At 32.5% G+C, this 1,153,433-nt stretch overlaps 2 protein-coding genes and 6 pseudogenes across 2 annotated transcripts; 6 read left to right on the top strand and 2 right to left on the bottom strand.

Annotated features, from left to right (window-relative positions):
- Nucleotides 1-15,423: 15,423 nt before the first annotated feature.
- Nucleotides 15,424-17,106, bottom strand: LOC118601724 (annotated as a pseudogene).
- Nucleotides 17,107-117,689: 100,583 nt separating this feature from the next.
- Nucleotides 117,690-117,808, top strand: LOC118602674 (annotated as a pseudogene).
- Nucleotides 117,809-308,609: 190,801 nt separating this feature from the next.
- EPHA6 (EPH receptor A6) lies at nucleotides 308,610-1,104,031 on the top strand. The gene is given in 20 exon segments (XM_036218922.1): nucleotides 308,610-309,755; nucleotides 309,757-309,928; nucleotides 363,880-363,944; nucleotides 444,640-445,303; nucleotides 652,435-652,590; nucleotides 667,708-668,043; nucleotides 791,062-791,186; nucleotides 832,480-832,527; nucleotides 832,939-833,101; nucleotides 860,495-860,603; nucleotides 864,561-864,631; nucleotides 867,653-867,778; nucleotides 907,421-907,606; nucleotides 962,033-962,158; nucleotides 976,538-976,599; nucleotides 1,000,082-1,000,291; nucleotides 1,074,077-1,074,226; nucleotides 1,089,484-1,089,677; nucleotides 1,101,215-1,101,364; nucleotides 1,102,493-1,104,031. Coding segments are annotated over 20 exon segments (3,432 nt in total). The 5' UTR covers nucleotides 308,610-309,551; the 3' UTR covers nucleotides 1,102,608-1,104,031.
- LOC118602179 lies at nucleotides 334,938-335,056 on the top strand (annotated as a pseudogene).
- LOC118602101 lies at nucleotides 450,095-450,214 on the top strand (annotated as a pseudogene).
- Nucleotides 729,434-729,552, bottom strand: LOC118601850 (annotated as a pseudogene).
- On the top strand, nucleotides 775,937-776,055 carry LOC118602279 (annotated as a pseudogene).
- A 13,036-nt stretch (nucleotides 1,104,032-1,117,067) lies between the features above and the next one.
- Nucleotides 1,117,068-1,148,786, top strand: ARL6 (ADP ribosylation factor like GTPase 6). The gene is made up of 8 exons (XM_016156499.2): nucleotides 1,117,068-1,117,517; nucleotides 1,120,413-1,120,562; nucleotides 1,125,774-1,125,835; nucleotides 1,126,243-1,126,311; nucleotides 1,130,067-1,130,161; nucleotides 1,139,167-1,139,296; nucleotides 1,142,972-1,143,027; nucleotides 1,148,270-1,148,786. Exons 2-8 carry the CDS (start codon nucleotides 1,120,440-1,120,442, stop codon nucleotides 1,148,293-1,148,295), a joined length of 561 nt encoding a protein of 186 aa, XP_016011985.1. The 5' UTR covers nucleotides 1,117,068-1,117,517; nucleotides 1,120,413-1,120,439; the 3' UTR covers nucleotides 1,148,296-1,148,786.
- The last annotated feature ends 4,647 nt before the right edge of the window (nucleotides 1,148,787-1,153,433 follow it).

The following is a 1,153,433-nucleotide window of genomic DNA, read 5'->3' as shown; positions in this document are numbered from 1 at the left end:
AAGATATAGAAATAACCTAAGTGTTCATCAATAGATGATTGAATAAATAAGAGATGGTACATATATACAATGGAATATTACTCAGCCATAAAAAATGAAAACTTACCACATGCAACCACATGGATGTACCTAGACGGTATTATGCTAAGTGAAATAAGTCAGACAGGTGAAGATAAATACAATATAACCTCACTTACATGTGGAATCTAAAGAACAAACAAAATGAAAAGAGACTCACAGATACAGAGACTACCAGATGAGAGAGAGTTTGCGGGGCTGGGGGAAAAAGGTCAAGATAGTAAGAAGTACAAACTAGTAGCTACAAGATAGTCATAGGGATGTGAATTACAACAGAAGGAATGCAGTCAATAGTATTATAATAACCATGTATAGAGCCAGGTGGGTATCTGACTAATTGGGAGAGATCACTTCACAAATTGTGTAAATGTCTAACCACTAAGCTTACATAAAATAATATTGAATGTCAACTCTAATGGATAAACAAGACATTTTTTAAGAAAAGAAATACTGATGTGAGTTTACTGAAGGTGGGATCGTTAGTGGGTTAAACAAAACAAAAATTCTGAGAACAGGAGACATGTTTTCTATATATTTCTCTACCTGCAAAAAAGAAGAATGAAGAGAATGCTTAGGAAGAAGCAGAACAATCAAATATAAATTTAACCTGGACCTGGAATATGTTCCATGAAGACATAAATGATGGAAATTAATTATTTTAAATCAAGAAACCTCAATCTGGTGGGAATGTAAGTTGGTATAGCCACTATAGAAAATGGAGGTTTCTTGAAAAAAATTAAGAACAGAATTACTATATGACCTAGAAATCCTTCTTCTGGATATCTAACCCCCAAATTTAAAAACATTTATTTGTAAAGTTATATGTATACCTATGTCCATTGCAACATTATTTACTGTGCCAAGACATGGAAACAACTAGTATTTTTTGATAGATAATTGGATAAAGACAATGTGGTACATATATACAATGAAATATTACTCAGCCATAAGATGAAATAATGCTATTTGCAACATAAATATATCTTGAGAATATCATGCTAAGCAAAAAAAAAAAAAAAAAAAAGGTCAGACAGACAACCATATGATTTCACTCATATGTGGGGTATAAAACTGAAAGCAACAAACGAACAAGACAAAAAACAAAACAAAAAAATCATAAATACAGAGGACAGTTTGGTGGTTACCAGAGAAAAAGGGGGATGAGGGGAAGTAGAAAAGCTAAAGGGGGTCAAATATACGGTGAGAGAAGGAGATTTGACTTTGAGTGGTGAACACACTATGCAATATACAGATGATGTATTATAGAATTGTATACTTAAAACATATAATTTTATTGACCAATATCATCCCAACAAATTTAATAAAATTTAAAAAAAGAAAGCTCAAACAGTACATATGTTGTTTCGATGCCAGTATTATCACAGACCAATTGAGAAAAAAGAAATACTAGAAGCTTCTGCGCACTAAGGACAAGTGATAATAGCCCGATCACTGAATGGAGATTTATTTTCCAAAATTCTATGAGAATAGATGACTGGAGGGCTCTGTGAGTAACTGAAGTCTAGGTCCACTCTCTATACTTTCCCAGAGCTACGGTGACTGTGTAGCCCCCTGACGATTGACTATTAAGACCTTATTTGAGAGATGAAATAAATGACCTGGTGACCAAGCCTGATGTGTAGGAGTTTAATGCTAACAGATTTGCCCACCTAATTGGATCAATCACGTTTTTTTAGTGGCAACTACAAATACACCAGAGCCCTTTCTTCAACTTTTTCCACAGGTCCTTGTTAGGAAGAAGAGTGGGAGTCTGGAAATGCTTTTCACTAACATGGATAAGGGAGAGGGGGAATGGCAAAGCTGGCCTTGTAGTTTATTATTAGTTACTATCAAGTTAGTAATTACAAATTACAGCCAATTCCCAGCCTTAGCCTCAAGGCCACTATCATGTTTTCAGCTATTTCTTCTCAAGTATCTTTTTCCCATCCTCGTCCCTAGAGCAAGAAGTCCCAGAATAGGTCAGGTGTGTGCGCTCTAACTGCAATGTGTCCTTGTGTGCAAGTCCACATCTGCTTCTGATGACCTTGCTGCTCCAAGCACCAGGCATCCTGCCAGGACTGCAAGCATTTCTCACAGCAGTCCTCAGTTTCTTCTGCAATACCTAGGGTAAGTGCCCATATAAAATGACTGAGATTGGAGTACTGAAATCAAAACTGTCTGAATCATATTTAACTTTATTTAGAACTATTAAAAGTGTGATGAGTTTTTTGAACACTACCTTCATAGAGCACCTGAAACACTCAAAAACATAAATTCTCAATGATTGAATTATTGTAAAAAAACAAAACAAAAAAACAAACTCTTAGTAGCTCATCTGATTATGGTAGGCCCACCCATAACAATTTCCTTTTGTATAATTCAAAGTCGACTGATAAAGAAACTTAAGCTCATCTGCAAAATATCTTTTTTCATTTAACAGAATCAAATCATTGATGTGATATCTCATTACATTCAAGATTTCCATACACGTTCAGTGAGAAAGAATTATACAAGGAATGCACATCCAGGGACATAAATTCTGAGAGCCATTTTATAATTTTGCACACCACAAAGAGAATTATTAAAAGTGGGCCAGTTAGTTTAGTAGTAGATTGCTTCTTAGTATATTAGGGTGTATTCAGAAAAAAAAAATAGTGCCATAAACAATTGGAGAAATTTAAAATAAGTAGCTGATTTTGTTTACTGACAGAGATGAAAAGTAAAAGGTGAGGCAAATACACCAGGAAGCTGTTTTGGATTTTAGAGCTGGAGGGCTAGAGTGAGAACATAGTTCTAGAGCACACTAAATAGTTTCAGTACCAGTTCCTGCCATGCATCAGGCAGGAGCTGGACTATGAAGGAAGTCACCTGGCTGAAACTAGAGCTGAGGATCCTTTATAAAGTGTAGAAACTTGGACCATCAACAAGGGCTACATATTATTTGGGACTTCAGACAGAGAAGAGCAAGTCCTCTGATCTCTCTTCCTCTCTCTCACCAAACTCTCACCATCGATTTTTACTGACTGAACCCAAGCAGAAATCAGTGGACAAAGACTTATAGTAAATGTAGCTCGTGGAAACCATCACACTACTACAGAGTGTAGAGTACAAATAAAGAAGAGAGGAATCAAAATAAACAGGCGAATGACAGTCACACTAGTCTTGGGATAGATATAGGTCCATTAAGAGAATATATTCTGAGATTATGCAAAATGGATGTGAATATGAATAATATTTTAATAATAATGAGTTTAGTAGGCATTAAAGTACTAACTATATATGTATATGAATTTATTAATGCATAATTTTATTAATTTTATTCAATTTATCTCTATCATTAAATACGTGTGTATTTTAAGGGGACACAATTATATCCACAACAAATAACATCAATTTTATATTTCTCTTTAATATATTCTCCAGATCAGAAGTATACTAGAGACTAAAAGAGAATCAATATTGTTTGTGATGCAGGATATCTTACAATGATAACGTTTTAAAGTTTTCCAGTTATAAATAAAATCCACAGTTATAAATAAAATCCACAAGAGATTTCCTTTGTCACTAGGATAACTAATGATTTGTCAAAATTAGATTCATAGAAATGTAAATTTTTGAATTATTTTCTGTTGTGTATAGAAGTGACCTGCTGTAAATTCAAATTGTTTATTATAAGGAAGATAATTTTTGCCATACCATTAAACAAAGACAGTTGATTTAACCTTAAATCAAACAATTCTCTCAGAAAGAATATTTCCTTTGTTGTGGGTGATATACTCTATTGAAACAAATTTACCCAAATAAAATATTTACAAAGTTTCTGTGCTTCTTGACTAAACTTTTAGATTAAATAAATATATCTACTATAAATAGAACAAAGCATTGGTAAGCTTCAGGCAAAGAAGAAACTAGATTTGGTGTGTGATATCATTAATGCAGTTCAATAGTGTTTCCTAACAGCCTCTAATAAAGGAGATCTGTTTTATTAAATTTCTGTTTAATACATACCATCAAGTTCTATAATGTATCAACAAATTTTGATGGTAAGTGAATATTTATATTATAGATCAAGTAGAGACTGTCCTAATGTTTCATGCTGCCAGGAGCATTTTGAAATTTTGTTTTTTTCTATTTACTTAGAGCTACTATGATGCAGTTAAATTAAAGCATTAGATAAAGTAATATTATATTGGGTAAGAATATATTAATATATTTAGAAAGCCAATAGATACAAATTTATATCTAAAAACAATGATGATCTCAGTCTAAGTATGCCTTTATAGTTTATGCAGTTTCTGTCAAATAGATAACTTGTTGTCAATGTGTAAATTAGGGTGTATCTACAAAAACCATACATGAAAAAATACTTATAAAGAATTTTTTTTTCAGAATTGACTTGCTTATCAATTGTTTGAAACTCAAGAAGATGGAATAGACAATGTTCCACACGCTGAATGAGTTCCAGGATTACACTTTTTTTCTGTTCATTTTCTAATTTTCTCTTGGTTTTAAAAAGTAGGTAAAATTTCACAATTAAAATTATAGAACCACTTCTGTAATGTACTAATTAAATAAAACAAAGATTAGAATGTGGAGAGGTGACATTTTGTTTATAATTGCTGCTATTCGTGTAAGAGCATTTTTAGCTAGTTCAAGATTCAGGTTTCTTTGAAAACTCTCAAAGAAATTCACAATTTAAACCTCATTAGATGCTGGCAACACTAACAGTTTATTCTTTTAATTTTCTTTAAAATTGAAGTTTTCCTTTCGTCCATATAATATATTAAACATATTAATAAATCCAAGAGGGAACAGCATAAAGAGACACACATGAATTAAAGAAAACTATTAAAGAAAATTAAAGAGCAGAAAAGAGAAATTCTAGAATCACTAGGCACCGCGAAGGCCTAGTTTCTACTTCAGACACTAGAATGCTCTAGGGGTGGGAGAACCAGTTTTCGACTGAGTAGCATACCAGCAAGGATATTGGTACGTTGCAGTTCCTGGGATTAAAAATATTTTTGGAGGGAAAGATAATATCAAGCCACCCTCTCTGTGTACATATGGAGTATTTGTTCATTTACGTACTTATAATTCTATGAGGGTCTGTAAGTGCATAACATTAATACAGTGGCACAAACAGCTTTTGAAATATTATCTCCTGAATAAAATTCATACTAAAGAATCATAGCTCCCACACTGTAAACATAATTATTTCTAGTGAGATTAATTTTAGAAAATAGCACTTATAGTGGCAAAATGCCCGGGGCTAAAACTGCAATTTTATAACTCCAATACTAATTAATACTGTGTTACCAAATTAAATAAAGCTGAAATCATTTCTTAGAAAGCAACATTTTCTACTCAGAAATTTATCGCAGCTAATATCACTTGGTAATGACTTAGAATTTAAAATTAGCCAGAGTATTTTTCATAATGATAAACGTTTTTGCCTTCTAATGAAATGAGGTTTCGATCCTTGCTGAGAATGACCGTTATTCCTTATACCACTGGGTCCTTTGAAGCAAAGGCCTGCAACAACAGTGTTTTATTTTGTTCAGCATGGAAGTTAATTTGGATTATTAATTTTCTTTAAGAACTGGAACATATTTTTATGTACTCCATATACTCTTAATACTGATAATAGTTGAAATATCTATCTCAGAAGTAGTCGTTCCACATCTCTACTTGAGATTATTTATTTTCCCCATTTAAATTGTGGATAGTTCATTCTGTCTGTTCTTTTATTGGGTCAATTATGTATTGAATTTTAACTACACTTCAGACGGTTATTGAGTAAGTTGAAATGCATTATGCACAAGGAAAACAAAGTAGTGAAAAAAGCACAATGGGCATTATATATACATATATATATACACACACATATAGATGTATATATATATATATATTTGGTGGTGCTGCATAAGAAGTCATTTTGAAGCTGTAAAACTGAATTATTAAATATACTCACGATCAAGTTAATGTATAAAGGACGTCATTATTTAAAAATTTTGTTTGTTTGTTTATTTGTTTGCTTTTTAGAGTTGCAATTTTTCTTTTCTTTTCTTTTTTTAAAATTTCTATCATCCCACCTCCCTCCTCTCTGGCAACCGTTAGTTTGTTCTTTGTATTGATGAGTCTGTTTCTGTTTTGTTTGGTCCTTTGTTTTGTTTTTCTAGATTCCACATAAAAGTGAAATTATATAATATTTGTTCTTCCCTGTCTGACTTATTTTGTTAGCATAATACCGTCTAGGTCCACCAATGTTGTTGCAAATAACAAGATTTCATTATTTTTAAGAAAAAAATGTTTGCAACTTTTTGCAGATATTGTGGATTGGCTAGCTCAATATTTATTCTAATTTCCTTTTCAAGTGTCTTCTTGATAGCACATGTAGAAAAACTAAAATCTGTATTTCCACAGTCCTTTGAAGAAGTTAGCTTTCCAGATATAATTTAAGATCAGCCAATCAGATGCAGTGGTATGACACTGGAAATCAAAACCTGGGTAAAGAGAAATATTCAAATGAGCAGGTTATATACAAATGGCAGGAAAATATAAATCACTTAAATAAATTTCTAGAGATAAATAGCCATAGTACCTAAAATTAAGAATTTTTTTTTCAGTAAAACTAGTGGAAAAATAGATAAAATTAAACAAAATTAATACATGTTTGCAGGAATTTACATGTTTAGCTTATGCATTCAAGAAGAAATGTTTCACGCAGAAAGCAAAAGAGAAAAAAAATGTCTAATAGAAACTTTAACTCATAATTCTGGTTATGTTAAAAGGAGAGGAAATAAAAAAGAATGTCACAGATATTTTAAAATTTATTCTTCACAACTAGAAAGACATCTTCATAGGTAATTTTTTTTTTTTTTTTTTTTTTTGCCAAACCCAATATTCAGGTGAATCTGTCACCGACCATGAGTCCACTAGAAATGGAGTAAGTTCTGCCTTCAAAATGCCACTCCATAGCCCTAATACTAGTGATTAAAAAAAGTCTTTCATACTAAACTTATACCCTTTGATTAATTTGTAATAAATTTTAAAAAATACCTCTAAGAGATATCACTTATTTTTGTTGTGGCATTTTGTGTTGAAGCATGGCCTCATCAGAAAGTAATAGTTTATACTGCAATTTTTATCCATGTTATATATCTTATTTTTAGTGCTAAATCTTTCAAATTCAATATTGCATTGGATTTACACATTTTAATGTAGAATTTATGGTACAAACCAGCTCTGAATATTATATGAACATTTGACATTATTATTTGCCTAAAATAGATAGGTATTAAAGGTAATGTTTACCTTTCAATAATATCCCATACAGTAATGTATGTAATATATAATCTGCAAAACAATTTTGAGAGATATGTGTTGGCATTATTTCCATTTACCTTGGATCCTTGCCAATTATTATATAATAACAATGGGATGGAGACAGAATTCTGTTTCTGTTTCCATTCTTGGAAGATGTTCAAATTAGAATTTATTAGCAGTAAGTAAAATTATTTACTCTTATATTTTAAAAATATGAGCAAATTTAGAAAGGGGAAGAATTTCTATTCAGGAAAACAGATGTATGTAGCCAACTTTCCATGTTGATGGAAAAAAGGAATATAGAACTTCATTTCTTTAAAGACATCAACCACTTCTTTGACTACCTTTGAGTAACCATCCACAGAATCCCTCTTCCTCTTCAGCTTTTCTAGTTCTCAGCCCTGCTTTCATCTGCACAGTCTAATGATGCTTTGTCGACTTGATTTTAAAAATATTTTTCTTTGTATGTTGTTCTGTACCTTTGCAAATAGATATCTGGTTTATACTTTATATAAAAAGTATGCAGACTGTGTGTAAACAGTCTAAACATGTAGACAAGCAAGGCAAACTATTACATTGGTTAAGAGCAGGGCTCTGGACTCTACTACTTACTAGCAGTGTGACCTTAGGAGGTGACTTACTCTCTCTATACCTCAGTATCTTCAATTATCTAATAGAGTTTAAAATAACGTCTACATCATGAGTTTTGTGAGTATTAGAAATATTAATGTTCATAAGAAAATTGGAAACTTCTGGCAGTTAGAAACTTCCCAGAAAATGTTAGAAATCTTTTGTTGTTATTATTGTTGCAATGCCTTTTCTCCTGTGAGTAAACAAACTTAGATGAAGAAAACCACTAGGTATGAATTAAACTTAGTCAGTCAGCCTCCTTTGACATATGTGATTTGGGTGGTTATGATCCTCAGAGATGATAACTCTTAACTCCCATGCCTATATTGTTAGGCAGCTGCAGCCATCTTCTAATCATCATTTAATCTCACCAACATGGCAGAAGTAGACCTCACTTATATTAGACTGGATATAGATAAACTTTCTTATATTACTATGTCGTACATTACATTCCCAGAATTCATACATCTTATATTATTACTGGAAGTTTGTACTTTTTGATCCCCTTCACACATTTTCCCCATTCCCGCCTCTGGTAACTATCAATCAATTCTCTATTTCTATGAGTCTGGTTTTTTTTAGATTCCACATGTAAGTGAGATCACACAGTATTTGTCTTCTTTATCTTTTAAGCTCTTAGTAGTTTCTTGAATTAGTGTTACAAAGAGACCCTTATAATACATGACAACATAGTGTAATTGCTATTAATACTAAAACTACTGAAAAAAAAAAAAAGTCATGTATTTTCAAATGTTAGAAGAGGAAGACCAGAAAAAACAACAACTTGAGGTTCAAAATGGTCATAATTAAGGTTGTCATGTAAACAATAAGACATATTATTCACTTAATCAAATGTCTAAGGGCTCAATATTTCTGTCTGTAAAGATATGGTTCTAAGGTAAATGCCCCCTAATTGAACTTGATCCATTTTATTTGCATTCTCATCTCTAGTCATAAATCATAAAATCGGGGGGGGGGGGTGATAAATGGAAATAGAGCAATAATACTTTCCACCAAGTCATAATAAGAATGTGACTATACACCTCCACCCTGACCGTAGCAACAAGAATATAAAACGCTCTAAAATAAAGTTTAAACTCATTTTATATGAACTAAGAGCATGATAATATCAAAACTCTGCCTTAGCTTTAGAAATAGATAAATACACATATGTTGGCTAATTAAAAATACAATCAAACCTACATCCTACTCTAGGGATAAAGTTATAGACTTTGAGTTTCAAGTTCAAGAAATTTATAATTTCTAAATTCATCCTGTTCCTCACTTCTGCAATACCTAATGTATGTTTTTTAGTTTTTACTATTAATGTTTATTAACAGAAATAAATTTAAAATAACAGCCTTAGAAAAGATTTTACTGTAGTTTTTATATAATCAAATGAGAATCTAATAATGTACCTCAGTTAACCATGATTCATATTAATAGTTGGAATAATCGTGTAATTTTTTAAATAAAATAACAAATATTTTCTATAACTCAAATGTAATTTTAAACTTGAGATCAGGCACTAATGCTTAAGTTCTTCCATTCTTCTTTCTTAATTTTTGCAACAATGTCTCAGATGTGTAAAACAAATTACCACTAGTCCCTTAAATTATTAACTTTATACACAGACCTTCAATTTGTCTGCAAACATAATCATAGTTTATTTGAGCTATAAAGTTCTACTGTTAACAATACATTTAATACTCTTCTATTCTTTACCCTTTGAAATGCCTCTATCATAGCTATTCGAATTAAATTCTAAATTCTAAATTCTAAAGAAATGTATGAGAATTAAATGTTTAGGTATAACACCCACAGAGGTCCATCTTTGCAAGAATGCATGACTGTATGCATGACTGCTTCAAAAGCTGTCCATGAAGTGGTTGGGACCCGAAAGCAAGACATTTTTGTTAATAGTGCTTCTTTCAATATCACTCTCCAAAATCTTTCAGAAGGGTCTTTACTTCTCACCACTATCTCATTCCGATGAAATAGCATTACCAGTGGTTCAATGGTAATGACACAAGTAATGTATGTTAGAAAAAGATTCTGCAATAGATTATTTTCCATCAATGATTTTATAATAGATGTGGACAAGAAGTATAGGGTATATTTTGGGCATTCAATCAGAAGTGTGGACTCTCTTGCTGACCAAAAAAAAAAAAATGCAGATTCATTTATAAACTCTAATTCATAAACTTACTCGAGTGATATGTTAAGTCAAAACTCAAAAATTGATTTTCTAGGGGCTCTCCAACTTTCATTTAACAAATCTGCCCTACTCTAGTCACTATCTCAGTCTAATAAATTTGATTGAAAGAATGGTTGACTATATAAAGTTTCAAAAAAAGATCAATTTTCACTCTTTCCTTTTGAATAGGAATTTTCCACTCAAATGGCTAACCTTGTAATCCGCAATTTGTTCTGCTTCTGTAGACATGCTTGCCACATAGGCCGAAGGGCAGGGTGACCTCAAGATCATCTGAAGACTCACCCTCTCCTTTGCTGGGGCTGTCTAGATAACATATGTATTGTATTGCCTAAATTCCTGTCTGAGAATCTCATGCTCTGTAACTGACTGTAGCCCATAGCAGTAACTCCAGCACTCTATAACCACCTGAAGACAAATTAGCCAATCGGCCCATGCCAACTGTAACTGTGTGGATAAGCCCTATAAGAGTATGGTTGGTTATACCTGAGCTTGGAGTCCAGATCTGCAGAGCGCTAGCTCTTGTGTGACCACCAGCATAATAAATCTGAGTTCTCCAACTCTCCCAATGGTGCTTGGTTTCTTGCCTGTCTGATTTTTTTGCAACATTTTAATTATATTAAAAACAGTTGGCAACTTTATTTCTTCTACCTTGTAACAATGTCTTGAATAGGAATTCAACTAATATTTTCTGAGTGAATAAGAAATGATTAAATGAATGATCTATTTGATAATATGAAATTTCTTGATGAATAAAAATGTGCCTTCTTTTATATTTACCTTATTTCTTTCACATAGTTATATAAAAGTAGATGAATTGTTATCACATGAAAACTTCTGGCTTGAGGGAAGGAGTGGGGAGTAACCAATAATTGACATGTTCATAAAATAAATTAATAAAACTCGATTCAATTTACTACTTATTAGTAACAATACTATAAATAATACTGATTATTGATTAAAAGTTTTCTTTTGATCTAGCTATATCAAGTGTATTAATAACAGAAATAATCTGATATCTTTCACTTCCAGCTTTAAAATAGCATAAAATAGATGCCGAATTCTCAGTGTTAAATTGATCCTAATATATATATTTTTTCATATATTTGGAATGCCCTTCGAAGTGCTATCAATAGTTTTAAGCTAAGACATAGTATTTTTCTCTATTGCCGAATCAGATAGCACAAAAAATCTGTTGAGATTGAAGGATGGGATATGTGTGTGTGTGTGTGTGTGTGTGTGTGTGTCGTGTGTGTGTGTGTGTGTGGTTGTGTGATTGTGCAAATCAATTCTGCATCTAAAATGCTGTGTTAAAAATGGAGATAGTATATACTTTAGAGTCTATCATTCCAAAGGTGTTTTTTTTCTTTCAGTATTAGAAGTTGTAGTATATCTTCTCGTGTGAGCTTTTAAAATAAATGGGCTGGCTTATCAACCTTAACACAGAAGCTGAACAGTTTCCTGTTATTCACTCAGGTAATGAACCTACACAATAGGTAGTCCCCCCCTGAGTAGATCTGGGTTTACCTTTTGGCCTATTCCTTCCTCAAATTTTAAAATATATCAGCTTCCATGAAGCAATATGAGCTTCTAATACATCCATAAATAAAACTTCCAGCGCAGCCTCTCAGCGGCAAATAAGCAGCCATAACATTTTGTAAATTCTCCCTTTGAAATCACAGAGAAGAAACTCAATATACTCACCAATGACCCTTATCAAATAGCAACTTTGTGGAATGCTCTTTGCCTTCATGGCCTCTCCGGAGGTTACTAACTCTAATGGGAAGGCAGTGTACCATTGGCTATTATTCTTACCAGCAGAGAAAGTTAAAAAAAAAGATACATCCATTAATTCTGTGTTCTCATTGCAAGGTATGAGGTCCCAGTGGAACTATCTTTATTTTTCTTTGAAATTAATTGTATTTTTTGCTATTTATTTTTAGCAGAGGCTTAGATCTCTGTTAGTAGACCTCTCATGAATCTTAAACCACCAGTATGAGTGATAGTTCATTGTATATTCTGTCTTGATCTCACGATGTTCTTTTGATGTTCGTTTCTGGGAAGAAAAAAAAAAACAGCCTTATTTACTTTTTTTTTATATGGTAGGGCAGATCTCATACTGTTTCTAAAATAGCATGTCTGTTAAAACGAATAATATTATGCTAAGAGGAGGGGAAAGGAAAAAGTTTTACTAACCAATGTTTTTGGTAATTGCAGATGATAAACGTGCTATTTTTTTGTTTGTTTTGCCTCCAATTGCAAATAACAGAGACATGACTATATTAAACTAAACACAAAATTTAGTTTTCTTATGTAATAACAGTTTTGAGGTAGGCAGTTGATAATAATGATTTAGATGCTCAAACATATCAGGATTGGAATCTTAGAAATCCTCATCGTCTCTCTTTCTCATAGTGTCATAGTAACTGCTACAGTCAAGCCCTCACATCCTATTCTAGACAATAAGAAAAGAAAGGGAAAAAAGCAAGAGGCTAAATTGACTCTATTTAAAGATTTTTTTTCTTAATCTTTACGTAAAAATCTTTCCACTATATTTCATTAGTCATCTTAATCTGGAATTGACCTGCCACTATATAACTGAGCACATCGTTATATCACAAAATGTAGTTTTGTCAATAAGGAAAATGATAAAATGGAGAGTGGATAAGCAACTACAAGTCTCTTCCCAGGGGATTTTTTTTTTTTTTTAATTGACTAGATTTGGAATTAAAAGCTGTCAGCACTGAGCTGATCAAGAAGGGAAGGCTTCAGTGGTGAGATGCCCAGTTAAAAGAATGCACAAGGAGTCAATAAGAGAATGAAACAGCAGGAACCAACTTTATTGCCAGGAGCACGTGCTTCTGCTAGGGGACACCATGGGCTTTACGTATGTCTGAGAACAATAGTGGCATTCTGCCCCACATGCGTAATAAACAATAAGCTGAGTCATACTTACATAAGTTCAACACAGGTGCCCTCCTTCATTAATATAACATTTTAAATCTGGAGTGCTATTCTTAGCCACAAGCCTGGATCATAGCCAGACCTGGGAACCACACTCCACCCCTAAAGGGTTGCAGCACAGGATCTGGCCCAGAGAGTGCTACTTTAGGCCCACAATCCAGAACAATATAAAGAACAACAAAATACTACCAGCCTATAGGCAATAAGGGCTAGGACGGCTACTGTCCACTGCCAGGAAGTCCCCAAGGAATTCCACCAAGTTGTCCAGGGATCTTCTTCCACGGCATGGATGTCTTGGACTTCAGCATCTATTTCCTGGAGGGCTACCTGTGCCTGCTCGGCATGATTAGAAATGTAGACACTGCATTCTACATGGAGTAGGGCACAGGTGCCACCGTGGGCAGCAGTTAGAAGGTTGAGGGCCATGCAGTTTTGCAGAACTACTTTCTGCATTTGCATGGTTTCATCCATTAAAAGGGTTATAGCCTGATATGTAGTGTTCAATGCCTATGTCTTGTGCTGGGCTAAAGCTTCTACCTGCAATTCTACATCTAAGGATCTCACCTCTGGAATGAATAACACTGGTGGGTAGAACCACCATGCCACCCGTTTCTGCCAGTGCCAGCGATGATATACGAGATCCCAATTATGAGGCATTTTGGGCAAGGTAGATAATATGCATTCAGCTAAATAGGGATGTCCCCGGGTACAACAGCTGGTCCAATCAGTGGGCAAGCAGGGTCAGCCGTAGTGCCTGCAGACCCAGAGATACCCTGCAGGAAGCCAGTCGGTAGGCTCTGTACCAACATAATGTTGCACATCCCACCAGACCTTGGAAATATTAGCAAGGATGATGTTAGCACACAGCTCGGAGCAGAGGGAGGGGGAGGGGTAGCCACTCCATGATATAGTTGAGCACAGATCTTATTTGCTCTGTGCAGTGAGGGACCTGCTCCCGCACTTCCACATGTTCTCCCATCAGCCATCCCAACCCATTGGAAATGGCATAGTCTATGAAGGGCGGGAAATTGCGATAATCGTGGCTGAGCAGCACCTCCATGGCCTGCCATCACTGGTCCCATTCAGGTGTGGTATTCCAGGTGCATAGACGTATCCAATTCTCAGCTGCGGCTAGAGTAATGTGCCACATCTGTCCCTTGTCCACTTCCACTGGTAGTTCAGTACACACTCAGCAGCAGGAAACATTGTGGACAGCAGTAAATATATGAGTCCAGGCCATGACACTGTTCCCTGTTGTCAGCCTGAGCAATATAATAGAGTAGACAAAGGGACCATTAGTGGCAAGTCCTGTTTTTCTGGGAAGATGCAGGCCACCTGCCCATCTTGAGATAGAATGGTGGCTGAGAGAGGAGCTGCCCCTGGCCTGTGGTACGAGACAGTTTCTCCAAGGGTAGCAGGCATCACAGTATAGAGAAGAATGGGCCAGAGGCTAAGAACAAAACTCCCTGTTAACAGTGAACCCTCTGTCATCATTGGGAGAGACACTCGCAAGGGCATGGGCCAAATGCAAATCTGTTTCTACAGGTATGTCCCCTACTTGGTCAGTGTGGGGGGTTATGCAATTCCTGTATAGAGAGTCTTTACTTAAGACCACAGCCACCTCTCCATGGAATATGTGGATTGCACAGTTACGGGATTGGGGCCAGTGATGGCCTCACTGGCCAGAAGGGCTGCATAAATAGCAGCCAGTAGCTTCTCTATCAGAGAATATCATGCTTTTGTGCCTTTCCATACCTGGGACCAGAAGCCTATTGGTACCTTCCGGGCACTGTGCTTCTGCTACAAGCCCCATCCAAACCCTGCATCACCTACCTGCACCATAAACAGGAATGGAGGGCTAGATCTACTATGCGTAAAGTTTGGGCTTATGCTACAGCTTGCTTTGTAGCTTTAAAGGCCTCTTCTATCTCAAGGGTCCGATCCCATCGGGCACCCTGTTGCACTAGATGGTGCAGGGATCTCATTAAGGAGGTTAAGTGAGGAACGAACACTCTCCAAAACCCCAGCAGTTTTAATAGGTTTGGAGCTGCTTCATGGTTTCAGGTTGGGTATGTGTCTGTATCTTATCGATCACTGCCTCTGGCATTACTTTTGTCTTACCTGACCAGACAACTCCCAAGATTTGACAGAGAAGCCAGGTCCCTTGACCTTGTCCTCGGACTTACTCAACCCCAGTCAGCGAGAGCTTCTCACAGGCTGGTTGCTACTGCTTCTAGTTCTGTAAGAGAATCAGAGGTTAGCATTATATCATCGATATAATGACACACGTTTACTGTGGGTAGTTGTTTCCACATGGCTAAATCTCGAGCTGCTAGACCATGGCACAAGGTAGGGCTGTGCAGATACCCCTGGGGAAGGACAAGACATGTCCACTGTCGCCCTTCCCAGGTGAAGGCAAACTGTTCTTGACTTTCTGGGGATATGGCAATAGAGAAAAAGGTGTTTTCCAAGTCCGCTACATAATGGTATTGTCCAAGTTCATGAGACAGCCGGTTTGTGATGTCCATGACATTTGGTACAGTGGCATGCAGGGGTGGGATAACCTTGTTCAGCTCCTGATAGTCAGCTGTCATGTGCCAGGAGTTGTCAGACTTCTTCACTGGCCACAAGGGGGAGTTGTATGGGCTATGAGTAGGACGAATGACACCAGCTTCTTCCAGCTTCAGAATGGGGCATCTTATTTCCTCATAGCCTCTGGCAGACAATACTGCTTTGTATTCACTACCCCAGTAGCCTGGGGCAACACCAACGGGCAATGGTGTGGATATCACCGGATAATAGTTTTCACAACACTGATATGAAGGCAAAATTCACCAGCAGTGGTATTAGTCAAGCCTCACAAAACATCAGTCCCCAGAATGTACTCCTGTATGGGGGGTATATACATTTGGTATGTCCAATGAGGCAATCTGCTAATACCTAATGTCATAGAGACCTTCCATATGTGAATGATTCGACTCCCATAGCCTTCTATGGTTGCAGTGGGCGCAGAAAACTTGTCCAGATTCCCATAAAGCAGGATGCTGTCAGCACCAGTATTCACGAGAGCTAATATCCTTTGTACATTGTGAGAGAGACCAACATATAGTTGGATCCACACTCTGCCTCAGGTCAACCGGCTCCCCTGCCAACCCGATGTCCCGGCTGAATCCCTAATCAGGGAAACAATCTGCCAGCCGCATCTCACAGGTTGTGGCTTTCCCAGAAATAGGAGTGAACCGCTGGTCAGGGCGCAGCTGATTCCACAGTGCGAGCAGCACTTCATTAAGTTGCCGCTCCATCTTTTCTGCAGTGACCCCTGCTGCGAGATCAAAATACATTTGCCTGCGACTCACTTTCATGGCTTTTTGGGCGGGCGCTGCTCCACTCCCCCTTTTCAGCCATGCTTCCGACCATACTATAACCGATTGGGGAGTGCAGGAGGTGGTACAGCACGCACTTGGGTGGACTGCTGCTCCTTGTGTTTCATTTCCACATCCCCCAGCCTTGCCATGGCAGACATTACTTCATGGATCCACCTATTTACATAAGAGGCCGGTGGTGCTACCATAAAGCCAAGGTACCAGCAGGGTCAGAGGTAAAGATCAAGTTCTTCATACGGGTTGTAAATACCTCCTCATCAAGTCTAGTGTACTGGGCACAAAATATCATCTGTCGCATGCCCATTTCCCGAATTATCTGAACCACATCTAAGTACGTGGTCCATCTGCTCACTGTCTCTGGCAGCTCCCCGGGGTGGCTCATACTGTCCGTGCAGCGGACATGAGCCAGTTAATGAGGGAGTGGTTCCCTGCACCCCGCACCACAAGTGCCACATTCTGGAAGTGCTGCCAGAGGGACAGTGTCACCGTTACGGAGGCCAGCTGAGCCATCTCTTCCGGAGATAATTCAGTCCCTTCAGCCTCGTCATCCCACAGCCACAGCAGCCACCCCAGAACTGTCTCCTGGCCTCTGTTGTACCTATTTCGTCAGGTCCCGGAGTTCCACAGGGGTGTACTGGATCAAGGTGGTATGCTTTCTAGCTTGGGTGGGGGGCGCCACCAGCTTTCTCCCTCACCCCCCCCCAAATATGTCTGCTCTACTTCAACACCCTGCCGTGTCACTGGTGGCGCCTGGCGCAGTATGCCGACAGGCTTCCAGACCAGGACGGTGGCAGCGATGCGTCAAGGCCCTGCAGTGTGAGTTCCTCTGCAGCCAGCCGCCTTTCTTCTGATGTTTCAATTGTTGCACCCGCTGAGCCTGGTCCTGAACCTCCAGGATGGCCTGCCACAGCACCGCCAGGAACATCCAGACCACCCAACTCATTACCTCTAGGTGAGCAGTCTGGACATTTGGCTCCAGCAACTTCAGAGCTTTCTGAATGTCCTCTGGACGTGGTTTCACTCCATCCCAACCCTCCAGGGAAGTCCACCTAGCCAGATACGCTGCACCGGATACCACTTGGAAGCAGGGGTCCACATGTCCTCCACCCAGGTATCCTCCACCCTGGGACTGTCCCAAGCTCTGGAGCTATACTCTCTTCATCCTGCCCACTCCGCCATGTGTCAGCGCCGGACTGATCAAGAAGGGAAGGGTTGGGTGGTGAGATGCCCAACTGAAAGATGCACGAGAAGCTGACATGAGAATGAAGTGGCAGGCACCAACTTTACTGCGGGGAGAGCACGTTTCTGGGCTTGCGGACTGCATGGGCTTTATATATGTCAGAGAACAAGAGTGGCATTCTGCCACAAATGCGTAAAAAACAGTAAGCTGAGTCAAAATTGCATAATTTAGGCACAGGCGCCTCATTACATTAATGTAACATTTTTAATTCAGAGCCTTACCCCTAGCCACGAACCTGGATCACAGCCAGACCTGGGACCCAAAAAAGTTAAATTAAATTTAAAAAGCTAATACTTACATTTATATTTCAATGACAAAAATCTAACCAAAAAGTCTCAAATAAAGGAATACAATAATTCATCAGAAAGAAGTAAAGATTTTAAAAAGTCCTTTAATGAATATTTGAAGATGTTTTATTATCTATTTTTATGGAAGAAATGGAAAAACATTATGGGCAAGTCTTCAACAAAACTCAAAGAAATCACATCACTATTTAGGTATTCCATATGTCATGAACATGAATTGTGTACTTTTATTTGAATAGTTTATCATATTTGTGACAGGGATACGTAACAGTTAACCATTTAAAACTTACAAATACTGAGAATTAGTATAATGACTTACAGTACTAATTTATATTTATAATTTTAATCTCTTAAAGTTGTATTACTTTTTATAGCTAGTCTTCTTTTCAGAGCTTATGATAAATAAATGTTCATTAAACTATATTTTGATATGGAGGTCACAACTTCTCACTAAAAGGAGAAATATGTCACGAACTATTCAAAAGAGGTAAATTTACATTATTCTCTAATGTAAATTTTCTTTTCTTTAATGTATAACTTAAATCCTATAGAGGGAAAAGAATAATATACTCTATTATAGTAGGGAGGGGGTAATTCTTACCTACCTGAATATTGTAATTTTATTTTGTTATGTATAAGCAGGTTGAGATTACAATATCATCAAGCATACTTTGAATAAAAAGAGTCTGTAGCCAAAATATGGATTATTTATTATTATTATGCACTTATATTCAAAGCTATGTCTATGTGTGCTATATTTTCTCAGAATTTATATACTCTTCCTAAGAGAGTGATTTATATGATGACATATCCATACTTCTGAGAAGATTTTTCCTTATGCATTGAATATATAGTAAAATATTATAATATTTTCCAAAGCTCTTTGAAAATAAATTATAAGAAGAAAACATTATTACATAGGGAAAGATGCATGTCCATGCATTACACTAGGCTTATTATCTTTTATTTTAGATCCTTATAGCCAGATTTCATACTGTCTCAGTACATAATAAATTATGCAGGTTGTACTCTTTCTGATAGTTATTCTTAAAGTTGCATGTCTTATAAAAATTGCTTAAACTTTGTATGTTATTTTTCATATATTGCTTCCTGAATGAGTTTTTTTTTTTTCCTATTTGTATGTATTGAAGCTACCCATAGTCTGTTTGTGTATTGAGAAACTCATATGCAAAGACTTTAAAGTGAATGTTAGTTATTTATCTTATGACTTTTAAAATCCTTTCATTTTCTGTCTTTTGAATCCTCCATAACAATGTGGATATTATTTTCGTATTTATAGGCAAAGTTAACTATAGAAATTTATAATAAAATAAACCATTTATTTATCCTTTTAACAATTTATTAAACACTAATATGGAACCCTATGTAGATACACAGGTCAATGTAATATATGTCTATAAAAAATTTTTCCAATGCCAAGTTAGCCCTTATGAATACATGACAGTCTATAAAATAACAACAACAACGAAAAACTACAAATAAATAAAGAAAACAAATTTGAGGACACAAAATAGATACCTAGTAGCTAATACCTAAACTCATGAAATTTTTAAAGAAAATTTCCCTCAGTGCTTCCTTTAGTTGAATATGTTTATAGTTTTATTGATATTTTAATTCTTGTTTTCTGGATTCGGGGTGCATAAGATTACACCAAGTATTTTCAAGGACCTGGGTATATGATATCTAAGTTTCAAATGATATATTTCATCTGGCTGCTAGACTCACAGTGAAGATGCAAAAAGTTACAGCTGAATCCTTGACAGTGAGGAAGGAGTAAAGACTAAAAGAATCAGGGCTTCCTATAAGTAGACTTGAAATTTAGAGCAGAAATCTGAATTTTCTAAGAGCACTAAAGATAATTCTGAAGCAGATGAATTTCAGTCCACACTTTGGGAAACACTGTTCTAAAAGACAAGTAAAATTTACAAAGAAAAATATATGTGGGATCCATGGGAGACAGGTGTTAAAAATGTTAAACATTTCAGATACAATAGTAATTCAAGAGTAGAGAAGAATTTTAATAGATGTTTCACAACTTGGGCCATATTTGAGTGTTCTGAATACCAATCTAAGGAATTTGAGCTTAATTCTGTCCTGTTGGAAAACTACTTTACTTCAGTAAGTGACTTGCTATTCAAGATGTACTTTAAGACTAATCTGTTACTACTTCTCTGGTTGAGTACAGAGGAACAAGAGTGAAGTCAGGAAGATCATTTAGGAAACCAGGACAATAATTAAATGAAGGGGTGGTCTCCTGGTATTTATTGATTAAGGGTGAAGAGAAACAAAAACATCATTGTTATTGAAAAGATGACCAAAATCGATAGGATTCTACGTATAGAAGAGAAAAAAAGAGGTGTAAACTGACTTTAAGATTTAAAGTTTACAAATTTGATTGTGTTGCTCAATAGAGAAAAAAAAAAACTAGTTCCAGTTTCATGGATCTTATGTTTTAGACATATTTTTATTTCCATGTGGAATAATTCAGCAAGAATCATAGATGTATTATTATAGTTTAGAAGGAAATTAGGATTTAAAATAGAGTTAAAAGTAATTTCCATAACAGTAAGACTCAAAACATCAAGATGAAGTGCTGGTTTCAAATGTATAAATTGACCTCTACTTTATATCTATTTCTTCTGCCTCAGGGTAACTTTAAGTCACCCCTGTGAATAGCAGTGTATCTGGAGGGAGGAAGAGGGGGAGGAGGAGGAGGAAAAAAAGAAGGAGGAGGAGGAGAAAAAATAAAACAAATTTGACTCAATATATTTTTATCTGCTAACTCCTGTGCTCAGGAACAAAATAAGCACACCAGTATCTGCTCTTTATTAGAATGCATGAAACAATACTCTCAGTTTCAGACAAAGCAGGGTGCTTATATTTATAACATGGTCATTTTGTCAAGAAACAGTCATTTATCTAAATTTATAGATATTGCTCTACTGTTAATTTTTGAAAAATTTTCAACTTTGAAGAGTACTTTTATGCATGACTGCTGTAATTTTTTATTGACAAGTTGTTAAATTTGAGTTTCTTGGTGCCTGTGGTAGCCAGAAATATGGCCCCCAAAGTTGTCGGTGTCCTAGTCTCCAGAATCTGTCACTATGTTACTTTGCACGACAGAAGGGATGTTGCAGATGTGACTAATTTTTTTGAGATGAAGAATTATTATGTTAATCATAAAATTTCTTCATAAGAAGGGGAAAAGAATCAGATTCAGAGGAAGATTGAAATATGCTCCTCTTTTGACTGAAGATGGAGAAAGTAGGCATGAGCAAAGAGATGCAAACAACCTTTAGAAGCAGGAAAAGGCAACAAAACAGACTTTTCCCTACTATAGCTTAGTAAAACCCATTTGGACTTCTCCAGAACTATAAGATAATATATGTGTTTTAACAAACTGAATTTTTAGAAATTTGTTATAACATCAAAATGAAACTAATATTGTACCCCAACCCAGATCACCATGTAGACTGTATCTCTATCTCTTTTTTTGCTGCTAATACAGATACTTAGATTAATGTCAGACATTTGCAGCCTTTCTAGAGGATACTTGCTGGTTATTGAAGTTGCCTAGACCTGTGTTCTGGGGTTTATGCTACACCCCACCACACTAGTAACACAACTCCATAGGCTGCATCTGACTTGGATCAAGGCATGTGTGGCTCATTGCCTTGTCTTAAATGTAAGCTAACTTTCAAGATTGCATGTCATCTTCTGTAACTCATGTGAAAACATCCTCTCACATTGCTTCTTCATTCCTGTATACTGCTTCTCTCATTCCTTTACCTGTTCTCCTGAGGGTATGCTTTCAATAAATCTCTAGCATCTAATTACCCACCTATATATTTATTTACGCTACTATTTGTTCAATTACAGGCTTTAATAACTACATCCTGCCCATTATATACCTTTCAAATGCAGAAAGATTTTACATCAACATTAAGAAAATTCATGGAACATATTTGTCAATCCAATCTAATGACGGTGACAGTATTTATTTTTCTTTAACAGAGACTCCTGTTAAAACTACTTAGTAAATATGTAGTACCAAAATGGTTTTAATAGAAAAGAAAATTAACCTACACATCTAGATTTTATATTTGAACTAATCATCTTATTAAAGACAGAACACAAATTGTAGTTTTCAAAGCCCAGTGAACCCATTTCCAGAAATTATATGATCCCCGTCCCTGCAAAATTATTAAAATTATAGATACCTTGATATATCTTGATTAGCATTTTCAAAAAGGAAAACAATACACTTTCTTGAAGGAAAAATGTATTCAATAGAAAAATATTTTTAATTAATTAAACATAAATATAAAAAATATTTAAGGAATGTTTTTGGCTTTCATTTGTAGTGCTGTAGAAAAATAGTGACTGTGTTGCTGGTTGTAGCAGCAAGCAAAAGGAATAATAGACTATATTTAATTAGTAGATCATTGACATAAATAATTTTGTCATGGTAATACATGAAAACCATATTAAATATTGAAATCAATTAAAAGTATTAAATATAAAATAAAAGAGCCCACATTTTAAATATCTTCCATTGGTGAATAAAGCAGAGGTGATCACTTTTATGGTATTTTAATTCTGGACACATCTCACCACATCTAAATTCTGAGGCATTAAACAAAATGTGTTCCACTGAAATTGTGAAGTGTTAGAGTAAATAAAATAAAATATAGTAAGGATGTGTATTTTTGCATACTTTCACATATGAGCAAGTTTTAGAGTTTTATTTAATTGTAAAATGAATAGTAACAGAAAAATTAAAGAAAAGAAATAAGCTTTCTTTCACTCAAAAATAATTTGTAAATCCCAATAATATAATGTGACTATATAAATCACTTTAATTTTAAACTCTCAACAAATGAGAATAAAGGGGAATTATAGGAGTTATGTAGAAATTTACTCCTTAGTCATATTCTTATATCTAAAGAAGCAAGTAATAGTGAATGCTGATTTGGGGTGTTCTGTTTTTTTTCTTTGTTTGTTTGTTTATTTGTTTGTTTGTTTCTCTCTCTCTCCTTTCTCTGTCCTTCTTTCCTTCCTTCCTTCCTTCCTTCCTTCCTTCCTTCCTTCCTTCCTTCCTTCCTTCCTTCCTTCCTTCCTTCCTTCCTTCCTTCCTTCCTTTCCTCCCTCTCAGTCTCCCTTCTCCATCTCTCTCTCTCTCTGAAACTCTCCTTTCTCTCTCTCTGTTTTAAAATCCCAAAGGAAGAAAACAAATGACAAAGATAAAACACTTTCAAGGTTGCATGTCATTTTTTTTTTTACTAGAAATACTAAGTATATTTAAAATATAGCAAACCAAAACACTGAAATGTTAAAATTGTCTGTCTAAGAAATGTTGAATTGATGAATTCTGGTAATAACACTTGTAAAAAAAACAACAACAACTTGATATAGTCTACCTATGTATTTAGAATGTTAATTAGATAACGGAAGCATGCTAGCATAGTAAGACGTTTACAATAATATTGTGACTTTTTTTTCAAACAATTGTTTTTAGTAATGGCTTTCTTGTTTCTCATCTTTTTTATATACTTAAGTACCTTTTTATTGTTTCCCTGCTAGGGACTCAATTATGCTGTCAGCTTTATAAATTCCTTTGTATTTTTAAGGCAGGCATATTATTTGCTTGTATCTGGGAATGACTATCTGAATGTCATTGTTAGGAGGCTGTCTTAGTGTCTTCCAAATTGTTATCTCCTCCAAGAAGTGCTTTAATAAAGTATTTCTTAAGGATAACTATTAATGTAAAAATTCTTTTTTTATACTAAATTTTTGTCTACATTGAAAAGCCATTTGTTTTAATTTTCTATGACATGTAATAAAGTTAATCTTTAGTTATTATGTGTTTTTACTAGAGTCAATAATAATAACAATAATGGAATGAATAATGCCCATTAAATGTTCCTTAACTAACGTTCTACTCCTCTGGAGCCTTTAAATACAAAATATTATGTGAACAATGGACATAATTCTACAGATAATTCATCTCCTTAAAAACAATTCAGTGTGTCTATCTATGTAGAGTAGAAGACAGTGAAATGAACATTCAACAAATCTGAATTGACTTTTTCGAAGTTGGTTTTGAACAGTAAAGGCACCGGGAGATTTCCAATATTGTATAATTAGAAAACATTGGGAAAAATATTCTTTTAAAACCTCTCAATATCCATCATCAGATAATTAATGTACCTAATTCCATTAAAAACACCCTTTACTAATCACGTCTATGTTGAAAATATGCTGTGTTTTAAGCATTGTTTTAGATATTGAGGTAATAGCAGCAGTGGTAGAAACCATCAGCTTTCCTCTAATGTAGTCTTTATTTTAACAGAGGAAACTGATGATAAATATGAGAACTAAATGAATTGAATTGTATATTAGTCTTCGACGATTGCTAAGAAGGTAAAATAGTCCACACAAAGGTAACATGAAATAGAGGTAGTGTTGAGGGATTTGGTGGGGTGCATAGTCACCCCATCAAAGTTACTGAGGAGATGACTTTTGAGTAAAGAGAACACATACGAAAGTGAGTTGGCTAGTTGTGATGATTCTCTGGGATCATTTCTGCCAGAGACTAGCAAGTGTGAAAATTTAAGGCAGACATTTTGGCTATCATGTAGATAAAACAGAAGAGTGGCAAAGGGAAGACAAGGAAGCCCATTAAGAATCTATTACAATGTTCTGAGCCAGAGATAATTGTACTTAAACTTGGTTTGTGGCATTTCACATAATGAAGACATATTGGATTCTAGATTGTTTTCCTGAAAATAATACCCATAAGATTTCCTAACAGAACATATATGGAATATGAAATAAAAAAAGAAATCAAGAATGCATCATTTTTATGTCAAAGGCTCTAAACACATGGAAAATGGGGTTGTCATTATCTAAAATAATGAATACTAGAGGGAGAGCATGTTTGAAAGAAAATTCATGAAATCAATGTTAGAGATGTAAAATTTGAATTGTCTAAAATATATTTATATAGATATATATAAATATGCAGATAAAAGATTAGAAGTCGTCAGCATGCAAGTAGTACTTAAAAATTAAGTAAGTATCATGTGTTACTTTATAAAAGCATATTAGCTTTATTGCTTATTTAAATGTTTAGCTTTATTAAAGAAAAAATACAGTAAATAATATAAAATGCATGGATCCCACACCTAGAATTGTCATTTTTAAATTATATTATATTTACTTTATATCTGTTCTTAATAAAATTAAAAAGTGATATTAATAAAATAGAAATTCCTTTTGTCCCCCATTCCAAATATTATGGTCTAGTCCTACTTCCACAACTTTATTCCTTTTATTGATATACTTATTTTTTAAATTAAATTAAATATATTGCAAATTTTTAAGAAATATTTTGTCATGGTTTTATTCCATAGATGTTATTTTTTTGAATAAAGTGATTTTTAACCTTCCATGTTATTTCTTGCAGTATCCTTTGTGATGAGTATTTTTTCCACATTTGGGATATTCTTCAAACATCTAGTAATCATTGCTTGTTAATAAATATTTAGAAGTAAAATACTAATACATAATTAGAAGGCCAGAGGTTATGGGCAAGATTTTTTCAACTATTGGAATTTTGATTTTATTTGATTCAGCATTGAGACAGCCTGAGAAACTCTAAAACTTGAAAATGTGAAGATTTTTATTTTCTCTAGAATGATAATTTGTCAGTGTTCTGTCCATGTCATATAAAAGAAGGTAATGAGAAATCCATTATGCCATATACAATTTTAAAATAATACATCGGTTCTCTAACTTCCCCACTCCTCTGCTATATCTGGTGTTCCAGAATACGGAGGCCTACATTGTGGGTGAGTGGGGGAGGGAAACTGAGAACGGGAAACTAAATTGCAATCTATTCATTGTTATAACCTTTATGCTCATGGTGGGTTGTGTGTGTTTCCATGGCTAGACTCTTTATTTATTATTACTATTTATTAAATCACTTTAGTTCAATAATTTCTAAAGATCTTTCGTCTGCTAATAATTCCTCTCCAATTTCATTTTTTTTGTGTGTATGTGGGATTTCTGGATTTAGATATTTCTTCTACTCATACATTTTTATTAGTACCATTTCAAATGGGACAAGAAATAAATATTTCTTAGATCCGTACCATTTTAAATTTATTGTTTCTTAAACTTATTTCCTATTTAATCAGTAAATGTTATGTCTAAATTACAATGAAGAAAGGTTATCATAAGAATATGACTTCTATATCCTGCAAGTTATATTCTAAAAGATTAGAAGTCATCAACACGCAAGTATTTTATATAATATCTAATATATAATATTAGATATTAAAAATCTAATGGAGAAGAAAAATACATAAGCCCAAAGTGAAATACCTGTACAACGGTCCAGATAACACAAAGCAAACTGATCCACCTCATTTTCATCTACTTATGAATCTTTCACAGAGAAACCACAGAGCTTAACTATTCTCAATTCTTGAAAATATTCCCAGTTTATATAGGTAGAATCAGCTTTCTTCTCTTCAGAATGTCTCTCTGAAAACATTTACATTTCATATATCACTCCATTCTCCTGCATCAGCCATTTCTCATTTGTTCTATCTTCCAAAATCATGTTGATATCTCCTGTCCGATAATGCCTCCTCTAGTGTTCTTCTCTTTTGGTTTATATTTTTATTTCTCTTCTTTTAATTTGTGGCTTGGGAGATTTGAGGATGAGATGGAAATAAAGACAATTTTAACTGGAAGCCCATATTTTTAAATAATGAGTAAATCGAATAAGCATGTCTGTTTAATGGGTTCAGACAGGCAAATTTTGACAAGGCTATATCTTTGTGTTTAAGCTATTTTCCCCCCACAAATCTATAATATTTAGAAATAAACTTGAATTTAATTAAAAATATAAATTATGTCTACAATACAGTATACAGAGCCTGTTTCTCCAGGCCTGGGAAACTTGAAAGTTTTATATTGTCATAGACAAAAAAATATGTGCTTAGTTTACATATATAAACACATACCTATAACATATCATGCTTAGTATAATTACTTAATATTACCTTGTATAATAGTATTATTGAAAACAATTACTAAAGTATTATTTTAGTTATAAAGTACAGTGTACTGTCTATATATTTAATGCATTTCACACCTTTCTCCAACCTCATTATTTTTGAAAATAGTGCCAGTTTGACATAACAGTACACATTTTTTTCTTGAAATAACTACAATAGCCAAAGTCATTGTCAACAGATTATATTAAAAGTAAGAGACATTACAGAAAATAGTATATAACTATGCATTGACTGTGCAGATTTTAAGACATGTTTTTAATTCCTTAACAACCTCTATTTTTAGAAGCTACTCATCTCAGCTACAACTACTATTGTATCCTCATCTCAGCTACTATTGTATCTTTTCATTTTCTGGCTGATGTAGACTTCAGGGGTTGTTCTGTTTTCATCTCAGGCTGCGGCATCTTAGCTTTCTAAGAAAAACATCTCCCCTCTCTTGCATTGCTGATTGCTGTCCTACATACTTACGTTTTGAACTGTTGTGCTTTCTTCTTCCAGGAATTCCATGTCTATTCATAATAACATTTGCCTTGTCAGTTCATGGTTATGGTTCACTTTTTAAAACAGTGAAAAGGTAAGGCTATCCTCATTTTTGTTCTTGTCCTAGTAGTTCGAGTTTAATTTTCTTCTTCTACTACTTTGCTTGCTAATATGAAAGACATTATAGTTTTTTTTCATTGGTATCTATTTTTACCTGGAAATAGTCTACATTTATTTTTTTCTCATCTTATGATCATTTAAATTCAAATTAGTATCACATTTTTTTCAGTTTAATTACTTCAGAAATAACTATATTTAGTTTTTCTGATTAAAATAAATAATAGAAAACATGCAAAATATTTTGGTTATTCAAAATGCATTATACCAACTAGAAAAATACATGTTCATTTTAAAAATGTTATACTAATTTTAAACAATAAATTATAAATTTCACACCTAATAAAAATACACATTAAAGGTCCTTTTAAAAAACTTAATAACTAGCAAAATTCTGTTCAGTATTGGAGAGGAAAAATTGCCTATCTTTCACCAATCAAGATCTAACTTTTCTTAATGATATTCTACTACTTTTCCAAGTCATGCAAAAAATATTAATGTTCTTGAACTGTACCATATTTATTCTAGATCTTAGATTATAGTAGTAAATAAAAAATAAGCTTGGTCTCAAGAAATTCTTATTCTGGTGTCATAATATTAATTTAGTACTTCAATTTAAAAAAACATAAGTAGTAAATATTGTTATTATTGATACGGTTATGTCACACTATTTTGTGCATGGCCATGAAGGGTTATAAATCACTAAGATTATTAGCACTCACTAGTAATTTATTAAATTTGAGTGACTTTAATTTATCAGAGTATATTACATTTAGGTTTCGCATTTAAGTAGAATCTAATATAAGCAGATTAATAATAAATATATATTGATCACTTAACAAAAAGAAAAGCTTTGATACTATTACATTGCTGAAGATGTTTTTGACAAAGTAAAATTGAAGAGAAATTCTTTCATTATGAAGAACCTACCATTAATTTTCTTTGTGAGCCTTTTTAGTGCAGATTTTTCCCAAAACTCCACAAAGCAATCATTGATTTCGAAGGAATCCTTTTTGATACCAAAGTCAGATATGAAACATATGGCTTTACCATGTAAATATATAATTAACTTTTTTTTCCTCTAAAGTATCAAGAGAAAACATAGCAATAGTTACTACACATTTTTGAGCATTATAAATTCCAGAATATTTTAAGAAAATGCAGCTGACAAATTATGCATACCTTTTAGGTTTTTTCATGTTCCAGTTATTTGAATTATAAAGAAAAAAGCTTCATTGGAAGAGCTTCCAAAGTACTCAAGTGGAAATAAGTTGCAATAAAAAAGATAAGTCCATATGCTACGAATTGGCAACAGCTGTTCCACTTTCGTCCTATGGGATGCGGGAGGAACGGAAACTGAAACACCTTGATGAATATCAAGATTCTGAGAAATAGGACATTGGCATGATAATTCTACAATTATCACAGTTTTTGTGGCAATATTACACATAATGGCAACATGATAAGATACTACATTCACACATTACAATTATCTGAATATTGAAAAACTTCAATGAGTATAATAGTCATGTACTAATGAAGCCTCAATTTCTTTGAGTTATTTTACTGAATTACCCAGGTGTCCCAAAACATTATAGATACAATCTCAGCAAGGGCATATGTTCAAAACTTAACATCAGACAATAAAATTTTTTTTTAGAAAACTAAAATAGACTTTAGTTAGGATTTTTATCATGTAATGTAATAGGTAAAATTGTATACCTAATGAAACAAGGTGCTTCAGGAAGTATAGAGAATTACTTTTATGGTTTTTTTTGTTTGTTTTTTTATGGAGTAGTTTTGTTCTATAGTCTCAATACAATTTCCAACTGCCTAATGGTACCTATAAAGCTACATTAGTGGTTAAGGGCACAGGATTTAAGCCAGATGCCAAGAATCAAATTCCAATTTAACAAATGAATAGTTGTATGACTTTGGGCAAATAACTTAAACATTCTGTGCCAAAGTTTAATCATCAACTCTAGATATGACCAAAGATGTATCATTTGAGTGCCCATAATCACATCTGGTACACTGTGAATACTCAATTAATATTAGCTGTAATACTTCCAGCTATAGAGGACATGGGTTGAGTAAGAATTAAAAAGATAAAATCATAGCTAGATATTGTGAAAACAGATTAAAAAGATCTTCAGTTGTAGATTTTTTTGTGTGTGAGACAACTAGTGATGATAAAATATTTTAGGTTAGGTAAATGCTACAGTTTGACTTAATGTTAGAAAATTCAGTGACTTTATAAGGACACTTTGGATTAAAATGATTAAAAGAGAATAATAATTAGAAACCAGAAATTTGATTACTTAAGTATCAAATTAATTCAAGCCAAAGACAATAGAGACTTGTTTTAGAAAGAAGAGATACAATGGAAAGGCTAGAGGTTTATTACGTTTCAGGATGAACAAGATTTGATGACTAGATGCAAATAGAAGAGCTAAATACAAGGACATTAAGATTTAGTAATTAGAGAAGCAATAGTTCATTATTATAATCAGTAAGTTCATGTAAAAAAACTGAGCTAAATGGAAAAAAATCCAGATTTACTTTAAAACGTTGACTCCTCTCATTTACTTAGTTATATACCATCTAATGGCTTTCTAAATACATATTAAACACTAAAATATGAAATAGTGAGAGGATAAAAGGAGAGGCAAATTAAAGAACTAAAAAGATAAAATTAAATACTTTAAATGGTAAAGGTGGAGAAAATAGCATTGCACATGATGCATATTTTCAAATTAAATTTATTGGGGTGACATTGTTTAATAAAATTTTATGTTTCAAGTGTACAATTCAATATGTCGTATGTATATTGCATTGTTTGTTCATCACCCAAAGTTGTTTCCTTTTATCACCTTATATTTGACACTTTTTATTCTTATTTACCTCCTTCCCCTCAATTCCTTTTTTTTCCTGGTAACTACTAAACTGATGTCTGTGCCCATGAGTCTTTGTCTTGTTCATTTGTTGCTTTCAGTTTTATACTTCACATATGAGTGAAATCATATGGTTCTTTTTTCTGTCTGACTTATTTTCTAACTTATTTTGCTTAACATGATAATCTCAAGATCCATCCATGTTGTCACAAACGCCAGTGTTTTTTTATGGCTGAATTTATTGAGGGGCACTTTTCTGTTTCCATGTCTTGGCCTTTGTGAATAATGCTGCGATACACATTGGGTGCATACATATTTGCAGATAAATGTTTTCAAAATTTTGGGGTACATACTCAAAACAGGGATTGCTGGGTCATACGGCAATTCTATTCTTAATTTTTTGAGGAACCTCCAAACCATTTTCCACAGTAGCTGTGCCAAAATACATTTTCTCCAGCAGCGTATGAAGGTTCTTTTATCCCCACAACCTCTCCAACACTTGTTACTATTTGTCCTGTTGATGAGAGCCATTCTTACAGGTGTAAGGGTATCTCATTGTAGTTTTGATTTGCATTTCCCTAATAGCTAGTGAAGTTGAGCATCTTTTCATGTTTGTGGGCTATTTGTATATCTTCTTGGAAGAAATGTCTATTCAAGTCCTCTGTCCATTTTTTAACTGGATGTTTATTATTTTGTTGTTGAAAACCCTAGACCTTTAAACCTGATTCATAAATTGATTATTGGTGATCTTTAAAAATTAGTTACGGTTGTATGATGATGATGAAACAATATTAAAATGATGGATTGTGTTAAGGAAAATGAGTTAGTGTTTATATTTTAAAGAATATTTTTTGATAATTATATTAATTTACATAAAAAAGTTTTATAAGTAGAGAAAAAGGAAGAAGATAAAGAGAGAACTGTGCTGAAGAGGGACTACAAGGCAATGGCAGGCCTGTTGACATATGTAGTAATAGACAAAAGCAAGGATGAAGCAGAAAGAAAAGCACAATAAAGAAAATAGTTATCAAAGGAGGAAGGTCACTACCAATGTGAAGAGGTAGGACAATAGTATAGATGAAATGGGAAGAGGGACAAAGATATGCATAAATGTTGGTATGGGGTGGGTATTTGTGCTTCAAAGTGTTTTCTTAATATCTAACTTAGAGAATTTATTTATCATTAAATGCTTCCAAATAAAATATGAATTAACTTACAAAAAAAAATTAGGCACCATAAGTTTATTAAGGTAAAGTGTATGTCGAAACAGAAAAGATGAATGTGTTGGGAGGATATTTTACCAGATATTTTGCTAGCATAAATTTAGCAAAAAGTTTTGTTTTAACATTTCTACAAGATAAATAAGAGGGAAATATATTCTAGTACAAAATGTTCACTGTCTAAAAGAAGGGCATCCTAATATTTCATGGGAAAATATTTGTTTATTTCTCGCATTAATACCTCAGCATAATTCATTGCATTAATCATTCCATAGAAACTTTGAGCAAGATCCTTTTAATAAAATTCAATAGCATCATAATAAATAAAAGTTACCTTAGAATATTCTTATGAAAGATAAAGTTTTCTCTTCCACATAAAATAAGTATCTTATTAAGTTCATACCAACAGCCAAATAGTTCAAGTCACAGCTGATGAATTGGTGGCTGGACTACTGGCTAGAACATTGAGTCTCAAGATTTGATTTTATTTGCATGAGTGTTGCTTTGACAGAGGATAGAAGAAAGAGGACTATGTGAGTATGTCTTGGAAAATTAGAGGAAATGGGAAAATCAGTAGAATGTTACCTTAGCTGGGCCTCAACATTATTTTTATGGTGTTTAGGGTTTCCATATTCTTGCATATTTTGTATCTACTTCATCAAACTATTTGCTGCATAGACATTCATAATTGTGATATTTTTGTTATGAATTGTGACTTTAGCTTTTAAAAGTTTCCTTCATTTTCAAGTTTAACACTTTTTGATATTAATTTTCTTTGTTTAATTCTGGGATTGCTATGGTTGCTTTTTTATTATGTCCATCTATTTGCCTGATATATCTTTGTACATCTCTTTAATTTTAGACTTTTAAAATTACTTTGTTTGAGGTCTCTTATATACAACTTGTGGTTGTGTTCTTCAGTTTTATAGTTATGTTTTTGGGTAAATTCTCTTCACTTGAGTATATTGATAATCATTTTCTTATTTTTTAAATTGAGTAACATATAAACATATTTAATTTTCTTCTGTTTATATGGTGGAATGACAGAGGTTTGCAAAATTCCTAGCTAACAGCGCCAGTTTCTGTCATTGCCACAAATTTCAATTTCTTCAGCTGATTTATTTGTTTGTTGGTTGTTTATTTTTGTATTAGGGGAGGAATTGTATGTTTTCCAATGTTTTCATCTTTTTATTCTTTTTTTCTACAGTTATCATAACTTTTCTTATTTTGCTTACTTTATTGCCAAAGGCAATTTTTTGCTTCAACTCCTAACTACTTTTAATAAGATGAGAGGAGTTTTTTAACAAATATATATGCATATTAATTCATTACATTGTACACTTTAAATGTCCTATTTTACATGCCTAAATAAAGCTGAAATTAATTAATTAAATTATAGGTGCCACTCATCTACCAGGTAACTTGTTTATATATTCATACAAACATTGGCATTTATAATATTGTTTTATGACAGCACTAATATAGACACTTGAGTCTTTTAGGGTGGTGCTGTTTTCTTTTTATTTTTGTTTTTTCATTATAAACTACATGACTTCAGTGTCTCTCTTTTTTTTTTTTAAAGTGTATTACTAACCAGTGATGATCATGGTCTACATCCATTTTTTTTTTTCATTAGGTGTTACAAAAGAATGAAATTCTAATTCTAAAATTTCTTCTTAATTTTTTTTAGCTTAAACCATTATATAAAGCACTCTTAAATTTGGCATTTATGATATTGTTTTATGACTATTTTTATGTTCTAGATAGACAGTTTTGAGTGACTTATATACCTTTAAAATATTGAGCATGATGCTTAATATGTTAATACAAACTAAAATATGCAATCTAAAAATATCATGCACATACTTGAAAATATATTGATTTAAATAATCTATCCGCTGTTGATTGAATTGAACAATGAATGCTGGTTTTTTAGGACCTGAGCAGATTTTTAAAAATGTATTGATTATAATAACACGATATAATTATATGAAATTCATAATTTTTAAATTTGTGAATTAAGTATAAAAAACAGCTTTATTTGCTAAATAAGTCTAAAAAAGAAAAGCTTTATTACTTTTTTCTGAATATTGTCAAACCACCTGAAGCCAGTTGTAGATACCAAAAAACTTTTTTCTTCTGAGAACATTTTTATAAACACCATGCTTCCTATAGAGTCTTACAATGTTCTGTTTAAATAGTGAAGTGAAATTTATAGAATTATTTAAGGAACAAAAAAAATATGCTTTAATCAAATAAAACTGCTTATACATTTTTTCATTATATAGCAAAAATAACTAAATTTATCAACTTAATACAAATAAAATTAACTCCCTTCCCTGTCTAACAACACAGCAATTACTTGATAGGTTTATGATAAAAAATAATTCAGATTAATTTTCACTATGAGAGTCAGCTTACGAGAAATAGAATGTGCAACATTTTATACTATTTTTAACCTCTGGGCATGTCCTAAGAAACAAATTCAAGAACTGGGAATTTAATATCATTTAATTCTAAAAAGTATTCATTCGTTATGTAAATTAGATAAGGAAACATAGAAGCAAGAATAGTTTCACACTCTAAATGAACCCCCTGAAGCCCTTAGACTATTTCAGTTTTATTGACAATTTCATCAATTGCCTACTAACCTTAGTAATAAGAAAGCTAACGATCCTTCAGAATGTAATTTCTTAGTGAATTTTCTCCTAGTTTTGTTTCTCCCTATTGCACTCTTTATAAAACTAAATGCATTTGGTTGATTTTTGTAATGCAATTGAATTATTAATCTTTAAATAAATGAAAGCTTGCAAGCAACATAGGCTTTCAAGAGTTGTTTTGGCTACCTTTTACAGATGGTAAATAATATATATATTTTTTGCATAAAGGTTCAATATCAAATTTTAGCATAGATGACCACAAAATCCAAATTTTATATTGATAAAAATATATTTTGACCATTTATAGATGTTTTAATAGCAGAGGAATCCAACAAGTAAGCTTCTGACAAGAGGTATCTGATTACAGACAAAATGTAAAAAATTTGGGTAAAAATATTAACTTTCTCTCTCAATAGATGATAAGATGATAGATGATAGATGATGATAGTTTATAAATATTATAGAGAGATGAGAGAGAGATGATAGAAAGCTAGGCAACATACACAGAGAAATTTATGGCAATATAAAAACAATCTAATTATTGATAATAAACAAGAGATTCTAGAGACTCTAACACCTGCCATTTCCTAGTAATTAAATTTTCATTTTTTTAAAAACAAATTTTATCTCTTTTGGATGAAATAGTGTCCATATCATTCTTCTATTTTTTTTCTTGAATAAAGGAAATTTAAACGTTTCTTTAAATGAAAAAAATATTAAAATTTATACTGAAGTAAGATATTTCTTCTGTATTAACTTCTACTGTCAAAAAGTCCATCATCTTGTCTGCTGATTGAGTCTCTGTATATCAGCTATGATTTATTACTTTTAACCTGTGTTGATTGTGGGAAAAATAAAAACAATTTGAGCTTATCCACATTTTCTCTCAAGCAATCATTTTTGTTTCTCACCAGTTCTAGTCAAAGCTCTAAATAAGTAAAAATAGTTTTGTGAGTTTCCAGATTTCTTATTTCTTCCACCCATTCATAAAAAGATCCATAAACTTTTTGTCTGTAAACATTCTCTATATCCTGTGTTCAAGGTGACTTTAATTACTTTAGACCATGATTATGAAATGGGGTACCAATTTTGATGTCATACTCAAATTTGCAAAGAAAATATAACTTCTTTATTCTCTATAGATGAAATATGCAGAGCAAAGACTCCTTCCATGCTTGCTATTTTAGAGTAATTCAGAATTTCCAGTTAAAACAATCTATTCCAAGTTGCTCAGTCATATTTAGTCAAATTCTAGGTCTCATCATTTCTCTTTCTTCTAATGTTATTCTTCTAGTTTCTGGGTATATGAGGTGGAAAGTAGGTCAATGATGATTTTATATGATCTGTGGTTAGTGACAAGGTGTAGATTTTAGTTCTAGTCTTTCCTAGGCCTTTTAAAAGCTACCAAGATTGAACTAATCAAAAAGAGACTCACAAATATGGAGGGCAATCTGGTGATGGCAAAGGGGAGGGGTTTGGGGGCTGAGAGAAAGGGCTGAAGGGTTAACGAAGTACAAATTAGCAGTTGATACATGGCTGCAGGGATGGGGAGAATGGCATAGGGAATGCAGTCAGCAGTAGTTTAATGGTGAGGTGTAGAGCCAGAGGAGAGAAAGGGCAATCAGGGGGATCGTTTCATAAACTATATAAATGTCTAACCAATGTACTGTATACTTGAAACTAATAATAATTTTTTTTTAAGAAGCTACCAAGGTTGGAGGTGTGTCGTGTGTGTGTGTGTGTGTGTGTGTGTGTGTGTGTGTGTGTGTGTTTTTCTCTGGTCAGTGCTCAGTTTTCTTTCTTAGCTGAACTGAATAATTCATGCTTGGTGCTGTAGATTGTTCTTGAATTTTATCTATATTCTCCATTTGAATTCTCCTTGCTCCTTCATGTTTGTGGCAACATCACTTTGCCATTTGCCACAGAAATCTCCATGGCAGGCTTCCTAGATATCTATCCTCATTGCCTCCACATAGCCTATAGAAATTCCTGAATACTTTCTGCTAGTTTCAGGAGGGCCCTATCCTTTATCCCAGTAGTGTAGGAACCAGACTCCTCTCTTGCCTTTTATAGGGGAACAGGACCTTGCAACATTCATGTTGACAATGCTGCATGCTCACCTCCCTTTCATTGGACTTTCCTACCTTCCCTGCCAATTTACCCACTCAAAATATTCCCACAGCAAAAGCCCACTTCAAGCCCCATATAAGTTTCAGGTCCCCTGCATTCCAGGCTGAGCTCAGAATGGTTATCACTCTGCTACAATAAACCTTGGTTTACCTCTTCAGGCTTGTGTGTTCCTCCTACAGCAAACCTAACACTTCCTACTGTATAGCAGTCCTCCTTGTCTGCAGGAGATACATTCCAAGACTCTCAGTGGATGCCTGAAATCATAGATCATGTCGAACCCTATAAATATTGTTTTTTTTTCTATACATACATAGACTTTACAACTTCTCTTTGTCATATCCAAGTTTCCAGCATCACTACTCCTGAGTCTGGAGCCATTATTGAATAAAAATAAACATTACTCACATAGGAACACCTTTGGCACAAACACAAAATGGACATTTGACTCTGCATTCCGTGACAGGAGCTGAGTTCATACATCTGACCAAATGTCTTTCAAACATCCATTCAACTTCTGTCCCCCACTGTGCTCATCTCCCGCTAACTTAAGTAAATATAGACAGAGTGAAGTAAACTCCTTGGTAAAGGCATCATTACTGAAAAGTTTATCCCTTAGAAACTACAAAAACATCTTGTCATATGTGCCCACCAGACTTTGTTTTAGATGTGGAATTTACTTTAAAAAATGAGAATTAGTTATTACAGTCATAAATATATTAATTTAATATTTAAAAGAACATTCTTGATACATTAACATTACTTTTATGCACCATCTCCAGATAAATTTTAAACAAAAATGAAAATTAGAAAATAATATAAAAATGTATAAAGATCATCATTATAAAGGAATATACTTAAACATAATTATGATAATGTATGTGCAAATAAAATATATCATACCCTGTTCAAAGTAGTATAAAATTATCTCTAGGAGTCTTACTTTCTATAAAATTTTATAATGCAATATATATTTAACGTGCCCTTCTAATAATAATATATCATTATGCTTTTCAAACTAATAAAAATAACTTTGTTCTTTATTCCAAAAATAATTTAAATAAATAGATTTCTTGCTATGTGTTGAACTAATAACTAGGTTTTAAATATGCGGTTTCTAAAATTTATTTTTTTCACAAACAGATGTTCCTACTTTGTAAGATGATAAAGCTGAAAATTTATTTAAATTTAAGCTTGTATTGACTTTTAAAATAAACCTAGTCAATGTGGTATTTTTCATCTCTAGGTATTTTTAAGTTTATTGTCATTCATCTAAGTTCACCTTTGAAATAATATATTTCATGACTCTTTGATTAGCAACTTAGTCATAAACAGAAAAAATTGTGTCAAATGGTTTTGAGCTATTTATTTTATTTACTAAATGTTTATAAATTACCTATTTCATAAATAATTTAAAGGTAGCTAGTCTTTGTAGTCTTTCCTAGACCTTTTAAGAGCTACCAGAATTGGAGGTGTGCCTGTGTGTGTGTGTGTGTGTGTGTGTGTGTGTGTGTGTTTATGTATACAGTCTTCTAATGTAAAGATTCTAGATAATATTTTTTTCTAGCGTGATTATCACCTAGATAATTTTTAAACTATTACATATATATATCTACCTGAAGATAAAAATTTTAAAAGGCTTTAAAAAATTTTTTAAATGGCATTAAAGCTCACCTTTTTATATATTAATATGTTATATCAGCTCTAGTATTTCAGATGTATCATTTTAACTTTAATTTTTTGTTATAGTTGTATTTCTTCTAATTCCCTCAGCCATCTTTACAACCAATCAAATCTGATTATTAATTGCTTCGCCATCATTATAACTAAGTTTTAACAGATAGTACTATTGTATGTTTATTGACCTAAATTTTCAATAAAGTATTCTTTATAGATCATGGCACTCACATATATAATATTAATATTGCTCTCTTTTGGGGCATCCAGGCAGAGCTAAAGATGAGATAAAATATGTTTGAGTTTTAAATTTAGAGCTATTCCACTGTGTCTTCTCTACTCATTCCAGACATGAAATAGTTAGAATGGTATGAATGTGTTGAGAGGTCATTTTAAAAAATAAATAAATTAAAACTATAATGTTAGGGGAAACTTCAAGGAGAAAACAGAACTTACAATGAGTCTTATAGGAGGATGAACAAATTAGAGGTAGGTAGATAGAAAAAGAGAGAACAATTCAGAGAGAAGAAATGTGTGTATTCAAAAGAACATGATTATGTCTACCACTGTAGAACAATTACATAATAATATCACTGAAATAAGGTAGGAAATTTAGTAGGAAAAAAATAAGACATAAAATCAGAAAATACATTGATTCAATTACCTTGAATGATATTGTATCAGGAGAATTTCCCAAAGATTAATCTAATTCACCATGGTCTGTAATCAATTGACTTCTTCATGCACCCACATACACACAAGATAATGAGATAGGAAAAGTATCTAAGGCAATTAGGGAAGGCCTAATGTTATCATAAGGGTCATTATAGGAGGAGACAAAGAGTCAGAATTAGAGAAAAGTTGATATGACAACAGAAAGTGAGGGAGAGAGATTCAGAGTTTTAAAGTTGTTATGCACTTGTTTTGAAGATGGGGGTGGGGCCACAAACCAAGATATGCAAGTAGCTTCTAGAAGTTAGAAAAGGTAATGAAATATATTCTCCCATGTAGTCTGAAGAATAAATGCAATCCTGCTGACTCATTTTAGACTTCTGCCCTCCAAAACTATAAGAGAAGGAAGGATAGGTATAATTAAGTAGAGATTAACTGGTTGTTATGAAGTTACCTATGTGAAACTGTGAAATCCTAGACTAAAGGAATTGCAGTATAAATAACAACAACAACAAAAAGTTACGTATAAGAAGAAATTCTTGGATAGAATATAATTTACTTACTGTGTTAAACGAAAGGAAACAATTTAAATCATATCATCAGTTTGGGTTTTGAGCATGAATAAGTAGTATTACATTGCTAAAAAATATATAAATCACAGAAAATAAATCTGATTTGAAGTTAAAAGTGATGAATTTAGCTCCCTGCACAGATTCACAAATGGTGATAACACACTTACTTATATATGTCATGACATATGAAGACCAAAAATGATGGTCAAAACAGTTTTAGGAATTTGTAAAATATTGAAGTTGAAGATGATGTAAGAGCATTATGAAAATTTATCTAAGGTTTATTTATATTTTTCATGTCATCTTGTACTTTATAAATGCTAACAATACTACTCTAATTTGACTTTCTTCTATGGAAGGAAAGGCAACATAAATAATCCCAAAGACCTCCTAAAAATTATAAGACTACAAGATAAATATTTACTATATAGCCTTCTATTCCATGGAGGCACAGGAACTGATTCATTCCTTACTGTTCAAATGAGTCCACAATGCCATCCTAGCTACTATGTAAAGGTGTATAAATCTCATTTTAATACATAATTGATTTTAAATAAAGGTCATTATAAAAATAAGTTCAACTTTAATAACTATTAGGGAAATGCAAATCAAAACCAAAATGCCTGTAAGAATGGCTATCATCAACAAGACAATAATAACAAATGTTTGAGAGGTTATGTAGAAAAAGGAACCCTCATACATTGCTGGTGGGAAAGTAAATTGGTATAACCACTATGGAAAACAGTATGGAGACTCCTCAAAACACTAAGACTAAAATTACATTACGACCCAGCAAATCCTTCTTCTGAGTATTTACCCAAAAATCTTGAAAACATTTATCTGAAAAAATATATGAAACCTGATGGTGACCAAGACATGGAAACAAAAAAAAATGCCCTTTGATAGGTAACTGAATAAAGAAAATGTGGTACATATATATACAATGGAATGTTACTCAGCCATAAAAAAGATAAAATACTGCCATTTATGGCAACGTGGATGAATCTTGAAATTATCATGCTAAGCAAAATAAATCAGACAGAAAAAGTTGAAATCCACATGATTTCACTCATATGTGGAACATAAAACTGAAAGCAACAAACGAGCATGACCTAAAAACAGAGACTCATGGACATGAATAGTAGATTAGTGGTTACCAGAGGGAAGAGGAGATAGGGGAAGGAGATAGGCATAAAGGCGGTCAAATATTTGGTGGCAGAAGGAAATTTAACTTTGGGTGGTGAACACAATGTAATATACATATGATATGTTATTAACTTTTACACATGAAACCTATTTGATTTTATTAATAGAAATAAGTAAATAAATCCAGAATTAACTTCAAAAAATATATTTTTAAATATACTTTATTTAAAAATCTTATCTTATTCTAATAATACAGTTTATGTGTAAATATATGAAATATAAAACAATATATTTTTATATTACTTATATATGAAAATGTCAATATGACCAAACTAACCCAAATATCTGAAAGTATACTTTTCATATTTAATCTCAAAATCAAATTTGTCTTTTATGTTAGTCAAAACACTTTAATGTTTATTTCATTTTCGGGGATTATTTCAAAATTCCTTTTTAATTACTCATCATACAATAACCATAAACTGTAGACTATTTTCTATCAGAAACTTAACTTCAATGCATATAATATAAGCTTATTTTCAAACTATTTTTAAAATAATATATAAAATACTGGGATGATAGGCATATAGTAGGCAGAATTCTTTGAAATTAAAATATGAAGTAAATATGTTTGCTACTTTTAGAAGGACATACAAGCATTATCAGAATATTTAACTTATGCTATTATTTCTTTTTATGAAACTGCTTAGCAATCCTCAATGCAGCTAATTATAACTATCCACTAAAATTATCTAAAAAGAGGATGGAAATAACACATCAAAAATAGTACTAAAACCTTCTATTGAAATATAACCCAAATTTAATATGAGGTTTCTGAATAATTTTAATTGAATACTGATTTCTTATACCAAGGTTTCTTCTCATCATAAAAAAAGTTATCAATGATAAAAATGTCATCAATCAAACATTTGTTTTAAAATACTAAAAATTAACTTGGAGAACTGTAACAAGTTTAAATTTTTCCTTACTGCCATATATTTTTTCCTAATTGCCTTCCTCACCTCTTTCCTCAATTAAAGGCCCAATGCTTTCATGCCATTTCCCCCGCCACAGGAAGAAAAATAAACAAAAGCACCTACAGAGAAGAAATAAATCATTAGATCTTTAAATAAATTTAAGAAACTCAACAAAATATTTGGATTTTACAAGCTGAATTTTTTGGGGAACATTAGTTTATAGTTTGTTCCTTAGTCTAAGCTTGGAGTATCAAAACTTAATGAGTAAAAAGAACTGGAATAAAATGTGTACCTCAAAATCTAATGAATTAGGGAAAATATGGTGGAATCACAAGACTACATCCACCCAAGGAAATTACTATTACAGAGCAAGGATTTGGGAAACCAGCTAGGAAGAAGTAAGAATTTGTGGGTATAGACTAGATCAAAGGAATTGAACTCAAAGACATTTACGCAAGAATAAGAGAGGTATTGAGCAAGACATTAAACTTAGAAAAAGAGTCAGCTTTTCCAACATAGGGAGAATATGTGTGTGTGTGTGTGTGTGTGTGTGCACGCGCGTGTGTGTGTATACACTCACACATACACACACACATATATATACATTTTTTTAAAAATCTTGCGAGAGATCATTTTAGTGATTTAGAAAAAAAAAAAAGACACAATGTTAATATGGGTTCCTTGCCATCTTATCCCCTTAGATTAAGTTCCAAATGAGTTACTCACCCTAATAAGCACACAAAATATATACATTTAATATTGGCAAATTGATCACCTTTATCTCTCTGCTATACTGGACAATAGTCAGTATAAGTAATTGTTTTATAGAGAAAAGGATGTTGGTTACATATATCAATTTTTTACTGGACATCAACTTATTATACATTACTAGAGCTGGGACATAGGCAGAAAACCAGAGGGCATGACCCCTTGGTTCACTGGAAGCTGAACCCCATTTTTTTCTCAACATAATGCTCAACCACCACTTTTCTGAAAGGTTCAAACAGGCAGTAATGCACACTCTTCTCTTTGTAGGCATTCCTCAGCTTTGCAACATTTTTAAAGACTTCATTTCTCAGTATTGAAATTAAATATTCATAGTATCTTTGTGTGTTCTTTTTTAGTAAACTTTGTTTAAGCTCAATAAGCACATTGTATTCATAAAGTGGTCTCTTTGCCTTCAGAGTATTTGTTGCATAAACCTGAAACTTATAAAATGAACCAAATAGAAAGAAATATGATAAAAAATAAGCATCTACATATTAGATACTAAATATTTTTTTATGATAATAGTATTTTAAACCACCAAATGTGTTTCTCTACATAAAATTGAATAGAATTGTTATTTAACAAAGTTGTATGATAAGGAAACCATACTTGTTTATAAATATTTCCATCCATTGTGAAAATGTGGAATATGTGCTTTTAATTTATACTTCCTAAGATTAGAAACAGGGGAAAAGGCACAGAATATTTTGGCATCCTGTATATTGCCCTATTTGCTAACTGATTAGCTGAAAATGTTTCCTTTGTTGAAAACTACTAGTGAAAATATGCCCTTTTTTCAAAGATAGAGAGCTTGGTGTTTTATTTTTACTCATCAAATTCTCTAATAAAATTGAAAATAGCCAATGTTTATTTAAATGATAATAAATAAAAGTTCAATGTGTTTTAACTATGACAGGATACAAAATGGGTAAAAATTACAAAATGTTATTTCAATATTGCTATTGTGTCTGATAACTAAGAAAATAACATGCTATGTTAAAAATATATAGCCTCATCACCTCAGGCTTTCACCAAAGCTGTGGATACAAATCTGTCACTCTTTTTTGACAACACTGACAACAGGCCTATCCCACAGAATGAAGAAAACCTAATGCAATCAGAATTTCTAATCTCCCCACAATCACATATTCTTTCCTTGAAGCTCTGCCAAGAAGTATTTCCTCTGAGACCAATGTTCAAACTTTTCATTACAGAACTCAAAACCACTTAAACTCAGAGCATTTTAGATTCCACATTTGCACTAAACTCGAAAGACTGGAGTTGAATTCATATGGGGGTGTCTCTGAGTCTCACAAAGAAATTATAAACATTTTTTTTGGTCTTCCAAATAAAATGCTCTGTGGATAGAGATCATTGATTTAGTATCAAGTTTGATTTAGCTTCCTTATTTCTTTTGGGACACTGTGCTTTTGTGGGGTGTCATGAATAACTGAGTAAAAGGCAAGAATATGGGGCTCACTTGCTTAGAGTTCATTGCTGATAAGGAAAAAATGTTCCTGAGTATTTGTTATGTGTGTTTTTGTGTGTGCACACATGTGTGTTCATGTGTGAGTTGTGTGAGTGCATGTGTGTATGCATACATGTGCATGTATATGTGTGCACATGAGTGTGTATATGTCTACATACCTATCATTCCGGATAAATTTATTTGCTCACTATATTATTAGGTGATAATATATACAATATACTGTCCTCTTTTGGTTCACCTGAGTATGTTCAGGGACAACAAATCTAACCAAAGTTGTGTTTATATGTTTCTTTCTTCCTTGAAAATCCTAACTGAAAGTGGCTTTTAGGAAGTTATTTTCAAAAAAGAGCTTCTTTTATAATTACTCAAATTTGCAAATGAAAAACTAAAAACTCTCTCTGTGTCCTAAAGGAATCACCTAGCCAGCTTTTGCCTTAGATTCCAGAACAAATTTTAAATCGAGATTTAGCATATTTTCTTTCTATAAAAGGCCAATTATGAAAGATTTTTAGGCTTTGTGAGTCAGAGGTTTCTGTTCCACCTATTCAACATTGCCATTATAGCATGAAAGTAACATTCTTGTATTGCAAAAAAAACCTCACAAAATAAGATGTGAGCTATATGTGACTTGTTGGTTTTAGTTTGTTAGCACTGTCTTATAACATGCATATATGCAAATTATGGTAAAGTTTAAGGCATGAAATCTAAAAAATGTCAATTAATAATAAAGTAGGTAGAATACATCTATATTATTAAGTACGTATTTTTACATGGACATCTATTAACCGAAAATGACTCAAATATAAAATATTAATATTTTTTGTATTCATTGAAACTTACTATTGTAACAATATTTCTATTTCATTTTTCAGAAAAGAAATGAGAAGAAGAAATTGTGAGGTTGTTATAGAGACAGATTTTATTTTTCACATTTTTTTAGGTTTGATAATTTTTCTGCTTAAATCTTACAAATTCGCAAAAAGGACTAAAATAAAATTCTTCAATGAGTTAGATATTTTCTTTACATATCCAATATGTTCTCCTTAAAAATGAAAGAGATAACATCTAGGCCATCTAACCAAGAAGAGATGTCACTCAATGTGATATGAATTTACCTCACAATATAACCTTTAAAAACTGCTGTGTTTTGGCCATTATATACAAAGGGTGGGAAATTTAAAAGAAAATAAATGGACATAGGTATAAATATACAAAATTGGACACTGCTTACATATACTTATTCATCATTTTTCCCTCCTATTGAGCGACTCCATGGCTTCCAGCAATTTCTTAAGCACCTAATCTTTTATTAAATTACTTCCTGCCATTAATATCAAGAATGGTTCCTGTCTCCAGCACTGAATTTTGACCTTTGTTGACCTTTGTTATTACATTTTCAAATCTGTAGCCTTTGATAAAATTTTAAAAAGACTCTGTGTCAACAGACATTGTAATAATGTTCAGACTAGTTGAGGAAAAAAGTGAATATTGACTTGGTTGAATGTTGGACACAAGTTTTAGCAAAATTCTATAAGGAAAGATAAATGTTGAACAATTTTGAGCAATTGAAGAACAACCTTTGCAGGAGATAAGGTTTCAAGCCTTTCTCAAACATCTCCCATCAAGACATTTTGGCCAAACAAAGAAGGAAAGATCAGATTTAAGGTGTTTCTACTGAAACCAAGCTAATTGTATCAGAGGATTTGAAGGATGCCACAATTAAATTATAAGAGAAGCTAAGCCAGATATTCAGATTAGTAAATAAATGAAAGATTTCTGATTTAAGAACTCTAACAGGGGCCTTTCTAGTTACTTTTATGTAGAAATAACTAGATACTAATAAATCAAAAAGCTAAAATGTTTCCAAGAGAATTTGAATCAACAGTCTGGTCTATAGTGTCTATGATTTTTAATCTTTAAAACAAACTGTTATGGATCACAAGACTATAGCAAAAACGGTGGACTCCAAACCTGTGCAGAAATCCTTTAAGACATTCACCAGAAAACATAAGTTTTTCTGATTATTTTGAAAAAAAGATATTTTACAAAATCTTGCTGGTACTGGCTGACATTTGTTTAAGAAGATTCATTTCAACAAACACTAACTACAGTAAACAGTATGTTAGATACTAGGGTGTATAAAAGTATATATCTGTGTCCGTCCGTGTGCATGTGTGTGCGTGCACATGTGTGTGTGTTCCCTAAAACCTATCCTGGATTCTTATTTCATCAAAATAAAAATAATAATAATAAAATTAAAGTCCCCTCCACTATCTATCTGAGTTACGCATGTGAGAATCTTGGAGAATGAAGAGATTTAAAAATTTCAACTTTTGTACCCTTACACTTGCTGATCTTATTTAATTTCAGATTTTCTTTAATCTATATTATTAAAAATACCTTCTTTCTGACCATCATCTTTCAGTCTTCTGAGTTGTTTTTATACCATTTAAAACATTTTTAAATTTATTTGCAATGAAATGTACCCATTTGGAATATAGAGTTAGATGCATTTTGATAAAAGTATACATCTTTGAAATTACCACAAGCATAATATAAACCATTTTCACTATCCCCAAAAGTTCCCTATTGATCTTTTTCAATTTATCCCATCTTCCAACCCTCAAGCCAAGCAGTTTTTAATTTGCTTTCTATCACTATGGCTTAATATGTCTCTTCTATAATATACATAAACTATTTATAGAGAAAATATTCATTCATGCCCAGGTCTCTTTCATTCAGTATAATATTTTAGAAATTTACCCTAGTTGTTATGTGCATCAATATTGTATTTAATATTATGTTTATTGTGTTTAGTCTATGAGTATAGCACAATTTGTTTTTTATTTACATCTTGATAGAAACATGGGTTGTTTCTAGTTTCAAGCCACTATGAATCAAGTTATAATAAATATCTGTGTTCAAATCATTTTTGTGACCCAGGAATGCTAGAAAATACTTGAGTGCCATATTTGGGGGCCATTTTAAAAATAAAATCACCAAAAAAAAAAAAAAGTAACACTGATCAGATTGTCCAAAAGATACTTATTTACAGTATGAAAGGTGAAACGATAGGTAAAACACCTCTTTGTTCAACCTCAGCTAGCATAGTGCTGGCCAGTCCTCCTGATGGGATTACCACCCTTATAAGAAGAGATTTCAGAGAGCTTGCTTCTTCTCACTCCACCTACAAGAAAGGCCATGTGGAGACATGCAGCAAGAAAGAACTATCTGCAACCCAAAGGAAAGCTCTCACCAGGCTCTTACCTTACTGGTACCTTGATCTTGAACTTTAAGCCTTCAGAATTACAGAAAACAAATTCCTGTTGTTTAAGCTGCCCAATATATGATATTTTGTTACAACAATTCAAGCTGACCAATATATACATGTTAGGTAACTTGAATTTTTCTGATCTGTGCATATTCATGAATGAACATAACAAGTGCTACAAAAGTGATTTTGAAATTATGAATAAATTTTAATGAGTAAATAAATTAGCAAATATAGAATCCACAAATAATAGGAATGCTGTGTGTGTTTTGTGTTAGATAGATATCTAAGAGTGGGATTGAATAACTAGGTCATATTGTAAATAAATGGTTAATTTTTAATAAGCTATCAAACTTTTTCATTTTATCCTTCAATCATAATAGTATGAGAGTTCTACTTGCTCTAATTATTCACATACAATTGTTATTGCCAGACTTTTTCATTCTTGCTATTAAAGTATTCATCTCATAATGAATTGTTTAACAAATTTATTGTCTTGTAATATATAGAAAACAACTGCACATATTTTAAGTATATTATGCATTTGAGAAATCAACTTTAGTGAGGATTTTTTTATGATGAAATACATCAATTTTTAGTGTACAGTTGAATGAGTATTAATAAATGCATAACCCATGAAGCCACTATTGTCAAGATATCAGTCCTGTTCATCATGCTCAGCAGTTTTCTTTTTCACCTTTGCTCACTCGCTTCCCATCCCCATTCACAAGGTCATGATCTATACTTCTTTTCAAAAGTTTTTTTTTTAATCTTACCTTTTATGTTTAGATCTATGTGCCATTTGAAGGTAAGTTTTGTGTTGTTGCGAGGGCAAGGTCATGATTCATTTTCTTTTATATGGATATTTATCATTCTCGCACCATCTACTGAAAAGATTCTCCTTTTTCCTTAGAACTTTATCAACAGTCAATTGTGTGGGTTTATTTCTTGAAGTCAATTGTTTTCTTTTGATCTATTTGTCAATCATTACACCAGGACCATATGGTCTTGAATATTAAATAGTAAGAATGAAATTGAGACTCACATTCATGTTGGAAGTGATGGATTCTTTCTAAATTTAAACTTTTATGATTTTATTAAATAATTATTTTGACTAACAATTATAGAATGCGTACTTTACATCAGCTATTTTGTTCTGCACTGGGAATGAAAACAAGAAATATTTATTTCTTAAGGTCTTATAGTCTAAAAGTAATCTGAACTAGAAACTGTTAAGACAAAAATATATACCAAATACAACAAAAAAGAGAAAATATAAAAATTAAATTTGTGCGTGGAGGGCAGAAATGCTTATAAGACAAATTACGTCTAGAGCGGGATTGTATATTCTCTTTCTATCACACAATTCAAAGGCACAATAATGTAATCATGTTTATTGAATTTGTCGAGTAATAATTGTGGCGCAAAGAGATCACAAAACAATCATATTTGTTTCAATATGCCAAATAAATAGTTACAGGTATAATTTAATTCAATGGTGGGTCAATGAAAAATAATGAATATATTTGAAAGAAATTTAGATGGTAAAAATTAAAGTAATTGTCCTATTGAATATGTATGAAACAATGGTGAAGGAAAGTAGTTGTCAAAGAAGAGTGTAACTGAGGTGACTAGATGAACCAGGTAGTCATAAACAGATTATAATATGAGAAGGGGGAATTGAAAGTAGTGGATAGTTTAGAACATCACACCATTGAGGCTTTTATAGGAGTTTATGGAAAGGCCATTGGGTCATTATAATTAAGTGTTCGGGAAGGATAAGCAGCTTTTTAAATACCACTGATGCATCCCTAATCACATATTCCAGAAATTATCTCATTAAACAAGTGAACTGGATCGTAAATGTATTTTGTCCATATTAAAATCACTGTCTCTGAAAGACTTATGTGAACATTTAGATAGAGAGCTCCACACAATTCTACCAATTCTATATTATAATTTAATTTGAATGCATATTTTGCAGTAAACTTATTCATAAACATACTATGAAATGCAGACTTCCTCAAAATTGGTCTAGTTATAAGAGTCATATAAAAGTGGAAAAGAGTTTTATGTGTTATTCACAAAATCATCTACCCAAGGTCAACTTTTTCTTTGTTTATAGTTGTTATTTCAGGGATCCAGTTAAGTATAAGCTTGAACCCATGCATGAATAAAGAATAACTTTAAAATATTTTGGTCTGCTATGCTAAGTGAAATAAGCCAGACAGAGAAAGACAAATACCATATGATCTCACTTATATGTGGAATCTGAAGAACCAAAGAAATGAACAAACATAACAGAAACACACTTATAAATACAGAGAACAAATTGATGGTTACTAGATGGGAGGGTGTTTTGAGGAAGAAATTAAGAAGTACAAATTGGTACTTATAAAATAGTCATGGGGATGTGAAGTACAGCATAGGGAATATAGCCAATAATATTGTAATAACCATGTATAGTGCCAGGTGGGTACTAGACTAATTGGAGGATTACTTTATAAATTATGTAAATGTCTAATGACTATGCTATACACTTAAAATTAATCTAAAATAATATCAAATGCTAACTGTAATTGAAAAATAAAATTAAAGTTAAAAATTTAAAAATATATTATTTCAGTTTTTTGAAAGTACCCATATATCCCATATTTATGAATAATTGAAATAGTCTTTTAGTGAAACAAGTATATAATTTAGAATCCTTGCTTTTCATATGAAACATTATTTTTCCATACAGTTACTAGGAGAACATAAACACGTGTAATGAACAACACTGAACATCCTGGTAACATCAAGTACCATTTATCTGTCATGAACCTATCTTGGATACTTAGTAAGGATATAAAAACAGTAAGAGTAATTAAACAATTATCTCTCTAATTCCATTTAAGTGTGTAACTGAATCAATCCAAATCATCAGTATGCTGCTTAACTATGTTATTTCATTGTTTTCACCTTTTCTATTATCAACATTCTAATCCACCATTGGACTGGTCTTATTAATAATAAAAATAGCAAATATTTGTTGAGAATTAATGATGTACCAGATATTTTGCTCAGCCTTTGCATAATTAACTCTTGACTCTCCAAAATAAGTTGTTTCATTTCTGGAAGTACAGAAAATTTTCTAAAGAAAATGTATTTTTCATAATTTTAAAAAATTCGATTCCACGTACACAACTTCAAATGTAATAGCTCCTAAAACCAACATCTCTTTAAACATCTCTCATCTTTCACAACAGTCTTTTCCCATATTATGAAAAAAGGCATAATTTGTCACTGATCGTTAATTCTACAGTGGTTTACAAACAGAATATTTTAAAATACTGGTTTTTATATCAATAAATGAGAATATTATTAACAAACAACTGATTAAAATAATTTTTTAAATTGGATGCTGTGCATTTATTATTTTCAAAAAATTTTGAGGGGAGATCTAAAAAATTGTCAGCTAAGAGGTTATTAAAAATAATAATTGAGATCTGGAAAAAACATTTCTCTTACCACACAAAATGTATCAATTCTATACAAACTCTTCTGGAAATTATTTTGGAAGACTATCATTTTCTTAGAAAAATCAAAAATCAAATGCAAAAGAAATTATAGTCTGATGTCCTTCATGAACACACATACAAAATTCTTCAGTAAAATACAATAATGCATAGAGGAGTGGGTCCAACATAGTAGCATAGAAAATCCCTGAAATCACCTCCTCCAAAGGACACACCAAATATATACCTACATATAGAGCATTTCCTCCTGAAAAAGAACTGAGGGCTGACCAAATAGCTTCTACACAACAAATAATAGAGGTGTCACATAGAGAAGGGTAGGAAAGATAGAGACACAGTAACAGGAAACCTATTTCCAAAGTGGTGACCTGCAATAAAGAGGAATATCACTGAGAGGACCCTAGTGTAGCAGACTTGCCCACCCTGGAGCACAGCAAAAAAATGAAACAAACGAACAAAGCCATTTAAAGAGTATCTAGACTATACCAAAAGGAAACTTATTTATTAACCCTAGAGCAACTTCCACATAGTCAGAGAACTGCAGAAATTCTCACCAAAATCAGGGACACTAGAAAGTACCTCTCCCCTCCTCACCTAGATAGAGTGGGGAGCAGCAAAGTACAGTCACTCTAGCCAGACTACCAAGGCTGCCACAATGTGCACTGGACTGTTGGCCCACATAGGTCCAGCCATCCCCTAAAGGTAGCCCCAGTGTAGAATACTCTGGGCCTGTTTACCTGTATCCACCCCATCTACAGTGTCTCACCAAAGCAGCCCCAGAGCAGCATGAGCCTAGTATTCCCTGGTCATTCCTTCATGTAGCCATCTCAACAAGATGGTACTTGTGCAGCACACCCCAGGAGTTTACCTTACCAGAATCTACCCAGAGTCTAGCCATTCATTCAAGGTGGCCCTAGTACAGTGCACCTCAGGTCCCCCTGACCAGCCCCTGCCCCAGCTACAACCATCTCACTAAAGCAGTCCCAGCACAGTATGCCTTGGGAAATGTCAACCTTCTCCTGTTCTATTTGCATCCATCCCACTCAGGTGGCCTGATGGAGTATGTTGCAAGACTCCTGATCTGTGCCCACCCCAGTTCCAGCTGACTTGCCAAATCCGCCCAGCACAGATAGTACTTACAGGGGTTGCTCCTACGTAAGGTCACTCTTTCAAGACCAGAAAAGGTGGCTGTTTAACCTAGTTCACTGAAAAAAAACTACAGAAAAATTTAATAAAATGAGAAGATTTAGAACTATGTCCAAACGAAGGAAAAGATAAACCCATAAGAAAGAAAAAAGAAAAAAAAAACTAATAAAACAGAGATAAGTGATTTAACTGATTAAGAATTTAAAGTAATGGTCATAAAAATGCTTACCAAACTCGGGAGAAGAATGGAGGAACACAATGAGAATTTTAACAAAGATTAGAAAATATAAGAAAGAACCAATCAGAGATGAAGCATAAAATAACTGAATCACACACACACACACACACACACACACACACACACACACGAATTAATATTAGATGATACAAAAGAATGGTTCACTGACCTGGAAGACAGTGGAAATCACCCAGTCAGAACAGCAAAAAAAAAGGAAAGAAAAAAGAAAAGAATTTAAAAAATATGGACCTTTTAAGGACCTCTAGGACAACAATCATCATATTAAAATTTGTAATATATGAGATCTCAGAGGAGAAGGGCTAGGAGATGTATTTGAAGAAATAATGGCTGAAAACTTCCCTAACCTGGGGAAGGAAACAGACATCCATATCCAGGAAGCACACAGAGTTCCATGGAAAATGAACCCAAAGTGGTCCACGCCAAGACACATTACAATTAAAGTAGCAAAAGTTAAATAGAAAAACAGAATTTTAAATGCACCAAGAGAAATTGGAAAACAAATTAACAAATGGAAAGGATCTTGCAATCCTTAAATTATAATTGAAATTTGAAACATTGAAAGTAAGTAGAGGAAAAAAATGTCTTTCCACATTATTCGTTTTGTAGTAAATATGATGTACAGATCGCAATATGCTATTATAAAAAACTGAAATGAAATTTATTTGTTTTATCAAATTTGAATTTCAGAAACAGACAACTTGCTGAATGTTGGAAGTCAATATGAAACAAATGCAGAAAGGTTCCTTTAAATGTCAAACCTATTCTTTCAAACTAAAAATAGATTAATTTGACTCATTAATAGATTAATACACACAACAATTTGTATAAGATATCTAAGTCTCTAGGGTGCAAAGAGATAAAAATATAATTTTCTGTCTTCTAAAAGTGCATCGTTAGTATTACATATTGTTTCTTAAATACTTACTTGAATAATAAAAAGTCCCAAAGGCAATAAATTAATTTCTTTAAAGTTACATATCCCTAAATATAAACTTTGACATAAAATTATCATTAGTTAATGAAAAAATAATTTAGGGGCAATTTTAGATATCTTGTTATAATTCCATTTTTGAAATGATTTTAGAATTAGCATTTTTTTGGTACTAGGAAACATTTTAAATTAATTTACTTTTAGTTCCATACAGCTTTTAAAAAACAGGTTAAGTAAAAGCTGTGAACATTAGTTAAATATAACGTGACCTGTTTTACAATCTGTACAATTTTACCAATTAAATATCACAGTTATCTTAATTTGAAAGCAGAAAGACTTTGCAAAACATCCCTGGCACTTTATATGATTTTACTACTTTAATTCATTTTTATAAAGTAAAATTAATATTTTAGACATTTTTTTCCTCCCAAGTTTATTATTTTTTTAGGAGAAACATATTATCCCAATATATTTTACATTTTTTTAGAAGAAATAATTTTTATGTCTCTCTTAGTTAATCTAAAACTTTATTATTCCAAAAGGAGATGATTTTTCTAAGTAAAACTTTTATAGAATGTAGTTAATCTCCAGGATAAAATAATGACAATAGAATCAGAAGGTAAGAAAGTGACTTAAAGGTCATCCAGAACATCTCAAAGAAGCTAATGATTTTACAGGCTTTTATCCCTCAAGAGAAATCAATTTCTAATGATTCATACATTTGTATGTTGTTGATAGGAAATAATCATTCCTATCTCTATTTTGTAAATGACAATTCTCCCTTTTCTGCTTTCATCATTCTAAGAAAAACTATATATAAATCAACTATATATTTTAGACCATACATTTCATCATATTTCTTATTTCAAATACAGCACAGGGAATTGTCACATACTATGATTATGAATTTTCTTACATACAGTCCTAGCTGAATTTTTTTTGTTTATTATTTTCATATGTTCTATTTGCAACCTAAATGCCTACCAAAGCTCACCTCTACTTAAAACATTTGGAAAGGCCTCAAATGGCTCCATCTATTAGACAGGTTTTCCAAACATTCTGTCCTTTACAAGACATCATTGGTAATTCTGATATTTACTATGGCATAGACACCAGGACTAAAGTCTTATGAGGCTCAAAGTCTCTACCTTACAGAAGAAACTGGATGTTAGAAAAGAAAATGCTTATAGAAATCCACACCTTTTATGACTGCATATCTTACTTTTATGAGCGTATAAACTTATTCTGGTGTTCAGATTTCACATATAACACTTAGCTCAAAGGTGAAAAAGAATTACTATTATGTATAAAATGAGAGGTGTAATTAGGGGAAAAAAACCTGGGCCATATGGTCAAGAGTGGACATATGATAAGGGAAATTCCAAGATTCATTTCCTTTGGGTTCTTTCCACCAGGCTCATCTGTAGCTACATTCTTTATTCTTTATCTCGTTAAGCAGGATAACTTCACTCACACACACACTCATGCACACACTTGTGAGGACACTCATAGATGCCTCAGAAATATTAAAGTTTAAATCATACTGAAGATAATAAATTGTTCTTATAAATGGATTATAACCAACCATGTTTACAACAGAGTTAACATTTACTTTATGTATAGAAATTTGATATCTATGGATCGGTTTTATGTCTTCCAACAACTACCCCAAAAACTTAGCATCTCTTTCTATCCATTCAGGTTTTGCTTCATAAAATAGTCATTGTAAAAAATACAGTCACTCATTTAATATTAAGATTATAGGCTGATATTTTAAATGCCTATTTTCTATTAGGAATACTAACTGATTATGGTAACTGAATGGAGAAATTATAATTTTTTTCTTAATTTGTTTTATTGTTACCTTAATTATTAAGAGAATATTTGTTGATTCTAACACAATGGTTAAGGATATAAGCTTTATAGTGAGATAGCATAGATTTAAATCTTTTTTCCCCCACTTGCTATTCTGGTTCAGAGTTTTCATGATACCGTGGTAGAAAAGTAGGGGAAGGCTTATATTGCTGCTGGAAACACATGGATAACTAGATAACTTCATATTTCATATTTATAGCTTGTCAGTGAGGATTTGATTCCAGAACTAGAATTATGAGAAACGATATGAAATGGAGGGTTGACTACAGTTTTGACCTTACAAATATCTGACCTTACATATCCTTACATAGATTACATACAATCCTTCCTTGTTTCATCATGAGGTTCCAGGGCTAAAGTCACCAGAGAAATGGCTGTGAAGGAAAGGTGAATGTAAAGTGCAGAAGAGCAAGGGCAAACAGGACATACAAAGAGGTGCTGAAACCTGTGTCAGTCTCTCATTGCCTCACAGCCTCCATCCTCAAGTTGCAGATGACCTGCAGAATCAGCTTTCATCACAGACATAAGCACCTGTACCAGGATCCAAAGAAAATGAAGAGCTCCAGCAGTACAAGGAGAGGCTAAGAGCCCTGCTACTGCTACCCTAGAGTTGTATGCCCTGGTCCAGAGTTTGGACATGGTTAAGGAATAAATCCAGTGGGACATGGAAGAGCTAAAAGAAGATACACTGACCCGAAACAACCAAGTGGGCAAGCATATCAATGACAATTTGCATGAACTGTAATAGCCCACAGTACCCTGCACCTACCTTCCAAGCATGAAAAGAATATGGCTTCCCTTTACATTTCAAATGATGCACAAAATGTCTATTTTGGTCCATACTAACCTGGAACTATATAGCAAAAGTTATTTCTAGAAAATGGAGTTCTAATTTAGTTGACACATTTCAAATCCACCACAGCCCACATTATTTCACCATGTCATCTATATACTCATTTTTAAACACATATTTAGCCACTAAATAAAGACAACATTGAAATCACTTGCCCAGATAACATTGGCACAACTATCTGTTGAATACCCCAAAATAAGATAATTCTCCCAAAAGAACATTTAAAACCCATTTATACGTCTTTTGCCATTTTTTTAACATAGCCTCTCAAGGGCTTGCCACATAGCTGGTACTGTAACTGAGCTTTTAAAAGGTCATTGCATAGCTAATTCTCAGACCACATCAGCAAAAATATAAGATGAGCTTGTAGTACTTGCAGTATTACAAATAAAGGAAGTGTTAAAAATATAAAAGGATGAGAATATGTCAAAAGGACCCAGGAGCTAGCATGAAACAGCTCCCTCCCAATGGCCAGAACTGTAATAATTTAAACAACAAAATGAAAAATGCAGTGCTGAATTATAACTCACAGTATAAGATAAATATACATCTTAAAAAATGGTTAAATAAACAAATAAATAAACAAACAAATAAATAAACAATTCACAAGAGAGAACAAGTAACTCTTGTTTACAGAAGAATAACAAATAATATATGTAGATATTCTCTCCTCTAAGAGGTAAGTCTTATCTACCTGAACCCTTTTACAGTGGTATAGATATAAACTAGAATGTAAGAAAGGAGAAATAGCTATATTTCTTCTTTTATAGAATAGAAAACACTATCTTGACTAAATGATCAAATTTAACATAACCAGATATCATATGGATATCGTGTGACCCTGATATGATATAACAAGTATATTCTATGTCTCTAATATTCCTAACTAAAACACATAACTCAAGTCTAATCATGACAAAAACAAACTCAAATTGAGAGAGATCCTACAAAGTTAGTGACCATGCTCTGAATATGTGCCAAGGTAATGAAACTTAGGAAAACTGAGAAACTGTTACAAGATAAAGGAGAATAAGAAGACATGTCAAATAATTTCAGTGTCATATCCTGTGATGGATACTAGAAAAGAAAAACAATAATGAAAAAATTGATGAAACCCAAATAAAGTCTGAGTTTATTTAATTGTAATGTACCAAAATTAGTTTTATAGTTTTGAAAAACATAACATTAATTGAATATTATTAATTATTATTATTATTATTATTAATTAACTGAAACCAAAACTGGGTGAAGGACATACAAAAACTCTCTGTACTATCTTTGCAACTCTCCTATAAATCCAAATGGTTCCCAATAAAAGGTTTATTTTTAAAAAATATAGTGTGTTTCTATTAGGCCACCTAATTCACAGTAATAGGAAATACGGTAAGACCTGTTAAACCAATAAGCAGGAGCCCATCGCCACAGTCTATTTTCTATAAAAAGAATTCCCTGGTCAAGAGTAATACTGTGTGAAACACCATGATTATGAGTAATACTTTCTAGAGATCCACAGGTGGTGGTTTGGGCAGAAGCCCTGAATGCCTTCTTTAGAAGGCACATTTATATTACATAAGGGTCTGTTCCATGAGAATGGAAGTGCTCATATGTAATTAAATTTGTCTCTCACCAGGTTACACCAGAGTTGCAACATACTGAGAAGACATTGTTGGTCTCCGCTGATAGGTTGGACAATCAGCAGTGGTTCTAAACAGATAAACCTGAATGATTAGAAGTCCATGCTTTTAACCCATGTGCATACTCCATCCTTGTTGCCATAACAACTTTATTCATAAACTTATTGAGCATAGGAATGATTGACTGGGGAAGAAAGCTTACTGATACCTAAATAATGGGTTATCCTATACATTTGATTACTAAGATCTTTGTCTCCTGAGATTTATTTTGCTGAATATTCACATAAGACACAAATATCTACATATTCTGTGCCTGCTAGGAGAATTCTATCCACATACTTCTTTCCTCAATTTTCTAATTATGTTTCTTCCACCTACCTCACCATTCAGCCAAACCATTAGCTACTATATATGAGTAGATATAAATCTATACCTCTGACTAGCTCATTGTCCATGGAAAGTAAACAATTGTACCACTTGATGTTCTACCCACTGAGAGGATTTTGCTTCACCTAGGCCATCTCAGTGTCATCTGTAGTGCTTTAGCTGTTCACTTTCATATATTATCAATAAAATATTCAGAACTATTCCTCCCAGAGAACCTATTGGCAGTTGAGAGGAAATAAGCAATGCGACAAGAATATAAATCATGAGCTTCTGTGCAGTATGCTCAAGGATCTTGTGCCTTAAATGCTTGCTTGAACCAAACTCAAATATACAACATCCATTTGATGATGTAGTGCTATTGACCTACTCAACATTGTGGTTTGATGTTTTAGACAAAATACAATTCATGGTGGACATCTCAGATTACACGTTAACATAGAGGTCCATAATCAGGCATTCACTATTATAGTCAAGATACAGAAAATTGACATCACCACAAGGATTCCTCATGGTGCTCTGTGACACAATTTCAATATCAGTACAAGTTATTATAATAAACATGGAATATACTTTGTTGAAAGTATAATACTTTATTGACCAATATTACTGAAGACCTGAATAAAGGAAAAGATATATATTGAAAACAGAAATGAACACTCACAGTTTTAAAGATGACAGTTACCTCATGTCAATCTAAAAATTCAATACAAATTCAACATTAAGTCCTAAAGAGTCCTATTTGTTTTATATGTTAAACATGGCAAAACTGATTCTATAATTTATATGGAAAAATAAAAAAATTAAAAAATAGTATAATTTGAATATAAATGTATACCTGTTTACAGAACTTGCACTATTAGATATCAAGATTAGTGTAAACCTATCTCAATGAAGATAATATGAGATCATGAAGAACTTATAAAAGTTAACAGAACATGGGAGAGATTCCAGAAGTATACAGGGCTTATACAGTTCAATGATGTGCAATGTTGCCTTGCAGATGTGTAGATTGTTCTGCATCTATTGATAATTCATAGGGGAAAAGTTAAATTGAACTCCTGCCTGAATCATGACCTAAAATTATTACAAAATATATTAATGTTCATTTGTAAAAAACAAAACTCTAAAATATTTAAATGAAAACATTTGATAACTGCATAGGAATACATTTTAAAAAATATATAAAAGTACAAATACTAAAGAGATTAATATATATAACTTCATAAACTTAAAACACCTATTCTTCTAGACAATACTGAAGCGAAACAAAAAGATGCTTAATCTTGATCCATAAATCTTGATCCATGACATGTTATTCTAATTAGTATTATTCACTGAGCTGAGTTTTGATTACTTAAATGTTCATAGTATTATTTTTGCACATTTGTGAATCATAAATATTTCTGAAATATATTTAATACATTAAAGCAATATACTGGCTCTCAGTTTATCAATATGTTTTCTTTCCAATTTTTTCAATTGTTTTATCATGAATAGTAATAAATTATATAAAGATCGTTTTGGCATCTATTAAGAAGGTCATTATATTTTCTTAAATATTACTTAAAATGTGAAATATATATAGTATAATTTTATACCTCTTTGAATCTTAAAATATTTTATTTTTATAGTGGAAAATTAATTTTTAATGAAGCATTAACTATAGTTTCCTATTTTAGTTAGAGTTTCTATGTAATAAGCAGTATTAAACTACATTTTTTTACAACTGGTATTTTCTAGCATCAGAAAAATCTTACATTTATAAAATATATTTAGGAGCTTTGTTTTATGTAATTTGGAAAATAATACACCATGAAATATCTATGAGCCCTGTAATCTGAAATAATACACTATTATTCTTTTATTATATTTTTTCCTTTTTAAATTCAATTTGGAAATAAATCTCTTCTTCCCAGGCATTCATTTCATCAATACAATTTAGGAGTGATTTGTGCAATCAAGTTTGTAAACTATTTATGATGTTTATTTTGGCCCATTGACATTGATTTCATACTCTGGCCTCCAGAATTGTTAAGAGAATAAATTTATTTTGTTTCAAGCCACCAGCTTTGCAGTAATTTGTTATAGCAGTAATCGAACACTAACACATTACTATAATTATTACTATTTCAGGTTACAGGAAATATTCCATTTAAATCATATCTCTGTGATAGAGAAACATTACACTATAATAATGAAAATCTCACATATAATTTAACACGATAATTTGTTTTTTTAAGACAGAAAATGTTATTTTTTAACTAAAATATTCTAAATAGCAGTGATATTATTCAGTTTTCTGAGAGTTACATATGTGAAATTAAAGGAGACCAGGTATATTTAGTTTTTAAGCTATATTTAGCAGTAATGACAGCGATATAAACATTCTACTTTCATCAAGGTAATTTTTCCTAAATTACTCAGATATAATCTCAGAATCCTTAACATGTCACCTAAGAAAACTATTTATTATCAAATGATAAGAGACAGCACATACTTAAAACCAATGTATTAATCAAAAATTGTGAAATGAGAAAATAGAAGGAAATAGAATTGGTATATTTTTTTAACTGGAGTTTTGGCTTCAATTTTATTCTCACTTTATGACCTTTTTTGCATTTCTATTTTATATTTCTCTTAGTCATTGAAATAAAAAAAAATCTAGGAAAATAAAATATCAATATATTGCTTTGCTGAATATTTGGAATTATTCTTTTGGTTTCTGATGAATAATATTTTGGTTGAATGTGCATTTCTAAGGAAATAATATTTTCCTCTGAAATTAAGATATTATATCATTATTTCTAATATGAAAAATTTCAGAAAGATAGTTATTCAGCTTGAATTCTATTTATTTATACAGATTGTATTTGCTTTTTAAAAAAATTTCTCCTTATTTGGTTGATTATAATATATATTGCCTTAATTATTTGTGCTGGCAAAAAAAAAAAAACAAATACTCTGTGTATCACGTAGTTATATGAACTTTGTGAGCATTAAATGTACAGTAGTTGTATAAAACTTAATATTGAACAACTAAGGAAGAATTTTAGGTGTCCAATAGCCATTTGGTTACAATATAATACAGTGATTAAGAGTATCAATTCTGGAGCTAGCTACTTTACTTGTATTACTCTTCTGCCACTTACTAATTGTGTCTAATTTTTCTCAATATTTATTGTGTTATTTAATATATGTAAAAAACTTTTAATATTGCCCGAAGAAGTGTTCAGTAACTTTATTGGTCTTTTATTATTATATTAAGCTTGAATTTCTCAGGGTGAGGGGCGGGGGGACATTTTTAATGCCTAGAATTGACAGCTGCATTTGTCAGCGCAGTACAGAGTTAAGGTATAACATAGTTGCTTCCAAGAGTTTGAAGGACAGGAAAAGGAAGTCTACTAGGTCATGGTATATCATTCTTTTTCTATTTTGTTTGATTTGTTATTATTTTTAAAAGACTATTATTCCAATAAGCAAGAGAATTATTAGTCTTTAATTTTATTTTGTTATGATTTGTCAGATTGTTCTATTAGGGTTATGATAACTTTATAAATGAGTTGAAAAACATCCCCTCCCTTTCTACTTGAAGAAAAAAAAATTAAGATTAATGCCATGTCTTACTTGAGTGTTTGATATCATTAATCAGTGAATGCCTCTGGGCCTAAATTTTCTTTTGGAAAGGTTTTTAACAATAAATTTAATTTATTCAACAGGTATAGATCTGTTCAGATTTTATTGTCTTACGTAACTTTTTGTAAATTATATTTTCAACAAATTTAAATATTTTCTCTAAATTTCCAAATTGGTGACATAAAGTTGTTTGTAATATTCTCTGATTATATTTTAATGTCTGTAGGATCTTTGCTGACAATCTATTTTATTCTAGTTACCACTGATTTTGGTTCTCTTTTTCACAATGGTAGTGGGAGAGATTGTCAATTTTGTTGATATTTTCAAAGAACCAGGTTTTAGCTTTGTTAGTTTTTTCCATTTTCAATCTTTTATTTATTTCATTGGTCTCTGGTATTATCTTTATTATTTTCCTTTTTCTGGCCTTTTTATTACTTTTTTCTTTCTTTTATTATATCTTAAACTAGAATCTTATGTCATTGATTTTACAATATAAGCATTTATAACTATAATCTTTCTTCAAAGCCATGTTTTAATTGCATCCTAACAAATTTCATATAATTTTATTCCCATACCAGGCCCTGATTTTATGGTTTCACAGTGAATTTATTATACATACATATACATGTATAGCTTTGCATTTTATGAAATCTGTCAACTCTGCTTTTCTTCTTGCTTTTTACAGGGAACTTATATCTCTTTTACACCATTGGTCTTGTTCTGCCCAATTTGGATTCTATTTCCTACAGTGTCTCCATAGTGTGGAGTTTTCTTCTGGCAAGGTGAGTTATGTTAGTTTAGAGTGTTTACAGGGTTCAAACTATTCCAGCATCGTACATCTTCCATTACTCATGAAATTAATCTTGAATAATTTCTAGTTTTCATTGCTCTTTCATGTTTTGGCCTATCATGTTTTCCAGTAACTGAAAATTCTAGCAGAATTCAACTTTAGTTCCTTGTTCTACTTCCCATAAAAAATATAGACACAATCTAAGTTTTGTAGCTGCTAGTGGTTTGCCCCCATTCACTTGTATTCATGAGTCTTATAAATATTCTGGCACCAAGTTTTGCTAAAGATATTGTTTAAGAGTCTTTAGCTTTACTATTATAATGATTTTGTCTATTTTTATTGAAGAATTTGGGAATATAAAAAAGAGCAATAACTGACTATGCCATCACCATTTTATCCAAACCTATAACTATTTTATCCACATTTTATATAATTGATTTTTATGCATCTGTGAATTATTTTATATATTATCTTACAATCTATGCACATTAAATAGGTATAAATTTTAATATGCATAGAGTAAAAATTATAATTATTCCAATGGGTAGATATTTGGTAACAGATCAATTTCTAATCTTTCCTAAGGATATAAGGTACATATTTAATAAACATTGCATTTCGGGTTCTTTGAAACTAAAATCTAGATGTCAGATATATAAAATGTCTATATTGTGGCCTTGATAAGATTTTTAAAGGAATTTTCTAGGTAAATCATAGCATCAATTCGGTAATAAATATAAAGCATAGAATAATTTCTAAAACTAATACCTACTCATTTCAATTCAGCAGAAAATCAGTTGAGTCAGTGACAATGTAAAATAAATATACTGTGAAAACAAAATGGTTTCCCAGTATTGGGTCTTAACTGCCTTTAGGGTTTTACATGTTTCGCTAAATTGAAATTTCATACACTAAGAATAACTTTGATAGTTCTGTAGCTTCCAAATCCCATGCTTTTCTGATAATATCCTTTCTAGAATAGAACCAAAAGGAAAAAAAAAAACTGAAAAGCTAATTGCTTAAACTCTGAAAACTGCTTTTCTTTGAACTCATTGAAGCACAAAGATAAATAGTATATTACTAAAGGGAATTTAGCTCTACTTACAACTGCTCGTGGTATGAAATTGGTTCTTTGTGATCCCTAAAACTGTGCTTTTTTTTTTCAAAACATTGTACACTAGTTCTAACTACAGTGAAAGATGGGAATGTTAAAAGAATTTAGATTAAGAGACATTTCTTTATTTAATTTTTAAATGGCCCTGTTTCATTTTTTTGGTGTTACAAATTTTATGAAAACCTTAAGTGATGACTTCTTAAATAATGCTGTACTACAGTGTATTTACACCATATCTTTTTATTTTCGCCATTCATTCATCATCCGCAAAATTTATTCTCCTTAATTGTTGTTTATTGTAATACATGTGTTTGTTGTTGTTGTCATTTTCTTTTTCTACATGTATTTTTCAACTAGGAGTATATAGAATTTCTTAAAATCAGTATTGTGTTTATCACAGCCTTCTAGCCTCTGAAGATAGTTCTTGACATAGTTCATAACTTAAAATATATTTCATATGGTTTTTATCATTCAGAAAAACACAAAATGTGTTTTACAAATAATATGAATTATATAGACAAATGAAATATATTTTGAAGTATTTATTTCACTGTAAAACAAGAATGATCTTACCTAGAATACTTATGCACATTTTCTATGAATTCTAAGATGGTAATATATATATTTAATACACCATGAAGACAAAAAGTCAATAGATTACATCTTTTTAACTATTTGTGTATTGGACAAGATTAAATACAATTTCCACTAATCTATGTTGCACTATTTTGTCATTGTTTTTATTGATCGTGGCTCATTATTGTAACAAGTCATAGTTCCTTGAAGAAAACAATTTCTTACATTTATTTGTTGCTCAACATTTATTATGAGAAAAATTCAAATATATAAAAAAAGTCGAAGGACCGATACAAAGATCAACTGATATTTTACATATATACGTATACATATGATGACTATCGGGCTTATATTTGTACATACATATGTCGATGCATTTGAAAGTTGGCTTCTACCCATGTTTGAATAACTTGTATCTCCTATAAATTAGGTTTTATGCTAGTTGCAACACAGTAAAACAATTGAAAATCGTTGATAGATGATTTTATAAGCATCCAAACGGAGGAAACATATGATATATATGTACACATTGATGTGAATAATGGATAACTTCTCTGGAAGTAATACTACATAAAGATACACATGATCCATAATGAGCTAATTTTTATATGAATCTAGGGAAGATTGGAGGTTCTTTTTTTAAGGACCTATTTCTGCTACTGATAATTTATTTAAGTCATCTCTCAGTATGCCTCTGTTAACTTTTTTCTTTCTTAACAATGGATCAAATTCTCTTGCTTTACTTCTTGATTTTTATTATGCCATGGATATTTTCCTTTAAAAAATTAGAGATTGTAATAAATGTTATTTGCTCCCAGGAAAAGTTAACCCCCTGTTTCTTTCAGGTAGCTAGTATGAGTAACCAAGTCAATTAAATCTATATGTAAGGTGAGTACAGTTCACTATAGACGGTCTCCAACTTATGATGGTTTGGTTTATGATTTTTCAACTTTACAATAGTGCAAAAGTGATACATATTCATTAGAAACTGTACTTTAAATTTTGAATGTTGATCTTTTCTGGGGCTACAAATTTGTGATACATACTCTCTTGTGAAGCTAGGTAATGACAGCGAGCCACAGCTTCGGGTCAACTACACCATCACAAAGGTAAACAATAGATACTTTACAGTGCATTCATTGTGTTAGATGATATTGCCCAACTATAGGCTAATGTAAGTGTTCTTAGCACATTTAAAGTAAGCTAGAGTAAGCTATGATGTTTAGTAGCATAGGTGTATTAAATGCATATTCAATTTACAGTATTCTCAACTTACACTGGATTTTCTGGACATAACCCCACTGTAAATCAAGGAGCATTTGTAGATAATGTTATTCCAAGACACCACAGAGACAAGTCAATGGAAACCAACTTTCCTAATTATGGGAGAACCATTGTGGATACTAGATTTGGGGGTTGCTCTAACTCTCTTTGTTTACCAAAACTCTAGCAGTTTTCTATTCCTCAGAAGAATAGAAGGGTGCTGCTCACTCTACACTCTTCGTTACACAGTGAGGACCTAACATTATTTATAAGATTGCCTGTGGGTCTCTTTTCCTGACAGCAGTTTATAATAGGACATTGCCTTTATAATGTCTTTGGCCTACCATCTCAATGCACTTATTAAAATCCATAAAAAAGAGTTAGCTAGTGGCCTGTGATACACTCTGTGGATGAGTTTCCTACAGATTTTAATCTTTTATGTCAGGCCAATTGAGGCTGGTTAAATATGATTAAATTATAGTTAGGTTCTTCTTAATCCCATTTCTCTTTGCCTCACTAATCTAGAATGAAGGCAGCAGTGGATAACTTCTCTTTTAGGAAGACAATTTATATTCTGAAGTTTAGTTCGTGTAAGCTTTACTTGTTCAGTATCTAATAAGCTTGAAAAGTTACACATTTTTAACTTATCTAGTTTTCTCTAGTGTATAAGATAAGAGCAGTAATCTCTTGCAAGCTTCTATATCCTAATTATAAGTTGTAGTTTAGTGGCTTTGTCATTGATGAAATGACCTGGAATTTGCACATAACATCTACAATTAGATGTCATAGACTAGAAAATAGCCACAAAGGAGTCTCGGAAATGTACTATACAGTGGGGTGCTCAGCTGAAATTAACAGTATTAATATTAAAAAACAAATAAGAAAATTGGAAATTGTTTCACAAATTATTTTGAATAATTTGGTTTAGGTCCTGGCTCTCACAGAAATTTATTTTGTAACTTTCCAACAAGACCAAAAACTAACAAATATTACTATTATGATATAATTTAGTTTTCTGAGTCACATGAACACTTTTTCCCCAAAGATATTGTTAAATAGCAGAATCCCTAAGCTGCACATTGCTGTAACTTCATCCTCATTACTTCCATCATGAGAAGGGTCATTCTCCCATTATTTCTATAACAAAGAAGAGCCAAGTAACTTTTCATTAAACCTCTATTCTTATGTTTTCTTTTAAAGATGCCCTCATCATTATAAAACTATAGTGATAAGAGAGACCAGTGGTTGTTTTTACCTAGGAAAAGGCTGGTTCCTACTTTCTTTTCTTCTATACTTCCTTTCTTTCCAAGACAAGTTAAAGAATTACACACACACACACACACACACAAAATTAATTTTCTAGGACTGTTGTAATAAAATCCCACAACTTGGTGGCTTAAACAAGAGAAATTTATTTCTGGAGACTAGAAGTCCAAGATCAAGGTGTCAACACAGTTGGTTTCCTCTGAGGAATCTCTCCTTGGCTTATAGCCACCTTCCTGTTAAATCTTCATATGGTTATTCTCTTTGTATATGCACCACCAGTGTTTCCTCATGTATCCTAATTTCCTCTTCCTATAAAGACATTAGTCAGATTGAATTTGGGTTTAACACTACTGACCTCATTTTAGCTTAAGTACCTCTTTAAAGACCCTATCTCCAAACACAGTAATATTCTCAAATACCGAGGATTAGGGCTTCAACATAAGCATTTCAGGGGACACAATTTAGCCATAAGAACATATTAACAGATTTAAAATAGCATTTTAATGCTAAATTTTTAATGATTACCAATAATAATTAAAACTGGAGGTAAGTTTTTAAACTTTTTTTTGAACTTTAATTTTTTAAAATTTTTTCAATTATAGTTGATATACAATATTATATTAGTTTTAGGTATATAAAGTATTGATTAGACTTTTATATAACTTATGATCACCTTGACAAATCTAGTGCTCATCTGACACCGTACATAGTTATTAAAATATTGTTGACTATATTCCTCATTCTATACTTTACACTCCCATGACTATTTTGTAAATATCAACTTTTTCTTCTTAATATTTTCCCATTTTACACCCAACCCCTCATCCTCCTCCCATCTTGGAATCATCAAAATATAATCTGTATCTATGATTTTGTTTCTGTTTTCTTTGTTCATTTATTTCGTTTATAAGATTCCATGTATAAGTTCAATAATATATTTGTCTCTCTGACTTATTGCACTAACATAATACCCTCTAGGTCCGTCTATGTTGATAACAAGATTTTGTTCTTTTTTACTGCTGAGTAATCTTCCATTGTATATATGTAGCACTTCTTTACGCATTCATCTATTGATGGAGACAGGTTGATTCTATAACTTGGCTAATGTAAATAATGCTACAAAGAACATAAGAATGCATATATCCTTTCAAGTTAGTGTTTTGAGTTTCTTCCAATGAATACCTAGAAGTGGAATTGCTGCTGAGTCATTCTTTTTCTCATGTTATAGTGTCTGATTTAAAGTCTCTTTTGTCTGATATAAGTATTGTTACACCAGCTTTTGTTTGTTTGTTTCCATTTTCATAAAATATATTTTTATATCTCTTTGGTTTCAGTCTGTCTGTGTCTTTTGTTCTGAAGTGAGTCTTTTGTAGGCAGCATATGTAAGGATCTTTTTTTCTTATCCATTCAGCCACTCTATGTCTTTTGATTGGAACATTTGATCCATTTACATTGAAAGTAATTGTTGATATATATGTAGTTACTGTCATTTTATTATTCATATTTTTATCTTTTTTTAAAATTTTTCATATTAAAGAAGTCCATCTAACATTTCATGTAATACTTGTTTGTTGGGGATTACCTCCTTTAGCTTTTCTTGTCTGGGAAGCTCTTTATCTATCCTTTCATTTTAAATGATAGCTTTGCTGGGTAATCTTGGTTGTAGGTTCTTGCTTTTCATCATTTGGAATATTTCATACCAATCCCTTTTGTCCTGAAAAGTTTCTGTTGAGAAATCAGCTGACAGTCTTATGAGAGCTATCGTGTAAATAACTAGTTACAGCTTTTAGAATTCTCTCTTTGTCTTTATTTTGGCATTTTAATTATAATGTGTCCTGATGTAGGCATCTTTGTGTTCTAATTGTTTGGAACTCTCTCTACTTCCTAGACTTCTATGTTTATTTTCTTTACCAAGTTAGGGAAGTTTTCCATCATTATTTTAAAAATAAGTTTTGAATTCCTAGCTCTCTCTCTTCTTCTTGTACCCCTATGATGTGAACATTGGTACACTTTATGTTTTTCCAGAGGCCCCTTAAACTCTTCTCATTTTTTTATAATTTTTTCTTGTTGCTTTTCTGATTGGATATTTACTACTACCTTATCTTCCAAATTACTGAATTGATACTTTGTTTAATCTATTGTTGATTTCCTCTAATGTATTATTTATTTCATTTATCATAATGTTCATTTATGACTTTTTTATGTTTTTTTAATCTTCATTTTTATGTTTTCTATCTCTTTGTTGACATTTTCATTGAGATCATTGAGGATCCCTGTAACTAGTGTTTTGAACTCTGGATCTGGGAAATTATTTATCTCCATTCTGTTTAGTTTTCTTTCTGGAGTTTTGTTTTGTTCTTTTGTGTGGGATGTTCTTTTTGTTGTGCTTTGTTTTGTTTTTCATTTTTTGTTTTTTTTTTTTTTTTGTCTCTCCATTTTGGCTGCCTCCTTGTGTTTGTTTCTATGTATTAGTAAAGCTGCTGTATTTCCAAGTCTTCTTAGAATGGCCATATGGAGTAGGTATTTTGAGGGTCCAAGTGGCACAGTCACTCTAACCATTTAAGTCAGATACTCCAGATGTGTTCCTTGTGTGGGTCGTGTGTGCCTTCCTACTGTAATTGAGCCTTGATTGCTGTTTGCATGTCAAAGGGAGGGCATAATGTTCCTGAACAAAATATCAGTGCCTCATTTATTTTTTATAGAATTGTAACAGGTAAAATTAAATGTAATTATTTTACTTATTTCTTATTAAGGTATAAATGACATATAACATTATATTAGTTTCAGCTGTACAACATTATTTGATGTTTGAATATATTACAAAATGGTCACTACAATAAGTCACCATACATAGTTACAATTTTTTCTCTTGTAATCTGGACTTTTAAGATATGGCACTCTCTTCTACTTGTGTAACTTGTATTTATTTCAAATACATATATTAGCTTACTTAGTTCGTATAAACCCTTATAAAGTGGGAGAGTAGTTATTATCATTCACATTTTAAAATGGCATAAATTGAAATTTAGAACAAGATGTCAAAAAACACATTGGGATCATTTAAATGGGAGACGAAGCATTTGGAATTCACATTGAGTTGCCCTCTCTGAATGCCAAAAGAACCATTTTTTTATCACGATGTTACTTTGTCTAAATAAATCTAAAGTGGCCATGCTTACAATACAGCTACTCTGCTCAAGAGGCATTGAAAGGTGGTCTGATCAAGAAGCACTGAAATGTGCCCATGAAATTGCATATATCAAACTGAAAACAGCAGAATGTGCCTCAAATTCCACATTTGGATAATATTTTTAATATGGGGACTTTGAATGTTAATGACATTTTATGTGAATTTTAATTCTAAATATTAAATTAGTAATTACAAACACATATATACTTCAAATTTTATGCCTACCTTGATGGGTATACATACTTATAAAAGAATATGCTTTTATTTATTAATTTTAACTCCGAACACATCATTTTCTTTCTAATTATCATCACCTCTTCATTAACTATCTAAATTCTAACGTTTGATAAAAATTACATGATTTATCCATAGAAATCTATTTCTTCTGTTTCCGCTTAGTATATATTTGTTAGAGTTTATCTATTCATATATGGAAAATTTATATTGAACAGCTTTGTTTTTGTTTTATTAATTATTGTCCACTTTATGTGGAATGAACTTATCAAAATCAATATATGAATATTAGAGAAAATATAATAATATATACTTATAGGCATTGAAATGGGACAAATATAGTGCATCTACTTATGCAAGTCATCGATTTGAGTACATTTCCAATTGCAAGAATTTATTATATTGGCAATCAGGGAGGACAACTCAAATGTCAATTTCTTATAAATTCAGAAGCTGTGTAGCTCCTTAGAGATATGACATAGTTAAATTAAACGAATATCCAAAAATGTCGCAGTGAGATAGCCTAAAATTATTACTGGAAAAATACCTAGGTCACTAAATAAGTATTTTTTTTTTAAGGATACTGATAGAGCAGTGTTTAGATTTATCAGTGGTTGTCATAAATTGCAATGATAAGGAATACATTTCCTAAACAGTACATAAATTTTCACTGATAGATTTGGGCATATATATTTAGTAAATTTTGATTAAAACGTAAGTTACAGAAAAATGACTTAAATTGCCAATCTTAAATAAAGTTGTCAAACCTAATAGATATTCAAAATAATGACTATAAAAAAAGAAAATCAAACTAATTATAGGATCAAATAGAATTCTATTTATTATTCTGATTCTTTCAGAGGAAAACATTTATTTAGGAATAAACAGAGGTGGGGTGGAAAGTCAACAAACCTAGTGGGACCTCAAGGATTACTCATTATCACACTGGCAATTATTCCAAGTCATGTTTTAATTTTACCATAGCAGTTTTCTTGTTAATTAGTGACTTCTTTATTCTTTTTTAATGGTAATTTGAAACACCAGGATTAAATATTCTTCCACTGAATAATAGAGCTGATTGTCATTTTAATAATAAATGCAAAATATGGAGATTCCTTGACACACAATCCATATTTGTGGAAAGAGTTTCAATGTCTATAGAAATAAATGGTACGTATTGATTTTAAAAGATCAAGAAGCCAAAATACTTGTAGAAGTTCAAGGAATACATGCTATGAAAAAGCTGGGTTTAACTTAAGTAATCTAATAAATGTATTTATACGTGTCACCATGCTATGACACTAAAGAATACAGTTTAACTTCAAATCAGAATTAAGAAAAGAAATAGAACCAAGCTGGATTTTGAATCTGAACTGTATCTTGTTCATTTTTTGCTATTTAAATGAGTAAATTAAAAAATATATTTTTTTACTTTAAAAATACTACTAAACTAAAAAATCACTCACTGAGGAAGCATAATTCTTCCTCAACAGAGGACTGTGCTCCATCCACTCCAGATATCTGATCTGGAGTGTGTATGCGTGTGTGGATTTCTAGAACTAAGAGATACACCATGAATATAGAAATAGGAAATTATAAGATTTGCAGAAAAATATAGCTACCAGTAGGTCAGAGAAAGAATGACTGAGAAAACAAAATAATGCAAAAGAGTGTCAAAATCAAAAAAGGGAACTAGTAATGATGTAATAAAAGAAATAACTTTGAAACATTTGACTGAAATGTTACATTATATAGACACTTCCATGATTTCTTATTGTTTCTTCTCAGAATCACAGACTTACTTGCAAGATCCTAAGTGGTTTTACCACTCGTCTAGTACTTGGTCTCTTTCTGCTTCATATTTGAAAACCCCTAGTGATACCAATCTCTCATTCCTCCTCTCTGTCCAATAGGATAGAAAACAACTGTCTTCATGGACTTTCAAAAATTGATTAGTTTTTAATACCAGAAATTCAAAACAAGCAGAAGGACAGTGCCATCATGGAGAGATATTTAAATTTTGGAGAGGACGGTTGTTTCAAATCACACGCACAAATAGTTTTTCTGCTTCCCTACATATCAGGTGTGCCTATTTTCCACCCCTACTGTTATTCATTGTATAAGTCCAGTGTGTGGTGTGTGTGTGTGTGTGTGTACATTTATCTATATATGGAAAAAGAGAGGGAGAGAAAGAGAGAAAATGCAAAAGAGATTTATTTTAAGGTGGCTCATACAATTATGGAGTCTGCCAAGACACATTGTGCAGGATGAGCCATCAAGTTGGAGACAAAAAGAGAGCCAGTGCTACATTTGAAGTCTAAAGGCTACCTATTGACAAAATTCCTTCCTTTGTGCAGGGGAGGTCAGGTTTTATTCTATGAAGAGTATCAACTGTTTGGTTTTGTTGAGGTCTATCCACGCTATGAAGGATAATTTGCTTTACTCAAAGTCCACTGATTTGAATATTAATTTCATCTAAAAAAAAAACCATTCTGAATAATATACTGAAGCATTCAGAATAATATTTAACCAAATATCTGAGTAAAGAACCCCAGCCAAGTTGACACATAAAATTAATCATCATACTCATTTTATTCTACTTCTTATTTTTCAGAATCATAGTTAGTTATATACATACAGAAGTTTGATCTATTATTTAGCAGATTTAGAACATAATTAAAAATTACTCTTATAAGAAAATGTATTTTACCTCGAGCCCTCAAAGCATACAAAAGTAGAAAACTAAAAATGGTGCCTCTATATTTACAGTCCTATTTACCCAACAGAAAGAGAAGGTGCATCAGGGAAATCCCGGCCATCTTATTTTCTTTGTGTCACACTTTGACTTTCGTTTGTCTTATCTCTTTTTTGTAAGATAAATTAGGAAGATGAAATAATGTATCTTCATTCGTAGCTTAACCTTCTTAAAGAATTAGATATTTTTTCTCCTCATCTTAATATTCTTTCCACAATGTATTTCTTTTTTCTCTTAAACTCTCTTATGTTGATTTCCACTAAAACACAATATATTCTTTTTCCTTCTTTTTTCACTAATTCTTATTATGAGTTAATCTGTCTTCTCTAGCTAATTTCTAAAGGTTAAAGTGTCTTCAGAATTCAATTGTGGGCTTCTTCTTCTCACACATCACTTCCTTCGGAAAGAATCTCATTTATTGACATAATTTTAAATTCCATCTATAGGTAATTCTAATATTTGTATAACCAGTATTATCTTTTCATCTGTGCTCCATACACACAAAGACGACAGCATACTTGATGTCACTACTTGGTCATCTCCTGAATATCACAAAGTTAACATTTCTACATATTAAAAATGCTTCTCCTCCAGTTTCCCACATCTCAAATAGATTTTTCATTTACTAGGCAGTGAGACATTTTCTTGACATCTCTCCTTTCCTTGATCCCCTACATTCAAGTCAACATCAACTTCTGAGTTACTGTATTGGTTCCTTATTGCTGCAATAACGAATTACTACAAATTTAATGGCTTCAAAAAAACCTCATTTATTCTGTTATGGTTCTGGAAGCCAATGTCTAAAATCAAGGTCCTGTAAGCCAGAAGTCTAAAATTAATGCATCGGCAGGATTGTTCCTGATGAACACCGTGCAGGATAATTCATTTTCTTACTTTTTCCTTCTTTGAGAGGCTACCCATCTTTTGTGGTGTGCAGCCCCTTCCTATATCCTGAAAGGCAGCAGTGTAACATCTCTCTCTTCTCTCTCTTCTCTCTCTCTTTCTCTCTCTCTCTCTCTCTCTCTCTCTCTCTCTCTCTCTCTCTCTCTCTCTCTCTCTCTCACACACACACACACACACTCTGCTTTCATCACCTTCTCTGACTCTGACTCACCTGCCTCCTTCTTTTCCTTATAAGGACCCTTGTAATTACATTGAGACACCCAGATAATCCTAAGTATTTCCCCTAAATCGGGATCCTTAATTTAATCACATCCACAAAGTCTCTTTTACTGTGTAAACTACCATGTTCACAGGCTTCAGGAATTAGGATGTGGACATCTTGGAAGGCCATTGTTCATTCTATCACAGTACCTCTCCAAAACATTTCTTTAATTGCTCCTATTCTTTCCTTCTTATTTATACCTTCTAGGTCCAAGACACCATCATCCTTTCTTGGAATGACTTCCTGGCTGGTTTTGATGACCATTACTCACTCTTCCAATTCATTTCTTACTTAGTGACCACAACAGACTTCATAAAAGAAAAATATGATTATACCTCTGTTTAAAACACCTTAACTTTTGCAACTGCTTTTAGAATAAATTTTATAATCTTTTATGTGGTCTTGCATAATCTGTCTCCTGCATAAAATCTCATGCTTCATCTAATGTTCCTGCTCACTTAATCACTACACAACTACTCACTTTCCCATTTAGCCAAATTCATGAATCTTTGCAGATGCATTTACTTTGTAATGCTTTCCCTTGGCTCTTTATAATGTAATATGGTAGTATAAAGTCTCTATTATAAAATAATATAATATTACAAGATCTGTATTATCCAAGAGATTTATACATATAACTCTTGAACTATATACTGCTTTGAAAAGAACTCCAAATGCTTTCAATATTCATTCTTTAATCTCGTGAATTTCAGTGCAAATGTAAATCTTCTGTAGCAGTACATTGTCTTTCATCTTAGTAGATGAACAGTTCATGTGCATTTGCTTTCACATTCATTCTCCACTTCTCACCTTCTGTGCTATATGGTACTAGGAAATAATTATCCTGACTCCTTTGCCATCTACCTTCCAGCTCTATTCAGCCAATAGGAGGTTCTTGTGAATGATGAGAGGACAAGAGGAAGGCAGAAGCTTGGGTATTCTTCTTACTCACTGCATTGGGTAGCATGTTTGACAGAGACTGAGTCTTCTCCATGGCTCTAGTTTTTGATGTTCAGCACTTTCATCACAATCTAAGCTTCTGCCAGCCAAGTTTCTGACTTCAGTTGTGTGACCCTAGATTCTGATCTCTGATAACACCACATGCTCCCTTTGCTATTCTAGCCATAAAGATGAGGATAGTTTCCTTCCTTATTGCATGGGTCAGGGTTCTCCTGAGAAATAAAATCAACAGAATGCATAAATACATATCATATATATGTATTTATATATGATGCAAATATATATATATACACATTACAAGGATATATATGATGCAAATATATATATACACACACATTACATATATATGTATGTATATAATATATACAAGGATTTTTTAATTTTATAAATGGGTAATTTCCCCTTCCTTATGTTCTAAGTACCCCCAACATCTATAGTTAACATAATTTATTCACCTATTTAAATATAGACATTGTTTCTACTCTACTTCCCAATTTTTTTTTTTTTTTTTTTTTTTTTTGTAAATTAAGGTCTACATTTACGAATTCATTGCTCTTACCTTCACTGTCTGATTCAAAAGAAGCATTTCGTGTATTTCAGGTTAAAACTTAAGAAAACTTTTTGAATGTTTCTCTACATTTTTCAAAACAATTTACTTCTGTTTATAAACTGTGTTATCAAGATAATAGTTTTATAAATTAATGAATGATTGCTGATAAAAATAGCATATGTTTATCTAATAAATTGATAATTTCATATATTATACAGGGTTGTAATATCTTGTGTTGTTTTATGATATTGCTTTGTTTAAATAAATATCTATAAATGAAATTGAAATATGGTAGCATATCTAAGTTATCTGTTTTTAAATGATTCACATATAGTTAAAATTTTAAAATTACTCTTTTAATAATATGCTTTATTAATAGAAAATTACAAACAATAAATGCTATGTATTAACTGCATGTATAATGTGAGTTAGAAAACACAGTGAAAAACTTTGATGATGTTGACTTGACAAGAAAGCTTCTCATTGCTAATGATTAAAACCTTATTTTTACTAGAATTTAATTTGCATCAGGAAGAAGTCACTTAAACTTGAATTTCTAAAATGCTGTTTTGGAAACAAAACTGAGTAGCATGGTATGTAGAAAACAAAACTAACTAGATGTTATTTATAAAGAATGAATATCCAGAACCCCTCTGACAAGTTTTACAGGACCTGCTCAGATTTCTGATAGAAAGGCTCTATATAAATAAGATTGCATAGTAGAATCTGATAATTCATAATTATCACACAAAATAAACTCACTTGGAATTGCAATATCATTTTCTAGGCTTAATGTTTTTCAGATTAAATTGTTCATTATAGATATCTAAGTCCATATGGGCAGCAAAATAGTTATAGTTCTATAAATACCTTCTCCTTATATAAAAGGTTTAAACATTTCTCACCTATCAAAGTCTTATGACAGAAATCACGAGTTAAATCTAAGACCGAGTCTATTTCTATCTGAATAGAAGTTATTTACTCCTCGTTCAATTATTAAACAAGGTTATTGAAAATACTTTTAATATATTTAAGTAATTTAGAAAATTTTAGAGATTCCCTGCAAGTTTTTATAAAATATTTTATGAGAGACTAACATGTAATTGAAGCATCTATTTTTCTGACAATTGAATAAAATTATTTAATATTAGGAAATCTGATTCACATTTTATTATTAATTATATCTTTTCATTTCTTGATTAATGAGAAGTTTTTAATTAAGCTTTTACTTTCTTATTGATTTGAAGACCATTTCTCAAGCACATCACTTGAGGTTTATTTGAATGCTTGTCATCATGGCTACCTCTCTAGATTCATGTTATTTTCTTAAAATTAAGTCTTTGCAGAGTGTATTCATTGCTCCCCAGTTTCCATACAATAATTACTCATTTTAAGTGATCTCTACCTTGGGAAATAATTCTCCCTATTCTATATACTGTTTGCTCCTCAACTTTTGCTCATTCTTTATTTCCTTACCCAGTTTAGGGTATGGGGTCTCATTAAGACATACAGCAATTAGGCTTCTCTTCATTCTTAACTTTCCTGAAAAGTATCTGATGCCTGCTAACTACATCATGCTCAAATTTTATATCTTATCTCAGTGTGGCTGCAGTAAAATGTAAAAATTAGTTTAAAGAAGATTCCTCTTGCACTGCCTTGAAGAAATCTGTATCTGAAAGATAAGAAAATAACCATACATATGAATTAATATAAAAACACTTTTAAAATAATAAAAAAGTGACTGAGATAATGTGTACCCTGTATGGCCCCAAGATGTTCGAAAGAGTTCAAAGAAGGAGACAACAGTTATTTTCTTCCTTCAAAAGAAAATCAAGGTTCAGATTGACCAAAGGAATAAATTTAGATTTAAATATGGAAGGAAGTGTGTATGTGTCGGTGGGGTGGGAGGAGTGTATATTCAAATATATGGAATTACAATGTAATTGGCAACCAGTTATGTCCACGAATAACCTTCTTCCAGCACTCAACTAATTAAGTCATATTTAATCAATAATTCTTTTATTTTGATATCTAATCTAAAAATTATTATCTAAACATTTACTTTCTGTAAAGTACCACCATTATAAGTCAATCTTTGACTGGGCTGCTAGAAGCCATTTAAAAATTCACTGTTGAATATGTTTAAAAATATAGAGACTATCTTGAGTTTGGTAATGGCTTTTTAAGTACATCAAAGTCACAATCCATGTAAGAAATAATTAAGTTGAACTTCATTAAAATTAAAAAATTCTACTCTACAAAAGATATTGTCAAGAGAATGAGAAGACAAACCATAGATTGGAAGAAAATATTTTCAAAGGAAATATCTACTAAAAGATTATATTCAAAATATAAAGAACTATCAATATCAACAATAAGTAAATGAAAATCCCAGTTGAAACAGATACCAAACCAAAGAAGATATGAAAAGAAAATGAAAAGATTCTCAGCATCATATGTCATTAGGGAATGGAAATTTAAAACAACACCAATATCACTACACACCTACAGAATGACCAGAAACTGAAACTTTTACACCATCAAGTGTTGGAAAGGATATGGATCACCAAGAACTCTCTCTCATTGTTGATGGGAATGCAGTATGGTTCAGCCACTTTAGAAGACAGTTATGCAATATATTATAAAATGAAAAATATTTTACCACATGCTTCAGCAGTCAGGCACCTTGATACTTATTCCAATGTGTTAAAAACTAATGTCCACACAAAAACCTGTATAGGAATGAACATAGTAGCTTTATTCATAATTACCAAAACTTGAAAGGGATCAAGATGTCCTTCAACAAATGAATAGATAAGGAAACTGTGGTACATACAGACAATGGAATGTTATTCAGTGTTAAAAAAAAAAAGATATATCAACCCATGAAAAAGATAAGGAGACACCTTAAATGCATAGTGTTAAGTGAAAGAAGCCTATCTAAAAAGGCTACACGTTATATGATTCCAACTGTATGTTGTTTTTTGTGAAAACTGTGGAGGAACTAACAAGGCCAGTGGTTTCCAGGGCCTACAAGGAGGTAGGGATGAATAGGCCAAGAGGATTTTTAGGGCAGTGAAAATACTCTGTGTGGTACTTTATTTGTTATTATATGCATGTCAGAAACCATAGAATGTACAGCACAAAGAGCGAGCTTTAATGTAAAAACTATGGACTTTGGGTGCCAATGATGTGTCAGTGTAGGTTCCTCAATTGTGACAAATGTAACACTCTAGTGTTAGATGTTGCTTGTGGGGGTGACACTGAATATGTCGGGTCAAGACATATATGGCTACTCTGTAATTTCTGCTTAATTTTACTGTGAACCTAAAACCTTTCTAAAAATAAAGGTCTATTAAAAATTAGATACAAGCTAAGTGAGTTACTATCTCTACATAATTAATCTCTAATGTGATTTTTCTTTAATACATGGAAGCTTGATTAAAAAGTCACTAAGGTATTCAATTCACATCTCTGCCCAACCAAATAGTGCCTAATATGTATGATAAAATGTAAATGTATTTTTTCCAACCCATCAGATAATAATTTTGTCTCAAATAACTACTGGATAAAAAATAAAATAATAATATCCATAAGTCACACATTTTAATTTTGATAAAGGGAAATACAGAACCAACATGTTTAACTCCATTTTCATAAATTGAGGAAAGGTTGTATTTTTTTCTATATTAAGACATTTATTTCTAGTTTGTGTTTGGATTCAGGCCATTTTCATAATTTTATCCTGGAATATAATTACTATTTTGTTATCTATATACTTCTACTACATTGTATATACTGTTATTGGTCTATTATGCCAAAAGAAAGTAAAATTTATTTTGCCTTTCTCTTCCATGAGTACTTTCTATCATTTCCTCCTCTGCCATCATTTTTAACACTTTGTTCTTTCCTCTAATCTGAGTAAATATGTTCAAGTTGTTCTCCAAATTCATTTTTTTGCCTTCTCTCTTTCTTTATTCTTAACTGTCAGTTTTCTATTGTACTTATAGGGTTTAGTGAAACGAATAAGGTCCTGCTTAAGCACATTGTATTTAGTCCAATCAGTTAACAAGCCCTGTGCACGCCACTAGAACTTCTAATTTGCTTCTGTGGAAACAAATAAAAGTAGACGATGAAGGATAATCAACTATTTGAGAAATATCTCTAATATAAAAGGAGAACTAGATAAATAAATAAAAGCAGTGAAATTCTAACTAAATAGAACTAATAGAGACAGGATAAAATTATAAATTAATACATAACTAATAGCATTCTACTGATAAGAGAATATGTTGACGCTTTACATAGATTAGTGATTTTCTAATAAAGCAACATACAGACTCAAAAAGGATTCTTAGAAATTAAAAAAAAGACATTAAAATAGAATTAAGACTTTCACTTTCAAAAAAAGAAAAAAAAAAGAGCCAACATATTTTCCCCTATTTTACCTTCTAAGTACGGAAAAAAAAAAAAATATTCTGAACATAACATGTAAGACAAACATAAGACACTGACAGATGGAGAGAAGATGGCAACCAGCTAGGAATCTCATGTTCCAAAAAAAAAAAAAAAAATGAAAAAACCAGAAACACAGAATTAGGCGTGAACCTAAAAAAAAAAAAAAAAAAAAGCTAACAATCCTGGGAAGAGACAGCACAACATAGGAAGACAGAAAACTTCCAGAAATAACTATTTTAGCTAGCTAAACACTACAGGAGGAAAAAACTATATCCTGGTTCTTTACTCTCAACCATGCTACTGAAGACCAAGGAGGTATCCTAGACTGCCAAAATGGCCATATTTTAACAAGGAGACCTAATATTCCTATTTACATGTCAGCGAATGTAGAAAGCTGGGACTTTTATCCCCAATGGATAGTACCAAACCCCTAAGGTACCACAGGGGAGATCGTGTGAGAGTCTAGATTTCTATCCATTTCAGGCAGTACAGAGGGGTACTTCCCTCATCTTCTGGGGTCATCAGAGGGGCCTATCGAAGGTCCCCTCACCATAACCAGCAGTAAAGAGGTCCATTCTCCCCTCATCTTTCATGTGGGGAGCTATAAGAAAGCACTCTTATCCCTCGTAGTCAGGAAGCTGTCAGAGGAGGCCTACTGGTGAGTCAGAACTCCGATCCCATTGAACAAAAATGAGAAACTCCCCTCCCAAGGTATCAGTGAAGGCTAAATGAGTAAATCGGGCACCTACTTGACAGAAATGAGGTGATGACCCCTGATTGAGAGGTGTCAGAGGAAGCCAGCTAAAATAGAAAACTTAAATAAGATCCAGAGTCTCATAATATCCAAATATCCAACTTTGAATTAAAGGTTATCATATCAAGAACCAAAAAGATCTCAAAGTATATGAAAAATACAATCACTTATATATGAATAATACTGATGACAACAAGATTAGAATTATCTGACCAATATTTTAAAGCAGCTATCATAAAAACGATTCAATGAACGAAGAACCTGCTTGAAACAATTGAGAAAATAGAAAGTCTCAGGAAGCAGATAATATAAAAAAGAACCAAATAAAATGAAGAACTGAACAAAACAAAAAATAAAAACACTTAAGAATTGGATCAACAACAGAATAGAGAACAGAATAAATAAAAATGTAATTGGAAGCTATAACAAAGGAAATTATCCAATCTGAACAGCAGAGATAAAATACAAGGAAAAATGAATAGAGATACAGAGATCTGTAGAACTATAACAAAAGATCTAACATTAGTGTCACTGGAATCCCAGAAAGAGGACAGGGCTGAAAAATTCCTGAGTAAAGAATGGTTAAAAACTTCCTAAATTTGGCAATAAATATAAATCTATAGATTCAAGAAGTGAGAAAACCTCAAACAGGACAAACCTAAAGAAATTTACCATGGCTCAAGACACATCATAGTCAAAGTTTCTTAAACTAAAAGACTCTAGAAAGGAGCAAGATGCAATTGACACCTTATCCACAGAAAAGTAGCAATTTTGATAATAGCAGATTTCTCTTCTGAACCATGAAGAACATATTATCAGAGATAGAGGGGTTAAGGGGCACAACATCTTTCAAGTGCTGGAAGACAAAAACAGATGTTTCATAAAGAACAAAGACTAGCAAGAGGACAGTTTTGTAAATAAATAATCGAGAATGTTTACAATGTAAAAGGAAATATATCAAATTTAAAAGCTCTGAGTAGCTCAGTGAATGTAAAAATGTCAACATTAGGCATAACAGAATGAAGTGTAGGACAAAGGAATAAAGAGAGAATCCTAAATTCTTCTATGAAAGAAGAAAAGTTTTCTGTCAATGATTAGGTATAAAGAGGTCATGGAATTTTAAACACCTATTTTCAGCATCTGTATCTAAAACAAGTAATTGTATTTTATTAAATATTTTTAAAAATAGTTCAACTGCATAGCAATAATACCTTTATTTTGAAATTAGCCTTCTTCAAATTGCTATTTTTAATGATCATTAACCCAAAATATTATAAAGCATAAATATTTTATAATTTATTTCTTTTTAAATATGAAAATTAGTATTATAAATAAGCAATAAGCTATTTTGTATTTTGTAAACAATTAAGCATTTGCTTATTTGTCCGGAATAATGTAATTTTGAATATTGAAAAGGAAATAGGTATGGTAAAAATTACTATTACATTTATTTTTGGCAAACAAAAGTAAAATTAATGCTATTAAAATTGGATGGTGAGTAATTGTTACAGAGTTATTAGAAACAACAATCTACCAGTTGGAGTTAAATGTCATGTCCTAAGGAAACAAAAAAAACATATGATAATTGAACTTAGTTTGTTCTGACTTTGTAATTCAAAGTCAGAATTGGGAGCCAAAATTAATGGAGAAAATTTGAGCCACACTGAAGCCTAAAACGAATTCTTAGTCTAAGAGGGACTAAACATAGTTGATAATTAACATAGCTAATCTAGGCCAAAAAGCATAGACTAGGTGTACAAGTGTAAATGACATGGCACTTCATTAACATTTTCTTATTTTACCTTTGTTGCAATGGTATTGGCCACGATTCATTTGTTTTGCAGGAAAATTGCACCCATTTAATAAAAGAGCTCTTAACATAACTTTTATTTACCATTGTTTAAATAACATAGCAAAATTAATAGAGAATATTCTTTCTATGATATTATCTGTGTATTTTTTGTTGATTTTTTTTCAAGAATATCTAGTGTTGCTTTAAACTCTCAAAAACATGTATACATACATATGCTGATAGATTAACTTATCAAACAATGCAATTTCTACAATATTTTTCTTCCCTTTCCTCTTTTCTTTCAGTGGAGCAAGGAGTACTAAAAGAAACCTGTATTTAATGATTAAAACATAAATAGTAGTGTATGTTTAAAGTAAAGTAACCTAGGAATACTGATTCTGGTTATAAAAGGAAAAAAGAGATAGTAACACACTTTCTGTGCCAATATTATACCATTCAACAGGATATATGCCATGTTTTCTAGTTTCAAAGTGTTTTTTTTTATGTCTTTTTCCATGTTACGGTCCAGAGAATTGGCTGACAGATCTCAGGACAACAGGGATTCCAGTTTGAAACCACATTATGCACAGCCTAGAAATCAAGCTTGCCCAAGCAAGAAGATATGAGGGGCTTCCTATGAAGAAGTTCATCCTACAGGAGAAGTGAAGTCTCATCTCACAAATTAGTTTCACGATCATTATGGAAAAGTTGGAACGAAAGGTGATTCTAAATAGTAAAAAGTGTTTACTGTCCTGAAGATTGTCCTCTAGATAAGTTCTCATGAGCTCATACTTCAGTCACAATGTAAAACATTCATATAAATGGAAATAAAATAAAGGAGAGGGAAAACAAAGATTTAACACATTAAGGTGGATGCATCAGTACCATTGGTATTATATGTCTACCACCTGTGAAGACATTATCTAAACTCAGACATTGGCATCCTCAATACCAAGGGGTAACAGCTACATTGCTACCTTAAAAAAATGTTCATGGCCCTGCTGCCATTGTCATCCACATAGACAACATAAAGAATTAGTATATCCCAATGGCCTCAAATATGAGACATAAAAGAAGTGACAGATATGATATGGCAGGTAAGAAAACTATATCATAAAGCACAAGTGAGTCATGACCGTAAGTTTTTAGGAACAATTTGTATTAACTCCTAACTGATATGTTCTGGGAACAAAGGTTCCACTGTCATAACAGGGGAGTATGGTGGTAAAAAGTTTGACAGATCCTAGACTCCACTATCTTGACTTATGACTCTTTACACTAGAAAGATATTGTCAAGATTTGTTCCCTGGTTCATTTGATAGGAACAATAATTAACAATACTATTTTGAAAAAAAAAAAGTTTCATGTTTTCCTCTTGAGCAACCAACAAAAGGCATATCTATGCTACCCAAAATGTACTCAAATATTATAAAAGAACTAAAACACATAGGAATCATGAAGTGGTCAAACTAACCACAGAGGGGCCTCATCATAAATAATTTTATATCTAAATGAATTTATTGTAATGATAATTCATAGTTGATGTTACCAAGTCAAGAAGTACTCTTTGTGTGAGTGTGTGTGTGTGTGTATTTTTTGAGGATGACAACAAATTGCGTGAGGCCAACCAAATTTTAGAATCCTGAGGGTATAATCACAAAGTAAAATGCTAGTAACAGAGCATATCTAGATGGATTTTCAATAATGTCCCTATTTTAGACATATGTGCTAAGAAATTTCAAAATCTATTTAATAGTACATAGATATAACCTTGAAATGTTTCATTTGTTTTCAAAGTCTTTGAATTATGATTATCGACTCTGTTTTGTTAACATGAGAAACGCCCATATGTTATGATCCTGACATTTTAAGAATAAAACTGGCTTCTACCCTATTTATTCCCAGTTTAGTATGTGTATACAACACTGTTTACTTTTAATTAAATACCACCTTCAATGTCTGTTTAGCAATCATAGATACATTTCTAAATGACTAATGCTGGACTGATAAAGATGAGACTATTTTAAACTGCATATTCATATCATTTTACTTAAGCTAACTTATTGAACATATGAGTTTTATCATTCCCAAGGTCTCTGCTATTCACATTGCTATTTGTGTTAATTTGTACTTATTTTCTTTATATTATGTTGGTGAAATAATAAAACAGCTGAGAAAATTAAAGGATTAATTCATTCTTTCAAAATAAATTCATAGAGTTTGAGGGATACAGGAACACACTTGTTCTTTATTTAAGTTTACATATAAATATATGTGATGAAAACACATGTATTAGTTTTACTGGCATAAATATGCTCTTTGAAAAGAGATAAAATAGAAAGTATATCTGGTACACTTTATAAATTATAGATTATTTCATGTACATAGTATTGATCTTCTTACTCATACCACAATTTGCAAGATGAAAAACTTTGCTATTTAATCTCCAAGATCAAATGCAATAAAATTACAAAGACACTTGTTCGATATTGGCAAAACCTTTATTATTTTAGATAAAAATATCTGAATAAATTTCATCAGAAATTAGGACTATATTATGATGATACTTGTTTTATTCTCTAACAGAAAACATAACCACTTTCTATTACTGATTATATTATGCCTAATGTTTTAAATGCCAGCCTAAGTTTCAGTGAACTACATAAAAACAAAATTCTGACCCTAAGGAAATGCCCTTAAAATGCAATTTTAAGGAGCTTACCCTCATTAGTTTAATGAATGCTACAAAACTTTGTCTCACTTGACTCTTTTCATAAATAACTCTTGCCCAGGTTAATCCCCTTTCTTGAAATATCCTTCAATAATTTGCAGGTAGTTACTGGTTTTAATTTCTTTTTCTGTCATTGATGACTATTACGGGCTATTGAGCTTAGCCAATTAAGTAACAATATATTTTCATGAATCACTAATTTTTTTACATACTTCATTAGACCACAAAGTAATCTGTTTTAATATTTAAGTTTTGGAGTTTTCCCATATATAGTAAAATGATGGCTATTAGTATATTTATTATGTTAAATTTTGCAGTGTAGACAAAGTCATTCCTAATTATTAATAAAGAGCTTCATTCTCTCCCATTTTAATCTATCGGTTACTCTTATCAAGAAAATATATTGCATTTTTATTATGTCCAAATTCGATGTATGACGCGTGTTAAAAAATGCTGAAAATTTCACACATATTTAAAAAATCTAAAGGTCCTTAGGATGAAGCTTTCAATGAGAGGCCTTCGAAAGCAAAGACTGTTTTTAATTTATTGTTACTAATTTGTTCAATAAGATTAGAATCAACATTTTATGCACTTTTATTTCATGGAAAGTGAGTATACACTAAAAATAAGTACTGACTGGCAGAAGATTTAAGGTGACATGTAAGACAAAAATAGAAAACATCTTGTTCAAACACTGTGAAGACAAAAAGAATTTGTGTATTGATAGAAAATAAATACATTTAGCTAAAGACTGTTAAGCAAAGGACAAGATGGTAGTGTTGAAGAGATAGGTCAGTTCAATCTTGATGATGGTGATAAGTAGTTTAGTTGTTTTTTTTTTTTTTAAATTTAATGAGAATTCAGTGACATAAGCTGATTTATATTTTACAAATAATTTCAGAAAATTTAAATGTAATTATTTTTCCTGTAATTCAAAGTACTTTATTTTTAGAAACAATTATTAAGAGAAATGACACATAAGCTCCACCAACCTCCAAGAGAAATGTTAAGACCAACTGGATGAGTGAGAAATTTGGAGAAACAGCAAGCATGGAAACAGCAAAACAAAATAAAACAAAAAACAAAAAACTACTATAGTATATCAGAAATGAGATAATGATAGTTTGACCTATAATGGTAGCACTAGAAATGGATATAAATAGACAGATTTAAAATATACGTATATATTTCATATGTAATATATTTGTTATATATAACATAAATATATATATATATAAAATTGGAAGTAATGCCAAAGGACCCACTAGTATGTTGAATGTAGAGATAAGGAGAAAATGAGTATTACTCATAAACTTTTATTGTAAGATTTCTGTGGTCACACTTACAAAGTGTTTTTTTTCATACATTAGAAGTTCCTCTTATAATTAACTCTTATTTTTAGAAAAAGAAAAAAGTTTTATCTGACATTACTTTCAATAAAAATAGAACAGAGAAAAAATAAAGTCTGGGAAACAGATGAGATGATTTATTTAATTTCTTTGTATTTAAAATGATCGGGACTAGAATAACATAATCCAATATGATAATTATCAGGTTCTGAGTACCATCATATGGCTGGTTCATTCTTATGAAACATTCACATCAGAATTAGCATATATGAGTTAGCTAGAAAACAAATAAACATACCTATATACAAATAATATAAATATGCCTAGATTTCAATTATTTTATACTTGGCATTCAGCAATCGTGAGGTCTTTTTCATTTATTTCTGATATTTGCATGATTCTAAGAAAGTTACATTTACCATTAGACTTATTTTCTTCCTTTTTTAATAAGAGAACTCACAAGTGCCAGTAGGTATTTAATTTTAAGCAAGGAATCACAAGGAAGAAATGAGAGTAGCTAGTTGGAAAAAGAATAAAAGTTAATTATAAAGCTAAATGTTAATGCATCTAGGCAGAGGAGATATAGAGGGGAAATTAGAGTCCAAAATCAGAGATGAGAAAAGAATGCAAAAAAATTTTTAAAGAGCACAGGAATGGGCAGTTAGCAGCAACCAGATTTCTCACACACAGAAAAAGATGTAGATTGTAATGATGATGAGCCAAAATGACAGGTGTGACAAGCACAGAACAGTAATGGAGATATTTACAGTGGTAAATTACAGCTGTAAGTAAAATTTTGAAATAGGCCAAATTTGTTTTCAGTGTCCTCTCACCTCCCTTGCAGCATCCCCGGATCCAACTTGAAGTACCCAGTGTCTTCACTCTGACCTCCCGATGTCTAGGCTTTTCCTGCATTGATGCAAGTTAGCAATATTTGGTCAACACATTACTGCTACAGCAAATTTGCCTAGCCCATAGTACATTCGTTCAGGACCTGACCCCTTCATGACCAACTAATTCGGGAAAGTACCCTCATTGTTGCTAATGGCTAGATACATTAACAATCTCAATGTCGTATTTGTATCTCACTTCACCTATCCAGAGTTGGTCTTAAAGAATGATGATCAGAGCAGGAAGTGGAGACAGAATGCTAGTTCAGCAGGTGAGATTATCTGTGACATGTTGGCTTTTTGAGAATGTAGAAATTATATCAGATAGATGTTTGGCGAGTATACATATATATAACAGTGGCCAGTAAAATATCATCATGCTCCGTTATGTCTGTCCAACTAAGAATGATTGAGGAAAAAGTATAATTTATAAGTCCTACCTTTTGAATAGATAGTCTATCAGTGGGGAGATGAATTATATGAGAAACATAGCAAGAGAAAGGAATAGCAGAAATTTTTCTAGAAAAATAATCAGAGTATATACAGCAATTTTAAGAAAAGCCTTATACTATTTCCCATGTATTACTTTAGTAAAAATCATGTTTTACAGTGAAACTGTTTAATGACATGTATTTACCAAGCAAACATAATTCTAAGTTTATTTTTTCCAAACTATTAGATCATAATAAATCAGCTCTGAGATGCATGCATATAATTGAATAAATAAAATAAAATTGAATGTTAATGCTTTACAGAATAGCACTTTATGTTGTGCTAAGAAATATTATAAATATTATTACTGTTTAAATCAAAATATGATTTAACCATATCTTTAAAAATGCATTGACTGTGTAATTCAGTATAGCATTAAAGAAAGCAAATATTTTTAAGTAAAAATAAAATTTTCATTATCCAAAGCAAAATAGAACAAAATATTTGATAAACTATGACAAAAATCAACATAACCATCACGTGAATTAACTCTGTATTTATCAATATAATTCTTATTTTTAGATTATGATAATTTAGTTTTGAAATTGAATTGCCCTGTTTGAATTTTATTATTTCACTGGTTTTACAAAATATGAAGCTATAGCACATACTTAGCCACACTGTTTTGGATACTTTCTTACAAAATTTAGCTTATTTATAAAAGCATTTACATAAATCTCAGTGATTTTTTCATGATAAATGCTAAGAAAAAAAAAACGCAGAAGTATGTGTAGTAGCAGAAAGTGTGTCTGTTCTAATTTGAAAAGGAGAGGCAATACTTAACATACTGTGTGATCCAAATTGGGATATTTCCAAGCAGAGTATTGTAGGTGCCACCTAGGTTTCTCCTGATAATTATAGTAAATACAAGAGAATGACTAAAGAAATAAAAATTTAAGAAGGAATTGTTGAATTTAGGAGAGCAACCACCTTCTGCGGTTGGAAATTTCCAGCCTTTCCAGGTGGCAAAACAGGTTAGAATTAAGCAATGTATTCTTTGCGAAACCAAATTCAAGGCATATTCAGGAAAGCACAGTTGTTTTTGTTTCTTATTGCTGCTGTAGCAAATTACCAAAAACATAGGTGCTTTCAATAATATAAATTTAGTATCTTATGGTTTGGAGGTCAGAAGTCCAAAATGGGTCTTACAGGTCTGGAATTAGTGCCACCAGAGCTGCATTTCTTCTGAAGGCTCTAGGGAAGAATCTGTTCCTTGCCTTTTTCAACATGTATAGTTGTCCGCAGTCTTTGGCTCAGGACCATGTCATTCTGACCTCTTGTAATGTCATTACATTTCCTTTTCTGACTCTGACTCTCCTATCATCTTATTCTATTTAGAATAAACTCCCCATCTCAAGACCTTTCACTTAGTCACATTTGCAAAGTACCTTTTGCCATGGAAGGTAATATATTCACAGATTCTAGGCATTAGGGCAAGGGCATCTTTTCAAACCATTATTCTGTGGTCTATTATTAGACCAAAACAGTTTAATAATAAAACCAAGGATGTGACCATAAAATCCCTTATTAAAACTTCAGACAGATCTAGGATAGTGCATCAGAGAACTGATACATTAAATAATAGCTTCTACAACTACAAGGCAGTATCATTAACAATCTAAAAAGAAGCAGATGTAGAAAAATATGAATCTAGAAGCAATTTGCCGGTGTTGGTTTTGTCTAGTGAATCTAGCACAATAAGATCCAAAAAGTTTTAAGAGAATTACACTACACAGCCAGCTTGAATTGAAAGAGACAGTAGCAGAGCAAGATGAAAAAAGACCCATCAACAGTGCATAAAGATTTCCTCTTTTCCACATCCTGGTCAGCATTTGGTATATCTTGTCTTCTTGATGATAGTCATCCTAACAGATCTGAAGTGATAACCCATTGTGGTTTTGATTTGTATTCCTCTGACACTTAGTGATGGTAAGTATCTTTTTACATACCTGTTGGTTATTTGGGTGTCATATTTTGAAAAATGTCTATTCAGTTCCCTCTGCCCATTTTTTAATCAGGCTAGTTTTGTTTGTTTTTGAGTTGTATGAATTATTTCTATATTTTTGGATACTAACCCATCAACCAATATATTTAGCAAATACTTTTCCCATTCTGTAGGTTGCTTTTTCACTTAATCGTTTCTTTGACTTTGCTAAAGCTTTTTAGTTTGAAGTAGTCCTACTTACTGATTTTTACTTTCATTGATTGTTTTTTGGTGTTACATCCAAAAAATTGTTGCCAAGACCAATATCAAGGAGTTTCTTCCCTACCTCTTCTTCTAGGAGTTTTGTAAACAACATGGAGCTTCTTCAAAAATTAAAAATAGAACTATTATATGATCCAGCAATTCCACTTCTTTGTATGTACCTAAAGGAAATGAAAACAGGGTATCAAAAAGATATTTGCACTCTCATGTTTATTGTAACATTATTCAGTATAGCCAAGACGTGGAAATAACTGAAATGTCTGTTGATGGATGAGTGGATAAAGACGTGTTTTACACACACACACACAACAGGATATTGTTAAGTCATGAGAAAGAAGGAAATCCTGCCACTGCAACAAAGATGGACCTTGAAGACATTATGTTAAGTAGGATAATTATGTGATGTAATAGAGGTATTAATGCTATGATGGTAAGCACATTAAAATATAAAAATGTTCAAATCAACACACTATACCTTAAACTTACATAATGTTATATATCCATAATATTTAAATTAAAAAAAGATAAAAGATACAAAAAAAAATGTCTATTGAACACTGAAAATTCTGTAGGCAGAAATAAGGCTGAAGAAAGCCATTCAGCAACAAATATGAGCTAGATTTCATGAAAAGGGAGACATTATTCAGAGGACAGATCTAAGAACCACTATATTTCATTTTCAGACTTAGAGCCCTAATCCAGGAACTACTAATATGTGCCACTCTCGATTTACGGGAAAGTGACTACTGTGTTTCTCACTTTCCCCCCTTATGAATAAAAATGTCTATGCTAGTAATTCTATGCCCATTCCATTTCTGTATATTGGGTTTGAGAGGTTGATGGGAGAGTGGAGCAAATAACTTGTGCCTTTATATTACAGATTCTCTGATCAAGAGGACCTGTACTCTAGGCACCATATCTGAGATGTTGCACCCACACTGAAATCTGATTTCAAAGACCAGATTCTATACTTGAGCTGATGTTGGAAATGCATAAGAATATGGAGAGTCTTTGGACAGAAGAGATATATTTTGCTTGAGGAGGTAGACATGAATGCATAATTATTGAAGGTCAAAAGATGGACTGGGCTAACCATTCTTTAGGATGAACGCTAATAATTCTCACATCCTTATATTTACGTGTTTCTGTAGTTCCCTCTCACATTAAACAAGGCTGATTTATAGACCAATTAAAATTTATGAACACTATGCTATGTGACTTCTTATGCTATTTCAAAAAATTAAAATATGTGCTATCATCACCTGTACCATTTGCTCTGGGAATAGCAATCCAACATATCATATGGAGATTAAAGAAGTCCTGTACAGATGGCCCTCTGCAGAAAAAGTAGGATGTCTCACCAACAATTAATACCAACTTACCAGTCAAGTTTGTGAGTAAACACTCAAGTAGATCTTCCAGCCTGTCAACTTTTCAGAAGACTACAACTTTGGTTAATGTCTGTCAGCAACAGATCCAATTCAGTTTAAGAGCTGCCTAGCCAAAATGCTTCAAATCAACAGAAATTATGAGAGATAATAATGTTTATCATTATCTTAGATCACTTGTTTTGGAGAAATTTGTTATGTAGCTATAAATAACTGATACATGCAGTTTTGTCTCAAGATGAAAAGGGATAATTTTATTTTCCATTAATGATTTTTCACAAAACAGTTCTTACACATGAACGCAAGTAAGCAATTTCATTTTATTCCCCATGTAAAGGAGATATAACTCATACTATAAAACAATTATATGTGTCTGAACAATTTTCTCTGACTTCAGCAGACACATCTCAAAAAGTCCCTTATTTCAAATATGTAAGGAGATGTGATAGCCAGTTTCATTTTCAATTTCAGAAAAAAAAAAAATTATTTCTGATTTGTACCTAACTTCAATTCTTTTTTCTTCTACTGGTATAAAATATAACAAGTCTAGTAACATGTGACTCGATAAATTTTAATGACATACACATTAGCCAAGGAATAATTAGCCTCCACTAATTCTATAGTTAACTATGCATAGATTCTTCAAGTATCTATCGGAGAAAAACAGAAAGAAGAAAGCCACTGAGCTGCAAACATGGACTATATTTCTCAAAAAAGGAGAAATTACCCTGAGGCCAGATACAAGAGCCACAGTGTCCTTGATTTATAATCAAGGAACTGGCATTTTCAAATGCTGCTTTCACAGAAGCTTTCCTATCTTATTCTTTTCATCTTTGCAGTATGCCTAAAATAAACTGTACTTTTCCACTTAAGAAATCTGAGCTTATCATTTTTTTAACACATGATGGATGCTTTACTGATCATACTAGTAAGAAAACAGTAACTTATATTATTTCCAAATTTATACATTGAGTATTTCTAGAAGTTGAGGCAATAAAAGTGTTGCTAGAATAATCTAAGATTCATGATATTTCATTACACATCAAATTTCAGAAAACTACATATCATTTGCTTCAAAATATAATATTTTTTAAACATTCATAACATGTTTTTATTATTTGTTTTGTAGGCGAATGCCAGGACTTAGAATGAGTACAATGAATTTCAATTTTCCAAAGCAAGATTTTAAAGACGGTGGTGGAATTTATATGAAAATGAATTTTTATTGCCTGTATATTGCACAAATGTCTCTAAAATATGCTAATTAAGGAGACTTTCAAGACAACAAACTCTGCATACTTTCGATTTTCATATCTTTCTTGAGGCTTAATATTATCACATAAAATGAAGAAAAAGTAGAATTTTCTTCTGTAGTTACTATGAAAATTAAAGAAACCAATGTTTGCAACCTAATGGCTAAAGTAGAATTTTAACTAAGGGAAGAAAAAAAAAAAACACAGTTAATTGGATCCATCAAGGCTTTATATCCATCAGTATAGTGGTCTCCAATCCCCAGGCCAAACACAGTACCAGTCTGTGGCCTGTGAGGAGCTGGACTGCACAGGAGGTGAGTGGTGGGTTAGTCAGCAAAGCTTCATCTGTATTTGTAGCACTCCCCAGCATCACCACCTCAGCTCCACCTCAAATCATCAGGCATTAGGATTCTCATAGGAGATGGGTTGCTGGTGCCAAAAAGTTTGGTGACTGCTGCCAGTAGATATTTCACAGTCCAAAGTTTTGTCCTATGTCTTTTAGACACAGGCTTTTCTCACAAATCAAGAATATTTTTGTTCTTTAGAGATGGACTTGATTTTTAAAATATACTCTGGATCGATATATAAATCATATGCCAAATTATCCACCTTTAAGAACTGCAAAGTTATTACTTTGGAGGGAATATGAACACAAGTTTTCCAGTTAGAAAATTTTCTCTTTGTAGTTATCTTACATTAGCAACTCATCTGCAAACAAAACTTTGTTTCAGGAAAACAAAATCTGAATAAATGAAGATAGTAAGACAATCTGAAGTTTCAGTACCATCAGACATAAATTCTGAGGCATCCATCTGGAAAATCAGAATATTTTTGCCATGACAAATACAAAGGTTAAGTTCTCTGGCTAGGACATAAAACTTTAGGCCCACCTTGTATATTAATAAATTCGATCTTCTGTGATTATCAAGTACAAAGTTGAGGTCATCTTGTGCACTTAATGTTGTATCTGGAATCAAAACTATTGGGTGACAACTAACATTATTTTTAAATCTCTAAATATTGATCAACATTTTCCTGACATTTAGAGATGAAGCCTGAATGTAATCTGATAATTCTGTGTGTGTGTGTGTGTGTGTGTGTGTGTGTGTGAGTGTGTGTGTGTTGTAAGTACCCTTGTAGCTTTTATATGAATGTATTTTGGTTGTACTCCTTTACTGTTGACACTCAAAATATAATGCATGATTCTCTTTTAATTAATTTTATCTAGATTCGGTAAGCACTTATGGGGATTGCTATCCAGATAATGTGTCAAATCAAGAAGCTGTTTTTTTTTTTTATTATAAGTTTGATTATGGTTTTTTTCCTTTTTTCAATAAGCTAATATTACATTTGTATCCTTCTCTTTCTTTATTTCCAATGCCAACCATTTCACTCATAGAAGGTTTGTGTTACTGGTCTTATTATTCTAGGGGAACTTCTTAAAATGTCCTGAGAATTTCTGTTGCAATTTTTCTCAGTGAATGGATCATAGTTTTGCTATTATATTTTCAATTTTCATTTCTCCGCTTTCATTTGTGTGTTCGTCTCTCAATAGGTTGTTATAAATCTTTGATCTGCTATCATTCTTCTGAATGTTGCTTTATGAATTTTCACTTTTACTTCATGAAGGTAATATTTTTTGTCCCTTATTAAGAACATAAATCTAATCTCTTTAAGTATTTTCATTTATTTGATTAATGGGGCAGCTTTTTCTATAAGCCATTAATATAATATTTCTTTTATTATATTTTACAAAATATATTACACATTTTGGATTTTTAAAAATTTTTAATTCTTACTTATTTTTGGTAAAATGTATGTCCCCAAACACCCAATGTTTGCCCCAAGGTAGATAATATGGGATTATGCCTTTGCTATTGCCACTATTCATTCAAGTGCATGTAGCATCCTGTTTTCAAATCTATGGCCTGAGATGAATGAATATCTCTCTTAACACAAAGCCTGACTTCTTTAAACCTTTATAGTAGACAACTTCCTAGATTTGAGTGCTGTTGCTTTAATATGGCCTGCTTTTAGATATTTAATTTGAAAATATATTACTATATGGTTCATTTTAATTTTCCTTTTGCTATAAATTTTTTGAGTGGAGCTATAATTTCTAGATGAAAACTATGGCCAGCAGTCCCTACTCAGCATTCTGAGTGAAAAAGTCTCAGAAAGGTTTGGAAAGGTATAAACTGATAAGGATGAAAAATATAATTTATTTCTAGTTTTCCAGGTTTTACAGTTGGTAAAATAAACACCTCTAAACCAACAAGCAGTAATCTGTTGGGAAGGCTGAGAATTTTTAGCTACTACCAGGCAAACTATCCTTCCCTGATAAATGCAGTGTAACATCTATGAGTCACCAATTATGCTTCTTGATATGCCTCCAATTGTTTTTACCTAATGAAAAATCTTCTCCAATTTTAGAAATAAGTTGGCCATAAAGCTTAATTTTCAATGATTTAATTATATCATTTTCAGTTGTGTTCTATTTCCCCTGTCAAGTAGGAATTTTATTGGAATATTGAAAGAAAACATGCAGGAACTCATAAAAGTATGTTGTAATTCACTGATGAAACTACATTTTCTGAAAATTTCACTGACTATATGTTTTATGGTATTTTATTCAGCCATTTTCTTTATTTTATATCAACAGAGAAAATTGTATTGGTATTAACGTTCTAAAAATTAGGCATCATGACAACATAGGTTGATTATTATGTTTCTAAAAAGTTAAGTTAATAAAGAGATTTTCAAGGTGAGCTCAAAAATTGAAAGCTTTATTTAAGCAAAGTTAATACTAAATATATTTTCTCATTTATTAAAAATGCATCAGTAATGAACCAACTAACAAGTTTCTTTAAAAAGCCACAACTACATTTGTCCATAGAAATCAATTTTGGGGGGAATTACATCTATAATATTATATAAGATTCCTGATTAGCTTCTATTCGATATTCTCATATATGACTAATCATGGATTTTTAAAGACAACAATGAGTTTAACTCACTGTTTTGTTCATGTTGTACCCCCACAGATTAGAAATGTGCTCAATAACTATTTGGTGAAACAAGGATTCTGCAGATTGCATGGACTATAGAACTAAATTATTCTCATTAAGTCAGTAGTACATAAAGTGTGTCCTAGTGACTGATGGATGATTCTAGGTCCCTATTGGGGAAATCCAAATTGGAAACCATTTTTATAATAATACTAATTGTAAAATGATTTATACTAAGGTGTTATTTTCTTCTTTTTGCTATGCTAATTTTTGCACCCATGGTCCAAAAACAATGGTAAGTAAAAGTTCTGGTAGTGGCACTAAATTGTACTCATAATCACTATGTTCTTAAAAGCCATGTATTCACAGGAAAATAAAATGCCAGTATTACTTTTTAAATTTCCTTGATGAAATAAAAAGATCATCAATTTTATTAGATGCTAAATACACATCTTTTAAAATATTCTCTGTGGTGAATTGTGAAGAATGCATAAAACACATACACTTTCCTTATAATACCATTGTTCTTGAAATGACTGACATGCTGGTTATTCAGATTTGTGTATTTGGGGGAAATACTATATTAAAATATGGCAGTAATACCAAAATGTGTCAAATATTAATGAAGTATAAAAATATAGAAAAATATCCAAGTGCAAAAATATAATATGGTGTATGCTAAAGATAAAATTTTATGTAAATCAATTTAAATATCTGGTTAAACACATATAAGGCTATTTGTAAATATTTTTATAATAACATAAATTTGGAAACAACTTTAAAGGTCCACAATAAGAGTATGCTTATCAAAATTATGGACTATTAAGACTAGTCAAATACATATAGCCCATAGAATGAAAATGTAGTTCTAGGCTTCTTGGTAGAAAAAAGTAATAAAAAATATTTAGTAACAAATGTAGATTATAGAATAGAGTGTGTTGTAATGCCAAAAGTATATCTAGATAAAGTAATGGGAAAATATCTGAAATAATTTAAACAAAATTATAGGAATGTTTTACTTTGTGTGGTTGGATTTAGATTAATATTTTTTCTCCTTATCCTTGTATTTTTCTTATTTGTATTTCCTGATTTATTTTTAATGTAATGTATATGTCTTGGGCAATTAGTATGTAACATGAACAGAAGAGTAAATATGCAGTTTCATATCTTATGAATCTTAGCAAGCTTAGACTAGAATGTAGCAACAAAAATTTTGGAGATTTTTTTGGTAGATCCTGATGTACTCACTAAAAACCTTAATTTGCCCCTGTTTTGATGCTTCATTTTTGTCACATGATCAGCTAATGCCTTAATTGGCAAAAACAATTTTTGTTAATTTTCTAAGAGAATCATTATCAAATATATTAATGAATGAAAGAATGCCACTCATAAATACAGATTAGCTAATCAACCTAGTAGAGTTTTCTGAATGCATTACCTTGCCATGAAAACATTATTTTTCGGAAATCTGAGAGGATGAATGCCCTGAGGCTGTTTAAAATTACTTGTATTGCTAAGGGTTTGGCAGAATACAGTATAAAAAAATGTTAAACTACTACTTCTCCCTGATGAGCATTCTGTTGTAAAGGTAGTACGATCTGCAATGATTATTTTCCTCAAGTTGCACATTAGTATGCATTGAATAATATGATTTCTGTCAATTGCTAAAATAATCTCTATAACTTTAGGTGAAGCTTAGGAAAATGCATTATTCTACCAAAAAACCATAATGTTTCAGGGACACTTATTCAGATGCATTGTTTCCTTTTCCTTAAATGATTCTAGCTATGTTCTGAAAAGAGAGATAAGGCGCTTACCCAGCCACGCGGATGAGTAGCTACAAAGGAAAAAAAAAAAAATTCTCAAAAGTATATAATTATCTATTTAAATGGAGTTTGCATTTTCAGAGCCACTCCCCACATTCAGATGATGTATGATTTACAGACACATTAGTGAAAGTTTTATCAGTATACTTTTGGTTATGATTTTGCCCATCTTGACAAGAAATGAGGAACCATGTTGCTACTGAGAGATAGTATGCCTAAAGTGATTACACTTCTCATACCAAATCAGGAGAAATATACTCGGATAATGGATAGTATGATTAAATTGGGGTGGCCTCATCATTATGTTTATAGCCAACTGTGAAATTTCAGCTCTCCCAATTGTTTTCCAATTTCATTACAAATACTTTTCCAGAAGGGCTAGCCTCATTTTAAAAAATGTAAGTGGGTAGAGGGCATGCCCCCAAAACCCTCCTTTGTTCTTTATTCCTTAAAAAAAATACAGTCAGTATGGGGTGGTTAAAATTACAATATGTTTTTTCCTTCAAAACAGAAACTGTGCACCTGTGACTGTGATCTAATTTGGGCAATTATGAGCTAGTTGGAGTCAGAAAGATTAAGACAGATAGACATATTTTTACAGCAAGTAGTATTTTCCTAGCAAAAGGCAAGGAAAATACTGAATGAAAAACAGTTTGCCGTTATGTGAACTACAACCCTTCACATTCGGAATCTATGATGACAAGCTTTCATATCCTGAGGGCTTGTCTTACTCAAAAAGAAGGTAGTGAGCAGATAGATAAAAATTAGAGTTCAGTTAATTAGGTGACAACCATTTGACTAATTAGGGAACATATCTAGAGGGCAATGAATATAGAATGAGAATAAAGGAAAGATTTTTTTTTTCTTTTTAAAGGTCAATTTAACATATGAGAAGAATACATTCTCAAAAAAAAAAAAAACCAAAACAACACAACAAAACTACAAAATCGCAATATACATGCAAGAACAATGTTTAAGAAATTGAGTCTTTTAAAGTAGCAATGCTAACCACTGGAATGTTCTCAAATGGAAAGGAGTGCAAGGTACAAGTAGACAAGATATAGAAAAAGATTTTAAAAAATTATTTCCTAATATAGTGAAGTCATGACAGGCAGCATAATGTAGTGGAAAGTGCAAAATCTGAAGGTTAAGGAAACAGTACACCATTATACTAGGCTGTGCCACTAACTCATTCTGGAAATTTAGTCCAGAATTTCATCTTTTAAAATGTCAAATTTCACCTCTGCACTATAAGATGAAGTAGATAACTTCATGACCTCTGTGATTATTTTCTTTACAGATGTCTGTTTCTGTTACTAAAATAAGAACATTTTTTCTCTAAGATTACTTTTGAATTCTTTAGATAAAAGCACTCAAAATTGAATAATTATATGATACAACTCAACACGAATATAATATGATCTTTAAGTTTTATAGAACAAATCTACAGTGTGAGAAGAAATTTAAGAATGAAGACAGATCCGAAAATAAGCACAATTTGCAGAAGGCCACTATAATGTTTCTTTAAACTTTTAAAATAAATTTAAAGCCTCCCTCTTACAAGCAATACTGATGAAAAAATTGCATTTCATGTTTAAACTTTTAATAGTCATAATAATCATAAAAATAGAATAGTATGACTAAATAACAGGTCACAACCTACATGTACTTGGTACATCACATATCTATATGTCATATTAAACAATAGTTGGATAATTGTATTAGGAGATAGAAAGCTAAACAGTGGTTTTCTTTTAAATTTCATTGTTTGACAAAAATATTTAAAAATAGATTATTGGAGAATAACCAACTTCTCATTTTTAGAGTATTTAACATTTAATTAATGATAAATAGCCTACCCTGAAACATTTTCTAAACAAAACTTATCATATGTTTTTCATAAAATGTAAAAATTATGGTAAGTGTAATAATTATTACATATTCCAACTAATGAACTTTTACTGCTATATTTAAAGCTAAATTTCTTATAAATATCACTAATGTTATCTGAAGTCTTAATTTCCACGTGTCTCTTAAAAAATAGACAGGATATCATTTATTTACTTGAGGGATACTTTAATGTTACATATTAGGTAGTTTTGCATCATTCTTAAGGATCTCTGGAATCAGATTGTTGGGTTAAGCCTGAGCTGTACTATTTACTAACATGTAATCTTGAATTAATTATATAACCTTTCTGCTTTAGTTTCCTCAAAATAAAGTACCATAAATCAGGTGGTTTAGAACAATACAAATTTATTTTCTCACAGTTTTAGAGGCTAGATATTCTAAAAGAAGGTGTTGTGGACAGAGTTATACTCCCTCTATAGGTACAAAGGAAAGATTTGTCCCAGGCCTCTCTGGTGGCGTCTTGTAGTTCCTTATCTTGTGGCAGATAACTCCAGTCTTCACATGGTGTTCTCCCTATGTGCGTGTATGTCTCTTCACATAACTTTTTTTTTTTTTTTTAATAACACCACTCGTACTGGATTAAGAGTTTATTGTGCCTCAGAATGAACTCATCTAAACTTGACTAATTAGATCAACAAACTGTTTCCAAATAAGGTCATGTTATAAGGTACCAAGGGTTAGAATTTCAACCTATGAAATTGAAAGGAAGACATGATTGAACTCAAAACATATGGAGATGTAATCATAAAGTAGTGATATATAAATATATACATTTATGTAGGAGAACATTGACTCGTGGAAAGCTCCCAACCATAAAAAATACAAACAAGTCTATACTTCCTATAGAAAATCAGAAATCACATTTGATGGAATTCAAGCAATAAAACAACTGAAAGACATGCTTCTCTTAATCTCTATGAAAATCATCTTAAACTCTGCCACTGTTTTTTTTTTTAAATCTACACTATACCTCTTGTTGTTTCCCTATTTTTAACTAGAGTTTTTAATACAAAAGGCAATGAGAATAATTTTTTTAAAAAATACTAAATCAAATAATGACTATTCCACTATTTAAATTTATGCAAAGGTTTACTACCATACTAAGAGAAAGAATCAGATTTCCTACCATGTTCCACAGGCCCTTCATGAACAATCCTTACATTGCATCTCCAACTTTATCCCAGATTTTTACTAAAAGCATACTGACTTCATTTTTGACTCAAAAATGCTCCTGTTAAGGATTTTTCAGTGGCAACTTTGCTCAGAATATTTTTAGTCTTTGCATTTCTGACTTTCAATTCAGATTTCAGTTCAATTGTGCAATCTAAAAGCATTGTTCTTAGAGTCACGGTGTTAGCAATAGATGGAATTTATTGACTGCTTATCGTTACTGTAATAGCTTTACATGCTCTATTTTAATTAAATCTCAGTATAACACTATAGGTAGATTCTCTTACTGTTACCATATCACTAATGATGAAACTTAGGTTCCATTAGACTATTAACCTCACCAAGTTCCATGGTATATGTGCTATACTCAAATCCAGAATTTTCTGTGGCAAAGCTTGTGTTGTATTAATGACTGCTGGATCCTAATTCTCAATTATATGAAGGAAGTTAGTTTGTCATTGACTCATTAAAGAAGCCAGAGAATCTGAAAAAGTAGTACAGTGTTTCAAATCATAAATGCTTAGAATCTTTAAGTGTAGTTGTAGACAATTCCATATACCTCAGTAATTTTAAGGTATTATAGGTAAAATAATACAATGGCATTAATAACTATAATTCTGAAGCATCGAGAAAAGCTTTTCATTAAGAAATTCTTTCTTCGAAGTCATAAAAATGTGTAATCAATATTAGAAAAATGTATATGTTAAAATAAAGGCTAAATTTGTTGCTCAAAAGAAAATGTCTTAGATACTTGAGAGTCACACTGTTCCTTGATTTTGCCTGTTCACCATCAAACTTGCTTTCTTAAATGTGTTTCTTCTAAAGTGAATCATTAGTATGACATGGCTCAGATGATGGTGCCTTATGAAGATACCAATTCAAAGAGAAAATCCAGATCCAGATTCAACATTTGTAACTGAAAGTAAAGCCACTGTTTTTTGAAGGTATAAAATGTAATTAACATTTGATTCTATTTATTGTTTATAAAAGAATATACATCAAGATAACAATTTGTCCTTTAATATATAGTAAAGATAGATAACTAATTATGGTTAATATAGACAAAGGATTTTAAAATGCTAATTAATTCCAGTGTGTAGAAAACATAATGAAGGACATAGTCTCTATTAATAAGAAAAGAACTTATCTTAAAGCTTTATTTTCAAAACACATTCTATTGAGTTCCTGGAGTCAGAACTCATCCCATAGTATGCAATTTTGATCACGCTTAGGATCTTTCAAATTTGTAGCCAGAATCGTATTAATAAAACTGGTTAAACCTCGATTAATTTTGCTTCAAAATTTCACAGGAATCTGAGATAACAAGGAAGGGTGCATCAACATTTGTTTTCTTTCCAATAAAATTATATTAGTTTTATTTCAGAACTTATTTTCTTATCTTTGAAAGTAATAATTAATAAAGTGTATTTTATTTTGCAACATGATAAAGCAATATTAAAACATGGCTCTTTCTAAAGAATATGATCATTAGAAGGAATATTCAGTCCTATTGAAATTTTCTGGTAACTTTCCTACAAGATATAACCATAGCCTTGGTTTGTAAAAAATGTATATTTATTTTATTGTTATCATTGCCACTTGGCAGTTCTTGAAAAAGCTGCAAAGCTCATGTCTCACCAAATAGGTTCTGACCGTATAAAGACGGATCTAAACCAGTTCAGTTTCCTATTCTTATTGGTACAGCTAAAATAGTAATATCCTGGGTTTTCAATTGAAGGCATAGGTTTTATGAATATATTTATGACCAGACGTTCTACTTCAAATTTTGTTTTCTCTTGGTCCTTCTCAGCAATCTTATTGTAATAGGGTAGCAGTGACCTTTATCTAGATTAAACTTGTCAGGGGATTGAAGCTTGAGACAATTTTACAATCTTTTAAAATGAGATTCTTTTTTTTTTTTATTGAAAAGCCCCAAGGACAAATCATGGGAAACAAATGCTATTTTGAAAACTATTTCATTGAATGGTTTTTAATGACAATGTTTGATGTCGATTTGAAGGAAGTTAATTAGCATATCTACCCTTTGTGAAACTCAGAGCAAAAGGTCAGAACAAGAGACACCCCCAGAGCAGAGGGTCTAGCTTCTAGTTCTAAAGAGAGCCATAAAGGGCTAAAAAGAATGAGGTTGTGAAAATGGCAATGTCGAAACAGGAAATAAATTGTCTTTCCCTAATGGCATATAATATCTTTCTTACTGACCTAAGTAGTCAAGGGATGGGCTGGGTTATAAAGTAAACTGAATTCTGAGATGTCCTGTATCCTCCGTAATTTCTTCACCAGTGCTAGAATCCTTATTAGAACTAGTACAGAAGACTTTGTTGAACAGTCATACCTATACTTTGAAAAATGAAATTTATTCAGCTCTATGTTTCCTTGCTAAATGGAGACTAGGGAAGTATAACTGAATAAAACTAATGCTTAACATCAAAGTTTTTATAGGTAGTAGCATAAAGAATACTCTCTGAACTGAATGCTGCCAGTTGGAAAAGAGGAATATTCAAAGCCTATAGAATTGTCTAAACTAAAACTTTTGTGTGAAGTAACCATGAGTTAATCAGGTTTAAACATCTGAGATAGGTAGCAGAACACTATTACCTTCCACAGATGTTTCAAAGAAAAATAGCATATAATAATCCATCTATTTAGAACTAGAGTGCAGCTTACTTCAACATTTATTTCTATCTGTGCCTGGAATTGGAGGAGGGAAATTTAGCTTCACAATTATATTTAGTATGTTCTGTAATTTAATCTTTTTTTTTTTTTTGTACTTCTCTGTAGTTGCGGAACTTTACATTTACCAGTGAAAAAAACTTTGTCCCCTTCAAAGTGAAGAAAAATCACTTCTTCACTCCTCAAAACCCAGCAGATCCTCTTCTAACAGCAATTGATCATAGATGACCTTGATTGAAAAATAGTGGTTTTTAGGGGACTTTTACTATAGATAATCCACAGTGTGGATATTATAGTGGCAGATATAAATTTTGTTAAATACTGTTGTGTGATGTTGGCTATCTTAGACAAATGATCAACTTTAATAAGTGAAAAATCACAGTTTTCTGTCACTGTCCTTGTTATCAATGTTTAGTTTAGAAAAAAATAAACACATATTGTCAAGAGGCTGTTATATTTTCTGGGGCAAGTCACTTAAAATCTTTACACTCAAGAATTCTTAATTATAAAATGCAAGGGTTGAACACCACAACTGTGCCAGTTACTAAAGACTCGAATATAAATAAATTGTATTTTGTCCTTTTGCTCTTCACAGACTAGGAAATGTCTTAGATTTAACTAACAAATGCAGAGCAGTGTGTAGTCTAAGCTAAAACATATAAGCAAAGAGTTGTGAGAGGGAAGAGGAAGAGGATTTCTAACTTTGATGATTTGTATAATAATACATAGAGTGCATCTTAAGTGCTTCCAAACTATAAATATGTTTGGTAATATTTTTGCCTCTAATGACAAATTTGATTTTGAATTGGCTGCACATTTCGATGTACATTTACATTTACAATTTACAATTATAATTCAAATTTATGATGTAAATTTGAAATAGTTATTTTTAACATTGGTCCTTTGAAATATACATACTAATATTCTAGATTTGATCATCATGGTATACCTTTATGGGCATAGTAAATATATAATAGTACTGTGTATTGAAGACTTGGTTATGCCTGTATTGGTAGATATTTAATACTCACATCAGGGAGAGTTAAACCATTGTATGACTAGTTCATTAAAATGACTTCATTATTGTGGTAAAGTATCAAGATCCTGGGTTTTGTTAAGTATTTCACTTTTTAAAATACAGAAAATGTGTTTATACTTTATAATTAAAAAAAAACTATCAAAAAAAGAATAACAGTTAAATCAGTTCTTAAATGGTGGGCTTAATTTGAACTGGAAGAAAGAAAGTTAAATGTGATCCAAAAGAGTATGGTGAGGGTACAGCTAACAACAAGATGGATGAACATAGAAAAACATTGATTTTGTACTTGGGCCACTGGCTGTCAAGGAATTCTATAAGTGAATTTTTGAAACCTAGACATGATACCTTCATAGAAATAATTTCATATATTATAATTAAACCACAGTATATATTATAGCTTTAATTTAAATCTATAATTAAAACAAAAATGCACAAACATGTCAAATACTGTATTTTAAGTATTTTTTCCCAATGTTACCAGCTCCAAAAAAATATTTAAATGTAAGCAAATAATATTATGGTAAGTTTTAGTCTAAAGTGGCAAAGATGTTAAAAAGTAAACATTGGTGCTAATGCAACAGAATTTATTAGAAAATAATTTTAATTTTTATCTCTTTGTAAATACTGATATGTTATCTCAACTACAATAATGATTGTCCTGTGGATGATCTAAAAGGAACCTGTTTTTTCTCTAGATGAAAAACTGTTGTGAATTAGACCTGAGAATCAATGATGCTCATCAGAATTATATTCTCAAGACTAAAAAGGCAAGCATTCTGATTCTCATTGATTATTATCTCTTCATCTTCATTTAGTGCCTCTCATGTCAAGTGTATTTTTGAAATAAAAGAATGAAAAGATTTCCATGAGGATAATCTCTGAAGGATTCAGCTTTGTGGAATGAGGCTACCTGCTTTTACCTATTTATATTGAGCATGCATTGCTCGATGCTTCTGTGCAAAAGGGTAATACATATTCGGCAAAACAAGCCTCCTAAGACCAAAAGAATCTTAACTCAAGCCCAAAGACAGAAAGTTTATTGCAATAGGCAGGGAGGGATAAAACACCAGAAAGGACAGGTGTTTTAGAAAATAGTTTTAAAAGTGACAGTCAAGCCAAAATATGATAATCTCCTTGCTGAAGGTCATAAAAGCTGAGAAAACACCCTCTGGTCCCAACCAGGGCAGGGAGACCTGCCAGAAACTGCAGAATGGTAAAATTGACAAGAGTGTTTGGTATTCTGCACATATTTATTCAGCAGAACTTAGAATATAAAAATAATGAATAGAAAAGAAATTGTTAAATGTGCTTATGCCATAATTTTAGGACTAGTCATTGCAAGTTAGAGACTAAGGGACAAAACGCTTTTTGGTACACATGTCAGCAAGTGATTAATTCAGTTAGGGACCTAGGAAGTAAATATTCCATACAAAAACAAAAAAAATTAAAAATTAGGACAATTAAAATTTGAGTCATGACAAAGAAACAACTCTGTACTTTAACCTCTACTTTAGGCCAGGTGTTCTAATAATCTATCTCTAACTTTACATTTGTCTATTTATTACACATGTGTGACTGTGTATCTATCTATATGTATAGACACACATAAATACAAATATAGTAAAAAGTTGATAAGTGCAATAATTTTGTGACATAAACACACATACACATGTGTTTGTAGAGTGTGTGTATGTGTTTGTATATTCATGGTAACCATACCCTCTTAAGACAAGAACAACCAGAATACATGTTACAATGGAATTAACTTTTTCTTCAGATTCTCAAACTAAGAAATTATTGATTTTCTCACATCTCCTGGTTTTATTGTTTGTTATTTAGCAAACTTTATTATTGTGATTTGTAATTGTCTATGTACTTTTTCTATCTCCCTTAGAAAACTGTGGGTTCCTCAGGCATCACTTAATCACCTCTGCATCCCACACACCTTGCTTACTTTGGGAGGAGTAACTGGCAAATTCTTCTTGTTGCCAAAGTTGGTTAAGTTGCTATAAAACAAAAAGGACTTTTCTGTGGTATTAGTTTTCTAGGACTGAGTGTAACAAAGTACCTCAAAAGTAATTGAATTAAAAAACAGAACTTTATTCTTTATGAAGGCTAGAAGTCTGAAATCAAGATGTCAGCAGGACCATGCTCCCTCTGCAAGCCCTGAGAAGAATTCTTCCTTGCCTCTTCCAGCTTCAGGTGGCCCCATGCATTTCTTGGCTTACTACAGAATAATTCAAATCTCTTCCTACACTTTCACATGAACTTTTGTGTGTGTCTTCGTCCTTTCCTCTTCTTCTGAGGATACCAGTCATTGAATTCAGTCTTTCTAAATCTAGAATGATTTAATCCAAAGATCCTTAACTAATTGTATCTATAAAGTCTCTATTTCCAAGTAAAGTCGCCTTCTGAGGTTCCAAGTGGACGTAAATTTTGGGAGGACTATTCAAACCTTTAGACCAATAAATCAGATTTTCCAATAAGGCAGTAATTTCTTCATCCAACCAATGTTTAATTGAGCTTACTATGAATCAGTTGAAAGGAAATGCCAGTAAACCAAACAGACAAATTCTATTCTCTAAAGGTGTTGTTCACTTTTTATTGGGGTGGGTGGGAAGAACTGCAATTATAGATAGATGATAGATAAATTATTGATAACAGATACATTACATAGATGATAGATGGGAGAAGAATGGATACATAAATATGATAGTATACAAATTGAAAGAGATAGAGATAGAAGTGGAGCTACAGACAGAGAGGTGAGGAGTGTAACAAAGAAAAAAAACAGGGCAAGAGAAGACTGAAATTTACATCATTAAGTTTCTTCTTTGATTTGTGTTAGTGAAGTCTATGTAAGCCATTAAGTTATATTCTGAGTGTGATCTAGTAGTACTGTAATTTAAATGACCCTTGAGAATGAATCCTTCTCATTCTCTGAGGACATTTTTGTACAATGAATTATGGTAGAGATTGTCTAGAGTTATAATTTTAAAAAATTGTTTTTGAAAAAAGAAAGTATTCAGCATGCTACTTTTAACAGTTTTCTATGAAAACGAATAGATACAAAAATTTTAACAAAATTTAATTCAGAAAGAAAAGAGTCATTGGCTCATAAGTTGAGTAAAGGAAAATCACAGATTTGCCCTTTAATAACTGTGTGATGTTGAGATTGGTGCCTTACTTAAAAATGGGGACGGAATTCATTGTTCAATAAATGTGAGAATTAAATGAGATAGCATATGTGTGGGTGGTAATCTAGCACATTACTTGGAACATAAGAGGTTTGAAACAAATATTAATTAAATCTAAATGTCTCTTTAATTACTCTTTTTCCTAACATTCATCACAAAATGTGATACAAACTTTGTTATCGTATGGTGATTGACTATTTTTATTGTGATTGAATTGAATTTATGGCTCCACCTCAGTCCATAATAAAAGTTTTTATTAAGAAAAACTGAAGGAAGCCAGGAAAATGGCACTTATTATTAAAGGGTACATGTTAGCCCCTCTTTTAAATTATTTTAACCTAGTGAATTAAAATCTTCCTTTTAACCATGTTATGGAATTCTCTTTAAGTTAAACATATTATACGGTAAATTATGTTAATGTATTAGACAGTTTTAACATCCAGAAAATTAATTCACCGTATAAATGTTGCAAGTAAATGAATACTAAATAGCATCCTCAGTAGTGTCCCCATACTGTGGTAAGTAGGTTGCTTATGAATAATATGGATAATCAGAAAAGGTGATTACATTAATTTGAAGGTGGAGACGATGTCACTCTACCTTTAAAATTGTGTCATTCTTTTGAATAAAAAAAAAACTGCTTTTGGTTAAGAGTGCATATTTCTCTCTCATTTCATCTGCTTTTGTTCTAATCAAACTGATGTCATTTTTTTTTTTTTAATTCAAGTCTAGGTATTTCTCTACTTACTGTCGAGAGTTTTAGATGAAGTATCTGTTCCTTTTGACAGAATAAAACTATAAGTGTACTTTCCTTAGTTTGTCATGCAGTATTTAATAATTCTCTTCTTAAATTTAGAGTTTCTTGAAATGGACTGAAATCTAAAAATATTTCTGGCAGAAGCAGTTATACCAGACATCTTAATTATTATGTTTCCAAGGAAATGACAGGTTGTGTAAGGGAAGCTGACATGTCTCCCTGTAGCTATGTGCTTTCTATATTGGAACTTTAGGCTATTATAAATTACCTAGGCCTGAGACTGGCATGAGCACAAAGCCTCAAATATAAACCAGCTTCCACATAATAAAGCTGGTGTTAACTCTTCAAATTTTTCCTTTTCCTTATGGTACGCTGCACAAATATAATACTTTTAAGAGCACACAGATTTCTATATGGACAGTAAAAATATCTGGTTACCTCACTGCCTTTATTATCTCAAGCCCTTACTGTTTATTCTTCACTGTGGTAATCATTCCTAAAGATAAAATTAAACAGGAAGATGGAGTAAGCTGGAGGAGAAGAGGTTGGATCCAAGGAGTGCAGGAGGTTGGCAGTTATTCTGTAAGGCTGATGCTCTTGACAACTATTGTTTGATTTGAGTCCCTGCCTATTCTGCTGAATGCCATGCTTTTACATCAGGAAAGGAACTTAATCTTTTCACCTGCTGATTAGAGGGGAGGGGAGAAGCACTTGGGCAATCTTGGAGTTAAGCAGTTGACATAGCAGCACTGTGCAGTAAATTGAACAGGGCAACCATGTTAAACTGTTTCCTGTTGGGAAGGTATTTTGAATTGTACTGCCACACTCTTTTACCTTGCTTCCTGAATTTGGGCCACTTTAATAGGTATTATTGTATTGCTAAAATCCTCAGCCTAGTCTAAGTCCCACTACTAACAATTGAAACGGCAGTAATTAGTAAAATTGTCATTCTCCAAATACAAGGAAGTATCAAATGAGGTCTGCTTATCGTTGTGTTATTAAACCTCTAGAATTATGTGACTGATATATTTCATTTATAATATGAAAATAATGCTACGAAATTTTTACAAATGTGTGTTTATAAAATGTTTTGTTATCTTCTGAGAAAAAACATTGTAACATTACAAATGTTAAAATGCTTTGGAGATAGAAGGAAATGTACTGGAGTCTTGTTTCATAACAAACACTTCCTTTCTATATTACATTGGATATGTTTGAATGTTTGTTTTCCATCAAAAATGATAAAAAAAAAATACATAAAACAAACAAACCAGACCTCCCGACATAGTATGCCCTACCAACTTCACAGTGTAGTTGCAAAAATCAAATGAGAGTAAAAATGTGACAGTGGTTGAAAACTGTACAGTGCTATAAAAATGTACATTTTCTCACCATTTCATTGGGATTCTTTTATTGTTAGAAATTGCTCATCCTTTTCTGGGAACACAAATCAGCAAACTGTATGAATGAAATAATGAGTGGTGTGGTTTGGGAAGTGAACGCCTACTTGATAAATCTGGTGGAAAAGGACCTTCATTCACAAGAGTGTCTTGTCAGTCTCTCATTACAAATAAAATCCAGAAAAATCCATCAGGTTACTGGCAGAACCTGTTATTAGAAACTCCTGCCTGTAGACAGCTGAGCTTGATTGATGAGTTTATAAAAGTCCAGCCTCTACAGTGCTTCTTTATTAGTTATTCCACAAGATTTTCCAAATAATTTATATTTAACCTCATTTATATGCTATGTTTTATATGTACTTTGTCATGGCATAAGCTTCAGATATAAGGGAATATCATTTTCAAATATTTTACAAATATGATATTATAATAAGAATATTCTTCCTTTGCATCCATGTTAAAATTTTTTCCAATATGTAGCATATTTGGTTTTGTACCCAAGGTAAATGATTTCAATTGATGTCACCAATAATTTATTCACTTACTGAAATTAATTATTCTCTTATTGTTGATTATAATACAGATAATAAATAATCTTGGATTATAAAAATAAGAAAAAATTATTATGAATATCACTTTATTTCACTAGTCAGTTCTTAATTGGGAGATAATAACACATATCCAAATTTAATTTTTTTTATTTAAAGATATTGAAATATCGACTATCAGGTAAGTTTTATATTATGAAATTATATATTAATTTCAAAATTTAGCTGTTTACTCTTGCCATAACTCATTTGTGATGGAGTTCTCAGTCCCCTTTTCTGAGTCAGTGCACCCACTCTCCAGCTCTTGTGAGTATTGACTGCTAATGGCTCATAGATTTCCCCTCTTTTGGAAAGTTGTCCTTGGAAAAACAGAAATTGTCTCATCTGAGAGATTTTGCCCACCCAGAGTAAGCCCACAGCCAAGGGATAACTAAAAGTGGAACACAAAGTTCTGGTCTGCCCTTGCCTCAAGATGGAAGCAACTTTATGCTGCAATTTATACAATTTAAAATCCAGACAGAAGCACATTTTTGTGCAGATTTCCAAGGTCTCCACTGCATCACCCTGCTTTTTTTTATGCAAATCCTTTCTCCTAAGATCAAAAAGTTGATCAATCTTGTTCCAAAATCTTTGTATATATCTCTGCTTCTAGGGAACCCAATATAAGACACTTGATAACGGGAATGGCCATAAGAAGCATATTTTAAGGAATCCAGAATTTGATCACTCACTAACTAGCAAACAATGAGAATGCCATCTTTTCATAGTAGGATATTGGTGTTTCTCAACATTTTGTAGAGTATAACTGCTAAGATTTTTTTCCTGAGTTGTGAAAGAAAATAGATTGCCTTATCCCTGACATTACAGAAGAATAGGGTAAATAATAATTATAAGGACTATTTAATTGGGTGCCTATCACAGAATACTATTGATGCTTGGAAGAGAGAAAATTACCAGTTTAAGCAATTACATGCCAATTAAAAGAAAAGTGTGAAATTCAGAGAGCCTCCAAGGAAGCATTTTAAATTAATTTTGATATAGTATAGCCTGAAGGCAGCCAAAGTATGGATCAAAATCAGGACCCGCACCTAAGAGTAGCAGAAATTCAGAAAACATGAATTAGGGTTTTGACAGGTATACAATATTAGGACTCTGATAAGGAAGGAGTGGGAATATCTAGATAGATGCTCAAGATTTTCCTGTACTTTTTAGAATGTAGAAATGGCAAAATCCTTCTCATTGGAGAAAAGCACTCTACTTTTCTTGAAAATCATTGTAATTTCAAATGGGCAAGTGTCTTACTAAATGCTTGCCCACTCAGGATCTGCTCTCATCTGTTCTCTTGGCCACCAGGCCTGACTAATGAAGAAGAACTGGTTCTGATATGGAAGAAAAGATGTTATAAACTTTACGAGTTGCAGGTTCTGACTACTATATACCAAGAGGAGCTAGGAGCATATACTTATGAGTGGATCATGAGGCATCTGGAATAAGAATGGCATAAAATAATACTGGATATGTGAGATTTTATCAATATGGAGAACTTCTATGATATGGGATTTTACAACCTGGAAAGACTCCTTAAATTGAAATTCCTGGAATGCTCAAGTTTTGGTTTCTGAGAAAGTTATCAGTACTTCATTACCTACAATTTGAATCCATGAAACCCTGTAACACTTTAGAGTTAGGTCTCGGCTTTGATGCTCCTCAAGTTTAATATGTCATCTCTGAGATGTGCTTTGCCTTATGCTCACCTGTCACATTTCCGAATCAGCAGTTTTCTGGTCTATATACTTCTCTTCTGTTCGCAAGAATGCTGACTTTACTGTAATAAAATGAATCCATTGTTTATATTTATGAACCAGAGATCCTAATATCACCCTGTATTTACGAACAATGATCCGATGTCCAGAGTTTCCATAAGGTTCTCAAGTTTGCTTTAGAATTGCTTAACAGATCCCATGGGATCAGCAACCACTGTTAACATTATCATTCCATGTGATCTTTTTATTATCCTCTGCTGGAGAATGATCATCTCTTTATGTTTTACTGAGCTAGCTGGTCCCTTTTCTAAATCTCCTGGATATTAATTATAAACAATCGTGTCAAAAGAAGTGTCTTTCTTGTCAGACAATGACAATATCTCTCTAACAAAAGTCTCAGTTAATATCACAAGCTTGAAGAGTTATTCATAGTTTTGAGGCTAGTTAATACTTCAGTCCATCTCTCTGCACGCTATTCCCAAAACCAAGCATCTGTAGAGAATACATATCAAATGGCATTAAAAATGTAAAGTGTGATATGAAAACCAGTAGGTAGGTGCCGTGCAAAGCTAATAAGTAGGTTTATTTTGAAATAGATATTCTCTAATTATTTTTCAATATTATATTGAATTTAGTCATCATTATATAATAATGGAAAGAATTCAATATTGATAAGTAAAAATAATATTTAGAAAAAATAAATTATTAATTGGTGATTGATTCATAGAAAATGTCATGAAAAAGTGAACAAATATTTTACATTTGTCTGTAATATCTGATTATTGCTTCATATGTGTGTAGATGTGTATGTTTTTTCTGCAGCTGAAGTATTTTCACTTTTTCTTTTTGCTAATTAAATAAACAATTGCTTCTAAACACTACAGTTAAATGACACTGTATTTTACTCCATTCCCTTGATGTTTCAAAAACATTTATATATGGTCACCTTAAGAAGTTACCTGTCTATTCTGCCTAATATGTAGGAACTGGATTAAATGGCTTAAAAAGACTTAAAAGAAAATGGAAAATCCTAGAGGCAATATTTTTTTACTCCACTCTTGTTTGTGTCCTCCCAATTATTTTTATAAATGTTTCCCATTGTTGAATTATTATTAGAAAAGTATGAATTATTTTAAAAATAAAAATTACTCAGAAGTTTATTATTGATCCAGTAAGCACATGACTTTTATTTCATATACAAAACAGTACTAAGAATTTGCTTCAGTACTTGTAAGGTGAATTTCACCTCTCCATTTCAGAGTACAGTATTGTTAATCTTTTGGTTCAGCAGTTGTTATATGAGAGTCATTCATCATTTTATCACTATAGTTTTAGTATTTACCAATAAGCAACTGAATATACTGGTTTCTAATACTTTGGTTTTCAAACAACTTATAGGAATAAGTAGAAAAAGTTTTTTAAAAGGGAAACTTCTGTATTGAAATAAACACACATAAAAAGTACACAAATAACAACTGTTCATATGCATGAATTATGAAAAACTAATACACCCCATGAAACCCCAACATGATAAGAAATAGACAATTACTTATACCTCAGAAGCTTCTCTGGTATATCCTCCAATTACCTCCCTCCTTTCTTTTAATCATAATCTGACTTCTAATATCATAGATTTGTTTTATCTATTTCAAATAAATCATTTGTGTTTTATCTATTTCAAATAAATCATATCATAGATTTGTTTTATCTATTTCAAATAAATCATTTGTGTTTTATCTATTTCAAATAAATCATTTGTGTCTGGTTAGTTTCACTCAACAATTTGGGAGGTGTATCCATGTTGTAGTACATAGTAGTTCATTCACATTTATTGCTATGTCATATTCCATTTATTATATAACATATATTTATCCATTCTTCCATAGATGAACATTTGGATGGTTTCATTTTTGGCTATTACAAAAATGTTCTGCTATGAAAATTTTTATACATGATTTTAGTGGACATTTGCATATATTATTCTCATGTACATCAAAGAAATACTACATCAATTTAGGTAAGATCAGTATAAATTTAAAGTATGTAAATCTATTGCATTTCTTTTTACATGCTACAAAAAACCTGAATGATAAATATTTTTAAAACTCTAATTACAACAACAAAATGCCAAAATAATTAGAAATTAATTATTTTAAGATGCACAAGATCTGCACTAAATTACAAAATATTATTATAGAAAATTAAAATATACCTTAAAATAGAAAGATATACATGTTAAAAAATTGGAAAGTCAGTATTGTTAAGCTGTCAGTTTTCTGCAAATTTCTCTATTTATTAATAGGAATTCCAAAACAATCTCAGCAGGATGTTTTTTTGGAAATTCAATTTTTAATCTAAGATGTATATGAAATGCAAAGAACACAGAATTTAAATAGCATTCTTAAGAAATAACTAATTTGGAGGTCTTACATAATACATATCTTTTTTTCCAAAAAGATACCAGAGTAACTGAATATTTATTTAAAAATATCTAACCTTTATGTTTTTTCATACCCTACATTTAATTTAATTTAAGACAAGTTCTATCTGTGCATAAAAACTAAAACCATGAGCTTAAAAAAGAAAACATAGACTATCTTTTTGACTTTAGAGAACTATTTTTAAACAGATCACAGAAAGCAATAACCATAACAGAAAACATGATAAATTAGAAATCATTAAGTTTAAAAACATCTGCTCATCTAGAATATATTATAAACTTGAAATTCTGTAATAAAAACAATTCAATAAAAATGGGCAAAATTTTGAATAAATGCTTTTCAAAAAACGTACAAGAATGGTCAAAAATAGGTGGAAAAAGTTGCTTAACATCATTGTCATCAGGAAAATTCAAACTAGAACTATAATGAGATAATCACAACAAGATCTATCCCTTTATAAATAGCTAAAATTTGAAGTTTGGTTTTACTGAACATAGGCAAGAAATGGAGTGATAAAAAAAAACTCATCAATTTTTGATGGCAATGTAAAATGGTGCAACTACTTGGTTAGAGTTCAGGCAGTTTCTTATAAAACTAAACAAACTCCTATTACATCTTCCAGCAATTCCAATTCTAGATTTACCAAAAATAAATAAAAATATATGTCTGTAAGGTGATTTGTACAAAACTGTTTGTATATGCTTTGCTTACAATAGCCAAAGACTGGAAACAAATCAAATATCTGTCAATAGTAGAATTAATGAATAACTATTGTGTGTTCATATAATGGAATAATATAACACAATAAAAAGGAATAAACGATGTATGCAAAAGTAAGAATAAATCTCAAAAAATCACTATGCTGAGTGAAACAATCCTTAAACACAAGAATTCGTAATATATAATTACATTTACTTGAATTCTAGAACATGCTAAACTAATCTATAATGGAAAAATCAAAGCAGTAATGACCTCTGGAAGAACAGGGCTGAGAACTAGGAATAAGTATAAGAGAGCACTCTAAGTTGATAGTAATATTTTATATCAAGATGGGCATTAAATAGTACATATAAGCATTTATCAAAGTTCAGTGAATATATAGTTAACATTTGTGCATTTTATTATATATATTAGACAAATTTGTGAACAAATGTAGATATGTAGCAGGAAGTGTATAGAGGTCTATAATTTATTTTAAAGCATATCAAAATAAAATGTATTAATGGTTGGATATCAGGATGGATATATGGATAGATGTGAGATAAAAATTTTAAATGGTGGAATCTAGATAGGAGGATATTTGAATGTTAACAGTATATATATATATTTTAATTTTCTATGTGTTTCAAAGTTTTAGTAATAAAATATTAATGAAAAACTAATTAGGACTTTTGCAGCCAGCCATGTTGGAATAATTGTTATCAACCTTTCTCTTTTAATGTAAAAACTAGGTAACAGAAAAAATACATACAAAATAGAATTTTTCAACAATGGACAACAGAGAGCTGTGATCCCAGAAAAAAAAGGAAAACAAATGACAAGAACATGTGTTTACCCACGTTTTCTGCCTGGAGTTATTTTCCAGATTGAAGACCAAGGAAGGGGATACTTGGCAGCAACAATAGGTCCAGAGTTAAAAAGATAGAAATCCAGTTTGGAATAATTGAAGCAGCTGGAATTTGTGGGACAGAATAACAGAGATAAGGGGATAATGCAGAAAAGCAGTTTCAGAAAACTGTTTAAGTTCCCCTTGATTTCACCATTCAATCTAAATGGTAAAAGTCCTCAGGTCCATTCAAAGAACTACCAGGATTTGTGAGCTAAAATTATTCTAGAGCTCATTCCTATGGAATGTTTGTGTTCCCACGAACTAAAGTAAAGAAACTCCAGTAACAACTTAGAACATTCAAGACACCTAAAAGATCAAACATAATAGAAACCCTGGATTAAAGACTGCTCTAACCCTCCTCTACAAATTTGGATAACAAGTCCCAAAAGAATCAAATGGATATGCAAGTAACTTACATACCTTCTAAAATGAACTTTAATACTCTTTAAAGTAGGATAAAAAATAATCCAGTCACCAGAAAACCTAATATTTACAATGCCAGGATGAAATTTTAAAAAAAATAATTACTAAATGTGTAAAGAAATGAGAAAACGTGGTTCATAACCAGGAGAAAAATCAACCATTAAAAATAAACTGAATAAAGGCAGAAATGATAGAATTTGTAGACAAGGATTTTAAAGAGGCTACTATACAACAACAAAAAAAAAAATTAAAGAAAAAAAGACAATGTGAGAGAAATAAAAGATATAAAAGAAATCATATAGAAGTTTCACAGATGAAAAATACACTTTCAAATTTAAAAAAGAACATTTACTAGGTGGCTTAAGAGCAGGTTACAAAGAAACATGGCAGAGTGAGAGATGTCCCCAGATCTCTCCTCTTGAAAAAACAAGCTGAATATCTAAAACCCAACAAAAAAAACCACCGACCTGCACGCGAGCATGTCTGAGTGTTCAATCTGTGTAAAAGAGGTACCACAGGAATAAGCTGGAGCTTGGAATTCCAGAAATCAAAAGAACACCCAATTATCTCAATCCAAAAAGGTCTTCTCCAAGACACGTTGTATTATTATCAAAAATCAGTGACAAAAAAAGAATTCTCTGGGCAGCCAGGCAAAAGAAGAGGGTAATCTATAAAGGAAAACCCATTAGATTACCATCGGACTTCTTAGCACAAACCTTATAAGCCAGAAAGAAGTGAAATCAAATATTCAATCCATTAAATTAAAAGAACTGCCAGCCAAGAATAATGTATTCAACTTAGCTCTCCTTTGGATATCAAAGAGAAATTAAGACCTTTACAGACATACAAAAATTGAGGGAATTCTCCACTATAAGGCCGCAATACAGAAAATACTGAAAAGTGTCAGCTCACCTAAAACAAAATGACAAAAAAATACATAACTATGAGTAAGGCAACTAGCAGGCAGACAGAAGCAGAAGAGTGCAGCCCTTACTAAGAACAGGGCATTATAACCTTAAACAAAAAAAGAAGAGACTTGCTATAGGAAGATAGTAATGAATGTTCAGCATACACAGGGACAAATTGAGACTACAATGACTGAAAAGGGGAAGATTCAAAGATCTGAATTTGCAAAGGGGAATGGAGATAAGGCACATGCACAAGAAAATGAATGTCTATGGCCATGCCATCCTGAATAAGCCTGATCCCATCTGATCTTGGAAGCTAAGCAGAGTCAGGCCTGGTTAGTACTTGGATGTGAGATCACCTAGGAAGACCAGGTGCTGTAGGTGAAAAGAAAAGAAAAGAAAAGAAAGAAAAGAAAGGAAAGGAAAGAAAGAAAAGAAAGGAAAGAAAAGAAAAGAAAGGAAAAGAAAAAAAGAAAAGAAAGAAAGCAAAAGAAAAGAAAAGAAAAAAAGAAAAGAAAAGAAAAAGAAAAGAAAAGAAAAGAAAAAAAGAAAAGAAAAGAAAAGAAAAAAGAAAGAAAAGAAAAGAGGAAGGAAGGAAGAGAAGGAAGGAAGGAGAAGGAAGGAAGGAAGAAGAGAAAGAAGAGAAAAAGAAAGAAAGAAAAGAGGAAAGAAAGAAAGAAAAATGAATGACTATATATACATATACATACATATATATGTATATATATGTATACATACATATATATGTATATATATATGACTATCCTTTACATATTCATAATGATAACCACACATCCAGAAATTCAGAACTGAAGTGTACAACATAAAATAAGAAGGACTAGAGGGAAAATACACGAAAGTCCACTAAAATAAAGAAAACAGAAATACCAGGGCAGGGAAGCAATAGAAACACCAAGCTACCAGAAACAAACAAACAAACAAACAAAAAGGATATAGGAATACCTCATATTTCAATTAACAGCCTAAATGTGAATGGACTGAATTCACCAATAAACGGGCACAGAGCTTCAGACTGTACCAAAAACAAAAACAAAAACAAAAACAAAAACAAGAAAACAACAACCATATGTTGCCTCCAGGAGACACACCTCAATTCCAAAGACAAATCCAGACTTAAAGTGAAAGGGTGGAAAATAATATTTCAAGCAAATGGCATTCAGAGAAAAGCAGGAGTAGCAATACCAGTATCAGAAAAAAGAGACATCAAAATAAAAAAGGTAAAGAAAGATACCGAGGGACACTTCATAATGATAAGGGGAATCATACCCCAAGAAGACATAACACTTATTAATGCCTATGCTCCCAATCAGGAAGTACCAAAATATATAAAGCAGTTATTAATGAAACTAAAGGGAGAAACAGACCAAAACATTGTCATAGTAGGGAACCTAAATACCCCACTGTCAGATCATCCAAACAGAAAATCAATAAGGAAATAATATCCTTAAATGACACATTACACCAACTGGACATAGTTGACATTTACAGAGCCTTTCATCCGAAAACAGTTGCTTATATATTCTTCTCTAGTGCACATGAAACATTCTCAAGGATTGACCAAATACTGGGACACAGAGACAGCCTCAACAAATATACAAGGATTGAAATAATACCAACCATATTCTATAATCGTAAGACTTTGAAACTAGAGATCAACTGAAAAAAGAAAGCAGGAAGAACCACATACATGGAAATTAAACAACATGTTACTGAAGAATAACTGGGTCAAAGAAGAAATAAAAAGGGAGATCAAGAGATACATAGAAACAAATGATAATGATAGTACAACATATCAAAGCTTTTGAGACACTGCAAAAGCAGTCATAAGAGGAAAGTTCATGTCATTACAAGCTTATCTCCAAAAACAAGAATGAGCCCAAATAAATAACTTAACACTTCATCTTAAAAAACTAGAAAAGGAAGAACAAATGAAGCATACATTTGGCAGAAGGAAAGAAATAATCGAAATTAGAGCAGAAATAAATGAAATTACAAACAAAACAAAACAAAATAGAAAAAGCTGATTCTTTGAGAAGATTAATAAAACTGACAAACCCCTGGCTAGATTCACTAAAAAAAAAAAAAGAGAAAGGACACAAATAAACAAAATCAGGGATGAAAGAGGGGAAGTTACAACAGACCCCATAGAAATACAAAGGATCATACAAGAATACTATGAAAAAGCATACAACACTAAATTTAATAACCTAGAAGAAATTAACCAGTACTTAGAAAAATACAACCTTCCTAGACTGAATCAAGAACTGGAAAATCTAAATAGACCAATCAGCAGTATGGAAATTAAAACAATCATAAAAAACCTACCAAAAAGTAAAAGTCCAGGACCAGATGGTTTCACCAGTGAATTCTACCAAATATTCAAAGAAGATTTAATACTTATTCTCCTCAAATTCTTCCAAAAAATCAAAGAAGAGGCAATACTTCCCAATTCATTTTATGAGACCAGTATTACCCTAATACCAAAACCTGGTAAAGATAACACAAAAAAAGAAAACTACAGACCAATATCTCTCATAAACACAGATGCAAAAATCCTAAATAAGATACTAGCCAAGTGAATACAGCAACATATTAAAAAAATTATAGACTATGATCAAGTGGGCTTCACCCAGGGACATGGGGATGGTTCAACATATGCAAATAAATTAATGTGAGACATCATATAAACAAATTAGAAAATAAGAACCATATGATCATATCGATACATGCCAAAAAGCCTTCAACAAGATACAGCATCATTTAGGATCAAAACACTTAACAAAATCAGTATAGAAGGAAAGTACCTTAACATAATAAAGGACATTTATGACAAACTCTCAGCCAACATTATACTTAATGGTGAAAACTAAAAATCTTCCCTCTTAGATCAGGAACAAGGCAAGGCTGTCCATTATCACCACTGTTATTCAGTATAACATTGGAGTGCAATCAGGCAAGAGAAATATATAAAAGGCATACACATAAGAAATAAAATTAATGTTCAAAATTAATGTTCTTGGATTGAAAGAATCAATGTAGTTAAGATGACCTTATTACCTAAAGCATTATATAGATTTAATGTAATCCCCATCAAAATCTCATTGGAATTTTTTAAAAAAATAGAACAAAAAATCATCAGATTTGTATGGAAACACAATAGATTATGAATCGCCAAAGCCATCCTGAGAAAAAATAATGAAGGTAGAGGCATCATTCTGCCTGACTTCCAATTATACTACAAAGTGACAATAATCAAACAGCATGGTATTGGCAGAAAAACAGACACTCAGACCAGTGGAACAGAATTGAGGGTCCAGAAATAAACTCATATTTATATGGGAAAATGATTTTTGACAAAAAACAAAACAAAACAAAAACAAAAACAAAAACAAAAAAAACCCATAGTGGAGGGAGGAAAGTATCTTCAACAAAAGGTGCTGGGAAAAGTGGAAAGCCGCTTGCAAAAGAATGAAATTAGACTGTTGGCCTGTAGGACAATATTAAGCCACCTAACATAGATGCAATCAGAGAAACAAAAGGAAATGTGCACAGAAAAATTATTTTGAAAAATTCTCACAAATTATTTATATTTGAGAAAAATTTTATATTTACTCATCCAAGAATATCAACAAAACCCAAGCCAGACAAATAAACCAACAAATAATAAAATTGCCCTGGAACACATTAAAATCCAATTATTAAGCACCAGTAATATCGAAAATCTGAAAAGCAGCCAGAGACATTCTATAAAAAGAATAGAAAATTAGAAAAACTCAAAAATCATTATTAAAGTTTAAAGAAACATGAAAATGGAACAACACTGTTAAACACCAAAGAACAAATATTAAGTTAAAATACCTTTAAAAAATGAAAGTGAAATAAAGATGGTTTCAGAAAAACAAATGCTTAGAGAATTAATCAGAGGTATACATTGAATTACAAGAAAGTGAAAGGTGACTTCTGATCAAGACAGCGGAGTAGGTAAATGCTGTGGTGTTCTCCTCCCATGACCACATCAAAATTACAATTAAATAATAGAACAATCAACCTGGAGAACCATGTGAAGACCAGATGAGCAGAACTCTTGAAACTAAGGATATAAAGAAGTAGTAACATCAAGACTTGTAAGTGGGACAGAAATACAAAATGAGCTAGTCCTTATACCCATGTGTGGCAGTTGAGATTCAGGAGGGATATCTCATCTGTGGATGTTCCGCCTGAGGAGTGAAGAGTCCCAGACCCACATCTGGCTCCCCAGCCCAGAGCTCCAGTGCCGGAAAGAGAAGTCTCCAACACATCTGGCTATGAAAATCAGTGAGGAGTTCTATCCTGGTGAGATAGAGAGCTGCTGAGAACCCAGGCATCTTCTTAAAGAAATTGCACACAGATTCACGTGCTCAATGACACTCACCCTAAGATCCAGCAAAGGTGCCAGATCCGGACAACTGCCATTATTCCTGTGTTGAACCCTCCCATCACACAGTCTGCAGGTGCAGAAAGGCACCAAACTCAAATCTGACTTACCCTGATAACCACCACTCACTCACACTGGTAACTCCCTGGGTCCTTGTCTTACCCACTCATGCACTGCTGAAGCCTCTTTCAGCAAGTGTTCCTCACAGGCAGCCAACCTCCACCCTTGCTGCAGACTCTTCTAAAACTCTTAAAGATCCACAGGCCCCAGGCAGGCAGTGGCTGGCCTTGGCATGCCCTGTGCCTCTTGCTGAGTGGCCCCAGGCCTGGCACTTGTGTAAGCCAAGTTTGATTTTCAGTGTGGCCTCTCCCATATGCCTCCAGGCCCAGCACAGCTACCAACTACAGATCACTTGTAGCTCAGGTAGCAGCTCATCTTGGCCTACTTGGGAGCCTTTACCAAAGACTCCAGAACTAATTAACCCAGTGGCCACCTTAAGACCAGAAAGGAGCACCACTCAGTGAGCTCCACCAATGCAGCCTCCAAAAGGTGGTTTTCAAGACACCAGAGTGTCATTTCCCACATAGCTGTTTATCCACTGTGGACATCGCCAGTCCTCAGAGCCAGTCAGCCTGAGGATCAATCTCACCTACTGATATGCAACAGCAATCAAGGCTCAACTACAAGAGGTACACACGACCAACACAAGGAACACTTTTGGAGCACCCGACTCAGGTGAACTGGGAGATGGAGCTACTGGGCCCCACAGGATAACAACTACATAAGGTCACTCCGCCAAGAAATTGTAAATTTTTCTAATACATAGAAATAAAACAAAGAGCAACCAAAATGAGGAAATAAACAAAAAATACCCCAAAAGAAAGAACAAGAGAAAACTCCAGAAAAATAAATAAGCAAGATGAAAGCAAGGCAAGCAATCTGCCAGATGAAGAGTTCAAAACACTGGTCACAAATATGCTCAATGAACTTAGAGGAAGAATAGGTGAACTCAGAGAGAACTTACAAAAAGAGATAGTAAAAATAAAAAAAATATATAAAAACCATAAAAAATCAGTTAGAAATGAAGAATACTGTAAAAGAAGTCAACAGTAAATTATATAAAGCAGAGGATCAGATCAGTAATTTGAAAGACATGGAAGTGCAAAACACCCAATAAAAACAGCAAAGAGGAGAAAAAAATTTTCTTAATGAAAATAGCTCAAGGGACCTCTGGGGCAACATCAACCATACCAACCTTTGCATCACAGGGGTACCAGAAAGAGAAGAGAGAGAGTAAGGAATTGAAAACCTATTTTAAGAAATAATGACAGAAAACTTTGCTGCTCATCTGGTGAAAGAAATAGACATACAAGTCCAGAAAGTTAAGAGAATCCCAACATGGACCCAAAGAGGTCCACACCAAGACATATCATAATTAAAATGTCAAATATTAAAGTAAAGAGAGAATCTTAAAAGCAGTGAGAATAAAGCAGTTAGTTACATAAAAGGAAGTTGCCATAAGACTATGAGCTGATTTCTCAACAGAAACTTTCCAGGCCAGCATGAATAGGCATAAAATATTCAAAGTGATGAAAAACAAGGATCTACAACCAAGAAAGCTATCGTTTAGAACTGAAAGAGAGATCAAGAGCTTCTCAGACAAAATAGTTCAAGGAGTTCATCACCACGAAAGCAGTATTACAAAAAAATGTTAAAGAAACTTTTTAAGAAAAAGAAAAAATAAAAATCATAAATATAAATAAGAAAATAGCAGTAAATGTGTACCTATCAATAATTATTGTAAATGTCAATGGATTAAATGTTCCAATCAAAAGACATATGGGTGGCTGAATTAATAAGAAAAAAAGACCTACACATGTGCTGTCTACAAGAGATTAACTTTAGATAAAAAGGTACATGCAGACCAAAAATAAAGAGAAAGAAAAAGATATTTCTTGCAAATGAAAAAAAAAATGCTGTGGTAGTAATACTTAAATCAGACAAGACAGACCTTAAAACAAAGGCTATAACAAGAGGGAAAGAAAGACACTACATAATGATAAAGAGATCAATCCAGCAAGAGAATATAATCCTTGTAAACATTTATGCACCAACTCAGGAGAATCCAAATATATAAAGCAAATGACTGACATAATGGGAGAGATGGACAGTAATACATTAATTATAAGTGACTTTAATTTCTCATTGACATCAATGGATAGATCATCTAGACAGAAAATCAACAAGGAAATCGGCCTAAAATGACACATTAGACCAGATAGACTTAATTGATATTTTTAAGGCATTTACCCCAAAGTAGCAGAATATACATTCTTTTCAAGTGTACATGGTATATTTTCAAGATTGACCACATGTTAGGCCACAAAACAAGTCTCAATAAATTTAAGAAGATTAAAATCATATCAAGCATCTTCTCTGACCACAATGGTATGAAACTAGAAATCGATTATAAGAAAAATACTAAAAAAACACACAAACACATAGAGGCTAAATAACATGTTACTAAATGATGAATGAGTTAACAAAGATCAAAGAAAAAATCAAAAGATACCTTGGGACAAGTGAAAATAAAAACACAATGAACCAAAACCCATGAAGACAGACAAAGGAGTTCTAAGAGAAATTCATAGCAATACAGACTTACCTCAAGAAAAAGGAGACATCTCAAATAAGCAATTTAACTTACACCTAAAGGAACTAGAAAGGAGAAACAGCCCAAAGTGAATAGAAATAAGAAAACAATAGTGATCAGAGTATAAATAAAGAGAAAATGAGAGAGGACCCAATTAAATAAAATCAAAAGTGGAAGAGGAGACATGACAATGAAAAACACAAAATACAAAGGCTTATAAAAGCATACTACAGGCAATTATACGCCAACAAATTGGACAATCAGGAAGAAATGGATAAATTCCTAGAAACACGATTTCGAGATAATTTTTTTCCTCATTAACATAGAATAGGTCTTTCATTGTGTTTCTTATAATTTATTTTCTCTTGCAAAAAACAAAACAAACAAAAAGAACTTCCTACATATTGTAATTAACTCCTCATTTTCAAGTGTCCATAGGTCCATAACCTTATCAAAAAAAAAAGACATACTGAGATTTTTGTGTTTCACCACATTCAGTTACAAAAGCACGACGGAACATATAATCATTATAGAACTCTCTTTTGTTTGATATAATTCAATTTATGCCAGGCTTAACCTATTTGAACAAAGGTCTACAATTATAATTGCAAAGCAGCTTTTTAAAAGGTTATAATTGAAAAACATTTCGAACATTATATGACAGGCATAAAGATTATACAGGAGCAAACCATGTCACCCTGTCCTTTTAAAATAATATCTTAATATTTGATATAAATATTTATCTCAAGAATGACACAAAACATTAAAAAAATTAAGGTGTTACTCTTTGTTTAGTAACCTTCTCCTGTAGGTTATTTGGTTAAGTTCATGATCTCTGTTCTAGAGCTATGCGATATATCCTTTTCCAAACCAAGATAGTGGAAAAAAAGAATTGCTTCTCTGGTTTGCTTTATTTAGAACCCCAATTTGTCTGAAATTAGATTGTTGCCAGCTTTAATATTAGAAAAAAAAATGTCAATTTACAAGTGTGCTTTTTTTATTGAAGTTTTTATTAGTAGTTTAGGGTATTTTAACAGCAAACTTAGAGAATCACAGAACACAGCATTAAAACAACTATTGTAAGCAGGAAAACTTCAAAAATTATAGAAAATAAATCGCATGAAATTTAAAGAGCGAACAAAAATTTTTTTACATTAATATAAAATTTACTTTTTAAAAATTAACCGTTTTAAAATTTAGTCATTAATACTCATTCCCTGAATAGTAAACTGGCTTTTCATTTTCACCATTATACATTAATATTAAAAAGGCATGCAAAAATCAAAATCAAAAGAATCCTTTATTTCTTATTTTTTGCATTGCAATCATACATAGGCATAGAATCCCATAAGGTTTATGTTTAAAAAATGAATGTTAAAACTGTAAGGCCAGCACGCCTGGAAAAGTCCCCAGGGGCAGATCTCCAACTCTAGCTCCCGCCTGCTAGCCTCCTGATGCCCATGGACCAATCCGCGGGTGCCAGGACTACACCCGTGGGGCCACACCGCTGCACCAATGAAAGAGCCCCACACTGTGCTTTTGCCTTTTTTGAATCTTCCCCTTCCTGGATGTGACCCTTAAAAGCCTGCCCTGACCCCACCCAGGTGCGACTTCTCTGGCCCCTTTCCTCAGGACCAGAGAACCTCACCCGGGACCACTTGCCTTTCAATAAAGGACTCCTGTTAATCATGAGTCAGACTCTGTCTGTTGAGCAGCCTAACCTTACAAAAACTTTCAATAAAAAGAAGACAAGGCTACTGTAATTATTCGACAGAATATTTCCCTTCTGACCAGGCTCCGTGCACGAATGTCAGTTGCGGCAACCTAGGCAAACCTGTGGCCCTTCGCATTTGAAAATAAGTTCACTTGGTGGGGCCCTCATGCATCCCCAGAAACAACAATGTGAATTCAACCACAATTATTTTGATTCGCTTCCGCTGTTCCCTAACCTAGTAAAAGGCATCTCCTTCTGTCAAAACCACTTTTAAAGGTCTTAGCTAGTGTAATTTAGCAGGAAAATAAACAAAAAACATACAGAATTGGAAATTAAAAAAAGGAGGGGGGGGGTGTTATATTCATCCAGATTGCATGCTTGTGTCCATAGGAAATCTTAAATATGAAAACTTCCAGAATGGTGGAGTCAGGACCTTGATAGACCATCTGCTCAGAGAAGCATACACTCAACTGGTGAAAATTATAAATACTAAATTTGTATCATCCTAAATCTGGAAATTTTTAGATGAAGAAATAATTATTAAAGAAAATCAACTAAATCTTTGAAGAATGAGAGTCAGTGTAACTTGAACAACAACACAATTCTGTACACTCAGCACATACAGACCTTTGCAGCCTAATGTGATAGAAGCTTTACTCAAGATGGGTACAGCCAAGAAGACAGCTTTCCCAAGCTCTCAGTAAAGGGCTATGGTTTCACAATGGAGAAGAGACCACTAGAATCTCTCATACCCCTTTAATCTTCATGTTGTAGAATCTCTTATAATTATGGGCTGCCAGAAGAACTGGGTTCCCTTTCTCCACCAAGTCTTTATTCATAGGATAGAAGCTCTACCCCAAGTATGATAGGATAAGAAAGAGTGCTGGATCTAAATCTTTCTATCTTCAGCTCCCTGGAAGACAGAGATTCCTTTCTAAGAGAGATAGGTTGAAATCAGGGGGCTAAACTCTGTATCTGGCACATAGATTAAAGTGGTCAACTGGAGAAATCATGACACAAAGTTTCTGCAAATGGAAAATGGCAGAATTTGAGAAGAGAGGCTCCATAGTTCTGCCTAAGAATTTTGAACTTATTCAGAGCTAAGTGAAATTTATGCCCTAAGGGCTTTGCTGAAAACAATGAAAACCATGGGCATGCGAAATTAAGCATAAGTTAGTAGTTCCAAAAGATTAGTAGAAATAAGAGAGGTAATAGACCAGCTAGAAGTTTAACAAGGGAAATCAGGGAAAAGAAAAAGAAGAAAAGTCTTTTTGGAGTCAAACAAAGCCTGAAACTGACAAAACTCTGTATCTGAAAAAGGGTCTAAGTTTAATTAGATCAGACTTTGGAGCAGTTAATGCTCAGACCATTATTGAAAACATAGATCAATCAGACATCAATTAATGGAGGCTAACACCTAGGTGTGATATCAGTAGAGGCAGATCAGCAAGAAACTTAATAGAGAGATCAGGAAAGAGACAGTCGAAGAGAGCCTAGCCAAAATGACACTAATCTTGAAATTCAGGAAAACTGTACACATGCCTAATGGTATGCACTCTAAGGAGTACCATCAGAAGCTGATCTCTGGGGAGAAATTAACTTTATTGAAGTAGTCCAGCCAAATCATTTTAAAAAAATAAACAAGCAAACAAAAACAACAATAACAAACACCAGATTGGGAGGGAGTGATGTCCATATATATTGAAACAATATCTTACCTAAAATTTTTAGTTAAAAAAAAGCTCATGAGATATAGAAAGGGGAAAATGTATCTAACACATTCACAGAAAAGAAAGCAGGCAATATAAATTGCCCTTAAAAAAGCACAGCTACCGGACCTAGTGGACAAAGACTTCAAAACAACTATTATAAATATATTCACAAAAGTAAAAGAAACTATGTTTAAAAAAATAAAGGAAAGTGTGATGACAATGTCTTATTGAATAGAAAATATCAATAATTTGATAGGAAACACATAGAAAGAGAAAACCAAAAAAAAAATTCTGAAGTTGAAAAGTATAATCGTCAAAATTTACAAAGTAGAAACAGTCACAAAGGAACTGAAGCCAAAGTAAGAAAAGAAAAACACATTAAAACCCTAGGTTCAGAAAACTTTGGCCCAACAGCTCTGAGTGTAATAGTCTGACAAATATTGGAATGATATGAATATATTTGAGATACATGAGACAGATGTATTGTTATGTGTGGGGAGGGAGGGGTTGTTAAATGTACAGAAAGTAAGTTTTTTATTTATTTATGAATATATGCATGTATGTATTGATTTATGATGTGTACATGAAGAAAATGACTAATAGAAATGAGCAAAGACAAAATATAAATTAAATTAATTTTCAGGCCACACTGACACTGTATAGGCCTAAATTTATTAAAGAAATTCAATTGACGTTAATAATTTTTCTAAAAAGTTAATACCACTCACAGATGGTTTTGTCAGTGTATTCTACCAAATATTTAAGAAAGTGATGATACCAATTCTCCACAATCTCTTCTAGAAATTAGAAGGTGAGAGAACATTTTCAACTCATTCTCTGAGGGCAGCATAACTCTAATACCAAATAAAGACATTACAAGAAAAAAACACTAAAAAATGTCTCTTATGAACACAGATGGAAAACTCTACCAAAAAAATATTAGCAAATCACATCTAGCAATGTATAAAAAGAATTGTATACCACAAAGAGTAAAATTTATTCAACATAGGTATGACTGGTTCAAGACTCAAAAGTAAATTAATATAATCTACCACAATTGTGGGTCCCAGGTCTGGCTGTGATCCAGACTCGTGGGTAGAAATAGGAACTCAGATTTAGAATGTTAGTGGTGTAGGGCACCTGAGCCTAAAATACATAAACATAATTCAGCTTATTGTATCATGTATGTATGGATGAATGCCACTATTGTACTCTAATATATGTGGAATCCATGTGGTTCCCTGGGGAGCAGAAGGAGAATACAAGAAGGAGAGCAGAGATGAGCACACAAAAAGGGGAGCAGAAGAAGAGCAGAAGTAGAAGTGCACTCCCCCCAATAGAACTATACTTCCTGCAACAAATCTCACTAACCACAACAAAGTCAGTGCCTGCCATTTGATTCTCATGTCAGCCTCTTGTGCATTCTTCCAAATGGGGATCTCACCACTGAACCCTTCCCTTTACGATCAGCTCAATGCTGACAACAACACTTAAAAAATAAATCATATGGACGCAGCAATCAATACAGGAAAAATTATTTGAGAACATCTAGTGCCCATTCATGTTAAAATTCTCAGAAGACTAGGAAAAGAGGGACACTTCAACAACTTGATAAAGAAAATCTGCAATAAACCTAGGACTAATGGTGAGAAAATGGACACTTTCCTCTTAAGATCTAGAACAAGGCAAGGATTTTTGTTCTTACCACCACTGTTTCAGAATTTCTAGCTATTGTAATAAGGCGAGAAAAGAATATAAAATACGTATTTGAAAGGAAGAAATAAAAGTACTTTTGTTCTCACATGATATAACTGTCTAAAAGAAAACACCAAAGAATCAGTCACAATACTCTTGAAACTAATAAGTGATTATAGCAAGATATCAGCATACAAAGGTAATATAAAACTGTTGAATGCAATTCTATATCTCAATGAAAACTGGATTTTGAAGTTATAAAAAAACTAATTTACAAGAACACCAAAAAAAATGAAACTCTTGGAGATAAATTGCACAAAGTATGGACAGGATCTATATACAGAGAATTACAAAGCTTTGATGAAAGGATTCAAAAAAGATCTAAGCAAATGGAGAGAAATTCCGTGATCATGGATTGGAAGACACAACATTATTAAGGTTGTCATTCTTGCCAATTTAGTATTTTCAATACAATTCCAGAACAAATCCAAACAAAATATGTTGTATATATTGAAGAACTGATTTTAAAGTGTATTTGGAAAGGCAAAAGACACAGAATGCACAATAAACTACGAGAAAATAATACTGTTGGATGACTGACATTATACGACTTCAAGATCTATTATAAGGCTATAGTAATTCACACAATATAGTACTGGTGAAAGGCTAAACACATAGCAAATGAATAGATAGAGAGCCCAGAAATAGACTCATATAAATATAGTCAACTGATCTTTCACAAAAATAAATAAATAAATAAATAAATAAATAAATAAATAAATAAATAAAATTAAGGCTATTCAATGGAGAGAAGATATCTCTTTCAACAAATGATGCTGGAACATGATAAAAAAAATAAACAAAAGGAATCCAAATACAGTCCTTATATCTTCCACAAAATTAACTCAAGATGGACCTAGAACTAAGACCTAAATGTAAGATGCCAAATATATTCTTCTAGAAGATAACATAGAAAAAAATAAGTTTGGTTTTGGCAATGAGTTTTTAGATGCAACGTCAAGAGCACAATTTATTTTTAAAAATTGATAAGTTGAACAGAATTAAAAGTACAAAATTCTGTTTTGACAAGACATTTCTGAGAATGAAAAGATAGTAATGAGTAAGAGAAAATATTTGTAAAACACATTTCCCATAAAGGACTCGTGTTCAAAATATGAAAAAACTGTTAAAACTCAATAGGAAGAAAACAAACAATTCAATTATTTAAATGGACAAAATAGTTGAATGGATGCCTCAAAATATAATTATACTTCATGGCAAATAAATATTTAAAAACATTTAAAATTATCTGTCAATAGAAAATAACGAATTAAAACAATGTGATTTCACTACATACCTATTAGGATGGCTAAAATCCTAAAACAAATACACTGACAATACCAAATATTTGTGAGGATATGTTACAACAGGAACTCTCATTCATTGGCAATAGAAATACAACATGGACAATTTGGAAGAGTTTCATAGTTTCTTATAAAGTTAAATAGTTTTACTAAATGATCCCGCAATAACCCTTCTAAATATTCCACCAATTAAGTTGAAAACTTATTTCATACTAATCTGAATGTAAATATTTATAACATTATTTGTAATTATCAAAGCAACCAAGTTGTCCTTCAATAAGTTGATGAATAAATAAATTATTATATATCCGTAATGTAATTTAGAATACAAATTTGGAACAATGGAATTGTATTTAGTGATAAAAAGAAATGAGCTGTCACACAATGAAAAACATGGATGAATCTTAAATGCATATTTCTAACTGAAAAGAGCCAGCAGAAGAAGACAACATACTATATGATTCCAATTATGTTAATTTATACAAAAGGCAAAACTATAGATAGAGTAAAAAGAAATTAGAGTTTGCTAGAGATTGGGAGTGGGAGTGGGAGAGAATTGAATAAGTGAATACAAGTGACTTTTGGAATGTGAGACTATTCTGTATGATACTGTAACAATGAATGCATGACAGAATGTATCTGTCAAAACTCATGAAATTTTACAATATAAATAATGAACATTAATAAATGAAATTATTTGGAAAGTCCAAGGATGAAATGCTGAATGTGACACAATCTAAGCGTATTACATATGTATGAAACAACTTCATTGAAGTGATCGATGGGAGAGGTGAGGCCTGTGACTACCTAAGTAACTTCAGAAACTATTGGAGAGTGTAAAAGGAAAAAAACAAAGAGCTGTAGATAAGCACTGTATTCAATAGATAGTCCCAACTTGTGATGGTTCCACTTAAAATTTTTCAACTTTATGATGGTGTGCGAAAGCGATACGAATTCAGTAGAAACTGCATTTTTTCCCTGGGCTATTGATAAGTGATACCATGCTCTCTTGTCATGCTGGGCAGCAGCAGTGAGCAGCAGCTCCAAGTCAGCCTCACAATGATGAGGGTAAATAAATGATATTCTACAGTGTACTGTGTTGCCAGTGTTTTTTGGATATTGTGTTCTGTGATTTTGAATCCCATCATGTCTTCAAAATACTCATCTGTGTCTCCTGCTTCTGGTAAGAAGAGGAAGGCAAATATAGTTGCCCCTTGACTTAAAATGGAGTTATATTTCAGTAATGCAAGTGTTTTGAGCATGTTTAAGGTAGGCTAGGCTAAGCTATGATGATCAATAGGTTAGTTGTATTAAGTGCGTTTTCACTTTACACATTTTCAATTTACAGTTTTTCAAGATGTAACCCCATTGTAAATTGAGGAGTATTTGTGGTTGATAAAGTTCTTTCCACAGGGAAGCAATTCTTATATGAATATATATGTAGACTGGGATGAAACAAATAAGTAAGGGTATTATAGATGAAGAAAGCCAGGTTCTCACTGTGGAAGTGGGAGTTTATAGATAAGCAAGAGGAGACTAAAACAATCCATGTAGTAATTAATTACAGTTGTAGTCACCAGTATAAACCCATTTTTAACTTAATATAGATGGAGATAGTTACAAAAGGAAATACTTATAGGTGTGTGTATATGCATATATTAGTATGCACACATAATTTTCTTTGTTCTGTCTCCTGGGCTAAAGCAACAACCTAACAGAAGCAAAGAGTACACTTAGTACAGATAATTGTTTCTAATACCATTCTCCAACAAAAAATACTAGATTCCTTGAGAGAATGGCAGACTCTAAGACTTGAGTGGAAAATATACATGCTGAGATTGGAATACTTTGTTGAGACAGAGAGTAAGAAAGTAATCAAAAAACAAATAAACACAGTCTATATTGATGGAATTTGAAAAAGACACAGGAGCCAACAGAAACATCTTTCAATGGCCGAAGGTGGAACAATTGAGTAATAAAATAAAGAAATATTGAAATATAACTCAAAGTAAAAAAAAAAAATGCATAAGTCTATACTGAACAAATATACATAAATGATTGAATAAATAAATGAATGGGGCAGAAAAGACACATTTTTGATACAGAAAAACTCCAAATAATTTATGGAAATTAAATGTCATGTGGTATCCTGAATGGCATCCTGGAACAGAAAGACGGTCATTATGTAGAAACTAAAAAATCTGAATAAAATAGTAACTATCATTAAAGATATTATACCAAAATAATTTTATTAATATAAAAATATACCATATTAATGCAAAATGTTAATAATATGGAAAACTAGGTGTGGGATATATGAGAACTCTTGGTACTGTCTTCTAAATATTTATGTAAATCTAAACCTATTCAAAAATATGTCTGTTTAGAAAAAATAAAAGGATGGAAAAAGATACCATGAAAACAATTTTTAAATAGCAGGGATGATATACTAATATCACATAAAGTATAAATTCAACATTTATGAATAAAGCTCAAGAAACTATAAACATAAGAATATTACAATTTTAGTTTCATGATCTCTATTCACTAGAATTTCTTTTTCATGTCCTACCTTGAAATCCACAAGCTACCTCTTATAACATGTTCCTTCATCATATTGAAATTCTAAAGGTTAGATTTCATGATAAAATGTTCATTTCCCCAAGTTCTTATAGATTTCCTTAAAAAAAAATGCCTGAGGCTCACTAGTTCGGAGAAAATAAAAGGTGAAACATTTAGAATTTGGAGCAAAATTGGTTATTATATGTAAAAGAGAAAAAATAAGTTTTCCATTTGCAATAAAATAGTTTTTATGCTCAAAACTCAAAAAGAAATAGCCAAGATATGGAAGCAACCTAAATGCTCATCGACAGAAGATTGAATAAATTATGATTCATATATACAATGGAATAGAACTCAGCCATTAAAAAAATTAGATTCTACAATTTGCAATGACATGGATGGACCTAGAGGTTATTATGCTGAGTGAAATAATTCAGATAGAGAAAGATAAATACCATATGATTTCACTTACATGCAGAATCTAAGGAACAGAAAGAACAAACTAATCAAAAACAGACTCACAAATATAGTGGACAATTTGGTGATGGAAAGAAGGGAGTGGGGTGTGGGGAGCTAGGAGAATAGGATGAAGGGTTAAAGAAGCCTACACTAGTGGTTGATAGATGGTCACGGGGTTTGGGAGCATGGCATAGGGAATGCAGTTAGCTTTAATATGTCAATTAGATGAAGGGCCAGGGGAGAGAGGGAGCAATTGGCGAGATCATTTTATGAACCAAATAGATGTCTAACCAATGTACTGTATACTTGAAACTAATTAAAATAAATAAATTTTTTAAAAAAAGAAAAAAAATGAATTATCTGAATGTAGAAGCCGTGAAAACTGATAACAAAGTCAAAAAAACCTTTTTAATCTAGTCACATATAAAATTATCAGATTATAATACTTCAACATTAAATATCACTGTGCTAAAGTTTATATTAACTGCAAGCCAAGAGATAATTCAAAGCAATATATTATATCCGTGTATCCCCTTAAGATAGTATAACATTATTACACAGACTCATAGATTCAGGGAACAACCTGATGATTGCTATATGGGAGAGGAATTGGGGAGCTGGGTGAAAAAGGTGAAAGGATTAGGAAGTACAAATTAGTAGTTACAAAATAGAAAATAAACAAAATTTTGATAATTAATCACAATAGATTTCCACGTGTATACTCACATCATGTGTAGCATACAGCATGAATATAGCCAATAATATTGCTATAACTATGTATATTGCCAGATGGGTACTAGAGTAATTGGGAGGATCTCTTCATAAATTATATAAATGTCTAACCATTATGCTATATACCTGAAACTAATATAAAATAAAATACAATTTAAAAAAAGATACTATAATGTATAATGTATAATATTATACATTTCTTTTTATAAATTACTGGAAAAATATTTTAACGTCATTTTGTTTAATGATTAGCAGTTTTTTTTAAAAAAAATCCTTTATTCCATAAAAAATTATTCCACACTTCTATTTCAAAAATTGGAATAAAAAGATGGAAAGATAAATTTCTAACAATTGAACATGGAAATCCATTGCGATTCATTATCAAAATTTAGTTTATTTTCTTATTTTATTTAGTTTACTTTCACTTTTGTTATTTTTTTATATCTGGAAAAGAATAAATGAGTATGAATTTTATCTAGTAAAATAAATTTTTGTAAATAGCTAGGACATTTTAAAAAATGTTTTAGAGATTTACTATATTAGATGCTAAAGTATTATAAAATTACAGTAATTAAAATTGAATAGTAATGGTTCATAACTAGACAGAGTCAACTGAAATAGTGCCAAAACTCAAGAATAAATGCACATTCACTGCATACTAAATACTATATTAGTGAATTATTTTTCAATTCCAAATGACCAGTACTGTTTGGTTCTAAAGTGACTTAGCAAAAAGTTAAAAATGACTTAAAGTCAGATTCAAGGTACTGACACTATTATCTTATGCCACCAGGGACAAATTTTTCTCTTTCTTTTATCTTCTGTTTCCTCTCATAAGTTTCCATATTCAGTCAGTTTTCTATTCATGCTTTCCAGATGTTGTACCATAATTTCTTATATTCCCTCTCATTTAAGTTCAGTTGAAAAATCACAAAAATTTTTTTCCCAGAATACCTAGCAAAATTTTAGTATATCTTTTTGATCAAATGACAATACTAAAACCAATCAGTGTGCTAGCTAACTAAAGCCTGATTCATTTGCTCTATAGTCACAGTTTGGAGGTAAGATTTCATTTATAATCACACAAATTACTTATGTATTTCCCATATGACTATTGCCTAAAATAATTTCCATCTATAAATTATTAAATAATAAAGCTGAATTTCTTTTATAGAGAAAATGTTGTAGAACTGTATGATTTAATGCAGGAAGAAATAGTATCCAAAATGAAGGTGAATATACTTGTTTCAACTAAAGGTAGGGGACATTTTTTCTATTAATAGTAGAATGATAGGTAGATATAAAGAAAGGATGGTGGTTGGAAGCAGAACAGATATTTACCTACTGACCTAATCAGAAAGAAAGATTATGAAATGAAAAGAAAAAGCAAAAGATGAGGTAAAAATCTAAAGAAAGAGTGAAAGCTATTGAAAAACTAGGTCAATAGAAGATGGAGTTGATAGTCCTTCTGAAATTGGAGAACAAAAATTTTGATTATATCTAGAAACACAGTTATTTTATCTAAAGTGATTTAGTTACTACCTTGAAGTGGACATGAGGTATATTTTTTTGACTGAGGTTTGCAGAACCGCTGGAAAAAAAATCAATAGAAAAGACAACAGAATTGAGTATAACGGCAAGAGATCAATTGATGTCATAGATGATGGAATCTGGGCTGGATAGAAAAGAAAAGAAGTTTGAAGTAAAATAACATTTAGAAAGGAATTGGAGATAAAATTGAAAATGGCTAGTGATATTGAGAGAGTGATAGAACAGCAAAATGGATTTCAGGGCTGAAGAAATTTCAGGAAGTAAATTCTGGGTTGTCACCATGGGAATGATGATGCTAAAGTGATATGTGAATATAGATCACTCAAGTTTAACTGGAATTCCTGAAAGTTCACTGTGTCTTCTGTAGGCTAGTCCAAGCTTAGCCAATGTTGTAATGAAATAGTTTTATGAATGTTGCTCAGAGAATTTGATCTAGTCCTAGATTCTTCTCACTTTGTTTTTTAGTAATAGATTTAGAAAAGTGGAAGTAATTGTTGATGATACCAGAATCCCTAACTAGTGTTTAAAATTTCACCCATATATGTGATCATTTGCCCACACTTCTTTTTTAAAAATGTATTTAAAAAATGTATTAAGTACCTCTATTTGTTAAGCATTGTTATACACATGAGGAATATAAAGAATAATATGATATTATCTGTCTTAAAGAAGGAAGTGTATATTATGGATATTATTGTGAAAAAAGACATAAGACATAGATGGATAAAGATGAAAGACTAGAAGCTGAGAAAGGGATAGCAAAGGAGAGCTCCATTCTCTAAAGTAACTGAAGGAAAAGAGAGGGGAAAAAATAATTTTTTTACTCCAGAGAATTAAGGATGGGTTTTAAAACTACCAGTTAAAAATTAAACCCATAATCCTCTTAATAAAGTAGAAAAAAATACCTTGACTATTTGAAAACTATCCTAATCAGGAAAATTGTGAAACTGCTCTGATTAATATCATGTTCAAATGATTTTTAACAAGAAGCAGGGTGGTGCATTACCACAAAAGTTTAAAATATTAAATTTATTGTATTCTCATATTCTCACAAATGAATAAGGAAAATTATAAAATTTAAATCTGGTAACATAAATTTAACTCAATCCTAAATGTTAATATATACTATAAAAACTGCTAGTAAAATAATTCATATAATTCTAGGACATATCCATCACTCTTAATTTGCAATATTTCCATTTAAAGCGTTATGCACAGGATGGAAAAATATTTTTCAAGCAATGCCAGCCAAGAAATCATGAATACTTAAACATGCAATTTCTAATTTCACTTATACTGGGACCTTCAAAATCTATCTGTTATGCAATTCATTTGAACTTTTTATTTACCAGCATTCATGTCTGTAAATCAGCATCTCTTTGTGACACCAGTATGATGAATTGTATCCAGGCTCTGTTTGCTACTAAGATCTATGCATTTCTAGACATGTCTGATTAACTTCTAGGAAAGACCCATTTATACGGAGGTTGTCAGGTAGGAGGAGACAGATACAATTTGACTTAATATCAAGCTTTAGTTTTGAGTTAAAGAGAAATGTTGTTTACAATATTATAACTAGTATATGGATTTAATTTTGGCTTAGTCCTCAATGGATTTATCTCTCAGTCCTGTGGCAGGCAAAGAACAGGAATAAAAAGCTGGACAAATTATATATTGAACTCTTTAAATCCTTTGGGTATACACAGAACTTTTTCAAGATCTTTCTAATAATGTAATAAAAAAAAGGAAAAAATATCTTCCCCCATATATCCATATATCTTTCAAGATAAGCTAGGTTATACTCTGTAACAGATAAATGCAGAAATCAGCCTGATATAAGTTGGGGATATCTTTCTCCAATTTACAACTATGACAGTTGGATCACATGGTTCTCTAGGTCACAATGTTAGGGAAGAGAAGAAACCCAAGGATGTCATACTAGCTCTTATCTGCCTTGATCCAGAAGTGCTTTATGTCACCTTCATTCACCACTCAATCCCATAGTTTAATCACAGTGTCTTACTTAACTAGAGGGGAAGCTGGGAAATCAAATGATCCCAAGAGCCAAGAAAAAAAAAAAAAGAAAAAGGATTTAGTGGAAACTAGCCTTGCACCCTCTATCACTTTGATGCAGATTAGTGTCTATTTTCAGCATTAGTTGTTCTGGATATGAGCAATGTTTCTCAGAGGGTAGTGGTACCAGGTTAACAGGTATTTCTGGAGGGCAGTGAGGGAGGTTAAAGTACAAGCTGAGCTCTACTAGAGCAGCCATATCGACAGGGAAAGGAGACAGTCCTAACCAATAGAAGCAGAGCAGCTCTGTGGAGAAACTGGTGCCTGGACTAAGAACCATGCTAACCAGCTCAAGTAGAGTTGCTGATAAAATATCCTGGTGACGAATGGAGAAACTGAGGCTACGTGTGTTTATTTTAGACTTTCTCATTCCTAGTTTTGTTTTGTTCCATTTTTACTTTTAATTTTTAGTCTGGTGCAATCAAAATAAAATTATTGATATCCTGATTTTTTATTGGTGAGCTTAAGGTGTTTGAATTTAAGCAGTTTACCTTTGCATTTCCAGCATGGAATGTTTTTATTCATTCTATTTTACTATATTATGTAAATATTTGTTTCTTTGTTTAATGCGCAAAGCATTACTAAAGGCACTGAAGGAAATAGAAAGTTGAATAAACATTTCTTCCCCCAAGGAACATTCAAACAGAATGGTGAGGTAAATTCACAAATAATTATGGAACAAAACAAAAAAAATGGTAAGTGCAGTAACTGTGGTATAAAATAATATAGGAAATAAAAAAAAAAAGGAACATTTCTAATTTGAGAATAAAGAAAAACTGAAAACCAATCTTTTGTTAAAAAAATTATATATATATATATAACATCTCTTTAAATGTCCATCCCAATGATTCTCATGAATTTAAACATAAACTTGGTAAGAATTAATGAATCAATTCATGATCTCTATTAAACCCCAAATTATAATTTCCAACTTCCCACTGAACACATCTAATATCACCTTTCTATCTCCTCCTGACTGCTTCTGGCACCAGTGTTTCTCCATTCAAACTGGCTTAAAACCATTTTGTTAATGCTTTTTTGTTATGTTTAATTTGATTAATTGAAATTCACTTTCCCAGTTTACACTCTACATTGTCAGAGCTGTACATTATCTCCCTCTTATATCTTACTGTACAGATATTGCTTTCTATGCTCTATACTTCCCCTCTTAATGCTCTTCTCTTGATGATTCCTACATCACTTCATTCAGCCATTGATTTAGCCTTTCAATGCCTTGTCCTCTCTTAAACAAATGGAATATTAAATTATTCAGAATCTATTTGGTTTATAATTCTTCATTTTATCCAATATTCCACTGTTTTTCTTGCTGTTTATTATTAGTCCCATTACATATTTATCTGCTTGAAGGCAGAAAATATGGTTGATAATACCTTGCACTTATTAGTACTTAAGATACATTTTGAGCTGAAATGAATTCTCTAAACACTACTTGAAATTGAAAAATGTGAAGCCGAAAGTTTTGATATTTTGTATGTTCATTTGCATTTGTTTTTATGTATCTTCTGATCTCTTTTTATTTCTTCTGTGACCCACTCATTATTTAGTAGCATATTGTTTAATTTTTATATATTTGTGGTTTTTCCTGCTTTCTTTTTGCAGTTAATCTCTAGTTTCAAAGCATTGTGGTCAGAGAATATGCTTGGCGTGATTTCAATCTTCTTGAATTTTTTGAGACTAGTTTTGTGTCCCAACATATGGTCTATCTTTGAGAATGTTTCCTGTGCACTAGAGAAAAATGTATCATCTGGTGCTTTGGGATGAAAGGCACTGGAAATGTTGATTTATGTCCAACTGGTCTAACCACTATGGAAACAGTATGGAGGTTCCTCAAGAAATTAAGAATAGAATTACCATATGACTCAGCAATCTCTCTTCTGGGAATCTACCCAAAAAAATTTAAAAACATTTATCCATAAAGATATAAGCACTCTGATGTTCATTGCTTCATTATTCACAATGATTGGATAAAGATGTGGTACATATATACAATGGAATATTACTCAGACATAAAAAAGATGAAGTACTGCCATTGGTGACAACATGAATAGATCTTGAGATTATCATGCTAAGTAAAATAAATCAGACAGAAAAAGTAGAGAACCATATGTTTTCTCTTATACGTGGGATATAAAACTGAAAGCAATGCACAAATAAAACAAACAAAAACTCATAGACATAGATAACAGTTTAGTGATTATCAGAGGGAAAGGGGAGAGAGAAGAGATAGATAAGGGTAAAGGGGGACAAATATAAGGTGACAGAAGGAAATTTAACTTTGAGTGGTGAACACACAATGCAATACACAGATGATGTATTATAGAATTATACACTTGAAGCCCATATAATTTTATTAACCAATGTCACCTTGAATATAAATTTAATTTATAAAAGTGAAACCAGTAGCAAAATACTTTTTAAGTGGTCTCTTCAGTATTCTATCATACATAATTTAAACAATGGTAATTAGAGAATTCATGGGATCAGTGGTATATTTCCAAATATAAAATATTTCTCATTGATAATCTTTTGTAATAATATAATTTACTAAAATAATAATAGGTTTAGTTTCCAGAAAAAAAGAGAAATATTTCTACTTAGATCCAATAGCTTCTTCCAGCCTCTCAAAATGTAGAAATTTTAGATAAGGTGCTCCTATTTACTACTTTGTAACAACAACAACAAAAAATGTTATAGCATTATTAACTCTAGGATAGCTTGCCAAGTACTGCCAAAACTTGTAGGAAAAAATCAAAGTTACATATATATTATTTTATACTCCAATATTAGAAATAGGTAAAGGAGAAGCAGTATTTAAGAAAAAAATAGTCCTTTTAAAGATCTCAGATGGAAGTACTTCCAAGGAAAAAAATTATGGGATCACAGAACTCTAGTAAAAATGTCAACTTGCCTGTTTCAGTGTTTTATACATTGGTTAGTAGTTGTGCCAGGATATATTTTCACAATGGAAAAGAATAAATTATGCTACCATTATGTGAAATATATGGACCCCCACAAAGAATGCCTTCCTTTATAGATCCTGATGCTCTGTGGCCTCAGTTCAGTTCATAAAACATGGACCTATCAAAGCATCTTATGATTAGTAGAGAAGTATATTTTGAGTATTTCAGGGGAGCATTTGATTTATTTTTCAAAGTACAGATTATATTTTAAGATAAAATGTCTAATACTAGAAATGATAAAATTATAATATTGTCTTTTTCATGGAAAAAAGGTTAATTCATTAAAGAGGCTTCACTTTCTCTAAACATATTTAAATTTTATGAGATTATTATAATAATGTAAGTAACCAAGGTTATAAGTTTATTTAAAAAATCTGGAAAAATATCTTTTTTATGAGTCCATGATCTTAACCACTTTAAGACATTACAACTAAAGAATGTTATAATTGATAGTTTATATATACATAAAAATTCATTATTAAGTTATTCTTACATAGCCATTAGAAGTAAAAGGGTGAGATAGATCTAATAAGAAATAACTAGTACTTGAAGGGGAGATGAGATTATGGAAGAGAATTTTATCTTCCCTTATGGAAACAGATGGTATATGAATCTGAAAGTCAGCAACAGGTAAAAGTTTACACTGCCAAGGACTCTATCATAAGCAATGTACAGGATTCCAGTTACAATATAAAAATTTGGCATTAAAGAAAGCTATATAGGACACACTAATTACTTTATACACAAATATTTATTAACTGCCAGGTTCATTTTACTTCTCAAGTTTGTACAAAAAGAATAAAAGAATAGTAAATAGAACAAACATAAATATATAATTTCTAAAAATAATAATATAAAGAAATAGAGTTGGCTAAAGGAATAGCGGACTTTTGTTGGGCTTTGTGAATCAGGAATGCTGGAGAGGATGGAAGACTGGAGGAGAAAGCAGTGTCTGTTTGTTTCCTGTTCTTAATATTGTCAACGTAGCAATGTTTTTTCATCCTAGTAGTAACAGTTGAAACTAGCAGCAGTAGTTAATCCAAGTTTGATGTTTTTCCAACAATCCCAGAAATAGTCTCAAAGACAACAGTAGCAACAGCCTGTGATGTATACATGGTCCCATCCCCACATTGTGCCTCCCCTAACTTCAAAACACTAGGACCTGCCAAGCAGTGTCTTCTCTTTGTAAGTCTGAGATTCGGCTTTATGATGTCTTCCCATAAACTTTTATTTTTTAATAACTTCAATATTTTCCTTAGTTTAACAAGCCCTAGGAGAAATAGCTATTTTTTATAGTTACTACCTCCACTCTACTCAGCATTCTCTTTTGTCCTTTTGTTCCGTTTTCGATATCTAGTTAACAATTTTCATAGTTTGATCTCCAAGTTAAAATAACTGGTGTTATTTCTGTCTTCAAATCAGAGCCTCACTAATGCACTCCTAAAATAGAGAGTTATAATTCCTCTTCCCAATCACTTTGTGTGTGTACAGACACACACGCATACACACATGCACACACATCCATTCACACTAATTTGCCTCTTCCAAGCTCCCTATCTCAGTTAACAGGACCATTGTATATCTAGCTTGATAAAACAGAAACCAAGAACTTGTTCTTGAAAAAACTTTATCCCCTCCCCCATATCAAATATCTCACTAAAATTTAGTTAATTTTTCTTCTTAAATATCTCTTAAACTCATACCTTTGTTTTCTCCATTTCCGCCTTACTGATCTATGCCTCCCATTGTATATAACCGCTCCTGCTGTCCTTTACCTGGTCCACGGTAATAGGGACCTAATTAGATATTTCTATATACCCTAGATCTATCTATAATCCTTACTGAAGCCATTTAAATATGTACATTGGTCATCTCACCCTACTCAATCCTTTCTCCCTTCCTTAAAGTACAAATGAAAATACTTACTATCACCTACAATATCTTGTAGCATCTGGCCCTTGTCTGTTACTGCTGGGTCATTTTTAATGTGTCCCATCTACATTTTGTACTTTATCCACTTAACATTCTTTTAATTCCTTAACTGTTTCAGGCATCATTCAGGGTATCTGTATACAGTAGTCTCCTTTTATCTGCAGTTTAGCTTTCGATGGTTTCAGATGTCCAAGGTTAACCAAAGTCTGAAAATATTAAGTGGAAAATTCCAGAAATAAACAATTCATAAGTTCTAATTGTGAAACTTTCAGAATAGTGTGATGAAATCTCAAGCCACCCTCCTCCATCCTGCCTGGGATGTTAATTATCCCTTTGTCCAGAGTATCCATACTGTATACTCTACCTTTCTGTTAGTCACTTAGTAGTTACATCAGTTATCAGATCAACTGTCATGCCATCGCAGTGCTTGTGCTCCAGTAACTGTTTTAGTAGCCTAATGCTATGTTACAAAGCCTGTGTCATTCACCTCACTTCATCTTATCACATAGGCATTGCATCACATCACACTATCACAAGAAGAAGGGTGAGTACAGTAAAATCGGTTATCTTGAGAGCGAGGGAGAGACAGATCACATTCTCGTAAATTTATAAATGTTCCATTTTATCAATTATTGTTGTTAATATCTTAGTGTGTCTAATTTATAAATTAAACTAAACTATCATAGGTATATATGTATAGGAAAAAATATATATGTATATAAAAAGCATAGGGTTCAGTACTATGGACAGTTTCAAGCATCCACTGGAAGTCTTGGTATGTACCCCCAATGGATAAAGGGGGGACTACTGATTCTTCTGTCCAAAATGCACTTTCTTCTCACATGCCCAGCTAATTACCTATGACTTATCTTGCATATCTCAACTCAAATGCTTCTTCCACAGCAAAGCCTTTCCTGGTCTCCACACTGCATTCAGCTTTCCTTCCTATTATAGGCGTTCATAGCATCACTTACATTTTTTCAGATTTCCAAATAAGAATAAAATTTTAGTCAGTGTCAATCAAATATGAAGTCTCAACATGTAAATTAAATTTTATATTTCAAGAAGGTATATGACCAATGGTCAGTGGGTTCTCTGATCTGCCCCTATTTTGGGGCTTTCAAAGTTTCAAGTTTCTAAATGACTTGATCCCTAGATTCGCATTTTTAAAAATGGTTTACTAAAGTATTATTCTGTAAAAAAAGTAATTTAAGATTTATTGGATTAAATAAAGTTAATAATTTGCTTTACTCTTAGACTTCTTAAAACATTTCATTTGTTAATAATATTGTAAATATAATATATATTAGTGTGTCTAAAACCAGGATCCTTTGCTAAAGTTTAGGATGATACATTGCTTAGAAAACGCATTAACAACACGGAGGTTTATATCCAATATATAGGGCTATTTGAGTACTCTAGATTTGAGAAATAATTATGTATTGTAATGTAGTTTGAAAAACATGACATACCAAATAAAGCAAACCTACAGTTTCTACATTATATGAGAAAAACTGAAGCTTAATTTCAAGCTACTGATAAATCAATATTGAAAAAAATTTACTTAATGATTTGAATCAGTTGTTCAAATAAGTGCAATTTTAATTTCTTGATTTTTTTTGTTACAACACCGCTTTTTTTTTCAATTACTTTTGTAATATTTATATTTTATTCTATTGTCATAACAATCAAATACTATTGGGCACCAACCAATATTGTGTAAGAGATTAAATTTTAATAAAATATTATGAAAAATTTGGATTATTTTTTGTTATTAATAAATTCATAGAATTCATTTATACTTGTATTGAAAATATTATATTTGTTTTATGACAATATTTTAATATTAACTATAATCAGATTTAAAAATGGTTATGAAAAATAAATTAGTCTAAATATTATTTTACAGTTTACTAAAAAATACAAGATAACTTAAAAGTAAAATAGAAATTAAAAATCTAATACTATCAATATTACAAAGAGGAAATCAGCAGTTTTTGACCTTATTATTTCTAGTTCTTATAAGAAGTTTTTAATAGTTCAGAAGTTTCTTCTAATATTTATTTTCATATTTCTAAATTTTTTATTTTTCTAAATTTTTATTTACCTATTGTTTTATTTGAAATTCCCAAGTCCCTAAAATATCCTGCAAAGTCTTCCTTACCTTTTATTTTCTAATAGCTCCTTCTAAGATCCCTCTATTCTACTACATTAATATAAAGTAAATAATCTCTAGGTGGCTGAAATACTGACATACTTGAACTTTCTTTCTCAGCTCTCTTGGTCTTAATATATTATTTAATTGATCTGCTATCTCTCTATTTCTGAGTTTGTACCACAGTTCTATTGGCAAATAATAATGGATAGAATCTCATATGGTATACTAGTCATATTTTTTTCAGTCCTAATAGGTATAAATATATCACTCTTACCTTACACTTGATAAATAATTTTATTGGGTATAGGTATTGAGATTTAAGTCATATTTCTTAAGAGTTTTAAAGTGATGTCTTCATGTGTCCTAGCATCAAGAATTGCCATTTATCTTATATCACCTCCATCACATCACATAATTACCATTTCTTTCTATGGTGAGAACATTTAAGATACTCTCTTATCTACTTTCAAGTATATTAAACAGTATTGTTAACTATAATCACTGTGCTGTACATTAGATCCCCAAAACCTATTCACCTTATAGCTGAAAGTGTGTACTCTTTGACCAAAATCTTTCTTCTTTCCAAATTTTTAAACAAAGATGCCAAAATAATCAAATAATTAAAGGAAAGAGTTTACAATTAACAGTGGTAGAACTAATGAGTATCTGTAAAATAAAAGTGAACTTTGACTCCTCACTAATAACATAGTAATAATTGTTTTGAAATAGATCTTACACTTAAAAATTATCTGTAAAGCTCTTAGAAGAAAGCTTATAAAAATACCTTAGTTATTGCGTGTAGGCAAAGGTCTATGAGAGAAGACTTGAAATGATGACATCAAAAGATAACAGTATAAAATTAAAGATAATTCAAAGACCAGGAGGAATATTCATAGGATATATATCCGGGATATATACAGAGGTCTTTATACCTAAATATTTTTTTTAAAGGAAAATATTTTAATAGACATTTCATAAAGGAGGACATAGAAATTGTCATAAGCATCTGAAAAATACTCAACATCATTAGTTTTGAGGGAAATGAAATCTCACACCATAGCCACCAAAGAGGCAAAAAGTAAAAACAGAATAACATCACCAAATATTGGCAAAGATATGGAGCAAGCAGAACTCTCATATATTATTGGTGGTATTATAAATTGTGAAACCACGTTTGGAGAAACTGGCAGTTTTTTTCAAGCTTCTTTTAAAATACTAATTAAAGTAAAAATATAAAACCAAAAAATTGCTATTCCATATCATAGTAATTTCACTCGTAGGTATTTACTCAAAAAATTTGAAACACATAGCTTCAAAAAATTTTTACAAGAATGTTCCTAATAGCGTTATTCTATATAACTAAAACTATAAACAATCCAGGTATTCATCAGTGGTTAAATGACTAAACAACTGTAATATATTTATAGAATGGAATATTATCAGAAATAAAAAAGAACAAACTAATGTACATATAAAAAGCAAGATCAATATTAAAAAATATTGTGCTACATGCTCTATTAACGCAAACCGTGTAGTACTAGCACATGAATAGATAAGCATATCATTGAACTAGAATAAAGGTCCAGAAATAATTTCAAGTACATATAGAAATTTATCAAATATTGTATGATAAGGTAGCATTTTAAATTAATAAGGCAAAAAAGGACATTTTAATAAATGGTGCAAAGACAATTGGTTAGTCATTTGGAAAAAGATAAAATTAAATCCATACTTCACCACCATACTCAAGAACTTAATTCCAAATGGATCATCAATTTAAACTTGAGAGAGAGAGAGAGAAAGATTGAGAGAGAGACATATAAGTACTAAATACATATGAATTCTGTCTTAAGTTTGGTGTCAAGGAAAGACTTTCTAACTGCAGTTCAAAAGCCAGAGACAGTAAACTACTATCAATAACTTTACCTAGAAAATGGCAGCGCATTTTACATCCAAAAAATAAAAAATAAAATTGCCATAAACAAAGCCAAAAGACAAGTAACAAACTTAAAAGTGTGTATTACAGCATAATGTACTACAGAGTTAATACCCCAATATGTAAACAACTCATAAATTAGGGATGCTAGACCAAAACCCAAAACAAAATTAGGAAAAAGACATGAAAAACAATTCAAATTAAAAGTACAAAAATAGCCCTTAAATATGTGTAAAGATATTCATCCTCAGTTATAATTAGAGAAATATGAATTAAAATATCATTAAGATAATATTTGTTATTTATTAGGTCAATGAAAATGAAAAAGAATAATATTACATTCTGATGGCAAGACTATGGGAAACCTGACACTCTCATACATTGCTGCTGGCCAAGCAAACATTAGAATGCTTCTGGAAGGAAGTTTCCAATGAACTACCACGATTACATATATATTTATCTTTTGATCCAGAATTCCTGTCTAGGGATTTACTCTAATTATGCACACTTCCAAGACAAAAAGGCATAGGTACAGTGCTTTTCATTGCAACATTATTTGAAATTGCAAAATTGTAGAAACAATCCAAATATCTATACCTAGAATAAAGGTTAAATGAACTATAGAACCCACACAATGAAGTATTATGCATCTGTAAAAAGAATGAAGATCTCTATGTTCAAATATGGAATGCAGTCATAGATATATTGTTAAAGGAAAAGAAGAGTACAAATTCATATGTACAATATGCTAGCTTTAATATAAAAAAGAAAGGAGAAATAAGAAAATAAATTTGTATCTGCTCACTAATGCAAAAAAAAAAAGAAAAAAAAAAAAAAGAAGAAGAAGAAGAAGAAGGAATTAGTCAAACTGATTACCTGTAAGTTATGAGTGGAAACTGGGTGGAAGCAAACAGAATTAAGATATCTTTCCTTCACTTAAGCATAATTAATAATCATAGTTTTCTATGAAAAACATAAGAGCGAAATAATTAACTAAAAGTACTTTCTCTTTTTGTCTACTAATATAACACATTTCAAACAATATGTAAATTTTTCTTCCTTATTTATCTTTTCTGCTTTAAATAGATCCTTAATTGTTCATTTGACTTTACTGGGACACTTTAGAAAAATGTTTTGAAATCTCCATTCATTCAGGGCTTTAACTTTTTTTGACAAAACATGCTCCTGTAGTCTGTCTTATTTTTATGAAATATATATTTTTAAAAAGTCAAAGTCTTTGAAGTCAGAGTTTTGAGTTTAAGCCCTAGTTATTACTTAGAACCTTAATTTTCTTCACATGATGTGTTCAAGATAAGTTACATAATAGGTAAACTACCTAGGAAATGGTCTTCCTGTCCTTCTAAACTACTTGCATATCTTAAAAAGATAATTGTATGACTCTCAGCAGACTTGATCACTAAATAATTGTATGGATTGTTCTAGTGAAATTAATCGAATAATATTTTTAAATTCTAATTATTTTGGCCTAACAAAATAATTTACTTAAAAATGTGGCAATTGAGAAAAACTCTTAGATAGTAAAACCAAAATTAATTTTGCTTAATCAAGTTTTTAAAAGAGTATTGTATAGGACTGAATGTTAAAGATAACTTTCAAAGATGTTTAAATTTTATTTCCTATTTATTCCATAGTATACTTATTTATTTATTATTCATAGTTTATTTCCTATTTAGTCAATTTTTTAAAAAAAAAAATTTAAGTGAGAGAAAATTCAACTTTAAGAGATGATTTTCATGTATATTTATTTTATAAATTTCTTCATCCTCAGGTCAATAATGAATGCTGCTTATAAAAGAACATGTTCATCCTTAGTAAATCATCTGACTTTATATGCATGTTTTAAGAACATGTACTTAAAGTGCTTCTTCAAGTATTTTAACTTATTTTTAAATTCACTACTGCTTAGGTAGGTGAGCAGTCACTTGACAACTGAGGTTACTTTCATAGACATATTTCCAACTAAGTCTTACACATCTGTTATACCCATATATTATAATTTTAAAATTATCATATTTCAGAATTAGACCATAAAAGAATGAGATTGAGTGATTTAAATGCATCAGTATGATTTTTGTTCAATGCAGCATATATTTATAAGGCTTCTCTGGGTTTGTGATGTAAATTATGATATATATTTTCTTTATTTATAAATTAGCTTCACCACAAAAGGGTTCTATGTTTATTACATATTTGTAACCAACTAGACATCAAGACTATATTTAAGATCAAATTTATTAAAAGGGAACTACTCAAGAATACAAAGAAATGACCTATTCTATAATTGATATTTCTCTTGTCTGTAACCTCACAAAAAAAAAAAAAAAAAAAAACTGGCTAATTCATATCACCAAAGGTGACAATGATATTTTAGCTGAAAAGACTTCAGTCTTCAATGACACACAAATTGAATTCTACTAAAATTTAATTTGTAATGTAACGATTGCTGAGAGATGAGTACTGCATTTAGGCTATGTTAATTGACTACAGAAACCAACTGAATGAATGAATGATGAAGAGATTAGTATCAATGTATTATGAATAAAGCCGCTTCTACAAACTACTAAAGGTATATACTTCTAAGTATTTCTTGTTCCTGGAAGGAGTTTAATCAAATATTTTAGTATAAACTACTTCAATAACATAGAAAAATATTTTTTCACTCTTTAGTCTTCACCTGTAACAGCCATCTGTTCAATTATAATTCTTCTCACATACACACGAGATGTTTTCCTGATGAATATAAAGTTAGCAACATGCTGCTTCATATTTTCAATTGGTATAATGAAGCATGAATTATATTAAAAATTTTTAAGTGTATAATATCTAAGAATAATTCCTGACCTACGATATGATCAATAGCTCAACTACATTTTAAGTATGAGGCAAACTTACCTAAATAATTGTGTGTGTATAATATGTATGTTTTGATGAATAATTCCAAAATATTTTGAAAAGTTAAATTCTTGGAATATTTTGTTGATATATGAACATTACAGACTTTACCCTAGAATTTAGCTCATCTTTGTAAAATGGAAAGCATGTCACTTTATACATATATAAGCTTAGAATATCAGAATAGAATTATGAATAAAATGACCATTTCTAAAACATAGAAGGGACATCTGAAACTTCTAATATAATTTCAAATTCAAAGTTTTTAACAAATGTTGAAGAAACCTGTTCATGAACCTACATTGATATCAAACCTTATCTTTCTAGCGAGTTAGAGGATGATTGTACAAAATTGAATTTTGAAAGCACTGATGTAGAATTATGACTTGTAAACCTTAGCCATACACTATGTATGTACATATTGAATTAAGTGATTTTTTTTTATTATAAAGGTACCAAATATATTTAATATCTTGGTCATTATTCAGAATCCAAATAAATATTACAGTTATATATTTCTATTGAAAAAAAAAACAGTTCATTCACAGGTAAAAAATATTCGGCAATGAATTCTGACAATAGGTATTAAAAGTGTCATTCTTATTTCATTTTTTAAAAAAGTAAACTCTGAGGTAGAAATAGGTATTGTTTTAGACTGCATTATGTCTCCCTCAAGATATATTCCCACTTAGGGCTGAAGTCCTAATCCCCAGTACCTCAGAATGTGACTACCTTTAAAGAGGTGATTAATTATAAGGGAGGACTTTTAGTAAGGGTGAGCCTTAATCCAATCTAATTGTGTTCTTATAGAAGAGAAAATTTGGACACAAAGAGAAATATTAGAGATATCCACAGACTGAGAAAAGCTATGTGAGGACATAGAAAGTGGAGAAAGTAGCCATCTGTAATTTGAGGAGAGAGGCCTCAGAAGAAACTAAATCTATTAACATCTTGATCTTGGATATATATATATATATATATATATATATATATATATATATGTATGTATATATGTATATGTATATGTATATGTGTGTGTATACATATATATGCATATTGAATTAAGCGAATATATTTATATGGAGAGAGAGATGATAGGTAGATAATAGATAGAAAGATGTTATAGATAGATGATAGATGATAGATAGAGAGACAGAGGTAATATGATTAAAAAACAGTAAAAGATGTTATTTTTTTAACGTTAGTGTATTTCAGAAAATCCAAATATCAGAGAGCGAAATAGGCGATTGTGAAAAAATAAAATTCAAGATACTAGAGTTCTATAAAGCTTTTAGATAAGCAAAGGATCATCCTTATACAGTTTAGAGAATATCTCTTATACAGGTAGCACCTTTCATATCCAAGGGGTTCAAGTCAACTGTAAGAACAAACTGAAATATCTAGTTATCATTACTACTGAGATAGGATTTATTAAAAGAATCAAGATAAACTCATTGTCATAGATGAAATTGAGAAAGGATACAAAAGAAGTAAAATTTTTTAAAAAATTATTTTAAATATTTATACATTATACAAAAGTAAAGCTAGTTGATGACTTGGCAATATACTTTGAGCTAAATTCCAAGCAAAGTTGAAAAACTCAGGTGAATTACTGAGTGTTAACTCAAAACAACATTGTGTATTATATATCTTCATACCACTTCTCATTTGCATATTCATCATTTGACACTAAGTAACGAGGATATACTGTGTGAAAAGCATATTTCTAAGCCTTGAGTATATAGCGGTGACTAAAACAGGAAAAGCTGGTGCCCTCACAAAACATATTCTGGTCAGAGGGTTGATTAATAAACAAGCCAAGAAGTGATGAAACATAATGAAAAAATGGAAGATAAGGACATATCTTTAAAGAGCAATGCTATGTGCTCACTTGTGTACCCTCAAAATTCATATGTTGAAGTCTTAATCCCCATTACCTCAGAACGTGATTGTATTTGGGTATGGAGTCTTTAGAGAGATAGTTTAAAATGAGGCATTTAGGATGGGCCCTAATCCAATGTGACTGATATCCTTATAAAAAAAGTAAATTTGGACACAGACATATACAGAAGGAGGGTAATGTGAAGACACAGAGGGAAAAAAATCAAGGAAAAAAGGATCAGAAAAAAAAAATGACAATGCTAACATCTTGTTCTCAAACTTCTAGTCTCCAGAACTGTGAGAAAATAAAGTTCTGTTGGTTAAACCACTCAGTCTGTCATACTTTGTTATTGCAGTCCTAGCAAACTAGTACAGATGGTCTGGGAAGGACTTGATAAGGAGGTAACATTTTAGAAAAGAGCAAGGTTTAATGGCTCCAAGAAGGTACTAGGCATCTTTGTAGCTAAAGTAAATTGAGCAAAACAGAAAAAGAGAAGGAAATTTGGCAGAGGGCAAATAACATTTTATCTGCAAGACAGTTTAACAGGGTCAATGATAAAGAAGAATAAATATTCATTAGCCCAAATTTTTCTGTCTTCTCTTAAAAACACTAATATGAAACAAAAAAATTAACAACTGGAAACTTATCTTCCAGAATTTCTAACCTTTGAAATCTCATTACAGCCAGTGCTATAGAGGTTGAAGGAAAATAAACACTGGTATTCATTATTGATAAAAATTTGATCGGCAAAATCTATTTAAATTTCAAAAACAAATATTCATTGACAGCAGTTACATCTTTAAGAATCTTCTATAAAAATGAAAATACAACTACTGAAGGATACAAGTAGAATGATATTTATCTTGCCACTGGTTACAAGAGAAAAATTTGAAAAATGTGTGACTGAAAATAGAATATAACACAAAGTTTAGAGGAACACACATTAGTGAAATGTCCAACAGAAAGTGATGAATAATTTTTTTTTCTCCTCAGAGTATAATTTCTTACCTACCACTGTGTATGACATGTAATAAACTAGAATGTGGCCCTTCATAGTCTCCAAAAATTTTGCTACATAATTTTTATTTCTATTATGATAACATTGAAAATTAGATATTATCCCCATTGTAAAAACAATACACAAGCAAAACAAGATTTAAAATGGTAAAATTAGTGATTCCAAAACCTGTTTCACATTAGAAACTCACAAGAAGTTATTAAAAACACCACTTCCCATATACCATACTAGACAATTGCATGAGAATAAGGAAGGGTGGCGGATAGCTGTCTCCGATATTTAGCTAGTTTTAGAATGAGGGTAAATGATTTGATTAAAAGGTCTATACATAGCTAAGGTTATGTCAAGTAGGTTAAAGAATAAAATATTTACCACTGAGAATAGAGTTTGGCCACCGGCAATACACCTTTTAGAATGTTGACTTTGAGCTGGTTACAAAGAAACAAAGACTCAGCAAGTACTTTGACTCTCCCCTTCCAGCTTAAAGCAATTCAAATTTAACAACTTGCTTTAGGAAGAGAACCTTAGCTTATTCACCTTAGCACAAATGAATTAATATATGTGGGGCAGAAAGGAAGAAATCTTTCAGAGCCTGTCTCCCTCTGTGTCCCATTGTTTCTGGTTGGCTTGGCAAGAATTTGTTTACCACATGTCTGCTCTTTTAGCTGCCTATGAATTGCCTTCTTTACCTCTGAAATAATATCCAGAAGGAAACATCCTAAAAATATGATTTGCAGAAAATTCGAAAAATACTATTAAATAAACAAGAAGCAACCATATAATTAAACAAAAAAAGCTAATGTTGAGAATTTTTAAATGAAGTGAAAACTAAACAATAGAACCTTTTTATATAAGATGGGAAGAGCATGATACAAATTTCAAGTTTTCTAATGTATTTTTATTGATTGAAGAAAGAGATGGTGAAATTGATTTATCTAAAATCAAGTAAACATGTTAAAAATGCAAATGACAAAAAAACCCAAACACAGAGAGAAAAAACAATAAAAAAGACAATTACAATGGAAAGCAAAGAGAAAGTAACCAAAAAAAAAAAAAAAAAAAAAACTCATAGTATTTTAAAACACAAAATAAGCACATAATAAGATGGTAGGTAGTAGTCCACATGAAATATTAATGAAAATGTTTCCTTAAATTAATTAAACTTGCTATGAAAAAAGGCATAAATCCTTAAATTGTAGTTAAAAAATCAGTTTTCTGTTTAATACATAAAAACAATGAAACCAAAATTTTGAAAGCAAATGGTAGAATATATAAAGCACACAAATACTAACCAAAATAAATCTGGTGTAGTAGTATCAATATTTGACAAAAGAGAATTTTGATAAAGTAAAATAGAGCTAAAGAGACTAATGAATTACTATTAAAATAAGTTATTTCAGAACGACAAAATAAAATAGAACACATTTGCTCTTAACACATATCTTTGATAGAAAGGAAAAAGCATATATTGAAAGAATACTGTGGAGAAATCAAAAAACCTACATTCATTGAGAAAGATTTTTTTAAAAAACTAAGTACATAGAAAATTCAGAATACACAATAAACTGCATCTCATAGATGCATAGAAAACCCTGAATAAAAATATGATAGTATTATTTTCCGGACTCAAATGTCAAACATTTATAGAATTTAAACTTGATTATAGCACAAAACAATTCTTAACAAGTATCAAGTAATTTAAATCATACAGACAATAGGCTATGGGAAAAAGAACATATAAAAAAATAAAAACACATGGAGACTGCTAGTCTTCCATTTAAATTTTTTCCCCTTTCATTGGGTGCCCAGGTGACCTACATTCCTAAGCCTTGTAATTATTTATATAAATATATATATATATATATATATATATATATTTATATAGTTAGGCATCTACGTAGTCTGCAGTGAAATGTAAGCATAAGTAACAAACGTTATTCACAGGCCTAGCCATGAATCTTTCTCTATGCTTCTGTTGCTTCTGCTGGCTAAATTTAGATTAATATCAGGCCCTAAAAGACAGCCTGGGCAGAAGATGGAAGGAGAAGAATTTCTCAGATGATCACCATGTGGAGGGGCATCCACTGATCCCCAGTGAGTAAGAAATAAGCTATAGCTGGGTGGAAACACTAAATTTTGACTTCTCTGTATAGCAGTTTAACCTTCTCTCACACAAAGAACAGGAAAAGAGCCTTATGGTTTGTAATTTAAAACTAGGCTTCTAAATAATTCTAAATAATTAAAAAGTCATAGAAATACCATCATGTAAATCATTAAATATTTAAATCTGAAGGAAAACGGAAAGCTGTAAAAATTTGAGAAATGTAGCAAGAGTACTTAGAGTAAAATAGCCTTAATACTTATGGAAAAAAAGCTAGAAAATTAATCAGCTAAATAGTCAATTTAAGAACAACACAGAAAACCAAAGAAATTAGAAGGTGGGAAATAATGATAAAGGCAGAAACTGATGAAATGCAAAGAAATAATAGATACTATTGTTTAAAAATGATTAAATAAGACAATTAGGTTATACAAACAAACTTAACATTTCATGAAATGGACAGACACCTTTTGGAGAACTGCAAAAGGGAGCAGAAAGTCTTTCCGGGTAAAGAACAAAGAGATGAGAAAAATAAAAAAAATATCTGACTGACTGGGGCCACATAATCGACCTGATTTTGGGTGAGAAGGCCCAGAGCTGCCTTGGCATTTGGGAATTGGCTGACTGGATATACAGTGTCAAGCGGACTATTTACAGAGACACAAAAGTCAACACGGTTTTGTTTTGCTGACGTAGCACCCTAGACAAGAGTAGTTTCATCTTGGGTCTAAAAATTTATTTCAACACTATCAACAAAATTAAATACTAGTTCTTTAGAGGACTGATAAATTAACTTATTCTTACTCAAAAAAGAAAACTTAAAGAGACAAAAAATATATAGAAAATGGGATATTAGTTAAAAGTCTATTCACAAAGATAACATCATGACTGCATAATATATTTTAGAGGTGATATTGAAAGTTTAAGAAACAGATAAATGTTAACTTACGCAAAATATTGATTTACTATATTAAAAGTTAAGAAAATTATAGGTGTTTTTATGTATCTAGTTTAATGCAATAATAATAATAATAAATTCATTCGTGATTGATAGTTTTATATATTAATTTGATAGGGCCACAGGGAGCCCAGTCATGTAGTCAAACATTTTTCTAGGTTGTTTGTGAGGATGTTTTTGGATGAGATTACCATTTAAATCAGTAAACTGAGTAAAGAAGATTGTACTCCCTAATGCGGGTGGCCTTTATCCAATTATTTAAAGGCCTAAATAGAAGGAAAAGGCTGACTCTACCTCAATTAAGCAAGGATTTTTCCTGCCTAACTGCCTCTGAACAGAGACATCAGCTTTATCCTGACTCCAAACTCAAACTGAAACAATAGTTCTTCCTGGCTCTCAAGCCTGTTACCCTTGGGAATGGAACTTACACCACTAGCTCTCCTGGGTCACCAGCTTGCTAACTCACCCTGAAGGTCTTAGCACTCATCGACCTCCATAATCATGTAAGCCAGTTACTTAAAATAAATCTCTTTATATATCCATATCTATATCTATATCTATATCTGTATCTATAGATAGACAACTATATAAATCTATCTATAGATATTTATTATCTCTCACTTGCTCTCTCTCACCATAATCAAGTGAGATTATCCTTAGGGATGTAAAAAATATCTTTTAACTAATTTTAGCACATAAATCAATTAAAGGGAAAAAAATCATGATTTCACCAGTGGCTAGAATAAAGGGATTAGATAAGATTTAAAGTTCATTTATGACAAATATTTTAATAAAACAAAAATAATTAACTTAAAAGCTATCAAAAATCTGCAGCAAATATCAGTGTTATAAAAGAATTATAAAAATATTATTTTAAGGTGAAAAACAAAGTACCCACTATCACAGATTCTATTTAACAAGACATTTACTAGAAGTCTCATTCAAGCTGTAAAAGTAGAAATAAGAGTGAAGAATGCAGGAATTGTAAAGAAATAATTTTAAATGTCATAATTTTCTGCAATGATTCTTCATATGGACAACTCAGTAGAATCTACAGACAATAAGATGAATAAGCAAAATTAAAGTATATAAAATCAATATAAAAATCAATAGTTTTCATGCTTAGCAAAACTAATTTTAAAATGAAATTTAAAAACTCAAGTCCCAGGAACAGTAACCCATATGGTATATAGGCATAAATCTAACTAAATATACTCAGGATCTTTATAAATAAAATTATTTTTGGAGAGTAACTGATGTGCATAAAAAGACTTCAGCAAATAAATGAAGTGATAAACTATTTTCATATATAGAAAGACTCAATATGATAAGGATAATGTATCTCCAAAATGAATCTTTAACTTCTGTTAATGCTAATATCTTGTAGAATTTGGAATTTTTTCTTAAAATTATTGAAAAGAAAAAAAGGAAATCAGAATTTTTTAGAAACGTGTCACATTAATCCTCACTACTCCAACAAGTTTTTTCAAGCTGCCCTATTTTTCAATGCTTCCTTTATTTCTGTGACTCTCCAGTATCCTTCTAATATATTACTTATTTATGTTTCCGGTAGTCTGAGTTATCTTTGCTGTAACCCAGACAATTTGAATTAATATATTTGTTTGCATTTAAATTATTCATTTGCCTCAATAACTCAGTATCCTCACCTATAAAAAGAGGTTTTACTGACTATTTTCCAATTTTCCTCAAACAGAATATTTTTCCCCCTCTATGTTACACATATGGCAAGGAGAGTGTATGTTTTTTTCTCTTAAATCAGAATCACTTCGAATGAGAATTAGAGAAATTACACTTGCCAAACTCATTCCATTAACTTAAGTACATTAGGCAGTCTTCTGAGTACTACTACTTAGAATTCAAATTATTTGACTTTCACACTCGAATGCTGTGTATAGTTGGGGCCTTTCTAAGATTATACAACAGAACATTTGCTTATGCTGATAGTAAAATCTCCATAGCAATATATCCCTGACCAGGTCCTGAAGACACCTTCAGATCATGTACTGTTCCCAAGATCAGTAGCCAAACTATCTATTTTTATCTGGAGAAGAATTCTAGGATAAGAAAAAGAAAAACGGATTTTGTTGTGCTCTTTCAAAAAAAAAAAAAAATTGGTAATGCTGATTTCCTGCAGTGGAAAAGTAAGCTGAAATTTTTAGTTGAGTTTTAAAATGAATATTTGTCTTCTTTCTTGACTAACAAGTATTTATTTATTTGCAAACTAAATCTTTCCTTAGTACTAAAATAACTCATAATAAAGTTTTAAAATTTTACAAATACAGAGCACAAAAGGGGAAGGAAATAACACATAATCCTCTCCATGATTGAGATACTTATTTATTGCTTTAATTATTTTTATTTTTGAGGAAATGGCATTACCTGTTGAAATGTCTAAATTAAGGTTTGTTGTATCAAGAATTCTTTATATACATGTGGAGGATCTCTGAAATTATTTAAAATTTTTTAAAGGATATCTGATAATTAATTACTTAAATGTGAATGTGTAGTTTGTTTAGATTAGTCTCTAGCAAGGAATTTTTTTATTCTAAAGCTAAATATTCCTTAGAAAAATGTAGTGAAAACAATGGGGAAAAAAAGCAGGGCATAAATAAGCTGGCACATCTGCAGTGATAAACTGTAGCCAAACCTATACGTTTAATAGAGAATAATCTTTCTTATTTGCTAATTATCCTATCTATTTTTTGTTTTCAACTTTTAACTTAACTTTCACAGATGTTTAGGTTGATTCCTAAGACTCTATAAAGTTTTATGAAATTTTTGCTTTAATGCTTTGTTAGCCAAACTATTAGATATTTTATTTCTATTTCTTTTGATACCAGCATGAATTAAGAATTGTAATGTAATTTACACCTCCTTATTAACATGTGTATATATATATGTGTGTGTGTGTATATCTATCTATCTATCTATCTATTATTTATTTTTTATTTATTTAGGCTACTTATTTAATGCACTGCCTGGAAATAAATGCTTCAAAGGGGTTTTCTTTTTTCAAAAACATTCTTAATCATTTTATATACACTTTGATGTCATCAAAATGAAACATTGATACTTCTGGTTCTATGTTCTATTTTCAAAAATTTTTTAAGAACACAGAACATTGCATTACAATTTAGTGTGTCTTTTCAAAAGTTATAACTGCTGAGTATTTCAAATCAAGTTATGATTTAAAGATCTTGAAGTTATGGCTTATGGTGAACAAGAAGGAGCCCATTATAGCTCTATACTTGAAACAGCAAATAAGATCAAGTATGCCTCAAGAAATAGCACAATTACTATATCGTGATGTAATAATTCTCAGCTTCATAAATAATATCCCAAAATCCATAGATACAATAAATGTCATAAGACTTTAAAACTTGGTTTTCTTCTTCCTATGAAAATGCTATTTTTAAGAAGTGTTTGAATAGAATATCTTATTAACTAATGATAAATTATTTTTAAGTAAGCAAAAGTAAGACTGTTAGAATCATCATTAACACCCTGGATAATTTTAAATAGCTCTCTTTTCTCACTGAAATTTTGACACTACTATCTGATCCAAAAATTTATCTGTGTTCCACTTTCTTTCATGGATGTATAGTTTCTTATTTTAACTTTGTGCAAAAACTCTAAATCTCTAATATATATTGTGATTCCTGTTCAGGGGCATGCATTTGAAATGGAGACTAGAGGGCAGAAAGGAGCCATTTAATGATTTATCTATTCATCCAAAAATACTAATAGAATTCTTCTGTGTGCTAGTACACTCTGATAGACACATTGATTCTATGGAGAGATAAAAAAGAGAAACAGGAATTTCTCCCTTGAAGTAGATAATATATTAGATATATCTAAATAAGTTTCTCACATAGAGCTGGGTGCCATCATTTAGAAACAAAGTCAGAAATTTTTGAGTAATATGGATCTTTACTATGATTTTCATTGAAAAAATGAACCGAGTTTACATGGTTCATTACACATCAAATGTTCTTTATAATCTTTTCAAAAAATCCATCTCTCTGTCTAGTATTTCTTATAGCTACTTTTAGCAACCACTAAATTGACATTTCTTTCTTATATCAGTACAGTTCACTCATTGCCACATTGCTACAAATACAAATCCTTTGTATATACATCCAAAACCTGACAAATACTACCTTTCATGTACAGCTCTCTGAGAAATATGGGTTTCCTTCCACTCTACTGATTTTGTTGTAAGAATAAGACATCACTACTATCATAGTATTCCCATTCCCCACAAGGTCTGGGAAATAAAATTATCTGTACAGTAAACATTTATTTGGTGACTTTTGATGAGGCAGTTAACATGCTGAATACTGATATGCTCCATGCAGCAAATATGAGACCCTGTGGTCTTCTATGTTTGTAACTGGACTCTACTCGTTTGTTAATAATAATCAAGTCCACAATTCTATGTGCTATTAAGTAAACAAGATGCCTGTTCTGATACTCTGTACTTGCTCTGACTTCCATACCCCCATGAGAGGGAAGCAGAGTCCCAGAATCCCATTTACTTTGAGTAACATTGCCAATTCCTGGCTCCATTCCCATAGTGGTAGTCAACAGGGGCATAAGAGGTCTACTTTCACCTGTCGACCTCTTTCCTTTCCTTCTCAACAAGCACTCTTACAGCCTCATATCTACCACTCATTTTGTGTTCATGGGAACTTTTCTCTTTATGCCCTGGTCCCTAAAGCTCTGACTTCCAACCTCACTTCTTCCAAACTCCTTCCCCTTGTTACTTCCTTCTGTAACTCACAATATTTCATCACCAGAATCACTTCCATTCTAAACTTTTTTGATATCTTCACTTTCCTTCTTGTTTCCAATCAAGAATTGTCTCTATCTTATGAACCCCAGGGGCCCTATTAGGTTAAATTATTTTGAAAGAATGGTCATACTTGTACCTCATTACTGTGTCCAAATCATTTTTCTTTCCTCCTCCCCAAAATTCCAATTTTAAATTACATGTCAAACTGCTTATCTGAATAATACCTACTGATATAAAATATTTACAAAGATGACTCTTCCAATACTCTGGAATTCTTCCAAGGACATTTAATACTCATGAAAACCCCATGAGTATTATTAATAGTCTATTACAGTGAAACTCCCTGAAAACAGTCTACTCTGAGTTTCCAATTACTCTTCTTGAATTTAATGAATTATGTACAACTTATGGATATCTCAAATTCACCATGACAAACATTCTTACCTCATTCTGCTTTTCATATGTCTGTCACATTTCAATAAATGGCAAAGTTATATTGAAATGCTTTCTCCAGATAGTCTCTTTTCTCCAGATAGTCTTTTATACATTCTCTGCATAAATATTAACTCTATATACACTATTTTAAATAGCAACCTATAATTCTCAACTTCTGTTCTGTGACTTACGTTCTCAATAACAGTTAACACCATAGGACATATTATATTAATTACTGTCCATACTCCCACTATTATGTAAATTCTATGAGAGTGAGCATTATTATCTTTTTTAAAAATAATGTATCTCCAAAATACAGAAGTGTCTGGTTAATATTAAGAGCTCAATAAGTAAATATTTGTTAAATAATTTAATAAATTAATTAATTTTATTTTTTAATTTGTACAAATTTGATCTAAGAAAAATAGAAGTGATTACTACAAGTATTTCCTATTAAATATGTTTGATATTCATTAAGTCAGATTTATCTCATAAATAACCAGTGTCTAGGAGACAAATTCTTCTCAGGAACCTAAGGAGTTGTAACAACTACATGTAATGTAGGATTCTGGTTGAGATCCTGGGAGAGGGAAAAAAGGATTTTAGGTAAAACTAAGAGAATCTGAGAAAAGGATAAACTTTGGTCTATTCTTAAATATTATTAAATAACAATGTATCAATATTAGTTCATTAATTGTGACAAATGTACCAGCCTAATATAAGATGTTAACAATGCGGTAAATTGAAAGTGGGATACATGGGAGCTCTTTGTACTGTCTTTGCAACTTTTCTGTATATCAAAACTCCTAAAATAAAAAGTGTATTAGAATTTTAAATTATAATTTTTACCTATTAATATTGCCGTGCTTTTAAAAATAATGTCCAAACTTAATGCTACATCGAAAGATTACATGACAATGATTTAGAATAGTGCTTTCCAATAGAATTTCTTAAAATGATGGAAATGTTCTGACTGCACTATGTGATAATAGTAGCCGGTAGCCAAGTGTGACTATTAAACATCTGAAAGATGGTTAATATGACTGAGAAAATTAACTTCTCATTATATTTAATTTTTATTAATATGAAAGTAAATTTTTTTATTGATATAAAAAGCAAACTAAACACGTAGTTATTACATTTTAATGGTGAAGATATAGAATAATCAATTCTACATTGGTCACAGAAGTTTTGAAGTTAGTGTGATTTATGTTTTTCTACTGTGACTTTTGTTGTTTTGATTGTTCTACCTTATAGTAATAAGGGCTTATTTTACCTTAAAAATATAAACATATATTTAAAGGTGCACATTTACCTTAAATCATTACCACTTGTGCAAAATTAGCCTAACATAAAAAAGTCACGTTTGAATTGGTGTCAAAGTGATTGATAATTGAAACTGTGAAAATTATCCTATATTCTTTAGTGTCATGTACCTAATCAATATAGTTGACAATAAAAAAAGAAAAATCAAATAAATACTAAATTGTGCTTCCAGTTATTATGAGAAGAAAGCAAGGATTGAACTTGTTAATATATGTATGGAGGTCATTTAATATTGCCAGCTGTCAGTAGGTACATTACACAGATTGCTGCTAAAAAATGATGTCAACTTATAAGTAAGACATACCTGAATTAGAGAGCCTATATCTTTATTAGGGGGCAGAGAGAGGTAGAAATAGGGAGACAAAATTCTTTTAAAATATATAACCCTAGAAAATATTATAAAATAAATAAATACTGTAAGAATGAAATATTAGGACTACAAAATAAAATTACCTCATAATAGGAACATAGGTAATGTTTCCAAGAGCTATAATTTTTATTACAGTACTAATTTAGGGTGGTTTGTTAAAAAGTTTGCAGCATTTCCCTAGACATAACAAATTTTAGAAGACCAATTTTCTTTTTATTTCCTAATACATACTTAAATTTTTAGTAGCCCATACTGAAAATGGATAAAATCCAATGGTGCATTCTATAGTTGTATCTACATTGAGCAAAGGTTACTCTTATAGTCAAACAAAAATCAAATCATCACTTTTTTCCTATGGAGTTTAAGTAAATGGGCCTTGAAGAATAGTTCTTGAGTAAATTTTATTAAAGATTAGTCTTCTAGTGATTTTTATTGCAAGATTTCTCTAGTGTTTGCTCTTCTGACATCTTTCCATGCTTGAAATTTTGAAGAAAAATCTAATATATTCTCGGTTTAGAATACCATAACTTTATAACCCTCTCCTGTGGTTCAAACATATTATCTACTTAAGATCAACATAATGAACATGATTGAGAATATGAGGCTTGGGGATAATGATGTGAACCAAATACAAAAATACATCAAAAATAAGAATAGACATATTCATCTCTTAAGAAATTCAGTTTTATTAAGGATTATCTATGGAAATGCTAGCATATTGTTTCTTCCTATAAGATATCAGTATTTTTTCATTATTACATTTATTCATTATTTGTAGATGTCTTACCATTTTGAACAAGGAATTATTAGGCATTTTTGCCTTAGAATAAAACTAATTTCAATGAATTAATGTTTTTGTCATTAGATTCAATTGAATGAATATTTATATTTAAATAAGAATCACTCTTGCTATAAAGTTACAATGATTCTCTTACAACTTGTCAGGTATTTTATAACAATTAAAGTATAAGCATAATTTAAGCACACATTTTCCTGGTCACATGGATAACTAACTTTTCAATCAGAATCCAGCATAAGTCAGTCTCAACGTGCAGCTGTTAATTCAATAAAGATTAAAGTTTATGTATTCAATACATTTTTGCTCTAATTCAAATTGTAGCATTCCAGATGACAAAGTGAGGCTAAATATAGTAGTTATGTTTTCTTTTCTACTAATTTAAATTGACTTTTAATGTGACTAGTCATAAAAGTAACACGTCAATAATAGCAACATTAAAATTAAAAGAAATAATAAATATGCAAATTATCTCATTCAGAGATAAGAGCTGAATTTATTACATTTTTAATATCAACCTTGCCTTCACTTATAAACTCAAAATTATGCTTTTCTTTGACAAAAAAAATTGACTAAAAATTGGTCAAATTACACTGACACCATAGTTTATAGATTTCAACTTTCATCACTTCAAATTAGTGGTGATTGCTAGAATTATCTCCACAGATTTCCAGGGACATTAAATTTGGAGATATTAAAAATATTTTAAAACCAGCGTAAATACTTACTAAACAAAACGGAGACAAGCTTTAGAGATAGGACAGGGTCCTAGTGATGTGTGGCATCAATTCTTTCATTGCTGGATAGGAGGGCAGTTCTATGACATGGGTAATATGGCTTGAAGTTAATACTGAAATACTTCAATATTTTAACAAGCATTATTACCTTGTATACCATCCAAGAATTTAGGGATAGCCTTCTTTCTTTCTGTCAGGAAATAATGTTAAATTGGTAAGACAATAAAAGTTTCCTGAGCTTTCCATACTTTTTTATGGCAGTAAGCCAGTGAATTATCTTATAGCAATACTGTAGATTAAAAAAATGAAATAGAATTGACTGACTTCTGATAAAGAAATGGAGATAAAAGGCATTAGGCAATTCAATCACCCTGTGAAAATCCCCAATATGTGAGATGCTTCCTCTACTATAATGGTTATTCCAAAGGTGGCAATCAAGAGACTTGTAACTTTTGAGACTTCTATAGCACACTGCTTACTTCAAATTTTCTTTAAGATACATCAAGAATGTTTTGTGAAGAAAACCAGGTTTTTGGAAGAGTATTTGATTTTCACTAAAATTCTAGTTCTTACATCTTCATAATTAACAGAGATTTTTTTTTTTTTATCACACCCACATATGCAGTATTTTCTGGAATTTGGAAAACTCTGTGGCTTACAATATGGTCTTTCCACTAATGTTTGCTTAACCTTTAAATTTATGATCCATATTTATAACATTCAAACTGTGAATGATAAAATTTTATTCTAAACATGGTTTCTATTTTACTCCATGCCCCTGAGAAAAATCGCCGCTAAATAATCCTGAATCACTTTACCTCATTGATCTTACTGAAAGCCAGAGAAGACAATTACATGTTGACCTCCATTGTCTGGATGTCTCTGAAACATTGCTTGGTCACCCAACCCCAAAACTTTGAATATAATTATAACTTTCAAGGTAGTCCCCTAGAGCCTCTCTTTTATTCCTTCAGTTTTTATTGATCATTCCTAATTGCTGTTTTTATGATTTACTGTTCCATACTTTAACAACCTGACCCCTTGGTTCTTTATACTGAAAACTACTCTCTTCTGTTTATTATAATGTATTCCTTCTTAATAATTCAAGTTTTTCCCCCCTTTCTTTGTAATCCCTTCCAATCCTACAAGTGTCCCACTAGATTCCCCTTTTGGGACCCTGTCGTTCCAGTTACCTATTGCTACTTAACAAATTATTGCACCAATTAATGGCTTAAAATAACAACTCTTTTATTATATTTCATGATATTTGAGCCAGGAATTCAACCAAATTTGGCTGGATATTATAGGTACTGCATACAAAATTACTTATAACCACCTGGTAAATGCCGGTGAGCTGGCGCTTTGATGTTCATGGCTGGAAGACTGGGTGCAGTTGAGTCTCTGCACCTCTACATGTAGTCTCTGGCCCTTTCCACATTGTTGCTCTAATTGGGTAGCTGAGCTTCTTAGGTGGTGGCTCAGGACTTTAATAGGAAGTAGTAAGAAACAAGAACCAGATGCTATAGATCTCTTAAGACTGAGGACCAGAAACAGAAAGAACATCACTTCCCCTTTATTCAAAGCAGAGTCAAATCCTAGTTAAAAGGGAGGGGCCATTCATCCTACCTCTCTTTACTGAAACTGTATCTCACTTTTTAAAACTTCTTTATAAATGAGTATTTTATGATATGTGATTATATTATATATTAACAGCATTTTGCAAAGGAACAATATATAGTTTTTCTGTACCTGTTTATCGTTAATCTCTCCATTTCAAATGTAAGCCCTAGAGGGTAGGCATTCTCTTTTTTATTTGCAATTATTTAGATCAGATTGGATAAATAGACATCTAATAAATATTTGTTGGATAAATGAATAAAAAAACCCTGCAATATAATCAATCTACTACAAAATGGTTTTAATGCCATTAATTCATTTAAACTGTATTCTGAAAGATAAATAATAATCTTTTTATTTTAAAAAAGAAAAGATAATCAATCATAAAAAGAACAAGAAAAACTTCCTCTCAGTCCTCAGCTTGCTTCATGTTTCCATAAAACCAACCACCTCTGTTAAATCTCTTATCTCTCTGCTTCTGAGACACAATATCTGTCTCTCCTCTCTTTCTCTCTTTGCCTTTCTGTCTCTGTGTCTCTGTCTATCTCTTTTTGACTCTCTTCTTCAGAAATTTTAATAGTTTCTCCTCCTCTGCTTGACATCAAGTTGCAAATGTTTTGCTAAACTCTTTTTTCATTGATAATCTCTTTAATAATTCTGCTTCATTTATTTGTTTTGACTATTATGGTCATAACCCTAAGCTTGAATCGATAATCATTCTAATGATTTACTAGACTTATCAGCCTAAATGCCTTGAATTTAAACTAAATTACCCATGTTAAAATTCTTGGCATTTCTAGATAAATTGGCAGATGGAACAAGCATGAGAAATAGTACCATGCACACATATATCATTCATACTACACATTTATATACTCTCTATATACACATTTCAACAATAGAAATCATATAAATTAGTAGTTAAAAAACTTTTTAAAAAAATATATAGTTAAATCATTTTGTAAATTATATAAATGTCTAACTACTATGTTGCACACCTGAATTAATATAAAATAATATTGAATAGTAACTCTAATTGAAAAAAAATAATACATAGTTGAGTTTGAAAGCAAGCAAAGAAAATCTACCTATCATAGCAATAAATGACTAAATCCCTTACTCTCTGTAATTAGAAGTTGAGACTGCACACTTCAAATGTATATCAGGATGAGAAATATGCTCCAAAGACTAGAATCTTAACTTAATGTTTAGAGTAGTGAAAATACAATTCTTCATTTAAAACAAAGAGCCTTGGCAATCTTATAATGTCTCCAAATATCTCCAGGCATTGTCCTGGCATCTTAGCACCAAAGGGAGCACCTCAGGATATTGGTAGATTCAGGACAAAGTAAAAATTTAAAAAAAACTAAACCAACAGCAGTTTCAAAGACATCAAAGAAAGAATGTCATACATAAAACAATTGAACATTATTACAGAAAACCAAAATATATAAAATAAAATCTATAGGTTACGAACTAAAAATAACACAGTTAAAGAAAGAATTAGAAAATGGTGACTAACTATGAAGAAATACAGATAAAAAATAGATAAGAAGAAACTCTAGGAAGATAATTATATGATTTACTAATAGAATTTTCAAAAAGAAAGCAAAGAGAAAATAAAAGAAAGTAAACGATTGAAGAAATAACAGTATTTTCCAGAATCCAAAAAATACGACTTTCAGGTTTAAAAAGCACTGATATTTAAAATAGAATTAAAAAAATTGACTTCAGTCTAAGAGTTGAATATGGTTTAAAAAATATTTTGTAATAGGAAAAAATAAATAAGAACTTTTTCAAATTCAATATTATTAAAGGACAAATTCTTTATAGTATTATTAAATACTACATAAAAGCAATAATTAGACTGAGTTAGTTTCTCAGGAAAGTCTCAATGTACATGGTTAAGCTCTTTCTGGTGTCGGAAGAATAGATTTACATCACTGCTTCATCATTTACTGACTGGGTTGCCATGAGAACATCATTTAAACTCTTACAGCTTCAGTTATATCTGCTATAAAGAGGACATACATATAGTATTTGCATACTAGAACTATTACGTAGATAAAATTATATGGTATAGCCTGCACAGTGTCATAAAAAACAAAGGTTTGTTAGAAGTATTAACTCATTTTAAAATGTAATATTGAATTTTGTCTCTAAAAAATAAGGTACATCTTTCATTAACTTTTAGTAACTCATGAATTGTATATAAAGCATAATATTTATAACTTTTTGAAATTATTTTATAATCAAGGTAGCAATATAATGTGTCATCCAATAAGTATATAATTTATTCAAATTCAGAACATCTGAGAGTAAAGGGGGGGATTTATTAATGATTATACTAGTATTATCATGGTATAATTCTGCACTTTCCAAAGTAAAGCAAGTTGTATGATCACTCTATTCATAATAAAATTGATTTTCAATCATGAATTTTCCACAGCTAAATTGAATCATGCAATCACATAGAAATTGGTATCCCTGAAATAGATGAGCGTATCTCATCGGTGCCATATCTAAATCTGCCACTAAATTGAATTCAATGAAGAGGTAACAATACATATTGTTTTTACACTCAAAAAAAAAAAAAATAATGCTATGTCTGCATAATTCCAATCCTGCTAAAATTATGATTCTTTAATTCAATAAGAAGACTTTTCATCAATTCATATTGTATTCTTTATACTTTAAGAATTGACCTATTCTCTCGGATTCATTCCATGGTTAGTACTAATTTGGAAGCAATATCAGATAGAATAGACAGTGAAAACGTCTTGGAAAAAAAACAGTTACCATCCAACTGAAATGGAATTACTCAAAATAATTTTTTAATAGAACTAATCATGTGATTAGTTCACGCATTTTTATTGTTGTTCTCTAACTCTTAAAACTAGAAATGCTAAGTAAAACTGCTATTTTGAGCTGAAGAATTTTTAAAGAAAATTTGGAAAATAAATTAACTTTTTGTATGGATTCCACTTCCCCAGAATAGAGAAAATGAAATTTTATTTTAGACAAAAATACAAGTAAAATAAAATTAAACAATATATATTTCCTCCTTAAATAACACAAATGAAGATTTGTAATCGTTAGCAAGAACAAGTTAATTAAGACAATTTAACCGGATTATGTTGAAATATAACTTTGTCCTAAGTAATGTTAGACTTTTCCAATGATCAGTTAATTAGATTAAAATATTATTGCTTTTTCCTTTTTTTTTTTTTTAGGATTGGCAAAGCACAGTCTTAGTAGATGCATTTTTTAAAGTATACTAGTATTCATAAGGACTGAAATAATCATGGTAAAATTGAAACAGAAAATTTAGTTAATGAACGTATATTTACATTCTTCCGAAAGTAAAAGGAACTACATTGAAGCAAACAAAGAGTTTATAAAACTATGTGGAAAATGGAATTACCTATTCATAGAATAATGACTCAGAATGAACTCATATTTCAGTAAAATTTTTAAAAATATATACCTATTAAAAATATATATAAATATATATCTATTTATATATAATAGATATATATATATAAATATATATCTATTAAAAAGATAATTGTTTTTCTCTGGTTATCAGAAAGCAATAATACTATGTATATACTATATATATTTTATATGTATATATGTATACATATTTTATATGTATATATGTATACATATATATATATACATACATACATAAAAACTGAAAATAAAGGCAGTGGAAGAAGAGGGGAGGGCAAAATGTGACTCTTAGAGGAAAGGTTATTACTTTAAAAATACCTAGATTTGAAAGGAAAATCTCTTCATGCCCAGTTAGCGGCTAGTAAGGAGAACTGAGGAGGATATAGGAGCCCTTTGTGAATTCCTCAATCATCGTCGGGCTGTATATGCTAACTTGAAATAAAAATTTATGTTTATTTTGCAAAAATGTTATTACATCTGTGATAGTCAACTGGCAATAATAGTTTTGGTTTCTTGTTGTAACGGAATGTTCTGTCCTGTTATTCAACGCGAGTGTCAAAGTATGGGATTGCTCATGTTATCCACAGATAAGGTTCTATTTGAAATCTTTGTGTTTAATGAGATAATTCAAAAATTAAGAAAGAGAATGGAAAGAAAAGAAATTCTGCAGAAAATCTTGATATGGTAGGGACTGGGAACATGCTCATCAAATTCATTGTTTGTTTTTTCTGAACACAGATAGGTTGCATTTCCCACCTTCTTTTGCAATTAAATTATATTGAAGAGCTAAGTTATAGCTAATGGAGAGGTCACACTTCCAGGTCAGATCGCAAAAACCTCTCACACACAATATGCTGTTTACATTTCCAGATAAGCAGAATGACATCGGGTTCACATGCTGAAAATTATAGAGCAAGCAGATGGAAATGACTGATTCTCTCTTTCATGATCTGGAGGAGAGCCACACAGCAAAGAACTTTCATTACTGAGCTTTACAAAAATGACTTATTCACTTCTATGATGTTTAAATCATTATATATATTCAGGTTTGTTTACTACTGCAGCAATGGCTACCTGCCTAAAAAGTTGTTTATGGAGTAGGGTGCTTTAACTGATTTTATGTAGTTCTCTTCTTTGAAAACAGGCTATTTGATTTGACTATCATGTATTTTTAGGTGAACAGCAAGAAAGTGATTTTTGAGTCATAAAAGGGAGTCCAGGAATTGAGAATGGTATTGGTTACAGAGACTTTCTTTCAAAAAGTTCTGTAGTCTAGAAATATAAATAATAATTTAACCAGACAGAAGGCAAAAATAATGAAAATGTTAATTTATCTTTATTTTTAAAATGAAGATGATTGAAAGCACTTTCAGTCCATGGAAATAGACAAATATTATAGGAAAAAGTAATGGCATATAAGAAAAGGATAAAATTGATGAAGAAATGAGTTGGAAAATGCAAATATTCTAGATTTGAAATAATGGAGGCGTTAGGTGTGGAAAAGATAAAGAAAAAAGTAAAGATGAGTAGAATTACACACATGTATACATATAAATATATATTTATATACATGCACACACAATTGTCTATTGAAGAATAGATAATTAGGAATATAAAGAGAATAGAATAGGAAAATCTTAACATATTTGATGGCTTTAACAAAACTGCAAAACAAAACTTTTCAATGAACATTTTTGAGTAAAAAAATTCTAGCTAATAAGCTTTATGTTTTTTTTAAAAAAAGAAATTTATATCCTAGTGTATCTTAGTCTTCTGCCAAATACCATATATACTATATCATCAGAGAAGCAAAATAACAGTCAAATATGGCAGATTACATTAATATAGATTTTATGTTAAATATATTTCAGTGTATTATAATTCTTTGAAAATTCATAATGTATGTACATATTATACTATAATTCTCAGTTATCAAAACTAATTCCAATTTACCATTCCATGTGCACAACAGTTTACTGTATATTAAAATGTGTAACTAATCTGATTCAATGGTCTTTGAAAATGTCAATTATTTCAGAACAAGCTTGAGAAATTTAGAATTGCCTCAAGGATTTTATAATTGCAGATATATTCTGGGAAATGTACTTATAAATTCAAGTTTAAAAATGTTTGTGTTTTTCAGATTCAGACTGATTCACCTAGAGAGTAAAAACGAGTGGATGATTTTCAAGAATTAGATTTGATACCTTAATGCTTGCAATATAGCCTAAAGACAAATAACTTTATCATAATGCTAATAAACTCACAATATAATTTTGTTATTTCTCACCTATCATTTCGTTTCTTATATCACAATTTTTAAACAAAATTTTTCTTATACATAACCTCTATATCACAGCATTAATCATGATATTTGCTCATAATAAAATATTTTTAAATTATCTAATAAATCTGTTCTAGAATGTTTTACTGACTTTCCTATTTTCTCAAAGTAACATAGAGAATCACTTTATTATAGTGTAAAATATGTATATGGAACAGTATACATATGAAACAGTATACATGTCAAATAGATTACTTTTTATCACACATATTCTTATTTGAGAACTAAGAAATTATGATTCCTTTCCAGTTAGTTTTGTCTTATTTCTAGAAAAATTACAAATTTTTTTTTTTGGTTATCTCTGAGCCACATAATCTATTATTATGAAAATAAAGTTGTGAAGATGTTGAATTAAAGTCCCATTTCCTTTAATATGGGTAAGCTTTTTGGGTATTGGTATATTTCTCTGGCTATAGATAAATATTGGAAAATGTCTTAAAAGGAAGCACGTTTTGAGAGTGTATATGAATCTGAGGAACGGTGTCTCAGAAATTAAATGTATTCTATGTATTCCCCTAGAGAAATATGTGAGGACATGCTTCCTCCAAACCGTTCTCTTTGATTATGTGGAGTAGAGTTTTTTCTCACAAAAATAGTGGCTTTCTCTAAACAAAATGGTCTGCCTTTTCCCTCAAATGAATGGCACAGAGGCTTGAAAAAGAACGTGTGGTGAATTGATATCAGAAGGTGACTAAGAAAAATGTCTCAGTAGTTGTCCTAAACAGACATTCCAAGGAAGGTCCCATAACAGTTTGTCAAACAATGAAGAGACTTTTGGGATACAGCTCAAGCTTTTGAAAAGAAATACCTTCTCAACTAATGTAGAGGTCAAGAACTAGGGATTTTTAATGGTGTAACACAGAACTCTGCCTCAATATAGCCATGATATTCTCTTATGTTCAGCAAAGACAAGGCAGATGGGAAAATTTCTTTATAAAATCTTAATCACTGAGACTATTTTCTGCTATATGAGTACATTTTATATCCATTTAAAAATCATTTAAATGAAACCTTAAAAACGTCATATATTATAATAAAATAGTCAAGGTATCATATTATAAACAATTATTAGTTTCCAGAATCATTAAACAAAAATCTTGTTTCTAGTTTTTTGTACTTATATAATTTATCTAGTGTACTTATTAGTAAATTGCAAAATTTATATAAAATAAAACAGGATAAAAATGAATGTTTAAGTTGATACATCAGTTGCAGATATTACAATGGGGTTCACATATCAGCCAATTTATATATTCCAATTGCTTCATTTGACAAAAAATTTAAAAATAATAGCAATGTGAAAATGTCTTTATTTGAATGACCAGAACCTTAAAAAAGTAAAGACTTCCTCCTGTACTATAACTTAATTTGCTGTAACTGTAATTTGGAGCCAAGCAGATGGCTAGAAAATATGAGTCTTTGTATATTAAAACATTTTTCCTTTATCAAAATCCTTTACTTATTTTTACTTAATGATATTCAGGCAGAATTTTTTAAATGCATTGTAAAACTTCTAACACATTTCACATGCATGTTGTAAAACATTAATATTTGATAGAGTCAGTAAGTGAACTGATCGTTGCTTCTTTTCAATTATTCAATTGAAATCTAGTGTACTTAAATCAAGGTCTACTCCTAACAGAGAAGAGAAACATGAAAGAATTTATCTGAATAATTTAGTTCCAGAAGAATTTGACTATTCTCTGTTCTCCCTAATTTTCTAAAAGTGTCCAGATATAACACAACCCTGTAGATATGGCAATATCTTAAAACAACTATATTTAACCAGGCTACAAAAAGCAGCCTTGTGCATATCAACTTTGTGGTTTATAACTTAAGTACATGCTCTAAAACTAAAAACTAGTAAGTTAGCTGTGACTTCAAAGCTCATGAGTGATTATTACAAATGACTTCACATCATCCTGAGGATTTGGCTCCAGTCACATTCAATATGTGCTTCATTCATTGAGCTTTATAGCCTTTAGTTCAGCATCCCAGTTGCAGCATTCCACAGTCCCTTTATCACACTGCTTTCTTGTGAATTCTAAGTTTATGCTGCTTTCCCCACCTTTTGCCGATCTGATTATTCTGCCCAGCAGTTCATTCACTCTTCAAATACAGGACTAATGTTTTCCGATTACTTCCCACTATCCTTTCGCCCTCAATGTCTCCGTTTTGTCCTGATATCACCTCTTTTGCCTCTTGATCTGTTTTTAACAAATGGATACATCAGAACTCACTTGCTCTCTACAAGTTGCTCCCAATGATGATCGACTAGATTTGCTTCTGCTGTGCCCTGCCTCATTAAATCTGAATTCTAGAGATGGCTCTTTTTTCTCTGTGCTCTTAGACTGTCTACTCCATCTCCTCACATCTGTCTTGCTGCTACAGGTTTTTCTCTTCTCTATTATCTAGTGCCCTAATGACTCACCATGGCTGTGCCGCCTTCTTTTGTTTTAGCTTTAAGAGAAATCCTGATTTGCAGTTTACATTTGCATTAATTTTGATTTGCACAGATATTCTGATTATCTTTACTTAATATTTTAAATTATTTTCCTGGAGTATGTATTACAATTAAATATCTACCCTAAAAAACAAAAGTAACCCGCTTATGTAAAAGGTAACACTATCTTATTTACGGCTAGGTTCATGGAGTAGGGCAATTACACAGAGCCAGGATGAGAGAGGATTCCATACTTAGTTCAATGCTCTTCTGTCACCATACTGAAATTCTTAATAATTTCATCTTTGAACTTGTGTTTTGATGCGAATGCCAATAGAACAATGAAATTTGCACATGAACAGAGATGTCACCTGCAATATGTGTGTCCACTGTTCTTTGTCACCCTATTTCCATAGAGTATTTAAGGTTCCCATAGTACAGAATTCCCCAGACCTATGATGCATGGGAAATCAGTGATACTCAAAGTGAGTACAAGAGAAGCTTGCTTTGTCTATTCATGAATAAGCAGAGGCCTTGACAACCCAGAGAGGTCACATTTTTATTAGAACCAGAATTTGCTTAAGTATAGAAAAGCATGTTAAGGAATATGAATACCAAAGGAATCCTTTCATGTGCTTTCTTACTTGTGCTATTTCTCTGTATTAGCCATCCATTAATGCTGAAAATGATCACACAGAAGGAAAGGGAAAGAGAGAGGAACTCCACAGTTTTTCCTTTCAGTTCCTTATCAGAAGCTGAAAGTAGAAATTTTAGTAAAATCTGCATATATCGAGAAGTGAAATGAAAACAGCTCAATTAGTTTTGTACAGCATTTCCACTGTTCTGATCAGATCACAATACATAGGCCTATATAAAGTGAAAATACGAATGTGTAATTTCAGTAATTCAATTAGTTTAATGCTCTAATATATACATTTAAAACTGGCATTGCACATTATAAAGATTGATGGTAAAATCTATGCTAATAGTTTATATATTTTTAGTTAGAAATTAAATGAAAGTACTACTTTAGGTCTAGAGAGAGACTATGGAAGAAATTTAAAAGTTTCATATTTTAGTATCTTTAATGGCACTTTTTCCTGCTTTGTTTGTTTGTTTGTTTGTTTATTTTAAACAAATAACCCTGTGTTTTCATTTTGCACAGGATCTGTTGATTACGTAGCTGGCCCTAATCCTTAAAACCATATTTGAATATATCCCTCAGTCTGTAGCTGATTAAACTTCTTGGATTTTAGTGCTTACAATATATTGATTGGAAGGGTAAGTTTACTTCATTTCTTCTCTGAGAATGTCCATGGTTGACAAAAATATACTTGTTTTCTATTCTCTTTTATTTTTATCTCCTCCCCTCCTCCCCAGTAACGTACTTTATAAAACTTAGTAGCCTTTCTCCTTGACAAATGAGATGTCTTCTTTTTCCAAAAACATTTTCTGCAGCAGACTCTGTCCTCCAGGGACTTAAACACATTGATGCTTCTATTCTACTATTTTTCTTCATTTAGTAGCTCATTCCTAGAGAGCACAAGAAGATAAATAGATTGTTTATCGAGGTATAGTATCACTGTTGTTACACACACACAGCAGGCTGACTGTCTGTACCCTTCCTATACTCGGTAGAATAAAGTAAAAAATGTTCTAATGTATATTTTTCTGCTGTTTGTCCCCAAGTATTTATTGCTCTTTTCCTCTAGCTATATGAATAATCTTATAAATATCTCTAAGTTTAGAGTAAAAATTAGATTCTAGAATGAACTTATCTAATGGACTTGACATTACCTTTTTTGATCCTGGGAAAGCCCACACAGTTTAAGTCTTGTCCTTGGAATACAACTTTCAAAATAAAATTAATTTGCCCCATTTCTCCATTTTAGTTTCAGCATTTGACATGATAGTCGTTAGATCTTTTTAAAGTTTTTAAAATATTCATTATCTACTATCCACAGGTTATCTGTTTTCACATTTGTATTAGAACGACATTTGAAACATCTATTTAAAGCTTATTTTAACATGTTGAATATTATGGATACATAAAATAAAGTCAGAAAAAAGGAAAGTATTGACTATAAAATAAATTTTTCTTAAAGCATTACACAACATAGCTTATTACCCAAGAAATAAAGTTAGTATATGAAATTGTATATTTCTAAGTTACATTAAATTAAAATTTTAATTTAACATATTGATATTAAATTTATGTTAACATAAATTTACATTAAATTTTTATTTAATTTATATTAAATTTAAAATTTTAGTGACCTCTGGAGTATCTGGTAGCTAATGCAGTTAGCCCTAAAGAAGCAGCAAAATAAATTTTATAATCTTTTTAAATTCAAAAAGCAGAAAAATATAATATTGAATAAAACAAAATGGTATAATTGATATTTCTTCAGAAGGTGTAAAATTTTTGGCAAGTAATTTTAACATTTGAATTTTCTACAATAGCATAAAAGACAGCATAGTGTGTCAGGGTATGAGAAGATTCTAGACAAAACCCCTGGCTAGGTTGTGATACAAGCTATCACTTTCAGAGCAGTATGAATTAAGCAAAGTATTTGATTCTCTGCTTCAGCTTCTTCATTAGAACATGAGAATACTAGAAATGACCGCGTAGGTGTGTTCAAATCAATATCTAAGTAGACATTTGTAATTAGAGTAATTACATGCATATAATAATGGTTAGATGTGTTTGAGTATGTAAAACTTAAGATTAATATATTTATGGTATTAATACTACTTACTATGCCTAAATTTACAATCATAAATGGGTGGATAGAAATGACTCCAAAAACTGGTGCACCTACAAGAAAATGACATTCAGCTACTGTTTCTGGTCATGACAAGATTTTATATTTGTAAACTTATTTCACTGAAAAATGTTCTATAGAATTTTAGGTACTGTTCAAGTGCACAACTTAGGTTGCAACATATGTGAATTAAATATGCTTTGGTAGATCATAAAAATTTAAATTTAAGTTTAAATCAATTACTTAAATATATGTAATATTGAAAATTAAATGCCAAAGAAACCTATAGGAAAGTTAGCTGAGTCATAATAGTCATAAAGCTGACACATGTTGCACATAATGATATTAAAATATAAACCAGTTCAACCTTGACTTATCAGTAAATTGTTTACCTAATTATGCTAATTTATAAATAATTTGGGATTTATCATAATTAAGCATTGATTCAATCTATATGATACTCATATATGTACTCATTTCAACAGCAGAAAATATCACTTAAAGACACTAATTTCAGGGCTTTGAATGCCTCAGTTTTACCCACTGTAAAGTTAACAGGGCTGACATAAACAATATTTTATCGCTTTTACACTAAAATCTGAAATCGAGTGAGCTGAGATCACTTGAAAGAGAGCAAGGGAAGATGAAATCAAATTGAAGTTGGTTCTCATTGGCCAGTTCTGAAATTAAGGTAAATCAGAGCCCTTTATATTGGCTACATTGGCTACAGCTCTGTCTAGCAATAATAGTTGAAGAAAAGTTAGTCAATTCTAGAAACTGAGATCAAAGGAATATTCCAAAGCTGATTACCAAAGCCACATAAATCATATACTATCTGATTAATTGTGTTTGGTTTTGTTTTCACTTTTATGCACAACTATGTAAATTTACGGTCTAAATAAATGGATCTATTTTAGAATAAATAACAGTGTATTTCTGAGTAGTATTATTAAGATATAGTGGATATATGTAGCTATAAAATTTTAGTAGAGAAATGATACGGCAAATGGAATGGAATTTCTTCCACTGCTCAAGTCCTAGCATGTAGACATTGTGCATATCGAACTCCAGACATTCTAGAGAAATTTTCAAACTTGTCTTGAAATTGTACGTCTTTATTCTTTTATTTAAGTTGTTCCAAACTGTCTTCGATTCAAAATGCAAATAAGTTTAAATCAAATATTGCCTATGTCTGAAGTCATGACTAAACCAATTCCCAAAATGAATTGTTTATTTTGCCTTTTTAATTTTTTTTCAATAAAGCATTTGCCTTACATAAGAAGGCCTTTCCTGTCACAGAGATAAGAATCTATTCTTCAGTCTTTAAAATTACAGAAGGAAAATAAGGGTCCCTAATATATTCTATATTTTTCCTCGATACTTTAGAGTTATTTAATCTAGATTTTAATAGTTTCTAAAGTTGAGATCTTGTTTTAATGTTTCTCTAAATGAGAATGAATTGCGCTAATTTAACTAATTGTGTTTATTTCCTTTAATTTGAAGCCACCTTCACTATATGCTACATGTTTATCTGCTCATGTTTATTTCTTGATTTTCCATAATATTGCCCAACTTGATTTGTCCTTCAGTTCTGATATATTATTTTTATTGCTATCCTTTAAAAAAGAGTTTTGATAGCAGGGAGGACAAGTTTAAATCCTCTTTCTCCCTCTTCCTATCCCTGCATTTTCTTCTCTCTAATTTTTAAAATAAATTTATTGGGGTGACATTGATTCATAAAATTATATAGGTTTCAAGTGGGCAATGCAATATTATATCATCTGTATATTGCATCGTGTGTTCATCACCCAAAGTCAAATCTTTCATCATATATTTGACCACCTTTACCCTTAATCTACATCCTCCCTCCCCCCTTTTTTTTCTCGTAACTATTAAATTGTTGTCTGTGTCTATGAGTTTTGTTTGTCTTGTTTGTTTGTTGCTTTCCGTTTTATATCCCATACATGAGTGAAATCATATGGTTCTCAACTTTATTCTCAATTTACTTCACTTAGCATGATAATCTCAAGATCTATCCATGTTGTCACAAATGGCAGTATTTCATCTTTTCATATGGCTGAGTAATATTCCATTGTTTATACATACCACATCTTCTTTAGCCAATTTTCTATAGAAGGACACTTCGATTGTCTTGGCCACCATGAATAATGCTGCTATAAACATTAGGGTTCACATATCTTTGTGGATAAATGTTTTCAAGTTTTTGGGGTAAATACCAAGAAGAAGAATTGCTAGGTTACATGGTAATTCTATTCTTAATTTTTTGAGAAAACTCCATACTGTATCTCATAGTGGTTGTACCAATTCACATTCCTGCCAGCAGTGCATGTGTATGTGGGTTCCTCTTTCTCCACAACCTCTCTAACACTTTTTAAAGATGTGAGGTGCTATCTCATTGTCGTTTTGACTTTCATCTCCCTAATAGTGAAGTTAAGCATCTGTTCATATATCTATTGGTCATTCATATGTCTTCTTGGAAGAAGTGTCTGTTCAGATCCTCTGCCCATTTTTTAATTGGATTGTTTGCCATTTGTTGTTGAGTTGTATGAGCTCTTTATAAATTTATGATATTAGCCCCTTAATGGAGGTACTTTTTACAAATATCTTCTTCCATTCAGATGTTTGCCTGCCTCTTTATTCGTTGATGATTTCTTTTGCTGTGCAGAAACTTTTTAGTTTGATATAGTTCCATTTATTTATTTTTGTTTTTACTTCCTTTGACTTTGAGGTCAAATTTATAAAATCTTCTCTAAAATCAAGGTCTATGAGTTTAGTACCTATGTTTTATTCTACACGATTTATTGTTTCAAGGCCTATATTTAGGTCCTGATCCATTTTGAGTTATTTTTTTTTTTTGTATAGTAACAGAGAGTAGTGTAGTTTTGTTCCTTTACATGTGTCTTCCCAATTTCCCCAGTTCTATTTCTCCATTGTATGTTTTTGTCTCCTTTGTCAAAAATTATTTGCCTGTATATATGGACTTTCAATTCTGTTACATAGGTCTCCATGCCCGTTTTTCTGTCAATATCATGCCATTTTGATTATTGTCATTTTGTAGTATAATTTGAAGTTAGACAGAATGTTATCTCTGGCCTTGTTCATTTTTCTCAGGATTACTTAGTCTATGCAGGGTCTTTTGTGCTTTCATACATATCTGATGATTTTTTTTTCTATTTCTTTAAAAAATGTCATTGAGATTGTGATGGGGATTGGATTAAATCTGTATGCATATTGCTTGGCATAATTTGGCTATTTTAACTATATTGATTCTTCCAGTCCATGAACATGAAATATCTTTTTATTTCTTTATGTCTTCTTCAATTTTCTTTAATAATGTCTTATAGTTTTCAGTGTATAGGTACTTCACATACTTTAAGTTTATTTCTAATATTTAATTCTTTTTGTTGTAATTTCAAAGAAAATTATTTTCCCTACTTCTTTTTCTGAAATTTCTTTGTCAATATATAGAAAGGCAATGGATTTTTGTATATTGGTTTTGTATCCTGAAACTTTACTTCATTTGATTATTGTTTCTAATAGTTTTTTGGTAAAGTCTGTACTTGTAGAATCACATCTCTATCTATGAATGTAAGAAGTATTAAAGACCTCATTCAATTTCCAGAAAAAGAAACTGTTGGATTTTTATTAGGATAGTAATAACTATATAGACTAGTATGAAATAAATTTAATATCTTTAAAATACAGAATTTTATATCTATTAAATTGATTTATGTTTCTATTCCTTTAGGACTAGTTTTATTACCTTCAGGAGTATTTTATAATTTTTCCCATAAAGGTTATACATTTCTTATTAGATATATTACCAGACATTTTGTAATTTTTTTCTCAGTTGTTTTGGAATCTGCATTCTATTACATTTTTTAATTGTTACTCTTTTCTTTTTTTATAGGAATATTGTTGATTTTCTTATTTCAATTTTGTTTCTGGCCACCTTTCTGAAAATCTTAAATCAAATTGTTATTTGATTGTATTGAGCTTTCTATGGAAATAAGAACATCATTAAAAATAATGAGAATTTTAACTCTTCCTTTCCAATATTTATACTTCACATTTCTTTTCCTTTCCTTAATATACCTGTTAAGACTTGCACTACCATCTTGAATATTAGTAACAGAGGCATCATTTCCTTATTCCTGACTTCAAATGATTCTATGCTTTGACAAATAATGACATTGGATGTAAATTTCTGCTACATACATTTTCTCAAAATTGCAAAAGTTTATTTATAACCCTTGGGTTTTTTTTTCTTATTTTTTATTTTGCCATTCTAGTGGGCATGAAATAGTTTGTCATTGTGATTTTAATTTGTATTTTCCTGATGGCTAATAATGTTGAACACCTTTCATGTGCTTTTATTGGCCATTCTTATATGCTCTTTTTAAAAAATTGATATACACTGACATATAACATTATATTAGTTTCAGGTGTACAATATAATGATTCAATATATGTATGTATTGGAAAATGATCATCACAATAAATAAGGTTAATATCTACCATTACACATAGTTATATTATCTTCTTGTAATGAGAACTTTTAAGACTTACTCTTTAGCAGCTTTCAAAAACACAATACAACATGATATCATATTACACATTACATCCCCAGGACTTATTTATTTTATAACTGGAAGTTTCTATCTTTTGACCATCTTTACCCATTTAGTTCACTCCTACCTTTGGCAATGACCAATCTGTTTGTATCTATTAGTTTTTTATTTGGGGGGTGGGGATGTCTTTTGTTTTGTTTGAGATCCACATAAGTGAGATCATATGGTATTTATCTTTCTCTGTCTGACTTATTTCACTTAGCATAATGCCCTTAAGGTCCACCCCTGTTGTTGTAAATGGCAGGATTTTCTTTTTTTTATGATTCAATAATATTCTATTACATATATATACCACATCTTCTTTACCTATTTATCCACCAATAGACATTTAGATTGTTTCTATATCTTGTCTATTATAAATAATGTTGCAATAAACTTAGAAGTATAGATATCTATTCAAGTTAGTGTTTTCATTTCCTTTAAATACCCAAGAGTGGATTTGCTGGATCATTGGATAGTTTTATTTTTAATTCTTTAAGGAGTCAATGTTACTTAGAGAATTTGCTATCTATGTGTCTTTAATTTTTTTAACTTCTTAGGGAATTCATGGAGTTCATCACATATTTTATTATTTTAATCTCTTCTGCAGTGGATTTCATTGAAAACACTAATGTTGATCAATCTTGCAATTCAGTTTAATACTTATTTCTTTAGGATACAATCATCTTCTAAAGCATTTCTGATATGAATTTCATGATCTTAAATTTAGCAATGTTGAATCCATGGGCAAATAGCTTGTTTCCATGACTCAGCTATTGTGAATAATGCCTCAAGGAACATGGAGGGTCAGATATCTCGTCGAGATAGTAATTTCATTTCCTTAGGTATATACTCAGAAGTAGGATTGCTATATCATATGGTAACTCTATTTTTAATTTTTTGAGGAACCTTCATACTGTTATCCATAATGGCAGCACCAATTTACATTGTCATTAATAGTGCACTAGGTTTCCCTATTTTTCACATTCTCACCAACATTTGTTGTTTCCTGTCTTTTTTATAATAACCATCTTGTCAGGTGAGAAAAGTAGTATCTCATTGTGGTTTTGGTCTGCATTTCCATGACAATTAGTGATGTTGAGGATCATGTACTTGTCCATTTGGATGTTTTCTTTTGAAAAATGTCTATTCAGATCCTCTGCCTATTTTTTAATTGGATTATTTACTTATTTTGAAATTGAATTATAAAAGTTCCTTATGTATTTTGGGTATTAACGCCTCATCTGATATATAGTTTGCAAATCTTTTCTCCCATTTCATAGATCGTCTCTTTAAATTTTACTTAGGCAAATGCTGCACTGTTTTTGTTTTTCTCTGCTAAAATATTAGTAAAAAACTCAGAATCTACTCTGGGACTATAATCAGCTAAATACTCCCGATATAACTATTTGGGAAAATTATTATGGGTCCTCAATCGTAGAACACATGGTATAAGTGCAATGACACTAGTAGTCAGCAACTGAGATACGAAAGAATTTTCAAAGATTGTAAATCACTTATCACATAATATCAAAAAAGGGGTGCTTTTTTCCCTGTCTACCAGTTACTAAACTAAATATTTAATTCTTTCTTTTTTAAGGCTAATTATAGAAATTTAAAGTGTACAAAAATATTTTGCATTTGTTAAAATGATGACACTTATAAGATCCTCACAATGCAGTCTTCCAAGATTGTGGTTTACTCGATTTCCCTACATTCTCCACTTTCACTATAGCAAATTGTTTGTAAAATTGTCGCAGTAACTCACCCCCTTATCCTAATTTTTGGATAGTTATCTCCTACACTAAATCTGAGTTTGGTCATGTGATTGCTTTGGGCAATGAAATTTTAACAAACTTACATGAGTAGAAACTCGAAAGTTCTTGTACGTTGAGGCTTGCCCTTGTCTTGAAGTGATTTGATCTTAACCACCATGTGAAGAGAAGACACCAGAGAAACTCACTGAAAAGCCTTATTCAAGAAATCTCATCTGGATTTGGACTTGATTTTAATGATGAAATCATGAGATTCAACTTTTGGTGTAGGGTGAATATATTTTCCATATGAAAGAGATGTAAATGAGTGCACCTAGAGAGTTAAATAGCACAAATTATTTTCCAGATGGACACGATAGTTCTCCTTCTTGTATCTATGTCCTAGGGCTTTTCCTCCCACAGGTTTTGAGATTGGCTATGTGACTTGTTTTGGCCAATGGGAACATATCAAATGCATTACAAGGAGAAACTTAAAGAGCGCTCTTCTAGCTCTTTATCTCTTGTAGATTTTGAAAAGCAATCACCATTTGAAGTAGCTCAAAGTAACCTTAAGACACATGAGTGGGATCACCAAGGATTAACAAACCCCTAGCTGACTACATCTGAATGTGTGAGCTAGGCAAGGCCAGCAGAGACACAACACAACTAAATTTGACCAAATTCTCAAAACGGAAAAACATAAACTGATAAATGATTATTTTGTAAGCAACTAAATTTTGGGATACTTCTTTGTGTAGTAAAAGCTAACTAATCTAATGGAACACTATTCTTCACCTTGGCTAATCCATACTATGGCCTAGACAATAACTGCAATCAGAGAATAGGTTTCTATTTTTGTGGGAGGAAAAAGGAATTGTGTACAGCATGTTTTTTATTTTTTTCAGACTTATTCATGTAAAAATATTTTAAAAATAAATGTTTTATAGATAAGTGGGGGAAATATGGTTTTCTAATATTACTTTTTACTGACATTAATAGTTAATGCTTTGCATTTTCCTTTTAGTTGATGTTAATTGAAAAAAACATATTGATAAAGTTTATGACAATTTACCATAAAGGCAATGAATAAACAGACCTTTAAAAAATAAAATGCAGTGCTATTTCCTCAATAGCTGATAAGCAACCACTTCAGGTTTCCACATATTTATTAGATTTTCCAAAAAAACAAGTTACCATAGCAACTCCAGAATGATCTGATATGCTTTTAGACTATTACTAGTCACTAATATTTTTTCAAATATGAATATATGTATAAATATGTCAACTCATGATTAAACACATGGATTCATGATAAATTCAGCTGTAGCATTTGTAACATTGCTGCTTTTTAAAATAAATAAGATATCCTGATCCAATATTTTTAATCACTTGAACTGCAGAAGCAAATATCTATAAAGCCAGCTGTGCAATGGATCTCGGAGCCCTAATATTATACAAAACCTCCACTGATTCTACTATCTGCATGTCAGATATTGAAAGTAGCTCTGGAAGGGCCAAGAAAGAATATCAAATAGAAAACTTTAATAAATTTATAGGAACTTTGGACCCCAATTCCCACTTCACAACCACTAAAAGAAAGAAGAGGCAGCAAGTGTGGCATGGGCAAAGAAGCAAACTCAGTACAGCATCTTCTTACTTAAAGCAAAGGAGTTGAAAAAATGGTGGAATCTTCAGTTTTAGACTTAGTGACTGATAAGTGCTTTCAAAATTGTTCTGAGGGCTCTTTTTAGTTGGGCAAAGGGTCTTCCCAAGGTTTAATAGTACATATTTGAACAATTGAGAAGGTTTCTTAATCATTTCTGTCTACAACAGTTCCCAGCTAGTCCATTATTATATTGTCATAAGGGTTGTTTTCCTGAATCTTTTATCTAATCATGCAACTCTCATGCTTTAAAATCACTCCCACTTTCCCACTGTCCACATCTTAATGAAAACATTGCTCTCACTGTGGTTAGGAGTCCAGCTCCTATTATAAAACTGCATGATTTTCCAGGCCCAAACATAAGCAATTATAAATGCTTTACCTGGCAGACATCACAGGAGATCTACCTGCTCCCTCACCCCCACCACCACCACCACACACACACACACACACACACACACACACACTCTACACACACATACATACCCACACCAGATTTGATACTTGATACACAGCCAGAGCATGACAGTTCCTAAAGGAAGTTGTAGTCAAGGACTCAGGCCACACTGGCCAGTTTTTATTTTTGCATATTTGCATTCCTAGCCTAGGTGCCTTCATTCCAAGATCTCTTTATCTGAAGTCTGGCGTTAATGTCCTTTTTAGACACCTCTGAGGAAACCTTCTCATGGGGAAGACACCTTCCCCACTCTGACTCAATATCCAGTACTTTTTCACTCACAGGTCTTCCTCCCTCACCCTTCCCCCAACTTCAGGTTACATAATACTGTTAGAGTCTTTTGTTGGAGCTTCTTCAGCAGTGAGAGGACCCCATCCAAGTCTGCTCAGATCCACATGACCTTTGACTTGTGCACATTTCTATAGAGAAAAATAACAGAAATTACTAAAGAATAACTTAAACATTACTTCCTCTCCAAATTTATTCTCTCACTAATATGAGCTTACTTTTACACTCCCTTAATCTTGTTAGAGCTTTATCACAATTTTATACATACGAGATTACATTGGAAATTGTAGATCTATGTATTCATTTTATTAATAATTAAGCTCCTGGAAGTCAAGGGCTGAATTGTATTTTTGTCTATTATCTCTAATTTCTAACCCAGCACTTCGCACATAAAAGGTACTTAATAAAAACCCAAGATTCATAATGAAGATTCTTAGATTTCATCATAAAAATGAATTAAATGTTGTGTTTGGTAATGTGTTCAACAGAAAGATGGTAGAGTAGGGAGGAACACATGATTTGAAATGCTTAAAACATTTTTGTGAAGCATATCTGAACTTGAATTTATTTTTGCTCAAAATCACCATGTAAAATTATAGTTCTGACATGTAATTGAAAAGCTATACAATGAAAAACTTCCTCTATATCTGAAAGAATTTCTATAATATATGTAATACTACCCGGAAAATGAGCTGTAGGCTGAGCTTTACACATTAATGCTATAAATATTGCTGAAATAAAACATTGTGTTCACAAAGCTTAGTCTTTGTTCTTTGCTGTTATGGATAAAATAATTAAAATTGTAACCTTTATTCTTAAAAATAGAAAGCAATTTTGACAAACTTTTGGTTTTATGCAAAGCCAAGAATTATGTTAAAATAAAATGTAATCGACCCTACTTACCTTTTGTTTTTAAATAAAATAAATATGGACAGAGGTCTTTTTAAAAATTTGCTTCACAAAAGAACCATTGTTACTCTTCCCTATGTCAAACCTTATTCATTCGATTCCTGGTCTCAAAATCCGTAATTTTTTTTCTTTTATTGTAAGATTTTCATGTGTTATAACTTTTTAACTTCTTTTTCTCTCCTCATCCCTCTATTTTGCTTGATTTATTCCACTTTTCTTTTCTTTTTTATTCAATATATTGATAATTAGTTACTTTTTGGAAAGTTGCACATGTTTAAACATAGTGATATTTTTATGTAAAAATGTTTGTTATCGTAATGGCTTTTTATAGGAAGCCTGATAATAAATTTTGTGTAACAATTTGAAATAATTTTAAAGTTCTATCATATGGGAAACATATTCTCTATCACATTTGCCATTTGTGGTTTTTGCATGTGATTCTAACATTTTGTTCTTTCACTTAGCTACTATTTACTAATCATAAAGTGTAAGGCCAGGAGTGTTTAAAAAAAAAAAGTTTTCAGAAGTTGAAATCCTTGTCTGCAAATATTTGTTGCAACCATGATGAGCATAATCTCAAAAATAAAGACTTTGACACCAGAGTCTTCCTAATGCCTAAAGGCTTCATTGAAGGTTGTCAGTCCAAATATTAATCACCTTCACATTCCAGACCCCAGAGTAGATGTTAAGATATCCAGGGATAAACAAAATAACAGGGTCTTTACAGGTTAAGAGGGAAGATTCAACAGGAGAGATGAGAGATAAGAGAGGAAGGATATCAAGACTGAGGGAAAGACATGTTCAAAGTTGTAAAGCTATGAGAAAGTATGATATATGTGAAAAAGAGAAAGGTCTGTTTTGTCTGTGTTTTCTTTTGGGTGACAAAGACTTGGGTATGACAAGAACACTAGATGCAGATGCAGATGTAAAAAAACAGTTACTAGAGAATCATTCAGTTGACTGTACTTAAAGGGGTTTCTGTAGAATGAAGATGATGTCTTTCTTATAAGCAGTCTGTGATTCTAAGTGTTAATGCAAACTTGATTAGCATAGTTAAAGAGAAAAGGGATCATAGGCCAAGATGGGACACTGAGGGTGTTGTAGGAGTACATCTCACAGTACCTATAGGCTCCCCTGAATCGACCACCTTCAATTGCAGTATAACAGCAAAACAATTAAGAAAGAGTTAAGTAAAAATTAAACAATTAGTCTGTCGTTTCTTTGCCTGAATGGGTAAAACATATTTTTAAAATTGATTTGAAATATAATGCCTTAAAGTGTATCAATTTAATTCAGTATTGTGCCTGACAATTTATTCTTTATTTGCTCAACTACTATTGTATGATCATTTTTGTTTCTATGCTGAGATTCCAGCTTTGGATAAAATGGACATCATAAGAAAACAAGAAAAATAAACAAAATATTTAATGCATCAGATTTGATGTTTTACAAAGAAAATAGAAAACTAGAGGGAGATGGAAATTGCAGTCATGAAGGCATATTTTAGACAAAGATGAAGAGGTACAGCATTACTGAGGAGATAAATATGAAGGAAAAAAAATATGGATGCTGGGGAGAAGTACGTTGCAGGTAGATGGAAGGGCAAGGAGCAAGTACCTTGAATTAGGAGCTGGCCTGGCAAGCACAAGATCAGCAATGAGACAAATCAGGAGCAGGATAGTAAAAGAGGAACAGAGTGGAAGAGAGGGGGTTAATTTTTACACCAAGTGATATGCAAACTATCTGAGGGGTTTTGAGCAAGAATGGCATTATCTGCCTTGATAAGATTACTTTGGCAAGGGTGTTGCATGTAGACTAAAGAGGGATTAGGATAGAAGTAAGGAGAAGTAGGAGGCTATTATAATAGGAACACAGGCATAAGATTAAAGCCCTTAGTGTTCTGAAAAGGTTATTTTCATCATTAAATGTATCCAACTTGAATAATAAAGGAAGTCCAAAAATTCGAATAAGTGTTAAACTGATAAAGTTCAGAGGAATAATCATGATTCTTTTGTCACTTTCCATGAGAATAGTTTAAAAATGTTCACTTTACCTCCTCATTTAGAAATTATTTAGGATGAGTCAGGCTACAGTTGGTAAAATGTAGTTGGTTAAATGAGACAAGAAGCTCTTTTTCTCTCCTTATTTAAGTAACTAGCAAATACAAATGGGAAGCTGAGTCATGAAAAGATCATCCTGGATTCCAAAGTGATAAGCAAGTCAGGCATTCAAAATCATAGATTTGTCTGTGTCACAGGTCACAGGTTGTATTGTATAGTGCAGAAAGAAAAACAGGGACTCTAGAGCCAGACTGACTGAGATCCATGACTCATTACTGTGTGACTTTGGGAAAGTCCTTTCACATGGGAATAATCCAGACCAACAGCAGAGGCTTTGTTGTGCTTATTAAATAAGTTAGTATGTAAAACTAATAGAACAATGTGATCTTTCCCGAAGCTAGAGAAAAACTTCATTGTTTGATTCTTTATTTCTTCCAAGAATCAGACTACATTAGATAGCAGGAGAACACAATGCCTGAAGCACAGGTTGATATAGCAAAGGATAAAAGTAACATTAGAGATCAAATATTGCTTGAACTCAGGAGTATTACCAAACCAAAGTACATGTGCTCGACCCCTGAGAAGGTCAGAATTCACACATCACAGTTCCGAGTAAGGAAAGGTTTATTGAATGAAAAGGTGTCAACTGGGGAGATGGGAAACCTAATCCTCATATCCACCTTGCTTGGACCAGGCCAAAAGGGGTTAGGGGAAACAGGTATGCAGAAGCACTGTTGGGGCAAGTTTTAATTGGAGGACCTTAGAACTTGTCTATTTATGGTAAAGGGACATCAACACCAAATCTTCCTGGACAACAAAGCCTTGGCTTCTGAAAGAGTTCTGGTGTTCAAATTCCAGTTATGTCCTGGTCCTTTGGGGTGTGTGTGTGTGTGTGTGTGTGTGTGTGTGTGTGTGTGTGTCTGTAGGGGGTGGGCGATGGGGACAAGATTTTGGTTTTGAGTGTAGCCTGAGGCCAAAGTTCTCTCTTTCGTACATGTCTTGGCTGCGTTACTCGCAGTCCTCATCTGTTGTCTCTGAAAAGCATCTCACTATCTTATTAAACACTATAGGACCGTTCCAAGCTGGTTCTGCAGTTATGTTACTGTTGGGGATGATCTGAATCCATTGTTGCCGCAGCGGCGCCATGGTAGCCTCTGTCCTTTCTGTCAATGTAGAGAGGGTTGGCGCCTCCTAGAGGTGAAGAGGTCTGTCTTACATCTGGGCCATGAAGGGGGATAAGAAGGGTGGTGCTAGCTGATGGGCATGTGAAGTCATTTTGATTGAGAGTTGGCTGTTACACAAACTATTGTTAACTGCGTATGTCCTTATCCAAAATTCAATCTAATTAGATTCATGATGTTCAGGGCATATATATGATATTATAAGGCTGGCAAAACGAGGCTGAGGTGAAAAGATCAGAATGGTCCTAACTGCGCAAACGTCTGTGGTTGGGCTAAACTGGTTTCTGTGTTATGGTCGTTTATTTCCTTGTACTCCAAGATGCAGGAGTACTGTTAATTGAAAAATGTTTTTCCTTGTTCTTTATTTATTTATTTATTTTTCTGCCAACTCCAAGGGGAAGGCCTTGGAATGGTTCATCATTGTTATGATTCTTATAATTACAGAGCTGAGTCTTTGCTCCCATTGTTCATGGCTACCTAACTGCAGAACAGTTTTAAAAGATCTCATAGGAGCAAACTACAGAATAAAGTTACATAAAAATTTCAAAAATATATGGGATGAGAGCAACAATTAATAAAGGCAGATATTTTAGAACAGTACTTTGCACTCAGTAGACACTCAATAAGTACTTTTTTGAATTATGTTCTTTTAATTTATGTATTTTATATAACATTTTATGCATTTTTACATATATATCAAATCAAATAGACATAGACTTTATATAAAAACTTCAATCTGCTCTTTTAGATTCTCAAATGAATTACCGTAGTATTTTTCTTAAAATTTAAAACTGTAGGAGACAATTCTATCAAATAAACAGAACTACTAATATAGTGTCAAAAATGTGACTTGTCCTACCTTCAAAGTGGAATAATTTTTTAAATGTGATCATTGATTCTGGTAGAAAAGTAGAGCTTTAATATTAGAAAAATTAGAAATAAAATTTTTTATTAGATAGCATAGATATTTGGTTCATTCTGACTTATCTTTGGCTCTGTAATGACAATTAGTTTAAAACTAAAGTAGGATAATATATTTAAATTCAATATGTATCACTTAGTTTCAAAGTGCTATGTTCCCACAAGAAGAGTATCTTTATTTTTATCTAAATCATTATTTTTTCCCCATTCTCTGAATGTTAGAACGTTAAATGATTAAATTATTTGGTATTTGTGTGTGTGCATCCCTATCCTTTCCAGTTACTAAAAATATATTATTTTTAAATGTTTTTTTTTCCAGAAGCCTAACATACAACCTCTTTCAAAAAAACTTGCTCAATTACATATTAGTTGTATGAATGATAGTAAGCACCTAATGGGGGCTAAATAAATAAATAACATATCATAGTGATATCACTCAGGTAAATGATGAAAAACTTAATAAAATTATATAAGTAAAATGCTTTATAAATAATAAAATCTCTATCCTTATTATTTATTTTTATAATTAATGCTTCACACAATAGTTCCAGTTAGTTTTCAAAAGAAAAGTTAAGTAGAATGGAAAAACTAAGTTATCAAAAATTTATTTTCACACTTCACTCATAACAGAATTGCTTAGAATATGTTATGTTAGCAGTCTAAAATTGACTGAGACACTGATTTATAAAAATAAATTTTATAACTAGAAAATTTTAAGAAAATCAGATCCTATTGTTCTCTTGAAAAATTTTAAGAAATTACTCTGAGTTTTTGTTATTTTTATTTATTCAAAAGAGAAGCCTCTCTTGGACTTTTTATAAAATAGATTTAATAGCTATACAAAAATGTATTTTTTCCAAAATCTTACTCTGATCTTAAAATAATTTATTCTGTGACTGCACTTCAATGTTGTAGTTATTATAGTTAAAGAGAAAGAAAAATATCAAATTTATACATAAAAACTGGTTTTTACATCTATTGTCATTTAAGATAATTTATTTTATTTAAATTGGATGGTCCTAACTTAGTCATCATTCTCTGTCAAAAAAAAATTACGGAATATCTAAATTTCCACAAATAGTTTAAAATTTGCATATTTATATTTATAATCAGAGATTCAAACTCTATTTATATTTCCACATATTTTCACTTGCATTGAAAGTGTAGAAACATACTAACAAGCCACATCATTCGCACCAGAATTATATGAAAAACTCTGACTCATTAAAGTGCTTTTTTTAACCTCTAATCAAATTAGTAATTCCCAACTTACTTTAGCTCGATCTACAAATAAAAATCAAAATTATTGCAGAGACGATTAACTTTAGTCTTGACAGTATGAGCAGTGCTGTTGATTCACTTTTGAGTGCAAACACTTGAAGCCGCTGGCAATGGTCCTAAGGGTGATCAAAAAATGAAGAAAAATATATTCAAAGACAGTTGTAAAAATTTGTTAAGAAATAAATGACTTTGTAGTATTTGAACCAAGAGTGCTCCCTCTTACCCTCCTCTCAAGCCAGTGAGATGGAGAGGATACTCCAGACTGCTGCAGTCAAGAACACAGAGCTCCCTCTATCCCTGGCACCCAGATGGAGGACTTTCTTCCAGAGAGAAGGAGGATCTTAGCATTTCTCATCCTCCCTCAGCTATCTGTTACTGAAGTTAAGTCCTAGGGGAGTGCACTTGAGAGGATACTTGTGGAACAGAGGCTCTACTTTGTGTGTGGCATGCTAAGAATATTAGGGTCCTAATAACCCTTGTCCTGGCTTCTGAGGTTGTTTTAAGCCAAGAGAAGACTCAGGGTCCTGCTCCCCCAGCAAGCCCACTGCTCAGCCACTAGAGCAGGAGTCGTCACTCAGAGAGAAGCTTGCCATTGTCCCCACCTGTAGCTACCTAGCTGAGACTCAAGATTTTCCCAGAGGGTAGAAATGGACCATGAAATATAAAGCTCCTAATCTCTTCTCAAAGAAGCCAACTTCTTTTGCAATAGAGAGTAAATAAATTTCAAACCTTAAGGTACTTTTAAGAACAGTGGCAGTTATTGTGAAAAAAACAATTGGTAGGAGTTTCAAGAAACAGGAAAACTACAGGTGAGCCAGGTTTCAGAACATATTTTAGAAAATAAGACCACAGGAGCACTTTTGGGGTCAGAACAAAAATCAAACATTGACCTCAGAAACTATTCCTTCAAAGAAGCTAGAATTTGATTGGATTAGTATGTTGGAGCAATTTATGCCCCAGGGCATTGTTGGAAATAATGTAGCAATCAGCTAGCAATTAGTAGAGTTTAAAATCTAGTTGTGTCTAGTGAAGATTCCTCCCACTGCCACTTTCACCCCGGGGTGACTACTGGCATACCCATGTGTGAGACTCCCTAAGGAACTACATTAGAGTTTGAATACTGTGTGGTAGAGGCTGGAGTGGAGAGCTGGTTTAGGTTTCACCCAAATAATACAGTCAATCACTAAACAAATAGAAACTGCCTATAAGAGAGACCAGATGTATCAAATTTATCAAAAAAAAAAAAAAAAAGAACTTGAAAGTAATCATAAATACATTCACAGGACTATAGAAAATCATGATTAATGAAATATAGAAAGATATGCTGACAATGTTGCATCAAATAGAGACTATCAATTAAAAAAAAGAATTATAAAAAGAACCAAATTATGGAGTTGAAAGATATAATAACTGAAAAAAAATTCACTAGAGACATTAACAATATATTTGAATTGGTTAAAGAAATAACAAGTGAACTTGAAGAAGAATTAATAGAGATTATGCAATCCAGGGAAGAGACAGAAGCCTCAGAGAAACATGGGACACCATTAAAAACACCAAAGTACATCGACATACATAATGAGACTACCAGAAGGAAAGAATAGAGCAGGGGAAGAAAAGAACTCAAAGAAATCTTGAATGGAAAATCCCCAGACTTAGTGAATAATTATATCCTACACATCTAAGAAGATCAACAAACTCTACATAGGATAAATATAAAGTGATAGGTACGTCGCATGAAAAATGCTGAATGTCAAAGACAAGGAGAAAATCTTGAAAACATAAATAATTTCTTCACAAAACTCTTTGCCCTTGAAAGATCACAGGGCTAAGAGTCAAAAATTCTAAATTTCTGTATCTGCCACTTATTAACTAGATGAGCTTTAGTAATTACCATCTTTGAGTCCCAATCTTCTCATTTACAAAATAGAATTAATATTTCAAATAAAATTGTTCTTAGGCTCATGAAGTAGCATCTGAATACCTTTTGAAAAGAATAAATACCCTAAACAAAAACTTTTTAAAAAATTTGAAGTGAAGATATTTTGGGAGCTTGAACTAAGCATCTTTATTATGCTAATTTACTTCTTGTTTACTGCATAAACCCAGCCTAATCCAAACAACTGGCAGAAATGAAGACAGCCATTTTCTACATTGTAAAAACTATTATTCTTTTTAAAAGACAATTTATATATCACTGCAGGCAAAGAAAATACATTAGTGATATTTGAATAAGCACTAGATCAATAAGCTCTAAATCAAGCATTCGAGGATTTACTGAGTATTTTCATATTACCAAAGGAATTATGAAACATGCCAGGGGCTTCTAAAAAGTTTCGCTTATACTCATATTGATCTATTTCTCTGGAAGAGAGGCATATATCTAATTCTTTTTAAATATAAAACTAGTAAGAAAAAGAAACAATATTTTTAATGAATATACTTTATATTGATAATGCTTTGATACTAACTTGCTATTATCTATATAATGTAATAATGACTTGCTGTTACATATATATCTATAGCTATATACTATAGCTATAGATATATATGTATATATATATATATATGAAAATTTGTGAAAGCAGTGAAATCCTCAAGAAATACATTAATTCATGGTCATGAACTAGGTTTTAGTTTCCAAGAAATTGGTGGAAATCATAATTCTGTTTTAGCAAAATAGCCAAATGCTTACAGAGATAGTTTTAATTTTGGCAGACACAAAGATATTTTTAATATTTGATAGTTCCTGAGAACAGTGTACCAGATAGAAATGATTGTGAATAAAAGTGAATAAAAGTAACAGGGATTTGAACAAGATGAGAGTGTGAGTAGGATTTTTTTTCTCACATAAAAAGAAATTTGAAAGTAGGTTGTTCCAAGAATTCATGCAGCCTCTTAACAGTTTCATCAAGATGTGTATTTTTCTCTCTGTCTTCTTCTCCAATATCCTATGTTCCATGAAGGCAAAAAGACTTCAGATCCTAGTATGATGATTGATGAAGACATTCAGAAGCAGGAATGCGGTGGGGTCAGAAGCAAAGGAGAATTTTATCTCATTTATCAAAAGGAGTAAGAAAAATACCCATAAGACTGTGGAACCAACTTCCCCTTACATTTCCATCTAATCTTCCAGAACTTGAACCATGAGAAACTGTAGCTGCAATTCAGATGAGAATATATTTATAGTTTTATGTTTTTGTCTTAATATTTCAAAATTAGCAATTGACTAAGATGTTGAGAATAGCTAGTTTTTGGATTGTCTAACAATGTGTCTAGTAAAAGTACTATAAAAGAAGAAACTATTGTATGTGTGTGTATACATAAATATACACATATGTATACACATACAATATATATTTCATTCATTAAGAATAAATTTTAAACATCCCAGCATAGGAAATAACCTTTAGGTACAGTTTTAAACCTGTAACTAATTTATGTATGAAACTTGCTTCTGAGTTATTGTTTTTTTCTAATAATATTAAAATAATTGTGTTGCCACTTAAAAAGTAAAGTTTGAATTTGGTGCTAATCTACCAACAATATGTGACTTAAACTCTTTTCCATTATTGCATTGTTTTCAAACAATTCCAATTATCCTTAACAAAAAGTTTCTGCTGTTACCATTCGGAGTGATCTAAGTCCGTCCTTGCCTCAGTGGTATTGGGGTGGGCTTTGGTCCTTTCTGCCGATGCAGTAAAGAATGACAGATCAACAAAGATTAGGAAAAGTAAGATTTATTGGTCTATTTCAAGAGAGAAGCGGGCTACACCAGAGAAAGTTTTAGCCTCCTAGAGGTGAGAAAGTCTGTCTCATATCTGGGCCATGATGGGCGTTTACAAGAGTGGTGCTTGCTGACTGATGTGTGAGGTCATTTTGATAGATGGTTGGCTGTTATATAACCTATTGTCAACTACACATGTACATTCCCAGAATTCGGTCTGTTATAATTCGATTCATGAACTTCCCGGCACATGCATGACATTATAATGATAGTATAATGAGTCTGAGGTGAAGAGATCAGAGTACTACTTACTGCACTAGCATTTGTGGCTGGCCTAAATTGGTTGCTATACTATGATTTATTCTTTGTATTCCAAGATGTAGGGGTATAGTTATTTGACAAATGAGATTTTTTTTTTCTGGGAAGTCTTAGGGGCAGTATTTTGGGTTGGCTTGTCAGTGTTGTCATTTCTATGGTTACAGAGCCGGGCCTTCACTCTTGACACTCAAGGCTACCTAATTACCTAAACTGCCACCAACTCAAAGACTTTATATTAATTTGTGGTCTGTTCACTAATATCCAGTTCTCTTATTTCAAGCATATTTGTAGTTTTCCACCTATTTAAACCCAATTTTAACCAAGTGACATTTTCTGACTCACTGCCATGTGAGGAGTAGTAAAAGGAGAAGTGGGGCCTCACCAAGGGAAAGTGAGCAGAAGTAATGAATTTAACACCTGATCAGAAGTTCTAAGAGTCAATGCATATTCTAATTTATTTATCTTTTTATTTCTCTGGATAAATACATGGAAGACATGTATTTACTTAATATTCATATCAGCAGAAAACTTAGATTAACTTTCTAATATTAAATAAGCAAATGTTCAAAAATACATGCAATTCCAAGTTGAATTCTGGGACATATACCTAGGTATTTTACACAGACAAAATATGCAGTATCAACGGCCAGCAGGATCACTAAGCCATCCACTCCAGCTCCTTTTCTGAGACATTTGGTCAAGCTTGGCAGAGATTAAGTTCTATGGAATGATACAGGGGAATCATTGAATCCAGTGGCTGTACTGTTTAAGATGATATTTCTGACATGGTCAATGTTTTGAACTATGTCTCCAGCCCATTCTCATGGGCCTAAATTAAATCATGCTCTAACTGGTAGCTCAACTTCACCATGGCCATGATGGAGGCAGAGAGTGAACTGAGTAATAGTAGGACATAGTAAACTCAGAAGCGTTATGATCTTAATTGGGGCATTGACAGAAATCCTAGGATTAAAATGCTTTTTAATTAGTTAACTTGTGGTCTTTAAATATGGGCTAATTAGAGGCAGAGGCGTTTATCAGATGACTTCCTAAATAACTAAATATTTTGAAATATTTTGATTTACTAAGTGTATACCTCTAAAATGGCTCACATTTTAAATGCTTAATTCTGTATAATTTAAGAACATTTGAAATAATGGGCTTGTGAATTATTAATATGAAGGTATACTTTATTCCTTGGGAATATATTTATATAATCATTGGCAAACTATATTTAAATATGTCTTAGATAGTTATGTTAGATAGTTATGTATGTTATTAACATTTACTAATGTTAATAAATATGTTTTGATATATTTTAAAAAACTGTTGTAAACATTTTAAAAATAAATCAAAATATCTATAACAACACTGAAAAGTAAAGGATAAATGATCTACAGTAACAGTAACAACAGAAATTTAATTTTGTTTTTTGATGAAATGATTGATGTATGTAAAATGCTCAGATGGACTTTAAATATTTGACACAGATATGCTATGTAAAATCTTGGCTAAATAAAACTAAGTTTGTATAGAAAGTATAGTTATATAAAAGTTAAATAAAAATGATCTACCTAGAGTAGCAAGTTTCATTACAGAAATCATATGTTTTAGGAAAAAATAGCCAGTATTGTTTTTTTCTACTACAAGGACATTGTTCTTTCAAGCCATTCAACATTAACAAATTTGAAGTAATATATATAAAACTATCTAATTCTTTTAAAGCAATGTTTCTTGTTTCATAAGAAAGTAATTGTATGTGAATGAGGTTCAGTAAAGCTTCAAGAATGTTGATCAATGTAATGGTCTTATTTATCACATGACTGCTTTGTTTTTTTTATTTATATTTGAATCTGCAATATCTTATACTCTTTCGTTCTTGCCGAATTAGATAATTTTTGCCTATAGAAGAGTGGTGATCATAAAAATAACTATTATAGCAATGTCTAACCTCAGGATTATGTTTAATGATATGTATCTGGTTTGTATCAATTCTTAATTCACCTTAGGAAATGGGATTATTGGGGAAGCTATGAGTTGAATATTTTATTCTGAAAAATTCTTTGCTCCCCGTTTATTCTAAAATTTGTATAGGAAACAATATGTTGAAGATTAAAAATACATGGGTTCGAGGATTAGAGAAAGATCATAACAGACCTCATTTGTAACAAAAAAATAATGTGTAAAAGTTTGACTGAATCAAATACTAATTTTAATATGTTCATCTGCTAATGAGTAAATATAATACTTTACAATAGCACTTATCACCTGTGTACTATAATAAATCAGAACCATAAATCCAGTAACTTTGTGGCTTTTTTTCTCACTTGTTTTTAAATTAAATTTATTGGAGTGTCTCTGGTTAATAAAATTATATAGGTTTCAAGCATACAATTCAACAATAATACAGTATATGTATATTGCATTGTGTGTTCACCATCCAAAGTTAAATTTCCTTCCGTCAGCATATATTTGACCCTCTTTACCCTTACTTATCATCCCTACCCTGCTCTGGTAACTACTAATCTATTGTACATGTTTATGAGTCTCTGTTTGCTTGTCTTGTTTATTTATTACTTTCAATTTTGCATAGCAGCATTATTCAGGTGGCCAAGACACAGATACAATGGAATATTATTCAGCCATAAGAAGGGACAAAATACTGACATTTTTGACAATATGGATGGATCTCGAGATTATCATGCTAAACTTTGTGGTTATTATTGATTTTACTCACTAAATATTTGCAGCCTGACTAATCTATTTAGTCATAGTCATTGATTCAATATGTAAGTAAAACAACTTCTCCTCCCATAAATTTAACTATTCATCTTAGTCATAGGCCCAGTTGATGATCTTAGTGATAAATGTAGCTGTATCACACATCTCACTTTCATTTCTTATCCCTTATCCTTCGTATCATAGATATAATCATCTTTCCAAAGGAAACCAACCTAGATGAAGTTATGGTATTTTAACAAATTGAAAAAAAAAAAGATAAATATTGTTTATTTCAGAGCTTCTCCCTAATTTTGTCCCATTGCTTTCAGACTTCATTTTGCAGGCCAAATAAAGATTAAAGATAAGTAAGAAGAGTTGAAATTATCTCGTTGAATAATAAAGATAGGGGTGTGGTTTCAATATGAGCTTCAGCAATTATCTCTTTCCTATGTCTTATCATGCCTTTCTGACATGTTAATCTATCTATATGTCATGTCTATCTATATCTGATTAGCGTCCACAATTATAAAATCTTTTTGCATCTGTACAATGTGCTCTCTTCTCAAAAGTTGGTGTTTCAATTTGAAAGCACGCCTGTAGACACTATATGCTTTTTAATTTTTTAGAATAATTTTTTATTCTTCAATTACATTTGATGTATGATATTATATTAGTTTCAGGTGTATAACATTGTGATTAAATATTTATATAACTTATGAAGTGATGACCCCAATAAACCTAGTACTCATCATCTGATATCCTACATAGTTATTATAATATTTTTCACTATATATCTTATGTTATACTTTACATCTTTATGACAATCTTGTAACTATTGATTTGTATTTCTAAACTCTATTTTTTTTTTTTTTACCCATCTTCCTAACCCCTCTCCCATCTGTCAACCATGAAAATGTTCTCTGTATCTAGGAGTTTGTTTCTGTTTTCTTTGTTTATTTCTCGACATATTTTGCAGGCCAGAGAAACTGGCACAAAATATTCAAAGTGATGAAAAACTACACCAAAGATTACCCAACACAGCTATCATCTAAAATCAAAGAACAAATAAAGAACTTCCCAGACAAGAAAAACATAAAAGAGTTCATCATCACCAAATCAACATTGCAAGAAATATTAAAAAGACTTCTTTAAGAAGAAGAAAAAAGATAAAAAATATGAATGATGAAATGACAGTAACTACACATCTATCAACAATTATTTTAAATGTAAATGTATTAAATATTCCCATAAAAAGACATAAGGTAGCTAAATAAATAAGAAAACAAGATACTTACATATACTGCCTACAAGAGTCTCACTTCAGATTGAAAGACATACACAGACTGAAATACAGAGATGGAAAAAGATATTTCATAGAAATGGAAATGTAATAACTATGGGATAGCAATACTTGTACCAGGTAAAATGGACTTTAAAAAAGTGACTACATGAGACAAAGAAGGACCCATTAATACCACTTCTGGGTATTTATCTGAAGAAACTCAAAACACTACTTCAAAGGAACACGTGCATCCATATGTTCGTTGCAGCATTATTTACAATAGCCAAGATGTGGAGGCAACCTGGGTGTCCTCAGTGAATGAATGGATAAAAGAGAGTTGATATATGACAGATGATAGGTAGATAGATAGATAGATAGATAGATAGATAGATAGATAGATAGATACAGATATACACACACAATAGTATACTACTCAGCCATAAGAAAGAATGAAATCTTTACATCTGCAACAACATGGATAAACTTAGAAGATTTTGTGCTGAGTGGAATAAAGAAGACACAGAAAGACAAATTCAATATGATTCCACTTATATGTGGAATCTAAAGCCACTATATATTTTTAAAAGTCATAGGTGAAATTAGTATCTTTAAGTGATATTTTCTGCTGTTGAAATGAGTACATATATGAATATTCTCTCTATTTTTTTTGTTACCTCCTTAGCCATAATAATTTTTATACCTCATAGATATGACAAGAGATCTTGTCTGGCCATTCTAATGTAGTTAGATTCATCTAATCTTTCAATATTTGTTGGGGGGTACATACCATGGACCCAACAAAGAAAATACATATCTTTCTAATCTAAAGCTCAGTTGAGGATCCAGGTAAATGGATAATAATAGTCTTTCTGTACTTTAATGATTTAATTAAACAGCTATAAAAGAAGGGTATATAAAGAATTATAATGACAAAGAAAAATGAAAATTTTAATCTGCCTGCTTGAAAGAGGTAAAGCTTCATAGTTGATATTTCACTGTATGTTGAATGACAATTAGGAGTATACCAGATTACAAAGGTAGTGATGGAAGATTACTAATGCAGAGAGAACAGCATAGGCAAAGAAAGAGAGGTGCAAATGTATATGGCACTTTCTTAGCCTGATTCGTCACCCTTTCCTGCTGAATATACTGGCTATGGCCATATCTTAACCAGTAGACACTCACCATTCTTAGGGTATGTATCCGTCTTGGATTTGACTTGCTTTGACTACTGAAATATATGATGAAACCATAGAGCTCATGCCTTAAAAGCACTCTCATATGCTTTCAACCTCTCCATGAGAAGAATATACCTTGGCTGCCTCTTGGTTGGAAAACTATGGAGATAAGCAGAGCAGACCATACCTGAAAAAGCTGCACCCTGGAGCAGAGGTGCCAATTCAATACACAAATTCATATGTGCGAAATAAATATTTATACTTATAGGTTACTGAAGCTTCAGATTTTATTTTATACAACAAAACCATATTATTACAGCACAAGTAAATATTGGAAAGCAGTTCAGAAAAAAAAAATATAGAACAGCCTTTGACTTGTCATACCAAGGTGTTTAGACCTCATGTTTCAGGCATGGGAAAGCAATGTTAAACTTTTAAAGTGCTGTAGCTAAAAACCAATGTGATCCTAAAAAATTATACTAATAGAGTAATAGTGCATAATTAAAGACAGAAACTAGGGACAAAGATTAGGAATGATGCTGGTGAAAGTATTCAATAAGAGAGTTTGAGATAATAAAGTAAAGAATAAAGATGTGGAAAGGCAAGTTTAAAGAAATATTGGGAGAAGATTGCACAGGAGAAAGCAAATGAGTGGATGTGGTAATAAGAGGAAGCAGCTGCCCAGTCAGTAGTATGGTTGCTGTATTTTTAGTTCTTGGTCAGACATAATCTGTATTATTCACATTCCATTAGAGCTAGTGGGCCCAAGGAAAAGAGCCAAGTGCCAAACCCTTTAATGAATCAAAAGTGATTTGAAAACCAGTAGCTATTAGAAGGTTGAAAGATAGTGGTATAATGAGATCATTTGATCCTCAATTGGAAGGATTTTTAAATAAAGGAGAAATAAGATGAATTGAAAAATGCTATAAAGAGCCAGAAAAATTTTTTTACTATATATATATTTTTTCAGGATGTAATAACATAGGGCAGAATTTACTACTTCTAGAAGATTGTGGAAGCTTCAAATACGATAAATAATTGGAAAGCATAACTAATCTAGGAGAAGTTTATGTTGAGATACATAGTGACAATTGAATATATTTGTTAAATGTATAAGTAAAAGAATTAGACACTAATTCAGAAGATGAATGATAAACTATAACAGTGGTTCTCAACTGGGTTGATTTGGCCATCTATGAGACATTTGGTACTTTAAAAACAATGTTTTCATACTAAAAGAAAGTTTACCTAACTCCCCACTCCTTAAGAGTGGGCTGTGAATAGGGACCTCATTTAAAAAAGTACAGTGTAGAAAGAATAAAAATAGAGTAACTTTACAACAGAGAAATCTAAAAAACACCACTTTAACCAGGTAGTCATGTTCAACATGAACCATAATAAATCATGTTAATAGTACACACCATTGATATAATGTGAGGAAAACAACACTTTATCTCTGTGCTCTTCCTCCTAAAACTCCATAACCCCAGTCTAATTATTAGAATAACATCAGACATATTCCAATAGAAGAAAATCTTACAATATTCCTGATTGATATTTTTCAAAACTGCCAAGGTAATCAAAAATCCAGGAAAGTTAGAGACATTACCACATCCAACAGAATTCTAAAGATACATGACAACTAAAAGTAATCTGGTAACCTGGATGAAATCTTGGATTAAAAAAAATTATATAAAAAATAAAGGAAATCTGAATAAACTATGAATTTTAACTAACAATGTTAACATTTCAATTATTGATCCATTAATTGTAACAAATGTACCTTATTAATGTAAGATGTTGATAATAGGGGAGACCGTGTGGCAGGAGGAGGCATATGGGAACTCTCTGTACTATCTTCTCAGATTTTCCATAATCTAAACTGTTATAAAAATGGAGTCAACTAAGAGAAAAATTTGAATAAATGAAGTTTTAAACTAAAACTTTATAATGATAAATGTAGTTTACACTAAAATTTATGAACTGAAAACTAAAGAAAGTTCTTAGGAACTTATTTAGGAGTTTACTTTCAAAGTAACATTCAAAAATAAAATAATTTATTTTTATCTCTTTGCCATGTCCATTAGATAAAAACTACTAATGCATAACACTAGCAACATGTATTGAATATATGCATATATAATACCAATAAAATATTTTTTTTCAAATGTTGAAATGTGAAACATTATTAGATTCTAGTCAATAGTAAGTCTATAGCTATCTTAGATGATAGTTTCATTCTCAGCACAAGGAAATGAAAAGATTATACATAAAGGATGAGAAAAAGAAGATTTTTCTAATGGCTTTTTTCCACTAAGGTAGTCATGTGATTTTAATTTTGCTACATTGCAACTTGGAGTAGGCAAAATTTTAGCTATAACTTTATTTTTTATTTTTTCCCTAGCTAGTTAGATTTTAGACCCATTTAATAAGTAAGCCAACCACATGTATTCTTCTTTGAATTTTGAACTTTTCATAGTACACAAAACAAATTAAATCTATAGACGCAAATCTATAATTATATCACTATAGAAATTATGCACACGAAGTAACACAAAATAATTTTTCATGAAATGCATTTATATATGTTTACCTCATGTTTTCAATTATTCAGAGTTAGTTACAAAAGTAGCCTATAATACTTTTTTCTAGATATATTTATATATAATTAACATATAACATTATATAAGTTTAAGGTATAAACGTAAGTTTAGGTATAGGTATATATTGCAAAATAATTACTACAGTCAGGTTAATAAGATAGCCATCACCTCACTGAGTTAAAATATTTCTGTGTAGAAAGAAAACTATTTAAATATACTCTCTTAACAAGTTTTAAATACAATAAAGTGTTGTTAACTATATTCACTAGGATGTACTTTACATTCACAGAACTTATTTGTCATATAACTGGAAGTTTGTACCTTTTGACCACCTTCACCTATTTCCTCAGTTACCACCCACATCCCTACTACCACCATATTCCAACCCTGACCCTGGCAAAAACCAATCTGTTCTGTTTCTATTACTCTAGTTATTTTAGACACAACATGAAGTGAGATCATACAGTATTAGTCTTATTTGTTTCACTTAGCATAATGCCCTAAAGGTTCATCCATGTTGTTATAAGTAGTAAAATTTGCTCCTTTTTAAAGGCTGAAACATTTTGTTTTATATACACAAAATCACATTTTCTTTATCCATTTATTCACCAATGGACGCTTAGGTTGTTTCCATGTTTAGGTTATTGTAAATACTGTTGTAATGAACATGGAGTTGCAGATATTTCTTCCACATAGTGATTTTATTTCCTTCAGATATATATTTTTACATAGTGGCTGTACCAATTTACATTCCCACCAATAGTATATAAGGGTTCCCTTTTCTCAGCATCTTACGAGTACTTGTCATCGTTTGTTTTGTTTTTGTTTGTTTGTTTTGGTAATAGTCATTTTAACAGATGTGAAATGATAATCTCATCGTGGTTTTGCTTTGTATTTCCAAAGTGATTAGTTGAAACTGAGCACCTTTTTATGTGTCTGTTGACTCTCTGAATGCCTTCTTTGGAAAAATATTGGATTGTTTGGGTTTCTTGCTACTAAGTTTGAAGAGTTTATATATTTTGGATATTAATTCTTTATCAGACCTGTAATTTGCAAATATTTTCTTCCAATCCATAGGTGACCTTTTTATCAACTGATTGATTGATTGATCATTTCAAGCTAAAAACAGAAGCTTTTTAGTTTGATGTATTCTACTTGTTTACTTTCCTTTTGTTGCTTGTGGTTTGGATGCCATATCTATAAAATCAATGCCAAAATGAATGTCGAGAAGTTTTCCCTACTTTCTTCTAGGAACTCTATGGTTTCAGGTATTGTATTTAAGTCTTTATATAGAATTAATTTTTCTAAGTGGTGTAAGAGACTCCCTTTTCTCCTTGCCTTCCTTATCAAATACTAGTTGACCATATCTGCATGGGTTTATTTCTGGGCTTTCTATTCTGTTCCAGTTGTCTATGTATCTGTTTTGATGTCAGTATCACACTGTTTTTGATTACTATAGTTTTTAAATATAGTTTGAAATCAGGAAATGTAATGCCTTTAGCTTTGTTTTCTTATAATTGCTTTGGCTATACAGAGTCAACTGTGGTTCCATACAAATTTTAAGATTCTTTTTCTATTTTTGTAAAAAATGTTGTTGGGACTTTGATAGGAATTTCATCGAGCCTATTGATTACTTTAGGTAGTATGGACATTTTAACAATACTTATTCTTCTAATCCATGTACACAGGATTTTTTCCCCCACTTATTTGTGTCTTCTTTAATTTCTTCATCAGTGTCATAGTTTTCAGTGAACAGGTCTTTCACCTCCTTGTTTAAATTTATTATTAAGTATTTTATTGTTTTGATGCTATTGTAAATGAATTGTTCTCATTATTTCTTTTTAAGATAATTTGTTAGTGTGTAGAAATGCAACTGATTTTTGCTTGTTGAATTTCACATTTTAGAATTTTTTTAAAAATAATGGTCACCTCTCCATGAGAATGTACACAATTTGAGAAGAAATAGAGAGAATAAACATTTATTGAGGTTTGCACCCTTAACATGTGCCTTCTCATTTATATTCACAGCAATGATAGCTTCATTTAACAGAAAATAAAACAGGCTGAGAAAGTTTAAATATCATTTTTCCCACGAGGTTAGTAAATGTGGGTGATGACATTTGGATTCAAATGTGACTAAGAAGCCTATATTATTTTCATTGCAATCATAACGTGTGTTAAAATATTTCTCAAATATAAAAATAGATTGCTAAATTAAACTGTTGAAAAAATCTGGTATAGCTATTGAATGATATGGAATTAAAATAGTTTATACATCCTAGAGCAAATTGGTTTCATCTTAAGGGCTAAGTACAGGTTTTAAAAAATATTCTGAAAAGATCTTGCCTCAATATAAACGGGAGCTGCCTTGCTCCTAAAGCAAAAGGGCTACAAGGGCTAAAGGTCAAGGTTTCCTTTCCCATCGTATTTATGTTTGCATCCCTGTGCTCCCAATCTCCATCCGTTGAACATCTCAAAGCACAAAATTGATCTGAGCTTCTGCAGTCTTGTATTGGCATTAACTACACAAAGATTCTACCACTCCATAAACAGCTGCATGCAAAGGCACATAATGCTTCCTGGAGAATCTCCTCATTTTGTCTACCATCCCTCATTGTCCCTTTAAAATAACTTTTTTTTATTACATTTTATTCCCATATTCCACTTTCAGCCCCTTCTTTCTCTCTCTTGGAGACTACTCTAACAATCTTATGTATACATTTTAGCTAATATGCGTTCTTTCAAATATATACTGTATTTTGAGCATGAAATTGAACTTACATAAATGGTATTGTGTTATGCATCTGTTTTTTTCTTGCTGTGTTCATTAAAGACTATGTGCTGTGTACAAATGAAATAACACATAATTGCTTGTTTCTAACCTCTGCATAATACTCTAAAGTTTGAAATCAGTAGATTTTTCTCCACAGATTGCCTTTTAACTTGTTAGAAGTATGAGTAATAGAACAGTGAACATCTTTACTTGTACTCATTTATGTTATTGTGTTACCGAATAGTACCTAGAAGTATAATTGACTAGTTAGAATATGCACACTTGGTAGTCGCCAGTTCAAAATTGAAAATTTTAATTAATTAATGTTTGCTATGGTTTCAATTACTTTTTAGTAAATGATATCAATAAAAATGGAAATTCCAATAGAAAAATATGAACCTCATATTGAACTAGTATAAAATAGCTAAAGGAAAGGAGACTCCATTTCGTCTAATGGAGACTTCTATTTTAACTGTGGTCTGACCTTTACACTCCTTGCTCTACATTAAGGTTTAACTCAGTGCCCACAGCCTCTGAGGAAAAAATCTATAATATCTTACATCTGCAATTTAAGACCAGTCATTTAAAATACAAAAGACTAACCAACACGTTTTCATAAGCCTTTGTTTTGCAGGGCCCTGTCAGGGACCATTAACCCTGAAAAAAACATCCTATGACCACCTTGAAACTGATGACTGATTGACAGAAGTCTTAGGACCAGGAATCACATCCTCATTCCTGAAACATTTTACACATTTTGATGGCCAAAAAAAAAAAAAAAAAAAAGTCTGCAAGGAGCGTTCTTTTTTTCCTTTTTACTCCCTTGTACTTTCTTCCTTCCTTCTCTCTCTCTTCTCTCTCTAATAAACTATATCTGCTAAAATTTATTCTGAGTTAAATGTTCATTTTGATGACATTGAGACTCAAGTAACAATATCTTACACTAAAGTTAAATTAAAGTGGATTATTTACCTAGATGTAAAATGCAAAACTATAAGACTTCAAAAAGAATGTAAGAGAAAATGTGTGTAACCTGTTAGGTTATGAAGTTTTAGATACAGTACAAAAATCTCAATCTATGAAGGAAAAAATTAGTAAATTGGAATTTAATAAAATTAAAAACACTTGCTCTGTGGAAGACATTTAAAAAAATCAAAAGGCAAGCCAGAGATTGGGATAAATATAGAAAAAAACTATGAATCTGAAAAAAATAATTGTATCCAGAATAAATAAGAAATTCTTTAAAAGCAACAATAAGAAAACAACTCTTAAAAATTGGACAAAAGATCTGAATAGATACCTCATCAAAGAAATGATACAGGTGGCAAATAAGCATATGGAAAGATGCTCAACATCATTTGTCATTAGGGAAATTAAAACAAGAATGGCATACCACTACAAATCAACTGGAGTGGCTAAAACCCCAAAACTGACAAAACCAATTGTTGGTGAGAACTGGAAGCAACAGGAAGTGCCATTTATTGTTGGTGAAAATACAAATGGTCCACAGCCACTTTGAAAGACAGTTCAGCAGAGTTTATAATCCTAAAGATAATCTTATCAGATGATCCTAAAATTGCACTCCCAGGTAATTACCTGATTTGAAAACTTATGTCCACACTAAAATCTGCATGTGAATGTGGCTTTACTCATAATCATCAAAATCTGTAAGCCACTAAAATATTCTTTGACAGGTCAATTGATAAACAAACTTGGTATATCTATACTGTGGACTACTATTCATCAGCAAAAATGAATTAGCTATCAATCCATTCAACATCATTAATAATTCTTGAATTCATATTGCAAAGGGAAAGATCCCAGTCTAAAAAGATGGCATGCTATTTGATTCTAATTATACGACATTTTGAGGTAAGCAAAATTCTGGAGATGATAATATGATCATTGTGAGGGTTATGGGGTAGTGGTGAAGAGGTAAAGAACAGGTGATTTCTTAGGGTGGTGAAAGTATTCTGTATGACACTGTAACTGTAGATACATGGAACTATTATGAATTTGTCAAAACCCATAGGACTTCAGATAATAGAGTTCCAAATGAAGGGCTATTTTTTATCTAACTGAATGGATTAAGGAAATCAAAAGTGACAGCAAAAGCCGGGGTTGGACAGTCTCATATGCATTATTGGCCAAATAGAGTAGATATGATGAAAAAAAAATAGAACTAAATTGAATGGAACATAAACAATTTCTTTAATTAGACCTAGATAAGGAATTTATCAATTCATCAGTGAGGCTTCCTTTTAATTTGATTGCATCCTTGGTTCCTCATCTCAATGTTATGTTAACAAAATAGAAAACTTTTAATTTAAAAAAAAAATTTAAATTACAGTAGACATTTAATTAATTTCAAGTGGTCAGACATTTCTACAACTTATGAAGTGATCCTCCCAATAAGTCTAGTATCTATCTAACACTGTACATAGTTATTACATTATTGACTACATTCCCTGTGCTGTACTTTACATCTCCCTGCAAAATGGAAAATTATACATTGTTCTCCAATGACTATGCAGAACTAATCATTCTCAACTAACTTTTAAAACATCTTTACAAATTTTCAATGTAAGCAATCTCTTCCTATATTACTTTTAGAAGAGTTCTGAACAAGTTAGTTAGGACTGACAGCTGAAGTCAGGATACTGGTACCTTTAGTGAACGGACCAAGTAACCAAGTAAGCATGGATGCTTAAAGCAGCATTGTCCAAATTGCAATGAGTGCCACTTCAGCTGTTAAGAATTATTCATATCTTTAAAAAGGTTTTTGGTCACATACATTTAGAAAATTTGGTTTAAACAAATTTAGATATACTTTATGGCAATATGAATTCTTAAAGACTGTTACATGCTAATATGCCTTATGAATTATTGGGTATGGGGTACATTAGCATAAGTATGTGTGCTTCCCAAACTTATTTGATAATGGAAACTTTTTATTTTTATTAACCTCCTATTAACATATGAATTTTGCCTTAACAAAGCTTATTTCTAATTGGGTATAGACCTGCATAAACATGTCAAAATTTTAAAAATTTAAGAAATTATGAAATAATTAAACTTCATAGCCATTTTAATATTGACATAAAGTGCATTTCAGCTTTCACACTCTAAAAGTAACAACTTTCACTCAATATAATATATTTTTTTAATGGAGTATTTTCTCTCTTTCAACCAACTAAATATTACTATTGTTTCTCTGGCCTAACAAGCTTAATTTGGACCTACAGAGAAATAAAATAAGGTATGAAGAAGTTTCCACCAACTAGAATAGAAAAACCACACTAAGAAAGGGTTCTGGTCTCTGAATCTTTTTCAAACAGCAGGTAAATGGTTCCCTCTAAGATACATAAAGAATATTGTTACATTAGGTAACCTCTAAAGTACATTTAATCTCTTGGTGTCTATAGGTGACAAGAGGTGATAAAGAAATAAGATATTCACTTTCTTCATAGATGTCCAAGTCAGGAAATGATTGAAATCCATTAAATCAGATGATTATTAAGTCTTTTATCAGCTTGAATGTTTCTGCAAAAAAGTACTTCAGTATTTGCCGTGTAGCAATGCCATAAAATTTATATAGCTATAGGCTTTATGTTGTTTTAAATGTATTCAAGTCATAGACATAGCTGTTTTTCTGTCACATAGAATAATTTCAAACAAGACTAAATCATTCATTCTAAAGTTGCCCGAGTATGAGAAATGCTTAGGTCTTCATAATAGATTCAGGAGGTTTTTTATATAATCTTTGAGAAATGTGTTTAAATTTCTGAAAAGATAATTGACTACCTCCATCATTGCAGCATATCTCATTTAGAGGAACTGAGCTATAGAGAACAGTATTGTTTAAAATTACCCTGGAGTAAAAGAGCTCTTGCAATGAAACAAAATGCTATTAGTTTTGAAAACTAACATTGAATATTCGTATAGTCATACAGATAAATGAGCCAAGAAAAAGAAAAAAAACAGTTATGGAAATAGAAAAGAAATAACTAATGATTTATCATAAGTTAGTATAATATAATGAATTTTAGCATTACGATTAGAATTATGAATGAAGTCAAAAATAACAACAGAATTCTTTCATTTATAAAATGGATTTTTTACAAAATAAATAATGTCTATTTACTAGAGCCAGGCTCTTGCATTAACATATCCTTACATATCCTCGCCTTAAAGATGAAGACTTACTAACATATCCATATACAGGTTTATAGCAACAAGAAATAGAAGAGGTAAAATAGAATTGTAGCTGTCATTTACACAGATTTAACTATCAACAAGTCTACTCTCTAGAGATAATAACAGAAATTATTTTCTTTTCCTTATATCTATTTAGTCATAGTGTAGTAGCCCAAGAACTGCTAGAATACCTTGGCTTTTTTTTTTCTTTTTCTGAAAAATGTAATAATAAATTGTGGATTAAAGAAACAAAATAATGTGGATAAAGGGGAAGTGGAGAAAACTAGATACAAACAGCATATTTGGTTCATATAGAGATTGAGAAGAAAAAATCAAATGTAGTAAGTACCTGTCTGGAGAAAAGAGCAATAAACTAAGGGTCAGGAAACTAGCTCTGAGTAATCTTTTTATGTTAATCTCTTTAAGATTCGCTTTCAAAATTTTAAAATTAGGGTGAGAGGAATTGTACAAATAAATTTTAAAGTATTTTCCTTTTTTAAAATTCTATTTTCTGTCTTCAAATTGTAATGGCTTTTGTGTGTGAGTGCGGGCGTGTGTGTGCGTGTGCGTGTGCGTGTGTGTGTGCGTTTTCTCTTGCTGAAATATTCTAAAAACTAAATATGCTAAGGATATCAAGGGTTTTGCACCCAATTCCAATGTATGGAAGGAATTTTTCCAACAACAAACAGTTCTCAGATACCAGCTGAGTGTCCTACAATTCAACTGAATTCTGACACTATCAACCTGGAGATAACGTCAGATCCCACATGTTAAAGACTCAGTTTTACCAAACTCCTTCCCCACACCCATCCCCCAACTACACACACACTTCAGATGCCTATCACAAGTTCAGATTTTCACTTATGCTTCTTATGCTTCTTTCACTTATGACCTACCAACTATAGATTAGAGGTTCAATTAATTTGCTAGAGTGGCTCCCAGAACTCTGAGAAACGTTTTACTTACTAGATTACTGGTTTACCAAAGCATATATACCTCAGAGGCAACCAGATGTAGGTCAATGTATGGGAAAAAGGCTCAGAGATTCCATACTATCTCGTAGTCAGCCACTCTCCCAGCCTCTCTATGTGTTCACCAACCTGGAAGTTCTCTAGACCTTCTCCTTTTGGGTTTTTATGGAGGCTTTATTACATAGGCATGACTGAACATCATTAAGCCCCTAAACAATTAAAATAGAAGAGAAATCTACTTCTCTCTGAACTAAAATTTAAAAAAGAAAGTCTCTCATCTCTAGTTATCTCAGACTTATCTGTTAAGCATTCTCCCAAGGGGAAGGCTGTAGCTAAAATTCCATGGTGATATTGTCATTTTAAGCTCAACTTCAAGGATCTAGTTTTGTACCTCCATAAAAAATCCTATAAATAGGGTTAAGTCTTAGTGCTGCCTTCTCACTAGGAAATGAATTGGCAACAAAAGTCCAGGTATTAAATCTCAGAACCACATTTCTATGGTGCCCTGTACTTGAGAGCACACTCACCCTGCTATTACTGTATGGCTAATTTCTTACTGGTATTCTTCCTCAAATGTTGCTGAATCATAAATATGAGAATCTCTACTCATTGGTTCATTATTTTTCAAAATCTCTTCAGAGTGGGACTCTAATTTATATTAACTATCTTAGCAGGAATGTGTTTGGACACATGTCATAGGTGAACATTTATTGGATTATTTTGCCCAGTCCATTGTTAACTTTGAGTTACACATGTTTGGTTAAAAAATGTTGACCAGCAAAAGCCCAGAGTTAATATAGCAATACTTCTATTTGCAAAAAGAAATAACTCTCTGATGATAAAATCCTATATATGTTACTATCTAATTCAATTTCCTTCATTCTGATCAAAGTTAAAAATTAAATATTTATAATTTATATCTATTAAATCTTAAATTTATGAAATATATTATAGAATTCTTACAGGGAAAGACTTTTAAAGTAGTCTATGTCTGAAACTACCAATAACTTAAAAGATTAGTGTATAAGAATGTGAGCTTCTAAAATATTTCTATCTTACTGCACTCTCCCCGACCATTAACTTAGGGCAGGTTATTGCTGGGGTAACTAAAAAAGGTGCACTATAGCTCATTTTCTGTTAAAACATTTGCCCTAATTCTTTAATTTCCAAATCTACTTAGCTTACTGACTCTACTCTGTCAGTCATATGGAAACAATACAGATTTCTTTGGAATCTCATTTACTAAGACAATCTTGTTGACAACAGCATTGTCATCCCATTATGCTTTATCATATTTAAGCTTTAATAGTAAACTTTATATTCCTATTAATTAAGCTTGATGTAATTTTTTCTTCCAATATAACAGTCTCACCTTCTGAACATTATAACCCAAAGCAGTACACTATTCAGAGAAATCTTAAACACAGTGGGTAAAAGCAGGACCTTTGAAACCAAACAATATAGTCTCCATTTTACCGTCCTAACATAATTCTTGTAAGAATTAAATGTATGTAAAGATCTTAAAATACTGACATATTGGAAGTGCTCAATAAATATTGTTGTTGTCATTTTTTTTATTACTTTTGAAAAGGATTATTTAGGACCAACTATATTAGAGATAATGCAGTCTTCCAATAGCTCAATTTAATTGAATTCTATATTGTTGCTTGATGCCAAAATCCCTGATGATAAGAAGATATTGGGTTTTTATGGAGGCTTAGATTTTTAAAATAATTTTCATATGAATATACTTACTGATTCATTCTATGTCCTCTTCCAATATAATACACATTCCACAAGAGCAGAGACTTTTTGATCATTGCTGTATCCCCAACATTTCAGACAGAGTTTCTGAAAATACTAGATTCTTGATTAAATATTTAATTAAATAAATGTTTTCCTTAGGAAACTTGCATGTAACATGAGTAATCAAGACAAGAAAAAGAACTCAGGACATTCCTGGGTGACCGAGAAGAAATCTAGGCCTTCCGGCTTTACCCTTGCAAAGAGTATTATAAAACAATCTGATAGCATTCCAGCTCAACCTGGTGGAGAGACAGATAAACACATACAAATGTCTGCCAATATTAAACTAAGGTGGTAGAATTATGAGTTAGATTTATTTGTTTGGTTAGTGGTATTTTTGGCGGTTTCTATAAGAGACAAAAACAACCTTTTTTAATAAGAAAAATAAATGCTCTAATAAGTTGAAATATGTAAGACATTATTTAATTCTCTAAAACAATCTAAAATTTTAAAAAGAAAATATTGACTACCACAAAATATGTCTCTACATTTTTTGCTTGTGAAATATCTGTAATTGAGAAAATATTCTGTATCTAGGATACCCAGAACACTCAATTAGTCCAGATGTCTACCACCACCAGAGACTCCAGGTGGAAAAATATATATGCATATGGTAAGGTACAGGCATCGCCTAGCTGAGGACATTTTTTCCCAAAGTCACTAGTATTCTTTTCTAGAATATGTGTGGAACATCTTTTGCCTTTATTAGACATGACTTGTATCACCCATCTTTTCCCTCCAGGCCCACATTATTTACTGCATAGATGGAAAAGTTATGTGTAAAGAAAAAGAAAATGAAAAGGAGCAAGGAAGGAAGGAAGGACGGAAGGACGGAAGGAAGGAAGGAAGGAAGGAAGGAAGGAAGGAAGGAAGGAAGGAAGGAAGGAAGGAAGGAAAATAGAAAAGAAAGGCTCTTCTACTAAAACCTAGAGTACAAGTAGCCAAATTTTCACAACTACTTCTTTCTACATTGGGATATGCTGTGAACTGAAATAAGTCTTGATTATCTAAACCCTTCTAACACACAAAGATGAAAACATCCAAAACTAGTGGGAATCCAAAAAAATGAGGAGAACATGGTACCAATGCAATATTTTGTCTTTAGCCAGTGTATATCATGTTTTCCCTTTTTTTTTTTTTTAACAGAGAAATAGAAAATTAGAAGAAATGCAACTCTCCAATCCATTGTTTTTTTTTTAATTTCTCTTAAAAATTGAAATAAACCTGTGTATTTTTGCCTTTAGTTGATTATTAACTCATCTCTCACATAAAATAGAAGCACAATGAGGGTAGAATACAAACTAGAATATAGTTAACACTCAATAAATATTTGTTAAATTAATTCTTTAATTCATCTAACAAGAATAACATGCATTTAAGGGTTGGTAATTTCATGGAGTTCCTTATACATACTTATATAAATGAATGTGTGTGCAGTTTGTGTGTGTGTGTGTGTGTGTGTGTGTGTCTGACTATAAAAGAAGACCTTATAATTCAGTCTGTTTTATAGTCTATGATAATGGACTACATGAGTACTCTTTTATTTGTGCTTTCTTGTACTGATACTAAAGTAACCTTATGAGAGTTCTCTAATCCATAGATCACAGTGCTTAACTCGTTATATCACAGCCACATGCTGGCTTACTTCATGAGATATTCATGGTCATATTATTACAAGATTAAGATAAATGTATACATTACATGTGTTAGATGTAAATCTCTTTTGTTATTCTCCATCCTCTCCTGCTTTTGATTAATCAAAACAGGGAAGTACTGCAAATCTCCTGTGAAGGCTTTTTCTCTTCAATCGATCTAGACTCCTTTGCCACAATGCCTTTCATATTATCATAAAGTAGGCTTTTATGCCTGTTTCTTAAAAATTTTTTTTCTCTTAGATTTCATTCAAATGAATATCATAAGCAAAATATCCCCTTATGTTATGCTCAGTTAAGATCCATTTTAACTTTGAAAAGAAACTTTCAAGACCTTAATATAGGCAACACTGCAGTGACTATCATTGTTTATATTTGTGTAAATAAAAAAATAAATTTTATTTCAAGAGGGCTTACATGAAAGCAGCAGAAGAATGTCCATGTATAGTAAATCATAAGCATAAAAACAAACTTATACTGTGCTGTATCCAACCTACTCAATGAAGCAATCTAGGCCAGAAAAACACTGTATGGGCATATCTATCTCACATCAGTAATTAACTGTAGGAAACTAAGTAACTTAGAGATATCAGTAGTACAATAACAATACATCAAGCTGAACTGTTTCTCTGAAAAACAATGATGTATTTTATTTGGAAATATTATCTAATTACCAATCTTAACTGTCAAATGACTTTAAAATGACTTACTAAGTACTTTAAATTCAACTTACTTTTGTTATTTTTCTATCAACTTTCCAAGGCTACACTTTCAAATGCCTTATGTTAAAAACACACGATGGGCTATTATATGTATAGACATAATGATTTTCAGAAAAACCATGTAAAATCAATTAATTTTAATTAATGACTTTATAATAAAAGTAAGAAAAATAACCTCTAAAGAGATGCATTGTTAAAGAATTTTAACTAATTGAATGAATAACCAGAAAAATATGCTTATACATAGGAATTTGTGTAATATTAATAACAAATAAATTTATTTTATAAAATTAACAAATAATTCAATACATTAAACTTAAAATTCAGTGTGATCTATGTTCTTAATCACTTATTTTCATTTAAAATAAAAGAATGAGTTTGGTATTTTGATACATTTATTAGTAAAAAACAATAATGTAACAGGATCGATGAGGGAGCATTGCTATAATTTTTAAAAATATATTAGACACCAAGTTTAAAATCAATCTAAAAGTATATGTAAACTTTAGATGACTTTCTATATAAGCATTTTGTTATAATTGCTTTTGAGACATCTATGTCCAAAGGTTTTTGCAGACTAGGCATCAGATTTATATAGACCCAGCTGCAATTTTGTTCTTTGGTCTCTTTGAAGGAAAAATTCTATTTTAGAGTAATATTAAATTATAATACCAGATGACATGCTTCAGCAGAATATAGATTTTTTTTTTTTTTAAACAAAATAGAATTGACTTCTGGTTTTGGCTCTGACAAGTAAATACCTTGGGATTTATCACATCCTTCTTACAGCAAGAAAAAGCTTAAACTGAAAATCCATGACTTTAATTAGAGTAATTTGACAATTGAGGTCATAGGATAAAGCCCAACCCAAAATCTGCAGAGAAAGGAAAATAAAAAGACTCACAGCCTACAGCAGCTTGTTAGGATCAGAAGCCACAGTTACAAACTGCGAGAAACAAATAATATTAACAATTTTCTACAGGCAAAGTGTAGACTAGTGTGAAATGAGAACCTCCTGGGTTTCATAGTCTTGGGATTCCCCAACATTTTTATGGTTTTAACACCCAGAGAGCCAACCAGGTTTTTATGATAAAGAGGCAAAAAAAAAAAAAAAAAAAAAAAAAAATACTCTTGTGTACTGACAAGGATGGGAAAGAAAACCATTTTGTATATGCCCAAAGTTTTCTTCATAGCAAAGGACTACCTAGCAAAAAACAAACAAACAAACAAACAAAAAATACTTTACTGGAGACTCATATCCCTTGGAGAAAGAGAACTTATCCAACAACAGCCCCTTTAACCTTTCCATCTCACTCTAGAGAGAAAAGAAAAAAGAAAAAAAAACTGAGGAACACTCGTGAGGTCACAAACCAGGGACACAGACCCACTAAAAGAATGAGACAGAGAAGAATAGAATGCTTCTTCTCCCCTCACATGGTACCACCACAGCAGGGTTTTAGTATATAACATTAGATTGTAGCTAAAAGAGCCACAAAGTTCAGACTCTATCAAAGATAGAGTGTTCAGGAAAACTCAAAATCCACAGAAACAATTTAAAAATAAAAAAGGAAGAGCACTAGAGGAATTTGAAGCCTCTGAAGCCTAAAGCTACTGCAAAGATTAAACACAGTCCAACCTCTAGCAAGATTAACATAAAATCTCATACTAAAAGCCCATTACCTCAGTTCTTATCTCCTAATATATCATGCTTGGCTTTCAGCAAAAAAAATACTATTTAGGCAGGAAAGAAAGGAACGAAAAGAAAGAAAGAAGAAAGAAAGAAAGAAAGAAAGAAAGAAAGAAAGAAAGAAAGAAAGAAAGAAAGAAAGAAAGAAAGAAAGAAAGAAAGAAAGAAACAGTCTAAACAAAAAAACAAACAAAAAATATCAATCAAAACCAGATTCAAATATAATGAAGATATTGAATCTCTAAAACCTGGTCTTGACATAACTATGATTAACAAGCTAAAGGCTCTAGTGGCAAAAGTAAGCAACTTTCAAGAACAGATGGGTCATGTAAGCTGAGAAATAACTCAAACATATCAAAAGAAATACTAGAAATCAAAACAATGTGACAGAAATGGAGAATTATTTTGATGAGCTCACTAGGGAAGTATCAGTGAGTTTGAAGATGGGAGAATAGAAATTTCCCAAACTGCATTATAAAGGGAGAAAATAATGAAAAAAAAAAAAATCCAAGAATTGTAAAACAACTTCAAAATGTAATTATATGTTATTAGGATATCAGTAGGAGAAAAAAGAGATAGTAGAGATGAAAATATTTGAAAAAATAATGGAAGAAAAATTTCCAAAATTAACTGCAAAAACCAAATCACAGAATAATAACTCAGAGAACACCAAGCAGGATAAGCACCAAAAAATCTAAACATAGGTGTTTTATATTCAAACTGTAGAAAACTAAAGATAAAGAAAAAATAAAAATCTTGGAAGCAATCAGAGAAACAAAACATCTTGCTTATTGAGGAACAAGAATAATAATATATCCACTTCTTATTAGAAACCACACAAACAAGAACACACTGAAGTAAAATATGTAAAGTGTTGAAGGAAAAAAAAAACACTAACCTGGAATTCTTTATGCAGTGATATCATTCAAAAGGAAAGAGGAAAAATAATACTTTCACAGACAAAAACAGAAAATTCATCATCAGTAGGTCTCATTGTAAAAAATACTTTAAAAAAATGTTCTTCAGGGAGAAGGGAGGTGATACAGGTTAGAAACTCAGATTGACATAAAGAAACAAAAAGGATAGAGAAAGAATAAATGAAGGTAAAATAAATATTTTATTTTTTTCTTAGTTGATCTAATAAAAAAATATTTGTTCAAAGTAATAATAATAACAATATACCGAGTGATTATAGCATACCTATGATAGGAGTAATGAATGAAAGTAATGTTATAAGGGACAAGAAGAAGTAATTAGTAATGCTTTATTGTATGGTACTTGTACTATTTAAAATCAATATAATATTATTTAAGAGTGAACTTTGATTAGTTATGAGTGAATATTGGGTTACTACCAAACAAAATTTTAAAAATAAGTATAACTGATATGACAAAAGATGAGAGAAAATGCAATTGTATTTAATGCTTAATTAAAAGCAAAAATGCCAAAAACAGGGGAAAATAAATCTCATGAATAAATACAAAGAATAGAAAGCAGTTACATGGGAGATCTAAATCAACTATTTCAATAAACACTTTAAACGTGAATGACCTAAAATATGAATTAAAAGACAGAGATTGCCAACAAACATAAAAAAAATGCTCAGCTTCACTGGCTATTAGGGAAATGCAAATCAAAACCGCAATGAGATACCACCTCACACCTGTAAGAATAGCTCTCACAACAGGACAAGTAATAACAAGTGTTGGAGAGGTTGTAGGGGAAAAAAGTCCCTTATACACTGCTGGTGGGGAATGTAAATTGATACACCACTATAGAAAAAAGTATGGAGATTTCTCAGAAAATTAAGAATAGAATTACCATATGACCCAGCAATCCTTCTGGGTATTTTCCCAAAAAAACTTGATGACTTTTATCCACAAAGATATGTGCATGCAATATTCATAGAGGCATTATTCACAATAACCAAGACATGAAAATAACCTACATGTTCTTCTACACATAGTTGGATAAAGAAGATGTGGTACATATATACAATGGAATATTACTCAGCCATAAGAAAAGATGAAATACTGCCATTTGCAACGATGTGAATGGATCTGGAGATAATCATGTTAAGCTAAATAAGTCAGACAGAAAAAAGCTGAGAACCATATGGTTTTACTTATATGTGGGATATAAAACTCAAAGTATCAAATAAACATGACACACAAACAGAGACATAGACATAGGATTAGTGATTATCAGAGGGAAGCAGGGACGGGGGAGGTTGATGAGGGTAAAGGGGGTCAAATATACGACGACGAAGGAAAGTTATCTTTGGCTGGTGAATATACAGTGCAAATATAGATGACATATTATTGAATTGTGAACTTGAAACCTGTATGATTTTATTAACCAATGTCATCCCAATAATTTTAATTTAAAAAAAACAGAGATTGACAAAGTAGATTTTTAAAAAAAAACAACACAAACTCAACTAAATGTTTTCTACATGTAACTCACTTTAAATGTAAAGACTTAGATAGGTTAGAAATAATGGGATGGAGACAATAAAACACTAATCAAAAGGAGTCTGGAGTAGCTATGTTAATGTCTTAAAATGCAGACTTCAAAATAAGGAAGAATTATCGAGGCTAAAGAGAAGTATTACATAATGATAAGGAGGTTAATTCTCCAAGAAAACAGAACAATTCTTAATGCCTATGCACCTATCAACAGAATGTCAAAATATATGAGACTAAAGCTGTGGAAGAGGAACAGACAAATCCATTTTTGTAATTAAAGATTTAAACACCCTAATTTCAGTAACTGGTAGATCAATTAGGCAGAAAATGACTAAGCATATAGTTGGTAAAACAGTACCATCTGTCAAGTAGACCTAATTAACTTTTGTAGACTTTCATCCAAAACAGCAGAATACATGTTACTTTCAAGATCTTATAGGACATTCACTACCATAGAGCACATTTGGGGCCATAAAACTTACCTGACGAATTTTTAAAAATAGAAATCATACAAAGACCAAGTGGAATTAAACTAGAAAAAAATCAATAACAGAAAGATAGCCGGAAGATTTGGAGAGAAACAAAACACTTCTAAATAACGTATTGATTAAAGAAGTCTCATGAGAAATTTAAAAATATCTTAATTCATTGAAATGAAAATTTATCATAATTTGTAGAATGCAGTAAAAGCTGTATTTACAGGGAAATTTATGGTTTAAAAGCATAAATTAGAAATAAAAATATATAAAATTAATAATTGCAACTTTTGCCTTAAGAAACTAGAGAAATAAAAGCAATTTTACTCTAAGGAAATCTCACACACACACACACACACACACACACACACACACACACAAAGAAAAAAGAAAAATTAAGAGCAAAAATCAAAGAAATTAAAACCAAGAAAATAATAGAGAAAAATCAACAAAACCAAAAGCTGGTTCTTTGAAAAGACAAAGTTGACAAAAGTTAGCCAGGCAAACCAAGAAAAAATACAGAAGACACTGAAGGAAAATATACTAAACTGTCAGCATAAATCTGAAATGACCAAATTTACATAGAATTGACCAAAATTAGATATTTTTCCTGAAAACATTGTCATGTTTTTACATGCCTAATCTTTGAGGCCTGTGATTTTGAATCTAAGACACTAAATAAGGGTTATTATTATTATTAATTAATATTCATATTAGAAATCCAACAAAGCTTTTTTTCTTTTAGTGGAAAAGTGCAGATTTGTACAATGACCTTATGAAGAAGATATTTTCCTTCACATGGAAAAATTAGTAATTTTATTTGTCTGCTTCCTATTAAGTCTGGCATAATAGAAGACTGTTTAAAAGCAGTGATTAACATTGTATAACATAAAAACAATCTAACATTATATTTAGTACTGCGATTAAGTAATAAAGCACCGATTGTTCTCTGGAGTAACATACACTCATAGATTACATGTCAGGATTGAAAAATTGCACTTTAGATCATGGCTTGGCAAACCTAAGAAGGTTGATACCACAATATGGCCACAGCTTCTGATATACTAAAATTAGTTAACTTGAAAAGATCTGTGGTTAAAGTTATTTAAGTTATTTCATGTTTCTCTTCATTTGTCATTCAATAACTAGAAAAATCTAATAAAATGAAAAAATCTAAGATAATATATGAACTATTAAAATAAATAAATTTTATATTTAATTATCTCATTTGTCTAAGGCTATTATATAAGCTGTAAGCATTTCTGTGTTAATGATTTGTGAACCAGACGAATTATCAATAGAGAAATTTGAAGCAGAAATGTCTTCTAGAGATTATATGGTATAGGATATACATTCGAAGGGTTGACTGTTTAGAATTGAACCCCAACAACTAATAACGATGGAAATAATATGCTGCTTCAAGGGAAGAATAACTAGTATCACATCAAATAATATCACAAAGACTATTTCCTAGTCACACCATACAGACTAGACAATCTTTTCTAGTAACAAATGACACTCAACAATGTATGTCTATAGCCAGCTGCCATTTGGCCCTGATTTGTGACCCAGTAGGGAGTCTGGCCTATATATAATGGAAATATGAGATTTCCCCAAACCTTATCTGACATTTCCTTATGTCTCTCAATTCCTAGTAACCTGCTGTGCTGACTGAATTTGCTATTAACTTCCTCATTTCATACCAATATGTCATCATAATTACTAACATCACTCAGAGGCTACATTTCTCAGGACACAAAGGACCATATCTATGCAGTCACTAGGCACTTGAGATTTTAGCCAACTCACAATTTTTAAAACAGAGTTGGACTTTCTTTCTATATTTTGTGTGACTACCAATACAGATTAATTTTTTCTATTCTTGGTACTTTTCCCACATTGCCCTAAATTATTCAATTCACAAATGGATAAAATTATATTTATAACTCATAAAAATACATTTAGTTATTTTTATTAATTTTAGATACTTTTAGTTGTTTTGAAGAAAAAAATAAGTTCCTTAAACAATAAAGGGTATTTACTATTTTGTTTTTTTTGTTGTTTGTTTTGTTTTAACAAAAAAAGACAGGTATAGATCAGGGTTTAGACAGTTTGATCTGAGATCCACCTTAAATTCTCTGTGATAACGCCTATTCTGAATTTAGCATTATGGCAAGATGAGTGGTATTAGCCTAAATTGCCTTAGACTAACAAGAACTAAACTCAGAAGGTGAAGGTGGGGTTAACTTTGACTATTAACTTAGCTAATTTAATAGGGTAAGGTAGAATGTTGGGATCTACCCAGCATCTATGCATACTTCAGAAACCTATGAAGGTTTATGAAGGTAATAAACCATGCAGAATTCATAGGAAGATACATTAGCCTTTAGAAATGCCTGAAATATCATAAAACCAGTCCATTTTCTCCCACAAAAAGAGACAACACAAAATTTAAAATACCTATGCCTATATGCTGAAGTACAAATTCTTCAGGAATATTCCATTTTCTTTGTCAGGTCCTCTTCATGAGCTTCTTTATGGCCTAGTGATATATGGCTACATGGAGATTTATCTTCCTACAACATTTGCACTATTCCATAGTAATAATTACATGATTAATGGCTCACCTTTGGAAATGAGAAGGACTGAATGGAATATACAGAGTTCATTGGCCACAGCACATTTTATAACTAGACAATGATACAAGGACTGTGCCTTGGCAGTATAATGAGTTCTTTGGTCAGAAAGTCTGGTAGTTTCCAGTTTTGATTTCTAGGAGAAAGGTCTTCATGTCCTAGCTGGAATATGCATAGGCATGATATCTTTCTAGGAACTGGATCGATTTAATAGCACTCTTTTGAAAGAGTTCTGTAACCCAAGGGATTAAATAAACATCCATCTTAAAGATGCTTCAGCAATGTATTCTGCTCTAGTAGACTAAACTGTTTTCCCTTTCTTTACTTCTTTCTTTATCCATGCCTTTGTCATATGTCCTCCCACATGAAGAAGCATATGTTTCACAACTTTGGTATAGTTATATGACTTATTTGGCCAAAGGCATGTTAATGGACATGATTTAAACAGAGGATTAAAATGTGCGTGTCTATTTGAGCCAGCTTTCTGGCACTTCATGAGCTCATATCCCAGAGTGTTCATTTGCCACAAAAGAATAACCGAGACAGAAACCCATGGTTTGGAGACAATTTGACTGACCCTAGCTTACATCTGCCTTATTCCAGCCAAATCACAGGGATATGAGTGAGAAATAAAGGCTCTTTTATTGTATGCTACTGAATTAGGAGTGCTTTCTTACAAAACATTATTAAGCATATAGATGATAGTGACAAAATTGGTACCCAGAAGTGGGGTACTGTCACACCAAAATCTTTAATATATGGCATTGTCTGTGGAGCCAGCAAGGGGAAAAGTGATTATTAGAGAAGACTGAAAAATTAGATCATAAAACTTCTAAAAGCGACTGGAAATTTTGTGACTTGTTTTATATAATGGCCAAACATTTATAACAACTATCACCTGTAATAAATTGGTAAATAGGAAATATGTCTAATGGTCTTGTGACCTTGGGAAAGAGGATTACCAGGAAGAGTGTTGAAATCATGAGATGGCTCCTACTGGCTGCATTTGATAAATTAAAACATAAGAAAAAAAAACGAACACGTACAAGGGGCCAGTTTGGAAACAAAATTGAGAGAGAATATAGAAAGCCTGAAAAATTTAGAACTTAGCAAGTTGGAAAATAAAACTGTTTCCCAATTTCTGTGAAAGTCTTGATTTAATATAAAAAAAAAGGGGGGCTAAGTAAATCTAATAAATACAACTGGAAAATTAGCTCAAATCAAAAATGGTATACTCATCCTTTCTAAAAGAATTAATGTGTGCTTGGATCTGGTTCCCCTAAGGCAGTGTTAGTCAAGACTTCTTTTGACTTATCAGTTAATTTATCAAGCAGGTGCTTCCAGGAGAAACTGACAAGGAAGTATACAAAGTAGGATAAGGAAATGAAAGTAACTAAGCAGGGCATAATTTTAAGTCTCACACTCAGCCTGATACCATGAAAACTCTATGCATAATCAGCACTTTGAAGTTTCTCTCTCTTCAAGGCAAGGAATTAGGCTTATGTTTGTATGCCACTGAAATCTGTGGCTTTCTGTTATACCACATAATTTTAGATAAAGCCTATTAATGTTTACTTCAAAATTTGGTATCAAGTGTCAATTCCATTCTATGATACCCTAACTAAAGCTAAATCTCATGTTGATTTATTGTCTCTGAATCTACAAATAACAAATTTCAGTGTTCTAACAATCTCTTCTACAGTCATTTTAACCTTTTTTGAAAAATTTAAGAGGAAGTACAATATTGAGGATAGGAATAGAAGATTGTACTTCCCCTTCCCCAAATCATAAATTCTGGTATCTTTATTTTCTCCATGCTTTTTCTTCCATTTATCTTGTTTGAGGAGAGACAGGCTGGTTCAAAGCTACTCAGCTCCAGAATTTTGTACTTGCAGCCATTGGTGTTTGCAGTCTTCGGGAAGAATACGCTCTCTTCGTGATGTCAGAAAATAGTTTTTTGTGTGAAACTAAAAATATCTCTTTATTTAGACTTCATTGAAGTCTGGATAAAGTTTCCCCAAAATTTAACATTCTTGATTTTACCAAGAAAAAATCCTTCTCAATATAGAATTATGACATCCAATAAAATCCACAGATTATGGAAGAAAATAATCCCATTGTAGCCCCTATGGCAACATTAAAGTAATAAAGTATTAAAAGATAAGTTCAGATAAATGTGTTTGGGGGGAGAATGAGGTGGAGCAGTGTTGTCAAACAAATATAAGGCATTCAGTTAAATTTGAATTTTAGATAAGTGAAACATTTTTAGTATCAATATATTCTAAATATTACGTAGGACACACACACACACACACACACACACACACACACACATTAAATCCTTATTTATTTGAAAGCAAATTTAACTGAAAGTGTGTTTTTGTTGTTGTTTTGTTTCATTTACTTTTTCTAATTTAGTAGTACTAGAGAGATGGAGGTATATGGAAGCGCATATTGTGTACACTATTATGGCCATATCAAGGTCTTAGTCTTTTACTTTAAGTGATATATATATATTTTCTTTAATAATGGTTTCAATCTAAGGAAGACATGATCTGTCTGTCTTAATTTTTAAAGAATTTTTCTGGCTATAATGGGGAAAATAGGCTGAAAGGAAGAAATGATGGAAGTAGAGAGAGAAGTTAGAATTTTCCAAAATCGTAGGCAATAAGGGCTGGCAACATGTAATAAGACTGTAGTAGTGTTAATACTGTTAAGTGGTCTGATTCTTAATTTATTTTGAAGGTGATGTAGACAGTGTATGCTAATAATTAACGGTGAGCATGAAAAAAAGGAACCAAGATATGCTGGGATTGTTTCCTCATTGCCAACTGGAAGTAAAAAGTTCTTATACATTGGGATGAGGAAGATTACAGGAGAAACAGGTTTGGTAGACAGAATGAATACTTCTATTATGGAAAAGTTAAGTTTGGGAAATTTGATGTACTTCCAAATGGAGATGATGAAGGAGTACACAGTTCGGTCTGAGGAGAGATGCCTAGGAAAAAAAAAATTAAAGTACTATGCTTATAGATGATATTTAAAGTCATAGAACTAAGTATGAACATCTTTGCAATTATTCTGGATGTTAAGCCTTTTGCTCCTGGGTCAAAATCTGTACTTATTTTTCTGCAGCATACTGGGGTCTGACCCAAGTTATTGATCAAATGACCACAAAAAGTGATTAGTTTTAAGAAAAATATGTGTTCTCTCTGACAAGATACTACCCTAATTAAGATAACTATAAGGTCCTCAACAAGGGAGACTTAGTAAACTCAGAACATATTTCTGATCACTTGGAAAATGAATCTGAGTGGTAATCAAGAATATGAGGGAAAGTGCTGGAAATCAGTCCTTCCATGCACAAATTCCTCAGCCATCCCTTTGTTTCCAGAAAGGTTTCTAGACCTCCTGACAGTTTAAAAGAGACTGAGATTTTACTCATACTTCCTTTGGAGATAAGAGATTATGATGTAATTAAAAGTTCTTTCTCCCCCTGAAGTCTGTTCAAGAAGGGCAAATTCCCATGAGAGGGGGAAACAGAGGAGGAGGGCAAACAAAAAGGAAAGACATAAAAAGTATCCTACACCTCAAATCACTTATAATGGCTCAAATATTTCTGAAGAAAATTTTAAACACACACACACACACACACACACACACACACAATCACACAAACACACCCTTCACATTAAACAGATAGTATATATCCTCAGTTAAAACATTACTCAACCCTACATAGTTCCCCAAAGATTCTCTATATAGTAGAAAGAAAAAATTTCTAAATCTTCAAAGATTTTATAACAGAACAAGAGTATAATAATCTTGATGTGGATAAAGATTAAACTGTATCCCTGACTAACACAGACGTAAGTAAATAGAAGAGAAGAAATAATTGTGATTGGCATAAGATCCCTAGGTGTTTCACTTTATTCACAGGAAAAATTAGGAGTGGTTATAACCGTGTACTGACCTAAGAGGACTCATAGCTAGGGGAATGGAGATGAACGGTTACGGTGCCCATTTCATGCTTGGCAGAAGGAAAAAAACAAACAAACAAAAAAAACAAACAAAAAAACAAGTTATCTCTAGCATAGTTGACATTGAACAGGAATAAAACCATGGAGAGAAGCTTTTTATCTGGACTAGTATGATATGAGTTTGGTCAAAATCAAAGTACCGATGTTAATGACAATAGCATGAAAAGTAGAGACCAGAACATACCTATAACCACCTCCAGAATAATTCTCTAGGGCTGGTGGCTGTAGAAAAATCTGCTAAATATTTATTAAAGTATTCGAGTAAGGGACATTTTCATGGCATTCTTATGCCACTTAAGTAGCTAAAATACAAAGCCTACCATATTCACCTAGAGCTATTTATAAACATAATTTTTATAATCCTAGGCAGGTGAGAATCTTTGCAGTCAGTAAGATCAATTTGAGAAAGACAGTTTTTTTTTTCTAAGAAATGCTTTTAGTTATTAAAATTATGTACAATTTCATAAATTTAGACTGCTTATTTAAACCATCTGAACATTTTGTAAGCGAGTATGGTTCTCCTAAATATAAAATTTTCTTCACACTACTTTTTTACCTTCTGTTATTACCCTACTGAAAACATATTATTTTATTTTATAAGAGCAAGCATTGTATCTGTACCAACGTCAAGAAATAATCTCAAAATGATGCCTCTATGAAGTTTATGTTTCTCATTCTGTATAATTAATAGAAATTCGACAATCATAACCCATGTTTACATTTCACATCCAATATAATTTGCACAGAAAAAGTTGAGTATTTTGCAGTTTTATTAGCCCTCAAATTGTAGATCTCAAATGTTAACATTTTACAGTGAGTTTGGCAAATCTTATTATGGTTTCTATAGTAAAAATGTCTTAAACATAAGATAAGTGGGCTTAATGGATATTACTCTTAAAATATTACAAAATGTCTAACAACACAAGAAATATTTCTATAGTCCGAAAAGAATGACTTATTCTTTTATATTTAAACATAAGAATAGTCATTCATTTAACACATATTTGTTAAGCAGTTAAAGTATCAGGTATTTTACTGTGCCCTAAATAAAAAAAGGTGAAAAATAGGCAGTAATTCAGTAATTATTCTTCTAAACTTAGTGTGAAAGACAGAGAAACATAGCACTCTGGTTAAAATTTTTTAGGCTGTCATTTCATACTAGCTTATTATCATTGGAACAGGAGTACATTATTAAAGAAAACACACATCATGAAAAGAGCTGGGATTTCCTAAGCATCACAAAGCATAGAATTAGATTTTGAAAATGCTCATTTTAACTTGGTTGCAAGTCACTGAAACCAACAAAATTAGTAGGAGATGACAGAGATAGCTCACCAATTCAAGCAAATATTGCACAAACCGAGCTTTAATGCCTCTTTGTTTCACATGCTCTATTCAAAATTTCAAATTACCGGGAAAAAGACTGCTGCATCGTTCTGTTGTAACTCCGGGTTTGGGTCACATTAATAAAATGTTGCTAACAGAAGCACCTTAGAAATTATCAAGAGAAAAGGGGAAAATCGTTAAACCCCAAAAAGCTATCCTAAATGGCAGTTACTATAGAGGTGGCAATGTTTGATCAACTAATCAATTTTACCATCTTCAGAAGAGCAAGAATAAGAAAAGATGACATACACAAAAAATAATTTTCTCTTTGTATCTCACGTCCCATGTATTCCTAAAAAGTATATTTGGTACATATATTTTGATATTGGTTAGACTGCTGTAAAAAGAGGTAAGTTGTTGATTTTATTAAATAGAAGTTTATTTCTTTTTTATGTTAGGGTACGGCAGTAAGTGGTTCAGGCAGAGTAGAGTGGCACTGTTGTCTTCAATATGTGACTTCCATGTCTGGATCCAAATAAGGTACACCATTTTTTTTTTTAATTACCTGAAAGCTAGGGGGATGGGAGAAAGAAATTAAGAAACACATACTCATTCCTTTTAAGAAAAAAAAAACCTGATGAAAAAGTTCAACTCACTTTTTCTCATTTTTGCTGAAATGTCCACATCCAAATTCATGTAAGTTGAAAAACATAGTGTTTAATTTGGTCAACCATGAAGCTAGTTATAACTGTTACTATGGAAAAATAGAAGACAAGATATTGATGGAAAAGCAATTTGTCAAAGAGCTTTTAATAAAGAAGCCAGCACAATAAATTGAGAATGAGAAATGTAACAGAGATTTAGCAAGACCAGAAGTATGAAAACTTCTAATTCTCAAATAACCAAAGTAGCATGGGACTTTCAAAAAACAAGAGCCCCAAGATACAAAAGAGATTTCAAGTGTTTGTTGAAATCCAAATGCCTTGAATGAAACAAAAATGCCACAATTCTCTTTCGACTCTGAAGAATAGTAGAAAAAGCAAATACTTTGAGCTGGCTTTGACATTTATGGCAAAAGTAGATGAATATAAAAGTTACAATAATGATCCAGTTTTTTAAAGTATTTTTTTGAATTTTGGTTTTAAATAATAATCTTTAAAGTTTATTATTAGATAGAATTTGTTTTTTGCTAAAAAAAAAATTCTATAGTAGTTTAGATTTCATTAAGAAAAACTTTAGATAATTCTTGTTACTTGATCTCTATGCGATTTATGTCCTCCTCATCTAGTGATAGCTGCCTGAATTGGATAGTATCCCTTAGCAAAGCAATATTCAAATCATGCTACATGCAAAATATAATTCTTATAGTTATACTTATTTATTATAAAATTATATTCGATACCAGAAAACACAAGTGTCATGTGTCTCACTGATTGAATGGCAATACATAATTTTGTTCTGGAGTTCCCTATACAGTGTGTGTGTTTGTCTGTATTACTTAAATAGTCCACATTAAAGAATATATGACTAGATATTTCAGTTATATGTTAGACACCAAAAATTTCACACTATTTACAGTGTAATTCTGAGGTACTTTCACTGTTCTATTCAGACGTGGCCATTGGAAATAATTGTCAAAAGAGATTCTCCTTCCGCCCCACTCCCCCCAAAAAAACACACTAGGAAAACATAATTGGCTGGCCCAGTCCACTTATTTATTTGATTATTTATTGGTATTATTATAAATAAATCTGTATTCAGCATATTTTATGAGCACACTCATATATTCATTTTTATTTTATTTTATGGGTTAAATCAAATGCCAACAAATTTTATTGCTCAAATTGTTCTCTACCTTCTGTCATTAGAAGCTCCTTGTGCTTGCCTATTGTGTTTTATCAATATGTGTTCATCTTTTAGTAAACATTTCCATACTTTCTAGTAAATATACTTCGTTTCTATTATATTTTCTTTGTCCCAGCCCTAAAATCAATTAGTTCTTAAATAATCTGTGGCTCCTTTTTTTGAGAAATGTTGTTTAAAACTGAGAACTGGGTACTAGGTGAACTTATAATTACTGGGATATCACTACTGCTATGTCTTCTCAATGGATATACTCAGGAAATGTATGCATACATATCAATTTATGCATAAATACGTGTTTATATTTCTTTATCCATCTACATACCTATCTATCCATCTATTTGTGAAAAAATACTTATCATCTAAATTACGTTTATGTACAGTTCTTTTTGTATTTAGTTTTCCAGTCATGATACTGTTTTCTAAACTTAAGGTTATTTTTTTCTTTCTCACTCACTTCAATATGGTTATGTTTTTAATTTTTAATTTAGTTAGCTTTTTTTTAGTGTGCATATTCTGCTTTTGTTCCCCAATAAACTGCTTGGTTATTGTGTTCTTTAGCCGACTACCTAAATTGTTAAATGATTACAGATAAATGTGATTTGCTCACATTTTAGGTAATATATTTCAAAAGTAAAATGCAACTTCTTGTTTCCCTGCTCAGATCATGTCATGGTCATTTTTTGATATGTACATTTTATCTGTATGCCTACCATATCTTTTCATTCTCTACTGTATAATGCTAGCATTATTTGTATTTTCCCTTTTATTGACTGTATCTATCTTTGTTTTAAATAACTCAAATGCTTTTCAAGATGGTGGAATATAAATAAGTGAATCTTGAGTTTTTCTCATTCTCATTTTGACAGCTATGAGAGCTAGATGGAATTGTTACTTCAGATGGGACAAAATTTGAAAAAAATGTAATAGCAGAGATGAAGAAAAAGGACGACAACAGATACAACTTTGTTATATGCTCTTTTATTATGGTTTGGGTGGTTTGTAATAATTTAACTTCCATTCTGTGGACATGGTATGGAAATCTATTTCAAATCTTTTTGAAAATGTGGATTAACTAAAACATTTAAACTTAATTTAAATTTAATTAAACTGCACTTAAGACTAAAGAGATTTCAACAATTTCAGTTTTTTTGAAATACTGTAATTCAGTTTTAAAAGTACTAATTTAATATAGTAGAATGTTCTTGAAAATATTAATGAACTTAAAAGTACCCTGAAAAGCTTATTACTTTAAAGAAAATTTATACTTTTAGTTATTATTTATGTAATATGTAATATATACATACACATATACAAAGAAAGAGGGAGAAATGTCATACATTTATTTCATCTCCAATCACTACAGTTTGTATGTTTGTGTTTTCAAATGAGCAAGCTCATCAGAAGAAGTTAATAACAAAATGCATGAATCTGTTTTACTCAAATAATCTAGAGCTTAGTGAAAAGAAATCTGAAGCCTTAGTATACATATGCTCTAAATATTTCATCAGACATATTTATACTAAAAATTTGTTGTTTATCTAAAATTCAAATTTAAGGAGGTGTTCTGTATTTTATGTGATAGCCCTGTCCTAGCAAGATACGGCTGGATCAGACTTAATCTGTTATTAAGAAAACAAAGTAATATTTCATCACACCTAAGAGCATAGAATAAGATTCAAAGGTCCTACATAAATATAGGACTTAATACAATTTTAATGAACATATTCATGGATATTCAGTTATCTTTTAATGATGTGAACTCATAAATACATTAAAGTTTTAACATGGCTTCTGACAAAGCCTACTATGACCTAAGAAACATGGGGAAGCCCCCCTGAAGGTTTCCTGTTACTGCTCATATGTTTTGTATACCGGAGCTGTGATCCGGAACAGTTATGAGAGGGTGATTTTGTTGCCTACAGAACCATTACCCTAATCTCAAGTCTCTTTCCTCTGAAGAAAAAGAAGCCCAGGATTTTAATAGAAGTAAAAGTTTCAGAATCAGAAAGCCCTTGCTTCATTGGCTATCCAAACTGAAATTTAAGAAAAGAATGAACAGAATCTAGGTGCCTGTTCTTAAAGGTGTTTTTCTTTGATTTGTGTGTATGTGTGTGGGTGGGGGTGGGGGTGAGGGAAGATGTTTTGATATTCTTGCTGGAATCATACAGAGAGAGACAAAAATAAAATTATCTACCATTTCAAAAAGAGAAAGAGAGCAGCTACATCAATGACATAGAGAATAGTAATATTAGTAAAAGTGGTAGAGTAGGATAATTTACAGAGGGCAACAAAAGTTGCCATCTTTTGTATTTATCCTTTAATTATATTTTCCCACTAGAGCTTGTATTACAGTATAAATGGAAAAATACTGCAAAGTGCATACATTTGTTGGCCTAGTTTATGAAAGTCATCAGAGTTTTCAAACTGTGCATAAGTAAAAGTAAATTATTTAACCAAATTGTGTTGGGAAATAGGGAGAAAAAAGAACATAATTATGTTTTGTTTAATGTATTCTCCAAAGTAAAGTATAGTAATTTGTTTCACTACCTGAAATACATATGGGCATTTCTAATAAGTTTTCTTCCAGATATTTATCTGTCAATCTCCAACTCATTAACATTATTAATATTTGATTTAGAATCAAAAGCCTTAATTTATAATATAATATAAACTGGATATTAGATAATATTTATATATTTTAAAAAGTATGCATAATTGTACAGTGCCATAAAAATGACATGACTGTACTAGACAAACTATTTTAGTAAGTGATCTTACTAAAATAGGAAAAACTACAATACATAGTCCATGACCATCAAAATTATTTGTCAAAACACTAAAAATTCTCTCAGCTATAAATAAAAAAATAAAAATAATTATAAAACTAATATTTATTTTGTAAACAATAGACATTAAGAATTGAAGTGTCTTATTTCTTTGTAAAAAACATGTCACAGGTAGTTTGAATAGTGCTTGCCTTCCTATCATACTATATGGAAAACCTTTCTATTCCTTGTCATACTCCCTTCCAAGTTTTGATTAGCTTCCAACATTTTATTCTTTTCACTTTAAAAGTTATGAAATATCTTTGAAGTTCCTTTAATGTGAAGTTTTTCCCAGTATCACCTCCCCTGAGACATCTTTATCCTTTATATTTCAAACACTTCTCTGTTACACAGATAAATTTGTCTTCTAGAGTCTCTCAAGCTATTCTAGATTTTTATTTACTCCAGATTCTAATTTTATTTGCAGTATTATCACTTTTTTTCTTGTTGCATTTTCATCTTTGTTGGCCAATTCCCTATTTTGATTCTCTATCTTTATAAAATGTCACCTGAGTTTATCAGAGGAAACAAAGAAGTCACGCTACTATGGCATTGCTTTCTGAGTATGAAGTGAATAACAAACACAGAGACCAATTGTTAGGTAGTTAGTCAGACATGAGTGAAACGGGAACAGAAGAATAGGGGCTCAGTCTAGAGACCACCCAAAGAACACCCTATTGGTAGTTAGAGAATCCCTCCTGCATCCCCAGAGACAAAGAACTAGAGGGCCATAGTCTTAACTGACCTAATCTGGCTACAAACACCACAGCAGAAGGCACTACCCTAAATTGCCCACAATTTAAGCTTCATTACAACACTATGTTTATGCCTGGAAGTTCATGAATGTAATTTTAACAGACTGAATTCTGGGTAAAAGCACATACACACTAAGTAAAGAGTTATATAGCAGCCAAGTGTCAGTCAAAATGACCTCACTTGCCAATCACCTAAGAATGCCTTTGTAACCATCCATCATAGCCAGTAGTATAACACAGGGTACACATCTTTATTTTCACATGGTTAGCTAGTTTTAGGCTTGACCCATCTTATACCTCATGACGTGTTTTAATAAACAAATATTTCTCATATTCACTGAGTTGAAATTCATTTCCTCATCAGTGATCCGGACCTAGAGGTGTGTGTTACCAGAACTCTGATCACCGCAATGGTAACACAGTCTCTCACAGACCTTGAAAGAAGTGACATAATTGGTCACTGATTATGATGTGCATCTATTATTTACAGAACTTTGTGGACTGAAGAAGTAGCAGCAATCACATAAAGATGTACTTTATGTGATTACTCAGTTACTATATGGTAATAACTGAAATTTAAACCATGTTTTTAGGGTGCTAGGGTTAATTCGCTAAACTGTGGTAAATAAAATTTGTTCATATTGATACTGCAAAGCTAGGACTGTCTATATTTACTGCAACCAGAAATAGGCTGATTAAATTTAGCTGGCAAAAAGCTTCTCTCATTGACTGACCAGGTGGCTCAGCAGGGTTGACAACTTAGCTTTTGCTTTAAGCCTCAAAAGAATCTCCAAACATATACCAGTCCCCAAGCAAATGTAGAATATAAGTAAAAATAGCATGCTTATCACATAAAAACAGCTTCAAGACGAGTACTCTAGTTGTCTCAACCATATAAACACACATAATCCTCTCTTAAACAGAAATTCTGGCATTACCACTAATTCTTAGCCTCTATACAAAATGCTGCCATCAGTGAGAAAGCTCAGTACAGAAAAAGAACATTATACAAATCAGCATTCAATTGAAACTTTGAGCTCAGTAGTGTCTCAACAAATATTAGCCAAGCAATGTTTCTGCCTTATCTCCACAAAACCATTAGCCAATGAGCCAGCCAGTTCATGTCAACAAAAATTGCCATTATCCATAATTATTAAACTTGTCCATAATACCACTTCTGGTCTCATAGAGATCAACCCATTCCTTCAACTCAGAATCCTTTTTCATGTATCTAATTACTTCCTGTTCTTCCACATGGGTCCTCTGATCCAAATACAAAGGAATTCTCCAAACTGTACATAAATATTATGTTCACATTATATACAACTACAATTATGTGCATATCTTCTATCGATTCATTTGCCTTCTATGGTGAACAAAAACAAAAAATGCTTAAGACAAAAAATTATATATATAATATGTATTATATAAATTAGTTTATAACTATATATTTATATCTATGTTAAACAAGTTAGCAATAAACAGTATATGTTATATATAAATAAACATATAATATTGTGTATTTGTTGAGAATTTACAAAGAATTCACAAAGGCTGAAAGAAATTTTTTAGCAAAATAAAAGTTTTAATAGGATAAAAGACATCTTCCCCCAAAACTATGAACTCTTTAAATGTTTTTTTTTTATTTTTTTATAGAAACAATAAAATTTTTGTTTGCTTGAGACAGATACTGAAATGTTGTGTTTATGATCTACAGGAAAAGAAAGTCCTAAAAAACTTATTCTCAATAGTCAGGAGCTAATGTTAAATTCTTTAAAATGACATTATCAGAATTCAAAGATTGTTGTAAATGTCAGCAATCAAATCTCCGAGGATGGGATTAAGAAGCAAACACATCCTGAAGTCAACTGTTAACCTCGAATATCTTTCTATACTCCAGAAAAACATCAAGAAGATTAGAATTAAGGAAAAACCACACTAATTGATACTTAGTAATAAAGGTCAACCGCAAGAAGTAATTAGACCTCGAGGAATACCCAGAAGTCTTTATCCTCGGCTTGTGTGGCAATTTTCAACTACAAACCATTAGGAGACATTGCCTCCTAATGAGGGGTATCCACAGGCTATTAGAACATGAAAGTGTTGAAGATTAGCAAAGACAAGCATTTGGATATGGAGTTGAGAGAGAAGCAACTAGGACATAAGAGGCCAGAATCAGCAAGTGCATCATTTTCAAGCCAAGATTATACTGAGGAGTTATATCTCAGTATCATAGTCAGATGAGAACAAGCAAATTTTACAACCAAGTGACTCAACTGGAGAGAAAAATTCTCAAATAATATGCTGAGCCATATAATCATGGAATAAGAAAGCAAAACTTCTTAACCAAATTTGGATATTGTTTCCTAACATTCCTGGGCAGTTGAAAATTAATAAGGCCTAAAAAGTTTCTTTCGCCATAGTGAAGTTTTCACTTCATTCAGATGACATAGATCATTATACTTCCTTCTCTCCTCTATTCAGAGATAATTATTAATGAACTGCAATATCATTAATGATCTATTTATTAGGAATAAAATATAAATAAGAAAGAGTCCCTATCTTTAAGAGCTTAGATTCCAGGGACTTTGAGATAGTGGGAGATGGAAGCAGAAAATTCTAAGATCAGCTTTTGAGTATATTAAAATATGGGCTCAAGCACTTTTTGTATTTCCAGAGAAGTAGCTGCAATAGAAGTTGGTAAATATTCCAGCCCCATACAGGAGAAAAGTTTTTTACAAATGATGTTATTCAGCACATAAGATTATTAGATATGGGGCTAATAAGAGATAGTGTTCAGAATATTGTAGATTCTACAAAATTGTCTGTGGCAGATGTTAATCTTCATAATGGCAACACATAGTGATGATATTGTATATATATATAATATCAGTGGTTTCATCTATCATTGTATTTATTTTTATTTTTACTTATTATGTATATATTTATATAAGTATAAGTATATTTATGCGTATCATATTATATTATGTATTTGATTTATATTTCTTGTAGTTCACTTGTATTGTAAATGTAATTTTCCTAATATTATATTGAGGGCTGAAATTTTTCAATTTTTTTTTTTTGCTGTATTTCTAATGCTAGAACAATGTTTACAGCCTAATAAATGCACAATAAGTATTTCTCAACTATTGTGTCATGTAACAGCAAGAGCTGGGTTATATTATTGGATTTTTCTCATCCTATACCTCTCAATGCTATATTCAGAGAAATGACTTAATGAAGGGTAAAATGAGAATTAATGTCTGTGATTTGATGCCACTTGCTTTGTTAGCCTGTGGAAAATTATCACCTCTCTAGTAGCCATGTGGGCTACAAGCATAAAAGGATATACACCATTTTGTGGAAAGGTTAAAATTTTACCATGTCATTATTGCTTGATAACGATGGTTACCCATTACAAAAGTGTTTTCTGCAAGGAAGGATGCACGCATAATATTAAAATGTATTTAATAACACTGAAACACAAATACAAGGTATTTGAGCATCTCTCAATCTTCTGATTAAATCAAATATAATATCACTACACTCTAATGACTTTTACAGTTCACATATACTTTTTTGGATGACAAAACGATCTTTGTTACTAGCAACATTGATTAAAATTTATTTTGATTAGTTATTTTCTATCATAATAGTGATGCTTTAAAAAATAATAATACAAAAAATTTTAAATATATTTATGTTTTAAAAAGTTGATTTAGCCAAAACTAAACAGTCTGACATGAAATAATTGGACATGGTTAAAATTGTAAAGATGATGCAAAAAGGACTGAAATTTTCAAAATACCAATTAAAGCCTAAAGAGATAAAATTGATTCATTATTTTTCATGAGGCGTAATGGGAGTATCAAGATTAGAGCTTGGTTTAACCCTAGGATCAAGATTTTTTCATAAGTATATGAGGAGCACAAATTCCTAGAAGGAATTTCTAATTCTCCTTTCTCAATCTCTGCAGCCCATAGTGTTTGCCAAAATAACAAGCTTATTGTTTTTACCATCTTAAGATTTTTCTCATCTTGATTGCCTGCCCAGTCTGACCTACAAGTCTGGCCATTTTGATTGTCAACTGGTTTCTATTCTTCTTCAGTTCTGAATTTTGGACGAATACATTCTAAATCAGAGGTCCCCAACTCCTGATCCGTGGTCTGTTAGGAACCAAGCCACACAACAGAAGGCAAGGGGTGGGTGAGCCAGAGAAGCCTCATCTGTATTAGCAGCTGCTCCCCAGTGTTAACATCACCACCTCAGTTCCACCTTAGCACGTCAGACCTTAGATTCTCATAGGAGCACTGGTCACTGGTGCCAACAAGTTTGGGAACTACTGCTTTAAATTTTTTCTGAACTCTAGCTTTACCATAATTTTTCTACAACTTTGTACTATCTTAGATTATTTTCCTCCAAGGTTAATACAGGTCCTATGTTTCCAAATACTCCATTCTCCCCAGTTGGAGTTCTTGACTCTATTATGTCTATGAAGTTGCAACCTAGAGGGACAATTAAGACTGTATTGTTATGCAGTTCTCCTCAGAAATGGATTACTTTGGCAGTAGTAAAGTATAAATATCACTGGTAAAGGTATATTTCAAAGCCATGTGCCTAATTATTTTCCATAATTTTGTGTTCTTTTTCCATAAGAGAGCTGACAAAATTATATAAGCTCCAGTCCCCACAAAATCTGGGTTGGTGTCAGTGTCAACAGTAACAATAAGAATAATTCAGGTGTAATAGAAAAATAGTGAAACATTTGTAAAGAAATTATGGATAAAATTATAGCTTGGACACTAAGGGTCAAAAGCATCCACTCACACAGCTTATTTTCTAAAATAACATAATTTTATTATTCCATTACCTTCATTAGCATAACTTTACTGTTCCAGAAGACTCTTACCCAGGCATATAAATGTATTGTTTATTAGAGGAACTTCATGAAAGACCCATCAACTCTTCAATATAAAGTATTAACAGTTCATATGCTAAGACTCTTTGAACTCTTAGCTCCAAAAGCCTTGCTTTGTTGTTCTTGCCAATCCTAGAGTGCTATATTCTGATTCTTACCCAATCCTAATCAATTCCCTCAGCCCCCACATTAAAATACCCAAATTAAATCAAGCTGCAAATAATCAATAAAATTTAATTTTGCCCACCTCCCTGTGAGACATTTACAAAGCTCCTATTACACCTGCCTTCTCCCTTACCGTGGTAAGGAATAACTCAAATCTGTTTTATGAATAGATTGTGTGGTGATATTTGGGGAGCCAGCATACAACAGCTTGCAAGCCCTTTTATGCATTCATATACCTGAAAGAATTATTTTAGCTGTAAACAGTTTAGCTCTAAATTAGGACCACACCAAAGGGTTAACAGGATATAATTTGCTAATATATGAATAGATTTCAACCTGGTGACATCTATAGTTACCTTTATTAATTTTTTAACATCCTTTGGAAGATAGAAATAAGAGTTTTAACATTTAAACACTGAATTTGAACTTTTTACAATTTTTCAATTTTATCTGAAAATATGTAAATATTTATGTAAAACATGTAAAAATATGTAAAAGTAAAAGCTTTTGAAAAGTAACATTTGGTTGTTTTTTATGAGAAACAAATGGAAGATAGTGAATTTTTGGAATTGAGTAAATATGATTATATGTAGAATTTCTCTGCCTTTCATCAGATTTCAAGTAAAAGTCTTGAACCACTGAGTTTTAATTTCAAAGACAGGAGAAGCATACGATCAAGTAAAGAATGCTCTGGTCTCCATTTTCAATGTATTTAATCTAGTTCCTAAATATTCGTGATTCTCTCTTCTTATTTTAGCTCAAGTTTGTATAAAAGGAAGAGGAGACATCATGGCAACACAACAAAAATAATTAACTGTTTGAACATATTCACTCATGTTCATTGCCACAAAGACAAAGCAGAACCTCTCCACTGTTTTTCACTTGTGCAGTCACAATATTCTGGCTCTTTCTCTTTCTACTCTTATTGGTCCTGATGTTCAATTAAATCTATTTCATTTCTGTAACAATATGTGAGATAATGACATGGGAAAGTAAGAAAAAGGATGAATAAAAATCAAGGACTCAAAGTCTATAAATAGGAACACTGTATTCCTCGGTGATGCTTATGATGCTTGTGATAGTAATAAACTTAGTATTAGCTCATATTTGTGGTATTTGCTTTCAAGATTGTACATAATAACATGTTGCCAGAAGAAAATAAAAACAAAGGGTAAGTGTGAATTTGTTGGGAGAAAATAACGGCTGTGAAGAACCTAAGGCCAATTTAAGAAATACATCCTGCATCTTCTTTCAAATCTTTATGACTTAACCATTTACTTTTGACCTTTCTTGGAAAGAAAAATGTAACCTTTATTTAAAGAAACTTCTGGTATCAAAATTTTCAAAATAAACAAAACCAAATATAAAACAGGTTTGCATAGCTAAAAAGAGGAAAATTTATAGAGGAAAATGATTTTTCTAGATTTTTTTTTCAGAAGAAATGAGTAGGCATACGTGAAGTGACTACACCTTTATATAAATATGCTAGTATTATATAATAAAAATTGTCAATGTGAAACACTAATTGTGATATAAATAAATATATTTCTGATAACATTCTAATATTTTTCCTACATCTTGAATTATGACATCTGTTTCCACTATCTATAGTCTTTTTTAGACCATAAATTCTAAGAGGTAAAAATCTTCGATTTTGAGTTCTATGAAGTCTCCAACTCAGTCTAACATGAACTGGAATTTTAAAAATTTGTGACAATTGCCTAAGTTAAGCTATTCATTTACAGTTAGAGATATTCATTCCACGATTTGCTCTTATAGAAGTCTTTGTCCCCTAAATACATGTTTTTGTATTTATTTGTAACACCTCCATGTATACTTCACTGAGCTAGGCATTTGGAATTCCAAATTTACTTCTTTACATCATGTTACTACTAAAATTAAGAGACATTTATTAGCATGATTGCCAGTCCAACATAAGAGGAGAAAGATTTTTTTTTAAAGTTGGTTTCTTGTTGAAGTGATCTATACATCATATTCAAATGCTTAAAACTCTTTCCCACATGCACAGAGCATCGCTGTATGGCATTACCTTACCCTAATAATTTTTTTAAAAAGTAGTTCACAGGTGAAAAAGTAACAAATATTTCAGCAGGAAATGAAATTCATGATAGTTGTTTCTTAAGTACTTATTCCTCATAATCTTTACTTATCTCCCAGAATTATTTATAATATTAATATTTTCCATCTTCATGAAAGACAGGCAACAGATGGTTTCACCATTGCTCCCCTCTTTGCTTCTTAACATGTGTAAGAGGAAATATAACTCATTTTGAAAGTCACCTGTGTGGCAGTCTTTCTGTTTTTAAGAGTATTGGCATCATCAGGACATGAGATTATGTATTTGGGTTTTAATTTACAATTAGAGAACCAATTTCTTGTTTCTACTATAGAGGCCAGAAACCAGAACATAGAAAGTTGTGCAGCAATGCTAAAAGATGGAATAATTCTATACTTCTGGTCTAAAAAAGCCAACAAAAACTAATACTGTACATTCACTGATAATTGAACTTATTCCTGCTCATACAGAGTTCTTTTTATGAAAAAAAATAACATTTCTTTCTTGTTTGACAGGTTTGAGATTGTTACTTCGCTTTGGCAAATCTACGAAAGGGGAACAAGTAGTCTCCATGTCCTAGAGCAGAGGTGGTAAATTAAATGAAACTAAATCTCTAAGGATCACACGAATGTTTTTCTTTACATAAATCAGTGTCATTCTATCAATGTCTCATTTGATTGGAGAACTCTTTTACTAAATGTCAAAAGAATCACTTAGGATGATATTTTTATCCTGGATTTTTTGTCAAACCTCAAAGCTATGCAAAGAGGCAAGAAATCTTGACATGCTGATTTGTCTAGCCATAACCTAAATGAAATTATTTCATACCTTTAGAAGGGGCTCAAGTAATGAGTCCATCACTGGTACATATAGCACCCTGGAATGGCTTTGATACCTCCCACCCTGAAGTAGATGAATGCTCACCAGAGGGACATAGCTTTTGTTAGTTCCCTAGCCAGGTGCAAACTACACAACCATATGCAATAGACCTTGGTCCAACCAACAGCTTTGTGTTATCACCTGTGCTAATGGTACTAATCTGTGTGTTTGATCTGGGTCCATTGTATCACAGGGTTGTGGAATATTTATCCTTTTTAATTAGGTACAGAATACATCTTCTATATTACTAAATAGAGAAACTTTAAATACAATGGCATTATTTACTTAAGTAAATCTCCTTATAAAGAATTTCATTATTATAAATATAGATGTAAATCATTACTGCAATACTTATCTCTTATCAGAACTATATGCATATCTACTTATTCATGTTGACTCAAGATTAATATGAGCCTCACAATAGTACTATTAGTTATTAAGTAAAAATCAAATATAATAAAGTAAACAATGTTAACCAGGTATGTTCACTTATAAAATTATATTGGTCTAAACTTTCATATGATAAATTGACATCTTTTTCTTATCTAATATCCAGATAAGTTATCCATTCACAATGTCAGATCTCATAACCAAATAAATGTTCTCCCAGGAATTCACGGATTGAATAAATAATTATAAAATAAAAGTAAGTCAAAGAATAACTTAATTTGGTGGCCATGGAAGGAATTTGGCTAGAGTGGAATTGAGAGTTCAATACTGACTGCCTATCCAGGCACCCAAAGCACATTATTCCTTTTTTGTTAGTGCAAACAAGATTCTCATATGGTTTTCTGGTCATAATTCTCTTGCCTTTCCATTGATTCATTGAGCTACTTGGTATCCCTTCAATAAATTTATTTTTTGCTTAATGCGGACAGAATTGGTTTCTATTGTTCTCATCAAGAACTCTAGTGATACAAGCACATAGAAGAAATGATGAGTAGACTTTTATTCTCTGAGACATTATCACTCATAGTGCTTCTTGAATAATTACACATAGCTTTATTAAAATGTCTCGAATAGTTGTAATGAGATTTTCAGGTTGGGAAAATTTGCTAATGGTCAGGATTTTCTGATCTCCTAAAAGATTTCTCCCAGGTTCTGTCTCTTCACTCTTAGAAGCCTATGTTTTTTTTTTTGTTGTTGTTTTTTGTTTTTCCTGATTTCACTGATAGACAGTATGGATTGCCTAAAATTATAACATGTTCCTATATTATTCTGCATATTTTTACTCAAAAATTACTTTTGATATTCATGAATGTAATATAATTTATACTAATATTATTGAGGCAAACAATTTATTTTCCAACTAACCACTAAATATTATTTACCATTAATTTATAACACATGGCTAAAATACAATAATAACATGACTTTTATAGGCTAAATGTGAATTCAGGTCAATATAAGTAATTATTTTGAAAGATGCTTTATCAGAAATGACGCCCCCGTATTAAAACACTTATTTGGTCAAAGCTCCATGTTATCTATGTAAATAATGTTAATGATGAACATTATGCAGAAGAAAGTAGACCAGGAAGTCAAACTTCTATAGAATGTGTTCAACTTGGCAATCTAACTCCTAGATTAAATATCCATGGATCATTAAGTAAGAAGAAAGAAGAGTGCAGACTTGCCTCAAAAATCTTTTTTTAAAATTGGAATTGCCTTATCTCAGTACAAGGACTTGTCTGTAAAACGTGATCACAATAACTTTTTAATAGTTCTGTACTGACTCATTAGGAGAGCAAAGATATTTAAAAGTAATCACATGCTTATGATATAGCTTGTATATATTAAAGAAATGTAATAGACTAAGTGATTCAGAGTAGGGAGAAATAGTTCATGAATTTTTTTAAAACTAAGAGTTTTGAGTTAAATATCCCAAAATCTTCAGTAACAACTACTGAAATCATATAAAATATTTTGCTACTGTCCACTCTTTTTTTAAAAGAGTCACTTCAGTATCATTTATAAGACAATACAATAGTGTTCTAAAAATAACAAAATGATACATACATATGATGTACTAAATGCCCATTTTATGGCAGACACTGTACTACATACTTTATAAGTACTAATTTGTTTAATGCTTAAAATAATTACCAGGGAATTGCAACTATTTTCTTCCTTTTTGCCAACAGTATTATTAGTATTATTATAATTAGCTACCATCAATTCTTTCTTATCCATATTTTAATCTAGAGTAACTAGCCTTCTTCATATATCTGGATTGAATAATGTTCTAGCCTACTTAAGAGGTTAACTTCTACATATTGAGTATTTATTACAGAGCCTTGTGTCTTTTTTCTACTCTTTTAGGAACAGGGCAAAGTATAAGTCCCATATTCTAGCTATCAGGAATATTGCACCATATAAGGGCTGTTAGTTCAAAATAAATACTACATCCTGAAGACTTAAATCCTAAATCTATAGCTTGTCATGCCCTAACTGGAATCCTACCTACACCTTTAAAGGTATCATTTCAACCTTCAGGTTTTCAGATTATAGGTGATGATGATGAAGTACATGGTTAATTATCAAATCCCACTTTTATATGTCCTTCACCATATGATGGGTTCCATATGATCTTGTTAAACAAGACCCTATGAGATAAATAAGAAATTTTATTCATGATAGTCCTGGCCAGGAAAGGGTAACCCACATCAGAAATGTCTATTGATTACAGTAAAGATGAAATGCTCCCCCTTTGGGTACAAGAGGTATATAATAATCATATGATTTACTAGTCTCCTGAACAGTTTGTACCATAGTGAGGAATCAGCTTCTGTGTCTGATATTTACAGCTTAAACATTCATCACCAAGAACAGATAAACCATTCTTAGTGCAAGGGGACCTCATGCAATCGAAGCCATTTATAACCCCTACCTGTGTCATCATGTTGTGGGCCATTTTGCAAATATTAAGTGGCCAAGAACAGAAACTGACTGATGTACATAGATGAATTGTCCTACTTAGTAGCTTGTTTGGTTCTTTTCCTTCCAGTGGGTGCTTCCTGTTTGACATTGGCTAGACATACAAATATTTACACTCCCATGCTCTCTCCCAAAGTTTCAATGATATACTTCCTCTCAATACTTTGTTTTTTGAGTTTCTAATTATACCATTCCAGGCCCTTTACCAACCAGCCAAGCTAATCATTACTGCCCTGAAATCTAGAAATATTTATTGCCAACCACTTCTCTCTTTTTGTAAAATTGATGACCAGGTAAAATGGTCAAAAATCTGCCAAATAGAAGGATTTCCTCTCACTACTGTATTTCAGGACTAACTCTGGAGTTATTATGAAGTGAAAATCCATTTTCACCTTTCAACATATAACACCAGAATAACTGTGAAACAACCTGAGTTTCTTCATCTATTTGTTTTCTCCTATATCAATTTGTATAGGGAAGCTCCTGCTGTGTATATGATGGGAACTGAGGAAGATGTATTGTGCAATAGATGTGTGTGACATTTGGTCTAGGCTGTTAGTGTAATTTCTTATGCAACTTGTATTTATTCATACCCTAACTTAATGTGCTATTACAATCATATAGTGCATTGCTTCTGTACCACCAAATTTATGATTTGGTGGAGCTGACAATACTACCAGATGAACAACTCTGATAACATATCACATTATATCCTGTATTCAGACACCCAAGCTCTACTAAGCCAGTGTGATAAAACAATCACTGCTTTGCTAAGAGTGAATAATTCTTTGAAGATGGAATTTCCTCACTCTGGAAACTAGTCTTCTTTTGTTGGAGCTTGCCAGAGACTCCACATAGCATCCTTATGTGCATTGACTCGGTCAGTGTACGGAGACTTAACCTGGCAACATATTAGAACCAATGAAGTTAGCTGGACACAACACACAAGAATCCAGACATCATCCTGTAAGGTATCCACTTCATGTGAAGCCTTTGCTCGATCCTCAATCAATGAGTAAAAGATATTCTCTAACAAGCAAAGGTTTGTGATCCTGTGTCTTAAGAGGCATTATGTGCTTCCATTTACTTCTCTTGCATTTGTCCCAGGTAGAATTGGTCCTACAGGAATTAGATACATATGAAACAGACCTGAACCCAACTCATATCTTGGAGCTGAGCTAGTCAAACCTAGATCAGATGAGTTGCAACTAACTGACAAATTAATGTATGTAAAATTAAATGATTCTTATTCAAATCCTATGAATTTGGAAATGGATTGTTATGTACCGATATTGTTACAAGAGCTAAAGAATATTCATTTCAGAAACTGACCCATTAAATTAGCATATATCATTTCATATTTTCTCCCAAGAATAAGATGATATTATATAATATCCTCCAAACTAATCTATGAATCTTGAGCACAGCATCCATACCCATTGTTTACAGAAAGTAATAGTACATAAAAATTAATTTTCAACTAACATATATTACAAAAGAATGAGAGTTCAGTAACCATTTTTCTTAACTTGTTTCAGATTCTGACCAAATATGTAACCAACAAAAAAATGCATAAGTAAATAAATGAATGAGTAAATGATTGAATAGCATTTTAAAGCACTTCGATTTTTCAGAATTGTGTGTAAATGTTTCTTTTACAGCTATCTGGTTTGGTTCATTTTAGTAGACTGTGTAACTCAGTGAGACATAATTTTCCAATCATAAAGTGAGAATGACCGTAACAACTTCCAAAGAGCTGGCGTCAAGACATAATGAGATATATATGACTGTGCATATCACATTATATATTACAGAATCTGGAAAACAATGGTCATTCAATCAATGTTATCCCCCTTCTCTAATTCCTCCTGTCACTATACTTAAAAATAAAATTTAAAATATAAGAAAGATGTTGGGATAGACAATTGTCGGAGCCAGCCGACCTTCGAGCCAGGGCCTCCTGAGTGATGGACGGGATTAGAAAAAAAGAGACATATATACAAAAGATGGGGTCAAGAGGGATGAGCTCAAAGACTCGAACCTGAGCTTTATTTTTTCTCAGCTTATATACAGAGGACTTACATAAGCACTGCTTGGCCACAATACACTCTTTGCTCAAGTCAGCGTGTTATCATAACCTCTAGCAGCCCACCTCCCTGTTCCAGAGACTCCCTGTTCCAGGACTCTCTGGCCGACCCATCAAGGCCAACTTCCTTATCTTGCAATGCTGCCCCAGCTCCTAACAGAACGGCTCCCAACAGACAATTATTGGTTCTACCCTGGCATCTGCTTCCCTTTCCCCCTACTGTTGATATTTAAATTTCTTACTGACAAATTCACTCTTTGGTTCTCAGCCACTAGATTTGAAATATTGTCCTCATCTTCAGCTCGAGAAGGGTGGGAGTGAGGTTCTAGACTGGCTTCAGACTGTTATCAGATCATGCTACTAATGCAATCATGATTCTTACTGATGCCTCCAGGAGAGAAAAAGGTCTGTCTTTAGAGGAAGTCGCTGAAACAGACTCTCATGGCATGAAAAAGAGAATATAGCCTGGAGTGTCCCTTTTTGCCAGGAAAAAACTACCTGAAAATGGAACTAACCCAAAGGAAACAGATCTCAAAACTGGAGAAAATCCAAACCCTTGGTTATATCTTTTGAGTCTGAATTAAGCCTTACCTGAGGTCAGAGGTCTCTCTGGAATTTTAAGTTACCTGAGCCAATAAATCTGAGTCTTGTTTTCTGTAATTTGCTACATAAAGCATACTGATTAAAAAAGAAAAAACTTACAGTAATCCCCCCTTATCTGCAGTTTCACTTTCTGCAGTTTCAGTTACTTGTGGTCAACCATGATCTAAAAATACTAAATATAAAATTCCAAAAATAAACAATGTATAAGTTTTAAATTACTCGCCATTCTGAGTAGTATGAAGAAATCTTGTGCCTCTCTCGCGAGAGGTGAATCATCTCTTTTTCCAGCATAACCACACTGTGTATTCTCCTGCGCCGTGCCCATTAGTCACTTAATATCTCTCAGTAATCAGATGGGCTAACAAAGTATCACTGTGCTTGTGTTGAAGTAACCTTTTCTTTGCTTAATAACGGCCCCAAAGCATAAGAGTAGCAATGCTGGCAATCTAGATATGCCAAAGGGAAGCTCTAAAGTGCTTCCTTTGGTGAAAAGGTGAGTATAGTACAATAAGATATTTTGAGAGAGAAGAGAGACCACACTTGGAGAACTTTATTACAGTATATTGTTATAATTATTTATTTTATTATTACTTGTTATTAAATTCTTACTGTCCTAATTTATAAATTAAACTTTATCATAACTAGGGAAAAAAAAGTATATATGGGGTTTGGTACTTTCTGTGGTTTCAGGCAACCACTGGGGGTCTTGGAACATGTCTCTTCCATATATATATATATATATAAAAATATGGTATATATATATAAAGATATATAAAGTATATATACATATATACATATATATACTTTATATATCTTTAAATATATACTTTATATATTTCTCAAATAAATAAGCTTTATATATTTATCTTTAGAGATTTAACACAACATATAAAATCTTAGGCACTGGAATCTGTGTATAAATTTTGATTTTGCTATGCAGTGGTTGGCCTTGGGTAAATTTCTCTGTTTTAGGTAGTATAACAAAGTGGGAAGCTTAGAAACAAGAAAAAAAAGTGGGAATCTTAGAAACAAGAAAAAAAAAAAAACATTTCTCGCAGTTCCGGAGGCTGGAAGTCCAGATCAGGTGCTAGCAATGATCAAGTTCTAATAAAAGCCCTCTTCTGGAATGCTGATTGTTGACTTCTGGTTGTGTGTTCACAGGGCAGAAAGAGAGTAAGACAGCTAGCTTTCTGGCCTCTTCTCATAAGGGCAATAATCTCATTCGCGGGAGCTCTGTCTTCAGAATCTGATTACCTCTAAAAGATCCAACTCCAAATGCATTGGGGATTAGATTTCAAGTAATTAATTTTGGCACACAAAGCTTTAGTACATAAGAGTAAGTAAATTAACATCTATGTGCCTCAGTTTCTCCATTTAAATGACAGAGATAATAGTATCCACTTCACAGAGTAGGGTTAAATGAGCTAAGATATATAAAGTACTAATAGAGCCTGGCATTTAGCTTGCTCAATAAATATTATCATTGTTTTAAATTAATTAGCAAATTTTGACCATATATATTGAGAATCTTGTTATTGCACTTCTATATAACATGTGCATAAGGTACTCTCTTTAAATAAATAAAAGTCTTAAATAAATAATCCAAATCTTCCAAAATTTCAACTATAAAATTTAGTAAGGAATATGACAAAGTTTTCTTGGACTACTATATCATCAATAACATAGTGATATGTTAACAAATTGGACACATAAAAATCTCAATATTAGGTTGTACACGTAAGTCTCAATAAAATGTAAAAGTGAATTCCTGAAAAGTTAGTGATTCTCTATATTGCATTGACTTACATATTAACAAAAGGCAAGTTAGTGTGCATTGTCATTAGAAACAACCCAAAAATATTATGACTAAAGTGACCAAAAGTTAGATTCTTGAACTTTCAATGAGTTTTTATTGTCCCAGTTAACTCCTTCAGTCAACTGCCCTCTACAACGAGACTCAACTAAATTAGTTTGTTTTGATCCAATAGCTCCAGAATTTCAGCAAAAGGCCAAGATGCTAGTTACAATGAAGAGAAAGAAAAATTGGGGAAATATCACTTTTATTTTTATTATATTGCTAATAACTAGACACACGATGCTATCTAACACAAATGTACCTAAGAAATTCAGTGTCCCTTATGCCACAGAGGGAAATGAGGAGATAGTGTTAAGCACTAGTTAATACTTATCATAAGTTAAAAAGTAGAAATGAAATTGTTTATAATCTTGAAGATGCAATCCTTTATATGTTAAAGAAAAAGCTCATAATTTAAAAATTACATATTAAACATGATTAAAATAAATATGAATATATAGTACTGAAATATTCTAATTTTTTATGAAGGAGGTGACAGTTTAGCTGTCTAGTTTAGAAATTTGCTAAGATTTTTCCATGCTTAATCTCTTTTGATTAAATTTTCTTTAATTGTTTTTATAATTATTTCACAATTATCTTATTTCTTACAAGAAGAGGTTTCCTTCAAAACCTTTGGGCCTATCATAGGTGATAAATTAATTTTTTTATGAGAACATCTCTGAGAAAATATCAACACTACAAACTAAATCAGTTAATTCTAAGACACAGTAAAGAAGTTTATATTATTACTATATCTAAGAAATATGAACAAGACCTATTATGTCAGGAGCAAATGTGACCATGCTCTGAACTCCTAGCATCTAAGTCTTTACAGAATAACGGGTACCTATTCTATCTGTTGGTCTAAAATATACACTTAACAACAACCACATCAAGGATGTATTTCTTCTTACCGTAGTTCCAACCTTTGATGACCTTAAACAGTAGATAAGAAGCTCTTAGCTAGAGATTTTCATTTTAATTTCATGTTTATTGTTTATTTAGAATTTCTTTAAAAACATTCATTTGAGTCCTAGAATGATTTGAGGACAGAATCACTGAAAATTCAATTAACTCCAATTATAAGCAACACGTCTAAAATCTACTTGTGAATTTGCATGTTCAACAATAATGAAACTTGATATTATTTTATAATAGTTACAACATCTATAATGTCATTCAAGTTAGAAGAATAAAAATTATCATATCAAACTATTTTTAATTTTTTTGACAACTACACTGAAAGAAAAATAGTTTTACTATCTCAATTTACTGGAAGAGACAATTTTGACATAATAATTTTCTTTTTTATTTTTTTAAAAATAGAATTAACACATGGTCTCAGTTTATCCCTAGTCACAGGTAGAACAAGGCTGTCGACATATGAAACAATCTCCCTTCATCAATGGACATATGACTCCTAAACTAAATTAATTTCTTTGCAATAAGAAAGAATTAAAGCAAAAATAAGAATGTCAACTCTATATAGTATAGTTATTTTTACGAAGAGCTGGTAGGAGGGTATATAACACAGAATTATACATTTTTATATTAAAAGAAATGGAGTACTTGAAATTTTCAAGAAAGATGAAGGCTTGAGATTGACATGAATAAATAAATGATCATCCCTCCCCATTTCCTCTGTAACATAAAGCAATAGCCAGAGCAGGAAAGTTAATAAAACAGGAAGTCTAAATAAATAAATAAATAAATAAATAAATAAATAAATAAATAAATACATTTATATGTATATACACACATATAGAACAAGTGACAGAAAATTGAACATTTAATAAGTATTTAATGGAAATACCAGTGTTAGCATAACTGTGTTAGAAATAAAACTTTCATGTATTACTGGTAGAAGTGTAAATTGTTATAACCATAATGAAAAATTGTCAGCATCTATTAAAACTGAATATGTATCTATCCTTTGTTTTGGTGATTATATGCCTAGGTATGCATCCTATAGAAATGCATACATATGTTCACCGAAAACCAAGTTCCAGTATGTTCTGAGCATTACTATAAATAAAAGAAGCCACCAAAACACATATTGGTGAATAAGCAAACTGTGGTAAAGTCACACAATGGAATCCAGAATATCAATACAAATAAATGAACTGTAAGTATACGTGACAGTATTAATGTATAACACAAACAAAATTTCAAGCCAAATAACTCAGGCCAAAAAGTATCATATACATTCTACTCATATAAAATTTAAAAAATGGCAAAACTAATCTACACTGTTAAACTATAGAACAGTGTGTTACTCTTGGATGTTTCTTATTGACTGGAAGGCAGCATTAGAGAAGCTATAGGATAATGGTAATGCTCTATTTCTTAACTTAGGTTTGACTTACACAGGTTTGTTCAGATTTTAAAAATCCGTTATTTATGACATTCCAAAAATTAGTTTTTAAACGCCTTAGCAAAAGAGTGTTGGTTCACAAACCGACCCCCACACAAGAAGGAAAAGGAGAGACCAAAGAAAAAGGCAGACAAATCCAGATTGGTAGGCAGCTATTTTTATAAGCAAGGGAACTTACAATGAGGCTGGCCTTGGGCAATGCAAGACAAGTAGATCTCTGCACCTACCTGCTAAAATCTTAAAAGTTAATGTAGAGGACTTACCCAGGTTCAGTCATACTCTCTAGATGTTCTCGATGACACCTTACTCTTTCAGAGCTGCATCCTTGAAAGTGGCTCTGGCTGTGGAATGCTGGGCAGATCGTATATTCAAGGACAGGGAAAGAAGTGAGGAGGCTCATAACCTTTTGAAGACCTCTTCCAACAAAGAATCACTGTCTCATGTAATTGGAAAATTCAGATCTAACACAAGCTTCAGACAACTTGTTTCTTAGGTACACAAAGTGTGCCCATTTCTCACCTCTTTTCCATGTGTCCATTTATAAGTCAACACACAGTATAAAAAAAACTTCCAACCACTCTATACTTTTCCTTTAAATATAAACCTAATGGAGAAAATATTTTTAATTTAATATATGCCTTATGCTTAAACAGACTGTACTCAGCTGACCATTCTTTGTGTCAATCAATAGAGCTACAAGGAATAGAAAGTACTGATGACTATAGTCTCAATTCCATATTTTCTCCTTAAGGTTGGTGTGGGGTCTTTTTCTTCCAAACTATTTAGACTGAAAAATGGGAAAAAATGACTTTCTATTCACAAAAGCAAATGAATGACAACAACAAATACAGTTTCTTCCAAGAGATAAAGTAAATGAATGTTGCTCATCAGAGGTCAAAATAACTCTCAAACACTATGGGACATTTGGTTGGGCTGTGAGGGCTAGACCAAGCACCATTGTTCGGAGTGTCCTAGGGAAAAGGCTGCATCCCCCCTGTTGTCTGAGTCAGGCACTTAAAGAACCCGAAGGATCATGACTACAGCTGCCCTGGAGGGCTGAGTTTTTCCCAATTCTTGCAATGGCTGATGTATGCAAGCAGGGATGATTATTGTTACTAAATTTGAAAGTGGGAGCAAACAACAAAAAAAAAACAGTAAGAAAATCAAAAACAGAGGTAGAAATATTAGGTAGTCAGTCACGCAGGAGCGACAGGAGCCAAGGCCCAGCTCTATAACCATAGAAACTTTCCTTGAAGACCTTCCTTGAGCACCGCCCAGAAACACCTCTCTTTTATGGTTATGAATTACCTCAAACCTTGAACACAAAGGCCATAAAAGCTGCTTGCTAAACCAGCTACAAACACATGAGCAGAACGTACTGCCCCTAACTTCAGCCTCATTATACCATCGTTACAATTTCTTGACTATGCCTGAAAGTTCATAAATCTAATTATAATGGACTGAATTCTGGGTAGGAACATACACAGTAAGCAAAGAGTTATATAGCAGCCAGCTGTCAGTTGAAATGACTTCACATATGGATCATCTAGAACTTCCTATCACAGCCCAAATATAAAGAGATCTTCCTATCTCTGCATTGTTGCAGTGTTCCTATATGGAAATTCACCCCTCCCTTTGGGATTTACTATCTTAGCTCTTCACCTCCTAAATTCCTCAGGGCTGCACCTTCCTTACTGTGGCCAGTCTCCTTTTAAAAGGTATTTTCAATAAGCCTTAATTTTTCTAAATCTCACCAACCTGTAATTTTTTGCTGAATCAGCAGGGAAGAACAGAGGCACAACAACACACAACACCACCATCCATCATACTCCACTATCCACTTCCTCCCCCTCCACAATACCACTAGGACGACACTGGATTTCGCCTCACCCCAGCGGTGACAGAAACAAAGAAGAGTATGTTACAAGAAGCAAAACTAATAAAAATGTCAGATGAGATAAATATAGTGATAAGATCTGTCCAGGACATCAAATATAAAACAATATATGAAGCAACAACATTAGGAATTTTAATTTTTCAATACTTAAACTTTTTAGTTTTTAGTTTAAAAATAGTTATGGTTAAAAATTAAGTTGACCAAAAAAGATTTACTGAAAGAAATGCAAAATATGTAGTTAGAGTAGAAATAATGGAAGTCACTAATGAAAAAAAGAGCTACTGAGGGCAGAAACAAGAGAATTTTCATGTGTATAAAAGCAATTCTGCAATTAAATAAAGCAAATTATAGAGGAGAGGTAATATTTAAATAAATCAAGAAATTTTCTTTTATTTGAAGAAAGATTTGTGCCTGAAGATTGACAAGCTTCCCTAGATCCTAGGAAGGATTAATAAAAAAGGTCATTTGGTAGATATATATCCAGTGAAGATTTTGAATTACAATAGTAAATATAAAATCTTATAAGATTCTAGGATAACGAGGTAACTTTTAAAAGAAAGAGAATTACAAATATCTGACTCATTTATAATATTAAAATTTAGCAGTCAATGGAATATAATCTACTGAGACCAAAGGAATTAGATTCAAATTACTGTTCACCTGTAAGAGAAAAGGAATGACATTTTCAGATATAAGTGGATTCAGAATATATATCATCCATGTGCTTGGAGAAAAATAATTATGAAAATACAATAACCAAATGATAAATCAGAACCAAGATATTGAAAAATGAGGACATATTGTGGAAAGAGTGGTAAGTAATGAGTTCCTATTTACATAATTGACTCTAAGTAGATAATGTTATTATAATTGGGAAATTGTAGTAGTGCTGTAAAATAAGGGGTCATGAAAGAAATGAGACAAATTACAAAGGAAACCCTTAAATTTGATCTTAACAAAATCCAAGACTTTAAAACTATAAGAAATGTAAAAGGAATAAAAGTATTTTAGCTGTCAAATATAGAAGAATTATATGCAAAAGAAACTGTTAGTAATTACACGATTCCCATTTAATTTCCTTTTCTTAGTAATAAAAATTCAATTTTATTCAAAGCAACTATACCTTGTAGATGTAAAAGCCATGTGACCAAGTGCTAAGCAATAGATATATGTGTAGGTTTTGGTGTGATGGCTTAAAGGATATAAATGATTGTTGACTGGCCTGGAATATGTGCCTATTTTGCCTTCTCTCTCTTTCTTCATTTATGCTTGGAACATCACTTTAATGTCTAAAAGTCCTTGAGACAAAATAGTATGATAAATGAAAAAGAAAGGGAAGTTACACCGATAGTAGGAAGAGAAAATTAATAAAGACTAATGCTGAAAATAATGAAATGAGAAAAAAGATAATAAAGTATATAAATTTTTAAATTACTAATATAATAAATAATCCTCTTTAAGATTGATTAGAGGAGAAAGAGAGTGAAATTAAAAATATACAAACATGCATACACATAAATAAGTATGTGTGTACGTGTGTGTAGGAGAAGGGAAATATTACTAGAAATATGAAAGGGGAGCTTATACAAATTATGAAAAACTAATAAATATCATTCTAAAAAATTAAATTAAAATCTAGGCTATGTGGATTATTTATATACAATGTGCAAATTATTAAAATTGTCCAAGAATTAGAAATCATTAATATACCATAGAAGAAATTATAAAAGCAATTAAATATTTTAAGGTAAGATCACACATTGTTTTGTAACTGAGCTTTATAGCAGTGTTTTTAGTAGTTAAGAAGAAAAGGGAAACATTCTAACTATGCATTTACAGAATAATATTTGGATAAACTGCAGTGCACTCATCCGATCTCATTAATAATAAGAATTCTAAATAATTTTATTCAATAGTTGCATAATATTTTATATGATGTATTATTATGTGATAAAAGCAGTCTGTAGTATTTTATTAAAGAATTATTAATTAATTTACTTCATTTTAAAAATAATATCAAATAGCAATATTGCTTTTCATGAGACACTAAATCCAAAACGTTGACAAATGATCTAGAGAAAACATAGAAATGTAAAGAAAGTATACTTCAGAGGCTATTATATCAGTTTTCTATTGCTGAAATGACAAATGGCCAAAAACAATACAAAATTTTTCTCTTATAGTTCTGGAAATCAGAAGTCTAAAATCAAGGAATCATCAGTGTTGTATTCCCTCTAGAAAATTCTAAAGAGAATCTATTTCCTTGCCTTTTCAAGCATCTAAAGTTTACCTGCATTCTTTGATCGATGGTCCCTTCCTTTATCTTGAAAGTACATTACACCAGTCTCTGGTTTAGACATCATATTATCTTTTTCTGTTCTTGATCCTCCTGTCTCTCTTTTATAACTACCATTGTGATAGCCCACCAAATTAATCCAGAATCCTCTTCACATCTCAAGATCTTTAACTTGACCATATTTACAAAGCTCCTTTTGACATATATATTAACATATTCAAAAGGTTCCTTGTATTAGGATATGGATACCTTTGGAGGACCATTATTTAGCCTGCCATATGATCGATAACTTCATTACATTAATATAATAATATCAATTAGTCTAAAATTGTTAGTAAATTTAGTAATTTTTCTATGAAATGGTGGGAAAATCTATATAATGTTAATATTAAATACACAAATGATGATGTTTTCATATAAGAAACTGATCATCCTAATACCAATATTAAAAAACTAATATAGTCATGCAGGTAACTTAAAAATAAGGAGGAAAAAAGTTTAGAATTAATTATAAATAATAAAAGAAAAAACTAAAAAACTGGCAATTACAAATTAAATATAAAATTTCCACTCTTCCTTAAAATTATGGCACAACACTGAAAGCCAACTTAATCATGTTAATTACACATCTCAGTATATTTTGACTGAATATGTTATAGAGCACATAACTTTAAATATACCTTACTTAATTTTAATGAAAAGATGATCTTGACACATCAAGAGAAATTCATAATTGTTATCATTTATTATTTTATATTAATAGTTAAACAAATAAATATTTTCATCATGAAATTCAAAACCATAATCAAACTATGGCAAAATCAGAGGTAAATTCCATAATGTTTTAACACAATAAAGGGGAATCCTTTCATCAAGCACTTGCTTATGATTCTTTTATTGAGATCTTTTATCAGCAGCTATAGTATGTAGAATCTGAGAATTTTGATATTGTAAAGAGACTGATGGTTATTCAGATAAATACCTTCATTTTACAAATCAACAGAATTAAAAATGTACTCCATTTATAGCAAATCACATTTGTTTTATTAATTCCTTACACTTAATAAAATGTTTCATTTCACATATTATGAAAGTTGTTTTATTGATTTATTATATATGTTCACTATCACAGAGTAAAAATGCAAACTTTTCCAAAGAAATAAATTCTTTTTAAGTAATTAACTAGAAGATAATTGCTATAAATAAAATATATCATAATGTATGCCTTTAGCATTATATTTATATTATTTGGAGGAATGTCAAAATATACCTTCAACACATATAACTAAAAGTTTGACTCTGGTTAACTTTAAATTAAAGAATATAAAGTTAGTTATGATACTTTTATGTAAATAAAAGTGTCTGATCCATTATAAACCTTTTAAAATTTCTTATAAAGATGTTATCTACCAAAAGTGATGAATATTTAAATTGATTGTATATTTGTTTTAATTTTATTGGTTATGTTATTTAATATAGTCAGAATCCTGTACATTCCTGTTTCATTTTCAGTTCATTATAAACTGTTATTACAGAGAAATAAAATATTGTTCACTTAAAAAGTTGCAAGATAAATATTTGACTATGTATTTTAAGAACGATTATATTTCATCAATGAACGCTGAATTGCTGATGTTATTCCTAGGTTTGACAGAACATCTCTAAGGTTCACAAGAAACTGTAGAAACAACATAGCCCATTTGGACAAATATTCTTTCTTTTAATTTTTTACCATTTATATTTATGTGGTTGCCCACTGCTGCCACAAAAAGTGGGGGGAGAATTTTTAAAAAATATAATTTGCCCTTTTCAAAGGAACTTTAGAGTAATGTCATCATTTTAAATCATGAGTGACAGACTCAGAAATTATAACACCTTGAGCACTCGAAAGTTCTGAAAGCATGGTCCTCAAGCCGACATATCCCACTTAACACTGTCTTTATCCAGAGTACAGTCCTTCTAGGTGATTGCAGCAATGATTTCATCATTGCCCATCTCCATGGCCTAGACCAAGGCAGTCTGATCTCCATCATCCTAATCATGGATGTCACAGCAACCTTTTATCAAGATCTAGAAACAGAAAGATGACTCTTATTGGCAGTAAGATGCAGGAGTTCTGTCCATGCACTCTGTCTACTACCTGGCTTATGCTGTGGGGGTGAGGCCCTCCCCTGGCAGAGAGGCTCCATGTTTTGCTCCCTGGAAGCTCCCAAGACTGCCAAATGCTGACTTAGCAAATGAGAAAATATGAAACATCGAAGATATCCTTTAGTAGATATAAAGTCCATACAAAAGAAATCATTGATTAAATTTGCCAGTTAAATAACTATTCGTCTATGTTATAATACTCAAAATTAAGGGGAAAACCAGTTTCGTCTTGTTCATATTAATCAGACATGTTCTGAAAAATATATCCTTACATTAATATTTCTACTAAATTTGAATCATTGTTATTCTTGAGCATCTTCCTTTAAGCTTAGATTTTTTTAAAAAATGTTAAATTTTATAATGCAGAAGCTTTTACAAAATTTTAGAAAGCAGTATAAATAATTAATTACATTACACTTTACTATTAAATAGTGATGTTGGAGTTAGGTATGTGCTGAGACTCTGTCTGTGGAGTATAACAATCAAATAATGGGACCAGTTTGTGAGGAAGAAGAGGAGAAAAAATAATAGAGAAGAGGAAAAGAGGAAGGAAGAAGAAGACAAACAGAGAAAAGGTCATGGTGAAAATCACTAATGGAGTGTAGTTTAAAATAAGTTGATTAAAAATTTTTTTTCAAATAATGGTATCAGCATTGTGTCAAGAAAGCCAGAATTAGTTTCTACCAAATCATCTGTACATAATATACTGCTTTTAAACATGTCTTAGTAATTACTTGTATAATTTAAAATATATTATTTATTCACTTGTAATTCAGTACAAAATGTTGAAAATCTTAATCCCCAGATATAATAACTAAGAAGTTGAATGAACTAACAATTGATATAGCAACATACAGTTGTCAATGACAAAATACATACATTGGAATGTATTTTTCCAAAGGTCAGTACCTGAGATAAAATCAGATTTAATTGTATTTTTATAAACATTCATCATCTGAAGAGTGGATCTATCTTTCCCAGCTTTATGGATCTCTGCCTTTATGGACTTTTCATACTGTAACCCCAAAAGCTTCAAATTTCCTTATCTCTAAAATAAAGTTAATAATAGTCACTTTATCAAGGGGGAGTTTTAAAGATTAAATAAATCATATATATAAAGCTCTTAGAATCTACCATAGATTAAGTATTTAATATATGAGGGATGTTATATATTTAGCAATTTATTTTTCTATTTAATACCTAAAAATAGATTCAATTATTTATGTATTTCCTTAGGTTACAAATTTGAAGTTTTGTTAGCCATTGTAATGATGCGAAAAATATACCCAGTTAAAACAATAAATAAACATGTGTAAACCCACAGATAGGACAATTAGAGCTGTGCTTTGTCCAAATGCATTATGCTGTTTCTTGTGAATATTAGAAATGCTTTATCAAACATAGAAATAGCATCGGCAACTCAGAATTCATAGATGAAATGTGACTCTAAAATTTATAGTCAAATGTGTATTTTGTTTTATTGTCCCGTCGCAACTTTTTAAGTGAACAAGAGCGTTGGTAGATCTCACTCTATGTTGACCTTGTCTTTAAAGAGCCTATCAATTAAATTTCAAATTTATCTTATACTAGAGCATTCTTCAACAAATATTTATGCCACTGAGAATTAATTTTCTTACCTTTTAATTCAGATTAGTTCAGATACTGTATAGGCAAATAATTTCCCTTACAAATTTACTCTCTCTGATGAAGTAATGCAGAATTTATTTCTAAATTATCCATGAGCATAGATGTGACATATTCTTACAATAAATTGGCACTTATATTAGAATCTTAGTATGAATAAATTCATAATTGAATTCTACCAAATCTCTTTCAAGTCTTAGTGCTAAAAACTAAGTGAAAGCATTTATACTTGTTAAAGTTCATCCAAAAATTTGCCTCTTTACAGACTTTGTTTTATGGACTAGATATCAGGAAAACAGGTTTAAAATTGGATGGAAAGCATAAAGAAGTCTTTTGTGCACATGAACATTGATGGAAAAACATTAATCTGTTATAGTTTTTTATATAACTTTCTAACAAAATGTGGCAGTCTGATTAAAAAAATAATTTCTAGTGGCTGAAATAGTTGAAGAAGAGCCCTAAACCATTTAAATTATTGCCTAAACTAAGATATTACACTGAAAATTTTAGTCTAAAATTTGATAGGAAAATATAACAAAAAATTCCTGGGAAATAGCACCACACCTAAGAAGGTCCAACATCCAGAGAAAAAGATAACATAAACAGTAAGTACGTTTACAACAAACTCAAACTTTGGAGAGAGAGAATAATTTGAACAAAAGTATAATAATAATTCTTACGGAATTTCGAGTATAACACACAAACATTTTTCAATCCTTTTTGAATAAAGATAGTTTTAATTGCTGGTATCTCTCTATAACATAACATTCCATAATGAGTGATACCAATATCATTTTAAATATCATTGTCAGGAGCCATCATAAGCATAATTTCGAACCAAATTAAAATAGTACAGAGAAGAAAATACCAATCTCACCAGTGAACATAAATGAAAAAATTAAGATATTAGGAACTTGAATACAGTAATTTATTAAAAGAATATTTCTCTAAAGCCCTTGCAGACAGTCGTACTATTAATGGCAGCCAGCAGCTTTGGAATATGTCTTTTATTTTTGTAATTTCTCACATCACATATTTCAAATCTCCATTTAGAAAGCAAAACTTACCTACCAGCCTTCCTAGCTTTGACTCATAGGAGGCTTCTGAGTTACAAGAGAAGAAGGCAGTGTACAGCATATTTTGCACAGGGAGGAGAGAGATGGTAATTTCTACAGTCTAACATGACTGAAGTCCTAGCAGTAAGTTCCTTTGTTCAGAGTCATCAGAACATTGTTTTGTTTTGTTTTTTTTTCCTATGTCTGTGCCTAGCTGCATTGGACTTGTACCTTTCAGAAGTATATTGATGAGTTTGTGCGTTTTTCAGTCTGAAAAGCTATGAACTCTATGGGAGATATACTGAATTGCTAATATAATACAATAAATTCATTTCTGTTTAAATATTTAGAAAGGTTCCAAATTATTTAGAAGTGCTAGTTACAAGGGAGACTCACAACTAACACAAGAAATTTATAACTGAAATTCAAGTATCTTAAAATTGTAAGCCATCTATCAGTAGATTCATTTTATCAACAAATTAAGAGACATAACATATGTTTACACCATCTTGCCAAAAATGATATTAGATTTTTTGAAGATATGCGTAATTAAAACCCAAGCAACATAGAATTAGACCATTTATCAAAAAGCTAATGCAGTCCAGGAACTGTATTTTATAGATATAAAACAAACAGTATATAGGATATATGTGTAAAGGTATATAGGTAGCATTTTTCATAGTGATAAAAAATTGTAAACAAAGTAAATGTCCTTAAATAAGAGAATGGTTAAGTAAATAATGGTGTATCTCAGGCATTGAACATTATAAGCTCTTAAAAAGAATAACAATTATGATTAATTTGAAATGACTCCATTTGTTTTTGCTGAGTAAAAGCAGAAAGATACAGGTTGAAGTGTACAATATAATCTTAGTTTTTTAAAAAACAAAACATAGCAAAACATTCCATTTATATGTATACTATATATACACATACAAATATATGTGCATAAGCTTACCTTAATTAAAAGAAAGAAAGAAAGAAAGAAAGAAAGAAAGAAAGAAAGAAAGAAAGAAAGAAAGAAAGAAAGAAAGAAAGAAAGAAAGAAAGAAAGAAAGAAACATACCCGGTTCTTAGCCTGGGCTGGAGCTTGGACAGGGGACAGGGTGAGATTAATGGGTAGGGGAAGTTTTCTTGGAGTAGGTGGAGGATGTCAGGGGAGATAAAGTTTTTGAAAAGAAAAAAAAATAGAGATGTAGATAACACAAAAATAAAAGATTACATCAAAACATAAAGCAGCACTCATGCCATAATTACTTTTATGTAAGTTGCATGCATTGAGATATTAGACTGAAAATAAAAGTTTCTTCATAACTCCTTATAAAATATAAATATACACATATATTTATATATGTAGATATATAAATGGTATAGATATAAATGCAATGTTTTATCATGTTTTGATTTTTTAAAAACTAAGATTATATTATACACTTTAATCTGTATCTTTCTATTTTTACTCAGCAAAAACTAATAGAGTTATTTCAAATTAATTGGAAGTGTTATTTTTTTTTTTTTAATAGCTTATAATGTTACACGCCTGAGATACAGCATTATTTACTTATGTGCCTCTGGGTTCTAGCACATGGTAGGAGTGGGTAACAGAGAATTGCTGTTTGTTTTTCACTGTTGCTTTATTGTTAGCCTTTAGTGTCATTGACATTTTAAACTAGATACATCTATATTTTGCTAAAATTAATCCAAAATAAAGTTCAAAAGGAAAATCAAATAGTCCTCATGTGAGCCCTATATCTTGTTGTAATGACTTTTCTCTAACTGGCTACTCAAAAACATAAATCGAAATAAAAATTATTGAAAAAATTAGACACACAATAGTAAAGCTATTTTAATTTTTCCATTTTTTGACTATATTGAAAAAAATAAAACATATACACACATACTCACGCACACACTTTTCTTTTTGTAGAAAACATGTAAATAAGCCCAACTGTATTTGCACTTTAAAATATTTTTCCTAGCCAAGCCAACTTCTTTGCATCACTTTAGTTTATTTTTAACAACTTATGCTTTACCCTTCTGATATCTCACATGTCATGACATATCCTTCCTTCAAGCTTTCCTGAATCTTCTAACTACATAATCAATCACTTTTCTGTAAACTTTCATCGAAAGTTATTCTACTTATACTTAGAATTCAAAATATTGTTTTGTACACAGTTACTGTTTATTCTTTTGCTGAATACATTCGCTTTGTCCCTGTAGTATTCCCTCTCCACCCTTATCAACCCTGAACTCTGCCCTGAAGGCTCTTCCATCAATGAGCTGCATAATGGGGAGCCCTGACAGATAAGGAGAAAAAAGAGAGATTAAAGGGGTATTTATCCTCCAGGATTCCTCCATGGGAGGTTACTTTATGTTGGTTGTATTCCTTGGCTTAAGATCACTCTCTAGATAGGCTCCTCCATAGAACTCTACCCTTCACACAGTTGCTTCCCTGCTTCACAACAGTCCTGGGTGACTCACCCTGAGGTTCTCCTGTGTTAGGCCCACTACTTTCTGAAATGTAGCTTTGTGACTTCAACATCAATTTATCTTAATTTGAGTACGTCATCTCTTTCTTCCTGATATTCTAAGTGATAAATTTATGTAGGAAATTGTAATTTCTCTTGACCTTACAGACCATGTCTTATTTATCTTTTCATCTTTGCATCTATCTAGGGCAGAGTTCCTTCAATGTAATAAATATTCAATAAAATCAATTGTATTGAATATCACCTTGAGATAAATATATTACTGAGAGTTCCATGCAAAATATAATCAACAGAACCACTGATTAAAATCTTCATATAACCAATCATGGAAATATATGAAGAGTTTATTTTGATAATACAGTGCCTTCAAAATAACAAAATAAGGCAAAGCTATTTAAAAAAGAACTTAGTGTCCCCCTTTTAACAATAGGTCTTATACAATACGAACTATTGAAAGATTGTTTCTTATTACTTTCAATGACTTAAAATTAGTGCAAAATATAGTAATTCTTAAATGTACATAAAATAACAATTATTAGGAAATAAAGGTTATGGGTGAGATAAATTTATGCAAAAATAATTTACTTTTCATAAAGTGCTGAAGTTCTAAATCTAAAAATCATCACCTAGCATTTTCACTTTAATACATTTTCCTCTTAGAATTTCTACTGATGCTTCTGAAAGACACTTCTGATAATACAAGTCCCTCTAGTGGCATCTAATGTGAAATTTGTAATATAAATAATGTTAACACTTTTTTTAGTGCTTAGAGAATACATTCAGACATTTAAAAAATTTATTAATAAAATTTATATTTACAAATGTTAATATTATCAGTAATTTACTTGTAATATTTATTCATTCTAATATGTAAAATATAATTATTCTTTGTGTTAAATTAATTTTAATATTAATAAATAAAATTTCATTTTCCACTTGAAAAGGACAATTTGATACGAGGCAAGGTGTGTGTATATCTCGACAGCTAATCTGTGCTAAGTGTTTTATCCATAATTCATTTAATTTGATAAACAATTAACATAAAATAGATTTTGTTATTTCTACTATAAATAAAATTAAAAGAAAAACAAAGAAAATAATGTCATAAATCTAACTAGTGACAAAACAAGGGGTCGAACACAGGTTTATCTAAGGCCTTTTTTACTACACATTTCACTTAAAATAAAACTGTTTAAAATTAAGAGAAAAACTGACATGTAACCAGAAAAATTTGACAGCTCATTCTAAACTGACAAGTAGAAGGGAAATACTAAGCTCAAAGGCGGTGAACAGATAAAAAGGTTTTAAAATCTCTAGAAGTCTGATATAATTAAATTTGCTCTCTCTCACTCTCTTACATTTTTCTTTTTAACCAGATAATGTCTTTACTGCAAGATAAATTAATAAGTATTTGGTTTCATTTATAAATGAAATTTTAAATTTGGCCATATAGCTTATTATATTTATAATGATTATTCACACTCTGATTTCTATTGAAATTGTGTAAGAAATACTTTATAGTAAGCAATATTAGTCCCTGTGGAGATAGAAAATAAAATATGCACAATTTATATAATAGAGCATTTTTTACCATATTTTTTATTTTTAATATAAGAAATCATCACAAGGAAGAATAGGTGTATGGGAGATAGGAGAGACCCATTTTGGAATTTTCTCCCCAATTTTCTCAGAAAGAACTATAAAATATTAAAATGTTGATAATTCTACTTTATTTCCATTTTAATTAAGGTGTAATCCCTGAATTATAATCATGCTATTATTATTTTTATTATTTGTTATATGTTTCTGGATATGCTTAATATATTAATATCATGTGTTTTTAAAATCAAATTTAAAATTTCCCATTGCCAATTATTACCAGTATACCAAATCTGGTACTCCTTTTAGGCAATGAAAAAATAACTCTGGTATTTCCATTTTATTAACTAATAAAATCTACCCTTGTGATGCTAGTTCTATCTCTGTGCTTGGGATGAAATTGCAAACAAGACCTGGAGTTAGCTGCTATTCACATACTCATTTGACTGCAAGAGATTTAATGTAGATTGTTCATAAATGTGACAGATGTTTAAAGCTGACTTTTCTTTTTGAAGGTATTTTCATGGGTATAGACAACATAGGACATAAAGACAGTACATTGTTGGGAATCTTTCCCCTAAATTGTCTTTGATGAGATTTACATCTCCTGTCTGTTTGCAGATAATTTCTACTCTCTGGACTTTCAGCATTACAACTCTAACTTCTTTCAGCAATCATCTCCCAGACCATCCAGGTGGCCATTTTAGACATGACCTAAGACAAAATCAGGTTGCTTCTTTCACCTTTGGTCACACACACAAAAAAATAATGAAATACTGCCATTTGCAACAACACAGATAGACCTAGAAAGTATTATGTTAAGTGAAAAAAGTCAAGCAAATGTCTCATGTTCATAGATCAGAAATCTTAACATGTTAAAACTGTAGTACTTCTCCAAAGATGCCAATACTCAAAATTACTAAAAATAAGAATGAAATAGAGAATGTTAATACCAACCTTACAGAAATAAAAAGGACTGTGAGGTAATAATATGAATTATTACATACCAATGAATTAGATAACAAATAAAATAGACAAATTTCTTTCAAGACCTAAATTATAGAAACTGACTCAAGAAATACACTATACGAATTGACCTATTACAAGTAGTGATTGAATGAGTAACTTAAGAACTTCTCACAAGACAAGCCTAGGCACACATGGTTTCACTAGTGAATTCTACCAAACTTTAAAAAGAAATCAATAACAATCCTTCACAAACTTTTCAAGAAAAAAATGAGAACATTTCCCAACTTATACTATAAGGCCGATATTTCCTTGAACCCAAAACCGGACAAAGACATTACAAAAAAACTAGCAGCCAATATCTCTTATGAATATAGATGAGGAACTCCTCAACAAGGTATTTTCAAACAAATCTAGCAAAATATAAGAAGAATTATATACCATGACTAGCAGGATTTATTTCAGGAATACCAGGTTGGTTTAAAATCTGAAAAACAATTAATTAAATGTACCATTTTAATAGAGGACAAAAAACAAATGATCACTTCAATAAAAACAAGAAAAACATTTGACAAAATGAACAACATTTTACGATAAAAACACTAAGGAAACTAGGAATAGAAAGGAACTTCATTTACCTGATACAGGTATTTATGAAAAATTCACAGCTACATCATACTCACAAGGATGTTAACTTCTCCATCTCTATTTAGTATTTTACTGTAGTTTCTAACAAGGGCAATTAGGCAAGAAAATTATATATAAAGCATATATATTTGAAAGGAAAGAGTAAATCTGTCAGTATTTGTAGATGAAATGATATATATGAAAATCTTATGGACTCCAACACAAAGCTATTAGAATTAATAAACGAGTTTAGTAAGATTTCAGGTTACAACAGCAATATACAGAAGTCAATTGTATTTCTATGCACTAGTAATGAAAATCCTCAAATAAAATTAAGAAAACAATTTTATTTACAATGGTATCAAAAAAGATGAAATCTGTAGGAATAAATTTAATAAATGAAGTAAAAAATTTTACAAGTACAAAATGTTGTTGAAAAAATTAAAGGGATCCAATTATGTGAAAGGATATCTTGTGTTCCTGGATCAGAAGTCTTAATGTGTTAAAACTCCAATACTCCCTCAAAGATGGCAATACTTCTCAAATTGACTTACAGATTTAAGGAAATTCTTATCAAAATTCCAGCTGGTGTTTTTCATGTGGAAAGTGAGATGCTAATGCTAAAATTCATGTGGCAATTCAAATGAATCAGAATAGACAAAACAAATCTTGAAAAAATTAAAGCTGTAAGACTCACTTCTCAATTTCAAAACTCACAACGAAACTACAGTATTTAAAACAGTGTTGTACTGGCATAAAGATAGACATAAAGAATGAAATTAAGAGTCTAGAAATAAATCTTCATGTTATAGTCAACTGAGTGTGCCAAAGCAATTCAATGAGTAAAAAAAAAAAGTCACTTCTAAAAATGACCCTGAAAAACTGTATATCCATATGCAAAAGAATAAAGTCAGAACACTTCCACACACCATATATAAAATTTAATTCAAAACAGATCATAGACCTAAGTGTAATAGTTACCACTATACAACTCTTATAAGAAAACAGGAGAAAATCTTCATAAACTTGAGTTAGGCAAAGCCTTCTTAGATATAACATGAAAATCACAAATGACAAAATAAAACTAGATATATTTGCCTTTATCAAAATTGAAATCTTTTTTGTTTCAAAACATACTATCAAGATGGTGAAAAGACAAACTTCAAAATTAAAAACTAATTTTTCAAATCATATCTGATAAGGGACATGTATCCAAAATATATATTAACAACTCTTACAGTAATACATAAATGAATAAGTTAATATTAAAATGGGAAAAGGCTCTAAATAGACATTTTCCCAAATGGCCAATAAGTACATAAAGAGATGTTCAACACCATTAGCTATCAGAAAAATAAAAATCAAAACCACAATGAGTTATTTCTTTAAATCCAATGAGATGGCTGTAATATATAAAACAAATAATAGCAAGTGTTGACAAGGATGTGAAGAAATTAAAACTTTCATACACTGAACCACTTTGAAAGTAAAATGGCACAACAACTTTGGAAAATATTGTGGCCTTTCCTCAATAGGTTAAACATAGGGTTACTGTATGAATCAGCAATTTCACTCTTAGGTATGTATCCAAGATAAATGGAAATGTACTTCCACACATGTATATATACCAATACAAACATGTTTTTAGAAGCCTTATTTATAATAGTTAAAAAATGAAACAGCTTACATGTCCATCAATTGATGAATAAATATATGGTAAATCCATATAATGCGATAATACTTATCAAATAAAAGGAATGAAGTACTCATATATACATGGATAAACCTGGAAAACATGTAAGAAACATTATGCTAACTAAAAGAAGACAGTCACAGAAAACCATAAATTTCATTTATGAGATATCCAGAATAGGCCAATCTCTGGAGACAGAAAGTAGAATATCTGTTCCTATAGCTTGAGAAGGGAAATGGTAGGAAATGGGAAGTAACTTCTAATATTCATGGAGCTTAATTTGGGAATGATGAAAATATTCTAAAATTGTTTGTGATGCTAGTTGCAGAACTCTGACTATATACTAAAACCATTGAATTGTACAATTTAAATGGCTGAGTTGTATGGTGTGTGAATTATATTTCAATAAAACTTTAATAAAAATATATACAAATATATGCACAACAAAGAAATTATATGGGCAATGGGAGAAAAAAAGTAAAATTGAGATTACATTCTATAAGGTGAGCTTATTTAGCATATTGTTTATATTTATAATGTTATTTAAATATAATTTAATTGTTTTATTATTTTACTTTTAAAATTATAGACAAATACAGAAGTCTTAATTATGACAATAAAACAGAATGTAAATTTTGTCATACTTGAAAATGTAAAATAACTGTGTAGATAAAATAAAATGCAAAGTTGAAGGAACAGATATGAAAGGTGAGAGAAAAAGTAAAGAAATGAGACATATTTTCTAGTTGATGCAATAATAAATAGTAACCAAAGTTCATTATTTAAATATATCATTGAGATATATTCAACAGAGAATAAAATATTAATATAATTATGTTGAGAGATAGAGAAAGAAGAGAGGGAGAGGAGGAATGAGGAATGAAAAATATTAATAAAAAGAGTTATAGAATCAACTTTCAAAGCAAGAAGAGAATAACTAAAGTCATTAGTTCATAAGCAGAAAATAGTATTATAAGCATATATTTCAGAGAAGTAGAAATAAAGTATAGAAGAAACAAGAAAAGAAATGAAAACTAGTTATGTCTGATAAAAGATGGGAAATACAGAAGAGTGAAATAAGTTATTTTTCTATGATAATCCCCTGATACATTTTAAATTTTGTAACTAAAGAGAATTATGGTGCAATTTTAAAAAAAGTGTAATTATGAAGAAAATTTCTCCAGCCTAACACTTTCTTCAAAATAGTGTTAACAAATTAACTTTATTGAGTTTAAGAGGGTAAAACTCTCAGTAGATGATGATAGATATTAATATCTAAGTAGATAGATAGATAGATAGATAGATAGAGATATATTTTATTAAGGTTAAAAGAGAAAATTATATATATATGTGATATATAATTTTGAATCCTGACCCCAACTATGATATATATAGATATATATAGATATATAGATATAGATATATATATACATACACATATTTTATATATATATATTTTTTTCCTTTTCAGCAACATGAATATATTCTCAATATGGAAGACCTTAAGAAATGTACCACCAAACTATTTTTCTTATAAAGGGTTAGGGTACAAAGATCTGATATATATTGATCATCACTATAAGGTTGTTGATAAATAAAACTTAAGCAGAAATTGTCCAAATGTCCTTTAAAGGAAAAGGTTAAATAAGTGATTTTATAACCATGCCTTAAAATGCTTAGAAGTCACTAAATGTGCTAATTGCCAATATTTCTTGACCTGAATATATGTGCATCATATATTAAAAGAAGAAAATGCAAGCCATAAAATATTCTCTGATCTTTGAAATAAAAATCGCAAAATATATTTACATTAGAAAAACCAACCTAGAGATAGCCTTTGATTCTCCAGAATGACCAGGAAATCACAATACATTTTATTTAAGTTCATAGTAAGAAATATTTTTAAATGCTTAAGTAAGTTGTAAATTTCCGTCATATTCTTTTTACCTACTTCCATGCCTCATCCACTCAAACTAGTCACTCTCTGCTCACTGCTTTGAGAATGGATATGACATTAAAATACAAATGAGTCTATTTTTGGCTTTGTGTTTCAATTCTCATGGATAAAATGCATTCACTAAGGTCCTAGACTAGAGATTTGAGTCCATAAATAATGAATAGCAAGACAAAAAAATGTTATATTTCTTCTTTCTATCACTTTTTTATGAAAAAAACTTTATCATGTGGTAAAAAGATCAAGGAGCAAATGACAAGCTTCTAAAGGAAAGTAGGGTCATGAAAAGAGACAATTTTGTGCTTAGCTTTCTAGGTTTAGTAATAGAGATTAGAAAATGAGAAGTGTCAGTTCCCTCAGATTATCCTGGGAGTTGAAATGACAAAGGACATCTATATCCAGGGACCCTCTTACTACATGTTATCTTCATATTATGAAGTTGAAAAGATGTCTCCTCTGGGAGGATTAGGAACCATATTATGGGGAAAACCTGATGTCTTTCTATATAGTAAAACATACTTCTCTGTACCAGAGAACTAGACTGCTCAGGATTTCAGCCACCATACACTCTCTTGGATAGTACAGGGCAAAGCTATACAAAGCTATAAAGCTATCATGTTGTAACTTGGGTAGAAAACTTGCATATTGGAAGGACTCAACTGAAAGAACAGAGGTGAGGTATGGAATGTTACCTTCGGTATCTTCATAGATTTGTTCATGTGGCCTCGATGTGGCCTATCTCACACATCTTTAGGTTTGGCACAGGTAGCGACCAACTGCCAATTGTTCTGTAGCTTCTACCAGATAGCCATAGACCAGTAATAGGAAGCAGCTAAACTTGGCCTGAACAGGAGCCCCTTCCAAGAGGCCCCAGGACCAGTACACATGGTAGAGAGCTTAAAACTATAACAGAACAAATTCTATTAACCCTACAATAAGCACATCAAACAGTGGTCTCAGCAGGCATCTGAGATGAGGCAAATCCTGCTTCATGGGGTCAGCCTCAGTATAGCAGATCATAAGTTGTGGTTGTGGCCAATCCTTACAGTCAGTCAGCCTGAGGGTCAGTTCCAACCACTGACACACCAACATCAATCAAAACTTAACTATGACATGAAGGCACACACAACACACAAAGGGACACACCTGTAGCACTTAGCTTAGGTGACCAGGGAGACTGTGACCCACAGGACACCTACTACATAAGGCCATCCTGTCAAGACTGAGAGATGTAGTAGATCTATAATACATAAAAGCAAACACAGAGATGCAGCTTAAATGAGTAAACAAAATAACATATCCCAAATAAGATAATAGGAGATAACTCCAAAAAAAGAACTAAATAAAATGTAGGCAAGTAAAGTATCAAATATAATGTTCAAAACAATGGTTATAAGAATGCTTAAAGAAACTTAATAAGAACATCAACAAAGAGATAGCAAGAATAAAAAAAAAGACACAAAAATTATAAAAAGAACCAATCAGAAGTGAAGAATACAAGAACTAAGATGAAGAATAAACTAGAAGAAATTAACAGCAGATTAGATGAAGCAGAGGGTGAAATCAGCGATTTAGAACACAAGATAGCAGAAAACATCCAATTGGAACAGCAAAAAAAAAAAAAAAAAAAAAAAAAGGGAATATTTTAAGAGACATTTGGGACAGCATTAACAATAACAACACTCACATCATAAGGGATCTAGAAGGAGAAGTAAAAGAACAAAGGATTGAGAACCTATTTGAATAAATTATAAGAGAAAACTTTTCTAACCTTGTGAAGGAAATAGACACATAAGTCCAGGAATCACTGAGAATCTTAAACAAGATGAACCTTAAGAGGCCCACACCAAGACACATCATAACCAAATACCAAAGGTAAAATACAAGAGAGACTCTTAAAAGCAGCAAGAAAAATGCACTTAGTTACCTACAAGAGAGCCTCCCATAAGACTGTCAGTTGATTTCTCAACAGAAACTTTCCAGGCCAGAAGGGATTGGCACAAAATATTAAAAATGATGAAAAGAAAGGAACTACAACCAAGATTACTCTACCCAGTAAGGCTTTCATTTAGAATTCAAGAGATAAAGAGCTTCTCAGACAAGAAAAAGCCAAAGGAGTTTGTTACCACCACGCCAGTATTACAAGAAATGTTGAAGGGATGTCTTTAAGAAGTAAAAGGGTGAAAAAAACAAACAAACAAACAAAAAAGGACATAAATATGAATAATAAAGTAGAAATAACTGCACATTTATCAATAATCACTTTAAATGTAAATTGGTTAAATATTCCAATAGAAAAACATAGGGTAGCTTAATGGATAAGAAAATAAGACTCATACATATGCTGTCTACAAGAAACCCACCTCAGATCAAAAGACGTAGACTAAAAGTAAGGGGTATTTCATGAATATGGAAATGAAAAAAAATGCTGGGATAGCAATAGTTATATCAGACAAAATAGACTTTAAAACAAAGACTATATTGAGAGACAATGAAGGACATTACACAATGATAAAGGGATCAATCCAACAAGAGAATATAACCCTTGTAAACATTTATGCACCCAACACAAGAGCACCTAAATACATAAAGCAAATATTAACTGACATAAAAGGAAAGAATGACAGCAAATATAATCATCGGGATTTTAACATCTTATTGACATCAATGGATAGATCCTCCAGACAGAAAATCAACAAGGAAGCAGAGGCCTTAACTGACACATTATCCAGATTAATTTAATTGATATTTCTAGAGCATTTCACCCCCAAAAAGCAGAAAATACATTCTTCTCAAGTGCACATGAAACATTTTTTAAGATAAACCACATGTTAGGCAAATCTTAAATTTAACTAATTTTCCATTTGCCCTGAAAATACTCACTGGCAGCGCTTGCAGCTGCAGGGTTTACCCCAAGATTGCTTGCAGATTAGAGTACTAACCTTTACCCCCAAAGTTGGCCATGAAATATCTCACTTTTATTATTATTTATGGCATTCTGTTTTTAATAGTAGTATTTCCATTTGCAAAATATAGTGATTCTCGATAGCTGAAAATGTCAAAACCTAGAAACCATAGCATTCTTACTGTGATGTTAACACTATTCTCGAACAGTTGTTAGCTGAAGACTTATTAGATGAATCCTATTTATGTATACATTTATGTTACATTAGGATTAGAGACAAGATCTGTTTAGAAACAACTCTAAGAATAGTTTTTTATATTTTAATTTCACATTGAAAACCAGTAAGATTTGCTTCAGTCTCAGAGACCATGTTAATGTAAAATTAAATTAATGCTACCAGCAAGTTTCATTGTTTTCTTCTAAATTGGAAAATGGGTTAAGAAGATAAAAGTGACACCAAGCATCTTCTCTGAACACAATGGTATGAGACTAGAAGTTAATAACAAAGAAGAAACACCTGAAAAGCACACAAACACCTGAAGGCTAAAAATAACATGCTACTAAGCAAGAGTGGGTTGACAATGAGATCAAGGAAGAAATCAAAAAATACCCTGAGACAAATGAACATGAAAACACAATGACCAAAAATCAATAGGACATAGTGAAAGCAATTGTAACACAGAAATTTATAGCAATAAAAGCCTACCTCAAAAATAAGAAAAATCTCAAATAAATAACCTAACATTAAACTTAAAGGAATAAGAAAAAGAAAACAAATAAAGCTCATGTTAGTAGAAGGAAGTAAATAATAAAGATCAGAGCAGAAATAAATAAGAGTCTAAAAACCAATACAAAAGACCAATAAAACCAAGAGTTGGTTCTTCAAAAAGATAAACAAAATTGATAAACCATTAACCAGACTCATCAAGAAAAAGAGACAATCCAAATAAATAAAACTAGAAATGAAAGAGAAGTGATAACTGACATGACAGAAATACAAAGGATTGTAAGAAAATACTATGAAAATTATATGCCAACTAATTGTACAATCTTAAAGAAATGAATAAATTCCTAGAAACATGCAAACTTCCAAGACTGAATCAAAAAGAAACAAAAAATTTGAACAGATCAATTACTAATACAATTGAATCAGCAATGAAAAAACTCCCAATAGGGGATTCCTGGGAAGATGGCAGACTAGGTAGAAGCAGACTTCCTGTCCTCCCAGGTTTGCATTGAAATTACAACCAAATTATAAAATAAATAATCAGCATGAAAAATCACCTGAAGTCCAGCTGATCAAAACACCTACTTTGGCTAATATAAAGGAGCCACACTGAAGCCAGTAGGAGGGGCAAAATCACAAATCAGACTGGACCTGTACCTGTGGGTGGTAGAGGATCACCAGGAGAAAGAGAGGCTGCAGAGGCTCTCTTGAAGGAAAAGGTTATCCTGGTTTCATTCAGGGGCTCCCCAGCCCTGGGTCCCAGCCCAGGAAAGAGGAGATTTCAATAACTCTAACTGTAAAAACCAGAGAGGATTCCAGCCATCTGGGTGAGATGGAAAGAGACTGAAACCCTAGATGCTACTTTGAAAGACCCATACACAGGGTTTCTGACCTGTGGACACTCACCCAGGACACTGGCAGTGAGTCAGAGGCTTGTGAAGGATTCATACCAAGAAAGTCTGAATTAACTGGTGCCAGAACGAGGGCTGGAAGGGCAAACACCATTGTGCCTTAGTCTGGTCTCCCTACCAGGCAATCTACAGACCATGCCAACTTGACTGTGCTGATCCCTCCCACAGGGCCACTAGGAAGCTGCTGGCCTGGGGAGATCAGCCCCCCACCCCCAATCTGCAGATCGCCCAGGGGTTTTGTTGCTGGATGGCTGCCACACCCTGCAGCTATTCAGGGCCAAGCATTCCCATTTGGCTGCCAGTTCCGTGAGCCGCATTTCCAAGATAGGGTCAGGCAGATCACTGCTGCCAACAGGAACTTGGCTAGATATTGGGGATCTATAGATCAACCCAGGCAGCAGCTGGTCTTGCTGGTGTTGCAGAAATGTTGTGAGATCAGATTAGTGAGAAACAAAGCACCATTTGGAGAGCTGGAGAACTTAGGTTTATTATGCCGACAATCCCAGAGGATCTAATGCTCTGAAGATCTGGGCCCCAAGCTCAGATGCAACTTTGCTTTTATAGGGCTTCGTTGGCATGGGCTGATTGATTAATTTGTCCTCAGATGATTACAGACCTCAGGAGTTTCTATAGGTTACGGGAAGTTGCTATGGGCTACGGACAGTTACAGAACATGAGATTTTCAGACAGGAACTTAGGCAATAATATATCTGTTATCTAGAAAGAACAATAAAAGTGGAGGGTGAGTCTTCAGCTGATCTCAAGATCACTCTACTCTTCAGCCTATGCAGCAAGCATGTCTGCAGAAGCAGAACAAAGAGCTGATTACAAGGTTAGCCTTTCTAGTAGAAATTCATCTTCACTGGGAATTCTGCAGGAACATGCTAACGGTTACTGAAATTGAAACAAGACTGAGGCTGTATTGATCTGACTGTCATTGTCTCCCTTAGATCCTGTACAACCCTAACCACAAATTGCCCCAGGTGGCCCATTGACAGTGAACTACCACAGGCCTGCCCCACCCCACGGCTCACAATCCACACTGGCAATAAACTTTGACAAGCACAGGGCAGGCACTGCATGGAAAACAGTTGCAGGCAGACCTCTGCTTCCTGAACAAGTTGCAATATTGTGACTTGGGAGCACAAGGGTCTGTGGGCACGCCCTCATTGTGATCTATGACTATGGCAGGAACACCTGGGCACAGAAATTTCAGCAAAACTGAGGCTGTATTGGCTTGACAGACCTTTGTCTCCCTGAAATGCTGCTTTAGCCAAGCCACGAAGTGCCTGCAGCCCAGTAACAGGCAGCCTCACCTGCCCTGCTTGGCTCTGGGTTTGCACAATCTGTTGTGGGCAGACCACTGCTGCCTGTATGAGCTGCAATATCTCTTGAGGAGATCACAAAGTCTGTACTGGCCTGATGGCCCTTGTCTCCTTGACCTCCCGTCCCATCAAATATAAAAAGTGCCAGCTGCACGTTGATAGTCAGCTGCTTCTGTCCTTGGGTGACTCATTCAGGCCCAAGGTGGGCAGCAGCCAACCTTGCTACAATTGGAAATTTCCACAGGGAACCACAAAGACAGCACTGGCATATAAACTGACACTGCAGTGGCAGGGGAAATGTACTCAATAGACCCAGGAGACTCCCAGGGTCCCTGCGTCACCCAACAAACATACCACCTAGAGGCTCTTCCAGTTTTAGAGACTTCCTGGCAACTGACAGGCATTGTCAGATCTGGAAGAGTACTGGTTCCTATGCTAAACTGCCCTAGGTGAGGGATGGGGAATAACTGGACAGCTGCCTAGAGCATTGTCTCTCCCACTTACCTATAGATCTAGCATAGGAAACAAACATCTGCAGATTGCTTTGCAGTTCCCACCGGGTAGCCTTGAGCAATCAAAAGCAGCTGCTGAACTTGGCCAACTTTGGATCCCCTCCCAAGGGGCCATAAAACCAATGCATCTGGGGGCTGGTACCAGACCACAACAGAACAACTCCTGACTAGCTCCATTAGCAGTACATAGAAAGGGTGGTTGTAACTAGGACACAAGCCTCTTAGGGCAAATCCTACTTAGTGAGGTTAGCCCCTACATAGCTACTCTTACCCTGTGGGTGCAGGCAATTCCCACAATTAGTCAGCATGAGCATTAATCCCATCCACTAATATACTAACGACAATAAAGGCTTGGCGACAACAGAAGAACACACAACCTACACAAAGATCATGTCCAGAGCCCTCAGCATAGGGCACCAATGGGCCACACAGGACACTTTCCACATTAAGTCATCTGGCCAAGGCTGAGAGATGAAACGAATAGTCCTGACACATAGAAATGAATACTGAGAGGCTAATAAAATGAGAAAACAAAGAAACATGCCACAAAGGAAACAACAGGAGAAAATTCCAGAAAATAAACTAAATGAAATGGAAGCAAACAACCTACTAGAAATAGAGTTCAAAATAATAGTTACAAGAATACTCAACGAACTTAGGGGGAGGATGGATGAGCACAATGAGAACATCAATAGAGAGATAGTAAGCATAAAAAAGGACAAAGAAACCACAGAAATGAAACAGATAGAAATGAAGAATACAATAACTAAAATGAAGAATACGCTAGAAGGAATCAATAGTTGATTGAACAAAGCAGAAGTTCGAATCAGCGAACTGGAAGACAAGGTAGCAGGATGCATCCAATCAAACAACGAAAAGAAAAAAGAATTTTAAAATATGAGGACAGTTAAAAGACCTCCGAGACAACATGAAGTGTAACAGTAATTGGTCATAGGAGTACCTGAAGGAGAAGAGAGAGCAAAGGAATGAGAATCTATTTGAACAAATAATAACAGAAAACTTTCCTAACCTGGCAAAAGAAATAGACATACAAGTTCAAGAAGCACAAAGAGTCTCAAAAAAGAGGAATTCAAACAGACCCATACTAAGACACATCATAATTAAAATATCAATGGTCAAAGAAAAAGAGAGAATCTGAAAAGCAGCAAGAAAAAGGGAGCTAGTTACTTACAAGGGTACCCCCATAAGAATGTCAGCTGATTGTTCAATGGAAATTTTGCCGGCAAGAAGGGACTGGCAAAAAATAGTCAAAGTTATGAAAAACAAGAATCTACAACCACAAATACTCTACCCATCTAGGCTTTTGATTAAAACGGAAGGTGAGATAAAGAGTTTCCAAGACAGGAAAAAGCTTAGGGAATTTATCATCAACAAGCCAGCATTACAAAAAATGTAAAAGGGACTTCTGTAAAAAGAGAAAGGGTAAATAGAAAACAGAAATAACAAATATGAATAATAAAATGGCAGTAATGGTGTACCTATCAGTAATCCCTTTAAATGTAGATGGATCAAAAGATATAGGGTAGCCAAATGGATAAAAAAACAAGATCCATGCATATGCTGTCTACAAGAGACCCGCTTCAGATCAAATGACATTCACAGACTGAAAGTAAAGGGATGGAAAAAGATATTTCACACAAATGGAAATGGAAAAAAAAGCCAAGATAGTGATACTTATATCAAATAAAATAGACTTTAAAACAAAGGCTATATAATGAGACAAGAAAGTGCATTATATAATGATGAAAGAATCAATAAATCAAGAGGACATAACTCTAGTAAACACATACACACCCAACATACATAAAGCAATTATTGATCTACATAAAAGGAGAGATCAATAGTAATATACTCATAGTAAGAAACTTTAATACCCCATTGACATCAATGGACAGATCTTCTAGGCAAAGAATCAATAAGGAAACAATAGGCTTAAAAGACACACTAGACCAAATGGATTTAATACATATTTTCAGAGCATTATACCTCAAAACAGCAAAATATGCATTCTTCTCAATTGTACATGGAATATTTTCCAGGATAGACCACATACTAGGATACAAAACAAGTCTCAAAAAATTTAAGAAGATTTAAATCATATCAATCATCTTCTCTTATCACAATGGTATGAAACTAGAAATCAACAACAACAACAAAAAACCCTGAAAAATACACAAATTCATAGAAGATAAATAGCATGTTACTAAGCAATGAAGGGGTTATCAATAAGATTAAGGAAGAAATCAAGAGATATCTAGAGACAAATGAAAATGAAAACACAACTCAAAATCTATGCGACACAGCAAAATCAGTACTAAGAGGGAAATTCATAGCAATATAGCCCTATTTCAAGAAATAAGAAAAAGCTCAAATAAACAATCTAACCTTACACTTAAAAGAACTAGAAAAAGAGCAGCAAACAACGCCCAAAATGAATAGAAGGAAGGAAATAATAAAGATCAGAGAGGAAGTACATGTAATAGAGTCTAGAAAAGCAATACAAAAGATTAATGAAACCAAGAGCTGGTTCTTTGAAAGGAGAAACAAAATTGACAGACCCTTAATCAGGTTCATTAAGGAAAAAAGAGGATGCAAATTAATAAAATCAAAAATGAGAGAAGAGAAATACGAACTCCACAGAAATACAAAGGATCATAAGAAAATACTACAAGCAATCATATGCCAACAGATTGGACAATCTAGAAGAAATAGACACATTCCTAAAAAATACAACCTCCCAATATTGAGTTAAGAAGAAACAGAAAATCTGAATTGATTGATTACCACTAATGAAATAGAATCAGGAATCAGAAACCTCCCCAAAAACAAAAGTTCTGGACCAGATGACTTTATAGGCAAATTTTACCAAACATTCAAAGAAGAATTATCACTTGTTTTTTTCAAACTAATCCAAAAAATTCAAGAAGAGGGAAGGTTCCCTAACTCCTTTTATGAGGCCACCATTACTTTGATTTCAAAACTAGGCAAAGATATTACAAAATAAGAAAACTATAGGCTGATATCTCTTATGAACATTGATGAAAAAATCCTCAACAAAATATCAGCACATTGAATTCAGCAATCTATTAAAAATATTATACACCATGATCAAGTTAGATTTATTCCTAGGATTCAAGATTGGTTCAATATCCACAAATCAATCAATGTGATACACCACATTAACAAATCAAAAGATAAAAACCATATGATCATATCAATAGATTTAGGAAAAGCATTTGACAAAATTTAGCATCCATTTATGATAAAAACTCTCAGCAAAGTTGGAATAGAGGGAACATACTTCAACGCGGTAAGTCTTATATGAAAAACTCAGAACAAACATTATACTCAATAGGGAAAAGCTAAAAATGTTTTCCTTAAGATCAGGAACATGACAAAGATGTCCACTTTCAACACTTTTATTCAACATAATATTGGAATTCCTAGCCACAGTAATCAGCCAAGAAATAAAAGGCATCCAAATTGGAAAGAAGTAAAGCTGTCATTATTTGTAGATGACATAATATTCTATCTAAAGAACCCTAGTGATTACACCAAAAAACTATTAGAACTAATAAATTCAGTGAAAAAGCGGGATATAATTGCATCAAAAATAAATAAATAAAATATCTAGGAATAAATTTAACCAAAGAGGTAAAGGACTTGTACTCAGAAAATTATAAGACATTGAAGACAGAAAGTGAAGATACAAATAAATGAAAGCATATACTGTGCTCATGAATAGGAAGAATTAACATTATTAAAATGTCCAGACTACCCCAAACAATCTATACATTGAAAGCAATCCTATCTAAATATCAATGGCATTTTTCACAGAACCCGAACAGATAATGCTAAAACTTATATGGAGTCACAAAAGACCCCAAATAGCCACAACAACCTTAAGAACAAAGTAGGAGGCATCACAATACTTGTTGTCAAATTATACTATGATCCTACAGCAATAAAAACAGCATAGTATTAGCATAAAATCAGACACATAAAGCAATGGAACAGGATAGAGAGCCCAGAAATAAACCCATGCCTACGTGTTTAATTAAGCTACGATAAAGGAGGAAAGAATATACAATGGGGTAAAGACCGTTTATTTAAGTGAAGAGATTAAAAAGTAAAAATTGGTAGTTACAAAATAGTAATGGGAATGTGAAGTACAGTATAGAGAATTTAGTCAATAACATAATAACTATATATAGTGCCAGGTTGGTACTAGACTAACCAGGGGCATCACTTTCTGATTAGACAAATGTATAAATTGTATAAATGCAAATCCCTATGCTGTACACCTGAAATAAATATAAAATAATACTTAATATTAACTCTAAATAAAAATTTAAAAAAAATTTAAAAGATAAACAAACTCTCATGTCACAACTTAAATATGTAGTCACAAATTCCTTATAGTCTCTCAGCGCTGTCATTAATATTATTTCATTTCCCCCCTCATTTCTCATACAATCATGTGCTTTCTGAGCTGAATGAACCTCACCTTCTTTTCTCTAATTAAAACATCAAACTCTTTTCCCTTTATTTATTATTTGCTGTTTTCTGTTCTTTCTTAATTCACTGAATGTTTTTTAAACAAACAAACAAACAAATGAATAGTTCTGGGAAAACTGGACAGATACATGCAAAAAAATTAAGCTAGACCACCTTCTTACACCATTTAAAAATATGTATATTTAAAAGATAAAATGCAAGACCCAAAACCATAAAAATCTTTGAAGTAAACATGAGCAATAAACTCTCTGACTTTGCTCTTAGTAATACTTTTTCTTATGTATCTCTTTGAGCAAGAGAAACAAAAGAAAAAAAATGGTACCGTACCAAACTATGTTTTCACACAGAAAAAAAAAATCAACAAAACAAAAAGACAACCTACCGAATCAGAAAAAATATTTGCCAATGATACATCTGATGAAAGGTTAATATCTAAAATTTATAAAGAACCCATATTACTCAACACTAAAACAAATAATCCAATAAAAAATGAATAGGCATTTCTCCAAAGATGGCCAATAAACATATGAAAAGATGTACATCACTAATCATCAGAGAAATGCAAAATTAAACCACAATGAGATATCACTTCATATCTGTCGAAATGACTGTGATCACTAAATCAACAAGTAACAAGTGTTGGCAAAGATTCGTAGAAAAGGGAACACTCATGCATTCGTAGAAAAGGGAACACTTATGGCAAATTAATACAGCCACTATAGAAAACAGTTTGGAGATACTTCAAAAAATAAAAAAATAAAACTACCATATGACTCAGCAATTCCACTCTGGGTATTTACCCAAATAAACCCAAAACACTAATTTGAAAAAATATATGCACTCCTATGCTTATTATAGCAGAGAATACATGGAAACAATCTAAGGCCTCACCAAGAGATGATCGGATAAAGAAATTTTGGTACATATATATATATAATGGAATATTGCTTAGCCATAAAAAAAAAAATGAAATCTTAACATTTACAACATCATGAAGGGACCTGGAAGGTATTATGCTCAGTGAAATAAGTTAAACAAAGAAAGACAAATATCATATTAGCTCACTTATATGTGGAATCTAAAGAACAAACAAACAAACAAAAAGAAACGGACTCACAGAAGCAGGGAACAAGCTGATGATTGCCAGAGAGGAGTGTTGGTGGCAAGTTAAAAAAGTGAAAGAATTAAGAAGTACAAATTTGTAGTTATGAAATATATGGTAAAACGTAGGGAATATAGCCAATAATATGTTAATCACTATGTGTAGTGCCAGGTGGGTACTAGACTAGTCAGGAGGATCACTTTGTAAATTACATAAATGTCTACTCACTAAGCTGTTTACCTGAAACTAATATAAAATGATATTGAATGTCAAATGTAATTAAAAAGTAAAGAGGGTCTGGAAGGTGAAGGTGAATAAGAGGTTCAAATTTCCAGGCATAAAATAAATAAGTCATGAAGATGCAGTGTACGGCATAAGGAATATAGCCAATAATATTGTCATAGCTTTGTATGGTGTCAATGATTGCTGGACTTATTATGGTGATCACTTCTGTAAGTATATAAATGTTAATTAACTATGGTTAATACATTATATTTTAGCTATATTTTAATTAAAAAATTTTTTAGAAAGAATTAATGTTTTTGGCAGTATTCTCTTTCTTAAGTCATTGGAGTTTACCTAAAATCTTTTGTCCCTTTGGCACCCCAGTCTGTTAACGATGACTCCCTCACCTGACCCAAATGTCACCATTCAAGAATTATCATTTTCTTCATTCTGTGACATCTAATTAACCTTTTTTCAAATGCACTATGAAAACTCTATATTTTCTTCCACTCTAAAACAAATACTCTATAAATCATTACATTTATGAATTAAGACAATCCTACCTCAGTAATATTAATAAGAAATCACTATGAGCCCATGTAAGCGAAAGATTCAAAAGCAAAAATGTTTCATTTTACAATTCCGAGGTGTTTATTTTGTCATATACTTACCAATGCTTAAGCTCCTTTCTTGGGATGCAGCACATCCCAAGATAAACCCAGAGTAAAGAATATGACCATCTAAATTTCCATTCATGCTTTCATAAGCTATGTCTACAATAGCTAAGGTTTTATAATAAGAACTTTTCTATGTGTAAAATTAAATTTCTTATTTATACCCAACCTTTGGGCAAAAAAGAACAAGGATAAATTTTAAGGCTAATTTCAATTAAAATTCAAATTCTATCAGAGGGTAGGTGGAGAGGGGAGGTAGATGAGGTAAAAATGGTCAAATATGTGGTGACAGAAAGAAATCTAACTACGGGCAGTGAACATACAATACAAAATACATATGGCTTACTGTTGAATTGTACACTTGAAATTTACTAGATTTTGTTAATGTCGCCAAATAATAAAAAATGTTTCTTAAGAACAGTTTCTTGTTCTGAGTGTTTTATTTCTGTATCTTATTTTTATTTTATGAAAAAAAAATCATTTTAAAGAAAAAAAGAAAAAATCAAATTCTGAAATATTTGGTTTAAATAACAAGAACGTATTCTTCTCAAGCCTTAAGAAACTTGCTAACAAATCTGCCTGGCTATATATTTTATCCCCGTTACATATAAGAGTGTTGTTTACTCCACTAATGAGTACAGAAAGCCAGCAGATGTCTAGAACCAATTTGGCGGCTTCTGAATATTATATCCATATTCCAAGAATCCAGTAGCTGAAAATAAATTTTAGAAGCTACAGTGTCAGAATTCTGCCAATGCTATATCCATTGGAAATCTAGAATTAAAAGATCACATTGCTATATAATATTTCTCCTTTAAAAGAAGCTAAAGGATTGGTTAAGCATATCTAAGATATTCACATAGCATAATTAATAACATAGTTACAATCTTTAAATTTTCCCAACATTCTTAAACTTAAATATTGAATGATTTCACCTGTGTATCAGCTCTTTTAGAGACTGAAGGGGAAAGAATCAAAAATGGGAGGTTGTGGCTTATATCTTTGGAGGCCTTATAGTAATTGGGTTTTCTATGGAGTTCAATTTAACAAGCTGTAATCAATCAATAATGTCTACTCTTAATTTTCTGCTTCTAATCAAAACTTATTTTTTCTTAAAAAAATTTTATATTTTTACCTTTTCAATTATAGTTGAAATGTAATATTATATTAGTTTTGGGTATATAATAGAGTGATTAGACATTTATATAACTTACAAAGTGATCCAGTACCCATCTGACATTATACATAGTTATTACAATACTACTGACTGTATTCCCCATGCTCTATTCTACATCTCCATGAATATTATGTAACTACTAACTTGTACCTCTTAATCCCCATCCCCCTTCACCCATTTGCCCTCCCAGTCTGGTAACCATCAAAATGCTCTCAATATCTATGAGCTTGTTTCTGTTTCATTTGTTCATTTGTCCTGTTCTTTAAATTCCATGTGTTAGTGAGATCATATGACAGGTCCATCTAATTGTTGCAAATAGCAAGATTTCATTATTATTATGACTGAGTAATGTTCCATTGTATATGTGTACCATCTCTTCTTTATCCATTCTTCCATTGATGGACACCCAGGTTGCCCACATATCTTGGCTATTGTACATAATGCATCAATAAACATATAGATGCACATGTCCCTTCGAAGTAGTGTTTTGGATTTCTTTGGATAAAAACTCAGAAGTGGGATTACTGGGTCCTTCTTTGTCTCTTATAGTATTTGTTTTAAAGTCTATTTTGTCTCGTGTAAGTATTGCTACCTCAGCTTTTTGTTTGTTTGTTTGTTTGTTTGCATTTGCATTAAGTTTTTTTTTTTCCTTCTCTTTAGTTTTCGTCTCTGTGTTTTTTGTTCTAAAGCGAATCTCTTATAGGAAGCATAGGTATGGGTTTTGTTTTTTTATCCATTCAGCTACCCAATATGTTTTGATTTAAGCATTTAATCCATTTACATTCAAAGTGATTATTGATAGAGATATAGTTATTGCCATTTTGTTATTCATATTTATGAGGTTTTTTACTCTTTTTTTATTTTTTGTTTTCCCCATTCTTCATATAATACTGATTTGGCGGTGACAAACTTCTTTAGCTTTTTCTTGTCTGAGAAGCTCTTTATCTCTCCAATTCTAAATGATAGTTTCCCTGGGTAGAGTAATCTTGGTTGTAGTTCCTTTCTTTTCATCACTTTGAATATTTTGTGCCAATCCCTTCTGGCCTGTAAAGTTTGTGTTGAAAAACCAGTTGGCAGTCTTATAGGACTCCCTTGTAGGTAACTAACTGCTTTTCTCTTGCTGCTTTTAGAATTCTCTCTTTGTCTTTAACCTTTTGCATTTTAATTATGATGTGTCTTGATGTGGGTCTCTTTGGGTTCCTCTTGTTTGAGACTCTGTGCTTTCTGGATGATATGTTTATTTCCTTTGCCAGGTTAGGGAAATTTTTTCTTGTAATTTCTTCAGATAGGTTTTCAATCTCTTGCTCCTCTCTTCTTCTTAGAGCCCTATGATATGAATATTATTATTCTTGATGTTATCTCAGAGGGCCTTTAAACTATCCTCATTTTTTTGGATTCTTTTTTCTTGTTTCTCTACTGATTGGGTGTTTTTTCCTAATTCATTTTCAAAATCACTGCTTCTAATCTTTGCTTCATCTAATCTACTATTAATTTACTCTATTATATGTTTTATTTGTTATTGCATTCTTCATTTCTTACTGGTTCTTTTTAATGTTTTTTTTTTTAATCTCCATTTTTAAGGTTTCTATCTCATAGTCGAAGTTCTCACTGAGATCACTGAGCATCCTTATAACCAGTGCTTTGAACTCTGCATCTGGTAGATTACTTGTCTCTATTTTGTTTAGTTCTTTTACTGAAGGTTTGTTCTATTCTTTTGTTTAGGACATTTCTTTGTCTACCTGTTTTGGCCCCCTCCTTGTATTTGCTTCTTTGTATTAGGTCTGAGTAGAAGGGCCTTATGCAGTAGATGTCTTATGAGGCCCAGGGGCACACTCTTTCTGGTCAACTGAGCTTCAGGTGTGCCTCTTGTATGGGTTGTGTATGCTGTCCTCTTTAAATTGAACTTTGGTTGCTGCTTATACATCAGCAGCAGTGGGGGATTGATTCTCAAAACTGATTGGTTGTGAGGACTGGCAGTGACTACAGTGGAGGAGCTGTTGTGCAGGGGCTGACTCTATGAGCAGGATTTGCTTTAGCAGGGATCTGGTGCCTGCTGAGTCTACCCTTTGAGTATATCATTTGCAGAGGTTGTTGGGTGGTGGTCTGGTATGGTCTAAAGCTGGCCACCAGGTGTGCTGGTTCTGGAGCCTCTTGGGAGAGGCTCTGTTGCAGATCAAGTTCATCCCTTCTTGTATGCTTCCTGGGACCACTTGGTATGAACTGCACAGTGATCTCCAGATGGTTACCACTTGTTCTGGGCTTTGTGATACCTAGGAGGGGCTTAGCTGTGAGCCCAGGCCAGCTGCTGCTAGTGACAGGCTTGGGTCTACTCAGCAAGAGGTATATAGGGCATAGCAAGACCAGATGCTGCTTGTTTGGGGTTTGTGAACCTTTGAGAGATTTTAGGAAAGACTGTAGCATGAGCCAAGACAGTCCATTTGAATGGAAAAGCCACTGGAAGTGACTTGTTTGGGCCCACAGGCTGGGTGGGGTGAGGGTCTCAGGGAATCACCAGGGCAGGGTAAGCAGTGTTAGCCAGATTTACGGAACTCAGATATCATGCCTACCCATGTCTATACACTGGTTGAAGGAAGAGGTCAACAAAGGAACAATGGCTTCTGCCAGCACTTTTATCTGAGAGAAAGCTGCCCCTCTACTCTTTGCCCTGAAGCCAGACAATTCATTTCCTCTCTGTATGTCCCTGGCACCTTTTGAGCAGCTGCCCCAAAGCTGAGTCTCAGACCTAGTGAGTCTGTCAATGGTAAGTTCTAGCATAGCCCCTTTAAAAGGAATTCCTGGGACTTTAGCCACCCTGTTTCATTCATCCACAACCTCCACTGGGTGTCACAGACAGAAGCTTCTCTTCCTAGGACTAGTGCTCCAGGCTTGGCATCCTGTGTGGAGCTGCGACCCCTAGCTCCTCAGGGTGAACCTCCGAAGCTGAAATATCCCTCCCGATTCTCAGCTGCCACACAGGGGTGTGGGCCCAGCCAGTTTCTCATTTCTGCCTCTCCAGTCTTGTCTTTTTTTAAAATTTATTTTTTATGGTGACATTGGTTAATAAAATCCAATAAGTTTCAGCTGTACACTTTAACAGTAAGACATATATATATATATATATATATATATATATATATATATTTACACTGTGTGTTCACCTCCCATAATTAGATTTTTTTTCTGTCACCACATATTTGACCTCCTTTACCCCATCTACCTCCTCCCTGCCCCCGCTCCCTATCTTCTGGTAACCACTAGTCTATAATCCATGCCCATGAGTCTCTTTTTGTTTGTCCTGTTTCTTTACTGCTTTTAGGTCTATATCCCACATATAAATGATATCATCCAAAGTGTTTTACAATACATGATTGGATAAAGAAGCTGTGGTACATATATACATTGGAATATTACTCAGAAGAAATGAAATACTGCCATTTGCAACAACATGGATGGACCGAGAGATAATCATGCTAAGCGAAATAACCCTCCAGTCCTGATGTGGCTTTATCTGTATATCCTAAGTTATAGAACTTCTGCTTAGCTAGACTTAAGGAAATTCTCACTGATAGTTTTTCTATAGTTTACTTGTAATTCCGATGTGGTTGTAAGAGGTGGCAAGCACAGCATTTACCTGCTTTTCCATCTTGACTGAAACTTCCCCAAACTTATATTAATTTACTATTTGTTTAAGTGTTTCGAAATGTTTTAAACTACTTTCTGGGAAAAATAATGAATAAAGAACCACTCTGATTTAACCTGATAAAGAATAAGACAGGTCTTCATCTGAGATATAATACATGTCAGACTCTTAAATTGACATGGTAAGATGTTAATTCTACTACCTGAATATTTTTTGAGACATATTTATAGTCAATAAGTAAAATATGATACCTCAATTACTAGTGTCAATTATAATATTGGACTAACTGAAAATCGGTACTTGTAAACTCATGTGAGATATTCGTAATTGGGGAAATATTCCTTAAGAAGCTCTTATTTTTTCTTTGCATTGTGGTATGACCTTTATAAATATATTGTTAAGCCAATACAAAGATGTTTACCTGACTATATTATTAGTTGTACGGAGGTAAATTTCTTTAATTATATGGTTCTTGGTAACTTTTATTTAACTATACAAGAAATACCCATTTGAAAATTGATTCTGCATCTCTTTATTCTATAAAAACTTATTGACATATTGAATGCCCCATATACTCTTTAGAAGCTGGAAATAAAAAAGTCAAGGTCAGATGCTCCTAAGAAATTTCAGCTTAGACAAATGGACATATAAATTATAAAAATATATAAATATACAAGGTGATATGCATGGGTTGCAATATATCCATGGTGCTAAAGGAGTACAGAAATGGTTCTTACTTAATACTTAATACTGTAACAATACCATTTCAATTATGTTATCCAATACTTGCTATATATGGGAATTATGTTTATTTCCCCTGGAAATCAATGAAGAAAGTTTATTTCCATAGAGAAATTTTATGCTTTCTTTTATTGTATTATGAGAAGTAGATAGCCTAAAGTAATTTGCCTCTTCATTCTGACTCTAGTTCATTGCAATAACTCATGCTAAGTGCCCAATACATTGTTTTATGTCTTCTCCAAATTAGCTTTTGACGTTTACTTGTAAGTGCCTTGTTTTACACGTTTTTGAATTGCGTATATTAAATCTCTTTGAAGTTTCAAAGGAATTAATGTAGGCCTCAAGATTGTAAGTAATCTAACCAAGATTACATAGCTAGTTAATTGCAGAATTAGATTAAAAGCCAAGTCACTTGAATTCTAGAATTTTGTTTTAGTTATATCAACTTTCCAAAACACGAGCTAGAAATAGATGGTGACAAATCAAAAAATGAGGAACAGAAAAAAGAGAATAAAACAAGGAAGGAAGAAATAAAGAAGGTAAAAATTTGAAGGATTTAAATTTAGCTTTCTCAAAATTTAGGTGTAAAAATTTAAAGAATGCAGACAAAAACTTTACCATAAAATGAAAATATTATCCTCTTGGCAATTTTTCTGAGATAAATAAACATAGCCCTGAATTCAAGTTAAATATTTATAATACAGTAGAACATGATGTATCTTTCTTTATGGACATTGGTATAAGTGTGTTTTAAGTTGTAAACATGAACAAGTCAATTTGTCCAGACACTTGAAAAACAGTGAGAATAGTTCTTGTCTCTTCTGCTATGTTTCCTAAATTAGTCTGTTATTTTTAAGACATAAATGCTAACAGCCCAGGCCTCTACACTAATCTTACTAATATCTAGCTCAGTATAGGTCCTTGATTCATGAGAAGAAATAATTTATTAATAAATATAATTTTAATTTTTCTCTAAAATATTTATAAACTGAAAAACATGTTTGTGTCTTTGTGCCTGTAATTTGCAGTTAGGAAAACAGTATCATCTACTTTCAACTGATGAGGCTAAACCTGCCATACATGTCATGTTTGTTTGACCATATAGACTACCTCAATTTTATACAAGTTTCTTAATGTTTGAAAAACAATCACATGCCTTGGATACCATACAGCGCTCACTGAGAGTTGTTTCAATTTTTTATCGCTGCATAACAAACTGCCAAAAGATTAGTGACTTGAAATAATTTATTATTACCTTTCAATTTATCAAAACAATGATTTTAAGTATGGCTATTATCTATTATTATCTATGGTTCTATGGGCTGTCTGGACTCAGCAAAGCAATTATTTCTCAGTCTTTCTTGAAGCTGGGACTGGAATCTTCTGACAGATCAAATGGCTGAACAACCAAGATGGCTATCTCACATGACTGGCAGTTGATGCTAATTATTAGCTGGAAGCTAAGCCGAAGCTGTCAACCAGCACACCTACAATGGCCTCTCCATGTGGCACGGGCTTTTAACAGAATGGTAACCACATTGCCACAGGCAGAATCCCAACGATTCCAAGATGTTCAGGCAGAAACTAAAAGACTTCTTATCATCTAGCCTCAGATGTTCCAGATGTCACTTCCACTGGATTCTAATAGTTTGAACAAGGTACTACAACCAGTCTAGATTTAAGAGGATGGGAATTAACTGCGCCTTTTGATGTGAGGGAGAGCATGTGTATTCCATGAGGAAGGACTTGATAGCATTCTTCTTTGGATATTATGTACTAAAAGAAGTATCACCAGTATTCTCACACGAATAAAAACTCCTCTCAAGACTACATAGGAATGGATTAGGGGATACATTCCACCAAACATTCTTCAAGTGTATAAATTTATGATTTAGATCCATCCCAACCCATAAGTTTTGCTCCGAAAAACCTGGTAGATATGATTTTATCCTTTAACTTTTAAAAATGAATTATTACATGCTGTTTACTTCCCATTAAAGAACTTCAGTGTTTCTTTCTTTATCCAATAGAAATGAAACAGAAATCAGTCATTAACTTTTTTCTTTGTCATACTGTTTTTCTTAACTACCTTTGCATTTTCACTAATGACCAGTTATTTTCAGTTAAAAAAGGCTGTTGAGATAATTATTAGTGAACATAAAACCGTAAATGAAAAAAGGTGTATTAAAAGTATATTCTATACACATAGATATTAAAAGCAGATAGATGAACATCCCTTTTTGCACATATGATTTTTATTTAGCATATTCTGCTAAGTTTATCTGAATGCTTTCTCCAGTATAAAATTAGAAATAACATGAAGTATAATTGTATTGTACATCCCAGAGAGGTTTTCTTCAGTAGAAATTTAAGAACACTTCCATCACATTTTACACAGCTCTCCAGCAAGCAGTAATACTTTTAGTCATATCAATATTTCCTTTGCCTAGTTATCGTGAAGATCTGCTATTCATATTAATGTTTTTATCTTCAAACATTGGTGGAAAATCATAATATAATATCTATGGTTCATATTATTTGGGTTCAAAGGTCTTATCCGTTATTATTAAAAACAGCATAAATCTCCCTACAAGAAAATGTTTTTTGATAAGCAATTCTATTAGAATTCTCCTTCAAAAATATTTTCAATATGCTTACTCTCTTACACATCTACAAATATTCTCACTTGTTCATACTAACACTTTCCCTCTTGTTAATTATCAACAAATTTATCAACCCTGAAAATGCAAATTAGCACTGCAGTTACTATTAATTTATAGGATTATTTAGTTAATATTTTATCTTATTATTTTATTTGCATAATAGTGATAGAGTTGTTTTTTTCTATTACATTCAAAATATTGCCACAAATGCCAAACTACTCACATCAGCAGTCAGAAGTTTCATTTTGCAAATTGGTTGAGTGAATTCTCAGAGGTGATAACTTTAAGATTGCTTCAGATGGGCTTCTAATACTTCTGCTATTGTTGTTACCACCTGAGAAATACTGTTCCAGTTCCTCAATAGGGTAATGTCACACCTGTCTACCTAAAACTCTGAACAACAATGCATAGGTCATATAATCTCAATTGCAAGTGTCAGGGACTTAGCAAGATTCATTTCATGTTTCCTAAATCTGCTCTGGTATAAAGTGATGTCTCGAATACATGTGAACCAGTTACTAATCAGAATGTTACTATTGTCCTACAAGGCATTACCTAATCTAGAAGGATATGATAGGGCAAAGATTTCAACAGAAATTCAGCAGGATGAAAGAAGAAATTCCATTTTTGAAAAAGAAGTCACAACAACTTGAAACAAAAATGGTTTGCAAGGCTGGTACTCAATATTCTCTGCTAGTCTGACTCTGGGTATTTCTTTAGGATCGAAGTGAGGATGCATATTTTCTATCCTTGCTTATCCTTGTTAGTAGTAAAGAATAAAAGTAATTTCATAGCAGTATGAAGCAGACTATTAACTGAATAAAAATATGGATGGATTTCTGGAAGACTGTTAGAAGGACAGGAACAAAGGAAGCCTCATGAAACTGGCGTATTGAACATATGATTCATAAGATATCATCTAAATGAAAATCTATTTTGATTTCCTCCTGTTCCTTTAATTTTTTTTCAGTGGGGAAAGAAATCTTCCCAAGCACCAGATACAAATTTGGATAAACCCAAAGAATATTCCCTTTTAGACAATGAATAGTCACTTGACATTATAATCATAGACTCAATTTAGAATACAGATTATCTATCAAAACACTAATTAAACATGAATCCAAGAGTATGATTTCTTAAAATGTTTCTTTCCTCCTTCAGTTCCACTTCTACATTAAACTCTGAAGGAGGATACCTGCTTTTAGCGCCAGTGACATGGTCGCTCTCTACTATCTCCTCATATCAAGATTTTCCACTTTATCTGTGATTTGGTTCACTAGGAGAGGAAAAGATTTAAAAGGAAAATTTGTATTTGGATCGGGTGGCTTCTCTGTTTCTGCTTTTGGCAGGGGGTTAACACTGCCTTTTTTTTCTTTCTCGTTAGCTGATATTGTAAATTTTTCAGATATTTTTATTTCTGATAGTCTTTGCCATGCAGTTCCTTTCAGAAGACACATCTCTATTCTAATTGGACCCTTAAGACTCATTCCATATTCCCACAAACCTAGCGTTTATCTTCTGTTTTTTGTTTGTTTGTTTGTTTGTTTGTTTGTGTTTGTTTTTAGAATTCTTTCAGAGTTTAAGTTTAACAACAAAATTGAGGGGAAGGTACTGAAGTTTCCCATATACACCTGTACCCACATTCATAACCTCCTCCGTTATCAATGTTCCCCATTAGAATGTACCTTTGTCACATCCGATGGACCTACATTGATACATCCGTATCCTCTAAAGTCCATAGTTCACATTAAGGATCACTTTTCATGTTGTACTTTTATAGGTTTGGATACATGTATAATGGCATGTATTCATCATTATAGTATCAGACAGATTATTTTCACTGCCTCAAAATCCGCCGTGTTCACCTATTCATCCCTCGCTGCTTCCCAGTCCCTAGAAAGTACTGATTTTATTATCTTCATAATTTTGCCTTTTCCAGAAGGTCATATATTTGGAATCATACAACATGCAATATTTTCAGATTGACTACTTTCACATAGTAATATGCATTTAAATTTCATTCATGTCTTTCTTTTCTCCTTTTTTTCCCTTTAAAAAATGGTATTATATTTATTGGGTGACAATGGTTTAATAAGATTATACAAGTTTTGAGTGTACAATTCTATAATACATCGTTTGTATATTACATTGTGTGCTCCTCACCCAAAGTCAAGTCTCATTCCATCACCATGTATTTGATCCCCTTTACCTACTATTATCTCCCCCCATTCTCCTTCCCTCTAGTAACCACCGTCTTGTGTCTGTCTATGAGTTTTTTGTTTGTTTGTCTTATTCATCCACTTGTTTCTTTCTTTTTATACCCCACATATGAGTAAAATCTTATGTCTTGCTAGTGCTGAATTATATTCCACTGACTGCATGTACTACAATTTATTCACTCATCTACTTAAGGGCATCTTGGTTGCTTCCTAGTTTTGACAATTATGAATAAAGCTGCTATAAACATGTGTGCCGGTTTTTGTGTAGACATGTTTTCAACTCTTTTATGTAACTTACCAAAGATCACGATTTCTGGATCAGATGGTAAGGGCATATTTAGTTTTGTAAGAAACCACCAAACTGTCTTCCAAAGTAGCCATATCATTTTTCATTCCCACTGCAATGAATGAGCATGCCTATTGAGTCACATCCTTGTCAATATTCGGTGTTCCTGCTCTTGGCAATTCTGATAGATGTGTAGTGGTATGTTGCTGTTTGTTTTAATTTACATTTCCCTGATGATGTACCTTCTGTTTTGTGTTACCAGAGTTCTTCAGCCTTTTAATCTCCCTATGAGGCTGAATTCAAAAGACCTAAGAGAATATTCATTCTCATATGTCTTACTCATTCCTTGTCCAAAAAATTGAAGTTCAGGCTGCTCCTATTGCAGCCATCTCTATTATTTTTACAGACTACTTAGACTTTCTCAGGCATGATAGGTTGTATTTTCCAAAATGGCCACAACAAAATTTTCCCTTACACATGCACTTCTTACAATGTGATGTTCATATTTTTTCCATTAAGATGCGTGGCCTATATTCTCTAAAGAAACCTGGACCACATGGAGGGGCCAAGTATAAATGTTTTGATTGACAGTTTGAGCTGAGGTTCCAGCCAGTATCAACTATCAGATATGTGAGGGAAGATTCTTTGAGTCACACAGCCTTTGAGTCTTCTGTGCTGAGGCCTTAGATATCGTGAATCAGAGATAGCCCTGTTCCCTGCTGTACCTTGCCTGAATTTCTGCTTCACTGCGTTCATGAGTATAATAAAATGATAAAATAAACTGGACTATGAGAAGTGAATCATGTATCAGCCCTCTATGTCCCCCACATGCACCAAATACATTTTGAGCTTGAAGTGGTCTGATGGACTCTTCTCAACTTGTACCATCATTTTATCTTTGCATCAAGACAACAGATATTTTTACAGAAGTTTCTTCATAATCTTTCACCTCTAAACTTAAATCCTTTCTCTAGAAGAAGGGTCCAGTAACATGGAATGGATCCATGTTAAGTTTCACTGTAAACACACATAATAATCTTTGTTGTATCTTAGTATTTGCTCACCATCAAAACATCAATTTTGACATTTGTTACACACTGTATAAAGAATCCATAGAAGTCTGAGGTAGAGATGGCAGGTGTTCTTTCTGTAGAGCTCCAATTACAGGCTTCACGCTATACCCACAGAGTAACCAGCAACAATATATGGCTCAGCACAGACTCAAGGGCCAACCTCTAAAGAAATAAAACTGCATTTCCAGAGAGGACAAGACTTCTGAAATAGGTTTAATTTCCCTTGGAGTAAATAATTCATTACTCTGGCATGAGGATGGATTGGAGGCTAAGTAGTCTGACTCCTTCCTATGTAGGCAGCCTTTCACTCACTCCTCTAATGCAGAAGAAAGGCCTTCTGCAAAGAGGCCTACTCTGCAAAGAGGCCTACTCTGCAAAGAGAGTAGATACACACTTATTAATTACTCTAGTCCTTCATTTAGAGATGTGAAAGGAAAGCAAAAATAACTAGTCTTTCTGAAAAATGAATTGCCACTTCTACATTCTCCCTCCAAAAATAATAGGCAATTAAATAAACAAAACAGCTGACCTTGGATAATAGAAACATTTTTAAGTAGTATAAGAGTTATACTTCTAATGAACTTTTCTCGTCTGCACAGCATCCATTTTTTTCTTCTTTGAGAAGCACCCCTCTACCACTTTCAATGTGTATGATTCTCATAGTGATTAACCTAGCCCCTGGTATTAGGGGTAGAAATATGAACAATGAAAATTTTGTATCTGTCTGGTAATGGAGATTTGTTAAAAATCTATTCGTATGACCAAAGTTGAGTTAGTAATAGTTAATGAGTGTCATTCTCCTTTTCTGCTTGCCAGATTTCTGTCATTTGAAACTAAAGACTGATAGATCACTCATAGATATTAAAGAAGATATTGCTCTATAAAATAAAAACAACAAAAAAATGAAGTAATCATACATTCAAAAAGTATTTTATAATAAAATTATTAATTTTTTAAAATAATAAGTAGAGAGCAAGTTCTCTAAAATTTGAACAAGTAAAAAGGATTGGAAAATATGAAAGAAAAATTAATAGACATAAAAAATCAAACTAGAAGCTTAAAAAACTATATAAAAAGATACCAAAAATAGAGTATGCATTTTTTTTTTCCTAAGGACGTAGTTTGAAATTATATCATACATGCTCTTTTCAAAAATAAGTTGATGATGAACTGCAGAAGAAACATTTTTAAGGCTAAATAAAAATATTATGACTAAATTTAAATATTAAAATATTAGATTGAAATATTTTTAAAAGTTTAGTTTAACAATTGTTTTTCTATCCCTGAAATAAATCAGTGCTAGATAATTCTTACTGATGATTTAAAGAAGACAATTTTTATCAACAACAAAACAATAACCTAGTAATTTAGAAAACAAATAGTAACACAAAAAATTTGTATTCCAAAGGCATTTGGCAAAATAATACATAGAATCATGCCCTCAAATTAAGAGCCATTAGACCATTATGCTGGCACAGGAGTAGTCATTAAGATTCATTTCATTCTCTATAAATGCAATCACAAATGTTTCAGCAAATAATATTTTAATAATTAATACAGTTTATAGGTATAACCTACACACAAAATATGAAAGACTTAATTGTAGTTACTCAATAGAATGTATATGTTTTATTTAAACCTTTGTGTTGTAAAACAATGATAATGATCATAATAATAATAATAATAATAATAATAATGCCAGATTTGACAAGGTTATGGTAAGGAGAGGGAGAAATATAAAAGGATACAGTTTGCTCATTTCAAAACCTTAAGTTTGGGGAGTCAAGAAATATCTCAAATATAGAAGAATTAAAGATCAATGAAGAATTAGATAATTTAACAGCATATAGAGACAGGAGAAAATAGTAAATAAATTAGTGTAGGTAAGCTTAATTCTACATTTTCGTTACATAGAGTGAGAAGATACTGTTTAAATTTGATAAATCCTGTCCATTTATTCTAGGTTATTAAACTTGGTGTTAGAAACTTTTTTCTATTATTCTTATATGATCCTTTGTATTTCTGTGATGTATGTCATAATTTCTTCTCTTTCATTCCTGATTTCATTTATTTGCATCCTTTACTTATTTCTTTAGTGAGTCTAGTCAAGAGTTCATCAATTTTATTAAATGGTGCTGGGAAAACTGAAAAGCCACCTGTAAAAGAATGAAAGTAGACAGTTGTTTATCACTACACACCAAAAATAACTCAAAATGGATTAAAGTCGTGAATATAAGACCCGAAACAATAAATCATATAGAAGAAAACATAGAAACTAAACTTGGACTTAAAGAGGATTTTATGAATTTGACCTCTGAGTCAAGGGAAGTAAAAGCAAAAATAAATAAATGGTACTATATCAAACTAAAAAGCTTCTGCACAGCAGAAGAAATCAACAAGGTAAAGAGACAACCATCTGAATAGGAAAACATATTTGCGCGCAATGCCTTCGATAAGAACCTAATACTCAAAATATACAAAGAACTCATACAACTAAGTAACAACAACAAAAAACCCCCAAACAATCCAATTAGAAAATGGGCAGAGGACCTGAACATACACTTCTCCCTAGAGGACGTACAAGTGGCCTACAAACATGCAAAAAGATGCTCTTCATCACTAGCTATTAGGGAAATGCAAATCAAAACCACAATGAGATACCATCTCACACCTGTTAGAATAACTATAATCAACAGAACAAGTAATAACAAATGCTGGAGATGATCTGGAGGAAAAGGAAGCTTCATATACTGCTGATGGGACTGTGAATTGGTGCAGCCACTATGGAGAACAGTGTGGAGGTTCCTCAAAAACTAATAATTGATTTACCATATGATCCAGCAATCCCTCTACTGGACAGTTACCCCACAGACTTGAAAACCCATATCCAAAAAGATATTTGCCCACCAATGTTCATAGCAGCATTATTCACAGTGGCCAGGACATGGAAACAATCGAAGTGTCCTATGATAGATGACTGGCTAAAGAAGCTGTGGTACATATATACAATGGAATATTACTCAGCCATAAGAAGTACTACCATTTGCAACAACATGGATGGAATTTAAGATAATCATGCTAAGCGAAATAAGCTAGACAGAAAAAGTTGAAATCCACATAATGTCACTTATATGTGGGATATAAACCTAAAAGAAACAAACAGTACAAACATACAGAGATACATGGACATGAACAATAGACTAGTGGTTACCAGAGTGGGGAGGAGATGGGAAGAAGGGAGGTTGATGGAGTAAAAGGGGTTAAACATGTAGTGACAGAGAGATCTAACTATGGGCAGTGAGCACGCCCCACTATATATATATATATATATATATATATGCCTTACTGTTGAATTGTACATCTGAAACATACTGGATTTCATTAACCAATGTCACCATAAAATTTTTTTTGACAAATCAAAAAAAAAAAAAAGGCACAAACATTTTATCTAGAGTTGCACTATTCAACACAATTACCACTAAGCCACATGTGGATAGTTAAATGTAAATTTGAATTGGTTAAAATTAAATTAAATTAAGATTTATTTCATTGGCTATACTAGCCATATTTCAAGTGCTCCATAGTCATATATGGCTCATGGTTACCCTACTGGGGCATGTAGAATATAATATTTTTCTTATCTTGGAAAGTTCTATTGGACAACACCAGTATAGAGTAATAAAATGAACACCAGAAATTAAAACAGAAATACTTAAGATGGGTTAATGCCAATGATTGGGTGTTGGAGTTGAAAATTGTTAGACATTTTTTGTTTTATACACAACTGGGAGTTTAGATTAGTATTTTTATATGGCTATATTATTTTTAAAATGACAAACATGTAATTCAAAATGAATAATGAACACAATGTATAACTTCCACAAAATTACTAGTTATTAATTTTTAGAGCTATACATTCACTTAAAACCACATGAATGAGTAATGACAGATGTAATTATTCAGAAAATATTTGGTATTCTCCAAAAATCAGGTTGAATACAAAGAATACGAGTGAATACTTAACTACTTATTAATTATATAGTTAAGATTCATTTATATAGTTATAGGTAGTTTATTCTCCAAGCTGCACATTTTCGAATGTATATTGCTGCTGTTGTTATTGCTGAATTGTAGGTCATTGATGAACTAAAATGGCATGGCTTCAATTGTTTCCATTTCACATATCATTAAAAAATTATTTTATGTATTGTTTTTTGAAAGGCCAATATATATAAAAATGGGTTTATCAGATTAACTGTGTATCTAAAAGGAGGGATGGTGTACAAAGGAAATATTTAAAGGCATGTAAAAGAAATACATTTACTTAAATTATTTTACATTTTTGCCCAAAATTTTCAGTTCAGGGTATTATCCTCTTATTCCTGTTATGGTAGCACAAAAAGACTCTTTAGGAAAAGTACTGGTATTTTTACCCGCCAGGTAGTAGCATAAAATACTTACACAAAAGTAAAAAGTCATTTCATCATTTCGAAATTCTGCATTACTACTATTATATATGTTGATAAAATAGAATAATTGTCTTTAAATAATGAGACCTATAAAAATTCCTATTTGGCTTACAACATCTGCATCACCTCTGTCACATAGCAATGACTTTCTTTCCTAGTTATTTTTACATTTTTCTTTTTCTAATTCACATCATAAGAGAATCTATATATAAATAAACATTAAATCTTTTAAAACCAAGCAACTAGTGGAGAAATTTAAATGCAACATAAATTTGAATGCATAATATAGCTTCAGCCATGTCAGAGTATATATTTAGCAGAGGGAAGGTTAAGACCCCTGGAATAAAATATACTAAAACAATAACAGTTTTATGTTAGGTAGTACAATAAAAGGGTACTTTTTTTCTTTTCAATTTTCTATTTATTCTGGTAAATTGTGCATTTAAAATTTAAATAGCTTAATTTATGGTTTAAATAGGCTTTTTAAAAAATGTAAACATTTTATTTGTGTAATTAAGCACTTGAGCCATTTCTAGTTACTAACAATTTCCAAATTTTTAGGAAGTCTTATACTTTCTACCTTCAAAATACATGGAAAATTCATCCACTTCTTCCTCTCTGCCACCATCCTAGTACAAACTACTATTATCTCACTCCAGGATTACTGCCTCAACCCTCTATATCTTGTCTTTGCTCATAATCTTGATTGCATTATGAAGAGCAGACAGAGCACTTTGAAATGTAAAAATCATTGCCCTGTCTCTTAGTACCATGTAATCTATATGCTTTGGCTTTATTATTTATAAAATGGGTACAAAAGAGGACCTACCTCATAGGGCTGCGAATATTAAATGGCCTAGCCTGTATAATGCATTTTGAAACAGTGTGAGACATATGATAAGCACTTAGTAAGTATTAACTCTAAGATGTAAAGCAAGTTCTATGTGAGCATGCTTTTGTCTGCTTTGTTCATCACGTTAATATTCAGTGCCTTGAAAGGGTATTCCACACAGAATGCAAAAGATAGAAGCTAAATAAATATGAGCTAGTAGCATTGGAAGATAGGTGTTATTTAAGAAAAAGATTTTTTAAAAACTGAGAAAAGGTATCCTACAAGAGTCATAAATGTATAGAATGTTGGGCTATGAGAAGGAAGAATGAGGTCATTTGGGAACTAAGTTACAGTTGAGAAGATTCACTGAAAATATTCTATGACCTGAGTTTAATGTCATAGAATTAGATTAATTTTACCTAGATAGATACATAGATATGCAAGCTGTTTTATGTGCATGCTTATGTGCATTTGGATCAACTTTCAAGGGTTGAAAGAGAGGCAGCATAGCAATTAACGGCACAGCTTTTGGAGCCAAACTGATTGGATTCAGGTCCTTACTTTATCTCATGGGCAGTTTTGTGCTGCAGCTTTCTAATCTATAGAATCAGAATAATAATCTTAACTACTTTAGTGTTATTTTGAGGATTAATTGAATTCCTACTCAAAATTAGTATTTCTATTATTATCTGAAATTAATATTTGTATTTGGAACAGTGTCTGTCATGTAGTAAATACTTTTAACTGTTTGCTAAAAAATATATAATACTTTTTATTTATCATATTTCAATATTTGTTTAGGAGATATTTTTATAGGATTTTTTTTTTTTTACTTTGTGCTTATGACAAAGTTATAGAAGGATATTATCAAGTAACAAACTTTAGGGTTATATAAATAAAACAATGGTAAATAGATTCTCCAGCTTTCCTGTGAACTCTCACATTTAAAACATCTACTATATGAAAATGGGATCCTGACAATAATTTTATATGTAAATTGAAGTCAAAAAGGAAAGCAAAACAAAGATACACACTAGTATCTAAATGAAAAAATCTTGCTGCCGCTTTAACAAATCCCTAGGTAAGAATATTAGTTTTGGAAGATTCGCTATCTTTCTTGAGTCCCTCAGGTCACTAATTTTATAAAACCCAGAGCAGCACAACAAACATAGTGGGCATAGCAGGGATGATGGCAGCTCCCGAACCATTTTGAAAGTTGTAGCATCAAAGTTTAGAATATTAGGTAAATAATGCTATTCAGAATTGAAATAATTTCTAATAATATTATTTCTATCAGTGACTACTTTTAATGTCTTCTAACAAACTCAATGTGATATGCAAAAAAGTACATCTTATCAGGCTAGCTTTGGAGACAGTGTAAACACATACAGTAGTAGTTATTGTTTAAAGTGAGCATCTTTTTTGTTCATGATAAACATGACTGTGTATAACAGAATTTCTATCTAAGTATAAGCTGTTTTTATGGAAAGTTGAACTGTATCCTCACTGTTTACATTGTTTTCGAATCTATTTATTTATATTCCCTGATTCTCTCTCTCTATATATATATGTGTGTGTGTGTGTGTGTGTGTGTGTGTATACACACACACATACATATGTTATATACGTTATATGTATATGTGTTATACGTATATGTGTATAGCTATCCAATGTAGTAGCCACTGCTACATATAGCTATTTGATTTTAAATTTATTAAAATTAACTGAAACTAAAATTTTAGTTCCACAGTTACATGAGGCACATTCAAATACTCAAAAGCTACATGTGGAATGACTAGCGGCTACTGTTTGAACAACACAGATAGAACGTCTCTAATATTGCATTAAGTTCTAGTAGGCATTAGTTCTATTAGTATTAATATATAGCACTCGTTTTAGATAAATCCCATATAACCTCAATATTTTATTTGAAAGTTGTACATATTCTCAATGAGCAAGGAACTTTTTTTTTTTTCATTGAATAAAAATACTCAAACACAAGCATCAATGTACTTCACATTTCTTACACATTTCAGACTGTGATGCAAAATAAGTCAGGAAGAAATAAATAAAGAATAGCAGTTGGCTATATTAATACTAATCTAAGTCAACCTAGTGTTAGCATTTTAAAAATTAATTTAGGAAATTATCTTTACCTACAAAATATCAAAGATATTACGATCAAATTTCACATACAATGAATGCAAGTACACTTCTAATAGTATGGACTATTAATGGAATTTATCACTGGAAGACTAGAGGAGTTTCACATGGGGTCTCTAGTGGGGTTTACTGTCCAGAGTAGCAAAACAACATTTTCATAAAACCTCATAATAGGCGCAACGTATATGTAATATGTATTATTCACATATAATTTATAAATTTATAATGACAAGTCTTTATTTATCTTTAAAAAACAGAAAAGGGATAACTAAGTACATTTTACAGTTGAAATATGTATTAAATTATCCTTTATGAAAAAAGTTAATAAAGATGATAAATTTGACCACAATTTAAACACAATTTAAACACAATTCTTTAGCATTTTTTTTTTTTTTGTAAAGATGTAAAAGAAACATGCTCTGCTCATTAAGACTTTTCAAGGTCCTTGGGAAGATTAGCTATGAGAAGCAAAGCCAAGAAAATAAAGAGCCTTATGCTAATTGTCAAATGATCAGTATAAGTGAGTTATACAGAACTTTTAATCATATAATAATTATAACAATATTGAGAAATGCTTATATTCCATGAAAATTTTTGACAGCCATAGTAAAGAATCACACTGTAATTAAAATTATATAGAAACCCTGACATAAAATGTAAATACTAGGCATATTAAGTTTATTTTGGATCGATATAGGTCACTTGGAAATATGAGCTGTCACTCAAGATTCGTTCTCTTATTTTTTTATCGAGTTTAATATACACCAGAAAAAAATAAAAACAGAACATACAAAATGCAAACATGGTTCCTGATTTCAAACTACACAAATATTAAAAAGCATTTTTATAAAAGGAACTTTACCCACAAAATTCAGCTTAAGCAATGCATTAAAAAAAAATCACTTTTCTTCCTCTGACACTTATAGTCTATCATTAATTTGATTGTAATAAAAGAACATTTTGTGTTATTTGTATCAGAATAATTAAAAATTTCAGTTGACAATGGTTATTAATATGACTATTAACATATTTAACGTTAATATGTTTAACTATTTGACATACCCGAAAATTTTTATTGCAAAACTAAGCTTTGCCTTTTCCTGAAGCAGGGTATAAAGTGTCTTTAATGCAGGTTTAATACAAGAAAAAAAATACCAAGTCTATTTTTGATAGACTAATGTGATACTTGAATAGAAATTAATAGCAGTATTCCTATTATGCTGTTATCTTATTTGTTATGATGGAGGTAATCAGACATATTTCAATATTTAACAGTTTTTTAAAGGTAGTTTTACTTCTCTCAGTTGTTCTCTGCTTGAATTTTAGAATATGCTTTTTAATGATATTTATTATAATCGAATAAAAACAAAGTTGTTTTAACACAGTTGGACATTCTGGGGCATGAAAGATAAACGGAATAATATGTTACTAATGAAGTTGAAATAAATCTAATTGTATCATCTAAAAAATTCTCTATATAATTTAGCTAAAATTAATTTTTGTGGATACCTGATGTCACACAGACTATCAAGTAAATTTATTTAAAAAAAATCCAAGTTAGTTAAATCTGGTTGAGTTATTTAGTCATTATGCATAGCCTTTAGTATTGTATTTCATGTTAGTAAAAGTTCATGTATTAGCTTTCAGAGGACGAAGCAATCCATATTAAGGGTAGATTTAACTCAAGCACGAGTAGAGATCCCTGCCTTAGAGGGAAAGGGTATGATTCCTTTCCTCTTATATAACTATAATAATTTGGAACTTCAACAGGGGATAACGCAGAATGATTTGTATTGAAATAATTCATATAGCTCTGCCCTTCAATATAATACAAAATTCTGACGGTTAGGAACTAAATCCAAATAATTTCTGTACCTTGCACATAATGCTCAGCACAAATGCACATGAAATCTCACTTCCTAAATGGTTATTGAATTAGAAAAGTACTAGACAGTATGTTTTCATTGAATTACAAACACACACACTCATCCATATATGTAATTTATATAAGTGATATGTATATGACATATACATATATTTTCTTTTACTATAAAATACCATGCAACACAAGAAAAAAATGCAGTATCACAGCAGAACAAACCATAGTATATTTTACATAGTCTCAAGTTGATTTTTTTCTTGAGGTTTTTAAGATTTGATATGATGACAATAAAGTAAAATACCCAGCACTATTTTGAATTTCTTCTTTTACAAAAATATTAATACATCCTTAGAGCAAGGAAAAAAATTCTGTAGTAAATAGTGTGTTTTTGTTTTCCCCTGATTACATCTTTTCTTAAGGCAAAGGGATTAAAATTAACTGTATTTAACTTTGTGGATTTTTTTTTAAGTCTAGCAGTCCACATGCTAAAACATACAATTTAAATTTTTAATAATTTATATTTTAAAGTTTATGACATTTCAACAATAATAGTTTGCTGAGTGTCTCTAAATTTTATATTGACCAAAAGACTTAGAAATTGTACCTATTCAAACTACTAAACAAATACTTTAAGACCTGATGTTTTGACATACTTGAGGATCAACAACCTTTTTGTTTGTATTGCTTATCTTGACCTTAGACAATGCAAATTACAGCTATAAATAGATTAATTTACTCTTCTCTCAGAATAAAATACTTAAAACTTTCTCAAGCCTTGAAACATGCTGAGAATCAAACATTATAATCCTTTTTTTTCCTCAAAAGAGTTAATTGCAGGTTAAGTCTCTCTTTTCATCATTTAAAAAGCAAATAGTATTAGTGAACACTATTATTTCTAGTATAAATGAAAGTTTAGATTAGTTTTTAGTGTCATATATTCTATTTTAAAAAAATGTAATCATTCTTACTTGAATCCAGACCACATTTATCATGAAGAACAATGGTCTGAAAGAATACAAAAGAACTTTGAACAATATAGCATTTAAAAATGAGACATGAATGCTTTCCTGAATATGGGTATGATTTAAACAGACAAGTGCAGATAAATCTACATAAATATTACATCTGGTTCACTGAGTGGTTTATAATTTTGAAACTGTCACACGTCAGCATATATATCAACACTGCTAGAAAATCAAAAAGGAAGCACATTTCTGTTAAGTGCAATTGCCTCTGACTCACATAAGATAACCATGACAATATTTTAAAGAAAAGGTAGCTTTTAAAAACATCACTTTTACTCAGATTAACATGAACTCTTCTCTGAATGAAGAGAATTGAGCACATAAAAATAGCTCAACAAATATTTTAGAATGAATACACATGAGCACATTGTATATGAGTGTGTGCGTGTGTGTGTGTATAAAATATTACCAACAGTCAAATGGTTATGGTAATTTTTTCACAATCATGTTTTAAAATTGAAAGTCATATCAAACTTATAGAATCTCTTTTATGTCAAAGATTTGATAATTATATTTCAACTCATTTTCACTGAGTTTTTACGTGAGGACATTATCTTTTAGACATGCAGTGAACAGTATCTAAACACGAAGTGTGTTTTATTTTAATAGCAAGAAAAATCCTGTAATTATTTTAAAAACCAAAACTAGAATATGATTATCAATTATCTGACCAGGCAAGTGGTATATTATGTCATACTTGACTATGACTTATTTAAACAAACAAAAAATTGTGAATTGTAGATAATGGTGAGGATAGAAATCCAGTTTAATCAAGGTGTTAATGTTACTTTGAAGTAAATAGTAGTTTATGCTTCAGATATTGTAACTAAGTGTAAGTCCCTGAAATGAACTCTAGCTTTCCTGTTTCTGTTTTTCTTATCCTTCTTGTCCTTCCTCCCTCCTTTCCTTCCTCCCCTCCTTCCTTCCTCTGTCTATTAGAACCATTCCCTTCTAGCTTAATTATAAAGAAACTTTTTGGTGTTCTATTTATACTATATTCTCAAAAATGGTATACTCAAAATATCACACTTTAATTTAAAATTTTGCTATTAAAATATTTTACTCGGAATTTTTTGAAATAACTTCTTTTAATTAGTGTTCCATTTAAAATAATCTTGCAAGTCTAGTTAATTAAAAAGCTAGAAGTTTAGAAACAGATTAGCATTTTTTACATTAGTAGGATAATAGTATACATTTCTTTAGCTTATCAGAATATAGTATATTTTAGGCATTTATAAGGAGTGTCTTCTTTGGACACAATTTTTCTTAGTGAGTTAATGAAGTCTATAAAACTACTGTAACTCAACATTTAAAATTCAAATTTAATTATAAAAAGGTCATGGAAATATATTCTTTAACAGTACAGTACATAAAAAGAGATCAGTTTGAATTTAAAAAAAATCAGTATAATGGATCATTAAACACTTCTAAAAACATTATTTAGACATAACGATTTATATTATAATGTAGCCTTTTAAGTTTACAGTTCGTAAATTGTAAGTTCAGCTTGCAAATGCCATGTCAGCATGAGCAAAACTGGTAAAATCAGTAGCAAAACAAGATTTTACTCTTTTAAGTAACATATAAACTCCACACTTGGTTATCTTGTCAGAAATGATTTGCATGTATTTAAATTGACGTGGATACCTTTAAAGAGAACCAGTATTTGAATTCGTAATGAGAGTGAAAATACACCAATAGGAAACCTTGCTCACATTCTAAAAATCATTTGCATTTCACATTTCTCTCCACTTAGCCGAATAAGACGTGGGGCATCTTTTCCTGTCCTTCACTCTTTGACTCCAATTGACTATAATGCAATAATTGAAATCCCTTCAACTACAGTATGTGTCACAAAAATCCATGGAGGAAACGCGTCGAAGGGGAGGATCCTTCTGGAAGAATTCTCTTCCAGAATTCTCTCAACATAGAACGCTGACTCGTTCCTTGCTCCTTCATCTACTACTCTCCTGACTCCTGCCACTGTGCCGTTTGCCTCCTGTGCCCTCTGTCCACTTTGAATATATCGTCTACCCCTTATAATACCACTGCTTTCTCTTCTCGGTTCACTTTTCTCCATTGCCATACATTCCCCCACCCCCCCCCCCCCAAAAAAAAAAAAAAACATTCTGATGAGTTTTGAGATGGGCTTTCAACCTCACTGGACTGTGACAGCCTAAGTCACCTCAAGAATGAAAATGACAATGATAATAATAACAGCAAGTAAAGTATTACAGAACTCCGCACACTAGCAATACGGGTTCTTCAGCGAGCCCGTAACGCACAATGTTTAGCCCGAGAGCCTTCCTCCTTCCTTTTCGGTTCCTCGCGCGAGGAGCAGAGTCTCCACCTGCGAACAGTGGAGGCATTTTGTTGTCGACTAACCCCCTCTAGCGCCGAACTGGCATCATCCGAGCCGCGGCCACCAGGCTGGTATAGAGCGCAGGGCTTGGCGGAGCTCAGCAGTGCTCGTGGCTCCGGCCCTGCCCTCTGTGCCCGCTTCGGCCGCGGGGCGAGAGAGTGTGAGGGCCACCGACGCCGAGACCTTCGTGCTGCCCCGGCCCTGGCACCGGGCCCCGTGGTCTCACCGAGTAGCAAGTGTCACAGCTTCTGACCGACCCCAGCGAGCGCGGAGAGGGTGTGGGCGCCGCGAGAGGGCGGCTCACGCGCAAGAGCGGTCATCCCGCCGCTCACTCCGCGCCGCGTTGGAGGTGGCCACGCGCCGCTCAGTCTTGGCTGCTGCTCGGAACGCGTGGTCCTACGCCGCCACGCCGCAGGCGCTCTGGAACCCCAGAGCCCACGGCGGGGACAATGCTCTTGACCTCCCGAGAAGTCCCCGCCGCACGGCGACCCGAAGACCTCAGTGAAACCTGGCGCCAGGCGCCCGCTCACATACAGCCTGATGCTGATGTGACTCTCCTCTGCCGCTAGCTCCCTCCCTTTGCTCTTCTAGGACTCGAAGCAGCGGAAGCGGCCACAAAGCTGAGGCGCTCGCCCTGGTGGGCAAGTTTGGGCGACTTGCGCTGAGGAGCGGTCTGGCTGGTCCGCCGCCACCAAGCTCGCGCCGGACAGAGACTACTCAGACCCTCCAGCAGCGGAGCTGGCGGAGCTGTCGGAGCTGCGGAGAGGTCTGGGGGAGGCGATGTCGGGAGCTGGCTAGACCTGAAACGCTCGGCGCTGCTGCGGCTAAATGAGAAGCAAAGTGCTTGGGGGACTAAGTGCGGCCTCAGAGAAGCCCGGAAAGCAGCTGCCAAGGCCCAGGCGCAGCGCAGAGGCGGCGGAGTTGAAAGTGTCAGGGTGAGAGCTGCTACCGTCGCCACTAGGGCGAGGGGCTGAGGACGCAGTTCGACACCTAGGTTGGACCCGTCGCGGCCCCCGCAGAGCCGCGTCATTCGCTCGGCTCTACCTGCACAGGCCGGAGGAAAGTTCCCGCGGCCCCCGTGCCACCTCACAGCTGCCGCCCTCCCCTGCTTTTGGCTCTGCAAGTGCCCATTTCAGTCCAAAGAGGCACTCGGGCCGTCGCACCTGATCGTTCCTCCCCCACTCCTGCCGTGAGGCGCTCTCCCCCGCCCCCTCCCCCAAACCACAGCCCGAGCTCGCTCCTGCGCGCGCGCTCTCCGGGGCCCAAGTGAATAGTCCTCGCGCGAGCGGGACACGGTGGTGGATGCAATTCCGCTCTCCTACAGCCGCCAGGAGCTCCCTGGCGCCGCAGGCAGCGTCCTCCTCCCAAGCAGCCGCGCCTGCACCTGGGCAGCCTGGACCTTCGTGCCCTGCCCTCGGGGCCTCGCGCGGGGGGCGCCCCGGTACACCCCCTGCGGGCCGGGTGGAGGAGGAAGAGGAGGAGGAAGAAGACGTAGACCGGGTCCCGCTACCCTACACGGAACACCTGGCTGCGCTGTTGTCACTTCTCTTTAAGTAGTGGAGAGCTGGGGAGAGCCATGGGGGGCTGCGAAGTCCGGGAATTTCTTTTGCAATTTGGTTTCTTCTTGCCTCTACTGACAGCTTGGCCGGGCTACTGCAGTCACGTCTCCAACAACCAAGGTAAGGGACTGGGCGGAGAAGCGGGAGGAGGCGGGAGGAGGCGGGTGCTTTGAGGATCGGTTCTCTGAGGACCGGTGCATTGGTCGCCTCCTGCAGGTAGGTAACTTCGTCCCGGAGTACGCTTCCCTAGGCTTCGCCCCACGAGGGGTCCAGGATGTTTCCTCACCAGAGCACCATGCCCACATTGCCCGGGACCGGAGATCTCACGACCTGCGGTCCCTATTGCTTCCAGATGTCTTTAAGGGGATGCGTGAGCAGTTGGGTCCCACCACTGGTGGCCGCAGGACCGCTACCGGTTGTGCTGTCTCCACAGGAGACCAGTCCCCCTGTCACAGGCATAATGAAGACTTCTGGCTCTCAGCGGTCGCTCCTAGCTTGGTAACGTGTAGGGTATCCCACACGCCTTCAGGAAAGCAGATCGCTCCTCTCTACCCTGTGATCAATACCAGCCTTTGCCTCCAGTCACTGCCGCCCTCGCCCAGCCGTAGCCCCCTTGCCCCATCCGGACCAAATGTAGCCCTGTTAGAAATTATTCCTAGACCAGATACCCACAGATCTGTGTTTGTGGTTTCACTTCCTTGTGGGCTCAATGGGGCTGGAGGGAGATAAGCGTTAAGTGTGGATGTCCAAATTGCCAATATCCTTTTCGTAAAGTCAAATCTCTCGGAATTTTTTTTTTTTTTTTTGAAGACTGTTTCGGTAGGTAAAGTGGTGAAATGAAGGTAAATAGTGTGTGAAAAGTGAGTCAAGTTTACCAAATGGAAAGCCCTTAGAATTTTTAACATTTTCTTTCCTTCTTTTCAAGCAATCTTTATGAGATATATCTCAGTGGATTTCTGCTACGATTATTCAGAAATCTAATAAAAAATATTACCTGCATCTTCTAAATCCTCTTAGACTAAGCATCGAACAACCATAAAAGTTTTCCAGCATGTAACTGGCTGGATGCTCTCATTGGCAATGTGATGACCACAATATGTCGCCTGTAATGAATCACGCTTTTCCAGAGACTTCAAATACAAAACTTCAGTTTTGGTTACTATTTAACATATAAAGCCTCAAAATAATTTGCAGATATAAAAATGGAGGTCAGATGACACTTCTGTGAGGGTGAGAAGGTTAAAGGATAAGGCAAGTAAAAATACAGCCTTCCTTTTTTTTATAAACATATATGACGATTTAATTTTTAGAAACATAATTATTCAGAACCAATATTTAATTGTTCACATTTATACAGTTGGTATTTTTGCCATGTCTTTCTAGTTATTTGTTTTTTTTTTACCTGCCAAATTGCAATCACAAATGCATATGTAAATTTTGAAATCATACATAACTGTCATGCCTTTGAGGATGTATTAAATAAGTGCCTCTTATAGTGCTATACTCTTTTATGGCCTAGGGTGGTGTGTATGTTCCCACACATCCCTCACTTGTTTTTAAGGACTATTGGCATTAAATATCTAAGGTGTAGTGTTCTTAATATACCTCTATGAAAAGAGGATTGTTAAAAGTAACATAATTATTTACTTGTTTTTTTTTATATTGTAAGGAGGGAAAAACAAATTTTAACAATCAGAAGTCAGAAATTTGTACTTTATGTTAGTAACTGGGCTGCTAAAGAAATGTATATTTTCAGAGTCAAGTTTACTAGAAGTATTTTTTATTTTCATGCAATAATTTTCTTCAATTAACATTGATTTAATTTTCAAGTTCCTATGAGACACTCAAAACCCTGAGGATACTAACAGAAATAAAACATATTTGAATCTACAAATGACTAAAGTGCCATTCTACTAAAGTCTGTCAAGTGTTAAAGTATGCGCTTGCAGATATTTGTGTTAAATTTAAGGGCCTAGAAGAGTTAGCTTTAAGTTGTTGCATTAATTTTTATTTATTTTGATGACCTTCCCATACTTTTACAGGCATTTTACCCAATATATATATCATATATAATATATATTAATATATATTATATATTATATATATGTTTATGGTTCTACCAAATAGCTTAACATAATGTTAGTGAATAAGTATTACTCGGTTTATCCATCAGTTAAATAGGATCATTAAAAATAGTCTACTAAAATTCTGAATTTGAATTAATAAACTAAAAATACTGGCTATGTGTAAGATTGCACTTAGATAAAATAGTTCCTGAAGGCTGAGTTGCATAAAATTCAGTTGAGTTCTTTAAAAGAAAATTGTAAGTTGTGCTTAGATTTTTTCATCACATACAAGTGATTGCTTATAAAATACTTTTTATAACCTTAATCATAGTGATTAGAAATTATTTCTTTTAATACTTTGGGATAACTTTCAAATACTAAAATTATTTGGAATTTGAACTTAATAAAATCTCAAACTTCAAAATGTTATTTTAATGAACATTTTGGGGGTATTTTCTTAATTTGCAGTTTCATAAATAGAAAACATAAAATATAACTTACCAATTTTTAAATGTTGAGAACATGGGGCAATATAGAATTATAGTATGTATATAATATACAAAGATTAATGTAAATATAAATTAGATTTCTAATACACAATAAATATCAGTAATATGATTAATATTTAAGTTCAAGGAAATAGTGTTCATTTTCCTTGTAACTTTCATCTTAAAAGCTAATGGAATTCATGTTTTATTTTTAAAATTTATTATTTAATGGAGGGTTAAATTTTATTTTTATATTATTTGCCTTCTGATTGAGGATATTTACAAAGTAAAAAATTTTAGTGTTATGTATTTATTTTTACCAAATTATGTAAAATCCTTCAGAGTCGAAATGAATGGATTCACCTCCTTCCCCCTCCTAGTTTTTCATACTTAAGCTGGGTGAAATAATGATAATGACAAAAAAGTGAACTACCTCATTTTTAACATGGTGCTTAACGTGTTACTGAGAATAACTTAACTATAAGAAGCAATCTTTTCTCTTGTCTTTTAACTGGCTGTGAAGCTGTGCCCCACAAAGACAAAATAAATCAATTTGACTCTTCCTATTACCCAGCCTCCTTGACTTACCCAGAAATTAGAATTGCTTCCCAGATCATTTCATCCGTTTAATAAGTGAAAATATGATTTCTGTTCATATTTCTCTTTATCCATTACTTTTTCCTCTATTTAAGACCACAATGTTTATTAAGTGTTGGTATTTTTTATTTAAAAATAACAAATTTTGCCTTCTCAATATATATGGACTTTTATCTCTGTACTGACACAGGTGAATATAAAACAATATTGTTTCATATGTAAATAAGCATGCATATCGATTATAGTAGTTCATAACCACCAGAGGTCCACTTAATAGAAGATTGCTCTGCTTTTGCGAATAGAATTGTACATCTGAAAAGAGTTGATGTATCTCTTAGGGTGGGGCTCATGTTTTCAAAAGTCATCAATGAGATACTAAGATAATTCATTAAATCAAAATGTAGTTTGGATACAGAACTTTGGTGAGCTCATTTTACTGCAAAGATTGTATAAGTTGATCTTTTTTCTTTTTTTCTCAGGAAATTTAGTGACAAGTGAAATAAGCAAAACAGTAGTTTGACTTGTTAGTTACATTGAATTTATTAATTAGAATGAGTTGAGTATAAAATCCACTGAGTTGTATATAAACACAGGTGAATATATCAGAGCAGAAAAATATCTGCTTAATACAATTCATAGCCTAAAATTAGTTGAACTGCCATAAGTATTGTCCACAAACTGTAAAATTGAATATTCTTACATTTATGAAAGGGAGGAATTGAATTTTTTTTAGAAAGTTCAAGAGTTACCTTTATGAAAATATTTTTTAAATTTGTTAAATAAAGAAAATGAAATGATTTACAAAGATTATTTCTAAGAGACTTTTCACTGAGATAAAATTCATTTTCAGGGATAAGTTATTCATAGTTTTAAAGGTACAGGAGATTGTAATTAATCATATATCTTCTTGTTACTTATAAGTATAAAAACAGTCTAGACTGTAATTTTATTATACATTTATAGATTGATATGTCGTTGTGTTAATGTTACTAATCGAAGTAGAAAGGTAAAATGTTATTGATATGCATTGATCATCTAAGTGTTTGCTCTTGGTTTGGGATAAGACTACATCTAAAAACTTTTTATTACACAAAAATTATACAATGTTCTTTAAGGATCTCTTCTTCAAACTAGAAGTAAAATGAATAAAGGATTTTTATTTGGATTTTCCTAAGAGGAAAAATATACATCTAATAGTGTAAGACAAAATTAATGGTTAAATTACATCTTTTTTACTTTTTTATATTTTCAAACTTTTCTGTAAGAATTTGTGTTGCTTTTTGTTGCAAAATTAAATATTACGAAAACATATTAGAGTAGAAATCTTTGTTTTTTTCCCCTAATCATTGTTAATATAAACTGCTTCAGTACAAAAAGCGTTATAGATTTCTCGTATTTAATTCTACCAATTCACTTTACTTATCACCATATTTCAATCACACTCTTTCTTTCTCTTCATACACATGAGTACTTCTGACTTTATACTGTTTATCCCAGATGGTGAAAGAATAGATCCTATTTTACACTGTCAATTGGACCCTTACAGCAATAGAAGTTTCTTCTTTGTGTTCTTGACTCCATATTTTTTAAGATGATAAGTATGGTAGAGATCAATATATATATAGTTAAGTAATCAAAAAGTATTGACTGTCTAATGTACACTATCAGTCATGTAATCAAACTACATTTACACAGGATTAAATTGTTTATACAACTGCAGTATTCTTTTTAAATAGAAGTTATTTAAGGTGTGCAACATAATTTGATATACTGCATCTACAGCATTCTGATAAACTTGCAGTTTCATTAGACTGACATTTCTTTAAAGACTGGCAATTATATTACTTCTGATTTGGCCTTATTAAATATGTACATATATATATTTAGAATTTAATATTTAGATGATAGAAAAAAGATGTAAGGCAGACATCGTTTATGCCCTCATAAAATTTATTTCTAGTAGGGGATACTGACAAAAAAAAAGGTAGGTAAATAAAATGATAAAAGTTTTTACAAATTTTATAAAGGAAGCAATAAAGACATCAAGATACAGGAGGGACTTAACTATTTTAAACGAGATGATTGGAAAAGCCTATCTGGGGAAGTGACACTTTAAGAAATTCTCAGGGAAGAGAAAGAGTTAATTGTACAGAGTAGGAAGAAGTGAATTCTTCGTAGGGAACTGCCTGGGCAGTGACTTTGAAGGGAAATGAACTTGACCCATTTGAAGAACTCAATCCAGTGCGATTGGAGCTTACTGAGCAAGGAAGAGAGTAGCACAACTGCAACATGAGGTGTGAAGGATAGGAACCAGATCCCACAGAGAACAAAAGGAGCCATAGTGAAGAGTTGTGTTTTAATATTATTGTAGGTAAAATAGGAAACTATTGAGAAATTTTAACCAAGTTTCATTTTAAGAACATTAAAGCTAGTGATTTGAGATATATATTTTAGAGGTAGACTTTAGGGACCATCTTATTCTTACAGAGAAACAAATGTAGATGTTCAACATTTAAGTAATATTTTTCCAAAAGTCCTCCCAAAATTTTCCATTACTCCCCATAACAATGACCTTGCTGTATAATTATTGGTAATAGGGGATGTAGGATGGGGTGAGTTGCCCATTTTGCACTTTAGTCACCTCAAACTATGATTTAAAATGTCTTCATAGTACAGGTTTGCTATTTCAAACTTTTATACATAATGTACACGTGTTGGATCAACAAATGCAATTTATTAATGCATTTTTGACATACTTTCCATTTCAGAGTGGATAATGGCACAGTGGATGAGGACATCCTCACAAAGCAATGTAGTAAATACAAAAGAGTCTAGTTTTTAGCTAATAAAGAGCAGGAAGCTTGGCTTATGTGCTCGTTTTATTCATCCCTGTTATTAAAAATGAAAATTTGGGTGATACAAGATATAAAATAGGTGTATTTTCACATATTTTCTGTTAGTTATTCTCTCTGCATTCATTTAAATGAAAATAAATGAAAGTTCAGAAAGCTTGTAAGCAACCCATAAAATTAGATTTTAGGATATATTATATTTTGGGTGGCAAGGGTGAAGGAAGAAATCGTTAGGTTTTCCACCAAACAACAGTAAATCGCATGTAATTAAAATTTTCCTGACTAGTTAATTATTCTTAACTTTGAGTTGCCTTTTAGTAGTTTTATATGATTGCAATTGTTAAATATGTAGAAACATAAAAGTCCTAATTTAAACAACAGTCCTATATACTTAATATATATTTAGAAATTAATTCTCTAGAGATGCTGCTTTTATACATTTTCAAATATTCTTAAATATATATTCAAATATAGTAAATCTTACAGGAATTACTGAATTTGCCTTTACTTAGAATGTTCTGGAAAATACGATTGTTATGGTTATTCCCTTCAGTAAACATTATGACTTCTTTTGGGATATACAATTTCAGTTTCCAATAATCTTCTAAAACAATGAAATCATTCATTCTTTTAACAGATACTTATTGAAGGCCTACTCTTTGTATTTATCATATGTAAGGATTCAAAGAGAACCTCTCCTCCCAGAATATATGATCCAGTCTCCAGATCTGGCAAGAAAACTTTGTTTTCTTAAAATTAGATGCAGATTAATGAGAAAAACTTTAAAAACATTTGTTAAACATGATAATATATAGCAGTACTGATAATAAACTTATATATTCATTTATTTGAAAGTATTATCTATTATTTCATTATATTTTATCTTGAAGTTAAATTGTCCCTCAACAATTATATAATAAGCATCTTCCTGTGTCATATATTTGCTGTATCCTTAGGCTACAATGATGATTATCATATAGTCTCTTATTTAGATGATCGGTCTACTCTGTTTTTGTTATATATCTGTGAGTGATTGGTATTTGCTTTTTAATTACTTGATTTTAGAAGATGAGGAATTTTATAGTAAATGAGAGTACATGGGAGAGAAGCAAAGAAATACTACCAATATTTTACGTTTTATTTGTAAAATTGAATTTTCTAATGTTAGTTTTATGAGTGGGTATATATTCTAATTATATGAAACAGAAAACATGAATAAAAAATATTCATGAGTAAAAAATACATATTTCACATATGTAATGGCATTCCATGGACTAACATGCAGATGCAGAGTGAGCCTTAAGCGCACTGGTTTATTAGACTGGCTTCTTCTGGTTTGATCATTTAAGGTGGGTCAATTATTTAAAACAGTAATTCATGTTGAAGGTGCAAGTTTCCAATTTCAAATAACAGCAAGCATACCTTTTAGTTGAGCTTCGGAGTGAAAATTGGGATGAAAGTGTGTGTTTTTTGCACATGTCTCGAAAAATGGAATCAGCTACTTTCCTAAGATACTGTTGAGTTTTCTGGCTGTTGGCCTACTTGATGACCTGTACTTGGTGGATGTAACTGAAAACTCATTGCTCTTCCTCCTATTTCATTTCATAACTTCAAGTGTAAAAGTAATATTTTTTGATAATGAAAGATGAAAGATAACATCACCTTAGAAATTTGATATTCAGGAGATAGAAATAATTATTTTGCACTTTTAATGTTGGGCATTTTTTAGATATCTGGAACAGATTTTTTAAAAAGAAGGCACTATATATAGATATTTATATACGTAATTTATTATGTTAATTCACTAATAATAGTAATTATTCATTCAGGCTGATTATACTGTATTATGATACTTTTATTTTGTGGTACATGAGTATTGCAAAGAAAAACATGTTCTTGGCTAGTACATAGTGTAATATCTAGAATAAGGAAAGGCAATTATGATTTAAAAAATTGATGTATAGAAATTTGCCTACTTTTGATGATTATAGTAGGTATCTTTGAAGACAGTTAATAAAGAGAAGTATTTTGTATACTAGGAAGTAAAAAGACATTACATTAGTATATATTTCAAGTAAGAATCATCTCAAATTATTTGAAATAATTGTCCCCAAATTTGAGTTGAGTGTTATCTTAATATCACCTTAATTTTTACTTTAAAAGGCAGAAATTTGTCCCTTGTATTGCTATAAGATGATATGTTAATATTACTAAAAATAATAGAAATTAGGTCTATAATTGGTGAATTAAACTATGGAGAGTCCAATAAATGTTATTTCAAGAATTATCTCAGACAACTGAAATTTATTTTAAAATACATTGCAGTAGCTAAATAGATATAAACATACCAAAATGAAAAGAAAAGTAGGATAAAAAAAGCTGAATTATGGAACTATTTTAAAAATTAGTCTATTTGGTAAAGGAGTCTTTCTTGTTATATATATCTAACAATACTCTTGGTCAGATCCCTTAATCTCTGAAGGTATAGAAGTATTCATTGATAACAAACAATCTTAACTAAACCTTTTTTAAAACAAAATACCAAAAATTTCCTTTCACTCTCTCCTTGGATTTAAAATATGCTCAGATAATATTTATTTTGTGAATGTGAGTGAAAATAATTAGTTGTTGTCATTAGTTGTGGCAGGAACTAGCTGAGAAAACTAGTAGATAGCATTGCACAAAATCATGAGTTATATCAGTTTCTAAAATTAAATCTACATTTTTGTCCACTTGTTAACAATTAGTGTAATTCCTGAACAACAAACAAACAAACAAAATAACAAAATAACAAAGAGTATAATAGCCGGGAAAATTTTAGAATACTAGAACATTTAATAAGGAAAGTTCAATGTTGTCTTGGCCATTTTATATGCTCAATTTAATGAGGGAGCCAGAAAAAGATCAGAAAAAGATCTCATTGTTTTTTGAAAAAGAAACACAAAATTTCAGAAATGTTAGTATAGTATATTGCTTAGCATGGTTAAAAATAAATAAACATTAACATGTTCCAACTGTATTATTTTCATGACACCAAATGAGAGCAAAAGGATACTTTTTGTACAATAACTTACTGTCTTATAGTGTTATAGTATAATATAGTATAGGTCAAGTTAATAACTTTATTATTATACTGTAACTTCATTTTCTATAGATTAGAAAAGCTATAGTTCAGCTAGGTTATTAAAAATAATAGTTTGGTAATTTGTTAAATAAAAATTACATGTGTGAGAGCCTTTATAACATTCACGAGTTCATGACCAGAAATCTATATATGTATGCATCATGTTTTAGATTGTTCAAGAGCCCTACTATCCAATAAAGCAGAATTAAAATTTAAGATTTTTTTTAAAGGTTAGTATTCTAAAGGTTTAATATGCTTGTTAAAGATAAGTGACATTTCTTTTCCCCTAAAAATGTTACCCAGGCCTTAAAGTCAGATTAAATTGTTACGTATCTATTATAAAGTCCTCATACTTTCTTTTATTGTAGCATAGCTATAGTTACTTTTAGGCTTTTTTGTTTATTCATTTTTATTTTTATTACTTAGATATAAACACTTCAATTCTTAATTTATATGATTTATCCATATATATATTTTTCTAGAATTCTCAAACTATTTCAACATAAGTGAATATTCACCCAATTTTTAAATGAAACATATTAATACTTATGCTTTTTCACTGTGCTGGGCACAGGAAATACAAAAACAGGCCATGGCCAGGAATTTTTTGAGAGCTTAAGATTTAACTTAATGAGACTATTTATATGTCAGTGAATAATTAAAACATTAATTTGTATATCAAAGTAATATGGATTTAGCTGTTCCATAGATATGTTCACATCTATGAACTATTGCTTACAAAGATGAAAAGATAAAAGTACTATTCCCAAGGATCTGTGAATCGATATATGGAGACACTGAAAATAAATATTCATTTAATATATCAGCCAAGACTTTATGTTACTGCTAGAAATGAAGTAAGATTTGTTAATCTACTCCAGCCTACCCTGACCTTAGGACAATGTTATGAAACAGAAGAGATATACCTCGTAGGTACTAGCAAAATAACGAAGATTAAAAGAAGGGAAATAATAGAAAATTTTGCAAACAAAAAGCTTGTTTACACTTGGGAAATGAAAATGAGTCTCACTTTTATCAGGATTCATCATCATGAATATATGAAAATAATAAGAATTAAAATGAATGATTCTTGCAGAAACCTCAATTTCTAAGTTACTTTTAATTAGTTATGGTGCACTTAAAGATTAAAACTTACTCTGCATATAAATAAATAAATACCCAAGTGAGTAACGTCTAGATTAGACATGCAACTTTTAAATAAGTGGTATGACTTGGCTGTTTCATTAAAAGTTTTATCATATTCTTTAAGAATTAGCATTAATGTAATGGCTATGTGGAGAGTCAGAGGAGAGAAAGAGCAATTAGGGGGATCATTTTATAAATTATATAAATGTCTAAAGAATGTATTTTATACTTGAAATTAACAATAAATTTAAAAATATTTTAATGACAGTAGTTGCTTTTAAAAATATAATAACACAAGGGTGGCTTCATAGTGTAGGGGTTAGCACATCTGCTTTACATGCAGAAGGTCCTGGGTTCATGCCCCAGGTGGAGTCACGGACCAGACCCTGGGTGCACCCACCAGGGTGCACACCACAAGATGTGGGAGGAGAAACCTTGCCTTCAGAAATCCCATTCTTAAGTAGAAAATGGCCATATCCATAGGTCAGGGGTAGAAGTGGGGGTGGAGGAAGAGAATTAAAGAGGGGGAAAAAATATAATAACACAAAATCTGAATTTTAATGAATTATGTGTACTGATCATTTTACCTTTAGATGAATGTAAAATTGGCAATACCTGTGTAGTTTAGGTTATGTGTAATTTAAGGATTACAAATGTTTTTTTGCCATCTTCTATCATGTTAATTTCTTGTTTATTGTTATTCTCTTTCCTAAATCTATTAAATATTTGTTTTTAGCAGTTTTTCATAACTTCCAAATTATTGGTATTCTTTAATATTTATCTTGATAAATTAGTTAAATTACTGTTTGATAGATCCTGTATTTTATATTTGATAAATGTACACATAGAGATAAAAAGTGCTGCCAGAACTTGGTATTTTTAAACAGAAAAATCAATAGCAGTTTGTCCATGATTAGCTGTTGACATTTAAATTTGTGCAATTAGAATGTCAAAAAGCACTGAAAACTATCAATTTAGTTTCTGAATTACAATAATACTCTTATTTTCAAATCCATCATTTTATGGTCCTCATCCTTCCTCCAATTTGAAGATATATTTTTAAAAAAATTATTGAAATAACTGCAGTTCTTTTGATAAACTAGACTTTAAATGATTGACTAATTGAAAAAATTACAGATGTGCCAATAACCTTAATGGATTGCTCATCTCTTTGCCTGCATCTAGGTTTGTTGTTGTTATACCATCATTACGACAACACCCTACTGCAGGCATTATTTCTAATTTATGAAAGTAAGTCTCTTTAAGATATATTATGAATATAGTAGTACAGTTCTCCTCCTTTAAACATTTCACAATACCTAGAATATGGCTGTTTATTGCTATGTCATAAATATTATTTTAATTCTGTGACAGACTGTATATCATAAGTCTTTTAAGTATTTTCTCCCACAGCACATGATTTGCTAGGCTGTTGGAATCTGACTTGTTGCCAACCCATGTCTAGGTTGACATTTTCTGAAGTTTGATATTATAATTGTAAAAGGTTATGATTTTTTTGTACATCCATACCACACATGCACATGGCACTTACTATGATATGGATCCCATAATCCAAATGTACCACTATCTTGATTAGAAGTTCTACTCCTGAAGTGGCACCAAACCTAGGAAGCTTATATGGTAGCTAAGGAAAAAAATGTAAATTTCCTCTCTACTTGTCACCAATATATGTATATATTGTCCAGGTCCAAGATTCTCTTGTTCAGTACAGTTGCTTTCAACATCTAATTAAGAAGTTTGTACTTAATTCTATTCCAGTGCAAAAGTAGGGACTATTTCATGGGGATTGGCTATTTTTAATTTATATCCTTTAGCTGTTCTTACATTGGAATGATTATGATTTTTGCTTTTTTTATACCTAAGTTCTTTGTATACTGCTTTCATATGTCATGTTAATTACAACTTATTTTCTCCAAGTTGTCTTTTAATGTGTTTACTACCATTTGGATGTCAAGACTGGCTTCAGCCTCCAAATTTTCCCACTAATCATTTTTTGCCTCTCAAGGTTTGTTTCTGAAGACTCATGCTCACATTGATCAATAGGCAGTTGTGAAATAAAATGCCCCCAATGAATCCAATATTACTTTATATACCTAAGATAAAGTCCCTGACAGAAGGTCAGTTGTGGAATTACAGTGAATGGAACTTATTCTGAAGTCACGTGTTACCTTTCAATTTAAATTATATCATCCCAATCGCTTACCTGAATATCCATATGAACAAGAATGGCTGTTAACCTACTTAGTTATAGGTGAAAGGCACAAAGAGGGAAAGTAGGTTCAAGCATAGGAATGTTTATTATATGGAAAGGGGCCACCACAAAAGCAGGTACCTGTGGCTTTCTGTAGGTGTGACTTTATCTTGAATCTTCACACACATATACAGTGTTTTAATATTGTCTAGTTCTGAAAAATTCTCCTTGGGTGGAAAAAACTAGAAAGCAGTTGGAAGGGATTTAAGAATCTGAGTAAGAACTCAAGCTGACTATCTGAGAGCAAGGAAGAATTCCTTTTCCTGCTCTCATTTCTCAACATTTAATATTTTGGGAGGATTTACAGTTTTATAGAACGATGTCTATTGATCTTGATCTTTTTTTTTCAGTTTATTTTCTCAGTTTTTTTTTATGTGTAGAGACTCTTTGCACATCCTATTTAACTGTATTTTCTAGATAAGTTACAGTTTCAGATTAATATATTGTGCCTCAGAGGATGCTATGACAACAAACATTTCTTTTGAAGATGTAAAATATTCTAGAAAGCAGTTAAGCAGAGCGTTGAAAAATATGCATGCACTTGAATCCATTAATTCCATTTTCACTAATTAAATTCTAGGGAAATGGATAAAGACAGGCCAAGATTTATATACAAGGATTTTCATGAAACTTATTTTTAAAAGTGAAGAACTGAAATCAAAGCGAATGCCCCCAAATAGAAAAACTTCTTAGAGAGATAACTTTCTTTATTTGGAAAATTTTCTTTAATGAGCATGTGGCATCAACAGGACCCCTCTGTTCTTCTGTGAGACAGTGAAAAAACTTGTTTTGCTACTAAAAGAGAACATAAGAAAGATGGTAGGAGAACAAGAATAGAAGACTTAACTTGCAAGAGGAGCAGCCTGATGGAAATTCTGCAATTATTTTAGAGTAGCCAAGAGGACACTTTAGAAATGATGATGACTATTCTGTTTTGAATTGTTCATGTGACTGAAATGTTACCTCCATCCCTTTCCCAATTGTCACCTTCAAAATATATCAAAGTCTACTCCAGAAGAATAAGAACATTAAAAAAAAAAAGAAGTAAAAATTCTCTGAAGAAAGAAAACCAAGTAGACCACATCCTTCCCCACAAAAAAATTCCTAAAGATATGATGTTAGATATTAAGTAGGGTTCTTCAGAGACTTTGCCCTATTGTCACAGGCTGTTCAGAACAGCGGCTGAGTCAAGAATTCTGTTGTCATCTGGTCCTAAAATGAATTCCTAATTTTTTCAGAGGAGGCAACATGGATCTACCTACACAAATATTCCCATGCAAAATTTCCAGAAGACAAAGAATTAAAAAGTAAAATAAAGAAAACTAAGAAAAAGAAACATAGTCACCTATGTGTGTTCTTTCTCTTATCGGGAAACCCAGATCAAATGTAGAAATAGATTTTAGAGATGCAATAGGGAAAGTGGTTACTTCAACAGTCTGTCATCCTGGTACACATGGTTTAACACAGTAGCTTCACTTTCATTTATATTAATACATAGAATGGTTTGGCCAGTTGTACTCCTGCAAAATGAAAATGGGGGAATATCTTAGCAAAAGTGAAAGAGTAGGGCTCTATCTACTTTCATCTCCTTTTTCATAGATGATAAACACTCTCTCATTTCCCAAAGCCTCTATAGTTTGAGCTTTCCAACATGTTTTGCAGAGACAATATCAGTCCTTGACTTTCTTTGCAGCCAAGAGCTGGCTTTATATCCTTCCTGATTTTTTAGTAATCAGAGGATTAATTTTGATCATGTGATATTGCTGGCAGTCGAATCTCCAGCAAGGGCATATTTTAAATGACAACATTTTCAAATACGGAGGCAATTTAAACAATAGTGACTGACTTTTTAAAATTTTTTTGAAGAACCTTCATTCTGTTTTCCTTAGTGGCTGTACCAATTTATGGTCATACCAGCAGTGTATGAGGGTTCCTTTTTCTCCACATCCTCTTCAACATTTGTTATTACTTGTCCTCTTGATTATAGCTATTCTAATAGGTATGAGGTGAAATCACATTGTGGTTTTGATTTGCATTTCCCTAATAGCTAGCAATGTTGAGCATTTTTTTCAAATATTTGTTGGCCATTTGTATGTCCTCTAGGGAGAAGTGTCTGTTCAGATCCTCTGCCTATTTTTTGATTGGATCATTTTTTTTTGTTGTTGTTGTTGTTGTTGTTGTTGTTTTTTGTTATTGAGTTGTACCTCTACTGGGTATTTACCCCAAAGACTTGAAAACCCATATCCGAAAAGATATTTGCACATCAATGTTCATAGCAGCATTATTCACAGTAGCTAGGACATGGAAGCAACTAAAGTATCCTCCAGATGATTGGCTAAAGAAGCTGTTGTACATATATACATTGGAATATTATTCAGCCATAAGAAGAGATGAAATACTTCCATTTGTGACAACATGGATAGACCTCGAGATAATCATGTTAAGCGAAATAAACCAGACTGAAAAAGTTGAAAATCAAATTCTATCACTTATATATGGGATATAAACCTAAAAGCAACAAATGAGCAGGACAAACAAACAGAAACTCATGGATAAGGACTATAGACTAGTGGTTACCAGAGGTAGGAGACAGGGGGAGGAGGAAGGTAGCCAGGGTAAAGGGGGTCAAATATGTGGTGACAGAAAGAAATCTAACTGGGAGGTGAACAAACAGTGCCAATATATAAAACGTGTATACACAAAACTTATTCGATTTCATTAACCAATGTCACCATAAAAAATTAATTAATTTAAATATATATAGTGACTTATGACTTATACAGACTATTTGGGGTCACCAGGGTCAGGGAAGAGATCCCTATGTTATTTCATAAACAAAACTTCAGACTCCTTTTATTTATTGTCAGTGTTTTAGAGTTTGGAAGCTATCCTAGGTTACTTCTGTAATGGTTGTAAAAGGAAGGCATACAGACCACTTTATCTTAGGTGAATACTTTTAACCTATTTATTAACTTGGTTAAAAGTTTTTAATGTTCCTTTTTTAAAAATTTGAAGCAGGAAATGGGATCATTGCTTTCACTTTTGGCAAACTTATAAAGGGGAAAAATCAGCCCACATAATACAGAGAGGCAGGAATACAATTAAATACAATAATATCCTTTTAGTCCAGGCAGTTTATTTTCTGTCAGTAATCTGTGCTCTCAACCACTGTATGATGCGCCCTTTCTGATAAAATTGTAGTAGGAATAGTGAACTTCTGTGCTCTTCAGAAGTACTTGGAGGAAAAGAGATGTGATCATTTGGCGGCTCTCTTGTGCTTGGAAACTACTAATAATTTTAAAACATTTTGATATTCAATGATGTGTATTTTTTCATAAAACTAAGTATATGGCAATCCATGGAGAAGTATGAGAGTTATCATCCCATCTCATGGGGAAATAGAAGTAACATCTACTTCCTGTTCCCTTTTTCTTTTTAATATTCTGATTTAATGATTAAATTTCTGTTTTAATACTTATGCCTATAATAGATAGGAAATGGAATATATTTGAAATAAATTTTGTATGTTGTGTTCATTATCGAATTTTGTGCCAAATTAAAAAATAGGTTACATAGCTATTATTATAGCTCTCATTACTCTTAGCAATTACTTTCCCTCTGACCTAATACTTACTGTACACACACACACACACACACACACACACACACACACACACACACAGAATCTGAAATACTATGCTATTTGCTCTAGAAAGTTGAGTTTTTTCACGAATGTGCAGTGGTTCACATAATTCCAAGTATCTCATATCAGTGCCGTAATTAAATAACTAAAAAATTAAAGCATGTAAATTTTTTCTACTATATTTCAGGCCATATTGCATTAAATATTCCAAATATAACTTGTTTGAGTAGTTTTAGGAAAATCAGTTCTAATTTAAGTTCAAAGTAAATGGATAGCATCTTCGTGCTTTAAGAGAAAAAACTTTAAGATGTTTTACACTCAGCCTTCTCTCCCATTAATACACATATAGAAATGCATTGTATCTCCAGTTGAAAGAGAATTTGACATACTAGGAAAAAATTAAAAAATGAATATTTTTCAACTGTGTATATTCTATCAGTTTATCTTTGTTATGCCACCTCTGTAAGGTAAGTAAGCAGCATACATTTCTCCACTCATTTTACTAATGGAATTTATATGGACATCAGGTTACTTGGCAAGTTTATAGGACAAATTAGTAACCATAAAGAAAAAAGAAAGCAGGTCTTAGCCCTGTTAGATCAGTGTATTTTCTTAAAAGGGGGAAGGGAATTCAAGCAATTCAAAGATTATTGAAAATGCAAAGATATTAAATTTAAATATTTTCCTCTATATTAATGTCTTAACACTTTTAAAAACACTGAACCTACGTCCCTTATAAATAATGATAATCCATTTTAAAAGAATAGAAGAATTTGGAAAAAATCTTTATAGAGAATTTCTTTCCTGGATTATACAACTTTGTTTTATTAGAAATTAATACTTATGACTTTAATACTGTTATTTTTGCTCTCACATTCTTTATATATATATATATATATATAATTTTTCAAGGCTATAAGGCCCTTTATTATGTGTTTTTGCTTTTTTGTTTGTCATTTATTGACTAATTTATCCCGATGCGTTTAAACTCTGTTAGGCACTGTATAAGCAATCTTGATTAATGAGCAACAATGACAACTTAAGTACCTAATGAGAAGTTGCACAGTTTGAGTCTTCAGCCTCTAACCCTCCTCCACATGTGTTAGTTTTTATTTTGCCTCAATTCCAATCTAGTATAGCAACCTTTCAGGTATTAATGTCTGTAAGATTTTCTGCAGAGCTTATTTAAATGACAGTTTGCTGAGTCCCACTACCAATGAGTTGGATATAGTGTTTGAGATAGTGTTTATAATTGTTCATTTTTAAAAAGTGCTCTGCATAATTTAGATGCAGAAGGTTTGAGAAGCCCTGACTTAGGGATCCCCATCTACATCCATTCTGTTTCTTTCTTTATAAGTAGTAGGAATTAAAGCTAGCTAAAATATGCAGAAAAGAAACTCATAAGATATTGGATATCTACAGAATCCTAGAGAATCAGCTTTGGAAATTGATAGGAACCTGGGCAGCATCTGTGATTTAGGTATCAGAAATTAATTGTCAGTCGCATTGGGCTGACTTGATTTCAGCCACTTTCTTCCAGTAATTGTATTACTCAACAAAAATTCTCAGTCCTGTAAGAGCAAGTAGGATTGGCCTAGATTAGGTCATGAGCCCCTGCATCATGGAAAGAGTAGGACACTTAGAATGATAACCTTATCATATCTGGTCACTATGGGAGACAAGTAATTCCTTTAAAATGTTGCCACTAAAACAGTGGAATGGGTAATGGGTGGCCCAAATCCAGCATATATATCTAATTACTTATCATCCCATCATATAATCATTATCATGTAATCATCTAAATAACCTATTTTAGATTTTTTTTGCCCTTACTCTAAAAACTCAATTACTGAATATAACTTTGTCTAATTAGTGTCTGTATAGTTTCCTGGTTCATCTCATGGGATTTAGGCATCATTTGCTACTACCCTTAATGAAGTATTAGTAATTTCGGAGGTAAATTATAAAAGAATCTTGAAGCCAGCCTCCCAAAAGGATAGTATATATTTGCTTTTACCCAAGTATAGTTTGAAACATCCATTGTTATGATAAAACTCTTATCTTACAGTTACATAAGACAAGGAAACATAGTTAGCCTGAACTTCTAACTTTTTCTTTACAAGAAGTTCGACTTTTAGCAAATGGCTTATTCTATGTCCAAAATTTCAATGCATTCAAAACATAGTACATTTTTCTGGTCACTACCATTTGGTTGGTTAACATGAGAAAATTTGTAACAGAAAGTATTGTGCCCAATATTGATCTTACATATTATTATGCTTTTAAAAATAAAATGATTCCTAAACTATAGAACAAAATTGATCCTAAACTTTATAGTTTTAAAATAACTAGTAACTGACATTTTAAGGGCTTGGATTTTAAGATTGCCAGTGTTCCACCTTTTAAAAAAATTTCTATGTTCCATTTCCCAGAAATAGTTGTTCAAAATACAGTGGCATAAACTCTGAGTTTTTGATTACTTACTTATTTGCTGGACACTGTCTTAAATACTTCAGTGTATTTGATTATGTAATCCTCACAATAACTTGTAAATATTACCGTTATGACCTTAATATTTTATAGGTGAGGAAGTCAGGAAACAAAATAGATTAAGTAACTTAACCTCACTAATACCTTGGCACAGTGTTAAAGGATATTAGTTACAGAGTGTTATGGATTCAGTTGTGTCCCCCCAAAATTTTTATGTTTAAGTTCTAATACCCAGTACCTCAGAATATGACCTTTTATGGCAAAAAAGTCATTGCAGTTGTAATTAATTAAGATGAGGTCATACTCGAGTAGGCTGGGCTTCTAATCCAATATGACTGGTGTCCTGATAAAAAGGGGAAATTTAGACCTAGACGTGCACTCAGGGAGAATGTTATGTAAAGACAAGGGCAGATATTAGAGTCGTCTGTCTGCAAGCCAAAGATAACTATAAATTTTCAGCAAACCACCAGGAGCTAGGAAAGAGGCACTAAGGAGATTCTTCCTTATAGCTCTCAGAAGGGAACAACTCTGCTGACATCTAGATCTTAGACTTTCAGTCCCCAGAACTCTAGGACAAATATCTGTTGTTCTAAGCCACCTAGTTTGGGATACCTCGTTAGGACAGCCCTAGAAAACACATAGTTAGGATTTGGATGTATATATTATGGCTCCAAAGCATGTATTCTTAACACACTATATTGTCTTCATAAAGGTTAGAGAATTGAATAATAAATGCATTATCTCAGGATATGAAAGAAACCTAGACTTAAACAGCTAATCCAAATTAAGAGAGCTAATAACATTTTTCTAAAGCTTGAAGTGCCTCTTTGCAAGGATGTCATATAAGAAAGGAGCCTAAAGTACTACTTTCCTTCAAAACTGGTAAAAACAACAACAACAACAACAGAAAAACAGAATTACTATGAATAAATATGATTAGATAAAAACATGATCTAAGAATTTAACCATAAAGTATAAATTTGTATAAATTAAACATGTTTAAACATTAAAAAGTGTCTCCTTTAATAAATTTCTAAAGAAAGAAAATCTTATGGAAGATCTCTGTTGCTCTTGTTTAATAACTGTTTAAAGTTATCTCAGTTTACATAGAACATAATTTTGCATAAACTCAGGTTTTGAATACTAGAAAATTAAAAATGAAGAAAAAAATGTAGAAGAAAATAGGATTCTTATTACATAAAGACCATAGTGAAGAAATTCTGCATGGCCTTCTGCTCATGCCTTTTTCTAATTAAAACAGACAGCTGTGAAATAAGGGAAAACTCATGCATAGCTTAGATTTCTTCTTTTCACAAATAAGTGCAAAGAAAGGCAAAATAAGAAAGGAGAGTTAGAAATAGGGAGGAAATACTTAGAAAGTATATTGATACTTCAACTCATTTATTAGAAGCAATAATTAAGGTCGTGATGTCAGAGTTGCTCTGAATTGCCAAGATTAGAGAGATAAAAGCCTAGACACATTGAATTTTTTTCCCTTAAAACTCATACAAGCGATTAAAGATGAATTAAAGAGAGTTGTTTACTTGGATTCAGAAGAAATGGTAATTTTTAAAGCAGAGATAGGTTACTATTAAATTTTAGTCAGCAAGGTGCTTGATTTGTATATCCTTGTATTTCTTTAATTTTTACTTCTCAGAGCTGCATAATCAAATAGGCCTGGGGGTGAATCTCAGTTCTATGCATTATTAAGAATGAGTTTTGGGGAAAATAGCTTAATATCTTGGCTTTGCTTTAATCACCTACAAAATAGCAAAAATAACACCTATTCAGTTTTGAGAATTTAGAGATGGAATATATATAGAGGTCCCTGACCATATAACAACAACAGTAATATAGGTAACATTGAGTTATTACTGTGTTTACGAACTTTCGTGAATTATTTTATTCAGTACTCACATCTGAACTAGGAAGTAGGTCATATTGTTGATTTCAGTTTAATAGCTGAAGAAACTGTTATAGTTCGAGAAATTTGCTAAAGATCGCAAGCTAGTAGGTTATCTATAGAATTTGGAATTCCTATATTTGAAATGGCATAATTATTAAATAATGACTAGTAGTCTCACATTAAGGATAAAAATATGAATAAACTTAATTCTTTATGAATTTATTGTCTAATATGAAGAGACAGTAAAATGGGTGGCAACAACTGTTGCAGATTTGGTGATAAAAATATGTAAGTTACCAAAGACTTTGAAGAAAGAGGTAGTCATATCTACTTTTAATCTTAAGAAAGACTTTATAAAGGAAGTGAAGCTTGAGCTGAGTGTTGAAATATTAGAAGCTATACATCAGGTAACTAATGATTACAAATCATTCCAGACAGAGGGAGTAATACATACAAGGACATGGAAACTACATATGATAGCATTTCGGGAAGTGAGACTAATAGGAAGGAGGAGGAAGGCAGGGGTGAAGGAAGAAAAATACAGGTCAGGACATGAGCCTTGAATGCCATACTGAGTGGTTTGTACTTTATCATGAGAAACCAGAGGTTCTTAACCCTGGCTGCACATCGAAATCATATTGAGGACTTTAAAGATAATGCTCATATGTGGATTCAACTCAGATATACCTTTATAAACATTTTTAATGAAGTTTTAACATTTTCTTTCTGTTCTTGTTAAGATTTTATTAAGCATGTCCTCAAGAAATATTGGTTGATTAATCTGAGTACTTAGCTTTTGTTAGCTGTTACAGACACTTCAAAATTATTTTTTTAGTTATTTTGGTGGGTGAAGTGAAGGGAAGATTTCATTTTCATTATTGTGATATGCTGATATATTTATTGATGGTTTACTGATAAATAGCCAAAGGATGCCTTATTTGGTGAGCAGCATGTTCAAATGTTCCTCCACTACCCACCCTACGTTAACCTTAATATAAGGCACACTGAGTGCATTTTTTCCCCTTGATATTGAAGCTGATAGTCTATAGTTATTTCCCTATATCAACTTCTAATAAAGAATGAGCATATTACCTGTGGGTTTTGTTTGTTTGTTTGTTTGTTTGTTTTTATGATGCTCCATGCTGATTTAAAGTTTTTCATTAGCGATTCAAAGACAGAAAAGAATGAAAGTAATCTTAAAATGTGATCTGGGAATAAGTTTTAAAAATCGAGTTTCAAATATAAGGAGTTTATAAGTCACCATTCAGTCCTAATAAGAAGTAAAAAGCTGAACAGACTGAAAAATCAACTCTTCTGTAAGAGCGGGGAGGACACAGAGCAAACTGCTAATCCCAGATTGTTGGCCAGACAGACAAATACAGGGAGTCGCTGCTTCCCAGAGCAGAGACTATAAGGAGAAACAGCCATGGGAACCAGTGCTTGGTATATTATGTCCAACTATCAAGAAAAAAATTATAAGATATACAAAAAGGCAAAAAGCAAAATTTGAAGATCAAACATCAGAACACGACATGGCAGTGGTTTTAGGATTAACAAATTTGGAATTTTAAACAACTATGATTTCTATGCTATGGGCTATAATGGATCAATTAGAAAGCATATAAGAAGAGATGGGCAATGTAAGCAGAGAGGTAGAAATCCCAAAAAATGAAACAAACAAAAAATGCTCGAGATAAAAATCACTGTAACTGAAATAAAGAATGCCTTTGAGAACTTATTATTGGACTGGATATGGATGAGTAAAGAATCTCTGAGCTAGAGAATATATCAATAATATTCTCAAAAAACATAAAGCGAAGAGAAGACTGGGCGGGGGGGGGGGGGGAGTGGAAACAAGAGAATACCCCAAAGTAGTTATGTGCTACATGCATATAATAGGAATACCAGAAGAAAGAAATGAGCAGAGGGAATATTTGATGCAATATTACTTGAGAATTTGCCCCAAATGTCAAACACCAAACCACAAACCTAGAAATTCAAAGAACACCAAGCAGGATAAAGGCCAAACAATGACAATAACAATAATAGTAAGAACAACTTTTATGCATATTTTCAAACTATGGAAAATCAAAGAAAAAATTCTTAAAGAAACCAAATGGAAAAACAACCATACTTGTAGGGGAATAAAGATAACAATTTTATTTGTCCTCTCATAACCATGCAAGCAAAAGGAGAGTGGAACAAAATATTTATAAAATGTTGAGAGATAAATACCATCAAGCTTAGAATCCTGTACCCTGTGAAATTTTCCTTCAAAGGTGAAGGAGAAATAGACATTCTCAGACAAACAAAAATTGAGGGAATTTGTTGCCAATAAACTAGCTTTCCAAGAAATTTTAAAGGATTTCTTTAGAAAGAAGGAAAATACTATATGTCAGAAACTTAGATCTATGTAAAGTAAGGAAGCTCATCAAAAAAGGAATTGTGAAAGTAAAAAAAAAAACAACAAAATTTTAATTTTTTTATACTTAATTGATCTAACAGGTAACATTTTTTTTTCTCAAAATAGTGATAGCAATATATTCTGTTTGTTATTATAAGATACACTACCTACAAAGAGGTATAGTTTTATTTAAAAGTGGACTCGCGTTCATCGTAAATGTATATTGAAACTCAAGGACAACCACTAAAAATGTACAAAATGTGTAACATGCTAATAAAGGAGAGAAGATAATATGATAGAATTAATTAAATTCATAAAAGACAGAAAAATAATGAAGACAAAAAAAGAAACAGAGAACAAATAGAAAACAGTAACAAATATGTTAGATATTAATCCATTTATATCAATAATCACATTGAATATCAATAATAATGAAAATGGACTAAAAGAGGGGGGAAATAGTGGAGAAAAGTATATAATCCTAACACTAAACAGAAGTACATGAGTAGTTAGATTGACTTCAGGCAGAACAGACTTCACAGCAAAGGAAAGTTATGGATAAAGAAGGTATCAATTCTCTAAGAAACATAGCAATCCTGTATGTGCCTGACAACAGAGTGTCAAACTTTGTAAGGCAAAAACTGATGAACTGCCAGAAGAACTCTATGAATACGCTACCATTATTTGAACTTTCAACACCTCTCTATCAGAAATAGAGTCAACAGGCAGAAAATCAGTAAGGATATAGTTGAACTCAACAAAACCATTAAGCAACTGGATATAACTGACTTCGACAGATTGTTTCATTCAACATCGGCAATATGTACATTCTTCTCAAGCTCACGTGGAACATTCACCAAGATAGACCCAATTCTGGGCTATGAAGCATACTTTAACACATTTAAAAAAATAGAAATCATACAATATCTGCTTAGACTACCATGGAATTAAACTAGAAATCAATAACAGAAAGATAACTGGAAAAGTACAAAACGTGGATATAAACACACAATAACCAAGTCTGAATAATGAAGGACTAGAAAACCTGAACAGGCCAACAGAGAAAATACAGGACCAGATGGCTTCACTGGTGAATTTACTATACATTTAAAGAAAAATAATACTAATGCTTCTCACATTTTTCTAAAAATTTAAAGAGGAAGGAACACTTTCAAACTCATTTTATGAGGCCGGCATTACCCTGATACCAAAACCAAACAAGGAGACTACAAGAAAAGAAAATTACAGGCCAATATCCCTGATTAACATAGATGCAAATATGCTCAACAAAATGCTACCAAACTGAATTCAACTATTCATTAAAAGGATCACACAGCATGATTAAATGGGATTTATGCCAGCATGGAAGGATGATTCATTATCCAAAAATCAATCAGTGTGATATGCCACATTACCAAAATGAAGGATAAAAATCCTATGATCATTTCAAAATTCAGGAAAACATTTGAAAAGATTCAACATTCATTCATGAAAAAAACTCTCAACACACTGTGCATAGAGGGAATGTACTTCATAATAAAGGCCATATATGACAAGCCCACATCTAACATCATACTTAATGGAGAAAAGCTGAATGCTCTTCTTCCAAGATCAGAAACAAGACTAGGATGCCTACTGTCACCACTTTTATTCAACATAGTGCTGGAAGTCCTAGCCAGAGTGATTATGTAAGAAAGAAGAAATAAAAGTCATTCAAATTGGAAAGAAAGAAGTAAAATTATCACTATTTGCAGATAGACATGATCTTATATATAGAAAACCCAAAAGACTTCACAAAAACAAATAAACTGTTAGAACTAATAAATGAATTAGTAAAGTTGCAGGTTACAAAATCAACTTAAAAAATTGGTTGTTTTTCTATATACTAACACTGAATTAAAAGAGAAATTAAGAAAACATTCCCATTTAAGATTGCATCAAAAAGAATAAAATACTTAGGAATAAACTTGAACAAAGAAATGAAAGACTTATACACTGAATGCTATAAGACATTGATGAAAGAAATTGAAGAAGACGCAAAAAATGGAAGGATATTCCAATAGTCATGGATTGTGTGAGTTAATATTGTTAAATTTTCCATACTATAGATTCAGTTTAATCCATATCAAAATTCCAGTGATGTCTATGGCCATGCTTCCCTGAACAAGCCTGATCCCATTTAATTTTGGAAGCTAAGCAGAGTCGGGCCTGGTTAGTACTTGAATGGGAGACCACCAAGCAAGACCAGGTGCTGTAGGCATAAAAAATAAAATAAAATAAAATAAAATAAAATAAAATAAGGGATTGTAAGCTGACAAGGTCCTTGCAATCTGTGAGGTCAACCAAGGGTTGCCTTGCCTAAAATAAAATAAAATAAATAAAATAAAAATTCCAATGACATTATTCAAAGAAATAGAAAATTTCCCCAAATTAGGGAACCTCAAAAGATTCCAAACAGCCAAAGCAATCTTGAGAAAGAAAAATAAATCAGGAGACACTGCATTTTCTGATTTCAAACTATATTATGAAGCTATAATAATCAAAACAGCATGGTATTGATGTAAAAACGAACAGATTAATGGAACAGAATTGAGAGCCCAGAAATAATCCATGCATATGTGGTCAATTAATATAAAACAAAAGAACAAAGAATATACAATAGGAAAAGGGTATTTTCTTTAATAAATGAGAGGTAAATTGGACAATGACATGCGAAGGAATAAAAGTGGAACCCTGTCTTCCATCATATAAAAAATAACTCAAAATGGATATAAGACTTAAATACCTATAACTATAAAACTAGAAGAAAGTATAGGGGATAAGCTTCTTAACATCAGTCTTGGCAATGACTTTTTGCATTTGAAACCAAAAGGAAAGGTAACAAAAGCAAATATAAATAGGTGAGACTGCATTAAACTAAAAAGCTTCTGCACAGCAAAGAAAATCAACAAAATGAAAAGCAATCTATTCAATGGGAAAAATAGTTGCAAATTATATATCTGACAAAGGGTTAATATTCAGAATGAACTCACACAATTCAATAGCAAAAGAGCAAACATTTCCGTTAAAAACATGGGCAGAGGAACTGAATAAACATTTTCCAAAGAAGGCATACATATGGCCAACAAGGGTATGAAAATGTGCTCTACATTGCCAGTCATCAGAGTAATGGAAATGAAAACCACAATGAGCTATCACCTCACACTTGTTAGAATGACTACAGTCAAAAAGACAAGAGATAAGTATTGGCAAGGATGTGGAGAAAAGGGAACCCTTGCTCACTATGGGAATGAACATTGGTTCAGTCATTTTGTAAAACAATATGGAGGTTCCTCAAAAAAATTAAAACTATAACAACCATGTAATCCCACAAACCTCCTTCCTGATTTTACACACACACACACACACACACACGCGCGCGCGCGCACGCGGGAAATGAAAACAGGGTATCAAAGAGATATCTGCACTCCCCTTTACATTGCTCATTATTTACAGTAGCCAAGATATGGAAACAATCTAAGTGTTTGTCAATGGATGCATAGAAAAAGAAGATGTGAAATACACACACACACACACACACAATGGAATATTATTAAGCCTTGAGAAAGAAGGAAATCCTGCCATTTGCAACATGGATAAACCTTGAAGGCATATGCTAAGTGGAATAAGCCAGAGAAAAAAAATACTGGATGGTATCAGTTATATATAGAATCTTTAAAAAAAATTGAACTCATAGAAAAAGAATGAAGAAAAGTGGTTGCCAGGGCCAAGAGGTGGGGAAATAGGGAGAGGATGATAAGAGGGTACAAATTTTCAGGTATGAGTTAGGTCAGAGGATCAAATGAATAATGTAGTGACTCTGGTGGATAACACTGAATTGTATCATTGAAATTTGCTTAAGAGTAGAACTTAGATGTGTCACACACACAAAAAAGATGAATATGTGAGGTGATGGATGTGTTAATTAACAAGAAAGGAGAAATTGTACATCATCATGGTGTACAATTTATATATCTTATCATTTTATTTGTCAGTTGTACTTCAATAATGCTGAGAGGAAAAAAAGAAAAAATATTAAAAGAAAAACCGAAGGCAGAGTAATTCACCTATGGCACAAATTATGTGTTGGCATCATATAGACCTAATGATAAAATACCTTCATTCGGGAATTATAATATCATTCCTTTGCCTCTATATTTCCAAATCTATGATACATTTCTATATTAGTTCTGAGATGTGTTTTATTCTTTATAATATGCAAATACTAATTGGGAAAAGGTTTATGTTTATATGACAAAAGTTTTCTCTGGATCAAAGTACTTTTGTTAAATTAAAAAAAATGACAAATGTATTAGATAAAATTTAACGTATTAGATAAAATTTTATTTGTCCAAGTGATATGATTTTAAAATTTTAAAAACTTTACTTTTTTGATATTCTAATCATGGAAAGATAGCAATAACTGATGTTTTGATTTCTTAATGCAGTGCTATAGTTTCCTTGTATTACTTATGTTTATATTTATTTGGGCAGTTGGGTATATAAAATATGAATTTAAAGGTAGAAAGCCAGAGATTACTAGAAAAACTCTATAATTTTGATTTGAGTGAAATGACACCAAAAAATATTAGATGACTTGTCCATGGTCACTTAGCAGTTATTGACAAAACAAGCACTAGAACCTCTACAATACACTGAAACTATAAGATAGAAAACCGATTATCATTGATTTTTTTTCTAATTGTGGTAGGATAAACCTTGTCATTTCTAAAGGGAGATAAACAACTATGGGATTGAAATTTATACAAAAAATATCGCCAAGAGTTTCACAGTATTAAGGAGAAATAAGTGTTGATGATATTTTTCACATTGTATAAAATCTATCTTATGTTCTATATAATGGTGGTAAATTCTATAGGAAGAAACTGAAATATAATCTGGAGATTGTATAATTTTTTTAAAAAAAGCTGTTGCCATATGAGTTGTGTAGCACTTATCAAGTAGCTTTAATTTCTGACTTTTTCTATAAACAGGATAGTCATTTATTACCTTTTTCATTCCGTCAAATTATAGAATCACTTTTCTTAATCATGGTTCTGGTACATGAATAACTACAGTCAAACTATTTAGGCAAGTAATATTTAACCCCAAATTTGCTAATTTGCAATCATGAAAAAACATGTAGAGAAGCTTAAGAGAGGAAAAAAAACCCTTTTCCCAGGCATCACACAAACTAAGTTAGTTGGCTGACATTGGTCTTTTTATGGCCTTGGACAAATATTTCAGTCTTTTTGAGTAACAGTTTTCTCTTTGATAGTAATGTGCTGATATTGCTTGAAATTTCTATTTTACAAGGTTTTTGAAATAGAATATTTTTTATTAAAATGTTTTGAAAATTAAGTGCTGCACAATTCTACAATTTCATTACTGTTTCTCAAAAATGCTAGAATACCTTTAAACATTGTTGATCAAGTAATTTTAATCATTCGTTCCATACCTACTGAACAAACATTGGTTGAATTCCAGAAACTATGATTTATTCTTACATTAAAAAGATGAACCATCTTTCTTCCCTCAAGTCAAAGAGAAAAACAGTAGAAGGGAGAAGGGTAGATGATCCTCTGTTTTTATGTACCACTGTGATTGTACTTGTGCACACTTCAACTCAGCTGCAGCATCTAACAGTGTGTCTTGGTCTGTGCTGCCAAGATAAGTATTCTGGTCCTGAGTTATCAATTGAAATAGGGCAAAAGGGGAAAGGAACTCTATTGTTCTGCATAGATATACAAACTTATTTTTTATCAACCCTGAGAGGTAAGCACCATTATTGTGCCTTTTTTCACAAATGAGGAAAATCAGATACAGAGAGGTTAAGTAATTTACCAAGACCACTCCAGCTCTCAGCATGAATTAGTGAGGTTTATACTAGGAAGAAACAAGATCATGACTACTAAACCAAGGATAGGTTTTAACTGACCTTTCCCTGTTCTTTTATATTCTGGTATTCGGTATAGGAAGACAAGGGTTAGAGTTGTCCTTGAAGATGAGAAAAAAAAAAAAAAGTGACATATCTTCTCTAGAGATGATTATATCCGAGAGGTTAGGGTCCCTGCGAAGTATCACTCTCCTCTATAACCTCTAATTTTTTCTATAGCACTACATTTTAACTGTAATCTTATAAACAAGCTTGGAATATTACCTTATTTCTTTAAAACAGGGGTCCCCAACCCTCGGGGCCATGGACTGGTACTGGTACTGGTATGTAGCCTGTTAAAAACATGGCTCACAGCAAGAGATGAGTGGTGGGTGAGTGAGCAAAGCTTCATCTGTATTTGCAACCATTTCCCCGTGCTAGCATCACCACCTCAGCTCCACCTCAGATCTTCAGGCATTAGATTCACATAGGAGCACTGGTCCCTGGTACCAAAAAGTTTGGTGACTGATGCTTCAAAACACATTGTAAATTTCAATTTTTTGCTAACGTTCTCTCAGTAATTAATTTATTACATACAGTTATAGGCATTAAGACCTTTATAGGTTTATTGCACCTTAATGGTTTTATTTTTTGTCTCAGAAAATATTTAATTTTATCTAATGTGTAGCTTTCCTAATATCTTATCATCTTTCAATATAAACAGAGATAATTCTTCAGAAAATAAAGCCAGCAGTGCTACTTTGTCCAGGTTATAATGTTATATATAGCTCAAGCATTGTTATTTACTTAATATCTTGAGTTCAGGGTGGTTTGTTTTACATATACGTATATTGTGAACTTTACTTTTTAATTATATAAGATATTTTTTATATATAGATGCTTTTTAAGTGTTTTAGTTGCCTTTTCTCCTAGTTACAGTAGTTTTTAATTCAATGTCTTTAAAATTTAAGATCATATATATTAGAATCCCAATTAAAAAATAGATAAAAGTGCTTTCATCATAGAATTCATACTCTGCTTCCACTAAGCATCTCTTCTGTGTAGGATTTCCTTGTGCAAGTTGTTACATGTCCTCTCATTTTCAACTTTTTGTCAAGAGGAGAGCTGTCAGCACCCAGGATTACCACTACTCTCATATTTTTTAATATAAAATTTTGTTATATATAAATATAGTGTGGAGAGATTGATCAAGCTGTTGCCATTATTTCACTTACTAACCTGAAGTTTGTGTGTTTCAAATCTTGCAAGAATAAGAATTCAGAGTTTATTTTTCAGCTAAAAGTGAACATTAATGAAAATATTTTGAGATTTGATAGCTTAGAGTGTTTGTGAAAACATGGGAGTATCTGTATAATCTATGTTGTTCGAAATACATGTTCATGTAAATACTCTTTAACTATAGATTGGGAATATTCAGAGAATTTTTTTTGAAGACTTTCACTTTTTTTAAGTCAATCATTTGAAATCTGCATTTACTACTGGGAGTCCCCATGGAGTGCTAGAGCCTTCAGGGGAGAGTGAGAATTGGTACTGAAGACATCACTGAAATATTTTTAGGGCGAGAATGATCTCTCTATGGGTACCGAAGGAGTTGGGAGGAAGATTCTCTTTGAGCTGGATAGTCCTTTGTTAGGAGGACTGTTCTTTGCATTATAGGATGTTTAGCAGTATCCCTGTGCATTCTTCCCAGTTGTGACAACCAAAATGTCTTCAGATATTGCTAAATGTATAGAACTCTTTATTTAATTAAATCAGATATAGGTTGTATAGGAAGAGAAGGATGTTTGAACAATTTTTGAGGCAATTCTATGAGTGAGGTGGCAATGAATAGTAGAAAGAGTAGTAATGAAGTTAGATTTTAGCCTGTAGAAATCATGAATTCCTTTTTATAACAAGGTAAATTGGGATGTTATGTTAAAAATAAAGGGATTGCTTGAAAACTATATAATTCCATTAACCAATGTTACCCCAATAAACTTAATTTTTAAAAAGTTAAAAAAAAATAAAGGGATTGTTGGAATGATTAACAAGGTTGCTTATGAGTAGAATTATCACTTGAATTGACAGCCAGCACAAAATGGCCTATCTTGAGGTCATATGAATTATTACTTTGAATAGACCCTGGAACAGCCTTTGTTTATATGATATTCTGATAAAATGTTTATTTTAACAGTAGCAATACTCAAAAATAATCAGAAATTTTCTTTCTTTCATTGCTCACTTCTCTAAGTTTATATTTTTCATTATTTTTACAGAACCCAGTATTGCTCTGTAGATATGCTATGTTTGAGTATATTTATATTTATATAAAATGCACAAAGTATATTGGAGCCATACACTTCTTTTCCACTAAATCTTTCTTTACTTAACTTTGACCCATTTGAGGCACATTTCACTTCCAGGCTAGAGGATTAGTAGTAAGAGTTGCCCTAATAGAAAAGTTTCAGTAATCTTTAACACGGCAGCAAAGATTCTGGTGTTAGGTTAATCTCATATATTCATCCTAATTTTGAAGCTTCTCTGTCTTTTTTGTAAAACCAGATTGTGATTTGGTCTAGTGATAGAAGGAAGCTCTGTGTTCGCGTCCTTACTCGTATCTATAAACTTGATCATCAGTGTTTGTGGTCTGCCCTGAATACCTATAAACTTACCATGACTGACCCTGTGACAAGGTACAGAAATGTATGTCATACATTATTCCTTTGCCTTTTTCAGTTATTCATATTTAAATTGAGACTAGTCTCTGCATATATGCTATTTTCTTTAATCATGTTGTGACATTCACTGTTTTTGCCTTCCAAAGATAAAGGTCTTGCTGTATCTACTTTATCTTTGAGACTCCAAATATAATGAAGCATTTATGAGATGACACAAATTGAGCTTACATAGATATAAGAAAAATGTGTCTAGAAGATCAGAATATTTGGAAAATAATTTTTACTTAAAGGGTTATTATTATTTTTTTTAAATATAGTGATTCTGAGTGATCCTAAGTATCCTTATATAAAGTCTGAATTCTTGCTGTAGTAAAAACTAATTTGCTATTATTAGTTTGTTCACTTTTTTAAGGTTAAATTTTTGGAATATCTGAGTTGGGTGTGGCCAGTATAGAGTTATGGCACAATTTTTATTGTAACAATAAAATTGTTATGAAATATGAGAGTACCATATCATCCCATGAAAAATAAATAGCAATGAGTAATTTCTGTAAGTAATTGTGGGATATAGAACATTACCCTTTACACCAAAAAATAATTATTACAGAACTTGACCTATGAATGAATGAGAGACAAACATAAGATTGTACTTGAAGGAAAGGGATAGAGAACATGAGCGAGATCAAGAAAGTAGTAGCAAAGGGGAAATACCAACTGAAATAAGAAGTCAGCCAGGATGATTCTAGCATGTATGATTATATTCTAAGGGATGTTGAGCCCCAATTTGTCCAGTATATGTGAGATCAAATAATTTAAATATATATAAATCATAGACTAATTAAGGTCATCTTTGAATACATATTGATAAAATAAAATATACTCTACATTTCATGAAGATATATGTTTGTCATGTTTACTGTCTCTCCGACACTTATGACAGAAACTAGTATAATATTTTTGAATGAGTGTAATTTTTTATATAATGAAAGAATGATTTTAAAATAGATTTTATGATCAAAGAATAAAATTAATTTCCAGATTTTAATGAATTTCTCTTCTTTAGATGGTATAATTAAATGGCGGCATGTAAAAAATGTGTTTTATTTTTCCAAATATAATTAATCTGTAACAATTCAAGGTGGGGGCTTTAAGGAAACATTAATTTGGTGAGCAATTGTGTTATGAGTAGTCTTATGCTGTGCCTAATTAACTTTCATTCAGCAGTACAACTCATGTGCTTTAATACAGAGACTTGCTATCTGGCTGGATATGAAAATAAACCCCTCACATTTGTAACTCTAATGATGCTTCTCTACCGATGTTGGTCCCAATATCTTAGCAATTGCTCTCAATAGATTACCAAAGATAATTTTGTCTTACTTCCCTATTTGTCTTGCTTGCCTCAATGAATTCCAATGAATGAAGTCCAATAATGAAGTTCTAATCTTTACCCACAACTAATTTATTATCACTTTATCAGGTTTTACTTGATTTGAGTTACTAGGAATGGGGAACCTAGCACATATCTGTATATCTTTAATAGGTTATATAGGTTAACAAAAATCCGTGTGTCCTATAGATATATTACCCATTATACCAATATATCCTTAATAGGTTATATTGGTATAATGGGTAATATATCTATAGGACACACGGATTTTTGCAGTATTTTAGCTGTTCTCCTTATTCTGAACTGACTCTATTTTGCAGTTCCAATTCTGTGATATATTGTGAATTACAAGCATATTTGCCTAAACTTGTCATAAGCAGTGATGATGTATTTGAATATCTACTTGAAACGTGATTATTCCTAGTATTTGAGAGTAAAATTAGAGTTAGAAAGTTGTAGCTCAATGGGTACTTGAAGAAGACAAAATCATAGAGCTTACATCCATTAAACAGTGTTTTTGACTGTGTATTGTGACCCAATAGATGAATTAAAAAATTAAAAATAAAACAAAAGGGAATAAAAAATATAAAATTATATCAGAAGCAAGTGTTGTTTTTAGGAAATTGCTTCATTTTGATATATACTGGTACCTGAGGTAAACTGTATTTTGATGGTGGGTAGACAAAAAGTTGAAAGCAGTGATTCTCAAAATGTAGTGCACAGAGAATTTTGTGAGAATTTTGTTTAAAAATAATTGATATATATATATATATATATATATATATATATATAGAGAGAGAGAGAGAGAGAGAGAGAGAGAGAGAGAGAGAGAGACAGAGAGAGACAGAGAGAGACAGAGAGAGACAGAGACAGAGAGACAGAGAGACAGAGAGAGAGACAGAGAGACAGAGAGAGAGAGAAGGAAGGATGCTAATTGCTTGTATATACCATGCAAGATTTTGAACCAGAAGAGCTGAGGTGAGGCCGCTTATATACTTTATTAACACACATCCCAAATGATTCTAATGCAGATGCTCTTTGTCACATTTTGAAATCAGTGCTCTTGTGAAAATAGAGGAAAGAGACTATGAGCCTAGAGCTTTCTTCTACAAAAATAAAAGAAAATATTCTCTACTCAGATTGTTATACTAAAGCAAACATATTTAGGAAAAATAAATAAATAGAATTAAATCACTGGATAATTCCATACATTTGATATGTAGAAGTGATGTACAATAACTCCTTTAGTAGCTTGAGAAATTAAATTTAACTAATTCAACTAGATTTCTCAGTTCAACCAAAAAAATGAAGTCAGAATAAACTAAGAGAGGACTCTATTAGTTTACTGGATAGTATATCAAGCCAGAAACTAAATTTATTTCTAACTTTATTTGTCAACCATTACTGTAACCCCCATCTCTGTTACAAGACAGTTATTGAATTTTACCATAGCTGTAGTTGGAAAAGGACACACTCTCAATGACTGCTCTTAGAACATGTCAAGACTGCTTCTGGGGACTCATGTTTGTTGTTTGGCTTGTAGTTATGGGAGTGTCCATGGGAGTGTGTTGAGTTTTATGTCTCGCCTATAAGGTAGCAATCTCTTTTCCTTGATTCTGGACACTATTCCCTGGCTTCTGTCCATCAGAGCATGCCAATTTGTACCTATCAGAAGCCAGGTTTATCTCTCATTTTTCTGGAAATCTCAACCAGTAAAGTGAAGGTAGATTTAATTTTGCCTTAACTCTTTTATCTTGTAAAGAAACAGTATTTGATATTGCGTATAAATGAAAAACTATAATTCTAGCAAGATTCCATTAAAAAATTATATCTGGTTCTTGATAATTAACCAAAAATACTCTCAGGAACTAATCCTGAATAATAATTTCTTATATTTATCTACCCTCTCATGCCTGCTTCTGAGGAGAGATAATTATAAAATAATTCAGACGTTTGTCAAAACATAGGTTGACACTTCAGTTTTTTCCTCTTCCAAGATGGTAAGGTGACACAGAAAGAATTTAAGGACTCTCCTACAATTTAAGAGTATTTTAATATTTTTATTGCTATTGTGCAAAATAGAGTAATGCTTCTCTTAAAAAGAAAAAATATACTCTTTTAGAACTGATTGAATGTGTCAGGAGTAAATAAGTAGATATGTGAATATCAACTGTAACCCATGAGATGATGAAACATTTAAGTAAAGGACCCATGAGATTCTAGGACTATAATCTTTAAAAATATAAAAAATTATTTTCACTAAGTAGATTAGGGGTAAATTATATGAAAAAAATGAAATATTAATGTATTTTGGAATATCTAGAAACTCTGTAATCTCACAGAAAACCAAAATACATTTTTCCCCAAAAGATAGATAATAATGTTATTATAAATCATTTGCAGTAGGATTTGGTCAGGTAACATAGGGATAGGTACTGTAAAAAGAGTTGTTTATTCATTCAGTACACTTACTGATTACTTATTAAATAGTCCCTGTATCAGATGTCAGTGTTAGGAATATGGAAAATGTTGTTGCAATATGTTTTATAATGCTCACAGTTTTTTTGAACATAGCGAAAATTAGTTGGAATTCTATTAACTGTTGGAACTGTATTCATTTATTCCACGTGGACTTGCAGTTTAAAAAATTACTTTTCAAGATGACTTTGTTTGCATGTGTATGGATAAACATTCTTATGTATACATGTATTTCATTAAATTTCTGTTGCAAGTTAGATTTTACTATTAGCTTTTATTATGCTATTTATTTCTAATGAAATATTATTAATGTATGTTAAAATTCTGAACAGGTGATAATGATAATAATGTATTGAGTTTTAAATTGTTTTTAATATTTCCACTTTAATAAAATTTTGGTCACATCCAATTTTTCTTCTAAAAATGTTTTAAAATATGTTAAAAGAAAGATTTATGAAAACTATTAATGAGCACATTAATTGTTATAAAATATTTAAACTTTCATATTGAAAAGTTTTATTTGAAAATATTTAAACTTTCATATTGAAAAGTTTTATTTGAAAATTAGATTGACATACTTTACCATGCTATATAATACTAATTATTTTTTTCAGTGTTGAAAAATTATTGAGGCCGAGTAAGTGATTATGTTTATATCCTTAAGAAGTAAAATATATTTTATGCCAGACTGGATTGCATTTGTTTTCCTTCTTTCTTATCTGAATAGCTATATCCTTTTATTTCTTATAAAAATTTCCAAGATTAGTAATCCAGTTTAGACACATATGAAAATATTGAGGTCCAGACATTCATGAGTGACATAACTGTAATTTTGCTTTCTGGTCTATACAACACATAGTAACAACTTTTCCCAGGAGAATTTAAAGAAATAGAAATTTTCTAGGGGAAAATATATGCTATCAAAAGTTAGAGCTGTCTTCTTGAGCAGGCTTCAAAGCTGAAGTAAATAAGACATGAAGTTTAGCTTCCCAGCAGGCTTAATTCAGAAATTGCAGACCAAATACAAATGTCAATAGAATTCTGTCATAAGATTTGTTCTTTATCTTGATCCAGTTGCTCAGATTAGGTGAGAAGTATTATAAAATTCAAAGGTAAATGCTTAAAAAGTGCCTGCTTAAATGTTTTTTGTTCAATAGAAATATGGATGACTCTGACCGGGTATTTATTCATTTCATACTGTAAGAGATTAGGAAGTTAAATGGGATTCATTATAAAAGCAATTAAATTTAAAATCAAGTTTCAAGATTTTTTATTTCTACCTAAATAAATATTAAGGTAATTATTATTTATTTTATGTTAGGAAAAGATCCATATAAAATCTTGTAAACTTTTATGATCTGCTGTGTTAATTTTTTATAGGTGCTTATTAGAATTTTTTAAATGAAGACCAAGAGAATCTAAATTTCACATTTTAGAAATCACTTTCTCCCGTTCGCTCTTTTTGCACTGCAGGCTGCTTTATTTCCCCCTCCCTTAAACTTTCCTGTTCTCTTGTCCTTCGCAAGGTCAGAGCCATGTACAATGGTTAGGTACTTGGGTTGTAAAGCAAAACCTTCTATATTAGATTCAAATGGTTGTGCCTTTTGTGATAAGCTTTGCTTTCTGGAGTATGTGTGTTTGTTTTTTTTTTTACAGCTTCAGGACTTTGCTTTTTTTTACTGGTAAAGTAGAGGTAGTACTCAGAACTTAAAAAAAAAAAAAAAAAGTTAAAATAAGTAGTGGATAAGGTAAAGCATGTAGAGCATGCCTAGCTAAGTATTTGACACGGGAATCATTCAGCAAATAACTAAAATTATTATATGATAATATAGTATTTTAAAATGAGACTTGTAAATTTAGCTGAAATCTCAAAGCCAAGAATTATATATAGGTACCAATACTTACATAACCTAAAGTGAAATACTAGACCATTTCCTATGCAGCTCATAGTTAAAAAAAAATTTAAAATCTGTCTTTCCATCATTGAAGATGACATTTCAATAATTACAAGTGATTATTTTGGGGGAGATTGGAAGGAACTACACTAAGGGGTGGAGAAGGGATGTTTTAGTTCAGGAGCCATTAGAGTTAGTACACTATTTTGTTAGCATAAGGATGGTAGGAGAGTCTGCGACTAGGGAGCCTGGAATAGCAGAGCAGAGGCAGAGATGGGGCTGCACCAAGAAACTCCATAAAGTAGTGCCTACGAGTCAATATTTCCATATCCTAAGTATGAGACATTAAGAAAAGAACTGTCCGGGAACCCTTTAGAGTATGTAAAGCCTTAAATACTCAAATGGTTTCTTGATGGGATTATATAATCTAGGAGCTGAGGAGGAAGTTGAAATTCCCTGGAAAAGAGATTGTTTTCTTCAGAATTGAAGTTTCCCAGCAGGAAAATTTCCTTAAAGTGGTCACATAAAGTCAATTCAGCTTTGACCATTTTCTAATCCTAGTGGGCAACAAAACTATACCAAGAATCAATTAATCATGAAAAACTGTACCCCTCTCTGCTTAATCACTCTGCTTAATGCTGGTTAGTTACAAAAGAAATAGTAGTCAGCGAATCGAAAATTATGAGGAGAATCTAAACATACATGCTTTCCATACTGCAAGTTTCCAGGCTTTAAGCAAAATCGAATTGATGGGCGAGTACAAAGTTATATGAATTTTAAGTTTGGTTATTTTCGTGACTAAATATTAAAGCTTTTTGAAACACAATGTTTTGACTGAAATGGCATGGCAAAGTAGTGTTACCTGCCTGAAATTTCATTGGAGGATGATAAAACTATGTCACAGAAATTTTTTTGAAGGGAGGATGGTAGAAAGTTAAAATAAAAAAGTATATACATAAAACAAATAAAATTAATAAATAAACTTAAAGGTAAATAAAATTAAAGTTCAATTCTTTCAATGAAGTCATCACTTAACATAATCAAATGTTCCCTTAACAACTATGTGATCTAGTTACAGGAGATACACATTGTGATGCCCTCTGGAAGCATGGATGCTAGTTATGGAAGTGAAATTTTATGGTGTAGTAGGAAAAGTGATATACTTCATGACAGATATGAATTTTAATATAGTGGTAACAGTAACTACCTGAGAGATTTGTAGTAAGTCTTCTAATCTTTCTGGATCCCATATTCCTCATTTGTAATATGAAGTTATCTATAAATAATATAAACTGATGTATGGTAAGTTTCCAATAAGAAGTAAAAATTGGCTGGACATATTAAGTATATTTAGAGGAGAGAGAGTTCACTGTGTTCTTGATCAGTTGGGAGAATTTCTTATGCCAAGGCTACTATCATTTCTCATCTGGGCTCTTACAATAGACTTCTGATAAGTCATTTTGCTCTGTACTAGAAAAAAGTTGGTAAACAAACTGACTAAGGTCCTTAAACTTATGAAACTTAGTCTCCTCTGGGTGATAAATGATTGGTTAGTTATAGTAAAGTCTTGTTTTTTTGGCTATGGAACATGCATTAGTCTATTAAGGAGGCTCATTAAACATGATACTTCCCACTGTTATATAAAAGATATCAGAAGAGACTTCCAATAAGAACCGTCATGTCAATTGAGACCAAGGGAGAGTCAGTAATCACCAAGAAAAGAGAATATTAGTTTGTGAGAAGGCCCACAGAGTTTAATGTTTTTAAGATTGTGAAATAAATTCATTTTGGCCTAGAGCTCTGGGTTAGAGTGCTAAGAGAAAAGTCTTAGGAGATAAATATCATGATCCTGTAGGGACATGGAAACATAATGTTCACTTGAGAATTGTTAAGAATTTTTGTTGAATTTAGGTAATACTAGAGTAAACACCAGCTTCAAAAGGGATATACATAAAGAAAGGCTTGGTAAATGAATACATACCTGCAAGTTGTGTTTAGCTTTTTAAATTGACCAAATGTTTTAGTTTAGTTTCACCATTGTTTATGGTGCTATAGTAGGAACATTTCATTATAATGTGTGACAGTTGGGAATTGGCCTGGAGCAACTACAGTATTAATCTTACAGAAAAAAAAAAATATTACAGTTCTTATCACCATGAGTCCAATACTATATCAAGAGGGTGTTTATTGAAGTTTAATCTTCTGGACAAGATGAATTCAAAAGTGTTCCCTTAAGTCACTCAGTTTCACAGATTTGCATCAGTTTCCTAAATTTTCTCAGCCACGCTATTTTTAAAGGTTTTACATGCTATAGTATATCACTTAGTTTTTGAAGTATCTTGTTAATCTTCGAAAGTACTTCCTAATGCAAAATGATTTGCTCTCCATCAACTTCCCCCCACTTTGTTTCATATTTTAAGGTGTGCCTTGCACAGTTCTTGGGTTTACTAAAAAATTAGTGAATCGTAGACAAAGGTGATGATGAAGAGGTAAATGACCGTCTGTTGTTTCTCATATCAGTAACTTACCTGGGATTGGGGCCTTTGAAAGAATTATTCGTTTAATTTGTTTCTCTTTCAGTTGCTTAATGGATTTCCTTTGTGTTAAAACTATTTTAATATGTCATCATTTCTCTGTAAATAAAATGACTAGGGAGGGTATCATCATCTTTATAATAGGGGCATATGAGATAATTGCCATTGATCCCACAATTAGAATAACCTTCATCTTACTGATTATTATCAATTTGGCTCCCCTGCTTAGAAAAGAGAGGACCCTTTCCTCAGTGATAATGTGGTATCTTCACTCCATAGGAGTTCCATACTTTTCTGTATTCACAATTTGCTCCTTTAAGGCACAAAGGCAGGTCATCAAAAATTTATAACTATGTCCCCGAGCAATACTAGGTATAGAGATTTATTAATATTCTATCTTATTTTTGAGGTTTTAATATATCTAGTCTCTAATAAAAAATAACTTTACTGAAAGTTTGAAAATCCTACCAAATAGGGACTCTAAGAAAAGGTATTCTGAGCACTTCAAAATGAAAGTGTTAGACCCGTAGGATCCCTATATTTAACTTCAAAGATGTTGTAGCCTTCTATAGCTCTTTTTAAGTGCTTTTTAATACCTTCTGATGTTCCTTTCCTTAGCCAACATCAGTGGCCAAAATGCATTGATTATTTTCTTTGTCAAGAGCCCTAAATTATTTTATTCTTGATAGATGGTTCTTCTTGTTCATAGGAAATTTTCTCCCTACATTAGAGTATATACTTTCAGATTTTATATATATTTATATATATAGTTATATATTTATGTATATATAGTTATATATATATACACATAACTTTATATATAATTATATAGTTACGTATGTCATTATATATGTCAGTATGTAAAACAAATCTGAGAGAATATGTCTAAGACTACTTCAGTACTTTATATAAAATTTTCCCTTCTAGTTTCCTAATTGAAATTTCTTTTGCTTAAGTACTTCATGGTCCTGGGACATTATGATTTCATTTCAATAGTTTGTCATCTTTTTTCTTTCTCTATGGATTTCAGGATGACTACTATGGCTTTGCAAGTCCTTTAACTCTGCTCTAGTAATTTCTTTTGACACAATCTAAAGAAAGGCTCAAAGTTCTTTTATTATTTGTTTATTTTGGAACATTGGATTTATAATCATAGGACCTTAACTCCTCTCTCTCAAATGTCCTCTTCTCAATATTTTGTTGCTATTGAAAGTATACTATATTTTTTGTTTGTGTGCTGAGTTATCTGTTTTGATCAACATTTTGAGCCATTTGCTAACTAGAGTTATACGCACCAAGTTACTCTAAATTCTTTACCTATTGATTTTCATTTTGCTAGTCCATTCAATTATTGATTATTTAAATATTTAATCTTCAGGAAGATTGTGGATATTAAAATATAGAGTTCTGACCTTTAAGGAACTTAGAGTCTGTGGATGAATAGTCACACAAAGAAATATATACATTGTAGTAAAATAAAGTAAGATAATTACTGTTAGGAAAGTATATATTACTGTTAGTGAAGTATGTATGGGGCATAAGAGTAAGAGCATCTGCATCTTTCAGGCATAAATTAGGGAAGATTCTATAAGATATATTTAGGCTGAACCATAAGTGATGACCAGGAGTCTTCTTGTGGGACCAACAGAGTGAAAGTATTCCAAGCAAAAAAGAATAACCTGAAATGTAGGGTGTTAGGAGGCTGATGTGAATTTGAAGATTACTAGTACATCAAAGTAAGTAGGGTAAGGATAGGGGTGAAGTGCTGCAGGTGAAGAGTAAAAATAGGACAGGTAGATGCGACCAAGCCCAGAAATGTCTTGAGTGCAATGGAAATACATTCAGAATATACCTTATAAAGCAACAATTGTCACATTGTGTTTTTTGAAGATGTTGCCATGGAATGTTAGTGCATATTCAATGGGAAAGAAGTTTTAGTGCCAAAGAAGTGAGAGGAATACTGGATTAAAAAATATTAAGCAATGTCTTATATCATACCTTCTCTAATTTATTATTGTATAATTCACATCATGAATCTAAAAGGGTTTTAAAGACTATTTCAACAGTATCTATTAACTTTCTTTTTAGATGCTTTCTATGAGCCTGAAATCTAAATTATAGTCATAGCAATTCTCATAATATGTAGTCATATATTTATTTTATAATTTCTGTTTATTTTTTATTTTTCACCTTAAATTATAATCACACTGAAAGTTGGTACTATGTTTATTTTGATTCACTTTGATACTCAGAACCTGCTCAGTAATGCTCAGTATATACTTTATGAAGAAATAAGTGAATAATTATGGAAAATATTTTGGGATAATTTTATAAGTGGTAAGAGGAACCCCTGAGGAATTTTGAACAGAGAATGGAAAAATCAGATTTGTATTTTAGACATATCACTGAGGCTGCATTGCAAAAGTTAAACGAGTGGAACAAGATCAAGAGACCCTAGTTCAGTTGAGAAATGGAATAAGTAGAAAACAGAAAAAAACAATGAGAGATTTGAAAATGATTCAGAAAGTTCAGTGGGTTAGTTATGTATTTCCATTGCAATAAATAACCACAAATTTAACAGCTTAAGCAACACAAATTTATTCTTACAGTTTTATGGGTTAGAAATCTGACATGAGTCTCCTTTGGCTAAAATCAACCTGTCAGTGAGGTTGTGTTCCTTCCTGGAGGCTACTCCAGAAGGAGGAACATTCATTTCTTTGCCCTTTCCATCTTCTGGAGGCTGCTCACATTTTTTTGGCTATGGCTTCCTTCATTCATCTTCAAGCTAGCTATGGTGTATCTCTCTATGCCTGTGTTCTGTAGTCACATCTTCCCCTGACTCTCTCTTCCACTTTTAAGGACCTTTGTTATTACTTTGAGCCAAGAGCAGATAATCTAAGATAGTCTTCCTATTTTGAGGTAAAATGATTAGTAACCTTAATTCTAATTTCCCTTTGCTCTGTAACATAGCATATTCACAGGGTCTTGGAATTAGGACATGAACAATTTAGGGAGTCCATTAATCTGTTTACAATATCCCATTTGCAAACTGATAGATGAGGAGTGAGGGATGAGTTGAAGATCTGATGTAGTTCCTAATTTGTGCACCTGAGCAAGTGCTGGGTACCAGTAACTGAAATAGGGAAATCAGGGAATGGTACCTGTTCATGGGAAAAGAATGAAGTCAGATGCAGACATGTTAATTTGGAGAGGTAATCAAGAGGAGACTACTGGTTGACCTATGATCTGGATGCAGGCAATAGGAGGCTCTTTACCCCTACGTACATCTTTGGAATGTATAATTCTGCTCACCATTTTCACAGCGAATTGTTTCAAGGACTCAGTCTTGAGAGAGTAAGTTATTGTTGAGATCATCTGGATAGATATGTGACTGCACCTAGTTGTGGCCTTTGTATAAGCTTTTAAGATTCTTGTGGATGCGTGTGAAGATCTCATCTTGAGGTAGCCCATGACAAGTTTCATGTGTAAGTTCCTTTACTTATTAAACCTACCGCCTATTAATCTGAATAGTCTTCCTTTTCCTTCAGTCTCTCTTTGCCTTACCTGTACAAGAGACAGTTTGCAAACCGGCAAGGGGCTTGTGAATTATGTCTGAAGCATGAGAGAGAGATTTATGCTGAAGATATTGTTTTGGAGATGGACAGCATTGAAATAATAGTTAAAACCTCCACACTGATAAATTTTTTTGAAAAGTGTGAAGGCAGATAAAAGAAAGATTCCTAAATAATGTACTAATGTTTATTATTCAAAATTGGCAGTTTTAGATTAAATAATGAAATAAAGTCATTGAGGCAGGAGAAAACTATTAATATTAAGATAAGTTACTCCAGTAATTTAATACTTTCGAAGAAATCTTTAATATTTAATTTGGTATCTTGAATGTGTTTACCTGCAAGGAAGGAGATACCCTGGAGACAAATCATCAGTGAATACATCATTTTCATCTATAAATTAGTCTCCTGTATGCCTGATTAGCAAGAACAGTCTCTGGAAATATGATTATTCCTCCTTGGAATGATAAAAATTGAACTTCTTAGCCATGAAAGCTGAAGATGGAATTTGGATCCTGATTACATCACCAAGAGTTTCTCAACATTTTACTTTTCTTACCAGAATCCATGTGTTGGGTAATCAATAAATTAAAACTGTTCAATGTCGTATGAATTGCCTGTATCTGCTTTCTTATAATAATTATACTTGGTAAGCCTGTGTTGGATAAAATATTCTTCACTTACCTAAATGATAAAATATCATTATTATTTCTGTTGCATTTATTTTATTGCACAGGATCCTGGTGATAAACACTTTGACAATAGCACTTAATGACTTATCTTCCCTACAGGGTAATGATGATAATGCCTGTTTTTTGTTTTGTTTTGTTTTCTTCTTTTATTTTTTTTTCCTGCCAACAATAAAGCTTCCATCTGTCATTTTTTTCTATATACTGAACCCATGCTGCTCTTGGCATGGTTCACATTTGTAAATGTTTCATTTATGAACCATTCCTCCCCCTGACTCCTCTGAAAAACAGCAATATGCCACAAAAGATCAGCTGTCTTGCAGTTCATGTGCTTCTAAGTCTGGCATCATATTCACTCTGTCATTTCCTCAGTAGTTTCCAGTCGGAAGTTGTCCTACATAATTCTCATGACTTTATTTATTAAATAATCATGCTTAAAGCTGTTTAATGTGTAAATGATACAGCTGGTTGTCTTAATATTTTTTCTTCATAATTTTTTCTGCTCATTTCTTTCGTTCTAGACAATACTGTTCCACAGGCAAGATTACTTACCAAAATCCTCAGTACAATTCGATTTAGCAATTCAGAAAACCACATACATTCTTTAGGCAGTCAAAGATGTTAGAATTATGATAAAAAGGTTAGAAAATTACATTTTTATTTAAAATATTTTTTGAAGCATCTCCTCAGAATGTTTATTATTATATGAACAAATTATCATGTTTCATGACCTGACAACCAAGTTTTATAGGCAACTGACTGTGAAACCTGTGTTCATAATTGGCTGCTTTTCAGAAGAGTTTTAAACATTGGCAATTTGAATTCATTTTTTTATGGACTGAAAGGAGTTAGAGTATGGTTAATATTTCTGGAATAAGCTGGAGAGAGGAGCTGATGGGAACCTAAGAAAATGTCGTATTTTTAGGAACAGCATTGTTCTTAAATCTCTCTTGAAGACTTGTTAGGGGATCAGTTAACAAGAGAAACTCAAGGGGCAAAGAAGAGACAATCATGACCCATCATACAGTAAGCAAACTTTTGTCTGTTACAATTTTTTACATACTACGCCATGCTACCCTAGAAGAATGGGTAACAGGATCAGCATCTCTTGAGAGCTGGTTGGGGTAATTACTAAGGCTTACAGAATTATTTGGTTTAGGGCAGAGCAACTCCAGACAATTGGTAGAATAAGAATTATGACTTGGCCAAGTTTATACAAACAGACAATACTAGAGCCACATATAAAACCAGGAATTAAATAGAAGAAGGTATAATATAAAACAGGATAATTTCTTTGGACTGATAAAAGTTGCAGTTTTACAAATTATCTTTTAATATATTTCTTTGAGGAACTACTTACGTGATGTGATTTTAGGTATGCTAGTAAAGAGTCCCAAGTTACTGTCACCTGAAAGGTGCTGTAATTCAAATTTAACTTCAACAAATAAATTAATAATACAGGAAGGAATACGAAGAAATGAGGATTCATAACCATATTTGTGTGCTATTTTGGTTAAGATGTGTTCTGAATATGATGGATGCTTTCAGTGGGGCAGCAGATAAGACATCTTGAACATTGCTATCAGAGGTGGGAATAGATGCACAGGGTTTTGGCTGAGAGCAGGTAGTCTGAAGGCATCCCTTGATAAGAGCCTGAGCAGAGAAGAGGTCTCCAAAAGGTACATAACATGTTTGGTTTTTTTCACAATCCATTCTGTATTCAAAACAAATGCTTACTTCGATTTTTTTTTTCTGAAGAACACTTTGTCCCTTAACCACATTTCAGAAAGATCATATGTGCATAGCCTTTGATTTTTCATTATAAGCTAAGCACAATGGCCATTTAAATTTCACCCGATGCCTTCTTTCTTGCTAAGTCTGCACTGCTTTATCAATAGTTTTTTTTTTCCCCAAAAACATGTGTTTCTTGCCCATACTCTTTTTCGTTAACTACATTCATTCATTTTATTCAACACACACACACACACACACACACACACACACACACACACACGCCCCTTGACCTTGAGGTCATACTATGTTGGTAAAACTGATTTTTAAATTAAATTAACATTGATAATTGTATCTTGATTTGGCCATAGTTTCGGTGGGCTATAGGAGGATATTGTTCTTTCAAAGTTAATATGTATTTTTTCAAAATTATGACAATGCTATTAAGATATTTTACCTGATATATATATATATATTTATATATGTTTATATTTATTTATTTTTGATGACTAAAGCTTGGATTAGAAAAAATGCTTACTTATGATAATATTTACCTCAATTTTTTAAATCTCCCATTCAGTAAAATATTGTCTCTCCAGACTAATTTAGCAGAAATTTCTTGAATTCAGGATTATTTTGGAGAGTATCTTTAGCTAGAAAATCATTGTCTCTATTCTGTTGACTACCGGCACTCCTTGGCACTTCTGTAGAAACTGAGATAAATGGTCCAATTATTGACAGTTTTGATGATGATGTTGTTGTGCTATTGGATGTTTGCCCTTTGGAATAACAATTTAATTCTACTAGACAGCAGTAGAGGGGAGGGTCAGTGATTTTGAACAATGGGTGTATGTAATAAATATGAGTGTCTGTGAGAGATGAAAAAATTACAACATTTATTAAATACAAGTCTGGCAAATCTAGACTAAAGCCAAATAGTCTTTTCTAGCTTTTTAAATTCTGTATGATTGAGACAAATGGAAATAATACAAGTCCTAAATGAACTACATAGTTTATTTATAGATCAAGGTGCTGAATATGTTAAATGTAAAAATTAGGTATTGCTGTTTATTAGGAACATTTTACATTACCTTTCTTTCTTTTTAAACCACAGAGATAGCAGAACAATTTGATGGGGAAAGCATAACGTTTGAGGTGACTCATGGTTAAGTCTTAATGACCTTGTTCAGATCACTATCATTTAGTGACCATGCGATGGATCAGATCCATACCTAGGTTCTCCGTGGGTCTCTTTGGTAAGCCCTCCTGTCCAAGGGCAGACATTAGAAACAATTTTGTTGCTGAAATAAATAAAGCTGTGTCAAGCAGGAAAACAATATAGAGGTTCTTTGAGCAAAATAGGAAGGTATGGAAGTGAGAATGAACACTACTAGTTTTATTTTTAATGACCTATTAACCATTCAGTATTTGGATGAGGTTTTCAGTAGTAGTTCTTACTTTTTGGTATACCTTACCTTCTAAATAATAAACTAGCTTGAATTTTTTCCCTTTTTCTCAATTTAAGGTGATAGTGAAGGAAAATAATTTCTGGTTAGTAAAACTTATTTTTCTATCAAAACTTTCTGAAAAAGATACAATATTCTAGTAGAGTAGAAAGTTGAAGAATATGAGTTCAAGAGTTCCAGACATGATTCAATTTTTTTAAGCTATATAACATCACTATGCTCATATTACCTTATCTTTCAAATAGGATTTCCAGACTATCATGGAGTATGAATATTAATCATGAATAATACCTATATTAAAAACAAGCAATGACAGAAATAAGAAACAAAACAAAATGTTGTAAGTACACCTAATGAACAAATATTGATCTCAATTTCCAGAGAAAAGTTTTATTATTTTTAAGTAGTGATCTTCTCTAGAAAATGTTGCCTTAAAAATAATACCAATACACAGAGAGACATACCACAGAAAAATATAATAATTCTACATTTATTTAAAGCAATATATGTTAGATTTTATAAGAATTATATATTAATTCTGACTCTATGTGAGGGTAGATACCCATAGTATAAAGATCAGGAAGTAAAAGGTCTGATTTTTGTCATTTGAAAATAAGCAATTATGTCAAAATTAAATTAGTTAATGGTTAATGTGGTAACCTGAATGTCAATTTAAATCAGGTCTAAACAAGATGACATTTAAGCAGACTATGGCTAAAATTGATACACACATGCATGTTTGTTTACATATGTATAATTTTAAGGATTCTCTAATTATATCTGGTAGTCACGGTGTCAGAAGTACTCCCTTTGTTTATGTACTGGTTTGTTTAGATCTATGGGGGGTGGTAGGGTATATAATAGTCAGTGGAAATAACTATCAAAAGCCTCTACATAATATGTTGTCATTAAGTGACTTAGTAACTTACTTTACTTTTCTGGGCCTTATTTGTAAAATAAAGGCTATAAATTGAATGATTTTAAGGAAGAAATGCCATGCCTTTTTTTGCATGAAGTCTTTGGGAGAAAGTTCCCAAACCTGTATTTGCTGTTATCTGAACTTTTAAAAAGATTGACAAATCTTTAAACTTGATTCACGTTCCACTGACTTGAATTTTTAGAGCAAAAGTATTGTCAAAGGAAAAACTACCTTCTTAGTGGGTTGATTGATTTTCTTTGTCTAATTTTTCAAAATGATACACAAATAAAATCTCATTCTTTTTCAATTGTATGGTTGGAATAAAGATGATCTTCCATTATATGCTATAAATCTATATGCTAATTGTTTTAAAACTGATATTCCTTAAATTCACTAAAAGGGATGTAGAAAAAGACTTGATAATTTATACAAGGGCAAGAAATTAACATTGAGCTTTTTAATCGTACTCATTACCCTCATATTTAATCCAGTACTATCAACTATGTTTTTATCATTCGATATCTTCTTTTAGAACACAATGAAATTTTCTTATAATTCCCAAAAGAATGAGTGAAGGGAGCACTAATAAATTAAGGTATATTTTCAAAGAGAGATATGTTAAAAATTTATTTCGAAAAGTTAATAGGAAAATTATATGTAGTTATTTATAAATATATTTTATACATTATGTTGCTTATTAAACTAAATCTTTTTTCAAAATTTTATTTAGATACCACAAGCCTACTACTACTTTTATTTGTTTTTTTGGTTTATTCAATTTCTCATTTATTATGATATGAATAAATTATATTTTATGTGGGCTCTTTAAATAAATAATAGGTGTTACTCTTGCTATATTTAAAACAAGACATTAAATTAAAAGTCAAAAAAGATTGACTTTTTACTGAAGTTAATGTCATATTATAATTTTTTTTCCTACTTCAGTTTATAGTATTTTTTCACTCTGGTAAGGACAAGATAACGTGTGCATAAAGCCAGCAGGAGGAGCTCTCACCTTACTGGGTCCAGTGCAATTAGTGTGCCTGAAAAAACGAGTTCGTGGGGGTTTTATATATGAAACAAATGATAAGACTTAAACATTTATTATATGTAATGGTATTAAAAGATCTCAAAAACTCTCAGTTTAATTTTAGTATCAATGTATCATTCACTTGTCTGGAGTGTAAATTTTAAATTGTACTGTTCTTATGAATTTTTAAAAGGTATGATTGCAGTTTAATGAGGGAAATAAAGCAATTATGTAAATAAGGTTTCTTGAAGCCACTAAGAAACAAAAAAATTCTTCCTAAGGATCTACAGTGTTATATGTATATGCATATTTTCCTTTTATTTTGTTTCGAAATGAATATACTTTATAGTTTACAAATTATAAGTATTGAGAACCAAGCAGCCTAAATATGTTTGAGAAAAAAATAATTATATCAACTAATTAATTAATTAATTTGCTTTAATTTCTACTTACAATTTATGAAAAAAAAATCTCTGTTGGTAGAATTTAATTCAAATTTGGGATTTTTAAACACTTTACTTCGTTAAATCCCTTGATTTAAATGGCCTGATTTTTAGGTATTAACAATAAATTTTCTAATGAAACCATTCATGTGAAAACTAGTGTAAAAACTTATGAAGATTTGGAATCAGCAAAAGAGATAGTGATGTTTCTCTGCATCTACAAAAATAAAAAGAGAAAACAAATAACAATGTTTTTTGTTTGTTCGTTTGTTTGTTTTTATGGTGTCATTGATTAATGAAATCCAGTAAGCTTCAGGTGTGCAGTTCCACGGTAAGGCATATATATGTGTGTGTGTGTGTATATATATGTGTGTGTGTATACACACACACACACACACACATTCCATTGTGTAGCAATGTTTTATATTCAAACTTTAAAAGGTAGAAAGAAAACAGCACTTTTTTTACAAGGTGTATGTTTAACCATTTTTTGAAGGACATTCTGGCACATCACTCTCCTTGGTTGGAATGCAAATCTGTTACTTTGTGATCTTGAAAAAAGTTACTTAAACTCTGAGACTCAGTTCTCTCATCTGTAAATCAGGTATTTTTTTTTTTTTTTTTAAAAAAACCTGATAGGACGTTGTGGAAATTACTTGAAGAAAATATGTAGAAAGAGTTTCCTACATTATGAGTTAGTATAATTATTTTACCAGCCTTCTAGGGAAATAATATTGTATTCCAAAAATATAAATGTGCTAGATAAGTGAGTAACATTAAGCTTCTGAGTCCCCAAAAGAAGATAGTGGTATTAAATACTTCTGAATTATTTTCAATAGTATATACCAAAAAGAAAATTAACTTTTTAATAGTAAGTTTATAGTTTTGAATATTTATTATAATGATATCTTCAGCTTTTTTCTAATATATAGATTATTTTTCTTATGCTGAATGAACTCGGATGCCATCAAATATCATTTTCTGTATTTGTATTTTTGTACATATATGTGTATGTGTATATGTGTGTTATATGTATATATATATCATCCTTACTGTACTTTCTGTCTGTTACTTCCAGGGTTAATGTTAGAATTGTATATTGCTATGAACTATATGAAACTGTAAAGAACGTCTTTCAAAAAGGTCTAGATCTGCATGTCTCCTATTATCTTTTTGTGATGGATGTTGGCAGACATTAGAAACCTTTATCTAAATATGTTAACTTATTAGGAGTAGAACATGTTCTAGCCTATTTCAGTAATTTCTTCATTTATTGAATGAAATATTTCAGAGAGAAATGTTCCTGCATTAACTGTTTCTTTATTCAGAAGTAGTTCATATAGAAAGAACAAAATAAATGTTTTATTCTTTTTAGATTTACTAGTATTTTAAAGAATGGCTTTCTAGTATGCTTCAAAAGTTATCATCAGGTTTGTTTTATCATCATGAATGTGTGGGTTTAAACATATTTCATGTATTTCAATCCCTTACAGTCATTAACCTTGTGTACGATAAATTGTATGGAACCAGTTGAAGCCTATGCACTTTGGTTCCCGAATCCTTTTGACATCACCCTAGTGGATGTTTTCTAGTATAAGGACTATAAAATACAACCAAAGAAATAATCATAAGAAATATGAAAATAAATGGAACCTGAATCTGATCAAACCACTAAATATACCTGTCAATTTAAAGAAAATACAGGGAATGGAAAGCAGCAATCAATGATATCTCATGATTAGGAAAATCTACAATGCGGAACAAAACAACCTAGTTTTATTCATTAAATTTGATTTCAAGTAGTGAAAAAGATAGGTGGCTAGTCAGTCATTTAGGGAAACAATATTAAAACAAGGAGATCCTCTTGCACACCTGTTAGAATGCCTTAAAAACAAAACAAAACAAAACAAAACAAAAAAACAGGACAATACCTGGTCCTGGTGAGGATGTGGAGCAATTGGAAAATCATACATTCTGTTAATGGGAATGTAAAATTTCATAGTCATTTTGGAAAATAGTTTGACAATTTTTTTTTTAAATTAAGCTTTCCCTGTATAGCATAGTAATTTATATTTATCGTAGAGAAATGAAAGAATAGCTTCCTATAAAAATCTGTAAGTGAAAGTTTGTAGTTGCTTTATGTATAATGCTCCAATTGAAAATAGCTGTGTCCATCAACTATGGAATTCCATACAGTAGAATACTTTTCAGCAATAAAAAGGAACTTACTATTGATACATACAACAACACAGATGAATCTCAAATGTATTTTGCTGGAATAAAAAAAACCAGGCTACATGCTGTTGGGACAGAAATCAGATGAGTAATTTCCAGAGGATGGATGAGGAAGGGATTCACTATAAAGGATCAAAAGGAAAATGTTGGGGGTGATGGAAATGTTCTATAGTTTGGTCATAAAGGTGGTTACATGGATGTAGGAGTTTGTCAAAATTCATAGAAATGTATATTTAAACTGGGTGAATTTTACTGAAAGTATATCATACCTCAATAAATCTAACTAAAAAAAAGATAAGAAGGAGGCTCTATAGATTAAAAAAAAAAACACTTATAGAAGAATGTCAACTCACAGTAATGTATAGCACTTATTTAGATACTGACTTTCTGTTAAAGTAGGTTGAGGCAATAGGAATATTCAACACTACCTGTATATTTGATGACATTAAGGGAATACTATTCTTAGTAATGTATTAAGATGTTGTAGTTATGTTAATATGGAATAAATGAAACTATAGGAATTTTTATCTTAGAAATACATACTTAAATTATACAGATGAAATGATATGATTACTGGAATTTCCTTCAAAGAAATCTTGCAGTTGGAGAGTAGGTAAACATGTATAGTTGAAATAAGATTGGCCATAAGTTGATAATTATTGAAGACGAATGATGAGTACATAAGCATCCATTGTATTGTTTTCTCTATGTGTTAAAATATATTTGAGAATTCTCCACAATAAAAATTAATTAAGGAATTATAGCTCAGTTTTACAAATGCATGTTTAGTAAATAGATTTTAACAGTATTGCACTGAATAGAGTTTATCCCAGAAATGTAAGCATGGTTTCATATTTGAAAATCCATCAATTGCATCACAGCAATTCAAATAAGAAAAATCACAGAAGGCTTACAATAGACACTGAAAGCAGATGACAAATAACATACTCCCGATGGCATTTTTTTAAACTACAAATAAAAAACCTCACTTTCCTAACTAGATGAAGATTAAAACTTATGGTGAGATACAAGGCATTGTTTTACAGAGTGTGGTCCATGGCTTCCTGGTATCTGGGGGACTCAGAGATAGTATTTAAAAATAAAGATCTGCTGAATCATGAGTCCTATGCATTTACCTGCTGGAAACAATAAAATATACTCTCCAGTTGATGTCACTCACTTTCTAGCCTCATTTTTATCCTTCTATTTTTCCCCAATTAATTCCCACTCCTAGTTCCCACTCTAGTAACTGAGAATGGATCTAGTCTTAGCTCAATTACCTTACAGAAGGTATTCTAAAAGAAAAACAAAAATTGTTTCTTGTCACATCTAATTGAAGACCCCGCTCGTCCTAACCCAGCTCAAATTGTATCTCCTTTGCGAAATCTTCTCAGATCTGCTCTACCAGCCTTATAACTTAATTGCTAGGCTATTATATAGTCTTCTATTTTAGAATTTAACAGAATATGTTCTGATTATTTGTTCACATGTCTGCCTTTTCCACCAGATTATGAGTTCTTTTGGTCAGGAAAAAAGATGCATGGTTTTTATTTTTGTTTTTGCCTTCCTTAGTAGTAAGTTTACTACCTAGTACCAATGTAATCTATGCTTTAAAGATACTACATCTATTCAAAATGAGTTGTTTTCATATTTTGCCAATCATATATAAGGTCATTTAATAACAGAAAGGAAATAGAGAGGCTTGCTTTAATACAGTTTTTCTTTCTTTAATGTGGTATAAAAAGATCACGTGTGAAAGGAGAGTGGGGAAGCAAAGGTGGTTATTTCATCAGTTTTTGGAGACAGCTATTAAAAATAATTATATTAATTCTGTTATTCAATTATCTACTTCATTTAGCATTGCTAAACACAAATTACATATTTTATAATTAACTTATAACCACTTCATGTATTTTATCATTACTTAATATTATTATATATTAATTTAATACTTAGTACATAGAAATAATTTAAAGTAAATAATGCAACTTATTAAAGTAAAGCAATGCATAATAGTAAGGATAGTTGACATTAATGATTAAGTAACTTTGATATATTTTTGCATCAAATGACGTATTTATGCAATTTTTTAAATTTATTTAATTCCAGTTGTGTTGCTTGATACAACAACTGTGCTGGGAGAGCTAGGATGGAAAACATATCCATTAAATGGGGTAAGTTTGAATATCTTTTTGAACTTGTCATCCTTGTTAGGTGTTTAGGGTCTGTTATAGTAGTTGAAAGACTGGTAGATTTTTGACATTATGTAGTATGCGTTTTAGCATATAACTTTAAATTCCATAGAAAAGACAAAATACAGTTAGAACTGGCAATAAATGAGAATAATACGTAAAACATCTTTGCTTTCTTTTAAATCAGTAATTGTTCTTTAAAACAGCGTATATAGTAATATAAGAATATTTCTCATATAAATATTTTCTTTAGAAATAATTTCTATGTGTATATTCAAGACACTTCTCTGTTTATATCATTAAATTTGGTAACCAGTAAATATTTGTGCATAAACAAATTTCAGGTTATCATAAGTAGATTTTAGAAATATTAATGATTTGGTTTTTATTAGATAATATGAGTCTACTAAAGCAGTATGTGTTTTTTGAAGTTGGCCAAAAGGTACATTATGATTAGGTTTTACTTTTAGCTGGAAGTAGTTCCCTTTGAAAGGCTTATAAGGTATAAGGATGTATAATTTACAAATATGGTTTTTCAGGTAGCTGTGATTATATTTTACTTTTTATGTGTTTTAATATATTTCTCATAATTTTCACATTATAATATGTTGTTGTTTTTTCAAGTTAAACATCTAAAAATTCCTATGAGAAGTTAAATCTGCCTGTCTTTGTTTATCAGGCTTTTTTTTTTTTTTTAAATTCGTTTGCTTTATAGATTGATTTTATTTTTTCATTAATTTTCATTGTATTCTCATAGAGCTCTTATCAAACCATTGGTGAGAAATACACCTCTTAAACTAAGATTATGCTTTAAGTTTTACTATCTTATTTTTATTAAAATGAATAAATACCTGCATCTGTTGAGTGTATTCAGCATGTCATGTTAATCAGTAACTTTCAAGAAGTGAATGAAACTTTTTTCCTAGACACCTTTATAATATAATACATCTCTTTTTCTTAGTATACAGAGTAACTTATAAGAACTTACAAATAATTTGCAAGCCCTAGTTTTCCCTTTTCTGAAAAACAGACAAAAACATTAGTGATCATATTATCACTGTCTTTATATAGTCATAACCGAGGAATCATGTAAGAGTCAAGAGTTATAGCCCTGCTCTAATGATAGTGTTTGGCTTGATCAGCAGCATTTCAGAGGAAACTGGTAATCAAGACACACCGGGATTTACAGAGTTAAGATAAACTTACTGCCATCATTCTTGTGATGATTTTATCGTAGGTGTAATGAAATGGGGAATTTTTTTTTACTACTTCTGGAATTTTTTTTACTACTTCTGGTTAAGGGAAATTGTCTAAAAAGTGATTCTTATGCCATAGTATTCTATTTGCCAGACACTGCACTAATAATTTTAGATTTTATTTTCACAATGGCCCTATAGTGAGTGATGGTCTTTAATTCAAATTAAGCTATTTCTGACTTTAAGGCCTGTATCTTTACAGTGGCACTGCTGAAAGGAATATTGGAAACTTCATAAAAGGTCAATTACTTATGTGTGATATTTACATAATTGATTTAGAATTCTTTTCTCTCCTTGATAAATAAATTGCTAGATAGAGTGTACATTTTGGATACCAGCCAGGGATTAGCAAGAGGAGAGAAAGAAAGAAGAGGAGGAGAATATAATAGAAAAGAAATAGAGTAGAGTAAAGTGGAAAAGAAAAAGATAGTTAAAATTTCTTGAGCATTTACCATGTTAGGTTTTGTTCAAAGCACATTATGTAGTCCTATAATCAAGTATAATTTTATCCCTATTAAAAGATGTGAATATTGAGACTCAGGTACATTAAATAAATTTTATAAGTTCTTAGAGCTAGGAAGTAGTGCAGCAGAATTCTAAGCCAAACATATTCTATTCTTGACACTTACTGGTAGTCATTTCACAGCTAGGTGCTTTTTATTTCTTCTGAGATTCTACCATATAAAAATGAAGGCCAATGATCAATATGTAACTGCTGAGGGAAAATTAATACGTAGATTTAGACTTTAAAAAGTAAATTGAATACTCATACCTTGGAATATCACTATTGGAATAGATTATATTAGTTTTAGACTATCCCCCAAATAACAATGCATAAATGGCAAGGATCAGTAGTAGGAACACTTTAAATTGGGAGCACATGAACATATTTTATGACAGATATATCCTATAAGTAAGTTTTAAAGCAAATATACAACTTAAATTCTATTTCAATAAAGAGAATGGATTACTGACAAAAACTGAAGTTTTACTTAATGCTTATAGGTTAAAACAAGGGAAGAAATAATCAGTAAGAATGAAGAACTTTTTGAAAAAAAATGCTGCTAAATTTTGCAAGAATAAAATTCGTTTAGATATCAATACCAGTTAAATTGTTTAAAATCTGTGGAAGCTGTTAATCAGTTTATAACATTTAAACCAGCATTTATTTCTGTATATTAAACTTGTAATTATATCTATTTGAAATTGTATATTTTTTTCAGATTCTCAGGTTTATTGAGCCATGCTAATTTGAATGGCCATTTTAACTGAAGTTGCTTTTTTTTTTTTCAGACACTAAAAAAGTCTAGCAGTATAAAGATAATTCTAAATGATCATAAGTCCAAAGAAAGTATCTCCAGGTCATTTTGAATAATGTTATTTGAAAGAATGATAAAGGGAGGGATTAATTCTCATCAGGGAAAATTGGTAGTAGGATGTAACATATCAGCTCTTTCTTATAAATGCTGAAGGAATTGTATATGCGCTGGAAGAAAGGAGATAGAAATCACCTTTATGGCAAAGGGGATGGTCTGAGAGAAAGCACAGAATTCTTAAATAAGTGTGTTGTTTTGGAATGTTGAGACTCATTTGTGTGGCTAGAGTGGAGGAATATGGTGGGGATTATAGGATAGGCTATATTATGGAAGACTTAGCATTTAAATATCTTAATTGATCTAGAGAGTGTATATTTCAGCCCCAGTAAATAAAAGTAAAAGATTTCTGGGTTCTCTTAAACAAACGAGCAAACAAAAATTACTGAAGCTTTCTTTTGATTAAGACAATAATATAGACCCTTGGAAATGAAAGATGTCTTGAACAATTAAAAGGAAAGGATGTTCAAAATATAGGTGATATGACATTACAGTCATGCATCACTAAACAGCAGGGATATGTTTTGAGAAATGTGTAGTTAGGCAATTTTGTCATTATACGAACATCATAGAACATACTTACACAAACCTAGATGGTATAGCCTACTACAGACCTAGGTTATATGGTATAAACTATTGCTCCTTGGCTACAATATTCTACAGCATCTTACTGTACTAAATACTGTAGGCAGCTTTAACACAGTGGTATCTGAATATCTAAACATATATAAACATAGAAAATATACAGTAACATATGATATAAAAGATAAAAAATAGAGTACTCCTGGGCACTTACCAAGAATGGAGCTTCTGGGACTGAAAATTGCTCTCAGTGATGAGATTTGAGTGACTATGAAGGACTAGAACATTACTGTCCATTACTGTGGACTTTATAAACACTGTCCCACAAACCCTCCCCCTGTTTCCCTACTACAAGGTCAGAAATAAGATATCAAAGCTGCCAATGCTACTCCATGAACAAGAATGTGGGCTAAATCAACTAGAAATATCCAGCAGATACTGGATGAGTAAGGTGTAGAGAGAAAGGGCCTAAGGATCAGTAGGAATAAGAAATCAAGATGGAGAGATAAAAGAACATAGGGATTGTTTTGGCAATGTGGTTTTGGCTATTGCGTGTTGGAGCAGTGATCAAATTAAGGAATTTTGTGGTATTTATTTTTAAAAAGTCTACATAAAAACAAAACAAAACAAAAATTCACATAGAGAGGATGTAGAACTGACTCAATATTTTGACTTTGGAAATTTATTTTTTGTTCCATTGATCCAATCTGGCAAAAAGAGCTCTCTCTGGCATTGATCTGATACAAGAAATAAAACTTGTCTATGCTTTACATCATTACAACCCCAAAATCTTGTCAAGTACAAGGACTCTCTGACTCCGCACTATCACAGAAAGCCCTTATTAAAGTGGCAGTGGCACTTAATACTTGTTAAGGTAGTTCCTGTGGACCTGTGTCCTTATACAGAATTTTAGATTCTCAGCAAAGAAATTACAACAATATACTCTGAAGACCATTAAGCTACAACTGGGAAGGCTGTAGAGTCCTTTGAATATGTAGCACTGGGAGGACAAGTTCCTCTGTGATGAAACAGGTCAGTGTCTGACTAATTAGGATATAATCTGTGCACTCAAAAGTGCTCGAATGAGAGGAAATCTATTGCCAAGCCCCAAAGATACTGCTCCCAAAAGAGGAAAACATTCCTCCTGAACCACATATTCTTCCATTTCATACAGAAAATTCAGCTCCATTATAATCTTATGGGATTATGTATATAGTCTATTGTTGACCAAAATGATGTTACATGGCTTATGACTGTATTGATATATTGAGAACTGAGTGAAATATATTATATTTGTATAGGGTCCAAACTTGGTTTTAGAAAAGAATACATCAGAGAATTTGGGTGATAATTCTTAACACTGTGCTCTTATTCTCTAATGTCAGGAATCATATGTCTACATAATTCAAAACTTTTAAGAACTTTATCCCGTAAGTGTCCTTTCCATCCTTTATCTGTCAACATACTACATTAAGATAATGAAACTATGATGATATAGCATAGTAGTTAAAAGTTCCTTGCTAATCAATGAAAGAATTATGCATGAACAAAAATTTTTGCATGGCACTGTGGAAGTGCTATGCAAATACTTCTTCACTATTCTTACAAACATTAAGTATAGTGTTCTCATAAACATTAAGTATAGGCATATGCCCTGGGCTCTTTATTTGCTTTGAATAGCTAACAACTGAATCATACTAAATTTCACTCTGTGAAAAACTGAAGGACCTTTTAATTTTGGAAATCTCCTGGGAAGGAAACAGCTAGTTTTTAAGAAGTAATGCCATTTTAATGCCAACGAGAAAAAAGAAATACAAAAGAAACTACTCGTGCAGTAACTTTTTGTAAAAGAAGAAATTTAAAAATATGTGTATCTCCTGAGCTTATTCTTGTAATCTGAAAATTTCTGGAAAAAATTTATATATTTTCTTGAAACATTAACTTTCACATTTAATACTTTCTTTTTGATATTTGTATTTATTCTATTTATTTTTAGTTAATATATAACACTATAGATGACAGAGAAAACACAATTACAATAAGAAGACCTATAGTTGTGCGTGATCATCAAAATCCTTAATACCTGTTACAGATTGGGCCCCATTCATTGACACATAGCAGGGAGTGTGTCATATTAGGGCATCCTGGCTCAATATTGACTCTGCTAATAACCAGAAAAATAAAACTTTTCATAAGATATAAAAAAAAAATTCACGATTAAAAACTTTAATTGTTTCTTTGAGCTTTAGTAATTATATTTGATATTTCTAAAAAATATAGCTATGTGGATTTTTTATTTTGATACTGTAATTGAAAAAGATAAATGAATTGCTTGGGTAGCTGCATACTGGTTATTAAAGGTACTTGTATAAGGACCTAAATAAAACTTGACAGTTAAAAATAGCATTTCATCATTATCGTCATCATCATCATCATCATCATCATCATCATAACTCTGTAAGATCTTATTTGATTTACAACCTAAAATTACATATGCTTAATGTTGATGGAAATAACTTGATTTTTAAGCACTTCTTTAACTCATCTGAAAGATTTTCACCATTTATTTTTATTTACAGCAATATTTTGAGCAAGAAAATGAAAGATTTGCTTGTCTTAAATATTTTTCCCAATTTCTTCTTTCGGCAACTAAAAGGTAGTTAAGTTTTAAAAGCTCTTTTTTAATGTATGCATGGTAGATCATATCTTGTTGCAAAGTCACAGTAGACATAGACATCAGCACACCAATATTCAAAATCAAACTTGCTTTTCAGCAGTGAAGTACAATTTAATAAAAAAAAAAATAAGAGAAAACTGAGCGTTAATAGTAAAAAGAAGTGCTATTAGATATTAGGTTGCATTTTATATTAATCATGACAATTAGAGTTTGGAAAAGTTTGTGTTTCTCAGATGCCAAGTATTGGTTTTAAATAGTGTATTTTATATATATATATATATATATATATATATATATACACACATTTTTTTTTGCATGCTGTGACTTTGATGATAATTAGGATTTGAATAGTGTAAGATAATACAAGATATATGATTTTACCACTTAAACATAGTGATTTGATATTAGGAAATTAATCCTAAGATATGTAGGAAAATAAAGATACAAGTCATTCTTATCTAAATAAAAACTATAAGTATATTTTGTGTACATAATTGCTAGTTGTTTAAATAAATATTAAAATTTAATTAAAATATATTAATTACTAATTTATAATGATTCTAAAACAGAAATTAATGATTTTTATAATAAAAAAAGCCCTATATTATAAATAAACTGAGTAGAAAGCTACTTTATTCCATAAATCAGAGGCCATCATTTCCTAATATCATTGGTCCAGAGTTGAAAAATCAAATGTAGGATGTATTTATGATAGCAAATAGAATAATTACTAATAATTAATTTTGATTATTTTATTATAATTTATATATTTTGTATAGTAAGACAAATTTATCCGAGTAGCAGACTTTACTATTTCATTTTGATTCATTTTATAATACATTGAAATTATTCAAAACTGCAGGTGTTTGTTTATGAAAATACAAACTTTAATGATAATTTCTGTTAAAAATGAATTGTTTTAGTTATTTTCAAAACTGTTAAATAGTTTCTATTGTCATATTTTGAGACTCAGAGATTCTTTCCACAGTCGTGCCTAGTCTACTAATGAGTTCATCACAGGCATTCTTCATGTGTATTAAATTGTTCTTAATCTCTACCATTTCTTTTATGATTCTTTTTTAGGATTTCCATCCCTCTGCTTGCATTATTCATCTCTTCTTACATGTTGTCTACTTTATCCATGAAAGGCCTTAGCATTTTAATCATAGTTTTTAAAATTTCCCATTCTGATAACTCTAACATCCCTGCCATATCTGACTCTGGCCCATGATGCTTCTTCGAACCTCTTCAAACTGATTTCGCCTTTTAGTACACGTGGTAATTTTTTATTGAAAGGTAGACGTCTGGGTAAAATGTCTGGGTAAAATAAACTGTGGTAAATACGCCTTTAGTAATGTAGTTGTAAGATGCTGGGAAAGAGAAAGTGTTCTGTAGTCTTATGGTTAAGTCTCAGTCTTTTGGTGAACCTGTTCCCCGCCCTCCCCCACCCCCAACTTGTGAATTTCATTAGTGCTTCTCAGCTTTCTTTCCTCCTGTTAGGTGGGATAAGACAGCTAAAGGGAGCTGGAGTTGGGTATTTTCTGCCCTCTACATGGAGGCAAGGGCAGGCTGGAACTGGGTATTTTCCTTCCCTCAAGCAGGTTAGGCTCTGATAAAACCCCAGCAAGGTTAGACTCTGATAAGAGTTTCTCCTGAGGGTCAGCCTTGTTAAGAACAAAGTGGTCTGGCATATTTCAAAGTGTTTCCTTTAAATTTTCACCTACCATAGAAATATAATTGGCTAAAACTTTTGCTTAAGCAGTTTCACAAATTACAATTTTACTTAATTTTCTTTAACCTACTGTTTTTATGCAATTAACTCTCTGAATCTTTTACTTTCTCTTAACTTTAATCACTATCAGTAGAAGTCGACTTTATTTTCAAGTCCATTTAATCTAAAACATTAATCAAACTTTTATGCTTTGGTTTACATGACATTATTGCTATTATTCTTTATGAATCAATAAAGAAAAACTTCAGAGCTTTCCTGTGATGTGCAGATGGAGTAGGAGACTATAACACTCCTAGGAATTCTTGGAAATTTAGTTCCAAATATCTCGGCTTCCCAGAAGACCTAATATAATATAATGCGATTTATTTTTTCAGCATCTCTGCTATTCTTTAATGTATAGATAGTCTTGACGGTGTATTCCCAGAAGCATGTATTTTTTAAAGGTATAGGTTTATATGTTTCCTTAAGTTAGTTACCCTTGATTTACATAATGTAGTTTTTATTTATTCTCTTTATTTTTTACATTATGATAAAGGTGTAAGTTCTGGTTTCCTACTTCCAAGAGAAGATTCCAGTTGTGCTTTTGAAATGCACTCCCATATCATATAATCTAAGATAAGAGTTCTTATTATTTTAATTAGAGTCATTCAAAATATTTATAAACCATTTTATAAATAAATGAAAGATTCAACATTGAAGCCCACTGCAAGCACATATACATACTAAATTATTTTATGAAACTCTAAGAGATTATTAGTCAAATACATAACTAGATGAAATGTAATAGACCAGATATTTTTATAAATTTAATTGTTTGTATTTTAAATGATTGACTCACTCTTATGCTGTACAACCAATCACCAATTACTATTAATTCTACTTCCTAAAGTTTTTTCATATCAGTCTCTATCATCACTGTATCAGTTTGATTCCTCATCATTTTTTCTCCAAATTACCATGATTGTAATTTACCCACAGATATTTAATAAAAGTGGGTTGAATAGCTAAATATATGTACAAGAAACATTATTTTAGATAAGATACTGGGTTTGAGGCTGTATTTTACAATTCATTGGAACTAGAATGATAGTGCGATATTAACTTTGGGCAGAATCAGCTGTAAGAAAAAGACTATAAGATTCTGAAAGTTGAGCTATGTTCTTATTTAGCATTGGTCTTGAGTATGAGTAGAAAAGTTTATAAATTTACTTTCATTTTTGTATTTTAGACAAGCCAGTTCATTTTCTCATTAACAATTTTCTCACCAAAATCGAAGATGAAAGGCGGATGGGAAAGATATTTACCTATGAAATAAAAGGACTATAAAAGAGGTTATAACCTATTTAAGTAACCCCAGTCAAAATGCAACACACTTTCAAAGAATTAACAGTTGGGAACAATTGATGATCTGAATCACATCTTGGAAATATTAACCCCAGATGGTTATTAATCCAGCACCTTGTTATTAAGATGAGAATAAAAATAGAACATATGGGTTTTTAATGGTTGATAGATGAACTGCAAATTTTAGAGAAATTTTACTAACCAGTCAAGCTTTCAAAAAGCATACATCAGCATTAAATGTTTAATAGGCTTTTGTAATCTCAATTCCATACAAAATTAGTATTTTGAACCAATGTAACATAGTTAGCAAAATAGAATTTAAAATGGTTTGAATTTGTTTTATTTTAGCAAAGAAAACCTGTTGTGGTCATAAATGTAATGCTTAACTTAGCAATCTACCCTATAATTAGGTAGCAATGTATGTGAAAATATTTCAATGAAATTAAAAGTCTTTTAAATAAAAATCATGAAACTGGTATTTTAAAATACACACAGAAACACACAGCCAAATGTTATCCTTTGAATGTTCATACATTCTGTAGACCACATTTGGAGAGGTAAAATTAAATCTGTATTACTGATTTAGATAACTCAATTTAATAATGTTATTTATTTAATCAAATTGTATGCTTACCTTAAATGCAATGCTTTCTGATGTACGTTATAAGGGATTTCTTCTGAGAATTTAATACCCACATTATAAATATTGCAGTAAAGAAATACATATGGCAAACATAGTTATTTTTTAATTCTTTCTATTTATAAACACTATATTAATTGTTTGGATAATCATAAGCCTGGTTTGCCTATAACAGTCCTGTTTTATTGTAGTTTTACTAGAATAATTATTAATTGTGCCCCTTTTATTTTTAAAAGTATTCTTATCTGTATGATAAATTGTATAGTGACTTTGATGTTAGTTCAGGTAATAATATAAACTGCATTACAAATAAACCCCAAGTATATAATAATTCTATTAAAACAGACTATTCTTCTCACTCTTGTAGTAGTCTAAAGTGAGTATTCCTAGTATTTAGAAATTCTCTCTCTTCCTCTCCATAGAGAGGATAGTCCTCCTTTTTAAAAGTTCAAAAGTAGTGCACAGCACTTCTCCACATTGTTTACAACCCCATCATATTACTACACCTACCCAAAAAGATGGTGGAAAATGTAAGCCAGCCTGGGAAGAAGTGGGTTTTAGCTGAATGGAGTACTACTAGTTGTCACTTAATAATCATTCTCTATTTTCTTTCTCGTTAACAGAACCTTGATTTTGAGGCAACAATGTGTTCAACTAAAAAACCTTACAGTTTTTAGTTTATTTTGGCAGGTAGTTGTGACCAAAACAATGTTGTTCTAGCCAATTAAATGTAAATAGAGGTGTTTCATGGAATTTTCAGAAAGGCTGTTTAAAATGACCTCTTTAACTAGGGGTCAAACCTTTTTGACTGATACATTACTCTTTTGCTATCTGGAATGCAGCTATGTTGTCTAGAACTTCAATAGACACCTTGAACCCTAAGGTGAATCTGATGATGAGATCATATATTAGGATAATAGAGTTGCCTAATCTACAACCATTAAAATTATATTTATGCTACAGACTTCAATAACATTGGAATATTGCCCTATATGACATTAAATGAAATAAAGAATAAAATATTTTTGATATTTATTTGTTTAAAGTATATGCTAGAACAAACAAACATGATAAGAAATAAAACTACATATTATTATGAATGTTTTTCTCTAGGTCATGAAAATATAGGTGATTTGATTTTCTATTTATATTTCTATTTTTCAAAATTCTCTACAATAAATATATATATATATTTGTTATATCATTCCAATAATGACTTTTCTTTTACAAAATATTGTGTGATTGTTTCCAATAGCTTTTTAATATTTGATATTTCTAAGCACCCAATTATAATCACATACCAGAGAGTAAGAATAAAATTTAAATGTTGAAAAACATGAAAATAAACATTCACAGATATTTTCTATGTTGTTACTAGCTTGTGCTCAGTATCTAACATTAATTTCTACCTCAGAGTAGATAGCCAGCAAATATTGATTAAATGAAAAATTGAATAACTGATTAAATTGATTCATTATTTTTGAATAAGTATTAGTATTATAGAGAAATCTACTTCATAACTCTTCTCTTATAGAGCACTTAATATATCATTATCATTGTGCTAATTTAATTATGTCATACTATTTATTGAAGGGTCTAAAGATTAAGTTTTTAGTATTTCACCATTTTTCTTTCAGCATTTCACTGAAAATCTAAAAAGCAGAGAAAACTTTCCTCATATGAAAACTGAATATTGCACTTAAAATATTCTATCTATATTTCTTTATTTCATTAAAGATCCTTTTCCAGCATTTGCCTACTTGTAAAAGAAATAGGGATAAAAATCAATTATTATAGTCCTGGATTGCAAGATCAATATATAAAAATCAATTTTATTTCTGTATACTATCAACAAAGAAAAAATTTTAAAAAATGCATTTTAATAACATCAAAAAAGACAAATACTTAGAAATAAAATAAAGAAAAGATATACAGGAACTCTTAGTATTGGAAACCGCAAATAGTCTTTAGGAAAAATTAAGACTTACAGCAATAAAAAGTATACATGTTCATGGATTGAGCTAATCAATGTTATATTTTGAGAGTAATGAATTCTTTCATACCACATTTTGAGATTCAGTGAATACAATACAAATAAATACCTTATTTAATGTTTCTTTGTTTCTTCTCCTATTAAATAAAAAGTGTGGCAACATTAACATAACATAAAATGAGCCATTTAAAAATGAACTCTGTGACATTTAGTATATTCACAGTATTGTACAACCATCACTTCTATCTAGTTCTAAAACATGTCCATCACTCCAAAAGGAAACCCCATCCCCATTAAGCAGCTCCTACTTGCTCTCCTTCCCTCTTAGCCCCTGGCAGTGAGCAATCTGCTTTCTGTCTCTATGGATTTACCTATTCTGGATATTTTATGTAAATGAAATCATACAATATGTGGTCTTTTATGTCTGGCTTCTTTTATTTAGCATAACGTTTCTTAATTTTACCCATAATGTAACATTTACCAGTACTTTATTCCTTTTTATTTCTGAATAGTATTCTATTATATGTATATACCATTCATCCACTGATGGACATTCAGGCTATTTTCACCTTTTAATTATTGTTAATAGTGCTACTGTGCATATATATGTATTTTTCGAGTACCTATATTCAATTTGCTTTGCTAGGTCATATTGTTAGGTAGTTAGGTAGTCATGAATGACAGGAGCAAAAGCCCAGCTCTGTAACCACAGAAACCTCCATTAAGGGCCTCCCAGAAATACTCATTTTATGGTTATAAATTACCCCTACATCCTAAGGCACAAAGGCTATAAAAGCTGCTGACTTAAACTAGACACAAATGCGTGCACAGAAAGTACTAGCCTAAATTTCCAGTAACCTCAGCCTCATTATAACATCATTATAATATCATACATATACTGGAAGCTCTTGAATCTAATTATAACAGACTGACTTCAGGGTAAGCACTTGCATATTAGGCAGAGAGTTATGTAACAGCCAAACGTCAGTCAAAATGACCTCATGTGCCAATCATCTAGGAACACCCTTGTAACTTCTCATCATGGCCCTAATATAATGCAGACCTCCCCACCTCCAGGCTGTTAACAGCTTTCTTTGCTAGTAACCAAAAGAGTATATTTGGAGTATATATTTTTTTTACCTTCCAAATTTCATGGGGCTACAGCCTTTCTTGGCTTGGCCTGTCTCCTAAAAATGTACTTTCAATAAATCTTACTTTTTCTAAATATTGTTGGCTTGCAATTCTTTACTGAGTTGGCAGGGAAGAACTGTGGACCCCATCCATGCCACTAGGAAGATGCTGGATTTCACATCACCCATGTAGTAACAATATGGTAATTCTACACCTATTTTTTTGTGGCACTGCCAAACTGTTTTCCATAGTAGCTGAAGCATTTTACATTCTCACCAACAATGTATGAAGGTTTTTATTCTTTCACATCTTCACTAATACTTATTCTCTATTTAGTTTTTCTGTTGCATACGTATGTGGAAATTGATAAGCCAATACTAAAATTTTGTGCAAATTCAAAGAATAACCAATGCAATCTAAAAAAAGAACAACACTGAGGCAGTTATCATAAAAAATGTTACAAACGTTATAATAGTAATAGTAATTAACACAATATATTAGTGTAAGGTTAGGCAAAGTGACTAAAATGACAGATTAGAGAATTTAAAGATAGGCCCACCATGTATTACATCATCCAGTTTGTAATGAGATGACATTATAGTAATGTGAGAAAAATATTCTTTTCATAAATGGTTCTAAAGTCAATTAGGTATGGAAAAAAAATACCTCTTCATTCTGTGCACCAAACAACAACAATAAAAAAATTAGTGTTCTAGATCTGAAAGATAAAATTATAAAACTCTTAAAGTAAATTTTCATGAGCTTTGGGTAGGCAAATATTTATTAACAGGATCCAAAAAAACAATGAACAAATTAAAAATGAAAATTGAACTACATTAATATTAAGCACTTTTGTTTATTGAAAAAAAAATTAAGAATGGGAAAAGTCTACTCACAGGTTGGAAGAATATATTTGCAATACAGTCACCTGAAAAAGTCTTCATATCAAGAATATATATTTTATAAAATCTTCTACAAACAAGAATAAGACATGACACAACAGAAAAGTGAGCAAAAGACTTAAATTGGGTATTAGAGAAAGAAGATAGTCAGATAGCCAATAGACATATGAAAGGGAGCTCAATTTCACTGCAATATATCAAGAATAAAATTTAGGTTGGATAGAGGGATTGATAGCATAGTGGCCCTAATACAATATATATTGAGATATTAATTACAGTATCTACCACTTAGTATCTACCACTTAGATACTGTAATTAATATCTCAATATACATTGTATTAGGGCCACTATACTATCAATCCCTAAGTGGATGTTCATTGTAAAATTCTTTGAATTTTTATGTTAATTGTTGTAATAGAAATGTTAATAATAATATAATAATAGAATGAGATTTTAATATATATGTAACAGAATGGCTAAAGTAAAAAATAAAGTCAAGTTTGGAAAAGATTTGGAGGAAGTAGAGCTCTCATACACTCACTACTAGTGAGTGTGCAAATTGGTATAACTACTTTGAAGAACTGTTTGTTATTATGTACCAAATCTTAACAAAAGCATTTTCTATAGCTAACAATTCTACCTCTAGATGTATGCCAAGCAGAATTGTGTAACATGTTCACCAAGGCACGTGGATGAGCACCGATGTCAATCAACAGTAGAATGGATAAATAAATAGTGGTCTAGGCACCAAAGTAAATACTGCAAAGCAATGAAAATAAACAAACTGTGTCTTCATGCAACAGTTTGGATGAATTTCACAAATATAGTGTTAAATTAAAGAAACTTGAATCCAAGGAATATGTACTGTGATTCCATGCATATAAAATTCAGAACAGGCAAAGTTAATTCATAATATTAGAAGTCAGCATAGTACTGACTGGAAGAAGGCAGAGGTAGTGCTTCTAAGATGTTGGTTATACTGTGCTTTCGATTTGGATGATGACCACATAAATCTATTCACTTTGTGAACGATATAGTGATCTGTTCTCTTAGCCATATACTCGGTTCTTTTCTCTGGAAGAAACTCTCTTATTTGCTTTGTTCTCTAGTTCTGTCCTTGAGAAAGCTTTTTCTCACCCATAATTACAATTCTGGTGAATCTTAGAAAAAGTTTTTTTTGTGAGTTACATAGGTTTTGTAGTCTGTTGATACAGTTTTGGAGGCCCACAGATTGCTTTGAAGCTGAAAAGACTTGGTCATTGCAGGTATATAATTTATTTGGAAATATGTTTTCTTAAAAACACACAGTAGTTTCTTGCTTGAGAACCTTAGCCAGTGATTTCATATAGAGAGCACATCATAGAAGGGAGAGAATTCACACACACACACACACACACACACACACACACACACACACACAGTATGCTTTCGCTCAAAGGTGGCACAGACCTTTTTATAGTACATTCACCAGAACTAGACACATGTCCTTAACTGATACAAATGGTAATCAAATACATAGGGAAGCTCATGGATTAATTGGTGAGCACTGTTGTCTCTGTAACATTGGCTCAATTATCAGAATTCACTTGATTTGAGGACTCATGTTGCTCTTTCCTCTTAAAGTAAAATTCACAACTGTTTTTTCATGTATTGTTTTTTCTATCATAAGACAAATATTGGAAACTTTGAGTCTATGTATATATGTGTACATATGTAAAATATTTCTGATTGTTTTTATAATGGAAATTATTTCATCATTTATATCATTGACATCCTACGAATTTTTTCAGACTACATTGTGAAATTATTTTCATCCATGTTTACTTTGATTTTATTGGCTCACTTCACTAGCATTAGATTTCTTCAGCTTGGTTCTATTTTTGTTGCTAAACTAGTACTGCAGCTTGCTCAGCAGCCATGTTTGTTACATTTTAGATTCCTCGTGTGTTGAAGTGGATAGAGTGTGAAAAGTCAGCCTTTGAGCAGTAAGCCTGGCTCCCGTCTTCAGTCTCATGTGAATGATTTTAGCTAATAATACTGCCTGAAGAATTAAAACTACTAGCCACCAGTACTTGTTTTCAGACAAAGGTCTCAGCCGTCCTGTGGCTTCAGCTCCTCTCATTACTTTGCATTTGTGTTCAGTTTTTCTTCCAAAGAGTTTTTATCTTGTTTTTAATCTTAGCTGCATAATTTTGATTTTTTTCAGTTTTACATTTTATGTATCATTTCTCCTTATTAAATAGAGGACTATCAAAAGAAGGGATTATAACATCACCTTGATCAGAAATCCAAAATGACAGAAATTAAGACTCTTTACTTGCTTATTGGATAAAGGACCTTTCATATACCTGTTAGTTTTTTTAATTTATCTATAAAGGTTGCATAGTTTTTAAGTGCAAGCTACCTATTTAAAATTTTAGAACCACCTTTTATTAAAAAACATTCAAGATTATATATATTTTTAAAATGTGAACAATGTTTTTGCCCATTGTACTATTAGTCAATAAAAAAACTACCACAAAATTAAAATAGCTATTTCTCCCAATATTATTCATAACATTTCAAGTAAAAATAATTTATAAATAGTTATTACAGTTTTATTATAATAAAAAGTATGACTTTTAAAAATCTGTGTTATTACCATTCATTACGAACATCTCTACAAATACTATTACATTGGTAACAAAGTTTTTATGGAAAAACCAATTGATATTCCATGTCAATTACCTATTTCATGAATTTCATCCTAAGCTTCAAGTAAACACACACACACACACACACACACACACACACACACACACTCCCTCTCACACATACACACTCTCTCTCCATGTTTATTAAAGCTCTGAATGCCAAGTAGTGATCTTGCTATTTGTGTATTAGCAGAACGAATATTTTCCTATAGCAGCTATTTATTCATTTAATTTGCTTTCAAGCAGATCGTGGTAGATACTAGCACTAGACTACACTGCATAAAGGCAGAAGGCAAGCTACCCTTTGCTTCTGATTCTTCAGGTTTACACATAAGAAGTAGAGAGGATGTTACTCAATTATAAATGCATCTTTATGTATTCTCAGCCCTGGATGACTCTTCTGTTCAGAGATTCACTCTTTAGAAATGCAGTCTGCATTCAGTGTTTTCAAAATATGCTCCTCTTCAGGCTATTTCTTCTATATAAAACTAAATGTGCATTTTGTTCCTGAGCAGATGTTATCAAATAGATTCAGAAATTCTAAAGTAGCCACATACATAGAGAGAACAGCAAAATAAAGAGGGAAGGGGTACTAAAATTAGTGTCCTTTATAGAAGAATTTTTCCAAATGGATTTCAGAATTCATAAATATTTTGTGTCTGCTGATCGACAATGTGAATGATGTTACAGAAATCTTCACAGCAAGTTTTGGCATCTCATATACGATTTAATAATTTCTCCCTTGGCTGATGGGAGGTATGGTGTAGGAGAATGAACTAGTATTCGATGGTGAACTAGCCAGTGCTGCCACTTAGTGCTAGATGGTTCTCAAGGCAAAACATTTCATCTCTTAATACAACATTTTTTTATCCTAAAACCTTAAGACTTCAAAACCTATAAATGAATAAAAAGAAAAACTATTGACTTTATGTTTTACATTACTTGGGATTTAAGAAATCAGTATTGTTGCAGTACCTGTTTTAAAGTAAATATTGCTAAAAAGGGAAAACATCTATTGAAACTATTAAAATATACAATTAAAATTTAATCCTTAACTAAGACGATACCTAGAAACAAAGTATGGTCTTTACATGTTACCATTTTATATTCATTATTTAAACTACTTTTAATAGTAAAACAATGATTTCTGCCTACATATTTTTAATATTTGTAATGTGACTTAAATATTATTATTATGAGTCATGCTAAGGATTAGACATAGATTTATATTGAAATGGGAAAAACATAGCTTGTAGAAGAAATCTATTATAGTGTGAAAAATAGAGAAGGATAGTTTTATAACCCCAAGCAATACCTTCCTGGCTTCATTTTCTCATTATCACTACCACTTATATCATTTAGAGAGTCAGAGTAATCACTCAAAATTTCAAAGAATTTTTATAACCCCAGTATTTTCCTATTCATAAATTACTTAAATAATATGTACAACTAGTGAATATTCAGGTGTACATGTAATAAATGTAATTTGTGTATAATTTCAGTAACTAATTATGACTAGTTAAATGTAAACCAAATCAGGAATTATTATGTATAATATTCTATATTATATATTAATTTTTCAAGGCTGCCATGACAAATCTCCAATAACTGGCTTGCTTAAAACAATAGGAATTTATTCTCTCACAGTTTTGGAGGCCAGATGTCTGAAATTAAGGTATTGGCAATGCCAAGCTCCTTTTAAAAACCCTGAAAGTGAATAATTCTTCTCCCCATCCAATTTTGGTGTCTGTCAGCAATCCTTGGACTCCTTGGCTTATAGCTTCATCACTCTGCTTCCTGCCTCTGTTTTCATATAGCTGTCTTTCCTCCATGTGTGTTTGTCTCTTCACATGGTTTTCTTACAGGGATACCAGTCATTGCATTTAGTGTTTACCCTAATTGATTATGACTTCATCTTAATTACTTCAGCAAAGACCCTATATCAAAATGAGGTCACATTTGCAGGTTCTAGATGGACATGAAGTTTAGGGGAACACGATTCAACCCACCACATGTGGTATATTAATTTCATAGTGGTATAAAAGGCATACTCATGATTTAAAGAGGAGCAATGCAATAGTTAAATATGTAGGCTGATTCAACATGAAGTTATTGCTGTCGTTCAGTCTGTCTTTCTTCAGGGTTAACATCTGACATTCTGAGTGAATTCATTCACATCAAGGAGTTCTTGGAAAGCCAAGGAGAGTTAAATATGAAAGTGTTAGTAAAAAATATTTGATAGTTATGTGTTAGTAAAACAATTGCTCTGTGTCTTCTGTCTTTTTAGTATTTCATTATAAGCAGTTTGTTGTCATGGAGGATGCTGTCTTTAGTGAAATTTAAAAAAAGTTAAATACAACATAGAATGGAAGCAAAGGTATTTGAAAATTTTGCATTTATTTTTTTTTCTAATTTGAGGAAATAATCTTAATTCACAATTTAGATATGGCTTCTCACAGTCTTTATATACTAGATCCTGAAACATTTCTGAAATGATAGAAACATGTAATCATTTCTATAAATTCTTAGTGGTCTTATGGGTGCTTCACATTGTGAGGCTTTGGTCTGTTTTGTATTATGAATCAATGGTAATTACAATAAATTATTATCCAAACTGGTTCCTTTTGAAAATGAAAAGAATACTTTTAATAATTACTTTGGAACATTAGGTATAAACCAGGCATTCAATCCCACTAGTTATTATCAATTTACTGATCTTTTTATTGGTAATTAGAATAATTGTGCCTCTCACTTAAAAACCATAATTATACTTGTAGACTCAACATAGAAAAAAATAACAATTAGACATAGATTTTCTCAGTCATGGTTAATGCCTCATGGTTATTGTACTTAGGAGAAGAAAGGTACGAATAGTTAGATGACTGTGAAAATTTGTGTTATCTCTTTTGCATAATCCCATAGAGGGGAGAAACTATATATTTAATTTTGAGAAAATGTAAAAGCTACTGTTTTAAATTTTACATGTGACAAATTAAATGTTATTCTTGTGCACTTCTTCTTCTTCTTTTTTTTAATCCCAGGAGCTTGGTTTACTACAAATGAAAGAAAATGGTATTGAAATGTCATCATAATATCATTGAAAATATTCTGGAAGAAGCCTTAATTTATTTAAAAAGAAAAAAGCTCCATTAATCTTGATGATGCTTTTTTTTGGAAAAGGATTAGAATTTTCTTTCTAGGAACCCCAGTTTTAAATAATTGCAAATTCTGTTATGTAAGTTCATCAGTTAGTCTCATTTGTAATAGAGAACATGGGGAAAGATACGTTTCAGAGATATATCTTTTAATGTTCATAAGAAAAAGTAAACAAATTTATAAGAAAAATCAAAAATTCAAAATAGAGGAAAATGGAAGAGGCTAGTGAATTCAGGAACATGAGAATATAGGAACTGAGGAAGAAGTGGCTTTTTGGGAACAGGGAATATGGCTCTGATAGCAAGTATGAAAAAAGATGTTTTGTTTTGTTGGAAATTCTTTTTTATCTACAGAATGTTACCGAATAAGAAGCCTTACGTGAAGTATATTTGTCACAGGAATAGCCTCTAGCATGTGCCAGTGTGGTTAAACATCATATTCATCTCTGTCAGTCATGGCCCTTCAAAGACTGATTTCAAAGAATTGCCATTATGAGAAGGACGACAGGAGGATACATATGAAATAACAAGTGATTAATGGCATCATTACTGAGTGCTATAGCTATTATGCAGAACCTACAGTATTTGTGTAAACAAAAATTTTAAAAAACTAGAATTTCCATGGATTTTCACATTCTGAATCTTTTACTCAAAATATGTTAATATAACAGGTCACAGGTTGAAGATAAACTTCACTACCTGGCCAAATAAGACGGTGAAAAGTATTTATTCTAACTCCACATTTGGCTGAGAATAGAAAAAAACGAATATCATTTTTGTTGCATCAATTGTGACATTTGATGTCTAGAGATAGAATGTTAGGAGAAGCTAAAGCTCATGGAGAATGAGGTCTTAAGTAAATCAAGACAGATTTTGCTAATTTATGAGCTTCCCATCAGCCAGGAGATTCTGAAGCTCTCTGCCATGGGCACCTTAGATTAACCCCAGTATATTCATGGGAGTTACAGCAGGCCTAAATATTTGAGTATGCTGAGGAAACAGCACATATATTGGCTGTCAAAGAAGAAAAAAATAGGTAGATATATATGTGCAGGCTTATGAACACAGCCAAGATACATGTATGTGTATATGTGTGTGTGTATATACACACACACACAAAAGAAAAAACTATTTCAGTACACTATGTACAATGCAACCTTATTTTTTTAAACTTAAAAACAATACATACAAAAATTATTGGCAATACATAGATATTCACAATATACATAACAATCATAGAAAAATATTTAGTGAGTGACTTTCAATTAGTTATACTGTGGTAATCCAATTACCTCTTGGATTCAAGATTGGGTTGAGAGAACTCTGGGAAAAGATGACTTATTTTTTTATCTTATATTCTTTTATTAAAAATAGAATTATAGATGATATATTCATTTTTACATTTTTATAATAATAAAAAATAATCCTTGGAATACTAAAATGGGACCGAATTATTAAAATTTTGGTTTTCATAACAGAATAAAAATGAAACTACATGATTTATTACTTAAATTCACATTGAAGGAAGAATAATCTTCTTGTGTTACCAAACGGATGGGAATGGTGTCTTGGTCCTTAGGGGGAAAAAGAAGTGTCTCTTGCAAAATTCCTGTTGAGAAGAAGAGCAAGGAGTATATAGGCTTCATTTTGTGGCAAAGTCTACAAGTATTATTATGATTTTTAAGAGTTTTCAAGTGACTACATCCACAAAGGCTTAGAAATACTTGTATTGTAAACTATAAGGATATGTAATCATATACACTAATTATACATTAATGTATCAATTTTTCAAAACATCTATTAAATTTTACATTGTACCAAAAAAAAAGTTGGACATTATACTAGAAGGTATTTTTTGTATCTATTTTATTTGCAAGTACAAGGACTCAAAAACATCACTACAGTTACTGCAGAAAACGGGATGATTATGCCACAGTTAACAAAATTTATTGCTAACTGAATATATCAGAGTATTATAGTGCCAACAAGAAAGACTGAAAAGATGGGAAAAGACCATGGAAAGGGCTAGGGCAGTGGAGACGCATTGGCGTTCTTTATCATTTTGTGGGATTGCTGCATAAGGAATGATGGCACACTTGCTGTCTGATTGAGCAGATACTTGGCAGAAATGTATTTTTAAAGCAATAGTCTAGTCTTGTCTAGTAGAAAAACAGAAACCTCCTTAGATAATCCAAACAGAGGCATTGAAACAGGAAATTCTTTACAAGGTATTAGAAGAACTGGAGGAATAAAAGGGAAGTAAATATACGTAAAGGTCAGTAACTACAGGAAACCACTGCTGCCTGGGACTGGAGAGACAAAAGGAAAGTGATTATCCACAGCCCTGTAACAGAGTGCTGCTGTAGCCGCTTCTGCTATTGTAACTACTGACTCTCCATTTTTGAAAAACATCGCTACAGTTACTGCAGAAACATCAAAAACATCACTACAGTTACTGCAGAAAATGGGATGAGTTAACAAAACTTATTGCTAACTGAATATATCAGAGTATTATAGTGCCAACAAGAAATACTGAAAAGATGGGAAAAGATCATGGAAAGGGCTAGGGCAGTGGAGACCCATTGGCATTCTTTATCATTTTATGGGATTGCTGCATAAGGAATGATGGCACACTTGCTGTCATTTTTCCTGACGCTACAGGAATCTTGAAACCTACAATCTGGCTGAAGCTCTTGGACTAATCAAGTGATATTGCTGGAATCCACATCTCATTTGCTGCTTCTGTGTTACCTGGAGCCAGAAAGCCAGTAAGGCTGTTCTGCTGAGACTGCTGTATTACCCCAGCTTCTGTTGCCAGACTCACAAACAAAACAGGGGAACAAAAATGCCTTTTCTCTTCATTCTTTTAATCTCCTACCACTGTCTCTTATTGACAGGACCTACCTAGAAGTTAGGCAACAGTGGATTCTGGGAAATTGCCGCTCTGTGTGCAAATTGTATTCTTTAAATCAGCAAGTGTATATCGAGCATCTGCTACGTACTAGATATATTTTAAGCACTGGGGACTCAAAAGTGAACAAAACAGACAAAACTTCTGCCTTTATGGTGCTTATATTTTAGTAGAGATAGAAAATAATTACATATGTAAATTACTATAATGTAAATTAGTGATAAGCACTAAGAAGAAATAAAATAATGAGAGTGACAGACTAATGGTGAAATGGCACTGGAGTAGGGGAGACATCTTGTTGATAAAATCATATTTGAACAAAAATCTAAAATAATAAAATGGATAGTGAGTCATGCGGCTATCAGAAGGAAGAGTGTTCTTGGGAGAGGTATCACCTAGTGCGAAACCTTTCAAGTTTGAATGATTGACAAGTATGAGGAAAATGTGGGAGCCAACATGGCTAAGCGCAAAGGAAGCAAGGGTAAGAACAGTAGCAGTTGAGGAAAACGTGGCATTCCCTCTTCCTCTCATATTAAGTAGTTAATTCAATAGACAGATATTCTGTGGAATCTTCTTTGAGATACTCTGTTCAGAATATACGGCAGAAATTTGTAGATGTCTTTCAGTATTATAGCAGTGGCAATACTTCTAAATTTGACGTACAGGATGATGATAATGTATGAAGCTCCTGCCAAATAAAATTAGCTCTAAAATGAAAAGTATAATATTTTACTTGTCAAATTAAAATTGTAAACAGATAATAACACTGACAAAAGAGCCTCAAAACTAGTGTTCTTGCTCATGCTGATAGCATTATATATATTGAAAAGCAAATACATACCGCAAACTGTAAAACCAATGCCATTTTTTCCTAGTATTACCATTTATAAGAACCTCTTATAGGGAATTCAAAAGGTCATGTGACATGTGCTTGATGATGTTAATTGCCTGGTTATTTACTATATCAAAGAGAACAAAGGAAAATGGCTTTAGAATTCAAAGTATATTAATCGAACATATTTATGATACTGCAAATGGAGTTTCACTAAATCATAGATGTTTTATGGTGACTTGGGTCTATTAAGAACTCCAATGTCTTAAGATCTTTCCTGTTTTATAAGTAATTTGTAGGAATATTTTGTTTTAAAATTCTTTGTAAATTATTTTAAACAGGATAAGAAATTTTATTCTTGTGTTTGACCTTTTGGTTGAAATTTCAAAGTTCATGATCGTTAGTCTGAGCATGCCATTACTTAATTCATGACACTCGGCTTAATTGTCCAGCATCCTGAATTATCTAATAAAGGGTGAAAATATAGGTTAAAACAAAATCATATAGAGTATTATATCTTTCTACAAAGAAAATACATATAGAATTAAATTAAAGTTATTAATGTTATTTAAACCAAACTGAGTATTTCACAGTTTTATTGCACTAGATTCTAGAATTATAAATGCACCTGAAATATCTCATGTATTTTATCACTTGTAGAAAAACTTGTAGCTAAGAGAAAAAGTGTATAGCATTTATAATGTAGGAAAGATTATTAAATAGTTCTCATCAAGTTTTTCTGACTATTATAAGAATCACCAAGAGTGACAATATTTACAGGTGACAAAGAAGACAAATTGGTTTTAATTTGCCATATATAGATCTTTTAAATATAGTAAAATTTTAGTCTATAAGAGTAATTAATTTTATCATTATTACCTACGCATTGTAGAATCTCATATTTTAAGATTTAGTACATACCTAACCTATGTGGAATGTGTTATGTGCATGCATACATGTGCATATGTTTGTGTATATATATATATATATGTATATATGGATTAATACTTCAAAGCTCAAAATTACATCTTATAAAATCTGAATATGATAGGTATGCTGAGTACAGATTATATTGAAAAAACCATTGAGAAACCCAGTGAATTACCAAGAATGTTATTTTTCTTTCTTCATTTTTAATAACACCAAATTATCCAGATTTTCTTTACCAAGAAATTGCTAAGCATAGCTGTGAGAGAGAGGTAGCAGGCAGATAACTTTCATTCCCCCTACTTTCTCTCTCTCTCTCTTTTTGTTTTTACTTTTATTTCTGCAGATCCTGCAGTCTCAGATTCCACTGTGTTCTGAGACCAACAGTCTCTGTGAAGTGGGTCAAGTGTCAGCCATCTTTGGTAAGTTTCACTTAAGCCCAGGATTTTGTCTTCATTGGTTCTCAGTTCCTTTATTCTTGGAACCTTATTCCTCATGCTCTAACACTTGCTTCACAATGCAATAGGACCTTCTTATCTAACATATTTGCCACTGAGCATCTTGAACACTCTATCAATGACAGAACTTGTATCCTAGCTATTCCGGTCATTGCAGGTGCCTTTGCACCTTGTCATATCTTCCTTTAAAATATCTTTGTGTGTTTATATCTTTGTTTGCAATTTCTAGTTACATCATTTGATCTTTGTCTCAATTTTGTCTATGTTGCTTCTTGTGGTCTGTAGATTACACGGTGGTAGCAAAGTCCTATAGTAGTTGGCTTAAGACAACCATCGAGTGAGGAGGTTTTCAAGATAACTTTTTCTCTAGATTTATAGTATGGAAATGTAGTCCAAAATTTGGGTTACTGGAAGTAAGCAGGAAAGATCAGGACATGGGGAAGAATGGAGATGTGAGAAAAGACGCAGGTTCTGCAAGGATAAGATTGTTAAGTAGAGGTTTGCAAAATACTGAATTCCGGATGAATAATGTCAGGAATCCTAGTGGTAGTGGTAGGTAGCAGTAGTGAAGGGTGAGGGAATTGGGTAATAATGAAATGGAAATAGTAATGGACAAAAATAGACCCTTATGTTGTATTTATAAAAGACAACTTTCTGCCTCCTGTCCTACTCTTGATGAACTGTCATGGAAGGTGATAATTAAAGGATCTGTCAAAATTAAAAAAAAAATCATAAATAACGTGCTTGCTTTTGATTGCTATTGTATATCATTTATTCAGATGTGTCTAATACTTTCTTGAAAATGTTGCAATAGATACCTTGAATGCAAATATTTCAAGAATGACTACTGAAATATTTTACCTTATTTTCTTATTGATATTTATTGTGCACCTGTTATGTTCAAGGTACTGTTACAGGTGCTATTTATTATATATCTTACAGAAAAAAAAAGTTTATTTTATTTCTTTTGGTTTTGTCAATTATCTGTTCATTATGATCATGTAAAACTATAAATGCAATTTATTAGCTTCTAGTATCTTACAGCTATTTCTAGATAGTTACACATTGTTTATAAAAAGTATAAAATTATTTTAATGTTTCTTTTCTGTTGTGATTTTATAATTGCCTTTCTTCATCTGCTATTTGCATTGACATTGCATCTTTTTTGCACATCTTTTGTTTGTATTGATACTCTTCTTTTAGTATGTTTAATATTCAGTAAAGGTGTCAGGTTCTAGAGAAGATACAGGAATATTTCATGTCTTTGACTTTTTGGAATTAATGATTATTTTATTATTGATTTTAAGATATCCAGTAGTCCTTCCCCAAAATAATATATTTAATGTAACTTATCAAAGTAATTTATAATGCATCAAGATATACAGCCTTGGGAAAATGTCAAAGTTCAGTACATTAAAAAATATAGGTTAAGATAAGTTTGTTTTTGAGTTCTCGTCAAGATGGTGGAGTAGGTAAACACTGTGCTCACCTCCCAGGACCACCTCAAAGTTACAGTTAAACTACAGAAAAACCATTATTGAGAATTGCCTGAAGTCTAGCTGAACAGAAGTCCTATAACTAAAGATATACAGAAGAAGCCATGTCAAGACTGATAGGAGGGCAGAAATAAGAACAGGCTGGTCGCAGATCCGCGTTTGTCTGTTAAAAGTCAGGAGGGATATCTCAGCTGCAGAGAATCCCTGCAGAGGAGCAAGAAGTCCCAGCCCTACTCAAGAAAAGTCCTCATAACTTCTAGCTATGAAAACCAGTTGAGATTGTGGCTGAGTAAGGTGGAGGGTTGCCATAGTCCCAGGCAATCCTCTTAAAGGGTCTGCATGCAGACTTACTCATTGATGGACTCATTTGCTCTGAGCTCCAGTGCAGGGGCAACAGCTTGACAGGCAACAGGGATATATGGGGAAGAATGCAATTATCTGCCTTCAGAGTGAGGATTGGAGAGGCAGCTTTCTCCCAGACAGAAGTGCTGACAAACCATTGTTGCTCCACCCAAATTTCGGACACACCCAAGCTGCTTCTAGTAGCTTTTCCATACAAACAGACTGCCTTGGCTCATACTGCTAGCTTTCCCCAAATCTCTCAAAGGTTCACAAACCCCAAACAAGCAGCATCTGGCCTTGGTGTGGCACATACCTCTTGCTAAGAATTCCCAAGTCTGGCACTAGCAGCATCGGCCTCGGCTCAAAGTTAAACTTCTCCCAGGCACCCCTAAGTATAGAAAAAGTGGCAGCTATCTGCAGAAAACATTGTAGCTCGTACCAAGTGGCCCCAGGCAGGGCACAGGCGGTGACTGACCTTTGGCCTACAATTGAGCTCCTCCCAAGAGGCCTCAGAGCCAGTACACCTGGTAGCCAGCTTCAAACAACAACAGAGCACCACCCGACCAGCTCCACAAAAGATACAGACTGGACAGGCACCAGAATCCTGCTAAAGCAAATCCTGCTGTGTAGGGTAAGCTCCTGCACAAGAGCTTCTCCATGAAGGAGTCACCACCATTCTTACAACCAATCAGCTTGAGGATCAATCCTGCCCACTGATATGCCAACAGCAATCAAGGCTCAACTACAACAGGAGGGAATATACAACTCACAAAAAGGACACCTGGAGCAGCTGGCTCAGGTCACCAGGGTGACTGTGCCACTGGACTCAACAGGATACCTACTATGTAAATCAACTCTACTAAGACCAGGACACATAGCAGCTTTACCTGATCTATAGAAATAAACACAGGCAGGCAGCCAAAATGGGGAGACAAAGAAACATGTCCTAAATCAAAGAACAGAACAAAGCCCCAGAAAAAGAAGTAAACAAAATGGAGACAAATAATCTATCAGATGCAGAACTCAGAACTAGTTATAAGGATGTTCATTGATCTCAGCGAGAACTTCAACAAAGATATAGAAAACATAAAAATGGAGATAGAAAAAAAAAAAGAACCAATCAGAAATGAAGACTACAATAACTGAAATGAATAATACATTAGAGGGAACCAATAGTAGATTTATTGAAGCAGAGGATTGAATTGGCAATTTGGAAGAGAAGGAAGCAGAAAACAATAGGAATAGCAACAAGTAAAAGAATCCCCACCCCCCCCAAAAAAGGAAGATAGTTTAAGGGGCCTCTGGGACACTATCAAACATACAAACATTCGTATCATAGAGGTCCCAGAAGGAGATAAGAGTGATCAAGGAATTGGAAACCTATTGAAGAAATAATGATGAAAAACTTCCTTAAGCTGGTAAAGGAAATAGACATACAACAAACCCAAGAAATGCAGAGTCCCAAACAAGGTGAACTCAAAGAGGCCTACACCAAGACACATCATAATTAAAATGCCAAAGGTTAAAAACAAAAAGAGAATCCTAAAAGCAAGAGAAGAGCAATTAGTTACCTACAAGCGAGCTCCTATAAGAATGTCAACTGATTTCTCAACAGAAATTTTGAGGCCAGAAGGGATTGGCATGGAATATTCAAAGAGCTGAAAAGCAAGGACCTGCAACAAAGATTACTCTACCCAACAAAGCTATCATTGAGAATTAAAGGACAAATAAAGAGCTTCCCAGACAATAAAAGCTAAAGGTGTTCATCACCACCCAGCCAATATTACAGGAAATGTTAAAGGGACATTTTTAAGAATAAGAGCAAAAATATGAATAATCAATAATTATTTTCAGTGTAAATGGATTAAATGTTCTAATCAAAAGATAGGGTGTCTGAATGGATAAGAAAACAAGACCCTTATGTATGCTTCCTATAAGAGATTCACTTCAGGTTGAAAGACAGACACAGACTGAATGTAATGAATGGAAAAACATATTTCATGAAAATGGAAAGAAAGAAAAGCTTGGCTAGCAATACTTATACCAGACAAAATAGACTTTAAAACAAATACCATAACAAGAGACAAGGAAGTTCCCAGCAATTTCACTTCTGGATATTTATCTGAAGAAAAATAATATTAATTTGAAAAGATATATGGAAGTGTCCCTCCTTGGATGAAAGGATAAAGAAAAGATGACATATGTATATACAGTGGAATATTACTTGGCCATAAATAATAATGTAATTTTGCCATCAGCAACAAGATGGAAGGACCTAAATGAAATAAGTCAAATGAAGACAAATACTATATGATTTCACTTAAATGTGGAATCTAAGCAAAATAATTGAACAAACAAAACAGAAACCAACTCATAGACACAGAAAACTTTTTGATGGTTGCTAGATAGGAGGGGTGTCAGAGGCTGGGTGAAAAAGGGGAAGGGATTAATAAATACATATTGGTAGCTGCAAAATAGTCATGGGGATGTAAGGTACAGCATAAGGAATATAGTCAGTAATATTGTAATAACTATGTATAGTTCCAGATGGGTACTAAATTTATCAGGATGTTCACTTTATAAGTTTTACAAATAATATTGTATGTCAACCTTAATTAAAAAAATTATTAAAAGAAAAAAGTTTATGTTTTTGTTTTTGCTTTCACTTCTGAGTCTGTATTACATATTTATATATAATGCCATTCAAAGGTCAATCCAGTCTTATTTATTTAACAATTCCTATTTTTTTTTCTATCAGTATAGGAAAAAAAACCCTGAATATAACCATAGAATTTTGCAAATGTTTCAGATATATCACCAGAGAATTGCCTGATCTTATCACTAGTGATAGTCTGTGCCAACATAAAATACTGATTTGTATAGTTTTTTCATAAGATTGAATTTTATATTCCATATTTTTCATATTTTTATATACGCATAGCTTATTATCAGAGGTCAGTAGGTAGAATAAAATTATATCTTTATTTTTTATTATTTCAGCAACATTTATTTTATATTCTGAGATAACAATATCTACCTATTATTAACTGAGCAAGTCAGTAAGTGCAGTGGCATCCAGGGACAACTGGATGAGAGGGTTGGTTGGTTATGAAAGGAAAATTGCTATGAAGAAAAAAGTAGTTGAGTTCTTTTTAAAATTTTACAATGAAAATTTTTCTGTGTGCTTATTGTATACTATTGATGACTTTAAAAGCAAAAATTGTATGAATTTATTTGGAGGCATTATGAGATGAATGTATTGTCTTAATCTGATTTTATTGGAATGGCTGTGTTGACGTTAATCAACTATGAGCCAGAAATAAAGTTCTGGAAATTTGTAAAGTAAAAAAGCAGCAGGGAAAGATAAAGAACAGGAGCCAAAGATTTCTTTTGCTTTATATTGATTCAATCAGTGAGCAATATTGTGTTCAAAGTTTTAGTAACAGATATAGAGAGTTGTATACAGATCGATTTTTGATTGCAGACATGATGTCTTTTCATGTTTGTTTAACTGGCTGTTTTCTTATGTCCTTATATTAAATATATAAAATAATTTGGAGAGATTTTTCAGGAAAGATCTAGTGGCATATTAACTTCCTAAAGAAATAGTTTTTAAATTAATATAATTAGTGAAGATAAGGATTACTTGGACATAACTCTCAGATAAGTAAGAAAAAACATTAATATATTTTACTTTCTTTAGTCCACTAGCTTATAATCTTTAAATAAGTATTTAGAATTAGCAACAGTGAAAAATTGGGGCATAAAGAAAATATAATATGAATGTTGTTTCAAAAACATCTTTCAATAGTTGTTTGATTTTTTTTTTCTGCTCTCTCTCTCTCATTGGCATTTAAGAATGGCTAACATCCACATAGGAGATATCAAACTGACTGGGCAATATATGTATGTTTGTAATACAAATAACAGTATCAATTTGTGGTTTCACTTACTGAATTTATTTATATTTTACTTCTTTCTAGAAATATGTGAGGAAACTGATTATAACACTGTATTTTCTGTGTATATTAACGTAACTAACTTTGGAACTAACTTTAATATAGTCAAAATATTACATCTTAAGAAGCTTTCACAGTGCCTTTTATGTTAAAGGTGCTCACGTATGTTTTTTGTATAAATGAACAAATGACGTAGAAAGACATGACAAATCTCAGTGAACTGCATAACTCAACAGTTATAGTATGTGAGTAACTGGAATATCGTGGCCTAAAACCTCAACTTTTTTAATGGGCAACTCCAGATGGGAATTGTGAATGTTACTTCTACTACTGAATTTACACTTGACCTTGAGCAAGGTTCTATGTGTCTCTGGGCATATATTTCATTAATCATACAGTATGAGAGTTGGTCTAGGTAATCTAAGCTTCCACCCTTCCATCTGGTGTTTATGAATAGCCTATTTATGCTTGTACACTTCCATAAATAGTTTGTTAATTTATGAGGATGACCAGTCCATCTCTGGATAGTTCTAAATTCTAGTAAAGTCCTTATACTGAGGTAAAACCTGCCTTCTTACGTTTTGCGTTTTTCATAAGTGTGCTAAGTGTTCCCTCAATACATTCATAGAAATTATTGATGAAAGTGGTATATAGGACTGGACAAGATATTCTATTATGCTTACATTTTTTAACAACAACAATAAAATTTGTTAAACTGTTTTTAAATCAGTACCATTTGGGCATGGCCATTCAATTAGTAGTAATCAATTAATTGTCCCTGTGGTTCAGCCAACATTTCTCAGTTGTGCACAGAAGGACATCACTGGATATTGACAGATGCCTGGCAAAGTCCTCATCCATTTCGATGGCTGCATTTTCTAGGAAGGAAGGAAGGAAAGGAAGGGAGAGAGGGAGGGAGGGAGGGAGGGAGGGAAGGAGGCAGGGAGGGAGAGAGAGAGAGAGGGAGGGAGGGAGGGAGGGAGGGAGGGAGGAAGGAAGGAAGGAAGGAGTAAAGAGGGGCGAGAGAGAAAGGCAGAAGGAAAGGAGGGAAGAAAGGAAGGAAGAAGAGCAGAGGAAGGCATTAACTTACATAATGAGAATTTCTCCAAATGCTTAAACATTTTTACCAAATGCGCTATATATCTCATATTTAAAACAATCCTTTGAAAGTTGGCTGTGCATACCTTCTCTATGGTATTTAGCCAAGGTTCTTCTTTTCTTTTCTTTTCTTTTTTTTTTCTCTCTTTTTTTTTTTTCTCATGTACTTATGGTCTCTCTCCAGTGAAACTGCTATTGTCCACTCTTAAAATCATTAACATCATGTTGCCAAGTATTTTGGCTGATTTGCATTTTATTTATTCTCTCGGGAAGATTTGACAATGTTGATTGTTGCCTCTCTAGATTGTAAGTACTACATTCACTTGACTTCCAGGTTTGGTTTTTATACTCTCTGTATATATTTTCTTCTACTTTATTGGCCTTTGCTCTATCAATAATAATGGGTGATCCATCTAGTTGATGGTTAAAATAACATTAATTTAGAAGTTTTTATTTTTATTTTTCCCTCTAATGTTTTCTCTGAATGCCAGGCTTCTGTATCTAATTACCTGACATCACCACTTAGATTCCTAATGGAAACTTCAAAGTTCTGTCCAATAAAGAACTACTGAATCCTCTTACCCACCAAAAACAAAACCCTATTCCTCCATTTTTCTAGTCTCAGTAAATTAGAGCCATAATCTACCTAATTTTTCAGGCAACAGCTGCAGGAGTCAGACTTGTTTCCCCTCCACCATCAAAATATAGCTTCAATTTGAACACTTCCTTACATCTTTACTACTACCATCTTAGTCCTGGCTTAGCAATAGCTTGATAATTGGTCTTTCTTCTTTCTGCTTTCTGCCTTGTTCTTCCCACAGTCATAACAGTGATCCTTTAAAATTACAAAGTTCAAAGGGCTTAATATATCCTTCAAGGTTCCACATGACCAGGCTCATTCTACTTCTCCACCAGTCATCTACCATTTCCTTTGTTGTTTAATTTGCTCCAGCCATGCTTGTTTTCTTGCTGCTTTTTGAACTTGCCTTTAAATTTGTTCTTTTCTCTGTCTTATTTATTCCTTGCTAAAGTTTTCGCCTGGCTTTTTCCTACATCATTCATCCCTCGCTCAAATGTCACCTAATGTGTCTAAAATTACCTTCTGAATTTATCATTCTTTATCCTTTTACCCGCCATTCTTTCTCTCTGACATTTGTTTACTGTTTCTTTAAAGCAATGTAAGCATCTTGAAGTCTATCTGGTTTACCATTCTATGCAAAATCCTGGCTTATAGCAGAAGCACAATTATTATTTATTGAAAGACCATTGTTTTTATCTTAAGTTCTATCTCATTTCCATTGCATTTATAATATTTTGTGCTTCTGAATACCTTATGAATTGTTTTTAATATATTTGCTTAAAATATGCTGATGACATTTCAACCTTTTTTTTCCCTAAAAGTCAAGCTGTATATAGGGGGAAATGCTGATGGCTAGTATATTAAAATATTAGTTTTATATACATTCAACACATATAGTTAGAAATACTATTTATTTAACTATAATTTTAGAAATTTTCTATTAAATCAAAGGAGTGTATAATGAATATATCAAGAATGAGTTAAATATTTTATTTAAAACTCATATATTGTGATTATAGATCAGAAAGTGAATGGTATCTATTCATTCAAATTAAATTTTTTAATTCAAAGACACTAAAACCACATCTTATTTTTTTAAAGTTAATCCTATTTTACTGAAAAAAAAACAGTCATTTTCAAAATGTTGATGGCTCTAACTTCTTAAGAACATTTATTTCAATAGAAAAAATATGAATATATACAGTAAAATATGAAAATATAGACCAACTTTAAGATAGTAGTTATCTTTGAGCATACCCATGGAATGGAGCAGAGGATGTGACCTTTAGTGATATTTGTAAAATATTACTTTTTCGAACCAAAAGATATGGAATTAATAAAATCAAAGTTTAACATTTGTTTAGACATGGTGCTGGGCAAATTCTTCTGTTTTATATTATTATAAGTTTTGATATGTTTTAAATATTTTTAATAAAAGACTAAACAATTTCTAATAAGAAAATTGATCATATTGTGTCATTTAAATGAATCTATAACCTAGTAATGGTTGACTCTATGTACAACTTGAGTAAGTTTTGCCGTTAAAGCTAAAGCAGTTTTTTTTTAACTTTTTAAAGGATTTTATCTAAGCATTTCATGTTATTGATTTAAATGTTGTTTTCACATTTTGACATTGGTTTTTCTACCTTCTATTATCTTTCCTTTACTGAATATAGGATATCTCAGTTTAGATGCCTAAGAACTGGAACACAAGAAATCTAAAGCAAAAAGAAGCCATCTTAAATAAGTTTAAATAATTTTGAATAGGAATGGAGCATATAAAATTAAATACTGGAAAATTTAAAAAGAAAAAAATATGATTTACCTTTCAAAACTTTTTTTTTCTTTTATCTTCATCATTACTGTCAGTGGTATCAATTTCTCTCTTATTAAATAGAGGACTATCAAAACAAGGGATTATAACATCACCTTGATCAGAAATTCAACATGACAGAAATTAAGATTTTCATTTTTTACACTATTCAGTCATTAAATATACATAATACAATCTTTTCATAATACTGTAAGTATAACATAAAATTCATTTGCCCTAATAGATGGTCCCATCACATTGAAGTGCATAAATTACTGGTGAGCAAGCCTTCTAAGTCAGGAATTAATTGCCATTCAATAGTGAAAACAACAGATTTGTCCTCATAAAATGTATAGCTTAGCAAGAGATAGCAAATTCCAATATTGTGAGATAGTGTATTGATGCAAAAAATGCTGAGTACTATGTTGTAATAGAGGAAACCCATCCTCAATTATGGAAGTTAAGAAATGGTCCTTAGAGTAATTAGCATCTGGAGATACTGATGTCTGTTTTTATGCAATTCTTAAAAAACTACTTAATTTTCTTGATCAATGATAAATGAGTGGTTCTCTATTTAGGAAAGTGTTAAATTATATAAAAATACCATGCTTTTAGCTGGAAAATCATTCTAGTTATGAACAGCAGCTTCAGATGTACTGATAAAAGTACCTGAATTCAAATGAATCTGTTTAGAATTTTGGCTTCTGAAACAAATATTAAACTAAAAAATTTCTGACAAAATTAATTTCAGCTCTTCAAGTTGTTTGTGGTTTAAAAAGAACAGATGTAACAGAGAACTGAACTTGGTTAAATTTATGAAGAAATTACTTTGACAGAGGTAAATGGCAACATGACAAGAGTTTAGTCCAGACACTTCTATCAAAGTATACAAGGTATTACTCACAAAGAAAGGAGAGTTGACAGAATCTTCTTGTTTGACAGGAAACTATGAAGATTTATGCATATCATAGAGTAAAGTTACCTAGTTTAATTTTTTCTACATTTTCTGTTATAGAAATAGAAATTAAAAGTACACTAAAGGTCATCTAAATTCTTTTGTCAGATTTTGAGAAAGTTGTGAGGCCAAAGAATCAGATTTCAATTCAGCGAAATTATATATTTAAATTAGTGAAAGATATTAGTTTTAAGAAGAAACAAAACCTTTAGACAGATAATTCCATTAAATATTTTTTGTTAGCAACGTTTTCATATTTAGACTAGAATCTAAAAATTTATAAAATTATGGATATATCAAGACATAGGCTTTTTAAAACTAGAAGCACTGTAAAGGAATAAGATACATCTTCTTTAAAGACAAAAAGGGGAAAAAGAATTTAAAGTAAACCATGGAAGCTAACAGTTAAAATTTAATGTAAGGAAACTGTTGCATATATTCAAATACTTGTTTATTTTGTTTCCTTTATTCATATATGTTAATTATTATTTCTATTTTAATGATAATAAGAGGCTTCTTTTCTATAAGTGATGCATAAAGTAATTTAGGCTAATCCAATTCATATTTACTGAAGAAAGCTATTGTTTCCTAGTGGACAATATGGACTTACTGGCTTAATGCATAGGAATGGTTAAATTGTTATTATTTGGCTAGAATGGGTCATGACAAATAGAATAAATTCCAGGAACACCTACTGGGTGCCTACTACTTTACATATATTTTGAAATTTAATTCTCATAAAAATTCTCATTTATTGTTATTCTCATTTTATAGATAATGAAACTGAAACATATAAACTATAAGAAAATATGTTACTACCAGCATTTCTCTCTCAGGGAGTCAATATTTAAATAAAGATGGGTCCCACTCCAATAGATGTTTGTTCTTTTATACTGTCATAGCCCTCTCACATGATGTTGATAATGGTAGCAATTGTAGCGATAGTAGTATTAATAATAATGATAGCACACACTTATTGTGCTTACCAGCATTTATATACATTAATTCCATTTGATTGAAAAAGACCCCTATGAAATATGTACTGTTTTGTCCTGGTTTTACAGGTGAAGAAAGAATTTTGGAAATAAGAGAAACCACCAATTGTATGAATGCGTATAGTCTTGTGTGATTCTAGAGATGCATATGGTGAAATGCAGGCCTTTAATAAATTAAAATTTTATAGATACTTTGTATATCAATGTGGTTTTAAATATATGTCATATTTTTAAAGATAATTTATTATTTAAATGCTATTAATTGAGTCGTAGAAAGATTTGAAGTATTTAAGTCCTAATGAAAGAGAAGACAGAGAATAGATATAATTCATATTTGTGGATGGTAAAGAATGTTGTGCACATATTTGAATTCTTTGGTTCCAGGGTTATCTAAAAGGCATTTTTAAATTTACTTTTTAATTTAGAAGCTTGAGAACATAGTCTTAGGGAACCAATCCGCATTGGTTGTCTGTAAACAGATATCTGACTAGAGACAGAAATTGTGATTTTGACCACTGTAAAGGAGAAAGGAATATAAACATAATTGATAATTGTCATAATTGTAAATGCAGGGAGTAATTAGTTCTCTCTTTTAGGTTTTTCTTTTTTTATGTCATCTTTACTAAATTTGGTAATATTAACATAGTAGCATTGTTGCCATTAGTTGATAGGTTAATAAAGATCCTGTACTTATTGAAGGTCTGTAGGACTTTTGAAGGGACCATAGAGAAAACAGTGAACCACAGGGAGAACAGAAGAGATATGGATCAGTATGGAGTTAGTAAGGAGTAAGAGATTTAAAGAGCTCTTCTCATAAGATAAGAGCTAAGTTGGGTTTAATATGGCAGGATGCACAGAAGACTGTCTTTTTGATTAAAAGACATATTACTACCTGGGAAAAACTCTATTATTATTATATATCCCCAGAACCAGAGGGGCCAATGAGTTAGAAATGCTGGGCAAACAACAAATACAAGAAGACTCCAATTTAAAAGTATCCAGTTAAAAAGATTTGCAAAATGAGAAATCAGTATGTTTTATTAATTGGCTTGTGTATTATTATGCTTAGGAACCTCCAAAAGTGTGGAAATTTAGTATTTGTGAATGAATAATTTTTACTTAGCAATCCAATACACATACAAACCTATTTTTAGAAAATCATCAAAATAATATTCTATTTTCTATTTTACTGTTCTTCTAGTCTCCCCTCACCCTCCTTATTCTATCTCTCCCTACCTCTCTCCTTCTTCTCTGCTTCACTTCTTTCCCCATCTCCATAGTCATTACCCACTAAATTACTTTGATGACCTAATCAAGCTTGAGATTTACAGTGAATAGAGATTGGCACACAACAGACTATGATTTATTTCTAAATTTACACATATGCTAGATAGAGGTTGAAATAGGTTTTGGAGGGAAAAAGCAACTAACACTATACTTTTCCAACTGGGTGAAATTATATTTTAAATTCACATATTAAATTTTTATAGCTAATGTTATTAAAACACAAAGAAGTGTACTTTTAAATCCTTAGCATTAAGACTTCAAAAGTTATTCTATAATAAATTATGAGAAGTATTATATCAGTGATAATTAATATACAGAGGCATTGCCTGATGGTGAAAATTTCTTCATATTATAGAATTCTTTCAGTGATGGGGGGCAATAAGCAAGGCAGGAAAGAGATGAGTAAAAATACATTAAAAATACTGTAGTGTACAATTTATTGGGACCTAATGCTTTTTGAAATAGGGTTTTAATAATATTTTAAGTAATTTATAGTTGGATTTAATATTCTGTTAGGGAAAATAAATACACATTTCACATTTCGAACATGGGTTTGAAAGTACGTATAAAAAATGGGGGAAGATTTTACTCCAATTTTCTAAAAAATCAGGTATATTTATGGAATCTAGAAATAACTTAGTCAAAAATATGTGCCAGCAACTCTTTTTAAAGAGGTTCTGAAACAGAGCATTTTTTACAGGTTCCCATCAAGAAGGTTAATGTTGAGCTTATAGAGCAAATGACCCTGAGATTTCAGTTGTACACTACTAGGGAAAAAAAAAATTATGACTGTAAAACTTTCATGGCTTACTATTAGTCTCACTGAGATATTTTGCAATCTCTACTAGGGAAAACAGAAAATTAGTTAACTATTTTGAAATCTTAAAAAATAATTTAGTATTTTATGGAAATAAACATAAATGTCTTGATTTTATGAAATGGTGCTTTCAGAATTATTTAGCATTTTTTTTGAGATAGAATACCTCAATTGATTTTACCAATCTTTATTCTAATTGTATATACAGTTAGTAATATTTATTTATTTTTAAAAATATTTTGATTCTAGCTTATATATGGGTGATGACCCAAAAAAACTGTTGTAGTGATTTGAAAGGATAATGTATGAGTTTTGATTCATTATTTTATTTCATATTCTGACATATTTAGGTTTCTGACTAATAAACAAGTTTCTATGGTAACAGAGGGGTTTCTTATTCATAATACTACATAATAAGTTTAATACATCTTGAATTAATTTTTGCCATAAATCAAATGAAAAAAAAAGCTTTATTAAAATATCCATGTCACCATTTCTTAATATATGCAAATTTTATAGTTAACATAAAATTAAATCTGTTATCTGTCATAAATAAATAAATAAAATACTAGCCACAGTAGAATATAGCTATTTTTAATAAGTATGTAATTGAAAAAAAAAAGGGGGCTATTCTTTACAGCTATGTAATATACTTTTACATTACTAGCAACAGTAAATAATTAAATATTATATTAGAGTATTGCTCTACAAAGCAGGAAGAATATGAAGAAGTATAATGAAGTTCAACTTAAAGAATCTTTTTGAGAATGACAAAAGCTCATAGATTTAGATTTGAGAGAAAAGATTAAATTTATACATTTATATCTTAAATATATAACAAAAAGTTTTAGGAAGAATTCAATTAAAGTTTGTGACAGGATAATAGATTCCATAAAAATTCATAAAAGCACATTGATATCATCTAAAAAGGAATGTTGTCTCTTGCTTAAAAATGACTCATTTAGGCACTTCATTTAATTTAGCTTTAAGGAATTCTTTTATTTTTTATATCTATGTGTATTTCAATAAGAGAAACTATCTTTCTTCAGTCTATTGAAGCACAGGGATTATAATTGGCTGTAATAACTTTTAGCTATTGGGTCCTATTTAAAGTTTTATAGCTGTAAAAGCTATGCCTTTGGCCGAAGTGGAAATGCGTGTCCATCTCTAATAATACTTTTCTTAATATTTCTTTTTGGCACATCACTTTGCTGCAAGCTCTTTGTGTTAATAAGTACAGTGGGGATATTTTATTTTTATTTTCCATACTGTTTTACCAAGTATTATCATATTTCATAGAAGAATAAAAGGAGGGCATAAAATTATAGTACATTTCTGAGTGTAGCTTTGTAATTTGTCATTTTTATTTGCCACTTTTTCAATTATTTGATTGAAATAATCATTAAAAATATTTTTAAGTAGCATATAAAAGTTAAAACCATAAAGCTTCTAGGAAACAGAAATGATAGAATACCATGACTTAGAAGTAGGCAAAGATTTCATAAAGAGTATACACAGTACTTTCATTACGAATTAAGTAAAGGAAACAGGGAAAAGGCAAAAGAAATCTATTTTATCTTTTGCTTCTCATAATGAGAAATGGTTGGTGGAGGAAAATATTAAAAACATTTACAAAAAGAGTTTTATATTTATGTGAATTTTCTTTGTTAGTGACATGTCTTCCTACAACAAAAGATGTTTAAATTTAAATTTTAAAATAAAACTAAATTAATCGATGAAAAATAATGATTAAGTGATGAAAAGTATAAAGAATTTAAGGGTATAACTCTCATCTACCTATCAGATAATTAGAAAAATCCCCTTTCATTACATTACAGTGTATAGAAAGTATAAGAAAATATTGAACAAAATGAAAATGTGCCTTCATTTATACAATTTATAATATATTAAGTAAATGCCTATTTAGTGCCAAAGACCTGTTCTCATTTCTTAAAAGCTATTGTCAAACTCTTCTTGATCAATTAAGTTCTAGAGAAACAAACAAACAAACCCACAAACATATTTCCATTTAAATAAGCTATCTTTGTGTTGATGTGTAGACATTTATTTGCAATTCAATTTTTTACAGAAACCTTTAAGGAAGACTTTTTATAGTTTTTTATGATTGTGCATGTGTCTATATTATTTTAGTATGTTTATAAATTTTACTACACATATATGTATATTTATGTGTTTTCAGGAAGACCACCCCCATTAAAATGAAAAAAAAAGGTCCATAAATAGCTTCAAGTTAAACAAATTCACTTGTTCTCTGAAATGAAAATCTAAATAATTAAAACTTACATGTATTATTGAATAAAAATAATTTGTTCTAGTTTTGAGTAGAATTCGAGATACTACTTTTGCATAGAATGTAAGAGAAAGACAGTTTTATTTAATTCAAAATTTTATGGCTTACCAAAAGACATTAACTTCAAGCCATGCTTTCTGCCCAGAATTCTTTAAGGCCATTATCTGTATAAGAAAAACAAGTTAATTGTAAAACAAATATCCAACAATACTGTCTTTATTCAGACTACTTATATTTTACTTTAAGACTAAAGATTATATATGTAATTTTATCTAGAAAGGTATGAAAATATAAATAATGAAAACTTGGTGTCATTATTATTATTTATGCAAATTTAATTTATTTCATGATTAACATTAGTGAGAACACATTACTTTCTAAAATTGATTAAAATTATGTGATAGTTGAAAGTCAGTAGGCACTTATTTCTCTCCCCAGATCATAAATAAATAGGCAAAGGAACATAGTTAACTACATAAATCATTTTACATGTTTACTTTTTATATTAATTATGACATTACTATTTTCAAATACATGTGTTTGGTTAAATTTTTAAAACTTAACAAATGTTTAGAAAATTAAATGTATCATTTTTAAATCATGTATTTTTATGATGATTGTTTTTCTCCTAACACAAGTTGTTAAAATATTTATGATTGTCATGAATTAGCAATGGCTAATTTCTCAGTGCCCTCATAGAACTCTTTGATGAGAGTAAATCAGAATACTCAGCTTTCAGAAATGATTTTGCAGGTCACTGAAAAGTCATAACTTTTAATACACTGTGTATATATTTGTGATAACATAGAAGCCAAGTTTGAGAAGCTTCTATTGACCAAGATTATGAAAATTTGAGTATCAAAAAGAATAATGACTAAATCTGATTGAAATGTATTAAGTATATTAGAATTAATCAGCCTGCCTTGATGTGAGAGAGAAAGAATGCAACAATGTGCGAGTGAGAGAGAGAGAAGAGAGAAGGGAGGGGGGAAAAGTCTTATATTTGATGATAGCTATACCAAATCCTTCCTCTGAAAACTTGTACTGAAAGAAAATAATTAGCATTTATGCTCCTTTTCCAGTAGGAATTCTATTTCTAGGTAATCAAGTGATTTCGGTCATAAGGGAGAGCTGCTCATTTCAGAAAAATACCTTCTATATAAAGAAGGAAAGATAGTTAGAAAATCCAAAACTTAATGGAATATTTAATTCAGTAAATATTGTCAAAAGGTGTTAAAATCACTAGATGAAATATTTGTGGAAAAGAGAAGTTCAGATTTTAAAAATAGTGGCATAACTAACTGCAAAATGTAGATCTTGATTGGATATGTAGGTAAATTTGATAATAGATTGCATTTTTAGATAACTTAAAGAATCTGTGTCAATTTTATTAGGTATAATAAAATGGTATCATGGTTAGTAGGAAACAATATTTTCCAAAGATGCTTATCAGCATATAATTAAAATGTGAAACAACTAGTAATGAATTGAGGAGTTAGACAGCGAGAGAGTATAGATACTTGTTTCTATTTTATGCTACCACAAACAGTACTGTGATGATCATTTTGTCATACAACAGGAAATAACCAGACAATAGTTGTCATTATTTTTAAGAAATGGCTTTAATACTCTAGTGTTTTATGACAAAATTTTTATAACAATTAATGAAAAAGGCTCCGAAGTAAGTTGAGGTGATGTAGTATTTTAATGTAGAGAACAAAACAAGTTTAAGATTTCTTACAGTAAAACTCATGGTACTTACCAATATTTTAATGAATATTTGAATATTATGAAATTTTGCATTCCCATACCTCAACACACACACACACTCACATACACACATGGTCTTATTTGGGCTTTTGATTCCAATCACTGCTAGAAAAAGCAGTGAGTTGTACAAAGGTAGAGATTTTTATATGCTTTGCTCACAACTGTAAAAAATTACTTAGCAAATATTGAGCATGATATTAATAAATATACTTCCATCAACACTGTATAAGAATATGCATCATCAAAGCTAGTAATTTCTTTTGAAAAGGTGAAATCCTGCAGTATGATTGCTTGAAATAATGCAAATATTGGTATTACACATTTGGAAATGATTTTCATTTTTACAGCAAGCTCACCCTCATTTTATAAACTTGTCAACGATGCAACTCTACATTTTACTCAATTGTTTTTTGGAACATAATAGAGCATTAATATTGGATTTTATTATATTAGCCAATTTAATAGACTAAAAAATGTTTTTGATTTGCAATATTTTGCTTGCTAGTCATTGGAATTAACCATTGATATATTTTTTTTTCATAAATTGTCTGATTGTGCCCTTTACTAGCTCTCAGAACTTCTCCATGTCCCTTACTTTTTAACTGTTTCCCATGTGTGTCTTTGAGCTGCAATATTTATACAAGTTTAATGATCATTAGCTAAATATTTCATTAAGAGAGAGATTCCATATCTTCATCCTACTCTGACAAACCAAGAAAAACAATGCAGTATTTACAACCAATCCTAAAGAGGAATAGTGTAATGTGAACAATGATGTTTTAAAAGTGTATTTATAAAATATGCAAAAAGAAACAAACCAACTCATGAACATCGTTCGTTCAACTGTAATATTTATACTTTGTAGAATGTACTATAAAGTCCTATACAGAAGTACTTTAAAGTTGTGATTATCCTTTTAATTCCATGCCCTAGACTTTCAAATAACTTAAATCTCTAGTACTTTCCAGAATTTAATGCTCTTAAATAAATTCATCACAAATTACACTTATGACTTTACTACTTTTATATCCATTTATAAAATAATTGACTTATTAATTTTTAGTTTGGTACATAACAAACAAACGATGTCTGTAATTAGAATCTCCCAAGTTCAGAATTTTTAAAGGAAGCATTATTGTTCTTATTTATCTTGCTTGGAATTTTCTGAGCTTCCTGAATCTGTGGGTATGTTCCTCTGTGATTAAATTTAGAAAATAATTTTGTCATCATTCTTTCAAATAATATGTCTGCCCTGATCTCTGTCTTTTCTCTATCTGGGACTTCAAAAATATATCTGTAAGATATCTTCATACTGGCCCTCACGTCATTGAAATCCTATTTCCTTTTCATTTTTTTTTAAATCTTTTTTTTTTCTTCTATAATTTGATGTGGATGATTTCTATTAACCTGTGTTTCAAGTTTACTGGTCCATTTTTCTGTTTTGTCCAATATGTTTTTAATCACACCCAGTGGATTTTTTTTTATTTCCCATAATGCATTGTTCAGTTCCACAGTTTCTTCTTGGTTGCTTTGTTTTGTTTTATAGTTTTTATATCTCCTGAAATGTTTATATCATCATTCATTATAGTCATTTTTTGTTGCAGATTCTTTAACAGATTTATCATAACTATTTTTAAGTCTGCGCCACTAATTTCAACATCTGTTTTGTGTATGTGTTTCAACTGACAGATTTTTCTCTTGATACTAGTTCACATTTGTTTCTTCACTTATTTAGTAATTTTTTATTATATAGTGGATATTATGGATGAACTCTTTTAAAGACTCTAGATATTGTATTTTTTTTCTGAAAACTTAAAATTTCTTCTAGCAGACAGTTAAATTATTCACATACCACCTTGACTTTTTTGAAGGTTTGGTTTTAGGCTATGCTATGTTAGGGCTATTTCAGTCTATTATGGTTTTGCACTTAGTTGTACAGTCAATCTCTTATTCTGGAGAGTTCTTTATTCCCAAGACATGACTTTACTGGTATTTCAATGGAAAGCCAGAGTGTTTACAAAACTTCTGTATTTTGTTGAGACTTGAACTGCAAACCTCCTTTAGGGTGGGTGGCTACTATAATCTCTACTATGTTCTTTCAGGCTTTCAGCTGTTTTCCTCTGAGGTGCTTTTTGTCTTGCCCAGAAATAGGGCAGTTTGAGTTAGCTAAGTTTGGAAGAGTTTGTCTACATACACAGTTTTTGAATGTCCCCTTTCTCTGGCTCTCCAGAACTGCACCCCATCCTCAATTTCTAGCTGCTTTGAAAGCCAAAAGTCCAAACTCAGATTCCTCGGTAGGGGATCAATAAAGTTGTAGCTTTCTGCTTGAGTTCTTTTGATCCCCTTTCAGCCACCCCACTCCTTGTCTTATAGTCAGAGGAATGCCCTCTGTGTAGATGGGATGTCTAAAATGTGGCACTCCACCAGTGCGATACTTTTCTCTCAAGGATCTTAGCTCTTTTAGCTTCTGCCTCCCTTAAGTCTTCTTCCAGTTTCCTCACAAGCAAACCCGTACTCCAGACTTTATTACTATTATCAGACAACTTAGTCCAACATACTCTATCTACCATTATCAGAACCTGAAAATACCTTAATTTTTTTCAAGTCTTTTTAAAATACTAAAATATCATAGTAACATTTAAAACCTTAGAGCTGAGAAATTTTATTTATCTTTTAAGATTTATTTTGTGACCCTGTGTTTTTGAGGTGTCTGCCTTCTCCTAGTTCCCATCTTACCATGACTTTGTGTTATTTCACCTTCTGTCATTATTATATGTAATTATTATTTTTATATCTTTAATTTCTTCTATTCTGGGCAATTCTGAATATCTTTAGTATCATGCCATACAACCAGCTGGATGAAACTTATTCTTAGAATATTGTTTTGCTTTATTTTTAGGTCAGAAAAGCAGTTAGTTCACCAGGAGTGCACTGGAGTTACTTAGGATAGAACATTTAGAGTCGAAAGTCCTAGTATTCCATGGTTACTGCTGACTCCTAACAGGGACAAGAGGTGAGGATGGACTGGTATCATTTCATCTCCCAGATTTAAGGACCCAGCTTTGTTAATACCTGAAAGTATCTCAAAACCAGCAAGCACTTTGATCATCTCTTACCCCTGCCCATTCCCATACCTGGAATCTTCATATTGAGTTAGATTTGGAAATTTACTGAGAGACTTCCAGTAATTGCCATGGCAAATCATCAGAAAATATTCCTATTTTTCTACCATAATCTTCTCCCATTGTCGCATATTATATTTTCACTGTAGGTTTATATCTAAAGTGTCCACAGGAGAAAGATGTCCCATGATATATTTCACCAAAAAATAGGGGCATATAACATTAAGTTAAAATGACATTTTAAAGACTGAAATATTTTTCAATTGTAACAATAACCAATCCAGCACAAGTATACATACGACATTTAAATTTGATTATTTCAGGTTTTCCAAATAATTATTTCACCAGAGAATCTTTTTTAGTTATTGTAGTTTCCTCCTTTCTACCTGCTGCTTTGCAGAATTATTTTGTATGCCACTGTTAAATTCAGGATGGTCTCAGTATCTTCATGTGACATCAGTTGTCTTCTGATGGTTCTCTATTGCCTTCTAAGCTAGATATTGACTGGGAACTTTAAAATGTTTTAATAACCACCTGATTGTATTAATCTTTATTTTATTCTAGAACGAAGTTTATAATTAAGTGTTCATGAGCTTATCATTCTCTTGCTTCATTTGACTCATCTTAATACTTGGGCATCCAATACACATAGAAAATTTCACTTTTCCTTTAAACTGTAGTTTGTCTCTTATAAGATATTACCTTAAATGCCTTTTGTCACAGCCAGTTGTCCGTGAGCATACTTTCAATTCAACAGGTTTTCCGATTGTCCAATTTTAAATTATTTTCTTTAAATGTCTGCAATATTATCTTGGTGAACACCTTCACCTTAGAAGTTTCTGTTGTTAAATCATAGGGTTTTTTTCCCCCACAATATTGTATTGTATGATTCACATTAAAATAATTTATTAATAGAATTTCCCTTTCAAAAAATGAAATATATTTTTGTTTTAATGAGTTTTATTCACAGGAGGAAATAAAGTTGCAAATATTTAAGCCACGAAGACAGTTATTTATAAATGTAATACTTCATTATAACTCACTAGACTATTTTGATTTTTTAACTTAAGTATCATGTTAATAAGGTTAATATCTACCAGATTTTCCTTTCTTACAACTGTAGTCTTCATTTCTGTTTTTAGAATTTGTTGTTAAAGATAAATTTTCACTTCATCTTATTCTGCCATTATTATTAAAGAAATTACATTAACGCATTTGTGTTTTCTAATCTCAGTTGTAAATTATCATTTTCCTAAGTGATAATTTGTTTTTTAGAACTATTTTTGCAGCATACTTTATTATATTTTAACTGGTTTTGAAATAAACAAATATGGTTTCTAAATAATTAGATAAAATATATCAAGCAGAAATAGATATTTCAATTGATTTTGTGTTTGTTAAACTACACGTCAAGTATCTATAATTTTACTATATATATAACTGTGTCATAGTCATATTATAACTGGGTATAGGAATATTTGTAAAAATTAATTTATTGTATTTATACTATTTTTAAATATTTTTAAATCTTAATGAAATTTTAAAAAGTTATGAATTTAAGAAAGTATAATTAGATAAAAAAATGAAATTGAAATAAGTATTAACAAAATAAGTACTTAAATGAATCATATAATTCAAACATCTTTTCCTGAAGAACTGTCACTCCTAAATAAGAAAATACGTATTAGAAAAAACTTCTTTACACATGATAGCCTTAAACATTATCTTTGTTCTTAGCACTATAAAACTTAGTCTTCTTCATTACTCCTTTTTATATACTAGCACCATAAAGGGTGGTGGTACCATTTATATTTTGTAGCCACTTTCATTTGTAGTACAATTATTAAAATAATTTTATATTGGTTCTCTAATGTCCACTCAAGCCTGTACAAATTTAAATAATCCAGTAACACTGAGAGCACTTAGATTAGTGCTTACTGTTTTAGCAACCTCTCTTTTTAAAATATTTATTACTACTATGTTCGTTTTCACTAAACCTGAAGACAATACTCACAGCATTTTAATAAATTTAGAAAACAACTGCAACTAAATCATTAATTGTGTTACTACATGTCATATATTCAATATGGAGAGAAATCAAGTAAAAATGTTTTTTTATGTTGTAACTTACACTACTCACTTGAACAAATTAAGGATGATATATATCTGCCAACATACAATCATCTTTTTCATTCAAAATTAGAATTATAATTAGTAATATTTTCATTTTTGATAAGTACACATATATAAGTATATGTATGACATGTACATGCAAAACAATTTTATGTAGTATACATGAAAATAATTCTTATTTATCCTTATTTAAAATGCATTTCATATTTTCTAGACTGTGTAAGAGCATATAACATCTGAATAATATAGAAAATTCACATTATAAAGATTGCACATCAAGTCTTAGATAGTTCTGAAGTATCATATTTCATTTTGTATAAAGGATACTGTTGTAAATAGTTCAGTTTTCCTTAGAAATCATTTTTATGTATGCATAGTTCTAAGGATCATTCTGATTTGGCTCACACACATATATATATATTTTTAAAAAGCCTGATTTGAGTTAACACAATGTAATTATATTTATCTTGAGGATATTGTTAATTTTACATGGGAGAACTCATTAGTGAAAATGAATATGTAATGTTATATCATATAACACTTTACCAAGCAACGTTGCTAAAACAGTATGGAAAAAAACCTCCTAAGGAAAATTTGATATAGCTTTCCTATGCTTTTCCAGACCTATTTTCAACACTGCTAAAAGGGGGGAAAATTCAAGAAGGCACTGAAGAGACCGCCTCACCAGACCCTGATGTTACTTCTCTGGATGTACATGCTGCAGCTCCATAGGAGCCAGGTTGGGAAGTTTCTAGGAAAACAACATATTCATTAATAACATATATTTTTTAAGTAGAAAGATTCTTTTTCTATAGTAGTTGTCTTTTTGGGCCCCAGAATTAAGTATGTTAAAAAGTCCATAGTTTTAGTTTGAACTTAACATTTGTTTCTTGTTATTATTTTTTAAAGTACCAATGGCAAACATTTGGCTTCTCAAAAATATTTTTTAAATGTCATGCTTTTAAAACATGCAAAATTAGCTAATAAAAAAATGTCATGGTTCTGTTTTATACTAAAAATATCAAACTGTTATTAATCCTTTATAATGATAGAGTATGAAGTTAAATTACTATAAACATTATTATCAACTTTTTTAAGCTCTTCTACCTAAATGGCAGCAGGTTGTTTTTATAATGTCTTTTTTTTATACTTCAAGCTCAAGGAAATATATATTATTGACCTTGATTTTAAGTGAAAGTTTAAAAGTAATAAGTATTTATTTAATGTTGTTAATTTTCTATACCTGGGAAAACTGTGGAGATACAGTGAGTTAGCAAAATGACCTTTATGGACTTTTTTTTCCTAAGACTAAACTTAAAACTTAAATTTTAGATTTTATATATTTTGGAAACATAATGAACCTAACCTAAGTATATTGAAATGCATTGCAATTAAGAAAGACAATAGTAATTCTATGAATGGAGTTTGTACATAATAATTATAAGTAATGTATTTTTTTAAAAACATAGTCTAGACTTTTTAAAGATATAATTGCCTAACAATAAAGTATATAATCATGAAGGGTGAAAAAATAATTTAACTTTGACTGTAGAAACATAATTAAAGAACTAATAAATTAAATTGATTTTTAAATTAAAGCTTTATGAAATACCCCAGACATTTTTTATTCTGAAATAATAAGTACACAAAAAGTGGTATTTATCTTTGCATGTGAATAAGAGCTAATGTTAAAATAGTATGTCTGTCAACTTAGTACGTACTTATACAGTTTGGGACATCTCTCTATTTATAATTCTCTTACTAACTTTTTAACAGAAAAATGTACAGTAATTTATACTAGATTTATAACCTTTGTCACATTTGCCTTGTATTACATTCCTGTTTCAAGGGAGTGTGTTTTGTTGTTCTTCTTTCCCCAACACTAAATTGTAAACTCCCTCAGAGAAGTAATCACATTTCAATATGCCATTTAAGTTTCTGTCTCCTATGAGGTCTAATAAACTGATTTTCAGCTAGTAATTACTTACAAAGTATGTTGATAGAACTAATTGAAAAAGTCAGGCATTAGAAACAAATACGTAGCCAAAAAAAAATGTGATTTATTGACTTGTTTGAAACTAGGCCATCAATTCTTAACATTTTATATTAATTCAAAAACAGTTATAAGTTCATCTTCCTGGAAACTGTAAAACAATTTTGGCATATATGGATACTTTCTTTTTTTAAATGGCCTAAGACAGTGCTGATTTGGACCAAACTGAAATGGTTGTCCTAATCATGTTGTGAAATTTTAATTTTTTTTCATGTGATAATGAATACTCAATGAGATTAAATTTCCAGTCAACAACCTTATTTACACATAAATAAATAATAATGTAGTGTTCTCGGCTTTTTATGAGAAAAATTTGGCTGCTCTAATTTCTGTTTAGTATGGTATAAATTAGCAAAACTGAAAAAAGACAAGGCAATCATTTCTACGGGGAAAATGGACTAAGGAACAAAATTTTCTAAAAGGCTGAGATAGAGAAAAATCTTCATTAACCTGTTAATTGGTAAATAATTCAAATTAATGTGTTAAACATATTTTTTAGTGAAGGAGAAAGGATCATAAAAAGATTAGCTTCATGAGTCATAGTGACAGGTGAAGATAAGCAATACCTCTTCAAATACCTGTTCCCAATGAATAAAGCAAATCTCAAAAGAGGCCATAGAAACAGTCTGGGGACTAAGAGATAAATTTTTTCAACCCTCTGATTTTGTCTCATAACAGAGATTATATTAATATCTATGTGCGTATGTACATGTGTATGTATAGAAATATATATGTATATACACACAAATATTTGTATATATCTATGTATTCATCTGTGTATATACAGACACATATAAAAGTTTTAAACTTCCTAGGTGAAAAATGGGCTATAGCCTACATTTTTCTGGAGAAGAAACTGTAAAAATTGAGTATTAAATGAAGTAAAGGAGATAACAAGAAAGTATATTTAAAATTTGGCTTATTATCATTGAAATGTAAGAAAGATGAATTATGTAATATATGAAATGTATTCTCTGATATTAATAGTGTTATTCTAATGCATTATCAGTTATATTATATACCCTTAACATATAAATTGCTGTAATGTTTACCTCTTTCTAGGTGCTATACATTTTTCTGTAAAATTTCTTGAAAAATTATCTTTATGTGGGCTTTGCCTGTCCATGAAAGAAGTCTGTTCTCTTCATCTTTTCTCACAAAACCACTCCAATTAGACTATTATCCAACTGCTCCACTAAAACAACTTAATTCAGGATCACCTGTAGCACTTGTATTGTCAAAATCAAGTCAGTTTTTAGCTTTCGCCTTACTTGACTTATCAGTAGCATTTATCAAATAATTGTTACCTCTTTTTTGAAACAAGTGTGTCATTTGGCTTCTATAACATCAATTTATTTTGTTTCTTCTTTTACCTTTTCTATTTCCTTGGATGATTTCTCTCCAGAGAGTAATAATTTGATTCTTATACATATGGTCATTTATTTTCTATGTGAGTTTAGTCAGTCTCAAGACTTTGAAATATGTTAAAGAATCTTGAATTTATATTCCAGCCTAAACTTATCTGAACTCAGATTTGTATATCCAGAATTATATCTGCTTACTGTGGTTGTCTATCAGGCTTCTTATAAATACAAATCTGAACTCTTCATCTACTTATCTCCACCTGTTCTTTAAATAGTCATCATGGCTTTACAAAAGTGAAATTCTAATATTTCTGTAACTCTAGAAAAAATTTGGAGTTATACTTAACTTCACTTTTCCCCCCAAATTTAAAGTAGATTCAACAGCAAAAACGTATGGCTTTACCTTAATATTATACCTAGAATTTGACCGCCTCTTAATAATCATGATTGCAACCACTCTGGTCCATGATACCATCATCTTTCCCTGGGTTCATAAAATAGACTCCTAGGTATGCTATGATTTCATATTTACCATCCTCCCAATAATCTATTTGGGACCTGTGCTGTCCAGTATAGAGCACCAGAGCTGAGGGGTTCCCTGAAATAAAGTAGTTTTCACTCACCGTGTATTATCTGAATTGTATATATGGGCAAATTGAATGAGCAGATAACTCTTACATGACCAGGGCTAATAAAGTCATATAAGCCATATACTGGAGTTATGGTAGGTTCCCAACTTATTTTAATAAGTAGCATATATTCCTCACCCCAAAAAGTTAAAATATAGGCCTGTGTGACTTTTGTCAGAACATCTAATGATTCCATTTCTCAACTGTAAAACAACTGAAATAATATTATCTGTATAGATTTCTTAAAGATTGAGTAAAAAATAAATGCAAAGCATTTAGTGCAGTATGAAAATGTAATTATTGATTTTTATCTATAATTAAAAGATGAAAAACATAAATCTATAATTACCAATAAAATTGATGGAATGAATTTAAGAATTCAAAATATATATTAAAGGCAATATAAAAATGAAGTAGAGCAAATCTGTAGTCATTTGAACCATTACGGTTCTAATACATAGGAAATAAAACAGCCCTCAAAAAGTATGTGAAGAAAAGAAACTTTGGCAAAATTTGTAATCAGAATTTTCTCAGTAAAATTCTTCATTGGATTTTAAAAAATTAAAATCTGTACATGTTTTGATTATTTTTCTCAATCATTTTAAAATAAATACAGGTGAAAATTTGGGTTTTTCATTTGCACAATAGTAAAGTGTCGTTTTCATGTTATTTAAAATAGAAATTTTAAAATTGGACTGTTTTAAAGATCAAATTTTTTTAATATACACTTTGTGTGCTTTGTATGTCCTATAAGTCATGAAGAAAACTTTTTATTATTTCTTGTCTACTACCACATAAAGAAACTAAAGTCCTTTGTGACTACTCAATCTATATTTTGTTATAGTTCATGTCTGACCTTAGTGTAATTTTGGATATTTTAAAATATATTTTAAAAATTATGGATCAATACATTCTTCAAACTTTAGGGAGATGTAGCAAATCTTATTGATGTTACTTTGTTTCCCTGAAAGTGAGAAAATATACCAAATATTTCAAAAGTCAATTTTAAGAAAAAAAAATCACTAAGTACTTAAAATATAATTACATTTTAATAAAACTTAATTAAATAAAGACATTTCATGTTATAATATAAATTCATGGTAGAAGGAATGCCGGAGCCAGCCGGCTAAAGTCAATCAGCACCTGAAAGAGTGGGTGAAGCCTAAGAAAAAAGAAGACAGGAAAGAACTTTTGAGAGGGCATATAGTCAGTGCTACAGCCTCGAGTTTATTTAGGATAGCCTTTAAATAAGTTTTTGGATACAATAGCAAAGCACAAAGTACATACCATCGGAAATGCTGACATTTGCATTTGCAAAAGTTCTTGAACATCCTTCTTCTTTAGGTTGTAAAACATTCCATTACCTTAAAAGGGTTTCTTTATGATGCAAGTCTTCCCACCAGGGTCAGTAATGTTTAAGCTAACATCTTGCTTCTTTGAACCATTGTTAAGCAGTCTCAGCAGCTGCTTCATGGCTATCAGCTACGTGACTTCTTCAGTGCCTCATAATGGCTCCCATCATGTCTCAAAATGACTCCCGACAAAGGAAAGTATTACTTTTTGGTTATTGATCTTTTTTCTAATGTCAGACTTGCTTCCTTGCACCACAAATTCAAGGAATTCATAGGTGTCTACCAGATCCAAGATAGATGAGAATTTATCCAGGAGTTTACTGAACGAAACACCTATATCTAATCATCAAGATGGCTTACTGAGTAATAATTAACCAGTATAGATACTCCAGAGAACCTAAGCTAGGTATAAAAGCTTAAGGAGCCCCAGAGCTGAGAGGTTCCCTGAAATGTGGTTGTCTTCACTCACCCTACATGCCTCTGTTAACTCTGTGTATTCTAAGTTTTGAGTGAGTGGGACATTTGGAAGACATGGAGTCTTTCACTATGCTGTTACCTGTTGCTGTGTATGGTATTTCGTTGGGTGCCTTATAGCCTTTCATAATGCGAAATAAATGTGGTATTAGATGAAGCCTTGGTGTTAGATTATTGTGTCGGTTGCACTAATTATTAATTCAAAAATGAAGAACATTGCTGAATATTTATAAGTACATACCAGGTCCAAGATAAATGAGAATCTGGCCAGGTTACTGATTGATAGAGAAGGAGTTCTAGGTGGTTTTTCACTTCCTTTAAATTTAATTCTAATATAGATCTTAATTGAAATTATTAAAGTGATAACATAGAACGAAAGTAGCTACTGGTAGTAAAAGGCATAAAATATATGGAAAGGCAATATAATGCAGCTGATGAGAAGATAGGCTGTGGATTCAAATCTCTGTTCCATTATTTATTAATTGTGTAACTTTGGGCATGTTATATAACCACTTTAAACCTCGCTTTATTTATGGTTAGGTTAACTTCATGAGATTATTTTGAGAATTAAATGAGATATTTTATGAAAGGTGCACATAACATGTTACATAATATTATCTATCTGTATATGAATTTAAACCTCTGTAATTAATAGAGATTGCAAAAAAATGAGATAGGGTTAAAATAGGTAGTAATTTTAATGACTAAAAACATTAAAAGGGGAAGAAAGAGGAATATTAGGAATTTACTTAATTCTTGAAATGTTTGACTTACTAATGCAAGTATAATTTTAAGTTGTATTTTTTTCATTTTTCTCTCTGCTTTTAAATGTCAGTGTTTTCACTGTTTTCTCGTATGTTTTCCTCTACTGCTTAAACTTACTCTTTTTGGAGCATCTCATCTATGGCTACCATAATCATACACGGCTAAGTATTTACCAAATTATTTTCTACAACCCAGAACTTTTATCTGAGCACCAGCACCATAATCCAAATTAACTACTGGGAATTCAAGTTTTAACATTAAATGCTTTATGTCTACAAATTCAACAGTCTTAGTATTAAACTCTTTGTGTTCTTCACCTACCATAAAATATATCCTTTCTGTTTAATGTCTTCTAACTAATGAAGTTCTATTCAGGCAGGCCTCAGCTTTAAAACCTTGTGACTTGCCATTATCTAAAATAACTGTGCTTAGTAAGGTTTATAGTTCTTGAAAACCTTGTGTGTGCCTACCTTTCCAGCTTTATAGTCCTTCTTTTCATCAGCCTTACGTTCCACCCACAATGGACATCTTAGTGCCCTATGTACCTAATTGCTCGTATGCTTCTTTCTAACTACTAGGAATTCTCTTATTTCTCTAGTTCTTAGTCTGGCCAAACTGCTCATGCTATAATTAAAATACTGATGTCATGCCTGGTCTGTGAAGCCTAGGCACTTAGGCAAGAGATAGTTACTGTTGCCCCTGGGGCCCTGCCTTACCCTTCTTGTTCCTGCTATACTGAGCCATGGCTCTTTTCCTCATGAAGCTGCAATTCTATGAAGTGAAGATCTGTGTTTTTTCCCCTTAGTTATAGTATATTAGCTCCTGGAAAAAAATGACTGGATTTTTAAAATGGAAACGACTGAAAAAGTAAGTTTAACAGAAGTAACTAATTATCATTATTCACGGGAGATAATCTTTTAAAGGCACCCTTACTACTTGATAACTAATCATTTGTCAACTCTCAAATCTCCTGATTCTATGAAATTATTTTTGAGCATTAATGTTTTAGTGTACATGACCGAGGTTAACTTTATTTACTTTTTATTATTTTATGTATTTATATCATTATACACTTAATAATTACCATTCTGCATGGTGATATGTGAATTTTCTACCAATGTCTATGATGTCTAGCTAATTTTCATTATTAAACACTAGGATATTTTCTGTTCAAATTAGTGATTTAAGAGAGGTAGTGATATCTATTTATAATTTTCTTAGAATTTAGTCCATTCTTTTTCTATTACTGTTCTTCAGTTATAAAGTATAGTGTTGACTTCTTGGCTTTCTTTTTATTTAATTAAGAACTTAATATTCAGTTGGCAGTGACATTAAGATAATGAAAAACTATTTTTTATTCTTTAATCACTTCGCTGTTTCAAATCTCATTTTTAATAAATAAATAAATAAATAAATAAATAAATAAATAAATAAATAAATAGAACAGCCTGAGAAATTCTCTGGTGGAAGCCAAATTTTGTCCCAGCATAGTCAATATATGTCTGACAACCAGATACTAGTCCCATAACATCTACTTTTTGTCCTGCATTATTTTTTAGCTATCAAATTAATTCCTTGTTCTAATATACTTTATTTCATATTTGGAATGTAAAGAAATCAAAACATGTGCTTTTTAGTTTTATTATCTTTTATTTTAATGAAGATGAACTTATTTAATAAAGCAATAGTGTTTACAAAGTAATTTGTACTAACTGCTCAATTATTAATAGCTCCTAGTACTAAAAGGGCACATAATTCTTTGTGAGAGAATTCAAGTATTTAAGAACTAATCCCTGACATCAAGAAGATTACAACATATAGATTATAAACTCTAAAAATTATCATGATCATTACTATAATTCTAGTTTACATTACATCTTATTTCATATAATATCAAATATCCTTACTTATGGAGATATAACATACATCCTTATATCAACCCTGTGAAGACATTTTATGTTCTTAATTATACAGATATAGAATTCAAAGTATAGTTAAGTTTAAGTAACTAATTTTAATTTACTCAAATTCAAATATTGAAACCATGGGTTAAAATCACATCTTTTGATTAAAAGTTTGAGATTATACCTTGCAGCTGGTTCCTTTTTTACAAAGACAAAAACAATGCACTGAGCACACTATAAATGTAAACTTGGTACCATAGTTCGTACACTTATAGCAATTCAGAAAAAGAAGACATCTCTATGACCTAATGTGGTCATGAAAAGTAGCATGGTCTCTGGGGAGGGAAGAAAGGTAAGAGTTAAATAGGAGAGTTGCCTTACTGTTTCTTAGCAGTCTAGGAAACTGGTTTACTTGGTTTAAGCTAAGAGCAGAGGAAGTAGGTAAGCCTAATCCTAACATCCGGGGTTATGAGAAAAAATCCTTTCCCATTATCCAAGCTGGGTACTTGCCACATTATTCCATGCTATAGCAGGAAATGACCCTCATCTAACATCCCTCAGTATACCCATCTAGACAGGAGAATGAGCTCGTTGCAATCAGACTTATTGTGAATGAAATGAAAAGCACCACGGAACACAGGGACTAGCACCTGATAGATATGTTTTCTGAACTTACTTTTTGTTAATTAGTGTCAAGTTTGGCATTTGAATTCAGGATTTTCTGAATTTTTCATAGCCTGTTCTTCTACCATATACCATGTATTTAAGTTTACATGCTTTGTTATATGCTAAATATTTTACCTTTTTAAATGAGAAATTGCATTTAGATATTCAATTTAGTATTTATATCATTGAAAAATAAGGTTATAAGACTTATATTTCTAATTATTAAATAACTATTGAGAAATACCTGGAAATTTATTTTGTATTTATATTATTGAAAATTATATCAATTATCAGAATTGTATTTACTTCTAATTTGAAGACTCATCATGTATATCATCAGCTCTTTCTTCCAGTGATGAAGCAATTTTAATGTTATAGAAATGATAAATAAAAATGTGTAAGTTTCTAGATCCTGCTTTCTTTGAGTTAATTACTATTAAAACTTGATATCTATCTTCCAAGATTTTTTTAAAAAATAAAAATGATACATTTCTATACATTTTTATACTGAATTATTTTATCTCACTTAACAATATATCATGAACAACTCTATCTCAGAACATACTGACCCATATCACATTCATCATTCCCTCTTTCTCGTATGCCCTATATCCACAACATTCTATCATGTCAACTTTAATATATCTAGAATCGTTATATTTACTACTGATATACTATTCCAGGCTTTCTCTCTTCTTACTTGGACTTTTAAATAACATCTTAACTGATGTCCCTTGCTCACTTGCATCCTGCAGCATATTATCAAGATAGCAACCAAATGACCTACTTAAAATGTAAGTCAGATTTTGTCATTCCTCCAGACAAAACCTTATAGTGGTTTGAAATCTCATTAAGAATAAGCCAGACCTTCACTATAGCCTGCTCAAGCCTTGGTGATCTTGCCTCTCAGCTATCACTTTGAAGTCATTTCTTACCACTCCCCCCTTTGCACACTGAACTATAGTCACATTGGCCCCTTGCTGTTTCTCAAATAAGCACTGCTTGCTTCCAACTCACATCTTTTGATCTATTTGCTCTTCCTTTAATGCAATTCCCCCAGATTTCTTCTTGGCTTGCCCTTTCAGTTAAGTTTGAAATATCACTACATCAAAGAAGTGTTCCCTGATTATTACTGTAAAAGAACACCTCCCTCATTCAATCACAGCTCCTTTACCATACCTTCTTTATTTTTCTCTATAGCACTTTTCACCACTTATAGTTTTTTTTATTTTTATGCCTCTTTTTTATGTTTCTCATTAACTTATTTTCTTTCAAATAAGCTATCACCCAATAAACATACTATAAAAACAGAAACTTTGCGTTATATATTTACCAATACATATAGAACACTCTGTGTTATATAATAGGTTCTTAATAAATATTGAATTATTTAATGATTAATGGGTGTATTAACACCTATAATATATTCTGAAATACAGATCAAGCATAATTAATCCATTGACCTATTGTAGATATTTCATTTGTCTCTAATTATTCACAATTAGAAATACTGCTCAGTGAACATACTTGTGATATGTTTCCATAGAACACATTTCTGATATACTCAGGTGCTGCATAATGACATTTTGGTCAACAACAGGATTACATATATGACTGTCATCGCATAAGATTATAATAGAGCTGAACTTCCTGTAAAAAATGGAAAAATATATAGTTCCAGAGGAATTTTTTTTTTCTCTGATGGGAGAATATGTATCCGTGGGGCTTGGAAATAGATTCCCTCTCATTAACAGCACATCAACTTTGAGTGCACAGATCACATCCCAATCAGTGAGCTACTGACTGTTTTATCACAGAAGATCCTGTCCCCCAGGCGCTACGTATTCAGAGGGTGCTATAACCTCCCAGATCTACCTTGAGAGTTTTCTGAGTACATTGTTATAAATTCTTTTTTGAGGCCCAAAGACCCCGTACAAGTACAAAGGTCCACAGAAGCTACTTTAAGTATTAAGTGTCACTGACACTTTAGTAATAACTTTTTGTGGTTGTGTGGAGCCAGCCTGTCCATATACTTTGTAAATATTTTTAGGTCATAATGATGTAAAGCATATACAAATTTTATTTCTTCCATCAATTCAACTTCAGAGAGAGCCCTTTGTGCCAAATGGGGACAATAAAACATAAAACAAATTTTCAAAGCCAAAATTTTGTCTTCAGTTCTCCATATGAAACTTCTTTTTTTATGAATACCACAAATTTCCTTAATTTAATAATTGCTCCATCATGCAATAGCCTAAACCACACTGCCATGACAATCTCTTTTGTTCCTTTTTTCTCTCCATCTTGATTTCTTATCCCTACTGATCCTCAAACCCCCTTTCACTCCCTCCTGACAGTCACTATTATGATGACCTCTGCCTTAGCCAATTTTTCTGGCTAGTTCCAGTTGATCCAGTTCACATCCCTGTTTATAGAGCAGCATTGATAGCTTCAGTGTCCTCTTTCTGACCCTGTAGAAGGAAGCAGAGGGAGAGCTTATGGGACAGTATTTATAAAGTCTACTGTAGTGTAGGCCTTCACAGTCACTCAGCTCTCATCACTGACCCATCCAGAGCAACTTCCAGTCTTGGAAGCTCCATTCATGGTGAGTACCTTATAAAAGTGTACCATCTTTTTCTTTATCTTCTAAACCATAATTTTACTGTAACTTTTCTATGTTTAGATACACAAATAGTGTTGTGTTACAATTGCCTACAGTATTCAGTACAGTAAGATGCTATACAGATTTGTGGCCTAGGAGCAATAGGCTACATACTACATAGCTTAGATATGTAGTAGGCAATACCATCTAAGTTTGTGTGAGAGCACTCTGATGTTCGCATGATTGCACATTTGCATAATGATACATTTCTCAGAACATATTCCTCTTGTTAAGCGATGCATGATTATAGTAGAAATAACATATCAAACTATAAAAAATTTTAATTTTATATATGTTGACAAAGTTCTCTTCAAAAAGATGGATCATATATGTAGCTTTCCAATACTGAGTATTTTTATCCTAGGATATGCTATAATCTTGTATTTAAGCTTCTATGTATTTTAATGAGTTTTATTCATACATGTGGATAGACTTGATATTTATTCATTCTTTTTATAATTTTTCAATGTCTATGAAAAAAATTTTTATGATATTTAGTAATGCATATTTACCAAGGAGTCAGAAGGAAAACAGGTTTTGGTATGCAAAGAATTTTCACTAAAGTCGTGGAGTTTTGGGTTAGTTCTGTTCAATATTTGCATTAGTATTCCTAGAGTTTTCTTAACTCATTTTTGGTACATTTCAAGATTAATGGCAAAAGGAAATATATGATCTTAAAATAGACATAATGGTGATGCATCTACAGAAGGTGGGAGAAATTTATAAATACTGGTCAAGGTTAGTGCTTTAGATTCAATAATAATAATCTTTATTTTAAGTATCACAGAAAGAACTCAATGATTTAAAATGATATGTAATGAACAGCACTCATTTTATTATCCATGTTAGTAAATCTAATATTTCCCACCTTCTCACACATTATCCTAATCATTTTTTTAGATGAATGCATTTTAATTAAAAAATAGGAGTCACTTGAAAAGTGTTAAAAGTAGGAACAAACACAAAGTGTGATTTGTGTGATATGAAAAAAGTTTTGAAGAAATCAGCTGAAAAATAATTTGCTGGTAACTCTAAGAGATAAAAATGTTTAAAATGCATGTCCTTTACATAGTTACGTGAATCAGTGTTCAGTAGTAAATGGAGTAAACATGCCCTCTGCATTCCTGAGCAATTGTTTCTGCAGGTCAGTGTCTGATGGTTGCTAAATGGAAAAATGTTCCTTTCTGTAAAAAGAACATAAAAAGAAATTTAGAACATTATTCAATACATGTAAATCTCTTTATAAATGTCTTCCTAAGCCTTCTGAAGAAGTAACAATTCATACAATAGAGAAATGGCTTGGAGATTGGTAATTAGAAGAAAATTCCCCTTTGCATTCTCTTTTCTCCCAGAATGTTATTGAGAAACTGGTAATAAGATGCATTCAGGTAATAGTAATCTTGATGAATGAATCAGAAAGTTTAAGCATATCCAGATAACTGTGAGCCATTGAATTGACTAGCTCGCTGGTAACTTAGCATAATCCAAATGCATGTGAATAATGCACTAACTCCAAAGCTGGAAACTATCAGCTTTTTGAGGTTCTGGGAGGAAATCTAATAGGCTCTGTTGGCATTTTCATTTCCTTTACTTGAATATTATGACTTTGGAATGAAAGGAAGATATATGAAATAAAAGTTTACAGACCTTACAATTACATAAAGATGAGTTCTTGACAAGCTAGAAGATAGATACGTTTTACAAAGACCTGAATGGATTATTTTAGTGTGATCAAGAAGGCATTGAAACAAAATTTAATAAAAAGGGAGAAAAGGTTGTCCAGATAATTCCACAAACCCAGTGTAAGAGAGAAAATAAAAAGTAAAAAAAAAATATGAACATGATGATGACAAAAATACAAATTAAATGAAATAAAGTACCAATGGATTTGATTAACTAATGTCACCCCAATAAATTTAATAATAATATATATATTGAACAGAGCAGGAAAAATGTACAGAGTGATTTGGAAAATAAGGAGTCATTGAAAGGAACTTGGGTAACAGTAATGTTGTGCGGTATTGGTGAATCAAAACTTAAGACCCCAAAAGGAGGAAAATATATGAAGGTTGGGAATATTTTAGAGAATATAAAAAGAAGAAAAAAAGTAAGTGTTGATAATGTCGGATGGCTAAGGATTTGTTATTAAATGAATCATGAGGTGCCAAGAGGTGAAAGTAGGGGGAATAGTCGGATGGCAATTGCAATAGTACCAGTAAGAGATGAAGATGGTTTGAACTAAATTGTTGGCAACATAGATGGAGAAAAATTGATGTATGTTGGATATGTTTGAAAAGTAAAGCCGTTATGACTAACTGTTGAATTGTGTCCAAAATCAGAGAAAGAACTAAATGAGTGATCACTCCTGGACTTTAGCCTTGACTACCTGGTAGATCATGATTACATTTTCTAAGATGGATAAAACTGGCAGAGGAGCAGAAGGGTGGAAGGATAGAATCAAGAATTCTGTTTCAACCATGTTTTGTGATGCCTATTAGACATCTAATAGATAAAAAAAAAAGCTGTTGTACATGTGAATTTAGAGTTCATTGGAGATGTTGAGGCTTTAGGTTTGGAAATTATTGTTATGTGGATGATATTTAAAATCATCATACTGTTGGGGATCACATAGTAGGAAAATGTAGACTTTAAAAGTAGTGGGAATAAATCATGATTTTAGTTTCTCCCAGTATCTAATTCTTTCATAAGCAAAATATCCACATTGTTCTCATAGTCTTTATATTACTCTGTATAATAAACTTGAAAATTTAGTTCCAAATGCTAACTGTCCTTTCCATTCACACCCACTCTGAATTCCATGTTTCTTAATTTAAATTTCTTAAAAGAAATATCTTATTGGCCTACATAAACTTAATAGTCCCTGACCATTAAGTTTGGGAGTTAATAGTCTTTGACTATTAAGTCATCACTAACCTAGATGACTTTCTTCTAGGTTAGGAACCAAAGTTTTCAATACATACTGCATATTAGATATTATGCTATACATTATACTGTTATCTCATTAAATGATTGAAATAAACTATGATATAGTTTATTTCATTGATTAAGAATTGAAAATGAAAATAATTATCCCAAATCACATAGCTCATAAATTATGGAGTTGGAATTTGGAAGGAAGCCAGTGTAATTCCAAAATATTAAGTGAAGAATAAAAAGTATAAAGATTTAAACCCTGAGTTGCTTGTAACCATGTTTACCTGTATATAAACATATTTCACATACTGTAAGGCAGACGAAAGCCAATAACAAGGACTAGGTAATAGGACTGAAAATTCTAACATTTAAATTTTGGAATCCATTCTTTCCAGAGACAAGCTTTATCCTTTACTTTCTGAGGTACTTAACTGTAGAAACCGGAAAATTCTACTTTTTTCTTTAATATTGTTCAACTTGCACCTGGACCATTTTAAATAATATAGATATGATGTACAACAGAAAGAATAAATATTATAATTTAATATATTTATTGATATGTCATTTAATTAATAAGGGTATAATTCACATATAAAATTCACCCATTTAAAGTATATAAGTCAAAGATTTTGGTATATTCACAGAGCAGTCATCACCACCAAGTTAAGAATATATTAATTATCTCAAAGAGGAGCCCTGTGACCATTAACAATTCCTCCCTAAACTCCTCCTACCTCACCTCACCCCAACCTTCAGCACTAGACAAACATTAATCTACTTTCTATCTCTACAGATAAGCATATTCTGGACATTTCATATAAATGGAATCACACAATATATCTGATGTTTTGTGACTAGCTTCTTTCACTTAGCATAATGTTTTCCAGATTCACCCATTTCGTAGCATAAACTTCTTTTTACTCATTTAATGTTACTTATTTATTGCTTTTTATTGAGAAATGTATTTCTTTTACATGGAAATACAACTTTTTTTATCTATCTATTGATGGATATTTAGGATGTTTCTACTTTGGGGCTAGTATAATAATGCTATGAATATTCATTTATAAGTTTTTATGTGGAAGTATGTTTTCATTTTTCTTGAATATTATACTGAGGAATGGGACTTCTGGGTCACAAGCTAACTCTAGTTTAACATTTTGAAAAAACTGCCAACTTTTTTTTTTTTTTAAGTGGCTGTGTACTTTGCATTCCCACCAGCAATGTAAGAGGGTTTCAGCTTCTCAATGTTTTTATCAGTTGATTATTGACTGTCAATTTGTTTATAGTCATCTTAGTGGGAGTGAAGCAGTTTCACATTTTGGTTTTGATTTGTGTCACTAATGGTTAATGATTTGAGAGCTTTTTATGCGCTTATTAGCTATTTGTCTATTTCCTTTGGAGAAATTCCTATTCAAATCCTTTGCCCATTTTTTTTTTAATTGAGTTCTTTTTGTTCTCTAGTTGGAAGAGGTTGTTTACACTGGATACAAGTCTCTTACTAGATACATGATTTACAAATTGTTTGTCCCATTCTTTGGGTTGTTACTTTCTTCGTGATATCATTTTCAGCACAAAAGTTTTTAATTTTGAAGTCAAAGTAATCTTTTTTTTTCTTTTGTAGATTGTTTCTTTGTTTTGACATCTAAATAAACATTGATTAGTTCAAAACCACAAGGGTATACTCCTATATTTTTAAAGGTTTTTTATAGCTTTCGCTCTTACATTTAAGTCTTTGAGCAATTTTGCACTAATTTATGTATATGTGTAAGAAAGAGATCCAAATTCATTCTTTTGTATATACATTTATGGTCCTGAATATTGTTTTTTTTTCCCCCAGCAATAAATATATTGCTCCTGAAACTGAGTGAGGGAACTCTATTTGAGGAGATTAAGGAAGTTTTATTTATTCTGCAGCATTTGAGAATTTCCTGAAGTTTGAATAGAATTTGGATGGGTAGAGAAGTACTAGGGAAGACAGTGATAGGTGTAGGTGGAAAAGAGAAAGGAACAAGAAAGTTAAAATAATTATTTCGCTTTGGCTATAGCATGGTTTACAGACAAACTGGAACATAAACATAAAAAGACATTGAAAAATGGTTCAAGTTCAAGAAATGCCTTTAGGCAGTGCCTCAGAGTTATACCCACTGAAGGCAAGTACACTATTGTATTTGCAAAGCAATTTTCTTGAGTTCTTTGGTTAAGGACTGCTTTGGATTGTGTGTTAATTCCTCAGAACTCGTGGCCTTCTCTGGCATTATGGATACATTCCTCAAAGGGAATTGACCTGCTCTTCCGTTGATGAGTTCGGGGTGTGAGGACTAGTGCAGTGCAGAAAGTGGTCTAGAAGAATGACTTCATTGTAGAGCCAACATTAACTCTGATGTTACCTGGTCCTTAAATTCTTTGGTTTTGTAGGTCCAGCAGCACCCTTATTGGTTTCTCATCTGTCTGATTTCTGGAAACATGATCTGTTAGCCAATACCATAAATCCTTTTTTGTCATTGCCCCCTGATTGTCATTTAGTCTTGGCGCCCATTTTGGCACTTAAAACAGTTGCACCCACCTTCCCTCTTACAGTTAAATGTTGCTGTCTGGCTTCTGCTATGCCAAAATGCCATCCTTTCTATCGAAACTAGTAAACCAGTTTCATAAGCAGACCCTTAACTCCAACTTCAACTTTAGTCTATAAAGGACAGCTGTAGCTGAGTTTCTCAAGATGGGACTGTTCTCAGTAGTACATTTCTTTTTTTCTTTCTGGAAGAATTCCTCTTCAGGGCCATCCCAGGAATATAGTCAACTGGTGTATTTTCTAGTGTTATTTAATAAATCTCATCTAGAATGCTCATCTCTTTAAACGTTTGATTCCTCATCAAAACTGCACAGATATTTTTGTCTTTTTTACTCTAGGTCATTGTTATTTCCCCTACCCCCACCACCAACTGATCCCCACTTCAAAAAACTATTCTGACAGCATATAATGACTGGCTCCGGGGATCATTAAATTCTGGGTCATGAATGAGTGGTCCTATTTCAGTCAGTGCTCTTTTATCTGGCCTTATATTCAATAGTTTTGAGATTCATTCCCAAGCGTAGTTTCACAATTCCTGCCTGTACCTATTATTCAGCACCTGCAGTTCTTTTGATCACCAATCCCTTCCCTCCCAATAAAGAGTATTTCTGCAGTAGGGTTATGTAAGGTAAATGCGTGACACTCTGAGAGAAGTTTTAAAAGCAAGCCTTTATTGGGAGAGGGCTCCCAGGTGAGGTTCACTGGTCCCAAGAGGAGAGGGGGGCCAGAGAAGTCATGCCCTGGGATGGGAGGGCATAGTTTTTAAAGGGTTATGTGGGGGCATGTCAGTTGAGCATCTGAGTTAGGGTAGTGGTGCCAGGGCTTTAGGGTGGGCCCTTATCAGTTGGGCATCCAGATTCTGATGTCAGGCTGGGTAGTCTGGATTCAGATATCAGGCTGGGAAGTCTCCAAGCAGGTATCTGGCTGGCCCTCCCCCGCCGACCTAACAAGTTATATTGAGAATTAATTATAGTTGTTAGCCTAGAAGCCTTAAAGGAGGTGGAGAAGGAGACTTGATGAGAGTAGGCTTCATCTTACTAGATATCTGCCCGAAGCAAGGCCACTGCATATCCTGTAAGTAAAGGTAGGTTGTTTTTCTCTAGCAAGTCTGCATGAGCCATTTCTGTAGGCATAAGCTTTAGGGAAATCTGGGGATTCAAATTCTCCAATATATTCATCTGTCTCTATTCTAGGTCTTAGATCCTTCTTCATCCATGTCTGACTTTCATATAATAGATATGATAAGGCTGTGAATTCATCCTTCTTTGCAGTTTGGCTCCTTGTATAGTTAGATCTTGAGCTTAGTTTGCATCCCTACTGTATTTTGGGTGCAGGAGACTAACGTTTCTGTAAAAGGTATTATTTTTTTAAAGCCCTTGATATCATACCGTGCCCTAAGTTGTGTATTGGCTATGCTGAGTATCATTTTTCTTCCTTCAGAACATCGATGGTATTTACCAGTAATCACTGTCTTACTAATTACCTTTCCTCCTTCAGTATAACTCTCTCAAGTCCTTGAGACATTACATAAACCAGTGCAAACTGTTCACCTTATGATATCCCAGTTCCTCACAGGTGATAAAGTTAATAATTGAGATACTTTGTATGCCAAGGATTATCACTATCCCGTTTACTGCCAGCAGTGGAGTCCTTGTCATTTGGCCAGTGAGTAATCAGTTACTGGAGTAATTGCTTCCTAGAATCATTTTGTGTACCAACTATCTTAGTTGTTATTTCTTTGTAGGCTGATGGCTAAGAGAAGAATTTGAGTTCAGGTAGTTTATTTGAGAGATGTAGGGAACATTACTTGGGGAGAAGAGGTGATACAGAAAAAGGATGGCAGCAGTACAAGGTGCTTTATTAAGCTAGTTAATACTATGAATAACTGGAGCTTAATTCCACTGGGACATTCAGGGAAATGGTATAAAACATATGTCTTAAATTTCATGAGTTGTTTGTGGAGGGCTTTTCCCCTAGGGATGTTAATTCCTCAGCACTTGACCTGGTTTGTACACAGACAGAGAAGCCTTCTATAGTTTGGGAGAATAATAAAAAAATAAAAAACAAACAAACAAAAAACCAACCTTTATGCAAAAAATTGATGTTAAAGCATCCTGAAAGGCTGGAGGAAATGGCAAAGCACTGACAGTGTCTGCTACATGGAAGAAGTGAAATTAAAGTTAATGTCAGACAACGGAATACATTGAATGCTGTTCAAGGAAGTTTTAAGACTTGATAATCTTTTGCACAAGAGAGTTACACTGAAGTGGTGTATAGGACAGATTGGGAACACAGATCGAATTGGATAGTGCAATAAAGAGAGAATGAAATGTGATTATCTTTCTATTTCCAGTTCTGATCAGGGCCTTTACCCAGTTTTAGTTACTAAAGCGACTTTTAGAAGCCTTCACTAAATAGGATAGCATTCTAAGCATACTTTAGCAATAATATTTCATATAAAAAAATTCCTTTCTCAAAAGAACTGGGAGCTTAAAATGCAGGCGAGTATTGTCAAGGTTACTTTATGTATTCTTGTGAAGATTCACAGAAAAATGTTACCCTCACTTTTACATTTAAATATTTTATATAAAGCAAATTTTTCTTATTCTGGAAGAAGGAGCTTTATGTAGAGAGGCAACATGGTTCATGCCTGCAATTCCCAGTCTACCACACTTGTTCAGTCACCTACATGTTTTCTTTGAATTCCACTTAGTAATTTGTCATTCCCAGTAGTAGTTTATAAAAGACAGGAACAGATATTAGTTGTGTAAGGGAAAGAGATGAAGAAAGAAGGAAGACCTAAAGAGCACTTTTTGGAATAAGCTGAAATCCACTTCGAAACAGAGAGTAAAAACTAAGAGAAAGTGTTTTCATACCTTACTTAATAGATGCATTAATTTGTCATCTCCACATAGAATATTAATAGGTAAATTCAAATTGGGCTAATTCAGATCTCTACCCACTCACACAAACTTCAATCCCCTATGGACCCTTGGCTACTTCCATGTATTTCTGGAAACTCAAAAGCTCTTTTCTTTCCGACTTTCCAATATTGAGGACTTTTGTTACTGGATCAACTGGAGGTTGGCTTTTCTTTTGCTTTTGCAACAAATCCAGTGGAAAGACTTCTGTAGGGTGCAGCAGATTGCCAGATATGCTTAGGTACTTCTGTGTACACAATGGAGACAATTTAAGTTCATTTCTAAAATCCTATCATTTGTCATGCTAATAGAGTTCTTTCTGTTTTCTCCTGCTTGTTAAACTAAAGTGAAAAGATGTGCTGATAAATGTAGTGAGAAAAAATACTATGGTTTAAACTGTTCTCTTACAGATGATTATATAAAGTGAAAAACAACTTCTGTGGTAATCAGTATATACAAACCTCTAGCTTTGGATAAAATACCATCATATCCCCAAGATATTACAGTCTTGTTTCCCAATTTTCCAAGATTAGAAGGAATTAGACTTTTCACGTGATTCTCTCCTTTGGCCCTCTCCCAGATCACCAAAATTCTAGGATAGTTGATTCATGTATAAGAAGTGATATCTAGTTACTGGAAGAGTGGTGTCTCTTGAGGCTGAAAGAAACAATCATACTAGCCTCTTAATTCTGGCTGCTTAGTTCAATACCATGCTATTATCATTCGTCTATGCAAGTACTCTTGCTTTATTTATTTATTTAATCCCATCTTCTACTTACATTCCTCTTTTACCCTAGACAACTATTCTGTTGTATTTGAGGTGAAAACCTTTAATTTGTATATGTTTTAGGACACTGTAAATTATGAATATGTTATTTTGGTTTTCATGAATGATATTGTATCATATACTTCATTTTGATCCTCGTTATTTTTTTATCCACTCGGTGTTTTAAGATTTGTCTTTGTTGCTGGGAGTACATTAACTCTTTCAGTACTAACTTCTGTGAATGTAGTATGTTGCTTTTTTAGTTCCACTACATTTTACTTATCTCTAGTGATTACCTCCAACTTCTAGTTACCATTAATCATGCTATGATGAAATATTTATACATTTTCAGTTATGGACCTGCTGAATATTTCTCTGGAGTTTGTATATTCGTGAGTGTATGTACATGTGTACATGTCATAGATATGTGCATATTTAATTTAAGTATTGGAATTTTGTCCTTTGTAATAGCTGTGAGAGCCTACTGTCTCCTCTCATCAACCGTGTATAAAGCTTCTTACTCACCTACATCTTGACAATATCCAAAAGATAGAAATTTCTCATTTTTGTCAATCTTAGGGAGTCTAAAATAGTATTCTAGTGCTGTTTCAGTTTTTTTTTTTAAGTTTAATGAGTTTGCAGATCTGTTCATATACTTGTTGGTATTATCCTATAACCTTGAGTATGTTATTATTGGGTTATTTTTTATTATTGATTTACAAGAATTCATTATATAGTTTAGATATTTTTATAGGTATTAACACTGAAAAAACATGTCCAAATCTGTCATTCATCATTTTTGTCCATCGTGTCCTTTGTTGAGTAGAGATCTTATTTTTATATACTCAAATTTACTGATTATTTGATTTATATTTTACATTTCAGGTTATTGTTTAAGAAGTCTTTCACCAGCTTTAGACCACAAAGATATTTATTTGAACTATATATTAAATTTATAGTTTTAACTTTCACATTTAGATCAGTTGCCTTGGGGAGTCAACCTTTTTATATGGAATTATGTAGAAATATAGTTTTATTTTTCTCAATGTACTGAGCCAATTTTTCTACTGAACAGCCCATCAGTTATACTGTGATTTTGTATACACCTATTATGTGATATTTACTTCCCATATAAACACGGTTTATCTTGGAACTCTGTATTCTGTTTCATTATCCATTATCCTGTTTTTGTGCTAGTATACAAGATTTTATTACTGAAATAGTAATATATTGTAATATCAATAGGGCAAGTCATCACTCTAGGACTTTTTTTAATGACTTAGGTATTCTTGAAATGTTATTCTTTCTTATCCATTTTAGAATAAGTTTACTGAGTTTCCTAAAAACACTGAGCTGGCATTTGTATTAGAATTAAATTGTATTTACAGATAAATGTGGGGAAATAGACATCTTTATAGTAGTAAAGTATCTCATCAGCATTACAGATTACAGTATCCCATCCCAGAGCATGAGATGTGCTTACACTTTTAGAAACTCTTTTTATACCCTTACAGAGAGCCCAGCTGGCAAAGCGAAGTTGTGGTTTTAAATGATCCACTCCTAGTACTACAAAGCAGAGTAGAGAAAGATACCGCTGAAGCTGAGAGACAATAACTTAATGTCTCAGATAAAAGTTCTGTTCCTTAAATTTTGGTTGAATTTGTTTTATTCCACTGGACTAAGGATTTGGGAGTATTTACATTTCTGCTCCCAAGTTAGCTTGAGCCATGTTTTTCTTGTTATTGCTGTTACTATTTTTATAGGGGAGTGATTCGTTGATTCTTTCATAGTAAATAAGACGGTTACATTTTTCTTATCAGAGTGTATGAATTTCCTAGAATTAAGTAGGAAGACTAGGTTTCTGTGCTTGGGTACTCCATTCTAATAAGAATTTTATGCTTACACATGGAATATAGATCCCATTCCTTGCATAAGCATAAAATTATGGAACTTTTAAAAATTAATAAATCATGAAGAAGTAAAATTCACTGATAATCCCTTCTATGACAAATAACCACTGTTATTTCAGTTTTTTAAAAAAAATCTTTCCCTAGCTTTGTGTGTGTGTCAGTACTTTCTCTGTGAATATATGTATTCATATATATATACACACACTAATATTATAATATTTTTATAACTCATAGGTCACATAATATATAGCTATTAAATAGTATGTAATATATGCATATTTTTTCAAAGTGGGAAATAGTTAACTCATTGTTTTATAATTCAATTTTTCCATTTAATTATTATTGATATTTTTTCTAAGCTATTAAATGTTCCTTTTAAAATGACTAGATAGCATTTTATCATTTTGCTATTTCACAATTATTTTTTAAACCCCATTATGATAAAATTATAGAAAATGAAATTACTAGATCAGTGGCTTAAGTACCTTCTTAGAATTCTTAAATATATTGCCAACTTTTTTATGACTGGTGACCATCATATGCCAATACTTTTTCTAGGAAGTCCTTTTACTCTTCACTTTTTAAAAATTATTTTATTTTATTTTTTACCTTTATTAGCAACATGGAATTGAGTAACAATTATTCTTTGTAGGTGGGTGTGTATGTTTTAATTGTTGGAAGATCCTTTGGCTAAGCTAGATTTTTGTATTCAAGTTTGAAAATAAGAGACAGAATAGTACTGAACACTGAATAGTAAAAAAAAAAAAAAAAAAAAAAAAAAAAGACAAATTTTATGCTCCTGAAGAAAATTTTGAACAAGGGGAGTGTGTCTACGGCTAATATGTGGGTTGCAGTTGGATTTTATTTATTGTAAAATCTAGGAGTCTTCCTCTTTTAAAAGTAGATATTTAACAGTTACTGTTTTATAACTGACAAATATTTTGTTTTCTGTCAAGGGTTGTTATGTACCTTTGATTTATATGCTTACAATGTTTTCTTCCCTTATGATTCATTTTTTAAAAAAATTTCTATATTTTACTTTTCTACATTTTTTTTCAGATATATATTCATTAATTTTTTCTATTAAGTTATAAAATATTACATTTAGCTTAAATTATTTCTATAAAATGAACTATTTTTAGTAAATGTTAAATCCTTTGTATGTTAGAGATTATACTGATGTTGTAAGCTTCTTATATCTATTTAGCTATACGTAGCACTTAGTTTAACTCATCTCCTTTTAATTTTTGGCTACTTAGGAAATGTGTAATGTTTTGCTTATTGGATTTATGAATTGTAAGCTTGCATAAAAAATATAACATAAGCAAGCACATACTCAAAGACACATATTTTCCATGTATTTTGAGAGTATTTTCTTACAAATATATTTCATTAATATTTATAACACTAATTTTATTGTATTTATAAAACCCTTATGTTCTTAAGAATATTGGATTAATCAGAAGTAAACATGATAATTAATATTCAGTCATTTTTTTCTATTACAGAGCACCTAACTATAAAAGTTTATACTAAGTTCATTGGTTCCATGTAATATATTTAAGAGCTGAAAGATTTATGTTCTCAACATGACCTTAAAACTCTATGTGATGCATCATAAGGTTTTTATTACTATGCTAACAGCAATTTTAGTTTATTATTCTGTGGAATATAATATGTAATATCCAGGGATAGTTCTTTTTTTCCTTGAAGCTTTCAAGGAGAATGGTTGTTAAACATTGTTATTTAGTTAGCTTTAAACACTATTTTTTTCTAAGAAAAGATTAATAAAACTTTCTAAAGTTTGTTAGAAAAAAACAGGATAAGTTTATTATACTGTCTGACTTTTTGTACTGTGATGACTGTGTCAAATCCTATTTAAAGGCATGCAGAAAACAATTTAAAAATAAATAAAGGTATGCAGTTCTTACAGAAAGTATATATTAGATCTAAGCTGTATTCTAGGTAGTTAGTAATTTGTGAAATTAGAAATCAAGTGTAGGAGAAAATTCTTAATTTAGTATAGAACTACCCTTCTATTATTAATTTAATTACTAAAATAATTTTTAATAATTAGAAATCAGTACCACAGAGTTATTTGAAATAGTGCCTATGCTTTTACAATTTTCTCATTATATATGCACTTATGTGCTATGTTTAAGAATCATTAAATTCAAATATGCCACACATAATTAGTGTAACCTATCATAATTTTATTCTAGTTAAACATTCATATGTATTACATGTAGTTTATACTTTTGATGTCAATTAATGTTGATGAATCTCAGTTAGAAACCTTTGGAGTAGCTAATGATTATTATAGTTTCACATGTAGGATTCTGATGTCAAGCAAGATTTGACGTACCAGAAACCATTCCCATAGAACCATAGTCCTGGATAGAGTTATAATTTTAATTGAATTTTTAAACTGCAATATATTTTGGAAAACCAAGTAAAAATAGATATACTCGTGGAGTGTTAAACAACATTAATGAGCCAGAACATAAACTAAGAAGATTAGTACAAAATCATCTTATTACTTTGAAAAAAATCTCTGCACATTTATTTTACTCATTATATATTTGTAACAAGAAAGCACACTTTTCCAGATTTCTGCATGGAGATTATGTTTCTGCCCACATCAGCACTCCACCAGACCTTTTCTTGTCATAGCTGCCATAAATCCTCTGTTAACAAATTCAGTAGATAGTGGACTATCTGTATTTTATTGGACCTTTCAGCAGCGTTTGGTATACATAAACACTTTATCTTTCAATAATCATTTTCTTCTGTAATGTATATCACACTCTTGGGAGTTTCTTCTCCCAATTTACATTAACATGTATAGTTCCAATACTCATTTATTTCATACTTTATGTTTGTAAGAATTACTAATTCATGATTCAATATACTTAAATATTATACCCTTTAGTTAAAGCACAAAGTTAATCAGAGTCAGGGCTATGGACTTTATTAGTAATTAGAGGAAAGATAGATGATCTGACTGGATCAGTAAGTAGTCCTTCTTATATTAAAGTTTTCTAAATGATACCTTTTAAGCAGCCTGGGTATTATATCAACTGCTCAGTTCACTCTCCCTCTTGATGCAGACACATATTCTTGATAACCATTTTCCTCCCTCCTTTGTGTTTGCATTTTGAAAACACAAACACATATGCATAGAGACAAAGAAGGATGGAAGGGAGAGAAGGGAGTAGGGAGGGAGGGAGGATGAGAGAATGAGAGAGAGAGAGAGAGAGAGAGAGAGAGAGAGAGAGAGAGAGAGAGAACCTTTCAGTTGTAAACCTAAATCTCCATCCTAACTTAAAATGTTTATTAGCATAATTCAGACTGAGTCATCTGATGTTTGCAGGCTTCAGTTAAGTCATCCGATATTTCTACATTCAGTTAAATTATTATAAAATCTCTAAAACAGACTGTTCAATGTTTATATCTTTCAATAACATGTGCCGTTTAGAATCCTAATTTAAGAAGTAGTAAGTCTCCTGTTAGTGGAAGAATTGAGAATTATTTTAACTAGAATTCAAACCTTCTATTTATTATTCATTCGTATATTCAGCAAATATTAAAAATCTTCTGTGTTCCTAGTATTGTATCCCCATGGTACTAAGGATACAATAGCGATTAAAACAAAGTTCCTGTTCTCATAGAGATTATATGCTACTTAAATTTATTTTAGTTCATAGCCGCTATATGGGCCAATAAGACTTCAAATACTTATTTTGATTCTTCTGTGTTCCTTGTAAATTCAAGTCACTTCCCTCCTTTAAATCAGTTTCTTCATCCATAAAACAAGGTAAGTATTCTTTATTCTCCGTACTATATAAGAATAAAATTAAATATGGCTTGTGAGGTTATTTTTATATACTTTCTATATTTGTGAAGTACCTAGCATGGTATTCATATATTGTTGAACATAAGACAGCATAATTAAGATGAATATGTACCATATCTTTATTGTATAAATCCTATTCAAAGATGATATTTGCATAATCTTATTCATTGTTTAAATGAAAAATTCAACTTTTTATACCAATTAAGAATTTTAGACATTCAGAAGATGGACTCTATTTAAGAATTTTAATCTTCATGAATATATTGTGACAATTTTTTAAGAAAAGAATCATTTCTTCTTAATGGAAATTATTCTTCTTACTATAATATTTTGATCCTGTTAATAATATAAGGGCACCAAAAGTAATATTTATTTGTAAAATTACTTAGTCTCAGCAGTTGTCTTCCAGACATACTATTGAATTTGTACTATCTTATTAAATCTCTGTAGTGCTAATAAAAAAGTTTTATGTTTGTCCAAAGTAAAATAGAAAGGTATCTGCACATGATGCATTTTGCTTCCTATTTTATTCTCTCAAACTAGTTATCATTTAAATGCAGAGTCTTCACTTTTCTGCTGTAAAAACAGATTTATGTTATTAGCTATATGCCTAGCAGCAGAATTCAGAGTGCTAATTTTCTAAGTTTTTGTCAATATATTGACTGAATATTTAAATGGTTTTGAGGAAAATATCATATTAGAATCAAAAGATCCCTTCAAAAAGCTTTTCTTTGTAGAGAATATTAGATGCTTATGATTTAAAAATTAAGCCACTGTAGCATTATGTAATGAGATCAACAACTTTATTTGGATTATGCAAAATAAGAGGTAGGATACTTGGGAACAGATCAGATATATGCCATTTTACCAAATAAAGACTTCTTTTCATTCTCAGCTATTCTACTTTTATAATTCTTAGAATTAAGTTGAAAATTTTTCTGTGCCTGTCTCCCTCTATAATTTAAATTTAGTTTATCTTGAGGAATAATTGTTTATGACCACAAATTACAATATATTTGGTAACTAGTTATACAGGAAGCCTAACTAGGAAATGTTACATACCTGTAGATTTATCATGAATTTTTGGTGTTTCTTTGTTTTATTTGAATCTATTTTGAGATTATCTTTTACTTCTGGAAAATATAGGAATAGTAATAGGCCATCTCATTCCTTTTCAAATTAAGCATCTACCGATATAATACTAGCTAATTTAACAAGTCATTTGGTCTTTGAGGTACTATTTCTCCTAAATGATATTTTGTTATATTTTATTTTCTTAGCATATTTTCCCTTTATCTATCTATTGTAACCACATTTTAAAGAAATAAATAAAGAAAAAATACTTTTTTCACCATATATTTATCTCACTTTTAGATTCTAGCTGGGATCTGTTACAAATGGAAGCAGAAATAAATTTAAGAATTAACTGATTTTACTATTAGAGGGCTTAGTAGTGTTGTGCATGATTTTTTAAAAGGAAGAGTAAAGAGAAGAGAGGAAATCAATTTCACATATCAATAAGTACTTATGAATTTAGGAAGCATAAGTAAAGGTAAAAGCCAAAATATTTTTCTATAGCTGTTTCATTCTTCAATGTTATTAGAGTGCTTTCCCCCCTAATCCCAAATATCAGCATATTTAAGATTGATTTTTAATGATTTTAATTATTTTTTCATTAAATCGGATCAGTCCTGCAGCTGCTTAAGGTCCTAAGGTATTTAGGTCCTCTCCCTTTTTCTCTATGGAGATGCAGAGACTAACATGTAGGTACAAGGGTAATTATTCTTTTCTTTTGCTACAAGTTTTCTTAATGTATGGCCCAAATTTGACTGTTATCAGGATTTATCACTGCCATTTGAAATTCTAATTAGCTTTCCATCAGCCTTTCTATGCTGAGAAACAGACTGTCTGATTTTATTTTAAAATTTCAAAATTTATTTTTGAAATAAATGTGTACATTCCTATTGAATTCAAACATTTTCAAAAGGAAGAAGGTACAAATTTGAGAGATTTATGTTAGAACCTTAGGTGTTTGGGTCATTTTACCAGCAAATTATCTGAATGTTCTTATCTAGAAAGACTATCTGATTGCCTTTTTTTATTCTCTGAGAAAAGAAAGCCATCTGATTCCACAATGACTGCAGGTTGCTTTAGGAATTAATTGCCTTGTTCTAACTTTCTATGCTCAGTTGGAATCTAGCTATTTGGCCTACTTTATTTAGCTCACTATGGAAACAAAAACTTTCTATGTGTGGGTAGGGAAAAGTTTTTAGAGAACCCTTAGGCATAAATGGATTAAGTACAGTTCAGAGCTCTTTACACTTTCTATAGCTTCTAACAGTTACATTAAATGGAACTGTCTAAGAGAGATCCATCAGTGGAAAAATATTCTTAGGTGCCATAAAGCATTAAGCCGTATGCATAAACCTCTGTCAATTTAAGTCACATGCTAACTGTTTTCCAATGGGTAAACATTTCTGTCTCTATTTAAGACAATTACACACATAAACTTATTTTCCAGTGTGAAATATTTAGATGTTTGTAAACCTTGTAATTGCAGAAATTGCATGATGAAATAATCAAACCTGTCATTAATTCTACTATTAAGTTGATGAATTCTATCAACTACTTGCTTTGACATGATAGTAACTGAATCTGAACTACTCCAACTCTTCCATATCATGTTTTTTATTTGAATCTTTTATATTTTAACCTAAAACAGATACCGACATATAAAAAATTCATTGATATATAATATAGAAAAGAGCTCAATAAAGCAAAACTCAAATTATACATGTATTAAAAGATAAACTGAGGTATATTACAAATTTTAAGTTTATTGAGCAAATGTTAATTTGAATCGATCAGGCAACATCAAAGCAAAAGTGAGTAGGGTTGCTCTGCTGATAGCAGCGAGGGGAGAAGCTTTATAGAGCAAACCTGGAAGCAAAACAAGGAAATTATTTCATTGGCTATAGCTTAAGCAGTTGCCTTATTTGGGAAAGTCTAGTTAGCTATTTATGACCAGTTGTTCTGAGGTTTTGACTCCTTAACCTTGATGCATTTACAAGAATTTACTATAGCTTAGTTTTCAGTTTGTTTACATAGGCTGCCAATGTATTAGAGATACCTCAGTCTGATGGCCTCCTTCTTTAATGCTCCTTCAGAGTAGAATATCTTATAGACTGTATCTGTTCTTATGGCTAGGATCAGTAGAACACAGAGCTTCTTCTGTCTTATGGTCATTTTGAGTCCTTTTCTTTGGATCAAGGAGTGTATATATAAATTACATGCGATGAATAGAAAGCTTTGTCATTTGGAGTGTCTTGCTTAATGAAAGCTTTTGGTTTGATAGGAATCAGTGCCCTCCAAAGAGTTGCCAAGAAGACTATCTCATGACCCAAAGAGATATTTGTTCTAAGAATGTAAATGTTGAATATAGTAATGGTAAAGTCTGTGTGGCCACAGGAGGAAATAAGAACTAGACTTGGGAGGAAGTTTTTTATATTCAAAATTCCCAGAAAGGGGTCCACCACATACCAAATAGGGCCAGGGGTAAATCAGTGACTTTTGATCAAAAGGCAGATGACAGGAGTTAGAGGAAAGCCTTTACTAGGGTTTCTGTGGGAAAGGCAAGGAAGGGCAGGGTAAACAGTTTAGGATTGGCAACATTGGATAATTCCTGAAGGTTTGAGGCTCTAGGGCTGGTCTCTAGTTACTTGATATGGGTCTGGGATGATTTAGGGGAGGGGAAATATTGGTTTGGCTGGTCCTATAAGGTGCAGTCTCTCCCAGACAGCAAGTTGGCCAGCAAAACACATAAAATACAAAAATAAGGTTAGAAGGCCTGATTCTAGCCCTTAGTCCATGCAACGCTGGGAAATTACCTTAGTTCCTAGGCATTAGAATTTTTTGTCAGTAAGGTGAAAACAAAAATATCTGTCTTGCTTTAATGAGACTAATGAGGATGAAAGGAGTTAACGTTTGCAAAAAGGCTTTGACAAGTATAAATTCTGTGTATAAACAGTTGCTCTCAGGAATCATTATATCTAAGGTGCCCTGGAAGTTTATGAAAAAGAGAACCTTTTGGTGTATAAGTAATTCTTGCTAACCAAAACGTCTCATTGAGCAGGAAAACTTTTCTATTCATCACTTTATGTAATACATCTACCCACTCTTTAATCATAAAAGGCTTACGAAATGACCATGAGATAGGAAAACCTTCCTATTCTACTTATCCAGGCCATAAGAAATAAGGTAATTTGTAAGACAGTCTGCTCTGTATGACATGTATGATTCAATTTTTGCTTTACTGAACTCTTTTCTACATTTTTTTATGTATTGGTATTTTTAATGCCTACATAAAATTATTTAAAAAAACACAAACTTGAGGAATTAGAGTATTTTAGGTTCAGTGCCTATTATGTCAAAGCAACCAGCAGACTGAATTGACCAACTTAACAGAAGAATTAAGACAGGTTTGAAAATATATTTTCATCATGTGACTTCTACAATTCCCAGATTTATGTACATATAAAAATTTCACAGCAGAGAATAAATTATGTGTGTGTTTGTTTTAAATAGGGACAACAATTTTACCCATTGAATATATGTGGTACAGGGCTAAAGTTGCCCAAGAGTGTGTATATATATAGATTAGTGTTAAATATTATTTTCTGTTTACTCTGTTCCCTCTGCCTTTCCTGAATCTTATCTTTTTTTAAAGATTCAAGTCAAGTTTTTTCCTCTTGGCCAATCTCCCAAACGACTTGAGTTCATGAGTATTGCTCTCCTTTGAACACTTACTAAGGCCCTTGATACACTAAGATGAAAAGTAAATTCATATGAGTTTCTTTGAGGTTATTGGATCACCCCTATTAAACAGTGGATGTGTTTGCAAAATTCTATTCACAGAAACTAATTGTTATTTTGGAAAGTACTCTCTAAATTCCAAACAAGTAACTTACAAATGAAAATTTTGGATAAAGACTGTTTTTAATGGATAATATAAATTCTTTACTTGTGGAAATTTACAGTAGATAATTGAAAGTACTTAGTAACACAATAGGCTTCTAGACTGAAGAAACTAGTCATTCTATTGGAACCTATACTAATTAAAACTCAACCAGCTTTGATTAAATGACTCTGCGTCACCAATTAAAATGAGAAATAGCAAACAGCATGCATTAACTAATTTTATTATAAATCATTAAGTATGGTATCAAGAAATAGAACACTTATTCACTATGCAAACGAGTTTATCATTTCCACTACGATAGCAATGAGAAATTATGATGACTAGCCTGTTTTCTCCAAAAGACTATAAGGCTACCAGAATGGTTTTTATTTATTAAAAATTATAACTATAATGATGCAAATAAAATACAATTACATTCTAAATTTTAATATGGAAGTATCCAATATTCTATGTATAAATACTAACAATGCTAATTAATTTGAAGCTATTCAAAGATTTTTTATTAAATTTTTTAAAAAGGACAAATAAGGTTTTTCTATTCATATAAGTGGCAGAATGCTTAGATGTAAACATGCAGATGTAAGATATTCTAGTGATTCTGCTCAGAGTAAAACCGAAGTACTTAAAAACCTATTAAAGTTTTTTTTTTGCTTCTTCTCAGCTTCACTGTTATTACCTAGTGTGCTTCCAGTGCCCAATCATGCTATTCCTTAAATATATCAGTACATTTCTCCCTCAGGGTATTTGTTCTATTTTCTCTTTTCAAGGTTCACTGTCTCACTTCCAGGATGTTGCTTAAATGTCACTACTTCAGTATGGCCTCCTCTGGACACCCTACTTAAAATTGCAACCCTCTTTTCCATATCCCGGCCTTAATTTTTCCCATTGTACTTTCCATTTTGTTACGCAGATTACTCATTTACAATTTTTATTTTTATTCTCTCCTCACTCTAAGTAAGATCCATAATGGCAGATACTTTTTGTTCACCTAGTTTATTGCAGTATTTCCAATGTCGAGAACAGTGCCTGATAAATATTTCTTGAATAAATCTAAGGATTATAGTCTATGTTTATCAAAATAGACATGCAAATATTTAATTGAATAGTGGCAACTGCACCTCAATTTGTGACAAATTGGATATGAGAACAGATGGGTAACCAGAGTACATCTGTCATTGGTATAGTTATTTGATGAGACAATGGATGCCATTTTACATTCTTATAGTGTACCAGGAACTATTTAAAGTACTTTACATATATTAATTAATTTATGGCTCATAACAACCTTATGAAACAAGTACATTTTACATTTGAGGAAACTAGAATTTAAATTGAGAATCCTTTGGTCATGCAACTAATATGTAGGAAGGCAAGATTCACCAAGACAGCTGGTATGTCTAGAACCCATACTCTCAACCAAATGTTCATAGTTAAAATCCTGTTGCATTCTTGCCTTGGTTAGTTTCACTTATATCTTTTTTATTTGATTTTGTTTTGCTAAAATGGAAAATTTGGGACGTAATCATTTCTGTTTAGCCACTGTGATTTTATAGTAATTTAACTATTATTATTTTTTTCTTTTTGCAGTGGGATGCTATTACTGAAATGGATGAGCACAATAGGCCCATTCACACATACCAGGTATGCAATGTGATGGAACCAAACCAAAACAATTGGCTTCGTACAAACTGGATCTCCCGTGATGCAGCTCAGAAAATTTATGTGGAAATGAAGTTCACACTGAGGGATTGTAACAGCATCCCATGGGTCCTGGGGACTTGCAAAGAAACATTTAATCTGTATTATGTGGAATCAGATGAGTCCCATGGAATTAAATTCAAGCCAAGTCAGTATACAAAAATTGACACAATTGCCGCTGATGAAAGTTTTACCCAGATGGATTTGGGTGATCGTATCCTCAAACTCAACACTGAAATTCGTGAGGTGGGACCTATAGAAAGGAAAGGATTTTATCTGGCTTTTCAAGACATTGGGGCATGCATTGCCCTGGTCTCAGTTCGTGTTTTCTACAAAAAGTGCCCCTTCACTGTTCGTAACTTAGCCATGTTTCCTGACACCATCCCAAGGGTTGACTCTTCCTCTTTGGTTGAAGTAAGAGGCTCTTGTGTGAAGAGTGCGGAAGAACGTGACACTCCTAAACTGTATTGCGGAGCTGATGGAGATTGGCTGGTTCCTCTTGGAAGGTGCATCTGCAGCACAGGATATGAAGAAGTTGAGGGTTCTTGCCATGGTAAGAAATATTCAAATAATTTAGCATACACTTAAATTATAGGAGTTTTTTTTTAAGTTTAGAGCTATACCTTTCACGTTGTTTTGATAATGTAATACCTATAATTTTCAAGATGAAACAATTTTTTTCTTTATGTGAATCATTTTATGAAGGCTTATTAATCTAATAAATATATAAATTGAAGAATTTTTATGTATCCCCTGATAATCTATATCAATTGTGTTTGGATTTAGAACTCATAATCAAAATACAAATCTAGAAATATAACCATTGCTTGGTAAATAGTAACAAAATAAATATATTCCCCTCTCAATGGTATATTACTTATAGGTTTGTTTTCTATAGCCGTGTAGTGAATTTGTTGACTTCTTTGTTAAGTTAATATTTATATACACTGAAAAGGATAAGAATAAATAAGAAAAACATACTTTTATATATAAGGTTCATGGGTAATATCTGTGCATTTTAAAGTTTTTACATATATGTCAAACATTTCAGTTCTTGAATGCCATGAAGTTCACTAGAGCTTCTAATGATGATTATGTCTGGTCATTTGAAAATATTAATATTTGCAAGAAAACTAACACACAACGAAGTGGTTTAAAATAGAATAAATCTACATTTACCCATATATGCAGTATCAAATGAATGATATATATTTGTTTACATTTAAATCATTTATTTTGTTTTATCCTATAGGTTATACTACCAATGATTTGAACACTGTAATTCCTCTCTATACAATATTGTTAAGGTATTTTTAGATCTAAATTTTAGAAGTGCAAAAGAGAGAGACTCTCATTGTTGCAAATCAGATTTAAATAGACATAAACCTTATATTAAGCAGATATACTAAAATTTAAAACTATGAATAGTAATTTAGGTTATTCTATTGTACATAATAAGCAGTATTTTTTTCTTGGCTCAAATCACGACTTATTTTTCTTAATGATTTTTATTTTATTTCTTAGGTTCATAATTAAAACTATCATACTTAGGCAACTCGATGTTACAGACTTAATTGTAAATTGTCTTAATTTATTTCATTAAAGGTTTGAATTAAAAACAACATTGATTCATAAAGCATTAATTTATATCAAATAGTCTTTTACTTCACATAGCTTAGATTATTTTAACATTATGGAAGAAATAATTGGAAAAACATGCAATATTGAATGCAATTTTTGTTCAGTCGTGAGTAGCAAAGTTGCATATAAATACCTAAAAAACTCTTCTTGGATATTAATTTAGAATAAAGCTCATTAAAGTAGTGGCACTTGAACTTAGAGATATTAGGGCTTGGAATTTTAGACCTGTTGGGTAAAGTATATATATGGCGCAAAGATTCATTCTTTAAGACTTTAAATATCACATTATATAATTTAACAAAATTACATTTAGCTATAGATATTAAAGTTTTGAAACAGATGATTTTTTAAACCTTTTTCTTTTTCTAGACACCTCTCTTTTATTTTCCTCTAGTGCTGGCTTAAAATTCTAGAGGGAAGGATGGTGACAATTCTTGGACGATTGCATTGTTGTTCACAGAGGTGAATGGGATACACAGGGTCTTTGGTGACATAGCTATTGATTTGATCTCCTGAAGAGTGTTGTTATTAAGCTTTCATGGTTCTGTCCTCTGCTGCAGTTCAGAAACATTTATGCTTAGTGTTTATGATCTTCTGTCTAATCATGTTATCAAATATGATTGTGGAAGCAGAGAGCATAAAGAAATTTTGAGACACCAGAATTTGGTAGCATTTAATAAGGGGGTTTGAGGATATAATGAAAAGCTGAAAGGTGAAATTGGGATCAGAAATAAAGGGCAGAGTTATTGGCCCAAATAGTATTTTCAATTGCTAAAGGTTCTTACAGACTAAATATGAATTCTTACAATATAACCTTCAATTCCAAATAAAGCTACTTTTTCATGAAGCAATTTCAGACTTTCATTCATCTTGAGATGATTATGAAATCAAAAAGTTCGGAGGGGTAGTCTAAAAATGGAAGGTATTTTTTCCAAGCAAAACAGAGTGAAGTTAAATAATTTTAGTTTGTTTTTTGTTATATTTTAAAAATAGGTTAAAATGTAAACTGGTTTGAAATTATTGTTTTTAGTAAGTTATTTTAACCGAATTTCAACTTCTGTTTTAGTTCCTATTTTAATCTCTGCTGAATTGAATGTTTGAAATCATATTTCTATATGGACTATACTTTTTTTTTTTGTAAATCCTTTCTCAACACATAGATAGAACAAGATATGTTAACAGTTTTTATATTTGCTATTTTTTTCTGTCATTATCTCCTTTCTTCTGGTTTTAGTATCCCCTTTGCTGAAGTGTATCCTTTAGTAGATCTTTTGGAAAAATTCTCTTAAGTGTTTAAGTTCTTTATTTGGTAGATATCTAAAAGTACCTTTATTTTTCCCTCTTTTTCTAATGATTGTTTATTTGGATATAGAATACTAAATGATCACTATTTTCTTCAACAATCTGAAAATATTATTTCCCTGTACATAAGAATCTATTTCTGCTAATGTTCTTCTGACAGCCTTATGTAATTATTTGGGAGATTATCTATAGGTTCTTTATGTTTGGTATTCACTTACATTATGTTGTACCTGGCATGGATTTGCTTTTTTCTGCTTTGCATTCTCTATTTTTAACCTGAGAAAGTTTGTGTGTTTGTGTATGTGTGTTGTTACTTTCTTCTGTTTTCTACTTCTAGAATACCTATTAGATATTTGTCAGAGACTTTTAATGTTATCTTCTTTGTCTCTGATGTGTTTTTTAAAAACTACAGCACTAATTTCTAGGTTATGGATTTTTACTTTGACTACACTTAGGTAATAGTTTATCTCATTTATTGAGTAGTTTTATCTTTACTAGCTTTTGTTATTTTTTTAAATTTTTCCTTGTTATTATTTTATTTCTGCCTACTTCATTTCATATTTTTTTCTCTTTTATTCTTTAAGGATCTTAAAGTCACATTTAAATTAATTTAGAAAGAAATTGGGTCTAAATTAATCTTCTGGGTGACATCATCATCATGGTGAGTGAGTCAATTCTTTTGTTCACTTTTTTTAAATATAATAAGTTGGACATCCATAGCCTAATATAGCATCTTTTACATACCACATCAGGAAACCTGAGATATCCATACATCTATACATCTGAAGGTGGGTGGATTGGACCTCATGGAGGTGGTGGGATCAGAGTAACAGTGGCAACAGAGACCATGATCAGAGGCTCCAGGAACCATGGTGTATCAGAGGCCAGGGGCTTCAGGAACTGTGGCAGCACTGGTGACTCAGCATCGGCAGCTGTGCCTGTGACCTGAGGCTCCAGGAACTGTGGTGGTGTCCAAGACTGGGGGCTCCAGTAACAGTGGCAGTGACCATGACCCAATGATACCAACAGCAGAAATGCACCAGTGACCTGGGAGGCACAAGTATCAACAAGGGCACCAGCAATGCCACTAGCAATGGCAAAGGCAGTGAAGATTATAATCTAACTGGTAGGGAATCCAAAATAGTTGTCATGAAGAAACTCAACAAGATACAAGAAAATTAAGAAAGTCAATTCAATAAGCTCAGGAATAAAATTAGTGAACAGAAGAAGTACTGTTCCAAAGAGATTATAACCTTAAAAAAGAACCAAACAGAAACTTTGGAGCTGAAGAATTCAATAAATGAGATGAAGAATGCTTTGGAAATAGAGAATATCATATAAAAGAAAGAATTGAGCTGAAAGATAGAAATCTAGGAATGATTCAGGTGGAAGCGAAGATAGAACTAAGATATATATATATATTATATATTTATGCATAATATATAATACATAATATATAATATATATACATATATATGTAAACTCTATGAGAATTATCTAACTCCATTAGGAAAAGCAACATAAGAATAATGGACTTCCCACAAGATGAAAAGAGGGAGATAAGAGCAGAGTTTTGGTTTTTTTTTTTAAAGAATAACTAAGAATTTCCTAAACCTGAGGAAAAAACTAAATATACAAATCCACAAAGCTAATAAAACACCTATCTACTTCAATGAGAAAAGACCTCCAGGACATATTATATTAAAACTGTCAAAAGTCAATGATAAAGAAAGAATTTTAAAGGCAGGCAGAGAAAATCAGACAACCTTAAAAAATCCATTAGACTATCAGCATAATTCTTAGCAGAAACTCTATAGGCCAAAATATTGAGAAAAAAAAAAAAAAGGCAGCCAAGAATAGACTACCCATCAAAGTAATGTGACAAATAGACAATATCAGAAAATTGCAGAGCTACTACAGAATAGGGTGTTAAAGCCTAAAGTTTAGTATTGAAAGGGAAAAAAGAGACTAAAATAACTATAGCTACTTAAATTGGTAACAAAAGCACAACATAAAAAGAACAATTTATGATAACAAAAACATAAGACAAAGAAAAGGATGAATCCGTATAGTCGGATGGAGATAAGACATTATTAGCAGATAAAGCATTAGAGGTTTTATATAAACCACATGGTAACCGCAAAACAAGAATCTAGAGCAGAGACATGAAACATAAAAAAAGAGGAAACTGAGAAAAACATCATAGAAAAACAACAAACCAAAATGGCAAAGAGAAACTGAAGGGAAAAAGAAATAGTGGAGATATAGAACAAACAGAAAACAAAAGCTAAAATCACTATAGAAAGCTCTCATATATCAATAATTACCCTAAATGTAGATGGACTGAACTCACCAATCAAAAGACACAGAGTGGCTGGATGGATAAAAACACAAAACCTTAGTATACAGCCATGCCACCCTGGACAAAGCCCAATCCTTATTGATCTTGGAAGCTAAGCAGGGTCAAGCCTGGTTAGTACCTGGATGGGAGACCACCTAGGAAGACTAGGTGCTGTAGGCATAAAAAATAAAACAAAAAAGGGATTGTAAGCTGACAAGGTCCTTTCAATCTGTGAAGTCAACCAAAGGTTGCATCACCTAGAAATAAAAAACAAACAAACAAAAACATACACAAAACTCAACTAAATGCTTTCTGCAGGAGATTTATCACAGCTCTGAATATAAACAAAGGCTCAAAGTAAAGGGGTAGATTATGCTCAAAGCAATCAATAGCCAAAAGAAAGGTGAAGCTATACTTATATCAGACAAAACAGACTCAAGCCAAAAGAGGTAACAAGAGACAGATAGTCATTGTATAATGATAAATGGTACAAACCATCAAAAAGACATGATTTATCAATATCTATTTACCTAACATAAGAGCAACCAACTCCATAAAGCAACTATTAACAGATCTAAAGGAAGAAATTGACAGCTATACAATATTAGTAGGCATTTTAACACTACACTTACATCAATGGAGGTCATCGAGACAGAAAGACAACAAGGAAATGACATATTAAGTCACATTAACCTAATAGATATATGCAGAATATTCCATCCAAATATAACAGAATACACATTCTTCTCAAATACATAAGGAACATCCTCAAGGTTAGATTCTATGTTGATATACAAAACAAGTCTCAATAAATTTAACAATATTGAAATTATATCAAACAATTTTTTCAACCACAGCAGTATGAAACTAGAAATCAACTATAAAAAGAAAATTAGAAAAATGACATATGTGAATATTAAACCACATGTAACTGAATAACTATTTGGCCATCAAGAAAATCAAAGAAGTAAACAAATACATGGAGATAAATGAAAATAAAAGTACAACATACCAAAATTTATGAGATACAGCAAAAGCAGTATTAAGAAGGAAATTTATAACATCAATATAGGCATACCTCAAGAAACAAGAGAAATCTCTAATAAACAATCTTACCTTACACTTAAAGGAACTAGAAAATGAAAAATAAGCAAAGCCCAACGTTATAAAAGGAAGGAAGAAAAATCACAGCAGACATAAAAACTAAAAAGACAGTAGAAATGATCAATACAACTAAGAGCTGGTTCTTGAAAAGATAAACAAAATTGGCAAACCTTTAGTGAGTCTCACTAAGAAAGAAAGAAAAGGCTCAAAAAACCAAAATCAGAAAAGAAAGAAAAGTTACAACACATAACACAGAAATACAAAGTATCATAAGATACTGGCATAAATAGCTATGTACCCACCAACAGATTAGAAAATCTAGAGGAAATGGATAAATTCCTAGAATTACACAGCCCTCTAAGACTGAATCATGAAAAAATAGAAAATATCAATTGATTAATCACTAGTAAGAAGTATGAAACAGTAATCAAAACCTCCCAAAATAGAAATCCAGGACCAGAGGAATTCTGGTGACTGCTGCAAATGTTAAAAGAAGATTTAATGTCTATCCTTCTCAAAATCTTCCAAAAAAATTAAGATGAGGGAATGCTTCCTAAGTCATTTTATGTAGCCAACATTCCTTTATACCAAAACCAGATAAGAACAACATAAAAAAAAAAATACACGCCAATATCTCTAATGAACATAAATGCAAAAATTATCAACAAAATATTAATGAACTAAATACATTAAAAGGATCATACACCAGATCAAGTCGGAGTTATTACAGGGATGCAAAGATGGTTAACATCCACAAATCAATAAATGTGATACTTCATATTAACAAAATGAAGGATAAAAATTGTATGATCATCTCAAAAGACAGAAAAAGCATTTGACAATATTCAATATCCACTTATGATAAAAATCTCTCAATAATGTGTATATAGAAAGAAAGTACCTCAACATAATAAAAGCCATATATGACAAACCCAAAGCCAGTACTTGATTCGATGGTGAAAAATTGAAAGCTTTTTCTCTAAAATCAGAAAGAAAACAGATGCCCACTCTCACCACTATTATTCAACATATTATGGGAGATCCTAACTAGAGCAGTAAAGCAAGAAATAGAAATAAAAGGCATAGAAATTAGGAATGAAGAAGTAAAACTGTCATTGCAGATGACTTAATTTTATATAGAGAAAACTTAAAGAACTCCAACAAAACCTATTAGAAATAATAAATACAGTAAAGTTGCAGGGTACAAAATCAATATATAAAAATTTGTTGTTTTTATACAGTAAAATGAAAAATCAGAAAGATAAATTAAGAAAACAATTTCATTTGCAGTTGCAACAAAAAATAATAAAATACCTATGAATATATTTAACCAAGGAGGTGAAAGACAGGTACACTAAAAACTAATAAACAATCTTACCTTCCAAGATATGGAAACATTATTGAAAGGAATTGAAGAAGATACAAAAATATGGAAAGATATTTTATGCTCATAGATTAGAAAAATTATTGTTGAAATGTGCATATTCCCCAAAGCAATCTACATATTCAATTCAATTCCTGCCAAAATTCCAGTGGCATTTTTCACAGATATAGAACAAAAAGTATATAAAATCGATGTGGAATTACAAAAGACCTCAAATAGCCAAAGCAATCCTGGGAAAAAAAGAAAAAAGCTGGAGGTATCACAATCCCTGATTTCAAAATATACTACAAATCTGTAGTAACCAAAATAGTATGGCAATGACAGAAAAATAGACACATGGATCAATAGAACAGAATCAAAAGACCATAAATAAACCTACATATATACAGACAATTAGTTTATGACGGAGGAGCCAAGTACATACAATGAAGGAAGGAAAGACTTTTCAGTTAGTTGTGTTTGAAAAAATGGACAATCTCATGTAAAAGAATGCTAGACCACTTTCTTACACTATAAACAAAAATTAACTCAAAATGAATTAAAGACTTGAATGTAAGACCTAAAATCATAAAATATATAGAAGAAAACATAGGTAGTAAGCACCTTGACATCAGTCTTAATGATGATTTTGTGGATTTGACTCCAGGGGCAAGGAAAGGAGAGCAAAAACAAATGGGACTTCATCAAACTAAAAAACTCTGCACAGCAAAGGAAACTATTAACAAAATGAAAAGTAAGCCTGTTAATGGGAAAAGATATTTGCAAATCAAACACCCAATAAGGGATTAATATCCAAAAAATGGTCAGAGAATCTGAATAGACATTTTTCCAAAGAAGACATACAGATAGCCAACAGGCACATGAAAAGATGTTCAACATCACTAATTATTAGAGAAATGCAAACCAGAACCACAATGAGAAATGCCCTCAAACTTCTAAAAAAGGCTGTGATCAAAAAGACAAGAAGCAAATATTGGAGAGGATTTATCGAAAAGGAAACTCTCGTGCACTCTTAGTGGGAAAGTAAATTGATACAGCCACTGTGGAAAACATTATGGAGATTTATTAGAAAGTTAGGAATAGAACTACCATATGATCCAGCTATTTCACTTCTGGATATTTACCCAAAGAATACAAAAACACTATTTCAAAAAAAATATATATGTACCCTATGTTCATTGCAGTATTATTTACAATAGCCAATATATGGAAAGAACCTAACCTAAGTGTTCACTGACAGATAAATGGATAAAGAAAAGGAGTTATGTTTGTGTGTGTATATGCATACACACATATACATACAACGGAATACTATTCAGCCATAAAATGGTGAAATCTTGTCATTTGCAACAATATAGGTGGAGCTCGAGGGTATTCTGCTAAGCAAAATGTCAGATGGAAAAATATAAATGCTGTATGATTTCATTCACATGTGTAATAGAAAACAAAAAGAGAAAACAAATAAACAAAACACAACAACGTAAATCATAGAGGCACACAATAGATTAGTAGTTACCAGAAGGAGAGTGAAACAGATAAAAGAGGGTAGTTGTATGATAAAGGGTAGAAACTAGACCTTTGGTGGTGAATATAATGTAGTATATACAGATATTGAATTATAAATGCATAGCTGAAACTTATATAATGTTATTAACCAATGTTACCTTGATAAAACAAAAAATAGATAAAATCAATTAATCTACTGATTTTAGTGTGTTGGCTATATTTATAGATATTAATGTTGATTGTGTACTCAGGAATTGTAGGCTATCTTGTTTTTGTTTCTTTGTTTTTGTTTTTGAGATTTTAGAGTTGCATTAATCCTGCTCCTATGGACAAAATTTGAAAACCCTAATGAATTTTTCAAAAAATTAGTGTTAGTATTCCTGATTGCCAGGATTCCCTGGAATTCAGGGATCCAGACTTCTTGAATTTAGTGTACCAACCATCTCTAAGAATAGTTTTCTATGTCCAGCTCAGAGATAGTGAAAGGAGTTGAGGAAGGCTCATATGTCTTCTGACCAAACCAGATATGAAGAAACATTATTTTCTTTCACATACCAGCAGGGAGAACTAATTACATGACCACGCCTACCTGCAAATAGAGGTGGTTTGTTGTTAAATGCTGTTCCTGGCCTATTAGTCACTTTCCAGTGATAATTCTCTATCCTAGAAGAGGAAGCCCAAATTTTTATAGATAACTTGGTTATTAATGCAATAGTGTGCCACTTTACCCACAAAAGGTATATGGTCATCCTCACATATCTGATAATATAGTTTCTCCATCAGATTCAAATATATCTTCCTGTCCCAAAAATTGCATGGCAAGATATCTATCCCTAACACAAAATATGTTTGAAATAATGGTTAAAACAAATAGAAAACTCCCATCGAAAAAGGTGAATAATGGGAACCATATGGCCATGAGTGATCCATAGCAATGATGGCGGGCATTGTGAAAACCTCAACAGATCAAGATACTGACTCAGTGGGGTGCTCTTCTCTATTGTTCTCAGTGGCCTTTGGCTTCACTATTTGTGAGCTTCTTTTATTATCCTGATGATTTCTGAAGTAGTTACTGGTGGCCGAACAGCTTTCATACTTGTTTCATGCTCATCTGTTTTGGGGCCTTAAGGATCATTTCATAGCAATAGGCTCTTTTAGACCAAACTTGTGATTTCTTGGCAATGAAATTTCTTAAATATTATAGTAGCCTTTTAATATTTTTTTTCATTTTCATGTGCCAGGAACAACATACAAAGTCCACATCCAAAGTTCTTTGTTTGGCATAGTTTTCAATTGTGTTTTATTTATTAATTTATCTACTTGCCTCTATTCACATGCATCTTTCAACTTAATGACAACTAAGTTGATTTCACTTTTTTATGTGTATACATCTCTTATTTTCTTAGTTTTTTAGTTAAGTTTATTGGGGTAACATTGGTTAATGCAATTATATAATTTTCAGGTGTACATTATACTTTGACATCTATATATTCTATTATGTGATTACCACCCAAAGTCCAGTTTCCTTCAGCTATCATATATTTGATCCCCTACCCCCTATATTTGACTCCCTTTATCCCATCTATCTCTCCCCTCCTCCGCCACCTTATACCATCTGGTAACCACTAGTCCATTGTCCATGACCTCGAGTCTCTGTTTGTCCTGTTCATTTGTTGCTTTTAGGTTTATATCCCACATATAAGTGATATCATGTGATTTTCAACATTTTCAGTCTGGCTTATTTTGCTTAGCATGATTATCTCGAGGTCCATCCACGATGTTGCAAGTGGCACTATTTCATCTCTTCTTATGGCTGAGTAATATTCCATTATATATATGTACCACAGCTTCTTTAGCCAATCATCTATTGTAGGACACTTTGGTTGCTTCCATGCCCAGGCCACTGTAAATAATGCTGCTATGAACATCGGTGTGCAAATATCTTTTTGGATATGGGTTTTCAAATCTTTGGGGTAAATACCCCATAGTGGGATTGCTGGATTATATGGTAGATCAATTCTTTGGTTTTTGAGGAACCTCCATACTGTTTTCCATAGTGGCTGTACTAATTTCCAATCCCACCAGCAGTGTATGAGAATTCCTTTTCTCTCATTCTCTCTAACATTTGTTATTACTTGTCCTGTTGATTATAGCTATTCTAATGGGTGTAAGATGGTATCTCATTGTGATTTTGATTTGCATTTCTCTAATAGCTAGCAATGTTCAGCATCTTTTCATATGTTTGTAGGCCATTTGTATGTCCTCTAGGGAGAGGACATACATATAATTTGAAGTAGGGCAGAGTGATACCTCCAGCCTCATTCTTTTTTTCTCTGTTTGGCTTTGGCAATTTGGGATTTTTCGTGTTTCCATATAAATCTGATGATATTTTGGTCTATGTTTTCAAAAAATGCCAACATTATTTCAATGGGGATTGCATTAAATCTGTATAATTCTTATTAGGTAATATGGCTATTTTAACTATGTTGATTCTTCTAATCCAAGAACATAGGATATCTTTCCATTTGTTTATATCTTTTTCTATTTCTTTTAATAGGGTCTTGTAGTTTTCATTATATAGCTCCTTCACATGTTTCATTAGATATATTCCTAGGTATTTTATTCTTTTCTTGTTGCAGTTACAAAAGTAATTATTTTTTCCATTTCTTTTTCTGACACTTCATTATTAGAGTATAGGAACACTATGGATTTTTGAATATTGATTTTGTATCCAGAGACCTTACTGTATTTGCTTATTGTTTCTAGTAGTGTTCTTGTGGAGTCTTTAGGGTTTTCTATAGAGAGAATCATGTCATCCACAAATAGTGACAGTTTGACTTCATTTTCTATTTGGATGCCTTTTATATCTTTCACTTGCCTGATTGCACTTGCTGGGACCTCCAATATTATACTGAAAAGCAGTGGCAAGAGCAGACAGCCTTGCCTTCTTACTGATCTTAGAGGGAAAGTTTTTAGTTTTTCACCATTAAGTATAATGTTGGCTGAGAGTTTGTCATAGACGACCTTTATTATATTAAGGTACTTTCTTTCTATACCAATTTTATTCAGTGTTTGGATCATAAATGGATACTTTATCTTGTTGAAAGCTTTTTCTGCATCTATTGATATGATCATATGATTCTTATTTTTTAATTTGTTTATGTAATGAATCACATTAATTGATTTGCCTATGTTGAACCATCCCTGTGCCACTGGGATGAAGCCCACTTGATTGTGGTGTATAATTTTTTTAATATGTTGCTCTATTTGGTTCACTAGTATCTTATTTAGGATTTTTGCATCTGTTTTCATGAGAGATATCAGTCTGTAGTTTTCTTTGTGTTATATTTACCATATTTTGGTATCAGAGTTTGGCCTTATAAAATGAGTTGGGAAGTATTGCCTCCTTTTCGATTTTTTGGACAAGTTTGAGAAGAATAGATATTAAATGTTAGAATATTTGGTAGGATTCACTGGTGAAGCCATCTGGTCCTGGACTTTTACTTTTTGGTAGGTTTTGGATGATTGTTTCCATTTCCATACTGCTGATCTGTCTATTTAGATTTTCCGATTTTTCTTGATTCAGTCTAGGAAGATTGTATTTTTCTAAGTACTGGTTTATTTCTTCTAAGTTATTAAATATGGTGTTATATACTTCTTCATAGTATTCTTGCATGATCCTTTGTACTTCTGCGATGTCAGTTGTAATTTCCCTTCTTTCATCCCTGATTTTGTTTATTTGTGTTCTTTCTCTTTTTTCTTTAGTGAGTCTAGCCAGGGGTTTGTCAATTTTATTAACCTTCTCAAAGAACCAGCTCTTCATTGCATTTATTTTTTTCTATTCTTTTTTGTTTGTTTTCAATTTCATTTATTTCTGCTCTAATTTTGATGATTTCTTTCCTTCTGCTGACTTTAGGCCTCATTTCTTCTTCCTTTTCTAGTTTTTTAAAGATGAAGCGTTAGGTTGTTTATTTGAGCTCATTCTTATTTTTGGAGATAGACCTGTAATGATATGAACTTTCCTCTTAGGACTGCTTTTGCCGTGTCCCAAAAGTTTTGATATGTTGTACTATCAGTATCATTCATTACTATGTATCTCTCGATCTCTTTTTATTTCTTCTCTGACCCAGTTATTCTTTAGTAGCATATTGTTTAATCTACATGTATTTGTGGTTCTTCCTGATTTATTTTTGTAGTGATCTCTAGTTACGAAGCATTATGATCAGAGAATATCGTTGATATGATTTCAACCCTTTTATATTTGTTGAGGCTATTTCTGTGCCCCGGTATGTGGTCGATTCTTGAGAATGTTCCATGTACACTAGAGAAGAATGTATAAGCAACTGTTTTGGGATGGAAGGCTCTGTATACATCAATTATGTTCAGTCGGTCTAATGTGTCATTTAAGGATGTTATTTCCTTATTGATTTTCTGTTTGGATGATCTGTCCATATCCGACAGTGTGGTATTTAGGTCCCCTACTATGATAATGTTGTGGTCTGTTTCTCCCTTTAGTTCTGTTGGTAATTGCTTTACATATTTCAGGGCTCCCTGATTGGGAGCATAGATATTAATAAGTGTTATATCTTCATGGTGCATGATTCTCAGTATTATTATGAAGTGTTCCTTGGTATCTTTCTTTACCTTTTTTATTGTGAAGTCTGTTTCATCCGATACTAGTACTGCTACTCTTGCTTTTTCTCTGAATGCCGTTTGCTTGAAATATTTTCCACCCTTTCACTCTGAGTCTATATTTGTCTTTGGAGCTGAGATGTGTCCCCTAGAGGCAGCATATGGTTGAGGTTTTTTTTTTTTTTTTTTGATCTTATGTAGCTCTGTGCCTTTTTATTGGTGAGTACGGTCCATTTACTTTTAGGGCGATTATTGAAACTCAAGGTCTTCTTATAGCCATTTTATCTTTTTCTTTCTGGTAGCTCAATGTTTCCATTGCTTCCTTATCCTTGTGTTTCTATTTTCTTTATTGAGGTTGACTTTTGTTGGTTTTGCCTCTGATTCTTCTTGTTTTATGTTATATAATTCAGTTCTGATTCTATGGTGTGTGGTTACCATTACAAATATGAAAAAGATAGTTATATATATACAATTGTCTATTTTCTTCTGTGTGTGCCTTACCTCCTTTCCCCTTTGCAAATTTGGATCTTTGAATTCTCCCCTTTTCAGTATTGTTATCTCAATTTGTTTCTATGTATCCTGAATGTTCATTACTATCTTGCTATAGAAATTCTCTTATTATTTAAGCTTATAATGCCCTGTTCTTCATAAAGGTTGCGCGTCCTTGCTTCTATTTGCTTGATAGTCACTTTACTCCTAAATATGTATTTTTTTGTTGTTGTTATTTTGTTTTAGGTGAGCTGACCCCTTTCATAATTTCCTGTAGTGCAGGCCTTGTAGTGGAAAATTCCCTCAATTTTTGTATGTCTGAAAAGGTCTTAATTTCTCCCTCATATCTAAAGGAGAGCTTAGCTGGATACATTATTCTAGGGTGGTATTTCCTTTCACTTAATAGTTTAAATATTTGATTCCATTCCTTTCTGGCTTGCAAGGTCTGCGCTGAGAAATCTGATGATAATCTAATGGGTTTTCCTTTACACGTTATCATTTTCTTCTTTCTGGCTGCCCTGAGAATTCTATCTTTGCATTGATTTTTGATAACTTTAATATAATGTATCTTGGTGAAGGCCTTTTTGGGTTGAGATAATTGGGTATTCTGTTGATTTCTTGAATTCCAGGCTCCAGCTCATTCCTTAGATTTAGGAAATTCTCATCCACTATTTGTCTGAAAATGCTTTCTGGTCCCTGTTCCTTTTCCTTGCCTTTGGTAATGCCCACTTTTCTTGTTTCCTCTTCTGATGGTATCAGCTATTTCTTGCATTTCTCTTTCATTATTTTTCATTCTTTGGTTTCTCTCTTCTTCCTTCTTATTTTTTTCTAGGATTCTGTCTTTGATATCACTGATCCTTTCCTCCATTTGGTCAACTATTTCCCAAGCTTGTTATTTCATTTGTCCACTCTTCCAGTGTGTTTTTTATCTCCAGAATTTCTATTTGGTTCTTTTTGAGGATTTCAGTCTCCTTGCTCTGGTCACCTAGCTGTTTTTGCAGTTTCTGAAATTGTTGATATGATTTGTTTCAGAACTCACTGTGTTTTTTCAGAAGTACCATCTTAAATTCTCTGTCACTTGTCCCACATTTCTATGTCTGTAAGCTCATTTTCTTGAGATTTTTCTCTTTCATTCTAAGAAGACTTGTAACCTTGGAAGTTCATGGTGTTTAATGGACTGTTTCTCCACCTGGGCATTAATGGAAGTGTATTCTGTTGTTTTTCCAGAAAGAAGATTTATTATATAAAAGTCTGTCTTTAGCCAGCTGCAAAGAAGGTCCTTTTCTTTTAGTTTTCAGTAGGTGACGTCTAAGCCTCTTGGATCCTTGCTTTATGTACAGCCTAATCTCTTTTATTTTCTTGTAGATTTTAATCACACTTGCTACTCTCAGTTTCAGTCCCTGTCAGTGTTTGGGACAGTTTTGGTAGCATTTGCTCAGATTCCTCTGGAGCTCCGTGGCCTTCTGTCTCAGAGGGTATCGGGGGACAGGCCTTCTGGATTGAAAATTGGGCGCTGTAGTTCAGCATCAGTTTTGCATCTGGAACTGGTAGAAATCATCTGTTGTTTCTCTGCAGCCCTGTCCCACTTCTCTGCTTTCTACCCTGATGACTGAGCCCTGCTGCCAGCTGCGTAGAAAAGTCTTGGCACTTCTAGGCAAAGCTGATCAGGGAAGTCACCACACTTTCACCCCTTCTCTTCCTCTTGCAAGGAACTCTGGCTGCTATGAGAGGCAGCTTCTTTATTTGTCCCAGTCCACCACCTGACACCCAGGGTTCTGACCTGTGGTAGCTCTTATGTGCAGATCCCACACTCAGATGTGCTGGTGTGCAGTTTGGGTGTTTTTGTTCGGTTTAAGATGTTCAGCTTATTGCTGAACATCAAGGGGAGAGATCTGAGAATGTCTCTCTCTCTGCCATGTTTTCCCAGAATCCCAGTTGACTTCATTTTATATAGTAGGGTTGGGGAGATCTTAGACATAAGGTTTAGTCTCTTTGTTCAACTAAAACAACCGTGTCTTTAGTGCTCAAAAATTTTTTGTTTTGTTTTGTCTGTGTTATAGCGAAATCATCTTTTCCAATCCCGAAAGTACTAAGGTTCTATACTCTCCTATTTTTTTTCTCTTTTCCTTTCAACTTTCAATCTAGCCAGTTATTGCCTAAGCTCATCTGTTTCTGAAAATATCTTATCAAAAGCATCAAGTAGCAGTCAACACAAAGAAATCAGTATTTGACCTGTCTTCCAAGCCATTGAAAATAATACTTTACTATGTTACTACTATGTAATATAGGTTTTCATCAGTCTAGTCACTAATTACAGTTTTTTATGTTACCTACCCTGTGGCTGTTAAGCTAATATCACATGTTTTAGATTTTTGTTTTGAAGTAGAGTAACATTTAAAAGCTGAAAAGATAAAATTCTAAATTCCGGAACCTTAACATGTCGCTATTCATGTTTCATTTCCATTACAGTTCATGGTGTTCCTGCTTGTTAAGGACATTTCTTTATACAGAAAATAAGATAATTATATGTTTTCCATTCATAGCTCTACTATCACCTATGGCCATGTAGTCATCTGTATCCAATAAGTGGAAGGAGGAGAGCATGTGGACAGCACACCTTCTTAAAAACTTTGGCATAGAAGTGAAATATAAGTTTTACCCACAATCAGAACACTTGTAAAAACTACTTAATTCATAGAGTAAAAGCTTTTTAGTGTAAACTTTAATATTAAGTTATGTCCAATACAAGTAATCAGAATTTTTTTGATCAACAGATAAGCAATAAGCTAAGTATCAGTGGTCCCTCAAAACAAATATAAACTGAACTAATAATGCTAACTTAAACATTAAAAGAAAAGTTTTTTTCTGTAAATTCAAACCCTGTTCTCTTTCCATAAAAATAAATAGGAATCAACTATTTTGAAGAAGGTGTGATTATTTCCACATAGTATCCACAAATAGCAAAGGAGAACTTCAGGATAAACCTTCCACTTGGATAAGATGTAGTAATATATTGAAGACATAATATCAAAATTTTACCAGAGGAGAAAATGATCCACTTTTTATTTTATATAAGTACAAAATAATAAAATGTTGTTTTTAATAAATCTGTATATAATTCAGTTAAATCATATTCCAAGCATCATAACAACTATAAATAGTAAAAGTATGATATCATATATCTTAAGAATTGGGATAATTTTACATTTTAATGTTTTTCATTAGATATCCACAGCTAGCACTGGAACTGAGGAGGTATGATTGAATGTGTATCCCCATATGGACAAAATATAATAATTTTTATTTTGGGGATTTCACATAATTAAGCTCTAGAGAAGTATATTTCAAAGGACAACATAGTTCTAAGGAAACTAGGCATTCAAAGGAAAAACTTGATACAGAGAAAGACATGGGAGAGACAGGATTGAAAAATAGAATTTCTGATATAAATACACTTAACATGTTTATTTTGGTTTAAAACATCTTATTCTTTGTGAAAAAAGGCATTCCTGATTTCACTCCTAATAATAATTACTACGATTACCTGGAAGGCCATGATAAATTCAAATACACATGATGACATTGGGGGTCATTATTAATATTTTGAATCCTTTGAGATAATGACTTATAAGTTAAAGAAATAACCGGTGTCCTTAGATATGCACATGGCCTTTTTAAGAAATAGTTCTTTTGTTGTACTTGAATTTTTTTCTTTCAGCATATAATGCTATATAATGGAAAATTTTAATATTATAAATAGTTCTCCATCATGATTCTGTATGAAAAATAAACTTTCATAACCAATTACTATTTTCGGTCACAGCTTGGATAAATTATCTTTTACTTTATACAAGGAGTATCGCCTTATAAAGAACATGTAGTACCAAAATTGATGGAAATTTTGGGTGGCATAAAAACAAGCTTTGCTTTATTTTTAACAACAGGCAAAGAAAACATATACGATTTATTCCTATTATTTGACAGTATCAGAAGTGATTGCTATAAAAAGTCATGGAAACCTCTTGAAAGATGCAAACCATGTTCTGTTAGACAAAGATAAATAATCATTATCTTGGATAGAATTTTTTAATAGGATCACTGTATTTTTTTTGTCTTTTTCTTAAAATGAAAAATATTTTCATTTTGTTGTTTTATTTCTATTCTTGTTTTGAAGTTAACTACTATTCATGATGGGTTATTTTTCATACTACCAAAGTGAAAAATCTTGTATTTTTTATTTTTATGTTGACCAATGAAATATATTTCTAATAAAATTAACTAAAAATCTTAATTGGTAAAACTTCGATGTGGCAGTAAATGTGGATCATGTAGGTTTTCTAAATAGTCTATATTAATTTACTAATTGCATTGTGACTAAGAACATACTTTTCTTAAAGTCTAATTGTAGATGGGTATGTTCACATGTAATTATAGATTGCCAAATATGAACTAATTTGTGATGCATATGAGATACTATACTTATGTAATTTTTAGAATTATTTTATATAATACACAGCATACATTACATAAATGTTTTTATTCATCATAGTTGCTAAATTTTTTCAGAATTATTCTGACATCTATTGAGTTGACTATAAAATTTATCTATTAATGAGATGTTATAACAATATTTTTTTTCAGACGATCCATCTTTGATTTAATAAAGTAAACGTATTTGGTCTTAATGGATTATTACTTTAATGTTGAATTATATATTTTTCTTAAGTTTATTAAGAATTGGTATGATGCTATTGTATATATTGCAATTAATTGCAAATTTGTTTTGAGTGATGTAGAGTTGAATAATTTTATATATACATACATACACATACAGTGTTCCTGAAGGAGAAGTTTAAATATTTGGAAGATATAAATATTTGGAAGATATAAATATCAATTTAGAGTTGCAAACAAATCACACTCAAAATTCTTGTTTGCCATTTTGAACTCAACGAAAATGATTATAATTTTTATATGAAATAATAAATGGAATGACATATAGAAGATTATTTGAAAAGAACAGTAAAGGAGAGCAAGAATTTTGGCAGATATTAAAATATATTCAAGAGAAAATTCTTAAACATGTGGTATTTACTCCCAAAGAGAAATATCAGTGGTACCAAGTAGAAAGGGAATAAATTACATGAAACATTTAATCTATGATAAAATAATGACCACTAATTAATGGGGAGACTGTGTGGATTATTTTATGGAATGGTTCTTACTTCATAGAGATTGAGATTGGAGAGGGGAGAGCTATAATGATTTGGGTGTAGGAATAGCTCTGTGATCTCTTACTAAGACCCAGAGGAGTTCTCTTCACCTTTGAAATCATCTTTTTTTAGCATCTGGGTAATTAGCCTCCATTGTATTTTAATTTAGGGGTCTATTTGGGGGCAAGAAAAGTCTCACAGAGAATTTCTTGTTGCAATAAAATGATGCTAAGACAAAGTTATAACAAATAAATTCTGACTTGTAGAACACAAATTTAGATTGTTGTGGAAACACATTACACTAAAATAGTATTTTTGAAGAAAAATACTAAATAATTTTAAAGTATTAAAGAATGAGCTTTTATAGCCAGATTTTTTGTTTGTTTGTTTATTTGTTTTTATTAAGAAGATATCATCTAGGTATTAAATATAGATTTTAGTCAATTAAGGGAAAATTCCATATTATTTTTGATATTGTTAAAGGAAAAAATTATTCTGATACTTATTAAAGAAATGTAAGGCAGACTTAATTCAGGACTACTACAATAGAGTTTTGTAGTAGGGGAAAGAGATTGAGCCCAACTCAGTACAACAAGGAAAAGTGGAAATTTATATCCAAAGATCAAGGTGGGATTTAATGGATAGAAAATTGATAACAGGAAACATCAGGAGTAAGGGAGGATTCTGGCTAAACTAACCTGACAAGATTCTTGCTAATAGCAGACCAAGGGGATCAGATATTATCTGGGGGATAGTGGGAAATGAGGAATTTGATCAAATACTGAGGATGTGATCAAATACTGAGGATGTGGGTGGGGTTCTCTATAAACTGACAATACAATTCTTGTTAAAACTGGACTCTTCAGTGATAGCGTCCTTGGGGGTTTAGAGAAGTCTGACAAAAATTTTGTCAAGGAGAGATTCTTTGTCAATATCTTGTAATACCCTTATAGCAGGGATTGGCAAACTATAGCCTGCTTGCCATCGCAGCCCAATTTTGTAAAGTTATTTTTAGAGCACAGCCAAGTCCATTCATTTGCATACTGTCTATCACTGCTTTCAAGCCACAATAGCAGAGTTGAGGCCATAAATTCCATAAACCTAAAATATTTGCTGTCTGGTCCTTTACATATATTTACAGACCTTTTCTTTATAGGCAAATTAACACATATCTGGGAAATAGAAATAAAATTATTAAATGTTCTTTTGAGACAGTTGTTAGCATGTATTTTAAATTAAACATAGACTAAAACCTCTAGTGGAACTGTCTTCCTCAGAAGTTAACCAACTTTTCATTCAGTCATTTTATTAAAGCATGTGTGTTAAGGAATATAATTTCAAAAGTGTTCAATAGAGGATTTCATATTTATCTATTTTGGGAAACAGATTTTTATTAAAATGCAGAAATATCTGACAGAAAAGGTCATAGTAAACATCGTAGGGTGTATGTGTGTTTTAATTAGAGGAGCGTTAGTCAGTGTTGGCTATTTGCTTATGAGACCTTCTCAGGGACTCTGATATTAGCTTGTTAACATCTTCGCTAGTTGCTGTGCTAGACATTAAAAATGTATTTGTCAAAAATTGGCAAGTTAATAGTTTATAATCTTTGTGCAATAGGATACACATGAGCTAATAAGTAAAATTCAGATTGTTTTTTACTTAGAAATTACAAGAAAATAGATTTTATGTGAACCATGAGACAATTTCAAGTAGATTCTCTTTTTTTTTCTCCGTACTTTCAGGTTATATTGAACTTTCAGCAATGTTAGATATATGTGTATTAATGTTATGTTCTAAGCTTAACAGATATTTATTGCATACCTATTACATCCTGAAAAACTATTACTTGCTATGAATTATCATCACCCTTACCATACCACACACATAGACCTTACTACACAATACTGCTTAAACAATTGTGCTGTTGCTTTTATAAAGGGACATACACTTAAATAGAGCCCATGATTTTATGTACTTTGCTTATTATGTTATAAAATATATTTAGAATGAGAATTTAAAAAAAATTCTTCCCAAGTTGTTGACGATCTTGAACAAGCGTCTTTTTACAAAGATATTTCTAAAAATAAGCAACATATTATACCCGTTTAAGATATAAATAAGTTTCTTATACTATATACCTGATTACACTTTATGTACAATTATGATTATATTATACCATTTTGTCTTTCAATATATTTATAGATATTCAAGTAATTCATTATAATTTATCACAACTAAGGGTTTGGTAAAATAATTTGACATTTAATCTTAAAATTTATTTTCAGTATGTCATGGTGAGCATTATCATCTTCTTCCTAAGAAACATCAGTCTACCTCAGGTTTCACTGTTCAAATAGAATTGCTCTTCAAACAGAAGAAACCCTTCCTCCCTATCTACCTTTTAAGAATAATATTCTGGAATGAACATTAAAAAGCTTGATTGGAGGAAATGGAAAAATAACTGCTCAATATATCTCTTCTATTAAGATTCTTTCTTGTGTGTATACCTGGCATCCTTAGAAAGACGCTATGATCTCAGAACCATAGATATTAGTGATGCTTACACAATCTAATGGTTTGACTGTGAAATGGAAAACACATCATGTAATTTTTATACCTATTAATGAAACATTGAAGAGAGTCTATCATTGGGTGTGAAATTTCTTTAAATGAATATTACTTTTCAAAGGGATGGTGATCAAAGTATGTAAGACTTACTAGAGGAGATAGCAATGTTCTTTTGAGAGAATTTCTCTCAATGAAATAATAATGAATGTCTATTTATTTACTATCCAGTGATCATGGGATAGCATACATCAACTAATTAGGGCCTAAAAACATTACTGCAACTTTTATAATACAAGAGTACCATCAAGATCTGTCTGGACCATCTTAAATGACAAAATGAAAATGTTTTTAGAATAAAAATATGTGTTGTAAAAACAAAGAAAAAGATAATTAATTCTGTTTCCATCTCCAAGTTGTAACAATTATAATGTCAAAAGGAATATATATTTATATAAATAATTAAAATAAGATGTGTTTGTGAAAGGTTTTGAGCCTTTCAAAATGGATAAGCAAAAAATAAAACTTTCAGAATGGAAGGGGCTAGAGAGAGGAGTGGACACCGCTGCCACGGATGGTACTAGAGAGCACGACTCCACATCCAGGACATGTAGCTGCCCTACTACCTTAAGTGGCTCCCAGTCTCTGAGAACATTACCGATTCAGTTGGCTCACAGAAACAGGTGATTATTTTTAAATTAGAAACTGAAAATTTTCACTAATAGATCTATCAAAAGTGACATATTTGAATTAAGAAAAAAAATTAAAAAGTTCAGCCCTTTTACTCAATTTTAGAGTGGCATTGGGGATAGCCTTTCTTTGTTATACTTGCACTACTTGACTATCTTGCAGTTTGTGTGTTATTTCCGAAGAAAAAAAAAATGCCGTGGTCAATCCTAAAGTACAAAATGAAAATCTCAAAGTGGTGCATGAAATAAACACTGAAGAGTTGGGCCTTATTAAAGCAGTTCATTGTAAGTGTTGGTTGTCTAAGAAGTTTCGTGCCTGTGATTGTTCACAGAAGAAACACGATGATTGATAGGAGATAAAGTGGATCCACCAATACTGAAGAAAAAAGAAGTAATGATTTAGGATTAAGTTCAATTTCGTACTGTAAAATTTTATAACAATATTTTCTTCATGTATAGAAAATCTTTTCAATCTTTTAAATGGTGGTCTAATTAGTGCTACTGGTTGAATAATAATTTTTGTTATTTTATTTTCTTGCTACACTACTGTTTATATTTGATACTTTTATATTCAGAGAGCTGTTTATATAGAGATTAAATTGTATAAAATGCTCATTATGATTTCAAACAATTAATGCATCTTCAAATAATAAAATCAACCCTTTTTATTTTAATTGAGAAAACGTGAAATTTTTGCAATTTGCATGCCACTTCTCTGAGAATCAGTATTTTAACAGAATATATACTTTAACATTTCCCCTATGCTATTAAATATATTACTTTTAGAAATTTTTGTTTGATCAGTTGAAGTGATTTTCCCCTTTTGACCTTTTATTCTTCTTAGATGCATGAAAATATATTGCTGACAAGAATTACTTAAGTTTTTACAGAGGTAAACTCTTTAATAATATTTTATAGAGATTATTGCCTAATTAATATGAATATTTCAATTTCATAAAAGAAGTAAACTAGATATAAAAAGATCTAATGAGGAAGAGTTATTTATATTATAAAAGCTTTGTTTAGTTTAAAATAAAATGTGTACAATTCACTTAAAAATCAAGACATAAATATGATAAGACAATGCTAACAATTTTATTAAATATAATGACATACAATAAACTGCATTTTAAAGGTACAGTTTGCCAGAACATTATCACCACATTATGTCTTATCAATTATTGCATTTCTTCTGTGAACAATCACAGACAGGAACCTTCTTAGACAACCAACACCTACAATAAACTAAGACCCAACTCTTCAGTGTTTATTTCGTTCACCACTTTGAGATTTTCCTTTTGGACTTTGAGATTAATCATGGCATTGTTTTTTCTTTGAAAATAATAAAATGAAACAGAAACAGACTCATAGATTCAGGGAACAAGCTGATGGTTGACAGATGGAAAGGATTAAGGGAAAGGGTAAAAAAAGGTGAAGGGATTAAGAAGTACAAGTTGATAGTTATGAAATAGTCATGGGGATGTAAAGAAAAACATAGAGAATATAGTCAACAATATGGTAGTAACTATGCACAGTGCCAGGTGGGTACTAGACTAGTCAGGAGCATCACTTTGTAAATTATGTAAATGTCTGACCACTGTGCTGTACACCTGAAATTAATATAAAATAATATTGAATGTCAACTGTAATTGAAAAATTTAAAAAGGAGGGCTGGAAGTAAATGGAAATAAGAGGTTCAAATTTCCAGGTATAGAACAAAAAAGTCATGGGGATGTAATATAGGGAATATAGTCAGTATTACTGTAATAGTGTTGTACGGTGTCAGAGGGTGACTGGAGTTATAGCGATCACTTCTTTTGGTATATAAATATTGAGTAACTGTACTGTATACTTGAGACTAATATAATATTATTATGTTAGCTATATTTTAATAAAAATCTTTTTTAAAAAAGAAAATGAAAACAATCCACTGACAGAGAAAATACTTGCAAATCGTGTGTCTACTAAAAGACTTGTATTTAGAATATCTAAAAAATTCTCACAACTCAATAATAAGAAAACAAATAATCCAATCCAAAAACAAGCTAAGTGAAATAAGTCAGATAATGGTAAATATTGCATGACTTCATTTATATATAGAATCTAAAGCAAAAACAAAACAAAGGAACAAACAAAACAAAAACAGACTCATAGAAATGGAGAACAAACTGATAGTTGCCACAGGTCAATGGGTAAAAAAGATGAAAGGAATATAGTTAATAATATTGTGATAACCTTGCACAGGACAGATTGTTCCTAGACTTAGTGTGGTGATCACATCATAAAGTATATAAATGTTGAATCACTATGCTGTACACCTGAAACTAGTATAGTATTGTATTCCTACTTTACTTTAATAAAAAAATTTTAAGTGCCAAAAAAATGAGCAAAAGATTTAAAAAGATATTTTACCAAAAAAGATGTAGAAATATTTAATAAGCATATAAAAAAGATTCTTCATGCCATTGCAAATTAGAGAAATGCAAATTAAGCTGAGTTATCTTTTCAAACTTACTAGAATAGCTAAAATCAAGACAGACAATAAATAACAAGTGTTGGAGTAAATGGGAAGAAATGGGGTTGTAAAATGGGAGAGGCACTTTGGAAAATGGCTTGGTAGCTTTTTAAAAAGTCAAACATAAATTTATTATACAATCCAGCAATTCTACTCTGAAGTATCTACCCAAGAGAAATAAAACCAAACATCTACAAAGCCTTGTACAGGATGTTCATGGAAGCATTCAGAATGGACAAATATTATGCCAATTGTTATCTTTGGTGAGTTGTCTTTAAATGTTTTCTTCATTTTTAATTTGGGTTGTTTGTTTACATATGATTGAGATTTGAGAGTTCTTTACATGTTCTTGAAACAAGTTATTTATCAAATATGTGATCTGAGCATATTTTCCCTCATTCTGTGTTTTGTCTTTTCATTAGAATCAAAGGACAGAAGTTCCTATGGTGAAATACAATTTATTGTTTTTTTGACTGTTTTTTTTTCCTTACCCAAAAATCACAAGGTTTTTTTTTTCCATTTTATAATAGAAGTTTTACAACTTTAGGTTTTATATTTAGGGTTTATATTTATATTTAGGATTTATTTTGAGTAAAATTTTTAAGTAGTAGGAGGTATGGATAGAATTATATTTTTGTTAATTTTAAACTATTTTATTACTTTGATCTATATGTCTATTTTTATACATCTTGATTAACATAGCTGTATAATAAACCTTAAGTCAGGAAGTATAGTTCTTCCAACATTGTTCTTCTGTTTCAACATTGTGTTGATTATTATAGGTCTTATAGGTCTTTTTGTATTCCTGTATGAATATTAGAATCAAGTTGTCAATTCCTGCAAAAAAAAAACAAAAAACAAAACAAAAAAAAAACAACCCTGCTTACATTTTGATTGGGATTGAGTTAAATCTATAAATCAGTTTGGAGAGAAATGATATTTTAGGAATATTAAGTCTTCTGTTTTATGAGCACATTTTATTTAAAAAAAATTTCTCTCAAAAATATTTCTTTAATTTTTAGTTTATAAGTATTCCAAATATTTTGGAAGATTTATCTCAAATCAAAGTATTTAGTATTTAATGGTTTGATATTATAGTAAATACTGTTTTGTTCATTTTGATTTCTAGCTATTTGTGGCTCATGCATAGAAATACAAATAATATTTGTACCTATATTTTGCATCATGCAACCTTCTTAAACTCATTTATTCATTTTGAATGTTTTCATATCATCCATCGATATTTTAGTTCATATTTTTATATTATCTATGAATAAGAAAAGTTTTCTTCCTTTCCAAACAGGACATTTCTTTTTATTTTCCTATTTTACTGTATAGATCCTCAGTATAATGTTGAATAGAAATGGTAAGAACTGACACTCTTTCCTTGTTTCTTAGAGTGGAACCATTCAGTTTTTCACCATTAAATATAATGTTGGTTGCATTCCTAGATAAACTCCCTCTTTGTCATGATTTAATAGCCTTTATAAATATGATTGCATTTCATTTCCTAAAAAATATAAAAGATTTTTTTCTATCTATGTGCATGAAACCTATTCACTTATAATTTTCTTTACTTGTAATATCTCTTTATGGATTTCATATAATAGTAATACTGAGCTCACAGAATGCAATGGGTGGTATTTCTTACTTTTCAGTATTTTGGAAGTTTTTGTTCAAAATAAGTATTATTTCTTAATATTTGGTAGTATTTACTAGTGAAGCCATCTGTGCCTGGATATTGGGTTATTTCCTTACATGCACTGATTATCACTCAGCCACTCAACTATGTGCTCAAGAGAGCCCTCTGCAGATTTGAGTTTTTCCCTTTTTTCATCAATCTCCTCTCCAAATATATACATGTATGTGTGTGTGTAGATAGATGACAGATAGATAGATAGATAGATAGATAGATAGATAGATAGATACATACATACATACATACATACATACATATATACATACATACATACATACATACATACATACATACATATAGATATAGATATGTATCTGTGACATTAGTGTGTCCATTTATCATGATTGTGCACTTGTTTTAACCTGCATAACGAGGGAAGAGTTATTATACATGTGATATTTGACTATATGTATGGCAAATTGAATTATTGGCCCCAATTCTTTATTCCTCATTGTAGTCAAGCACTTGCCTTGTAACTTTGCAGTTCTTCCCACTAAAGGGAAAATGTTTTTCCAGACTCCTTGGCTTTGGCCTTGGCAATGCGATTTTTTTTGGCCACAAGAATAATAGCCTAAGTTACAGTTGACAGTTCTGAGCCTATGTATTAAGAGGCCAAGCTTATTTTTTGTTTGTTCTCTTAGTTTTTTTGTGTTCTGTCATCTCTGCCAACATCATCAGAAGATCTTTACCAGCATTTGCTGGAGTAGACTGAGCCCAAGCTATAATGAGGAGCCAAGCCCAGCCAGATCCGCAGATTGAAGCAGGGTCAGCCTGCCAAGTTCAGGCTAGGTCAGATACTCCCAGCAAAACCCTAGAACAAATATTAGAATATGAAAAATATAGATCTAGCTGAATTCACTGACAATAACTTATGAATAATGCATACAAAAAGCTAACAGATCTGGTCATTATATCAGAATGACAGGATAACACATCTTATATCCCTGGCCAAGCTAAACAAATATATATAATTTCTAGGGAAGTCTAGTTTACAAGAACCTTCACAGTACCTAAGTTCGTTAGAACATGGATAAAGGTCAAGAAAATGCAAGATGGAGAGACAATGCTATTAAAATCAATGCTAACAAGCAAAGAAATGTAAGAATTTTATTATCATCTATAAAGGTCCTGAATTGAGAAAGGCTAATTCCATTATCTAGACTCAAGGAGTAGAAGCTCTGTGGAGTACACAGAAGAGGTTTCACAAGAAGAGATTAACACTAGTCCAATACAGTAATTTTCTCCTAGCATGTAGGTCAAAAGTTACTTGCAAAATGGGGTCTGCTGAAAGCGTTAGTACCGACCTTTAGGGCTTTTAAAAAATTATCTTTATATAATTTGAATATAATCTTTATATGAGTTTGAGCTTAAATCATTATCATCAAAGCTTTTCTTTATTTTAATGAATCGCGAGTTATAAAAAAAAAAAAAAAAAAAAAAAACCTTTAGCATAGATATCTAAATCTCACGGTCCCTGTCTGACTGTTAGAATGAAGACTTTTATAGCGAACCAGAGTAGTAAGTGAGGTAACTGATACTTTTTCCCTCATTAATTCATGAAAAAGTTCCATAGACCCTACCTTTAAAATTTACTACAAATCTTTTCCTCTGGATCAATCCCATAGGTGAAATCCGGACTGGAATAGCCTAACATTTCCATGTTTGAACTCCAGCTAGTCATTTTCCTAGGAGTGGCTGGTCCTGTCTTTTATTTTCTGTTGGCTTCATGTTATCTTTAAAATAAAATATCAACTCAGGGTTATGGCCAATAGCCCTCCCCTACCCCACAGTCTAGTTCTTGACTGCCTTTGTAACTTTATGTCCTACATTTGCCACATTTCATGTGGACCATATTTCTACTCACATCACATTTGTTTTTTGAACTCTCCAAGCTGCTTACTTCTTTAGGGGCTTTGCATTAGTTATTTCCTCTATCTCAAATATTCCCCTTCTCTATTAGTCTGCTAGGGCTACCATAACAAAATACCACAGATCGGGTGGCTTAAACAACAGAAATTTATTTTTTCACAGTTTTAGAGGCTAGAAGTCCAAAATCTAGGTATGTGCAGAGTTGGTTTCTGGTGAGACTTTCCTTCCTGGCTTATAGATGGCCACCTTCTTACTATGTCCTCACAAGGCCTTTTCTCAGTGAACACACATTTCTGTGTTTCTTCCTTTTCTTATAAGGACAATGGTACTATGGTATAAGGCCTAACCCTTATGATCATATTTAACCCTAGTAATCTCCTTAAAGGCTCTACCTCCAAATATAGTCTCATTGGGGATTAGGGCTTCACCTATGAATCTTGGGGGACACATTTTAGTCTATAACACCTTTTCTCCCACCCCTACCATTTAGATATCACATGACTGATCCCTTTACACTTTTCAAGTCTTATTTTCAATATCATTTCTTAGACGACTTCCTTAACTATAGTTTATCCCTATTGTAACGTAACTCTATAGGACTAGGTACATGTCTAACTCGGTTCACTCATCACCAAGATCACTCTACTCAAAATTGTGCTTGGTACATGTGAGGCCCTGGAAAACATTTATTGAATAAATGCATTCTTCCAGTGCTCTGGTTTATGGGGCATAGTTATTTCTGGTGTTCCATACACTTTAACAGTGTATCTCTTGTGCCACTTTTCAGATGTATATGTATGCATCTGAGTTTCATGATCCATGGTGTTATCTAGAAAGATAGACAACAATAATGTTATTCTAGGTATACTACTAAATAGAGTAAGTGGCTTATTGAGGAGTTAAAATCTATTGTTACTTAAATAAGATATTGTTTTAATTTTTTCCAATAATTGCCCCAGCTTTGTTATAATGGAACTTGCTCCTTTTTTTTCTCAATTGGGGGCATTTTCTTGGACAGATGCCATAACTTTTCAGCCACTTAGGTTATTAATTCTGTTATTCTTCTTAAAATGTCAATCTCAAATTCTACTGAAAGCTTTTTTACACCTACCATCTGTGCTAACAGCTCTTGTGCTACAAGAGTACTGGGGTGTGGGAGGGTTTCCAGACAACTCCTCTCTCTCTTACTTCTAGACACCAGCTCCATCTGTGATGTGACAAGAGTGGACAAATGTCTCTTTACAGAACTCAATGAGATTGCAGTCTTCTTTTTGTTGATAGTTGCTGCTTCTCAGTCTGACACTCCCTCCACATGTCCTTTGTGTAGCTGGTTTCCCAATGTCCATGCTCCTCCTATGTGTTGTCTATGTGTTTTCATCTGAGAATTATGTAGTTGGTATCCATTTCTCGAATCACTGAAGAGGCATATCAAGATTCAGCTTTATTTCTTTCATCCTTTTATTCTTCTTTAAAACCCAAAACAGACTTCTATTAGTTGCCTTTTCTTTGTGGTAATTTGCCTGAGTGTGTGTTAGCAGGTCAGTTTAAGCCCAGGAGCCTTATTCATATGCATCTTACCCAAGGAGAGTTTAGATTCTTGCTTCATCAAAGAACAGGAGCACATCTTAATCCCCAGATATTCTTAGCTCAGCACCACATATGTTCTAGTCATTATTATTATGCCTGGGCAGCATTACAAGATTCATGGATACAATGTCCCGCCAACTTTTTAGAAAACAAACTACATCTGATTTAATAAATTGGAGGAAATATTTTAGGCAACCTTAAATTTATGAGGGATTCTTTTGGTCACCTCACTTCATATTATTCTTTCACATCACTCATTATTGTTGTGATGACTTGGGGCATTGAAAATGATAAACCCGATATATATCATTCCTTGAGTTACTGGCTGCAACTGAGTCTTTGTTGAAATTTCTGACAATGGGAAAATCCTCACTTGGCATTCATTTGCAGTAGCATTTTATAGAATAGTATGCTTTAGCCATCCACACTCTCATTTTTTAAGATTACATTATGTAGAATATTTTATACTTTTTCCAATTTCATTTTTTAGTTTACATATTAAGGGTTTTAAATGTTTTAAATTACATTATAATTTTGTTTGCTTTTACATTTGTTTTCTGAATTTCTTTCTCACTAAACATTCCTCCCAACCAGAATTTTATTTCGATTTCAAGGACTTTATTCTTCTATTACTTATTTTTATCTTTATAATTTCCATTTAAAATTTGTTTTTCATGTTCTGATTTTATTTCTGTACATATTTACTAGGTGAAATATTAAATATAATGTAAGCAAACAAGACTAAAAACTATTGTCAGGAAAAATTTTCACACTTGTATTATCTAACATTTAGAAGTAAAATCTTAGGGTTTTTTTTTTTTTTTTTTTACAATTTTATAGTGTTTCTTTAAAAATTATTTTCTATTTATATTCATTTAGATAAAAACCCTTAAATAAAGAAATATCTCATTTTCTCTGCTAAAGAGTTTTAAAATTTAATTATTCATAAAGACAAGTATCAGCCTGAGTAAAGAATAATCTGTAAGATTAACAAAGTGAATCTATTACAGCATTTATACTTCATACCCTGAAATTGATTTTTATGAATTTTAATGGAGGCAATGTTTTGGATTTGAGTACATTACATAAGAAAGTAAAATGTCAAAACTTATACCATACCATACCATCTCTTCTCTCCTTGCTGCTCCTCTCTCTCTCTTTTTCTCTCTGTTAGGAAAATCCTCTTATGAGAATATCTAGCAGGTCAGTTCATTTCTCATTCTCTCAGAACAGAAATTTGCATATCAAAGTCCTGATACAAATAAACATACTATTAGTATTATAATGCTCTGTTATTTTTATTTTACTGGGGCCAATCTAGTGTAGAAAAATGCAGTAGATTGGAGAAGACAGCCTAACTTTTCAGATATATGGCAGTTTTTTCAAATAGCAAAATATACAAATATTTGCCATATATATAAATTATTACTTTTTTGAAACAGAGCCAAAATAAAGTATTGATTCCAGTCATGGGAAGGGGTGGTAAGATGTGGTTATCAGGTCTCTGTTGCATCTTTCTATATTATTATATAAAGAACATTGAACATTGTCATTTTTGTAACTATAAACCATAAGCATAATGAATAAATCAGATTTGAGCTTTAGAATTAGCACAAATATCCTCACATATTTTATTTATAATCTGAAAGAAATTCTAAAAATAAACATTTCATATTCTACATGAAGAATGAACAAAGCATGAAGTGAACACAGGGATGTTCGTTCATTTGTTTTAAGGATCTAAAACTCAAAATGCAAAACAAACAAGAAAATCTAATACAAACTTTCAAAATTCAAAAAATTAACAGAATTTATTTAATTTGTCTCTTCTATGAGCCAAGTGTTGTATTCAAAGTTACCACCATGTTGGATAAGACAATCTCTGCCAGCAGAATTAACATATGCAAAGCTACTCATCAATTGCTTCCTATCTTTTATTCCCATTTTAATGCTAGATTATTTTAAGTGACTCATGATTCTAATTTGTTCATCTGAAAAATTAAATAAAAAAGAAGAAACAAGTTACTATTTAATAATGTTATCAAAATGGAATATTTTTGGTATAACATTAGCCTTTGTAAGGAGTTGGTTATGGTTTAATTGGAAATGCTGCCTCTATAGGTGTACATAATTTTGAGAGAAGGCAGTATATTTTAGTGGTGAGGTATGCAGGCACTGGAGTCAGACTAGCTGAGTTCAAACCTCAATTTTGCCACACACAGAGTAAGCTATTCAACCACTACTAAACAGAGAAAGCAGTACCTGTGTAATGAGGTTTTTATGAGGATTAAATGAGATAATGTCCATAGAAGATTTAGCATAGCACTTCTGACCTTATACAAACTCACTATGTTAGCTGTTATTCTTCTGAAAAATTTTTAAAAAATAATAAAAAAATAATTTAAGATTCTTCTAGGGAGGAGGGTGAGAGAGAGACAGAGAGACAGAGACAGAGAGAGAGAGAGAGTGAGAGAGAGAGAGAGAGAGATTGAGTGAGTTGAAACTAAAGAGAATTGATTATAAAAAAAAAAAAAAAGCTTCACATTAGTGTTTTGAAACAGAGCAGAGAAACTTTCTATTTACTTTTACAAGTGAAAATGTTAATGCTGCCTGAAGAAAACTAGTCTCAGTAGAATTTTAGCTATTTTTAGTCTGTTAAGAATTGGCATGAATAAACATTAACAGGTTAATGAAACCTCTGTCTTAAAATAAAGGAATCCAGTTGCTTGTTTAATCTACCAAAAACTCAACCTTCTAATGCTTTATAATGGTCTTAGTGTCTCTTAAAACTGTGAGGAAATAGCTTCTGTCCCAGAGGTATACTGTCTTTAAAGAGAGTCTATTTTTATTAGCATTCCTTTGTGGCCATAACTACTATTATGTGGCTAGAGTAAAACAGCTTTCTGATGACCCATTTCTGTTTCTAATAGTTCTTAATCGAGAATGATATGCAACGCAGACACAAATTTTTTTTCTTCATATTCACTCCTAATTCTGATATACTGGTCCCCAAGGTAGAATTAGGCATCTAGAATTCCCACTATAATTGTCAGGGACCAAATTTTCTTTGTTACTACCTGGCGTTTTAAACATGTTTAGCATCATTTCAGAATTTTGATAAGTTTTATTTCAGTATTACAAAGGTGGGAAAAAAAGAATTTAGAGAAGATACAGGGGGTGAGATTAACAATGCTTGATTGGCCCATGGAGAAATTATGAAAAGAATTGGTTTATTTTGTATAGAGAGGAGAAACCTGAAAACTGATCCAATAATTAGATATATACAGGAGAGAACTACATCGCAGCTTTTATTCCCTGGGTGGATTTGTGGAACTTATTTAACCGTTTTAAACAACAGTTTCCTGGATTACAAGATGAAGATAATATTTCTCTATTATGACTGTTGAAAGGATTAAATAAGACAATATAGATTAAATGTTGAAATAGTATCTGGTAATAACTGGAGTTTAATTGAACAACCAAAGCGACTCCATCTTAGGTATAAGACTCCATCTTAAGCACAGGCCAGTTCCCAGAAAAGCTGCAGATAGCAAGATGATCACCCCACCTAGACTCAGCCAATCAGAGCAACTATGGAAAGTAACTCTCCAAATTCCCCACCTTGTTCCTTGGCACCATCACCCAGCCAATCCTGCTAAGCGACAAGCTCATTGTACCAATCCTGTAATGCCAAGACATCGCTCCCCATGCTTACGATTTTTCCTTTCAAATCCCCTTGAAGCCCCATGTTCGGGACCGCCTCCTACTCACTGCTGCGTCAGTGTGCGGACTGCGGTCCGGACTCGAGTCTGAAATAAACTCCCTCTTACTCTTGCACCAGTGTCGGCTTCTTGGTGGTTCGTGGAGATACGAGTCGGGACATAACATAATAAAAATGTCATTCTTTCTTTTGTTTTCTTTGTTGGTGGTAGGAAATTATAGTTGTGATTACCGAAAATATTCAGAGGTATTATCTGTACTATAATGGTTAGCTGTGGAGTTTTCCCTCTTCTTCTCTCCTTCACTCAAGAAAAAAATGAAAAATTGATTTTTTTTTTCTGGAACAAATACAGTGGTCTTCACAGTTAAAAGTTATTTTCAAAAGATTCTAAAAAAATGAGAATTTGATTTTCCAAATTATTAAAACTGAAAATTTATTTTTAATGTGTTGTTTGTAGATCTTATTTGATTTTAAGTTCCTAAAAATGTTGCTGTAACTGAAAATGACATAAGTTAAATATAATTTCTTATTTAGTAAACAGAAACAATTAGTAAAATAACTATATTCTTATGGATCATAATTAAATATAAACTTTGTCCTTTGTTAATTTTGTTTAATTCTCAAACTGATAAATGTTTTTGCTGAAGTCTGAGTATTTACCTTGGAGTCAATATGGTTTTTGTTTTTCTTTTAATTATTGAGTATTATCGACTCATTTTAAAATACAAAGTAAAGGAAATAGTACAGTTTTATAAAATAAAAAAAAAAGCAAAGATTGGAATATTGATTTAGTTTCCATGCATCACAATTGCATTTATATTACACTTCTTGCAAAGTAACAACAGTAAAACTCCAATATTCATGCAGCATCCTACTTAATTTTTTGACTGAATATAGACAGAAGAATTAGTAAATATTTACTTACTTTAAAATGTTGAATTGTCTAAGCATAAATATGAGAATAATTTTATAAAAATGTTTTGAAATTTTAATCTTATGGCTTTTAACTTAGGATTTAATTATTACAAGAAGAAATATATCATCTTATATATTATTTTAAAAAATTTAACACTCAAGCCCAGAGTGAGTAGAAAGAATGAAATAATAAAAATTGAAGCAGAAATAAATAAAATAGAATAAAAAAAATACAAAAGATCAATGAAACCAACAGATTCTTTGAAAAGATAAACAGAATTGGTAAACTTTTAATCAGGTTCATCAAGAAAAAAAAAAGAGAGTAGGCCTAAATAAATAAAATTGGAAATGAAAGAGGAGAACTATGGATTCCACAGAAATACAACAGATTATAAGAAAATACTATGAGCAATTATATGCCAACAAGTTAGACAATCTTGAAGAAATGAATACATTCTTAGAAAAACAATCTTCTAAAACTGAGTGAAGAAAAAACAGAAAATCTGAACAGATTGATTACTACTAATGAAATTGAATCAGCAATCAAAAAACTCCTAACAAAAGTCCAGGATTGGATGGCTTCGAAGGTGAATTTTACCTATAGTCAAAGGAGAATTCACACCTATTCTTCTCAAACTATTCCAAAAAGTTCAAGAGGAGGGAAAGCTCTCAAGCTCATTTTGCGAGACCACTATTACTCTGATTCCCAAACCAGACAAAGACATTACTAAAAAAGAAAATGATAGATCAATATCCCTGATGAACATGGACACAAAAATCCTCAACAGAATTTTAGCAAACCAAATTCAGCAATGTATTAAAAGGAACATATACCATGATCAAGTGGAATTTATTCCCTGTATGCAAGTTTGGTTCAATATTCACAAATCAGTTAATGTGATAACCACATAAACAAATTAAAAGATAAAAATTATGTCATATAAATAGATTCAAATAAATAGATGCAGATAAATAGGTGCAGAATTTTTTCAAGTTCCAGCATCCATTTATGATAAAATCTCTCAGTAAAATGGGAATAGAGAGAATATCTCAACATATATGACATATACGACCTGCTATGACAAACCCACAGTTAACATCATACTAAATGGAGAAAAGCTAAAAATGTTTTCCTTAAGATCCGCTTTTACCACTTTTATTCAACATAGTATTAGAAGTCTTAGTCACAGTAATTAGACAAGAAAAAGGGAAAAAAAGGAATTTTAATTAGAAAGGAAGAAGTAAAACTCCTTACAGATGACATGAAATCAAAATCAAATAAAATCTACAAAAAACACATTAAAAATAAATTTTCTTTAGAGAATCCTAAAGATTCCACACAAAAAAAAAACCCTCTTAAAACTGATAAATGAATTCAGTAAAATAATGATACAAAATTAATATTGAAAAGACAGTTGTATCTTTGTATACCAATAATGAACTTTCGGGAAGAGAAATCAAGAAAATAATCCCATTTACAATTACATCTAAAACAATAAAACACCTAGGAATCAATGTAATCAAGAAGGTAAAAGATCTGTACTCAGAAAATTATAAGAACATTGAAGAAAGAAATTGAAAAAGATACAAATAAATGGAAGCATATAACGTGCTCATGTATTGAAAGAATTAAAATTGTTAAAATGTCCACAGTGCCCAAAAGAATTTATAGATTCAATGTAATCCCTATAAAAATACCAATGGCATTTTTCACAGTCTAATAAAAATGTATATGGAACTATAAAAGACCCTAAATAGCCACTACAATCTTAAGGAAGAACAAAATTGGAGGTATCACAACTGATATCAAACTATATTTGATATCACCTGATATCAAACTATATTACAAGGCTATAGCAATCAAAACAGGATGGCACTGGCATAAAAACAGACACTTAGATCAATGGGACAGAAAAGAGAGTCTAGAAATAAACCCGCGCCTATTGCTTTTTAATTTATGACAAAGAAGACAAGAGTATACAATAGGGTAAAGGTAGTCTATTCAATAAATGGTGTTGGGAAAACTGAACAGATACATGCAACAAATGAAACTGGACCATCTTCTTATATATACAAGAATAAACTCAAAACGGATTAAAGACTTAAATGTAAGACTCGAAACCATAAAATCCCTAAAAGAAAACATAGGCACTTAACACTGTCACATATTTTCTGCTATGTCGCCTCAGGCAAGGGAAACAAAGAAAAAAATGAAAAAATGAGACTACATCAAACTAAACATTTTTGCACAGCAAAGGAAACCATCCACAAAATGAAATGACATAGGAGAAGACATTTGCCAATTATACATCTGATAAGGGGTTAATGACCAAAATTTCTAAACACACAGCTCAATACCAAAGAAACAATTCAATTAAAATTAGGCAAAGGATTTGAATAGGCATTTCTCCAAAGACATACAGACATTTGAAAAGATGCTGAAAGTCACTAATCATCAGAGAAATGTAAATTAATACCGCAATGAGATATTACCTCACACCTGTCAAAATGGTTATCATCATCAATAAATCAGAAAACAAGTGTCGGTGACGATATGGGGAAAAGGTAATCTTCATGTACTGTTGGTGGAATTGCAAATTGGTACAACCAATATGGAAACTGGAGTTTCCTCAAAAAAATTAAAAATAGAACTAACTTATGACTTAGCAATTCCACTGCTAGGTATTTATCCAAAGAAATCCAAAACACTAATTCAAAAAGATTTATGAACCCATCAAAATTCTCCTAACCTTCCTTCCCCATTTAGAGTATCTAAGATAGTCTTTTCAGTGAATTTGGCTACTTAAAAGTTGTTCACAGAGATGTGTGTAGAGCCTAATTATTACCTCATAATTTACCATGATAAATTTATTTCAGTAAAGAAATGAAAGCAAACTAAATATCTAATTTAGTCAAGGAATTAGTTAGAAAAAGTGTCCACTAGATAAAATATTATGGCTATGCTAAAATTTAAGTGCTAGAGGAGAATACAAAATTATGTAAACAATAAATAAGACTTCATAAGAATTATGTATATTATTTGTTATGATGAGAGTATTATGTAAATGTTCCCATCTTTATAAATTATGGAATTGAGATGTGTGTGTGTATGTGTGTGTACACACACATGCATAGAATTTATTAAGAAAAGTACATGTGTATTTATCATTAAAAGGTATGATACGGTTAATTGAAATCCAAAGAGCTAGAGACTACTGATGAACTATAGTTATTAATTTATCCCTATTAAAAATGCTATGCAGAGTAGAAAAAGGGACTGAGAAACTTTGGAGAAAATTTCAAGTGTTCTTAGGAATGTGGCAGTGCTTCCATCAAGGAACATGGAACATTCTGAGCAAGAAGTGGTGCAAGGCGGCTGCTGGAGACAGTATTTTCAGAAAGGGTGCTTATGAACTTACTCTAGAAGACAGCAATTTAATCTTTACTTTTGTACTATTTTACTACAGTTACATATTTAATCACAATGATTGTATTTAAAGTGTCCAAAGTGTGCACTGATGTTAATCAAAACATTCTAAGTTAAAGAAAACTTACAGATAATTATATGGACAAAATTAAATTTCTTACTTTAACAATGTAACTGAAATGGTAGTCAATCTGTCACCACAAATAAGCAATGAAGTAACACCCTGAATTTGTTGCCACATATATCATGGATCATTAAGAAAATTCTTGAGGCAATATTGAAAACAAATTATTTAAAGGTCACTAGTAAACAAACAAAAATGTTCTAATTTTAACCACAGAAAGTAATAGTCATATGATTGTGTTTGCCTGAATAAAATATAATGCTGAACTTATTCTATAGAAAATTCAACATATTCTTGACCTAATAAGTAGATTAAAAGATGTTGAGAAATGTCAATTTAGAACAAAAATTAAAACCGAAAAAAACCTTAATTTCTAAAATGAAAGAAAAATGAAAAATCTAAGTTTACTATTTTAGAAATGGCATTGCGTTTCAATAGAACTGCATTAGAACACAGCCCCAAATTAAAGGTGAATAGTTCTAATAATGAAAAAAAAAAATCATATTGTGCCTAGGCACATCCCTTAATTATAAACATATTTTACTTCAAACATATTTTTTGAAGTAATGATATCTCAATGATAAAAATATATATATGTATATGTTGTGGTTTTATAAATGAAATAATTTCCTAAGAATTATTATGAACTGAACATTAAAATAAAATCCCTTGAATGGTATTTCAGGGGATTTACCTTAGTTGGTGTCTAATTCATTTTTAAACTTACTATCGACCACAATTCTGCCACTCTGTATCACACAATAAGATTGTATTGTAAGTCTACAGTATAATACTTCTATATTGGCACTTTACAAACAAAAATATACTTTCTTGACAAGTTTTAATTTGAATGTTCTTTCTTCAACTGACATAATCAAATTTCTCCAACTGTTAAAATTTAAAATTTCATCTCTTTCTGAATTATAATTTCATGTTTATATGAAAAAAAGTCAACTGATCCTAGTGATGAGTTTTGTCCTTCCTGACCGCCACTGAAATGTTGATGTGAACAGCAGTAGCAAACTAAACATTGCTTCTGTTATTTAGGGAGAGTTTTACAATCTTTCTATCGGTGCCATGATAGTACATTATCACAACTTCAATATTTTCATTTTTTATAGACTTAATATATAAACTTATTTTCTGTCCATGAAAACACCACTTAATATAATGTGAATGGTTCATCCAGTTTTCTAAACAGATATTTCAGTTTCTATTAGAATTTCTTTTAATTTCTGCTTAGCAAATGTGTTCTTTAGGAGGCTTCATCCCTTGCTTGAAGTCACCTCCAGCAATAAATTATTGTTTAAAACACTTGGAATTGAGTTGTATCTGAGCAGATTTTTTTTTTTTTTGGCTTCTTCTTTACCTAATTGCTTAAAATATTCCAGATTTAGCTACTATATTTAGTAGACTACTTACACAAGTTGTTTTCAAAGTAGTATAAGCAACCTACTAAATATAATACACACACACACACACACACACACACACACACACACACACGAATACTGATTTTAGGTTCCAGATTGAATCGTTCATGGAACTACAAGGGGTCTATTTGTACTTTACTTTGAACTCTTTTGGAACATCAGTGCAACTAAGTTTCCTCAAAACGCAGTTTGAAAACTTTATTGACCATTGTTAAATGTACTGTGTGAATGTTAAAAACTCTTTTAAAAGAAATAAAATTGTAGTCATATTTTCACATGCAATTATATTTGCAGAATATAATGTCAGGCTTTTGAGGATAATTTAAGGTAAATGTAAATCATATTCTTTCATTTTAACACTTTGTTCCTTGTTTTATTCTCAGTTAAGATTGTCTACAAAATCCTTTTAGAAACAGAAATAATCTTTTGGAGGGAGTATTTTTTGTTATTAAATTTATTATGTAGCATTGATTAATGATATTACATAAATATCAGGAGTATAAGATTTAGAGTGTCTGGAAAATTTCTTTAGAAACATGAGAAATAAACTTTAGGGTAATTCCTGTAGGTAAAAACGACCCCAATTTCCCTCCCCAAAAAAGGACACAAGCACTCCAGCAGTTTTCACTGTTATTTTGGCTTATCCCAGGGGGCTTTTCCCCTACCTTTCTTTTCTTTTTTCTTATGCTAGAGCAAGCACCTTACCTTTTCAGAAATTCAAGTCCCTCAGCAGGATGCTCTGCAGATAAAATTTCTCTTTTGTGGAGAATGCACAATTGAGAAGTCGGCTCTGGTGGTACACAACGTTTATAGCCACTAGGACTTTTACATGTTGCCCTTTAACACCTTCTCTTTCTCGGTAATCCCTTCAAGTATATTTTGAAATGGTCATATGTCTCTTCTAGTATTCTATGAATTAACTTGTTCCTTGGTTCTTTGGTATTTAATATTTGATTTATGTATCTAGAAACCTTATGATAATGGCCCTTAAGATTCTTTTTAAAAAAGGACTGGATCGAAACTTAATTATAAAAATTGTCTCTATTCTATTGAAGTTTAGCCTTCAAAATTAGAGGAATCTTTGTAGCATATTCCATATTCCAAAATAATGTTCTTTATATTTTACACTTTCTTTCTATAAAGAAGAATGTTTCTTCATTTGTCGTCAGAGATTTATTTTAGTTACATCTATTTTCCTCTTCCTTAGTCACTTGTATACCTGAATTGTTCTTTATTTATTATAACAAAATATATGATAGTGTTTCTTTTAATTCTTTTAGTATTTCAGTAATTAGGGTGATTTGAAAAATAAAATGTGAATTATATCATTAAATATTTTTAGCATTTTCTGAGATATTTTGCTCTATTTCTTTCATATGACATTTGTCCTAGAAATAGAATTATTTTGTTATATATAGAATTAGATAAGACAATTCATTTTCCCAGTGGCATTAATTAATAACATAGAATTTAGTATTAGGCTGACCTGGGTCAAATCCAAACATGCCATTTCCTGGTTTATGACCTGAGCAAGACAAAAATTCTGTGGCTTACTTTTTCATCTGTTTTATAACAGTAATAATAGTATTTATTCCAACAAGCTATAAAGAGTATAAATATGAAAAGGTCTTCAAAGGTTTGATCTGATCATAGGTATGTAGTAAACACCAAATAGGTGCTATCTAGTGTTATCTATTGTTAATGTGATTCTCTTCATGACGAGAAGAGCAGAAAGAATCATTATTAAAAACTGAGTGATGACCGTTTTCATATTTAAATCTTTCTTGTGGTTTTTTTTGCCTAATTTAAAAGGATGTCATTGGCAACTAAGTTATTGTTCCAGTCCCCCAATTTAGGGCTTCATTCTTTCTTTAAAATCCCCTTTGCATATACAAAGCAGGATTCAATGGAGAAAAGGCTTGGTTTTAGAGTAACCTGGGCAGCAACCTGTTATGGAGTTTTCTCTTGAATTAAGCATTTAACTTTCACATTTAATTCCATCTCGTCATGACAAAATAGGGTTCATAATCTTATTAGATGATTGTTTAAATGAAAAAGTGTATGTAATGGCACCCTAGATACCCTGCCCATATCCCATTTACTGAACAAATATTCCCATCCCTCAACTGCTGAGTGTTGGATGCTAAGAGCTCACACCTGCCCCATTCTCCAAGAACTGCCCTTGTCTAGGGGCTGCCTGGCTAGGGAAGTAGTGTCCCTTGCAAGCCCCTGAAGAAGCCCATAGCCATTGGTGGGTCGATGTGGGGTTTCAAAGGGCCAGACCCCTTCCTTAGTATAAGAAAAACTCTGGTGCAATTTATGTTCTATAGTTCCTTGTGGGATTGAGCTAAACTTAGACTCTGAGACTGCATCCTTGCAGAGCTTCTTCCACTAATGTGTCCTGAATTTTTCACATCCTTTGAAAAGACATTCACGATCACATGTGTCTGGCTCCTTGTCTTAGGCTTTGTTTCTGTAAAACAGACCTATCCAAATATATATGAAATATTTGTACATAATGTCATAGTAAACAGTTTTTTTTTTTTGTAAGATAACATGATAGATCATCAGGAAGTTTTTAAGAATACCTTCAATACTGAGATTTCTTTAATAGGCAAAACATTTAAATTTGTTTATAAAAAAAATTAAAACCACGATAGAATTAAAAACTGTATTTAAACAAACTAAATGGTGGATTTTTTTTATTAAAGGGCTCATTATGTGCCAAATCTGTGCTAGTAACTAAGAATGATAAATAAGGCAGACATAGTCCTTATCCTCAAAGATCTTATGTTTCTGCAGAGGAGTTACACACAGACACACTTTTACATGAAAATCATAACTCTTGAAAATTCCTACGAAGTTTCAAAATGTGAAATAAAGAATAAGTAGAGGTTTAAACTTAGTCAGGAAAGACTTTTTTGATAATGTGCCAATCTGCCTGAAATCTGAAGTATGTGGAAAAGCTGCCAAATTACAAAGTACAGTAGCAGAGAAAACATCATCATATGAACAGGTCTTTATGCAGGATATGTTGGGCTTTTGCAAGAGAACACCGGCGTATAAGGAGTTTAGTTAGTAATGACAAGAATGAGAAGAGATAAAGCTGAAAGATAAGAAAGGGTGAGATAACACAGAATTATACGCTATGCTAAGGATTTTGAATTTTGCTCTGCATGCAGTGAGAAACCACTACAGGATTCTAAATGGTGGCAGAGGAAGTGGGGAAGTGACATGAATTGATAAAAGCACAGGGACAAGAAGGATGCAGGGAACCCATTTCAACTAGATGAGAGATCATATTGGATAGAACAAGGGTAGGGTCAGTAAAGATAAGGAGATATTTTTGAGGTAGTATTTGTAGATGAGTAAATGTGGTAGTTCAATGGGTAGAAAGTAGAGTTTGCAGGTAGATTGAATGTTAAGTGAGGGAGAAAACCGGGGAAATCAAGGATTTGATGTCAAAAGGTGGTGCAAAAAACTGATTTTAGAGGAAAATTACATTTGTGGGTATGTTAAAATGTGAAACTGACATATATTAAAATAGAGATACTGAGTTTGATGTAACAGCCTAGATGCACGATGAATATTTATCTAATAGTCAGTGACATATTTACAGTCTTTAAAACCTTGGTTGTGCTCAGGGAGAGTATAGAGAAAGAGAAGTTGGTCTAAGACTCAGTACTTAAATTGGCAACTAGAAGGATTTAAGAAGACTGGAAAAGAGTTAGTAAAGAAAAAAACTATAGAATATGGTGCCACTGAAGTGGGAGGGAAGACAAAATTCAAACATGTTCAACTATATTAAATACTGCAAAAGGTCAATTAAAATAAAATTTGCGAATGAATGCATCATTGGAATTCGTACCTTATAGGATTTAATAAGATGATCTTAAATAAAAATTTGGGAGTGGCAGAAATGCAACCAGGTTGGAATAGATTGAAGAATAAATAGGAGTCGAAGTAAAGATAATATCAATAGAAAAATTACAAAGAGAAATGATTAGTTGAAATAGATTATGAGCATTATAATGTATTTTCCTTTGATTCTAAAAATTTCTCAATTTTGAGCACTTTATTTTTACTTTCCAGTTTAAAATACCCTGAAGATAGATGGTTTTAAAATGCATGCTTATGTATAATTTACATGTAGTGGATAGTAAAGAGTTAAGAGAAAAAGTGGCAGCTGCTTGCTACAAGTTTACAGCTTCAGATCCTGGCTGTTTTGTTGCAACCAGGGGACATTTTGAAGTAAGCTGTTAGGCAGTAAGTCCTTGTAATATAATTGGATACAGAGCAAATTACAGCCTCAGAGTGAGCCCTTGTAACCTTTACACTGCTGAGTTCAATAAAACTACAGAAGACAATGAAAAAGTAACATGACTCGGAAAAGAAAAAAAGAACAAAACAACCCAAAACTTCATCTCTCAGCCAGTTGAGATAAACTATATAGACTCCAGTGGGAAGGATGGTAGTTGCTGCTGATTATTATTAATAATAATAATAGTAATACTTATTACAAATATATGCATTTGTTAGTACTGAATTCTTGATGTCCACTTGGAAGTAGTGGATTTAGGTATTCTCAACTGTGATTGCCTTTTTTAAATTTTCAGTTATAATCTATTTGGGTCTCAAGTTTTGAAAAGTATGAGGAGATACTAATTAAAATATATTCATCATACAAATGAGCTAATATACAATGGGAATTCTGATAAAGACTTTTAATTAATATCCTAAATATGGATTATATTTCATAATATAAAACAACTTTATTATGTCTGAGATATTTTATATCAAAATAGGTTGTTAAAATAAGAAATAAACAAAAGGTAATAGACCTTGATTAAAGCATGCAAGCCATTTTCAATTTATCATGGCCCTTGCTCTTAGGGACAGAAAAGCTTATTATGAATTCTTCATGTTATGGGAACTTGAACTCCTTGGAGTGTTTTCTATATTATGATTTCAACTCTCTTTCTCTGATCAATCCTAATTGATTTTAACATAGCTATAACGATCCAAAGATTCTTGTTCTCCCTGAAGAAAATTCCAGAAATAAAATAATTAAATAATTAAATTCTTTGGCTATGTCAAATCCTTCAGAGATAATTTATTTTATACAGTAACACCAAAGAAGTGATGCAGTTGTTTAACATGGTGTAGAGGAACTTAAGTTATCCATTTGTTCTTGCCTGAGTCTTGCCTGCATTTTATGGATGCTCATGGATTCATTGGTAAATATATTGTACCTATGTTTCTAATTTAATGCTGACACTGTGGAAAGAAATATAACACCGAAGGACCTGTTTACTCAAGAATCCTAATAACCTTTATTCAGATAACTTTCTCATTTTCTTTTCATCCTCTAATTCTTGTTTCTATTTTTTGCATGTTTATAAAAGGTTGAGAGAATTATCATGCTGTCTTTAGTTTCTTTTCTTTTCTCTGTACCAAGAATTCTTAGGTAAAAGCACCCAGATACGGTGATCTCACCTCTAAGAGCTGACTTTTCTCATTCCTACAGTACTACATTCACACCTCTTTTAGAGTGTTTATCTCATGTTTTCTAATTATAATTTTTACTTGCCCATTAACTTCTTGAAATCAGATACCCTCTCTGGGGTTTATATATGAAACTGAGAATTTTGAGTCTATAGAACGTTACTCCTGGAAACCCTGACTGCTCCCCTCTATTGGTGTATTTGTAATGGTGTGCTATAAATTATGTCATTTGGAAGAATTCTGGCCTGTTTATAACTAAGATATATACTTACTGGGATAGGATGCCCTTTTCTATGACAGTCTTTTCCCAACCTGCAAATTTCTATCTGACCCTTCATGTCTTGGAATTTTCTGTTGGACTGTAAAACCAGTGCAAAGTGTTTGCTGCCTTGAAGATCCATCCTTGGTTCTAGCCATTTGAGAAGTCCCCTTGCTTTCAAGCAGGCAAGGTTACTCAGCAGGAGGGACTGTGGACATTTTAAATCTCCGACTAAGTTCTGACTAGAAAAGCATACACTTGTTAACATCCAAATAATGAGCAGTAAGATCAGACATACTGCCTTGTATACAATCAGATCAAACTAAAATCTTGACAGCCCTTTACCATTCACATTCTCTGTAGCAGTCAGTTTAGGACCTTGTGTGATGATTTGGCCTAGCAGTATATCTCCCTCCCAGCTTGATCTCAACAGGTGAGCCCTCAGAGCAGATAGTGGGAAGCAGACAGGTAGCTGTGATAGCAGAGTGGCAAAGTGAAGCAACTTCCTGCAGCAATCACTGCCTCCCACAAGTGCTGTTTTAGTCTTATATTTTTTCCATTTTGTCTAATCCTATAGCATTTTTTTTAGGTAAAGCAGGCTGGACTTCTATTTTTTGTTTTCAAAATTCCTAGATATGTGGTGCTGACACAAGAGTCTCACCTTCTTGATATTGTGGGTCAAAGGCAAGATGGCTCAGACCTTGGTCATATGTTAGGACCAGAGGGAGGTGCAGTATTTTAGCAGTAGCTCCACAGACAGGCCAGCTCTCATGTGGCAGGGACAGCCAGTCAGCTGTGTATACACAAACCAGAGCCGCCTGCTCTCTCCTTTGGAACTTTATCAAGCCGTATGCCCCTGAGGGGTACCTTAATCTACTAAGCAGAAATATAGTAGACAGTTGTAAAACACAAGTGGGTCACTCTGTGTATCAGGGACCCTGGAAAATCTTTCCAAGAACAGAGGTACTTTCCACGCTGATACTTTTCAGCAAATAATGTGAGCCTTAGCTCACCTTGTACCAAACAACAGAGGCTACAGTGTAATGTTTCTATTCAAAGCAGACTCTACAGCTGGATCACTTTACTTCCACCCTCATACCTTTAGTTATTACTCTTTCACTTGTCTGATTTTTCAGTGTGCATTGCTTTTTCTAACATCCAGTCAAAATAACGCCCAGTCTTTCTTCATCTGGCAAATTCTTACTTACCCTTTAGGATTCAGCCAAATATTCATAACCTATCTTTTTTTTTTTTTTAGAAAGATATAGCTATTTCTACTTCTGTGTTTCTTTAGCATTTTGCTCATACCACAATCTTAAAATATTTTACTTTGAATGTAGTTATTACTTTACTGATCAACCACTCTGAGCAAGAAAATAAAATTAACTTTCATTTTCAATTAATCAACTTCTACATTCCAAGTATGGTCCTTTGTGCTTTTACATACATGATTAAATTCAATTCTCTAAGTTCTGTAACATTGGTTGTCTCAAAACCATTTTTGCACGAGGAAAAAAAAAAGATAATTTACAATCATTCTACAGTTTTCCTAAGGTGAAAAATCTGGTAAATAATAAAGTATGGATTTCTATGGATATTCTCAGACTTCACTGACAATGTCCTTCTCACTAGCATAGTTCTTTAAATCCTGACCTAACATAAAGACGTCTTTTAAAATGGTTAATGAATGAAAGAAGGAAGGAAAGAAAGAAAGGGAGGGAGGAATAAAAGTTTAGTGATAAAGTAAATATAATGAAAAACTCATGTAAACTACAAAAGGTTTGCTGGCCCTAACTTTTCTTTTTTTATTAAAGTGTATGTATCAAGGTAAACACGAAGAACTTTGTCTAACACAAATTTAAAATTAGTAAGTCTTTAGAAATTCTTGAGAAAATAACTTTTTCATGTGGATAAAATTGTAGAAGAATCCTGTGTGGTGAAGAATTTTATCCAATTTGAATATATCAAAGTTTAAATATGTAGGTATGGATATATTTCAATATCTAATATTGTATGATGGCATTTAATTTATTCCATAGCTAAATTTGGATGTAAATGTTTTAATTATGCCATGTTTATGATTTAATATAATATCTAAAGTGATATCTAAAACATGTAGTGAACATGAAATTTAGTAATATATAGTTTAAAAAATGTATATTCTCTTTCTCCATTGTACCATTTCAGACTCTTCTAGATATTTCCGATATTTCATACTCTTCTAGAGTTCAATAAAGATTATTTTCCTGGCAGATGGCTACCTGCAAAGCTACTTACAATATGGTTAAGAAGGGTTAGAATGTCACAAAATGATAAATTATTATAAATAGGATAGAGCAAAAATCGCCTGGTCAACATTTATCTGACATGGCCTTTTTTGAAAGGTTTGATGCAATAATCTACTTTAACCATTTTATTTTTCTTTGCCTTCCTTCTTTTTCTTCTCAGAAAATAAAGGTAATTGAATACTCAAAATAATATTATCATAAGTAACAGAAAAATATAGATAAGTTTAGTCTGAAATTCTGAAATGCCAGTTTCATTGTTTTCTGATTACAAAGGAATATGTGTTCTTAGAAATTTTATGAATGAATAGCAAAAAAAAAAAAAAGCCAATTACCCATAGTCCCATTTCAAAAGACAATATGCTTTGAATAGTTGTATACATGTATTGAATAGTTGTAATGATAAAGTAGTTATGTGTTTCAGTGATATTTGACACTTGTTTCTTGAAAAAAGATAGAGGTGTAAATATGTAAGTATTTGTAGCGATAGAATTTTGTGGAGAATCTCTTTTGATCGTCCTCATTTTCTTTTTTTAATTAAATAATTTTTCCCATTGACTTTATTTTCATAATAAAATAAGAAGCAAGGTAACTATCAGAGTGCTGGGAAGCAGTGATGTTGGGAATTTGAAAACACAGACAGCGTGAAATAGACATCCAGGAGTCTGGAATGAACCAAGGAAGCATAGTGTGATTTCTGGGAAGCACTAAGGTCCTCAAGCAACAGAAAATTCTTATTTTATGCAATTTTTTTTATTGATTAAAAAGAGAAGGATTTTTCCTAACTTATAAAGCAAATATAACCTTACTACCACATCTACACAAAGATAGTATAAAGCAGTTCTCAATATTTGAACAAAGACATTGAAGTCCTAAAAAAGAACAGATGACTAAGTAAAACAATGTGAAAGACGTCATGCAGCATGACCTACTTAGTTTTATCGCAGATATTCAAGCATATTTTAACAAAATCTTTTAAAGTAATTCACTGCCTTAGCAGATTAAAGGAAAAATATGATCATCTCAGTAAATGCAAGAAAAGCCTTTGATAAGTTTCAACACCTATTCTTGATAAAGACTGTTATACAAGTAATAGAATGGAATGTTCTTAACACAATAAAAGATTTTTGAATGAAAAACATACTTTATTGTGAAATTCTAGATGAAGTGAGGGACTTGACAAAGATACTCACTGTAATAATTTGGTTCAGCATTTTGCTAGATGCTCTCATTGTAAGTAAAGAGAACATTTAAGAAATGAAGAAATAAGATTGCTACTATTCAGAGATATTATCTATATAGAAAATCCAAGATAATAGAACAATAGCATATACAAATATCAGTGAGGCTCATCAGTATCACTAAATGCAATTGATTTACAAAGCCATTATTATTTCTACCTACCAACAAAAAACAATTAGAAATTATTATTGAAGGGAAGATTATATTTATAATATTGTCAAAAATTGTAGGGGTCCTAGGAGAAGATCGAACAAGTTTTGCAAAAATTTTAGAAAATAATTATAAAACTTTATTGATGGTTCAAAAATAAAACCCAATTAGATAAATATACTATATTCATTGATAATAACCTTCAGTTATCAAAATATATAAGTGTATATCATAAATGTTGACAAAGTGATATACGATTTATTTGAATGGGTAACTCAGTTCGAAATTTTTTTTTTTAAATTTTTCTCAGCTTTATTGAAACATAATAGATAATTAATTGCTCATATTTACATTGTACAATTCAACGAGTTTTTTTTTCCAATTATAGTTGGCATACAATAATATACCAGTTTCAGTTGTACAACCTGGTAATCAGAGATCCATATAACTTGCAAAGCAGTAACCCCACTAAATCTACTATCCCTTTTCCCCCTTACATATTTATTACATTATTAACCATCTTCCCCATGCTACACTCTACATTTCCATGTCTATTCTGCAACTATCCATTTGTACCTTTTAATCCCTCTGCCTTTTTTTCCCACCTCCCCAACCCCTCTCCCATCTAGTAGCCCTCAAAATAGATTCCACATGTATGTCTTCCTCTATACCTCTCATTTCACTCAGTGCAATACCTTCTAGGCCCATCAAGGCAATATTTTTCTCCATCTCCTTCCTTTTAGTCTGTGTATGTCTTTTAATTTGAAGTGAGTCTGTTATAGGCAATGTATGGGGTCTTGTTTTCTTATGCATTCAGCCATTCTATCTTTTGGTTGGAGCTCTTAATTTTTTTCCATTTGAGGTATTTGTTGAGAGGAATGTAGTTACTACCATTCATTGATGTTTTTGATACATGTTTTTTCTTTCTAGAGAAGTTCCTCTGACATTTCCTGTAATACTGGCTTGGTGTTGATACATTCCTCTTGCTTCTTTTTGTCTGGGAAGTTCTCTATCTGTATTTCGACTCTAAATGATAGCTTTTCTGGATAAAGCATTCTTGGTTGTAGATCTTGGGTTTTCATCACATCAAATACTTTGTGCCAAGCCCTTCTGTCCTGCATGGTTTCTTTTGAGAAATCAGTTGCCAGTTTGATGGGTGCTCGCTTATAGGTAACTAACTGCTTTTCTCTTGCTGCTTGATTCTCTCTTTGTATTTAACCTTTGATATTTTAATTATGATGTGTGTTGGTGTGGGCCTCTTTGAGTTCCTGGTTTTTGGGCTTGTATGTCTAATTCCTTCACCAGGTTAGGGAGGTTTTCCATCATGATTTCTTCAAATAGCTCTTCAATGTCTTGTTTTCCTTCAGGTACCCCTATGACACAAATATTTTTAGATTTAATATTGTTCCATAGGCTCCTTAAATTATTATTATAGCCTTGGGTTATTTTTTTTTTTTTTTTGCCATTCTGATTGAGTACCCTTGGTTTACCCACCATCTATATTGTTGGTTCTATCCTCTTCTTTATCCACTGTTTTTTCCATTAATATACTCTTCATCACAGATAATGTGTTCTTTATTTCTGACTGGTTCACTTTTATAATTTCCATCTCCATTTTTATGTTTTTTATCTCTTTTTTAAAGTTCTCAATGAGTTCATCTACCATTCCCCTAAGTTCAATGAGCATCTTTATAACCAGTGTTTTGAACTCTGCATCTGTTAAGATTGCTTCACTCCATTATTCCTGGATCTCTGTTCTGTTCTCTCATATGCTTCCTGCTTCTTTGTCTTCCCATTTTGGCTGCTTTTCTATGTCTGTTTCTATGTACTAATCAAAGCTCCTAGTCTCCCAGTCTTATTATCTCAGCTTTGTTTAGTAGGTGTCCAGTGGCACAGTCCTGAGAGGGGTTCAGCTGCAGGCCAAGTTTAGCCTCAGCCTGTACCCCTTCCGGGCTACCTGTTAAGATTCAGCAAGCAATTAACAGATGCTGTACTTATAATTGCCTCAAGAAACCATACCAGAAAACGTGGCCAGCTGCCAGCAGCGTGTGTGTTGGCACTGACTTGCCGAGAACACACCTGGATATGGCTTAGATGGGGCTGTGAGTTGGGGGAGGTGGAGTTTCAGGGAATCCTCTGGGCAAAGCGACCCCTGTTATCCAATTTGATGATGTCTCAGCTATGGTGTTGATGCATCAGCACATTGGGACAGGGGAGAGCTCAACAGAGGAACAATGGATAGTCATATGGCTTATTTATTGAGATCCTAGGCAATTTTCCTTGTTGTTTGTTTCTTGTTTCTGTCACAACTTTGATTTGATCACCAAAAGGATGAACAGAGCCTCTGTCATCTACACCATTTTTTTTCTCCTCTTAAATTTGTATTTAAAGTTCAACTTGCTTGATCTTGTTTGAGAAAGCCACATGTACCCTGTCATCATAGATACTGTATATATTCTTTTAAATGTTTTATATATTTGATTTTTACATTACGTCTATCAACTTGGATTTGAATCTGTATATGGTATGGTAGGGTACTTAAAGATATCTTAAACGAGACCAATCAAGATAAACTATAAATAAAAATATTAAACATGTTGATTTAATCAGTATATATCTCTAAGAAAACTAAGAAATCATAAAAAAATGTGAAAATACTATTCATATTCTGATGGAAGGGATTTATAGCTCACATGTGCCTAAAGTCTAAATATAGGAAAACTTTGTACAGATTATTTTAAAAAATTAAATCTGTGTGCAATGTGCTAGAATCTAATATTTTTAAAATAGTAAGATGGGTTATTAAATAATTATCTAGCATAACTTCAACTGGAAGGAAAGTAGTAATTATTAAGAATATTAATTCACTAAAAAGAAAGCTTATTAAGATAACTTAATTTTCCTTCTGAAGGAGTTACTGGAGAAATGCTATAGTTGATGTCAATTTCAGCAAGAGATTTGACATCCATTCACAATAGCCTTGTAGACAGATGAAGAAATAATCAAGCTCCAGGACTGTTGAATAATGGATCAATGTCTACTTTAATGACATTCTCTAATATGAGCTCTACTCATAAAAATACCATGTTTTAGCTTGATCAGTACAGTTGATAAGGATTTAAAATGTGTTTTTGTTAAAATCAAAAAGAATTAAAATATGGAACATAGAAATAATTCAGTAAAACAAACATAATGCTGTCTAAGGTGAGAATTTATTTTGACAATCTAGATAAAGAGGTTATAAATTAATAGGAAAGCTAAGACAAGGAGATTCAGTTGTGCTATGGCCAAATCTATTGAAAGGAGAAAATTATTTTTGCCTGAGAGAATAAAACACTAAGAATATAAACACTGAGTAGTGACTTGATAGAAAGGTAGGGTTTCATAAGCAGGGACTGGAGTGAGAGCTGTTACAGGTGGAGGAAACTGCATATGAGCAAAGGTGGGAAATCATGAGATATATTCACAAATGGCTTGAATATACCATCTAGAGATCAAATTAAAAGAATCTTGGATACCATGTTATGTAGTTGGATCTTTATTAGTTAAACAATGGCATTTGAGAACGAAAGATTATTCTTGCAGCAATATGCAGGATGTGCTTGATTAGTGAGAGACCTCGTGAGGATGACAATAATTCCAGTAAAATGTAATGTGATTTCGAGCTGTGACATCAGTGATGGATGGGATTGATGGGAGAAAAACTATAGGGGTCAAGTTATTAGAACTTTATTATTCATATATGGGGATTTCATTCATTTGACAAATATTTATTGATTGACGGTTACTGAAGATAAAACAGTGAACAAAATTGGGAAAATCTCTACTCTCAAAGAGTATATTTCTAATGGTGAGAGACAGGTAATGAACAAAAACACAAATATAATATATATTAAGTTATAAAATAAATGTTACATGAAGCAATGAAGTGGGAACAGACGTGTAGTGGAGACAGGAGAGTGTGCAATTGAATTTAAGATGAACAGAAAAGGCCTCACTGTGGATGTGATATTTGAGTGAAGACATGAAAGAAGTGAGGGAAGGAGCCCTAACAGTATCTTGGGGGCAATTTTTCCTGGTAGAAGGAACTGCAAGAACAAATGCCCTGAGACAGAATTATGCTGGGAGAACCTAAGGCTAGAAGGGCTGGGAGGATTGAGTGAATGGGAAACAAGGTCAGGGAGGTACTGAAGAGCTACTTCCTGTGTAAGGCTAGTATTATAAAAGGGCTTTCGTTTTTAGTCAGTGGAAGATAGGAATTATTGGAGAGCTTTGTTCAGAGAAGTGTCATGATCTGACTTATATGTTAACGTAATTACTCTGGCTATTGTCTCGAAAATAGATAGGAGGGAACAAATTGAAAGTGAGTAGATCAGTTAGAAGGTTATGAGAATAAGTATCTGGGAGTAGTGAAACGTTATCCTGGCAATTTACATTGAAGAAAGTATGGCTGTCAATAGGTGAATCCAATGGAACAATTAGGAAGAATAACAGATTTGTAGTAAAGATAATAATGCTGGTGTTGGGCCAAGTTAAATTTTAAATGCAAATAGTGTTTTCAAATGGATTTATTACTCTAGATTTCGAAGTTATTTGTGCCCAGAGCTTACTGGTCAGTATAGATACTATTTGGAATATGTGCTTAGTAAAAAAAAAAAAAAAAAAAAAATCACTGAAATTTCAAAAGTATTAAAAGAGGAGTATTAGGGGTAAATAAGGATTACTATCTTTAAGTTATTTGAAAACTGTCAGGCAGAAGACAAATTTGCCCCCCTGTCCTTTACAAGTGATCTAGGGCTCTGGACCTAGCCTGGGTCAGGTTTGAGTCACACCATCACTGAGGGATTTGGATGAGAACCCTCTGAATATGTGTTAAATCCAAATGAGACCAGGAAGAGAGAGGCTCTGGATACAAAAGCAAGTATTATGTTTGCGAGATCTTGATTAGCAAGAAGAGTCGAAGCCAAATGTGAGAAGCAAACATGCCAGAAGTAATTCACCTATCATTTAGTAGACTAGACCCAGTGACTTGCCTGCTCTCAGGCTATGTAAGACTTGAGCAGGGATGTGTGTCAGAAGGTTAAAAGGCACAGCCAGTAGTAAGTCTATAGGAGAATGTAAAATCCAAAGTATGTGAGTTATAAAATTTCAATTGTATACCAGAAAGGATAGGTTTCCCAGAAATGGAGTACGTTCCTTTGAGAAGCATTAAAGATTTCAATTGCTTTAAAATGGAGAGCCCCATGTCAGAGAAACTGTTTTTAAGTGGAAATTCAGGCAGGGGTAAGGAAATAGAGCTAATGATCTCTATATTATTCTCCAATTCTAAAAATATATGACTGCGAGACTGGTACTTATTATTTTGAAGGCAAAGATTGCCTGTGATAGCTGCTGCTTTTTTATGATTCTCCTTTATTTATCTGTTTATTTATAACTTCTCATAGCCATAGACAGGGAAACTAAAAGATTGCTGCTCATTTGTTGAGCACTTCCCATGCAGAGAACTTTACCATGTAGGCATCAGCATTCTATATTTCAGTTTGACTTTTTAAGAGTAAAGTAGACTTAAAAATGTGATCCTCAGCATAACCTTGGAATTCATTCAATAAATTTATGTACTAATATAGAACTTGAATTTACTTAGCCATGGTCTGAAGAATCCTTTTGAATGAGATTTCTATTGATTGGAAATATGGATCTTGTCAGAAAGAATAAGCTTATCCAGGAAACATGTCCTATGATATTGGTTCAGACAGAGTTGTCAGGACCCTTAGAGAATTGTGGAAATTGAGAATGGCAAAGCAGTACTGAAGGCAATCTGTAGAATAATTAATAAGCTGTATATCACTCATTCATTCATTCATCAGTAAATAACCTGAATAAGTTTATTTTTTTTCTGATAATATATCTTAAAAACAACCACTGAGGCATGTAGAGTTTGGAAAAGGTCACTAGATACCTGCCTTTTCCACCCCTAATAAATTGAATAAAAAGAAAAATAATTTATTAAATCTTCTCTGTAAAGAACTATGGTATGTATATTTATGTGTGACTCAGGGTTTCTTGTACTTAAGGCCTGGCTCCTGCCCTCCATGAATTGCTATTTTGAGTAAAAGGTGAAAAATGTACATAATAATTATAATACCAGACATTATATGCTATATGTCATGTGAGTGACATACAATGTTATAAGAAGTCTGATATGCATGTCACCCACATCAGAATATAACCTAGAATACTTTTGAAAAATAAAGATCTTTTGGCCCTTTCCATCTAAAGCTATAAAATAAAAAATTTGGAGTGAGGCTTCAGATCTGTATCTTTAAAGCTCATTGGAGATTAGATATGGTACAGTATTTCAGTGGAGGAAGATCACTTCTAATTATTCTGAATCTAGTGAAGTTCCCTAATGTAGATAGTGGTTCTCAATTTTGGCTTCATAATGGAGTTGGTTAGAAAGCTTTACTGATGTTTAGTTCCCAGAGAGTCTAATATTATTCCTGATTGTATACTAGGTTTTGTGATTATGCAACCAAATATAGCAGATGATACATTCCAAACTTACCTTACCCAAAAGGTAAGGTAAGGAAGGCTACAACTTGTAAAAGGAATTGCAAGGTCAGGAATCAGGAAGGTAGAACATATTTGGCAAGAGAACTAAGAGAAATTCAGGACAGACCACAGGGAAACTATCCAGGAAAAAGACATACTTTTACCTGGATGAATGGTAAGGGGGAGAACCTGTAGTTCAAGGGACCCAGAATTCCTAGTAAAAATGAAAGGAGTGTTTCCTGAAAGTGAACCTGGCAGCAGTGTGCAAGATAATCTAGAGCAAGGGTTTAACAACCTGGAGAGCTAAGAATTATTTTTTACATTTTTACATCGTCGGGAAGAATATTTCATGACATGGGAAAATTATACAGAATTAAAATTTAAATGACCATAAATATGGTTATATTGTGATATAGCTATGATCATTCATTTAAGTATTGTTTATGGCTCTTTTGATTGCACCACAGTGACAGAGATGAGAGTTGCAACAGAGGCACACATGGCCCACAAAGCATAAAATATCTGTCCCTTGAAAGAAAAACTTTGATGAGACTGGAAAATTTAAATTTAAACTTAGGGTATTACTACAGCCTCTGAATGAAGCAATAAAGATACTTTATCATGCAGCCTTTTCAAAATTATTTTGCAATAATTTTGAAGCTGTCAAAATTAATGTCACATCAAGGAATAAATGGCAAGGGTATAGGGCACAAGAGAAGACTTAAAAGCGGAGTGTTATGATAAGGACAGCAGTTCTCTATAGCATAGACATGTGGGTAAAGCTGGATTGGAGAAGGACTAGGAAACTAAATTTGAGCAGAGCTGTGGGACCAGGAAGAAATTAATGCTTTGGAATGGGAATGTGTGCCAGTACTAAGGCAGAACCAATAATGAGTCAGAATTGGACTTAAAGGAATGTGTAGGAATTAATTTCTTTACCATAGTAAGCACTTAATAAATGATTAGTAGATTGACTAAACTAAAACTGATAGAGCAGTCAAGCAATGTCAAAATCCAGGGAGACCATGGAAAGTAAGGAACCAAGATAGTACAACAGAGAAAGATTGCAAAAGTGAACACATGCCAAGTAGCCTGGGTTCAGGGTACTTGCAGCAGTTAGCTTTAATACTGAGCTGCTGTTTCCTGTCCAACTTACATTTGAAAGACACTCAGTGCATTTCCGTATGTTATTTTATTTATACCACTTGCACTAATCTGGTAATATAGGATAGGCACATATTATGCCTTCCATTTTACATTTGTCAGAATAGAGAATCATGAGTATCTCGCAAGAGGCAGATTTACCATGTGGCTAACAGAGATTAAGTTTCGATGTCCCTCTTTTTCGTGAGTCCATTCCAAGGCCCTGGTGTCTTTAAAGGAAACCTCAAATTATACATTGCCACAACAAATAAAACCTTGATCTATCCTTAAGCTTCACCTAACCTAGGTGGAATTGGTTGGTGCTGGAACTTCAAATCCAGTGTTCTTTCTGTTACACCTTGCTGGCCAGTGTCTGCCTTTGTGACTTTCTTATTTAGGTGGTAATCAATCCTAATGGGACTCCCCTACAGATAAGATGACAACATTATAAACAACCAGCAGATGGAAAAAAGCATGTAGACAGGGAAAAGAGCAGTTGCTGATATAACTATTTGACAGCCAAAAACAGATGAACTAAATTACCTGAATCCCTAAAAAGAGACACTGCATCAAGTCCTACAACATTCCTTAGAAGGATTTGTTCCATGAAGTCTAAAACTAATTTTCCAGATGCCCTCTGTTATTCACAAACACATAATTGTTATGAGGCTACTGAAAATAAATGTTGGTGTAGAGAAAAAAATGTTTAGTTAAGCTCACAACAAAGCATGTAGCACTAATTTATTTTTCCTTTAAAACAATATGTACATCATTACAAAATGGTATGAAATATGACAAAATAGTCACTAAACTTAAGTAGCTTAAATAAGTTTAAATAAGGAGAGGATTTAAAAATGTTTATTGTATCAGTCATTATATTATTATGTACTAAAATGAGAGTAAAATGTTTGCATTTTATTTTGAAAAACATCTTAAATGTAACAATTATCAACAGTATGAAAGAGATATTTTTTCTAATTAGCACTTCAAAAAGGTATTATTCTCAGAAAAATGAAATCTTTTTGATTTTTACCTGATGCTTGTAATTTTATTTAATGTATTTTATATGATAAATTTTCATATTAGTTTCTTTGTTATTTGTTCAGGACAGATATTTTAGTCTCCATAAGATTCTATTCACACGTTTCTGCGCATGTGTATGTCTGTGTGTTTTCATATGTATTTAAGTTTCCAGCTTTCACTGTAACTGAGTGGTTATCGTGGGTACTTTTTCTTTCTTCTTCTTCTTCTTTTTTTTTTTTCATAAACATTTCCAGGGACAGTGAGACCTTTACCTCCTCCTTCTATTACCCTTCCACCATTTTTTAATTTTCATTACTTAAAAAAGAACATTCCTTCCTTGGGCAATAATGAGGATGATTCTGTTTAGCTGAGCTTTTTTGAAAAACAATCTAAATTGTGTATACTTACATGATTCTAAGTAGTTGAATGGGAACTGGTCCAACAGATTTACTTTCCAACACATTTATAAAATGTGACAGACTAATACTTAAAAAGCATCAAACCAGAGATACACTCTAGAGTAATGGTCCCCAGCCTCTTGGGCCCCAGGGATCAGTGTTTCTATGAGAATCTAATGCCTGATGATCTGAGGTAGAACTGAGGCATTGATGCTAGTGCTGGGGAGTGACTGTAAATACAGATGAAACTTCACTAGCCTGCAGCTCACCTCCTGCTTTGAGGCTTGTTCCAAACAGGTCACCAACAAGTACAGGTTCATGGCTCAGGGGTTGAGGACCCCTGCCTAGTGCAACCTTCATAAGAATGATCCAAATTACTTAAAGATACAAGTTCCTGTGTCCTAGACAAAGTTTAAAATATGAGCTTATAGGTAGTCTACCTTATTTAAGTCCTAGGAGTGCTGCAAATAAATGTATTATAATATAATTGCTAAGAATAAAAGTATATCTATCATCTATAGAGAGAACTTGGGGAATCTTAGCCCAAAATCTTCTGCTAATTAAGATTCATGAGTAGAAATGGTTTGTTTATAGAAAGATTTTTGTCTGGGTCATTAATTTTTGAAAGGTTTATAATGTTTCAGGAATTAGATTCATCTAGAAATACACAGGGTTTGACAACTGACACTAAAATGAACAGCTGAGTGCTTGAATGTGGTAAAAGTCATTAAGAAAACAAAATAAGTTGTTAGATAAAATGTAGTGTTGGGGGAAAACTGTCCTCCAGGGATTTCCTTATAAAATACCTGAAAATGATTTTTTTCTAATAACAAATCATATATCCAGTTTTTTAAGACTATAATTATATTAAATAGCATTCTCATATTTTTCCTTTAGGACACCTTTGATTTCTCTATTTTTAAATAAAAATAATATATTTCCTAAGGGGTGACAATAATGAAAATTGTAGTACTTAAAAATACAGTAAAGGTTAGGAATAGAGCACCCTAGAAAAGTCAGCTTTTCATTTTTGGGAAAATTTTGATATGACATAATAAAATATGATAGTTTAATTTGCAAATTCAATTTCCTGTGCAACATAAAACATATACTTACAATATAATTTTTCTAGTGCTATTAACACTTTCTTGTACAAAAGACATTTAATATCATAACTAGATAATATCTTTCCAATACATTATTTAAAGAAAATTAATTCAGCACTTGACACAACTATTTGTAAATGTTATTGATCTCATGATGACTGATGTCATCACTAAAGCAGACAATGCAGTATCCCCAAACCACCTGAAATCTATTTTAGCTACTGTATAATCCAATATGCCTGAAACAGTCACAATTTACACCTATTATCCCAGTCTACATATTAGTAGTGCCACCTTCACTACGTTAGCCTAGTTTAGATAATAAATTTTTTGAAATTTGTTATTTCCTAAATTTAATGCTTTTTTTTTTATATACTAGTAGATAAAAACCTCTTCTTCCATTTCAACATTTTCACAAATCCTTTCTTTCATCACAATCTCATGACAGGTAGCAGATATACTGCCATAAGAAAAGAGAGGAATGGTCTTCCAGTTTAAACTTTTCCCTCAATTTGTAGATGTTTGTGCTCACAAGTCTCATTACTTCTTGTTGGTTTCTTGCCTCTTGTGTTTTGTGCCTTCCCAGAAGTCGATAGATCTGTGGTGCTGCTGTTTGGGTAAAAGGAGAATTACTTGGACCTGGACAAGCTTTCATCACAGAGACCTGTATCGATAGTGCGGACAAAATAAAAATAGTGTCAGTATTTTAGAACAGTGGTTGAGAACTTACCCTCTGGAGTTAAGTAAACCTGGATTTGCAACCTGAGATCTTCATTTGTTTGCTCTGTGATCTTGGACAGCTCCTTGAACCTCTCTAAGCTTCAGTTTCTCTGTAAAGTGGGGATTAAAAGTCCTTCCTTCTTTTCCTCATAGGTCTGTTGTGAGGCTTGACTGAGATAAAGGCATTTATCACAGTGCATTAAACACAGTACCTATTATTTTGACTGCTACTACTACCACAACTACTGCTACTGATAGTCTTGCTTCTTCTAGATAAACTGTATACTTCTGATAGGAAAATGTGAGACAATATTCTAAGGACAAAAGGGATATATGTGATCAATATCATTATCTGTTGCCTTGTTTATAGATAAGAAATTGCAGGAAGTTAACTAACCCATTCATGCATTCACTCAACAAATACATACTGATATGAGCTAGAAACAATAAAAAGGAAAAGAACAGTGGCCTAAGTATGATTAAAACCTTACCTTTCACCTGGATGCCCAGGATGCTTTATCATAATTATTTTTAACTATACTCCCACCTTTTTCTTTCCTCATATAGGTCAGTATTTATAATAGAAAGCTATGATATCTTTACCTTATCCTGTCTAATGAAGGATGTATTAGGGATAGTCTCTTGTATCAGTTATATATTTCTGGCCTCACCTGGGCTCACTCATGAAGCTGCATACATTAAGCAGGTCACTCGGAAGTTGGACTCAGCTGAGGAGTTGGGAATAGGTGGGTCTTCCTCTTCATGTGGTCTTTCCTTCTCAAGAAGTCTTTACGTGGCAACGACAGTGTTCCAAGCAAGCAATCCCCAATGTGAAAGGACATTTTAAGCCTTTGTGTGGGTCACATTTGATGATGTCACATTGTAAAAAGCAAATTGCGTGACTAATCTGAGAGTCATTATTGAGAACAATACAAAGGTTAAAAGTATCAGGATAGTCATTAATATAAGCACCTACCTCAACCATCACACAATAATATTTTTGATAGAAGGAAAATGCCCCTAAGACATGTGTAAGAGTAGGATGCTTTGACCACTGTTTATACCTGAGCTACATATCAATTCTCAATTCCGCTTCAAACATGAAAGAACTTATCTTATTACTTAGAATGGAAAGGATAATTGAGTACTCCTGTAATGCAGCTCTAATATAGACCCTGATCCTTTATCATTGGTAAGCACTAATGTTTCTAGTTTGTACAAAATGCAAGATAAATTATCTTGTTTTATTCTGTTGTCTGCTTATTGTACTCTCATTTTTTCCTAAATAATGATATTGACTTTTCTATGGATTTCCTATTTCAATTTAAACAATATTTTCACCACATTTTTAGTTGTAAGAAATTAGAATAATTAATAGTATTAAAATGCATTGCAGCAGAAAAATCGATAATGATCTGAACAGTCATTCTCAAATTCAATAATCTGTATCTATTCTTAAAAACATTATTATTCATGTCCACGTGTATAAAAATATGTGTTTATAAATAGTGTATATAAATACAAACTTGCATATGCCTTTTTACATGGAATATAAAGTAGTATAATATGATTAAGAGGAGGGAATTTCTAGCAAGTCCTTTACATTATTGTTTTAAATATAAGTATTCAAATGATCATGGAATAATTTTTGAAGTTCTTAATTAAATCAATAGCTTGACTTTTCTTATATAAAGAACCAAACAAATCATATAGTGAATTTCTCCTGAATCATTTTTAGCCTGCAACTGGACTTTTAAAAATCACTTAAAGATTTATGACTCACTTCTACTGATTTAAAGAGTGAACTAAAAGAAGTAGTTTGAGCAAGTCTTAGTGACTACATCAGTATTTTTATATTTCCATATTTGAAATGATTTCTCGAAAACAAAGAAGCCTCAGAATAATGCTAGAGAGAAAATGTCTTTCTGATATCAACTGAAATCTAACCTCAAGAGGTTGGGATTTTTATTCTATAACTGGAGAGGTTTGAAGTAAGGGGAGGGGGACTTATCTCTGCCCAAATAGTGGAGTCTTTAGATCAAATACTAAAAGTAGAAGATAAAAAGGCAAGCCTTAGGTAAACATACAAAAGTGAAGCAAGTGGAGAGTAAGAAAACTATTGTTTTCATGGTTATAGAAGTAAAGAAAGGGATCCCAGAAGAGAGGCAAGCAAGTAAACACCCCTAAGTATCTGATTTTCAGTCATTGAAACCAATATCTGAGAATCAAATTTTTCCTCTCAAATGACTTTTCTTTATAATAATAGCCTATATAAAATAAAACCAGTCATCTCAGAGGAAAACACATTTCTTTCTTTTGCATTTCATATACTTTCAATAGAAAACAAATCTCAGACATGTTAGGGCAATCCTTCCTTTTGGGGAAGATAATCATTTTAGGGTTTGATAAGTATAACACACATTGCTATTTCTGCAAGATGTTTGACTAGTATAAGACTTTATCTTTTCAATCATTAAAATGAATAAATTATTTTGGAAATCTCATCAAGAATGTTTTTATGTGAGGGCACAGGAAAATCTTACTTTTAAACTACACGAATTCCTGAAAACTATAAAACAAATTAGCTCATATTTTCACTCTAACAATTTTATTGTTGAGAGTTTTATTTTTGATCAAGATTTTAACACCAGAATCATTACATATATAACTAAAAGTAGTTAATAGAATAACTAGACAATAATAAATGTTCATAATTATTGGAATTTATTTCTCAAGTACCATAAAATAGGTAAATATGTTTACCATACCTATAGTAAAGTAAGAGCTAATATTTACTAAATAATTCCTGTGTTCAAAATGTTAAATCAATATTCAATATATCACCAAATCCTCTATTAAATATTATTCTCATATTACAGATAAGAAAGGAGAAGTTAAATAACCAATATGAAATCAATAGTAATACCCAAGTTAATTATCTTAATGAAGTACCTTACTATATTCTGTGGCTTATAATTTAGGGAACCTAATTTTTTATAGAGTATATATACAGAATGTAAAGTAATTTCATCATTTCATCAAGTGAACATTCATATTATAATAAGAACTTATATTTAATTAACAAAATTGGGCTGTCCTTCTAGAATTAAATAGAGCTATTTTATTAATTATTTGGATGACCCGGAGACCAGAAGAAAAAATTCATTGAATTTCTTCTTTTTGTTCACAAATTTTCTCTTAACAAAGAATTGCACATTTAAATGATTAGTTAATTAATATTCTGCATTATTAAAGAGAGTCAGCTAACAGTCCAAAAACTAAGCTAGCAAACTTAAGAATATAAACCCCAAAACAGAGAAGCAGATAATGGTGGTTCGGATAGATTAGAGATTCCAATGGAAATAAGACTTGCAGAGTCTCAGTAACAGACATTAGTAAATTAAGTGAAGAAATGGCTATGGTTTTCTTTTAGGACCCAGACACTAAGAAATAAGGTGACAAGATGTGGACTGTGGATTCCAGAATAGGTGTAGGTGAATAGGAATTGAATGTTAAATGGTTCTAATATCAATTCTAGTGTGTGTCTGAGCAGGGTTTTTTACACTACCAACTGTTTCTTGGACACCAGCTATGCTTCCTGCAATTCAACTCAATTTTAACACTATCTACCCAGAGATGGATAGTATCAGATTCTGCAGATTAAGGGTTCAGTCCTATGAGACTGCCCTTAAGACACAGTAGGAAATCCAAGTTAGTCACCTGTACTTCTAACCAACAGGCTATAGATTGAGAGTTCCAAAGATCCCCTCATTGGGTTTGATTAATTTGTTAGAGCATCTCACCGAATTCAGAGAAGCATTTATTACTGGTTCATTATGAAAGGATACAGAAACAGCTCGATGGAAGATGCATAGGGCAAAGTACAGGGAAAGACCTGTACCCTCCAGGTATACCACTCTCCCCAAATTTCAGGTGTTCACCAGCCTAAAAGTTCTCTAAATCCTGTCCTTTATAACTTTTATGGAGGCTTCATCACATAGGCATGATTGGTTAAATCATTGGCCGTCGGTAGTCGAACTCAATCGCTAGCCCTTCTCACATCTCATTACATGGTTGCCGCCATTGGCAATGAGCCCCCATTCTTAGATGTTTTCTAAATCACCTCATTAACATAACAAAAGACACTTGCGTTGCTCTTTCACATAGGAAATTCCAAGGAGTTTAGGAGCTCTATGCCAGAAACAAAATGAAGACCAAATATATATTTCTTAATATAAATCATAATATCACAGATGTGGAGCAGGAATTAGAAAGGAATGAGAGTTAGGAAAAATCCCCTTTCAGCAATAGGATTAAGATCAGAATGTAGTTGAGAAAGATTCAGAGTGGGGAAAAGGAACAACACTGAACTGGAGAGCCAAAGGAAGGTGACACCGCCAGAGTAAATAATCATATTCTAGTATTCAAAAAACAGAATTTCATACTCTGAGCCCAGAGGGAACTTCCCCTTCTTCTTTAGCACAAAGAAACCCCACACAGCATGACAAGCTACTGAGAAAGGTCAGTCCTTTGTTTCTGGACGCTTAGAGTTGGAAAGCATGCCCAAATACAGGATCAGTTTAAATGGAAATATTGCCAGTACATGTTATGGTAGGGGAGATGGGGGAAGTAATTTAGGGAAAGATAAGAAAGTAAAAGGAAATAAGACTGAGCTGTAGATATCCATCTCTGGAAGTCATTTTAATACTGCCCAGGATGGAGCCAAGATTAGACAAGAAATAGGAAAGAAAAAATGATCATTCATTCATTCAATTAATAACCTTTTAAATGCTTACAATATGTACAGTAAGTCCTCACTTAGGTTCTTGGAAACTCTGCCTTTAAGCAAAATGACATATAACAAAACCAATTTTATCATAAGCTAGTTGATATAAACAAGAATTAAATTTCTACATTTATTTCTGGTTGCAAAAACATCACCAAACTTTTAAACAAAGACCCCAAACACTTCTAAATTAAACGTTGAAATAAATGTGAGCTACAGATATATTTAAAAGATAAGAATAAAATCAAGTAAGATTATTACCTTCCAACTCACTTATTCCTGGTCAGTGTCTTGGGTGGCTAGAGCTATTCTATGTACTGGCTGATGCTGGAAATACATATGTGAAAAGGTAGCTAGTATGCTACCTTCAAGATCTGTTGGGGAATTAGAGAAGTCAAGAAAAAAATATGTGGAAGTTTGTAAGAACCATGACTGAGGTATTCATAGGATGAATGGAGAAGGAAAAGAAGGACACCGGTTCAGCCTTAGTCCTTGGGGAATGGAGAGAAGAAAGGAGGTGAAGAATCTCAGAGATTATATTCTTGGTTGTATCTTAAAGAATGAATAGGAATTACACTGGTGTATAATGAAGGACGAGTATTCAGGAAAACAGAGTGACGTACAAAACATTCTGTACTTGGGATATAGCCTTGTATGTTTACGAATTAAACATATGACATTGATGTGTCAGTCAGGGTCCTATCAGGACACAGAAACCACCCAGTATATTGGACAGAAAAAGTTTACATGAAGAATTACTAACTGTAACAGGATTTGAATAAGGAGGCATTTTCTAATAAAAAGTAATGAGAACTGTAAAGAATAAAGGAGACACAGACATAAGGAGTAGTTACCACCCCTAGGCTGAGATAGATCCTAATAAGATCCCTCCCTTTACCTGAACCCCATACCCTAAGTGCTGAGATCCAGACATTGCTCGAGAGGGTATCGCTATGGATCAATCACTGCATGGCAGAGAAATTTCTGGGATGTTGAGCTGGTGGAACTCACTGAAAATTTGCCCTCTGAAACTTGCCAGAAATTGGCTTGCTTTATAAAGTGTGGAGCAAAGCTGTTCACGGAGATGTCGCATTGGAGGCTGCAAAACTGCCTGCGGAAACATGAGGAAGCCACTGGCTGCTGCTGGCCTCTGTGCACTGCAGGACTAGGTGCTGGACGAGGGGGTGCACACACTGTGAGAGCCTAATGGTGGATCAGGTGGTGGACAAGCCACTTACCTTGCAGGAACAGTCACAGTACTTACTAGAACCAGAAGTAAAAACCATTTCCTCCTCCAGTTCCTTTCATTCGCCCTCTACTGACAAAACTTAACATGGCCACAGCTGATAAGGAAAAAATATTTAAATTGCACAGTTCCATTTTCACAAAACAAGGAAGGAAGAATGAATTTGGAGCTGAGGGGCAATAAATTGGTAGCTGGCACAATGGCTTACAGAGTGCTTGGAGGTACAGTGAATGGTGTTGGAGAGGGAAGCCAAGGTCAAATGGTTATGAACATATTGATCTATGGGATAAGAACTCGGGGAATACTATAGTCCACATTACGGGGTGTTTGGAAGAATCTTGGCTCTGGATTTAGCACCTTATGAAAATAGGTATCTAAGTGCAAAATATATGCATATACTTTGAGACTGCAAAGAAAAATCTAAGGAAGAAAACTATGTATGAAATTTGTCATGAAGTTATCTCTATTTTTAACTGTCAACTCATACAGAATCCTCAGTTTCTTAGTACTATGTGTGACATACTCTAAATGTCCTATTTTACCACGCATTAAACCAAATATAAATAAAATGAGCAATGATGAAAGGTGTGTGTTAGTAAAATTTTCAAAGTTCATCCTCGCCCAACAATCCTAGACAGATTCCTTTTTATGCAAAAGGCTCTCAAAGAGTCAACTTCCTTTTCTTCCTAACATTTATCTTAATTTATAATTTTATATTAATGCACAGTGTTTGATTAAGCCTGTTTTTCCCGCTAAACTATAACCTTCATGAAAACAGAAACTATTTTTGCTCTCCATACTTTGTACTATGCCTAGCACATCATAAGACATCTGTAATCAATGTTTCTCAACTGGATAACTGAACAAATCATTTCAGATTTTGCTAAGATGGTCTTGAAAAAAGGAACAGAAAAGTTTCTGTTTATTTTTTTCAGTGCCATTCAGAGATAATGATATCTTCATCAATCTTATTTAATCTGAAGTGCTTCTTATACCAATAAGTGATACTGGTCAAAGGTTTTCCTATTTGTTTTTAAAATATCAGGTGTTTTTATTTCTGCCTCTTCTCAGAGTTGCTATAATCACTACTGTCAGAGATCCCCTTTCTCCAGCCACATTTGTTTCACTATGATTGCTGCTTCAGAATTCCTCCTTTAATGACTGCTCTTTTTCCAGAAAGCAAATACATGGGAAGGAGAAAAGGCTTGAGTAAATTCTCAATTTTTTTCCACAGTTGTTTACTGCTAAACCTATTCAAAATGTATACATTCATAATTTAAGTAAAGTACATTTGAGTTTGAAAAATTTACTGCTGATTGAAGATATATATCTGGTATGAAAATTAATGCCTTGAGCTGTGAGTGTCAAAATTCTTTGAACTAATGGGCCTTTACAGGGAGTGCATTATACAAAATGGTTTAAAATATGCAAACAATGCACAAAGAGACTCATAAAGCTGTAAAATTATTCTAAGCCAGAACAAAATTTTCCTGATTTTTGAAGGATTTAGCTATTCATTTTTAAATGCCGAACATAGTTGACATTTCTAATTGAATTGTTACTGAAATAATCACATCAAATGTCTTGGTTAAATGTTCAGCATAGAGGCCATGAAATATGCATGTTACCAAATCAAGTAAAGGGACTTTCTTCTGAAAACATGATTTTTATTTAGATAAATGTTAGATGCCTTTTATTTAGAAATAAAAATAATCTCTCGAGTAAGATGCACTTACTCTTCAAAGAATACTGGAGTATGTGGAAATCATGAGTTTTATGCAATGTTTATGCTGTAATTAATGTACTGTGTAGCCACTATTTGTAAGGAAGTAAACTTAAAAACTTATAAAATTCAGTTTCTGATGTCAAGATAATCGAATTCTGATGATTAATTCTGGAAAAATATACTGTCTCAGGGTTATGTATCAGTACTATTTCTCAGAATCAAATTTCTCAAAGTGTGGTATGTATACCTTTGTTGCCCCATTAAATGAGTTTATGTGGTGCATGGATAAACATTTTATAATTCATTTCATTTTTAATTTCATATGTTTTCCTTCCACTATATTCAGAGAATATGGTACTAGTTGTTTATTATTTAATAACCATATACATTTATTTTTTAATTTAAGTTTGTTAAAGAAATGTGTTTTTTTTTAAAGAATCGTATGTAAATAATAATACAAATGGAACACAGATGCTAACAACTATAAAATGATTCTCTAATGATTGTTATTCTCTAATGAGAACAATTCTAAAAACTCTCATGGTGATATTCAATAAGTATTTGTTGAATGATAATTAATTAACGAGTGATGTGTCTTTTTAGAACTTTACAGTTCTAATAAAGAGAATCAAGAGGGGGAACATCTAGTGTATTTATTTTCTTAGTCAGTTCTTTGTAATTTGTTTCAAAAAGTATTTCTCCATCTATCATATATGCCCAGTTTTCCAGGCACATCTACATCGATTGTTCTGTTAACGGATCTCCTTTACGTAACCGACATAAAAGATTTATGAAAACATAACATTTACAAAGTAATCTCAAAGGTATAAATTTCTATAATGAAAACTAGATGTATGGATTACTCAACATATTAATTTAAGGTACTTTTTTATATACCGAATATATCTATATCTATATCTATCTATCTATCTATCTATCTATCTATCTATCTATCTATTTGACTGCAATTATAAAACAGACTATATGTACTGGGATTTATGCATTTTAGGAATCTTAGGGAAGAGGAGGATTTTGTAAAATATTTCCAGGGGAGTCCTACAGAAGACACTAGTGTGCCAAATGGGATGAGTTTCTGTTAAGACCCAAGAGAAGGAGATAGGTTTATCTTATCAAAACAGACCTTGATGGCCACAGCCTTTTTCTACACTTTTCAGTAAACTGCCTCATTGAGGCTTTATCAGCACATCAAATACCCAGTCAGCTATTTAGGGATGGCAGAGATTTCAGGATATACGTTACTTACACATATGTGTTTTCATTTTTATTTTAATGAAGCTAATTCAAAAGTCAAGTTTTTGCATATCTAAGCTCTAAATGTTTCCTGAAGTATACCCCAACCAGTACAGTAGCAGATGGGACTCAACCAGGGATTAAAAAGAAAAAATCACCATCAGATAATGCAACTTTATCTGAAAGGGTAAACAATATGAACAGATACTGTAGCAATTTAATAGGCCAAGAGGGAAAGTTTGCCTTTGTTTTTTGTACCAGCATCTCTCAGAATGGTGCACTATACAGTTCTCCAGACTGAAGATTTTTTTTTTGTTTTCATCGTACATCCTCCATTTGGAATTCTTTTCTTCTTTTTTGTCAGTTACTTTTAGTAAGTAATGATAAATTTCAAGTGTTTACAGTAGTTCTTCCTCTTTATCTGTAGTAGGTCAACCATGATTTGGAAATATTAAAAGAAAAATTACAGAATTAAATTATTTGTAACTTTTTAAATTTTTAAGTTGGACAGATTCTGAGTAGCATGATGAAATCTCATGCTGTCCCTCTCCTGGACCCGAATCATTCCTTTGTCCAGCCTATCCATGTTCTAGATACTACCTCCCATTAGTCACTTTGTAGTCATCTAGGTTTTCAGAAAGAAAGAGAGGGAAGAGAAACATTATACTCACATAACTTCTATGACAGTATATTGTTATCATTATTATTACTTACTGTTGTTATATTCTTACTATGCCAAATTTATTAAACTTTATCACAGGTATGTAAGTACAGGAAAAAACAGTATATACAAAGTTTGGTATTATCCACAGTTTCAGGCATCACTAAGGGTCTGGGACTTATACCCTATGTTTAGGGGGAACTTCTATATTTTTTAGTATATGCTACCTACCAATTTCCATCTAACTTATTCAAAAATCTAAAAAGTGTACTTTACATCATAAATTTATGTCATATAATTCTGTAAATATTACATTTGTTTAAATATTCAGTGTTTGCCATACATTAGGTTGTGTTGTGTCAGAAATACAAATATGGATAAGACACAATCCATGATCTAAGCAACTTCAAATTCAGGAAGAGGAAACTAATGTTCTCTATCTTTTAAATTTCAAAGTGAGAAATATAAAGATTATAGTTAATAAATGATAGCTGGATATTTGGATCTGCTGCTAAAAAAGAGAAGTCTGTAAATATAGTATAAAGTCTAAGTTAGTAAGATCTAGGTAATTGATGAAGAAATGGTGAAGACTGAGATTGCACAGGAAATATATGCAGAAGAGAAGCAAAGGTGGGAGAGAGTCGAAGAAAGAATGTAAGAAAACCCAAACCAATGGCATAAGCAAATTAAGAGAGGATTATATGTAGTAGGACACTACAAGAGCAGAGATTTTCAAGAATCAGAGAGGATTCAAGATTCTCAACTATTGCTGAGAGGTAAAGTACTCTGAGGACTCAGAATAAGACATTGGCAACTTAGGCCATATAAATAATTACTTGAGACAACCATTTCTACAGTGAGAGAAATGGCTTGTGGGAGTAAAGAGGCTGATTTCTGAAATGTGTCGAGAGCAGTGGCACTTGCTCAATGATGAGTCACAGATAAAACAGTTCATTTAATGGTGGAAAAATTGTACTCGAGTGTTTTTATGAGTGATGAGCAAAGGCCAATGAAAAAAGATAAATTTAAAATCTAAAAGGAAAGGACACAACAAGGTACAGGAGAGGGTTGGAAAAGGATACAGAATATGAGCAGAGGTGTTTGATGTGAAAAGAAGTTTGTGCACATCTCAGACAGGAGGAAGCTTAGAAGGTTTGGTGTTGCAGATTAGTTTAGGAGGTAAAACTAAGGAAATCTAAGAGGTCTGTGATGTCCCAAAGAGTAGGATGATGATAATAGAGGCTTACAAAAAGGAGCTAAAGGTGTGAAATACAGCCTTTACTAAAAGCACTAGGATGTGGGTATATGCATTCACGCTATTAATAGTATGTAAAAATACTTTCTGCCTGAAAACCAAGGAGTTAGCATTTTTAGGAGTTTGTATATGTGCATGCATGCACATATATCTGCATGCATATACCTATGTGTATATAGCACATATACATACATATGTGTATATATTACATGCATATATATAGTATGGACATAATATGTAACACATATATAATATATAGAGAGAAAGAGACAGACAGACATATTCTTTACTGAACTAAGGCAGATATTTCCATGTAATTATTTTGATGTCATTAAAAGACAGAAAAAGGGAGAGCTTTTCTGAAATTAGGAAAAATGTACTTCTAGAAATGTTGCCACCTTGCTTAGGAAAAGAGCTGTATTCAATAGCAAATAATCCATTTAAAGATTTCTTCAAATAGTATCTATTTAGCAGTCTAATGATGTAGCATATAATAGCTGTAAAACATTAAAGTGTTTCTGGCAAAGTAAACATCTATTTTGAATTAAATATATTACAAAATCAAAAGTGGGTTTTAAAAATACACTTTTTAAATGAGGATAGTTTAAGGGGTCTCTGGGACAATATCAAGCATAACAACATTCATGCCATAGGAGTACCAGAAAGAGAAGAGAGCAAGAAATTGAAAACCTATTTGAAGAAATAATAACTGAAAATTTCTCTAACCTCAATGAAGGAAATAGACATAGAACCCCAGGAAGCGCAGAGCAGAAAATCCCAAACAGGCCCACACCAAGACACTTCATTTTTAAAATGCCAAAGGTTAAAGACAGAGAAAGAATTTTAAAAGCAGCAAGAGAAAAGCAATTAGTTACCTATAAGGGAGCACCCATAAGACTGTCAGCTGATTTCTTAACAGAAACTTTGCAGGCCAGAAGGGATTGGCATGAAATAAAGTGATGAAAAGCAAGAACTCACAACTAAGAGTACTCTACCCAGCAAGGCTTGAGATACTGGTTTATCTCTATCGGTTGTAAGGCACATTAATAGTAGTGCTAATAATAAATAATTGAAGTTTATGAATAATTTTCTTATAAAACATTGGAGAGCTAACAACATTATCGCTGCAATGTCACACATTCCTGTGTAGGAGAAGAGGTATTACAAAGAATTGGTATAGTGTCAGTGACTACTCCCCAAAGTATGTTAAATGTTGATTTTGACTTACTGTAGTGTTTTTACCCTAAAAAAATTTATAATTTTGAAAATAATTTGTTTATATCACTGGGAATGTTTAGCATGTGCTAGAAGTATCTTGTATGTGTGTAAAAGTAGAAAATAGTTTGAAAGCTACTTCTCAGTTACCTTTGATTATAGGAAAACAGATATTCAGGGGAGCTATGATTTTACTGAGGGGAAAGATGATCAATATATTGTTGTATCTATGTGTCTTATCAGTGCCTGATACACTGCATGTGATCTTAAAATTGTCTTTCAAATACTAGAATGAATTAATGAAATACATAAGTGATACAATTTAACTGTCAGTAACAGTATGAGATGTTAGCCATCAATTGATAGAATTAACTTTGGTAGTCTAGATTTTTAAAGGGTGATTATTTTTCCCAAAGTACTCCATCATTAATTTAGGTATCTCCCACTAGACAACGAAATTAGATCTAATATTTGTCAATGATTCCAACAAGGTGGCGAGGCTTTCCTGAGTGGAGATTGTGGTTTATAATAACCTTAGGTCATTCTTTCTAAACTCACATTTTTAGCCCTATTCCTTCTTCAGCTTTCCACTCCCTACCATTCTCTACTTCTATGACAAAAATAATTGAAGTAAACAATGTTATTTGGTTTTTTCTTCTAGCTTTTAAGGTCTGTTATGGATTGATTTGTGTCTGTGATAGAGATGGCGAAGTCCTAATCCCCGATACCTGTGAATGTGACCTCACCTGGAAATAGAGTCTTTGTAAATGATAATTTAAGATGAGGTCATTAGGGTGAGCCTTAATCTAGAATGACACATGTCCTTGTAAAAATGGATTTGGAGACAGAGACAGACATCCATAGAGGGATACAATTCGAAGACACAGAGAATACTACCTATAAGCTAAGGAAATAGAAAGGAAGCATGGAACAGATTCTCTTTCACAGCCCTTAAAAGGAACCATTTTTACAGACACCTTTATTTTGGACTTCTAGTCTCTGTGAGACAATATATTTGTTATTAAGCCACCCAGTTTGTGGTACCTTATTATAACAGCCTAGAAAGCTAATAAAGAGACAGAAGCTAATTGAGAATTATGATTATATAATACTAACTGATTGGAATAATTTAAAAATATTAAATTTATTAAAACTATAAATAGAAAGGTATATTTCTATTAATGATTAAAGCAATTTGCAGATGCTTTATTTTTATATAAATTACTATAGATAGTGTTGAAAATAATTTCAGGAAATATAATTTTCCCACTATGTATGAGTGGCAATTTGTTGCCTGAATGTCATCTGTTACCAAACACTTTTTTTAAAAAAATAAAATAAATGAATTTATTTATTTAAATTAGTTTCAAGTATACAGTTCATTGGTTAGACATCTCTATTGTTCACAAAACAATTCCCCCAATTGCTCCCTCCTTCCTCTGGCCCTCCACTTAGCCATCATATTAATGCTAATTGCATTCCCTGTGCCATGCTCCCCATTATTATGCCCAGCTATCAACTACTAATCTGTACTTCTTTAACCTTCATCCCATTCTCCCAGCCCCCCAATGCCCTCATCTCTGTCTGTTACCAAATTGCCCACTGTATTTGTGAGTCTGTTTTTGATTAGTTTGTTCTTCTTGTTCCTTAGATTTCACATATAAGTGAAATCAGAGTATTTATCTTTCTCTGTCTTATTTATTTCACTCAGCATAATAACCTCTAGGTCCATTCATGTCATTGCAAATGGTGGAATTTCACTTTTTTAATGACTGATTAATATTCCATTGTATATATGAACAATAATTTCTTTATCCAATCATCTGTTGATGGGTATTTAGGTTGCTTCCATATCTTAGCTGTTGTAAATTGTGCTGCCATGAATATTGGAGTGCATAGGTCTTTACAAATTATTGTTTTGGTTATCTTTGGATAAATACCCAGAAGTGCATTTGCTGGGTCAAAAGGTATATCCATTTTAAATTTTTTGAGAAACGTCTGTACTGTTTTCCATAGCAGCTGTACTGATTTGCAATCTCACCAACAAATACGCAGGTTCCTTTTTCTCCACATCCTTCCCAACACTTGCTGTTTTTTGATTTATTGATGATAGCCATTCTGACAGGTGTGAGGTGATATCTCATTGTGGTTTTATTTTGCATTTCTCTGAAGATTAGCGACCTTGAGCATCTTTTCATATGTCTGTTAGCCATCTGTATTTCCTTTTTGGAGAAGTACCTGTTCAGGGCTTCTGCCCATTTTTAATTGGATCATTTGTCTTTTTTGTTGTTGAGTTGTATAAGTTCCTTATATATTTTGGAATTAACCCCTTATCAGATGTATCATTAGTGGATATCTTCTCCCAAACGGTCAGTTGTCTTCTGTTTTGTTGGTGGTTTCCTTTGCTGTACAAAAACTATTTAGTTTGATGTAATTCCATTTGTTTATTTTTTCTTCTATTTCCCTTGCCCAAAGAGATATATCTGAAAAAAAAAAATTCCTGTTAGTAATATCAGAGAGTTTACTGCCTGTGTATTCTTCTAAAAGTTTTGCGGTTTTGGGTCTTACATTTACGTCTTTAATCCATTTTGAGTCTATTCTTGTATACAGTGTAAAAAGATGGTCCAGCTTCTATTTTTCTGCATGTATCTGTCCAATTTTCCCACCACCATTTATTAAAGAGACTATCTTTACCCCATTGCATATTCTTACCTCTTGTGTCATATATTAAGTGACTGTATAGGCATGAATTTATTTCTAGACTCTCTATTCTGTACCATTGATCAATGTATCTGTTTTTATGCCAGTACCATGTTGTTTTGATTACTGTAGCCTTGTAGTATAGTTTGATATCAGGTGGTGTGATACCTCCAACTTTATTCTTCTTTCTCAAGATTGCCATGGCTATTTGAAGTTTTTTATGGCTCCATATAAATTTTAGGATTATTTGTTCTAGCTCTCTGAAAAATGGCAATGGTATTTTGATAGGGATCATATTGAATCTATAGATTGCTTTGGGTAGTATGGCCATTTTAACAATGCTGATATTTCTTACCCATGAACAAGGTATATGCATCCATTTATTTGTATCTTCTTCAATTTCTTTTTTCAATGATTTATAATTTTCTGGAAAAAAGGTCTTCTACCTTCTTGTTTAATTTGATTCTCAGGTATTTTATACTTTTCGATGCAATTGTAAATGGGATTGTTTTCTTAATTTCTCTTTCTGAAAGTTCATCTTTGGTGTATAAAAATGCCACTGGCTTCTGAATATTTATTTTGTAACCTGATAATTTACTGAATTCATTGATTAGTTCTAACATTTTTTTGTTGGAATCTTTAGGGTTCTCTATATATAGTATCATGTCATCAGCAAATAATGAGAGTTTTACTTCTTCCTTTCCAATCGAGATTCCTTTTATTTCTCTTTCTCGTCTTATTGCTGTGACTAAGACTTCCAATACAATGCTGAAGAGGAGTGGTGGAAGTGGCATCCTTGTCTTGTTCCTGATCTTAAGGAAAATGCTTTTAGCCTTTTTCCATTGAGTATGATGTTAGCTGTAAGCTTGTCATATATGGCCTTTATTATGTTGAGGTATGTTCTCTATTCCCACTTTGCTGAAAGTTTTTATCATAAATTGTTGCTGGATTTTGTCAAATGCTTTTTCTGCATCTATTGATATGATTATATGGTTTTTGTTGGTTCAGATTTTCTTTCTTCTTGACTCAGTCTTGGGAGATTGTATGTTTCTAGGAATGTGTCCATTTCTTCCAGATTGTCCAATTTGTTGGCATATAATTGGTCATAGTATTTTCTTATGATCCATTGTATTTCTGTAAAGTCTGTAGTTGTTTCTCCTCTTTCATTTCTGATTTTATTTATTTGCGTTCTCTCTCTTTTTTCCTTGATGTGTCTGGCTAAGGGTCTGTCAGTTTGTTTATCCTTTCAAAGAACCAGCCCTTGGTTTCATTAATCTTTTGTAATGTTTTTCTAGACTCTATTTCATTTATTTCCACTCTGATCTTTATTATTTCCTTCCTTCTATTCACTTTGGGCTTTGTTTGCTGTTCTTTTCCTAGTTCTTTTAAGTGTAAGGTTAGTTTGTTTATTTGAGCTTTTTCTTGTTTCTTGAGGTAGGCCTGTATTATTATAAATTTCCCTCATGTCTGCTTTCATTGTATCCCATAAATTTTGAGTTATGTTTTTATTTTCATTTGTCTCTAGGTATCTTTTGATTTCTTCCTTGATCTTATTAATAACAGATTCATTGTTTAGTAGCATGGTATTTAACCTCCATGTATTTGCATATTTTTCAGGTTTTTTTTCTTGTAGTTGATTTCTAGTTTCATACCATTGTGATTGGAGAAGATGTTTGACATGAGTTCAATCTTCTTAAATTTATTGAGACTTGCTTTGTGTCCTAACATGTGCTCTATCTTTGAAAATGTTCCATGTGCACTTGAGAAGAATGTATATTTTGCTGCTTTGAGATAAAATACTCTGAAAATACCTATTAAATCCATCTGTTCTAGTGTATCTTTTAGGCCCACTATTTCCTTGTTGATTCTTTGCCTGGAAGATCTGTCCATTGGTGTTAATGGGGTGTTAAAGTCTCCTACTATGAATGTATTACTATTGATCTCTCCTTTCATGTCAGTCAATAATTGTATTATGTATGTAGGTGCTCTTCTGTTAGGTGCTAGGGTTATGTCTTCTTGATTTATCAATCTCTTTATTATTATGCATTGCTCTTTTTTAAATCTCTTTTTATAGCTTTTGTTTAAGAATCTATTTTATCTGATATAAAAATTGCTACCCTGGCTTTTTCTTTTTTTTTTCATTTCCATTTGCATGATTTTTTCTTTTTTTTAGCTGAGGCAACTCTTGGCTGACCTCACAGATTGCAAAGACCTTGTCAGTTTACAATCTCCCTTTTCTTTTTACACCTACAGCATTTGGCCTTCCAATTACAAACCAGGTCTGACCCTGCTTAGCTTCCGAAGTCAGACGGGATTGAGCTTGTTCAGGGTGGCATGGCCATAGATAAAATATTTTTCCATTCCTTTACTTTCAGTCTGTGAGTGTTATTTGTTTTGAAGTGGGTCTCTTGTAGGCAGCATATGCATGGGTCTTGTTTTCTTATCCATTCAGTTACCCTATGTCTTTTGTTTGGAGCATTTAATACATTTACATTTAAAGTGACTACTGATAGGTACATTGTTACTGTCATTTTATTATTCATATTTGTTATTTCTATTTTCTTTTTTGCCACTTCTCTTTTTACAGAAGATCTTTTAATATTTCTTGTAATGCTGGCTCGTTAGTGATGAATTCCTTAAGGTTTTTCCTGTTTGGGAAGCTCTTTATCACCTTCCATTTTAATTGAAAGCATTGCTGAGTAGAGTATCTGAGGTTGGAGATACTTGTTTTTCATAACTTTGAATATTTCTAGCCATTCATTCCCTTCTGTCCTGCAATGTTTCCGTTGAAAACTGCAGACATTCTTATGTGGATACCCTTGTAAGTAACTAGCTGTCTTTCTCTGGCTGCTTTTAAGATTGTCTCTTTGTCTTTGACCTTTGGCATTTTAATTATGAGGTGTCTTGGTTATAGTCTGTTTGAATTCCTCTTATTTGGCACTCTTTGTGCTTCCTGAACTTGTGTGTCTAGTTCCTTTGCCAGGTTAGGGAAGTTTTCTGTCATTATTTCTTCAAATAGAGTCTCAATCCCTTGCTCTCTCTCTTCCTCTTTAGGTACTCCTATGATTCAGATATTTTTATGCTTCATGTTGTCCCAGAGGTTTCTTAAACTATCCTCATTTTTTAAATTCTTTTTTCCTTTTGTTGTTCTGATAGTGTGTACAGCTATCTTATCTTCCAATTTACTGATTCTGTCTTCTGTTTTGTCCAATCTACTATTGAATTGTTCTAGTGTCCTCTTCATTTCAGTTATGGTATTCCTCATTTCTGTCTGGTTCTTCATGGTTTTACGTCCTTTTTATACTTACTATCTCTCTGTTGAGGTTCTCATTGTGCTCATCCATTCTCCCCATAAGTTCATTGAGCATCCTTATAACTGTTATTCTGAACTCTGTCTCTGGTAGGCTGCTTGCCTCCATTTCATTTAGCTTATTTTCTGGAGTTTCTCTTATTGTTTCATTTGTGGCATGTTTCATTGTTTTCTCCTTTTATTAGCCTCTCTGTATTCATTTCTATGTGTCAGGAATATTTGTTTCATCGCTCAGCTTTAGCCAGATGGCCTAATATGGACAGTGTTCTGTGTGGCCCAGTGGTGCACTCTCCCTGATCCCTCGTGCCAAGAGCTCTGGAGGTGACCTTTGTACGGGTTATGTGTCATCTTCTGTTGTCGCCAATTCTTTATTGTTGTTAGTAGATCAGTAAGTGGGATTAACGTTCAGGCTAATTGTGTAATTGGCTGCATCCTCAGGATAAGAGTTGTTGCATGGGGGCTGACCCCAATGAGTGGGATTTGCCCTAACAGACTTGTGTACTTGTTGCAACTACCCTTTGTGTGTATCACTACTGGAGCTAGTCAGGAGTTGCTTTGTTGTGGTCTGTTGCCAGCCTCCAGATGTGTTGGTTTTGTGACCCCTTGGGAGGGGCTCCCCCATAAGCCAAGGTTAGCAGCTGCTTTTGATTGCTCAGGGCTACACGGTGAGAACTACAAAGCAATCCCCTGATGGTTTTTGCCTATGCTGGATCTCTAAAATGCGACTCACAGCACTGGTGCTGTTACTGGGATTGGAAATGCCTCACAGTGATGGCCACCCCACTGTGAATACTTTTGGTTCTAAATCACTAGGAGCATGCTTGGCAACCATCCAGCTACAACCGCTCCGGGCAGTCTGCAGATTGACTGCGGCAGGGTTTCAGAGAGACAATGGCAGTCAGATCAGTTCAGCCTCAGTTTTGCTGAAAATTTGGTAACTATTGTGAATTTCTGCAGAAGACCTAGATCACAGCAAGACCAGCTTCTGCCTGGGACTGCCCCATAGGTCCCTGATAGCCACCCAAGTTCACGTTGGCAGCAGTGATCTGCCTGAGCCTATCTCTGAAATGCGGCTCACAGCGCTGGCTGCTGTTGCTGGGATTAGAAACGCCACTTTCAGACCAGAACTTCCTAATGGCCCTGTGGGAGGGGTCTGCACAGTCAAGTTAGTGCCATCTGTAGATTGTCCTATAGGGAGGCTGGACTAAGACATAACAGTGACTGCCTTTCCAGCCCTCATTCAACTGCCAGGCAATGGAGACCTTTTCAGAATGAATCCCACGCGAGCCTCAGACCCACTTCCAATGTCCCGAATGAGAGTCTGCAGGTCAGAAAGCCTTTGCATACGTCCTTCAAAAGGATGTCTAGGGGCTCAATCACCGTCTATCTCACCCGAATGGCCGGAATCCTCTCCAGTTTCTACAGTCAGAGTTATTGGAATCTCCTCTTTCCTGGGCTGGGACCATGTGCTGGAGAGCCCCCAGGTGAGACCATGACCCCCCTCTCCTTTAGGAATGCCTCTGCAGCCTCGCTCTCCCTCCCAGCAATCCTCCACCACCTGTGGATGCAGGTCCAGCCGGTTTAGGGACTTTGCCCCTCCTACCGGCTTTGATGTGTCTCCTTTATATTATCAGATGTAGGTGTTATGATCAACTGGATTTCAGGTGATTCTCCACATTGATTATTTTATAATTTGATTGTGATTTCAATGTTGTCCTGGGAGGAGACGAATTCTGCTTTTACTCTGCCATCTTCCTAAAAACCCCAAACACTTCTTAATCCAACCTTAGATTTCCCCATTTGGTGTGGTACCAATCAGCACTTACATGAACCATGAATTTTTTCTTAGGTTCAGGAGCCTGCTGCAATGTATGTTTTGCTCACAACATGTGGGTCTTCCACTCTAGGCTTCAGATTAACTTTGACATCAAAATCTCTATAACTGCTTTGAGCATAGTTGAGGAAAATGCCCTCTTTGGTTTAGCCTATCTTCTGTTATCATTTTAATGAGGGGAGACTGCATTCTCTTTTACTTATGGTACTTCATACCACATTGACTTAGATTACGGTTAGAATTAGAAACTAAATCTGTGATACATCTATGATATTGTAACTGCTGTATGAGATTGCCTTTTAGTCAGTAAGGGCAAGGATCCTTGGGAGCCAAATTGTATACTTTTCATCAAACTTATTCATTCCCTCTACTCTGTGTTTCTTTTTGATCAATACCATGTAATGTGAAAAGAATTTCTTTACCGAAGCAATGTTATAACCTCTTCCCTAATTTTTCCATAATCTGGCTTCTTTTAAATATGTCTTTTTCTTTCTCGAACATTTAAAATGACTGATGAACAAAAGAGGTCTAAAGAAAAGAGTATACAATTATTTTTTTCAATCAAGTCTAACTCAAACTTCTTTTCTAATTATCCTGGAATTTCTAATTATTAGAATTATTCCTTTACTTGAAGACAAATACTACTTAGAGACCCAATAACAGGTATTTATCAGGAAGAAGCAAAATTAATTTATTCATTCCTATTGTTCAATTTCATGGGCTAACTATGTATTCAGATAAGAACCAAGGATAAATATAAAAACTATGGACTAAATATTTGTGTCTCCTCAAATTTCTATGTTGAACCCTTGATCCCCAAAGTGATGGCATTTGGAGATGGAACCTTTGGGGCATAATTAGGTCATGAGGGTGGATCCCTCATGAATGGGATAAGTGCTTTTATAAGGAAAGATAGGGGAGAGATAATCTCTCTCTCTCTCTCTCTCTCTCTCTCTCTCTCTCTCTCTCTCTCTCTCTCTTTTTTTCTGAGGAAACAGCAAGAAGCCAGTCAGAAGGCTCTCAGCAAGAATCTGGCCATGCTGGTACCATGAATTCAGACTTTCAACTTCCAGAACTTTGAGAAATAAACATTTGTTGTTTAAGCCAGACAGTCTATGGTATTCTGTTATAGCAGCCCAAACTAAGACAGCAAGGGAACCAAGAAAGACAGTCCTCTTCTTATTGCTGAAAAGAAACTTCAGAGGTTTTGCTACCAAATGAACTTTGCTTTAAGAACATTTATACAATCGATCTTACTCTGTTAAAAAGATGATACTTTGAATGTACAGGGGAAACTACATCTAATAATTTATGTTTCTGTCTTGGCAATCAGTTAAATTTTAAAAGCAATTTTTAAAAATGAATAATACCTTCTCTTTATATAACTAAATCTAATCAATTCAGAAATATATATTATAAAACAAAAAGTTTCCCTCCCATCTTCATATGATCCTCAGTCTTTCTCACGGAAGTAAAAATTGCTAAAATTTTCTTGAATATCCTTTGGAAAACAGCCTATGAACATATAAGTATATATATGAAAGATTATTGCTATTTATAATCCGTTCATGGATAAGCATACTTGTTTCCCTTTTATTTTTTCTTTACGAGTTACCTGTTCATGATCTTTATCCTTGTGCCTATTATGATTAAAGTTTTTTTAATCAATATCTGAAAAATATGCTATTTTATGCAAATTGAAGCATATTATAAATATATATATTTTAAACTTGGATCTCTTTCCATATATATAACATATACTATGTTGAATTTTATAAGGATACCATCACTTATTTTGTCAGACTCTCTCTTGATGGGCATTTATAGGGCTTTTTTTTGGATGGGGCTATTGCAAATGAAACATCAACACACTTGCAGTTGTGTACTTATTTAATTACATGTAGAATATTATTAATATTGGAATTAGTATGTCAGCTGGCACATGTGTTTTATATTTTGATAGATATTTTCAGCTTGTTATTCAAAATTTTGACCACAGTTTACACTCCTAACTGCAGTATGCCTATACCTTAAACAACCCTTAGATAGAATAAAATATTTAATTTTATATAGTTTGTTAATTTAAAATGGTGGTTTAATTAGCAATATTTTCACCTCTAAAAGTAGTAGTAAGATTTGTCTTGAGACATTTTTGATTACTTATTTTTTCCTGTTGTTAATTTAAATGAAATAAAAGCTCCTCATTTGAATAATGAACCCAGTAGAGTCACAGGATTTATATTATAGTTATGTACAAAAGAAGAAAAAGAAAATCCTCAAATTTTTATTCTTTCTTCCTTTATTAAAACAGAAATCTCATTACTGGGATCAACAAATAATTGAAAAATAAAATAGAGTCTCAAACTTTTAGAAATTGTTCTCTACATTCCATAAACCACAGCATAATTCTCTGAACTCTGGCTATCTAAAAAGTCTCCTCAATTCAAATAAAACTTCCAAGTACTGATTAATTGATAATAGAAGATGGTTATACATTTTCATACTCATCTCCATAGTGGATTGGAGAGTACAATTGGCACATTTGTGTTTGTTCTCAATATATCATGTTATCAGAATGTATTTTTATGATGTAGAATAGTGTCTGCTCTTCTGCAGCTGTGTGTGTGGAGGGGGAGGGAATGTACTTTCCCCCTTAATTTTCTGTGTTTTTTTTTTTCTCCTGCAATAAGTACAGCCTGCAGCTTCAAGAAAAAAATTGAGGATTATATTAGTATAGTGGCAGGGAAATGAAAGCAATTCTGAGAGGCTTGAATTAGACACAATCAAAAAGGACGAAAAAGAATTTTAACATATGGAGTATGACATAGATGATGTTTTATATTTATGTTGTTTTTGCTCGTTGAATTTTTTGCTCATTTAATGATAAAGGTAATATTTATATTGATATGTTTGCTAGGAATGGGTAATTAAATGTCACAAGTTCATTTTTTTCAATTTTTTATTTGAACTTTGACTTTAGTGGATCATATTTTGACTACTGCAATAATTTGAATTTGTCTGGGATTACTAGATATTGTGCCAAAGTATAAAAGGCAATCATATGTTTAGCTTTTAGAAAATGTATAGCATTTTAACTAATATTTTTCTATTCCTGGGTAAATACTAGAGATTTTCAGTTTAAAATTTTCATTATGAAAAACTTACTTTAGGTGACATCACATATCACGGATAGGAAATTATATTTCTTTCCTTTACTTTTATTACAGTAGGTAAATTAATTAATATTCCAGTGCTTTTAATTTGCCACATTTTAAAGATAATATAGTCTTCCATGTGTAGTATACATGTTAACATTGTAATTAATAAAATAATGTGATCTTCCTAGACATAGTTATAAAATGGATTGCAAGACTCTATGGTACTAGAAGTAGAAACTTTGTAACTTCAAGCTGCTACTGCTCAATCCATGTTTGGGGGAGGGGCAAAGATCAATGACAAGATATGGAAGACAAGTCATATATTGATATTTTCTTTCTAAGGAGTCCTTTTTTTCATATAAAACTTACCTCAGAGAGTAATTTCCTCATCTGAAGCCAGAGAACTCTCCAAATTTGCCTCCATCACTACTTTTGCAAAAGGCATCTGGTGGAGAACATTCCAAGACAATATTTAATAAACCTAAACTCAGTATTATATAAAAATGTGTAAGAGTAATAAGAACAGAATTGCTGGGTCAATAGAAATGTAGTTGATGAGTTCTTGGCATTTCACAAATTGAAAAACAAAAAAGCAGTTCACACTGAGAAATAAGCAATCTCCCAAACTGTCGATTTAAGAATATATGGTGTTTATATATAAAGCATGCATCCATATATTTATATATTTAATTTGAACATTTGTGGCAGAAACTCAAAGATACATGCATTATATACTTTTATAGTTATTTTTGCACTATAAGGTGAGAAATAAACTTTTTAAATTAATACTCTTAAAAAAGAAGGTATTTTGCTATAGTTTTGTGCCTACTATTTTTATTAAAAAGTATTTTTTTAGTTATGTTTTCCTCAATAAAGTGCCACTATCATATGTAGAAAGAAAACATATCTGTCAAATTAGCACTAAAGAGAAGGCATAAGAAGCAGAATTCAGAATGCTCTTGGTCTAATCAGGAGTTTAACATATTAATGTAGAATGAATAGGTCTATTGAAATGGAGCACAAACTGATAAAAATCTTCAAATTTCATGCAAAAAATATTTAAAAAATGAAAAACAATTGAGCTTAATAGATGAAGGGTTAAAGATTTTAACATGTAAAGAGATTTTAGACATTATTTTTTAAAAATATTCTGTTCCAATGGAAAACCAGACAAAACACAAAAACAGACAGTTCAAACCAAAATAAAAAATATCTATAAATAACTAATACGCATATTAAAATGTTCAAATACACTGTAATAAAATATAACTTAATATTCAGTAAGGTATTTGTTTTTTCCTGTCTAGCTAATGCATATTTCAGAAATTATTACAGTACACCTTTGTTTTTTGGTCAGGGTAGATTGAAACCGACACATCAAACACTTACAATGTCAGTATAGCTTAAGAGTATATATTTCAGGAGAGGATAGGCCTATCCTTTGCCAGTATAGCAAGAGACCTTCAGTAGTTCATACACTTTGACCATGTGATTCCACTTCTATTCAAAGAATATATGCACACATAGGGACTAGAACTTATTTTTTCTATAATATTATTTCAAAAAGAAAATAAAAACTTATCTAGATGTTTAAATATAAGGGATTGTTTATCAACATTATGATATACCATGAGGACAATGAAATTTTCGTAGATCCATTAAAATGATATTTAAAAATAATGAATGGTATGAGAAAATGCTGACTTCATCTTGATGAAAGAAACTTTTAGAAACCAAACTGATGTATCAACCTAGAATGATATTTTAAATTTTGCATCAAAAACTCTGAAAGAAAATTTATCAAAATATTACACATTTACCTTTGTGTACTGGGATATCATTTGATTTATTTCACATTTTATGCATTATTTCCATTGTTAAAAAATGAGTACATGTTGCTTTTAACATGAAAAGTATAAAAACACTATTATAACATATTTATGAATTGGATATGGGATCCACACACATAGAAAGCAGAAAAATATGATAAAAAGCCTATTATGTATTTCATTTGATTTTTAATATTTGTGTTGTGTATAATTACATATATATTTTTTATAAATATGTAATACTAAAATAAAAATATAATACTAAAATAAAAGTATTCACCAAAAGCAAATTACTCTTTACAATTTTTAAAGTGTTTTCAATATCAGTTAATCAACTGTGTTCATTTTTTTCCTGCTTTTATTCATCAATATCATACATTGTTAGGGTATTGGCCATGCATACAATCCTTTTAAATATTTTATTCAAACATTTGTCTTCAATTTCAGCACAATTACAGTTTCACCTTAGCATAAAATTCTGCTAATTCTGCTATTAATTTTTTATTTTAAAATATTCGTATATAAATGATTAGTAAAACTTTTGTGAAATTTGAATTTATTTTTTTCTGAATGTCTTATTTTTCATTCATATCTGTCATTTGTGATAACAAGTTATGCTATTAATTTTGATTGAGATCTGCCCATCTCATGTAAAAATGCATGACCATTCATGTAACATCTGTGAAATAAAAATACTCAGGAAAACTTAACGTCGGTAAACATGTTTTTTTTTTTTTTTCTTTTATCCTCTGTCAGAACTGCCACTACATACTATTAGGTTTATTTGGCATTAACCAACAACTTTCTTTACACTTTTAAAAATGTAGTAAATATTAAAGTTCATAGACTCCTATTAACTGTATGTTGAGAGCAATCTGGTAAAATTTAACAGCCCTCTATACTTATTACAGCCTCACTTTTTTTCTCATGTTATAAATATTTAATTAGTAAATACTTTAACTTTATGATATATAAGAAAATATATTTAAATCTCTAAGTTTGTATATGCTAATTTAATATTTCTGTCTATAACTCAGATCGACCATATGAATGCAAATTGTCTTAATCCCAGGTAATTCATTTACATAAGAATTACCAATTATTTTGTCCTCAGACTCCTTCAATTTATTTCAACAAGTGTCACTTACAAAGATGCTGTCCCAAATTCACTTTCCCTTTTTGTTACCATATTTTTTAAGAAATATTTCATTTGTACTTCTCTATCTCTGCCCATTCCTAATTTATATCTTCATCATGAGCCTTTTATAAAATCATTCCTTAGAGTGACAGTGGTCTTATGGCTGATTTCAGTACCTTCCCACCTCCACCCCTTTGGTTTTTAAAGAGTATTAACTTTTAATAATTTAAAATTATTAACTAGTTGTTATTTTGAACTCTGTTTAGAATTTGCTTCCTGGACAGTTATCTCTTTTTCATATCATATGCTTATTATTCTCATCATTTATACTTTTTCTACGAACCTTATGGTATATGGCATAACAAGAGTTATTCTTAGCTTCTTATCTTTCTATTTCTTCTTACCACCTTCCTCTATTTCAAGCCATATTTATGTTCATAATTCCCAGGTCTTTTATTTCTAAACTTGTTTCTTCAACCATAATCTGTACTTCCTATGTTCAGTACTACCCACAAATGAATGTTTACCACCACTTTTAATATTTCTTTCAAATATAAATTTCCAGCATTTTCACTTCTAAAAATTTATTGAATAATCATGGTCACACATATTTGCCAACCTAAACACACAGAGATAACCACTGAATCATTATTTGTAAGTTAAATAATGAAAAAAAATCCAAATATCCCTCAATAAAAATGTAAGTAAATTATTGTATATACATACATCAAATTCTATTCAGCCACTGAAAGAACAAGATAAATCTGAGGTTGAAAACAGTTCATAATATGGTGCAAAGGGGAAAAAAATAACAATATAACTAGTATGAATCTATTTTATTTTAAAATATAAATGTATGTGTATGATGTGTTTGCATGCGGGTGTAAGTGAATATAAAAATGTATGACAGATGCATGTCAAACTGTTAAAATGCTTCTTCAGAGATTTATATAGGAGTGGTGATTTTTTATTTCTTAAGCTTCTTTATATATAATATCTATATGCACACATATGCATTTGTTATATATGCATATATGTTAAAATATGTATATATATAAACAAATAGTAGAGACCTTATTATATTTCTTGCTTTGAGAAAAAAATAAACAATTTATTATAGTAAACTCACTCTTTGTTTCTCTTAATTTTATCTACAGTGTCCCTATGGAAGTAATTTTATCCTACTTTTCATCCTTCGAAAAACATAAATTGCTACATTTGTTTGAATCATTCACAACAAAAATGGCAGGTAGAGCCAAATATTCATGTTTTTTTTCAGGCTATTATTTCTTGTGCAGTCCTTATACAGCGCGCGCGCACACGCACACACACACACACACACACACACACACACACACACACACAGTTTTACTACCCTGGAATAACACGGACTACTCCAACTTTTGATTATTATACTAGAAATTCTATTGTGTGCAAAGTCCTTTTCTCACTTAATCTAATACAACTAATGGCAGGACTTTACATTTATCCAGACATCTTATATTCTGTGCAGTTACCATTCTTGCTATCTGGAATTCCTCTCAATTTCTGTTTGTCAATTATTTGCTTTTCCTAAATGCAGCTAAATACTCATCCAATCCAAAAACATTCCTAACTAACCCCAGTTAGCTCTAACTATGTAATTTGTGCTACTTTATTTGTCTTCGTTTACATGTATTTTGAGCGTTCTTACATTTAATTAGCTTGCCAAATAATCTTGTCCTGTCTTCTCTTTAGATTGCAAATCATTTCAATCTAACTTTAAGACCCATTTCTTAATGTATTTTATGTAATTGCTGTATTTATAGACAATATTGAGTATAGGATTTTTAAAAAATATATTTTTTTCATTAGTTCATAAGAAGCTCAAGCCATGGACTTTTTTAAATAGACGACAATAACCCTAGAGTGCCTGATGTAGTTTTGTGTACTCAGTGTCCACAGGATAAATATGTGACAATGATACAAAAAATGTGAAAATAATTTACATGTCACACTTTTTTGGCTCTCATCATTTTTAAACTTTACATATTACAAAGACTACTTGTAAGTCTAAACATAATATAAGAAAGATTTTGGAAGCATTAGCAAAATAACACATTTCATGGTTTGAGTAATTACATGAAAATTATTATAACACTTTAAAGTTGTACGAATAGTACCATTTTACTATTACCATATTAAGATCACAAGAAACATGATTGCTTGAAAATTCTACTTTGAAATGACTTCCAGTAATAGCTTATAACTGACTCTTGTACTTAGCATAATATGACCAAGTAAATCAAAATTTTATAAAGAGATGTTTCTTTCACTAGAAAAAAATTTATACGTTATATGTATTGTTAGAATATGAACACTTAATTCTATATTTATATATTATTCCACAAATTCAACTTTAGGAAATGTATGTTTACTTGTCACCTCTCCATTATGCTTTCATAAAATCATAATTTGAGTGATAGAGTTTAAGAACTTTGACAAATGAGTCATAAAATTTATATCAAACTTGAAGTAATGATGCTATAATCATAAAGTGACATAGCATATAGCCAGCATGTTCTTGGACAGTGATTCTCTGGGAAAATGGCTGTATATGACCTTAAGCAAGTTATTTCAAAGGTCCTGAAGAGTATCTGGTGCTCTGTGACATGCTTTATGTGAGTCAGGTATCACAATAGCTTGTTTATAGCCTAATATCATATATTTAACAGATTTCCATTTCTTTTATAGACCATAAGAATGTTATCAAAAATTTGTTATACAAACTAAGATAAAATAGAGCAGTGATATTAACTAAACGTTACTGCATGATTTGATTTGCTGTTTCTGTTTCATTTACTCTAATTATCATCTTTTGTGGCAAATATTGAGCAAGGATTGTCCATATGAGAAGGTCAGTAGGCCTTCCTGGGACTCACTCTGTCTCTGTTCTCAGATATCTAGAGCTTTTCTGTCTGCCTCATCTATCAGGTCTCTGGAGAAGCATGCTTGAACTCCAGCTGTGTGGTTAGCATGTGCTTTCATGCTTCATTTCTGTCAGTCCGGTTTCTCATATTTCTCTATTTGATGAAATGGATTTTCTGAAACACACTTTGCATTTGATGTTTTTGTTCTTTCTGCCTCTACTTTACTTCTAACTTCCTCTGCTCCTCCTGCTCTCTGGATTATTCCTCACCTTAGATATCAGTGTCTGTTTGGGAGGGCTCTGGGTTTTCGCTCCTTTTGCTTTTGACTGTCAACCCCTAATATCTCCTCCCAATGTCTGTCCCTAGATTCCAGCAAATACTAAACACCAGTTTCTTCCACCAAGGCTTGGTCTGCTCAACATTCTGTATGGAAAGGATCCTTGCTAAAAGCAACATTTACCTGTGATACGCCAGACACTAAGAAAGGATTACTGGTAGTTTAGAGCATCATCTTTTCAAGGGTGCATTCAATGTGTTGTATAACCAATGACACTGAATAGATGCTGGCCTCAGGATAAGAACAGAGCCCTTAGCACCTTCTTCAATGCTAGTGTTATATGCCAGATCTTGGAGAGGTTAGGAAAAGAGAAACAAGGATAGAGACCAGTGTGTCAGACCAGTCACCCAGAAAGGTAAATACCTGGATAACAAGTATTTGGGAGAGAAATATTTCATGCTTTAACAACCTGCAACATTATACTAGTAAGTACAGGCTGAATATATGTGCTGGCTCTTATGTATCTGAAAAACAAACAATTTAAAAATTATTACTAAAAATTGATTAATAAGTATCAAACCTGTTAATGATATCCTGAATATTGCATGATCTTTTCACAGTCTACTTTTCTAACTATTGATTAAGTAATTTAATTTTTACAAATTAAAATAGTACCTGAGTCAATGGTCTATGGATTTATTTTTCTCTAATAATTTTTATCCAGTGATGTTTCTGAGACAGAATGTTAACGATCTGAAACATATGCAAAATAGTTTTCTTTTAGATGTTCCCCATAAAATGGGGAGCAATTTAGAGTCTCAGAAGCCTGTCATTTTCTACTTCTGTGCATTGTTTTCAAAGGGAGCTACCCAAACAAACTGAAATCAAAACTATCCAGACCTTGTCTATGGATCTGAGTATCAGTAGCTTTGAATCCTGTGATGCGTAAATGGAAATAAAAATCTTAAGAATCTCCAGAAGTGGAAAGATTACTTTTTCAAAGCATTTGGTAAACCCATCAAACTACAACCATTTAGAAAGTTCAGCATTTCATAAGTTTAATGTCTAGCTCTAAAAACTGATATAAAACTGATGCAATGCTCGTTTAATTGAAAACACACAGGAAGATTATTTTTGCCACTTCCTGAGTAGGGAACAGAGCAATATAAATTATATTGAAATTTTGTGTGTTTCATTGCTGAATAGACATCAATTGCACTGAAATTGATATTTTAAGTACTAATTATTTTAATGCAATTATATTCAATTATTGTAATTGTTATTCATATCTTACATCCTAATAGACATCAAGGGCCTTTTTCCACAAAATCGTTATATTCCCCTTATGCTAGAAAAGGGAATAGGGTATTTATCTTAGTTTAGTTAAAATAAGCTATTTGCTACTTCATTTACTTCAAAATAAAATAAATATCTAATTTTTTTGCATTCTCTATTACATCTTTTGAACAGGATATTTTACAACAAATGCCGTAAAATACTTTGAATTTCTTTTAAAAAGTAGAAATAGTATGGATTTTTTGTATGTAATTATGGCTTGAACATTGTATACTTTTCTTGTAGATCACACCATAAATTCACATCATTTTTCTCCTGACGGGCATTACAGTATAATGGAAAGGATAGTTAGACATTGTGATTTTTTTTTTTACTTTCAACTTATAATGTATGGCAATATATTCAACTCAGTAAATATGTAAATGACAGCACATATAAGATCTGAAAATCAAGAAATGGAAGAGAAAAGGCAATCCATAGTAATGAAAAAACAAATTCTAATTTATTGTCTCATATGACCCAAGTTTAATTTGTTTACATTTCACAAGGGAAATATCTATTTACCATGTTCTCTTTGATATATATAAAGCTGAAATATTGTGTTTCAGCTTGGATAATGGAGTCATTACCTCAATTTTAAACATTCTATACTAGAAATTGAGCTTTATGATGGACTCATTGGCTAAACAAAAATACCACAAGTAAAAGAAATTTCTAGAAACTTAGGGACTTGAGATTTATTTTTTAAATTACTTTCTTAGATACTATAGAGAATAGAATTTTGGGGAAATTATGACGATTATACTTTTAGAATGAAGAAAAATGAAAATTTGTATGTTGTAAGGAATAAAAGAGCTAGATGTTTATAACACCTTGCCATAGCCACTAGTAATTATAATAATCTCTAACATTTATAGTATACTACACAGGTGCAGCCATTTAACAAAAACTTTATGCATATTATTATATTTAATCTTCACAACAGCCCTGTGATTAAAATATTACTTTTCTCTCATTTTACTGTGACAGTGAGCACAAACAATGCTTTCCCAAGAAAAATGAGACAAAAGTATGTCTACAAAGTTTTCTGAGTCAATTTATTCAACATGTCTATTATTGTTGTCATCACCATCATTATTAATCTGATGTGTTCCTAACATTATCTTCTCAGAATATATGAAATTCTAGTTCCTTATGATATCAGACTCTGTGTGACTCCTCGATGGAAGAAACCATATTGCCAAGTGGGTCTTGGAATCAGGCGAACTTCGGTTTTTTTCCTGTTGCATCAGTAACTGGCTTTATTACAGTTTCTGTGTAAAAAAAAAAAAAAAATCCCCAATTGTCTGTGGCATAACACTAGAGAAATATAATATAGCTTTGTTCCACAAAATAACTCAGGGACCTAGGCCCCTGTCATCTCATAATTCCAACCTCCTTGTAGGTGCTGAGTCTTTCTCATTCAGTTGGTGGATGGGGTAAGAACATGAAAAAGACATACTAGCTTATTAAATCTCTTGACCTATAAGTGACACAATCACCTTTATTTATTGGCAAGAATCAGTTAACACCCCTACCTGCATAAAAAGGGGACTGAAAAATATAATCCTTGGTTGTACAGTTAATTCTCAATTGGAACTCTATAGTTTGAAAAAGAGAGTACAGATTTTTGGTGGCCTTTTAGCTATCTTACCAAGTGAATTATGTGACTTTAAAATATGAATTTCTATATTCTGATTCATGATTGAAAAAAAGGAATGATACCCCTGAATGATAGGTAATGAAGATGAAATAAGATAATGTACATAAAGTATTTGACATATGGTCAGGCATAATATGAATTCTCAATATATGGTGCAAGCTGTGATCATCACAATCATGTGCTCTGTACTCCATATATGTAAGATGATCACTTACTCCTTCCTCTCTTTAGTAGAGTGATGTAATATTTCTGTCTCACTTATGAATGGTGATTAAATCTCATAATTTTATGAAATTACAACTATTCATGTATGCCATTATTTTTTAAGCATTCTTTCCTATAGGAGTAGTGATATCAAATGTTTCCTTTTTTATGGCTAGGGGATCTGTCTGGGAAAAACAGCTAATTTTCTGGCTTTGAAAATAGCTCTTTTTGGTTCATTAGCTTCATTAGCTTTAGATAAGGCATGTTATAAGCAAATGAGTTTCCTCTGGGCTTGCCTAAGTCATGGCCAGATCACACTCCGTGCTATTGACTCTTGCTGCATTAGAAAACCTATCTCAGTCAAGGACTGCTATGTAGCATACTGATTTAGACTTTTGGTAAAGTATCTTTTATTCTGTGTTTTAAAATATATGGTTACTGTTAACACTATGTTGTATTGATTATTCTATATCCATCTTCATATTTGTAAACTACATAGCATTTTGTTTGTTTGTTTTGATATAGAAATTCTAAAATGCTAGAGCAAGTCCTCAGATAGTTTCTGTTAGAACTCTGGCAATAAATATTTCCAAAACATTAGAGAAAAGAGCTGAATATTCTTATCGCAATATGAAAAGTAAACAGTAACTTTTAATCACTTTCTATTCCCATTATAGTTCTTGTCAACTCTTTTCTCAGTTTTTTTTTTTTAAACAGAAGAGGAAATAATTTAATTTACATCAATTGTTTCAGTCTCTTAAAGATTGCACAGTTTAACTTCAAATCAAAGTTTAGAAATATTAGTGCCAGGAAGCTATTTATCTTGTTATTAACATTTCTCAGTTATTAAAATCTGGTTACTTCTTTTATGTTTCATTGATTGAAATATAATCAAGAAATAGTGAAAATGTCAAGTGTATCTCATTCTGATTAGCAGTATAATTATAAAGTTTTTTTTAGACTTGCTGTATAAACTATTATTTTAGCCTTCACATTTTAAAAGGCTTTAGCATTTTTATGGAGGAAAATTTTCAAGAAAAATATTTGAGGGGACAGGAGAAGAAAAGTGCAAAGCCAAGATATTAAAACCTTAAGGACAAAGAGTGTGGTCCTCATTAAATAAATGTGATAAAATGTAAAGGGTAAAGGACTTTGGGTAAAGGAACCTGATTTCTAGATCTGACTCCTTCTACCAGCCAGGTGTCTGAGTTCTTGAGTAAGAAATCTATTATTTGAAAGTCTTAGCAAGAGGGACAAACATGACCCCATTTTCAATGATTTGCATATGATTTAAAAATCGAATAAGAGAAAAGAGCTGCCATTAAAATCAATAAATACACAGAAAAAAAATAGCATTCTTCTTAATCAAAAACATTTTCTTTTCCTAACAAGTAGAATGTTTAATAAGGGAAAAAACCCATCCTGCTTTCTAAACTGTGCCCCCTCCACCTTTCTTTATAAAATTATGTGGCAGAGGCTGGTGGTCTTTTCTATTATTCCAGCTCCCATAAAGCTAACAAAATCCCTAGTTTTCAGTTGGACTTATTGCTACTTGAAATATGATTGCATTTTCTCATCTTCTTTACAGCTGTGTGCAGCCACAAGAGAATGTGAGGGAAAGTGATGTATGTAACTTTTGAGCAGTGATCTTCAAACTTTACCGGATATCACCATTACTTAAAGGGCTTGTTAAAAAAAAAAAAAAACAAGCTGGGCACTATCCCAGATTAACAGATTCAGTAAGTTTGAAGAGGGCCTTGAGCATTTGCATTTTTAACAAGTTCCAAGGTGATGCCGATGCTACTAATTTAAGGGCTACACTTAGGGAATCTCTGCCTTCTTGTCTTTCCTTCTACCCTAATGCCTGGAATGTGAATGTGATAGCTAGTGCTGCATCTGGGGCCATAAATTGTAGGGTTCCATCCTAGGAATGCGGGTAAGAAAGCTGATGTAGGACATTGCAGAGGTACTACATCAGTTATGACCTACCTACATCTGTATTTTCCTATGAGAGAGAAATAAACTTCTAAATTGTGTAAGTCCTAATAACTTGTATTTTCTGTCAAATTAAATCAAATCTAAGTCTTAGTAATAAGGTATTAGCTAGAATTGGAACACCACTCTCCCCACTTCTCTACCCCTAGTTTCTGACAGTGGTCTCTGATAGTCTTTCACCCAAACACCTGTGCACATTAGAGAATTTTTAAGCCTGATACTTGGTCAAGAATTGAGGATGGAGGACCTAATATCAAATTAATTATACTAGTAGTTAAGACATTTTTGAGCTGGAGGAATGAGTTTTGCTGTTATTTCTAACTTTGGTCTAACAAAGTGATTTTCTATATATCTCACTGGAGGAAAATGTATTTCTAAAATGTGTATTTATATGTATTCAACCTAGGAAGATATAAATATACCCTATACTTGAGTATTGGGTTTTTATAGCAAAACTATATTTAAAATAGTTTAAAAGTATGTTATAACACATATACAAGTGTGTTAATGTATATACATTGTATACATATTTAAATCTATGAACACTTCATAGCAGTAAATAAACATGTTCAAAGGTGATAATAAGATTTACTGACTTTATGAGTGTTAAGAGTGCTCGGCCTTCATCTCATGCCTTATAATTTTTCTAAACCACTGAATATAACTAAAAAGGAGAATATAACCTGTAACGGATTATGCTGATGAAGACATTTAAATTCTCAGTGAGACATATAAGAATAGTCAATATATTCAGATATTTTTTACTGAAAACTAAAATTATTGGTGAGCTCTAGTTTTTTTACAAAATTCTTTTTTTTTTAAGATTTGAGTAATCTAGAGTGGTTTAATAATAAAAATGTCAATTTTAATTGAAAAAACTGGACATTAGTACTTAATTCTATATAATTGATATAGGATAAGTTTTTGCATTTGTACTCAAATTTAAATCTTTAACGAGAAAAACACATGAGTCAAATAAAGCCTTTATCATCTGTAAATAAGTAACTCGAGATTAAATTTCCACATCTGTTTTTCTTCATTGTAGTTCCCTGAAAATATGTATAGTCATAAATAATCATTTAAATGAAATTCAAATTCCAACAGAAAAATCCAATTTTCAGACATTTCAATGTTTCTCATTAAAGCAGTTATACTTTTATATTTTGAGAGTAAAGAGAAAATATAGCTTAAGAAGTTAAAGCAAAAATTGACATCATTGCTATATTCTGTTTCCTGCCAATCAAAACAAAGCCACAACCAGTTATATAATTGTCACTTTTTACTTAAGGAAGGAGATACACCAGCTCTTAAAAAAAGAAAAAGCTTTTGAATCAAAAGCATTGATTTTGAAAAACAGAAAAATATTATGGATGTTAAAATGTTACTTGTAGCTGAATGACCACCTCAATGAAGATAAAATCACATTGGTTCCTTTTTTTATAATGAATTATTTTGTGACACTTTTAATATGTTACTTTATATAATTGTTATATGATTAAAATTTATTCTTCACTGCCACACTAGAAGAATGTTCCATATTTTCCGTCATGTTTGTCATATGTCAAATGTGTGTCTATAATAGGTAAAATAAATGTTTTTTTAGTAGTTGATGAATTACTTATTTTTGCCAAAAAATATTTCTTAGTATTTTGATCACAAAGCAGGTAAATCAGAAGAATACGTACAGCTAATATATCTAAAAAGAGAATTCAAAGTAGAGAGTAGTTGTTAAAACACATTTGTGGCTGTGAATAATATCGTTAAAAATGCCACATTTCCCCTTTCAAAAGTTTGCAATAACTATAAAATTGATCTTAAGTGTAGGAATTTGAATTTAGATAAGTCACGAGATTAGGGTACAATAATGTAACACTCATATATTGTATTTACAATGTGTTGAACACCTTTCTGAGTGCTTTATATATAGAAAATAATCTACTCTTACAAAGCATTTTAAGATGGAATCATTACTGTCCTCATTTGTGGATATGGCCACTGAGGCACAGGGAGATCAAGGTCACATAGCTAGCAATTGAACAGAGCCAAGGATTGAAACAAGGTGCATGCTCTAATCAGGCCTCTAAAACATCTAAACAATTTCTTTATATTTTGTATTTGATTATTTAAAATTATTTGGATATTATTTAATTTCTAGAACCAGTGGTAGTAATAAACTTAAATTGTTGACAACTTTTGATTTGTAAGATTATTTAAATCTTTCTTCTTTTTTACATTACTTTTCTTATGCATTAGATCTGGGTAGGCAATGCAACTTATGGGAGAAAGAAAACAACTCTGGGAAAAATATGGCATAATAAATTAAAACAGATGGTTCTATAGGATTTTAAATGTGAATTAGTTGATGTCACTTGGTTATGGTATATTATGTGAAATATCTTTGCTTAAATTATGATGAAAATATAGTTGGGCTTCCAAGACTATTTCTGGGACATTATGATAAAGAAATTAGTAAGATGGGAAAACATAATACTTTTTGTTACAAATCTACAACAGAAATATAGTATTTGGAATACCTTGGAGGCCACATTATGATTTATTAACTATATAATCTACTATATCAGAAAAATAGAGATATAATTGTTATGCTGTTCTTTGAATGTGTTTGGTACTGTTCGATGATTGCTAACAAATTGGTGACTTCTGCTGTCAGCATTACTGTCAGAGTGCAATCCTATTCTCATTAACATGATGATAATATTAACATTAAAAAAACATGTTCAGTAAGAATTTATGAGATTCTGTGCAACTAAGCATGTAATAGTATGGACAGAAATTTTTGCAGAAGGCTGTGTAATAATAAAAATTTAAAAAAAATATTTGTAGAAGTAATTAGTGACCCAAGACTTTATAGACTATTGATTGCTGGCTTGTTGAGATGTTAATATGAAGTAATTATTTCACTGAATTGAAGCTGAAAGTCAACATGTATATTCATTAATTTAGTTTAAGCTTCCTTATTGTGGATCAAAGTTAGAGTATCTATTTTCAGCAAACAGATCCACAATTTTCCATCATGCTTTGCCAACCATAAAATTTAAACATTCTTTTCTGTCAACTTTCTAATTTCTAACTAGGGAATGTTTTTTCGATCATTTAAAATGTTAAACACTTGTTTATCTTTAAAAGTAAGAACTGATTTTTGATTTTATGGGATACTACAGTTTTTTTTTTCTGATTACCACTCAAATAACAAAGAGAAATAATAATGACAATAATCATTCTTTAGGTGGTTCACAGGTGCCAACACACATTAAGACCCTATTATATTCATTATCCTATTTAATGTCCATGAACTGATTTTAGTGATGGGAAACAAAGTCAGAGAGTCTAGCTAACTTGCCCAAATTACATAGCTCTTAAGTGATAAGGCTAAGATTTACCCCAACCACAACATATTCAAGAGACAACACATTGTTCAGTTGTGCTGTGGGAAAGAATAAAGTTAGGAAGAAGAAACTAGGAAAGATTACTAAAATGAACAAAGACACATATATCAGATATTTTACCTTTATTTCAAGAATTTTTGAGTTATTACTCAATATTCTCAAAGTGATATACCAAGTGTTATTAATTATTTTCCATTTTTCTGTTTGGATTGAAATAGTTATATGTTTAAAACAGAATTACTTATAATTTTCTCTCTTTATTCTATAGTTTTGTTAGCTTCAGACTATAACTGCTACCTCCAAAAATTTCCTCTAAGTAGGATATCCAGTTAACAGCACATCTTTGCCTGTTTGATTTCTCTTTCAATCTCTCAGTGGATTTATTATGCTTAAACAATACATTCCTTTCCTATTTGAAAATTCCCACATGCATCTGAATTTATTATATTAAAAGGGCAGCATTTCAGAAAGTAAGGAAATGGTGAATTTTTCAGTAAATGGCTAAAGGCTACTAGATAGCCACCTAAAATGAAGTTCTATTTACATATCACGCCAATACTAGGAAAATTTTTGGATGGAATAAATACTAAAATAAAAGTAAGTTTTAAAACTAAATCACAAGATAAATATTTTTCCTTGTTTTCTGTTTTTATTTTTATTTTTTTATTTTTTAATTAAATTTATTGGGGTAACATCGATCAATACAATCATATAATTTTCAAGTGTACATTATATTTTGACATCTGCATATTCTATTGTATGTTTACCATCTAAAGTCCAGTTTCCTCAAGGAAAAACTTTATTTTTCAGTAATCACAGATTGTGGAAAGCTTTCTGAAATTGATACAATACCCAGAAACTATAAAACAAAAGATAAATATGGCAACATGCAAATTTTTAAAAATGTATGTCTAAAACCACTATAAGCAAGGGCAAGCAAAAACCTGGGAAAATGTCTGAAGTTTATTTCATAATCAAAGACCAAATTCCCAAATACACACAGTTCCTATAAATCAATGAGGAAAATATTAGCAATCTAATAGAAAAATATTCAGAAAATATGAAGAGGTAACTCAGGAAAGAAAATACAATAGACTATTAAAGACAAAAAACTATACACAAAATTATTCATAATGAGGTAAATATATACATAAATCTATATTCAAATAATTTAACCTATTATTTTGGCAGAAAAAATGTTTGCTAATATACTGAGTTTACTAGAATGCATAGAAACTGGTACCATCCTACGTTGTCTTTGGGAGTATAAAGTTAGTGAGGATATAGCTTTAATGAGGGCTATTTGGCAGTATATTTTGAAAAGTTAATATTTTTATATACAATAATTTTATTCCCAGGAAATTATTTCTTGTCTTTACTCACACAGATATGAAATAACACATGCACAAAGTTATTAATTGCAGCATTGCTTATAACACCCAAATATTGCAAAATAAAACAATATCTCCATCAGTAGGGAATTAGCAAATCCATACAATAAATAAAACATGAGTATAAAAATGAGAAAGATTATGTGCCCTGATATAAAACAATCTCTAAGATATATTATTTACAGGGATGTAAGTAGCATAACAGTACATAGATTTCAATTTCTGTAAAAAATGAGCTAAAAGAGTTTCCATAGAGTTTCCATATGCTTGTATAATCATAGAGACTATCCACAAGGATTATTGCTAACAGTTGTTGGCCCATGGAAGAGGAATTGGGTTACAAACGAGCATAGATGAGAGGGAACATTTTCATTATAGATCCTTTCATTTACTTTAAATTTTGAATCATATGAATTTATTTCTTATTCCAAAAATAAGAAACAGTTTGGTAGTTTGTCAAAATATGGTTACCATATGACCTAGCAGTTCCCCTTCTAGGTAAAGATCCTCCCAAAATTAAAGCATATCCACACACAAATTTGTATACAAATGTTTATAGCAACATTATCCATAATAGCCAAAAAGTGGAAACAGCTTGAAATGTTCATCAACTGATGACTAGATAAACAAAAAGTGGTATGTTCATACTGTGGCAAGTTATTTGGTTAAAAAAGGAATGAAAAACTGATATATGCAAAAACATGGATGAACATCAAAATAAATATTCTTACTGAAAGAAGCCCATCATAAAAGACTATTTATTATATGATTACATTTATATGAAATGGCCAGAAGAGTCAAATGTGTAGACACAGAAAGTAGATTAGTGTTTGTTTAGGGCTGGAGTGAGAGGAGAATGGGAAGTGATTGCTAATGGATATGAGACTTCTTTTTTGGATGATGACAGTGTTCTAGAATTGGATTGCGGTGATAGTTCCACAACTGTAGATATATTAAAAACTATCGAATGTTGAGTTACACAATTAGTTGGGTGAACTTTGCGGTATATAAATTATCTCAGTAAAGCTGCTAAAAATAAATAAATTTATAACTTCCACATTGTTTACAAGATAAAGTCATTTGTTCATTCATAAAGTATTTTTGGATTTCTGTTCAAGAACTGTATTAATCACTTAGGATCCACAATAACAGAGACATGGTCTATGTCCTGAAAGGGATATTGCTGAACTAGGGAGAAAAATAGGTGTGTCAATAACATAAAGCTGCATAAAAAGTTCAATAATAGAGGAATATTCACAAGAGAAAGAGCAAGGGGAAGTTGAGTAAGGCCCTATAAGAGAAGTAAGATTTGAACTTTCCTTAAACTATCAGAAGAATTTATCCAGATACTGAACAATGGTGAAGGAATTCAAGGTAAGGTCATAAAGACATGAAGGCCAGAAGAAAGAATACCTTTGTAGGGTTGCAGTGCAAGCAAATAGCTGGGGAAAGCTATGGTACATGACACCATATGGTGGTAAATGGCAGCCGGATTGTGAAGGGCCTTGTGTATTTTACTGAGAAATTAAAGTTTCATTTTGTATGATGTAGAGAATCATGGGTAGTTTTAAGAAGGAATTAGATGTTTGTTTTAGAAATCTTTTTGTGGCAGTGTGAATAATAGATCAGAAAGAGGTGAGATTAAAGGTATGGAGACAATAAAGATGCATTATTTCCTGGGTAGAAATGATGAAGATCTGATCAGGATAATGCAAAAGGTATGCAGCAGTTAAGTTTACACATTACAACAGTAGAAGAAAACTTGATAAGTCACCAAAGATGTGGCTAGGGAAAGGGATGAGTATTTTAGTTTAACTAGGCGTATAAGGGCGGGGTTACCAAAGAAAATGTATAGAGAAAATTCACCGTCCTTGTGTCTTCAAATCTACCAAGTACCCTGTTTATCTAGGTACCCAAAAATTGAGTGAATGGTGAATGAATGAATGTACTAGTCTTGTACCATACTAGTTTTCATAGTTCTGTATATATTATTAATACTATATTTTATGTATTGACAATTAAATGACATTTTCATTGAGATGTGTTTTATATCAGGGAAAAAATCTTCCTAAAAATCTAGTTAATAGTAATGAGAAGAGCTGCTTTCATAGTTTTATCTGGCCTTCTCAAACTGTCTGCCTGCGCTCCCTGCTTCAATTCCTATTCTCTTTCATTATCAGGTCATCTTGGATGACACTGTCTTTTTATAATTGTGCTAACACAACTTTTCTCATTTGATTCTTTCGTTCAAGACTGTGTGTTGTTTTCCCATTGCCAACGGAATCAAATCTATATTTCTCTACTTTTCCTACAAGGTCTTTCATAGCTGAGCCTATTTTCTCTCTTTAGCTCCCATAAGGATAGTTCTTTGTAATTGGCTTAACCTCAAGTCTGCTCTGCATACAAATTGTTCCAATCTTTGTTTACATTCTTTTGATCATACTGTTACTGATCTGGAATGCACATGTCCAATTTTATTAAGACCATTTCATGCCTGTGTCTTCTACAAGTATTTCCTTGATTATGAAAGATTAGAAAGGCTTTATCTTTAAAGAGTAAATAAAGCATATATTACATTATTTATAATTTAATGGATGTTATCTTTTGGTATTCTTTGATTTTTTTTCTCTTTTATTTTCTTAAACAGAGTGTAAGTTCTTTCAGCCTAGAGATTTCATTCTAGTTGCTAGCAGTTCATTCCTTTTACAGTGAAATTACATGTTGTATATTTTAAACATTTAGTTTTTCTCACTATGTTTGGCCTCATTCACAGCATAGCAGGATACCTTTTCTTTTCTCCGAAACCTTTATAATTCTAGCTGGTACTTCCTATATCATGCAGTGCAAACCTAGGTAAATTGTATGGTAGGTAAAAGCTGCCATGGTATTACCCACCACAGGAAGTAGTAGGAAGGGAGTTTTAGTGGACAGTGGAGAGCTCAGTAGGAAAAGGAACACATGAAAACAATATGCTGATTATTATCAATAGTTAAACCAACTGGATAGCAAGTGTTCTCGTCTAAAACAGTCAGCAGATGTTAAAATAGCTTAGTCAATATGGACCATTGATATTTGCTGATTTTGTTTATTCTAACTCTGTTATGAGATTGGACAGTAAATGACATTGAAGGGATTTAAGGAAATGGCACAACTTTCATTGTATTTTTAAACACCATATGCCTGTTTCTTCAAAATATGGCCACATAGGCAGAGAGTTTACCATTATATAAAGTAGCCTATCCAATTTTTGTATAATTTTGCTCTGCAATCTGTACTTCCCAAACTATCCCAAGAATGGGTGGACAAGGTAAACATTAATAAATAGTGAATTTCTGGTGCTACTCTCACCCTCTGGAACCTTGACTTCTCCAAATACTCCTAGTCATTTCTGGAAATTTCCAAGGGTTAACATGAATGTGCTCTTAGCACTATTTTTTGTGTCTGCAATATTGCAATCAACATTCTCCTTTATTGCTCTGGCTTCCCATGTTGACGTCCAAGTCTCTGGTGGACACCAAATGTAGGAGTGATTCCAGTGGCAATTATAACATTCCCAGGAATGAGCATAGGGAATTATGAGTGACAGATGGGAGGCTATAGTCATAACCACCTCTTTGTTCTGTTGCACTTGGTATATCCTTTGTAACTATTGATTTATTGTCAAACCTTTTGTATTAGATCGTAAGATGATTGAGAGCAAGAAATAAGATTTATTTGATTTAGATCTAAATATTTGTTGAACAAATAATTTTAAGATTCCATCTTCAACCAAAATTGTGCAATATTCACTTTTTAAAAAATTTTTCCTGGTTTATAGATTAAGACAGTTGCTTAGTAGTGTTGTTAATTTCTCCTATGGCTTTCCTGATTCTTTTTTCTATCAATTGATCTATCAATTGGGTATTAAAAATCTCCGAATGTGGTTATAGAATTTTTCATTTCTCTTTTAAATTCTATTAATTTTTGCCTCATATGTTTTGACATTTTGTTGTTGAGAGTTTCCACTTTTGATTGTTATGTCTTTGTGTTAATTGGTCCATTGCTCTGTAAAAAATTATGCCGAAACTTAATAGCTTGAAGCAATATTTATTATCTCATAGTTTCTGGAGACAAGGAATCCAAGTGCAGATTAGATGGGTCCTCTCTTACAATTAGGTGTTGGCTAGGTCTGCAGTCATCTCAAGACTTGTCTGGTCAAAGATCTACTTCTAAGCTCACTTATGTGATTGTTGGCAGGATCCATTCCCTCGTCCTATTATTGGACTGAGAGTGTCAATTCCTCATTGACTATTGGTTTGAGGCTGCACCTCAGTTCCTCATCTTCTGGGCCTCCCAACATATCAGCATGCTGTGGTAGCTCTTATGCACAGATCCCATGCTCAGATGTGCTGGTGTGCAGTTTGGGTGTTTTTATTGAGTTTTAGGTGTTCAACTTATTGTTGTTTCAAGGGGAGAAATCCAGGGATGTCTCTCATGCTACCATGTTTCTGATGTCACTCACGATATTCACTTTTCTTTGAGTGAGTTCTTTTTCCAGGGGAGGCTGCCTGATCAGACATATAAATGGACATTTTGCAGTCTAGATCCTTGCAGACATATATGGCTCAAATTTAGGATGAAGGCTGTTTAGGCTTAAGATTGAATCCAAGATAGATTTATGAAGTTAGTTTTGGTATAAAATGAAACTATCTCCCATGGGCCTAGTTTGGCCCAGTGGAGCTAAACAGAACTTATATACTTTAAGGGAAAGGAGAGCAGTGTTAGAGACTCAAATATACAGCTTCATGAACACTCTCAAGTTAAATTTTAGAGAGAGTTGGAAAAATAGCTGTCAATAACTCCTTGCAGTGAAAAAGTGAAGATGCTAAGAACTGTTGCTTTTTCAGCCTTTATAAAGTACAGAGGTTTTTTGTTTTGTTTTGTTTTATATTATTTTTGTTGTTGTGCTAAAGGAGGAAGCTAGAGCAAAATCGTGAGATGAAGAGACCTGGAGACGGACATGTCAAGAAGATATGTAACATTCATTTATTTATTAACTACAGAATATTTATTGAGCAAGGCCAAAAAAAGTGTGACAAATGCTGAAAAATTTAAACTAGATGAACAAGTGCTCTTTATATCATTAATTAACCTTATAGTCTAGTGGAGGACAAATTATAATTATTCAAATATTAACAATAGTTGTTCTAAGTACAAAAGTGATCAGATGCTATCTTGACAGTTTCAACCAAAATAATCATTGGCACTGAAAGAACTGGAGTATATGGGAGGCATCATGTTGAGAAACATATTTTAGATCAATAGAAAATGAAATTCTAGGAGATATTAAGGAACACCAAAATCCTTTCTATTATATTTCTTGCTTCTTGGGGAAATGGGAGGTAAACTAACTTATTTTAATCTTTACCTATATAGGATAGATACTTTAAATATTCACTACATTTTAAGTTAATATCACCCAATGAAAAAAGTTGAAATTATCTTCATACATAAGGATTCAAGTGACTGAAATATTTGTAGGTGGTATGGGTGATGAGCACAGATTTCTAAGAAATGGTAATGGTAGTTCCTCCAAGATGGTAATTCACAACTTACACAGCCCTCTTAAGAGAGCTAAATGATGGTGAAAATCGAATTTAACTTCATTTACTTGTTGCATCTGATTCATGTAATTTTAAAAATTATTTTCCATGGTAAACTACATTGTTGCAGATTTCATTTATTATTACTATTGTTGATTGAATTTAGAAACCCAGCAATATTGGATAACCAAAGTAAGCCCTTCATTTTACAGAAGAAACTAGAATTCAGAGAGATGGACTTGCTTAGAATCTTCCTAAGATTGGACCAAAATTATCATAATTTCCAGGAGGCACTTCAAAATATATGATTATTACATATATTTATATCTAAACAAATAATTTGCATGTTAGTGAGAAAGCAATACTTTTCCTGGAAATTTTTTAATTGGAGATATTTAAAAAAGGTTTCAAGAAAGCTTTACATATGAAAATTATTCCACCTAGTGAGTTTCTGCAACTTTTAGTGAAAATTCACCCAAACTCAGCTAGGGATTGAAGACTTTGAGTTATACACCTAGAGGTTTTCATCATGTACAGATTTAGAGGTTGTGTTCAGCAGCAACAATAATTCATTTATGAATGTAGAATTTTCATGTGAAAAATTTAATATTTATTCATGAATTTCTTTTTTGCATGTTATATATCCTTTGAATTGAGTTTTTAAGATCTATTATTGTGGTGTTCATTTGTTGTGAGTGAGTTTTTTAAAAAATTGTATTTGACACATACCTAGTTAAGTACTTGTTTTCAGCTTTTAGCATAATAAGCAGTATGTGCTATCATAGCTTCAATTTTCCTGCCAAGTAAAGAGTGACAGCTGTGTGACAATATGTAATGCATATTTTCATCTACAGATAAATTGGAAGGAAGGAAGAACAGCTTCTGGATGGGCAGGTCACCATCATTTAAATGAATCATTCAAATTATATTTTCCCTAGAAACAAAAATTTAATTGATTTTCTGGTTAGATGCACACCAAAAGGCCTTATTTGTATTATTGTAACATATTTTCTCTGAATTTATAGCTTTCCCAAGATCCTTTGGATTTTTTTATTTTTCTTACTTTTTTCCATGCAACCTATATGCACTTATTTGTTAGTAAAGATCCATAGCTGTATAAATTTATCCTTGAAGGACAGAACTGCTCAGTACATAGCATTGTAAGTAAGAGACTTTGCTTCTCCACATTTATCTGACTGGCAAGCCAGACAATTGAAAATCTAAGTAGACTGATACTTAAGTTCTAATGTTCACCTCATCTGAGGAAAGGTTACAGCCCTAGGCTCAGTATTTTAAATGTACTATATTTTAACTCAATTTCAAAGTAAAATAAGAAGTATTATTAATTTATTACTGTTTCCATTTTATAATTTTATATTTTACCACTAACTGTAATATACTTGCCCACTTGCAAGAAGGCATGAGAATACCATAGCTATATTCCTTATTTATGTTTTAGTGTTGCTGCCTGAAACTTAAAAATTATCTTACCAATATTTCATTTTACAATATGTGTTTTGTAAATTTATGGTATTCATTTGATTATTTGCATGAATAGCAAACAAATGGAAACTTTAATCTCTATTTTTTTCCTACTCTCAATTTGCTTGTGTATAAGTGATATTCTGGTATTTTATATACTGGCATGTCTTCATTTTAAAATTTCCAAAAGGTTAGCTTGGGATAATAATTTATGTGAAAGCTGTTACTTACTAAAACAGCACAATTATTCATGAGTTCCTTGATACTCTGGGTAAATTTAATTTGGACTTGCATGATGTCATTTACAATTAAAAGAGTATTAGAGAAATAATTCTGTTATCTCTAGTGATCACTTCTACAATATTTAGACCTATCAGACTAATCGCATTTGGGGACACAAATAAGATTTGGAACATTAAAAAAGGGGAGAAAAGCTAACTGCTATTTCTCCAGAGTTTATTTAGGATTTGAGTATTTTATTGGTTCAAAGGTGATAATAAATTCTGTCCCCTAAGTGCATAATGAAGTTAACTTTGTATATGAAGCTTAATAAACATAATCTAACTTTCTGGCAGAAACAATACACCATTGGATGATCAGAGAGTTTTTTCTAGCCTTGTCTAATATTTTGATATATATTTTGGATTTTTCTTTTGCTCAAACAATATTTCATAGGTCTTTATTCAAATGATTCAGATACGGATCTGCATCTCTTTATATGGGCCTCTTAATTCAAGCCCCTTTCAGTTTTTTTTTCTTATCTTGAAGTTTCCACTATAAAGTTTATACCTATTTCCCCCAATTATCATTATCAACAACTGACAGATCAACCTCCATATTTCCTTAATGATTTAAATTAGAGTCTTCTTCTGTCTATCTAGTCACATTTGTGAACCTCTGAGTTCAACACCATGACTTTTTAGTTCACTGTCCTTATCTTTGTAGCATACTTGAGTTGCTTTAAGTTATTCTAAAGACAGCTATCAGTTGGAGCCTCCACTATGGGTCAACCCTTCATCTCAACTACTTCTGATTCTTTCAGGTTCAGCAGTGTCCTAAAGACAATTATTATCTAGAATGTTATATTTCTAAGTTTTTGAAGTCTGAAAATTACCTCTATAACCATTGTTTTGATTTTTATTGATCCTGTCTTAGGTCAGATCCCCTGGAACAGAACCTGAAGCAGCATTTGCATTCAGGACATTTACTGAGGAGTCCTCTAGAGAACAACACCTGTGAGGGAATGAGGGTGGTGTGACTGGGCAGAAACAGAAATTGAATTAAGATGTAATTGCAAAAAAGGTTTTGCCCAATCTCACAGATTGCTTTGAAGCAAAAATGGCATTCAGATAATGAAAGTCTCAGTCCACCAAAGGAGATGTGGGTGGCATACTATCATACCTACAAAAACATCTGCCCTAAAATTCTTTCTTTTTCCACACAGAAGTAATACCAGTCAGTGTCCATATCTGTCTGTTTGTGCCTGTCTGTTTGTGTCTCTGTCTGTCTGTCTGTCTGTCTCTCTCGCTCTTTCTGTCTCTCTCTCTGTCTCTTTATCTGTCCCCTTCTTCCAACCCTCTAAGCATTTCAGCTATATTTCTATTGTGACATTTGTTGCATTTTACCACTTGTTATACTTTTCTAATGTGTGTGAATTAGATTCATAACTACAAGGTTGGGTACTTTAAATTTAGAGGCTATTCTAATTGTATTTCTTAGTGTCTGCACACAGAGTTATATCTTTAGAGAAAAAAGATGTTCCATAGACTTGTTCTTCACAATTCGCCTATAAAGGAAATTAAAACAAAGACCGTGTTTTGTGCATATTCAAAGTAATGAGAGACATGTTAGACTTAATTCTTATTTCATTTATAGATTAAGTCTAGACAGTCAGAATATAAAAGTAAAATCTGGATGTATTATCACAGAGGAGCTCTTTGATGAACAAGGCCCCTTTCCACACCTCCAGTCAGACATTTTACAAGCTTGAACTACTTTTAGAAAAACTTGATACACCAAGCATTTTTTATAATGATTAAACTTAGTTCACATCAAAAGAAATCTTAATATTTTGATACAGGCCTTAAAGTAATATCAAATCACTATTTTACAAATTGGTATGGACAATTTCTTATAATGATTTTTCATTTCACCAACAAATACAATTGAATTTAAAATATATTAGAACTACTGGATTAATGTCAAATGTCTCTTCTCATTGTTACACTACAACAAAACCTTATATATATGTAAGAGCATCCTCATATATAAGAGCATCTGTTTAGAACATGAGTGCTTTTTTATTATCCAGAATTTTACTTTGATGATTCTAGGTTTGATATAATTCTATTTTCAAATTGTCTCTTTTCTCAGTAAATATGAATAAATTATAATCACTAAGTTTCTATATCTTCTCATTTAAGGTATATTTGATATTCTAACCTATAATTCTAGCTTCTCGTAATTTCCTTTATTTGTTAAGATTATATGAAAAAAATCTCTTTTTTTTCATTCATTCAAAAACCAGTTTGGATATCCTTTTTTTGTACAAAAGTGATTCAAAGACTAAAAGATGCATTTTTTTCTCTCAAAATCTTCACAAGTGTAGTGAAAGATACTTATATATAAGCTGATATAATACAATTGAATAAATGCTCTCTGGCATTCTGAACAGTACTATTGGGAGCACTGAAAACAGAATTAATTCTTGACAGAAGATTTAGTAGAAAATAAAGTAAATGAAGGAAGTCATATTTGAGCTGATCCTTGACAAATAAGCTTGATTTCTGATCTGCATCGTAAGTGTATGTGAAAAATACTTCTGCTATTGCTGGGAAATAGCCTTTATGATGAGTAATAGAACTTGACAGGGACCAAAATTAAAGCCAGATATTAAAGAGTCTTAAAATAATTTTGCCTGGTATTTAATGGAGAGCTATGGATTTTTTGTTTTGTGTTGTTTCTGAGAAAGGGAATGAATTAATCATATCTTTGTTTCAGGAAGAAAGTTTGTTTGTATATATATGACGGATTATCAGTGGAAGCCTAAATGGGAGGCAATTTATATAATACAGGGATGAAATTATTGAATTACAAATGGGGGCAAGGAAAACTATTGAAGAAATATATTGCCAGGCAGATGAAAAAAATATTGGGGAAGAAAGGTGGAGAATTACTGGAGATTCTAGCTTGAATGACTGAGTGAGTGGTGATGGAAGAATTCACATAAGATATGCAGGAGAAGGAACTGAAAGTAGCAGGAAATACTTACTTTTAAAATTCCATCCTCATTGTGGCTTTGCCACAGCCAGACATCTTTGTTCTATAGGAGGTTGGATATTTGCATCTGTAATTCAACATCATGAGTATGTAGGCAGCAGCGAAATCACCGAAGTAAATGAAAATGAGAGAGAGAGAAGAGGAGGAGCAGAAAGAGGAAAAGAAATATGAGAGAAAATGAAAACAGAATGAGTATGTAGAGAAAAAAAGAGCTAAGGACTTTGTGGTCACGTGTCCCTTTACATAGTTGCAATTATTGTATATATTCATTTAATATTTTGACCTAAATATTTTCTCAATTTATTACAGAAAGAAAGGGCTTTTAAGATGCTGGAGTTAACTATATTGTAGTTATAAAATATAATGGATAATGCCATTATATTTTATCTAAATGTATCAAATAACTGCATATTATAAGAGGTATTTTTAAACACTCTGTTACCTAACTTCTTGAAAAAGAATGACAGTACCTGGTCTAATTTTAAAGGATGATCAATTATATAAAGATTTTGTTTATTTTTTGGCCTAAAGGTGAGTCAGAAATGGAACTTCTCTTCTTAATTTCATTTTATATTGAAGATTCATTTTCTGCAGTGAAAGCACATAAAAAGGAAAAATAAAACTAGGAGGCAAATGATTTGCATTTATTCAATTTAAAAATGCTAGTTAATTTTAAACATTTTAGATTAGAGGAGTATGCTCTTTAAACACAGGTTGGAGCTTGGCTCCTTTCTTTTGCAATTTACTACACATCTAAATCTTACAAAATTTCTTATGCTAGAAATTAATTTGGTCACAAAGAGAAATCAAATGTTAGATGAATGGTACAGTATAATTATTTTATTCTTTAAAGAGACATCAAAATATATTTTCAACATTTTTTAATTACTTTATATAGAATGAAGTATGTATTATTTAATGTTATGTTCTTCTCCATTAGTGTTTAGCATGATAATAGAACCTAGGACTGTCTCCTTGAAAACTTCCAGTGAAAAGAGTATTACATGTTTTTAAACTTAATTTTGATCTTCAAATAATTAGGATGCTAGGAGTTCAAATTCATTAATTTGAATAGAATCATTAAATATTTATACTGGATTAAGATTTAAGTTTTAAGTTACTGGTCTAGAGCAATTTTATGTTCAGAGGATTATTTTAAAGTCTTCTGGTCCTTTCATACCTATTCAGAGCACCTGTCAACTTCTTATTCAAAATGCTGTATAGGCTCAGTATGCATATTACTAAGACATGCACTGGAATATTGTTTATCTTCTTTTCTCTTGCTTATTAAGCTTCCTGCTTCAGTTCTGAAACCTTTTTAATCATAGAAAGTGTAGAATCAGATTCTTTTAGTTAAAAAATACCTGAAAAACTAACTAGTCCAATCACATGCCCAATGTGTACAGTACATTTAATAAATGTTCATTCAACATTTGCTGAACCTCCCAGAGACATAATTCTCTATCGTTTGAAGTATCTCAATATAAAGATCTTGTCTAACATAAATCTTCTCTTGCCTAGTCTTAACACATTAGATCCTTTTCTGCTTTTTTGGGGTAAGTGGCTTTCAGTTTCCTCGCCATATTCATTTCAGTTTGAATAGCTGGACCCACCGGTACAGTGTAAAACCCATATGTTTTAGATCACACCAACATGGCTTAATGCACTATTTTCAAGCTTTAGTATCTGTGATTTTAGGGAAATTGCTTGACTTCTCTAACATTCAATTTTCTCTTCTGTAAAATGGTACTAGCAACAAATATCTCATAGAAATTGTGAGAATTAAATTATAAAGTGTCTAAAATAGTCCCATACAATACCATAGTAATTTAATATATTTCCATTTCCTTGTCTGACTTCCTATGGTCACTGGTGGATTATAACTATCACTTCATGTATCCTAGAGGCTACTAAGTAGTACAAAGATTGCATTAGTGTTTTGGGGAATCTCATTGTGCTATTTACACACAAGGAGCTGTCAAGGAAATTTTTAAGTCATTTTTGTACAAGAACTGCTAACTTTCATAACACCTGCACATACATACCTTTTATTCTCTCTTTTTTCCTACATTATCAATGATAGAATATTTCATGTTAAAATCTTTCTATGGCTCCAGCTTGTTCAGTAAAATTTTGGAACTTAATTCAGTTAGCCAATGTGTTGGCTAAGCTCTCAAATTTGTCTTTTGTAAATTTGATAATTGCACCCACTTCAGTCTGGCACCCACATCTAATCTATCTTACTTTACCAATATCTAACATGTTTCTCTAGCCACGTCACCCACAAAGTTATCGTGGAGTAAAATTAGCAAATGCCTTGTTGAAACACATAATATGAGTATACCAGTTCATTTCTCTGGGCCATAATGATAAAGACAATATGATAATGAACTAACTCAATTCTGGTAGGTAACTGCTAACATGAGGAATGAATTTCAAAAGTAATATACCTTGGTTAAAATCCATGGTTGTTTACTGAAAAGTATTATTTTTTGCTATGTTACATTTTTAAAGAAAGTTTCTAGGTATTGAGTTTTGCCTCATAATTTACCCTTAAGCTGACCTAAAAAATTCCAATGTATTTAAAAGAATTTTATTTTCTACATCTGTGACTCTATGACCTGGCGGGATATGTGAATATAATTATTAGTATTTTCTGTTATGAACCAATAGAGTTTTCAGCATTCATTGTATGTTAAAAAACAAGTATAAAGTATAGTGGCTCAAAATAATTTTGTAGTATAAAAAAATAAACACTGGCTTCTAAATAATATTTATTATGTGAAAGATAGAAGTAATCTAAATTAAGATGATAAATACCTCTTCTTAAATGTTTTTTAGTTTGGAAATTTATAAATGACAAAACAGATTAAGAAATGTTATGTCCTCCCAAGATCACATAACTATTGAAAGAAAACAGAGTTAAACCAAAGTCCATATTTTTTTCAATATAATAAAGTTCTTCAAATGGAAGAGATACTCATTTCTTTCTTACCACGAATGATATTGCCCAACCACACAGTACCCTAGTTAATAGTTTGCAATTGTTTTTTGAGATAGTAATAGCTTAATGAATTGGGTAAAAATTACTCCTGAAAAATTTACCAATTTTTCATCCCTGCCTCTAGGTGGATCCAATTGGACATGATGGACAACTTCAGGAATCCAAATTTAACCTGATTTCCACCTCCCACCCCCAACTTGTCCTTTTGTCTGGATGTCATTGTAATATCATAGGGACAATGCTCAAAGGCAGAGGCTCAGGAATAAAAACAGAAGGCTCTATAACTGTCTTCCCAAGAGGTTGGATCCAGTTAATGGCAAAATTCAATTTTTACTGAAAGGATTATGCTAGGGTAGAGCAGCAATCCAGGACATAAAATAAAGGGTGACGTCCACTACCAGTGCCCCAAACACTCTGGGATGCTTAGGTATATTGGTCTGGCCTGCACAAATATTAAATATTTTCTATACATTTTTAGAGAGTTTATAACCACTTGATGCTTATAGGTGTTGCTTTGTATTTCCTCATTAATTATTCAATGAGAACATATTATGTGGTCAGGAATTAAATCTGTCTACAGATATGTCTTCAATAGCAAATAGAATAATTAGCATACTTGATAATGCAAGACTAGGCTATAACTACAAATTATTATTAAATTCACATGAAGTCACATTATCTCACTGAAAGGAAAAAAATAGTGAGTAAAAATGTCCCCTTGGTCCTCTGTCATTTGAGCTATTCCTTATTGCTTTTCTGATGTCACCAAGCTTTGTGCTTACAGGAGAAATCAGCTTGAATTTGTGTGTCTCCATATTTAATAATATTATCTCTCTGACACAAAGTTATAAAATAAAGTGCCTATGTCTTTCAACTGAATTTACACATATATATTTTTTAATCAGATTGTTTTCATGGATTTCAGAATTATTTGCTGTTATATGTCATGTTGGTTTGGTAAGCATGAAAATCTATTGATTTTATGTGTTCCAATTTTCTACTGAGTGTTAATCCTTTTATAAAACAAAATGTATTTCAGTGGGAAGAAAGAAACAGTACAAAGATCTTTAGTCTGACAATTCTCCTGGCATCAGAGAAATTGAGGCTTGTATACAACAGTTCATTGCTGGACACCTAACAATAATGAAAAAGCTGAAAGATTGTAAGATAGAAGATATGGTTTTTTGGGTCACCAATAGTCTTAAAAAGCCATTTATGAATAGTGTTAATTGAATGAAGTTCTTTATATACAAGTCCATGAATGGGGAAAGTCCATAATAGAATATGTTTAAAATATAAAGTATAAATGTAGGTATAAAGTGCAGTATGCAATATATTGATATAGTAAATTCTGCTATTTGTAAAAATAACAAGAGATGATGATATTACTTGATGTAGTAGTATTTGAAAAATATTTATAACTCTTATTTAAACCACTTTGTATACAAACCTCTGTTCTTATATACATGTAGATTTTTCTCAGAATATTTGTCTTCTGTTTGATTTAGAAATAACTATGACCTGTGCAATTTTCAAGATTGGTATCAAAAAGAATGATAATGTATGTGATTATCCTTTCATCATTTATCCAAGGGCAAATGAAGATCACAAATTAGGTATGAATTCACAATATTTTGGGTAGTTTAAAAATGTCAAATAAAACCATATGTCATTGGTACCATTAGCTGTGCTAATACTTGGATTGCAATGGAAGCATTCTTCTCTTTAAAAATTTAGTAATGTATTTAAAAATTTACATGTGCTGCCGTAATATATTTCCATGGCTATTTATTCATGTATATAATACTCTGCCTTCTCATCTTTTTTTCTTCTTGTATAATAGAATTCCAAAAAAAGGAATTCAATATTTCTTAAGCAGTGTATGGGTTTTGGCTATGTAATGCTCAGGTTTATTGCCATCAGCATCTCTCCTTTTTTTTAAATTCAGCAACACCTGAGATAGAGGCTAAACCAATAAGATAATTCCTTGAAAAATTGAAATTAGGAGCGTAGTCACTAAAATGTTAAACCATGTAGAGATAAGCCATTTTCAGCCCTGCACATAATGGTAAGTCAGTATAGAAAGCAATCTTCAAAGAGAATCAGAAGGATAGATTGAAAGTGTAGAAAGATAGAGTCAATAGACTGTGTGACCTAAAGCAATAGTGTACTGAAGACAACTTATTCTATTTTATAGGAACCAATTTCTAAATTTGGGGGAATTTTGGGAGGCAGGTTGATTTTAGCTGGTAGTTTGAAATCTGCCGTAGTGATATATTTACACCATGGAACATGGCAAACACTCCAGATAAGTACTTCCTTGTCCCTGAGAGATTGTGATTATACATTTAGCCATATACACTGCAAAGAGACAGAAAGAGAGAACAGGAGAGTATTTCCATGGGTTGCTGACAGATCCCTAGCTCTAAATTTTTGCTTTATTTCTGTGAAATATTTCCACAGCCTTCTAATATACTCCACATTTATGTTATACCTTATTTAGCAACGCCTCCCCAACCCCTACCCAAACATCTTGACCAAGATAGCCTTAGAAAGGGAGTATCCCAAATAAACTAATTGCTCCAGTTCTAATCAATATGAGTGGAAGATAAGAGAACTTAAAGAAAGTAATTCATTTTATTCATGTGAAATATCTTATATGTACACATTTAAGTTTCTGTGCTTCTTTATTGACCTCACATAATTTAGATTCAGCCCTAACTAATGTTGAATAACAACTCATTTGCACCATGGAGAGAGTTTTTTCACATTCATTTTATTGCTAATCCAATCATCACCAAGAGGAAATGCAAAGAAGGCGGAATAAAGAAAATAAATGTAGTATCTTAAAAGATATTTGAGTATTTTATCAAGGACTTTCTGTTTTCTGAATACAATTTTTACCATCACAGGCATAAGGAGAAATCAGATTTGATTAGTCAGAGTCAATCTGATTTAAAAGAAAGAAGAAAGGAACAAAGAATGGTACTAACTTGGACTGCCTTTCTGGATTTTTCCTAGCCTTACTTTCACACTGCTTCTTCTAATGTCTTTTAGAGTAAGAGTTATAAATACCTTGTCAAATATTTCCTTTAAATGATTCGTTCTTGGACATTATTTTGTGGAGGGGTCCACCACGCTCCCTTCTTCCTATTCCATCCTATCCCAGTTGAGCTTCTGGATATAGATAAAATGTAAAATTCTGTGGTGATGAGACAATGCTATTGATCTTGGCAGGATATATCCAAAATTAGGTACTTAATCCTAGGAGTTACCAAACTCCAGTGACCACTGCAGGTCCTGCTTCAGCCTGTCTTTATTGACCTCAGAAATTTTCAGGTTAGGTATCAAATGTCAGCAAGTTTCAGATCTATCTTTTTACTTTCTAGAAGCATCTTTACTAAAATACAGTAACTGTCCCACTTTTTTAAAGACTTTACTTGACCAAGTACCAAAGGAAGACTTTTACCTCACCAGAAGAAGTCCAGCTGTATTGCTTAGAGAAATGCAGGATGTTGTAAAGGTTGAGTGAAAAAGGACACGCCTTTGGGCTATCCATTTAAAGACAGAAGGAACCAATGTCCTGCTTATTTTATATTTATTAGGAAAAAATGCCACCAGAAGAGACCATTATTTCTTCCTTGGACTTAAAGTCTAAGTGTTAACCTTTAGCTGAGAAAATATTTAGTTTGGATATATATTGAAACACTTCTGTTGATTGCTTCTGGCATACTGCTTGAAGTACAGAATATATAGGGATTCTATAGAAGAAGCTAATCCAATCCAACAAGGCTGTTTTTTTTTTTTTCTCCAGTTATACTAGTACGAAATTGAAATGTTTTACTATCATATAAATAAGTAAAAATATTTCTAGAAAATTTAAGATTACATCTGTTATCACTGTATATATTTTGGTTAATTTTTCCCATTAATACAAGAATATGGGCAGGTATTCCTTGGAAGGCAACATGGAGCTGTCTAATTTGTCTTCCAGCTTGTAAGAATTTAAAACATGTTACTTTTTGGTATCTGAATTGCTCTAATTTAAAATCAGTACCAGATTATTCTTTCCTTCTCCCAAGAGAAATTTTAAAAAGTGAATGTAAAGTCCTTTTAATTATGTGCTGTTAAAAAGCAAAATTCACTGGGTAAACATGAAGATCAAATTGGCTTTATTCAATAACTCATGAATTGGGTAGCATTCTATCTAGCAAATATAAAGAAGCTCCAAAGAGCAGACAAAAGGAAAGGCTTTAAAGGCAGGAAGAGTGTGGGGCAAGGAAATTATAAACAAAAGGAAGGATGATTTCAGGCAAGATTACCTTCTTTTGGGTGGGTAATAGGGTTCTGTGAAGAGGGTTACCTCACTAGTGCTAGCCTGGAAATTCCCGATTGGTTTAAGATTATAATCCCAGGGAAGGTCTAGAGTACAATTAGGTTAGGTATAAAGTCTAGGTTTAGTGACACAGGTTTTGCACAAGTGACTCCATTTGAGGCCTATTGTTTTTAACAGTGAGTAAACAAATAACTGCTTAAAGTGAAATAAATATTTTCAGACAATATTACTCAAATACTTAAAGCGATTAAGTTTTAATTGTTAATGGATCACGAGCTGCTGATCAAATAGCTTAGAAGATACAAACACACACATCTCTTTTACTGAATTTCAAACCTGGTTAAAAATGCTTTCAGATTGTTTTAGAGTATTCATGTCAGTTATAATAAGGACATAAGTAAAGGCTATTGATGTAGTTCATCTTTATAGGAGACTGAGAAAAAGACTTCAGAGTTATACATCCCTCTGTGCTTTAGTTTAGTGAATGGATTACAAAATGCAACTTGTTCGATATCAAATAGCAAACAAGCTTGCATCCTAAGGCTGTGATTGTGACAAAAGCCTATCTTGGTGCAGGTTAAGAGACTTCCTACTACTTTAGAAGACAACTTATTTTAGCTTTCATAGTATTGCTGGTCTCTTAAACTTTTGGAAAGGCACTGCGGTTTCTTTCCTTGACCCAGGCTTGAGATTTACTGATGTAGTCCTGGTGGCCACATTAACAAGTTATTACCCTCACCTGTTTCTAATGGCCAGGGGATTGTAGTTGTGTTGTCTCTGAATCCGCATTACAGCACTAGCAGCTTGGAGACCAGCCTAGGAATGCTAACTCCAGGTGTGAAGATTCAGCCAGCATTCCCTGAGTGAAGAGGAAAACAGTAATTTTCCTGCTTTTATGAACAACTGTTTCAGTCTGAAAACAAGCAAAGTAAAAATATAAAATTTATGCAAGCTTGCTTTATTTTTAGTATTTAGCACAAATAATAATACAACTCGACAAAACTACTTCCAAATAATTACATAAAGAGATATAGTAAGAAATAATTTATTATTACATCACTACTAAACGGCTTTCTCCCAAGAATTTAGATTTGTCAAAGAACAAATTATTCATGACCCTTACTGAAGGTAGTTAGTCAGACTTTCTTCAAGGGGACTATCGTGACAGGAATACTGGGGGTTACTACAATGGAGTTTTATGGTAGGAGAGAGAAATCGGGCTCAACTCCAAATACAGCAAAGAAAAGTGGGACTTGATCATTCAGGATCAGGATTGGTGGCTCAGTAGTTGGAAATTGCAAAGAGGAAACATCAGGGAGAATGCCTTCTGGCAAAACTAACTTAATAGGAATCTTACTATAGCAGACCAAGATGGCACCCCAAGATTTCACCTGGGGGCACGATCAGATATCAAAGATGATTAGATATTGAGAGTGGGGGATTAAAGTCAAATGACTTAGCAGGATTCTTGCTAGAACTGGAAAATGCAGAGATAATCAAAGAAGCCCAAAAGTTAGGGCCAAGTCGAAAAGAGAGTTCAAAGAAGCCTGCGTAGTTTGGTGAAGTAGAAAATCTGTCAATGTATGCCCAACCAAAAGATGATAGATCGTTTCCCATTACACTCAAATAACTGCTAAGTTCTTACAAATGTATCTGTTTTGCTTTGTACTCTGTACTGAAGAACGGTAGAAATTGAGAGCCCTTGGGTACGTCAAAAAGGATTTGAAGTGATACAAGATAACCAAATTACATCCATCAGAACTAACACTAGTTTATAAATTGATTTCTGCTGATGTGTGTGTGTGGGGGGGGGGGGTGTGTGTGTGTGTTTATTTGTTTGTTTATTTATTTATTTATTTATTTATTTATATTTTGGTGACAAGAGTTAACAAAATCTACTAATTTTCAGGTGTACAATTTAGCAGTAAAGCATATATATATATATATATATATATATATATATATATATATATATTGCATTGTGTGTTCTTTGCCCATAGTTAGATTTCTTTCTGTCATCACATAGTTGCCGCTTTTACCCCATCTACCTCCTGCCTCCCCTCCACTCTCTGGTAACCGCTAGTCTATTGACCATGTCCATAAGTCTCTGTTTATTTGTTCTGTTCGTTTGTTACTTTTAGGTTTATGTCCCAGGTATGAGTGATATTATGTAGTTTTCAGCTATTTCTGATTATCTCAAGGTCCATCCACGATGTCGCAAATGGTAGTATTTCATCTGTTCTTATGGCTGAGTAATATTCCATTGTATATATATGTACCACAACTTCTTTACACAATCATCTATCATAGAACACTTCCGTTGCCTCCACATCTTGGGCACTGTGAATAATGCTGTTATCAACATTGGTGTACAAAAATGTTTTCGGATATGAGTTTCAAGTCTTTAGGGTAAATAGATGGATTGCTGGATCATATGGTATATCAATTCTTAGTTTTTTGAGGAACCTCCATACTGTTTTTCATAGTGGCTGTACCAATTTGCAGTCCCATAAGCACTGTATGAGGGTTCCTTTTTCTCTGCATCCTCTCCAACATTTGTTATTAGTTGTTCTGTTGATTATAGCTATTCAAACAGGTGTGAGATGGCATCTCCTTGTGGTTTTGATTTTCGTTTCCCTAATAGCTAGCAAGGTTGAGCATCTTTTCAATTTTCTTGTTGGCTATTTGTATATCCCTTAGAGAGAAATGTCTGTTCAGGTCCTCTGCCCATTTTTTGATTGGATCATTTGTTTTTCATTGTTATTGAGTCATATGAGTTCTTTATATATTTTGGATACCAGGCCCTTATCGGAGGTGTTGCTTGAAAATATAGTTTACCATTCTGATGATTGTCTCTTTACCTTGTTGACAGTCTCTTTTGCTGTACAGAAGCTTTTTAGTTTGATGTAGTCCCATTTATTTATTTTTGCTTTTACTTCCCTTGCCTTTAAGGTCAAATTCATAAAATCATCTTTAAGACCAAGGTTCCTGAGTTCAATTCCTATGTTTTCTTCTATACAATTTATTGTTTTAGGTCTTATGTTCAGGTACTTAATCCTTTTTTAGTTATTTTTGGTGTGTGGTGATAGACAACTGTCTAGCTTCATTCTTTGGCAGGTGGCTTTCAAGTTTTCCCAGCACCATTTATTGAAGAGGCTTTTCTTTCTCCATAGTATGTTTTTGGCTCTTTTGTCAAAAATCATTTTTCCATACGTACATAGGTTTACTTCTGGACTCTCGATTCTGTTTCACAAGTCGTGTCTCTGTTTTGCTGCCAATACCATGCCATTTTGATTACTGTCATTTTGTAGTATAATTGGAATTTGGGCAGAGTGATGCCTCCAGCCTTGTTCTTTTTCTCAGGATGACTTTGGCAATTCAGGGTTTTTTGTGCTTCCATACAAATCTGATGATTTTTCGCTCTATTTCTTTAAGAAATGCAGATGGGATTTTGATGAAGATTGCATTAAATCTGTATAATGTGTTAGGTAATAGGGTCGTTTTAACTATATTGATTCTTCCAATCAAAGAACACAAAATATCTTTCCATTTGTTTGTATCTTCTTCAATTTCTTTTAATAGGGTCTTATAGTTTTCATTATATAGGTCCTTCACATGTTTTGTTAGATTTATTTCTATTTATTTTATTCATTTTGTTGCAATTGCAAAAAGAATTATATTTTCCACTTCTTTTTCTGGCAATTCATTATTAGAATATAGAAATGCTATGGATTTTAGAACATTGATTTTGTACCTAAAGACTTTACTGTATTTGCTTATTGTTTCTAGTAGTGTTCTTGTGGAGTCTTTAGGGTTTTCTATATAGAGGATCATGTCATCCAAAAATAGTGACAGTTTGACTTCTTTATTTGCTATTTGGATGCCTTTTATATTTTTCTCTTGCCCGATTGCATTTGCTAGGACCTCACATGTTATATTTAATAACAGTAGTGATAGTGGACAGCCTTATCTTGTTCCTTATCTTAGAGGAAAGGTTTTCAGTTTTCCACCATTAAGTATAATGTTGTCTGAGGGTTTGTCATATATAGCCTTTATTATGTCAAGGTACTTTCCTTCTATACCAATTTTGTTTAGTGTTTTGATCATAAATGGATACTGTATCTTGTCAAAGGCTTTTTCTTCATCTAACGATATGATCATATGATTCTTATTTTTTAATTTGTTTATGTGGTGTATCACATTGATCAATTTGCGTATGTTGAACCATCCTTTTGCCCCTGGGATGAAGCCCACTTGATTGTGGTGTATAATCTCTTTAATATGTTCTTGTATTCAGTTCACTAGTATCTTATTTAGAATTTTGCATTTGTGTTCATGAGAGATATTGGTCTATAGTTTTCTTTTTTGTGTGTTATCTTTACCAAATTTTGGTATCAGGGTAATATTAGCCTCATAAAATGAGTTAGGAAGTATTGTCTTCTCCTTGATTTTTGGAAGAGTTTGAGGAGAATAGATATTAAATCTTCTTTGAATGTTTGGTAGAATTCACTGGTGAAGTCATCTGGTTCTAGACTTTTACATTTTGGTAGGTTTTTGATTATTGTTTCCATTTCCATACTGCTGATCTATCTATTTAGATTTTCCAGTTCTTCTTGATTCAATCTAGGAAGGTTGTATCTTTCTAAGTTCTTGTCCATTTTTTCTATGTTATTAGATTTTGTGTTACATACTTTTTCATAGTATTCTTGTATGATCCTTTGTATTTCTGTGGTGTCTGTCGTAATTTCCCTTCATTCATCCCTGATTTTGTTTATGTTTTTTCTCTTTTATCTTCAGTGAGTCTAGCCAGGGGGTTGCCAATGTTATTAACCTTCTCAAAGAATCAGCTCTTTGCTGCATTTATTTTTTCTATTGTTCTTTTTTTTTTTTTTTGGTCATTTTCAATTTCATTTAATTATGCTCTAATTTTGATTATTTCTTTCCTTCTGCTGACTTTAGGCCTCATTTGCTCTTCATTTTATACTTTTTTGATATGAAACATTAGGCATTAATTTGGACTCATTCTTGTTTTTGGACATAGGCCTGTAATGATATGAACTTTCCTTTTATAACCACGTTTGCCATGTCCCAAAAATTTTGATATGTTGTACTATCATTATCATTTGTTTCTATGTATCTCTTGATCTCTTTATTTCTTCTCTGACCCAGTTATTCTTCAGTAGCATGTTGTTTAATCTCCATGTATTTGTGGTTCTTCCTGCTTTCTTTTTGCAGTTGTTCTCTAGTTTCAAAGCATTATGATCAGAGAATAAGGTTGGTATGATTTCATCCCTCTTATATTTGTTAAGGCTATCTCCGTGCCCGAGTATGTGGTCAATCCTTGAGAATGTTTCATGTGCACTAGAGAAGAATGTATAAGCAGCTGTTTGGGATAACATGCTCTGTAAATGTCAATTATGTCCAGTTGGTCTAACATGTCATTTAAGGAAGTTATTTCCTTATTGATTTTCTGTTTGGATAATCTGTCCATAACCAACAGTGGAGTATTTAGGTCCTCTACTATAATAGAGTTTTGGTCTGTTTCTCCTTTTAGTTCTGTTAGTAATTGCATTATATATTTCAGGACTCCCTGATTGTTGGCATGGATATTAATAAGTGCTATGTCTTCTTGGTGCATGATTCCCTTTATCATTATGAAGTGTCTCTCAGTATCTTTCTTTACCATTTTTATTTTGAGTCTACTTTGTCCATTAGTACTGCTACTCTCCCTTTTCTCTGAACGCCATTTGCTTGAAATATCATTTTCCGCCCTTTCACTTTGATTCTATATTTGTTTTTGGAGCTGAGATGTGTCTCCTGGAGGCAGCATATGGTTGGGTTTTGATTTTTGATCCAATCTGCAACTCTGTGCCTTTTTATTGGTGAGTTCACCCCATTTTCATTTATGGTGATTATTTAAATATGAGGTCTTCTTATAGCCATTTATCTTTTGCTTTCTGGTAGCTCAGTGTTTCCATTGCTTCCTTGTCGTCGTGTTTCTGTTTTCTTTATTTTAGATGTCTTTTGTGGGTTTTCCCTCTGGTTCTTGTTTTATGTTGTATACTTCAAAGTTGCAATGGCAAAAGGAATCTTTGGTATGTGGTTACCAGTACTAATATGTAAAGGATAGTTACACACACACACACACGCGCGCACACAGTCGTCCGTTTTCTTCTGCGTGTGCCTTATCTCCATTCCTCTTTGTGAATCTAGATCTTCTAATCCTCCTCTTTTCGGTCATTGTTTTCTGTCCCTATTTACGCTGAACATTCATTACTATCTTGCTATAGCAATTCTCTTCTTATTATTTAAGCTTATAATGCCCTGTTCTTCATAGGTTGCACTCACTGTTTCTGTTTGCCTGCTAGTCACTGTACTCCTAATTATGTATTTTTTTGGTCATTTTGTATTAGGTGAGCTGACCCCTTTCAGTATTTCCTGTAGTGCCAGCCTCATAGTGGAGAATTTCCTCAATTTTTATATGTCTGGAAAAGTTTTAATTTCTCCTTCATATCTAAAGGAGAGCTCTGCTGGATACATTATTCTAGGCTGGTAGTTCCTTTCACTTCATAGTTTGAATATTTGATTGCACTCCTTTCTGGCTTGTAAGGTTTGTGCTGCAAAGTCCCACAATAATCTAATGGGTGTTCCTTTATAAGTTACCATTTTCTTCTCCTGGCTGTCCTGAGAATTTCGTCTTTGTCATTGGTTTTTGATCATTTTAATACAATGTGCCTTGTTGAAAGTCTTTTGGGGTTGAGATAATTGGGTGTTCTGTTAACTTCTTGAATTCTGAGTGCCAGCTCATTCCTTAGATTTGGGAAATTCTCATCAACTGTTTGTCTGATAATGCTTTCTAATCCCTGTTCCTTTTCTTGCCCTTCAGGAATGCCCATTATTCGTAAGTTTTATTTCCTGATGGTGCCAGCTAGTTCTTGTATTTCTTCTTCATTATTTTTCATTTTTCAGTTTCTCTCTTCTTCTTTCTAATTGATTTCTAGGTTTCTGTCTTCGTTAGTGCTGATCCTTTCCTCTGTTTCGTTGACTCTATTTCCCAAGCTTGCTATTTCATTTTTCATCTCTTTCATTGTGTTCTTCATCTCCAGAAGTAGTTCTTTTGGTTCTTTTTGAGAGTTTCATTATGAGTTTCTTGCTAAGAAACTCATTTTTTAGATCTAGTCATGTTTTCAATTCTTGGAATTGTTGATGTGAATTATTTTGGATTTCATTGAGTTTTTTCAGAACTGCCATCCTGAATTCTCTGTTATTTAAGTCACATATTTCTATGTCTATAAGCATATTTTCTGGAGATTTTTCTCTCTCCTTTTGAGATGCCTCGTCCCCTTGGTTGTTCATGGTGTTTAATGGACTGTTTCTCTGCCTGGGCATTAATGAAAGTATATTCTGCTTTTTTTCCAGAAAAAAAGATATTTTGTATAAAGGTCTCTCTCTCACCTGTTGCAAAGAAGGTGTTTTTCTTTTGGTTTCAATTAGGTGGCATCTAAGACTCTTGGATCCCTACTTTATATAAAGTCTTAATAACGCCTTTTTTTCTTATAAATATTCAATCATATTTGCTACCCTCAGTCTCAGTCTCTATCACTGTTAGCGACAGTTTTGGTAGTGTTTGCTCTGATTCCACTGGGGCTCTGTGATGTTTTGTCTTGGAGAATGTGTGGAGAGGGGCCCTTTGTGTTGGTAGATGAGGGCTGCAATACAGCCTGGCATTTTGCAATCACAGCAAGTAGTAATCAGCTGTTACTTTTCTGCCAATCCCACTTCTCTGTGATGTTCACTTCTTTGCTTTCTGCCCTGATCTCTGGACACAGCTTTCCCCAGCAGGTCTCTTCAAGGAACCTGCCACACCATCTCCCCTCCCCCTCCTCCTGCTGGGAGCTCCAGCTACGAAAGGCATCTCTTTGTTTCTCCCAGTCAACTGCCCTATTCCTGGAGTTCTGACCTGTGGTAGATTTTATGTTCAGATCCCACACTCATATATGCTTGGTGTGCAGGTTGGGTGTTTTTTGTTGAGTTTTAGATGTTCAGCTTATTGTTGTTTTAAGGGAAAAGATGTGGGTACATCTCTCAGTCTGCCATGTTTCTGAAGTCATTCTCCTGCTGATGTTCAAATAATCAGTATTAGATTGGTGAAAATCACTTCAGTACGAGTATTTAAAGAAGATGATGGGTCAGTGGGAGGGGGCACAGGAAAAAGTTACAAAAAGCTTAAATCTAATTGGAAATCAAGAAACAAAACAACTAACACAATAATAATAAGGATAAGTACCATTCCCTAATGATCTTGATGAACAAGATATGATATTTATAAGTGAATCTGCCTCCACATCAGTCTTCGTGTTGGATTATTAGCATGATAATTAGCTTGTTGAATGTAGAAACAGTCTAAACTCCAAACACTGAAAAAAATGTATATTTCTATTTAGGTACTTTTACAATTTTCTATCTTCTACTACCAGAATATGTTCCTACCATTGAACCACCAAGTTACAATCATTCAGAAATCCCTTCCCAAGTGTCTATAGTATACAAAGGTACAGTGGTAAATTTTGTGTTAATTATGTACAGTAAAACTACAATAAAATTTCAAGGTCTATCATTTAATCAAAATAAATATTATTTGATGTCAAGTCAAAGTGGATTTTATTAATGAAATTATTTCTCTTTTTCTTTGATAGTAGCGATGGTGGTGCATAGAAGCTATTATTCAATTCCTGAACTAACCTTTGTCATTTTCTCTTTTGACTTATGTGTATGCCTGCAGTGTTCTGTGTGCCCTTCCTACAACCTCATAACATCTCCAGTTTTTTCTCTTTTTTTTTCATTTGTTCTTAGTTACCATCTGTCAAATCTGATTCAGAGTTCTACATGTGGATAGTTATATCCAATTTTCTTTTATTGTAAATTAGTTTGGCCATAATTCAAACATAATTTTTATAGAATGCTGTTAACTTTTTATTTTGTTAACATCTATGCCCTAGTGTATATAGGTATTTCTTTAGCTATTCTAAAGTTATTAAGCATATTAATTCATTTAATATTAAGGTAACATTAAGAAGAATAAATGCAAATTATGCTATGACTACATAACACTTCTAACAAAACTACGTCTATTCTGGTCAATGTGTGGTTTCCTAGCTCTATTAAAAGTGAAAAATATTTTGTTTGGTCTTCCTGTGATTTGCTCTGGTTATAGCAGAACATTTTTTTTCCTACTAAGATTGACTAAAATTTTTTTTTCTGAGAGGATAGGTCACTGCAGAAGTTTATTATGACTGTGATTATTTTATTGTAACCATTTACATGCCACTTAATTTATACAAACTGATCTTTATCACTCATCAGTTAATTCTTCCATCATTCCATGGGGGAAAAAATCAATAGTGCAGTTGATTTATACCTGCGAAAACCTTGATACTGCAATGGCAGATTAAAATTACCATAGCAGAGGAGAAAAAGAACTAGTATTTAGAAAAGTAATATTATGTAAATTAATTCCCAAATGTGTTCTTTGTTTGATTTTTAGACATGCATAAAATTAAATATGCAGAAGTCTCTATTATATGAATGTAATAGTAGTATTGAGGATATTTAAAAATATAAATAAAAGTAGTAATATATCCGTAGGTTTATATAGAAATGGTTGGTTAGATGAATGAAAGAAGAAAGATAATATACACTTGTCAGTGCCCCCAAAGAACTGTATAAAATAGAAATAGATCAAACTTACTTAGAATATTTATTAGTCATAATAATGATTAAGTTGAACTACAGCAATATGAAATATATAATAATCGCAATACTAAATTTTTGTGCCAAATTTCTTAGTAAAATGATAATCCTAAAATGAAATATTGGGAAATCTGTGAATTTTTATTATATGTATATTTTTGCATGATATTTAACACAGAAATCTGTTCCCTTCTAAAAGAGGACAATTATGTACACATAACCTTATTTGCAAATGGAAAACTAAAAATGACCGAACCAGATGCCTTGTGTATTATATAGGAAACCTGCTAGGATATTGGCAGCAAAAAAAAATAATGGATCTGAAAGGTTTCACATCGTTCAAAGTATGTTGAGTAATGAATATTCTCTTATTGTGCTGTTATTGCTAAAAATAATAAGCAGGAAAGATGCTAAATTGATCAAAGTATATGACTGCCTGCTTATACACTAGTATATAGACTGTATGTCAGCAAATCATCCTCTGGAGGCAAATATCTTCTGGTGGTTTCAACCACAATCTTAATATGACCTGCTGTGTTAAAACTAACTGGAATATCTTCCACCAAAGATTAAAAAAGAGGATTTACCAAATTTAAGTGTTAAAACTCATAAGTTATATGGTACTAAAATAATGTAATATTACCCATGTGTGAAAAATCTGTGAATGCTATTATACTATTCAAGTTTTATAGCCTTCAAATTATTTGTTTGATAATAATGAAAGCACTTTTTTTTTCTAATTAGCTTTAGAGTTCAATAAATAATCAGAGCTTTGCATTACAGAGCACTCATTATCCACATTTGAAATCAATGCATATATCTATTTAAAACAAATAATTAATGAGTACTGGCCATAGGTCAGAAACTGTTTGAGGCAACATACAGCACTTTCCATGATAGTTACTCAGGTTTTATTTAAATGCTACGCATCAATGCTACATATCAAATTCTATATTCCAAATTCTTTTCATATTTTGATGATTTATTTTTAAGGAAATCTTAAATTATGGGAGGTGGGAAACTTAAATTATTCTCTCAATCTATTGTTTTTCTTAATATCTCAGTCTAATCCTGTATTAAGAAGCTCTGTATTTGGTAAGGTAGATGGTTCTTTTATGATAGTAAATAAGGAATTACTGACATGTTTTCTTGCTCTAAATCATGTTTTACCTGAATGTTTCCCCACTTGAAGTGGCATAATAAAGAAATATCCTCTAAAATTACAGTGCACCTTCAGGGTTTAACACATTAATCTGTTATCAGTTTTATTCTACAGTCCATAAAATGTTACTTTATCAGATTACTTTACTTTTAGGCAGTTGAAAATACAAACCTAAGCAAAGGGACAGTTATAGATTATGGAACATTACCCACAGAATGTGAGACTGAGTAGCACATAGTCATGTAGAGAAGTAATAAATGAATGCTCAAAGTAAATATACAAAGAGTGATCAATGTATACTTTCTCCTAGGGCTAAGCATGCTAAGAAATTCAATAGATATAAATTAATAAAATAGAGGAAATATTAATTGTCCTTGGGTATATTACTCTCTGGCCACTTAAGGCAACAATTTTCCCTCTTTTTAAATTAACAGCCTTATAAAATTGTATATATGTATGCATATATATTCATATACACACACATACACATATATTATACACACATATACATATATGTACACAAACATACATATATATACACACACATAATTTTAAAATAGAATATTAGATAAATATACAAATACTGATAGAATGAATGATAGAAGATAATTAGTGTTCTTTGGGCTTCCAATAATTGGTAAAGTTTGAGATTTCTCTTAAAAGATAGTGGGTATAGAATGCAGAGGCATGATTTCTAGTGGGACTGAGCAGCCAGCTATTGTGACTGAAATAGAGAGGTGAGTAAAGTAGGAAAATGATTTATGTTGGACTTGGACAACTGGATTAAAGCATGTATAATTGGTGCAGTCAACATTTGACAAAGTTCCTCAAGTCTTAAATTGACAAGTTTCTTACAGATATTTAGAGCATTTTCAAATTGGAAGAATAAATTGACATAAGGTAGTTATGGCTAGATTATTTAAGTATTATTTGTTCATATCTGCTTTGTCTTTTCCTAGAAAAAAATAATTCATCAGAATCTTTATTAAATATTTATTAGAAAAAAAGTACAATTCACAAACACATTCAGAACAACTCTAAGACTATAAACACTTAAAATCAAGTGTTAAGAGATGGAGTTACAATTATCAATAAATAGCCCTATATCTAATGTTAATTTGCAAAATAAAATCATAATGTGTTTTGTAAAATATGTCTAAATATACAGACTAGAGAATATACAGAAATTATATTCCTGATGTTTTCTATTCTTGGAATGGCATAGTGTTCTGTTTGGGAACTTGTATTAAAAATTTTACTATTAATAATTTGCATTTCAACAGTATAAAAGTGATAAGAATAACATATGAATGCCTGTACCATCCAGAAGATTAAAAAGGTCAAAAATGTCTTCTCTAATAATGAGTTTAATTTGTTCCCAAGAGGGAATTCTAAATTTTATCCATTAAGCATATCAACATAATTCAAGCTGTTAATTTTTTAGTAGGTTAATAATGCTGAGTATGGTATGTAAATTTTTATTAGCAGCTCGGAGGGTGATTTGAGTGAAGTAAACTTACATTTTAACTTCAGAAAATTGCTTTCTCCTTTGTTTGTTTCATGCAATTAAAAAAAAAGCCCACATAAATATAACACATTGAAGAAATGATGAGTCAGACATCAGTTAAAAATAAATGAAGAGTGATTTGATGTAAAATTTATATTTCATTCAGATTATATATAGTTATTCAAATGAGGTTTCCCCACTGGATAAGATGTTTTATCAACATAAAGAACAACTACTCCTTCAGTACACTATTACTGAAGCAATATATTTAGGATATTTCTTTCATATGTATTTTTTCAGCTAGAATTGTTTTTTTGAAACATTAATGAATAACTACTCAGTGGTTTGTAAGTCTAGATAACTGTTACTAACACACAGGGAGCCTTTAAGGTATTTTTTTTTAATGTACTATATCTATGACCCACATGTAAATGATTCTAAGGTAATTGATTTTGTGAGTGTCTTGGACAATGATACTTTTGCAAATCTAACCAAGTGATTCATGAATGTTGACATAATTGTAAAGAACTGAGAGAAATTAAATACGATCTATTATGAAATAGGAGAAAGTATGTCTACTTTCTTAATATTAAATTTGATTATAAAACACTTAACCAAATAAAGTTATTTATTATTAAAATGATTACCTTATTAACCTTCATGCTTATGTTTTATGTTAAAAGCATAAAAATCAATAAACATATCCCAAGTTAGGAAGCAAATCACTGTATTATAAGAAAAATCTATTAATATTATGGAAAAACGTAAAATAAATTTTAAATTTACTAATTTCTCCATATATTCAATTAAATAAAAAAGAACAAGAAGTAAACTACAATCAAAATAAATGAAGGAAAAATGTTCAAATAACAGTATTGAATAAATAATTATGGCCTATTTATTTGAATTTAGAAATATATATCTTAAAGAGTTTTCAACATAACTGAGCACATGAATCAAAATTTTAAATATTTAGATTTGTTATTTTATAAAAAGACAATCTTTAATGTTTAATCAATTAAGAAGGAAAGAGAATGTTATTGTGTTTACTGACTTTTCACAGAGCTTAGCATTATAACATTTTATTTGAGATAAAACAAAGTCGATCTTTACAGCTTTTAACTTGTGCTACCAAAATACAAACAACTAATTCATTTTAGTCTCATATGGACTTATCTTGGTTTGTCCAAAAATACATTTTTGAACTGAATACAAGATAAAATGAAAAGAAATGGGAAAAAAATATATCTTGATTTTGTTTTTTGTAAGAAATTGAGTATAAAATATGTATTGTACTTGTGTTATTTCCTTAATGTCAATAGGGAGTACAAGTAGAAAGGTAATAACCCGATATCACTTGAAAACTTGAAAAGACACTTATCTGAGTTAGTCTTTGTCTAGCATCCGGGAAGATATGACATAGTGGCACAATGCTGACTTTAAAAGAACTTAGTTAGTTTTTGCAGAAAGTAACAAGCTACTTGAAGTTGAAAAAAAATCACTTAATCTATTCAAACCTGTAAATTTCAGATCTAGTTGAACTTTCTAGTCCTAGACACCCAAATTTTATTGATTGTGTCCTAGCATCCAGCCCCTGTTATTTCTCTTTGAACCTGTCCATCTGAAAATTCGAAAAATTGTTTCTACTTTAAAAATTTTGCTGACACCCAAATAAGATAGAACACTGAAAATAGACACTAATTACTAAAAATATCTTGGAGAGGGTCCAGCCAAACTTCAATTTTTATTAATTCATTTTTAAAATATTGAATAGTATTTTAAGGTTTGTAAGAGACATGATTTTCAAACTTCAAAGTACATTCAGATCACCTAGGAATCTTACTAAAAATGCAAATTCTGACTCAGATTTAATTTACCTTGTACAATAAATACATTTTTAAAGTAAAATAAAATGTAAGGAAAACAAAAATGTGAAGTTAATAGAATATTTTTATTCCCTATTCACTATAGATTTCTATGTATATACAGACATTTACAAATATGCAGACTCTGAATATTTATGTTCCATACCTTTTTCTCAAGAACTCAAGAAGCTTTGAGAAAATGCAATCCAAAAAAAAAAAAAATTTTGAAGAGCATTAACAAAGGGAAATTAGAACTAGAACATGAGATCTAAAAACAAGGATTCAGCAGAGGAACAAGGCAAAGGAAAGCAAAAGGAATCCACATGTGCATATTCACACCAGCAAGCTGAAACTATAGCAGGAAGCTGTGAGTGGAAAGCATAAAATGGGGCTGTCCTGATATCAGCGCTATGTCTTGTGGCAAAGCTTTAGAATCTAGCAAGGTAATAGGTCTGGCTGTGAAATTTGTACATTGAAACAGGATCCCTCAAAGAAGATTAAAGTGATCTCAGTTTGTTAGTACTCAGAGACTCCATAAAGAATTATTTATGCATTTCTTTCTAAGAAAGCATTCTCAATATTATTTTAGGATTCCCACAAATCACATTCAATGAAATGTGAGCTCTTAAATTAAAAGTACTCAGCGTTCATGGAACTGAGCTATTATGAGTCAGCAGGAACAAAATCAAACAAACCTAGATGTACAGTGACCTAGATATCATATAAAAATCTCAAAACTAAAAGATAAATGTATTTCTTAAAAACAAGGTAGAGCCTGTCAAAATGAGACATTATAAAAACTTAAAAATAAAAAAATAAGAGTGAAATAACTCAATGAATAAGTTAAATAGTAGAAAAAACTGAATAGAAAGATAAATGGGAGGATAAATTTGAATAAATCTCTCAGAATAGATGAAAACTCTAAAGACATATAGAGTGGAATAAGAAGTTATACTATTTAGCTATAGTGTCCCAAAAGTAATGAGTAATTAAAATATTTAAAGGCATAAATGACTAAATATTTTCTATAATAGATAAAAGTTGTAAATTGACAGATTCAAGAAGCTCAGTATATGATAAGTAAAATAAGTGTACATGTAGACACACTAAGTTCACACCAAAGAGAAAATCTTAAGAGCATCCATAGAGGAATAGGATGTATCAGCTATAAAGGAATGACTGTTGGCAGATAGGAAACATCTCAAAGCTTTGACACAAACTAGATATACATAAAATGGTGTGTTGAAAGTGCTGAGAAAATAACAGTCAACCCGGTATTAATTATCCAGCAAAACTACTTTAATGTAGATGGTTAAATAAAGATGAAAAAATTATTCATATAAAAAATGTTTTAATTTAACAATATTTCTTCACTAACAGAATTTCTGATTGTGTTTTTCAAGAAGGTAAATCATGTTGGAAAGAAGGACATCCAAAAAGAAAATAACATAAAAATATCTAAATCTCCCCCTCATTCATGATTATATAGGATAAAATACCATCAAACCAATTTCTACATTAATAAAAAAAATTACCTCTGGAATGCAAAATTCTTTAATATTTAAAAAATAAAATTTTAAAACAAAAGTAGCAATACATAAAAAAATTCAAATCTGTATATATCATATAAATCACAATTACGAATTCAATGTAGAGACTGGTGGCAGAGACTCACCACTTTTCAAATTACTTGGAAGGCTGCTATTAAAAATGTGTTTCTCACTGCCTTTTGTATGGGTTCAGACAGTTGCTGCATCTTGTTCTCTTTTGGGCCTTCGATTCTGCCATTTCTTACAGTCTTTCTGCCCTCTGGTTGCTTATTCTACATTCCTTAGAGTTGGCTTTACTTGACTGGAACATAGCCTACAATCAGGCAGCTTAGATGCAAATCTGTATCTAACTTTTGAAAACAAATAACTTACTCTGTATTTTGGTTTACACATCTATAAAATGGAGATAGTAATTGAGCCTCCAAAATTGAAGTTGTTTTGAAGATTAAATGAGATAATGCATGCTACTGCCCAGAACGGTGCCCAGAATATGACTTAAGTGCTCAATATGTTTTATTTAAGTCATCGAATGATATAGTTTGATGTCTTTAATACTTAAAATTAATTTACCAAAGTCTTTATAAACTATATTGGTATTTATTGCTTTCACCAAGTGCCAGTAATAGGTCTAGAACAGGTCTAGAAATTGGTTTAACTTACCATTTTCATTTACATCAAATGATAGATGTAATTAATAAAAACTACTTGCATTCCTATGTTTTAACACTTAAAAATAAAAAAAAAACATGAAATAGTTACAAATCAATTTAAAAATACTGAGTAAAGCAGGTTACAGATTACACCATAATCATATTCTAATATGATGATATATGATATAGCAGAGGTTTTCTTTGTGTTTTCTCTGATTCCGATATACCTTCCAGAGAGAGTACTAAGAACAGGTACTCATACAGCAAAAGCCTGCTAAATATTAGATAGTAAAGTAATTCTTTGAACAGTACAAAGTCACCAAGAAGTATTATAATATTATAAACATAATATTGTTCTCCATGGTTAAGTTGACAGTTTTCTCTATTTTGTGTGATACCAGAGTATCCTTTTCTAGTGTTGGAGAAATTCCCGTTTTTGTCAACAGGGTAGGTAGAGGTGGTCCCATTTTTGCTTTAAATTTTCTGATCAACAATGAGTTTAAGTATATTCTCCTTTTGGGAATTATTTTTCTCTGTATTTTCCATTAATATACTTTATAGATTAAAATTATTTGTATGCAAAAACTTTAAAGTCATATAGTTAGAGAAGGTTTATAACGAAAAGAAACAAGCGCTTATGTACCTCAACATTGTTTCTTATCCTGCTACTCAGAGGCAATCAGTTTTCTCTTTTTAAGCTATTTATTTTCAGATTTTTATCTGTATACACACACACACACACACATACATACACACACACGTATATATATACACACACAGATATGTGTGTGTGTGTGTGTGTGTGTGTGTGTGTATGAAGAAAATGCATATACTACAATCTCAATTTTAGACATTATCTGTTATGGTAGATTAACATCTTTAGCTAAATTCTCTAATGTTGCTCAATTTATACTCAATGTTTCTGTTTTAATACTATGAATATGATTTACTGCTAGGCCATATAATTTTAGGCCATATAATGTACAAGGAAATAAAAAATTTTCTTCTATAATTTTTTTAGCCTGGAATTAATAATCTCATATTTTTTAGTGTGCTTAATTTTCTTTAAATATACCCTATGCTCTATATTTTAATAGAATTTTCATACGGTTAAATAGCTCATATATTATATTTCTGTCTTTTTATCCCTGTAAACTTTTTTTCTGTAGGCCCCATTTTGTTTTTTGGTGGGGTGTTTAAGTATACAGTGTCATATCACCTGCCAATAGTGACAATTTTATTTCTCCCTTTCTAATTTGTATGCCTTTTATTTCTAATTGCTGTTGCTAGGACTCCAATACTTAATTGAATAAAAGCGGGGAGATTGGGTATCTTGGTTTTGCTTTTAATCTTAGAGGAAAAGCTTTCGGCTTTTTACCATTAAGTATATTAGCTAGGTGTTTGTCAAAAATGGCCTTTATTATGTAGAGCTATGTTCCTTATATACCTACTTTGTTGAATTTTTATAATAAATTGATGTCGAATTTTATCGAATGCCTTTTCTGCATCTACTGAGATGATCATATGATTTTTATCCATTTTGTTGATGTAGTATATCACATTGATTAATTTGCTGATGTTTAACCATCCCTGCACCCCTGGAATAAATCCCACTTGATCATGGTGAATGATCCTTTTCAAGTATTATTGATTTGGTTTTGCTAATATTTTGTCGAGGATTTTTTTAATCTGTGTTCATCAATGATATTAGCATGTAATTTTCTTTTTTTTTTTTTTTTTCCTGGTGTCTTTATCTGATTGTGGTGTCAGGGTAATGCAATATAAAATGAGTTTGGATGTTGACTCCTCCAGTTATTTGTAAGTTTTTGAGAAAGATAGATATTAAATCTTCTTTGAATGTTTGATAGAGTTCACCAGTGGAGACATATGGTCTTGGCCTTGAATTCGTTGGGAGTTTTTAAATTACTAAATCAATATAGTTACTAGTCATCAGTCTATTTAGATTTTCATTTCTTCATGAATCAGTCTTAAAAGATTGAATATTGCTTGGAATTAATGCATTTCTTTTAGGTTGTACAATCTGTTGGCAAATGTTCTTTTACTAATTTCAGGCTTTTTTCTTTTTCTGGTTTTCTTGGGTATAAAGCTACAATTTTTATTTCAGAATTTTCTTATGTTTTGAGGTAGGCCTCTATTGCTATGAACTTTCCTCTTAGAACCACTTTTGCTTCATCCCAGTAATTTTGGTATGTCATATTTTTGTTTTACTTTGTCCCTAGGTATTTTTTTTGTTTGTTTTCCTTTCGATTTCTTCTATGACATATTGATTGTTTAGAGCATGTTGTTTATCTCTAAATTTTTGCACTTTTTTCCAGTTTTCCTTTTAACTGAGTTCTAGTTTTATTCCATTGTAGTTGGAAAACATGCTTAGTATGATTTTAACCTTTTTAAATTTATTGAGACTTGTTTTGTTGCCTAACATGTGATTTACCCTGGAGAATGTTCAACGGGTGCTTGAAAAGAATAGCATTCTGTTTCAGTGCAGAATTTTCCATACATATGACCTAATATGTTGTTTAAGGTCAATGACCTAATATGACCTAATATGTTGTTTAAGGTCAATGTTTCTTTATAGTTTTTTCTGGCTGGATGATCAATCCATTGATGGAAGTGGGTGTTAAAGTCCCTTACTTTCATTAAAGTATTAAGGTGCTGTTAATTTCTCCTTTCATGTCAGTTAATATTTGCTTTATATCCACACACACACACACACACACACACACACACACATATACATACACATATATATACAAATATATGAATATATTTGTAAATGTTATATCTTCTTGCTGGATTGACCACTTTATCATTATGTAAATCTCTTTTTTGTTTTTTATTACAGCCTTAGTTTTGGACTCTATTTTGTCTGATATAAGTATAGCTACATCAGCTTTCTTATCATTTCCATTTGCATGAAATATCTTTCTCCATCCTTTTAGTCTGTGTGTTCTTAATTCTGAAGTGTGTCTTTTTTTAGACATCATATAAATGGGCTAAATGGTGAATTTAGACCATTTACATTTAAAGTAGTTATTGATAGATATGTGCCTATTGCCATTTTGTTAGTTGTTTTCTGGCTGTTTAGTAGTTTCTCTCTTTTCCTTTCTTTTTCTCTTTCTTCCCTTGTGGTTTGATGACTTTCTTTAGTGTCATATTTAGCTTTCTTTTTAATTTTTTTGGGGGGTACTTACTATAAGATTTTGCTTTGTGGTTGCCATTACTTTTACATATAACATTTTAAGTTGATAGCAGGTTAAATTTGAACACATTCCCAAACTCTACACTTTTATTCTCCCCTATTAAGTTTTATTTTCACGATACCACATTTTACATCTTTTTATCTTATGTATCCTTTCACTAGTTATTATAGTTTTAGTTAATTTTACAACTTTTGTCTTTTGATCTTCATATTAGCTTTATAAATGATTAATTCACTATCTTTAATATGCATGTATATTAAAGATAATGGAGATTTGTACTTTCATATGTCTTGTTATTAATTAGTTTCATTTTTTTTTTCAGGTTAAAGAAGTCTCTTTAACATTGATTTTAAGGCCAGTTTAGTGGTGATGAATTTCTTTAGCTTTTACTTATCTAAAAAACCGTCTCTCCTTTACTTCTAAATAATAACCTTGCTATGTGAAGTATTCTTGGTTGAAAGTTTTTCCTTTCAGCCTTTGAATATGTCCTGCCACTCTCTTTTGTCCTGCAAAATTTCTGCTGAAAAATCTGCCCATGATCTTATAAGGATTCCTTTGTAGATAGCATGCTATTTTTCACTTGCTTTAACTTTTGACATTTTAATTATAATGGGTTTTGATGTGGATCTCTTTGTTTTTAGCTTATTTAGAATTCTCTGGGCTTTCTATACCTGAATGTCTGTTTCCTTCTCCAGCTTAGGGTATTTTTCAGCCATTATTTCTTGAAATATTTTTTCTGACTCTTTCTCCCTCTCTTTTTCTGAGGTCCCTATAATGTGAAAGTTGTTCTGCTTGATGTTTTTCCATAGGTATCCTAAGTTATCTTAATTTTTTTTCTTTTTGTTGCTCTGTCTGGTTGAGGGTCACTGCTTTGTCTTTCAAGCCACTGATCCATTCTTCCACTTCATCCAGCCTGATGTTGAAACCTTCTAGTGTATTTTCCAGCACAGTTATGATAGTCTTTATCCCTTTGACTTCTATTTGTCATTTTCTTGTATCATCTGTTTCTTTATTGAAGCTCTCTCTGTGTTCGTCCATTTTTCTCCTGAATTCAGTAAGCATTATGACCATTAACTCAGGAAGATTACTTATCTCCCCTAGACATCAAAACCAGATGCTCTATGTGTGTCCCCTGTGTGGGCTGCTTGCAGCTGTTGGCTCAAGGGGTGGGAGAAAGGCTGTGGCATGAGAAGAGTGGGGCATTTACCTGTCTTGGGTATGGCTGTGGTGGAGATGCAGATAGGGCATTTGTCCAGACAACTGGTAAGCGTTAGTGTGCAGAGCACACCCACCAGTGCCCGCAGATTAGATGGGAACTACCAAAATGGCTTTCATCAGCACTGACAGTAGCAAGGTAGAATGAGATTATAAAAATGGCACCCAAAAGCCTTTTAATCCTTGGAGAGAGTCTCGGCAGGTTCCTGTCTTTCCAGCAGATTCTTTAAGATTAGTGAGTGGATCTTCTTCATTTCTGGTATAGGTGCTTTTACAAACTTCTGTTTTTGCTCTTGGTCCTGAGGCAGGTGAGTCTGCACATGAGCCCTTTATGATTGGGTTCTCTGTTCCCTGTAATCCTATGGTTCTTACAGATGTAATGCCCATTGGCTTCACAGCCAGAGGTTTTGGTGGCTCATGTTTCTGGTGCTGGATTCAAGGGTTGAGATCCCTGATATGGTGCACAAATCTTTTGCTCTCCAGAGAACAGTTCTATATTTTTGCAGTCCCTCCCTATTGTGGGTCACTGTGCCTGGGGTGAGGCTATTAGTGAGACTATGTCTCTATCTCTTCCACTCATCTCAATGTGGCCCTTTAACTTTTTGTTATGGAGGTGCTGTTTATCTGGTTTTCACTTTTTTTTTCTTGCAGAAATTATTCCATGTGGAGTAAATTTTTGTGTCTGTGGGAGGAGGGGAGTTCAGGATCTTTCTATGCCACCATTTTGGACTACCTTCAGTCATGGTCCACATACCAGCTGTTTCTGTCCTTGGGAAATGAAGAAATGACCTGATGCAGCTACGGCGAGAGCAAGATACCCAGATTCTTCATTCAAGTCAAAAACCGTTGTCCCAGACTACTACTTAGAAAAAGTTTCCAGTTCAAAATAAAAGGAGAAAGAGCCCAGGCAGGACCTGGAAACATACCTCCTAAGTTGAAGGGATAAACCTGTGAGTCCAGGGAGGTCAGCATGTCTAGAGATGAGATCGCAGAATAGAATACCAGAAAGCAAAGGCTGAGCACAGAGAGGAACTCAGTTTTTTGTCACAAGTTTTTTGAAGATTTTTAAATTGGTTCATTATCATATATTAGAAAATTTTTCCCAGAACTTTTAGTTTAAAATATAATGTTTAGCATATTCTCTGATTGCTAGTTTAAAATTAAACCAATATAGACATATTAACTGACCTATCTATAACTTCGGCACTGTTGCTCTTTCTCTGCTTTTTGAATCTCTGTTCTTGAATATTGAACCTCCACTCTGGTTTCTGTGATAAAATTTTCTAGGTTTTACTGTACTTTGCTTGCCATTCTTTCTTAGTATCCTCTGCTGGCTAACCTGCCCTTTCCCATGCATTAAATGTGGATGTTTTCTGAGAGTTTCAAAAACAGCCTTTTTTTTTTTTTCATTCTATATGCTGCTAGAGAATATCATCTACTTTTATTATTTCCAATACTATCTATATGGTAATGTCTCCCAAACTGAATCCCCAGTTCATCTCTCTCCTTAGCTTCATTTCCAATAATCACACAGCCTATTGGGCATCTCTACATTATATCTTAAACTCAGGCATCTCAAACCCAATCTATTCAAAACTGAAATATTTTCACATTTACCTAACTACTCATTCCTTGCCTTTATATTTCCTGTCTTAGGTAACTCACACCAGTAGTCCCCATGTCAACTAAGTAGAAATTCAAGAGTGATACCTTCTCTCCTCTTACTCTCTTATTTTCTATATTAAATTTTATTCATGTCCTATAGATTCTACCTCTCTTTAAAAACTTTCTCCATCCCTAGTTTTTATAACTTTATTATTTTGTCTTGATTATACTTTCTCCTGAATTATTTCCTCCTCCCAGTTTTTTTCTTTGTAGTTCATACTCCACACTGCTGATAGAATATTACTTCTAAAATAAAAAGATATTTAAAAGGAAATAAAAAGAAAAATATTTGCAATATGAAGAATGATTTGTTGCTCTTTTAATGAAAATAATTCAATATATTTAAAATGCAAATCTTATTTTTTATGCTGTTACTTAAAATCAGTAGAGGAAATAGTCCTCTCATAACTTCCCATACTCTCAGTAAAATCCAAAAGACATTTTCAAAGAATGCTAGCATCATAGGGTCCAGCCACATTAAAGCATTTGCTTCCTTTGCATAATCTCTTTGTGCCCACTTCTCCCCATGATGAAACCCAACTCATTTTATAAAACTTACCTTGAATATTACCCCTTCTGCTTAAGCAGATAGTATTTTATATCTCCTTCTGTTAGAGTGAAATTAATATTTATAAAGATAACAAGATATATTTAAACATCAAATATTCAATTATTTTATAGTCATTGATATCTGCCTTAGTTGGCATTATGGTCTAAATGTGTCTCTGACATTAACTCCCACCCAGTCCATGAAACTTTTTATGACAATTTTATGTTTGCTTGGCTTTTTCCCTTTCACACTGTGACTTCTCTGAGGAAAGAAATTGCATATCTTATTTCTATCTTTCCCCTATAAAAGCACACTGCTAGGTGCAAAGTAGGCATTCAATAAGTACTTAGAGGTTTAATGAAAGAATTTCATTCTGATTATCTTTCTTTTTATAAAGCTCTTTGACTAGTAGAGGAAATTTTACTAAGTCTTTCTGGAAATACAACTTCCTCTTTTTTAGTAATGAAATGAATGGATGAATGAATTGATTTAATGGTATGATTAGTTATACAACAGTTGTATATAGGCAAAACTATACAAACATGCATCAAATTGATAAGATTAAAAAGCAATCGTGCAAATTCATATTGAGGACATTCTGCAAGGTATCTGACCAGTAGTTTCTTACACTGTCAAGGTCACAAAAGTCAAGGAAAATCGTCAAACTGTCAAGAGACCAGAGTGACATGACAACCAAATGCAATGTGGCACCTGAGATTGAATCCTGGAAAAGAAACTGGAAAACTGGTGTAATCCAAATAAAGTCTGTAATTTAGTTAAAAGTACAATGCCAAGTTCAGTTTCCAAGTTTTGACAAATGTACTATGTTAATATAAGATGTTAACAATGCAGGAAACTGGGTGAGGAGTATATGAGAACTAACTCTTTCTACTATCTTTGCAACTTTTCTGTAAACCTAAAATTATTCCAAAATAAGAAATTTACTTTCAAAAATGCAATTATAACTTAACAAAGAATTTAATTATTAACATAAGACAATAACAGATTTTCTAAACATAATGTGTACTCAGAGAACACTTGCAATAAAAGGATACTTCGAATTTTAAAATGCAAATCTTTTTAAAAATTCAATGGAAAGTTATAATGGTTAAAAATGCAAAATTTCTTTTGTTATATGTGACATTCTATAGATTAATTTTAAATCGAGGTGACCTAAATGGTTTAATGATCACACACTAAAGGTTAATGACCTGTTTTATGTCAAAATTTTAAAAGTTTTTACATGTTTCTGTCAAAATTTTTGTGTAAAACTCTGACCTTGAAATCAATATAAATTTATAGTGACTTTTATCTACCTGGATATTATGAGTCATTTTTAATTTTAATATTTTTTAAATTGCTCACAGCAAAATATGTTTGAGCAGTTGGTCTTTTCATCTATTACAAAATGAAACATTCCATTTTCTGATATCAGGGGACATATTTGAGGGGTGGGTAAGCATACATTTGTTTTTCCTTTTTATTAATGTTTAGCTGGAGGGCAAATGTCAATGTAGCCACTTTCTTTTTTTTTTTTTTTTTTTTTTTTTACCCCTCTTACTGAAAGCTTCTGTAGGGAAATTTTGCACATAGCTTTCTTTGATGATTCTTTTTATTTTTATCTCGTGCTGTGACTTTGACAGTCAGACTGGCAGTAGGAGACAGAAATAAAAGAAGAAGCCTTAAAGAAATGTTATAGCCTCATGCTGTGAATTTAGAAGCTGACAGGGTTTTTTTGGCTTACTTTTTCTGGTCCATGACTAAAAGAGGAACTGTTACCAGGTTACAGTGCTAAGGGGAAGTAATGAGAACATATTTTCTCATGTGGGCTACCTAGAGGACTTTAATACACATGGCTCACCCAAGTCAGTCTGAAACTCTGAGGATAAAAATTGCTTTGGCTCTTTCCAAAACCACATTACTGGGAAAGAGGCTTGACAGTCCTCTGTGTACATGTTTCATACAGTAGGCATATAATAAGCATTTATTATTGATAATGGCATGTAAATTTCTTTCATACTATTGCACCAGCAAGAGTCTATAACCAGTTTGTCTGTCTCTATTGTAACCAATGTATTCTTAAAAAGAAATGATAAAATCAATGTGGCATATGACCTTCTCATTTTTCTATAGAAAGTTGTTGTTTCTAGTGCTTTTATGTCAACTGCTATTACAATGCCATTAGAGAGGATCTTTATGGCTATGCAATAGGTAATAATATTTCTAATTAGGGAAGTCAAGAATTGCCAGTGAAAGGACTTCAAAGTGTGAAATTTCTTAAGTTTACCATAAATCTTGAGAAGTAGTTCAGAGTAAAATTATTTTGAAATTAGGATGAATTAGCCTGTGATAGTTATAATGGTCAAATTTCTAATCATTTATAATACATACTTATTTTTAGGCAAAATATGCCTAATTTTTAAAGTATTTGGTACATAAGAATATGTATGTCAATGATATGTAGTCAGTCCTGTTAATTATTTTAGAAAAGTTTAAAAATGTATTTGAAAAGTTTCTAGAATTTCATGAAATTGTATATACACATTTATATATATTTATATATATAAATTATAAAAATAAAATGGGAGAAGAGAGTTAGGGGGCTGGGAGAATAGGGTGAAGGGTTAAAGAAGTACAAATTAGTACTTGATAGTTGGTCACAGGGATGGGGAGCATGGCAGAGGGAATGCAGTTAGCATTAATATGATGGCTAAGGTAGGGCCAAGGTAGGAAGGGAGCAATTGAGGGGATCGTTTTATGAATATTATAGATGTCTAACCAATGTACTGTAGACTTGAAACTAATTTAAATAATAAATCTTTTTAAAAATGTTAAATGAATGGATGAATATATAGATGGATGGGTGGATAAATGGATGTGTGGATAAATGAATGAATGAGTTTGGCAATGCTTGGACATACATCATCAATCCAACCTCTGGTCACTCTGCCTGTTCCTATCACGTAGACCCCTGTATATTCCTACACAAGCTGTGGCTGACCCACCTCAGTGTTTAGCCCAGCTGATCATCTTACCCAGAAAGTCTTCCACTCCAGTCAACATTCACATGCTCCATCAAGTCTTTTCCAGCTATTTCTGCCCACGCTCATTTCCTTTTTTAAATGCCTCTTGCACAGGTTAGTACTTTGTTATTCTCTAGTTTTACGTGTGCCCAAGTTATGTTCTTAACTAGATGATATGTGACCTGGCTTTGACTTCCTCCCATGAGACAGCATCACAAAGTGTAAAGTTTTCAAATGGGACAGCTACTGTCTGGTCCCTCTAACTTGAATAAAGTGGGGAAAGTCATTTACTTTCCCTAGGCCTCAGTTTCCTCATCTGTGAAAAAGGGAGGGGGGGAGAGGAGGAGTGGTAGTTACGTGCTTGAATGTGTAAGGATAAACATAAAAATACAATGACATCAGCAAAAAACTTATGTACAATTTTTCTCCCTCAGAATGTAGAATAGAGTTTGGATCAGAGGGGAGCTTAATAAATACTTATTTTTTTTTACTTGATAACGATACAAAATAATAAAATGCAATGTACCTTAGATATTAAAATATGCATTATAATTTTGAAATTACAAAAATACATGTTCCACAAAAAGAATGAAATATCTCTTGAATATAATTTTTTTAGTGTTAGGACCTGTGCAAATTTGTAGAGAACACGGTCCACACAAGACCATCCTCACTATAATACCAGATGCAAGTTTGGAGTTTCCCCAAACCACCCTCAGATTAGAAAATTCACTAGAAGTAGTCACAGAATTTGCTGAAAGCTTGTTGTATAGTTTATTGCAGCAAAAGGATACAGGTTAAAATCAGACAAGAAAAGAGGGCATAGTAGAGTTCAGGAGAGTTCCAGACTCAGAGCTTCCACTTCTCCTCTCCCAGTGTGATAGAGACAGTGTTACCCTTCCAGTATCCATCTGTTACAGAACACACAGAATATCACCAACTAAGGATCTTCACTCAAGTTTGTTGTCCAGAATTTTCACTGGGTCTTCATCATACAGGCATAATTGATTTCCCATGTGTCTGTTCTCAGTTTCCACCCCTTCCCAACATCAAATGATACCAGGTGACCCAAAACCCATCCTAAATCACATTGTTGATGTGGCTCAGAACCCCCAACCTAAATTATATTTTAACTCTCTGGTTGACCCAAGGCTCCCAAGCAAAGATATGCCTGTGTAATAGATTACTTCTTAGATGCTGAGGGCATGGGCTAGATCTCATTTTGGGTAAGGTAAAATTCTTTACCACAGGACCTAATAAATGTATGGCCATGTTACTTCTGCTTACTTTTTAAAAATATCAGTTAGATCTAAAATTATCTATAAAATAAACATAAGGAGAAAGGCTACCACTATATTTACAGCTCAGAACAAAGCACACTGACTCTGATATTTTAGTTTATTTGCAGAATTGATTCATCCTTTTTCTTACTATATAACTGTTTTTAATTCCATGGATATTGTGTGTGTGTGTGTGTGTGTATGTGTGTGTGTGTGTGTGTGTGCGTGTGTGAGAGATTTTGTCAAGATGATACAAATGCTTTGAGAGAGGTTTTGAATAGTGTAGAGAGGTCTATGAATTTAAATCTCATCTTCAAAAAAGTACAGAAATGTTCAATTCTGACTTAGAATTTATTCTTGTAAGAAGTCAACATTTCCCTTGGAGGTTATGATGAACTTTGATATAGAAGCAATAAAGTAATTATTTTTCTACTAGTATTAAGAAAAAGTAATACAACAAAAAATAGTTTCCTGCTCTAGTTAAAATTTTGGCCTGTGGCCTACATAAAAGCACAGAAACCTTCATGAATATAGTAATGATCTGAATGAAATTTTCAGTACTGCCTCCTAATTCTGGCCTTCACTATTGGGAGACAATTCTCTATGGGTCTCTCATGTGTTTGCACATCTTATAGGCTGCCATTGTTTTGGACTATCTTTCCAAGGATGTTTATATAGTTAACAGGTTTGGATAAAAAAGAGTATGTCTCTCTGGCAAAGAATAGATTTGTTTACTGTCCAGTATAATAAAGTTAAGGTCTTGCTCTGGGGCAAAGTTTCGGCAGCCTTACTGCCTTAATATATAAAAGATTCTGTTTCTTTTTCTGTAGTACAGCCACTGAGTATACATATGTCTTATCTTTGTGGGAACTGGGGCTTGAGGAACCAGTACAAATGCTGATATCTGCTTACCCTCATAGCTGTGATTAATAAAGTCCTTTTCCTCTGATCTGGGAGTCTCTTGTCTTCTGCCAGCACCCGTAAAACTGGCATAATATGTATGGTTCCAAGTAGGATTAATTTCAGCCCCTTCACAGTTTTTGGCAGTTACTTCCTCTTTTCTCAGTTATAAAAAGTGTTTCATTTTAGTCTTTCTTCTTCTGATTGCTAACCTCTTTAATTCATCATAATATACCACTGTCTGATTATTCTTTCTAATGTCAACCTCTGACCCAAATCTCATGCCTACTTCTTTCTTATTGATTAAAGTACAAACTTTAATTCATTCACTAACTCATTAACTTATCAAAAATGTAAAACATTTACTACCTACTTTTTAGGCACCTAGTTACATAAGCTAGTCATGTCACTGGTCCCCATAAGTTTAATGACTCCTGCAATGTTTTAAGCTGGAACTTCCAGTATTGACATAATGTACCTTCCTGGTCTTATTTTACCCAATAATTTTCAGAGAACCTATTCTCTAGCAACCTGAATTGAGTTCTGAACTGGGTCCTATTATTATTAAACTCAATGACTTTGTTCATTTCTATACCTAAAATACTATACTTCTGGATCTCCACCTATTTTAAATTAGTCTGTGCTCTATAGCCCCTTTTAAAGTATAATTTCTTTATAAATTTTTTCTTTTTTAATTCCACTTAAAAAGTAATCTTTTCATTTGTTTCCTTTCATATAATAGTCATTTATACTGTAATCATTAGATCAATTCCTTTACCTTTTGCCAGATGATGGCTACTTGAGGAAATATAAAATATCTCGTATGTCTTTTATATCTTAAAATGCCTTATGTTTAGTAGGTACTCGATAAAATTGGAATGAATAAGAAACTAAATACAGATATAAGAAACACCCAAAGCCTCACAAACCAAACCAACACTTTTCTTTAACCACCATCATCTGCCAGCCAAGTGCAATTTATAGATTGGCTTTTTCCTTCAGGCTTGGCCATTTGAGCACCAACACACATAAAACATAAAGCCTGCTGGTCTGTGTCTAGCACTGTCTGGGAGATATTGGCCTCTTTTTTAAGAACGAGATAAAAATCGTAATTAGGTTTTGTGCCTTACTGAGAAGCTTCAGAGGTCCTGACAAGTAATAAATAACCTGAACCAAATATAGACAGTCATTGCATGAAAATTTATGCTAAAAATGAAATAATTAGTTTATTTCCATTTAATCAATAATATAATAAACATAACTCTATGACATCATCATTAAAATTACTATAATTTATATTAATATTCTATAATTAATTTTTAGTATTATTAATTAACAATAAGTTTTCATAATAATATAATTATATAACTTTATATTATATAATAATATTTCATATTTGACAGTAATAAACATTATTGAATGCTTACTATGTGTCAGGCATTATATTAAATGCTTTATATACTTACAGTAACTTAAATAGGTAGATTGTATTATTATTTCAATTTGTAATGTGACAAGAGAAATTTAAGTCTAAAAATAATTAGTAACGTACCTGAGGACATAAGTAACCTTGAACATTAATGACCATAATGATTGAGATATAAGAAATCAAAAATCAAGCTTTATTTGAGGACTATGCTCCTCTATATAGGCTGTTTCACTAAATGTAACCCTTGACAAGATAAGCAAAGAAGAGTTATAATAACAGTGTTTAGGTTGTTTTTCCCAAGGTTTTAAAACCTTTTCCCAAGGTTTTAAAACCTTTTCCCAAGGTTTTAAAACCTTTTCCCAAGGTTTTAAAACCTTGGGAAAAACAATAACAGAGTTTGTATTAGCAAGTAGAGATAAGGTTTAATAGTACAACAGTTCTCAACAGCTCTCTAAATTTCTTAAGCATTTTATAATAAAGATGAATTATGTAAAATAATTGATTACAGTAAAACTATTTCTCCAAATCATAAATTCATTCATTCTTGAAAATAATATATAATACTTTAATAAGTAATTTTGAATACTTTAACAGAAAGTCTAAAGTATTACAGAACTAACATTAAAAATGTATGGAGGAGCAAAACTAAGATATTGTTTTTGTCTCTGGTTTTGCTGAAGAAAGAAAATATGTTCAACAATATGTAAAAGTAGACATTTCATATTGCCTTGACTAGAAATTCAACATTTACTCAATACCTGTTCTCCTTTACTTCAGTTTGGCTGCACAACTAATAATTTCTTAAAGCTAATAATGAGAATGCTTTCAATGATTAGTTCTTTCACCCCTGTATAATTGCTTCATTGCTGATTTCTGTTCCTCTACAATCACAGGGCAATAAGAAGGGAAGCTGATCCAATACCTTTTTCTCCTTAGATGAGACAAAGGGAGCTCATACAGGATTGAGATCCAAAATCATCCTTGGGCAGTATTTTCCTTAGTGCCTCTTGTGAATTCTAATGCTATCCAGATGTTTAGATACTGTACTAGTAAAAACAGCACATTACCACCTAATGATCAATCTAAGAGTCTAAACAAACACAAGTATCTGTTAAATATCTTATAAAACTTTAATATAATGAACTCTAGGATACAATGAAAAAAATTGAATTTAATTAACATAATATAGAAATATAACCCTGCCAATTTGATAATTATTTTAAATATTCATTATGTACACCTTTCTTCATTCAGGGTGAATGCATGTAATTTCTGATAAGATCAGAATCAATATATCCTAATTTTTCTTCAAAGTGCATGACAGGTATTAAATAACTGATCAGAAATATAATTCTGAACAATCATATAATGATTCCATGAGTAGTTTAATCACCAAAATAAAATAATTCATTCCTTTCATATCGCTTAGTATAATAAAGTCACTCCTTATCATCATTCAACCTTGTATTTTCCAAAATGGTTATCATTAATACAAAAGCAAAGAGGTACCTTTGAAAAGTTTTCTGAAAACAACATGAATCACTTTTGAAAAGATTGGAAAATGCACATTTTATTATGGATTTTTTTTAATTAACTTATTTTTTATGGTGACATTGGTTAACGGAATCCAATGAGTTTCAGCTGTTCACTTTAATAGTATGGCATATATATGTTTACACTGTGCGTTCACCTCCCATAGTTAGATTTCTTTCTCTCACCACATTTTGAACCTCTTTACCCCATCTACCACCCCACTCCCACCACTCCGACCCTCTGGTAACCACTAGCCTATAGTCCATGTACATGAGTCTCTGTTTGTTCTGTTCATTTGTTGCTTTTAGGTTTATATCCCATATATAAGTAATATCATGTGATTTTCAACTTTTTCTGCCTGGCTTATTTCACTTAGCATGATTATCTCGAGGTCCATCCATGTTGTTGCAAATGACAGGATTTCATCTCTTCTTATGGCTAAGTAATATCCCATTGTATATATGTACTACAATTTCTTTAGCCAATCATCTATCATAGGACACTTCGGTTGCTTGCATATCCTGGCCATTGTGAATAATGCTACTGTGAACATCGGTGTGCAAATATATTTTTGGATATAAGTTTTCAAGTCTTTGGGGTAAATACCCCATAGTGGAATTGCTGGATCATATGGTAAATCAATTCTTAGGTTTTGGAGGAACTTCCATACTGTTTTCCATAGATGCTGCACCAATTTCCAGTTCCACCAGCAGTGTATGAAGATCCCTTTTTCTTCACATCCTCTCCAACATTTGTTATTACTTGTCCTGTTGATTATAGCTATTCTAACAGGTGTGAGATGATATCTCATTGTGGTTTTGATTTGCATTTTCCTGATAGCTGACAACGTTAAGCATCTTTTCATATACTTGTTGGCCATTTGTATGTCCTCTAGGGAGAAGTGTCTATTCAGGTCCTCTGCCCATTTTCGGATTGGATCATTGGTTTTTTCGTTGTCGTTATTGAGTCTTATGAGTTCTTTGTACATTTTGGATATTAGGCCCTTATCAGAAGCATTGCATGCCAATATATTTTCCCATTCAAATTGTTGTCTCTTTACCACATTTATGATTTCTTTTGCTGAGAAGAAGATTTTTCATTTGATGTAGTCCCATTTATTTATTTTAGCTTTTACTTCCCTTGCATATGAAGTCTAATTCATAATATCCTCTTTAAGTCCAAGATCCTTGCTTTTAGTCCCTATGTTTTCTTCTATGCATTTTATTATTTCAGATCTTATATTCAGGTCCTTACTCACTTTTGAGTTAATTTTGGTGTGTAGTGATAGACAACAGTCTAGTTTCATTCTTTTGCAGGTGGCTTTCCAGTTTTCCCGGCACCATTTATTGAAGAGGCTTTCCTTTCTCCACTGCATGTTTTTGGCTCTTATGTTGAAAAATATTTGCCCATATAAATATGGGTTTACTTCTGGAGCCTCGATTCTGTCCCACTGGTCCATGTGTGTTTTGCTGCCAATGCCATTTCATTTTGATTTCTGTTGCTTTATAGTATAATTTAAAATCAGTCAGAGTGATGCTTCCAGCCTCGGTGTGTTTTCTCAGAATGGCTCTGACAATTCAAGGTATTTTATGTTTCCATACAAAACTGATGATTTTTTGTTCTATTTCTTTAAAAAAATTCCAATGGGATTTTGATGGGGATTGCATTAATGCTTTAGGTAATATGGTCATTTTAATTATGTTGATTCTTCCAATCCAAGAATACAGAATATCTTTCCATTTCTTTGTATCTTCTTTGATTTTTTTTAATAGGGTCTTATAGTTTTCATTATATAGGTCCTTCACATGTTTCATTAGATTTATTCCTAGGAGTTTTATTCTTTATGTTGCAATGGTAAAAGGAATTAATTTCTCCACTTCTTTTTCTGACACATTATTATAGTATAAGAATGCTATGTATTTTTGAACATTGATTTTGTATTCAGAGACTTAATTGTATTTACTTATTGTTTCTAGTAGTGTTCTTGTGGAATCTTTAGGGTTTTCTATATAAAGAATCATGTCATCCACAAATAGTGACAGTTTGACTTCATTTTCTATTTGGATGCATTTTATATCTTTCTATTGCCTGATTGCACTTGCTAGGACTTCCAATGTTATATTGAATAACAGTGGCGATAGTGGACAGCCTTGCCTTGTTCCTGATCTTAGAGGGAAGGTTTTTGGTTTTTCACCATTAAGTGTAATGTTTGCTGAGGGTTTGTCATATATGGCTTTTATTACGTTAAGGTACCTTCCTTCTATACCAGTTTTATGAAGTGTTTGGAACATTAATAGATGCCGTATCTTGTGGAAGACATTTTGCATCTATTGACATGATCATATGATTCTTATTTTTTAATTTGTTTATGTGGTGTATCACATTAACTGATTTGCTAATGTTGAACCATCATGTGCCTCTGGGATGAATCCCACTTGATCATGGTGTATATTCGATTTGCTAGTATCTTACGTAAGACTTTTGCATCAGTGTTCATGAGAGATATTTGTCTGGTTTTCTTTTTGTGTGTGTTATCTTTACCAGGTTTTGGTATCAGATTAATATTGGCCTCATATAATGAGTTGCAAATTATTGCCTCCTCTTTGATTTTTTGGAAGAGTTTGAGAAGAATAGGTATTAAATCTTCTTTGAATGTTTGTTAGAATTCACTGTTGAAGCCAACTGGTCCTGGACTTTTACTTTTTGGTAGGTTTTGGATGATTGTTTCAATTTTCATACTACTGATTGGTCTGTTTAGATTTTCCAGTTCTTTTGATTCAGTCTAGGAAGGTTGTATTTTTCTAAGTACTGGTCCATTTCTTCTAGATTATTAAATTTGGTGTTATATATTTTTTTCATAGTATTCTTGTATGATGCTTGGTATTTCTGTGGCGCCAGTCATAATTTCTCCTCTTTTATCGCTGATTTTGTTTATTCGTGTTCTTTCTCTTTTTTCTTTATTGAGTCTAGCCAGGGGTTTGTCAATTTTATTAACCTTCTCAAAGAACTCACTCTTTGTTGCATTTATTTTTTCTATTGTTTTTTTGTATGTTTTCAATTTCATTTATTTCTGCTCTAATTTTGATGATTTCTTTCCTTCTGCTGACTTTAAGCTTCACTTGTTCTTCCTTTTCTAGATTTTTTTTATTATGAAGCTTTAGGTTTTAATTTGTGCTTATTCTTGTTTTGGAGACAGGCCTGTAATTATATGAACTTTAGTCTTTTGAGTGTTTTTGTCATGTCCCAAAAGTTTTGATATGTTGTACTGTCATTATTATTTGTTTCTATGTATCTATTGATCTCTCTTTTCATTTTTTCTATGACCCAGTTATTCTTCAGTAGCATGTTGTTTAATCTCCATGTATTTGTGGTTCTTTCTGATTTCTTTTTACAGTTGATCTCTAGTTTCGAAGCATTATGATCAGAGAATATGGTTGGTATGATTTCATCCTTCTTATATTTTTTGAGGCTATCTTTATGTCCCAGTATGTGGTCAATCCTTGAGAATGTTCAATGTGACTAGAGAAGAATGTATAAGCAATTATTTTGGGATGGAAGCCTCTGTAAATGTCAGTTATCTCCAGTTGGTCTAATGTGTTATTTAAAGATGTTATTTCCTTATTGATTTTCTGTTTGGACAATCTGTCCAATTACAACAATGGAGTATTAGGTTCCCTACTATAATAGCGTTTTGGTCTGTTTCTCCCTTTAGTTCTGTTAGTAATTGCGTTGTATATTTCAGGACTCCCTGATTGTGAGCATAGATATTAATAAGTGTTATGTCTTCCTGGTGCATGATTTTCTTCATCATTATGAAGTGTTTCTCAGTATTTTTCTTTACCTTTTTTATTTTGAAGTCTGTTTTGTCCGGTATTAGTACCACTATTCTCACTTTTCTCTGAGTGCCATTTTCTTGAAATATCATTTTCTACCCTTTCACTTTGATTCTATATTTGTCTTTGGAGCTGAGACGTGTCTCCTGGAGGCAGCATATGGTTGAGTTTTGTTCTTTGATCCAGCCAGGCAGGGCTGTTCATGGAACTCTGTGCCTTTTTATTAGTGAGTTCACTCCAATTTCATTAATGAGGATTATTTAAATATGAGGCCTTCTCATAGCATTTTATCTTTTGCTTTCTGGTAGCTCGGTGTTTCCATTGCTTCCTTGTCCTCATGTTTCTGTTTTCTTTATTTTAGATGTCTTTTGTGGGTTTTCCCTCTGGATCTTCTTGTTCTATGTTGTATACTTTAAAGTTGCAATGGCAAAAGGAATCTTTGATATGTGGTTACCAGTACTAATATGTAAAGGATAGTTACACACACACATACACACAAGCACACACAGTCGTCCATTTTCTTCTGCGTGTGCCTTATCTCCATTCCCCTTTGTCAATCTAGATCTTCTAATCCTCCTCTTTTCGGTCCTTGTTTTCTGTCCCTATTTATGCTGAACATTCATTACTATCTTGCTATAGCAATTCTCTTCTTATTATTTAAGCTTATAATGCCCTGTTCTTCATAGGTTGCACTCACTGTTTCTGTTTGCCTGCTAGTCACTGTACTCCTAATTATGTATTTTTTTGGTCATTTTGTATTAGGTGAGCTGACCTCTTTCAGTATTTCCTGTAGTGCCAGCCTCATAGTGGAGAATTCCCTCAATTTTTATATGTCTGGAGAAGTTTTAATTTCTCCTTCATATCTAAAGGAGAGCTCTGCTGGATACATTATTCTAGGCTGGTAGTTCCTTTCACTTCATAGTTCGAATATTTGATTGCACTCCTTTCTGGCTTGTAAGGTTTGTGCTGCAAAGTCCCACAATAATCTAATGGGTGTTCCTTTATAAGTTACCATTTTCTTCTCCCTGGCTGTACTGAGAATTTTGTCTTTGTTGTTGGTTTTTGATCATTTTAATACAATGTGTCTTGGTGAAAGTCTTTTGGGATTGAGATAAAATTGGGTGTTCTGTTGACCTTTTGAATTCTGAGCACCAGCTCATTCCTTAGATTTGGGAAATTCTCATCAACTATTTGTCTGATAATGCTTTCTAATCCCTGTTCCTTTTCTTGCCCTTCAGGAATGCCCATTATTCGTAAGTTTTATTTCATGATGGTGCCAGCTAGTTCTTGTATTTCTTCTTCATTATTTTTCATTTTTTCAGTTTCTCTCTTCTTCTTTCTAATTTATTTCTAGGTTTCTGTCTTCGTTAGTGCTGATCCTTTCCTCTGTTTCGTTGACTCTATTTCTCAAGCTTGCTATTTCATTTTTCATCTCTTTCATTGTGTTCTTCATCTCCAGAAGTAGTTCTTTTGGTTCTTTTTGAGGGTTTCATTATGAGTTTCTTGCTAAGAAACTCATTTTTTAGATCTAGTCATGTTTTCAATTCTTGGAATTATTGATGTGAATTATTTTGGATTTCATTGAGTTTTTTCAGAACTGCCATCCTGAATTCTCTGTTATTTAAGTCACATATTTCTATGTCTATAAGCATATTTTCTGGAGATTTTTCTCTCTCCTTTTGAGATGCCTTGTCCCCTTGCCTGTTCATGGTGCTTAGTAGCCTATTTCTCCACCTTGGCATTAATGAAAGTGTATTCTACTTTTTTTTCCAGAAATAAAAGCTTATAATATATAAAAGTCTCTCTTTAGCCTGCTGCAAAGAAGGATATTTTCTTTTGGTTTCCAGTGGGTAGTGTCTAAACCTCTTGGATCCTTGCTTTATATAAAGTCTTAATAATGCCTTTTTTTTCCCTATAGATGTTTAATTCCACTCACTACTCTCAGTCTCAGTCCCTGTCAGTGTTGGGACAGTTTCAGTAGCATTTGCTCAGATTCCTCTGGGGCTCTGCGTTATTAGGTCTCAGAAGATATGCTTGGAGAGGCTCTCTGTGTTTGGGATTAGGGGCTGCAGCTCAGCCTGAGTTTTGCAGCCATGGCCAGTAAAAATCAACTGTTGGTGCTCTGCCATCCCACTTCTCTGCTTTCTGCCCTGATGACTAGGCCCTGCCACCAGCCATGTGGAGCTCACAACTCTCCCAGGCAGGGCTGTTCATGGAACTCGCTGCACCTTTTCCCCTCCTCCTTTTCCTTCAGGGATCTCCAGTGGCTATGAGAGGCAGCTTCTTTATTTCTCTCAGTCCACCTCCTGACACCCAGGGTTCTGACTTGTGGTAGCTCTTATGCACAGATTCCACTCTCAGACATGCTGGTGTACAATTTGGGTGTTTTTTGTTGAGTCTTAGATGTTCAGCTTATTGTTGTTTAAAGGGGAGAGATCTGGGGATGACTCTCCCTCCACTATGTTTCTCCAAACTCCAAAATACACATTTTAAATAAATAACCTAGATAGGACCCATCTTAAGCATTATTGGTATTTAGAATGTTCGTTGACTGTAAATCTCAGAAAGAGTTCAAAAGGGGAAAAAGAAAAATACCATTGCCTAAAGAGTTTTTCCCTCTCTCTTAAAATTGCTAAGAAGAATTAATATTTAATAAAATTCTAGTGATATTTATTTATATCTAAATTTAGGGTAGCTGTACCATGTAAAATTTTATATTCTGTGAATCATATTATATAGACTCTTACAACTATGAGAATAGCTCTGGACCTGGAAACCATGATGGACATGACCAAAAATAATTTCTACTTCTGGCTGCACCTGAAATTCCAGTATAGCCGATTTTGGTGAACACCGATGGTTTCCAAAAATGTTCAGAAACTTAATGTAGTGAATTTTAATATGGTATCTCAGAAAGTTATACTATTTTTCCTTCTAATAGAAGTTATAAAATTAATCTAAACACAGGATGAAAAATTATGGAAAACCATGATTTAAACTTACTTATTTCCATTATCAAACACATGAAAAGACTGAAATGTTATTGTGAAAATTTTTTAAGCATAATGGTGATGAAAGAAGCCATAGCCATCTGAATTAGTTCAGCAATTGAACTAAAATATACATAATTTGTTCACATTATTAGATCCCATTTGAATAAGTAATTTAGATGGCTATATAAGGAAACCAATCTAGTTCTATATATGATGTAAGTAAAATAGGGATTATACTGTGTTGTATCTTTCAATATCTTTTTTAGGAAATTTTGACTTTTTGACTTCAATATTATGGTTATTTTTTAAATAACAGCTGAGGGATAATCAGAAAATTAATTTTTTGCTTATCTTAAAAATAGAATAAGTAAAAATCAAATAAAGATTTTAAAATATCAAGAAAGGCAGTATTGAAAAAGAAAAAATTTCAACTTCTAATGTTGCTCAGCATTTATAGTACTGTCAGTTTCTCTTTTTTGTTATACTGGAAGAATTTAAACTAAAACCGAAAAGATTTGGGTGGGCTCTGCTTCCCTGCCATATGCTATACAGAATCTTCTATAGTCATTCAATTTTTCTGAAACCTATCTTACTCATTTTAAAGGTGACATAGTAATGTCCTTCCTAAATAACTAAATGAATGTAAACTTCATAACAAATATGAAAATTGCTGAAATTAAAAAAATAATCTAATACTGTGTATTAGCTTTTTGTTGCTGCCATACCAAATTATCACAAATTTAGCAGCTTAAAACAACACAGATTTTTATCTCATTGTCTTTTTATGTCAGAAGTCCAGACTTATTTGACTGGTTTCTCAGATTTGGGTTCTATAAGGTTGAAACCAAGATGTTGGCTGCCTTAAGTCTTACTGGAAAGCTCTGGGCTTTCAAGCTCATTCAGGTTGTTGGCAAAGTACAGTTCTTTATGGTTGTAGGACTGAGGTCCCATTAACCTGTCAGGTGTCAGGTGATGACTGCCCTTAGTTCCTAGAAAACTCTCAGGTCCTTGCATGTAAGTCCTTGCATTTCACAGCCAGCAGCAGCATATTAAATCTTGCTCATTTTTGGAAGTTCTCTGACTGCCTCTTCTGCCACCTTTCTTTTATATCTTTTCTACTCTATCTCTCTTCTGCTTCCAGTTAAAGAAAATGTTCTACTTTTAAGGGCCGGTATGGTTAGATTAGGCGTATCCACAGATAGATTGATATCCGGGACATTTTCTTCATTTTAAGGCCCATAACATTAATGACATCTACAAAGTTTCTTACACTATGTCAGATAATATATTCACAGGTTCCAAGGAGTAGGACGTTGGCATCTTTGGGATATTATATTTTATTAGCTCTATGAATAGAAATAGGAGAATGAGCTTGGGAAATTAGAGTCATGAAAATATTAATGTTAAGATTGGGGTAACTACATTTCTTTTAACTGGACATGAATTTGATAAAAATTCTGATCAGCATGCCAGAAAACAGCTGGTGGGGTAAATGGCCACGGCTGAAGCCAACTCCATGTTGAAGACTAATTCTTAGAATTTTAGCTAAGTTGACCTTTGAACAACATGAATTTTAACTGCCCAGGTCCACTTTTACATGGATTTAAAAAATATATTTTTGGATGCATGGTTATGAATCTGTGGATGTTGGAGGAACTGACCATAGTTAAGATTTTTGAAGTCTAAAGTTATATGTGGATTTCCAACAGCACAGGGGGTCAGCATGCCTGCATCATTCAAGGGTCAAATATACTTTAAAAAATTTCTTCCAAAGTGTATTTTAATAAAATTGATGTTAATTAAGCAGATGGATATGAACATGTCATCTATTACCAGTAATTATTTACTTTAACAGAGCTATTGATTCCAATTAAAAACAACCTTAATTATTGCTGGGTCAAAGATTTTAGAACAGAGTATTAGAGATATAATGAAATAGAATATTAATAAAATTAATATGTTAGCAAATGTATGTCATAACTAAAATTATATATGTGCACTTATAACAGACAAATTTGCTTCCATATGTTTTCTAGTTATTCTGTCATTAACATAAATGCTATATTTTATATATTTGAAGTTATGTGATAGAGAAGAGGTCATCTGTGCTTCTTAAAATTTATGAACATTGATTGTTTTACCTATTTTTAATGTTTAATACTTTTCTATTTGAGGAAGGGACTAAGTATGGCCATTATACATTGATACTCTAATGTTTTAAAATACAGTATTATTTTTACACACACATTTGAAATGTGCTTTTTCGTGTGTTAAAGGTGAAGAGGTTATATTAAATGAAAAATTATAAGGAAATTACTATGTGCTTAATATTTAATGTAGCAACTTTTAGAGTTATGACTATTCTTGTATAAAAAGGATAGTTTCATTTTGAGGAAAAGTAGAGTTTATTCTTGAAGGATAAAAGTCATACTGCTGTCGAAATGGATCTGAATGACTCAACATCCATGATGCAACCTTACAATTTATAGAGAAAAGATTGAGGTTTATAGTGTTCAATAAGTCCCACAGTCTTACACAGTGTAGTTTTGTATTGTCACAAACATAGCACCATGAGGATTAGAAAATTACTAAAGTTTGCAAATGTTGGAAAATAATAAAATCTTTTTTTTTCTAATAATATCTATTTTAAGCGCTATAGCTAGGTATAGAGAGAATTTCCAAAGGTTGTTTATGTGGTGGTTCTATTTTCTTTCAATATAATTTCTTAAAAGTGTCCAGGTACACCTCAAATACCATTTCTATTGAGAAATATATATAAATATTCAACTATGTATTTCAATTCCTGAATTGACGTTTAATATACATTCTGTATTAGTCAGAGTTCTTTAAAGAAATAGAACCAGTAGGATATGTGTGTTATAGATTAGGTCGATCAACAGATGATAGATAGATGATATATAGATAGGTAGGTAGGTAGATGGATAGATAGATAGATAGATAGATAGATAGATAGATAGATGACAGATGATAGATAAGATAGATAGACAGACAGACAGACAGAGATTGATTTATTATAAGGAATTGGTTCATGTGCTTATGGAAGCTGAGAAGTCCCAAGAGCTGCAGTTAGTAGGCTGGAGATATAGGAGAGGAAATGATATAGTGTCTGAATCCCAAAGCCTGAGAATCATGAGTGTCGATGGTGTAAGTCCATTCTGAAAGTCAACAGGCTCAAGATTTAAGAAGAGCAATATTTCAGTCTATGTCCAAAGACCAGTAAAGACCAATGCCCAAGTTCAAGTAGCTAGGGAGGAGAAGTTTTCTCTTGCCAAGCCTTTTTGTTCTATTCAGATCTTCAATCGATTGAATGAGGCCCACCCATTTTAGGGAGGGCAATCTGTTTCACTCAGTCTACAAATTCAAATCTTAATTCATCCAGAAACATCCTCACGGATACATCCAGAAAAATGTTGGACAAAATGACTGGGCACCTCATGGTCCAGGCAATTTGAAGCATAAAATTAAATATCACAGTTTCATCCCTTGTCAACTTGGCATCTATACATAGTTCCTTAAACTATACTTAATCTCCAAATAAAAACAATAACATTACAATTTCATCTAACATCCTGAATACATCCAAAAACACACTGCCCCTTCCCTAAAAGAGCAAGTCCTTGAGTGACATTCACTCAAGTTATGTGATATCTTCTCCTTTATATCCTATAACAAATATGGTGATGTAAAAGTCAACATTTCTTATCATACATGATAAGTAAATAAGAGAGAGAAGAAACATGATAAAAGAATGAGAGAAGAAAAAATGGATGTTTGTTATACACAAATACACATTTATAATAAAATAATGAGGAAATACTCATAGTAATTAGAGCCCTCATTTCTATAATTGACCACTGGTATTCATAACTACTTTCTTCCACTACTCATTCTGTATTTCCTTTGCCCTCAGCAAGCACCTCAACTGGTCATGGTACTTTACCTGGTAGAATGACTCAAACCTTCCTTCCTGAAAAGTCTGGACCATTAGTAGTTCTATCTAGATTAAGTTGTTATAGTTTTCCTGTGATTTTAATCACAAAACATGGTAATACTAAGAGACACCCTAAAGGATCTCCTCTGTAGCAAACATACTCTTTGTTACTTCTATTGTGGAGTAGTACTCCAATTTCTCGTTGATAGTCAGAATTGATAACTCCAGCTAGCACAGTAACTCCCATTTTTGTCTGTTGATGCAGTCATGAGAGCTCAAAGTGGCTGGACTGTTGTCTTAACTTTCAGTTCAATGAAATCACTGTTTTGTCTTTAGGTGAAAGCATTCTTCCCTTTGGAACTAAGACCTCTAGGCCAGGTGAGCATCAGGATGTGGGAACAGAAAACAAATATTTTGCTAGTGGACCACTAGGGGTATTAGTGAGTGATGCCACTCCCATTTCCACTCCTTCATTCCTAGACTCAAATTCTGGCTATGGGAGAAATGGCATATTAGAAGTTGATTCATAGCATATAAACTCTACTGGAGAATCTTGCCTTCACTCTACAAGATATTTTCATTTAGCTGGGACTCTAACTGAATTTTCAAAAGACCATTTCACTGTTTTATCAAGCCATTTGCTTCAGCATGGTGGAGAATATGGTAAGACCAGTGAGTTCCATGAGCAAGAGTCATTTCCTCACTTCTTTTGCTGTGAACTGAATTCTTTAATCAGAAGCAATGCTTTGTGGAATGCTATGATAATGGATAAAGCATTCTGTAAGTCCACAGATTATAGTTTTGCAGAAGAATTGTATTCAGAGAAGCTGAACCCATATTTAGAATAAGCATCTGTTCCAGTAAGGACAAAATGGTTTCCCTTTCATATTGGAAACTGTCCAATGTAATTAACCTGCTACCGGGTTGCTGGCTGATCACCTTAGAGAATGGTGTCATTAACTCAGTGTTAGTCTTTGCTGCTGCCCGATAAGATAGTGGCAGTAGCCAGGATTGCCTTAGTGAGTGGAAGCCCAGGTTGCTGACCTCATGCATAACCTCCATCTTTGCTACCATCACCACCTTGTTCATAAGCCCATTGAGCAATGACAGGTGGCTAGGAAAAGAGGCTCATCGACATACATAGAATAGATAATCCTATTTACTTAATTATTATAATCTTCCTTTGCTGAGGTCATCCTTTAGTGAGCATTCACATGGGACACAAATATCTTCACATTTTTTTCCCCAAAGATGTCTGTCAACATACCAAATTTCCTTATCACCATTTTCCAATTATGTTCCTTCCAAGTCCCTGACCATCCATCCAAAACATTGGCCATATTCTATGAATCACACATCTAGCCATTTCTCCTTCCAAGCAAAGTGAAAAACTAGGTATACTGCTTGAAGTTCTGCCCAATGGCAGTGTCCTTCAGGAATGTATTCTTTACCAGGTTCCTTCAGGGATATTTCTTAAGCATGCCCAATTCTGGCTTGGTGGGTAAGATAATACCCAGTTCACAATGAGAAGCTCAGATTATAAAGTAACACTTGGTTACCCCATGTGTTAAATGACCCATGGTTAAGTGTTCAGTCTGTAATAAGGCCTTGTAGTAGTCCAAGAGCCGTTTCTCAAAAAGGGAGCATTCATGGAGGTTGGAAGGACTTTACTCTGAAATGCTAAGGGCCTGCACTGAGCTGGCCAAAGCCTCTGAAGAGCGTCTTTTTTCTGCCACTGACATTTCTAGCATCATTGGAAATGCTAGATTATGTGGCCCAAGTGGCAGAACAACTTGTACAGTAGCCTGCACTTGTTGTAGAGCCTTTCTTTGTTCTGGGCATCAATCAAAACTAGTAGATATTGACTTACTTAATAAATGGGCTGTAGTAACTCAAATGAAAAGCATAAGGCCTCTGAAAATAGAAAAGGGGAGGTAGACGGGGAGGGAGGCAGGGGGGAATGTAAATCATTTCTTCAATTAAAAATAATTAATTAATTTAAATAAATAAATTAACAAACAAACAAAAAATTTTAAAGAAATAACAGAAAATGTCCACTAGATATTCTGCCCCCTCCCCCCCCCCCTTTTTTTTTTTTGGTTGTAGATGGAACCAGATGTAAGAATTTACTTTCACTTTAGAAAGGAATCTTTCACCTTGCCCCACAGCAGCATTAGACCTCTAGAAAAGTCATTGAGGTAGAAGGTCCTTGGACTTTTGTAACATTTATTTTCTATCTTCTGATATGCAAATGTCTTACCAATAAGTCTAGAGTGGTTGCAAGATCTTGCTCATGAGGTCCAATCAGCATAATGTAGTCAATGTAATGGACCAGTATGATATCTTGTGGAAGGGAGAGGCTATCAAGATTACTGAAAACTAAATTATGATGTTCTTTTGCTGGTCTTGCCAACTACAAGCTAACTGCTTATAGTGGACCTTACTGACAGGGAAAGAGAAAAAGGGCATTTGGTATAGCAGGTACCAAAGGATATATTAATTTGCTCTAGCAATGAAACTACATCAGGCATAGTAGCTGCAATTGAAGTCATCACCTGGTTAAGCTTATGCTAGTCCACTGCCATTCTCCAAGATCCATTTGTCTTCTGCACAAGCTAAGTAAAATAATTGATTGGGGCTGTAGTAGGAATCACCACTCCTGAGTCTTGCGAGACTTTACTTGTGGCATTAATCTCTGCAGTCCTTCCAGGAATGCAATTTTACTTTTGGTTTACTATTTTTCTAAGTAGAGGTAGTTCTATTGGCTTCTACTTGACCTTTCCCACTGTAATAGCCCTCACTGCACAGGTCGGAGAAGCAACAGGGGGATTCTGCTAGCTGCTATGTATATCTGTTCCAATGATGCATTCCAGAACTGAAAAAATAACCCCTGCAAGGTGAACCTAAGCACTGATCATCTGACCACCATAACTTTCTATTCTGATGGGTGGACCACAATGATATTTTGAGTCTCTTGGAATTAATGTCAATTTATAGCCAATGTCCAGTAATCCCCAAAAGATATGATTATTTCCACTTTCTCAACACATAGTTACTGTCATAAAAGGCCATAGATCCCTTGAGGAAAATCTTGGGTAAAGATTAATAATATAAATATTTGGCAGTGAACCAGGCGCCTTCCTCAGGGAATCTGGCCTCTCCTTCATTCATGGGTTTCCAGGTCTATAAACTGGCTCAAGTCTGGAAATTCAGGTGTCATGACTTTTTATGAAGAAGCTAGATTTTATTCATTTGACTAAGAACTTTTCTGTTTATGTAGATCCAGTAAGAATTTAGTAGGCTTTCTATCTTTTTTCCTTCTAGGAACACTATGATCAGCTAGCCAACACCAAAGGTCTATGTGAGTCAGATTATTCTAATTACTGCTTTCATTCTGCTGTCCATTATGTAACTGCTCCTTTGGCCCCCTACCACCAAAAGACCCAATTACTTCCATTACATCCTGAGCTATAACATTAAATTCAGAATCTCTGCTTAGTAAGCCAAATCAGTAAAATCATCCTGATCCAACTTTGTGTTCCATCATGGTCCCACATTCTTAATATCCATTCCTACATGTGTTCCCATGTTATTTTGGAGTGAAGCACACCTCCTCATTGGTCACACTTTGGATCTCATCTTCAGGGCCTGCTGGGGTTTGAGGAGAGTTATAGGTCTAGAAGCAAAGAAGGGTAGTAAGGGTTGGGCCCTGAGGAGCCAGAATTGTCTTGCACAGGAACTACCACTTGGGAAGCTGTTATAGTTTCCTCAGAAGGGGGTGAAGAAGATACTAGTAACAGAGGTGAGGAGGACTCTTCCACTAGCAAATAGGACTTTCAGAATTTAGAAGCTCAGTGTCCCCAGCTTCATCAGGGTCTTCCCAATCGATGCCTTTACTTTAACAGTAGACACCCCTCAAGACTAGAAGTTTAACTTGCAGTATAATTCATCTAGTCACAGGATGAGATTCTACATTTGATTTTCAACAATTTCAGCCATGAAAGTAGAGGAGAAAAGTCCTGAGAGCATACATAGAAACTTTCCCGTCATTTATATGGTGCTTGAGCTGGGAATTTGAATCCCTGAGCTCATCCTTTCTGCATTTTGCAAAGTAATGGTATGAGCAACTAGTCAACAGCATTATATTTGTTAGTTTACCCAAAATGTTCAGGGTATCTTATACACAGCCACTAGATCCATGTTTCTTTTAAGTGGTTGATTAGAAGTATCCAATGGAGATATTTTGTATATATTCATTGCAATCGATGCTCATTTCCCTGCTGGAAATACAAAAGTTAGCACTTTTACTTATACTAAAATTATCTTCTGTGCCTAAGTGTACTCAAAAATGGTCATTTTAGACATAAATTTAGGCATTAGTAAGTGTTTCAAATAACTAGTTCTGCTTGTGGATCTCATTCCAGAAACTATATATTTTATGATAATTCAAACTTGTCATTTTAATTTTTGTTTTCTTTATAAACGGCATATCATACAAGTTAATTCAAATTTTGAATGTAATATAACAATAGACACCTATCCTATTTCTGAATTTAACGTATTTCTATTAAGATGAATTACCCTACCTGTGTCTTATTTTCATGGTAATTCTGACCTGACACTGGTAACATATCAAGTAAACTTATCAAGTAAAATTTCTCTTTTGACCAAACATCACTAAAATTCAAATTTTTATATTAATAAATTAATAAATATGCTTTCACCAGTTAAAACGTCTACCATTTAATCTGCATTTTGCCACTTAGAACATTATTGAGAATAACATAACTTCATACACTTTTTAAACAATGAAAGCTGTCTCTTAACAATATTTGTCTAGCATACTTTAGTGCCAACCAGCATCTAAGACTTCTTACCTGGCAAGCCCACTTCCATATAGAAGTTAAAATGCCAGGTTTTTGCTTTCCAGGCTCCCTTTCAGTTAGAGTATGACATGATGTAGGTTCTGCCAATGAGATGCACCAGTAGGAACTATCACTTTTCTTTCTGCTGATAATTAGTGGCAACTATGGCAGTTCCTTCAGATTTCCAGAGAGAACAGATGCAGCAATGCTATTGGCAGTATCCAGTGCCCTATGTTGGTGGTGCTGGTGGTTCCCACTGTGGCATCTAGTGTTCATATCTAGCTGGAAGGTTGGAAGAAGTTCTGTGTCATTTTTTTTAGATGTGGCCTCTGAATACAGTTCAACTTTCCCAAAGTTTCTGTGAGCTACCCAAATTCTGTCACAGCACTAAGGCCATTCTACACATGTTAATAGAAATTGAGTAGAAAAAAAAAACCTGAATAAATATTATCATTGCTGATCTTTATTTTGGATAATTTGATTTCTTGTGTATTTTATGTAGACAGATTTCTATAAGTTTAAACTATGTTTCTTTTATTGATTTTTTTTTCTCCTCTGCTCCTTTTTAGTGCTATTTCCTTTAAAATTACACAAGTACAGGCTTGGTTTACATATTATTAAAAATTGAGAATTGGGAATATTGAGTATTTGGTATTATTTGAGGACACATTGTATTCATATGACATATATGGTTCCTGGCAGTCAAATGCTATTCTGGGAAGCAATCTTTTCTTCATAATTAAGTAATTAACTCTACCCTTATTTTTTCTCCTCTCACAACCAATTAGTTGTCAGATCCTGCCTGCACTGCTTTCATGATGTCACTCAGAAAACTTTATTCCTACTACAACCATCCATTTGAGGGCCATAGTAACTTTTTCTGGAACTTTTATTTAATAAATCTTTCCTCAATCATTTCTGCCTCCAATCTACCCCGAGGCCAATTTAATCTTATAAGAGCAGAACTAGTAGCAAAAAATCTTGATTTCTCACCACTGTCAGTAGATTGAATATGAAATCTATAGCTCAATATGTATGACCGCCCCCCCCCCATACCATGGCCTCAGCTCGCTGTCTCAAATGCTTTGTTATTCCTGCCCTAATTATACAGAACTAGAGCACGACTGCCTGTTTGCTTTTTTTTTTCTTAAACAGTGATTTTATTTTTGCATTCGTACATTTCCTTGTTCTGTTATCACTGCCCATTACTTCCTTATTCCTGACCTATAATCTCTTCCTTGGAGATATTATCTGTGCACTAAGGTCTTCTCAAATATCTTCTGATTCCCCAACAAAATATAACCTTCTTGTTCTCTGAAATCTCTCAAGAGTTCGCATAAACCCTACTTCAGGGGTTTATAGCGTATTATATTTTCAACATCAGATTACATATATTTTAATAAATTATCCCTAATAATGTATCTTCTGCAGGGTATACATATTGCTTTAAACTTATGAGGTATATAGTAAGCACTTCTTAAATTTAATAATTGATTATAGGTGTTTGGTGAGTTGCAAGTTGCATAATGATCATGAGGAAATGGAAATAAATTTACAATGTCTGGCTCTAAGGAGGAATGAAAAATGTCTGAGGCTGGTAATGAGCAGAAAGAGTCAGGGCAAGTGGACTGAAGTGAGAAAGACTAGAAGTGATTGTTATTGCCCAGGATCATTATGACTCTGCCAGTTAAATTTTCTGCAGAAGGGAATGAAGCTTTCACTAGCATCAATGAGCACAATTGTGCGGAACAAATTATCTAGCAAGTAGTAGTGAAGAGCTTCATATTGGAAGTTAAAATGGCATTATCTTTTGGTGATTAATGATTTTCTTGAAAGTGTATTTTAAGTATTCAATACAAATTGCAATGTGTCTTTATCTATACAAAGCAGGTTTGCAATGCAGTCTGACAAATACACGTTTCATTTCTATTTAAAAGAAAAGTATATCAGTAGATTTTCACGTATGAAAACATAAGAAATTATCTCAGATTAGGCTTGCCTTCTAAGGGATCTCTATATTTCTTTAATACTGAATTTGGTGATTGTTTTATTGTAGAAAGCAAATACTCTCCCAAAGGAAGTTTTAAATTTAATGAAGCAAGCATTTGGTAATACCATCTGTTGTTATTATGTGCAAATATGTAAGTGTTGCTCTGAAGGACACTAGATGTGGCTCTTAGTCCTGAATACTTATGCATCATAAACAATTAGTTTGACTTTTTAAAATATCTTTAAGTTTAAAAAATGCTTAATAATTACCAAAACATCTATGCTTTTACCCTTTGTAGTTAAGGTAGAAAAGCTGAAAACTTGTACTTTTTTTTTTTTTTTAACAAAGAGACAGATTTATTGGTATTGGTCTCTATGGTTAGAAAAAAACCCTCCCTGTGGTCTTATATAACCTGAGAAGATAGTATATTACGTTGTGTAGGAAAGTCAAATTAGAATAGAAGTTTAAAGGGTCCTCTCATGATTAAAAATATCCATATTTGTGCAGATTTGGCAGATATTTTTAAATAATTCTTTTAAAAGAATTTTTGGAAGAACATTTGATTAGAATGCAGTGCCAGGGAAGCTATATGTACAGTTGTTCAGGCTGCCGACTATATAAATTCATGAGCCCCATATACCTTAGAATGGACTGTGTAACTTTGCAGTAACAAATGGCCTCTAAATCAGAGTAGATTAGCATAAAAAAGTTTTTTTTCTTGCTCATGCTTTGTGACCACTTCTGATCAACTGCTCCTCTGCTCCTTATTACCTTCATGCCATGTTCTAGGATGACCATATATCTTCTATTGTGAATTCTTTTGGTTGTGATGAAAGCAGAGAAAGGAAGCATAGTGAAATATTCCATGCTCCTAAGCTTCCAATCAGAAGTAATAGAGGAACTTTTGCATATATTTTATTTAATATAAATTAATGTAATTTACATTAAATATCAATTTAATATAAACTTATTTAAATTAAAATATACATATTAAATTTATATTTAAATTAAATACATATAAAATATAATCCAAATGACTACATTTCACCAAGGCATGGATGTTTAATCCTTTCACAAGATAGGGCAAGGAACTTTGGAAAACAATAATATAATCTGTCAGAAACACCATTCATATGAATGAATAATGAGATTTTCTACTTCATTTAGACTCTGAATTTTTATGTTTGGAGTCTTTCTATACATTTCTTTAAAATTTTATTTAAAAATAATTCCTATCCAAATTAGAGAATTCACTTAGACACATCATTAATTTTGAAGTTCAAAACCCCAAATATTAATAATGAAGCTAGCCAGCTGAAAACTCTCTGTGCTTTAAGTTATAAAGTGTCACAAATTATTGCTTTTGTTATCTTTTATGTTATCAGACTTTAAAGAATAGTGTTCATTGAGATGCTTTTCATGAAGAAAGTCTAAGTTATCTAAGTCATATCAGTACGTAATCTGTTTAAAATCAACAATATTATTTATTAATACTTAATTCTAATGGATAATAGGTTTTGAAATCTATCACATATTGAGGCCAGAAGTTCCTTAAAGAGATAGCTCACGACTTTCATTAATAGTTCCATAGCATCAATTTTAATGTTACAAAGTTTTATTTATTTTATTACTACACAAATTAAGATTTTAGAAACTATGGAAATAACAAAAAGTAAATTTAGAGGAGAAAGAGTATAGGGACAAGAAACTTTGAGGAACTATAGATTAAAATAAAGGAATGGTTATAGTAGAACAAGAAGTCTGTACTGTCATACAAGCCAAATCAGAACCATCAACAAGGAAGTACTCTCAGCATTGCCCAATACAATATTGAAGTGGAGAACGGAGAAAGGCATTTGGTAACTTGTTTATGGAAACCTTTAAGAATGTGATTTTTGTGAACTGGTAGGCATGGAGTCCAGGTCGTAATGGGCTAAGGAGGATAGTGGATACTGGCATGAACATGGTATGTATAGACTGCTCTTTTGAAAGTCAGTTGCAAAACAATGGTTTGATAGAATGTGTAGTGAGTTAAATGTAGCATAAGGTTCAAGAAGTGTGAAATATACAGGAGCAAGTACTGTGTCTTTGTTATTGTGTATCTCCTATGGAGCTTTGCAGTTTTGGGTACAGAGAAGTCTCTTAACAAATAATTATTGAATTAATGAATAAGGGAGCAAGACAGCCATCTGGAAAGCTATTTGCTTTCTTGTCCAGAATCCTGAAACTCTCATCCTTGCAACTATTTCAGAAATAGATAGTTTAAGCAGAGCTATCTAATTATACTGTCATTCTTACCCATTCTAAAATCCCTGACTACTATTTACACATGGAAGAAACACAAATTGCTGAGACACAACTTTAAGCAAATAAAAATAAGTCATATATTAGATACAGTTCCAAACAGTTTTTTTATTGGACTGAATTAGATTAATTTTTAAGTGTTGCTTCTGAGCCATGAATATTTATTACTGTAGGTTTGAGTGTATCTACTTTGAACATAACATTCCCAAGTGTTATGTTCTAAAATAAAAGAATCACTAAAACTTAGAGATGCACTATCTATTGTACTGGCTTCTTGTGAATAAAGAATTATCAATCCACTGCCCTATTGCTCAAATGACCAGATACATAGCACAACAAAACTATTGAAGTTTTAGAGAATCAAGAATATTTTACATTTTTATTGAGAAAATAGCATGCTATTCATGGCTTTGACTTTGGATAACTAATGACATGAAAAGTGATTCATGGTCAATAACAACAAAATTACTACAAATTTCTGTAGAATATGATTTAACATTTTTATATAACTTCCTATATATTCTCATGTCAAATACTGTATAAATATATTGATCATGTTTCAAAACATCTTAGAGTTTCTGACTAAACCTAGACTTAGTTTTGAGACGTTAAATAACCTACAAGTGGTAATAAATGTAGATATTGTCAACTGATGGTTCTTGGTGCCAATTCAGCACCAACAGAAATCCCCAATTTAAGGTTCAGTGAAGAATGAAACTTTACTCAGTGCAAACAGCTTAGTTGTATTACAGCACAAATGTAAGCATAGCTTAATAGTGTTACAGTTCAGTTACAAGACAACATGGGAGTGGGACAGCCCTGGGAGGAGGTGGCCCTGGGGCAAGGCCCCTCCCTGGCTAGGCATCTTTGTTCTGCTCCATTCCAGCCTATTCCACTCTGCCTTGCTGTAGTCCACCTCCTCTCCTCTCTGGTCCAGGAAGATATGTTTGGTGTTTCAGTACTTAGTCTTAGGTGGAAAGTGAAAGGGGGTTCTCTGAGCCAGAGGGGAGCTGACTTATATAGAGAATGGCCCATCTCTTGTACCTGATTGGTCAGTCCTCATGCACCCAAAGACTCCAGATTCTAGAAGTTCAAATAGTACGAAAGGCACTGTCCTGATTGGTCAGAATCAAACTGCTCTGATTGGTTGGTGAAGATGTTGTTGGTGATATAGCTGTGAGGCTCTTATTGCACAGGAAATCCTCAGTCTTACTGATTAAAATACAATTCCAGAAACTCTTTTAAAAAGGCTGGCTCAGATGGCAGGAACACACATTCAGGCAGGCAGTTTAGTAGGGGAGGCAGGCAGTTCAGTGCAGGCTTTTCTCTAAAGTGTAATTTGAATGACAGGCTCCTGTTTAGAAATGGCTGCTAGGCTCTGCTTTTAAATTTGAGCCCAGTTAGCCACCAGGAGCCCTTCTCGATAGGTATTTTCTTTCTCAGGGTCCACAATATGAAATGTCATAAGTTACTTTGAAATGTATTAAAACTTAAATGTCAAAAATGACATGCTATTATTGTATTCTGAAAAAAAAATCTGTAATTTATATTCAATGTTTTAAAATATTATTTTCAAGGTATTTAAACAAACATGAATATATTAATTTGGAAGAGTTACCATAACAAAAAGTACCTCAGACTGAGTGGTTTAAAAACAGAAATTTAATCACAGTTCTGAAGGTTAAAATTCCAAAATCAAGGAGTCTTTAGATTTGGTTCTTCTGAATCTTCTCTCCTTCCTTGCAGGTAACTACTTCCTTACTGTGTCCTCACATGCCCTTTCCTCTGTGTGCACCTCTGGTGTCTCTTCTGTATGTCCTAATGTCCTCTTTCTATAAAGATATCAGTCAGATTGGATTAGAGCCCTCCCTAAGGGTCTCATTTTAATTTAATCACAACTTTAGAGTTCCTATCTCTGAAAATAGTTACATTCGGAAGTATTGGGGGTTAGAGCTTTAATATGTGAATTTTGGGGGAACACAAACCAGTTTATAAAAATGAGCTAAAGTATTGGTAAAAATTTCTATTCATCCAAAAAATTTCCCAAGATTCAGACAAATGTGGGAAAATATTATAAAGTACATAACTATATAGTAAGTCCCTTGTGGACAATAAGCAGGGAGGAAACTACATTGCAATGAATTAAGGATTAGACTTGTAACCATCTGGAGTGTAATTTTAAAATATGCCAGGATATTAGGGGGGTGATTGTGAACTATTGTCAGTAGTATTCACACACTGGTTTACTTTCTTAAAAAGGCAAATAGGAAAGCTAGATTTTTGACATGAACACCAAATCTATTTAAGCAACCTGAAACTTTCTCTCTTGAGCGTCACCACTATTTAGGTAGATTCGTTGCATAGTGGCTATTCCAGAATAGGCACTGCTGGGCCAGTTAGAACCCATCTTCCTTGACTTGAAACTTGGAATGAAAAAATGCGATAGCTAACGTTTATTGAAGAAGAGTCACGCGGGTGACCATACGCCAGAGAAAAGGCCCACAAATCTCTGCTATAAATGTCTCCAAAGAGGTGCCCTGGCTCCTGCCTTTCTGAATAGGGCTGTTCCTATAATTTTTCAAAAAATTGCACCTTACATTTATTTCTTTCATTTTACTAGTTTGGTATATATTGCCTAAAACCAAAATAACTTTAATCTTTATAATAGATTCTCATAAGACAATACCTTAAAATTTTCCTGAAACAAATTATTGTTTTCCACTAAAATTTCCTCCAAATATTAACTTTTCCCAAAAAAGTTTTAATTCTTCATTATAGATTTACTTATCTAAAGGGGAACAGTATTGAAAATAAATTTTAAAAATACAAAGAATGATAAATTTTATATTGAAAATTTTAATGAACTAATTACCAATTGGCTATCTAGAAATTGTACATTTTTTACTGTTCACATATCATGATTTCTCTACTGAGACATAAACAGTATTTTGCCATTATGGAGAATTAATGAAGTTGAGTGAACTTGCATCTTAGTCTTGCTGGAAATATCAATAAGTCGGTCTAGTTTCAACCAGCCCTGGTGATTTTGTACAGAAGAAAGTGGCTCCAGGAAGTCCATTCCAGAAGAAAATATCTTTAAGAGATTTTATATAGTCTTCATTGATGTTTATAAAAAAATATGACTATGACTTCCCATATAGCTTTATGTAAGAAAAGACTGCAGATCTAATTCAGTTTGTTTTAAATGAGGAAGCTTGAATAATGTGAATATGAACATAAGATCACAGTCTGTTTTGCTAATATATTGGTGGCTGCTGGGACCCTATAGTCAGAGAAAGTAAATACAAAAATTTATAATAAAAATGTTCAAACATGGTTAATTTGCACATTAGTTTCTTATAAAAGAAGAACATTTTTGTTGAATCTATTTGATATTTTTTCTTCATGAAGATTTTTACATAGTTTTCAATATTATTTGAAAATGCTTATTTTAAGACAACTGAAAGTGATAGTGTTCATCTCATTTAATTGTTTAGCTTAATTTTGCTTAACATTTGGCAGGTGAAATTCATAAAGGGTTTTCAAATAATCTAATTTTTACATGTGACCCAAGTGGTAAGTATGTTATCCTTATATTCAGATGAGAAGGTGTAACCCAATAGCATCAATGTAATTTTCCAAATATCACCATACTCTCTTACTAAGATTCAGTAAAAGTCAAATAATATTCTATAACCTTTGAAAAAAATGTTGGTATCAACAAAAATCAAATAAATTCAAATTAAAGCAATGATATATAATTTTAAATTATCAAGTATTAAGTAATTTAAAATGTTAATAGTCAGGGTCAGTAATCTGCAAGAAAACCATTTCTCTCATATAAAACTATTGAAATCATAGCACCTTTCTGCTAGCAATTTAGCAATATATTGAAACAATGTAATTGCTTACCATTACTCAATAGTCTCATTACAAATTTATCCTAAGAAACAAATAAAGCAGGAAAAACCACAAATATATGGAGATTAAACAATATGCTGCTAAAGAACAACTGGGTCAAAGAAGAAATAATAAAAGGAGAGATAAAAAAATATATATAGAAAAAATCAGAATGAAAATACAACTTCCCCAATATTTTGAGATACAGCAAAAGTGGTAATAAGAGATTTCACATCATTACAGGACTATCTCAAGAAACAAGAAAAATCCTGAATAAATAGCCTAACATTACATCTTAAAGAACTAAGAAAAGAACAGCAAATGAAGCCCAAAGTCAGCAGAAGGAAGGAAATAATTAAAAAAGCAGAATTAAATGAAATTGAGAACAAAGAAACAATAGAAAAAAACTAATGCAACAAGGAGCTGAATCTAACATTATATTAGTATCAGATGTACAAAATATTGTTTTGGTATTGTACTAACTGCAAAACAATCACCACAATAAGTCCAGTTAACATCTGTCACCATACATAGTTACAATACATTTTCTTGTAATGGTAAGTCTCAAGTTCCACTCTCCTATCAAGGTTTATTTTAAAGCAATGGCAACTAATGCAATGTGGTATGTTTTGAAAAGTAAGAGATTGTCCTTGTTTCTTAGATTCCGCACCCTCCAATTTGCTATTACCATGGCTCATGGTTTTGCCTTCTGGAAGGTCCTTCCTTCTTCAGGGTGTTCCTTAGCCATATTTGCAAGCAGGTAATTGACAATATATTCTTCCTTGGGAGCTCAGCAGACCTTCCAGCCTGCTTCCTATTTATAGAATTTTGGACCCAATGATTGTTCTTAGGTTTTTAACTCTTGTAATCCAGATGGGCAGCTTTCATAGGAACACAGCTCACAACTTCAATTCTAATCCGGCTCATGTACTAAACTCATAAATCTTGTTGAGATAATGCCTTTCTCTCAACTTAACTGCCGGTACCTAGATTTTAATAGGCTTCTTGGAAAGCCATGCCTTTAGATCTTTACCTTGAGCCATTGTGTCCAACTAAAATGACTTACTGGGTATCAAATTAATGAGCTCAGATGTTTTAATAAAATGTGTGTTAGCCTAGCCCTTGTGTTAATTTATCAGCCTTTGACATTTAAAACATTTCTCATGAATGGAGGTGAGAAGCAGTTGATTGTTTCAATCCTAGAAGATATGAACCTTGAGGAATTCTTTATTTTCTTCCATTTCTTTCCGCAAAACATCCTCTTTTTTTGAGCTCATATTTTTTGTAATTTTGACAAATACAGCCAACAGCATTTACGATACACATTACTTGCAGTTTTCATCTAAAACTGCAAGCTTTTTTTGGTGTTATCAATTTATCAAATGTTTTACCACTTATAATATTTGTTGCTTTCTCTAGTCCAACAACTGCCCTTTAGCCTGGTCTAGGAGACAATACTCCACATTTTAGAGTTCTTTTGGTTATATTTTCATAACTAATTTATGTAATAAGTCTTCTATCTTAACTAGATTATGTTGTGATAACAAATGACCTAAATTTTCACTGGTGGTTTAAAACAACAAAGTTTTACCTCTTGTTTACATTTTTACTTCAGCTGTTGGTGTTAGCCCTATAGCTCTTCTTCATTCTATAATGCAGGTTGAAGGACCAGCCCTTTTCTGGGTTTTGTTGTTCTAAAGCACAGGCAAAAGATAAATGGTAAAATAATCTGAGGGCTCTTGAAGTTTCTACTTGGAAATGGCATATATGATTTCTGTCCTCATTACATTGGCAAGATACAGGAGAAAGCCTAATGTCAGTGGGTGGGTAGGGGGCAGTGGTGCAGCCCTCTCATTGTTAAGACAGTAAATGATTAGAAATAATTATACAATCTTCTGCACTTTCCCTAGAAATCAGGAGAATGCATATTGAAACAAGAGTGAGTTACCATTTCATACCTATCTGATTGGCAAAAATCTAAAATGTCGATTATGCTGGGTACATGTGAAGATATAGGAAAATAAGAGCTCTTATTAACAGCTCTTGAAACTGTAAATTAGTTTAATCACTTTGGAGTAAAATTTGGTAATATCTAGTAAAGCTGAAGAGTACGTAGTCTACAATATAGAAATTTCATATTTTTCTAATAAAATTTTCCTACATGTACACCTGAGAGTATGTGCAAAGACATTTATCATAAGATTATTTTTTTAAAGCAAATAGTTTTAAGTAACTTAAATAGTCAGCAATATAGAAATGGATAAATTATGGCATTTTCATATAATGAGATGCTAAACATCAGTTGCAATGAATACACTACATCTACATACATCAGCATGGATAACTTTTAAGAACATTATTAGGGAAGAAACACATTTCAGTAGTGATAATTATCTGCCACCATGACATTATTATAAATGCATTATGCTGAAGGTCATGCTGGAAATTATTCTATAGAATATCTATAAAATCTGTAAGTATGTAAATATAACATAATCAAAGACAACTTTTATTTGTAAAATATAAATACAATTATCTGTCTTTTCAGACTTGTACGAACACTCTGTATGAGATGCATATTCTCCTCTTGTTCTCATGGTTTCTCAAGCTGGATTAAATTCCAGTTCTCCATACTGGTAACTGGCTTGAAAACATCTTCTTTATGTGCTGTCTTTACTTCCTTATCTCATTTCCCCCCAGGCCTTATTAGGCCTCCTTCACTTTCCAAATAAACAACATCTAAAAGAATTCAATTAAGAAAACATGGCTGCCTTTTTATTCTTACTCAGCTTCTTAGAACAATATATAGAGGATTCGATTGCTGTCCAAAGTGAAATGAAGGTACTCTTCAGTTAAAATGTACTCTGAAGGTACCCTAGTGTCTGAAAACATTGCTGGAGCTATAAGGACCCAAATCCAAAAAATCTGCCTCCGATTGTTGAAATTCCCTTGGTGCTGTCATTTATATCTGACATACCTTTAATTCTGGGTTCAGCTTAGTTGCTATGTCTCATCTGCTATTTTAACTTCTAGCTTTGAATTCTAGTCCAAAACTACAGAACGCTGTATTCCTGGCTCTACTGTTGTCAAGTCTGCAGGATATGACATAAATAGCACTCTGATTGCTCAGCAGCATCATAGAGGATCTAAGAGAATAAAGTGAACCTAGTGACCACTTTGCTTTGGCCCTTTTAATTCTTGAAATTTTCATTTGGCTGAAGGAAACAAAGCCAAAGTTTATATAGAAATAAAACCAAAAGTTAATAGAACAGAAATTTTCTTACTATTCTTTCTTTCCTTGGCCCAGTGATGTTCTTGAAATAAAGCCACTTGTAATGAAAAGTCATTAAAGCAAAGACTTAACATCGGAAGTGCCAGTGTTTGAATATGTTTTATTTAAGAGCAAAATCAACATGGCTCAATAGTTGATATTTATGTATGTATAATCTTCCACTTGGATGACCGTGCTTCTGAAATTTACTCAGTCTGCTCTGCTCTCACTGCTCAATTCCAGTTGTCCAGAGTCCACTGGCCAAGCAGAACACCCAGAGCCCTGAGGCAATGGTGTTGTTGGGACAGACACATATGAGGCAAGGAGAATGTTAGAGGAGAAAGTTCTTTCAGCTCCTCTTTCACATTACCCAATGGCAAGCATCTTGTCTGAAAAGAATAGCATAATAATTATTTCAGTTTTTATTATTTTAAACCCTTGATGAGTGAAGTCTGGAAGCTATGGCTGTCTTTTCATAGAATGGGATATGAGGGGGATGAGGGTTAAATTAAGCAAGGCAAATTATCTGGGTCTTATTTTCCTTAATTTTATTTATCAAATCAAGAATAGGTTTATGGGGAACACACATGTCATGTCATGGTACTTGTCAATCCTGGCTATATGTTAGAATCCCCCTGGGAATGTTATGGATAACCCCCTCTCACCTTCTTCCCTAGAGATTCTGGTTTAATTAGCCTGGAGTATGACTAAGGTATCAGTAGTTTCCAAAGTTTCTTAGGTGGTTCTAATCTATCCCTGAAATTGCATTTAGAGCAAGACAATTTGAGTTCCAATCCTGGCTTTGCAAATTTAGGCAGTCTTAACATCTGCGGAATTATATTAACTCTTTAAACAACTAATGTTTAATTTCAGATATTGATATATATGTTAAAATGTAAAAATGCAATTGTAATTCTGATAATTGTCTCCGACATTGAAGAATTCATTAGCTAGTATGGAGAGCTGAAGATGACCACAAATTAACTTTGATACAGAGATTAATTGATATAAATAAATCACAGAGGACAATAGTAGCAAGCAATTAATTGTCTTTTAAATAGAAAAGTCTCAATCTCATAAGGAAACTATGATTTTAGCTCAACCTCAGATAGGTGTATTCCATGTAAAAGAGCAGCATTTGCCAAGACTCTGAGAGTGCAGAGCATGTTTGGAGAATAAAAAGTAGTTTAGAGTGGCTATGTTGATTGAAACGATAGGCAAGAAGTTATGAAGACTTCCTAGGACCAGACTATGAAGGGTCTTAAATACCAGGGACTCATTCAAGTATAAGAGGAATAATAGAAATAAATATGTGGTGTCAAAAGTGTTGTGTTTTACATTTTGAGCAGTATTACCCTTTAGGATCTTACCTGGGTCAGTGCTGCATAGAGGTTTTAATTAGCAAAACCAGGAATCACACTCCGATATGAAAGCAGAATCCATGAACTCTTAAACATCGCATCATATTGCCTCAGGCTTCTCATGTATATTGCAATGAGATAAAGCCTTCCTACCTTATCAATTGACTGTGACTGATTGAATGAGATAGTGTATGTACGATGTTTCACCACATGTGTGATACATATTAAGTGCTCCGTAAATTATATATTTCTGTCAAATGGTTCTTTCAATCTTGCAGCCTCTGTACTTGTGTTCCCTCCAGCAATGCCAGCATGCACATTCAGCATTTTTACCTGTACTGCTTAGTTACACACTGACAGTCTCCATTACCCAGCTTTTTAGTACAATTTCTCAGTCCTCTCATCCAATTTAATTCAATAGATATTTACTGAAAGCTTACTATTGCTCAGTAGACTATGTAGGAAGCTTGATGTTAGGTGTAAGAGGTTACAGAGGTGAACATGGCGTACTGTCTGAACTCTAAGTGTCTGCACTCTAAGAGTCTGCAATCCAATGATTGAAATAGACATATTCATAAATACCTAATGCTAACCTGAGTGTGGATATGGCTTTGATTGCTTGATGGAGTTAGATACAGGAAAGATGTGAAAATCTTATAGTTCTATGATAGACCTAAGTATGATGACTGGTTTAAGCTGGAAACATTTGACGAAAAGCCTAAGGTACGTTGGTTCGGAAATTGCACATGAATTATAACCAAATAGTATCTTAGAAAATAGAGAAAAATATGCATCATTTTCAGTTTGTAAATTTTATTTATTTTTCAATAACCAAGCAAACAAAGCTAATTTATCAATTGGACAGTTGTACTGCATTTCGACACGAGTGTGTCCAAAAATTATCAAGATATATTTTATAGAATTAGGTAAATGAAACTTGTGTTTCCTCTAATAAATTATCAAGCAGTAACCCTTGTCTGTTTTTCTAAAGTCTCAATTCAAATCGCTGAAGTAGTGTACTCACTAAATGTATCTATGAAAATGGAAACACTGAAAAGTCGACACAGGGATTCTTTTGATTAGCAATATTTTTGTTTCTTCAGTCTTAAATGTTTTATTAAATATTTAGGTTCTTTTTCATAGGTATGGTCAATATTGGAAAATTTAAAGTTACCTAAAGCCTAAAATCTATGAAAAGTTTTTACAAAAATTTGAATTCTTAATTAGGGTACTTTTATCTTTCATATAATTTATGCAAGTCATCCAATTCACATTACCTTATCTCCTAGATAAAATAAAACATATAACCAGTGAGGCATTATTCATAACTAAAGAAAAGTTAACATGTCTAAAAATATCATTACTTAATCTGGAAATACTCTTAAAGGGAAACCATCAGAAAGCAAATATTTAGTTATTTTCAGTCATTTAGTAACCCCTTTTACAAGTTGAAGGGACAAAAATATCTTTTTTATATAACACTAAGATATTGTAATTAGACCGCTTGCATCTTTCATCACATTGCACTGCCTCAGTGTTCTTATCTATAAGGCAATAATACACATTGAGTAAAGCTAAATTTGGCTCCCAATCTTAATTAAGAAAGTGCTGTAATGTACAGCAATACATAGACTTCATATTTCCCAATACCCAGTACCCTGTGAAGACATAAATTCCTCACTACCTGAATTAATACTGGTACATAGGTACATAAGGATCAGAATCTTCATTGCTAGCTCATAATTCTTGATTGCTTGTTATTGGCAAGGTACTCTTAATGAGGTAACCAAACATGCTGACAGTGTTGCTTTTACATCTGAGAGTTCCACTAGAGCAAAAGAAGCCTCAAGTAGGTGATAGAGTAATGGAGAAAATTGCATTTTATGAAGGAAAATTACTGAAAGGCTAGAAACATAGGAATATTGCCCCCCAGATACAACTCTTGTATATACTCTTCATGCAAGAAACTTTTTTATGATACTAGAAAAAATGGCTTTCTTTCCTTGAACAAAGATCATGTTTATTTTAGAATGAGAAGAGAACTGTTGAAATTGAAAACACTCTGAAGAAATTTAAGGTCCAAACTCCAGTAGGGGTATGCTTACGGTATATTGGATAAATAATATTAAGGAATATATCTTCTCTAGTGAATAGTGATAACAATTTACTGGTAATTGAGTTGGAAGATAGTTGAAACTATGTTGACCCTAAGAGTCATATTCACTCAATCAACAAATACTAAATAAACTACTATTGCCACGGTCTGTTCTAGGCACAAAGGATAAGTCATAAACAAAAATGATGTTTCTTGCTCTTGAGAGTAGCAATAAAAAGTAAACTAATAAATGAACAAAATAAATTCAAATTATGGTAATGTTATACAGAAAATAAGAACATGTGTTATGATAGAGAGAGACTCGTTAGAGGATCAATCCTATAGCGCAAATATCTTCAGTGTATTATTCTAGAAGAAGCAAGAAGGCCAGTATGACTGGAACAAAGTGAGAGTGGAAGAGAGGGATTGGAGAAGTAGGCAGGGATCAGATCTTCCCTTTAGGCTATATAAGGAATTTTGGTTTTGTTCCGAATGAAATTTTAGCGATTAGAGGGTTTAAACAGTAAAGATATTTTGCTCTAGAGTTTCCATTCATAAATGCTGCCTTACAATTTTAAAAGATCACTCTGACTATAGCGTCAAAACTATGTTGTAAGGTTGTGGGTGCAAAATTAAAAAGATTTATTGGAATAATTCAGGCAAAATATGATAGTGAGGTGGACTTGTGTGCTAGCAATGGATATGGAGATAAAGGGACAGATTTAGCATCTCTTTTAGAATTAGAGCAACAGGAATTGATATAGTTATTTGCCTACTGGAGACAAAGTTAGGAGACTATATAAGACTTTTGATGTGTATACAGATTGAAGAGTGAGGAAAATGTCACAAAATACAGTATCATACTTTTTTGAACAAAATCATAGTGTCTGTTCCAGAAATACTACAGGTTGCTCTGATTATGATACTGCAAGGAAGGAAAGAGATTAGAGAAAGGTCTAGAAAAAGCTAATGAAATATTTAAGGGGTAGAGATCTGTGTAATGATTGCAGTGTGGAGGGAAAATGCCTGTCCATGGAGTCAGAAGAATTGAATTTTAAGTCCAGCTCTGTTACTATACCAAAGTCTAATTCTAGGAATGTGCTTTATCTTTCTAAAGTTCTGTTTCTTGTAAATGCCATAGATTATCTCTGTTGTCACCAATAGCTTAAACATTTCATAATGCCTTTTATTTCTTCTTTTTGTAAAAAGGATGGGTGAGAGATCCGTGATAAAAGTGTGTATGATTGTGTTCTAAACAGATTTTTTTTTTCACTAAATGACAGTATTTTAAACCTTGGAAGCAGTCTACAACTTTGAAAAGAGTAAATTTTAGCCATATGAAAGGCAACAACACTTTTATTTATTTAAGAAATAGTGAAATCATGAAATATTTACCTTATATATTGAATAGCTGTTGATTCTCAAAACAGTAATTGATTCCTTATGTGTTATAAAGATATAAAGATTCTTTACATGGTTGGATAAAATCATGTATAAGGGAATCATTACATAGCATTAGCTATATGCCAGAAACTAAATGCTTTAGAAATATTAACTCAATTAACGCTCAAGGTATCCTTACAAGATAAGTGCTGTTTTTAAAACTGTTACATATATGAGAAAACGAGACAGAGAAATTAACTTTTCTAAGTTCATAACGTTAGTAAGTGGATGGGTCAAGATTTAAATGCAGGTTATGTACCACTAGGGTTTCTACCCCTAAATAGTTCATTATATCTGAGATTATTAAAAGGAAGCCTGCATTCTTTCTTTAAAAATTTATCATAGTGAAGCAGTTCTTAGATCCCTATGATGTTATTCTCCATCAGAAAGAGTGAAGAAATTTCATAGAAAGGAATTGTGAAGAAATAAATGGAGAATTTGTGAAACAAAGACGTTTTATGCTCTCAGCAGAATTGATTGAATAAACAAAGCATCCAAAATATGTTTGTTAAGTGGATTCATGCTAGAATAGATTTTTAGTGGATTCACTTACAACAGCAAGATTTTTCCCTCCTAATCTTTAAGGTAAGTTGATTAGAGTGATTAAGAACACATGATCTCAAACATAAGCGGGGAAAGGGGAAATGTTTGTTGGCTGTTGTAGAGCTACCAGGCTTATATTTTCTTAAAAGTACACATAAAAATTGGGCTGTTACATGCATGTAACTTTGTTGCTAATCTTGGACCAACATCAATCAACAAATTAGGTTACACAAAATTAAATTCACTTGTCTCAAACAAGAACTTTTATTCTGCTAAGTTGGAAGATGTGGAAAGATTTTTTTTCTCCTGGATTACCTTTCTGCCACAAAGCAAACCTAATCCATTGTTTTTTAAATTTGATTTCATTTGGTTGGTTTTCCGTGAGGGAATATAGAAGTTAAAAATATCAACTACCAATAGTTGGCTAAAATTAAACATTGCAAAAGTTAAACATAAGTTTGTTATTCTAAAGTTATTTTTCATTATGTAAGCTAGAGTATATTTTACTAATAATAGCTACAGTATCATACTATGCATTTTTAATTCTATTTATTGGGAAATGACAATTTATTTATGATATACATGGATTGGTTACAGTCATGCACTGCTTAAGGAAGGGGATATGTTCTGAGAAATGTGTCCTTAGGTGATTTTGTTGTGCAAACAACATAGAGTATATTTACACAGACCTAAATGGTATAGCCTACTATACACTTAAGCTATATAATATAGACTGTTGCTCCTAGTCTACAGGCCTATACAGCAGGTTATTGTAAAAACAACAACAAACAAGATTTAATCAAGCACAAGCAAAATAATGCAATCAAGAGATGCAATAATCATGAGATGTGTGAGGCTACTGCTGGTGTAACAGGGCATATGGTTTTCAGAAAACTTTTTTTTATTAATAGAAACAGTATACTCTAAAATAATGATAAAATATATACCTTAGTAAGTATATAAACAGTAACATATTTGTTTATTATTGTTATCAAGTATTACATACTGAACATAATTGTATGTGCTATACTTTTATATGATTGGCAGCACAATAAGTTTGTTTACACTGGCATCACCATAAACATGTAAATAATGCTTTGCGCTATGATGTAGGACAACTAAAACCTCTCTAGGTGGTAGAAACTTTTCAGTTCCATTATGATCTTACGGGACCACTATTGTATATGCAGTCCATTGACCAAAACATCATTAGTTATGTAACATGTGACTGTATTTGGTTAACCATCACAGCTGTTTGCTTGAATAGTTTAGGTATTTAGGAGAATTTTTTTCTTGGCATTGTGGGCAGACTGACCTTAAAACTTATGGACCTAGCTTTTAATGAGGTAGGCACCAGCTAAATGCATTGAATAAATTATCTTGTGCATCATCCCAACAGGTAGGTCTGTTCTCATCTCTACTTAATAGGTGAGTAAATTCAGGTCTGCAATATATGTCAATCAATGGTATTTGAATATAAGATTTCTGCGTCAGAAGTTCCAAATTTGATCTATAATGATACAGTCAACATCATTGACCTAATTTAAGTATATTAAATGTATTTAATAAGTATGTTTAAATGACATTTAGTCTATACCTTGTTCTTTGTCCACACAACTTTTAAAATCATTTCTCTTCACAATCCCACATTTCCCTCTTTTCAGCACTGCTATTCTTGTTTAGTTGTTAAATATTTCTTCTCAGGGTCAATGCCTTGGTCTCCCACCTGATCTCATTTCCTGTTTCATGTCTCTTCAATAGCACTGGAGAGAGGCTGCAAATACAGATGAAGCTTCCCTTGCCTGTCCTTCACCTCCTGCTGTGCAGCCTGATTCCTAACAGGCTGCGGACCAGTACTGGTCCGTGGCCAGTGGGTTTGGGACCCCTGCTTTAAGCTGTCTAATAAGACTCTTAGTAACATTTTCTTCTTAACTATTTTATATTTCTCTTCTTTCTACTGTCAACTCTTCATTTTATTCATGTTGGTTTCTACTCTGTGTTTAGGAACTTGTGATACTCATTTTCATTTCAACATCTTTTTCCCCCCCTCATTCTTCCAATTCTACCTCTCCATAGAAAAAAATCCAATTAAAATGCCACATCTCTAGGCTGATTTTAGCTATTCCATCTCATATTAATATGTTTCTTCTTGAAACTCCAGGCATTTATTGTCTTTATCATTCATGAGGTAGTTAATTACATTGTGTCTCATACTATCACGTAACTTGAGGTGTATATGCATTACCTCTTCAGGGACTGAGTCCTATGTTATCTGTACCCCTGATTTCTCTATTATATGCTGAGTCAGTAGTAACTACAGTCAATTATACATTTACCAAAGTTGTTCCACTTGACAATAATCAAAGGTAATTGTACTTGAAAATATAGTATCAGCTAAATGGTTTTTGCAATAGCACCATTATTTTGACATTAATTTTCCCATTTGTAAAGATGTAAAAAAGGAAAATTACATATGGATTCAATTTAAGATATGCTGTCAAACATGGGAGCTGAATATATTCATCAATATAGCAATTTGAGGCAAAAGTTCTAAAATTACAGGCTTCAAAATAAAAGCATGTGATACAATTTAGGATTAATTTTCTAAGTAGTTAGTGCTTGAATATGAAATTTCATTGCTAACAGATATAGAAAAATGTTATGTTAATTCTAGGTGTCTTTTGTAAGTGTTCTTGCAAAGAATACTTAAAGAAGCTATATCAGAATATTTACGATATAGTAATATTAACTGAACATAAAAATTTTGGTTTTATAAGCCAAAGGCTATTGAAGACCACTAATTTGTTTTGTTATTCTTTTAACAAATATTTATTCAGCAATTGATATGTACTACGCACTGTGTTAGAGGATGAGAATTTTAATACAAAGATACTTTCTTCACACAAATGCTCACACACTGTTGTAATGGTCATGAAATCAAACCATTGCAGAACTATCAAATACCAGCTATAATGGAGGTGTGTGCAGTGTGCACTTGGATCAAAAATGAGAGAGAAATAAATTATTGTATGTTGATAATGTAATTGTTTTGGTCCAGTAGCATATTTTACCTTGGTATCTAGAGTACACCCAATTTAAGGAAATCTGATACACGAATGTATAAAACAGATTATAAAGAAAGGTCTGCTAAGAATTGCTGCACTGTATTTAAAATATTTACACATACCTATACAAAATATTTACACAAAAAGATTCATACAAAAGAATTTCACAAAATGTGTATGTACATAGCATCTGATAATTCTATAATAGAAAACTGCCTCTATGGTCCATATTTTTTCAGTAGAAACAGTTATGGATTTATGAAATGCTGTAACTGGTTTTACAGAACTCTTACTTCCTATGAAAATTGGATTATCTAAGCACCAGCTTATAGATGATCTGCCTGGGTATAAAATAGTCAGTGGAAAATTTAGGCTCAGGCCAACGGTGTAATAGTTCTACATATGTGGAAGTAGATATGAGACAAATCAAGAGACCATATTCTGATTAGACACATCACACTTGTAAAACCTGCACAATCTAGTTTCTGCTGATCATGGAGCCATGTAGAGCCAGTGCAAGCAATACGTTAGGCATTCTGAATCTTGAGTGTCTGCTATTGCTGTGTACAACATTTCACCTTTGAATGTGCCTTTGTGATCCATGAGAATCTCATATCCAAACCATGGTGGATCAGTATAGGCACTATACTTGTATTGAATTGAAGATGCTGCTTAAGTTTACTTCAATATTTATAGAACATTCCAATGAAATGTAAAAGAAGGTTTTGGAAAGCTATTTAAAAATATTAATAGATAGATGGTAAATAAACTGTTCAGTAACAACATGAGTTGTTATCCAATGTACAAACATTAATTATGGTGCTGAATACAAAGTAAAACTCAAAGTATCATTATGATATTCAAGCACTACAGTTTAACTGTAAAATAGTGGGCTCTTCATGGTAGAAATGCATAGGAAACATTCATTCACATTTTATCCATAATATAAGTAATCATTTCAAGCTTATGTGGAAAAATAGGAAGAAATATTATCTGAATATCTATGAGGAAGATAGGTTCAATGAAAAGTTAAGAAAATTTAAGTCATAACATAGTATTTGTTTTTATAATTCTTAAGAAAAGCAAATGGTGAATATTTTGGTAAGGTTTATTCTATAATATTCTCATATAATTTTGACTAATAAGTATATTAATTATGTAGGTAGGTAATCCATACAGCTTATATTTAAGCCTCTGCTGTGTCTGTAGTATTGTCCCAGTGCAATGGCATATACAGAAACCTTACTTTAATTTGCAATGTAGTTGACAAGACATGCTTTTCTATATGAAATAAGAAAGAGCAGATGGCAGAATGCAGATGATAATTGCAATGTTAGGTTACAGGGGAAGAGATAAATATGCATAAGTATTGCTAGGGATATCTTCATATGTTTAGCATATTTCTATATATATATGTGAGTGTGTGCATGTTTGTGCATATGCATATATATTCACATAACAACAAGGTGTCAACCCAAAGTTTGGGCTGAAGAATCAGAAAGACCTGTTTTTATATCCTAGTGTATTCGCATATTATCTCTGTGACCTTGAATAACTATTAAAGCCTTTATCTCCTCATTTGTGAAATGAAGATTTAATACCTACAGCACTGATTTTGTAAGACAAATGGAATAATATATGAAAAACACCAATTTGTAGTAAACGACAAATAGTAATTATGTCAATTATTAACATGCTTAGTAATTATAAAAAGAAAATGTATGTTTTTCTTATTTTAAAAATTTTACAGTATATAATTCAATAATTTTTACATTAGTTTTTCTGCACAATTCAGCTACAGAAGTGCCACAAATGACAGCTGGACATTCACAATTGTCAGATTGAAGAATGGATTGTAAATTTGTTGCTAAGCTAGCAGAAGATATGGTTGTCAAACTTTACTGAGATGTCAGAGTACATGAGACTTTGAACAGTGATGAGTGAGTTTGGTCAAAACGTTCAAATCATGCATACAAACCATTTTATGATGACTTGATTCTTCAATTCTAGGTTGAAAAATAAAATATCTTGCCACTTCATGAAATGAAGTAGTGACATAAAGCAATTTTTATGATGAATACATTTTTATTTCTAATGGTCTTAATAAAGTTACAATTGTTTTGCTTTTTACAAAAAAAAATATCCAATAGAACATAAAATCATTAGTTAAAACCATACCTGTTAATTAAAATCTCACAAATGATTTAGCTACTATTATAATAGTTATTAATAATCCAAATACATCACCAATTATTCTTTAAAAGTTGGGGCTCACTCCTTTATTGCTCTAGATTACAAAGTAGTCATGCTCTTTCAAAAACAATGGAGAACTCAGATTATGAATTAGAATGAACATAGGCCTTTATTTTTGGCTCTCCTACATACAACTTTGAGCAAGAGTTTCAGGTACTCAGTGCTACATAAGAAAATGCCCCCTCCCCTAAAAAATTAGTGACTTAGAAAAACGATAATCTATTTTGCTTATAAATCAGTAATTTGGGCAAGAATCGGCAAAGACAGCTTATCTACTTTATGTAGCATCAGCTGGGGTGACTCCATTGGGGCCTGGAGGATCTACATTCCAGGTAGTTTACTCACCTGGCTGGCAGGTGTAATTAGCAGGAAGCTCATCAAGAGCTGTGGGCCAAGGGCCTGAGACCTCTACCTGAGCTGCTCGATGGCTGCCTGGCCTTCCTCTGGGCATGGTTGCTAGGTTCTAAAACTAAGCATCCCAGAAGAAACAGGCAACAGCTCTATCACCTTTTATGTTCTATACTAGGACGTCACATAGACTCACTGTGGTTACAAGTATGCCAAGATTCAGGAGGAAGGAAAATAAACCTAATTCTTTATGGAAAGAGTATCCATGAGACATTTTCAGAAGTGTATGTAGGGTGAGAGATATTGGTTTTTTTATTATTATTAAATTTATTTGGATGACTGTTTAATAAAATTATATACGTATCAAGTGTACAATTCAGTAATACATCATATGTGCATTACATTGTGTTCATCACTCAAAGTTAAATTTCCTTTCATCACCATATATTTGACTTCTTTTATTTTTTTGAGGCTCTTTTTGGAAAAAAACAGTCTGCCGTACCAAGTTACTTAATATCACATAACTTCCATTTTTACATCTAAATAATAGCATGCTAGCCACACTTCTGATCACTTTACACATATTAACGCATTAAATCCTCACAACTTCTCAGGTTCTATCCTTTATCCCCATTTTACAGATGAGAAAAATGATGCAGAGAAAATAAGCTGCCTCATGTGACAGTTAAAAAATACGTAGAAATAGAATTCGAAGCCATATAATCTAAAGACCCTGGTCTTTATTATTTTTTGTGCTTAATTTTTATTAAAATAACTAAAAAATTGTATTCGAAATGCCATGCAGTTTCTGGCTTATTATGAGTAATCGGTGTTTTTAAGTGGTTTTGCTGTAGCTATTTTTTAAAATTTATTTTATTAGTTTCAAGTATGCAATACATTGGTTAGACATTTATATAGTTTATAAAACGATTCCCCTAATTGCTCTTTCTCTCCTTTGCCTCTTCATCTAGCCATTATGTTAATGCTAACTACATTCCCTATGCCCTGCTCCCCATCTCTGTGACTATCTATCAACTACTAATTTGTACTTCTTTAACCTTTCACTCCATTATTCTAGACCTCCAACACCCCTCCCTTGCATCCATCAACAGATTGTCCTCTGTATTTGTAAGTCTATTTTTTATTAGTTTGTTCTTTTTGTTCCTTAGATTCCACATATAAGTGAAATCATATGGTATTTATCTTTCTCTGTTTGACTTATTTCACTCAGCATAATAACCTCTAGGTCCATCCATGTCATTGCAAATGGTAGGATTTCATTTTTTTAATGGCTGATTAATATTCTATTGTATGTATGAACCGTAACTTCTTTATCCAATCATCTGTTGATGGTCATTTAGGTTGCTTCCATATCTTGGCTATTGTAAATTGTGCTGCCATGACCGTAGGGATGTATAGATCTGTACGAATTATGTTTTGGTTTTCTGTGGATAAATACCCAGAAGTGCAATTGCTGAGCCAAAAGGTATATCCATTTTTAATTTTTTTGAGAAACCTCCAGATTGTTTTCCATAGCAGCTGTACCAATTTGCAATCTCACCAACAGTGTATGAAGGTTCCCTTTTCTCCATATCCTTGCCAATACTTGTTCTTTGATTTATTAATGATAGCCATTCCGACAGGTGTGAGGTAATATCTCACTGTGGTTTTAATTTTCATTTTTTTGATGATTAGTGACCTTGAGCATCTTTTCATATGTCTATTGGCCATCTGTATTTCCTTTTTGTAGAAATATCTTTTCAGATCTTCTGCCCATTTTTTTTATTGGATTTTGTTTTTTGTTGTTGAATTGTGTGAGTTCTTTATATATTTTGGATATTAACTCCTTATCAGCTGTATCATTGGCGAATATCTTCTCACAGTCAGTTGTCTTTTTTGTTTTGTTGATGGTTTCCTTTGCTACACAAAAACTTTTTAGTTTGAAGTAGTTCCATTTGTTTATTTTTTCTTTTGTCTCCTTTGCCCAAAGAGATATATCTGAAAAGAATTTCCTGTTAGTAATATCAGAGAGTTTACTTCCTATGTTTTCTTCTAAAAGTTTTATGATTTTGAGTCTTACATTTAAATCTTTAATCCATTTTGAGTCTATTCTTGTAAACAATGTAAGAAGATGATCCAGCCTCAATTTTTGCATGTATCTGTCCAATTTTCCCACCACCATTTATTGAACAGACTATCTTTACCCCATTGTATATTCTTACCTCTTTTGTCACATATTAAGTAAGTATATAGGCATGGATTTATTTCTGGGCTATCTATTCTGTTCCATTGATCAATGCATCTGTTTTTATGCCAGTACCATTCTGTTTTGATTACTGTAGGCTTGTAGTATAGTTTGATATCAGGTAGTATGATATCACCAACTTTGTTCTTTTTTTCTCAAGATAGCTCTGGCTATTCCAAGTTTTTTATGGCTACATATAAATTTTAGGATTATTTCTAATAATTCTCTGAAAAAATGCCATTGCTATTTTGATAGGGATCACATTGAATCTATAGATTGTTTTGGATAGTATGACATTTTAATAATGTTGATTCTTCCTACCCATGAACATGATATATGCTTCCATTTATTTGTTTCTTCTTCAGTTTCTTTTTCCGATGACATGATATTCTGAGAACAGGTCTTTTACCACCTTGGTTAATTTGATTCCCAGGTATTTTAGTGTTTTTGATGCAACTGTAAATGGGATTTTTTCCTTAATTTCTATTTTTAAAAGTTCATCATTGGTGTCTAAAAATGCCACTGGTGTAAAAGAATGCAATATTTTAAATATATTGCCAAATTCAGTGTTCTAATATTTTGTTGAAGATTTTTGCATCAATGTTCAAAAGAGATATCAGCCTCTAGTTTTATTTTATTGTAATGTCTTTGTCTAGTTTTGGAATCAAGGTAATGGTGATATCATAAAAGGAGTTAGGGAGCCTTCCCCCTTCTTGAATTTTTAGAATAGTTTGAGAATAGGTGTTAATTCTTTGAATGCTTGGTAAAATTCACCTATGAAGCCATCTGGTCCAAGACTTTTTATTGAAGGAAGGTTTTTGATTACTGATTTGATTTCATTGGTGGTAACTGATCACTTCAGATTTTCTGATTCTTCTTGACTCAGTCGTGAGAGATTATATGTTTTTAGGAATGTATTCATTTTTTCCAGATTGTCCAATTTATTGGTGAATAATTGCTTGTAGTATTTTCTTATGATCCTTTGTGTTCTGTGGAATCCTATATATTTCTCATCTTTTATTTCCGATTTTATGTATTTGAGTGCTCTCTTTTTTCCTTGAAGAGTCCAGTTAATGGTCTGCCGGTTTGTTTATCCTTTTAAAGAACCAGCTCTTGGTTTCATTAATTTTCGTATTGTTTTTCTAGACTCTTATTTTATTTATTTCCACTCTGATCTTTATAATTTCCATCCTTCTAGTCACTTTGGGTTTTGTTTGTTGTTCTTTTTCTAGTTCTTTTAAGTGGAAGGTTAGATTGTTTATTTAAGTTTTTTCTTGTTTCTTAAGATAGGCCTGCATTGCTATGAATTTCCCTCTTTGGACTGCTTTTACTGTGTCCCATAGATTTTGAGTTGTGTTTTCATTTTCATTTGTTCAAGGTATCTTTGATTTCTTCCTTGATCTCATTGATAACCCATTCATTGTTTAGCAGCATGTTATTTAGCCTTCATGTATTTGCATATTTTTCAGGTTTTTTCTTGTAGTTGATTTCTAGTTTCATACCATTGTGATTGGGGAAGACATTTGACATGAGTTCAATCTTCTTAAATTTATTGAGACTTGTTTTGTGTCCTAACATGTGGTCTATCCTGGAAAATTTTCCATGCGCACTTGAGAAGAATGTATATTTTGCTGCTTTGGGGTAAAATGCTCTGAAAATATCTATTAAATCTGTCTGGTCTAGTGTGTCTTTTAGGACATTGATTCCTTTTTGATTTTTTGTCTGGAAGATCTTCCCATTGGTATAAATTGGGTGTTAAAGTCTCCTACTATGAATGTATTACTATTGATCTCTCCTTTAATGTCAGTCAATAATTTCTTTATGTATGTAGGTGCTCCTATGTTGGGTGCATATATGTTTACTAGGTTTATGTCTTCTTGGTTTGTTGATCCCTTTATCATTATGTAATGCCTTTCTTTGTCTTTGTCTCTTATTTTAGCCTTTGTTTCAAAGTCATTTTATCTGATATTAGTATCACTAGCCTAGCTTTTTTTTTTTATTTCCATTTGCATGAAATATTTTTTTTCATCTTTTTTCTTTCAGTCTGTGACTATCATTTGATCTGAAGTGGGCCTCTTGTAGACAGCATATGCATGGGTCTTGTTTCATTTTTTTACCCATTTGGCTACCCTATTTCTTTTGATTGGAGCATTTAATCTATTTACATTTAAAGGGATTACCAATAGGTACATAATTATTGAAATTTTATTATTCTTATTATTTTTTTTCTTTTTTTACCCCTTCTCTTTTTACAGAGGACCCTTTAACATTTCTTGACATGCTGGCTTGTTGGTGATGAATTCCTGAAGCTTTTTCCTGTCTGGGAAGCTCTTTATTTCACCTTCCCTTTTAATCAAAAGCCTTGCTAGGGAGAGTATTTGTGGTTGTAGATTCTTGTTTTACATAACTTTGAATACTTCTTCCAGTCCCTTCTGGCCTGCAAAGTTTCCATTGAACAATCGGCAGATATTCTTATGGGGGTACCCTTGCTGCTTTTAAAATTCTCTCTTCATCTTTGACCTTTGGCATTTATGATGTGTTTTGGTGTGGGTCTGTTTGAATTCCTCTTGTTTGAGACTCTTTGTGCTTCCTGAACTTGTATGTCTAATTCCTTTGCCAGGTTAGCAAAGTTTTCTGTCATTATTTCTTCAAATAGAGTCTCAATCCCTTGATCTCTTTCTTGCCCTTCAGATGGTCCTATGATCTGGATGTTGTTATGCTTCATGTTGTCTCAGAGGTCTCTTAAACTATCCTCATTTTTAATTCTTTTTTATTGTTGTTGTTCCAATTGGATGTATTCGGCTACCTTGTCTTCCAGCTCACTGACTCAGTCTTCTGCTTTGTCAAATCTATGGTTGAATCCTTCTAGTGTATTTTTCATTTCAGTTATTGTATTCTTAATTTCCGTCTGGTTCTTTTTTTTATGATTTCTATGTCTTTTTTTATGCTTACAGTCTCTCTGTTAAGGTTCTCATTGTGTTCCTCCAGTCTCCCCCTAAGTTCATTGAGCATCCTTATAACCATTATTTTGAACTCTGTCTCTGGTAGGTTGCTTGCCTCCATTTCATTTAGCTTATTTTCTGAAGTTTTCTCTTGTTGTTTCATTTGTGGCATTTTTTTTCTCATTTTATTAACTTCTCTGTGTTTGTTTCTATGTGTTAGGAATATTTGTTTAGTCTCTCATCCTTGGCCAGATGGCCTTATGTCAAAGGTGTCCTATGTGGCCCAGTGGCACACTCCCTTTCATCACCCATGCTGAGGGCCCTGGATGTGATCTTTGTGTGGATTGTATGTGATCTTTTTTGTTGTTGCTAAGACTTTATTGGTGTTAGTACATCTGTGGCTGGGATCAATGGTCAAGCTGACTAATTGTGGAAACTGGCTGCACCCACAGGGTAAGAGTTGCTATATTGGGGCTGACCCCACTGAGTGGGATTTGCCCTAGCAGCTTTGTGTATTTGTTGCAACCATCCTTTGTGTGTACCACTTATGAAACTAGTCAGGAGTTGTTCTGTTGTGGTCTAATGACAGCCTCTGGGTGCATTGGTTTGGTGGACCCTTTGGAGGGGCTCCCCAGTAGACCAAGGTCAGCTGCTGCCTTTGATTGCTCAGGGATACCTGATGGGAGTTACAAAGTGGTCCTCAGATGGTTGTTGTCCATGCTGTATCTAGAATTAAGTAGAAGAGATTACACTGTAGGCAGTAGTCCAGTTATCCCCCATTTCTTACCTAGGGCAGTTTAGCAGAGGAACCAATGCTCCTCAAGATCTGACACTGCCTGTTAGTTGTCCATAAGTCTCTGAAACTGGGAGAGCCTCTGGGCAATATGCATGTTTAGTAGTGTAGGGACCCCGGGAGTCTCCTGTATCTATGGAGTAAATTTCCCTCTGCCACTGAAATTTCAGTTTACATGCTAGCACTGTCTCTACGGTTCTATGTACAAGTTTCCAATCATAACAAGGTCAGCTGCTGCCTACCTCGGGCCTGCAAATACCTAAGTTCTGTTTAAGACTTACTAAAGCTCTAGGTGTGAGTTTGTGGCCTTCCACTGAATGCTTCTTCTGGATAAATGGGCTTTGTGTGGGCTGCATGAACTGAGTGATATTGTCTGCTGTTGAATTTGTGACCCAAAGAAAGCACAAGATGGGGCTGGGTTGCCTGGAAGCGGACTTGCCACAGGTAATTTATTATTTCAGTGAGGCGCGGTGCTATCAGTCCTCCCCAGCACCAGATTTGCTGTTATCTGTGGGACTGTGAGCTCCCACCAATGTCAGATATCATTGCAAGATCTACTGTTATCTGTGGTGGGCCCAAAAAACCCTTGAGATTTGCCGAAGCGATACTCTATCTTATACTAACACAGTCCCTAAGACCCTGTGATCCCCTCAAGAGATATTGCAGCTCATACAGGCAGCAGTAGTCTGCCTACAACTGTTTTCTCCAAAATGCACTCACTACACTAGACAGGGTCTCTTGTCTGTGAAGAATGTGTAACCTCAGAGAAAAGCAGGGTGGAGGAGGATGCCTGTCAATGGGCTACAGGCATTTTGTGACTTGGGTGAAGCCCGATCTCAGAGAGACAAGGGCCATAAGACCAATACAACTTCAGTTTTGCTGCAACTTCTGTTCCCAGGCATTCCCATTGTAGTCACAGATCACAGTGAGACCAGCTGTCATCTGGCTTGTTTTCACAGACCCATATAATCCCCCGATGCAATATTGAAGCTCTTGTAGGCAGAAGGGGTCTGACTGCAACTGATTCCCCTGTAATGCCCACATTTTGCTAACCAAAGTTAGTTACCTGTGTGTATTAGGAGACCCCAGGGGAGGAGCTGTGTGGTGGAGGCTGAGTCAATGCGCTGCCTGGGGCAATTGGTTGGGTGGGGCAGGGTCTGAGGGAGACAATGACTGTCAGATCAATATAGCCTCAGTCTTGCTGAAATTTCAGTAACTATTCACAGGTTCCCATGAAAATCCCTGATAACAGCAAGACCAGCTGCTGTCTGAGACCAGCCCACGGATCCCCGAGATCCACTCAAGTTTGTGTTGGCAGCAGTGATCTGCCTGAAACTGTCTCTGAAGTGCTCTCTCACAGAGCTAGGTACATTCTGTGAATGTTTGGCCCTGAAATGGTGCAGGGCGTGGCAGCCATCCACAAACAAAAGCTCTATTGCAATCTGCGGTTTAGGTGGGGTGGGCTGAAGTCCTCAGGCCAGAGCTTCCTAATGGCCCTATGAGAGGAGTCTGCCCCATCAAACTAGCATGTTCTGTAGATTACCCAGTAAGAGGGCCGGACTAGGCATGAAGGTGGCTGCCCATCCAGCTTTGTTCTGGCAGCAGGTAATGCTGACGTTCCCAATATGAATCCCACTCGTGCCTCTCACCCACCGACAGTGTCCCAGGTGAGTGTTCTCAGGTCAGAGAGCCTATGTATGAGCCCTTCAAAGGGATGTCTAGGATTTCAGTCTCCTTCGGTTTTACCCAGACTGCTGGAATCCCCTTTGTTTTTTTATAGTCAGCGTTATGGGAAACTCTTCCCTAGGCTGGGACCCTGGTCTAGAGAGCCCCAGAATGAGGTCAGAACCCCGCCTCTCCTTCAGGAGAACCTCTGTAGCCTTGCTCTCCCTCCCAGTGATCCTCCAGCACCGAGGGGCACGGGTTCAGCCTGATTTGGTTCAGCCCCTTCTGATGCGACTCCTTCATATTATCAGACATACGTGTTGTAATCAGCTGGACTTCAGGTGATTCTCCGTGTTGATTATTTTATAATTTGGTTGTACTTTCAATGTGAATCTGGGAAGAGGTGAACCCTGCTTTTACCTAGTCCGCAATCTTCCTCAGAGTTGTAGCTATTATTATTAATTTATAGTGAATCACTGGGTGTTTTTTCTTTGGGGATGGTTTCACTTATTCATAAAAATAAATTTACTCTGGATTAAGGAGTGTGTGAGAGAGGAATATTAAAATAAAAAGTTAGAAACTGTCACTACTAGATGTCTAGAAAAACAGTAAAATAGGAAAAAGAATCTTCAATTAAGGAATAAAAAATTAAATAGCATTTTATTTCAGTGTACTTGAAAATATGTTGACAGAGTCAACAAGCATATTTTTTTAAGAGAAGTGCTAAATATGAAGGAAGTAGTATTAATGTAGGCTTAAGTTTGGTTGACTAAAATATACTTAAGAGCACCATATTAAATGCAAATCACATTTAGAAGATGAATGTTGGAACGCTTAAATGTGATCTGTATTTATTTTTAGCTTTTCATCTCGTGTCAGTATTATTATCAGACTGTATTCAAAGTGGTAATAAAAATAAAAATGAGGTCTATTGCTATAAACTACTAAAATAAACCTTTTGGTCTTCATACTTTATCTTAACTCAAGAATAAAAACACTTACCTTACTCTAACCCTAGAAACAGCTTTAGACTTTTAACTTTGTATGTCACCAGCCTCAGTCTACTAAAACATTTCTGAGTTTATATTCCAAGTAATTCTCTGCCTTTGACACTTATTTATGTCTTGAATGAATTGTTTTTCAATTATCTTTAACATATAAATGGGAAAAAATAGTGCAAGATAAAACAAAGATCTATTATATTCACTTTAGGCTTGTTAATGGCAACTTACTTGATTTTGCCAGTATATATCCTTGTTTCCCTTATTGTGTCATATAGGAAAAATAAAAAATAATCTGTACGTTGTTTCTAGACTGATGTTTTCTTCTTTACCTAACCAAAAGTTTAAAACCTCACTGATAGTCTGAGATCTGGGCAGTGGTCATATGGTTCAGTTTCCAAAATCTTTGGTATATTAAATGGAATCAGTTCCACATATGTACAGTGTGGGAGTAAGCCCGGGGGCTCATAAACGAGTGTATGGAATTGCTTTCCCAAGCACCTCTATTCCATGTTCTTCCCACTGCTTTCCAGCTCCCTATGACTCCACTTTAATGTCTCTTGGTTAAAGGCTGGCTGGGCTTTCTTTAGTCTGTTGTACTCTTCTGCAACTGGATCTGCATCAAGGGTCAAGGGAGAGGAGGACAATTAGAAAAAGAAATATAATGGGGGTTGACTCCAGCCTCTCAGAACCACAGTTTCAGTTAAGGGAGAGGAAGTTATTCCTTTTTAAGAATTTGGGTTCTTGTGGACTCTCATTATTGGCCACCACCACCACCATAACTACTACATGATTGCTTGAGGGCTGGGCAAGAGAAGATAGAAAAGAAAAAAGAGAGAGAGAGAAACAAAGAGAGAAGGGATTTTCCACATTCTCTCATGAGTATTAGGAATGCCATTTTCCACTTACAGAGCCAAGATGAACAAGCTTGTCCTAAAGCTCTGTCAGTGACCTGCTGCCCACTTTTAGCTTTTAGCTTTTCACTACAGCCCAATCATTGAAGGAGGTGGGTAGCAGGGTAAGGAAGGGAAGAGTGGTAAACTCATCATCAGCTTGGTAGTACTTCGAACTTTGGTCTTCTCTAATATTCCTGCTGCTTCTTACTTTTCAGGGCCCTCAAATATCTGCTGGGGGTATTGTGCCCAGAGTTTGTAGATCTTATTGTGTCATATAGAAAAACAAACAAAGAAACAAACAAACAAAATAACCAGTACATAGCTTCTAGATTGGTGTTCTCTTCTTTACCTAACCAAAAGTTTAAAATCTCACTGCTAATCTGAAATCTTGGTGGTGGTCTTTTAGAGAAAAAAGAAGTTTGCTTGCTTATTTCAGAACCAAAGCCCCTTTCTCTGATTCTTTAGGATGAAAATCATAACCAACAGTACATTTTTGTAGGTCTAATGAGTTTTCTAATTTCTTATTCAAGAAGATGTCTTTTTAAACATTTCCTTGGTATCAGTGAGAAAGAATTAGTTTCAGGACACTTTTTATATACATTGTCTCATGTGGATTTTATAATAGCCCCCCAGCAAGGAAGGTTAGGTCGAATATTTTGAAGCACAATCTATAATTTAATATTAATAGACTTATATTTTTTCTTGAGATTTTTCTTGGGTTGTTTTTAATAGGTTATTCTGAAGAAACAGAATATTAACCTTTACGTTTTAGGGTTTTTTTCTTTCCTTTTTTTATTTTTTCAATTCTCTAATTTTCCAAGCCTTCTCAACTTACACGACAATAAAACTTAATTTTTATAACTGTAGAATAGCATCTAGGAAAACAATAATGATACTGCTTATCTCACTTTCTTAAATTTTGTGAATTCTATTGCGAGAAATGATACAGATCACATATTTTACTGATAAGTCATTCAGGTTTATCTGAACTTACAAATTATTGAACATAGATGAGGGAAAAACTGTCAATTATATTAATAATAGTTTCTGTCACAGAAGACACAGTTCAGTATTTCATCAAATAATGAGAATCATTTGAACATTTCATCACTGAATGATTTCATATGTCATCAAATGATGAGAATGATGAGAGCATGATATGCCAACTAGGATTTCTCATGGTCCTTTGCTTAGAGTTCTCTGATAATAAAAATAAATCTAAAAAAATAATAAGAAGAAGAAAAAGAAAAAGAAAAAACATTGCTAGCAACACATAGCCTAACCATTCAATTTTTATTCAATTTTTTAAATAAAGTATGTGTGGAACAGGTAATACATTTCTTAAGTGTGTGTGTATGTGCGTGTGTATGTGTGTGTCTATGTGTGTGTGTGTAAGTAGTACTTTCCAAGTGTATTTCAATCAATACCCAGAGACTTCAATTTTCTGAAGACAGTGAACTTTCAAACATCTATAAGGGAAATTGTATGCAAGCTATGCACTTCATTACTATTATTGGTATTTCAATAACTATACTCATTACAGGTGCCTTTAGTACATACTTTTCTATAAAAATTACTCTGACCTTTATAATATGTACATATTTTACTATTTAAGCACCACGTAAACATATTTTTGAAACAGAAAACTATTTTTAACTGAGATAATTTATTATGTAATTTTATGAAAATATTTATGTTTCATATTTTATAGATTCACTATTACCAGATTTCATTGTATTTTTTTAACATTCTTGCTACTTTTATCAGTAAGCACATGGCAATAGAAATCAAGAAATTGTTTCACAAATATTTCTCAAATAATGAATTGTTTGTAATTTAATTTTTCTACTAAATATACTCACTCTAGTTGTATAATTAGAAATTAAGCAAAGTGTAAACTTTTTGTTAAATGTAGTTGGTTGAATGTATCAATTTGCGTTACCTCAGAACATGTTACAAAAAGATGCAAAGGGATATAGAAGGTTTACATTAACAAGGACAAAGCAAAGGGTGAAGGGAAAAGAAAAGGGTGAAGGTGAGAAAGGTCAAGATGTTAACAAAATTGCAGAAAATAAAAATCCAATGAAAGAGTGATAATTCACTTAGCAATGGAACTTGCTATGACTGCCAGCAGGGAGAGAAGCTGCTTTCACTTTTCACTATTCTGGTTTGTTTATGCCAAGGAGTAGAACTGGTATGTCGGAAGAGGTATCTCCGTTCATCAACAGTAGATACTGCCAAATAGTTACCAAAAGTGGTAGCACCAATTTAAACTTCTCTAACAATGTATGAGAGCTCATAATGCCCCATATTCTCACCAACACTTAGTATTGTGTGTTTTTTTCACCTTAGACATTCTAGTAGATAGTAGTAGTATTGTATTATACTTTGAAAAAAAAATTTAAAGCATATCTTTAAGAAACTAGATGTGGTAGATTGAAGAAAAATATTATAGAAGGCAGTGAAATAAGACAATTAAAAAATAAAAATTTAGGGTTACTAAAGCAGTCTGATTGTTACCTGTAACCAAGATATGGTAACATTTGCCAGGTGAATAAAGTAAACCCATGAAAAATACATGAAAAAAAAAATTTAAGACATAAAGTATCAGGTACTATAGGACAATGATCACAGAGAGATGGTAAATGATAGGGAATAGTCCTATAGTTGGCCCAACTCAGTGTCTTGACAATGTCCATGCCATGCTGCAGGGAGGAAGGACCCTGGCAGAACCCAGTATACTCTTTTTGAAGACTGAGAAGACAGATATGAAAGTCTAAGTTGACCAAGACAGATAGATTTCACAAGACAGAATATGAAGGAGGAGAATGCTCCTCTGAAAGAGAACTCCAGAGAGCTGCAGAGGTTCTGTAAATGTTCAGCTGAGTTTTGCTAATAAGCAAATAAACCGACAAAGGAGATAAAATGAAATCATAAAAAGCATGTAATAATTCTAAAAGAAGGCAGAAAAAGAAGAAACTAGAACAAAGAACAGATGAGATAAATGGAAAACAAAGAACAAGATAGACTGAAACCTAACCATATCAGTAGTTATATTAAATGTAAATAGTCTAAACATACAAATTAAAAGGCAAAGATTGTCCATTTAGATTTAAAAGAAAGACCCAGGTATGTACTACCTATAGTAAATATATTTTCAATATAAAATTAAATTAAGTAAAAATAAAGGGGCACAAGGAAATTTTTGAGATTGATGAGTATGTTCACCATCTTGATTGTTGTAGTCAAAACTTATCAAATTGTACAATTTATATGCAGCTTTTTGCATGTGATTCCATCATAATAAAGCTATTATTCTATAGACAAGGTGTTAGAAACTTTTTCTGTAAAAGACCAGATAATAGATTTTTAAGGCTTTGCAGGCCTGCAGTCAAAATCAAAGGTATCATATATCTATACAGTGACTAGAGAATAGATTTGAGCAGAGGCAGGCAGACCTGAGATGAATACAGTAGTTCAAACAATTTAATTTGCATAATAAAGCCATAGTGGTATGGATGGAAACTAAAAAATATAATCACTATAGATCTTTAGGCATTCATCTGTTGATGGACACTTAGAGGTTTTTTTCTGTATCTTGGCTGTTGTGAATAGTGCTGCAACACAGGAGTGAAAATTTTTTTTTAGTATCTTGTTTTCATTTCCTTTGACTATATATGCCCAGAAGTGGGATTGCTGGATCATCTGGTAGCTCTATTTTAAATTTTCTGAGGAACCTCCATACTGTTTTTTATAGTGACTATGCCAATTTAAATTCCCACCCGTAGTGCATAGGGTTCCCTTTTCTCTATATCCTCACCTACATGTATTATCTAGTCTTCTTGATGATCGCCATTTTAACAAGTATGAGGTAGTATCTCATGGTTTTGATTCATATTTACCTGACAGTTAGTGATGTTGAGCATCTTTTCATGTGTCTGTTGGCTATTTATATGTTTTCTTTAGAGAAATGTCTATTCATTTCCTCTGCCCATTTTTTAATAAATTGTTTGGGTTTTTTTTGTTATTGCATTATGTGAGTTCTTTATATGTTTTGGATATTATATTAACCTTTTATTAGATAGCTTGCAAGTATTTTCTCTCTTTTCATTGGTAGCCTTTTTTTTTGGTTGCTTCTTTTGCTGAGCAGAAGTTTTTTAGTTTTATGTAGTCCCATTTGTTTATTTTTGCTCTTGTTGCTTGTGCCTTTGCTATCACATTCAAAAAAATTATTGCCTAGATAAATATCAAGGAATTTTCACCTATGTGTTCATCTAGTTTTATAATTTTAAGTCTTGTTTAAGTCTCTAATCAATTTTGACTTAATTTTTGTGAGTGGTATAAAGAAGAGCTCCAATTTCATTTTCCTTTATATAGTTATCCAGGTTTCCCAGTATCATTTTTTGAAGAGACTATCCTTTCTTTATTAGATATTCTTGGCTCCCTTGTCAAATATTAGTTAACAATTTATGCTGGAGTTTATTTCTGAACTCTCTATTCCTTTTCTATACTCTACTATCTATTTTTATGCTAGTACCATACTGTTTTATTTACTCTAATTTTTTTGTATAGCTTGAAATCAGGAAATATGATGCCTCCAGCTTTGTTCTTTTTGATGATAGCTTTGGTTATTCGGGACTTTTGTGTTTCTACAAAAATTTTAAGATTTTTTTTTTCCATATCTGTGAAAAATACCTTTGATAGGGACTGCATTGATAGGGACTGCATTGAATCTGTCAATTGCTTTAGATAATATGAACATTTTAACAATATTAATTATTCGAGTCAATATTAATTATATAGGTATGTTTCCATTTGTTTGTATCTTCTTCAATTTCTTTCATCAAACCTTATAGTTTTTATTGTATTGGTCTCTCGCTTCTTTGGTTAAATTTAAACCTGATATAAGGGAAAGAGTGAATCATGCAGGTAGCTGGGTAAGAAAAAGTACTAAAGATCGAGTGGCAGGAGTATTTTTTGAGTGTCCAATATTCTGAAGGAGGCCAGTGTGGCTGAAGCAGAATACCTGATGGAAAAGAAGCAGAAGATGATAAAAGCAGGGTCATGGTAATGGGTGGAGGGTAAAATTGTGCAATGCAGGCAATTAATAGGGAAATTGGCTTTACTTTAGGAGAAAGGAAAGCCATTGGAAGGCTTTGAGCCTGGTGGTAACATGATCCGATGTATGTTTTAAGGAGATCACTGCCTTCTGGTTTTAGAATAGACTGTGGAAGGGCAAAACCTTAACAGAGGGGAGTGTGAGAGGAAAACAGCTTCATCTGATATGGTTGGAACTGTAGCCAGGGTAAAACCATGGGTAAATTTCTAATCCAAGGTAAATATTTTAAAAGTTAATGGTAATGATGGTGGGAAATCATTAAAGTTTTTTGAATAGGGGGATATAATGAACAAATTTATGAGTGCAAAATTACACTATCCAAAAATTCTGGTCAAGATGGCGAAGTAGGTAAACATCATGTAGGCCTCCTCCCATGACCATATTAAAATTGAAAGTAAATTATGAAACAGTCAACCTGGAGAATGATTTTAACTCTAGCTTAACAGAACTCCTATAACTTCAGAAATAAAGAGGAGGACACATTGAGACTGATAGAAGGGGTAGAGATGCTAAACAGACTTGTCCAACAGCCACATGTGGTGGTTGAGCACTGGGGGGGATATCTCAGCTGAGGAGGTCCCCCCAGAGGAATGAGTGGCCCCAGCCCTACACCAGCTGAGGATTTCAATGCCAGGAAGAGGAGTCCCCACAAAATCCAGCTGTGAAAATCAGTTAGGATATCGATTGTCTGGGTGAGACAATCGATATCCTAACTGGAAACCTAGGTGTCCCCTTAACAGGCCCATGGACAGACTCCCTCACTTGCAGGCATTTCCCTTGGGCTCCAGCAGAGAGGTAGCAGCTTAGGAAGTGTCAGGGACATACAAGGAAAGACTGAATCATGTGGCTTCTGTGAGATGGGTGGAGAGACAGCCACCATTGTCCTTTTGTAGAGTCCTCCTTTTGTGCAGCCTACCATCTTGCCTGTGTTGAGTCCTCCCCCAACATATCTAAAACTGAATCCGCATTGGCCTGATAGATTTGCTCACTCCACCTCAATGACCCTGCACCATCCAACTAGCAAATTGCCATTGGCAATTTTGTTGTTAGGCAATCAGCCTCACACCTCACTATCAGCAGAAGGCTCCTTCAGCATCAATCAATAAACCTAGTCTGATGCACCTTGGGAGACATTTTGGTGGTAGATAATCAGCTGCGGCCCTAGCCAAAGTATTTTTTTTTTAAAACAAATCTTGGGTGTCTATGGGCCTGAGGTGGGCAGTAGATGGCCTTGGTGTGGTATGAACTTTTGCAAGTGGCCACAGGTTTAGTACTGGCACCAAATCTGAATCTGAGCTAACTTGGTGACTGCCACTTGCCCCATTCTGGTGACTCCCTGAGAGTATGCCTCATTCAACTAACACACCACCCATGGCCCACTACTGGTGACATCCGGCCTCAGTTCACCTGGAGGCCTCTCTAGTGTGCCTCCAGGTCCAGTACAGGCAGCGACCAACCATAAATAGCTTGATAGCTCCTACCAGGTAGCCTTGGGCCAGTCATAAGCAGAGGTTGACCTTGGCCTGCACAGGAGTCTCTCCCAAGTAGCTCCAGAACCAGCACACCCAGAGGCTAGCATTAGTCCTCAACAAAGCACCACCTGATTAGCTGCACAAATGGCATACATAAAGGGTGGTCTCAACAGGCACACAAACTCAATGGAGCAAATCCCACTCCATGGGTCATCCCCCATGCAGCAGCTCATGCTGTGGATGTGGCCAGTTCTCACAGCCTGTCAGCATGAGAGTCAATGCCACCCACTCATTGCCAGCAGGAATCGAGGCTTAACTTCAATAGGAGGGTACACATAGTCCATGCAGGTAATCAGGGAGACTGTGTCAGTGGGCGACACAGGACACTTACTATCTAAGGCCACTCCACTAAGATTGGGTGACATAGATCTACCTAATACATAGAAATGAACATAAAGAGGCAGTCATAATGAGAAAATAAAGAAACAAGTTCCAAATGAAAAAACAGGAGATAACTCCAGAAAAAGAACTAAACAAAATGGACAAAAGCAATCTACCAAATGCAGAGTTCAAAAGTGTTATAAGGATGCTCAATGAACTTAGGGGAAGAATAGATGATTTCAGTGAAAAGAATAGGATTGAATCAGCAATTTGGAACTCAAGGTAGCAGAAAATGCCCAGTCAGAATAGAAAAGAAAAGAAAAAAACCTTTTTTAATAAGAATAGTTTTAAGGGACCTCTGGGACAGCATCAAGTCAATAATCTTCACATCACAGAGGTACCAGAAAGAGAAGAGAGAAAGCAAGGAATTGAGAACCTCTTTGAGGAAATAATAACTGAAAACTTCCCAAATCTGGTGAAGGAAATAGACATACAAGTTCTGGAAGTGTTGAGAGTCCCAAAAAAGGTGAACCCAAAGATATCCACACCAAGACACATCATAATTAAAATGGCAAAGGTTAATGACAAAGAGTGAATTCCAAAAGCAGCAAGAGAAAGGCAGCTAATAAATTGCAAGGGTACTTCTATAAGAATGTTAGCTGATTTCTCGACAGAAACTTTGTAGACCAGAAGGGATTTCCATAAAATAATCAAAGTGATGAAAAGCAGAAACCTCCAATAAAGGAGGTCCTGTAACCAGCAAGGCTATCAATTAAAATTAAAGGTGCGATAAATAGCTCCCCAGAGAGGAAAAAGCTAAAGGAATTCACCACTGCCAAACCACTACGACAACAAATGTTGAAGGGACTTCTTTAAGAAGAAAGGGAAGAACAATATATAAATCTGAATAATAAAACAGCAATAACTATGTACCTATCAATAATCACTTTAAGTGGATTAAATGCTCTAATCAAAAAACATAGGGTAGCTGAATAGATAAGAAAACAAGACTCATACATATGCTGCCTACAAGAGACCCACTTCAGATTGAAAGACACATGTGGACTGAAAGTAAAGGGATGGAAAAAGATATTTCATGCAAATGGAAATAGAAAAACAGCTGGAGTAGCGATATTTACATCAAACAAAATAGACTTTAAAATAGAGGCTGTAATAAAAGACAAAGAAAGATGTTACATAATGATAAAGAGCTCAATCCAAGAAGAGGATATAAGTCTAGTAAATATATACAAACCCAATATGGGAGCACTGAAATATATAAAGCAAATATTGACATACATAAAGAGAGAGATTGATATCAATAATAGCAGTAATAACAGGAAAATTTACCGCCCTATTGATACCAATGGACAGATCTTTCAGACAGAAAATCAAGGAAACAGTGTCCTTAAATGATACACTAGACCAGATGGATTTAATTGATATTTTAGAGCATTTCTCCACAAAGCAGCAGAATATGCATTCTTCTCATGTGCACACAGAACATTTTCCAAGAAAGACCACATGTTAGGGCAAAAAACAAGTCTCAGTAAATGTAAGATGACTGAAGTATATGAAGTGTCTTCTCCAACCACAATGGCATGAAACTAGAAATCAATTGCAGGAAAAAAGCTGGAAAACGTACCTATATAGAGGCTAAATAACATGCTACTGAACAATGAATGGATAAACAATGAGATCAAGGAAGAAATCAAAAGATAGCCTGAGACAGATGAAAAATAAAACATAACACTTAAAATCAATGGGACACAGCAAAAGCAATCCTAAGAAGGAAGTGCATAGCAATACAGGCCTACCTCAAGAAACAAGAAAAATCTCAAACGATCTAACCTTACACTTAGAAAAACTAGGAAAAATAACATCAAAGCCCAAAGTGCATAGAAGGAAATGATAGAAGTCAGAGTGTAAGTAGACAAAATAGAATCTAAAAGAAATAGAAAAGATTAATGAAACTAAGAGCCAGTTCTTTGAAAAAAAAAATAAACAAAATTGATAAACCTTTAACCAGACTCATCATGAAAAAGAGAAGACCCAAATGAATAAAAACAAATTCAAAAAGAGAAGTGACAACTGACTCTACAGTAATATAAAAAAAATTATAAGAAAATACTATGAGCAATTATATGCCAACAGATTGAACAATCTGGAAGAAATGGATACATTCCTAAAAACATACAATCTTTTAAGACTGAGTCAAGAAGAAACAGAAAATCTGAATCTCCTGAAATGCTACTAATAAAATCAAGTCAGTGATCAAAAAGCTCCCAATACTCAAAAGTCCTGGACTGAGTGACTTCAGAGATGAATTTTACCAAACATTTAAAGAATTAACACCTGTTCTTCTCAAACTATTCCAGAAAATTCAAGAGGAAGAAAGGCTCCCAAGATCATTTTACGAAGTCACTATTACCCTGATTCCCAAACCAAACAAAGACATAAAAAATAAAAATAAAAATAAAAAAAACTCAAATGGCAGTTTTTTCTTTTTGTCCTAAATATACAGGCAAAAGCCTTATGCATAGATTTATTGTTAAATTTGGATTTTTTGTGAATTTTTAAATAGACCATTTTGTGAAAATATATTGGAATAAAATAAGTAGTTTGTCACTGAAAAATTATTCTTCCTTTATTTTGTATAACTGTTCATTTAAAAAATGGCTAGTAGTGGTTTCTTTAAGACCAGAAACAACTAAGCCGTCCACCACTCAGGACCATGGATGTACACCTAGCACAGGCTCTTTTTTTGGTAGGTCTTCCATTCCTGGGAAAATGTACACTGACAATGGCAACGTGGATTTAGGTGAAGAGAAAATGAGGTTCAACAAATTTTCACATATAGCTTTACTCATTTGCATTTTAAGTTCATGATTTTATTTTGTGAAAATTTTAAAATTTTCATACTATTTTTACAATTCCTGCCAGATGCATATAGCACACGTACCTTAATTACTTAATATTTTGTCTACCCACTTTTTAACTGATTCAGAATTTTAAAGTGAATTTGTTTCAATATAATATAATAGGAAAAATATTTGAACAAAAAGTCATTGCCGCCAATTCGGCACCAACAGGAATCACAGATTTGAGATGCAGCGAAGGGGGAGATTTTATTCAATGAAAACAGTTCAGTTGTGAAACAGATTAACACCTCCAGTGAGGCGGCCTGGGCAAGGAGAGTCCAGTGTCACAGCTCCCATGTCACAGCTCAGCTCCAACAAGACAGCTCTGCTCTGGTGTTACTTCTTTAGTCTTCAATGGAAACTGAAAGTGTGCTCCAATGAGGCAGTGAGGAGGCTGACTTATATAGATAGAAGTTCCCACCCCTGGTCTCTGATTAATCCATTTCTATGCGAATGAGGAATGGTGGACTTAGGTGTCAGGCACACAGTGCAGCAAACTTGGCAGCCCAGTCTGTGGCTTTTCATAGTGTACCTGTGAGGCCTCTGTAAACAATGGCTGCTAAACTCAAATTAGAAATTTGAGCCAGATTAACGACAAGTAGTCCCTTCTCGGCAGGTATATTCTTCTTGGGGTCAACAATTGTTTGCCATAAAACATAAAAATAAGCATGATAATAATAAAACAATGTTATCAAACCATAGCTAGTTCTTGCCTGAGAGAGTCTCTGAGCATAAGGCCGGCTCTTGTTTTGTTAATTTTTTTTTTTTTTTTTAGTCCTGAAGATATTAAAGATACATCAGCACTACATTGGGACTTTCCTTAAAGTACTCATAAGGACTAAGGGAGAAATGGAACATAAATACATTTTTAAACAGTGTGATTCAGTGTTATTTAATACCATTTCCCAGAACTACACAAAATCAGTTCTCTTATTGCCAGTTATTGGCATCCCCATACTTTCATAACCACTGCTATTTTGTGTATATGTGTGTTTCAGATATGGCTTTTAAAATTAGCAACCTCAGGTAAAACGTGAAGTCACTGTTGTGTTACTGTTGTTGATTAACTAATTTAATTCATTAATGTCATTGACTTTTGTGTATTCATGACACTGAACTCTGTGACATCCAAAGTGTGTTTAAATTAAAATATGTTGTACGTATACAAATAAAAGAACTCTAGCAATATTAAAAAAAAAATTTTCCCTCCTGTTTTTACAGCTTGCAGACCAGGATTCTATAAAGCATTTGCTGGGAACACAAAATGTTCTAAATGCCCTCCACACAGTTTAACCTACATGGAAGCAACTTCTATCTGTCAGTGTGAAAAGGGTTACTTCCGGGCTGAAAAAGACCCACCTTCCATGGCATGTACCAGTAAGTCTATATTTTGCATTTGGAAATCCTATTTCCAATTCTTCTGGTTTCTTTATTCTTTTTTTTTTTTTTAATGTAGATATACAAAATTTTGTACCATTGATGCTATTTGTCTTTGATAACAGTCAAGGAAAAAGTTTTTCTTTGTTCTCAGCATAGTTGCTTGTCAACTTCTCCAAAGAACGTGTGTACTCCTCAAAATTCACATTGATCCTTGACATGCAAATGCCAGCATTGGTTTAATGACCTGTAAATTTTCCCTAAGAATAATCTGTCCTTAGGAAATTAAAGCAGTTTGAGACTACCAGAGAATTTACAAGGAATGCTTCTCTTCTCTTTAAACCTTGACCATTTTTTAGGCACATCAATTTAGGATCATCAAGTTTACTGTGTGAGGAACTTCCAGGTAGAATTCTAAAAGCCATTGTGCTATTTTTACGCAGAAAAGTTTGAAGTTTTCCTTGGTATTTGCCTTTAAAGGAAGGTAATTTTGAATTTCTTCACATTTCACCTCTCACGTTCTCTTCAATTTTGATGTTGGAACCAATGGTATATTAAATCTAAATGTTAAGGTCATTTTAATGTAGGCACTGAGAATTTTAAATTATTTGTATTCTCCTACTATTAAAGTATTTTGAAATATCTGTACATTTTAAAAATAAAAGTGAATACGTTAAGGTATTGCTAAGCTATGCAAAAGTAAAATGTCACTTCTTAGTTATAAGTCATGTTAAATACATGAATAGGTATTATAGTGAAAACTTGCCCATCTTTTTGATGAATTAGTGCCAAAATGTTGCTTATGTTATGTAATTTTATAGAGTTAAAAATAGATCGAGAACTATGTAATGCCACATATTCCTTAGAGACAATGGAGATATCCCATTTCTTTTAACTGATGCTATTCACAGATTTGCCTGCATTACTATAGACTTTAATATAAACTATTTTTATAAACACATTTAATAAAAATGCAATGCATTCATTAGTAGATGCAATTTTTGCTTTCGGGTTCTAAATGCTGAGAGACTACTTTTTCAGAAAATTACTACCTAGATATTTTTCCCTAGAAAATATTTTAAGTTTATAAATAGGAAAAAGAAAATTCTAAATGTAATTACTCACCTGCTTGCATTATAATTTTTAACAGAAAGAGCTTGATATTACTATGCACATGTAACCCTTCTTGCACAGTTGCTACATATCATGACATTATATTGTGGACAATAGACTCACTCCAACTTAACTGGTAGAGTTTCAAATAACTATAGTACTGTCAGGCAATTATCCCTCAAATCCTGTATCAGAAACCGAATGGAGCTTCTTAGGTGAATGATTGAGGAGAATCTCCTTTTTTAATTTTCTTAGAAGGCCATAAATAGACAACTGACAAATTAAAGAAATATTGCTTCTTATCATTATAACTCTTAATTGAGGTAGCAGCATAGATAGTTGGGAAGGTTTACAGCTCTTTGGAATGAGACTAGTTAAGGAAACAAATATGAGATGCAACAAGGTCTGTGAACCTGGTAAACTTGTCAGTCATTGTTGAATCGATATGTGTACCTAGCAGTTTAGCATTTTTGTTTCTTGGATTTTCTTTCTTTAAAAAAAAAATAATAATAATGCTTGACATTATACATTCTGTTTTTAAATGCTAGCCTGCCTTAGTTCTACTAAGGGCAAGCTGGAAAAGGTTTAATTCTTGTCATTGCTGGGCAGAGCTTTAGAAGGGGAATAGCATGTTATGTTGTCATTAAGGATTAAAAGAGAGAACCCAAAAGAAAGGTGAAAGCTTTTGTCAGGTCTCTCTAGTCCAGCCCCAGGAGGATCCTCTCTCAAAGCTTTTTTCTAATACTTACTTAAGGACTTCTTTGCCTTGTTTTAGCAAAGACCTAGTATAGTGTGTTAGTATTGCACTATCTTTTTTTTTTTTTTTTAAGAGTCAAATTATCTGAGTGTGAATCTTGGTTTTGGTGTTTACTAGCAATATAACCTTGGGTAAATTAATTAACCTCTCTTAACTCTTAACCTGGGTTGCACCATTTGTAGTGATAATAACCGTACCTACCTCATTCTTTTGTCCTGATGATTAAGTTAATATCTGAAAAGTGCTGAGAACAATACCTAGCACCTTGTAGGCGCTACATAAATATTTATAATACAGAAAGCTGTTCTCTATAATTCATTTTGAAGTAATTTTCGATAAGTTAATATTTAAACTATTAAATATTTTATGTTGATACTTATTCTGGGCTCAGAGCTTCCATCATCTGCATTCCTACAAACTGAAAATACAATGTACTGAGTTTTTAAGACACTTTCACAAAACGTATTAATTTCTGTTCCTCTATGCTTATCTGATGTCACTAAAGCTTTTTGAATTACACTCTGATTAGATGAGAGACCCTTGCAGTTATTACAATACGTGCAAGAAAAGTAAGGACCATAAACTCTAAAGCATCATATCTCATTAAATTAAAAAATTAGGTTGTTGGGAGAGAAAAGTCAGGAAAATGACAAATCAGGAGGTCATTGAACAATTAGACAATTAGACACCAGTTCTTGAGGACCAGATAAGTTCACCAAGACAGAACTATCGAAGCCATGAACCAAACAGTTAACCTTTCCTGTCTATCATTAACCACAAACAATAGTCAGATTTTAATAGCTGCAAACTCCCTTAACTTCTATATCGTGTATCTATGAATTCGACATTTTTTATCACTCTTATTCCAATAGTGTATTATCTAAAGGTCAGAATTTAGGTCAAGTAAGTAAGAAAGGAGGCATCCAAACAATGCGAAGGAAAGGGCTTGCAAAAATGACCTACTCAGTGGGTCATAGATTAACCACACCGTATAGATCTTTAAATGGCCTTCTGGAAACTCCTACTACACCAACTGATCTGTAAATAGATAAGAGTGGTGGTCTGGGACTTCCTTCCCCCTTACAGCCCCCACCTGAAACTCCCCCTCCCATCCTGAGTCAGGAAGTGCATGTAGACCCTCAGAGAAGGAAATCATGTGCCCCTTGCGTGGAACACTACCGGGGTATATCAGCTGTAAGAAATCTAACCAGAAGCTCTTTCTTTTTGCCTCATTCTCAGCCAGCCTAATAAACTCTCCTTTCTCTAACAAAGTTATCCGAGCATCCAAATTCCTCTGTTGGTGTCACTTCCTGCAATCTAAGTAGTTAATCTCATCACTTTCTACTGCTTTTGTTAGTGTTAGCATTTGAAACTGCTTCCAGAAACTTTTCCAGGGATTTAAAAGGAGTCATTTTTTTTCCCCCTTAGTATCAGGGTCAGGGATATTTTCAATGTATGAGTTTAAAAGGAAGTGAAAGATTAAAATATTAGAAATGACTAACCAGGACATTTGGCCAGTAAAAGGTCCAGTAAGGAAAGAGTTTATAGACATATAGTATATGATTATATAAATATGATTTTAAGGACCCCCAAGGAGTCATTCCCTGCTTAGTGCCATTAACAACCCTTAAGTTTCTGCTACAAAAATGCATGTGATTTCACCATTAAGAGTTTTATAATTTATTTGGGTTTTCAGAGATAGGTATCTCTTATTTTAAAATCTTGAGACAATCACACACACATACACACATATATGATTTTTTCACATAAACATTTTTTATTAAGATTATATTGTTTGGAGTAGTTTTAGATTCACCACAAAATTAAGAGACAGTGTAGTGATTTCCCACATACTCTCCTACTCCAAATGTGCATGTGCACAGCCTCCCCCATTATCAACATTCTTTACCAGAATGGTACATTGGTTGCAACTGATGAACCTACTCTGACATACTGTAGTCACTCAAAGTCCAGAGTTTACATTAGGAATCGCTCTTAGTGTACATTTTATGGGTTGGGACAAATGTATAATGACATGTAGTCATCATTATAGTATCATACAGAATATTTTCACTGCCCAAAAATCTGTGCCCGCCCCCCATTCATCTTTCCCTCCCACCAACCCTTGGCAACCATTTATCTTTTTACTCTCTCCATAGTTTTGCATCTTCCAGAATATCATATAGTTGGAATCATACAGTATATAGCCTTTTTAGATTAGCTTCTTTCATTTAGTAATATGCATTTAAGATTCCTCCATATCTTTTCACGGCTGGATAGATTATTTGTTTTATAGTGCTGAATAATATTTCATTGTCTGGATGTACCACAGTTCACATATCCATTTACCTACTGAAGGACAGCTTCGTTGCTTCCTAGTTTTGGCAGTTATGAATAAGCTGCTGTCAACACGAAAGTGCAGGTTTTTGTGTGAACATAATTTTTCAAGTCTTTTGAGTAAATACCAAGAAACATGATTTCTGGATCACATAGTAAGAGTATTTTTACTTATGTAAGAAGCCACTGAATTATTCTTTGCATTCCAACAACAACAACAAAAAAATGAATGAATTCCTCTTACTCCATATCCAGCATTTGGCATTGCCAGTAATTTGGATTTGGGCTATTTCTAATAGGTGTGTAGTGGGATCTCATTGTTGTAATTTGCATTTCCCTAGTGACATGTCCATATTACACCATATTGGTGTCTTTTCATATTCTTATATGCCATCTGTATATCTTTTTTTTGGTCAGGTGTCCACATAAAGATTTTTAGATGATTCAAATGGCTACAGTTAAAAAAAATCTCTCCTATTCGGAGCTAATCACTTGAACAGTTCTTTTTCATGGTGACGGAGGAGTCTGATCCTTCAAACTTCTACTGGGCCTGGCTATTATTGTTAATTCTCTTTTTCACATTTTGTTTGCACTGAGTCCTTGTTCATAATCTGTAAGTATACTCAAACTTCTGTCATGAAAAATATGCTCCCAGTCTAATATTTTTTCTTCTCCAAAACAAACACCTTGGGAAAGCAGTCTTCACTGGTTGTGGCTACTTCTTTACTTTTAATTTACTTTTTACTCTACTACATTCACATTTTTGCTCTCCACTCTACTGTGATCACATTTTTCTTCCAACACTTTAAGTAAACCGGGTAAGAAAAATTAACTAATAATCTTATTTATCATTTGTATTAGAAACATTTTTGTCCTTTTATTCATAACATTTAATTCTGTTGATCACTACCTTTTTCTTAAAACTATCTGTTCCCTTTCAGTCTAAGACACTGCAATCTTACCTTCATGCTCTTAATTTTATGACCATTGTATTTGTCTATCGACAGTTTCTCTTCTTTTGCTCACCATTAAATGTTAATTTTCCTCAAATTCCTTTCTTTGCCTTCTTGTCTTTTCATGTGTTCTCATTCTCATGGCTTCATATAGAACCTGTAAATACATTATGCCTATATTTTTATCCATATCTCAGTCTTCTCTTCTAAGGTCCAAAGTATTCCAGCTGACTAATTATGGAATCTAACAACATATGTGTTCTATGGAAACTTGCCTACATCTCAGACCTGCTCTCATACCATACCTCTTTGGTTATTAAACTCGTGGACTTCTGAGATGCTGAACTTGTTCCCAACCTTAGTGCCATCAATTTCTTCTACTTGAAATGATCAATGCCATTTCCTTTTTGCCATTCAGACTCAAGTGTCGGTTCTTATTATAGGCATTTCCTGACCACCCATTTAAAAATCGAATCTCTCTAAGTTATTCTTTTTTATGTCACATGTTTTACTTTTTGTGGATTATATCACTCTTTGAAAATATCAGATTTTTTTTTATTTTTGTGCAATTGGTTCCATTTGACCTATACTAGATTACAAGGGCCAATAGGATCATGGCTGTTCTTTCTTTACTGTATTTTTAGCACTGATAATAGTGCCTGGCAGATACTTGGTACTAAATAAATATTTGATGAACAAATAAACTAATACTTTCAAGCTCAACCTGAAAAAGCCAATTTTATTGCTTTCTCTCCCAGTCTGCTCATCTACCCCAGCTTGTTTCCTTATTCTGGAGAATCTATGCATCAATCCAAGCCAGAAAGCTTAAAATCATAAATCTGCCCTGAACTTGACATGTCCAAGTAGTCACAAGTCCTATCAATTCTACCCCTTATCCTGTTAGTTTCTGGCTTTATCCTTTTGGTTAAGGCCCTTAACTATTCCTTGGACTAATTTAATAATATCCTGGCATGATTTCTTCCTTGTCTTCTATCCCTCCAAATGTTACAAATTACTAGAAAGTATTTTTTTTCTAAACAAAAACAAAATCTTGATCATGTTCTCACTTCTCCCTAAAGGCTTTCAAAGCCCCAAATTGTAAGAGTCAATTCAAGGAGTCAAAGAACATCCCTAGCCTGTCTCTCCCTCTCCCAATTTAACTATATTAGAATCTCTCAAACAATCTTAATAAACACTTATACCAACAACATATTTCCAGATTTGAGTCCCCTTGATTTTTAAAAGTCATTGTATTCTTTTTGCATAAGCTGTAAAATATGTAAAGAAATTATGATATGAAATTTAAAATGAAATACTGAAATGTTTTCTTTAGTTAGTGATCTATTTCATAAACTCTAAAATTTTTTTCTCAGGTGATTCATTAATGTATATTCTGTGCTTTAAAAGATGATCTGTGGGGGACACTCCACAATATCAAGTCTTGGTCAATTAGGGCTGCCTCTGAGAGCAGTTCAGAGCACAGAGAGCCTGCTGCCTGCCAAGAAGTGTGTTATCAAAATAACTGTTCAAGGCTTTTCCAGGCCAGAAGGGAAATTACTCACTGAGGTTAAAGAAACAAAGGAAGATAAAAGGTACTAAGAAAAAGTTACTTACTTGTCAAGCAGAAAAGGCAGAAAGCATGAAAAGATCAAGAAAAATGAAGTGAGGATTCTAATATATGAATGTATGGAAAGTTAGACAAAATATTATTCCACAATCATAGCATTTTTACTTTGATGTTCCTCATGTGTTAAATCAATAGGATTTCTTAAAGCTGCTGAACAGGTGCTGGAAGATTAACAGATTCAGCAAACATTTGCGTTACCTACTTAGAAAAGTTCAAAAAATAAAATATGTTATATATGTGAATAATTCTAATGACATCAAAAAATTTTGTTTTTATTTTGTAAGTATGCAATCAATTACCTTGTATGTAAAAACAGTATTTTCCAACTTCATTCTTAATACAAAGTCAAATATTATGTCTTTGTATCTTTGTATTTGACATACAGTGGCAGTGATTGGGATGAAAATGCAAAAGTTGAACTTAACTTTTGTTCTAAGACTAACATTGTGAAACGTGGTTTCTTGATTGCTGGAACAATTGGCCGCCTGCGAGAGGAATTAATCTCTCCCTCTTATTTTGAGTAGAATAAATAGTGTGTTGAGATGCAACAGGAGTGGTGTTCTCCATTTCAGCTGGCCTGCTCAGGTGACACACATCTGAGTGGGTACAGGGATGTTCACCCAGGTACCCCTGCTCTGCTTGCTATCTCTTCTTTTTTTCCCCCATCTCTTTAGGTTTTTGCCCTTTTTTTTCGAAGCATGTTTTGCATGGAGAAAACCATTCTGATTGCTTGTTTTTCCATCTCATAATTGAAACACAAAAGCACAACTGTTTGGTTAGGTGGCTCATTGTGAACACAGTATAGCAGTCACAATTATATAGAGGCCAAAATAGGATAAGTTGTAAAGATGGATTTTAGTGCTTATAGAAGGCTGTGTTATAGTCTAGACTTGTCTTTTTATAGACAATAACTCTAAATATTCACTCAATATATTGCAATGGTATAGTTTTCAAATTAAAACAACCCTACATTCCAGAATAGATAACTGTAGTTAATGAATCCCAGTTTCTCCAATACAGATCACTGATGTAAGAGGTTTTTTGAGCTTTATGGAGTTTCCTAAACACAAATACTTTAATATTTATTTCGGTGTTTTTTTTTTGTTTTGTTTTTTGTTTTTGTTTTTTTACCAAATGACCTGGGAGAGGTTCTTCTATAGGAAGAGATATTTAGTAGTCATTCTGCTGATGCTGGAGAATTGAGTGACCACTTGCTTCCAGGGTGAATCTATTTCTGCCCTCTACCGTTGTAACACAGAGAGAATTGTCCCATTCAATATTATCTACGTGTACACTATAGACTAATTACCAATAAACAGTCATAACTGGAAAGAGAGTATTCATAATTATTCCCACAAAGTTATGCATTTTGAGGAAGTTTATTAATTTGTTTTAATCTATTCATTTATTGTTTTGATTTTCTCTACCAAATTATGACAGTTCTTAGTCTCTATTTCTAATGAATGTTTAACATAATTGACTCAAACAGTGGAAGAGTTGTATGGAGATGTGCATGAGTTTTCTTTTTTCATGGTATTATGGAAACTAGATCATACTTAACTCAGAAGATCCACGGCCAAATTAGTTAATTTGTACTTTATTGTACTTTCATCATATATGTGGTTTTGCTCTTTAATTCTTGATCTGCACAGCTATAACATATCGTTTTAATTCTTACAACTAATTATTCTATGGGTTTCTATGTATATTTTTCCCCTGAATTGATGAGGATGATTAACTACTTTTGGAAATTTTTTCAGTGTTTATATCAGCGCTCTAAAGCATAGAAATTTGGAGACAAAAGGTGCACTTTTCAAGTTTTTAAGAGTCTACAGAAACTTTAAGAAGTTTTTATTCCTTCTCAATCAGTAGAGAGTGGGTGGCTGCCCATTTTGTTATGGCTTTTTATTAGTTAATCTCAGTTGTCATAATGTAAATGCTCCCTTCTACTTCTCAAGTGATTTTCAAGTTTTGTGGATCAGGCTTTTCAAAGATTAAATAAAACCTTGGACTCTGCTCTTCAATATTTATCAAATTTTGCACTATGTGAAAAATAACTCAAAAGATTGCACAAAACCAGGCATTCCATTCATTCCCTTAGTTAAAGCACATGCTGCCTTTGGATCATCCTGGATCACAATAGACTTGTGTACATGAATACAAATATTTCAGTGTAATATGACATTTTCTAAGTGTCAGTCACCTCTTTTATAAAATAGAGAACTAATAACTACCTTATAGGTTTATCGTGATAATTAAATTAAATAAATCATGTGAAATATTAGCTACACTCCTTAGAAAAAAACAAGTTCTTAAAAAATGTTGGTTGTATTTCTTGTATATGTTACTACAAGTATAAAAGTGGTCAGTTCTTCCAGAGGACAAAAAGGTGTCACAGAGTGGGTAACACCTAAATCAGAACATGAAGAATGAGTAGGAATTTTTCAGAAAGCTAAAGGAAGTAAAAGAGCAGCATGTGCAAGGGCATTGAGATGTAGTGAAAAAGATCATAAGAATAGGGATGAGCCTGGTTATGAAGATATGTGTAGACAAGATAGGAAGTTTAGATTTTATTTGGAAAGTGAATGGTATTTGGTCTATTAGATTTATTTTTAAATTTTTTATATTTAACTATGAGTTTTAGAAAGAATGGAGAATCCAAAAAGAATTACCTAAGTCCTCATTCATAGTATTATGAAAACATTAATGAAAAAAGTCATAATTTTAAACATCAATTAAGTTACTGAAGAAGGTGTAGTAACATTGAAGAAAATATGTTGAGTACAAAGGATTTGAAGTGTACACGCTGCTGTATTTTAAACATATTTACCTTGAAGATTTAATTTTCAATTGCTATTCTACATATAAAGTTATTTTAAATGTTCTAAGATAACATTATTAAAAGGAACCTGTTGTAGGAAGGCAATAAATTGCTCAATAATTTGTATGTTTTGAGAATTTATATTCTACAATACTTCCTAAGAAAAGCACTATAAAATCCTTTTCATATTTATTTACCAGATCTTTTCCATCTATGAGACAAATATAGTATGGTAGAATAATAAAAAAAGAATCTGAACATAAAAAGCCCTAGGTATCATTCTACTACTCATGTACTGCATGACCTTGACATAATTACAATACTTATCTGGGTCGCGATTCTTTAAATAAATAAATTGATTTAGTTTCTTCCCTGTTGTGAGATTGAAGCCCCAGTTTAGTGATTACTTGTTATCCATTTTCAAATATACACACATTTTATGTATAAATAGAGCACAAATTGGTTTAGAGAAGAATACAAAATTCTATTTATGGGTGCTCCTATTAGATATTCTTCAAAAATTCCATAGGAAAGACATTAGATTAACAATATGGACATAGATAAAAGTTAAAATTAATAGTGATAATATAAAAATGAAATGACTTCTAGAGTTTTAAATTACATCTATATGTAGATCTGACAACTTATATTTTTAGTACATTATTAGTCTAGAGATGTAATTTTTCATTTGTTCTTATATTTTTATCTTTCTTTAGTAAATTCTATAATTTACTCATTTACAATAGAATTTACCTAAACATCTATAAATGGTTCAATATATATTTTTAAGTATTCTCTTCGATATAGATTAACACAGAACTGTTTTTATTTCATTTGTAAACTCATAGGTCTAAAGAAATTTGCTTTTCATTTAGAAAACTATATTACCACATTCTTGGGGGCCATTAAATTACCAAACACATTTAAATGATTGGCAGGTAGTTTAATAGGCAGTAGCCTTTCATGACTGGATGTCCTCATTTGGATCAAATTTTTATTGTTCTTAAGATTAAAAAATGCATCTGCAAACCACAGTTAGCTATACAATTAATAGGTAGATAGTTATTTTCTAATCAATATGAAAAAGACCCTGTTCGTTTATGAGTTAATATATTTCTATAATTATAAACATGAAATATAAATCTGTAGCAATCAGTGAAGTAGCTGAAATATGACCCTTAAGTTTGCTTCTCCTTGTCAGCTTTTATTTGACAGTGTTCTGAAGAACACTGCATTCCCCCAGATGCTCCTTGGAAAATAAAGCTGTAGGAACAAATGTTTAGTAAATAGTGGATTTGACAAAGGGAAGCAAAGTGTGTTACTTTTGTTTCAGCATCAATCTGCCAGAGGAATCTTAATTTGGACACTGAACTCATTTTTTGTGTGATATCTCATGGAATTAAAGATACTGTGCAGGATATATTTTTGGATATAAATGTTTAACAACAGCTTGCACAGAAAAACTTGAAGTGAAATAAAACAAAACAAAAATCATAACCCACCTGCCCTCTGCTACCCTAAGAAGAAGATGGGGACTGCAGGGCCAGATGCGTTTCTGAGAAGGGAAGAGGCAGCACATGCCACAAACTTCTCATAAATTTATTATTAGAGCACTATTCCTTTATTCTTTAAAACTGTAAAGAGGAAATCCAAATCGAGGCTAAAAAAGGAAGAAGATTGAAAATATATTTTCTAGATATACCAGTAGAAATAGCTTTGTAGTTTTTATGTAAGGCTTATTACATGGTGAGTTTGAAAAACAGTTATTTGCAAATCAGAATAATTGCACTTTTCTTATGAAGTTAGTCTGGAGGGTGAAGTGTGGAGATTGCTTTTCTTCTATGTGAATTACTTGTTTTCTTTAAAAAAAAAAAATCAACATAAGGAAATCCCTGAAATGTTCAATACAGATGTCTCCAAAAGGTTATGGCTACCAGGGTTTCCCCCACCCACCTCTAATGTATCACATAATCTTTGTATAATTTATAAATGATAGCAAAGCTATCAGGCCACATTCATAAAAGCCCAGTGACACATAATTTAGTTGAATCTGAGGATTAGAATTAATTGTCTGTCTTTGTTCCAACTTCTAAATCTTAGTATATGATTCACTGCATGCCATTACAGCTTAATATTTGCATGAAATCACAGTTTAGCTGGCATAATTTTACAGCAATTAAAAAGCTATTTAATCATCATGCAAATTAATATGAGGGCCCTTGAGTCAGAAGGGTGTTGCCTTTTTTTTAAGTTTCTCCAAGCAGACAGTTATATACTTGCAGACATCTATAACATAATTGATAACATTCTTCCTATTCATGGAAATATAAGTGAATATTAATTCATGTTTTCTATTATAAATAAAAGAGCAACAATATGAATATGCCATTCTGTAGGAAGATGTTATTATGATAATGATAATGAATCTTTATCTCCCAGACATAAGTCTAGGTTGAAAGTAAAAAGCTACACATATCCCTTGTGCTCTCATTTATCATCCCTCCCATATTTTCCTTTCCAAAAGCAGATGTTCCTGTAACTCTCTAGAACATAAAATGACCTAAAGCAATGTATGCAGAAACCTTTTAGAAAAGCTAACTGTTCCTTTCCAGGTCTAGCTTTAGCTGACGTACATATAAATTGATGAGGACCCTACCCATCAGATTGCTGATATCAGGATCCAGTTAAAAAAGAAAATATATAATTTATAATAACACTTCTTAATATCTCAAACCCAGTACACAGTCATGGAGGTTTATGACTAATGTTCTGTTACTCTAACACCATATGACAGATCTTACTGCCAAGTACCCTGCATTCATTCAGACCATTCCCTTCGCCGCAGCCAGAAGCTCTTTTTAAAACACACTATTTCCATGCATAAAATATTTAGTTTCTTCTTGTTGCATGTAGAAAAATATCCAGACTCATTCCAATGAGCCTAGCAGTCTTGCATTATCTGACCTCCTTCTGTTCCTTAAAACTCACTTCTTATTTTTTCCTTTTACATTCTAGTTATAGTGATTCTCTGCTAGTTCCATGACTATTTTAAGATCTTCCTTGACTGAAGTACTACTCACCTTCTACCCCTAATATTCTTCCCACCTCTCTACACTTATTTGCCACCACTGCGAGGCTTTCTCAGAATGGTTCTTAAATGGATCCTCCTTTTTTTTTTTTTTTTCAGCCTGTGTGTTTTTATTTCAACTCCTTTCCTTTTCTTTATTAAAGTATAGCTGACATACAGCATTATATTAGTTTTAGGTAGACAACATAGTGACTTGACATTTGTATTCCTTACAATGTGATCACAATAGGTCTAATAACTGTCATCATTCAAAGTTATTACAATAATATCAACTGTTTTCCCTATACTGTACATTACATTCCTATCACTTATTTTCTTTCATAACTAGAGGTGTGTACCTCTTATTTCCCTTCATCTTTTTCACCCATTCCCCTACCTCCTTCCCCTCTGACAACCATCAGTTTGTTCTCTGTATCTATGAGTCTGTTTCTATTTTATTTGTTTATTTGTTTTGTTTTGTTTTATTTTAGATTTCACAAATAAGTGAAACCATATGGTATTTGTCTTTCTGTCTGATTTATTTCACTTAGCATACGTAACACCCTTCAGGTTTATCCATGTTGTTGCAAATGGCAAGATTTCATCCTTTCTTATGGCTGAATAATATTCCATTTTACATATATGTCACATCTTCTTTATCCATTCATCTATCAATGGACATCTAGGTTACTTTAATCTTTTGGCTATTGTAAATAATGCTGCAATGGACAAAGAGGTGCATATATCTTTTTAAATTAGTATTTTCAATTTCTTTGGATAAATACCCAGAAGTGGAATAACTGAATCATATAGTAATTCTACGCTTAATTTTTGAGGAAACTTCGTACTATTTTCCATAGTGGCTGCACCAATTTATAATCTCACCAACAGTGAATGAGAGTTTTTTTTCTCAAATCAGTTTTTTTCCTTTTTATTTTCATAATTTCATTTAAAATTTGAATTTTATTCTTCTGTTTATATGTGTATGTGTTTATTTAAACATTTAACTAATATATAAATAACAAGAAAGCAAGAATAATTCTATCACATTCAGACTGTTAAGTCCAAGATCTAGTAGAGTATATGATAAGCTTAGTAGTCACTAAAAAAAAAATATTTAATGAATGAATGTCTGTATCTTGAAATACAAAAGGAGCCTATATCAAAACTCGCATTTCTTTCTGTAGAGATAATGTTGAGCAGAGAAATTTCTTCCTGCCTTCTAAGCAAATTTTCTTAATAGCAGAAATATTAAAAATTGGTTTAGATTTAAAAATAAGCCTTCTAAAAGGTGGCAGAAATGTTATTTCATTAGTTATTTTTGCAATGAATTATTTTTAAAAGTATCAGCATAAGCATAGTCTCTTATAGAAAGGATTCTATTTCATATATAGTACATAATGCAGTGTATGGCATCAGGTAGATTTTCGGTTAATATTTGCTCAATAGATGATATGAAACTGAAATTTGAGGGGCTTAAATATGTGTAAAAGATTTTTGACACTTTTTTAAAAAAAGGTGGATTAACTAAAGGATTTAAATACACCATGCAGTGTGATTCGTATGCAAAAATAGTGAGAAGACTGCGGGAAGATGTCCATCCAAATTTTGTGACCAGATTGTGTAATGAAGAGTCTTGATGATAAATGAAATGATTGTGTGGGTCTTTTTGTCAGCTTTTAAGGACACAGTTACTTGTGTTTAATGAAGTTAATCTGAATAAAAGTCTAGTCACTATATTTTATATGCACCCTTTAATCTTTTCCATATAATGCTTTTATCCTGTGAAATTAGCGAAATCATTAAAAAACGCTTTGTACTGCCTCCAATTTCTCTTTCTCTTCCTCTTCTTCCAAACTGTTCACCCTAAATTTATGGTCGTTCTCAACCCATGAGAAACAGATGCTTAGGGATTATCAAAGGTAATGAATAGTTTTCTCTACATACCATGCATAGTATGAAGAGTAAAAGGCTGAACACAATGTTGTTTTATATATATAATATATAATTAATATATAATATATATGTATAATATATAATATATAATAATATAGATAAACTTTCTTTTTAAAATTTGAAAATGGTGATATAATTATTAAGATGTAATTAAAACTATAGCATAATTAAAAATGTTTGGTTTTATATTTCCAGCCAACAAATTTAAAGAGAATAACTATCTTGTTGCGATCTGTGACTTTTGATATTAAATATTGAAATTCATATACCAAAAAGTTAATTATAAACTATCTTCACCCCTGAAGACTCCTTTTTTACTAGACTTAATCAGATATTCTTAACCATATGTTCTTTATGGTTCCTATAAGAAGAAAGAGCTCAAACTAATACAAAAGACCAACGAGTGTTTTTTGATGAAGTTTTTGAGTTAGCACCATAATTCATTGTCCTATACATGTACTTTGTTTTTTAATTGCTTTTCTCTAGGGCCACCTTCAGCTCCTAGGAATGTGGTTTTTAACATCAATGAAACAGCCCTTATTTTGGAATGGAGCCCACCAAGTGACACAGGAGGGAGAAAAGATCTCACATACAGTGTAATCTGTAAGAAATGTGGCTTAGACACCAGCCAGTGTGAGGACTGTGGTGGAGGACTCCGCTTCATCCCAAGACATACTGGCCTGATCAACAATTCTGTGATAGTACTTGACTTTGTGTCTCACGTGAATTACACCTTTGAAATAGAAGCCATGAATGGAGTTTCTGAGTTGAGTTTTTCTCCCAAGCCATTCACAGCTATTACAGTGACCACAGATCAAGACGGTAAGTTCCATTGCTATTCTCTCAAACAGATCCATAATTTCCTTTTGCTGCACAATATCCTTGATGGGCCTATGTTTCCTACGGTGCAATTGTATATTTTATATACTACAGAAGTGATTTTCTTGTCATTGCTCTTGTTGTTTCCAAAGGTGCAAAAAGATTTTTTTGATATACTTATTAGGAGTATGGTTGATTAGATACAATACTTTTTTCTATTGTCTATGTATTTGTTTTTTTATATAATCCTATACCAATATAAATGAGTAAATCCATATTTTTTACCAATGAACATTAGCTATAAATGAAACGTTACTAAATGAATTGAAGTTCAGTTACCCCACTTATGCTGCCATCCTTTTTTCATATCAAATAAAGCAAGTAGTAAAAATTTATGCTAATTATAATGATCTATATTGTAAAAAGATTTTAGTTAACATGCTTAACCATGATTCACTCTAAAAAGAAATAGCTAAAAATATCTAGAAATGAGTCCAAATGCTATTGCAGACTGTAAAATGTAGTTAAACTGTCTTTTTAAAAAATTCAATTGCTTTATAACAATTCCTTTATAACACTGTAGATTTTTGCTACAATGTAGTTAGTGTGAATACTCCTGTGATTTTATAAGTGCATGTTCATGATTTATTATAGAGAATAATATAGGAAAAGCTTCAGAGATTTTAAAAACTTTCTTTGAGAGGCATTCATAAATTATGTGGATACACAAATGATTGTCTTATAGCAGACAGTATTGTTGTGTAAGAACACATATATATGAAACAAATTTATAAAGATAAAACTAAATTTATACATTGTATTTGTTTGCTTGATCTGCTATAACAAATGTCATGGTTTGGGTGGCTTAAATAACAGAAATTTATTTTCTCACAAATCTGGAGGCTAGAAGTCCAATATCGAGGTATCAACAGGGTTGATTTCATTCTGAAGCCTCTCTCTTTGGCTTGTAGATAGCCATTTTCTTTCTTTGTCTTCACATGGTCTTTCCTCTATGCATATTTGTATCCTAATCTCTTATTCTTATAAGGGAACCATCTTATTGGATTAAAGCCCATCCATATGACCTCATTTTACCTTCATTACCTGTTTATAGGACCTATCCCCAAACATAGTCACTTTCTGATGTGATACGATTAAGACTTCAAAATGTGAATTTTAAAAGTATGGAATTCAGCCCATAACATACACTAAAGCAGCATGTGATGATATTTTACATAAAAGAAGTCTGTCGAAAGTGTTGGAATACACCTAAGCAATGAAAAGGAACAAACCATTAATACAAGCTCTTGGATTAACTTTAAGGGTACTGTGGTAAGTGCAAAAGCCAATATTAAAAGGAGGTATACAGTGTGATTTTCTTATATAACATTCTTTTTTAAAATTAAATTTACTGGGGGACATTGGTTAATAAAATTATGTAGGTTTCAAGTGTACATATCAATAGTACATCATCTATATATTGCATTCTGCGTTCACCACCCAAAGTCAAATCTCTTTCTGTCACCATATATTTGACCCCTTTATCCCCCATCTACCACTCCACTTACCCTCATCCCCTCTGGTAACCACTAAATGGTTTCCTGCGTCTATGAGTTTTTGTTTGTCTTGTTCATTTGCTGCTTTCAGTTTTCTATCCCACATATGAGTGAAATCATATGGTCCTCAACTTTTTCTGTCTAACTTATTTTGCTTAGCCTGATTACTTCAAGATCCATCCATGTTGTCACAAATGGCAGTATTTTCTCTTTTCTTACGGCTAAATTATATTACATCATATATATGTATCATTTCTTCTTTATCTAGTCATCTATCAAAGGACACTTTGGCTGTTTCCATGTCTTGGCTGCTGTAAATAATGCTGCTGTGAACATCAGGGTGCATATATCTTTATGGATAAATGTTTTCAAATTTTAGCGGTAGATACCCAGAAGAGGTATTGTTGGGTCATATGATAATTCTGTTCTTAATTTTTGAGGAAACTCCATCATATTTTCCATAGTGGCTGTACCAATTTACATTCCCACCAGCAGTATATGAGGGTTCCTTTTCCCCTACAATCTCTGTAACACATTATTACTTGTCCTGTTGATGATAATCATTCTAACAGGTATGAGATGGTATTTCATTGTGGTTTTAATTTGCATTTCCCTAATAGCTAGTGAAGTTGAGCATCTTTTCATATCTGTTGGCTGCTTATATGTCTTCTTGGGAGAAGTATCTGTTCAGGTCCTTTGCCCAGTTTTTAATTGGACTATTTGTTTCCTTGTTGTTGAGTTGTATGAGTCCTTCATATATTTTGCATGTTAACCCTCTATCAGAGTTGTTGTTTGCAAATATTTTCTCCCATTCAGATGGTTGCCTCTCTGTTTTGTTGATGGTTTGGTTTTTGTGTTTTTTGTTTTGTTTTGTTTTGTTTTTGCTGTGCAGAATCTTTTTAGTTTATTAGAGTCCAATTTATTTATTTTCGCTTTTATTTCCCTTGCCTTTGAGCTCAAATTTATAAAATTCTCCCTAAAATCATGGTCCATAAGTTTAGTACCTATGTTTTCTTCTATACAATTTATTGTTTCAGGCTTTATATTTAGATCTTGTTCCATTTTGAGTTAATTTTGGTGTCCAGTGACAGATAGCAGTCTAATTTTATTCCTTTGCAGGTGGCTTTCCAATTTTCCCAGTAGCATTTTTTGAAGAGGTTTTCTTTTCTCCGTTGTATGTTTTTGGCTCCTTTGGTTTGGCTTATAAATATGCAGGTTTATTTATGGGATCTCACTTTTATTTCATTGGTCTCTGTTTCTGTTTTTCTGCCAGTTTCGTGCTGTTTTGATTATTGTTACTTTGTATTATAATATGAAGTCAGGCAGTGTGATACTTCCAGTTTTTTTTTTTTTTTTTCAGGATTACTTTAGCTGTTAGAGTCTTTTGTGATTCCATATAAATCTGATGATTATTTTTTTCCATGTAGAGAATAGATTAGTGGTGGCTAGGGGCTAAGAATTCAGGGGAGAGAGATATGGCAGTGAAGTGATAGCAGGAAGGAGCCATGTGATGACAACACAGTTGATTCTTGATTGTGGTGGTAGTTACGTAAGGCTACATATGTGGTAAATTTCATAGAGCTAAACACACACATACATACATGCTTGCACACACGTATACATGTGTACATGAGCCCCATGGATTCTGGATTTTACCAATGTCAGTTTCTTGGTTCAATGTTGTATTATAGTTATGCAAGTAGTTAACTTTTTTTTTGCAAATTTCTGTGAAACTATAATTATTGCAAAATAAAAAGTTAAAAACTTTGCTAAACCCAAAAAATGTACAGAAAGAAAAGTTTAATATTCTACTAAAACATATTTGAAATGGATGGGACTATTTTATTCAAAATATTATACATGTAAGTCCACCTTGCTGATCTCTCAGATATGCATCTAATAAATGAAGCATTGACAAATAGTATTACACAATAACTATTTTGTATTTACTATGCATTTTTCTCTTTCATTTAACAAATATCTCTATATCATAGAATTTGCTTTAGGTTCATTCAAAATGGAATTCTTATTTCCTCTTTTTTTTTTTTCTTTTTTCCCATAGATTCAACAAAATCTTGTCAACTATATTTTCAGAATAAAACAGATTAGGATGTTCTGTTCTTTTGTGGTTTAGCAGATGATTTTTAAGGTTCTTTTGTTGCCACTTGATCAAAAAACATATTCCAATACAACCATTCTTGACTATAGGATGTAAATAGATTTTTGGATTAAAAATAACTTATCTCTATAAAGAAAAAAAATACATAAATAGCTACATAATTTCAAATATGCATATAGCAGCCTTTCATTCTAGGATTAGAAATATATTTAGTTTACTTTTTTACTTTGTAAAAGGATAGAATATAAATTATTTCTCACTTATACAATGGGAGAATTCATTAAAAACGTATTGCTGTAAGGACAGAAAGTATATCAAAGATGGAATAAAATATATATTTATATATCGAGACTACGCATTTATCAGGATAATATTATTAAACAGTCTTCCTTAATAAATTTATCTTTGTTGAAGAATGTTAAGAAACAATTATTGCTAATTTAATTTGATATTTTTTCACATATGATTAATAATAAAAACTCAACATATATTTAAATTTTATTTAGAAAATATGTTAAGGTTTTAAACTGAATTAGAATATTGTCACATATATACTTAATAAAATATTATAATCGGCCTTACATTTATGAGTGACTATCTCCATGTAATAATTTTGAGACACACCAAGAAGGTTCTCTCTCTTTGTGCCTGAAATTCTGACATTAGAGAAGCTCATCTTAAAACCACAAATACTCCATGCAAGGATAACATTATGAAATAATTTATCTGTGAATGTATCGGTTACTCTTCATATCAAAAGGGGTCAGATCCTAGTGTTGGGTAAAAAAATAAAAAGAGCTCATAGAAACTGAAGTGTCCCAGAACCAAACTTTAGCTGTCATCATTTTTATGATAGCCCTGAAAAGATGATAGTTTTACTGCTGCAGATAGAGGAAAAGATTTCTGATCATTTCACTTGAGTATCTTTGGAAATTCTCTTTAAAGTGCCTGAGAGACACTTTTCAAAGTTATCAATAACACATTACAGTTTCATGGGACTGAAACGGCCACAGCAAATGATTTGTTTTATTATCTGTAGGTGGCATATCATTGTTTTTAATAACAAAATGGAAAAGTAATATGTGCTATTCCTAAACCTTTAATTTATTCAACATCGGTACAGTGGCAAGTGAGCCCTTATGAACTTTACACTCTAGTAGGGAGGCAGATAATAAACAAATAATGACAATATATATTATTAGAACTGTGAGTAAGTCCCACCAGGGAGAAGCTCAGGATACTCTAACAGCATATAGTCTCCAGGTCTGGAGGATAAGGGCTGGACTTCCTGAGGAAACAGATTTAAATGAAGCTCTGTTCTGAGACATAACTAGAATGTGACTTGGCAAAGTGCGACTGGGAAAAAGGGAAAGAATTCTGAGTAGAAGGAGTCAAACAAAGATTGAGCAATTGAAGGGTTAAGGTACTGATGACTAATTATCAGGAGCATCTAAGTAGTTGGTCTATTCCAGAGGTACAGAGGATTCGAGGAAGGAACTGAAGATTTAACCTAAAATTTGGAGAAATGAGTAGGTGTATGCAAATTAGCCAAGTTAGGGAATCAGCATTTATCAGAAAATACCAGTATATTATCTGGACCACAAGCAGGGAAAAGAAAATCATCACAGCAATAATACTGTTCATAAGGTGACACTTGTATAAGTAAGGAAATAAAATATTAGAGACCAAAATTTATAGACAATTGTATTAAGTGTGCTTTTACTGCTCCATGTATGCACAGTGTGGAACATGAGGATAAAGAGAGAATTTGGATAGAATTGCCTTTTCTTTCATGTTATGACTATATGTATATACATATATATATATTCTCATATTTAAGAAATATTAAGGAAACCACATTAAAGAACCCCAACTTAATTGTTTGCTATCTGTTTACAATTAAACAAATGTAAAAAAAAAATTTTGCCAAATAATTTAGAACCACTTAAAGGTAGTTATGTGAAACATTCCTTGATTATTCTGATTTTAGTTGGATAAATAAGATTATAGATTTAAGACTATGACTCTCATAATTAGAAATCTTAGCAATAAACCTTAATTAACTGACTTCTATAATCCCAAAGAGCTATATTTGTAACCTTCTATTTTCATAGTTTATTTAAATAGTCTTTAAAGGTGTTTCATTTAGAGAGCAAAACAAAAATGCAACACCTAGAAAACATTTGATTTTAATATTTAGTGCATGATAGAAAAACTAAGGTGTATAGTTCAGTAAAAGGAATTATCCTGGTCAGAGACAGTACAGGAAAATGTTAATCATGGAGAGTCAACCTGAAACAAATTGTGTTTGTAGATATCCTGACATGTGCAAAAACCTTTAGGGACCTTATTCGAAGTGAAAGACATACTAGATTACAAACCAATTCTGCTGATATTTACTAAAGGGTCTTTAAAGCAATTATTGTCAGAAGCAGGTTGTCTAATTGATGGGCTTCTTAAAATATACATTCAGCACTCCTATATCTGCCATTGGGTGACTACTTTATATAGGTCTTGCTTTAGACTCACATTTTGATTAAAGATTTTATAGTTTGCTTAGGCAACAATAATTAATTTAACTGACATTGAAAATAGATTTAAATCAAAAATATTTATGTATTTGTAAACTTGAGATGTCTGTTTAATTTACAATCCACTGCATTTAGGAAATACAGTCTATTTCAAATGCCAACCTTTGCATGTTGCGTGAGTAGGTAATTAGGGACACTAAATATTCATTCATCTTTATATCTGTATTTTAATGTACTTTATGTCTGGATATTTCTCACAGTCCTCACTGTTTTCAAAATTTTTGACATTGAGTATTTTATTTTCTAAAATTTATGCGTCTATTCCAATTTTAGAAAATCAATATAAAAGTTTGAAAAGCCTACTGCAAATATGCTGGATACAAGTTGGTGGCATGATAAGTTTTCAAAAAGGCAACGATCATAATTTAAAGTAAGAGATATGCTGTACTGTTTGTATTTTTCATACCTCTTAAAAATAAGAAAATCACATATTCAAAAACTACAGACACCTTACACTGAAGAATAAAATTTTCCTATCTCCTCAGGAAGAGTGTTTTTCTTCTGAAAAGTGCACTGAATATTTTTGGAAGATAATTGAATTGTCAGTTTAGTTAATCATAACTAAATCTTTGTGGTCTATCCAAATATTAAATTATAATAGAGTCTGAATGATTGTAAATTTTGTTTTACTCCTGAGGAACATCGAATTACTAACAACTCTAGTGTCTTTGTGGCATGCAAATTTCTTTGTTGTTTTGAGGAAGTTAATGATATAGAAAAGTCCCTTAGACCTTAGCAACTGTTTCGCTGCAGTTAGTCAGTGGTTCAGCTCTCAGGCAACAAAAACAGACAGTGAGTTACTCCCTGTCTGTTATGTACAGTGGCATACATGTTCCTACTTTACTGGACCATAATCATATTTTGTGAGGTGAATGTCATAACCACTTCAGTACAGAAACTGTTAATAATTGTATTTTGTAATAGTTTGCTTTCCTAACCAAAATGTAAGCTTCTTGATAGCCAGGATGATGTATTATTTGACTAAAAGTAGTCAAATAATATTGTCTGTAACTTAATATTTCTCTGTTGACTGCATTAACAGAAATTGGAGATAGCTTTAGTTACTTTTTAATTACTTAATTAATTTAAAATATTTATTGAATATTTACTATCTTCCAGGAAATATTCTATGTGCTATGGATACAGTGGAGAAAAACAAATGGCTAACAGTGTTCTTGCCTTCGTAGACATTATATTTTAGTGCTGAGTATATGTCCCATGAATAAGAACTAAACAGAGTCAGAGATTTGGAAGCAATGAGGAGAGGGACATTTCACATAGGAAAACCAAAAACATCTCTCTTGATAATATGATACGTCATCAGATCATAAATGGAATAAAAATCCCTGTGGATATATAAAAGAAGACTATTCTAGGCAATGGGAATAAAAAGCCTTAAATTTAACCAAGAATTAATCTAGAATGTAATGAGAAAATATTATTGCATATGTATTCTTTAGCATATACTAAATTTCATACTCATCGAATTCTCTGGTGCTATACTTGCAGAATTTGTAACAAAAGGTTTTAATCAACACTAATTAATTTATTAATAGCAAGCATGTTTTTCCTTGATTATACATTGTTAGATAAATGAATTTAATTCTAAACTTAATGTTAAGCAGTTGGCCTTTAGAATCATGAATTTTTCTCTGAGGAATTCTCATTTGCACATTTTGCAGGAAAATAATAAGTACTTTCTTTTGTATAAAATTATAAGATCTTATTGCTCTTTTGATACTTCTACTACTACATTAATAATTTTAATGGCATTGTCTATACAAATCGAAGAATGGTAGTAGAGGTTATTTATTAAATATTTTAAATCCTGTAAAAATAAACCTAGTTAGCTGTGAAGATAAGTATAATAAATGATCATATTTTGCATAATCTGTATCATATGATGTAAGGCTCTACTTTATGGTTAAAAAATGTCTAGCAAACTGTCCCTTTTCAATATAGTTCTTTGCTTTGAAAATGGAAGCTAGTTTAATTTCATTAACTAAATTCTGCCTACTAAACAAATTGACCTGTTTGGGTAGCTGATTCGTATATTGGTACTATTAAAAACTAGATTTTAAAAATATTTTCTAAAAGCCTCTTTAACTATTAGTAATAATTGGAAAAGCATTAACATGTAAGAATTAAACTAAAAGAATTTCAAAATTGACAGAATTATTCTGATAATTTTTAAAATGTGAAATATCTTTATGCCTAAAAAATACTTTAGTTTGTAAAGATTGAAAACTAATTGCTAACCTTTTAATAAGACATATAGCATCTTTAGATTAATAGCTTTTTTTAATTCCGTATATTCCTCAGCACTTTTCTATTTGGTTCGGAGTCTAAAACAGTCGTTTTCAGCTACATAATTTGTGATGCCCAGTGAAAAATGAAACTGCAAGAATCTTTGATAAGAAGTCAGGGGGGAAAGGCCATGAAAGTTACTAAAATATAAAGCTTTTTCTTTCCGTAATTCTCCTTCACCTTGTCATCATGCTTTTTAACTGTCATTTAACTGTCATTTAAAGAAAAAGTAAAATTTCAAATTATTAGCATAAACTTTATCATTCTTCTTTATATTGCTCAATGTTACACTTAAATGTAAGTAAAAGAGCATTTAACTTGTCGTGGAATTATCAAAATCACACAATTCTTTTTCTATAGTGCCACCCCCACTTTGTCCCCAGCCCCCAAAGATGTCTCAAGCAGAGCGAAACAGGCAAATATAAGCCAAACTCAGGTTGGTGGAAAGAAGAGATGGTGTCCCATAGGCACTGAGCCAGCACAGGGAACACATCCCCTGCACGTGGAAGAATGAAGCCAACCCCCAGGTTGCCAGGACCTTCCAAACCCACAGTGGAAGGGAAAATACCAAGGGTCTTTAAACCTCCATCCCAGAAGTTGTTGGCTACTTGCGCATGGTGAATGAGAAGCTTTCCCCTGATAACATGTGGCTCCTGCAGAACATAGACAGCCAACACATATGCATGCACACAAGCGCACACAAACAGAGTTCTACAGTCCCGGGGCTAACCTAGACCCTTGCTGTGCACATGTCCAGATCCCCACTGGAGACAAGAGACAACCAAGGGATGTGATCCTCCTCAGAGGTCAACCCAGTCACCTACACCAGGCAGAGGGAGGTATGTGTCAAGGGCTAGAGAAGAGATTGGAAAACTGCAAGGTGGAGAGCAGGGAAGTGTGTCCTGGGAAACACATTCCAGGAGTGTGAGGAGGCAGCCAGACACTGGACCTCGCTTGGAGCTGATGCTTCAATCTCCTAGTGCAAGCTCCATTATCCCATCAGACTTCACTTACAAAATATAAATTCAAATATAAAATTATTAAGAATTTCAAGATAGCGGTAGCTGAACATCAAACCCTAAGCGGGGTGGGGGAGTTGTGCAATTGCTTAGTCAAACACTCATCAAGCCAGCCATGAAAGCATTTTACAAAATTGTTTTTCTAATTTACCTCTATATATAAGTCAGCAAACAAATAGTCTGTGACTGTGATGTGCCAAGTACTGTGCTGCATGTTATGTAGTGAAAATAAGATGCATGTTTGAGTGTTGGAGACATGCCTACTATGGAGCAGCCAACAGTCATTTATTTTCTAAGATTTAGAAGTGAGAACTTGTAAATCTAAGTAAAAAAGACTAAACTAAATATAATATCTGACTCAATATACATTTTCACGAACTGAGTATCTTATATATTACTTAGTACACAAGACTTTAAAATACATATAAAGCAAGAAATGATTAAATAGCAATATGACAGACAGTGAATGTTGATATTTCATAAATCTATAGTTAAAAAGAGAATCTAGTTGTTTGACCACATTTATTTTGTTAGGTAGTGAGCAAAGTTTTTAGTAATGGAAAATTAAAAACAAAAAACAAAAAACAAATTGAAATGTAGTTCCATAATTTTCCTAATGCTATTCTAATTGTTTTGATATTCTAATAGACCTGAAGGTAAATTTTATATCTATGGATACCTTTGTGCTCTCCTATATATTGTTCTACTGAGTCATTTCTAAGGTATACCTTAAGATAGAAAAGTGTTTTTTTCTCAAAATAATTATGACATGACATTAAATCATTTGTATTCAGCCTTTGAAATTGTGATCCGTTTTATGTATATCTTAAGTCATCTTTCGTAAAGCAAGTAAATATTACCAAAGATGATAAATATATCTATATGAATAGAAACATACTTTTTATTTTCTTTCATTTTATCTATAAAAACTCATTTTATATTTCTGCTGAATCACTGAATCTCTAAGATATGTATTACATTTTACATTACATTTATAATGCTCATGTGAATGTATTCCCTCTTTTTTTGACATCCAATTTCAAGACTTCTTTATATAACTAGTGGATGATTGACTATTTTCTATAAGTTTAGATTATATTTGGATAACTTTATTTGATAGTTTGTCCTATCATAACTTGATATTTAAAGTTTTTTTATTACTTTTCATAAAGATTAATGTGTTGGTCAGTTGTATATATGAGTTGCACATTTATATTGCTAGAAATTGAGAATAGTTTCCTCATTCTATTTTTGAAAATAAATGTTTAATGTACTGAACAGTTTGAATATTTAAAATGTTCAACTGCTATTTTTATTTAGCTGTTTTACAAAATGTGAGATACTTGTATTAAGAGAACAATTAAACTATTAAACTCTATTTGAAATAGTACTTAATTATATATTTAAATTTAAACTATAACTGACATGCAAAATTATTTCCTAAAAATATTATTTTCTGCCATCTGAATTTTATTAATCTGTTTCCAGCTTGTATTAGTTTTATACTTCTAAGATGACGATTCTCATTTGCCTTAAAGAATCTCAAGAGAATGTAGAATTTAGCTACAAGTCATCAGGCAGGATGCACATATAAATGTTATAGGTAACATTATATAAATAAATATATTTTTATATTACAAATAAATATTATTTTTATCCCATTTCAGAGATCTCTAAGAAATATTTTCAATCCTCATGTATCTTTTAATTGACTCTTTTAGGATGGTCTTCCATATATTTCACCTAAACTATTTCTTCTGACTATGAAAATGTTAGCCTATTTAAGTAGAAAATAGAAAAAAATAAATCGTACTTCAGGAAATGCACTCTCTGCATTACCACTCTTTGTGGATAGGAAGACCATCAATAGAACATTCCAATTAGTTTATTCTTATTTATTTCATTCTAATTTGTAAGTTTATTAGCACCAATCCAACTTCTTCAACTGCTCCCAATTCTGTATTTCTAGAAGCCTACAGGAGTTTTATGCATCAATAGTCACAAATCCTAAAGGATCCACAGAAGGAGCAACAGTATATCCAATTTAGGTTTTTTAAGAGGTACTTCTTCAATACATTTTCAAGATAATCTGAGAGCCTCTCAGTCATTCTCTTCAGTGGTCCCCAACCGTTTTGACACCAGGGACTGGTGCTCCTATGAGAATCGAATGCCTGATGATCTGAGGTGGAGCTGAGGTGGTGATGCTAGCATGGGGGAGCAGCTGCAAATACAGATGAAGCTTCACTTGCTTGCCTGCTGCTCACCTCCTGTTGTGTGGCCTGGTTTTTCACAGGGCAGCAGGCCATGGGCTGGTACCATTCTGTGGCCCTGGGATTGGAGACCCCTGTGTTAAATGACTGCTATGGCAATATTAGGCTCTAAAGGAGAAGACTCCTCTCCAAAAGGAGAATGAAAGTCACGGAATCAAGAAGGCTTTTCAAAATCTGAATGCTTCCACTGTATTATCTGGCACAAGTGCCTCCAAGGAGCATCAGTGCAAGAAAAACAAACAACTATGCTAAATAGTGTGCAGTTATTGGTGATGAACATTGAGTCTAAATTTGCTTTTATAGTTCAAATCCCTAACTTTTGCAACTCAGATCCTCAAAATAAGAAAGTGTTCTGTAAAAATTATTAACTTTTTATAATTTATTTTTGTAGAATCCATGAAATAAAATCCATGTTAAAATATTTCAGGGTGCTTTAAGATTTTTTTGTATGACTAAAATGAATTGAAAACAGGCAAGCTAAAAGCATATAAAAACATTTCGATATATTAAGATAATTAGTACTTTAAATGTAGCATACATTAAAGTGATTTTTATGTCAAATTTAAACAAAATACAATGGGAAAAGTCTTAGAGATTTCATTAAACAGTATTTCCTTAAATTATTAATTAAAAAGAAAAACTACTTAGAAGAATAATTTCTTGTAAATATCATGCATAAAATGTGATACTTTAAAAGTAAGTGTTAGATATAGCTAACAATGAAAAATAATTTATTTCTTTTTTAGAAAAATTGTTAGTATAACATGTATTTTTTATTTTAATTTTCTCAATAAAAAAGAATTCATAATGATGAATGAAATACAAATAACCAAATTGCATTAACTTTCCGATAGACCTTTTCTCAGAATATATCCTTGATATATCCTCTTTCTTCATTCATGAAGAATTAGATAAATCTATCTAATTTTAACATTTTAAGGCAGAAATCCTCATTCTTGTGCTAGGATCTAGAACTAAATATCTATCTCTAAATTGTTCTCTATAAATGTTCCTTTTTTAATATTTCTCTAATTAACTTCAGTTTTTTTTTCCCCTCTACTTTCATAAATTTTCTTTTCTCTGTTCTGGTGGCTCTCACTCATAGAGAACAAAGTCATATACCGGCCTTGATGTGATTTTTAAACCCATTATAGTCTGTCAAGGTGTTAAAAACACCATAAGTAGAGTATGGGAAGAATTACTCTTTATTTGACTTTAATTTGGCCAATAAGGATTTACTTTTGTAGGGAAAACAAACATTTTAGAGTCAAAAAAGACTAAAGTCATTATTGCTTATTTATCAGATTGCTAAGAATAATAAATATGTCTAGAATTTAAAACAATCAAGCAAAAGCTCAAATTCTTCACTGTCTAAAAGCATAAACATGATAGACAGATGGTATTGCTACACTGGATTTTGCATTAAAAGCCTTTATTTTCAAATTCTCACTTTTTAAGAACTAATTGCTTTTCTCGTGATTTCATTTCTTCACTGAAATTTTGCTTAATTTTTTGTGTAAAAGTTTTCTTAGCAAGTATGGCAGGAGGTTTCCATATACTTTCCAAAAATTCAGTGTATTGTGTTTGTCTGTTAAAAATGTCATCTGTTGCTATGATAATGAAGGTGTTACATAAATACAAATGTAGTGCTACTCCATTTAGATATGGTATTTTAAAAATGGATTCTCATCCAAAAATATCCCCTTAAAACATGAAAAGTATATTTAATTCAAATCAACTAATGACTAATTAGCTCACATTTCAGGAATTTATTTGTTTTCCCAAGGACAAGATAAAAACAGTTTTCTGATCAAAGGAATAAGAGGTGGCCTTGAAAAAGTTCTTACTATACGAAGAGATTTAATATAAGATTTAAAATATATCTGAAATCAATAGGAACGTATACACCATTGAAAAAAATTTGTGAAGAAAATTATTTAAGATACTTCAAGTTATCTTTAACTAAGAAAATACTCTAAAACAAATTCCAAGTGATTAAATCGATAGATGTTTAACAAGATCTTAAGTAAAAGTAAATGTGGGTAAACATATAACTAAATAGAGAATGGAGAAATATAAAAAAAATTACAAAACAAAAGACAGATGGGTTTAATAGAAATTTCAGACATTAAAGGAATTATAAGTAAGATGGAAATAAATGGTAAACTGGGTAAAACACTTATGACGAATAGACCATGGTAAAAACGGGTAAAGGACAAGAGCTGTCAGTTCTCAGAAAAAAATGCAGTTGCCTAAATGCATTCAAAAAAAAGATTTACTCTTGCGAGAAATGAAATTAAAATTAAAAGAGTGATGGATAATTTTACTCTGTTAAAATTAGACTCATTTTTTGATTCTTGCTTTGTTTTGTTTTTTAGGTTTTCTTTTTGTACGTAGTAATGCTTATGTGTGCTTAGGGTGTGATTTGGTTAAAACAACAGGAATAACTACAAAGTTATATGGCAATATGTTTGCAGCACCTTAAAATTATTATATTCTTTAAGTCCACTACTATATATTAAACAAGATAAGATAAAACATATAAAAACCTATATGTGTATATAAACATGCATTATTTATAATAAAGAAATATGTAAATATTTTAAATAACCAACAATAAATAGTAAGTAAAATGTATTATAAGACAGAACGTCAAGCTTAATGAATGAGAAAAATGCTACCAATATTGTAAATGCCGTAGGATTGGAAAATTGTTATGCATCATCGCCCACTTATGAAAATAATTGCTGTAACATATAATCATAAGAAAATAAATAGCAAAATTTCCAAATGTTGACACTATTTTTATATGGTGGGATTATGTTTGATTATTTCTCTAAAGTGACTTATAAGGTCCTTCATGATCTCGCCCTGACTATCATTTTATTGACCTGTCACAATACTTACCATGCTCTGCATTTCAAATATACATTAGTTTTTTCTATTGTTTTTGATGTTTGGGATGTTTATACCCCAAGGCCTAACATAGCGCCCTTCACATAAAATCTATCCATTAAATACTTACTAAATAAATTTTTGAATCAAGTATGTAGATATACATCCATACCTACATACATACATATATAGGCCCCCCACATATCGACAACACACATGCACATGAACTTCTATATATTCAAAATGAATTTTTAAAGCTTTAATAACATAATACTTTTGTCCCTTAGTCATAAAGTGCTCACTAAAGACATCAACTTTAAGAAGTCTGTTTATAGGCTCATCATCCTGGAATAGACCCACAGAAAACCTATTGTTCAGTTGTGTAAACCTAAGCAGGAAAACTCTAAAAATATACAGGAGAGATTATTGTACATTTGGTTTTATGGATCTCTAGGGCCCAAAATTTCATATCCTGTATGTGCAGTTTTGTCTGCTATTTACCATCTGCATAATCATGAATTTACAGCTTATAAGGCCATTCCTTTTTTTTTTCTTGATATGTCTAGTAGTTTAGTCATATACAGAGACTGAAAGTAGCTGGTCAGAATCAGATCAGCTTTGAGTTCTAGTCCCTAAACTGCTACTATCCAGCTATGTAAATTTAGGCAAGTTATTTAATCTTTCTGGACTTCAAATTCTTCTTCTGCAAAGTGAATAGATTATATTTGGTAACATGATGAGCATTCTAATATTCAATAATTACACTGATTAACATGATAAGCTCAGTCTTTTCATATTTAAAATCAGTTTTCTATAGAATTCCAAAGATTTAATCTAATAAAAATAAGTAAATGATAGTTTATAGATATGCAAATCTCTTTTTGACACCTCTATTAAAAAGATTCCTCCTCCTAAATTTTATTATAACTTCCCATGGGTACTGCAACTACTTTATACCTTACACTATAATATTTTGAGGTATTTTGAAAGTTTACCATGGCCACTTTGTACAATTGTTTTAGAAGGTAAAGCAGAAGTGTCTCAGTAATATTTCCTTCCATATTCAAGTCTATATCATCTTATTTTCTGTAAGAAAAATAGAAATCCTTATGATTTTTACAAAATAAAAAAATCTATTACATTAAAAATCTGGTGATATAAATAGAAACATTTTTTATTGTTTAAGCATAAAAGTGAATCTCTTCCTCTTTTTTCACACAGCTCTCTGTCACTTTCAAACTTTTTTCTTTTTTTCTTTTTTTCGGTTTACCACTTGTTTTGATTCTATATTTATTTTCCAAGATTGTGACTTTATTCTATCACTCAATTTCATTTTTTAATAAATTCTAAATATAATTTTGTCTTTCAACCAAATTTTAGCACCATGATGTTTGGACCTTTTCACTGTATTTTAGTGGTTGGTTGTCTAAATTTCCATAGCCTTGAACAGTACTAGGTTTGAAGTAGCTGCTCAGTAAATATTTGTTTAATAAACAAATGAATAAACATTCTTTAAGCCATAATGTGTGATTAGTACTATGTTCTATTACATAAATAATTAAGAGAGGAAGAAGCTGGTGTGGCTTCTTCAAAGACTTTCCTTATTCTAATTGAAAAGACAAGGTTAGCGGCTTAAAATGGCTAGCAAAGAATAAAAGGAAGTATATTTTTAAGTTAAGTCCTTGTAATTGAGCAGAATACTTCCTGGAAGAGCTCCTGGAAGAGCTTTACGCTAAAGGAAAAATAGCATTTGTATTGGCCATACAAGGAGTGTTGAGCATGGAGATTATGAAACCATTCAGGAGGAACAAATTTTTACAATTTGTTTCTGACAGGGTTGTAGAAAAGCCTAATTCTTCATGTAAGTATCTGAAGAAGTCTTCGCTGAATCAAGATTTCCACCACAGTCACTCTCATAAGAAAGTTAGAAATCATGTTTTTCCAATTTAAGAGACAATTTTGCCTGCATTAGTATATACCAGCTCTTAGTAGCAATATTCTATTCTGCTTCCTCAAATAGGAGCAATATGGGATAAAGAGATTTAAATATCAAAGATGAGATTTGTCAGAGGGAGAAGCTTGCTTTTCGAGGGAGGTTTCTTTTAAGGAAGCAGGCTTAGCAAAAATACTTTCCATCTGGGAGCAAATTTACATGGCACTGTTGTTGCAAGCTGCATAGTTTTGATAGTGATTTATAAACAGCCATTAGAGTGGGATACTCATTGTCTTCCCACAGCAACATCTCTAAGCACTAACCGCTATTTTTGGTCAAGCCCATAGGATTTAACTTCAGGGTGTTCAGTTATAAAACCGTTTTCATTGATCTGAACTGTTGAGTTCTTAACTGTAGCTTATTTTCACTTTGATTTTGAAATCCATAAATGCCAGTCACAGCATTTAGGAACTAAAATCGTTGGCGCAGGAATTTAAATGAAGAGTGATAAATCAAGGCTGCCAGTGGCTACTGCCTCAGCCAGATGCAAACACCACAACCACAGTTTTTAATAGTCTTGCATGCCTAATTTGAAATTAAGTGTGACGAATTAAGCAAGAAGTTAATTACTAGCTTGAAATAAATAGTCTGATGTTGATTGGAAAGGGCATCATAAAGCTGTGTCTCAACTTAACCGAATACCCTGAGGAAATATTAGAAAATAAAGAGGTACAAATAATGATTAGTTCAGGTGAAAAAAAAAGTTATTATGAATCTAGTTACATGAGTCCAGGTATATCAAAAGGGAACTTCCTCTGAGAATAGTTTAACTAGTCTAAAAACAGGAAAGGAACCCACAGATGCATCGAAATCTTAGTACCTACATGGTAGGTAAAGGATGGGAAGGCTCAGGTGCATACATCTCTGCCACCGCTGACCAGAAAGTAGAATCCTTGTCAACTCTCATAGCAGAAGTACTAAAATAAACTTAAAGTGAATGTAACCTTAAAATGAATGTAACCTTAAAAACTTGAAGATGTTATAAATCATAAAATTCTTAACTAATACTTCATTTTTTTGTACTTGCATTCCATGTCCCTTACTGTCTTTAGACATTTATTGGACAGCAGTTTCTTTAAGTGACTTCCTACTTGACTTAATAATTTTTCATAGTATTTGAGGAAATGTTTCAAGAAGGAATCTTTGGAGTTAAAATGGACCTTAGGAAAAATATAGTTCAACCTTCATTTAATGGGATAAAGTTACAAACTATTTACTGTGTCAGACACTGTGTCAGACACTTATATTAAATCATAAAATAAACCAGCACAATAAGGTATATTACTATAAGCATTTCCTAGATGAGGAAACTGACACACGGAGAGACAAAGTAAAATGTCAGTATCACTCAGTTAAGATATGGACAAAACAGAATTTGTAACCAGGCAGTCTGGGTCCATTAAGACATACTGCCTTTTGAAACCTGGGCCTGGAGAGAATAGCAGGAGTTATAAAACTCAAGTTATTTAGTCGTAACTTATTCACACCAGTCTTTTTGCTTCTCTACCTACCTATTGAAAATTAAGAACATATGTTTATTGGAAGATAAGGATTAAATGCAAAGATTTTAGCAGACTCTGTAGGAAATATGGTGAGCCACATTAAATTTAAACTTCAGGATGGCTTTTGAGCTATCCTTGGAGGTTATGAGCTATGCAAACCTCTCACCACAATGTCTGGCCTAAATAGAAAGGGACTATAAGCAGAATCAATACATATTTATTAATGACCATACCTCCACTAGGAGCATAGCTAATAGAAGTGTTCTGGGGAACTATAAAACATCAAAATTATCTGAAAGAACGAATGTTTAATGGTGCTGTCGCAGCCAAATAAATGGTTCCTACTTTATACCTAAAAATAAATCGAATGTATCTTACTGTATCTTCAAAGCCTAGTACAGTGCCTCACACTTAGGAGATATTAATCAATGTTTATTGAATGAAGGAATACATAATTAAAGAAAGGGATGCACTTTGAAGTTAAATTTTCATAATACTTTATTAAAGGAGATATGAATGCCAGGGATTTAAAGTTTATAAAACAATACATTTAGAGTATAAGTAACTATACTTCTTCACTTATAATGATATAAAACATGTTATACTTAGAAAATAATTTCAATTAGGAATTTAACAATTTAAATTTATTTATAATATATTGATGAAGGATGTAGAATAAAAATATCTTTAAGCTATACAACTTTGTATGATTATGTCTAAGTTGTCCATCTTTTGGTTATAGAGTTATAATTTTTGATATAATTGTGACATATAAAGTTAAAAAAAGAAAAATTATAAGATGAGGTGTGTGTTACTAGAAAAGAAAGTATAATGTGATAGATGGGCATAAGACTAAAGGTCTACGACTTCTGCTTTTCATTCTGATTCTGGCCACAAAGGAGGGTTAAATTGGGACATCACTGTAGTTTTCTGTACCAAAACTTTTTCTTGATATAAAAAGGATAGTGTTCAATACTTATTTCAAAGACAAAACATGAACATTCTGTATAAGTGTATTCCAGGTCTGTTTATGTATGCCCCTACAATCTGTGTAGACCTTGTCAGGCTACTCAGTTCTGCCCTTATAACATGAAAGCAGCCCTCAGTAACACATAAAAGATTATGGCTATGTGCTAATAAAACTTTATTATTTAAAAACAAAGAATTGGAGTAGATTCTGCCCATGGGACATAGTTTACTAACCCTTGGCCTAGATGATAAAGCTTTATGTTCTAGAAAAAGGAATTGGATCCTTTTGATTAATATGCCTGTAACTTATATCTGAAGAAAAGACAAAGAAAATTCTCCAAAGACCTAGGATGGTTTTCTCATTTAGAAATAAACATTTTGAAGTAGATTGCTGGCAATTTTATTTTAAAATATTTTAAGAGGACATAAAAAGAGATATTTAAAACTTTTAGTCTTCATGAAATAGTATGAGGCATTGTTAATCTTAACTAATTAGAAAATGAAAATATGATTAATTTTCATGTAAATGCATACACATAGTTAAAATAATGTGAATTAAATAAATTTTAGTATTACTTTAAAAAAATCCTCTCAATTGCCTGGGGAATAGTCATATATTATATTCCTTCAGTTCTTTAAATCCAGACTTCATTTTGAGGATGAGGAAAACAAAACTAAATTAAATTTAATGAAGATAAGTAAAATGTTAACATTTCCAGTTATCAGGAATTATTTTCAGAGGTTCCAAGAAAACTTGGTTTTTGTAGAGTTTTCACTACCACTAATGAATACAGCTTATTCCAGTTGTTTAGCTTTCACTTAATGTGATTGTTACTTAAAACTTTTATAAATCGAATACAAGAACTATTAGCAAAAGCCTGGGTAGATTGGTACAGTAAGAGAGGACTCTAACATCGAACTAATTTGAGCCATCAAAATAAAAAGACTGGCCTTTATTCATATAAGATGTTTCTAAATCTTGTCTTAATGAACTACACTAACCCTTGGAAAACTAGTAAGAATGAGCTGAAAGTGTGGTACAAATATAATACAGAGAAGAGTGAGGAATAAAATTTTGATATTTGGCTTTTACTTTTTGAAATACGGGCCTGTACATAAATCTTTCACTAGAGTTTAAAGAGATTATTTGCATATAAATAAAGTCATTTATGTAAAGGTCAGTTTATACTCCACTCTACATTAGAAATAAATAGAAATAAAGAAGTATTGTCATGAAATAGAACCAGAGGCAGAACTATTGAGATCTGTAGTTAATGTATTGTAACAACAACAATTTGTTATTTTAATGTTGAAATATGAGTTTAATCTGCTAGTTAAGTTAGAAAATTAGTTGACTGCATTTTTTTGTGGTTTGTTTGCTTATTCAAATTGTGAATATGTGTTCCTATACCTGTGAATATTCCATTGATTTGAAAAAGTAAATAACAAAAGATTCCACAAGTCAATTTAAATAGTTTATTTTTCTTCTTTCTCCATTCATTATTTTTTCTATGGGTTCTATATTGGTTAGCATTGCTGAAAGTTTTCTCTGAACAGAGATGATTGATCCTTTGTGGTCTGACACACTGTGACCACTAAAATTGAGAAGTGTAATCCAATTTAGATTTACTTCCATAATACCTGTCAAAGTCTAATCTCTATGAGAATAATGAACACAGTGACATAAGGTTAAATTTGGGAAATTCCAGGCCCCAAAACAGTTGCGTAATTGTTCTTCCTTACTCTTTTAATTAGGGCAAATATTCAATAGTCTTGGTTTTCTGAGCATTTGAGAGGTTCCCAAGGTATTATATCTAAATGGAGAAAATAATAATTCTACCAGTTGGGAATGCACTTGACTAAAAGAAACAAAATCTGATTAAGTTCCCTAAACAAAAAATAATTTTTCTCATGTACCAAGAACAGAGGTAGAGTCCTGCTGGAGGTAGTTAAACTATGCAGTGATGATTCATGGCTTTTAGAGCTTCCTGCTTTCCTGCTCTGTCATACTGTTTTGGCATCTTTTCTTCTGGTTACAAAGATGCTGACCGCACATCCAGACAGCATATCTGTTTTTAAGGCAGAGAAAAGGATGCACAAGAAAATGGCAATAATAGCCCTGCCTGTACCTTTTCATTGGAAAAGAAAAAGCTTTCAGCGAACCATAATCAGCAAATTTCTGTTTAGATTTCATTAGAACTTGGCCCCATAGCTATTTCTAACTATAAGGCAGGCTGGAAAATCAAGTTTGGTGCGTTTAAATCCCTATAGGAGAAAAGGAAATCAAAGATCACACTTGAAAATGACTGTTGAGTAGGCTAGCTAACCATTAGTGTTTTTTTATTATAATCTTTAGCAAGTTTGTTAGTTGAACTATATAATGGAGAGATTCTGAGAAAGGTAACCAATATGAATATTTAAATGAGCTATAAATGGTATTTACTTCGTAATTCTATTTCTAGATTGGTAAAAAGCAACTGGAAGGCAAAATACTAAAAGTTTAAGAAGTTATTTTGGGAATGTGGAATGATAGGTTTTTTTAAAAATACTTGTATTTTAAAAATACTTTACCTTAAGGTTTTATTTTGTTAAAATAATGAAGAATAGATTTTCTAGGAAAGCAATAAAGAAGTTAGTAAGTTCTTTATGCTTTAATGTTTATTAGATAGATAGTTGTATTTTGTAAAATATTTGAGATTTACAAAACCGTACTATGTGAGTAGTACTACACACCATCAAATGGTATAGGTAATAAAAGAATAAGGTATAGTGGCCTACTTCAAAGAAATAATTCTGGTTGGGAAGATCTTTACTTTTTTTTTTTAATCTGAAATACACAGTTGAGTTAAATCCATATATTGTACAGCCTGGTGACAAGAAAATTTGCAAATTCATAAAAGACAAAAATACCATTTGAATTTGTTTTGTGTGTTTTTATATAGAAATTCAGGTATTTACTTCTTCAACACATTGGGCAATTATACTTATTTTTGTTATACTTTATCCTTGTAAAGCTAATCATTCATTCCCTCTTCATAATAATGTTTTAAATTAGAGTCCATGCAATTCAAAGTTCTGTTCATCTCTCTCTCTCTCTCTCTCTCTCTCTCTCTCTTTCTCTGTCTCTAGAGAGAGACATATATATAATGCAGATATATATGTATATATCATACTTAAATGTTCACACAAAGGCATGAAATAAATTTGAAAAACATTTGGATAAGTTTTGTCTGATCTAGAGATAATAAAGTTTCAGTAATCCAAAAGCTAATAGAAAAATTCCAGAAGCAAAGATTAGATGTTGTGCACTAATTTGTGCGTGCACACCTACACACACACGATTTGAATTCTCAATATATCTAAAATAACAAACTAAAAGCATGCTTTTAATGGATCAAAACATAGTTAAATAATTTTGAAAAGAAGAAATAGAAGCTGCTTATAACATACTAAGACGATTTCATTAGTAAACAAAAGAATGCAAAAAATACAAATGGGAACTTCTACTTATCAAATTAGTAGTTATTAAAAATATATAATATTTGATACTGATGAGGGTATTGTGAAATAAAATTCTCATATACCGTTGGTGGGAATTTATGTTTAAACTGCTTAAAATACATGTGAGCAATATTTATTAGAACACTATAAATGTTTGTATCCTTTGACCCAGTAATCTGACTACTAATTTAAAAATCATAAAGATAGAAAAATAATTAAAAATAAATATTTAACAAAAGAATAACTGTTTAATAAATTGTGAACACTTTTAAAATAAATAGTTATATACTATAGGGGAGGGGAAAAAATCCATTCTTTCTTTCTAGGTTCCTTAACTTGTCTAATAATTGAATTGACATAAGGCAAGAGAAAAACTTTTAATTTTGTACCTATTAGAGTGCCATAAAAATTTGAGACTCAAAGAAGTGACCAAAGCAGGAAGTTGTTATACCTTTTATATAAAGAAACAATAAGTTTATGAAGAATTGACAGGACAAGGAGGTTTGGGCTGGGAGTAGTAAATTGGTAAAGAAGTAACAAGGTTTGTTTGCGTAGTCTCTCAGGCCTAAATTTCTGTCTCTAATATGGATGCTTCCTACCCTTCCTGGTACAAGAAGGGTACCTTTACACTTGGAAAGTTTATCCCCTGCTTTCAGGGATGGCAAAGGAGGGTTGGTCAGAATGTTCTCTTGCGCTGGCTGTTTCTCAAGTACCTTTAATTCAGAATAATTAATATGCCAAAGCCACATATTTTAGGGAAGTGAATTCTACTCTCCTTCACACCAAAGTCCAACTTTTACCAAATGTAGAATAAAAATGTATTTTGTATTATTATACCCTTCACACATCCTGGTAGATGAATGAAACAAAGTATACAAGAAAGAAATGGCAGATATTTATTCATGTGGTTCAGCAGAAACTAAGGGTGTTAATTCATAAGTTATCTGAAAACCAAATTTTTATAATAATACAATTTTAGTTTTTTATATTTCTGTAAATGTATTTTATTAATTAAAACACTTGGCTATTATTAATTAAAACACTGCTAATTTCACAGTCCAGTATAACACGTACATAGAATATACTTTACGAATCTCTCATAGTTTGAGTTTTGATTGCCTAAGTATGTCAATAGAAGTGCCCCCTGCAGGTTAAGAAATCTTTTTATTCCATCCAGATATCTTTCTGTGCTTAAATCATGTTAGCAGTTTTGCCAAAAATTAATATGTGTAATCTTGGTTTGCTATAGGGTATATTACATTAATTTTTTATGCTAGGAGAAAATATATTTCCTCTTATTAAGCAAGTCAGATTTGCCTTAGACAACACAATTTTCTGAGCAACTCCATTCTGCCTTTATGACAAATATGCATTTAAAGTTTCATAGCATAACCAAATTAGGACATCTTACTCAGCCAAAACAAGGCAAAAATGCATCAAAACTGCTTTTCTTCAGTTTTTCCTAAATATATGAACGTATTTGCAGAGTTGCCAAGTTTAGAATCTTCACAATAGCCTCCAATCACAATAATCTTCTGATAATCTTCACAATAATCTTTAAAGAATGTCTCTAGTGCAGACTCAGAATTTTTTTTCAGTTTTTAACTTCTGTACTCATAGACAAATAGACGGTATTATGAACATATACAGTAATATCATTGTACAACAAAGAGCCTGTAGGTCATTCCCTAAATTCCCAAAGTCAAAAAAAAGTCTATGGCTAACTCCCCAAACTCTCTCAGTGCCTAAGTACAGGGGCTGTTGAAGATTCCAAAGACATACACAGCCCTTTAGAGCACGTCTTATATTTGTGAATTAACCCCCTCGCCTGTGACAATTAGAGAGTGAAGGCCAGATGTTGATTGACTAAGGACTAAATTGACCGATATAATTTATATCCAAACTGGAACAATAACCACACCAGTAAACCAGGCATTAACATGGGTTGTCCCAGACAAAACTAGATATAAATAGCTTGACATACTGGTAGAATGAATGAACTTCTGGGTTGACACATTTCTAAATGTACAATTTTAGTTACCAGAACTGCAATTGGATATTAAAATAAATATATTCAATTGAAAAAACGGGCAGAAGGCCTGAATAGATACTTCTCCAAAGAGAAAGTACAAATGACTAATAGACATATGAAAAGATGCTCGAGGTCACTAATCATCAGAGAAATGCAAATTAAAACCACAATGAGCTATTACTTCACACTTGTCACAATGGCTATCATCAATAAATTAAAAAACAAGTGTTGGTGAGGGTGCAGAGAAAAGGCAACTCTTCAACATTGTTGGTGAGATTGCAAATTGGTACAGCCGCTGTGAAAAACAGTCTGGAGGTTTCTCAAAAAATTTGAAATGGGTATACTTTTTGGCCCAGCAATTGCACTTTAAGGTATTTATCCAAAGATAACCAAAATAATACTTCATAAATATCTGTGCACCCCAATATTCATGGCTGCATAATTTATAATAGCCAACATATGGAAGCAACCTAAATGACCATCAATGGACCATTGGATAAAGAAATCGTGATTTATATATACAATGTAATATTACTTAGCCATTAAAAAACATGAAATCCTACCATTTGCAATGACACAGATGGACCTAGAGGTTATTATGTTAAGTGAAATAAGTCAGACAGAGAAAAATAAATGCCATATGATTTCACTCATACATGGAATCTAAAGAACAAAAAGAACAAACTAATCAAAAACAGATTCACAAATATAGTGGACCATTTGGTGATGGACAGAGGGAAGGGACATTTGGGGATTTGGGAGAATGGGGTGAAAGGTTAAAGAAATATAAATTAGTAGTCAATAGATAGTCGCGGAGTTTGGGAGCACAGCAGAGGGAATGCAGTTAGCATAAGTATGATGGCTAGGTGGAGGGCCAGAGGAGGGAAGAAGCAATTACGAGTATCATTTTATGAACTATATAGATGTCTACCCAATGTACTGTATACTTGAAAGTAATTTAAATTTGGTATGTAACAAAATTAATTAAATAATTAATTTTGTTACATACCAAATATTTTTACTGTATTTTGTGTCTTATGTTTTAAATTCTTTCAATGGTTTTTCTCTTTTTTAAAATTTATTTCTCAAGTGCAGTTGAGATACAAAACTATATTAGCTACAAGTGTACAACATAGTGATTAGATATTTATATATCTTACAAAATGATCACCACAACAAATCTAACATTATACATAGTTATTTCAATATTATTGACTGCATTCCCTACTCTGTGCTTTACAATCCTGTGACTCTTTTTATAACTGGCAGTTTGTACTTCTTAATCACTTTCACCCTTTTTCACCTATCCCTTCATTCCATCTGGCAACTATCAGTTTGTTCTCTGCATCAATGAGTTTGTTTCTGTTTTGTTTGTTTATTTATTTTGTTTTTTAGATTCTACACGTCGGTGAAATCACATAGTATTTTTCTTTCTCTGACTTATTTCACTTAACATAATACCCTCTAAATCTATTCACGTTATCACAAATGGTAAGATTTTGTTCTTTTTTTATTGTTGAGTTATATATCATTGTATGTTTATACCACATCTTCTTTATTCATTGTCTATGGACACGTAGAATACTTCCATATCTTGGCTATTGTAAACAATGCTGCAATGAACACAGAGGTGCATATATCTTTTCAATTTAGTATTTTTTATATCTTTGGCTAAACACCCAATGCGGAATTGCTGGTAGTTCCATTTTTAAATTTTTTTGAGTCACCTCTATACTGTTTTCTATAGTGGCGGCACCAATTTATAATCTCCTCAACAGTACATGAGGTTCCCTTTTTTCCACATCTAACACTTGTTGTTTGTTGACTTTTTGGTAACAGCCATTCTGACAGGTGTGAAGTGATATCTCATTGCGAGTTTGATTTATACTTTCCTGGAAATTAGTGATGTTGATCATTTTTTTAATGTGCCTATTATCCACCTGTATGACCTCTTTGGAGAGATGTCTATTTAGGTACTCTGCCTATTTTTCAACTGGGTTTTTTTTTCTGTGCCTTCTGTCTTTAAATTCCTTCAAATATTTTTAAAGATGAAAAAGTCCTCCAGACTTTCTCTTATAATTTATACAATATTTAAGTTTTTTATACAATTTAAATTAAGCCATAATTAATGTCATATATATTTTCGATCTCTCATAAGTAATAGAGAATCAGTGACCACTTCTAAAGGGTGTTAATTAAACATTAGTTGCGTTTCTGCTCTTATTTTGATTTCTCATGTTTCTTTAAAGCAAATATGGTGAAAATTAAAATAAGAATTTATAACCATTGGCTGCTAGTTTCTTTAATTATATTAAATATATAAGTCTTTTGTATAAAAGAATAACACTACATTGAATTTAGGACTAGTAATTCTATGTTATATTAGGCATGAAGATGTATCTAGGACAGAAGGTGACCCTTTAATTGATCATTTAATGTATATAGGCAAGTCTGTAATTTTTACAAAAAGGATGCCTGAAAATATGTTTTAAAATTTATAAATTGAACTTTAATTTAACTTTAAAGTTAATAAAGGGATTCCCTGAGAGCTACATATATTATAAAATATTAAACTATTTTTGTACAGATATAGTTTCCTTGAGCCCAGTATAGTTTCTGATCTTTAAATAGAAGATTCTAGCGCTCACTAAATTCATGAGATATGGATAGAGAGAGGTCTATAGCTTATCTACTACTAGAAGGACCTTCACATGATTTTCAGAGTATTCTCACATACCTACCTATCAGCACCTGAGGGCACTCGACTGTTGTATAAAAATGATGAATCAGGATGAGCAGTTGGGGAAGGAAAGCAAAGAATTGAAGAATGGACACCCACTAGAGATCTTGCAACATAGATTTCTCAGGGCCTGACCTCCAGAGACTCTTAATGGGGGAAAATGGAGAATTGGGAAAAGCAAGAGATTCAATCCTTAGTGTGCTTGGGATCAAGGACATGGGTGGTGTTTTGTTTTACTAAACATTATCAACAGCCATTAACTCCTGCAGTCAGGCCTAAAAATACTCCTTTACCTTGATATCAGTCTTCGTTCCCAGCAGCATTCATGGTGTGGCTAGGAATTAGATATTAAATAATGAGAGGAAGTCAAATTTGATTCAACCATGCTATGTTTCCAATGCTAAGTAGGCATACTGAGAAATAGAAAATATGAGTAACTATCAGGTTTTGTTTCATTCTAATCTTGGGAAGGTTTACAATCACTAATAAAATCATTTGAGAACAGTAATTAAGGTAAACACATTTTGCTAGTGTATTGTTCATTCTTCATGAACTTATTACCAATGAGCCATTTTTGTTCTTTGATAGGGAAATTTGGATAATTCTAAAATAGTTGAATTTTAATGCACTATAATAATCTATATTACATTTACAGACTTCTAGGAGGACCTTTTTCAGATATTTTAGAATGTTTCTTAAATAGTCAAGTCATAAAATAAGAACACACAAATCACAGAGGAAGAAAAGGGCCAGAACATTCATTCTGGGTTTTGTCATTATATTTTGTCATATATTCTAAAGATATTTATTTGGGTAGAAATATATATTGTTTTTAGTTTATTTTTAATGTTTATAATTTATTAACAATGTTACTGTAAATGTTAGAAAAATATTTTTAAAACTCTTATTAAAATTCCCCTACCAAAAGTATGCTATTTTATAAAATGAAAATGTTCCTCTAGTAAATATGACCAAGAAACAAAAAATGAGCCATCATAAGCATCTTTTGAGTTCTATCAGATTACTCAAGTGAGCAGAATAGAGAGACCAATAAAGCAAAGCAGTTCAGAGCAGGGGAAGTGCAAATTAAAATCCCGTAAGGCTTAAGCGAAATGAAAGAGCACTTTACAAGAAAGTCCAAATGTAGTTACACAATATATCATAGGCAGGAAGCCAAGCAGAGAATCAATGAAAACTAGTTATGAGCAAGGTGATTCAAGGATGGAAGAAGGAAGCAAAGAATAAGTTTTTGACGTTAATTTTTAGTGAAGAGATGAGTGACATTGTTGCTCTCAAATTTTCTTTAGAAGGTCAGAGATATTAGATCAAACACTATCCAATTTATAGGTGTTGTTAATTCTGTTAAATAGAAATAACCAGGAATAAATTACATTTGTTGAAAATTTTCAAGCATGTTGAAATAATTTAAGATGAAATTGTAAAAGTGTCAATCTAAATATTTATTAATTAAAGTAGCTTAACTGCTAGATTTCATTATCTCTAAAACAAGGGTTGATAATAGTGTTCCCTTGAAAAATTGTGAAGATTAAATGCCACGACATAAATAAAATTCTCAGAACAGTTCCTGGCATGTTATAAATGTTCAAATAACGTTATTGTTTTAGTTATTTAGTAAATAGGAATATTAAATACACACACATATGATTAGCAAGCAAACAAGTGTTGAAAGACAATAAACACAAGACTCACTGATACCTTGATCATAGCCTCTACTCTACCATCTGTATGACCTTTCTGAAGGCACTTCATTTTGCAGGAGCTTTTACTCTATATTTATAAAACCAAGAGATTGAACTAGATTATCTCTGCTGTCTCTCTTAGCACATATATGAATTTTAGGGCCTTACGCATCAATAATCTTAACATTTTTATAAAGTTGAGGCCTATCATATATACATGTTATTAAATTATTTTAATATATGTATTTCCTTATGTACCTCTTCATAAGTTTGTGAATTTCATACATTGTACAAGCATGAGGGCAAGTACCAATACCAAAAACTTTCTGAGGTTCACTCTCGAAGATAAAGTCTCAAGTTAGATTTCTAAAGCCCTTTGATGGATAACTATGAGAACATTAAACATGCCCTCCAAGACAAGCAATTTGACTCTGCTTCCCTGTTTCAAGCAAGAAACCTAACAGATGAAATAGTCCAAATGTGGCAATTACTCGACTAAGTACTAGAGAAATTTTGTCTTTCATCTGTTGTAGCTGCCGGCCTCCAATAGACCCACAAACCACCAGAAATCAGTGAGTTATAGGAAACACACTCTTTATTCAGCCAGCTGGGTCTGCCAGGGGTATGCAGACCCCAAAGTAAGCAGCCCCAAAATGTAGAAGTACAGGATTTTTAAGCCCTAAACCCAATTCTTCATTCTGTTTGAACACACAAGTCTATTTTGCTTCTTTTTACTATCAACCCACAGGTTGGTTGTACAAGCAGGGGGTACAGAAACAGAAAGCTTATTGTTAGAATGTTATGTTCCTATGGGTGATAGCCTATGTTCCCATGGGCGATAGCCAAGCAGTAATTTTCCAGCCAGCACAATCATATTTTTATCTGCAGAATTTAGTCACTTGGCAATTTCTGCACTATTTTAAAATTAAGTAAATCTTTTTATCAGGGTCGTTTGTAAAAAAAAAAAAATCGACTTTAAGTTACCACAGGAATCTCATAAAAATTAAGAAAAAATTTAACTATTAATCTAGGAAAGGGTAGTAATTAATAAAATGCTTGCTAGTCAGAGACTGTCTTGGGATTTTCTCTTTTTATTTTATAGCACTTTCTCATCTAACATCTTTGAAATCATGATGAAATACAGTAAATAGTTTCACCTACTGAAAGTTTATGGGTAAATAGCTTTCATTAATTATAGCTCCAACATAGTTTTACCTTTGACAATTCTTAGATACTATATTATACTATGTCTTCTAACTAGCACTACCACTGAACTAATAACGTAATTAGAAAGAACAAAGAACAGAACTATGTACTGGTACACACTGCACTGGTCAATTATTAGACCAATTTAACATCAAAATAAATACAGTCAGTAATAGATGATCACTTATTGAATTAAATCAGAATTGTTGGACCTATACTGACAATAGAAGTAAAGAAATAAATAAGCAAATAAGTAAAAAATAAATAAGGGGAAAGGGAAACTCATACAGTAGAATGTCCTCTAATAAAAATGTAGATCTGAAGGACTTTAGAAAATCAACATTTTGCAATCATAGCAAAAATATATCCAGGCCTGAATTTATCAATGGATACTAAATATAGGGGATAGGAGTGATTTGATGAGCAAAAATATATTTACATGTTTTCAAAGAATATTCCCCCAATTAGTCATTAATTAAAAAGGAATAAATGGTAACTATGAAATGGATAAAGCAACATTACCTCAATGAAGTGATCAAAATTATCACTAATCAGGGATAACTAGAGATTGTGTGCCTAGGGATGTGAAAAGTCACCATCACTTTTTAATGTTGAAAGTTTAATGTCACTTATGTATTATCTTAAACAGAAATGCATAATTTAAGTGCATAGCCTGAGGGAGTGATCAACTAAACATTGAAAGCATTAAACTCAAAAAGACAGAAAAAAAAAGAATAAGAAATATACATACAGAAGGAATTAATACAGGCAAAAAACAAATTTGAAAACAAACACTGACATATCATTTTCATGACTGATTTTGAGGAGAGAAAAGACTAATAACTTGTGAGTGACTTTTTTCCTCAATAACAGAGAAAACAAAAAATTTAAATTAAAAATAAAATTGAGGAAATAAGTACAGAAAAGAGATATTGTAATTTATCACTAAAAGAGATCACGATAATTATATATATATCAAATTTGAAAACATGGATGAAATTTATGATTTTTTTTTAGGAAAATCAAATATCCTTTTAAAAGAGAAATTAAAAAATAGATAAACTTGGATAACCAAAATTTTTATCAAAGGCTTGAGCAGTGTCAGAGTTGGATTCTTTTACATATTTAAGAAAAAGATGAATTTATATCATTTATAGAACATAGAGAAGGAAGAAAATCTTCCAAATTACCTAAGGTAAGCCAGAATTTCACAAGGCCTTACAAAAATGGCATAAAAAGTATTTATGAATAGCAGTGCTACTATGATAAATAAAATGTTTGCTGCATCCCAGAAGTGCAAAAGTTTTCAATGCTAGATAATCTATTAATAACTCAAAAGAGAAAAAAACGACCAGCTAAAAAGAGGCCTCCAGATCTCCAGGCAAAATTTAATATTGATTCAGGTTTTGGAAGCAGAGTTGGAAACTTTTTGACAAATAATTGATAACATTTAATATGCCAAATCCCCCAAAACAGCATAATGCAAAATAATGAATTAAAAACTGAAGTAAAGTAAAAGATAATTTATTTTTAATGTTATGCCTTTGAATTAGGTTTGAATTTTTTACTTTTATAGATTAATTCTCTTTCAAATATAATTTTTAAAATATAAATAAAACAAAAACTTAAGAAATATCACCAAACTATTTTATAATGTGTCACACATAATAAGAGCCCAGTATGTAGCCTATTAAGAATTTTAAGAGAGTATATGATTCTATACTGTCATAGCTAAGGAATGTTTATACAGGTAGCAGTTCAAAAATTGAACACATTAAAATTATGTTTCTTATGATATTTACAGTGTTCACATAGACTTGTCTTCTTATTAATCTTTTTATAACAATTATATTGAAAAACTGACAATTTCAGCAAATAGATATTTAATGGCAGTTATAGGAACAAAGGATGCTACCGGAAGAATAATTTTTAATAAAAAAAAATAAAAACTAAGATACACTGCCAAAACAAAAATATTTTGTTGATGTTTTCTGCATTATTCCTTATTGTTGACTTAGAATATGAATTTTCAACTTAATAACCAATAATATTAAAGAGAAAAAGAACATACTGGTAGGCAAGTCCACATGCTATAAAAAATTAACAAGTCAAATTAATTTTGAAAAAATTTTAGACGTATCTTACAGATTAATGTTTTAAATATAGGATGTTATTTTGTTATATTAAGACAGATAGGAATAAATATCTCAAATTATGACAGATACTCATTGAATAATGTAATTGAAAATGATAGAATATAGGTTTCTTCAAATAGTCTATTTTGTGTTCAATATGGTTAAGCAATCTAAGCTTCATATACTAAAAAAGAGGAAAATTACTATTAAATAATAATAGTTGGGCACATTATTTTGATAGAATTTTGTTATGAGACTTAGAGTAACTCCTAAAAATAGCAAAGCATCAGATTTCAATTCAATCAATCAACAAGAGACACAAACTAAAGCAAATTTACAAAGTTATATTCCAAACTATAATTTTTACTTAGAAATGTAATAAATTCCCTTATCTCATAATCCTATTCTTCTAATAGTAAAAATAAATTCTTTCAGAAATATTGTGTTATATTTTTCTGTTATCTACGGCTTAATTCAATGCATAGCATTCAACAGATAATGCATGTTTGAATGAATACATTTCTATGTCAAAAAAATATATATCTATAATTTTTAACAAATCTATTTAACATCTATTCTTTATGACATTGTACAACTACTTTGCATAAAAGTAGAGTCAATACTTCATCCCAAAACATATGTTTAATTCTTATTGTTTTAATAGGTTTTAAAATCTGTGCTCTTTTGTTACTTTTGAATAAAAATCTCTACAAGTTCACTTTAAAATTGACTTTTCCCCTGTTTTGCTGGGAGAAACAGGATTGTTAGTTTAAGAACAGTTTAAGAACTCCCATTTCTCTTGTAATTTTTGCTCTTTCGAGAACATCTTCCTTTATATTTTTAACACATATTTTTTTCTTTTTTTTTACATCACCTAATTTGCATCACCTCTCCCATTTCTTTTGTTTATAAATTTTAATTGTATACTCTAGTTAGTACCTCTCCTCCTCTGCTGAATTGGCTTTTCTAAAAATAATGTCTTCCAAAAACGTGACTGGTGATTCCATACACTAAGGGGGCACTCATTTCTGAAGTGCCAGTTCATCACTGTGGAGTTGTACTGAATAACATGATGTGAAAAATAGTGGACTATTTCAGAGTCCACCCTATTTTTATAATGATTCAACATAGTTGCTATTAAGTTCTGAGAAAGAACTCTCCAAGGGCATTTCTTTCTCTTCCCAATGAATACAGATATATCAAATCCTTAATTTGTGTACTAGAGCAATAATTAGAGTGATTGGTATACATTAATTATATAGTTTCTATTTTTCATTTTAACATTTTTATGGTTTATGTGCTTAGCACTTAAATGGTGTTAGGTGTAGTTTAGGGGAATTTTTCACTATGTATCTGTCAAAAGCTTGTCTGACCTATGGGATATTGCCATCTAGTAAACCACTGCTGGTAGTCATTGATCTAGTGACACGGTTGAAATTTAAGACACAACCACTGTTCATCCTTTAAGGATAAACTTCAGAGACATCAAACAATATCTCTGTTTTGTCAAATATTATTTAATTATAGAAAAAATGACTATAGTTAGGAAATTGGGTAAGTAGGATATTTTGTTCAGAATGTTCAGGTTTTTTTCTTGTTTTTTTGTCATTATTTACAACAGTAATATGATAAATTTAATTAACTGTTTATTTTACACTTATAAATAATTTAACTCATTTATAAGACCAGATAAAGTAAAAAATTAAGTATAACTAGATTTTAATCAGCATACTCTAAGATAGTTCCAAAACAGCATCTAGACCTATTTATATTTCAACATTCTTGCATTCTTTTTAATATCTAAAAAAATTACTTATTTTAAAAGAGTTTAAAAACAACTATATTTTTATTCCTTTCTCAATGTGTTGACAGATTTTAAATCGAATATAATACCAGTTTGCCTTATCTAGCAGTTCAGAGTTCTACCAAAGCATTTTATTTCCATTCTTATCTCCCGAATTTACCCTAGAAATAGGAATTTCAAATGGGGAGATGGATTTTTATTAAGTTTTATGGTTAATTTCTATGATAAATGACAAGGTTACCACTTCTAAAACTCAATATTAGTGTGGTTTTGACTGCATTTGTTTTTTTTTGCATGAGCATAAGTGTTAGATAATGGTTATCACAATGCCAAAGGAATCACAGCATTTTGTTTCACTCTTTGTTGTTTCTAGGATATCGTAACAACTTAGTAAATAATTAATTACAGTGTTGAGACTGCTACCTCACTTGACAATTCTTTTTAAAAATGAACTATACTCTAGGGTCCTTTAAATAGTTGTCTTAACCTTGACACATCTAAATTGTCCATAATGAGATAGGAATGCATGATTTAATACGAATTACCAAATATATAAAACAAAAGTAAATATTCTGTTAATCAGAGATAAAATTTGTTTAATTAGCATTCATTATTTAGTAATAAAAGTAACCATATTCTCAACAATCTACACATATACATATATCAAAATATTTTTGAATTGATTTGCTTTAAAACCATTCGACTCTCATCTAATTTATTTATTCAATAAATACAAGTATGATTATTAATTTTTGTTTCTGAATGTCAAGAAAGGGAACAAACATGCATATATTCCTAATAAATATATAGAATCTAATTAGGAATTTGAAATTTAAATTCTAACTTTTCTACAGGCTTCCTAATTAACTTAGGACTATAACTGATTGCATTTTTTTCTGTTCAATTTTCTGATTTTGAAGTGGTTATATTCATTTATTTTATTTTTTATTAAATTATTAGAGCCACATTGGTTAATAAAATTATGTAGATTTAAAATATACAATTCAATAATATGCCATATGTATATTGCATTGTGAGTTCACCACTCAAAGTCAAACCTTCTTCGTTATCATATATTTGACCCCACTTACCTTTATCTACCTCCCCCCTTTCCTTCTGGTAAACACTAAACTGTTATCTATGTCTATGAGTTTTTGTTTGTCTTATTGGTTTGTTGGTTTCAGTTTTCTATCCCACATATGAGTGAAATAATATGGTTCTCAATTTTTTTCTAACTTATTTCACCTAGCATGATTATCTCAAGATTCATCCATGTTGTTGTAATATTCTATTGTATGTATATATATATATACATACACATACACACACACACACACACACACACACACGCATGCACGCACATCTTCTTTTATTTGTCATGCCTTTTTAAAAACTGAAAATTGGTGATCTTTTAAAATTTTCTCAATGTTTTCAGAATAGAATGTTTTTGGAACAAAAGTTCACAGAATTTGGTTTTATTATTATTATTAACACAGAAACTTACTATGTAGTCTGCCAAAGTTCAGTTTCTCTTAAAATCCTCATGATTATCTTTTGGCTGATCAGAGAGAGAGAGAGAGAGAGAGAGAGAGAGAGAGAGAGAGAGAATGAGAGAGAGAGAGAGAGAGAGAGAGAGAATAAGAGAAAGAGAGAGAGAATGCAAATGGAGTGAGAGTGTTTGTGTTTTAGATCTCATATTTTTCCTATTCAAGGAATATATGGCCATATGTAAGCATATCTTTTTATTATTTGGGTGCACTGTTTCTTTCAAAACTCATGAGAGAACAATAGTAACAACAACAACAAACTATTATTTTGGAGCTAAATACCCCAAGAATTAAAAAGGATTGCTTTGCCTAGAACCAGCACAAAAGGGAAATAGATGGAGACTGTTTATTTTTAAGTTGAAAGGATTTTTTCATATTACAAAGCTTCCTAGGAAGTCTCAAGTCAGCTTTTAATAAGAGTAGATAAGTGTTTTTCTTGTTTATTTTTATCTGAAAGAACATTTTAAGAGGACTGAGTGTCCACCAGCATTAGAGATGTTACACGAAGATCAGAGGAGATGATGTCAATGATGTAGAATATGTTTGTATGATTGGATAATTTTGTTACAAAGCCATGTATGTGGTTTTATTTTATTTTATTTTATTTTATTGCTACTAAAAAATGAAATTTATTTCAGGACTTTTTTTCTATTCTTAATACATTGCCAAATTACATATAAGTTCCATGAAACCTAATATAGCAATTATCATTTGAATTTTCTAAGGTTGCGCCTAGATTAGAAGTTTTTTATTCAACATATTTCATGAAGAACACACAGCCATTAGGAAAGAGCATGGTTGAACTGAACCTAGTCAATAATAGATTGCATATCTTTGATTAATTTGTTAACCACCCATTTCACTTTTAAAAGTATAGTAGAAAAAGTAGGATTCTATCATTACATATGCAACTTTTTGCACTCAGAATGTTAAGAAGAATATTTTAAATCAGATGAAACCTCAAGAGTTGAAATTAAAGATAGCAACATTCATAACTTTTGAGAAAATTAGATATAAATTAGGTCTTTAATATTTTCCTTTATATTTTTTATCATAATAGCCTTTTATTACAAAAAATTTCTAAAATAAATAGAGAAAAACCAAACTAAGGTCTTGGATTAGCTTGACACCAATACAAAAACAGTTATTATGGTACTGGAAACTTTATTATCTGCCAGGATTAAAAATCACTTCGAATACCAATAATAATTATAACTTGAATGAAGACTAAAAGGTGTGGGGATCTTGGGTGAAGGACAGTAATATGTCAGACATTACTCTTGGCTTTCATGTACACAGTGCTCACATCTCATTCCAAACTCTCTAATGAAGTGTACCCATCCCCACAAAACATGAACCTAACTTCCACACACATGAAGTAGACAGCGGGCTAACATTGGTAAATCATGGAGATGTTTGTGATGATGTGTAAGCAAGGGGTAAGGATGTAACTAGAACTTTTGATACCTTGTTTTTCAGTTCTCGCTACCAAGAAACTTCCCAGAGTCAGAACTATTTTATTAGGTACACTCTGCAGTGAATATGGATTAGCTTGGCCTACAAGCGGGACAGGGTTCTGGGCAAGAAGGCCTGTATGTTTGGAAGCAGTTTAGAATTGAGAGATATACGACAGTGGGCTTAAAGCATGTCCTTGCACTCTTGAGTATGACAAAAGGAAAATAAATGAAGAAACAAATGAATAGTGCCAATTCTTGTAAACTTACGCTGGCATTTAGAATTGCCCCAGTGAGATTTTCAGTGAGATTACATCCTATGAGAGCACCGAAATGATGTGTCTGTTGCCTTTCATCAAACCCCATTGAAAACACTACATTTTGCAACATATGACACCTTGCTATCCAGAATCCATGTCTGTGAGTTCAACCCAACCTTTGAGATTCTAGTTTCTTGCTTCTGTTTATCCAAATAGCAGTCCTAGGAACAGCCTCCAGTCCCAGCAATAACTGCTTATCGATCTTCTTCCACTACTTTTAGATAAGCTGAACTTGGCAGGCTATTTTGTAACAAAGGAATGGTAAATGATAAGTAGGAAGCAAGTTTTAACTTTAAATATTTTCTATTTTTCCTATTCATTCTATAATCTAGAATGTTTTCCTCTGCTATTTGTCAAATGCCTACTTGTTTTCTAGAACTTAGTTTAAGGATCACCATGAAGTCACATGTTGACTAACCAAACCTAATTATTACCTCTTTGATTATTACTATTAGTCATTTTATTTAATTTAACAAACAAATAGCCCTCACCATGTGTCAGACAAGGTGAAAATTGCTTTACAAACATAGATTCATTTACTTCTCACAACATAATTATGAAATACTATTTTTCCAATATTACAGAAGAGGAAACCAAGGCAGAGAAAGATAAATACCTTCTTTGTCATAATCAAACATCTTGTAAATGTTGGAACCAGGTTTCAAACTCAGGTAGTCTGGCTCCAGAGTCTCTACTTTTAGCCATTTTGATCTGTTGCTCTAATCACACAACTGTTCTGACAGTTTGCTTACATCTTTGTCCATATTCATTTTGACATGATCAATTAATATTTATTAAATAAATGACAGCTCTAATTTGCATATCTTTGTTTAGGTGACCTACTGGCATGCTTAAAACACTGACCAAAAAAATCATGCTATATATCGACTAATGTTTAACTTATATATTGAGCAACACGGCTGCTTTTTTGACTCATATTGAATCATGCCACCTAGCAGAGAAAGTATATTTATAACAAATCCTTGTGGTAGAAATGAATAACTAGTATCTTGTGAATGCATAGTATTAAATATAATTTTAATACCAATTTTACTCTCATTTTCTAATTAAGTCATTTTAAAAAGAGAATTGTTGACTACTTTTCTTGCTTTCGAGTTCACGTTGAAATTTGATGTGTTTGACCAATTCAACCATCTGCCAATTTAATAAATGTATTTCATTCCCTACAGTATTTCTGCATTAGAGCTATTGATAATTTTGGACTATTTTGTCAATGACATCGCAATTTAAGATTCTCTTTGTGAAAAGAGAATTTAGTATGATGCTAATGCTTTTATTTTTAAATTTTGCTTTGTTCTGTAAAGCCTGTCAGAAAGTAGAAAAAAAATTGAACAGATCTTGCCATAATACAATATGTAAAATAAAAAGTAACATTTGTCTGTAAACTGCTGTATATTATTTTGTCCACGTTAATATTTTTACACAGAGATTTTCTTAAATAATATTTTTTAACTATATGTAATTCTATTTAGTCACTGTCAAAAATGACAACTACTTTTAAGTGGTGTGTATTGTCTTTGCATAAGAAAGCATCATATCTAGTGGCTTATAATATTAATTATAGGTACTAACATTTTAAAAATAAAATGTCAAAAATGGTATTATTACATTGCTTAACTCTACAATATTTCTGGTTGCCACACGGTTTGATCTTTGCTTATAAAATTAAAGACTCAGCCAGCAAGTCCTATTACCTTACTTTTTTTTTTTTGGGAGAATATATTATCTTTCTCACTTATGAGAAGATATTTTCTTACATTATTTTAGATTTTTTTTATACTCAGTGGAAATATTGTTCATTTTAGCCCAAGACATATTATGGACTCAGACAAAGTAAGCATTCACCCAACATATATGCCTGAGTATTTCTATTAGCTATATGCTCAATATTACATAGTCAACTTTTCCAGGAAATAATTACAGAAGGCAAAAATGTTATGTTTCTTATATTGTAAAATAATTACTTCCATATAACTTAATCTTGAAGTGAATGGTATTATCACTCAAATAATAAAACCGAGAGGTGAAGAGAGACAAACAGAAAGATGAACATTTGTTAAACAGAAAGATGAACACTACCTGTAGAACATTAAAGAGAATTTTGTTTAAAGATGTTAGATATTTTTAAAGAAGTAGAATTTTTTCATGCTGAAGCACTAATCAAAAATTATATGATAATTTTAGAGTTTGATGTTAAAAAGCTAAATATAATAAAGAGAATTAATTCCAAATTAATTTAGAATTATAATGCAATCCTAATACAAATCTAAAAACAACCTAATTTAAAATATACAAAATTAATTTTAAAATTTCTCTGGAACAATATGGTGTTAAGAATTTAAAAGAATTTTGAAAAGGAAAGAAATAAGGAAAAACTCACTGGTTCAGATACATATTTTTTAAATATGAAATTATAAATATACCACAAAATAGAGAAATTCAAAAAAGATATTAAATTATTAGAAAATATACTGAACAATAAAAATAAAATCTCTATTTTTTATAAGATAATTCATGAGAGATAAAGTATTACAAATAAACAGGAAGATTAACACTAGTCATAATGTGTTGTGAGAATTTATTAGCAATTCTGGAAATAATCATGTCATAATCTCACCTCATAATTTTTGCTTAAACAAAACACTACTGTATAACTGTAATGGTTAATTTTATGCATCAACTAGGGTAGGCTACAGTGTTCAGTTGTTTAGTCAAACATCTGTCTACATGTTGTTATGAAGATACTTTTAATATGTAATAAACATTTAAATCAGTAGACTTTGAGTAAAGCAAATTACCTCCCATAATGTAGCTTTGTCTTGTCCAGTCGTCAAAGGCCTTAAGAGCAAAGACTGAAGTATCTCAAAGAAAAAATATTTTTCCTCAAACCTGCAACATCAATTCTTTTCCAGTCTGCCAACCTCCCCATTTTCAGACTTCCTAGCCCAAAATCATGTGAGACAATTTAGTACCTATTGGTTCTGTTTCTCTAGAGAACCCTGACTAAAATAATTACATTTATATTATGTATACATGTATATGTATATATGTGTATGTGTGTGTATGTATATATATATAAAATAGAAAGTAGAATTACGTATTTGTCAAATTTCTCAAGTGGATGAAATTTCTATGGTTGAAAAAAAAAAAGGAAAAAATAAAACCAGTGTGACTATTGAATAACTCTCTTTTGTGACTTTCCACTCTCTTCTCTTGTTCTTCTTTCAAAAGTCAATCTTAGGAGAAAAAGAATTGTTTCCATAGATGGTGAAATGGCATTTGATGAAATTCAACTTATATTCTGAATAAAGATTTTTATTACACTACAAACAATGAGAAGTTTCAGTAAGATGACCAAATACAAAACTAATGTACAGAAATTAATACATTTACACATTTACAAATAATCAGATGATACAGTCAGAGAAGAAAGAGCCATTAACAATGGCATAAATACAGAGGTAGCTGATGATATATGATAGATGATAGATAGATGACAGATGATAGATAGATAGATAGATAGATAGATAGATAGATAGATAGATAATGATAGATAGACAGATGATAGATAGACAGATGATAGATAGATAGATAGATAGATAGATAGATAGATAGATAGATAGATAGATAGATAGATAGATAGATAGACAAATGATGATAGATGATAGATAGATGATAGATAGATAGATAGATAGATAGATAGATAGATAGATAGATAGATAGATAATAGATGATAGATAATAGAAAGATAGATGATAGATGAAAGATGATGATGATGATAGATAGATAGATAGATAGATAGATAGATAGATAGATAGATAAAAGATGATGATAGATGATGATAAATAGACATGAAGAACCAAGGAATAAACTTAAAAAATATAATCGAAATATCTTTATTAAAAATTTTAAATGCTACTAGGGAACACAAAAGTAAACTCCACAATGAAAGGTTATATAATCTTTTTCCTCTGAATACTCAATATCAGATAGGCATCTACTCTCTCCATAGTAATGTAGAAATTTACCACAGTGTTAATAAATTACCAATAGATAATTATATGAAAGTTCTTATAGAAAAAATAAGAATAGTCAGGGAAAATACTTTTTAAAGAAAAGTAATAAGAAAGAATATCCATATTTGATGTTAAAACATATCACAAAGTGTTAATAGTTGTGGGATCACAAGGAATTAGAACACTAGAAAAAATGGGAAAATCAAAATTAGGCCTTATATAGGAGAACTTATATAAATTCTAATCTATATAAGATCTCCCTCTTTACATCCAAAGTGCACAATCATAGCAATGTAAATAAAGACAGATTTACATATTTTTTAATGTTTATGCTTTCTTTTTCATACATTATTACACTGACTAGGACCTCCAGTAAAATACAGAACAGATGTGGTAACAGTGGATATTAAATTCCTGATTTGGGTGGGTAAACATCACTACTAAGCATAATATTAACTATATAGTTTTTGTGCATATCTTTAATTAGATTGAAAATTTTATTCCTATGCATAGTGTGTGAAAGATTTTATTCATAAATGGTATTGAATTTTTACACTGTTTATTTTGCATTTATCTATATAAATAATATGCATTTTTTTCTCCTTTATTCTGTGCTCAATTATTTTGATTCATTTTAAAATTTTACCTTGCATTTTTGATTTGTGACTGCTAAACCAATCTTTCAATTTCAAAGATAAACTTCAGTTAGTTGTGGTATATTATTGTTTTATTTATTTCTGGATATTTGCTAAAATATTGTTGAAGATTTTTAAATTAATATTTATGAGGTATTTTTGTCTCTAAATTTCTATTCTTACAATGTTCTTGTCAGATTTTGGTATAATGGTTATGTTAGCCACATAAAGCCATTTGAGAACTGTTTCATAGTCTTTTCTGAAAGAGTTTTCTTTTTATTGTTGTTTTTGTCATTTGTATTTGGTAGAATATTAGGTAGATCTCTCCAGTGATGCCATATAGTTCCAGAAATTTCTTTATGAAAATCTTTAAATGATAATTTTTTTATTTAAGTGTACATAGAATTATTCAACCATTCTATTTTTTGTAATTATTTTAAAAGTATGTTTAAAAGATATTTCTCATTTCTTCTCAGTTGTCAAATGTATTGGCAGAAAGTTGTTTAAAATATTTATTATGATTTATTGCTTAAAGAATCTGTATTTCACCAATTGGTAATTTGTTGAGGGGGTTTTCTTAATATTGCTAGGAGATTAGCTATTACTTTTTTTTTTTTTTTGAAGTGAGAACTACAGTATTTTGGACATAGTGAAAATTAACAATTGTTTATCTATTTGATATGTTATTTATATTTGCCCATATCTGTAATCTTTTCTTCTTTCTTTGGGCATAATGTGTGTTTATTTTTGTTGGTTCTTGGATTGGAGCTTAAATCATTGCTTTTAATCCTCTCTTCTTTTCTACTATCAATATTTAAAGCTATAAATTTTATTCTAAGAAATTCTTTTATTACATTTCACAGATTTCTATCACTATTGAGTGCTAAATATTTTCTGATTTCTAGTGTGATTTTTTTTTTAAGTATACGGATTATTTGGAAGTTGGTTTCTTATTTCAAAAATATTAGAGAACTTTTAGTTATTTCTCCATTTATTCTTGGTTTAATTCCCTTGTGGTCAGGTAAAAAAAAAAAATCTATGTGATTTCAGTCTTTGCAAATGTATTGAGATTGGCTTTATAGTCCTCTGAAGGTTCCATATACACTGTTAATGTATGTGCATTGTGCACTTGTTTGGTATAGTGTCCTGAAAATATTGATTAAGTCAGGTTTGTTGTGAATATTCTTTATGTCTTCAATATCTCTCTGTTTTTTCTCAGCTTGTTTTTTCAAGCACTGAGTGACGTGAGTTCAACTCTCCAACTACGACTGTTGATCTATTTGCCTTTTAACTTATGGCATGTTTTTGCTTTATGGATTTTGAACTAATGTTATTAGTTACATAGATATTTATGATTATTCTATCTTCCTGATGAATTGGCCCTTTTATTCGTAGAAATTACTTGCTTTATCTCTTTTAATTAATGCTCTTCAGTCTATTTTGCCTTATGTAAATATAGCCACGCCAGCTTCTTTTGATTAATTTGTATGTCGGTTTTTCTTTCATTCTTTTAGTTTTAATCTGTTGCCTTATATTTAAAGTGTGTCTCCTATACACATCATATAATTGGGTCTTGTATTTTTATCCAGTATGATCATCTCTGGCTTTTAAATGGTATATTTAGATCATACATTTAATGTAACTAGATATTAATTGGTTTAAGCCTACTTTCAACTGGTTTCTATTTTCTATCTATTCTTTGTTCTTCTGTTCCTGCTTTCTTTTTCTTTTTTAAAAAAATTATTTATTTAAATTAGTTTCAGATATACACCTGCATTAACTGGCTCTCTTGTATTTCATTTCTATCTCCTTTCCTGATTTTTTTGTACTTTTTTAAATGATTGCAGAGATTACCATATGCTTCTTTATCTTATTACAGCCCATGTTAAAATAATATTAGACCACTAGACAAAAAAAGTAATAATCATTCAACAGTATAAGTTCTGCCTATCCATTGTATTATGGTTATCATACATATTTTACTTATATATATTTATAGATCCTACAATGAATTTTTATATTTTACTTTAGTCATTAGTACTTTAAAGAAAAGAATGATGGTTTTATATTTATCCAAGTATTTACATTTTCCAGAGTTCTTGATTCATTTCTAAAGATCTCAGTTGGCATCTGGGATTATTTCTCTTCGACTCAAGGCACTTTCTTTAACAGTTTTTCTAGTGCATATCTGTTGCTGACAAACTCTGTTAGCCTTATTTCATCTGAAAACGTTGTGTTTCATCTTCATTTGGAAAAGATAATTTCCTAGTTATATAATTCTATGTTGACTTTTTTCTTTTCAATACTTTGAAGATATCGTTCCATTGTTTTCTACCTTCAATATTTTCTGATGTAACAGTCATTATTGTTTCCCTTGTAGATGATGTGCCAGCTGTTTTAGTTATTTTTCTCTTTACCATTACCTTTTAGTAATTCGACTAAGATTACACTAAAGAATGGTTTTCCTTTGTATTTATCCTGCTTAGGAATTACAAACTTCTTGGATATGTGGGTTAAAACTTTCATAAATTTTGAAACTTTTTTTACTATTATCTCTAATATTTCTTCTGCACAATTTTTTTCTTTTTTTCTCTTAATTGTCTTCAAGTATACTTATGTTACGGGAGATGATATTGTCCCACATGTCTCAAATGTTATGTTCTGAATATTGTCATCATTATTATTATCATCTTCACTACGTACTCTAGTTTTGATCATTTCTGTGATCTGTTTTTAATTTTGCAACCTCTTCTTTTTCTATGTCCAGTCTACTTTCAGATTTATTCTCACTTCCTGCTAAATGGTATAGTTTATTTAGATTTTTCAGCATGCAAATTCAAATTAAAAAGTATCTAAAACTTTATGCAAACACAGTATCATGAACTTCCTTTACACTTTCAATATTTATCTTTATAAAATTCTGAATATACCGTATGGTATACAGTGGAAACTTTCAGCTTAATGTATATTTGTGTGTGATAACATTTCATTTTGATGTTTAATAGTTTGTTTCCAGTAACTTAAACAGCACAGGAACAATAAAAATAAGGTGACCGAAGCTGGGGAATATTAGAATTCAGTAATAGAGAAGAACAACTAGATAGTGGATCTTGATTCACTAGGAACCTTGATAAAGACTATAGCTAATGACTTATGTTTTCCAGCAGTAGATCTTTAATTCATGCTGAGTTGTACTGCATAGTTCAATATACAAAAGCTGAATAGCTGAGACCACCCATATATACCGAAAACCTTCATACTGACTCACAAGCTAAAATATGAGATAAAGATAACTTATTTTTATAAGAGAATAAATTCTAAAGTGTTTGTAAAAAGTTGGAGGGAAGAAAGAAATTGAGTAGAAGAAAGAAATTGAGTAGACAGTAAGTTGGTGCAAAAACTGGAAAGGAAAACAAAAGTTAACTTAGAAGATGATTAAAACTAGGTGATGAAATGCTGATGTGAAAACTTTGGAACCCTAACTCAAACTTACTGGTATATACTAGTAACCAATATCAAATACACACACTCAAAAACAAATTTAGGTCATTATCACTAACTGCGTCTTTATCACGAGCTATCTCATTGGATGCTTAAAGAAAATTGTATGTTCAAAGCATTTTATAATGACTAAAATCATTACTTTGAAATGCAGAGTATTTGTGATTTGTGGGTGCATACCTACCACAAAAGAAATAAACTGGTAGGACCAAGCTGATTGTATTCTTCCAAGGAGGAAAGACCCCTCTTTAGGAGATTGCAGATACAACAGATTAACTACATTTCCAGTGATCTTCTATAAATGTTGTGAATGAAACATATAGGTACACATTTTTAAAAATATGTCATCATCTAAGCACATCTTATCACCAAGCTGTAGCACATCATCCCGTTTTTACTTCATTTTTTGCAAATCATCAAAATTTGGAGGGGGGCAGGGGTCCACAGGATGCAAAGTTTATATGAACAAAATAAAAATCAGAAGAAAAAAACACAACCACATGCTTATGGAATTTACTGATTGCCTAGCATATAATCATAGCATTATAACATAAGAAACAACTACCTACTTAAATTTCTTGCCCTGACCAAATGAGATGACTTCTATATATCTTCACTAGTCTCCATTAAAGAATTGTGAACAGAAAGTGTGGTCCATTCTGTCCAAAAACTTGTCTATAAAGATAAAAGGTGATAGGCAAAGGAAAAGTTGAATCAAAAAGTTCAATATAGGAGATGTATAGCTTAGATATCATATAATGAACTTTATTTATAAGTAGTTTTTCTTAAAAGTGGCTTTGATAACAAAGGAGAGGGTAACATTAATGAAATGTTATGATTGGTATAATGTCATATGCATTGAGTGGCTTAAAACATAAAAAAAAAACTATATCATTTAATTTTTAACAAACTTGTGAGATGTTTGTTACTCCCATTTCACAGAATAGAAAATTTGAGGCTCATACACTGAAAAGTGCGAGAGCTAATAATGAATCCAGGCCTCCCTATTTCACATCTTATGTTCTTTCTACCATCATTCGTATCTTTCAGTAAATGTGTATAAAATTTCAAGGCAAACTACAATCATGATGCTATTACGTGAGGCTATATTTTATTAAACTCAGACCTATTAGAACTGATTCTACATTAAGAATCCTTCCTTGCTTAAATATATATCTAATTGATTATATATAATTAATAGAATTCTAAATTATTGAGTGACATTCTAAATTGCTGTAAAAATGATTTAATGTTACAATGACTAAGTTCAATTGAATATATTTCCTTCCAGATATGTGAAAATATTAAGCAGTCTTTCTAGATAACTGTTTTACATAAACCAAAAGAGACAGATGAGAAATCACATATTGAGCCAAAATCATTATAGGCTCTGAACTAAAAAAGAAAATTAATATTGATAAGTTTAATTTTCTAACATTAAAAAAGTGTTAAAATAAAAACACCCTCTGATCAGATGCACTCATATGCATTGTATTATGCCCCCACCCCCAGGAACACCAATCGAGAGGAAATGAGTAATAAATAGTGTTCTAACTAGAAGGAAAAAGTCACAAGGAAGGCATCCTTCCAGATATCATTGCATTTTCTAAAGTGTCGTGTGTTATATATTCTGATGATCCCGAAAGAGTGTAGTATTACAATTTTTAACTAAATGCTATAATATATATATTACTTTTAATAATATATTATATTAATATATTAATATTATATATTATTTTTTGGAAGATTGTACTTTATTTTTATTTATTTGTTTGTTTATTTATTTATTTTTTATTTTTATTTTTTATGGTGACAATGGTTAGCAAAATCCAATAAGTTTCAGCTATACACTTTAACACTAAGGCATATATATATACTATGTGTTCACCTCCCATAGTTAGATTTCTTTCTCTCATCACATATTTGACCCCCTTCACTCTGTCTACCTTCCCACTACACCTACCCCTTATCATATGGTAACCACTAGTCTATAGTCCATGTCCATGAATCTCTATTTGTTTTGTTCATTTGTTGCTTTTAGGTTTATATCCCACATGTAAGTGATATCAAGAGATTTTCAACTTTTTCTGTCTGCCTTATTTTGCTTAGCATGATTATCTTGAGGTTTATCCAGGTTGTCGCAAATGGCAGTATTTTATCTCTTCTTATGGCTGAGTAATATTCCATTGTATATATGTACCACCTCTTCTTGAGCCAATCATCTATCGTAGGACACTTCGGTTGTTTCCATGCCCTGACCACTGTGAATAATGCTACTATAAACATCGGTCTGCAAATATCTTTTCAGATATGAGTTTTCGAGTCTTTGGGGTAAATACCCAGTAAAGAGATTGCTGGATCATATGGTAGATCAATTCTTAGTTTTTTGAGGAACCACCATACTGTTTTCCATAGAGGCTGCACCAATTTGCAGTCCCGCCACCATAATAGGGTTCCTATTTCTCCACATCCTCTCCAACATTTCTAATTATTTATTCTGTTGATTATAGCTATCTTAACATGTGAGATAATATTTCATTGTGGTTTTGATTTTCATTTCCCTAATAGCTAGCAATGTTGAGCATTTTTTCATATGTTTGTTAGCCATTTGTATGTCCTCTAGGGAAAAATGTCTGTTCAGGTCTTCTGCCTATTTTTTGATTGGATTGTTTGTTTTTTGTTGTTATTGAGTCTTACGTGTTCTTTGTATATTTTGGATATTAGGCCCTTATCGGAGGCATTGCTTGCAAATATATTTTCCCATTCGGATAGTTGTCTCTTTACCTTGTTGACAATTTCTTTTGCTGAGCAGTAGCTTTTTAGTTTGATGTGGTCCCATTCATTTATTTTAGCTTTTACTTCCCTTGCCTTTGAGGTCAAATTCATAAAATCCTCTTTAAGTCTAAGGTCCTTGAATTTAGTTCTTCTGTTTTCTTCTATGAATTTTGCTGTTTCAGGTCTTATACTCGAGTCTTTAATCCATTTTGAGTTAATTTTGGTGTGTGGTGATAGACAACAGTCTAGTTTCATTTTTTTGCAGGTAGCTTTCCAGTTTTCCCAGCACCATTTATTGAAGAGGCTTTTCTTTCACCACTGCATGTTTTTGGCTCTTTTGTTGAAAATTATTTGCCCATATAAATATGGGTTTACTTCTGGACTCTCGATTCTGTCCCACTGGTCCATGTGTGTTTTGCTGCCAATGCCATGTCATTTTGATTTCTATTGCTTTAATTTGAGGCAGAGTATAATTTGAGGCAGAGTGATGCCTCCAGCCTCAGTGTGTTTTCTCAGAATGGCTCTGGCAATGTGAGATATTTTGTGTTTCCATACAAACCTGATGATTTTTTGTTCTGTTTCTTTAAAAAATGCCAATGGGATTTTGATGGAGATCATGTTAAATCTATATAATGCTTTAGGTAATATGGTCATTTTAACTATGTTGATTCTTCCAATCCAAGAATACGAAATATCTTTCCATTTCTTTGTATCTTATTTGATTTCTTTTAATAGGGTCTTATAGTTTTCATTATATAGGTCCTTCACATGTTTCATTAGATTTATTCCTAGGCGTTCTATTCTTTATGTTGCAATGGTAAAAGGAATTAATTTTTCCACTTCTTTTTCTGACACATTATTATAGTATAAGAATGCTATGTATTTTTGAACATTGATTTTGTATTCCGAGACTTAATTGTATTTGCTTATTGTTTCTAGTAGTGTTCTTGTGGAATCTTTAGGGTTTTCTATATAAAGAATCATGTCATCCGCAAATAGTGACAGTTTGACTTCATTTTCTATTTGGATGCATTTTATATCTTTCTATTGCCTGATTGCACCTGCTAGGACTATCAATGTTACATTGAATAACAGTGGCGATAGTGGACAGCCTTGCCTTGTTCCTGATCTTAGAGGGAAGGTTTTTGGTTTTTCACCATTAAGTGTAATGTTGACTGAGGGTTTGTCATAGATGGCCTTCATTATGTTTAAGTACTTTCTTTCTATACCAATTTTGTGAAATGTTTGGATCATGAATGGATGCTATATCATGTTGAATGCTTTTTCTGCATCTATTGATATGATCATATGATTCTTATTTTTTAATTTGATTATATAGTGTATCACATTAATCAATTTGTGTATGTTGAACCATTCCTGTACCCCTGGGATGAAGCCCACTTGATCGTGGTGTATAATCTTTTTAATATGTTGCTATAATCAGTTCATTAGTATCTTATTTAGGATTTTTTCATTGGTGTTCATGAGAAATATTGGTCTGTAGTTTTCTTTTTTTGTGTTATCTTTACCAGGTTTTGGTATCAAGATAATATTTTCCTCATAAAATTAGTTGAGAAGTATTATCTCCTCTCTGATTTTTTTGGAAGAGTTTGAAGAGAATAACTATTAAATCTTCTTTGAATGTTTGGTAAAATTCACTGGTGAAGCCATCTGGTCCTGGTAGGTTTTTGATAATTGTTGAAATTTCCATAATGCTGATTGGTCTATTTAGATTTTCCAGTTCTTGATTCAGTCTAGGAAGGTATATTTTGCTAAGTACTGGTCCATTTCTTCTAAGTTATTAACTTTGATGTTATAAAGTTTTTTATAGTATTCTTGTATGATTTAGTATTTACAGCGTCTGTCATAATTTCCCCTCTTTCATTTCTGATTTTGTTTATCTGTGTCCTCTCTCTTTTTTCTGTAGTGAGTCTAGCCATGGATTTGTCAATTTTATTAACTTTCTCAAAGAACCAGCTCTTTGTTGCATATATTTTTTCTATTTTTGTTGTTGTTGTTGTTGTTTGTCTGTTTTCAATTTCATTTATTTCTGCTCTAATTTTGATGATTTCTTTCCTCTGCTGACTTTAGGCTTCTTTGTCCTTCCTTTTCTAGTTTTTTAAGATGAAGTGTTAGGTTATTTATTTGGGCTTGTTCTTGTTTTTGGAGATAGGCCTATAATTATGTGAACTTTCCTCTTATGACCGCTTCTGTCATGTCCTAAAAGTTTTAATTTATTGTACTATCATTATCATTTGTTTCTATGTATCTATTGATCTCTTTTTTTATTTCTTCTCTGACCCAGTTATTCTTCAGTAGCATGTTGTTTAATCTCCATTTATTTTTGATTCTTCCTGATTTCTTTTTGCAATTGATTTCTAGTTTAAAAACATTATGATCAGAGAATGTGGTTGGTATGATTTCAAACCTCTTATATTTGTTGAGCTAGCTCTGTGTCCCAGTATGTGGTCAATCTTTAAGAATGCTCTATGCACACTAGAGAAGAATGTATAAGCAACTGTTTTGGGATAAAAGGTTCTGTAAATGTCAATTATGTCCAGTTGATATAATTTGTCGTTTAAAGAAGTGATTTCCTTATAGATTTTCTGTTTGGGTGATCTGTCCATATCCAATAGTGGGGTATTTAGGTCCTATTTTGGTTTATTTCTCCATTTAGTTCTGTTAGTAATAGCTTTACATATTTCAGGGCTCCCTGATTGGGAGCATGGATATTAATAATTGTTATGTCTTTTTGGTGCATGATTCCTTTTATCATTATGAATTGTCCTTTTACCTTTTTCTTATTTTGAAGTCTATTTCATTCAATATTAGTACTGCTACTCCTGCTTTTCTCTGAATGTCATTTGCTTGAAATATCATTTTCCACCCTTTCACTTGGAATCTATATTTGTCTTTGGAGCTGAGATGTGTCTCCCAGAGGCAGCATATGGTTGGGTTTTGTTTTTTGATCCATTGTGCAACTCTGTGCCTTTTTATTGGTGAGTTCAGTCCATTTACACTTAGGGTGGTTATTAAAATATGAGGTCTTATAGTCATTTTATCTTTTGCTTTCTGGTAGCTTAGTGTTTCCATTGTTTCCTTGTCCTTGTGTTTCTGTTGTCTTTATTTTGTTTGTCTGTTGTGGGTTTTTCCTCTGGTTCTTCTTGTTTTATGTTATATACTTCAGTTCTGAATCTATGGTGTGTGGTTACCATTACGAATATTTAAAGGATAGTATATACATATAGTTGTCTACTTTCTTCTGTGTGTGCCTTATCTCAATTCCCCTTTGCGAATTTGGATTTGAATCTTCTCATTTTTAGTCATTGTTGTCTCAATTTGTCCCTATGTGTGCTAAACTTTCATTATTATCTTGCTATAGCAAATCTCTTTTTATTTTAAGTTTATAATGCCCTATTCCTGGTAAGGGTTGCTATCCTCTGCTTCTAACAGTCTGCTAGTCAACTTACTCTTAATTAATTATGTATTTCTTTTGTCATTTTGTTTTAGGTGAGCTGACCCCTTTCAGTATTTCCCGTAGTGCAGGCCTCATAGTGAAGAATTCCCTCAATTTTTGTATGTCTCGAAAGGTCTTAATCTCTCTTTCATTTCTAAAGGAGAGCTTAGCTGGATACATTGTTCTTAGCTGGTCTTTTTATTATGAAGCAGTATGTCACTTTAGGGCAGTATGAAGTCTTTGTGGAGATGGGCGACACTGAAAACAGGAAAACAAGTGGCATGGACAGAATTCCATACGATACCTATAAAAATGATTTCATCTATAGGAAATATTTGATTCCACTTCTTTCTTCTTTGTAAAGTTTAAGCTGAGAAGTCTGATGATAATCTAATGGGTTTTCCTTTATAAGTTACCATCTTCTTTACCCTGGTTGCTCTGAGAATTCTTTCTTTGTCAATAATTTTTGATAATTTTTTAAATATAATATGTCTTGGAGAAGGCCTTATTGGGTTGAGATAATTGGGCGTTCTGTTGAATTCTTGAATTCCAAGCTCCAGCCCATTCCTTGGATTTGGGAAATTCTCATCAACTATTTGTCTGAAAATGCTTTCTAGTCCCTGCTCCTTCTCCTCGCCTTCGATAATGCTCATTATTCTTGTTTCCTCTTCTGACGTTATCAGCTAGTTCTTGTATTTCTCTTTCATTATTTTTCATTCTTCAGTTTCTCTCTTCTTCCTTCTGATTTATTTCTAGATTTCTTTCTTTGATATTACTAATACTTTCCTGCATTGGTTGGCTCTATTTTCTAAGCTTGCTATTTCATTTTTCAACTCTTGCAGTGTGTGTGTGTGTGTGCTTTTTTATCTCCAGAAGATCTATTCTGTTCTTTTCGAGAGTTTTAGTCTCCTTTCTAAAGGACTTGTTCTGCTCCTTTAGTTGTTTTTTCAATTCCTGAAATTGTTGACATGACTTGTTTCAGATCTCCTGAATCCTGTCATTTAAGCTGTCTGTAGCTTTTTTTCTGAAGACTTTTCTCTTTCTTTCTGAGCTGCCTTGTGGCCTTGGTTGTTCATAGAGTTTAATAGACTTTTTCTCTGCCTGGGTATTAATGAAAGTGTATTCTACTTTTTTTCCAGAAAGATTTATTGTAGAAAAGTCTGTTCTTTAGTCTGTTGCAAAGAAGGTGCTTTTCTTTTGGTTTCCAGTAGGTGGCATCTAAGCTTCTTGCATTATATAAATCCTTTATAATGCCTTTTTTTCCCCTTATAGATGTTTAATTGTGCTAACTACTCTCAGTCTCAGTTTCTGTCTGCATTAGCGACAATTTCAGTAGCATTTGCTCAGATTCCCCTGGGACTCCACGTTATCAGGTCTCAGAAGATATGGTTGGAGGGGCCCTATGGGTTGGGGCTTGGGAGCTGAAGCTCAGCCTCAGTCATGCAGCTCTGGCTGGTAAAAATCAACTGTTGTGACTCTGCCATCCTGCTTCTCTATATTCTTCCTCGAGGAGTGAGCCTTGCCACCGGTGGCGTGGAGCTCATAGCACTTTTAGGCAGGGCTGTTCAAGGAATTCACGGCAACTTCTCTCCTCCTTCTCTTCCTACAGGTAGCTCTGGTGACTGCAAGAAACAGCTTCTTTATTTCTCTCGGTCCATCGCCCGACACCCAGGGTTCTGACCTGTGGTAGCTCTTATGTGCAGATCCCATGCTCAGACATGCTGGTGTGTAGTTTGGGTGTTTTTTGTTGAGTTTTAGATGTTCATCTTATTGATATTTCAATGGCAGGGTTCTGGGAATGTCTCTCACTCCACTACGTTTCTTCAAACAGAAGATTCTATAAAATATATTTTATTATTCAGATTAAGGTATACAGATATTGGAATAACCTAGTAGATTTATGTCATTTATCTTTAGATTAATGTATCTTTACCCATATTAGAGTTATTGATATTTTTTAGCTAAATGTCAACTCTACTACAAAATCGTCTAGTTTTATTTCACAAGTAGTATTATATGAAGAATTTGAGAAAGATTGAAAAAAATAGGACTCTCACAAATATTTTAGATTTTCAATAAGGCTTTAATTTAATTTAAAAATGTTTATAATTCAAAAGAAAATATTCTTGATGGATGCCAAAAGACTAGACTAGCCCAGATGTTATTATTTATTTGCATGATCCTGGAAAATGAGAGTAAACTTTCCAGCCCTCATTTGTCTTATCTATAAAGTGAAAGAGATATAGTAGTTGAAGTCTAAAAAGATCTCTTTCACCTCTAGATTTTAACCATTTAACTCTTTAATATATTTTTAAGTAAGTAACATAATGCAAGGTTATAATACCTAAAAGAGCAATGCTTATATAAGTTGTAAACTAGAATAGTACTTAGGGTACTATAATGTTTAGTAAAATACCATCTATATCCTTGATAAAATACCAAAAGTGTATCCACCCCCCCCCCAAAAAAAAAAGACCAACAAATTCCCCGATGCTGCTTTTTAAAATTCCTGGAGATGACTAGTTTTGCAGTACTTTCTACCCACTCTATCCTTCTAAAATTTCTATTATAGGAAATAATATATAACTATAAGGTAATTCTATTTTGCCCTCCTGTGTAACCCAAATACATGGATGTTTTAACATACTACCAAAAATGTATTTACTTTTAACTCTATAACAACATTATAGTAATCGTAATAATAGAGTAACAAAATTTTCCTGAAAGTTATTTTACAATTATTATTTTTTCTATTTACTTTTCTTAGAGTCACCACTTGAATTGAACTCATACAAGATTCTTTTACAACCTCATAACTTAGGGCTCTTTTTCATACTCATCATTATATTGGAGATATTTTATTATAATTTCTGGCCTCAATAAAACTTATTCTTAACAATCCTAGCTATTCCTAACGCACAGTATCTGACATTCATCTAAAGAATCTTCAGGACAAACAGAAACAAATGGTAGTTGTGGGAGATGAGATAATCAGGTATAGAAAATCCTGGGTCTGTGATGGTTCCTAGATCTACTTGGAGATGAGCCTTCTCAATTAATTAAAGGGGAAGAAAGGAATGACAAGGTATGAGGCAAAACAGAATCTCAAGGAACAACACACATAGAAACTGGAATAGAGCCGTTGGTTATAATCTAAGTGGAAAAGGGACCAGGGAATCATACTTGGTTCGCCAGTAAGGAGACAACTTCAAGACTAGTAGAAAGTTCTGAAAATTATCTCATCTTGTATACAAAGGACCCAAGAGCTAGAGTTCTAGGTCTCAGTGTATGGGCACATAATTGAGAATTTAGGATTGCCAGGAGCTAAGATTTATTTAAGGAAAATACATACATCTATAGAGGAATCACAGGTTCCAAGTGAAGCAAAATAATACCATCATGGGGCATCATTAATGTTGAAGTCCAGCACAGTTTTAAAACTCGAAATGTAAAGACAACAAATATAAGAGGACAGGGACATGGAATTGAAAGGGTCTTAAGAAACTAATCAGAAGGCATTACTATTCCATTTCATTGATGAGGAAAGTTAGGCTTAGACTGTATAACAGACTTGCATAAAATAGTAATTTAGAGGCAGACATACAATTATATAACTGAGATCCCTTAAGTCTTTATATTCACTCGAAAATAAAATATTCTCTAACACTTCAGTTCTAGTTGGAACTCAGCTCTGGTGCTCATCTATCCAAAATCAAATGATCGAAAGTTGATGTTAGTCTATTCCTTTATATTTAGTTTTTAACATAGAAGTTCTCTTACAATATCAGTTGTACATTTATCTTTGCAGAGATGTCTTTGTGTATAACTTAAGTAACTTTTTACTTCAATTTAAAAGCATTCACATAGTTGTATCCTTTGTGAAAAAAAGAGAATGGCTCTTAATTCTTTCTTCACAATAAAATGTTAGTTAAATAACAATTTGAAATTTAAATAAAATTCTAATTTTTACATTTTCAAATTTTAAAAATAACTTCTAATTTTCATTGTGTAATCACTTCAGTATTTTCAAAATTTCCATGGCACTTTCCTTTTTATCAAATATGGAATCAAAAGATATATACTACTTCACTTTTTAAATAATTTATTTTATATACAAAGTCAATAATTTTTTCTTAATGTTATTTAAAGTATTTCTGAGCTAGTTTAAAGACCAACTACTTTATTAGGTAAAATTAAGGAGACAAACTTCTTAACAGAAAGCACAGTGTGACTCCACCAGTTATGTCATGATTTTACCGGTTGATTAGATATGAACACAAAGAGTTATTTGAAAACTTCTGATGACTTTGAGATGTCGATCTATTTTCACAAAATCTCATTTTAAAAATTTTTCTAAAATCAAGAATAAGTGATCTGCTTGTTTCCTGCTCCCACCTTTTCCCCTTTTCTATTACTTCTCTGCCATCAACATTTTCTTTCAAAACTGACATGGGTTTAAAATCTTACTAAATTCAGAAAATAAAGTTTTATCTTATTTCAGACAAGAATACAGAAATATTTAGTATAACACAATAAATTTCATTACTAAATTAAATATCCAGATTATCTAAAAATGGGGCATTTTAAATGATTTTTATACTCTATGACATCCTGCTATAATATAAACAAATGCATTTTAAGTAAAAAAGTAGAAGTAAGCTTGTAGTTTTCTTTCCTTTCTCTGTCTTAAAAGCATTAACTTATTTTTTCAAAATAGAAGGTAAATCACAAACTGTAATGTGGTACCCGCAGTAATCTAAATTACTAATCTTCTACTGGCCAATTTATTCTGTAGGCTATGGAGTGAAGTAAAGGTTAAAACATGTTTTTTAAGAGAGACAATGAGCAAAATGAAAGCTGGAGAGAAACATGTTATTATCACTCCCCTTCCTTTTTCAGAAACACAGAGGAAATATGTCTTCTCATCCAAAACTTGTATTCCTTTTCAGCTTCACTGGCCTCCAAGTACATATTTTTGTGAGAGGTTTGGAAGGGGATCCAGCATAGTATATGATTCTGCTGACAACATGTAGCTGAGAGTTGGGAAAGAAATGACACTCCTTTGGACCAGAGAGGGTTGCTTCTCTTTTTCTGTATTTAGAAACCTAACATATTTCTGACCTTGAAGGGCAGCTTATTTACCACATCATTCTGTGTTCTCAGGAGGGGGGAAAAAGTATGAATTTAATTATATCCTTGTCAAGAGGTAATTCCATCTCAAAAAATTAATTTTCAGCACTTTGGAGTTATTGCACATTAAAAAATATTGTCACACAAAAAACATGGGTGGCCTGTCACAAACATTACAAAACTATTGACCTTACATAGCTTCATCTGCACAACTATTGATTTTTTTCTGTCTTTATTTTGACATTTTATATGATTTCATCTAAGATTCATCACTGTGGAAATGTCAGGTTTAAGGGTGTGCTTTTATTGTTTGGGGAGAGCAATTTTAGAAATGGTTTACTACTTATCTATTGGAGGCAGTAGGCTGTATTCATCAATGTTGAAATGATTCAGCATCAAGTTATCACACTTATTTTGCCAGACATTTTCAGATTGTGCTTTTTACCCTCCTGAGAAGTGGATTGGGTTGTCACTTTGGGTTTTAGATGTCAATAATTTCTTAACTGGGCTTTAAAACACTAAACCCATGAAAACTTTTAATTTTAGGACTCCTGGGGTATGAGTAACACAACTGTTAACACAATACAGTTTCTTTTGTGAAGGTAATGGGATGCTAAGACATTTCTAATTACTTGGGACATAGCAAGAAATCAATATTTAATGCAGTTTTATCATATAAATGTTTTGTCTTATCCAAATTTTTAAACTAAATTCTTTATGTTGTCTTCCCCCAATACCATGGGATATATATGAAGTTTTAAAGACTTTGAAAGGGGTCTGTGACCAAAATATCTGAAAACATGTATCACTCTTTTCTTGGCCAGCTTTTTTAAAAAATGACATTTGCAGTGTATTAAAGAATAAACCAAAAATAAATAAAAATAAATAAATAAAATAAAGAATAAACCAAGGACTTCAATTGAACAGCAAGTAATTTATGTGTAAATAGGTTGACTTGTATTAGTATAAGAATAGAAAGAAGAGTCAACAAATTTTTGTGTACTATAGACTTATTTCCAAACCAGTCAACATCATGTAAAAATCAAATTTCTAGGCAGAACCAGCTACACAATTTGCAAAGCTCAGTGCAAAATGAAAATATGGAGCCCTTTGTTCAAAATTATTAAGAATTTCAATAACAGCAAACATTAAACTAAGTACAAGACCTTTTTAAGTGTTGGACCCTGTGTGACTGCACAGGTCGCATGCCCGTGAAGCCCGCTGCTTCCAGGTCACAGCCATGAAACTTTAACTTTCTAATTCCATAAGCAAATGAAGAAGAACTTAACCACTTTATACTGCAATTTTCCTTTCTAAAGAAAGCAATTTCAAACTGAAATAATCCATACACAGATTCACTAAAATACCATTAGCTAACTAAATTTTTTTTTAAGCTAAAATATATAAATCTTTTTTTGGGATTATTTTTAAGGTTTCTGAGTTAGAGAAATGTTTTAAATGTTTTACTACTAGCAAAAATGAAAATGAAATAAAAGTAAAGCAAAAGTAAATTGCACTTAATCATTATTATGCTAACATTTTCTATTTATGGGAGGCAAATCTAAGAGCTTCACATTTGTGTATGCACATTTTCAGAGAAATGTACTGTTAATGAAAATGGCAGTACACACAAGGTGACTTTTAGAAGTTAGTTATCCGCTATTTTCAAAATGACACTGCTTTCCATGGCAAATAAACTATTACCTGTGCTTTATATTCTCAACCACTTTATATCAAAGCAGTAATAATTGATTTAAAAGGAAAGAAAGAACTACAATATGACTCTATCTTATTTATTAATGAAATCTTTTTCTATTGGCCAGAAAGAGATGTTACTAGATGAGATCCTACGCTATAAAATTTCCTGGGAGATTTATTCCATATGATTTTGAATTCTGAGTGTTTGCAATGATTTACAATCAAGTCACTGTACTGAAGTACAATTACATTTTTAGTGGCATGTGTATTTTTTCCTTTTAATTGAATGGAAAAATTAAGATTTTGTTTGAATCTTTAATGTTTTAATTATAGCATTTGATTCAGTGAAGAACAATTCTCCTAATGAGATCTGGCCTACATAATGACATTGTTCAGTGTATTATTTAACTAATCAGATTTTTCTTTTAATCCCAGCATTTACAACTTTCTTTTACATATTCAAAGCAGATGATGTTATGCTAGCATGTGTGTTAATGTTAATTGAAGCTATTCAGGTGGATGACAAAGAAAATTAGACCCCTCAGGGTATCATCTTCTCTTGTGGTTAAAAGAAAGAAAAAAAAATGCTTTAAAGAACAGTGTGTATAAATTTGAACAAAATACTCTACTTCGTGTGCCACTATATCTTTTCTAAGCATTTGATCATGCAACTGAGAACGTTTCTGATAAGATATACTTCCCATAAAAAGAGTTCAAATAATGAAATGGATTTATAAAAAGAAATTCTATATAAATTCTGAAAATACAATTTTGACTATAAAATAAGGAAAACATTTTAATAAATTCATTAATTTTTCTGAGTAAAAGTTTATTCTGACAAAAGAAGAAACTACAAGGTAGGAAAAAGGTAAATGCATATGTGAAATGAAAAAAGTAATTAAACATATAGGTAAAACACTTATTAATGAATTAATGCAAGTTATGTTTAAAATAAAGTATATATACTTGAGAATGGGGGATGGGAAATATTGGGAGGAAAAAACACATTGATTTAGTTAATTTGTCAAATGGTCATATTTATATAAATCAACACCCAGATCTGTTTTTAAATCATAAGATTTTTAAAAACCCCTATGTCCATGAAACTTTTATTATTTTTTTTTTACTCTATGGAAGAGATAGCTCTAGAAATCTGTCTTCCAAAACAAGAATTTAATTCTATATTTAAATACACACATAAAAAATATTTTAAGAAGAGGTCTGAAAAAAATTACAAAATGTAAATTATCTATTGACTTTAAGAAAAATAAAACTAAAAAGAAAATAAAGTCTTTTTCCCAATAATACAATGAGCAGAAAGAAATACAGTTTCAAAGTACAAGAGAAAATACATAGAGCATACATATTTTAGTGGAAATATTTAAAGCTGAATAGAACTGAGAAAGTATAACAAATGAAAAATAATTTGCTGTCTGCTAATCTAAGAATTAAAGTTTTCATTATTCTATCATATTTCACTAGAATTTTAAGCTTCCAGGAATCTCCTTTCCTCAACTCTGTTTATTAAAAAAATTTAGCGTATGTTGTTTTAAGTTACAAAGGGTTCTCCATTACCAGAGAATAATTCAAGAGATAGGAATGACTGAAATACAAGAGATTCAAGCAGTGTGATAGAAATGTATATAAAATATCATATATATTGCATGTATATTATACTATATTATAAAGACTGCTACTGATCTGTGCTAAAAGTGAAATACTGAAAGTTTTACCTGAGTCACTGTATTTGGAATAATTTGTCACTCTCAGAGACTTCCAGATGGCACAAATATGAGAAAAGTCAATTGACATTATAATCTAGAAATAGTCACATGAAATTTCCTTCATTTATATCTGTGTCCAATGATTGAGTTTTATTTAAAATATAGACAGGGAAAGGCAACTTTTGCTGGTTGCTTTTTATAGAATTGTACTCTCTCTATCTTTGACACTGTAAATCAGCCGCCATTCTTTTTTCAGCTTATCAAATTAAACAATATAAATCTTTCCTTTTTATTTCAAATAAATGGTTTAGCTAGCCCAGTAGTGACCATGAAGGGGAAAAAAGAAAGAATCAAGAAAATAATCTAACCAAGATGGGAAAATTACCCCATATGCAGAGATTTAACTGACCACAGCCCATTTCTGAGGAAAAACCAAATTAAGGATACTCCCTTAGAAACCACTTAGAATTTAAGAAGAATAAGCGTTTATAGCTTGAAGTGGAAATGAGTGCTCTTTACAGAAGTTTCGGTGTTTTAGTCTTTAGTCAAGTAAACAGTATTGGTAGAAACTGGAAGCAAACAATCATGAAACAGTACTTTCCCACAGCAAAAAACAAAATAATTTTAAACAAACTGTTGAACTACTGTAATTGTGGGAAAGAGCACTGAAAATCTGATGAGTTTTTTTTTTTTTTTTTAAGTGAGGCAACTTTTAGTTGACCTCACAGATTGCAAGGACCTTGTCAGTTTACAATCCCTTGTTTTTTTACTTTTTACACCTACAGCACCTGGTCTTCTTAGATGGTCTCCCATCCAACTACTAACCAGGACAGACACTGCTTAGCTTCTGAGAGCAGATGGGATCAGGCTTATTCAGTGTGGTGTGGCTTTAGACTGTGATGAGATTTTTAAGAAATATCACTTGCCTCATTGCAGGTGGTCTGAAATTAAATGAGAAAAATGTCTTAATTTACATTAAAACTGCCTAACCAATTCACTGACGCTCCTTAGGACAATGTTGCGTATCAAAGCTTTATGAAGACAAACAAGGACTTATACGAATAATCTCCCTATCATAGAGTAGCTTCTCAGTGGCAAGTGGAGAGCAGACTTCCAAAGCTGCAGATAGCACTCTTGCCATTGAGACCATCAGACTTTGTTTAATGAGGAAGGTTGAGCCTAAAATGCTTCTTATTGTCCCTTCTAAATCCAGCTACATTTTGACTGAACCAGGAAAACTCACTGCTAAAAGTAATGAGCAGTATTTTATGTCATAAAAAATAAAATTACTTTTTAATGTAAGTGGCCCTTGTCTATTTTATGTATTTACTAACTATAAGTTTGTATATTAGATTTCTTAAATTTAAATGCAATTCTTCTATACCTTCCTAGAAAAATAATTCATCAATTGCCTTATTTGAAATGCACTTTTAGGTTTATTTTGCACATATTCACATAAGTAAAGATTCTGTTTTTAATAAGGTACTTTACTTTTGTGTTGCGAACATGAAAATACATAATTATTTCACAATTTACATGCAGTATGTCTCTGTATAAACAAGAAGTAAGTGATGAGTGAAAGAATTTCCAGGTTTATTCTTAAAATATTTATTTGTTAGTCCATTTAATAATAACAGTAATCTCATTACATGCCAACATAAATAACATCTTTATGAAAACCTAACTATATTTTCCAAAACAAAACCATATTTTTATATTAATATAAAATCACATAAGAGTAGCTCACTGCCAGCGTTAATTTTATATAAACACGCACTTCGAGGATGACGCAAACCTGAGTGGTTTCCAATGTGAAAATAAAATATAAAAACTGTTTTTGGAGTTATTTCTAAATAGAACTTGTCTCTAATCCTCATGTAACAGAAATGGATATATAAAGCGGATTCATCAAATGAAACTTTGGTCTTTTTTGCCTTATCCTGGAGAGAAGAAAATAGTATGTGAGAAGAAAATAGTATATATCATGTAATGTTTCACCATGGTTATAGATTGAAATATTTAACAACACAGGCTTTGGAGTCAGGCTGATATAAGTATATATCCTGACTCTATCATTTAATCCTTTGATGACAAGTTACTTCATATCTCTGTAAAACAAGGATGGCAATACCTACCTTAGGATAATTCCTAGGGTTAAAAGATGTAAGAAGAGCTTTTCACAAGGCCTAGGACAAAATCAAACATGTATTGCTATGGGTCCAGGCCACAAAACAGTAAAAGAAACAGCGCATATTGCAGAGACAGATAGCACCTCACTGCTTGCCCCTGAGGGTCCCATTGCTCATGATCCTGCCTGACAGAAACAGCCCACATCCCAGAATGAGCAGCAGGACTGTGAGGTGGACAGGTTGCCTTCGCTGATTCCACAGAAGGGCATACAATAGAACGGCGCTCTGGTGGCTTAGCTCCCATTTAGCTGTTTAAGAACTAGACCTCTTTTTCTGTGCCAACAAAAGTCACAGGCTGGGCTGGAGCCAGCTGGCTTGTCACAGAGCTTAGGGTCTGTGTGAAATAGTGATAACTTAAATATTTTTTTCCAAATGAAATTTTAAAATAGATTAAAATTTTTGAGATGAATATTTATACTTTTTAAGGATAAGTGCTACCAAAGAAAAGACTCTTATTCCAAGCAACATAGCTTGTGGACTATTTAGTTTAAATATTGAGGAATTTGACAATGGTAAAAACTGTTATTCAGGCAGTTCCTGAACAAAGGCCTTTGAGTATGTATAGACAGTCCCTGTGGTTGTTGTACTCACATACCCATCCATAGTTGAAGTCATCATTGTCACCATCATTGGAGCTCTGTCAGTTGGGATATTAACAGGTAGAAATCCAACTAAGTGACAAGCTGGTTGGGTGGGGAGAGGCAGGTTTGTTTTATGTAAAAGTTCAATGAAATCATCAAAGACCCAGATTCTTTCTTTCCAACTGGTAAGCTCAGCCTGTCAGCTTTTGCCCTTCGACTTTTTCCTTCATGAACTCAAGATAACTGTGGAAGCTCCAATCATCATATTTTTCACACAGGTATGTCCAAAGTCTAGAAAGAGAAAGTGGATGTTTTCTTCATACCATAGACTGAGTGACTTAAACAACACTTATTATCTCACAATTCTGGAGGTTAGAAGTCTGTGATTAAAGTGCTGTTTCAGATGAGAGCTCTTTTCCTAGCTTGGAGACAGCCACCTCCTCACTGCCTTCTCACATGCATTTCCTCAATGCCAGAGTGGAGAGAGAGAGCCAGCTTGCTTCCTTTCTTAAAAGGACACTAACCTCATTGGATTAAGGCCCTACTTAGGACCTCATTAAAACTTTATGACCTTCTAATAAGCTCTATCACCAAACACAGCCACATTAGGATCAGGGTTTTAACATACGAATTGGCAAGGGTTGGGGGGAGATAGAATTCAATGTATAATGTCTTACTTAAGTCCCTTTTAAAGTGTGAGAAAAATCTTTCTCAGAAACCCCACATCAACTTCTTATGAATTAAATAATTCACTAGTAAGGGGGATAAAATTAGCATGACTGTTTAACTGACAGAGCCAGAGTGGGCCCAGCTTCCACTTAAGCACCTGAACTCCCAGTAATGAACGAAATCTGAATTCATTAGCAAGGACTAAGGAGAAAATGCCTGTGTAGAGATAACCAACAACATTGGGCACAGCGTCTGTCATAAAAACAATTTAGAACTTTAAGAGCTCTGGTGCATTTAAATTGGGGGTGGGGGGTGGTGCAGGGTGGAGGAGGGGGCCTGAGAGAAAAGAAAACAACTTGGAAGAAGAGCTGGCTCCACGCCTGGAGACTCTCGTCATGTTAACAGTGCTGAACTTTCAGACAAAAAGATTAGTATTTTCTCTCCCACTGCCTGATTTTAACATATATTAAATTTAACATTGTTATACATATATTTCCATTTCTTTGACTTGCATTGATGACAATGATTAAAGATTATTTTAAAAAGACATATATTCTCTTCTCTGAAGTATCTTTCTATGATTCACACCTTCACATATTCATATTAATTCAATAAAATTAATTTCCCCAGATACATTACTGAGAAAAATTTCACTGACAGATATAGATTTCCTTTTTAGGAGAAGGTAAGACAATAGGTAATTGTGAAGAAAGAATCATTGTAGGACAAGAAGTGTTGGCCTGCAGAGAGGACACATGTCGGAGCTAAAATGTTCCAAGTTTTAGAAACTAGAGAAAGGAGCATCAGAATATAAAGAGTCATACATAAAAGAATAAAAATTTGCCTCCAATTAATTTTAGCCAAAGAGCAGAGAATTTTTTTTTCTTCCTTCTACTTCTTAATCCATCTAATCCTGTGTTCACAGAATCAGAACTCAAAGAAAATGTACTTTGTGTGTGTGTTTTAAAATAAATCTTACCTCTGATCCGCATTTTTTTTAAATTAAGGTATAATTTACCTACAGTAAAATTCATCCTTCTTAATTTTAGTTCGGTGACTCTTAACAAATGTATACAATTGTGTAACCACTACCTCAGAACACTGCTACCAACTTAAACAAGTTCCCTCATGGCCTTTTGCAACCAACCTTCCACCCACAACCGCAGTCCTGGCAACTGATGTTTTAATTTCTGTCTATATGGTTTTACCTTTTCCAAAATGTTGTACAAATGGAGTCATAAAGTGTGTGGCCTCTTAAGTCTAGTTATAATGCTAGACTAAAGTTGTTGCATATATCAGTAGTTTGTTTATTCTTATTGTTGAGTATCAGTGCATCGAATGAATTTTCTATAATTTGTTCATTCTCCAGTTAAGGGATATTTGGGTTTTTCCTCTACATTGGGCTTTTTAAATAATAATATAAAAATGATATGAATAAGAAAATGTTCAAATACAGTGTTTATACATATGTTCTCAATTCACTTTGGTAAATACCTATAAGTGGAATTGCTGTATCACATGACAAGTGTGTGTTTACTTTTACAGGAAATTTCTAAATTGTTTTACAGAATGGCTTTATCATTTTGCATTCTCATCAATGGCCTATGAAAGTTCTAGATTCTTCATGTCATTATCAACATTTGCTATTGTTTGCCTTTTCAATGTTAGCTATTCTAATAGGTGTGTAGTGGTATTTCCTTGTGATTTAAATTCGTATTCTCTAATTGCTAAAGATGTTATACAGACCTTGGAAAGAGTATCATGGGTTCTATAGGAGAAAGAGAGGGAGAGAAAGAGGGAGAGTAAGAGGAAAGAAGAAAGGAATAGAGGAAAGAGGGCAAGAAGGAAGGGAGGAAGGAGGGAAGGAAGGAAGGATAAAGAAAATATTAGATTTTGTATGCCAAATGGTAAGTGAATGTTTGAAACCTAAGCAGGAATATAAGTTCTGGATTTTTACTGCAGGTAAGTCAAATAGAAAAGTTAGGAAAAGTAAGGAGGAATGGATATGTTTGTTATCAAATGATACTAAGTTTTGTCTTAGATAAAATGTATAAGCTCCCCTTAGTGTAAGAACCATGTTTTTTTGTCCACTATTACATCTCTGGTTCTTATTATGGAGTAAATGTGCAAAAATTATTTACTAAATGAATTTAATAAATAAACTCATAGAATGAATATTTTGATTTTTTGTTTTGGGTTCAGGGTACAATAATGTATTCATTCATACAGCAATTCTGATAAGAGTAATACAGTATATGAAACTGACTCAGAGGCACCAAAGGAAATGGATTTGAGGCTGCCTCTACTAAGTTCCCTAAGGAGCAAGTATTTGGAGGGAGAAACATCATGTTTATAGTTTCTTAGAGAAAGTACAGTTGTTAGTCATTGCCTTTGACAGTGGTGTTGCAGCTTTCTTGCTAAAATTTGCATGTTTTTTTGAAGTATTTTATCAATGAAAATACTCTTCCCATAAATTCCAGTATTTCTGAAATGAATTTCTATGTCAAGTACATTTTTCACACTTAAAAACTGAATTAAAAACTGAATCTTTTTGAGAGCCATATATTAAGGCAAAATATTTTTAATTAAAGAAGAATCAAGGTACAAACACTGTGGGTAATCAATCTATGGTCTTATCTGATTTTCCAAAATTTTGTAGTACCAACAAAACTGCTGCCCTTTGTTTAGTGCACTGATAAACATTTCAGACTTAATTTTGAGCAATCATATTTTTGTGTTTGTATATGAAAGAAAATTATTTTATATATATTCTTTCTATGCTAATATTAAAATGATTAAAATAGTATAAAATGACAACGTTGAATAGAATAGATTCCTTATAAAGAACAGAATTCCATAGGTCATATATTGATTCTAAAATTTTACATTTATTTTTGAAAAATATAAATTTGATCATAAAGATTACCCTGATATTGTATTGCAAATTCAGTTAGCTGTGATACCCATATACTGACTCTGGACTAATTAGTTGATTTTATAAATTATTTTTTTCTTGTCTAAGTTCAAAGTTTAAGACTAAGTGAATGTACATGCATATTAAAACTTGGCAGAAATAAATGTTAGATCTTTCTAGATTTAATCTTATTTTCTTTTAAGTTATTTAAAAACATGCTTGATTCCACATGTGAAGTAGAGTGGATAGTTTTTGATTTCATAGTAACTTTTTCAGGGCACTTGTGAATCATTACAATATTTGAAAAAGTAATTTATCATTATCATGCTAAAAAGGCATTTATTAAGCAATTAATTGTGTGTAACTGGGCTAGGTGAGCACAAAGATAATTACATAAATTAAATTTGTGAAATGAATAAATACAGGAAACTAGAAGAGCTAGAGAAAATATTAAATATATTAATATCAGGAAGATTTCTTACCATGCACTGATCAAAGATATATCTATTAAGTTTATCATATAGTATATCATAGAGCAGGACTGTCTGGGAGCATCCAAGATTTGGAAGGGACTCAGATGAGTAATCACAAGTGTTTTTTCTTTGATGGATAAGAGAATAGTATTTATGGAAATAATGGAATGAACCTGGCAGTCCTTTTTAGTTTTGTTATAGTGGTAATATAATTTTACAAATGGATAATTATTACAATTAGTTAATATACCTTAACAAATGAGTTAAACATTTCAGTAGGTTTTTCTGGTACTTTCCTAAATAGAGAGCCTGTAAAAGAAGTTTATAAATCCTAACATTTATTTAGTACTTATCTGAATGTTGAAATATATATTTCACTGTTTCATATAGTCTTAAAATTGATCTTGATATAAATTTTCATGAATTATTAAAATTCTCCTTCATTTTATTTTATATCAAAATTTCAGTTTACTTTTATAAAAGGTTTTTATAAAAGTGAAAAATATTACCTTAAGACTTATCTGTGATCAAGATTTTATTTTTTAAAAGCTTCAAATGTCCATTCTATGAAATGATGCAAATCAAAGTTCAGGCTCATGGTAATGCTTTTGGGTAAAGCCAATTTCAAGTATGTGAGTAATGCTTTGACAATAGTAAGTGTCTATGTAAGAAACGTCCAAACCTGTATAGAATTTGTATAAGGATTTGTTTGAGCCCAACTGATGACATGCTGGGAAGCATGACCTCAAACGCTCTGAATAATGAGTTTTGCCATTCTTTTTATACATTTGGAGGGAAGGTAAGGAAGGTTACATGAAAGTGGGGGAAAGCAAGGTGGGGAAATCTCTCTGACTAGATAGTTAAGATTCTGTGCTCCTTTGAGGGTAGTTATGCCTCCTAGGGTCTGAAAAAGAGGGTTACTCCAGATAGTTTAAAGGCCTGTTAAAGTAGATGTATAAGAACAATGGACACTGCTTGCTGAAGGCAAAAAATAAACATTTTCTATGTCCGAAGTGTGGCTTCCCACTAAGACTGTCTCAGTTAGGAATTTACGATCAGATTACTCTATGAGGTTACTTTCAGTCATTAAAGTTGTGGGATTTATCACAGAGTTCTTTTGTTGTTCACACTAGATATACTTTTTTTTTTCCAGGTTAATGTACCACTCCTTACAAATGACATTTTCAACATCATCAACCAATATTTATTGAGGCAGAAAGGTAGAGCACTGTGCAAAACAATAGCGAGTCAAAGTGATGTATAATATCTTCTACAAAGTAGCTACCATTTTACACATGCAATTCTCTTGTGGTTTCAGAGTTGTATTAAAATAAAAGAATGAGTCATGGAGAGAAAGCATAAAAATTGGGGCAAACACAATTGCTTGCCTACCACAATGCATTTTTTTTTCTTACCATTATAAATGTAATTTTATTCAGGCAGAAATGCGCCCAACCCCAAAGGAAGGTATCATTTTTGCCTAAACTAGTGCTTTCAATGAAACCTTTGAAGCGGAAAGTCTTCATTGAACAGGAATTTTTGCAAATAGTGTCATGTTTACTATTTCTGGCCCCCACAAATTCAAGTTTAGATTACTATTTCAGGCACAGTAACAATTAAAAAAAAAAAAAACCTCAAAGTTTCCTGAATATTCCTTAAAGAGTAGTACCACTTCCAGTTGAGTAACAATAGTCTAAATAAATCATGGTTATGCCTCCATCCTTTGCCAGTTTTTGTTCTAAGCAGTCATATGACCTATTTCTCACTGATGTTATATCAAGGAAATTATTATGGGTGGCTTTGGGGAAAGTTTTCACTTCTTGACAAAATACATAAGCATTGGGGAAGGAGCTTTGCTTTGTTATTTCCACCCTTCAGCTTTGGATACTATTGAAAGAGAATGGAATAACTGGAATGTTAACAGCAGCTTTATTACTCTGAAGCAAAAAGCCTGGCCATAAAGTCTTCACACTGAGAATGGTGGAGCTGAAGGATAAAAATCTGTAGTCTCTTGAAGACATCATTACTAGGAAGATGTGTAAAGGTTTTTATTGTTTAAGGCTGAATCAGCCAAGTTATCCATTACTGCAGATTAACAAAACACAGAACAACTTAAAAGACCGATCTAACATATTTCTCATATTGAAATTTTGCTTATAGACTTCATTTTTAGATTATTTTACAAATACAGGCTTACCTCTGAAATATCATGGGTTCAGTTCAAGACTACCACAATAAAGCTAATATCACAGTAGAGTTGCACACATTTTTTGGTTTCCCAATGCATATAAAAATTATGTACACATCATACTGTAGTCTATCTATTAAATGTGCAATAACATTATATCTAAAAAAAAAAAGGACACACCTTAAATAAAAAGTATTTTGTTGCCAAAAATGTTATCATCTGAACCTTCAATGAGTCATAATCTTTTTGCTAGTGGAGGGTTTTGCCTCTATTTTGATGACTTCCACTGATCAGGGTGGTGACTGCGAAATGTTGGGGTGGTTTTGGCAATTTCTGTGCCATATCAGTTGACTCTTCCTTTGAGTAGTTTCTCTGAAGCATGCAATGATAGTATTCATGCATATTTAAACTTCTTTCAAAATTGGAGTCAGTCCTCTCAAACCCTGTCACTGTTTTCTCAACTAAGTTATATAATATTTTAAATCTTTTGCTGTAATTTCAACAGTCTTCACAGCATCTTCACCAGAAGCAAATTCCATCTCTAGAAACCACTTTCTATGATCATTCACAAGAAATAATCCATCCATTAAAGTTTTATAATGAGATTCTAACAATTCTGTCACATCTTCAGATTTCACTTCTAATTCTACTTCCCTTGCTGTTTTAACCACATCTGTAGTTACTTCCTCCACTGAAGTTGAAATCAACCTCTTCCAAACTACCATTAATGTTCATCTTGACCTCTTCTCATGGATCATGACTGTTTTTAATGGCATTGGTGAATCCTTTCCAGAAGATTTTCAATTGACTACACAGATCCATCAAAAGAATCACTCCTATGGTAGCGATATCCTTAGGATATTTATTTCTTAAATAATAAGACTTAAAAGTCAAAATGACTCTTTGATCCATGGGCTGAGAATGGATGCTGTGTTAGCAGGCATGAAAACAACATTAATCTCATTGCACATCTCTGACAGAGCTCTTGGGTGACCAGAAGCATTGCCAATGAGTGATAACATTTTGAAAGAAATCTTTTTTTTTTTGAGCAGTAGGTCTCAACAGTAGGCTTAAAATATTCAGCAAACCATGTCATAAATAGATGTGCTGTCACCCAGGCTTTGTTTTTCCATTTACAGAGCACAGGCAGAGCATAATTTGCATAATTCCTAAGGGCCTTAGGATTTTTGAAATGGCAAATGAGCATTGGCTTCAACTTAAAGTTTCCAGCATATTAACCCTTAACAAGAGAGTCAGAGGGTCCTCTGATGCTGTGAAGCCAGGCATTGTCTTCTCTCTATCAGTGAAAGTCCTAGATGCTATCTTCTTTCCATAGAAGGTTGTTTCATCTACATTGAAAATCTTTAGTTTAGTGTAGCCACTTTCATTAGTTACCTTAGCTGAATCTTCTACATCAGCACTTGCTGCTTTAGCTTGCACTTTTATGTTATGGAGACAACTTCTTTCCTTAAACTTCTCGAACTGATCTCTGCTAGCTTCAAACTTTTCTTTTGCAGTGTCCTCATCTCTCTCAGCTCTCATGGAATTAAACAGGGCTAGGTCCTTATTCTAGATTAGGCTTTGTTTTAAGGGAATGATGTGGCTGATTTAATCTTCTATCCATACCATTAAAACTTTCTCTATAGCTATTTCACATTCTTATTATTCATGTGTTCACTGGAGTAGCACATTTAATTTCCTTCAAGAACTTTTCCTCTGTATTCATAACTCAGATACTGTTTGGTACAAGAGGCCTAGCTTTCAGTCTATTTTGGCTTTTGACATGCCTTCCTCTCTAAGCTTCATCATTTTTTTTTTAAATTTTTGATTTAAATTAAAAGACATGTGACTCTTCCTTTCACAATATAGGATTACTAACTGGCCTAATTTCAATATTGTCATGTGTTCAGACATGACAATAGGCATGAGAAGACAATGAAAGATGAGAAACAGCCAGTCAGTGGAGTAGTTAGAACACATACAACCTTTGTTGATTAAGTTCATCGATTTATATGGGCATTGTTCTTGGCACCCAAAAATAAGTACAATAGTAACATCAAAAAATCACTGATCATAGATCACCCTAACAGATATAATAATGAAAAAGTTCAAAATATTGTGAGAATTACCAGTATTTTTGGTAATTATATATTTGACACAGACTCAAAGTGAGCAAATGTTGTTGGAAAAATGGTGCCAGTAAACGTGCTTCAACACAGGGTTGCCACAAATTTTTAATATGTAAAAATGCAATATCTGTGAAGCTCAATGAAACACAGTACAATAAAATGAATTATGTATAGTGACTCAAAAAAAAAAGTATGTAGGAAGGCCACAATAAAAAAGTAAATTATAACTATTTATTTCAATGTTTTATGAAAATAGTATATTTGTATACAGTGGGTATTACCTTAGGACACCTTAGAGGACACCTCATCACAAATCTGGTCCAATTCCCATCATTTTCTTCATTATTTTTTTATTATAGCAGTTTCTTCAAACTGTACAAACTTAGTCTGAACACTTTCATGATACAGAAATTAATAACTTCCAAAGCATTTTCATTTTATTTTTGGACAGCTGTCCTCATTAGAAAATGTACCTCAGTCCATTCTAAATCAAATTCTGTATTATTTCCCCTACATTGGTTCCATGATTAAAGACCTATAGAAAAATATGTAATCTCTCCATCCTTTCTAACAGGTTATAGTTAGACAAGGTTAAAAGGAGGAAGACAGTGATAACCCGTGAGATGAAGTTGATGTCAAAAAAATTCCAACCTGGCACATATAGATCTTGCTAAATGACCTTGTACATCTGCTAAAACTATTTGGTCTTCAACTCACCATCAATTCATTGTCCTTTTAGTATCATTAAACCTGCTATCCTCAAGCTCTGAAAATAAACAATATACTGAATACTTTATAGTTACGTTACTAAGGATCAAAAAAGTGACAAAGTTCATTTTTCTGTTTGTCAGTTGTCAGTTGAAGGATGTTAGTTTATACAGTGGGAATAGACTGAAAAACTCATTTGACATGCCAACATAGCTCTTACAGAATGACTTCAAATTTAAAAAATAGGCTATGGCCAACTTTCAACTCAAAGTGACCTGGATCAGGTTATTTAATGTTAAAAAATATCAACTAAGTATATAATCAAACAAATCCTAAATCCTAAGCATTGGTTTTCAACTAAAAGAGGTTCTGTGTTTTTGTTATGCTTTCTTTTGTTTCTTACAGTAGAACATTATTAGTAATTCCAGAGAGATATGTTTTAACTCTTACCAATTTGGGAAAAAATTGAAATCTTAATTTTATCATAATCAACTTTTTGGAAAGATGCACATTGAGAGAAATGATTAATTAAAACAAATTAAAACTTTTCTCTCATTCCTGAAATGTCAGTTTTGAATGACAAATAGGCAACTAACTCTGATAAGTTTAATTAACATAGCTATCTTAGAATTAGAAAATAACTTAAAATTATTAGATGATTATTTATATATGATATAAATTTGTTTAGTTTTTTCTAAAAACACCATTAATCTGTAAGTAGTAGAAGGACACTCTTTCTCTTTTTGTTCATGATACCTGTATTTTGGGGTTATGAGGTGCAGGGGAATGGGAGATGGGAGTAAATATTTACCATTACCAACATAGTGTAACTCTTATCTCTTATATTTGTTTATCCTTACAATTAAAACTCATCATCACATTTGAAAAAATATTTAGTAATAAATATGACTCCCAGTAATACTGAAACTATGTGTAACAGGTCATGAAAACAAGATTGACAAGAAATTATATTAACCAATACAAAAGTCTAGAATTCTGTGCTAGATTTAATCAAGACAATAATCAAAAGTCCACTTGTCCACTGAGCAGGTCAACTTAATTTCTGTAAGTTTCTGATACACTATGAGTTTGTGTAGACAGTGTCATCTTATTAAATATTTCACAGATTTATGAGAATGGTTATTTCCCTTAAAAATGCTATATTTATTGAATGAAGAAATAAATGAATGAACAGAACAGTGAATAAATGAGAAAAATGCACATTAATAATGTAGATTTTAAATTAGCAGTAAGTGCTCTGCTTGTCTTTAATAACTCAGTAGCTTCTAATTGACCAACTGTTCTACAGATAGCAACTATAAACTATATAAATATATATATATTTTATATAAATATATATAAAATATATATATAAATATATATATAAAACTGCTATCTTAAGTCTCTAGAAGAGAATTGCACAAGCTAAATTTCTATTTTTACACTTTTTGCTTGAGATTATTTCCTAGTCTGTGCCATTCTGGGCACTTAAACTGAGAGAAACAACCCTCATCTTTACTAGCACACAAATCCAGAACACAAGAGTTTGGAGAAACAACACAACTGGAAAGTGAAAGGTAAGAAATACTAGAAGAGAATGCCATAAGAGAAAAGCCTTAAATTCTTTGTATAAAATCCACCCTAATCTCTGTATGATCCCCAAACTGCATATATCTAGGCTAGATTCCAAACAGCCATTCTAAGGCTAAAGGAACTGTTGTGAGATTTCAAATAGCATCACCACAAAGGAGAGCATTTTCAGTGTAAATTTAGCCAAATCATCTACTTTCAAAAAAAAAAAAATTATCAGTATGTTCAGAGGAATAAATCAGAACACAGAGCCTTACAATGTATCATTCATGATGTCTGTGATAATCCAAAATCACTTGACTAAGAAGAAATAGCTCAATGTAGCTCGAACTCAAGAGAAAATACAGTTAATGGAGACATCACAAATGAGTCAAATTTTGAAATTAACAAATAAGCATTTTAAAGCTTTTATTATAACTATGTTCAATAATATAAAAAGACCCTAATAGAAATTATAGGAGAGAAAAATAAAATATATGAATTAAATTACTTTCTGGATGAGCTTACCAGTAAATTGGAAATGACGGAAAAATCAATGAACTTGAAAAATAGATTAATACATGTTATATCAATCTGAATAACAGAGAGAAATATATATATTTTTAAAAAGAATTGGTGCTTCAGGAACCATGGGACAATATGAAAAGTATATTAGAATCTTGGGAGGTGAGGAGAGGAGAAAGAAAATCAGACAAAAAGAAAAACAAAACAGCAGAGGCAAAAAATTTCCCAAATTTGAGGAAAAACACAAATTTACAGATTCAAGATGATCCATAAACCCTAAGCAGAATAAATACGAAGAAAGGTAAACCTTGGCACATTATTTTCAAACTATATAAAAAAGAAAAAAAGGAAAATCTTGGAACCACAAGAGAAAAAAGATCATCTGTTGGGCTATAAAACAAGTGACAATACATAAGTGGATTAAAATAATGTAACAGATATTCTCTGATCAAAATGGGACTAAACTATAAATCAATAGCAATAAGATACTCAGAGAAAAATTATGTAAAACTTATACAACACACTTTAAAGGAGTATCAAGGGAATTTTAAAATATTTGAAATTGAATTATTAAACACATCAAATCAAAATTTATGAGATGCAACCTAAGTGCTTAGAGGGAAATATGGAGTTTTAAATGCTTATAGTGTAAAAGATGAAATGTCTAAACCAATAACAGTTGTCAGGAAAAAAAAAAAAGATCAAAATAAAGCCAATGCAAGTACGAAGAAGAAACAATAAAAATAAGAGCAGATATCAATGAAATAGAAAACAAACACACAACACGGAAAATTAACAAAGCCAAAGCTGGTTCTTTGAAAAGGCCAACAAAATTGATACACCGCTATCTAAACAGAGAACAAGAGTAAGAGGAAAAACAAATTAGCAATATCATGAATGAAAGAGGTATTGTCACTTACTGATCTAAGAAGCACTAAAGAGATTATAACAAGGGAACATTATGAACAATTTTTGCCGACAGCATTCAACGACTTAAATAAAATGGAGCAGTATGTGAAAATTTAAGTAGTTAACAGGGAATTGGATGTACAGATATCAAAGAATAAGGGCAACGAGTGGTCAGATGACCAGGTACAGAAAACACAGAAAAGAGAATTTAAAAATCTTATCAGCTTAAATGAGAGCATGAGAAAAACTAATGTTTTACTAAGCTATTTTATGTATGCAGGAGACTTCACGTTTTTATTCTTGAGGACAGGTATAAACAGAAAAGATGGAAACCCTCTTGGAAAATAGAGAGTTTCTGGCACCCGCATGTGTGTAACTGTCCCTTAACTAAATAGCAGTCTTGATTATATGACTGTTATTTGACTGAAACTCCATTAAGTTAGAAATAAAAACTATCAGAAGTAAAACTTTCCAAAAATAACAGAGAATATTATTTTTACTATTAAGAAGCTATGTAAATGGTACTTCATTATATGTAATGACCAATTCTATAAGGTTTTAAATTACTTCTGACTATAAGATCTGTTACTTTCTATAATTCTTTCATTCATTATCTAGGCTATATAACAAATTACTACAAATTTAGCAGCAAAAATCACTAAATCTTTTCTTTTTTAATTAATTTATTTTTCAATTACCGTTGACATTTAATATTGCTTTATATTAGTTGCAGGTGTACAGCATAATGGGTAGACATTTATATTATTTACAAAGTGATCCACCTCAATTAGTCTAGTACCCACCTGGCACTAGATTATTGACTAAATTCACTATGCTGTACTTTACATCCCCTTGATGATTTCAGAACTACTAATTTGTACTTCTTAAACCCTTCATTTTTTTCACCCAGCCTCCCAACTCTCCTCCCACCTGGCAACCATCAGTTTGTTCTCTGTATCTATGACCCTGTTTCTGTTCTGTGTGTTTATTTTCTTCTTCGGATTCCACATATAAGTGAGATCATATGATATTTACCTTTATCTGTCTGACTTGTTACACTTAGAATAATACCTTTCAGATCCATCCACATTGCCCCAAATGGTAAGATTTCCTTCTTTTTATGGCTGAGTAATATTCCATTGTATATATGTACCACTTCTCCTATATATTGATGGACACTTAGGTTACTTCTGTATCTTGGCTATTGAACACAATGCTGCAATAAACATAGTGGTGTATTTAACTTTTTGAATTAATACTGGATTTCATCGAGTAAATAATCAGCAGTAAAATTATTTAGTCATAAGGTAGCTCTGTTTTCAGTTTTTTGAGTAACCTCCACATTTTTTTATATAGTGACTACACCAATTTGTAATCCCGCCAACAGTGCATGAGGATTCTCTTTTCTCCACTTTCTCGCCAACGCTCGTTTGTTGAATTATTGTTGATTGCCATTCAGAAAGGTGTGAGGTGTTATCTTGTGGTTTTAATTGCATTTCTCTGATGATAAGTAATGTTGAGTATCTTTTCATATGTCCGTTAGCCATCTGTATGTTGTCTTTGGAGAAATATCTATTCAGGTCCACCTCCAATTTAATTGGATTGTTAGTATTTTCGGAGTTAAGTTGTATGAGTTCTTTACAAATTTTGGATATTAACCCCTTATCTGATGTAACATTGGCAAATATCTTCTCCCAATTAGTAGGTTGTCATTTCATTTTGTTGACGATTTCCTGTGTGTGCAAAACTTTTTTAGTTTGGTGTAGTCCCATTTGTTTATTTTTTCTTTTGTTTCTCCTGCCCAAGGAGAAATATCAAAAAAAAAATATTACCAAGAATAATGTCAGAAAGTTAACAGCCTTTGTTTCCTTCCAGAAGTTTTATGGTTTGGAGTCTTACATTTAAGGCTTTAATTCATTTAGAATTTATTCTTGTATGGTATAAGAAAGTGATTCAATTTCATTCTTTTGCATCTGTCTGTCCAGTTTTCTTAACACCATTTATTGAATAGACTGTTTCTATCCCATTGTATATTCTTGATTCCTTTGTCATAGATTAATTGACCATAAGATAATAATTTATTTCTGGGCTCTCTATTTTGTTCCATTGGTCTGTGTGTATATTTTTATGCCAGTACCATGCTGTTTTGAGTACTATAGACTTATAGTATAGTTATAGATATCAGGTATTTTGATACCACTTATTTTGTTTTTCTTTTGCAAGTTTGCTGTGATTATTTTGGGTCTTTGTGGCTCCATATAAATTTTAGGATTACTTGTTTTAGCTCTGTGAAAAATGTCAGTGGTATTTTGACAGAGATTATCACATTGGATTGTAGATCACTTTGGGTAGTCTGGACATTTTAACAATGTTAATTCTTTCTATTTATGAGCAATGTATGCTTTCATTTATTTATGTCTACTTAAATTTCTTTTTAAAATACCTTAGAGTTTTCCAAGTTTTTTACCTTTTTTGTTAAATTTATCCTAGGTGTTTTATTTATTTATTTATTTTGATGCAATTATCAATAGAATTGTTTTCTTAATTTCTCCTTCTGATAATTCATTACTGGTGTATAAAAAATAGAACCAATTTCTGAATATTAATTTTGTATCCTGCTACTTCACTAAAATCATTTATCAGTTCTAATAGTTTTTTTTTTTTTTGGTGGAATCTTTAGGGTTCTCTCTACATAGTATCTTGTCATCTGCAAATAAGGACAGTTTTACTTCTTCCTTTCCAATGTGGATGCCTTTTACTTCTTTTTCTTGTCTGATTCCTGTAGCTATGACTTCCAATGGTGTGTTGAATAAAAGTGGTGAACATGGATATCCTTGTCTTTTTCCTGATCTTAGGGAAAGCACATTTAGCTTTTCCTTGTTGAATATGATGTTAGCTGCAGGTTTGTCATATACGGACTTTATTATGTTGACGTAGTTTTCCTCTACTGCCCCTTTGCTGACAATTTTTATCATAAATGGATGCTGGATTTTGTCAAATGCTTTTTCTGCATCTAGTGATGTGGTTATGTGATTTTAATCTTTCAGTTTGCCGATATTGAGCCAAACTTGCATCGCAGAAATAAATCAAATTTGATCATAGTGTATGATCTTTTTACGGTATTGCTGAATTCGGTTTGCTAATATTTTGTTGAGGATTTCAGCATCTATGTTCATCTATGTTCAAATTTATCACCCTAAATTTTTATTTTGTTGTAATGATTCTATCTTATTTGGAATCAAGGTAATGGTGGCTTTGTAAAATGAGGTTGGGATCTTTCCATCTACTTGAATTTTTTGGAATAGATTGAGAATGATGGATGTTCTTTGATTTTTGTTCTTCTTTGATTCTTATATTTTTGTTTGTTAAAACTCACCAGTGAAACTATCTGGTCCAGGACGATTTTTTATTGGAAGTTTTTCGATTACCGATTCGATTTTGTTAGTAGCAATCAGTCTGTTCAGATTTTCATTTTTTCTTGACTGCTTTCACTTTGTCCTATAGATTTGGGTTGTTGTGTTTTAATTTTCATTTGTCTCAAAGTATATTTTGATTTCTTCTTTGATCTCATTGTTAACCCATTCATTGTTTAGTAGCATGTTATTTATCCTCCATATGTTTGTATATTTTTCAGTTATTTTTCTTGTAACTGATTTCTAATTTCATACCATTATAGTCAAAGAAGATGCTTGATATGATTTCAATCTTCTTAAATTTATTGACACTTGTTTTGTGGCCTACTTAGAAAATGTTCCATGTGCACTTGAGAAGAATGCATGTTTTGCTTCTTTGGGTTGAAATTTTTTAAAAAATATTCATTAATCCATCTGGTTTAAAGTGTCATTTAAGGCTGCTGTTTTCTTATTGATTTTCTGTCTGGAAGATCTCTCCATTGATGTCAATGGGGTATTAAAGTCCCCTACTATGACTGTATTGTTGTCAATCTCTCCCTTTATGTCAGTTATATTTGCTTTGTGTATTTAGATGCTCCTATTTTAAGTATCTAAATGTTTATAAGGATTATATTCTCTTGTTTGATTTATCTCTTTATCATTACGAAATGTCCTTCTGGTGTCTAATTATAGCCTTTGTCTTAAAGCCTGTTTTGTCTGATATATGTACTGATATCTCAGCTTTATTTCATTTCCATTTGCATGAAATATATTTTTTATACCTTTACTTTAAGTCTGTATTTGTTTTTCAATCTGAAGTGGGTCTCTTATAGACAGCATATATATGGCTCTTGTTTTCTTATCCATTCAACTACCTTATGTCTTTTGATTGGAGCATTTAATCCATTTACATTTAAAGTAATTATTGATAGGTTTGTAGTATTGCCATTTTATTATTTATATTTATGTTCTATTATTTTTTCTCTTCTTCTTAAAGAAGTCTCCTTAACATTTCTTATAATATTGGCTTAGTGGTGATGAACTCCTTTAGCTTTTTCTTGTCTAGTAGGCTCTTTTTCTCACCTTTAGCTTTAATTGATGGCCCTGCTAGGTAGAGTAGTCTTGGTTGTAGGTCTTTACTTTTCATCACTTTGAATAGTTCGACCCAATCTCTTCTGGTCTGAAAGTTTCTGTTGAGAAATTAGCTGACAGTCTTATGGGAGCCCCCTTGTAGGTAACTAACTGCCTTTCTTATGCTGCTTTTAAGATTCTTCCTTTGTCTTTCAACTTTGGCATTTAATTATGGTTTTTCTTGGTGTGAGCCTGTTAGAATTCATCTTGTCTGGAACTCTCTGTGTTTCCAGGGCTTATATGTCTATTTTTTTTCACTAGGTTAGGGTAGTTTTCAATCAATATTTCTTCAAATAAGTTCTCAATCCTTTGCTGTGTCTCTTCTTCTTCTGGTACTCCTATGATAAAATGTTGTTATACTTGAGGTTGTCCCAAAGGTCCCTTAAACTATCTTCATGCTATTTACTTATTTATTTATTGCTGTTTAAATTGGATGTTTTCTGCCACCTTTTCTTCCAAATTGCTGATTCAATCCTCTGCTTTATTTAGTCTGCTATTCATTCCTTCTAGTATATTCTTCATTTCAGTTTCTGTATTCTTCATTTCAGAAACATAGCTTTTTGTTCATGTTCTTACTAACTTTGTTAAGCATCCTTATAACCAGTGTTTTGAATAGTGTACCTAATACTTTGCTTGTCTTTTTTGTTTGTTTGTTTGTTTAGTTCTTTTGTTTTGTTTTGTTTTTGTTTAGTTCTTTTTATGAAGTTTTTTCCTTTTATTTCATTTGGGACATATTTTTTTTGTTTCCTCATTTTGGCTCCCCCTCTGTGTGTATTTCTATTTGTGAGGTAGATCTGCTATGCCTCTCAGTCTTGGCAGCGTTGACTTATCTTGTAGGTGTCCTATGGAGGCCAGTTGCACAGTCTCCCTGGTCTCCTGAGCCAGATACTTCAGGTGTGTCCCTTGTATGTGTTGTGTATGCCCTCCTGTTGTAGTTGAAACATGATAGCTGTTGGAATGTCAGCTAGTGAAATTTACCCTTGAACTGACTGGTTTCTTGGATTGGTCTCGACTACGGTGTATGAGCTGCTGTGAGGGAACTGACCTTGTGATGAATTGCCCCAGCAGGCTCTGGTGCCACCTTTTGGGTGTGCCTCTCTGGGACTAATCAGATTGTGTTCTGTTGTGGTCTGAAGCTGGCCGCTGGGTGTGTTGGCTTTGGGGCTTCTTGGGAGTGGGTCCCATGTAGGCCAAGGTCAGCCACTGCCTGTGACCTGCCCGGGGCTCTTGGTAGAAGCTACAGATCAATCCTCGGTTTATTGCTGCCTGTGCTGGGCCTGAAGTTGAGTGTGAGAGGCCACACTGCAAACCAAGGCTGGTCACCACCAGTACTGGGCCTAAGGAAGCTCAGCAAAAGTCCCAGGGAATCCTAAGGTCTGCTGCCACCTTCTGGCTGTCCATAAGGCTTAGTGAGTAAAAGAGCCTCTCGAAGTATGTGAGTTGAGCATGATGGGTTCTCTGGGAATCACCAGAGTGGAGCCAGTGCTGTTTACCATGAAAATTCAGATCCATTCAGTAAAATGCTCAGACTAGCTATTACTTGCTTGGGGCTTGCAGAATGTCTATTGCACAAGCCAACAATGGCTGCCTATCCACCCTAAAATAGCCTCCAGTGGTGCATGAGTTGGGTAGAGCGTGGTCCCAGGGAGTCAGTCACCAGGGCAAGGTGAATGGTGCTTACTAGGTTAGTGCAGATTCAGATTTGGCTCTAGATTTGAGCCTGGGGCCACTCAAAAGGCTCAAAGCATGCTGAGGCCAGTCATCACCCTCCTGGGGCCTACGGACTCCTAAGAGTTGTCAAGTAAGTCTGCATTGTGGCAAACACCAGCTAGCCTCCAGCCGCTAAGGATCCTTCAGTGTTGTGCGAGTTGAGTTGGCCAGAGTCCTAGGGAATCACTAGGATGAACCAGTGAATTTCATCACCCAATTAAAATTCAGATTTGGCCAGTGGGAAAAGGGCTCAATATAACAAAGGTGGTGTCTACCTGCCAGTTACACAGAAAGAGGGCTCAACACAGGGCAATGGTGGCTGTCTGTCCAGCTTTCCCCCTGAAGCCACTCAATTCAGTCTGTCTATTTGTGTCTCTGGCATTTTCTAAGCCACTGTCCCTTTTCCAAAGCCCCAGGTGAGCGGTGGGTGTGAGGAAGTCTGTACGCAGTCCCTTTAAGAGGAACACCTGAGTTTCCCACAGCTTTTCCTCTTACCCAGACAAATGGAATTCCCACTGATTTTCATGGTCAGATGTGTGGAGACCTCTCATGCCAGTAATGGTGCTCTAGGCTGGAGAGCCTGGTATAGGGCTGGAACCCTTAGCTCTACAGGAGGACCTTAACAGCCAAGATTCTCAACTGCCACATATGGATGTGGGACCAGCCCATTTAGTATTTCCATTCTTCCTACAAATCTCAATGTGGCTTCTTCTTTATATCCTTTGTTATAAGAGTTCTGTTCAGCTAGTCTTCAGATGGTTCTCCAGGTTATTCAATAATTTAGTTGTAACTTTAATGCGGTCATGGGAAGAGGTAATTTACCTACTCCACCATCTCTACCTGAACTAATAATACATATTTGTTTTCTCAGCATTTCTGTGGGTCAGGAAACCAGGCACAACTTTATTAGGTCCTCTAAGTAGTGCTTCACAAGTTCAAAGTTAAGGCGTTGGCTTGGCGTGTTCTTTTTTGGAGCTCAGGTTCTTCTTCCGAACTCATGTTGTTGGTTATTGGCAGAATTTCAGTTCCTTGTGGTTGTAGGACCAAGGGGCTCACCTCCTTGAGGGAGTGCTCTCAGCTCCTAGAGGCCTCTGAAGTTCCTTGACATTTGTTTTGTCTCATAGGCTCTTTCACAACAGGGCAACTTCTTCAACAGAGGGCTCTCTTGCTCCAGTCAGCCAAAAAGGGGTCTTATAAAACTCTGTAAAACCAAAGGAGTGCTATCTCACCATATTTGCCATATTTTGTTGACTAGAGGCAAGTCACAGGTTCCTGCCCACACTTAAAGTAAGATAATTGTAAAGACTGCAGATCCTTGGGGTCATTGTAAAATTTGACCTACAACAGTTCTCAAAAATAAGTCATTATAATGCTTGAATAGTTAAAATTAATATAGTCTCCTCACCATACCCCCATGGTGAGAGACCACATTAGCATAACTTTTATTATAATATATTAGTTGTTCTATTTTACTAGTTATTAATTTCTTACTATACCTAATTTATAAATTAAACTATATCATAGGTATGTATGGATAGAGAAAAACATGCCATATATAAGGTTTATATATAGGGATCTGTACTATCTGTGGTTTCAATTTTTTTTCAAATACTGTCAATAAAATTGGTCAATATTTAGCAATATTTTCAGAAAAGTGTGTGTGCATGTGTGTGTGTATCGTGCGTATTCGTATGTGATTGGAAGAATGGATGAGGTCATGTGTCTTTATTTCACATTGTGAATCTAATAAAAATCCTAACTCCATGAATTTGTTCTGCATTATTTAACTAAACTTCATTTAGTTAATGAAACTTGAAAAAATAAAAATTTTTTAAAAGATAACGTATGTAACTCTAAATGACATTGGACGAATCAGCAATATAGGACGTAATCTCATGTGGTATCATTTATTAAGGAGAAAAGTAATTAAGTAAGCAAATGAAACTAATTTACTTGTCAGTCTTTACTATCTCCCCTTAAGCATGCTCGAACTACTTAGCTAATGACCACACTAAAATGTTTCTATGTATGCTTATTTATGAGGCCCTATTAGCTCAAAGAAACTCATTGAGGAAAGTATCTCTGTAGAACACATTACTCAATTTACTTCTATCAGTAAGATGTTGTTTTCCCAATACTTGTAGTTGTGATGCACTGCACTGAGTCTTCCATGCAATGGGAGCAAGGATTGCTTTGTTGTTATACATCTAGTAGAAGCCTTATTCTTTTTTGTGTGAACAGCACAAATATTTTATAGGTATACATCATTTTTGGGCATGAACTAGACAGCCTGTCTCATTAATGTACACATTTAGAGTTGCTTCATACTATCACCAAGAAGCTATGTTAAACAAATGGCTTTGTTTTTCACCTGCTAGGCTCTAATAACATCCCTAAAGTTATCTTAGTATAACAGCTTGAGTCTTGCAAAAGAAATCAAGTGATCAATTCTTTTTAACAGTAAGGGGTAAACTTCAGCACTGTACAGAATGCCAGGTGCTGAAATGGTTGCTGTGAATAGCTGCAGAAATTTGAGTCATGAAATTTAGCATAGGTACCCACTAACAGATTTTCTTTTAAGTTGTTACACCATGACTGAAATAAATGAGGCCATGGGCCAAAAGGAAATCAGGCAGTTGATCTAAAAATATGCTCTTATTAATTCAGAAAATATTTCTTAAACATCTAAGATTGCCAGGGTGTGCTAGGCACTAAAAATAGGTGAATAAGTAGGGTTGACATGGTCACTGATTGCATGTAATGTATATTTTGGTAAAGGAGATAAATAAATACATGCAAATATCATCATTTAAGTACAATTTTATAGGAATTGTGGTACAGTAGACTACTTCAACATGCAATGACAGCAAATACTTTGGAGATTTAGGTGTGTTTTATTTTCACAGGAATTAATGGTTCTGAATAACTTATGATTGAATTTGATAGAGACTGATGTATATAATTTTATTATTCAGTATTGCCAATCAGCATATTTATTTTTGAACATGCCCACATATATTTTTAAAGAATTCATTTAAACCATATACTTATGATAAAATCACAATATATTATAGCTCAAAAGATTTTATTATTACAAATAAAATCCTTCACATGTAATATTTGTAATTAAAATTCAGGAAATGAGAAATTTAAAGTTTTCATAATATCTAATTATCATTTCGCATTTATTATTTATTTACACATTTAGGCCAAATAGTAATTTAAGAATGTGATTTGTATATGGTATTTATGGGCTATTAAGACAAGATTTCATTTTTATTATTGCTGATATTTTCCTTTAATTTTGTGACCTTAATGAATTGTGTTAATTTCATTCAAAGGAGTCATATTTGGGCATTTAAAAATATGGTTGTACCCTATCATGCTATTTTATGAAAAATACAGCAACGAGAGCCCTATGGGTTAATTGAATCCACAGTCAAGCATTCACACATTAATTAACTTGAAGGAAATTCTATTGAAGTATGCAAACCTCCAAGTCAAGGTGTCAATTTTATTTTTATTTGAGTCAGATTATCCAATCTGTGAAGGTGCTTATGGTCCTAGTTAGTAAAGTAGAGGGACGTGGGGAACTTCATTAATATTGCTGTAATACTCTTGATAAAAAGAACAAAACCTATGTTTGAAATGGAAATAATTTAATTACTTATTTATAGAATTCAAGGAGCTTTCCCTATGGTTACAGTTTGTGATTTTGCTTTTTGTATGACTATAATTTATTTACTATAAGAAGTAATTCGATGGTGTTAATCATAAATTTCCAATGCTACAAAGACAAAATAAATTATTCTATAGGTTATCCAAGCTTATATTTTCTTCTAAAATTATGACAACATTTTAAGCACCAAATTGAAGTATGGGTGTGTGGGACAACCATTGGCCTGGGAGTTAGGAACCAGGGTTTGTATTTCATTTTAAAATAATGGAGAAGTTTAAAAATTAACCTCAAGACTTTTATAGCATTAAAGTCTACAGTCTTCAGTGGATATGCAAACTTGTTTTTTTCTTTTTCTTTTTTGATTTTTATACATTTTACTTTTTAAAAAAGCTCTGGATTAGCTATGGAAAAATGTATGGCAGTTTTCCAAAAATTAGAAATAGAATTATCTTATGACTCCAATAATTTACATCTAAATATATACACAAAAGAATTAAAAGCACAGATAATCAGAAATTTGTACACCGATGTTTGTAACAGCACTATTCTCGGTAGCCAAAAGGTGGAAGCAACCAAAATGTCTATCAACAGAAGAATGGGGAAACAAAATGTGACATACATACACACACACACACACACACACACACACTCACGCACGTGCACACACACATACACACACACACAACATAATATTATTCAACCTTAAAATGAAAAAATATTCTGACACATAATCCATGTGTCACATAACCTTGAGGACATTATGCTAAGTGAAATAAGCCAGTCACAAGAAGACAAATGCTGAATGGTTCCACTTTTATAAGGTAGCTATAGTAGTCAAATCCACAGAGACAGAAAGTAGAATGCCAGGGGCTGGGGAAGGGAAGAATGGTTAATGATTATTTAATGAGTACATGTTTTCAGTTTAAGAAGATGAAAAATTACTAAAGACGAATGGTGGTAATGGTTGGACAGTAACATGAATATACTCAATATCACTGAACTTTACATTTAAAAATGGTTGAAATAGTGAATTTTATATTATGTGTATTTTACCACAATAAAAATAGTCCTGAACTGATGGAAATTTTTGAGAAAAATTCTGAGGACGATTATGAAGGGATCTAATACCCAATATTATTCTTTGGGAAGATTGTGTTTTAATATGACAGACCTCATAGTTACCTGAACTAATTTTTGAAGTTTTAGTCTTCTTCCTTTCACGGTTGACCTAAACAGTAGTTTTCTCCCCAATCTGTTATAAATATTTCAGGAGGCATCAAGAAGGCAGAATGAATTTGAGATGTGGGAAAGAATAGGATGCAGGACAATTTTTCACAGTATAGAGTCCCTTAGGTTTATGAACTACTATTAAAATTTCAAAGAAAGAAGCTAATCTTTGTGATTAGAATCATGTATTAAAGCATACATAAAACAGTTACATATAAAAACATAATTTATTATTATGCAACTCAAGCTTTGAATTTATAGAATATTATTTTATACCAGCAACTGATAATTATTTGCTTTTAGCAGAATCAAAAGGCAATGATTTCTCTAATAATAATAATAGCAATAATAATAATACTACTAATAATAACCAGCCCTTTTAAATAATGTGTAATTTATGTTTTGGAATTATTTCATGTTTACTTTTGAAATAAATTGGTCTGATATTCTGGAAAATGACTTCAAAAGATTAATGAAGCACAAATTAAACACGTTAATTTAGGATGTCTGTCTTACTATCATGAGCAACTTTTCTAGTCCAAGAAAATACCTTCTCTCAAATTGATATAGGCTTTAAACATGTTTAAAGGAGAAGTTAACGTTTCAGATTCACAGGGCTCCCCTGAATACAAAGAAAAAAAGAAAATTGTGTTAACAAAACAAGATATTACCAATATATGGGAACCAAAGCTACATTACTAAAACCTTGGTATATATAATGTATTTATAGAAAATTGAAGATGTAGATATATTCATTTTACAATGATTTGAAAGGCAAACAACTATCTATATTTTGTGTTAAAAATCATATAATATCAGTACTTCATGTCACCAAATATTTGTTAAGCACTTATTATTTACCAAGCATTTAGTTAATTCTAGAAATGCAAATCTGCATAAGCTAGACACTGTGTTAAACACTATTGAAAGACATATGTTGTTAACAAGTGTAATATGTTTAGGAAACCACAAGATGCTATGGAACAGACAGAAGTGAAACCTAATCCATTTTAGTAAGGTCTACAGATTTTATCAGCAGAATGAAATCAAAACATAAACCTTAAAAATATTAGAGTTTAAGTATACAAACTAAGAAAAGTAGGGAGATGATAAAGGTATTCAGGAACCGAGAAGAGATTACTGCTTTAAAATATAGATAATCTAAATTGTTTATATAACCAAAACTTGTTTAGTATTTGTTTAGAACTGCTACAATATGATATTGAGTTTACATTTTTAAAGACATTCCTTTATTTGAAATATATTTCATAGTGACTCAAGTCTTGGCAATAGTACTTCAGGTTATCTAATGTTCTATTTTATTTCTTCTAAGTACCGCACTAGCCAGCATTAACAAAACATTTACAATATTATAATAGAAAAAAAATGAAGATATTTCAAGTTATTTTATTTTTATTCCTCTATTTCTAGTAGTGGACACAAGCTCCCTCCCTGTATTGCTATGGTTTTTCATAGACAAAAATCTATGGAAGACTTTAAATAATAAGTTGTTTGGGGTTTGTTTGATATTGGTTTGGTTGTGCTTCTACCCTCCACCTCCCAGATAAATCTGTTCTGTTTTAATCATCCTTAAGTGAGGAGTTTTATTTTGTTTTGTTTTTCTACAACTGTGTTTTATAAGATAAAAAAAGAATCTTTGTGGGCTGTACCATTAATTTACTCAACAGAATAAAATTCTCAATTGCTACAATCTGGATTCAAAATCCACCTTTGCACCATAAACATTTCTCCCTCAAAATGGTTATGGAAAGATACTGAAATTTTAGCAGGCTATCTCTAAATCTGCCAGAGAAAATTTGATACAGTATTATTGTTTTGGCTTATACTGAAAGGCCATATTGATTTAAGCCCTTTCTAACTATAGAAATTCCACTCTGTGATTTATTGATTTTTCTCTGCATTTTCATCTAAATCTGGATATTTCCATTCTTCTGGTTTTTAGTATTCTGGGCAGTTTATTCTCTTGTATATCAATAAAAGCAATATATTAGGTGTAGTACTTTTATTAATTTGTTAATTAATTTAATAAATATTTGTTCAGCACCTACTGTGTACCAGGCAGCATTCACTGTGCTGACATCAACACACTAAATAAATCCGGTATAAACAACAGTTAAAAATTTTAGTTATTAGGCATTTAAAGTGGTAGAGCCCTCCTTTAAAATTAAGTAGTAATTTAAATCATTTTGATAACTAATGAAGAAGACACTGGAGTCAAATGTACATGTATGGAAGTGCTATTTCCAAGCAGGTTTATTGTTAATAGGGTAACTAATTTCAGACTGGAATTAATAGCATTCCACCATGGAAAACTCCTTTTTTTTCTCTCTTTATCTCAAGACCCTGTGAAAACAAAGCATGGGGATCAGCAATAACCAGATATGATAGTGAGCAAAGCCTACAAAGAGTATATGTTTGGAGAAACAAACCAAACAATAGACCATGATTATGTAATTATACAGAATATTGGAAGCATTGTATTTCAAGTCAGAAAACTTGGGTCATGAGCTACCTCTCAGCCTTGTTTGAAAACTATGGCCTTAAATCGTTGAGTTCATTGAACTTCATTTCTATTCCTGTGAAATGAAAACCCAAAGAGCTGGCATTTACTAAGCACTTACCACATGCTATGTACTATTTTCAGTGCTCTAAATGTATTGATTTATTCAATACTAAAAACACCCTAAGGGAATATATTACCACTATTCCCCTTTTAAAGATGAATAAATGATGCTTCATAAATTATATTGTGTTAAAATAATTTATGTATCTTAAATTGTTATGGCACAAATAATAATTTGTCCAAAGTCACACAGCTGATAAACCCAGGAGGATCTGACTCCAGAACCCATGCTCTTAAGTTGGGAGTGTTTTAAGGCCACAGATGAGATAATAAAAATGGAAAATCTTTGTAATCTATGGTGCTAAATACACTAAAGTATAGAAATATCATTATTAACGTGTGAATAATTGACACATGTCCTATTTTCCTTTTTGAACTAATTTTTAAAGTAATAGAGTAACCTAACCTCCCAAATCAGCTAAAACCAGGTCACGTGCTCAGACTTGGCACGCTGAGAAACTACATGGGAGAAAATGAAGAGAGTGAAATCTTGATATTTGTTTGCTTGGCTCCCTTCCTTCGGGGTTATTTCTGAGTTCCTAGTTGGCAGGTCCTTTCCAGGCAGCTTCTTTCTGACTCTATTTTTTTCTGGTTAACAGCTGATTCCCTTCCATTAGACACAAAGATAATAGTAGTTGTTTTTATTTGTTTTGGGGGAGGTGTATTTTTATGTTTCTAGCTCTGCATTATCCCTATGGTTCCCGACAACCTGCTCGCACCTTTGTAAGTATTCTCTTTTATAAAATCTTCCTAAATTATTTAAATTTGAGTGTACCATCTGGTTCCTGTTGGTAACCTAATTGCTGTGGTATACTTGCTGTTAAGTATTTTGGAGAGTTTCAGATAATACTGGCAGGTTAATACAACTGCTAACTAAAACATCTATATTAAAGAAGAATAAAAATATTTCAGTGAAAAGTCTGTCTCTACCATACATATAATCTCGTAAAATATTTAGTACATTTAAAATACACCAGACCAAAACCAAAAAGCAGTATAGCATGCCCATGCATATTTAGTCTGACTGTGATTTTTTTCTAACTTACTTTCTTATGTTACATAGCATTACTTTCACACTTCTTAAATAATTCATATATACTTTTATAAATTCACTGCACTGACTTCAGAGCTCAAAATTTACATGTTCTTTGTTTGACAACATTACCATATGTTAGTAAACACTGTATCCATCTGGAATATTTTAAGCCTTTTTCCTAATAATATTGTGAAGAATCAAATGCTAGAAACTACCTATTTTTCGAAAACAAATGTCAGCTAATCTCGGCTTGAGGACATATTTTAATTTCTATGTCTTCATTGTATTTTATTTTTTGAAAAAAGAAACTGACTAGTATACATTGACATTTTAAAGTGTGAGACTATATCATTTCTGCTTCTACAATATTGTGTTTGGATAATTTTGAAACATGTTTACTTCTTTATAAAGATATATCAAGAGAAGTTAAGAGTACTTCATCATGTATAAATTTATTGAATTTGAAAATATAAATGCCTGTGCAAAGATAAGTAGCATTTTTATTTTCATGAACTATATTGCATAACCAGTGGTTTTCCTTTCTTAACTTGTAAATCATATATACTAGTCAAGGCTAATAAAATATTTGTATTGGATATATATTTGCTACATTTTTATTTATTGAAGAATTTACTCTTTTTCAGTGGTGATATATTTTCAGAATAAATAAATTAGTGAAATGAAATATAAATTAGATGCATTTAAAAAAGCCACCTTTTTCATATTCCAACTTCATCTGTCAGTTAACCTCTTTAAAAATCTTTAGAGAGGTAGACAAGAAAGAGAAATAAAAAGCATCCAAATTGGAAAGGAAGAAGTAAAACTTGCTATTTGCCAATGACATGATACTATATAGAGAGACCCCTACAGATTTCACCAAAAAAACTGTTAGAACTGATCAATGAATTCAGTAAAGTAGCAGTTATAAACTAAATATTCAGAAGTCAGTGGCATTTTTATACATCAATGATGAACTTTCAGAAAGAGAAATTAAGAAAACAATCCCATTTACAATTGTGCCAAAAATTATAAAATACCAACAAGGTAGAAGATCTGTTTTCAGAAAATTATAAGTCATTGAAAAAAGAAACTGAAGAAGATACAAATAAATGGAAGCATATACCCTGTTCATTGGTAGGAAGAATCAACATTGTTAAAATGGCCATACTACCCAAAGAAATCTATAGATGAAATACAATGCCTCTCAAAATACCAATGACATTTTTTAAAGAGCTAGAACAAATAATACTAAAATTTATATGGAGCCATAAAAAAACCCGATAGCCATAACAATCTTGAGAAAGAAGAACAAAGCTGGAGGTATCACACTATCTGATATCAAACTGTACTTCAAGTCTATAGTAATCAAAGCAGCATGGTACTGGCATAAAAACAGATACATTGATCAAAAAAAAAAAAAAAAAAGGAACAGAATAGAGATCCAAGAAATAAATCCACACCTATACACTCACTTAATATATGACAAAGGAGGTAAGTACATGCAATGGGGTAAAGACAGCCTCTTCAATAAATGATATTGGTAAAATTGGACAGATACATACAAAGAAAAGAAGCTAGACCACCTTCTTATACTGTATACGAGAATAGACTCAAAATGGATTAAAGACTTAAATGTTAGACCTAAAACCATAAAACCTCTGCAAGAAAACATAGGCAGTAAACTCTCTGATATCACTAACAAGAATTTCTTTTCAGATATATCTCTTTGGGAAAGGGAAACAAAAGAAAAAATAAACAAATGGGACTTCATCAAACTAAAAAGGTTTTGTACAGCGAAGGAAGCCATCAACAAAACAAAAAGACAATTAATTGTTCGGGAGAAGATATTTGTTAATGATACATCTGATAAGGGGGTAATATCCAAAATATAGAACTTATACAACTCAAAAAAAAATCCAATTAAAAAGGGGGCAAAAGACATGAATAGATACTTCTCCAAAGAGGAAATACAGATGGCTAACAGACATATGAAATGATCCTCAAAGTTGCTAATCATCAGAGAAATGCAAATTAAAACCACAATGGGATATCACCTCATACCTGTCAGAATGGCTATCATCAATAAATCATAAAACAGCAAGTGCTGGTGAAGATGCAGAGAAAAGGGAACCCTCATACATTGTTGATGGGATTGCAAATTGGTACAGCTGCTATGGAAAACAGTCTGGAGGTTTCTCAAAAAATTAAAAATGGACATACCTTTGGACCCAGCAAATGCACTTCAGGGTATTTATCCAAAGAAAACCAAAACAACAATTCATAAATATCTATGCACTCCAATATTCATGGCAGCACAATTTACAATAGCCAAGATATGGAAGTAACTTAAATGTCTATCAACAGATGATTGGATAAAGAAATTATCATTGATATATACAATGGAATATTACTCAGCCATTAAAAATAAATGAAATTCTACCATTTGCAGTGACATGGGTGGACCTAGAGGTTATTATGCTGAGTGAAATAAATTGTATGATTTCACTTATATGCAGAATCTAAGGAATAAAAAAGAACAAATTAATCAAAAACAGACTCACAAATACAGTGGACAATTTGGTGACAACCTGAGGGGAGAGGGTTTAGGGGATTGGGAGAATTGGATGAAGGGTTAAAGAAGTACAAATTAGTAGTTGACAGTTGGTCACAGGGAGGGGGAGCATCGCAGAGAGAATGCAGTTAGCATCAATATGATGGCTAGGTGGAGGGCCAGGAGAGGGAGGGAGCAATTGAGGAGATCGTTTTATGAACTATATAGCTGTCTAACCAATGTATACTTGAACCTAATTTAAACAAATACATTTTTAAAAAATGAAAAAAAATCTCTAGAGAGGCATACCAGTAAGCATTCATTTATTCATTCTTTGAACATCCATGTATTAGATTCTTATATGCCAAGCACAGGCCCAGGTGCTTGATATAACAATCACTATATTTGGTTGGGAAACATAATAAACAAGTAAGTAAATGAATAAAAGTGTTACTCATTGTGATTATTACTGTAAGTAAAATAACTTTGTAGCTATAAAAGATGGGGTGACTATCTGATACAGTGGTCAAAGAAAGTTTCAATAAGAATTGACATTTAAACTGATATCTGAAGAATGAAAATAAGCCCAGCCACGTGAACAGCATTCCAGAAACAAGAAAAAGCATATGGCTCTGAGCCAAGAAAATAGCTTTCTATATCTTGACAGAGGACATTTATAGCCAGACTATAGTGAAAGAAGGAGCAAAATCACAATAAAATGGTGGAATTTTGGGGTACCAGAACATGCAGGTGAGAAGTTTAGATTATATCTTAAGTTCTTTCTGGAAGACATTGAAAAATTCAAACAGGAGGTGACATTAATTGAATTACCTCTTTAAAAATTGAGTCTGGCTGCAGGGGAAGGGATTGAGTGGGGTCAAGCATGGAAGGAAAGAAATCAGAAGACTTTCTTTAGTTCATTGAGGAGATAAAGGTGGCTTTATCTCCTCAATGAACTAAAGAAATGAAAGGAGTCAAGCTATATTTTGAAAGTAGGGCTAATAGGACTTGCTGACTATGGTTGGGATATGTGGGATCAAGGAAACTTTGGAGTCATGGTTGACTCTCAAGTTTCTGGCTTTAGCAACTGGGTAAATGGTTGGTTCCAGTTACTAATATGCGGAAGACTGAGGACAGTCAGATTATGACAGACCAGGCCCAACCTAATATGATTAAGTCTAATATGATTCTCATCTTAGCTTCCATTTCTTGCTCCTTGGACTTCTATGTTTTATGTAATCCATGAGTCCTATGGATTGATATAGAGATATATTTTATAGCTGTAATTTAATTTCTCTGTCTTTATGACATTTATATACTAATAATCAACGTGTCTTTTCTATATTTTATAGGTTGTAAATAATATCTAGAGTTACAGCTCCAGTTATTTACCAAATTTGGAGTATGTTGCTTTTATTTTTAAGCTACTAATATATAATAACAAGCTACCAGGTAAAAAAAATCATATTTTTCAATATTTTATTCTCTCTGTAATGATGGTGGTTTTATGAAAGTAGGAACTATATAGAAAACATTTTAGCCCCCACAGTGCCTAACAATAGGACACAAATAACTATCAATTTGGAATTGACAACAAAGCATTAGTGTGATCTTTTTATCCTCCCCACTGCCTCTTCCAGCACTTTCCATTTTCAGCCATATGGTGTTTGCAGCTTGTATGGTAGGAAACAAACCAAACTGAGGTTTGAAATTTATCATCTGTTACTTGTGATAACTAACTGCTGCACAAATAGAGACTTCAGTGCTTTCATTTATAAAGAAGGTAATTTGTTTCTGCCAAGGAATACTTTCCATCCCAAAACTCTCAATATTCCTGAAAATTAACACAAGAAGCAATATTACTAATTGTTTTAATTCATTCACTTATCATATAAGAATGCTGACTGTGTGCCAATTTTAGGAAAAGAAATATGAATGAGAGAAAGTTCCTGACCTCAAACAATTAGTAATATAACAGGGAAAAAGTATAGTCCCAACATATTCCTCTGCTAAGTTTTTCTTTGCCACTCATAGTATTGCTATATGATGGATGTATCCAGCAATTTAGCTATACTTTTCAAATTGCGTACCATGTAAAGGCAAAAGTGAACCTTAGGATTCTTGCTAGACAATATTTATTAAATGCTAACTAATATCGTGTTATTAGTTTAAATGCCATGGAATCTAAAGTAGAGGAGGAAATACATAGAGGTTATTATATATCAAAGGGTTTTAATTTTATTTTATTAGCTTTAACATCATAGTTTGCCTAACTCCATTCAGGATGACAAATGAACATTTTCTAGCACTTACTCTGTGCTAACCATTGTGCTTTGTATGTTAAAAATGTCATCTGATTTACATCTTTGAAGCAATATTATAAGGTTGCATTTACAATCACCATTTTTCAGGGGAGAATCTGAAGTTTAGAGTTTAAATAAGTAGTGCAAGATCATGTAGCTAATGAGAACGGGATTGGGATATAAGGCAGTTATCTGATTTACTTCCTCTCTTAGATTCTAAAGAATTCTAATTCCTTCTGTTTCTGAGGTCATAAGAAAGGATGACAGATGAATACCCTGGTCTTGTCAATAATTGAATTTTACTGTAATTAAATGTTTAATCCATGAAAGAAGATCCACAATTATTTCAGGGATCCCTAGGTCCTAAAGCCGTTTTATTTATCATGGCTTTCACATAGCATTTTAGCTAATATGTTTTATGTTAAAGGTACAGCAAATTTAAACTTTATGCCAATTTTTAAATTCACTTCTTAAAAGTAAGCATATAGAGAAAGATGTACGGAAAAGGAAACTCTCGTACATTGCTGGGGAGTATATCAATTGGTACAATTATTCTGGAGAGCAAGATAGTGTGAAGATGTGTACATATTTCCTATAATCTAGCAACTCTTTAGTAAAGATTTACATTTAGTAAATCTTTAGTAAAGACTGGCATTTTAAACAAATTATCATATGTGTCCAAGGAGATGTAGGCAGCATTCAGTGGAGAATTGGTTTCAATAGTAATAATTTGAAAAGGACCCACATTTTTATCAATAAAAGAATAAGTAATTAACTTTTGGTAGAGTCATGTAATGAAATATTATACAGTAGTTAAAGTGAATGAACCAGATGCACAATAAACACATTTAGAACTTTAGAAAATAAGACAGTGACTTAAAAGTATATGTACATAAATAATTCAAGTAAAGTATAAATCACTCCAAATTACTATATTATTCTAGACTACATTTCATACTATATTACATAATATAGTATTGTAACATATATCTTATATCATGTGTTACAAATAATATAGTATTGTAACATCATATCTTATATCATGTATTACAAATAACATTATAAGTTTGCATTTTAAATTTATATATATATGCTTATAGTAAGAATATGAAAATATTGAAGAAAAATATACATTCCAAACTTCAGGTTAATGGTGACTTTGGGGTTAAAAAACAAGAGAATTTGATTAAGGAGGTTACTAAAGAGACTCATTTATCTGGATTTTTAAAATTACTGTTACACAAAAGGAGACGGAAACCAAATCCTTTAAATGTTCTCATTTGATAAAAACAGATGGTGGTATATGGATATCCATTACATTATTGTACTTTTCTATTTGATTTTTGAAATTTTATAATAAACAGAAGATTTGCACTTGAAATTCCTTCTTAAGAACATTTTTGTCATTTACATTATAAATGAGATTTGTATCATCAATTTTTGTTAGTAATTCCTATTTATAAAATGTAATTTTGGAGCAAAAATTTTATTTCTATTCTGTCTTTGAAATGTACGTTTTTATATTAAAAGTCTATTACAAAGTTAAGAACAAACACTTTGGATGACATATAGTTATTCATTCTTTTGGCAATTTAAAAATTGTACCATATCTATGATCTCACATTTCTGAAATTCAGCCATGTGATGGCAGCTTGGTCATAAAATATCAATCACAACAACAGGCTGTAAGAATAAGCTGGTGACATTAGTCTTTTCCAATGAGTCGAGTAGTTAAAAAAGTGTAAGTTCTCAGCTACTTGATCAATCTATGTCTTTGTTAATAAGGAAAGTAAGTCATTTTAAAAGATAAGGTAAAATTAGAATATTATTGCACAAGTCATTTACTTTTGAAGTCAGAAAATTGATCCAAGAATGTCTTGTTATTTGAATTCATCAAATACAAAGTCAGTAACTATTCAGCCTTTTAGGAAATAGTATCAGTAATAAGAAATTCTGCTTTTGAGATATTATAATGTGATTTGAAAGATAGAGATGATCATTTTTAAAAGAAAATGCCATTTGATTCTGAACTTATCTTTTACTATAACTATCATTATAACTAAGACTTCATATAGTATAGTCAATTTTAGAAGACACACAACTATCTCATTTTATATCCTGTGTAACACAAAGTTTTTCTTCTCTACAAAAAAAAAAAATTATTTTGCCTTTTTAAAATAAATCAGTTGTCTGTGCTGTGTAAAATTATTGAGAACAATTGATATGAAAATTCGTTAGATATATAATTCTTAAAACAAAAAAAAATAAGGTATTGTTTTACTGTTAGATCTATGGCTTTTGTTTTTCACTGGAGATAAAACTTTTCAAAACTTTTTCAGAGACCAAAATATGTTCTCCAATTTTGTTTTTCTTTGCTTGGAGAAATAATAGTTATTTGAACTCCTGTTTCAATACTTTCTATGCTCTAGGCTCATTTTATATTTTAAAGGATTAAAAGAAAAGTTAAGACGAAATTCCAAACTTCATAAAACTCCCATTCCTAATATCAAATTAATTCCTATTTCCTGCTTCCCAGATTCACAAATGCTGTCTTAATTCTCCAAGTCACCCAGATTCAAAACCTTTTCTCTCCTACTCTTTTGCTTCTTTCACCTTTAAAATCTTCACTCTTATCTATTGATCAGGAATCAGTTACCAAGTTAACCATCTTCATTTGGTAACTTTTAGTACCACTCTTTCCTAGGCTCCCCTTGCCTCAAGCCTGGATTACTTTAATAGTCTTCTAAATGTTATCCTTGATGTTATCCTTGATGCTATTCTTCCCTCATCTTGACAATATGGCCACATCCACTACTTTTTTCCTCACACTTTTCTCTACCAGATTTAAATATTTACCCTGTTCTCTACTGATATTTACAACTTCTTATTTTCTGGCTTTTGAAACTTTGCATGGTTTTGTCAATACTTCTAACAAAACCTAATGCTTTTATAGGACAAATAATTATTGAATACCTACTAGGTGTTAAGCCTGCAGGCACTGGGTACAAAACAATAAACGAAGCAAAGAATGGTTTTTACCATAAGACCCTTTTTAATCTCTGTTTTTCTTGTTTCTCCACGAAGTAAAAGGCATCTTTTATTTATCCCCAACTAACAAAACCTGACAGTTCATGAAGTTTGGAAAACAGTTACAACCCTTTCTACATAGAGTGGTCATCCCGTTACATAGGCATTTATTTTTCTCATTGCATAATAAAGCGTATTTTCAAAAAACAGTGTGTTAATCATTAAACTACCTCCTCTCACTTCTGTTGTTTCTGATTTAAGAAAATCACTGAGAAAATACCAGGGAGAAGAACTCAGTGAATTCCATAATAATTAATATTTAAACTATGTAGCTAAATGGCGACTTTACCTCATTCTATTCCCATTAACTCTTGGATCAGGATGAGAAGGAGGAAGGGACTGAGATAGCAAAAACTATTGAGTAAAATTTATTAAATATACATTTTCTTTTTCTTTTATTAATTTTATAAACTAGGTTATGAAAACTAGTTTTTATAAACTAGATTATCAGTTTATATTATACATAATATTTCTCTGCTTAACTCCCTGAAAAAATTAAGTAGCATGTAAATAAAATTTGTTTTAAAAATCGAACTGTTACTACGGATATAAAATTAGTGCTTGAAAAGATTAATAATGAAATATTACTCAGCAGCTAAAGGAATAAACTAATCTATGCACCAACACGGATGAATCCAGTTTATTATGCTGAAAGAATCCACATGAAAAAAGATCACATACTGCATGATTCATTTATATAAAATTATATAAAATGCAAAGTAATCTATAATGAGATAAAGCAGATCAGTAGTTGTCTGGGAGCAATGGCAGAGAAGGGATTACAAATGTGCAAGAAGACTTCTGCTGGTAATAAAAATATCCAGTATCTCAATTGTAGTGATGGCTTCATGGGTGTATACATAAGTCAAAATTCATCTAATTGTGCAATTTAAATATATATAGTTATATATATATTTATATATATATAAGGTATAGTTATATATAAGGTATAGTTCAATGAGAGGGAAAAAATTGAATAATGGAGATGTCAAGATAAACACAATTCAGATTTTTTTCCCCAAAAGGTACTCATTTTAGTAAAACAAAGGTATAGAATCACTTTACAAAAGTAAATTGACCAAAAGTAGAAATAAATAAATAAATAAGCTAGCTTCTGATTGGAAGATCATCTAGCTTGTAGAACTGACTGATCACGTTTTCCAATTTTGCTTTAAAATGTCCAGAAGGCACATATAAAAACAAAATTAAAAAAAAAAAATACATTCCCAAGTGTACAGTCAGTTAGGACTAATAGCATGTTAGCAGAATCTTAAATCTCTAAGGCAGAAAGAACTGAACTAATTAAACTTATCTTTGGTTTATTTTTCTGAAAGTAAAGAGAACTTTCGGTCTTCCCTCACAGTGTTTGATCTACTCTGACAATCTCTGTCTCTTAGTTGCTGCATTTAGACCATTGTCATTCAAAAAAATATTAGTATAGTTGGATTAATAGCTAACATATTTGGTACTGTCTTCTACTTGTTGCTCTTGCTCTTTGTTTCTATTTTTATCTTCCTTTTTTTCTTTTGTCTTTTGTTGTTTAATTAAGCTTGATATAACATACTGTCCTCTCTCTTTTCTTGGCATACTGGTTATACTTTTTTTTTTTACTCTTTTTAGTGGTTGCTCTGAAGTTTGCAATATACACTTATAGCTAATCCTTGCCAATTTTTAAATAACATTATATCATTTCATGAGTAGTGTATGTACCATACAATAACAAAAGAATCTTAATCCTTTTCATTCATTTCTTGTATCGTCGTAATTTGTTTCCCTTCATATAAGTATATAAGATATATATGTAGCACATATATGCATAAGATGTATACATAAGTGTACATAAACATATATCTATGTAAGGATACAAAATTGAATGCATCATTACTATTATTATGGAAAAAACTGTTATCTGTTAGATCAATTAATAAGAAAAATAAATGTTTTTATTATGCCTTAATTTATTTTTTAATTAATGTTCTTTAATTAATGTTCTTCCTTTCTTTATGTAGTTACAAGTTTCTGAAATATTATTTTCCTTCTCTCTAAAGAACTTTTAACATTTCTTGCAGGGCAGGTCTGTTGTCAACAAGTTTTCCCAATTTTTGTTTGTCTGAGAAAATCAACTTCTCTTTCATTTTGAGAGATAATTTTGCAGAGTACAGACTTTTATACTGGTGGGATTTTTTTCTGTAAACATTTTAAATATCTCGCCCCACTCTCTTCTTACTTGCATGGTCTCTGAGGCAAAATCAGATATAATTCTTAAGGTGCTTTCTTCTTCTGGCTTCTTTCAGGATTTTTTCTTTGCCTTTGGTTTTCTGTTGTTTAAAAATGATATGCCTAAGTATAATTTTGGGGGGCATTTAACTCTGATAATGAGGATAAGAGAATATTTAGTAGAATTATATTTAATAAAAGTCATCTAGAGTCTGAAAATCCAGGTATGTCCACCTGTTTTCCAGTCCTGGGTGTAAATAGATGAAACCGGGCCCCGCATGGACAAAAGCGGAACAAAGATGATTCTCCAGTATAGTTTGTTGCCAAAGCTCAGACAGGAGAAATTTCTTTCATTCGAAAGATAATTAACACAAAAAGCCATCATGTTACCAATTAAAAATGCATCAGAATGAAGAAGAGAACAGTATATAGGTGGTTAGAAGGAAGTTTGGACTTCTGAAAAAATTTTTTACTGCAAAAACTAGAAAGATAGTGATTTTTTTTTTCTCCAAAAGATGCACTTTGATCTCATAAGGGAAGAAAACAAAGTGAAAGAAAGTTTGATATGAAATGAGATGAGAGGGAAGTATATGAATTAGAGACATCAGAAACACAACAGATGAAAAAAAATTATAATAATCAACATGAGAGGAAAGAAACTGTAGATATGGAAAACTAAATTAATAATATGGCAGACAAATTTACAAAGCTCATTCAGTATTTTTTAGAAATAAAAAAGTGATTAAAGCAGTCAGACAAGTTTATGGGAGGATAGAGAGCAACTAGCACATTGCGCTCCTTAGCAAGTATCCAGAAGATTACAGAAGAAGCCGTTAACTAAAGACAAGCCTGAAATAGTCATCTCAACCTTAAATATATGATCTGTAGAATAAAAATATCTTCCACATTTATAATTGCCTATATATTATTTTCTTCAACACACAGATTTTTAAAACATGTATCTTACAGGTTTTATGATGGGGGGGGAAGCTATTGACAAAAGATAAGATTCATAATCAGAATAAATCCTAGAAAGTGCTCCCTATATATGGACTTCTTTACCTTCTGCTATCACTGACCACTTTGAGAAATACATACGCACATGTATTTATCTGCACAAAACTGTGCTCACAAGTTAGGGAGATTCACAGTCTGACTGAAGGAAAGCCATGGACCTTCCTAGCCAAAGTGCACTGGGTGTTGTGGGAGAAATATGACACAGACTTTTATGCCCACACAAGTCATGTTTCTTATGTGAAGGAAATGATGAATCTGAGATATTTGGTGGCTACTCATATTCTCTTCTAGGAAAAAAAGTACTTAACTGACACATTTTGGCTACAAGATGAATCAAATATAAAAATTCAAATGGGCTAGTCACAGAATATTTAAAAAGTGTAACTATCTAAAAATTCATTATAAAGAAATAATTCCAATTTATTTAGATAGCAAAATATCCATCTCAGTAATATGGTGATAGTAAAAATTTTTTAATTTACTTTTTAAATGTACTTTCGGAAATCTCCCATCATTAAAGCAACATCTGCTTCATAATATTGCAATTTGTAAGATTACTACCTACAATGTGTTAGTTATATTTTAGCATAGTTTTATTTTATTCATGATTATGAAGGCAACTTGCTCTTCATATAGATGTTTTTTCTCTTCAATCTACTCAGCTGTTCTTTCAAGACTGTCACATTTTTTTCTAACTTTGTGAATTATTTTAGACTTGGCTTAATATGACATAGGAATTCTATTAATTTTGAAGACTTTCTAATCCTCATGTAATACAATATCTTAGCTTCTACTTGCCAAACCAAAATAAATAAGATAAAATAAATTTTCTAATAGAAATATACCTGAAAGCATTGAGGTAAATAAAACACATAAGAATTTTTTTCTCAAAATATAGCTATTATATAAAAGATAAACATAATAATGAAAATAATAGCTTATTTATTATTGATGCCAATTATATCCTAAGTGCTGAGCTAGTCCCTTTGTATAGATTATCAACCTAAAGTCCCACAACAACCCTATGAGGTAGATGCTATTAGTATTCCCAGTTTATAAATGAAAAAAATTAAGGTATAAAAAAGTAAGTGAATTAATTACCAAGAGTTAAGCTGCTGAGTCAGAATTCAAAGCAAGGAAATCTAACCCCAGATTTGACTTTTTAAAATCTGACATTATACATCCCTATTAATTAAATAAGGCCATATCACACTTATGGAAAATAAATGTTAAAAGAAAGTTGAAGAGACAACATTCTATTTTCACTATATTCCTGTGTCTTACTCATGAGAATAATCATATGAATACTCAAAAACACTTTCTATTATTTAGTAAGTTAGAATATTAGCACGCTTAGAGGTTTTGGTAATGCATATATTATATACAAATACAACATTTTGTTAAGACAGAAATATTAGATGTATTCTGGAACATCAAATAATCATGCTTAATTAAATAAACTTTAGTAGATTGTGAGCTATGATTATCTTTTGTTGACCAAATTAAGATCCTTTCACTATTTGTGGCCCAAAAGACTGCTTAACACTTAGCCTAAACATTGGAAGCATTTATAAAGACATTTGGTTCATATTCAGATAAAGAATTACATCACTCGTTATTTTATTGTTATTTTTCCAGTAGATGCTCAGATTTATATCAAAACTAAAATATGGATTTACAAATAAAAGAAAGCAGAATCTTATTTTATATAATATAAATGTCCATAATGTTAACTAACTACTTAGATATGTATGTTTTACACAAACCATTATATAGATGATGAGCATTTTTAAATGATATTCTGATGAGCATATTAGCAAAAGATTTAAATTACAGTAACTGATTTCAACATCCTCAGTAAATGCCAAGAAACATAGCTTTTATAGCAAGCTCATGGAAATGTTTAAATAAAATATTCATGATTTCTCTACTAAAAGAAAAACCTATTATGGTCTTGTTTGACAGAGGATGACCTTTGCTTCAATAAGTTCCCATCTTTACTGTAACTTAGTATTTAGATGTCCTGCTTAGATGAATAAAACATAGTATTTTGTTCTTTATGTTTTCTAGTATATGTGATAATTAATAGAAAGGAAAGCTTTGAAGTTTTAAAATGAAGTAAATGGGTTTAAAAAAAGTCATTAAGAAATCTTTGAAAATCAATTTCCCAGTAGGAAATTTGTCAAAGCAATTAGGATCCCCCCTGACTTGGGCAAACACAGTAGTGTTCAATTGATGTGCTCTTTCAAGTAACTAAAGCACTTTTAACTTTAGTGATCTGTGCTAGTCATACAGTCAACCACCTGATGGCTCCTACAAAGACGGATCGATGATTCAGTTATATATTAAAGAAAACCTTTATGAGGACAAAATTCAGTCAAGTATACTACAGTTTCTAATATTGTGAAAACAAAACAAACAGAGAAACATGAAATGGGTAATTTTCAACCAAATGTACTTTAGATTCAACCTATGTTTAATTTTAGTATTTATGCTTCTAGCTTTAGTTTTGATATTCCTTGAGAAGAAAAAGTATTATTTCTGAGGTATTTTCAGAAAATAGTGGCAGTTAAGGTAAACAAGAAATCATCTATGTGTATCTGAAAGTGTGCTAAAACAACCAGCTATTCCACTACACCCTGTTAGCAAATAAGTATCAACAGGAATAAAGAAAAATGTCACACTAACTTATGTGGTCATATGACACCATGGCTGCATTTAAACAGTAATGTAGTTAATAATCTGGCCCAGTATTGAAAGATTAATTAGGACCTCAATATGTAGATTTACTGTATAAAGTGTAGAGTAATATTTTTTTTATAAAAATCTCTCTGTAAAATCATGTGAAATTTGATTTTACTAGAGACATTGACATCGCATGTCCCCAGACAAAAAATGATTGTGCCCCTCTTGTAGAAATCATATATCTTCTGCCAAAACTTTCTGACGTATAGTGGACACATCCAGAAACACTGGGGAAAAAAGCATTACCCATATTTGATTAACAAGTACTCATAGACTTAAAACAATTAAAATGCAAGGTTAATTAAATTCTAGCATACTGACATTATGTCTAGTCTAGTGTTCTCAATTAATCAGGTACCAGTGGGTGACATGAGATTTATGTATGTTTGATGATATACAATTAATGTAATCTGGAGAATTCCAAAAATGTATATTAGTTTGAATAAATGTTTGAATTTTCTGGCCTCGTTTTCTAGATCAACAGTCCCCAAAATATTTCTGAAAATGATTAGTCCTATAATATACTATTCAAAAAAGTGTTTCCTTAATCAATTAAGTTAAGGAAGGCATATTATATGACTGTCTTCACTACATGTGGTCCTGAGTTATGATGGTTCGACTTATGATTTTTCGACTTTATGATGATGTGAAAGCGATATGCATTCAGTCGAAACTGTACTTCTGATTTTGAATTTTGATCTTCTGGGCTAGCAATGTGTGGTACAAAATCTCTCATAATGATGGACAGCAACAAGAAGATGACTAATGTAAATGTTTCAACATTAATTGCATATCAAGATTACTCATATACTAATAAATCTATCTATAACTATTTAAATGTACTCCTATCACAAAACAGTATTATAAAAGAGTCTGTAATAAGATATAGTATGAACCTAGGTGAGAAAAGCCCAAAAGAAAAAAGGAAAAAAGAGGTGATAAATTTAGACCCAGGTTTATTTCAAAGATCCGCTATAGATCTTTGCTCCCTAGACTGTGTGCTCTAAATGAGTTCTCTCTAGTTCCTTGCCAATATCCTTTTATCTAAACTTTCCTATACATTACCATAAAATGGCACATCATTTCAGTCGTACTCTCATGAAAAAACATCTGAATCAACAATATCATCCACAATTACAGATAGTTCCTGACTTGCAATGGTTCAACTTAACAATTTTTTGAGTTTACAATAGTGCAGAAGCAACATGCACAGTAAATCACATGCGACAGATAAAACTTTATTATAAAACAGTCTTTGTGTTAGATGATTTTGTTCCAGTGTAGACTAATGTAAGTGTTCTGAGCACGTTTAAGGTAGGCTTAGCTAAGCTATGATGTTTGGTAAGTTAAGTATATTAAGTGCAATTTCAACTTATGATATTTTCAACTTAAGATAGATTTATTGGGGCATAACCCCAAGATAAGTTGAGGAGCATCTCTATACTACTGACATTGAAGCCACGCCCACGGTGTTGAAACAGTCAAGGAAAAAAAAATTCCTCTGCTCTCTTTTGTTCATTGTTTGGAGGTCTGTAAATTAAATTTACAAAGTACAAATTACCAAGAGAAAGACAAATTTTTATTCATGTATATAAATAGGAGTTCACAGAAAAAAATGACTTAGATGATTAGAATTTAGGACTTATAACACATCTTAACAGGTGGGAGGGAGAGGGACAAAGTTATTTATGGGAAATCAAATGACTTTTAGAAAAGATAAATGGGACCTTAGAAGAATAGATGGAAGGCGTAGTTTTTTGACAATGTCTGTTTAGTTGATTTCTTATGCTGGTGCTAACTTCTCCTTCCTGGAGCTAGGACTCAGTTCTCCCTGGTTGCAAAATTCCTGGGGAAGGGATTTATGACAGTTGAATTTTGAGGGAGGCTCTGCTTTTAGACAAGTAGAATTTGAAAGAAAAAAAATAGTGATATATTCTGGATCTCTTCAAAACTCAATAGACAATGGCATACATAAAGTTCAGAAGGCAGTAGAATAAACCAGAATGTGGGGAGATAGTGACTAAAGCTAAAAAAAAAAAAAGTGATCACAGCAAATTATTCTCAAGTTTTTCCAAAGCACAGCTTCTGGCACAGAAACATCATTGTGGGTATCTGAGAAACAAAATATTCAATAAACATAGGTCATTTTTTAGTGGACTTATGATGTGGAGCAATTTTTAACCTAATAGACTAGTTGTCTTTGAGCGAAAATTTGTCTTCCCTATGAAGCAGGCGAAATTATGTGACTAAAGGCGGCAAAGATAAATATATACAAATTAACATATACATAATTTAAAAAACTGCCCATCAATTGAAATTGATTACTTAAGGCAAAACAGAAGACCATGATAAGAATTATAGTAAATGACATAATTCTAAAATTATTAAGGACAATAGTACAAACCTTAAGGCTGACACTCAAATACTTAAAAATTTTATAGCATAGACATTATCCAGATAGAAGAGTATCAACTGTAGACCATTGATATGGTCATGATAGCGTGTGTCAGCTAATGTCAGCATTGCAACATCAGATCTTTCTTTTTCCTTATTTTTCTATTATTTCCCTTATACTGACTTTGAATTCTAATATTCAGAAATTGCATGTTGCTGAATCCCAATATTTGGTGTTTTTTTAAGTAACGTTACATTTTATGTATTTTTATGTATAATCTATAATTAATTGTAATTAATACTAAGAAAATAAATAATACTTGGTTGTTTAAACTCATCTTGAAAATGTGTAGACTAAAATAATTGAGTTTTGTCCATACACTGTTTCCTCTAGAAATGGAATTTTAGAAAAAGAAAAAAAAATAGTTCATTTGGCACATTATGTTGCATTTTAAGTAAAATATAAAATGTGGCAATGATTTGCATTATTCATTGTGAATGATAATAATTAGATCACTTATAGTTTTAAAAATCCCATTACCTTCTGCAATAAATATAGAACAATACAATTTGGTTTGTTAACAAGGAGTCACAAAAATCAGGGGCAAAAAGTGTAACATATGCACTGAATGCCTTTGAAGCTACTGTGAGAACATGAAGTAGAAATTATGAGCTAGCAGCCAATATGAGAAAACACAAGCTTCTCTGCATGCAGTCAGTGATTTGTAAAAGACAATTACTAACTAGAGAAAATGAGAGGAAAATACAGGGCCCAGCCAGGTGTTATTTTACAACAGAGATTTACACTGCTATTTGGTCAATGATGACAACAATATCACCCATATCCTCAGGAAACCATGAATGTTTCAAGGCAGCTGTGGGAGCACCTGGCTACTTTTCCTATGCAAAGACAGCTTCCATCAAGGAAGAATCGAGATTTATTCCTCTTGGCTTGAACTAGAAACAATGCCAATGAATCTGCTGTTGCATTGCATTATTTCTTTAAAGAGAGAACAAAAGCAGTTTCACAGTCCCATTTTTGGTGAATTGGCAGAAATACACATGCATCTTCTTGAATCAGTGTGACAGGATCATTCAATATTCCATCCAGTGCCCAGCAGTATGAGTACTTTTTCTCTTTCTGTACTTCCTGGAAATACACACACACGCACGCACGCACGCACGCACACACACACAAATTGTGAATATCGCTTTCACTGTCAAAAAATAATAGAGAAAACAAAACATAGCTTTTAAAATATTTTTCAGCTAGGTTATACAGAAAAAATATAGTCTATGGCCATGCTACCTTGAACATGCCTGATCTCGTCTGATCTTGGAAGCTAAGCAGGGTCAGACCTGGTTAGTATTTGAATGGGAGACCACCTAGAAATACCAGGTGCTATAGGCATTAAATACACACACACACACACACACACACACACACACACACACACACACACACGTAGATAGAATCTTAGAGTTATATTCTACAAATTCTATGGAATCCAGAAGAATTTTATGAACCAATAGGTATCAAATTGTGGCTAGGGAAAGTAAGAGCATAGCTTATGAAGTGGAGCAGATGTGGGGATAATGAAAATGGGTTTAGAATTAGTAAAAAGGCACTCGATATTAGGAGCACTCTCAATAATTAGAATATTTTTTGTTTTGCTTTTATTTCTCAATCCAAATACATTTTCAGTGAGACAGTTAAATAATGAAAATATTGACAATTCAAGAAACTAATCCAAGATGGATTTTATTATTATAAAATACTACTAATTAAATTATAGTATAATTTCCATTTTCTATACCATATGTTCAAACTCTTAATGCTTTGCAATAATATTTCCTCATTTTCTGGTTTATTATTATATTATTATTAATTATATATATTATTATTATCTTACATTAATTAATTCTACACTGATAAAAATGAGTCATATACACAGAGTATATTAATTAATTGGACAGTGCTCATATGATTACAGAAAAGATTTACTGAACAAAACCAAGGAATGGACAATTATCTGATAAGTCTTGAAAAAAGATTTAAACAAGTTTTGGATAAAAGATATATTTGTATAAAAGTTTCCTAATGTGTTTGCATAACACCGTACTAGTTCAGATCATCATATGTGCCACAGTCACTGGGGTATAGACTGTAAGGACTAGACTCACTCTGGAATCTGCCCCTTACCTTTTTTGTAACCTTAAGTTGGTTCCAGTCTGATCCTGTTTCTTAATCTTTAAAATCAGAATAATCGTACCTACAAATTACAATGTATATTAAGTGATTTAATGAATGTGAAAGAGCCTGTGAATTGAAAAGTTAAGTGCAACATATAATTATATATTCTGTAAAGAAGAATAGCAAGAGCTTAAGATAAACACAGTCAATTGCTAAATGTCATGAGGAACAGACAAATGTTTCAGGAGTTCAGACATCAAAAGAAATTTCATCTGATGATCAAGAAATCTCAAGCTAGTCTAGGTTCTGTCTTAAGGGAAAAAAAGGTAATTGCTACTATTTATCTTATATTATGAATGAAAGTCCTTAAATGTGACTCCCTCTTCTATAATTTCCAAGGTTATCTATGCACTGTTTCACAGCCCCAAAATGTGACTGAAATTTTCTCACCTGTTAATGCAATTTAGGGGCCCAACAGATAAAAAAAAGACATTTTCCCCTTCTTGAGACATCAAAAAAGCAGATCCATAATACTTAAATGATTAATTTTCATAAAGCTTCTTGGTTTAAATTATTTATGAAATTAATATTCTTTCAGTTAGCTTTCTCTGCAGTTTTTTATCATATAAGTTCAAGGGTGATAAAAAAAGTACATAGAAAGTCTAAAATTTAATGAATTCTTCATAAGCCACATGTATTACTTTGTGGTCATAGCTTATAAATATATTCATGTTTAGGCTTAGCTTTCTAAAATGTATTAACATTTTAAATTATATTTTTGAAACAATCTTGAAAATAGAGTATGACCTAGACTAAGATTAGTTAAGCTCTTTAAAATAAAATCATATTTCTTTTAAAATTACTTTTAAAATTAGGGACAATATAATAATTTGTTATTGTAATTTAAAAATATGTATCTTCTCATGCCATTTATTTGGTCCTTTTTATTCTTACCTACCTCTCCTTCTCCCTCCTTTCCACTGGTAACTACTAAACTGTTGTCTACATAAGAAAATTTAACTTTGTATGGTGAACACAAAATATAATATCCATAGGATGTATGATTGAATTGTACATTTGAAACCTATATAATTTTATTAACCTTTGTCACCCAATAAATTTAATTTTTTAAAAATCCATAACTATTGGACAATTAGGTTATTTCTGTTTTGCTCTTGTTACATGTTGTTTTACTAGGCTGGCATGATAAACTGCTCTTGAGAGTTTAATGCTATTCTAAATAACATATATGTAGATATATTATTTATATATATATATAGTAAATATACATATGTGTTTATATATATTTAATAGAGAACCCACAGTTCATTTTTATTCACAGCAAGGCAAAAAGAAACTTTTGATCACACTAGAAGTAATTTAGCCAAAGCTTTGAAATTTGTACTTGAACTACATTTGCAATTAGGACAGTATTCTGCTAATACGATTCATTTGCTGCTGCATTTGTTTACTGTTTGTCTATTAACAGTTATAAACAGAGCAGGCAAGTAGTACTTGGAACAATCCTTACAGCATTGCAGTATCGAGCACATTTCAGTTCTCTTCCCACCACCGATTCTTTTTGTGTACCCGGGCTTCCTCTTCTTCAGTAAAGTCACTTTTGATATTGAAGGTCTTACTATAATCTCCTCATGAGTTTTCCCCTATATCGTAATGGCAACAGTCTTGCACGCAGCATCAAGCAATCCTTTGATGTCTAAGTAGTTTGCAGCCAGAATAAGTTCAAAAAGTATTCCTTGGTCAACTTTCAGAAATTCGTAGTCCCAAATGGGGTCTGTTCATTTTTCTTTATTCTCATCATCCTCTTTGTTGTGGGTGCACCATAAATGACCTTTTCTAATATTGCTGAATTAACATTTGGTAGAGGAACTGTGTCATTATCTCTTTCATCATCCATTCCCAAATCTTCCAATATGGTCTTATTAGTGATACAATTTGCTTATACAATTTTAGGCTGTTTGCTATTTATAAAAAAAATATTGAATCGTGGCATGCATGTTATTTTGTAACTTATTTTTGTCATTTATATACTGTGCTTATTTTCCCATGTCTATATATCGACATCATTTTTAAAACAGACCAATTAAAATCTATTATATGAATTTCTTATGTGTCTAAAATTTTTTAATGAAGCAACAAAATTTGTGAGTAAAACTTTATCCATTCATTATATTATATTAAAATTTTATATTTTTTCAAGCTTTACCACTTTGTTGCTTCCTTTCCACATTATTAGTTAGGTGATTTTAGACATTTACTTATAAATGATTTTCTTCTTAATGGTAATAGGATTTTTTTATAGCATTTAAGTTGGCTCATATTTTTCTATTCCTGGAACAAGATGCTAACTATTTGAAGAATCAACTGAGGCCCTGAAGTGACTAATTATATTCAAATAAAATGAGGGTATTATATTTAAAATCTATTTATATCATTCCCATAAATAATTTATACAAAGTTCAAATAATAGTACTTTTACATAGAAGAATTACTAGAAACTAATATTCTTGATTTTAATGTGATAGGATGTTATGAATAAGAAAATTGTTTGCAGCTAAGAAGAGAAGGGACAAATTCTTGATTTTTTTCCAGGGCCAGGCCAACTTTCTTAGATTTTGGTGAATAAAGTGTTAAATTTCTAGAAAATACTGGTATAACATGTATTTTTTACCACACCTTGACAGGTAACAATAAGGTCAGCAGAATTTCAGACTGGACTAATTTGGGGATATTTTTTCCCCCTTATATTTCAAGGAAATTGAATTTTATAGCATCTGTCATATAAAGTCTCTCAAGAGCCTCTGGAATTATATAATCAGTAGAAGCATATGATATAAATTACTGAAAACAGCAGCCTAAAGACAAGCTTAACAGTGAGCACATTAAATGAGCCAGTCATAAGACTAATAAAGTAGAAATCAAGAAGTCACAGATTATGCTGTAAAGAATTTTAAAGATAATGCTCCAGGTCTTACTCTGTATAATTAAGTATTGGTGATGTTGTGTCATTTTGATTCTTCATTAATAAAGTGATTTTTCTCTGTGGCCTCTACAGGTAGTGAGTTTTCTGTGCAAATATTTCCACACATTTTTCACTAATATCTTGTCAAGCTACTGCCCGCATCATATAGGCATGGCAAGAAAAAGTAGAAAGAGTGAAAAAGCTTTGTGTTACTTGATGTTAATATTTTTTGTGCCTGAAATTCAAAACTAAAGGTTTTTTTTTTTTTAATAGAATAATATTAACAGTGAGGAAAAACTGGGGCTAGTAGGGGTGGAAATTAGTCCTGTATCATCTATAACTTAAGGTGATATAATTAGAAAGGAAAATCTTTTTTTTTTTCTAATAAGAAAGGTAAAGAAAAGAAAAACCTGACAGAATATAGATTAAATAAGGAAAATTTGTATGAAAAGTTTATTTAAAATATTTTTAAAAACAGGTTGAATACTTTTTAAATGTAATAAATGTATCAAATTAGTTAGGTAATTAAATAGATGACTTTTTTATCACTGCTTTAGAAACTTATTGTTTAAAACTTACTCACTTTCCCCACTTAACCATAAGTATATCTAAAATTAAAGCATTTCAAAATAAATCGGTAGAACTATTGTAAGCTTCCTATTGTTGCCATAACAAATTACCACAAACTTATTGTCTCAAAACAACACATGTTTTATCTTACAGTTCTGTATGTCAGAAGACCAAATGATTCATTCAGGGCTTAAATACAGGTGACAAAAGTGTTGGTTCCTTCTGGAGACTCCAGGGAGAATCCATTCCTTCCCTGTTCCAACTTCTACATTCCCTCTCTCGCAGCCTTCTCTTCCATAGCAATTCTTCTCCTGCATCCCTTATAAGGACACTTGTGAACACATTGGGCCCCCTGAATAATCCAGGATAATCCCCCCATCTCAAAATCCTTAATTTAAACTTTCCAGTCACATTTGTTTGCTCATTATCAAAGAAAAGAGGAAAATAATATAGTCTTTAAAGTCTGTTCTGATTTGTACTTTCTGGTATATATTTTTTATTTATTATGTTATTGTTCTTTATTTACATTTTATCATGTTGTTGATTGTATTTTCCTTAAGCCCCCACCATCCACCACCTGCACACACAACACACACACACACACACACACACACACACACACACACGCATGCACGCACGCAAACACACACACATAGCTTTCTAGAAAGAGGAACAAAGTAGAAAAGAAAGGAAAAGGATAAAGAAGAGAGAGAAGGAAAAGCACTCAGAATGGAAATAAAAATAGAGATGAAGGAATAAAAAGAGATAGGAAGAGAAAGAAGAAAAAAGAAAAAAGAAAGGGGATGATAAGTGAGCAAAGTGGAAGACCTAATTTTATGTTAAAGATCAGAACTAGGACCTAGGTGGAATTTCAGGAAAAAAAAAAAATGATCCCATTTTAAAAATTAGAGAGTTTCAAAAAGGAATGGACAGCCTTGTGAAGTAGTAATATGTATATTTTTTTCACTGCAACTGCTGAAGCAAGAAGTAAATAATCAGCTATTAAGGATGGGTTGAAGGGCACAGAGATGATTCAGCATATGCAAATCAATTAATGTGAGACACCACATAAACAAATTAAAAAATAATATCATACGATCATATCAATAGATGCAGAAAAAGCCTTCGATAAGATACAGCATCCATTTATGATCAAAACACTTAACAAAATCGGTATAGAAGGAAAATATCTTAACATAATAAAGGCCATATATAACAAGCCCTCAGCCAACATTATACTTAATAGTGAAAAACTAAAACCCTTCTTACTAAGATCAGGAACAAGGCAAGGCTGTCCACTATCGCAACTGTTATTCAATATAATATTGGAGGACCTAGAGAGTGCAATCAGGCAAGAGAAAAATATAAAAAGCATCCAAATAGGAAATGAAGAAGTCAAATTGTCACTATGTGCAGATAATATGATTCTCTATATAGAAAACCCTAAAGACTCCACAAGAACACTACTAGATACAATAAGCAAATACAGTAAAGTCCCTGGATACAAAATCAATGTTCAAAAATCCATAGCATTCTTATACTCTAAAAACAGTATCAGAAAAAAGAAATGGAAAAAACAATTCCTTGTGCAATTGCAACAACAACAGAAAAATACCTAGGAATAAATCTAACAAAACATGTGAGGGATCTATATAATGAAAACTATAAGACCCTGTTTAAAAAAATCGAAGAAGATACAAAAAAATGGAAAGATATTCCATGTTCTTGGATTGGAAGAATCAACATAGTTAAAATAATCATATTACCTAAAGAATTATACAGATTTAATACAATCCCCATCAACATCTCATCAGCATTTTTAAGTAAATAGAACAAAATATCATCAAATTTGTATGGAAGCACGAAAGACCCTAAATTGCCAAAACCATCCTTAGGAAAAAGAACAAGGCTGGAGGCATCACTCTGCTTGACTTCAAATTATACTACAAAGCAACAGTAATCAAAATGACATGATATTTGCGGAAAAACAGACGCACAGACAAGTGGACCATAATCGAGAGTCCAGAAATAAACCCATATTTATATGGACAAATCGTTTTTGACAAAAACACCAAAAACATACAGTGGAGAAAGGAAAGCCTCTTCAATAAGTGGTGCTGGGAAAACTGGTAAGCCACCTACAAAAGAATGAAACTAGACTATTGTCTATCACTCCACACCAAAATTAACTCAAATGTATTAAGGACCTGAATATAAGACTTGAAACAATAAAATGCATAGAAGAAAACATAGGAACTAAACTCGATGACCTTGAGCTTAAAGAGGATTTTATGAATTTGACCTCAAAGACAAGGGAAGTAAGGGCAAAAATAAATGAATGAGACTACATCAAACTAAAAAGCTTCTGCTCAGCAAAACAATTTGTCAACAAGGTAAAGAGACAATCACCCAAATGGGAAAATATATTTCCAAGTAACACTTCCAATAAGGGCCTAATATCCAAAATATACCAAAAAAAAAAAAAAAAAAAAAAAAACTCATATGACTAAATAACAACAAGAAAACAAACGATCCAATTAAAAAATGGGCAGAGGGCCTGAACAGACACTTCTTCCTAGAGGACAGACAAATGGCCAAAAAATATATGAAAAGATGCTCAACATCACTAGCTATTAGGGAAATGCAAATCAAAACCACAGTGAGATACCATCACACACCTGTTAGCATGACTATAATCAGCAGAATAAGTAATAACAAATGTTGGAGAGGATGTGGAGAAATAGGAACCCTCATACACTCCTGGCGGGACTGCAAATTGGTATGGCCACAATGGAAAGTGATATGGAGATTTCTCAAAAAACTGAGAATTGATCTACCATGTGATCCAACAATCCCTCTACTGAGTTTTACCCCAAAGACTTGAAAAGTCGCATTCAAAAAGATATTTGCAAACCGATGTTCATAGCAGCATTATTCACAGTGGCCATGACATGGAAGCAATCAAAGTGTCCTATGATTGGCTAAAGATGCAGTGGTACATATATACAATGAAATATTACTCAGCTTTAAGAAGAGATGAAATACTGTTATTTGTGACAACACAGATGGACCTTGAAATAATCATACTAAGCAAAATAAGCCAGATAGAAAAGGTTGAAAATCACATGATGTCACATATATTGGATATAAACCTAAAAACAACAAATGAACAGGACAAACAGAGACTCATGGACATGGACAATGGACCAGGAAGGAGGGGAGAAGCGGGAGGGGGGAAATTTAAAAATATTAAAAAATGTTATATATATAGTATAAAAAAATGAATAAACTGGCTTTTAAAAAAATGATAAAATTAAATATTATAAATATACATGACCAATTTTGCTTCCATGTATAGAACCGTATATTCATTGACTGAAAACTTTTAAACTACCTTCTCACTGAGAGACTTTTCCTTAAATGTGGTATTGCCATATATTTGGGCATGGCAGCTTTCAACCAAAAATCAATAGCCATCTAAGTTAATATTTAATGAAGAGGAAAACAAAGATAGCTTTGGACATGAACTGACTCAGAAATATTGTCATCTATCGACCACTGAGGAATATCTGAGGAACTACTACAGCAAACTGAGAACTGTATCACGGAGGAGCATTGCATATGAAAAAATAAATGGTGAGAGAAAAAGAAAGATAGCACCACATACACAAGATGATGGTTGCTATATTATTTTTAATTGCAAATTAAATAGGAAATAAATGAAATGTCCAAAGAGAATGAGAAAATTAGCTGATTTATACTACTTCTACTTGAGAGAATATTATGCAACCATTAAAATTATAAGTGCAAAAATTTTTATAGCAACATGGAAATATGTAAGGCTTAATGTTAAATGAAAAAATAAGATGCAAAATTTTATTCACGTTATGCTTATCAGCAATATAAATATACGTGCACATATGTATGTAGGCTGAAATGAAACATGCAAAAAACAAAAAAAAAGAAAAATACACAAAAAAAACAACATTCAATGGCAACGAGGATATTTGTAACATTGTCTCATTTCTTGATTCTAGTTTTGAGCAAAGATTTTAATTTGTACATATTACAACATTAAGTAAGATTAATTTTAAGAGGAAATATAACAAAATGTTATTTTTTTTGACATTCTGAGTTAATATCAAAATTCACCTTTACATCTTAACATGAAACTATTGCTGACTCCTCTGAGCTTTAGCTTTCTCATCTTTAAAATGGAGAGAATACCATAGATTAATCAGGAGTAAAATAATTAGAACAATTTATATTTCTTCAGGTATCTCCACATAAGTTTAAGAGAAAGGTCTGTATTAAAATTGTTTTCAAGAATGTGGTATCTATTAAACAATCATTTATTTTGAATGTCAAAGCTAAGATTTTGAAGACTTAAGAAAGGATATATATCAGAAATATAATTCTACTGAAAACTATACTGCATATATAATTCTTACTCAGGAAACATTATTCAAAGTCCAAATCTTTCAGTTAGCCTCTGATCTGAGTAACTCTAGGAGATATTTTTTCCCTGCTTATTTCTTTTCTTCTCTGACTTTTAAAAATCCTGATTAAAAATCAATAGGAAATGCAGTTAGCATTAATATATTGGCTAGGTGGAAAACCATAGGAGAGAAGGAGCAATTAGGGGGATCATTTTATAAACTATATAAATGTATAACTAATGTACTGTATATTTGAAACTTATTAAAATAAATATATAAATTTATTTTTAAAAATCAATAGTTGTCCTGTGTTCTAAAATCAGTTTTTTTAATGTGAAGGAATAACTATATTTTCCAATTTATATTTGTTGGTACTACAGTGTTGTCACAATATGCCAAATTCAGATGTTATATAAATTTGGGTTATTAAGAAAATGAACTCATTAAATATATTTAAAACAAACCCTTGAAGTTTTATGTATTAAAGCCTTATTTTAAAATGAAATTTTATATAGTGTTGTTCCTCTCTGAAAACAGAAGATACAGCATTTGGAGTATATATTGACCTATAAATTGTTTTTCACATCCTCTGCTTTAACTCATTAACTATTTAAAATACGTGCCTACTGTATGTTGATAGCTGTCTTCAAAAGCAATATATTCATATATAATATGACTCAGAAAATCCAAAATATATGAAACAATTTTCTCTAAAAGTGATTTAACAAAATAAAAAATATGTCTATAAAATAAGAAAACTCTAACAGGACAAAATACAGGACAATACTGGAAACTTCGACATCCAACATTAAAGGAAAAACTTGATAAAGTATCAACATAGTTGAATATTTTAGTCATTAAAGTAATAATTATGGAGGCTATTTCAAAATATGGGATAAAATTTACAAGATATGGTTAAAATAGAATTATATAAAATTATGTATATTTTACAACTATATAAAGTGCGGATATTTGTCTATGAAAGGAATATGTAAAAATAAAGAGTCGATGTATAAGTGAAGAGTCTATATAGTTAGGGAATAATTTTTTTTATTTTATTTAAATATAGAAGAGGACTCATAAAATTTAGGTGATATGCCTGTACAATTAATGAACATTCGGAGAATCGGAAATAGAAAAGATAGTACCTATAGTTATTCTAATACGCTACTGTCGTAATAGAATTTCTTGTTTCACATGGATTATGTCATTTGACCTTAAGTGCTAAATAATTATGAAACAAAATGTAATATACTAATAACATGACATTGTACAATAAACTGAAAATTAACCATAAGATTATATACATATGAAAAGGACTTTTTAAAAATTTTTAATGAAATTTTACATACTTAAATCAACTTATAGTTTGTATGACTCACTTTAAAGCTTTAATTTTTCCCTAAGGTATCATTTAATACATTATTACACCATAATTTAAGAACTTGAATGCATTTTCCAACAGGAAAATATTTATTAATGGTAGTTCATTAGTAAATGTGACTCAATTTAAATAGCGAATTATCTGAGCAGTTCTTAATTACCACATTACCCATTTCTGTTTTAGCTTATATCGCAAACTTCTCTATTCCTTAGAAATTTCTATAATTATTGCTCCCGTTTAAAAGTATATTTTACTCCAACAATAATACTTGTATTGAACATTGGAAAAGAGTTTTAAATATAGTTTCTAAAGTACATTTTTACTTAGAACTAAACTTGTCATTTTTCACAAATTAAAAATATATATATACTGTATCCTTAAGGTCTAGAAGCAACATTCAGAAATAAAATACTAAACTTAGTACTTGAGTTTTTCTTAGAAATTTTAAATATATTCATATTTTCATAGAGATCAATTTTTTCAAATCCTATTCTCACCTATGATTGGTACATTTGAATAGATTTCTGAAAATGAATTAGAAAGATTTAAGTTTATAAATGATATTTGTAATTTGTCTTTGCTATGTAGAGTTTTTACTTACTTTATTGAGCTGATATCTGTATTTCTTTCTCCTTAGGGAAAAGAAAAAATCCTAGTTTTCAATAACAAACATAATTACTCATTTGCTTTCTCCCTCAATATACCTGCACAAATTCAGAATTACAATACCAATACTATCATCAACAATATCATATCATCATTTACTAAAAATCATTTAATAATGTTTGCAGTTTTTTTTATCTTCGAATTATATCCCATTGAGAATATGTTAAGTTATTATGTTTTAGAGTCATTGTAAGTAGTTCATCTAGGAGGCTGTGCCTCCAACTCAATACACAGGTTTCTTTTATTTTTATTCTGATTTTTTGAGACTGCTTTTTTAAATGTTAATTTATTTTCTAATAATTTAAAACATTTGCAATATTCCAAAATAAGTCTTCAAAGGAAATTTATGTTCTGAGATTTTTAACTTTTAACCCTGTAGTGTCCATCCTACTTCCTCTCATCCCCTAGGGGTAACCATTATTCTTGTTTTTTATTCTTAAGTTTACCTTTATATTGTTTTTTCTGCATTTTTTCCACCTTAGTACCTCCCCCCAACACACACACACACACACACACACACACACACACACACACTTAAAAATATATCCTGAAGAGCATTTGAGGTCTTCCTTTCCAGCAACTGTCATCAGTTTTGGCCTAAATAAACTTATAAAAATTCTCTACAAGTTTCAACATTCTTACATCTACATTTATTTGGCATAGTCAGCGAGATTCCAATGAAGTCCACTCAGGGCCACACTGTGGTCCCAGACCCAGTGCTAGGTACACTGACCCCACTTTGCACTGAGTGAACTTGGGTGAGTGTCCTCTTAGAATCCCGGGGCCTCTCTGCTTTAAGTAATAGGCCCATGACTCTATTTGAGCTTAGAAAATCCTTAAGATGGAAATGGGATGAGATAACCCAGGGGAAGGGGAAGGGTGAGGGGGAGCAGTGAGAATGGATTGCTGCTTTTAATTTCTGATTTTTATTGGATTGCTTACTGCGAGTCCAAATAAAATCTCTGTTAAATGAGAGACTTAACTTCTCTTTAGCTCCAAATGTAAAATGATACTTGTTTCCCACCTGAATAGCCAATGTGGGCAACGACAGCCGTTGCAGATCACCAAATCTAGAGTGACAGAGATGTGCGCTGCAAGCAGCCCAGTACGATAACAGAATCCATCCTGAAGAAACCTACCAGAGCCCCAGGGAGAGTTCTATGTAAAGGGTGGGGTATCCTGGAATGGGTTCACCCTGAGAGAGGGGCCTTTGCCTTAGAAAAGTTATAGTTCTGGTGGTGTCTCATAAGCTCTTGCTGGCCCTCACTTGGGTATTTTTAGGTGACTAACATTTTCTGGGCTTGTTTGAGGAAAAATTTTCTCTAGGGTGAGAAGTAGTCCTATAGGAATATTGACCGCATTTGGCTCATCCAGAGACATGCACATAATGGCTAGTTTCCCCTAGAAGTTTGTTCAAACTCTACAGATCTGAAAGGAAAAACAAAACATGGGAGATTGTGCGTCTGAAGCTGACAAGCCCCAGGACAGTCAGCTTTCAATAATAATGTGACCAAGATCCTTTGATACTTCTAAATTGATTTTTTCATGTACAAGTAGGAAAAGCCAGCTATAGAATTAGGCAGAATGAATGGCAAGCATATTAAATTGGTCTCTTGAAGCTTCAAAAAGAAGATTAAGGTAAAGGGATCAACTTATGATGTTCTTTAGGTGTCAAACCAATTCTTTGAGGTGTTAAAAACGGCCATCCTTATTTTAAAAGGAGGAAGGTCATTTGGAATTTGACTTGTCAAGGACAAGTATAAATTGCAAATGCCTTCAAAACAAAATTTGGAGCCAAATGTGCTTTTATAAACGAGTGAGTTTTTCTCATAGCTAAAAAGTTTCTTTGTGTCTGTCTGGGTAAATTTGTATGTGAGTGTTGTAAATATGAATAATTGCTACCTCCAGATAGTATTGTTAAAATTAATTTAAAGGTAAGCACTTGGAAGGAATGAGTACTCTAAAATTCTCAGAATATAAAAACCAACTCAATTGTGATCTAAGATCATGTGATCTAAGATTAATTTTTAGTAAATAAAAGCTAGTTTAGGTTTGTTGGTTTAAAAAATGTCTTTTGAATTATTGGTATTAAATATAATATTTCTATTTTACCTGGATTTACAAAAGTAAGTTCATGTTAATAATTGACTTTGACAGTTATGAAATCACTTTTTTAAAAATAAGTTTCAATTTTATTTTGCCTTTTGTAATTTATATTTCTTATTTTCTTATGTTTAGATATGCAATATTTAATATAATCAAATTTAAAAATATTTTCCATTAGTGTTACTGAATTTTGAATATTTATTAGAAAAATTTTTCTACTCACATAATACGCATTCACTCACAATTCATTCATTTTTTTCTAGTAATTATATAATGTGATTTTTTATACATTTGTGTATGTGGTCTACTTATAACACATTATGAAGAGGTAAGAAATTGATCCAGTTTCCTTTCTTTCTCCAAACAATGTCGTTGTCCCAATACCAATAATTTTTTAATAAGTCCTTTTCTCACTTATTTGAGATCTCATTACTGTACACTGAATTTCCAAATACACTTTGTATAAACCTGGGTTTCCTATCTCATTTCATTGGTATGTCTGTCAATTCACATGTTGATACTAAAATGCTCTAACTATGTAGACTTTATGATAAGCTTTAAAGTTTGGTAGGATGGCTCCCCACACTGGTTTTCTGCGTTTCCCAACTGTTCTTCTGAACATTTCTTCTAAATTCTGTAATTAGTTTCTTAGTTCTAAAAGTTAAACTGATGATATTTCCTGTAATTAAATCAACTCATGAATTAATTTAGAATATATATATATATATGTATATATATATATATATATATATAGTTGAGATTTCCTATCCAGAAACATGGTATATCTTTCTAAACTTTTAAGTTGTATCCATGAGGATATTTAATAAAACATATTATAAAATAAAGTTCACATATTGTATTTAAATATATGTTTATACATATACATATATGTGTATGTATGTGTGTGTGTATATGTATATCCTTAAATAATGTCATTGTAGTATTTATAGTCACAATATCTTTTACATTGCAATTCTCTGGTCAATGTAGCATAGTTTTTCAACCAGTCCCCTGTTGATAGACATTTAAATTGCTTTCAATTGCTACAAATAATTCTCAGTGAGTAGTTTCATAAACATGTCACTTGTATTTTTTGCAATGTATTTTTGGAATAGATTCCAAAAAAGCCAAAGTTTAAATGGACATATGATCTGCCTTAAATTGTCAAGTTTCCCTCATAAGAGTTGTATCATTTTGCATTCCCACCAACAATGCATTAAAATGCTTTTCCACCACAGCCTATCCAACAGATAACCTGGTATCAGATTTTTGAGTTTTGTGCCAATCTGATAGATGAGGAATGGTATTTCAGTGTATTTAATTTCTATTATTTTTTTATGAATGAATTTTAACATCTATATAAAAAACTACTGTTTAACATTTAGAAAACAAAATGAAAAAGTTTTGTTAGAGAAAAGAATTTATGATATATACATTCTTGGCATATTTAACACAAGATTACTTTAGACTAAGATTAGATTGTTAAAACGATGTTACATAGGAAAATAAGATAGATGTGCTTCTGACAATAAACTTCAGAAGTTAAGTATTTCCATTTTATTCCAATCCCACAGAAACCATGTAAAAGAAATAATCCTTAGATCGATAAGTAACAATTTACTATCGTTTAGAAGTTTATGAAGTACTGAGATTTATAAAGTACCAAGTCTTGAAGAGAAAGCAAAACCTATAAATGGTCTTGTAATTGAAGAGGATTTTTCTATAGAAGATTTAGATTTGACAAAATAGCGGAGCCAAGTGTATCATATTTTATGTCAAAACAAAAGCCAATTTAAAGGAAAATATCTTCTAACAAATACAAACATGATGTGTTCTGGCCCTTATTTTTTGACTACATGATTTTTTTTTCTGTTTCTAGTAGTATTTCTAAATATATGTTAATATTATGTTTGGATCGAATAGAGTAGATCCTGAGGCCACTTTGTTAATCTGATATCCATACTTGATGTCTACCTCAACAGAAATGTTTTTTCTTTGGAAGATAAAATATTAAAGGGAGGATTATGGAATATGATTCCTGCTAATTAATTCTTAGTTATTTTCTTTCCTTTCAGCACCTTCCCTGATAGGTATGGTAAGGAAGGACTGGGCATCCCAAAATAGCATTGCCCTATCATGGCAAGCACCTGCTTTTTCCAATGGAGCCATACTGGACTACGAGATCAAGTACTATGAGAAAGTAGGTCTTATTTGGAGCTTCCTAAAACATTACATATACATATATATGTATATATGTATATACCAAGCATGATGTTATATTATATTATTATATTTTAAAACATGTTCTTCTTTGCCCTATCCTCATACCTACTATTGCTTTGAATACTCTCTAATTTACTGTAGTGCTTATAATTTCTTAATTTATTTGTCTTCTTTTATGTCAAATTAAAGTAGAAGACACAAGATGTTCATCTCTGTCATGACTCACTCTAAAGAGTTTTACTGTATAGTAAGAAGTAGTAACTCCTTCAACTAACAGTTTAGTTGACTCAGAATTGTTTCTAAATTCACTTGGGAAGAAATGGTAAAAAGGAATTACTATAACCTAAAGCAAGTTTGCATAGGTCATATTTCTACCAATGAGTTTAAAGTTACATTCCACTATAATTTGTCAAGGATGATTTAAAGGATAAACGAAAATAACGTTTTCCTTCACATTCGAGTCAGCTATTTTATTTTATAAGAAGCTAGCAAGAAAAATCTGGTTAATAATCAATTATTTACCTTAATTTCCATTTTCATAATTTAAAATTGTTCTCATTTACTATATTTTTCTGAATTATGTACTTACTTACCTTTAGTGTTTTCACACTCTGTGTTTATGCTTTCCTTTCCTCCAATTCCTCAGCATCGTGATAATGTTGCCATATATATAACAGCAGAACACATAGTCAGTTTTGACAGTATGTCTCATTGTGCTAATACAACTCTGGAATACTGATAAATGGAACATTAAATTTAAAAAATTGAATGTAATAATTATATATAATTTTCAGTGGTATACTACAATAAGAAAGAACTTCTTGAATTTGTGTAATTCACTAGAAGCGAAAAAATCATAAGTAAATTTAGGTCTCCTCTGAAGAAATATAAAAAGAGAAACAGAAATCTCTTTTTTTATTCCACTGTTTCTGAGCAAATGAAAGTTTGAAAAAGGGAGAGGTAACTCAATAGCGTGGCTATATCCATTTTGACACTCTAGTAATTGCAGCATTATGTAGTCAATGAAAGCTGTCATTATCATTACCTGACATGGATAAATCCATAGTCTAAGAGAGGAGAAATTTACTGAGTTTAAATTGGATTACAGATTCTTCAAATTAGCTAGGCCAACATATGTTCAGAAATATTGTTGGGCTATTCTTTCAAATGTTACAACAGGTACCATACTGTTACAAGAATATACATATATTCTTGTCCACTAATTTAGTAGGTCTTCATGTATTCAAAAATTCTGATTACATAAAAAGAAGTACACAGACACATATAAGCAACTCTCAGAATGAAAATATTTCTCTGTATTTTATAAAGTTAAATTTTATACATAGTAAATTGCTTTTATTTTATAGTCACTTCTACTTCATATGTTTGAAGATTAATTAGCAGCAATATTTCCAATTAAGAACAAATCATACAGATGTCACAGAAAGGGAAATACATCCATTTGAAATTTTAGAAATCTATAAGATTCTGAAAGATTGTAATTGGCATAATATTCATGTTTTAATGATGGAATAAATAATATTTTGAAGGAGTTTATTTTGTAAGGAAAATGGCAATGATCTAGTGTTAGTGAATTAAACATAGAGTTGAAAATTAAAGCTTTCTAATTTATGTTCTGATTCTGACTTTTGTTATGCTGTGGTCAGGAAAAGTCAAATCATCTTCCTGTGTCTCAGACTTCACATTTACAAAATGAAAATAAAAATTAATTATCAATAGACTTAAAGATAAAAGTGCACTAAATTAGTATTAAACATCATTTAAGCAAATATTAGGGAAATATTTGTCATCTAATATAATGTAAAATCAGAACACAATAACATGAGAATTAAACTAAATAAACTAAATAAAATCATTATCTTTTTATACGCCAATGTATAAGGCAACCAATCAAAGATGTTAAAATATCAAACCTTTCAAAGAAAGCATAAAATGATTGACATTAAAACTTTTCCCAAATATGACTTTAAATTTTAACTATTTATACACTTTATATATCTGCATTTATAACCTGGTTTCTCTTTCCAAGAACATATTTTTATAAAACACTTATTGGGGTGAAGTGTAATGTGGAGTAGAGGGGAGGCAAGAAAGAGAGAAGGAGATAGCAATATAGATAAATATGAATGGATGGATGAATTGATGGATTCTAAATAGCTTTGGTAGTTGCCTTAGATAGAGCTGTCCAAAAACAGACCCTAAGATAGGAATTTGCATGCAGGTGATTAGCTAAGAAAGTTTCCAGGAGAACTGGTAAGAGAATGGAGGAAGTAGAACTATGAAGGAAGATGCCAATCAAACTCAGAGTGACCAAAGGGAGCTCTGGAATCTAAATTACATCTCAAAGTTTACACTATGAAAACAAAGAAGCTGAGCTTCTATAGTCTGACTTCAATCAATCATTGGCTCCAGGACTTAATGAAGATGTACATGTGGTATGCAAAAAAAAAAAAAAAAAAAAAATTATAGGCACTTCTGGTTCACTATAGAGGCTCTAGTAGCCCAATTTTAGGTCTCTAAAGAAGGTGGAAGGTACAAGCCTTTAAAAGCAGAACTCAGAAGCTGTGAGATGGGAGCAGAAATAGATAAAGGTGATCCCTAGGGGATCTGATGGCACACCATCAACTAAGGTACCTCAATGCACAGAGGGCAGAGAAAGAATTTTAATTCTTTGCTCATTGTAATATTCATATTCTACTCAGTATTTAAGATTGGTGCCTCAGTCTTTAATTTATGCCATTTAAATCTTCCATTTCCTTTTATTCAAAGTTATACTGTATTGCTAACCCATAATTAATTCACAATCAATATTTACATCATTCTCTGAGAAATTTATGCTGTGTTATTAAGTTGTCACTGCATTGAGAGCATTATTTTGTAAATCAGGAAATGAGTTAAGCTATTTAGAATATGAAGTTTCTACAAGTAGATGAGGTCAAACAACACACTGCTGTTACCAGTGATCTTTGCTCAGAGAATGTATATTAGAAGACACTGGCCTGAGTGTTCAAAAGTTTGAGTTTGGCTCAGATCTTAAGCTTCTTAGCTTATTTTCTCATCTAGAAAATAAGGATTTCGAAAAGTAATCTTGACAGTTCTGTTTCTAAATGCTAATACATTTGTATTTATACAGTTATGTAGATAAATTATTCCATCTCTTAAATAACTATATTTTTCATTTGTGGCTGCTGAAATTAAATACATAAACACATACGTTTTAAAAAATACTTTTACACATAGGGAGGAGAGGTAGATAAGGGTTAAGGGGGTCAAATATATGGTGACGAAAAGAGATTTGACTTTAGGTGGTGAACACACAATGCAATATGCAGATGATATGTTATAGAATTGCACACTTGAAACCTATATAATTTTACTAACCAATGTCACCCTGATAAATTTAATAATAAAAAAATGAATAGATAGCAACAGAGAACAACAACAACAAAAATACCTTACTGCAGGGAACAGTATTATTCACATCATAATATATGAAAAGTAAGACCCTGCTGTCATTGTCTCTCTCTCATGTCTCTCTCTGTGCATGTGCGTGTGCATGCACATACATGTGTGTGTGTGAGAGGTAAGATGGGTATAGAGAAGAAACATATCACTTTTGGTTATAACAAATTAGATAGTCTCCGTTCAACTAATTATACTCCCTCAATTCTTGGATACTTTTCTCTTTTATGCTCAAAGTGTTTCATTTTTTTAACTCAATCGAATACATTTTGAATATGAAAAGTCACTTAAAATAACAAGAAAGTTAAGTATAAGTTACCAAAAAAAATTTCTATTTCATATTTACATGCTAACTATGCTTTTCTTCAAAAGGAGATCCTACTTATGCCGAGAGAACTATTTTTATAAATAAAGACAATTTAGGTGATTAAATAGAGTTTATTTAACACTTCATAAAGTGGACAGTCTCTTCTTGGAGAACTGCAAAATTGGGTGAAAAGGCAGGAAGTTTTTATATGATAAAGAATAAGGAAAAAGGAAGCGAAAAATAGAAAATATGTAATTGCTTGGGACTGTATAGTCAACCTTATTTGGGGTAACAAGGAACAAGGAAAAAAATATAGAGCACAGGGCTGGCGAGGCTTTGGGGGGTTAGCTAAATAGATATAACGTGATTTTAGTCAAGTGAAACATTTACAAGGACATGAAAGTTATCCAAGTTTTGGTTTGCTGACATGGCCCCCCAGGTAGGAGTGTTATCGTTTGGGCATGATTTAAACTCAGGCATTACCCTAGCAGCATGAGGCAGGGGTTGCAGTGCAGAAGTGCAATTCACATTTTTCCTCAGTTCTTCTCCACCAACACAGCAAAGAATTACAGGTTAGCAAGATTTAGAAAAAATAAGATTTATTGAAAGTATATTTTAGAAGGAGATGGGCCACACTAAAGAAGGCTGTAGCCCTGTGGAATTTGGGAGGTGAAAAGATAAAAGATAGAAGACAGAATACACTCCAAGGGAGAAGTGGGTTCTCGGCAAAGAGGGCGGTAACAGCACAGGAGTGGGAAGGTCTGTATTATATTAGGGCCTTGACAGGTGGTTACAAAGGCATTCCTAGGTGATTGACATGTGAGTTCATTTTGATTGACAGTTGGCTGGTATATAACTCCCTGCCTACTATGTATGTGTTTACCCAGAATTCAGTCTATTATAGATTCATGAACTTCTGGGCATAAACATGTTATTATAATGATGGTATAATGAGGTTAAGGTTGTGAGAAAGTTAGGGTAGTACCTTCTACACAATCGTCTGTGGCTGGATTAAACCAACTATGGGTTATGACCCTTGCATCCTTTGTCTCCTGGAATGCAGAAGGGATCCTGTAACTACCAATGGGGTGTTCTTTGGGTGATCTCTGAGCTGGGCCTCCATTCCTTTGTTCCCGTCACTCATGTCTGACTACCTACCTAACAGGAATATCTCTATCTTGGGCTTAGAAAGCTATTTCAACAGAATTTAGATATCATCTGCTTTCTCAACCCCTCAGCCTCCACCTTTGAAATATTTCAAACCTTATTACAGTCACATAATATCAAAAATCCAACTGAATATCAAGCATAACCTTCTCTCACCTCTATTCTTCCCTTCTCTTTATTCTTTTTGTTCATATTTTTAATTTTTCCTCTCCTTTTTTTTCCTTTACCAATGGCACTGTTTCTCTTGCTTCTTTGTTCTCTTATTGTATTTATCAAAATCAATCTTAATTAGAGTCATTTCTTTGTGTATCCGACTCACTATTTTGTGAGCCCTGGAGAATCAACATCATTTTTGTTGTCTTTGTCACCGTGTCACCGCTGGGGTGATGCCAGTGTGAAATTTGGCATCACCCCAGCGGCGTGTGGGAAAAGGAGGAGGAGGATGGTGGACAGTGGCATCGTGTGCTGTCCCTCATTTCTTCCCTACACAGTAAAAAAAAAAAAAAAAAAAAAAAAAAAAAAAAAAAATTACAGATTGGCAAGATTTAGGCAAAGTAAGATTTGTTGAAAGTACATTTTAGTAGGAGACAGGCACACTAAGGAAGGCTGCAGCCCTGTGGAATTTAGGAGATAAGGAGATAAGATAGTACACCTTAAAAGGAAGGGCGGGTTTCTAGCCAGGAGTGCTATAACAATGCAGAAATGGGAAGGTTTGTTTACATTTGGGCTGTGATGGGAGGTCCTAGATGATCTGTATGTGAGGTCACCTTGACTGAGAGTTGGCTGCTATATAATGCCTACTGTGTATGTGTTTACCCAGAATTCAGTCTGTTATAACTAGATTTATGAACTTCCAGGCATAGTCATGAGATTATAATGATGGTATAATGAGGTTGAAGTTAGGGGCAGTAATTTCTGCCATGCATTTGTAGTTGGTTTAGCCAGCAGCTTTTATGGCCTTTGTGCTCTAGAATTTGGGGTAATTTATAACCCTAAAAGGGAGGTATTTCTGGGAGGTCCTTAAGGAAGGTCTTCAAGGGAAGTTTCTATGGTTATAGAGCTGGGCTTCGGCTCCTGTCACTCACGCCTGACTTACTACCCACCAACCCAACCTCTAATCCATGCCTAAGACACCTGTTTGCTTTCAATTAAATTCTATAGAAGTTAGTAAAGTCCTCTCTTCATTAAGAGCTTATTACAGGAAATTGAGAAAAGTCACCAGCCACTGTGAAATTACCCCTAGAAATTAAACAAAGGGAAAAGAAAACATACAGGACTTCCTATTTCTACCTGTTTATAAGAAAGATGCTACATGGGTATCCATCAGCTGAGAGGACATTCTGTTAATAACTAGAATATAAACTCATGAGAGCAGGGATTTCTTACGTTCTCTTTCATAATCCCAGAGTTCAGAAAGGCACTGTAATAATTCATAGACAATAGTTGGCCAATTACACTCCAGGTATTCTTTTAAGTGTTTTGCACTGATAAAATAATTCGGTGCTAATAACCATGTGAGATAAATACTATTACTCTTTCATTTTACAGACGAGAAAACTAAGGCACAGGGAAGCTGAGAAACTTTGCCAAAATTACACAGCCAGTAAGTGGTTGTTAACACTGGCCTTCGTACTTGCATCACAATTAGACTTCTCAGAAAAGTCAGTGCTTTTTGCTGATGCTGATTTTCTAAGTTCCCTAAGGCCAAACACTTCATTATTCTCTAATGCCAATTTCCTATCTGTAAAATGTCAGCAATAAAACATACCTATCTCACCAGGGTGTTGTACAGCTCCACTAATTACCAACTGGTAGCTCATTTTGCAAACATGAATCCCCCATAACACTTCATTATTCTTATATCTAGTACTTAAATAGACAATGTGGATGGTAAAGTATTTTCCTTAAAGTTCTCTTGTTAATTTTTACCACAGTCAGCAGTTTTTAGATTTTGTTCAAGAAAACTCATCATGAGAAAGTAGACATTCTTATATCCAGGTGGTCAATAATTATCTACATAAAAGACTGAATTAATGTAAATTGCCATTGTTTCACTTAGTCCACCGATTATAGAATAAGGTATCTATGAGTTTTATATAAAAAATATGTAATTTCATGTCCTGAGAGCAGTGCGTCGTTTAAAAAAAGTGATGAGATTTGTAGAAAGCTTTGTGTTATGGGAAATATTTTCATCACTCAGGAATGATTTAAAATAGCTCCTCTGAGATAAGGTTGAATACATGGTGTCCTTTAGTAAAGTCACATACTTCTCAGTATCTAACATTATACAGTAAGTCTCTTTCTTCCTCTACTCCTCTCTTATTCTACTTTCTCGAGTTAGTTTTTTTCCCCAGATAACAATTTAATTTAATAAATATCACTTATTTTTCTAAAAGATATATAATTAGTAAATCTTCATTGAATTAAAAATATGTGAAGCAGTTATTGTAGAACTAATCAACTTAAGAATAAAAAAATAATCCTTCCTTCCTTATAAAAGGATCAATATGCCGTCCTCATTTTCTTTTGTTATACAGTTGTCTTTCAGTATCCTAGGGTGATTGGTTCCAGGACGCCCTCTTCAGATACCAAAATCCACAGATGTTGAAGTCCCTTATATAAAACGGTATAGTATTTGCATGTAACCTACACACAACCTCCCTTATACATTAAGTCATCTCTTGATTACTTATAATGCTTAATACAATGTAAGTGCTGTATAAATAATTGCTTTACTGTATTGTTTGAGGAATAATGACAGGAAAAATATTCTGTATATGTTCAAAAGAGACACTACCTTCATAGCCCTAACTACATAGTACACATCAACGATAACATAACTTTATAGAAAATATTTTTGATCTGCAGTTGGTCAAATCCATGGGTGCAGAACCTACAGATACAGAAAACCAACTGTATTTCTTTCACTTAGTTGTTTGCCCAAGGGAAGAAGATAATTTTCTCTTCATTTCCATGAGTATTACTCTTACCTCCCTCTACTATTTAGGTATGGAAACATATCTCCGTCATTCATTCTCTGCATCCACTTTCCCTTGTGACCATCTAGCTTGTACATTTTATAACCTAAATGTAAGCCTGCATGTACACCTAAATGTGGTTATTATACAGGAACTAAGAAAAGTGTGATTGAGGAAAGGACATATGGGTCATCTGGATCACATGAAGACCTTGTTGAAATGCAGGTTATGATTCAGTTGATTGTGTGTGGGTTAAGGGGGATGAGGATTTACACTTGAAACAAGCACCCAGGGAATGCCAGCAGTGCTGCTCCAAAGACCATGCTTTGAATTATAGGTCTCCAGAGTCCGTGGTTATTTATTACCTTACTTTATCAAATGTGAAAAGAGAAAAAATAATCACTACCCTCTAAACATGCTTGTGAACTTAAATAGTGCAACACCTTTGTAAGTGACCAGGACCTCTGTAGATGTTACATTACTTGTATGGTATTAGAACCTAAAATATTCATCTGGATCAAAATGCAGTAAATAAAAGACCAAGTGAGTTTCAGATATAATTGAGTGTTTCTAATGGAATAAGCAAATTCCTGAGTTGGTAAATAATATTTTGTGTCCTTTTTTGTTCTTTTCATAACCTTATTTGTTGCAATGTCCAACACAGAGAAATTGGATGTAAGCATTCAGTACTAATTAAAACAACATTACCTGATAGAAAATGGAGAGCAAGGGAATTTACTGATATACTCATTCATTATGGAGATTCCATGGCCAATTCCCATGTCGTGCAGCAAAAACTACTATGTAGAAACCAGTCTGGTTTGTGAGCCCAGGGAGTCTTCACAGTGCCTGGAGCAGAGATTCTTGTGGTAGCAAGCCTGGAGCTGGTGCCAGTTCTGCATCAACAGCAGCATATGTATGGTTTGAAAGTATCAAAATAGAAAGGAACTAAAAACATATTTACTCTATTGCACCACGCATAAAGTCTGCATGCATTTGAAAATTATAAGTGTTTACTAACTACTTACTCTATCTTTAAAGTATGTCCTAATTCATAAGAGTTATAATAGCTTTTGTTCGATTTAAAAAATTAATTTGTTTAAAATTGTAGAAGCTAGATTTGATATGTCAAAGGTTTGCTACATCCAAAAAAGAGGGAAAAATAAAGTTTGTAAAAGGATTCTAAATATACTTTATTCAAAATTTGTGAATATACCTAAATTTATAGACTAAATTAAAGTTATAAACATAATGAACATCTAAACTTTATGTTCTGGCTTCCAAGAACAATAAAACAATACCTTCTTTACCATGCTCAAATAGCCTGGGATTCTTTTAGTGGTATGTAGTCATCAGAAGTGCAATTTTAGCCCTGATGTTCTTATGTAATATTAGGTAAGTCCGCATGTCAATTACACTTCTGCCAACCTACCTTATTTCAATCAACTATAAATTCTACAACATTTTAATTCAATTTCACATCCTAAAGTCATAATCAATTGCTTCTCTATTCCTAGTTATGCCTTTCTTAAATTGCTTCTTCATTACTTCCCTGAATTCCATGTCTTTATCTCTTTTTGTTGATGAGGTTAAAATAAACTGTTGTTTTGCCAGTTCTGAGATTCCATGATTGCAGAAACTCATTGTTTTTTATTATGTCTTGCCTTACTATGCAAAGTGATAAGAAATAATCAAGAGTAATGAATGAATGAAAGATTTGATGTTTCCAATGAAAATATGAGATATAAAAAAATTACAAGAAATACATAAACACTTAAGGACGAAAGAGTAATTTCTTCAATAGCCTGGAGATCTATACATTTTACAATCAAGCTTTATATTTATAATAACATATGGCTATTTTAAAGTTACTAATAACACATAAATTTCTACCTCCTCTTAAAAATTACTGTTTGGAAGAAATAATGCAATGTAACATATGGCTTAGAGTAGAGATTATTGAATCTGAGATATCAAATTATTAGATGATCAAAACATCTCTTTATGTAGGAGAAGGTGGTAGGAAGGCATTAGAAACTATTCTAGGTAAAGTATTTGGGATAATACCTACCAAGAATTAGTGTAGCTATGGAGTATAGGCAAAATTAGTATTTTTCTATTATAGTTTCATTTCTTCATGAAATTTCTTCCAGGGAGTAACAAGGATACAAATTTAAACTTCCTCCAAATTTTCAACCTAGTTTGGTGAAAATCAAACAAAAATCTCACATACAGACACCAGTTATTCAAATGTAACATTGCCATGGATTCAGACTGTATTCAGTCAGCCTTCAAAAATATACAAATCAGACATCTAATTTCCTATATTAAAATAATGAAAGAGTAAATACTACTATATAGTGCCTTTAAGTAAATCTTGCCAGATTTTCTAATATAAATTTCAAGGTAAAAGCTGCAACTAGATTATGTTTTATAACCCTTAGTAAGTTTCTCCTTATTAAAGTGTTGACTGAGTTATACTCCCCAAGGAGAAATGTAAGGTTTTCTCATTTTAAATGCAGTTAAAAATATAACCACATTTTTGCTTATTTTAAACAATTACTATTTGGCATAGAAATACAAATATAATTAGCAATTCTTAAATTTATTCTCTTCCAATACTCTACTGTTACTCTCTTTCATCCGGCACTTAATAAGAAAATTTATAAATTGAACAAAGATGCACTTGTTTCTTCTGAGGATTTTGAAGCCTATAATTATGTGAAAAAGTATGTAAAGTTATCTTGAGCTATTTTTTATAAAAGGTGAGATGACTGTTTGCAGAGTGCATCATTCGGCTCCATTTTCCTACAGGGATTTAGTAGGAAATGCTAATAAAGGAAATATGGACATATAGAGGGTGTGGAAGGGTAGCAACTTTTCTTGGTAGACAGTCAGGGAATTGGTGAGGTTTCTTTCCTGGAAATAGTTCACTCCAATAAATAATCTTGTGAAAAGTGTGTATTTGTTTTCAAACTGTGTGTTTTAAGCACAGATTTTATTAGGCTCTGTAAATTTCCAAATATTGTAATATAAAGAAAAATCAATCTTTTCATAAAAATTTCCCTTAAGAAATACGTGAGCTGCTCTGTGCATAGGCTGCCTGAGTCAATTTGCAGATTTTTTCACTACCAGAGAGGAAGTCTAACATCCAAGATTTGTAGTGTATCCAGAGTTAGGAAACCTGCTCTTTTGGACCAAGAGAATCCTTATTTACTGCAACACCAATATTTGATTTTGTTGAAACGATTAGAAAAATATAAATGAGTTGGAAGCCAAAATGTTTGCACATTTCTAATTCTTGACACTACATTTACGATCTTGAGTGAGGATAGAGAACAAAATCTTGGCGATGATACCTAAATTGAATTATAAAAAAAAAAAAAACTAACATTTAGCTCTATTAACTCATTTTAAGACAAACAAATTAGCTGCTAGATAATTGAAAAACATCTATCTACTTCATGATTATCACTTAGATTTTAACTTCCTACTGGAAACTTAAAAGAAGCTGTAATAAAAGTATACTTAGATATTGATAGAACATTAAAAGTGACTAGACTCTTAGTCTAGTCACTATTGTTTATTTCATGTTTCTTCTGTGCCTTATTTAAGTTTTGGTGACTCGTTAGTTAATTTACTATTGGACACATAAGCAAAGAATTGTACTATAATTTAAAATCATAATGCAATTGAATTAAAACTGAACTGAATAGTTCTATCAACTCTGTCTCTAACTAGTTAGAGACCGTGGAAAAGCCCTTAAACCTCTTGCTTCAATTTTCATCAACTGAATTGAAAATGACCTTATTATATTATTTTTAAACTACTTTGCAGCTCCTTGAGAATCAAGAAAGTAATAGTCTATCTACTCTAGTGGATTTTGACAGATCTGAATTAGAATTCGGGCATTGATACTAATTAGATGTGTGACCATAGGCAACTAGTTTTACTCTTAATTTCCTCTTCTATTAGGAGAGAAATGATAACAAGTGCATTAGCTATTATGAGGAATAGATTAAATGAGACTTTTAAATGTAAATTATTTCATTTACTTCTTGGAAAGAATAAGCTTTCAATACATATAATCTACTAAAATCAGCATTAGTTTTAATATTGGTACCAGTTTTGGTTTTAAGAGGGTTCCAATCCCTTCAGTAAAGGTCCTCTAAATTTTTGTTACCCAAACAGAATGGCATTATACCCAAAATGCAAGCGTGCTCATCAAAATAATTATTCTATTCTATATATGACATGGTAATAAGTCAAACAAGTGAAAAGACAGTAACTAATATGTAAACTACAGAACAGAACCAATCCCTACATTTAAAAACTAGCATGCATATCAATATTAACCAACTGATATCATCTTATTTTATTGTCACTGCAGAAGTTTTAATATAAACATGTCATAACATTCAAATTTGGAAATCACAACAGATTTATTAAAATATGAATTTCATGAACTGTAAGACATTTGACATTAAATAAGATACAGATGACTTATAAAAATATATATCCAGTAGTATGGTCCATAACCATTGAAAAGAGTTTCATTATTATTGTACTTTCCAAGTACACATCAGAGAAGTTGATGACAGCATTGTTTTTTTTTTTTTTTTTTGAATACAGGATTCTCACTTCTCTATATGACAAAATTTTTTATGTATGAGAACAGTTCACAAAGCATGATGTTCTACTTAGTTTGGCAGATTTTACTATTTTATTACTCTCTAGATGGGGTAAATTACTCTAATATGCTCACTATTTCATGTCTTCCCTCACAGTTCTTATTTCTTCTTTGTCTCCCTTCATACTCCTTAAAGGCCAAAGTAGATTGTGCAGAGGATATACAATAGCCAAACATCCCTTTTCCCTCATTTACCATCTTTGCAATAGCCATCTCTCTATTAGTCATTGACGAAAATAGATATATATGGGAAAGAAGCAATACTATGGTAATACAAGTTTTCACTTACTAAGAGATTCCCAAACTTAAAGCATGAGAACCCTCTCAGAATTAGAGAATTTAAAAATATGAATGGTCACTAGAGCAAGTTAATCTAACTCTGGTATATATTAGGAAGGTAGACACAGAATAATTGTGGCTTGTGTGATATTGGCCAAGACCACAATAAAGGTGTCCTGAATCCAAGGCCAGTTCTCTTCTCATATTCTGTATCACTTCTAATTAGAAAGCATCACCAATTGGAAGATGTTAGATATAGACTACCTTTATAGGAAAAGATACTGGTCTAGAGATCAAACATATTAGTTTTCTGTGGCTCCATAATGAGTTACCCCAAAATTTAACAACTTAAAAACATGAATATGTATTCTTATAAAGTGTCTGAGAATCGGGAATCTAGGTGTGGATCAATTGGGTGGTTCTGGCTCAAGGTCTTCAAGGGGATTGTAGACAAGCTGTTGTGGGCTACAATCAGCTGAAAGCTCACCTGATGTTGGGGTGTCTTATTTCAAATTCACTCATGTGACTATTAGCAGGAAGCTTCATCTCATCATGGGGCCCGATCACATCTAAAAGAGAGTGCACATTTAAGACCAAAAAGACAGTGTCTTTTATAATCTATCTTAGAAGAGGCTATCACTTCTGTCATATACTTTTGGTCACACAGACCAATTCTGGTATAATATGGGAGAGGACTTCATAGCAAATACTAGCAGTGGTGGGACTCATTAAGGCCACTCCTGGAAGGCAGCCATGATATCACAGTTCTTGGATGAATATGTGGTGCTTCAGTTTGATTTCAAGAGAAAAATTATCTGTGAAGAAATGCTATGTACTTATTCTGAGATTCCCATTTAAAAAAAAAAATCTAGATAGTTCAATGATAAGGCCATTTTATTTTTTTTTTTAGAATTTCCCTGGAAGATGGACTGTGCTCTCCAAAATTCAACATATAAACTTTAACTTCACACATAACAGATCTCTTTTTTTTCCAAGAAAGTCAGTCATGTCATTGAAATAGCCTAAGTAGTTATTTTTATGTCTATAAAATAAAAGTAAATTAAAAAATTTAATTACATTTCTAAGCAAGAAATCTGATGCGTACTCCTCATTATGAAGGTTAAACAGAAAAACTTACATCTTTGGCCTTATATTTGGCTATAACCAAGAATTCATGTTGCTTTAACTCTTGCAAGATCTTAAAAATTTGTGATAGTTAAAGTGGACCAGATCCCATGAAAGCACAATGCCTTGGCTTTATAAAACAGTAGAGCCACTCTTGGAAACAACAAAGTCTTAGTAAAAATTTATAAGAAAGTAGTTAATATTATGTAAATAATCAAGGTTGTTAAAAAATAAAATGTTTGAACTTTTCTCAAATCAATATTAGTTAAAGTATTAAACACAAGTAGTGTTGTGGCCCATAGCTGTATATGAAGTCATTGGAAGATTAATAGATCAACTCATAATGTGGAAAATTTAGCCAAAAAATTAGTATGAGTGTATGTGTGTGTGTTTGTAGAACATTAAATCAAGATAAGCCATTTCTCAAGAAATTTGTATCTGGGTAATTATTACCTAATATAGTCAAATAAATTTCTTAATAAAGGCATAGCTAAAACCTGAGGCACTTCCATGCTCCAGACAATCCTCTGCACTCTATTTGTCTCATTGTTTCTAATTGTTAATCAGTACTTCTCTTTAAAAAGCAATTTCTTTGAGAAAATGCTGACTTTCTTAATTTAGAAAGACGCTTAACATCCTCAAGAAAGGCATCAGACCTTTAACATTTAGATAAAAAAAATAATTACTTCAAAAATGGTTTGGGAGTTAAACTATTGCAGCAAAACTCTTTTAGCCTATTCCTGTATAGTAAGTGATGTGTAGTAAACTGCTTCATTTCCCGGCTCTGTGATTATTATCCGGATTCCTCAGGGAAGACTTAAGTGTTTTAGATTCTCAAGTGAGGGGGAAAAAACTAAGTCTGTATTCTGCTTCAAATAAGTAGAAATAATTATGAGGCTTCTCTGACCAATATAATTCTTGCCTTGGAGAATAAAGCAAGGCCCCTTGCAACAGTCATTATTAATGGCACTGATATAATTACTATTTGAAAAAAGGAAATCTGCCCAGAAAAATCAATTATAAACCACCAAATGTTCCTTAGACTTTTCGAAGAGGTTCCATGCCTATTGTCCCTCATGGCCTCTCCATTAAGAGACTGGTTGGCTATGCTACTAATGGTTGCCTTCAATTATTTAGAGGGAATTTCTAAGCTTTTATATTTTGTATTAAGGTATCCTGACAAGCATTTCCTTATTGTCTTTATCTCGAACAGAAAGGTCATCCTGATAAAAACAGAATAATCCAGGTGCCTTTACTCTAAAAAAGTAACAGAATTCTCTCTAGTTAGCACTGTTTGTCATGCAAACACTGATGCTTATAACATGAAGCAAACAGTGTATAATGATGTTACTGTCACTGAAAAATTACAGGAAAAAAGTTAAAATAGTCATTAAGAGTAATTATCTGTAATCTAAGGCAAGGTGAGCTTGATTTGAACATCTGCATTTATCAACTCCTTTGTTTTTAACTTAACACATTGTATTTCTCTTAACAATACTGGATATGTCTCATTATAATCATCCAATATTAATTAGCCTCCAGATGTGAGTGGTGTTTTGTAATGTTGTCTTATCTGTTTTTTTGACACCTTGAAGCTCATAAATTTTTTTAGAAGAAAATACAGCTGAAGGCAAATATTAAAATGAAGACAAACTATTTAAAAGGGTACAAATTATCCCAGGCATGATACATGTTAAGGATAAGATATTAATTTGTGAAAGGGCAAAGACAAACAAACTAGTTTTGTGTAATGGTCACCAACTTGATTATCTATATATCCTTTGATCTAAAAATCCTACCAGATTTTTGACAAAGTCTGTTGAAGGGAAGTATTTTTCTTGATTTTATTAGAGGAACTTATTAAAAAAGTGGTCTTTGAATTGAATGAAATCTGGGACCTATAGGAAATTTATTCAAGGATTTATTTGTAGCAGATCACGAAATGGATATTTCAGACACATTCATTTACACTCTCTGATTTCTAACCCTTTGTTAAATTACATGATCAGAAACAAAGTGTCTGCAACACATTACAGAAGCCCCTTGAAAAAAATTATTCCAATCAGTTGAAATTCAATAATATGCCTATATTCTGCCTTCAAAAACATTAGTTAAAATTCTCGTCTGCTGATTTATTCAATAGACGTTATTTTTAAAAGCACTTATATATTTTTTTACTTACGTATTGTATGATGAAAAATCTAATTTTCTAATGTTAATATTAAAGAGTTTGCAGTCAAAAAATAAAATATATTTCTCAGTTTCACTTAATTGTCAGAAATTTTGAACCCAATTTTTGGCCCAAGTATTATAATTGCAGAATGCAAAATTCTAAAACACCTACTCCTTTTTATTCTTAAAAATTAACACCTTACCTTGTTTTGACATTTCATTTTTATGTAGGAAAAAGTGAAGAACAAAGACAGGAAGGGCAAGAAGGAAGAAACTAAAATATATTAAGTATCCACTATGTGCCAGGTCCTGTGCTACACATTTTTGCTTGCTATCTGACAGCAAATCCAGAGTGTATTCCTTCTCACTATATTGTCCCCTAAAAATTAAATCCAAGATTCATTTGCATTCTAAAGTTACATGAGAATTTATAATTAAATGAATCTCTATAATAAAAGTCCTTTATGGATACAACTTTAAATAAAGAGATAAAACATTTTTATTTTGGCTTAGGTGCTAACCCACGATGGAGAGATATCTAATATTAACAGCTGTGGCAAAACAGGAAGACAGCAGCATTCCAGGCAAAGGGAATACTTGTGTGAAAACTCAAGACAGAAAGGAAGTTCGAGGAAGTTAGCAAGTTCAAGTGAGAGACAGTTTACTAAGACTTGAGTATGCAGTAAGAGAGGAAGAGGAGATGAAACAGCATGCAGAAGAAAACCAAGTTCACCCTTCTCTTCTTCCTTCCCACTCACCTACTCTTCCTTTTTTCCTCTTCCCATTCAACAAATATCTATTGAGTATTAACATGTATGCTGTTAATACTCGGATTCTTGCTAAGGATAATATTTTAAAATTTTAAATAGCGCTTTATTTGGTTTAAAATGCTTACAATATGATTAACTCTCATTACAATTTTTTGCCCTTTATGATTATAAAATATCTTCATCTTCATGTATTTTTATTAATACCATTTTAACTTTGAATTATTTTTCATCATTCAGGAAATTAATCAATTTTTTACCTCACATTCACTGATTTTCTTTTTTAAATATTCAAAAGATAGGTGTTTATAATGTCTTTAAATGTTGCAATCATTTGATTCACAAATTTATTTCCCAAGATAGTTCATTTGGAATGAATCTAAAACAAAATATTTCATTATTTCAAAATAGAAACATTTCAGAAAATGTATGTCCATGATCAAATTTATATTAAATAATTATAGTCCCCATATGTCTCTCATTGCAATTTTATTTCATTTTAAACATTTACTTCAATTACTAAATAAAGCATATTTTACAAGGACAAGAGGAAATTGTAAATTACTGCAGACCTTTCTGTTCCCATGCTTGTCTCCTATGTTAGATTGTGCGTCCCCTTGGATCATAGCTGATGTATTTTTGTATCTCCAGCAACTAGATTTTGCTAGACTTAGTGTAATAATTCAATAAAAATTGAAGAATAAGTGATTGTATGAATGAATGATTTGGTACTTCTAAACTTCTTGATTTCTTTTGTATTTTTTATTGAAAAAAATACTGTGTCACATAGCCTTGGCAGAAAGTAGCTTATTGGCTTTTAGAGTGATGCCAGAGTGAGTATTCCTAAAGATTTTTTTTTTTTGCAAAAATAAGTAAGTATGGATAAGGCAAACTCTTAATATTAATTTTGGTCTCACAAAAGCTAAGAGAGAATTTTAAGGACCCATATTTACCTGTCCAAAAAAAAAAAAAAAATCTGAGCATAAAGGAGAAAGACAGCCGACACAGCCGCCAATCTGGTAAGTGGGTTCTCTCTAAGAGTAGATTTCTCAGTGCTCTGGAAGCAACGTTATATGGCTCAGGGTATTGTAAGGTCATGAGCGAAGAAGGGGAACAGATCCTAGGACTCTTGTGAGGAGTCAGGATGCTCAAGAAAAACTAAAGTGGCACCATTTCAACAGCAACCTCTCGCTACTTACAGTCATACAAGTGAATCCTCTCTGGAGAGAAGTTTTCAAAATTTAGGACTCACAGATCATGGATTATTATCAGACAATAATAGCACAAAGAACACCAAGCATAGGAAAAAGCAAGATATAAATGAGTCAGCAGAAACAATCAGCTACAGACTTAGAATCACAAGGACTGCATATGTTAAAGAATCATACATAGAATAGCTTATAAATAGAATGTTTAAAAAAATAGCAAATGCAATCTTGAAATTGAGATGAGACTAAAAGAATAGGAAGATTGAGGGGAAATAGAACTAAAATGAAAAAGAAATACAATTATTGTAAGGAAAAAGTCAGCAAGGGGGTTAAACAATCATATATTTCATATACCTATATAATAAATAATAATAAAAAGAGTTAAGTATACATGAAAATGTATCTGAAAATATTGCTCAGAATCTCAGCACAAAGAGAAAAAAGAAAATATAAAAGAAGAATAAAGAAATGTGGAAGATATAATAACAAAACGTAACATAAACCGAACTGGATTCTACAGAAGAAAAAATAAAAGGAATGGAATGCATGCAATACTTACATGAATAATGGCTGTGGATTTTCTAGAACCAATAAATTCACTAAATAGGAAAAATATGAACCCATTTCTAGAAACTTAGTATTAGAATTACAGAATATAAAAGAGATAGAAAAAAGGAACAAATTTAAAGTTATATATATAGAAGAGATCATTGACAAAGGAATGATAGAATTAAAGTAGACAGCACAACAGAAAGCAGAAAATTATCTTGAAATTTTTGACAGCAAACACTTGTCAACCTAGAATCATCTATGAGAAAGGGTAAAATAAAGACTTTTAGAGAGTAAAAAAAAAAAAAAATTGTTTGTCACCAAAAGACCTTCTAAAAGTGTGGGCTTCAGTATGGAAGGAAAATAATTTTTAAAAGATAGTATAGAATGCAAGAAATGAATAAATTAAATAGTAAATATATACATAAATCTAAACAAACATTACCGCAATAAAATAGTATTTTAAAAAGAAAAATCGATTAATGGATAAAAATAGCATTCAACAAAGAGGAAAGTAATTTACTTCTAATTGAATGGTAATGAAAATATTACATGGCAAGAAGCATGCAATGCAGTGTAAGCAGTTCATAAATGATAATATATAACAAGTTCCCATATTATAAAATAATAAAATCCAAAATTAATGAGCTAAGTATCTAACTTATGAATTTAACAGAAGGGAGGAAAAAAAGAAAATAAACCCAGGAGAAGTAGAAGGAAGGAAATAATTGCAAGAGCAGATATAAGAAAATAGAAAACAAAAATACAATAGAGAAAATTAATAAAACTTAAAGTTTAAAAGATCAATCAATTATGTAAAACTTTAGACAGACTGATGAAAATAAAAGAAAGAAGAAACTAAAAATTAATGAGAATAATAATCTAATAGAATAACCAATATTGTAGTTTGAAAAGATGAGTTTACCAAGATCAACTCTATACACATAAGTATGAAATCTTGCATGAACTAAATAAAAATTTCTTTAAAATAGTATTTACTAAATATGACAGAAGAAATAAATAGATAACTTGAAAAGTTCTTTAAATAGTTTTTTAACTAATAGTTATAATAGTTATTTAACTAATACTCGAATCAATGGATAAAAATTGTTCTAAAATTAAGAGCTTCTGACTTAGGTAGTTTTAGAAGTCATTTTACCAAACTTTAAGGAACATTATGTCGAACATATGCAAAAATTTCCTAAGAACTGAGAAAAAGAGTAAAGTCTTGGAAATGCATTCTATATGATTAGAATAACCTCCTAACTGAAATAGAAAAGCAGCAGAAGTAATAACTGTAGTCAGATGTCACTCAGAAACATAGATACAAAATTCTAAATTAAATAATAGCTAAGAAATTACAGCAGATTGTTTTTAAAATCACTAAATTAGGTTTATTTCAAGAATGCATGGCATTTTAACCGTAGTTAATTTATAAATGAAATTTACCATGTTAATAGCTTAAAAGAGAAAGCTCACAATAGATGCAGAAAAAGCATTTGATATTCAACATCTATTCCTGAGTATAATTTTTATAAAACTAGGAACATAAGATTACTTTCTTAAGGTAATTAAAATTAAACAACTATCCTTCTTAGTGAGGAAATATTAAACTAAATCTCCTGAAAACAGGAGTTACATAAAAAATCAGGTTATCATTGCTTCCACTAATACTGTAGGATCTAGCCATTTCAATTAGATTAAAATAAGACAATAAAATAAAATCTTATAAATTATAAAAAGAAAACTCTCAGATGTTACTACTCTATATCTAGAAATCTCACCAAATACACATGGAAGCTGGCTATAAAAAATCAACACACCAGTAGTAAATTACAGCAGATTGTTTTTAAAATCACTAAATTAGGTTTATTTCAAGAATGCAAAGTAATTACATTTACAATAATAACATGTAAAGTATTTGGAAATACATCTAAAATATTTTTCAATATATGCAAAACAGTTTTAAACTTTATAGAAAGACTTTTTAAAACTCTTAAATAAAGGGAGAGTTCACATTCATAGATAAAAGAGACTATCACAGGGAGGTCATTTTCCCCAAAAATGATATGTAAACTCAATGTCATCCTAATAAAAATTCCAGCAGGTCTTTTTGTGGAAATTGACAAACTGATTCTAAAATCGATATAGCAAAGAAAAAAATAGACATGAATGAACAAGACATTTTTTGACAAAAATAAGTAAGAGTTACATGCCTGCCTTAACAGATACTAAGAGTTTCTTTAAAGTATAGTCATTAAGGCTGAATGATAACACTGCAGAGCTCAACCACTGAATTATATCAGAGAACACAGAAGCAGATGTACACACACATGGACCTTACAAGTCATTAGGAAAAGTATGGCTTATTCATTACATGGTGGTGGGCAATATACATTGGAAGAAAGAAACTGGATCCCTACTTCAAACCATTTATAAAATTAAGTCCAAATGTTTTAAGAACACAAATGTGATGGGAAAATATTTTTTTAAATTTTAGAGGAAAAATATAGAATAATACCTTTCTCATGTTGAGTAAGGAAAAAATTTCATAAATGAAATGCAAGCTCTTACCATAAAACTTAATAACTGTAATTGCATTCATTTTAAAAACTTTTCCATTCAAAAGACTCTATTAGGGAGAAGATATTTGACATGAATTCAACTAGCAAAGGTTTATTATCCAAAATACATAAAGAAATTCTATAAAACAGTAAGTAAAGGAATAGCAAACAACCCAAATGAAAATGTCAACCTATGGAAAAAAAGATATTCAACTTCATATGTAATAAGGAAAATGTGAATTATGACCACAAGGTAACATTTTATACATACTAAATTGGCAAAAATTAAGAGTCTGATATTTCTAAGAATTGGAGATGATGTGGAGCAATAGGAACTCTTGTATTACTAGAATGAGTATAAATTGATAAATTATTTTGGAAAATAATTTAATAAATTTCTACATTTTTTATTTAATAACCCAGCAATTCACTGCTATGGATATACTCTAAAAATCTTACATATATGATCAAGAAAATGTCCTAGTATGTTTAAAGAACTGTTTTAAAAAATCCAAATTTCCATTATTAGGAAAATGAATAAATTGTAGTATACTGAAACATGAGTAATGTAGATTAGTGAAAATAAATGAACATTATGTATAAATGTACATGAATATAATGTACAAATGAAACATAATGCCATGATATGATAAATTTTAGAAATATAATATAGTTCCAGAAGACTACATAAAGTATGATATTTGTAGAGAGCTTAAAACATATGAAGCTAAACAATGTTTTATTTATGCCCTCATTTGGATGTGATAACTTATTTTTTAACCAGGGATATGATCAACACAAAATTCAGGATAGTAAATGCCTCTGTGAAAGCAAGGGGATTGGGTAGGGAAGGAACACAGAGGTAAATCTAAGTTAATGGCACTGCTGAAACCAAAAATAGTTTGTACAATATTACTTATGATATCTCAGAATTTACATTAATTTTGTATATATTTAATGTTTCCCAAAGTATGTACTGTATGTAGATCTAGTCTCAGTGGACTTTTTTAAATCACTATAAAGTTTCATTATCAAATCATTTTGGAAATGTAGCATATATTTTCCACCTCTGGAGTTTAACAGATCACAGGGACATATCAAATACTAGTGAAAACCTGAAGCAAATTAACATACTTAACTTTATTTAATGTAGTGTTTTTCACATTTCTCTGACCTCAGTGGCAGCCTTGAGAATTTACTACTTAGATCTCCCTTCAGTAGAGAATCCTCTGTAAGGAGGATCTTGAACTGCTGCACTTTTCGGATCCACTACAGCATTCATATCAAAATTCCGTTTGTCCTGAATTCCTTGCACTACAGCTAGACCTTTTTTGATGAATGAAGAACTTTTCTAATGAACAGTATTCTCTTTGGGGCCCCCGAATGACTGGCAAGACTTTCAGAATTGCACTGCCATCTGGGGGGGGGGGTACTTTCTACTTCATCCTGTTTCTTCATCTCTCTTTTCAAAGTAATCAGATCTGCATTGTATATTGTGGTCCAAAAGCACTCTTTGCCTGCTTGATTTCTTTCCCATTTTATTTCTCTCCATAAATATCTTCACCTTCAACATAATTTTGGAATCTGCTCCCAAGTGGAAAATATTTTTAAATGATGTATGTATCCATTTTTCCTCTGAATCTTTTGTTCTTTGATTTCAGAATGAGGGCTGTAGAAAAACAATCCTCAATGCAAAAGTAAATTGCTATATTTTTTATTAAATAACTTTGCCACTCTGTTTGCCACATTTTTATTTCACTGAAGCATGAATTTGAAGCAAGAGCTATATGGGAGTAATAAAAAGTAAATGTTTTGTTATATTTTATTAAGCTTTAAATATTACATAGTTTTATATGTAAATCGAATAATTCATTATAACAATCTTATTCTTACTGATGAAAAAATTGACCAAGTACTTTTTGCTCATTGGACATCCTAAATTTGTCTATGCCTCACAATTAACATGTAATCAAAAACATTTTTAACAGCCGCATCTTTTTTTTTTAATTTAAAGACAATTTTAAATGATTTAATGGGTGTAGCAACTATGGGGAAAAAATAGTTCCAATAAACTAACAAAACCAAAGTCTCTCTGACTTTGAATCCTATCTTTAGAGGTAACCTTGTGAGAATCGAATCACAAATAATTTTTCCAAGGTGAGAAACTAAAATGTCAACAATATGTAAAATATATTAGGAAATCATTCACTCATTCATTCATTCATTCATTGAAATGACTTTATTCAACTCTTAGATGGCAGATACCCAGGTGAGGTAATGTAGATTTTTGTGGAATAAGCCTCAGATCTTGGAATTTGCATAAAAAAAACAAAAACAACAACAACAAAAACAATCCAATTTAGAATTCATTTTCAAGTGCTTATAACTAGAACATATTTTGTTTGAAAATTATGATTTGACTCTTATTCGTAGTAATTAAATAATTCTGTTGGATGAGCATATTCAAATCCAATGGCTAAATTCATTACTTTATGAGATGAAGTTTAAATGAAGCTCTCTCAGTAAAGCATTCATATCAGATACATTTTAAAACATATTTGTCTTAAATGTCCTTCCTAAGTAGTCTTATAGGGGAGGCTGAGTTAACAGCCTATTATTATGTACTCTTTACTGAGCTGTTAATAGCTTTACAGTCTTTCAAAGAACACACCTGCTGCTCATAAAAACATTTATGTTGCTTGTTTTAATATGTGTTTGCAGTGACCTTGTAGAATCCATACTGATCTGATTTTTGTAGGGGAAATAAATAAAAATAGACATCTGTCTATTTACTCGAGTATTGTTTATGGAAAATTAGAAAAAAATTTGATATTTATAAATGTTCTAATACTTCAAAAGTTATTTCTCTTTAATAGGTGAACTTTCTTGGTAATTTTTTACTATATGTATTTATTTATTTTTGAAATTTTGTTTTCTCAATTTGTATATGTTGAAAAGAGGTTTATAAACAATTTTTATACATGTATATTTTAATTAGAACTGATGACTTAAATACTACTAGAAATCTCAACATTTCCACAGAATTATTGAAAAAATAAAAATGTTAGCAGTAATTTAGATTCTCTTTAAACATTTAGTAATAGAAAATCATAAGTCTATAATGAGAAAATGTAAAGTTTTAGCTGAGGAAGTATTCTGCAGTTCTTCATGGTTGAATGCAATATAAATTGTTTGGGGCTAACTTTCAGTTGTCAGAGGCAAATTGCTCCCAGAACCTGTGTTTGATCCTCCTATTTTACACAAGGACATTTAAAGAAGGCAATCAGTGCAGTGATTATTTCCATGTCTCTTGATTCATCCATCCGGGTGGATGGATGAAATATTTCTGTCCTAATTTAGATATGCCCAAATGTGTAAAGCTATTAAAACTGCTTTTATCAACAACTGCTTGGTAATTTCCCTCCTATTTAGTGAATTATGCATCCTAACATTTTCATCTTAGAATGTTTAACAAGTTTTTTTAAAAGATCACTATATAGTCCTTCTGAAAACAGTTCAAGTTGGTTAGCACAGCCATGAAGGAATTTTATTAATGTTCGTCTAGAACATGGCAAATAGACAGAGGTAACTGACAGAAGTATAGACTCTCTTACCTCTAGAAACATGTCAAGGTCAAAGATGATTATAAATCACTATTTTTAATCTCAGAATGGTCCAGCTGTACCAATGAAGGGTATGTTAACAGAGAGTCAACATATCATACCCACAGGTATAAGTAACTGACTGAGGACCAAGTAACTGACTATAAAGGAGGCTTTGTCATCTGAAGAAATCTCTAGACAATGGTGTTATTCTCACATGAAGATATCAACTGCACATCTAATCACCCTAAGGCATTAGACCCCTGGGTATTTGGCTGATTTAGCCTACCAATTTTCTTGATATGAATTGAAAGATGAAAGTTCCTGTGGTTCTGGGCGATGAATTTACTAAATAACCAATTTAATTATAAATTAAATAGTGTTTCCAAAAACTACATGAACATTTATTTAATAACATCAACAGCAATAATAATCATTCTATCTTACATTTGAAGAGGATGTTCCAGTTTAGAAGTCACTTTTATATGCATTCATATTAAACCCATCACAATATTGTGAGGTAAATGGAGCTGAGGGTTTTATGTTTATTTTTTATCTGAGTATGTTGTGGCTTAGTAATTTTATGACATGCTCAAATTCATCCATCATGTGAGAAGCAAAAAGACATACTTGTTTCTCCAGATTCCAATCCAGTGCTTTAATTAGTAAATATAGAAGTTTACTAGTAAATATAGAAGATCTTGTTGAAACTATAACCGAATTAGAAATCCCAGTTTAAGACCGTGAAAATTTCTTAGTTTTTTGATCTCCAGCATAGATATCCTCCTAAACTCACATTGTTAGGAAAATTGAAAATGCAAATAAAGGAAAAATTTGTCTCATTCTTTCTAATTTGCCTTCATAAATGAGCTTAGATACATAATTTAATTGTTGCATTATCACCATTTCATTCTTCCTAATGAGCTTCTTTTCTTACATTATAAAAAGAGGAGGTAAATAGGTTTCCTAATACTGGTAGTATTTGATGAGGACTCAAAATCCCATGAAATAGTAATAGGGTATAATCTGTTTAAACCTTTGTTAAACTAAGTACTTTGAATTACAGAGTTTCTTATACCGTCATTAAGGTTGTGGATTATTTATGATATATAGAATCTACATTAACTCTTCTTAGATCTGTGATAATACAGTAAAAAAAGGGAATATAAAATCTAATGTACTTAACATATAGTTGCTTATGGTATGTAACTGTATTACATACTTGATGTTGAATGCTACATATTATAATAAATAACAGCTCATAATACAAAGCTAAACTCCTTGGATTCAGATCTCAGCTCTATCATTAGTTTACTGAGTGACCTTGGGCAGCTTACTTGACTTCTCCATATCTCAGTGTCATTATCTGTAAGGCTTACTTTATAAAGTAGCTTCGAAGATTTTTCTGGTTATTGGTAGTATTTATAGAACCTGTAGCGTATTAAGTACTATCCAAATGTTAATATTAAAACAATTTTTAAACTACATTATCTTCTGTGACTACTTTCAAATGATTCGTTTTGACTAATTTAACCTACCATTTGAGACTAAAAAAGTTATAATCCCTCCAAAGAATTAGATAATTGGGATGTTTAAGTTGTTTTAAGTTTTATGTATTGAGACAGAATCTTCAAAATTCTATCAGCCAATCTTGTGACCAAGAAATAGGATCAATTATTACATATTAAATTTGGGACAATGAAATGCAGATTAATATTCAATCTACTTGTTTCAGTTACCTTTTACTACATTTCAAATTATCCCTAAAAATGTAGTCTTAAAAATAACAATTTATAAATATTAGATTTCATAAATCTATGGGTCAGGCATTTGAATAGAATACAGCAGAGGCGGGTCATCTCTTCCACAATTTCTGGGACCGTAGTTGAGATGATAGAAAATAAGCTAAGGGCTGGCACACCTGGAACTGGTGGAGCATCATTTCTACATCATCTTTTCTCTCTCCTTCTTCCCCTCTTGGCTGACACATCACCACTTCTCTCTTTAAGGCTCCTGCACATGACTATCTTGGGCTTCCATGTAGATTGACAGTCTTAGGATAGTCATACATCTTATTTTGCAATTCAGAGCTCAAAGACAAAACTGGAAACTGCCAATTTTTTAGTGGCTGTGTCAGTAACTGGCAGCTCATCACTTCAACCTAACTTTATTGGTCAAATCCAATTAAAGGCTAGGTGAGGTTCAAGGGAAGAGAGCACAGACCAAACTGTTCAATGAGAGAAGTGTATAATAATTTACAACTCTGCTTAATTTGCCATTCCACTTCATTTTAGACCTGAACAATATTAAATTATGTGCTTTGCTTCAAATTTGTACTAATTTAAAGATAACTATTTTTCAGTACTGGACCAAAGCAAATTTATTAATTTTAAATATGTTTATAATTCAAAAAAATTCAGTTTATTTAAATAATTATATTTGGAAATATTATAAGGTAAAAAGGAAACAGTTAATTCCTAAGAGTAAAACAAAAAATGAAAGAAAACTTCCATGCCATCGCAATTGGCAACAATTCATTCTTTTTTATGGCTGAGTAGTATTCCATCGCTTATATGTACTACCTCTTCTTTATCCATTTAACTGTCCTTGATGGATACTTAGGTTGCTTTCATATCTTTACTATTGAAAATAATGCTGCAATGAACATATGGGTGCATATGTTTTTTGAATTAGTGTTTTGGTGTTTTTTGGATAAATTTCAAGAACTGCAATTGCTGGGTCATAAGGTAGTTCTATTTTGAAATTTTTGAGGAACCTCCAAACTTTCTCCATAGTGTCCGTGACAATTTTCAATCTCACTAACAATGCACAAGGGTTCCATTTTCTCCACATCCTCTCCATTACTCATTTTTTGTTGATTTATTGGTGATAGTCATTCTGACAGGTGTGAGGTAGAATCTCATTGTTTTGACTTGCATTTATTTTTCTTGTAACTACCGATGTTGAGTATCTTTTCATGTATCTGTTGGCCATCTTTATATCTTCCTTGGAAAAGTTTCTGTTCAGATCCTCCATTCTGATTTATTTTATTAATTCAGGAACTTTGACACAGTATTTAACACAATATAATTTTTTTTCAGGAAAAAATTTAGTACAAATATATAAAATTTTAAATAAAAACAAATTAGTAAATTAAAAAAGAAACTTCTTCAAATAAGTTTTTCCAGTTCTCTGAATCTGGGTTATCCTTTGAGTTGAGGCAATGTATTCATTACAAATAAATAGAATTTATACAGATTGAATTATCCAAACTTTAAAATAAGAGATTTTTTTTATGTCCAAGGAAAAAGCATCTATTATTGGCACCACCAATCCTTAGTGCAAACTGCATGAATGTTTAAAATATGTAAAATTTCTGACCAGAGCCGAAGAACATAGATCTCTTCATTATTGTAGGATTACCTTTCCTTTTAAAAATTTTTTTAATGTTTAAATTAATAGCTGACATATAATAATATATTAGTTTTAGATGTACAATGTAGTGATTAAACATTTATAAAACTTATGAAGTGATCATCCCAAAAAGTCTAGTACTCATTTCACACCATACGTAGTTATTACGTTATTATTGACTATATTTCCTATGCTGTGCTTCACATCCCTGTGACTACTTTTTATACCTGGTAGTTTGTACATTTAATCTCTTTTCTTTTTTCACGCATCCTTTGAACTGCTCCCCTCCCATCGGGCAATCATCAAAATATTCTTTTGTCTATGAGTTTGTTTCCGATTTGTTTGTTTGTTTATTTTGTTTTTTAGATTCTAAAAATAAGTGAAATCATATAGTATTTTTCTTCTCTGTCTGATTTATAACACTTAGCATAATAATCTGTAGGTTCCATGTTGCCACAAATGGCAAGATTTTATTTTTTTTATGGCTGAGCAATATTCCATTGTATATATGTACCACCTCTTTTTTTTATCCACTTGTCTGTTGATTGACACTTACGTGCTTACATATTTGGGCTATTGAAAATAATGCTGTGATTAACATATGGGTGCATAAGTCTTTTTGAATTAGTGTTTTGGATTTCTTCAGAAGTGGAATTGCTGAGTCATAAGGCAGTTTCATTTTTTTTAATTTTTGAGGAATCTCCATATTGTTTTCCATAGTGGCTGCAACGATTTTCAATCCCACCAACAGTGCACGAGGGTTCCCTTTTCTCTATATTTTCTCCAAAACTTGCTTGTTGATTTATTGAATTTAGCCATTTGAAGAGGTGTGAGGTGATAGCTTATTGTTTTAATTAGCATTTCTTGATGATTAATGATGCTGAGTATCTTTTCATATGTCTGTAGTTTATCTGTATGTCCTCTTTGGAGAAATATTTATTCAGATCCTCCTCTCATTTTAATTGGATTGTTAGTATTTTGGGAGTTAAGTTGAATTTACAAATTTTGGATATTAACCCCTTATCAGATGTATCATTGGTGAATATCCTTTCCCCAATTAGTAAGTTGTCTTTTCCTTTTGTTTATGGTTTCCTTTAAAAAATAAACTTTTTAGTATGATGTAATCTCATTTGTTTATTTTTTCTTTTGTTTCCCTTTCTCGGGGAGACATTAAAAATAAAAAGATTACTAAGAACAATGTCAAAACGTTTGCTGCCTGTTTTCTTCTAGTTTTATGGTTCGGGATCTTACATTTAAGGCTTTAATCCATTTTGAGTTTATTCTTGTATATAATATAAGAAAATGGTCCAGTTTCATTCTTTCTCATGAGTCTGATCAGTTTCTCCAACAGCATTTATTAAAGAGACTGTCTTTACCCCATCGTATATTCTGCCTCCTTTGTCATAGTTTAATTGACCATAAATTATTTCTGGGTTCTCTATTCTGTTCCATTATTCTGTGTGTTTGTTTTTATGCAAGTACCATGCTATTTTGTTTACTATAGTCTTGTATTAGTATAGTTTGATATAAGGTATTATGAAACCTCCAACTTTATTTTCCTTTCTCAATATTTCTGTGGAAATTTGGGGTCCTCTTTGGTTCCATATAAATTTTGGGATTATTTGTTCTAGTTCTGTGAAAAATGCCATTGGCATTTGGATAAGGATGCATTGAATCTACAGATTGCTTTTAGTAGTCTGGTCGTTTTAACACTGTAAATTCTTCCTATCCATGAGCACAATATATGCTTCCATTTATTTGTATCATCTTCAATTTCATTCTTTAATGTCTTAGTTTCTGAGTAGAGGTTTTTTACCTCCTTGGTGAAATTTATTTCTAGTTATTTTATTTTTCTGATGCAGTTGTAAATGGGATTGTTTTCTTAATTTTTCTTTCTTATAGTTCATTGTCGGTATATAAAATAAAACTGATTTCTTAATATTAATTTTGTACCTTTCTACTTTACTGAATTCATTTATCAATTCTAATAGTTTTATGGTGGACTCTTTAGGGTTCTCTCCATATGCTATCATGTCATCTGCAAATAATAAAAGTTTTACTTCTTTCTTTCTAATTCTGATTCCTTTTATTTTTTTGTCTGATTGCTGTTGCTAGGACTTCCAATACTATAATAGATTAAAGTGGTAGAAGTAGGCATCCTTGTCTTGTTCTTGATCTTAAGGAAAACATTTTTAGTTTTCACCATTGAGTGTGATGTTAGCTGTGGGTTTGTAATTTATGGCCTTTATACATTGAGGTACTTTGCTGAGAGTTTTTATCATAAATGGACGCTGGATTTTGTCAAATGCTTTTCCTGCCTCTATTAATATGATTATATGATTTTTATCTCTCAATTTGCTTATGTGGCATATCACATTAATTGATTTGTGGATATTGAGTAAATCTTGCATCACAGGAATAAATCCCACTTGATCATGGTTTATGATCTTTTTAATGTATTGCTGAATTTGGTTTCCTTATATTTTCTTGAGGATTTTAGCATTTATGTTTGTCAAGGATATTGACCTATAATTTTCTTTTTTTAGTGTATTGTCAGGTTCTTGAATCAGAGTAATGCTGGCCTCATAAAATGAAGCTGTCCCTCCTATTCAATTTTTCGGAATAGTTTGATAAGGATAGGTGATAATTCTTTGAATGTTTCTTAAAATTCACCTGTGAAGCCATCTGGTCCAGAACTTTTGTTTGTTGGGAGTTTTTATTTTATTACTGATTCAATTTCATTAGTAGTTATTGTTTTGTTCAGCAAACAAAGATCTCTTCACTGTGGTAAGATTATCTTTTCTTTCACCTTAAATTTAACTTACTGGTTTATCATAGGTAATTTTCTCTCTCACTTGATTTCAAAACTAGCTAACGTATATGAGTAACTAAATAATATATATCTACTGTTTGATAATGATACAGGTTAATGTAACATTGCTAGAAAATGAGCTTGCTTTGCCTTGATTTCCTCTACTTTCATTTAACACTGTTTGTTGTCCCTTATATATTTAAAATTTTTCTCTTTTTCAAATATCTACATTGCAACTAGAAGAAAATTGTATGCGTGTGTGTGTCTTTGGCCTGTGAAAAACTACCAATTACAGCAGTCTTTTTATATGTACTATATTACTTGTTTTCTCTCAATAATGAGATATTCCTCAATTTCCAGTATCTCAAGTCGCAGTATCTTGATAAACCTATATTTTATTATATTATATATTTTGAGACATTCTTTTGATGCAAATTTGAATATTACCTGTGCTCTAAGGAAATTCAAAATCAAACCTCACACCTGTCAGAATGAATATCATCAATAATTCAAAAAATAACAATTGTCGGAGAGGATGAGGAGAAAAGAGAACCTCGTACACTTTTGATGAGATTGCAAATTCATGCAGCCACTATGGAAAAGAGTTTGGAGGTTCCTCAAAATTTAAAAGTAGATCTATGACCCAGCAATTCCACTTCTGGGAATTTATCTGAAGAAATCCTAAACACTAATTCAAAAAACATGTACACCTGTATGTTCATTGCAGCATTATTTACAATAGCTAAGATATGGAAGCAACCTAAGTGCCCATCATAGATGATTGAAGAGCTAGTACATATGTATAATGGAATATTACCCGGCCATAAAAAAAAAAAAATGAAATCTTACCATTTACAATGACATGGATGGACCTACAGGGTATTCTTCTAAGTGAAATAAGTGAGACAAAGGAAGACAAATACAATATGATTTCATTTATCTGTGGACTCTAAAGAACAAAATAAACAAAATGAAAACAGAGTCGCAGATACAGAGAACAAACTAATGATAGCGCAGATGGGAGAGGGGTTGGGGGCTGGGTGAAAAAGGTAAAGGGATTAAGAAGTACAAATTGGTAGCTACAAAATCCTCACGCAGATGTGAAGTACAGCATAGGAAATATAGTTACTAATATTATAATAACTACATGTAGTGTCAAGTAGGTACTACACTAATCAAAGGGATCACATCCTAAATTGTAATAATGTCTAAGCATTATGTGGACAGCTGAAAATAATATAAAATAATAACATTGAATATCAACTCATTGAAAAATAAAAATTTTTTTAAAGTTTTTTTTCAATTCTGAATGAGGTTAAGGATTTTCATGCTTGTATATTTAAATAAATTATTGTTCTGTTTTCAATGCTAGAAGCAGCTCTTATATCACCATGTTCTGTGGCTAATTTGGACAAACATAAGGTTTTACTTGATATTCACAAATGATACTGTTTTTCAGTGAAGACTATTCTAAAAACAGTTTTTCATATTCTGGCATTCTCACTCTAGTGAAATTCAACTCATCTTACCTTATTATTCATTTTAATTTAATTTTTTAGTACATACTACACAATTGTGTAGAATTAATCAAAGCACCATGTATGTGTTGCCTAACTTATGTCACTTTATTCAGCCATACAGTTCCAATGATTTAACTTTGAAAACATTTGTTGCTATTTGAAAGACCACTTTAATTTCACTGCAAACATAAATGTTTCCAAAAGTGTTTACTGTATTTTCTTTTCTCGATTGCATTTATTGCTAATTTTTCCTAATTTTTACCATAAAATTGTTTTAACTAGCTTTTATATAACTATTTTATGCTTCCTAAACTAACATCAATAGGAATTTGCAGACTTTTCTAAAAATATTTAAAACTAAGTGTAATCCTCAAATATTTTTATAATGATAATGATTTTTTATTTTACCTCTTTGAGATAAAATAATTTCTCCATCTTTAATATCCCAATAAAGAACAATTCCTTAAATGTTTTATTTTCTGCTATGTTTATTTCCTCTTTTTTTCTCTGTATGCTATTATTCTTGTCACCAAATTTACACATGGTTTTAAAATTCTTATAAATTATAAAAACCTTTAAGAATAAATGATTAATTTAAAGTTTGTCTATAATGAAGTTGTAAAAAAATCATTAAGGAATTTTGGGATAGATGTGTTTTCCTTAGGGGCAGGTATCAAGCTTTAAACATTTAAGTTTTACTTGAACATCATTAGAAATATTTATAGAGCAATAGAGCACAGAAGAAACATCTATATCCCATCTATACTAAGGTAGATTACACAAAGACAGATGGGAAAGTAAAAACAGAACATATGTTAAAACATGTATTAAAAGATATTTCAGCACACATCTGAGGTTTTTTAAAACATACTGTTTTGTAAAATATTTTTTGGCAAGTAAAATCTTGGGTGTTCGCCAAACTAATTTTAAATTACTATTACTATGTATATATATAATTGAAAAACTAATAGAGCTATTAATTCATTAATTTCTTTATTTAATCACTTGGCTGTTATAGGAGACTGCAATATGCTAGCCACACTGCATTAAGCATTAGGAATATGGAGTTTAACAGGCAAGCAAAAGACATACAACATTTTTAAAAAGACCTCTAATAGCATTTGCAGAATTAACTTAAGGTACAAGCCTATCATTGACCTGTATTAAATGTACCACCGATTGATAATAGCTCCTAAAAGAAATAATGCTGTCTTATACATATGTTGGAACCTGTAAACTGCTTTACATGGTTTTTGTTTTTTAATTGCAACAAGCCCAACCCTTTGAGATGGTGTATCCTTCTCAGTTTTCATTGATGAACTAATTAGAATTCCATTTACATCAACCTACTATTAGTATTTCTAAAGGTCACACTTAAATAACATAACTTTTTTTTCTAAAAGTAAATTTAACCACTATGTCAAGCAGTTAATTATCTACAAATGTTATCTGTTTTCTGAAAATCAATTATGAAAGCTTAACTCCAGATCGATATTCTACTATCATCAGGTGTATCTCATTGGTGTTATCTCTAGTATTGCTCAACATTTATTATTCAAAGAATGCATTTAATTTTTATTTTAGGTGAAACAAGATGCACATTGGAAGGAATGTAAGAAAAAAGTCATGAGTGCATTTCAGAGTAATTTAGGGTTATCTCCTATTTTGGATTCCTGGGGATAATCAGGAGTTGATTATAGAAAATTATAGCTGTGGTATACTAAATGACACTTCTCCAAAAGTGCAGCTTTTTTTTTGGAGAAGTAGTTGTGTACTGAGAATATCTGCTTCTACATTTTTCTTACTTATGCATAATTTGTTATTTTATCATAGCAGTAGCCAATGTTTACCTAAGAAAAATATTTCAGAACACCCTACCAACTAGCTTCTTAACCCCTTCTATCCTTGAATTAGAAACTCCAAATATGTACTTAAATGAACGTGGGAAAATAAAGCAACTCTCTTGGTTACCAGCAACAGAATCCAGCTCAGACGATTATTTACTGATGTCAAAACATAGAACGTCCCAGCCTCAGGAAGACAACACCAGAAAAAGATTAGGTTATTCCACTTCAATGTAGTATCTCTGTCTGTATGTCTATTTCATGGATTCAGTCTCATTGGAGAAGAAATCAGTAATCATTCAAGCTCATTTTTATATCTGGGGCAATCAGCTTTTTTAAGAACCAACTCTAACTTACCCTGACAGTAGTGTTAACTTAGATGTGGACAGAGAAGAATTAATGTGAGCTGGAAGCCACCCCCAATTTGTGCTCCTGTATTGGAGCAGAAGTTTTAGTGGTACAGCTCCCAATGATATGTGACCAGAGCTGCAACACATACCCCCTATGTTAAATGATCTACATATTATTTTGTGGATATCAATCAATAGACATTTATTAAACAATAACTATGCATCTAGCAAGAGCCATTTATGTTCACTTTTAATACTGTGTTATTTTCTCAGGAATCTATAGTTTCAGTCACCTAACCAGTAGAAGAAGAGCTTTATCGTTGGCTTAATTAAGACTTCGTTTTAAAAAATTATTAGAATGTAAATTTTGAATATTATTTTTACCTATTCATGATTATTTTAACTTGGTATAATTAAAAGGAGAAAGAAAAATTCAACAATCCTTTCATCTGTCCCCTTAGTACTGTTATGTGAATAAAACCATGCAGGGTAGCTTTATAGATCAAAAATTCTAGGAGAATCTCCTGGATCTTATCAACCAAATTTTATTCCCAGCCCTGAACAAGAATATTTTATGTTCCATGCAAGAGTAGATGAGTTATAAGCCCACTGAATTTCCTAGAATCTGTCTATATGACATATTAACAAAAGAATAAAAATAGAAGCAGAATGATTGGCTGTATTAATTTTATCTTTGAAATAACTAGTTAAAATCTTTGATGTTGAGAATTGTTTCTGCCATTAAAGAACTATTTATATAAAAGTATTTAATGCCATCAAATTATTACTATCTGGTTCACATACTCTATTAAATTTAAAGTTCTTTCTAATGGTCAAGAATATAAAATATGAAATAAATGACCTTGGCTTTATAAGTGCATTTACCCTGGACATATTTTTTTTCTAAATTAGTCATAGTGAAAATGCTCAACTTGAATAGAAGCCACCGAATAGTTATGTGACTTGTTTTGGTAAATTACTTATTCTTTCTGGATCAGTTTCATCATATGGTCAATGAGAACAAAAGTATTACCAATTCTTTTTGCTTCACAAGATTATTGAGTATTACATAAAAAATATGTGTGAAAACACCTTCTAAGTTATAAAGCATCACATAAATCATGTTTGTTATCTTAATTACATATACAATCCAAGTACTTTAAAATGGAAAATATAAAACAAAGAGGTAACATCTTACAGAGATCCCATTGGATACAAGGACTTTAAGAGAAAGCAAACAAGCTAACAGATGACTGCTTGGTGGACCTCTTGAATCTACTTTTATAACTGGGAATGGCAAACCCAAAAGAATGAGATCAGGAGGGATAAGAATGCATCATAGCAGGAGAGAAGGGGCTTGTATTTTTCACATAAAGATATAGAATTTAATTGCTTAGGTTGAACTTTGGTGATTATGTAAGCTAAATCTACTAGAGTTCCCTAGAATCTTACGCATAATGAAGACTTAATGAATGTTTGTGGAATAAATGAATCTTCTATGTTAGGGTAAACCACAGTCTTGAAGGTGACTTAGCAAGGTACATAATAGCAGTAGAACCAAGATCAAGCCCAAGACAGGAGAATTACAACCCAGTACTCTGTGTGTACTGCCTTCTGTTGATATAGGCCATGTTACCTATGATTGTAGAAAGAAGAAGCCATAAGGACTGGTCACTAGAGACTTTTTTCCCTTAAATTAGAGTTTCAGATTGAATGCTAACAGTGTCCAGACTCTACTAGAAGCATCTCTTTTAGTTACTATAAAGAGTTGACATAGATATAAAGCTAGTTTTAAAGTTTTAGGTAGATAAAAGGTTCAATGTTTGTTGCAGCATTATTTTCAATAGCCAAGATGTGGAAGCAATCTAAGTGTGTATCAATAGACAAATAGATAAAGAAGAGATGGTACATATATACAATAGAATATTACTTACCCATAAAAAAAGAATGAAATTTTTCCATTTGTGACAATATGGATGTAGTTAAAGGTTATTATGCTAAGTGAAATAACTCAGACAAAGACAAATACACTACAATTTCACTTATTTGTAGAATCTAATAAACAAACAAAACAGAAACAAACTGCTAGACAAAAAGAACATTTTGATAATTGTCGGATTTGGAGGGGAGGCGGTAAAGTGATGCTTGAAAAAAAGGAAGGGATTAAATGTACAGATTACCAGTTATAAAAACAGTCATAAGGATATAAAGTACAGCATAGGGAATATAGTCAATAATAACATAATAACTATGTATGGTGTCAGATGGTTACTAGACTTATCAGGGTGATCATTTCATAAGTTTTATAAATGTCTAACCATCATGCTGTACTCCTGAAACTAATATAATATTGAATGTCAATGGTAATTGGGGAAAAAAAAAAAACTTGCTCAATAAAGAAAATTAGAGGTTCTTTCAGGTTGAGATTTTTTATTCTGGAGGTAGGACAAGGTTGGCATGTCCATCCCAGCTTCTCCAGCCCCCTAGTGCATTCCCAGCCCCAATTTAAAGAATCATATATCCAAAAAGGTTTGCAGTTGATCCTTAAACAATGTGGAGGCTTGAAGTGCTGACCTTCGGGCTGTCAAAAATCCTTGTATATCTTTTGAGTCCCCAAAAACTTAATTACGGCTTCTTGGTAAATGAGGGGGATTGATTCTAGGCCCCCGTGGGTGCAAAAATCCAGGGATACTTAAGTCCCTTATATAAAATGATATAGAACAATACATAAAGTCAGCTCTCTGTATATGAGGATTCCCAACTGCAGATTGAAAATACTGTTTTCAATTCATCATTGGTTGAATACATGATGCCAGACTCAGGAATATGAGGGCTGTCTGAATATTTACCAAAAAATATTTGAGTATAAGTGGACTCATGCATTTCAAAGTCATGTTGTTCAAGGGTCCACTGTACTGGCAATGAGATAAACATAAAATGCAACAAGTTAAAGACAACATAACACAAAGAACGTATAAAAAAGAAATAATTTATAGTAAAAGCAGATGGTAAGTGTTGTAGATAACAAAGAATTAGAAAGAGAAATGAAGCTAAAAGTTGAAAATTTGATAAAGAAAATACAAAAATAAATAATATTAGAATGAGAGGTGGATTTTGCTATGGATTTAGATAAGATGAGAAACAAAGTTTTATAAACAATAGAGTGTTTTACCTAGCAAGGTAGAAGATATATGTGCCATAAAACTAGCAATTCCATTAGGGCACAAACTGCAGAAAGATTCACACACACTCTATTTAAGCATGTTTAGAATTCAGCCTGCTAGGTGAATAAAGAGATCTAGACAGCTCTGTGGCAAAGCCTGTACCTGGTGACAGCTGTTTTGAATAGAAGTTGATATGTCAGCAGAAAGACAATTAGCCAAAATTCTGGGACAATTACGCCCCATGCTTATCATGAAAAAGTGCCAATTTGGTTTCCCAAAAGCTTGGAAATACCAGGAGGAGAGAGGGACACTGTATGGAGAAAGAGGAACTTTTCATGACTAATGCTTTCTGAGCCTTCCCCCTCCTTGGCATGCTCAATGGTGGCAAGACATATAACAAGGCAGCAGCCACCATGCTGCTGTGATTTAGGCTGAGGAGCCATGTGAACACACTTTCTACCTGAGTGAGGATTTTTTCCCAAGGATGTAGCTACAGCAAAAATGCAAAAAGCATTTTGTAAAAGATGTTCTTTACTCCCTATAACTTTGCTGAGTAAGAAATTACTATTTAGCTGCATTTCGATGAAGCAAAAAAGACATAATAATATATAATTATTATGGGACCAGTCTAAGAGTAAATTTTTAAATCTGTGTCTTCTCTCTTTGAGGATAATACTAAATTCTTTTTTTAGGACTTTAACGTTTTTCTCACAGTCATCATTTCATATTGTGAAATAGCACTCAAAATTCACCATAACTCTTATGTTTCAGAAAATTCTGCGAAAGGTGGAATATTCTCCTGTCATAAGAGAGACTGAACAATCTAAAAGGTTTTGCAAATTTCTACCAGAAACAATATCATCTTTTCTACTAGTATGCTTCCCGCCCCCGCCCCCCAAACATGGGTGTTAATTATAAAGGCTCAATCTTAGAAAGCTCTTTTTTTTCTTTTTTTTTTAGCCATCAGTGATGTTATAGACTTTATTTCCTTTGATTTTATGCTAGAGAAGTCCTTACTTTCTAATCTCAAAACTACTTAGAGATAAATATAAGTTGAAATTTATTTGTTTTGCCTTTTTAATTTAAAATTAGCTGTTATTAATTCACTTTTCTTTGTATTTCATGTTTAATAAAAAGTTCTATTATTGGTGGTATAGGTGGTAAATTCAATTCTTCAGCTAGACACAGAATAACCATGTAGCATATAAAATTCTGACAAATCCATAAAGTTTAAAAATGATCTTAAAAATAAGGATTTTATCTCGAAAAGTAGCTTAAGGGAAATAATTTTCATGGTTTTAAATCTTAAAGCATCACAAGCAAATAAATGCAGTTTGACACATTTTACATATGTGAAGATTTTTATAACTTCGTTTGTTAGTTTGGAAGATCTGAACAACACAGATTTTTAGACAAAAGCTAAATAAAATCTTTTTTTATTATTATTGAATTTATTGGAGTGACATTTGTTAATAAAATTACATAGGTTTCAAGTATACAATTCAATTACACATCATATGTATATTGCATAGCGTGTTCACCACCCAAAGTTAAATTTCCATCCATCCCCATATATGTAACCTTTTACCCTCATCGACCTCACCTATTCCCCCCTTCCCTCTGGTAAACACTAAACTATTGTCCATATTCATGAGTCTCTTTGTTTGTCCTGTTAGTTTCTTGCTTTCAGTTTCATATCCCACATATAAGTGAAATTATATAGTTCACAACTTTTTCTGTCTGACTTATTTCAATTAGCATGATAATCTCAAGATTTATCCATATTGTCACTAGTAGTATTTCATCTTTCCTTATGGCTAAGTAATATTCCATTATCTATATGTATCACATCTTCTTTATCCAATCATCTATCGAGGGAGACTTCAGTTGTTTCCATGTCTTGGCCACCATGAATAATGCTGCTGTGAACATTGGGGTGCACATATCTTTACGGATAAATGTTTTCAAATTTTGGGGGTAAATACCCATAGGAGGGATTTCTGGGTCATATGTTAATTCTATTATTAGATTTTGAGGAGCCTCCATCCTGTTTTCCACAGTGACTGTACCAATTTACATTCCCACCAGCAGTGTATGAGGGTTCCTTTTTCCCCACAACCTCTCCAGCACTTGTTACTTATCCTGTTGATGATAGCCATTCTAACAGGTGTGAGATGTATCTCATTGTGGTTTTGATTTATATTTTCCAAATGGTTAGTAAAATTGAGCATATTTTCATATGTTTGTTGGCCGTTTGTATGTCTTCTAGGGAGAAGTGTCTGTTTAGGTCCTCTGCCTGTTTTTTAATTGGATTGTTTGTTTGTTTTTTATTGTTGTTTTGCTCTTTGCATATTTTGGATATTAGCCCCTTATCAGAGACTTTGTTTGTGAATATCTTCTCCCATTTAGTTGGTTGCCTCTTTGACTCATCGACGATTTCTTTTGCTGTGCAAAAGCTTTTTAGTTTGATATAATCCCCTTCGTTTACTAAATAAAATCTTGATGGGAATATTAGAGGTAGAATTTAAGCATAAAATGAGTGATTCAATTAATGACCTTGAGAGTCACTTTCATGCCTGAGAATCTCATCTTTAGATTTATAATAAGAATGGTGGCTAATTAACTTAAGGATTTTGTGGCCTAATTGGACCTATGAATTTAGAAGAGGTCATACAAATACAACATTTTGCAGATATCCTATTAAAATAACATTATAAAGCTATCGAACAATAACACTATACAAAAACTGTTAGGTTTAATTTGTCACATCATTAGCATATTATTTATAGTCACTTACATGCACAGGTAAAATTAATAATCGTGTTTTAAGGTGGTAGGCAAGAGAGCCCGCTGAAAAGACAAGGACAGATTAGATCATTCAGTTACCTGCAGCAAATCCATTTCCCATTAGTGAGGAGAGGTGGTTTGGCAGCTAACTGCAGGTGACTGGAAACCAAGCCTCCAGTCCTATCTCTGGATTCCGCAGGCATGGTAAGTCCTTCATGCCTTTCTGTCTTTGATCCTCCTTAATGGACACCCTATTTTTAAATATACCTCAAAAGCACTATGTAACTTGTACATCTTTAAATACAACCTGTGGTATCTGGGGGAGGAATCAATTCTCCCTCCAGTGAAAATTTTTTATCGTTTTATGTATTCAGTTGACTCGTTATTACTACAGAGGAATCACTGAGTTTCAGAACAAAGCAACTGATTTGGGTTAAAAGGTTTCAAACTTTAAAAACCAATTAATTTATTTTTCCTTTTACCCACAGGTCTACCCACGGATAGCGCCGGCATTTTGGCACTACCTGCGGGTAGAAGTGAGTAGCGGGTCCTTGAATTCTCCCACCCTTGCTCTTTGCTCTTTGCTGGTGTGGTGTGATCTGATATGATTTGCCCATTTTGTTCAAGATGCAGCTGCCATTCTGTGTAAACATGCTTTCACACCACCACCTTTCCTCAGAGTTGGATCAGAAATCCAAACCACCAAAAATACAAGTGCAGTTTATATAAGATCGATCATTTTTCTTAATAAATTTCCAAATCAATACCATATCATATGCATCCTAATGATAAGTAACTAAATGCTAAATTATGGAAAACCATGCTTACTCCTCTTTTACTCAATGCTTTTGATATTCTCAGCATAACTCCTCAGCTTAATTTTGGAATGTCTCTAGGAAAAAGCAGAATAACTGCTTCATTTCCATTCTCTTCTTTTCTGTCCCCAGGAACATGAGCAGCTCACCTATTCCTCCACGAGATCCAAGGCCCCCAGTGTCATCATCACAGGTCTCAAGCCAGCGACCAAGTACATATTTCATATCCGAGTAAGGACTACAACAGGATACAGTGGCTACAGTCAGAAGTTTGAATTTGAAACAGGAGATGAAAGTAAGTTTTACATAAATATATAAAATAAGATGATAATTTAGTATCATTTTGTTAGTTAAAATTCTAATGACCTGATAGTTAAAAGTCTAATGTCACAAGTTTTTAATAGTCTTATCAAACAGAACTCTGTTCTTGTAAATAGTCATGCAGTCATTTCAGTTAATATTTTGGTATTATCATTAAATAGTTCCAAAATGCCTTGTACTACCATAATTGTAATGTGGCCCAAATTTATCTCTTTATGCAGAATTCATCATTTATGCTATAACATAGAAAGTCTCAGTGAGTGGTGTTAGCCTAATTGTTCACAAGTGTTGGCATCATAATACGATAGTAATGAAAACTTGGAAGAAAATAAAGTCATGAACAAATGATTTTAGCAGCTAGTTCAAAATTATACAGCTTTGGCTTGTTATTTCAGTCGCATCCATAAAAACAATGGTCAGGAGACAGACTCCACTGAAATGTACATTATAAGTTTAAATATAGATGCATGGGCTTAATTAGAATCTCAAATTAATTCCACCGCCTCAACACACTGAAAGCTGAAAGGGGAGATTAAAGGAGTGAAGTGTTTCGACATAATGTAATATAGGCTTTGAAATGCCTTATTTATTTTAAACTCAGCTCTACCATTGAATTCTGTTTTGGCTTTCATATCCATCTTACTGTTATCTTTGTAAGGCTAATATGGGTGGCTTTTGAAATGTTCATGATTAGAAAAATGTCCAAATAGTTAATCATAATGATATTCTCTTCCCATCGTTGATAAAATACCTATATTCATATAAAAATTCAAGGATAGAAAATTATTGTAAAACCCTGTATGAATAATGGCAATGACAGCTAGCAAGCTAGCATTTATTGAGCCTCTAATAAATGCCAGAAATAATGTATTTGCATGTATTATCTCATTTAAACCTCTTAACATTCAATGAGACAAGTATTATTTCCCTAATTTTACTTATGAGGAAAAAAAAGGCCTAGAAAAGTTGTCATTTGTCCAGATTCATGCAGCTGGTAAGAAGCTAAGCTAAAACTCAAGGATTGTCTTTACTATTAACTATATCATCCTGCCAAGTCCTTTCATTTGAGTTATTATAAATGCTAATGGTAAGACCACTAAATAAGCCATAGTTCTTCTATTTATCACTCCCTCAAAGTAAAGCTATTTGAATTTCAGATTCTGTGATGGAATGAGTGTTTTGTTTATTTTTACATCGATGAACGATATTGATTCATAAAGACTCTTTCATTACAGCTATATCTAACAAAAAAGTGAAAAAAATACTGATGTATTTAAGAAAGAACCCAGTTTAGGTAGAGAGTAAACTAATGAATAAAAAGAATATTTAGAACCTACATGTTTAATATCAGCGATAGTCATTTATAATCCTGCTGGAGACTATAGTTATCTTAAGTGAGAGATGAAATTATTGGGAATATAGTGTAATTATAACAAAACATTACTCCACAATCAAAAACAATATAAAAACATTCAAAGTTTTTCTGCTATATCCTGTTGACTATTTTCTTCCTGACCACATGTCAAGACTTAGCCTAGTCACAAAGCCAAAAATGCAATTAAAGGAAACTGTGGTCCAGGGAAAAGTCACATCATTGTATTGTCAAGGCTATTTATTGCATACCTGCACCTCAGTTCTCTTACCTTATTTCACAGATGAAGAAATTTACCTAACTTTTTAAAAATATGATATTTGAGTATTACATCATTAAGTTAGAAATGCACTCTCAGACAAACTTATAGCACTAAATCTAGATAAGTTATTTGTGTTCATCTAGGACTTCTAAAAAGGCAATCTAGTTTAGTAAGAAAACAATACGTTTTGACCTAAATATGAAAAATTTGATTTGGTTTCAACTCTAAGTTTCGACTCATACTTTCAGAACTAGACTTCTTTCAGAAGTTATATAGAAGAAAACTACTTTGAAATTTCTTAGCAGAAGGGTTCCATGCTCACCAATGGCCCAGTGCAATATTTATTTATTTGGCAAAAAAAGCATAGGACACTTAACATGTGCCATAGTCTGAGAGAGGTTCTGGGAATAAAAGTACTAATAATAGCTACAACCTTTATCCTCACATAATTTATAGTCTAGATTTGTGGGAGGAAAATTAAAAAATTAAATAAAAAATACAACATTGGATGACAACTACTATCATAAAGATATGCAAAAGGTACTATGAGAGCATAGAGAAGAGGCCCTAATTCAGCACAAATGGTTCATGAAAAGTTTCTCTAGGATGAGGAGTAGAGGCTCATTCTTGAAAGTGGAATAATAAAGGAATAGCAAAAACACTAAGGCCTGAGACAGCATGAAAAATTAAGGAAGAGCAAATAATTTGGTGTGACTGCAGTGAAGAGACATGAAAGGTAAAATGTTAGGAGCTAAAAAGCAAGGTTATACAGAGACCAAAATGAAGGCTCTCTTCTGGCCATATTAAGAATATTGGGCCTTATGGAGATGTCAAGGACCCATAGGAAGATTTTAATTAGAGAGTAACATGACCAGTAACAGGTATAAGAATCAATGCTGAGTAACTTATATACAAATTATTATTATAATTCTGGCAAGATTATATCTCTTTTTAGAACTTAAGTAGCTTTACCAAAATCTGATATCCAATGAGTAAAGGTGCAGGATTAGAACTCTAGAATATCAACAGCAGACAGCAAGAGCTACGTTCTGAATTACTGATTTGTAAATGTCATGAAAGTGACTTTTATTAGACCCTTGAGAGGCAAAATGTCTGAGAAAAATCTGAAAAATATGTTTGTCTAAACCTGGAGTTTGGGTACACAAAATGGCTCCCAAGTCAATTTATAGCCTAAGGGAAAGTCATTTAAAGGATCATTTTTTATCTAGTTAGCTTTAAACTGCAGTTTCAGAGCATGCTGTTTATATCCAGAAGAGAATTTCAATGAATAATGTCATAGTAAGATATGGATAGCTTTACTATAAATTCAAGAATATAATGATATGAATCCCAATTTATAGCATCAGTCTTTTTCTCTTCAACCCTCTTAGCTCATCTTTAAATTTTTATAGCTTTTATTTCTTAAGTAATGCCTGAACTATTGTAATGTCAACTTTATTATTGTTATCTCTTGTGTATTCTATTTACTTACCTTTATATGTATGCATAGAGATGGGGAGTGAGTTGGGGAGGAGGGATTAGGTACTCTCTCATATGATGGTCTGGGTCAAATATTTTTAAATAAGCAAAATGAAATAATTTACAATTTAATTCTCTTTAGCCATATCTATTTTACTTTCTTTAACTTTTAGTTTGCTAACAACCAATAAGACAATAATATGAAATATAAAATAATTTATTTTAAAATTTATGATGTTCTTAACCAACTACTTATGCTCTAAAACATAGTGACACCTGAAGAACAATCGTGGTGACCTCTCTGGCTCTTCCAGACCAGTAGTTGGATTTTTTTTTTCAGAGTCTGAATATGCTAGTGGAAACTGGCTAACAACTGTAAAGGTTACTAATTATAATTGCTAACATTATCAAAAGAGCCACATTAACTAGAGCCATTGGTTTCCTCTCTCGTTCTCATTATTTAAGTATACGTGGAGATAGAGGTAGGTAGGTAGATAGGTAGATAGGTCGGTAGGTAGATAGATAGATGATAGATGATAGATTAGAATAGATAGATAGATAGATAGATAGATAGATAGATAGATAGATAGGTATTTACTCATATTTAGTCACAAACGACTTTCCTTTTGTGTTTTAATGCTAACTGGTGTTTCATATTTGTGCTAATCTCTTGCTGGACTGAGTGTATAGATACATATTATGTCCACTAACAGCAATCCCCAAGTGCCTATTATGTACCGGATATTTTATTAGGTACTATAATTGATTCCCCCCACTTTCTTAGAAATTAACAAAATTACAATAAACTACAGAATCAATAGTAAGAACATAAAAATATATAAATATTCTATGTAGATCTAAAAAGATAGATCAAAGATGGGTGTTAGTTAGAAGCTGTCTAATATAAAAATGTTCTCAGAATTAACATAAAATTTATATTATGTCCCAAAGTATCACACACACACACACACACACACACACACACACACGCACGCACACACACACACACACGTTAAGTATGTTTTTTGGCTTGTATGAATGAAATAATAGGAAATTTTAACTGCACTGTATTTGTTATTTCTGTGCTTATTATTGGAGAAAATATACTTCTTTTCAATAGAGAAAAAGAAAAGAATTAAAATTAAAAACTACCTACATAACCAATAATAGCATCCATATACTTATAAACTGTTCGAAAAAATATATTTGATTCAGTTTTGAATTATAATCTGTTAAAATTACATCCCATATTTTAAAAGAGAGATAAAAATAATTTAAATATTAATCAAACATCTTTTAATTTAAAATACCACCACCATTTATTTAATATTCAAATATACTTAGAATAAGAGAAAATAATTTTGTGTGTGTGTTTTTAAAACCAAAATAAAATATTTCCTGCTAGATTGCAGCCATCTTGAACATTATACTTAAGTACTGAAAATCAGCTTATGAAGCTATCAAAAGAAATAATCTATAGGTTAAAGCCAATTTTTTGAAAGAAAAATGAAGTTTTACATATACTAATTAGCAATTTACTTTTTTCATTGCTTTAATGGTTATCCACATGACCCTGGAGAAATATATTGCCAATATATAAGCAATGTATTCCTTTTTTCTGAAAGATTGAATATACCTCAAATTTTAACAAGTAAATTTAGGTTTTCACCTATAAGCTACATAAAGCAATTTGTAGCACAAAAGCCACATCTGTGAACAGTTTTAAATACATTAGTTACCAAAAGTAGTAACTGTGGACTAGATTTATATCACATAAAATAAAAAACCAAATGAAAATCATCATAATCAACATTAACTAACCAAACTGTAAATTACTGAATCACAGTATTTAAAAATAGAATCTTATGTCACATCTTACACATTTGTACAAAAAAAAAAATGATGTAGATACAAATGAATGAATTTAATCACTTCATTATTTTGAAAACCAATAATATTTAGCTATTTTTAGTATGGTTTCATATTTAAGCATTTGATTAATCTTAACAATTTATATATGGGAAATGACCCTAAAAATTAAGGTGATAGATTGTATTTCTAGTTTCTCTTTCTTAATCTATTGTTTAGGCCCCCATTTAGCTGATTTTTTAATATTCTACTTTGTACACTTCACAATAGATATTCAAGTCTCCCTCCAATCTAATCCAAATTGTCATTGTTCCTGTCCTATTTCTAGTTACTATATTCTCTGGGAAAATGTATGGAGGCTTCATGTGAAAAAAAAAATTTTTAATCTTATTCCTAAACTTCTTTCATGACTTTCAACTGGAATATTTAGAAACCTACCACTTCACAAATGATTAGTCCCGCTCACATTCTGCCCCTCTTGAAGTGAATTTGATCAGTCTGGCAAGGAATCACTACTCTTTTCTCAGACTCTATGATATTTTATTGTGAAAGTGCTTGGTTTTTTACTAAATTTTTAGCTCTTTGAGGTCAACTATAGCTTGATTATCTTCGTGTCTCTAAAGTTTCTTGCACATAATTAGTTTCCAATATACATTAATCAAATAAATAAAGAACATACAATTTTCAAAAGGCTAAACATGTGAATGAATAGCATGTTGCCTATTGGTCTAAAAAGAAAGAATCAAATATTTTTATTTGTTACAAATAAGCAATATTGCTTGCTTTATTTTAGGGAATAAGTTGTAACTGGCTTGAGTCATGTAGAAACATGATGTATGCAATTTTAATTATAAATTAATTGTTAAATTTTAAGTGACATTTTGTTGTTGTTTAATGTATTTTCTTCCTTACACTTCTTTTTTTTAAATCTCCGTTTTGTTTGATCCAGCCCATTTGTTGAAGGACAATCTGTACTGCTTCACTTATTTAAGATGAAATTAGTTGAATCATTATTAACAGCAGCCAAAAATTTTAGGATTATTATTAATGGTGAAGCATGAAGCAGAAAGAGGACCAACTGACCCTGGTGGAGTAATAAAAAAGTTAATTAATCAAGCAGTAGACAGATTTCATATTTATGAGTCTACCCAGAGAGGACAAATTCTAGTACATAAGACTTCGATTTGATATAATCTCTAATCAATAGCTCACTTTCAATGTTGGCAGCCATAGCTATCGAAATGTAAACATCAGTAAGAAAGAAAATGTTTCCAGTGTTTAGGTTGTTCGAATATAAATTGGCCTATCTTATGAGGTAATGAAGGATCCTCATAATAAGAATTTGTGCTGAAGCTAGTTGGATATTTACTCAACATGTCATAAAGGAAATCCCTGCTTTGCTTAGGAAGTTGTGTAGAAGTTTAATTTAACTCTTAATATTGAGATTCCATAACAATAGATAACATTTATTAAGTTCTAACTATCATTCAAGCACTATTCTATTCTTTATGGTTACTAAGGCACTTAACAATCTTTGAAGTGGGTACACTTTTTATGTGTCATAAAACTGAAGTGCAAAGTTTAGTAATTTGTCAGTTTCCTATAGTTAGTAAGTGTTGAAAGGAGGACATTATGGCTTCAGGCCCTTTTCATACCAGTGGTCGGAACCAGGACTGAGTTCCCTTTCTACCTATTCATTGTTTTTACATTTCTTATTCACCTTGGCCATTACTTCTGATTTTCTTGATTATTTTTAATTCTTACTTCTAGTCCTTCACACTCCTTTAATTTATTACATTTCTTCTTAGAATAATGAGTGTTTGAATATAAACACAGATTTTCAGACTATAATTATTTACAAATTGCCATGCGTCTTGTTCAGAGAGCTATGTGTATTTTAATGCAGATTTCTGGATTAATGCATATACAGTAGACCAAGTATAACATTTACCTTGAATGTTCAGGGACTTGATGAAGAGTAACTATTAGCATAGAAAATGGAATCCTCATTTTAAAAAGCCCGAATTGACCAAAAATATATATATATATTTTGCTTTAGTTTTGCCTGGATCAAATAAAGATTTTAAATGATGGGAGCCAGGCCTATGTACTATAAGAGACTGAAGGCCTTAATAGGAAAAATATTAAAAATCATAACTTTGCTAAATGAGCTAAATGGAAAATCATAACTATTAACAGGTCTTTAGAATTGTAAAATGTGCATATCAATGTACAGTGTTATAATTTGGCTCATATCTAAAAGGAAACTAACAAACAGCAGTGTATCTATTTTTTAAAACAGAATATAGGTTTATTTTATGTCAGTAATCTACAGCACCATATACAAAATATGATTTGGGGGGATGTAAGTCATTATCACTTGACTGGAAATTTTTTGAGATAAGGAACCATTTCTTATTACATTTTTGAACCTCCTATATTGCTTTGCATATGTCTGACAATGGAAAGCATCCAATGACTATCAAATGAATTAATTTTAACCAGTAAATATTCAATGAACATACATCTGTCATTTCAAACAAATGTTCAAACAAATAAAAAACATATATTTTATTATTCTACTTATATATTTTCAGTATCTTTTATTTTTTTAGTTTGTGCATATATTAATAACAGTATGCTGAATTCTGGTCAATGGGTATAAAGTTTCAGTTTGCAGGATGAATAAATTCTGTAGATCTAAACTACAGCATGGTGGCTATAGTTAATATTGTATTGTATAGTTGAAATTGGCTAACAGAGTAGATCTTTTTATAAATTTTATTTTATTATTAGTTTCAAGTATACAGTACATTGGTTAGACATTTATATAGTTTATGATATGATCCCCCTAATTGCTCTTTCTCTCCTCTGGCTCTATACCTAGCCATTACATTACTGCTGATTACATTCCCTACAGAGTAGATTTTAACTATTCTCACCACGCACATACACCCACACAATAAATATATGAGATATTGACTATGTTAATTAGCTTGATTATAGTAATTATTTAACAATATATATTTATATCAAAACATCATATTGTATACCATAAATACACACACACACACACACACACACACACACACACATATATATAAGTTATATATATATATATAATTTTTATTTGTCAATTATACCTCAGTAAAGCTGGAGGAAAAAATAAAAATAAATGACTTATGTTCTCTGTTTTTAAGAAACTCATCACTAACCCACACTTAGAGACTCATAAGAATTCCTTATTAACCCACATTTAGAGACTCTATAAGAATTCCTTGTTTTCTATCAGCTGTCATATAAATTACCTGAAGTTTTCTGTCAAGCTGTCTGACTTTACAACCATGAGTTCCTCTGGAGAGCAAAAGTGTTTCTTAGACATTTCGAATTGCTCCAAATTTAGGGAAAACATATATTCCTTATATAAAAGTACTTGAAGATTTAGAGCCATTCTTTAGACTATATAAATCAATTTTATTGACATATTTTAAAGTGGCTTTTTTTAATGCTGTATTATAGTTATTAGAAAAGCATCAAGGCCAAAGCAAAGAAAACCTAATATCTTAATATAACCATATGGAGCCACTCTGTAACTGCTAGTATGATTCTTAATTATGGTTACCCTCTCACCCTCATCTGTTGCATGATCATGAACTAAACTCAAGACAGGATTAAGAGTATTGTGTTGGTGAGTAGTTACTTCTGGAATAGTGTCTTAAAGTATTAGGGGAGTGTCAGCTAACTATAGAGTGATGCTAGTGGAGATACATATATTTTTCCAGGGAAAGAATAGAAACACGTGATACTGGGATGAAATTGTCCTTTGGGAAGTTATGGACTGTCAGGATGACACAGCACAGGGGGGCCTTGTTTTCTTTTTTAGCTTTATTTCCTGTTTCCCATTGAATTCTATCTACGTGGTAATCCATCGATTTTCAGAGCTGAAAAATTTGAAAGTTGAATGAAGAAGTTATCAAAATACCTGTCAGGTGAAAAGTATTTTATATAAAATATATAAATACTAAATATTATCTGCTTATGTAAAAGCATAAAGACATAGGGTGAGTTTTTATTTATACAGTACCAGTATGCATAAAATAATTTTAAATTATCTAATGTAATATCTTTTAAATTTGTATTAACCCGATGCAAGGAGTCTGTTCTTGCTGTATCTCACTGTGAAGTCACAATACTGAAGGGAGAGATGTTTATAAAATAAACCCAGCCAGGTCTACTAAGGCCCATGTGAAGAATTAAGAAGTAGAAGAATTAAGCTGTGTTTCACTTTGCTTTTTCAGGGGAAACAGTGGTTCACTGAATTTAAATTGAGTTAACAGCAATTCTCGGCAAAATAGCAGGCGCCCTTTAAAAGATTTAGCCGTGTGTGCACAAACCTAAGCATGGCATGCGTGAGCACATTACTGTACTGTAAAGGCAGGCAAAGTGGCAGACTATGGCAACCTTGCCACAAGATATAAAAGAGCTGATTCACAACAAACAGAATTTCATATTCTCTTAAACTTTTGGAAAACGGCATCCTTTAAAAATGCTATTGCACTACAGTTATTTTCAAATTAAATAATTACCTTATATTTTCTGGATACAAAACCAGAGCAGACTAAATGATTTTTTTTTAGCACTCACTATTAGCATTTCTGTAAACAATAAACATTGCAATATTACTTCCTGAAGTTAGTATACATATGTATATATGGATATACATACATATACATAATACGTATATCCTGCATTCATACACACTTCCTACTTGCATTTTGAAAAGAAGAAATGATATTGTCAGTGCTTTCAATATTGCTGCATAAGTTGTTAATCTTGGAAGTGAACAGTTTACTTATAAATTTGATATAAAATCTGTTCCTAAATTTGACATAATGAGAAAGTGAAAGGCACTTGAAAGGAAGCAGCGAAAATGAGAGTGAGCAAAGATTGTTTAATTGTTTATTTATTCAATCCTTAACTCAATCAAAAAATATTAATAAATGGGCCAGATATAGAGGTAAGCACTGGGGATTTAAAGGATAAACTTATTCCCTGCTTTCCCAAAAACTAGTAAGAGGTTCAGAAAATTAAACAAGATTACAATACAGGGTTTTGTGCGATGTTTCAGGGAGCACAAGAAGACAAACCCAAACACCTTTGCATTAAGGAAAGCTTCCAAAAAGAAGTGATATATTAAAGAGGCCTTTAAAGTTGAAAAAAAACTTAGCCCCAAAAATAGTAGGGATGAAGGGTGAAGTAAGGGATGGGAGCATGAGAGGATTGTAGAGCTTTTATTCTCATGTGTGCTCGTGTGCAAGTGCAGAGATAAAAGAGTGTGGAACTTTCTAGTAACCGAAAGAATTTCAATATAGCTGGAACCATGGTTCTCAAAATGTGGGCCCTGCACTAGAATCACCTGAGAACACATTAGAAATGCAAATTTTCAGACCCTACCTTAGACCTACTAAATCAGAATTTCGGGGTGAGACCCAGAATTCTGTTTTAACAAGCCCTCCAAGTTATACAACAAGGCTAATATGCCACACAAAGGTGTCACAGAGTTGTTAACGCTACAGTTAGAGAACCAGCAGCTTCATCAGAGAGGACAAGGGTAGGAGGTGAAGAGTAAGGAGGGATGGGAGTGATGAACTTGGTGCAGCAAATATAAGGCAAGGGGCGGGAGGCATAGGGAGGAGCCATGCACGGCCATACTTCATCCTGCTACTGAGGCTAAAACCTTCTTGAGTGTTTATTTTTCTTCCAGTTGTCTGTAGTTTTGGAGACAGGCAAGCAGAGTGAGCTGTGGAACCATTGCCAGCATCTAATTATTTCCTTACCTTCATTTTATTCACACTAAAAATAAAATCTTCCAAATATCTTTTTTACTGTTACTCCTATAGCTGTCATTACTTCCAATTCCCCTAGAGACTATTTTAGCCTTAAGAATTCATCTAGCCAAGGTGCTGGAACCTTGGGAATTATTAAATTCTAACACATGCTTGCTCTCTGCCAGCATGTAAGCCTGCATATTTGTCCTTGACAGTTCATATTTGGCCTCTGGACTTTCACGACACAGAGAATTATATAGAACCTTCTCACCAGAGCATCCTGAGGAAATTGGAGCTGAGCCATCTCATGCCAAACCTTCAACAAAAATTGGTCAGTTTTGGAAGTCCTGGAAATTAAGTTATTTGAGACACTTCATGAATCTACATAGCATATAGGTAAAAGTGGTATGTTAGTAAAGCAAAGTTATACACCAAGACTAATATGCCACACAAAGGTGTCACAGACTTATTTCAGGCTAGGTTACCTGGTTTTATGTTCTAATTGGTGAATGTGAAATGACACATTTATTTAAGCAATTCAATTGGTACATTGACTCATGAGGATTCTCCACTCTAGATATTAATTTCTCATTGATAAAATAAAGGAATGTGCTAAACTATCCTCCCTTGCTCTAAAAATAGGAAACTTCCTAGGGAAGTGATTAAGGACTTGGATCCGGCCAAACTCCACCACTCCCTAGGCATTAAGATCTAAGGAAGACAATTTAGTTTATTTAAGCTTTGGTTTTCTCATCAGGAAACTAGAAATTTATTCCTTTGTTTGTACACTGAGTTATTCAACAAATATTCATGAGAACCCGCTCTGTCCTCTGTACAAAGTGCTGTCCTACATGCTATGGATAGCAGAAATAAAGATCCTTGCTGTCTTAGAGAATATATTCTAGAGAAGAGAGAGACAATAAACCAGCAGTAAGAAAAATATTTAGAATGTCACGTGATGCAGAGCTTGGTGTATTGTCGAGATCTTCCCTTCAGGACCCAGGTACTTATTCTCTTATCTAGTGGGAGTGCTGCCAGCTGAAGGCTTGTAGCTGAATTCTTTTCCAGATATTGCTTCTGTATGAAAGAAGCTGCGTGCTTTAGAGTCAATCCCTCTCCCCACAGGCAGAGAGAATCCACGACTGATCAATATAAGGTATGAAGATTAGTCTCATTGTTCAATTCAGGACAACTCAAAAGAGCCATCTCAGCGCAGAACTCCCTTATGTCTGCCGAGGTTTTGTAGCTACTACATCACAGTTCATCTGCTCCATTTTCTCATTTCTGCTTCCCTGTCTCCCGCATCTGTCCATGCCGAAGGCACTATTCAGTAAACCTGCTTTGTGCAAAGCTCCTTTACAGAATCTGTGTCCCAGGAAACATTTACGATAGATGATGAGAGGTGCTCTGGAGTAGTATAAAGCTGAAGAGGAGGACAAGGAGCACCTACTTCCTAATGTGATCATTACAAGTTAACTATCCTATTATTAGTGTGATCTAGGCAGCTGGCAAAAACTTCATGGAGGAGGACCTTAACCTTGGCCTTGAAGAAAAGGAAGGTTACGAATAAGCAGAAAGAACAAGGAAACTTTTCATGACAGCAACTAATTCATGCAATTTAATTGGGCACATGCTCCACAGATAAAGACAGATAAAGAGAACTAGTGAAGAAGGATTTTGGTTAAAAACTCAAGCTTTAGACTTAACCTTGGATTAAGATCTTGTCTCTGTCAATTCCTAAATATCAGACTTTGGGAAAATTCTTTTGTTAACCAACCACTCTGTGCCTCAGTTTCCACATCTATAAAAAATAAGGATAAGAATACTGCCCACTTTCTAGTGTCTAGTTTCTAAAATTCTACTCTAAGAACTTCAAAATTATTTTTTAAAAACAAAACATGTAGAGACCCTGCTATATCATTCAGGTCATTCTCTGATTCTTCCTTTGACATTTATTTTTCACACCCAAGTTTAGTTGACAAGTCTTGGTGTTAGTTTTTTTTTTTTTTATTTTTATAAGTGATAAATAAGGATGAGTGGGATTTCCCAAGATGAGTTGGCCTCCCAAGGCTTAAGCACTGAAGAACCGGTTGAGGCCAAGGATGTTCCACACTTCAACTTCTGAGATACCAGATCTTAACCAGCACAATAGGCAAGTCAGGGAACCTTCATCAGCCCCATTATAGGGACATATCTTGTGGACCCAGAACCACTGTCTCTCCTGATTCTATAGTAATAAAATTATTGATGGGTTGGACCACTTTTCTTTTAAATATTTAAATCATAAATGGTCTCAGTGCCAACAGACAATATAGCACAGTTTAAGTATGGAACCAGCCGATACTTAAACTCTGGTTCTGTCGCTTCTGTCTGCATAACCATGGCAAGTTAATTAACTTCTCTGTGCCTCAGTTTTGCCATCAATGGAGATAGTACAACTATCTCATGATTGTTGGGAAGATTAAAAAGGTTAATACATATGAAGCATCTAGAACCACAGATGGCACATGTAAGCACTCTAAAAGTGCTTGTTATTATAAGAATGACTGCCTTTCTTCTGAGGCTTCATTGAGTCTAATACAATTTTTTGAACAAGCCTGTGCTGCTACTCATCTCCATAATGAAGGAAGAAAAAATTTAAAAGGCAAAAAAAAGAATGTAATTCTGGCAGGAAACTTCCCTGAGGCTAACTTCTGTGGAATTCTCTCCATTTTTAAGTAAAAATGACAACACTTATGTCTACCTACTTCACTATAAATTTTTAAAAATTAAATAAATATCTCACTGACTTGCATAGGAATAAGCAATCTGAAGAAAATCAAACTTAGCTGCATATTGGAAATTATATTTTAGTTCCAAGTAGTTAGTTATTAGTTACTATTTTATAAGTAATAAGCACGTACTATCTCGTTTGAGGATTTTACGTTTTCAGCTTATGAGTTAGAATATTCGAACTTTAATAAAAACACATTTTTATCTTGCATAATGACTGGAAAGAGGACTACTTTATTCCTTTACAAATTAATCCAAATTGCTCAGCAGGCAAAAAGAACAAGTGAAAAAATACCAAGAAGACTTGGGGTTATCTTATTTCCTTAAGCACATTCTTCTTTTTCTCTCATGTTCTGTACTAAATCCTCAAAATTCCTTTTGAATTGTTCTAAATCATTGAGAGCTAATTCTTGTCTATTAGAGACCCATTTCTCATTGTGTTTATCCATCTTAGGAGCTGCAGGGACTTTTTTACAACCAGCTAGCTGGCTTTTGGGGGGGAGGGTTGTTTGTTTGTTTTGACATTTTCACGCTCTTCCTACTTAAGTATCCTCTGAGATGATTTAAATTTCAAATTGTATTAAACAAAAATATGCAGCTGAGATACCCAATTGACTGACACACACAATGATTTTTTTTTTCTTAAAGTTATGTACCTTTACAGTTGTTCCTCATTTGGATTCAGCAATCTTTTAAGGGTTGTAAAAGTATATCATTCATGACCAGACTCTACCCTACCCTTGAGATTATTAATAGAAGCAGGTAAAAAAAATTAATGGGTTTTTATTAAAAACAAAACAAAACAAAACACTTCTGCCCATGAAACTCTGTCTATGTCACCATTTCCCCTAATACTCTTACTGCTTAAGATATATGGAGAAATACTTTACTGGAAAGGAAGGTAAAAAGCGAATAAATAAAAAATCGATGAGGTAATTCTACCTTTGCATTGATCACTGACCTCTAGAGGCCTCCAGGGCCCAAGGACCTGCATATTTAAGGAGAGGTGGAGCATCCCACTTGGTCCATGCCTGGGAAGATAGTTAAGGAAGTCTCACATGCACCCTTAGCTTAAGATTTCCAATAGCTCGTACTATAGAAATTGGAGATCAGGACTGGTGAAGAATAGCATAGCTCCGTTTGGAAAATGAGAATTCAAAAAATACTTTTTGTCAATCTTCAGAAGAGAAGCAGTATAGAAAATTTCACTTGAAGCTAGATATATACACTTCCATTGCCAGGAAAAAAAGAACTTAACACATGAATTAGTCTATCCAGTAAGTATATGGAATTTAGAAATTTATGTGTTTTAAAAGGGGATAGAAGTGACATCTATTACATTTTTCGTTAATCATCCAGAATTATTTAATCACGAATTTTGTTTAATAGAACACGCCAGAAACTAATATGTTGTTAATATCATATACTAGAGAGAAGAGTATTACAAGTGTAGTCAAATTTCAAGTTCTAGGAAGAATGTTGAATACTTTAAGCAGTAAGTGGCATGACTTTTCCCATATGCATGTTAACATGTCTAAGTTGATCTTAATTTGTATAGGATGCCTTCTCAGAAAGCTTGACTAACTAAATAGAGAGATGGTGATTTTTACTTGCATTTCTCAGTTTCCTAAAAACATTCGAGGCAGAGTAAAACACATATACAAAATGCATGATAAATTAGAACTAGAATTAGAAAATTGATCCATAAAAACTGGATGGAACAAAATCTTTTTTGATAATTATTACTAGAGGTGTACCATGTGTGCACTCTCTCTGCCTCTGAGATATCTGGCAGCGGCCGGAGGATAGAGAAGTGATAAGGCTTTCATGATTTGAAGCACAAATGCTGCAGAAAAGCTAGAGAGCATTGAGAATAATGGCCTCAAGCAGAATTTTTCAACAAATGCATATTTTTTTCTGTTTTATATGGTGTTTTCTGATTACAGCTTTGGATAAAAGCAGACCCAAGGTAAAGTGTCACGGATCGAAGATGTTTTTACCATGGTCGAGTGAGAGAAGGGAGAAAGAAAAGTTACTTACATGCTTAAAGTCTTCAAAAGAGAAAATATATCTAGGAAGTGAATGAAAAGAATCACGTTGCAAATTTCTTTTCTGAATATCTCGTTCTTTGGTCAGAACTGAAAATTAGAATACACTAAAATTCTTTTATCTCAGATATCAAATATATTATGATTTAGGTTATATAAAAAGAGAGAAGGAATGTCTCAGACAGGGCTCCAGTGAAAACATGCATAATAAACCTAGGCTTCAAGAAGTACTGAAAGAAGAAACCAGAAAGCTCTCAAGATGAAAAGCAGCCACTCTTTTTCTTGGTGCACACAGCCACTCATCTCTGTTTCTCTCTCTAAAGACTAGTTTTACCTCATCTATGTTCATTTAGGAAATATATCTATCTGGCTCATGGCTTACAAGTTCACATGTCTCCTTCATTTCAATCATGCACCCAAACCTTCAAACTGAGTGAATCCTAATCCCAAATTCCTAAATAGAGTATGTGGTTGGCCTGGTCTGAGTCAGTTCTCCATTCCTAATCCAATTGATATGATTGGGAGCCAGAGACAGGAAGAACAGTCCTCCAAGGTCCAAACTCTAGGAATGGAGACAGTTTTCAGAGGCAGGGCTAAACAGATATCCCAGAAGGTGCTTATTAAGAATTTTGACTTCATTCTTAAATAAGGGCTTGGAATGCGAATTCTCTATTTTCATATTGACAGATGACGCAAATGGTTTAAAAATAAAGTGCAAATATACAGGTCTTTCTACTGTTAAAGCTGGGATGCCCAACCAATATTTTTGCCCATGCAAAAATAAAATCTTCTCATATTTGCACTAAAATAGGCAGCAGGCGAAACAAAGATTGTCCTTAGGAAGCAGATTTGTATCTGGTCCCACAATTAGGCATACTCTAGATTGAAAGTGCAGAGTTTCACACCACAGGATACAGCGAAAAAAAGATCATCTGGCCTGGAAAATTTTCAAGGCAGGTGTTCCAAATCATCAAAAAGACACCCTAGGAGCAAGGTTCCCATGGAAAAAGTTATATTGAGCTTCACAGTTCTGCAGTGCGCTTTTCAGGATAAGCTATGGAAAAAAGTATGCTTGTACAAAATGGAAAAGGTTGTCTTGTTTTATAGAGTTTTGATCAATTGCCTTTTGTCTCCAAGAAAACGATTTCGGTTTTGATAAAGCTGATGACACACAATTCTTTCTGGTAGCAGTAGGATGGCAGAAATAAATTCTAATTGTTGAAAATTAAACCCATTCATCAGCATATAGGAAGAAGCTTATCTTTCTCCTATCCGGATGGCAGATACATAGTTTGTCTATAATCAGTATCATATCATGAAGATAGTAGTTTAAAAGGTAAAAAAATAAAACACTAGTCTTATATTACATGAAATGGTGAATGAGTTATGTCAAGAAGTTTTTCCCTTTAGTTCAATTTTACATTAGTATTTATTCCCACATTTTCAGAATCATGATACTAATCCTCACTTTTATGTCAAAACTTAGTGAAAGATCAACATGCAAAACAAACAATTTTATTTTCTTGAAAACAACAGTAGTAAGTAGTAAGGCAATGCTGTTCCTAAAACCCTCTTACTTCTGATACAGAATATTTAACTTGGAGACCTCACAAACATGATTGAAGGGAAAGCATAACAAATAATTGAGGTGACGCTGAGAAAATTGATTGAGTCATAGTTTCATAGGACTCTAGGTTTGGCCCTTTTTTAACACAAAGTAGGCTATTCTTAAATCTTCCCAGAATCAATTCTAGTGACTAGTTAGAGGTTGAGGTAAATAGTTTGGTCAGTTATTCAGAACAAGCTTCAAACAGTTTCAAATAATGATCCAAAAATTTCTACAACTTACTCTCAAGGGATGATCAATGAGTTTTGGCACAAGGAGCAGCAGGTCGCTGTTAGATGCCTGGGGTCTAAATTACTTGGAGCACTGTGTTTGGGTCCATAAAGCTAAGAAAAATTGTCCCCATCCATTCTCAACATTGTTGGTTATTTGTGCTTCCACAAATACTTCCACTGAAGCCATATAAGAGACAACTGATGCCTCAAATCTGTTTTATCATAAACCGTGGAAATTAAGTAAAGGTCTTTCATAGGATTTGTTTAGCTTCTGATTTAGTGGTAATGAGTTTATAATTAGATGGGCTTAAATTAGTTAGATTCTTCCAGAATGTAATTTTAACATGCTGTCCTATCAAACTTGCTAGAAATGTCTATTCATTTGTTTTTATTGTTGGTTTCTTTGTTTTCACATCCATGCAGTTTTTATCAAGTCAGTACATGAGACACATTAAATAGAAGATAGATAGGACTGATTTTTCCCTGAACCTGTCAATCTATTAAAAGAGAAAAAAAAAGGAATCTCTCCACGCAGAGCATTTGATATTGTTTGTAAAACGAGATAGAAAACAGCCAGCTTAAGCAACATAATAAAGAATGAAAAGTTACTGGTACATAGTTGGGAAATATTAAGGCCCACTTACCCTCCCCTCCCATAAGATATGAATACAGATAAGTACAGTCAAATTCTGGTTCATTATACTAAATAATGCTCTCAGTTTCAATTGACAAAAAAATCCAACTGCCTTAATGAAAAGTAGGACTTTATTACTGTGTGTTACCATAAAGTCAAGGAGTAGTGTGAGATTCAGGCCAAATCCAAGCTCTCCATCCATGTCCTCAGTATTTTCTCGATTTCACTTCTGCTTTCTTCTCTGTTGGATTTATCTTCAGATGTTTTTCCCACATGTTTATAGGAGTTTATATCTCCAGCAAGAACTAAAATTCTGAGTAAATTCACATTTCTATCTACTGTACTTCTGAACCTGAGTACAAATAGTAACTTGAGAAAAATACAAACATGCTGACCGATTTACTTAAAATTTTCATGATCCATTCCTTGCCTCTCCATCTTCCTATTCTGCCTGTTGACCTATATATCAGAAATCTCAAAGTACATGCAAAAAACTTCTGAAGTTGTTGTATTGTTTTGTGTCTTCATATTTGTGATGTTTCTTCCAACTAGAATGTCTCAATATCTACTCATCACCCAAGTTATGTGCAAATTAGTTTAATCCTTTCAGCTTTAGCTTAAAAATCACCTCTCCTATAAACCTTTCTTCATTTCTTCCAATGCATTTTATCCCACATCACCCTCACACATACCTCCATTTTAGAAACAATTTTACTATATTGCAATTAAGGTATACTTATCTAACTCCCTCACTAAAAATAAACTGCTATGAGGACAGGAAACCATGCTTTAGTTTTCTACGTCTCCCAATCCCTGTATCACAGTGTTTAATATATTCTAAATAATTAATAGTTTTCTTGTTTTTAAATATATAATTAGTTGATGAATGAGAATTTTCTTGAGAAATTTTCTAGATTTTTTTCTAAATAGTGTGTGTTTTTATAAGAATTATTTTCTTTAAATATTTTTCTATGAAAAATAAATTCTAAATAAATCTTTGAGTTATGAAATTTGTGATGGCAGTACATTTAATTACACAGCTATTTACCTCAAACCACACTAATGGCTATGTTAAAAAGTATAACCTCAGTGCATATATATGCCTACCAATATGTAGATACCCACCATTAATATTACAGTATGTACCGAATAGTGTTTGAAATTAGACATCATTGAATACAGGCCAGCAATCCAGGAAATTTGTGAAATTTGTAAGGGAATTTTATTCCACATTGGATCTTAAAAAAAAAAAAAAAAGATGGACTATGTATGTATGAAGACATAGGCTTTTAAATTGCAAAAAAAATATATATATATTATCAAAGACTTAGTCAACAGCCAGCAACAATTACTCATTAAACACTTGACATTTAGAATGTTAACAATAGTTCCAGGTATTTCAATGTCTCAATCTCTTTTCTTTGCTCTTTGATATTTGTCACACGAAGCCTACCTGTAGCAATGCATCTCAACCGTTTATTAATGCGCACAAAGATTTCAAAAAAAAAAAAAAAAGTGTTTCATCATGCTACATTATTTGTCTCTGCTTCTGCCTCTCCATCAGGTGGTACCATACCTACATTTTCCAATTATTTCTGTGTCATTTGGCATTTTTATCTGACCAGTAAATTAAGATCATCAAGAAGAATGAATCTTGAAATTTTCTGTGTCTCAAGGTAGCCACAGTTTGATGTACTGTATTACATTGTTTCTGGAGAACTGGCAGAGCAGTGTCAGAAAACATAACTAAACATAGCTGTGAAATCACTTTTTGAAAAAGTATAAGCCCAGCTAAGGGTCTCTACTGGAACAGAAATGATCCATGAGGTTTATCTCCATGTAGCTGAGAATTCAGTAACCGGTTTACTTGAGTGGAACAGAGAATCTCTTGCTATTCTCTCCCAGCTTTTTTATCCCTCCAATCTTAGACGTATTTTTTTGGTCATAGATGGCATCAAATATTAAGTGAATATAAAAGAAAAATGTTTTTAAAAATACCAGGCTAATATTTTTTCATTTAAATATTTATTTCATTCAAATTCTAGGCAGGAATATATGAATTTAAAAAATTAACTCACACTATTAATTTATCTCTAAACATATTAAATCCCAAAATTCAAATGTGTAAGGATCATTTATGTAACTAGAACATCTTTAAGCATTAATGCTATAAAATAAATCACATATGAAAATTCTCCGTTAGCTAGGGGCTTTTAATCCTTAATCTAGAATGTGTTCTTTATCTCTTCATAAAAATACACAGTTATTAATTCCTATACTATGTAAGGCACTGTGCTAATTCAATGTAATGTAGAACATTGAAAGATGTTACTTCTGACCTCAAGAAGCTTATAGTATGGTTGAAATATGCCAAAAAATGAAAATCCTCTGAAAATGAGTCATTTTTGATAGTTGAAGTTTTCAGGCAAAGGTTTGGTCTTAAAAGTACTATTTTTATCATTTTTAAATATTTTGGAAAGAAAATATTTTTCTAATCATGCATCCACAAATCCTTACCCTTTTAAATAAAATTGCTTAGACATATCTCAGCATGTTTTAATTACCCTTATATGATCATGTTAATGTATTGAGTTCTAACATAATTCTTGAATTTCATAGGGCTGTTTGATTCTAAATTTCTGGCTTCTGAGTAATTTATATTTTGGACACACGTCAGATTTTCAGTTTTCCCAGTTCTTTCAGTCGGCCTAGCAGTATGGGCTTTTGTTCAATTCCCTTTCCCTATATATCTCACCTCTGGTCTTAACTTTCTTAATTTGCTTTTACTTTTTGAACGTGGAAATCAATAAACATGTCTGAAGTAAGAGCGTGAGGCATCGAAGCTGTTTTAGAGAGTAAACTATGCATTCTTTCGTATGTGAACATCTGTCAGATGTCTCTTCAGAGGCTCTTTTTGTCCATCTTGTTTGCAATTTCTCTACTGCACATTATTATAGTTGCCATCTAGCTGAACTGAAATGCATGTGACAAAATGAGCATCTAAACTAAGAAAATAACTGTGGGGCCAGGAGAAAATGAGATTGAATCTAAGAAATACTTAAAATTTAATAATGACAGAATTGATAACCAACCTGAAGGCAAAGGAGATAATTTTGTGAGAGCTGAACCTAAAAATTCAGTCCTGGACATCTCTGAAAAAGATATACTTGCTGAGAAAGGATGCTTTTACCCTCTAGGCAATGGGGAAGACACTGAGTATTTTTAATCATTATTTCAAAGAATGATTATCTGTCCACATAACATAGGATGGATTGGGAAGAGACACTGTAGAAACGCTATCTAATAGAAAATTGTAAAACTAACCTATTCATATGAGGCTGATGCCTGAAGTGAGGTAATGAAGATAGTATACAACATAATAAAGATTTGACTCTAAATGTAGAGTTGTAGGGAAATGTAAAATCAATAATCTCATTTTTTAAGTCCAAGTAACAAAGAAAATAACTATCTACAGTATCACAAGATAATATTCATCTAGAAGTATTTCTTCAGCTTTCATTCATATCTCATACTCTTATGTCTACATGACCGTATTTATGTGTTTAGATTTATAGATTAGTCTCCATTATATGTTGCTATGTCTTTATGTATGTCCCTCATTTCATAGGGTTACACCATTCCTAGTTACAACATATGACCTGAAAAGGGAATTTTTTTTTCCTGAAAAAAAAAAAAATGCTTAGAATTTTCTGTATTGGTTGTCAATAAGCCTTAAGATTAATTTACTGGGCACGCTCAGTCCATTATTTTATTGAGATTTCTGCTGTGCTTTAAAAAATCATTTTAGTGAAATGATGAGATGATATCATTTAAAATTTATACATTTCATCAAGAATTGGGAGACATAAATAAACATGTGAATATGAAGCACGTAGACACCATTTATTTTACTGGGCAGCATTTTGAAAAATGTTTGATTCTCCCTCCTCTAAGAATCATGTATCTGCTGCCTTCAGTAAGTTTAAAAAGATATGCATAACAGAAAAGAGTTAACTTTAAAAAGCTATTCCACAGAAAATGACATAGAATACAAATAACAGATTTCACTTTGAAATGTAAATATAAACTAGAATAATCTTGATTACAGAGAGACAAAATCATATGCCTCCATAGAAAATTCTTTGGTTAAAAATAGCCAAATTGCTTTTCTCTCATACTTTCCTAAAGAAATGAAATCTATTTTTTTATCTTATTTTAAGTATTTGGAATCCAAGTAAAGAACACTTTTTTCTCTTTAAATAACAACTAAGGTAAACTTCGCTTAAACTAGGAGCTGTCTTTGTTCAGTAACAATTTTGCAACTCTTTGTGAAAATTGCTTCCTCTTAAAGAAGTATGCTTTTTTCCAAATCCACACAATGAAACATATCATTTTAATATATTTAGATTTTTCTAAGACTATGACCTTATTCCATTAAACAAAGGGACATTTCCAATCAACTAGTCACAAATACATTTCATTTTTTTACCATGGATTTCATCGTGTTTCTTTTTAAAGACAATTTTGCTCTCCATGGTGTATCTTAACGTGAGTAAATTATACTGTACATTTTCTCCAACAAAACTAATTAGAAATAATTTTTTTTTTTTTTGTAATCTTCTCAGGATCAAGAAATGAATAGCTGGTGCTAACAGACAAGTTTTCATAACAAAGAAATTTATAGCTATAGTATACTTTTATGGAATCCATTTGGTAGATGATTTTATGGTTTATTTGTTCGTCTAAATGTCCGTTTAAATTAATCAAGTCTTCGAGGCCTGTAACCAAGGAACAATTTCTCCCTTGCCCCTGCCTTCCCCCTCCTCTTCCTCTTCCCCCTTCTAACGCATTGTATTTATAAATTCCTGCTATGCTGACTCACACTGCCAAGGACTGCTTATTCTCTTCCAGAGCACCCTGAAATTTCCCTTTTGTAACGATTCTTACACTTGTCATTATATGTTCATTGTCTGTCTTCCCCAGTGAATTGTAAATCTAGGAGAGCAGCAACTGTCTTTTTTGTTCATCACTGTATCCCCAGTGTGTGTCTCAGTCCCTACCACATAATAAGTGCTCAATAAACATTTGTCGAATGAACTAACAAATTCTTTACCTTGGATTCACATTTCTAAGCTTAATCTATTCAATTTGATTAAATGTAGAAGTCTTTGCTTTCTGGTTGTCTCTGCCTGTGGAGAAGCATTGTCTTCGACCATACAGAATAGCTGGATTCCTCTGCTTAAACTCGTGTAGACTTATTTTACAGACATAGTATATTTACCTTCAGGGTAAATCTTCTTTATGTGTCAACTGACAAGTGAGGATATGGGTTACCCCATGGTTAATCTGACCTTTTCTTACTAGAATCATCCAATGTAAACCGTCATTCTTTCCATTTTACAAACAACTGTTTATTGAGCTACTAACATGTATCAGGCCCTATAGATTAAATACTGTATCAGTTTCTTAGGGCTATTATAACAAATTACCATACAATTTCACTGTTTAAAACAACAGAAATTTATTCTCCACAGTTATGAAGTGCAGAAGCACATTCACATGTAAAGCTCTAGGAAAAAATCCTGTCCTGCCTCTTCCAGCTTCTGATGGCTCCAGGCTTTCCTTGGCTTGTAGCCACAAAACTCTACTTTCTGCTTCTGTCTTTGCATGGACTTCTCTTTATCTTCTTTTCTTTTGTCTCCTTTTCTTCTGTCATTGGGTTTTGGTCCACCCAGTTAATCCAGGATGATTGATATTCTTAACTTAATTGCAACTGCAAATTACTTGTTTTGGGGGAGCGGGGAAAAGGTAGAGGGGGGTGTCACTATTTGGCTTAGTACAGATACTATAGTGAATAAAGAGCCTGCCCTTATGGAATTTTCAATCCAATCAAAAAATAAATTATAAAAATACTAATTTCAATAAAACAATAGAAATTTATTGGTAGAAACAGTGCAAGAGTCTGTGGGAATGTATGTCTGGGGACCTAACCAAATCTAAACAATCAGAAAAAAAAAACTTCACAAATGATGTAGTATTCATGTGGGAGGACTGACTAGGGATTCACCATGAGAGCAAGTTTGGCACATTCAAGGAACTGGAAGAAATTAGCATGGTTACAGAATGATAAGAGATGACTCTGGAGATACTAAAGCATTTGTAGAGAGCCTTGTTAACAAAGTAAAGGGCTTTGGACTTTATTCTGAGATAAAGATAGAACTCTGTGATTGACTGACACTAATATGGTAAATAAGAAGGTAGAAATTATCCCTGTCAGGGCAAAGACTACAGCAAGTCCTGAGTGTTCCACTTATTTTCATATGGCAAATCTTATTCTTCCCAATATTTGATTGTAACTTTATGCGTACACTCTTGAAGGAGATTTGATCATGTCCTAAATGTCCACAGAGACATTTGGTTTTTGCCAAAATGTCCTTGAAATTCAATCCCATCAGAAACATCGATGAACATATTTGGTCTACACCAAATGGTCCTTGATATTTGGTCCTGTTCAAAACGTCCACTCTTAGAACACAAATTATAATAAAAACAATGTAAATAAAATTTTAACAAATTTAAATATACCGTTTAACAAGTCACAGACAAATGTCTTCGTGGACATTCTGGACAAGACTAAATATTAAGTAGCAAATCAATGACACAATATCATAGTAAAATTGCTCTAAAAGATTGCAACAAGGATATTTAATTCGACAGTCTCATTTTACAGACATGAAGCCAAGGTCAGTCAAGGCAATGCTTATTCTAGGACATGCAAAAGAGCTGGATCTAGTCAATTGTTCTGTTAGTGAAAATGGTGGTATAAAGTACTGTCAATACTATGGGCCCAAAGACTAACAAATCAGGTTTGGTTAGCCAGTTTTCCCATGTACCAAAAAATGTAACCTTAGACAAGTATTATATAAAACCACTTAAACTAGAAATCATAATATAACTTACCTATTAGGACTATTGTGCTGGTAAATTTGATAATGAATTTGAAGCACTAAGGCTAGTGCTGAAGGATGGTTTACTATTAAATTACTATTGTTGATGATGATGATGTCTGTAATATTTTTATAATCATCCCAGACCATTTTTTATAGCATTTTACTCCTGGAATAATAGTGTATCACATTATACACTCTTATTTTCAAATAACATGTATTTTTATATATTAGTCTCCACAAAGGAGATTAGGATTTAGGATTCCTAGTATAGAGGTTTAAGAAACAATTAGGTAAGAATATATACTTTTCAAAGTATCACACCTTAACATTATCCAATTAAAATTTTAATTGAAGCAAAGTTCAAAAATACGTAATCACAGGAGAGAAAAAGAAGGTATTTTAGTAAAAAGGAAAGTTATTAAGATGTTATTTAAGTAAAACAACACAATTTTTTATAACAAGATATTCTGATTTTCAAAAGGCATGCAATTGCATAATCTTCTTCTCCATCTGAATTTTGAATACATATTCTCAATAAATTACTTGCTACTAGGCTACCACAAAAATATATGCTCCAGGTTTAAAACTCTTGAACTACATTATATATTTTATAAATAAAACAGTTGCTAAGTAAATTTTTTTTTCTAAATACCATTTCCTTTATTTTCATAAAGTTAATGTTTTCTACAACATATATTTCTTACTATTTGTTATTCAATGATTTTCAATGAGAAAATGTGACATTTTAGAGGACGCATTCATTCCCATGACATCAGTGCTAGTGTGAAGATTCGGAAATTCAGTGAGAACCTAATAAAAAATCTTTAGTACTTTATATACTGATAAAATGCAACTATTTAACTTGTCTCTGTACAGATTATGAGTTAAAACTCAATCTTTAATAGAGTGCCTGAAAATATCTTGATTAAATCATAGTGACTAAAATCTAATTCCAAGGTTTAATTCTTACTGAAAACTCTGAACATAAATGACTTTTGTTTTTATTTAGGTTTGGATCTCTTAAGAGTCATCTTAAATGCTCTGAATGGTTTCTTATTGATTCAGTAATAACAGTTAAGGTTCAGATATTCTCTAGTAGATATGTCATTTTTACAAAGAAATTACTCTGGATGTAAATTTGCACATAGTATGCTGCAGACTTGATTCCCAGAGAAAGATCTACTTCTGTGGAAGCTGTAAAGAACTCAAGTTTAATAAATTAATATGGTAGAGAATTAAGTGGTTTGCTTGTTAGTAAAATTCTGCCTTTGATTCAATATGCTGCTTATAATTGATTAGATGAATAGATTTTTTATAGTGATCAAAATAAAAATCAAGCTTTATTCAAGTTAAGGGATATTAAAGGGACCGATTAATTTAATATTTTAGAATATTGATCATTAACTAAATTATTAATGTGAGTTACAGAATAGGAAGGAAAAATGAAACCAAAAATCTAGAAGCCTGAATTCTGGTATAATCAAGTGTGAACTCAAGCAAATTCTTTAACTTCTCTGGGCTTCAGTTTCCTTACCTCTATTATTATGCAATTTCCATATCCTATTCCATAAAAATTACATCTGATTAAAGCTTTAGTGATACAAAGGAGGAGAGTGTTAATGAATTAGTTGAACTAATATATTTTTAACAATCCCTAAAAGGTTAATGAAACATGCAACCCAGGCGGTTTTAAGATATGACTTTTGTCAATAAGAAAAGTAATATGTTGTTACCATATATTATCTAGCCTTTTCTTCAAAAAGGGAGGGAAACTTTTAAATATCATTTTCTTAATTACTGCCAGTCAAACATCTAAGCACCCATAACGTGCACCCTTGTGCTATGGAGGTAAGAAGATATAACTTCAATGTTTAAATTAAGCTCTATTAAATATAAAGGAAGTCATTCTTGAATTATACAACCTTTCTGCTTTGTGGAAGCAGACTCCAAAAGAGTGTGTAAAACCTGGCCTGTTGGCCAAAGTGTTTAAGGCAATTAATTAGCAATTGTATAAAATCCTTTAGTCCACTTGCTGATTTAATTTTGCAATACATAATCATAAGACATGAAGTACTAAGAATTCCTCCATTTTCTTGGTATATTTGTAAAATAGAAGAAAGGGTTATACTGAGGGTTATAACCTCAATCTTCAGTCTTTCTTTTGGGTTTGCATCCTATGTGCCCAGTGAAGAGCAAATATGATGGGGGTTTTTGGTATCCGTTACCATATTTTCAAGCATATACTAAGTTGTAAAATAATTTTGGCAGCAAAATGTCACCCAGGGAAATGTTAACATTGTATCTGTGTTTTCAGCTTCTGACATGGCAGCAGAACAGGGGCAGATTCTCGTGATAGCCACCGCGGCCGTTGGGGGATTCACTCTCCTCGTCATTCTTACCTTGTTCTTCTTAATCACCGGGAGGTAACTGAAGTGTACCAGATTATTTCCAAAACTTGCAAATAATCATACATGGTATATTCAAATGCTTTAAAATGTAACAAAGCACCTCTGAGAGAAAAAGGTATCAGAGTAGATTCTTCTCTGACAGTGAACTTGATAACAGAACCACCATGGCTTGTTTTCTGACTGTGAAACAACCAAAAACTTGATAAAAACACGTTAAACATTATGATTGACAAATTTCCACTCACTAAGTTAACTCTTAGTGTTTCCTTTACTACAATTAAATTACATCATGAAATGTGTAATTTTTTTTAAAAAAATAGATTGAATGATTTGTATAAAGTTTCTTTATAAACAGTGTTACAAAAATGTGCTATTTTTAATCCATTAAATATTGAAAGTATCTATATTAGAATTATATTAATTGGTTTTATAAATCCAATATTTCTCCACTTTAAAGAAATATGGATGAAAACTTAAAGTAACAATGCATTTAACAGAGCAAAAGTCCTAGCTTTGAACCCTGACTAGCTGACTACCTTCACTAATCTAAACCTTCGATTTCATACATATTGTCTACGTATCTAAATTGTTGCTAAGTGCTGACAATACAGAGATGTGAATGAAGATAATATGTATGAAATTATTTAAAAGAATAAGTGCTATTTCTTATTAAACTTTTGATATTAGGCCCAGACTTTTGTCAGAAATTGTGAATATCTTTCAATCATATTTTTATTCCTACATGAGGAGAAATATTCCATCTAGATTATCAATAGGAATATAAAAGAATACCTTTAGAGTTTTCTTGATAATCTGAAGCACACACATCCTGAATAATACCGATATCCTGATTTAAAAAGGCAATAAGAATTCCAGTCGAACAATATACACCCATGCCAACTCCAGCTAAAGTACATCATTTCTACTAGAAAACCCTAATACTTGATAATTAGCAAAAAGAACAAATAAGGACCTTCAGAGGCAGTACTTTAGTGAACTAGAAAAACTCTTTATGTTATTCATATTTTAAACTCTACTTATATACATATTTTATTTAAAATTATTTTAAAAGACAGAAGAGGTGCATATATGAAAAATTATCTGCACTTTTGATAGCAGATGAAAGGATTAGGTCAATAAATTGACAACTACTAAGAAGGCACTTAGCAATCGTGGATTCCTGGCAAAGGTAACTGCTACCTGTAAAGAGTATATCAGATTTAATTGTAACAAACCTACTTTTATAGAATTTATCAAGGAACGAAGAAACATACGAATCTTCTAATTTGGTTAAGTTGAAATGGTGACTTCTTTATGAAATTAATTGAAAAAAGGGCACATTTACCCTATGTTTACTTAAAATTTTCATGCATATAAACATAGTACTATTCTTATAATTAATAAATAATGTTTCAAAATCTCCTGCATTGGTGAGGGTGGGGGGGGGCTGATTATCTGATGGAAGAATGCAAGCTATAGCAATAAGAGGAAAAAAAAAAAACAAGAAAAAAATGCAGGGAATAATGATAAATTCATCTAAAAAAAGTACTGGTTTGGACATACATGCCACCACCACCAGATACTGTTTCCAGCACTTTCCTATTTCTTTTTCCCTTTATACCTAGCGCTAACCTTTGACAGCTTCTGACGTCATCACAGCTTTGATACAATTATTTTTTATAGTGGACAGAAAACAAATTTTGGCGTCTCTGAATCAACTAATCATTAGGTCAAAAACAAAATATTCAATACCATAGCCTACAAATACCAAACGTGACCTAGAAAATACTTAATCACTAGACAGGACAACTGGCTATTAAAAAAAAAGAAGTTAGAGTTTGTTGAACCCTATCTAGGACTCTCTTGCAAAAAGAAGGATTAGAAGACAATAATACCTAGGAAAGGAAAAAATATATATTAGGAAGAGGGTTAATGTGGCAAGTCTGGAAAAAGAAAGGAAAGAAGGAAATAAAAGCATTTTTGGTGCATGTAACATCACAATTTGATTAGATTTTTAAAAATTCCAACACTGTATGGATTACTACCTGGATAGTAAACCTTACCAGAAAAATGTTAAGTAGAATAAACTCTACTATATTTTCATTGCTGTTTATAATGTAAGTGCTGCCCATGCATTGTGAATTTTTAGGTACTGATATTTTGATAATACTCTATTTATCATGGAGTTGCACATGATTTAAAGATAATCAATTTGGGGCCCAGAAAGTTTAATCAGTTATTAAAGTATGATGGAGACCAGTAAGGTGATCTTAACTCCAAAAATACAAATTATATCATGTCAGCTAGACTGTGATATTTTAGATATCATGGATAATTTGATTCAAAAAGATTCTCATTTTCTTATTTGACAGTTTCTTTGGAGTTTAGGGTATTTTCTTAAGTATGATTTTATTTAGACAGCAATGTCATTTATCCCCAATACTTTTTTTAAATATTTTTTTTTATTTTTCAATTACAACTGGTATACAAATTATATTAATAATTTTTTAAGGATTTTAAAATATTTTTATTTGCAAAAACAAAAATATAATAAAACTAATCTGAATCTGGTTCCTTCTTCTTTCTTCTTATCCCTTTTGAGTAAGTCCCAGATTCTGTTCTTTCCTTCCCATGCTCAGTTTGTTGTGTCCACCACTCCTTTTCTAGCTGTTTCAGGATGTCTCCAGTGAGGAGTCCTTGCTGTGTACAACATAGCAATATCTTCAATTTTAAAAACATGACTCCAACTTCATAATGGAAATTGATTTAAATGACTTTTTATATAACAATGATTCAATATATGGCAAAATTGGATGTAATTTTTAAGTTACATGGATTTATATAATGTGCTTTAAGGCTTTATTTCTTCACTGAGTACGGTATTTCAGTACTCAATGATACAAATAGCACATACACATATGGAAAAGCATTTCATTAAAATATCAGAAAATACTGCCTTAACACATAAATATGACAAACTTAAAAGAAGACATTACAGTCATTATAGGTTAAATAACTTTGACCTAATAAACTTGAGAGATGATCTCAAATGTTATCTCTGTTTGGGGTTCCTGAAGCAGAATTTGAATACCACTTAAAAAGAGAATTGAATGATGAAGAAAAAATAGTACAATATTATTTTTAGCTTTGAATTTTTATATTTGCCACTTTATATGACATCAAAAACTGCTTTAACATTCTACATACAAGTAAAACAATTTCAATTGCATAAGATAACAATAATTCATTTGTAAATATCTCTTAAGCATTTTGGTGAGGGAGCATTCATTGGAAATTATCCTATGAAAACTGTAAGATATTTTTGAATAAATACTCAACTTGCCATAGGATTTGAAGCAAAATTTACAGTGAAAAAATGGATCATGTATCACAAATGTATTCTGTAACCATTTGGAATCATCAGTTTGATGAAATGTCAGATCATATGGATGTTGATGAATTTATTCATGTTGAAGAAGTCATGAGAGATAAACACCTGCCTCTTTTCTTCACAGTACAATTATCCCAAGAGAGAACAGAATGTGCCTCTGCCAAATTTCTGACATTAAAAAAAAAAAAATCATATTATTTAACACTGAAAGTGAAAGATGGTTGTTTCAATTTTTGAGATTCTGACTCAAAGATATTTTTTCATTTTGACTTTTAATGCTTTTCACCAACTCTAGCTGTTAGAAGTCATATAAAGAAGAACATGATGATTATTTCTGATTATAGAATATTTTCTAAGATTCCTATAATTTGAATCAATCCAATTGAGAGTATTTTATACCTATCTGGGTCTCATTTTGATGCAAACAAAAAACCTTCCATGGAGTATTTTCACATGTTATAAAGATATTCTTAAAGATTGTTTTTATAAGGACTTAGCCCATGAGTTATGTGTGTTTTAATTGGTTTCAGTTTTCATCCAACATAATTCTAAAAATAAGATTCTGTTTACCTTTTTAAAAGGTGCCAATGGTACATAAAGGCCAAAATGAAGTCAGAAGAGAAGAGAAGAAATCACTTACAGAATGGGCATTGTAAGTAGTGCAGTGACTTTCTTCCATTGTTTTATGTTGTTCCAACACTTCAAGAGTTCATTGTAAACTTGGATCAGTGAGTGGAGAAAGCCAAAAAAAATCGCTTTCCAATCTTTCAGCATTAAGACTTTTCATGTGAATTTAGGTTTGTTGGTGGAAATTATACCTGTCCCTTATTAAGTGATATTGCCTTTTCCTTAATTCTGCTTGCTGAAAAACATAACAGACTGAATATGCTAAAAATATAAGAAAACCGATTATATATTATTATTTACCATTCACAATGTCTCCAGCATGTGAGTTGGTTTTGTTTTGTGGAGCATTAGCCATAGAAATATGGGATTCTCATTCCTTCTTATAAGGACTGTCATTGAAACATATAACAAATCAATTTACAATTCATTAACACTAAAAAAGAAAATCAGCTCTTTAACTCTTAGAATATGTATGAAATCCTTGAGCTGACTACAAGGTTATATTCATTTGAAGAATCTCTTCCCAAGCAAGCTATAATTACTACTATAGTTGGTTTGATAATTGCCACCCTCCTTTCCCCAACACTCCCCTCCCCCTCCCCCTCAAAATGGCAAACTACTTTATCAAGACAGTGCCTCTGTCGTGAGATGCTGAATTAACAAAAAAGAAGGGATGTTCTCTAATTAACTGAAGTATAGAGATAACATGCGAGGCAAGTCGTTTATTTAAATTCATCTTCTACCTCAAATTGAACAAAAGTAGCATGGGACTTTTCAAACTATAGCATTATCCAGGGGACAAAAAGGATTTAAATAAGGAAATTATAAACTAGAGGGATGATTTAGGGCTATTTCTAAGGTTGGCATGATTTCTCATAGTGTGGTCTAAGGATCATCTGTGTTAGAGTATTCCACTCTTCCTCATCAAAGTTGATGAAGAAGGTCCAGGTTAGGACCAAGACATATACATTTTTTAAAAGGATGTTCTTTTTTACAATGAGTTCGAGGCTCACTGCACTGGCAGGGAAGGGAGAACTGAGACTGCCAATACCGGGTATGAGATGAGCTGGAAGTGCTGGAAACAGATGTGGAAACCTGGATCCAAACACCTGGACAGATAACTTATGCTGAGCAACCTTAAGACTCACTCCAAAGCATTTAAAACTGAAATGCAGAAGGAAGAGATGCTCCGGGGGCATTAATTATCTGTTTTCCAACTAGCATTTTAGCATATACTAAACCAGATGGCCCCAGCAAGAAGCAATGAAAATCATCTGAGGCAGCTAAGGAGGTAAAAGAAAGATGAACCGATGTTTACGAAGACTTGGACAAGTTACATGAGTAACCAGCCAGTCAAAATTAGAGCTAATTTTATTATTTTTTTATATTTTATATATTGTGTTTACCAAAAAATAAGTGTTATTAACTAATCAATTTATTCCTTAGAAGTGTGTATCACCTTAAACAATTGAATGATTGAATTAATAAAATCGTGTATGGGTTAATAAATAACACCTATTATCTGTGCCTAAAGTAATGTCATCAACATGACCATATATTCAATTAGATACTACTCCACTGAGTTTGTATCTGAAATCACAATTCCTACTAAATTATAAAAATATCATTTAGATATTTTATCTAAGAACAGAGATAATCTGTTCTTACCTCCAATCTTAACTTTGGAAAGTCAAGAAAAGCATAGCCTTTCAGAATCATTGTCAAGTCTAAGTATGCTTTATAAATATGCTTTACTAGTGTTATTTTTAAAAGTACCATTCTTCTCATAGGTACATATCCTGTACTACAAGACAGTAGACAAAAGGCAATAAAAGAAAACAGCAGGCATAGAAGAACTCATGAAGCAAATTATTGCTATTAATGGGTATTTCATTACCCCTTCCAAACTCACTTTATTATCTTTCGTTTGTTTGCTTTTGAAATTTTCTTGAAAGAGCATGTTTTTAAGGATACCTAGACAACAGTTAACTCAGCATATTGTATGGCTTTCAAACCTTAAGAAGCAAAAAACCAAGTATCATCCACTGTGCCACAAATTTGCACTGATCTTTTAATCCCTACTAACTCATATTGAATAAAGGTTTGCTTTGTGCTTATTATCTATAAAACCATACGTAAAGTATTTGGAAATGTACTAAGAGCTTTGAAAAATGATCTCCTGCAGGAGCTAGTAATCTAAAGTGGAAAACATAAACCAGTGCACAAAACAGAAGAATAACCACAGGCTTCTTCTGATACTGGAGAAGTTGCAAATGAACAAGCAATCACATATTCAAGTTTTCCAAGCCATCCTAATTCATTATCTTAACTGCCTATTGGCTATGAGTACTCCACCACAACCAGAGAAATAGTAGCAGCTACACAACCAATGACCAGATTTGTGCCTTTGAATCCTATCCTTCCCTCCAGGATAGACAGGAGGTCTTTTTCAAGACCATGTGCAATCCGGCCATGGAAGCAACTACAAGAAAACCAGAAAGAACTATTATTTGTTGTCCTCTGTGACTGTGCCATGGGGTCTATTTTTATTGCCTGAGAGTTTCTGGAAGGGGGCAAACTACAGGAATGGGGCATCATCAGTTCAGGAAAACCTAATGCTTTAGGGTACAAAGTATCCAGGAGGGACATTTACAGGATTGCTCGTTTCTAGGGGTGCGGGGAGGCTTATGCCTCATTTTCCTATGCCCTTAGCTAGATCAGATGTGAAATGTATGGACTGTTAGTAGATAAGTAAGCTGATTAAATTTTTACAGAAATTTAATAAAAATGTGGTTTTTGGAACCCAACACCTCACTCTGTATTAAACCACCAGATTATTTTACGTTAATAGGTAAGTACATTTTTTTATTCCAAATAGAGTTTTAATGGAGTGGGGCAGGTGAGGAATGGGACAGGAGAAGAGAATTGAACATAAGTAATTAACAAGAATGAATACTTCAGTATGTTATTCCTTGTTTTAATTATTTACATGAAATGTAATTACTAAAACACTCTTAAATGAAACCAATTTTTTATTTTGTTGCAGTACGCTTCCCAGGAATTAAAACTTACATAGATCCAGATACATACGAAGACCCATCCCTAGCAGTACATGAATTTGCAAAGGAGATTGATCCCTCAAGAATTCGCATTGAGAGAGTCATTGGGGCAGGTAAACATAAAATCTATATTTTTGAAGATACGATTCCTTAATAGTTTCATAACTGGTTTATCAACATAATATTTTTAACCTTAGCAGTTTTAATCATTGAAAAAATTTAGAAAATGAGAAGGAAAATTATCTGTTATGGTTTTTTTTATCATTTTTTTTAATTTTAATTTTTAAAATTGTTTTATTTGCATTGACATTCAATATTATTTTATATTAGTTTCAAGTGTATGGCATAGTGGTTAGACATGTATATAACTTACAAAGTAAATCCCAATTAGTCTAGTACCCAAGATTGACTATAACCCTATGCTGTACTTTGCATCCCTGCGACTATTTTGTAACTACCAATTTATACTTCTTAATCCCTTCACCTTTTCACCCAGTCTCCCAACACCATGCCTCCCCCCCAATCTGGCAATGACCAGTTTGTCCTTTTAATCTATGAGCATGGTTTCCTTTTGTTTATTTATATTGTCCTTCAGATTCCATAGATAAGTGAAATTATATAGTATTTTTCTTTCTCTGTCTGACTTACTTCACTTAGAATAATATCCTCTGGCTCTAGTCATATTGTTGCAAATGGTAAGATTTAATTTTTTTATGGCTGAGTAATATTTCATTGTATATAGGTGCCACCTCTTCTTTATCCAATCATCTATCGACTGGCATCTAAGTTGCTACCATATATTAGGTATTATAAATAGCACTGCAGTGAACACAGGGGAGCACATATCTTTTCAAATTAGTGTTCTGGTTTTATTTGGATAAATACCCAGAAGTGGACTTGCTGGGTCATGATATAGTACTCTTTTTAATTTGTTGAAAAACCTCCAAACTGTTTTTCATAGTAGCTGTGCCAATTTGCAATCTCGCCAATAGTGTATGAGAGTTCCCTTTTCTCCACATCCTCTCCAACACTTGTTTTTTGATTTATTGATCATAGCCATTCTGATAGGTGTTAAGTGATGGCTCACTGTGGTTTTAATTTGCATTTCTATGATGATTAGTGATGTTGAGCATATGTCTATCGGCCATCTGTATTTCTTCTTTGGAGAAATGTCAGTTCAGGTCCTCTGCCCATTTTTCAATTGGATTTTTTGTTTTGTGTGTGTGTGTGTGTGTTGAGTTGTATGAATTCTTTATAAATTTTAGATATTAACCCCTTATCAAATGTATCATAGGCAAATATCTCCTCCCATTCAGTAGGTAGTCTTTTCACTTTGGTTTTCTTTGCTGTGCAAAAACTTTTGAGTTTAATGTTGTCCTCTTTGTTTATTTTTTCTTTTTTTTCCCTTGCCCGAGAAGATATACCAGGAAAAAATATTACTAAGAATAATACCAGAGAGTTTACTGCCTATGTTTTCTTCTAGAAGTTTTATGGTTTAGGGAATTGCATTTAAGTCTTTCTTCATTTTGAGTTTATTCTTGTACATGGTATAAGAAGATGGTCAAGTTTCATTTTATTGTATGTATATGTCCAGTTTTCCCAGCACCATTTATTAACTAGACTGTATTTACCTCATTGCATATACTTGCCTCCTTTGTCATAGATTAATTGACCATATAGGCATAGATTTATTTGGGGGCTCTCTATTCTGTTCCAATTATCTATATGTCTGGTTTTGTGCCAGTACCATGCCATTTTTATTACTATAGTCTTATATAGTTTAATATAAGGTAGTGTGATACCTCCAACTTTGTTTTTCTTTCTCAAGATTGTCATGGCTATTTGAAGTCTTTTATGGTTCCATAGAAATTTTTGGACTATTTATTCTAGTTCTGTGAAAAATACTATTGATATTTTGATAGAAATGGCATTAAATCGCTGCTTTGGGCAATATGAATATTGTAACACTTAATTATTCCTACTTATGAATATTGAATTAATATCCAATTTCTGAATATTAATTTTATATCCTGCTACTTTACCAAATTCATTTATCAGTTCTAACCCTTTTTCGTGGAATCTTTAGGGTTCTCTCTATACAGTATCACGTCATCTGCAAATAAGGATGGTTTCACTTTCTTTCCAATTTGAATGCCTTTTATTTTACTTGTCTGATTGTTGTGACTAGGATTTCCAATACTGTCTAACAGGAATGGAGAAAGTAGACATCCTTGTCTTAGTCCAGATTTTAATGAAAATGCTTTTAGCTTTTCCCTGTTGAGTATGATGTGAGCTATGGATTTGTCATAAATGACCTTTATTATGTTGAAGTATATTCTATTTCCAACTTGCTGAACTTTTTATCATAAATGGAAGCTGGATGTTGTCAAATGTTTTTTTAAATTTATTGAGATAATCACATGATTTTTATCTATCAATTTGTTAATATGGTATATCATATTAATTGATTTGTGGATATTGAGCCAACCTTGCATCCCAAGAATAAATCTCATTTGATCATTATGTAAGGTTTTTTTAATGTATTGCTGAATTCAGTTTGCTAATATTTTGTTGAGGATTTCTACCTCTATGTTCACCAGGATAGCAGCTTACGGTTTTATTTTTTTGTAATGTCTTTGTCTGGTTTAAGAATGGTGGCCTAGTAAAATGAGCTGGGGAGCTTTCCATCCTCTTTAGTTTTTTGGAATAGTTTTAGAAGAATGGGTGATAATTCTTTTTTGAATATTTGGTACAATTCACCTGTGAAGGGATCCGGTTCAGGATTTTTGTTTGTTAGGAGTTTTTTGATTATTGATTTCACAATGTTAATAATTGGTTGGTTCATATTGTCTGTTTTTTCTTGACTCTGTCTTAGAATACTGTATGTTTCTAGGAATGTATCCATTCCTTACAGAGTGGGTAATCTGTTGGCATATAATTATTTGTAGTATTTCCTTATAATCTTTTGTATTTCTGTGGTGTAAGTTTTCACCTCTTCTCTTTCATTTCTGATTTTATTAATTTGGGTCCACTTTTTTTTTTTTTTTCTTGATGAGTCTGGCTAAAGGTTTATCAATTTTGTTTATCTTTCCAAACAACCAGCTCTTGGTTGGATTGATCTTTTGCATTTTTTTAGACTCTATTTTATTTATATCTGCATTGATTTTATTATTTCCTTCCTCTACTCACTTTGGGCTTTAATCACTGTTCTTTTTCTAGTTCCTTTAGGTGTTGTTAGGTTAAATTATTTATGTGAGATTTTTTTTATTTCTTGATGTAGGCCTGTATTGCTATGAATTTCATGTTTACGACTGCTTTCACTGTGCCCCATAGATTTTGAATGACTGTGTATTCATTTCATTTGTCTCAAGGTATCTTTTGATTTCTTTTTCAAACTCACTGTTAACCCATTTATTGTTCAGTAGCATGTTATTTAGCCTCCATGTGTTTCTTTTTTTTTTTCCATTGTTTTTCTAGTTTCATACCATTGTGATTAGGGAAGATGCTTTATATGATTTCAGTTTTCCTAAATTTACTGAGACTTTTGATCTCAGTAAATTTGAAAAATGTTTCATGTGCACTTAAGAAGAATGTGTGTTCTGATCTTGTGAGTCATTTAATGTCACTGTTAGCTTGATAATTTTTTGTATGGAAGATCTGTCCCTTAGTGTCAATGGATTGTTAAAGTCCTACTAATACTGTATTACTGTCAATCTTTCCTGTCAGTCAATATTTGCTTATGTATTTAGTGCTTCTATGTTGGATGTATAAATATTTACTAGAGTTATGTCCTCTTGTTGGATTGATCTCTTTATCATTAATGCCCTTCTTTGTCTCTTATTATATCCTTTGTTTGAAAGTTTATTTTTTTCTGATATAAGTATTGCTACTCTAGCTTTTTTTAAAATTTCTATTTGCATGAAATATCTTTCCCATCCCTTTACTTTCAGTCTGTGTGTGTGTCTTTCAATCTGAAGTAGGGCTGTTTCACATAGCACATGTATGGATCCTGTTTTCTTATCCTTTCAGCTACCATATCTGTTTTTATTGGAGCATTTAATCCATTTACATTTAAAGTGATTATTGACATATAAATAGTTATTGCCATTTTATTATTCACGTTTATGTTTCTTTCTCTTTTTCTTCTTAAATAACTCCCATTACCATCTCTTGTAATACTGGCTTGGTTGTAATGAATTCCTTCATTTTTTTCCTGTCTTGGAAGCTATTTTCTCACCTTCAATTTTAAATGATAGCTTTGCTCAGTAGAGTAGTCTTGGTTTGTAAATTCTTATTTTGAATATTTGGTGCTAATCTCTTCTAACCTGCAAAATTTCTGTTAGAGAAATCAGCTGGCTCTTATGAGAGCTCCCTTGTTGGTAACTAGGTGCCTTTCTCTTGCTGCGTTTAGGATTCTCTTTGTCTTTAACCTTTGACATTTTAATCGCGATGCGTCTTGGTATGGGCCTCTTTGGGTTCACCTTCTTTGGGTTTCTCTTCATTTCCTGACTTTTATGTTTATTTCCTTCTCCAGGTTAGGAAAGTTTGTTATCATTATTTCTTCAATAGATTCTCAATCCCTTGCTTTCTCTCTTCTCCTTCTAGTACTACAAAGATGCAAATGTTGGCACATTTAATGTTGTTCTGAGGTTCTTTAAACTATCCTCACTTTTTTTTTTATTTTTCCTTCTTGCTCTTTTGATGGGTGTTTTCTGCTGCAGTGTCTTCCTAATTGCTGATTCGATTCCCTGCTTCATCTAATCTACTGTTGAATCCTTCCCGTGTATTCTTCACTTCAGTTATTATATTCTTCATTTCTGACTAGTTCTTTTTATGGTTTCTAAATCCTTTTTTATCTTTTTTATGTTTACTATCTCTTTGTTGAAGTTTCACTGAGATCATCTCTTTTTCCCCTAAGTTCATTGAGCATCCTTATAACTAGTGTTTTGAACTCTGCCTCTGGTAGGTTGCTTGCCTCCATTTCATTCAGTTGTTTTGTTTGGTTGGTTTTTTGTTTTTGTTTTTGTGTTTTGTTTTTTTTTTTTTTGGAGTTTTCATCGAGACGTGTTTCTTTTTTTCTTTTTTTCTCTCATTTTGGATGCATCTCTGTGTTCATTTCTATGTACTGGGTAGATTTGCTACATCTCCCAGTCTTGGCCAGATGGCCTTATGTATTGGATGCCCTGTGTGGCCCATTGGCACAATCTCCCTGACCACTTGTGCTGGGTGCTCCAGTAGTGTTTCTTATGTGGGTTGTGTGTGCTCTCTGTTGTAGTTAAGCCTTGATTGCTTTTGGTACACCAGTGGGTGGGATTGACATTCAGGGTAACTAGAAGTGAAGACTGGCCACACCCACAGGGTAGGAGCTGCTTTTAAGGGGCTGACCCCATGGAGTAGGATTTGCCTCATTGGATTCATGTGCCTGTTGAATTGGGTTTGCTGCATGTGGGGCTTATCAGGTGGTGTTCTATTGTGTTTTGATGCCAGCCTCTAAATGTGTTGGTTCCGGGGCTCCTTGAAAGGGGCTCCCATGCAGGCCTTCTGTCTGTGACCTTCCTAGGGCTACTTGATAGGAGCTACCAAGTGATTCACAGTTGGTCTCTGCCTGTGCTGAACCTGGAGGCATTTGAGATAGGCCACACCATGAACCAAGTCAGGTTACCACCAGTACTAGGCTTGGGACAACTTAGCTAAAGGCTCAGGGCACGCCAAGGCCTGAGGCTATCTGCAGGCTGTCAGTAAGGCTCATCTGCTGAGACTCAGGCTGTACTTGAGTTGGTTGAGGCAGGGTCCCAGGGAGTCACCAGATTGGGTCAAGTCATGTTCCCCAGGTTAGTACAGATTCAGATTTCTTGTCACTGCTGGGCATTTAGCCACTTGCAAAAGTCTCATCACACCAAGGCTAGCCATCATCCTCCTCAGGCCCGAAGATCCCAGAGATTTGTTCTAGAAATACTGTGGCTTGGACCAGAGAAGGTTGCTGGCCACCTGGGGCCTGTCGATTATTGTTAAAAGAGCCTTGTGCTAAAATGGCAGGGTGGAGCTGATTGCCAGGAATCAGCCAGGAATGCACCTCCTTCAATTCATCAGTTGGTTGAGGCACGGTCCCAGGAAGTCACCAGGAAGGAGCAAGCATATTTCACCAGGCCAGTGCAGATTCAGATGTTACTATGTAAGGGAAGGCTCAACACAGGCAAGATGGCGCCTGCCTGCATGCCACACAGGAGGAGGGTTCAACACAAGGATGATGTAGCTGTCCCTCCAGCCCTCACACTGAAGCCACACAACTCAGTTCTTTCTCTGTGTTTCTGGCACCTCCCAAGCCACCGTACCTTTTCCAGAGCCCGGGGTGAGTACCTTGAAGTGAATCTGTGTGTGAGCACTTTAAGGGGATGCCTGGGTTTGCAGCAGCCTTCTTTCTCACTGAGGATAGTTGGAATTTCCACTGATTTTTACAGCCAGATTTTGTGGGGATCCTTCTTCCTGGTACTGGAAACCTGGGCCTGGGAATCTGGTGTGGGTCTGGGATTGCTTGCTCATCTGCAGGGACCTCTGCAGACAAGATATCCCTCCTGTTGCTCAACCAGTATGTTTTATGTCTCTGCCCCTCCTACCAGTTTCAATGTGGGGTCATCCTTATATCCTTAGTTATAGAAGTTCTGTTCAATTAGTCTTCAGATGTTTTTCCAGGTAGATTGTTCTATAATTAGTTGTAATTTGTATACAGTCAAGGAAGGAGGCAAGACAGCGTTTACCTACTCTGCCATCTTGACTGGAACTTTGCACCTGTTATATATTTATTTTTAAGTATTTTAAATGCTTTAATTCAGTTTCCAAACAGAAAATTCACATAGTTGTTTTAACATCCTGCAGTTTTCTTTCAGTATGGAGCTGAATTACAATAAAACTAGAGTGATTCAGGAATTTATTTTTAAAAATGTAACTTCAGGATTTTATTAGAGGTTATTACAGATTTACTCAGGCCCCAACATCTGTAGACATGTTCTATAGTACTTATATTGGTGACTTTGAAGCTCTACAAGATCAAGAAGTGTTCTTATCAAGTATAATCGAGGATAAAAATTGGACCAATATAGTTTTGTAGTAATTTTCTCTATGTAAAATGTTCAGATATTCAGAACACTATATTATTCAACTATTCTAGATAAATATAAATTTAAAAATTTTTCATTTTATTATTAGCTTCACGTATACAGTACACTGGTTAGACATGTATATAGTTTATAGAAGGTTGCTCTTTCTTCTGGCTCTCCACCTAGCCATTACATTAATGCTAACTGCATTTCCTATGCCGTGCTCCCCATTCCCATGACCATATATCAACTACTAATTTGTACTTCTTTAACCTTTCGCACTTTTTTCCCAGTCCCCCAACTCCCTCCCCTCTGGCCATCACCAGATTGTCCTCTACATTTGTGAGTCTGTTTTCGATTAGTTTGTTCTTTTTGTTCCTTAGATTCCATATATAAGTGAAATTGGAGAAATACAAATTTATTATGAATTATCTTCCCGAAGAATTTATTCTGCAAATTACTTACAGCAAAAACTAAGCCAGTGTAACAAAGAGCCCGAAGAATATTTATTCCCCTTTGAAGTCCTACTGGCAGAGGAGCTCTCTTTCAGGAAGTCATGAAAGCACCCAAGTTCCTTCTGTTCTGTGATGTGCCTTCCCCTAGCATATCATCCTTCTCTGAATGTTCAAAACTGGTTCACCAGCATATCTGTCTTCCAGCCTATGAGAAGGAAAGACTTCAGTCACTTTAGCTTTGTCTTTAAGGAAATTACCTGAAATTACAAACATGTCTATTCACATCTCAAAGGTCCAAATACAACCACGTGGACATACTTAAAGTCAAGAGAATTTAGAAATATAATCTCTGACAAGGCAGCCATACATGCAGCTAAAAAGAGGAGAGGGAATATATTACTAAACAGAGAAGGGAAATAGAGAAGGGATGCAGATGGGGGATAGTAACCTTCTCTAGAAGCTGGGTATCTAAGCAATCCTTTGGAGAGAGTAAAACATACTAAAGCATGACTATTCCAGCCAGGTGTCATGTCTGTGCAAAGGCCAAAAGAAAGCACCAGATTATGCCTTGTCCCTTTCAAAGCTCTTCACCAGAAGCGCCAGCTAAATAATTTGCAAGGACCAGTGCAAAGTGAAAATTCAGAGTACCTAGATAAAAGGAGATTAAAAATTTTAAGACAGTGACAACAGAGTATTAAACAAATGGCAGGACCCTTCTAAGCTCAAGGCTCTGTATGCCTACACCCATTGAGCTGACTTTTCCCAGGCACGCAGAGAACTAGCACTATCTCAAGGATTCTAGGGACATTTGGAAAGAGTCCTTTATATCATTTGATTTCCTATGCACAGTGGATCATCTCATCTCCTACACCGCCAGGTCTCCCTCTGAAAGCTGACACAAGGGTCCTATACCCTTAATCCTAATGTTCACAGCCCAAACAAGGCTGTTATATCAAAAAGATTGAGAACATGGAATGCATCCAGAATCTCTGTTCTTGTCTACTGAACATAAAGCACATCAACAGGCATTAAAGGCATAATTGAAAAGAGTGATTGCATTATAGTCATTTAGGTTGAGGATTCATTTTCTTAAGATATCAGAAGAAGAGAGAAGAAAAGAGGTTGAATAATTTTATTGTACTCTATATTTGGCTTTCTTCCTCTGCATGTCCTTTTATACTGCAGTGTTCAATACTCTCATAGGTAGAACAGAAGCATTTTCTCTCATAACCCTTCATATATAAATTAAATATCAATGTCTTAAATCATAATTGTAAAAGGTAAAACCTAAAGTATCTAAAGTATAAACAAATTAATATTTTTTTTAGTTTTGGTTTTTATTTCAACTAAAACATAAATTTTGCCTCCAAAACATAAAACAGATACTGCCAAAGTAAACAATAACTATTAATAAGACTATTTTAATATCATATTCCTCCTGCTGTATCTAAATCCTAGAAAGTTGTAATAGAATTCCTTCCTCTGGCGAACAATATTTAAACTATGTAGTCAATTCTATAGATCAGTGTCTCTTTTTTTATATTTAGTCATCTTTGACTATTTCAACTTTAAAATAATATGCTAAGCACCTTTTTACCATTAATCTTCAGAAAAATTTAAAAAGTAAAAAGGCTTTATGAGACAAAGCTCTTACAAGTTTTCTCTTTGTGCTTCTGGCCAGTTCTGCTCTATTAATTTAACCCCACTAGGTTGTGTTACTAAAACTCTAATTGAGCATGAAGAAAAATCTTATGAATGTGTAGACATTTCCAATAGCAGCAGTGTGAAAAAGCATTGTTTAGCCAAACTAAAGATTTAACAGAGTTATGTAACATTTATGTCATAATTGTGCAACTGATTACTTGCCCAACTTTTTACTGTAAATACTTTCCTCGGGTTGTCTCATTTCCTTTATTTTTCCCCACCTATTTGATTGTTTCTTCTCAGACTCCATTTCATCATCATCCTGTGTGTATTAGGCATTCTCTGTGGAAGTGTAAATTAAAGGACTTAAATAGCAGTGTAGATGCTGGACGGTGGTGGAATAGAGTAGGGGAGGTGGGAGAAAGAAGATATCAGGTCTTAATAATTATCAGTGAAAAGATATTCAGATCTGGTTATGACATTGAGAGTAGCAATAGATTCACAATTCATTGCTGAGGAAAACTCTACAAAACTTGCATGATTTTTAACAAAGAATTACGTAAGAATGCTTTCCAGGATTCTAGTTGGGAGACACAATATGTAATCATTAAATATTCCTTAAACGAGTTAAAAAAATAAACACCAAAATACCAAATTAAATTTTTAAGAAAGAAAAGAGCATGAAAAATGATATCACACCTAACCCATGATACTTCTTAATATGTTCACTGATAAACATTTATTAGTTGGCCAATGTCTACTTATAAAAGGTACTGTGCTAATTAATTTTTTCTTATTAAGTCACTGTGCTTATCAAAGACATTTTATTCAACCTATCTTCTATACACAACCTCTGTCCTGGGATTTTCAACTGTATAACCATCCAAATATATGATAAATCCTTAGAAAATTTAATTTCTCTTATATCTAGGCTATATAGATAGAGATAGATATATACACACAGAGAGACACACATTCTTAAAACTCCTTTCACTATATATAAATTTTACTGTTTTTTTTAAAAAAATGAGTTTTCTAGGACACTTTTCTTGTATATCACTATTCTATTTAATAGTGTCAGCTTATCTTTGTTCATCAATACAGGCTTGAATTTCCATGAAAATGCACATTTCCATTTAAATGAAGTGAGCAGCTTGTTGCATAGGAGACTATCAAGATCATCTATCTCCTTTGACTTTTTGCATCATAAAATGAAATTCTGTGGCCAGAGGACTGTAAAACAGAAATTCCCAGGCTAAAAGAGCCAAGTCAGATTAGGGTGGAGTCATTATTTTACACATATCTTGAGATAATGAGAAACTTGGTAAGCTGAATTTTAATCATGGGTTGCAAAAGTTCATTGAAAGGCTATCTCTTTTGCAGGGCAGTACTGAACCTAAACCAGTATAAGAAAAACTTGCCTATCAGACTATCATTTTGAGATATTATTTCACTGAAAAAAAAAAAATCATTTCTGTGTCTCTAAGCCCATAGAGCACTCTTCTTATTTTTGACCTTCCCTCTTTCCCTAGTCTCAATGGAAACATGTAAAATCTTCCTGTCATTCATTTCCTCTCTTTATCTATACAAAACTCATTATTTCTTCCACTATCAGCCTTATCTTCTGGCTTAGTGTCACCATATATTTTTCTCTTCCTAGAATAGTACAGGAAGTTTTAACTGTTGATTTCTCAGCAGCTATCTGCAGGTAAAAGAAAGTCAAAAGGACAAGGAAAAGGATATAAAAGTGAGTGTCAAACTGTGATTTATTTAGCCTAATATTTGATTCTGTTATTGCCATCCTGTTTGAGGTCATAGCTGCAGTTGAAGGCATACAAGGCAAAATGCTTACTTTATATACCTCTCCTAATTCCTCTGCCACCCCGCAGCCAGCTTCTTCTCTCTGCTCTAGAATTTATTATTTTTTAGATATTTTTTAAAATCTGTCATTCTCTTTATTAGTTTTGTTCCTCTTTTATAGCTATATTTTCTTGCAACATGACAAGGAGAAATGTAGACAGTATTCCAAATGTAGTTTCACAATTCACTTTTCACAAGGAAAAAATTGTTTGCGGCACATTTCCTCTATATTTAGGTGAGATGGTCTTATCAGATGCAAATTTTGTTTTTGTCCATCAACTTAAAAAAATTTACGGTAGAGATCAAATTATTTTTCGATTCTCGGAAACTCCTTTGCCCTATTAATAGACTGAAAATAGGATCAACAACAGATTCTAGCAAGATTTTTGTGCTTTACTCAAGAATTTATTTCATAGGTTTCTAGAACAAATGATGTAATGAAAGATGGGCTTTATCCATTCTCCATGGACAATATGATATAAATAAAAAAGACACTTGTCAGTAAACTTGTTTAATAAATAAATAAATAAATGTCTTGTTATCAACAAAAAACACTAAGTGTAAGTTAAGTGGAGTGCAAGTTAAAGTGCAATACAATTAAAATAATATAAAATCAAATGCATAACATATACAAAATAAAAATAAGCTAAAACAAATTTATAAAAGACAGGTATAGATTATACTAATTGTAATACTTTATAGTAATGATTTGCTTGATAAAATAAACTTAAATTATAGAACTTACATTTCTTGTATTTACTTAGTGAAATATAGAATCTTACAAAAAAGATTACATTGAACACTCAGTTTGTATAGCATTTGTGTAACAGACAAAATAATCTTGAGTTTTTTAATGACATACAAAAAACATTAATTTTTCAAAAATTTTTCCTTTGGCTTTTTTTCTAATTTTTGTATTGCTGAAATATTTGATGAAAGGAAGAAAACTTGACACCTATTTTCAAGGAAATAGGAGAAGACTGGATACAGCTTATATAGAAAGAGAAAAAATATATACAAATTCTCTCAAGGCTAACAGTCAAAATAGTGGGAAAAGAACTACATATCAACAGAAACAATTTTTATCCCTTACGTTACTACGGTATATTAGTTATGTCTTGCTACATAACAAATTGCCCTAAAATTTAAAAACAAGAACATTTACCGTTTCATTTTCTGCAAATCAGGAATTCAGGCTTGAGTTGCAGGGTTGCTTACAAGGTTTCAATCAAAGTGTCAGCTAAGGCTGTGATCCTATCTGAAGACCCAACTGGGCAAGGATCCACTTCCAAGCTCATTTAGATGGCTGCTATCAGGATACAGTCCCTTGAGAGTTGTTGCATTGAAGGCCTTCATTCCTCACTACCAGTTGGCTGGAGAAAACTCAGGTTCTTGTCATGTGAGCCTCTCCAATATGACAGTTTATTTCACTGAAGCCAGCAAGAAGGTCTGCTAGCAAGACTGAAATCATAATTTATTGTAACCTAATCATGGGAGTGACATCACATCTCCTTTGCCATATTCTATTAGCCATTTAGTATGATACTAGGTCTGCCCCACATTGAAGGAGAGGAGATTACACAATGGCATAAATACCAGGATTCAGGAATCATTGCAGGCCAGTATAGAAGTCTGCCCGCCACACAGAGAAATTTTCCAAACTTGAAGTTTATTTGCAGTTTTAAGTTTAATATGAATATAATAAAGATGATAGGCTCTTATTTAAAACACAATTCGGAGGATAAGGTAAAAATTGGATACAATTCTGAATTTCTCTTTTGTAAAGAAGTATAAGGTTTTTTATGCTCTATGATTATTTAATAATGCCACACTCTCAGTAATGCTGCCTGAGAGACCATATACATTTTACACTGCCGAACAGTAAGATGCAAATTAAGGCCATAAATCTGACTATATGATTTGTTTATGTCATCCTGTAGTTCATCTAGCATGAAGTAATTAGTTGATTGTTCCCGAGTGATACTTGTGTTCTTAGTCTAATTGTCTATTTATTTAACTAATGACTTTTGTCTTTGTAGCCTATTTAGGTTATCCATTGCTATATAACAAACCATCACAAAACTAAATGGCTTCATTTAATAATTATTTTATATACTCATAATTCTGTGGGTCAATATTTGGACTAGGCTCAGTTGGTGCTAGGGATTTTATCTTTCAATCTCACCTGGGAGCACTCCTATGAATCATACTCAGCTGGACACTGTTGCTGTGAGGTTGTTGGTCTTGGGGGAGGGGTTCTGAACAGGGATGACTCATCTGTGTTTTTTATCTTTTCTCCACCAATAGGCAAGACATGACAGTCTCAAGGCAGTGTTCTAAGCAGATAGGAGGAGTTGCATAGCCTCTTTAAGTCTTGGTACTTACTTCCTACAATGTAATTCTGATACTTTATGTTGTTCAAAGCAAGTTACAAGGCCAGCCCAGATTTAACAAGGTGGAGAAAAAGATTTTACCTTTTGATGAGAGGAGCAGCAAAGCCAAGGGACATGTATACAGAGATGGGAAGAATTTATAGTCATGTTTTATAGACTTTATTTTGTAAAAAGAAAGTGTATCATTATTTTTCAAGTTTACTATGAATAATAGAGTATCATTTTGCTATTTTGTGTCAAAGTCCATTTTTGCTTTGTGCTTCTAATGAATGATATTCATGTTTTTCTTATTTAAGGAATACAAGGTAATCTGTCTTGGGTTAGGTACTATGTGGTTAACAAGTAAAGGGCTCAGGCTCAAGAAAAGGGCTACGGAAAATAGAATATATAAGGTTAAAAAAAAAAAGAAGTAAAAAGGAGATAGAAAGACAAAGGAGAAGGAAGAAACATAAGTGAACAAAACATACATATAAATTGCCATTGAAATTAGAAGAACCTAGTGATTTAGAGATCTCTGAACACTATGCAATCAGATTGCATTGTGGAGATGGCATTTGAAAGCTAAGGAATGCCAAGACAAGGAATAAGTAGTTTAGACAGGGAAGAGAAAAGTGGGCAAATAAGAAGTGTGGAGAATATGAAGAAGAATTTTGGACAATTTTAAGAAATTTTAGAGTTCCATAATACCAGTTCTTTTTCATTATTATTATTATTATTATTATTATTATTAATTTTTCTTCAAAGCTTAAGCTTTTTTTTCTTTATGAAAATATCACTCTAGCTCTGCTTCTTGGCTCTTAGCAGTGGTTAGTGTCTTTTTAGTTTGGTGACTTTCTAGTTTCTAATGACATATAAACTTTAAATGATTACAGAAAAGAAGAATGAATTTTGTTTAATTGTGCAAATAATTGAAAATAAAATGCTTTTGCCACTTTCTGGTTGTTGTGAGAAGCAAATGAGATAAGGTAGCTCTAACTGTCCATCCAGCCGTTATCAGAAAACTGCCACAGTGAAAGCATTCACTACCTTACCAGGGGACCACTCTCTTGAAAATAGTTCCAATAAATTGAGAATCTTCGCTATTAAAAATATGCTTCCTTGTAACACTGTATGTAACCTTATAACACTACTCACTAATACTTGTTCTGCAAAATGAACTTATACGAAGTAAACCTTGTCCTTCTTCCACACTACATCATGACCCTTCAAATACTTGAAGATAACATGTGAACCTCATAAATCTTTCTTTTCAAGTCTAGATTGTCAAAACCTCTCAACCATTTCATCTGACATGATTTCTGGATACTTCATAATTCTAATAACATTCCTCTGGAGAACCGAAGTTTTTCCCTAAGTCTTTTCAGAATTGAATCCAATATTCCACATATTTTGTAATGAATGCAGAAGAGACAAGGCACACACCTTTCCTGATGCAGCCTGAGTTTGCATTTGCTTTGTGAACAGCTGCCACACACTGTTGGCATAGAGAGAGCTTACACCAGCTTATCCCCAGTGGTCTTTCTCATATGAGTTGCTGTTAAACCAGGCCTGATTCTATGCTTGTTCGATTGACTTAATGATGCTGAGAAAAAGATGCTATATTTTATTTATACGCCAACATTATATATCTGTATAAACTGTTTTTTTCTCTAGCTAGCCAAACATATTTTTTTTCTCATCTTTTCATTTTATAAATATTCCTTTTAAATTTCATCATGTTTCTATAGGCACATTTTCCCAAACTGTCCAGGTCCTTCTCCGTCTCAATTAGATTAGCCAGTGCAGTTATCATCCATATCATCCCTGAGTTGTTCTGCTTTGCAAGTTAGCTATGTGTCTTTATTATGACTGAGCTCAGAACTCTCTGTGCAGCAATTATTTAGTACACTTTAATTTTCTTCTTCATTGAGATAATTGTCTGTATTGTTTGAATCCAGTTTTATAGACACCTATCCCTCACTCTATAGAATCTTTAATCATGAAATTATACCCAATCCATGTACTTTTTTTAAACTGTTACCCTAAAGTTTAATACCTACAATTAGAGCCAAGGTCATTTTCTAGGCTGTTAGGTATCTTAAAATGAAAATGGTCATTTTTTCTCCAAGTTCCTACCCCCTTGCACTTCATAGGTCTTTATTCAGAATTAAATCCAAATAACAGTTTCTGATGACTTTTTCAAAAATGGAAACAGCAGCAAGGCAAGTACTCATGATCTTTTATAGGCTCTCATTTATTTTTTCCATGGTGGAGTAAATAAACTCACAGGGTGGGAAGGTGTGTTATATGAGTTGTTTAGAGCTTGAAGCACATGGGCTTTCCAGATAGTCTAATGCAGTTCCTTGTTTAGATGGAAACCTTGATATTTCACTCCTGCCAGAATCTTTCCTATGGTTTCCTCCCTTGCTTCATCCTTCAGGAAATGTAGTCTCCCTTTGATATTAATAGTAGGCAACAGTTATTAAATGTTTATATGCTTGAAGCAATCTTTACATGGATTATTATCTCTCAGTCCTCACAGAGCTAAGAATCCCAGGAATCGCATACATCCATGTTACAGACAAGAAAACCAAGACTTAGATTAAAGAACTTGGCCAAAGTGGTGGTGGTGATGGTGGTAGTGGTGGTAGTTGTTATTACAAAGCTCATTAGCTTGTAAATAATAAAGCCAAATTTAACCCCAGAGTAGTCTGAGTCCAGGGCCATTCTCTTATAAACTTCTACTTTATTACAAATAACCTTTCATACTTGTGCATCTACACTTCCTACATAAGAATATCTTCTTCTGGCACTTGTGCAGTTGCTATTTCTTCAACCATCCTTCATTACCACAGTCTCCATGTATTTTAGGTGAATTTGGCTGTGTTTTTTGCTTTCATTCCAGCCATCTGTCAATATATCAGCAGTCACTTCCCACACTTGTGATGTGAAAACTGCATCCTAGTTGTTGATCTGTTTCAATGATTTGTAGGGGTAGAGTAGATTGTCACTACCTCACTCTAAGTGCCTTGATATACAATAATCTAATTGTGCTAGCAGGACCAACATTAATTTGGATATTGACTATTGTCATGAGGTCATTCTTTACGGTGAGATCACAAATTTCTCTCTTTTGAAACACAATTCACATGTTCTCATATGACACAAAAGTCCATCAGCAAACTCTGTCAGCTCTGCCTTCAAAATATATTCCAGTATCCAACCATTTTTTAACAACTTTAAAGCTACAACACCAGCCCAACCCATCAACATCTCTCCTTTTTTTCCCGCCTTTGTGCCTCTGTGGTATGTTTTCCATGCATAGTACCAGAAGATTTCTTGAAAAGTAAACCAGATTGTGTCACTCTCTGCTCAAAACCCTCCATTTGCTCCTTGACTTGTTCAGAGTAAAAGGCTATTCACCTACCTAGCTACCTTTTTGTCTTCGTCTCTCACCTCTCCCTTGCTCACCGCTCTTTGGAAACAGTGGCTTCCTTGCTGTTGTCCAAACGTGCTTTGTGCACTCCTGTCTCAAGATCTTCATAATTGATGTTCCACCTGACTGCAAAGCTCTTGGCTCCAAGAACACCATAGCGCCTTTCTCATTCCCTCACTTCTCATTCCCAACTTCTAGGACATGTTACTTATCGAAGACACCCTTTAGGAGAGTAGCAATCTTCCGCTCACATTGCTTTTCCTTTTCACTCTACTTTTTGTCTGCAGCAGTAATTTCCAGTTTATTGGGGTAACATTGGTTAATACAATTATATAATTTTCAGTTGTACATTATCATTTGACATCTATATATTCCATTGTATTATTACCACCCAAAATCCAGTTTACTTCAGCTATCATATATTTGATCCCCTTTACCCTCTCTACCCTCCCTCAATCCCCTATATTTGCTCCTCTTTACCCAGTCTACCTCTTCCTTTCTCCTCCAACCTCTACCCTCTGGTAACCACTAGTCCATTGTCCTTGACCCTGAGTTTCTGTTTGTCCTGTTCATTTGTTGCTTTTAAGTTTATATCTCACATATAAGTGATATCATGTGATATTCAACTTTTTCTCTCTGGCTTATTTCGATTGGCATGATTATCTCGAAGTCCATCCAGGTTGTCGTAAATGGCAGTATTTCATCTCTTCTTATGGCTGAGTAATATTCCATGGTATGTATGTACCACAGCTTCTTTAGTCAGTCATCTATCATAGGACACTTTGGTTACTTTCATGTCCTGCCCAATGTGAATAGTGCTACTATGACCATCAGTGTGCAAATATCTTTTCAAAGATGAGTTTTCAAGTCTTTGGAGTAAATACCCAGTAGAGGGATTGCTGGATCATATGGTAGATCAATTCTTAGATTTTCGAGGAAACTTCATACTGTTTTCCACAGTGGCTGTACCAATTTGCAGTCCCACAAGCAGTGTATGAGGGTTCCTTATTCTCCACATCCTCTCCAATATTTGTTATTACTTGTTCTGTTGATTATAGCTATTTTAACAGGTGTGAGATGGTATCACCTTGTGGTTTTGATTTGCATTTCCCTAATAGCTAGCAAGGCTGAGCATCTTTTCATATTCTTGTTGGCTATATGTATGTCCTCTAATGTATGTCCTCTGAGGAGAAGTGTCTGTTCAGGTCCTCTGTCCATTTTTTTGATTGGATCATTTGTTTTTTTTGTTGTTGTTGTTATTGAGTCATACGAGTTCTTTGTATATTTTGGATATTGGGCCCTTATTGGAAGCATTGCTTGCAAATATATTTTAACATTCTGATGATTATCTCTTTACCTTGTTGATGGTTTCTTTTGACGAGCAGAAACTTTTTAGTTTGATGTAGTTCCATTCATTTATTTTAGCTTTTACTTCTCATGCCTTTGAGGTCAAATTATATAAAATCCTCTTTAAATCCAAGGTCCTCGAGTTTAGTTCCTTAGTTTTCTTCTATGCATTTTATTGTTTCAGGTCTTATATTCAGGTCCTTAATCCATTTTGAGTTAATTTTAGTGTGTGGTGATAGAAAACAGTCCAGTTTCACTCTTTTGCAGGTGGCTTTCAGTTTCCCTAGCATCATTTATTGAACAGGCTTTCCTTTCTCCATTGTATCTTTTTGGCTTCTTTGTCAAAAATTATTAGCCCATATAAATATGGTTTTACTTAGGACTCTCGATTCTGTTCTACTGGTCCATATATCTGTTTTGCTGCCAATACCATACCATTTTGATTACTGTTGCTTTGAGGTATAATTTGAAGTTGGGCAGAGTGATGCCTCCAGCCTCTTTCTTTTTTCTCACGATGGCTTTGGCAATTCGGGGTCTTTTGTGCTTCCATACAAATCTAATGATTGTTTGTTCTATTTCTTTAAAAAATGCCACTGGGATTTTGATGGGGATTGCATTAAATCTATATAATGCTTTAGGTAATATTGTCATTTTAACTATGTTGATTCTTCCAATCCAAGAACACAGAATATCTTTGCATTTCTTTCTATCTTCTTCAATTTCTTTGAATAGGGTCTTGTAGTTTTCATTATGTAGGTCTTTCACATGTTTCATTAGATTTATTTCTATGTATTTTATTATTTTTGTTACAATCACAAAAGGAATTATTTTTTCTACTTCATTTTCTGATGCTTTATTATTACAGTAAAGGAATGCTATGGATTTTTGAATGCTGATTTTGTATCCAGAGACTTTACTGTATTTGCCTATTATTTCTAGTAGTGTTCTTATGGAGTCTTTAAGGTTTTCTATATAAAGAATTGTGTCATCTGCAAATAGTGACAGTTAGACTTCGTTTTCTTGGATGCCATTTATGTATTTCTCTTGCCTAATTGTACTTGCAAGGACCTCCAATAGTATATTGAATAAGAGTAATGATAGCAGACAGCCTTGCCTTGTTTCTGATCTTAGAGGGAAAGTTTTTTGCTTTTCACCATTAAGCATAATGTTGGCTAAGGATTTGTCATAGATGGCCTATATTATGTTATGGTACTTTCCTTCTCTATCAACTTTGTTAAGTGTTTTGGTCATAAATGGCTGCTGTATCTTGTCTAAGGCTTTTCCTGCACCTATTGATATAATCATATGATTCTTATTTTTTAATTTGTTTATGTGGTGTATCGCATTGATTGATTTGCATGTGTTGAACCATCTCTGCCCCTGGGAACCATCTCTGCCCACTTGGTTGTGGTGTATCATCTTTTTAACATGTTACTGTATTCAGTTCACTAGTATGTTATTGAGGTTTTTTGCATCTGTGTTCATGAAAGATATTGGTCTGTAGTTTCCTTTTTTTGTGTTATCTTTACCAGGTTTTGGTATCAGGCTAATATTGGCCTCATAAAATGAATTGAGAAGTACTGCATCCTCTTTGATTTTTTGGAAGAGTTTGAGGAGAATAAATATTAAATCTTCTTTGAATATGTGGTAGAATTCACTGGTGAAGACATCTGGTTCTGGACTTTTACTTTTTGGTAGGTTTTTGATGATTGTTTCAATTTCCATACTGCTGATCAGTCTATTTAGATTTTCCAGTTCTTGATTCAGTCTAGGAAGGTTGTATTTTTCTAAGTACTGGTTCATTTCTTCTAGGTTATTAAATTTGGTGTTGTATACTTTTTCATAGTATTCTTGTATGATCCTTTGTATTTCTATGGGGTCTTTTGTAACTTCCCCACTTTCATCCCTGATTTTGTTTATTTGTGTCCTTTCTCTTTTTTTAGTGAATCTAGCCATGCATTTGCCAGTTTTATTAACCTTCTCAAAGAATCAGCTTTTTCTATTTTTGTTTTGTTTTGTTTGCAATTTCATTTATCTCTGCTCTAATTTTGATGATTTCTTTTCTTCTACTGACTTTAGGCTTCATTAGTTCTTCCTTTCCTAGTTTTTTTTAAGATGAAGCATTAAGTTATTTACCTCGGTTGTTCTTATTTTTGGAGATAGGCCTATAATGATATGAATTTTCCTCTTATGACCGCTTTTGCCATGTCCCAAAAGTTTTGATGTGTTGTACTATCATTATCATTCATTTCTATGTATCTCTTTATCTCTCTTTTTATTTCTTCCCTGACCATTATTCTTCAGTAGCATGTTGTTGATTCTCCATGTGTTCTTCATCTCCAGGAGTTCTATTTGGTTCCTTTTGAGAGTTTCACTTTCCTTGCTCTGCTCATCTAGTTGTTTTTTTAATTCCAGAAATTGTTGATTTGAGTTGTTTTGGATCTCATTGAGTTTTTTTCAGAAATATCATCCTGAATTCTCTGTCATGTAAGTCACATATTTCTATGTCTGTAAGCTTATTTCCTGGAGATTTTTCTCTTTCTTTCTGAGATGCCTTGTCACCTTGGTTGTTCATGGTGTTTAATGGACTATTTTTCTGCCTGGGCATTAATAAAAATGTATTCTTCTGGTTTTCTAGAAAGATTTATTATATAATGGTCTCTCTTTAGTCTGCTGCAAAGAAGTCACTTTTCCTTTGGTTTCAAGTAGGGGGTGTCTAAGCCTCTTGGATCCCTGCTTTACATAAAGCCTAAATGTCTTTTTTTATTTTCTTGTAGATATTTAATCACACTTTCTACTCTCAGTTTCAGTCCCTCTCAGTGTTAGCAACAGTTTCGGTAGCATTTGCTCAGATTTCCCTGGGGCTTTGTGGTGTTTGGTCTCAGAGGGTATGTTATGAGGAGCCGTATAGGTTAGGGGTTGGGAGCTGCAGCTCAGCCTCGGTTTTGCAACTGGGGTTGGTAAAAATAAACTGTTGTTTCTCTGCTGTCCCATCCCCCTTCTCTGCTTTTTGCCCTGATTACTGTGCCCTCCTGCCAGCAGTAAAGAAGTTCCGGCATTTCCAGACAGGCTGATCAGAGAAGTCATGGCGCCTTCACCCCTCTCCCTCCTCCTGAAAAGAGCACAGCAGCTGCAAGAGGCAACTTCTTTGTTTCTCCCACCCCACCACCCAACACCTACTGTTCTGTCCTGTGGTAGCTCTTATGCACAGATCCCATGCTGAGACGTGCTCGTGTGCAGTATGAGTGTTTTTTGTTGAGTTTTAGATGTTCGGCTTATTGTTGTTTCAAGGGAAGAGATTTGAAGACATTTCTCACTCCACCATGTTTTCTCACTCCTCAGTTCTTTAAACCATACTTAACATGAGGTGTGTGCTACATAAACTTTAATGAATGGATATAGAATTTATAATTTATAAAAATTATAAAAATATTCATTCATTAAATGACAGTTGTTTTTAGAAGGCTTGTAGCCTCATGTAAAATTAGTGTGAAGGAAAAGAATTAGTAATTCACCTTATACATCCCCAGGGTTAAGTGGTGTGATAGAGGCATGATAAGGATGCATTAGCCTCTAGGAGAAAAGATATACGGTTAAATGGAAGAATCAGGGAAGGCTGACTCAGGAGATGACTTCATCCTGAAGAGATTAAAGAGCAATTGAAGAACATAATTTAGGAGAATTACATAGTCAGATTTATAATTAAAATGACCACTCTGATGTCTTGTGGAGGAAGGAGTTCAATAAACAGTGACAACAGAGAAACCAGTAAGATTGCAGGAATTCATGAGAGCAAGGCACACAGAATAAGTCTGTTTTCTGACTGGAATGATTTAAAGAACACAAGGATATTTAGATTGCCATTTTTAGATCAATGTGGAAAAATCTTGGCTTTCAAGCCAAGAATGAAAGTCTGGCTATTTTGTTGTTGTCGTTGTTGTTCTTATTTGTTTGTCTTTGTGAATATAATCTGAATCCCCAATTTTAGAGGGTTTTTTAGTTCTAAGTATGTACATTCTGTTTAGATGTTATGACATTAACTTCTACAAAAGGGTGAAAATCACTATGTTCTTGATATGCTAAGTAACATTTTTTTACCCTGTTATCTATACTTGCTATAAAAACAAGAAATAACTGAGGCATTATAAAGAGATTAGTTGAAGTATAGAGCCATGCCTCATGGGAAGCAAATCCACAAACTATGGTGTCCATTTTGTGCATGACCAGAACAATAAGAGAAAAGTGAAAAGTGAATTCTGCCCAAGAGTCACCAGGAATGCCCTGCTTGAGTAAAGCCCAGAAGGCTTTGCTTGGCTCCTTGTAGGGTTGGGTAGTAGGCCCAGTTACTGCATAATCCAATAGCTGGCTAAGCATAAAAAAATGAAGCGCTGAGAGAAAAAAAGTTAAATTTCATTTTTTAAAAAGTAAATTCGAAAAAAGAAATAAATTTGGTGTTGTCTTACATTTGATGTATTAGCCTGTTCAGGTTCACGCATTGACTGATGGAACAAATGCCCATAGTCCTGGAAAAAAGCATCACTTTTTACTCTAGTTTAATAGCATGTTCCAAAAAAGCAGTAGTCAGAAAGAGAATGCCAGATTTCTTTCATAGTTATAAAGACTTCTTGATTTCTTCCATCTTTTTAAATTTTTAAAATCAGAGTGACTTGCACATATCTAAAATATTTTTTAAAATAGAAGGCCCATGATGAAAAGCATATGCATGCATACCACTCTTTCCCTTGACTCCTCATTCAAAAGTAAGTCCTTCTCATTTATGACAATACTTTTTAACTGATTCTTTTTCTAATTCCAATTACTTGCATATCCATTTTAGCCTTAGATATTATCTGTTGACTTCCTATTATTACAGATAAAGATTTGGCTTCTTTACAATACCCACCTCTCCACTCAATATAGTTGTTACTGTTATAACTGATGTTACCTTTATATCTTTAAATGTTATATTTAAGTCTCTATATATTGTTCCAACAAATATAGGCATGACTTTTTATACTTGTAACCAAATTGGAAAGTTAAAAACCTTATTTTCAAAGTTCTATTTTAATGTTGGTAAAATGTTTTCACTCTTTCTGTTAAGATTTCTAATATGGGAGCTCCTGGTAGTAAGAGGTCATTTTTTGCTAAGCTAGGAAAAGAGAAAATTTTAGCCTTTTTTAACCTGACTGCTGAATTGTGTAGGTTCTTTTCAATGATGCCACCTTCTTTAGAGTAGGTTTACTCTTCCGATGTCCTATTGGTAATACTGCTTTAAATTCATGGCTAAGTTTCTTTAGAGCAGGATTTGACTAATTGTGGCCCATGAACCAAATTATCTGTTTTACTGGGAGACAGCCATACCCATTTGTCTACTTATTTCTATAGCTGTTCTTATGCTGAAACTGCAGAAGTAAGTAGTTGCAACAGAGTTGGAACTTCCACAAACATAAAATACTCATTATCTGGCTTTTGACAGAAAAAGTTTGCCAATCCTTGCTCTAGACTGTTCTAGACTAGAGCATCATTCAGTATATCCAGACTCTGCCACATGAGTGGCTGCTTTCCTAAAGTCTTATCTCCTTCTTCTATTTGAACTGATGCATGGGTCTCCTTCTTTCTCCTGGTCACTTAGTTAATTTGGAACCATTATTTCCCGTATCCCATCATCTTCCTCTCTCTTGCTTTACCATCTTTGTTTTGTTGAAACAAATCCTCTATTGACTTTCTAAGAGTGGACAGCTTGCAGAGGAACTACATTTTCTGGATTGTCTTATATCTGAAAATGCCTTTTTAATAAATAAACAGAGCATAGAATTGTAAGTTAAAAATATTTTCTCTCTGAATTTTAAAGGTAATGCTCTACTGTCTCTTAACAGATAGCACTACTGCTAACCAGTGAAAGCCTGGAGGATTCTACCCTAGAACTGCATCTTAATGTGCCACACACATAGAAGCTCTTTTAATCTGGAGATGCTTGCTCTTTTAAAATATTTAATATTGATTTCTATGCAATTTCCCTTGACTTAATTCTCTTTACGCTCTCTGGAATGCCTATTAGTCATTTTTTGGAAACCCTGGATTGAGTTTTTACCATTTTAAACATTAAGCTCATATATTTGGTGTTTGGATTTGTTCTTTGTAAATGCAAATTTGTTCTATTTTCTAGCAGGCTTCTTCAACTATATCTACCCATGTTCCAAGACTTTCATTGAGTAGTTTTTCTGTTTTCATTTAATTTGCAGATATATAATTCCATTATTTCTTTTTTTTTTCAGCATCCACATCTTTCTTGATAGATGAACTAATTTGTCACACACTATCACCATTTCTTTTAGATTCTTTCTGTTTTATTATTTTTTGCCTTTATTTCATATTGAGGACTCTTCTCACTGGTGAACCTTGATTTTCGTTCATGTTCACAAGTGAGGCCCTGATTGGAGGCTCTCTGTGAGAATGCAGGCATGTCTACAGTGGGCATCACTTTGGATGGTTAGGGACTGTTTTATTGGAGATATTCACATGCCAATATGTGGTCTGTATTTTCCATGAGAATATTCATTCTTTTCTAGAAGAAAATATTCTGATATTTTACAGGAATTAGTGTCAACTCTTTCTTGTAAAACTTTGAAACTATATCCTTGCTCTGTTTGAGACCTATGTCTCACTTCTGCCCTTTGCCATAATGGGTGCACCTAAGCCAGGAGTCCGCTTATGGTTTCACCGCGTGAATTTCTCTCCTTTCAACAAAAAGAACCTCTTTTTCTTTCTTTTCATATCCATTAATGTTCCCCAGTGGCCTTTCATCTTAACATTTTTGCTGAACTCTCATCTTACTGGAGTTCAATCTCTTGTTATTACCCTTAAGGGTTTTCACATAATGTTTTCCTTTTCTATTACCAGAGGGGCCTCAGAAAGGTAAAAGAGATAAGCACATGTTTACACCCCCATCTTTACCCAGACGCCAGGCCTATTAAGTTTACAATGGCCTACAAAATGAGACAAGCCTGAGAGATCCTCAAAAATAAATATACTTTTCTAATATTTTCTGATATATATTAATTTCTGGCTCTCTCCCTTGTTTTTAACCCTAAACCTTTTTCATATCATTTTTCACAACATGAAATAAGACTACTAGAATTGTTTCCTATCTTCCAATATAAACTTTAAATATTTAATGTTAAAAATCAATTAATGTAGATTATTCAAAATATGTTATTTAAGAACATATTGTGCTTACTTTGAATTAAATAAAACATAAAAGCAGGTGATGAGTCAAGAAAATTTCTGATCTGTTTCTATCTCAAGATAGCAGCTAGTGTGTAGAAATACCAGTTTTATAATTTCTCAAATATAAATTTTCCCGTATATGTGGAACTAAATGCAATATATTCGTTAGTTGTGGGTTTTTTTCTGACTATTTTTCTTTTCTCCTCAAAGAAACATAGCATCTATAACAAGTGACAAGCAACTTTCATTTATTCCACCAACAGGAACATGAATACTGTCATATTTTCCCTAAATTATGACTTTCTGTGTAGTGAAATCCAAAGCAATCATCTGACCATTATTAAAAAGAAACAAAAAATATTTAATGCCTCTCTCTGCTCTGCTTGCAATCTTATATGCCTACACAAAATGCTTTTAAAAGTTGCTGAAAATTCTTTATTAATCTCAATTTCAAAGAGTTATATGGGATATATTCACATTATTACAAATACATTTCTCTTTATTTCTATCTTCCATTGGCCTATTGAGTTTTTAAAATTCTACACTTTTTTCACTATCTCTTTTGATTTCAAAATACAATATTAAAATTAGAAAATACTTGAAACATAATACTATTTCAGCTGTCAAACTTTTCTTGGGTTTTAATCAAATAAATAAGACTAGATGTTGTTCATGTTATTTTAGCAGTTACTCTTGCAAAGCTTTAGTAGTAGAATTGAACTCATTTTCTTTTAGACATGATAAATTGCGCCATCTAATCTTAGGTGGCTACTGCCATTATGACTAATTTTTTTCAAGTTTTATTGACATATAAGTAATATACATCATTGTATAAGTTTAGGGCATGTAGCATAATGGTTTGATTTATATGTATTGTGAAATGATTCCTACAATAAGTTTAGTTAATATCCATCAACTCATATAGATACAATGAAAAGAAAAAATAATTTTTCTTTGTGATAAGAACTCTTAAGATCTACTGTCTTAACTTTCCTATATGTCATACAGCAATGTTAACTATATTCATCATGTTATACATTACATTCCTCTTACTTCCTTATCTTATAATTGGAAGTTTTTACCTTTTGACCACCTTTCTCCAATTTTCTCTTCCCTCACCTTCTGCCTCTGATAACTGCAAATGTCATCACTTTTTCTATGAGTTTGGTGGAGTTTTTGTTTCTGTTTTTAGATTCCACATATAAGTGAGATCATGCCATATTTGTCTTTCACTGTCTGACTTATTTCATTTATCACAAAGCCTTCAAGATCCACTCGTGTTGTCCCAAGAAGTAGAATTTCCTTGTTTCTTCTTTCTGAATAATATTCCATTATATATATACCACAACTTCTGTATCCATTCATTCATTCATTGATGACACTTAGGTTGTTTATTCATATTTAATTTTGGGATGCCAAAAATAACATAGCCTCCAATTCAGAGTTGTAGTCACCATGCGAAAAGTATAGATTTTGAAAGGATTAAAAATCTAAAGATCTGCTTAGAAACTATGTCCCTAGAATGCCATATTTATAAGAATATTCAGGGATTATATTCCATATACTACTTATATCCTAAGCACAACAATACTATTATACTAGATGACAGTAGTAATCCGTGAGAGTGGTACCTAGCAGACATTATGAATAAGAGTGTGTATTAGTCTCCCATTGAGATTCCAAATACATGTATGTTTTCTAGATATTTCTAAATTAATTAACTCTATTATTATCAATGGCTCATTTAAAAAAACTTGATCTTCATATTTTTAAATTTATCATAATTAGTTTAGTAATGCATTTTTAAATGAATTAGTTTATATAAAGTACTTAAAATGGTACCTAGTACCTATATAGCTGCTATTATTATTATTATTATTTTCATATAATAGGAAGCAATGAGCAAAAGTATATTAAGAAATAGAAACTTTTTCTATGTTTAAAATGTTCATGCTCAAGCTCAAAATTGACCTCTTTTAATACTTTGTGAGCAATATTTTTATAATTTTTAAGGTAACATTCAATATTAGGAATAACAGTTCTAGATTTCAGTGTCATATCTCTGAACAATGAGGTGTATAAAAAAATATTCCAAAAATGGAAAACAAAAATTAACAGTAGCATTACAATCAGAAATTGATAAATCTGCCAATATGGTAGGATTTTTTATACACTTCCTTTAACAATTGCCAAATCAAGTAGGAAAAAAAATGCAATGAGCCTAGGTGATATGAGGAATACAATTAAATTCTATCTGATGATTATATAGATAGAACAATAAACCCTAATTTACAGAATTACATTATCTTCAAGTATACAAAATATTTATAAAAATTAACCATATACTAGGCCATAAAGCAATGTGCAACAAATCAGATTTTTATAGAATACATTTCTAACCAAAATACAATTAAGTTAGAAATAAATAATGTAAACGTAACCAAAAAGTCAGAAAGTTTAAAATGTATTTTAAAATAACTCGTGGATTATTTTAATGTAAATAAATAACTTATGGGTTATTTTAATATAAGCTGAAAAATCTCTAGAACTAAATAATAATGAAAAAACTACATCTTAAAATTTATGGGCTACAACTAATGCAGTGCTTTAGAGGTGAATATACAGTCTTCATGAAGAACTGCTAAAAATTAATGTGCTAAGCACACAACTTATTTTAGAAAAAAAATAGAAAATAGAATACTCATAAAGAATGTAGACAGAGGGAAATAGTAAAGAAAATATCAAAATAGAAAACAAAATAGTAAAAAGATCAAAGGTCTTTTTTTTTATGTTTATTTTTTATCCATACATATTATATACAGAATGTGTAAGCAAGAGAAATAGACATATGTCAGAAGTCATATTACCAATCAGTGAGTAAACAATTATCTTTTCTCTCCCTCTCTCTCTCTATATATAGATATATATAATAGTACTTTTCTTATGTATTTTTATGCTTTTAAAATTTTTATTCCCATTTCTTTACTCCCTCCCCTTTGACAGCCATGATGACCCTGGTCCCTATATATATGAGTCTGTTTCTGTTTTATTTTATTTATTCTTTTTGTTTTTTTTAGATCTCACATATAAATGAAATTATACATTTGCATAATTTGTTACTTCACTTAACATAATGCTCTCTATGACCGTCCATGTTGTCAAAATGGCAAGATTTTGTTCTTTTTTACCACTGAATAATAGTTCAGTGTGTGTGTGTGTGTATGTGTGTGCTACATCTTTATCATTCATCTATTGATAGACATCTAGGTTGCTTTCCTGTATTAGCTATTACTTGTAATGCGACAACAAACATGGGGGTGCATATTTCTTTTTGAATTAGTGTTTTTGTGTTTCTTTGGATAAATACCTAGAAGTGGAATTGCTGAGTCATATGGAAGCTCTATTTTTTAATTTTTTACTGTTTTCCATAGTGGCTGCAATGATTTTCAATCCCACCAACAGTTTACAAGAGTTCCCTTTTCTCCACATCCTTGCCAAGCACTTGTATTTTGTTGATTCATGATGACAGCCATTCTGACAGATGTGAGGTGATATCTCATTGTGATTTTGATCTGTATTTCTTTGATGATTAGTGATGTTGAGCTTCTTTTCATACGTCTGTATGTCCTCTTGGGAGAAATGTTTATTCAGGTCCTTGGCCCATTTTTTAATTACATTGTTTCATTTCTTTGCTGTTAAGTTGTATGAGTTCTTTATATAGTTTGGATATTAACCCCTTATTGGATGTATCATCTGCAAGGATCATCTGCACTTCAATAGCCTGTCTTTCTTAAAATATTAATAAAATTATAAAACTGACAAAATAGATTAAGAAAAATATAAAGTATAAGTAAATAATATTACAGATAAAGTTATAACTACTGATTAAATATTTAAAAATTAATAGGAAAGCATTATAAACAACTTTATGATGATAAATATATAAATTGGGTAAAAGAGACAAGTTTCTAGAAATTGATTATAAAAACTCAAGAAGACTAGGAATCTAAATTGTCCTATATTAATTACATAAACTTTATCAGTATTTTTTCCTTTTTTATTAAAATTATTGGAGTGACATTGGTTAACAAAATCAATTGTTTCAAGTGTACAATTCAATAATATGTCATATGTGTATTGCATTGTGTTTACCGCCCAATGTTAGATTTCCTTCTGCCACCAAATATTTGACCTCCTTTACCCTTACATAACTCTCCCTGTCCCCTCTTCCCTCTGGTAACCACTAAGCCACTGTCGGTGTCCATGAGTCTAAACTTTATCAGTATTTAACGTTTTTCCCCCACAAAGTAAGTTTCAATTCTAAATGTTGAGGGGTTTTTGGCAAGTTTTATCAAATACATGAATTAAAAGAAAGATAAATTCAATTTTACACAAACTCAAAGAATATTAAAATTTTATTCCCTAGGGAAAAGTGTGAGCTGAAAAAGTTTATTTGACTTGTATTTTGGATTAATGAAATATGTTCTTGCCATTTTTCTTAGGTTGTATATATCATGGAACAAAAATTGTTTTATCACTTCTTTTGGCTTTGTTTCAATAAGAATATTGTAAGTGCTTATTGCGGTGGAGTGGAATTATAACAAATTTTAAATTGCAAAAACATTTCTCTATAATGCTTATAATAATAACTCATACAATATTTGATAGTAAAAGCTGTTTTAAAAAAAGTAATAGAAAAAATTGGGACTCATTTCAAAGCTCTTTAAGAAAGAATTTTAAAATAAGTCATATGTAATTACATGAACACGGCACGTGCCATAATAGTAAGTGAATACAAAAAGGTCTTAAGTACATACAGAAAAATACTATATAGTATGATTGCAACTTTATGAATAAAAAATATAAACTTTATGCTCAGGAAATAGATTAGAAGGATATACACCAAATGAGATCATATTCCAGTTATTCAGCCTATGGGTGATTTCTTTCAAGTTTTGCTCCAGTAAATTTTCTCACTTTAATATCGCTAAACTTAGGTTGTTTTTTTTATATATAATTGATAGCACTCACAATTTAATTGGCAGCAGTATTTTCTCCTCAGTAGTACATATAAAAATATATATTGCAATCTATGACTCAGTGAAAAACAATCTTTTTGAATAAATGAAATAATTAAGCACAAACTTTTAAAAAGATAAAATATGATGCATATCTCCTGAAAGACAAAGCTAACTGAATAAAATTTTAAGCCAAAATAATGTTTACATTAATGAAAATAGCTCTTTAACATGAAAACAAACTTTTTAATGTTTATTTTATTAGAACATCTGTCTGTTGTTATCTCTTGAGAATATATAAAATCAAATTAAAATGTCTATGATTCTGAATTATGGTTTAATTTACAGAGGTATTAGTGATTTTCTATGCATAGTTTCTTTAGTTTAAGATAAAATGACCTAATATATTTTTATTTATAAAACTTTAGTATATTAAAGCTATGCAAAAACTTTCTTGCTATTAAAGACTTATGTGATATATTTTTAAATAGTAATTTAGGACACTCATTGGCTTTTTTTCATCAAAATAATTATCTATATATTTTTGGAGATGTGCTTTTTCTCCCATTTTTGAAAACACTTTGACCACTACAGCTGACAGCCCACTAAGCTTCTCTTAGTCATGCTTGTCTAAACACAAGCCCTCCACTGAGAATACTGATCATTTTTATTGCCTGACTGAATTCCAAAATGTTTTATTTGTGCTAGTGCAGGAATTCACACAGTACTGGGTAAATGATATTCTCTCATGGTTGCCCTCTCAAATAACACTTTGAACTTGTTTAGCAGATACTTTCGCATAGAGAGCTGAATCCTGATGAAGGTGTCTGTCATGAGGATATCTGTCCAGTCATGCATTCAGTCAATGTTAGTTACCAACGGTGTCCACTATTATAGATCTGAGGATTAAAACTAAGACAAAATCCCTGTGCTCAAAATTTCAGTGTAATGAGAGAGAGAAATGAACAGAAACTTGCAACTAAGGAGAGAAGTACTATTAATAGAACAATGTAAAAGGGGCACATTGGAGAGTAATAAGAAATTATGCTTAGAAGAAGGATATCATCCAGCCTAAAATGGAAACTAGTGTTTGAGTACTTACTCTGTCCCAAGCCCCATGTTAAGAGCCATTGGGTACCACCAAAAATTAGTGGCTAAACACACACACACACACACACACACACACACACACACACACACACATTATTTTACAGTTCTGGAAGTCAGAAGTCCAAAATCAGTCTCAGTGAGTTAAAGTCAGGGTGTCGAAAATACTGATTCATTCTGGATACTTCAGGGAAGAATCTGTTTCCTTGATTTTTCCAGCTTCTAATAGTCACCGGCATCCCTTGGCTCATGTCCCCTCCTCCATATTCAAATTCAACAGCAAAGTATCTTCATATCGCTCTCTCTCTCTTACCTATGTTTCCATCATCTCATCACCTTCTCTAACTGTCCCTCCTGTCTACCTTTTATAAGAACCTTTGTGAATACATTTGGCCCGCCTGGATCATCCAGGGTACCCACATGTCAAGATCATTAACTCAGTATACCTATAAAGTTCCTTTTGCTATACAGGCATACTTTATTGTGCTTCACTTTATTGCACTTCAAATTAAAGGTAAGACCCTCCACTAGCAAAAAAAATTACAACTCACTTTAGTGTGATACTCACTTTGTACCATAGTCTGGAACTGAAGCCCCAATATCTCCAAGATATGCCTGTATAAAGTAACATATTCACATATTCTATGCATTAGAACGTGGACATCTTTGGAGATCCAATGTTCGTTCAACCACAGATACTAAATAAATTGAGGGTTGAAAATGGGAAAGTGAGTTGTAAGAGATGGCACGGACTGAATTTTGCCACCCCAAATTCATACGTTAAAACTTTAACCCCCACCCTCCCACCCCCCAGTGTGACTGTGTTTGGAAATAGAGCCTCTAGTTTTTAATTAAGGTTAGATGACGTCATAGGCGTGGGGTCTTAATATGATAGGATTGACAACTTTATGTGAAGAGGAAAAGAGAGGGAGATATCTCTTTCCATGGTCTCACCAAGGAAAGGCTCTGTGAGGACAATAAGAAGGTGGCTGTCTTGTAAGCCAGGAAGAGAACTCTCACCAGGAAATGAATCAGCTGTCACCTTGATCTTGAACTTCCCAGCCTTCATAACTGTGACAAATTAAATTTCTGTTGTTTTAGCCACCCAGTCAATGATATTTTTTCACAGTAGTCCAAACAGACTAATACAGAAGATGATAAGATGGACCCTAGGAGACTTCCAGGTGGTTATACAAGTCTATAGTTCAAGACAGAAGTGGGAGCTATAAGTAAAGATTTGAAATTTAACAGCCTAAAGGCAGTTAAGTAGTTGGTGGTAGTGAAAGACATTACCCCAAGATAGTATGTATACTGAAAAGGGAATGTATCTGAGAAAAGAACCGTACATGTCTAGTAACACTACTATCCAGTGCAGAGTACTCATCAACCTGATTGTGAGAGGAGAGACTGACAGAAGGTTAAATTGGTCCTAGGATTCATTTGCAGAGGAGGGATGGCCAAATGGACAAATAGAAGTATGTGGTAACAACAATAGAAGCTACCTAAGGCGGGGCTAGCTACCTTTACATCCTCTAACTCTGCAAAATGGAAAATTACATTTTATAGATAAGGAAACTGAGGCTCAAAGATATTGTTTTCCTAGGTCAGAGAGATTTTTAACATAATTCTTCTAATGGCAGAGTAGAGAATCAGTTTTGATTGAACATCAAGAAGAGTTTTAAAATGCAAATATTTTTCAGTCTAAAGAGGAACTCTTACAATGTACCTTGAGGAAAAAAAGCAGATGGTATGAGAGGCCATCTAGTAGAGAATTAACAAAAAGATATTCTAAGAAGAGATGTATCAATGAGTTTGAATAGTCAAAATATTATAAATAAGAGTATTCAATAAGTAAGTAATCTACTGTAGTTTATGATATAAGGTTATAAAAAATTTAATCTCCTTGAGGACAGTGTTATATTTAGGAGCATTTTTTAACAGAAAAGAACAAAAACTTGCCTGTAAAAAAAAAGAGAGACTTTAATATTTGGAATGTAGTATGGGAAAAATGAATAATATGTTACTTAGCTCATTCATTGAAGAAATCCTTACTCGTCTTTTAAAAGGATATTTTAAAAAAACTCATTCTCAGGTCTTAAAGAAATCTCTCTTTTTGGCCTAAACTTTTAAGAATCTAGAAATAAAGGATAAGCTATATTTTTTCCCCTCTTTAATTCTCCCCACACACACTTCCACCCCTGACCTATGGATGTTAACAGTGGCTCCCTGCCCCTACCAGGACCTGCCTCACCCAGAGTATATAGCCTGTGGCTCCACCTGGGGCTCAAACCCAGGACCTTCTTATGTAAAGCAGACATACTAACCACTACACTATGGAACCACTCCAAACTTCAGATATAACATACCTCTGTGCTATTTTATCCTGTGTGCTACTTGTATAATTTAAATGACTGTGGTTACATAGAACATTTTTAAGACTCAAAAAGCTTTGCAAAGATTTATACATTAATCTTCATATCTCAGAAAACAGATGAATGGTAGATATTTATTTAACCCACTCTCAATGATACTGAGCAGGAAAATGTAGTGTGACTTCTAACACCACACACACAAAAAAATTATAGTGTGACTTCTTCTAACGCCACAAAACAAATTAGTAGAGAAGCCAAAAATAGAAGCCCTAACTTCTAAGAACTCCCATGTTTGGCCTAATCCTCCCATTGATAAGCCTTGTCAAACATAAAAATCTTGCATAGTGTTGAATTTTGTCAAGTCAAATCAGAAACATTCGAAGATCATTTCAACAGATGTAAGGTTATAAATTCTCTAAAAAATGTTCTCTTTTATTTGTAGATGATATGCTATTATCAGAAAGAAATCAGAATTAGTCATAAGGATTCTGATATTTCATCTTTGAATGATAGACAGTGAATCCAAATGAATGGGTGACCCTCCTGATAACATTAATAATAAGGGAATTTATCTTAAGACCTAATGCAATGAATATATCCCTCTCTAATTGAATTAAAAATCTATTATTTTTTTCTCTGTCTATTTTTTAACTTTTTTCTTATATGATACTTAAAGATATTTTTCCTGTTGTCATTATACTCAGGAAGGAAAGTACACATTTAAGACTTTTAAAAAACTGAATGCAGAAGAGATTGAAGTATCTCTTAATTGTACACAATAAAAGGAAAGGAAAAGAGACTGCATAAATAAAAATAAAGTTAGCATATTGGGAAATTTCCTAACCTATACCTCTGCTCTCAGATACTCTAGCTTTGGGTCTAGAGTTGGAGTTGTTTGTTATGCACGACGCACTATGGATACAACAGACAATAGAGATAGTCAGGCCCATGCCTTTATGACTCAGATTATGGGTGATAGGCCAAGGTCAGAGGAGGTATTGAAATGGAGTAATAATAAATTAATAAACTAATTAAAAATTAACTTTAAAGACAACTTCAAATAGTTGAATGTGCTGTACAATAAATGTGTTATGCTAATACTCTCAAGCCAAAGATCTCAGGAATATACTACAGCTGAAAAGCTGGATTTATTGCTCATTTCAACAAGGGAGAACACACAGCATGAGTAATGATAGCGTGTGTCAGGAAGATGTTGGAAAAAATCTACTATAAGATTTGGGCTTTGGTTGAATGATTTGGGAGGGTCTAAAGAAGCAAAGGTTTTCTTTAGATTAGATACTATTAGAAAGCAGAGGCAATTCTGTGATTGAGTATCTGATTTAATTGCCTCCTATTCACCCTGTTGGTGAGGGAGGGATTTCCACCTTAGGGTTATGGGATGGATGCATGCACAACACCCTACATTAGATAGATACAATTGACAGATATTTATTCATTACATATACTTGCGGCCACACAGGGCTACACAGAGGTTGCATTTGGGAACCGAGGTTGGCTTGTTTGAGTTATCCCATAGGCTGGCAGAAAAGTGAAATCTGCTTCTCAAGGATAAGGAGGAACTATATCTGTTTCCTTTGATAAGAAGAGTTGTTTGGCTAGAGGATGTTATCTGTGAAAGCAGAGTGGGGAGGAGAATCCATACTAAAATCATTCAAGGCCTTCTGAGTGTCCCACAGATATCAAAACAGCCCATAATACTGGGCTGTAATTTTAGGACTTCAACCACACTACCTTAATTTTATCTAGAGGAAGGGGAGACTATAACAAGGAGATTATGATTGGTAAAGAAATAGCAGTCACTTATTTTAGCCAAGAGAGGAGGGATGTTTAGTATTTTTGGCAGCATGACCTTGCCTTTGTCTGTGCTTAGGCAAAATTATGCAGTGGCCTTGTTCTCTGTCTCATTCTTTCATGGTCTCAGAGTAATCTTGTCAACGTTGGCATAATGTCAGGTAGGGGAATAATATAGCCCAGCTCTGAGTGCAAGGTCAGCTTCTGATTGTAGAGCTGTTATTATTTTGTTTGATAATTTGGAAGGAACTGGTGGTAGTGAGGGACTGAACCAGACAGGATAATCAGAAAAAGTTTCTAAATGGGAGACGTCAAGTTTGCCTTTACTGCTAATAAGAAGCCATCCACATAGAGAGGAACTGAGGAAAGTGGAGACAAGGGAAGCAGGGGGACAACTTGTGGACAGCAGTCCCATATAAGGGAAACAGTAAATAAATACTTCATTACACCTGAGAGGCATGTTTTAAAAAACCATAAAAAAGGAGGCTCTTTGCTTCAATGACTCTCAAGATGTTGGAGGTAGGGGAGAACCAGAATATTGGAACATTGGGAGTAAAATTATGGAAAGCCTCCAGGGGATAGTGATATGACAGTTCACCAAAATGGATTGTCCCTCGCTGCCTCCACCATCCTCTCACACTTTTAGTTCTATTATAAAGGCATTATCTGGAAAATCCAATACTAATTGATATTTTAATATGATTCTATATGTTATACAATAAAATTGTTTGTCCAAGAAGGTTTTACTACTGTGCAGGGAGATAGATGAGATTGTTAGCCAGTGAATGGACTGTCAGCGGCAGAAGATCAATTTTCTTTGCTTGCTTGAAACTACATAGACAGTAGTGGTTTTTTTCCAGATGATATAAAATATGCAACATATTTGAGCTATATGTCTCCATTTTCATTTTATAGTGAAAGGTTCCTAGTATATGGCTTTATCATCCCATTCAACCTGTGCATATCCAGTTGATGTGTTTGAACATTATACAATAGTTGGTTTATAGACACCATGGTTTCCAATAGGAAATTTGGCATACTAAAACAAGAAAATATTATCAATGCTAATCATCTCAGACAACAGAAAATAGTGGTTTTAAGCAAGGACTCTGGAGCCAAACTGCCTGGTTTCAAATTACAGCTCTAACCATCTTCCAGTTATGTCACTGTGGACAAGTTACTTAGTTCATGTGCCTCAGTTTCCTCATCTGTAAAGCATGGATAATAATGGTACCCATCTCAAAGGTTTGTTCCTGAGATTAAAATATATATTTAATTTTTAGAGCTGGATCATAATAAACACTGTATGTCTTTACCTTTGTGATAACGATAAGGATGATGTATTGAAAAAAATAGTTAACATCATATTCCTATAATCAGTGAGTTAATGATGAACTAACAAGTATATATAAACATTAATAGATCTTATAGAGGAATTATTTATCTTAATTACGTTAATATACAGGGTCTCTTCTCTTGCTGCAAGGGCAATCATGTAATAGATCTGTCTTTGGCACCATCTGAAAGTTTGCAGTTAATCTAAAATAGTTTTTCCTCTCTGCCTGATATGTCTGATACATCCAGAGCTACCACGGATAGGGGTTTTAATATATTCTGTGACTGACTTTTTTGGACATTGCCTAAAAGATGCAGTATGAGTCTCAGATCTTTAATTCAGGCAACCAGATTTAATGTTGTTGAAATAAGTGTGATAACAACTTGATCATGCAAAGCTTGACATGAAAAAAATATCTGCCTGGTGTTAATAAGATACATGAATTTCAGACAACAGAAAACCAAAGAAAATTACCACTATGCCTGTCTTGATAAAATACTAATAGAGTTCTCTATTCTTTTCACTATATTCAAAATTTTATTTGAATTACTATGAAATGTTTACAGAAAATCACTTAGATTATGGGGTCATAGCAGGTGAAGAGTTTTAAAATGTTGCCGAATCTTTTATATGTACTAATAGATTTATTAAGGCAATAAAAAAAAGAAAAATATTTAAATATTTATTTGTTTTGTTCAAGGTATTTATTACAACTAACCAGAGTGATCTGAGAAGGATTTCAAGTATCTTAATAAACTTGGATGTATTAGACATTAACTTCAACACATGCACATACCTTTTCTCTCAGTTTCAGAGCCTCTTTAGAAAAATGTTAAAAATTTCTATCAATTGCCATTTTTTTATGTCCAAGAGAAAATCTTTAAAAAATCAAAACATTATTACAAACAAAATTGAAAAACTATGGCTTCTTTACCTGTGAACATATGAACATTTAACCCATAAGATTTATAAAATGCCAATAACATGTGCAATGAACTTAGGGATCACATTCTCGTCAGTGCTTTTGTTTGGTTGTTTAATATATACAGAATTAATTCTTGTTAGACTGTTTTTTATTTCTAGTGAACATGTTTATACATAATTTAGGAAGCAAAGTTTTGGCTTGTTTTCTTCTTAGTTTTTCTCTTAAAAAATATTACCATCTAAACCAAATGGTAGTTCATATTTGTGTATAGTCAACATGAATGGTCCAAAGAAAATTTGGATAATTGAAATCTATGGTACTGCAAAAATTTAATTTGATTCTCTACACTTAAACTTCCATTGTATCAAACTATTCACCAGACCTGCTAGCCAGTAAACCAACCAAAGATATTTTAGTGTTCATTTTTTTCACTATTCCAAAGATTTATATAACTTAAAGCACATGAATAGCACTTTTATAAGTGCTTTTATAAGCACTTTTATAAGCACTTTCACATATATTATCATTTTTGATCTAATATCCTTATATGGAAGGGACATCATAGAATTGTGGTAGGTTTTATTATTATCTTCACTTTATAAATAAATAAATTGGGGATCAGTCATCATGTTCTTAAGTAAATACAGGTAATTGGCCCTAGAAAAATTGTCTTGAATTTCAAAATTTATTGAATTTATTGCATTGCACTGAGAAAGCCTTTAACCTCGTTTCCCAAAATAACCCCTCCAGTCAGACTTATGTCCTTTCTGCCTTAAGTCCATGTAATTCATTTTACTATTTTTGACCTTCGAACCTTTGTTTTCACTTCCCTCACTTTCTCCATGAGCCCGTCTAGAATGTTGCTGCTTTTCTTGCATATCTGAATTGTACCCATTATCCAAGGACCAGCAAACCTTTCACCTCCTCCAAGAAGTCTTCCAGTGCTCACTGTTTTTACTTAATACAAACAGCATTTGCAGAGATTGGTTCTTATGTTCTTAAGTTGTTTCATTTATGTTCATCAATTCTTCTACCAGACTATAAGCTTGAGAACAGAGATCAAGTCTTACACTTCTTTGAAACTCATAGCACCCTAGCACTGGATGTATATGTAGAAATTTATGATAAATATTTGGCTATTATTTAATCTGTCCAATAGAGCCATTGCCGAATTTTCTGTATTAGTGTTCCAAACATGTGACTTATAATTTACAGAGTGTAATTACTTATAATTTTTGAGTTTAGTGTGGTCTTTTCAATATTTTCATACATAAATTTACCCTACCATTGATTTTTAATAGCAGTGAAGCCCAGGCATATGGCTTATGGGATGAATTCGACTACATATGCCTGATGGATTCCCCGAATAGAGCAGACCTTTGACCCATATGTCAGTAATGAGAACAGAAACAGGAAACATTATTCTCTGATTGCTTTTCTATAGAATTACATTAGCATCACCATTCTGCTATTCATACTTTCTCAGCAGATCAGGGATATCTGTCAATGGTAGTTCCTGGGGTACAATGTATGGAAATGCAATATATTATTCATTATGCTGATCAAGAAGATTGTCATTACAAATTTAATTTTTACAAAAGAAATCTCCAGGTAAAAACAACACACTTGAGAGTCATTATGTTAAAAAAAAAAAAAAAGAAAAGAAAAGTCAGTACTGTATGGCAATGCAGTTCTCCTGGAATATAAGTGTTCTATTTAAACAAATAACTACTTTTGCTTATATTTTAAGGAGAATTTGGAGAAGTCTGTAGTGGGCGTTTGAAGACACCAGGGAAAAGAGAGATCCCAGTTGCCATCAAAACTTTGAAAGGTGGCCACATGGATCGGCAAAGAAGAGATTTTCTAAGAGAAGCTAGTATCATGGGTCAGTTTGACCACCCAAATATCATTCGCTTAGAAGGTGTTGTCACAAAAAGTAAGTACAAACTTTTTTCATTACTTCTTTCTATCTCTATTCATTAAAAAAAAAAAAATTAATAGTAATACCACAACAATTAAGGAGAGAACTTTGTTTGGATATCACCCTTCGGAGTCTTCCTATTAGGCTATGACATTATCAGAGTTTGCATTGGTCACCAAACAGCTTTGAAATGGTATTTATTACCTATAAATAATTTACTAATTTAACTTGAAGTAATGAATCAAGAGTAAAGGGTTATGTATTTTTTTTTTCTGTTTTCTATAAGTTATTCACTTCTTCAAATTTGCCTAAATTTCAATATTAGTAGAAAAAATAGTTTAAATATTTTGGTCATTAAGATTAAGTACTTCTGTTTGGCAATAAATTTTTAAAACAAATATGTATTATTTGTATTACTTATCTGAAGTAAAACTTTTAAACAGAAATTTTATATGAAACCCATCTATATAAATACCATTAGGACTAAATTATTTTAATTTCTATAAAATGAATATAGAATTATAGTTTCTGAAATAAAAATCCAGTTTTTATAGAATAATGGGATAACAGCTATTCCTTTGAAAATAAGTTTCTTAAAAATATAAAATTAATTATGTATCCTAATAGATTAACATATATTGACTTTTATTTAAATAATAAGGCATAAAGCTTAACTATAGTTCTCCTTATTTTATTCACTAATGAATTATAACATACAAAACCCAACATAGAATGGCATTAAAAATGCATAAAAATAATTTAAACTTTTTTCATTAATAAAACTAAAATTTCTTTTAAAATCTTTTAAATAAATTTGGAATTTTATGTCATATTTGGAAGTAGGAAAATGTAAAAGTTTACTAAAAATATAATTGACTGTACATCTGAAACTTCTAAGTTCTTCTCACAAGGCATTAGCCAACATGCTGGCCAAAGGGAAAAGATTGCTGACAACCACGATACTTTGGAAGACTCAAAAGTATGCTTTTGATGACAGCTGTTGTGGTAGACTGTTACATTAGTGGCCTTCAGGGGGCCTTCCAGTATTCATGTTCTTGTGTTGTTTTCTCCTGCATTGATTCTGGGCTTGTCCATGTGATTAGTCTTGGCCAATGAGACATGAACAAGTGTAATGCAAGTGAAAGCATCTTACATGTTGTACATTGGAACTTGTCTTTCAAAACTCTTTCCTATAATCCAACCTCCAGTGCTGAGCAAAGCCAATCAATATAGTAAGGCTACATGCAGTACTGCAAGAAGGAGTAGAATAGAGGTTCTCCAGCTGACAGCTCTACCTGAGCTCCCAGCTGTCAGTCAGCACTTAATGCCAGCCTTGTGATGAGCCATCTCAAACATTGCACTCCCTTACCCTAACACCACCAACAGATGCGGCAGCTGCAGTTGACACCTTGTGAAGCAAAGAACCACTCAGTTTAGTCCAATCAACTCATAAAATCATGAGAGATAATAAAATTGTTGTTGTTTTAAGCCTTGGGGTTTGGGGTAGTTTATTACAAAGCGATAGCTAACCAAACTGATGAACCCCAGTTACAGTGCTACTCACAACACTTAAGACTTGTATAGGCTTGGGTAAATTGTTTCATACCTGTACCCATTACTTCCCCATGGAACAAATAGGGCCAAAGTTACTCCTGCTTCATAGGAATGCTATAAGGATTACTTCTGTAAATGTTATAAAGCATTTAGCATAGTATGTGGCTCATAATCAGCTATATTTAATGGTAATCATTATTGGTAAACTGTGCCAGGCACTTTCCACGTTTAGTTTGCCATTTCATCCTCACAGCAATTCTTCTAAGTATCATTATTCACTGAAGCTCAGGCAGGTTGATTAACCTGCATAAGAACGTCTAACTAGCAGTAAGTAGCATGGCTGGTGTTCAAACTGAGTCCGTCTGACTCTAAAACCCATGGTTTATTCATTTATTACTTGTTTGCTTTTGCTATATCACAGTGAATAAGTCATAATTTTATACTCTAATTATCTTATCTGAATTAAAAACAAATAATTTAAATAAAATAATATAATACTACGAAGGAAAATATTTAGGCAAGTGAAATAAACTACCTTAAAAATGTAAGATTTTGAAAGATCTAGCTATGCCACAATACTCAGCAAAGCTTTTAATCTAAAAGAAAGAGAAAATCACATGTTAGTTATTTCTTTTATAGTTTGACTTCATCATTAATTTGGCATGAGCATTTAAAGTTATTCCTTATGTTTTATAGCTCTCTAAAAGGAAAAAGATAATTTTAAGGTTGGGTTATAATCTTTGCAAAGCATTTAAAATAACAATTTAAGTATGATGTTGAAGTCCTTTTATGTATATTTATTCATGAACTATATGGAAATAAATGTCCACTAATAAATTCGAATGCTAAAAAGATCTTTATTTTCTCCCTTTAATAAATCACACTACATGGCTTTTTCATATATTCCTATGTGTTTTATTTACATGTGATAACAACATGAAAGTATATGAAAAAGAAAAAAGATTTATTAGCCCTATGAAATAGTAAGAATTATATAGCTGAAATCAACTCAATAGGCTTAATATGCTAGTCCATTGCACTTGTCTGCCAGTTTGAAATACTCAGTTTATTCCACATAAACATTCAAACAACCAACACAGTGGTTGCTTTACATCTTTAACAATCTTGCCTAAGAATGAGACCAGTAATCTCTATGTAGCCAAATTTGTATGATCCCAAAGTCAAGGTCCTATTCCATTTCAAGAAAAAGAAAGAAAGAGAGTGAAAGTAGGAAGATTAAAAAAGAAAAGAAATGATAATTAAGAAGGGGTAGATTCAATATGCTTTTTAGTGGCAATAACCATTATAGTTTTAATTTGTAAGAGTGAGCCCAATATAGGGGGCTGTGGTGCTGCTGAGATGGGTGATGGAGATATAGGAGTAATTCCTGCAAAGATAAGTGGGCATATTTATACTCTTATCTTCTTGACTCAAGTGCTATGGGATTTTTAGGAGAAAGGCAATAAATAAATGAATGCCTCATTCCCATAAATACACGGTAATTGTTCCAAGATTGCCCTTAAGTAGCTAAGAGATAGCTAGCAATTAATGCTCCCTAAGGGCCACCATATTGCATAAGAGATAATACTGACAAAGATAAAGGTGAAATATAGGTTTATATGGTCAAGTTAGCATAGTATCCTGGGGTTCTGAGAAATAAATGCACTGACTCTCATTTGAAACTAATGCAAAATTATAGATCAAAATCTTTATCAGTTCCTTTTATAAATTCTTACTATATGTGCTTTTATCTTTTTTGTATAAGTTTTTTCTCTTAGGCATACATATTACAAAGTTTTGGGGAACAATTTTACCCTTTCATATTTGGGCAAATAACTACTTTTATTTTAAATTTGAAGGTTAAATAGTTAAAAACTGTATTATCTAAAAAGTCTATATGATAAAAATTAACCCTGTTTGTTTGATACACATTACAATTTCATTAACCTGTTAAGAAACAACTGATATAAAAAATACTAATTGAGCTAAACCATATGCTTAGCACATACTTTTTCTCTCTAAGAAGCAAATAGAAACCATTTGTTAGAAATCAGTCTTGTAGCCATTAGTAGCATGGTTAGTGGCAATTTGTAACTGATAATGTATACACCAGTGTCATTAACTACATAGCCAGAAGAAAAACTGTTACCCTTCTATAGAAAGCTAAGAATTGTGGTTACATGATGAAGAAATAGGGTTCAGAAACCACAGTCCGGCAGATGGGATATGCAGTTTGAAACAATGATGAAAGAACTAAAGAGAGAGAGAATGAAGAGCCTATATCCTCGTTTAATAGGTCACAACTAAATTTAGAATTACTGGCTGAAATAAATCATAAATCTAGGAAAAAGGAATAGAAGCCAATCAGGATAGCACACAAATTCCCAAACATAACTTCATTTCATTGTAGAATATTCCTAAAACCTTCATGGGATAATATAGAAACTATTACAGAAAGAGCTAGGCCTGCTTAAACCCTTTTGAAATACTCCAGACAGTTTTGATGGGTCCGCATGGAATCAAAGTCAGTGAGTAGATCCAAGCCATTTTAAATACACTGTACATTAAATGCACAAGAACTACCTCTCTGGTTCCCAAATTCCATCCTGTTTGTGAAGTAATATGTTTCCCAAGATTTCATCTATGACTGTTGCCGCCAATACGATCCGTGCCTCTCTACCTGGTCGTATATCCTGCTCCTAGCCACAAGGACTTGAATAAGTCACTCAGCATCTTCGGGCCTCAATTTTTTCTTCTGCACAAAAGATTGAAAAGTATAGCTTGGACTAGAAAACAATAAAGTTTTAGGTTTAAATCTAAACCTAATATTTTTTGTATTTCATTCCTTTGCCAAAAGAAAAGAATTGATATTTTGGTGAGGAAAATTTATGCCAGTGATAACTCCAACTTAACTTCAGGTTCATATCAGTGATCCAGGAATAAAATGGAGACGTTCAGGAAGAAACAAAGGATGTCTTCAATAAAGTTTTTATCCTAACCACCTGTAAAGTAGAAAAAGATAGGCGAAATATTTCTATAAGGAAAATCAAGATTTGTATATACAGAATATACATTGTAGGGGGTAAAGTATTCTGCAAAACTATTCTAATGAAAGAAATTAGATTGTTGTTATTTTCTGAAATTTAGCTACCATGCTAGCTAAGGTAAGTTAAGAGTTTTGTTTTGTTTTGTTTTGTTTGTTTTCCAAGAAACATTTACTGAGCTCCACTAGGTGATAAGACACTATTGCTGATTAAAACCTAGAAAAGAAGGCCTTTGTGCTCCAAGAAGCTCATTTGTTGGAGATAGTTCACTGGGAGCATCAAATAAGAACGCCAGTATTTCCCAGTATGGTGTGGCATGTGCTATTTTGGATACAGTTATTCATTAATTTCTTCATTTATTCAGTGAATATTTATTGAGTGCTCACTCTTCTAGTCACTGGTAATGTAGTAGTGAAAAAGACAGAGCTTCCATCTACTAGAGGAAAAAAGAGAAATCTAAATACATAAATATCTTCTTAGACAAAGAGAAAAAAACCTAAGTGAAGTGGAGGAGTGAGTCATGCCAAGGTTTGGAAGAAGTGTATTCCAGGCAGAGGGAACATGAAGTAGAGAACCCTTGGGCTAAGAAGGAAGGTTGCATGTTAGGAGAGCATCCAATATGGCTGTAGCAAAATGATAATAGTATAAATTACATGTTGAAAGAAAAAACTAGAGGCTGGGAAAAACAGTAAGGAGGCTAGTGTAGTAATCCAGGTGAAAAATAATGAGAAAACAGATTAAATAAGGAAAGATAAAAAGAAGCGAGTAAATTTAAGAGCTATTTCCCAGGTTAAATTAAGAGAATTTAGTGAGACTGTATCTGGGGGTATTTTCTGATGACTTCCAAGTTTCTGGTTTACGTAAGCAGATAAATACAGAGGAAATTCTGGAAGGATGACAGATTTTGGAGGGGAAATATGAATTCTAACTTGGACACAATAATTTTGAGGTGCCTGGGACATTTAAATACTTACAGGAAGCCTCTAGATCATGGGTGAAAGTCTGGAGTGCAGGGACAAATTAAAGAGTACTTAGTGGCTGAGCACTGATTGGTAGTTGAAGACATAGGGAGGATAGGATTGCCCAGGTGGTTGAGAACTAGCCTTTTAGGCAAGCAGAAGAAGAAGAAGGTAAAAGGCACAACCTGAAAAGGAAGGACAGATGTCTAAGAATGAAGGGGAGGTCTGTAGAATAAAATGATCTGGGAAACCAAGTAAAATAGGGATTGAGGAGCATCTGTTTGATGGAGTAATTAGGAGGGGGGAAAGCCCATTACAGTATAGGATGGGGGCTAGATTGCAATGGACTGTAGAGTGAGTGAGGTGTGTGTATGCTGCAACCAAATTGATGGGTTAAAAATAGCAAATTGCATTGTGATGATTTCCTACTTTAATTCCAAACACTTATTGTTATCCTTTAAGTTATTCATTAATTCAAGCAATATTGATTATGTCCCTGACTACTTTGTGTCATTCACACTTCTAAGGATTAGGTATTTTACAGTAACTAAGAACACCAAATGCCAGCCCTCATAGGTTAAGTCCCTCAGTCTACCTCCTGTGGTTTTTTCTTCACCATTCTCTTGAATCCTAGATTGCATTCATGCAAAATGATAAAAGCATCTCAAAACTTACTCTCATTTCTCTCATATGTCTCTTCCTTTTCTGAATCCTAGAGGATCTGGAAGAAAATGTACCCAGGTGACCTTAAGTGTGTATATAGATAACTATGATGTAAAAAGGCCATTGGTACCAAGAAGGCCTAACTGCCTCTAAAGGTACCAGCCTTTTTTTTTTCACTGCTGTCAGGGGTAAGATCATGTGCTGAGGTGATGGGTAGAGGGCTTGGGATGTTAGTAAATATTTGAAGTAGCTCTTGACAAAATTGTGAAAGAAAATTGATTAGGAAAGATTAGAAAGATTGTGGGTATCACAGAGGACACAAGAGAACCCAGAGATCATTGATAGAAGCTGCTGCCCTAAAGAGCACTGCTGATAAATGAGAGAAAGTGTGGGAGCATGAAAGTGAGAAGAGATTCAGTCCATGGAAAAGGAAAGTTGAGACGCAGCAAAAAGAATAAATTGTGATTTAGTATGTTTTCTCTTTTCTCCTACCATCCTTATTATTTACTGTTTCCTGTTACTGAAAAAAATGATGAATTATTCTTGCACCATTTCTGAAGTCTCGATGGATTCTCAGGATATTTATGACAAAGCATTTGCCATTGGGAATTATAATGTACATGTATTGATAAATGGAAAATTAATCAAGTGTGACTGTAACAAGTAGTAACTAGATGACATAGTCTGGTGTTCCTGTGTATCGCACTCCATTCAAGTAACTGGGCGAATTGGGATCGCCGGCTTATTTTCTTTCTGCCAGGCTGTACTTTCCTCCTTGCAAAAGAGAACATGCTTTTGTAGTTAGGAGGAATTTATTCTTGTCCCTTCAGTATTTAAGTATCTGGGTTTTCTCAAGTTCATACACTCTAATCACCTCTCTAGATCTACCTCTAACTTACTGTCTCCTTCCTGTGGTTCTCTTCCTTCCCTAAACAAGCTGATAATTATTGGTAGACTCTAATAAGAAGTAACAGGTTAAAAAATTCTAGTAACAGGTTGCTCAATGTGAAGATAACACTGTAAACTGTAAGAACGGGGAGAGAAAAGAGAGTATAAATACAATTTTATGCATACATAATATTGCCTTTTAATACCTCTAAATAAAACTGAATAGAGCCATCTAGAGGGTGAAATCTTATTCATTTTAAAAAATAAAAATCCTTTCCAAATCATGCATGATGCAATTTGTTCTGGTGAAGAGTTTGATGGCTCTGAATTTGAACCAAGGGCAATATAATCCTATATAATATAATATAGGATTATATTATAGACATTAATTTGCAACAGGCTGCAAGGTAAGGCAATCAGGCAGTCATTAATGGGGAACTTTAATCCAGGCTCCTGATGGTCTTATTTAGGACTGAATAAAGACAATTAAGAGTCTTAATCACTGAAAATGATTATGCCCCCCTCCCACATATAAGTGCTTGCTAAGAAAAAATTATCCATAAAATTAATGAGTAGAACTCTAGCAAGCTCCTTATTTAATCTCATGATTAATATTTTAATGCTTATTTTACTGTTGGAATATGTTACCATGACTTGTCTTAAATTTTCATTTGGATATAATTTCAGACTTACGGAAAAAGGTGAAAATAATATAGTTCAATGTAAACTTCACTTGTTTTCCCTTGATATTGGTATTTTACACAACCACAGGACTATTATCAAAGCCAAAAAATAAGCATCAGTGCAGTACTATTTACTAATATACAGACTTTGATTCAGAGTTTATCCACTTCTTTTTCTGTTCCATGATCCCATCCAGGATTTCACATTGCATTTAGTTGTCACATCTCCTTGGTATCTTCCAATCTGAGAATTCTTTGGTCTTTCCTTGTCTTTTATGACCTTTAAAGTTATCAAGAGTACTAATCAGTTATTTTGTAAAATACCCTCATTTTGGGTGTGTCTGTTGTTTTTTCATGATTTGATTTGTGGTTACGCATTTTTGGTGGGAATATCACAAAAGTAGTGTACCCTTCTCAGTGTGTTGTATCAGGGAGAACATGATGTCCACATGCCTTATTCCTGGATATTAAAAGGGATTACTGGGTTAAGGCGGTATCTTCTAGATACTCCATTATAAAATAACTTTTCCTTTTTTGTAATTTATATATATTTGGGATAAGATCATTTAAACTGTGCAAATATCCTGTTGCTTCTCAAACTTCTCCCCACAAATTTTACCATTCATAGTAGATCTTGCCTATAATAATAATTACTATGGTGATTACTTTATTAGTTTATTTATTTGTTTATTTACTATGATGATTAGTTTATTTATCTCTTTCCTTCTATATTTATTAATCATAATACTTCTTTAAAGAAGTGTTATATTTCAGAATATTCTATGAATGGAATTATTCAATATGTAGCCTCTTAAGTCTGCTTCTTTCTCTTAGCAGAATGCACTTGAGATTCATGCATGTTTGTTGTTGTTATTGTTGAGTCACATTCCTTTATATGGATGTATCATAGTTTAGTTCTGCATTCAGCAGTTGAAGGACATCTGGGTTGTTTCTAATTTGAATGATTATTAATAAAACTTCCATGGACATTCATGTTAGATTTTGGCATAAACATATATTTGCACTTACCTTGGGTAAATATCTAGGTGTAGAATGTCTGGATCATATGGTAAATATATGTTTAGTTTTATTAGAGATTGCCAAAATGTTTTTTAAACTGAATGTACTATTTTGCCATTCTCAATGGTAATTATGAGAGTTTCATTTGCTCTGCATCATCTATAGCTGGTATTGTCATTTAAAAAATATTTTAGCCATTCTAGTGCATCTATTTCAGCATCTCATTGTCATTTTAATTTGTATTTCCCTAAATACTTGATTTTGATAATCTTTTCATGTGCGTATTTACTATTTATATCTTTGGCGATGTGCGTCTTTGGATTTCTATTTTATTTTTTTTTCTCAATGTTAAGTTTAAAAGGATACAGTCCTTTGTTAGAAATGTAATTTATAGATAGTTTTCTTTTATAAATTGCATTTATTGGTGTGATATCTAAAACTCTTTACCTAACCCAAGATCACAAATATCTTCTCTTCTACTGTCCTCCAGTTGTATAGTTTTATACTTTACATATATGCCTATGATCCCATTTGAGTTAGTTTTTGTACAAAGTATGAGGTATGGGCCAAGGTTCATGTTTTCTTTTTTGCATATTGATTATTTCAATACCATTTATTGAATTAGTTTATAGATATAGATATAGTTACATAAAATTTTTCTCATTTTTAAGTTCCAATCTTTGTCTAAAATTCTTCAGCAGCTTTCCTCCACCCACACAGTACAAAATTCATGCTGCTAAACATAGAAATTCAAGGTTCTAAATGATTAGCCCTAGCTTACAACATACTTTTAGCTTTATCTTCCACCTTCTCTCCTTCTTAGTTTATATTCTATTAACTGTGAATCATTAGTAATTCCCCCAAACACACCATGCTGTTTCTTATTTCACATATTTGATCATACATGGCCCTCTTCTTGGAAAACTCTCCCTCTTCCCTTTTCCTGTCACCCTTAACTCACATATGAGGAATGAATAAGTTAATATGCAACATTCTTTCTTAATATTTATACTGGGTTAGATATCAACATTGCAGTTAACATGCTTTACTATGATTACCATTTATATGCTTGGTCCAAAAGCCTATTGTTTTCTTAGTCTTACCCCATAATATTAGGACTTCAGCATGCTTCTCCAATGCCCCTAAGTTTTTCTGGAATAGTCCCACTAGTGTGTTAGCTGCAACAATGCAATATCTAGATGATCTCTAGCCCTGCTGGGGCTCCCTCTCCCCTACACACTGACTACCACAACCCTTGTAGAGTCTCTGTCAGCTCAACCATTGCTCATCAGTAGAATAAAACTGTCCTACCATTTATGAATTTCTACAGAGTTTTCAAGATTCTACAATTTTGCTGGACCCTGTACTGAGTGAAGCAAAGAGATAGGCTTTCTCTATCTACTTAGTACCTCAATTTTTCAATTAATTACCAAAGCTACTTTCATGTACTCAGAGCAGCCAAAATCTCTCTAGAACAGTTTCATCCAGTTTATGATGATTCTTAATTTCCTGATAATAAAGAGCTAGACTTCATTTTATTTTCTATTCTAGCTCCACCTCTCTGTTCCCTTAATCTTTCTGGTCTCAAATCTCCAATATATACCACCTGATATAGGTTTTAAACTGTTTGCTTTTAAACAGAGAGCGATATCTTGTATTATATTGGTATAGGAGTTTGGATTAAACACATGTTCATATGGAGGAAGGAAAATGGCAAGAAAAGGGAGAAAGGAAGAAAAGAGAGGGAAACAGGAAACAGAAAAAAAAATAAAGAAAAGAAGGAATCTAATTTCCAAGGACTTTAAACTCAATTCTGTACATTAACATTCTCCTATGTCAATCACATTTGTATGAAATTGGCAGCTTTTCTCATAATTGTGCTTCTCTGTACTTTTGCAGTTTCTCTTCAGAGAAAAGCAATCATATTTAGCAGTCTTTTTTTCCTCCAAAAATTTATCTACATTATGTTATATTTAGGGACATGTCCTTTTCTGCTATAGACCAGAATCAACTTGAAAGTAGGACCACAACTAATTCATCTTTACATGTACCTCTTTATTATGTAGTCTATATCTCATATATTACACATTCAATCCCAACTTCAAAATGGATAAAGAAACAACTTATTGTGTTTTGTAGGCCTGAGAAATAAAAGTAGGCATGCATACCTTAGTCCACTGGTAATTTGAGAAACAGCACCAGAATGATGTGAATTTATTGGCATTTTTATTAGGTTATATCAATCACTATGAGCGAATTTATTCATTTTTCCACTCATCAAAAAATGTCAACCAAGACATCAATAATTTTTTTTCTTCTTTTTCTTTCAGATACAATGGTCATTTCAGGATTCTTAGCCCTGAAAATAATGCACTGACCTTTCCCCTAAACATTAATGGTATGATGTTCTTGAAATAAGGTCACCTAGCATTTTGGCATAGTCATATGTTATATGAAACATGCAGTTGTATTTGGTAGAGCAATTTATAAATACAAAAAAAAGCTATGGTATTTCTGTGAATTTGCCACTATTTCATATTTACATTGAAATTAAAATATACAAAAAGGCCTTCCATTAGCGTTTCTGTGATTTAATTTTTTAATATAGATTATATCTCATTGCAAGAAATTCCATGAGATTCCCTAGGAAAAATGAGTTTGGAAAGGAAGCCCATATAAGGTAACTAGAGAAACTCAAGCAAAGTGAGGGGCTGCTTAAAGAGAGGTAGAATTGGGAGTTAGCCTACTAGAGTTTCTAAGTTTTGTACAAAAAATGGAGAAATTAGTTATTTGTTAAAAGAGAATTTACAATTAATATAATTATTTCTTACATGTTAGATAAATAAATTTACTAAAACTAAAACAAAGGTTTCCTTTATGTCAACTCTAATTATTCCAGATTTTCCTGCCAAAATGAAACCTATGTTCCTAGGTCATAGATTTGATTGGTAATGGACTCAGAAAATATTTTCCATTAATCACCTCCAAGTAGAAAATCTGGAAGGCTACATTTATCAAATGATGAAGGTTTTAATTATGTAACACGAAAAGTTTAAAATTACTACTTCTATAATGTGGAATCAATGAAAAAATTTCTATAACTAAAATAATGCTACCAGTCTTATAATATAATCCTCTGATTTTAGCTACAGGGAACTCCTTAATCACTAAGGAGGTCCATGCTTCAGGCTAATTACAGGGACCTCCTCTTCTTACTAATTAAGAAATTGAGAACCGTTCGGGAAGACCAGGGGAAAAAAAAAAAAAAAAAAGGCTTACTAGGGAAGCTGGTATGAATGGAACCAACCCCCTTTTAAATCAAATTTGAATCTGTTCAATGGCTTATGAAGAACCTAGTTGCAAATTTAATGGAATACATTGTATATTTTTACTTGTTAAAGATGTCTTTGCAGAGACATTATGAGAAAAGCCACACTATAGTTTAGAATCTGGATAAATCACTCATGGAAAGACAAAATAAACCTACTTCAAACATTAGTTTCAGTGGATAACATTAGAAGTATGTAATATAGTAAATACAAGTTTTATAGTACAGTAAACACTACCTACTAGTTTTGTAGTTTCTAATTTTTCCCCAAAAATATCTCTTCATTTATGTAGAAATAATAAAATGATTATCTAGTTATAAGTATTGTACAACTGATTTTTAAAAGCTGTAATCTCCTTTTGTTTTTTTTAATGTTTCATAACCTGTTTTCCTTTCCAAATTGAACCTTGTCATACAAACATTGCTCACAGTGGTCAAGTTAATACAGTCAAAATAACACTTTAGAGAACCTGTTAATATCTGCTTTGTGGCTCTCTAATACTTTGAATTAAAGAAGTCTTCCACAGACCAGTGCAATTACCTCAAAAACTGCTCTTCTTGCTTTTACTCTCCATCACCACAACCCATTCTTCACTCTCAGCCAGTGATCATGGTCAAATTTTTACAAATGGCCCTTAGGGAAAAAAAAAAAATTCAAATCTTTACTTTGGCCTGCAAAGTCTTTAATGACCTGGGCGCAGTTTACCTCTCAGATGTCTTTTACTTCTTTCTCCTCCTAATCCACTGTGCTGCAAACCAGCTGTGTGCCTTCCCACCAAACTCACTGCTGCCTCAGGGCGTCCACATGTTCTCAGTTACTGCCTTGACCCTCTCTAATATCCTTTTAAGACTGGCTTCTGAAAACCCTGCCTAAATCAAAAGTAGTCCTTCTCACCCTTCAGTTAGCCTTTATCATATATCTTTGTTCTATTTTCTTGTAAACATAATTGTTTAAAATCAGTAGGCTTCATTCTGTGTGCTCAGAATATACTGCACTAAGGAAGGTTTTAGCATACATGGAAATAAGCATCCAAAAGAGTTGCCTTATAAAAATATATACCATATTAAGTAATGATATTAAAATAATACCATACTAGCCCTTCTGAAATTTCTATTTTTACTTATGCCTTTATTTTGGCACATTACCAGACACAGATTATCCAGACCAGATAAATTATTCAGTTTAATTTTAAAATAAAACGTGTACCAGAGCAAAATTGTGTGTTCCTGTAATATATTTTTATAGTATATCAAATTGGATATGAAAGGACTCTTACCTTATTATAATTATTTACAAATCAGACATATAATTAATCTTAATACTCTTGAATTAGGATTATGTACTAAATAATGGAATAATCAAACATTGCATATGCTGAGATTTATATAGAGAAATCCAGTTTAGGTGAATTAGTCTGTTTGCAAAAAACTTTAAAGAAAAACTTAAAACAGGATATTTTTAAAAAGTAAGCTAATTTTAGAAAGTCTGTTTATTAGAAAACAAAATGAATTTTTTAAAAAATACATGGATTCCTAAAATAACAAACATAACAATAGCTTTCTAGTTGAATAAAACTATTTTTTAAACCAAGTTTATTTTTTGAGAGAGAATATACCAATAATATTGTGATGTTTATCTTTGGAATACAACTTTGGAATAATTTTATTTGTTTTCATCTTTGGACATTTACATATTATCTGTTTCCTGCAGTAAATAAACACTGTATTGGTATTTTGATTATAAATTACAATGAAAATTTCCTTCATATTAAATTGAACATCCTTGAACCTAAATGTCCATCAACAGATGACTGGACAAAGAAGTTATGTTTCATATATACAATGGAATATTATTCTACCATTAAAAAAATAAAATTCTATCATTCACAACATATGGATGGACCTAGAGATTATTAGGCTAAGTGAAATAAGTCAGACAGAGAAAGATAAATACCATATGATTTCATTTATATGCAGAATCTAAAGAACAAAGAGAACATACTAATTAAAAATAGACTCACAAAGATAGAGGACAATCTGGTGATGACCAGAGCGGTGGGGAGGTTGGAGGACTGGGAGAACGAGGTGGGTTAAAAAAGTACGAATTAGTTGTTGATAGATGGTCACAGGGATGTGGAGCATGGCATTGGGAATGCAATTAGCATTAATGTAATGGCTAGGTTTAGAGCCAGAGGAGAGAAAGAGCAATCAGGGGATCATTTTATAAACTATATAAATGTCTAATCCATGTACTGTACATTTGAAATGAATAATAACATTTTTTAAAATATTGAACATCCTTATTGCCACTTTTGTAATTCAAAAAGTGTTGAATGTAAGGAATTTCATATGGTTCTATCTGAGATTTCATTTCTTGTAAACTTAATTTTTAGATGAGTTAGTCAACTAACAAATGGAATCTTATGTGTATGAATTTTTATTTTTTATAACTGAACCCTTGAAACAGTTGAAAGAAACATTTTTCCAAATAAAATAGTAAATTAATCAGTGCCATAAACCTGAGTTATACTAATTTAAGGAAAAACAAAAGTAATTTGTTGGGTCACATAACTAAAAATGTCCAATAGTAATTTAAGAACAGCTAGGTGCAGGGGCTTAAATGACAGTAAAATCACCAAAAAAAAAAAAAAAAAAAAATCACCACTACTTTTCTCTACAAATTCTCCTTTGCTTCTTTTTTAGCCGAAGATTCATTTGACGAATCCAATTTATGTGTACATTTCTGTTACATTAGGATTAGATGCAAGTTCTGTTTAGAAATAACTCCAAGAGCAGTTTTATATTTTATTTTCATATTGAAAACTATTCAGATTTGCTTCAGCCTCAAAGAGTGTGTTTATATAAAATTAATGCTGGCAGCAAGCTGCATTATTATTTTTTTTTTTAAATGGGAAATGGGTTAAAAATCTCTAGGAAAATAATTTGTTTTTAACAGTTAGGATCTTCATTCTTTCTTTGTTTGTATGCGCAATCTATATATAGCAATAATATATACTACCAGATTTACAGGGTGAATGAGGAAAAAAAAGACTGGGAAGAAAGTCAAATATTTTAGTAAAATAGATACATTGTTAATAGCAACAACTTAGCGTAACTATGGTTGAGTTGTTCATTAACTACACTTTATGTTTTCTTTTAATACTTGTTTATAAAAGGAGCTAAGAAAATTAATAGACAGACTTTTTCTTTTTAAAGCTTATATTTGAGTAAAACCAAAGCTATAGAGTGAAAATAAATCATAAAGCTGCCATTTATAAAATTATTGTTAAATATAAAATGTAACTATCTTTCTGCCATCCAGTCCCATCCCCTAGAGTTAACCCCTGCTACTGTTAATAATCCATAGACAGGCTTCCTAACTTTTCTATAAATGTATATACATGCATCAATATCTATTTCTCTCTATATATTGTTTTAGGAACAGAACTGAAATCATGCTATACAAGTTAGTTGCAGTTTGTTATTTATTTAGCAATTATATTATTTAGAATTAGGTTTAACTATGAGTAGCTGAACAACTAGAATTGTGGTGGTTTTAAATGAAATAGAAGTTTACTTCATCCAAACATGAAAGTCTAGAGAGTCAGTACAGAGCTTTCTGACGGTTCTGTGATTATTAGAGGGCCAGGTTCTTTCTATCTGATTTTTCAACTCTCTTCAACATAGAATTTTAAGTCATAGACCAAGTTCTACAGATGCTTCCCTAGTTCTTCATATCCTGTTCACCCTTTATGCAGCAGGAAAGAGAGTGATACTTGCTGGTCACAGAAAAATCTCCATGTGATAAGGGGAGAGTGAAGTGGGTAAAGGGGATCAAATATATGGTAACTGAAGGAAAGTGGACTTTGGGTGGTAATCACACAATAGAATAGATAGATGTCAAATTATAATGTTCACCTGAAAATTATATAATTGTATTAACCAATGTTACTGCAAAAAAACTTAATTAAACAACAACAACAATAGCAACAACAACAACAAAAAAAATGGTCCATGAAAGTTTTGCTGAGAACAACTGCTAAGGGAGGCTGGGAAATGTAATCCTTATCTCAGTGATCATGTTATCTGTACTAATCATGCCTTTTTATGTTCTGCATTTTCTGATGTTTTGACACCTGGGCTTTCCTAAGCCTGGAAAGACTGCTTCTTCTAGGGCTAGCCAATTCCTAGGGGTAATAGAAGACTCACCTACAAGTAGGCCTTTTAAAGTCGAACTAACCCGTCTAAAGCCCGATTCCCTACCTCTTTTGCTGAGCATTCACCTCTCAAGCTCCTATTCCTCTGTCCTAATCACCTCAGGGACAGGAATCTGACAACTAGGAGCAGTCCCTTATACCCTGAAGCCTGCTGAAATTATTTAAACAAGCCAGTCCTAAACTCTCCTAGCCTGCTTATACTGTCCCGCCCATTTCTTCCTACTAAGACCCTTACAAAGGCTCTTGCTCACATTTTTCCATCCAGGGTAGTTTTCTGCAGTTATTTCTTTGAAAATTGCTTCTAAATTTTTGTTGTTGTTCCTGCTAGAACTCACAGAATATGAATGTGGTGTATTCTGAATAAATCCTCCTTTCTATTTCATATGTTCACTTAAAATTTTCCATTTTCATATGATTTTAAGATAGTTCTTCCATATTTTTAAAAATTAGCACTGACTTTTCAGTAATGTCCTTCCTTTTTTTTAATTTCCTTAATGCATTTTCCTTTCGCCTTCACAATGTTGTATTGTATCACCTTAAGGATTCTCAGCACACACTTTTAATTACTCTTCTATTTTATCAACTGTATCTGCCTTAGAGAACCATCTGCTCTGGTGGTTCAGCTTGGTCTCCTTTGTTCCACTCCACTTAACTATTCTTTACAGATTCATGCCAGAGGGTTGATTCTCTCAGCGCAGGTGCAGGGCAAGTAGTAGTAGATTTAGCAATCAACAAAATATCAATCAGGTGTTCCCTTCCAGTGTAGGCTTTATCTGCTGAAGTATAAGAGAGGACAGAGGAAGAGAGGCCAGTTGAATCCCAGGGTTTTGCATTAAGGATGGGAGGCCCTTTTCCAGGTGATTGAAGATGTATTCATCTCAAGCAGAAATGGCAGGCTTTTCCCATAGCCACAGGCAGCTAACTGAAGCAGAACTTTCTCTTTGTGGTAAGAACATTCACTCTGCTACTGGGCTCCCAGAGACAGTTTCAGAATTGTCAGTCTTTACCTCAGTTTCTGCAAGACAAGTGAGCCTTCTACCAGGCTACCTTCAGTTTAGTCAGTGAGTAAGTGTTAGACATTAAGACCTCACCCCCTCACGTTTGCTTACTTCCTATCTTCCCCACAGCCATGACTGCTTTTTATCTTGTCCTTTCTCCCCTTTCTGCTATGTTTCTACACACATAAGTATGTATTTGCAAGCATACACACATAAAAGGCAATATTAATGTATTTTAGAAAAGAAAAATAGAAGTGAAATAATATTTTGAGAAGGTTTTGGTAAAATACATTTAAGCCTTTAATCTCAAATGATTTTAGGAAGCAGTAAAAATTTTCAATATTTGTGAGTAATATACATGTAATATTTGATACATGTTAAGTATCGTAATCAACTTTTGTCTCTGGACTTACAAGGAATTTCAAAAGTTAGAATGTGAATATTTATGTTAGATTGAACCTCTTCTATACATACTAGTGATGACAAAATATAATTTATATACTTTAAAATACTTGTTTTATAGAATTGCTTACTATAATGCTTATTGATAATTTGTAGAAATTGATAGTAAACTAACCATCATGTTTGACAAATGCACAAAGTTAATTTAGGTTAAAATATGTCATAATCTTAAAACTATTGGCAATAATAGGATTTATCTTTAACACGGGGCTTGTATAAAGGTGAATAATAGACTTTGGGGCCTTCAGGGTAAATAGTATAGAAAGTTGACAAAAAATAACAATGGAATAATAAAACAACAATAATAAATAAAGCAAATAATAACAAATATTTTACAATACACATAACCGGTATCACCATTATCACATAATACACATTGCCATTAATAAGAGCAAGATGAAAACTTGAATTAACTTTATGTTGCTCCCAAAATTCCACTGAAATGATAACAATGCAAAAAAGGGACAATAAATCTTAATTAGTATCTAAAATAACAGAAGAGATCTCTAGCAATTTTGATGAATATGTGTAAATGGAACTTTCAAATAGATGGTTTTGAATAGGTAAATGAATCAGAAAGGCAGGGAATACAGCTCAAAAAATCTACAAGAAAAACTGTTGAAATCCATTTTTTTAGGAACAAATAAATTCTGAATCAACAGAGAGAGTGAAGGTGTAGCTAATTGAATCAGGGTAGCCAATTGAAGAAATTTCTACCAAACCGCTATTGCCCTCCCTACTCATTTTCTTTCCAGACTTCCTTGTATACAGTGCCACTGAAAGTGGTAGCATATGCTACCAGGCTAAAAGGGGAATATCACTTTCTAAGGAGGAAAGCAGGATGCCTGAAGAACAATAGAGCTCCAATTATGGGCACTGCCATTCTAGAGCAAAGCTTCCTTATTTTTTGCATGGGATCAAGCATGGGTAGCTTTGCCTGCTTATTATTCATTAATGCATCTCAGAGTTAAACCTGCCAAATGACAGCTTAGCTTTCTCGGAGAAACAGGGAAGACTAGACAACCAGGTTTATAGGGTTTAAAAAAAAAATAAAAAACCAAGGGCACAAAAGAGAAGCAGCAAGAGGTAAAAAAAATATATATATATAGATAGATAGATAGATAGATAGATAGATAGATAGATAGAGATGAGAGAGAGAGAGAGAGAGAGAGAGAGAGAGAGAGAGAGAGAGAGAATGACCATAAAAATTATTCAGGAAACATAAGAAAATCTTTTTTAAAATGTCTGTTTGATGTTCTCCGAGAGAGTGGAAAATGTATTGCATCCATAAAATAAGAACAAGCTGCTACTGGAAAAAAAAATCCAGCGAACTATATATCGTGAGGATCAAAAGTAAAGAATTATTTAGAGATGCAAGGAATAAGAAACTCTTTCTTTCTAAAATTATTATTGAAATTAAAAAAAAAAACTTGAAATAGAAAGACTTAGATTCCAAAAAAAGTTGTATATGAACACAAAGAAAGAAATCTCATGAAGGCAGCCATACAAAATGCCTTGAAAACTGACTAAATTAGAAGGATAGTACTAAATCTCCAAAATAATGTCTTTAAATAAAAGAATAGTATGGGTTTTGTTTAACAGATAGTGTCATGGTGATGTTAGAGCATGTAATCACTAGTGACTAGCTACTAGTTACATGTGCCTACTTTTATTTAAATTTAAAATATTCAAATTAAATTAAATTTATTTTCTTAGTTACATTAGCCACATTTCCTGTGTTCAATAGCCATGTGGGGCTAGTGGCTACTATATTGGAAAACATATAGATTATTTTCATCATTGCTGAAAATTCTATTGAATTTTGGTGATATGGTGAGCATATTTCTTTCATTGATTCCTCAGCAAATATTCACTGAGTAGCTCCTTTTTGAAGAATAGAAAAGTCTGAGAATATAGCACCCATAATAAGATAGCAAAGGCATTGTCCTCATGGGGCCTTAGAGTCCATCCAACAAACATACAATAAGCAAATAATGTATAATATAAAGTAAGAGGTTGACAGATGCTAGAAATAAAACTAAATCAGTATAAAAGGATAGAGGAGGGTGACGGCAAGGGACTATTTGAAGTTGCGTTAAGTGAAGGCTTCTCTGAGAATGCAACGTTTAAGGAAACTGATGTAAAAAGTCACATGAAAATTGGTAGGAAGTATAATCAAGGTAAAGAGAAAACCAAGTCAAAAGATCCCTAAGTGAAAAACTCTACACAAAACTTCAAGAAGTCTATTGTGACTGAAACAGCAAAGTAGGAGGTAGCAGGTGATAATGTCAAAGAAATAAGTCAGAGGCAGTTGGTAAAGGAATTTACAGGCAAGAGCCACAGTGTGGATTTTAATTAGGAGTAATGGGAAATTTTTGAGTCTGTGGTGGGCTAGGTGGTGTGACATGATCAAATTTATATTTTAAAACCCTTACTTTAGCTCTTTTGGTGTCAATTAATTATAGAAATGTAAATGTTGAAGCGAAATTTATCTGTAAACATCAGAAAAATAAATATATTTACAAGAAAGTTTCTGATTCATATATGAAGGAAACTGAAATGTAGAATGGTTTATCCAATAAATGAGGTATAAGAATTAAGCTTTCATTTAATTTAACCTTGAGGTCTGCAATATTCTCCTTCAAAGTGCAGGTTCCATGATAGAATTGTACTTCCTTCTCTACATGTGAATCCCATTAGTGGACTTTTGCTAAGAATAATATTTATGTAAACACACTATTATAACTTGATTTATTAATATGAAATATTTAGATTCAATCTGTAAGTAAAGATGAAATAAAACATACTGGTTACAGTTACAAGGTTATACAAATTTAAAAGTAATTCTATAACTGAAAGTTCAGAAGGTGGAGGCTAATGAAGGGACATAAAATTTTTCATCTCATTTAGTGAAATGTTGATGGAACAATTAGTAGAAATTTAAATGTTATAAAAAGCACTGAGTTGATTAGTAGGGAAAATATAGAAATAACAGTAACAAAATTCAGGAAGAAGTCAATATCTAACTAGGGAGTCATTGATTATATTTAAATCAGATAAATCTAGAAAACCAGTAAAAGCATGTTATTTATAATTATTATAATCCCTAGAAGAACAAATCAGAAATATATAAAACTAGTTGCCTCTGAGGAGCAAGAAGGTTACAAGAGCTGATAGACATGATGGTCGTTGTTTATTAATATTATTTTAAGCATTTGTATTTGTTGTACTTTATAATAAAAGGATAATTCTATTCATAGACATGAAATATTATGGAAATTATATTATAAAATCATACATTTTATTTTTTCTCACAATAAAATTTAAATTGTTGGGAAAATTACATATTTTAGATGATGCATACTTTGTTTTATTATAAGTAACAACAACAAACACTAAAAATAGCATATGCACAAAAATCGACCATAAAGCCAATTAAGTTACAATCAAGGCAAACTTTTCTAATTGTTCTTAGCACCCCCAGGCCCAGGACACTGGTGCATGGTGCATGATTGACATTTAAAGAAAGAATAAATAGATAAAATTGCAAATCATATTGAGTATTAAAAATACATGTTATATAGGTCATGGCAAAAATTGCCATCCAACATTTTCTTTTCCCAAAAGGTAAATAATTCATACATAATGGCTGATGTACATAAAAAGAAAGGAAAAAAAGAATAGTAACATTTTTTTGGATTTGATCAATGTAAAGATTTACTAATAAATGTGCAAAAGATCTCTGAGGCTCATGTCAAATCTGAAAAAGCTGTCAGTAGCCATTTTACCCTTTAAGACCAATTGCTGCACAATCAGAGGTCATAAGAGAATGAGAGCTTAGGCATGTTCCAAGTAAATGTCTGGCATATACAGTGCCTGAGAGGCAGAAAAAAAACTTGAAAAATACCATTCCCCATATCAGAAGAGAGGGTAAGAAATGAAGGATGGAGGTGATGCGCATCCCCATGAAGATGATATTCAAGACATCCAGTCCATGTGCCAACGGAAAAGTGGTTTACAGAGAGTAATAAAGGCTAGAAGTGAGCCTAAGGAGTCTCCTGCCAAAATTCATAAAAATTGTGATGATTTGGTTCACAAGCACATAATCAATTGAATAAATATCAAAAGGAATCTGAGCAGTCAAGAATATCTCCTTGAAGCACTCTGTATTAACCAGATGCCATGATGTATAAGCACATTATAAATATTCAAGAAAAGTATCTTAAAAAATCAAGTAACTGTGCATTTGTAGTAATTATTAATAGTCTTATTGTTACAGATGGTCTTTATAATCTATAGTTACAACTTTTTAAGAGAGAGAAATCTATTATAATAACAGTATGATTTACAATTTCTGAAGAATTTATGGTTTTTCTGCTTTCTAAATCCTAGCAAGGCTTATCAGTAAGCTCTGATGGCAACTACATCAGAATGTATCTTGAATAGATTAAATATTAATGTAATAAAATTGTATAAGTTATAAATTATGAATACAAATATATATTCTCACATATTTATTAAAATTTTTTAATTTTCAAGTTTTTGACACTGATAGGCCTCATAAAAAAAGGAAGAATCTTTATAGAATTTACTAAGTAAATATTGGGAGAGAATCTCAGTACTAAACTTACTTATCTAGCCAACCCTCTCAATTTCAATGAGTGAGAAACTGAGGGTCTAAAGAATGATTCTGCTAAAGATCATATACTTAATTATGGCTAAAGCTAGGATTATATAATAGCATTGATTAGAAATCTAATTTTGGACAATGATGAATTTAAGTAAATTTCGTACATTGATGGACCTAAAGGGTATAGCAGTTAGTGGAGTAAGTCGGACAGAGAAAGAAACATGCCATTTGATTTCATATACATGTGGAATCTAAAGAACAAAATAAACAAATAAAATAGAAACAAACTCACAGGCACAGAGAACATTTTGGTGGTTACTAGATGTGAGGGGGTTGTGAAAAAAGAGGAAGGGATTAAGAAGTACAATTGGTAGTTAAAAATGTTCATGGGGATGTAAAGTTTAGCATAGGGAATATAATCAATAATATTGTAATAAGTATGTATAGTGTCAGATGGGTACTAGATTTATAGGGATGATCATTTTATAAGTTTTATAAATGTCTCATCACTATGTTGTACACCTGAAATTGATCTTCTTTACCCACTTTACCCTTTCCCTACCCACTATATTTGACCCCTTTACCCAGTCTAACTACCCCTTCCTCCCCACCCGCTACCCTTTGGTAACCACTAGTCTATAGTCCATGTCCATGAGTCTCTGTTTGTTTGTTCTGTTAATTTGTTGCTTTTAGGCTAATATCTCACATATAAGTAATATCATGTGATTTTCAATATTTTCTGTCTAGCTTATTTCACTTAGTATGTTTTCTCAAGGACCATCCATGTTGTTGCAAATGGCAGTATTTCATCTCTTATGGCTGAGTAACATTCCATTGTATATATGTACAAACATCTTCTTTATCTAATCATCTATTGTAGGACACTTCGTTTGCTTCCATGTCCTATGCCACTGTGAATTATGCTGCTATAAACATCGGTGTGTAAATAACTTTACAGATATGACTTTTCAAATCTTTCGGGTAAATACCCAGTGGAGGGATTGCTAGATCATGTGGTAGATCAATTCTTAGTTTTTTGAGGAATCTCCATACTGTTTTCCATAGTGGCTGTACCAATTTGCAATCCCAAAACCAGTGTCTGAGGGTTTCTTTTTCTCCATATCCTCTCCAGCATTTGTGATTACTTGTCCTCTCGATTATAGTGTGAGATGGTATCTCATTGTGGTTTTGATTTGCATTTCTCTAATAACTAGCAAGATTGAGCATTTTTTCATATATTTGTTGGCCATTTGTATGTCTGCTAGGGAGAAGTGTCTGTTCAGGTTCTCTGCCCATTTTTTGATTGGATCATTTCTTTTTTGTTGTTGTTGTTATTGAATTGTATGAGTTCTTTGTATATTATGGATATTAGGAATTTATTGGAGGCATTGCTTACAAATATATTTTCCCATTAGGATGGTTGTCTCTTTATCTTGTTCACCATTTCTTTTGCTGAGCAGAAGCTTTTTAGTTTGATGTAGTCGCATTCATTTACTTTTGCTTTCACTTCCCTTGCCTTTGAGGTCAAATTCATAAAATCTTCTTTAAGTCCAAGGTCCTTGAGTTTAGTTTCTATGCTTTCTTCTTTGCATTTTATTGTTTTGGGTCTTACATTCAGGTCAGGACCTTAATCCATTTTGGGTTAATTTTAGTCTGTGGTTATAGAAAACAGTCTAGTTTCATTCTTTTGCAAGTGGTTTTCCGGTTTTCCTAGCACCATTTATTGAAGAGCCTTTCCTTTCTCTACTGAATGTTTTTGGCTTTTTTTGTCAAAAATTACTTACCCATATAAATATGGATTTCCTTCTAGACTCTTGATTCTGTTTCACTGATCCATGTATCTGTTTTGCTGCCAATACCATGCCATTTTGATTACTGTCACTTTGTAGTATAATTTGAAGTCAGGTTGAGTGATGCCTCCAGCCTTGTTCTTTTGTTTCAGGATAGCTTTGGCAGTTCATGGTCTTTTGTGCTTCCATATAAATCTGATGATTTTTGTTCCATTTCTTTAAAAACTGCCATTGGGATTTTGATGGGGATTGTATTAAATCTGTATAATGCTTTAGGTAACACGGTCATTTTAACTATGTTGATTCTTCCAATCCAAGAACACAGAATATCTTTCCATGTCTTTGTATCTTCTTCAATTTCTTTTAAGAAGGTCTTGTAGTTTTCATTATATAGGTCCTTCACATGTTTCATTAAATTTATTCCTGAGTATTTTATTCTTTTTGTTACAATTGAAAAAGGAATTATTTTTTCCACTTCTTTTTCTGACACTTCATTATTAAAGTATAGGAATGCTATGGATTTTTGAACATCGATTTTGTATCCAGAAACGTCACTGTATTTGCTTATTGTTTCTAGTTGTGTTCTTGTAGCGTCTTTAGGGTTTTCTATGTAGAGGATCATGTCATCCATAAATAGTGACAGTTTGACTTCTTCATTTCCTATTCATTTCCTATTCTCTTTCCTGATGGCACTCACTAGGACTTCATATCTTATGTTAAATAACAGTGGCAATAGTGGACAGCCTTGCCTTATTTCTGATCTTGGAAGGGTTTTAGTTTTTCACCATTAAGTATAATGTTGACTGAAGGTTTTTCATACATGGCCTTTATTATATTAAGGTACTTTCCTTCTATACCAATTTTGTGAAATGTTTGGATCACAAATGGATGCAGTACCTCATCGAAGACTTTTTCTGCATCTATTGATATGATCATATGATTCTTATTTTTTAATTTGTTTATGTGGTTTATCATATTAATTGATTTGTGTATGTTGAACTATCCCTGTGCTCCTGGGATGAAGCCCATTTGATCGTGGTGTATAAACTTTTTAATATGTTGCTGTATTTGGTTTGCTAGTATCTTAGTTAGGATTTTTGCATCTGTGTTCATGAGAGATACTGGTCTGTAGTTTTCTTTTTGTGTGTTATCTTTACTGGGTTTAGGTATCAGAATAATATCAGCCTCATAAAATAAGTAGGGAAGTGTTGCCTCCTCTTCTATTTTTTGGAAGAGTTTGAAGAGAACAGGTATTAAATCTTCTTCGAATGTCTGGTAGAATTCACTAGTGAAGCCATCTGGTCCTGGACTTTTACTTTTTGGTAGGTTTTTGATAATTGTTTCAATTTCCATACTGCTGATTGGACTATTTAGATTTTCCACTTCTTTTTGATTCAGTCTAGGAAGATTGTATTTTTCTTAGTACTGGTCCATTTCTTCTAGGTTATTAAATTTGGTGTTATATATTTTTTCATAGTATTCTTGTATGATTCTTTGTATTTCTGCGATGTCAGCCATAATTTTCCCTATTTTATCCCTGATTTTCTTTTTGTCCTTTCTCTTTTTTTCTTTAGCAAGTCTAGCCAGGAGTTTGTCAATTATATTAACCTTCTAAAAGAACCAGTTCTTTGTTGTTTTCATTTTTCCTATTTTTTTTCAATTTCATTTATTTCTGCTCTAATATTGATAATTTCTTTCCTTCTGCTGACTTTAGGCCTTATTTGTTCTTCCTTTTCTACTTTTTTAAAGATGAAGCGTTAGGTTGTTTATTTGAGTTCATTCTGATTTTTGGAGATAGGCCTGTAATGATATGAATTTTCCTCTTATGACCACTTTTACAATGTCTCAAAGGTTTTGATATGTTGTACTGTCATTATCACTTGTTTCTGTATCTCTTGATCTCTCTTTTTATTTCTTTTCTGACCCAGTTATTCTTCAGTAGCATATTGTTTAATCTCTATGTATTTGTGGTTCTTCCTGATTTCTTTTTGCAGTTGACCTCTAATTTCAAAGCATTATGATCAGAGAATATGGTTGGTATGATTTCAACCCTCTTATATTTGTTGAGGCTATCTCTGTGTCCCAGTATGTGATCGATTCTTGAGAATGTTCCATGTGCACTAGAGAAGAATGTGTAAGCAGCTGTTTTGGGATGGAAGGCTCTGTAAATGTCAATTATGTCCATTTGGTCTAACGTGTTATTTAAGGATGTTATTTCTTTATTGATTTTCTATTTGGATGATCTGTCCACATCCGACAGTAGGGTATCTTGGTCTCCTACTATGATAATGTTTTGGTTTGTTTCTCCCTTTATTTCTGTTAGTAAATGCTTTATGTATTTCGGGGCTCCCTGATTGGGAGCATAGATATTAATTAGTGCTATGAATTCTTGCTGTAAGATTCCCTTTATCATTATGAAGTGTCCCTTGATATCTTTCTTTACCTTTTTTATTTTCAGTCTATTGCATCTGATTTTAACGCCACTGTTCCTGCTTTTCTCTGAATGCTATTTCCTCGGAATATCATTTTCTACCCTTCTACTCTGAGTCTATATTTGTCTTTGGAGCTGAGATGTCTCTCCTGGAGGCAGCATATGGTTGGGTTTTGTTTTTTGATCCATTCTACAACTCTGTGCCTTTTTATTGATGAGTTCAATCCATTTACATTTAGGGTGATTATTGAAATATAAGGTCTACTTATAGCCATTTTATCTTTTGCTTTCTGGTAGCTCGATGTTTCCATAGCTTCCTTGTCCTTGCGTTTTCTGTTTTCTTTATTTTAGTTGTTTTTTGTAGGTTTTCCCTCTGGTTCTTCTTGTTTTATGTTATATACTTCAGTTCTGAATCTTTGGAGTGTGTTTACCATTACAAACATGTAAAGGATAGTTATACACATACAGTTATCCATTTTCTTCTGTGTGTGCCTTATCTCAATTCCCCTTTGCGAGTACGGATCTTTGAATCCTCCCCTTTCAGTCATTGTTATCTCAACTTGTTTCTATGTATGCTGAATGTTCATTACTATCTTGCTATAGGAATTCTCTTCTTATTATTTAAGCTTATAATGTCCTGTTCATAAGGATTGCACTCCTCTGCTTCTATTTGCCTGATAGTCACTTTAGTCCTAATTTTTTTTTTTTTCGTCATTTTGTTTTAGTTGAGCTGACCCCTTTCAGTATTTCCTGTAGTGCAGGCCTTGTAGTGGAGAATTCCCTCAATTTTTGTGTCTGGAAAGGTCTTAATTTCTCTTTCATATCTAAAGGAGAGTTTAGCTGGATACATTATTCCAGGCTTGTAGTTCCTTTCGCTTAATAGTTTAAATATTTCATTCCATTCCTTTCTAACTTGTAAGGTTTTCACTGAGAAGTCTGATGATAATCTAATGGATTTTGCTTTATAAGTTACCATTTTTTTTCTCCCTGGCTGCCCTGAGAATTCTATCTTTGTCATTGATTTTTGATAACTTTAATACAATGTGTCTTGGTGAAGGCCTTTTTGGGTTGAGATAATTGGGTGTTCCGTTAACTTCTCGAATTCTGAGCACCAGCTCGTTCCTTAGATTTGGGAAATTCTTGTCCACTATTTGTCAAAATGCCTTCTAGTCCCAGCTCCTTTTCCTCGCCTTTGATAATTCTCATTATTTTTATGTTTCCTCTCTCAATGGTATCGGCTAATTCTTGTATTTCTCTTTCATTTTTTTCATTCTTCAGTTTCTGTCTTTTTCCTTCTGACACATTTCTAGATTTCTATCTTCGATATCACTGATTTTATCCTCCATTTGGTCAACTCTACATCCCAACTTGCTATTGCATTTTTTAACTCTTGCAGTGTGTTCTTCATCTCCAGAAGTTCTATTCGGTTTCTTTTGAGGGTTTCAATCTCCTTGCTCTGGTCATCTAGTTTTTTTTTTTTTTTTTTTTTTTTTTCAATTCTGGAAATTGTTGATTTGAATTGTTTTGGATCTCACTGAGGTTTTTCATAAGTACCATCCTGAATTCTCTGTCATTTACATTGCATATTTCTATATCTGTAAGCTTATTTTCTGCAAATTTTTCTTTTTCTTTCTGATATGCCTTGTCACCTTGGTTGTTCATGGTATTTAATGGCCCATTTCTCCACCTGGGCACTAATGGAAGTGTATTGAGCTTTGTCCCAAAAAGATTTATTATATAAAGGTCCCTCTTTAGTTTCTTGCAAAGAAGGCACTTTTTTGTTGTTTGTTTGTTTCCTGTAGATGGCATCTAAACCTCTTGGATCCCTGCTTTATATAAAGACTTAATAATGCCTTTTTTATTTTCTTATAGATATTTAATCATGCTCACTACACTCAGTTTCAGTCTTGTCAGTGTCAATGACTATCTCCACAGTGTTTGCTCAGATTCCCCTGGGGCTCCACAAAATAGGTCTTGCAGAGTACAGGGGATATGGGCCCTCTGCGTCAGGGGTTAGGGGCTGCAGCTAAGTCTGTGTTTTACAACTATGCTGGAAAAAATCAGCTGTTGTTTTTCCATGGTCCTGTCCCACTTCTCGACTGCCTGCCCTCATTACTGGGTCCTGCCACCAACTGCTTGGAACTCACAACTCTCTTGCTGTTTTTAGGATTCTCTCTTTGTCTAACTTTTGACTATTTAATTATCATGTGTCTTATTGCAGGCCTCTTCAGATTCATTTTGTTTGGGACTCTCTGTGCTTCTTGAGCTTGTATTTCTATTTTCTTTGCCAGGTTAAGGAAGTTTTCTGTCATTATTTCTTCAAATAAGTTTTCAATTTCTTGCTCTCTCTCTTTTCCTGGTATGCCTATGATGTAAATGTTGCTACACTTGATGTTGTCCAAGAGGCCCCTTAATTATCCTCATTTTTATATTCTTTTTTCTTGTTACTGTTCTGATTAGGAGTTTTCTACTACTTTCTCTTCTAAATAGCTGATTCTATCCTCTGCACCATCTAATCTACCGTTGATGCCTCCTAAAGTAGTCTTCATTTTATTATTGTATTCTTCATTTCTGACTGGTACTTTTTTTAATGTCTTTTATCTTCATTTTTATGTTTTCTATCTTTTGGCTGCCTTCCTGTATTTACTACTTTTTAGATAGGGCTGCTATGTCTCCTAGTCCGAGAGTCCTAGAAGGGTGGCCTTATGTAGAAGGTGTCCTGCAGAGCCCAGTGGCACAGACTCTCTAATTAGCTTAACTCAGTGTTCCAGGTGTGTCCCTTATATGGGTTGTGTGTACCCTCCTGCTGTAGTTGAGCCTTGGTTGCTGTTTGTTTGCATATCAGTGAGAGGGATTGACCCTCCAGCTGATTGGTATCAAGGACTGGCAGTGACTACAGTGAAGCCGTTGTGCAGGGCTGACCCTCCAGAGTGGGATTCACTTGATCAGTGCTCTGGTGCCTGCCCAGTCTGCCCTTTAGGTGTATAGTCCTCAGATGCAGCCCTGGGTAATGATCTGGGACTCCAGGGCATGCTGGCCATGAGGACTCCTGGAGGGGCCCTGGAGCAGGCCAAGTTCAGCTGCAGCCTGTGCCCTGCATGAGGCCACCTGGCATGAGGCACCAAGCAATCCACAGTCACCCACTACCTGCTCTGGGCTTTCAGATGTCTCAAGAGGCCAAGCCACAAACTGAGGCCAGCTGCTGTTTGTACCCATGCTTGTGGCTGTTCAGCAGGAGGTATGGGGGCATGCTGAGGCCAGATACTGCCTGTTTGGGTTTTGTGAACCTTTGAGAGATTGTAGGAAAGTCCACAGCATAAGACAAGACAGGCATTTTTTTATATATATATAGAAAAGCCTCTGAAAACAGCTTAGATTGGACTGCAAGTTGGGTGGGGTAGGGCCTTGGAATTACCAGGGCATAGTGACCCATGTTAGCCAGTTTGATGGAGACTAAGATATGGCACTTACCAGGGTCTACATGCCAGGAGAGGGGAGGGCTTGACAAAGTTACAATGGCTTCTTCCAGCACTCTGTCTAGGAGAAAGCTGCCCCTCCAGCCCTCATTCTGATGCCAGACAATTCAGCTTTTCCCCTTATGTCCTTGGTGCCTTTCAAGCTGCTGCCCTAGCACTGGAACTCAGAGCAAGTGAGTCCATCAGCAACTAAGTTTGTGTGTGGCCCCTAGAAGGGGAATGCCTGGACTTCTGCAGCCCTGTGTTGCTCAGCCACAACCTCTGCTTGTTTTCACAGCCATAAATTAGGGGGACTTATCTTCCTGGCACTAGTGCTTTGGGCTTGGGAGCCTGGTCTGGACCTAGGACCCCTCCTTCTTCTCATGGACCACTGCAGCCAAGCTATCCCTCTTGATTTTTAACCAGCATCTGTGGGTGTGAGACCAGCTCATTATATATCTCCACCTTTCCTTCCAGTCACCAGGTGGCTTCTTCTTTATGTCCATAATTGCAGGACTTCTATTGAGCTAGACTTCAAGCAATTCTACTGATGGTTGGGTTGTTCTGTAGTTTAGTTATGATTCTGATGTGGTCATGAGAGGAGACAGGCATGGCAGTTACTTACTCTGCATCTTGACTGGAAATCAGTCATATTGTCTTATTCCAAAGGGAAGGTATTGACTTCCAACTAAAAATCCAGGATAATTAGCTGCCGGTATGGCTGGATCTAGGTTTATAAAAATAAATAAATAAAATAAAACAACAACAACAACAACAAAAACTTGCTTTCAGTCTCTTAGCTTTGCTTCTTTCTATGATGGCTTCACTCTCAGTGAGCTGTTGCTACATGGCAGCCCCCTGTATTTTAAGGTTTACCCCTACCTACTTCAATTCCAGTGAATAATAAATAGCTTTTATTCCCTAATAGGTCTAACAAAGTCCTGGAATTGTGTTCATTGGCCTGACATGCCATAGACTCACCTCTGGAGCACTACAGGGAATGAGAGATAGATTTAAAGCTGACCAAATAGAAAACCTAACAAATGGAAAGCACATTAAACAAGAGAAGGGAAACGTGGCTTTTAAGGAAAATCAATATGCTCTTCCAAGACCAAAGGAAAATGAATTGCAGACAAGCAAAAGGAGGAGATGTCTACTATTTTCAATTAAATTAAGTTTTTCTTCATAAAATGACACCACATGTAGCACACTTAATAGTATAGTTTTGTAGAAGAAACATTGGGAATGAAGGCAGGAAGATCTAATTGTATGACCTTGACTAAGTTTGGAAAATCTTTATGAGCCTATTTTCTTCATATATAAATCATTTTAAAAGTATATTCATCATTGTAATTCTATGAATGGTTTGATGAAGAAAATAGAACTTGGTAAATAAAGGCTCATATGCCAAAAATAAATGCAGGCCTGCTATATTACACAACTTTAGAGGACATTATTCACACAAAATACAATAGAAGAAACCCAGCAATGTTATCTATCAAATGAGGCTAATAATACCATTTTTACAGTGTGCTATGAATATTTAGTATGATAATGTATGAAAGTGCCCAGTGTAGTGTTGGCCATTATGACAGCTTGAATTGTGTCGCCTGAAAAGATATGTTGCTGTCCACACCACCAGTACCTTAGAATGTGACTTTATTTGTAAATAGAGTGGTTGCAGATGTAATTAGTTGAGATGAAGTTACACTGGAGAAAGGTGAACCCTTAATTTAATGAGTGGTATCATTGTAAGAAGAGAGACACACTGAGAGGAGAATACCATGTGAAAACAGAGACATATAGGGAGAAAACAGTTATATGAATATGGAAGCAGATATTGGAGTGCCATACTGACAAGCAAAGGATCACCAAGGATTGCCAGCCGTCTCTAGAAGCTAAAGGTGAGGGGCATGGAACCAGAATCTTCCTGACAGTTCTCAGAAGGCATCAAAACTGCCAACACCCTGATTGCCAGCTTCTAGTCTCTAGAACTGTGAAAGAATAAATTTCAGTTATTTTAAATGATCCAGTTCACAGTACTTTATTACAACATCTCTAGGAAATTATGACAGCCAAACTGGAGTCAGTCATGGTTAGTTAAATTTGAAAGTAGTTTAATGTTTTATACATTTAGTATTACATATTTTAAGTCTATTGATATTTTAAAAATAAGAATATTCAACAACCATTGGATTAGTATTGGTGATCTCTTTGCTTCTCTTTATAACACTTGCCACTTTTGCTATTCCCTTCTAGAAAGCCTCTCTTGTATTACTTGATACCTTTCTCTCCCAGCTTTCTTCCTATTTCTCTCACTCTCTCTTTTCTATCTTTTCATGTCTTCCTTTTCCTGTGCCCCTCAATTTCGATGGAGTCCAATATTTCTCCATCAACCCTCTTCTCTTTTTATTATGAGTATTCATGACCATTTATGAATTAACAAATTTATAATTACAATATCACTCTCCTGAATTCCAAAATATGCAGTGGGTGGTTGCTCTTTTCCATTTAGATAGCAAATACCCAGCTCAGATTATGTCCAAAACAGAAGTCATATCTTTTCTACAAATAGGCCCTCTCCCCACATAAACTTGGGAGTTATCATATATTGTCCCTTTCTCTGACTCCACATTAATATGAAGTCAATTTCTCTTATTTCTACCTTCTTCATTTTCATATCTGCTTCCTCCTTTCATCTCCATTATAATAAATTAAATTTTTCATCATTTCTTTCCTGAATTATAGAGAATTATATAGCTTGTATTCCTGCCTCTTTTTGTGCTATCCTTCAATTCATCCTAACCACTGCTGCAGGAGTGATCTTTATAAAATGTAAAACAGATAAAATTGCTCCCCTATTTAAAAATCTTCAAGTTTTCCAACAGATTGATGTAGTCTAAGTTCTTTGGCAAAGTATTCAAGGTCCCCACTGATCTGGCACTTGCCTCCTCTCTAGGATCGTTTTTGCTAATTGCTGTGATGCTCCAGCTTCTGTTCAACCATGTAAAGCTCCCAGAGAGCAGCTCCTTCTGCCTGAAATGCCCCTCTCCTCTATCCCAGGGGCAAACTTTTCCTTTTTAGGTTCAAATCAAGACTTACCTTCTCTATGTGAAATTGTGATTTTCTTTTCTCTCTACCCAAATTGATTTTATAGTGTATTATTTATTTTCTATTGCTTTCATTTTCTATTTAAATATCTAAAAAAGCACTTAAAACACAGTAGTGCTTTTATTATTTTATATATGTTTGTGTCCCCAAGTACCTCTGAAAACAGGGATTCTCCATGATGTATCTCAACATATGGCACGTAATAAATGTTCAGTAAATGTCTGCTAAATTAATGAAGAAAATGAGAAAATAAAGTAATAAATGGAAAAACAAATGTAAGAGTAAATATTACATGAGCCTAATAGTCCCCCAATGAAGAATTTCACTTGAGAGTAAATAAATGTTTGGTGCTATATAGAGTAGTTAAGAGCACAGACTCTAGAGTCAAGTTGATTGGATTCTCTGCTTGATTACTTATTTAGGTGACTTCGGGCAACTTACTTCATTTCTCTACAAAGCTTTCTTAATTGGTTTGTTAGGAAAATTAACTGAACATATATTTATATTATTAAGAATGTGCAATTGAAATTAAATAAGAATATAACAAATGTCATGTACACTGTTGTTAAAATACTTTTAATGACATAAGATTAAAGGCAAGACTTTTTTATTTGGAAATAATTATTTTTCTGCCTACATATATTAAAAACTCTGAACTTAAATTATTATCAACAGTATTTCTGTAGTTCCCAGTACTTCTCAATATACACATAAAAATGCACTCATTTATTGAAAATAACAAAGGTTCTTTCTTTCCTGGTATATGTTGAGCAGATGCTTTCTGTGATCAGTTTTCACTCCTTAATGACTTTCCTCTGTACTGAGATGCAGGACCAGAGAAGGATTATATAAATCATGATGGCTTTTCTTGAATCAAACCCTATTGAATTCTACATGAAAAAATATATATTCCTTTAACATGCAGAATTCACTGGTACTGTTACTGGACCACACTACTAATTTTTTTTTTTTTACCCCAGCTACCACCAGCAATTTCACAGTTTAAGTCCACAATAAGTAGAATAAAAAATAAATCATAATAAAATAAATGTATGACACAAATACAAATGTGATGGATTCATAGAAAAGAGTGGTCAGGAAAACTTTTTGGAGAAAAAGAGCCATGAATGGGGAGTTAAAGAATACCTGGGACTTGAAGAGGCAAGAAGATGGAATGGAAGGCATTCCAGGTAGGAGAGGTAGTGTGAACCAAGGTACAAGGCAAGAACATTCCTATATTTTGGAGATAGAGGCAACTCAAATTTCCTTAAGCATTAGGTTTGTATAGGTAATAATTAGGATATAAACTGGAAAGATGTGTTAGGCCATACTATGGGTATCCTTAAATGCTAAACTATGGTATTTTATACTACCCAAAATGTAGTAGAAAGTTTTGAAGAATAGAAAGATGACAATTTTTCCTGAAAGGGATAGTGTGCAAAATTGCTAGGATAAACTAGAGGTTAAAGTCAAGCCACACTTCAATTATAGAGTCTAGAAACTAGGAGGTGGCAGCAAAGAAGTCACTTCAGATTCTATTAAGAGCTGAAGGGTCAATAAGGAAAGGTCAGACTAAAATAGTTCACACAGAGTTAGGGAAGAAGAATTTGAAACTTTCTTGAAAACCTGAATTCGGGGATAGAGTCTGGGATGAAAAGAACTGGGTACATGGTGGGCAGAGCCCAGATCAGATTATGTTATCACATACAAATATATCAAATGTTTCACAGCAGGAAGTTGTCACCTGGGACAGCAACCTCACTTGTTACAAAATATTGCTGCTAGGGTGGCCTGGGAACTCAATAAACCCTATTAAGGAAAGAGTATAAGCAGAGGGACCAATTAGCAGCCTATTGCAGTAGTCAAAATTAAGGGTAGTAAGAGCCAGAGGTAAGATGGTACAAGTGGGATTTTAGAGGTTGACACAAAGAAGACTCATGAGAAAAACATTCCTTTTAAAAAAAAGTTCTAATTTAAAAAAAAATATTTTTTTAAGTAATTCATTTTTGTCAGGTAATTTCTCCAAAATTTAAGTGCTAATTGATAGATTCTGAAGCTGACTTGCAAGGTAAATTCTTTTACTTTTAGAAAAGTCACTCTCTCAATGACCTGGCTACTGTATTATCTCAAATACCATTTTTAATATTATTTCACTATGATGTAACCTTCAAAGGACAAAAATTACATGTTAAGTCATAAATCTTATTTCCCTAAGACCAAAAGAAAGTCATTCTTGAAACGTATAATAAAACTTTATCCTCTGTTTCACACCACACAGCAGATATGCGTTAGACCCCAATTTTTCTGTTACTCTAACTCACTATGAATTTGCTGTTTAAATAGCATTTGATTGAGATCAAACATTAAGAACCTACAAAGAAGTGAATTTTCAGTTCACTAAGGACTAATTGCCAAGCCCTGCAGCATTTAGAAGCATCAAGGTCAATGCAAAATGTAGAAGGTCAATGAAACTTGCTTGCAAAAGAGCTCTAGTCTCAGAGCCACCATTGCAATGTATATAGCATACTGGCAGTTTTTCAGTATACCTCTACTGCCACTTTCTGTGAAACCATAGGTTATTTTGATCCAGTTTTACTTTTCTCTTTGTTACCATTTCATGCATGTATGCAAGCTATCCTCTTAATCTTGGCAATTTAAAGAAGAAGCTTTCATGGACCAAAAATCTATATGGTTATGATCAATGCCTTGTGTCACCTTAAACACCAATCCCTTAGTTGCTCCTTTTCCCTGCTTTCTGATATTTTACATGCTTATTTAATTATAAGGTAGTCATGATATTATAAGACTTTAACTAGGTAATGGAGTATAATCAAAATAAATGATACCCTACATGGTTCTTAAAAATCTGTTCCCAGATTTTAAGTCTTCTGTATGAGATTTTTCTTTTTTAATTTTAGTATGCTTGTGTTGTTATATAGCTGGCTCAGGAGAAACCAGCTTTTCTGATATGATTTCCTTCTAGTTTGCCTGTTACATGCCTACTATGTGCCAGGTACTATGCTACACATTTTTCATAACTAGTTTTATTAATCCACAGAAACACTACAAAGCTAATTATTATTATTTTACTAATAAGAAGCTTCGTTCAGAGGTATTAAGTAACTTGTTCAATATCACTCAGCTTGTAGATGGCAAAGTCAAGATGTGATCCATATCTTTCTGAATCCAAAGCTTATACTCTTTAATTATTTAGGTTAAATTTTCTACTTTCTGCCCACATCTTCATAACAGAATTCATATAGATTATATTGTGCCATTATATGTATGACACTGCTGAGTTAAGTATAAGAAAATAGTTAAATTTCTTATTAAAGAATAATACTTGACTCAATATAGCTTTTTAGTAACAGTTGTGTCTATATTAAATAACTGTGCCTCCCAATGATTGGAAATTTTTGTACTATTTAAAGGGTAGAGAGTGCTGATGAGGTTCTTAATCTTTTTCTTACTTGTGTGCAAGGAATTCAATATGCCTGACAAGGGACAAAACAAGCAAGAGGAACTTAAAAGAATAAATATGAAGCAGTCTGCTTTTAGATTATATTAAGCAGAGTATGGCTTTAATGCTGGTCATCTGAAAAACACCAATGGATTTTCATTGACCACAAGTTCAATAATAGAAAGCAGTGTGAGATGGCTATTACAAAAAATAAAAATAAATTTTTTAAAAAAAACTACATTTACGTTTTAGTGCTGTAAAAAAAAAAAAAAACCATTTTTAAGGAATGAAAGACTCTTTTTACAGTATACATCTGGTGTGTATGACCAGTTCCAGATGACACTTTTGAAAGGTACCATTGACAAGTATATTTTTCCCAACAGTAGGGGATAGATTTTAAAATAAGCTTCTGATTGATCAAGATGTTTATCCTACAGTCAAAACTGCAAGAAGAAAATAGTAGAGAAGATGATATATCTTTAGAGATATCTTTTTGTAGTCACAAGCAGCTATTCAGGCTAATGGATGAAAACTTCATGAAAACAACTTTTGTACTGATTTTATATTAATTAGGAAAGCCCAAAATGAAACAGACTGACTCACAAAGCACTGTCACAAAGATGCAACTAGAATAGTAAAAGAACATCCAGAATGTTCAGGCACTTCTCAATTCTAAGATCCCTTGCCGTGATATGTTTTTTAACTTTATTTTTATTTTATTTTTAATTTTTTCAATTACAGTTAACATTCAATATTATTTTATATTAGTTTCAGGTGTATAGCATAGTGGTTTGACATTTATATAATTTATAAAGTGATATCCCTAATAAGTCTACTACCCACCTAACACCATACATAGTTATTACAGTATAATTAACTATATTCCTATGATGTACTTTACATCCCCTTGACTATTTCATAACTCTAATTTGTACCTCTTAATCTCTTCACCTTTTTCACCCAGCCCTCCCAAACCTCTTCCTATCTAGCAATTACTAGTTATAGTCTGTATCTATGAGTCTGTTTCTGTTTTGTTTGTTCATTTATTTTGTTCTTCAGATTCCCCCATACAAATGAAATCATAAAGTATTTGTCCTTCTCTGTCTGACTTATTTTACTTAGTATAATACCCTCTGAGTCCATACATATTTTCACAAAGGTAAGATTTCATTCTATTTTGTGGCTGAGTAATATTCCATCATATTTATGTACCAGTCTTCATTGTCATCTAGTGATGGGCACTTAGGTTGCTAATATATGATAGCTATTGCAAATAATGCTGCAGTAAACATAAGGTGCATATATCTTTGAATTAGTGTTTTGGATTTCTTCAGATAAATACCCAGAAGTGGAATTACTAGGTCATAAGGTAGTTCTATTTTTAATTTTTTGAGGAACCTCCAAACTGTTTTACATAGAGGCTGTACCAATTTGCAGTCCCCCTAACAGTATACAAGGGTTCCTTTTTCTCCACATCCTCACCAACATTTGCTGTTGGTTGATTTATTGATGTCTATTTTGACAAGTGTGTGAAATCTCATTGTGATTTTAATTTGAATTTCTCTGACAATAGTGACATGGAGCATTTTTTCATATGTCTATTTGCCACCTGTATGTCTTCTTTGAAGAAATGTCTATTCAGGTTCTCTAGCCCATTTTTTAATTGGATTAATTTTTTTGTTATTAAGTTGTATGAATTCTTTCTAAATTTTGGATATTAACCCCTTATTGATGTATCATTGGCAAATATCTTCTCCCAATTGGTAGATTGTCTTTTTGTTTGTTTATGATTTCCTTCGCTGTGCAAAAACTTTTTAGTTTGATTCAGTACCATTTGTTTTTGTTTGTTTGTTTGTTTGTTTCCCTTGCCTGAGGAAATATAGCTGATTTTTTAAATTTGATTTATTAACCTATCATAAAATATGTACCAAGCCACTTTTATCCACTTTTTATTTAAGCAACTTAGAAGAAAATATTTAATTACTTTAAGAAATAATTGTGCATATCTCTTGGAGAAATCTGTATTTAATTACCCAATAGAGAACTGATTGTAATCATCTATACTAAAGGCTGAACTTATATAGAGTCATTCAATCAACAAGCATATTTTGAGCACCTAATAGGATACTAATACAAATAAGGCTTATAGTCTCTACTATCAAGGAGTATATAAGTCTAGCAGAAGTAAAACAGAAGTAGAGGATTAATACTTAGGTACAGTAATATGTGATAGACAAGTAATGAAGTTCAGCCTAAGCACAGAGGATCTATCTAAAGAAGAATGAGAATAAAAGAAAATTCTCTAAAGGAAGTAACACTTAAGCAGAGTCTTGAATGAGTAAGAGTTAATTTGGTAATAATGATGAGGAAAGGATATATTATTATCACAAAAAGTATATAAAAAGTTACAGACATATGAAACTGGTTAATAGGTGTACAAACCTACAAACATATTCTTATTGTGGGAGCAAAGAATGTATTGTCAATTTTTATAGATATGGTCAGAGAGATTAGCAAGTAGAAAAGCAATTAATAGAGAGAAAAATTGTAATATTAATTTTTGCAAATCATTTTTAAAAGACCTTGATATATAAAATGGACAATTTGCATAAAAACAAATATAATCAATAAAAATGAGAAAATATGTTCAATTTCCAGTAATATGTATCCAGTAATATGGAAATTAGAACCAAAATTAAATCATTTTTACCTATCTAATTAGTAAAAATGGAAACAATAGATAATATCAGTGCTAGGGAGGAGGTGGGGAAATAGGAACATACTCGTCATTCACTATTGATAGGAATATCAACATAGACTTCTGGTGGATTGTTTGAAAATCTGTCATATTTTAACATGAGCTTATTGCTCACCTTGGAAACTCCACAACTGCTTAACTATCTAGATATACATACAATAACCTAAATTCTCACCAGGAAGAAAATGATTAGATAAATTGTTGTATATTTGTACTAGAAAATAATATGATATAGTTAAAAAGAAGGAAAATCAATATAATGAAGGGTCTTCAAAACATGTTATCAAGTTTAAACACAAAAAATGTACGTACAAAATATATTGTATAATCTCATTTATTTAAAAAATTCACAAAACAATTTTCACATCTATGTATATAAATATAGCATACAAAAACATCTGAGAGAGCACACGACAAAGTGATAACAGTAGGGGGGCTGGGATTAGATGAATGCTGAGAGGGAATTTTCCTTGTTCTAAATTCTTTAAATATTAAAGAATATATTTGTGCATTATGGTATAATTTAAATTGTTAAGCATTATTCTTAAGTCTATGGGGAGCTTTTAAGAGATTTTAAAAAGGAGAAACATAAATACATTCACATCTTAGTAATATCCTTCTGCCAGATGAACATAAGGGGGATTGGAGGAAAATTACACTGAAGATAAGAGAGTCAAATAAGTGACGGCAATACTCCAGAGTAGAAAACAATGGTGGACTTAAATAAGGTCATAGAATTGTAGTGAAGATGGAAAGAAGGAGATGACCAAGAAAGATATTTACTACATAGAATCCACAGGACACCACTCGTTAGGATAGGAAGGTGATTTTGAGAAAGAAGTCTAAATGACCCTCAAGTTTCCAACCTAACAATTAGCTGAATAGTCAAACCCATTTACTGAGTTTACTGAATTAAAGAATACAGAGAGAAAAAGAGAGAGAGAGAGAGAGAGAGAGAGAGAATGTGTGTGTGTGTGTGTGTGTGTGTGTGTGTGTGTGCGCGCGCGCGTGTGTGTGTTGAGATATAGATTCTAGGAAGTGTGATTCTTAGATCCTTGTTATTCTGAGGAATTTGGGGTTTTGAATAGAAGGGCCATCTCACAAGACTTTTTCTGTCAATTTTTTTCTTGAGATAAAAGTATCCATCTTCTATAGAAGGGATTACTGGCATATGAATTCCATCTAAATGTAATTAAATTACTATAAAGTTTCAGGACATTTCTAAATTCCACAAAAAGTTGTTTGATAGAGTTTTCCCTTGAGTAATCAGTCTAGAGAGCAGTTATATCTACCTATGATAGGTACAGTATCATTGTGGGAGAAAATGTATTAATCTCATCCACTAAAGGGTTTGCACCTCTCCCAACTTGCCTCCATCCCACTCACAAGCCAACCTGACCAACTAACATTCAAGTGGAAGCCCAAACTTTGGGGAATGTATTCTGTCAGAATGATCTAAGCGTACACTGACATATTAGTCTCGACAAGCTTGGATTCTTTGGGTCAGCAATATTTTTTGCCCTCAAGTTGATCCCAAAGTTATAGAACTTAAATGGAGGAAAAATTTAATTCAGGCAGACTACCTGTTTTTCTAAGTTCAAAACATACCATCTTTATTTAATCTATATGGTTTGTTTTACTGCTGAAAATGAAAATAAAAAATCATTTACGTATAAAACTGCAACATTAAAATTAGATTACAAATTACCCGTGGGATGTTTGCATTTATTAATCAAAATTCATCCTTGTCAAAAGTAAATGGTTTATATCTAAATAGCGGTAAAAAAATATATGATAAGATAGATTCATTTGGTCATTCATCAGTTTTTAAGTGCTAGGGATACAGTGACCAAGATCACATGATATTAGCTTTATAGAAATTACAGTCTGATGGTGGACATGTAGAATCATCTAGAGTAGCCAAAATGATCATTTTGAAGCTTGTTTCAAACTCAAAGTGTAAGATGAAGTCATCATAGTATATTGACACAGTTTATTCAGGGACCAGGCATGTTAAGAAGCACAAATCAAAGTATCAATTTATGGTTAGATTCTGTTGGGAGTGACAGAAAAATTCAAATAACAGTGAATCAAAGTAAAAATTATTTCTCCACATATGAGCAGTATCCAGAGGTAAGCAATCTATGGCTGATGGGATTGCTTAACGATTCCTTAAGTGGCTACCTTCAGCACAGTGCCCAAGATAATAGCTTGAGCTCCATGCTTCAGAAGGTGAGAGAGTAAACATGGTCATATTTCCTCCTTTTAGGGACACTTTCCTTTATACTCAGTGGTCTGAACTTAATCACACAGCTTCATATGGATGCATAAAGAAGCTGAAACAATATGGTCTTTATGCAATATGGTCAATATGCCCAGCATGTGGCAGCTCAAAATCAGGGGTTCTCAAACTAGGAAGAAGGGAATAGACATGTATGAGCCATTGTCAGTCTGTCACTATGAGGTCAGATCGTGACTAGAGATGCAGAAACTTCCTCAGTCATCAAGTATGAACTGAGGTTGTTCCTTCTGTGGGATACCCAGCATGTGTTGTAAGCATGTTAGTCTTTAAAGTTGTCACAGATGGGACACTTTCACATATTAGAGATTATTCATAAGTTTTTTTCATAAAATATACCAGTAATCTAATGATGTAAATTAAAGAAAAAAATCTCAAGAAAATAAAATGTTTTATTAAAGACTGAAAGTTTGAAAAAGTCATACATTCACTGTGTGATATTTTGCCAAAGCAATACTTTATAAACACACAGATACACACAGCTTTATCTTTATGCAATCATTTTTCTTTGATCTATACATCATTTGCAAAAAAAAAAAAAAAAATCTACTCTTCAATTTTAGTTCTTGACAAGCCTATTCCACTATCTAGCAGTTTTCTTTGCCAGCACTTCTTTTTTATAAATACAGTTTGCTAGATTATACTGAAATACAAATTTTCTAGGACTCTCCCTGAACTGAGAGCTTATGATTACAGTTAAGCAATAATATTGTCACTTGCTTTTTCCTTTCCTGAATATATTTTATCTCTTTCGGTCACTGCCATTCAGTGCTGTGAAAATGTGTTTTGAAAAGCAAGTCAAAATGGAGCTCTCTAATTAGGTCACACTCATTTACAGTTTCCCAATCCTGTACCCAAGTTACCTCAGAGTTATATGCACACAATTAAAGAACATTTAACTTGAGATCTATACGTCTTTGTGTATGAATGGGTTAATCTCAATGATGGAGTTTGATCCAACTGCTCATTCAGCTGAAATGAATTAAGTCGTCTAGGGCACCAGGGTGCCATTTAGTAAATTACCTCATCCAGCACGCTAAATTTGTCTCACATGGGTGAACAGCTTTCTTCCAGGGAGTAGTTTCATCACCTCAGCTCTTCACTGGCTCAACCTTATTAACGCTAAAGGGTGATTCATGTGACAGTATACTTACCCATAGCCTCGGATAATAAGACAACACAATGATCTGCTCCATTTAAGAGCACATGTGCCAATATGTAAAGGGTAAATGAGAGAGCTGTTTTGTTTGGGGTTTTTAAAAATCAAATATAAACAAAAGTGCATTATTGTTCCCTAAACTCTGAAACTATAAAATTTTGGTTATAAATTCACTACCATATAATGAAATTATTTGGCCCCTAAAAAATAAGCATCTTTCTCTTTAACAATACAACATGTACACAATTTGAGTGTATTTAAACAGCATTAAAATTGAATGTCAATTTTCATTTTTCACTTGAAACATAAATGTTCTTTAAATTTTAAAACTGTTCTTCTCTTACATGTTAACTACAAATATTTATTGTTTCCTCTTTTGAAAACTAACATCCAGAGCATAAAATTCTTATTTGTGGCACACTAATTTGTTAAATAATGCTTTGAAAGTGGTTGAGTGCCCAAAGAGCCCATGTAGAAATAAAATGCACTCAAACTGCTTCCAAATGTTTTCTCTCCCCATGTATCATATCAGAAGCTGCCATTCCTCTTACACTGTCACTATATCCAAGAAGCTGTAATCATTCACCACCACTAGCAGAACATTTTAGCAAACAACCCAAATTTACATCCAAGCCAAGGTTTAAATGTAATAAAAGTGTATATGTTAAGTGAACCAGTAATCTAATGATATAAGAGCCTGAAATTGTCTTTGAACAAGCTCTGAAGAATACATTAATAGCATTTTCAACAGTGAATAATACCTGCTAGCTCTCCTCTTCTTACTTTTTCTCTTTATAAAATCCATGCGTTTCCTTCAACAATTTTCATGGGACAGGATGTACTTAGATTCTCATTTTGAACTCAGCCTAATGGCAAAGAGTAGTGAAAATGGTGGCACAGCTAGGGGCTGGAAGATTGCCAACGGAGGTATTATTTTAGGCATCCTTACCTGCCCAGTTCATGTGGCTTAAGAGTAATAAAATCAGCCTTCTTGGAGTCTGTTTCCTTTTTCTCCCTTATTATCAGGAATGATTGTTACCTCAGATCAGACCAGAAAGCTAAATTAGCATAGCCTCAAAGGTACCAAGTTTTAAAAAGAAATAGCTTCGATAAAAATTAAAAGATACCTTAAACAGGGTAATGCCTGACTCTTTTCAAGCCCATTTCACACTATGGTTTTATTTGAAAAGAGAGCCTAACACACTGTTATTAGTTTGCTGTAGGCCATAGTTGAGTTGCTGCCTCATCTCTAGGAGAGTTAGGTCCACAGAGAACAAATGCTGAGTTAGTATCTTCCCTCACAGAATATCATCTCTAGTTCTGTGCCTCACTTTTTTTCTTGGGCTTAAATAGTTCAGATTGCTCTGCCCTCAAAATCTTCTTAAATATGTAAATGAGAGGGCACATGTGAAAACTGAAAGAACTGAAAGAGAGGATATATAGAGAGGCCTCATATCTGGCTGTTGGTGTCATTTGGTGTCCATCTGTCTGTCTATTAAAGAACATATGAGCTAGTGAGAGTGGCTTTACATGCCATAACATTATGACTCTAATGATATTTTTACTAACTTGATAAACCAATTGTATGACTTTTATCATTTTACCCTTAGAAGTTGCCATCAAAACCATCAATAACATTGTCATGAATAAGGAAGACATAGATATGCTTTATAGTTACTGTTTTTAAGTCACCTTCACAGTCGACCCCTATATGCAAATGCCATGCCAAATTCTGCCAGAAATACAAAAATGAGAAATTCTTCAAGAAACTTATTGTAAGATATGCTGCGAACAGAATTATACTACAAAGAAAAATGTAATAGTGTTATATGTGAAAGAGGAAAAAGCCATGTAAGGTGGGTAGGAAAACTTTACTTGAGTGATGATTACCTTTTGTCAGGCATTTTAGAAACACTGTCTTGAATAACTGTCTTCATAACAGACTTGTTTCCACATGTTACCAAAATAGGAACTGGGGCTCAGGGAGTTGAAGTGACTTGCATATAGTCATTTAACTATGATTCAACAAAATTTTGAAATTGGATCCCTCTGACTTTAGAACCTATGAGCTTCTCAAGGCAGCTTTGCTGCCTCCTGAGGAAGCACAGATGAGGGCAAGGTTATTCCAGTAGTAGCAAGTGGAAAACACCTTAGAAGAGCTGGCACTTGAGCAGGGCGTTTAGAATGGGTCAGGCCAAGATGAGGCAGTATCACTTTTTGCTGAGAATGAGCAACACATTCAAATAACAATGAATATTCTAGTATGTTAGAGTAAAAAGCGAAAGATTTTGAAACCATTCTTATATTTTGTGTCTGTGCTTAGAACTAAGGAGATTTTGAATTTTTTTTTTAACTGAGGAGTGACATACTCTGAACTGAAAGGACTTAGAAAGGTGTTCCCTTAAGTGTTTTTACCATGCATTGTTGCAGGTAGGGACATGGAAGGAAATCTTATACACTTACCTCAAGCAAAAAATGGTTACCCTGAAAAGTGGATGTGTCTTTGCCACCACCACTACCATTATGATGCCACTTGAATAACACATTTATGATGTCGGAATTGATATAAAGTCATTAGGGTCTTGATTAGTTTTGTTCTCTGTTGGCTAATCTCAATTATTTTCAAGACCAATCATGTTTCCAAATTATTTTCAATACCAATCAAATTTCAAAATGGTAATTATGAAAACAAATTATTCTGACAGCTAATCTATATCATCTAGATGCCAAATGAGTACCATTCTGACCTGAAAAAGGTAACAAAAGTTTGAAAGCCCTTTAAATGTCTTAGCTTTAAATAAGAAATGCTTAGTATATATTAACACATCTGTTTGTAGATAACACTGCCAAGGTGTTATCATCAATACCTGGAAAAGAAACTAAATCCAGAACAATCTCTTTCATACTTTGTATATGAGGCAGCAACAATGCGAGGCACCTGATGGCAAGATACATGCTTGCAACAAGGGGTCAGACTAGTCAGAAGGCAGCCTTGGAAAATTACAGAGAGGTAGATGCAGACTGCCTCATGATCTCACTATCAAGTGTGCTAGAGGCACAAACCTCCCTTTAATAATGTGACAGTTATACCCATAGTTCATAAATATTAAATACATCGCACACTTTGGCTGTGAAGCTGAATAGATTAAGATTTTATACACATTGATAAGTGCTGCTTAACAGCTCCTTAGCTGACTCCTTAGCACCTAAGGTGTAAAAGCATCTTTTAAAAAACATATAGTTTAAAAGTCTGACCTCAGAAAGAAAAGGCTGGAATCCACCGCCCAAAGTCCTATGTGGTGGCTTAGTTGAGAGGGTATGCTTTTCAAGTTTAGTTCACCCTTTCACTTTTTAGGTAAAAGAACTATAGAATTTTAGAATTTTTAGAATTTTAGTCTGCCTCTGGTTCCTAAATACTCACTCTTCATAAGCATTTAAAGTGTAAAGTCATAATTCTCATGGAACTATAATAATTATATAGTTTTGTATAATTATTATAATTATTATTATATAGGATATTTATATTATTGGGGTATACATGGTTTTAAAAGCTCTCTCATTGAGAAAACCCAGTCTATTAGTAGTCCTGAGAAAGCCAAACTACTTCTGAACTATTCATATAAAGATGATTTGAATTAAACTTGATAAATATTACATTGAACTCCTGCCATGCGCAAGCTCTGAGACCAGCCATATAGAGGGGAATAAGATATGCATCACTCATCTCTGTTCTTAAGGGGTCACAACCTAGTGGGGAAGATAGTCACCAACTGGCAGCCTGCAGGCAGCAGTCAGCGAAAAGGTGTTTTGCTTGATTTCTGCAATGTTCTTTAAAAACATTTGAATTCATTGTCCTTAGCCAGAACTTTTATCTTTCTGTTTGACTTAATGCCTTTGTCACCAATCTGATATACTTGTTATTGCACCTGATGGGCCCCTAAAGGTATTTGAGTTTGGTATCATGAAATGGTAAACAAATAAATGCTGTGCCTCTGGTACTGTTCTACTTCTGTTACAGCAGCTAAGATTATAAGGGGGCGCAGAGGAGGAAATAGCAAGTTCTGGGTATGTCAGGTGTATTTGGACAGAGAACAGAGACCAGAATGGCCTTCCAGGCAGAAGAAGTATCATGGAGACATAGAGACATGTCTATGACCAACAAGTAGTAGGTCAAGTTTAGGAAATTAAGATGGGGAAGGAGGAGAAATATTTATCCATCATTTATTAAACACTACTGTCAGGCACTAATAGACCTTTCCTATATGATCCACAATAAACCAATATGTGGTATGTATATTATTAGCTCCATTTTTCAAATGGAAAAAAAAAGAGTATTAGGGAAGAAAGTAAATAAATTATCCAAGAGTAATCAGCTAGTGGATGATGGAGTCAGAATTCAAATTTCTGCCTGGCCTCAATCCAAGACAATTTCACTGTTAAATTCAATGGCTATATTAGCAGATTGCAAATTTTTTCAGGACACTTTTTGGTAATTAAGATTCCAAGTCCCACTTAATCTAAACATAACTAGACCACTGGATATAACTCATATTTGGGGAAAATGTAGGCTCAATTCAATGTAACAAATGAAATAAAAATTTTTAAAATTTCTTTTTAAAACTTGGAGCTTAAAGGAATATTAGGAAAATTCAAGCAATGTTCACTTTTTTACAGGGGAGGAAACTCGAGCATCTAAAATATTTTCTTTAAAAATGTCAAAGAACCTCTATTTTAATTATAAATTAAAATGTATTTTTCAATAAATGGTTTATTCCTAATCAGTTGCAAAATATTTTAATTCTCTTTGTTAATGCAATGACATAATTTTAACAAATAATTTATAGCAACCATAATTTTATTATATATCTACAAGTTTTAAAATAACTCAAAATAATTCAAGGAAAGCTGAAAATTTCTTTTTAAAATCAGTGAAGAAATAACATTAAAATCTAGGCATGAAAAGGCATGCCCTTTTTGCTTCAATACTTTTATTGTGACCTATTGCACAACAACAGGATGACGAATCTATAAAATCCACATTGCAGTGTCCTGAGTATTAAAAAAAAAGTCAAAAACAAAACAGTAATGGTTGCATGACCTTTAATTATATTTGGTGCTGAAGAATATGCATGGAGATTAGCTGTGCAGGGAGATAGAGAGGAAAATATTCATTTAATTATAGGTGTAGTTCCATTTAAGAATTTAGGAATGGACAAAATTCTGCAATTATGTCTTTGGCTTAGTTCATTTAGTATCATTTCCTGAAAATAACAATGCCATATCAAAATTATTTGCTTTCCTGTTTTGTACTACAAATATGTGTCGTGGTACCAGGTACCAGACACCTAAAAAAATAGGTGTCTCAATAAAAATTCACCAAATAAATTAATATGTTCATGAATAAATAACAGGGTAAACAAATGAGTTATTCGTGAATAGAATAGTTCTCTTTCATATTCTAAGCCTAATCGAAAATTAGCTATATTCCAGTCATTAAAAGTGCTATTGGCCCAGGAAGCAATTGAGAAAGCAGTATACTTCCTTAGTTCCCAGCAAGATATTACCTAAGAAGCAATCTGTCACTTTTCATTCAGTCATTCACCCACTTACTCAACTTACATATATTTAAACAGTACTCCGTGCATCTTCTGATCAAGTTAGAAAAGACCATGTTAGGCTTCCAGCTGGCCCACCTCACGCATTACAATGAGGAAGGAATATTTTTTCTATCAAACTAGACAGAGCAGCTTAGTTTTTTCATAGACAACATGTTATTATGTAAAAGACCCAAAATGAAGGTCTCATGGAGTAAAAGATGCATTCTTCCAATGCCTTACATGAAAATGTCTCTTCTTACTGTTGCTGACCTTCCTCACTGATGATGTCACTGTTAGAATCTGAAGTTTCATCCACAATCATAGAAAATTAGGAAGCATATGCTCAAACACAATGATCTTATGGTTTTCTTCCCTCAGTGGAAGAAAAAATGTTTAAAGCTATAAATTATTGTAACAAAAATAGAAGAGAGAGATACATAGGAGAGAAAACATGAGCTACGCAAGGAATGGAGGGAAACACACGTAGTCTAACAAAGAAAGGACAAGTGAGATTGATAGGTAGGTAGGTAGGTGATAGAGATATAGATAGATAGATGATAGATAGATAGATAGATAGATAGATAGATAGATAGATAGATAGATAGATAGATAGATATAGATAGATAAATAGATGATTGATAGATGATAGATAGATAGATAGATAGATAGATAGATAGATAGATAGATAAATGATAAATAGATAAAGGTAGAGACTCTTTGAAGGTTCAGAAGTGAACATTCCTCAGAGAAAATAAGCCTTGGAATAGCATTCAGTTTAACAGACTATGTTATCATTGAACTTTGAAGTTATTCATACTGTATCTCACAAGTACCATCATTAATCTAAACCGTACAGTTATTGAGTGGCTACTATGTGCCAGTTATAGAATTCAATACTGGATATTTAAAAATGAAGAAAGGATTACTACTCTAAACGCATACATGCTCAATTCTCAGCTCTCCAGATTTTTGGCCACACCTCTATCAGTAAACATTTTGAGCTCAAATGCTCTACTATAAATACTAATTTATTTATGTCATATGTATCTTTTGTTTTACTGTATTATATTTTTATATTATAAAACACAAAATATAAAGTAAAAGGAATGAAATTAAAATATTTTGAAATAATATTCTTTTTGTATATTAATATTATAAAAAATATTAATTTAAGTTCTGATTTAAGTTCAGTTTATTTTAATACTTGACTTTAAATAATATTCACACCACACACAGACACAGTATACATAGAATGCTACATATTTAGGGCATGGTTAATTATGACATAATTGTAAATCCATATTTTTAATACTGTTTGCAATGACATTTCGTGATCTCTTTTTAGATCAGATTAGATCATCCTTGCGATTGATGTAGTTAACAAAGAACTCATTTTAGTAGTTGAAGACATGGATTTTCCATATTCTATGTACTTGCTTGGGCATTTATTATAAATTTTCTAATGTACATTCAGGGTGGAGAACCACTATGTAAGCAGCAACTTAATCTTCTAGGATCATTGCCTTGGGCCAGTTAAAATCAAGACTCTGCCCTAATTATTCAAACCTTGAGGTGAATTACTTACTTCATGAATACTTTGGCATTTTTCTCACTGTTTTATAGTTTAAACAAGTGATCTCCAAAATCCTCTGGTTACACCCCTCTAATAATAAAAATATTTGAGCACCCTCCACAGGGTGTAGTATGACTATATTTTATTCATCATGTATTTAGTACGCAGGTATGTGCATATATTGATGTTACCAATTCTAAAACATTTCTCTTTAATTAAGCCTGTATATTCTTTGTCTTCGTGTAGATCAAAATGAGTGTCTAATATAAAGTTACCAAATAACTGGGCATCCTGAATTTTTATTTGCTAAATATGGCAATTCTACTCTAATATAATTTCAAACACAGATATCAAACAGTATTAAAAATACAACCTAATGAAAACAATTGGAGCGAGTCATATCTTAAAAGTTTATATTGCTTTTATTAAATTTTTTGGCATCAAAATTCAATTATTAATATATAATCTTCAATGAAGGGATTTCTTCCATTAGGGATTTATGTGTTTATGTGGAAGGGTAGTTTTGCATTAGGAAATATAATCAATCTTTGACTCAATTTCTCACCTAAGAGTTTCTTTGTCACTATTTAATAATATTGTCTTATGTTATTATCATGTTACTTTCATTTAACTCTCACAGACAGCCCGATGAGGTAGAGTCTGTTATTTTTATTTTACAGGTAAGGAATTTGAGGCACGTCATAGTTAGTTTGTCATCTTTACATAAATTCTTATTGATACTTAATTTCCAATATACAGTTATTTCAGGGAGATTGCTACAATATCAAATTAAAAATGAATTTTGTTTCATAGAGTTTGCATTAAATATATTTATTATAATTCTTTCAAAGCCAGTTACTCTACATGCCAGGTTACTTTCAGATAATCCGAGTAAGCAGTATCCTCCATTCATTGATCAAGCCAGAGATAAGAATGCAGGCCATATCAACTGCTGCTTTTTTCACATTGTGGTCTCATTATATGATCTATTGGATAGCAACCATTTTTTAAGATTATTTATTCTTATACAAAGTTTCTCAGTAGGTGTTACTAGCATTTTGAGAGAGAATTCTACTTTGCGCAGGGAGGTCATCGCTGATTGCTATGCCTTCAGTGTCCATCCTGACCACCAACCACTAAACACTCACAGTGTCTTTCCCCATTCAAAATTTGCAATGCTCCCTAAGGGGTATTGAGAACCACTGAGCTAATGAAAGACAGATAAATCACTGGCCCATACAGCCAGTGACTTACATTACTTTACGCCACTAGTTAATAGTGTTTGTCCGTTTGATATCTGTGTTTGAAGTTATATTAGAGTAGAATTGCCAGGCTTAGCAAATAAAAATTCAGGATGCCCAGTTATTTGGTAACTTTATATTAGAAACAATATAATGCTAATGTCACATTCTCGTCTCTCTTTAACCCACTGACTCAAGATCACTAACAAACTAGAAATGAAGTATTTGAGATTTAGAAAAACATGTGTTAAGTGACACATCTTATCCTTAAAACTTATAATGGCTAGAAGATTACTCTCATCACATAAAAATCTAATTTATATTAACAAGTACATAATCTACTGAGTGTGACTAAAACAAAATATTAATGAAAATATATATTTCTCTTGCTACTGAAATTAGATGTTGTTTATTCTACAGCTACAATATAATTAAATAATAAATTCCACAATTACTTATTTAAAAAGCCAGAGTCAGCAACTTACACAATAAAGCAAACCAGACTCAAATTATTTCATATCAAAATAACAAAAGGTTCATGAACTTAATTTCTTGTGGAGTAAAATATAGGGGAATTATAACAAAGAATAATTTCAGTTTTTCTGATTGAATTGTGAAAATTTAGAGGTGTAGTGTTTCATGCAATCTCTGTTGACATCATTGACCTTAAGGAGAAAAATGGTAAGGCATTATTATCACATATTATGATATCTCCACTGGATATGTATTCATGTACACCAGTTTTTCTGTTTGTTTGTTTGTTTGTTTGTTTGTTTGTTTCAGATATAAAAAATGACAATTCCCTAAGGATGATATGCCACAACAAAGGAAAGACATTTTAACCCAGAGTAAAGAAACATAGCAAAGCCATTATGAATGATACAGCAAGTTTAGGAAAATAAACTCTGCTATTAAATATGACAGGCTATCATAACAGCAAAAATAATAATTAATATAATCATAGCAAAATAATGTGTGTATTTAGTTTTGAGGAGTTAAAATAATGGAAATTTTTTCTAACTTAGCAATTTTGAATAATGTTGGCAAAAATAGCAAAAAATTTAGATAAAAATCTCTAAACATAAAGCATGTTAATATTATTTCAAGTCACTGCTCTACATGCTTTTGTTTTTCTTCAAATCTCTTTTAAGGTAGTTATATTTATACCCATTTTTGTTTCCTGTCCATGATTAAGTTATTCTTTTTCTTTATTATCTGATGTTCTTAACCAGGCTTCCTATTACTTGGCTTCAATAAATCCATAATCAGCTAAAACTGATTAAATCTGAATTTCATGTAATTATTTTTCCTCATGTAAAATCACTATTTCTTTTGTAACTTTAAATAAGAATGCCATATAAACATATGATATAATTATCTCCACCTGGTATTCATTGACGCTCCTTCATTATGAACATTTTCTCAGTGATGAAGCAGTGCAATGTGGAAAGTGCCTTCTGTGGGAAACAGTCACATGGACATGTATTAACTTTGTGATCAGTGATAAATACCCCGTGCAGTAACAAAGGAGAAATTAGTTTCACTGCTTGTGGAAAGTTACCTCAGAGAAATTTCTGGCCTACCACTTGACACTTGTGCCACACCTCTTCATGTTTAAGGGACTTCAGCCCTACTGGACATTTCTATTAAAGCCCTAGAAAATCAACAACAAAACCAGTTTATTCACAGTATATGATTTTCTTTCTATGCTATCTTTAATCCAGTGCACAATGCATAGGACTCATCCATTAAAACATTCTTTGTAACTTTGCTCTATCATAAGAACATCTCTAAAGAGCTAAGAAATCCTGGTTCTTCTTTAGTAACAACTTCCTCCATGGAAGCAAGATGCATAGAGTGTAGTATACCAGATTCCTTTAATCCTGGTCAAAGTTCAAAGAAGCCTCAAATTTTAACTTATTTTAGGTAAAAAATTTGTGTCAAGAAACAGAATGAAGTCTCTTCAAAAATAAAAAACTTGCTAAATCTGAGTGTGGGAGGAGAGCTGAGGTCTCTGCATATGAAAACTGCTTGGCCTGATGGGGTTTCCGAAGACCTAAATGAGATGCATTTCTTACAACAATCAGTGTAACTTGCTTTTAGGGAATTATTGTGATTTAAACTTAGATATACCCTATAAATTACCAGTACTGCCCTTGCACTGATACTGCATGTATATTAAATTTTCTTCTGAATAATTTTAGTGTCTTTAAGGTCATTGAGACACCAAATTATAATGCTACCACTGTTCCAAAGTGCAGGATTTCTAATTCATATTCAGAGGAGAGCAATCTCCGAAATAGGAAGTGGTTCATTATTTATTTTTAATCTATAGTAGAAATATTTTATCCTGGGAGTCTGCCAGCTATGTGATATTACTTCCACACTACAGGCCTCAGTTTGCTGGTCTGTAAAATGAGGACTTTTTTGGCTGGATGATCTCTAAAGTCTTTTTTCACTCCGATATTCTTTTATTCTATGATTCATTATTTAATTGTATAGAAAAATTTACAAGTAATTTACTTTTTTTCTGATTCACAATTGCCTTCTTAAAAATAAAAAAGTATGTGGTTTCACCATTGCAAACTCTTATGTCTTGTCCTATATAGAAAAGTTTAACAAATTAAGAATGGTGTATATTGATTTTCTTTCCACTATTTGAAAAACATATATAACTACTGTATGGTATAAAAGTTTTCCTCACTTTAAACACTTATAGTAAACACCTAAAGTAAAGCACTCTTCCGTCCAGTGCAGCATAGATCTCTGATCCTATCGTGGCTATTTTCTGCATATCTATAACTCATGTGGACATGAATTCTGCAAATAGACAACATCAATAACATATTTATATCCTCTGTCAAATGTAGGTTTAGAAACTTTATGTTAGCATTCTAACGCTTCTAAACTCTCCTTAATTATAACTAAAATAGTTCTCTTTTCAAAAAACTAGGTTGATTTTTAAAATTTATGAATAAAACTGCATCCCATTCCTTTTAATTTCATAGCTTCCTTGTAAGATTTGATGTCTCTGTTGATTACAGGTTTTATTCCAATTAAATAGTCAACAACTTTTCCACAAAAAAGATTTTGATTATTGTTAATTTTTATCTTTTAAAAGGATCCTTCCCGGCCATTGGGGTGGAGACGTTTTGCCCCAGCTTCCTGAGGGCAGGGTTTTTAAATAGTATCCAGGCCCCGAATCCAGTACCAGGGGGAGGATCTTTGCCCCCAAGGATTCCTGCTGGTAGGTATTTCAGTTGACATTTTCTGCCACCACATACATCAGTAGGTTGTGCTCAAAGTTGATAGAACCACAATACAATATGTTATATTGTGAAATATATTGTTGAAACAATAATATAGTTTCTAAAATACATTGTTGAAAGAAATGCAAGTGCCTTTTTAAAACGCAGGAACCACATTTATGATACCCAATGCTGTGTAAATGATACAAAGGAAGTAGAAGAAAGATTTGTAGCCTGAGCACCCAATTAGCATAGTGCTGCCTCTTCTTCAGGGAAAGTTTTTACATAAATAAGAACTAGAATTATTCTTGTAACTCAAGAATAAAGCAGGGATGGGTTTAAGCCACTTTGCCACTTGGAATTGACTAGAAAAGAGAATTAAAGACTGAGTTATTAACATAAAGAGTAATTCCATATCTGGTGAGTTTATAGAGATTTAATTAAAGTTCCATCTCACTAAAAAAAAAAATGATTTGAGGAAAAGCCAGAAAGTAGCAAATTAGAAAGAAATTTTTGAGAAAGAAAATTAACGTGCAGTTCTTCCGAAAAATGACAATTTGCTCAAAGCTTCATTTTATCAATGAAAGAAATATAGGATATTGAACATTTTAAAATGTAATTTTAAAGTTTAATAATTCACTTTGTGGATTATCCATTGTATTTTTATAATCACAAATTGTGTTTTCTCTGTTATTTTGTAAAGTATCCAGCTGCCTTCCTTCCTTGTACCTGAAAGATGCAAACCCACTTTATATTTTATGTGTGTCTTAACAAAATAGCATTAGGATATTGATTCTTGGAGTTTTTATAATCATAATTCTTGTTTTTCTCATAATCAATAAATACACTACAAATTATGGTGATGACACCAACATAATCAGGAGGGCTGGCCAAGCCAGTAATATACTGGAGACATTTGAAAAGACTGCTAAATCCAATAAAACAGATTCCCAACAGGCACATTTCTTGCTTTTCTTAGCAAAAATATACCAATAAATCTAAAAATTATTACACTGACATTTTTCTATTGCATTTTAATTAGCCTTGCCTAGTTATTTAAAACATACAAAAAGTAATAGACTACAAATATACTTTGAGGTCATTTGGTTTTGTCCTTGGACAAGTACTGATGTGGTTGGAGGCTTTGTGGCCAACAATGTCACTGACAGAGTAAGAACCAAAATTGTGTGAATTAAAAATCAGCGATTTTAAATCTGAATGTTTTCTACCTCCTTTTCTCCCTAGAAACAAAAAGGATATCAGTTGCACAGGAATTTTGTTGTTGTTGCAGCAACAGATTGTCAATAAAAATCTATATAGTTAAATTTTCAGAATTAACTATAAAATGTAGTTAATAAAATGTAGCTTTATTATATATTATTACTATCTTATTGATTGGAATTAGGAGATGAGTGGATTTTTTTTTGTTTATTATTTTAATGGCTTAATCCTTAACTCTTAATAACAGATCTTGGTGGATTTAGGTATGTTTGGCAGAAATGACATAACAAAGTTCAGTAGCGACTTGAATTATTCAATGTCACCAGTAAAAAAATATAATCCTTGTCATTTAGCTGCTGAGAATGATAGAAGCAAGACGATGTTTCTATAACATATCCACAGAGACAACTTTCCAGAGAGGGATCTAAAGGAACACGCTAGTGCTCTATTCTTCTATGCTTGAACCCAAATTTGCCTCCAGCTTTCATAAGAGAAAAAACTCATTTCAGTTTTCATGACTTGTATACGAATCAGGTGTAACAAAATAGTTTCATAAAAAGTTTATAAATCTAAACTTGTTCCTTTTTCCTCAAACTGAAATTAATTCAACTCACTTTCCCTGACATGTCATTCTGATAAGTGATCCCCTATATACTCTCGTTATTTTGGGGTAATGGCTGCTATGCTTTCAAAGGTAACTTTTATCCTCTTCCATTCAACAGTATCTTATTTCTCAAGAATTTTCTTTATAATTATGTGTAAAGAGAAATGAAACAATAATCATGGGTTCTTTTATTGTTTTATGTTAAAATAAAACTAAAGTATTGTTTGTCATGCAATAGCTGAACTGATGATTCTTCAAGTTTAAGACATCAACTCAAGGGTAGGAAGCAGTTCCTTCCTTGACCTATACCATGGCAATGTAAACAGTTAGCCTAAGGTTGATGTCCACTGGGCACCAATTAATTTTCTTTCTACCAGTTCACTGTATGTCACAGTACCTGAGGGTCTCACCAGACATCTGCTGTGTCCTTCAAAGGATCACAAAACCTGTTCTAATGATGGCAGTAATTTAGTTCTCAATTACTTATCTTAATCAAATTTAAATGAATGCATGACAATGTCGTGTACAGTGTCTTTGCATGTACATCACACTCTGCTATCAAGGAGTGATATTTTTACAGCACTACTCATTTTTACACTAACTCCAATAATAAAAGAATCATTGAATCATGAGAGCCAGAAAGCAGACAAGCCCAAAATCGGTATTTATGTAAGAGTTGTCAGTTGTTTACATTGTTTACAGCTGACCCTCCACATCCAAGGGTTTTGCATCCATGGATTCAAATAACTGGAAATTGAAAATATTTAAAAAAAGAAATCCCGGAAAGTTTCAAAAAGCAAAACTTGAATTCGCCACGCACCAAGCACTACACTGAATTCATGAAATGAAGTGATGTATAGACATACCCTGCTGTAGCCTATATGCAAATATAAATTATATGCAAATACAGTCTATTTAATAAAAGGGTCTTGATTGAGCATCATTGAATTTGGGTATCCTTGGGGGACCTGGAATCAATCCCGTGTAAATACTGAGAGATGACCTTCTCATTTCTAGAAAGGTCATAGTAAAGTATTACTATTTCTAGTTTTAAATAGAGGAAAACAGCAAGAAGTAATTGGCTGAAAGTTGAAAAGCAAGTTTATTTATATATTTAATGTGATGCCTTTCGTGTAGTAGTCACCCAATGATGTAAGAAAATCATAGGAGAGAAGAATAGAGGAGAGAGAGATAAAAAGAGGGAAGGAGAGAGGAGAAAAGAGTGGATGGAAAAAAATAGAGGAAAAATTAGAATGATATGACAAAAAGTATACATTTTTTTAAATTAAAGTCTTGTACACTGTATTGTTCCCCATTAAAATCAAATTCTACTCCTTGAAAATAATAAATGTGCCTATTCTAAATGTGTTATCAGGCATATGCATTAAAATGATAATGAGCTTGCTCTTTTTGCTCTACTTAATTATTTTCTAAAATTTAATTCTATAGTCAAACAGTACTTGAATGTGGGATAGAACATTTTTATATGCCATAGAATATTGATTACACATAGAGACCTAGACTGGCGGCTTACCTTATGATACACTCCACTTCTACCAAAATCCTTTATATGTTTAAGGGTTTCACATGCTTACCATACACAAATGAAAGCAAAGTAATAAAGTTATTAAGAAAAACAATTATGCAATGATAATGATAGAGTAATAATGGAAGTTTCACTGACTCAGTTTTCTCTGTCACTTCACAATAACTATCTGACATCATATGGTATCTTAAATTTACCTAAGATTCAAACATTAAAATGTGTCTTAAAAACTAAACTTATTTATAGAATATAAAGGAATACCTATTATCTGATAATTACTCAGAAAACAATATCCTAAGTGAATATCAACTGTAATTGAAAAATCAAAAATGAAGGGTGGTAAAGGTGAATAAGAGATTCAAACTTCCAAATATAAAACAAATGAGTCATGGGGATGTGGTTTACAGCATAAGGAATATAATCAATAATATTGTGATAGCCCTGTTCAGTATCAATTGTTGCTGGGCTTATCGTAGGGATCACTTCTTTAGGTATACAAATGTTGAATAACTATAATGTACACCTGAAACTAACACAATATTATATGTTAGCTATATTTTAATAAAAATGTTTTTTTAATCACAATTTTCCAGAAAAAAAAAAAAAAGAAAAAATAATATCCTCGGTTGAATATGATTGGATAAACAAAATTATAGCTTACATTTTTCTTTGTTTTCTATCACTTGAAGTATACTGGGAAATAACATTTTTCACTAATGAAGTAACTCAAATATATGTATAGATTGGATTCTAGACCAGACTGAAACTTATGAGTTAAACTAACAAGTTTTGTCAATTACAAGTGACGTCTACGAAAGAGGAAACAATTAAGACAGACAGCATGTGGGGTTTAGAAATAGATAAATTCTGAAAAAAAAAAAAATCAATGTGGACAATCTCCTTAATACTTACTTTGTGATTAACCTTGGAAGCTCTCTGGTTATCGAGAGGATGTTCTGAAACAATCCCAGTTTGTCTGCCTTCTTTAAATACAGCGCACATATATGTAACACTTTTTTTTGACATTTTTACCTGAGCTACTTTTGTTGCATGACATGTGTTAGGTTCAAAGTAAATGGCAAAGATGGAGTGAATGGTTTTCTTTACATTATTGTTTTGGCAATACCAAGATAATCCTCTATTTTTATTCTGAATCAAATAACAGGAGAAATAGGAACACATAGGGATTCAAACACCAGATTTGCAAATGCTAAATATATAGGTAATAATAATATTCAGTATTATTTACTTTTTTACCCTTTGGAAAGAGATTTAAGTGAGGCTTAAACTCAAAGAGCCAGACCTTTTCATATCTTCATTACTGACGAGCAATGTTAGGAAACAAATTTACAGTTTTCTATAAGTCAGTCACAGATCCATCTGGACCATTTCTATAGCAGAGGGCTTACAGTGCTGAGATAATAATAATAAAATGCTTTCAAAGTCCATTAACAATGATTATTAATATTTTCCTTTTTCATATTTCATGTGAAATTCAGAGCCAATCCTGAATGCATTATTATCCAGTCAAATATTTTTTTCAGAAGACATATAATTTAGATGTTAGAAATAAGCCAAGAATGACAAATAAGGTTGGAACTGCCTAGAATCTAGGATCTAGTGACTATATTACCAAGTTTTGATGCATATAGAGGACTACAAAAAAGCAGTAATACCAATATATAAGACTAAGTGGCAGACTTTGAAAGAATGTACAATCAGTTAAGGAAAATTGTCATGAAATCAGCATGCCAAGGGAAATCAACAGTGGAAGAGTATATACTTTTTAAATACAATCAAACTGTAGTACAGAAAAATCAACCACAGTACAGTAAACCATTTTATTTCTTTGTATGTTTAGACAGTCTTAAAAAAGTAACTGTTAGGTTCACAATTTAACATTTCAAAATTAATCACTTTGACAAGACAATTTCTGTTGGTTATAGTTCTTCTGAGAATGATTCTTACTATATTTTTGTAGTATTTGTGACAATTTACCTATTTTAGCTTTAATAAAATATTAGAAAAATATAAAAAGATAAGAGATGGTACTTTATTTTTAAGATATCTTCAGGGGAAAAACCTTTAATTTTATACATTTCTACAGTTGAGAATGTTGTCAATTCCTGAATGAGGTGTGTGTGAGTGAGTGCTCGCATGTACCTACTTAAATCAAACGCTAATTATAAAAGAAATAGAAAAAACTGGATTAAATTAGCAAAATAAAATCTTGAATAAATGATTCAAAATATAAACTAGAGTGAAAAGAAAACCTTCATCTAACTCCTGGTTTCTTTATTCCTTGCCATTTTTGTGATTTCCAGCCTGAAGTCCATAAATGAAGAATCTCAGGTTCTTAAGAACTCAGTGTTCTATATATAAAGTTATATTTAACTGACATAAGTGAGTATCATCATCTTTATATAAGACTGACAGTGCATTAAAAAGAAAAAAAAGAGAGAGAGCTGCAGGATGCACTTGATATCATGGTCTTGAACATTTAAAAGAGAATTTCTATTTTTTTTTTTTTACTGCCAGAAAGACATGAAAAATCTTAAAAGAGTCTTTGATTAAACTCTTGATTTTTTACTAGTTCTTTTTACTTCTCTGTTTTCAGGTTCTTTAAATAGTTTTAGCCTTTGACCTTAGCTACGGCTTCTTACTAGCATAAATTTTTCTTTCATCTTAGTGTCGTTTGACTATGTTTGAATCTTAAAAATCTGGATTTTTATATATGACTGTTTAAATACTCAGTTGAGAGCATATCTCTCCCCATCCAGAGATCTTGCTTTATTATGACAAATTGTGCCATCTATTTGGTCCTATTTAAAGAAACTATCAACACTTTCAAAAGATTGATCCAAGAATTTTTTTTCTCACAAAGAAAAATTCTGAAAAACTTTACACAGCTTGCTAAATTAGCTCAGTCTCCACATGGGAATCAGTGTTTAATCTGTGTTGGTTGGGATTACTGTGTCAAAGTTTCCACTTTAATTGGAAACATGACGAGAAATTGAGCTGCTCAAATGCCTCTTCCTCTCCAGAAAATCTCCTTGATTCCCACAGGGCAGCATGCATCCCCTCATGAGCTACTGGGCCACTTAAGAACATAAGGAAAGCGAGGGTAGACCAGCCCTGTTATAAAACATGTCTCATCTTAGCATCTGTTCTTTCACCTTGTAGAACAAAGTACAGTGGAAGTTGCCCTGCTGGACAGTGTTGGCTTTTCATAGTTCTATTCATAGAGACATTACAGAGAGTGTATTTATCAAAATTGAATTTAAAAATTAAACCTTTTACAAGAGTTGCAGAAAAGATTTAAATAATAACTAACTTTTCCTGGTAGGAAAAAAAGGAAAGTAGTTGGTAGTTTAATTTATATCATATGTATGATTTATTTAACAAATGTTTTCTTCATTAGAATTAAAATCTCACCATAAATAACCTGTATAGTTAATATACATTAAATGTATCCTGTCTAGATGCTTTTTTATTTTAAAATTTTCTGATTTTCCTTCGATTAGTGAAAGATACGAAAGACCTGAATGCTGAATATCTGACCACTTCTGTAACCTAAAAACACTTTTAGAGCTAGAAGTAAAGCACAACATTTAAAATACTTCTGGAAAATATGATACATTTACTTTCTCCCAAAAGGTTCAGGACTCTTTCCAAAAACATTCAGGATGTTTTCCCCCAATGTCTTCAGAGGTTTTGCAAAAACACATTACATCACTACTCCTAAATGTTTTGTATGCCTTTTACAAATGAAATATCAACTGGTAAAGCTCTATCCTTTTAATCCCTATATGAAAGTATTGGATAATTTAAAATAAGTTGATTTCTAAAGGAATATTAAAATCATTATCATATACTGATGTTGAGAGATAGGGAAAGCACAATCTAAAGATTTTTTCAGAAAGTTTCCTCAGCACATATTTTCTGTTCATGTAGAATATTATAATGCTTTATGGGGCTTTAAAATCCTAGACCTTCTTAAAAACAAACCATATTTAGGAGCAACACAGTGCCCAGTCCATAACACCTTTCTAGGATGTGTTTCTAAAATGAGGCATTGAGATTTAGGGTAATATGTTATGTTCTCCAGATTACAGATGGAGACCCAAGTATTCTTTTAGGGTATAACAAGATGGTCAAGCACTATGACTCTGGAGCCAGATCACCTGGCTTCAAGCCCTAGCTCTGCCAATTGCTCATTGTGTGTCTGGGCAAGTTGCATAAACTCGATGAGTTGGTAATCTTTTTCTGTTAAGTGAACTAGTAATTATACTCACCACAGGGATTAATGTGAGGACTAAATGAATTGACTGACACATATAAAGCCCCCAGAACTGTGCTAGTACATTGAAGAACTTATTTTTTTAAAGGCAGTTATTGTTACATATGTACTGATTTAGATATAGTATCTATTTTTAGATTATCTACACAAAAGATGTTCACAGAAAGAAGCCAAAAACAAAGGGAGTATAAAATTACTTATTTGACGTGCAGCTTAATTTGGTTTTGAACTTAGACATTACATCGTTTTTTCTTGCCATGAGAATTCTCTAATATGTTCTGTTTCTTGCAATCTAAGAGTAAACTATCGATTATTATATAATCAATTATTTCTTTCATAATTGGAAAGCAAAATTTCATAAATCAGATAATTTCAAAACATGTGTTTCTAGGTTGATTTTTGTCATTGTATTACTTCTATGGATATAATACAAAATCAAGACAGCCATTCTTAAAATTTTGTGTTACTAAAATTTTGCAGTATGGTTGCAAAATGTCTTATAGTGAGAACACATTTTAACATCAGGCATCTTTGGCACTAATTTTCTTTGTCAACAAGACAGTTAAGAAGAAATCTTTTTGCCCAAATGGTAATTTTCTGTATAAAGAAGGATAGTACTGAATATTACTACAGTTATTAAATGCAGGTGGTATGCCACTGCTCTCTGGAACTGGCAGGAAAATTATGTTTCTTTTCTTTAGACTCACTTTTTATTTACTCTTAAACAAATCTAGATTAAGAAATGTTATTGCTTTCATGGATGCAAATCACTCCTAATTTCTGCTCAGCCGTTTCATCACCAAATAAAATAATTTTCTTCTTCAGCATTTCTCCGATGACATTTGGGTCACCTCTAAATTTAAAAAAGCAAAATAAATAAACTAAGAGAACCAAATCAACATAATTATTATATAGATTTAGGGGTTTCAAATAGCTCTAAGGTTAAAATCAAGTCTAGATTGACTATAAGAACTGTTGTTACAGGTACAAATCTGTTGAGTACAGAAGATACAATAAAGCATATTAGGTAGAAATAAGAATTGACTTCCTACAGAAGCTATTCCTAAAAGACTACATATTATAGTATGTTTACATAATATTTACATTAAGAAAATGCCTATTTGATTATTTTACTGTAGGAGAAACCATCTTGTTCATTACAGCAACCTCAAATCTATTGATTTGGGATATATAGAATTTAATATGACCCTAAAGACCAGCAAAAAAGCTCTTCGTTTTTAGTAATGAAACTCCTTAACTCTGAAAGCCACTTTTTAGCTTAGGATTCAACATCTAGTCAGTAAAGTAAGATATAATACTACATTTATCCATTCATTCTTTAAGCTGCTATTGGGTGATTTAATATTTAGTATCAGGCACTATTCTCTATATTTTAAACATATTATCTCATTTAATCTCACATCTCAGGCAATGGAGGAGGTGTTAATTCACCTCCCATTATTATGTAATAAATAACATACAGCTATACAAATGAAGAGACTGAGGCAGTGGGACGATAAGTGAGTTATGAAAGCTCCCACGCCCAAAATGAAAAACATCTTCAATATCCTGCTATCTGACTCTAATCCCACAACTTCTAACTGCGCTGTGCTGAAGTACACCAGAAATAAAATAACTAACCATCTCAATTTGCCTGGGACATGAGAATTTCAGTACTGAAACTGGCAATTTACTGTATCATATAAAACATATAACTAGCAGTCATTTTTACTTTGCCAAAGGATCAAAAGACATTTTCATTAAGAAGTGCAAAATGATAGTTCTGAAATAGTCAAGGGAATGTAAAATACAGCATAGGGAATATAGTCAATAATATTGTAATAACTATGTATAGTTCCAGGTGTGTATTAGACTAATCAGAGGAAGGGGGGAATCACTTCATAAATTATATAAATGCCTAACCACAATGCTACACCCCTGAAACTATTACAAAGTAATATTCAATGTCAACTTTGGTTGAAAATAATTTTTAAAAAGAATTTTTATGTCAATACCATTCTACAGTAAAATATGAAAATGATTCATTTTTCGTAAAACTATTTTTTTGCTACAGAGAAAATATAATAAGAGGGAAGCAGATTCTTATGTGCAAAAGTGAAAGAAAGTAAATATTCAGCAACATTTTTGAGTGCCAGCTATTGACAGACACTGTACTAATTATGTTTTCTCATCTAACCTTTGAAAAATCGTATGTAATATATAATATTATCTTCATTTTATAGATGCAAAAATAGAAAGTTCAAATAACCTGCCTAATATCGTTCGGCTACTAAATATCAGAGCTGAAATTCGAATTCCGTTTTTTCTTCAAAGCATATATTTTATAGTACAAACAGTAATTCTTTTTCTTCAAAACCATGTATTTTATAAGAAAAGAGTTACTGAAATAATAGAATGATTTTTATTCTGTTATTTCAGTAACTGTTCTTGGTCTAGAATTATTCTTAGAGAACACCTTTACATGTGTGTTTCTTCTGGCATTCCATTCAAGAAATATAATTGGGTACCTACTTTATACCTAGTTCTGTGCTCGATAGTGAACTTACAGAGAAGAATTAAGCACCAAGTCCTGACCTCAAGGACTTGAGGTCCTTTAGAGTGGGAGGCAGACATCTACCTAGATAACATCAACCCCGTACCATAAGTGTTCTAAATTTTTTTTCATTAAGATGTAAAAGGAGAAGAATGTAAACGATCGAGTCTTCTTAAAAAAGAAAGTGATTTATGAGAACAATGAAGGTGGCATTTAAGCTGTGCTCTGTTTTAGAATATGATTTTACCAAGTAGAGATATTCATAAGTCAGTCCTTACAAAGGAAAGAGGAAGGTACAAGTCATACTTAGAGAATTATGAGTTGCCTAAAGAATTTGAAAAATAGGAGTTAGAGCAGTAAAGAGAGATAAAAGATGACACTGAAAACAAAGGTAAAGGAGAGATTGGAAAGGAACTTAATTGGCAAACAATTTTTAATCTCCCAGGGTTTGTCCTGAATTACAACTGGGGAGAAATAATACAGATAATATGTCAGTCCAAGTTATTATCATAAATTTTATTACCTAGTAGACAAAATATAGATATGATATAATGTTAGGTAAACTAGAATTGATTTAAATCTAGTAATAGAGTTTTGGGATTGTTGAGTTTTGTTTCGATTTTTGATATTACTGACTGCACATTAGAAATTGCCAAGCTGCTACAAAATACTGTGTCTAGACAAACTCATTACTTATATGAAAATGTTAAATCTCTATAATCCCTTTCTTTCACAAATCATTGCTGAGGCAAATAAGAAAAGATAATTCACAGCAAAATATTTCCTTCAAGATTTAAAGAATGTCTTTCTTTTGTTTTCTTTAATAGTACAAGAAAAGTATAATACTATCATGATATGGTTTCTTAATACCAACTAAAATCATCTTAAGTATTGGGAAGCTGCAAATTGAAAAAGATTAATTAGTCAATAGATCATAAAAGTTTTAAATAAAGAAAACTACTGGTCTCTAAAACAAATGAAAATGACATGGAATTTTGATCCATTGTGTTGCAAATATAAGTGAGTGATTTCTTATAGGATCTCAATTATAATGCAGTTAAAAATATCTATAACCATTTCTGGGCCATTTATGAAGAAAAGCCAAAGAAATTCACTTTTGTGTAACTTAAGAAATATTTCTCAAAGATCTCTTAAATCACACTGAAGACTCTAAAAACAGATCTGTGGATTTTGAGACTTGACTGACTTTCAAGAATCCTGGAATTCCTCCATTGACTTCAGTACAATGCAACTACTAAGTTAATCTGTGACTTGAGGAGTAAGTGGCTAAAAGGAAATAGGTGAAATATTTTGAAAATGTGAAAGGAGAATTAATCATCTCCAAATATATTTTCCAAGAGCAATAATGCAATACATAATTTTACATATTTAAAAATAAGACCGAAAAAGCACTGTTACTGGTAGATTTTCTCTCCAGCCACATATTTGAAGGATACTATCCTAACTTTCTTAATTTCTTATATACTTATCTATATTCTTTATTATAAAATAATAAAGAAAATAATATAGATATGATTACCGTGAACTGTAAAGTTGCTTAGAATCTTCACAGTGTAACTTCTTTGTAGAAAACCACTAGAAAACAAATTACAGGTTAGATGCCAGCAGTATTCTAAAAAAAAGTTCTTAGTTTAATAACAATTGTTCTTAATTGATGCTACTGGACAAAATACAAAAGATGCAGAGCTCAAGTGTGAAACTTTTAATTTACAAGAAACTGAAGGATTCTTCATTTGACTCTTTGTTATCTTTAATGAGAACATAAATCTTGTCACTGATGAATTTTCAGATTGCATAAAGTAGCTCCCAAGAGTTATAGATAGAACTAATTTCAAAGTACTGTGTATTAATATAGATCAAAATCTTGCTGAAATACTTCAGGTTTACTTTCTTAGGAATTATGAAATCATTGAGAAAAATCAACTTGTATCTATGAAGCACCTATTCTGCATAGCAGTATAAGAGTTGGCCTTGAGAACCCTAGTGTATGGGGATACAAAGCATCTGTGGGTTGATAATAAGGAAAAACAACCTAATACAAATCCACGCATAATATTTCATATGCAGACAAAGATGTGATGGGGATACAAATATAGGAAATATCACTGTGGGAAACTTTCAAGGAGCAGGTGCAGTGTATAAATTCTGGGGATCTGTGAGGTATGATTAGTAAGAAAAGCAAGACAGGAGATAATTCCAGCAGGGGAATATGAACAGGAAAGGCAGAGGGAGACAAGAATGACAAGTATAGGTGATAACAACAGCTGATGGAGCAGGAGATGATCAGGCTAGTTAGGAGAGTTGGGGATTGACTAACAGTGTCTTATAGCTTTAATCTAGAGATAATAATAGTATATATCGATACAAGTAAAGTGCTTACTAGCTGTTTTTATTCTTATAAGACTGACATTGTTAGAGAAAGGATAAATTTTTTAATATATTTTTAAAAAATTAAATATTTTTCTCTAGCAGCAATGGTCAAGATAGGTTGAAAAGTTATGACTATGGGCAGAAGAACTCAGGAAGTAATCCTAGTAACCTTTCCCCCATAGCATCTATTCCCCTTAACATCCATAATCCATTACACTTCAGACTGAAATATTAGTCTCAGAATTTTTATATTTAAGCATAAAAATGGCCTTTTATTTTCCCTATCTTGCTAATCAACTGTTTGCATCAATCTGTCTCCAAGCTCTTTAAAACCAATGGCCAAATAAAAAATTTCATAACAAACTTTCAGATTTAAAACCCAATCTTTTAGATCACTGCCTACAAAATAATACTGATAGTTCATTTGACCTCAATATTTTCTGATAAAGTTCTTTATCTGTATTTGGGTGAAATTAATGACTTAGAGGAACATTATAGAAATATAACACAATGGAGATCTTATTAAGGTGCTAATTCTATGCATGATAAATTAGGAACTTGATGATTACTACATTTAACCTTTAGCACATCTTTCTTTAAAATATAGATTCAAATGTAAAATCTTGCATTTGCAGACATTGTACTAATTTGTTACCATCACCTTTTCTAACCCACAAGGCTTTGAGTTCATAAAAGGGACATGAGTTTGAATATGAATTATAATCTAATATTTCCAGCATTGGTACACATAATTTCTTTCCAGATCTTTGCACTTATGAGGATAAATTCTGTGTAAAGTGCAGATTGAATTGCTCAAAATTCCATGGAGAAGCAAGAAATATAGAAGTAAAAAGTAAATATGTCATACATGTTTATTTCAGGTAAATAACATTTTTCATTCAACTGAAATGAGTTTATCTTTTAAACTTCGGAAATTGGGCAGAACAAATAGATTCTCTTTTTTGAAACAGATCAAAGTTATGTCAAATATTCTACCTAATAGAGGTGTTAGGAACTATAACAATTTCAAATAGATATGATAAAAAAGAAATAAATGATGTTTAGTTTTTCATTTTAGCTTCTGCACTACACTATGAAATCAGTTACTTATTTTTCATATACTGCCATCATTGTTCTGTTGATCTAATCTATACCCAATAAAGGGATGATCAAGAATTATTACAAATCCCATCAACTTCGTAGTATACATCAATCTACTGACATTTTTTTTCTACTTAAAAGCCCTTAAAAGCGGACTATGATCAATGATTTATAATTTCTTAAAGAGAATTTATGAATTTCTCTTCTCTGCTAGGCCTTGGGAACATTTTGGAAATGCAAAGTTTAATATAATTTAGCCCTAATTACTGTACTATTATAGAAGAATATAACCACAACTGCCAAATCAGCTATAGGAACTGCTTAAACCTTGATTTTAGCTTATTGATTGTCTTTTAGGGAAAAGCTCAAGACAAAAAGAACATAAACAAGTGATTGCAGGGCTCTAGAAAAGGAACTGTTTAATCCCTTTGTAATTCATATTGTAAATCATGTTTTTTTTATTAATTCAAAAGTAATAATGCTATAAAGAAATGGAGAGATGCATATGTATATATGAGTGCTTTAATAGAAGCATGTTGGGAAATGAAACTCCTGTTAATAAAATACAAGTGATTTAGCTGCCACAGCTGGAAATCTCTAACTGCAACACATATTTCTGTAATTGCTCTGATCCTCGTGTTTTCCCTTGCTCTTCCTGCAGGCCGACCAGTAATGATTGTGGTGGAATATATGGAGAATGGATCCCTAGACTCCTTTTTGCGGGTGAGGAGTTTTTTGTTTGTTTGTTTCTTCGTTTGTTTTTATGACGTATAAATAAGCCATTCTGAGTTCTAGATTTAAATCATTTATCATAAATTATTTTTTGCATAATGTTATTCATAGATTTTTCTATGAAGAATAACATTTTCTCTAGGGTACATTATTCTGATACTGCAATATATTGGTGTTACTAGTGGGGAGTATATACACGTAATGATATGACTAATCCCTCCTATAAATTCACTTGCCATTTTAATATATATATATTTTATGTATGGTGTATGCAAAAATCATTTGGTTACATACAAGTATACCTTTCAGATATTATGGACTCGGTTCCAGACCGTCACAATAAAGCAAATCACAATTTTTCTGGTTTCCCAATGCATTCAAAAATTATGCTTACACTATATTGTAGTCTATTAAGTGTACAATAGCATTATTTCTCCAAAACCAATGTGCATACCTTAATTAAAAAATACTTTATTAACAAAAATGCTAACCATCATCTGATCTTGCAGCAAGTCATAATCTTTTTGCTGATGAAGGGTCTTGCCTCAATGTTGATGGCTGCTAACTAATCAGGGTGGTGGTTTCTGAAGGCTGGGGTGATTGTGGCAGTTTCTTAAAATAAGACAACAAAAATTCCCACATTGTTTGACTCTTTCTTTCATGAATGATCTATCTATAGCATGCTCTTTGATAGCATTTACCCGCAGTTGGACTTCTTTCAAAATTGGAGTCAATTGTCTCAAACCTTGCCACTGCTTTATCAAATAAGTATATGTAATACTGTAAATCTTTGTTGTCATTTCAACAATATTTATAGACTCTTCACCAGGAATAGATTCCATCTCAAGAAACCACTTTCTTTGCTCATCCAAAAGATGCAATTCCTCATTTGTTAAAGTTTCATAATGGGATTGCAATAATTCGATCACATCTTCAGACTCCATTTCCATTCTAGTTCCTTTGCTATTTCCACCACTCCTGCAGTTACTCCCTCTACTGAATTCATAAACCCCTCAAAATCATCTAGGAAAGTTAGCATCAACTTTTCCCTACCTTCTGTTAATGTTGCTATTTTGACTACTTCCCATGTATCGTGAGTGTTTTTACTGGCATCTAGAATGGTGAATCCTTTCCAGAAGGTTTTGGATTGACTTTTCCCAGATATATTAGAGTTATTACTATCTAGGACAGCTACAGCCTTATGAAATATATTTCTTAAATAATAATACTTAAAAGTCAAAATGACTCCTTGATCCATGGGCTGCAGAATGGATGTAGTGTTAGCAGGCATGAAAACAACATTAATCTTGCTGTACATTCCCATCAGAGTCCTTGAGTGACCAGGTGCGTTGTTAATGAGCAGTAATATTTTTAAAGGAACCTTTTTTTTCTGAGGAGCAGGTCTCGACAATAGGCCTAAAATATTCAGTAAACCATGTTGTAAACAGATGTGCTGTTACCCAGGCTTGTTCCATTTATAGAGCACAGGCAAAGCAGAATTAGCACACTTCTAAAGAGTCCTAGAAATTTTGAAATGGTAAATGAGCTTTGGCTTCACCAGCTGCATTAGCTCCTACCGAGAGAGTCAACCTGCCGTTTGATGCTGTGAAGCCAGACATTGACTTCTCCGCTCTAGCTATGAAAGTCCTAAATGGCATCTTCTTCCAATAGAAGGCTGTTTCATCTACATTAATAATCTGTCATTCGGTGTGGTCGCATTCATTACTTATCTTAGCTAGATCATCTAGATAACTTGCTAAAGCTTCTACATCAGCAATTGCTGCCTCACATTGCACTTTTATGTCATGTTATGGAGATGGAAACGAATTCTTTACTTAAACCTCACAAACCAATATCTGCTTGTTTTAAATTTTCCTTCTACAGCTTCCTTAGCTCTCTCAGCCTTCATAGAACTGAAGAGAATTAGGGCCTTGCTCTGGATTAGGCTTTGGCTTAAGGAAATGTGGCTGGTTTGATCTTCTATCTAGACTAATAAAACTTTTTCCATATCAGCAGTAAGTCTGTTTTACTTTCTTATTATTTATGTGTTCACCACAATAGCATTTTTAATTTCCTCCAAGAACTTTTCCTTTGCATTCACAACTTGGCTAACTGGCACAAGAAGCCTAGCTTTTGGCCCATCTCCATTTTGAAATGGCTTCCTCACTATGCTTAATCATTTCTAGCTTTTGATTTAAAGTGAGAGATGTGTGACTCTTCCTTTAACTTGAACACTTAGAAGCCACTGTAGAGCTATTCATTGGCCTAATTTCAATATTATGTCAAAAGGAGTAGGGAGGCCAAAGGAAAAGGAGAGAGATGGGGAACAGCTGGTCAGTGGAGCAGTCAGAACATACACAATATTTATCAATTAAGTTCATTCCTTGTGATACCTCAAAACAATTACAATAGTAACATCAAAGACCACTAATCACAGATCACCATAATAAATATGTAATAATGAAAATGTTTGAAATATTGTGAGAATTACCAAATGTGACACAAAGACACGAAGTGGCAAATGCTGTTGAAAACTGGTTCCGATAGACCTGCTCGTTGAAGGATTATCACAAACCTACAATTTATAAAAGGCAATATCTGTGAGGTGCATTAAAGTGAAGCACAATAAGACAAGGTATGCTCTGTAGCAGTACAGAGTAACAGAGTTGAGACAGCACCATGAAGTTAATACTTCTAAATGTATGTATATCTTTAACATTTAAAAAGCCATTATATGCAATGAAAGACATTCATTAAAAGTAAAAAAAAAAAAAAAACCAGAAATATAAAAACATAATCACTAGAGTAAATATTTTTCATCACTAGCAGAGGCCACATATTTATGTATTTATATGTCACTGTATTTTTATATTTGTATATATATTTTATATATATATATATATATATAGAGAGAGAGAGAGAGAGAGAGAGATTTTTCTAATAAACTGGACTTTTGCTATTTGTAATGTGTTATATTAATTTTTTTCTTCATTTTCATGAGAATAAACAGTCTCAAGTATTGTTTCTTCACTTCATTTTTTGCTCCATGTTATTTGGACAAGTTCTGTGTGTATCTCTTCTTTTGCTCCTGATCTCATTTTCATTTTTTTTTTATTCTTTGCCTTCTTTTTTTAACTGTTCTCAATATTAACAGTGATGACACATTTACACTGTGACTGGACTCATTCAGATTCAATGGCAGAAGCTGAATTCAGCAAAATCATCATTATTATAAAGCAATACTCCTCACACAATGTAAAATGAAATTCATATGTGTTTGGGGACATGTTCTATTTATTTTTTTCTATAGTCATTCTCAGAATATCATTTTATGGCTTGTATTCATTTCTCCTGTAAATGTGCCAAATTATTTTAGAATAATTTATAAGGACCACCTATAGTACTTGAAATGCAGATATACTTATGTCCTTCTATTATATTTATTCAAAAATTCATTTTCATCAGATATATATTATTATCTAATGATGCTTGTGATAGGTTTTATTTTTGTATCAACCATATCCTAGAATGGAATATAATGACAAATAATGTAGCACATACTCAAATCTAAATTGCTGCTGAAAATTGCATCAGATAACTGCCACAAGCAAATTAGGAGAGAAATGTTAGCTTCAGATATACTTTTTATTCTGCCGAATCATGAGTTAATTTAACTGTATTATAAAGAAAAGATAATATGTCATAAATAAAATATTTACTTATAAATATCCTACTGCACATTTATAAGTGGTATATTTCATAATTGAAAATTTGAAAACTAATATTTTTCAGCTTTCATGCACCATGTAGGTGAGACACCATAAAGTCTTGGAAAGAACCTAAAAATTGTATAATTGTAGGAACCAATGTTACCCCAATAAACTTAATTTTTTAAAAATCTGGGAAAGAATAAATGTTCAATTGATGGTGGCCACCATTACCAATACTATAAGAATTTTAACATGTATTTTCTTAGTTCATCTTGGCTCTGCCACTTACCAACTATGTGACCTTGTGACTTGGGCAAGAGACTAACTTATCTGTGCCTCTGTTTACTCATCTATAAAATAGGAATATTAACAGTATCTACCTCCCACAAGTGTTATAAGGGTTTTATTGAGTTGATTAATGTAAAGCTTATAGAATAATAACTGACACATTGTAAATGGTAGAGTGAGGAATCAAACTCAAGTTTCTGACTCAAAAGCTATGTTCTCATACACTATAAATTCTATCTTTTTCATAAATTACTTATTACTTATTAGTCTACTCTCATCTCCCTGGGTGCTCATGTGTCCCCTCTGCACATAGAATTTCTATTGAAATGAAAATGGAGGGAAAATAGGGCCAAATGTTCTCTTTTTGTCCTTCTTTAATTTTCTTACCCTTCTTTATAATCATATCTCTTTTATCTCAGACCCTCCAAGTGCTTTATAAACTTTATGTCAATAGCAGACACTCGACTCCCCATGGCAAGCAAAAATAAAATATATAAATATATATGGCTCACAAATTCTCAAAAGTGAAGTCATTTTTCAAACTACTGCTGTAGAATTTGATAATCACAGCTTCTGTGAGCACAGAAAAAGGAAGTGGCTAAGTGTATTGCGTAGTAGAGAAGCCATCCGTGACTCATTAACAGCATTTTCTGCTTGCTAGAGGCAGAAAAGATTTCCCTTTGGTCTCCCACACTATTTGAAAATCACTTCAATTTACTGTTTTATATGAAGGAGTGGTAGCAAAACTAAGTACAAGATTATGATCTAGTGCCAGTGGTAGTGGCTGGATGGCTATGATATTAAACTGGATTCATAAATCTTCTACCATTTGGGACCCTTATGGACATTCCCCCACATATATATTTTAGGGGTGATATAGATAACTGCATCTGTTTGTGAGTAAGCATATCTGTCTGTGTGTGTAAAAGGGGGTTTAGGTGTATATGTCACTATGCGTGATCTTCTAATTTTAAAATAAAATGCATTCTGACTTAACAAGTAGAGCATGAGTCTGGCTTCCTGGAAAGTATGCCTTTACTGATGTGCATGTTTTCCTAACTTTTCCAAAGAAATATACTAGTGCAAATTAAGTGTAATCTTGGCCATCATTCCTATATGGCCTTTGTTCAACTATACATATGGATTTATTAAACACTTTTTGATACATTTACCTGACAACCTTCTGTCTCTAAATTTTTTGACCTTCATTTTTATGCTCTAATATTAACAATCCAAATGAAAATAGTTATAAAATATTTTGAAACTTTTAGATTTCACATGCCAACCAAAAAATTATTCTGTTATTTTATAACATTTGTTGGATGTGGATTTGTTTATCCTATCATAAAATACAGTTATGCAAAAATATAATACCAGTGTTTTCAATTCAAGATGATATATTATGTTCATGATGTAGGCTCCTACTCCCATCTTGAATTCTTCAACACAAGAGAAAAGATATGCAGACATTATTTACAAAGCACAATCACATGAGCAAGCAAGCAAGGAGTGTCATCCATAACAATATAAAAGGGTAGAAATTAATAAAGGTAAATGCAAACAATCAGATTGAGTAAAGAAACCGTAGCCTAAAATATGCTCAGGAGAAGATTTCTGGGAGTAAAAAGAATGTGTCAAGGTGGTGCTACCAACTGAAATGAAGATACAGAAGAGGATAGGCTGGTTGTTGGGAAAGATGACAAGTTTAATTTGTGTTATGTTACTTTTGGGATGCCTATGGAACATGCATTTAAAATGTCCAGACAACAATTAAAAATACAAATCTGAAGTTCAGTGGAAAAATCTGGACTAAAGTTAAAGATCTTGGCGTCAGTAGCATAAAAGTGATTATTAAGGCCAAACCATGACATTTCCTAGGAAGAACTTTTAGAGAAAGGAAATTTGTTAAGTGCAGTTGGAACTCTGAGGTATTAGCAGGACAGCATCCCCAAAGGAATGAGTGGTCAGAGAGGAGGTAGGAAGGAGAGGAGGACATGGACTCCCAAACCTAAGAAAAAGAGTGTTTCAGGCAGGAGCAAATACACAATAACATCAAGTGCAGCAGAGAAATTCTGAGACAGAGACTAAAATCATCTATGGGATTTAGCATTTAAGAGGTCCTCAGTGATCTCAACAAGACCATTTTTAATGGGTTGATTCCAGGAAGAAGCCAGACTGCAGAGGGCAAAATGAGAATGAAAGATAAATAGGATTTGGTAGGTGGAAATGATTTTTAGGGAAAAAGTGTGTGCGGTACCAAGGCAAGAGATATCAGATGCTCATGGACAAAAAAGAAAACTCAAAGGTATTTTTTTAAGGTAGAAAAACAATTAGAGAATTTGTACACCGAGAGGTAAGGAATTTAAGAAAATACATTGCTAAGGCAGAAGCTGGCAAGGCACCAAATCAAGGATCCTGGTAAATTGACTTTTAATAGCAGAAGCTCGCACATCTTCCAGGACTGAGAGGACTGCATGTTATGGATCTAGAAAGAATTATGAGAACAAACATTAAACTGAAGAACATGATACCTGATGGCGTTTCATTTCTACATGAAATAATGAGACAGCATTATATGGGTGTTTTGAGAACAAATTTTCATTTAAAGTGAATATTTAGAATAATTGCTGAAGTTAAAAAGAAAAGTAGCTGATCAGAAAAAAAAAAAAAAAAAAGCAGGACTATCAGGAGCAGGTTGTACTCCAGGAGCACAGTTTTCTCTGGGCCCCAGAAAGGGAGCCAGCTAAAAATCTTTACCATGGTTTTTAAAGATATACAACATAAGTGGCCAGAAAGAGGATCTTCCGGACTGCTGGCCCAATAATTTTTATTTGCTGCATGCACTCTTCCTGCACTCATGCCAGACCCCATCTTTGGTCATGGAGAAAGTAAAATAATTACCTAGTCATCCTTATATCCAGATGGTGCTGGAGGACATGAATGTATTCTAGCAGTGGTGTACATGCTTCCATGCACAAAACAGTCAACCCCCAAATATAAGAACATAGACAGTAGACATCATGGTTTATAAAGCAAGTACAACAGAAAAACAAGAGCACTGAAAGGGAATCAAGGTGGTGGTGAAAGAATGTTTCAGGTAAGCAACTGGTGAATTCAGGCTAGATAAAAAAAGGAAATAAAGAGGCGGACAGGCTAAAAATAAACAGAAATTTTTATTGGCTGGAAGTCTTTATTATGTAAAAGATGAAGTATAGTTGAATATGAGGGTGAGAGAACTGAAGAAAAAGAAAAATGTGGCCAGGAAGTAGAATAGTAGCAGTGGTTTATTATAACCAGATTATACCAGCTTGCGAGAGGTGATTATTAAATAGTCAGAAATTTGGGGAGCAGGTTATTCAACTGTCAGGAGCTTGAAATGGGCCATGATGGGAATATTTACACCACATAAAGTGGCAAAAGCTTCAAATCAGGGACAGTTTGCTGACACAGTAGTTCGATAGTAAAGATTTCTGAAGTAAAGCAATTTTAGGGATGATAATTTCCAGATGTAGACCTAGGAATCTCCGTGGCTAAAGTAAAAATGAAGATGATCTGTAATTACTATTGATAACATTTATGGAGCTCTTTATGAGTCAGGCATTATTCCATTCCCGCACATTAACTCACTTAGTGGTTACAATGACATTTGGAGGTAGATGTTGCTATTAACCTCATTTTACCAATGAGGTAACTGAGGCAAAGCAAGTTAGGTAAATTGCTCAATGTCAGCTAAAATCATTCATTCCTTTTTTTTTTTCTTTTTTGCACAAATATGTGTTTATAGACTATAGTAGACCAGGCATTGTTCTGGAGCTAGAAATACGGAAGTGAACAAAACAGAAATGAAAACTAAGGGGACTTTGTGTTTTCTATGGATAATACGGAAAGCTATTATAATAGATAATATGGAGTAAAGGCACAAATAACCTATCTTTTAAAGGATTGCTCTGGTTGCTTTATTGAAAAGAGACTATAGTCAGGTAGAGATGGATGCAGGAAAATTAGGGAGCTTTTGCAATAACTCAGGCAAAAAGATGATAGTGGTTTAGATGAAGATAGTTGCAGCTGGCTTGAAGGAAAATGGTAGATCCTGGGTTATATTTTGAAAGTAGAGCCAATAGGATTTGCTGGTGGATTGGATAAATATATAAGCAAAAGAGAAGATTCAAGACAAATGTCATCCACAAAATAAGGTCAATAATAGGCAATAACTACTTCCTACAATTATTATGAATATTATAGTATTAAATGGCTAATGGACCTAAAACTCATAAAATAGTGTATGGTGTGTATAAAGAAGTCCATAATATTATCTATTATTAATATAATACTAAATTTCAGAGGATGTCACTAAGAGTTTTTAAATCATTTTTGTTACTTCTTGATCTGTTTTGTCTAGTAGCTAAAAATAGCTTTAATTTTCACCATCTTAAAAAAATCTATATATACCTCATGAATATGCATATTTAAATAATACATATCAGTACATATCAGCATTTCAAAAGGAATGTAAGCTATTGGAAGAATTGTCCTGAACAAATTTAAAGCAAATATTAATTTAAAAAATTAAAAGAATCTTTTAAATATTTATGTACTCAAATTATAAATCTAATAAACATGGCATTTTACCTTATGCTAGTTATATATTAATAATAAGAGCTGTATTTTATTAGCATACTTTTCTTGTAAATTGTGTTGTATGGAGTTATATTTGTGCTGGGGTATGAGAGCAAAATTAATCTACATTACATTCATTTTATATTCAACAGTGGGGAAAAAAAAGTGAAGTTGCATTTATCCACCAATACTTGTTTTTAAACTATAAAAGTTATAGTTGAATTACATCCTCTTAATTACATTTTTCATAAAAATGGTATATGTGAAACTTCATGTAGACGAACGCTATTATTTATCATGCTTGTGCCAGCTTAATGCCAAATACTGTTCTAAAAATAATGTGACAGCACATTTAAATATATGAAAGATTGGTGTGTTTGGAACCCAGTGTAGGGTTGACTAACTTTTTATTTTTTAATTAGACGTTAGAGTACAACTTCTAACTTCCAACAGCCCAAATTTGTTTCTTTAAACATTTTAGTACTGCAAATATGTTATGTCACTTGTAGTACCTGGTACCATGAAATTGTGTTTTATAATTTTCCTTATTAATTCTCCTTTTACATCAGGACTTCACATTGATTTTTTTAATTAGCTTATAATTTGTAATTATAGTGATATATACAGAAATTCCATGTATTTTTCTGAACTTTTCTATAGTTAATCTTATATCATCTCATTTTGGACCATACAGAAGATTTGAGATTTACAGAACTAAATATTAGACTCAAAACTCGTGGTTCTCAACCATGTCTGCAATCAGAATCACTATCCTAGAAAGACTGTACAAAATATATATTCAGATCTATGCAGGTTTACTTTGCAAAAACTTCCCCAAGAAATTCCGATGCACTCTAATGATGCTTCATCAAGATCTTGGCTCTCTGTGACACCCTGCCTCAGACGGCCCCAGATGTCAAACAAAAAGTTTATGTTTCCTTGGCATTATTTAAGTGCTGCACATGGTAGCTAGTGTACATCACCTTCATATAAATCTAAGCAAAAAAAAAAAAAAATCAAATTCAGTATTAAGCTTTTTAAGCTAAGGTGTATTATATTCAGATTTACTTTAAGCTCTTAAAATGTAATTCTGAAATCCAACTGTCAAGTTTCACAAATCCATATCTACTTTTTTTCTTAGATTTTTTTAGGTATATTAGAAATGACGTTTTTAGTTTTCTTATGATTGAAATTTCTGATTCTACTCTTGGTGGCCTCTCCCTTCTATCACTAAAAAATATAACTCTGCCAAGTTTAAGTCCAAATCCATGATAACTACAAAAGAAAAAGCCTTAGAGGATTTAGTAAATATTCTACAGAAAATTATAATAAGATTTGCAACTGGGAAGGCCACAAAAAGGAGACATTCACTCTTATTTGTTCAGTGGTTATTTTAAAACAAGAATGATTTGGTCTTTTCAAATCTATAAATAACCTTAGCCATTTCTTTTTCAAATTCAGGAGAATTTTTAAAAGTCATAGCATGGTCACCTTTTTGATTTAGAAACATAGAAAAACTTAATTTTAACTTTAAACTTAAGTTATGGAAGTAATTCTCCAAAGACTGTTGTCTGCAAAGCCACTTGTAAATCAATTGTTGCAAACTCAGAATGCATTTTTCCATAAATATTTCTTTTTAAAGATGTTGCTTAAGTCCCTGGGCAGATACATAAAAACCTGTTTAACACAGATTACAGGTAAAGGATGTAACTTCCTTATGGAAGGGGGCCAGGAGTTTCCTTAAAAAAAAAAAAAAAAAAAAAAAAGAGTGTGTTTTCCTTCCCTGTACACAACTTCCTTGGGCAAAAATTTTTTAAAGGCCATTTTTCTATGGTATCCACTCCTTTCTTCATGTTCTCTTGTGGCACACCCTCTCCACCTTCTCTTATTCCCAGCCCAGGCCTTTTCTACCTCATAAAGTTACCTGTAACATGGACCCTTATTTCCCCATCCTTATCTAAGCTTCCACTCTTTCATGCCACAGATCTTAGCTGGATATAAAGTTAAACTAATTCATATTAGTATGTGATTCACAAATACTATTTTAATTTCTTTATGTGAATTTTGCATCTTTTACATGAACTTGTAAGCCCAAATAGAATTTATTTTATTCTGACAATAACACTTAATCTGAGATTTACTTTCTTGACAAATTTGTACAATACAGTATTGTTGAAAATAGGTACAATGTTGTGCAGCAGATCTCTAGAACTTACTCATCTTGCTTAACTGAAACCTTATGTTCATCGATTAGTAACTCCCTATATTCCTCTCCCCCCAGCCTTTGACGCGATGGCACAAATAGAATTTTAATAATGGGATTTCAAGTAACAAAACAGAAAGATGTGGAAACAGGCAGACAGTGCGAGTGAAGATACTTTTGGACTAAGGGATAATTAGGAACACAAGGTTAACTCCTCTCTGTCGTAGTTCTTCATAGATTCTCATCTTTTGCGTCACAAATTTATTACATTTCTGACAACATCTAGCTTTCTCAGAAAGACCTCTAGCAACACAAAAGTAGGGGAGCAAGAGGCTTATACAGTGTTTCCTGTTTATATACCTTGATCTTTTGCAAACCGCTTCGTAAGGTACATTTTCTGCATAGCTATTTTATAGCTCAAATCAGCATTTTGGAAGTAATAATTTTATTAGTCTTCAGATAACCATTCTATTTTTGTCATTCTTTTTTGAAAGGCAGGTGCCATTTCTTATCATTTTTGGTTAGAGAACCTAAATAGTCTTTTGACATACATATGAACCAAATTTTCATCTTTCATTTTAGAGCATAAACTGTCATTATCCAAAAGTATTTATTATACCAGATTATGAGGAATCTTTGGAAAATGACTTATTTATTGTAAGTAGCCAAGACACCACATAGTGAATTGGATTCTCTATAAATGTTTGTTAAATAATGATGTACAATTTTTATGAATGTTGCTCTAGAATAGCAGCTTACCATCTACTAGGTGTAATACTGTTTATCGCTCATATTTAACATTTTCAGGACACTGAATCACTATAACTATTTACTTCCTACAAAGAAGTACTGCACATTTTTCAACAAGAAAGTTGAAGGTACTATTTATATTGTGGTCCACAGGCCTTTGATAGTTTGTACAGCTATTATGTTGATGGGCTCAACATTACTACTATTCTCCAGTGAAGACCTAGAAAGAAATATAGCAGAAATCTGTATTACATATTTAGCCCCCTTTTTTCTCATTCTGAAGTAAAAATATAAGAATTTGGTGGTCATGATTAGAGCCAAACCAGAGTCTTACCTCAGAAGTAAAGATGGTTGCAAGTGTAGTCAATACTTCTCATTTACTCATGATTTTCACAGAGAATCTCTCATAGTAAATATAACTTCCATGAAAAATGCTTTAAGAATATCTCACTACTGACTAAACACTGGAAGTAGTTCACTCCATTAAGAGAAAAATAAATAAATTCGGTTCAGTTCAATTAGTGAATATCTGTCAAATATCTATCGTGTGCCAGGCATGTTAGGCCCTGATTTGAACATGACAGGTATGTTCATTACCCTAAATAAGATTTTGTTCAAACCAGTGGGAGGGACAGACACACATGCACATGGTTTTAGCCAACGTTCATATAGACAGGATGCTTCAAGAACAATAAAGAAAGAAATTTGGTACAACTTTATTTCTCCACTTTCCTGACCTGTTTTCTCCTCCATCCTATCTGCTGCCTCTAAATAGACCTCAAACCTGATTTAAGCCTCCCATTTCTCTCTCCTGTGTTAACTCTAATAACTTCAAAATTGATCTCTCTGCTTCCATTCTCTATACACAAGTCAGAGTATATCACTTCCTAATTAAAATTCTTCTCTAACTTCTCATTACTTCTAGAATAGAGTTCAAACCCTTCACCTTGGCTTAAGAAACTGTACCTGATTTTACCTCTGCCTGCCTCTCCGATCTCCCTCTCCCTGTCTCACTCAACAAATTCCAGCCTCATCGGCTTTCGTTTCTTAAGCATGTCAAACTCAATCCTGACTTAAGTCATTTGTACATGCTGGAAACTATTCACAGGCTTCACATGCCATTCTTCCTACTCATTTTATTTATTTTATAGTCTCTCATTATCTTAAAGTATCTCATGTATTTTTACCTGTTTATTTTCTGTCTCTCTTCTTCCAATTAAACATAAGTACAACTGGAGCAAACACCTTTCTCTTTTGCTTCCCACACCTTTCTCTTTTGCTTCCCAGCAATTAGAGGAAATAACTGGCTCATAGTAGATGTTCAATGAGTATTGTTTGAAAAAATTAAGTTGGCAATTCAGCAAGTACTTCCTAGAAGAGATGATACTTATCATGAAACTCAGTTGACAGAAGACTGGAAGAACATTCCTGGAAGAGGGAACTGAATAAGCAAAGCACATTAGATATGAAATAACATGTTATAAGGAGGAAGTAAACACACACAAGAAAAATTGAATTAGAATAAGCTTATGAAAAGAGATAGAAGCAAGGGACATAACTTTGTACTGACTCCTGTACTTTATTCTGTCATAAGGTCATTGAAGGATTTTAAACAAATGAGTGGCATGGGTGATATTTGTGTTTCATAAAATATATTTGTTAAACATATTTTTTATATTGAATATATTTATTTTTTCAAAATGTTGTTAGGCAATAATGTGATGACTTCAGCACAGCATGGCACTCAGACACTACATTTGTCCTAAGCACAGACTCAGTACCTGAGGTCAACCTAAGATGAATGGATGTTGAAAAGCTTAAAGGGCCCATGGGGCACAACTCACATAGAAGGGCCTTAAAAGCCACCATTAGGAGCTTGCATTACTGTGGAGACAATGTGGCATGCTAGTGACAGCTCAGATCTGGTGGATGCTGTGCTCTGAGATATGAGAGAGGGTCTGGTGCAGGTCTGCAGCTTTGGAAGTAGCAGACATTATTATGTACAGCTTTCAGAAAACACCTTCCCATCAGGCTAACACTCTCTGTCACTTAGAGGGTAAGCTCCAGATTTCTCAACAGTCAGGTTGAGAGAGCAAAGAAAAAGAAGAATGAAGACAAACTGAATTCTAGCTACTAAGCTCTGAGATGCAGTGTGTAAATATGCCACATTCTCTCTCTTCCATTTGAATCTGCCTTCCTGGGAAAATAACCGTACATCATAAAAAAAATTCGTAGTTTCTTTTTGATTAATATCTGGTAGGAAACCCAAAGATATTAAATCTCAGTGCTCTCACATTTTTCTCCTCCCCTCATAAACAATTCAATTCAATTTGAATTAATATTTATCAAGTGCTGACACAAGCCATAGCAGAATAGTGGATGCTGTAATAGAACTGCTACATAAAAAGGAGAAAATCCATACCCTAACTTAAAAAAAGAAAGACAGTCTTTTTTATACAAGAAAATAGGAATAACATATCAATAGCAACCGGTGCTCTACAAGATAGTATCAAAGCCTATTTAATTCAGTCACCATTTATTAACCACTCACAATATTCAAGAAAACCAATATGTCCTAAACCACACTTGAGAAGGCTATGTTGACAAGGACTAGAAAAAGAAATATAGATTTTGATGGAGGAGAGAGTTGCATCATTTGTAGAGAAATAGATTTGTGCCATACTTCATGTATGAATAAATGAAGCTATTTCTCTCAACCAGACATAGATAAATAAATCCTTATTTGCTAGTTTATCTGGAATATTCTTGTTTGTTTGTTTTTGGTTTCATAGTCTCAGAGCTTTTTTATACTTTGCTTTATTCAGCAAAATTATGCTGCCCAAACTAGCCTAGACAGGGTCATTATGGCAAAGTTTGGGTCAACTCTTTTTCAGACAACTCCATTTAATAAGAATACAGACTCTGGATGACACTGTCTGCATTCAAATACTGACTTTATCATTTACTATGTTATTAAATCTCTTTGTCCTTCACTTTGACCACCTATAAGATGGAGAGAATAACTACACTTAAATCACGGAGTTCTTGAAAAGATTAAATAAGATAATACCTGTAAAAAGCTTATAATTGTGACTGGTTTGTAGTATTTAAAGAATGTTAACTTTTTTCCCCAAGAAAAATGTGGCAATAATTGAAATATGAATTTCCAAAAAAATATATAGAACTATTTTTGGAACTTCTCTTTTGTCAAGGCCACATTTTATAGACAGCAGATAGGTAAATGATAGATGATAGACAGATGATGGAAGGTAGATAGATGATAGATAGATAGATAGATAGGTAGATAGATGATAGATAGATAGATAGATAGATAGATGATAGATAGATAGATAGATAGATAGATAGATAGATAGATAGATAGATAATATATAGATATAGATAGATTATCACAGATCGGGTTTATTGGGAAGCAGATTCTTAAAAGGAGATTTGCATGAAGGAAATTTCTTATGGACAACTCTCAGAATCAACTCCTTTATTCCTATAGCTTCTGGAATTTTGGAAATTGATAGTTCTTAGCTGAGGCCCTCTCTGAGAAATCCCTTTCATGAGAGAAACACATCTCACCCAAGGCCATGATACTTTTACAGGGGTAGTCTGCATCTAGTGATTTGTTGAGGTGGAAGAATAAAGACCCAGCCCCTTTTTTCCAATTTAGACCAACTCTGAAGGGTTTTCCCAAATCCAGAACATTTCATGGAATATACCAAAGCCATTGCTGTGAATGCACTGCACTTTAACTTCTGCTGCTGCCCAATCTTGCTTTCTTCTCTCCCTCACGAATATTAATTATGAGAATGTGTTATCAGGGATCAACATTAACAAAATTAATGAGTTTTACTGCTTCACCAAGTATGTTCTTACACAAAACTATTCTATTTTGTTTGTTTGTTCATGTGACAGAAAAGAATAGGAGAATATTTGTATAGTTTGGTTTGGTGCTACAACCATTATTGTGTTAAGGCTTCTGCAATTTTACCCCACAGAGTTTTATACTATTAATGGAAATGTCAACATAGTACAAAAGAGCAGGTGTGTGTCTTAGTGCTATTATAAAAATACTCTTGACCTTGTGGATCCCTGAAAAGATCATGGCCATTTGAATTAGAAATAAATATACTACATTGTATAGTCCCATGAAAAACAGAGAGAAAGAGGTATATATTCTTTTCAAACACCAAAACCTCATTTTTAAATGATGCCCATACTGTTATTAGAACCATAATTGCTATGTTGCTGATAAGAATGTATATAATTCAAGTCTTTTCAGATATTGGCAATAAGAATAGTTAAAACAATTTTTAAATCACTTGTATGAAATAGAAGAAGAGGGACTACTTCCAAACTTGTTTTTCAAGGCCAGTATTACCCTGATAACAAAGCCAAGCAAGAACAATCCAAGAAAAAAACAACTACAAGCCAATATCCCAGATGAAAATAGACGTAAAAATTCTCAACAAAATATTAGCAAATAAAATTTAACAGTACATTAAAAGTATCATACAACATGATCAAATAGAAGTTATTCCAAGGATGCAAGGATGATTCGACATCCACGAATCAATTAAAGTGATATACCACATTAACAAAATGAAGAAAAAAGAATAATATGATCATCTCAATAAATGCAGTTAAAGCATTTGACAAAATTCAACATCCACTTATGATAAAAAATCTTCTCAACAAGTGAATATAGAGGGAATGCACTTAACATAATAAAAGCCATATATGACAAGCCCACAGCTAACATACTCAACAGTGACAAGCTGAAAGTTTTTTCTCTATGATTAGGGACAAGATAAAGATGCCCGCCCTCATCACTTTTATTCAACATAATATTGGAAGTCTAAGTGAGAGCAATTAGGCAAGAAATAGAGATTAAAAGGTATCCTAATCAGAAAGGAAGCAGTAACACTGTCTCTATTTGCAGATAACATGGTATTATATATAGAAAACCTTAAAGACTCCACCAAAAAAACTAACAACAAGTTATCAGAAAGAAAAATGAAGAAAAAATACCATTTACAATTTAATCAAAAAAGAATAATATATTTAGGAATAATTTTACCCAAGGATGTGAAAACTGTAAGACATTGATAAAAGAAATTAGAGAGGACACAAATAATGGAAAGATATTTTGTGCTTGTAGCTTAGAATTAATACCATTAAACTGTCCAGACTATGCAAAAGCAATTTACAGATTCAATGCTATTCCTTTCCAAATTTTAATGACATTTTTAATCTTTGAATTTATTTGGAATAAGAAAAGACCCCAAATAACCAAAATAATCTTAAGAGAGCAAAGCTGGAAGCATCACACTTTCTAATTTCAAACTATAATACAAACCTATAGTAATCAAAACAATATGGTATTGGCATAAAAATTAACACATAAATCAATGGAACAAAATAGAAAACCCATAAAAAAAAAACCACGCATACATGGTTAATTAAATTAAGACAAAGGAGCCAAGAACATACAATGGGGAAAACAAAGTCTCCTCAATAAATGGTGCTAGGAAAACTGGACAGCCATATGCAAAAGAATTAAACTGGACCCCTGTTATACGGTGTACAAAAAAATAACTCAAAATGGATTAAAAACTTGACCTAAGACCTGAAACTTCTAGATGAAAACAAGAGGTAAGATCCTTGACATTGGTCTTAGCAATGATTTCTTGGATTTGACAACAAAAACAAAGACAACAAAAGTAAATAACAAATGCCGCTACAAAAAATGAAAGCTTCTGCACAGCAAAAGAAACTGTCAACAAAATAAAAGGCAACCTGTGGAAAGGAATAAAATATTTGCAAACCTTATGTCTGATAAGGAATTAACATCCAAAATATATAAGAAACTCATACAACCCAATTACAGAAAATACAACTCAATTTTTTTAATGGGCAAAGAAACTGAATTGAATTTTTTTTCTCAAAAAAAGATATATAAATGGGTAACAAGTAGATGAAAAATGTTTAACATCACTGGTCATCAGGGAAATGCAAATTAAAACCACAAGATATCATCTCACACCTGTAAAGATGACTATTATCAAAAAAATGAGTAAAAATGGTGATGAGGTTGTGAAGAAAAAGGAACCTTTGGACGCTGTTGATGGGAATATAAACTGGAACAGCAACTATGGACAACAGTAGGGAGATTCCTTGAGAAATTAAAAATAGAACTGCCATATGATTCAGCAGTCCCACTTCTGAGTATATATTCAAGGACACTAAACTATTATCTCATAGTATTCTCATGTTCACTGCGGCATATTCACAACAGCCAGTGTATGGAAACAACCTAAATGTCTGTTGATGGATGAGTGGATTAAGAATATGCAAAATATAAATACTCTGCATGTGTGTGTGTGTGTGTGTGTGTGTGATGGAATATTATTCAACCTTGAAAAAGGAAATCCTGCTATTTATCACAGCATAGATGATCTTGGAAGATATTGTAAGGGAAATAAGTCATATAAAAAAGCAAATACTGTATGGTTTCACTTTTAGGTGGAATCTAAAAAAGACACAGAGGCAGGGAGGAAGGGAGGGAAGAAGGGAGGAAGGAAGGAAGGAAGGAAGGAAGGAAGGAAGGAAGGAAGGAAGGAAGGAAGGAAGGAAGGAAGGAAAGAGAAAAATGGAAAAGAAAAGTTGAACTCAGAAAAAGAGCAGAAAAATGGTTGCCAGCATTAGGGGGAGTGTGAGAAATACAGAGGGGTTTGTAAAAAGGTACAAACATTCAGTCATAAGATGAGTAAGTTCTGAGGATCCAGTGTGTAACATGGTGACTATAGTTTATAACACTGTATTGTATTATTTAAGGTAGAACTTAAATGTTCTCACAAAAAAAGGTAAATAACCCTCAAAAAGGTCTTGTATGATAGCCAAAGAGTGAAGTAACTATAATGTCTCTCAAATAAACAAAATGAATAGAATATTATTCATTAGTAAAAACAATAAAATACCAATACACGCTATTACATGAAGGAACTTCGACAACACTAAACTAAGTAAAGGAAGACAGTTGCAAAAGACCAAACACTATATGATTCCATTTGTATGAAATACCTAAAATAGGCAAATCTATAGAGATAGAAAGTAGATTAGTAGTTGCCTAGGGCTGATGGGGGGAGCTGGGGAAAATATGGATCGATTGCTATTAAGTATAGGGCTTCTTTCAGGAATGTTGAAAAGGTTTTAAAATTGATTATGGTGATGGTTCCACAACTCTGTGGATACACTAAAAATGATTATATATTTTAAAAAGTATAAACTGTATGGTATGTGAATTATGTTTCAATAAAACTGTTTTAAAAAATCTTGGAATAAAATATTAGCAAATTAAAGCCTATATTGCATAAAAGAATTATACCCTACAACAAAGTGGGATATACCCTGGTAAGAAAAACTGATTCAACTTTTAAAATTCAAGTAATATCATTAATCATATTAAAATCTAAAAAAGAAAATTCATCTGATTATATAAGTAGACGAAGAAAAAGTGCTGACAAAACCCAATACCAATTTATGCAAAAAAAATAAAATAAAAAAATCTCAGCATTCTAGGAATAGAGGAGAACTTTCTAAATTTGATAAAGGCTACCTCCAAAAAACCTACAGGTAACATCATTCTTAATGGTGAGAAACTTGAAGCTGTCCCACCAAGATCAGAAAAAGGCAAGGATGACTAATCTCACTACTCTTCTTCAATATCATACTGGAAATACTAGCTAATGTAATAAGTCAAAGTGGAGCAGGGGTAAGCATACAGATTAGGAAGGAAAAAATAGAACTGTCATTATTCACAGATGACACATGATTTATGTAGAAAATCTGAAAGAATGAACCAAAAAAAAAAAAAACCGACTAATAAGCAGATATGGCAAGGTTGTAGGATACAAAGTTAATATACAAAAATTAATTGCTTTCCTATTAACAAGCAGAATTTGAAGTTAAAAATACAATACCATTTACATTACCACCCCAAAAAATGAAATATGTAGGTGTAAATCTAATAAAATATGTATATGATATATATGAGGAAACTACAAGACTCTAATAAATAAATTCAAAGAACTAAATATATGGAGAGATATTTTTTGTTCATGCATGGGAAGACTCAAAATTATTAAGATATCAGTTCTTCCTAAATGATCTATAGTTTTAATGTAATCCCAGTCAAAATCTCTAAGTTGTTTGTGGATATCAACAAATGATTCTAAAGTTTGTATGTAGAAGCAAACAACTCAGAATCACCAACATATTATTGAGGAATAAAGCTGGAGGAATGACAATACCCAACTTCAAGATTTATTATAAAGCTACAAAAATCAAGCAGTATATAGCATGGATGAAAGAATAAACAAATAGATCAATGAAACAGAATAGAGAGCCTATAATAAACACAGCCAATTGGTCTTTGACATAAGAGCAAAAGTAATACCGCAGAGCGAACATAGTCTTTTCAACAAATGGTGCTAGAACAACTGGACATCTACATGCAAAAAAAAAAAATGAGTTGACTCAGAACCTTACATCCTTCACCAAAATTAGCCCAAAATGGATCACAGACCTAAATGTAAAAATGCAAAATCATAAAACTTCTAGAAAATAATATCATACAAAACCTAGATGACATTGGATATGGCAATGAATTTTTTAGATAAAACACGAAAGGCACAATCCAAGAAAGAAAGAGCCGGATTCATTAAAATTTAAAACTTCTGCTCTGCAAAAGATAATGTCAAGAAAATGAGAAGACAAGACACAGACTGGGAGAAAATATTTTCACAAGACACAGTTGAGAAAGGACTGTTATCCAGAATATACAAAAAACTCTAAAAATTCAACAAAAGAGAACAATTCATTGAAAAATGAACCAAAGACTTTAACAGACAGCTCACAAAGAAGATATACAGATGGCAAATAAGTGCTTGAAAAGATGCTCCAAATCATATGTTATCAGGGATATGCGAATTAAAACAACAATATAACACTATGCACCTTTTAGAAGCCAAAATCAGTAATACTGACCCAAACACTGGTGAGGATGTGGAACAACAGGAACTTGCCTTCATTGCTGGTGGGAATGCAAAAAAGTACAGCCACTTTGGAAGATCGTTTGGCAGTTTCTATAAGACTAAACATTCTCTTACCATACAATCCAGCTCTTGCCCTCCCTGGTATTCACCCAGGGGAATTGAAAACTTATGGCGGCATTAAAGCCTGAAGCTATAAACATGGTTTAAAAACAGATGCTTATAGAAGCTTTACTTATAATTGCCAAAACTTAGAAGTAACCAAGATGTTCTTCAGTAGGTGAATGGTTAAATAAACTGAGTACATCCAGCAATGGGATGTTATTCAAATACAGCACTAGAAATAAATGAGTAATCAAGACATGAGAAGACATGGAAAACTCTTAAATGCATTTAACTAAGTGAAAAAAGCCAATCTGGAAATGCTGTATGATTCCAACTATGAACATTCTGGAAAATTCAAAATTATAAAAACAGAAAAAGATGAGTGGTTGCCAGGATTGGGAGTGGGGGTGATGAATTGGTGGAACACAAAGGATTTTTAGGACAGTGAAAATGCTCTGTGTGATATTTTGATGGTGTGTACATGTCATTATAAATTTGTCCAAACCTGTAGCATGTACAACACCAAGAGTGAACTCCAATGTAAACCATGGACTTTGGGCGATTGTGATGTGTCAATGTATGTTCATCCATTATAACGAATGTGCCACTCTGGTAAAGGATGTTGATAATGAAAGAGCTATACATATGTATGAACAGAAGGTATGTGAGAAATCTCTGTACCTTACTCTTAATTTTGCTGTGAACATAAAACTGCTCTAAAATATAGTCTTTTTCTTTTTTTTAAGAAATAAGTTGGTGCTTTGTATCACCCTCAGAATAGCTTGGAAATTGAATTTCAAACTAGTGTTAAACAACTATTTTTATTTATGATGTAAGAGTTTATGTTACCAATTGATTTTTCAGGAAAGTGAATTTTCTAACATGTATTACAGTTCCAAAACTACATATAATTATAATAAGGTTTTGTTAAATAATAATTATTATTAAAATAAGTTCAGGCTTCTCTGTATGTTTTGTATGTGATTCTCACTACAACTCTGACTTGGGTTATTCTACTCTCATTATACAGGTAAGGAGACTAAGGCATTCCTTAGTTGTCAGATGCTCCTTTAACATTTTCCACTATGCAGAAATTTTGCACTGACAAGAACTGTGACACCAGGCAACTTCATTTCTAACAGTTAAAAGAACAACCTCTTTAAATTTAGTGTAATGCTTTCTAGGCCAAAGAACTTATGCTTTTAATTCTACTCAAAGGCTTTCAGATCCCTAACAGAGGAGAGGTAGGTAGGGTACATGATAAAAGAGGCAGATTTCATCTAATAGTATACTGTCTAAGAAGATGGATTGGAAACATAAAGAGCTAATAACACTGAAGATTTTCTCTGCTAGGCTATCTTTTATACATTAATTATACAGAAGAGCCTGCTTAAATGGATCCTCTTTCTGTAGAATACTCCTTTAAAGAGAGGCTTCTTTTCCTTACTCTGCACTTGAGCTGGGTGATGTTATTAGAGAGCTTTCAAAGAGATAAGTTGATATAGCAAGACAAAGTTTATCTCATTTATACTATAAGCTTATTCATTTAACCAACTAATAAATCATCACTGTGTAGGAGATTTTGTCACTGATATGGTCAAATCATCCCTGTGTTTAAGGTAATCTGTAGTTTTAAATAGGATATCCATGAAAACCGCTTAACTTTGCAAAAATTTAGGATACTTTTATTTATGCTTCTACCATACTGTTCAAGGTAATGTAGCCCTCTACTCTCTTGCTAGAAGTTTATTTTTTAAATCATTCATAAATAAATATTACCTGATGTACAAAACCAACTTGAGAATCTTTCATGTTTCTCTATATCTCCACTAAAAATGACAATTTCTAAATGACTGAGTAGAATAATATGCATTGTTTTCTAAACTTAAAATATTTTTAGTTTTATTATCTCTAACCTCCAGGGTACTATTCGTATCTGGTCGTATTGGTACACACATCTTGCGTGGATGACAATTGGATGTTTTTATTAATTATATATTATTTTAAAATCAAGGCGAGAGGAATAAGTAGTCAAGGGATTGATTAATACATACCAGTGCTGTACTTGGCTTTTTATGCATGTTTCATTTAATCTTTCTACTGGGAGCTAAAATAGTTCTGTTTTCAGTCAATTGATGATAACTTCCTATTTGCTCTATATAATGAAAGAATGGGAAAATCTTGTTATGATCTGTTTGCATGGTTTTTCCCACCCCATCCTCCCACCCCCTATAGCTTTTCTAAACTTGTTTCTGGTTTATGCAATCAATTTTTTTTCTGAGTGATCATTTTTCACTGTATTTTCAGATATCATAGTTTTATGCAATCCTAAATTTTGCTGACCCATATGACTGGTTCAGAGCTCACAACTGTAGAAAGTGAATTCTATTTTCTTGATAGTCATTGCTATTACCTTATTTGACTTTAGTCCCTCTTATTACTTAAAGTTTTTGAAATTATTTTTTCTAGAAGTTAATTTGGTTATTCGCTTCTATCCTTTGTTTATTCTCCTTCATGACTTCCAGCTAGATTTTCCTTTCCTTTAAATGTCAAACAAATTTTTACATTTTGTTAGGATCATAGTAAATACTCAGAAAACTTGATGCTTATATTCATTGTACTTAGTATAATAGTTTCAAGGATTTTATTTAATACTACACACACACACACAGGTATGCATGCCTGCTTACACACTATATTAAAATAAATCAATGTAAACAATTGGGATTCTCTTTCAGAAACATGATGGCCACTTCACAGTCATCCAGTTGGTTGGTATGCTCCGAGGCATTGCATCAGGAATGAAGTATCTTTCTGATATGGGTTATGTTCATCGGGATCTAGCAGCTAGGAATATATTGGTCAACAGCAACTTAGTATGCAAAGTTTCTGATTTTGGTCTCTCCCGGGTACTAGAAGATGATCCAGAAGCTGCTTACACAACAACTGTAAGTTTACATGTTCTTTTCCAATGTAGTTTGTTTACTTTTATTATTTTTAATGTCATTAGACTGATCTGTTTCTGTTTTTCCAATTTTCTGCTCTTATTTATCATTTTCCCAATTTAACATTATTATTTAATTGAAAAGTATTTGCTTTATCTGAGTGTTTGGTTGAAAACAAAACAGAACAAAACTTTTTTATAGCTAACTGTTTTATTTCTTCCATTGTACCGGGACTTTATTTTAGTATCATGTTTGAAGTCCATGCTGTCACAACAAACTGCCTTTGCCTGTGAGGTATTTTTGATGCTTCAATAATGTCTCCTTTAAATGGAGTTCTGTGCATTGAAGAACATTGCAATCAATTAAATCAGTGATAGTGAAGAGCCAGTGGTTATAAAATGACATTTTTTTTCCTTACAACAAACGCTGTGGAATAATCTGATCATACTTAAAAATGAACAACATAGGTTTCTGAGGAGATGTATAAGTACATTCTAAACCCTTTTTTGAATGATATTTGGGGAAAATGTGAACAAGAATAAAAGGCTAAAACTTTAGAACCAAATTATCACATCTAAATTATATGATCTCAACTTAACTCATGAATAGTTTAAGTATTTCTGAATGCCTCAAAACCAATCCATCCCACTGATCTCTCTAGTTATTGTTTCGAGGAATTCAGTTTCAAAGTCTTTCTTTAGCTATATTAAAGCTAATAATTTTACTATATTCTAAAATTATACTATATTCTGTTATTTTTTAAACAAAACTCTCATTGGCTCACTTGATAGACAACTTGATAGACAACTTCAATGAAAAAGAAATCAGTAAAACTATTCAAAGATGTTTTATTCGCTTCCTTTTTTGTAACCTTATGCATTATTTTAAAAGAGGCAAATCCATTATTTATTTCCCTTTTATTTCATTTTCTATGAGATTCTTTTGAAACTTCACTGTATTCAATTACTCCAGAATGAGTGCAAGTTTAATATTATAAATGAAACATTTTATACCCTTAATATGTTTGCTTTGTAAAAATGTTCTATATTAATTTATCAATGATATTTTTACTAATTTGTCCAACAAAGAAATACAGTTCTAAGGAAAATAAGTTAATCTTTCAGAGTCTGTTGTATAAGGTAGCAGTATCTATTGATCTTTTAATTTGACTGAAAAGCTTCATAAAAATAAAAGTCTATCAAGTCTAAAAATAATTTGTATATTTTAGAAGAAGTATTTTCAACTCCATTTTATGACTGGAAAATGTGATAATTATTTTTTTCAAGGCCTTTATTTTCTTCTCTTAGTTTTATAGCTATATAACTTAAAGTATATTATTTATAGCTATATAACTTATGCATATTATTTCCAACCTTGGAAAATAGTGTTTAAATTTCTTATATAAATATTATAAAACATAATATTTATAAAAATTACAACAAATATTATCCACAAAAAAGAATAAAGTAAGATAGGAACTCAAGAATGAAATAGGTAATAACTACTAGACTCTGACTGTATACCTATATAGATACACTTGAAATCCCTTCAGAAACAATGTTTTGCTGCTTTTTAAAACAAGGCACTCATAACTAAATTTAAGATTCAAATAAAATTGGCAGGCTAACCCAAATCTTAAAGCATATATGTGTTTTATTGGGTCAAATTTGACATATAGATTTCAGGCATATTCTTCTGTCTCATATGATTCTAGAGACTAAGAGACCTAGAACAGTTCTGTTTTAATATAAATCTGACTACAGAATTAAACATCAAATTAAGTAACCAGACTATTAATACTTAAACAGTGCCCCTTAAAGCTATAGATTGTATTTAAATTAAGAAATAAGTCTCTACAATTGAAGTTCCCAAAGATAGATGATTGGATAAAGAAAATGTGATACATATATACAATGGAATATTACTTAACCATAAGAAAAGATTAAAAAAACTGCCATTTGCAACAACATGGTAGGATCTTGAGATTATCATGCTAAGTGAAATAAGTCAAGCAGAAAGAGTTGAAAACCATATGATTTCACATATATGTGTGATATAAAACTAAAAGCAACAAACAAACATGACAAACAGAGACTCATAGACATGGACAGTGAATTAGTGGTTATCAGAGGGAAGGGGGGAAGGAGGAGTTAGATAGGGATAAAGGAGGTCAAATATTTGGTGGCAGAAGCAAATTTAACTTTGGATGGTGAACACACATTGAACTTGAACCGTATTTGATTTAATTAACCAATGTCACACCAATAATTTTAATAATAGATAGATAGATAGATAGATAGATAGATAGATAGATAGATAAAGTCAGTCAGTCTCTGGCTTCCAGTCAAGATGGCAGAGTAGATAAACACTGTGCTTACTTCCTCTGATGACCACATCAGAATTACAACTAAACCACAAAACAATCATCATTGAGAATCACCTGGAGTCTAGCTGAAAAGAAGTCCTACAACTAAGGACATACCCAAGAAGCCACCTGGTGACTGGTTGGAGGGATGGAGCAGGATAGTTTCACACCCACACGTGACAGTCAAAAATCAAAAGGGCTATCTCAGCGGTGGAGGTTTCCCCAGAAGAGCAAGGGTTCCCAGGCCTACACCAGGATCCCCAGTCCAGGGTTCCAGTGCTAGGAAGAGAAATCCCGACATCTGGCTGTGAAAACTGGCAGAGATTGTGGCTTAGTGAGATGGAAGACAGCTGGAATTCCTCTTAAAGGGCCCATGCACGGACTTACTTGCTGATGAGCTCATTCACTCTGAGCTCTAGCCCTGAGGCAGCTGCTCAAAAAGCACTAGGGACATACAGAGAGGAACTGAATTGTCTGGCTTCAGGGCAAGGCCTGTAGGGGCATCTTTCTCTCAGGCAGAAGTGCTGGTAGAATTTACTGTATTTTTTTGAGCACTAACACCCCAGCATACAGATGCAGGTGGTAGCCATGTATGAGTTTCCAAGTCACCCTGATCTTAGGTAATTCCCTAAGACCCCAATCCAACTAGCAAGCTCACTCAAGCTGCTTCCAGAAACTTTTCCATATAAACATCCTATCTTCGTTCATGCTGCAGACTTTCTTAATATCTCTCAAAGGGTCAAAAAACCCCAAACAAGCAGCATCTGAATTCAGCATACATACCATGTACATCTATCTCATTGAGAAGCCCCAAGCCCGACACTAACAGTAGCCACCCTCAGGTCATGCCTTAGCTTCTCTAGACACCTCTAAGCCCAATGCAGGTGGAAGCCATCTGTGAATTGCTTGGTAGCTCATGCTAGGTGGCCTCGGCAGGGCAAAGGCTGTGGCTGAACTTGGCCTGCAGCAGATCCCTCTGGCATGCCCACTGGCCAGCTTCAGACTGAGCTAGAGCACCACCTGGGGCTACAACCGAGGACCACACACCCAAAGAGCAGACTGAGAGGGCACTAACGTCCTGCTAAAGTGAATCCTGTAGAGTCAATTCATCACTGGCTAGTCCTCACAACCAATTCAGCCCAAGAGTCAGCCCTGCCCACCGATTTGTAAACAGCAACCAAAGTTGAACTACAACAGGAGGGCATACACAACTTATACAAGGGACATGCCTATAGTACCTAGCTCAGCTGACCAGGGAAGACTGTGCCACCAGGCCTCATGCCACACCTACTGTATAAGGCCACTCTACTGGGAGACTGGGAGATATAGCAGCTCTACCTAATACATAGAAACAAATACAAGTACTCAGCCAAAATGGGGAGGCAAAAAATATGTCCTAAATAAAAGAACAGAACAAATCTCCAGAAAAAGAACTAAATGAAATGGAAACAAGCAATCTATCAGATGCAGAGTTGAAAACACAGTTATAAAGATGCTCAATAAACTTAGGGAATGAGCAGATAAACTCAATGAAGACTTCAACAATGAGATAGAAAATATAAAATTGGAGATCGAAAACATAAGGAACCAGTCAGAAATGAAGAATAAAATAACTGAAATGAAGAATACCTAAGGAGGAATTAACAGCCAATTAGATGAAAAAGAGAATGGAATCAGTGATTTAAAAGATAAAGTAGCAGAAAACACCCAATTAAAATAGTAACAAGAAAAAAGAATACCAAAAAATGAGGATACTTTAAGGGGCCTCTGGAACAACAAGTATACCAACATTTGCATCATAGGAGTACCAGCAGGAGAAGATAGAGCAAGGAATTGAAAATCTATCTTAAGAAATAATGATGGAAAAGTTTCCTAAACCAGCAAAGGAAATAGACATACAAGCCCAGGAAATGCAGAGTCCCAAACAAGATGAACTCAAAGAGGGCCACACCAAGACACATCATAATGAAAATACCAAGGATTAAAAGTAGAGAGAATCTTGAAAGCAGCAAAAGAAAAGCAGTTAGTTACCTACAAGAGCGCTCCCATAAGACTGTCAGCTAAGAGAGCTCTCATAAGACTGTCAGCTGGTTTCTTAGCAGAAACTTTGCAGGCCAGAAGGAATTGGCATTCAAAGCGATGAAAACCAAGAACCTACAACCAAGATTAATCTACCCAGCAAAGCTATTATTTAGAGTTGAAGGATAAAGAGCTTTTCTAACAAGAAAAAGCTGAAGTTCATCACCCCCAAACTGATATTGCAAGAAATGTTAAAGGGACTTCTTTAAGAAGAAGTAGAAAAAATACTTTCAAAATATGAATAATAAAATGACAATAACTACATATCTATTAATAATTACTTCAAATGTAAATGGATTAAATGTTCCAAACAAAAAATAAGATGGATAAATGGGTAAGAAAACAAGACCTTTACATATACTGCCTATAGGAGACTCATTTCGGGTCGAAAGACACACACAAACTGAAAGTAAAAGGATGGAAAAAGATGTTTCATAAAAATAGAAACAAACAAATAAAAAAGCTGGGGTAACAATACTTACACCGAGCAAAAATAGACTAAAACGAAGGCTATAAGAAAAGACAAAGAATGACCCAGTAATTCCACTTATGGGTATCTACCCAAAAAAACCCAAAACACTACTTTAAAGGGACAGGTGAATTCATATGTTTATTACAGCATTACTTACAATAGCCAAGATATAGAGGCAACCTGGGTATCCATTATGAATAAATAGATAAAGAAGAGGTGGTACATATATACAATGGAATATCTCTCAGACCTTACACACACACACACACACACACACACGAAAACTTGCCACCTGCAACAACATGAATGGATCTAGAGGGTATTATGCTGAATGGAGTAAGTCAGACAGAGAAAGAAAATGCCAGATGAATTCACTTACATGCAGAATCTAAAAAACAGCATAAATGAGCAAACAAAACAGACTTATATACAGAGAACATTTTGATGATTGCCAGACAGGCAGGAATTTGTGGAGCTGGTAAAAAGGGGGAAGAAATTAAGAAGTACAAATTGGTAGTTACAAAATAGTCATGGAAGATGCAAAGTATAGTATATAGTCAATAATATTGTAATAACTATGTATGGTGTCAGATAGGTACTAGACTTATTGGGTAATCACTTTGTAAGTTATATAAATGTCTAATCCCCATGTTGTCCACCTGAAACTAATATAATATTGTATGCCAACTGTATTTGAAAAATAAAAATTTTTCAAAAAAGTGTCTCTGAATTAACAGGTATGAATTAAATGTTAAATAAGGTAATCAAGCACATTTGTGATAGATCTCAGAATTCTAACTGCTCAGAGGATCCTGGGGTACGAAATGTCATACACTCATCACTTGACTTAATGACTAATACGAACATTCAGTACTTAAAATGGAAGAGCTCTTGTCTTCAAAAAGCTTATTCTTTGACCAAGTAGACAGACTGATGCTTTCTTGCATTAAGTGTTGTCCTAAAGGTCTGAAAAAGAAATCTAGAAGTGCCAAAAAAGCAGAAATCTGGAGAAGGCTCCACAAAAAGATAAAATTTGAACCGAATAGTGAAAGATTTAATTAGGCAGACAGTTGGGCAACGTGTCCAAACAGAGTAAACAGAAAGAGGAAAAAATGTAAAAATTTGGGGAAGCAAATGGGCGTGCTGATGGAAATGGGGGCAGTTGGAATGGGGTCAGGAGCAGTGGAGAGACCACATTATGAAGGTGTTAAGTGGCACTTGAGGAAATTTGGAGAATTTTCTATCGCAATTAAGAGACAGACTGATTGATTTAAATAGAGGAATAACAAAATTCATGCATGCCTTAAAAGATATTATTGGCAACAGTGTGAAGGAAGGAAGGATTGAAGAACACAAGGACTGGTCACCAGGAGACTATTTAGGGCCTGATTGCCATAGAACAAAATAGTCACATGGCTTTAATTAGGTCAGTGGTGGTTGGAATAAAGAGAAGATAGAATTGAAAAATTATTATAAATACACAATTTTTAAGACTCAGTAACTAATTAGATATAAATTATAGGAAAAAGAATTTAAAGATGGCACCAATGTTTATAGATTGAACAACTAGTTTATGGAGATGCTGTTAATCAAGACAGAGAGTCCCAGTTAGAGATGGCTAGCTAATGGCAAGATTACAAAGCACAACAGGCCACCAGTACTCCATCTCGAAGTTTTCAAGATAATGCCAGATTCAACACTGGTATTCTGTTGAAATTTGTGTAAAAATTTATGAATTTATATAAATATACTTAGGCACCAAATATTTTTTTTATTTCCTATTAAAAGAAACTAGATGGTTAGAAAACTTTACAACCTACCGAGGATATACCTCAATTCAAGCAAACCCTGTATAATAAAATATAAAATAAAAAATAATGTTATTTCCTCAATATTTATAAAATAAAAAATAATGTTATTTCCTCAATATTTATAAAAGTCCTCATAATCTCTGTTAAAAGGGGTTAGAAGGAAAGAAAGGCTTGGGAAGGATTTTTAAAACAAGAACATACTATGAATAAAGATTATTTTTTGTAATCTTCAGGAAAATAATCTTTAGAATAGTACGCTCCATGGAAACCATATCTTTCTGATCAAAATAAATGCAGAATAAATAGACATTTTCCATTAAGATGACTTTACCATTTTAGAGAGCCACATATCACAGCAAAGAGCAGTAAGAACTAGTTAAAAGACAGACTCAGTGTAAGATGCATTTTATGAATGTTGTATTTTAGCACAGTGTCACCTCCACCCTCAATGACCTGATGGACAGAGAATCCTGTGGTAGAATTTCAAAGGATAAAGTTTCATTTTTCTAAATCTGAGAAATCAGAAACATTCCTCAGTACAATTCCTTTTAGTCAATACATCAGTTATTATATGATTTTAATTGAAAGCATTTTAATTTTTTTCTTACTGCATAACTTTTTATAGTTAAGTCTTTCATTTAAAAGAGACAAAAGTGAGTGAAAATTCTGAGTATGTTTTACTAGCAGATTAAGTGTGATCTTCAGACAAATCTCAATTACTTATGTTAAATTAATATACTTAAAGGCAGAATAATAAATGGTCTAAAATAATTTTAATTCCACTTTTATCAAAAATATTTATTATTTAACCTAGATGTGTCTCAAGATTTTAAAATTCCTGTCAAAAAGTCAAGCGAATTTATAAACACTTGAATTAAGTAATAGAGGTAGGTTGCTCAGATCTCCCCCCAACTTTAAAATACACATGCTAGTATGTCCCCCTCATACTGCTCCATTATTTGCTATAATTACCTCTGTCAATATAAACTTTTTGTAAAGAAAATTCTAATGAATTTCTAATATTCTCAGAAATTAGTGTCTTCATACTTTGAATGCAAATGCCAGAAAACAAATCTACAATTGAGATGAGAGGGCAACAAAGCTTTATACTAAACTGGAGAGAATATGTGTTAAATGCAAAGCAAGAGTCATCTTCAATTATCATTCAAGAGGTGAACACCACATTCACCAGCTTGGATAACAGTCCAAGAGACACAAAATCTTAATGGTAGTTGTGTGGGATAGTAGTATCAGAAGGGCAAAATCTTCTTTGAAATGTGCTACTTAGGCGAATTGACAATGGCAAATCTTGAGCATAAGACAGAAATGGGAGTCAACAGTACCAGAGGAAATTAATATCTGAAGAATCGTTTCCAGAAAAAAAGCCTCATCTCCGGAGCTTAGGAAACAATGATTTGTGATCATTTAAAGAACTTTTGCAGTAAAACAAATGAAAAATCTTTGGAGATTGTTATACATGGAGGAGGAAAGGACTGAAGAAATGGATAGCTCTATCAGAAATCTGAAAGATAGAGAATACCAGATAGCTCAGTCATACATACAATTAAAAAGCCAAGCCATTCTTAGAAAAAATCTCCATTTGTCATTTGTGCAAAGTGTGTTAGAAAAACAAACTCTTTGTAGATGTAAGTCTTGTGTCATTCCAGTACACATTGTTAAGCAAGGACTCTAAGGCCTTAGACCTGGAAAGGCATTATTGAAGACAAGAGACCACAAGAATAGCAGTTTTCTTTCTAAAAGTCACGTATCCTTTAGATTTGTTTAAAATACTGGAGAGCAAGAGATATTTATTTTTTACATTTTTAAAAGTTTTCCAGCATCTAAAATTATACAGTACTTACTGGCTGCTTGTTTAATGCTGATAATTAAACCAATAAGAAAAAAGTTTTAAAAAAAAAGTGATGGGAACTGTAAGAACATTGTTTTCACTAAAATTACATTTATTTCCTTTCTGAGATCACTGTTAATACAACGCACCATATAAGTAAGCCTAAAACAATCCTTAATGCATCCTAAAGAGATTAAAAAAAATTGCAGTAGAAAGCAGCAAATGTTAAACTAACATTGAAGCACTTGTGAACAATGAATCAGGATATTCACAAAGAGAGGAAAAAATTCTGCTTTTAAATCTCTGGAAACATTCTACCAAATGCTTTGAGCCTACAGCATGAATAAGATGCAAGACAAGTGGTTCAAAAAAATCATATAATACATAACATTTTAATACCTACGAACATCTACAATACATCCAGTTCTTCTAACCCAAAAGCTAATCAATGAGGAATAATCAAATGCCAGTTACTATTCTCAAGGTGTTCAGCATTCACCCTGATGATTACCCAATAACCACAGGAAATACCAAAGGCTTTTGTTTTTGTGTTCATAACATCTCACACTGTCTAATTCAGAGTTACTCTCCCTGCTCCCAGTGATTTTAGAATAAACCAAGACTAAATTGATTTACTGGGAAGATCAATCAGCAGACATTCAGCAAGCAGAAACTACAGTGTTCACTGACCCATTTTGCTTGTGCAGAAAAAAGGCTAAGACAGTGAACACAAAGCTGCTGACTTTGAACCTGTATTTTCAAAGATACCACCTGAAGACAGTCATTACTAAAGCTAAATCGTGAGTTTCATCTCTGATGTCAAAAAAAAATATGTTTTTTTCCATTAACAATAAAAAAAACTGGAAGGAAAAACATAAATGCAGGATAAATTATATGAAAATTCAATGGAAAAGTTAACTTATTCTTAGTGTGAGATTCACATCAATGGCAAATAAAAAGAAAAAAATAGAAAAGAAGTGAGATTGGCAACTTCTGGAAAAATTTCTGGTTTGAGGCATACCAGAAATAGGCTTGAATGGAGAGCTTTCTAGTACTGGCCTTTTCTTTTTTTATTGCCTTGAATATATTTTTGGAAGGATATAGTACTTGGAGCTGTGACAGCCATCATTCAGTCATGAGGCAACAAGCCTAAGGAGACAAGCACAATGCTGAGGATGGCCAAATAGGAAGATCAAATGAGCCTGAATCTCTGATGAAATTGTTGAGCTTCTGTGTCAATACATAAAGCACTTACTACAGTTATTTCTTTAATTAAATGTCTTATTTGCTTGGGCTCCTGAAAATTAGGCATTCTATGACTCTATGACTTATATCTGAAGACATTTTGATATAGTAATCAACATATGTAAAACTTTCATATTAATAACATAAATAGAATAATTACAAAATGAAGAGTTTAAGTAAAATATCATATCAGTTATACAAACTGACTAGATTACATAGACTAAATATACAGTTAATTTAAGGATGCGATAATCATAATTTATTCATTTAACATGTAATCTTTAACATTATTAGGCAACAAATTAGACAATGGAGATAAAAATGGTTAGAAACTGGGAGAAGACAGACACTAAATAATGATGCTATTAAATTTGTAATTATAATCTGAGATTTTATATAACGCATGTGTATTGAGTGCCTGCTCTGTGCCAGACTGTTCTGGCATTGGAGATATTCTAGTAAATAAGCATTTCTTATGGAGCTTACAGTCTTGAGTATAGTGGAGGAAAAAAATAATAAAGTTTAAATAAAAAAAGAAATCTCAGTCTCAAATAGTAATAAACATTGGATATATAGTAAAATAAATAAATAATAAAAGTAAGTAGCTACCTTGGAAAGCATGGCCAGGAAATACCTCTTTAATAGGGTGGCATTTGAATGAGACCTGAAAATTATAAGAAAGATTTGAAACCAGATGTTCTAAACTAAATATAGATCAGAAGATGAGGACAAGGTTAGCATATTTTAGGACTAGGAATAAGGCCGAGTTGTTGACATATTGAAACACAGGCGAGTGGTGGGAAATGAGGACAGAGGGCCCAGATCCTACAGAAATGCAAAGGTCATAAAAAGGAGTAGACATTCTAACTATAAAGAGAAACCATTGGAAGATTTTAAGCAGATAATGACATAATAGAATTTATGTTTTTAAGAACACACTTTGACTGATATGTTGAGAATGAATTCTAGAGGGTCAAGGAGAGAGAGAGAGCAAAGAGTCACATTTGTACCACCCTAGACAGGAAATGATGGTAGCATGGTATGAACTGGTAATAGGACAAATAAAGAGTGGTAGAGAAACTTGGGATAACTATGTCAATAGCTCCACCTAGTTGTGTGTGTGTTTAAAGAGAAAGGATAAGAAAATGGAGACCCAAAGAAATAAAACAATGTGTACAAGTCACATGGTTAATACATTAGAAACAATGTTGATTAACCATTGCAATAAGGGAAAGTGTCTGTCCCACTATTGAATCCTCCTCCTCCTCCTTTTCCAATACTTCCCACTGCAAATTTCTTCTGTCATATGCAAGCTCCCTTCTATCTCTCATCTCTGCAGAAGGCTATGAATAGCAGTTGGGGAAAATCTTTGACTATTGAGAAATAAAGAGAATGATCTCTTTCTCTTTGGTGATATATGTTAAAAATACAAACATATCTCAAAATTTCTTTTCTTTTGCTTATCAAACTTTTTAAAATTATCCCATAATGAATATTTTACTTTTATGATAAGAGAGAAAAAAAACAATATATGTTATAAAAATAGAGAAACAGCTCCTGGCGAAGTTCCAAGATATCTTTCTGACCAGTTTATTTAAAAATCTTCTTCCTGGTATTAGTCAGTGACTAAATAACATGTTTGTTTGATTCTTTTAATGCAAGTTGTCTAATCAAAAAGATGGCTGAAGGTCATTTCACTGGGCAACATTTATTTTTAAATGAAAGATAAAGAGATTAAGGAAATGAATATTACCATTACTGATTTTTTAAATGGAATTCTAGGCAATATTCCAAGAAACCTCAGTCTCTTCCAAAGAGTTTTAAATTCAATACCTATCCCTTATTTTCACCCCTACTATTAAATCCCTCAATCATCAATTTTTCTAAGATTGAGATCAAAAGCTAGAGAGACAAATTGCAAACATTATAAAAATTTATCAGCACCTTTGTTAAGAAATACTTTTTTTTCTCTCATTTACTCTTTCTCACATGGCTATTCTTTGGTTAGTTTATGCTAGCTACTTACCAATCATGTTTTCACAGGGCAGACATTGCAGCCATGGTTCAATACAGGAAAGCAAAAGAAGGCCACTGAAAAGGTGGTTGTAAAGAGTTTTCCCCAGGCTCTCCCTTGGGCCTCTCTGTGCAAAGAACAGCTCTGAAAGTGTCCATGATCCATCAATATTTTCAAATATTCAGACCTGTTCAAATTAACATAAACACACAAAGTTTCACTGCACCTAGTTTTGCTTCCTTAAATTTACAGTAAGAACAGGTCATTATATGAAATATCCATATTATTCAACTGTTTGACCATGCTCTTAATCAGTGTATAATATGTCACAAATAGGCAGCTACTAAATGAATTATACATAATGTTTTCTATATTACTCTTGCTAGTGTATATTGCATAATTTAACACATTCTTGTCCTTAATTCTCTTCTTTTTACAAAAATACAACCATTACCTTCTTTTTAGTGGTTCGAAGTTTGTTTTTCACATTTGCTGTGAAAGTAAGATCTCTTTAAGACAACATTCTTAATTTAAGTGTTTATAACCTATTTTTTAAAGGCTGAGAAATTTTTTTTAAGTTTTCTGGTTATGGTTCTTAGTTAAGTTGCAGATACATCTGCTTTTTAAAAATAATTGCTACTAAAACAAAGGTATCAATTTAGCAAAACCAGTTGTACTCTTACATAAAGTAAGAACTGACAAATCAAGAAATATATCTTCATCTTCACCTCCCCTCCACAGAGTTTCATAATCAAGGCATTTCAATAGCCCGATACACATATGGAATCATTTAAGTTATGGAGAAAACATAGGCATAATATCATAGAAAAATAAAACATTGGGTTATAAATTTAGAGTTATAATTTTAATCTTAGCTTGGCCATAATTCAGTGAATAAACATGAATCATTACCTTAAAATTCTTGTGCCTCAATTTCCACATCTGGAATAGAATTAATAATAAAACTGTCCATCTTCTACAGAAATACCGTAACAACCAATAATATAATAAAGTATGGATCATAGCCACTATCAAGAGGAACACATAAGCATCACCTAAGGAACTTATTTAAAATGCAGATCCTCAGTTTCCAGCCCTATAGATTCATTTTTATTCAATAGGTTTTTGGGGAGTAGCAAGTTATGATTGGAAAATTCGAATTTTTAATAAATACCCAGATGAATGTAAAACAGGTTATCTGAAGGCCCCTCTTGATTAACTACTCTAATACAATCTAGACATAAATCTAGTTATTTCTTCTCCCAGCCTTATACATCACTAAATAAGATAGCATTCACAAATAGTGACAAAATTTTCTAATACAGTGAGAGGGGATGGGAGAGGAGGGAAGGGTGCGGCATGGACAACGGGAAGTTTCAGTTACCGTGGTTACACTTATACAAGAACATACCATACAACAAAATTAATAGTTTTTCTGACATTGTTCTTTGAATATGCATTCCATGTAGCCCAAATATTTTTTAAGCTTACCATAGAAGGTAGTTTTCAGTGTAAAACATTCTTAATCAGAAAGAGTGAAATTTTTAGCCCTAATTTTAATTTTTTTCTGGTGTTATATTTGTTTTGATGGATTCAATAGTCTTTACTTTGCTACCTTCTTGCAGTTTTTTCTTTTTAAGATATCTGTGATAATCATTTTTCTCCAATATTGACTGATGTAGCAATATATGCCCCTCTTCATGCACTTATTGCAGACCTGTAGAATTTTGTGAAAATACTTTACATTATGATGTAACTATAAACTGTGGCCAAAATGTGAACAATTTTTCTCAGAGAGCAAAGTCATTTAGTTGCTCAGGTGCTGAATTTTATCTCAGAGTCTTAAAACTATTATATGTTAATACAAATATTACCATTGAGTGTTTACTGTTGCTAAAGTTGATGTGGTTTCAGGGTACTTGGAAATTATTAGATTTTGCTTAAACTTCAATATGCTTTATGTGAAATAGAAGGAACTGCTGGAATTGCGCTTTCTAGACTATTGACCTAGAATATTTCCTCCGGTTCTAAAATGAAATTCTTTCTCCATATTCCACATTAGAAACTACAGTAGTCTTAGGATCACTTTATAAAAACTACTCATGTTTAGAAAGAAAAAGAAAACATAAAGTCATGATAAAACAAAACAAAATTTCAATACACCCCCTTGTGGTGAATAAATGAGACATGGGACTTTAAAAGGTTTCTAGAAATCAAGGAAGAGTATCTTTGTTTTTCTTAGTTTAATATTATCTAAGATAGAAAAGACACTTTTAATGAGCTCTGATCTATAAGAATTTTACTTATGTGTTGTTTATTAAAGCTTAATAACTGAACTATTTACTCATAAGAAGGAAGGGAGGATCAAAAAAACTAATTCCTAATATTTTTATGAAGAAAAATATTTCCTCTTATTAAATAAAAATTATATATTTTTAGAGATTAAAAAATTACTAAATCATTTTATAGTCTAGTTTTGGAGTCTCAATTTAAATGAGAAAGTTTCATCTCTAAAAAGTAAGGTATGAGTGGAAAATAATTCCAGTGAAAAAGATCAAATGTAAAGTTAGAAAAAGTCAATTGTTAAATAAATGAATACAGTTTGTGTTTAAAACAAATCAGAGGGGAAATAGAAGTAGAGAGAAAATTAATGGAAAAGAAATAAAACATGCAGACTTTTGACATTATTAATGCCAATGCTAAGTTTTCTTAAATATAAGCAAAACTCATAGTTTTGAGAATATTTAACAAACCATGAAGATATCTCAAAGGGCAAAAGGGCAACCATAATTTTACAAGAAGATTTAAAGCAGTGAGAGATTCTTCAGATTTGAGTTCAATAGCTTACATCTAATTGATGAATATAAGGAAGAAAAGGTAAATAAAGACTCAACATCCCAATGAAACCCTAATCAATGAAGGAAAAAATAGTCAAGGGTTAAACCTGAAAAGAACATTGAAATATAAACTACTCCAGTAGATTTTCTATTGTATTGAGAAAATTATGAGGAAATAATAATAGCAATTGCAGGTACTACTTTGAAAAATAAATGATATTTTGTAAAATGTTTTCCCCAATTTGTTTTGGATATGAGGATAGTAATACATAAATTAATTTTGAGTAAAAAATTCTAAATTATTTTCTTACATTGGCACAAATTATATTTTAGGTTATATAATGAAAGAATTTAGATCATAGAAGTTCAAGTAAGAATTTCCCCATGCTACCAACAATGTATTACAATTTATTTAAATATTAGAAATAGCCCAGACAAATATAATCCATTTTACCAAGGTCATATGGGAAACTATATGTAAGTGGTCATTTTCATTATCCTGAAATGATAACACCATTCATTTTACTCCTTCGGTATTTTGCACTGTTCTCTGGATTTTTAAAAATATTACAATATATTAATTTTTACTAGTTTTATAACTTTTAATTTTTGAAGTTAATCTAGACACATTTCCATCAATACAGTTTCAAAGAAAAGGTTTTAAAAATTTCTCCTGTCCTTCTACTCTCTAAATTATAGCCATCTTCACGTTCACCTTGACAGGAAATGTAGTACAAATAAATCTAAACTTCGCAATATGAAAGGTGTTGGGACCAGACTGTATAGTCCCTTGTCCCTCTCTGTACACGGCTTGAATTTAGCTTGCTGAGAACAATGCAAAATGGAAGAGAGGATAAGTGAAGCCGGCCACAATTTACAAGAGATAGACAAACAGGAATAATAAAAGCAAAAATGAAATATGAACATGGCACAATGTGACTGAAATATGTCCAATTAAAACAACATTCTGTAAGGTATCCTCTCTGGCTGATTTTTCCTGCTCTGGCCCAGAATCTTAGCTATCATAGCCAGAGAGGGTCCTCGATAGATGACAATGTCTGGCAAGTATTCTACAATTCTAGATTCATTGGGATGACAAAAGGATTACTTACAATAGCCTGAATCCATGCTATGAAAATAAAACAAAGTACATTTTACCGTGCACTAAATTATTTTCTTGTACTATTCAGCATACAAGAAAATGACATTCAAATAATAAATCCCAATTTCTTCTTGGTAAAAATTTGTTAAAGATATTCAAAACAGTAATTCTATTTTGGTCTAATCTGACTTATTCCAGTTTTCAAAGACTCCTCTCTATATCTTGTCTTTTTTATCAGTATATTTGCCTAAAGCTTAGGAGCAATCTTTTTTACTGTATTTTCTAAGGTGAGTTACTTCCTAAAATAAAGTGGTAAATACAAATTCCCTTATGCCTTTAAAAATCCAGAAATAAGATCTCCTTGTGCCATAGCACTTCCGATCTCTTTCTGGGTCCTCATATTATGTCTATATTTTTTCATATAAATGGAAAATATTGATAAAGATATCTTTTGGTATAACATTATCTAATGAATTTTGAAGAGACAAGAACTATAGTTAAGATCGGGCTCCCTAATATTGGTCATCTTACTTGGAGATGTCTCTGGGCCCCATGTTCATCTTAAGAAATATACGAAGTTCAAGTGCTCTTCCACTGGTTTCGAAATCTCAAAAAACTTGATAGAACATTGGAGTTTATGATGGATGGGGCACTATTACTGAGACATTGTATAGTTCATAAAACATTGGTTTGCAAGCTTCAGATTTTAGTATAACCAGGTTTGTGGACATCTAGACTAAAACACCTATTGTGAATTTTGTCAACCTAACTCTTAGTCAGCTTGGGCTGCCATAACAAAATTCCATAGACGAGGTGGCTTAAATAACTACAATTTATTTCTCAAAGTTCTGGAGGCCGGAAGTCCAACTTTAGCTGTACTTTTATTTAGTTCCCTGGTAAGGACTGTCTTCACGCTTGTAGACAGTCAACCTCCTACTGTCTTTATGTAGTTGAAAGAGAGCTCTAGTCTCTCTTCTTCTTTTCCCACAAGGACACTAATCTCATCATGGGAGCTCCACCTCATGACTTTATCTACATCTAATCACCTCTCAAAGACCCCATTTCTAAATACCATCACTTTAAGGGTCCAGGGCTTTAACATACGAGATTTGGGGGATACAGATATTTATTCCATAATACTAAGCAACTAATTAAGAGCTGAACTGGGAGAAATGTAAAATTCTCCATTGAAAGGAGATTAGTTTATATTTTCTGTGGTGGTTGTTTTATGTTGGTTGGTTATTCTTAAGCCAGGCCATTAAAAGGGAAATCCTAACATATGAGTAAAAGAATCCTAAAATTAAAGTTATTATAAGGTTTGCTTACATTTCAGAGGTCCTCCTTAAGCATGACTATCCAATCACACCCTTCAAAATTTCTCTATGGGGTTGGCACAAATGTGCACAAGCTGGAGGTTTACACTGTTGTTGCATTTCCACTCATGGATATCCTTGTAGTCTTTGTGTACAAAGCGCATGAGCTGCTTGCTCAAAATCAGCACTGCTCTGCGATTGCTCCTCAGCAAATCTGTGAAAAGTACTTTGTTCTTTGGGTGGAAAACTGCTCCCTTGGTATATGTTAAAATGTCAAAAGCATTGTTTATGTATGATTTAGGCTGCCAGTTGATCCCACTGGGCTTCCTTTTAGGTCCTGGAGACCATCTGGCACTCAAATAGGAGACAGAGATCTTTTTAGTATCTTAAAATCTAAGAACTGAGAGAGTGGAGAGAGGAGAGGGATAAGGAAGGAGAAACAGATATCAAGACTCTTTGGCTTTGGGCTCTGGCAATAAGCCCATTCCTTAACACAATACCTCCCGATGCCCACTTTGAAAACAAAACAGATATATAAACATATTATATTGTGTGTGTGTATATTTATTAAACAAGTGAGGGGAAAAAAGACATGTTTTAAATGAAACATGTTTTAAAACATTAAACAAAATAACCAAGGATTAAGCAAGGTATAAGCTGGAAGGTTAAAAAGGGCTTAGAAACACTCTGGGAAATAGATTCTTCTTTGAGGAGGGTGTTTAGGAGGCCAGGACATGACTTCATCCTGTACTGCAGCAAGGAGCCCATACCTGCAGCATCCAGACCTAGGGCATCAAAACAAGCTTCCCTCTGTAAGGAGGAGTTCTAGCTCAATTCCTAGCTCATTTTATCTCTGACAATCCAAAATAAATAGTCTCTCACCCCTCAACTGATTTCTCATAGAACTTTGCAGGAGACATATTATTTCTTAAATTGCAATATAAAATAAATCTTTAGGAAATGCTTAAAGATGCCTGGTTTTTGTTTTTTATGACATACTCTTAGCATCTACTATTAAAAACTAGAATAAATATTCACTTGAATTAAATGCCCACCAACAAAAAAATAGGTAAAGTGTGGTATATTCATGTCATGGGGCATGTCACCAATATTGACAGTGTGCTTCCCATATTTCTCATCTTCCTTTACCATTATTATCTACCCAGGCTCCCAATGTGCATTTGCTCCAACAGTGAGTACCTGAAACTTTATCAGAAGGCTGCCCTAAAGAGGATTAGTACCCACCTTACCTGTAGGCAAAAAGAGTTGGAAAACAGCTTGTATCTTACATCCCCTCAGGGACAGCCTTGGACTCATAACTAGCAGGGGCAGAGGTATAAAAACTCCAGCCCTCTTGTCCCTGATCTGGATGACATTGGAGGGAAATACACAAAGGAATGCATGAAAATCATAAACACTAAATTCACAGTATGAGATAGCAGAAGTGGGAGTCAGGGATAGGAATGAGATCTGAAAGACGAAGTCTGAGGCATCAACTGTATTAAACCCAAGTTGTAGATATACACATGATCCATGTATTAGTCTTTATATGACTTTTTTGTCTGAAATATTTTATAATAACTTTAAAGAATTTTTAGAAATATTGACAAGTTAATGACCACATGATTTTCATTAGACTTAATACATATGTTGTCATATTAAAGGTGATAAAAAGATCCAGCATTCTCACATTTGTCTTTCAAAGAAAGACAGAGCTAAAAGACTAGAGGTCTTTAAAACAAAATTCTATAACCACCTAATTTTCCACCTTTCCCACTGACCCCACTTTTCCTATTTTTTCCAATTTTATTGAGAAATAATTGACATATATCACTGCATAAGTTTAAAGCGTACAACATGATGGTTTGATTTACATATATTGTGAAATGTTTACCACAGTAGGTTCACCTAACATCCATTTTCTCACATAGATACAATGAAAAAAATAAAGAATGAAAAAAAGGAAAAAATTTTCTTTGTGATGAGAACTCTTAGCATTTACTCTCTTCACAACTTTCCTGTATATTATACAGCAGTGTTACCTATAGTCATCATTATATCCCTAATACTTACTTATCTTACAACTGGAGGTTTGTACCTTTCTCCTTCCCCCCACCTTCCACCTCTAGTAACCACAAGTTTGAATTCTTTCTCTATGAGTTTGGTTTATTTTTGTATTGTTTTGTTTTTAAGATTCCACATTTAACTGAGATTATACAGTATTTGTCTTTCCCTGCCTTTAAGGTCCATCCATGTCACAAATGATAGGATTTCTTCTTTTTATAGTTAAGTAATATTTCATTATATATTATATATATACTATATAATATGTAATATATAATAATGATATGTAATATATTATAGATTATGTAATATGTGTATGTATATATGTATGTATGTATATATGGATACACACACACACACACACACACACACATACACACACACACATATATATATATGTCACAACTTCTTTATCCTTTCATCTGATGGACACTTAGGTTGTTTCCATGTCTTGAATGTTGGAAATAATGCTGCTATGAACACGGGCGTGCATATATCTTTTTGAGTTAGTGTTTTTATTTCCTTTGGTTGCCTTCCCAGAAGTGAAATTGCTGGATCATATGATAGTTCTAGTTTTAATTTTTTTAGTACCTTCCATACTGTTTTCTATAGTAGCTGTACCAAATTACAATGCCACCAATATCGTTCAAAGGTTCTCTTTTCTCCACATTTGTGCTAGCAATTATCTCTTGTCATTTTTATTATGGTCATTCTAACAGATGTGAGACGATATCTCATTCTTGTTTAAATTGGCATTTCCCTAATGACTAGTGACGTTGAGCATCTTTTCATACACCTGTTGGCCTTTTATATATCTTCTTTGGAGAAATGTCTATTCAAGTCCTTCGCCAATTCTTTAATTGGGTTGTTTTTTTGCTATTGAATTGTATGAGGTATATATTTTGGATGTTAACCATTTATCAGATATATGGCTTATAAATATTCTTTCCCATTTGTAGGTTTTCTTTTGACTGTGTTGATAGTTTCTTTTGCTGTGCAGAAGCGTTTTATTTTGAGGTAGTCCTAGTTATTTATTTTTTCATTGTTGCTTGTGCTTTGGACGTCATATCCAAAAAGTCATTACCAAGACCCATATCAAGGAGCTATATTCCTATGTTTTCTTCTAGAAGTTCCATTGTTTCAGGTCTTACTTTTAAGTATCTGATCCATTTCAGTTCATTTTCGCGAATATAAAATAAGGGTCTAGTTTTATTTTTTTACATATGACCATCCAATTATCCCAGTACCGTTTATTGAAGAAACTCTCTTTTCCCAATTGAGTACTCTTGGCTCCCTTGTCAAGTATTAGTTGAACATACATGTTTGGGTTTATTTCTAAGAGCTTGGTTCTGTTCCATGGGTTTATTTGTTTCTTTTTATGCTAGTACCATGTTATTCTGATGGCTATAGCTTTAGAGTATGGCTTGAAATTGGGAAGTGTGTAATGCTTCCTACTTTGTTCTTCTTTGTCAAGATTTCTTTGGCTATTTGGGGTCTTTTGTGAATCCATACCAATTTTAGGACTATTTTTATGCTTCTTTAAAAAACACCATTGGAATCTTGACAAGGATTGCACTGAATCTATAGATGGCTTTTAGTAGTGTTGACATTTTAAAAATAGTAATTCTCCTAATCCATGAACATGAGATAGCTTTCTATTTATTTGTCTTCTGTTTCTTTCATCAGTGTCTTATAATTTTCAGAGTAGAGATTTTTTTTCTCCTTGGTTAAATTTATTCCTAAGTATTTTATCATTTGTGATGCTATTGTAAATGGAATTGATTTATTTCATTTTCAGAAAATTTATTATTAATGTATCAAAACCCTACTGGTTAATATATGTTAATTTTGTATCCTTCAACTTTATTGCATTCATTGATTTGATCTAACAGTTTTTTGCTTGAGTCTTTAGGATATTATGTGCAGAATCATGTCATCTGCAAATAAAGACAATTTTACTTGTTTTCCAATTCAGGGCTTCTCTTTGTTGGGAGAGTTTTGATTACTAATTCAAAATTGAAGTAATTGGTCTATTCAGATCTATTTCTTCTTAATTCAGTCTTGGTAAGTTATATGCTCCTAAGAACTTTTGTCCATTTCTTCTCCATTGTCCAGTTTATTGGTATACAGTTGTTCATAGCAGATGTGGAGAGCAGACCAGCTAGCTACCCAATGTTCTATCCTCCAGATTGCTGATAGTTTCTTCTGCATAGTCAAATCACTTTTGAAACTCTCTATAGAATTCTTCAGTTCAGTTACTGTATTTTTCTTCTCTAGGATTTCTGTCTGGTTGTGGTTTGATTGTTTGTTCGTTTGATGACTTCTATTTCTTTCTCAAATTTCTCAATTTTTTCATGCATTTTTTCCTAATTTTAATTAATTATATGTGTGTTCTTATAATTTACTAAACTTCCTTTAGAGAATTATTCTTAATTCTGTCTGACAGTTCATAGAACTTCATTTCTTTTGAATCAGTTATTGGAACTTTATTGATTTTGATTAGTGGTATCATATTTACCTCATTTGTCATGATCTTTCATTCCTTACACTGATATCTTCACATTTCAGTAATTAGGCTTCTCTTTCAAATTTTTACAGGTTTGCTGTGGCAGAAATGCATCTTCACCAGTCATTTCAGCTTGGGTTTCTAGGTATATCTGCTGGTAATATCCTTGAGTAGGTGGGGCCTACCATCTTGGTCTATTTTAGGGCAAGGCAACCTTTTGAGCTCTGAGAATGGGTGGGAGGATGCCACTGGTTGGAAACAAAATTTGGATAGGACTGCTAGCTTTGTTCCCTACCCAAATGAGACTATAGGATGGATTATACCAGTTGCCTTGATTCTCTGGTCAGGTTTACTAGCTGGTCAGGACCATGTACTACACATTTAGTAGTAGATGAAACACTGAATTAGCCTCCTTCCCTGGTATGGTAGTAGGATGGGTCCCAGTGCCTGTATAAATTGTTGCTTGGGGACCCAAATCAAGCCATAGCGTGCACTGAATTTCCTGGTCTGGTGAGGCCACCAATTTTGCTCTGTAGACAGGAAATGCCATGGGCTGTGCTCTTTATTTAAGTACCACCACGTATAGGGCTGTCGAATGGGCTATACAGCTTTCTGTGTGCTGTGGTTAGGTTCTTTGGCAGGGTAGGATGAATGATGTATTCAAAATAAGCAGGGCTAGAGATTAAATTCCCTGTCCAGGGACAGCGGGAAAAGTAGCTCTAAAGCTGGCGAAAATCTTTGTTATCTTAACTCTAAGAATGTGAGGTTGAGCCCTACAGATTCCTCAGCAATCCCTATAGTGTGAAGTCAGAGTAGGGGCTCCCACGAAGAGACTCACAATGCTGAGGATGGCTAGTTGTCCCCCCAAGTTCCATTTTCCCACTGGAGTAACCAGAGGAAATTTCTCCCAGTGGTACAATGCCGGCATTGAGGACCAATGCAGTCAACGTGTAGCCGCTTCTCTTACCATGCAGTCTTTCTTAGTCTCATGGTGCATTTGTGGGCTTCAGCTCTACCCCGGTGTTCTAGAATTCTCTCAGTGGTGCTTGTTCTTGAAAAGTTGTTAGATGTTCTTGTGAGTGAGAGCAAAGTCAGGAACAACTTATGTCGCCATCCTGGTAATGTCACTCTCCACTTTTCCTAGCCTTGATATAGCTCATCAATGCACATACCTTTGCATATTATTTTTCCTCACATGTCTTCCCACCCTTATTCCATAGTCAGCCATTTCAAGAATGCACATCATTGCCTGGAATCATCTGTGCCCTTCATCTTCAACCTCATGAGCCCTGGGTAACGTACATTTCCCTTTTTACTTAGTTCTGTTTCCAGGCTTCTAAATGTTGCTATTTATGTGACAAAACTTTGTCAATAGGATTCTCTACTTTTACAATAGAACAACTGTTTGTAGGTACTTTGAGGATAGAGACTATGTCTTCTCTGTTATTTCTATCCTTGTATTAGTTAACTAGGGCTGACATAACAACTTATCACAAACTGTGTGGCTTAATCACAGTTCTGGAGGCTAGAAGTCTGAGATCAAGGACTCTACAAGGTTAGTTCCTTCTAAGGACTGAGAGGAAGAAAATGTTTCATGCCTCTCTCCTAGCTTCTGGTGATTTGCTGGGAATCGCTGGTGTTTCTTGACTTGCAGAAATATTATCTTTATTTCTGCTTTCATGTTCACATGGTGTTCTCCTTGTGTGCATGTCTCAATGTCCAAATTTCCTTTTTTAATATAACACCAACTGTATAAGATTAGGGGCCTACCTTACTCCAGTATAATCTCACCTTAACTAATTATATCTACAACAGCTCTATTTCCAAGTAGGTTCGTATTCTGAGATATGTGGGGTCAGAACTTCAACACTGAGATTTCGAGGAGACACAGTTTAACCCGTAACAATCCCCTATGTCTGAGATTAGAAGCAATGAGAGGTTATCTTTTCCTCAACTGAAAACAGCTCTCTTCTCTTTCAGCTAGAGCCCTTTACTCCAGTGAGTGTTCTGCTGCAATCTTCCAAATACTTTGTCTTTTAAGTATTTTCTTACCTACTTCTTCCCATTAAACAGGACAGTACCTTTTTCCCACACAATATAGCCTTGGAACACTCTCATATTAGTTTCCCTAATGGGTTCTTCTGACTTACAAATGTCAGGTTTATTTTGGCTTGCATATGAAGTTTGATTGCATGCATTCATAATTGAGTTTCCCTTTTGATTTATTAATCAGAATTCTCATATCTCAAAATGATAATTAGCTGGCAACTTGTGACAAACATATACAAAGTTATTTATAGATATCTCCCACTTTCTCTCTGCATGTTAACATTGTCTAATAATAAGTCATATATCTATAAAAGTGACCAAATACCCAGACTAAACATCTTCTTTTTATTGAAAGTGTAACATTTTAGAGTAACATTCTTAAACATTCAAAATGTCTATGGTTTAATTAATCTGCTGCTATTTTGAAATGACCTCATAGGTATTTCACCATTTGACATGGAAGGGTGTTGGAATCACCAAGACTAAGAGTCACCAAATTCCTCTCCCAATTAGATTTTAATTTTTTTATGTTTGTGTTGAAAACTGGTCTATGCTAATGGATCATGATAACTCATAAAGTCTTTTTAGTAGATAGCTATACCAACCGAAAAATTTGAGGTGACTGAGAATGAGCAAACACATAAGAACTTGCTTCAAGTTAAATTTAGAGCAAGTCAGAACAATACTGCCCATGTATTGACATTTATCATACAAACATTTATTAACAAATAGGTACAGGACATTCACATAATCTGTTCTGTGAGATTGATAAAGTTCCAACTCTCCATTCTTTTAGAGGATTCCTAAACATGTTGCCTGACAAAATATCATTCAAAGAAGGTTAAATAACACCCCAAGGCCAAGATTTTTTAGCCTTATAGGCCAGGCAATCAAATATCTTCAGATTAATTGTCTAAACCACCTAGGGATTATTGAGAAATCAGAATCCATCCCTCAGGTGACAGAATAGCTACAAGCTTCTCTGAATTTCTAACTCTGACTATGCAAGAAGAGGAAATTATCCCTAAAATATTTTAGCCAGTCCACATATTCAAATGCCGTTAATTTCACCATTGAGGGCCTACTTCTAATACTCATCATGCTGGTTAGCAACCCACCAATTTAACCAGTGCAATTCCTTTTCCTGGTGTTCATTATGCTAATTATTAAAGCTTCTGGTATAGATTCAGTATAAATAGCTAAATCAGCCCTCTCTGAAGTCTGGGCTTCCTTTGAGAATGCTAGTGAGCTATCACTAAACTGTGAGATCCCAATAACTGTCCACATCTAAAGTGTAACATAAACTAACTGTAATTTATAGTAAATTGCAGATATCATAGCATTATAGCACATCTCTAAGTTACAAAGATCTTTTATGATACCATTATTCTATTATCTATTTTCTGCCACTATCTCCATTCATATTTTCACCAAGAGAAGTCCCTAGACCACCTGCTTCAGAATCATCTGAGCAGAAATAGAAAAACACAGATTTCTGATGAGTACCTCTGAGGTTTTCTAGAAATCTGCAATTTAACAGGCATGTCCCTCCTCATAATTCTTATAAACACTGAAGTTTGAAAACACATTCTATTCCAGTCAAGTAGTTAGATCCATATTAAACACAAACTTTGTGCAGATTGGTTTTATTTGGTATTTTTACTTGGTGCATCTTCTTTATCAGCACATTGTGGAACCTTCATAAATATTTAATATAAAGCAAACTTTCAATTATTCAGGTGTGAATTAACTAGCTGATGGGTTATCCAGGCTCTCAGTTGCTTCTGCCTTCTCCTTAATGCCATTTGGCTATTTTTCTGGGGAACAAAGCACTCATCTGTTGGAAATTTTTAGCCAGTTTGATGAAAGGCCCAATTTTTAAGCATACTGAAGTGTAGTTGAAGGGTTTTCTGTGTAGTAAATATCCTACTCAAAAAGACCATCTCTTCTATATATGAAGAGCTAACTATAATATCCACCAATCGAAACCAAAAAAAAAAAAAAAAACTGACTTTACCCATTTACTGAGAAATAAAATACTTCATAATTAGCATTATAAGTTATATATTGCTAAATGATTACCTAAAACACCACAAATACATGTAGGTTATTGAGTAATTAAACATAAGGTAAAAAATATTATTTCCCACAAGAGTTTAAAAATGCCATTGACTGGTATCCTAAGCCAAAATTGGGAAGAAATTAGGCAAAAAGGAACAAAAGCAACTTTTTCTTCTTAGACGCATTCACACAAATACACTAGACCAACAAAGTATTTGGCTATCTCTAGTACCCAGGTAAAAAAAAAGAGTTTCCTATTTTGCTACTTTTTCTATCTCTTATGCCATCTTTCTTTCCATAAGGTTTTCTCAGCTCTCCTGAAACTTTACTGCCATGTGATATGATTATAATCATATCAAGTTTTTGAACCTTTCTTTCCCAGTGGTAGATTCTTGTATATATCTGCAACTGTCTGGTCATGCAACAAACAAGGCCTAGGTCATTCACTTTCAAGTAATTTAAAGACAGTTCAATGTGGGGATTCATAATGCCTTTCAACAGAAAAAACAAAAACTTTTTGATCTGAACAATATAGAATACCTTACTGAACTTTTAACATTTGGCATACTTACTCCACTCTAGTATATTCACAATCTACAGAAGTCCTTTGTGAACCATCACTACTACCATCACACACAAACTTCTATTTCTTTTTTCAAAACAAATATTGTGAAAAATTCTCTCATTTTTTTCACTGGATGGCCATTATTCATCTACTCAGGATTCCTAGGGTTTCCACAAATAAGGGTTTCATTCATCAGATCTAGGAGCTATGGGATGGTGAAGGACCTCTAACACCTAAGTTTGAATTATCATACAGAATCTTCTAGAATCTAGAGAGTCTATATTAGCATCCTTAGTGGTCCCTATGTGATATCAACTCAGTCACTGACAATACATTTTTAGTATATCACCCAAAGTCTCAGTTTTCCACGTGTAAAAATATAAATGATACCGGTTATATGGTTCATTCTGAACTTGGCCAGTCTATATCACAAATAGTTTCCTGTGAACAGAAAGCTAGCTGAGACCAAGAGACATGGGGTTTAAAATCAAGTTCACAAATAGCACTCTGTTCAATCATTACCTGCCCCTCTCTCAATTCTATCATCTAAGAAGGCTGGAGCAAGGTTAAGGTAGTGGTAAGAAAGAAAATAATGACAGATGACATTTGGACTTTCATATATATTTATAAAGAAACAAGTGAGATAAATTTTATCCAGTCACTGTAATACTTTCTTTAAAAGCCTGTCGTTGCCACCTGAGAGCAATGTGTGGGGAAGTATGGATTTACGAAAGTTTATTCAATTGGATTATGCAAGTGGCATAGACCTTGATGGAAGTCAAATATAATATGCTTAATTCACACATTGCCTTATTATTCTTTAATAGCAAGTCTCCTTGCTGTAATTTAGGTATTGTTTGTATGGAAGATAGTACTTTAAAATGCCTTTGACTTTGGGTAGACTCAGGCCAACCTGATTTCACCTTTTTTTTTTTTTTTTAAAGTGCCCTTTGTAAGCAAGAATCGTTAAGAAACTACTGCAGGAATCCTGGAGCAAAAGATGAAATTCTAGCATAAATTTTCAATGTCAAAAGTTTTTAAAGTAGGAATAGAAGCTATGATTTGGGTAATTTTCTACCCAAAAGGCTTAACCTCCTTCCCCGTGCACATTACAAAGCTGTTTAGATTCTCATTTCAGTTGGAATATCTTTGACTGCTCCACTGTGGCTGCCGCGAACTTGATTTAGGATATACTATGAACTATTGGATTATGCAGTCCATCATTGTTCCTGAAAGGATGATCATTTTGTGCTTTCCAGATGAAAAATAGAAAACCTTCAAAAAATCTAGTTAAATCCCAATTAAATTTAGACCCAAAATTGTATTGTTCCTTTCTGGCCAAAGGAACTAAATTGTATAATAAGTCTTTTTCAATTCCAGTTTCAAGTTCTGATTCTTACCTATTAAATCACCTGAAGTGCTTTTACAGGTCTATCAAATAATACTCCAGCTTCCAACTCTAAAGAATGCTACTTTCTTCTGCATACTTCTTGCCTTTATAATGATAATCCCATGTTTTTATCCCTGCATTTCCTCTCTGAACAATGTTTTCTTATGACCAGTCCTTTTTCCAAATTATTCTTATTTCTGCAAATTAAGTAGTTTTGTTAGCTTTCAAGTACAGGGATTTGTTTATTATAATTCTTTTTTACATATTGGGTGTATAGTTAGGGGAAGTTTAGATAGAAAAGAAGAATCGTACTGTCAATGAAAACAGTGATAGTCACGTGGAGGCAAATAGCCAAATGCATGGAGGAAATATACTGTTGCATTCCTAGCCTATTGTTTTTCAGTTTTAAAAGAAAGTAGTAAGGAAGGAAGGAGAAAGAGGGAATGAAAAAAGCAAGAGAGATGGAGGAAGAAAGGAGAGGAAGAAGGTGGTCTCTAGGAAGGAAGGGGAAAGGAGGGAGGGAAAAAGATAACTTTGACCCTGTGGAATGAGTCCTCCGCAAATCCTGATAAGATTGACTTCATTGTTGCCACTTTGCGTAAGCAACTACCCTCAGGGTCATGTGAGAACAGAAACTTATTCCTTGCTCTAAAAAGCCTAAGTATATATCCTTAAAACTGATTTTGCCAAAATGGATTTTTCATATTGAAACCTCAGCTTTTATGTATTCACATTCCAAAGTGAAAATGATCTGAGTAGTAAAAAGGAAATAGAAACTTCACCAGGTAAAACTTCTCCATACCTCATAGTAGAAGTATGTAGAACTGAGTCTCTGTAAATCAAATGCTTATACTGACCATAAATAAGTCCCTAGGGAGTCTGGCTATTAACAGAACCCTGTGTTTTCAAAAGAATTCTCTTTTTAAATGGAAAAACTCTTCAAGGATTAATTATCTTCATACCACTTCCCCAACACTAGTTTCCGTTGCTTTTCTTTAAAGTCAGAGTTGCATGTATTTGGTTTACAGAAACCCATTTCAGAGATATTCTTTTAATAACTTCAATGTGAAAATGCTTGAGGGAAGAGGGGAAACTTAAAGACAGGAAGAGGGAGAAAGAAAAAGAGAGAAACAATTGGTATTACCCAGGAAGGGGAGTGGCATGAATATTCCTCCAAATTTTAGACATAGATCAGGAGAGGAGAGGAGATAAAATGATTGTTTTGAATGGACAGCATTCCTATCCACTTTTCACTGATGTAAGATGAGCTAAATTAGGAGCTATTGGAACATGATGCTCCTGTGTGATTATCTAGCCCAGTGCTGGCATGTATAGCCAGCAGCCTAATCTAATCTGGTAGAAGATAGGTCAGGATCAGGGTGAGGCTATTAGCCCCACTCTAAGTCATAGGTAAGGATGGGTTGGCTACAGTTTGAGGACATCTAGACAAGTTTTCCCAAGAAAAGTTCCCCTGGTCAGGGTGAACCTTGTTCCATAGACTGGACGCATTGATCAGGCCCATCTTTTTCAGAATCTGTTTGCTCAGGACTTGATGTACTTCTGAGTGCACTGAGAAGCAAAAAGGCCTATGCCCCAGCATGACAGGCCAAGGGCATCATAGCCGACGTTAACCTGACATGTATCTAACTGGTCCAACAAAACACCTCTTGCTTCCCGCAATAATTTTTAAAATTATAACTTTGTCTACTAGTAATGAGAATATATTTTACCCTTTATTTTGATGATATAACTTATGTAGTAAGGTATAAAAGCTTTCCCAGAAGTCTTTTTAAAATATTCCAAAGGAAAACGGCATTTTTTAAAAAAAAAAAAAAAAAAAAAAAAAAAGCTATACTTCTATACTTAAAATGTTGTGTATGCTGAAAGGCAGAAAGAAACCTAAAAGCTAAGCACAACACTATAACAAGAAAAATAAAAACCTGGATGATTAGGTAGTGATTCATTGCCCAAACAATAATGTCTATGTGAGTGGTAATGGAAGCATATTAACAGTGCTGTGTTTCTTTTCTAAGTACCTGGAACTGCATTTCCAACCAAGTGCACATATTGTCTGAATTCTACTACCCGCCTAAGGATTTTAATAAGGCTACATTGATTCATATCGTCCTGCTTACTAATGCTGCATTACACACTCTGGCAAGAGCAGTTGCAATGTACTTCTTTTCAGCAATTCAGTTTTATCTAAACTGAACATGCAGTTTTTAAGAATATTTGGGCATTTCTTGCTGTATAAAATAATTTTCCTTTTTAGGCAATAAAGTAAGTTACCTAATCATTTTATTAATTAATAAACCTATATTCTGCATTTTAAACCTGAAAAAGATGAAAACAAATTTTCACTAGACAAGACCAGCTTCTGTCAGTTTCTGCTAATGTGATAGCCCTTATGACTGGGAGGAATCAGGAAAATTTAATTACTGAGTTTGAATCAAGTCCTTGAAAAGTACAGTACAATGGCCTATGCTTATTGCAACCACTTTAGGAAATGGTTATTTGAGTCTAATAACTGGCTGATTCAATTAAAAGGAGACAGGAAAACCATTTACTGAAGCAAGCACCCTGTTTGTTATTCACTGCTGTCACCTTAAGCACATCTCTGAAACCACAAATTTGTAAGCTAGTGGTCCTTCATCTTTCCAAATCTACTTGAAGGGCATTGCACAACCCATTTTTTTACTCACTTCATCAGGAACTTTCAGCCAGGAGGTGGGGTGTACAGGAATTTGGGGTAAGATTACATTAGCAATTAGAACCTTGCAAGATCCTAATATATCAAGATACACAGCCATATGGGGATTCTTGTTTCCAATCAGATGAAAATCACATCTCTGGGGCCTGTGCTTTGTAGGAGACAAACTAAGGAATAGCAGTACACTGCTATTCATTTAATTCACAAGAACAGCAGAAAGCAATCAGAGACCTGCTCCAATTCTAGTTTTACGGTTAAACAAAACTCTCAGATGCTAGATGAGAAGTTTAAAGAGCAATAAAGACACAATGGAAAGTGATATTCAAAGAATCTACTTGGGATAGTTCTTGTTTTGGACACTAGAAGACCAAAACTTCATCAGGAGGTTTGAAATTTAACTTTGAAATTCCTTTTATGATATATAGGGTGATAACCTTATCTGAAACATTCATTCTCTATAATCTCTGAATATGTATTTATACACCTTATAAGAACAGAACCTAATTTATTCCATCAGATTTTTTAATTGAACTTCAGGAATCCTTTGCATAGGTAAATTGAATCTTACATCAAAAATAGACTTTTATTATAACGGATGGCAGCCCGTAGTCTTTTAACTTAAAAGGAAAAAAGAATGATTGCCTTCTCTAAATTCTAAAATGTATTCAGGAGTATTAAAACTCGAGGTGATTAAAAGTGAACCAATTCTGTATATATTCTTAAGGTAGAGCCAACAGCATTCCTGCTGCACTGGATATGAGAAAAAAATAAAGAAAGGTATAAAGGAAAACTCCAAGGCTCCTTAAGAACCTAAAAAGAAGAAATACACAGAGGAGCAGTTAGAGGTGGAAAAAATTGCTTGATTTGGATATGTTAAGTTTGACGTGCCAATTAGATATCCAAGTGAAGGTGTTGAACAGAAAGGTGTTTAAGATAATATATAAGGCTAGAATTCAGGAAAGATGTCCAGGCTGGGAATATAAATTTGGGAGTCACTGGCATATGAGAGGTTTTTAAAGCAATGAGAATGGATGATATTTTCAGGAAATAGTAAGAATCCCGAGGCACTGTGAGCTGAGAGGTTAAGAAGAAGATGAGGACAATAAGGAGGAAATTGAAAAGGGAATATCATCAAGAAAAGTGAAAAATTAGTGGTGTACTGGGATCCACATGAGAAAAGTATTTCAAGAAGTAAAGAATTATCAAGGAAAATGGAGATTGAGAACTAACCATTGGATTTAACAACATGGAGGTCATTGGTGTCTTTGAAAAGATAGTATCAGTGAAGTGGTAGAGGCAAAATTTTGATCGGAATGGTTTTAAAGGAAAATAAGGGTGGAAACACTGAAGCCAAGAAGTGCAGATAATTCTTTCAAAGTTTTGCTATGGAAGGAAGCTGAGAAATGAGACACTGGCTAGAAGAAAAATGGAGATCAATAGAACTTTTTAAGGATGATCGTATGATTATGGAGAGAAAAGATTAGATTTCCTGGAACTATATCCTTGAGTAGACAAGAGGGACTAGAATGTAATGCACAAGAGAAATGATTGGCTTTCGATGGCAGTACAAACTGTTCATCTCCCATACTAGAAAGAAAACAGATTACATGTGTCTAAATGTGGTCATGCCAATTTGTTGAAGTTCTCTTCCTGATAGCTATTTTCTCAGTCATGTTGGAAATCTAATAAGCTAAAATAGAGGATGAAGAAGGAGGTATTAGTTTAAGAAGAAAGGATAAGATATGGAATAATCATCTAGAGTAGGAAAACAAATTATCTAGGGTTTTGCCATCCAGTGGGGCAACCACTAGCCACAAGTATCTATTGAACACTGAAATGTGACTTGTGTAACTAAGGAGAAGAATTTTTAGTTGTATTCGATTCTAATTATTTTAAATTTTATTTAAAAAATTATGTTCATTCCATTCTTTTGAAAACTTTTAAGAATGTTTGGAAAAGCTTGAGTATATAACTCTATGGCTTCAGTTAGAAATTTTATGAAATTTAAATACAGATGAAGCATTTTCTATGATGAAAGTTTAGCACCCAAATTGAGAAGTGCTTTAAGTGTCAAATACACTCAAAATTTCATAGGATAAAAAAAAGTTTAAAAGCTCATTAATATTTTTATATTGATTACATATTGAGATGAAATATTTTTTTAAATTACATTAAGTAAAATATATTGATATTCATTTAAGCTTTTGATTCTATTTTTAATATGCCTTCTAGAAAATTTTAAATTATGCATATGTTTCACATATTTGTATTTAAAAATGTGGGCTAAGGAAAATGAAATTGATATCAGAGCAATCTTGAAGGCTCACTTGAAGTTAGCGGTCATGAATTTAAAGTGAAACCAGTCATCAAGTTTGTATGATTTTCTCCAGCCATGGTCAATGGTATGTGTGTATGAGGTGGAAAGTAGCCAGACAGTTGGATTTAAGCAGGGTTGGGCTCTTGGCAAACATGACAAAGCAGAAGAAGGTCAAAGTGCTTTCAAGGGAATTATTAAACTATGAAATTTAAGCTAAGTGGTGAAATAAGGACATGAAATCGTTAAGAGAAATTTAAAATAGTAGGATCAATAGATTCCTGGACTTGGTGGATTTGATGGATTATTGGAGACAAGCTACTGGAGGAATGACAAAAATAAGACATGGTGATTAGAGTGTGGACTGCTTGAAATTGAGATTATATAGGTGGTATAATTTTGGTAATAACAAGATCTATAGTGTGATCATAGGAGTGAATCACTGATATTAAGTGAAGAAGAGGAATTAAAAGAACTGAGAAGCCACGAATTAAATTACATGGATAAATAAAAGCAATAATAATTAAGAAAGGAATAATATTGGAGAAAGGGGCTATAATCCAGAAGCAAAAGTTTTTAAGAAATGAGGGGGATGATTTGGGATCGCGACAGATTGCTACAACAAAGAGGGTGGCGAACGGAAAGTATTGTGACTTGAGGTTCCAGTCGGAAGTTTTGAGGTAAGATGAGGGAAATGTCTATCTCAGCACAATGGCATATAAGACTAGAAAATCAGCCATGACATGAAAGTTATACAGAGGATGATATATTCTCAAGCAAAATTCCATTTTAGTTAACAGAAATGGATGAAACATCATCCATTGGAGGGCACAGTGGAAGGAAAGCTTTCAGAGTTGAAGAACAAAATGTAGGAGTTAAGGGTTGACCAGGGAGACTGGTGTTTTTTATGGCAAATGACAGAGGAGGATTAAAGCGCCAATGAGATTGGTCTTGTGGTTCTCACAGCAGACTGTGGAGGTAAAACCGTGAATATTAGGGGTATCTGGAGCCTGCCTTTACTCCTGCTATGGAGGTAAAGAATCCCAGAAAATTATTTTAATTGTTCCTTTATAATTTCTGACTCTGAAAGCTTAGCATTTAAACCAAGATAAGTAAAATCTTCCCTATAATTATGTTTTTGTTCATTTCTCTCAGGACTCTTAATAGTTTTGCTTTATATATTTTAGTGTTGGCTATTTTATATACAAAATTTATAAGTTATTTTCATTCTTTTTGATATAAACAGTACAAACCTTGATCTCACTTTTGTTTTGGTTGACCTAAAATATTTTTAAACGTTCTTTTATATTTAACCTTAGTGGGTCATTTTGTTTTAGATATATGTCTTGCAAATAACATTCATGAGCATGTAACTTTTACCTCTCTTGTACCACCACTTTTAGCAATTAATCTGGAATCTATTTAATTCCTTTTCTCATCTCAGTGGAAATTTGGAATGTGGAGGGCTTAGTCACATAACACTCAGTGAGGTGGTTTCCTTGCACTATGAGATAATCATGAAACTAGGTGTAGTAGTATACATACTTTATTGGTTCCCCCAGAGAACCTAAACTAATAAATTGCTGCTTCTAATATGTGAAATGCATTCTGTTGTACTGGTGGGCATGATAAACAACGTTGTAGGAAGCTGTTTAAAAGTAACACTAAGTATTTCACACCTGATTAATGTACTATAATATGGCATATGCTTAATGAAAGAATCATTAACTGAAATATAATTAGATGTTTAATTCATTCTCTAGTCAATCATTTGCTTTTAAATATACCTAAGAGTAAATAACCTTAGCTATTTTGGTTTTTACCTTCATCTTGTCTTCAACATAAACAGAAGGGATTCTGTGGCATGTTCATAGAGGTATCAGACACCCTTAAAATGCCAAAGCATCTCTCTTCGAGAAATGCTTCCATAGGACACACTAGAGAAAATCTGTTCTCAAGTAATTTTGAGATCTATATTTCTCTGTCACTTATTCACCAAGGCACTTGACTTATTAAAGACTCTTAGAAGCATCAATGTTAGGACACAATTTGTGCCCCATAGTTATTTAACCATACAATCTTTTTGCTTGCCTTACAATGGCAATTTATTTTCAGCATAACTTATTTTGGGAAATTCTGCTTCATGATGTTATGTTTTAAAATGATTGGAGGAATCACTTTGACTTTTTAAAGTTACACTTGATTACAGAGCTTCTAAAGTATTTCTTGTATCTTTGATGTCTTTTAGAACTTTAATGAAATATTTCTGTCAATTTGACTATCAGCTCCCCCTTCCTCTTTCCCTGCTCAAGTCTGTAAACAACTCAAATGTAAATCCAGTGGTGAGACTGGACCAAGAAATTACAGCCACAAGCACATATACTCAGACTCACCTCTATTCTCTGATGTCTTAGGATTCAGTAATATGTCAAGCTCATAATGCTCACTCTCTTACCCTTGACTGTGCTTTCTCTGAGAGAGTTCCCTCATAGAAACAAATATCTGGCAGGCCAGGCCCACTAGTGTACCATGTACACCCAGCCAAAGACGATGCTCCCTGGGATCTCTCTACATGTGTGTACATGATTGTCTCTCTGGTTAGACCCTCAGTTCATTAAGGGAAGCATCTAAAAACCTATTTAATTTTATGTCTCTACTATTTGCAATATAAGTATGTGAATATTGCTGATTTAATGAGTCACACAACAAATATGAAAATTGTTGGGTTCCCCAACTTCTCGGTAATTTTAGATATAGACATTTAACCTAAAATTGCCAAGACGTGACTTTAACTATATTGTCATGGTTTGTTTACATGTCAGTGTCCAAATATTCAGCATACTGAAATTTTAAATTAAAGGAGACATAACTCTTCTCTTATTTCCAGAGTGATGACTCATTAATTATACTGGCATAGCACTGCTTGGCCTTTCTTCTAAACAGTTGCCAGATTCCTACATATCATCTCTGCCTTGATACAGAATGTGTACTGACAACAGATTCACAGAAAATCCTGTAAAACCTGCTTGATACATGGAATGCTGAAAAAGGCACTACATAAATCCATTACTGAAAAATATTGGCAGTCCACAGGAATAGATGATAATGGGTAATCACCCACAAAAAAAATTTGGAGTAAGGCAATCCAAGGATTCAGGACACAGCAACACTAGCAACACAAGTGAAGCTCTGGGCATTCTCATTACACAATGGTTATGGACTGTTATAGAGAAAAATCAACTTGGAAAACCATCTGAAGACTAGCTGAACAGAAGTCTTATAACTAAGGATATAAAGAAGAGGCTATGTCTATACTGGTAGGAGAGGCATAAATGCAAAACAGACTGGCCCAACACTCTTGTGTAGTGGTTGAGAATTGGAAAGAATATCTCAGCTATGGAGTTCCCCCTGGAAGAACGAGGAATCCCAGCCTCTCACTGGGATCCCCAGCCTGAACCACCAGTATCTGAAATAAGAATCACCATAACAGCTAGCTGAAAAACAGTGAGGATTCCAGTAGTCTGGGTGAGACAGAGGTGGCTGGAAACCCCAGCGACCTTTTAAAACTGTGGTCCCCAACCTTTAGGCCTGTCTGTGGCCTGTTAGAAACCAGGAAGGTGAGCAAGCCTGGTATTTGTATCTGTATTTGCAGCTACTCCCCAGCGCTAGTATCACCATTTCAGCTCCACCTCAGATAATCAGGCATTAGATTCCAATAAGAACACCTCTTCCTGGTGCCAAAAATGTTGGGGACCACTGTCTTAAAGGACACCCACAGACTCTCTTATTTCCAGGTATTCAGCCTGGACTCCAACAGAGGAACTGTGGCTTAGGAGGTGTCAGAGACATAGAGAGAAAAATAGAGTTGTATGGCTTCAAAGGGAGGGCTGAAGGGACAGCTACCATTGTCCCTGTGGTGAGCGCTCCTCCGGTGTGGTTTACTGGCAGGCTCCACGTTTACTGTGTTGCATACTCCTTATATACAGCCAAATCTGAATCTGCATTGACCTGGTGAAATCTTCTCACTCCACACTGATGACTCCCTGGGACCAAACCCCACCCAACTCACATACCATTAGAGGAAATTTCAGGGCAGCCAGCCAGCCCAGGCCCACACTGCAATCTTTCTTGAACAACTCTTGAGGTTCCTCAGGCCCAAGAATGTGGTGGCTGGCCACAGTGTGCTCTGAGCCTTATCTGAGTGGCCCGAGGTTCAGCACTGGCACCAATTCTGAATCTGCCTTAACCTGGTGACTACCACTCACCCCATCCTGGTCACTCCCTGAGACTCCTCTTCATCTAATCTGCATACTGCACAAGACTCTGTCAGCGACTGAGACTAACCAACGGCTGTCAGGTAGAGACAGGCCTCATGCTTCCCTGGGCCTTTTGCTGAGCTGCCCAGACCAGGTACAGGTGGCAGCTGGCCTCAGTTAGCAGCATGGCCTTCCCACACATCTGCAGGTCCAGCACAGGCAGCAAGCAACCATGGATCTCACTGTAGCTCCTATCAGGTAGCCCCAGGCTGGTCACAGGCAATGGCTGACCTTGGTCTGAATGGGAGCCCCATGCAAGAGGCCCCAGAACCAAGCTACCTTCAGGCTGACTTCAGACGCAACAGATATCACCTGATTAGTCCCATAAGTAGCACACTCAAAGGCTGTCTCAGCAGGCACTAGAGTCCATTGGATCAAATCCCGCATCATGGGATCAATCCCCACACAGCAGCTCATAAGCTGTTGGCATGGCCACTACTCACAGCCAGTCAGCCCAATGGTTAGTCCCATCCAATGGAGTGTGAACAGCAATCAAGGCTCAACTCAAAAAGAGGGCACACACAAGGGACACTCCTGGAGCACCCAGCTCAGGTGACCAGGGATACTGCACCATTAGGCCCCAAAGGGTACCTACTAAGGCCTCTCTACCAAGACTGAGATGTAGCAGCTCTACCTAATGCATAGAGAGACAGAGAGGCAGCCAAAGTGAAGAAACAAAGAAACATGTCCCAAATGAAAGACCAGGAGAAAACTCCAGAAAAAAGAACTAAATGAAATGGAGGCAAGAAACCTACCAGGTACAGAGTTCAAAACACTGGTTATAAGAATGGTAAAGAAACTTAATGAGAATTTCGACAAAGAGCTAGTAAGCATAAAAAAGGACATAGGAACCATTTTAAAAAAAAAAAACAGTGAAGAATACACTAGACAGAATCAATATCAGATTATATGAAGCAGAGGATTGAATTAGCAATTCGTAAGGTAACGTAACATAAAACACCAAATCAGAACAACAGAAAAAGAAAAAAAAGCCCCCCAAATGAGCACAGTTTAAAGGACCTCTGGGACAACATCAAGTGTACCAATATTTACATCATAAGGGAACTGGAAGGAGAAGAGAGAAAGCAAGGGATTGAGAACCTATTCGAAGAAATAATGATGGAAAACTTTCCTAACCTGGCAAAAGAAATATAAGTCCAGGAAGCTCAGAGTCCTGAACAAGATGAAAGCAAAGAGACCCACACCAAGACACATCATCATTAAAATGCTAAAGGTTAAAGACAAAGGGAATCCTACAAATAGCAAGAGAAAAGCATCTAGTTATTTCCATAGGAGCTCCCATAAAACTGTCAGTCGATTTCTATTCAGAAACTTTGCAGGCCAGAAGGGATTGGCACCAAATATTCAATGATGAAAAATAAGATCCTACAACCAAGACTACTGTACCCAGCAAGGCTATCATTTAAAATCACAGGAGAGATAAAGAGCTTTCCAGACAAGAAAAAGCTAAAGAGGTTCACCCACCAAACAAATATTATAAGAAATGTTAAAGAACTTTAAGAAGAAAAAAGTTCAAAAATATGAATAATAAAATGGCGATAATTATGTATGTGTCAATAATCACTTTAAATGTAAATGGATTAAATGCTCCAATCAAAATATATAGGGTAGCTGAATGAATAAGAAAACAGGACCCATACATAAGCTGTCTAGAAGAGACTCACTTCAGATTAAAAGAGACATAGACTGAAAGTAAAAAGATGGAAAAGATATTTCATACATATGGAAATGAAAAAAAGCTGGGGTAACAATACTAAAACCAGATACAATAAACTTTAAAACAAAGATTATAATAAGAGGCAAAGAAGGACATTAAATAATAATAAAGAGATCAGCTAACAAGAGGATATAACCCTGTAAACATTTATGCACCCATCAAAGGAACACTTAAATACATAAGCAAATATTAACTGACATGAAGAGAGAGATTCACAGCAATATAGTCATAGTAGGAAGCTTTAACACTCCACTGACACCAATGTACAGATCTTCCAGACTGAAAATAACAAGGAAACAGTAGCTTTAAATGATTCACAAGACCAGATGGAGTTAATTGACATTTTTAGAGCATTTCACCCCAAAGCAGCAGAACATACATTCCTCTCAAGTGCACATGGAACATTTTCCAAGATAGACAACATATTAGGCCACAAAACAGGTCTCAATAAATTTAAGAAGATTGAAACTATATAAAGCATCTTCTCTGACCACAATGGTATAAAACTAGAAATCGATTACAAGAAAAAAACTGAAAAAATAAACAAACACATGGAGGCTAAACAACTTGTTACTAAACAGTAAATGGGTTAACAACGAGATTAAAGAAGAAAACAAAAGATATCTTGAAATAAGTGAAAATAAAAACACAATAACCCAAAATCTATGGTACACAATGAAAGCAGTCCTAAGAGAAAAATTCATGGCAATACAGAACTATCTCAAGAAACAAGAAAAATCTCAAATAAACAATCTAACCTTACACTTAAAGGAACTAGGAAAATAACAGCAAACAAAGCCCAAAGTGAGTAGAAGGGAGTGAATAATAAAGATCTGAGAATAAACAAAATACTTTCTAAAAGAAATAATAATAATAATAATATAAAAGATGAATAAAACCAAGAGCTGATTCTTTGAAAAGGTAAACAAAATTGATAAAACTTTAACTAGACTCAGAGAGAGGGAGAGAGAGAGAGAGAGAGAGAGAGAGAGAGAGAGAGAGAGAGAATGGACCACAATAAATAAGATCAGAAATGAAAGAGAAGTAACAACTGACACCACAGAAATACAGAGGATTATAAGAAAATACTATGAACAACTATATGCCAAAATTTGGACAATCTGGAACAAATGGATAAATTCCTAAAAACAAAAGGTCTTCCAAAATGAAATCAAAAAGGAGAAAATATGAACAGACTGATTACTACAAATGAAATCAAATCAGTAATCAAAAACTCCCAACAAATAAAAGTCTGGACCGGAAGGCTTCAAAAGTGAATTTCAGGAAATATTCAAGAAGAATTAAAACCAATTCTTCTCAAACTATTCTAGAAAATTCAAGAAAATGGAAGTCTTCCAAACTCATTCAACAATGACACCATTACTTTGATTCCAAAGTCAGAAAAAGACACTACAAAAAAAAAAAATTATAGGCCAATTTCCCTGATGAACATCCTTAACTAAATATTAGCAAACAGAATTCAGCAATACATTAAAAAGATCATACACCATGCTTAGAACACACATTCTTCTCAAGTGCAATGGGATATTTATTTATGGAATAGAAGATTGGTTCAATAACTAAGAATCAATTAATGTGATACACCACATACACAAATGAAGGATAAAAATTATATCATCATATCGATGGATGCAGAAAAAGCATTTGACAATATCCAGCATCCAATAATGATAAAATCTCTCACCAGAATGAAAATAGAGACAACATACATAACATGAGGCCATATATGACAAATTCAAAGCTAACATCATACTCAACAGAGAAAAGCTAAAAGCATTTTCTTTAAGATCAGGAACAAGACAAAGATGTCCACATTTTCCTCTCCTATTCAACATAGTATTGTAAGTCCTAGCCACAGCAATCATACAAGAAAAATAAGTAAAAGGTATCCACATTGGAAAGTAAGAAGTAAAACTGTCATTATCTGCAGATGACATGATATTATATAGTGAGGACTCTAAAGATACCACCAAAAAACTATTAGAACTGATAAATGATTTCAATAAGGTAGCAAGACACAAAACTAATATTCAGAAAACAGTTGCATTTTTATACAACAATAACAAACTATCAGAAAATAATTTTTTAAATCTCATTTACAATTGCATCAAAAAAATAATAAGATATGTAGTAATATAAATTTAAGGAGGTAAAAGACCTGCGTTTGGATAATTATAACATTGAAGATGATACAAATAAATGGAAATATATACTGTCCTCATGGATAGAAAGAATCAACAGCATTAAAATTCATACTTACCCAAAGCAATCTATAGATTCAATGCAATCCCTATCAAAATACCAATGGCATTTTTTAGAGAACTATAACAAATAATCCAAAAATGTATACGAAACCATAAAAGATCCCAAATAGCCATGACAAACTTGAGAAAGAAGAACAAAGTTGGAGGTATTACACTACTTATTACAAAGCAATAGTAACCAAAACTGCATGGAACTGACATAAAAAAACTCACAGATCAATAGAACAGAATAGGCAGCCCAGAAATAAAGCCAAGCCTATACGGTCAATTAATCTATGACAAAGGAGGCAAGAATATACCACGGGGTAAAGACAATCTCTTCGAAAAATAGTGCTGGGAAAGCCAGACAGATACATCCAACAAAATGAAACTAGAGCACCTTATTACACTATATATAAGAATAAATTCAAAATGTATTAAAGACTTAAATGTAAGACTTGAAACCATAAAACTCCAGGAAGAAAACATAGGCAGTAAAATCTCTGACATTGCCCTTAGTAGTATTTTTTTCTAATCTACCTCCTCAGGCAAGGGAAACAAAATAAATTATAAACAAATGGGACTGCATTAAACTAAAAGATTTGTGCACAGCAAAGGAAACCATTAACAAAATGAAAAGACAACCTATTTAAAGGGAGAAGATATTCACAAATAACATATCTGATAAAGGGTCAATATGCAAAATTTATAAGAACTTATAAAACTCAACACCAAAAAAAAAAAAGAAAGAAAAAGTGAGCAGAGAACCTGAAAAACATTTCTCCAAAGAAGACATGCAGATAGCCAATAGACATATGAAAAGATATTCAGAGTCTCTAATCATCAGAGAAATGCAAATTAAAATGTAATGAAATATCACCTCCCACCTGTCAGAATGGCAGTCATCAATAAATCAATAAACAAGTGTTGGCAAGGATGTGAAGAAAAAGGAACCCTAATACATTGTTGGTGGGATTATATATTGGTACAGCCACTCTGACAAATAGTTTGGAAATTCCTCAACAGATTAAAAATAGAACTGCCTTATGATCCAGCAATTCCACTGGTGAATATTTATCTGAAGAAATCCAAAATACTAAATTCAAAAGATATATGCATCTTTATATTCACTGTGGTGCTCTTAAAATAGTCAAAATATGGAAGCAACCTTAGTGTCCTTCAATATAAACAATTGGATAAAAAAGAGATGGTACATAAGTACAATGGAATATTACTCAGCCATAAAAAAGAATGAAATATTACCATTTGCAACAACATAAATGGATTTAGAGGGCATTATGCTAAGTGAAATAAGTCAGAGGAGAAAGACAAATACCTTATGACCTCAATTATATGTGGAACCTATAAATCAAAATAAATAAACAAAACAGAAATAGACTCATAGATACAGAGAACAAACTGATGGTTGCCAGATGGTAGGGGGTTGGGGAGCTGGGTGAAAAATGTGAATGGATTAAGAAGTATAAATTCATAGTTACAAAATAGTCATGAAATGTGAGGTACAGCATAAGGAATAGGGTCAATACTATTGTAATAATTATGTATAGTGCCAAGTGGTTACTAGAGTAATCGAGGGGATCACTTCGTAAATTATATAAATGTCTAACCACTATGCTGTTCATCTGAAACTAATACAAAATAATATTGAAATTCAACTCTAATTGAAAAATAAAAATAATTTTTAAGAAATGAAAGGGGACATAAAATTAAAAGTACTTTATACAAAAGTTAAGTGAAAAGCCTTTGTATTTTTATTTTTGTAATGAAAATCTATTCAGCATTTTTTATAATGCTCTGCCATATGCATGCATAGGAAAATATATAATTGGCATCAGGATAAGTAAGGACAAAAATATTAAGACATTAGGTTCATGGATCAATAACAAAAAAGCAGATAGCCAAATAGAAAATATGAGGTTGGAGGGGAGCAATTCACCAATTCACCAAAGATAAACTACAAATGACAATAAACATGAAAAGCTGCTCAAGCTCACTAGCAATCAGAAAAATGCAAACTAAAGCAACAAGATTGTATTTTCAACCATAAAACTGGCAGAAATTAAAAAGATTTATATTATCTAAAGCTTACAGTGATAAATGGAAATGTGCACTTTCCTACACTGTTGGTGGGAGTATAAATTGATAAGCTTGTATTGAAGAGTATTTGGCAGTATCTCAAAATTCCAAGTTTAAATTTTAGCCAACTAGGACTTTATTCTACAGAAACACTCTCACATGAGAGCAAAGACTTACTGCAAGGTATTGATAACAGCATTGATTATGATAGAGAAAAATTGAAAAGAAATATTCTCCAATACAATAATTTTAAACTAATAATTATACATTCACACTATGAAATACTATGCAGGAATTATTTGAATAATGTATAATGAAGAATAACAAAGCAGACTTTTATGGATAGACTTGGAAAGATCTCCAAACATTTTGTTAAATGAAAAAAAAATAAAAGCATATTGGAAATTAAAAATTTGAGCATAATACTACTTGTTTAAGTTTGTGTATGTTATTGAATGAATGAATCTTTGATTTGCAATGGCCCTTTAAGCTCAAATACCTGGTACACTAATCCGTTTTAAATGAAAAGCTACATCACAAATGAAGTAGAACGATATGCTGAAACAGACTATGATACTCACCTAACTCAACAGTTACTACTAATTGGTAGAGAGATGAAGAGGAGCTAACATATTTTATATTATCTAGTTCTGTATAACTTGAATCATTTGTAACAAAAATGTATTACACGTGTAATTTTAAAAATACATTTGGCCTCTAGTAACCGTAAGTTTTATAAGAGCCATCATATAAAGTCTGCTTAATACTTACATGCCAAAAACAGTTGAAAGTCATAACTGATTACAGAGATGTGAGTAGCATTACACACTGACTCTTAAGGGCAAAAAGCAGCCAGATTGTTCGTAAAAATGATCAGCTCATCTAATGCAATGATTTAAATTCATTAAGTCTATTTTTTTCTTTCTTACATAGACTACTTCTCAAATCACCTGGTAGGATATGAGGCAGTGGTCAACCCTCATACACACTCAGATCTATCAGAGGAAAGTGAATGATATGATGAAACGCATCATGACTTTAAACATGTCAAAGGAGTGGAGACGATGGTGTAATGTCTCAACTCTGATCCCTCAATCATTCATTTTTCAAGGTACCATTGAGAGCTGAAAATAAGATGATTCAAGGATAGTAAATAATCTCTAAGGATTAATAAAGATATCTAGAAGTGTTAGTATTTACAATCCACCCAAAGCTTGCTCTTATTTTTATTGACCCTTCTACGTATCGACATAAATAACAGACAATATCTATCTAGACTGCCATACAATTTTACAATGCTGAGCAAGTAACATCTCAATTTCCACGATAGACTATGACTCCTCACTCCTCATCTTAAAAATCCTTTTGCAGAAATAATGATCTCCCCATTAAATTGTGACTGAATCATTTGTGCTCAATAGAGGGTACATTTACTTCAAGCAATACATTTTCCAGTAGTGTGAACACTAACACAGAAGCCCGCTGTGCACAACGCACATGTCACATGGCTATTTCTCCAGTGAAGGACACTGAAAAACTATTTAAGAGCTCATTTTCCTCTTGGTCTGTCATCTGTATACTCTATGGACAGCTTGTCTGTCACTACTCAATTGTTCAAAACAAAATGCATTTTCCCATTTTGGACTGTAGGAATTTATAAACACAGACATGACCCACCTAGTTACAACTGAAATATAACAAACATCAGCAACTAGCTGTACCTGACTGCATCTTTATAACAACAAAAATCTTCCCTTCCATTCTGAGTGTATTTTTATAGGATTTATAGAAACTTACAGTGCTTTTCCAGATATGATTTTTATTGGATGTATCTGCATTTTTGAGTCAGAAACCTTAAGAAATATCTGTTTCCCCTTTAAGAAAAAAAGAAGTCTTAGACTACTTCCCAATTATAACTTTTAGGTGAGCTAAATTCTCCTAATGTCAGATCACTCAGCCTTTTGACACCATGCCCTTGAGAATATGTACAATTTTAATTGCAGTAGGTTGATATTTTAATCCCTGGCCATTGTATAAAAAAGAGGCCTTCATAGTTGTCTGCCTTATATTCTTACACTTTCTCTGAAAATATGCAGCAACAGTCGTTCAACAAAGATGGCTCCTGGTAATAACTGTTAATTGGGAAAAATTATAGAAAATAAACAGCATAATAACCCCCAATATATTACTGCAGATGTTGTAACTATAAAAAGGATAATCAAATCACCCTCTGAGGTATTCAGTTGCTTTTCATATTTGGATCAGAATTAAAGTAATGAAAAGAAACTACAGTTTTACGAAGAGGAGAGTAGCAGACAAAAATAGCTTGTCACAGTCTAATTTTAAGTTGTCTAGCTTATTAAAATTTTTCTTTTTGAGTTCTAAATTCCCTGAAGCATTGTCAGTCCGGAGGCAGAGTAGCTCCAGGGTTGATTAATTCAGCTGCTCACCAGCCCCACAAAAAGCCTTATGTACTTATTTCAACGTTCTTCCCATCTCTGTTCAGCTTAGCTTTCTCTCTGATTGCACTACAACTGCTGCAGTTCTAGTTATCCCATCCAGACTCATTTTCAGAGGGGGAATAGGAATTGTTCCCTAAGCATTCCCAGAAGCCCCTCAGCTGACTTCCCCTCACATCACATTGGCTAATGCCCATTCCTCAATCAATCACAGGCCAAGAGTGTAGGATTACCAGCAATGGTTTTCTGAACGTGATTGTGTGGACTATCCAACACAATTTGAGTTCTGCTCAGAAAGACAAAATAGTTTGGTGAATATTTATTGGGTAGACATTAAATTAAACAGTATCTGCTACTCTAGATTTACTGACTGTTATGTACATGTCCACCTCTCCATGAAAATACATGCTCACTGGGAATGATCGCCAGTTTATATGCACATTTGTAACTTCAGTGCATGTTACAATATTCAGAAGTTTATTGTGAAGGTAACAAAGCTTCACTTTTAGAGGTCCTTTGTAAGAACCTAAAAAGGGTTGTAGAAATGTGTTTTATGATAATCCATAATTATAAAATTTTCAAAAGTAAGGCACATTAACTGATTGGTTAAAACTGCTGACTCCACTCTGACTGACTTACCTGCCATAGCATTTCTCCCAGTGTTGGAGGGACCATGAGCATTTTGGGAATCCAATTATCAGAAAGTGGAGTTGGGGATACATTTATTTTTATTTCAGCGGGATATATCCATGTGTTTCTTAGTCATTTCCATGTATAGTGATGTTATTGCTAGCCACCTGGTTTCCAGAAATAGCTCTTCACTCACCATGCTGAATTACCACAGCAATACAAAGGTGAAGGGGCCAGAGACATTGCCATGACTGAACATACCATGCAATACGCATCCCTGAAAGAATGGTAGTAGCAAAAAAGAAACAAGGACTGAAGGGGAAGGAGCCACAATGTAGTCTGTTCAAGCTTCTTTTCAGTCTTCAGATGTGTAAAATTGTATATAGAAAATGCAGTTCTTAACAAGGTCCAATCAAAATAGAAGATCTCTCCTGTCAAAAATATATTTGATGATGCAGTATATATAATTTTTAAAGCACCATTCCTTTTTTCCACTTTTAATAGGTATTGTAAAATTTATCAGAATTCTTATGTTCATAGGACAATCTGTAGCAGTACTACAAACAGCAAGTGTGCCTATAACAGCTAATATATTAAAGAAACTAGATAACTTTCACCATATTTAGCAATCATCATAAAAATTTATATGACATCACTCATAAAAAATCATGAAGCTAAAATAATTTTTCTAAACTAATATTAATAAAACCAAATTTGACCAACCATGCTAGAGGAAAGACTAACTACCCTTTGTATTTATTTAACAAATTATAAAACTTTTCAAATGAAGAAGTGAGCAAAGTTATACAACCAAAACATAGCCAATGGATGTGCAGTTCCAATGCAGCAACAGCCTACAATAAGAATAACAGCTAATTTCTATTGAATGCTTGGTTTACTTCTTTAAATGTATTCACAAGAACTCAATGAAGAAGTTAACATATCAGCAGAACAGACTATATTATACAGCAGTAACATATAACCGCCCCCCCCCCCAATCTCAGTGGCTTAATAAAATAAAGGTTTATTTCTTGCTCACTGTTCATATCCTGTAGCTAGGAATTGCGCTCTGCATGGTTGTCACTTAGAGACTTATTATGACAGAGCCTCCACCATTTGGAATATCTCTAGTCATTTTAACAAGGAGAAAGGGAATGCCAAACAGCACACTGATTCAAAAAAGTTTTGACTAGAAGTGATACCCATCATTTCTACTTACATTTTGTTGACCAAAGCAAATCATAGGGCCATGCCTAACTTCAAAGAAATGAATAAAAGCAATCTCTCCATTTACTTAGAAGAACAGATATTTGTAAAAAGCCAATGATTCCTACAAGTACTGTTATCACTAGTTGACATATAGGAAAACAGAAGCATGCACAAAATTAAGTAACTAGCCAAAGATTTCACAAATAATAAAATGCAAGGCTAAGCTTCAAATCCATGCTCCAGGGTCCACAAGCTTAACTGCTCTGCTTCTACCTCCTTTGATGTAAATTCTTTAGTAAATCCCTAAACCCTAGAATAGCAAATGGAATTACCTCAAGCGTTATATTCTAGCTGAGAAATTATGACTACATAAGCAATATCCACACATTTTCTAGTTTAATGAGCAATCTAGCTTAAGCTCTCAGTCATTCTATTCATTCAATAAATACTTCTAAAGCACATTTAGAAGTTATAAATGAGTATAGTCATTTACTTATGTTGTGTCATCACATCAGTTTTGTGGAGAAAGTTAAGAGGGGGAAACTCCCCTTACACAGACTAGAGGAAGGAATTATCTGGAGATTAAAGGGCCAGCTCTATTGGACATCTAACAACTATAATTACTCATTGCCAATGTCAATAGCCTGCTTTTCCTTCCTTCCTTCCTTCCTTCCTTCCTTCCTTCCTTCCTTCCTTCCTTCCTTCCTTTCTTCCTTCCTTTCTTTCTCCCTCTTTCTCTCCCTCCCTCTCTCCCTCTTTCTCCTTTTCTTTCTTCTCTCCTTCCCATATTTTCCACCATCTTCTCTTGGTGGAAGTGTATTTATTGCACTACTGGTAAATGACAGGTATTAGGAATTTGGAGAGATAAACAGGAATAAGATCTATCCTCTGTCCCCAAGGAACTCGCAATCACAACCACAAATGAGATGCACAAACACAATATAAGATTCAATGAGATACACTGAAAGTCTTCTGAAATTCAAAACTACACATATGCCTGATTTTAAAGTGGCAGGATGAGACTATAATTTTCTAGAATAGGTTTATTACAGCTCTCAGCCTATGAATTTATTAGCATCTTCTCCAATGCATAAGACCTTTGGTTTCATTCAATGATGTGTTTACAGCTGACATGTACTATGTTTCCTGGTTTTCGTGCTCACATTTGTTTATGCTGACACATGGTGACACATGGTGCCTAGATAAGATTTCAAGTGTTTTCACTGAAATCACTCAGAATTATAGTAAAAGGAAGCATTTATAACCATCAGGGAACACTGAATCTTGGATTCTGTGTTCTTTGACATCTGTAAGTAAATATCTTACTATCTTCACTGGCTTTAGGGTATATATTGTTTACCTGTGACACAGCAAAAACTATCTCCCTTATTTTGTGGGAAAAAATTCTGTGTCTGACTCTCAGGATTCTGAGAGTTGTTTACAGCCATCTGGCAGATAATCTTACTTGTACTTCACCTGTGATGATTTGTGTATCAGGCTTTTTGTCTCTTATGGTGCATGAAGAGGACAAATGAAAGTCCTTTCCCCTGCAATATCTCTTCTGCTTATAAAGTTACTTTTCCAAACTTTAATTGCTGCCATGAAACCCCATCTTTATCCTTAGTGTCAGAGGTCTTATTTTACTTTCTTTTCCAATTAAATCTTTTTCATGTGCTTTATGTATTTTAGTCTTCCATAGAGCCTTCATTATGAAGAACAAAGATAACATTTGTGCTCTATTATAACTGACTAGTGTCTTATCTCAATCTGCATCTTCAGTTTTCTGTATACAAATTCAGGTGGTTGTATGTTTGTTGAAGTATTGTTGGACACAGGGGCTATAATGGCGTGTTCAAAATGCTAGCATTTTGCAAATTCAAACTGCAGGCAAGTATTTTGTTTCATTTTAAGCTGTCAGAGATTATAATATAATGAAACACAATAAGCATATTCCCTACTTCAAAATGACTGAGGGGTTGTGAGGAAAGATTCTGATTTAAGTTCTTTTGTACTGTATTTTCCTCTCCGGGCATAAGTAACACCTTTCCACATAGTTTCTTTTACAGCAGATGCTGTATAATTTTATTGAAACCATCAATTTTTTAGTTTACAGAAACTTTGGCGAAAACAAACAAAAAAATAGCTTATTTATGTAGAAATTCTCGTAATAATAAGCCCCCCAAAAATCCCAGTGGCTTACAACTAGCCTTCATTGCCACCCATGAGTCCACAGGTCAGCTGTGGCAGCTCTGCTGAAAGTATCGGTTAGGTTCAGGTTTGCTCTTTGTTTCCTGTTCTGGGACTGTGCTGGAGGAGCAGCAGCTCTCTGGAGCATCTCCTTCTTGTAGGGTAGGGCAGGAGTGCCAGAGTGAGAGCCAAACAATGCAAGCATGTCGAAGCTCTGGTTGGGTGTGACCATGTTACCTCATCCACATTACATTGGCCAAGCAGGTCTTCTGCCGAGCTCAGTCAGTGAGGCAGGGAACTGTGCTTCATTCACAGTGATCAATGGCCAGGGCAGGCAGGAAAGGGAGACCTGAGCCCACATAATGCAATCTGTCATAAGTTTCAGTTATGACTCTCTGTCTTTCCCATATAGAATACGGTAATCACTGATAAAAATTTTTAATCACGTATCTCAATGTACTTCAAGAAAAACCACCTTTATTTTTTGGAGTATATTTGATATGTAGTTTTCTACTTCTATTTATCTTTCATGCTTTCAATTTGGATCAGAGATAATATGTGTTTCTACCATATTGGAATTGAAATTGATGTAAAACCACCTAATAATACGGTTCTTTTCTGAATGAAATCATCACCTTCTTTAAAGTAACATATACTTCTACCCACTTCTTTTCTAAATTAGATTATGATGTTTTTAAAAAGTAATGAGCTGTGGCCCACTCCTATGAGAAATAATTATTTCATTAAAAGATTATAGCTTATTTTATTTATAATAGAGCCATACCTTCTATCCTAAATAAAAATTTTCAAATATTTTCTATATATTTAAATTTGTAACCATTCACTGATAAACCAAAATATAGATTATACCAATGTTTTAAATGCTCAATATAGTTTTACCTTTATTTCCTTAAAGTTCTCCTTCACTGTGAAACTTGACATGCCTTATAATTGCTATAATGTTTCATAACTTGCAATAATCAAAAGATTTAAAAATATTTGGTTTAGTTTTATACATGTTAAACTTATAATAACAGATACCATGTGAAGTAAAAGCATTTTGCCAAATAGTGCCATCTGCAGATAATGGGGACTTATGAAATCGTGAAAGTTCACAGAATAGAAAGTAAACTTTGACATTTGTATTAGAGATTGGTCAAGTGTTTTTTGCAAACATCTGTGATCTTTGGTGATTCATAAGTCCTAGAAAATATAGTACAGCCAACAGTTTGTCCTTCCAGTGTCATAATAAGATGTAATGTTCAATCCCATTAAATCAATATATATTTTATTTTTTATTTTATTTTATTTTATTTTATTTTGCTAGGTATACAAAAACTTATTTTCTTGTGGAAGCTAGTTTTTGTGTGTTTGTTTGCTTTTGTTTTTGTTTTTTGCATGCCTGCTTTAAAAGATTTGGTCTTCGAGGGAGGCGAGCAGAGTTTCCATTGCTACAACTCCAGACAAAGGTACAGCCTCCTTGGCTCCTCCTTCCTGGCAGCCCATCTTGGGCTGCAACTGAGCAGCTGAAAAGTTAGAAAATTTATGCTATAAAACTTGGAATCTGCTGTCAGCACCTTTTCTATTGCATAACTTTTCACTACAGCCAAGTTTGTTAAATCAGATTATTTTAATATGTCTTTCTCCTTCTTTTTCTTAATAGTTATGCAAAGTTTTTCTGGCTGGCTGTGATTAACTCCCTTATTTCTTATATTAAGTCTTTTTTAATGATAGATCATTAAGAAGTACTTCTGGCATATGTAGTAAATTCTTTGCAATAATCTGTATTTGATCAGAATTTTTAAAGCTGTTTGGAGGGCATTTCAAAAATAAGATTTTTCTGACTCAAGTCTTTTCATGGTAGAGTGTCCGGAAATGCCGTAAATCTCAAAAAGGCCATTCTTGTCCTAAACCAATTGACCCTTCAATGTTGAATCCTCAGCTAGTTCAGGCATTCTACTGGACCTCACTGCCATTTTTTGAATAATTTATGTGATTTACAGTGCCTTGTAAAAAGCACTGGAACAGCTCTGTGTGAGACTTGTTTGCTTTTGATTTACAGTGACATCTTTCCATAGTAGTGAAAAGTTGCCGAAAAACTTTTCTGAAACATTATGCTTTTCCATTCCTACTTAAATGACTGTGGCTCAGTTATCAGTGACCTCAATTTTCTGCCCTGTTGTTTTTCAAACTAAAAAATACATGTGGGCAGTCTATTCACAAGGTCTCACATTAAATAGCATTACCCAATAGATCATTATCCTGTGTGCACTCTGCCTTTACCAATGGTTACCTGACCTATAGAAGGAGGTCATCTATTGAGCTATTAAAAGCTATAATATCATTAGCATTTCTTAGGAGCCGCTGAATGTTTACATTGCAGCTATGATGTTGACTCAGAGAGTGACGCATGTGGTTGGTAAGTGGCCCATGTCTAGGCTTTATGATGGCCTGATCATAATAACAAAGAAGGTAAATGAAGAAAATGCTGTCTGGCTCAGTGAAACACACATTGGTAAAGAAGACTGAGCACAATGAAATGTTCTCCCCTGCACAGAACACAAGGAGTTTCAGAGGATCCTCCAGTGTGGGTTTCTTATCATTTAAATTAGTCATCCATGGAAAATGCTGAAGAGCATCAATTGAACAGGGAGAAGCATATAAATTGTTAGCAGAGAAATTCATAGCACTAGCATATGTCTAAATGAAACCATTTTCTTAATAGAAACCTGGAATAAATAAAACAAATCATGTCTAGTCTTCTTCTGAGGAATGATTGTTTCTACTATTGGGAGAATATAATTAGGATGATTTCGTGGACAGAAGTATCAGCAAAAGTGATTGCATCAAAGACACACGAACTTTGTGTGTTTTGCTGTTAAATAAGGATTTTGTATAGAAGAAGAAATAATGTTGTTAAGATTGTGTATTGTGATTTAAGACCATTGCTTCTGGAATCTGTATTTCAAAGCTAATGTTTTGGCAAATTGAAAAGGCGAGATAAAGTAATATTTGCAAAATGTCTATCAAATTGCCTAGTATGTACTCAGTAAGTGATCGCTATCATCATCATCATCTTCATCATTATCTTAATTATTATTTTCTTCTAGTGGATGGTTATAGTTGTACTCAGTCAAGTAGACATTGATTTGTTTGAAGGTCTTCATCAAAAGCAACATAAATAAAGAACTCTTTTGTATCCAGCATACTATCCCCGTATTTGTATCCTGCTATAGCTATTTAGTTTGCAAGTGCTCCACAATTTACTTTATATAAAGCACTGGAACAATTGTCAAAAATAAAAAACTAGTTTTTATTCCTACTCTACCTTTCACTATCACGTGACCAAGAGTAAGTCTTATTCTCTCTAGGCCACAGTTATACTAGACGGTATCTATGAGTCCTTTTCATAAGTAATACTCTATGGGGTAGCTCAAGGGGCAGAATTTCAGGAAAAGTATTGTATAATATATTGCATTCACTTTTAATCTGTCCTTGGAAATTACCTCACTTCTGCCCCAAGCAAATTCCACATCTTATTTAAGAATGTCATTTCCTTAAATGATACTGCAGGCTGCAGAAACTTCTATTGTACAATGTCAGTGTTTTGGATATTAAATAGTTACTGGAGATAAAAACCTGCCTTAACCTACTTGGAACAAAAAATGGAACTTTAAGAAACTAGTACATATCAGAGAGATAGATACCTGTTGTCTTCAAACTATATTTTACTGTTTGTAGTGCCTCTGACCTTCATAGGAATTCAATAGCAAATGAAGTCAAACTTTTTCAACTGTTTATCCCTGGGCACTACTCTCTGATATGAAGAGTATTCCATCAAAATGTGGGGTTTTTTTTCCTGAGGAAGTCTTGCTATAATACATCATCAGAGTGACAGCCAGTGTATTATACATTGCAGTAAAACATCCCCAGAGCAAAGGTACATGTGATGATAAATTATGCTAATATGTTATTGTCATCATGTTATCAGCACTCCGAGAGTGATTTAGTGAGATACATCATCAGTGAGAGATTATCTGATTTCATATTACTCAAAGAATGACACCATCATGGAAAACCACAAGCAGATTCAGTTGATTAATAGGGCTGGTGATATTCTACTGCCAGAACTCATGTATAGTGGCATATTAAAATGTCTTTTAAAACTCAAAACAAGTTAAAGAAAGATGAGTCCACGAGGTGAGGTTGTAAAAGTACTGTCAATTTTAATACTATTACTATAGACAGAGTGCATAGTTAAGTATAAACCAAAAGTCATCCTTTGTCTGTTATTCAAACATTTGACAGAGATTTAGTTCTACTTAATTATCTTTTAGAAACCTGAGAACTTCCTATAAGAAGCTGTCTGCTGTAGGACGCTGGTTATTATGTATATCTACAGTGTACAGGTGACACTTTGTAATGATATATGCATTATGCCCCAAGTCACTGAACAAACCAGACTCATCACAAAACTGTAGTTGAGCAACAACTAATATATTCAGGATATAAACTGATCGCTTATATTACAGCATCTTCTGCACAGAACCTTTCTCGCATAGGCACTCAAAAGATACTTGCTAAACTGAATTAAGAACTTCCTTATAACCTTTTATATTCAGACCCACAAAATAATGTCTGATACCAAACTGTTAGTTTAAAAGAGCCAGACACCGTAGATTGCAAAAAGAAAAAACTTCATCGTTGCTGGCACTGCTTCTTCTATCATGATCTCGAAAGCTGGCAGTTCCTCCTCACAACTGTCTAGATAAGGTCTCTGAACCATTCGTGGTCAGAGGGAATATGGGAAGAATAGGAAAGCAGCAGGATAGATTTCACTTGATTGGTGCTCTGTTGATTTGGCATTGATGGTCTGAGCGTGCTAGGTATTAAAACTGACTTTTTGTCTCATATTATACTTTCATAGGTTCTTTGGGGAGCCCCACCCAAATATTACACATCTCTGTCCTAAAGATATCCTGATAAAGTTTGTGCCTTTTAGAGCTTCTGATCATTTTGTTACTCTACTTTCAGCCGTTCAACTCTCTTTTGGCATCTTACATTTTTGAACAAAGTCTTTTTGGAAAAAACCTAAGTGGCCCCATCCCACAAGGCCCATATCCGATCCACAGGGAATATACCCCTCTGCCTGTTGCCAGAGAAAGCACAACTGGATACTAACGTAATAATAAATATAATAACTAACTTTTACCAAGTGCATGCTATGGTCCAGGCATTGTTACATGTATTAACTTGTAACCTTTCCCAAAAAGAGAAGAGTGGTATTATTACCCTCCTTTTAAGATGAAGAAACTGAAACAGAGAAATTGATTTACATAGTGCCACAATATCCAGAGATGAGAAAGAGCCAAGACTCAAGCCTTAGTGATTATAGTTTACTGTGCATGCTTTCACTATCTACTATGACACTAAATTGCAGGTTTAGTATTAGCATTAAATACTAAAACACTTGTCTTTAGAACTACATACTCATTTTCTCTCCTTAGAACAGGGAACAACCAACCAACGTCGCACCTTCAAGCTATTCCAGGCCTGGATTCAAAGCAAGTGTCTTTCTTCGCCCTACCTCCAATGGCAAATAAAAATTCTCCCAGTGTTCCTATTAGGATCCCTCACTAGATTTGACAGGAAGGGTGCCATGACTGCATATTTCAAAAACAGTTATTTCCACCGCAAACTCTTCTACCTAGTGATCTGAGTACTGAGCAACCGGTTACAAAACCAGTGTTTTTGTTCCTTTGTTTTTAAATTTCCCCTTCAAACCTTGGAATAATGTAGGACAGGTTCGTAATCTAGGATATTTACTATGTATTATTTTTTTCTTCTTGGCCTTTTTGGGCCTCAGCTAAAATTGAGACAGGCAGAGCTCTACTTTAAAATCCTTTTACAAAAATAAAGGCTATTTTCTGTAATCTAAAAGACAAGGCTATGAGATTGTATGGCTTCTAGAAATAAGTGGGTAAGTCTCCTCATCAGTAAAAACATTAGAAGATGAATGTGTTTCAGACCTCAAGAAATGTTCCAGGGTCATGAGAGGAGTTTTTACTTCGGCTGATTTATGTGTGTAATTTTAACAGGGCGGCCCATTCTAGGGTGCTTCCAGGGATCTACTGGTTAGATCATGATGAAGGCGGTATCAATCTGTCAGTATGCAATTTAGATGGGAGGTATGTTATCAAATTCCAGAAAATCTAGCATATTTGACTGAACCAACAGGATGTTGGCACTCTGCATCTCAGCAATCATTGTCAGCCATCCTCCCTAAACTGCTTCCATTTAAAACTTCCCAAGAACACTTTCAAAATAGGTTGAATGCACGTTCTCACCTCATTGTGCCTAGTTTTAGTTTTATTAGCATGTTATAAAATTATATAAATTATTAATGAAGTTTTAAGATAAAAGCAAAGCATTTAAAATAACCAATTACCTTTGTTTTATTCATGTTTACTAATAATGTTACAGTCATTGTCTTAAGAAGAAAAAAAATTAGTGACTGGCAAGCTGCTTTACAATCTAATCCTTGACATAAAGTTTGGAGTTTTGGGGTTTTTTTGTAAAACTGTGGTTTGTCACCTACAAAATCCCTGTTCCTTTTGGGAAATTTACTTCAACTTGTCTTTTTCCTCTGAAAATTGAAAGAGGAGATTCTAGTGATTTACCTTTTTAGGTAAATCAATAAATTTCAAGTTACCAATAGAATGAAGTTAATGTGTAAAGCTCTTTACATTTAAAGAATATTTACAATATTCTATGTTGTACAAAATTCATAATATTTTATTGAATTTTGACGAAAGGAAAGCAATGTTAATATACCTAATACAGATATGAGCATCCATTATATAATGAAAAAAACACTAATTTGAAGGAAAAGGCCTATACCCAAGCCTTAGATCTGGCACTTTTGCTGGCCATGTTGCCCTGGACAGTTTTCCTGCCTTTTCTGATCCTCATTTTCTTGGTCTGAAAAGGGTGGCGGCTGTTTTTAATTAAAAACAAACTGAGTGCAGGCTTTGTTCCTTTTCTATCTTTATGTCCCCAGGTCCTAGCCTAGTATCTGGCAATAAATGCTTCATGATGGGTAAATAAGTCTGTGAGAAATTATTATCTTCCATTTACACGTGAACAGAGTGAGTGAAGCTCAAAAATTCTCAGTGACCTAGTGTTAACGCAGCCAGTAAGGAAAATACCATGGTAGATTGTGAGAACAGGATCAAATTCTGGGAATTCTGACATAAGTAGAGTCCAAAAAGGAAGCATTAGTCACTACAGAGGAGAACACCCAGGTGTGCATAGACAGTAGATTTCAGAAGCATATACTTCAGGGTGTTCCATTGAAGAACTAGTTAGCTCCCCCTCAATTCACTGCATACACTTACAATTAACAACAAATACCATGATGCTATCCTTCTTGGTGGTAATAAAGAAAATATAACAAGTATATCATCATTGTCCCTTTTCATAGAGATAAAGAATACATAACAGGTATAGCACATTGTTTCTCTTTTTGAAATGACAGAAATTGTTCTTATTAGTATATTCGATACAGTGTTTGAAGAGACTAAATATGAAAAGAAATACTGCTAATAATTGCTCTTACATGAGCAAAAGCACAATTGCAAGCATTTGTAGATGCATTCTCTTCATTAATCCACAAAATGACCCTATAAGGTACTACCATTATCTTCACTTCATAAATGAGAAAAATGAGATATGAAGAAGGAAGGAAAGTTGCCAAAAGACACAAAGCCTATAGTAACAGAGACAGGATTCAAATCTAAGCAGTGCGACCTAAGAGCCTGAGCTCTAAACCTCTATACTTTACCACCCAGTATAGTAAACAAATATAGGACACACAAAATGGAACCTAATATGCAACTCCCAAGTCCAACAAAGAAGTTAAAACTTAACTCAGCAAGAACACTAGGCCTGGAAGTATAAATCGTATCTCACAGAAACACAAAGAAATGTCTAGAAAACACATGAAAATTAATCCCTTTTTTGTCACTCTTTCCCTTATGCCACGATTTTCTATAACACATGTTCAGATAAACATTCAACTAAATATATTTTGTCTGCACTTGGATATGACTAGAGTAAATACTCTGAATTTTCAAGGGATGGCAGAAATGTTGGTTCTGTGGCAACTGTCTTTGCCCACGTTCCCTAGAAAACAGAGCTTCAGAAAATAATTTAAAATGCTGAAACTTTATATGGGACATACAGAACCAGGGCAGCAAGAATAAGGGAAAGTAGAAGTGAGGCAAGGAAGAACATGAGGCAATTCAATGATGTATTATTACTGTGTTCGCTATGTCTTCACATGGACATCCTTCTTCCCATGAACGAAGGATTCTTTCCTGTTTCCTGTTTCTCACTGGCCAGTGTTTACCGTATTGTTAGTTAATTCCCCAGTGATTCCAAGTTGAGTGAACTGGCACCTGTAGTGACCACATGAGATGTCAGGTTTCACATTCTTCAGTATGGTGTATCATCCAAGATTAGAAGAATGGAAGTCGCAAATTCTGATCACACAGCTAATGGACCTGAATGAGCGGGGGAACTTGGCATTCCCAGGGCAAGTGCCCTGTCAGTCCTCAGAGATGGCAGCATGGTCCAAGAGGCAGATGAGGGTGATAGAAGCCGACATGTTTCCTAATGTTTGTGTAATTTTTAGAAAATAAACTTCAGCTTAACTGAACAGAATATCAAATGTCAAGGCCACTAAGAAAGAACTATCTCCTTTAAGGTATGGCAACATCTAGGATGTGGGGTGTCAAAAACTAAACTCTGTACACTGAATTAAACAAAGCAGAAAAATGTATTTAGTACAAGGCTTTCGTCCAGCAACCTGGGAAACTCAAGGCGATGGGAGCAATGAGTTCCTAGTTACTCACAGACTAAGGGATTTTTGTGGGATAAATACAGAAGTTATTTTTTTTCAATCAATTAATTGTCTACTGGTCTTTATTTTTACTTAGATTAGGGTAGTTGAGTCAGGTAAACAAGGAAGTTGAGAAATAGCATGAACAGATTTGATATTTGAGGATTGGCGGCTACCCTCTGCTGATTTCTGAGAAGAGCTGTAAATTCCTGTAATGTTAGATTAAGTTTCCTTTATTCACCTGAATTGACCATCTCCAGTTTGTCCCTGACACGATTCCATTTTAGTTTGGTTCTACAAAGATATAGTAGAAAATGAAAATACACACATACACACATAGTGCACACATATAATATATGCATACATATATGTATATTATATATATAATTTCTTTTAATATCATAAAATATTCAGTTCTGCATATTATAATCCAAGTATACCAATGGATTTTCAGAAATATAATTCTGAGAAGATATGGGTTTTCAGAGACAGCATTCTACTGGTGGTAGACCAGGGCAGGCCAGCCCTGACACAGAAGGGAAAAGAGTAGAAAAGGAATTTAAAAGGAATAGAATGTTAGGAAACCTCACACAGGTCATGTCACAGGCCAAAGGCTGGGGGCAGGTGGCTTGTGTCAGAAGGTAAAGAAAAGACTTTCCCTGCTGGTGGGGGGAACGTGGTCTCTACAGTATCTGGCAGCAGGTAGTGAGTGGTAAGTCCAGGAAGGCAAACAATCTGTGCTAGGTGTAGTTTATAGATTTTAGGAACAAGAATTCTAGTATCACGTCATTCTGATGAGATCTATGTACTAGATAAGAGGTAGAACAAGTATACGGGTATGAGAATAGACAGGGATTGATCTCAAAAAAAACTAAGCAGGTGCTAATGGGCAAGTTGATTCAATGTTGAGTCTTACAGCTTTAGGGGCTTCCTGTCCTGAAGTAATAGTGGCCCCAGAGCCTAAGAAAGAGCTTAGTATGCCAGTTATGGCTGAGTATTTTTTCTTGGGGAAATTAGAGGCTGTGGGGATAGGGAGTCAGATTAAAGAGCCAAACAAGCCATTTAATTACTGACTTTCCTGAATTAGAGTACATTGACAGTAACTATACTCTTCCGACGAAAATTTATTAAGCACTTACTATATCTAATATTTAACACATTTCAGACTAACGAAAGATATTAAAACTCTATAATTTATTGTATATTTCTACTTTAACACTTTAACATTTTTCTCACAATTATGAGTTACACCTTATATGTACCTACCTTCTCAACTGTCACACAGTATAATTTATACTTATTTGACATTCACGTGCACCTGTAATCTCTTCCTTTTTTTTTTTTCCATCCCCCATCAAATATAATGCAATCGGGTCCTTAAATCACAGGTGACAGAAATAATGTATAGAGATGCCTAGCCGTTTCACCAAATTTATAAGTTGAGTGCCAAGTTGAAAATAATGTCAGGTATCTGCATCCCTAATTCAGTAATCTCAAAGGCAGCCAGCCTTTCCTGACAACTGGTGAGAGTGTCCTGCTCTGACAGTCTGAACCTCACACTCCAATCAAATATAAAAACAGATCTGAATCTTTTTCTCCCAGTTATACTGTCAAGGCTAGTATAACCTGACTGTCATATAAAGCTCTTTAAATCATCTTGCCAAGAAAATATGATTGTAATGCAGATATTAGCATTCAGAAATATTCACTCCCCTTTCACTTACACAGATTTTGAGGGTCAAAGCTATGCATTTTTATCAGATATTTTATTATCTTTCAACCTTTGTAAAGATCAATGTATTAGAATAGAGGAAGAACTTTTTCTCCTTTAATGCTGAAGTAATTTGGTACAAGGGAACTGCTAATGAGGATTTTTATTACTTACTGAAAGTTCCCATTTAAGAAAGTTTTATTTAAAAAAAATAATAAATGCAATATTTAAATTCCATAATACTTTTGAAAACTAAGCATCTGGTCAAAATAGTTGAGTATTTAGAAAAGGAATAAAAATGTAGTTTTGAATGTTCTGTGAAACTTGATGCTTCCAAGAGGAGGTGCAGCAAGTTCCAGTGAAATTTATACCATAAGAGCCCTGATTTCGAAATCTAAGCAAAAAGAGACTTTTAGAAGTAAATTTTTCCATTTACTTTAAATGTAATATAGTTCTTATCTTAATGCCTAATGATGATGAATTTTTAGCATTTTTGTCATATTATGGATACAGGAAGCTAAATACTATTTCCCTTATCACTGTTATCCCAATGTTTATACTTTTAGGAGGAAGCATTCAAGTCATTCGGGTTTCAATTCCTGTAGGTTGATTAAATCACGATTATTTTATAGGTTGGATGCCGAACATCATTTAACAGAGTGAACTACTAAAATATCTAGGACTTTCTCTTCAAACAAAAATCCTAAATAAAGAAACCCAAGTTTAATATAGTTGGGCCATGATGCCCATTTTATCATCACTAATATGAACACTAAATGAAAATGTCTCTTTTTCTTTAAATTATAAAAGTTAATCTTTTCCTTCTTAAGAGGTACTTGGGAAAGGGTGAGTGGGATTCTTTTAGTGCTCATGAAAGTGAAAGATTGACAGCACTGGCTGAAGTCAGGCAGAAAGCAGTCAGCCCTGGGGAAGCATTGCCGACAGTCAGGCTAAAGCACTACAACACTGATATGAAACTTCCTCTAGATTCCAGAAAGAAGCCATTTGGGAAGAACCTGTCGATAATGTAAAACCAGACCAAAATGGTTCTGGTTGTGGACTGCTAGCAAATGTCTACCCAAGACTAATTGGAGATGACCAAACTCACATTTCAAATTAAAAATATGAACATGGTTTTCCTCAAATGAAAGTTTTCCTGCAAATTCTGATTTTTTTTTTTTTAAGTAGCATATTAGGTTTAAATTTTCAGGTATTTTTCTATAAATAGATGGATTTTCTTCCTGAATTCTCGTGGTTCTGCCTTAAGTTCAGTTTTGTTTATCAGAAAGATATGAGAACAAGTTTAATGCTGTGAAAGATATGACAAGCATAACTGAATATATAGCAACTCGCATATCATATAAAGCTTTCCAGACCAAAAAAAAAAAAAGGACAGGATATAAATGAAAGCAACCATGTTAAAAACAATCAAATAAGCTTCTTCTGTGCTAAAATAATGTATTAATGTTTTGGTAACCCTAACTCCTGTTTTTGATGCTTTGTATTGCTTTGCGACTTGACTTTGGGTTTATTTCTCTGGAGTATAACACTGAGCCCATGTGAAATCCTTTTCTCTGAGCAAATCTGTTGTCGGGGGGGGGGGGGGAGTGAGGAAAAATTGATTCTATAGAATTTCATAAATGACAACACCAAATACAGCCTTTCTGAGTGAGTTTTCTTTCTTCTTCCCAGTACACATATATACGTGAGAAAGCAAAACAAAACAAAACGAAAAGGTGGACACTTGTCTTTCCTCCCCTTCAGGTAAACACCAAATCACACAAAAACCGTTCTGGATTAAATGGGAACAGGTAGAAGGTGGTTTGTTTTTTAAACATGACATTATTAATTTTAAATATGATAAGAAATCTTTCTAGTGGAATTAGCAAGTCCTTAGAGGATTTGCTCTAATACAAAAATTTTAAGTGTATGTAAATGATGATTCATTCTGTAGTGTGTGATGATCCTTTAGAAGGAAATTTTCCAAAATTAGTTTTTGAATATTCCTCCTCTGCTTTGTTTACATGATTGATTTGGACTCTCCATTTAGATATGTTAAGCAGAGTAAATGTCATTCTATTTTTCTCTGGAGTATGGCAAATATCTAATCAGAGGAATTGACATAGACAGCTTTAATGTAAAAAAAATGGGATCATATATGACATAGAATTATTAAATAATGTTACTAACTTCCTAGGCATGGCAAGATTTCCCTGCTTCTTCTTTTCCCTCTATTTGTCTCCTACTTCCTCATTAGCAATTTGCAATGCAGCCAAAGTGATCTAAAAATAATGAAACAAAGCAAAACTTCTAATTTTATCACCTCGTTGCTTTCAGTGACCTTCCATTGCCACCAGAAAAGGTCTAAATTCTTTAAATGCCTTAGGAAGCACTTCCTGATCTTTTAAGCCCCTCATACTCTCTGCCCTGCCTACTTCTCTAGCCTCTGTCTCTCCCCACTCCCCCATCACACACTCTACCTCCAACTGTACTCAACGTCACTCGTACCTCTTAATCTGTTTGCTCTCTTTCTTACCTACTCTTCTCTTGCCTGGACCGTTCTTTCCTCCCCTTACCTCTGATTTCCTCCTCTTCCTCACCCCTTTTATTCATCTAACTCCAATCTTCCATAAGGTCCAACCAAGCCTAGATATCATTTTCTCTTGGAAGCCTTCCCCGACTCTCTCTTCTCATGGCACCTGTCACATTTCATAGCATCATTTATTATGTACCATTATCACCTATTAGAGGATAAGCTCTTTCAGGATCATATGCCACATCTCTAATATTTCTTTAACTAATATTAAAATACCTATTATGCTCATATTCATTTTTAAACTCTGAGAAAACAACAAAGAACCAAGCCAACAAAGATTTGCTTCAGAGAGCTTATATTCTGTATACACAATGAATATTTGTTGGCAAGAACAGAGTAAAAGAAAACAGAACAGCATAGAACAACAAAAATAGAACGGATTAGAGTTTACAGAGCAAAATAAGAAAGAGCCAGGAGACATTCAAGGTAAAAATGGAAAGGGCTCATAGAAATCCAGGTTGATCTCTTAAAAGATCCCACCCCATGGTGAGATAGGCCCTCTTTTATTTAAGATTTTGCCATTGACTCATGATAGCATTTGAACATGACAGATATCGTTCCTTGCTTCATAACCTGTAGCCAAGTACTTCAGGTTCTGTCATATTATGCCATTAAGCCTTCCAGTGATGATCTCTGGAGCCATCTGCTGTACAGAGTGAACAAGGCTTCAGAACCTAAATGATTTATTTAAGCCTGACCAAAACAAGCTGGAAGCTATTTTAAAAGCATTGCTTTTCCAAGATTTATTCACTGGGAAAATCTGCTATAAAACAGCAAATATGTTATGCAGGTAAAATTAGACCTTTCAACCTGCTTTGTATGATGCATGATTGCACATATTTAGTGCAGGTGATTCTGCCAAAATTAAAAGGAATTTTATATTTTTTATTATACATTCAATGCAAAGGTCAAAAAAGAGGTTTGGTATCCCTGTCATCTTCTTATACTTAAAAAAAAATAAAAAGAGCTTCCTTATACCACTTTTTTACAATGTGATACAGGTCTTTAAGCCACAACAAAATTATGGTAAAAACAAAGAAATCAAACTAAATTGTGTGTAATGTAGCATACCAGAAAGAGTGACAGATGCATCCCACATCGCTAAATTCTATTTTCTAGGAACACATTTCGTCTACCATTCTAAATGTCTAATCAAGCCTTCAGTGACATAGCCATTGCTGATGTCTCCCACTTCACAGCTACTGGTTTCTTCCTTGGGCCTTAATCAGCAGCAATTTTAGGCAACTTGCAATTCCCTGGACATATTATGCTGTTCCACTCCTTGAACTCGATCTTCTCCCTGAAGGGATGTCCTGGCCTCTTTGTTTTACTATTCAAACTCCTACTTTTCTTTTAAATTCTACCTAAGACATTACCTCTATTATGATGTCTCTCTGTTTCTCCCCATAGCCATCCCAAACAGCTGATTCTTTCATTTTTTTGCCACTAAATGAATTTTGTACAGACTTCCGTTAGAGCCCTTAGCTGCTGTGCTGCCATTATTTGTTTACACTGATGTCTCTCCTACAATAACATGATCTCCCCAATGATAAGAAGAATGTCTTTGTGACTTAAGAGCCTGACATGTGAGATGTGTTTTAAAAAAATGTTTGATTAGAAAAATAATAAGTGAGTGAACAAATAAATGAATGCCACCAATGAAATTCAGTGCTTCTCTGGGTAATGCCCTTTCTAAGCTAAAAATTTAGATTGGGAGATTTCTCTGCCTTCCTTTCTTTATTATTAATCAAATTCATAATGATGACTAAGGAAGAACTAAAAAGCAAAATTTGAATTCCATTTGTACAGTATGGTTCTGAGATTGTGCTTTTCATTTTATATCATTTGCCTGATTCATCTCATCTGGTCATCTCCTCAGCAAATAATCACCAAATTCATATCATAATCATAGCACCATGCTAAATACTGTAAAGCCAATTGCAAAGGATAAAAGAACCTCCAATATATTTATTTCCTTTCTGTGAAGATAGTACATCCACATTTTTAAAAGCCAAATAGTAGTACATAGAAGGTATATGATGCTAAGTGCCAAATAAGTGAGGCAGACAATGGGTGTTCTAGGCAGGCATAAGAGGAGCGAGCACGTCACTCATGAACAAAATAGGAGCTAAGGTAAAAGTTGAAAAGACAACATTTCATGTTAGAATAATAGAATGAACAAAAAAATGATGTAAATTTCATCAACTAAGACCCTGAGGATATAAGAAAATTGTCCTCTTTAATCAGTTTGTCCCAGCATTAAAACTGATTCAAAAAATACTAGCATTTTAATAATTTTCTCAGCCAAAGTCTACTTTTAAAATAGATTAATTTGTATTAAACATATTTTGGCATTTCCAGTTCCAGGTTCTTCCCGACTTCCCTCGTTTTTACCCACCTTTGGCTGTGAGCCCCTGTGCCCTGTCTCTCCCATAGAGTAGTGCTTTCTCAGTCTTTCAGAACACTGTGCCCTCTCCTCTCTTGAGTGTTCGTCAGTCAGAGTAGTTGGTCCCAAACAGACTGCCTCTAAAGATGTCATTGTGTCATCTTGCCTCTCATCCTTAGGTTATATACTCAGAGTTAGCCTTTCTGACAATGGGTAATTTGAGGTCACAGTTCCACTCTGAATTGATGTATCACAATATTACGTGCAACAGCCACAAGAGAAAACCTGCTTCTCAAATATGTTCGATCAAAGTACTGTGGATCTGTCAGGAAGTTCTGATTTAATGTATAAAGCGCCTGTGGGCATAACAGTGCCTCAGGAAGCAACTGAGCCCAGCACTAACCCTTTCTGTCTCTGTTTCCTTAGGCAGAAGTGGAGGTTGTTTCTTCTTCTAATTTAGCTTACTGGGATGTTATGTGGATTAATAAATCATAGAATATGAAAATTTCACATGAACCATAAGATAACATAGACCACACCCCTTAATTACAGAGAATCTGTAACTTGCACAAGGTCAGACAACAAATTAGTGGGGGAAAAAAGAGGGATTATAAGCCAGATGTTTGGCTCTAAAGTTGCTTTGTCTCTCCACCTAACACGCTGTCTCTCTGGAGTAAGCACCCCTGGGTTTATGAGAATCACCACTGTGTATGCTCCAAGATTCTATCTACTTTTCTGATCCTTTTTTTAATATTTGTTTTCAAATAACATTTGTATATAATACTAGTATATAGTCATACTTCATTTTATGCAGTCTCTTTTCCTAATGACAGGATCTGAATTTTTTTCCTCAAATAAATACCATCCAACTATGGATAGAAATAGATGATATAAGTATTAATAACGGCTTTTTTATTAGTATTATTCTCATAGGGCAACCTGATAAGAAAGCAAAGTGTTCACACTTTAGTGGTTTACATCAATTTGAGGCCATTTGGATGAAAATGCTTTGTAAACACTCAAGTGTTGTGTACATAAAAGTTATCATTTTATATATTAGCACTTAATGTATAAAATATCTCAATATTAATGGCCCAAAATAATTGACCCTTTATTCCCTTTTATGATTTATATAGTACGTGTTTTAAAACTGTTACTTCTGTGCTAATTTCCATAGGTTCTTGCCATAAAAACTATAGGTGAGAAGCTTAAGAAAACTTCATTAAAATACCCTAGGGAGAGAGTTGAGGGGCAACTAGCATTCCATGGAACTAGATTAAAAAGAAGAGAGAGAGAGACAGAGAATAACTGGAGAGAGATGATATGGGGAAGAGTGCTACTCCCAGAGAAGAATGGGAATTTTATTTTTAACTCGATTAGTGTCAGCTATCCCCTTGAAAGTTTACCACGTAGTATATTTGTAAAACTGTAATGAACAACAGGTCGTTTCAAAAAGTTGTCTATTCTGTCGGTGATGTTTAAGTATCTACATTCAGATACTACAGCAATCCTCATAATAATGTGTATGTTTACTTCTCATATGTTATAGCAACATCGTGTCTTGCTTTATCTACCCTATAGGATGAAATAGAAAATCTAATTCAACAGCTGTCCCCCAGAATAGTGTTATTCGCCTAAGGATGTGCACCTATATTCTCATCAAAAGAGATTACTGAGAAATAGTAGACAATGAATTATTTTTAGGAACAATTTAAGAAGAAGCAGGTGAAAAGGTTTTTAATTCTTGAGGCTTCGAATAGCACTATAAGCTCTGTTTTATTACAGGAACAAAAATTAGCATTCACTGAGCTGTTTATATATTTAGACAAGAATAAAAATGTAGTATATTTCTAGATAGATAGTGTAAGATGAGAAGAATGAGAAAGCCTTTCCATAGTTAAAATTTTTTTTAGAGAGTGGAAGACAAAATAAGTTAGCTATTCATGCTTATTTGAAGTCATTGCTCATCTGTCCCTACTCTTTATGAAACATATGGTCTAAATAAATATCAAAAGTAGATAATTGTTTGTTTCCTAATCAGAACAAGGAGCCACGTTAAAATTAGAGAGGGAGAGGGGGAACAACAATGTCTACAGAAGCCAAGGGGATAATGGAAATAGGTCAAGTGTGTCTGATGAAAGACTTAGTGAGATAGTAGAGTGGAGTGGTAGTACTCTAGAGAGCCCACATCCTGTCTAAAAGCATTTAGATTCACTAAAATAAAAGTAACCATGAGTAACCTAACTGTAGGCCTGCTTCAGCCCAAGGGCAAAGATTTGATGGGCTCTGGATTCATAAAATCAAGACCCTGAGACTTCACTGAACACCTACACGAGGTACTTGGCATAGGGGAATAAAAGCCTGGAACAAGGAACAACTGATAAGGAGTCTTCGTCTTGTATAGAAGTATAAAAACAGTTTTATTTCTATGTTGTGGCCTAAAACAATACTATTTACCATAGATTTCTACAGTGCTTGTCATCCTATGAAAACTAGTTGCTAAGAACCAATGACTTATATTTTTAAAACTACGCCAAAAAAAGGTCTTTTGTTTACAGCAAGAGTATCTTAATCTAATATCTATGAATCGCCTGATGCTGATGCAAATCCTGTGAGTGTCTCTATGTGCATTTTTGAAGGAAGAAGGTTTGTAATTTATCCAGTGTGTCATAACCCCAGAAAGAGAAGAGAAAGACTCAGTAAAAGGCAAGAAATCCAGAGAGAATCATTATCAAGCAGGTTCAGCAGTAGACAGAGATCTGGGTGCCAACATTTAACCATAATGTTCTTTGACGATGAAATTTTACCTGTGAAAGAATAAGATGAATGAGGTGTCTTGGGCCTTGGAAGGGCACTGGTGGGACAAAGGCAGAAATGTAAGCATGGAAGCAAACTCACTAGACCAACATATGCAGATGCCCTCAAACTGGACAAGACAAGATCTAATTACAAAAACTGAGTTAGAGCTTTTCTATCAGCAAGCAATTTGCTGCCTCTGGCTCCTAAAAGCCCTTGTTTGAGAAGATCACTCCTTAGTCTGGGCAGTGACTCCTGATGAGGGAACTGGGAGACTGGTCTGGGCTGGAAACCCAGCAGATCCCTAAAAAATACAAATTTTAAATACATTAAGTTAAGAAAGTAAATACCATTTGCTGAGTGCCTACTACGTGTTGGCAGCTAAGAGGTACTCCATCTGTGCTATCTCACTTAATTCACTTAATAAATGTTATCTAGAAGCAAAAATATGAGAAGCTTTCTCAACTATAAATGAATTTATTCTATCATAGCCCTCAGTCTTTCTTCAAGGAAGGCCAGGTATTGCCCTCATGTTTCAGAAAAAGATAAAATTCCACACAGCAACTCAATAAGAAAAGGGAGCATGTGCCCCTCTGAGAGGGATGGGGTTGCAGTTTTAAAAGGCTTACACAACATAAAATAGTTGTACATTATAATATTATAATTTTTTGATTTGGGAATACAAGCTAGAAAGAAATGCTCAAAGATGGACTTATTTTTCAAGATCAGTTGTTCTCAGGGAAAAGAAAAATATCCCCCTACGTGAGAGTTGTCTGTATAACTCATGTGTGTGTAATCTTTCTGTGATTTCCTGTGACTTCCCAGGTCACCGATAGTGAATTAAAACAGGAGACCCCACAGTGCTGATTTCTTCACCAATGTTCCCCAAACCAGCCTGCCTCTGCCACAGATAATCCCACTGTTAAGAAATTATAATGTAAAGCAATCTTTCCTTGAACATTAATGCCTCTTTTGTCTGACATCAGTAAGTCTTCATATAATGACTCTTCCATATAACCAATACTCACACATTAAGAGTTAAAAAACAAAAGGGAAAAAAAGTCAATGACCTGGTTCTATACCTTCTATCATGTATTATTCACACTGGCGCCTTTTTTTAAAAAAGCAACTGAGTTATTTTAACTCTTTCTTACCACTTAGGATGATCACCGTAACCGTTAGTTATTGGCCTGGGTATAAAACAAGAATGTGCTTGTCTCCTTCGCTGTCTGTCATCAGGCTATCTGTTCACATAGTCTAGATACCAACTCATATGTCTGATATCCTTACAATTTAATGGGAGTTGAAATATCGTAGCAAATATTAAAACTTTATAGTTTACCATTTTATGATTATTAATTCAAGTCCCCTCATTTTGCAGATCCAAAATATAAGACTCAGGGTTCAGACTTGCCCAAGGTCATCCAATGGGTTATAATACAGTTGCATCTCACTTAGAATTTTCAACTTATAAATAAAAATATTGTTTAGTCAAAATTATCATGAGAAGCTCCTTAAATTAATCTTTAACCATAGTATACATGTTTTCTGTACTGTGATTCTTATTGAAGTTTAGGTACTACAGAGATAGACCAAGGAAATAGGAATTGGAATGTCTACAGATAGACTGCTGTCTATTCAAACCCATTGCCTTCAAAATAACCATCAAATCCATTGGGTGAGAAATGAAGAGAGATTTTTTTGTGTATGTGTTCCTGCTTCTCAATGGAATTTTCCATCTGGTTTCAACATTAAACCTCTGTAACCTTACTTTATTTCCATTGATTGTGTCCTCTATTGAAGATTAGAAGATTAGGTTCTAAAACTCAGATGTTAATTAAGTACACCTATAACACAACTCCACTCCTGGGGTTTAGTGTTTACAGGTATACAAGGCTCCAGGTTCCACCTATGCACTTTTTCTGCTACAACCTCACTACATACTAATTAGACAACAATCCCTGAATTTGACTTGAGAAACAGAAAAAAGGTTTGCTAACAACATTTTCAGTGTTGATCTGGTTTGCTTACTTCCTGTTCTCCTTTGTTCCATAGGTGATTACAATTGCTGCATGAGGGAGGTATTAGTAAATGAGAAGGCTTTTGAGTTACACTGAGTCATTTCGATTAGCATCTTTGGTAACTTTTTTCTTATAAGCATATGGTACAGCAAGATGTAATGTTCCAATGATTGTGATTTCAAATCTAAAGTACTATTTGTTCATTCCTGAAACCTGAAACAAACATCTGGTAGTTAATGCTTTGAGAAAAAAGTATCTTAGCACATTACCTCTGTCTCTGATTCAAGATTATAGGCAAAAATAAGTAGATGAGATAAAGCCACAAAGTTGGTATATTCATTTTAAAAAAGAAAAGAAAAAAAAGAAAAGAAAAAAGAACTAGGCTTTTGTGCTTCTTCTAAAGTAGAAAAAGGGATAAAGATCATGCGGTAATCTTAATAATCTTCCTTTCTGTCTTATCTTGCACTTAGATATAAACCATATCCAGTATATATCATTCTCATTAGAAAAAAAATTAAATATTTCCTTTATCTCCATGCCATATATGCTCCAAATTATTCCAGTTTGTGCTTACTGTCAGGTTCAGTTACCATGTTACCATGCATTTTTGTTCATTAGAATTGTATCTCCCAAGTTAAAACGTCTGTGCCAATTTTTCACTTTTTTAAAGATTTATTCTAGCTCACCCTTTCCATTACAAGACAACACTGGAATAGAATTTGAAATAAAGATATACCATCTGTTTTGCAATGTTGCTCACCTTAGGAAAAATATTTTGGTTTTTTACAGGGGTAGCATATTAGTGTGCTAGGGCTGCCATCACAAAATACAGCAGACTGGGTGGCTCAAACAATACAAATTTATATTTTACAATTCTGGAAGCTGGATATCTAAAACCAGGTTGTCAGCTGGTTTGTCATCTCCCGAGGCCTCTCTCCTTGGCTTGCAGCTGGTCATCTCCTTGTGTCCTCACATGGCCTTTCCCTGTGCTGCACACCTCTGGTGTCTCTTCATCTTCTTACAAAGTCACCAGTCATACTGGATTAGGGCCGACCCTTATGACCTCGTTTAACTTTAATTACATCTTTAAAGGCCCTGTCTGTAAATGTAGTCACATTGGGGATCAGGGCTTCAACATATGAATTTCAAAGGACCACAATTCAGTCCATAGCAGGTAGCAATGCTATTAATCAAACATTCTGTAATATCTTGCCCTTGAGGAAAAAGTAAAATCTTAGGAAGGAAAGTATTAAAGTTATCATTCATATGTGATAACAAGTTATATGAAATATAAATTTATGTGTGAATCGTTTTTATGAGATATCATTTATAAGTGAATGCACATAAAATAACCCTTAACTCTGTTTTTTACTCTGTCTTAATAGAGAGCACACAAAGATTTAGCAAAAGATCAGCGCAGCAGACTAGCAATTCACACTTACTACATACTGTTTTCCAGAAGAGACAAAGAAAGACCCAGAGTCAAAAATGTCAGATGAGACTGCTACACTTGTATCTGTTCTGAGGTCAAAATCTGCAGATTTGGTCTTTATTCTCTGGAAGTGGGGTTTCCACATGCCTGAGCCTGACTTGAATGGCTTCAAAATGCAGAGCCAGAAGACTGAGGAGCTTTAGCCACAAACATACAATAGAGCAAAGACTACTATAGTGCGGGTGCAAAATACAAGTCTGAGTGTCCTTGTCCTCTTGTGAAGTAATAGACCACACTAGTCTTTTCAGAACACTACTTTATGTTCTGTTAGATCATTTACAATGTTTCCATTTCTGAATTTTTTTAATGCTCTGCATTAGCATTGCAAGATTTAGTAAATAAAATATAGGATGCCCAGTTAAATTTGAATTGCAGGTAAACAGTATTTTTTAGTACAAATATATCTCATGAAATATTTGGGACATAATGCAAAAAAAGAAAAGTATATTCTTTCACAGACATACACTACAAAAAAAAAGTATTTTTTATTTATCTGAAACCTGAATTTAACTGTGGGTCCAATATTTTATCTGGTAACTCTACTTTGGGTTCAAGAATGAATCCCCCCCTTGCAACTCCCTTCCCATGTCCACCACTCTCTTAAACTGCTATCACCAACTTTGTACATTTAATTTCCTGTTCCCTATTTGGTGCTACCCCAAAGCATGAAAATGCCAGGTTTCAGGCTCCCTTCCATGGTACTACTATAACATACGGTAATGGATAGTGTTAAAACAGCAAAGTTAGATTGGCCCAACTTTTCTCCCATGCTGAAATACTCACATCTTTATATAGATACCCCACAACATTACTATAATAACGTTAATAGAGGTTATGTGCTTAATAATGTGGGGGGAGTGGGGACGGAATCTCTAAACCTCTAAATCTCTAAACCCTGGGCTCAGTCTACTCACCTGTAAAATCAGGGGATTTAATTCAAGATATTCTCCCCAAGATTCCTTCTAACGATTCCTTGCTACAATTCTTTAAGATGAGGGTTCTGTTAATGCTCTCATTTGCCTTGTGAAACCTAATTGTTTCTATTTCAGTTGACTCTCTTTTCTCTTCAAGTAAGCAGTGTTTAGAAATAAGTAGTGTTTGGATGCCTCCATTAATGGCTTCACCTCTAAAGATGTTAGACCTAAATCCCTTGAGGTCCAAAGAAGGCACCATTTTTTTCCTTCCACTTCCACTCGTCCTAACACCAAACTTTGCGCACAGTGACTGATCAATCAAATGATGTGATCATGAAAGTGCTGATAATGTTAAAGCGACTCCGTTGTGGTGGATTCTGACTGTCAAAATCACCAGCAGGGTACAGAAGCCATCTCCGCGGCGTGAGAGACCGCGTCTGAAACCAGCTCGTTGTTCTCTTGCGCCATCTAGTGGCGTCAAAGTTACTCTGTCCACCCAACTTGCTGTTCGGAGCTGAGATTTCAAAGATTGTATATCAAATGGATGAATTGTTTTATTCTTGTCATTATAGTAAAAAGGGGATTTATAGAGTGTATAAAGAGATAAAATGTAATAAATGCTGATAAAAAATAAGTATAACACAATGGTCGACTTTAATACCTGAATAGCATAGATTAAATTCATGCAATTTAATCTCTTTAATATGTTCAGATATTAACTTGAACATTGGAGAATAAAAATATAAACTAGCCTAAAATTTTACAAAGAAAGATTATCCTTCCTGAGTGCTCTTGTATAATGTTAAAGGATTTTTTAAGTTTAAAATAAATGTGATCACAGCAGATGAAAAAGAAGAAAGGAAATAAAGTTCTGATAAACATTGAATTGGTAGAGAATGTTCTGTATTTAACCATTTGTCTTCAATTAAGTTAGAACTTATTATCATTATTATTTATACATGCAATACAATGTTTAATGAATGTTGAATGATATTTAGTTTTAATGTCTTATAATCTGGAACTTTCTTTAAATGGCATGATAGTGAGTTTAATTGTGTGAATCTAAAGTGAAAATAAATTTCTGTAATGAATGAAATAAAATATCTCTGAAGTGTGACTTATTTCCCATTAAAGCTGTTTCCACTGAATAATCGGAAATGTATTTCTGACATTATAACATTATTCTTATTTTCCTTCTTATTTAAAATGTCAACACTATCATACAGTATTTAGGTCTTTCTAATGTAAGATATTTAATTGGAACACCATTTTGTTTTTTAATACACTTGTGAGCCATCTGATAAATCTTCAACTTATTTTCCAGGGTGGGAAAATACCGATAAGGTGGACAGCCCCAGAAGCTATTGCCTACAGAAAATTCTCCTCGGCAAGCGATGCATGGAGCTATGGGATTGTCATGTGGGAGGTCATGTCCTATGGAGAGAGACCATATTGGGAAATGTCTAACCAAGATGTAAGTGCCGCCAATAGTTAAACTTCCATTTTGTGAGCATAAACACATTAGCACTGAGAAGGAAAAATACCTTTTGCCCTCAATCATATTAGACCCTATCTTTCTGAGAGTTGTTCAGAGCCTGTGGCTGAGTTTGAAAACTAAATAACCTTTCACTCTGAGTTGTATTTGATGTCATAGGAGCCATCTGGCAGGCTTTGCCACATGATTACCTGATCTACATTCTACATCTGATACTTAAAGAGTAATGTTTACCTTTCATTTCTTCTTTAGGGAAATTTAATGTACCACTGTAAAGAGCAAAGTAATTTACATTACATATTGCTTAGTAAAAAAAAAGGTTAAATGCTTTCAGGCAATGTATTATCAATACTTATCACCTAGTATGGTTCTTTTAAGATATGTACATGGCACTTCCTACAATGTTTTGTTTCCATTTTATCTATAAAACTTACCTTGGTGGTTAGTAATATCACAGAATAGGATACATATTTGACCTCTATGACCTGTTCAAAGTGATACAGACAATAGCTAGAAAATTCAAATACCCTGACAATGCAAATAACTATGCTGTCAGAATTGAAAATACATTTTAATTTCCCATTTCCTCATCTCAAAATTCAGATTGAGTCCATTCACTTGCCTTCCTCCAACTATCTAACGGTTTCTGAGACAATGCCAATGGGAAATCACCTCTAATGTGATTCTGAATGTTCATAGGTGAAAAATAAATAATGAACTATAGGAAATGTCTAAACACATTCAGAGTACAACTACTGTGATATTTACTTCCTTTTTCAAGTCAATTTCGTGAGCAGCCCCTCTACACCTCACATTTCATTGCTCCATCTTAATTTCAAGTTGTTCAAGTGTCTTGTCCTTTTAAATTTTCCAAGTATCTTAAGGACTGATCACAGAGAAAGTTCATCCTTTTCCAATGCCGGACATAGAGCAGACTGGGTGGGTCTTGGTTAACTCACCATGGCTATTGTTTCTCCTTGCCATAGAGCGTTATTTTCAAAGCTGAGTCCTGCTGAGTCCTTGGGTGCCTACTGACTCTGTGGAGAATGCCAGGTCCAGAAACCTACATGGCAGCAGGTTTTACACACTGCTTAGTCTTTGCTCTTCAAAGCACATCATCAAAGCCCAAAGCTAGTGCAGCTAGGTCCTACGGAGCATTGCCCTTCAGTACAAACTGGGCCATAACCAGCAATCTCTGCTGTACTCTCAACAGTCAGACATTTAGATCCAAGTTATTGGCCTAGAGTCTACTATTCTTCATGAAATTTTAAATGAAGGACCTCATTGTCGTTCCCTGCTACTAGGACTTGTTAAAGACATCTTCATGACTTGTCTGCCCAGCTCTTCTTAAAATTAAATCTCAGAAGCAGAAATCTGCCCCCTCAATCCCAGAAGGAATTCATTGGCTTTTTTTTCTTAACCAGTTATCCAAAGTAGCAGAAGCTCCAGATTCGGTCATCTTATAGTCCTGTTCTACTCCAACCCCAGATCATGCTTGCCTATTTGTTCTACTTTGACATGACTAAAATAGGCCCTTCAGTCTCCAGAATAAAAAGCCCTAGCGAGTTAAAGTCTTCACCGCATAGAAGAGCCCTCACTTCAAATACCCTCCTTAATTGGTACTCCATTTAATCCTCGTCTTAACCAGTTCCCTGACAGACTTAAAATAAAAAATTTTCTAACATGAGAGGGCTCCAAACTTTACTGATAATATACCCTTACCAGTAAAAAAAAGTTCTTGAGCATCCACAGCTGATGTATGTATATTTATTTGCATATTATATACAAGTACTACTATACTAATATAGCCGTTTATTCATTTAAAAATATTTATTGAGTGTTTGCTCTGCTCGAGGAACAGCTACAACAGAAAACAAATGCTTCACCTAGAAGGGACCATAAAGATTATCTAGTCCAATCAAGTCCAACTTGATTATGAAACTGAGGCACAGAGAAGACACATGATTTCCCTAGGATCACATAGTAAACGATTTGACAGTGACCTTAGAAGACAGTGCTAATTAACTTTTAGAATAAGTCATGGGCAAGGACAAGAAAGGAGGGAACAACTGCTTCTATTATGGTGGGTTGGTTTAAGTCCACGAGATTTCTCATGTAGGACCAGTGATTTCCTGCCTTTGTGGAGTTTACGTCCTAGAATTCTACCACTGAACCACCAGTACAAACAACTGGAGCTTACATTCTAGGTAGAGGGAGACAGACTATAAACAAAATAAATAAGTAAAAGATGTAGTAAGTACTAGGATAATCACTGCTTTGTGGGAGTGGGGAAAAGCACGAAAGTAGGATAAGAAATGCTGAGGGGTTAATTTTAAATATATCATGTATACTATAAAATACAGTCATAAGTTATTCCTTTATGACCATGAAAATCATAATTAGTCATTCTTATTAGACATTCATAGATAGTCATTCTTATAATGGGATAAAACAAGCACAAGGAGAAGTTCCATTATTTTTCCTACCCCTGAGTTATTGTCTTACTACCTGGGGTACTTTGCACCACAGATTGAATAACCATGGCCACTGCTATGTCAGCTGTAAGTCAGGCATGACAGTCACTCAACTTTTCAAAGTGCCTGAGTTTCATGACCAATAAATACAATAAAAGGATTGAGTTAGATTTGTAATGTCTCTTTTAACAAAAACGTACTACTTTTAATAATCTCTGGAGAAATAGTTATCATATTTATCTCAGCAAAGGAATGGTTTAAATTGCTCTTTTCTGAACTTAAGGACATTTCTGAATTCTCTGCGGAGATGCCGAGAATGACATAGGACTTTCACAGAACAGAGCAGGTACAAGTGAAGGTGTCAGACAACAAGACAGATTTTTCTGGAAAAGCTGCTTCTGAGGGAAAAAGCCCAAATGTGTAGTTTCCAATATAGACCACCATGTAAATTGTTCTTATTACCTAGAATAGTCCACACCCTGTAGTTAACCCTTTTCTCCTGGATCTTGCCCAACAGTTTACCCAGCCACTCTGGCCATATATATTGATGGACTGTGGCCAACATAGCCATTTAGAAAGCGATTCTGTCTACTGAACCTGATTTGGCCACAAAGACTGTATCTGGAACCAAAAGAAGCTACTGCAGCCAGAAATAGACTCCCGACATTAAGCCTATTCTCATTCGTTCAGGATTGCCAATGCCCACAGCACAAGACTGAATTCTCTCTCCACTCAGAGCTTGGTTGTTTTTCGAGGACCAGGTGGGGTTAAGCTGACTATTTTCATGGTCTTTGAGTGGTTACCAAAAAATATTCAAGCAAGAATTTGAGAATAAAAGAACAAAAAGTTTTTTTCTTGTTTTTATTTGGCGGGGGACAGAGAGGACAAGGAGCCAAACCCTTGTGGTCCTAAGATCAATACTAAAGTAGTAAAAGCTAAAATATTTTATGTTTCTTGAGAATATTTTTTTTGCTGCTGGAGTAAATTTGAAATTTTGTTTAGCTTAACATATTGGAAGTCAGCATATCTGTGACAGATCCTGTAACCAGAATTTCTGTTTGGAAGCAGAAATGGCTTAATCGAAACTTTCCCAGCTGCTTCTCTCCAAATACTGGTTATTCCCTATTTGTCCTGCATTTCTTATTTGTTTGTTCAAAGTATAGTCTTATATTTGACTTTTTGCAACCAAGGCATATTTTAAACAAGGAAAGTTAAGTTTCAGACTATAAAAATTCAACTATGTTCTGTTCGCATATTTTACATTTTGGTGAATTTAATCGCACTATGGGCTTAATTAAATAAGGAATGTTAACATGCTTTATTACTTTAAAGGAGTTTAGGAAATTTCAGATAATTTTTATGAAAGAGCCCCTCCATTCTGCAGACTATTACAATGAACAATTCTGGGTTAGCAGAATCTGTTTTAGTGATAATATAATGTTTCCCAAAGGTCAGTGATATTGCACATTAGGGAAAGGAAATGTGAAAAATAGAGGACTAGTTCATAAAAGGCCTAAAAAAACATAACAGCAGGTGCTATCTGCTTAACCATCCAACAGTTACTTACTAAACATGTACCAGTAACAGCCATGCGTACATGTAGGGTAGGAATGGAGAATAAGAAAACCCAGCCCTCACTCTCAAGGAGCCCACTGTGTAAGTGAGGAGGCGAAGTTCTGTTGTTTGTCTTTCCCTGCCTCCAAGTAAAGTGTAGACTCTTCAAGGGGCTTCATGCTATCTATCTTTTTTAAAATAGAGACAACATTGTGTGAATGCAACATCACTATTTTTTAAAATATATGCCAAAAAGCATATTCTGTTCTATTATCTGAGGTCCTTTTGATTATAAACAACAGAACTCGCTCATGAGACTAAGAAAGTAGTTTAGCAGTGCTGGATCTCAGGGGTCATGCAGATTTTAGTGCTTTTCTAAGTCCATTGACCTCATTTTCTCCTACTGTAAAGGTCTTCTTTGCTTTGTTCTTTATGCTCCAGAGCTCAGCGACCTCAGCAAAATGAGAACCTCTCTGTGAAAATCCATATACCAATCCCAGAGAATTCTGGTTAGCTCTGTGAGGGCCTTGCCCAACCCTGAATCAAAAAAATGACAGGAAATGGATACTACATTTGCCCCAGCTAGTTTTATGTGCCAACTTGTGCACTCAGAGGTGGGTGGAGCCCTGATTAGCACTTTCCCCAAAATCACATGGAGTAAGGGAGGAAGTCCCCAAAGGAAAACAGTTGTGCTTACAAAGGTATACTATAGTGTCCTTTCTCAGTATACATTGTTTTCGAAAGCAACTTTATTTATTGCAATATCAAAAGGCACCAAACTATTAACTTTGTGCATGGCCGTATTCTAGTGAGGTAGCAGGTGTATTGGAAAGCTCATGAGAGCTTTAGAGCCGGGTTTCTCAACCACAGAATTATTGATGTGTTGAGCCAAATTCTTTGTTGTTGGGGGCTGTCCTGGGCATTATAGGATGTTTAGGAGCATCCTGTCCTTTATCCACTAGATGCCAATAGTACCCTCCTAGTCGTGACAACCAAAACTGTCCCCAAGCATTGCCCAGTCGAAGATAGAGGACAAAAATCTCTCCCAGTTAAGAGCTACTGCTTCAGAGCTAGAAATATCTGGGTTCAAATACCAGCTCCGCAGTTCACTGGCCATGTAAACTTAGGCAAGTGGTTTATATTTTCTGAGATACAGTCTGAGATTCAAAATATTCAACTGCAGGATTTGAAAAAATTAGAGATAGTATATGTAAAGCACCTTATATATAGACAGTTTTTAATCAATGGTAATAATCAAAACTTGCATTTTATGAGTTTATTATGAGTCAAGTATTTTAGATTATTAGTTCATTAAATCTTTAAAATAATTATTAAAATAGATACTATTATTACTGGATAAAAGAACCGAAGCTCTCTAGAAAGTTTAAGTAACATAACCAATCCTAATGGTAAAATTGGTATTTAAGCCCCTTGCTTACTCCAAATGTGTGCTTTTACACTCTAAGCTATACTCTGGAAGTCTCACCTTCAAAGGCATCTTCATAGCACAGAAGTTCTACATAATAAGAGCAAAGCATCTTTAATTATGTATGCCACTCTGTCAGAAGAGAAGTGTTTTAATTGTTTCTTATTAGCAAAAGAATGTGGATTGACTCACTGTTTTTTGGAACTATAGATCTCATTTGCAGTATTGTCTGTTTTGATGTTATAAATTTATAAATGTACCATATTTATTGAATTTCTTAAAAATAGTTAAGGCAGTAGCTTAAAATCTAATTCTAACAATAAACGTATTTAGTCTATTACCAGGAACATCATAGGCTCATTGAAGGTATACAAATCCTTGCCACTTCCTAGCATTTTTTAAAGGTATTTCGGGGCAATATTTTATTTTCATCCAAGTTCAAAATAATTGTTGTTTACTACGCAATGGTAGTTAATACATTGTAATGCTAGGGGCTACACAAGCTCCAAAGATGGCACCAAGGGCACTGCAGTTCTTCCAACACTTACACTGTGTAATGTGCTTAACAGAAGAAAATACAGGCAAAACATGAACAGCAGGCAACATTAAATAACCAAATCCCCACAGAGCTAATACGTAGGGGAAAAGCTGGCACCATGTAAATGAGAGGCAACTTGGCTCCAACTAATGATCTAAAGGCAAGACTAGAGTCCTGAATTTTGTTTTGTTCCGTTTTACCCTGACATGATGCTGTTTAAAACAAAAACCAAAACAAAAAATTCACTTTGAAGCAGTTTGAAACCCAAATGTCTCCTGGGTATGATATCATTTAGGCATATACTACTAAGCTAGTTCAGCTTCCCAAAAGGAGAACCACTATCAGGGAGCATCTCATTTGAAGTTTACTAGGAAACATAATGCTGCCTCAATATTTTTTGTGTGTTTTTTCTCCTTATATTTTAAAAGCTTTTATATAATAATGAATTTTGCTTTAGATTGCTTTCAGAAGCTTAACTGAGGGGAAAAAATTAGAGTTTATCTTTAGGGTTTTTTTTATAAGTAGTGTAGTTAGAAATAATCTTAAATCTTATCTGAATTGATTCATTTTTTTTCAAAATTTAAGAATAAAATAACCTTACATCATATTTCTTTGTTCTCATAATTCTATAACATTTCTCAATTATAGGTCAACACTTCAGCCATGAATGGTAGATTGTAGAATTCACTTACCTAAAAATGCAGTATGATTTTATGACTCATAGAGTCCAGTTGTTTCCAATTTTTGTCTCTGATTAGATTTTTCTAACTCTACTTTATTAGTTAGGTCCTTGTGTAATGATCTGTGTAAGATACAGCAAATTGCTAAAGGCCCATCTCCATTATTTCAGCTTTCCATATTACAGAGGAAATTTTTGCATTTATTTGAATATGTATCATACCAAAGTAATTTTCAAAATGGCCTTCTTTTGCTTAGTTTTTCAATAATTCTTACTATTGGTACATAGGCAATAGCAGCCTTTTAATTAAATATATACTAATTACACTAGCATGATGCATGTCTGCCATAGAAGCAAGAGTAATAGGGGATATTATGAGATACAATCAATCACCACTGTAAATAATTTAGTAAAGTTCCAAGTAGAAGAAACCAATAACCAATATGCTATTACCACAGCGTAGCTTCAAAGAAATTTTTTTTTAACTAATTGGCCACGAAGCTAGAAAATGTACATATGCCAGCAATGTTTTCATAAAAAATTAATTTTATCTTCAGTTTCTGTTTAGGAGAAATACATTCACAATCTTTTGCTCTTATAATTTTTATTGTGTCTTTTGTTCTCTTTGGAACATTTACAAAGAAGACATCTTAAAATTCCCTTTTCCTTTGTACACATAAACTATTTTTCCATAGCTTTTATGTATTTTTAGTGGGTCCAAGAAATATGTTATTGTTACCTAATATCTTTCTAAAATCAAAATGATGCACCAGTGAAGAAATATTTGTCTTTTCCCCAGAGAGTGCTTAGGGAAACGATCTTGAGTTTTAAGAACATTGTCTTATTTAAAAAAAGAGAAAAAGGTTGCAAAAAGGTAGATTTGGAATATGTCTTTATATTTCCAAAAAGTGCAGTTTATTAGAAAGGAACTGGAATAGTATGGAATATCATGGTTCCCCATATCTTCTCAGTCTTTGTTTACCTGGATATACTCTGGCCCTGTCTTGATTTTTGTCTCCCTGAACTTGGAGCTCTGTGAGAAATGGTCCTTTCAAGAGAAGCCAAATCTAGATCTAGAGGTTACAGAACCTTGAGATCTAGAGATGCTACCAAAGGTCCTGCAGATTAAGCTTTCCATTTAAATGACTCTAGAAACACATCTATTTGAGCTGAAATGTAGTATTGCAAGCAATTAATCCAGTTCTCTTTTCTTTATTATTGAAGAGGGAGAGATTTTTCCAACTACAGAACTTGTTAGTGACAGTTTAGGACTTTGATGCAGTTTAGGTGACACCTTCAGTAATGCTCTTCCCATTACTTACACACTGAAGCATAGTTGCATAGAAGGTGTTACTTATCTCAGTCTCAAGAAGTGTGACTTTCAACTCTTAGGGATAAAGATTTTCCAAATGATATATCATGTCATCAACAATCTTTTAACCTACAAGAATCCTAGACTTCATATTGTTCCCCATTTTGTCCTCCTATTCAACTATCTAAAAGGTGGTGACCAACCAAGGACAAGCACTCTCTGTTCTATATAGGTCCTTGATATTCTATTGTGACTTCCAAAACATGAGTTTGAGAAGTATTTTAAGTGTAGAGTTTTAAGAAAGTCTTTATCTTAAAGTTAAAAAGGAAATCTTAGGTTTCCATGATCTAATTTACAAACTGCAAACTAGCCTCTGAAAAAAATGTTTCTTGTCTGTATCTTAAATAAAAAACCTTATTTTCTTAATGTACACAGAAATCACATTTGGATCTCAATTGCTTTTCAGTGAATTATAAATTCTACACATTGAAAAATATTTAATAATAGGTATAAGATTGTGAATGTTAGTTACTTATAACCACTTTTTTCCTTTCTTTTTCTTTCTTTTTCTTCCTGTGTAGAAACAACCTTTATTTTACATATCGGGAAAATATATCATCAGTGTTTTTAGTATTGCTGTATTATAAATCTAAATATCCTCTATGTATAAGTAATCATTATCACAAAAAGTAAGTGTATGCTGGGATCCTTTGCTTCACCTTCCTTTTTCTACCTGAAATTATAATTTTTCCACAATGCCATAATGAATATTTAGAGAGAAGATAAAAATAAAATCATTTCCCATTCTATTAACTAGTGTCCATTTCATTCCTTGCTAAAATTTTGAAACAGTTTCTTTTAAAATAAGGTATGAGTAGCTAAATTCAATGTGCTTCTCTTTTGGAGCTATTTAGAAGTCTTAAAAAATGTGATTCCCCACACAGCCCAAGCAGTCTTTGTTCAAGGTGTTGTTCAGGGGTGTCTCAGCATCTTCCTATTGACTGTCTACTCCTTGTTTGCCAGGTTTAATAAAAGGTGCACATTGCCTGCTTTGATTCAGAAACTGTCAACACTATTGGAAAACTCAACAGATTTAGCAAGAGCAGAACAGTGTGCCGCATGCTCCAAAAGGGCCTAACGTTGATTCTAGGCTGCTAAAAATCGCAGTGTCAATGACAAGGAACCAGTATGATCTATTTACAATGACCAGCCAGGCTTTAGATAATCATTTCTGACAGAATTTAATTCCTTCTACCTCTGCATGGAAATTATCAATGCAGTCATTTTCATATTTTTTCACTTTATTTTTCTTTTTACATTTTTAAATTAAGGTATAACCTTGTATAACTTTTCTCCAAAAGACGACAGCCTACAACTATCATAAAACAAAACTGTTAAAAAATTCTCTCTCATTAATTATCACTGCTTCATATCCTAAGGCAACAAATCTCAATTAAGTCTTTTAGACAAAGCACCCTGTGCGCTGCTGGCTCCCTCACAGTCCTTAATTAAGGAATCAGAAAATGCCTATAATGCAAAACTTCTCACAAATGAAATGTTTATAAAGATAAAGGTTAATACTGCAGGTTTTCTCAAGTTGCTCCTAGAATACAGCTTTTATAAATCTCATACATGACAATTGGAGCTTGGTTCTTTGACTTGGCAAGGCATTGTGCTATAGGCTGGGAACAGATGGAAAAAAGAAACATGTGTTGCTTTTGAGGCATTCAGCTTGCCCAGCTGAGAGAGCTTGTGTTTTTCTAGTGTCCAGGCCAAAAGGGAAAACGTGACTTGGCCGAAGGTAAGGACTGAGAGTCAAGGTCGTGGTGAGCCACTGAAGAATTTCAGATGTGGGAAGAACATGAACACAGTTACACTTTAGTAGGATTGCTTTGGGTATACCTTGCGAGATGACAGGAGAAGGTAAAGGGGAAACAAGGGAACTAGTTAGGAGGCTATTCTAGTAATTGAAATGAGAAATAAATCATTTGGAGAGAAGATTAAAAATGGACCCAATTTAAAATATACAAAGGTGGTAGGATCAGCATAAGTGAATTTTGAGCATCAGGAAGGCAGAAGCCCAAATGACCCCCTGATCTCACTGGGAAGAAGAGCGGTACCCTATGCGAAAGACAGAAATCTCAAACGAGAAGCAGGTTTAGTTTTGAACAAAATTAATCTCAAGCAACTCTATGATAATTTTATAAAGTAGTATGTCCTGTAGGTAACAGATATAGAAATCTGGAGGGGATGCTTGAAGCCATCGACATCATAAGCAGATAGGTGAGAGTAAAAACAATGAGTGTGTAAGAGTTGAAAAGAGGGCTCAAGATCTAAGTCTGAGGGAATGAGTCAAGTATGTGGCTCAAGACTTAAAACAGATTTTCTCTACCACTACCATGATTCGGAGCCTACCGAGATGGTAGTATTGTTTCATTCTTCAGGGAATTACTAGCCGTGTGATATTGACCCACTCTGTTCATCAGTTTGAGCTTTAGTTTTCTTACCTATAAAATATGCATAGCCGTGCTCACATAAAGTATTTTGAGACCTTAATAAATTAAGCTGTGTTGAAACACCTAGCCCAGAACTCGGCACGTAATAAGCTCTCAAGTTACATATGTTACTTGAATCTGAAATCAGAAAGCTTATAGAAAATTGAACTCATTATCACTCCAGCCCCCAAAATTGTTTCTCCCCCTGTGTCCTCTATCTTTACCAGTTGACCAAGCTGAAAAACCAGAAATTATTCTTGTTTCCTCCTTCTATTGACACATCTAATCTCACCCCAGTCCAGTATTCCTACCAAATTGGTTTATTTCTCATACACCACAGACACTGCCTCCATTAAGGCCATTCTAACCTCACTCCTGTATCACTGCAAGCCTCCTTCCTGGCCTCCTGCCTCCTCCCTTGTCTCCCGCCTCCTCCAATGCACTCTCCACGTTACAGCCAGAGTGAGCTTCCAAAAGGCTAATTCGTTTACTTGCTAAAATTCTTTTCCTTGTTGCAAAAACTTTGTTTAAGCAAGCAAAGTCATTCATAATTTCAAGAAAAATAATTTTTACTTAACCTTCCAGCCTCAGATGCTCAGATATCACCATTTATTTCTTTGAAGACTCTATTCCAGTAGTGCGACTCTAATTTTATTCTCTGATCAGGTCATATCTCCTCTTTCTCCATCTAGTAGACCCTGCCGATATATATATATATATATATATATATATATATATATATATATATATATATATATATATATATATCCTTTATTTTTTTAATTAATTAATTATTATAGTGCCACTGGTTAACAAAATCCAGTAAGTTTCAAGTGTAAAATTCAATATTAAATCATATATATTTTGCATTGTATGGTCACTGCCCATAGTTAGATTTCTTTCTGTCACCATATATTTGACCCCTTTTATCCCATCTACCTCTCCCCTTCATGCTCCCTCTGAAAACCACTAGTCTATTGTCCATGTCCATGAGTCTCTATTTGTTTGTTATGTTTGTTTGTTGCTTTTAGGTTTATCCATTAAGATTCAACTCACCTCCTTTGAGAAGCCTTCCTGAGATTGAGTTAGGTATTCCTCCCACACTCTCCCAAAGCTCCCTGTCCTACATGGTATTTATCATAATCATCCTTCTCAGTCTCCTTCACTAGATTATACAACTCCCCAAAACAGAAATATCACACACTCAATGTTATTCCTTCATGCATAGTATGCTCGATAATATGTTTATGTGATTAATGTATACTGCTTTAGAGGAATAAATAAAAAATTAATTAGAAAGATATCATATCTTTTAACCATTTTTGTGAATCATTTTTCTTGAATCCCATCAAGAGAGATTCTGGCTACCTTTGGAGCTAGAATTTTTAGGTGTGTGATCTTGGGCAAGCTAAATGTCTCTATGTTTAAGTTCCATGTCTATAAAATGGGAACGACAATGGTACCTACCTCATAGAGTTATTATAAGGATTAAAAGAGCTGATACAGGTAAAACATTTAGAATTGGCACCTGAAAGTACCCAATCGCTCTTAATAATTATTAACTTTATTATTGTTACTATTATTATTGTTATTACTGTTCTTCTGTAAGGTAGGATTCTCTGTGTTTAACACCTGTCATGAACCAGGGCTCAAGACAAATTTCAAGGTCACAAGTTAAAAAATTGAGGAGACTCAAAAGCCAGAGGTAAGCAAAAAAAAAAGCCCTAAGTCCACAGGTCTTCCCACTGTCCCCACAGAAAGGCACGCTGGGACCAGATATACATTGAACACATTGGGTAAATGTTTCAGGCAAGGGACCACGCTCTCTTGTCACTCTCTTCTTACAATCCGGATTTGGGTGTCCACTGTTTACAGGAATTGTCTGGGGAAGTCAGCTCCCCAGCAGCTGAGGCTCTTGGGGCCAAGGGGATATAGTAACCCCTCTGGACAGGAGGAAGAAGCCACTATGTTATAGGAAGCTGAGCTTGTGTCCAGTCTCTCTCTCCCTCTCTTGGAGAAGAGCAGGCCCCAGTCTCACCTGGCTCATTCTCCGGGTAAACCAAAGTGAGATCATGAGATATTTGGGACGATGCCGCTTGATGCACCAATATTTCAATATTTCCTTCAGAGGAGAATTCAAATGTTTCATGTTTGTGCTTTAGATCCATCTAGGGTAACTTGAGCCTCCAAGTTTTCTAAGAATCTGCTCCTCTATAAAGACAAATCCAAAAATTTCTTCTAATAGCTTTTGTATAGGTCAGCAACATTTATTAATGAGTCAGGCACTGTGCTAAATGATGAGAATGCAAAATCTAGAGAACTAATTCCTGTTTTCAAGTATGTGTAGCCTTAAAGAAAAAGCAGATGAAAAAATTACAATACAACATAATATATGTAATAATAGAGATGTGTACAAGACTCAGAAGCATTCAGAAATGACTATTGATCCAGAGATTATAGTTTTCAAACTATGAAGTCAATGTTTGTTTGCTTTTTTTACTCAGAATATTAAGCTTGAGGTCCAAATAAAAACATTGAAGTCTAATTAGCAGATGCTATGACTAAAGATAACATGGTCATCAATCGTAAAATTGTGTAAGTTAGTATAAAATTACAGAGGAAGAAATTATGCTATGAAAACTGAATAGAGTTTCTGGGGACTGGCTAAAGAAAAAGTTTGGAAGCTGAAAGGAACTAAGTTCAAATTCCAGCTCTGCAACCTGTGCTCTGTAAACTTAGGCAAGACCTTTCTAAGTCTGAACTTTTTTGTTTAAGAATGGGGATCATAATAACTACCATGCTGAGTTATTTTAAGAAGTAAATGAAAAATATGCAAAGCACCTAGCACATGATAGATAACTCAGTAACAGCAGCTGATTTTTTTCTTCAGAATATAACCTCACTTTTGTCATCTATTTTATTCTAAGCATTTATAATTAGTTAACTGTGGTAGATTGACTAGAGAGCTCTCCTGGGGTGGGATTTTAAAGTCATTCTAAATGGAATTCTATCCTATTTTTCTTAGTACTTTTCAAAACTATCCACAGTAGTTTTGATGCATTATGAGCATTTTTACACACATCCTGTTTTACTAAAAATGTGTTGAAAAATCTCTTAAAACCTAAGGGTAGTGGCAAAAGTAGTTAGAAAACAGGTAAGAAAAAATCCTGTTCAATAATGGAATATAAAATGAATAGAAAAATGCTAGTATCCTGGCAGGTTAAAGTGTTCTGGTCACAAAGACATGGATGGGATTATGAGAAATTCCCTATTACTAAAAAAACTAAAGCTTAGCAGTTAAGAGGTTCCTGAAGGCATATTACTGCTCCTTTCTACAAACTGCCTCTGCCATGAATTATGGCTATTTTAGAGTCATGGAAAATAGTGTTGATTTAAAAAGAAATTAAAATAAGCTGGTTTTTTTTTGAAATTACAGAATGTAGATGTTACTGCAATAAAGAGAGCTCTTCCGTTAGAAATATTAACATTTGCATTATTATATATTTCTATTGTTGACAGAGGGCAGGGATGAGGTTGACTTGTGCTTTCCTTTAAACATTAGTCTGTTCCTCAGTTTTACCACCTCAAAAATGGGTAAAATAACCCATTTCCTTTGTTTATCTCCCAGGAATGATATAAGAATAAAGGCTCATATGAATACCTTTGAACACTTCATAAAAAACAAACTACTTAAATTCAGGGTCCATTTTATTGTGTTGTTAGGAAACTTCAAGGTGGATCATATATAAACAGATAAATATCTTGCCTTATTTTGGACATGACTTCCTAAGTACCGGAATGAACGAACAGAAAACTTGTCATCTTGATGTTGCTCCTTTAACCTTGGCTTCCTATAGAGAGTTCTTTCCCTAGAGCTGCCCTGTCCCATAGAGTAGCCACCACTACATCCACCTGTTTAAGTTTGAATTTTACTTAAAATGAATGAAAACTAAAAATTTAGTTCCTCAGTCCTATTAGCCACATTTCACATACTCTGTAACCGCATGTGACCAGTTGCTACCACGTTGGACAGACAGAACATTTCTATAGTCACAGAAAGTTTAGTTGGAGGGGGCTGGCCTAGAGGATACTCAAGGCTGAATGCTTCTGTTGCTGTCTGGACTTAAGCTAGCCACTGATACTACTTCACAGATTAAACAACCTTTAGAAGTTATGAGAGGACTTTCTAATCACGTCAGTGTCAGATTAAGGAAGGCCAGAAGTAAGTGAAGAGGAATTAGATAGGCCGTAAAGAAAAAAGAGGAAATGATAACTAGAAAAAGAATGACCACTGACCTTATCAAAGGATAAAAAAATGATTCAGGAATTCAGTGCTTCAGTAGAAGTACGATTTTACTATAACATTTGTCACATGTGGTTTGCCCTACATGCATCAATCTTCTGCTTACTTTCTGATGTCCTAATTGGGTTTTGAGATGTTCTAGTAAATCAAACAAAAACTATTTCTCAACATTGTGATGAAACTTAACCTCCCTTCTGTACACCACATGTTTAAAAATACATATTTTCCTCTCAGAGGGATCAGCAAATGCTATAGAGATATTTGCAATTCTTGTTTACAGCTTTTGTATTTATCCTTGTCTGGACCACCTGAATTCACAAGTAGTTTTCATGCTTACCAACATTTTAGCTGCTTCTTCCTGTATAAAAATAAATTAGCATATGTAATATATAACTTAGCATATGTATTATTTGTCCCAAAAAGTAAGACAATAACTTGTGTATGCTTTCCTTTAGGTCATTCTGTCCATTGAAGAAGGTTACAGACTTCCAGCTCCCATGGGCTGCCCAGCATCTCTACACCAGCTGATGCTCCATTGCTGGCAGAAGGAGAGAAATCATAGACCAAAATTTACTGACATTGTCAGCTTCCTTGACAAACTGATCCGCAATCCCAGTGCCCTTCACACCCTGGTGGAGGACATCCTTGTGTAAGACTCATAATGTTGATTTTTTCCCCCTTGACAATCATAATTTCTTTCGGGCTGTAGACAAGACAAGACTAACAGAGAACAGAAGTTTGCCTTTATAATCATCTAGTTGTTGACCTTTTAGAAAATTGTGTATAAACTATATTGTATTTAACAGCTGACAAAGCAATTTATTAACATTTTAAATTGATTTTTTTTCAGAAGAAAACAAGTTCCCCTTTTCTTTTCTCCATAACTAATCATTCTGAATTACTTTCTTTATACTTTTTCTGTGTGGGTCTTTTGTTTTTATAAAATCCTTTCTATAATTTCTGATCCTCCCTTACCTATGTAAGTAGAATATGAGAGTGTCCACAGCCCTTTAATTTTCTTGTCCATTCTATGTTCTGTCCCTGTATTTGAAATGGCAAGCAAGATGGGGCAATTTGTGAATCAGCCAGTAGCAAGGATATTTCCTGCTGAAATGATCACACCCAGCTGTTGTTACTTTCCTTCCCTAAAACCAAAGAAAGACAGATGACAAGAAAATGAAGGCACTCATACACCATTTTATGAAAGTCAGCAGTTACGGAGATCTACTCACCTCTTTCTGAAAGACAATTATAAGAAGGTTGAAGTAAAAAATGCTATCATCTAGTCTAAAAACATTACATTTAAAATATCATTAAATTGAAAATATATTCCTTTATTTGGCCCAAACTGGACTTAAAAATAATCAAAATCATTTCCAGAGCTCCCTTTCCTGTTCAGGGCATGGCTAACAGGATACACAGATGTTCAGCGTTAGGTCACAGGTGCAAGTCAGTGCAGGTCTTTAGTGCCAATAAGGCCAAAGGCTCTTAAAGGACTGATAGAAACAGGCCTCGGCTTACGGAAGAGCACATAAGAGTTCACCTCTAAAGCACAAATTGGCTGCCTCAAAAGTGAAGCCACGCATGAAATGCCGAGATTAAACGATTACCCTAGCCCATCTTCCCTAAGGCAGTCCAAAACAAGAAGCAGTAAAGTGGGGGTTGGTGGGAGAGAGAAATCTTGCTGGATTTGATCTCAAAGGCAATGGGCAGCCATTGAATATTTTTAAACAAGAGAATGGCTTGATCACATTTGCATTTCTGAAGGGTCACTCTAAAGGATGATTTAGACTGAGGGTGCAAAACAAGGGACAAGACTGGAAACAAAGACAGTTACATGTTTTCAGCAATCCAAGCTAGAAAAGATCAGGGCCTGACTTACGCGAAATGGAAATAAGCTTGGGGTCAGGGGTAAGAAAATGGATTATTAGGCACGGAAAATGAATTTGCTTTGGCCATTGATTGAAAATGGAGGGAGGAGAAAAGAATCAAGGATATCTGTCAAGTTTCTTTCTTAGACAAGCAGGGTGAGGGTATTACCTCTAAGAGAGGAAGAAGAAACCGTTTTTGAAATAGAAATGAGACCATTTCAAGCATGGTGAGGTGAAGATGCCTGTGGGGCATCTGAGTGGATGTCCTACAGGCAGTTATATTTATAGGTTGACCCTCAGGTGAAAAGATCTAGGCTAGTGATGTAGATTTGCAGATCATCAGCATATAAATTGTAGCTGAAGCTTTAAGTGTAGTTAAGATAACCCTGGGAGAATATAAGGAATGCAAATTAACAGGAAAAGAATGGAACGCCAAGATCTAAGAAATGAGTTGAAGGACAGTACCCAAAAGAGACAGAGAAAGAACCAGACAGGTAATGAGAGAAGCAGGGAAGGAGCTGTATCATAGAAGCCAAAAAGGGAAAGTTTCAAGGTGTGAAATGTACAAGGCCCCACAAAGCTTCAGTAAGATAAAAAGTAAAGTGTGTCAGTTGAATTTAGCAACAAGGTGCTAAAGTGTTCATGTGCAAGAGTATTTTCAGTAAAGTCATATAAGACAAACTGCAGTGGAGGGGGAGTGAACATGAGACCAGAGAAAAGAGCAAAACAAAGTACCAAGTCTACTGTTGTTTTTCCAAGACACCTGTCTCAGAAGAGAAAGAAGTAATTAGAGGAAATATTTCTCTTAGTTTTCGTCTTTTAACAGAGAGGAGAAAGAGCTAATAGAAAGAGCTCATGGGATGTGTTTCCATTAAGGGTAGAGAACACTGGCATCTATAAAGCAAATCATTTAATCTGGGCTTCTTGTTATGGTATAGGATTAATGGACCCCACAGCCTGTGCCCCTTAACAGAACTCTCTAATTCAGAGGTCCCCAACCCCCAGGCTACCCACTGGTACTGGTCTTTGGCCTGTTAGGAACCGGGCCACACAGCAGGAGGTGAGAGGCAGGTGAGTGGCAGGTGAGCCGCAGACAAGCAATCAAAGCTTCATCTGTGTTTGCAGCTGCTCCCTAGAGCTAGCATCACCTCCTCAACTCCACCTCAGATCATCAGGCATTAGATTCTCATAGGAGCACTGGTTCCTGGTGCCAAAAAGGTTAGGGACCGCTGCTCTAACTGTTCTATGGCTGAACAAGCAGGCAGATAAGAGCCTTCTTTTTGAAGAAAAGCAGATAAAATAGTTTTCCCCCTGCTTTTTCAAGATTATGAATGTCCATCATATTTGGAAAATACTGATGAAGACTCAGAAATGAGAAAATACCAAAAAGTCAAAGGGATCAAGAGGTAAAGTCAAGATAAGGACTCATGTCTGAAGGCCAGAGGTTTGTGATTTAATGGGGTGTGCAGTAATCAGTGGACAGACCCTTGAATGGCAGACTCTGTGATGGCACTGCGACACACAGGCCAGGAGTCAGGTGCTTTATATAAAATTGGCAGTTTGATTCAATCCTCGGGTCTAATCTCTGGGAGACCAGATGGAAATTTTTGTGATTGATTTGCTATCTCTGTTTCTGACAAAGACAAGTGTGTTACTGCTTTTACCCTTAATGTACTTTTGTGTGAGAAATAGAACTGGAGTTTTAAGGGTATCATGCCTGAAACTTTATCAGCATTCTTATTTTCACACTAGCCTGAATGGGTTCCCCTTTTCTACACCCTTACTCCAATGTCACCCACTCCCCCTGTCCCTGATCCTGGAGAACAGAGACCATTTAGAGAGAAGAGACATGGTAGATTAAAGGATAACAATATTACCTAAAGAATGCCTGGTTTGTTTTATGCTTATAAAACTATGACGCAGCCTCACCATTCCAAGTCCCAAAGCCCAGTCATTTGTTTCAGAGTGATAATGGATTAAGGAAACATGACAGAGTGTAGAATCCAGTCTTTCCTCCCATGTAGCTCTCAAATAGGTAGAGTCTAAATGTATAACCCACAGAACTCATTGAACTCTCTGGCACTCTCCTTTTCTTACTATCCCCAAACTCTCAGGGTTCCCTCACAGTTTCACACTGACATAATTCTCTCACAGTTTCACACTGACATAATTCTCTCATCCGCTAGTTCCCAATGGTTTTTCTTCCACTCTATTTTTTTTCTCAAGAATTCACCTGAGAAGCTTTTATCCTTTCATTTGACAGAGTAGTAGAATAGGAAGAAATTAAGGCAACAAAGGAGGATAAGGAAAGCTTAATAATTTTATGCCAGCATATTAAGAATTTCATAACCTTATACCTATAATCTTTCCTAGAAAAAGACAGAACACATCCAATAGAAATACAGTTGATGAGAGAAGGCATTTATTTTTTGGAACAGATGCTATTGTGCCTGACACACTCCGTGGGAGCATTCAGAGCTCTGTTCAGTTTCCAACCTTCTTGCTTTCTCTTCTACTCAAGAAGGTATACGGATATATAAGTAAAAATAGTGATAAGTACAACCTTAAATCCAATTGATTGTAAAAATAATTTTGCAAAAGTACCTTAACAACATAGGCAGTCACCCTTCACAAATGTAAATTTCAAGCTACCTTCACTTTAAATAATTCTACAATAATGTCTTATAACCTCCTTTCAAAGAATTATTCGTAGCTGTCATATGGTCCATAGCCCTTGGGAGAAAAGGGCTAGCAGCCAAGACTACATGGAGAATGGCAGCAAAAGCAGTGCCTGGCCATGGCCTTTGAAAGACCTCTTGCTCCCTCTCCCCTGACCCTCAAAATCAATTCAATAGCTACTCTCGACCCCAATGTAAGCATACTCCCATGGAGTCCAGGGTTACATCCTAGGTTCAGCAGTTTAATAACACAGAGTGGACTTATGACTATATGGGTGTCCTTCCACCCAGCCCTACCTTACCAGCCCCACCTACATTGTCCCACACATCTATTCTCCAGCCTCTTCAATCCCCATCCCTGATGCCTCCACATGCTACAGCCTAATGAGTGCACTAAGTTGAGGCAGTCAGCTGGCCAGTGCCCTTTTGGACAGTGCTGCAGTATAATGGGAAAATAACACTTTCCTCCAATTCTTACTCCATATTTCCAGAATGTCATTCTCAAAGGATTTTACAGATTATAGGCTCCTTGACAACATTAGCTAAAAAGTGGCATCCAGGGAAAGGCAGCAGTTAACCAGATAGACCAGTCTGTGATAGTCACCTGCCTCAAAAATTACGTTCTGCTCAGGCATAGGCATTTAGGAATATCCTCACTACCCACGGGGCCAGAGTAAAGGATCTTGTAACACTCTAGCTCTTAGGAGCTGGAACCACCACTTTCCTTAGTACATATAAATCTATTGTTGAACTTTTAGGCACTTGGTTTCCAGCAACATGTGAATCATGAAGGTAAAGTCCAAACCAGTATCTGCATTTAGAACCTCTGCTTTAGAGAACTGCGAATTAACATTATAAGACTAAATGGTACTGCCTCTCTCCATCCAGTTAATATAGCAGTTAACTGTCTTCTGAGGGCAATAAACTTTCAACAATTTGGTATAAATTTTTCCATTCATTTTGAAAAGACCTTGCTCAATGCTACCAAAGCTATACATAATCAGCACTTGCTAAATTGTTTATATACCAATTCATGGACAACTTGTTTTGTTTGACTTCTGTAACTAACACTTTTAATGATGTTTTTTGTGACAGAGAAATAACTGATTGGACGAACCCAGTGTTTAATTGAGGGATTAGCAAAGCTTTGTGGAAAGAAGACAGAATGTTAAATATTAATCAAGAAGTGTGAAACTTCTACACATTAGAAAATCTAAATTTAATTTACATGAACTGTTAGCACAAGATAATAATACTAATGTTAATACCAACACTAATGCTGATACAAATTCTAATGTATATTATCAACAATAACTTTTACCGGCATTTGTTGAGAGCCTATACTTTATGCCAGTCATGGTCCTAGGCACTTTTATCTGTAAGGTCATTTAATCTTCACTATTATTATCTCTATCCCTCAGATAAGGAAATGGAGACTTGAAGAGGCAAGTAATTAGCAAGTAATTAGTAAATTAGGAATTTGAACAATGTCCACTGACTGCCACACCTTTGTTTTTTCCACCATACAGTACACATCACACAAAATGGCAAGATTTTTCCCAATAATACACTGTTTCAAAAATGTGATTATAGGAGAAGAGAATACATTTTTACATTTCCAGATATATTTTCTCTGGACCAATTAGACTTCGTAGATGAAGTATAATAAAATCTCGAAAGGAATTTGTAGTGGAGCACAACCTATTATTTTATGTAAGTAGCAAATACATAGTCCATATATTCTCCCAATATCCTCCTGAAATGCTCAGCCACTCGAAGAAAATTACTTGAAAAAAGAAAGTAGTAACTAAAACAAAATAGAGCAATGAGGAAAATATGGCAGCAACATATTCCAAAATTACATCCTCAGGCATTTTGTAGATTGAATTTTTCCAGTATTGGCTTTTGCTTCTTTCCTTCGTTGTGGCAGACATTACTAATCATCATGCTTTTCCACTGAGCCCAGATGCCGCCTTGGCTTTCTTCTCAAGACCGCATTTTGATGACCACTGCTAACGAATTATAGTTGGCATGTGATGTGAAGTCTATTTCTGTCCCTGTATTATTTCCTCACACATAAAAAAAAAAATAGGCTTACTCTGAGCTTCAGTAATTTATTGCTCTGGCTATAGAGACCATGCACTGGGGACTCAGCATTATGAGAGATTTTTAAACACTATTATTCCTATTCTGCATCTACTCCTCCTTATGTTCAAACACACCTATAATTTTAAATTTTGCTTCCTACTTTCCACCGTTTATCAATCTTATTATGAGAATTAAATCATCATATCAGTAAAAAAAAAAAAGGCCTGATGTGTACAGCATAGAGAATATAGTCAATAATATTATAACTATGTCTAGTGCCAGGTGTGTAGTAGACTAATTGGGGGGATCACTTCATAAATGCTCAGCCACTTGAAGAACATTACATAAATGTCTAACCACTATGCTGTTCACCTGAAACTAATATAAAATAATATTGAATGTTAACTCTAATAGAAAAATTAAAAATTAAAAAAAAACCTGAAAACTTTCTGAAAGTAAAAGGCTGACAAAAAATAATTCATGCTCCCAATTAAACAATGTGGATGGTCAGATTTTTTAAAAATATATTTCCCAAAAGCGTAAAGAGTCACAAGATATTGTCATGATTATATGGATTTTATAACATTTTGAATTACACTTTAAAATTTTGAAAGAATATCCAAATTCTTTCATTAATTTAACTTTAGACCTAATTGTAGAGAGGGCAATATTTTCTCTTTTATCTGATTAAATAAATTCTTCCTTCAAAGTTTAGATGGACAGTAGGTGTATTTGGAGATTATTTTACAGATTAACTAAATATTGTGGAGTATAGTCCCTGAGTCATGAGATGAGAAACTCATGTAAAAGCAGTGATTTTCAAGGTGAATGCTGCTGTTGTAGTTCTAAGTCTCTTAACCCACCTACAACTGCTTCTTCCTCCCCTCTGAAACCTATAAAGACAGAGATAAGCAAACATTTTCACCATATAAGGAATAAGTTAAATAAACAATATATTCACTAATAAACGCTTATATCAATAGCCACTTGCTTTTCCATTTAATGGTATTAAGTGAAAATAAACTATTCAATATGAATCAACCATTCTCTCATGAACTAAACTTTTGTCAAAAGTATTAAAGTCTAAATCATCACATTTAATGAATTCCTATAATACTTTCAGCATTGTGCTAAAGCCTACAGAAAATAAAAATTATGTGAGATCTGGTTCCTGCAACCAGGGAGTTTTAACTTACTCTTTAAAAAATTTTTTTCTCTCATGGATTTTTCTCAAAGAAGTTATTCAACTGAAGCAAAAAGATACATGTTCTAAGAGTGCATAATCATCTATAAAAAAAATGTCATTAGCAATCTAAGAGTCTAATTTCAAGGAATTAATAATAATTATTAAGTATTAACATATAGGATATTATATACTCCTTTGAATAGTAGTTATGAAGGCTTTTGAAACATGCAAAATATTTATAAATATGTGAAAAAAGGGAACATAAAATAGAAATGAACTCTGTCCATACAGTTCTGCTAGCCATATATAAATGTAAGAGCTTGGGGAAAAAGAAGTGAGAGTGATAAGGGAAGAAAAGCTTTCAAGCAGGCAATGGTTTCCTATGAAAACAAGATCTTACCTTGCAGTACTGCTTCTCAGCCACTACTTTCTTGAATAATTTTTAATAAATCTATTACTATTATATTTACATGATGAATATAAAATGTGGAAAACTTCCGAAGATAAGAACCTTTTTGCTTTTTTTTTTTTTGACATTCAATATTATTTTATACTAGTTTCAAGTGTGCTGCTTAGTGATTAGGCATTTATATAATTTAAGAAATGAGGCCCTGATTAGTCCTAGTACCCACCTAGCACTATACATAGTTATTACAATATTATTGACTATATTCCTTATGCTGTACTTCAAAAAACCTTCTTGCTTTTTAATGGCAGTTTTGATACTTACTGATAACCTATCTAAGAACTTTCTAAATGAACAGACTAGTACTACTGTGAACTCAGCTCGTTAAAATAAAAACTTCTTGGCACTATCAGTACTATTCCTTTTTACATATTTAGATGTATTAAAAGTATATATTTATTGCATCTTAAACTATATCATGGCCTATTCTAGCTATACTCCAGCCTTTTCTTTCATTTAAATTGACTATAATTTATACCTGGAATTTCCTAATTCTACCCCTTCCTCATTTTTCTGAGGAAAGTAGTAGACCCTTGACCTTTTGTTCTACAATATGTACTTTTTAGAAATGTTAGCTGCAGGTTTTGCTGTAAAGACATTTCTCAGGTGGGCAGCTCCCACTAATCACAAAAGAGCAGAAATTTCTAGGTGCTCAGCAAATAGCAGACTGAATTTATCATTGCACATGGTTGATAAGAAAGGGCATTTATTGTTTATTAGGTAATATTCCAGAGAATTCATGTGAGGGTGATGGTATTCAGCCCTCAAAGTGAGAATAAAGGCAGCATTTTTCAACTTAGTTATAAGATAAGGTGAAAGAAGAGTTATTGCACAGTGGCTGTGAACAATGAGGGGACCTTGACCTTACTAAATCAACTGCCAGAGCTGTCCTACAAAGGCCAAAGAGTAACTAGGTTACTAAAGATGTGTGGAGAGAAAAGGGATTATTGTATTGAAACATTCTGGCAGCAAGTAGTGGATGCTTTTCAACAGAGAAATAGGCCATTTAAGTCATTTAGTATACAGAATGTCCTTTCCTGACCTTTCTATATGAAGGACATAAAATTAGCAAATTACATTTCCACTCACCAATTATATGAAATTGTGAAAGCTCAAAAGTTATTCCAGTGTGATCTCAGGAGAGAGAGAAATGGAAGTCATCCGACTGTGCCTGTGCATCAAGAATGGAATAGGAATATGAAGAAAAGGTCACTGAAATGTATTCATTTAATTTTGTTCAGTTTCAACAAACTTCTTTGACAAGTAATTAAAAGATATGAGAGCCACATTGTTTTAAAATAGGACATTTAGTTTTCTAAATATGTGGTTTTGTTAATATTAGTAAGCAAGAAGAGTATCTCAGCCATTTGGATATTTAAACTTAGTAAGTTACTACAACGATATTCTCTAACGTATGTCTATATGAACTGGTCAGATGATTTAGGAAAATGATACAGAAGCTATTATGAATCCCCTTATATATTTACACTGGACATTTGAATAGTGAAGATCCTGAAAATGCTACAATTAAAAACCCTATATAACTCTCTTTTCTATGGAGACCTTTATTATTTTGTATTTATATATGAATTTTTATTTACATGACAATACTTATTAATTAATATAAACACCTCTAGGAAATGAAGAAATACAGCAACAATTAAAGTATTTACTAATAGATGCAATGATAGCTTTTCAATTTTTGGACATGACTAATCTTCATTTAGGGTCAAATCATGAATTTTCTTATATTAATTAGAATAAAACAGCCCACAATCAAATAGCAATTGCAATTTAGAGTACAGGAGAAGAGAATGTGGCTTAATAGCCTCTAAAATAGGAAATATAGTAACAGAATTGAGTAGTGATAGAAAAGACATGAGTCACTGTTAAAAGTAACCAGACTCTATATGGACTACAATATAGTCACAAGATACATGCATTTATTTAGTTTATGCAAATTCCAATTGAATATGAAGAGCAAAAACTCCTGAATTTCTTTGTCATTTTTCTTTACCCCCATCCCCACCTTTGACTAGACCCCAGTTTAGGAAAAGGTAAGTCAAATGTGACAATCAAAGAAAAAACAAAAAAATGAATTCTAGATCTTTAGCAGGGACTCTGTCCTAATCAATTCCAAGGGGCACCTTTCAGAGTCTTTGGGAGCCAAACAATATACAGTTTGTGTGGCCATGCATAACATCTCTGGCTTTTATGCTCCTAAAGACCCAGGTCTTGGTCATTTAAGGGTAGTTTTAAAAATTTTAAGGGTAATTTTGATTGTTAGAGGTTCTCTTTTGATTTTTACCTGATACACTGCTCTTAGAATCTAGCTCCCACTCCCATAATTTTTAACAGAACTATACCAGAGTTGAGTATGCATATGCCATTCTGTTCACAGTGGAGTTATTCTTATTTCATGGGCTTAATTATGCATGCTCACATACTATCAGATTCTAGTTAAAGCTGAAATAGTTCAAATATGAATGGTAAAAACATTATAAAGAAATATTCCAAATGTAATGTTAAAAACTATGGCTCCAGTTAAGTCTCTACGAATTCTTTCATTTTTTAACTCATAAATAATTAAAAGCAAAGTAAATGAAAGTTGGAATAACCTTCAGTATTCTAATAAAAATAATTCCGTGATTAACTTCTAATGGAAAAGCTTTCCATTTCTTAGGGAAAACCGATTTGACTGAAACACCAATCATTAAAAAAATTTAGTTTTATTATTTATTTAATTCAGATTCTAAACCTAATAATTTAAAAATGATATATTTAGTACCCTAAAAAACTAACAAGATACTTCTTACTATAAAAGCACTTTTACTATCAAATATTTTTAAAAACCATGCAACATATTGTTAAAATTAATTTCCATGTTAGTCTATAGGGAAAATAATACAATTTGTTGCCAGATTGGCCTAATTAAACCACTCTGAGTTATTTTTATTATGCTACCTAAAGTTAATTCATTTTATTCTGTCTGACTTTACTTATACAGAACCATTGTGTATATATAGTATGTATATATATATATTTATACACATACACATACATAGTGTGTATGTATGTATACACACACACACACACACACACCCTAGCCTTTCCAAAATAATACCTTTACACTATTTTTATATTAAAACTATAAAACTATCACCACCTGGAATGCCTTTGGCATCAGATTTAAGAAACAGAAATACAGATTTCTGTATGATTTACATTAAAACCCATTAATGCTGGACTACTTTTTCTTGTTAACACAACCTTGTGTTGATTTTGCTTTGTCTTGTGACCTATTAATACATGCGCTGTGGGCTAAATTACCCTATGCTTAGATGTATATGAGTCTTATTTGCGCAATTGAGCTCTATGACAGCAGAAATTACTTTTTAATAAATAATAAATTCTTGTTGAATGAGAGTAAATAAATGTGGCTTGATCAATGAACTCGCCATTAAAAAGAGAAAGGACTACCATAACAAATGTGGAAAAGGCAAAAGGCTTTTGGATTCAGTGGCAGGTCAAAAAGTATAAAAGTGAACAGCCTGTGGCTAGTTACTCTCCTTGTAGGGAAAGGAATGGACTTTCCTCACATTTGAAAATACAGTTTTATGCAAGAGAAAAAAGTAAAGAGAAGTTAGCAAGATGTGAGTTTTCTCATAATATATCAAGTATAAAACCCAGTAGTGGCAAAAAACAAAGACAAAAGAAACTTATAAGTGAAACTGAACAGATAAAAGTGGCTGATTGAATATGATGAAAAATTAGAGATTTCATTAAATGGAGGAAAGAAACATAAGACATAAGAATATTATAAAAGGAAAAAATTAAAGTTGGGTATTTTTTGCTTTATCTGGTTTTAAAAAGTCTTCATGATTTTTTTCCTTGTAGAATGCCAGAGTCCCCTGGTGAAGTTCCTGAATATCCTTTGTTTGTCACAGTGGGTGACTGGCTGGATTCTATAAAAATGGGGCAATATAAGAATAACTTCATGGCAGCAGGGTTTACGACTTTTGACCTGATTTCAAGAATGAGCATCGAGTAAGTGATACCAGGGTTATTACTGGATTTAGATGCTCCACCCAGAATTTTAATTTTTATTGTAAATTCAAATACTATATCAAGAACACCATGGTGAAACTACCTTTCCTAAGGCTCCTATGGAATTTCCACGTCTTTCCTCACCATTTCCGACTCTCGTTCTAGTGGAAGTTGGATATTACACTTTTAACTACCATTCTTTGAAAGACTGTATTTAATTCAAATAGCTATTTAAAACTTTTAATGATTTGTAAAATGCAGATTATGCTTGTTCACATCATAGACCTTACTTCAACTTAGTTTTACCTTGGCAAATTATTTATGACTCACATATGCTAATCTTGCATAATCAATATCTATTACTTTTATCATATGTAATTGTAATAATACAATATTATCAACTCATTTCAGAGCTCCTTCTCTGTATTACTATGGCCAGGGTGTTCCTATTGTCTCAAAGATTATCCTTTGCCTGGTGCAATAAAAATGCTCAAGATGTGGTTAAAAGACTAGATACTGAAATCATAGATTGAGCTTTATGAACTTGCCATTGTTTTAAGCTAGAAATGGCAATTTCATATGGTTTGACATAATACAATGGTATTCTTTTTCAGATTATTGAAGGACCATGAGAACTCAAATGGAGTCATTATACCTTCTACCCTACATACTATTTTACTAAAACTGTTGCAAATTTATATAATTATGTAAATTATATAGCCTTTAGGCCTATGAAAATGTCTGAACTTTGTATAAGTGCCTGAAATTGAAATTTTCCTTGTGTCCTAAAATTTGAGGTTAACTTGTATAACTTGTATTCTCTGCCACTAGGGAGAAGAAAAAAGTAACAAACTCTTAATGTTCATTTATATCTCTGCTTAAATTCACATTTTACCAGTTTTACATTTTTGTGGCAAGTTTTTAAAGCAAATTTGACATAGTGCATATTTGCCATATTTAAATGTTTATTTCCTCTATCTCGTACTTACCAGATCTAAATGTTCATATTCTCTCTCTCTCTCTCTCTCTCTCTCTCTCTCTCTCTCTCTCTCTCTCTTTCTCTGTGTGTGTGTGTGTGTGTGTGTGTGTGTGTGTGTGTGTGTGTTTCTTTCTCTCTCTCTCTCTCAGTGACATTAGAAGAATTGGAGTCATACTCATTGGACACCAGAGACGAATAGTCAGCAGTATACAGACGTTACGTTTACACATGATGCACATACAGGAGAAAGGATTTCATGTATGAAAGTACTACAAGCACCGGTGTTTGTGCCTCAGCATTTCTATAATGAAAGATATCCTCTCTACTACCCTCTCTTCTGATTCTTCAAATATCACTTCACAAGCTGCAGTCTCCTGTTCAGACTACAGGGTACACACTTTGGTTTACACTTCCAACTCAGATTTTAAAGTCATGCTTCATAGCTCCTCTCTGAATGACCTACAAATAAAACCCTGGTCCACTGCAGATTATCACTACACAATGGTAAATAACTCAGCATGGATGTGTAACTTTGTATAGCAGTATTTGGAACGTGTTCAGGGACTTAACCCAAAGGAATCTGCCCAGGTGTGGCTTCCTTAATGATGTACTTAGATTATGATGGTAGATGAAAAAGAAATTGTTGACTTTTTTTTTTCATGTTTTGTGATCAAGTAGCTTCTAAAGTGACATGCATATTTATTTGTTAGATAATTATATTCAACTCTATGGGTTGTATTGTTACTTTATTTTAGTTTCACTGTTGATACCTGATATTAAATTTGCAGAAATGAGTAATGAGTTTATGTAGTGAATTCTTGTCAGGTGTGACTATGGCGAGAAGGGGGTTACTAGAGAGAAAGAGGGAGAAACATACTGTACTTTCGAGTCTTCTAAGGCTGGGTTTGTCTATTTTTTTTAAATAAACTTTATAATGTCCTACATTTTTTATAGTAGGTGGTAGCTTTGAGGCTTTTCCCCTCTAATTTTTTACTAACCTATAGTACATTTCTTTACTACCTTATGAAGATCACTCCAGGAAAGACCAAGAGTGAGTCCATTATTGTAAAGGCTTTCACAAAGTAAAGTATGTAATAAAACCACGACTAGTCCCTTGATTCTTCATCACAGGTTTTCAAAAGTAATTATCAAAGTGCTGAGAAAATTAATTGTTCTCAGTAGAATCACTTTGAATAAAAGATATAAGATTATAGCCTTGGATTTAATGTAAAAAGATTAATTAACCCAAACAGAATTTTATGATAGCTGTATGGTGGCCTAAGAGAACAAACACATCTACCAATTGTTTGATATTAGTGCATTTTGTAAGTTTAAATATTTTTGTTTTGTTTGTAAAAATAAGTTACATGAACATGCTGAGCTGTTTTCCAAACCTTCCAAGAGACCAGTATGCCGTTGCATACTCCAAAGAGGGCATAAACAGATCTAACATATGAGCATATATAAATTGTATGTCAACCTGGGTTTATTATACTGTAACATAAAAATGAGAATACAGCTAAGGTGTACTGTTGTCATCATCTTCTCAGAGGCTGCAAAAAAAGAAAAAGGCAAATTTATTTTTTAGCGAATTAAGCTGAGTCAGGTCACCAAAAGAGAGCTGTCTTATAAACAAATTCAGTTATAGCCTATAAAGCTAAAAAAAAAAAAAAAAAAAAAAAAAAAAAAAAAAGAGTAGGGAGAGTAGGGAGACTGTGTTAAGGGAGAAAAAAAAAAGATCAGGTTGTCTAAAGATACTGATTTAATAAATCAGTTTTTATTCGATCTCAGAGATAAAGGTGCCCTACTCATATTCTCAGATTCCTACCTAAAACACATTTCTTGGTGAAAGTAGCTTTCTTACTATTAGAGGAGACTCACTTTTTCTTTTTTTTCTTGAGATTTGTTGATTTTCCCATTAGACTAAACCCTTCCACATATTTTCTTTTGCTGATTTATCTCCTGATTTTTGCCTACCTCAGATTAATTTTTCTCATTTCAAAAAAACATGTGTAGAGCTAGAAGAAAGAGTCTTTAAAGTATTCCTTGAAGTATACTAAAAAAGCAAAAAATGGGAAATCCATCACTTTTTAAGTAAGTGTATCAGAAATAGTTAGCAACATTTTCCAGCCATCACCTGCATGGTCATGCATCACTCATAGACTATCTGCAGTTTGCTTGATACATTTACACAAATCTGAATACATTTAGAGGAAATATAAAATTTCCATATTTATCTGTCTTCAAATATATATTAAATACTAACAGATGTAAAACAGATTAAATTTATTAATCATATATATTTATTTTTATAATACAATAAAAGAGGTATTTAGGAAAATAAGAAATAGAATAATTGTGGTCTTCGATAGGACTCTGTCAGCAGCAACTGTATACTTTGATGACATGAATTCTATAAACTATTTAAATTTCTGTGGGATGGATGGACATTTGGTGCTTGCAAGATTCAAGTTCTTTGTTAAGTTTTTTTTCTTTAAAAAGTCGAATTCTACAATATATCTGGCTACTTTATACTTCTTTTTTCATCCCTAATAACCTTGTCTAGTTTTATTAAACTGCCTTTTTACTTTATCTCTTATTCCAAATTCTCTTTAAATTTTTTTTTAAATTACGGTTACATTTTTCAGAACTGTAAGCATGATAATCTTAAGAGCATAACTTTGAATCTCATTATGGTTAGAGCAAAGTTGAAATATGTATGATATATTAAACAGAAATGTTAAAAAATAAGAATATTTATTTCTTTACTGCCAATCAATCACAGACTCCATAACCCCAAGGGTATTATAATATCCAGAAATATTAATAGTTAAATTACCAAATTTGTTTGTAAATTTTACATGAAATATTTTGAGATTTACTAGTGTACATATTCAGTAATTAAAACTATTTAATATGCATAAGCATAGAGTTTAATTATAGAAAGAAAATGCATAACTTCCATAAATCGCAAGCCTTCAGAAATAATCTTTGATAACTAAAACATGCATATATATATTCACGTACCTGCTTTAAATTTTCTAATCTACACTACCAAAGGGCTTCTTGGATTTTGAAAATCAGACATTTGAAGAAACTATTTTCATTTTATTTCCTGGGTGGTCAATTTCCAATCTATAGTCAACTCATTATTTCTTATAGTATAAGGCATAGCCGGAAAAAAATTTAAAACAATGCACAGTCAAGAAGAGAGATTAGGCATGTAAATCATCAATCTAAAAAAGCAACCAGAAATCATAAAGCCCTTGGCTTAACAGAAATCAAGAATCATAGCACTTTTGTACTAAGTTGACTGTTGATAAATAAGTTATGCATGCCATAATCAAAATGATTTCTCTTATTTCACTTTGTTACTCTTTAAAATGTATCCATCTGCTTATAACCTGAATAAAACAACCATCCAGGTACAGCTTTAAGTCCTATCTCAGTCCATGAATGGAAAACAAATCCAAATCTAATCCTCAAAAAGTCTTCATAGGTCTTCTGAAGAGATGATGAAGAATGAATTACACTATCTCCCAACCGCATTTTCTTAAAAATTCATTTTTATTTCTTTTCCTAACAAGTTTCTACTCTATAAAGCAGTCAATTAAATCTCTTATCTCAAAATTTTCACAAATGCTAGGTCTCTTTATCCCTTTATTAATTTTTCTAAAAATTCCTTTCTCAGCCTTCTCTGTTTTCTCTTTGTTCTTCCATCCCATCTCTTTTTCTAAGTTCCTAACACTTCCCCACTTACCCCTATCAGCAAAAGAAAGGTAGCACAGCAAACCCAAAAAGATATTATAGATCTCCTTAGAAGAGCCTTAGGGTGGAGGGAAGAGGGAATGTTACAAAAGTCATACTTTAATATTTTGGTCCTACCACATAAATGGGAGCATTTGCACTCACAGAGGGTTTGAGTTCTGGCTTTTCATTAACTGCAGATCAACTGCTTTGGAAAGTAATTTCAAAATGGATGATAATGATCCTTTCTTTAGCTTTAGCTAAGGAAATTTATTATTAATTTAAAAGAAATTATTATTTTAAGGATCAAAACTGATATCATCTCACACTTAGTGTATATGTCTTTATGCAACAAAGAGATTAGAAGCAGATGTTATCACTTTTTTTAGTATGATCACTTTTAAGTTTTCCAACCTCAAATTCCATTAAGTTAAATACTTATTTTACTTTATGTTCAATGCAAAAACATTTTAATGCTTTTTATATGAAGACTTCAAAATATAACGGAGTTTACTGGGTCAAACTGGTAATATTCTTCCATTAGGACACCAGGCATTAAAGTCAGCTAACTTTTGGTTTTTATGATCAACATATTCAACAAAATTTCAATTTTATAATGTTTCATAAATGCAGTGTAAATTTTATTTGGTTCCATTTAACAAATGTCTAAGAAGTGTCTCCCACACACAAAATTTTATGGCAAAGATGAGTTTGGCTGTACTGTTCTTACTTTCAGGTAACTCTAAAGCTTAAAATTTAGAGACTAAAGCCAATATGCTGTGTTTGCTATGATTGCCATGTCACTAAGGATTTGCTCTTTCCATAGATAAATAAATAAATAATAAACAAACAAACAAGCAAACAAACCTCCGTCCAGTCTGAATTGGACTTGCAATCTCTCTAAAAAGAAATAATTTGGACCTCAGATTCTCATAGAACACTCACACTTCTGGCAGAGAGGAGCAGGCTTGCCGAATGCTCTGACATTCTCTCTTGTTAACAGTTGATCCTCCTCAAGACTCACAGATTTTTATTACCCAGTGGCGAAATTTTCGGTTTCTGTGTAGACTCACTATCTCAAAGTTCCTTTCAATTAGAAAACATCAGCCAGTTTTTCACTAACGCTCCAGAGCCATCTCTTGCCCAAGCCAATTCACTGTTCTTAATAAATATGAACCTATGTGGTTATATAAAATTCTTTCAAATATGGTACATTTATCGAGGAAAAGAGATGATTACTCATGACTAGATCTAACAGATTATCAAGTGAAATAATGGAAAATAAGAATCTTTATTACAGAAAAGTAAATATCCCATTTTTCTCTTACTGTTCTCTTAAAAAAACAAGTATTAGGTATTTCAAAGATTTCTTGGAATAAAAAAATATATATTTTTAAGGTGATAAGGGGATGTCACATGTTTTCTGGGAAAAAAGGGCAAAAGATCCAGAAGATACAGGTCATCAAAATGTAGTTTAAACTAATTCTCTTTCTTCTAATAATTAGATTCAAATTTCAAATTATTGATATTTATATAAAATGTATTTAAAAGGATATTTACATCTTAATTGAAAGACTTGGGTTTTTTGCTCATGATTCAAAAGAATGTGTTTAGTTGTATTTGCTTGTTTAGGATTTTCAGACTAGATTTGAAAGGCTACCTTTCACTTATATGTCAATTCCAAATTACTGTGTTTAGAAATGAAAGAAAAATATTAAAAGAAAGAATTTTAATTACTAAGTAAGAGTAGCAAAGCACTAGTAACAGAATAAACTTCATCTTTTAAAAAAGAATATAGCAAATACAAAGTTTCATGTATCTCTTAATAATACCAAGTCACCTGCATTTTATTATGTTTTTGCACTTTTCCATTGAAACCAATGTTCCTTCTAAACATAACAAAGGAAAAGTGTTGTTGCTTGAATTTCTACACTGGTTAATCAGACTATTAAATCTCTAAGGGAACTTTTAATTAAGAGAACTTTTTATTTATTTCATTTAAAGAGAAAACTCTCAAAGAAGAATTCCACTACCTTTAGACAAACCTAATTCATCCTTAAGAAAAGCAAAGGCATTAAAGAAAAATTACCTGACAGATAGCTCTTAAATGTAATATAAAGATGTGGTTTCTACTTTCGATTAGAAAATAAAGTACAGATTAACAACACTATTTCCTGGGACTTGTAAATTAGAAAAGTATCGGAAAATCTCTCAAGTAAAGTTCTGTCCTTATCCATGTTTCTCCATTATTTGTAACCTCTGGCTATCTTTAATTTACCATAATAACTCACTTTTGGTTAAGATAATAAGTTATCAGCTCAAATAGTAAATCAGAAGAACTGAGATATGGCTTTAAAGTGTTTTACAAAATAATAAAGGGAGGACAACCCTATTTCAAGATTCCTGTTAGCATCAGGTCCTTCATCTTATTAGCCTTCATTGAAGGGAGGACTATCTTTATTCCAAAATAATGTTGTTATAAAGAAAATTCCAAAAATATGAGAACATTCATTTTTCATATATCTAAATCAAATTTTATATTTAAGCATTATCAACTTTGAAGATAGACGTCCTTGTTTTCGTGAGTTAAATGTAAGTTTCCCTGACAAGCAACGTTGATGTGAACATTTCCATGCATATTTATAGATCATCATACTTAGAATGATCTTAATTTGCATCTGTTCTAGAAAGACCAAATGTCATTTAACTTTTTAAAATCATGATAGATAAAATGAATAGTGCTAAATCAAAAAGATGAGTAAACAATACACTTTCAAAATTTTACCTAATTTAAAATGTCCTCTTCTATTGCTTTTATAATAAATATAAAGTCTCTTTTCCACATTTAGTAATTTGTAGAATGAAATGTACACATTTAGATAGAAATTGATTTTTAAAAATTTTCATTCAACTACATCTTTACTCTGAGAGAAGCCAGAATTAACTCTATTTGCTAATTATTCATACAAAGTAGTAACTTTGCTCTTTCAAATTATTTTCCCAGTAATATCATCATTAAAGTTGTAATGTTTTCCCCTGATTGTACGTATTTTATTTACTGCCACATATTATTTTTGTCTTTAAAAGTAAATCTGCTTAAAACTGTGGTCTTTAGAAGTTCTATAACAAAGTCAATTTGCTAACAAACTTGCAAATGAGTGAGCTATGTTCCTGGTCAACTTGACTGATATGAGCATTGTTAAATCTAACTTGTTTGAAAATCCATTGGTACTTTATCTAAAGCTATCATTGCATATCTTTAAAAGTATCTTTAAGCAATACTGAGTTTCACTGACAATACAATAAATAATGATTAGGGCTTTTAAAATTTTCTGCACTGCTTGGAAAATAAGTTTTAATGTGCATAAATGTTTGTCATTGTAGTTTTTAATTTGCCTTAATGTGATGTTTCTTCTAATGCCATATGTATGTATTCAATGAAAATTGTGATAATATATATACTATGCAAAAATATCCATTTTTTCTTACAAATGTAAAATTTTGATTTAATTTTAGGTTTTTATGCCTCCAAGAGAAAAAATCAAATGTGAAATGGGAGCTTTTTTTGGCAGGTGGGGGAGAGATATAATACCTGAACAATCCTAACACTATAAATATGAGTAACATTTGATTTTAAATATTACTGTATGTGCTTCATTTCTGATACATTATTAATCATTTTGTTAATCACACTCTTAGAATGTGTCATTGGAAATTTGAATAAGTATAAATGTCTTTGGGCACTCTTCACAAACTATACTTGGGTTTCATTTTGTATACAGTGCAAACTATGTTTCCTAAAAAGTTATGTTATGTTTTATATAATAACATCACTTTTTAAAATTCAGAGGCAGAGCATGAATGCAGAACATGGTAACAGACCAAGTTCCATTAAAACTGAGGAAATGACAAAAAGGTAATACAAAGAGGAGTTTGTGTAAAAATTAATAATTACCTCATAAAAAACAAAAACAGTACTAGAAGAGTGATTGCAAATTATGTCATGTTACTATTAGTGGTAATCTTGAAACTAATATGAATTTTGATGGTGGGAATCTCTAATACAAATAAGTCCACTAATATTTGTTAAAATACATATCAATGCATAAAATTAGAAAGGAATCTTACCAAAATATCCAAAATAGAAATTTATTTTTTTTAATTTTATTAATAGACCAAATGATCCCAATTATTAAATTTCCATACTTTTAATTCTTTTGATTTCTAAGACCTATATAACCAAAGAATTTGCCAAAAATAACGCATCGAATATTGGACTGTTAAAGCACTTTACACATATTAATAAACCACTCCCATTAATAACTGAGTTTTTCTTCTGCTTTATTAAATTTAAGACAGTAAATATATATAAGATGCAAATAAAAAATAATTGAGTTGAAAGGGTAGTCTATCAGAATCAACTTATGCTTTTATGCAATTACATAAATTTTACACATTTAAATACACAAATGTTTAAAATATGGTACCTACATATTAATTTCATTATATCATATGACCTCTAAATGTTTATATTCTTTCAAAGAGATTGCCTTCTCTTTTCAGTTGTTTTTTTTTTAAGAGCTGCTTTATTTTTTATATTTCCGTTCAGCCTCATAATGTTTGTAATTTTCTAATTCTCAAAGAAGTTGAAGCCAAATACCATAGCATAGTGGCTAGAAGTTATTATTTTTGAAATTACTCTCATTTTATCATATATTTGTCAGATATCCCATAAAGTCTGCTAGAGAAAGCAAACTTCTGTACTTTCTCATGAAAGGAATTACAAAAATAAATCCTCCATTGGATTTTGTGAATTCAAAATATTAAGCATATATTTTTATAGTTACTTTTCAGTACTTACACTTTATTCAGTTTTTTAAATTTCATGAAATGAGATACTTCAAACAAAAGTTTAAAGCCGTCCCATTTTTGTATAAACTGCAATTTTCTTCAGAGTCTCCAACAATCCCTTTGAGGAAGCAAAACATTACCTTTCCCACTGTACAATCTTGATCACTCTACTATTAAATGAAATAGTTAGGCATCTATTGTCTAATGTGAAGAACAGCAACAAAAGATTATGATTTGTCCAGTAAAAGTTCTTTATATTATGGGGAAGAGATATAACAAACAAACAAACAAAAGTTAAAGTCATGACTGTTTGCTGGTTCAAAATTGTATGATTCCTAAATTTTAAAAATAGTATATATACATATATACCAATTTTTAAAAAATATATATTTATCCATAATTCCATTCATTCATTAACTATTGTTTATTGAACACTGTTATGTATCAGTGACCTGTTTTCAACACTGAAAATACAGGGCGACCAAGACAAGCAAAAGCTGTCTCGTGGAATTAACCTTCTAATGGTAAAGACACACAGTAAAGAAAGTGGTACATGTTATGCTGATAATTAAATTAATAAAATTATATAGCATGACTGTGGTGTCTTTCTATTAAGTGGTAAGAAAAATCTCTGGGATGTGGCACTTACACTGGTATCTGGAAAGCATAAAGGAAACCAGTCATGGGAAAATCTGGGGGAAGAGCATAGCAGGCAAAGGGAATAGTTTAATGTGTGGGAGTTTAGAGTATTTGAGGGTAGAGAGAACAGTGTGCCTGGTACACAGTAGATGAGCCAACTGAAGCAAAATTGAAACAGGGTCAAAGAATATGAGACTACTGTAATAGTTCAAGCAAAAAAATAAAATGCATGGCTCAAAGAGGATTGAGGGAAGTGGATGGATTTGGGGTATATTTGAAGACACGTCTTGCTTGTAATGGATTGTGTATAAGGAATGAAGGAGAGAAAAATCAAGATAAGTTCTACATTTGGAGAATAAGAAACTGAGTCAATAGTGGTACGGGAGAAGTGGATTTGGAGGGAAAAATAAAGAGTTTGGCTTTAGCCATGTACAGGCTAAGATTCCTGTTAGATATTCAGATGGGAATAACAAGTAGACCGTTATAAATGAGAATTTCAAGGAACAATCAGGGCTAGACATCAATTATTTGGAAGTCATCAGTATATACATGGTATTTCAAGTTTTGAAACAACCTAGGAAAAGACTGTAAGATAGAGAAGTAGGCCTCGATTGAGGTCCAGGGTATTCCAATGTTTAGAAGTTAAACAGACCAACGGAGGACACTGAGAAGTATAAGATAAGGTAGAGAAAAAAGAAATGCAATTGGTGATCTGGATTAAATGCTTTTAAGAATTCAAGATTAGAACAAAGAAATGGCCATTGCATTTGGCAACATGGAAGTTATTCGACCTTGAGAAAGGCTGCCTCTATGAAGTAGTGAAGCCAAAGTCTAATTGAAGTGATTAATAAGATATTTTCAAAAAGAAGGTGGAGTGTCTATAAACAACTCTTTCAAGAAGTTTTATTGTAAAGTAGCTGGAGAGAGATGTGGGGTCAGGAGATATTTTGGCTTCATGTGTGTTTTCAGAGAAAGGAGGACAGAGCATATTTACATACTAACAAGAATGATCTGGTAGAAAGGGTAAAAGTGATTATGCAAGAGAGAATATAAAAAGGCCATGAGAGGTAGAAGAGTTAGAATTTATAGGATAAGTGGGGAGTTTTGTTTCTGATAGAAAATGCATAGAACCGTAGTTGAAGGGAAGGCAGAGTGCATAATATGCAAATAGTTTGGTAGATTTGTGGTCCAGAGGTAGGGATGTTACTATGTGAGTAGTTTTATTCTGCTAAGGGGAGATACATCAATAAAGGGAATAGGTAGGGAGTATAGGCTGGAGTAGAAGAATGCAAGTAGTTGGAAAGGGGGGAAGTATATATATACACATACACACACATAAATATACGCACATACATATATATATATACATAAACACATCATCAGTGAATATTTGTGTATATGTAATACATCATAGAAAAAAATCTATTGTATAAAATATTTTAAAGCCATTTCTACTAAATATTTTGAGATATCTTATTTGGAAGACCTGACACTGAATTCTATGCTTTCCAAGGACTCTGATAAGTTTTCTTTTCCATAATGTAGATGTGAAATGAGGACTTCTCAATGCCATAGATACTTCTTATGTTTTATTTATTTTTGTCTACTACAGAGTAAAATACAAATCCTTTTTAGCTATTCTAATTCAAAGGTTATGAAAATTAAAATTAGTTTAATCCCAGAAGATGTGTACTATATACTCAAGCTGTCAGTTTCTCGAAAGATGATTTTGGAGGGTTTGAACCCATATCTAAATTTAAATTTAAAAAAAGACAATCAGGCTCTAATCATTTATTAAAACAATACATTTATTTTGTTTTCAAATGAAAAACTTCAATACCATCTGTCATTTAGAAAAAACAAATGGGTGATACAGTTTTTCTGTTTATAGTGCCCTCCCTATCCTATAGGAAGGATGTGTGATCTTTTCATTGTGCTTGGAATTTATTTCTTGGTAGGCTGTATGTAATTCAATGTGTTGGAATTTATGGGTGCATAGTTATTCTTTGGATTTGTTGTAAAATTAGATCGTGAACAATGGAATATGATTGCTCCCCAAATTTTTGTTTTAACAAGGCCAAAAATGTAGATATATATGTACATATAAATATGTATTTGATTAAATATTTAATATTTAAATAGTCATATCAAATATGAAATGGTAGATGTTGACAGTTGCATTGTATTCAAAATACTTTAAAAATCTTTGCAGCACAAATCCTAAAAAAATTTACTAATTTAATACTAAATAGTACATTTATACAAAATATCTATATAACATCTGTCTGGGTTGAGGCATTTAATCCCTCATAGAGCAATATATGACTAATAAAAAACTGTAGCTGAAAACCTTTTTCCTTCCTATAAGTGAATGAATATGATTTTTAAAATCTCTTGGTAACCTGTCATAAAGTTATTTATCATTAATTATGGATTTAGCACTGTACCCATCGACTCTTACAAAGAGGGGGAAAGATCTGTTTGTGAGAATAAAGAAGTATGGCACTGTATAATTTTTTTCTCTTTAGTATTACACCATTTAGAGCTTTTATTTATGCTTTCCACTCAGGTTCCTTACACAGCCTATGTTCTCTTTTCTGGTTGTATCACAATACTGTAGAGAGAGAAACACAATAAAAGGGTGTTAACAATAGAACTACAATCCTACCTATTATGTATTTTACTTTAACAGTCAAGTAGTCCAGACTTACTTGAAGATGGTATTGTTTTCATCCTATAAAAATCTACTGTAATATTATGATATTCCATGTAAATTTCCATATTCTGGCATGCTTACAAATTAATAGTGTTATAGAATGCTCAGCTTTCAATGAGGGATTGTGGTGTATTGCATTACATATATCATCTATTTGCTAAAGAATATGGTGTTTAGCAAAACTACCTGCTGAGCAACATAATAAGATTTTTGTACAAAGTACAAATTACTAATTATTGTATTTTATTTTTCTATGATTTCCTAAGAGGCATTATCAGGGTCTTACAAATGAAGTAAGACTCTTTATTAAAATATCTATTAGCAAATAAAAGTTACAGTTCTGGTGGTTGAATTTGTGACCTTTTTGTATTGTATTGATGCATATTTAATATTATTTTTTAGTCTAGATACTTTTAGATACATTAGTAATTCTGGATACAAAATCATAGCTGTAATTTTTCAGATTACATACAAAAAAGACTTTATATGAGCAAAATGTTTTGTGAGATTCAAGTAAATTGTTCATTGCAGAGATACTACTGTATACAAACTGTGGATGACCAAAAGATACACATTATGTCCAACTGCTCAAATAGCTTTAGACCATCCACATTCATTCCAAAAACATCCAATAAACTACAAATCAGGGATTTCCTGTATCATTTTAAAAGTTTCTGGTAAGAAAATACATAAAAAGTAACCTGAATTAATCAGAATACTGCTATATTTATCATTTCTCTTCTCTCTTTTATAAATTTTCTACTACATTACCTGAAATGTTCTTCCCCTGTATAAGGTAATAAAGTACCTGAAATGTTCTTCCCTTATACAGGTATCTTAAGTAGCCTTCAGAAAAACACATACCATTTTTAAAGCCTCTTATTTTCATTGTAAAATGAAGAGAGCCAAACTTCTTAAATCAAGTGGAACCGTTTTTATGCTGAGCCTTGAATGTACTCGAGAGATCTTTCAGTTGTCAAAGCACCAAAACAGCAGATTCAACCATATGAAATATTTACTTTTCCTAAGGTTGCTGTATTCAAAACTGGCATTTCTTAGGTTATTGAGTAGATTGTGAGTTTTATAACCACTACTCATCTCTAATAATTTTAAGCCATCACATCAACTACACTAAGATAACTATTTTCTTAGCTATTTTTTTGTCAGTAAAAGCATTACATCTGCCGAAATGTACTGAAAAGTTCAATATCCAATTTTTCCATATTTTCAGTTTTCACCAAATGTTTTGTACTAACCAAGCAGAAAAATACCAGCTCCAATCAGGAAAAACCAAGTCTGTCCACTAAAATTTTCTGAAACATAAAAATCTTGCCTATCTTTAAGAAAAAGTCAAATTATAGCTTTAAATTTGCTTCCCTTGCTTATCAAAGTGAGTCGCAATGCCCAGACACACAGAAAAGCAGTCAACAGCTCCCTGTAACTGCATTCATATTTAAAAACAATTATATTTAAAAATATTATTTATATTACAAAAATTTCAGGACAAAAAAAAGACAGGAAATTAGTTATTGAACACCTAGTATATGCCCAATGTTTGTACTTCTATTATCTATTCCTCAAAACCATCAGATGATGTAGTATCTTTTTGAAGGTGAGAAAACTGAAGCATTATGGAGGGCTAATTGACCTAAGGCCCCACAAGAAGAATCTATTTCCATAATCCATTATTAAGAAGATATATGTCAGTTATTTTGTAGTTGCAACTAAGTAGAGAGGTTTTTTGTTAGCTTTTGCTCTTCAAGTCACTAGCCCCGAACCACATTTTTTTTTCAATTGTAAAAATAACATTTGAAAATTTGGAAAAGTATCAAAACATACACGTACAATCCTTCATTCCATCATTACTTTTATATAATTCCTTCTAGTCTTTGTTCATCTTTAATAGACTAAATTAATTAGGCAAAAGAACAAGATAGAGTAGTAAACATAACACTAGGTAGTTGGAAGGGGTATAAATCCTATACTCAAGGTAACAAGGTAAATGAGAGAACGGTTAAATTTGAAGAACGGTTAAATCATGAACACTATTCATTGCGGGGGGAAGTTGGTGGGAATAGGCAGTTTAAAGGTTGATCAAAAAAAGGCCTAAATCTCTAAAATTGTTGCATCTGTAGTCTCTCCGTTGGAAAGAATCCTAACAATAATGCGGAGAATACGTGTATACAAAATATCTTCAATTGGAGGATCATTTAATATAATAACCCAGAGCAGTTTAAGAAGGTGGCTAACTTTAAGAATTCAAACTATTAATTTCTTTTCTGACCACATGCTGATTTGTTCTGGCTGAGGCAGATAGACTGTCATCTATCTAATCACAGATTATGCCTCGTGGAAATCTCTTCGGGAGATGAGACAGCTGAGGAGCCAGGATACAGGGCAGATACCTTTTGCCGAACAGCGCCTTTTAAATTATCTTATCTCCCTACCTACATTAACAGCTTTACTTCGCCAGGACTCCAAGGTCTAAGGCCTATTAGAGCCCAGAAGAAAGTAGGTGTGATCGCGGCAGGGCATCTCAGGCGCACATCTCGCCCCAGCGGGCACGGTCGGATCCCACAGACCTTGCCACCACACAGCGCCCATACCCCACAACGACGCAAACACTCCTCAGCGCGCCGGGCTCCACCCAGAGGGCCAACCCCTAGCAGCTGAAATTCCAGAGAGGCTGGAGAAGACTACAGCCGAGAAACACGACTCCACAGGGGCGGACGCCAAAGGGTTCCCAGCAGGCTGTGCGCACGCCTACAAGTCCCATCATGCTCCTCCGGGGGCTGCGCGGCTCCCCGCGGGAAGGCGGCTGTTTGCCACACCACCCATGCCCACAGCTTCTTTAATTCTCCTCCGTGTGCCTCTGGCATTTTCGGGGCTCTTCAATCCGATAAGCAAGGGTATGGCAGCTGGCTAGCTATGACCTCGGAGGAAGTGTAACTTCAGGACCGGAAGAACCTCCGGTTGCCAGGGGAACGCCGCGCGCCCAAGTCCCTGCCCAGTTACTGATGTTCTGGCTGAGGCAGAGGCTATGTGTTCACCCAACTTGTGGACACTGTTTTTGTTTAGGACCAGTGATCCTTCCTATTGAGGTGTAGAGAGGAAAGCTGAGAGACGCCTGCATCTGGTTCCTATCCCAGAGACGGATACGAGCGCGTTCAGTCCTATTCCTCACCAGCTTCTGGGCCCGCACAACTAACCTCAAAGACCAGGTATTTTCCCACTTAGAATTTTTGTAGCGGAGGCGCCCTCACTCTCCCCCGTTGCCCCTAGAATTGCTCTTTGCTCTTTCCCATATTTTTCACTCCGAATAGTTTCTAACGTGTGAGAGGTCGGGAAAGAGAGGTAGGCTTATGCGGTGAGTACTAGAAACCCCAGAAAAATCATTGAATTGGCTTATTCAAATTGTTCGGTTGGTTGGTTGGTTGATTTTAACGCTGCTTTTAAATTTAACACTACCCAATTTGGGTGGTTTTATTTGGTATGTAGGCAGTGTGATTAAAATTTCATTATAAAAAACTGAAAGCTGAATAAAAATGTTTATTTTGGGTAGTTAGAGTATGCTATAATTCACTCTAGAAATATTTTTAAAGTTTACGAAGTACCATTCACGGTATTTTCTCTGCCCACCCCCTATCTCTGCAGCTTACCTTCCAAGTTCTTAACTGTAAATGACATCCTAATTCTTCAGGACTTTTCTGGCAACAAGTAATCCTTTAGAAAGAAGTGTCTCACATTAACAGCCAAGAGAATTTGATTGGCTGGTATGCAAAGAGTAGAAACAATAAGACAAACTAGAAAGGTAGATTGGCGCCAGATTGTAAACAACCTTAAAGCTACACTTAAGTTTGGACTTTATTCTGAAAGCCAGTAGTTGCTGTACATCAGAAACACTGTGGAGCTTTTCACAATGCAGATGCCCTGATCCCGTCTTCAGAACTACTAAACCAATAGTTCCTTTCATTGTGCGGCCATTGTTGAGAATAATGCCCAAAGGAGTAGGAAGCTACAGAAAACTTTAATTGTATCTCCCACTGTTCACTTAGGACATGATAGATAAACATTGAATGTCTTGAATTATCTGTTTCCTTCTTCCATGCGTGCAAAGATAAACTTATGGAAGTGTGTAATTACTAAGAAATAGAAGCATATGTAAGGCTGTATGATAGTTGTTTATAAAGCAACTTCAATAAATGTAATTACATCTTTTAGAACCAACTTCTCTTTTAAATTATATGTCCCAGAATATTTCAGTACCAAGCATTGGGTGTTTGATAATCCATGAAAAAGGGATAGAAAATCACAATCCAAGTTTCTCTGAAAATGAATATTTAAGTATCAAGCTTTTGACAATTGATGTTTTATAGTAGATTGCCAGAGGGGGATGATGTGAGAAGTGGTCGTGGTTTTAAAATCTGTTCAAAATTGTGCGAAAAATGGAAAGCTATATGTAAGTCTTTATATTATGTTTAGTGCAGTAAATAAGAAAGTAAAATTTACTTTGAATTAAAATTGTGTGAATTGTTTTATGATATCAGAAGGCTACATTAGATTCTACAAATACATATCCTTAAGCCTAGATAGAAAGGAATGGATTGAGTGAGATTTGAATCTCCAAATAATGAGAAAGGTTGATTCAAGTGGGTCAAATGGAGTACATCTGACATCAAACCTGTTCCTTGGGTAAGACAACTGTGGCCGTTATAGGCCCTGTGCTTGGATGGTCACTGCACCTTTTTTTTCCTGCACATCATTAGAATTCAGTTTTGAAACTTCTATCCATAAAGCAAAATTTACAGTACATCCTTCTTTCAGATGCAGTTGTCTTGGAAGCCTCATTGTTTAAGTTGCTGCGGCCTCACATCTTTCAACGTATGGCCTTGTCTAGGATGGTGCAAGATAAAAAATACCGAAAGATCTATAAGAAGACAGGGTTCTGGAACTTTAGATGGTGATGAGAATCAATCAAATAAATGAAGTTAATATTTAGAGAACTTTGAAAATGATGGTCCAGGGAGTGATAAGCAATATTTGGAACAGGTTTATTGTAGTTACTGCTGTAGCAGTCCTTGCAGCAGTTGAGGGCTAGTAAAGTGGTATCTTCTCCCACCACATGATGTTTTGGTAGGTAATGGACCCAAAGGGAACACCTTTGGAGATACTTCTATTTGGATTGCTGATGACATTTTTTTTAAGTTTGCATTGGAAGAAAAAATTGATGAACAAACAAATGAACTCTTCAAGCACAAGTTAACAAACTTTTACAATATTTGAGAAAACGAAATTAAAATCTAAGTTTGGTATTTACTTTCTTATTTTTTACTAGATACTAAGGTTCTTTTAAAATAATATTTAACAGGTTATTTCAGATAAATTATAGTGTAAGAAAAATATTACGGTGTAAAGAAATTGTGTGTGTATATATTTTGCACATCACCTTCTCTCCAAATGAATTTGTAGTGACTTAAGAAGCATATATGTAAGGACTAAGAAAAAATTAAGATTGGAATTCTGTATTCCTGTGGATAGAAAACTAAATTGGATTTAATCAAGCAAACACACAAAAACAGTGCATTTAATATTTATTATTGCAAAATACAACAGTGGGGCTAGCTTCAGAAAAAGATTTAACCCGTGGCTCAAATGATATAACAAAAATCTCAGTTTTTCTCTCTTTTTCTGATCTGCCTTCTACTTTCTAAACTTCAGCCTTAGGTTCTACATAAACCCCATCACCCATACATTATTCCAGATTTCCAGAAAAGGCTGCAGATATTTTCAAGTATCACAAACAGCAGGCTCCACATGATACTAAGTTTAACCACATTTTCTTCTTAAGTTTATAAAATTACAGTGAGATATGTACAGTTATTTCAAGGGCATTATTCTTTGTTGCCAGGGGTTATAAGCTGCCAATCTGCATTTCATTTAAGGCTCCTTTCCAGTAATCAGCTTATACTGTGTTTACTAAATGTAAAGCTATGTTGACATGGTTTTCACATCATTGTGTCTTTATATTATTAAATTTTTTGATATACATGCTTTCATATTTCCCATACTTATGGTGCCTGTGGGTAATATAGCTTTCTCTTTTTTCTGACTTGCAGCTGGTTTGTAAATATTTGAATCACATTATGGGATTGCTAGACAGACTTTCAGGCTTGCTTGGCTTGAAGAAGAAGGAGGTTCATGTTTTGTGCCTTGGGCTGGATAATAGTGGCAAAACAACAATCATTAACAAACTTAAACCTTCAAACGTAAGTATCTTTGTTAGATGCTATATGTAGTTTCTGCTAGAGAGAGTTAATATGCAGAATTATTTTGTTTGCCACTATACCTTCATATAATCACAATATGAAATCCTGTTAACTTCATATTACCTTAAAGCAAAAAGTACCAGTCAGCGTTATTTGCAGTGTATTTTATGCAGGTATGTAGGTAAATCTTGATTATTTAAACTGAAATATTTTTCGAATATCTTTTTTTTTTCAAAAGATCTTTGCAAATTTACTGAGTTTACTTTCAGGTAGCATTGTCTTCTTTTTGGCTCTGTCTTTAGAAAAGGAGCAAAACAAAGGGAAAGGTGAATCATTTTTATAAGTTCTGTGGATAATTGGACAGTTTCCCTAGATGTGGCATATGCATATCAGTGGTAGTAAGCAAGATGACTAGGTCATTTAAGTAATGAGTACATGAACATATTATTCGAATAACTGAAAAATGTATAAAGTTAACCCATTAAACACCACATAAAATGTAACTTAAAACTAGGTTCTGCTACATATAAAGAAAACCCACCTAACAATGGACATAGCAATAAATAACAAAATAAAGTAGAGACTTCTTTTCCTATCCTCTAAGTCCAGAGGAGGTAGGTATTCCAGGGCTGATGTGGCAGCTACATGGTCTCAAGAGATTCAGACATTTTCCATCATTCTGCACTGCCGTCCTTAATACCTGGTTTTCATCCTCAAGATCTCTTCACAGTCACTTTGGTTAACTGTATGTCTATATTCTAAGTCACAGGGAGGAGAAAGAAACAGGGCAAAAGAATAGTCCTTGCTAAATACTCACTCTTTAAAGAACTTGCCCAGAAGCCCAGCTAATAACTCTTGCTTGCATTTCACTGGCTACCTTTATGTGTAAATAAGGCTGTTTTGTTGTTTTTTTTTTTTTTAAAGCAGGGCATATTACCACTTTCAAAAATAATAAGGGTCCTATAAGTATAGAAGAAGGGGAAAACTATATGAGGTAGGCAATTAATATTTACAGTTGTAAATACATTTATTTAGATGAAAACTATTAGACAATTAATAAAATATGTTTAGTAAAAGATAATATGGTCTGCAGAGATAGGGTAAAAAGTAAGAAGCTGTTACTCTTATTGACTAAATACCTGGACAGTACTGCTCGTAAATATGGTAATTAAAGATGGCTTTCATTGTCTCTAACAGTGCTTCAAGCTGAGCAGAATGAGAAGCTTTACTTCTCCATTTTCTTTTGCGACAGCTTCGGTTTTACTTTTTTGTTTAGTTGGAGATTGCTTTGGAATCACAGAAATACAATTTCTTTTCTTCAGTCATTATTCCCTTTTTGTACATGGATTAGATTACCATGTAAAAACAACTAACTGCTTGTGTATTTTCAGGTGGGAGTTTAGTTTAAGACAGCTGGTATAAACTGAAAATGGATTTGGAAGGTAATTTAGGTGTTATAAGGGGGTCCCCATCTGCGTTGGGAATCAGTTGAGATACACATGCTGAAGTCAGGCTATACTAAAAAGATTGATTTTGGAGGATGAGGTTTAGGTCTGGCCAGAGGACTTGCTAATACTCTTGAATTGAGATTAGCTTCCCAGAATTTCAAAGTTTCCTCCTCAGGGAAAGAGCCAGCTCTTTAAGGTTTTCTGCATAGCTAAGAACAGATGAGAATGCATGCTTGCAAAAAGCATATGGCTTTCAAATGAGAGAGGGAGCAAGGGGAGAGGAAGAGGGGGAAAAGCAAAACTGAAGATATTCAGTTCCATTTCACAACTGAGCAGTCAAAGAAGTCATTTTTTTCTCCCATGGAGAGGAATAAATTGGGAGAGGGGAGATAGGGAAACTGGGAGTTTAATTTTAATGGAGTTTTCTCTATATGGAAACAGGAGAAAAGAGATTCCTCCCCAATAAGGAAAAGAACGGGTTAAAAAGTTGACCCATATTAGAGTCTGCCTCCTGACCTACATGATTACAATAAATTTCTTTATCGGTCCTTAAGAAGAAGATGTAGCATCCTATTCAGTTGGATAGGGTCTAGAATTGAATTTAGAGAACATTGGGTGTATGATAAAAGTAGAACCATACCCACCTCTGTGCCTCAAAAGTAGTGTGTGTGTGTGTGTGTGTGTGTGTGTGTGTGTGTGTATGTGTGTGTGTAATAGGCCTCAAGTACAGAATAATTGAAACCAGAGCCACAGTTATCCCCAGGAGTCTAGTAGTGACCTTCTGTCCCCTGGCATGCTTATTAACATAGGAATAATATTTGATATGCATGGGAACAGCTTTCTTTCCTAAACAGTATTGGTCTTTTGAAGATACTTGCTCTTATAGATTTTTTTTTTTTTCATAATTTCTTCTGTCATTTCTAGAGATCTGGGGCAGAAGAGGAAGGAGGCATCATGTGCTCAGTCTGTCATCTTAAAATATTATAATATCCTCATTTCAGACTGGTCTTGTGAAAGACTTTGTGACCCTAACACATTACATTAGTCACAGAGAGCCTCCAGGAAAGCCTGGGTACACAGTCAATAACTGAACCTCTTTAGTTAATCTTCTGTTGCTCTCCAACATCTCTGTCTCTCTGTTGTTACCTCTGGTGAATTATAGAACTAGTCTAGACTAGCTCCAGGACTATTTTAAGAGGATCACCTAATTCCTGACACTACTACTGAGCCTTAATCTTTAGGCAACTATGCTTTCTCCTCAGAATAATTGACCTCTAGATCCTGCACACTAAGTTGCTTTGCTTTTTTTTTTTTTTTAACTTGATAATAATAGCCAAGAGACCACTTGAATGGGACTTTATTTAAAGACCCCAAAACCTCTATCACTCAGATATAGATACAACACTTGCTTCCTCCTTACCTTTGAACTTAATAGCCTCTTGTGAGCTTACATTCACTGTTAAAAACTTTATTTTTCATGAATAAGTGAATTAGAGAAATCTACAACGCTCTGCTAGAAATGTCTTGCAAAAAAAATTGCAAATTTCATTTTATAGTAGTCTCTTATTTTTTGTAGATGAAATCAGTTTTTAGGTAACTAGGTATTTCCTGGACCCAAAATGGTTTCTAATATTAAGCTGTACTAATGTTTATTTATTATGTATATATTGAGGTTGCTGGTGTTTTCTAAACTGATACATGGTGGGGCGAGGATGGGGGGTAGGGTGGGGGCGAGCATTTTAACCTGGTCACTCTTTTCAAGAATCTGGACTTAGCTGCCATTTTCTTAGAGATGTACTAATAAACACCTTTCTTTTAAAATTCCTATTTTTTCCCTATTCCCCAACATTAATACTCTAATTCTATCACATCATCCAGTTTTATATTCTTAGCATTTAAAACACTCTGAAATTATCTTGCATATTCAGTTAGTAACATTAAATTTTTCTTCATTATAAATTTAAATTCCATAAGAGCATAGATCTTTTATTGTTCAACACTGAATCCCATATACCTAGACTATTGCTTGCTACTTAAATACATTTTTTGGACAAATGAATTGATGGATGAGTTTTTATTTTCACTTTTGGGCAGGGAATGATGATTAATTTTATCACTAGGAAATAAATTCTAACATAAACAAAAAGATATTTTTAGAAGAATACTAGGCAGTTCATAACATGGAAGGAAAGCTGAATAAACAAACTTCAGAAACACAAAATCAGGGCAGCCATCGGAATACCTTTTCACTAGCACATTACTAGTAAGGTGACCAAGTGCCAGTGACTTCAGCTTCTCTTTCCATTTGAATTGTAAATTTCTAGAAGTAGACTCGCAAAGAGTTCGCTTTACACCTATATTTTCATATAAAAGCAACAAGATAAACTTAAGGAGAATTTTTTAAAGTTATTCGTATGGGACTATGGAGAAAATGAGGATGAGAATAGAATCAATGAGAGTATAATTATAACAACAAACATTTGTTGAGTATTTACTATGGACCAGACACTGTTGAGTATTTTATTTACATCCATTAACTCACTTAATTCTTATGATAACTTTATGAGTTAAGGATAATAATATATTTCACAATTGAGAAAACTAAGGCTTAGAGAAGTTAAGTAACTTGTCTAAGGTAGCATATTAATAATTAGGGGTAATTAGGAATAAATAGAAGGCTGTTATAGTAATTCAGAGCAATAATCAATAAGGCCTTGACCTAAGTTAGTGAGATAGAACCGATAAAACTTAGGATATGGTCATGTAGAGAATGTTAAAAAGGAAGGAGTCAAGAATAACTTGCTAGGCATCTGGATCAGAAAGTGGGTGAAATTTATTCAAAGGGAAGAACAGTTTTGATGGCAGACATGTTAGGTGATACCTTGTTAAGTAGTCATATAAGGCATTTTACTTGCCTGTGGGACTTATCAGCTGGTTTCTGCTGTATCCTTGCCCACTTGAAATTTCTTATCCACACAGAATTTGTCATCATGACCTCCAAGGCCCTATCTCCCTTACTTTGTACATATGCCTCTTTCCTTTATACAATATACTTTAGACATACAGGCCTTCTGTGTCTCCCAAGTAGTAAGTTTCTTCCTGTTTTAGGGTTATTGTACTGGCTAACTCACTTGACTGGGATGTTCTTTGCCAAGATATTATCATAGCTTTCCCCCTTCTTGATCTTCATTCTTGTGTTAGATGTCACCTCCCCAGGAAAGCTTTTCCTGAGCATCCCTCTTCCATGCCTCTTACCAACTCTCCCCTGCCCTCTTGCCTCCTACTTCCAGTCACCTTTCAATGTACTTATCACTGCCTGAAAATGTGTTTATTTGAAACTTAGTTCATGGCTGTTTACCCCCTCTAGATTATAAATTATGAGGGCAGGGACTGTGTATATTAACCATCTACACATGAGACCAGTTCCCCGTAGCATATATTAACTCAGTAACTATGTATTGAAAGATTAGAAAGTCCTATATGTGAACTCAGTGTGGCTTCATGGTAATTTGCAGCAAGTCACACAATGTGAATTAATACATACATGTAATACAAATTCATAATTAGTAAACCTTAAACTTCTATAAAGAATTTACACACGATCCCTTTGCAAAAATTATAATTTTGTCTAATCATGTTGTTTCCTTGGTGGCAGATTTTAGAATTGGAAAATCTGAGTGCTTTTTTTTTTTTTTTTAACCTGAGGGAAAAAAATTCACCTTTGGTAATTGCAAATTTCTAAACTTTGTCTTTTCTCTTAAAGGCTCAATCTCAAGATATAGTTCCAACAATAGGATTCAGCATAGAGAAATTCAAATCATCCAGGTAATTCACTTTATTATACTTGTGACTAAGAAGTTATAGGCAAAAAATGGTATTAGATCTACCAAATCGTTCCTCCTACTCTTAGAAAAAGTTATTTGTTGTTTCAGAAGCTCATAGATGTTAAAATATTTGTACCACTACCTCAGGATTATTTTTCAAAATTCAGAGTTTAGACAAACTCTAATAACTTCATTAGCAAAGAAAACATTTTTTATGTTACTCATTGCAAAATCATATTTATATTCAATAAATTTATGACGTTTTTGCTTGAAAGTTTGCCCAAGTTGAATATTGTATGTTCAGATTGGTTTCTTGGATTGAAAATAATTTAAAATTTAAAGTGAAAGTTATACTTTAAAGTTAGTAACTTATAATGTAGTTATGGTGTTTTTTGTTTGTTTTTGTAGTTTGTCTTTTACAGTGTTTGACATGTCTGGTCAAGGAAGGTACAGAAATCTCTGGGAACACTATTATAAGTAAGTATGTTTGTGAGTTTTGGTTAACTAGATGAGTATATTTTAATATCAAATAATAGAAATTCAAATGATCACATGGGCTGGGTTGCAGTGTTTACATTTATTAATTTTTAAAAAATGTGCAGTCATACTTCACATTATTTCCTAAATGCATGAAATTCTTTATAAACTTGGGCCTTCATGTGTACTGTTTCTCTGTTTTTAACACCCTGTTTTTTTCTTCTTCTCTGCAGTTTAAGGTTAATATATTCCTGCTTTCCGGACTAGCCCAAAAGTCACCTCTTCTGTGAAATTTCATTGTTTTGCCCAGTTATCTTGTCCCATGTTCGCAGTACTTTCACATCTCCAATTATACTTACTATGTCTTAAAGTCATGTACCATAGCTGCCTTCCTAATGGGATTGTGAATTCCTCTTCAAGGGCAAGAATTATTTCTCATTCAGATTATTTCTTCAAAGCCAAGTATGATGCTGGGCATATAGATCTGTAAATACTTATTGAATAAATTTAGTTAAAACAGTACTGTAACAGTTGATCCATTTGTTCTATAAGCAGATCTAAACAAGATATTTTTCAGCATATGCAAATCTAGGGCTTGATAATTATATTAGATTAACAACAGCTGTCAAGTTAAGAATCCAGATGTATTACATCCTCTCAAGACTTGCACGCAGTGTTAAAATGAATTCATTAACTTCTAATATTGTCAGGACACCTTTATTTAAGGGCACTGTAACTCACTTTTCAGAGTCCGAAACTTATAAACATCCCTTGACTAAATGCCCTTATGTCCTTATGAACTCTTCACTTGAAATGGTATGTGATGACTGCCAGATCAGATTTGATTTTGATTGATTCTTTCCTGCTAACATGGGAATGAACACTGTATTCCTCAGATATGAACCAGGAAGATTTATTCTAGATATTATTCTCAATGAGTACTTTAATAGATTGAAGGCCTATTTAAATCCTAGAGATCCAGAGGACCTCTGAGAGAGAGAAACAAGTGCTTCAGATCTGAGGGTCAGTTTGGAAAAGGAAAAGTGGCATGTCTGTGTTATCTTGCATTGATTTTCCTGGGGTAATATGAGTTGTTTTGTTTTGTTTTTTTAAGAAAACCTGAGTTTTCAGTATAGGAATCTTTAAATTCTTGCTATAATTTGTTGGTAAAAAAAAAAAAATCCTTTTATGAAAAAAATGTGTTTATACTAGCTACTTTTTAAAAAATAACATAATTATAGGGAATAAAAATACATAGAACTAGTACTTCAAAAAAAGGAAATATTTTTTCTGATTTTAACTCCTTTCTCTTGAAAGTTTTTGGAATAAGTTACTGAATTCAGGAATATCATAAAAAAATTGTAGGTCAAATGGGGAATACGGTTTGAAGAGTCTAAAGTAATAGTAAATGTATTTCTTGTATCTATACTTTTCTGATTATTAAAAAACAAGCATATTTTAAATATATAAGACTGAAAGATTAAAAAGATTAATTAGAAAATAAGTCAATCTTATAGTGGGAATTTAACACCTTTGTCAGGGTAGTTATCAATATCTCTTAAAATGAAACACGTTCATGCCTTCCAGCTATCATATTTGCTTTTTGAAATGTATCCTATGACTTGTACTAGTCAGAGTAAAAAATATATATAGAAAGGTGTGTCGAACATTATTTCTAATGACTTTTTTTCATATGGCAATTATATAAAGAAAAATATTCTTAATAAAAATATTATTCTTAATAAAAATACTTACTTGTATATATATAAAAGTGCTTAGCGTATATACAGAGAAGAAACTTGTTGGCAGAATATGCACCAAACCATTAATAGCATTTGTTTTTGGAATAATAAGGTTATAAGGGAAATTTACTTTGTCATTTACATGATTCTATAATGTTAATTATTATGTAATTTTGCCTATTACTCTTATAATACAAAAAGTTATAAAGTATAAAATATAAGGAATGTAAATTTTTTAATGTTTAAAAATACAAAAAATTTAAAAAATGTTTTCCATAAATGTCACTCCTAATAAATTTACCATTGTTAATCTTTTTCATGTTTCTTGCTTTTTGAAATTTATAATGTACACTTTACATAATTGAGAAAGGCGCCTTCTAAATTATGTACCATATATAGTTTTTATCTTGCTTTTTCAGTTAAAATTCTGTGATAAGGGTAAATCAGGAACAAAGATACAAAGAATATAACTAATAGCTGCCAAACGTTTTTCATATGCCTGTGCCAAAATTTGCTTAATCATTTCTCTATATTTGGATATGAAGGCTATTATCAGTTCTTGAAAAGTATAAACTGCATATTTGAAAAGTATAAGCTGCATAAATCTTTGTCACAGTTCATGTTTCCTTAGAAAAAATACTAGAAATAAAATTACTCTCTCAAAGTGATTGAATATTTTTAAAGCTCTTGATAGGTATTTTCAATTGTACCAGTCTGTATCCACTAGTAATATGTGACTATGATAATCTGAATTCATTTTTTTAAATAATAGGAGAAATGTTATTAAAAAATTGTTTCATATTTACGCCATTACTAATAACAAACTTTAAAATCTTAATTTATGAGTAGAGGGAGTCACAAAAAGTATAAACGTTCAATAAGTATATGAAAAGATAATGAATTTCACTAGCAATTAATGAAATAAAAAAGTAAAATAATACACTGTTAGAATGGCAAAAAATGAAAAGAATGGTAAGAACCATGCTGGTGAAGGAAGTAGAAATAATGCCAATAATAGTAATATAAATTGATAAAGCATTTCTGGAGGATAAACAATTTATCAATGTTTATCTAAAACTTTAAATTTTATATATATTCTTAGAAATTTTATTCCTAAGAACAGATCCTAAAGTTTCAAGAAATTTAAAAAATGTATTCAGGAGGATGTTTAAAGTTTCTCATAATAAAGAAAATTAGAAATAACCTATAAGCCCAACCGTAAACATTTGACACACTATTTGATGACAGATCGATCTATGAGTGGAATACTTTATAACCATTAAAAAGAAAGAGTGTACAGGTAATCAGTGATTTTTCAAGTACTACTGTGATCTATAAATGAATCCTTAAATTAGGTCGGTAGCTGGCTATCAGCTTTAAAAAAATAGAATAAAATAAAAGCTATTTATAAGTAATGTTTCAGGGGGTTTATTTTAAATATATTTACATATATATCTATTGCATCTTAATGTAAAATGTATGTCTCAATTATGGTTATGGTAAAAAAAATTTTGAGAAATATTAGTGTAGAGCTTTAATGTTTCATATAAAGTGGTTCAGACTATACTGCCAAAGAAGATCAAAGAAATATATGTACATATCAGGAAGGCAGAGAATAAAACAGTATTCCATATGTATAGGCGTAGGTACTTGTGTGAATACATAAAACATCAAAATTAATTTATACAAAAATATTAATAATGATATGTCTGTGTAATAGGGTTATGGTTTTACTTGTAATTTTTTAAAATTATGAAATAAGTCTTTAAATTTACCCTGTTATCTAAGTGGAGAGAAATTATTTCATGTGAAATATCACTGATGGTTAATATTTTAATCATTCATATAAACTGATGAGAAAGAGCATTATAATGATAAATTATAATGATAATTTTAGCCTATAATGATAAATGGACAGAGAACATGAAGAGATAAAATACAGATTAGGACATTCACATGGGTAGTAAACATCAAAAACGTATGTTTAAATTTTTCTCATTCTTTATTATACAGAGAAGGACAAGCCATTATTTTTGTCATTGATAGCAGTGATAGATTAAGAATGGTTGTGGCCAAAGAAGAACTGGATACTCTTCTGAATCATCCAGGTGTGTGTCTGTCAGTCTGTGATATCTGTGCTTTGGGGTCTGTTTACATATGATGTTTGTTCTTTGGTGTTGGAAAAAAGTGTTGTTTGTACTATGTAATTATCTTTAACTTAAAATTTAAAAATTTTAAAATATTAGAACTTATAATATCTTTACCTATAGCACCATATATTTTTTAATAACTTTTTATTTTTCAATTACAGTCGACGTGCAATATTATATTAGTTTCAGGTGTACAACATAGTGATTCGACATTTATATAACTTACAAAGTGATCACCCCTATAAATCCAGTACCCATTTGACACCATACATAGTTATTACAAGATTATTGACTATATTCTCTCTGCTGTACTTTACATACCCATGACTATTCTGTAACTACCAGTTTGTACTTCTTAATTCCCCTCCCCATTTTTTACCCATCATCCCAAACCCCTCCCATCTGGCAACCATGCAAATATCCTCTGTATCTTTGAATTTCTTTGTTTTGTTCTTTTTTTTTTTTTTATTCCACATGTAAATGAAATCATATGGCATATCTTTCTCTGATTTACTCCACTCAGCACAATACCCTCTGGGTCTATCCATGTTGTTGCACATGGCAAGTTTTCATTCTTTTTGAAGCTGAGTAATATTCTGTTATACATATATACCATCTCTTCTTTATCCATTCATCCATTGATGAACACTCAGGTTGCCTCCATATCTTGCCTATTTTAAACAGTGCTCCAATGAACATATGATTCACATGGCCTTTTGAAGTAGTGTTTTGGGTTTCTTTGGATAAATACTCAGAAATGAGATTACTGGGTCCTTCTTTGTTTCTTGTTTTAAAGTCTATTTTGTCTGATATATGTATTGCTACCCCAGCATTTTTTTCATTCCTATTTGCATGAAATATCTTTTTTCATCCATTTACTTTTAGTCCATGTATATCATTTCATTGAAGAGAGTCTCTTGTAGGCACCATATGTAAGGGTCTTGTTTTCTTATCCAATTGTTCATAGATATGTAGTTATTGTCATTTTAGCTATATTTTTTATCTTTTTTTCCTTTATCATCTTCTTAAAGAAATCCCTTTAACATTTCTTGTAATACTGTTTTGGTGTTGATAAACTCCTCTAGTTTTTTCTTGTCTAGGGAGATCTATCTGTCCTTTGATTCTAAATGATAACTTTTCTCAGTACAGTAATCTTGGTTGTAGGTCCTTGCTATTCATCACTGAGTATTTTGTGTCAATTCCTTCTGGCCTACACAGCTTCTGTTGAGAAATCAGCTGACAGTTTTATGGGAGTTCCCTTATAGGTAACTAACTACTTTTTTCTTGCTTTTGAGATTCTTTCTTTATCTTTAACCTTTGGCATTTTAATTATGATGTGTCTTGGTGTGGGCCTCTTTGAGTTCTTGTTTGGGATTCTTCACTTTCTGGGCTCGTATTTCTCTTTCCTTCACCAGGTTAGGGAAGTTTTCAGTCATTATTTCTTCAAATAGGTTTTGAATTTCCGACTCTCTCTCTTCTCCTTCTGGTTCTCCTATGATGCGAATGTTGGTGTGCTCGATGTTGTCCCAGAAGTCCCTTAAACTATCCTCATTTTGGAGTATTCTTTTTTCTCATTGCTGCTCTGATTGGGTGTTTTCTGCTACTTTATCTTCCAAATCTCTGATGTAGTCTACTTTAATCTACTATTGAATGTCTCTAATGTATTCTATATTTTACCTGTATTCTTTATTTCTGACTGATTTTTTTTTTTATGATTTCTATCTCCATTTTTATATTTTTCTTAAAGTTCTCGTTCTCATTGAGAGCACTGAGCATCCTTATAACCAGTGTTTTGAACTCTGTGTCTGATAGATTGCTTGTTTCCATTTTGTTTAGTTCTTTTTCTGGGGTTTTGTTCTGATCTTTAATTTGGAATATGTTTCTTTGTCTTCCCATTTTGGCTGGCTGCCTGCATTTGTTTATGTATTAGGTAGAGCTGCTATGTCTTCTGGTCTTAGGAGAGTGGCTTTATGTAGTAGGTATTCTGTGGGGCATAGTAGCACAGTCTCCCCGGTCGCCTAAGCAAGGTGCTCCAGATGTGTCCCTTGTGTTGGTTGTGTGTGCACTCCTGTTGTTTTTGAGCCTTGGTTGCTGTTTGCACGTCAGTGGAAGGTATTCACCCTCAGGATGATTGTTTGTGAGGACTGACTGTAACAATAAGTGGAGAGCTATTGTTCAGGGGCTGACCCTACAGAGTGTGAAACACTTTAGCAGGACTCTGGTGCCTGCTCAGTCTGCCCTTTGGGTGTGTCATTTGTGGAAGTGGATGGGTGATTCTCTGGTGTGGTCTGAAGCTGGCCACTGAGTATTGATTCTGGAGCCTCTTGGGAGAATCTCTGTTTCAGACAAAGGACAGCCACTGGCTGTGCCTTGCCCAGGGCCACTTGGTATGAGCTATAAATTGATCTGCAGATTGTTGCCTCTTGTGTTGTGCCTGGAGGTGCCTGGTAATAGCCAAGCTGCAAGCCGAGGCAAGCTGCCACTAGTGCCAGACTTGAGGTTGCTTAGCAAGAGGTATGGGGCATGCCAAGGCTGGATGCTGCTTGGGCTTTGTGAACCTTTGAGAGATTTTAAGAAAGTTTGAAGCAAGAACCAAGACAGGCTGTTTATATGGAAAAGCCACTGAAAGAGGCTTAAGTGGGCCCACAAATTTTGTGGGGCCAGGTCTCAGGGAATCACTAGTGCAGGGCGAGCAGAATTAGCCAGGTTGATGAAGACTCGGGTATAGTAGCTGCCTGTGTTTGCACGCCAGGAGAGGGGCGCGCCCAACCAAGGAACAAGAGCTTCTGCCAGCACCCCTCTCTGAGAGAAAGCTCCTCCTGCCGCCCTTGCCCTGAAGCCAGACAATTCAGTTCTTCCTTGTATATCCCTGATGCCCTTCTAGCTGCTGCCCCAGAGCAGTTGAATCCATCAGTGAGTAAGTCCATACCCAGGCCCTCTTAAGAGGGATGCCTTGGACTCCAACCATGCTCCATCACACTCAGCCACAATTTCCACTGGTTTTCACAGCCAGAAGTTATGGGGACTTTTCTTCCCAGCACTGGAACCTTCAGCTGGGGAGCCTGGTATCTGGCTTGGACTCCTCACTCCTCTGGGGTTGGGGAGACCTCCACAGCCAACCAGTTTTTAACTACTACATGTGGGTGTGGGGCTAGTCCCTTCCATATCTCTGCCCTTCCTACCAGTCTTGATGTGGCTTCTTCTATATGTCCTTAGCTGTAGAACTTATGTTCAGCTAAACTTCAGGCATTTATCAATGATGGTTGTTCTGTAGTTTAGGTGTAATTTTGAGTTAGTCCTGAGAGGAGGCAAGCACAGCATTTCCTACTCCACCATCTTGACTGGAAGCCTTCATATATTTTAAGCTTCACATTTTTTAAACTTTTTGCAGTTTTTCAGATCTATGTCATTTATTTCCCCCAAAATAAAAATGCCCTTTTTTCTGATTACATAAGTAATATATGTCAATAGCCAAAAAAATGTAGACAGAGAAAAAAGAATAAGGAAGAAAGTAAAAATATATGTATTTCAATGCTCATTAATGTGATTTTGGTTACCATGTTTTCATGCATATGTGTAAGTATGTGTAATCATAGCATTTCTTATATATTTATTTTGGGAATTCTTTTAAAACACATTTTTTCTGTTTTTGAACTCCAACTGCCAGCTTCCCACGCCCTTTTCAATATACCAGTCTTAACAATGTTATTTTTTCTTTCATACCTTTATGTGTACCATACATCTGTATCAACTCTCTATATCATGTACACACACACACACACACACACACACACACACACACACATATACAGGCACCAAAGATATATATGACATTGGAGTGATGAGGACTGTTATTGTTATTCGTTAAAATAGAATACAATTCTCTATACTCTTCTGTATCTTCCTATTCTCAGATAACACTACCTGATGGAACTCTTTCAAGTCAGGTTTGTATATGTAATTATTCTTTTTAATGGTGCCTAATATGTCATTCTATGAGTATATCTACTTCCTATCAAGAAACAGAATATTTGAAACATCCCAAAAGGTTCTCTCATTCCTCTTCCCAAGTAGTACCCCATACCTGGTGCCAAAGGAACTACTAATCTGATTTCTATTACCAGATTATTTTTGCCTATTTTCGTACAGTTTCATATAAATGAGCAGAAATGTACATACATTTTTGTACCTACATTTTTTTCATTCATCATAATGTTTTGGGGGGGGGTTACCCATGATGTTTTATGTATCGCTTTTATACTCCTTTTTATAGCTTTATAATATTTTATTATATGACCATGGTTTGTTTATCCAGTCTCCTATTGATTGACATCTGGCTGTTTCTAGTTTAAGGCTATTAAGAATAAATATGCTGTGAGCATTTTTGTAAAAGGCTTTTTATAGATATGTTTTCATTTCTCTTGGATAAATTGCTAGGAATGATATTGCTGGGTCAAAGAGGTTATAGTATCTTACCTTTCAACAGCAGCAGAGTATGAGAGTTTCACTTTCTCCACATCCTCTCCAATAATTTATATTAAAGTTCTTTCATTTTAGCCTTTCTATCGAATGTATAGTAAGATCTCATTGTGCTTTTAATTTGCATTTTCCTGATAACCAATAATATTGGGTACTTTTTCATGTTCTATTGGACAATCTTAGAAATTCTCTTTAAAAATGTCTTTTCAAAGCTTTTGCCTTATTGTTTAATTTGGTTGTTTCTTCATATTGATAATAAGATATCTTTATTCTATATATAAAGCCTCTATCAAACATATGTTTTAAAGATTTTTTCCAGTCTGTGGCTCGCCTACTTATTTTTTTCACAGTATCTTTTAATCAATACATATATCTAATTTTGATGAAGTCTAATTTATTATTTTTTATATATACAAATTTTCTATGTACTCTAAGAAATTTTTGCCTGTCTTAAAATTGCTTAAATATGCTGCTATATTTTTTATAGTGGTTTTATAGTTTTAATATGTTTAGGTTTGGGCTCCATCTTGAATTAATTTTTGTTCTTTTTTTCTTATACAGATATCCAATTATCCCAAAATCCACTTGTTGAAAAATTTCCTTTTCCACTGAATTACGTGTCAAAAATCAGTTGACTTTCATCCTTATCAACTATCATTTGACTGTGTATATGTGATTCTATTTCTGGGCTCCGTTCTTTTCCATTGATCTCTTTTCTGCTCTTTTCACACTCTTTTGTTGGTCTTTGTGCTTGTTTTTCTGCTAATACCATACTGTTTTTATTACTGTAGCTTTGCAGTATAATTTGAAGTCAGGGGGTGTGGTACCTCCAGCATTGTTATTTTTTCTCAGGGTTGCTTTGGCTATTCAGGGTCTTTTGTGGTGCTATACAAATCTGATGTTTTTTTTGTTCTATTTCTTTGAAAAATGCTGTTGAGATTTTGATAGGGATTGCATTAATTCTGTATCTTGCTTTGGGTAACATGGTTATTTTAACTATGTTGCTTCTTCCAATCCATGAACATGGAGTATCTTTATATTTCTTTATGTCTTCTTCAGTTTCTTTTAATAATGTGTTATAGTTTTCAGCATTTAGGTTCTTTACATCTTTATTCCTAGATATTTTATTCTTTTTGTTGCAGTTGCAAGTGGAATTGTTTTTATATCTTTTTCTGAAATTTTATTGTTAGCATATAGGAACACCATGGGTTTTTCTATGTTGATTTTGTATCCTGCAACTTTACTGTATTTGTATATTGTTTCTAATAGTTTTATAATGGAGTCTTTAGTTTTTTTCTATAGAGAATTATGTTGTCTGCAAAAAGTGAGAGACTTCTTCATTCCGAATTTGATGCCTTTTATTTCTTTCTCTTGCCTGATTGCTCTAACTAGGACTTCCAACACTATATTGAATTAGCGTGGTAAGAATGGGCAGCCTTGTGTTATTCTTGATCTAAGAGGAAAAGCTTTCAGTTTTTCACCATTGAGTATATTAGGTTAGGGTGTAATAGGGTATTTAAGTCCCCTACTATAATTATGTTTTTTATCAGTTTCTTTCTTTAGTTTTCTTAATAATTGCTTTATGTATTTGGTGCTCCTGTGTTGGATGCATATATAAATAAGTGTTATATGGTCTTGATGTATTGACCCCTTTATCATTATAAAATTTCCATCTTTGTCTCTTGTTACCTTTTTTATCTTGAAATCTATTTTATGAGATATAAGTATGGCTGCACTACTTTCCTCTAAATGCCATTTGCTTGGAGTATCATTTTTCACCCTTTCACTTCGAGTCTGTACTTATTCTTGAAGCTGAGATATATCTCCTGAAGGCAGCATATGGTTGGGTTTCATTTTTGATCCAGCCCACTACTCTGTACCCTTTAATTTGGGTGAGTTCAGTCCATTTAAATTTAGAGTGATTATTGATTTACAAGGATTTTCTATAGCTGTTTTATCCTTTGTTTTCTGGTAGAGCTCTGTGTCTCCATTCTTTTACCTTGTGTTTCTGTCTTATTTTAGTTTGGTGGTTTTTTTCTATGATTTTTTTTCCCCTCTGTGTGTGTGTGTGTGTGTGTGTGTATATATATATATATAATTTACCTCAGTTCTAGATTATATATATATATATAATTTACCTCAGTTCTAGATTTGTATATGTGGTTACTATTAATTTTATGCAAAAAGAAAGTTTCATGTACACAGTAGTCCTTTTTTTACTGATTGCATCACTTACCTTTGCAAGTTCAGTCCTTTACCTCTCCCCTTTTATGTTTTTATTGTCACAAATTATCCCTTCTTATTCTGTGAGTTTATTTTCAAATTCTCTTCTTTTTTTCCCAATGTTTTTATCTTTTTTAACCTTTATGTTATCTTTAAGTGTTTAATACCTTATTCTGAATAAAGGTTGCAATTTCCTGCTTCTGTCTGTTAGTCATTTAGCTCATATTTTTGTATTCTTTTGTCTTTGTTTCAGGTTGAAGAACACCTTTCAGTATTTTCTGTAATGCAGGTCTTGTAGTGGTAAATTCCCTCAGCTTCTATATGTCTGGAAAAGTCTTTATTTCTCCTTCATAGCTAAAGGATACCTTTGCTGGAGATATTATTCTTGGCTGATGATTTCTCTTTCAATAATTTGAATATTTGATTCCAGTTTCTCCTAGCTTGTAGGTTTTCTGCTAAAAACAAAAACAAAAACAAAAAAAACCTGATGATAACCTAATGGTATTTCCTTTATAGGTTAGTGTCATCTTTTTCCTAGCTGCCTTAAGAATTCTTTTATTGTCATTAATTTGGATAGTTTAAATATAATGTGTCTTGGAGAAGGATGTTTTGGATTGAGATAATTAGGTATTTTTTGAGCTTCTTGGATTCGAGCATCCATTTCTTTCCATAGGTTTAGGAAGTTCTCATCAATTATTTGTTTGAATAGACTCTCTGTTCCCTTCTCTTCTCCTTCTGGTATACCCATTACTCTTGTATTTCTCTGCCTAATGGAGTTAGATAGTTCTTTTCTTTTTTTATTTTTTACTCTCGATTTCCTCTCTTCTTCCACCTGAGTCATTTCTAGATTTCTATCTTCCATCACTAATTCTTTACTGCATCTGGACTGTTCTTTTTACTAAGCTTACTAGTTTATTCTTCACCTCTTTTATTGAATTGTTCAGCTTCAGTTTTTTTTTTTTTTGTTTTTTGTTTTTTTTTTGGTTCTTTTCCTGATAGTTTCAGTCTCTTTGGCGAAGTCTCCTTTTATTTGTTGATTTTTATATCTGAGTTTGTTGAATAGCCTTTCTGAGTTTTCTTGTATCATTGATTTTTTTGAGAACTGCAATCTTGAATTTTTTGTCACTTAAATCATATTCTTCCATGTCTTTAACTTTATTTTCTGGAGGTTTTTCATTTTCTTTTTGAATTTCCTTGCTATCTTGGTTATTCATTATGCTTTATGGATTATTTATCTGCCTGGCCATTTGTAGAAATGAAAACTGCTTTTTTAAAAATTTAATACTTGTTAAGCAGATTGAGAAGTAGAGGTCTTTTTAATGTTACTTTCCAGAAGGTGGCACTGAAACTCGAGGGTTTTTTTTCTCTTACTTGCACTTCTGGAGCTTCTGGGATCTCTGTGGGTCAGTGTAAATATTGGCAGCAACACAGATATATCTGTAGGTCCTGGTTAAATAAATTATGGTACATAGTACTAAAAGACAAAATATTCCATGACTGTTAAAATAATGAAGAAACTACTCTATATGTGCTAATGTGGGACAGTCTCTAAGATATAAAGTTAAGTGAAAAGCAAAAGGTATAAAATACTGAGACAAGTCTGCTACTATTTATATAGAGCTTAATAAATAATTATTTACAAATGTGTAAAATATTTCTATAAACATGCTGAGCAGTGGATGATATGGGTGCTTCTTCTAGGGAGGGAGGGTAAGTGGATGCCATAGGACAAAGATGAGAGGGCAGTTCTTTTACTGTCTACCACATTTTGTCTTCTGAATTTTGAACTATTTAAATGAGTTATTTATTCAAAACAATGAAAAATGTTTCCAAAATTGTAACAAAGTAAAAATACCTTGTTAAAATATCTAGCTTGTACTTATAATACTGTGACTAAAATCAGTTTGTCCTCCTTCTAATTCTATTTGAAGTTTGCCTCCTTTCTGTTGACAGTAAAAACAAAACAAAATATTTCACTCTTTTATAGGTGCTGCTCAGTAACTGTTTAACAAGCCCCCCACTTCCACCTTGCTCATTTTTGTTTTAAAGCTCCAGAGGCCAGATAGTTTTAGAAAAAGTATTTTTTAAATTCTCATATCACTCAAATGTATGTCTGACAGCATATGTCTTTAAATGTTTGTGTGTATGTGATATAGAAAGAAGTGATTGGAAAACAATTTTAGTGAATTTCAGTTTTAAGGATTTGGGGGAAAATGACCAAAAAGCTGAAAGTGTAATGATAGTCTTATTTTCTCTTTCAGATATTAAACACCGCCGAATACCAATCTTATTCTTTGCAAACAAAATGGATCTTAGAGATGCAGTGACATCTGTAAAAGTCTCTCAGCTGCTGTGTTTAGAGAACATCAAAGATAAGCCATGGCATATTTGGTAAAGTTTTAGATTTACTTTTTATTTTATCATTCCGAAAAAGTCTCAAAGCTTCAGTGTTTCTTTTCCAAGCTCATTTTATAAGCGACCTAACATGGTAGGATGTAAGCTAAGGATCTCATTTTATAGAATGTGCTGTTGCAGTTATTCATGAACATATTACTGTTAAAACCTTTTTACATCTTTTTGGGGATAGAATAGCATAAACAACTCTTTAAAAGAATAACTTACACAGCCCATTTATTCACCCAACTTCAACTGCATTGATTTCTTTCTGCACATTGAATCAGCCAACCACAGTCCTATCTTGGGGCATTTGCACTTGTTACTCCCTTTGTCTGAATCATTTTCCAAAATAATTTTCCTAGCTTGCTATTGCACTTCCTTCAGGAGAGAGACCTCTTCTAATAGCTCTATAAAACATCACCCTATCTTACTCAGCCTCATTTTTTCCTCACTTTGCTTTGTTTTGCTTTTGCCATATGATCTCTTTTTTTTCCCTTTGTTTTATAATCAATTTTTACATCAGTACATTAGAACCATGAGAACTGGGATTTTATTGGTTTTGTTCATGCTGTAACCCCTGGAATAGTAGTAGTACAGGATACTTAGTAGGTTCATAATAATGTATGTTTATATTAATAAATAGAAATAAAATCTTGTTTGGACATACTAATAAGGTTGAACTCTAATAATTAGTGTCTGAAATTATTATACATTCTTTGGAAAGCCATTTCTAACTAATATACTTAATTCCAGTGTACCTTTTTTTGCCAAAATAGTCCAATGAGAATAAGCAGAAGTTATATATTAGATGATATTTTAGTGCCTGCCACTAGCTTATATAAAGCTGTCTCTATCCAACCACCTATCTCCCACTGCTGCACGATTTCCTTGGCTTGCCAGTTTTCCCCTTTTTGTAAGACAGTATCTGTGAAGAAAGGCTGAACACAGAGACAGAGAAATCCACTGCCTCCAGAAGGAGAAACAATACGAAGCAAGGTGGTAGTAGAGCTCAGAGAACTTTAAAAGCTAACCTTAGTACTGGAAGAGTAATAATACAAAAGAGGTTAAAAAAGCTCTTGGAACTCCTCAGTACTTCAGGCCTCCAGCACCTCCCCCCAGGAATGAAACACTACATATCTCAAGTAAAACCCTCCTTCCTTTGGAATCAGAGGAAAAGTCAATGTTTACTAAATGATTCTTGAGTTTGCGTTTGAAGTTCTGTGGTACTGGTAAAGAAAGGAGGGATTTGTAGTACAGAAATATCTTAAGATGGAACCTTTGCATTTTTCTACATCATTTAGGTAAATTATATATAAATTGATAACATATAAAATAGAATGATTTTTAATTTTTGCATTGTAGTAAGTATTGTGAGTACTTTAATAGAAAATACAACATTCAAAAACATGGGTCTAATTAATAAAAGATAGCCCTAACTTTAATTTTGAAGTAGAAGTTAATTTTGCAAATGGAGAAAATCTCTTCTTAAAATAATTAGCGATTGAATTTTATCAAATTTATTTATTCAGTTGTGACATCTAGATATTTTTCAGTGAAAGAAAAGATAATGTCCTGATGTTACAAAGATATGGAATATTTTGTTTTCTGTGTAACTTATAAAAAATGCCAAGTAATTCTTTTATAATGGTCTATAATTTTGAATTCTCCTTAATTCAAACTAGATATCTCACTAAGTTCAGTTAGTGTTTCATTTGTTAAATTTATATTTGTTGTAATGTTTTTTAGAGCATGTATAAAGTTGAAAATGCATTTATCTTTTTCCGCTTTTAGAGATAAAGGTAATGCACAATGATAAAGGAACATTATTGTGGTTTATTTTTGGCTACTATACTAAACATATAGTCACCTCTGATTTTTAAGATCTGATTGCAGTATTTTGTTCTTCCTATGTGTTCTTTGACTCAGTCCCTGGCATTATACATATATGTTTTTGTTTATTTACTATCTTGTGAAGGAGACAGATAATAAAACAGGTGAATAGATATATTAAAATGTCAGCTGAGAGGTAAAGAAAAAGAAAGTAGGATAATAAGATAAACAATAATGAGATGTACTACCTCTCTGAGATCTAATTGAAGTCAGGGAGCAATGCATGCAAAGGTTTGGAGGAATAGCTTTCCAGATAGAGAAGCAAGTGAGAGGCTCTTGGTTGAGAATGTGCCTGGTATATTTCAGGAATTGCAAGAAGTCCAGGCTGATAGGAGCAGAGATATCTGGTGAGTAATTTGTAGGGGATGAGGCCACTGAGAAATAACCAGGGGCCATATCACAGAGGGCCTTGTAGCACATAGTGAAGACTTTGGCTTTTATTTAGTTAAAAGTCTTATAATTTATTTGGAAGGAAAGGCAAAATTCAAACACTTTGAAATTATTAGGAAAAGATGCAGGGTTTTTAGTAGGGTAATGACAGTCCTCCATCAAAGGGGAAAGATTTCTTCGTTGTATTAGTTCTTTGAGACTGTAATCTCGTTTGGAGCTATAGTTAAGTAATAAAATCAATACGTCGATTTTTTTTATAAAGGTATTTCAGTTACTGATGTTTTGCTATCGATATAGATAATCCATAGTTTCCTTTAAATAATTATACATCATGCTGTTTGTTATATCTTCCTATTTTAAAATATTGTGATGAGTCACATTCTTAGTCTAATAAGTAATTCCTTGGAAGTAATTCTTGTTTTGAATAGAATCAGATTAACTCTTTAGATAATTTAGTACATTTTAACATCATGTTTTAGCACACTCTAAAAGGAACTCTAATCATTCAGAAAATCTAATTATGGTTATTAATTGCTATTATGCGATTAGTAACATGGTATGAGAAACTATTAGTCTTTGTCTTGGAAAAAATTTGATGCTGTAAAAATCCTTTGCATTTTATTTTAGTTTATAGAACTTAATTATGATTATAGAATATCACAATGAGGATTTAAGTTTACTTTCTTAAGAATGGAAAGACCACGAAAAGGCTCTCTTTCAGGTATTTAATTCTCATAATAACTATATGAGGTCAATGGTAATATTCCCCCATTTTACAGATGTTAAGACAGAAGAGTTAAACTATCCAGATTCCTGAAGACAATAAATATAAAACTATTTTTGAAAGCTATTGATATATTTTTTTTATTCTACCAGTTTACCAAGGTTATAATTATAGGTTTATACACTATAGATATAAATTTCCATTTCAAATAAAGTCACTCTATCTTCTGGCTAAATTACCACCTAAGTCAAACAGTTCTAATCAATAAATAAATGCAGTTGAGTCATTGGGGCTGGGAAAAATAGGATGGTGGACTCTATTATAAAACTTTACCACCACTGCAAAAATAACTCAAAGTATGTGTTTTGTTAATATCAGTCTGACTAATATTCCTAGAATAACTTATTAGTGATATACTTTTCCAAATGTCATGTAAATTATGTCAATACAAGTATCAGTACAAAGTATGAATAATTTTCTCATGTCTTGCTCCTGAACACTCAGACTTTTGTTTCCCATATATATTCTATTTCAGTGCTTAACCAGTTTTGATCATATATGTTACTAGAATATATTAAGTTGCCATGTGGCAAGATTATAATTACTTATTCTTATAGTTCTATGATGTAATGAAATGGGTATGTTTCTTATGGATTTTATTTCAGTGCTAGCGATGCCATAAAAGGAGAAGGACTGCAAGAAGGTGTAGACTGGCTTCAAGGTACATCACAAAATACTGTGTATCTTCAACCCTTATTTCCTTTCCAATCACATTTTTCTTTCCTTTTTGAACATTTATTTTTATTATATCATTCTTTTTTCCCTCTTGTTTCCATTTATTTCTGCTGTCAGAAAAAACAATACAGTAAGTATCTAATACCTTGTGTATAATACAATCAATATACATGACAACTCTAGAAAAATATTTTTAATTTATAGCAAGAAATTTCTATCAGATCTAGTAATAGAAGCACATTCGAAGGTTGGAGCAAAATTTAGGCCCACTGTCAATAACTAAAAAATAAATCTATATGGCATGTGTTATAAGAATCACAGTGTACTCCATATATATCTTCATTTATATGTAACATGTTTACACAACTTTTAACACTCATCTAATATCGTAAATACTGGTATTATATTGATGTTTTGTATATTACAGTTCTATTATTTATCAAAATAACTATCATAGGTTTGTAGATTCTTACTGTATCAGGAAATAAATTAAGATATATCGTTTTCCCTGAGGTTACATTGTGTACTATTCACAGGAATGACTTGAAGCCCAGTCAGATAATGTATTCTTCGTTTCTGACTGGTTCCTTTTTACAATTTCCATTTTTATTTTTTCTATCTCTTTGTTAAAGTTCTCACTGACTTCATCTATACTTCCCATAAGTTCATTGAGCATCTTTATAACCAGTTTTGAACTCCACATCTGTTAGATTGCTTAACTCTGTTATATCTGGATCTCTGTTCTGTTCTCTCATGTGGTTTCTGCTTCTTTGTCTTTCCATTTTGGCTGCCTTTCTGTGTCTGTTTCTATGTTCTAATCAAAGCTCTTAAGTCTCCGGTCTTATTAGTGCAGCTTTGTGTGTCCAGTGGCATAGTCCTAAGAGGGATTCAGCTGCAGGCTAGGTTTATCCCCAGCCTGTGCCCCTCCAGGGCCACCTGTTAATATTCAGCAAGCAATCGACAGAAGTTGTGCTTATAGTTGCCTTAAATGGCCACACCAGAAACCGAGGCCAGCTGCCAGCAGTGTGAGTCTATGTGCTGCTTAGCAAGGGCACCTGACTCCCCAGGATACACCTGGATGTGCCTTGGGTGGGGCTATTGGTTGAGGGAGGCAGAGTTTCAGGGAATCCTCTGGGCGGAGTGACTTCTGTTATACTGTTTGATTTTTGTGTCTGCTATGGCAGTGCTGAGTTCACACACTGGAAGTGGGGGAGGGTTCAACAAAGTAACAATGGATACCAACAGCACTTCTGTACAGAGCGAGTCTTCCCTCAGCCCTCACTCTGACAACTCAGTGTTCCCCTGTAAGTCCCTGGTGCCGCCTATGCAGCTCAACCGGCACTGGTACTCAGAGCAAGCATGTCCATCACCACGAAAATCCGAAAATCCGCTCACAGACGCGGCCCTTTGAAGAGGCATCTGCTGTCAGGGCCTCCATCTCACTCAGCTGCTCAGGACAGGGCAGCCCCGCGTCCTTACCCTATCCTACCTTCTACCATTGCAGGGTGATTTTTTAGTTCTCTCCCTTAGTTGTATGGCTTGTTCATCTAGATCCCAGGCAATTTTCCTTGCTGTTTGCTCGTTTTTTTCTGTGACAACTTTGATTTGGTCGCCAAAGGTATGAACAGAGCCTGTATCATCTACACCATATGTTTTCCCTCCTCTATACTTACCTTTTAATGCCAGTTACATGTGATTTTTTTTCTCCTTTGCATATTGTGGTGGATCTAAGAGTAACCAGCTTGCTCATACAAAGATATATTTCTTTGATTCAAAGTACTAAAGGTACACCTGAAATATTTTTGTTATTAGTAAAATATGGTATTTTAGCAACTTCACAGACTATTTCTCGTTTATATTTATGTAGTCGTTATATTTACCATTAAACTGCAAAGAACATTTTAGTTATATTTTACAATTAAGTGAAACTTTATTGAGAACCTCTAGTGGTTCTCAGAAGAACTAGTGGAATTTTTCTGTAAATATACCAACTTAGTTTCTTAGACTGTGGTAAAGAAGTGGTCAAAGTTAAGGGACTGATTTCCACATGAAACGTAGATTACGGAGGAGCATTCCAGAGAAGACACCAAAAACATATTTTCAGCCTTGATTTATTATTTTACAAGTGCTTATTGTTGCTCACGGTGAAGATATGGCATGGATGGAAATCCTTCTATTGCTCGTATTAAAGTGATTAAAAGCATAGTACTTACTGAAGATAGGTTGGTTGATAGTAACCTGGATTTTCAGTTGTAGTTCTTTTTGTGGGGGGAGGGTTATTTTTGGTTTTATTTTATCTGTAACAATGAAGCCACTAGGTGTCAGTAACAGTCCAACTTCACAACAGTGCTACTTGCCAACTCTGGTCTTGTCACCTAACCTTTGTTTCTTTGACTTTTCTGATCCCTTCTTTGCTTCTTAGCTCCCAACTCTTTGTAAGGAGAATACATTATAAGAAATACTTTTGTGCCCTTGTGTTTCCATATTATTTTATGTAACTTTACAATAGTTCTCTGCAAGTAAGTATAGCATCCCCATTTTATGTAAGTAGCACGTAATAGTAGTTAAACAGTACTTGGGCCTTTGAGTCTGGCAGATTCATACTACTACTTATTATTAACTAAAATCTCTTCCGAGGATGATTTTATTCAACTACAAAATTAAAAAATAAAATGTCAAAAATTACTATACAGATTAAGTGAAACACTGAGTTAAAGTACGTATCATAAGTAAACATTCAATAAATGTTAAATTTACCCGTTTTCCTAACTGCTCTATTTAACAGAGAAGGAAACTTAGTACATAGATTAAAAAGTGTATCAGTTTGGTTTTGAATAGGAGATCCTTTTTCATATTTCCTATGTAATAGTTTACATTTTGATCCTCCTATCTCTCTAGATTTGAAAAATGGTAAAAATCTATTTTACAAAATAGGTAGCAATATGTAGGAAACTAGTCTGTGCCTGTAACCAACTTATTAGCCAGGGGGTTTTATGTAAATCTGTGAAAGGTGTTCTATACTTATATTTCTGCATTTTGCTTCCAGAATTCTGAAATTTCCTTGCATGAGAATTCAGAAGCCTTCGGACCAATTTAATCTTATTATTTTAAGTTTAAGGTTGAAAAATTATAGGTAAAATATTAAATGACACATTTTGTGCCATGATTCCATTATCTTTTGGAAGGGTTCCCAATAATTACCTATGTATTACAGCCCAAAGACAAGAACCCCCTGAGTATACTATGAAGTACTTTTTTAAAAACCAACAGAGAATATACAGAAACCATTGCAGAGGTATAAATGGTTTATATTTATAAAAGTGATACATTTATAAAAGAAATTATCCCACATGACTAATGAAACTTGTGCATTTTATCATTTTATCTGTATGAGAAAAGTTAATGCTTCCAGGTTTTAATATGACTTATAAGCTATGCATATAGGTGTTCTAATGATAACCATAGGACCTAAAAGTATTAACATTAGAGACTTCCAAGGAAATGGCTTAGTTAAATATACTAGAATAATGAAGAGTGTGTTTGACAAACCTAACACACATACCAAAATTCCAGTAAGCTTCACAGTGTTCACTCGTGTATGAGAACATGGCAAAGGATCACCAGGCATTTGAGGACCAACACATTATGAACCGTGAAATATAAGCAAACCAAAAAAAGCAGTTTAGAAGTGGAATTTATTTAGGGAGAACATTTCAAAAAACTAGTAGAGTATACTGAAGGAGATAAGAGAAGGCATTACTTTCATGAATATACCAGGATACTGCTTGAAAGAACAAAGAAATTGGTTGCTGGAAAATAATAGAATGGTGGAAATGGAAAACTCAATGAAAAGAAGATAAATAGAGGCAATACCTCAAAAAGCGGAGCAAAAAGACAAAGAATAGAAAATAGGAAAGTAAAGATAAGAAAGTATGGGGTCATATTTAGGAAGTCCAATGTCCGAATAAAAGGAATTTCAGGAAGAGAGAAGAGAGAAGTAGAGGGGAGGAAATCATCAAATAAATTATCAAACAGTATTTTCCAGAACTGAATCATGAGTTTTTAGTTGAAAGACCACTTGAGAGCCTAATGCAGTAGAGAAAATATTCCTACCAAGGCGCATCATTATTAAAATTCAGTACTGAAGACAATGGAAGATTCTATAAGCTTTCTGAGAAGAAGAAAAGAGGCTTCATGTAAAAGATTAGGAAACAGAATAGCATGACACTTTTCAACAGCAGCACCTGGAAGCTGTAAGATTTTTGGGCAATGCCTGGAACAGTTTAAGGGGGATGTAACAATTATATTCTCAGGCATCGTCAGTGTATTGTGACTATAAAATTAAGACATTTTAAGCCATGTAGAGTCTCAAGAATTCACTATCTATACCTTTTACTAAGATTGCCACTAGGAGATGTACTATTCAAAAACAAGGGAATAAACCAAGAAGAAAAAAATAAGGGGTTATGAAGCAGGAAAACTAGCACAAGAGAGTGGTGGAAGGAATCCCCAGGATGATATGGAGAGTCTAGAATGATACAGGTCTCATAAGAAAATAACTGGGCAAACATAAAGAACAAGATTAGAGTTTTAGAAGACTCTAGTGGAGAGTTCTTTAAGAACGTGAAATTGATAGTCTATATAATGTGCTTCATAATAATAAAGGTTTAAACACTATGGGAGTAGTGGTATTGAAGTAGTATTAGATACATTTAAAAAAAAATAAGGCAGGTTTGGGGATGAGGAAAAATTAGGGAAAACAAAATGTAGTTGAAGACAGGAAAAGTGGAGTATATCACCTGTCTGAACTCTGAGTAGCATTTAGAGCCATCATATTGATAATAACTATAATGTTAGGAGAATTGGAGTGTTGGAAGCATTATGAGGGTTGCAGAGAGCAGCACAGAAATGCATGAGAGCTGAAGCCTCATCAAAGGGAAAAGACGGATATTTCAACAAGTAGTCATAAAAGTGTATTATGTAGAGATACAAAGGTAATTACCTGAAGGGGGGGTTAGTTGGAAGTAGTAGCCAATGAAAAGAGAAAGAGGAGATAAAGCAAGGGACTTCTGTATTTTATACAAGCTCTGCAGAACTAGTTGACTAATTATGTGCATGTATAACTTTGACAAAAATAAAAACATATCTTACAGATTTGTTTCAGATTACATTAGAAAATAGATTTTTGCCCTGTAGAGACTAATAATTTCTTATTTATTTTTTATCAGATCAGATCCAGGCTGTGAAGACATGAAAAGATAATATTTGGAAATGTCAACAATTGTCAAATCGTGGAATATATCTTAAGGCAAACTGAATACTTTAAATTTTTTAAAAGATGTTTGTGCATCTAAGAATATAATATTTTGTTTTTACGGACTCTAAATGAGCTTTATAAGAACATAGGACTTCAGGTATGTTAATCTGGCCATTAATTTTATGAAAACTAAATCCTCAGAAGGGTTCCCCAGAATTATCAGCTTCTTGGTAAAGGTCTGCATTTTATTGTAATGAGAATGTTTAAAGCCAGTTAAAATTCATCTCAGTATCTCCTCATGAATTATGATACCTTTAATGTATTTTATTTTTTAAATTGTCTTCTGAAAGTTTAGTTTGCGGTATGACTTTGCAGTATAATTGTGCTTATGAAAAAGAACTTTAAATCTTTATAAGGGACCATGGGTAATTAATGTATATTAGATTTTTAGTATATGTCACCATCAATAAAACATAAAATATGATATACCAACAAGTGTACTTTGTTTATGCTAAAAAGAATAATGCTGTGTTAATATGGTGTTTGGTGTTTTACTGTCAAGCATTTGTAAGTTATCTGAAACCAAGTTATACTGAATTTACTTACCCAGTGATTCTATATTGAACAGCTCTATACCTGTACTAGTCTGGCATTATCCTACACAGTGGTGATACAAGATAAATAAGACATTTCTTATCCTCATACAACTTAAAATTTAATGAGGGCAAATTTGAGAACATTTTCATACATCGTATCTAATTCTGTTTCATTGGCTGAATGGAAATGTTGATCTGAAGATTAAGAATTATAAAAATGAATTGTATGATTCTTCAATAATTGTTTTAACTGACTTTTTTCCTCCAAAATGCCACCAGTTTACCATATTACTTTGTTAAAATAGATTGTGACTGGCCAGTGTTTTTTCTGAGCATAAACTGCTACATAAATGTTCTTTAGAATTTTAGACGTATCTTGGTGATCTACTGTATGCAAATTGTTATTCTCACAATTTACAGATCACTTACAATTGTGAACTCTAAATAGAAACTTTGAGTTTAAAGTAACCACTTGGAAACAGTGTTTAGAACAATGGTGTCAGTTCTAAAAAACAGCATATAAAGAAAACTGTAATATACAATATGTAATGTCTTAAACATCCTTAGCTGTGAAATGATAAAAACAGAAAGTAAAAGGTAAATGAGTAGTAAAGATGTGTTATAGTAACTGCAGTAGTGGCATGTTTCAGAGATTTGAATATATAAAATAATTTAAAAATTACAGTAAAAATTCTGTAATCCAGTTTCTCATAGCCAAGAAGTCCCAGTGATTTATAATTTAACAGACTGAAAGTTATCCAGACTATTTCAGTGGTCCAGCATTTTAAGCGAGCTTGCCAGCCTCTCATTAAATGTTTTGATGAGGATAAAAACTGAGACTCTCATTAATCTAGAATTGACTCACATATGAAAAGGACATGATGAGAACACTAAATGTCATTTAACAAAAAACTGGTATTCTGTAACTATTTTAGGAGGATGGAGAAAGGGGTGTTTAAGAGAATTCAGATCCTCATCTACCATACGATAGTAATAATAATAGTTATCATTATGTGATCACTATATTTTGAGCAAGATATTATTATCAAACATATGTGATTTTATGTCATTTAATCCTCACAATAACCTTATATGGTAGGTTCTATTATTTGTTTTAGACAAGATAACCAAGGCCTAAAAAAGTTAAGTAATTTGCTAAAGGTCACAGAGCTAATAAATGGTGGTGCTGGGATTCAGAACCAAACAATCTGCTTCAAATTGATGATTCAAGAGTCAGGAGTATTACACATATTAGAAATATAGAAGTATCTACCATAAGAATAGCTAAAAGGGTTGAAAAGACTCTCACTGGGGAGTGAGATCAGGCTGGGTAGGGGAGAGGTCAGAGATAAAGGATGACTATTTTTAAGTCTATTAACACTTTGAATTTTAAATTTCGAATGATAAATATACTCAAAACTATGTTGCTATTAAGTTAATTAGTATTCTACAAACTACAGTGACTCATATCTATGCAAATATTTAGACGAAAGAGAATACTTTCTCTTTTATTTTCATGCTCCAAATCTAGTTTATATTCCGCAGAAGCAAGTTGGGCAACAGTAGTCACAGGATGCCATATAAGTGTGTTTAAGCTGAAGTTATTGCATTTTATTTAACACATGCAATTAAAATTTATTGCATTAAAACTCAAGCAGGTATTTTCTCATGTTTAGACATCATTGTGTTATAAAATTTAATTCATTGAGCTCTACATTTCAATATAACACCTCATAAAGTGTTCAGAATATCCTATTGTACATTTTGCATTTATATGTGGCCCTATTTATATGTAGCCTTATTTAACCTATGCTTTGTAAATCACAAAAGGGCTGAGTTTTATATATTTGCTTTTCATCTATAAGTTGTCTGCTAAAAATTGTGAGTTGCCTCCTAATTTCTTAAGTTTTTTTTTTTTTTTCTCTCGGAATTTTTGGCACACCATATTGGAATTTCTATACATATATGCAGGTACTCTTGCAAAAAGGGAAGATACATCCTACATGCAACTCTGGTACATTTAAAATATTGTAGCATTTTAATAGACTTTGTACATATTTTCTGCTTTCTGATTATTCCTCTTCTTAATTTAAAAGAATAAACCAATTGAAAGTTCACTTAAATGGATGTTAAAATAGGTTCGTTTATTTCTGTGGCTGAAAAATACTGTAATGACTGAAAAATGGTTATCATATTTAATTGGCTGTTTCAGATAACTTACTAATTCCATTTTCATAGTGAATCTTAGGATGATCCTGCAGGGGTTTGCAGAAGACTGCCTCAGGACCATTATTCTTCTTCCTTCTGATCACTTGATTTTAATGCCACAGTTGGAGGCTTCATCAATGTACAGTGTTCAACTTTTTTCTGGTGATTTAGAATAAACCAAGAAGTGCAAATTAAATACTTCTCCATGTTTCAAGTCACTAAGTAATGCTAGATAGTGGTCATACAGGAGTAGTAGGTATTTTGAAAATAAAATTTGGTTAGAAAGATTGTAGTAATTCTTCAATGAATATTGGGGTACATATATCTTTACAGATAAATAATTTCAAATTTGGGGATAGATACCCATAAGAGGAATTGCTGGGTCATATGGTAATTCTAAATTTTTTTGAGGAAACTTTATACTGTTTTCCATAATAACTGTATCAATTTATATTCCCACCAGCAATGTATGAGGTTTTCCCAAAAACCTCTCCAACACTTGTTATTACTTGTCTTGTTGATAATAGCCATTCTTACAGGTGTGAAATGGTATCTCATTGTGGTTTTGATTTGCATTTGCCTAGTATCTAGCGATGTTGAGCATCTTTTCATATGTTTGTTGGCTATGGTACATCTAATTGGGAGAAGTGTCTGTTTAGATCCTCTGCCCATTTATTAATTGGATTGTTTGGGGGGGGGGGTTGTTGTTCTTGTTGTTGTTGTTATTGAGTTGTGTGAGTTCTTTGTATATTTTGGATATTAGGCCCTTATTGGAGGCTTTGCTTGCAAATGTATTTTCCCATTTGGGTGGTTGTCTCTTTACCTTGTTGACAGTTTCTTTTGCTGTGCAGAAGCTTTTTAGTTTGACGTAGTCCCATTAATTTATTTTTGCTTTTACTTCCCTTGCCTTTGAGGTCAAATTCAAAATCTTCTCTAAATCAAAGGATCATGAGTTTAGTAACTATGTTTTCTTATATGCAATTTATTGTTTCAGGTCTTATATTTAGGTCTTTGATCCATTTTGAGTTCATTTTGGTGCATGGTGACAGATAGCCTAGTTTTATTCTTTTGTATGTGGCTTTCCAGTTTTTTCAGCACCATTTATCAAAGAGGTTTTCTTTTCTCCATTGTATGTTTTTGGTACTTTGTCAAAAATTATTTGCCCATAGATATGGGGATTTATTTCTGGGTGCTCTACTCTGTTCTATTGGTCTGTGTGTCTCTTTTTCTGCCAATACTGTGCTATTTTGCTTATTGTCACTCTGTAGTTTAATTTCAAGTCAGGCAGTGTGATACCTCCATTTTTGTTATTTTTTCTCAGGATTGCTTTGGCTGTTTGGGTTCTTTTGTGCTTCCATACAGATCTGATGATTTTTGTTCTATTTTTAAAATACCAATGGGATTTTTATGGGGATTGCATTAAATCTGTATATTGCTCTTAGCAGTATAGCCATTTTAACTGTTTATTTTTCCAATCCATGAACAAAAAATATCTTTCCATTTCTTTGTGTCTTCTTCAATTCCTTTAATAATGTTTTATAGTTTTTTAGTGTTTAGGACCTTTACATGCTTTGTTAAGTTTATTCCTAGGTATTTTATTCTTTTTTTGTTTCAATTACAAAAGGATTTTTTTCCATTTCTTTGTTAGCATGTGGGAACACCATGGATTTTTGTACGTTGGTTTTGTATCCTGCAACTAACTGTATTCATTTATTGTTTTTAATAGTTTTTTGGTTTTTTGGTAAAGACTAGAGTTTTATATATAAACAATCATGTTGTCTGCAAAAAGTGACAGTTTGACTTCTTCATTCCCAATTTGATGCCTTTTATTTCTTTCTCTTGCCTGATTTCTCTAGTTAAGACTTCCAGTACTATTTTGAACAAGAATGGTGAGAACAGACAACCTTGTCCTGTTCCTGATCTTAAAAGGAAGGCTTTTAGTTTTTCACCATTAAGTATGATATTAGCTGAGGATTTGTTATATGTGGCCTTTACGTGTTGAGGTACTTTCCTTCTATACCCATTTTATTAATCATAAATGGATGCTGTATCTTGTCAAATGTTTTTTCTGCATCTATGGATATGATCATATGACTTTTATTCTTTATTTTGTTTACTCGGTGAATCACATTAATCAATTTGGAAACAACTGAAATGCCCTTCAGCAGATGATTGGATAAAGAAGATATGGTACATACATACAATGAAATATTACTCAGCCATAAGAAAAGACAAAATACTTCCAGTTGTGACAACATGGATAGATCTAAGTCAGACAGGAAATGTTGAGAACTGTATGATTTCACTCATATGTGGGATGTGAAACTGAAA

This window comes from Rousettus aegyptiacus, unplaced genomic scaffold, assembly GCF_014176215.1.
Source record: "Rousettus aegyptiacus isolate mRouAeg1 unplaced genomic scaffold, mRouAeg1.p scaffold_m13_p_4, whole genome shotgun sequence".
NCBI classification, from domain to species: Eukaryota; Metazoa; Chordata; class Mammalia; order Chiroptera; family Pteropodidae; genus Rousettus; species Rousettus aegyptiacus.
Note: the sequence above shows the minus strand (reverse complement) of the source record. Positions and strands in the feature narration are given on the sequence as shown.

Coding starts and splice junctions, on each gene's coding strand:
- ARL6 (XM_016156499.2), top strand. CDS start 1,120,440: ATGGGATTGCTAGACAGACTTTCAGGCTTGCTTGGCTTGAAGAAGAAG. Junction 1,130,162..1,139,166: donor TACTCTTCTGAATCATCCAG/GTGTGTGTCTGT, acceptor TTTCTCTTTCAG/ATATTAAACACCGCCGAATA. Junction 1,143,028..1,148,269: donor AGGTGTAGACTGGCTTCAAG/GTACATCACAAA, acceptor ATTTTTTATCAG/ATCAGATCCAGGCTGTGAAG.